Genomic DNA, 1,153,433 nt, shown 5'->3' on the forward strand with positions numbered 1-1,153,433 from the left:
CACCTCTTTTTTTCTTACTGGTTATTTCTCTCTCTATGCAGTCCAGCATTCTTTTGGCTTTAGCTATCATCTTGTCACATTGCTTTGCCACTTTTAGATCATCAGACACTATCATACCAAGGTCCCTCTCCCAGTCTGTGCGCATTAGTCTTTCACTGTCCATCACTTACAGCTTTTTTGGATTGCTGCATCCCAGATGCATGACTCTGCCTTTCTTGGCATTGAATCCCAGCTGCCAAATCATTGACTACTCTTCAAGCTTTCTTAAATCACTTTTCATTCTCTCTACTCCTTCAGGTGTATCCACTCTGTTGCATATCTTAGTATCATCCGCAAATAGACAAATTTTAACTTCTATCTTTCCACCAGGTTGCTCACAAAGATATTGAACAGAATCGGTCCCAAAACTGATCCCTGTGGCACTCCACTTATCACTGTTCTATCTTCAGAATAGGTTCCACTTACCATTACACACTGTCTCCTGTCAGTCAACCAGTTTGCAATCCACGCTACTACCTTGGCACCCACTCCCAAGCATCTCATTTTGTTCATAAGTCTCCTATGTGGGACTGTATCAAAAGCTTTACTAAAATCCAAGTAAATCACATTGAGCGCTCTTTCCTGAATCAATTCTCTAGTCACCCAATCAAAAAAAATCAATCAGTTTTGTCTGACAGGACTTTCCCCTGGTGAATCCACGCTGCCTCAGGTTGAGCAACCCACTGGATTGTAGATAGTTCACTATCTTTTCCTTCAGCAGAGTCTCCATTAATTTACCCACCACCAAGGTGAGGCTAACCAGCCTGTAGTTTCCTGTCTCCTCTCTGCTCCCACTCTTGTGAAGTGGGACCACCATCACTCTTCTCCAATCTTGCGGAGCCACTCCAGTTTCGAAGGATCCATTGAACAGGTCCTTCAGCAGACCCACCTGTACATTTCTGGATGTGCTGGCGGGTCTGCGGAAGATGGCACACTTTGTTTCATAACCTGGAAGGGCTGATAGTGGAACAAAGTGTGCCATCTTGGAAAATTGATCAATCATCACCTAAATTATGGTGGCACATTTTGAGGCAGGGAGGTCCACAATAAAATCCGTGGACAGATGGGTCCAGGAATTCCTGAGGGCTGGCAATAGTTGAAACATCCCCCACGGTTGGCCATGCAGTTCTTTTTGCTGTGTGCAAGTGTGGCAAGAGTCATTGTAAGCTTTGACATTTTGCTTCATTTGGGGCTACCAGTAGTGTTGTTGAAGCAATTCAAGAGTTCGTGCTCATCTAGGGTGACCTGCGACACAGGCATCATAGGCCCATTTCAATACTTTTTCATGCAATCTGGAAGGTACAACCATCTTCCCTGAAGGAATGGGTACTGTAGTGGCCAGGAGTGTCTTAGTGGAGTGTTGATAATGTGCCTGGGAGGTTCTGGGATGACATCAATCTAGAAGGAGCAAGAGAGGGTATTTGCTTGTTGATTCTTGACTGCTGAATGAAACCATAATTCAAAATCAAAGCTGGCAAAGAACAAAGACTAACTGGATTTTCTTGCATTGAGCTGCTAGGTTTGATGCAGATGTTCAAGGTTCTTGTGGTCCTTGTATACAGTAACACAATGTGGAGCCTCTTCAAGTAGATAGCACCATTTCTCGAGAGTTAATTTTATGGCCATGAGTTCCTGATCTTCAATGCTATACTTGCATTCAACCAGGGAGAACTTCTTTGAAAAGAAGGAACATGGATGAAACATTCCCTCTGGATTGTGTTGGCTGAAGATAGCCCCTACTCCCAGGGTAGGGGCTATCTACCTCTAGGATGAAGGGTCATGTAGAATCTGGATGACACAGGCATGGCTTTTTAGCAAAGGCATTTTTTAACTTCTAAAATGCCTCTGAAGCTTCAGGTGGCTACTGTTTGGTATTGGCGCCCTTATGGGTAAGGGCAGTAAGGGGAGCTGCCACAGAGGAATAATTTGTGATAAACTTATGGTAATAATTAGCAAATCCACAAAATCTTTGTAAGGCTCAGAGCCCCAAAGATTGAGGCCATCCATTATAGCTTTTATCTTAGTAGGATCCATGTGAAATCCATCTTACTAGACTATGTACCCAAGGAAAGGGCACTCCTCTTGTTCAAAGAGACATTGTTCCAGTTTGGCATAGAAGTTATTCTCACACAGGCATTGTAGGATGATATGAAAATCTCTTCCGTGATAAGTGCCTAGAATGATGGGATGGATGGCTCTGGAGACCACGTGAAAGGAATTATTTTCCAGATGTAAGATGCTAATGTGTAAGGCCACTGGCACCATGGATGTAGTAACCAGGCCTAGGAATGAATCTCCATAGACTGAGGAGATGATCAAAGGAGAAGTCAAGGTGGCCATACGGATTTGGAGTTGGTCAATGATTCCTTTAGGATGAAGTTTCCTCCAGAACCAGAGTCTACAACAGCCTGAATGGGGAAACGACTGGAACCCAAATCCAGTGTGACTGGTAGAAGTAGCTGGGGAACTGGAACGTTGAGGCCTAGGATCATCTCCATGCAAGGCCCTAGGTGTTGAAGTTTCCTGACTTCTGCTGGCATTGGACCAAGAGATAACCTCAGGCAATACAATGCAAACAGAGGCCCTGTTGTCTGTGATGGAGTCTGTCTTCTGGGGCCAAGCAGCAGCATTTCAGATGCATTGACTCTTCTGGGGCAAGAGAGGTTGAGAGTACAGAGCCAGGGGTGAGAGCAGGTGCTAGAACCGGGATGCCAACAAGACTTTCCATTGCACTGGACGAGTCTCTCGAGCCCTTTGCTGCAGACAATGATCAATTTTGCCGGTAAGGGCAATGAGGCCTTCTAATGAAGTGACGAGGTCCTGAGCCACTAGCTCATCTTTAATCTTCCCAGATAGACTTTTAAAAGATGGTGACCAAACTATCTTCCCAGTTTAATTCAGATGCTAGTGTTCGAAACTCCACTGCATATTTTGCCAGGGTGTGGGAGCCTTGATGTAAGTGAAGCAAATCAGAGGCCATAGTGGCTGAATGACCTGGTTCCTCAAAAGCCATATGGAACTGCTCCATGAAGTGTTGCAGATTAAATATGAATGGCCCTGGCCTGGGCAACTCTCCAGAGGGGAGTTGCCCAGGCCAGGGCCATTCTATCAAGCAGGGAGAGTATGTAGGTCATCGGGGAATAGTGGAGCCTGCAACTGGCAATGCATTCTGCACTGATTCAAGAATCCCTGACATCACTTGGGATTCCTGGGATAATGGGGTGGAGCTGGCATCTAAGGTATTGGCTGACTAGAAGCTACAAGAGGTAGAGATGCTGGTATGGATGGGGGTGGCACTGCAGCAATGGTGGAGAGGCAATCAATTGTGGCTGCCAGGTACTACAGGACACCTTGTTGTTCTTGTAGCCTGCGGGATATACCCAGGCTTCTCTGTAGTGAAGTCAAGTCTGCTGAGTTCATGGCCTCCGCAACTTGTTGCCTTTGGCTGAGGCAGGATTGACTCTACCTGCAGGGAGGAACCCTGCAGGTTCCTACTATCGGTAGGTGGACCCAGGCGAGGCAGAGACCCAACAGGACTTTCACATATATCAGCCCTCTTTCCCTTCGGGTTTAGCCTTCAGGTGCCAGGGCTGGTAGGATTTAGGTGGTGCCTCTGCTGATGGCAGAAGGAGAGGTCTAAGGATGGCTAGAGTCATAGGCAGGCAGCAGTCAGAAATGTTTAGGATCTAGGCAGTGGTCAAGCATATCCATGGTCCAGGTGGGGGGGGGGGGGGTCAGAGGCAGGCAGTGGTCAAGTATAACCAGAATCCAAGCCAAGGTCAAACCAGGTATCCATCTGAAGGAAGAGGGGAACGGATATGCAGGAAAGGTAGGCAAGGAGAGGTGGATAACACAGAAGAAGACAAACTGGACCAGAAGTGAAGATAAGGAGGACACAAATAGAAGACAAATGGGAACAGAACTGAAGACAAGCTGTAATGGAACTGAAGATAATCTGGAACAGAACTGAAGACAACCTGGAATGAAGACGAGATGCTGGAGCAACACTATGATATGTAGATGGACCTGTTGCTGAGACAATGAAGCAAAGGCAGCGAGGGCCTTTTATAGGCCTTTGCGTGCGATGTCATCCAGAGATGCTGTGGGGCTTTTTCCTTCATGGGCCCTTTAAATCAGGTAGTGTCGGCATGTGTACGCCTAAGGTGGAGCACAGCTAGTCATGGTTGATGGCATCCTGCCATGTGGAGCCTTGGTGGTGGCTTACCATATTGGAGCATGGCGTTTCATTGTGAGAAGAGCAAGGGTGCCTTGGGTGCATTGGAAGCCAGAAAGTATGGCCCATTCAGGAGGGTGAGTGTGGTGGTTGTGGGAGCAGCCTGAAGATCGCCAAATGTAACATGAAGTCCTTTTGTATTTGCTTCAAAGTGTTTGATCATCATAATTTCAAATGTTTTCCATTCTTGTGTATTTCTAAAGTTCCCTTTATGTCCCCAAATTGTGAGGTTGTTAAGGGAATTATCTTTTCTGAAATGTTCATCTACTGAACTGTCATTCTGTTTTTCTCTGAAATATTTTATGTTAACATAAACCAACAAAAGGGTGAAAGTACCTTATTTGCTATATCATTAGTCCAGTATTCTATTAAAAAGGCATCTGCTACCCCTCAGGCTATGCCTTAACTGAAAATGTATACCGTTTTTAATTTGAAGTCACAAATCCTATTTTTTGTTTGTTTTTATAATGTAATTAAAAATTTCAATTTTGACAAGGTTCAAATAGTTCTTATGTGATATTCAAAAACCCTTTCTAAAATGTATATTCTTGACGGCACAGGAATACTTATCTGAGATTTTTATTTTTGAGAGATGTGAGTGGCTTAAGATCTTATCATGGTTCCCCGCCAACTTTGACTTCCTATGTCTGACACTGACAGCTTTTCGACCAAAAGGTCTGTTTCGGGGGCTAGAGAGAGCTTTAAAAGAATAGGTAAATTCAGCACTTGTAATTCCTGGTCATGATTATAGCAATAAATTCACAAACTTACTGTTTTGAAGGAGTCTCACTTTTTTCAACCTGTCACCATTCTGTCAAGGTCTGGTGGCGCCTTCTCAATAGCACCGATTTAAAAGGACAAGTTCCTCAGTACATCCGGGCATGACACTCAGCTTTATTGAGCTTAACAACATTATTTCCCGTTCATTTAAATGTAGAGCCTAAATGATACTATTTAAAAATACAAAAGGTGTTTTTTGATACAAAAAACAGAGTCTGGGCACACTGCACAGTTCTCAATAAATGCAATTTTTGAAAAAATTAAACCAGTCAATTTTTGCACTCTGATCAATCAATTTCTGCATTTTGACAAGCCAAATGCAAACATATTGGGGCGGATTTTAAAAGGAGCGCGAATAGCCTACTTTTGTTTGCACTCCAGGCGCAAACAAAAGTACGCTGGATTTTAGTAGATACGCGCGGAGCCGCGCGTATCTGCTAAAAACCTGGATCGGCGTGCGCAAGGCTATGGATTTTGTATAGCCGGCGCGCGCCGAGCCGCGCAGCCTACCCCCGTTCCCTCCAAGGCCGCTCCGAAATCGGAGCGGCCTCAGAGGGAACTTTCCTTTGCCCTCCCCTCACCTTCCCCTCCCTTCCCCTACCTAACCCACCCGCCCGGCCCTGTCTAAACCCCCCCCTTACCTTTGTCGGGGGATTTACGCCTCCCGGAGGGAGGCGTAAATCCCCGCGCGTCAGCGGGCCTCCTGCGCGCCGGGACGCGACCTGGGGGCGGGTCCGGAGGGCGCGGCCACGTCCCCGGGCCCGCCCCCCGGAACGCTCCCAACACGCCCCGAAAACGCCGCGCGGTTCGGGCCCGCCCCCCGACACACCCCCTCCGAAAACCCCGGGACTTACGCGAGTCCCGGGGCTCTGCGAGCGCCGGTAGGCCTATGTAAAATAGGCTTACCGGCGCGCAGGGCCCTGCTCGCGTAAATCCGCCCGGTTTTGGGCGGATTTACGCGAGCAGGGCTCTGAAAATCCGCCCCATAATGTGGTTACTAAAAAAGTGACTTTGTTAACTATCAACGATAACTAACAACTTGTTCATAATTCCTTACTATATCACTTCAAAAACTTGACTACTTCTTTATCCCATCAACTCTTTCATATGTGAGCAAAGTGAAAATATATGTTAGCAGACAGTATACATTGCATCATTTGAACTAAATAAGGGGAATGCTGTAAGGTTAGAGGGTTTACATATGTTGTATTTTGCATAATGTGAACAAAGTGCAAAGAATTTTTTGTATATTGTCTTTTGGAGTCTATATTAACATTGTTTGATACTTTGTACACATATGCTGCTTGTTAAAGTTATTTTATGGGGGATGGGTGTGTGTATGTGGAGTGTATGGAGGATATGTATGTAGTTTTGGGCATTTAAATTATTTTGTATTTTTGTAGTATGGTACAATAAAATTATAGTGACTCTCATTCATGTTGGTATGTTTATTAATACAACTGGTAAATACTCCATCCATGGTTTTCCTTTCCTTGAATTGTAATAGGTTCTCCCTAGGTGTTTTGAGTGAAGATGCAATTTTCTTGGAGATGATTTTTGGATGATAAGTCCTTCTTTTGAATGATTCATTTAGAGCTTTATGGTGTTTATTCCTATCCTTTGGGTCTGAACAAATATAGTGGTTCTGTGTAGTTTAACTGTGTATAATGGAATTTGTGAGTGATGGATGGATGGAAAGTGGAGCTGTGAAGGTAGCTGCATCTGTTTGTTGCCTTTCTGTATACAGATGTTGCAAGTGTCCATTGTAGATTGAGACTGTAGAGTCTGGAAAGTTAATGCTTTCTTTGGAGTAGTCAATCTTGAGTATGATTGTGGGATAGAATGCACTGATGGGTAGATTTTGAAAAGTGCGCGCACACATGGAGTGCCAATTTTATAACATGCGCACGCTAGTGCATGCATGTTATAAAATCATTGGGCTGTGTGCAAGAAGGGAACATTAATGCAAACTTCGCACGGCAACACATTCCGGCCTTCCCTAGTTCCCTTCCAGACTGCTCCAATTAAGGAGCGAACTGGGAGGGAACTTTCCTACACCCTAACCTCCCTTCCCCTTTCCCTTCCCCTTCCCTTCCCTTCCCTTCCCCTCTCTTCCCCAAACCCTAAATCCATGTTTTGGGGGTTTTTTTTGCCTTTTTCAGCAACCTACTTCAGCTCCTGAGCTGAAGTAAGTTGCGTGCACCAGCAGCCAGCCGGTGTGCAAGGCTCCGGGACAGCGAAAAATGGCGCTTCCAAGAGGCCCAGCACTTGAGCGCGTACCGGCCTTTACACGTGTGACTGGGCATCTTGGAAAATTGGCCCGGTGCGCGTAAGGCCTGGCCACGCGTGTAAAGGCTGGAATTTACGTGCGCCAGGCATTTAAAATCTGCCTTTGAGGAAATAGTAAAACTGGTTAAGGTTTTCTTTTCCTTCAGTCCAAATCATGAAGATGTCATCAATGAACTGATAATATCAGAAAGGTTTGTTGTGGAAACCAGTCAGGAATGCTTTTTCCATGTTATGGTTTGTGGGTATGTGGACCCTTGGCCTGAGGTGCGAGTTGTTAGAGCCTGTGAGGAGGAGCCCCACAGGTCCGCACCGTCAGGAGGCGAGGTATAGGCACAGCGGGGAGCTCTGGTCACAGTAGTGGAGAGATCCCCAGGGACCACGGAGTGACCCCTGTAGGGTGAGTAACAGTAGGTTGTATCTGAGGAGAGAGAGCCGCCAGACAGACCACAGGGCGGTAGACTCAGGATTATCTGCGCTGAAGGTTCTCCGGAAGGACAGCCCTGAGGGGCAGAGCTGCAGCGTAGTGGGCATAGACTTGGAGGTGCAGGCTCACCCACGATGCAGGGAGGCCCGGAGCCAGTCTCAGCTGTATCTGAAGGCAGGAACCCGGAGAGCGGAGAAGTGACGGCCATCTAATAGAGAAGCAGGCCCGAGGAGTGGGACAGCCAATAGTCTTAGAACACACCAGAGCAAGTCCTGTGGAGCAGGGCAGCTCTAGGTAGTCTCTGGAGTAGAGACTGCAGCCTGAGGAGTGGGAAAGCACAGACAGTCTTGTTAGAACACAAGCACAACCCCGAGGAGCAGGGAAGGCTAGCCAGAGAACTCACAGGTTGCTGCAGTGTTCCAAGGGAGACCCGAGTAGCAGAAGCTTGTTGCAGAGTAGGACCCAAGAGGCGCAGGGCCATCCCGAGAAGCGGGATAGGCCAGAGGAGCGAGTCCCTGTAGGGGCATACACTGACCCCCGAGGAGCGGGTGCCAGACAGGGTCCAGGAGCAAGGCTCATAACGAAGTCTCAGGAACACAAGGCAGGAGTTGAGGACTCATACAGAACTTTTTGCCAAGTTGGCTAGCTGGGAGCGAAGGTGGACCTTAAGTACAGGAATCCAATGACACCATCAACCAGGGACACCCCCGAATTTCCCGCCGAAGAGGCTTGAAAGGCAGGGCCGATGACGCACACGCGTAGGAAGGCCTGACATCGAAGTAGGAAGTAGTTGCGTCCATGCCGCCGTGAGGAGTCCCGAGGAATGCAGCGGTGTAGGCAGGTCCACGCAGCAAGCAGACCCGGGGAGGGCAGGAGAGCGGTGCAAGTAATGAGTACTCGCGGTCGCAATCGTCTGCGACCGACAGGCATAACATTGCAATTCTGACATTAAAAGTTCGGCATACTGTGGTGCCTTCTGGTGTCCATAGTGGTTCCCATACTCTCTAAATAGATGTCTTTATTGAAGATGAAATAGTTATGGGTCAGGATGAATTCAATCATAGTAAGAACTAGGAATGGGCATTTGAGAGAAATAAAATGGGAAATGAGATGAAATTAAAAAAATATATCACCTCATGGTGTATAGCTCATCCAATACTGTAAAACTGACAGTAAGAGCAAAAGGTTTCATCCTACTTCATTAAGCTGTAGATTATAATCCGTGTGATTCATGTTCTTATTCTAATATCAGCTGTTACTAGACATTGCATCCAATGACTCTGCAAATCTGATTGAGGAAAATGTGCCATCCTATTCCCTCATGCTGAACAGTATAATCCATATAAACACATTAAGCCCCTGAAGCAGCTCCAAGAAAGGAGCGAAACTCGGCCTGAGTTGGGCTTTTTTAAAAGTGTTTTATTGTCTCCTTCAAAATAAATTTTAATTGATGGACGTCAGACATCTGTTTCTCTTTTTTACTTCCTCCTGGCTTTTATAGATCACCTATCTTTTTGTTTTGTGGGCCCAAATGTAGTTAAGGCTACACAAAAGAAGAGGAAGCAGTTCTTGATTATGAGACCACAAGTTCCACAATTAGATGATTCTTTTTTGTCACGCTGGCCATGTGAATGGATTATTAGGTATCAAGGTGTGAGATAGGTTTTTTGTGATCTACATCAGCTCACAGCTTTTCTCAATTGCAAGATTTGCCCAAGAGGCCTCCTTGACTGAACCTCGCACTGCATCATCAGCCACCTCCTAAGCAGGGGAGTTATCTCTCTGAGCTAACCGATATAGATATTATAGCTGGGAAATTGCTATCGAATTAGTCTTATTTTTATCTTTTTTCATTTGCTGCCTTTTTACAAATGTTCTTCTGTTTTTCTGCTTGAATTCTTGTCATTAATAGATAAATTAATTTTTATTGGGTTGTGCTTTTCGTTCCTTTTTCCTCCATTTTTTTCTAAAAGCATATTTTTTTGTTTAGTTTTCAGTCAGTCCAGGCATTATCTCTATACAAGTGTATTACTTGGTTATATTGTGATTGCATTCATAAAGATAAACAAAGTAAAAAAAAACAAAACCACCTCCCAACATGATTTGATTCAGGGCTTGGGAAAAAAAACCAAACAAACAAAAAAAACAAGACTGTCTTAGCTGTTCTATAGGACCTGGAACAAGCTGGTCACTTTGTGTTTTGTACATAAAGGTCACTATAGTGGGCCAAGTAGATCTCATATGTGCCTGAGCAATAAAAGCACTAGGAACTGCCATAGGAACCCTGCTGCCTCCTATCAGGAGTTTAAATGGGCATTGATAATAGCAGGGCTTTGCAGGCCGTACTTAATCTGAACTTTTCTTGTAGTGATATAGGTAAGGCAGAACTTCCCAAATCTGTCCCGGTGATCTCACAACTAGTCAGATTTTCAAGATGTCCACAATCAGGCCTGGATTTGTCAATAGGCACACTAAGCCTGTGCCTAAAGCAGCAGAAATATGGAGGGAAGCAGGCTGATTGAAGGTACGTTGTATTTCAGCTGTGCTGAATCTCACTCAGTGGACAACAGCCCTCTGTTTTCTGATCTAGCGCTTCCCCTCCAGGCAGCATGCAGGGAACAGAAGAGCCTGCAGCAGACAAAGCAAAAGGGGATCATTTTGGGGAGATTAGGAGAGGCTAAGTAGAGACCATTGGAAGGTGGAAAGAGAGGCTGGGAGATGAGAGGGGGATTAGCTGGGGATGCATGTCAGTGTGTGAGAGATAGGGGAACCAGGGTAGGGGGCAGTGTTTGTGTGTATGAGAGAGAAGGAATTGGTACCAAGTGTGTATATGTGTGTATGTGTATGCCATTTTGGGTAAGATGTTAGAAAAGGAATGCAAGGAGGAGTAGGACCAAAGCATGGTAAGGGCATCTTCTTCTGCTCCTTCCCACCCACTGCAATTCTAATCCTCCCTCCCTTGATCTTGGATTCTCTCTCCCAGTTCCTAGAACTTCCCTTCTCCTTAGATTCTGGAACCCACTCCCCAACTCTTCCTATTTCCTCCTCCCCTTCCTCAATTCAAACCCCCCCCCACCTCACTCTCTCCTCATCCTCATTCAAGAATCCTAATCATCCCCATTTCTCTTTCATTCTCCCCCTTTCTCCTCCCCCTATTCCTGAACCTCCTCCTTTCCTTTCCCCATCCCTAAGGTCTCCTCCTTGTATTGAAACTTAAGATCATTTCTTCACCCAATAAAAAATAATATAAATTATACTAATAATTATAGTGTAGAACTACTTTATTTTTATAATGTAATATAAAGATGAAAATGTTTACCAATTTCCTTCAGAATTTTTAAATTAATGCCACAGGATCTACCCTTGAGCTGCCACAGGAAACTAGGGTACGGTACCGTAGACCTTCTGCTCCCTGTTGTCCAACCTCAGGCGGGTAGGGGGGAAGAGAGGGGTGACAGCACCAACAGTGCCTAGGGGTGCCAAAATGTTAAAACCGTCACTGTCCATCGCAATGATTATGACTGAGATACATTTACATACATTGCAGGCCCAATATGCAAATTTATCTTTTGCTTATTTATTGTGAACATCCTGAAAACCTGATTGGCTGTTGAGTCAAGTTTGGAAAACCCTGAGGTAGGGTGACCATATAGCTCCAAATGAAAAGAGACAGAATGAGTCAGTCTTGGATTTTACTCCATTGAACATCCAGAGATGTAGCTCTGATTTGTTAATTGTTATTTTTGGATCAAAAATACTTCATTTTGTTTTACTTTTCACTGCTGTAGGTTAAACCACATTGTTTGTGTTAAAACAGTAGCAAATTGTATTTAAAAATATACATTATTTAAAATGTATTTATCTTTGATGAAGAAATATTATTTTATAGTGTATATATTGTATGTGTGCAAATGTCTACATCTTTGACTTCTATGTAATATAAAACCTTATTTGCAGGCCGATTCAGTAAAGTCCGCGGGAGAGTGGACGAACGCACGCTCTCCCGGCGCGCGCAGAGGCCACTCGCCTGTGCGCGTGATTCTCTATTTAAATGAGGCCCGGCAGTAGAAACGGGCAAAAGGAGGCGCTAGGGACATTAGCGCGTCCCTAGTGCCTCCTTTTTGACAGGAGCGGTGGCTTTCAGTGGGTTTGACAGTTGATGCTCAATTTTGCTGGCGTCGGTTCTCGAGCCCGCTGATAGCCACGGGCTCGGAAACCGGACGTCGGCAAAATTGAGCGTCTGGTTTTTGACCCGACAGCCGCCGGCCCATTTTAAATTTTTTTTTCTTTTTTTTTACTTTTTTTACCCTTCGGGACCTCCGACTTAATATCGCCATGATATTAAGTCGGAGGGTGCACAGAAAAGCAGTTTTTACTGCTTTTCTGTGCACTTTCCCGGTGCCGGCAGAAACTAGCGCCTACCTCTGGGTAGGCGCTAATTTCTTAAAGTAAAATATGCGGCTTGGCTGCACATTTTATTCTCTGTATCGCGCGGGAATACCTAATAGGGCCATCAACATGCATTTGCATGTTGAGGGTGCTATTAGGTTCTGCGGGTTGGACGCGCATTTTCCGCCCCTTACTGAATAAGGGGTAAGGGAAAACGCGCGTCCAAGGGCAGGTTAACAGTGCGCTCCATCGGAGAGCACTGTACTGTATTGGCCTGTTGGTTTGGAATTGATCTTGAATAAAATATTGAGAGACAAGTAATTACACATGCACTAGCACCCCAATGGTTGAAGGAAACATTTACTTAAACTGTTAAAATGTTGAACAATTTTGATTTAATATATACCATATTCCTGATATACTCAATATTGTGATGATATCTTTTGTCACTGAGAGTCAAAAGAAGTGCAAAAATCAAAGCAGTAGAAAAACCTGCACAGGGTCCAGTACATGAAATTCTTAGACAAATGAAAGGGGCTTGCAGACACCCGTCGTCAATCGATAATGAGACATTTCTGAATGCTGCACACAATCGGGTAAGATTATAGAGAGAACAACAGAACATGCCCCATATTTTTCTACTTTTTCCAATCTTAACAATTTCATACCTGTTTGTCTTGGCAATCAATAGTTTAAGAAAAATAACTTGTTAACGAAAACAATTGATAAGTCCTGCAGTACAAGCAAAGTCACATAAAAAAATGATTATTAGAGTTGAATGGTTATGTTGCAAAGATTTCCTATTTATAAAATATATTGTTTTTCTATAGATGTTGAAAAAGGACTTTTTCCCATACTGTAAAATCCATACTTTAGATACTTTTGTTCTCTTGATGAGAAAATTAAAATTGATGTATCCCGTCTTTAGAATTCTAAAGAGTGTTCTCTTTTCCTACATCTTCCTAGAAAGCAAATCAATGTGAGGACAGCCCTGTAGGGGAGGTATAGAAAATACAGCAGATGCTCTGTCAGCAATTATAGGATTAAAGTTGTACTCGCTACTCAGTAGATTCTCACAGACCCAGAAGTCTATGGAGTTCTGAAGTGGCAAAATGTTCACATCTGGCCTTCTTTCTAACTGGTAGCTGGGCCCAGCCTATAATTGCAACTGTAGTTGTAGGGTGGGGGGATTCAGGTGAGGAGGGGGACACTGTACCATAAATGACCTCATGAGGTGCAAAAATCTCTACCGTTGGTTGATGGTCTGCTATATGGGGTGAAGGAAAAGGGGTAATCAGTTGAGGGTGATAAAAGGCAGAATAATGTGACATTTTCTTTCTTTTGGTCCTCAACGGTAGTCTGCAGTCCACCCTTTTATCATTGTGTGACTAATTGCATTTTATTCACTTATTCTATGTCATAGCTTTATAGGAAAATGGTGCATTCATTTAAAACAAAACTGAAATGAAACGGGGACACCCAGAATGAAACAAATCTTATTTGTTCATTTCGTTTGAAACTAATGAATTGGGCCTATTCAAAGCTGGGGCTTCGAATAGGCCATAGACCGAGGCCCAAAGCAGGCTGGGTACCAAGGCCGGGGCCTTGACCCAGACCTAGACCTGATGCCACAACCTGACCTGGAAGCCAGCTGATGGGAAGCCCCGGAATGCCTCATTTTTGTTGTTTGGCCATTTTTGTTGTTTTTTCATTTTTTTAATTGTTTGATTTGTTATTTTTTATCATGAATGAAATTGAATCAAACAATCCACGAACCAAAATTCATGTGGAAAAAACTCCTAAAAATAAACCTAAAATGAAAACAATTTTTTTTCTCCTGGATATCCCTAGTTATCATGAATAAGTTTATAAACTTCAGGAGCTCCTTGAAGCTGTTGTTAGATATGCCATTAAAAATAGTCAGGTAAGGCATGTCATCTCACCCTGCAGAGATGCTTGGCTTTAAACTGTAAGATTTCCTGCTTCAACAGGAGCTATCTGTATACTGGAATTCATTGCCAGAAAATGTGGTTGTGGCAGTTGGGTTTAAAAAAGGTTTGGATAAGTTCCTAGAGCAGAAGTCCATAAATTGCTATTAATCAATAAGGATTAGTATCTTGGAATCTATTCATTTAATGTTTGGGTACTTGCCAGGTACTGTGGCAATTGTTGGACCCAGGATACTGGGCTTGATGGATCCTTGGTCTGATCTAGAATGGCATATCTTATGTTCTTATGTTCTGCTTTTTTTTCTCAGGATTCAAAAATTATATGTACACCAGCCTGGGGAATAGTTGGCTCTGATGTATAGAGATTTAGTGCATCTAGGGGTAACTTTGTACCTAAGGCAATAGAACCTTGCCCAAGGTTGCATACATCCAAACTTCACATTATAGAGAGTACAACATTTTCCTGCACTGATCTATGAAACTCAGAAATTCTTGGTGACTGAATAATCAGATAAGGAGGGAGGTAAACAGATTTATTGATTTACTTTTATGTATTAATTACTGCTAGAAGAAGCTCAAAGTGAGGCACAATAATAATATTTAATAATACACATCAACAGCACTTGAATTTTGAATCTTGCCTGAATCATTAATTAGGAGAGGACATACAAGGTTTTCTCCTCTGTACTCTATTTTTTGATGCACCTTTCAGCTGTGTTGGGCAGGTAAAAATATTCCATCATTTAACATCTGTGCCTTAGACTTTGATTTATCAAGCATGTTGTTCTCATTTATGTCTATAAAGAAAACAATTTTGATAAATCATAAAGGACAATAAGATATTTGTTCAAAATTAAAAGAAAACCAATATTAAAGCACTTTATGGTGAACTCTTCACTATTTGAGGCAATGGAAATGCCCGCCTAGACTGGAACAGAAGTAAAGAAACACGGTCCATGGCCTTTTCAAGCATACAGAAGATTTTGATTGACAAACTCTCAAAAAGCACAATGATTGAATCAATCTTTTTAAAAAAATGCTAAAGCTAGAGTAGTTGATTCGGAGTGATGGCACTAAAACATAGGACTTGCTTTGGTAAAGATAGCCAGCAGCACATGCTTCAGTAACAGCTAACAAGTCATGGGGTTTGACGTCTGAGATTCCTACTCCATTTACCTTGGAGTGGAAGAGCCCATTCCTGCTTGAGACATGTTTGCAGAGAAATGGCTTTTCACACGTTCTGCGGATGTTTTCATCAGCTGGTCTGAAGACAATCACAACACTCATTGAAAACAAATGCACTGGATGGGACTGTATATGTACAACAGGAAGGGTAACCTAGAGAAAATAATTGGAATTCATGGGCTGGCCTGAATGCTCAGTGGCAGATCTGTATACTGTAATGCAGAGGGATTTGGGTCAGGTCTTTGCCACATTGGTTGGCCAGGGCTGGGGATGATGCAGAGGCAGTGTTCACAGCTCCTAGGGGTGGGAGTCATAGCTGTCACACCATGGGAGCAGCTATTGGCTGAATTTAAGGCTCGTAATTGCAGGATTCTGAGAGGAACTCAGGTGCATGGACTTGTGGTAGGCACTGACTCCCGTTAGTGCGCACTAATCGGAAAAACGAATTTATGCGAAAAAACGGGAAAATCCTGATTTTTTTCGGGCTCCCTGAAACATGCCGAATTGGACAATTTCATTGCAATTTTCCAATTCGGCAAAAACGAATGCACATCTCTAGTAGGCGAGCACTTATTTGTCATGGTTTTGAAAAAATATTCAAGAGGTGCAGGAAATGAAGCTGCCAGAGATCCTCTGCTCTTGTCCCAGACCATCTGGGGTAATCACTCACATTTCTGTGACATTTATTCATTTCCCAGAGCCCTTTACACCAAACATATTTACTTATGCTCAGAGCAGGAGTAACGTTTTGCGATTCTCTTTTTGCTACATAGCTCCCATGTTCATCTGTGGGAAGAGAAATGTGATAAATATATATTTATTTCTTCCCATGGAAAATCACTGAAGCCATGTTTCTTTTAGTCTTGAATTGAGTGGAATGTGAAATAAGTGTCAAAACAGGAATCAAAGAAGGTCCCCTCTTGCATAAGAACATAAGACTTGCCATACTGGGTCAGACCAAAGGCCCATCAAGCCCAGCCTGTTTCCAACAGTGGCCGATCCAGGTTACAAGTAATTGGCAAGATCCTAAGGGGGAAATAAATTCCATGCTGCTTATCCCAGTGATAAAAAGTGGATTTCTGCAACTCCACCTTAATAATGACTTATGGACTATTCCTCCATGAACTTGTCTAAACCTTTTTTAAATGCAGCTATGCTTATAGCTTTCAGCACATCCTCTGACAGTGAATTCCAGAGCTTAATTATACATTAAACAAAAATATGTTTTCTCTTATTAGTTTTAAATGTATCTAGTAAATTCATTGTATATCTCCTAGTCTTTGTACTGTTTGAAAGAGTAAACAACCGATTGTTTACTTGTTCCATGCCACTCATTATTTTATAACCTCTATCATATCTCCCCTCAGCCATCTCTTCTCCAGGCTGAGGAGTCCTAACCTCTTTAGCCTTTCCTAATAGGGGAATTGTTCCAACCCCTTTATCTTTTTGGTTGCCCTTCTCTGTTCTTATTTTGCTACTACTTAAAGAGAGAGCTCCACAATCTCTGCTGGAGATTGCAATATGCATCTTTCTGAAGGTAGTTTGGTAGGCTTTAATGCGTGTGAAATCATCCTAATACTTTTAATAACACACAAACCCATCCTATCATTCATGTTTCATCTTCCTATCCTCTCTCACATCTATACACTACCTATGCCTACACTGTATCTATGCACCCATACGCTAGTGCTCATTCATTAATTATGCTATTCAGACATCCATCACTGCCCTCCCCTCCATATATCTTTACCCCACCCCTTACTTGCTAAGATCCTCTTTGGCTCTGTGTCCACCTGCAGTCAGTGACTATGGCTGTAAATTTGAGAAAAGTGAGCTAATGTGCCCTCACAGTCCTCTAAGCAGTCCTGCTCCTCCTCCTCGTCCTAGATGACTTTCCCTTTGGAATGTAAATGCATACAGAGAATGGAGGCAACGTTGCTATGGGGACTATGAACATACTGAGGTTCTTGGCCACTGCTTTCACAGATACGGCTGCTGACTACAATTGGGTCCAAGGATGCCCAAAGTAACAGAGAAGATGACGAATAAGGCACACGTGGCGGGTCCCTCAGTTTCGGGGCAGCCTTGGCATGTTGCGCAGGTGAGCACTCCTCAGCAGATCCGGCCCTTTCATGGGCAGGGTTTTGGGGTCGGGCAAGGGAAAGCTGTAGTCGGAGCTTCGGATGTCTGTTGGCATTTTAACCAGTCAGGGTGCCTATTTCCCAACTGTAAATTTAAGAACCTCTGCTCGGTGTGACTCCAGCCATCCTGCTACTAAATGTCCCCATAAGGCAGGCTCCAGATCTGCTGCTGGAGCTAAGTACTTTGAGTATGGATAGGGCTCCTACACCTGTTGTTTCTGCTATGGTTTCTTGGTTGGTTGCTTAACCCAATTGTGAGGCTGCAGGTATTTTGCAGGATGGTTTTTACCATCAGTTTTCAGATCCCTTATGATGGTAATTTTGAGAGTGGAGGTTCCAACTCGGTTTCTGTTAGTAAGCTGGAGTCAGTGGTGCATCAGAAGCTGGTTGAAGAGCTTTCTTTGGGTAGGATTGCTGGCCCTTTTATGGAACACCCCTTTCCTAGGATGATTTTGTTTCCCTTGGCTGTGGTTCCTCAAAAAGATCAGGGCAAATAAGGATGATTCATAATCTTTCTTTTCTGGAGGGGTCTTCAGTCAACAATTTCATTCCTCGAGGGTTTTGTACTGTGCATTATGCTTTTTTGATCTGCAGTTCAGTTGGTTCACCATTGTGGTTCAGAGGCCGTAATGGCCAAGGTTAATAGTGAGTCTGCCTTCTGTCTTCTTCTGGTTCATCCTGACAGTTTCTCTCTTTTGGGTTTTCAGTTTTGGAACCAGTATTTCTTTGACAAATGTATACCTATGGGCTGCTCTGTTTCTTGTACTTATTTTGAGATGTTTAGTTCTTTTGTGCATTGGGTCACAGAGTGGGCAGCTGGTTCTAGTGGTGTTGTTCATTATTTGGATGATCTTTTATTTGTAGGACCAGCTGGCTCTGAGGTTTGTGCTAGTTGGTTGCAGTCTGTCAAACTCCCATGCACACACACCTTTTTTCTTAATGCGTGTGTTTCTCATTTTTATACTCTAATTCTCTTTTATCTTTAAACAACAAAGAACTAGTCAAGTAATACTTTAACTTATAGCTGAGATAGAGAAAACTGGACATGACTTATAACACCCACCAAATAATATTTATTATGAAACTATGTTACAGTATTTTTGATGGCACCTGTTTAATTGTTAGAACTCTAGACATTCTATACAGCATATAGTTATGTGCCCTATTGCGAACCGTTGTGATGGCACCCGTTTAACGACAGTATAGAAAAGATTTTAAATAAAAAATAAAATAAATTGTATTATGGATTTTTTTTTCTGTGTGGCCCATAGTTTTGTCATTCCCAATGCTCAGGATACTATGGAGGGGCCTGTTATGCACTTGGTATTTTTGGGCATTGAGTTGGATTCAGTGGCTATGGTATTCTATTTGCCATATGGTAAGGTTGACCAATTGAAATTGCTGGTGGCAGGTGTGTGGCAGGTGAAGAAGTTTACGCTTTGCCAAATGCAGTCGTTGGTGGGTAGCCTCAATTTCATGAGTCGGGTTATTCCTATTGATTGTCTTTTCTTTTGCGCTTGTCCACAGCAATGTCTGGCATTCGGACATGGCACCACTGTATTAGGATTACCCGTCAAATCTGTGAGAATCTGAGGGTTTGGGACACCTTTCTGGGTGGTTTTAATAGTGTATTGGTCTGTCAAGTGGAGCCACTTTCTAACCATGATCTGGAGTTATTTTCTGATGCTGCTGGTGGCATCAGTTTTGGATTTTACTGCCAGGGGGCTTGGTGTGCTGCTGCATGGCAAGAAGTTTGGGTCGCAGCTGGCTCAACCCAGAATATTACCTTTTTAGAATTATTCCCTATTGTGGGATAAGAAAGTAGTATTCTGGTGTGATAACTTGGGAGTAGTTCAGGTCATTAATAAATTGTCAACTGTGTTCATCTAGTGGATTTATTGTGTGAGTTTGTATTGCACTGCTTGCAGTTAAATTTGGTGGCTTTGGTGCGTCATGTCCCGGGGGTTGATAGTAAAATTGCTAACTCTTTTTCTTGTTACAAGTGGAAGTTGCTTTGGAAGCTGGTGTCGAATGCAGATCCAGAGAGGGCATTGATTCCCGCTTTCCTTTGGTGTAACGGAATCCCAAAGCATGGAACTTTGTTGGCATTGGTGGCAGCATCAACTTGGACGACTTACATCAGTGGGTGACCTAAAGTGCTGTGATTTTTATTTGCCCGTGATTGGTCTTGGGGTCCTGTTTCTGAAGAGTTGCTATCCGACTATATTACTTCCTCTAAGGCACAGTGTTTATTTAGCTCTTTGATGGCTGCTCATATTTCAGATTTGTCTTTCTTTAACAAGACGCATGGTTGGGGTAATCTAGCTGACAGTTGCTTGGTCAAGTGCTTGATGGCTGGATGGTTGAGGGGTTTGCCTCTGTCTGTTGATGGTAGGCTGCCCATCACGCATAATATATTGTTGCAGATGTAGGAGTGTCTTCCTGACATTTATTTTTCTCCTTTTGAAGCTTGTTTATATTGGACTGCTTTGTACTGGCCTTTTTTGGGATCTTTCAGGTTGGGGAGTTGGTGAATCGAGCTAGGCCTGTGGTGATCACTCTGATTTGCGGGGTGCAATTGTTAATTTGGAGGGTGACAAGATGCTCCTGAAAATACACCGTTCTAAGACAGATCAGGTGGGGAAGGGATCTTGGCTTGTTTTGCATGCGGTTCCAGGGTTGCTGACTTGCCTGGTCTCTAATGTTCAAGCATACTTATTTATACGTCTATCTGGGGGTACCCCTTTTTGGTGCATGCTGATTGCGCCCTCTCACCAGATACCATTTTGCTGTGGTGTTGCAGAAGGTTTTGGGGGTTTTTGGTTTAGGGGGTGGAAAGTATGGAACTCATTCCTTTCATATAGGGGCAGCCACCTCAGCGGCGGATTCAGGTCTGTCTGGTGGGGTGATTCGCTAGAAGTCTGGGGCATTTGCAACTTATGGGGCGGATTTTTAATGCCCTGCGCGCGTAAATCCGGGCGGATTTACGCGCGCAGGGCCCTCGCGCACCGGCGCGCCTATTTTGCATAGGCCGCTGGCGCACGCAGAGCCCCGGGACGCGCGTAAGTCCCGGGGTTTTTTAAAAGGGGCGGGAGGGGTCGTGTCAGGGGCATGGCCGAACGACGCGGCATTTCGGGGGCGTGACGCGGTGTTTTGGGGGCGGTGACGCGAGCGTGGTTTCGGCCCGGGGGTGTTCCAGGGGCGTGGCCGCGGCCTCCGGACCAGACCCCGGGACCGGAACACGGACGGGGCAGCCGGCCGATGTGCGCAGATTTATGTCTGCTTTTCACAGGCGTAAATCGTGCGATAAAGGTAAGGGGGGGGGGGGGTTTAGATAGGGCCGGGGGGGGGGGTTAGGTAGGAGAAGGGAGGGGAAGTTGGGGGGAAAGCGAAGGAAAGTTCCCTCCGAGGCCGCTCCGAAATCGGAGCGGCCTCGGAGGGAACAGGCAGCGCGCGCTGGGTCGGCACACGCAGGTTGCACAAATGTGCACCCCCTTGCGCGCGCCGACCCTGGATTTTATAAGATACGCGTGGCTACGCGTGTATCTTATAAAATCCAGCGTACTTTTGTTTGCGCCTGGTGCGCGAACAAAAGTACGCGATCGAGCAATTTTTTAAAATCTACCCGTATGTGCGCAGGCATAAATTGTAAAATGTGGCTATGTGTTCTTTTCTTTGGTTTGTTTGCTGTATTAATTTTCTTTGTTTTCCAGGTCCAAATTAATATGAACGAAGTGTTTGGCTTGTTGACCACTTGTATATGGTTTGGGCTCATCGTTGGACTGCAAAGTGACCTTATGGCCCCCATCTTGGTCTGGCTCAGCATGGTGTGTAAGTGAGATGGCTTGGGCAACACGGGATGCAATGGGACCAGTTGCTTTCATTTGTTTGGTCTTTAATATCCAAGTGGCCACCTCCAGTGGGGACAATGATTTTGGTAATTGGTCTTGTCACCGCCTTTTGGATGCAGCTCGAAAGGACTTTTCTGTTTTGATGTCTTGGTTGCCTGGCACGGTTTTGTGTTGGTTGGATATTATTTCAAGGCCTGTTTGTATGAGTTCTAAGATTTGGGGGTCACAGTAGGGCTAATTGAATAGGCAGATTGGTGCTTGGTTGGCTGCCTATGGTGGCTTGCATGTTATGCATGTTTGGTCCTGGGATGTTTGTCCTGGCCTCTATGGCAAGGATGGAGTTTATTTAATAATACCATTTTGGAGGCCTTGAAGTATGTCCTTCAGCTGGTTGTTAAGTTGCATCTTTATTTTGGGGGTGGAGGGGCCTGGGTGGGTTTCACCTACCCTGCCCCCTCCCTGTGGCAGAGTTACCAGAGCTATGGTTAATTTGGGGGTGATATCAAGGAATCCTCTAGGTGGCAGGTTATCTTGACGCTGTGTTCTTTGAGTTTGCATGTGATTGGGTTCAGTCTCATTTATTTATTTATTTATTTATTTATTTTAAGTTTTTTTATACCGATTTTCCTGCATAAAATGCATATCAAACCGGTTTATAATGAAACAGAATGAGCAGGAAGTAAAATTCCTTAGTCTAATACATTTAAACATCAATAATGAAATAATTTTAAACAAAGCAAAAAGCTAAATAACATTAATAAAAGTTAAATTATTAACATAAACATAAATATAATTATATTAGAAGGAGCACAAAGGTTAGCATGAAGGGGAGCACACGCCCGGCACGTGACGCCTGGTGTAATTGTGCCGTTAATCGGGTCACCGCTGGCTGGTCGTCATGACGTCGGGGGGGGGGGGGGGGCGAGTCTTCACATCGCTGATTTTCTCTTTTAACATCTCAGTTCATTTTTACTATTTTTTTGTGTCTTTTTCTCACAAGATGTAGTTTTCTTTAAGTGCCCGATGGTAGTGGGCTGCCCCTCTGTAACAGCGCCTGGTGGAATCGTGCCGTTAATCGGGTCGCCGCTGGCTGGTCGTCATGACGTCGGAGGGGACTCCTTGCTGGGCTGTGGTGAGGGTCCCGGTGAGGGGCAGAATGCTGCTGGTAGTTATAGGCTTGGTGGCCTGTGGAAGAAACATCTTGCTGGGGCGTGGTGGATGTACCCTTTGGGGGTTATTGTGTTTGGCTTTTGGTAGCTCTGGTGAATTATATGTTAATAAAGCTGTGGCCTTTTTGATATTCTAATCAGCTTTTTCATGTATTATTTCTTGGGATTGTATATTTTGTAAAGGGAGCCGAGGGACAGGTGCCATGAGTCCTGGTTGCCCATATTTTTCCAATCTTCAGGCTCCTTCACAGAAGAAAGACACCTTGTTTCCAGCAGAATGGATACTGTGTCCCTGGTAGCAAGGGCATGCAGCTCCAAGAGGGAACAAAATTAGCTTGTTACTCAAAGGAGAAAACAAATAGAGGCAGGAAGGGTGGAAAAAACTTCCAAACCTCAAAATGACGAGTTTTTTAAACAGGATATTTAAAGTTGAAACTCCTCTGGAGGAAGGATAGAGGTCTTCCAGAATCTTCCCTAACACTCGATCCAACCTCATACAGGGATGCCCCAATGCTCTGTGAAGGGGCATCAATCAAGGCTCTCACACGGAAACAGTTTCCAGAAAAATGGATTACAAGACTAAAGTAACTTCAAGCGAGGTCCAACTGGCAAAGGAAAAGCCAGACTCCACTCCCTTCAACAATTAGGAAAAAATAATAGGGCAGGAAACAGAGAGCTTTTGGCCTATTGAAAGGCTAACTAAAATCCATGACCTGTCTGAACAAAAATTGATCTAAAAATGCATGAGGATTGATGGTGTTTGAAGATTATAAACAACTAGGACACACCGTCTGCAGCTCCCACATGGGGGAGCAAAACTGAAACCTCTCTTCACTAATTTCTGCACTGAACCTCCCCAGTTAAATTGTATAGTCCTTTTTAGTTAGGGAACCCAAAGGTTCCACACATTCAGAATATATACTAACTCTTTCATATAATGCATTGCTCACTCATTGACAATATACAATACCTAAATAGCTGCCATGTTGATCTGTCATTGACTTTGGATGCTGGCAATCTTGTGAAGTTCAGAGAAATATATACTGTGGTTTAGAATCTGAATTTTGAGGATTAAAAAAAGGATATAGTTTTTCTAGAAATATTTCTGTCAGTATTAATGTCTTACAGTTAACTGATTTATCTCAACTGTATGTTATGATTATGCACTGTTCAGTATGTTTTATCATACATAGTATTAGAGTACAGTCAGACCTTGTTCATCCCGATGAGCAGGTAATGTTAACTTTTTATGCATGAACACATATTTTGATAAATCAGTTAGTTACCTCAGATCTTATTTTCAAATATTTGATTAAATCAAGCATAAAATTAGAACTGTACATGAGAACTAGATAATGCTATATGCTATATGTACATGAGAACTAGATAATGCTATGTGCATAATGGCTATATGCCATTTTTGCACGAGCAACACTTTTAAAATCTACCTCTATGTTTTTAGTTATTTTAGACTTCTCTTTATTTTCTATCTTCATCACAGAAACTTTGATCATTTCATTATGGCATGGATTTCTACAGCAAAGCCATTGCTAATGAGGCAAAGAGACACATGAGGATTACTTTGAGGATTACTTCTCCATTTGATCACGCTGCCAATCATGCAACATGTTTCCACAGAATGACAAAAAAAAAAATTAGATGCTTCCTGAACCTGAAAGAATAGACTTCTTGAACATGAAATGAACCATTTGTAATCATATAAAACTGGAATGAAATTTCACTGAAGCTGACTGTGGTAGTACTGATGTACGGACGAATGAACATCTGCATCGGGGTGAAATGGAGATTGAACTTGGAGACGGGATGAGACATTTCATAACTTCATGTGGCATATGTCTACCAACAATGAAATGATCAAATGACATGGGAAGCATGCAAAAGTATACTCAACCAATTAGTTTAAGAAATACCATACTGGGTCAGACCAAATCTCCAACCAGCCCAGTATCTGACAGTGTCTACTCCAGGTCAAAGTATTTTACTTATTATATTTACTAAAGGGTAGATTTTTAAAGGTTTGCATGTGTGCTTTCTGACGCGCACATATGGATGCACTAATTTTATAACATGTGCGCTTCCTGGCTTTGCATGTTATAAAATCGGTGGGCTGTGCGCATTTTGTAATCCGTGTGTGTATGTGCGGGCGGCGCACACAAAGGGGGGCGGGAGACTTCTGCAATTTTCGCATGGCGACGCATCCCGGCTACCCATCTACCTAACTTCCCTTCCCCTTCCCCTCTGCTCCCCACCCCCTAAATCCTACCTTTTTTCTTTTTTTATTCTTGTTCTGCAACTTACTTCAGTTTCCCTGCCCCCTCCCCGCCCCTCCCCACCCAGAACACACCCTCCAGCCAGGAAGGCCAGGACTTGTGCGCATACCAGCCTTTATGCGCCTGGCCAGGCCTTGTGGAAAGTTGGCTTAGCGCACAAGGCCCGGCCACGCACGTAAAGGCCGGGTTTTTTGCATACAGTGAATTTAAAATCTACTCGTAATTGTCTAACAACCTCCTGAGGCATTTTCCAATAACATAAAAAGCTACATGTTGGCCTTAAAAGACACTGAAAATCTTTCTTGCGCTGGCGAGGATGAGCTGCTGCAAACTTCTGTATTGAGCAGAAACTCTGAATCTAACTGAAAGCTCCATCTCTGTTCCAGGTGATCAAGGCATTGTTTCCTGTTGCCATCATGCCACTATATGTGGACGATCAAAGACAAAAAATTAACATCAACAAAAGGGTGGCCCAATAGCATCAAGCTTCTCTGTTTATATAAAGCTGTGCTGCCCCAGCAGTCAGGTTTGTACCATTCTCTTTATTTTTCTCATTTACAACAAGGAGCACAGGCAAACAGCTATCAATGTAACGGAAGAGGAATTACAAATGGTGATGTGACGAAGATGAAAAACTTTACCAGAAATGGTATGTGTGAAGCCCCTATTTTGAAATGTGGATGAATACATTGAGCAGGAGCCACATGTGAAATGACCATATAGGACATGTTCCTGATAGCTGCCTATGCTCTGCATAGGTAAAAAAGCAGAGGATACAATTATGTTTTGCTTTTTTCAGAGGCAGAAAGACCAAAGACAAGGAAGGGTCAAGATATCAGATTTCATTGTAAAATAGACCAATGATTCTTAAATATTTTGCAGTTATGTTCTGAAGCAGATTTTGATTAGAATGTAGAATTCATACATATGCACCTACATAACAGTGGCTGGATACTTTACCAACTCAGGGCCCCAGATAGCAGCTGCTTGTACTCATAGCACACCAAGTTTTCTGTCTAGTTAGATCCTGATCTCTTTACCAGGTTCCTTTAGACTCACACAGACAGCTTCTCTGCGGGACCACACCCAGTCTTCTCTCTCTAGAAGCCTGCAGACTTTTATAGTCCTTTAATTGCAGATTGCTTTCACCTGGTCAAGTCTGCCAAGTTGGTGCTCTAGACGCATGGGCTGGTCTCTGCCAGTTAGTTCCTCTTTGGGGTGGTTCCCCTGATGCATGTGCAGAGTCTATTCAACCTTTCACAAACACCATACTATTATCCATAGCAGAAATACATCCTCATGAGGTTCATCTCAGATTTCTGTTACTGTTGGCTTATTGCTGAAGACATGCCAAGTACCATTGTATTACTTGTATGTCAGAGCTTTGCCTAAACATTTTCAATAATATATTTCAAAGCTGGTCAACAGTCATTCAGTGGACGTCATAAGAGGCTCAGTATAAAAGCAGTGGAATCCTGGAGGTGTAATTTCACAACTATTTCAGCTTTCTTCCTGGATCAGGTATAGCCCTACCTAGAAGCTGGCTCCACAAGTCCCTGCTGTTGGCCACATTAGGAGTTAGAATGCATATCCCCAAAACTCACCATCCTTTATCCCAAATTCCAGCAAAGACAAATGCTATATTTATTTGACCTTCATTACAGAACAAAAACCATAATAACAGCATTAGTTTTGACAATGTAGCTCAATCAGTTATTATATATGAATATTCAGCATGCACAACCTTCTTAAATACATTTGAAAAATAAAAAAGCACCCTACACCGACTTCTGGCTGGGCACGAGGGGTCATTGGGCAGGTCATAGAGAAAAGCAGAACCCATGCCTCCAGGGGGGGGGCCTTTAGAGTTTTTTATTCTGTACAGGAGGTCTTCTTTAAACCAGTCCAGCACAGTGACATAGACACCGCAAGCACACAGTAGTCCAAAATAAAATCCTTCACTGGCCACTGACTGCAGGGAACACAAAATCCCCATGCAGTGCACTAGTGCTTAGTGCACCATTCAGTACTGTCAATAAGTCCAGTAAAAGAAAGAATCTCAGTCTTTCACATAGAAGCAAAGGCTGTGCACCCTTGCAGCTAAGCTCTCTTTGGATTCTCCCCTGCTAACTGTTTCTCGGGTTACAGTTCTTGCTCCTTCTCTCTGGAATTTCTCTCATGTCTCACAAGCAGATGAGCCTCTGGCTGATTCCTTTTCTCCATCAGCAACTCTCTGGACCTTTCCTTCAGGCAGTTTCCCTCTGAACTCTCACAAAGACAAATTCCTCTTTCTCTAACCTCTGAAGCAATCTTTCTAGCCTCAATTTTCAGGAAAAGTTAGAACAAATTTCAGAAATCACTCTGGGAACTCCAAGACAAACCCTCCTCAATCCTGATGGCGTGGGCTCCCGACATTGAGCCTCAGTCATGTTCCCCAGATAGGAAACTTCTTACAGCTTTCTCCCCTGGGGAATGGGAGGGGTAGGGGGGGGGGTGGAGACCTCCACACCAGCTCCTCTCTATGGAGAGACATGGGCATAGGTGTTTTGTTAAATTGCTGACATCTATCACTCTACTCCAGAGCTTTCCAAACTTTTCATGTTGGTGACACACTTTTTAGACAAACATAATTTCGTGACACAGTAATTCAGTCTACCAGCAAACCAGAAGTTAAAGGTTAAACGAACAAAATGTATTTCAACAATTTATGTATGTTTCCTTAAATATATACATAAATAAAATGTTTCACAACGCAACCTATCTCATAATAAATATTTGCAGGCTTCCACTTCCTCCATGCTGATCTCGTACATTGTGAGATCGGCATAGAGAAAGTGCTACTCTTGCACATTCCCAAAGATTACATGTGCCAATCACTAAAAAGTAATTTTTTTTTACCTTTGCTGTCTGATCTTAGTTTTCTAATCGGTTGGTCACAGGCTTTTTTTTCCACCTTTCCTTTCTTGTTTTTTTGCCAATTCCTTTTACAGGGTCTTTTTTTCTATTTCTTTTCTCTCCATCTGTCTTCCCTCAAACACACAATCAGGTTCTCATTCTCACACGCTATCTCACACATTCTCACACACACAGGCTCACTCACATGCAATCTCACACATCCACAGCTCTCACTCTCACATGCCTCTCTCTCATACATACATACATACTGTCTCTCTCGTGCACATGCTGTCTCACTCTCACACACACAGGCTCTCTCACTCCTACATGCTCTCTTGCTCAAGCACAGGCTCTCACTGGCACATGCTGTCCCTCTGCACGGGTTGCCGAAGGATGGGCTCTTCAGAGGCCCTGATCTTCCCTGGCCGTGACATGGGATCTGCAGCGGCCCTGCTATCGGGTTTCCTCCTCTTCTCGGGCTGCCGTGACGTGGGATCCGCAGCGGCCCTGCTATCGGGTTTCCTCCTCTTCTCGGGCCGTCGCGACGTGGGATCCGCAACGGCCCATTAATGCTGCTCTTCTTCTCTACGCAGCAGATGCTCCTCCTCCTTCCTGCCCATGCGGCTCCGGCAACGTTTTTCTTCCAGGGCTGCACAGGCAGGAAGGAGGAGGAGTGAACGTGACCCTTTTCTTCGGGCCGAGTTGATGTAAGCTCCACCACTGCCCGCCGATCTTCCTGCTATAGTTCCCTGCTTCCGCCGGCCCTGTGGACCGGGCGACACACCTCCACACTACAGGCGACACACTAATGTGTCCCGACACACACTTTGGAAAGCTCTGCTCTACTCTGATATCACATACTGTCATCAGTCTAGAAAGACCACTGATTCAATCTAGTAAGCGGTCCAGGCACAACCGTGTGTGTATACTGTGCTTTTGCAGGGTGGTATATCCGGGGGGGGGGGGGGGGGGGAGGCAGGCTGGCAGCAGCAGGTGAATCTGTGGGGCTACCGGCAGAGCCTATCCTGCCAGTGGCCAAAGAAGGAGATTGGCCATAGGTAGAGCTCAAAATGATGACTGCTAAAAATGAGTAGCCCATTTTTCCTTTGATTTGCGTGCATGTGCAGGTACCTGGCATAACTTTGAGCGCAAGTGTGCATGGCTTCGATTCCCCCTCCCCCCAAGCAGGAAGGCTGGTGGGCCATGGTGGAGTTCATTTCACAATGGCCTGATGACAACAGGAAGCCTGTGTGGCCCTGGTGGATTTCCACCAGGGCAACATGAGAACAGGAGGCCCTGGTGGGATGAGGTCCACCATGGCCCAATGACAACAGATGCCATATGTTTATGTGTGTGTCACACATAGGCCCTTACAAGCATGCACACATAATGTATCTGTGAAGGAAATGGAGCCTGTTTATGTGAGAGAGAGAGAGAGAGAGAGAGTGTGAATGTATGAGTTATTGTGAGTGTGGTGAGAGGGAAGATAAAATTTATGCGGCCCTACCTTCCTCAATCCACAAGAATCTCAGGTTGACTGGAAATCAAAAGATCCCAGGTATGGAGAGTAGGAGATTTTTAAATCCTTATTAGTTTTAATTATTGGGTGTAATTTGTTTCTGCTCTTTGAAATATTTAATTTTTTGGGGGAAATAGAACATTTTTTAATTATGTTGAAATATTTTAAAATATTTTTTTGGTGTTTGGGAAATTTTGATATTCTACTTATTAAGTGGATTGCAATATTTATTCTTTTTATGAATAAGATTTTACTATTATGATTGTTATGATTGATGTTTTCTATTTCTTGATTTTATTTTTAATGTTTTATGAAGAATGGTAATATTCCTGTTTTTCCATTGTTGCTCCGCATGTAAAAGGCTGGCTTGTGGGTTCCAGTTCAGTTCTTCTCAGCACATTGTGTTTATACTTTCTGATCTCATTATTCTTTATTTAGTGAGGGTCTGTTTGTGTTCTGCATGTGACCAAGGTGAGGTATTTTGCTGGCATATAATTTCTGTATAGGAATCTCTACCAGTCTAGTTTCCTAATAAAAGTTTATTGGTGTTCTAGGGCCTGGTGTAATATATGCAGTGTTGCTTTTTCATAGATAAGATTGCTAGTTTTATTTTAATATGGGAGATTTACTATATTGTAATGGTAATTCTGTTTATTCATGGGCTAAGACCACACCCAACACATATTACAAAATGTCTAATTCCATAGGAGCTCCAAGTGTCTTTTTTGCAGAGTTTCTGGTTGGCACCACAGCAGTGCATGTAAATAGAACATATATGTTGTAAGTGATATTTTTGCCTCAGAAGATTGTATTTTTGAATGTTACTTTTCATGTAAAAAATGTTCTAAATGCATAATTTAATTATGTGTATCTGTAAAGGGTGAGGGAGTGTGCGTGTGAGGCTGTAAATTTTGTCTAGGGAACCTAATACCTTTCCCTATCCATGGGTTACAGGGGGGGGAGCTCCATATGGCAATAAAGATTGTCAGAGGGAGCTGGGCTTTATTTGAATGGCCTGGGAGAGAGACTGACGGAATGGGGAGATGGGGGGGGGGGACACACAGTAATTGTAAGCTAGCACTGACCCTGCTAGTAAGGAGCATATTTGGCACTGCCTTACAAAAATATATTTTCAAAAGTATGGCATAATGAAAGTAGTTTATTTTGGGCAGAACATGTTTCCCCTTTGCATGATGTTTCCCTCATCATCTGATTTCTCACCCTGGATGGCATACCTGTGGCACAGGAAACCCACACTCACCCAAAGAGCTGGAGGAAAGTCTCTTCCAAGATGCATCCTCAATACTGCTCCTTGGCTAAAAGCGGATGCCATGGTACAGGCAGCCATGTTTTATCCCCACATCTCTATGGTTGCCTGAGTCCAAATGGCACCATTGGATAGCAGACTCAAACGAGCGCACAGCACAATGGTCAAAGCCATGGGGCTGGCACAATTAAGTCATTTTTGCTGTTGTTTCCTAATTTAAAACATGTTTAAAAAGAACAGTAGTCAGCTTGTTTAGTGGTTCTTGTGCTTTCTGCACAGATCTCTCTCCCCTTTTACTCAGCTCCTCGGTCTCACCACCCTTTTCATCATGCTTATGAATGCTCAGTCCCTATCCAAGAAAACTGTTATACTGTCTGATCTACTAGATGACCATAAGCCAGACATATGTGCCGCCACTGAAACCTGGCTCAAGGACTCTGATATTGTCCTCCTCAGTCAGCTCCCTTCTGACACCTATGACTTTTTCTCCATCCCAAGACTGAAGAAACGAGGCGGTGGTCTCCTCCTCGCTGCTAAAAAGCACATGAATCTCAAACCTGTAAAAATCATCACACCACACAAATTAGAGATTGGGCTATTCAAATCTCAGAATCTCCAGGTCTGCCTAGTATATGCCCCCCCTAGCATTCTCAAACACAACCCCTCCCCCCTTATAGAGTTTATCTCCAACAACATCAACAGCGATGCCCCTGCCATTATTCTGGGGGATTTCAACCTCCATGTTGATGCCACCCCCCGCTCCACCTCATGTGAAGCCATCCTCAGCACACTCAAAGCCATCGGCTTTACCCAAGTTATCACCTCCCCCATGCACAAAGCAGGGCACACCCTGGACCTCCTCTTTGTCAACTCCAGCATTAGCCTACCCTCGAAACCACACTGTACCCCTGTCCCATGGTCCGATCACGCTATTGTCAAATCCTCCATCTCTATAAAGATACCCAAACCATCCAAATCCCCCTCCACCACATCTTTTGCCTACAGAAAATCCTGCCCCAGTGAGGACCTCACTTCAGCCTTTGCCAGCTCTTCTCTGAAACTCAACTGCTCAACTCCAAACACAGCCCTAGTCTCTTGGAGCCACATCACCTTAGATATCGCAAACAAACTGTGCCCTATCACCACACATAAAACTAAACTATCTGCAAAAAAACAAAACCCATGGTACTCCCCAGACCTCAAACTAATGAAACATGAGCTCAGGCAGAAAGAACGCACATGGCGTAAAGACCCATCCCTGTAAAAAGCATCCATATTCAAATCCTCACTACATCTCTACAGGCTAGCTACCCTTAAAGCCAAAAGAGACTACTACGCCCTAAGAATCCACGATTACAAATATAACCCCAAGCCCTCTTTACCTATGTTTCTTCCCTTACCAAACACACATCCTCCCCCATTCCTGACAGCGAAGCCAGCAGCAAATGTGAAGAACTGGGACGCTACTTTCATGACAAAATCGCAACCATCCTTCTCCGATTTCCCTCTACTCCCTCCTCGCTCCCAGCTGCTACAGGCACTGACCCACCCTCGTCCTCCTTTAACGACCTTGAACTCGTTTCATCCACTGAAATCACATCTGTCCTCAAAAAGATGAAACCTGCGACTCTTCCATCAGACACTATCCCCACCAAAGCCCTCCTCACCATACCTGACATCATTTCCAAACCCATTGCAGATGTTATCAATTGCTCCCTCTCTTCAGGCATTGTCCCTGATCCACTCAAGCATGCTGTGGTCAAACCACTGCTCAAAAAACCTGCACTTGACCCCAAGGACCCTGCCAACTTTCACCCTATCTCCAATCTCCCTTTCATCTAAAAAATCATGGAGAAGGTCGTCAACTCGCAAGTTACAGAATTCCTTGAAACTCACAACCTTCTCCACCCCTCTCAATTTGGCTTCCGTAAACACCTCAACACTGAGACCCTCTTACTTTCCTTGACTGACTACTTACTCAGGGGAATGGATCAAGGTCACAGCTACCTTCTTGCTCTACTGGACATTTCAGCAGCTTTTGACACCATAAATCACACCCACCTCCTTGCCCGCCTAACCGACATTGGCCTTTCCGGCACAGCCCTTAAGTGGTTCTCATCCTACCTCGACAATAGGAAATTCACCGTGAAAATAGGCAATGCTGAGTCCTCCCACTACGCCCTCGCCCAAGGAGTCCTCCAAGGCTCCTCCCTCTCTTCTACCCTCTTTAACATTTACCTCACCCCCTTGTGCAAACTCTTATCAGAACTTGGCCTCAAATTCTTTCTCTACGCTGATGATGTGCAAATCATCATACCCATTCAAGGCTCCCTATCTGACACCCTTGAATCCTGGGGAAACCATCTCACTGCCATCAACTCCTTACTTACCAACCTCCACCTTGCTCTAAACACTGCCAAAACTGAACTCCTCCTCATATCCCATCACCCCCCTACTAATCCCGCACTCTCAAATGACTCTGCTATCAAGATTCCTCATGCACAGCCCTGCGCAAGGAACCTGGGGGTCCTAATCGACCAACAACTGAACTTAAAAAAACATATCAGTGCCATACTTAAAGAGGGTTTCTTCAAACTTAAAGTCTTAAAAAACCAGAAACCTCTCCTTCACGCTAGTGACTTCCGCACTGTCGTCCAGGCTACACTGGCATCCAAGATGGATTACTGTAACTCCCTCTTTCCTGGCCTACCCTACTCCTCCTTAAAGCCCCTCCAAATGCTACAGAACACTGTAGCCAGAACCCTCTCCAACGCTCACAAATACGACCATATTTCCCCTATACTGAAGGACCTACACTGGCTCCCTATTCCCTCCCGCATCCTCTTTAAATCCCTAACCATTATACATAAAGCCTTATATTCCCATCACTCCAACTGGCTGGCAGTTCCCCTCCAATTTGCCTGCTCGAATTGACCGACAAGGACCACTAACAAAGGGTCCCTCCATGTGCCATCCCTAAAGAAAGCACACCTCACAGCTACAAGGGATCGGGCGCTCTCCATTGCTGGACCTATGCACTGGAACTCACTCCCAACCCACCTCAGACTTGAACCTTGCATCACCAAATTCAGAGCCCAACTCAAAACCTGGCTATTCAAACAAGCCTTTCCCCAACACCCTTGATGAATATTGAATTGTGATGGATCATGACCTGAATTTGACTATGACCTTGTTCTTATGACATTATAGTTCACTTGTTGTTTGTTCCTATGCTTCTCTGCTCTCCTTATGGTTTTTTTGTACCCTTACCCTTCCCCTGTTACTTGTAACTTCTGTTGCTTTTGTTCCATGTAAACCGAGGTGATGTTTTGACTAACATCGGTATAGAAGACTTTAAAATAAATAAATAAATAAATAAATAAATAAATAAATAAATTTAAAGAATTCTATTACCGATATATATATATTTTTTTATTAATAATTGCTTTGGATTAGGCTCAATCTGATACCCTAAAGTTTAGAAACAAAGACCTATTTTGAATTCCATAAGTCTGGATCCTAAAATGTTTTTTCACCAAGACAGTGAGCACCTGAACAATTAAGGTCAACTGGCATTATTATTACATGCTTGTCCCCTCTTTCTGCATATTAGCATATTACATTCTAATGCAATTTAAAATCTAGCGTGATTAAGATGATTGCATTACTTTGTAGTGGACATTAGAACTGCAAAAATATTAGTAACCTAAATGCTGAAAGAGCAATGCACTGACTGGGCACGTGCAGACTCTCTCAGGCTCTTGTATTTAAAGGGCAGCTGGTACTACTGCTTTCTGCCTGAGCTGTGGATGCACGCTGACATCCCCAGCTTAGCTGAAAAGCCCTGAACTGAAGCTCACACAGTTCCACAACAATCAGAATTTAGCAAGAAAACTGAACTGATTGCTCCTGTTCCTCTTTTTTTCCTGGCATACTCTTGTGTTTCTTACTAGTTTCATTGATTTTTTTTTTTTATTATTATTAAGCATGAATGATCAGTCCATTCAAAGAGGCATCTCTTGCCCTCCTCGGGACATCAACTGTACAAAGATCCTGGAATCAATGAATGCTTGGAATGACTCGGAAGCAAATGCATACAGACTAGTGGACCTGCCACCCATTCCCCCAACGGTGCGTTCCAAATTGCAATAATTCTTGTTAGAAAGGTGCAGTATATTTTGATTTGTTATGTATATGTTACCTTTGTGATGTTTATCTCTGTGTACCTAGATATCTCACATTGGTCCTTTTAAAACAAATAAGTTAGAAAAAAAAACAAACCTCCAAAAAAGTATTATTTCCTATGCTTCTGTAAATACTTTGGAAGCTTCTAATAGTTTAGAGATAGAAAGTTTAATTTGTTGTAATTATTCCATCTTTAGTATTCATTTTTTATGCTGCACCATCAGTGTAAACCATAGAACAGAATGCAAAGCACTTCTGACCTAAAAGTTTACATTTAAATTTGAGCATGGAGGGATGAGGGATTAAGTGACTTGCTGAAGGTGAATGAATGATATGAACCCGGATTGCCAGGCTTGTAGTTATGCAATAGTCCACATTTAACTGACTTACACAATGACTTTGGAAACCAGTTTTTAACTAGAAAATGAGCTGCTTTCACATCCAGCATGGGATGTACATAAAATTGATTTGAACATGGTGTCAAATGCATTGCAAAGAAAGTTAAATGAGAACCTCACTGATTGTACAATGATACACTTTCATCCCATATTTTTATTTTCTTTGCTATTGAATGCACTGTTTGCTATGTGGCTTTTGTATTTTTCTTTGCAATGGACTTTGTGAAGTAGGATAATTCTTGGTGTGTTTTACATTAGAATATAAAATGCAACAGTAATCCATATAAAAACTTTCTATTTGTTTTCTTCAGATGCTTTTATAGTTGCTCAAATGATAGAATTAAAGGAAGCTCCTTTAACATAAAAGTTGGTATTGCTGGTATTTGCATTGGAAACAAGAGAGCAGAAGTTGCTTACATTCCAATTATAGCGCTCCTGCACATCCCTGCTTGAGAACCAAGTATATCCAGAAACTCGAAAGTCAGATGATTAAGAAAGAGCAGCAAGCTTGGAAGTCAGATGGTACTCATTACCAAAGAAAATGTTGCTACTGACACATGTAACATAGTAACATAATTGGTGGTTAGACTGAAAACCGATCAGAAAAAGTTCATGGATTTCAACCTTCTCCCTGCTATCATATTAAGAAGATGTTTCATTGTGTTAAAAGAGAGTTTTGTTTTCCAAACCATTGAACTAAGTGTTTTGACCTCATCTAGTACAAATGGTCTAGGGATTAGTCTATATAAAATTGAGACTGTTTGACTGCTCATGCATGACTCTTCTGTAGCTTGTAGGTCATATCTCATCTGTTTTTAAAACAAAGGTTACTGCAGAGGGAAAATGTGAGAAACTCAGTCAAGGCTTATATCAGGGTAAGGCAGCTTGGTCCTTCAAGAGAGACAAACCGTTCTGTTTTGTTTAGGCTAAACAAATTTGCAAATGAACCTGTTTCATAGACCAAATGTCTGTAAATACATCTGATGAACATTCATGTCGGATATCTTGAAAACCAGATCGGTTTGGAGCCCTTGAGGACTGAAGGTTACCTAACACTAACTTATGTCAACCATACACCATTCAAACTGATTCATATATTCATCAATTTTTTTGTACTATTTCTCAAACAAAAAATAAGCCTGATGAGCATTTATATGAAATCCTTAAGTTTTAGTACATGGTCTATGGAATTTATTTCCTTGGCCGTGCTTTTCCTTTCTGGTTTTTTTAAATTAAAGAGGTGCAAATAAAATATTTCAAGAGATATTAAAAGCGTACAGCTTTGACAGTTTTCTGAAAATACTCTTTATTATAAAAATATGTTTCTGTTCTTTAATAAGCTTTACTGCTAATCTACATGTCCCTTTAATTTTTAAAGGAACTCCTTCTGGAGCTGTAATATCTTTTATTTATCTTTAGAACATGTTTTGAGTTGAGCACATCAGTAATTACTCAGCTAAGAAAGAACACAAACTGAGCTTTCTATTGTTCCCACCCTGAGTAACTCCACCAGCGATAAGACATTGAATATGACAATCGATAAAACCTGCAAGGCGCCGCTCTTCTGTCCATTTTTCTAATCTTGTTGCAGTACTTGAGAGCCTAGTTAATCTGCAGCTTTACCCTCACTTCCCTACAGTTATGGATTCTCTGTGCTCAACCCCATACATGAATTTCCAAATTGTTTTTGCCTTCACCACTTCCCTTGGAAGACTGTTTCATCTACCCACCACCTTTTCTGTGAGCAAGCATTTCCGTAACTTACTCCCAAGTCTATCCCTCTTTCAGCCCCCAACCACTTTTGACTAGAAATTCCCTTCCCTCTGGTTTCTCTTAAGACCAAATTAAGTCACAGTATCGCTTTCAGCAGCACCTGAGCTATGAGCTCAGGATGGCCCTTTCTCGGTTGTTTGGAATATTATGTTGGCCGTTTGTACACTATGGAGGGTAACACCCTGCCACCCAATTCCATTAGGGACATGATGAAGTAACGATATTGCCAAAAAAAAAAAAATTCCTGCTAAAAAATAAATGAGTAATTATAATAATAATTCCCTTCCTCCTGCTCCACATATTATTATACATAGAAAATAGGGATGTGAATCGTGTCCTCGATCGTCTTAACGATCGATTTCGGCTGGGAGGGGGAGGGAATCGTATTGTTGCCGTTTGGGGGGGTAAAATATCGTGAAAAATCGTGAAAAATCGTGAAAAATCTAAAAATCTAAAAATCGCAAAACCGGCACATTAAAACCCCCTAAAACCCACCCCCGACCCTTTAAATTAAATCCCCCACCCTCCCGAACCCCCCCCAAATGACTTAAATAACCTGCGGGTCCAGCGGTGGTCCGGAACGGCAGCGGTCCGGAACGGGCGCCGGAACCCTCGCTGAACGACCTCCTGCAGTCGATCTCCTGGAGGTCCAGCGGGGGTCAGGGAGCGATTTCCCGCCGCGAATCGTTTTCGTACGGAAAATGGCGCCGGCACATTAAAACCCCCTAAAACCCACCCCCGACCCTTTAAATTAAATCCCCCACCCTCCCGAACCCCCCCCCAAATAACTTAAATAACCTGCGGGTCCAGCGGCGGTCCGGAACGGCAGCGAGGGTTCCGGCGCCTCGCTGAACGACCTCCTGCAGTCGATCTCCTGACCCCCACGAGACTTGCCAAAAGTCCAGCGGGGGTCCGGAAGGACCTCCTGCCGTCCAATCGTGTTCGTCTATGGCCGCCGCCATTTTTCGCCGCCATTTTGGAAAATGGCGCCAGCTGAAGACAACAAGATTGAGGAGCAGGAGCCCGTTCCGGACCGCTGCCGTTCCGGACCGCTGCTGGACCCGCAGGTTATTTAACTCATTTGGGGGGGGTTCGGGAGGGTGGGGGATTTAATTTAAAGGGTCGGGGGTGGGTTTTAAGGGGTTTTAGTGTGCCGGCTCACGATTCTAACGATTTATAACGATAAATTGTTAGAATCTCTATTGTATTGTGTTCCATAACGGTTTAAGACGATATTAAAATTATCGGACGATAATTTTAATCGTCCTAAAACGATTCACATCCCTAATAGAAAACATAGAAAACATAGAAATGACGGCAGAAGAAGACCAAACGGCCCATCCAGTCTGCCCAGCAAGCTACGCACTTTATCCATTTTTTTCCCTTTTTCTCTCTCCCACCTGTTACTATTGGCTTCCAGTACCCTCCAGCCCTAATTCCCCTCCACCCCACCACAAATTTAGAGAGCAGCGCCGTATCTGCATCCAAGTGACATCCAGCTCAATTAGGGGTAGCGACCGCTGTAACAAGCAGGCCACCCCCTTGCCCCATACTCTTACCCACACCTGTTTTTATTTTTTTGTTTGTTTTTTTATTTATTTATTTTTTTTGGAGATAGCAGCCCTCCATCCTTCCGCTCCGTGAAGGTGGAACACTAACTACTGGCCACTGGCATCCCGCTCTGTGAATGCCTCTGTGGCTACTGCCGCTCCGTGCAGTGTTTTGCTGCCTCCACTTTATTCATGCCCTCTAGACTTGTTGGATCCACGGTGTTTATCCCACGCCCCTTTGAAGTCGTTCACAGTTTTAGACTTCACCACTTCCTCCGGAAGGGCATTCCAGGCATCCACCACCCTTTCCGTGATTGTTACATTACTCATGGGAGAATTCTGTGCACAAAAATTTAGAATTCTACAAAATTCTGCATACTTTATATTGGTCAAAATAACACAGTATAAATCACAGTCTTTGAGTAATTAATTTAAAATATAATGCAGAAAAGTTATTACTCAAAGAGGCAGAGTTTAAGTATTTTGAGCAGAATTCCCCTAAAAGTACACTGTAAGAGTGTCCCTTCTACCTCTGACCCCACTCCCCAGCCAAACCCCTTTCACTCTGCCCTCACAAGTCCCAACTGCTCCCTTCTCCACTGTCTCTCCTGTTTCCCTGCAGGCTCAACCCCTTCTATTCTATCTTTATTCCCCAGCCCTCCAATCCCAGAGTATGACCCCTTTCTCATGCAGCCCCTCACACAGGCTCCCTCCGTCCTTCTTGCAAACACACACACTCTCTCTCTTGCACACATACATCTCCTCACTGAGGCTTCTTCTTTCTCTCGCACACACATATACTCGCCACCCCCAGGCTCCCTCTCTCTCCTGCATGTGCACACACACTCACACAGGCTCCCCCCCTCTCTCTTGCACATACACACACATGAACACCCTCTCACAGGCTTCCTCTTTTCTCTCTCTCACACACATACACACCTTCACACAGGTTCCAGTTCTCTCTTTCCCATACACACCAACCATCACAGAGGCTACTTCTCTCTCTAATACACACAACTCTCCCTGCACATAGACTCCCCCCCCCCCCCTCACACACAAACATGCACCCTTCCTCACACATACATATAGACTCACCCAATCCTTTTCTCACACATTCAGGCTTCTAATCTCCCACTCACATACACACTCCAGCACACAGGCTCGCTCTCTCTGGCACACACACACTCACTCTCACACCACAGTGCCACACTTCCTCTCTTCCTCACAGGCTTTCCCGCTTCTTTTGTCTTCTTCAGCTGCAAATGGGATGGGCTCTGCTCATCCCCCGCCAGCCGCCCTGCTTATCTGCCGCAAGCAAAATGGGCTCTGCTTGCAGCCCACTGGACCTTGTTGCTCCTTGGTCACAAGTCGGATGTGCTTCACTCACAGTCTGCTGGATTTCTCCAAATTCTATGCAAAAAAAAAGCAAATTCTGTGCAGGAGGATCATTCTGCACAAATTCTGCACTGTGCAGTAGCACAGAACACCCCCAGGAGTAATTTTTTTTTTTTAACCCAACAGTTTCCTCTTGTTCCTTTTGGGTTTCCAGTTTAAATGCTACCGGCTCTTATGGGGCTTCAATACTATGAATCTTCATTTACAACTCCCCAGGGATATTTCCTCTCTATTTATATCCCAACTTAGCCCAGTGACAGGCCACTAACTGAGGCTCCCTCGAAAGCTTGGCTAATGTGGGTGATGCAGTTGAGTGATGGCTAAGACTCCTTCCTCCAGGCACTGTAAATTCTGCCTCCATAGCGTCCCCAGGGAGCAGAGTCCAGGCCTGGGAATCAGGCTCAGAGCCCCACATGACACTGTGCAGCACTTGCACTCTAGGCCACCCCATCAGAAGATAATTTTAACAAGGTGCTCCAGGGATTCCTCTTCAGAATATCAGTGAAAGTCAAGTTTAAAATGGCAGTACTGAATAACTCAATTTGGTTTTTTTTTTTTTCAATTGCCCATCAGTTTGAACCAAATCATTGACACCTTCCTTACTGGTAGCAAATATATGTAAATATGCCCTATTGGTCCTGTTCCTTTCCCACACCTATAGCTGTGGGATTCTCTCTTATACCATCTCTCTAGTGGAGTGCTAGCACTGGCAAAACTGTGATCCTACTGAGGAATTATGACAAAATTATAAAACAGTAGAAAACCCAAATCCAATGAATTGAGGCTGCCGGGCAACAGGAAGCAGGACTGGTACAGGCACAATGGGCCAATCCTCTGTGGGGGATAATGGAAGGGAGAACGTTGAGGAAAAAGGTTGGGAGGCAGGAAGAAGAAAAAAAAGATGAAAAATAAATGAAAAGGAGGGAGACAGCAGGGACAGTAAAAGAAAGCAGAGGAGAGGGCTCAGGAGGGAATTTTTAGATAAGAGTTGAAGTATGATGGCGAGCAGGTTGGGTTCTGGGGGTGGAGAGAGAGGTGCATGGAAAAGTTGTAGGAGGGAAGCTGGGGAGGTCACTGGAGGAAGCACAGTCCTTGGAGGGAAAGGTCAGAGAACAAGGTGATAGGAAAAGATCAGAAGGGCAAAAAAGTAAAGTATAAGGAGAGGAGTCTAGGAAGGGTGAAAGGTGGAAGAAAGAAAAAATAATCATGGAAGAAGAGAGACAAGCAGACTAAAAGACAGAGTCAGAGGGAGACGAAGATGCCAGGGTGGGCAGTGTGTGTCTATGAATCCTGTAGAAATAAAATCAAGGCAAAAAGTTCTTGTAAACTTTGCTAATCAGCAGAAGGCGACACAAATAGAATTTCCCCAATGACTTCCAAAAAACAAGGTCCTGAATATTTTGTTTTGCCACTTCTTTTCATGATGGGGCTACAAGGAGGTTTAATTAGAAGCAATAGGATAATTGCTTATGATCAATCCTTCCTTCAAACATGCCGTCTGCTCAAAATGTGGGAACATAGTCAGTTACCATGCAGTTCACTCTATTATTTGAAAGCAGGAAGAATGCTATTTTTTAAAATGGGTGACTAAACTTTCTCATAGCCCTTCTTGAAGCTGAGACAATGCAGGCAGGGTTTATGTATGAAAGTTGACATGTATTCATGTTTGTATCATTCTGCCTAGTTTCAGAAAATATAGGGGGCAATTTTCAAAGAGCTCGTATAACAGCAAAGTGCACAGGTACTATTACTGTGCATACTTGCAGCTGAATTTTAAAAGGAAACTCTCTGGGTAGCTTCTCTTTGAAAATTAGCTAGCATGAACAATATGTGCTAAGAACACCCCCTATACTGTGCCTGCTTTTTGTGTGAGCGGCCAAGGAAAGACTAAAATAGCGCATATAGGGCCAGATTTTAAAAGCACTACACGCATAAATCCAGAGGATTTAAGTGTGTGTGTGTGTGTGTGGGGGGGGATGTTACGTGCGCCGGGCCAATTAAAAAAAGGCCTGGTAATGCATGTAAAGCCCCGGGACGCGTGTAAGTCCCAGGGCTTGCAAAAAGAGGCGGTCCCGGGGTGGGGCGTGGTCGGGGCCGGGCGGTCCGGGGGCGGGACCAGAGGCCTCCAACTCAGCGGCCATTTGCTGCTGTATCGGAGGATCGCATGCCGGCAGGCTGCTTCCAGGCAGGCGCAAAAGGTTAGATAACAATTTTGGGGGGGTTAGAGTAGGGCTAGGTGGGGGAAAGGTTAGGGGAAGGGGTGGGAAGGTTAGGTTAGGGGGAAGGTACCGGGGGAAGGCAGCGCGGCTCTACGCTCGCAAGGCGTACAATTGTGCATCCCCTTGCGCACGCAGACCCCTGATTTTATAACTTGAGCACACCTGCACCCACAAGTTATAAAATTTGGCATACATGTGTGCGTGCCGGGTAGTGCATGCACATGTACGCCCATGTGCTACTTTGAAAATCTACTCCATAGGGCACTATTTACTAAGCAATCTTCCAATAGATACAGCATGGGAGAAAACATTTAGTCAACAGGCCTGCAGAGATTGCAATATTCAAATCCCTTTCTGCAGATGAAAATGAGCATTAGCCATAGAAGCAGGGGATTTGAATATTTCCATACCCAACCTGTTATCAGGGTAAAAGCATGCATGAGTTCGGCAACATGCGTACTTTTATCCATGGAGCAAAGAGGCAATCTGGGGAATTGTGAACGCAGGTTTGTGCACAGAGAAGGCAGATGCAATCTCGGTGTGTGTGTGTGTGTGTGTGTGTGATTTTTTTCTAGGCAGCAATAATCAAAGAAAAGTCTGTGTGGGTGTTTGCTTTGATTACTGGTGCAAACCCCATGAATTAAAATACCAGTGGAGTTTGCACCATGGAGGGCAGTTTTGATTATTGCTCCTATACTTTTAAAAATGCCAACTACTCCTGCTGGTTTCCTCCCTTGACCTAAACTTACCATCTGGAAATGCCTCTTTTGAATCCAGCTAAAAGTAATAAAGTATGCACTGTAGTAGGGGTGTGTAAGTGGGCATTAATATAAATATGTTATGGCAGCATCAAATATTTGTTTGGATACTATTTTCATTGGGAAAATCAGGGGTGCATCCTAGTTTCCACTGCGAAGCACTGCGCCCACTCCTAATTATCTCTTTATGAATGGGGGACTAAACCAAGGTACGGTAACTTTAAAATGAGCATGTGCACACCCATATATGCATGTATGTGGGCACAAGCACACATGCTCTGGAATTTTCTATTGTCCACACAAGTGTGCACGCATTATATAAATATTATTATTTTGTTGTGTCGGTGGTGGACACTGCTCCTTCTAAGCTGTGCGCAAGTGAGTGTGTGTGTGTTTGTGTGCACACGTCATGCATCCTGCGCACATGGCAAAACATAATTCAATTATACAGGTTCATAGTTCGCAAATCTGAACTTGGCTTATAAAAAGTTGCACAAAAAGAAAAGCTTTGCATACGCAATCTTTCAGAACTGTGGGGGTGGGGTGGGGGAGGATCATTCCATTTCCTTTTTAAAATTGGTTTCATTTTGTGTTATTAGAAAAAGGGCAGAAGCAACCAGTCCCAGGGCACCCCCCCACCCCCATCTCTTGATTCTAAAAAAATAAAATCCTTTCAGGCCTTTCCCCTGCCCTCCCTAGCTACCCAGACCCCTCAACTTACCTGCAATCGTAAGCATCTTCACAGGGCAAGGGCAATCCCCAGACGTTCCTGCCCTTCCAATCTAATATTCAAAATGATACTGGTGGGCCCTCTGTACAGTGCCATTTTGTTGTACAGAAATATTGCTGTAAGGAGGTACAACAAAATGGTGCCAGCCTCATTGCCCATTAGCACCAGTTTGAATAGAGCACTGGCGAGACAGGAGCGTCTGGGGATCACTACTGTCCATTGAAGACACGATTGCAGGTAAACTGGGGAGAAGGTCCTGGGTGGATCAAATTTAGCCAAATAATGTTGATATTCTGTATTATCCGACTAACTTTGAGTTAACCGGGTATATTCAGGGGTGTACCCATGCCACTGAACTTCCAATGTGTTAGCTGGTTAAGTTTAATCTGCTGACTAAGCCAGACTCCCTGCAGCTCAGTATGGACTTCATAATGTATAATCAGGTATCTTAAATATGAATTTTAAAAGTGATGCGCGCACATAAAATGGCAGATGCATTCACAAGTAACACTTATTTGCGCTACTGCTATTTTATAAACCTTGCACATGTGTGTGGAAGTACCGGTGAGCAAATAACTTTGCTCATGTAAAAAAGGGGCAGATTTGGGGTGGATCAGGTGTGTTCTAGGGCAGGGACAACATTCATGCGCATAAATTCTGATTTTATATCTTGCGAATGCAGCTTGCATTCGGCTGTTACCTGTGCATATTTACATCTGATGTTTATCAGGTATAAGTCAGAATAAAACTCTTCCAAAGCACACTTACTAAGAAACAGAAATGACTCATAAATCTTCTGTGGTAGTATGCAAGGATTCTTTACTGGGGAAACTAGGCTAGTAAAATAATTATGTACACAGTTACATGGTTCTGTACAAAGGGAATGTGTTGGTATGACCAGACAATAGGCAGGAGGGGAAATGGAGTCTCAACTCATTTATACAGGTTTCTTCTTATCTAGATAGCTCTTATAGTCCCATCCCTTCCCCTACAGAGTCAGGCGACCCCCGTGCTATCTGGTTTAGAAGATGACTCTTGCTATCAGTCCTCCAGAATTGCCACTCTTTTCATAAAACCTTTTGCTTCAGGGTTTAATGCCAATTCTTTCGTGGAGGGACATGGAGAAAGGGGCAGAGAGGAGCATGGAGAGAGAGATGGCGAGAAGCACTGTTATAACAAGGGGACAGATTAGAAATGAGATAGAGAGCAACCACAAGAGAAATATAGAGAGGCACCAGACCAGCAAGAGAAGACAGACGGGAGACATTTGTAAGCATAAGGAAGATACAGAACAAGAACTGAGGAGCAAAGGTGCCATAGTGAGGGTTTAGAGGCTAGAAGAGTTGCAAAATACAATATAGAAGCACTTAGGCAGGATTGTTGCAAGGGTCAGGTGAGATGGGTTGCAGCCAGGGACACCAGGCCAGGGGAGCACCAGACTATCCTATCTGAAATTCTCCTTTAAGTTTTGTTGGATGAGGTAATGCTTTTTCCATTTTTGCTTTTTAGACTATCCTTAGTTTCTGTCTGTTAACATTAGTTAGATCATTTGATGTATCATTTTTCCAGATCAATTCCACTTTTCTAATCAATCCTTTTCTCACATTTCCATCTACAGTCATATATAATCCTCTTAACTCTCACAAATCAATGACAGACTTTATTCGCACATGTGGCAGAGTACACTGTGAAAACCCTCAGAACACCTTAGTAGACTGGTCCAAGCAGACTGGGGTGGTCTACCTTAACACAGGGCATTCTGGATGCAGGGTGTCTCCTCTAAGTAAGAATAAAGCATAGGCTCAAAGGAGAGCAAGAGAGGCCCTGGGGAAGATGAGGAGACGGCAGCTTCATTTCAATATTACTTGGTTGATGTGTTTGGTAAGAAGTATTTCTGAGGTAAGCTGCTGTACCATTTTATATAGAATAAAAGTGATGCAAGAGAAGACAGGAGTCCCGACTGTAATCTATCCTCCAGCCAACCGTAGACCACGCATGCTCTGTGACAGCATATTGAAGACAATGCATTTCTTACAGAAAAGTTTGCCATTGCTTTTTAAAGTTTTTTAAAGTCTTTTATAGTGTTTTTCTTCTAACACACTTGGCAGTAACACATATGAATTGTTGATGTTTTATATAAAAACAAGATTTGCCATACTGGGTCAGACCAAAGGTCCATCAAGCCAAGTAACCTGTTTCCAACAATGGCCAATCCAGGTCACAAGTACCTGGCAGGATCCCAAAAGGTAAATAGATTCCATGCTGCTTATCCCATGGATAAGCAGTGTATTTCCCCAAGTCCACTTTAATAATGGTTTATGGACTTTTTCTTCCAGGAACTTGTCCAAAATTTTAAGTTTGTTTCAACCTTATTTTTTCTATCTAACATTGTAATTCTATATTTGTAAATCAAATTTTTGACAGTTTTAACTTGTGTTGAATAATTGTGTAGCTGAATGTATTGTAGTTAAACAGCAGATGCTATTTTGTTTGTTGCAATATTTATTTACATATGTGTTTGTTTCAGGCAGAAAATTACCAACAAATACAAGCAGAAATTACTATTGAAACAGACAATCTGCTGGAACACATTTTGGATTCATCTAGCATGAACAAATCCATTGCATGCATTTAAATTTGTGCTATACCAACTTGGGCATTATTTTTTGAACATATATTGTATTTACCTAGTAACATAGTAAATGATTACAGATAAAGACCAGTTGGGAATGGTGAATAAAACGGAAAATGTCATAATGCCTCTGTATCGCTCCATGGTGAGACCGCACCTTGAATACTGTGTACAATTCTGGTCGCCGCATCTCAAAAAAGATATAATTGCGATGGAGAAGGTACAGAGAAGGGCTACCAAAATGATAAGGGGAATGGAACAGCTTCCCTTTGAGGAAAGACTAAAGAGGTTAGGACTTTTCAGCTTGGAGAAGAGATGACTGAGGGGGGATATGATAGAGATGTTTAAAATCATGAGAGGTCTAGAATGGGTAGATGTGAATCGGTTATTTACTCTTTCGGATAGTAGAAAGACTAGGGAGCACTCCATGAAGTTAGCATGGGGCACATTTAAAACTAATCGGAGAAAGTTCTTTTTTACTCAACGCACAATTAAACTCTGGAATTTGTTGCCAGAGGATGTGTTTAGTGCAGTTACTATAGCTGTGTTTAAAACAGAATTGGATAAGTTCTTGGAGGAGAAGTCCATTACCTGCTATTAAATTCACTTAGAGAATAGCCACTGCTATTAGCAATGGTAACATGGAATAGACTTAGGGGTAGATTTTCAAAAAACGCGAATAGGCGTACTTTTGCTGGTGCATCAGGCACCAGCAAAAGTACGCTGGATTTTAGTGGATACGTGCGGAGCTGCGCGTATCCACTAAAATCCTGGATCGGCGCGCGCAAGGCTATGAATTCTGTATAGCCGGCGCGCGCCGAGCCGCGCTGCCTACCCCCGTTCCCTCCAAGGCCGCTCCGAAATCGGAGCGGCCTTGGAGGGAATCCTCTAACGCCCTCCCCTCATCTTCCCCTCCCTTCCTCTATCTAACCCACCCGCCCGGCCCTGTCTACACCCCCCCTTACCTTTCTCCGGGGATTTACGCCTCCCGGAGGGAGAAGTAAATCCCTGCGCACCAGCAGGCCTCCTGCGCGCCGGGCCGTGACCTGGGGGCGGGTACGGAGGGCCCGGCCACGCCCCCGGACCGCCCCGGGCCGTAGCCACGCCCCGTACCCGCCCCCAAAACGCTGCCGACACGCCCCCGAAACGCCGCGATGACCGGGCCCGCCTCCGACACGCCCCCCCTCGGAGAACCCCAGGACTTACGCGAGTCCCGGGGCTCTGCGTGCGCCGGTAGGCCTATGTAAAATAGGCTCACCGGCGCGCAGGGCCCTGCTCGCCTAAATCCGCCCGGTTTTGGGCGGATTTAGGCGAGCAGGGCTCTGAAAATCCGCCCCTTAATTTTTGGGTACTTGCCAGGTTCTTATGGCCTGGATTGGCCACTGTTGGAAACAGGATGCTGGGCTTGATCGACCCTTGGTCTGACCCAGTATGGCATTTTCTTATGTTCTTATGGTCTATTCAGTCTGCCCAGTCTAGATTTCTCCTATTTCTCTTTGCATAGGTAAACATATAAATTTCCATGTTTAAATCAACCCTGCCACTGTCTTTTACTTGCCCTCTCAAACCTGTTTCTACCACTGCCCTCCATATCTGCCCTTGAGTATGTCCAAATTCAGTAACAGTACTGGCCTCCATCTCCTTCACTGGTAGACTATTCCAGGCATTGCTCTCTTTCTCTTTGATTCTTTCAAGACCCAATACTTAACCCAATACCTAGGCCCCCTTCCCTTTGTCACTATCAAGTTTTGTAAAAATCCAGTCACCAAAATTTGGGAAGCCATTGTTTACACATAAATAAATAAACTGTTTATTATTCATTGTAACTTAGTAACATAGTAAATGATGTCAGATAAGGACTAAAATTTCCTATAAAGTCTCCCCAGTTGATATTTATCCTCTTTTTTGGTGGATGAGAAAGCATGTAAAATTCCTAAATGCAACCTAGCACCAACTGCCCCCTTGGGTTTTCCATCTAGTCTCTCATCTCTCCTCCCATATCTATCTCAAATATGGCTAAAATCCATGTGTTGCAGGGATTGCCTTGTATTACCTGGCAGAAATAAGACATGTACACAGAGAGATACTGGCAAATGAGTATTCTGAAAAAGGCAGTGATCATAAACATACAATATATGCCACAACAATGTACTGATACACAGCATCATTGTGACTATATAGGACCAATAGTGTTTGGTCAAATATATGTAAACGTTATCCCTATATAAACCAAACATAATATAACCCAGAGAAAATATCCCAAAATCCTAAGCAATATAACCAGTAATGCAATAGCAATACATCTAATAATATTTTATCCTTGACAATAACTAAATATATATATGGTAGCACACAAGAATAAAATGATAGCAATGAAATATATACAAGGCCATGTAAGAGAATGGCCCAAGAAAAAGAATATGTTTAGGAGATACTTCTATGAACAGCTATCCCATAACCCCCCTGGAACAATCAGCAATGTCTCTAGAAAGGGTGGTTTAGGTGGGGGATGGGCAGCACGTACTGGACATAAAGGTTGTCTCAAGTGGTCACTTGGTCGGTTGCTTGATCTATGCCAACACTACATCTTTGTGATCTCCTTTTCATGTTCTTAGACCTGATCTGGCTTGATGCAGTCATAGTCTTATTCTCTTTGTTCTCTTGCTATGAAGAGCTACCACATCAACCAGGTAATATGGGGGGAAGGGGAGAGAGACATGGGTCCAGCAGCTACAATCATATACACGTTCTTAGTATTACTTTTTGCTAAGGCAGAGAAAATAGTTCCTCATTCTGCGCTATAGAGAGCTAAAGAGGCAATTTCCTCTTTTCTGAAAATAGTATCACTTAAAAGCAAACTTTTTCTTCTAAAATATTTCAGAGTAGAAATAAAATATTTCAGAGCTGTATTCTATTATTTAGTTATACTATTTCAAGGCAGTTTCTCTTATAATTAAGCCACAGAGTTTCTTTCTGCCTTTCTGGTCTTGTATACATTTTACTATTCCTTAGATAAGGCAGTTCCTTTTCCCCGCACCTGCCACAGAGGGGCTTAGCTGAAACTATTAATTCCTTATAATAGTGGGAACTGAAGGCACATGATTTCTTTCTGTAACTACTTGCATGCTTGCTTCTAAGTCCACAGTGGTGGCAGAGCTGTTGTTTATGATCAGATGAGGCCTCCATGTCTGCATTTCTCTCTCATTTGGGGTAAAACTGTCCCTCTTACATGACAACAAAATTCTTCACATCCTTTGTCCCTTCACTCTAATACAGCCATTACAGTGTTGTCTTTCCCATGCATTCTTGCAACCCTGATGCAATAATGCCACTGCTGTTTATGATTGTATTTCACAGTGTCAGAAACTTTCCATTGATTCATGGTGAACATTTTCATTGTTCATTTTTTTACTCCCCCCTTTGTTTTCTAAAAATAATTGTGTCAGAAAGTAATACCATATGTTTCTGCATATTTAGTCTAATGTCATAAAATATAATTTATGGCAGGATTAATTTTTGTTTAGTTACTGTTTTCATTGGAAAAAGCAAGGGTGAGCCCCAGTTTGTTCAGTAAAAGTCTAGTGCCTGCACATAGTTTTCCCTAGGTAAACAATGTCTAAACAATAAGACAATAAATCAATGGGATAACTTAGATCAATGCAAACAAATCCCATCTGCTACTATTCTCAATGAATTAAACCCAATCACATATCTTATTCTAAATATATTTCAAACATATATTTCACTACTGACTGCACCTTCAGTGCCTACTATGTATAATCCTCTCCCTACATAAAAAAACTGAGTGTAAATCCTTTTTTGGGGCACATAAAATAAAAGATTGTCTGATGCTGGGAGTCAGGGGAAGTTCTCTGCCCTGCTAGTCAGGCCTCTGTGTGAGCTGGCTGGGCTGATTTCAGAAGAGGGCAGTCTTTTCTATTATTGTACATTGACTGCAGGTAATCAAGGAAGAATAACAATTTATAATATTATTTACATGAGTGAGACCTTGATTACTTGTATCCCAGGGTCTTGGGTTCAAGCAGTGAGAAACTTACCTAAGGGACTGAAGATAGAAGCTTCTTCTTGTGGGGTGCAGTTAGTCATCTAGAAGAAGGGAGGATTTTTATTATTTTTCCTTGTCAATCTGAGAGAAAACAGCCTTTGCCTCTGGGCCAGATCCAATCTAACATCTACCCACCATTTTGTGAATTTTTGAATCCACAGAGACTAGTGCCAGGATCATAAGTACCCAGCATCACTGAAGTATATTTCTGAGATTTTGTTAATTCCTGAAAAAAAAAGTATTCACCCTATCTAGGGTTTATTATTTACCTAGGAAGAAAATTTTACAAGGAAAAGAGGGCAGGCTAGACACTCTGGGGCGGATTTTCAAAGGCCCGCGCGCGCCGGCACGCCTATTTTGCATAGGCCGCCGGTACACGTAAGTCCCGGGGCTTTTGTAAGGGGGCGTGTCAGGGGCGTGTCGGGGGCGGGGCCTACTGACGCTGCGTTTCACGGGCGGGCCGTGGCGTTTTGGGGGCCGGCCCGGGGGCGTGGCGCCGGCCCGGGGGCGTGGTTGAGGCCTCCGGACCAGCCCCCGGGACCGGAGGACAGAGCGGGGCTGCCGGCTGACGCGCGCAAAGTTACGCCTGCTTCCAGCAGGCGTAACTTTGCCGACAAAGGTAAGGGGGGGGGTTAGATAGGGCCGGGGGGTGGGTTAGGTAGGGGAAGGGAGGGGAAGGTGCGGGGAGGGCAAAGGAAAGTTCCCTCCGAGGCCGCTCCGAAATCGGAGCGGCCTTGGAGGGAACGGAGGAAGGCTGCGCGGCTTGGCGCGCGCAGGCTGCCGATTTTGCGCAGCCTTGCGCGTGCCGACCCCAGATTTTATAAGATACGCGCGGCTACACGCGTATCTCATAAAATCAGGTGTACTTTTGTTCGCGCCTGCTGCGCGAACAAAAGTACGCGCTCGCGCAACTTTTTTAAATCTGCCCCTCAGGCTTTAAATATTCCAGTGTCAACTTTTTTTTAGAGGTCTCTATAGATTACAGTTTCTTTTTGGGATAATAAACATTTTCTTATGAATAAGACAGAGGAAAAGTAATTAATAGATTGAGTTTGGGATTTTGTTGCTGTTGTGGGTTCGTATTTGCCCTGTGATCTGTATTATTGAACTGACTAAGAAAAATAACACTCACTATGTCTTTTTGTGAAATAATGAAAAGCTATATTTTTTTCTTTATATGTACAAAAGAAAACTAGTGCTTCTGAGAATGTTAGTGAAAATACAGGAAACAAATTATTATATACATATATACATATATGCATGTTATAAAATCGCGCATCCATGTGTGCGCACACGTTCTTTTTAAAAATCTACCCCTAAACTTTCAACCCTTTCCTACCACAGCCCTATATTTATTTATTTAACAGTTTTATATACCGACCTTCATAGTAAATAACCATATCGGATCGGTTTACAATTAACAAGAATAAAAAACTGGGGTAACTATTCAAGTAAACGAAAGATAAACAGTAAGTAGGAATGAGTCAAAGTTACAATCAACAGGGAAGAGAACTTGGAAGCTTGCAACAAGCTGGAAAGAAGATAAGGCAGGAAATAAATATGAAGTGATGCCATAGGGCGTACGGGTTAAAGCTTAATGGTGCTTTAACCTGGGAGAGTCAGAGTCCATTCGTGAGTATGATCATCATAACGGGTAAGCGTGAAGGACAACTAGTGATTGTCTGGTGGGTCGGTGAAGGCTTGGTGAAAGAGCCAGGTTTTAAGTCTTTTTCTAAAAGTTAACAGGCAAGGCTCCACTCTGAGACTTGAAGGGATGCTATTCCAGATAGATGGGCCAGCTATCGAAAAAGCTCTGTCTTTGGTCATCGAGAGGCGTGAAGCTTTAGTAGGGGGAAATTTCAGGGTGCCTTTGAGAGTATCTCTAGTTGGTCTGTTAGAGGAGTGGAGTTTGAATGGGATTTCCAGGTCGAGTTGAAGATGATGATGGATAGTTTTATGAATTACGGTGATTGATTTGTATAGAGTTCTGAAATTAACTGGTAACCAGTGTAGGTTCCTGAGGATGGGAGAGATGTGTTCGCTGCGGCTGGTACTGGTCAGCAATCTCGCAGCCGCATTTTGTAACATCTGCAGTGGTTTGGTAGTGGATTTGGGAAGGCCTAGGAAAAGGGCACTGCAGTAGTCTATTTTGGCGAACAGTAGTGCTTGGAGGATTGTCCTGAAGTCGTGGAAGAATAAGAGTGGTTTAAGTCGTTTTAGAATCTGTAATCTGAAGAAACAGTCTTTGGAGGTTGTGTTGACCATTTTCTTAAGGTTTAGACGATTGTCTAGTATTACCCCAAGGTCTCTAACCTGCTTGCAAGTAATGTGAGAGATGTGTGGAGATGGTGGGGAGATATTGATTTCGTTTGAGGATATGTGGAGCAGCTCTGTCTTGGAGGCATTAAGAACCAGGTTTAAACTGTTGAGTAGATTAGTGATGGATAGAAGGCAGTTGTTCCAATGGGTGAGCGCTTTTGAGATTGATTCTGTTATCGGTATTAGAATCTGCACGTCGTCTGCGTACAAATAGTGAATTAGGTTGAGGTCTGTTAACAATTGGCAGAGGGGGAGGAGGTAAATATTAAAGAGGGTAGGAGATAAGGAGGAACCCTGAGGTACGCCAAGAGTTGATTTAGTTAGGGGTGACTCTTTATTGTTGATTTTGACTTTGAAAGTCCTATTGCTGAGGAAGGACTTGAACCAGTTGTGGGCAGATCCGGAGATGCCGATGTCTGTTAGGCGATCCAGCAGGATGGTATGGTTGACGGTGTCAAATGCCGCCGAGATGTCTAACAGGACCAACAGAAAGGAGTGTCCTTTGTCCAACCCCATGATAATATGGTCAGTAAGTGAAATGAGAAGGGTTTCCGTGTTGCGTGATTTACGGAACCCATATTGCGATGGGAATAGGATCTTGTGGTCTTCAAGATATTCAGAAAGCTGGGTGTTTACCAGTTTCTCCGTTAGTTTGGCAACAAATGGGAGGTTAGAGATGGGTCTGAAATTAGCTGGTACATTAGGATCTAAGTTGTGTTTCTTGAGGAGGGGCTTGAGTGAGGCGGTTTTTAGACTGTCTGGGTAGCTTCCTTGCGTTAGAAGGCTGTTTATGATGCCGGTCAGAGGTCCTGAGATCACATTTGGGATGAGAAGCAGGAGTCTCGATGGGATGTTATCAGCCGGATGGCTTGACGGTTTCTGCCTTTTTAAAAGGGATTCAATCTCTTTAGTGGAGATTGACTCGAAACTGTCAAATTTGGGTCTAGTAAGAGACTGGAGATTCTCACCTGGCTTGGGAGGTGTAGTATTTGAAGGCAGGAGGGCGAGTGTATTTAAGATCTTCTGTTGGAAGAATGTAGCGAGCTCATTAGCCTTGGAAAGAGCTTGTTCGTCTGGAATAGGTGGGGGGGGTAGATTTGGTGATTTGTGTCACGTAGGCGAATAGGGCCTGGGCATCATATTGGAAATGGTGTATTTTGTTTGCATAGTATTCCTTTTTTTTCTGTAGAATGGCGGTCCTGTAGTGATGTAAGAATCCCTTGTATGTAGAAAGGGTAGAAGTGTTAGGGGTTTTTCGCCATCTGTTTTCCTTATGGCGTAAGGTCTGTTTCATTTGTTTAAGTTCAGCGCTGAACCAGGGTTGATTTCCCTTTTTTGTTGGGTTGATTGATTTGGAGACTAAAGGCACCATTTGTTTGCGACCGCTTCTGTAATCTTTTGCCAGGAGGATAGGGCTGAGTCGGGGTTAGCTAGGTCTAAGTTAGAAAGTTCTTTGGAGAGCTGATCGCTGAGAGTATCCGATGGACATGCTTTCCTAAATTGAATGGTGGAAAGGAGTGGGGCGGTGTGTGTCTGTTTGTGTGTGGAGAAGGAAGATTCTATCAGGAAATGATCTGACCAAGGGATCGGGGTACAAGAAGGTTCTATAGTGCATGTGAAATTGGAGTTGATGAATATTTGATCCAAAGTGTGTCCAGTTTTATGTGTGGGGCTGTTGATGGTCTGAGTAAATCCCATAGCGCTGAGGGTGGTGAGGAGGGCTTCGCAGTTTGCAGAAAGAGGTGTTGCGTTTGTATGGAGGTTGAAATCCCCCATGATCATTGTTGGAAGGTCTGAGTTAATATGTTTCACGATGGATTCTATGAGGGGTGACGGGTCCGTTTCTAGAACTCCCGGGGGAGCGTAGACTAAGAGTATTTGTAGATATTTTGACTTGACTAGACCCATTTCCAATTTGGACTTTGTCTTGATTGAGAGTGCGGTCAGTCTGAGTTCTTTCTTGGAGGCTAGGAGGAGTCCACCTCCTCTTTTTTTGTGTCTATGGAAGGTGAAAATGTCATACGTCTGGATGGGTAGTTGGTTGGTTAAGGCTATGTCCGAGTTTTTTAACCAGGTTTCTGTGATGGCACAGATGTCTGGGTTGGAATCCAAAAGGTAATCATTGAGGATATGTGTCTTCTTAGTTAAGGATTGCGCATTGAAGAGGGTGACTGATAGAAGCGTGAGGCCTAGAAGTTGGTTCAATGGAGATGTCATGATAGGGATAATTCTTTTTTGTATGACGTTAGTGGAATTAGTTGAAGGTATTCTCCTTTGGTTGTGGATGATTGGGATGTTGTAAATGTGCATGATGCATGGAATTCTGGAGGAGGTTTAGTCTGCGAAGAATGGTTGAAAGAAGGTGTCTGTCTGATTGAAGAGAGGTTGGGAAGATTGTTGAGAGTGTTTGTAAGTTTGTTGGTTCGGCTGGAGGAGTGCTCTGTCCTCCGTAGTTGTGAATGGAGTTGTCTGACCGGTTGCTGGCGGTGTATCTGTCCTTTGAGGTAAATAGCGTGACTGTTTAGAAAGGCTTTACTTAGGTTATACATGCGAGGTGCTGTAATGTCATTTAAGTTATCATGTGGATACAATACATGTGCAGAAAACAGGTGGATGCAGGCGGATAAAATACAATATATGCAGGTGGATACAATACAATAGATGCAGGTGGATGCAATACATGTGCAGAGTGTAGGTATAATACAGAATGCAGGTGGAGTGCAAGTATAATACAGAATATCATACAGAATATAATATAATATAAAACAGAGTATAATACAGAATGCAGGTGAAGAATTTTCAGTATGCAGGTGGATACATTACAAGTATGAGAATCCGTGCGAGATACAGGGCTAAGCACTGATGGTACAGTACAATAGATGCAAGCTAGCAGGTGGGCCTTGCGGGCATTTGAGTGCCGGCTCGGGGGGGAGGGGTAGGCCCTTACCCTGCGGTGGTGCGCTGGTTGTTGTTGGATCCGACCGGGTCCAAGGGACTAGGTGGATAAGATCTGAGTTGCGAAGATAATAGTTATAGTCTGTATGAGGAGTAAAGTGATCCTCATTGGTCCTGGACAGTTCAGCGGAGGACCGTGGCCTCCGCTGAACTGTCCAGGACTATATATCAGTCTGATGCATGCCCAGAATCTGTTGAGGTACTGGCCTCTTCAAACATCCACTGGTAGGTCATTTCAGGTCTTGTCATTTTCTTTTATGATTTTTACAAACCATCACTAAATCCAACACCAAGGTCATCTTTGTTGCTTTGTTACCAAGTTTTCTAAGAAGACACACAGTTCTCAAAACTAGACAACATTCTGGCCTCCCCAAGCTCACTGAAGTTTGGGTTTTTAACTATGGTCATTCTATGCAGGCTACCTTATTAAATTCTTGGAAGCCTTATAAAGTTTTGCCAGATTAACCAATGACTTCTTGGAAGCACATTGTAATCATACCATTTCTGTTAGGATTATAATCATTGTTAAAGAGGTTATTCTATGGCTACTTCCATGGTCTGTGATGTCATTGGGCAAACAAAGAGGTAACCTGCATGGAATGGCTGTTACAAAAGCAGTAGGAAGACTGAAACTTGTTTCCAAGAAGGCATTGGGGTAACCTGCCTGGCTTATATACATTGAACCACAATGTATGGTTAAAACTGGTATATCATTCATACAATCATTATCAAGCTGTCCGGCTTCAGAGAAAAATATACAAATTTTGTAGGACCCTTACTCATGAAGTCAATGGAATAGACCAGACTCTTCTTATGGTATCGGGTCCCTTTACTTTGTTTATATCTTTTTTTATCAATTTTCTATTTTCTTTTATATAAAGTCCCAGACTTGGAAAAAATTATGGAAACTCCAAAAATTTGAAAAAGCTTAACAGTTCTTTTGTCCAGCAGCGCTGATAAACCCAGTCACAATATAAATAATAATGTTATCACACATTCAAATATAGTCACGAAATTGTAACGATGATACTCATCTACACTCAGTCCCGACATGATCGCGTTTCGGACCACCAAAACAGGGGTCCTGCCTCAGGGGAGTAGCTCCATTCACATTTGTTCATCCGTGACATCCAGCAAAGAATCCATCAATATTCAATACGTCATAACCAACAGCTTTTCCTTAATCCAAAGCTATATTCGCGGTCTACATTCAGACTTGCTCTGTTTTCTTTATTGATTGCCACAGCACACTGGGCTGATGATTTCAATGTATTCAATGTATTACCCACTATGACGCCTAGATCTCTTTCCTGGGTGGTAACTCCTAAGGTAGAACCTAACATTGTGTAACTACAGCAAGGGTTATTTTTCCCTATATGCATTATTTTGCACTTGTCCACATTAAACTTCATCTGCCATTTGGAAGCTCAATCTTCTAGTCTCATAATGTCCTCTTGCAATTCATCACAGTCCACGTGAGATTTACCCACTCTGCTTAATTTTGTGTCATCCACAAATCTGATTGTAAGGGTGCTTTGAAAAAGGTTTTCCTGTGAAGTTAAACTAGTTTGATAACAAGGAAGAAATAAAGTCCATTACAGCATTATGAAATTGCAGTGATCAGATTTGAAAAAAATATGCAAGGCTGCTGACATGCTAGAATGTATGCTGAAATGCTAAACAGTATGTAAAACTCAAAAAGTATGTTAAGGGTCAACAATGAGTTTTATTTCTGCCTTCTGGGCTCAATTTACAAGAAATCACATGACTTAGAATAATTCAATCTTATTAACATAAATGAGACAAAATTATAATTTCAACCAATTAAAAAATGTTATTAAAAAAATCAAACAAGTTAACTCATTGGTGTGTAAATTGGAGGTGGTGACCTATTTAATCTATTTTATCATTGACTTCTCCTGAATTGCCTTTGCTGGTAATTGCACTCTCCTGGGATATCCCATTTCTTTCAATAAAGATCTTTCTCTTCTACCTGCCAGTGTTAAGTGTTTATTTATAGCCCACAACAGTAGGATGAAGTTGTCATGTATCCTTTACCAGCAGACTTTGCCCCACAATATTCAAAGCGAACTTACATGCATAAGATCCATTTGGAAAATGTGCATGCATGTGCACAAATCCACCCACACAAAATTAACCTGCTTTAAGAAAGGCATAATTTGTATGGATGAACTTATGTGCATACTTTTAAAAATTGAAAAGTATACATATAAATTGAAACCCCACCCCAACTCTGTCCCCTGAAACGGCTCTTTTTCAGTGTACATATAAGTTCATCTGAAACGGACTCATATGTGTATTAGTCCTTGATTTGAAAAATACCACTTACACAGGGTTTCATGCATGTAAGTCATTTTTAAAATCAAGACCATACAGTAGGAATGTGTATTTGTTTAAAATGAATGGGCATTCCAAAACAAATGGGACACCATTTGTTTTTTTGGGGGTCCCCAAAATGAGTGAAGGTGTCCCCTGAATCCTATACATTCATTTTATCCCCATTTATTCATTTTTTTATTTAGATTCTTATATTCTGCTTTTTGCACTATTTTCAGTACTTCAAAGTGGATTACATTCAGGTATTGAGGGTTTTTCCTTATTCCCAGAGGGCTTACAATCTAATGGGGTTATTTTCCAACCCGCGATAAGGCTCTAATGCACGCGATAATGGCCTTATTGTGGCGGTAGCATTCAAATTAGGTGGAGGGGAGGATTCGGGGAGGAGTTGGGAAGGGGATTAGGGAAATAGGCAGGCGGCACTGCTGCCGGTGATAATGTTTAGAAACATTATCGCCGGCAGTAGCATGGGAAATAGCACCACCTTTTACAGTGGCGGTATGCCCGCAATAGTGTGCAGCATGGCTGCACCGCAGCAGGTAAAACTGCACCACCATGGTGCGGCTAGCTGCAGGCTATCGCCCGACTGCCCCCTTCTTTGCCCCCTGCCCCCCTTTACCGCCGTATTCCTCATTCTGCAAGGAATGATTAATCCTGGCCCAAGATTGTACCTGAGGCAAAGGAGGGTATAGCGACTTGCCCAAGGTCACTAGGATTGACAATGGGACTTGAACGCTGGTCTCCTGGTTTGTAGCCCACTGCTCTAAACACCAGGATACTCCTCCACTCCATTAAAATCTATGGTCAATAGAAATCATTTGGAAGCAGATGTCACTTAGTAATTGTTACTATATAGTAAGTAAGAAGCCAGCCTTTTCCAGTGAGTCATGTGTGAAGCTGTGAGGTGTTGTTAAGGAGACTACAGCACAGACAGAGACAACATATCACAATGATCCAGCCTATTGCTGCTCTCTGGATTCAGTTATGCTCATCTTGAAGATTGAGCATGTTACATACTGTGCATTTTTATTTGACATTGTCTTGGGAGGATGCTTTTTCCTGCCATGCCCCTATTTTTACCAAAGAGGACTTGCTGCCTCATGCCTACCTGCCATACCCCTAATTCCACCATAAAGGACTTGCTATCTCATGCCTACCTTCATGCCCCTTTTACCACAACAGGGACCTAAGTGTTACTGCTCTCCCTGCCATGCTTTTTTGTGCTATGTGTCATGCCCACAGAGGTCTTGGTGCTATTGTTCCACCTACCTGTTATGCCTATTATGTATGAGTATGGGAGTTTTGGTGCATCTGTATTGTTTGCTTTAGTTTGTTTCTTGGTTATTCTGAGGTGTTTATTTTTTCCTAAAAAAAAATAAAGATTTATAAAAAAATGTCTTCACCCCTCCACCTATTATATGGTTCTTTGTTTTGTTATAACCTGTCTACAATGAGCCCAGCGAAGTTCTCCTACCCTGTTTGTTTGTTGGTTGATCTGGCAACAAAAATGTTTAAAAAGACAAAAGATATATCTTTCTACTTCCATGGCACTAGTTCTATAGTTCTTCTTTTTATTCTAGCCCTACACAGTCCTAGCCTGCTTCCCTACCCTGTTTGTTGATTATTCTGAGGTGATTTGTCCAGAAAAGCCCTCAGTCTGAAAGAAGAAATACAGGCAGAATAGAAAGCATAGAGGAGAAAAAACATTTACATGTTCTCAGTGTGATAAAAGTATCAGTTGGGCAGAGAGAACTGCAGGTAAATCCAGAAAATCAGGAAATGGAACAGCCAGTGTTCAGCTACAGAATATGAAAAAAGGTTTCTAAATAATGCAACCCTCACAACTTACTAGAAATCCAACCCACACCATTAGAGAAATCATTTGCATGTTTTGAATGTGATAAGTTTCATTTGGACTGCTCATTTCACAAGAAAATAAAAATTTCACCCAGCAGCTAGATCAAGTTCAAGCAGGGAATGAAATAAAAACTTATTTCAAGAAAATATTTATCACAGTTTATTTTCTATACTGAATCTGCCAATTGATAAATGTACTTCAACAGAATACCATGCATCTCCCATGCCACTTAGCCCTACCGCTGTACCCCTCATGTTATATCTTGGGGTACTTCATGACATTCAGCCTTGCTGCCAAACCTAGACTTTACATTTTATGTTGCTGTTGTACTGCAGATCTTACACCTTGAGGAGTTCTTGCCAGTCTGGAGGCTGCTTTGCACCTCTCATATTGTTTTGGTTTCTTGAAACCTCTCTTTGTATTGCTTGGCCACTTTATCAGTGGATTGGCGTTTTTCCTGCCACCTTTTCTGCTTCGTTTTCCCATCATGGTGCCTTAGAATGCTGATGCCACATTTGGTGCCAGTTTACTTCTCGTGATGTTATCACGAGTTCATGTCACTGTTGCTGGTGCCCTCTTTTGGAGCCTTTGAGTGTTCTTCCCACAATAGCTTTCTTTTTTACTCCTCTGATGATGCCTTGGAGACCTCCTGCCAATGCTGGTACCCTTTACCCCCTTTGTGGAGCCTTAGGCTACTCATGCTACTTTTGGTGCCATTTTGCCACAGTCTAGGTACCTTGGAGTACTTTCCCACTTCTGATTAATTTTTCCCTCAAGTTCCATTAGAACTGATGAGAAAACCCCAATTCTGGAACCCACTATAGGCTGCAATACTTCCCCCATTGAGTTTAGTGGCAAATAAAAAAAACAAATCAAACAAATAAACATTTTTTTTTCCTTTTGAAACTAAAGAAATGAATTGGGGTCCCCATATAATAAATGGATGAAACAAAACAAAACTTTTTCTTCTGCTCATCCCTACCTTATAGTGCAAGTGCAAAATTTCATTAAGTGAAACTGGGAGTTGAGCCAGATTTAGAAGAGAGGCATAAATAGAGAAAAACGGTATGGAAAAACCTGCAAGGCAGTTTGCTTGCAAATATTTGAAGTGGCGCATGTTTTCTTCAAAGCTTTAATTTCCTGAAACTTCTGTAAGGAAAAAAATTATGCAGAAAAAGATTTGTGTAAGAAAAAAATGATCTAAAAGAAGTATGAAAAGATTGTCTGAAAGAACTAATGTGGACGGGGAGGAGCATGATGGCAGACAACTGTTAGCTGTTTCTGCAACTGTTTTTCTTGCAAATCAGTAGTTTAAAATTGTAAAGAAGAAAGGGAAAACCCAAACTTGCCAGGTGGAGCTTGTTTTTAATTTTTTCAATTTTTCAATATTATAGTAATTTTCTTTGCTTATAATTTCCTTGCTATGTTACAAACTATCCAAGAGAGTACCCTTGAAATATATTGTAAAATTCATAAATTAAATAGTTAAAAAAAAAAAGAAAGAGCTAACATAAAGGATCAGGTAAACATCTCACAGCAAAGTTTAAACACATTATTCCTTGTACAATTTTTTTTTTTTTTTTGCTGAGGATATTTTTCCTTTCTAGGACCTGCAAGGAATTAATGCTTTTGGACAAAAGGGATACATTTTCAAAGACTTTGGATACTTTTCAACAGGCAAAAATAGTTAGCTTCTATAGCCTGTCCTCTGTTTGGATGTATGGCATCATCCAGGAAAGATAGTATGCTGGGGTTCAGGTCCAGCAGGGGAGGGGAGGGGAAGCAACTTCCTTGACCCCTGATATGGTCAGTAAGTCCAATCCTTACTGCCTTGGGATGTTGGAGGGTATTTCTCTAAATACGTAGGAGGAACCTGAAAGAGACCCAGAAAATGAAAACAAATATTGGCCAATAGTAGACAACCCACTCAATGTTCATACATTAAACGGCAGAGTAGAAAAAACAAACCACAGGGGGTCCAATTGGTGTTCAAAATAAAGTCAGTTTATTTCAACAAAGATTAGGATCCAAGCCAAAATGATGAAATTCAAAAACAGCAACAAAAATAAGAGTAAAGAAAACCATAGTCTCCTTGTCCATTTTGTTCCTCCTATCTGATTTTCTTCCTTCTGCACCACCATCCATGCTCAACAAACCCTCCCCCTGAATGGTAGGGTAGCTGGAATGCAACTCCAGCATGCACTGCCAAAAAGATGGAAAAATCGCCAAGATTAATACAATCTCTAAAACCCAAAAAATATTTGTATTTATTGAACTTATATGCCACCTAAACCAGAGTCCTAGGCAGCTGCAAGCCAACATACACAATGAAATATTCAAATCATAAACATACAAATTATAACAAACAAAGAGCTCAAGGCTTGGATCACTGTTGTGCAGTTGAACCAAAAAGACTCGATAGCCTACGAAAATACAAATTTAAAGAAAAATGTATTGGCCATTCTTTTAAATGTCTCGTGGTAGTCCATCTGTTGAGATCCTGCTCGCAGGCCTAGCCGCAAGCAGTCTCTCACTTTCGTGGCCCAGAGGCCGCCGCTGCAGAATTGCGGCCCAAGCGCCGCCTACTGTTCTTCGCAGTGGGCAAAGCCGCTGCCTGTCCCCGTGGCCCAGAAGCCACCACTGCCACTGTCCAACGCAGCCTGAGCACTGCCACTGTTGTCTGCCTTTGTGGTATGGAGCCGCCGATGTCTGGGTCTCGTTTTGCAGCCTGGTGCTGCCTCCCGCCCTGGTCTTCGCCATCGCTGTCCCCAATCTGGCCTTTCTCTAGGCGCACGGCCGCACCTCTCCAGATTATTTAAAGGACCCGTGGAAGGAAAAGCCCCACGACCCCACCTGATAACCTCATCTGGGCATCTCCTCTTCGGCCCTATAAAAGGGCCACTCGCCAGTCACTCGTCACCTTCGCAAGGAGCCAGTCTGCTCCTGGAATCTTCGTCTTTTCCAGCTCTTCATTCCAGGAGGCTCTGAGGTCCATCTTCGCTTCTTCAAGGCTCTCTGTTCTTCATAGGAGCTCCCTTGTCTTTGTCCACCATTCCTGGTCTCTCGTCGGATCCTGTGTCCTTGTCCATCCTGTCTTCAGATGTTCCTGATATTCCTGTCTTCAGATGTTCCGTCTCCAGATGTCCTTGTTCCCTCCGGCTCCTCTCTTTGGATGTTCTTGTTCTCGGATGTTCCAGGTTCCTGGTTCCGGGTTTTTAGCCTAGCCCCTCTCGCTGGACTCCACCTCCAGATGACCAGCCTGTGTATAATTATGTATCTAACCCGGTGTCCGTTCCCGGTCACTGGAGCCCCGTTCTGGCTGGATCCGGCTTCAAGTGCTGCGTGGATCCCTCCTTCATCCTGAGCTTTAGCACTGCCTACATCTTGTCCAAGTCTCTGTTATGGTTCCTGCTAAGAACAATCTGTTGAGGATCTGCACCTGTGGTAGGAGGAGTTAGCGATCTTGTTATGAGTGATCTCCTCTGGAGGGAGGAGCTAGCAATCTGTTATGGTTATACTCCTATGAAGGAGAGGAGTTAGCAAGCTGTTATGAATCTCTGTACAGAATTAGGAATCCGTTATAATCTACTCCTGAGGAAGGAGAAGTTAGTAAACTGATATGCTCAGCTCCTGTAGAGGGAGCTGAGCATTACAGTAACAAACTGTAATGTAACAGATTCATTACAGTAACAAACTGTAATGAATCTGTTGCTGAAGACTCCTGGTGGGGAAGGAGTAGCCATCTGTTACCAGCAGAGTGCTTGGAGAGGACACTCAGCTGTAGAGGAATGTAGATAGGTGAATCCTTGGGCTGATGGCAGATGACTGCGCCCCCAGGAGGATATCCTGAGAGGGACCACCAGCTAGGCTTGAAAACGGAGACAGACACAGATAATTCTTTTATTAGACAGGTTAATAGAACCACCAGAGGTGGCAGTAGTGAGCTGATATGCCCGTCAGGGCTAAAGTCCCTCAGGTACTGGAACAGCGATCCCAGGGTTGCTGAGCTGTAGAGAAACTATAGATAGTGAGTAGACAGGGTATGCTGTGTTCATAGCCAGAACTGGATGACAGATCTCACAAGGTCTTTAGAAAGCTCAGTAGTTGGAAAGGGTTAGGCCCTCGAGGAGCGAGTACTTGGTTCCAGGGAAAGCTCTGAAAGAGCGATGGTAATTCACAATTGTCTGTTTCTGTGATAGCTTCCAGGCAGTAGAGAATCTTCAGAGTGTTCAGGAACATGGGCCCTCGAGGAGTGAGTACCGGTTCCTATCGGCAATCTGAAATAGAGAAAAGAGAGCGAGGCCCCCCGAGGAGCGGGTATCCCTGGTAAGTCCGAGGAGGCAGAGTAGCTTGGACGAATCCTTGCTAACTCAATTCATTAGCAAATACTGAGACCTTTTATATTGGAAGCGGATGAAGTCAGTTCAGGGTGACGCCCCTGAGGTTCGCGCCCTTGCTGGTACATATTTTGAAGCTTGCGTGCGCTCCCTACGTCATCAGGAACATGGCGGATCCACAGCGTCGTGCTGCTCTCGGGACGCTGGAGGAAGATGGCAAGAAGACGCCGCGGCAGCAAACCGTCCATCAGGCCCAGAGGGAGTTGCCACAGTGGTAAGGAGAGCGGAGTGAGGGCGTCGAGCAGCGACGGACGCAACAGTCTCCAAGTACCTCGTCTCGTCCAAGTCTCCTAGTGCCTATGTTCATCCTTGTTCCAGTGTCATCGCCTATCCTTGACCTCTGTCCATCCTGTCATGCCAGCCATTCCCAGGCGGTGGATCTGAAAGAGCTATCGAGTGGCCGGAGGGCTACCCCAGAGACCAGCATTGTGTTGCTGGGTCTCTTTGAGTTCGGCAGAGGTCAGGGTCCCGAGTCTCTAGCCTGTCTGCCCATGCTCAGATGCGTCTCACCCGCCTCAGCACTTCTCCGGAGTCATCCTCTGGGGTCATGCCATGGCCCAAGGACACAATTTCTCTTCCGAATCGGGACCGCTCCTTAGTGCTCCCACAACGCCATCATCTGCAACTCCTGAGACAGGTATAAAGAAAAATCTCAAACTATAATCCACAACTTTCAAAGTTTCTTCAATCCTATTGACTTCTCTTCACCTTTACTGTTAACTGGACGCTAGAGAAAAAAAGATCACTAACCCAGGCCTTCTGGATACTGGGGGTATACCCTTTCTTCCAGACTAGTAACTCTTCTCCAGATATTTTCCACCAACAATAATCTAATTCAGATCAAAGTCTCCCAGGGGTGCGGCAATGATTTTCAGGAGTTCCAACTCCTTCTTTCTTCTTCTCTCAGCCCACTAACCCACTGACATCTGAGCATGCTCCAGGGGGTTTTATACTTTATTGAAGACTCCCACAGAAAGGGGGGTATAAAGTCAGGGGGGGTCTCCAAAAGAGCAAAAACCCACTCCCGTTGCCCAGATGGAAAAAGACTCCGGAAATTATTAGTGACAGGCAAAACCAGGTCACACTTCTTAAGCTGGCTAAGCATTGCATGTTTTCATAAATTATGCACTTTTGACCACATAGAAAATAATCATTCCTGGAACATTTTAGATGCATTTATAATCTATAAATGTATATTTAATTTTAAAAAAGTACCTGTGTTTTCAGAATGCCACAAATCTATACCAGCATTTTGAAATGGGTGGGGATAAGAATCTACATATAGCAACATAACCTAATACTGAAACTCAATGTATGCTGCACGTTGTATTTGAAAATCAACCAAGCTTGTGTGGACTTTGAAGCATTTGTACAGTTCTACAGTTAGGGGAAAATTTACTGGGCCTTGCACAGGGCCTAGGCAGAGGTCGTGGCCTGAGTTTGGGCTGAGGCCCAGGTGTCAAGACCTGGCCTTCAGGTTTGGGGTTTGGATTCAGGCCCAAGACCAGGCCAAGGCCAGGCATTAACACCCTGTCTCTAGACCAGGTCCCAGTATTGGGCCTGGGCCAGGGCCATGACCTAGGTTAAAGCCAAGGTGCTGGGACCTGGTCTGCGGTCAGATGTGGGGTCAAATCTGGGTCAGGGCCGAGGCCCAGGCATTGGGACTGGGCCAGGATGCAGTATTGGATTAAGTAAGGAGAGTGGAGGGAAATTTCCCTGGACTAGGTCGGTGTCAGGCCAGGGCCAAGGCTGAGATCCCGGTGTTACGCTCGGGCATAGGCAGCGGCCCCTTCATTGGTTGGCCTATGCCTATGCGAGGCCGAGGTGTCAGAGTTACACTCGGGCTTAGGCAGGTGCCCCTGCTTTGGGTCTCAGCTTATTCCCTAGGGGGTAGATTTTAAAAGGCATGCACAGGCATCCATGTGCGCACACTACCTGGTGCACACACATGAACCTCGATTTTATAACATGCGTGCACAGGTGCATGCATGTTATAAATTCAGGGTCAGCGCGCGCAAGGGGGTGCACACTAGTGCATCTTGCACATGCCGACGTCCGCGGCCTTCACCCATTCCCTTCCAGGCTGCTCCAATTTAGCAGCGGCCTGGGAAGGAACTTCCCTTCCCCCTACTCTATCCTTCCCACCCCTTCCCCTAACCTTCCCACCTCCTAGACCTATTCTAACCCCCTGACCTTTATTGTACCTCTTGCGCCTGCAGTCTGCTGGCATGCGATCCTCCAACACAGCGGCAATTGGCCACTATGCCGGAGGCCTCTGGCCCCCCCCTCCCCCCCCCCCCCCCCCACTTTTTTGAAGCCCCGGGACTTAGACGTGTCCCGGGGCTTTCTGCACGTCACTGGGCCTTTATAAAATAGGCCTGGAGTGCGTACCCCCCTACACACGTAGGGCTTTGAAAATCCGGCCCTTGGTGAGGCCTTGGCTTCAGGCCTATGCTTAGGCCCAACTGATGGCTTTTTTTTTTTATTGGTTTTCAAAATGAACCAAAACAAAATAGGAAATTTTGTCTCATTTCCTAGTTTGTTTCTTCCAAATGCTCATTCCTAATTCATACTGCAATGCAATGATATCTACTATACTGTTGGTGAAAATGAAGCTTGAGGTACCTATCTGTGATCTTCTTCATCTACCAGCAGACCACCATAGACTTCCTCTCCCATCAGTTAGGAAGGAGACTGCTTCAGTTTCTGGCCTAAATCATGAACAGGATATGTATTGTCTTGCATCAGTAGCCCTTTTTCAGTATTGCCTCATTGTAAAGATAGGACACAACTATAATGTTATCCTTTACAACAGTCTTTCTTATGCCTTTTGGTTACTGTAATCAGATATGCACTTAGTAGTGTATTTTTAAAGTCGTTCTGCACATAAAAATAGCATATACACAGGTAAGTAGCATATACTGCATGTGTGTATATACTATTTTATAAATGTCGAGAGTACTAATGTATTTTCCGTTTTATGCCTACATTTTACTAGGGAAAATAAGGAGTCAGCTAGGAGTATTCCAGGATGGGCTTCAGCAATATGTATGGTAATTGCTATTTTAAAAGAGATAAAAGTGTATACATTAGCAAATTTGTAAAATTTTACACCTGCCAATTGACTTGCATAATTGAAATCGATCTTTTCTTTTTCTACAGTTTTTGGGAGGTAAATCTGGGTGAACTGGTGGGCATTCCAAGTAGGCGTACAAGTATTTTCAAAACGGTATACGCACAACCTTTATAAAATACTTACCTCCATGTGGAATTCTGGGTATTTATTATGCACAGAGTCACAATTATTTTGCATGTAAAATATATATGTATATGTTTATGAAATAGGTAGAAAAAGTATTCATTTTCTTGCATTGGAAATATACGCATGTACTGCAACATATGCATAGTTTTGGAGCAGAACTATGCGGTATATAAATTGGGAAGCTCCCAATGTACAGTTTATAAAATACTAGCATTAACCATTTAGACTTTTGGAATATTCAGCTAGTTATTTGGCTAAGTTATAGCTGGATAAAAAAGGAGCATTCTGTGGATGTTCCAGGACGTAACAAAGTTATCTGGCTGAATAACTGTATATATAACCAGCAATATTCAAAACAGCGTACCAATTGTAGCAAAGTTAGAAGTGCCGGGCCCGGATCATGGTAGGACGCTACTGCGTTCTGGGCTGAAGAAATGTACCGGGAGAGATGAGGTTTGGAAATTGGACGTGAAAAGGTTGGGGTGGATGGAAGGGGGGACATCTGGAAAAAGGATATTTTATTTAAGAAAAAACCCCCCAGAAGCCGGAAGCAGGGGGTGGGGAAGGGGAATTAACATTCAATAACTCACGGCACGATTATATTTTTATTTAAAATAGAGATGGGGCAGCGGCTGGCAGGTTCGGCCCCACAGGGCCTTTGGAGCTCAGGTGAGAGGGAGGTAGGGGATAGGTTAATTTTTTAAAATCAGGAACGCTACTTAACCGACTATATTTTTTTGAATATCACTGATTAAGTATAAAGTTATCCAGTTATTCAAAGGAATATCGCCGGTTATATATAAAGTTATCCAGCTAAGACTAGCCGGATAACTTTGTGTGGGTATTCGGTGGGATGTTTATTCCTGATTAAAGTTATCTGGCTGAATATTCCACTGAATATCTGGAACAAGTTACCTTAGCTGGATAATTTATGCACTCAGTGGCCTACAGAATATTGACTTCTCTGTGTCCACTTTATGCATGTAAATGCTGTACTGTGTGTGGATAGGTTTGAAGATTGGGCTCTTACTAGGGTCGGAAGTTAAGACTTACCAGGGCATCTCATGAGTGTCCCAGAAGAGCTCTGAAAGGAGCAACTGTAGAAAGAAAAGCCATGAGGCTCCAAAGTTGGGTGCTTCTATTCTGGAGTTCAGTCAGGCAATGAGAAATAAATCACATGAGGGCAACATTTTCAGCATTTTGTACATGACCACAAAGACTATGCTATAGAGGAGGAGTAGCCTAGTTGTTAGAGCAGTGGGCTACAAACCAGGAGACCAGGGTTCAAGTCCTGCTGTTGCTCCTTGTGACCTTGAGCAAGTCACTTTACCCTCCATTGCCTCAGGTGCAAAACTTAGATTGTAAGCCCTCTGGGGATAGGGAAATACCTACAGTACCTGAATGTAAACTGATGTGATATCTCAGATCAAATGTCAGTATATAAAAAAAATAAATAGAGAAATGTATAAGGTTCTTGTCCAAATTGCATCATTTCACACAGCTGATACAAATGACAGGCCAATGGATTGAATAAAATCAGCTTATTTAAAAAAGGGCAGGGTATGGCATGTGTATTCAACTCAACTTGGCCTGGCAAAGATGAAGATATCTGCAGATGCCTTTACATTTTCATGATTAGACCATTGGAATTCACGGTACCTTGATATTTCAGGTATTTCTATGAGACACCTCCAACCGCTCCAAAATACGGCAATGGTAGTCTTTGGATTTAAAAAAAGTTCAACCATATCTCTGGTGTTTTTAAAAAACCACATTGGCTTCCAGTTGGTTGTAAGATTGAATTCTTACTTTTAATGTAATATAGGGCTGTGTCAGGAAAGGTAAATCATCTGCAGGCACAAAGACCGTAGAGGGCTAGAAGCAGGTTTACTCACTCAATTTGGTTATCAGGCAGACATTTCTTGTCCTTGAAACCAATACAACAATCAGTTGTAGTAGTGTTGGTCTCCCGACATGGCCGTGTTTTGCACTGGCTGCATCAGAAGGGACAGAGCCAAGAGATCAGGAACGATCTTCACCAATACCATTGACAAACTCATCTTCAGGAACATCGTCAAAAGTACATGACTTTAAAGCTGTCGCACAGAGGGATAATGAAACACAGTTTCAAAATGCTTTCATAGAAACGCCGGACAGCGTGAATAAAACCTACTTCTAGCCCTCTACGGTCTTTGTGCCTGCAGATGATTTACCTTTCCTGCCCCAGCCCTATATTACCTGGATTTCCCTGTTGGTGTGTCCTACTCTCCACTTGTTTGGTGATTCTTACTTTTAAAGCATATGCTAGGGCTGTCAGATCTTGCATCCTACAGGTCACTAAGAGATCTTCATTCCTCTCAACTAGAATTGCTTAGAATGGCTTTTTATGTGGATATTGGGGTAGAGGGCACAAGACAGACTGGTTTTATGTATCAAGCTCCCATTTTATGGCATTTATTGCCATCAGAATTGTGGCTTGAAATGAGTTACTAAAACTCAGAAAGGAGGTAAAGACCTACTTATTTTGACAAGCTTTTAATGGATGAATTTTAATGTTGGGAATGATGTATGATTAATAAAGATTACTGGTTTTTACATTCTTAGGGGCATATTTATGAAGCTGTTTACCATGCAATAAATGCCTTAACACAGTGATAATGGGTATTATTTTCAATACTGCTTATTATTTTATCCCAAATAAGCTGAAAATGGTAATAAACTGCTTTGTATGCAAATGCTTTCCAAATGCATGCAAAGCAACTCATTATTAGTAAATTTAATGAAAATGAAAATAAAATTTGCCTGAAAAAAATCACAAACTGCATTAATTTCTGGGCCCAGCACCATCTCAATTTAAAATTATGCAGGCCAGCCGCAATACAAATTATGCTCCTATCATGTGATGCTCACACTTTTCATCCCTATTTGCTATTGCTTCTCTCACCACACTTTTTCTCTTGCCTCTCTCACTCCCTTGCTCTCACCTATCATTTCTCCTTTTCTCCTCCTCCCTCTCTCATACTCCTCCCTTCTTCCTCTCACTTGTCTCAGATATACCCTTTGCTTTAACTCTCCCCTTTCTCTCACCTCCCTTTCTCTGAAGTACATGGGAGCGAGAGGATGAACTACTGAACTTGCTGCTGCTTCATTTTTCATTCCTGCAGCCTATTAGTTCTCATGATAGCTTAACATGTTTCGCTTAGAACAAACACCAGTGGGAATGCTCTCATTTTCCTATGTGTTCTAGGAAATAACTGTGAAAGAAGCTTCACATGCCTTCCCTACAGTTGATGTCCCAGATCACGTGCACTACACAATTGGTGCTGTCATTCTGGCGGTGGGAATCACAGGAATGCTGGGTAACTTCCTGGTCATCTATGCCTTCTGCAGGTACTTCTATAGAGTCCTAGTCATACCTTTCAAATATTTATCTTTATGTTCAATACTGAGAGCAATAACTGGAAAAAAGTAAGCGTGAACTAAGCAGTTGAATTGGATATGCTGTACTTTACTGGATGCAGATTATTCTGAAGAAACATTACAGATAATTCTGTAACACCTGTTTTCTCATGCCACATAAATTGAACACCCTGCTGTAGCTCAGAGACTAACTTGTTTCCATTTGAAACTAGAGCCACATGAGCATGTCTAATGTGAGGCCTAGCCACAGCAGTCTATGCCGCTGCATCTTCACCTTCACACAGAGGCTAACCACCTCTGGGTGGCTTGTTTTTTTCTTTCCTTGGCAGGCCATGGGGCATTGGGAAATTCAATCAGCTATGACACCCATAGAAAAAGGAAGAAAAGCAAAAAGTAATATGGTCTCCTTACCCCAGAAGCAGCAGCAATGCCAGCACGGCTATCCTCCTTTCTTCTATGTTGAGAGAGAAGTTGAGAGCAGTAAGTCTCTCACTTCTAGTTTCCACACAGGTTCTGCCTGTACACTAATGCCTGTCTCCCATAGGCATTTTACACATGGACAGTCATGGACAGTCTTAGACATGCATACAAGCATACACATGGTCAGCTTTGCATGGCATCTCTCACAGGCAGTATATTTCAGACTTATATGCACACATGGGCATAGCCTGCTTCTAGCAGACACACATGCACACTAGTGATGTGAATTTGTTTTTCCCGAATTAGACAATTTCAACAAAATTGTCTAATTTGGTTTGGTTCAGGGGAAGCAAAAAATGAAAGAAATGTTTCTGAAATTTTGGAAAAAATTATTTTTCATGTTAGTGTGCGCTAACTTTGCCCCGTTAGCGTGCACTATCAGGAGTTAGCACGCACTGTCATGAGTTAGCGCGCACTAACTCCTGATAGTGCGTACTAACACAAAAATCAGGGCCACCCAGAAAAAAAAAACCCTGAACTGCGGGAAATATGAAGTTTCCCGCAGGGGTCCCGGAAACAAAACCTGAGACGATAGGGCTTAACGAAGCCCATCTGTAGCACACACATTTTTTTTTCTTTCTGCTGCTGGAGCAGAAACAAGGGCAATACAAGAAGGCACAGTAAAAATCACAGAGTTAAAAATAAAAATACTTTCACCTTGGGCAAAAATCAAGATTATTTTTATTTAGCAAACATAATTAAAAAAACAAAACAGCAAAGCACTTGTAAACAAATGGTAGCTAACGACCCTCCTCTGTTTTTTGTTAGGAGTTTCACTTCAGTTTTCGTTCTCTCGATAATAAAACTTCTAACACAGAATGCCCAGTATTGGATAAGAGGTTTCCAATGAGACCACAGAGGTAAATTTTAAGACCCGCTCGTAGGCGCACATACGCACGCATTTGCTGGTGTGCGCACATGGATGTGGCAATTTTAAAACATATGTGCCTATATGCATGCGTGTTATACAATCGGCTATACGTGCATATATGTGCGTATGATTTTATATTGATGCTCACACATAAGTGAGAGGAATTTTAGTAGCTATGCATACCGATGCAATAGCCCATTTTCCCTTTTACTCCCAGTTCACCCTAGTAAAGGAGAGGACTTCCTAATCCATCTAGCTAACTTGTCTCCCTTAAAACCTTGCTGACTAGCATATATCCTTTTGTTATATGACTTACATGCTGTCCATAACAGAAGTAAAGTTACGTGGTAAGGGACCCCAACACGTGCTTGTGTATGTTATTACTTACGCACTGGATTCATGTTACAGACCCGGCCCGCTCGTGTCTCACCCATGCCCCATCCAGATCATGCTCATGCCACACCACTTTATGGTGAAAAGATTTTTGTGTGCATAATGGGATATATACTTGTGGCTGCAAGCAGTTTAAAAACCGCACGGCATGCGCGGGTCTGAGTCACACAGATATCTCACGGTTTTTGCGCACACAAGGCTTTTAAAATCAACCAGTAAATGAATAAGTAGAGTGCTGTAAAGCAATTTCACAATGTATAATCAAAAGAATAAGGGAGAGTGAGAAAACAACCAAAAAAAATTCTCACTAGTGTAAAATAAATCACCTGATGGTAAAAGGGAGGAAACAAAATCTCAGAAAGAGAAAAAGTATTAAAAAAAAACCAAAACTCTGAAATACATTAAAATTTTTGCTATTAGATAAAATACAAAATGCATGTTAGAAATGCATACGTCATGTGTCAAATGTAATTTGAAACCAATGTCACTTAGCGTGATGAAAGACTGCAAAATGTCTGGTCTATAGAAAGCTTGACAACATCAGTGAAAAGGAAAGTGAAAGCACATGTTGACGTGGCCTACATTTTGCAATACATGTTGCGAGAGCGTCCACCACGCCGCTGACGAACCGAGGGCTTGGAGGCCTTCGCGTTCTGCTGCGAGCGCGAGGAGCGCGGTCGCCTCTAGAGCAGGTGTAGTGAGCCCTTGGGCCACGGCGAGACTTAGGGAGGAGCCCCAACCACACCATGGGAGGTGAGCCGGTGTAAGCATGGAGGGCTAGGTGAGGCAAGGCTGAAACAAGGACGAGAGAACAAGGTCTGACCCTCAACCGGATCTGCACGCCCACGACAACCAACAATGCAATGTTGATTGATGAACGGTCCTCCGACTGTTCCAAGCCCTTTCAGACCTGCCGCTGGGTAACAGCAATGGACGGCAGGCCGGACAGAGGATGAGGGCAGATAGAGTCCTTTGAACACAGAAGATATCACAGACGAGGGCTTAAGCGAAGACATCTCAGACGAGGGCTGGGAAGGAAGACAATGGCACTGTCTCTCCGGGAGCCCTACTCAACCCACCGACACGGGCGGACCCAATGGGCTGGTCGCGGACCACCCTGTCCCACTGCGCGCCCTTCACAGCCCGGAGGCTGGTCACGGACCATGCTGAGAACGGGACGAGCGCAGGGAAGAGGTGGGTTACTGCACTCCTGGCAGTCTAAGGCAGGTTGCTGCACTCCTGGCAGCCTAAAGCAGGTTGAAACATCAGGAACTGGATCGGGAACAAACATCTAGGACTATCTGGAACCAACATGAAGGAAACAAGCAGAGACACAGGACAGGGAGCCATCAAAGCAAAGACGACCATGGAGGACCTGGATCGGTCTGAAGACACAGGCAACTGTGGAACCCAATCCGAAGGCCAACAGGAACTGAAGTGAAAGTCCTTTTATACTGCTGTATGCAGGCAACTTCCTGGGAGGAGTTCACCTCGACCACCCCTAACTGGCCCTATAACTGCAGTGGAGTGCTGCGGGCCGGCCCCTAGGGAGAAGGGCGTGGCCGAACCAGGAAGTCCAAGTAGAGCCAAGCAAGCCACCGGCAGGCCTCAAGAACAGCGAGGCCTCCCAGGCCCTGGAACAAGTCCTGGATAGTTCACAGGAGAGGCCCTGGCTTCGGAGTGGCCACCAGAAGAGAAGGTAAGATGCCTCCTGTGGCGCAGCAACAGGAGGGATCGCAACAATATAAGCTGCATCAGGGCAATTCTGTAAATATATAAAATGCAAATGGCAATAAGTGAAACAGTCTTTTTTTAATTTATTTTCTGTTTTTTTCAGTTTATATCATTTATACAATGAAATAAAACAAGAAATAAGGAAAATTAATAGCAATACAAAACATTAATACACCCATCTCTGAACTGAAGAAAATTCCAAAATACTAGCCCACATTAATGAGGAGGAGAAGTGAAGGAAAGAAAATAACAATCATAGAACTAAGAGGCAATCAGCTTTTTAAATGATATAGCCTTTCTAACCACCTGCTTATCATTGCTAGATACTACAAATTTCCCAGTGTCTTATCCCTTAAATGATCTAAATGTAATGGATCAAGAAAAACAAATTTATTATTCTGATAGGTTACTAAACATTTGCATGGAAATTTAAGAAAAAAGCCTGCTCCAATATCTAGAACCCTTTGCTTAAAAGAAACTGTTTTCTATGCACTTGAGTAGTCCGAGAAACATCAGGAACAAAAAAGAAAATCTTTACACTGAAAATATTTATAAAGAACCAAATCCTTATCTTTCTTTAAAAAAAAAAGAAGCAAACAAAGTACATCTAGTTGAAATGTTATCAAGGGAATCTTCTAGGAAGGTAGAGATCCCTGGACTAGCCAAGACATCCACTCCCCAGTCCTTATCCAATTCTACATTCTTCTTAGGAAGATAACACAATTTAGATATAACAGGAACCTTAGCCTCATCAAAGGGCAATACTTCACATATTTACTTCCTAAATAATTTCCCCGGTGATAGCAGCCTAGAAAAAGCTGATTCTGGACAATAAGATTGCACAGAAATTAATTGTGAATGCATTGCCATTACAGAACTTTCTATTAATCCTGCAGTTTTAGTTTCTTGCTCCTCCATTTTAGATGACAATTCAGTTGAAAACACGTGCATCTGGGACACAGAGTGTGATACGCTTTTGTCAACCTTAGCAGTCAATCTCCACACATCCAAAAGAGTAACATTAATTGGTTCCTCAATTCCTCCAGCTACTCCAGCCATAGAAGGAATTATTGAAGAGGAGCTACAGAAAAACTAGCTCTCGACTGGTGATTTTGCTTTAATTTCTAGTTAAATTCTGTTGGTTATGATGCTAATAGCTGCCATTTACAGAGATTGCACAGAATCGGGCAGATTTTAAATGCCCTGCCCGCGTAAATCCTGCCGGATTTACGCGAGCAGGGCCCTTGCGCGCCGGCGCACCTATTTTGCATAGGCCGCCAGCGCACGCAGAGCCCTGGGACGCGCATAAGTCCCAGGGCTTTTAAAAAGGGGCGTGTCGGGGGAGTCGCCAAATGACGTGGTGTTTCGGGGGCGTGACGTGGTGTTTCGGGGGCGTGATGCGGCATTTGGGGGTGGGCCCGGGGGCGTGGCGCTGGCCTGGGGGCGTTCCGGGGGCGTGGCCGCGTCCTCTGGAACAGCCCCCGGGTTGGGTCTTGGCGCGCCAGCAGCCCGCTGGCGCGCGCGGATTTACATCTGCCTCCAGTAGGCGTAAATCCATGGATAAAGGTAGGGGGGGTTTAGATAGGGCTGGGGAGGTGGGTTAGGTAGGGGAAGAGAGGGGAAGGGGAGGGGAGGGCGAAAGAAAGTTCCCTCCGAGGCCGCTCCAATTTCAGAGCGGCCTCGGAGGGAACGGAGGCAGGCTGCGCGGCTCGGCACGCGCAGGCTGCCCAAAATCGGCAGCCTTGCGCGCGCCGATCCTGGATTTTATAATCCAGTGTACTTTTGTTTGCGCCTGGTGCGCGAACAAAAGTATGCGATCACACTATTTTTAAAAATCTACCCTTATAGCTTTATCTAGATGGCTGGAGCAAACCTAAGCAAGAAACAAACTGATGTAGTTAAGCATTGTTATAAGTGTTAGGAAAAAAACAAGGTATTCTAAGAAATGATAGGATAAGTTGTTTACTGCTTTTGGATTGCCCATTATAGCAAGCGGTGTATCTCATGTGCAAAGCTTGCTTTGGGAGACATTTGCTTTGTAAGAATACACAAGGTTTTGATTTGTACGAAATGTTTTGTATCATTTTTTATTGGATAAGAAAATTAGATACATAATTCACTTTTATACATAAAAAATGTAATTTCTGTTTGGTTTCTCATATTTTGGGCTGACAGCCTGATTTATTTAGCATGCTATCTGAGTTAAAGGATGCATAGTTTTGAAACTGCCTTTTCAGTTTATTTCCTAACAGACTGGTTAATTTTAAAAGGAACGCATATGTGCCCATGTATTGGCATGAAAGCAGAGATACGCTGCAATTTGATATCATATTTAAAATCCCCCTGCTGCGTGTATGTGTGCATATAATCTTAAGAGACTGGTTGAGTAAATGTCCCGTGCCGATTTCCACTAGGGCTTCAGTGATTTTTTACACACATATGCAGGTGGATTTTAAAACACGCTCATGCAAGGGAAAAGACTGTTTTTCCGCTAGTTTGTTCAGCTGATATTGAGGTCTTCAAGACCCCTTTGGTTTTTCATCCTGTAAACCCCCCCACTTCAAGCTGTGCTGAAAGCTCCAAAACTCAAGACATCTAGACTTGGTCCTCATCAGGAACAGCAGTAAATTTACGTGGATAAAACGCGGACGCGCACAATGGTCAGCTTTTTTAAAATGTGGATTTACACATGTAAATGTTGGCCCCGCCCTGGAATGCCCATGCCCCGCCCCTTTTCCAGCCCCTTATTCTTGATATGTGTATGGGTATATATATGCATGTACTTCGAGGCTTCTTAAAATTTGCGTTGCTCACACATAGCCCGCGTACGCGCAAATATGGCCGCTTTTGCGTAAGCAACGCTTTTAAAATCTACCTAAGACTTTTTATTATTTCCTGGCAATATTAAGCTGAATGATAAGGGACCTTGTCTAAATTATCCTCCCAGTCCAAACAGGAAGATTCTTGACAGTCATCTTATGATACTGCATAGCTTAGAGTCTCTGCAGGGCAGAGAGCTCTTTTTCCTGATAGCTTACGGTTTGAATGTTTCTGAGCTCCTTATTAGATCTATTCCCATTTTGCTCCCTCTGCTTCTGTTCCCTCTCCTCTTCCTAATGGTCCCTTGACCAAAAGAAGCCTGATCTGACTCGCTTCCCATGGGGTTTTCAGTTGGAAAAAGGCTCTTTACTCTGTCCTTATCCTCCTTGACCTGTCTGCTGCTTTTGACACTGTTGATTACCACCTGTTCCTTGATACTCTGTCCTCCCTTGAATTTCAGAACTCTGTCCTGTCTTGGTTCTCTTTTTACCTCTCCCATTGCACTTCTAACATTTCCTCTGGTGGTTCCTCCTCTACTACCATACCACTATCAATTGGTGTGCCTCAGGGTTCTGGTGGGCCCTCCTCTCTTTTCACTATATACCAATTTTCTTGGTACCCTGATTTCTCTCATGACTTTCACTACCATTTTTATGCTGATGACTCCCAGATCTACTTTTCTACACTAGAAATTTCACCAGAAATCTAGTCCCAGATCTCGGCCTGCTTGTCTGACATTGCTGCCTGATGTCCCACTGCTACATTAAACTCAACAAGGCCAAGACAGAGCTTCCTAGCTTTCCTCCAAGCTCTCTTCCTCTTTTCACTATTTCTGTAGATTACAATGTAATCCTCCAGTCCCCTCAGTCTGTAACCTTGAAGTCATCATCAACTCCTCCCTCTTCTTCTTTACGCATATCCAAAACTCTGCTAAAATGTGCCATTTCTCTCTGTATAATATTACATAATCTGTCCCTTCCTTTTTGAATATACTCCCAGAACCCTTATCCATTCTCTCATCTCCTCACATTTAAGACTATTACAACCTGCTTCTCAGAACTCCCAGCAAGCCATTTCTCTCCACTGCAATCTATCCTAAATTCACTATACTCATATAACCCCTCTTCTGAAGTCACTGCATTGGCTTCCTATCCATTAAGGATGTGAATCGTTTTTCTGAAGATTGAAAATATCATATGATATTTTCAAACTAGTCAGAAATCGGGGGCTCCCCAAAACCGATAGGAAAACCCCATGGAATTGTTCATGGGGTTCTCTTATTGTTTTGGGGGAGGGTGGGAAAAATGGCACACCAAAACAACCCCTAAACCCACCCTACCCTTTAAAGCCCGAAGAGGAGGCGGCCTCTTACTAATAATAAAAAAAGAGCTCGCAATCAAACCAATCTCCAACAACCTACCAAAGAAATACGAAATCGCCCTCTTTGACTCAGAACACCTTCAAATATGCCTAGTCTACTGCCCTCCAAACCTTCTAGAAGATGACCCATCCCCCCTTCTGGAATACCTATCTTCAAACATCAGCACAAAAAAACCTACCATAATACTGGGCGACTTCAACCTCCACACAGACATCAACAAAAAAACTCATAGCTGCCAAACCCTTCTGGACCTGCTATCTAGTTTCAACATGACTCAACAAGTGAACACCCACACTCATAAAGCTGGACATACTCTTGACCTAATTTTCACCAGCCACCACTTCTCAAATACCCACACCTCAGCCAACCCAGTCCCCTGGTCTGATCACTTCCTCATCCACTGTAAAACTCAACTACAACCCAGTATCTCAACTAATTCAAACATCCCTACTTCTTTCAAATTCAAACCACATTTTCATCCAGACAAACTACAAAAAGAACTAGGAAAACAAGTCTCTAACCTCGACCTCTCCAGCATCAAGAGAGCAACTCAATCTTGGCACCATCTAACCAAACTAACAGCCAACAATATAAACCCAGTGAAAACTAGACAGCGAAAACTAAAAAACGACAAAAATAACCCGTGGTTTGACTCCAACCTAAAATCAATGAAAACAAACCTCAGAAAACTGGAAAAAGAATGGAGAAAATCGATGTCCCCAACTAACCAACAAAGATACCGCACTCACCTTGCCATCTATAAAAGCACAATTTCAAACACGAAAAGAAACTACTACAGCCAAAAGATTAAAAACTCTCCTAATAATTCAAATGCCTTATTCAACATCATAAAAAACCTCACAGAGGACAAAAGCACTACCACCCACTCACACAATGATACCAACTTAACTCAAGACCTTGCCACGTTCTTCAATGACAAAATCAACAGACTAATAAGCTCTCTCAACAAATCTACTACCACTGATGACTGGTTAGAATCTAAGAATATACTCCAGTGGTCACATTTCAACCCTGTCTCCAACACTGAAGCCGAAAAAATGCTAAATAAAATAAATCCTGCGCGTCATGAACTTGACACTATCCCAACACGGAACCTCAAAGATATGGCACATATCATCGCCCCCATCTTAGCCACCATCATGAACAAATCATTAGAAGAAGGCGAACTCCCAACTGAACTAAAATCAGCAACCATCACTCCCATTCTAAAAAAGAAGAACCTAGATCCGTCAGACCCGAATAACTACCGCCCCATCTCCAATCTACCCCTACTAGCCAAATTGACAGAAAAAGTTGCTTTATCCCAACTAAACGAACACCTTGAATCAAACAACATACTACACGCGAATCAACACGGATTTAGAAAAAATCACAGCACGGAAACACTTCTCGCCAACCTATCCAATGAAATTCTAAGAAGTGCTGACATCAAGATTAACCACCTCCTAATACTCCTAGACCTCTCCGCGGCATTCGATACCATTGATCACAAAATCCTTCTATCTAGCCTCACAAACATCGGCCTCTCCGGCACCACCCTCAAATGGTTCACCTCCTTCCTAAATAACAGATCCTTCAAGGTCACTATGAATAACATCTCATCAAAACCCCTCCCTCTAGACACCGGTGTACCACAAGGTTCTGCCCTTTCGGCCACCCTCTTTAACATCTACCTAATCCCTCTCTGCCACCTCATCTCCAGTCTTGGAATAACTTTCTTTCTGTACGCCGACGACATTCAGTTCATCATCCCTATCACCAACTCAATAGAAGACGCTCTCCGCACTGCTGCCAAACACCTAACCACAATTAGTAACATGCTCAACAAGTTAAAATTATGCCTAAACATGAATAAAACTGAATGTATCCTCATTGGAAGAAACGTCTCAGACCAAACCATCTCCCTCAACTCTCTTCTAATCAACAACATCTCCATACCTCTAAAAAGCTTAACAAAGGACCTCGGCGTATGGATTGACAAAGATCTTAACCTAAAAACAAACATAGCAACCAAAACCAAGGAAGGTTTCTATAAACTTCATGTACTAAAACACCTAAAACCGCTCCTCCACCATCAGGAATTCCGAACAGTACTACAATCCCTGATCTTCAGCAGCCTAGACTATTGCAACTCAATGTTACTAGGTCTCCCCAAATCCACCATAAAACCACTACAGTTACTGCAAAATGCCGTTGCTAGAGTACTGACCGGAAATAAAAAATCGGATCACATCACCCCAGTATTAAAAAGTCTACACTGGCTACCAATCATTCAGAGAATAGAATACAAAACCCTGACGATCATCCACGACGCAGTACACAATACAGATAACTCCGCAGTCAGTAAAATGTTCCACCCCCACAAACCTCAACGGAACACCAGAACCTCTGACAAACGACTTCTCGAAATACCCACATATCCCATGGCAAAGCTTACGAACACCAGAAATAGAGCTCTCTCCATAGCTGGGCCAAAACTCTGGAATGCCCTACCATGCTACCTCACCAATATCATCGATAATAAATCATTCAAAAAAGAACTGAAAACCTGGATCTTCAGCCAGACTTTCAATGATGATTTAAGCAAATTACAATTGTGATGCCTTAAGCCTCCACCTCCTTCTCCCCTCTTCTCTTTTCCACAGATATTTACCCCTTCCTCCTCCCACTGCCTCCCCCTCTATCCCCCCGACCCCTACCTCCCACCCATTCCCCCCCCCCTTCTTTCCTTCATTTCCCACTCATACTTTCTTGTATTTGGAGCATGAGTTTGTATATACCTTCCTCGTTTTTCGTTTCTATATTCATTTTCGTTATTTGGCTTAAACTATTTTAGTTATTTCCTGTTACAACCTGCTCCATGACCTGTTATATGCATATACTTTTGTTTCACTACTTGTTCTATGTATCATTGTTTCGTTTCAATGTAAACCGGGGTGAAGGCATGCGCTAAACCTCGGTATATAAAAGCTTCAAATAAATAAATAAATAAATAAATAAATAAAACACATCCTTTAGCTTCTGCCACCCTCTCGACCCCCCCCCCCCCCCAAAAAAAAAAAACCTTTTTTAAAGTACCTGGCGGTCCAGTGGGAGTCCTAGGAGCAATCTCCCGCTCTCGGGCCATCGGCTGCCACTAATCAAAATGGTGCCGATGGCCCTTTGCCCTTAGCATGTGACAGGGTATCCATGCCATTGGCCGGCCCCTGTCACATGGTAGGAGCACTGGATGGCCCGTGCCATTTTTAAAGATGGCGCCGGCCATCCATTACTCCTACCATGTGACAGGGGTCGGCCAATGGTACAGATACCCTGTCACATGGTACGGGCAAAGGGCCATTGGCGCCATTTTGATTAGTGACAGCCGATGGCCCGAGAGCGGGAGATTGCTCCTAGGACTCCCACTGGACCGCCAGGTACTTTTAAAATTTTTGGGGGGTCGGGAGTGTGGCAGAAGCTAAAGGATGTGTTTTAAAGGGTAGGGTGGGTTTAGGGGTTGTTTTTGTGTGCCATTTTTTAAAGGGTCGGGGTGGGTTTCTTGTTTATTGGCTGAGGCGCAGCCGATAAAAAAAAAAATGATCGGACCACACGAACAAAAATTTCCCAATAGTCCCTGAACCCGGAATTGGAACCGATTCCGGTTCCGATTCACATCTCTACTATCCATTTCTACATACAATTCAACTCCTTTTTCTTACCTACAAATGCCTTCATGTTATGACTGTCACTGCCTGACGTCTCCACTCCGTCCACCTTACCTTTTTTGCGACTCCTCCCGCGGTTGATGGACGTCTGGCTGCCGCGGCATCTGCCTGCCGTCCTCTCTGGCGTCCCCGGTCCGGCTTGGGTGCTGCATCCCACCATGTTGTCCAGGTACATAGGGCATGCACGCCGCGTGGCCCTGCTTCTTATTCTCTCTTTGGCGCGAACCTCAGGGGCGTCCCCCTGTGATGAAGTCACGCATCCCGGATACAAAAGCCTACACTTTTTGCTAGCTAATCGAGTTAGCAAGGGATCTCCTTACGGATGGGATTCGCTCTCTGTACCTAGCTACTCTGCCTCTCCAATTTTTGGACTTTATCCTAACGGGGTACCTGCTCCTTGGGGGCCTCTCTCATTTCTTTCAGGTTGCTATCAGGAACCGGTACTCACTCCTCGAGGGCCCATGTTCCCTGACTCGCTGCCTGAACTTATCTCTTCAGCCTGGAAGAAACTGCTGCCTACATCATCAGTGAGTTACCAGCTTTATTTCCTCAGAGCTGATCCCTGGAACCAGGTACTCGCTCCTCGAGGGCTTGCCTCTATTCCAGCTTCTGTGTCACCTTCCGCTGTGTGAGTAACTTTACCAATGAGGCTCTATACCAGAACTCTGTGTATGCTCCACTGTACTCACTATCTTAGTTTTCTCCACTACAGCACAGCCATAGAGGGAATCGCTGTTCCAGTATCCTGAGGAACCCTAGCCCAGCCAGGCTTCATCTCTACTCACTACTGCCACCTCTGGTGGCTTCTCAACTCTATCTAATAAAAGATATAATTCTGTATTGTGTGTCCCAAAGCTGAGTCTGACCTGTGGCCCCTCACGGGACTTCCCCCAGGGGCATGGTCAGCTGCCACAGTGTCCAAGGGTCCACCCAAAACCTTACAAACAATAACACTTCAATCTGTAGTATCTCACTACCTCTCCTCTCTTATCTATCTCTACACTCCTCTTCATGCACTCTGCTCATCGGACAAGTCACTCCTATCTGTGCCTTTCTCTTCTACCACCAATTCCTGACTCCATGCTTTCCACCTGGCTGTGCCATATGCTTGGAATAATCTTCCTGAACTGGTGCATCATGCTTCCTCTCTCACTGTGTTTAAATCCCATCTAAAGATCCATCTTTTTGAAGCTGCTTTTAAATCTTAGTCCTCATTGACTGTTTTTAACCTCATTAACTAACTTTCTTTTCTTTTTTAATTTTTAACCATTGTCTTGCTTTATGAAATGTCTTAAGTCTCTTGTCCTATATTTTTGTCTTATTAGATTGTAAGCAGGTACTGTATTTTTTATGTGTTTGTACAGCATTGCATATGTTGTGAGGCTCTATTAAATTGTTAAGTAGTAGTAGTGAAAAGGCTCTTGGCAAACTAATAGCTCACTTGTGTCCTCTACAAGGTCTTAAGAAGCATTGCTTTTTCAACTCTGTTTACTTCCCATCCACTACTATTCCCTGCTATTCACCAGTAGCCATAACCTTTATTTCAGCTGCAATTGTCATCTGGTTAGTGGGCTTTTAGCAATTCATAACAGCTGAACCAGGCTGCAGTCTTTATTGCTATTCTTATTTATTTATTTATTTATTTATTTATTTAAAATTTTTATATACCGGCATTCGTGTTGCAAACACATCATGCCGGTTTACATATAACAGGGGTGTACAAAGAACAGTTGAATAACCTATTAGTGTGGAAGGAAGCAGTTACAAATAACAAGGTAATAGAACTGGGAGAAAGAAGAGAAGAGAGAGGATAACATTAGATAGAGGTATCTACATTGGTAAATACCTCTATCTAATGTAAATACTATACTATACTTGCCTTGCAAGTCATAGTGAGTGTTGAACTGTTTCTTCATTGTAATAAATGTTATCTGTCATTCAAGAACTGAAGACTCTGATATTTGGAAGGTGTAAAAAAAAAAAAGGTTTAACTTACTGTTTAGCAACTCAGACAAAGGCAGATGATTTGTGAGAACAGTACACTGAAGACTGAAGACCATAAGAGAGGATTAAATCAATATTTATTCAAAAAGGCTGTAGGATTGTCATTACAATGTAGCAGTAACAAAAAAATCTTTCATTTATAAAAATATGCCCCATACAACCCAAAGGGTTTTGTTATTTGTAATAAAAAAAAATCAATTTCCATTCCAAACAATGTTATATGGCATCTTACCTTCTCTAAAATCTCTCTTAATGTGATCAATTTCAAAGCAGCATGGTTGCACAAAGGAATGGCCCATGTGTGTACAATGAGAAACAAGTGATGCAGTAATTTTATTGGACCTGAGCTCTATCAGTCAAGTTCCTAAGGCTCTACTCATTTTGCTCAATTGATCACTTAAACAACAAGGGCCGAATTTTCAAAAGGTACCGCACGTAACCAGTCATATGCACACCGGGCCTATTTTCCAAGGGGTAGATTTTAAAACGTGTGCTCAGGTAATGGCCGCTGTGCCGAGAGCCTCTGACCCCGCCCTGGATCACCCCACCCCGCCCCCTCCCTACCCCTTTTTGCAAGCCCCGGGATTTACACATGTCCCGAGGCTTTACGCACATCGCAGGGCCTTTGGAAAATAGGCCCGTCACGCGTAACCCTTTGAAAATCCGGCCCAAAAGGCCAGACGATGTGCGTAAAGCCCCGGGACACATGTAAGTTCCGGGGCTTGCAAAAAAGGGTGGGCCAGGGTCAGAGGGAGGGGGCGGGGTCAGAGGCTCCCAGCACAGCGGTCTTTTGCTGCTGTGCCAGGGATCGCGCACTGGCAGTCGGCCGGCACTCGCAACTTACTTCAGCCCCAGGGCTGAAGTAAGTTTTACAACAAGAAATAAAAAAAGAAAAAGGTAGGGGGGGGGGGGGGGAAGGGCAGGGGAGGTAGGGGAAGGTAGGTGGAGTGGGGGTAGGGAAGATTTCGGCGTGGCCTGGGAGGGAATGGGGGAAGGCAGCGTGGCTCAGTGCACCCCCTTGCGCGTGCCGACCCCTGCTTTTATAACATCTGCGCGCATGTTATAAAATCGGGCGTACATGTGTGCATGCCGGGTAGCGCGCGCACATGTACGCCCGCGTGTACCTCTTAAAATCTACCCCCAAAAGTAGATTAGCAATTAGAGAAAAAACATACAGAATAGAGTCAACAGAGTTCACAAACCTTTTCAGTTATAAATTGATATCACAGACAGAACAATATCCATATTTAAAATGGTCAGTCAGCGGTTGTACATGAGTAAATACAGTGCTTTGTAGTTGCTCATGTTAAGAGACATTTGAGAGGAGGTGACTGAGATGCCATATTACATCATTTGGAACAGAAGTGGATTTACAATTACAAATAACAGAAACCCTTGGTTGAATTAGGCATATTTTTATGAATGAAAGATTTTTTGTTACTGCTTGTGCTTTCACTCTGCTTTTCACTGATGTTTTCAAGAATTTCACAGACTGGACATTTTGCAGCAATTCATCAAACTAAATGACATTGGTTTCAATTTTTTTGACAAAGGATATATGCATTTCTAATATGAATTTTGTATTCTAATGCCAAAAGGTTAAAAGTATTTCTGAGTAGGTTTTTGACCAGAGATTGAGAGCAGGGTAAAGTGTGTTTTTTCACTTAACTCCTTCTGAGATTTTTTCCTCCCTTTTACCATCAGGTGATTTAGTTTACACTAGTGAGAATTTGGTTTATTTTTATTTTAAGCAACTACTCAGGTCAAGAAGTAGAATGTATTTCAATGGATGGAAATGGATTCCCAAACTCAGTTTCCCTTGCTGCTTTGTATCAGCTTGTTTTGTGTTATGCTCGGCTTGTGAACCCTTGGACCGACGGGAGGATGGTATACCTTAGGAGAAGATCCGTAGGTTCTCCCATCGGGTGGCGAGGCAGAGCAGGAGACGTGACCAGCTGACCCTCGGCACTGGAGACTGAGGCGACTGTGGAGGCGGATGCAGAGACGAGAAGAGAGGAGAAGAGAGGAGCTGTGTCTTCGCCACTGAAAGTCTGTGGTCCCCCCAGAAGGAGCCCGTAGGGACCCAGACTGCTGGGACTTAGGTGGACCTTTGAGAGGTCAAGGAGCTTGGTGCAAGGGCTGACTGAAGCTTCATCCCTGGAGGCCCGCGGTCCCCCCGGGAGGAGCCCGTAGGGACCCGGGCCGCTGGGACTTAGGCAGGCCCATGAAGATGGCAGACAAGAAGGAGTCCAAGGTCAAGTGCCAGAGGGAAGTCGTTTACCAGTCCGAGGTCACACACCGAGGGATCACCGCTTGCCAATCCGAAGTCAGGAACTAGGAACACCAAGACAGGAATGCGGATCCAAAGCACAGGAAGACTCAGCGAAGCAAGCAGACCTGATGAACGAAGGATGTTGCCAAGTCAAGGAATGAGCAGAGGAAGTTGGCTTTTATACTTCCCCTGCTCTGGCTGATAGGGAACAGCTGCAGCTGGTTAAAGGGATCAGGTCCCTTTAAATCAGCCAAGGAGGCGCAGCCTCGCGCCTAAAGATGGTGGTGGCCATCTTGGATTTCCTCCGCAGAGGAAAACGCTGCTGAACGCCACAAGGGGGGAGCAGGGACAGCTCCCCCTGTGGCGAGCAGCACGGGCCTCAAGTTGGGACCTTCCCCCGGGACTCCCGCAGCAGTTTGCCTTCGCGGGCAAGGTAGGGGGACCGGAACACAACATTTTGGATAGAGTTGGTACAATTAATTCTCCACATCAGGCAGTCACAGTACTGGCTCCACTTTCCAACTCTACTGGCTAAACATAGACATTATTGTAGCTCATGTCACCGTAAAAACTGTTATTTGTTCATTCATAGGCTGGCTAAGAAAATAGTTTTAGTTTAAATTTGATTTACTTTTCATCAGACCTAAGGTCAGTTTAGTCCCTAAAACCTCAATTCTGTAAAAATTCCCATGATACAGAAAAGACAGTTTCTGGAGATAATCTGCTGAAGAACATTTTTTTGTGCTACTAAACAAATATTCTGTCAAGGTCAAAGGATATTTGGTTCTGAAATATTCTTTCATACATTCATTTTTTAATTTCTCTAAATTTTGCCAAATGAAGGTCCAAGTTTGCAAAACATTGAGTTGGTATGAAATTCATAAATGAGGACATTTTATAAATTCTGGGCATTTTTATGTGTTCAGATAACTCAAACATACTTTGGGCCTCAGACATCAGACTGTTATGTCAGTGTCACCTTGCTCTGCTGTGTTGAAAGTAGTCTGATAAAAATTATTGAGTCATCAGCAAATTCTGTCAGTTGAGATACTGCTCGTCCCTGTTCTCCATTCACTGCCTTGCCTTTGGAAATTTTGCTTTATAGGTAGGGTCACCACAGAGCTCGATGTTCCAAAGGACTAGCTGAGCCAGTCCTGGCTTTACCCATTGCATGCATGGAGAAGGAGTCCTACTTTTCTTTTGGAACTCAGTAAGGGAAATCAACACATCTCCATGTATGTGCTAGGGTAAAAAAAATACAGGACTGGCTTAGTATTGCTCCTGAACAAACTATAGGATTCCCATAACATACAAATTTGGGAGTCAAAAAGCTCTTTCTGAGCATGCACAGTAGAAGTTCTATGGAGCCTGGGCTAAGGAAACTTATTCTGTATAGCCTTCAGAATAGCAGATACACAAAAACCAATTTTTAAGTCCCTAGTTCAGTGGTATTCCATTTTAGTCCTTGAGGGCCTGAAATAAGGTCAGATTTTCAGGATATCCCTAATAAATATGCATGAGAGAAATATTTATACAATGGAATCACTGTTTATGTAAATCTATCTCATGCATATTCATTAGGGAAATCCTGAAAATCCGACCAGTTTCAGGCCCTCAAAGGCTGAAAGTTAATATCACCAACCTTTCCATAAACATTTTAGTCTCAATTTTGTAAAGTTGTTTAACCATGCAAATGGCCAACTATCTAGAAATAATTGACCTGCAATATTCTTTTTCATTTTGGAAAAAAGATGTTTGGGGAGGATTGGGAGATATTCCTGTCTGGTCTATGGAGCTTTATTCCTTTCATAATTTTGTTTACACATCCAAATTTTACAGAATAGAAGATAAAGCTGCTAAATCAATAATTCTACTGTTAGCCTTCCCTATCTCATTTATTGAAACTCAGGTGCATTTTTCAGTAATCCTGTCTTTCAAAACTTAACTCAATCACACTATTAGTACACTATAACTTCTAGTTTTTTAGTCATTTATTTCACTTTTGTGACAAAAATTTCTGAACATATTAAATATGTTGGGATTTTAGGTTTTTTTTAAACAAAGAGGACTGCACTAATTATGGAAGTATTGTGCAGGATATCAAGGTTCTGTTTCCAGATCTGGCTTTTGGACATTGGGCCAACAATATTTATTTATTTATTTATTTATTTATTTATTTATAATTTTTATATACCGACATTCTTACATTAAAATGCAAATCATACCGGTTTACATAAAACAGAAAAAGCAGGAAAAAATATTTCCATAGTCAAATACAGAGAACATTTATAATAAAATTGTTAACAAAGGCATAAGGTAGGAACTTGAAAAAAGGTTACTTAACAGAAAACGTAAAAGAAAAAATAGTAAATGAAGCACAAAGAGTTGACGTCAGGGGAGGGGCGTGGTCACACATCGCAGTCACCCATTTCCCCTCACCTCCTGATGATAGTGCCGTTTCTTTTTTTATTATTTAAGATGGTGTTCACTTCTTGCGGGGGCCCAGGATGGAGGGTGGCCTCCCCGCTCGCTAGCGCCTGATGGTGAGGCGCTTTTCTAGTCATCTTTACATCCTAGTCATCCCTCAACAGTGACACATATGGGTAGAAGTCAGATCACATGCATGCTTTGTTATGTAGGGAACCATGGTTTGTGGCTCTCTGGCAAGGACTTTTTCTGCAATCATTGGGTTGTAAAGGGAAGAGAATGGGGTCTAGTTGTGGAAAAATCCCTGCCGACTGCAAATGGAGGCCTGTAGTGCTTCCGTTTCCAACTTTCCCTCATCATAAGAGGAAGCAAATAGAATTGTGGCATCTTCTGGCTGGGCCGGAAGCTCAACATGTTTAGAAACTCAGTAGGCAAATTATAAATTGCTAGTAGGGATGTCCATAGACATTGTTTTGTTATTTTTCATTTTGTTAGTTGTTTTGTTTTTATGACTTATTTATATTTAGAAAATTAAAAAAAATAAAAATAAAAACAAATAAAAACAAAAAAATATATAATGCCAAGTCCCACTGTAGGAGAAAAACACTGCCCAGACCTGCCTTCTGATCCACCCCTGGCCAGCATCATTTCAAACATAATATATTATCAATGGCACCGGCCTCAATCTACTAGCACCATTTCTAAGCATACCACTGGCAGGACAGTGATGACCAGGGACCACTCCTGCCCCATGAAAAAGAAGAAAAATATGGTCAGAGCATATGGGGGAATAAGGGGGGGGGGGGACCTTGAGAGGGTACATTTTTTTTGTTATCAGCAGTGAAACCTTTAAACAAACACAATTTCATTCATTTTTCTTTTGTTTTGCTTTAAAAGCCAAACAGAAAATTTAATTCCAATTCCCATTCTGTTTCAAGCAAAAGCACATTCCTTTTATTGCACAGTATTGTTTATTTAACACTGAATTATCTATCTCATGTTCAGCTGTCTGAACATGAGATAGAATTTTAGGTATCTCAATTGGCTTTAAAGAAAATAAACTTTCAAACTGGAAGGGAAGAAAAAGGAGGGGATTTTAATTTCATACATTTTGGTAAAAAATTGAGATCCAGAAATATCTAAGAAAACATGGGTACATTTGTGTGCATTAAACTTGTTGATGTCTAAAATATGCAAATTACCCCAAACCAAAAATACTAACAAGAAGCTAAGCAAGTTTCAGACTGTCTGTCTAGCACATAGTAGCACCACATAGATTTGCTTAGAGGGATTGAGGCTCCTTCATAACCTAAAGCCAGAGGTTTGCTCACCTTACAAAAATGTTTAGCTTGAGCAATTGATGTAGGATAAAGCTAATCTGATAAATCTCCATATTTGGAAGTCAAATTTAAACTCATCAACAGTGGAAAAGGCCCCCCTGGCTTGGCGTGACCCAGATGTAGAAAATCCATAGAACACATCAACTTTAATTTCCTGTTATTCCTGGATACCTGTTCTAGAAGATTAGCATAGTCAAGTAATAATGCAATCAGTCCTCATATTGATTTAGTGATAAAATGCAGGTAGTGCTTTTCACAATATAACTTGAACAAAGAGAAGGTTGACACAAGACAAAAGTCCAGAATCTCATCACTTCTTTATGTGCTAAGATCAAAAGTTACTTTGCAGGTTCTTTTATGTACTTATTTCCTTGTAAGAAACTGTGAACATTTCTGTGTAATGCCGGTAGTGTTTCTCATTCTGATTTCTTCTTTGTAGAAGCAGGAGCCTCCGGACTCCAGCAAACATTTTCATCATAAATTTAGCTATCAGTGATTTCCTAATGTCTGTTACTCAGGCTCCAACTTTCTTTGCTACCAGTCTTCATAAGCGATGGATTTTTGGAGAAAAAGGTATGTACTAGAAATATCTGAGGCACTGCTTTTGTTCCTCAAGTAATGCATACTGCATAAGTCAGCTTTTAAAACAGTTTGCAATTATCAATGTACAACATATACATGTATGCCCATTGTATGTTCTTAGATCTATCTATCTATTGAATCATTGTAGAAGATGTCTGATGCTGTGGATCCAGTTTACATGTGACTTTCTATACTTTGGGGTAGCAGTGTTATAAAATTGATAAATTAATCTTCTGGGAGAAGTAATAGTCATTTAATACAAGGACATTGCTGCTTATTCTTACTGTAATTTCTGAGCTGAGGGGTTGCTGCTATGTCACAGCCATAAGATGTGAGTTGGGGAGGAGGGTAAGAGAGAGAGACACATCCAGCAACACATTGTCCATCTTTGAAAGACCATAGTAAAACCATGGATCATCTATTTTCCAGTACCTAAGTATGTAACCGATAAACTAGAAGGCTAGGAGAAACAATCAAAGGGACCAGAGAATGGGCATATGGAACTAGGGAGATCATAGTTGCGACAGAAGGAGGCAAAGAACAGAAAAATATTCTATTTGTAATGGGGTTTTTTTTTAGCTTATCTTTTATATAAACTGTCCTTCCCTGTGGGCTACAGAGTAATATACAGCAATATGAAATTTGCAAACACTAACAACATAATAAAAGACTATCAAAAATCATAACAAAAGCAGTAACAAAATATGTCATTCCACAATTTATAGCAAAAAAGTAACATAAAAGGATCAACTAGTTTTCAAAAACAGGTAAGTACAACACAGATTTTAACTCCAAGAGGATGGCATTCTAACACTGAGGAGCTATACATGAAAATAATAGAATCATCATACTTATTAGTGAGCAGTTCTAGATTATCGCTGTTAGAAATTTGATGAACTATTTATATAATTAGATATACAAATCATTTAACTGACAGAAACTGGCATTAAGAAAAAGAATAACATCTCATACATGAAATGTGATGTAATGATCATAATATATTTATGCTTGCCTTCATGTAAGTTTGTCTCAAATTAATTTGACCTACATTTATTCTTGCTGAAATTTCCAATACATTTGAGGTGATCTGTATAATGAGGAAGGAATGCGTGTGTACAGCTCACTTCCAAAGCCTTGGAAACTCAGAAGTGCATTTCAAACTCAGTGGAGGTAAAGTTAAATGAGATTTGTAATGTGATCTCTTCTGTAATTTGGTTATGTTCTTTCTTAACAGGTTGCGAGTTATATGCTTTCTGTGGTGCTATCTTTGGTATCACGTCTATGATCACACTGACCGTGATTTCTGTGGACAGGTATTTTGTAATCACACGACCACTGGCCTCCATTGGGATGATGTCCAAGAAGAGGGCTGTGCTTATCCTTTTAGGAGTCTGGCTGTACTCTCTAGCCTGGAGCCTCCCACCCTTCTTTGGCTGGAGTAAGTGGGATCAAATTACAAAAGACAACTGGCTGCCGGTTAGATACCAGGAACAAAAAGGGATTAAAGAGCATTCTGGTAGACTGCGGATGAATAAATAAGCTTTACATATTAAGTAAAAAAAAATAACTGAAGGAGACTGCTCACAACTGAAGAGTCTTAATTAGCCAACACAAAAGATTATAGTTTTTATCCTCCAATAAATTACTTTACTTTGACATGTTTCTCCTGGCAACACTCTGTCAACAAAGCATTCTGCACCAAGAGTATATATCCAAGGCCTCTAGGGGTAGATATTCAAAACGTAGCTGGCTATCTGAGAAGCCTCACGCACATGGACACGGAGATTTTAGAACATGTGCACGTCTTTTAAAATCGCCTATTTTCGTGCACATATGTGCACAATTTCATATTGATGCGCTCATGTGCGTGCAAATGCCACCTTGCTCACTTAAGTGAGGGGATTTTACTAAACACACACTCCAATGTAATTGCCTCTTTTCCCAGTTCATTCCTAGTTCATCCCAGTAAAGGCGAGGACTTCCTAACCCCCTAGCTAACTTGTCTCCCTTTTACCCTATTAGCCCTGACCCTTAAAACCCCACTGACTACCCTATTTTTCTTTATTTTACAACTTACATGCCATCCATAGCAGAAGAAAAGTTTTGTGGTAGGGGATCCCGGTGCATGCTTGTGCACATAAAGACTTATGCATAGACTTCATGGTACAGATCTGGCCTGCTTTTGCCTGGACCATGTCCATACTCCACGTCTTTTTGTGAAAAATATTTTTATCTGCGTACCGGGAGATATGCACGTACTCACACAGTTTCTAAAATCTGTGCAGCGTGCGCCAGGCCGAGTCACACACATATCTCCCAATTTTGGAGCACATGGAGCTTTTAAAATCAACCAGTCAATTAACTGGATACACATAGCCAGCTAACTTAAATGGGATACATCTGAATATCCCTAGATAAATCGCTACTCAGCCAGATAAATCTTATCCATCTAAGTTTAGTCGAGCAGGTCTAACTTAGCCAGATAACTTACCTGGCTAGGTCTGAATATTGTTACTTAGCCGGATAAGTTATCCAGCTAAGTGGCACCACATCATTACATCCATTGCCCACCCACAAGTTATCTGGTTAAAAACTATCCATCTAAGTGGCAGATGCTGAACATAGCTGGATATTCAGCATCTTAACGTCAACCTTCTAGTTTGCTGCAATGCCATGGGAATAGCTGCAGAATATGCTCCTTGAAGTGGAATTGTTCCAAATTATTTTCATCCTGTATGCTCAGGTTCTCATAGCTGCTCTTCTCCAGGCTGCCCTAGGCCACAGCTCTAACCACTGATTTCCCTTTCTCTTTCCATCATAGATTACCTGTTTTTCTCTTCCAGGGCTTCCATTTTCTCTCTCCACTTTGGACTATTCTGCTTTTCCCTCTTCTGTGGTCCACAGTCTTCACTACCTTGCACTCTCCAACAGCCACAAAGTTGCCACTGCTTCTCTGTCTCTCTCATGGCATGGGGTCAGCACTGCCTCTCTCTCCTCTCTCTCTCTTTCTGTCTCCTAGTTCCTAGGTCTACCACAGGCTTTCACTCACATGGAGTCTCAAAGCTCCCACTACCTTTCTGGCTCTTCCATGGCCCTGGGGCCATATCTGTCTTGACTCTATAGCCACTGAATTGTTTCTCTTGTGATCCCTAAACTTCCATCGCATCTTTGGTTATCCTGGGGTGCAGCTTTCTTTCTGTTGCTATCTGGCTCAAAATAAATACTAGTGAGATGAAAACCAGATGAATTACCAGATTATCAATCAATTTAAGCATATAAGAAAAAAAGATATGCCATATTGGGTCAGACCAAGGGTCCATCAAGCCTGGCATCCTGTGCCCAACAGAGGCCAATCCAGGCCACAAGTAACTGGCAAGTACCCAAATATTAAAAAGATCCCAAGCTACTATTCCTTATTATGTATAAAAGGTGATCAACAATTAATATTTCTATATAAAGAGAAACCAAATTTATTTTAAATCTTTACTCAAAGGATGCTGGAAAAAGATGCTAAAAAAGCACTCTTGTGATCCATATGATAGTTGTATAATTATAAAATTAGAAAAAGTTGTAAAATGTAAGACATGATAAGGAAAAGCTCATGTAATATTCAGGTCTGTCATGTAGTGAGAGTCCTTTTGCTGTGGCATGATTGATAAAGCCTGGCAAGGGAATCAGCTAGGTCCCATGCCGACAGCAGGCAAACACACTCAAGCTGGGACTGGAATTGGGCTTCACCTTTACCAGCCTCTTCCACTGCAAGTTGAACCCTTCGATTCAGAGGCCAGCAGGACTTAGGCGGGGAACCAGCAAAAAAGCAGTCAGGCAGTGTGTGGACCCATAGCATAGTCACAGGTGGGCCTAGGTGGGCTGTGGCCCACCCATTTTGTGCTCAGAACCACTCACTCAGTTACCTGGTGCCTGAGAAGAGAGGCCAGATACAGGGCCATCACGAAACTCATCCTGCACGGCCCTAGGCCTGACCTGACCTTCGAGGGCCGTTGCTGAGCTCATCCTGTGCAGCCCAATAAGAGAGGCCGACCATCGCAGGGCCATCATGGAGCTCATTCCACATGGCCTGATGCCCAGGAAGAGACCTGATCATTACAGGGCCATTGCAGAGCTTATCCTGTAAGGCCCGAGAAGAGGCCTAACTGTCGCAGGGCCATAGCAGAGCTCATCCCGTGCAGCCCGAGAAGAGATGTCTGATTGTCTCAGTGCTGTTGCGGAGCTCAACATGCATGGCCAGAGAAGAGTCTGTGCAGCAAGGAGGGCCAGAAGAAAGGGAGAGGCTCTGATAGAGAGAGAGAGAGAGAGAGTGTGTGTGTATGAGAGAGAGAGAGACAGATAGACAGACAGAATGGGAGTGAGAAGCATTTGTGTGTGCATGTGTGTGAAAGAGCATGGGAGTGAGAAGCCAGTATGTATATGTGTATATGTATGAGAGCGTGCATAAGAGTGAGAAGCCTGTGCGTGTTTGTATGAGAGACAACATGAGAGTTTGAAACCTGTGTGTGTGTGTGTATGAAAGAGAGCATGGGAATGAGAAGCCTGTGTGTGTGTATGAAAGAGATCATGGGAGTGTGAAGCCTGTGTGTGTATGTGTGTGTGTGTGTGTCTGTATGAGAGAGAGCATGGGAGGGTGAAGCCTGTGTGTGTGTGTGTGTGTGTATGAGAGAGCAAGGGAGTGAGAAGCCTGTGTGCATGTGTGTATGAAGGAGAGTATGGGAGTGAGAAGCCTATCTGTGTATATTTGAGAGAGATCATGGGAGTGTGAAGCCTGGGGGTGTGTGTGTGTGAGAGAGAGCATGGGAGTGAGAAGCCTGTGTGTGTGTATGAGGGAGAGCATGGGATTGAGAAGCCTGTGTTTGTGTATGAGGGAGAGCATGGGAGTGAGAAGCCTGTGTGTGTGTATGAGGGAGAGCATGGGAGTGAGAAGCCTGTGTGCGTGTGAGTGTGTGTGAGAGAGCATGGGAGTCAGAAGCTATCTGTGTATGTATGAAAGAGAACATGGGATTGAGAAGCCTGTCTGTGTATGTATGAGCAAGAGCATGGGAGTGAGAAGCCTGTGTATGTGTGTGTGCATGAGAGAGAACATGGGAATGAGAAGCCTGTGTGTGTGTATGAAAGAGATCATGGGAGTGAGAAGCCTGTGTGTGTGTGTTTGTGTGTGTGTCTGTATGAGAGAGAGAGAGCATGGGAGGGAGAAGCCTGTGTGTGTGTGTCTATGAAAGAGAGCATAGGATTGAGAAGCCTGTCTGTGTATGTATGAGCATGAGCATGGGAGTGAGAAGACTATGTGTGTATGAAAGAGAGCATGGGAGTGAGAGCCTGGGGGTGGGTGTGTATGAAAGAGAACATGGAATTGAGAAGCCTGTGTATGTATGTGTGTGTGTATGTATGTGTATGAGAGAGAGCATGGGAGTGAGAAGCCTGTGTGTGTGTATGAAAGAGAGCATGGAAGTTAGAAGCCGGGGGGGGGGGGGGGGGGGAGTTAGAAGCCTGGGGGTGTGTGTGTGTATGAAAGAACATGGGATTGAGAAACCTGTTTGTGTATATATGAGCAAGAGCATGGGAGTGAGAAGCCTGTGTATGTGTGTGTGCATGACAGAGAACATGGGAATGAGAAGCCTGTGTGTGTGTATGAAAGAGATCATGGGAGTGAGAAGCCTGTGTGTGTGTGTGTGTGTGTATGTGTGTGTCTGTATGGGAGGGAGAAGCCTGTGTGTGTGTCTATGAAAGAGAGCATAGAATTGAGAAGCCTGTCTGTGTATGTATGAGCATGAGCATGGGAGTGAGAAGCCTGTGTATGTATGAAAGAGAGCATGGAAGTGAGAAGCCTGTCAGTGTGTGTGAAAGAGAGCATGGGATTGAGAATCCTGTCTGTGTATGTATGAGCGAGATCATGGGAGTAAGAAGCCTGTCTGTGTATGTATGAGTGAGATCATGTGAGTGAGAAGCCTGTGTGTGTATGTGTATGAGAGAGAGCATGGGAGTGAGAAGCCTATCTGTGTATGTATGACAGCATGGGAGTGGAGAGCCTGTGTGTGTATGTATGAAAGAAAGCATGTGAATATGAGAGACAGTTGGTGTGGGAGTGGACGTCTGTATGTTTGAGAGAGCATGTAAGAGAGCCTGTTTCTGTGTGGGAGTAGATACCTTTGTGTGAGAGTGGGAACCTGTGTGTGCGAGTGGGAGCCTGGGTAAAAGAGAGTGTGTGGGAGTGGGAAGCTGCAAGCATGTAAGAGTGAGAGCCTGTTTATGAGAGAGCATAAGAGAGTGTGAGTGTGAGCCTGTGTGTAGGTGAGAGAGAGAGCAAGCAAGAGTGGGAGCCTGTGTGAGAGAAAGCACGTGTTTGAGAGAGTACATGTGAGAGAGAATTTGTGTGTGTATGAAGGAGGAAGGAAAGAAGACAAGAGGAGAGAAAAGAAACAGAAATAATAAAAGAGACCCTGAAAAAGGAATTAGGAAAAGACAGACAAGGGGAACAAAGAGACTTGGACCAATAGATTAGAAAAATAAGATCAGACAACAAAAGTAAAAAAATATATATTTGGACTTTCAGCAATTGGAATATGCCATATTTGGGAATATGCATTTCTTATATATTTGTATTTTGCTGTTTCTTCCAGTTTTCACAGAGGCTGAGTCTAGTTTCTCAGGCTTTCCATTTCAGTTTTGTCTGTATGTTTGTTTCTAATTTGTAGTCCCTTATTCTGTATTAGGTAAGGCTCTGTCTGTGTTACACATGTGTGACAGAAGTGCAGTATTTTGGCTAGTGTGTAGGTACTCAGCAGCAGTTCTGCTTGTTCTGAATGTCCACTACATAGTGTATTTGTGTTCAAGGGCTTGATGTAATGCTTCCCTTTGCTACCTTTTTTAGATAAGGTTGCTGCTGTTTGAGACCTGAGAGTTACAGCTGTTATGGTATGGCATGGGAAGGTTAAGAACATAAGAACATGCCATACTGGGTCAGACCAAGGGTCCATCAAGCCCAGCATCCTGTCTCCAACAGTGGCCAATCCAGGCCATAAGAACCTGGCAAGTACCCAAAAACTAAGTCTATTCCATGTAACCATTGCTAATGGCAGTGGCTATTCTCTAAGTGAACTTAATAGCAGGTAATGGACTTCTCCTCCAAGAACTTATCCAATCGTTTTTTAAACACAGCTATACTAACTGCACAAACCACATTCTCTGGCAACAAATTCCAGAGTTTAATTGTGCGTTGAGTAAAAAAGAACTTCCTCCGATTAGTTTTAAATGTGCCACATTCTAACTTCATGGAGTGCCCCCTAGTCTTTCTATTATCCGAAAGAGTAAATAGCCGATTCACATCTACCCGTTCTAGACCTCTCATGATTTTAAACATCTCTTTAGTCTTTCCTCATATGGGAGCTGTTCCATTCCCCTTATCATTTTGGTAGCCCTTCTCTGTACCTTCTCCATCGCAATTATATCTTTTTTGAGATGCGGTGACCAGAATTGTACACTGTATTCAAAGTGCGGTCTCACCATGGAGCAATACAGAGGCATTATGATATATTCCGTTTTATTCACCATTCCCTTTCTAATAATTCCCAACATTCTGTTTGCTTTTTTGACTGCTGCAGCACACTGAACCGACAATTTCAATGTGTTATCCACTATGACGCCTAGATCTCTTTCTTGGGTTGTAGCACCTAATATGGAACCCAACATTGTAAAAATATAGCATGGGTTATTTTTCCCTAAATGCATCACCTTGCACTTCTCCACATTAAATTTCATCTGCCATTTGGATGCCCAATTTTCCAGTCTCACAAAGTCTTCCTGCAAATTATCACAATCTGCTTGTGATTTAACTACTCTGAACAATTTTGTGTCATCTGCAAATCTGATTATCTCACTCGTCGTATTTCTTTCCAGATCATTTATAAATATATTGAACAGTAAGGGTCCCAATACAGATCCCTGAGTCACTCCACTGCCCACTCCCTTCCACTGAGAAAATTGTCCATTTAATCCTACTCTCTGTTTCCTGTCTTTTAGCCAGTTTGCAATCCACGAAAGGACATTGCCACCTATCCCATGACTTTTTACTTTTCCTAGAAGCCTCTCATGAGGAACTTTGTCAAACGCCTTCTGAAAATCCAAGTATACTACATCTACCGGTTCACCTTTATCCACATGTTTATTAACTCCTTCAAAAAAGTGAAGCAGATTTGTGAGGCAGGTTCTAGGTGTTGCTTTTTTGTTTTTGTAGGGATTTGTCTTACTTCACAAACGGGCGGATTTTAAATGCCCTGCTCGTGTAAATCCGCCCGGATTTACATGAGCAGGGCCCTCGTGTGCCGGCGCGTCTATTTTGCATAGGCCGCCGGCGCGTGCAGAGCCCCGGGACGCGGGTAAGTCCCGGGTTTTTTTTTTTAGGGGGCGTGTTGGGGCGTGTTGGGGGGGGCGGGGCTGAATGACACGGCATTTTGGGGGCGGGATGTGGCGTTTTGGGGGTGGGCCCGGGGGCGTGGTTTCAGCCCGGGGTGTTCCGGGATCGTGGCCGCGCCCTCCGGAACTGCCCCCGGGTCGGGTCTCGTCGCGCCAGCAGCCTGCTGGCGCGCGTGGATTTACATCTCCCTCCGGGAGGCGTAAATCCATGGATAAAGGTAGGAGGGGGTTTAGATAGGGCCGGGGGGGCAGGCTGCACGGCTCGGCATGCGCCGGCTGCCCAAAATCGGCAGCCTTGCGCCCGTCGATCCAGGATTTTATAAGATACGCGCGGCTACGCACGTATCTTATAAAATCCAGCGTACTTTTGTTGGCGCCTTGTGCGCCAACAAAAGTACGCGATCGCGCTTTTTTTTAAAATCTACCCCAGTGTGTTTGGCATTGGAAGGAGTTTGTTTAGCTGTCACTGAGGTGCCACTGAGGTGGCACCAGCATTTGAATATATATATATTTTCTGCAAGTCCTAGTTCTGTTCTGCACGTGTTGCAAATCTTAAGTGCTTTTGATGATTATTATGATTATTACTGTTTTATTGTAGTTATGATGTTCTCTGCATTTGTGGAAAGAGGATTCATAAAATAATATATTTATATTTGTTTTATTATATAATTGGAACTGATGTTTCTGTTAAACTTCTGTTACTTTTTATATGATGTGTATTTATAAACTGCAATAAATATATAAAATAAATTAATATAGATTAATAAGGTAAGTGCTTGAAATAATAGAATTAAAATATTTTAAAGCAACACTCATGTTGAAATTACTTAGAAATCCATTGCTAGATAAAGAGTACAAATAGTAGGGCTTAGACTTGTATGTCAACTGCCCACCCATGTTAACCTTGGGCCCCCCCAAAAAAAATTCATTTCTGGCTATTCCACTGGTGTAGACACAGCAAAGGTCAGGGTAGACAACGAACAAAAGAGAGTCTGTATCTGAGCAGGGGTGAAGGCAGGCGGCAAACAAGTAGTAATGTAATCCATGCAGAGTTGAAGGCAAACAGTAGTCAGGCAAAATTAGTTTCCAGGCAAAGGTCAGGTAACCAGCAGACAGTCCAAGAGGCAAGGGCAGAGAGGATGGAGAAAGGAGACAAGGACTGGGACTAGGCTAGGCAAGGACGAGCAAGGCAAGGGCAGAAACAGGCAAGACAAGGACAGGCAAGACCAGGAATAGAACAGGCAAGGACAAAAAGCAACCAATGCTGCAGACAGAAATCATGGCAGGGGACCTGTTGCTAAAGCGGTGGGTGGTGAACTGAGCTTCCTTATATACCAGAGCTGAATGACATCATCAGTCAGAACCCACAGGAAATGCTGGCTGCATGGTCTATAAAAAGGCTACAGAAAGTACAAGTGGTTTCAACCAGGCCCTAGGATGCAGCACACTACAGGATGCGACACTGGAAGTGTCTGGAGATAAGGGGTATTACAGGGTCTATTTCTCAATTATAATGGCAAACTAATCAAGTTGATTGCTTGTAATTATTGCTCTCTGAAAATGTTGGCACTAGTCAACATGAGTTATACACCACATGATATTAATTTGTATTAATTTTTGAATGGTTGGATGTGTTTTGGAAGGCACCATGCTACTATAGTGTTGGGGGTCCTCAGGAGAGGAATACTTGTGAAAAATTGGTTGAGGCTAAGTATGAAGACTGGGTGCAGATTAACAGCTCAGGGCAGGCAATTCTTTAGAAGTGTGTGTGTGGGGGGGGGGGGCTAGGTGTTGTTCTGGGTGGCAGGAGAGGTTATAAGGGGACTTTGAGTTTACACCTTACCTAGAGCTGTCCCATCTTTTTATGTCTTGACACTTTTCTCCATGAAAGCTGTTTCCCAGGTCTATTCTAAGAAGAAGATAATGAGTGACTGGAATTGCTGTATTACCATGGAAATGGGAAGGTATAAACAGGGGACACATTGATTCTGTCGAGTGTATAGATAGTTTGAATTCATTTAAGAATGAGCTTGACTTATTAACTCTTGCTGGAATGGTACACATTGTACATGGGATTCAACAATCACTAAAGCCCTTGAATAGTGGCCCCAGTAAGATCTTTGGGCAAACTATGAAAAAGTTGGTCCTTTTATTTATCCCTGATATTTGTGCTTTGAAGAGGAGGTTGTGTTGTATGGAGTGCAAATGGTAGAAATCATGCTTGTTACCTATTGATGAGGCGAAGACAAATTATTTCTTACTTAAGAACAGATGGCTATTAATTGAATCTTTTTCTGTTGTTAAAAATCCTTTTTCTCCCTTGCACCACCTGCCCCCTCAAAAAATTGTGCTGTTTCTGAGGATATCAATTGTGGTGAAACGGATAATTTTTTGTATCAAAGATAGCCACATCACATGCTTCATTGAATTTGGAAAATTCATCTGAGTCATTGTCTCCTGTTGTTCCAGAGAGGGTTTTAAAGTCAAATTTTCACACAGTATCAAACACTTCTTACTTATACCCATGTCAAGCTTGGCTAAGGATGCATTATGTGATAGGCATTTTTCACTCCAGCTGGAGTTCAAGATTCCAATCTGTAAGCTACACTTTTTTACATCTACTTGCAGCCTACAGGCAAGCATTTTGCCACTTTTGGTAATCAATATTGCATTTATGCAAGCATCCAGTTGTTTCTCCCTCTGTCTGATTCGGCATTATCTATTTTACCAGAATGCATTAAAATGGTGATTAGGTAGATATCTCCCAATGGCCTTGTCCTGAATTTGAGAAAAAACCAAACTATTGTTGGTCAGGGTTCTTCTAATTCAGTGACACCCATGCATTTACATATGGGTGATATTTATCTTCCTGTATGAATGAGGTTTGGAATCTTGGTATCATAGATGACTAAATTATCTTTGAAAACCCAAGTCAAATCTGTTATCAAGATCACTTTCTTCAATTTGAAGATGTTTCATAGGTTGAAACCAATGCTGGCCTATATAATTTTAGGGCTGTGTTGAAAGCGATAGTCTTGACTCATATTGACTATTGTAACTTTCTTTATGCTTGTATAAAGTGGCCTTACACCCCTCCTCCAGCCTGTTCCATCTTAAAGTCCATAGAGAGAGAGAATTCTATGGGCAGGACCCTGCTGAGCAGGATAAGAGACAGAGCTCAGTGGGGACCAGGAGGCCTCCATGTCTCCAGAAGAAGGCAGCTCCTGAAATCCTTTCTATATGAAGTAAGCTGCAAGTAAACTGGTATAGGTATGTAGTCTACTGTTGTGAGTGCTGTTTTGATATAAAGTTCAAATCTTTAAGAAGCAAGGCTATAGTCCTGTTAGAGTGTGTCTCCATTTTGAAAGACACTTGGCTACCCACATATGGTGTCAGTTCAGGGATTTCTGCTCTACATTCTGCATAGACAGAAACCCAAGTCTCTAAGAGAGGAAAAAGAATAGAGAAGAAAAGAAAAGTGTTGTCTGTGGTTCCTGACAAAAAAAGCAGTTTGAGGTAGAAGCCATGCTGCTGGCTGTGCACAGAGCACTGAGTAGTTTAAAAGACTGTGGTTCAGGGAGGCACACAGAAGCCAAATAGCTTAAAAATATTTCTTTCTTTAATACAGAGAGCTGTATCTTGGGGCTTGAAAAAAATAATAGTTTTTTTTTTTAAACTATCTTTATTCAATTTTTCATAATAATAATATAACATTCACCTGTTGACCAAGAGAAAAGTAAATATATAACACGGGTACAACTGATCAGGACTTTCAGGTGCGTGTCCCTGCCAACCTCCCCCAACAGTCTCCCCCCCCCCCCCCCCCCCCGGATCACTAGATAATAATAGTAGAGGCGAGCTCTCCAATCTGACAATCCAACAAAGGAGTGTAGTGGGCGTGGGTTAGACAGAACTACAAAGCATTTCGTTTTAAAGGTTTTATTGCAAGTAAGGAGAGAAGCTCCATTTGCTTAGACAGGGAAGTTAAAGTGAGTTATTTGATGGACAAGCACATTTTCCCCCTTATCCTCAGAAAAAAGAGGGGGAATGGTTGTTGCAGAGTGTGTTTGAACAGGGCATGACTCCTGAAAAAAGTTAAGCTGCCAAAGTTGCTGTATGTGTGTGTGTGTTTGAACAAGATGTAGCCCTACAGAAGCAAGCTAGCTTATTTGCACTAGAGTTCAAGGGAGTCTGCCCTGGCTATGGAAAGCAACTGAATGAGAGCCCTGTAAAGTTATAAACTGCCTGGGCATGTACCTTGAAAGCAGCAGGCTATGTACTCCTAACTGCCAGACTGTCAGAAGTAAACAGAGAAGTGCGGCAGCTGTATCAGTCACTTGACTGGTGCCTTACCGTCCAGTGAGACAAAAGCTCAGAGTGACAAGAGAAATATAATAGCAAATGTGCTGAAGCCAGGAAGAGACCTGTGGTCAGTGTGACAGGAAAACCTGGCATGGAACCAATGAACACACCACTGGAACAGGTGATGAAAGAAAAGCTAGAGACACAAGAGCAGGCACAGCATAGTGCAAGATAAGAGAATGAAACTCAGGTGAATTAATCTGCAATGACTGTGACTGATTTGCAAGAGAGCTCATAGTGGAGCTTTACAGCCTGGCCTGAAAGAGGCAGTACAGAATAGCCTGATGGAAGCAGCACGACTAGCCAGAGGAAGGAAACATGGAAAAGCCAGAGAAAGGCACTATGTAGATGCCAGAGAGAGGTACTTGGAAGAGGCCAGAGAGAGGTGCTACAGAATGACCAGAGAAAGGTGCTTCAGATGGAAATGGTACAGAGAAGTTAGAAAACACCATGGAAAAAGTTGAAAAAGTTTAAGCCTGAAAGAATGTGATTGTTAACAGTGAGTGGAAAAGAAACCTTCACAGGAACATCCAAGTGGAGTCCAGATAGTCCGGCCAGGGGAGGTTTGAAATTCAGAGCTCCAGGTGACTCGGTTCAAAGATTATGGGCGGACACTGGGTCAAGAGCACAGGGGTGGTTATAATGTTTGAAGGATGCTTGAGGGTAACCGTAAGGAGAGGACAAGAGCATGACTCTATAACCCCTTCCCAGATTCTAGCTGGAGGGAGGCCAGAAGAAGTATTTTGGGGAGTGGAGTCACTTTCCTGGATGGGATCCAGGGTAAGTGAAGCCTCTTTTGCTAATGGGTTTGAGCTGAGGGGGAGGGTATGTAAAAGAGTGGCCCTATACCCCCCTTTTAACCTGTATGGGAACAGGAGTCTAGCCTGGTTCACCTTTAAATTGTTAGACAGAGAGAGCTCTGTGGGTGGGACCCTGCTGAACAGGATAAAAGACAGAGCTCAGCGGGGAATAGGAGGCCCCCACATCTCCAGGAGAAGGCAGCTCCTGAAATCCTCTCTGTCATGAAGTAAGTTGTGAGTTCACTGCTGGAGGTAAGCAGTCTACTGTTGTGTGTGCTTTTTTGATATAAATAAAATTGAAATCTTTAAGAGGCAAGGCTGGAGTCCTTTTCGAGTGTGTCTCCTGCCTGAAAGGTATTTGGCTATCCCACACTTGGCCTTCCTGTCTGCTTGCTATGCATTCTACAGCTTCTTCAAAATGCAGTTGCTAGTCTTATCTCTGGTTGCCATCTTCATGATCATATCATGTCAGTGCTGAAGAGTTTGCATTGGCTTCTTGTGAGGTGGTGCATAAAATTCAAGATAGTAACACTGATTTTTAAAGTAATAAAGGATAATGTACCTGATTGGTTTACATCTATTATTTCTCAGTATATTTTTAAATGACCATTGCAGTCTTTGAGCTAACTTAGTCTAACAGTTCCGTCTTTCAACTGAACTTGGTTAGCTGAGACTCAAGTCAAATTGCTTGCTGTAGGTAGACTAATGCTTACGGATTCTCTTCCTCTTGAGCTTTCCTTGGAGGAGAGGTACTGGACATTCTGTAAAATGGTTAAAGCACATTCTTTTTCACAGGCTTTTGTTAGTTTAGTCTTTTTTTCTGATTGTGATTAGGTATACATGATTTGTGATTGCAATATTCTTGCATGTTTTGTCCCATATCTGGAAATTTATTGTATGATCTGCTCAGAATAAACTATTAGGATCAGGGGAATACGTTTTTAATCAGCAATGCTAAAGTCACTCACTAGTCGAAACCACAGAAAAGCATTAAAGAAAGGAGCACCCACTGGAAGAGTCAGGCTACAAAAATATAGTCTTTAGTCCAGTGTTTAGTCTTTTTTCAACCAAACCAACTATGTAACCCCCCAAACAGCTAGAAGCCCCCCACTTCATGTACTCTACCAGACTAGGTCCTTTGGATGATGTGACTCTTTCTTTTAATGAGGTTATGGCTTGTTCTTTTCTGTTTCTATTTGAAGGTGCTTATGTTCCTGAAGGGCTGTTGACTTCATGCACCTGGGATTATATGACATTTACTCCTTCAGTCCGAGCCTACACCATGCTGCTGTTCTGTTTTGTCTTTTTCATTCCTTTGTTTGTTATCATATATTGCTACTTCTTTATCTTCAAAGCTATCAAGACAACAAACAGGTGCGTCTTCAATCTCTACCTTCTCCTTTCTTGGTCACGGGCAAAGTAAAATTGTAATTTTTGTTGAGGGGTGGGGGTAAGATTTGTCTGAAAAGAATCTAAATCTTCATTTTTGCTCCTCAACACATTTTCAGAAAATAAAACTATTTATCCAATTGCTGGTTACAGAAGATTATACTGATAATGCATAAATATTGTGCAATAAATATTATACAGAAACCTATTTTCCTTCTATATGGTAGACTTATTACTGACAAACAAAGATGTTTGGTAAAGAGTTTAAAGGGTGTAATTATCACAGTTCTTAGGGGACGACTATCAATAAGATGTGTTGCTGTAAAGTTCACAATCACTTTTATATCAATGGGAGCAGGTATAACTTTGGGCCTTTATGTGCACAAGTGCAGCAGAACACCTCGCATAAATCCACTTTAAAAATTTGGGATAAAGGCTGTGGTACAAAGTACCTACAATCTTTAGCCCTATTCTGGATGTTTGAAAATTACCCTCTTAAAGAGCAGTTTTCCTTAGGTCAGGTAGTTCGTAAGTCCATGGGAAGGTTTTCACCCATGGGACTGCAAGCTGGCTTTCAAAATAAACACCCTACGGAGTTTCCCTTCTAAAATCCAACCAGTAGGGTTTGCGTGTACAGAAGTAATCATGGACTTTGCACTTGCTATTTGTGTGGGGTAGGTCCACAGGGAAGAATTTTTAAAATTAATTTAAAAATTAAATCTCCATACATTTTTCTTCTTCCGATCTAACTCCATCTCTAGGAACATCCCTCTTTCCTGCAGCTAAAAGTAAGCACAGCTGTGAAACAACACACATAACTATAGCCATTGAGAGGAGAGCAGCCTTCACCTACAGGGATTGACCTGGGTAACTACTTGTTACTTGGCTAAATAACATGAAAATTGTCCTCTCCATGACTAACTTGATTTTATGATCTACAGCCTGTAGACTGACTCTGTGAGCCGCTGTGCTCACCCCCGCCACCATGCTAATGGCATCTCCTCCCGACATAGCTGGAATGCCGCTATCATACCGCCACCTTCTACTGCTTCACTGGAACCCCCCTAGGCACACATATGTGCAGCTCATGCACTCTTAAAGGAGCCATCCAATGACATCATAGGTCTTCGATGCATAAGGCTCCTCAGAATGCTGCCTCAATGCCTCAGCAACAGGCCTCCTGGTGTGACTTGTGTCCCAATGCATGTTGCTTTTCTTCTACATCTTGTTTCTGCCTTGTACTCATGTTCACTTGCTCCTGCCTTGTTTTGTCTTGTTCATTTCCTGCTTTGCCCATGTTCTGCCCTAGCCTTGTCTTGTCTGTCTTAGTCCTTTTCACTTCCTGTTCCTCTTGGCTTGTCTTCCTGGATTCTGACACTGGCTTGGACCATGACCTTCCCTGATCACTGCCTGAACCTGACCTTCTGCCTTTTGGCAGAAGGTCAGGTTCTTGCCTTGTCTGCTGCCTGCCCTGACCTCTGGCCTGTTATCCATCTTTGCTATCTGCTGCCTGCCCCAACCTCTTGCCTAGTAGACAAATTTGCTATCTGCTGCCTGCCTCGACCATCGTCTGGACTCGGACTCTCATATCTGGATTTCTCTAGGGAACCACCTAAGATCTGCTGGATGCCAGAACCCAAGGGTCAACCTGTGGGGAAGGCAGCTGGTATGTGTGAAGCTTCAGCCAGTCCATCCACAGAACTTTTCCACCAGCTGTCAGTGTGGGCAAAGCGGGCTTGCTCGCAAGGCAGTATCAATCACTCCACAGCACCAAGGGTCCGCCTTTCTCACGAGCAATATAGGTAGCTGTGGCCATGGAACCTACATTCCTAGACACTCTGCAGGCTATTCCTGGTATGGCCAAATGGATATAACAGCACAAGAACATCTTGGATCAGGTCACTAGGGTTCTGGATAGACTGGTGACTCATCTGGACGTGCTACCAGTTATGTTCCGGGAATGGGTTAAAGAGAATAGTTCATCTTAATATACCATCTCCAGGATCTCTAAGCCAGCAGCCCCATTGAGCCATTCCAGAACTGAAGGGGCCACTGTCCTGGATGAGCCCATGCAAATTGACCATTGCTGACTCTCGCCAGAAGAGGAACAGAGAAAGTGTTACAATTTTTGCCTCTACTGTGCTGCTCTGGGGCACTTCTTAGCCTGCTGCCCTGCTACATCAGGACCTAGGGTTGGTAGGGGAGGCCACCATAGGTCATTCCAGTCCTTTTCCCCAAATTCTAGTCCCAATTTGTATCTCCTGGGAGAGAGCTTGTGTTCATATGCAAGCTTTGCTAGATATGGGTGTGACTGGGAACCTCATCACAGAGGATCTAGTTCACCACCACAAGATTCCCATAGACCCTTTGAAAAAGGCGCTCATCATCTCATCAGTCACTGGAGGGCTTCTGTCAAGCTATGTCACCTGGTACACCAGTCTAATTCAGGTGCAAACTGGCCTGCTCCACCTGGAGCAAATTTGCCTATAGTGTTCTGCTAGTGCTAGCCCCATATCAACTGGGGTACCTTGGAGATTTTCCAATGGAGGGTTTCCTGCTGGAAACATTGTCTACCCCAGGGGCAACCCAAGAGACTCCTGGGCCAAGTGACTGTCACCAAAATGCTCAGCTTGCCTCCCCAATACTTGGCCTACTCAGATGTATTCAGCAAGGAACAGGCGGAGACCCTACCACCTCACAGAGTCTATGACTGTGCCATAGATTTGCTCCCAGACAAGCTCCCATCCAGAGACTGACTCTACTGTCTCTCTGCTCCCTCAACAGAAGTGATGACTAAGTACATTAAGGAGAACTTTGGCAGATGCTTTATCCACCTGTCCTCGTAGCCTGCTGGAGCTGGGTTCTTTTTTGTCGGAAAGAAGGATGGGTCTTTGCGCCCCTATATAGAATACTGGTGATGTAACTCCATTACCAAGAAGAACTTCTACTTGCTTCCTTTGATATCCAAGCTCTTCTATTGCCCTCGGGGTGCACAAGTGTTTACTAAATTGAACTCCAGGATGTATTCAGTCTCATCAGAATTTATGAAGGTGATGAATAGAAAACAGCCTTTAACACCTGGGATGGACACTACCAGCACCTATGACTAAAGGTCCATGAATGGGCTCATGACTCCCAGTTAACTGGTCATCCTAGTATCACCTAAATGTTGGAATTAATCGTGTGACAGTACTGGTGAGCTCAGATGAAGACTGACATTCAGTATTATGTAGGATCCTGCTCTACATGTGCTACGCATAAAAGTGTCAGAGCATGACATTGGGGATTGTTACAGCCATTGCTGGCCCCCACGAAATTCTGGACACATCTAGCCACAGATTTTGTCAGTGTCCTTCCCCAACGCCACCATATGGGAGGTCATGGATAGATTCTCAAAGATAGCGTATTTCATTCCGTTTCCGGGTCTCCTATTTGCACATGAATTAGCTATGCTCTTCATCCAACACATATTTTGCCTGCATGAACTGCCCTGACATATTTTCTCTGACCAAAGGGTTCAGTTTACCGCCCACTATTGGAGGACCTATGCCAAAAGTTTGGAATCACATTAGACTTCACCTCTGCTTAGCACTTGCAAAGCAATGGCCAAACCGAGTGGGTAAACCAAAGTGCCTATGTCAATCAAAGACAGGATAATTGGGCCTCCCTAATCATGTCCACAACTCCATGGAATATTTACCCTTTTATATAATTTTTGGACAACACCCTCAGATTCCTAGGCCCATTCGCATCTCTGACAACTGCCCAGTGGCTACCTTAAAGGGGCAAGAGCCCCACGATTTATAGCAAAAGACTCACCGCCTTCTAAACCAAGTAGCCAGATGCTCCAAGGTGCAAACTGATAAGAAACATCATCCTGCACCTCCTCTTTACCAAGGAAGTTTAGTCTGGCTTAGTATCAGGAACCTCCAACTAAAAATGCTCTCCATGAAATTCGTTCCACGCTTTATTAGGTCCTTTCCTATATTGCGATAACTTGGTCCCATGGCCTACAAAATCCAATTACCAGCATCTCTGAGAGTCCAGACATTTTCTACGTCTCCCTACTCAAACCAGTGACGTTTTCTTGGCTGGGTAGACTACCACTCCAGACTACTGAGGTAACCACTGAAAAAGACACTCAGTTTGAGGTACAGGAGATTCTGGATGCCCATAGGGTCCATAACCAGTTAAAATATCTCATTACCTGGAAAAACTATGGCCCAGAAGAGAATTCTTTGGAACCAGCCTCCAGTCTGCAAGCCCCCCAACTTCTAGCAAAAATCCTCAGTAGATTCTCCAGGAAGCCAAAGCCCAGAAGATGGGGGAATGGGCTTTGGAAGGTGGTACAATTATGATCTGTGGCCTGTGAATCGACCCCGTGAGTTGCTATGCTCACCCCTGCGCCATGCTGCAGGTATCTCCTCCCAATGCAGCTCAAACACTGCCAGCACGCTGCCACCTTGTACTGCTTACTGAAACTCCCTAGGTGCATGTACATGCAGCTCATGCACTTGTTTATAAGGGCTGTGGTGGGAAAGGTCCCTGCGGTACCCTCCAATGACATCATAAGCCTTGCCTACATTAAGCCCTTCACAACGCTGCCTCAGTGCCTCAGCAACAGGTCTCCTGCTGTGCCTTGTTGCGTTTGGCAGACCATGGGCCCATCCTGTGCCCATCGCCCTTACCTTCAGGCTGGGCCCAGACATGTGACCTCTTGATACCGCGTCTACCCTGCTACTCACAGTGGCCCTGGATGGTGCCTTCCACTGAGCATGGTAGAAAGCCACGCTGTACCACTCCAGCCAGCCTTTCTCCAGTGTGGCAGGGTGCTGTTGGAACATCAGGGCCTGGCCCATCTTTTGGGAAGCCTCCTCTCCTACTTTCATAGACATGTGCATGGCCAATTCTCCCACATTTAAAGGGCCAGTGAAGGGAACAGCCAGGCGGCACCCTCTAATAACATCACAGGCCTCATATAAGGCTGCTCCAGATGCTCCTCCAGTGCCTCGGCAATAGGTCAACTCCTCCTGGACAAGTGCTTTGCCAGCATTCTTGATCCTGCATTCTGCTTCCTGGTTCCTGTCTCTGTTGTGGTGTTCCTGAGTCTATGTCATTTGTCCTTGGTTCCTGCTGTCTGGTTTGTCTCTGTATCTCCTCGTCTGTGGTTAGTCTTCCTTCCATCTGTCATCAGTGTCTCCTTGTGTTCCTGTGATCCCTTGTCTTCCTCCTCCTCGTCATCCTGCTCAGATTTGACCTTGGACTGGAACACGAAGCTTGACCTCCACCTGCCACTGACCACAGCCTGTACCTCATCTTGGATTGCCTGCCTCTGACCTCTGCCTCATCCGGACTCCTCTGTCAGTCACCTGTCCAGATTGTGGCCTGACCCATCTGCATTTCCCACTATGCTGGCCTGCCTCATTTACCAAGCTTTGGATCTTCATCTCCACAGGGGCCCATGCCTAGGCCCAGCCAGCCCTGGCATCTGAGGACTCAACTTTAAGGGAACGAGTGCTAGTATTGGTGAAGCTCCAGTTGGGTCTCTGCTCCAGCCAGCTCCATCTGCCAACAGTGGGGACCCACAGGGCTCCTCCCTGCAGGTTGTACCAACCTCGCCTCAGCCTAAGGGTCCACTTCTGCAACACTTGTATCCCACTGTGTGTTGCTATTTTCCTTCATCTTGTTTCTGCTTTGTTCTCATGTTTCCTTACTTCTGTAGTGTCTTGACTTGTCCACTTCCTGCTTTGCCATGTTCTGCCCTAGTCTTGTCTTGTCTGCCTTAGTCCTTGTTCCTTCCTGTTCCCCTTGGCTTGTCTTCCTGGATTCTGACCCTGGCTTGGACCCGGACCTTCCCCAATTGCTGCTTGGAAATGACCTTCTGCTTGTAACTGACCTTGCCTTATCTACTGCTTACCCCATCCTCTGGCTTGGTATCCATATCTGCTGTCAGCTGCTTGCCTCAACTGTCGCCTGGATTTGAACTCTTGTATCTGGATTGTCCTAGGGACCCACCTAAGACCCGATGGCTACAAGAACCCAAGAGCTTAACCCTTGGAGAAGGCAGCTGGTATAGGTGAAGTTCCAGCCAGTCCCACCATAGGGCTTCTCTGCCAGCTGTTGGTGTGGGTCTAGTGGTCTTGCTCTCTAGGTAGCACCAATCACATCACAGCACCAAGGGTCCATTTTTCCCACGAATGTTACGCTTGGTATACAGAAAGAGTCATTTGCTTTTCTTATCAGAAGAGATTCACAGTAGCAACTACTAGGAACTATAGTGATAGCACTGATGTTATAAGTGCCTTATTGCATCACAATCTCAACCATACCTCAGAGCAAAGGAAAAAGCCAAATATCATTCTCAGTGAGAAATTCACTTCCAAGTGGCACAGAATTGTAAATATCAACACAAAATACTAGGGAAATGTAAAGGACAAGGAAGATGTCACCACAAAGAGAGAGGATGCATGTTTTGATTTAAGAATGATCAGATCACTGGTACTCTTATAATAAACTGTGCATATGTAATGTGTTTTTTTTTCTGTGTATGCATATTAGAATAAAGTAATAATTCCCTAGTAGAATTGGTGTGGAAGGAATGAATGTTCCTGCACTGATAGGAAAGGAAGAACTAGAATTATCTGTTCCTGAGTTCAGTAATCGTGAAAGGCATATCAGAAAAAGCTTAAAAAAATGTTACCACATTTTAAATTTAGAATCTAAATCAAAGAAGGTTTTGATTGTGGGCAAATTCAGCTGGAAAATTACTAAGTATGAAAGTTGTTTTAGAAAAAGTTCTGTGCTCTCACCTGTGACCTGTCAGAAACTGGTTATTAGTATTTCATCTATGAAGTCAATCTTCAGAAAAGTTTGTATGCTTAACTTTGTTAAAATGTAAAAGGAGAAAAACAGTGAGGAATAAATGGAAATCCAAAATACAAATCCTCACTATTGTTTGCAGACTCTCTACAAGTAAGTGCTAGAGTTCAATGCGTTTACTCCATTTTTTTAAAAAAGGAGGAAAAAGATCTCAGATAGCAACCATTCAACAAGGGTGCAATGAATTGCTTAAATAAAGATGACACGCAAAAGTCAGAAAAACCTCCATAATCTTATGACAATTTTTTAATTATAATGTGCACTACTTTTAGTAAAACCCGAAATTTAAAGCTTTTAATAATGCAGTAATTCAAAACTTAACTTGAGAATATGAAAGCCCTTTGGGATAAAATGGATGTTTTTGAAAGAAACGGCTGCCATATTTTGCCTTCAGCTGGATCAGGACAGTACTGAAAACAAAACAAAATGCTAACTTAAAAGCTGTTATCAAGGTATTCAAACTTAGGGCCAGATTTTTAAAGGAGCGCGTGCGGGGTACATTTGTGCGCGCTACCCGGTGCGCACAAATGTACACCCGCTTTTATAACATGCACGCGCTGTTGCGCGCATGTTATAAAATCCAGGGTTGGCGCGCGCAAGGGGGTGCACACTTGTGCACCTTGCGCATGCCGAGCCCAAGGGGAGCCCCGATGGCTTTCCCCGTTCCCTCTAAGGCCGCTCCGAAATCAGAGCGGCCTTGGAGGGAACTTTTTTTCGATCCCCCCCACCTTTCCCTCCCTTCCCCTATCTAACCCACCCACAGCCCTACCTAAATCTCCCCCCCACCTTATTTGACGGACTTATGCCTGCCTCTAGTGCACTGGTGCGCCATCCCCCAGCACAGCCACTGTGCAGGAGGACTCTGCCCTGCCCCTGGACCGCCCCTTTTTTGAAGCCCCGGGACATAAACGCGTCCCGGGGCTTGCGCGCGCCGCCGAGCCTATGCAAAATAGGCTCGGCACGCGCAGGGGTAGGTTTTCGGGGGTTACGTGCATATATTACGTGCGTAACCCTTTGAAAATCTACCCCTTAATGAACTCAGATAACTTAGTGAAAATAGGCAGCTCAAAACGCATTCGTTGTAGCTTAATGCTAATCAACATTTTAGTCAGCCAGTTAAACCCCAAAACTAGAATTTAGAAACTGGACCTGGTAAGTCATTATCCAGCTAAAATTTTGCTATAGAAAGAAAGAAAGGGTTGGGGGAATTTTGGGGCATGGCTATAATACTGGCGAGTGTCAATAATCAGTACTAGATGTATAGCTTAGCCGAGTAAATCTGGTCAGAAAAATCACTGGCCTAAAGTTAGATGGGAAACTTTATCTGAGTAGCTTTTGCCAGGTATTTTTCTGTGGCTAACTTATCTAGCTAAGTGCTGCTGAATATCCAGGTACAATCACCTGAGCGACGTTTCTGGCTCACCAGCTTGCTGAATATGCAGCTCTGTGAGGTAGACTAAAGTAGGGATCCACATAATGCTCTCACAAGTTACAAACTTGTTCTAATTCAACCCTGTTTTGTGTCTATGACTTATGAAATAAAGCATTCCTATTATTTGTTGGCACAGTACATATATTGAGAATGACATCTTTAGTAAACTTAAGACCATCCATTCCCTGATGTAGAAATACCATCATTAATAAAATATCATTTATTTTCTGCAGGGCTGTTCAGAAAATTGGTTCTGATGATAATAAGGAATCCCAAAAACAGTATCAGAAAATGAAGAATGAGTGGAAAATGGCAAAAATTGCCTTGATTGTCATCCTGCTCTATGTCATTTCCTGGTCTCCTTACTCCACTGTAGCTCTGATGGCTTTTGCTGGGTAATTATTAATACCATTATCACACCTAGAGTGACTCTGTGAGATCAGACAGTGGAGTAGTCTTATTGCACATCTTTGTGTTCTGATTGGATGGACAGGATCTCCTGTAGGATATTAGTCCACAGAAACTATACTTCATACCAGTGGAGTTTGTATGTATATTAAAAAAGAAATACTCATTTCCTTCAGCGATTTGTATATGTTTATCATATTGTACTCATTCTTTGTTTCCCTCTGAGGCAGGAAAGGTCAAAATTGTTTACTTAATCTACAAAAGGGAATACTAAACTCATTTTTACATACTCCTGGCAAGCTATATCAGAAATATTCATTGATAACCTATTACATACTGTGCTGCCTTTTTCCATTCTTATGACTAATTTATTTTCTCCTTTGCTCCTCTGGCAGCTGACTTGCTAATGTCATAGTCTCTCTCTCTCATTTGCCACATCTTATAGGGCAGGGCTTCTTACTCAGAGCCAATTGAGTTTTCAGGCTATCCAAAATGAATATACATGTGAAAAATGTGCATACAGTGGAAACCCAGTATTTGTAAATTTATCTCATGCCTGTTCATTGCGGATATCCTGAAAACCAGACTGGTTGTGGGGTCTCCATAATAGGTTTGGGAAGCCCTGTTATAGGGGCCCGCCAATTAGCAAGCAACTTGTTATGGATAGTTGGGAGTAATTTGATGACACTGTTCCCTAGTGTCAAGATATGTCTGTTTCAGGGCCAGTGCAAGGGGATTAGGTGCCCTAGGCACCTTCTGCCTTGCGCCGTCCCCCCCGGTCACGCTGATACCCTCCCCTGCCCCCGGTCGCAGCCCCGACTCCTAACTCTCGTGAGTGGGGGTGGCCCCACATGGCTCGCCAGCGGCGGCAAAGAGGAATCCGGAGAGGGAGCATTGACCCACCTTGATCAGCTGCTTGACAGCCTGCACTGTCTGATGGGGAAGAACATGGAAAGCCTCGCAGAGCCCCTTGAATGCAATGAAAACCTTCATCCCGTACGCCCACCCTGCCCTGAACACCGGCGAACGCTTTCCCCTGGCCAAAGGAGGAGAGCACATCCAGTGGGGAGTAGAGGGGCCCCGCCGCCAGAGTCAAGAGGAGGGAGAGACTTTGTCCAGCCTGCCATATGTCCCCTCCCCCACCCGGACCACCAAACAAAGAATGTTGCTGTTTATCAATAAGATAAACAATCCAGGCAAATTTAATGATATATCACACCATCAATCAGATTATATCATAGTGTGACATATAATTTATTGTAATAACTTTTATTTCAATTACAAAAAATGTTTAAATAAAGATCTCTTTACAATTATTTGTATTTTTAATATACAAAGGAATATATATATTCCCAAATAACAACATTGAATATTAAAAAACATCCATACATGCATCCACATACACATTAAAAATACTTATTAATTATCTCTCTCGTAGTGAAATTCCTTTTCTCCGTTATTATTGAGAAAATTCTCTTATTTCTTCTTCCAAAGCTTCAAAATACTCCCGACATGTTTTGCCTTCTCACAGGCTTCTTCAGGAGAGTATATTTCAATTCACAACTGAACCCATATCTTCCAAAGGATCTTCCCAAATATCCCCATGCATATATTTTCTCAAATCCCGACTTTTATTTATCAAAATCTCCACCGAATGAATGTCTAATTCTCTCTCAATTTTTCTTTCTTCTAATTGCTTCTTCACCAAAAAGCACACAGACACTCACTTTCTTCTAGCATCTCAAGGGACGGTTAAACTCGCCACCTTGAACAGTCCACAAACGCTCACTTCTTCTTAGCGTTTCACCGCCATACCTCCCAGGCTTGGTTATCAAGGCAAAAGCGGACAAGTTCCAGCCTGGTGGTGAATGCTCCGCAGTGAGGGAACACAGAGAGTACTCTGGCAGGAGTTCAGCATGGCTCGCGCTGCCGCCACTCACCCCCCCCCCCCCCCCCCCCCCCCCCCCCATGGTCAGTGCCCTGGGCCCAGGCCTAGCTCGCTTAGTGCTTCAGCCGGCCCTGGTCTGTTTGCTAGTGAATGGTATGTTAGAAAGAGGCATACTTTAAGAGGCTAGTTGGCAAGACTGATAAAATCAGTCCTAGCTTAGGAGGTATCTAGGTATCCAGCTGTAACACTGCAGCGGGACTGTAGAGCTAGATGTGGTGCAGGAACACTGGAGCAGAGTGCAGAGCAGAAACAAGGCCAGATGAGCAGAGAATTAGAAGAATGTATCCCAGGAGTCTGTTGTACCAGTGTTATGTTTTTGGTATGGTTGTGAACCCTGGGCCGAGGTGAGAGATAACTCCTCCCACAGGGAGGAGCCCTGTGGGTCTCACTGTCGGTAGGCGCGGTCTCAATATCAGGACACAGCTATAAATCAGACTTTATTATGAAGGAGAGTGAAAGGAAGCATAACCCGAGGAGCAGAGAATGCAGTAAAGGTGCAGTTCACAGCAGAACCCGTGGAGGGGGAAATGCTGTCAAGGACAGTTCTTGAACTGAGGGTAATTCCCAGAGTAGTACTTCAGACGTGATGATCCGGTAGTGGCTCGCAGAGCGGGGTACGCCAGATAACTTTCCCAGTAGAATGGAAAATATCTCAGGTATACAGATCCAGCAGTGGTCTGTGGAGCGCGGTACAGCGAAGATAACTTGCACGGTGCTGAAGATGCTGAGGTAGACTGAGGTTCTGGAGCTCAGATGGTGTTTGAGAACGATGAAGCAATATCCTGCAGTGCAGTGTAGGGTGTAGTGAATCCTGCTGGTGAAGATGCAGTAGTGGCCTGAGGTCCGGGATACGCTGCAGGAAATCCCAGCAAGCTTGAAGAGAGATGAAGTAGAAGTACTCACAAGGTTGGTTCCAAGAATTCAGGCAGGATGACCCTCCAAGGAGTGGATAGCCTATGAACACAGAAGAGCCCCCAAGGAGCGGGTACTCAGAGCGTTCACACAGCAAGACAGGAAGTAGGAACCGGATCTTCAAAGAGAAGCGGATTCAGCAACGAGAAAAACTCCAAGGAGCAGAATTAAGCAGGAAGGAAGTCCTTGCTAACTCATCTGAGTGTCGGGCCAGTCAGCTTAAATACAGTAAGGCAGTGACGTCATGTGGAGCGGACACCCCAAAGGTTCCCGCCATGACGTGTACTAAAGATGGTCTGTGCGCACGCGCGCTAGCTGACTCCAGGAACAAGATGGCAGTCGGCCGTCCCGGGGACACCAGGGAGGTTGGTGTTCGCTGGCAGAGCCCGCCACTCTTCTGAGAATTAACGAAGTAACAAGAAAAGAGGTGAGTATGAGAGGTCGCAGCTGCCTGCGACCGACGGACACAACAACCAATAAAAATGTGTTTCTTCTGGTCTCCTTATATACTATCACCAATCAGGGCACACCCTGTGCTGAATCGATGGACTTGTCAAAAGCATTTCTAATTACCTTGCAACCAGAGAGTAAATACCCCCTAGCTTTCCCTGACTCTGTGTCTCTCATGACTCCTCTACAGTTTCCCAATCTCTGCTTTCTAGTGACACTGGTTCAAGCCCCATTAATCCTGATAATATATCCTCTCTCTCCAGCCTGGTTCTGACTCTCTGGCTGTCTGAAAGGCAGGGTTGTATGATCCTCTGCAGTAACTCTGTAAAGTGTGTATCCCCATTAGTAACACCCCTTTCTGTGGCTGTTATCTTCTTCCTAATTGTCTCTCTGCCAAGGATTTCCAAACTGCATTTCCCAGCAGCCCTATGCTTCCTGTTCCTTCTGGTTTTACAATCCCTTAGCCACTTCTTGTTTGTTTTTTCTTTCCACTTTAAGACAATGTTTCCCTGGAACTCCCTTTAGATCTCCCTCTCTTCTGGACAGTCTAACTTTCCTGTCTCTTCAAGCTGCTTCTACCTGTGTAAAACACCTGTTTCATCACAATAATATACCTTTCAATCTACTAGATAATGCAGTTATTCTCAGATGTACCTAAATCCAAAATCTGCTTAACAAGGAATTCAGCACCCCCACCCCCCGTCAACCCCAGATGGAACATTTCTAAAACCCAACTACCCCATCTCCCCACCAAAAGGGAATATCTCTGGAGCCAGGACTCCCACAAGAAACATTTCTGGAGGGTTAGGAACTGGAGCCAGGCTGACTTGGAATAAAGGCTCTGGCATGAGCAAAGCTAGACTCAGGTAGGGCAAAACCTCTGGCATCAACAAAACTGGACATGGGCATGGCAACACCTCTGGCACCAAGAGTCCTTGTGGACTTTCTCAGTGTCTGTTGGTTCTTACGAAAACTGCATTTAGTGCTTTTATCTCTGATTTCAACATGGAGTAAAATCTTCCAAACAGAACCTTTATCCATAGTTATAAGTTTATTGATCAATCATGAGCTCTATGAGAGGGTAGTAAGTCTGTGGTCACCTTGTCAAATACATCCTAATATTCTGAGTATTTCTCAGGTAAGTGTCTGTCCCCTGCCTTGGTTACTCTATAATATCTGAATATCTGCATGGTCTCTTGTGGCTCATTGTCCTTCTGTCCTAAATTGGAAAGAAAATGCTATTGATGAAAGGTGGAGATGAAGAACATCTGTTGCATATTCTTCTGAACACATGGATCGTGGCTTTCCAACCATGGAAATCTCATGATGATTGCAAAGTGTGGGATGGATTAAATCAAAATGTCATCTCCCAATTAAATAAATAATAAAAAAACCCAGGGATGGGATCCATCAGTTCTAGAGGACGCATATAAAGAGCAGGTAGTAAAACACTGCATGGAGCGGCAGTAGCCACAGAGGCATTAACGGAGCGGGATGCCAGTGGCCGGTGGTAGGTGTCCACCTTCACAGAGTAGAAGGATGAAGGGCATCCATCTCCCAATTAAAAAAAGAAAAGAAAAAAAGAAAAAAAAACAGGGATGGGTTCATGGGCTTATAGGTATTACCAATTATTAGGCTTTTCAATATTTGATGATAGTTAATGTGACTTTCAAGGCATTCTTCACTTTCGGTGCTCCTTGCTTCAATGACAGGGGAAAAGAAAAACTGATACTTCACACATTTCCAGCATTGCCCTCTGCTTCATGGCAGAGAGCTATGCTGCCGCTTACCCAACTAATCAAACTTAATATTTCACTTGGAAGCAGCTCCAGCACTGCTCTCTACATTAATGGTGGGGGTGAAAAGGGAATTAGAACATAAGGTTACTAAGAGCCAAGAGAAACAGTTAAGTATGAGAACAAATGTGTGAAGCTTGCTGGGCAGACTGGATGGACCGGTTGGTCTTCTTCTGCCGTCATTTCTATGTTTCTATGTTTCTATGTATTTCCACCGGATAGTCATCATTTGTTGTCTCAGTCAATAGTTCAGTCCAGGGTTTGCTCAAGGCAATCTGCCGCCTAAAGCAAGGGACGAGATAGTGCCCCCCTCTTCAGCTGCCACCAGCCTGGCCAGCTTGCAGCAACATCCTGCCTGTCTTTAGCCATCGCCAACCTGGCCTCCGGCAGTGGCGGCCCATAGCAGCATCCCTCCTGTCTTCAGCTGCCACCAGCCTGGTCTCTGGAGGCGGTGACCTGCAGCAGCATCCCGCCTGTCTTCAGCCACCACCGGCCTGGCCTCCAGTGGCAGTGACCCGCAGCAGCATCCCGCCTGTCTTCAGCCACCACCGACCTGGCCTCTGCCATTGGCGGCCCACAGCAGCATCCCTCCTGACTGGCCCACAGCAGCTTCAAATATCTGCTGCCTGAAGCGGCTACCTCACCTTGTTTCATTATAGAACTACCCTGGCTCAGTCTCTCGAGTAACTGGATTTGATGATAAGGTGGTTCCAAAAATATTCTCCACTGCTTTGCTCATCCCTTTCTCTTGTAATGGATTCTTGTGTTGCCTAGCAAATGTGAAGCATGCTATGGCTCCTATATCAATTAAGGCAAAAGTTTGTATTTCTTCTCAATTCTAAGATAACCGAATTGGAATTTTCATGTGGGAGGTTCAATTTCCCACTAACATTTTGATCTGAGAGAGCTTATTAATGCTTTTCCTACACTCTTCCCCTCTACTAGAGTTGGGAATATCAGTTTCTCGACACTGATGCTCTGATGAGTTTCTGGGGTCTCTTGGCACAGCTGACTCGTCAGTGCCCCTTGAGCCCCCAGTAGAGGCAGAGGCCTTCTCAGTGGTATCTCTCAACTCTCCTCTTCTTCTACTTACAGCTGAGCTGGCATCTTGTGCTCATGTGGAAATCATTGCCTACCAAAGGACAATGCACTTCTCTCAGGATTAGAGTGTTTTTGCTTCTTCTCCTGATCCCATTCTGTTAGTCGCCTGACAATTCGGGTACAAAGGGTCTCCAGAGCAGTGGTTCTCAACCTTTTTCCCATCATGACACACCTGACAGGCCACACTCACATGTGTGACACACTGCTCATTACAATTTACGGCAGAAATAAAAAGTAAAGGTCCGGTAATTATTTTTATTGTTCAAAATGACACGAGGAAAAGATACATATTCTGTCTGAACAGAAATTGCATAAATAGTAAACATCCCACACCAAAACAGCGCCAGTTTCCAGCACTTAAACAGTAACCACCTTACCTAAGAAAAGGCAACACTGAAATATTACACCAGGCCTTAAGACACCAATACATCTCCTATTAGGAAAACAGACCAAGTCAGGCTGCTATAGAGCCCTACACAGAAACTACACGCCAGCAGAAAACCTCACTTAAATCACATGTGCTGACCCTCACCTAACAAAGAATAAAGAGGCCAAAACGCATAACTAGAAGCATGCAGAAAAAACTGAATTGGAAACTGCAACAAGCCAGAGTCTCTGTATGCAGTGTAATAAAGGAAAAAAGAAACATCACCCATCCTTATAAAACAAATCAAGAAATATAAAATCAGTAGCAGTAAAACCATACTAACAAAAAGAACAGATTATTTTGAAACAGCTGATGAGTGGAATATCCAATAATTAAAATCTCATATAAAAAATTTCTAGATACCAATAAACTATTTCAAAATAGCAGACACAAATAGCAGACCCAGTAATGAAAAATAAGGATACAAACATTGTTTTGCTCTGCATACCTGGGAGCATTTGATATCCAGGTGTCCTGAGATTGTTTTGAATTAGCAGGAGGAGGGGTGGTTTGCTTGGAACTTTCTCCTTTCTCTCAGTCACATACCAGTGCTCTCTCTCACACTGGCTCACAATTACACACCTATACACACGTGCTCTCAGTCACTCACATATACACATGCTTTTTCTCTCACTTATATAGGCTCTTAATTACACATTTACACACATGCTATTTATCTTTTCACACTTACACACACAGGCTTTTAATCACACACATACATGCTGTCTTTTTCTCTCACACACAGACTCTCATTCACATGCTTACAAACATGCTCTCTCTCTCTCTCTCTCATTTACACACAGGCTCTCAATCACATACTCACATGCTCCCTCACCTAAACCAGCTCTCAATCAGACACAGACACACATGCTCTCTCTTACTTATACTCACAGGCTCTTAATCATGCATACACATGATCTCTCTCACACACAAAGGATCTCAATCATACACACATACTCTTTCACACAAACAGGTTTTCAATCACAAACTTACACATACAGGTTCCCAATCGTAAACTTACATTCATGCTCTCTCTCTCACAGGCAGGCTCTCAATCACACACATACATTGCTATCTCACTCACACACACAGGATCTCAAACACACATGCTTGCTTGCTCATTCACTCTCTCTCCCTCCCCCCAGAACTAGTGGTAGCAGCAGCCTCCTCCCAACCCTAACCTCCTTCATTTTCAGCCCTCGTGGAGGAGGAGTCCCATTGGCCGCAGGGGTTGACGCTCTTCTTCATTTTCCTCCGAGCCGCGCTGTACATTCTTCAGACCGCACCTCTCTTCTGTTCTTCGGGCCGATTCTGACCACACTAGCATGGTCTCTTCTTCCCGCGCACGCACCCACTGTTTTCGAAAAGATGGCCACCGCCGTCTTTAAAGATGGCGCCGACCATCCAGTGCTCCTACCATGTGACAGGAGCCGGCCAATGGCACGGATACCCTGTCACATGGTAAGGGCAAAGGGCCATCGGTGCCATCTTTATGAGTGGCAGCCGACGGCCCGAGAACGGGAGATTGCTCCCGGGACCACCACTAGACCACCAGGTAAATTTAAAATGTTTTGGGGGGCTCGGGAGGGTGGGGGAAGCTAAGGGATCGTTTTTAAAGGGTCAGGTGGTTTTTTTTTTTTATCAGGCCATCGGCGCCATTTTTAAGTGGCAGCCAAAATGGCGCCGATGGACCGAGAGCGGGAGATCAGTCCCCCCGCCCCCACTGGACCACCAGGTACTCGTAAAAAGCTTTGGGGGGGTTCGGGAGGGTGGGGGAAGGTAAGGGGTTAATTTTAAAGGGTCGGGCCTCACTAAAAAAAAAAAAATGATGTGAATCGGAACCAATTCCGATTCACATCACCCACATCACCCACGATCAGATTTTTTCCCCCCCTCTAGCCGAACCCCATCGTTAAGACGATCGGGCACATGATTCACATCTCTAGTTTTTACTGAGATGTCACCAGAACCAGAATATCTTTTTTGTATGGTGAGTTGTATGGGTAATGCCCTAGTTCTGCTCTGCATCCATTGTTGGGGGTCGAGGGGGTTCTTGTGGATGCAGAGAGTATGTTTCCATTTATCCCCATGATGGTCATATGTTCAGTGTGTCTCGCATGTGAGAACCATCTGACAGGTGTGTCCCGGCCGAAAAAAGAGTGAGAAACACTGCTCTAAACAATATTGCTTTAAGCTTTTTCCTGAAAAGTTTTATATCATGCAATAACCACAATTCTACAGGCAAGTCATTCCAACATTTAGGCCCAAGTACTAACAGTGCCTGGTTTCTAGATGTTTGCAGTCGGGCATCCCTTATGGTTGGAATCATTAACAATTGCTGACTGGAGGAACTTAATGAGCGAAAAGGCTGATAGGGCTTAAACATTTTTGCAAAATAAGGTAAATGTTCATTTTTGAATGATTTAGAGACCAAGATCAAAACTTTAAATTTTACTCAAAATGAAACAGGCAGCCAGTGTAGTCACTTCAGTTGGGGAGTGATATGCTCTTATAATGGCGTTTTTGTCACCAGACGCACCACTGAGTTCTGCAGAACTCGTAAGCAGTTTTGTGGCAACCCCACATACAGGGAATTGCAGTAGTTGATTGTGGATAAAATAAATGCTTGGGCTATTGTTCTAAAATCAGCCAAATCTAAAAATGGTCTTATATGCCAAAGGAGTCTTAGCTTAAAATAGCCCATGGAAAGGATAGAGTGCAATTGGGCTGTAAAGTCCAATTTACTGTCAAAAATGATACCAAGATTTTTTACCTGATTGACAAATGGGATTCATCACGGTCACAAAGAGTTTCTGGGATTTTCTTCTTGAAGCTCTGTTCCTGTACATGGCTTCCCTAGACCTTGCTCCTGTGTTCTTGGCTTCTTTGTCTCACTGCTTCCCTGCTTAGATCTGAACCTTGGATCCAATAGTTGCTTTATCTGAGAACTTTCATCTAGCCTCTTTGCCCAAAATGTAGGTAGCAGTCAATTTGTTTTTTTGTGTTAGTCACTAACCATTCCTGAAAAATGTCACGGGTATGCTATTATATCATCATAGGGTCCCAATTTCATGAACAAATGCTTTAGACATGAATCTGGGGCTTTTCTGGACAGGCCTCCCAAAAGATGTTGCTGTAATAGTTATTAAATAAATTTCTGCTAGTTTTCCAGCTGCTGCTGTGTTTATTGTTATTGTTGAGCTAACTGTTGCACAATCTGTTGCATGCCTGTGTCGCAGTGCATGTTGTTTTCTTCCACTATCAATTGAATGAGCTTCTCAGGATTTTCTACTACAGGGAAAAAATCTTGTTCAAGTGCAGAAAAAACACCTCTTCCAAACATTATGGGGAGAAGGGATTAGGACCCCAAAATTTCCCACTCTTTTTTGAAGTAGGAACATATCCTCTAGTCTCTCTGACTGGCATGTAATCCCACTGCTGCCACCTGCTCCCCCCAACATATGTACTGCAAATCATATCTTTCTTTGTAATGAGCCTTCTGCCTTCACTAGAAAAAGCAGAATATGAAATAAAAATAAATATATTATATCCTTTAGTCTTTCATTCTCTTAGTTGTTCTGCATTCCCCAGCTTGGTTTACATTATATTGCAGCATCTTTCATCATCTGCTTACCTGTCCCCCTTTTATTCATTCATTCATTGGCTTCTTCCTGGGCCTCTATTACTCCTTCTGGTCTGGCTTGTCTGGTTGGTCTGGGTTCCTGATACTTAGGGAAACATCATCTCAGGATCCAGCTTCTCTCTCCTTTTCCCTCCAGTTCCCCCCTCTCTCTTAATCTCTGTTTCTTGCAGCCCCTTGATTGGAGCTGGAAGGGATGGAGTTCAGTCACTCTTTCACCCAAAGCTCTGCCCAGGTACATCCTTTTTATTCCTTCCTGATTTACAAACCTTTATTAACATCCTGCCAAATTCGTCCCTGGGTTGCCCCTTTCTATGTTATTGGGACTAGGTCTACTGGTTTGCATGTTTGCTATGAGATAGTATATTAACATATGACCAGTATATATACATATATTTCATTAGCTCTAGAAGTGATATTTGTGCAATTGCATTCTTACCTTGTGATAACCCGTGATGTACCAAGATATCAAATGGTAACCCCTGGGTACTCATTGAATATATATTTTTTATCTTTCCACATTTCCTACAGTAATTTTTCAAATTTGCTTCACACATTTTCAGTTGTGATGTTTTCTTTTCAGCAGCCAACTTTGAAACCACTGCTCCCGCAGAGGAATAGAAATGGATAATTTAGTACAATTTTGATACCACCAAAGATGTTTGCAAATAAAATAAAAAAATACAAAATAAGGGAATGATAAAACCTTTTTTGCTTCAAACAGCCAGGATGTAACTTAATTGACTATTCTGATTTTCTCCACTTAAGATATGCTCATGTCCTGACACCTTATATGAATTCTGTACCTGCTGTGATTGCTAAGGCCTCTGCCATCCACAATCCAATCATTTATGCTATTACGCACCCTAAATACAGGTAAGTCTAGACATTTTGCATTTTGTTATTGTTGTTAACATGAATTAATTATTTCAATCTTTTTTCTGGCAGGTAAAAAGGATATATACAATTCTTAAGTCCAGATTGAATCATCAGACAAAAGCAGGGCAAAAAAATAGTAAAAATAAAATAAAATAAAATTAAGCCTGCAAGTCAGTTTGCTTCATAATTGAAAAATAGTTCTTTATTTGTTCAAAGATTTATTTTGCTGCAGTTTCAAGAAGGGAACATTATCTACAGAAGTAATTGTGAAATCAAAAGCATCTGCAAAAAGCACTGTGGGACTTTTGTTGGAAAAGTAACTGCCCAAGTTGATAAAAGGAATGAAAATACAAGTTGGTTTTTAGAATCAGTGCTTTCCCTGAGGAACTCCTTAATTTGGAAACATAAGAGAGTCCCTTGGTTTTCTGAGGAAATTCACTCCATAAAAGAGGCAGGATGATGTTTAGAATGACTTTGTGTAAAACTAAATTCTCTATGGACAAGAGTTGTATTTAGAACACATGAAATTGTATAAGAAAACTATTGATCTGATGAAAAGGAATTACCTCTGTTCTATGAACATGATAGCTCAAAATAATACTAGAAATTGTTTCATTTGGCAAATGGCTTTTCAGACATCCCTTCAAAAGGCGGGAGTGGTAACAAGCCAGATATTGATGTTAATGCCTTTGCTAGTTTAATCTCTGAAAAATATAAGGGTACATTTTAAAAGACAGCGTGCGCACATACTTTTGTTCGCGCACCAGGCGCGAACAAAAGTATGCCGGATTTTATAAGATACGTGCATAGCCATGCATATCTTATAAAATCTGGGGTCGGCGCACGCAAGGGGGTGCACATTTGTGCAACTTGCGCGCACCGAGCCCTGCGCGCGATGCCCATTCCCTCCGAGGCCGCTCCGAAATCGGAGCGGCCTCGGAGGGAACTTTCCTTCTACCCCCCCGCACCTTCCCCTCCCTTCCCCTACCTAACCCACCCTCCCGGCCCTATCTAACCCTTCCCCCTACCTTTGTTGGCAGAGTTACGCCTGCCAACAGGCTGCTGGTGCGCCATGACCCGACCCGGGGGCTGGTCCGGAGGCCTCGGCCACGCCCCTGGGCTGGCGCCATGCCCCGACACACCTCCCGACACGCCTCCAACTTACGCGCGTCCCGGGGCTTGTGCGTGCCGCTGAGCCTATGCAAAATAGGCTCGGCGCACGCAGGGGGGTTTTTAATTGGTTACGCACGTACCTTATGCACGTAACTCTTTTAAAATCCGGCCCATAATGTATTTGTTGAATACTTGATTAAAAGTTCATCTGATTTTGGAGAAAGACATTTAAGACTGCTCTAAAACTACTATATTGATTGTATTTTAACACATTGAGGAAGACACTGTGGATCAGATTCCCAAGGAGATAAAGACCATCACTTGTTTATTTATTTATTTGTCTATCCTGGGTGCTCATGCAATGCATTGGAAGGAAATGGGATTTAGAGTAAGGGAGAAGGCCAGAATGTTCGAATGACTAAGGTTGTGGCATTTCAATAACCGTGATGCGACAGATGACAGCACAGGGTTTGGCTAGTAGAACATGTGGTAGGTTGGCTTACCCACAACAGGATCAGAAGCTGGCAGGTTTGCTGTTGGCAGCCTTTCCAGTAGAGCACCCCTCCATATGTTAAAAATATTAATGAGCTCAATCACATGCAAATTAATGTAAACTCATTAGTATTAAAATTAATTGCAACAAATCATGTTTACACATTATTTTGTGCTAGCGCACCCCATAAAGCAAAATGTTAACTAGTGTACATCTCAAGGCCTGTTAATTTACTGGAAAGGGGAGGTGAAAGACTGAATGATCCTTTAGACACACAGATGGCCAGGAGCAGAGCTGTCTGGCAGTACTATGGCCCGCAATGCAATTGCATTAGTAACTGCAGGAACATAGATATGTTATCAGCCAAAGTATAACCACTTATAACAGTTTTCAGTAAGGACTATGCCTATTTGCGAATACCATGTTAAATGGTTGCAATAATGCATTTAAAAATGAAAATGAATGCATTATTTTAGTCAATAGGACACACATCTATAATTTTCAAAGTATTTCACATACACTGAATTATTACTATTATTTTTTAAATTGGAAACACTTAAGATTCCCTAAGATTATCTACCATATATACTCGTGTATAAGTTGATCTCATGTATAAGTCAAGGGTATTTTTTGGACCCCTAAATCAAGATTTATCTGTTACCTGTGGATAAGTCAAGGGTAAAACCTAGGGGGCTTATGAAATGGTGAAATCAAACTAAGAAACAAACCAATAAATTAAAAAAATATATTTTATTTATGTTTTAAAAGAAGAATAAAGTGTTTCAAAAGAAAATGTCCCTACTGTATGAATCCTTTCCTCCCTCCCCCCCATGGCTACTTTCCCTGTTTCAAACCTTCCCTCCCTTCCCCCAAAATCAGCCCCAACCCATCAAAGCTCTCCACCCTCCTGATCCCCCCAAGACTCACCAAATGTCCATGGTGGGCCAGCAGGGGGGGCAGCTTGGGAGTGATTTCCCACTCCCGGGCCATTGGCTGTCAGTAATCTAAATGGCACCGGTGGCACTTTGCTCTTACCATGTGTCTGAGGCTACCAGTGCCATTGGCTGGACCCTGTTACATGCCTTAACTCCCCCACCCTCCCGCTGGCCCACCAGGGACTTTCGGTGAGTCTTGGGGGGGGGGGGGGGTTGGGAGGGTGGGAGGTTGTGTATAATATGCGTGTATAAGTCGAGGCAGCATTTTTATGCCTTTTTTGGGGCATTAATTTCTCAACTTATACATGAGTATATACGGTAATTGTCATGTGACCTAGACAGGAGTCATCTATTCCATTTTATGAAGGTTACTTGGCTTATAGAAAGCCAGTATGCGAATACTTAGGGACTTTTGTTTTCAGTTTTCATTATTTTTCTCTGGAATATATCAATGTTTGTTACAATAAACATAAATGGAAGGAAATCAGTGGAAATATGAATAATTTTTCCTATGATTTTCTCTGTTTTATTATACTAAACACTGATAAATTTCCAGGAAAAATAAAAACTGAAAACGAAGGTCCCGATCTATAGTTCATATACTGTGTCATTTTTGAGTAGTGTTTCTGCATAGGTATATATCTTAAACCCCAGTGACACGCATTAGCAGCTCACACCACTCATAAAATTATGAAGGCCAATTTTCAAAAAGCTGTAAAATGGATAACTTATCTGTCAGAGAGCAAAACTGGAAGCCACTGGGATGGCGATATAAGTGTACCCAACACAATCCAACAGGTGTGTTGCAAAATCAATTGCAAAGGTCCATGTAAAACAAACCAGAAAAAAACATTTAAACAGGAAACTTAATGTCAGTCACTGACATTTCAATAAAGATTTGGCATTTTGGAATTATTGAACTTTTCCTGTTTAAATTGTTTTTTCGGGTTTGTTTTACATGGATCTTTGCAAATGATTTTGCAACATACCTGTTGGATTGTGTTCATATTAATGTGTGGCAAACACATAGTTCCACACCGTTGTGGGTATAAATGCACTGCCATCCAAACACAGAAAGGGGTTTGCAAAGGTACTGGGTGGGTGGGAGGGGTCAACAAGTTAACATTTTGGTTAACCACGGAATGGGCAGGGAGGGGAGGGCCTGGCAAGAAATCTGTGCTACTTTTAATTTTAAATAGTACTTTAAGAGGTGGAGTCAGCCTGACAAGCCCCATTTTAGACATATTCAGTGGAGGTCTGGGAATCAGGCCAGCAGGCCCATGCACCATTTTATATACAGAATATTGCCACTTTAAATAGCTATATTTTTTCAAATATACCCAGTGAAGCCTAAAATTATCCAGGAACTTTAATCATGCTCCTGGTGCTGGATAGAATTATCCAAAAAACATATACAGCTAGTTTGTAATATCAGAGTTAGCCAGAAAAGTTTCATGGCTAAGTTTTCCCCACTCTGGAATGTGCCAGAATGCCCATTACTTATTGGCTAATTTTTAGCCACGTAATTATTTATCTGATTAAAATTTATCTGGATAAGTATCAACGATATTGAAAACTTAGCATTTACCTGGATAATGTGTGAGTTATCCGGCTAACTGCCTTTGAATATTTGCCTCATGGTGGCAAGATGGAGGTAGATGAGAGAGATGGCAAACAGAGAGAGGGACAGGTTACAGACACTGACATCCAAAGGGATGAAGGATAGAGGGGAGATGCAGGGAATGGAGGAAAGAGAAATAAAGGAGAGATGGAGGGAAAGGCTGAGAGAAAAGGAAAGGATAGACAATAGAAGGGAATCTGGGAGGCCTAGAAGGAGGGAGAGACCAAGGAAGAGTGCAGAAGATGCCAAAAATGTCAGATACTTCAGGAGACTTGTAGGCAGAAAGAAACAGACTAAAAGAAAAGAAAGTGAAAATTCAGGAAAAAAAAAGACAAAAGAAAACACGGGAGAATTGAGAGTGGAATAAAAGCAATGTAGAAATGAAAACTAGCCAGAGGCATGCAACAAAGAAAAAGAAAAAGATCCAGTTGTTCTAAATAAGTTAATGTGGATGCCATCTAACACAGCTATCTGAAAGATGAATCTTTCCATTTAAATATTCCAAGGGGCCAATGTAATAAGACCCACGGCAAAACAGCAATTCGTTATGTGCGCGGGTTTTGATCACATGCGCGGCTGAAGCAAACTGATATCAAAATTTTTAAAAAGAACTTAAAAACATGCCTATTCGGCATTGCTTTTAAAGAAAGTGATTGAGTATGCTTTATTATAATTCTCATTTTAGCCATTATTCAGAGCGGCTTCCGTTTTTATTGAGAGTAATTCAGCGAGTGATGTATTATTTATTTATTTATTTATTTAACTTCTTTTACTATACCGACACTCAAGACCAGGTCTTATCGTACCGGTTTACATTAGAACAAGGGGAAAAATCAATTAACGTATAAGTGGAAAAGAGAAGTTACATTAAAACAGGGAGAGTAAAAACATGGATGTCGGAAGATAGGACAGAATTAAGTAATTGAACAATAAGTTAACAAAATTACAAACTATAAATTAACATAAAACAATAAATTAATAATACAGAAAACATGGATTATAATCAGCGGAAATATACATGGAAATATATATATATGGAATATATACAGCTGGAATATACATGTTATGTCAGATGGGAGGAGTGGCGGGGGTGAGGGAAAAGGGTGGGTTGAGGATGTGAGTGGAAAAGGGAAAAAAGTGAAAAAAGTTTGGGAGTGCGGGGAGGGAGAAGGGTGGGTTGGAGGTTGAGAGAGAGTTGGTTAATATGGAATCCTTCAACGATAGGCTTGTGTGAACAGCCAGGTTTTAAGTTTTTTTCTGAAGGTTAAATGGCATTGTTCCTGGCGTAAGTCTTGAGGAAGCGAATTCCAATGTAGGGGACCTGCTGTTGAAAAAGCTCGCTTGTGGATGGAGTTGTGAACTGATGATTTGTTGGGAGGGGCCTTGAGCTTACTTTAGTAGGCAGTTCTTATTGGTCTTGAAGATGTAAGTAGTTCCAGAGGGAAGGTGAGTTGGAGAGAGGATTGTTGGTAGACCGATTTGTGGATGATAGTGAGAGCTTTGAACAGTATTCTATGTTGAATAGGAAGCCAATGTAAGATTTTTAGGATAGGTGTGATGTGGTCCTTGCGCCGTGTGTTTGTAAGGATCCTGGCTGCTGCGTTTTGCAGCATCTGTAGAGGTTTGGTCGAAGAGGCGGGGAGACCGAGTAGAAGAGCGTTGCAATAGTCAATCTTTGAAAACAGTATTGCTTGAAGCACAGAACGGAAATCCTGGAAGTGTAAGAGCGGTCTTAGATGCTTCAGGACCTGTAGCTTGAAGAAACATTCTTTAGTTGTAGCGTTAATGAATTTTTTGAAATTCATTCTGGAGTCAAGGGTGGCCCCAAGGTCTCTGACATGGCTTGCTAGTGGGGTTATTGTGTTATTAGTGAAGGGGTGGTTATCGCTAGGGGAGATAACCAGGAGTTCCGTTTTGGACGTATTTAGGACCAGGTTGAGATTCGTGAGAAGCTGGTTGATGGCATGTAGGCAGTCGTTCCAGAAATTTAGAGTTGAGGAGATGGGGTCCGAGATGGGGATTATGATTTGCACATCGTCTGCGTATATAAAATGGGTGAGGTTGAGGCTATTGAGCAGCTGGCATAAAGGAAGTAGGTATATGTTAAACAGGGTAGGGGACAGAGAAGAGCCCTGTGGTACTCCTTGTTTTGATGGGACGGGGTGGGATTCTTTGTCGTTTATTTTAACTTTGTAGTGCCTGTTGTTCAGAAAGGATTTAAACCAGAGCAGTGCAGAGCCAGAGATGCCTATTTCCATTAGACGGCTGATGAGGATGTCGTGATTTACCGTGTCAAACGCCGCAGAAATATCGAGTAGGGCTAGGAGGTAAGATTGTCCCTTGTCAAGGCCCATCAGGATGGTGTCCGTTAAAGAAAGAAGGAGGGATTCTGTGTTTAGGCGTTTCCTGAAACCGAATTGAGAAGGGTATAAGATATTGTGGGAGTCCAAGTAGTCAGTGAGACGGAAGTTGACAAGTTTTTCCATTATTTTAGCTATAAAAGGTAGGTTTGCGATGGGGCGGAAATTTGCTGGGTTGGCTGGGTCCAGATTGGGTTTTTTTAGTAAGGGTTTCAGCGAAGCAATTTTTAAGGAGTCAGGGACAGATCCTTGATTGAGGGAACAATTTATGATGTCTGCCAGAGATCTGGCAATGGTGTTAGGAATGGTGAGGAGAAGTTTGGTTGGTATTTGGTCTAGAGGGTGAGATGAGGGTTTCATTTTCTTGATAATCGATTCTATTTCCAGGGATGATGTAGGTTCAAGAGATACTAGCGTCTGTTTAAGAATAGTAGAGGATGGATTTTGGCTAGGAGTTTGGCTGGGGGGTTGTAAGGCTATTGATGATTTGTTGGATGTTGCCAGTGGGCCAAGTAGGTTTTTGACTTTGTTGTCAAAGAAAATCGCCAACTCTGTAGATTTGTTTTGGGCTTCTTCTTCTGAGAAGGTAGGGGAAGTGGGAGTGGTGAGGGCTGCCACATATGAGAAGAGCGTTTTCGGGTCGTATAGGAAACCGTGTATTTTTTTGGCATAAAAATCTCGTTTGGTGCGGGTGATCGATGTTCTGTAGAAACTCATTGCTGTTTTGTAAGTAGCCAATGATGTGGGGGAGGGGTCTTTCCGCCAGCGTAGTTCCTTGTGTTGTAGGTCTTGTTTGAGTTTTCTTAATTCCGTAGAGAACCAGGGTTTTTTGTTCGAGCGTGCTGGGTTGATAATTTTTGAGGATAATGGGCAAATTGAGTTTGCTACTGCGTGTGTGATTGTTTGCCAGGAATTAATTGCGGTATCAGCATCTGTGAAGTCCAGTTTGGATAGGTCTTTGGCAAGGCTGTTGTTGAGTGCGTCCATTGAACAAGGTTTCCTGAATTGGATGGAGGATTTGGAAGCAACAGGGGTCTGTTTTTGATTAATGGCTAGTTTTGTAACTATCAACGAGTGGTCTGACCAGGGGATGGGGGAGCAGGAAGGTGGGGAGATGGGCGAGATGGTTTCATTAGTGAATATCAGGTCAAGCGTGTGGCCTGCCTTGTGGGTGGGATTATTTATGATTTGATTGAATCCCATAGCCTGGAAGGAGGAAAGTAGGGCTTCGCAATTGGAAGATGGGGAGGGAGAATCAACATGGATGTTGAAATCTCCTAAAATGATAGCGGGTAAGATGGAGTCGATATGTTTGGCTATAATTTCGATGAGTGGAGAGGGGTCGGCTTCTAGGAGCCCTGGGGGGGCGTAAATAAGGCAGATTTGGAGTTGGGAGGATTTGAATAATCCGATTTCTAATTTAGTCGTAGATTTGAAGGCTTGTTGAGTTAGTCTTAATTCTTTTTTTGTGATTAACATTATTCCACCCCCTCTTTTTTTAGGTCTGGGGATAGAGAAGACGTCATATTGTTGTATTGGTAGTTGGTTGATTATGGCTGTATCAGTGTTTTTCAGCCATGTTTCGGTAATGGCACAAATGTCCGGTTGAGAGTCTAGGAGATGGTCGTTGAGCAAGTGAGATTTTTTTGAGAGTGACTGTGAGTTTAGAAGGCTTAAGGTTATTAAGGATAGACCTAGGAATTGTGTTATTGGGGAGATCATGATTGGAATCAGAGATCTCTTTGAGCGTAGATTGAGTAATGGTGCGTTAGCTCTGATGGGGATTGAGCGAGGGATAATCGGAATGGAGAAGGTTTGTAGCATGTTAATGTCTTTTTTGGATGTAGGTTGATGCTGGATGCTGGAGTGGCTGGATGAATGCTGGATGCTGGAGAGGCTGGATGCTGGGGTGACTGAATGAATGCTAGATGCTGGAGAGGCTGGATGAATGCTGGATGCTGGAGAGGCTGGATGCTGGGGTGACTGAATGAATGCTAGATGCTGGAGAGGCTGGATGAATGCTGGATGCTGGAGAGGCTGGATGAATGCTGGATGCTGGAGAGGCTGGATGCTGGGGTGACTGGATGAATGCTGGATGCTGGAGAGGCTGGATGCTGGGGTGACTGGATGAATGCTGGATGCTGGAGAGGCTGGATGCTGGGGTGACTGGATGAATGCTGGATGCTGGAGAAGCTGGATGCTGGGGTGACTGGATGAATGCTGGATGCTGGAGAGGCTGGATGCTGGGGTGACTGGATGAATGCTGGATGCTGGAGAGGCTGGATGAATGCTGGATGCTGGAGAGGCTGGATGCTGGGGTGACTGAATGAATGCTGGATGCTGGAGAGGCTGGATGAATGCTGGATGCTGGAGAGGCTGGATGCTGGGGTGACTGGATGAATGCTGGATGCTGGAGAGGCTGGATGAATGCTGGATGCTGGAGAGGCTGGATGCTGGGGTGACTGAATGAATGCTGGATGCTGGAGAGGCTGGATGAATGCTGGATGCTGGAGAGGCTGGATGCTGGGGTGACTGGATGAATGCTGGAGTGGCTGGGTAAAGGATAGAAGCTGGAATGGGTTAGCGCTTATGAGGAGAGGGTGGGGTAGTTGATGGAAAGTAGCGACGGTTGCTTCTATGGCCCCTTAGTTGCGAGATTCCAGGGGCCGACGCCGATTGCGCAGGGAGGCCGACCTGGGCTGAGGGAGTATCGTGGGATGGTGGGGCAGGAGGAGTATAATGGCTGCCAATACTAGAATCGTGGTTCTGCTGCTATTCAGGTGCGCACGAAGGGGCACACAAAGGGGCAGGCCCCTTTGTCGTGCTCCTTCGGCGCGCGACGCTCGGCGCGTGACGCCTAGTAGGGTGTGCAGTTAAAGCCTAGCCGGGCTGTAGCTGGTTGGCTGGCTTCTGGTTGAGGGCGGGCCTTGTCGCGTTTCGCGGGTTTGTTTTCTTCGTTTTTCGCCGCGTTTCCTCCTATGGCTTTGGGCCTCGGCGCACGCGGCTGGCGTTGGGGTCCCCCGGGTGGGGAGGCCGTGTACTGACCTGACCTTCCCCCGGTGGGGCTCCGGCGCCGGTCGCGCAGGTCTCCGGTCGCGGCGTGGACAAGGGGCGAAATGGCGCCTGCAGCCTAGCTTTAAAGCCCAGCCGGGCTGTAGCTGGTTGGCTGGCTTCTGGTTGAGGGCGGGCCTTGTCGCGTTTCGCGGGTTTGTTTTTATTAACTGTATAGATTATTATTAACTGTATAGATTATATTTAAAATGTTCATTTTAATTTGACTAGCAACACGATAGTTCCTACTTTATTTATTTTAATTTGATTGACATCACCACAGTCCTTTACTTATTTTACATCACGTATGCAATTTTAAAAGTGACATATATTTTACTAGTTTAATTTACTTAGTTTTTCTATTGCGCTGATTTTATATTATTTTTACTATTTTTAAATTTGTTCTTAATTTTGATAAGATGCTATTAGGTCTCCTTTCTATGAATTTAAATTGTAACTTTTATTGTATCTTAAGCTTGTAAACCTTTGTGATGGCTTGTCTGAACAATAGTATATAAAAATGTATTAAATACATTTAAAAAAAAGTAAATTATGCAAATGATTTGCACACAGAAATCCGCACACATACGGAAAAATGCGCGTACCTAAGCGTGGTACAGGGCCTATGTAATAAGCGGCCGCATCCGTGCTCAAAACCCGCACCGATAATCCATACATAAAAGCAAGTGAGCGAGCAAGTGAGCAGGGCTCCCTATTAAGTGAAAGTATGACCCTGGAAAGTATTTTTAATATTTGAATTAACTGTGCTGCAGAAAACAGGGCAAATATTTTCATGGGTGATAATTCAGAACAATCTTGCCGCTCTTCTGGCCGAGTATCTGTCCGCCCAGGGAAGCACCTACCTCGGCACCTAGCATACCTTGCTGTTTGGGTGCTGACCTAGGCGCTTACTTGGTCGCGAATGTATGCCGTCGGGTGCCCAGAAAGGCACCTAGCTACCATTGCCGCTCGGGCACAACCATGTAAGCGTATAGCTCAGAGCCTGAGCGGCAATAGTAGCTAGGCGCCTTTCTAGGCTCCCAGCGACATACATTTGCGACCAAGTGATCGCTACTATTGCTGCTCAGGTGCTGAGCTAGGCGTTTACTTGGTCGCGAATGTATGCCATTGGGTGCCCAGAAAGGTGCCCAGAAAGGTGCCTAGCTAAGCTGGCCACTCAGATGCCAAAGATAGGCACTCAGCTAGGTGGCTTTCAGGATTCTCGGATGCCGACATAGGCCCCCCGAGTCAACGCTGACAACTCGTTCCCTGACCATGGCGGTAAAAAACCCATATTAAAAAACCCACACTAGCATTAGCATGGCTCCCTGCATTGGCTATGATATGCTAACCACCTCCTTTGCATGCCGTTAGTGTGCTCGTCTGTACGTCCTTTTTTCCCGCTCACAAAACCCTTATTACATCCCCGTATAGGGCTTTGCGCGGGAAAATGCACGTACAAACATGCATACATGCACACACAAACACGCAGCAGCTTCAGCGCACCTTATTTCATCGGTGTACAAATGAAGTATGCACTGTTGAGTACACGAGACCCTGCATATAGAGCTGTAATAACAAAATCACTTTCCATACCAGATAAAAAATATAAGAGGGGAGGGGGCAGTGATAACAAGGAAGGCAAAGCAATTTTCTCTTGCCTTTATAATGCAGTATGGGTAAGAGAACAGATGCTCAAGAGGAAGTCTGACTAGCTGATTAGAGAGAGATTAAATGATTCAGCAGAGTAGGTCCATAAGCTTTGCTTCAATAGGGAAGCAGCTTTATTTCTGAATTAACAGCAATAAGCAGACAACAAAAAACAATTGACAACTGTTTTCTGGATATTCCTTTTTCTCATATGGTTACACTAGTTAATCTAGAGCACTGTATTGGTTGCTTACAAGTTGTTACCTATTTTTAAATCCAGTTTTTAAAATGTAATTTATACTGTATCAGGAGCCAAGTCCCCTGGGAAGTATCAGCATTTATGCTTGAGGGTACATACACTGTGTGCTATAGCATTTAACTTTTGAAATATATTTTTAAATATATGACTTGACTGACTTTATATTTCTTGTCTACTAGAATGGCTATTGCAAAGTATATTCCTTGCCTTGGGTTTCTGCTCAAAGTGTCTCGTAAAGACTCCAGGTCCTATAGCAGCTATCCTTCCACCAGACGCAGTACTGTCACTAGCCAGTCTTCTGATGTGAGTGGCCTACCTAGAGGGAAGAGACTGCTGTCATCAGTGTCAGACAGCGAATCAGTAAGAGAACATCTTTTCTGTTTCAGGACTTCTGGCCTGCGTCTTTCTTTAATTATTTTTACCAAATAAATTCATTGACTACTAATGCATTGGAAATATACTGTAGCACACAGTTGGGATGAAAGCTGTTGGTGACCAAATGGTGCCTGCCATAAACCTGCAATCATCAATATTTTATATTTCCTGCTGTAACTGTTCCTCATGAATGAAACAAGCTGAAAAATGGGAGCAGAGGATAGTACAAAAGGCAATTTATGGATCCACCTACTCTTAAATCTCTGGCTCAAATTCTTGACAGATTTCACAACACATGTTAGAGAAAGGGATCTATATACTGCATCCTGGTCTTTTTTGACTAACTCTCTGGAAATTAGCTGTATCTTATTAAAAAGTTGTCAAACAGAGAAATATAAAGTTGAATGAGAAAAGTGTCGATGGTTAGACACCAGAACGATAAAGCAAAATAATGTAATGCAGTAATAATAACAATAATTAATAGTAAGTTTTGCATGTGTTGTAAACGTAGACCCTTAGGCTGATGGGAAGTTGGCACTACCTGCAGGGAAGACCCCTCCAGGTTTCACTGTCATGGAACTAACTGAGGCAGAGACCCAACTGGAGCTTCACCCTCATTCCCCTTAGGTTGAGCCCTTGGGTGCCAGGGCCAGCTGGACTTAGGTTCAGGGCTCTGCAGAAGTGAAGATCTGTCATGTAGAAGAGGTTGCAGGCCAGCATGGAGAAAGTGGGAGTCAGGGCAAGCAGTGATTGGGACAGGGGGCAGGCGAATTGAGTCTGGTTCAGGCTATGGTCAGAGACAGGCGGAGTTTGCTCAGTGTCATGGTTCAGGCAGTGGTCTGGGCTGGCAGACTTCATAAGCAGACAATGGTCAGGAGCAGGCAGAGGCCAAGCAGCATTGAGGTCCAATACGAGGTCAAGCCAGAACTGTGCTGCCCTCAAAGCCAGAAGACCAAGGAAACAAACCACGGAAAGGAGAACGAAGAACCACAGGAGCAAAACGAGGTGCTGAAGGCAGTTGGTGGGAAGATTGACCATGAAGGCAAGAACTCAGAAGATAAACCAGACTGCCAAGGAGCCAGGAACAGGATATAAAATCTCAGGAGGAACACACAGCAGAATCGAAACTAGGAAGCAGTAATCAGGAACCAGGAATGCAGAGGCAAAGCACTTCTCCAATGGAGTCGATCTATTGCCTAGGTGGAGAGTGCAAGGGGAGTTAGCCTTATATAGGAAGGAAGCCCTAATGTCATCAGCGTGTGCCTTGGGGAGGTTCCCATCATGGGCCCTTTAAATTACAGGAAGTTGGGCGCACGCACCTAAGGCAGCCCCGAGTCGGCATTGGTGTTTTTCCTCCATTCATTGGATTGGCCTCTCAGATGCGGCAGTCAGCTGCACAGCCATTTGGGGGTCTGCCCTGGTGTGGCAGGCATTTGTTGAAGGCACAGGGCTGGAGGTAAGAGCAACAGTCTGCAGGATGGGCCCACGGACTGCTGAACACAATAGCATGACAAGTTTGTTCTAAAATTACCTGATTTAGAGGTATTGCGAGGCATGACATTAGAAGCCAAATAGAATTCCTAAACCTGGAAAAAATTCTCAGTGGTCTCTGCATAGTCTGGTAATGAATATTTTCAATAATGGCTTTTCATTTTGCATAAGCAGCATTCAAGCATCATAGTCTACAAAAAATATAAACAGGACTCTTACCTTGCTCAATAATTTTCAATATGGACACTCATTGTTAGCCATAGTATAGCGAAAAGCCTTGCTTTAGATGGAGTCAGATGACGTACCACATTATCTGCTATTGACACTTCATGTTTTACACTTTTTATAATTATTTTATTGGCATTAAAACTAATAAGACAACTTTAGATTGACAAGTTACAAAAATCCACTTATCATGTGGTTACTCTTTTATCATGTATACACCATACCATAGTTTAGCATTAATTACTATTTGGCAAAAATTTCATATGAATAAACCAACTTCCAATTAACCTCTTCTAGCCATTCATACCTGATTCCATATCCAATGTTTTTTACCTTATGATTCTAACACGCACATCTTCATACTTATTGTCCATACTGAGGACACACCGACCACTTCTCTTTTCAATTAACTTTCACAAACTTGTTATATATAAACTGATTTGCTTCTAACTAGATCTAATCAACAAACTTACTCCAGACTAACGTCAGCATATTTTTTTCTTTCCATAAATGTGCAACACCAAATCTGCCATTTCTAAAGGATTAATCATAAGCAAGGCCCACATCTTTTAATCCACTCTCCTTTTTATTGTTTTATTTTTATTTTAATACTAAATATCGATCATGGTAAAGCTTTGCATAGCTAGATGTGAATGGCAAAATAGTTTTCAGTGTAACAAAGTCAGTTTTTAAGATTTGTTGTATATCTGTTGCAATAAGCCTACAGGCACAGGACTTTCTACTGACTTTGAAAATGAATTCATTAACACAGTGGAGCAGATGCACTAGTTCTCTATGGGCCAGATGTACAAAAAGATTTGTCCCATTTTGTATCTGCGGGTAAAAAGGTTAGTACAGTGGTCTATGTAAGCTATTTCATTAAAAGAAAGACTAGTGGTCAATCTTCCATTTCTTCTTAAACTGAGTATAATCACATTATTAATTTAAAAAACTTACAGCCTGCACTAATCTAAGGGTTGAAGGTGGGATACAATCTAATAATTATAAAGAATTTAAACAAGACAAAATAATGACAAACTGAACTGCTCCCATTACTTATATTAATAGATCCCCAGCTCTGTACACACATACATGCACTCACAGGGTATATAAAGGAATCGTCAATCATTCTTGTCATTCTTCGTGTCTGGAAGATATGTTAATTAATCATCTTTTCTGAAAAGAAATGAAAAAAAAATAGTGTTACTCTAGCATCTACATTGAAGACAATGGGTAGTTCATTCTGAAACCCTAAAATCCTTACACATTATTGTATGCTCAAGCAAAAATATTCACATAGAACAGAAAAACAAAATTAGCACAATGTGCATTTCTGCTTTATTGTTACGGGACCGGGCCGTGCTCCTCTTACCTCGGGGCCGGCCCCGAGGTAAGAGGAGCACGGCCCGGTCCCATTGGACTATCACGGACTCCGGTAGGCCCAACCAGTGTCCTGCCGCGGCTCTCCCTGTGAGAGGGAGACGCTGCCGACCCGATGCGCTTGGCCCCGCCCCCTAGATGCGCGCGCGCCAGGGGGCTGGAGCCTTAAAGGGCTCCAGCCCCCTGGCTGCAGACGCTGCAGGGTATTTAAACCCTGCAGCTTGACTTGGACAGCGCCTTACAACGAGGTTCACTCAGTCCCCTGAGTTTCTAGTTACTGCGTTGGATCTTGGATCATCTCTTCTGTCTTCTGGCTTCTGACCTGGCTTTGTCTCTTGACTACGTCTTCAGCTTCTGCCCATGGTTTTGGTTTTGACTTCTGACTTCTGGCTTCTGACTTCTGGCTTCTGACCCGGCTCCGTCCCATGACTCTGTTTCCAGCTTCCGCCCCTGGCTCTGGCTTCGGACCTCTGACTTCTGGCTTCTGACCCGGCTTTGTTCTTGGACTCTGACTTCAGCCTCTTCCACCACCTCAGGTATCCGGTACTTGCTGGCCCAGAGGATTCTCCTAAGTCCCAGCAGCTCGGGCTCTCACGGGCTCCTCCTGGGGTGAAGATTCTTCCAGCCTCCTGGGCCCAGCCATTCTCATCATCCATCTCTTCGGCCGCTGCCCAGATCCTTGGTCGCATAGGGTCCCGCCTAAGTCCAAGAGGTCCGGGTTCCTACGGGCTCCTCCTGGGGGGACCTCGGACTTCCAGTGGTGAAGTCTTCTCCGGAGTCTCTTCAGCGCTGCCTCCCGGCTGTGATGCTCCCTGTGGGTTCCCAAGGGATAACATCTGCAGTCTCAGCCGGCCCAAGGGTCCACGACCATAACAGCTTTACTCCAAGCTCGCAATGGGGTATAAAACAATTTGTAATTTTCAGTGCCTGTTGGGTGAATAGCAGGTCATTTATGGGTCCAATAAAGGTCTTAAAAAGTGGGCTATAAGAACAAGAAAACATCTCCAAGCCCATCAGTGTTTGCCAAGACTGTACATTCCAAGAGATGAAAGTGGTATGGCTCTTAGAAATAATTATACACATACAACTGCATTTTAGGCCTTCAAGCATACCTGACAGCATCCACAGATCTCAATACTCGAAAAAAGCTTAAGTGCAAAAGTAAATGGCTGAAATCTGTTTTCATCTTTAAGCTTGGCCCATTGCTTTGATGAGAAAGAAGCAACAAAATTTGCAAAACAATAGAAAAATCTCTTTAAAGAATCTAATCAGCAAACAAGAAAAAAATAATTGGTAAAAGCACAAATATAATGAGAAGCATAAAGAGTTGTTTCAGAAACCCCACATGGATCAAAACCTGACTCAGGAATGGCTAAGGAGAAATGAGCTTAAATCTCAAGGTAAGAGATTGATATTGCAGCACAGGATAGTGGATTGCAGACAAGATGGTTTATAGCCAGCAAAGAAAAAAAGGTAAAAACAGTTAAATGCAGAATCTGTAAAACAGAACTAGAAACAGTTACACACCTTGTCGCTGGATGACAAGTGTTGATGTCAGAAGGCCTGTATACAGAAAAGCACAAGGTGGCACGGCTCATCTGTTGGAAATTGTGGAAATACTATAACATTACTGAACCAGAAAAGTAGTGAGATCACAACCCTGAGGGAAATGTAGAGAATGAAGAAGTTGTGATCACCTGGGACATTCCTATTTCAACAGATAAAAAGTTTGATGCAAAGGAGAAAAGCACAAGAACAGTATTACTGATAGACTATCAGTGCCAAGCAACTATTCTGTGCATCCTATGGAGAGAAAGAGAGAGAAGATCTTCAAGTATCAAATAATGCAATCAGAGACCAAAAAAATGTGGCAGAAAGATACAGAGGTTGTTCCATTTGTAATGTGTGCCACTGGCCTGATTAAAGAGAACCTCCAAGCCCCATCTAGACATGTTTCCTGTGCATATAACACCCTATGAACTCCAGAAGGATGCTCTCTTTGGCATAGTGCAAAAATTAAGAAGGGTATTTGCAGTAAATTTGAAAACTAAGATCAGACTAAACATGTCCCGACTTATGAGTGAGTTTCATTTCTCTCAAGATATGCACAAGATGAACCCATATGGAGACATTACCCAGAGCTCAATGCAAAAAAACAACAACAGACATTGTGGTAAAAGAGTTAAAACACATCATTGCTAATAGAAGTGTCAGTACCAAGTGTCTATTCTGTACGAGGTAAGGACTCCTAATTTGGGTGCTTTATCCCATGAACTTACACTGTACTGGAACTGCATAGTGTGATCCAAGGACTGTAAACTATTATATGCCTTAGACCTGCCAAAAGGTTGGGATACAATACTGCCTGACAAATGTCTCCCAGGATAGAAGAAATATGAGGGTTCCAAGACCTCTGTACATTTCACCTGTATTGGACAAACATCACCTCAGAACTAGCATTTGCAGGGTTAACAAGTTAAGAGGACTATCCGCTCAGAAAAAAACAAGCAAGAAGCACTGACATCACTTGCACAGGAAAACAAAAGGAATCACTTGACTTTATGAGCCAATGGGATCTAGCTATGCCTAGGCTAATGAAGTTTAGCCTTTGAACAGAGAGAAAAAAGGCACGTTCCTTGGTTTCCCAGGCTATCTGAGGGTGTGGATAATGGCTGTTCTGCAGAACAAATCTAGAGAGAGCAGAGGGAGCTGCCTTTGGATATCTCAAGAGAGAGAGAGAGAGCTGAAGAAGCTGAGGCAAGAGTCTGGGTTCCCGAAAGGAAAGGAGAAGCAGCATGGGATCTGCCCACAAGTGGAAAGGAGCTGGTTTGTGCACAGGATGGAGATATCTAGGGACTTCAGGAACCAGAAGCTCGGTTGCTGCAATTTCCATTCAAGAAAGTCTGAGACAGATAAACACAAATTTAAGAAAAGGAAAAGCAAAGTAGACTTGCAGAACAACTGCTGGGAAAAAGAGAGAAGAGATGTGCCATATACATTTTGCTCCAGTGACCTGAGACTACTAATGCAACTAGGGTCTCAGCCTGCCTCTCTTTTCTGTCAAAGAAATTGTAGGATTTGGATTTTACCTTGGAGCACAACAATTTGACTGCATATAAACAGCCAGAGTGCCCCCCCCGCCCCCCCATTTCTGTGGCTCACTATTCAGGACTGTGGTTGTTTATGGGCTGTTCTGACTTCCTAGGTACCCAGAGTGTTAATGCTATAGGAAGGGGAGGTGTATTGTTTTTATTTGCTAATTCCTTTGCTTATTCAATCTGAGACTATAATCTAAATTGCCCAGTTGATTATATTCAGTATTGTCCTTGTTTTCCCTGGTATCTTGTGTGCTTTTCTACTCCTGTTTCTCTCTCCCTCAACCCTTGGCCTGGTGCAGGATTGGTACGGCCCTCTGGTCAGACCCAGAGAGCGCCTGCCACCAGGAGGTGGAGCACATGAGGAGACAAAGGCTGACTGGAGCTTCGCCATTAATAGTCCGGGGTTTCTGCAGGTTGAGCCCTTGGGTACCCGGACCGCCTGGACTTAGGTGGGCCTCGGATGGACTCCCGGAGAGATAGCGGCTGATGAGAGAGGATGGACTAGACCCGAACTGGAAGCCCCAGAGACTTCAGGGAGGTAACAGTTCAGGAAGGTCCTCCAGGCGAGACAGGCAGTGCCTGCAGGTCTAGTCAGGTGGAAGCCGAGGGTGGATTCCACTCAGGTTGGTCTGGTAGTCACAATAGGCCAGAAGACAGTGTCTAAATGAAGCGCAAGGGTCAGAGCCAGAGTATCAGTCCAGAAGTGGTCAGCCAAAGCATGGGTCAATACCAAGATCAGTTCAAGCGTAGTCAAGGCAAGTGAGGGTCAGTTCCAGGCAGCAGATGAGAGACTGGCCAGGCAGGCAGAGGTCAGTTCCAGGCAGCAGATGAGAGAATGGTCAGGCAGCAAAGGTCAGTTCTAGGTAGCAGACAAGAGAATGGTCAGGCAGGCAGAGGTCAGTACCAAAGATCAGTCTGTACTACCTGAGTAGGGAAGCAGGAACACACGGAGATGCTGGAACAAGGAGACACTGGAAAAAGGAGACACTGGAACAAGGAAACGCTGCAACAAGGAAAACACCACAGTGTTGACCCGATTGCCAAGGTGAGGTCCTGGGGAGCAGGGCCTCGCCTTTATATGGAGACTATGTGACATCATCGGCCTGTGTCACGGAGCTGGTTTCCACTCTTGGCCCTTTAAAGGGCCGGGCGGTCCGTGCTTAGGGGTGGGGCCAGCGCCGGAGAGGCTGCTGCACCCCGGCATGGAGCTAGGCCCGAGGTGGAGGGCCTGAGAGACGCCGCTGCGGGTCGCGGATGAGAGGCACTGGCAGTGGCAGCGGGAGAGGACGGTCCGGGGCATGTTAGTACAGGAGCAAGGTGAGCAGGCCTGGGCGCGGGCCTAGCGTGGATGGGATGTGCAACAACTGGTGGTTCAGTAGAGGTTTTGAAACAATTTACTAGTGTGCTGTTTCCTGGATTATCTTGTTCTATTGAATGGAGTGGATCCAAAGAAAAAAAGGGGGTCTGGGAATGTGAAGAGTGCTATTACCAAAAACCTGCAATCCCCATTCTGCCCCTCTACCATAGGTACAGGGGAGGTTCTTCTGTGGCAGCCTACTCTTTCCCTTGGCGGAGAGTTCTCTCGATTACCTGAAGGGAATCACTATGTGTACAATATACAGAGAGATAGAAGATGCTCAAGTATCAAACGATGCCATCAGAAACCAAGAAAATATGGCAGAAAGATACATTTGTATTGTGCACCACTGGCCTGATTAAAAGAAACTTCCAGGTACACCTTGAGATGCTGTCTATACATACTATAGCTTTAACTCCAGAGAAAGATCTTTTTGGCACAAAAAATCAAGTATTGAGGTGGGCACTAGTGTTAAATTTGAGAAATTGAGATCATACCCAACATACCATGGCTTATAAGTGAGGTTCATTCTTCATGATGTATACAGAACAAACTCATTTAGATGAGTTTCATCAAGGAGAGTCTGGAGATTTCAGGACCAAGCAGTGAACCCCAGATATTGTGCAAGGGAGCTCTTTAAGAAATAAAAAAAACCCATTGAGTACACCCCACACAGCATTGGATTCCATCCACAAAAAGAAAGAGGCCCTCTGGGAATGGACTAAGGGACATAGACAAAGATAATTTTGGACTTGGTTTATTACTGTGATTATGGGTGTAAGAAGAAGAAAATATATTTGGTACCAATTAATTGCCATTGAAAAAGCTGAAGAATAAACGTTTATTTTTGGAACATCTTACTCGTGTATCTAGCCTGTTTCTTGGCACTGGGAAGTTACAGAGACACAGAGTTTGAACTTATACCCACAGAAAAAGAGACTTTTACTATGTCTTGGGCTTTGGAGATTTGTCCTCAACTGACCCCCCTCCCTTTCAGAGAATCCATGGTGGGATTTAGTGGGAATCTATATGGACTAAGCCCTGGAACTGAGTATCCCCTTGCCTTTATAGCTACACCTAGAAGAGGAACTGAATCCATATCATCTGAAAAACTGAACACAGGAAACAATATCCAGTAATGCCTATTCCACAGCGGAATGATGAGGCACAATGAGACAAAACACAAATGAACAAACTGCTAACAGATTACGGAACAATAGTTATTTAGCATAGGCGCTGAAAATATACTTCATCATTCCTCTGGGATGGTTTACTGAAAGGAGGGGTGGGGGGTCCCTAAGCTGCCAACCCTCAGCTGCAGCTCAAGGCAGAGCCCCCACTGTCCTCATTCACATGTTCTGTACTCAATCTAGGCTGAAACTATAACTATTCATATATATAAAAACAAATTGCATTCTTACACAGTGGAAAAAACAAGTAGGAGTGCAGTGATTTCTTTTTAGCTAGTGCACTGATACATTTTCAAACTGCTTTATTTAATTTGGATGAATGGAGAGAGCATGAACCCACGCTATGTGCCAGAGTTGGGTTTTGGAGGCTCAGGGACCTGCAAAAACTCTTCCCATTACATCAGAGAGAGAGAGAATAAAATGTGAATATTCAATTGCTATGATTCTGTGGCCTGAAATGCATTTGCTTTGGGGGGGGGGGGATGGTATGCTTTGCTTGATAGCACCCTATCACACCATTTTGGAATAGGGGGATTTGCATATTATTTCTTGCTTTCATTTTTGCAAATATGGACTGCTTGATAAAAGTAGTTATTTTTGCATCTCCAAAACACAGACAAGCTTTGTAAACTATAACATTTTGTTTTTAAGTTTGTGTTATGCCTCAGTATTTGTCTGGATTGTTTTCATGTTAGATGTGAGGTTTTTTGGTGCCTGAAACTTCAGTGAAATAGTTGTTTACTTCAGCATTTTATTTATTTATAATGTTCATATGTGTGCTGCCTATGTAATGCAGTTGCAGGGAAGTTATTCATTTTTTCGTGTTTCACCTGACTGAGTGTGCTCGCCATTTGTACACTCTTCTCTTATTTATTATTTATTTATTTATTTTAAAATTTTATTTATTTATTTAAATCCTTTTAATATACCGATGCTCAAGACCAGGTCTTATCGTACCGGTTTAAATTAAACTAGGGGGAACCAGTTAAACAGAGCGAACAAAAAACAAAAAAACAAAAATGTTTGTGTACTGCTTTTACAAACAAAGTATATCAAAATAGTTTATAAGATTTCTATACATAATGAATAGGTTCAACATACATATTTAAAAACATGAACAATCAAATTAAAATCAAAATAAAATACATCAAAATAAAAAAGAAACAAAATTAAGACAATTAAAAACCTAAATGGAAACAGTCAAATAATAAAATGGAAACAAAGTAAGACAACACAAATAATGAGTATTTGATATCAGCAGGTGGGGTGGGTTACACGAGTACACGTACAGTGTGATAGTGTGTATTTATGGAACTTGAGAATTGTTAAAAGCCAATTCAAAAAGAAAAGTTTTAATTTTCTTTTTAAATTCCTTGTAATTTGTAGTCTGTCTAATGTCATCTGGTATTGAATGGGGCCAGTTGCTGAAAAGGCACGTCTGCACATCATATCTGATGGTTGGCACTTGAAGTAGATTTTTGTGCATTGAGTGAAGATTTTTACTTGGTTGGTAAATATGGAGTAGGGTGCATGACCAAGTTGAGATATCATTGTGAAGTAAGTTTTGAATAATTGAAAGTATTTTAAACTGAATTGTGAATTCTATATTGAATAGGGAGCCAATGAAGTGAGTATAGAATAGTTGTTATGTGTTCTTTACAGTACACTCTGGTTAGAATACGAGCTGCAGCATTTTGAAACATTTGTAGAGGACAGATAGTAATGTCATGAAAGCCAACTAATGGGGTCATTTTCTATCCCTATTGCACGCGAAAAATCCCTTTTCGCGTGCGATAGCTAGATAGGGGTGGAGTCAGGGTGGAGTCGGGACCGGAAGAGGAGGAGTCGGGGCTGCGTCGGGGCAGACACGGTGGTAACTTTGCTGGCGGTGCTAAGGTAAGACCCGTTATCACCGCCAGTAGCGCGCCCAATAGCACCACCTTTCACAGTGGCACTATTGGGTGAGAAGGCCGGCAGCGATAATACTGCGGTGGTACGATCGCTGCCAGCTTTCGCAGGCCTGCCCCCCGCTTTGCCCCCCTGCCCCCCATTACCGCGGGATTCAGAAAGCCATGCGCCATTAGAAAATTCAGGCCTAAGAGAGCATTGCAGTAATCCAGACCACTGAATATCAATGACTGGAGAATCTCTTGATTATTTTCTACATGGAAGACATTTTTTTTCCCCAGTCAGCTTGTACTGACAGCATCATATATGCCTGAGTGTCTATGACACTCACTTGCAATTCCCAAATAGAGCCCTGAGTAGGGAATTACCCTGGGAGTGTTTTTATGGATTTCAAATATATTCTTGTTACCACTACTCTATTCTGTGGAGACGTGTTACTGTGCCAGTGACATTGTTCCCATTTATACAGTGAGGGTCATAAGAACATAAGATATGCCATACTGGGTCAGACCAAGGGTCCATCAAGCCCAGCATCCTGTTTCCAACAGTGGCCAATCCAAGTCACAAGTACCTGGCAAGTACCCAAAAACTAAGTCTATAGAGAAAACTAAGTCTTTAGAGAATAAAATGGATACTTTTTGACGTCTACAAATAACAATGTTAATATTTATTTATTTGGGAGAGGGGGATTTATTCCCCTTTTTGAGTAAGATGTTCACCCAAGGTGGGATACAAATTCATAGAATGGTAACAAATAGTCAGAGTTCCATGGGTGCAACAACTTAACACTTCTTATCTGAAGGAGCCTTCAGTAGGGACTAATGTTGAATAAATTAGCAAAAAGATTAAAATAGTAAAAAAAATCAGAGAAAGGACTAAACATAAATCACAACTGGAGTAAGATAGGTAAAAATTAATAAAAGCTTCTCAATAAAACAAAGGGTTGTAGCAGCACATTCAGGCACTCAATAAATACAAAACATCTCAGTGAAACAGTAGGATATAGCAGCATGTTCAAGGTATTCACATAAGAATCCAAGCACAGTTTATAGAAATATGAGTGTGGAGTATTATTTTTGAGTATTAAAGTTTATTTTGAGGCCCAGCTTGCTGGCTCGGTGGTAGTAGGACACAGCACTGCCATATAGAAGGCCCTTGGTTCAGTGCCTGAGTAGAATGCTCTGCTTCCTGGATTGGTTTAAGGTTGATACCTAGTGGCTGGATTCAGGGCCCATGATTGCAGAGCTCATCATTCTGGAAGGAACCCTGGCACATGGCCTTCTGGCCATGGACTATCACTGGAATGACCAGACTAAGTATGTTGGGAGGAGGGGGAAGGAGGGAATATACAAATATGGGGAAAATGTCCATGTAGATGTGAATGAAGTCTCATGCCACCGGATCTCAGCTCTAGCTTCAGTTGAGCTGGAAGTACAAAGCAGTAGGAGAAAACTATTAGATTAAAAAAATAATAATGCTTTTGATGGGTTTCCAATAAACCATGATGACAAACAGTCATCAATCAGTTTTAAGAGGCCAGCCTGATAGCTCAGTGCCAATGTGATATACTGCCATGCAGGAGGAGATCATGTTTCAGTTTGCAAGCCCAGGACTGGAGATGCTGCAGAAGCAACTTGCACAGCTACCAGTAAGGGAGAAGGAGCCACAGGTATTGCACAACAGCTATACCTATTGGTCAGACTGAAGACGCCAGTGTGTCAAGTTCCAGAAGACTAGCACTTAACTGAGGACTGGAAGGGATGGAGTAGAGGGTTAAAAATGGGGAGGAGGAAAGCCCTGGTATTATGGATTTTGGTTTAGAGGATCATAGCACCAGTAGAAGCTGGTTCCCATTGAGTTGGAAGTGGAAGTACAAAAAAGCAGGAAGGTGCTGCTGGCCATTAAAAAAAAAAAAAAAAAAAAAAAAAAAAGCATTTTCAAAGTATATATTTGTGCAAATGATTTGTCACTATCCTCTTCTTTATCATTTTCATGTTGGCTTTACTCATCCTTAAAGAACCATATCCAATCCATGTAGATTTCACTTTCATTTCCTGAAAAATAACAAATCTAGCCTGTGTGCTAGATCAAGATATTAGAGTGATTATTTCTGGTGTATTTATTACAGGGTTGGACTGATACAGAAGCTGATATCACTAGTATGAACTCCAGACCAGCCAGTAGACAGATTTCCTTTGACATGGGCAAAGATACTGAAACCAGCGACATAAAAGGCAAATCAAAATTGAAAAGTCATGATTCTGGAATTTTTGAGAAGGTAATCAGAAATGTGTGCATCTGAGGAAGCCAGAAAATGTGTAAATCTAGCCATGAGTATAATAAAGGTTACAGATGGGGGGGAAATCTTAAAACTGATGGGGAGAAACAGTTTATAGATGAAAATTCTTTAAATTGTCCTCAAGAACTCTTCAAGGTAGCGAAGAGGTTATCTACTAAAAAAGATGTCTAATTTGGAGAGTTGCCCAGACTGTAATGTTATTGCTAATATTTTTCACAGCAAAACTGAAAAAAATTCAACAACAATTTAATATTATGGAATATGGATATATAAAGGGTTCCACCTACCTTGGAGCAGATGGAAGATGAAAAGTGGTCAGAACTTAGAATGGTATCATCTTCTTCAATTGCCAACAGTAATTACTACTCCTAATATGCAACTACAGCAGGGGTTAGTTTTCGCTATATGCCTTACCTTGCACTTGTGTCCATATTAAATTTCTTCTGCCATTTGGATGCCTCATCTTCCAGCCTCCTGCAATTTGTTACAATCTGCTTATGATTTAATTACTCTGAATAATTTTGTGTCTTCTGCAAAATTGATCATCTCGCTCATCATACTCCTTTCCAGATTATTTATATATATATATTGAAAAGCACCAGTCCAAGTACAGATCCCTGAGGCACTCCACTGTTTACCTTTTACCACTGAGAAAACTGACCATTTTATCCTACTCTCCGTTTCCTGTCTTTTAACCAGTTGTAATCCACGAAAGGACATCTCCTCCTATCCCATGACTTTTAGTTTTCTTAGAAGCCTCTCATGAGGGAATTTGTCAAATGCTTTCTAAAAATCCAAGTACACTATACTTACCGGTTTACCTTCATCCGCATTTTATTAACCCCTTCAAAAAAATGTAGCACATTTGTGAGGTAAGATTTTCCTTGCTGGCTTTGTCCCATGTCTATCTATATGTTCTGTGATTTTGTTCTTTAAAATAGTTTCACAATCACCCCTAGAGCCCTTCTTAAATATCAGTGTTGCATTGGCCACCCTCCAGTTTTCAGATACAATGGATGTTTTTAATGATAGGTTACAAATTACTAGGTCGAGGTGATTTGCTACTCTTCAGTTTGTAAATTTGCCATACTACATCTTCCAGGTTCACCATGATTTGGTTCTTTTCATCTGAATCATCACCCTTTAAAACCTTTTCCAGAATGGGTATCTCCACAGCATCCTCATTATTAAACACCGAAGTAAAGAATTAATTTTGTCTTCCCGTGATGGCCTTAACGCCCTTAAATGCCCCTTTATTCCCTCAGTTATCTAATGGTCCAATCAACTCCTGTGCAGGCTTCCTGCTTCAGATGTATTTTAAAATGTTTTTATTATGAATTTTTTGCCTCTACGGCCAATTTCTTTTGAAATTCTCCTTTAGCCTGTCTTATCAATGTTTTACCTTTAACTTGCCAATGCTTATGATTTTTCCTATTTTCTTCAGATGGATGCTTCTTTCAATTTGTTTAAGTTCTTTTGGCTAAAATAGCCTCTTTTACCTCACCTTTTAACTATGCCAGCAATCATTTGGCCCTCCTTCCACCTTTCTTAATGTACACTGTACTTCTAAAATGGTGTTTTTAAACAATGTCTACCCCTATTGTACACTCATAACCTTTGTAGCTGAACTTTTCATTTTTTGCTATTTTCCTCAGTTTATCAAAATTTTCCTTTTGAAAGTTTAGTGCTATAACTGCAGATTTACTTATTGTCCCCCTTCCAGTCATTAGTTCAGATTTGATGATTTTATGATCACTATTGCAAGTGGCCCCACCTCCGTTAACTAAATCCTGCATTCCACTAAGAATTAGATCTAAAATAACTTCCTCTCTCATTGGTTCTTGAACCAATTGTTCCACGAAGCAGTCATTTATTCCATCTAGGAGCTTTATCTCTCTAGCATGTACTTATGTTACATCTACCCAGTCAGTATTGGGGTAATTGAAGTTTCCCTTATTACTGCACAGTGCACTGTGAAATTGGTTAGCTTCCCAAATTTCTCTTAGCATTTCATAGACTATCATCATTTTGGCCAGGTGGATGGTAGTATACTCCTGTCGCTAAAACTCTTCCCCAACACACAGGGGATTTATATCCATAAAGATTCTACTCTGCATTTAGTCTCTTGCAAGATCTTTATCCTGTTGGACTCTTTGCCATCCTGGGCATAAAGCACCATCCCCCAACCAAGTTGATCCTTCCTATAGTTACAATATAATTTGTACCCTGGTATAGCACTGTCTCATGGGCTATCCTCTTTCCACCAGGCCTTTAAGATGCCAATTATGTCTATCTCATTATCACTGATCTACACTCTAACTCTCCCATCTGGCATTGGCATACAGACATTTTAAAGTGTGTATTAACAATTTTCTTTTCAGTTGACAGGGATAATTTGGAATCTTTTAACTCAGGTGATTATTTACCTATAGGCACATGGACTGTTCTTGCTTTTATTAGAACCTCTCTGTTGGGATGCCCTAACTCTTCTGTTTCATTAGTATCCTTCGGAGATACCGCTGTTTGAACCATGTGCTGCTGAATGACTGTCTGCTTTTTCCATTGTTCTAGGTTAAAAGCTTCTCTATTTCCTTTTTAAAGGTTAGCACCAGCAGCTTGGTTTCACCCTGGTAAAGGTGGTGCCTAGCCTTTCAGAAAAGACTTCCCATTCCCCAAAAGATTGCCCAATCTTTTACAAAACACTTCCCTGCAGTATCATCTCATCCATGCTTTGAAACTCTGGAGATAAGATCTGAGTCATATTGCACAAAAAAACTCGTGACATACTGCCTCCTTTGTGTAGAAATGGTATTTTAGTCCTGCTCAATGTAACAGATTTCAGAATGCCCACCGAGAGCATATTTACAGTGTAGCCTTCGCCATATAATATTACTTACAGAATAAAGATAGTACCATTGTACTCAAATGGCGTCCTATCCTTTATTTTTTTCTGACGTGAGCCATGAGGGAATAAACATAGCCTCTACATAGAACCTGGCCAGCTGCTCAAGGAACAAAGGGTGAGAGCAGCTCAGATCTCAGGTGGGTTGTGGTGACTTCTGGAACCGACCATTGAGGCAGCTGGGAGAGGTATGCAGATGGACTGCAACCTCCCCACTACTTGGCCACTGTTCAAGGAGCACTGGGTGGGAGCAGCTCAGATCTCAGGTGGGTTGTGGTGACTTCTGGAACCGACCATTGAGGCAGCTGGGAGAGGTATGCAGATGGACTGCAACCTCCCCAGTACTTGGCCACTGTTCAAGGAGCACTGGGTGGGAGCAGCTCAGGCCTGAGGCGGGTTGGTAGATTCATTTTGATGTATACCAATGGAAGCACACTAAGGCCTAGATTTATCAAAATACTATAAATTTTGCATGGATATCATAGGAGGGAGGGAGAGAGAGAGAGAGAGAGAGAGAGAGACTCTTTATAAGGCTTTCATAGTAGTCAACTATTTATATCATTATTGGAGAGCCAGTTAGTAACTCAAGGAGAGGTTTTGGTAGTGGTCTAGGGTTTTGGGGCCAGTTTTACATGCACAGAGAGATGTACAAACAGCACAGTACATGTCAGTGAAGATTTGACGAGATTTTGAGAGAGGAAAGTCACACAAAGATGAAATTTCTACAATGTTCTCTTGCCCTAGCTTGATGCACTCTCTAGCAGGGTACTATCAAAACCTCACCTCGACTTACTAGCTGGCCCTCCTTTAGTGGTATAAAGACTTGACTACTATGTCTTCCACCCTAGAGGCTCCCTCTCTCTCTCCCTCCCCACGCAAAACAGAATTTGTAATAAATATAAAAAATTCCATTTTAGGTATATCACACAGCTTAACACCAGGAAAAAAGGTGTAGTTATTTCTGGCATTAAAAACATGCAATATGCTGTGCTACTGCCCCTCATTTTCATAGACCCCCACCCAAACACCTCCCTTTTGAAAAATTTACATTCGCATTGTGTGATGCAATAGCAAATGCATGTGTTATGGCATTATTGCGGGCGCTAGGCCCTAATGCCCGCAATAACGCCATAACACACTTTGAAGGATGACCCTGCTGGTGAATAATTTAAGAAACAGAAATTCAATAAAGAAACAAAAAATAAATTGATTTTCATAAGCCAAACCAATACACAAGTCAGAAAAGGACATCAGAATTTACCTGTAGTTCACTGTGCTTCATTTTGAAGAATTTGCCCATTTAGTTGTGTTTCCACTCCCCCTCTTCTTTTTGCAAAGAGTCACATTTGGATACTTGGAAAAAACAGACTGTTGAGCTGGATCAGGAGTCATCAAGTGGAGGATAGCCCAAGGGAAGTCGCACACCAAAAAAGATGTGCTCTAAAAGAGAAAAAAAATTATTTTAGAGTCTAAAGTTCAACTTCCAAAACTAGGCAGAAAACGTCTGTAAAACTGGTCAAAATGAGGAAGCCGTTTCTCAGACAGCTCATCAGTCTTAAAAGTGGTTACTCTTCTCAATTTATTTGCATATGGTCCCATTGATAATGTTTCCCTCTCAGATCCCCATTAAGGCTTTTTTCTTCAGTCAGGCCCTTATGAAGAAAGAAAAACCTTCTTCTCATTTGTTCACATCTTAGACTGTGGGCTCTCCCCGGTAGAATGAGGTCGCTGTAGGCTGAGGGATTCTCATCCTCCCAGATGAGCCTCTGTCTGTAGTGAAGTCAGCTCAATCCTCTCCTCCAGCAAATCAATATCCTTCCATTCTCTAGCTCTGAACTCTTTACAGACTGCCTGCAGAAGAACTCATTTTTTCCTGGGCATTTCAATGTTATAACAACAACAACAACAAAAAATCTGTGAAAAATGACATTTCCACTGATTTTTCTCCTGTGTGATAAAATAAAGTTGTTTTTTTTGTTTTTTTTTTACAATGGATTATTTCTAAACATTGAAATTCCCAGGAAAAATAAAATAACTGAAAACGAAGGTCCCTATAAATAGCACAGACTTTAGTGACCTCTCAGGAGTCAGACTTATTTTCCTTGTGTGTCAAAGAAATGTAAATACTGTTTTCCAGTCTTAATCTGGAATTACCTAACAAGTGTGTGTCCTTCTTTTGTCTCTTAGCATTTAATGGATGCAGAAGATATTTCCATGGTGGAGGTCAACACAGTAGAACGGAACTCTCCCCTTGCTGTGAGTATCACATGCAAGTCTTAGACTATACATGATATCAGAAGCAATGTGAATTTTAGCCATGGTATATATGGAATATATAGTAAAAGATAAGCATTATTTTGAAATTGGTCTTTCACTAGTGTCTGCAATAGTAGCTTTCATTCTCTTCAGTACTTTTCAAAGGTCTCATTGTGTTGTCAGCATTTTGTTACGTTTAAGGCAAACTTTACTAGACATTTTCATAGGAGGAATTCTGCTATTATTCAGCTACTTACTTTCTCTTCTAAAGCTTTGATTCTTCTGATCTTCCTTCAGTTATCAATGTTATAATAACAACCCCAGACAATTTCATGTGCTTGACTGTCTCAAGGATATCAAGCACTTAAAATTCTTCTCTTGCCTGTTTTTGCTTGATTCATGTCTGTTTTCAATATTGTCACCCTTATGCTCCCCTTAAAAGCTTTTTAGAAAAAAAGATATTTGTGGATAGACTCAGAAAAGTATCCTTGAACTAGTGATAAAGCTCTGAACAGTTCATGAAATCTTAATGTATGTAACTATGGCAAAGATCTGTAGTCTTATTCATTCAATTTACATTAACGGCCGAATTTTAAATCCTGTGCGCATGTTGAAAAGAGGGGTACATGTGTGGCCGGGCCTCTTTGAAGATATGCGCGGTGTGCACAAGGCCTGGCCACGCACGTAACCCCCGTTAAGCGCCGAAGTACCGGGCCCAGATAAAGGAGCGGGGAGGGGCGGGGCTGGAGGCGGCCGGTACAGTGGCCATTTGCCGCTGTGTCGGGAAGCAGGGGCCTGCAGGCTGCCGGCATGCACAAGTTACTACTGCTCCGGAGGAGCAGCAACTTAAAAAAAAAAAAAAAAGGTAAGGTAGGGTAGATTTAGGGGGTGGGGAGGAGAGGGGAAGGGAAAGGAAGGTTAGGCAGGGGGTTAGGGAAGTTCCCTCCCAGTCCGTTCCTTAATTGGAGTGGACTTGGAGTGAACTGGGGAAGGCTGGGATGCGTTGCCGTGCAGAGATTGCATAATTCCTGCCCCCTTGCGTGTGCCACACGCACATGTGCACTGCATGTGCGCACGGCTCCCGTATTTTATAACATGCGTGCGCCGGCACGCACAGGTAATAAAATCAGCATGTCCATGTGTGCGTGCTGGGAAGCGTGCACACATGGATGCACGAGCTCTTCTTTAAAAATCTGCCCCATCAAGGTAACTCCAATCGTTTGTTGATTAGAGAGATGGAGAAATAAGCCCCAATATATATTTCCTCTAATAAATACCTTTGCCTCATTCAAAGAGGAAAGCAAGGATTAGGGAACTGGGAATGATTACCCCAGTCCCAGATGCCTTGCAACCCACTATTGAAGGGTTTATGCTCCCGGTCGTAGATAATTTGACTCCGCGACAGTCCGTGGCGGCGAATCCAGATGAGTGGGTGCATCGATCGCCAGACATGCAGGTCACCTTAAGTCCCGGAGTACCATCTACTCCCCCGTTTCCCTCCGGAGTTCGTGTGACAGCAAAAGGATCAATAGACGACAAGGAGGTATCTCCTGTCGCAGGTGGGAATGAGTTAATTCTTGGATCTGTCTTTGAGCCTGGGGCCGTGGGTCTCCCAGAGGGCCTAACACAGGGAGCAGAAGTATTAGCTTCCTCTGTGGTAAGGGCCTCTACTCCCAGAGGGAACCATCAAACATCGGGGGAATTAAAATCACAACAGGGAAATCAAGGTACTATGTTAAATCTGTTGTGCCCTGCTATTCCTAAACCTACTGAAATCACCATGGACTCTATTTGGAGTGCAATAATGGTGTTGGAAAAATCTATTTCATCATTAGTGGATGTGACTTCAAATGTCATGGGTAAATTTTAATCTATGGAATCAAAAATTCTTTTGAACACTCAAAATATTGCAACTTTGGACTCTAAAGTCACTTTATTGCAACAAAATCAAGAGCAACTGATTAAGTTGGAATTAGCACAGCAGACGAAATTAGAAAATATGGAGAATTCCATTAGATATCAAAATTTGCATTTGTTAAATTTTCCATCTTTAAAGCTTATACCTTCTATTGAAATGTTTAAGAAATATATAATTGAAGTCTTAAAAATACCTAAAGATTTGATGCCTGCTTTAGATAAAGTCTATGTTGCGGTTCTGGCCGCGAGCACCGTGGCCAGGCCCTTACTCCCGCTTCCAGAGGCCTGGTTTGCGGCCTGGTTGGTGGCGTCCCCACTGGGGCTGTGCCGCTGCAAGCCCTCCCATGGACTCCCGGCTCCTAGGCGCGAGCGCGCACCACTTGGGCGCTTTTCTAGGCCGTTTCCCACCAGTGGTGACTCCGCCCAACTTCTGACGTCAGCCGCTGCGGCCTTGATAAGCCAGCCGCGGCCATCCAGTCTTTGCCTTGCAATGGGTTAGCCTCCTGGTTTCCTGTTGCTCTGTGCCACTGAGTGACTTGCCTTGCTTCGTCGCTCTGTTCCTGCTACAGTACCTGCTGGTTCATGCTCACTTGCTACAGTACCTGCTGGTTCCTGCTCTCTTGCTACAGCACCTGCTGGTTCCTGCTTGCTTGCTACAGTACCTGCTGGTTCCTGCTCTCTTGCTACAGTACCTGCTGGTTCGTGCCGGCCTGCTCAGTACTGGTTTGGTTCCTGCCTGCCTGCTACAGCACCCGGTTGGTCCCAGTCCGCCTGCTTCAGTTCTTGCCTGGTTCCAGTACCTGAATCCTGCCACAGTTCTTGCCTGTTTCCAGTACCCGAGTCTCGCTACAGTTCCTGTCTGGTTCCAGAACCCGAACCCAATTACAGTATTGCTACTGTCTTAGTCTGGTTCCAGTTACCTGTCCTGATCCACAACCCGCCTAAGTCCCAGCGGCCGGGCCTCTACGGGCTCCTCCTGGGGGGGGCTTCGGCTTCCAAGGGTGAAGCCACCTAAGTCCCAGCGGTTGGGCTCCTACGGGCTCCTCCCGGGGGAGTACCAGCTTCCAGGGTGAAGAGCATCTATGTCCTGCCTGAACATCTGCCTCCCGGCCTGCTTCTCACTAGAGACTTTGACCATCTTTCCCCGTCTCCAGCAGGTCGGCTCAAGGGTCCACTAAACAGAGACTCCCATAACAGTCTATATGACTAAAACCATTGTGATGGGAAGTTCAGAACAGACTTCTGAATCTGACTTGGACTTGACACAGTTCTTGGAGGAGCTTTCATTATATGTGCTTTTCACAAGATAGAGAAATGATCTTAAAAGCTTTTTTTCATAATCTCCTTTTTTTGGTCAGTCTGTCTGGGTTTTCCCAGACATTACATGCTCTACAAGAATGTAGAAAACCTTTTTTTATCCATGCGTGCTGAAGTAGTGGGCATGGGAGCTAGGTTTAATCTTAGATTCCCATGCCAATGTATAGTGAGTATGCAGGGTGCGAGATATGTATACTTTGAACCTGATTAATTGGGTAATTTGTTTGACACACGTACCTTGGTAGGTTCAGTTTAATATGTAATTTTTGATTACGGTATGGTAAATTTATAAGTAACACGATATTCTCTAAGTGCTTACATTTTTTTACCTAATGTGTCCGCTTATGTACATTCATGTTTGGAATTATCTTATTTCATTAATATTACATAGGTGAAGATATTGCAGTTTTGCAGCTAGTAATTCTATTAATTTCTTTTTGTAAGCAAATGTAATCCCTATTTGTATTTTGCCTTATAATTACCTGTATTATTGATAAAAATTCTATAAATAAAATAAAAAAAAAATCTACCCCAAAGTTAGGGAAGGAATAAAGTTCTATTTTTTCAAAAAACTTCTTTCATTGTACTGGATAAACAGGCTAAGTTAGTTGGATAAGTTTATCTGGCTTACTAATTGAACTGCACAGTGGTTCAATATCTGTCTTGTCTATGATTATCCCAGGCCTTCTTAATTTTGTTACTGGTTTTGCCTTTGCCACCATTCCATGCATCTATCACCCTTTCTATGAAGAAATATTTTATGTTACTCCTTTTTCTATCCCTTTAATCTTCTATCATGATGACTTGTTCTAGAATTTGCTACCCACTAAATTGTTTGCTACTTAATGCAGATATTTGAATGTTTCTTTTAGATTTATATTCCGCTTTTTGCTCTTTTTTTAGCGCTTCAAAGTGGATTACACTCAGGTATTTCCGTATCCCCAGAGGGCTTACAATCTAAGAGGGTCATTTATCAAAGTGCTATATGGTGTTTTCACATGTGTTAAGTACATTTAACGCATGTGAAAATGCCTTTAATGCATGTAAAAGCACCATAAAGCATGGTGCAATGCAAATCAGAAAAAGGGGAGGAGCTTGGGGGTTGGAGTTGTGGCCAAGTGGGCTGGCTTCACAATTTTACAAAGCCCTATTGCATGGCTGTAATGCTGATTTTAACTACAACTTTTTCATTTGTGTTAAGCCATGTGATAGGTCTTTAGTGTGCTTTGTGATGTTTTTGCAAATAGTGTTTTTAATATTTTAAGCTGCTGGAGAGCCAGCCTAGCTATCAGGGCCTAAAAGAGAGAGAAAGATAGAGAGAGAGAGGGACTAGCCATAGTGTCCTCATATTAGGTAGGTGTTTATACCTCTATATGAGGCCCACCTAGTCACTTGAGGTGAGGTTTAGGTATTAGTGTAGGGGTTAGGGGCCACTTTGACATTCAGAGTGAGATGTACGAACAGAACAGTGCTCTCTTATGAAGATTTGATGACCTTCGGAGTGAGGAAACTCGCTCAAAGATGAGATTTATGCAGTGTTCTCTCAACCTAGCTTGATGTTATCCAGGTAGAGAGTCCATCAAGCTAGATTGAGAGAACATTGTACAAATCTCATTTTTCCAAAAGTCATCAAATCTTCACAAGAGTGTACTGTTCTGTTCATATGTTTCACTCTGACTGTCAAAGTGGCCCCTAACCCCTAAACCTCACCTCGAGTGACTAGGTGGGCCTCCCATAGAGATATAAATACCTATCTAGTGTGAGGGCATTATGGCTAGGCTCTCGCTTGCTCTCTCTCTCTCTCTCAAACACACACACACACACACACATACATATACATATAAACAAATTCTAAAATGTTATTGCAATTTGTGCTAAGATAATGCTTCATATAGGTATTAGTGCAAATTGTGATAAACTGCTTATTACCATAAAGCACACCCCTTTTCCTATCACATGCAATATTTAGTGCATTTTGATAAATCCAGGCCTAAGTTTGAACATGAGGCAAAGTAACTTGCCAAAGGTCACAAGGAGCAACAGCAGGACTTGAACTGTGGTCTCCTAGTTCATAACCCACTACTCTAACCACTAGGCTACTCCTCCCCTCATAGGGCTTTGGGGCAGACTCTGAACTATTTTGGTAATCCTTTACTAGATTACCTTCACTCTGGTAATATCATTTTGCAGATATGGCTTCCAGAACTGGGCACTATATTCTAAATGAGGTCTCACCAATGACCTGTACAGAGGGATTATCACCTCCTTTATTCTACTGATTATCCTTCTCTCCATATGCACCCTATTGCTCCAGGCACTGTCTTGTTGCACTTTTTCTCTACCTTGAGATCACTAGGTCTGTCTTCCAATTGGATTAATTTAATATATCTTTCCCCATCATGTACTGCTCCCTTACATTTTTGTAAATTAAATGCTTGTCAAGCATTCTTTGAGCTATACTAGATCTCCTTTCTAGTTGTCTACTTTTTCCATTTCCCAAACCAGGCAACTTGGCACCTATGGCCAAGTGAAAAAAGTGCACCCTTATGCTGCACTCATCACTTACCACTGCAAGCTGTGAGACTCTGCTACAAGATTTTTGATTATTTTAAAACATTTAATTTAATAGAAATGAAAAAGGCATCCTTATTGAAACCAATATCTGAGCATCATTAGCACTTAGCTTGCATTTAATGATTACTTGCCAAATGATGAAAGATTTAATAAATGGAACAAATAAGCTTAATAAATTGTCATGCATAGAAAAGGATACCATGGGGTAGATTTTAATACATGCACGCGCGTCCATGTGCACGCGCTTCCCAGCGCACATACATGGATGCACCGATTTTATAACATGCGTGCGCCAACGCAAGCATGTTATAAAATCCGGGGGCCACACACAGATGCGTGCCGGATTTTAGAATCCGAGAGCACATGTGCGTGCGTGCAGGGGGGGGGCGGGGGTGGAATTATGCAATTTTCGCACAGCGACGCATCCCAGGCTTCCCCAGTTCCCTCCCAATCCATTCCAATTAAGGAACGGACAGGGAGGGAACTTCCCTACCCTAACCTCCCTGTCCCTTCCCCTTCCCCTCTCCTCCCCACCCCCTAAACCTTTTTTTTTTCTTATTTTGTTGCTTACTGCTCCATTGGAGCAGTAGCAACTTGTGTGCTCCCTCAGTCCCTTCTCAGTACAGTGGCAAATGGCCAGGCCCCTTTGAAAATGTATGCAGATACGCTCAAGGCCCAGCCACATGCATAACCCCCATTTTTCACGCGCGCAACATTTTGAAAATCAACCTGTATGTGAATATGCCAGCAGCCTAATGTTAATCACTTTGAGGAAGCCTAGGGGGGGTCAATCATGAAAGGGCGTAATGGCATTTTCGAATACGATATAAAAAGCAAACCTTATTCAATGGTGAATAAAAACTTTAGAATAAATTATCAATATATATGAGGTTCAAAGGGGTAGATTCAGAAGTAATTTCTTCCTGGTGGATGCTGGATATATGGAGCAGTCTCCCAATTCAGATGATGAGGTGAGGACAGGAACAGAATTCAAGAAAACCTGGAATAAGCACAGCACATCCTTAAATTGCAAAGAAGTCAGAGGTCAGCTGTAGGTTATGGCATTGCAAAGCTAAGCAAATTGGCTGACTAGACGGCTCTTGTTGTCTTTGACTGCTGCCATGTTTGATGTTTTTAGGTTTCTATGTTTCTTAATGAGTAAAGATGTTAAGCGAACAGAACTGAGGTAAATTGTTTTTTGGACTAGGATAATGAGAAACTGTTGTTAATGCAGCATTTCCCAAACTTGTCCCACTGACTCCTCAACTAGCTGGGTTTTCAGAATACCCTCATTGAATACGCATGAAATGAATTTGCTATTCCAACTTAAGCGGTAACTTTCAGAGTGACGCATGTGCGCATATGTGCACGCAATTGCCGGCACGCGCACATGGACGCGCCTATTCTATAACATGTGAGCGTTTATATGCGCATGTTATAAAATCGGCTACCCGTGCGTACATGCGTGCACGATTTTATATCGATGCGTGCATGTGTGCGCGAATGCTCTCTCGAGCACATAAGTGTGTGTGTGTGGGGGGGGGATTTTAGTTTTAGGAGATGCACATGGCAAGGCATTAGGCCTATTTCCCAGTTCGCTCTATTAAAAGAGAGGACTTCCTAAATCCCCTACCTAACTAGCCTCCTTTTTACCCTACTAACTCTGACCCATAAAACCCCACTGACTACCCTTTTTTTAAAATTTACCTACTTACATGTAGCCCATAGCAGAAGCAAGTTACGCAGTTGTGGGATCCCGGGGTGTGTTAGTGTGCATAACTCACTGCATGCTGCAGTCCCAACCTGTCCATGCCCCGCCCAGGGTCACGCCTCATCCCCTTTTTGTCAAAACGTTATTATCCGCGTACCAGGAGATATGCGCATGGCTATGGGCCTTTTAAAATCCGCATGGCCTGTGTGCGTCCAGGTCACGCACATATCTCCTGGTTTTGCCGCGCACAATCCTTTTAAAATCTATCTCTTAGCTTTTAAATATCTAGGTATTCCCAGCATTCATATGTCATTCTCACAGAGATTCCATCACATGAAAAGACACAGACATCATGCTGGATGACAGACATGTACTGGTTAATATTCACAGGCTGGATCTCCTCAATCAGCCACTAATGTTCCCTCGAAGGATTGGGTTGCTGGGTGCAAAACGTTTTGCTTGTGAGCAAACATTTTTTGTTTCATTATCCTGTGAGCCCTACTTTCTTTGATGCAAAAAGCCTATCAATTTTATGCTCACAGCAGCCCAGTCCTTTGAGGGAATATTAGTAGTAATATGCACACAAACTTTCTCACACACACACAAAATGCACACTAACACATTTGCATATTCACTCTCATGCTCTTGCTCACAAGCACACACACTCACTCATTCTCATTCCTTTCATTCACTCCCCAAACTCTTGTGTACATGCAAACTCACTCAGTTCTCCTCTTCCACTTACACACACTCATCTCAGTAACTGCAAACATTTCACTGCCAAACACTTTGACAAGGAACACAAACCCCTGTAAAAAAAAAAAAAAAAAAAAGACACCTAAGACCTTGCCATACCATTCCAGCACTATCTCAGGATTCAAATAGCACGGCACCAGTACAAATATGATAATACACCACCTATTGGGGTTAACAGAACATGCCGTACTGCTACAAAGCCCTACAGAAAAAGTACATGCCAGCAGAAATACTGCATATGCAGAACACAAACAGACTCTTACCTAATACAGAATAAGGGACTATAAATTAGAAACAGAAACATGCAGGCAAAAATAAAAAGGAAAACCGAGAAACTAGATTCTGAACAGTGGTGTAGGGCATGGACCCTTGGACAGAGGTGGAGTTAGTGCAGCCTGCAGGTCCCCACCATTGGCTGGCAGTGCTGGCTGTGGCAGAGGCCCAGCTGGAGCTTCACCTATACCAGCCCTCATTCCCCCTTATGTTGAGCCCTCGGGTGTCGTGGCCGGCAGGTCTTAGATGGGGGCCTATGCAGACGAGCTGGATGTCTATGGAGACGGTCGAGTCACAGGCCAGGGTCTGGGGCAGGCTGCATTCAGGCGTGGTCAGGAGGCAGGCAGTGATCAGTGGCAGGCAGAGGCAGGCATGGTCATTGGTCAGGCAGTGGTCAGAGACAGGTGGAGTTCAGGCATAGTCAAGGAAGCCGAAGTCAGAACCAGACAGCCATCTGATGGAAGGTGGATAGACAGGCAGGGAGACAAGGAAAAGAACAAGCAGGCAGGTAATAACACAGAAGACACCAAACATCCAAAGACTGACAACAGATGAAGATAAAGACCAGGAACTCAGGAACAAGGACCAGGAACAGGAACGAAGACCAGGAACACTGAGGCAACTTGCTCTACTATACGTAGTCAACCTATTCCTGAGGCATCTTGCAGCAGGAGAACTGCCCTTAAAATAGGACAGGGTTGATGACCTCATCAGCAGGGGCTGCCACAGTCCTTTACATTTTCTGAGATGTCGAGCATGCATGCTTGCACCTTATGACAGCACTGCATGTGAAGGCCAGCGTTTGTGGAGTCAGTGGAGCACAGCGGCCTGCCGCACATTGTTTCGGGGCCTCCCCCGGTGTGGGTGCTTCCTCCTCTGGGCTTGGAGCGGAAAGTAAGTGCGGCGTTCCGTGGGCCTTTCTCACGCACTGCCGAATACAACAAGTGGAATATTGAAGAAAGAACAAAATACAAATCTGTGATGTACATTCCCAAAAGATAAGATATGCCAATCACTAAAAATTCAAAATAAATGTTTGCGTTTTATCTTTATTGTCTGATCTTATTTTACTAATCAGTTGGTACCACACTTTTTTTTTTTCATATTCCCTTTCTCAGTCTTTTACCAATTCCTTTTCAGGGTCTATTTTTTTTTTCCTGTTTTTTCTCTCTCCAAGTGTCTTCTTCCCTTCCTCTCTCAAACACGCACTCAGGCTTTCATTCTCACACACTGTCTCTTACACACACATATGTTCTCATTTTCACATGCTCCCTCCCACTTTCACATGCTGTCTCACACATACATAGGTTCTTGCATGCTCTCTCTCTCACTTGCTCTTGCTCACACATATACACTGGCTCCCACTCCCTCAAACTGTCTCTCTCACATCCGTATACACACGGCTCTCACTTTCACATGTTGTCTTGCTTTCATACATACACACCAGCTCTCTCCCACATGCTGTCTCACTCACACACACACACACACATGCTTTCATTCTCACATGCTGTCTCACACATACACACACACACACACACACACACACACTCTCACACACAGCTCAACTCTCTCTCTCTACAGGGACTCAGGCTCCCTCTCCCCTCTGGGACTTGCAAGATGGGATCCGCAGCAGCTCTGCCACAAATACTGCTTCTTTTTTGCATGTGGGCCAACGCTCTTCTTCCTTCCGGCCTGCGCGACTCTGGAACTTTTTTCTATTGGGCCTTGCAGGCAGGAAGAAGGAGAAGTACCTGGAATTTTCTTTCCTTTGTGCCACAGTGCATGGGTTCCACCATCACCCCTCGGGTCCCCTCACTTTGGGCTGAGGTGCAATTGGCTCCACCATGGCCCTGACAGTCTCCTTCTCACTTCGGGCCATGGCAGGATGGGCTCCTCCACGGCTCCACTGGACTCCTCACTTTGAGTCATGGTGGGAAAGGCTCTACCACGGTCCCATTGGTCTTTTTGTGCAGTAGGATAAAAGCTGTGTGCAGTTGCGAGAAAAGCTTTGCACAGGTGCGAACGTGCGAAGTTTAGAGGGAACAGGGTCACCCACTAGGGTTGAAAACTGACTCCAGATTTTCATGACACCTTAATTCTGTCCTGGTTTTATCCTACTGCCTGCATGGGCTTGTAATTCTGGTGTCCCTATTGATTTCCCTGAGATAACCCAGACGACAAGACTATGCAGGCAGTGGGGTAAAACTAGAATTGGACCAACATATCCTGAAATTCTGGAACCAGTTGGCAACCTATCAGCCACGGTTGGTTCTCTGGGTCCTCATACACCTGACGGTTTTCTAGCAACCGCTGAGGGCATCCTTCCCACATTCCCAATTATGCCTTTTATAAATGCCCAATTTAGCCTTTCATGCAGCTTTTGCTTAAGTTTTTGGATAGCATTCTTTTTGTATTTGACAGGCTTCTCAAATTGCTATTCATTATGGCCTGCCAGTGCTTTCCAGCCTCATACTGAGTGATTTGAGCCCTAGGAAAGGAACCCCAAAGAATACCGTTTTGTCTGATTACCTCTTACATGTGAATGTTTCACACTTTTGACATTTTTTCACTGAATCTTGGTGGTTGTCCCTGCAAACCTCCAAACTACAAAGTATAAAGTGGTTTATTTCAAAATATAGATCTGTGATTCAGGCTAAAAAAAAAAAAAAAGCCTGATTATTTATATAGATAGATGGAGATTTCCTTTTTTACAGGATAATTGAACAGAGGTGACTTCATTTTAGCGTAGGGTACAAGTACTTTTCTGTTAGATTCCTGCAGAAAAATAACCTCACATTGCAATGGAGCCAGTTATCTTTTATGTATTTGAAAGGCAGACAGATTGTAAACAAACCTGCAGCCAAGACTGTGCAGGTTTATATAATAAAATCAAGCATTAAATGTTGCAAAATTAAAGCTGGTAAGTTGTGAATGTCATTTTATTGTACATCGCTTTGATTTAATTGTAGAAAAAATGACTAAAGTAAACTGAATTAAGCTGCTTCTTTATGCATTACTGTTTAAAATAAAAGAAGACCTTAATGGCAGATTATTGACTACTATCAGTTTTGAGGCATATAATATAATTTCTCTAAACAGACTCATTACACAGAAAGTTATATATCTAAATGTGTCCAATCAAATGCTCCTAAGCTATACTATTTATTTGTCCAGCTTATGACAGGTGCAATGCCTAATCTCCACCTAGCAGCTCTTTCTAAACAAAGATTTATAATGAAAATATTGCTACTGAATTAACACTGGCGCTAATAATACCTGATTATTATTACTAGTGGAATGAGAGTATATTAGTAGAAAATACATTATTTATAAAATACATTTCATACCCATCACCAGGCTAATTTAAACATATGCATTTTTTTTATTGTATTCCCTAGAAGGGGCTAACCAGGAACCGCTCCTATCAACCTTATTACCTAATTCACAGGAAAATGGGAGAAAAGCCTTAATGCATCTGGCCCTTTAGTTCTGTGGTTATCTGTCCTTTTTGAATAAGATCCAGCATTATTTGGAGATATTTGAACTGTTGTATTTTTTTCTCATGCTGAAAAATAAAACAAAAATTATCCATGTTGGCTCATGGGATATTAAAGTTTACTCTTGTATGTGATTTTTTATTTTTTTTTATTTTGCAGACCTCAGAATTTCACAGAATCAAGGCCCTTGTCTGAAGTTGTCTGGTTGGTCCTGGTGTCCATTTTCTGATTCTTCTTTTTTTTTTTTTTTTAATGGATAATTAGCACCCAAAAGAACAATATAATTTGCTATTTCACATTGTGTTCCTCAAGAAAAGAAAATGGCATTTTGAATGATCTTTTGAGTTGAATTTTCTAAGTTTTGTTAAGCTTAACTCTCTAACACATTAATAAAATTATAGTGGCCTGTGTAGTAAAGATGTGGCTTTGTGAAGAAATCGACAGGTTAGTCCAACCATCTCAGGCCCTTCTTTTCTGCTGTTCACGCTGCAAACCTATAATGCACAGTTAGAACAGTTCACCATTTGTATCGAAAACAATGGCTTCTAAAACATACAAAATCTAAAAAAATGTAAGGTGAAATCTGCCTGCTATTGGATTTGGATTTTAGATTGAATTACCTGCCTTTTCCAAATCCAAGCTTATGAGGTGATACATTAAATAGCTGTAATGCTCTGACAACAGACAAATAGAGAGAAGTGGCTTTTTCTTTCATGCTGTAATTTTGATGTGTTGAACAAGATGCAAATACCCTTATGACAAAGAGACTGATTGAGACATAAGCTTTCAAGGGCAAGAGTCTACTTTATCAGATGCATCTGGTACAGTGGACTCTTTTTTCCTCAAAATTCTATGCCTCAATAAATCAGTTATAAGTAAATTTTCAAAGGAGTTACACTTGTAAATTTAGCATACTATCATAGCGATTTTCTTAAGCAATTTACTCACGTTAAGTGCATTTAAATGTGAGTAAATCCTATTCAATGGCATATATTGTAGCAATTTTCAAAAGCCCCACAACATGGGTAAAGTATATTTATATGTGTAGAACTCAGTTTTAAGCATGGAAATGCTCTTCTAAATCATGCCTTCATCTATAAGGTGCCACCAACCTCTTGGTCATCATTTTTACTGCTACAGACTAAGGGCCTTATTTTCCAAGTCCCTCATTAGAAAATGAGGCCCTAACGCAGATATCCCTCTGGAAATATCCTTATATAAATGTACATACCTTTCTCATCTTTCTGTAAAGCTACCGGTTTCCTTACATTCCTCAATATAAAAGTTTAATTCTTAAGATTTCATCTTGCTTCTGGGCATATGTCGTTTCCCCCTTTTTTATTTAATAAAAACCAACTGCTGTATATGTGAAAGCCTTATTAATTGAAATAAAATGTTTTTGCATGATTGTTTTATTTGGCAGTACGACATGAATTCCGCAGGTTTGGTGATTTGGGTTAATCCTTTGGTTCTATCGGTTGGAGGATAATGAAGTCTGGATATAGAGCTACTGTATATTGTTTTATAGATGTTCTATTGGGTTCAGTGGACATGGGGGGAGAGAAGTAGATGTTTCATATAAATTGTAATTCCCAGTACTTGGATTGAATGTATACATATGTTGTTATGTGTAACTGTTTATTGCTTTTTATGTTTTTATTGTAAGCTGCTCTGGGGAATTTTTCTGAGAAAGGAGATAATGAAATATAACATATAAATAAATTTAAAAAAAAGATATGTGAACAGAGATCTAAATCTTTCACCATTTCAAGAAGTAATATACCAGAGCAGTTTTAGCTATACAATGGCTAAAATATGCTTTTTATTTTGCTTTATATTCACTTGGATAAAATTATTTAATATATTATTGGCCCATCCTACCGTGTTTCCCTGATAATAAACCCTACCCTGAAAATAAGCCCTAGCTTGATTTTCAGGATTTTTGGAGTAGGGCTTGAAATATAAGCCCTTCTCCAAAAATAAGCCCTAGTTATAGATGTACCAGCGTGGCACGGTTGCACCCCAAGACTTTCTGGGTTTCTGGCTTTGTTTCGGGGGGGCAAACGAAATAAAACCGGCCCAAACTGCAGGGAAACAAAATTTTCCACGGCGGGCCGATAATGAAGGCCGAACCAAAAGGTTCGGCCGAAAATTGAATCTGATTGGTGAATGAAAGAGGAGGCGGGCTTAGCCTTGTCCTCATTCACTAATCATGGAAAAAAAAAATAACACATCCCTGAAAATAAGCCCTAACCTTTTTTTTGGAGCAAAAATAAAATATGACTTGTCTTATTTTCAGAGAAGCACGGTATTTATAGTGCAACTATTTCTTAGACTATGAGGTAGATTTTAAAAGCTGGTGCACCAAAATCAGGAGATGCACGCACAAGTCAGGCTTGACTGCACCCACCAAATTTTAAAAGCCTCCCAGATCTGTGTGTATCTTTCACTCATGCACATTGCACTCAGTTTCAAAAAGGGGCGTGGTCTGAGTGGGACATGGATGTTTCACGGTGCGGCGAAGAGATATGCGCATAAATATTTATGTGCCCCGGTGCTCACCCAGGTCCACTGCTGCATAAATTTTCTTCTGCTATGGAGGAGGTATAAGTTGAAAAAACAACCAAAAAACAAACCCCAGCCATTTTGGAGGGATTTAATGGGTTTGGGGTAACTGGGGGGCAGTACAGGCTATTAAACCAGGGGATTTAGAGGAACTAGCTCAACACTGGGCAAACTGATGGGCAAACTGGTGAAACTGGTCATGGTGTGGATGCGTGCCAATTTTAAAATACTTTGTCCTATGCAGTAGAAATGGGATTTATATGCCTAGCTATGTTCCCACTTAAAATTAGGGGCACATGTTTGCATGTTCAGGTAATTTAAAATATGCGCATATATATGCATGCATGTTATAAAATCACCAAAAAATGCTGCTCGGTTAAAGCTCCTCTCGTTCGCCATTTTCACGAGAGGAGCTTTAACCGAGCAGCGTTTTTTACGAGCTCTTCAATGGATTGAAATAATGAAGGAAGTTGAGCGGGGATGTGTAGCGACCGAGTGGCTTCCCCTGATGAAGAAGTAATTCGAAACCTGGCCTTGTTGGGGCTCACGCCGCTAAGGATTACATCGAAGCCTGAGCGCTGGAATTGTAGATAAGTGACATTTAAATTTGGCTCCGCTTTTTTGAAAGATCTGTTGGCGACCACAGTTCCTCTGTTTTAAACTGTGTGGTCACACTTGTATCAAAGAAGCTATTTTGAACACAAACATAAAAGTTTTTAATTTTAGAAGAATAGTTGAACAAACATAAAAAATAGGTTTTTGAAAAAACAATTAAAGGACTTTAGGGTGGACGGTGGTGCTGATGATTAAACAAGAAACCAAGTAAGGTTCACTGGATAGTGCTCCTTAAGTTGTATGAAGCATCACTTTACACCTTCCATATATTTTTTCAAACATCTGTTTTAAAGATTTTCAAATGCTTCAGGATGCTCCTAAGCAACAGCAGACCTCCTAGCTGTCTGCTCTGGGGCTGTGGGGTTTGTCTAACATATGCAACTCCACACTCCTCCTTAGTTGTCACACAGCTGCTGACAGCCAGCAAGTAGACAGAGGGGCATAATGTACAAGTTGTGTAGAGGACAAGTGAAGCGGGGAAAATCCTTCAGTAAACCTGTTCCCTAAAATCAACTGCAGAAATGTGCCACCACTTCTATGTATGCACACAAAACATATCAAGCTACATATGGCAGCATCTTTGTAGGCATAACTGATCAGTGTATAAATCTGGCAGAGTAAGGTGCAAAAGATGTAGCCTGGTGTGGCAGCCTCTATGTGAAGTGTTCAGGATCTGTTCTACAGAGAGGAAGGTAAGTAGGCCAGGGTCTTGAAAAAGGGAGCCTCTAATAGGAGTGCTAGCAGGTCTCAAGCAACACCCCTCCCCAAAACAACTAACCCTTTCTGGCAGCTGAAGCTCTTGGATCCATGCATACTCCAAATAACAGGATAATTAGGCCCACTCCAAATAGGAGGTGGAAGAGCATCTGGGTTCGTGGGGGTGGAAGGGGTACACTACAGGTAGATATCTACTCATCCAGAAATGTGGCACACCATATCTGAGGTCTGACGCTGTCAAATTTCACACCCCCCCCCCCCCCCCCAATCAACACAAGGAAGAAACATTGTGAGCCAGAGGTGGAATGGTCTTTGAGTAACCATGAGGCAATTTTCTCCCCATACGATATAATTGTATCTCTAAAGGCATCTTTTGTAGACAATGGAAACACAGGATCACTTGTGTCAAAAGACTGTCTGTGCAAAATGATTGCACATACACTGCCTGCATAGGTGTGGTAATGAAGGGAACAACGAGGCAAATATCACCCCAAGACACAGATATAGAGCAAGGCTAACACAGCACATCACTCACCAAGATACACACAGACACACTTACGTGTTGGTCCTTTTTTGGGGACTGACTACCTCCAGATGTTTGTGCACTTACACATGTTCCTGGTATGTCCATAATCCTACATCATCAATGTCTCTGGCTGCCTGGTCCCTAAGTGATAATGAGGGAGGCAGAGTTCAAACTGCACACAGAAGATTAGGTACACCTGCCAGCATGACAGACATCTGTGAGAAGCATAAATGATGAGCACTTTGTCAGAGGTATTGACATGGGTCCCTCAAGCTCTCAGAGGGCAGGAAATGCTTATCTTCAAAGAGACCAACACAGAATGTGCCAAAACCATCATACCAACCACATAACACTTCTGGGAGCAGTTGCCCCATACATTCAGCACAGTGGCAGGATCTGAATGAGGCAGGTTGTAGGGCCCTGAGGACAGCAGCTGGCAACAGCTTCTCTAGCCTTTATGCTATACGCAGAGCTGATGACTGAGAGTGTATCGGCACACTTGCCCTGCTTACCACTAACTGTAAAAGTGACAAACAGCCTATAGGACAGCAAGTTTTTCAGCTTGACCAAAAGTCCTACCAGCCATTTGAATCAGCAAGGGCCTGCAACCATAAAACCCTTGAAAGGTGGTGACTGACCTTGGAAACGGACTATTCTGCAAGCTGTTTGCCCCAGGAATACTCAGCCTAAGTGCTTTAAGGGTGTCCACAGATATCATAAGGACTGTAAGTGATACTAGCTATCACAACAAGCAAACTACTCTGTATATTTTTTAGGTACATTCACACATACAGCAGCACCACATGACTAGCCCTGAGCTGCACTGGCAAAGGGCCTTGCAGAACCGTGACATCTCCATATCTGACTAAGGCTACCTGTGACAGGTCAGGTGAGACAAATAGCTTCTACCATACCTTTGCGTTGGTTTCAATGGCATGAGTCTTTTCTTAGGAAACGTGGGTGCTGTTAGAGTCATTAGAAACTATACTGTGATGCTGACATTTCTGAGTTGACTTGCAAACACAAGTGAAGGCATGACACCATCTGATTTCCAATCCTGCCTTCACACAATCTGACCAGCATTCTTGTGTTGCCTCCCTGAGAAGCTAATCTAACCAACATGACATCTCAATGGCCAAAGCCCTTACCATATGGACATGATAGTTGACATTTTGCCTAGGTAGATATAGCAGGGTGCATTTGTGTATGGGTGCATGAAAGTGCAAAGAGGTATGCTAGCTTGGAATGACCTCTGAGCATTGTGGGGATGCCACAATGTTGCACAGGTTATTTACTAAAGGCTGTAAGTAAAGGCCTGCTAGGTGAGCACTCTGATGACAGCAGTGGCTCTGAAATATTTGAGACAGTGCTGTCAGCAGTGTCTTTGCAAGCCCATGCAACAGAAAACATCCCAAGTACAGGTGCATAACTTTACATGCACATGGTTTTCAGCTATGGGATGAGGCTGTAAAATGTGAACTTTGTGACTGATACCTTAAACTGTCTACATGTAGCTTTAGGCTGTACCTTTAAGCTTCAGAGCTACTTGTGAGTTTTAGGATTTCTAGAGCTGTTGCTCTCGATGTTCAAGGCCCATCTGGAGTCCCATCACATCTATGCCATTATTTCACCCACATGTGAGGGTAGGAGAGGGTTCGAGGGGGAGGTCAACCAAGCAAAATGCCACTATCTAGGCCAAGCTATGTATACTGTGTTGGCAGTCCTACACAAACTCTCTGGCGACACATGCCTCTTTGACTCACTATCTGTCAGAAAACATTAGGCCAACTACATGTATTTGGTGTTATCTTTACTATGACTACAATTTTTCAAGTTGCTCCATTGTCAAGATGAAGCCCAAGTAGGCATAAGTATTTCTGTAAATAATGACCCAGACAGAGGAGCAGTGAGTGAAAGAAAGATTATAGAGAGGAGAGTAGGTGCAAACATAAGACTTGCCATACTGGGTCAGACCAAAAGTCCATCAAGCCCAGTATCCTGTTTCTAACAGCAGCCAAGCCAGGTCATAAGTACCTAGCAGAATCCCAAGAGGTAGATAAATTCAAAAGCTGCTTATTCCAACACTTTACCGGCCTCCCTTCCATGGAAGGGGAAAGGGATAGTTGAGGCCTAACAGGCAAAGTAGCATTCTATGAGGCTTTATCGAAACTAGCTGCCACTCAGGGTGGTGTCTGCAGCCTGTGCAAGTGCACATAGGGGATCCGGGGGGAGATCAGGAAGTATCTCTATTGGTATCGCATGACGTAGAGCTACATTATGGAATACACAGCAGAGCAGCACTATATCTCCTACTTTGAGTTGGGCATACATTAAAGCTCCACCTGTTTCTCCAAACAGTGAAATCTACTTTTGAGAACTCCAAAGGTGCGTTCTATGACACACCGGGTAGACCATAAGGCCTCGTTGTACCTCATCTCCGGTGGCATGTTGGGAATAGAAATGGGCTGAGAAGCCAGGTGCTGCAACCATATCCCGAATCTCCTGTGGCAAAGACAGAATGGGAGCATCAATCACACCAGTCACTTTGAGATCTTGCTGCCAAAGCACAGCATGCTATAAGACAGTAGAAGCTAACCTCTAGCTTAGCATGAGCCTTAAAAGCCTATGTCTCAACCCTAATTGCATGCCACCTTTTTCTGGAGCACTATATGACCAGTATAGTATTAGCTGAATCTAGGACACATCTTCCTGACTAATAAACTGCATCTGGGGATTCCACGAAATGTATGGCAGCCCCTCACAACCATGCAAAAGCTACTGGTTTGTATCAGTCATAAAACCCTGAAGCAGTACATCAGAGCCTCCACACCTATCCTCGTGGTCTGATTGTGCAAGTCCCTGGCTGCTCTGCAATATGTCTTCCAGTGATACAAATTTGTCAGCCCTGACACAGAGAATATGCTAGGTCCCAAAATACACAGGCTGCTGCTTCTGCTTTACCTGTTTGATGGACAAGATAAACTGTGCCTGACATCCTGGCTGACCCATCACTAACAGCCCACACCTGATCTGCGAGTACTAGCAGTGCGGACACTTAAAGGTTGCGATTAACCTGTTAGAGTTCAACTGCTCCAAATGGGAGTTTTGGAAAAGGCCACTTTTTACAGTGAACCCACAGAAAGTGTATAGTGGCTGCTCACACACCAAGCTTTATGGCAAGTGTATTGTTTGGCCTCACAAGATTAGCAGGCCTCTGGAGCATGGGAAGAGAAAGCCAGGTCCTGGTACAATGGCATGCCGACCTAACTTGACAAGCCACTTGTCATGTCAGCAATGTTGTTACATCCCCCACAGCCCCGCCCCCTTATCTGTGCCATTTGCTGCAAACACATAGCCAGAGAGGGAATAGAGAAAGAAGCATCTCTCTTACCTATGAGCCAACCATCACTGTAGAGGCCATCCTCAAAATTTTCATACAGGCTTGATTGCCTAAGTATAAAGGAATCATGCACGGCTCCCGAGTACCTGGCCACCATGTCAAGGATGTGCATTCGAGCGTCACAGACCACTTGCATGTTGATGGAGTGGAAGAGCTTTCTGTTGTGGAAGATCTCTTTCCTGTCACAGGGTGGGATGATGGCTACGTGAGTGCAGTCAATGGCTCCCAGAACATTGGGAAAGTTAGCGATGGCATAAAAGCTTCTTTTCAATTCCATCAAGTCCTGCCTGTCCTGAGGAAATGCTATGTAGCAATTAATGCGGTCAGATACAGCTGTTGTGACCTGGTCCAGACAGCGAGAAAATGTGGTTTGCGACATTCCCCCCACGACTCCTATTGTCGTTTGGATATGCAGGGTGACCAATAGTTTGGTGAGGCCTAGCACTGTGTGGGAACTTTCTGTGACTGGATCCAGATCCCCTCTGATTTCTTTATAAAAATCCAGATTAGCCTGAGAACTAAGGTGATACCTGCTTACCACATAATCCTCTGGCATGCCCAGCAATGAGACTCGTGGAGGAAAGATGCTCTCCCTGTATCTCCTCCACCATGCCTGCCCTCATGCCAAGTGCTACCACAGCCCTCAGCCCTCTCCCTGCAGGGCCAGTGGCGCGTGCTCTGGTGCAGGGACTTCCCTAGGAGCGGGTTGGAACTTCCCTTGCCTGTTCTTGCGGTTGTTGTTGTTCCTCTTTTTGTTGTCTACGGCGAGCCTCCTGAAGCATCCGGTATCCCCCAACAAGTAAACTTGCCACAAACATTATGGGTTTAGGAAGACAAAAAAAGGTAAAAACAGGTGTTTTTATTGGCCAAGGAGGGCCTAGTAGGTGTGTCTGATAGAAGGCCTCATTTTATCACGCGTGATAATAGCCACAAGGTGTCGTTATTTCTGATGTTAAATCCCATGTTACTGTGCATTAAGCTATTGTGGAATGTGGTAGAACATCTTAATTTGCATTAACTCCTCCCACATGACATTTGAAAATAAAATGAAAAACAAAACTAAATAAAAAGGTTTTTTGGGAGGGGAGAACTGGGTGAAGGTCAGGAGTGCTTCCCCCCCCCCCCCCCCAGTGGTGGCAGCTGTTTATTTATTTATTTATTTAATAACATGAATGAAAACAAATACAATTTAATTTTTTTTTCATTTAATTTCTTAAAACAAAATGAAACAAAAAAGGAAATGTCCTTGATATTTCCCCTTCCATGCCCAACAACTGCACATCTCTACAAGAAAACATGAGGGTAACCTGCACAGAGCGGTGATACAATTGCATCAGGCCTCAATGAAAGCATGAGGAAGCCAAACTTGTGATGGATATTGGCCATGCTTGGGACAGATATCAGAACTCGGGGGGGGGGGGTGTGGGGGGGGGGGGGGGGGGGGGGGGGGGGGGGGGGATTGGTGATGGGTTATAGTTGGGAATTTTGTATGCACATCTACTAAAAGGGGATGAATCTTAACTAGACAGACTGAATGGATCAGTTTGATTTTATCTGCTGTCATTTGCTATATTTATTATGTTACTGAAGTGCTAAATCTCTAAGTTTACACCTATTGGGAGTATATGAAGTATCCTGTAGGTAATTCAGGGTGTGGAAAGAAAAAGTTAAGTAGCAGACTGCCCTTACAGACTTTCTGAATTGTTTGCTCTGTGGCAATTTTACTGTTTATTACTGTGCCAGCTCTGAGAGAGAACGCCTTTACAGAAAGATACAGAAAAACATGGCTTCAAGCCATGACTATGCTAAGTAGAAAAAAAAATAATTGACTTTAAGTACTGTCAATGATGACATGAGCCAATTAAGTTATCCTTTACACTTAATAGGAAAGGAACAGCTGCATTTTGAGCCAGTTTAACTCATTGTAGATATTTCTGCCATGGTGCAACGCAATCATTTCATTTGTTTGAAAGCATAATATGCTATCTAAGCTGTAATGGATTAATCATCGAAATCATTTATTTATTCCATGCTTTTCCATTAAAAGAGCACAAAGTGTGTTACAACAAATCAGAATATATATTGAGTAAGGTGCATGGAAGAATAGCATAACTTAGATTGTATAGATCTAATCTAGTCTGAATGATCTCTCTGTGTCTATATAACTCTCTTCTTCTATATTATAATTTCACACTAAATTCAATTACATATTCACATTTTTATGCTACTACTTTCTGCTGGCACTGCTTCCCTGCTGAGCATTATTGCTATGTGAAGTAGCATAAAAATAGAAGAATTTTTTTTGGAGTTTATTTTCTCATACCTTCTTATTTCCCTAGGAAGTTTCCTTCCAAGAGATGCACAGTATATAAGCTTCTGTGATGAATAAAACATACCGGCAGATTGGCGAATAACTTTTCTGTCAGCTTTCAGCCTTCCAACAGTGAAATGAGGCCTAGCCCACAGTACAATGATTTTCACAACTGAAAAATAAATGGACTGTTAAGTAATGCATAAAAACAGTTATGGCCAATGTTCCCTCTAAGGATTGGGTTGCTATGTGCGAAAAGTTTTGCTTGTGAGCAAACATTTTTTGTTTCATTACCCTGTGAGCATTGCTTTCTTTGATGCAAAAATCCTATCAATTTTATGCTCACAGCAGCCCAGTCCTTAGAGAGAAAATTGGTAGCAGCATACACACAAACTTTCTTACATATATACACACACTCTAACAGACTTGCATATTCACTCTCACATACACATGTTCATTCTCACAAACACGCTCACTCGCTCACATTCCTTTCATTCACTCCCCAGACTCACATACATGCACTCGCTCAATTCTCCTCCTCTTCCACACACACACACACACACACACACACACACACACTCATCTCAGTAACTGCACTGCCAAACACTATGGGGCCGATACAATATTTGTGTACAGAAAATGAGTGCCCAGCTACCTCTCCTGGGCATGCGATGCAATATTTAAAATAGGGGTTGCACTAAAAAGGAGGCACTAGGGAAAATTATGTGTGAAACTGGTTAAAATAAAATCTGTGTTCCATATGTAGTTGTTAGGGTATATTTTCAAAAATTACGCAACAATCCTTTAGCCATGTAATGGAACTTAGATTAGGAGCCAATACATCTCATTATAATCATCTATATGTGCAAATAGACTTACATCTGGGTGTTCTGTTGAAGGGATTAGTCTTTATTTAAGTACATATTCTTAAAGAAATCTAATTTTGTGGATGCAGAATTATCTTTTTTTCACCAGTACAAGTACAGAATTCAAAGTGTCTTCTTGGAACACAGCATTAGCAATAGATGATACATAGGAAAAACTTCATTTTAGGACTCTTATAGCAGACACTGTTATTGTACTGTCTACATCAGAGCTTTCCAAACTTTTCATGTTGGTGACACACTTTTTAGACAAACATAATTTCACGACACAGTAATTCAGTCTACTAGTAAACCAGAGGTTAAAGGTTAAACGAACGAAACATATTTCGACAATTTATGTATGTTTCCTTAAATATATACATAATAAAATGTTTCACGACACAACCTATCTCATGAAAACCTTTCATTTATATTAAAAATATATAATATTCCAAGGTTCATGTTATTGTTATAATTTATGAGTAACAATAATAAAACAAATTGTCTGGCCCCCCACACTCATCTCTCTTCCCCCCAGCACGTCTGTCCCCCACACACTCATTTCTCTCCCCCCCAGTACATGTCTCGCCCCCACACTCATGTACCTCTTCTTTTTGATTGTTGCCAGTTAAGTGCTTCACTCCCTTCAGGGTTCAAGCCTGCCGTGCTGCATAAAACCTTCCAGGATCACCAAACACTGTTGCTTGCAGTCAGTACTCCTCATGGCCAGGCCTCATCAGCAGCAGCAGCCAATGCAAGGGCAGCTAGGCTCGTTCCACCCACCAAGTCCCCCAAAAAACGCGATTGACAGCAAAATCACCTAATAATAAGCAACCCATAAACTGAAAAAAAAAAAAAGTGAATCTCTAGAAAAAAAAGCCCAAACTTGCGTCAGAGTTGACCGGGCTTGCGCGACACACCTGCACACTGCAGGCGACACACTAACGTGTCCCGACACACAGTTTGGAAAGCTCTGGTCTACATCAATATTGATGTTGCAGAGCTATTACCAATAAGGACATGATGTAAGAATTAATTCTCTCGAAATCAGCCAGATCATCTGAGAAGAATTTATTATATGTCAATGATATTACATGATTCACCAAAATGTTTGTTCCTTCTGAATGGGGATGAGTATTATGTGAAAGATATGTACACTGAATACATCATCTATCGCCACAACTTTGAAGAGTGAGTGCACTATTCAGTCAAACATTCACCAAACACCTTGTTAATTGTAGACATTTTTGAGCAAATTTTCAAAGGGGATTTTGCACAAAAAGCTTATGTGCACGTAAATAGCCTGTATTTGCATATATGCTATTTTATAAACATTAAAAGTACACAAATATTTTTTATTTTCCTCGCACATTTACTGGCACAAAAAAGGGAGCGGTCTAGGAATATTCTAGGCTGGGACTGAGGAACACGTGTAAGTTGTTATTTTATGAGATTTATGTAAATACAATATATTAGTCAATTTATTCATACATTTTTACACCTGATAATTGACTAGCTCAATTGAAATTGGATTTGTCTGTTGTCTGCTATTTTTGGGTGGGTGGTCTGAGTTATCTGGGGGAAGTTCAGGGTGAAGTACTAGAAAGTCTAAATGAACTGGAAATGGACTAGGTAAACTGGAAGAGATATCAGCAAATTGGTGATTTCAAGTAAGCACATACTTTAAACTATACCTGATTACCCATATAAATCAGGGATTTTACATGTCCATTATATAATTTTGAATGGAAAATATACAAGCATATTTTTTTTTATAAATTAAGTAGATAAAGCACACAGTTTCAATGCAAAACAAATACTCGCATACTTTCAAAACAGAACTACACCATATTTTATAAAACTGTGCATTACCTGCCGCACAGTTCATAAAATACTTGGGTTAAACTTGTGCACATAATTGCTCTATTGTAAATAGGTTTGAAAGTTATCCTCATACTTTACACTAGTCACAATCTGTCACCAGGTCTCAGTTACAGGGCATTTTGTTTGGGAGGCTGAACACATTAACCAGGTATTGATAAATGTTCTAAATGGGAGAAGAAGAGTCTCCAAGTTTCTGAGGAGTATCAAGGAAGAATGTACCCCATTAGGATCACATAGATTACTCAATTTTCTCACTAACAGGGTCATTTATCAAATTGCGTTATGGCATTTTCACACATGTTAAGGTGTTTTCACATGCAAAAAACGCCTTAACGCACGGGATAAGCACCATAACGCATGGTGTGATGCAAAATTTTAAAAGGGGAGGGATTGGGGAGGAGTCAAGGGCGGGATTTCAGAAAAAAAGTGGGCTGGCTTCATGAAGGCATAACGCATGATATCGCACAGTTTTAATGCTGAAAATAGCTACGCCTTTTTCAATTGCATTAAGCTGTGCTATATCATGTGTTATGCCCGTAACACAATTTGCGATTTTTTCCGGAAATTCCGTTTTGGGTATTTTTAAGCTGGGGAAGGGCCTGAGATGTGGGAGGAGAGTGGGGAAGGGCCTGAGATGGGGGGGGGGGGGGGGGAGAGAGAGAGAACGCCTCTGGGGGGTGGCACCATAGTAAGCACCTATTTATGCTACTATAGGAGGCCCACCTAGTAACTCGAGGTGAGGTTTAGGTAGTAGTGTAGGGGTTAGGGGTCACTTTTACATGCAGAGTGAGACATATGAACAGAATAATGCTCTCTTGTGAAGATTTGAGGACCTTCAGAGTAAGGAAACTCACACAACAATGAGATTTGTACAATGTTCTCTCAACCTAGCTTGATGTTACATCAGATACCTAACGGATAAGGTAAGATTTTTTGTTTTGTTGTTTAATTTTGGAGGGATGCCCATGCTTTGGGCCTCAGCCTATGCCTTAGGCAAGGCCCTGGCTTCAGGCTTAGACCTAGGCCCAAATCATTAGTTTAATGGGTGTTATTTAATGTGTCTGCTGTTTTGAAATATTTTATTGGTGTTTGGGGAAATATTAACATATTAATGTGAATTTTTAATTATTGAATGCTCTATTTGTTGGCTATTTTGAAATGTATTCTTTTTTTTGGTATGGTTTTCCAATTATGAATGATATTTTATATTTCTTGATTTTATTTTGTGTTTTATGAAGAGTGGTGGTGGTTATTTTTTTAATTGTTGCACTGCATAATACAGTTGGGCTTGTTGTAGTTTCCAGTATATTTTTTGTCTGCACGTTTCTATTTCTATTTTATGGCCCCTTTTTTTGTTCTGTAATTGGTGGGGGTCTGACTGTGTTCTGTATGTGAAGTATTCTGCTAGCACAGGGATGGCCAACTGGTGTTTCGTGAGTGTTATTCACTGGCTGTTGCATCAGTGAGTCTTCTGGAGAGTGTAGGTGCAAAGAAGGGATGGGAATAGAAAAGGGAGGGGTTTGCTGCTGGCTCTGGGAGGGCTCTGGGAGTTCTTGTTTGCTGCCAGCCCTTCCAGAGCCAGCAGCAAACAAGAACTTTACATAATGTGGCAGTACTTAGGGAGCACATGTGCAACAGCACAACAGCAGAATGTGTGCATGTCTGAAAGTGTATGTGCACATATGCATGAGAGTGCGTGTGTGTCTGCATGTGAGAATGTGTATGCATGTGAATGTAGGGCGGGGGAAGGCGTAATTCTGAATATCTGTCCTGGGTGCAGCAAAAGCTTGTCCCAACTCTGCCTCTCCCCCATCCCTAATCCTTTCACCATCTCTGAGATCCCATCCCTGAACTGTTACTTGAGATTCTTTTTCCTCACTCAATACATTAATCAGACACAAGCAAGATTGTAAAACCTTTTATATTGTAATATAAAAGATGGAAATATTTGTCAATATGATTCCAAATTCTTTAATTTTGTCCTGAGCCGATGTAGGAAACTTTGGAGCTGTGCCTTAGGCCTTCTGTCTGCACCCTGTTGTCAGGATGGTAGGAGGCAACAGCTCTAATAGTGCTTAGACGGAAGCAAAAACCTAAAGCCATAGCTGTCCCTTAGGTCAGAATATCCACATACTCACAACAGATTACTTACTAGGGGTGTGCATTCGTTTTGAACTTATATGTAAAACGCTACTTATTTTTTTTTTTAAACTTAAAAAAGTGATGAGGCGAAAACGATCGGATTTCCAACTTATTCAACATAGCTATGTTGAATACGTTGGAAATTGCGATCGTTGATCCTAAATAAAAATTTAAACCCCTCACCCTCCTTAATCCCCCCCAAGACTTACCAAAACTCCCTGGTGGTCCAGCGGGGAGTCAGGAAGCCATTATTCTATTCGTTTGCGAGGAGCACGTGACGTCCGCGTCACGTCGGAGTGACGCGGCCGTCACGTGGTCCACCGCGGTTCCTCTCCCGGACCCCTCGTTGGACACAAACGGAACTTTTGGCCAGCTTGGGGGGGCCTCCTGACCTCCCCAAGCTGGCCAAAAGTTCCGTTTGTGTCCAACGAGGGGTCCGGGAGTGGAACCGCGGTGGACCACGTGACGGCCGCGTCACTCCGACGTAACGCGGACGTCACGTGCTCCTCGCAAAGGAATAGAATAATGGCTTCCTGACTCCCCACTGGACCACCAGGGAATTTTGGTAAGTCTTGGGGGGGGGGGGATTAAGGAGGGTGAGGGGTTTAAATTTTTATTTAGGGAACCGGTGCACGTATGGACATAGACTCAACTTATGGAATTCTCCATATGTCCATATTGACCGAAATTGACCCCCCTTTTCTACTTATGGACTTATGAACATAAACTTTTTGTCTGCACATCCCTATTACTTACTTTATTTCGGTAAACACTTTTACAACTCAAATCAACATCAAGTCTAACAGATTTTCCTGCTGGGATCTGCAGCAGACTCAGCAACCCTCAAGTTGCTAGGCAGATCTTTCCTGTTACCAGCAACTCCTTTTCTAGTCCCAAGTTCCTCAGGGGTGGTTCCTCAGGGGTGGGATCACTGGTGCTGTTATCAAGCTCAGTCCAAGCTCCTTTAGCTTGCCTAGATCCAAATATACTGCAGCCACCTGGTAGCTTAGAAGTAGAGAACCATCTTCCCAAATCATCAATGCCCCAGTTCAAGTCCCATCAGAGTCTTAATCTTATAGAGGTATTTAAGTGCCTCTATCACAATTCCCCTATTTTTTCTCTCCCCTAGGTTATACATATTTAGATCTTTAAGTCTCATACAATTTTTATTGCAGACTTTGCACTCTTTTAGTAGCCTATCTGAACCACCTCCAATTTGTCTATATTCTTTCAAAATGTATGGCTTCTAGAACAGAACAAAATATTAAATGCAATTTCCCCATTGTCCTTTTCTACTGATTATGCCTATCCTTATGAGGTCTTTCTCATGGTCTGTGTAGATCAGTTTCCTCAGCACCTTCTCTTCCCTCACGCCCCCCTCCACCCAACCATTCATCATGTACTGCTCCTTTGGATTTCTGAAACCCAGATGCATGAATCTGTATTTTTTTGCCAAGGGCACTCAACTACTTCTCAAGCTTTCTTAGATTTCTTCTCAGTCCATTTACTCCTTCAGGGGCGTTCACTGTTGCAAATCTGCCTAAAGGCAAAACCTTTTCTTCTGACTTCTATACCATGTTGCTCACTAACTTATTGATCAGAACCAACTGCAGGACAGATCCCTGTGGCACTCCACTAATCACGCTTCAGTCTGAATTCCATTTACCACTATCCTCTATCACGCAACCAGTTTTTAAGCAAATCTACCATCAATTCTTGGTAGTAGGTGTCCTTTCCTCTCTAAACTTGAAAAGACACTTTAGGGTAAGACTAGAACTTTATGATTGTAGTTACTGATATTCCTATGCCCCTGGGAATTGTGAGAAAGAAGACTTGGATGCTGAAGCATAAGAAAATCGAACTGCAAGACTCCTTTATTTGCCTTAGAGAGGATAGAATGATTGCTGTTAGAACAGTCAGGCTCAGGATTAAAAGAAATAATTGTCACAACAATAGTACTAATTATCAGAATATAGTATGAGGGATGGGGTGTGTGTGTGGGGGGGGAGGATTATTCCTTCCCCATTATCTCTCTCTTTTCCACCTCCTTGGGATATTTGTCAGAGTAATTGTAGATCTGGAAGCGGCATCTTCCTAGGAACTGTAGTCTTCAGCAGGACTCCTGTGTAGAGAAGATCCACATTTTTCTGTAAAGACAGTAGGGATGTGAATCGTTTTAGGACGATTAAAATTATCGTCCGATAATTTTAATATCGTCTTAAACCGTTATGGAACACAATACAATAGATATTCTAACGATTTATCGTTATAAATCGTTAGAATCGTGAGCCGGCACACTAAAACCCCCTAAAACCCACCCCCGACCCTTTAAATTAAATCCCCCACCCTCCCGAACCCCCCCCAAATGACTTAAATAACCTGCGGGTCCAGCGGCGGTCCGGAACGGCAGCGGTCCGGAACGGGCTCCTGCTCCTGAATCTTGTTGTCTTCAGCCGGCGCCATTTTCCAAAATGGCGCCGAAAAATGGCGGCGGCCATAGATGAACACGATTGGACGGCAGGAGGTCCTTCCGGACCCCCGCTGGACTTTTGGCAAGTCTCGTGGGGGTCAGGAGGCCCCCCACAAGCTGGCCAAAAGTTCCTGGAGGTCCAGCGGGGGTCAGGGAGCGATTTCCCGCCGCGAATCGTTTTCGTACGGAAAATGGCGCCGGCAGGAGATCGACTGCAGGAGGTTGTTCAGCGAGGCGCCGGAACCCTCGCTGAACGACCTCCTGCAGTCGATCTCCTGCCGGCGCCATTTTCCGTACGAAAACGATTCGCGGCGGGAAATCGCTCCCTGACCCCCGCTGGACCTCCAGGAACTTTTGGCCAGCTTGTGGGGGGCCTCCTGACGCCCACGAGACTTGCCAAAAGTCCAGCGGGGGTCCGGAAGGACCTCCTGCCGTCCAATCGTGTTCGTCTATGGCCGCCGCCATTTTTCGGCGCCATTTTGGAAAATGGCGCCGGCTGAAGACAACAAGATTCAGGAGCAGGAGCCCGTTCCGGACCGCTGCCGTTCCGGACCGCCGCTGGACCCGCAGGTTATTTAAGTCATTTGGGGGGGGGTTCGGGAGGGTGGGGGATTTAATTTAAAGGGTTGGGGGTGGGTTTTAGGGGGTTTTAATGTGCCGGTTTTGCGATTTTTCGATTTTTCACGATTTTTCACGATATTTTACCCCCCCAAACGGCAACAATACGATTCCCTCCCCCTCCCAGCCGAAATCGATCGTTAAGACGATCGAGGACACGATTCACATCCCTAAAAGACAGTAAAACAAGTTACTGTTGCTTGTTTAACCAATGCAGATGTATTGCAAAATGTCCCCTTTTGTCTTAGAAATTCATTTTAAATATTACTTTTCACTATTCTCTGCGGACCACTATTGAATTTTTTCAAGTGAATTTCTGCTGTCTTCTCCAAGCTACATTAAGCAATTACCAATTCCGCAGATCAAATTTTGCTGGTTCATGGGGGAGGGGGGGGGGGGGTTAAACAGAAATTAGCCCCTTGTGCAAATAAATCCAGACATGGGCAAAGATTGCAACATATTTATAAACTTATGTACTACAACAAGTTTTAGATTTGAATATCCAACCTCCTGTGCTAGCAGAGGCCCCCAAACTGTCCTTCCTAGCTCCTGAGGCATAAATGCATTACTTCTGAGACATGTGCCCTTCAGCTGGCTCTGTCAGGCAGGAAATCTGAAATCAGGTCCCCATCACTGAAACAATCAGTGCTACAGCTGGGCATCACATGATTACTGAATTCTGCTTTAATTCACAAAGAGACTGATTCACTACAATCTGGTAAGGTTTTAACATGGAAAATGCACATTATTAGTGAATAAACTCCCTGGAAGAAAATGGGATATGGGGTACATTTCAAAGAACTTTATTTAAAAAAAAAAAAAAATCCATAGGCATAAAATGGAAAATAGTCCTTTGAGGAGAAGGCCCTAAATCATTTTTTTAATTGTTCCAGCAGATTTGAAAGTTTCATTTGATGAACTGAATGGCTGTAATGATGAAATTGGTGCATATATGCAGGCAGTTCATCCTAATAAATAAAATAGCGCACTGAGCTGCACTCAAAACAATGCAAGAATGAGGGCTGACCATCTTCATTTCTGATCAATACAGAGAAGCACGGCACGTTAGCAACATGCAAGAAAAAGCAGTGTCCCTTTAAGAGGTCCACCTTAAGAAAACTCCCCCACAAGTGGGTGATGTCACTGGGGATGCAAGGATCATATAAATGTGCAGCTGGAGCAACAAAAAAAAGCCACAAGAGCTCCAGAGAGGGACCTGCGGAGCTGCTCCCAGGTAGAGGCGACGATCAGCTTATGTTTTACCATCCGTCTAACAACATTAACCCTGCTCCTCCTCTTAGTAACTCCAAGCTTTTCTTTATTACTTTCTGTACTTCTTGCATGCTTCTGCTGGAGAATCTCTCTCTCTCTCGCTCTCTTTTCCATGCTTTACCCTACCCCCAGAAATGACCATCCCAGTTTAGTCATTGGCACCAGTGTCAGTGTCATGCTGTTTGAGTTTCATGCTTGTGCCTGCTGGCGACGGGTATTAATCAGCCTGAATACGTCAGCTGGGACTCACTTCAGACCATTTGTTCAGTAATCACTCAGGATCAGCTGTTTTTGCAAACTGCTCTGGCCATGCAGTATTCAGCAGGAGCCGATGCATTAGAAACTCATTTTCTTCTGACACGTTTTTCCACCCCCGTTCCTGCATTTCTCTTTCATCTGCAGTCCAGCTAACTGTATATTGTGACTTGATACTTTTTGGGCAATCTGTGTGTGCTCACAAAAACACTAATTGAGACTAAGCAGCTGAAGTGCAATTACTTTAACTTTCTGTAGCTAGATTATGTAATTTGAAAAAGAATTTTCAGCATAAAATCATTTTATTGGAAGCCTTTGAATTTTTTTCAGTGTCCTGAAATACGATTTTTTAAAAACTCCCTGCTTAAAACATTTTCTTCATTAAATACATTTTCACATTATTTTGTGTGGCATGTCCTAAGCATGGAATTATTTTTACTGTGTGACCAGTAGTGTTGAATGATGAACTTAGAATAATAAAGCCATATCTGAATTACAACACAGCATCAGATGACTGAATTTCCTAACCTCAAATCTAAAGATTTTAGAAAATAAATATACAGAGTATAATTTTACTCCAATGAGGACTTATCACTGTCATGTCATTGTCCTGAATCCCAAGGGCTCACTCTGCTTTCTAATCAGGATACTTCTTAATAGGGGCAAACCAGTATTCCCTCACTCTTCCCAAATAATGGGCATATATGAACTCAAATGATAAGCTTTAAGAGACTATCAAAACAAAATGCAGATCCTTTTAGTAACGAAAATATTCAAGAAGGTTTAAAAAAAAAAGGGGACAATTTTTCCATGTTTTTCTGGTCAAACTTACAATGTCCCTCCCTTTTAACTAGTCTCAATGACATATCACATGTAATATGTGTGTAGATCAGATCTGTAATGAATTCCCTAGGTCCCAAACTTTGACAATGATTTCCAACTCCCATTATTTTGCCAGGTTTTGTGTTTTTTTATTTTATATAACTAGAACTCACCTTATTTCATGCCCCTAGATTTGTTGCTATATGGGAAATAGATATCTATCTATCTATCTATCTAGTATCTACCTACCTACCTATCTATCTATCTATGAGTAGAACAAACTTCACAATGCCAAACTGTTCCTGGGTTGGATTTTACTGTTCTCCAGTGAAAATATGTCTAACCTTCTGTCTTCAGAAAAGTACATAGCATGTAGTACAGGCATGAGTACTATACTTGTCCATTTCAAACAGGTTTTCTTTAAAGATTGATTGAATCCAACACATTTGCAAATATTGTATTTGAATGAAATATGCTATGAATAAATACAAATAAGTTTTTTTTAAAATTATAAATGGAATTTTTAACTCCAAAAACTGCAGTGCATTTGTGGCTCTGAGTTATATACAACTTGTAACAAATAGCACAAAGAAATGCAGAGGGCAGATATTCTGAACAAATCATTTGGGATATATGGGATAGCTAGAAGATGCCAGACCTTTTTTGTACACATTATGCAGTAAAACTTTTAGTAAAAATCATTTATCCATCGATAAACAAGCATGAATTTAACCATTTACATATGGGTGACATCGAAGCTGTAGCCAGGCAGTGTGTAGTGATCACAACATGATCAAATTTGAACTAATGACTAGAAGTGGGACAATATGTAAATTTATAGTTCTAACCCTACATTTTCAAAAGGGAAACACTGATAAAATAGAAAAAAACTGAAAGGTGTAGCTGCAAAGGTTAAAAGTGTACAATAGGCGTGGACATTGTTTAAAAATGCAATCTTAGAAGTGCAGTTCAGATGTGTTCCACACATTAAGAAAGGTGAAAGGAAGGCAAAACAGTTACCGGCGTGGTTAAAAGGTAAGGTGAAAGGGCTATTTTAGCCAATAAAACATCCTTTAAAAATTGGAAGAAGGATCCATCTGAAGAAAATAGGAAAAAGCATAAGCATTGTTAACTTAAGTGTAAACATAGAAACATAGGACAGCAGAAAAAGACCAAATGGCCCATCCAGTCTGCCCAGCAAGCTTCCATACTTATCAGTTTCACACAACGCCAAGGTCAGGGCCTTTGTTGGTTATTGTTTGATTCCAATTTCATTCCATCCCTGACGTTGAAGCAGAGAGTAATGTTGGAGTTGCATCAAAAGTGAGGTATCAGGCTTATTGATTAAGGGTAGTAACCGCCGCATCAAGCAAGTTACCCCCATGCTTATTCCTATGTTCCACATTTCCCCTTGCTGTTGAAGCAGAGAGCAACGTTTGAGTTGCATTAACTGTATGAAGGTTTGGAAAAGGGTAATAACCACCATTCCAACAAGCTACCCCCATGCCTCTTTACATTCATTCCCATCCTCTAGCCTTTAGGGATCCACAGAGTTTATCCTATGCCCCTTTGAAATCCTTCACAGTTTTAGTCTTCACCACTTCCTCTGGAAGGGCATTCCAGGCATCCGTGAAGAAATATTTCCTGACATTGGTACTAAGTCTTCCTCCCTGGAGTTTCAAATCCTAATCCCTAGTTCTACTGAACTCTTTCCAATGGAAAAGGTTTGTTTCAAGTATCTGAAGGTATGTATCACATCACCCCTGCTCCTGCTCTCCTCCAGGGTATACATATTCAGGTTCTTCAGTCTCTCCTCATAAGTCATTTGATGGAGAACATGCACCATTGTGGTTGCCCTTCTCTGGACTGCCTCCATCCTGTCTTTATCCCTTTTGAGATACAGTCTCCAGAAATGAGCACTCTGCACTTCTTGGCATTGAATTCCAGCTGCCATATCTTCAACCATTCTTCCAGCTTCCTTAAATCCAATCTTATTCTCTTTACTCATTGTGGCGTGTTAACTCTGTTGCAGATGTAAAAATTGATAAGGCAGGCTAAGAGAGAATTTGAAATGAAGTTGGCCATAGAGGCAAAAACTCATAATAAAAAGTTTTAAAAATATATAAGAACATAAGAACATAAGAAAATGCCATACTGGGTCAGACCAAGGGTCCATCAAGCCCAGCATCCTGTTTCCAACAGTGGCCAATCCAGGCCACAAGAACCTGGCAAGTACCCAAAAACTAAGTCTATTCCATGTAACCATTGCTAATGGCAGTGGCTATTCTCTAAGTGAACTTAATAGCAGGTAATGGACTTCTCTTCCAAGAACTTATCCAATCCTTTTTTAAACACAGCTATACTAACTGCACGAACCACATTCTCTGGCAACAAATTCCAGAGTTTAATTGTGCGTTGAGTAAAAAAGAACTTTCTCCGATTAGTTTTAAATGTGCCCCATGCTAACTTCATGGAGTGCCCCCTAGTCTTTCTACTATCCGAAAGAGTAAATAACCAATTCACATCTACCCGTTCTAGACCTCTCATGATTTTAAACACCTCTATCATATCCCCTCTCAGTCGTCTCTTCTCCAAGCTGAAATGTCCTAACCTCTTTAGTCTTTCCTCATAGGAGAGTTGTTCCATTCCCTTTATCATTTTGGTAGCCCTTCTCTGTACCTTCTCCATCGCAATTATATCTTTTTTGAGATGCGGCGACCAGAATTGTACACAGTATTCAAGGTGCGGTCTCACTATGGAGCAAAAAACCTGTGATGGAATTCGTTGAACTGTTAGATGACTGAGGGGTTAAAGGAGCTCTTAGGAAAGATAAGGCCATTGCAGAAAGACTTAATGAATTATTTGTTTACAATTGAGGATGATGGGGAGCGACCAGTTCCGGAGATGGTTTTCAAGGGTGATGAGTTAGATGAACTGAACCAAATCACTGTGAACCTAGAAAATGTAGTAGGTGAGATTGATAAACTAAAGAATAGCAAATCACCTGGACTGGATGGTATGCACTCCAGGGTTCTGAAGGAACTAAAAAATGAAATTTCAGATCTATTATTTACAATTTTTACCTATCATTAAAATTATCCATTGTACCTGAAGACTGGAGAGTGACCAATATAACCCCAATATTTAAAATGGGTTCAGGGGTGTTCTGGGAAACTATAGTCCAGTGAGCCTGACTTCAGTGCCAGAAAAAATAGTGGAAACTATTCTAAAGATCAAAATCATAGAGCATACAGAAAGACATGGTTTAATGGAACACAGTCAGCACAAATTTATGCAAGGAAAACCTTGCCTCACAAATCTGCTTCATTTTTTTGAAGGGTTTAATAAACACGTGGATAAAGGTGAACCAGCAAATATATTGTATATGGATTTTCAGAAGGCGTTTGACAAAGTCCCTCATGAGAGGCTTCTAAGAAAACTAAAATGTCATGGGATAGGCGGCGATGTCCTTTCGTGGATTACAAACTTGTTAAAAGACAGTAAACAGAGAATAGGATTAAATGATCAATTTTCTCAGTGGAAAAGGGTAAGCCGTGGAGTGCCTCAGGGAACTTTACTTGGACTGGTGCTTTTCAATATATTTATAAATGATCTGGAAAGGAATAAGATGAGTGAGGAAATAAAGGTTGCAGTTGATACAAAATTATTCAGAGTAGTTAAACCACAAGCGGATTGTGATAAATTGCAGGAGAACCTTGTAAGACTGGAAGATTTGGAATCCAAATGGCAGATGAAATTTAATGTGGACATGTGCAAGGTAATGCATATAGGGAAAAATAACCCATGCTGTAGTTACATGATGTTAGATTCTATATTAGGAGTTACCACCCAGGAAAAAGATCCAGGCATCATAGTGGATAATACATTGAAATTGTCGGCTCAGTGTGCTGCGGCAGTCAAAAAAGCAAACAGAATGTTAGGAATAATTAGGAAGGGAATGGTGAATAAAACTGAAAATGTCATAATGCCTCTGTATTGTTCTATGGTGAGACTGCACCTTGAGTACTGTGTACAATTCTGATTGCAACATCTCAAAGAAGATATAGTTGCAGTGGAGAAGGTACAGAGAAGGACGACCAAAATGCTAAAAGGGATGGAACAGCTCCCCTATGAGAAAGGCTAAAGAGGTTAGGGCTGTTCAGCTTGGAGAAGAGACGGCTGAGGGGGGATATGATAGAGGTCTTTAAAATCATGAGAGGTCTAGAATGGGTAAATGTGAATCGGTTATTTTTCAGATAATAGAAGGACTAGGGGGCATTCCGTGAAGTTAGCAATTGTCACATTTAAAACTAATCAGAGATAATTCTTTTTTACTCAGTCCCCTATTTGTTGCATTGGTGGTGGACCCTTGGCCTGAGGTGGGGTTGACGCTACCTGTAGGGCAAGCACCACGGGTCCCGACCATCAGGAGGCGGAGCAGACCAGGAGACGGAGGCTGGCTGGAGCTTTGCCAATACCAGCCCTCATTCCTCGCAGGTTGAGCCCTTGGTTGCCAGGGCCATCTGGTCTTAGGCGATCCTCCGTCAGACAACTCCCAGTGGATGTTGTAGCAGGTAGCCAGGGACAAGCAGAGATATCGGAGGGACCGAGGCAGGTCCAGATGAGGCAGGCATACAGAAGTCTAGGTGGCAAGGACGGGCCAGGAACAAGAGTAGGTGACACCCGGATAGCAGAAGGCCGAAGCCTGACAAGGCCAAGTCCAGTGGGATACCAGAAGCAAAGTCGGAGACAGGCAGGAGTCTGGGCAGGCGACAGAGCTAGGCAAGGTACAGCGGAGCAAAGGTCGAGGCCGGTAATCAGTCCTTAGCATAGTTCCAACGAAGCGAGGGTCAAAGCCAGTAATCAATCCTGAGAGTGATCCAATGAAGCAGGGGTCAAAGCCAGTAATCAGTCCTGAGCGTGGTCCAATGAAGCAGAGGTCAAAGCCAGTAATCAGTCCAAGGCAAGGCTAGGTAGGAACCAGGAATGGAGTCGGGAACAGGGACCAGGAACAAAGTCAAGAACAGGACGAGCAACGAGCACACGACAAGCATGGAGACCTATTTCCAAGGCAAGGAATGAGTGGCGGGCCCTGCCTTAAGTAGCAGAGTCCGATAATGTCATCATCCAGGGCCATGGGTGAGATTCATGCTGTGGCCTCTTTTTTGGTAAAAGAGGTGCGCGCGTGCGCATGCGCCTAGGAAGAAGCAGGAAGCTGGACGGCGGCGTCTCCCCGCGGCACACGTGGGGAGACCTGCCGGGAACTGGAGGAGTCTGTAGAGGAATAAGGAGAGCTGGAGGAGCCTGAAGAGGAACAGGGATAGACGAGGAGGCAGTGGGGGTGCGGGAGCACAGGCGGCTTGCCACCGCCACCAGAGAGGATGGGCCAGGTCCAGGAGCCGGGTGCTGGAGGTGAGTAGGCCCGGTTGCGGGTCTGCCATGGCCAGATCACGCAACAACTATTAAGCTCTAGAATTTGTTGCCAGAGGATGTGGTTAGTGCAGTTAGTATAGCTGGGTTTAAAAAAGGTTTGGATAAGTTCTTTGAGAAGAAATCCATTAACTGCTATTAAACAAGATGACTTAGGGTATAGGCACTGCTATTACTGGCATAAGTAGCATGGGATCTACTTATTATTTGAGTACTTGCCAGGTACTTGTAGCCTGGATTGGCCACTGTTTGAAACAGGAAGCTGGGCTTGATGGACCCTTGGTCTGACCCAGAATGGTAATTTCTTATGTTTTTATGTTCTTAGGGGGGGTCTATGGCCAAGTGAAAAACCGCACCCATTCCCATTACCCAACACATGACAGCACGAGTTGTGAGACTCTGTTAAAGGTTTGTACAGCAATGCCCACAGCCAGTGCAAAGGTATTAGGCACCCTAGGGAAACCTTTTAGGCTTGCACTCCCCACCCCACCATACCCTCTTCTCACATAATTAAAAATTATGCATTTATCATGACAGATTTTACATGAAAAAGAACATTCAAAGCACAGTTTTCTGAGGTAAAAATATCACTTACAATATGTATATTATATTTACATGCACTGCTGTGGTGCCAACCAGAAAACCCTACAAAAAACAAGAGACATTTTGAATCCTTATGGTATTAGACCTGCTGTAATGCGTCTTGGGCATGGGCATGATCCTCAGAGGAAGCAAGAAAACAGAATTACAATGCAATAAACTTTCTGTATCAAAACACTAACTGCCAGCAATCAAACAGCAACAACTCTACCTATGAAAGCTAACATTGCAAATATAAACCAGGCCTAGAACAGTAATACAGCCCCTATTAGAAAAACACAACAAGTCAAACTGCTATAGATCCCTACATAGAAACTATACACTATTTCAGTCACACATGCAAAGCACAGATAGACTCCTAAATAAAGATAAAAGAGATCGTAACATATAAATAGAAATGTACAGAGAAAAATGAACTGGAAGCCACAATAAACCAAATTCTGTATGCAATGCAACAATGGAAAAACAGAAGCATTACTGTTCCTCATAAAAAATAAAATTAGTAAAACCATGCAAATAAAAAGAATAAAAAATTATTATAGAATAACATTCAATCATTAAAAAACTCATATAGAAATTTTCCAAACATCAATAAAATATTTCAAAACAGATATTTCAAATAATACCCAACAATTAAAACTAATACGGATTTAAAAAAAAACGATCTCTCATTATCCGTACCTGGGAGCTTTTGATTTCTAGATGCTCTGAAATTGTCATGAATTAGCAGGCAGAGAGAAAGTGGGGTTGCTGTGCACACACTTGCTCCCTCTCACAAACACACACACACACACTCTCTCTCACTCTCACATACATAAATGCTCTCACTTTCTCCTACAAACATACACATATGTTCTCTCTCACATACACATACCTACACACTCACTCTCTCCCGCACACATAGACACATGCTCTCTCTCACTCTCACATACACATATGCTCTGTTTCCCACACACATACACACATGGTCTCACTCTCCCACACATATACACACATGCTCTCTCTCTCTCTCACACACATACACATATGTTCTCTCTCGCTCACATACTCTCTTTCACACCTTCCTTGAAGCAGCAAGCAGCAGCACTCTCTTTCTTTAGCCCCCGCAGCAAAGGGAATGACTTTTGGCCACAGGGTCCAGCCCAGCTCTGTCCTTGGACTCTTTCCATTAGGGCAGGACAGAGTGGAGCAGGGTGCACTCCTCCTCCTCTGAAGAAGCAGCTCGACCCTGCTGAAATCGAAAGTGTGGTTGGTGGGGCTTTAATAAGTGGAAAAGCAAAGCTGTCCTACCAGAATCAGCAGCATGGCCAGTGGGGCCGCATTGCTTTTCTTCTTACTAAAACCCCTCCAGCCACACTGTTTACGTCGGCAAGGCTGCGCTTCATTTTTTCTTACCAAGGCCCCACTGGCTGCACTGATCTCCCTGACACATGGCACCTTTTGGTAGCGGCGTCTGTGGCTGTGGCCATATTGGCCATAGGCATGCTGCTGCTCTAGATGACATCATCTGATGGTGCCAACACATTCCCAGCATTCAGAACTCAGTAAAGGCTTTACTGAGCATGTGCGAGAGGTCCCATACATGCACATTGCCTCGTGAACCCCTCCATCTATCTTCATCTGGGCTACCACATGGATATGTTCCAATTTCTTTCTTAATTTTTTTTTTTTTTTTTTTTTTTTTACTTTTGACCCTTGTGCCTCATTGTTTTTCTATTTTTTTTCTGCTGCCTCAGCAACCCCTCATACAGCACTTTTCAGTACTTAAAAAAAAAAAGAAATTAAGATGAGAATGGAAAAGTCTAAGGACAAAACGCCTGAGCTCAGTGTGCTCCAAATGTTTATTACAGATATGTATCCCATTTGATATATTGCTGTATGGGCCCAGACTATGACTCCTTCAACTGCGGTTTCATGTCCCTTAGGCTGCAGTAGCACGCCGCCTGGAAGATGTCCCCAAACCTCAGTGTCCCACAGGATGAGAGCATCCCTTCAGTGGTGGATGAATCCAGAAGTTCTAAAAGTGGGCCTCTTTATGTGTGTTCCATCATATTAAGTAACTGTCTACTGATGCCTGCACCAAAGGATGGCAAGCGCAAATAGGTGTGACATGAATCCAAGGATTGTAGGCAGCCCCAGTGGAGAATCCTCTACAAAACAACAATCTGGAGCTGCTAGCCATTTGCCATGCCCTAAAGGCTTTTTCTTACCTTCTTTTGGGAAAGAGAATCTTAATCCAGATGTAAACCCAGGTAACCATGATCTACATAAACAGGAAAGTATGGGCTTTTATGGCCTTCACTAGGATGCCCTCTGAATTGTGGGCAGGACATCACAATGCTCATGTCCAGGGGAGTAACTTTTCAGGAACTAGAACACATGGGTAGACTACCTCAGCAGAGTGTTACAATTGTAAAAGTCATCCATGGATCAAGGGATTCACTGGGGAAGCCATTAATTGACCTGTTCCCCGTAGAGGACATTTTGTATTATCCTATGTTTGTCATGTATGAATGTTTATTGGTGTATATTTTGTTTTTGTAATTTATTAGAATGGCAGTTCAAGTATAAGCAGAATATAAGAAATAGTAAATAAATAAATAAATGACAACAGAAGAATTGAGAAGTTATGCTGCATGCCTCAGAACAGCTACAGATCAGTTCCTGATGTTTTTATGCTAAGCTGGAGTATAAGTCTACTCTTTGCTTACTCAACCATTCATCTGATCACCAGGACTATCCAGAAAGCCCTTCAGAACAAGTTGTACATAATCCTTGTAGCTCCAGCCTGGCCACTGCTGTTGTGTTTGGCCTTGGAAGGCCTTGCATACTGTTGTGTTTGGGAATGCTAGGAGAGCAGTCCCATCTTGAGGGGAAGTCTGCCCTTGGGCCTCTGCACAATCCCAGAAGACTCCAAGACAGCGCTGAGGATTGGCGAGGCGTGTCTCAGCATGGATGAAGACAAAGTAGAACCCTCTGCCAGACCTGCATGCTTCTGGAAGCCAACAACACTGTCAGCCCGATACAGTAAAGTCTGTGGGAGAGCGGACGAACGCCCGCTCTCCCGGCGCACGCACCGGCCCTTGGCCGGTGCGAGCGATTCAGTATTCAAATGAGCTGACGCGGTGCAAACGAGGGAAAGGAGGCGCTAGGGACACTAGCGCGTCCCTAGCGCCTCCTTTTGGCCTGGAGCGGCGGCTGTCAGCGGGTTTGACAGCCGACGCTCAATTTTGCCGGCGTCGGTTCTCGAGCCCGCTGACAGCCACGGGCTCGGAAACCGGACGCCGGCAAAATTGAGCGTCCGGTTTTCGGCCCGACAGCCGCGGGCCGAATACAAAATTTATTAATTTTTTTTTTTACTTTTTTTTACTTTTGGGGACCTCCGACTTAATATCGCTATGATATTAAGTCGGAGGGTGCACAGAAAAGCAGTTTTTACTGCTTTTCTGTGCACTTCCCTGGCGCCGGAAGAAATTAGCGCCGACCTTTGGGCGGCGCTAATTTCTTAGAGTAAAATGTGCGGCTTGGCTGCACATTTTACTTACTGGATCGCTCGGGCATACCTAATAGGGCCATCAACATGCATTTGCATGTTGAGGGCGCTATTAGGTGCCGCGGGTGGGCCGCGTGTTTTCCTCCCCTTACTGAATAAGGGGTAAGGGAAAACACGTGTCCAGAGCAGGGTGACAGTGTGCTCCGACGGAGCACACTTTACTGTATCGACCTGTATGTTGGTTAGTGATCAGTCCTCTGACCATTCCCAGCCCTTTCGGACCTGCTGCTGGATATCAGCAAGAAGCAGCATGCTGGACTGAGGATGAGGGCAGACAGAGGCCTTGTGACACAGAAGACTAAAGACATGGACGAGAAGACTCTGGACGAGACGAGGGACGACTCTGGACGAGAAGCTTGGAAGGTTCGGACATTGGCACTGTCTCTCAGGGTGCTCTACACAGCCCACCGACATGGGCGGACCAAATGGGCTGGTCACGGACCAGCCTGTCCCACTGTGCACCCTACACAACCTCAAAGGCTGGTCACAGACCACGTGGAGAGCGGGACAAGCACAGGAAGGGAATCCAGCTGAGACGAAACTCCAATGACGAAAACAGGAACTGACGAGATGGATTTACCCCAACAAGGTGTCATCTGGAGAACCAAAGGAGCTGGAGGGTCAAGAGGACTCGAAACAAGCGAAGGAGGAACGGAACCTCGGATTATCAGGAAGTGGAACATCAGGAAGTGGAACATCAGGATGCCTGGACTGGGAACCTCGGAACATGAAGACGTAACATCAGGAAACCACAGGAAGCAACGAAGACTCAGGAAGCAACAAAGACTCAGGCGAGACAGGACATGGAGCTCCAACAAAGAACGAAGACCTGACTGAGCACTGTAAGATGAGACTTCCAGGAGCAGGAAACTCCAATGCAAAGCAAAGCAGAACTGAAGGTGAAGCCCTCTTATAGGGCTGAGACATTAAGACATCATCATGTGGGGCCTGGGGCACATCCGGCCGTGGGCCCTTTAAATCTTGAGAAAAGGCATGTGCCGGTGCCTAGAAGCAGGAAACAGAGGAGCAGCACCACAGACAGCGGCTACTTCCTGGCCGCGCAGGAAACAGAGGCAAGACCCGGCAGCGGCACCAGGCCGCGAAGACCACTTCTGGGTGGCAGCCTCCAGGCCACGAGGGAGCAGGACCTGGCAGTAATGCTTCGGGGCTGCCTCAGGCCACAAGGCAGGCCCTAGAGAGACATTAGCGGCTCACTGCCACTGAAGGCAGATTCCAGTGGTGGAGGCTCCCTGCCGCTGAAAGAGCAACACTGGTTTGTGGTGGCAGAGGCAGCCACGAGGCCGCGGCTCCTGCCGTGAGGTAGGCCCGGCATCGGCAGCGTCCAGCCGCATCAGGCAGCGCAGCACAGGAGGTGAGAGGCCCGCTCGTGGGGAGTAGCCCCGCGGGCAGGAATCATAACAACTGCAAGTGAAGTATCTATATAATCATCATCATTTATTTTATAACACACTTTTCCACCAAAAAGAGTTCAAAGCAAGTTACAATTAGTTTAGAATATACAGGTATAATAGGTCAAAACAGGCAGGTAGAGATTAGCAAATCTGATTCAAAACTTTGTATCCTCAGAGAAAGGTGATGAAGAATTTAAATGGTAGAGAGATGCATGGCTAAAGCAAATTGGTGTCCATTACTTGCTTGGTAGAATTATATTTGGATTCAACATGTCCAATGCAAATTGCGTGGGGGATTTTCTGCAGGTCCAGAAAATTACCAATGTCTGCTGTCTACATGTATGTCTTGGAGGGTCAAATGATGTGTTGGACGATGCTAATGGCTGGGTCCAATAGCTGCTTCATACAGCCAGGTTTTTACTAGTTTTCTGAAAGATAGGGGCTCAAGGGCCAGTTTATGGGAGTGAGGGTAGGGAGTTCCAAACGGTTGGAGTGGAACTGCAAAAGGTTTGTTTCTATTCCTGTGAGGTGTATAGTTCTTGGAGGTGGAATCACGAGGTGAACTTGCAGATGAGGAATGAGGATGTTGCTGAGGTAGGATGGAGTTAAGTCTTTGAAGGCTTTATAAGTTAAGGTCAAGATCTTGAATTTGGTAAAGTAGAATATGGGAGCCAGTGCATGCTTTTGAAAACTGGGGTTATGTGATCAAATTTGTTTCCTCATTATCAATCGGGCAACAACATTCTGAATGAATTCTAGGCAGCGGTGTAGGGATTCCCACATACATATCTAGTCTGTCTGTTCATTCACTCTCCGGTTCCATTGAGAACATCTTTAACTCTCATCAAACAGGAAAAAGGCAGGGCCTGCTATCCAAACATGACCTTCATGGTAGGGATGTTGAGTCCACAGTAATCTCTTTCTTATTCCTTTCCAAAGAAATGAAGGATATTCTGATTTTCACCAGAAAACCTTTACATCAGAAGATGATTTGATTTCAAATGGAAGAGTTTCTCAACTTCATATAGATCCTACTGGATCCTTTCTCTTGTGGTCCAAGGATCTGCTTCAGTATCTTTTCTGCCTCTCATCTTCAGGCATTAGCACCTCTTCAGTCAAAGTTCATCCAAGTGCCATTGTGGCATATCACCAGCAGGTGGAAGGGGCTCAGATCACTCTCCATCCTTTGATATCAAAAGTCTTGAAAGAACTATGGCTTGCCAAATCTCTGGTCAGTTAACCCTCAGTGCCTTAGGATCTCACTATAATCATAGCTCAGCATATGAAAACTCATTTCAAATCTTTTGAATTAGTAGATTTTAAGTTTCTCCCTTGGAAAGTATTGTTTCTCATGGCCATAATTTCGGTACAAAGAGTAAAGCAACTGCATGCTCTGTTTCCTATTCAACATACTTTCATTTTTTCACAATAGAGTAGTTCTACAAACTCATCACAAGTTTCTTCCAAAAGTGGTGTCTGCATTCCACATTAATCAAGCTATTGTACTGCCTACATTCTTTCCAAGATCACATGCACGCAAAGGAGAATGGGCTCTTCACTCTTTGAACTGTAAGTGAGCCCTGATGAAGACTCAACCTCAGTCAAGCTTCTCAAATATTCATGTCATTTGATCCCAATAGATTGGACGTTGCCAACTGAACTCTGTCCAGCTAGCTAGCAGACTGTATAGTGCACTGTTTTGCATTGGCTGGCTTACAAATTACAGACTTTGTCAAGGCTCATCAAATGAGAGCCATGGCAACTTCAGCAGTTCATCTCAGGGTCATTTCTATTGAGGACATTTGTAAAGCTGCTAGTTGATTATCTGATTACACCTTCATGTCCCACTACTGTTGGGACATGTCCTATAGAGATAGCAACTTTAGACAAGCAGTTCTGGACAGGCTGTTCACCCAGTAGTATACTTTCCACCTGGTGGGGCCAGGTTGTCTTAAGTAAGTTCTTCTGCTGTACAGCTCTCAGCTTGAAACTCCCCATGCTGACAGAGAAAGTAAGATTGTTTACATGTAAACAGGGCTCTCCATAAACAGCAGAATGAATTTATCATTTTTAATACATGCCAGTCTTCTTGGAGAGCCTACCTAAAGCTTAAATTTTAGAAGAGAAGGAAGTGCTTATGAAGCAGCGTGCATTCATGGGAACTGTTGCACATGCTTAGCAAAGTCTTTAGTAGCTCTGAGAGCTGAGTTTGTGTCAGCACTGTAGGATGACATCATGCACATATAATAGATAATTTATCCCGCTGTCTACAGAGACCCTGTTTACAGGTAAGCAAACTTAGTAAAAATTTAACATGCATAATAAAACACCACCTAACATAATATGCAAAAGTGTTATCATGTGCAAGTTACATTTTTGACATATTAATGAGGTCATGGTAGTAGAGTGCATGGAAACATTCTGTGCAGAAATTGCTTTCATTCAATTAGTACAGAAGAATTACCACTTTCCCCAAACCCTAAAATATGAAAACCCCACCTCATTACTTCAAAGTCCCAATTCTTTGACTCCCAATCCCAAATCCCTTCCAGGGCAGTTCTCTCTTCTTTTTTGAAATTTAAGGTTTATTAGAGAAAGATAATACCGACAATACAAACTCTTCTAATCCTCTGAGCAAGAGCTCTCTCTGATGTAATGATCTCTCCCCAGGAAACAAAATCCTGGGGCAAAACTACCAACCACTTACCTCCCCCTCCCAGTTCCCCACTCAAAAGAAGCAAAAACCTCTTCTAATGCTTAGTCCATATCTTCCATCCACATCTCTAGAATGGGAATTTAGCTGGACCTTCTGAAAATGATATCTGCAGCAGCAGAGGCCCTCTTGCTGTTCCAGTAGACAGCATAAGACCTCTTGTTCAGGAGGTTGGTAACCTACAATTTTGGAACTTCCATGTATCTTCATCAGTAGAGCCCTCATGCTATTCTGACTGCCTATCAGCTCCCACTCTCCATAGGAAGAACCTGGATTCTCAGCCCTCTTGCTTTCTGCAATTGCTGGATCACCTTACCCTCCATAGACCCGGTGGCACTCACTAAACCCATGCCTAACACATCTGGAGGGGCTCTGCACCATAATAGCATGCACCTCTTTCACATACCAAAGGAGCACTTAAAAGAAGCCTGCCCCTTTTTTCGCCCTTTGTGGGCCATCTGAGGGAGCCCAACAAGAAAACATGTGGGATGACCTTCTTCACTTCTGGTCAACCTTTGCTATCCATGGACTACCATGGAGTAGCTCTTCATTCCTGTTTCTATGGACAAGGATGCTATGGGGAACAATATTATCTAAGTAAGTATATCTCTGGTAGATGTCCCGCGAATTTCCTTACCATCAAGACTACTAACATGAACATAACGTCTTGCCTGTTTCTAACTGTGCTTCTCCTGAATAACCAGTCTACCACCAAGAAAGTTCCAGCCATCATGGATTTGCTACATAATCAGAGGCCATCATGTTTATGTTTGACTAAGGCATGGCGGAAACTTGTGACTACTTCGTCATCTCTCTCCCTAGATTGGGGTCGAGGGGTGGTGGCCTATGGTCATATATATATAGAAAATTCCTCGATTTGATGTCCATAGAAATACAAGGTGCCTCCTCTTTTGAGGTATTACTACTAAAATCTCATTTACTAAATTTACATTTAGTTTACTGCTCCCTGATCTCATTTCTCATAACATGTCTCCATTAATTGAGTAACTTGCTAACTGTGATTTAAATTCCATCTCCACAGTAGTTTTAGGAGATTTTAGCATCCATGTAGATGAAACACTAATGACAGCTTCCTGAAAAACTTGCTTAATGTCTATGGGTGCACTAGGGTGAAAATCACATCAACCAGCGTGCCACTTATAAAGCAGGCCACACACTTGATAATATTCATGAATCAGAATTACATGCAAATCCAACAAGTCCAAACAAAAATTACCCTAATATAGTGGTCTGACCACAGCTTTATTTCTATAACTATAAAACTAGCGACACGCCATCTCAGACCAAAATTCTAACATTGGAAAAGAGGAACAAACTAATGTGGAACAACTAAAATAAAATTTCCCCAATAGCTAGATAATAATTTTTAACCTACATTATCAGTCATTGCTGATTGGAATTTTGTCTTACTGAAAACCGCTTATGATCTGACCCTCCTGCAGATAATAAGGCTGAAATCAAGATGCATGGTATACTATGATCTTGGAAGAGTAAAAACAAAATTTCAGATGTTGCAAACATATGGAGAAAAGAAAAATCCAATCCCAATTTAATATCATATATTCATTAGTTAAAAAAAATTAGAGAAGTGGTAAATTCAGCCAAAAATATATTTTTCAACTAAAATTCATGGTGTGGTTCACAATACCTTTTCTCAACAGTATAGTTCCTTACAGACTCTACCTGGGAAGTTCAGTTCAACAATCACTCATAAACCCAGATACGTATAATGACTTTGCTGATTACTTTGCTGAATTATTTTCCAAATTTCCCCCACTATTAGACACCCAATTAACAGTATTTCCCTGCCAATTAGAGTGATTTTGACACTGTTTCAGTCATAGAAATCCAGCAGATTATTGCTAAGTTAAACACATCATTTTGTTCCCTCACCCCAATATCTGCCAATGTATTAAAGTGCATCAGAAATGAAATCTCTCCATGTATCAGTCACACGATCAATTTATCCCTGCAAGTAGGAGTCCTTCCTGCATCGATTAAGTGGGCCTCGGTTCACCCTATATTAAAAAGTAAATTAGTCAATCCGAATATTTTGGCTAGTCATCATCCAATGTCATCCCTATCCTTTTTCTCTAAAATCCTTGAGAATATGGTCAATAAGCAATGTTCCAATTATTTAGAAAACCAATACCCACCTGTACCTCAAACAGGATCGATTTTGAAAAAATCATTGCACTGTAGCTCAGCTGTTATCAATCACAGACATGTTATGGCGTGATTTTAAAAGTGGGCAAAGTTATTTAATGGTCTTGTTAGACACCTCGGCCACCTTTGACACAGTAGACCAAAACATCTTATTTACACATTTTTAACATATCTATCAGTGTACCCAGGAAGCCCAGATAGGCAATTCCTCCTCAAAATGGACTCTAATTGAAACACGAGTTTTTATTTATTTATTTATTTATTTATTCATTCATTCAATTTATATTCCACCTTTCAGACACTTCTTTCAGGTACTATAGAGATCTCCCTCTCAGCTTCCTTATACAACATATAACTATCCCCGTTAGATAAGCTACTAGGTGGGCTGGGTTTAAATTTCCGCATATATGCAGATGAGACTCAGTTTTTTCTCCTGATATCTATATTCCATTGCCAATACATTCAAACATCTTCAGATTTATTTAATCACCATTGACAAATGACTGCTTCATAACTGTCTAACTAAATATCTCCAAAACAGAGGTAATATACTTAACATATCACACATTCAACAAGGCGATACCTAAATTTGTGTTTAGGAACCATACGAACCTTCCTGATAATTTCCTTGAACCATTGAAAGCAGCCATATCATAAATTACTTTATACTCACTACATCTAATTGATCCATGTTGACAGTAAAGTTACATATGACATCAGATTATATGAGTCAAATATTGCAGCCTTCCATTGTCCGTTGGGTAGTGCTGTACATAAGCAGTATAGGCTGCTAAAAAACGAAACATTTCTGTGGAAGCCTGGAGTCAATCTGCTGACAGCTGTGGTTAATCTATCAGCAACTACCATGGGGTTGTGTTATATTCCGCTATCTGATGGGAGGAGCAATCAGATAGGAGTTAGCAAGCTATTAGGAAAGCTATGTGATAGAGCTGGGAGTAGCAATCTGTAATAAATCTGCTGTTAGTCTGTGGAGTGGCAATCTGTTCTTATTGGCTCCTAAGAAGGAGGAGACAGCAATCTGATATAGTTGTGGGTGGATCCCTGGGCCGGTGGCAGATGACCACGCCCCCGGGAGGATATCCCAAGAGGGACCACCGGCTAGGCTTGAGTATGGAGACAGACACACATTCATTCTTTTATTAAACAGGTTTTTGAAACCACCAGAGGTGGCAGTAGTGAGCTGATATGCCCGGCAGGGCTGTAGTCCCTCAGGTACTGGAGCAGCGATCCAGGATGGCTGAGCTGTTGAGAAACTGTAGAAAGTGAGTAGGCAGAGTAGGCAGAGTTCATGAACAGAACTAGATGACAAAACTCACATAAGGTTTCAAGGGGGCTCAGGGCTGGAAAGGTTTAGGCCCTCGAGGAGCGAGTACCTGGTTCCAAGGAAAGCTCTGAGAGAGCGATGGTAACTCACAATTGTTTGTAGCAGCGATAGCTTCCAGACAGTAGAGAATCTTCAGAGTGTCCAGGAACATGGGCCCTCGAGGAGCGAGTACCGGTTCCTATCTGTAATTTGAAAGTAAAGAAAAAGAGAGAGGCCCCAGAGGAGTGGGTACCTCTGGTAAGTTCGAGGAGGCAGAGTAGCTTGGGAGGTGTAGCCGAAGCAATCCCCTTCCTTGCTAACTCACGGGCTGATACAGTAAGGTGCAGTAGAAAGGGGTGTGTTAGTGCCGGGCGCACCCGCGTTTGCCGCACGCAGAGTTTGAAACACATACCGCTCGATACTGTATTTAAATGGCATGCAAATGCAAGCCGCATCCAACACGTGTCCAGGAAGCGCAATCCATTTTACTGTGTAGGCACTACACAGTGCCTACACAGTATCCTGGGTGCACTGGTACCTGTCATTTCAAATGACAGGTACCAACGCTGAGTGCTCGCCGTGACCTTGGACGTCCGAGGTCTCGGCGTGCACTCATTACGTTTTAGAGACTAGGGAGCCATGGGGAGTGCCCGATCCGCCCCGGGCTGCTGAAGCCGCTCTCGCCGCCAGCTGTCCCCGGGAGGAGGGGAGAGAGGACTGGGGCTGCTCCGGAGCTGTCAGCGTGGGAGATGGAGGCGGCCAGGGCAGGTGAGCGGGGGCTGGCGGAAAGTTTGCCCGATTCACTTCGGTCTTGTCCCGGGGAGTTAGGGGGTCAGGCAGTGAAGCGGGGCTGGCTGGGGCTGCTCCATGGCCCGTGAAATTTCATCTCGGCTTGCCTGATGCTCCACACTAACGCAGGGGTAGGGGTAGGTGGTAAATTAGCAGGTTAAACGTGCGGCAAAACTGCAGGTTTAAAAAGCGATAATCGGGGCGCGCGTTACTGTATGGGAGGGAATAGCTAATCCGATCGTTTACATCTCATATACATGCCGCGGGCGGAAAGGGTTACCCGTAGATTTAAAGAGGCGGTAAGGATGGGTTAAAAGGGATAGTGAATCGCAGGTAGGACTAACACGGCCAAATTGTGAGTAGAAAGCGGGTTAGAAGCAGGGTAACCGCGGCCACACTTTACTGTATCGGCCTGCTTGTTAGATAGTGAAATAGAGACCTTTAAATATTGGAAGTGGATGATGTCATCACAGGGGGATGCCCCTGAGGTTCGCGCTCTTACTGGTACTTCAATCAGAGCGTGCGCGCGCGCCCTAGGTCTTCAGGCAACATGGCGGATCTGCAACGTTGAGCCGGTCCGAGGACGCCGGAGGGAGATGGCATGGAGACACAGCGGTAGCCAGCTGTCCATCAGACCCGGAGGGAGTCACCACAGAGGTAAAGAGGGCGGAGTGAGGACATCGAGCAGCAACGGTCGCAACAGGTTCTTCATGTGCACTTGCAGATTGCCTATAGATTGTGCATTTGAACTAGCAACTGTTCAGCTCCCTGCACTTGACAGTGTTATGTTTGTGCTGTAGAGTGCCCAGATATCTGCACTGGTAAGGGGTGCCAGGGGAATAAGAGTCTGCAATGCAACTGAATTACAAGAAAGCCTGGAGAGAGGTGCCATGAAGAGCCCAAAGAGAGATGCCATGGAGACCCCAGTAAGACAAACTGCAGAGGAGCCAAGGCAGGGCATTACAGAGCAGTCTCTCAAAGTAGTGCAAGAATTATAAACCCAAGTGGTGGGTTTGCAGATGGAGCTAAAAGCAGAGAAGCTATTGGCTACCAAGCAGAGGAGCAAGAAGAGATCCTCAGGATGGACCTAGAAGTGGTGGCACTGGAATTAAATAGCTGCCAACAGACCAGAGTGGATGAACTGGAGCTCAAGAACCAGATCTCCATGCTGATCTCTGAAGTCTGGAGCACTGACAGAAGCGGAGGATGCCTGAGCGGACAGTGAGCAGCTGAGACTCAGCATGCACTACTGTGGCAGCATATGGAGCTAAGGAAAGCATATGAGGTCACAGTTGCTGTCCTGGAGATAAAGTTGGCAGATGCTACCAGGAAGCAGGACAACTGCCAGCTGGAAAAAGAGCAGCTCTTACAGAATACAGAGCACATGCAGGCAACCTACATCCCAGCAGAGCTACATGAAAAGGAAACTGCTGCTATGAAAACTAACATGGTACAGCTGCAGAGGCAGCTGGAGGAACTCAGATGGAGCCATGGCCAGGAGCAAGCCAAGTTACAGGAGCTGGAGGTCACCAATGCTGAGTTTCAAGCCCATGCGAAGAAGTTAGCTCTCAGTGAGAACAGGACTGAAAAGAGAGGAGGCAATCTAGCAGAAGTATGCACAGCTGATGGAAGCATATGTGGTGCTGGCATGGCAGCTAGCAAACATGCAGCACTGGACCAGCCCAGAGTACATGAGTGTACAAGAACACAGAGAAAATGACAGCTCTGGAAACCACCATGCAGGCACTGCAGAAAGAGGTGGCATGAGCACAGGCTAAATATGAGCATGATGAGGGGGAGATTGCAGCTCTGCATGAAGCCATCAAGGCACAGAACCAGGAGCTGGACTCCATCCAGGGGTACATCCACCTCAAGTACACTCCTCTCGCGAGCACCCAGAAGACAGAGCAGTGGCTCCAAGCCACAGTGAACGAGTTCGGGCAGCAGCTAATGGAGCAGGAGAAGAGCTGCTTGGTGAATCAGGAGACAGTGAAGGAGAAGCAATGGGAGAATGAAAGACTGCAGGCTGAAATGTTGTCCACACAGGAGCAGGTACTCATGCACCGGGTGCAGGAACTGAGCGATACTCTGCAGCAGCTGCAGGAAAAAAAAAAGCAGCACAGATGGATCATGTGACCTGTGAAAAGTTTGAATACGTGCTGAAGGAGGAATTGGAGAGAGACATACCTGCATCCCAGAACCACCTGGCAGAGAAGGTGATTGCTGTCCAGGCTAAGGACACTGAGCGAGAGTTATACCTACGCCTGCAAGTTAGGAAAGTACTAAAGCTCCAGCAAGAATTAGAGTCTGCTAAACTAGTGGATGCTGAGGACACTTCTATTTTTTCTGGTAAAAGAAGTTAGTGGCATGCACGGACAAAATGTGCCACTGAACCAGGAGCATCATAATGAGATCATCAGAAGGCAAGAACGTTTAAAAAAAAAAAAATGCTACAGAGTTTCATCCAAACGAAGTTATTGCCCTGAAAATTAGGGTGGAAAAACTTTCTAGAGAGAAGGAGTCTGTGAAAAATAAGCTTGAGTATGCCAACAAGGAGAATACAGAAATGAGAGAACTTTGTAAGTCAAAGCTAAAGTCAGAACAGCAAAATGTAACGGGAAGTTTAAAAATCAACCAATATGCTGAGAGGTTTGCTCTGGAAAAGGAGCTTGATGCTCTGGAGAGAACGCAGGTAGACACAATGGATAGAAAAGAGAAAGCTTTGGAAGCCTTAAGTTCAAGCTGGAAAGTGCTGAAAAACAGTATCTGATAAAAACGCAAACAAACAAACAGATGTTTTGAGCAGATTGCAGCTGGCTGGAATTAAAATAAGGGAACCAGAGGCACTGCAAGTAAAATGCAAGAAACAAGCGGGTGAGAGAGACCGTTTTACAACTCAGATGAAAGCAGCTGAAAGAAAGTTGGTCAACTTTGACCTATTACTGGAAGCCAGTTCTGAAGGGAATTTGGACATTTGGACACTGAAAGAGAAACCTGAAGAAGCAGAAATGCCATTTAAAAAAAACAAACTGAAAATGAGAGAGGTTTCTCGGGGAAGGCAGACATCTGAGGTAGCCAGAGTACTACAAGAACAGGATGAGAAGCCTCCTATTATTGAGGACAATACGTCTGCTGAGGATCCATTACAAGATTCATTAGGAAAAGAGCTCCAGGTGTGAAAGAGAATTAGGAGCTAAGAGTCTCCAGGAAAGAAAGAAAAACGGTGAGACAAGTAGAAGAGAAACCATAACACCTGGTCCACCTTAAATCCCACAGATGGAGAGAGCTCTATGCGTGGGACCCTGCTGAGCAGGAAGAGCTCTGTGGCTGTTAACAGGCAAGAGCCCAGCGGAGTAGGGAAGCACCTGGGTAGTCCAAGAGCTATATACATTATCCATGTTCCTGCAAATATTTTGCCATTGCAGGTGCTTAATTTGCTTTGGGTTAAAGCAACAAGGCATGCATGGAAATTTTTAAGATCCCAGATGGATTTGCCATGGGAGTTTTCTCTTATTAATGCCACTTAGAGGTAATCCCAGTTTCATACCAGGAGATAGTCTGGTAATCTATAAAGCGTTGGACAAGCAAAAAAAACCAAAAAACTTTCATATTGCCCTTTATAAATTTACAAAATAAATGATAATATCCAGTCTTTTGAATATTGTAAGTCTCATATGGAGTTTCGCTCACAGGATTATTTGACTTATCTACAAATAAGAAGTTACGCAACATTGTATTTTCAGCTGCAATCACTACAATATACTTCAAGAGCTTTTCAAAGATTTTAGTGTATGAGTGTAAAAAAGAAATATATGCTCTTAATAATCTATAAAGTTGTTACATTCCATTCAATCCTATGGAATTTTGATTTCTCTAGCAGCATGGTAGAGTGTAGATCTTTATATGAGATCGATGAGGATGGCATCTTTCTATGTATTATATAAAAGAGTATGGACCATTGAATTTGTCTTAAATGTGGGCATCTAAATGCTAAGTTAATTAATGGGTTGTGGGAGTGACCATAGATTCACTTCTTTTGGGAAAGCATACTTCATTGTATAAATCGTGGGTGAAAGACTTCTTGCCAGTGTTCAGCAGAGTTAAGTCTGTTGGGTATATATCCAAATACATTAGTTTTCAGGAAGGATGGGAAGGCATTTTTATATAAACGCTGTCTTACTGGAGCAATGCATTTAACTGAAAAGGCTGGACTCAAGACTCTCCTAATGATGACCTCTGGCATATGAAACTATGCTTGGAATCACAAATTGATTCAGTGGAAATCATCATCCTTCTTACGGATCTTCAAAAGGGTTTGGAGCCCTTTCATGGAGATTCAATCTCTTATCGATGCCATTGCCACAGATCTCAAAATTAAATTGGGTTTTAATATCGCTAAGTTGAATTTAGTGGTATCACAACTAAATTAGGTTTGCATGGTTTTATAAGAAATCTGCCAGTCTCTTTTCTTTTCATTTCTCTTCAATTTGACTGAAGCCAGATTTGGGACGTGCAGATTGAAGTACCTAGCTTGAATTGGAGCTTTGACAAGAGACTGAAGGGGGGGGGGGGGGTGGTCTGGAAAAGGCAATGGGAAGGAGACATACACGATCTGTGTTATTTCTATTGTTAAACATAGTGACATCTTTGATGTATGTGGTCTTTGTTGGGAGGTGGTTATGTTTAAGGTTTTATGTTTTATTGGAGTTTTCGGCATCATATCTAATTAGAATCAAATTCTTGACTCCCGTCCTTTGCCAATTTTCCAACAGGGTAAGCACTCTACATACATTAAGTACTGCTCTTCTCCCCTGTACAAACTCTGTAACTTGTTTGCTATTTGCATACAGCTTGATATCGAAGTTCAGTAGTGAGATACGATGGTAGGAGTTCACTAATTTGGGATGTTTGCCAGGTTTTGGCAGTATAATGATATTCACACTTTTTAAGGAGTTGGGCATCCGACTTGCCTCTATCATATCTTTAAACAGAGCTTTCAAATTTACCCCCAATCTTCCCTTAAGAACCTTTTAAAATTGTTCTGTTAGACTGCCTGGGTCCAGAGATTTTAACAGTGATAATTCTGTGATTGCCTGAAGGGTCTCCTGAGTATAGATTGTTTTATTTAAGAATTCTAATTGCATAGAGTTTAATTGAGGTAATTCAATCACTTCAGAAATTCCTGCATATTCTTTTCATTACACTCATCCACAGAATATAATGCCCAATAATTCTCTCTAAAGGCCTTCCCAATTCTTTGAGATGAAGAATATTATATACCACCTTCTGCTTGAATGTGAGTGATAACTGAAGAGGAAAATTTAGTCTTTGTCACATTTGCTAGCATCCTCCCTTGTTTGTTGCTGTACAGGAAAAATTTATGCTTCAAATTGGAAATAGATTATTGTTCCCTCTGTCTTTTTTTTCTTTTTATCTTGGGACGAGTGCCTTTGGGTACCAGGGGCTCAATATTACAAACATCTAGAGAAGATGTCTTTCTCCTGAAAGGTTATGAGGAGCAGATATATCATCCAGAGGAATAGGTTCTCATTCATTACAAAAGAGAAGTCTCTATTAAGGAAATTTCAAGAGTTCTCACTATTGACTTAAGTGTGCTACACTTGGGAAGTGAGTGCCCACTTCATGCTGTGAGAAGAAGATCTAAGGTATACATGAAGACTTCAGAAGAGGTGTGAGAATTGGAACTTGTCATTCTATTAAGTAATTGAGGACTTACTAATCTGACCATTTCATAGTGGGAAGAATCTGGTATAAATTTAGAAGAACTAGAAGGTTTACACTTTCTTAATCTGAGTAATTGGAAGGAGGAGATAAATTACTAAGGAATTGGCTTTATCAATTAAAGACTTTTACCAACAGAGTAAGGTCACAAATGTATTAATTTCCACATGCATAATCAATTTAATTTAATATTTTAAGAACTGTAATGAACATTTTTCACCCACTTGATCAACTATCAGCAAAGTTGGAAACCACTCAACTGTACTTGTGTGATTAATGCTACTATAGACTGTAAACAGTCTATAGTAGCTAAACTAAACAGATGATCACCACAGAGGGTGATCATCTGTTTACTTAAAGGGTACTTTGGTATGTAAAAGCAAAAGGGCCTTGAAGCTAAGCTTCCCCCCACAGGGAACCCTGGACTGCTCAGATGTTAACTCCTATCCTGGAGAGTTGTGCAAATAGGGTCTATTTTATTTTTGTGTGCCTTTGGGGACAGTTATCCATGTTCTCCCACCCAGATTACACTTGAGAACAGCAACACCATTTGGCTTTTTTTTCCCCAGAGTGATTCTAAATTAAAGGTTAACTGAAAGGGAATGTCTAATGTTGAATTCCCAGGGGTCTCAGATGAAAACAAGCTACATTTTTTTTCTCTCATTTATCTTTTCTAAGAATTGTACAAATATTTAAAAGCTTGTCTCTGGAACAATTTGAGTTCAGACGACAAAACAACAAAGAAGAGTTTCATTCTCTCTCCTCTCTAGAGTGCTTTCACATTCATTGGCCAGGCAGACTCAAGACCCAGCAAAGGATTTATGCTGTTTAAGAATATTTGTGCTCCATCTACAGAACACTAGAAGGGCAGTTTTCAAAGTGATTTATGCAGGTACCAAGCATTTTACCTGTGTTAATCAGATGTCTATAAATTGCTAACATCAACATGGCTAAAAGTCTGCACAGTGTTCTGACTCTGAGGAATTCCTGGGAACTTGTTTGCATCTGGGGAGGAAAGGTTAGGAGAGACGGGAACTTTTTGAGGTGCCAAGCCCAGGGGGACCAACTCACCTCGTCATGGGATGGGGTGTCTGTGATTCATACTGCCACTGTACCACCAGGAGCTCTCTGGCGTTCTTATCCAGGTAGGTACTACCTTGCAGTGTGCCATGAGAGGGATACCACAGCCAGCCAGCCATGGATGGCAATCGTCAAGAAAAACATGCATGTAGCTTTATTTTTTTCTTTTGAAAATTCATTAAGGCGAGTAGTACCTGATGAAAAAAGAACCTGTGAATTTTGAATCATTTTATTGTGGATGGAGTAAAGGGGGGGAAGGGTATGCAGGCAGATTTGAAAATTCAAGAGCAATTCTCTTTCTCCCAATTCCACTAGCAAGATCTCCCTCTGAGGCAATACTCTCCCTACCTCCTCCATTGATCCATTTGACTTTTTCAGCTCAAGCTGTTCTATATGACCCCAGTGATATCTTAATGGCGAAGAGCCTTAATTCAATCCTCATCCTCCTTGACTATCCATTGCTTTTCACACAATTTATCACCATCTACTCCTTGACACACTGTGCTTATTTGGATTCTTACCTTTCCCATTGTGTTAGAACCTCAGGCCTGCAGCCCCAGGACAAGATGTCACCATTGCATACTGATGAACAGATTCAGGCAGCATGAGCCTTAGGCGCATGTGGGTACACTCAAAATAAATGCACTGGTGCAAACCCCCTGGAGGTGCTCCTCAATGACATAATCCATTGGTCCTATTTAGGCTCCCTCCTCCTGGCACTCCTTGCCTCAGCAACAGGACTTCTGAGAGCCTTGTCCTCTCTGCTGGTTGCTGCTCCTGTTTGCTCTCGTTCCTGTGGTACCCTCTCTGTGTGTTTCTGTGCCTTCCCGGTCTCCTGATCCTTCTTGTTCTTGTTGCTCTTGTCCTCTCCTATTTTTCCTCTACTTGCTTTTCTGGTTTTGACCTTGGCCTGGACTTGGACTTCCTGGATTGCTGCCTGCACGTGACCCCTGTCTGGATATATCGCTCACTGTCTGCTGCTTGCCCCGACCTCGCCTTGTCTTCGGTTTAGACCACCAGCTACCTGCCTCAAGCCACTGTCTGCTCTTGGATTCTGCTACCTTCAGCCTGCCCTGACATTTTATTGAACTGTGACTTCTGTTTATTGGACAACCCCTGGGACCCACCTACGTCCTGCTAGTTGTCAGAACCCAATGGCTCAACTTGCAGGTAAGACATTTGGTTTGGTGAAGCTCCTGCCTGTCCCACCTTGGGGTATGTCCAGTGCTGCAGTGTGTCTTACTGTAGCCCAATGGTCCACAAATGCTAACAGTTTGACAAGGCCATGGACCTGGTGGACCTAGCACCCCTGCAGGCTATTCCCAGCTTAGTGTCTCAGGTTCAGCAGCAACAAGGTGCTCTGGATCAAGTTACCGGAGTTCTGGAAAGGCTTTCCGCATGCATGGATGCTCTTGCTGTACCACCCCCTCCTCCTGTTCCTGCTCTAGCAGCACCTCCCATCCCCAGCTTCATCTTCCATTTCGTTTCAGTGGAGACCCTTGGGAATGTCAGGAGTCCATCGACCACTGCTGGATGCACGTTACCGTTCAGATCCCACTCTTCCTCAGCAATAAAATTAAAGTTACATTTATCTTGTCCCTGCTGGAGGGCACGGCACTGTATTGGACTTCATCCCTTTAGGAATGAGAGTATCCCTTGCTGGATGATCTGGGCCAATTTTTACAAGCCTTTTACCTAGTTTTCAATGAACCTGGATGCTCCACCTCCACTGCCTCTGAACTGCTGCAAATCTGACAGGGGTTTTGAACTGTGGGAAAATAGTATATTTCAGGATATTGGCCTTTGGATTACAATGTGGTGAGGACAGCCCGAAGGGCCTTGCCAACTCCATTAAGCATGAACTAGCTGGGAGGGATCTACCTGACAACTTGGAAGACCTTATTCGGTTGGTCATTTGTTTGGACTTATGCTTCCAAGAACATGCTAAGGAGCGGGCCCAAGCACACTGCTTTATATGCTTAGCTCCCAGCTTCCAGCACCCAGTTCTTCTGGCCCAAACCCTGGAACCTTGAGAGCTGTCCAAAGAACCCATGCAGGTGAATTACCTGCAAATCTTCTCTGAAGAACTTCAGTGCCATCGCCAGCTCAACTTATTTTGGTACTGCTCTGGTCATGGACTCTATGTGGCCCACTGCCCTCTCAAGGTGGGAAACTCCTGGACCTAGACATAGTGGGAGAGGCCACCCTAGGTCACTCAAGCACATTTCCCTAAATACTTCTTCCTGTTACTTTCATGTTGGGCAGTAAGCAGATATATCTCCAGGCCTTCTTGGATACCGGTGCTGCCGGAAACTTCATTGAGGAAGATACCACACAAAAATTCCATATCCCTATGGAGGCCATCTGTCCCCCTCTCACAGTTTCTTCAGTCTCAGGTGAAGCCCTACCCAGGAGGATTACCTGAATTACGGCACTGCTAACGATGTCTACTGGCCTTGTATATCAAGAGCACCTGCAACTTTATGTTCTTCCCACGGCGGTTAATCAGGTAATGCTGGGGCTCCCGTGGCTAGTCCAACACCAGCCTCACATCAACTAGGGAATCCTCCAGTTGACTAAGTGTGGGTCCCATTTGCCATGAATGCTGCCTAGCCCCGGTCCAGCCTCTGACCCTCTGTCTGCATCGTTCCCTCCCCACAATGCCCGGTCTGCCCACTTCATATGCTGACTTTGCAGATGTATTCAGCAAGAGGAAAGATGAAACATTTCCCCCACATTGACAAAATGATGCTCCTACAGACCTGATCCTAGATATGATTCCTCCCTGAGCTATCTCCCTTTTATCCTCAGCAACCTTCATTAGACCTTCCTTGTCCCCCACAGGAGTGGGGTTCTTCTTTGTAAGGAAAAAGGATGGCTCTTTGCACCCCTGTATCGATTATCGGGGACTTTCTGCTATTACTAAGAAGAACTGATACCCCTACCGCTTATCACTGAGCTTTTTGATTGGCTCAAAGGGGCCCAGACTTTCATGAAACTAGATCTGAGAAGAGTGAACAGTTTGATCTGTATCTGGGAGGGTGATGAATGGAAAACCACTTCATACGAGATGGGCACTACAAATATTTAGTGATGCCCTTCGGGCTATGTAATGCTCTTGCGGTTTTCCAGGCCATGGTGATGACATCTTCTGGGATCTTTTGTACTCTCGCATTGTCGTATACTTGGACAACATTCTTAGGTTCTCCAGGACGCTGGACCAACATCAAAGACATGTCTGGCAGGTCCTGCAACAACTCCAGGAACATCGGCTCTATGCCAAGTTGGAGAAGCAAGAGGATCTACCCTTTTTAGGGTACATTGTTTCCCAAAGGAGACTATGGATTGACCCTGACAAATTGAAGGCATGCAGTAGTGGCCACAACTGGTGGGGCTCAAGGCCCTACAATGATTCTTGGGCTTTGCTAACTATTACCACCAATTTGTTCATGGATACTCCTCTCTGGCATCCCCACTTACAGCCCTAACTAAAATGTGTGGACCCCATAACTAGACACCAGATGCAGTTCAGGCTTTTCAACAGCTTTAAACAGGAATTCACCAAAGATCCAAGTTTTTGGCACCCAGACCCCACTTCGCCATTTAACCTCAAGATAGATGCTTCTATCCTCAGGGAAATGGCTATCCGTCTGCAGCATTACGATGTTTGGAGCCTGATGACTTGCGTCTAGTTCTCCAGTAATTTCTCTCCACCAGAGAAAAATTATACCATTGGGGACCGCAAACTTCTTGCTATTAAACTGGCCCTTGAAAAGTGGCTTTTACAATCAACTCAGAGGGACTAGGCACAATATCATGCCCAAATTTTATTATTCACATACTTTTTAATTATGTTTGACAAACATGTTACATAGTTCCCATTATGTGACCACACCCCTCCATCAATATCTAAAACCACCATCAGACATGCATTACCCTACACTCATACCTCTTAAAATCAAACCATATTTCTCTTCTCCTCTATACAACATCAGAGAAAAATTCCCCACATAACATATAATTCCATCTGTAATTATATAGTTGTTCCCCTCATGTACCATCCGACGAGACTCATTTCACCCATACAAAATGGGCTCCTTCAGGGAATTGCAATTCTTACCAAGCAAATATATTACAAACTTAGATCACTATGAATAAACATTTAAATGCAGATGTCTTCTCATGGGTAGAAACATTTCTTCATTTCGTCAGATGAATCCTCTGACGAGGATAAGAATGTCCATCATAGAGATAATGGTAGACAGGTCCATTTTAACATGCCAGATATACAACAGCATGAGGATAATCGATCCACCAAAGAAGGATTTGTAATGAGAGGTAGAGGAAGCAGGGGTGACCATAATTTTAAAACAAGAAAATCTTATGGCTATAGGGAACCCTATAATTTTCGACGCTAACACATCATACCTGTTGCCTGCATCAAAGCCAGGTCAAGCGGATAATGTAGTTAACTTGTCATCTAAACAGTTTGGACAGTCTACCCTCGATTTGTTAAATAAGGGTTTGTCATTTGTGCCGGTGAAGAAACATGATAGCTTCTCAACACGCATAGAATTACAGAAATTTTTTAGAAGGTTAAGACTCAGGGATTTTTTTGGGCCGCAGCAAGAAGGTTATACTAGGGATAAGTTGTATAAACCTTCGGTTTGGTCTCCAAGGGAACCCCCCAATCCACTAATCCTGGTGTTTGAGGCAGTGGTCACACGTGAGATGGCCTCTATTGAGGGTCAGCATGAATGGATTAATTTTAATGTATCTAGCGAGGAAATGAGATCCATTCAACTATTATGTGAGGATCCTAGAATTGTTATTAAACGTGCTGATAAAGGGGGTGCCCTAGTCATTATGGACACCCAAGACTATGACGCAGAAGCCTGGTCACAGTTGAACAATACTGAATTCTAAGAATTCATAGAATATGATCCAGGACATATTGTGACATGTATGAGTGATATTGTGAATAATGCTAAAAAATCAGGGAGCATTACGAATAAAGAAGAAAGGTTTTTACGGATTGAAACTTTCACTACGCCGTATATATATTTTGCTCCAAAAATACACAAATCGCTAGTCAAACCGCCAGGAAGACCAATTGTTTCTGGGGGGGGGGTCAGTGTTCGAAAATTCAGCCAAGTTTATTGATAATATATTACAACCTTTGGTTGTGGAAATTAAATCTTATGTGAGAGACACCACTGCTTTCATCACTATGCTAGAACAATTAGATGAGATAAGCTATAATAGTAGACTTGTTACAGCAGATATCATATCGCTGTATACAAACATCCCCCAACAGGAAGCCTTGTCAATCATTGATTCATCTTTAATTAAACTGGGCATGTGGACGCCTAAAAAGGCTGTCATTAATCAATTGGCTGAGACTGTAATTTCTAAGTTTTATTTTCAAATTCAGAGTAAATTGTTTAATCAAATTAAGGGGATCCCTATGGGTTCACCCTTAGCTCCCTCAGTCGCCTGCCTTTATGTTAGTTTGTATGAAGAGAAATATCTATACACATCCAGATATTTTCACCAGATCTGCTTCTACAAGAGATACATTGATGACCTCTTCTTTATTTGGGTAGGCAATGGACAGGAGTTGAAGGATTTTGAACTATATTTGAATGCGTGTGACTTTAATTTGAAATTCACCATGCAATCTAGTTTGAGTCAAATACCATACCTAGATATGAATGTAAGACTACACAATGGTAAAATCTCCAAGACAGTATACACAAACCTACTGATAAAAATACCACTCTGCATTTTCAAAGTTTCCATCCACAAAAATTAAAAGAAAGCATACCGATTAGTCAATTCTTACGGTATAGACGTATTTGCTCTACAGTAGATGATTACAAGAAATGTGCAAATACATTAATGTCCAAATTTAAAGAGAGAGGGTATCCATCAAAACATATAAAGCGAGCGTAGAAGAGAGCATTATACGCTAATAGAAATAATTTGCTTCAATCGAGTCCTCGCAACCATGTTACGAGACCTATTTGTACATTACCATTTTCGTCAAAATCACACCTCAAACAAAGTATATTAAAGCATTGGCAGATCTTAAATTCATTACCTGGTTTTAATGAGCCACCTATATTTGCAATGAAGAGGGATATGAACCTTAGATCAATGTTATCTAAACAGAATAAATCAGAGGAGCAGGAATCATGGGGGCAATTTAAATGTGGAAAGTGCTCTGTATGTGATAATGTACTGGAGAACAAATCCTTTAATGTCCCAGATAGGAAGTACCCTTTTGTTATCAGGGGCAGGTTCACATGCTGTTCTAGCATGTTGATTTATGCTGTCATCTGTCCATGTGGGCTTTTATACATTCGATATACAAAGAGGCAGATTAAACAACGGATTATCGAGCACAAAAGTAGATTAAGGACCCGTAAGATAGGAGCACCCTTGGTTGCTCATTGGACCGAAGCGAAGCATAGCATTGAACAACTACAGTTTTTTGTTATCCAGCAATGCCAAGTACGCCAGCAAGGTGACATAACTGGTTTACTAAGAAGAATTGAGCAAAAATATATATACCAATTGGATACAGTTCACCCCCGAGGGCTCAATGAGATGGTGTAATGGGAGGCATTTTATGGATCATAAGAGAGTTGGGATCATATTTAATTGGCGAGTGTTTATCACCAATGGTGAGCATATAAGGTCAATATTTGCATTTAGATTGTCATAAGTGTATTGGTGAAATTATTGGCTATAGAGATCAGTTTTAAGGCATTGCTCCTGGTGGATCAAGTGTGTCAATATATAAGGTGTAGTAATAATGTATCTAGGGTGCATTATTGAACGCGAATTCTCTTGGTTAGCTGAATGGCTATAGGACATTGTAGTATTTTAGGGTTGTTCTTTATGAATTTGGAGTGTGAACATTGCAAGTGTATTTAGCAAATCATATGACTGTGGTATCCTGTACGTTCAGCCTGATTTGGCATCCATCAACCTTGATATAGACAGCCGATTGTTGGTATAAGTGGATGAAGCATTTGTATGCTTAAGCCAATAAAGTTGATTTGGACGTGAAGGTATTCAGATATACAACGTGGGGATTATAATTGGATGAAGCATCTATATGCCTAAGTTAATAAAGTTGATTTGGATGGTAAAGTTCCCGGATGTATGACGTGTAGATTAATGTGGTAAACTTCAGCTGCGATTGGCTTACGTTAGTTTAAAGGGACGCGGCGCGATGTCAGAATATTAGAAGATCACGGAGGTTTCATGTGGGTTGCTAGGCGGATCGTGCGAGATCTGTGTAAGTATTTGATTCAATATTATATTTGTGCCATTTTGATATGGTATTAAGAAGGAAAGATAATGTACTTTTAAAGTTGGGTGATGTGATGATTAGGGGGAGAGCATTATCTTAGTAGTTATATGTAAGTTTGATTGTTGGTTTAGAGTATTGAGTGTACATAATATGTAATTCTGTGACAGTGTCTCAGATCAGTAAACTGGTGGTTAGATATCTAAAGGCTATTTTTGAACTGTTTATTCGTTATAGATATGGAAGTGCAGAAGGTTTATGAGTCTTCAGCGTGGTCCCAGTTCAAATGAATTCAAGGCATCTTAAGGCTGTACATAGCCTATTGTTTTTTTAAGTCGGTGTGGGTCTGAGGTTGATACGGAGTGACAAGACAATAGGCTGGATATGAGTTTGAGATGGATTAAAAAGAGAGCAGGCTGGTATCGCTTGGATTAATGGTGGTGGTTCACAAGGAATAAATGGTTCATTATAGGTAGCATGGGATAATATAATATGTGACGAATGTTACTGTATTTATTGTCGTTTATAGAATCCTGCACTATGGCTTAGACCACACACAGTGTATATATACGCATCAATGAAGAATTATCGCTGAGCTGTGATTCAAATGAAGAAATGTTTCTACCCATGAGAAGACATCTGCATTTGAATGTTTATTCATAGATGATCTAAGTTTGTAATATATTTGCTTGGAAAGAATTGCAATTCCCTGAAGAAGCCCATTTTGTATGGGCGAAACGAGAGTCTCGTCGGATGGTACATGAGGGGAACAACTATGTAATTACAGATGGAATTATATGTTATGTGGGGAATTTTTCTCTGATGTTGTATAGAGAAGAGATATGTGGTTTGATTTTAAGAGGTATGAGTGGTATGAGTGTAGGGTAATGCATGTCTGATGGTGGTTTTAGATATTGATGGGGGTGTGGTCACATAGTGGGAACTATTTAACATGTTTGTCAAACATAATTAAAAAGTATGTGAATAATAAAATTTGGACATGATACATGTGACTACATGTAAACCGTTGCGACGGTATTTAACTTAGCAACGGTATAGAAAAGTTTTTAAATAAAATAAATAAATGATATTGCGCCTAGTCTCTCTGAGTTGATTGTATAATCTATATGTAGATCAGAGGTAGTGCACATTTTTTTTTACCTTGAAAAGTGGTGCCATCTCCTGGAGGAAGCCAGACACACGGTGACTATCTTTTCCGACCATAAGAACCTAGAATGTTTAACACATGCTCAACCCACACCAGGCCAGATGGTCCCTGTTTTTTTAGTTGATTCGATTTTGATCTTCATTTCTCCCTGCTGACAAGAACCATTGGGTGATGCCTTGTCTATATCCTTCAATACTGAAAGCTCTCCAGACCCAACTTGTCACATTATTGACCTGGCTAAGATCTCTATCACTGCTGCCACTGCCATACCTGTGGGGTAGACAGCGATTCCCCAACACCTGTGGGATAGAATTCTCAGGTGGGCCTATGATTCCCCTTTGGCCAAACATCCAGGAGTCCAGCGCACTGTGGAACTCCTCTCACTATAACTGATGGCCAAGTCGGAAACAGGATGCCAAGCGGTATGTAGAATCTTGTCCCAATTGGGCAGCAAACGAGTTCCTGAACCAGACCCTGGGGCTTATTGCAGTCCCTACCAGTCCCCGAAGAACCATGAACACATCTGGCCACTGACTTTGTTACCGACTTTCCCCCATCCGGAGGCAACACCATGATTTGAATAATCATGGACAGATTATCCAAGATGGCCCATTTTGTCCCACCACCAGGACTCCCTTCAGTCTCGGAAGTGGCTCATTTGTTTGTACAACATGTGTTCCTTGCCACATCTTCTTGGAGCAGGGAGTTCGAGTCACACCTTCATTATTGGAGAGGCCTATGTAAAAGGTTTGGAATTACCCTGGACCTTTCCTCCACCTACTACCCTCAGATGAATGACCTGGTGGAGTATACCAATCAGCCCCTCAACACCTTCCTACACCTATATGCTAATCAACATCAAGACACCTGAGCTGAGGTATGCCATAACCACATCAATCAAGTCACAGGGGCCTCCCCCTTTTGTCTGGTTTTTGGAAAATATCCATGAATACCTATGCCCTTAGCAGTCCCAGTAAACTGCCCGGCAGCCAATATTAAGGGGCAAGAGCTGCACAACTTCTGGCAGACTGTGCATCGTCTCCTGGAATAAGCTGCTGCCCAATCTAAAAAGTAGGCAGACAAAATGAAGTGCTCACCACAGTTTCAGCCTGGAGAGTTGGTCTGGCTTAGCACATGTAATCTCAGACTTCATATGCCATCCTTAAAGTTTGGCCAATATTGGCAACTTACTCTTCACAGGCCTCCCACTGAACCATCTTTCTCCCTGCAATCTATTAAAAATTCAGCTGCATGACTTATTTTCTTTCAATGTCCCTATGGCAATGTAACCCCTCTTCTCAAGTCACAACATTGGCTCCCAGTCTGCTTCCACAAACAGTTCAAGCTTCTCTTACTTGCTTACAAATGCATTCACTTCTCAGCTCCTCATCACCTATCTCTTCTTTTCAGTCCCTACACCCTTTCTCGGGAACTCCATTGATGGACAAGTTGTTCTTATCCACCAACTCTGTGCTTTTTACCTTGTTGTGTCTTATGTCTGGAATACTCTTCCTGAGTTGGTACATCATGCTCCCCCTCTAGCCATGTTCATATCCAGTTTAAGAACCTCAAGATTTTTAGGCTGCTTCTAAATCCTAACCACTTCTCTACAATAAATACACTTTCCAGGGATTTGTTTGTTGTGACAAGATTGTAGGGCTGTCTCTTGTATTTAACTATACAGCACTGTATATGTCTAGTAGTGCTTTAAAATGATAAATAGTAGTAGTAATCTTAATTTGAATGAACATGTTAAAGTAGGTTAGTGGAAGCATTAACACATGTTAACATGTCTAAAATGCATTCATAATTGTGTTAGCATTTATTAAAGAGATTGCTGTAATGCATTAAGGGAAATGGGCAGACTTGATGGGCATTATGGTCTTTATATGATGTTTATATTCCATATTTCCATGTTAAACCGAAGGCATGGGGTTAACTGTTTCATCACTGTTCTGTCTTGTTATTTCACAATTATTTAAAATACATATTTAAAATGCTGGGTATGTATCTTTGTTTAATTATGTACAACTTGTTTTATTTATATGAGAGAACTTTGCCCATAGGATACATTTAGAATACATAATAAGTATCATGCTTCTCATCTGATAAAGTAGTACTAATTTGAAGAAAAATTGATTAAATGATATTGTAATATCTTAACACTTTGGACTTCCTGAAATATAAAGAATATAAGAACTCAAATCAGCTGAAGTTTGTACTGTGATCAGTTATTTTCTACATGCAGTATGTAATATCTTAGGATTGTGCAAATATGGAGCCTGGAAAATACAGGCAAGTTTGTTTGACCTCAGTGGTGGGAAAATTAATGGAGACTCTGCTGAAAGAAAGGATAATGAAGAACCTACAAGTCAGCAGGTTGCAGGATCCAAGGTCGCATGGTTTTATCAGAGGGAGTTTATGTCAAACAAATCTGATTTTTTTTTTCTTTTGGGTGACTAGAGAATTAGATGAAGGGCATGCACTGGATGTGGTTTAAGAGGATTTCAGCAAAGCTTTTGATACTGTCCCCCAGAGGAGGCTCATAAATAAAAATGAGCAGCCTGGAGGTGGGTCCCAAGTGGTGGATTAGATTTGAAACTGCTTGAGTGACAGACCACAGAGACTAGTGACAAATGGAATTCACTTTGAGGCAAGAACAGTGTATAGCGGAGTGCCTCTGGAATTGGTCCTGGTACTAGTTCTGTTCAATATCTTTCTAAGCAACATTGTGGAGGGGTTAGAAGGAAACGTTTGCCTTTTGCAGTTGTCTCAAAGATCTGCATAAGAGAGGATATGTCTGAGAGAGTAAACATAAGAGCATAAGTTGCTATACTGGGTCAGACCGAGAGTCCATCAAGCCCAGTATTCTTTTTCTAACAGTGGCCAATCCAGGTTACAAGAACCTGGCAAGTACCCAAACATTAAATAGATCCCATGCTACTAATGCCGGTAATAAGTAGTCACTATTGTCTAAATCAACTTAATAAGAATTTTTGGATTTCTCCAAGAACTTGAACTTATCCAAACCTTTTTTAAACCCAGCTACACTAACTGCCTTAACCACATCTTCTGGTAATGAATTCCAGAGCTTAATTATGTGTGAGGTAAAAAAGAATTTTCTCAGATTTGTTTTAAATGTGCTACTTTCTAACTTCATGGAGTGCCTCTTAGTCCTTCCGTTATCTGAAAGATTAAATAACTGATTCACAATTTCCATTTGAAGCCCTTTCATGATTTTATAGACCTCTATCAATATAAAACGTGATCTAAAAAGCTTGAGGATTGGATAAGTGTTTGGCAATTAAAGTTCATGACAAAAAAGTACAGAGGCATGTAGAAATCTAAAGGAGCAGTGCACATTGAGAGATGAAGTGCTCTGACCAGGAGAGCTTGGGGTGACAATGTCTGATCTGAAGATAGCAAAATAGTGTGATAAGGCAGTAACCAGAGCTATGAGGATGCTGGAGAGAAGCATGACCAGCAAAAAAGAGGTCAATGGTGAGGCCTCACCTAGAGTACTGTGTTCAGTTCTGGTTATATTTTTTCAGAGAAAGTGTGGCGGATGCCCTTCTGGAGGATATGGTGGAGATAGAATTTTGATACCATTTCTAAAAAGCATGTGATACACTGTACATACATGGTTCATAGTGGCAAGAGAATGGAAATGAAGCACACTGGGGTAACCTGCAAATCAGCAGTTTGATTACATCAGGACTGCTCAAAAGAAAAGCAAGACCAACACTGCTGGGTTTTGGCCTTTCTTGGAACAGGTACAAGAGAAGGGATGAGAGGTCAGGTGGAAGACTCCAGGGAGAAAGGAATTGGTGTTGGGTTGAATTTGGGAATTTTATATGCACATCTACCAAAGGAGGGCAAATCTCAACTGATCAGACTGGATGGCCCATTTTGGTCTTTATCTTCTGTCACTTAGGGTTTCATTTTCTAAAGTATCACAGGCCTGCGATACTTTAGGTAATGGGGGGCGGTCCTGCGCTAGCCGGCAGGGATCGCACCGCCGCGGTGCGATCGCTGCCAGTTTCGCACCCAATAGCGCCACCATAGAAGGTGTAGCTATTGGGCACGAAATAGGACGCGAAAAGGCCCTTACCTTTTCGTCGTCCGCGGCGTCTTTGCGGAGTCGGCCCCGGTGATGCCCCGACTCCTCCTCTTCCGGGGCCGACTCCGCCCCCATCTTGGTATCGCATGCGATCCGTCTGGTAAATGACCCCCTTAATGTGTTACTATGGTTTATTATTGTTCACCAGTACTTTGAGTGATATAATAGTAATTCAGCATTCTTTCCCAAATGCTAATTATTATATCGGTATTTAGATAGCGCTCTAATATGCCTAATATATTAGAGAAATTGGTAAAATGTAGGGATATTTGTCAAAATGTATTGTTAGCCAGAACACATTTTTTGTAAACAGTTGCAAAGTAGTTCCCCTTCCATACATGTTCATGAAGGAATTAATAAATAGTAAATACATGTGTCACATGCCTATGTGTATATAGATCTGTATTTAACTGTCTCAGAAAGTGCATTCACAGAGGAGAAGAAACTGATCAATCAGTCCTAAAAAGTTAAAAGGCAGTTCAACAACTTTTATGGGCCGACTTTCCCAAATATCAGACACTGAGATCATAAATATTTTTTTATTTAAAGGACACCATCGTACATACAAGATAATTCAGCTGGTCGATTTTCCTTCCCAGAGAGCTCTAAACCTCTGAAACAAATCATTCTTGGCCCAGTAGGAGAGTAACCCTTATAAAATCGAAACCTGCAGCCCTGGGGGATTGGGGGGGGGGGGGGTGTAATATCTTTTGCAGTTGTGAAAATGACACCTGTCATCCGGAGCAGCAATAAATCCCAATAGCATAGACTTCTGCACAGCAGAACCAAACACTTCTAACACAATTACTTAACCATTGCTAAAGAAGCTGTCATTATGTTCCAGCTAATTAGAGCACAGGAAAAATGCCATTAATAAAAACATTTGTCTTCAGTAGGGTCTCCGTCTCAGTGTACCAATAAGGCATGGAACACTGCCGTGCACAAGCAATGTTAAAATGCAATCCGCACTGGGCTCTGGCGGCATATAGATGCTATTTCAGCACCAGAAGGGATGCATAATACAGGGGAAATGATTTGTTTTAGATCAATATATTTTTTTTCACCCCTTCATTCCCCCCCTCCCCTGAAAAACATTTTCTTCAGTAGCTGTGAGCATGAAGAGAGGAGATGTAAAAAGGCTGGAAAAATCCTCTGGTCTCCCAAGAGGCTATATTGGATCTCTGAGTCATGAAGTCCTCACATAGTAGGTGTTTGGTTACAAACCTTTTATGGGCCCAGCTCAGCTGGGATATCAGTATCTGCATTATAGCCTCAATCTATTCTTAGGTGCCACTTCAACCCCGACACAGCAGGCAAGGCAACAATTCTCATTGTGTGTTCTTTGTGCCTTTTCAACCTTAATTGCTTCTACTTCTTTCTTTTATTTTTGTAAACATTTGTTTTCCTCCCATCTTATTTTTCTCCGTTGATTTTTATTTATTTATTTTTTTAGAGGCCTTTGCTGGCTGGTGTGAGAGTTACCAAAAAACAAAATGTCTTACACTGTGACTCTTTCTGGACCTGGACCATGGGGCTTCCGACTGCAAGGTGGAAAGGACTTTAACATGCCCTTGACCATCTCCAGAGTAAGTGCAATTTATTCTCTTAGCCCCTAGAGTACTTATTTCACTTATTTAAGTGCATGATATTCCTCTGGGTGGAAGGTGCTGAAAGCCTATTGCTACTAAAATGAGGTCAGTAGCTGCAGGATAAAATGACCTTTAGACAAAAAAAGCTTTATTTGTCCTAGTATTAGCTCCTAGCTCACTGATAGAGTTCACATAGGAGGCAATGCCAGGATTAATAAATATTTAGAAGAATACATTTCAATTAGAAGGCATGCAGCTGAAAATGAGATCTTTTCTATATTACTAAACTTTTCCTCTCAAAATTCGGATGTCAGAATGTTCTGCTTGCAGATCCATGTTTATACGGTGGCATAGGTGTCTTTATATGAGGAATTAGCTGACATAGAAAACTTAAACTGTCTTTATTATAATGTCAGAAGGTAGTAAAGATCAAAATATTCACATTTATCCAGAAAAAACCAAATCTTCCTACTTGTGGTGTCATAAAGCCAATCAACTTAAAGAAATGTGTATGTGTGTGCATTTAACTATCATCTGAGTCCTTATTTGACTTGCTTGACTTGCTTTACAATGTCATTCATTTTCAGTCCTTGTCAAGACAGGCTAAAATGCATTCCATGATGACTGAAGCCAGATTACTTTGCAGTATACAAACAGCATTAAACTGAGTACAAGAAAAAGAGAAAGTGATGGCAAAATGCCATCTTTCCTTGCTCTTATAGTGAAGCTTCTGATATCAAAGAGGGCTTTCTATGATGAATGAACCATTTTGTTTCCAAGCAATTTCAATATTTTATGCCTGAGTCATTCTGTGGCTTCTTTTTTTTTAAATTATATCACTAAAACGTTTCTGCAAGATGGCTAATTCAAAAGGTGCATAGGATGTTCTCTAGCAAGGTGACGTCTGAATTTACTCTTCTTCAGTAAAATCTTTTATGTGTTACTTAGCAAGAGCTGCCAGCTCCATAGAAAGAATTGGTGCTTTCAGGCTGTATGTTGTGTAGCTGTTTGCTATTAAGAGTCAATAATAATTTATATACCAATAGAAAATCAGCAAGCATAGGCCCTGATTTACTAAGGCTTTTCTCCCACTGTGTGTAAAGGAAAAAAGCTTAATAAATCAGACCCACTGTTTAACTTATTCCATATCTGCTCTTATTTAATTATTGGCCGTTTTTCTTCTATTTCAACAGTGTCTTCTAGAGATGTACCCAAAAGTGTTATTAAAAAGGTCTTTTCACCTTCCCGAGATTATATCCTGCTGTTTCTAGTAAATTGTTATTTTCAATTTTAATTTTAGAGGATTTTTTTTTTCTTGGCCAGTCTTATGGGAGCTGCCTTGCTTGATTTCTGCAGGATTCAAAGAACTCTCTTCTCAGTCTTGCTTTTTAACCAATTCTTTAACCAGTAAATTCTTTAACCAATTCTTCAGTCATTAAATACTGCAATGCCTATACATTGAAGCAATCTGAAATATACAGTGGTGGCTTTCTTCAAAAGTAATTGACTAGATTGATCAGGCAATGATATTCTGTACCTCTGGCTAGAACTGAACAGGCACTGAAGATAACTCGCTGCAGCATAGCACTTGCTGTCCAAGTTTGAGAAGTCTCAGTGGAGTTGCTAACTGAACCCTTTGTTGGACCTCTCTCTAATGAAAGCTTATAAACTCTTTGCAGTCCTTTTGACGCCAGGAATCCAGTCTTTGTTTTAAGGTAGCCATCATAAAGAGCAGGATATTCTTCAGTAACGGGCATTTTCTTTCCGGGAAACACATGGCAGCATGAGAAACAGAGACCCCAATTCTTTATGCCATTCAGAATAAAGGGATAAGCCGATTCAGAAAAGATGGCGGGAGAACAGGTGTTCCGTGTTGAGCGCCCGCTCTCCCAACTCGCGCCCAGCCACCTCTCCTGGGCGCATGATCCTATATTTAAATGAGGGCTCACGCTAAAAGGAGGTGCTAGGTATGATTACGCGCCCCTAGCGCTTCCTTGGCCCAGGAGAGGTGGCTCTGTCAGAGGGTTCAGGAAACTGATGCTCAGCTTTACGAGCGTCAGTTTTCTGAACCCGCTGACAGCGATCGGTTAGGAAACGGATGCTGGTAAAATTAAGCGTCCGTTCTTGTAACTGGACCAGCCGGCACATTTTTCTTATTTTGTTTATTTATTTATTTTTGCATTTTTTTTTTTTTAATTTTTTTTTTGGTTTCTCTGACTTAATAATTCTAGGATATTAAGTCGGTGTACAGAAAAGCAGTATTATTTTCTGCTTTTTCTGTGCACTTTTTCGGGCTGCTCCTAAATTAATGCCTGCCCAAAGCGTTAATTTATGAGCGTAAAATGTGCAGATTGGCCGCACACTTTACGTTCAGAATCCTGGATGACTAAAAGCCTCATCCACGTGCATTTGCATGCGATGAGCGCTATTTTCAGGGGGTTTGCCGCGCATTTTCGAGGCGCTAAACCCCTTACAGTATAGGCGGTGATAGACACACATCAAACGCAGGGCCAAACCCATGTTAAACAGTGTGCATGGCCAAGCAAACTTTACAGAATCAGCCCACAAGACTAATAGAAGTAATTTGCAGCTCCAAATAAGCTCGGTGCTCATGGTTTATCTTTTCTGCTATTTCTCCTTCACCTTAAAGTCAGTGATCTCACTTCTTCCCTTTTTTAATTTCCCATTGTTTCAGTTTACCTTGCATTGTTTTATTTTCTTTTGCGATTAATGCAACCTATGTCCAATGTTAATAGGAGGAGTGACTCATTTCTGTCCCTCCCCTTCTCCTTTGTCTGATCCCCTCCTACCCCAAGAATAAGCATTACCATTCAAAATATATGGACCTATTACTGATCATGGAGATAAAAGAAAGAGACTAATAATGTTACTAACATTCAAGATGACCCTTCCCCCCCCCTACACCCACACACACTTGTATATATTCATTCTTCACTGGGCTAGGTTTGTTTAAGGCTGCAATAACATTTATTGCTGTAAAGTCTCAGGGCAGTTTATATATTCTGATCTTTAAATCAAACATTGTGCTCTGCAGTGTTTAGTAAAATGATTAGGCTCAGGGTTTCTGCTGGCAACACTTACACAAGTGGGTGTCATTGCATAAGCTGTTCCTTTTTTTTTTTTCTTTTACATGTTCTAGTTTGACTATAAGGAATGCATCTGTTTAAGATGCACACTTTTATATTTTTAATTTTGTGAATATTTGTTGGAAAATGATGACCTAATTTAATTTTTTTAAAGGGGTCTTTTGAAATGTTTCATGTATTAAAACTTTATATTCCGTCTGTAAAACATGTTATCCAAGCAGCTAATATGTTTGCTTATCCTATCCAAGTTTCCCTTTACACTTTGCAGCAAAATGTTTTGCAGCAGGAGTTTCAGGAGCCTTGGGCACCAGGGTCCGCACTTGATGCTTTTCAAGAGGAGTACAGGGAGAGAGAGGTTAGAGATTAAACTAGGGCTTCCTCATAAATATCATTCTTACTGCTGAGTAAGAACTTAAGTTTGTCAAAATGGGCAAGACATATAAACCCATTTGATTTCATTTTCATAAATATCATTCTAGTATGTGCTTTATAGATGGCCCTCGCAAGTTTCATTTCTCCCCATAGAGGAGACCATTATATATTATAAAAATAGGAAAGAACAGAAAGTAAATAGACACAAATGAATTCTACTTTTGGTGGCTTTGCTGGTGTTCATGTGCTGTCATTTGCTCCAACTGGCTTTAAATGTTACTGGGTTTCTGGGAGGTTCAGGTAATCTGTTGACATAGGAGGCCTAGTCAATCAAAGAGTGACAGGTGAAAAAACATTTCTGTGTGTGCTAATTAAATGAAACTTTGAGCCATGTCTCCTATCTAAAAATAAGTGACAGGGGAGGAGAGATGGGTGTGTATGGAGAGGCAGGATCCAGTCTATTAAGGTTACCCTGCAGTTTATTGCTGTTAGCAATAGAGATGGGCTACAACTGCCATATTTGGTTTTGCTTCAAGCCTTTACAAATAACTAACGTTAGTTTTAGTTTTGCATTTTTGAGTGCACAGAATTACAGACTTAAGGTTAACAATATGAGATTTCCGACAAGTTGGCATGTAAATAAGGAACCCTTTCCTAAACTACAGTAAACAACTATAGCTTAGACCAAATCTGAAATCCTTTTGGTCCTATTATGTCCCTAAATTGTGGACATAAAATTAGCCCAAAAATCTATTTGCACATAATCCTGCCCCTATTTTTCCAAATAAAAGTAATAATAAAAACTCCTTCTACAATAGATAGGTTCATCTTCACAAATCTCGATACAGATTTCCTGTTATGCTTATTTAATTTTCTGTCTCCCATAATATAGCCTAGTCTTTCTCTCTTTCATTTCCTCTTTCTCTTCTTAGTTTTATCTCAAAGACTTATAACGTCTGTCACTCTAGCAGGAGTGAGACCTTGGACTGTTGTCAGGCTGGGTCAACTTATAACAGGCAGTGGCTGACCCATCACCAAACTTGGTCTTCTGCCTGACCAACTGCCTCCCCTTTGGGTTGAGCTTGCAGGTTCTGGTGGTCAGCAGGACTTAGCAGCGAAATAGAGGTTAAGGTCTGGTCTAGGGTAGAGGCAGGCTGAAAGCAAGAGTGGTCGAAGTCCAATCCAGGGTCAAAGCAGGCTGAGAAGAAGAGTCAGAAAGGGACCAAGACAACATGGCACAGGCACAAGATGAGCAGGGGTAAAGGGAAAGCCAGGAACCCGATAGGAACACAGCAACCAAGAGGAAGGCACGGAGGATAGGAGACTGAAAAGAACAGGTATGCAGAGAGACAGGAACACGGGACATTGAACAACACGCATTGCAGGAGGCAGGGAGACCCATTGCAAAGGCATCCGAGATCTGTGGCAAAGAGGTTTAAATGGTCCTCAAGTCATGGCATCTTCCAGTGCCACAACCTGATTTCCACCATGGCACCGATAAAGGAGGGAGGAGAGTGCGTGTGTGCACCTACGGGGGAGCAGGAGAGCAAGATGGCAGCATCCTGCCACAATGGTTCAGAAAGGTGTGACCGGTCATGGAATGGCCCCACTGTCATCCTGACATTACAGAACCCACCTCTTAAGCGCTGTCCCCCAAACTGTTGTCCTGAGCTTTTGGGGGAACAACCTGCAGAAGCGCCTGGTTAGCTCAGAAGCTTGGACATTTTTTGTGGCCTCCCATATTTTCTCTTCTGGCCCATACCCCTTCCAGGAGATAAAGTAGTTTACCTCTTCCAGTATTTTCTTGGCATCTAAGATATTCTCAACTTCAAATTCCATATCTGGATCCAGGAGGACTGCCCCAGGTGCCAGTGTTTGCCTTTTCCTCCAGGTAAGAAGAACTGGCTTCAGAAGTGAGACCTGGAAGGTGTTATGTATAAGCAGGGTGGCAGGCAGCTTCAGTTGGTGCATGCCTGGACCAGTTTGCCACAGAATGGAGTAAGGACCAATAAATCAGCGTTCAAATTTGGGAAGTGGAAGCTTTAAGGAGAGGTTTCTGGTGCTTAATCACACTAACATTTCTTTTGAGAGTGAAAGATCTGGGTACATCTTTTTGTCAGTGCTTCTCTTAAAAGTATCTGTAGCTTTGCAAAGACGTTGGTGAGTTCTTTTCCAAAGATCTGAGATGTTGCTCACGGCTTGTTCGGCCGCTGGAGTTGTAGTAATTAACGGTGCTGGGAGAGGTAGCTTACGATATCTTCCATGGACGATGAAAGATTGTTAGGACCCAGAAGATTCCCTGGTGTAATTATTGTAAGAGAATTCAGCCCAAAGTAGCAGTGAGGCCCAGTCATTCTGTTGCACAGAAACGCAGACATCTGAGAAAGGCCTTCAGAGTTTGATTTGTCCTCTTGGTAAGTCCATTAGTTTCAGGATGATAGGCCTAAGAGAAATCAAGAGTAACATAGAGCTGAGCACAGAGATTTCTCCAAAATCTTGAGCTGAACTAAGGCTCAGTTGCTTAGTAAATGTTCAGTTAAACTGTGTAAATGGAAGACCTCTTTAAAAAAGAGATGTGCCAGATCCATGGCTGAAGGTAAGGAAGGCAAGGGGATGAAATGTGGCATCTTAAGAAAAATGATCTATCACCACCCAGATAAGTGTTTCCCCCTGATGGGGGGGAGGTCTGTGATGAAGTTAGTGGACACATGAGTCCAGGGTTTGTCTGGACCTGAGAGTGGCTGAAGAAGGCCCCAGGGACAATGAGATAATTTGTTGCAGGCACAGTTGGGGCAGGATTCTACGTATGCCCAGATATCTTGGGCAATTTGAGGCCACCAGTACTGCCGAGACCAGATTTAGAGTTTTTTGAATGCCCTGATCTCTCAATTTGGAGTCATGGCCCCATCGAAGAACATGTTCCCAAAGACATGTGGAACCCACAGTTTTGCCATGTGGGATAGAGAAGGTGGTAGCAGCGAAGATCTTTATTGGATCTAGTATTAACTTTAGTTCAGCTGCGGAGTCCATGGGGTCAAAGGAATGAGAAAGGGTGTTAGCCCTAGTATTTTTCTCAGCTGGCCAGAAAGTGAGATGAAAGTTAAATCTGTTAAAATAAAAAATAGAGCCCAGCGAGCTTGGCATGGGTTGAGTACTTTTGCCTCTGGAAGGTAAAGGAAGATTTTGTGATCAGTGATCACCATGAGGGGTTGTTTGGCTCCTTCCAGTAAGTGGTGCCATTCCTCCAGAGTGAGCTTGGTTACGAAAAGTTCTCTTTCCCCAATAGTATAATTTATCTCTGTGAAAGAGAACTTTCATGAGAAAAAGGAGCAGGACTGCTCCCGTTCTAATTGAGGAAGAGTCTACCTCGAGAAGGCAGGTTTTCTCAGAGTCTGGATGTTATAGAAATGGTGCAGAGGTGAAGGTTTCAGTGAGTTGCTCAAAGGCTTGGTTAGCTTCCTCGATCCAAACCTTGAGATTAGCTCCAATGCATATGAGGGCTATAAGTGGAGCCATGAGAGATGAAAAATGTGGGATGAACTTATATTAGTAAAGCCTTGGAAATGTGTAGCACTTTGAGTCTAATGGGACAGGGCCATTCACTGATAGCCGACAGCTTGGCAGGACCCATCCTTAAGCCTTGGGCAGAAATGATATATCCTAAAAAAAGGTAACTCCAAGTGTTTGAAGGAGCATTTTTCAAGCTTTCCATATAACTGGTTTTCATGGAGATGTTGGAAGATCATTTTTACCTGAGAGTGATGCTGGGCAAGGGTCTGGGAAAAGAAGAGAATATCATCAAGATGTACTAGGACACATGTCTGCAGCAGATCCCTGAAGATATCATTCATAAATTTCTGGAACACTGAGGGACATTTGGAGAGGGTGAAGGGCATGATGAGGTATTCATAGTGACTGTCTTGGGTGTTAATCCAAGACGTCACTAATCATCAACTTTCCTGGTCCTGATAACAGTTGTAGGCTCTTCAAAGATCCAATTTAGTAAAGATTTTGGGCGAACAACTCAGAGATGAGTGATAATGATTAATTATTCTTAATGGTAATGGCATTTAGTCCATGGTAGTCAATACACTGCCTAAGGGTTCCATCTTTTTTGACTACAAAGAAGAAACCCACTCCTGCTTGTGTTGAGGAGGAATGAATGAAGCCCCTCTCCAGGTACTCTTTGATGTATGAGGACATGGCCTGAGTCTCGTGCATGGATATGGGATAGACCCTTCCCCATGGTGGAGTTTTTCCCAATTGCAAATCTATAGAGCAGTCGTAAGGCCGATGTGGCAGCAAGGTCTCCACATGCTTTTTACATTACATGTCTAGATAAACTGCATAAGCCCTCGGAAATTTCAGAGGTAAGGACATCTCTGAGAGGGCCAGGCTTATAGGTAGATCTATCTGAAGGAGGCAATGCTAGAAGCAGTCCTGACTCTAGGCCTGCATGTCCCTTGTCAACCAGTTCACCGAGGGACCATGTTTTGGAGACCTAGAATCAGTGGATTAACTGAACATCTCAAGAAGTAGAATGATATGAGCTCCTGGTGCAGTAGGCTGACCTGGAGGGTCAGGGGTTGGGTTATTGCAGTGATCTTCCCTAGCAAAGATTCACCATAGATTGAGGAGATGTGTGGCGGGCAGCTCAAAGGGTCCATTGGAAAGTTATATTGGTGGACTAGATTTTTTTCAATAAAATTACTTGCTGCTTCAGAATATAGGAAGGCTTCCATCTGGATTTCCCGAGCATGGGTCCAGAGGCAGACCAGGAGAATGATCCAAGAGGGGGGAGAGTGACTGGAAGAATCTAAGGCTGCCTCCCCAACTAGCCCTAGGCACTGGCCTCACAGTACAGTTACCAATGAGGAGCCCAGACACTGCACAGTATAGGCAGAGATTTTCTCATCTGTGTCAGCATCTCTCTTCTTCAGTCAGACAGGACCAATCCAACTGTTTAGGTTCCTCTGGAGAGATGGAGGAATTTGCCTCCTTTTGAGAAGTCAGAAGGGGGGGGGGGGCGAGGAGCCAGATTTGGGCCAGTAAGGGTTTGGCCTCTCTCCTCGCCTGTTCTTGAAAATGAATGTCAGTGAGAGTGCAAAAAGAGATCAAGATATCCAATGTAGAGGGAATTTTGTGCCCTGCCAGTTCATCCTTGATTGGAGTGGCTAGACCCTGCCAGAATACTGCCATGAGGCTTTTGTTGTTCAAATTATGTTCTGCTGCCAGAATCTGGAATTGGATCGCATATTGACCCACTGTCTGTGAACTCTAGTGGAGATGCAACAGATCAGTTGCGGCAGGGCAGGCATGGCCTGGTTCTTCAAAGACCCATTGGAAAATCCTCCAGGAAGACAAGTTATTCATAGAGGGGCTGTTACACTCCCATAATGGGAACACCCAAGCCAGACCCTGTCCAGTGAGAAGAGAGATGATATATGCTACCTTGGTTCAGTCAGAAGGAAAATTTGCAGCCTGTAATTCAAAAATGATCTGGCACTGGTTCAAAAAGCCTTTTTAGGTCTTTGGATTCCCATCGTATCGAGGGTGTGATGAGAGGTATTGCTTGGTACCCTGAAAGGAGGTTGTGGCGCCAGAGGTGCCGAAGGCTGTGCGACTGCTTCTTGGGCTTGGGTGGCGTCCATATGTTTGCAGAGGTTTTGCACCACCCCCGCGAGTTGCTGCACTTGAGCCAGCGGATCTTATGGCCTTTGCAATCTGTCATGCTAGCAGTAGTGAGCTCTTGGATCACTGTTAAGTTGACACAGCCTATCTTGTGCAAACAGGAGTTATTGAGGTCCAGGCCAAGGTCAAGGCAGGCTAAGAGCAAAAGTCAGCAAGGGCCCAAGACAACATGGCACAGAAACAAGACAAGAGCAGGGGTAAGAAGGCCAAGAACCAGATAGAGACACAACAACCAAGAGGAAAGCACAGAGAACAGTAGACCGAAGGGAACAGGCATGCAGGGAGGCAGAAACAGAGGGCACTGAGAGCAGCATGCAACTCAGGAAGCAGGGGACACACTGCAAAGGCATCCAAGATCCATGGTGAAGGGGTTTAAATGGCCTTCATGCCATGATGTCATCTTCTAGCACTGCAGCCTGATTCCCACCACGCCACCCATAAAGAAGCAGGAAACTGTGTGCATGCACCTATGGGGAAGCAGGAAAGAAAGATGGTGCTGCAACTATGCAGGTATGTGCGGCTGGTCATGGGATGCACACCTGTTTCCAATCCCTCTTATTTCTTTTTCCTCTTCTGTCCCTTAACCTTCCAGGCTGTAGTCTCCCCGCACACAAACATACTCCTCTTCCTCTCACTTTTCCACTCACATCAATCTCCTGCTATTTGGTTACCTTTTGCCTTAATGGCCATCCCTTCCCCAACTACTCCCCATGATCCCACACTGTCTTTCTCAACAATTTCATTTCAGTCAGCTCCTCTCACATTTTCCCTTCCCTTCCAGTTTGACTCTCTCACCCCATCATTTCTGCTTTGACTCCCTCATTCTCAATTGTTTCCTCTCATGCTTCCCTATCACCTCTCACTGATTCATGCTTAGACCCAGTCATCTCCTTAAATAAGTATATCCTCTCTGATTTTCTATCATACACTCAATCCCTTCTGGCTCTCACATACCCACCCCTTCACTTATCTCTCTCTCAGAGCCTTCCTCCTCTCAATCACTACTTCTGGCTCTCTTTCCTCCTCTACCCCCATTACCACCCCTGGTTCTGTCACCCTCCCACCTTTTTCACTACCTCTGGTTCCATCTCTCATATTCTCCATCACCACCTGTGGCTTTCTTTTACATGGATCTTCCCCTTCTGGCTCTGTCTTGTACCCCCACCCTATTTTCACCAGCTCTCTACATTTTTTTCCCTCAGGTCTTGTCCTCTTGCACTTCTGCACATACATCTTCTTCTCCTACATGGTACTCATGCACCTTCATACCCTGGCTCTCTCTCATCACCTCAGACAGTCCAAGTTTCCAATGATGGAGTCAGGGAGATAGGGAAGGAAACAATTTACCCCACCTTTTTGTGCTCTCCCCAGCAATTGCCCTTCCTCCTTTAAGTCCCAGAAGTCAACCCTCTTCTTCCTAACATTCACCCCCACTTTATGCCACCTTCTCCTCACATCCCCCAACATTAACTCCTCCTCATAACATCAGTATACACTCCTCTTCATCTCATCCCTTTTCAGCAGTTATATCCTCTCCATCCCCATAAATTATCTACAGCTCCCCGACGTATGCTCCAGGGAGCCTCCTCTCTTCTCTCCGACTCTACCTTCAGTGGAGTCCGGAGTCTTAGGATCACAGACTGGATTTGTGTCTGCTCCAGCCCATCTTCTTGTGCTGCCTGTTGAAACAAGGGGACAGGCTCAGTGGAAATGATACTGGAGCTGACATGGCAGAACAGAAAACAATTTCTTTGCTTCCTTCTCTAGCACTTGCCCCTCCTGTTTCTTATGGGGGCAGAGTCTCCAAATGGGTTTGACAAGAATGAACCTTATTCCTAAGTCAAGGTCTTTTGGGAATGATCTCAGTCAGCTTTCCTCCTAACGCTTATTTTAATACTTGCATTGTGCCAAAGAGAACTTCCTACTAGAGTTCGATAGGATATGTTATGTGTAGGCAATACATCAAGGAGCAAAGTTCATTTTAATGAGGCCTGTGGTGCCAAATAAAATTGGGATTCTTTCTATATCTTTTTTGTTAAATGTTCTTGGTCTCATTGCATTCTTAACTACTTGAGGAGCTTCTCTATTTCCATACGTCATTTGGTATAGTCATTTCTATGAGCATTGCAGTGTTTGTATTATTTTTTTCCCCTTACTGCAGTGTCCTGTTTTCTAGCATCAAGTTTTTTTTTATCAGGTGGAATGGGAATATGCCAGGTGATCACAACTTCTTCATTTTCTACAATTCTGTCAGGGCCAAGATCCTACTTTCTCTCCAAGTACTGTCTGCAGGACCTCTTCCAGTCTCACCCCTCCCTTCCTGTGGTGACAGTAGGGGGCATGGGGAGAAGCTACAGCAGATACTGCAGAGAAGACAATTGCTCTGCTCCTTTCTTCAGCCCCTCATCACCTGTTCCCTGCAAGATGCCTGAAGGGGAGGGGTTTAAGCAGTTAACAGAACAGCTGTTTTTGGAATACTGGCTAATAGATTTGGGGCATGAGCCTTGTGTTCCCATGGCTAGCAATACCCCTGACCAGGGTTTAAGTTTGGCCACTGTTTTGAATCATGCAACACATTATCAATTTCATTAAAATATGTATCACCCTCATTAATTTTTTCCTCAGTTGGCGCTCTCCATTACCAGAATGTTGTTTTTAATGGTTTATTTATATGCTGTCAATGCACAAAGGCCCTAGCCAACTAACAATGCAACATATACAATTAAAATACAATTAAAAAATAAGAACATAAGATTATAAAAATCATTAAAATACATTGCAGGGGAAGGAATTTAAAAGTAAAACTAGAGCATGAAGCATTGAAACCAGTAGAACACGATAATAAGCTTGTTCAAACAAAACAGTTTAACTGTTTTTTTTAAAGGTTTTTGTGCATTGTAGTGCTCTTAGATCTTGAGGTATGTGGTTCCAGGTATCAGGGGCTGCTACAGAGAAAGTTGACCTGTAAATCTTAGATATGCAAATTTTACGGAAAGAGGGAACCTCAAGTTGCGTTTTGTGAAGAGCGTAATGCTCGAGTAGGACAGTATGAATTCAACAAGGATGTAATCCAAGGAACAGCTGGTAACTTCAAATTGGGTGGAGGAAGCCATCTGAGCCCACCCCATCATAATGGTAGCTAAATATATGGACATTAAACTAAAAACAAGTTAGCTTAAACTTCACTGAACAAATTGTCTTGTCATAAAATATGCTCAAAAGGACTTAGATGACCCTGCATCATAGGAATCAATGAGAAGAAAAAGAAAATTAAAGAAAAATGATACCCTTCCCTTCCTGCTGGAGAAAACTATCATAATTGCAGGGAAGTTAAAACCCAATGCTGGGCAGAACTTCATACTGCTAATGAGAGTTCTGCGTTCAGTTCTGGAGCATTTCTGTTCTTTGAGGTGGCTGGGTCTGAACATTCTAAAAGGCAGCCCATGGGGGAGTGAGTCACAACCATCACACAATATTGAAATCTAATGACCACATTCAGGGACAGGGGCTCCCGTACTTGATTCTGGAGGAAACTGCAGTCTGACGATCATAACCGAGGACTGTTGCTGTGCTGGTTGAGCTAGATAAGGAAGAAGACGGTTTAAAAGGGAGAGTGGAGGCCGGACGCAATTGAACTGGAAGCCGAAAGAAGAAATTGCCAGGCTGAAAAAAAAAAAAAAGACAATGGGAGTTGGGGAAGGCCTGGATGTCTGCAGAAATTCAATAATTGAAAATAAAGTATAGTCCCCTTTGCACAATTTGCCTTCTCCTTATTGTGTTAGCAATAACATTGCACATCAAGGCAAAACAAATGCTTCACCAGCAGCACATACCTGTTTTTCACCACTTCACCTCTCTTAGGACAGGATGTATTACTTATATTGACTGCAAGAGCAATTTAGTAGAAGGAATGGAATCGAAGGGGGTAAGGGATGCTTATTAGCTTCAAACAGCCGAGCTATTTTTAACCTTTAACAGGCCCTGATCATGATCTGAAACATATAACAAAAGGAGAGCACCTTACAAACTGGATAACTACAATGCAGACACACACGTAAGCACACCCTAGCAGGACCCTGAAAAACACTTGCAGGCAAGTGGTAGAGGGTTTTTTTTGGTTTCTTTTAAAGTGGTATTTTCTTTTCTGTAGGTACTGTATTTTTTTCATACTACTTTATGCCATGGTTTAGATTTACAAAATTATGTTTAATATTTTGGACTGTACATTGCTTTGGGCATATTTTTATGAAGAACAACAAAATAGTCTCTATTGCAGAAAAGGTATGAGCGATGAACTACAAATTCCTGTGGTGTGAGATGGGACTTATAAATGACTATAACGGTAACTTTCAAACAGCCGCGCGGGCGTATATGTACGGGCGTATGCCGGCTCGTGTCCAGAGATGCCATTTAGAACATGTGCACGTATGTGTGTATATGTTATAAAATTGTCAGCATGCACATACATGTATGCACAATTTTATATGGGCGTGCGCATGTATGCGCAAATGCCGGCACTACCGATTTATAACATACGCACACCAATGCAAATTACCAGTTTGCCCAGGTAAAGACTAGGACTTTCTAAGCCCCCTAATTAACCTGCCTCCCTTTCACCCCCAACTCTTCAATCCTCGCTAACTAGCCTCGGGTTTTTTTTTTTTAATTATACTGGTTACACACCAGCCATAGCAGAAGTAAAGATATGCAGATAGGGACCCTGGTGCACACTTGTGTGCGCAAATAGTTACGTGCTGTTTTAATGCTTAAATCCGGGAATGCCCACACCACGCCCCTTTTTTTAGCCAAAAACATTTTTGTGTGCGTACTGGGAGATGTGTATGGACTCGTGTGTTTTTAAAAATCCGTGTGGTGCGCACTGGCCCAAGAGACACACCAGTTTTGGTGCGCCAAGCTTGTAACATTTACCCCTAAGTGAGCACATTACCTCGAGTAATAGAGAATTATTTATATGTAATAGCATTAAAATTAGTCAGATAATATTCCATTGCCTTTTAACAATAGCCTTCTGATTACCCTACAGTCCTGGGGATCTATTATGCAATGAATGTGAGGCAGAGGTCTATGTTTATGAAAGTGTTTTTCTGCCATGTGTGTGCTGTGCACGTGGAATGTGTGCAGTATGACAGAAAGATGAGGAGAAAGGACATAAATTATTATACCAGTTATACCAGTATAACTGAACTGTTCTCTAGGTTAAGGAAGACCTGAGGGTAAGCCAAAACATTTTTAAAAGGCAAGTGCTGACAACCCTAATGGAAAAACGGCACTGGCACTTTAAAAATGACTTTTGCCTAGGAACATTTATACCATGTATAAAAATAGGGGAATGTTGTCAAAATGTTTTGCTATCTGATAGATTAAAAGAGCATTCATTTCAGCTATTAACAAATGTTTACAAGTAATGTTAAATATTTCCATCAATTCATTTTTTATAGTACGTTTATCCAAAGGACTGTGCACTTTATTTAGCAAGTAGGATAGAATGGAACAGGTTTATTTTTTTTTATATAACATCTAAAATTTGCTTTTTACTAAAGATATGCAGCCCAAAAATGTTCAGTTCATTTTTTTCATTGGGGGGGGGAAGGGCTGATGTATTGGTTTTTAGTTCAAACTGTTTGTTTGGTTCATTTGTTGAAATGAATTTAAAAAAAACCCATTAAACTGCAAAAAACACAAAAATGAAACAGGTCTCCTGCAGCACTGGAAGCACCCTCCGGCCCTGCCACACTTCAAGCCAGGTCCCAGGCCTGCCCAGGCCCCTATTGCCCCCTCCCGCTGTTTAGAATCTGCCAGTCGGGGAGTTCCCTCCCCAACCCCCACCCCATAGCCTTTGAGAAAGCCTTAGGGGGCCCCAGCGCCAGGATTTTAAAAATGATGCCATCCGCCTGAAGGATGGTGCGGAAGTGATGTCGCTCTTTCGCCATTTTGTTGTGTGGCTGTAGAACAGAATGGCACAGACTGCACTCTGGTATTTTAGGAATTTGATTTAAACAAATGCACATCCCTATTTTTTACCGGGGACGTGTCAACAGGGCAAAGGGTAAATGTGTGCCGGTATTCAGCCCTGATACCAGGTCGAACATCTTACATTTGTGAGATGTGCCATAAGGTCTCACAAATGCAGGATGTTAACGTTCCATAAGACTCTGTCTCTTAATGCTTTATCTGAAAGACAATGCCAGGCACGGCCTACTGTGTTTTAGCATACTGGGCTCAGAGAAAACTGTTTCCTACTGAGCAATCAGTAGTACCCCTTGCTTTATCTGGAGGTTTTCACTCCTATTCAAGCGCAGTACAGCCTCAACTCTGCTCAGAGCCCTGTTTAAGCACTGGATTCAAGTTGTGTAGCACCATTTGTGTATCTTTAAGCATGTGCAGATTTTTGTCTAGCAACAAATTTATACCTAATGTAAAATTTGTGCGTTTTTAAGTTTGTAGTTTTCTAATGGATAGTATATTTAAGGAAGGATATTTTTTTTCTTAAATTAGGCATAAATGCAGATTTCTTTGTGTGCACAGAATGATCTATCTAGGTCTTTAATGTAGTCATTAGTGTCTAGGACAGTATAGGATGAAGACTCACAGTGGTATGATTGAAGGTCATGGCATATTACGTAATTTTATACCACAAACAACTAAAGTCTGATTATAGAATGGGGGAGATGGAGTGAAAGAACAGATACAGGATAGGGAAGGGTAAATAACCGAGAACTTGGAAGGTATCTTAATGGTTGTTGTCTCTGAGAAATATTGTGGAATATATTATGGAAACAGAAACTGACCAAGACCATCCAATTAATTGAACCAAACTCTAACTGATAGATGTCTGTTTTAGTATTGTTTGGCTATACAAAGGCAATTTATAATGCTAATGTTTAGCCTGCAGAAGAGTTCTCTAAAATCCATCTGCAGTCCCACAACCTGGGTAAGAAGTACAGAAAGCATAGCTTGTCAGTGCTGTTTCTCCCGTAGATTTAGAAAAGAAGACCCTTCCCATCTGTTCTACTAGTATAAACCTTATCCTTAGCATCTCTTATTGACTGCTAAAGTACTTACCATCTGTGTATAGCATAGGAAGAAACAAAATCAATATTTGCACAGTTTTATCCTTACATTTTGGAGAAATTAAGATCTGACAAAGTGTGTCCCTTTCTTTGAGGGCGAGGTTTTAAAGATAAAATAAGATACATATTTTTCTGTGTTTGTTCTTTTATCTCCCTTTTGGATTATAAACAAAATGAAAATGAAAATTGGTTAAGAGTGCTACATATGGTATAAATGTGCTATATATGGTAACCTATTACAATATTCTTCTGTATTGGATGCAAATGAAAACAAGAGCTTTTCAGAGTCATTTACTTTGCATTTTTTCCCATAGATATAGAATGGGAGAAAAGCCTTAATAAATGAGGCCCTGAGTTTGAAATTTTAAGAATCAACTATGTGTTACAGGAGAATGAATTCTGAAATAGCCAGTGCAGTTCTTCCTAAAATCAGGGGGTGTCTCACTTTTCTACTCATTTTAGCTGCTGACTTCAGACATCATTCTCAGTATACTTAGCCTTCAAATGGAGGGTTATCTTAGGAACCCCGCAGTTAGAATGATATGGTATGGTGTATGTATATCAAGACAATCCAAGGGAAAAGTACAGACAAACTCAATGAAGAATCCAGAGTCCAAAAATGATGTTGATAAATTTTTAAATCAGTACGGCAACTCCACGATTCCAAATTTACATGACATCCAATGCTTAAATAGACCCCCGACACGGTCCCGTGTTTCGCCGTGCGGCTGCATCGGGAGGGACAGCAAAGAATTTAAATGTCTTAATTGCAGTTCAGTGCACATCTTAACCGGCAGTGCACAACTTAACCTGGTTGTGCACTGAACTGCGATTAAGACATTTAAATTCTTTGCTGTCCCTCCCGATGCAGCTGCACGGCAAAACACGGGACCATGTCGGGGGGTCTATTTAAGCATTGGATGTCATGTAAATTTGGAATCGTGGAGTTGCCGTACTGATTTAAAAATTTAACATCATTTTTGGATTCTTCATTGAGTTTGTCTGCACTTTTCCCTTGGATTGTCAAGATATATACGTGCAGTATTCCTCCTTATTTGTTTTTGAATGTATAACAAGGAAACTTATCAGAATAAGGCTTGTGGCAAAGAGCCCGCAAGCACACGGAAAGTAAAGCTTTTGGAAATAAATGACTGATTGCGTTTGGAAGTGTTGATATACTTACTGAGCCTCCTTTGGGACATTACTTACTAAATAGCTGTCAGGTCAGACCTAGCAGCTATTAGCTGGATACATGCCTAGTTGCAGGTTTAAAGTATGATACAACCACTGCAATTTATGGACATGATGCCAGAGTTTGGATCAAAACATAGTTTACTAGTGTCCAAGAATGGAAAACTGCTGGATAAAAACCCAGTGACTCATCTTGAACCTTTCTAGTTTATCCTATTAGTGCCACAGGGAGAAAAGGGCTGCTTTGATATATAACCATGTCCATAGACAGGTGGATCATAAAATGTCACACTCTTGCCTTCCCTCCACCTCAACTCTTGAAACTTTTCTATCCGGTATTTTGAGCCATTCCCCACAGCACACATGCACACACACACTAAAAGCAGAACCCCTAATTAATGTATGCTCTTTATTTCAAATATGTATGCATTGATTTGTAGACTTGACAACTGACAGCTGGGAATGCCTACCGTTAGTAGTGAATAAAGGCTCATGGCCCTCTAGCTCAGTAAGACTAGTTTCTATTGAGCTGGAAATGCAAAGAAGCAGAAGGAAGCTGCTGGGCAAAACAAAAACCTGACAGGGAGGGAAAGAATTAGGAAGACGTATTTTGTTTCATGATATCAGGTGGATGGAACTCTGCACACCTTTACTGAAGCCACATTTCAATTACTAGTTTATGTTGCATCTTTCTTGTGTGCTATCTATTCTCCAGTTTACTTCTGGCTTAAAAATGTTTTTGGTCTTTGATTAAATGTTTCAGATAAGTAGACTATATGGCAAAAACCAAAAGAGATTCTACAATCTGTACATGTCATTTACACATTTCTGAAGTTCTAGTTTTCTATATTTAAAAGCATCCTCAAAAACAGAAAGCTATTTTGAACTAAATATGCCATTTGCTTAACACTGTTGGAATGTTTGCTCAGGATACTGAGGATAGTATATATCTAAAAAATACTAGCAACCCCCAGATTCTGATATACTAAATCTAGAGGACTATGCTGTTATGATATATGCTCTATAGAACTAGTAATCCTTCCTTTTATATTATGAGAAATTGGCACTGTGTACCCAGGTCAAGCATGCATGGAGATGATGTAGGAACAAACACCAAAGCTGTGATAAATCCTACATTTAATGCCAGACGGTTCCAGAATTCTTGGCAGAATCTAATTCTAAAGGTCAAAAAGCTATTAATTAACCAGGATTAGTTTACTGTTTAGGAAGCAGCTAACCTTGCCTTGAGTTCAGATTTGAAAGGGTGAGTAATTAAATCCAAAAAAATCCAATCTAATTCAAAACTAACTTGTATGCTGCTAAGGAGCTGAAATCAACAGAAACTATTTTTTAAAACTACTCTCTAATAAAGTATTTTGATAACTCTCTAAACAAAGTTTAAGGGATATGATAGCACTTGAAAAAAGATTGTGTATACATATGATTTTATGGCTTATGGCAATGCATATTCCTTTCTCTCCTACATGCAATAATAAAAAGGAGATATATGCCCCAAAGTATGTTTGTATTCAGGTGTTGGTAAAAAGCAATCTGGCTATATCAAAATGCACCTCCCCAGAAGATATTATAGTACAAACCCAGGGGCAAGTCTATTAATCCATTCAATAAATTAAATACCCTTTATATTATACACTTTTATTTTCAATATCTGAAATTAAAATATAGTTTCACAATGTATTAAATATTGATTTTACACAAAATTTATACAATCATTATTAAATACATCAACATATCCTCCCCAAAAAATAAAATAAATAGCGATGGTTCTATAGGGTATTTCCTGAAGATGGGGACATTGATAGGTTTGTACTGAGCATTTGTTTACATGATTGGTTGATTTTAATGATGGTATACACTATTATATACCTATGAGAGAAGGGTTATTTATAAACTAATACTGTGGACAGATTGATGGTTGCTCGATAATTGATGTTTGGAAGCCACTATAACGTTTTTTTGAGGTAAGTAAGTATTTGGTTATTGCTTTTAGATTGTGGGGTTGTTTGAGGTCTTTTTGAGTGGTTTTTGCTTTGTCCGACCACACTACTGATAGTCTCCTGGACTTGACCTCAGCCTTGCCCGACTATGCTATTGATTATCTCCTGGACCTGACCCTTCCCTTGCCATTGCCTTCTGCTTGCCACCTGCTCTGAATTCGGCCTGTTCTACGATGCCTCTGCAGTCTTTACACTGGACTTGGCTATTCAGGCTTCAGCTTGCTTTTACCCGGGCACCCCCTGTCTGACTTTCATTCCTTTAGGCACCCAGGTCTCCGGGACTCTGCCTCATCCAGTACAGACTCTCCTTTACATATGTTGCTGGCCCCTGGCTGACCTCATCTCTCAGAAAACCTTGGACGGAGGTCCACCTAACTCCAGCTGGCCTCGGCACCCAAGTGCTCAACCTGCGGGGAATGAGGGCTGGTATTGGCAAAGCTCCAGTTGGCCTCCGTCAGTCAGCCAGCTCAGCCTACTGATGGTGGGGACCCATAGGGCCTTCCCTATGGGTAGCGTCAACCTCACCTTGGCCAAGGGTCCACCTCCTATGCAACAGGTTGCAAAGACCATGGACTCAGTGGAGCCGTGTGCCCTCCAGGCCATCCCTGGCCTGGCTTCAAGAGTACAAGAACAGCAATGATTCCTTGAGGCATTGGCCTCTTCCATCGAGCAACTTCATGCCCAGGCTGGTCACTGGGTTCCTGTACCAGCTTCTACCAACCAGCAGCCATCTCCCTCCAACTCCAGGGCCTTGTTGGTTCTACCAGCTCCACCTCATTTCAACGGGGACTCCAAACTCTGCAGAGGGTTCATTAGCCAATGCTATATGGAGTTTTCTCTGCAACCGTATATCTTCCAAGATGAACTCACAAAGGTCACCTTTATTCTGTCTCATTTGTAGGGGAAGGCATTGGCCTGGGCCTCGCCCCTATGGGAGTGCTCAGACTCACTCCTAAAAGAGCTCTCTCGTTTTGTGACCTTCTTTCATCAGACTTTTGATGACCCAGGGCTGCATGCTGTGGCAAGTGCTAACCTTCTTCATTTACGGCAAGGTCAACGAAAATTGTTTGACTATACAATAGATTTTCAGACACTAGCTACCAAACTTTCCTGGCAAGAAGATTGCCTTTGAGCCATCTACCTAGATGGACTGTCTCCTCAGCTAAAAGATTAACTGGCATAGCTCTCTGCTTCAACGGCAGGGGAGAAAAAAAACTGATACTTCACGCATATCCAGCATAGCTCTCTGCTTCAACAGCAGGGGAGAAGAAAAAAGGATTCGCACTCACAAAGCGGGGAGTAGCTGGCTTGTTACGGCGGTTACTACCCCAAACCAAATAAGCCTGATACTTCACTTTCAATGCATATCCTGCTTCAACGGCAGGGGAGAAGAAAAACTGATACTTCACGCATATCCAGCATAGCTCTCTGCTTCAACGGCAGGGGAGAAGAAAAACTGATACTACACGCATATCCAGCATAGCTCCCTGCTTCAACGGCAGGGGAGAAGGAAAACAACCAATAAGGGCTGAATAACACAGTCTGGGTAAAACAAATAAGCATGGGTGTAGCTTGCTTATTGCGGCGGTTACTTCCCCTACTACCCATAACTAATCAAGCTTGATATTTCACTTGGTTGCAGCTCCATCACTGCTCTCTACATTAATGGTGGGGGTGGAAGGGAAATAGAACCAAAGAGCTAAGAGAAACAGATAAGTATGAGAAAAAAAAATGTGAAGCTTGCTGGGCAGACTAGATGGGCCGTTTGGTCTTCTTCTGCCGTCATTTCTATGTTTCTATGTTTCTATAGGAGCTCCCATCCTCACTTGAGGACGTTATTGACCTGACTGGCCGAATCAACCATCACCTCCAAGAGCGCCATCGGGAGAATTGGATGCCCAGAAGGTCCACCGTGGAATGCTCCCGCTCACCACCTACCATGAGTCCAGCCACTAGCAAGACTCCCTCCATGGCTAAAGCAGAAGAGCCTATGCAGTTGGGCCGAGGGTGGCTGTCCCCAGAAAGGCACCTCCAGCGGAGGCAATCAGGCCTATGTCTTTATTGTGGAGCATCTGGCCATTGTCTTCAGACCTGCTCTGTACGTCCGGGAAACTTCTGGGCCTAAGTTCAGTAGAGGTCTTGAACTTGGGTACTACTTCTCCGGCCCCTCAGCTATCTTTGCCAGTTACGTTGACCTGGGACTCTCAGTACTTCCCTGTTCTTGCTCTGATAGATTCCGGAGCAGGAGGAAATTTTATTCTCAAGGACCTCAAGCTTCTCAAGCTTTTGGGTATTAATACCCATCCTCTGGAAACTTCCTTGTGTATTGCATCCATTTATGGCGAGTCGTTACCCGGCCAGATCTCCTTGACCATGGAGCCAGTTCGTCTCCTCACTGCCGCACTTCACATGGAAGAAATTGAATTTCTTGTCCTAGAAAAATTGATTCATCCGGTGGTCCTGGGATTACTTTGGCTCCAACTCCACTCTCCCCAGTTTGACTGGGGGTACCATCAGCTGATTGAATGGAGCCCAACTTGCTATCAGACCTGTTTGAAGAAAGTGGTCCCACCACCTACAGATGCTCTAGTGACCACTTCCTTTGGCATTCCAGCTCCCTGTGTAGATTTTGAAGATGTCTTCTCAAAACAGAAGGCTGACATTCTCCCACCTCTTTGGAAGTTCGATTGTCCTATCGAGCTGTTGCCTGGAACCACACCTCCTTGAGGGCGGACCTATCATCTGTCACAACCAGAGACCCGAGCTATGATGGAATATATCCGAAAGAACCTGGCTAAAGGATTCATTCGACTATCGACTTCTCCCGCTGGAGCACGATTTTTCTTCGTCTTGAAGAAAGACGGATCCTTAAGGCCGTGTATCGACTACTGCGGCTTAAATGCCATCACTCGTAAGGACAAGTATCCTCTGCCTCTAATCTCTGAATTGTTTGATAGACTTCAAGGAGCCTCCACCTTTACTAAATTAGATCTATGCGGAGCCTACAACTTGGTACGCATACGCCCTGAAGATATCTGGAAAACGGCCTTTAATACCAGAGATGGGCATTATGAGTACCTGGTAATACCCTTCAGCCTTTGTAATGCCCCGGCTGTATTTCAATGAATGATCAATGAGATCTTCCGAGACCTCCTATACATCAAGGTAGTGGCGTATTTTGACGATATCCTTGTCTTTTCAAAGGATCTTGCTATGCACCATGCAGATGTTCATATGGTCCTCCAATATCTCCATGAGAACCATCTTTTTGAAAAATTAAAGTTAGCTAGATAACTGTAGCTAACTAACTTTAGAACAGCTCTTTGGCACAACTAGAATTAGCCGGCTATGTCATCCAGCTAACTCTGAATTTCCAAGTTATCCAGCTAACTCAACTCCTCCCAGTTATGCCCCCAGAACACCCCTAATTTATCTGGATAAATTCTAGCTCCCTAACTTATCAGCCGACTAGAATTTAGCCAGATATGTGCACAAATATTCACTAGCCGGCTAAATTCTGATTTAGCAGGCTAAATGCTTTTGAATATGGACCTCTGTTTACACATGTTAGATGCTAATCTGAACACATTTTAATACATCACCCCAAAATAAGGCAGCGTGGTAAAAAAAAAAGTTTAGCTTCTTGTCCTTAGTTTAAGGTAACATTATGACAAGATTATGCTCAAATGGCTTCCTCTGCCCCATTGCAGATTTTGAGAATGTGTAGCTAGCCCCTGACTTGTGCTGCAGACACCATTCAAGGGTGCCATGGGTCCGGGTCTGGATGGGGGGGGGGGCAGAATTTAATCTCTAGGGCCCCTGGTACAGACACCAAAATAAGAGGAAGGAAGGTCTTTACTGTAACTTATAAAAACAGCATCCAGTTCAATATCACCAAATAATCAAAACCAACATCAACCAATAGTCACACTGAAAAATGGTTTCATTATCCATAGCAAAAATCCCAAACCATGGATCGAAAACTCTCAATTTGCAATCCAAATCTGTTCAGATATCTCTAATGCAGAGTCCAAAAATCAATTCTCTTCACCCTTGCTTTTCTGATCACTTTGGCAAAAAGAAACTTAATCCAGCCCTTTGGGATATCATTGGGGGAGGGGGGGGGGGGGGTATCCTTCCCTTCCCTGTAGAAGGATCGATCTTTCCAAATATCTTCTTTTGTCTGAGTCCTGGTTCCCAGACTCAAAAAACCTCTAAACTTTCTCAAAGTCCACAACTCCAAAAATCATTGGTTTTGAGATCCTGAGGGGATCTCCAGCTTCTCTCCTCCAACCGCTTCTTGCTTGAGATTCTGGCGGAATCTCTGTCTCCAACCCTCTGCACGTTTCTCCTTTCTTCTGGTTCTTACAGCCATGCCTAACCCTCTAAAGAGCTGAGCATGATCCAAGGGATTATATACCCCTAGAAACTTATCTCCTAAAAAGGTGGGGTTTTGGCGAGGGGAGGATTCAATGTGCCTAATGTGGAAAAATACTGGGGGTTATATTGGAGACAGGCAAAGTTACCAGGACAGGAAGACTGGTAAAAAGTATCTGCTTGAAAGTGAAGCTAAAAGAATGGGGAAGACCTGCTTGAAAATGGAGATTAACCCCTACCTCTTTGTAAAGGAAGAAAATGGAAAAATTAGAAAGGAATATGAAAGTGAAGTTGAGCTGCTGATAATAGTGGCATTAGAAGGGCTTGTGAGGCTGAAGCCAGCAGAAGAAAAGTCAAAGAAAGAAACAAAGAGAAAAAGGCCAAAATAGCCACTACTAGACAGGAAAGCAATGGAGGAAAATCTTAGAACTGTATACAGTAATGACAGACAGGGGGTGCCAAAATGAGCATGATATAGATCTGCAATTGTCCGGAGTTTAGGTCATAAGGTAAAGTGCCAGCTCTGTAAGAAAATAGGGACCTTAATTGTGACTCATAATCGTAGCAGCGGTAGGCAAAGGAGGAATAAAAAAACAATACGATACAAAACCTTTCTACAGAGGGAAGGGCTGTTGGAAGAGAGGAGCAGTTGACTATTTCTTACCCCTCTGTGTGTGAATCAAACTAGGAAAGGTAAAGTTGGTGGACCTTTAAAATGACTGGAAAAAGATGCATGATAGGATCTAGAAGACACAGGCTAAATAGAGGAAGGAAAGTTAAGAAGAAGTCAACAATTTACAAAGCCTTTCTACAGAAAGAGAACAATGCTGATTCATTGTCCAAGAAGTATCCCTGGAAGGAGCAGGTGCTCAACCTAAGAAGATTGAGCTGAAGGGGAGGTTATGTGAGAGTACATAGTAGAGACCCCAGAATATGTTAAAGGACCCGCTTCAGTTATCTAGCCAGTCCACCTTAAGGAACACCCAGGAGGGAAGCCTGACACAGAAAAGCCAAGGCCAAGGAGTGACCAGATTGGCCTAGATGACAGGAAGAAAGAACAGACACTACTTTGAGTGTTGGATGGCCCTGACTTCACGACAGGGTTAACTGCGGATTCCTTTTTTGCTGTACATAACAAAAGACCTTTGGTTGAGAGGAGGCCAGAGTTCAGCTGCTTCTGTCCTCCGGTACACTCCGTGGAGGCAAGGCTGCTCGCTGTGTTACCGTATCCAAGAATCCCAAAATATGATGAACCCAAATTTAATATATCCAGGATAATAAAAAAAATAATGAATTAAGAGCTACTAGATTGATTAAGTTCAACAGCATGTGGATATTTAGTTCGTATTGATTTAGCTTAATAAACTGAAAGTCAAATGTAGGCTTTCTGATTTGCTTATAATGAATGTCATCCTCCCTGGGATACAATTGAAGAGAAGACTTTTTTCTTAATCTAGATTTCATGATCAATAAATGGACTTCAATTGTCAATATTTAAATATATAGCCCTGAGATCATGATTACACAAGCTCTACTCTCTTTTCTACAATGTTGCCATAAAGGGCTCAGTATATAGCACACAAATATATATTTCCTTTAACTGGCTGATTTATTTAAGGGACTTTGCATAAAGAGCTAAAACTGAATATCTTTATTTATCCACTGAACAGGTGCCACGCAGGCAGCTGTAACTGAAACTCAAATATAATCTGAGCTCAGCTGAAGTCAAGCAAAGAAAGAGGCTCTTAAAATGAGCCTTCTTAGCCCAATGCATCCTGCTGGATTTCCTACTGATAGAAACACTGTAAATATCAGAACAAAATGGACTAAGAAGTACAAAAAAGGCACCTATTTCCTGGGGGCAGATGATCCATCATTCCAGATCCTAAGGACTCATGCTCCAATCTTGAACTAGCTTATTCTCTAGACAGATAAGGGTAGCCACCATGAGTTTTAGACTCAAGCAGGACCTGGACTAGCTTTAATTCAATTCATGTCGCAGTTGTTAGCGGAGCAATCTGTGATATCAGCATGTTGCCTGCTTCATACAATTGAGTATGTTTTGTCTACCCCCTTAAAACCCACACTGCAAGGCATTTAGAATCAAGAATTCTGCTTTTCCTAGTTAAGTAGCACTACAAGTCTTAGAAAGCATCCTGACAGGAGTAAAATTGTCAAAAATGAACTTAAATACCTCTAGGGAGCAGAAAAGTCAGTAGTAAAAAAGTATACCATATTTTTCTCATTGTTAATGTGCTGTTTATCTGCTTAGTAGTGATCCTGATTCAAAGAGATTTTGATGTTTAATATAACGCGCGCCTGTGGCACTCAAGCGGTCAAGGACTTGGACACAACCAGAGGAATCACACTAACTCTGTTGTAACTTCAGTGCCTTTATTTACAGTGCCACACAACTCAGTCAGGATGGGCAAGCAGTTGCAAACACAAAGACTACTCTCTAGTCTCAGCTAACTAGGCACTTCCCAGAAGTCTAATGTTCTCCACTCTCAGTAAGTTACACACTATGCACTTCGCAGGCCTGCCTACCCATTCCCAGTGAGATGTCTGGAGCACTCACTCTCAGACAGGACATGGTGCTCCTGATCCCAGATCTACGGGGCTCATCCTTTCCCTGCTGGCTCAACAACGTATCCTCTCTTGTTCTGGCCATGCCCTCCAAGCACCTTCCGCCCAGCAGGGTACCACCCATAGACATTCTCCCTCTAGGGGTTTTAAAGAGGATCAGGCTCCTAGCCTGGTCCTGTGCATGCTCACAAGGAGACATTTGGGATGCTGCTTCACATACTCCTCCCTCTCAGCTTAGGCCCATCAGGTCAAGCATCACCCTGGGATCCACCCGAGTGCTACTCACCCTGGGATCCACCCGAGTGCTACTCCACACTGCCCAACCCCCTCACCCAGGCTCTCCCCCCTCTATGGTCAAACCCCCACTCATTAGGGTCACGCCAGAAAGAACACCAACCACCATTCACTGCACCCCCAGTCACAGTCCTTTCCTTGAGTTCTTCTGGAGCTCAGAGTTCCAGGTTCTCCTTGACAGGACTTATGTAGCTTCCTCTGGGTACTGTGCTTGCCGCTTCTCCTTTCTTTCATCTGTGAAGAACCTTGCTGTGCCTCTTTCTGAGGTTCCAGGGCTGCTCCCTCCGGGGTCTCGGTGGCATCATCTGGGCCCTTTGCAGACTCTCCTTCAGGCTTCTGCCTGCTGGCCCCTTTTCCTATTGGCCGGTTGAGGGACTCTTGCAGTTCCCTTTTTATCATGGCATTTTCCTTGATGACGTGTTCCAGAATAGATCCCTTTCCATCAGGGCCGCCTCTGCCACAATATCCCGCAACTCTATTATTAACTGGAGCCAGCCCCTTCTTCCTGGTGTCCGAGTCTCTGTGCATGGATTTTCCCATTTTAGAGCCTGCTTCTCAAGCCTCCTAACCTCCAACCTCAAGTTTCCTCTTTGCTCTCAGGCTCTGGGGTACTAGGTATCCCCACCACACCGTAGTACCTAGTTCCAGACTTCACTTCCTTCTCCATCCTTCTGGATGCAGCAGTCCCCACTGGTTCCCAACCAGGTTTTACTTGGATATTGCTTAGGCTTCCCACAGCTGCTCCTTGATAGCAGTTTCTCTTCTGCTGGGCTACGCCCTGCTCCAACCCAGAGCACAACAGTTTCCCCTTGCTTTTCCCTCTGTTTGTTTTTTCTCTCAAAAAAACAAACCGCAAAGCAAAAGAAATCCTGCTTCACCAGCTCTGGCTACACTTTTATTGCACCCCTACCTTGAGGTAGGGCTAACCCCTTTAGTCTCAATGAAAAGAAAAACAAACTTGCTTCTTTAATAGGCCCCTTCTACCTCTCTCTGCATTTAAAGCAGTATTTTTGTTTTTTCTACGCTCTGCAGACAAGCAGTGCAGGAGACCTCCAGTGATCTGCAGAGCCACACCTGTTTCTTCAGCTGCTTCTAACAGGCAGCCCAGTTCACCAAACTTTTCCTCTTTCAAACAACTTTTTTTCTCTCTTCCATCTGGCTGCTCCCAGAGCCCCACCAGACCAACTGCCTTCTGTAATGCACTTCCAAAGCCACATTCAAACAAACTTTTCCAACAAACTTGCTTCTCTACTCAAACTTTTCCTTTTCACTCTGTATGTCCCCAGAGCTACCCAGCAGCTCCAGCAGCCTTCTGCGGTGTGCTCCCAAACAGGCCAATACAGAACGGTGCGCTCGGCCGAGCACACCGTTAGCTCCCATTTGGACGCGCGTTTTTGACGCGCTATTATTACCCCTTATACAGTAAGGGGTAATAGCGTGTGGAAAACACGCGTCCCCGTCCCCCCCCCCACGAAACTAATAGTGCTCATCACATGCAAATGCATGTTGATGAGCCTATTAGGTATTCACCCGCAATACAGAAAGCAACTCCTGCCAAAGGCAGGAGTTAATTTCAGACGGCACCGGGCAAGTGTACAGAAAAGGAGAAAAAACTGCTTTTCTGTACACCCTCTGACTTAATATCATAGCGATATTAAGTTGGAGACCCCAAAAATAAAAAAAATAAAAATCTTATAAAAAAAAAATCTGCCCGTGGCCCACAGATTGGAAAACAGACACTCGGTTTTGCCGGTGTCCGTGTTCCGAACCCGTGGCTGACGGCAGGTTCGACAACCGCGCAGGTAAAATTAAGCGTCGGCTGTCAAACCTGCTAACAGCCATCGCTTCCGCCAATAAGGAGGCACTAGGGACGCGCTAGTGTCCCTAGCGCCTCCTTATTAGCACGGGCCCTAATTTAAATACTCAATCGCGCGCCCAGGAGAGGTGCCTGGGCGCGCGTTGGGAGAGCGGGTGCTTGCCTCGGAGTGCCAGCTCTCCCGCGCAGTTTACTGTATGGGCGTGATAGTCACATCCTCCACAGCAGTGCTGCTCAGAAGGAAAAAAAATCTTTACCACATTCTTTTCTTCTGGAAACTGGTCCCTCCCTCTGTGCCTTGCTTAGAGGGATCCCATGACTGCCACCATATGTGGTACACAAGCAGTCAAGGACTTGGACACAGCCAAAGGAATCACACTCGGACTCTGCTGAAACTTCAGTGCATTTATTTACAGTGCCACACTCAACACAGTCAGGATTGGCAAACACAAAGACTTAACTACTTTCTAGTCTCAGCTAACCAGGCACCCAGAAGTCTGCCTGTTTTTCAGTCTCGGTAAGTTACACACTAGGCACATCCAAAAAGTCTACCCACCTTCACAGGCACATCCAAAAAGTCTGCCTACCTTCTCCCAGAGAGAGGTCTGGAACTCTTGATCCCAGATCCACAGGGCCCATCTTTTCCCCGCTGGCTCAACAACTTATCTTCCCCTATACTAGGCACGCTCTCCAAGCACCTCCCACCCATAGACATTCTCCCTCTAGGGGATTTAAAGGGGACCAGGCTCCTAGCCTGATCCTGCACATGCTCACAAGGGGACACTAGGGGTGCTGCCTCACAGTGCTGGAGTACCATCCTTAATTTCATGAGCAACCAGAACTTTGAATGCAGACGCTCTCTAAAGCAATTTTTTTTATCTACAAGTTTAAAAATAAAGGTCAATAAACTCCTAATTGAGGTCAATGTGTTTAGTGTAGACTTAAGCATTTACATATTCAGATTACTAAAACTCTGCAGTCATCTTCAGGTACCCACAGTCAACTCCATTACTTAACATGGAGCTGCCAACTCATGGTTGCCCCTGTATTGCTCAATGCCTTTTGCTGCTTCTTATGGACTGGATAAATAAAATACATAGATATTGGAGAGACAAAATATTAAGTGTTCTACTCTTCAAAACTTTTTATATTAAATGGACTAATACAATTTAGAATCATGTTTGGGTGTATTTACTCATGTGCATTAAGTAAAATGCATGCCTTTATTGGAGCATATCATGCATTAAGTATGGGTGTTAAGCTTTAGGCACTTTGATATTCAGGTCAGTGTTAAAAGCACCATTTTGATTTTGGTGCCATTTGGTTTTTGGATCCAGCACCTGGGGTTTTGAAGGTTCAGGAGTGGGTTTACTGGGGCGGAGGGGTGTTAGATGGGAGGAATGTTGCCCAGAGCTAACCAGTCTTCTCACTTTGTGCAGATTTAGCTCAGGGAAACCTGAGCTCCCAAACGCAGTAGTGTTCCTATGTCCATGCTATCTTTAATGTGGCCATGGGAATGCAACTGTATTCTGCATCTCATTATCTTAGTAGCTCTGATATAAAAGCCTGATCTGTCGGGCACATTAGTACTGGCCGGGAAACCGCATTACTGAAGAGGTTCTAATACACCTTAAGTGAAAAGATCCTTTCCTGATTTGGCTAAATTTTGTACTTCTCGTTCTCTATAGCATGAGAATACTAAATGCTTTTGGTCTGCTTTTGCAGACCATTTCAATAGCCAAATGGATGTTCTGTTATGCAGAATAGCTGGTTCTTGATCCTTGAGGAGGTAGGGGATGGGAATACCGCAGATAAAGTGAGCACAGTACTGAGACGGGAGAGACTCCCAGTCATTGCATAACAGCAACTCCTACCAACCAGCTTCAGGTTGCACGTGCAGAGTTTTACAGGGAGGCAAAGCCTGTGGACGTTGTCAAGGAATATTAATATAGTTGATGGACTCTATAAGCAAAAGGTATAAAATGCGAAAAATGCCTAGGATAAATAGAATTAAAAATATTCAACTTCCTTTTTTACAGATTTACACCACAATAGCAAGTTGTCACTTTTGGGTCCAAGCCAGTACTACAGAACTTGCTTTTATAACATGTCCTCTTCCAGTTTCCACTGACATTAATATAACAGGTTGGGCAGAGCTATGGCATTAACTGCACGTCCATTTAGCTAACATGAAATATTTCATGTTTTAGCGTATAGGAAGATTTCAATAAACTGAATGAAAATGTAAGTAAAAACAACAAACTCAAAACATGAAATGCCTCATCAAGCCATTATCCAAGAAGGCGTGTATTTACCCTAGAACTAATACACCCAGGAAATGGAGTTCTGAAAGATAGCTAAGCTTGCAAGCTGTGTGTATGGACAGTGCAACTCGTCATACCAATACTCCAAGAATGCCTAACTAGAATCCCAAATAAAACTCGTACAAAACTAATGTTTGTGTGAACTCAAAAAAATGTTTCAGGTTCATTAAAAAGCCACTTAATAAGTGATGCAAAAATATTTAACAAGTTCATGGCAAAAAATGTCAGAAATGGCATGGTCATCAGGGCTTAATTTGTGGGGGAATGGGGTGGAATACAGTTCCAGCACGTCTTCTCAGCCCTTCCCCTCATGGCAGCCTGCATGGAAGACAAGGAGAGGAGTTGAATCTGAAGAGCACAGGGGCTGATGCAAAAAAAAAAGTGTGCTGAAAGTGGGCGATGAGGAAGCTTAGGCAAGGTCAGACACGGTTCACGCTGTCAAGGAGGGAGAAGATATTTTTTTCCTAACTCTCTTTTGTTCCTCCGACTTAATATCACCACGATATTAAGTCAGAGGAAGTACAGTTTTTTAGGACAATTGGTCCATTCACTGTCACATGTCAATGAAAGGACCAATCCCCTTTCAGAAGACTATAATGAAAGGGGATTGGTCTTTTCACGGACAAATATCAGTGAAAAGGACCAATGAGCAATAAGTGAAGGAGTAAATAAATTAATATTAAGGGCCCGACACTTTAATACTGATGTATTCACTCCTTCTGACCTACCCTAAGCTCCCTCAGCGGGAGCTCATGTTGACAAGGAGGGAGAAGATTTTTTTTTCCTAACTCTCTTTTGTTTCTCCAACTTAATATTGCCATGGTATTAAGTCGGAGGAAGTACAATTTTTTAGGGCGCTCAGAAAATGCCTGCTCTGGGCAGGCGTTAATTTCTGAGCACAAAAATGTGCGTATTGGTCGCACATATTTTTTTTTTTTTTTGCATCGGGAGTGAATAACTAATAGCCTCATTCACATGCATTTGCATGTGATGAGCTCTATTAATTTCCCGGTGCAATGGACGCGGGTTGTGGAGGCGCTAATCCCCTTATTACATAAGGGGATTGGGTTGTGCCTGTACAACCCACGTCCAACTATGGGTTAAACAGTGCACTCAGCTGTATTGCATCGGCCCCACAGAGAAGAGAACAGCCATTTTGCTCTCTAATGCAGCCCCTCCTCTTTTGTTCCCACACGACTTCTCCTGTATTACAGGGAATAGAAGGGGAAGGGATGATAATGAGGCAGACACTGCAGAGCAAAGAATAATCACAAAAAAGGGTTTGAAAGCTGTGAGCAGTAATGCAAATTGTTGAAACTTCAACTCTGGTCTTGATGGATTGCACTACTGCTCACAACTTTCAAATTTATGCCAATTCAGCCCCTTTTTGTGTCCATTACCAAGGGCTTAATTTCTGGCACAACAACAACCCAGAACAGTGTTCTGCCACCTTTTTTCTGGGACCTGAGAAAGTGGAGCAGAGCCGGCAGTGCAAATCAGTTCTGGCTCACCAGAGGAAACAGAAAAGACTGCTATAGTTGCATGGATCACTTATGGCCCCCTGACCCTTGGTGGAAGCAGAGCTGCTTACCCTGAGAGAGGGACAGTCACATGGTTTTGATTTAGGGGTGTGTGTGTGTGTGTGTCAAACCTGGCCCTGCCCATCTCACTCCCTCCACTATTCCACTTCCTTTCTGTCCACAAATTAAGCCGTGGTGGTCATACTGTTTTCATATGGAGAAACCTGAAAATGCATTGGTTAAGGAGCATGAGCATACTATCTGCCAAAGAGAAGTTAATGTAAACCCTTCCTCTTTACAATGGGGTCGTACTTCCAAGCCCTGCTGAGCACTGATACCCTCGCAGCAGAATTGGGAGACATACATTCAGTGATGGGGACAGGATAAACCTGTAGGGCCATAAATAGGATCGCTATTAAAAAATAAAAACAGCCCACATTCCAAGTGTCGTGTTCCAAACAGAAGAAGAGCTTTTACATAAAAGAATCAAAAAATTCATTATACAAAAAATACAGTCCTGAGGATAAAAAATAATGTTTTTATCCAAGAAAAAGATCTAATGGTTCCAAAACGGCTTATAAGTCCTGAAGTTATGAGTACTGGGACAGGACTTGGGATATCCTACTTGGTTTTTCACAAGGCCTCTTTCTCCTTTGGAAACCCATGGACTCCAGGAAAATCCTCTTTTCCCACTCAAAGAACTGATAGGACTCTACCTGATGGCTTTATCATTTCTGTAACCAGGCACTTCTTTCTTCTTTCACCTTTCGCCCTTAAAATCAGGAATCCAGCATGGATCTGAGCACTTTCAAACTCCCTCTCCCATGGAATCTTTCTTTACCATGAGAATTGGAAAAAAGAGGCAAACCAACCCTCTCTCCCTCCAGAAAGAGCCATAGCCCCTTGGCTACTCCTTACTAGCTTCTTGGACAATAGGCATATGCAGCCCCAAAATTATTATTATTCTTTTTTCATTTTGGGGTTTTTATTTGTTTGGATTCGATTCATTTAATGTTTCTTTAGGCAAAAAAAATCGGGCAGGCGTAACTTTCTCAACAAAGGTGGGGGGGGGGGGGGGATTTAGTTAGGGATGGGGGGTGGGGAAGGGAGGGGAAGGTGGGGGGGGGGGGCCGGAAAAAAAGTTCCCTCCGAGGCCACTCTGATTTTGGAGCAGTCTCGGAGGGAACTGAGGCAGGCTGCTCGGCTCGGCGTCCACAGGTTGCACAATTGTGCACCCCCCCTGCGCGCGCTGACCCTGGATTTTATAGATATGTTCGGGTTGCGCGAACATATCTACGCCCACGCGTATATTTTAAGATCTACCCCATAATCTCTTCACTTTTTTGCAAGTAAGGATTCACTGTGTTTATCCTATGTCCACTTCAGCCTTTGGGTAAGTCCACAGGTTTGCAAAAAAGTGAAGCGTTATCAGAAGAATAAGCGGCTTGTCTGTCTGGCAGCCTGCACCTTCATCCTTTATGTTCTCTGCCTCCTTGGCAGACATCTGAGGCATGTGTCTTTTGACCTGGTTTTTCCTTTTCAGAAACCCTCTGCTCTCCTTTGATCTCCTCTCTTGGAGTGTAGTAGGTCTCCCACTTCTATTCTCTGCACTGACAAGCAACCCTTATGTTCCAGGCTTCCTTGTATACCCCTTGCAAGATTCAAGAGAAAAGAACTGAGCATAATTAGTTTAGCGTGATTATGCTAGTTAGCTTTATTTACCAAAGGAAGAGTCTCATGTTACTTTAACACCAGTTAGGGTTGCCAACTTTCAACTGTCAAGTTTCCGAACATTCAAAGTTGCTGTTTAATAACTTCACTGATGCGATTTTCACACCTGTGACTTCTGTTGCCACTCTTTACCATTAGAAAAACACAGAAACATAGAATATAACAGATATGGATCCAGCTAGTCTATCGCATCTACTTCCTTCTACAGTACCACAGACCCCAGCTGAGTGAATTTTTCCTCATTTCCTTGCAATTAATGATCCTCTTTACTTAACCCATGCTTTTCTGAGCTGTTACTGTATTTGCCTCTATCACCTCCACTGGGAGTTTGCTCCAAGCATCCATCACCCATTGTGAAGAAACATTTTCTACTATTAATTCTGAGTTTACCCTTTTGGAGTCTCATATCATGACCACTAGTTCCCAAACGTCTTTATTCTGTAAATGGTTTATTTTCACCATCCCAAGGATCAAAATCCTGTTTTTTTAAATTGTTGGGCATCTGATTAAATTGTGAACTAAAGTCTGTAAGCGATACAAAAAAATGTATCCAACACTTAGGAGGTAATTTTCAAAAGGATTTATGCACATAAAAGTGGGTTTTACATGTGCAAATGGTGATCTTTACATGTGCAAATTTTGAAAATTGCTAATTTTATGCCTATAATTCCTTTGAAAATTCATTTAATAGGGCTGAATTTTCAAAAGGTTTTAAGCATGTTAAAGGACTTTATGCATGTAAATGGGCTTTGAAAATTGCTATAATGCTACTTTTGTGTGTGGAACTTCTTGGAAAATTGACTCCAGACTGAATAAAGAGTAGCTACCAAAGTGCACAAGTGTATAATCACCAGGACGAATTTGGATGCTAAGCTGCAGCTGGAGGGATAAAATCAAGCCATTTCCAAATATTTTAGCCCTCCCTCTTTTTTTCTGTGCATTATCCCCCAAAATCTGTACAGTCCAGAAAAACATAAGGCGAGTTGGTAGCCCTAACATCAGTCCTAGATAGGTATTAAATAGTGGCCATTTGCCAAGCACTGACAAAATAGTGCAGAGGGTGAGTACGCCATGCTTTTTAGTGTGAGTTCATTTGCATATAGCATTCTTTCATTTACAAGTGTGGGGCACACATTTTTGCATGCATGCTAAAGTTAATTCATTCTGGTGCCTGTGCATATACATACCACTACTATGCAATTTGGAAAAGCAATGGATTCTGTGTGTGAGGACCATACCTACAAATAACTATCTTCCACTTACACTTAAAAACATGGCTTGTTCTATAAGTGTGAGAAGCTTATACTAGTTTAGTTCCACAATTGCAATTTAGATAGACAATGTTCAAATGTTGTTGTATTACGTGGAAGCTCATGATGTTCTTGCTTGTTACATTCTGTTTCGGATTTTGTGACGGATGTCAAATGCTATGATGGAAATCATAATAAAATTTTAATTACAAAAAAAAAAAAAACATGGCTTGTTGACTTCAAGCCATTTCGCAATTATTTTCCGGTCTAATGTACATTATCATAAATGTTTATATATATATATATATATATATATATATATATACTTTACATCTCAGTGCAGAATAAATCACCTACAAAACTAAGAGGTTGCTGCTATTGCTGAACCGTATTTAGTGAGCACCTCCTGAAATCTCATTGCAAGAGCTGTGACTGCTGCTGTATTTGAGGTCTCACTTGCTGCTGATGACAGGCAAGTTCTGTTTTTAGCATTGAACTGAATGTCAGGAGAAGTATTCCTAATACAGGAAGCTAAAGATATTGAGTCTTAAGAGCCTACTGATAACACACATTTATGCCATCATTCATCATTATCTTCCTTCCCAAAAAGGAGTAACATTGGTGGCAGTAATATGGAAGAGGACTTATTTTCAAGGGCAGTATAGAACATTGCACTAATTAGCAGTATGGAATAAGGCGACTTAGATTCATCACATTTTATTGCATTCATTGTGCAAATTTGAGCAGGTCACTTAAACTGTAAGCTGTATGAGTCATCAACACTGTCAGTCTGACTAGTCAGATCCATCATAATTGTAAATAAAATAACCAATAGCCATGGAGTAAGTCGTCATTATCAAAATTCTATTTCTGGTGTTTTGGTTTCATAACATAAATATGGAACAGCACTTTTATTCTATGGAAGAAAATTATTAAGCTCTTTGGAAGGATATGGCATACTCCCAAGGCAATAGTTTTGTCAGCCTTCAGCTTCTAGAAATGCAATCCTCTGTCAGTCACTAATCTCTCCATTAAAGGTAATTATATTCTTATTCTAAGCCTCCGTCCATATACATGCCATATTTATTTATCTGTCAAATACTTGTAGATTCCTTGTCACTTGCTTATTGTATTTTTTAAATCATTTTCTGAAAGAAATGTGAGCAATGATAGTCTGGGTTTGCCATACTAACATCACTTCAAGGACTTACTGCAATATAGTCTTATTTAATGATTTATGAATAATATAAGAAGTCATCAATGACTTAGCCAATCATCACTAATAAAATACAATATATTATCAATGTAAGATTATGTAATATTTTTTCTTATTTAACATATATTCTACAGAGATGATCCTAGGGGGGTCTGGGCCCAGGACAAATCTGTCAGAGCAGGGGCCTCCCCTCTGGAGTTTGAGTTGGGGAGGGGAGGTTCCTCTGGAGGTTAAACTCCGCCCTCTGCTTTACCTCCACTGCCAGTCCTAAAAATGATGTCAGATGTGGGGCCTAGGGAGATTACCCCTTCTCCCATTCAGGATAGCTCTGATACCATGAGGGAAAACTGAGTTTCCTTTATAATAAAAAGTATGCAGTTCTAGTCCTCAAGAGCTACAAATTAGTTTGATGTTTAGAATTAATATTTTCTTAGATCCAAATATCTTATGTATCATGAATATTCATTGTGGATATCCAGACAACCAGACCTGCTTGATGCCCTTGAGGACTGCATTGGCATTCCCATGCTTTAAAAGTATTGCATGAATCTACTTGGCACATATCTCACAACCGGCGAAATCCGTTCTGAGGAAACGTGCATTATCCACAGCGGGCCCTTCACTTTGGAACTCGCTCCCTCCAGACCTTCGTCTGGAACCATGCCACTCTACATTTAAAAAGAACCTTAAGACTTGGCTGTTCAAACAAGCTTTCCCCTAGAGCCAAGAACACGAAGAAAAGTAACCTACTTAGATTAATTTTTGCAATGTTAAAACTTGTTTACTTAATTTGTTCAATGTAAAAACTCCTGTTTTATTCTTATTCTGTTCTATGTAAACCGCTAAATGTAGCGACAGTTACTGTTCCTTGTGAACCGGGGTGATATGTATATTATACAGGAACCTCCGGTATATAAATCATTTAAATAAATAAATAAATAAATATGGAAATATATTCAATGTAAGTGACACATATTTTTAGAGGTTACTTGATTAAAAGTTCTGGGGTTTCTTCTTTTTTTTTCCTTCTGGCTTCTGTGTAATCACCTTTTCTGTTATTAATCTCCTTTATAAACTATTGAGATTATAAAGTGCATCATAATCCACTATCAATCTAACACAGCTTTCCAATGAGTTACTCTGTTTTGAGTAATCTGCATGACTGTCTCTAATAGTAGATGTATTTATGGGTTGTCTATAAAAGACTTAAAGAAGCTATTTTAACTGATGAAATATATCAAAGTAAACCTAAATGAAAACTTAGCTGATATTGGATATTGGAGCTTCTTGCTTGGCTTTAAGCAATGATAGAATAGTTCAGGGCTTTCCAAACTGTGGGACAGGACACCAGATAGGGTCACAAGTGCCTCAATTGGAAGCACTGTTTAGGTACCAGTAGCGTTAGTAGTGAAAGTCAGCGTGAGGCCTTTGAGCCAGCACACACTCAGACCCTGAAGTGGCACTGCTCTTGCATGAGTTTCTGTGGTAACAGGAGGCCCTGCATGAGGAGGTATAGTGACTGAGTGTACTTGGAACAGTTAGAGATTGTCACTGCTCTAGCAGTATATAAACTCCTCCCAACTTCTTAGTGTGGATTTTAGTTCTGGATTTGCTTTGCGGATTTTAGTTCTGAATTCTAAGTTGCATTTTTAGGTAACATTTCAGAGTGCAGGAGGTTAATTTCTCCAGTTGCTATTTTTTCAGTCTTTTGGGACTCCTGAGTTGTCCACTCATACTCAGTCTTTTGTTTGACCTATTTTAGCTTATTTTCTCTTTTTGATCCAATTTAGAAACCTTTCCTGTGAGAGCCTTGGTAGCTCTTCACAGAGGATTTGGGAGAGTCCTGTGTAAGGTTAGATCAAGGGGTAGGGAATATTTTGCTGCTCTCTATTTCGCCTGCAGTGGATAGATCAGTCCGTGACCTGATGCAGAGGAGTTTCAATTTTGAGTTGGGTGATAAGGATGTTTGGTTTTTTTTCCCCCACCTTTCCTATCTCTTCTTGTTTTTTTCCCCCTTTTGAGTCAAAGTCTATTTTTGTTCCTTTTTGGGACTGAGTGCCCTGGGTACCAGGGACCCAGTTTCCATACATTGGGAAAAGATATATCTTTCACCTAGGAAGAGCCTGAGGAGTGGAGGTTTCATCAAGAGAGAAATGGATTTCTGTCCATTCCCAGAGGGAAGGAGTTGAAGGTAATGTTCAAGAGTTGTTTTTTCTACTGACTCAAGTGGGCTGCACTTGAGAGGAGAGTGCTTCCAGAAGAAGATCAAAGATATTCAAAAAGACTGCAGGAGAGATATGAGAATTGGGACTTGTGTTCTGATAAGTAACTGGGACTAAATTCTCACTCTTCTACAGTGGGATAAAGCTCCCAATAAATTTGGGAGTTGGAAAAGGGATTATACTTTCTTCAGTCTGAGTAATTGAAAGGAGAAGGAGATCAATTGTTAAGAAATTGGCTTCTATAAAGTCAAAGACTTTGCTAGAAGAGTGAGGTAACACATTTGTTAAATTGCATTCTTCATTATTGTTCATCAATTTTATTTGAAATCTAAGTGCTAAAAAAGAATAGTCAGTCAATTTATCAACTATCAGTAAAGGAGTTGGAATCACATTGCCTCTCAGTGTGATTATTGCTGCTATAGACTGTGGAGATTATCACTGCTGTTTACAGGGATTAGAAAAGGGTTTGGTACATTGGTAAATGCAAAAGGGCCTTGAAGCTACATTTCCCCTAATTAGGAGTCATAGCCATCATAAGTAAAAAGCTATCCATGGGGACAGCATCAGGGTTCTATCCCACCCAGGATTACAAGTTATTCAATTTTTGTAGGGTAAAATATAGCTTCCACACTTTGAGCATCATTATACTGAATGCCAAAAGCATCAATTTGTTTTTTTCAAAATTCCCAAGTCCTCTATGTTCCCCTTGCGCTATAATCTACCCTTCTAAGAATCTCTTCAGAGAACTGTTTGCTTAGGTTAATTTGCTCTGAGAGAGCTGGAGAAGATTAAAGGCCAAATTGTTTCGGACAATAAGATATTAGTTATGTCCTATGGGAGGCCTCGCCTTCCTTTTTTTTTTTTTTTTTTTTATCATGCATGCCCCTGTAAAAATGTGCAATGTGATAGCACAGAAAGAGAAGGCATGGGGCTTTTCCTGGCTACAGTTCAGAAATGATACCAAGTCTTGTTTGCCTTATGCAAAGACCGATAAGAAGGCAGCAGATAAATTGTAATATATCAGCATGTACTGTTACAAGCAGCTCCTCTGCTAGTTGTGCTTTGACAGATATGGCACATGGCAAGAATGTAGAAGACGACTGACAACAGAGGAATATAGTTTTTACTGAAAGTCTTTCATATTTTTATTGCCACGCTTTTACCATCGTCATTTTGTTCTCAGCTGAACTCGCTATACCAACATTCACCCCTTTTATGTACAGAGAGATAGTATCCAACTTAAGTACCTCAGCCTCACAGAGCTAGAATTCAGGGCACTGCAGACACAGGCCCATTGCTCCTGATGCTTTTACTGACAAGAAATTAATTTTACAGGCATGGAATTTTTTTTTTTTAACTGATTCATCAAAAATGTTCTGATAGTTGGCAACCCTGATAAAGAATTGAACATGATCTTCAACCATTAAGGCAGACATTAGTCTATGAGATATGGCATGAAAGAACATTTGACCAGTCATTTGGGGCTTTGAAATAGCGTGGGCACTGGGAAATTTATTTATTTATTTATAAAATCTTGTGACATAGTATTGATAGCAGAAAAAGACCAAATAGTCCGTCCAGTTTGCCCAGAAAGCCTCTTATGAAAGTAACTGCCACTCCATGTAGGTTACATTTTCCCCATATCGTGGAAGCAGAGAGCAATGCTGCAGTTGCATCAAAATCAGGTTAAAGGTAGGAATCTCCATGCAGCTTACCCCCATGCACAATTTTCTTCATTTCCACCTCTAGCCTTTATCTTCATGTCTTTTTGAATGTGTTTACTGTTTCTGTCTTCAGCATCTCTTCTGGAAGGGCATCTACCACCTTCTCCGTGAAGAAATATTTCCTGATATTTGTTCTAAGTCGTCCCTCCTGGAGTTTTAAGTTCATGACCCCTAGTTGTACTACTTGCTTTCCAACAGAACAGGCTTGAGGATTGAACATAATTAAAACCTTTCAGGTATCTGAAGGTCTGTATCATATCTCCCCTGTATCTCCTATCTTCCAGTGTATACATATTCAGATCCTTCAGCTTCTCCTTATAAGTCTCCCAATACAGACCCCACACCATTTTAGTTGTCCTTCTCTGGACCACCTCCATCCTGTCTCTATCCTTTTTGAGATATGGTCTTCAGAACGAACACAGTACTCCAGATGAGGCCTCACCAAGGACCTGTACAAGGGCATTATCACCTCCTTTTTCTTAGTTCTTCCTCTCTGTATGGAGTCCAGCATTTGTCTGGCTTTAGCTATCACCTTGCCACATTGCTTTGCCACCTTCAAATTGACAGGCACTATCATCCCAAGGTCCCTCTCCCAGTCCTGGCACATTAGCCTTTCATCCTCTAACTCATATAGCTCTTTTGGTTTATCACACCCCAGATGCATAACGCTGCACTTCTTGTCATTGAATCCCAGCTGCCAAAATTTAGTCCACGTTTCAAGCTTTCTTAAATTACTTTTCATTCACTCTAATCCTTCAGGCATGTACGCTCTGTTGCAGATCTTAGTATTATCCACAAAAACAAAATTTACCTTCTATCCTTTTCACAATGTCACTCACAAAACCAAAATCAATCCTTGTGGCACTCCACTTAACACCATTCTCTCTTCTAGATAGATTTCATTTACCATTACACACTGTTTCCTATCAGTCATCCAGTTTGTAATCCACTCCACCACCTTGGTGCCGACTCCCAAGCTTCTCATTTGTTCACGAACCTCCTGTGCGAGACTGTATCAAAAGCTTTGCTGAAATCCAAGTATATCATAATGAATGCTCTTCCAATTGTGTAGTCACTCAATCAAAAAAATCAATCATATATGTCTGACAGGACCTACTTCTGATGAATCCATGTTGCCTCAGTCCAGCAACCCACCAGTTTCTAGATAGTTCCTTATCCTTTCCTTCAGGAGGGTCTCCATTCATTTTTCCCACCACTGAAGTGAAGCTAACTGGCCTGTAGATTTCCAGCCTTTTCTTCACTCTTGTGAAGTGGGACCACCACTACTCTTCTCAGGTCACATAGCACCTCTCCCTTTTCCAGGGATCAAATGAAAAGGTCTTTTAGCTGACCCACTGGAACATCCCTGAGCTCCCTTAGTATCTTAGGATGTACCTCATCCAGCCCTATAGCCTTGTCCACTTTCGGTTTTCCTAGCTCTTCCCATACATTCTCTTCTGTAAACAGGGTTGCATCTACCCCACTGCCATTATATGTTTTTTTCAACCAGCAACAGTCCTTCCTCAGGGTCTCCTTTAGTGAACACTGAACTGAAATATTTTTTTAATATTTCTGCCACTTCTTTATCTCTCTCCACACACCGCTCCTCATCACTTTTCAATTTCATTATACCACTTTGGATACCCCTTCTTTTTCTGATATATCTGAAAAATATTTTCTCACCTCGCTTTACCTCTTTGGCATCCTTCTGCTTGACCTTTTGCTTTATTGATTTCTTTCTTCGTTTCCCTCGCTTTCACCAGATATTTTTCTCTGTGTTCCTGTTGAACACTGTTCTTTTTGCCTTTATTTTCTCAGCTACCTCCTTTGAGAACCAGATCAGTTTCTTTTTCCTCTTACTTTTGTTACTTTCTAACATATAGATTTGTTACCCTTGTAATAACTTATTTTAATTTGGCCCAATGTTGTTCCATCTCACCCATTTTCTCTGTCTTCTTCCTCCAGGAACATCCCCATTTCAACAATGTCTGCATTTTTGAAAATGAAAACTTGGGTCTTTGTGCGATTTCCCTCTATTTTATTTGCGATATCAAACCATACCATCTGATCACTGGTGCTCAGGTGGGCACCTATTCGGACATAGAGACATCATCCCATTTGTGGACACCAGGTTGAGTATCACACCCTTCCTCATGGGCTCATTTACCATTTCTTTGAGCAGAGCCCCTTGAGGGGTATCCACTATCTCTGTACTTCTTGTAGATTCCGCAGAAGGGATTCTCCAGTCTACATCCAGTAGATGAAAATCTCCATGTAGACTTCATACAGTTCAAATTAATGCTGACTACTTTCCAGTATGCTATTGCACTTGCCAAACAAGACTACTGTGTCTACCTGACAAACTTTTACATCCAACCCTTGCCATTTCTTTGCCATTCTCAATTCCCTACTCATACTTCCATTGCCTCCCTCCTTCCCTCTCTGCGCAGTGGCTGACTACTTCCATAACTAGATTCACAAAATTAGTCTTGAGTTCTCAACTATTTCACTTTACCTGCCTCTCCCCCACTTCTTTCCTCTACCTTTCTTCCTAGCCTCTCTCCTCCTTTCCTGAAGTCACAGTAGAGGAAACTGCTCGTCTTCTCTCTTCCTCCAAATGCACTACTTGTTCCTCTGACCCTGTCCCCACTCAATTCCTCAGCTCCATCTCCACTGCAGTCATCCCTATCTGTCACATCCTCAATCTATCACTCTTGACTGCTATTGTTCCTGCTGCCTTCAAATGTGCTGTGATCATACCGCTCCTAAAAAAAAAACCCTCACTGGATCCAACCTGTCCTGCCAACTATTGCCCCATCTCCCCTTCTCCCTTTTGCCTCTAAACTGCTTTACTGTGCTGATCATCGCCGCTGTCTTCACTTTCTTACATATCAAGCCATTCTTGATCCACTCCAGTCTGGTTTTTGCCTTTTACATTCAACTGAAACAACTCTTGCCAAAGTGTCCAATGATCTGTTTATGGTAAAGCAAAAGGTCTTTACTCTGTCCTTATCCTCCTTGATTTGTCTGCTGCTTTTGACACTGTTGATCTACTGCTTGATACTCTGTCCTCACTTGGATTTTAGGATTCTGTCCTGTCTTGGCTCTCTTCTTACCTCTCTAATTGCACTTTTGGCGTTTCTTCTGTTGGTTCCTCCTCTACTGCCATTCCACTATCAATTTATGTGCCTCAGTGCTCCATCCTGGCCCTCTTCTCTTCTCACTATATGCTAATTCTCTTGTTGCTCTGATTTCCTTTCATGGCTTTCAATACCATTTTTAGGCTGATGACTCCCAGATCTACTTTGGTACACCAGAAATTTCACCAGAAATCCACTCCCGAATCTCATCCTGTTTGTCTGACAGTGCTGCTTAGATATCTTGCTGCCACCTTAAGCTCAACATGGCCAAGGTGGAGCTCCTTATCTTTCCCCCCCCAAGCCCACCTCCCCTCTTCCTCTTTTCTCTGTTTCTGTGGATAACACGGTTGTCATCCCAGTCCCACCAGCCCATAATCTTGGAGTCCTCGTCAACTCCTCTCCCTCCTTCTCTATGTATATCCATAAAACACTGTTAAAATGTGTAATTTCTTTCTTTATAACTTTGCTAACATCCATCCTTTCCTTTCTAAACACACTACCAGAACCCTTATCCATTCTCTCATCTCCTCCCACTTAGACTATTGCAGCTTGCTCCTCACAGGTCTCCCAGCAAGCCATCTCTCTCCACTGCAATCTGTCCTAAATTCAACTGCGTGACTTATCTTTCACCAAAGTCGCTATGCTCACATAACCCCTCTTCTGAAGTCACTGCATTGACTCCCTATTCACCACCGTATACAGTTCAAGCTCCTCTTTCTCACCTACAAATGCCTTTACTCTGCAGCAGCTCACTACCTCTCCTCTCTTATCTCTCTACACCCCTCCTTGTGCACGCCATTAGTCAGATAAGTCACTCCTATCTGTGCCCTTCTCCTCTACTGCCAATTCCCAGCTCCGAGCTTTCCACCTGGCTGCGCCGTGTGCTTGGCATAGTCTTCCTGAACAGGTGCATCATGCTCCCTCTCTTGCCATATTTAAATCCCATCTAAAGACCCATCTTTTTGAAATCACTTTTAAATCTTATGCCTGATTGACTGCCTTTAGTCTTGTTAACTAACTTTCCATTCTTTCTTTTTAACTGTTGTCTTGCTTTATGAAATACCCGAAGTCTCTTGTCTTGTATGTTTGTCTTATTATATTCTAAGCTCTATTGAGCAGGGACTGCCTTTTTGTATGTTTGTACAGCACTGCTTATGTCTTGTAACTCTATAGAAATGTTAAATAGTAGTAGTAGTTTGATCATTCTCACCAAGTAAAAATAAAGCTGTTGAAATGATATTTTCCACTGTCAGTACATTAGGAAGACAAATTAAGGAAACAAATTCTGGATTGATATGTGGGAGGGGAATTATTTGCAAACCAGGGGAGGGAGGCCAAGAAGGGCATACAGAATATTTTGTCCATGAGAAAAGTAAGAAAATAGACTACAATTTCTAAAAATAAACCATACTGCTTTTACTTCCTACTTTTCTCACACTATGAACTATTTTCAGAATAGATGACCAGGGGGCATTCATGTTTAGTGTTTCATTTGTTGCATATACAAACAAAAGAGAAGGGAATCACAAGAAAGCATAAAAAATGTGGGAGCCCATCAAATAATCGTGTTATCTTCCAGAACTGCCAGAGATTCCCACCTGCATACCTCCACGGTATCCTACTGAGCCAATGGACAAGGAAACCTTATTACAGCAAATGGCCCACTACAGTGAACATCCTCCACATAGAAAATCTCTCCAATGAATGGCTCCTGCTATAGTCAATAATTAACTGTTACTCAAAATACTTTTTTAATGGACACATCACTTGAAGACTGTTTTTCCTGTATCTCAGCTAAATAAAACATACAGAATAGTATTTCTTTTTTGTTTGTAATATAACTTTTTTTTTTAGTACATGTTCTCTTTTCTTATTATAAAATGTGCGCACAAGTTACGCCTGCCCGAGGCAGGCGCAACTTATGCGCACCGGGCCAGCTGCCGGCGCGCCATGTTCCGGTCTGGGGGCTGGTCTGGAGGCCGCAGCCTTGCCTCCGGAACACCTCCGGGCTGGCACCACGCCCCCTAGCAAAGCCCCAGGAATTACGCGCGTCCCGGGGCTTGCGTGCGCCGCCGAACCTATTCAACATAGGCTTGGCGTGCACAGGGGGAGGTTGGGGCAGGTTTTCGGGGGGTACACGTGTATCTTACGCACGTACCCCTTTGAAAACCTGCCCCTCTCTGTCAATAAAGACTAAACATTAACTAATTGTTCCTTTGCAGATGTTTAATTTTATGAGTAACAGTTTGGACCCTATGTACTAGACTTGTGCTAAAATATGTTTAGTTTACTAAACTATTTTTAGCATGTTGTAAATATAACATTTGCTTGCTTTTTCTGTCTGAGTCCTATCTAAACTAAGCATGTGCAGTCCTCTTTTCTTCATGCCTCTGTCCTCTTGCTTAGGGTGACCAATTGCCCAGTTTTCGACCGGACAGCCTGGTTTTGCAGCCTGTTGTACAGTGTCCGGTTTACAAGGGTAACCGGACACTGTAAAACCCGGTCAGGCAAGGCCAGGGGCTCAGTGGTGGTGACAGCTTGGTAGCGCTCCAGTCACCTGCCTGTTTTTGGGGCTCGGTTGCCTCTCCTCCTCCTCCTCTGCCTCTCCCACAGCAGTGCGGCACTTGTTGCTACTTCCCGTTGTCCTCCTGGGAGTCGCAGAGGAAGAGGAGAGTTGAACTGAGCCCCAAAGTCAGGCAGGAAGAATCTGCCTAGGAAAATATTCTCTGCGTGATTTAAAAGGGAAAAAGGGGGGGAGGGGGGGGAGCTGCAGTTAGCCCCTCCCCCCTAAGTATCCGGTCCTGTTCCATGGAAAAGTTGGCAACCCTGCTCTTGCTGCAATCCTGTATAAAGGTAAGCTAGGCACAAGCAGTTCGTTGCCGGTGCTGACAGCAGAAGCAGGGGAGCATCTGGAAGCCAGGAAAGGAGGTAGAAGAAAAGGAGATACTGCCAGGAGAGGAAAAAACAGACGGAAAGCATACAATTTGGTGTCTGCCAAGAAGGGAGGGGATGTAGAGGAGGAGAAGGAAAGTGCAGAGGAGATGGCGCAGGGAGGCAATGGCATCACGCTGAGGGCTCTGCCATGCATAGGCAAGATACTGAATCCCTGACCTTGCATGACATCTACCCAGTAAAGCCTGCAAGGAGGAGGAAGGCAAAATCAAAGGTGCCTCTGTAAGAAGCAGCGTGCCCATCCCATTGATCCTAGGAAGAGAAATTTGCCAGCTATGACTTCAGTGGGTCCTCCCTGGCCCCAGCAAATATTGTTGAAGGTGGGATGCGCCCAGAGCTGCCCCAGCTGAGTTCAGGTCAGCACAACCAGACAGGCCCAGGCCCTGCTGGTTTCTTGGGGGATGGGAAGGGAGCCTAAAGGGGCCAGGGAAGCACCCAGAATCAGTGGTGGGGACCTATTTGGGTCAGGGAAACCTATTTTATTTAAATGAAATTAAAATACCTGAACATTTTGGGATATTTTCATGGAAGGTCATTTTCAGTTTATTATATTCGAAACAAAGAAAAAAATGGCCTTTTTCAGTTTGAATGTGCCAAAAAATGTACTGAAATATATTTTCACTGATGACTCTAGTGCAGATTTTTCACCAAATCAAAATGTGACAAATATGCCCCATTGTGGATGCCATAAAATTAGTGACAGTACTGAACAGTAATATCTGATATTGGTGCAGCATGATACAAAGGAATACTGGAGATACCCAGGCTGCTTTTCAGGCAAATAAATATATATCTTTCTAAATAATTGCCATGAAACAGAATTCTCTATGGTCTACTGTTTTAAGATTAAAGCCCCACACTGTTTTATGTTTTAGGAGACGAGTCCAACAAAGTTGTGGAATACGATGAATTTTTAAAAATCTAAATACTGTATAAAACAGAAGGGCTCTTCTCCAGTGCTTCTGCTTGAAATCACATTCAAGACAGCAGATGTTCTCTGGACTTGCTAACAAAATGAGGCTCCCTCTCTTTAATAGTGATCAGATAAATAAGAAATCTGTATACATGTAATGGAAGGGTAAGGGAAGTATGTGGTCTTTTTCAGATGTCTGGAAAAGTTCATATGCTGCTCTCATGTGGAGAGCTGGTATAGTTTTACAGATGGAGACAGAGTCATGTTACTCTATAAATATATGCAAGTTAAGCAGAAGTACCAGAATAGGACTGGCCTGGCAGATTATTAGTACATGTGGCACGGCCCTCTTAGGGCGCCAAAGAAGTGAAAGCTTTTACAGGCATTTGAGTTTAAACAGGGCAATTTTGTAAAACATGTGCATGAGGGTGAACAAAAAACATAAAATACAAAGGTCTTTGAAAATTACTTCTTCCTCCTCCTCACGGCACAGGGCTTTTTACTTGTAGGCAAAACGGGAAAGGGATGGCTCGGGAAAGAAAATACTTACAGGGGTGGGGGGGATTTCATTTTGGTATCCCCATGACTACTTTCGTGTGGGCACTTTGCGCTTGCTTCAGTGAAAATGCAAAGCACATTGGTGCAAAGTGCCCTCTTCCCAATACTGGTCCCATGTTCTCAGCAAAACTCTGTGGGGAGTTTCCCTTTCAAAATGTGCATGCAGGCGTCTGCAAAATATATGCCTCTTAGCACCTTTTTATTAAAGCAATTCACAGTGCTTTGTGTATGTACAATAGACTATCAAGCTGCCTTTCCAGACTCCTAGCACAATACAAAAGCACAGAGTCCAAAATATACAAGCAGTCACTAATTATCTGTCACTGCAGGCTCTCAATATCTCCAGTACTCTGGGGCCGATGCAATACCGTGCACTAGCCACTGCCCATGGCGTAACTAGTGACTGGACGCGCGTCCATAACCCCAGATGCAATACGGGGATTAGCGCGTCCAAAACGCGCGTAGCTAATAGAGCTCATCACATGTAAATTTGTGTAGATGAGGCTATTAACTAATCCCCGCGATCCAATACATTTTCTACTTGGCCCAAAGCACCCTTGCAATGTGGCAAATTTTACGCCAGCTCGGGGCTGCTGTAAAGGTATGCCACGCTCAAGGGTGCATTGGAAAAAAAAGAAAACTCCTGCTTTCTGTGCTTCCTCCTAATAGTATTGTCGTGATAGGAGGAACCAAATAAAGCAGGATTTAGTTTAAAAAAAAAGTTTAAAAAAAAAAATTCTGACGCCCAATATACATACAGAAGATACACGGTCCAGGCCATGTATCTTGTGTGTGTCTATGCCAGTAGCAGGAGAAAAACGGACGCTCATAGAATGAGCGTCCGTTTTTCCAACCCGCTTGACGACCACCTCTAGCGCCAAGGAGGCGGTAGGGATGCACATTTTTCCCTAGCGCCTTCTTTTTAGCGCGACCCCTCATTTAAATATTGAATCGTGTGCCCAGGAGAGGTGGCTGGGCGTGTGTCAGGGGAAACGGATGCTCAACGCTGAGCGCCCGTTTCTGCGCACAATTATTGCATCTGCCCCTTTGTAATTAGCAATTCCTTCCAGCAGTTTCCCACCTTAGAATAGCAGACGTGAAAACTCTCTCTACTCACCATTTCCAGAGTTTTCTAGAAATGCAGCCTTTGTCTGCAGGCCTGTACCCCTCTCCCTTCCTCAGGCAGCTTATCTTTTAAATGTGTGGCCCCCTACATGTCACCAGATATGGGCTATGATTACAGTGGGAATATTTCCAAGTTTTGGGAGGTGTGTTTAAGTTGAGGAGTTAAAGGAAGTTCTTTCCCCCAAAAATGATGAGGTTGGCAATAAGGGAACTTGATGTGCTTCCACGAGCACTGAGGGGGAGGAGTTGGAGCAGTTTGTGGGTGTGGTGGGCTGAGATTCTCATAAGCCAGATGTCAGCAGACTGAGGCTTGCAGCCTCGGTCAGTGTCCAGAGGGGCTCAGGGTTGAGAAGATCTGAGAGTTGGAGGTGGTGCAGAAAGCCAGGAAGGTTTTCAAGGAGATAGAGAATCCCTTCAGAACTGGGATGTCTGCCTTGGGAGGCAGTGCACACAGCTTGGGGCAGAGATTTTATTGGAGGGGAGTTTCCAGTGCTGCTTTTGGGGTCCTTCAGGGGTTAAGGGGCTTTGGTGGGGTTGGACTGAAAAGCTGTTTTTGAGGTTATTGCTGGACTGGTGGTAACTGGTAATAACGTGTTTTTTTTCTTTTTTTCCTTTATTCTGGTCTAAATGGGGCTTTGACTTTTGGACTTATATAATAAAAATTCTGTCTGTATTTCTGGAACAACATTCAGAAGGACGGACTGTGTTTTATGGCTTTGGTTATGTGACTCCCTGGAGCCCTATATCTTTTGTGCTAACGCCAATAAAGAACCCTAGGTCCGTGGCAGCAAAAAGGTTTCACCAGCCCTACAGCTGAAGGTGATCCCTGATGAAATGGGGATTACACACATCTTAAATTGCTCATACTCTACATCTGGTCACTGCCTGAAAGGCCTCTGGACCTGTTCTTCTTACTAGAGCCCTATTTTTCTCAGGGGTGCAACAATATACAAATAAGCTGGTCCCTGCCATAATTTATCCTTACAATTCCTCCCTGCGAGATGTCCTTTCTGCTATACTTTACTACCTCCTGTTCAGGTTTTGTATGCCTGTCAGACTATGGTTGCAGATAAACTTTTGTCTCTTCCAGACAAGATAGGCAATCAGTTATCCCCTTTTGAGAGTCCCTTGATAGGTTCAGTTTCTCTCATTGGATGGACAGATAAAAAATCATACCATAGAACATGGCAGAAAACATAGTAAACAGTTATAAAGATAGCAGATAAAGACCAAAATGTCCCTTCCAGTCTGCCCAGCAAGGTGTTTAAGGTTGTAACGCCCACGAAATGTTACACCACAAATTACCCTGGTTCTTCATTTCCATTCTCTAGCCACTAGGGATCCTTTCCATTTATCTCATGCCCTTTTGAATTCTGTTACCATTCAGGGGTGGATTGACATATTGGTGGATTGGGCATCCCCCTGTTAGGTGGTTGTCTAGTCAAATGGTTTCTTCTCTTCAGCATTTGGCTGCCAGGACATGGGCGGCAAAAATAGCGCAAGCCTCTGATGCTGGCAGCCAAAGAAAAGAAGAAGGGCTACAGCGAAGCCCATCCTGCCATGGCCCATAGAGAGGTTCGACAGGGCCGCAGTGGAACTCATCCTACCACAGCCCAAAGAGAGGCTCAGTGCAGCCTCCATAGAGCCCATCCTACCGCGGTCCAAAAATAGGGGGAGGCCCTGAGAATGTGAGTGCATGTGAGTAAGTGAGAGTCTGTCTGCGTTGGTGTGTTAAAGAGAGAGAATCTGAGTGTATGAAAGAAGGGGTGTATATGAGAGCATGGGTGTGTGTAAGAAACAGAGCCTGTGTATTTGTGTGTGTGTGTGAGAGAGAGAGAGCATGAGTGGATGTTTGTGTGTGTGAGGGAAAAGATCATGAGTGTTTGTGTAGGTGTTTGTGTGTTTATTAAATTTGAATATGTGTCTATGAGAGCAAGGGTAGGTGTTTAATTGTGTGTGTGTGTATGTGACAGAGGAAGAATTTTGTGTGCCCTTTATCTCCACCTGCCCTTTCCTTCTCATTAATCCACAACAATCGCAGGGTGACTGGAAATCAAAAGTTCACAGGTCTGGAGAACGGGGGATTTTTTTGTCCTTATTAGTTTTATTTATAGCCTATTATGTGATGTGTCTGCTGGTTTGAAATATTGTATTGTTGTTTTTGTACATTTTTTTAAATTGTTATGAGTTTTTAACTATTGGATATTATTCCATTCATCATCTGTTTTGAAATATTTATTCTTTTAAGAAATTGCCATACTGGCTCAGACCAAGGGTCCATCAAGCCCAGCATCCTGTTTCCAACAGAGGCCAAACCAGGCCACAAGAACCTGGCAAGTACCCAAACACCAAGAAGATCCTATGCTACTGATGCCAGTAATAGCAGAGGCCATTCCCTAAGTCAACTTGATTAATAGCAGTTAATGGACTTCTCCTCCAAGAACTTATCCAAACCTTTTTTAAACCCAGCTACACTAACCACATCCTCTGGCAACAAATTCCAGAGCTTAATTGTGCATTGAGTGAACAAGAATTTTCTCCAATTAGTCTTAAATGTGCTACTTGCTAACTTTACGGTGTGCCTCCTAGTCCTTCTATTATCTGAAAACTGTAAATAAACTGATTCACATCTACTCGTTCAAGCCCTCATTATTTTAAAGACCTTTTTATATCCCCCTCAGCTGTCTCTTCTCCAAGCTGAACAGCCCTAACCTCTTCAGCCTTTCCTCATAGGAGAGCTGCTCCATCCCCTTTATCATTTTGGTCACTCTTCTCTGTACCTTCGCCATAGCAACTATATCTTTTTTGAGATGCGGCGACCAGAATTGTACACAGTATTCAAGGTGCGGTCTCACCATGGAGCGATACAGTCATTATGAAATTTTCCGTCTTGTTAACCATTCCCTTCTTAATTCCCAACATTCTGTTTGCTTTTTTGACTGCTACAGCACACTGAGCTGACGATTTCAAAGTATTATCCACTATGATGCCTAGATCTTTTTCTTGGATGGTAGCTCCTAATATGGAACCTAACATCGTGTAACTATAGCAAGACTTATTTTTCCCTATATGCAACACCTTGCACTTGTCCACATTAAATTTCATCTGCCATTTGGATGCCCAATCTTCCAGTCTCGCAAGGTCCTCCTGTAATATATCACAATCCACTTGTGATTTAAAACTATTCTGAATAATTTTATATCATCCGCAAATTTAATAACCTCACTCGTCGTATTCATTTCCAGATCATTTATAAATATATTGAAAAGCACCGGTCCAAGTACAGATCCCTGAGGCACTCCACTGTTTACCCTTTTCACTGAGAAATTGACCATTAATCCTACTCTGTTTCCTGTCTTTAACCAGTTTGTAATCCACGAATGGACTCACCTCCTATCCCATGACTTTTAGTTTTCTTTGAAGCCTCTCATGAGGACTTTGTCAAACGCCTTTTGAAAAGTAAAGTTCACTGTTATGATTGATGTTTTATATTTCTTGATTTTATTGTTTGTTGCTTTATGAGGAATGGTGCTGTTTGTTTTTTTCTATTGTCTATTTCTTTCTTTAACTTTTATTATATGTATATACTGTCATTCCGTGACCAATCAAAGCGCTTTACAAAAATATAATAAAACAAAAAAATCAGTAAAATCCTAAAATTACATTAAACATCCTAAAATTACATTAAAAATAAGAATAACAGAAATTCAAGATGGACATAATGGTTACAATAAAAACAATAGTCCTTTTCCTAAATAAATGAGATAAAAATAGAGGAAGGAACAAGACAAAAAGAAAGAGATAAAGGCCTCAATCCTTCATACTTCCAAATCGCATATGTTGCTTAATTCAATTTAAATCAGTCCCTTTTCGCGTGCGATAGCATTAGAGAATGACCCCCCTTAGATGTGCAGTTCACACTGAGGGAATCATTGCACTGCATAGAGAGAGTCCACTTTTGGTTTGCAGTTTAGTTTTTGTCTAGAGGCTTCTGCTTATATTTTATGATGAGGGTCCTGTCTGTATTCTGTATATGTGGCTGAGATGAGGTATTCTGCTAGTGTGTAGTTTCTGTATAGGGATGTATAACAGCTTGACTTGTTTTGTTTTCCTAATAGCAGATGTAATGGTGTTTCGGGTCCTGGTGTAATGTTGCCTTTTCATAGGTAGAGTTTTTACTGTTTGAGAAATATGCATGAGAAATATGCATGAGATAGATTTGTATATAATGGAAGTAGTGCATGCAGATCTATCTTATGCATATTCCTTGTGGATATCCTGAAAACCTGACTGGCTAGGTGTGCCCCAAGGGCTGGGTTGAGAAGCACTGCCATATGGGTTCCAAATGTCTTTTTTGCTTTTATGCAGGGTTTTCTGGTTGACACCACAGAAATGCATGTAAATATAATATACTGTAAATGTTATTTTAAGTGATATTTTTACCTTGGAAGACTGTACTTTGTCCTTTTTCATATAAAATCTGTTATAAATATATTATTTTTATTGGTATTCTCCAATATAAAGGTCATTAATTTTAAAGGTGGGTAATATCTTCAAGTATCACCAACAGAGAATATTCTTCCCTCCTAGCAACCAAGGCAAATTAAATCAGTCTGATTTAGTCCAAGGATAGTAGGGATTCTTCTGGAATGCTGTGATATCAATCACGTAATGCATTTTTTTCTAAGCCTCTCTTTCCCTTCCCCAGATTTGTTTTGCTATTTGTAAAATAGAACTGTAGAAAAAACTACCAATCGAGGGTTTTTTGGGGGTTTTTTTTACAAACTTATCTTGTCTGTTTACACTGGGATAGCAAAATCAGTCTCTTGGTTCAGAGGTTTTCATGCAGTTTGACTGCTAAGCACTTTTAAACTGCGTTCTAGCTGAAAAAGGGAGCAAGAAGTAATTGAGTGAGACCTTGTCTGTAGAAGGTATTTTGCAAGCAGTTTTGATCACATTTTGGCACCAGTCATGTGGATTTTCAAGAGATCACCCATATGCTATTAGTATGACTATGACCATTAGTGGAAAAACAGTTTCTTGATGCTTGATGGATGATCACAACTGAATATATTTGTAGTACAGAGTTACTATGTTATTCCCAATTTCTTTGCAAGGTTACTGAAACTTTTTGGGTAGATTTTAAAAGACGCGCGCATGGGGTACATTTGTGCGCGCTACTTGGCGCGCACAAATGTACACCCGATTTTATAACATGCGTGCATGTTATAAAATCTGAGGTTGGCACGCGCAAGGGGGTGCACACTTGTGCACCTTGTGCACGCTGAGCCCTAGGGGAGCCCCGATGGCTTTCCCTGTTCCCATGGAGGGAACTTTTCTTCACTCCCCCACACCTTCCCCTCCCTTCCCCTATCTAACCCACCTCCCAGCCCTACCTAAATCCCCCTACTTTGTTTCAATGTTTATCTTGCATGCGCTGGCCAACTGCCGGTGCGCCATCCCCTGGCACAGCCGCTGTGCCGAAGGCCTTGGTCCCACCGTTGGACCACCCCCGGACCGGCACCACACCCCCTTCCCGCCCCCTTCCTGCTTCTTTTTCAAAGCCCTGGGACATACGCACATCCCGGGGCTTGTGCGCGCCGCCGAGCCTATGCAAAGTAGGCTCAGTGCACACAGGAGCAGGTTTTCGGGGTTATGCGCGTAAGTAACGCGCGTAACCCTTTGAAAATCTGCCCTACAATGATCTACTTTATAAACAAGATTTGTTCTATACATTATTACAATGTTTGTCCTTTCTACATTTCTTTTTATATGTCTATTTTATTCTATAATTTTGATTAAATAGTTGAGAAATTTGTTAAATAAATATATAAATATGTATTATTTTGTGTGTAATTGAATGCCCATGGGCTAAGATGGATAAAATGTCCTGGGCCAATATTTTCCCACAAACCACCCTGAGGGAGGATTATAAGTCCTTGGCCCAAAGTATAGGGGGTCTCCTGTGGTTATTAATCTCAGTTTGTATAGTGTAGGTGGATTTGTATAGTGCAGTCTGGACCCGTGGGATGGATCTTCCAATTTAAAAAGTTATACTGATATAGATCTTCAAGGAAATCATTTCGCCCCCATGCACATTTCAATTCTGATTACATCCATATTCCAGAATTGTTCTCCAAATATCAAATAAATACCTCTGTCTGTGAATGTGTCCCTGAAAAAGTCTTATCCTTCAGGGCTTAGAATAAAGTATTTCAGGTGGGCCACAGGTTTCTACTCTTCTTTTCCCTCTTCTCAAATACAAAGAGTAAATATTTCAAAACAGCTGATGAACAGAACATCCAATAATTAAAACCTCATTAAAAAATGTAAATTTCTCAAAATACCCAAAAAGATGTCAAAACAGGAGACAAATTAAATAACATCCAATAGTTAATAAGAATTTTAAAAATCTGGTCTCCATACCGGGCCTCTGTCTTTCTTGGGCCGCTGGGTCCTCTGTACTGCTCTGGGTGACCACTCAACTCACTCTACCCAAAAGCCAGCCCTGAGTAGCAGCTGAATCTCTCCGACAGACTGCAAATACAGTAATAACTAGTACTGGAAGTCCTAGTGGAAATACATACACTCACATAATCTGGTCTGTTTGGCAGATAAAGATAATAGAATAAATTAGCAGCTGGGTCTGTCTGCACTCTGCAAGTACATTGAAAGCTAGATGTCCTAGCAGAAATATAGGTGCTGTCTGCAAGCTATTCCTTACTTATGTTGACTGAATCATTGCAGCAGGGAGCCATCCAGAATGCGTGTAACGCTGGATGTTCAGGCAATAGCCATGTAAGTGCTGGCAGCTGTTTAGATTATTGTGGGGGCTTTGTGATAGGAGATGGGAGGGGGAGAGTTGCTTGGTACAAACTAAAAAAAAGTGGATCTTGCATTCTCAGGTAACCATGAGGGTAGAGTACAGTGGAAGAAGCTGGCAAAGATTTTCATGGATAAGGCGTGATATCCTCAGGTTGCCACCCTGATGACTCACAGTGTGGTCAGGAATAACTAGGCAGGCTGGATGGAACTGTTAGTCTTTCTACCATCATCTACTGTGTTACAATTGCATGCAGAATAAATATCAAAGAATTTAAGAAGAGCACGAGTAAAATGATGTAGAAGAACTGTTGCTTCCTCAGGGCAACCCAAAGAACTCTGTTTCTATGCACCTTTTTTTTAGCAGTGCTCTCCAGGCCACCACTTGTCCACAAGTCCAGTTCAATAAGTTATTCTCTGTGTGTACCCAGAAGAATAAGGTTACTCAGTCATTTGAATCAGATTGATTGACAAGAGAAATGCAGAGGAAGCAACACAATGCTTATGGTTTTAGTTGATTGTTGAAAGCACAACCAAGTGTAAACTGGGGGATTTTTGTGCCTTGTAGGCTGATAATTTACTCTAGGATATTATTATTTCTAAAGTGACAACAGTAGCACAGAATGTTTTAAGATATTTCAGTTTCTACTTAAAATTTAATAAAATAAAAAATATTCTTTACGATTCTTAGTCTTTCTTGCATTAGATTTCATTCCTGAGTATATAAAGCCCTTAAAGATTATGAAAGCTCTTTTTTACTAAGCTGAATATAGCCAATACTGAAGAAGGCTATTCTAAAAACATTAGGAGTGCCTTTAATAATAAAATGCTTGTTTTATTTCAAGAAAGTAGGACATAAGATGTATTGAGGCCCAGCAGGACTTAGGAGGGGGGGCAGGGGGGGTGGGTGGAATGATCAATTTTTTTTCCTGGGCAGGTACAATTGCTGTCTTAAAGATGAATGTATTGCCTCGCTTAATATATGTGTTTCTTTTTTTTTTCTTTTTCCATTTTTTCTTTTCAGAAGTTTTTACAATTTTACACAAGAATACACTTGTATTAGAAAAATTGTACATCTCAAAACTATATAATCATATATTGAAATTATTACATGCAATTATACATTTTGCACCAAAATTATAATAAATTTGTGGGGGCAGAAAAATAGAAGAGTTTACAGAGGAAATTTCATATTTTTTGAACCTGAACAACTCAAAGCTTTTCTTATTGCGCATCCCCGTATAAGTTCCACTGAGATATCGGCATAGATATAAGTTCGGCTACACGGCATTACCTTATATAATATAAATATGAAATTAATGCACGTGTTTCTGCCTGTCCCTTATTTTTTGCCTGATAGTATTTTTACTAATCTGAATAGTATGATATGTAAATTTATGTGGTACAATTAACACCTGTGCATTTAATTACGCATATTCTGTAAACAGAGGGTAGAAGTGGGGATGGACCTTCCCAAATTGTACACATATTACTACTGGGCTGCTAGGATACAGTGCCCTTTGGCCTAGATGCACAGCGATATATCTAATTCATGGTACTGTCTCAAGAAGCAATTGACGGAGGGGCGAGACTTAGCTTGTTTGCAGCAACCAGCTGATACAGTGTGGGTGCATGAGATCAGCAGGAAGCCCCTTTGATCTCCCATATGTTAAAAGTATGGAGAATGGCAAGTAAAACTATCGGGGATTTCTTCTCTATCCACCATCCGTGACAATCCATCTCTATCGCTACACACCTTTTGTGTAGAAGTATCTGGTTGTCGGAAATGGGCTTGAAGTTTGTTGGTCAGCTATGGCAAGAATAAGGGGATGGAGTATAAAGCCTTTTTAGATTTTAGATCGAAATTCATGATCGATGAGAATTCTCATTGTTTTTATGAGAAGATGATGGAGGTGTTGAAGCATCACATCATCATGGAGTAGGTGCTTATGTTGCCCTCCCTGGTGGAGCAGGATTTTCTTCAGGAAGATATTTCCAGATGGGGTCGGTCTCGACTTTATAGGGTTATCGTGGGAAGTTTAATCACTAGAGATCCAACTCTAGCAGTGATAAGGTTGTAGAATAGGGACGTCCAATTGAAGTATCGATGAGTTAGATTGGAAGGGGATTTAGTAAAGGACTCATAAGATTTCTATATGTAGGTAGCGAGTGAAACTGATGTAAAATTGTTGCACCGGGCCTATCGTTACCTGTTACTCTATGCTAGCATTTCCCCTGAGCTTTCAGGTTGTGTTGGAGGGGATGTGGGTTGGAGGGGGTCCTACATTCATTTTTAGTGGGAGTGTCCAATAGTGACATATTTGTGGACCCATTCTTGCTATGCTAGGGGCAGTATTTTGCTAATGCCTGGCTATGCCTGCTGGGGAGATGGGAGGATCTGGGTCTATCTTACTACTAAAAAGACATTGTACACCCTGATATCTATCATTGGATACTGCCTTGACTATAGTAGAGGTATTGTCGGTGATAAAGAAACCTGCATTGAGACTTCTGGCTCTCTGATCCTGCTGCAGCCCTCCAGCATTTCTCAAATTGCTGCTAAAACATTGGTAAATGTATAGGAACCATGTGCCAGCGTGAGTGTGCAGCAAAGCCCTCCTGCATCCTGTTGTTCCAGCTCCTGTGGAGCTGCTGCCTGTCCTACCTTGGCCAGGTCCTCAACATTGTTCTGTCAGAGAGGAAGGATTGTGAGGCATTTGTGGATGTCCATATGTCACTTGTGAAATGGACACTGCTCTACTTGTGCCTTCACCAGCAGTGCATGCACATGACTGGGGATGATCCATTCTGCTGAACGTTGTCCTGGAGGGCACTTTATAGTTTGGTGCTAGAAGCCTGCAGCAAATACCTGAGACCCATGTTCTCAATGACTTGCAGGGGCGATTGTCTAAGCCAATCATCTTAGTCTTTGTCACCACTTTGGATGCTACCTGCCTCTTCCCCATGACAGCAAAGGCTATCGGCGCCATTTTGATTACTGGCAGCCGACGGCCCGCGTTGCAGATCGCTCCCGGACCCCCGCTGGAACACCAGGACTTTTGGCAAGTCTTGGGGACCCTCCTGACCCCCACAAGACTGCCAAAAGTCAGCGGGGGTCCGGGAGCGACCTCCCTGCACTCAGCCGTCGGATGCCATTTCAAATGGCGCCAAGAGCCTTTGCCCTTACTATGTCACAGGGGCTACCGGTGCCATTGGTCAGCCCCTGTCACATGGGTAAGGAGCACAAGATGGCACAGATGGCCATGTGGACAGGGGCTGACCAATGGCACACCGGTAGCCCTGTGACATAGTAAGGGCAAGGCTATCGGCCGCCATTTTGAACACCGGCCGCGAGGGTTGTGAGTGCCGGGGATGGTTCCTGGACCCCCCGCTGGACCACCAGGAGTTTTGGTAAGTCTTGGGGGGGTCAGGAGGGTGGGGGGTTGTAGTTAATTTATTTAGCGGGCGGAAACGAATAGGAATTAACGGGATATAACATATCGGGGGGGGGGCCCTTGCTGATGAAACGTATCTGCCCCCCGCACGAATCTGAATCCCGAATGCAACGTATTATGGCGTCCCTCTGCACATCCCTACTGTCTGTATCCTTTGGGATGGATGATTTTGCTGGCAGTGAAGTGGGAGGTGCTGAGGGAACTGCAGCAGAGGATTCACTCATCCTCTGTTCTGCACTGTCAGTGTGGCCTGCTCTCCGTCACCAACATGTCCTCCTGCCTCTCTCTCCTTGTCAGTGAAGTGGAAGCTGGTTAAGGCCAGTTTTGATTCTATAATTGCTGTTTTGTCCCCCCTTTTTTGTTGGATTTATAAGTTGTGGGTTTTCATTTGACTTCTTTCTTGTTTGGTTGTGCTACACTGGTAGCAACAGCTTTAAAATTTAATAAATCACTGTAAAAATATCCAGTGCCAGCTAGGCAGGCCAGGCAGCCTGAAGCGACTTCCCCCTAAATTCAACGGAATGCTGGAGAATACTAACCTTCCTCTAAGTCAGTAGCAGTGACAGCAGTGAGATGTTAAAAAAAAATAAATTATAAACCTGTGCAAATTAACACAGTGTGACAGCAGCTAAGGGCTAACAGGATTAGAACAGATGGAATGTTTCTAATCTTGAACCAAAGCATTGTTGATACAGAAGACTGTAGTAAAACAAAATTCTAAGACAACAGCAAAGCAGGATGTATCCTCTACGAGTGAGAGATAGAATCCAACTGCAAGCTGAAACCTTCAGGGATTGCAATAGAAAGGGTGGAAAGATCAGTGATTCACTGATTTTAGAAAAATGCTTCCCTCTGATATGTTCCCTTGCTTTCTCAGTCTGGTTTCCTTGACAACAGATCCCAGTTCTCCTCTGACCTCACACATGAGCCCCATAGGCATGAGGGATGGTTGCTATGGGAAACTCCTACATGACCGCCCAGCTTCAGAGTCTATTGTTTTAATGCAGCCAATGCTTTTCAATGGGGAAACAAACGAATGAAATGAATGACATGTTTTTATTTGTGGCCTTGCTTGTACGTTTTTTGGGGGCAAAACAAATCAAACCATAAGGTATATTCATTGTGGATAGGTTCATTCATTTTAAATGAATGCACATCCTTAGTGGACAACTTATCCAGCTAAATTGAGCCAGATAACTTGCCCCTTATATACAGCGATATAACGTCCTACTGAATATACTAAATTATCTACCATGTAGCAGAATACAAAAAATCCAACTGGCTAGTAGAATGTGAATCGGAACTGAAATCGGATCCGATTCTGGTTCCGATTCAACATCTATAGAGATGTGAATCGGAACTGAAATCGGATCGATTCTGGTTCCGATTCACATCTCTACTGGCTATATTTTAAAATAGCCGGGTAGGTTTTTAAGTTATCTGGCCTTCTGTGGCTAGAACCATGTGCTACTATAACCAAATATCTTTAAACGATATCCGGCTAAGTGGTGCTGTCATAAACAATCAAAAGCAAACAAATAAAGGGACAAATGAGCCAATTCTCTCCCTCCTCCAAAAAAATATCTTATAAAGGCCATATCGGGCTGTGCTTCCTCACCCTCAAGACCTTTAAATGGCACAGAGACCTTTGAAATATCAGCCTGCTCTTTCCCTTCTCTCTCACCAACGCACAAGGATGCTAAACGGTGCAGCGTCCTCCCCTTTCACCATCTCCTCCAATACCCTTCCTTTTTTATTAACAGGAGCAAGGCACACTCTCCCTTGATCCCGGTGCCTCCAGTGTTGCTCTAATATCTGTAGGTTTGCATTTGCAGACTGCGCAAACTATAGTCTTAGCCGGTGGCACATTGTCAGTGTAATGTAGGCTTGCGCAGCCCACAAATATTGCTGTTATGTTAATTTTGTTAGATTGTTTTATGTTTGCTATTTAGGTCATCGTTTTGGACCTTGGTTCCTATGATATTGAATTGCAATCCGCCGAGCTCTGGGAACAGCAGGCTATAAATTTTATAAACAAATGTGTGCCATAAATCCCTTTCTGCATAATTCAGCCTAATTTTAGAAATATAAGTTAGGACAGGATATCCAATTCTTCAACTATAAAAGTTGTGGGGAAAAGAAGGGGTGTGTCTTAAATAGCTAGCAGTGGTTTACAGAACCTCTGAGAACAGCCCTGCCCTTCTTTTCTTCATGTTAAAAAAAATCTGTACAGTTGTCATCCTGCTATAAGAAATATTTTCTACAATTTAAAAAAAAAAAAAATGGAGTTTAGGAACTGATGATAATAACACTTTGCAAGAGACAAACCATCTTTTATCTATAACTGCTCCTCAAACTGCCATATTAGTGAAAGTACTATTTATTACATGGATAATTTTACATTGATAATTGTAAGTTATTTGACTAAATGGCTTTCGAATATCTACCTCAGTGTTTCTTCAACAAAAATCAAGCCACAGGCTCTACACTAATTTTCTGAAAGATAGCACAAGTATAGCAGCAAATCTCCTTAACACAATAGGAAAAAATTAATTTCCTGGCAATCCCAGTACAGTTCATTAGAACTACAATTTCCATGTACTGACATTGTGAGAGTAAGATCACAGATGAAACATCCCACAGATTAGATTCTCCTATTAGTTATATCTATCATCCTGGACTCTATCAAGAACTTGGGCCAGAAGCCTGGGAGCAGATTATCAAAATCTCTCCCTCCATGAAAACGTTGAATCGCAGTTTTGTTACTTGCCTGTGGCACTCATACAATTTTTTTTAAACAGCTCAAGAAGCCCAGTGAATCAGCATACCAGGTTATCCCAGACCAGATATAGCCCCCTTCCCCTCTTGCTGTATATACTCATATGGGTCAAGGTGACGTCATCAACTCATAAGGATGCATCTTCCAGTTTACCTTTGCATGCTGCCACACAAAACAAAACTCAATGGTCAATGTAGGTAAAGGTTAAGTATCATCCAGTTAGAGGTTACAGATGGATAATTTGGAAGCAGGATCCACAAATATAATTGTAAAACTGTTATGAAAGCAAACTTCCGCTATACTTTACATAGAAAATCCAATGCATAGTGTATCTTAATTAAATTATTTGAATCATTATTTCACTGTAAAAAAAAATTCACTATTGACAAGTTAGTAAAAAATGAACATATATATCATATGAACAAGTTTGCCTTGAACTTGTCAAAAACTTAAATTTTGGTGATCCAGTAACTCAATTTCCATTCTGCCAACTGTGAGAATTGGGGGTACAGACCTGTCCATCATTACACAAGCCCAGAGCTTTGGAGTCATAATTCACTCTAATTTATTAAGTATCCTGCAAATGAAAGCTGTTAGATCTGGCTTTTATAATTTGCAGTTGCTGCATGAACTTAAACCCTTACTACAAACAAGATTTTCGCTGTGGTGTTCAGGCTTTTCTAAGAATGGCATTAGACCATTGCAATTCCATCTATTTGGGATTGCTAGCATCAGCGATGAAACCAGTGCAGCTTCTGCAGAATGCTGCAACTCAGCTCATTACAGAGACCATATTTCTCTGGCCCTATTTGACCTCCACTGGCTTCCAACCTAAGGAAGGGTCAAATATAAAATTTCAGTGCTAGCTCATAAGCTACTTGCCATCAACTCAGTCCCCTGGATAAACACCATGCTTCAGATATATAATCCAACTTTGGCCTCTCAGTTCTTCACAGAGAGCTGTATTGGATGTGCCTTCCGCTCGACAGGTTAGGCTCGCAGACCCAAGAGAACATGCCTTCTCAATAGCCACACTTACATTCTGGAACTCTTTGCCTCGGGATAGTGGAATACACAAAGATACTTAAGAGTTTACTATACACTTTTCTATTCGAGCAAGCTTCCTCCTAAATTATTGACTGATAACAATATATAGTAGCAAAACTCTGTGCATGACTGGTTTGTCTTTATTTTAAGTTTGTGTTAAACATTGTGTATTTCCTGTAGTAAGCTGCCTTGGGACTCTGTATTGGTGGCATATAAATACAAAATAAATAAATATATTATAGCAGAAGATATATTTTTTACTGTTTAGCTTTGCTTACTGAAGGAACAGATATGCTAATAAAGGAAACGCATTTTGGTACAAACCCCATTCCTCAAGGACCATGTACAGATTTGTTTATTTGGATATCCACAATGAATATTCATGAGATTTGATTTTATTTTATTAAGAACCAAGTTAATTTGCATGTCTTGATTACTCTGGAAATCAGACCTCTTTGTATTCTTACAGTCTTTATTAAAGTGACCTATACCCACTCAGAGTGATACAACATTCTAATAGCATTTGGGCATTAGGTTTGCTAAATGGGTGGCTTTTTTGCAGAAAGAAGCTGGAAACAGAAATATAGAAGCCATTGTAGGTCTGTCAAGTTTTATCAAACTGGTTAAGTCCAATTGTTTTTACTTTATTATGAGAATTTCTAAACATTATAGGGTAGATTTTAAAAGCATGTGTGTTCCAAAATGGCTCCATTTTCATGTAAGTGGGCTGAGTGGGAACTATGCAAATTTTAAATAGCAGAGAAGGGTGTGTGCCCAGAAAAAGTAGGTGGAAAAGGGGCAGTGTATGGATATTCTAGAAGTGGGGCCAGGACTGATGTGTGTGACTCTAAATTTTCCTCAGCTGGCACATGTAACATATGCGTGGCACTTTACTACAGTTCCCTGTTAGGAGCAGGAGTCTGGTGAGAGAGAGAGAGACTGTAAGAATGTCTGATACTCTATGGGTCAGATCTTAAAATCTACGCCCGATTTTATAACATGCGCGCGCTACTGCGCGCGCATGTTATAAAACCAGGCTCAGCGCATGCAAGGGGGTGCACACGTGCACCTTGCGCATGCTGAGCCCTGAGGGGAGGCCCCGATGGCTTTCCCCGTTCCCTCCAAGGCCGCTCTGAAATCGGAGCGGCCTTGGAAGGGAACTTTTTTCCAGCTCCCCACCCCACCTTCCCCTCCCTTCCCCTATTCTAACCCACCTCCCATCCCTAACTAAATCCCCTCTACCTTTTGCTCCAAAAGTTACGCCTGCCCCGTAACTTGCATGTGCCGGCCGGCTGCCGGAGCAATCTACCTCGCCCCCGGACTGCCCCCGAACCGCCCATCACGCCCCCAGACCGCCGCCACCACCCCCGGCCATGCCCATGGACCGCCCCTTTTTGCGAGCCCCGGGACATATGCGCGTACCGGGGCTTGCGCGCACCACCGAGCCTATGCAAATAGGCCCGGCATGTGCAGGGGCGTATGTTCTCTGGTTACGCACGTAGCCTTTGAAAATCTGCCCCTATATGGACCATTGTAAGGGGCACTTTCATTTGGGGTGAGTTTTTGGGAGGTAGGTTGGGGCTAGGGGGGATGTTACAGACACATTCAGAGGTATCAATTGTAAAATTGACATCATTAATAATTTTAGAATTTTCATCACTAATAAGGTCTAACAAGAGGAGTTGATTTGTACACTGCAGTCTCTGCTAGCTGCAATGTACAAATCAACTCCTTTTCATCACTTATAAGGTCAAAAAAATCTTTAATGATTTCAATTTTACAGTGGATACCTCTGAATGTGTCTGAAACATCCTCCCAATTATAGAGTATCAGACTGAGCCCTATAAAGAGGTTCTCTCTTTCTCTCACTAGACTCCTGTGGGTAATGGGGAGTTGTAGCAAAGTGTAGCTGCAGACATGCATGAAAAACATTTTTATAAAATAGCGCATATTTTTATGCGCAGTGAGATACGCACATTTATGGGCACTCATGGCGGCCCTTTTAAATCTACTTTATGAGATGAACAATTTTTCCTGTTCACAGTAAAAGTTAACTTTACCAAAGAGTTTCTTTCATTTTGCATTAGGAATTGCATTTTTCAAAGAATACTATTGGTCCTGGCCAAATCAGATTTTGTATAGAACCAGGTTATGATCTAATTATCTTGGACCAATAATGATGTTATAGTGTATGAGCTTTCAAGACCAAATTGGGTTCCTTCTTTTGATATTTTCAAATGCTTTCCCATTCAAGAATATAACATGATCAGAGTTGTTAAGGCCCTTAGAAAACTCAGCCTTCAAACTATATAATCATTATTTTTTTCAAAGTAAAAAACATCTGTAAAAGTTTCATACCTGATATGGATTGCTCCTTTTTAATGGGATTATGCAGGCAAACTTTTTTTTAGTTTGGTTCATTTTCAGTTTGGCCCATTTTTTTGGGCTGAATTTTCTTTCCTGGGCATTTTTTAATTTGTTTTTCTTCTTTTTTTTTTTGAAGGGTTGTTTTGGAAAATAGTTCTTGCTATTTGTAAATATGTTTGGGGTTTTTTGTAGGCACTATGTATTTGTTTCAGGGAAATAATAAAAATCAAACATCGGCTGTTTCGGTTTGGATTCCTAATTTGTTTTAATCAAATGCACATCCCCTAGTATTTTATATGCTCCTTTTCAGGCATCATTTTAATTAGAACGGTCAGTCCTTTTAGTTTTAAATTGATCGCTGAAGGTGCATTATTGGTTGCACTGTCTCCCCCCACTCAGTAAATTGTGCAGCATAGTTAGTAGATGAATATTTTAAAAAGAGTATTATTGCTATAGAAGAAATATTTAGCTTGATATGTCTATAATCAGTTCTGTGAAATCCAGAAGGTTGTTATAAAATCTCCCACTGTCTTTTGAGAGAAATATAATCAGACGCGTTTGTACAGTCAGCTATCCTTCAAGCTCTCTTTTCTTTTTTGTTTCTCTAATTCTACATTTAAGATGGTTTGCTTAGTGTTTTCAGAACTGTATTGATTTTGAAGATATTTTGAGAGACTTTTGAGGGGATGATTATGTACAATTTATTTTAATTGGTGCTACATGTTTGAACAGTTTTATTTTATACCTATGGTTGCTTTATAGAGTAATAACAAAAGATAATTTTTAGTTGTTAAATGGGTAAGCTAAATTAAGAAAATGCTTTTGTTTGATTTCCATCTTGGAGGCATAGCAAGATAAAGAGATTCATGTAATATGTGTACTTCATTCTTGTTTAGTAGTACAAGATATAGTGGATGGGGGAGACCCATGGATTTGTCATTGTTTGAAATATTATAGACAATGTTTTGAACCTGCAGTACATATTTAGTGTCCCCTGGTTGGCATGTTGTGTGACCATGGGATTCATGGCATATAGTTTCTGGGTTTGATGAGGATGCCCTCTTATAAGTACTGGGAGAGCATGACTGGTGAGAAATAGCCAGGAAAGGTGTAAATATTGAGTCAGTTGCATTTCTAGGTTGGAGATAGGGACATCCAGGATGTAGAGACCTGGAATAGCAAGCTTGTGGCCTGGTGGGGCCTAGGGGTACCAATGCAGTATTGTATGGCCCTGCAGGGGCTTTTTCCATCAAGGGAGAAGTCCTGAGGCTGAGGAGAGGAGAGCTGGAAATTTTTCCTCCTGAGTAAACAGGCCTGGAGTAAAAGGTGAAGGGATGACCCATAAGGAAGAGCACCCAAGGAGGACCGGAGTGTGGAGGGGAACAGGGAAAGCTTGCACATTGCTAGGAAATGAGGCCAGGACAGTGGAGAGATGTGTCTGAGGTCCAAAAGGTTGAGAGAAGCTCATTATGTTGGGTGTAAGTGGCATCAGGAGTTAATTGGGGATTTGAGCAACATGTCTTCCAAAGAGAGAAACTTGGAGGAGGAAAAATTTTGTTTGTGGACTGGGAGTGTGTATTCTAAACCTTGGGGTATTAGATAGTTTTAATATTGTGTGTGTGTGTGTGTGTGTATTATTCTGTGTATCCCATGAATTCTGAGAATTCAGTATAGACTGTTTACCCTCTTCTAAAATGTGCATAGTTTCTGGCTGGAAAATCCAGAAAAATAAAATTAAGAGTTTGGTTAAATCTGAGAGTGGTGTGATTTTATTTGTGGAACTTCTTGTATGCCAGCACTAATCAAGAATTAATAAGGACAGATTCATGGAGGGGCGGATAGGCAGTGCTCTCTTTGGGTTAGCCAGGAAACAGTATCCTGCCGCACTGCTTCTAACTGGGTCCACTTCACAATCTGCAAAGCCCACATTGTTGAACCCACAAAATAAATTAGAGAGTCTGACCTTCACTATATGGGGACAGATCCTCTTGTTATTTTATGTGCCTAGGGATTGGAGCTCCATAGGCGATTGTAAAATCATCAGGTTAACATAGGTAATCTTCCCATTTTAAATAACGCTGAAAATCCACTGCAACACAGGATTTACTAAAATAGTTATGTGCAGAATGCAGCATCACTAAAATGACTGCATTATAAAATGGACATGTCCATTTTAACACAATTGCACTCTGCAGTATGCTCCATCTTAACCAGCCAGAGGAATGTGACTAGTTATTGCATGGCGCACGGAACCTTGGTGTGAAGAGGGGAGGGCCCACCATACTAATAGGGCTTCTTTTCTCCCAAGTCTCCTCCAACATTAAGTACCTAATACCCAAGTTCAAGGCCTGCCTACAACAGGATATCAAGTTTCTCCTCTCCCAAGGCTCAATCACTTTCTCTAGACCTCTGGCACAGCCCACTTCATCCCAGATCAGGAAGGTAGTAAGGAAGGGATAGGCCATTGCAGGGCCTGCGAGTGCACACTGGGTCACAGGCCCCTCACAGCTGACTGAATAGCACCACCATTGTCTTCTACCATTGGGCCAAGAACTGGCCTATGAGGGGAGGAAAGAGTGAGGAGTAGATGCAGGAGCAGGGCTGGGGAGAACAAAGTAATTTAAATTCATCTCATAATGAGGGTAAACTTAGTACGTTACATTCACAGAAAGAGCCATAGTAGATAAATCATTAAATACGGTCTGTGTAAAGATGTCATCTTTGCTGAAAAATAAAGACCTTCTACTCTTCTTTGGTGATTTAACATTTACGTTCAAAAGTAAATACTGATCACAATTCTAATTCCAGGGATAGAGCAAATGTGCCCTTTAGCTTTAACAGTTGACATCTGTACAAGTGATGGTCCTTATCATCCTTACAATTGTTCCTTGTGGTAGCTATCTTGTAGATCTTTTTGAGCCATTTTGATCTCACAGGTATCTTAGGGTCTAACTCTGGTTGCATAACTTATTTTGATACTAATAGATAAATTCAGATTTATCTATAAGCTCTACTTCCAACTCATCATCCCCAATTTGTTCATAGGGGCATGGATTTCCCATTAGGTCAAGTAGACAACTGCCTTGAAGTGCCAGGCTGAAAGGGGTGCCTCCTCTTTCCTAGCAGTATTTTTTTTTGCAATCATCACTTAGCCTGACCGGCAGCGCTCCATCAGAATGGTCCCCTTTAAAGGTGGAGGGACTTGCAGTACAGAGACATTCAGTGCACTGTAAACTAGAACCGCTGCTAGCCTACCTCTGTTTTTAATGGAGCAGGTCTGATGGGGCACTCCCACTCAGGCTGAGTGATGCTAGTGAGAAAGTGCCTTTGGGAGGGATAAGGAGGTGCCCTTCTTAGCATGGCATATGTTTGGAGGAAGATTGCGCCTTCTTACCCCTTCCCCCTCCCCACTATTGCTCCTGATTCTTTGGAGGGGCATGTCCTCTTGTGCTTAGAGGCTCTTAATAGGTATATCTGGCCTCTGCATGCATGCTGCCTTTCTATCTGGTATGAACATAGTGACATAGTGAGAATAACAGGAAGACAAACATACCGCTAGTAATTCATGCCTTTAATTTTGTAATAAATATTCCCTGCAAAACTCAGTCTATCTTTCTATCGCAAATCAATTCGTGTCACCACCTGAAGTATTACCTTTAACTTAAAATCTCTATTCTATTATATTCAATGCTTTCCCTATCAAATTTCATACTAACAGCCCTGTCTCAATTTTGCAGTTTATATGGGCTCTGTTTGCTTCCAAACTGAGATCCTGCCTGTGTGCGAGAAATACCAACCTCAGCAAGTACCACTTTTGATTGGCAAAAAAAGGCATTCTGTTAATTTCCATAAACAAAAGTGAATGTTTGATGTGGTTCTGACAAAGTTCTGTTTTGTACATCTAAGGAACTGTGCCAATTGATTTGTAAACCTAATGGTCCAATACCTCAAGTATTCCATGAGACTAATATCCTATATTCAATGAGGGTTTTGCCACTTCCTTTTGATTATGGGCTGCTGGTATCTGGGGTGGTATGTAACATGATTTAAATGCTTTTTCATTTTTTTTTCTCTTGTTTTATGTATGTTCTGCTTGGTACATGTGGAGTCTTTGGAAGATTCTGCATTTGGATTATTTATCATGTGTTATGGGTCTGGTCAAAAGCATTTCCAGGAGTAAAACAGTATTTTACCTGCAGAAATTGGCTTTTAAAATAATTTTCACCAGATATGAATATATTTTCCAGGTAACTTATCTGTGATGTTACAAAACTGTAGCTTCCATGTCCATGTCCTTGAGGGATATTCTTTATAAAAGGCAGGTAATAAATAAATAATAGGTAAATCAAGAACTAGATATTAAAAAGCATTTCAAATTGTGAAATCCTATTTAAGTTGTGTGTTAACATTAAAGTATTTATTTGAATTCATTAAACATCTCTCATTGCCCATTGGGGAAAGAAACTGCATGTACAAATGTTTTTCTTGAAGAGGTGACACACAGCTTCTCCTCTGAGTCTATTTTTATAAATCACTGGACTAGCTTAAGTCCAAAACAAATTTTCGTTTTACTACTGTCAGAGTTCATTTCCCTAAAAATTCTGATTTAAAGAAGTTGTCTATGCCATAGACATTTATAGAGAAAACGTCAACTTAAGCCTTCCTTGTGTAAATTAAAGTTCTTCTTTGTGCCAATTTTTCCTTCTTTCATTGGAAATAAAGTTCTGGCAAACCAGGGAAAATGTGCTTAAACTGCACAAAAGACAAAGCTTATGCTTTAATAAGAATCTTTTAGCTCAAGGTTTCACTGGACTGGATGGACCATTTATATCTGTATCTGCCCTCATTTACTCTGTTATTCTGCTGCTATCAAACAAATGTATGATACAACCCTAAGAGCTAAGTGGTTTCTGAAATATTTATGTTTAAAGGGAATCTGCAACTTTAGCTTTCCATTGTAATCTGTGACTTCAAGAAAATAAATATCATCTACTCCACGTTTACCCAATACTCTCTTTAGAATGAATCCATGTATTTCTTCTATAGTTAATTATTTCCCAAAGCTCTTTTCATAATCAGTCTGTGTATTTCTTTCATAGTTGTTAACCTGTTTCCCAGCATGGTCCATGTTTCGCCTAATCAAAGGTTGCCTTAGGGGAAAATCCAGAGTCATCCATTCTCTATTCTATGCTTGTGAGAATCAGAAACCTCTTCAGAAATGCCAATGACTCTTGCCAATCCTTCAAAGGAATCCTTTCTTGAAACCATAGAATGAATTTCATGTCCTTTTCCTTCCTGTTGTCTGACTGGAGAAAAAAACATTAACGGATTTTCAGAGAGAAGTGAACTCCATGGAACTCTTCTCTGTTTGATCACAAAAAAATGTTCTTTATTTGTTTGCACTTTATATTTTTTTTGTGTGTTTGTTTATGTTGGGATGTTGTCTTTTTGAGCTTTTTGAATATTTATTAAATGTAAAGATTTAATTGATGAAGAAATAAACATGATTATTGATATTGTTGGTAAAAATGATTGTTTTTCCGATATCGGATTGGTAAGCCACTTAGTATATTTTTTGGTTTACTATTTCTTTTGTGGTTGATGCACTTGTAGCAGTTTTTTCTGTTTTGTATAGATTTGCATTCCAGCCAACTGAGAACCATCCAAGGTAATCTGAAACCAAACAGAAAGAGGAGAGAAAATAGTTATAAATAAAGGAGGTAAGAAGGCAAGGATAGAAGACGAGGGGAGGGCCATCATTAGACAACTGAAGATTCATATTTATTGAATGAAGGGTCCCCAGACCTCATCACATTTAGGAAGAGCATTAATGTGTATGAGTATCTAATTTGCTGCTACTGCTGTCATTTATTTTTGCATCTGCTTTTTGTGCAAGATATATTTTTCTGGAAAATATTGCATGTAGATTTGAAACTACAATCTCTGTGCATTTTCTGATCCTGCCCGAAAAATGCCCCAGGGAGCTCCTCCCCTAAAAATTCCCATTGTGAAATGGAGCACATACTTGTAACTATATTTGGGGGGTGGGGGGGGGGGGAATTTCTAGTCCAGATAATTTCTAGTATGCCCAGATAAATTCTATTTGCTAAGATAAATGGCTTAAAAAAGGGTCTTTTCTATTGTTATTTTGATGACTTACAGTAACTAACATTTGTAATATATTATTATAGAAATAGCACCATCTGTATTCATAACACTGTATAAAATAGCTCATGTTCTTAGTGTCCCCTTCCCAAGTGCATATGTTTGAACACGGAGAGGTTAAGTGGCTTTAACCAGGTGATAACAGATGTGGATAAAGAGCATTGATCCAGAAGCTCCAGCTGAATCGGAAACATTGCTCCTGTCTGTGCTTTTCTCCTCCATCACCAACGTACTTTCTACCTTTTCGCACCGTATGCCTGATTTGGTGTACCACACTTCCTCTCTAGCCATATTCAATTCCAGTCTAAAAAGTCATGCTTTTCAGACTCTTTTTAAATCCTAACCACTTCTCTACAATCCGTACACTTCCCACAGGCTCTTGTTTTTATGTTTGTTAGCTTAACTAGGTTGGAAGCTTCAGGGAACAGGGACTGTCTTTTACATGTATCTGTACAGTGTTGCCTGTTGTCTCAATAGCACTTTAACAATTATAAGTAGTAGTAGTTGTATGTTGTTGCATACACAGACTGCATTTTGGAGAGTAAGTTTTGTCTCTGTGTACCATGACTGCCATTATTTGTTTTGTGGAGTTGCCAAGTGAACCAATTCTGGAGGGTGTTCGCAAAACAGTTTTTGAACTTCCTTCCCAGTGCACTATAGAATTTCTAGTTTCTTCCCTTTGAAACCAGCATTGCAGGTACCAAAATGCATCAAAAAGCCAGGCAGAAATGTCTCTCTCCAGAAACTGTGGCAACTCTGGCAGCAATGGTGATAGAGTGATTTTATCCTGAATAGTGATCATTAAATTAGTGTATTTCTGATTTGCCTGATCCCCTTGCTCTGGCTTGCTAATTAAAAAATAGAAACTTGCAGCAGAACATTATTTGAGTGTCTGTGCCCTAGTGGCAAATATTGAACTTTTCTGCAATTCACACTTTGATAAATAAGGCCCTTCTTCCCAGAGCTATTCTCTGACCTGCCTCTGACATGCCATTCGATCCTGCTGAGAGTTGAAAAGCAGCCAATATCAGACAGGCACTCTTAACACTGGACCTGAAATTAATATTAGTACTTTAAAGTTACATTTACAGTTTGTACCCAATTAGCTCTATAGCTGCAGAATAATTTAAAAAATGTAAACACGTCAGTATTAAAGTAGTTGAAAATATTAATTCTATGCATACGTTTTTGAACTGTGACTTACATCTATTCTTATTTCATGTCTCTTTTCAATCCTTCCTCCCTTCTTTAGTAGCCTTTGTATATGTCAGTGCAGATAAATGTGATATTGAGAAGCATATTGCATATTTATGAAAACTTAGACTGATCCCATGGCTCATCATAAGGTAGACGAGAGAGGAAATGAAAACTGGGAGGGGACGAGATTGGTCTGTAGCTTGAAATTGAAAACCTCCTTAGATGAGGAGCAATATAAAATATCCCTGTATTACCTTCCGAGCTGCCAATCCAGACAACAAATCTTGGATGATGGCATTAGTGACCCAGTGGTTACATTTGTGATTGTAACCAAAAAGAGCAAAGTCAAGGTTAAACTGAGCCAGTGCCAGGGTTCACCCGCTACCTATTCTAACAGTCCCATCACAGCATGTTAACCCAAACCCCACTGCCTTTGTACAGAAAATATTTTAGAATGCTACTTGTTAGCATACCAGTGAATTCCAAGAGAGCAACGAGAAAGAGAGGAGGAGTTATGTGTTAGATTAAGCTCTAGAAGGTCATCATAGCAAAAGAAGAAAAAAATAACCTTGGATTTCCTTGTTTGTTCTAATGAGGAGAGGTAGCTGTATATAGACTGGATCAGCTGCTAGAGAAAATGTGAGAAAAAAACTGCAGGTGCTAGAGAGAACTGTTAAATCTGGATTGACAAGAATTTCCTTTTTAGAGAAAGGTCAGAATGTAAAACAGCACTATGCTGCTGACCTATAAGGATTTCTTTACTACATATGGTCCATTATTTGTAACAGTGTTAATGTTCACATTAAAAGTTGGCAACTGCTAATGCAGGGATGGTCAACAAACAGGTCAGATTTTCAGGATATCCCCAATGATTATGTATGAGACAGATTTGCATACAATGGAAGAAATTCATGCAGATCTATCACATGCATATCCATTGCAGTTATGCTGAAAAGTTGACCTGTTTGTGCTCTTGAGGACCAGAGTTGGCTATCTCTGTGCTAATGCGTGCTGTAGAAAGGGATGATCAAAGTCAATGGTTCCAGAATTCACTCTGAGTAACTCCTATGATAATAAAAATATGCATATCAACCTTTTCATTGATCAAATGCACACAAATGTACTTTGTGCATTATTTATTGTTGATTGTCTGAAAACCAGATCTGTTGGGGACTACCTAAGGCAGATATTCCCAAATCCAATCATTAGATTGTTCATTCTCTAAAGCAGTGGCTCCCAAACCTGGCCTGGAGGAACCCCATTCAGTCAGGATTTAGGATATCCACAATGAATATGGATGAGATAAATCTGCATGCACTGCCTCCATAACATGCAAATTTTATCTCATACATATTCATTGTGGAAATCCTGAAAGCTTGACTGGCTGGAGATCCTCCACAACAGGTTTGGGAATTTCTGTTCTACAGAATTCATCCGACTTGTAGGGTCTGTAGCATGCAAATTCCTGAAACTCATCAAATCAAAGGTTAATCCACCTAAAAATTGTATTGATTTTTTTTCCCATAGATTCCATCAAAATTGAACAATCTGAAGTTGCCTGGTTTGAGACTGATCTCAAATTTCTCATATGGTTTGAAAGTTTGGATAAAAGCATTGGTGGGAGAGGGTTGCATGTTTGGTTTAAATATGAGAACTTGTACACTCTCTGGCTAGTATGATAATGACCCAAAGAAGAAAAAACAACAAAACTGACCCAGATAACGATATCCTGCAGGCAGTTGAGCTGTATGGCTGACAACTGGATAGGTGGACCAAGTAGTCTTATGTGTTATCTACTAAGTTACTATTGTAGTTTGTGCATTCGCTTCTCATAGCACTCGATCCCCAAACCCAGCTCACACAGTAGTCGAGACAGAAAGATCTTCCAGGTGATATGGGATTGTTTTAAAAAGTAAAGCTTTATGCTGTAAAGGTAGAGAATTTTAATATGGAGCTACTAAGAGCACCTAAATATGAAGTTTCCACATTGTTAATATTCTCCTTTATGAAAAAAAATATTGTAGGCTTTGGCCTGTGCCATTATCCAGAAAAAACATTTACTCGAACATTGTTTGACATCATGTCTTCCATTATCCAGAAAAAATGGCAAATATTTTAAAATTCTTTTGTCAGGAAACTTATTTTCCAGAAAAAGCCTGGTCCCAGGTATTCTGGATAAAAGGTGCTCTTGTTGTGCTGGGACGAGTGGAGTGTGCCCTTGGACCTCGGCGAACTGGGAGAGGAGCTCCGAGGAAGCGCCAGGCGGTGAGACAGAGCCTCGTCTGGGGCCGGAAACCGGAAGCCCAGGACCCCCGCCGACCTGCACAGCCTCCAAGAGGCCAACCAGGCAGGTTGGTCTCTGAGTAGTCCTCCGACCACTCCAAGCCCTTTTGGACCTGCTGCTGGGTAACGGCTGAGGCGTCAGGCTGGACCAGAGGCAGAGGAGGATGAAGGCTACGTGCACTGGACAGACTCAGGTGCTGACGAAGACGAAGATTCAGGAACTGAAGACGACGAAGGCTCAGGAACGGGAGCAAGGCATGCTAAAATCTGTAATTGAAAGTCAGGAACTTCCAAGAGATCACAGGGCCTCCTGCTGCTTGCGGACACTCAACGAAGAGCAGCACAGAAGTGCAGGATGGATGACGGCCCCTCAGGAAGACCAGGAACAGGATGACGGACATCTGGACATCAGACAGAGGACGTCAGGACAGACGGATGGAGGTAACCGGCCAAGACTCATAGCAGCAACGTCCTGGATTGAGCCTCGGGAACCCAGGGTCATCGACACACCTGACAGGTCATTGAAGGAAGACGAAACTTCCGACCCGGTGTGGAAGACGCAACAGTAGGTCATCCCGAAGTGGACTGAAGACAGACCACTAAGAGGTAAACTCCGGAACCAGGAACAAGATCGTAGTCTGACAAGGGACGTGGAGAATCCTGGGCCACGACGGATGAAACTGTCCCACTGAGCACCCTACATACCACAGCCAGGATGGTCACGGACCACTCAAACCACTGCGTGCCCTACACAACCCAGCAGGCTGGTCGCGGACCACGCAGGGATGGAACAAGCGGAGCCTCGGAGACATCTGGAAACATGGCAGATGACAGGAACATCTGGACACATCAGGAACAGCAAGGACATCAACAGAAACCAGGAACATGGACACAGGAACATCTGGACACATCAGGAATGGAGCAGAGGTCAGCAGAGACCAGGAACATAGACAATGATGGATCCCATGAAGACAAAGAGATGCCAGGTAGGAGCAGGAAGCGAGGAGTCCTAAGGAGGACTAGCCCCTTGCCAAGGCAAGGGAGAAATGAAGGCAGAAGAGATGACTCCCATGATGATGTCACAGGAGCACCACTCCCTCACTGGCCCTTTAAATATGGAGAAGAGGCGCGGCCCTGCGCCTAAGGAGAAGTGGGCAGGACCTTGGAGAGCGGCATCCCTGCTGCTGGACGGAGCTGAAAGCAGGAGCAGGCCGCAGAGCAGGCCCCAATGTCAGAGGCGGCTTCCTGCTGCGGAGAGGCAGCTGGGAGAGACTCCTTGCCGCAAGTGAGGCCATGGTCGAAGGCCCTTCCCCATGGAAGGGGCAAGGTATGTCGGTGGCCTCCGGCCCACATAGGAATGCTGGTGGTAGCCTTCTGGCCGCATGGAGGGTGGTGACATCAGTGGCTCCTGCCGCGGAGGCAGGAGACTTCAAAGCAGCCTCCTGGCCGCACAGCCTCGCTGAGACAGCTCCGGCCGTGCTGAAGGAGCGTTGGCGGCCACCGGGCCGTGGGAGAAGAAAAAGGGAAGGTGAGAGGCTGCCCGTTGCTCTGGCTGCGGGCAGAATCGCAACACTACTATAGTGCATTTTCAGTAAGGGAGATGGGAAGCTGTCAAACGGATGGTGAGGGAGAGATTGTTACATTCTGGGCGAGGGCCAAAAGAAATTGAAGGAAAAGAATAGCTGGTTAACCAGGTAAGAAATCCTGGAAAAAGGACTAAAATAAAATATATAGGAAAGAACAAACACTGGAACAGATTTTGCTACAGTTTTCTCTACTTATGTAGAGAGCCATTGAGATCTCCACTAGATGGACAAAGCAAAAGCTTAGGACATAGGTTAGGATCTCAGGAGAGGAACATACCATTCCTAACAGCCTGTCTGTGAGGATGCTGGACTTATTAGTTCCTTTCAGGAAAATTACAAATGGGGATAGAGAACAGTGTGGCATTTTTGGTTTGATGGTGAAGGTGTATGACCTGTTTCTTTTGGTGTTCCCTGTCTCTGCTTCTGGGCCCTGGAGGTAGCCCGCCTCAGAGAATCCAGCATGCAAGAATATAAGAACATAAGATATACCATACTGGGTCAGACCAAGTGTCCATCAAACCCAGCATCCTGTTTCCAACAGTGGCCAATCCAAATCACAAGTACCTAGAAGTACCCAAACATTAAATAGATCTCAAGCTACTATTCCTTATTGATTAACAGCAATTTATGGATTTTTCCTCTAGGAAACCTTTTTTTAAACCCAGTTACACTAACTGCAGTAACCACATCCTCTGACAATGAATTCCAGAGCTTAACTATGCGCTGAGTGAAAAGGAATTTTCTTCAATATGTTTTAAATGAGCTACTTGCTAACTTCATGGAGTGCCCCTTATCATTTTATTATCTGAGAGAGTAAATAACCAATTTACATTAAGTTGTTCAACTCCTTTCATCATTTTGTAGACCTCTATCATATCCCCATTCAGTTGTCTCTTCTCCAGATTGAACAGCCCTAACCTCTTTAACCTTTCCTCATAGGGGAGCCATTCCATGCCCCTTACCATTTTGGTTGCCCTTCTCTGCATTTTCTCCAGAGCAACTATATATCTTTTTTGAGGTGTGGCGACCAGAACTGCACACAGTATTCAAGGTGCGGTTTCACCATGGAGCAAGACAGAGGCATTATGACATCCACCATTTTATTCACCATTCCCTTCCTAATAATTCCTAACACTGTTTGCTTTTTTGACTGCCGCAGCACACTGAGATGACGATTTCAATGTATTATCCACTATGACGCCTATATCTCTTTCCTGGGTGGTAACTCCTAAGATAGAACATAACATGGTGTAACTACAGCAAGGGTTATTTTTCTCTATATGCATTACTTTGCACTTGTCCATGTTAAATTTAATCTGCCATTTAGAAACCCAATCTTCCAGTCTTGCAAGGTCCTCTTGCAATTCATCACAATCCGCTCGAGATTTAACTATTCTGCATAATTTTGTGTCACCTGCAAATTTGATCACCTCACTTGTCGTACCACTTTCCAAATCATTTATAAATATATTAAAAAGCCCCAGGTTTGACAGTTGCTTGGTTTTGATTGTTAATATTACTACCCTTAACATAAGGCTTGGGGGTATCCTGCACAGAGCAGTCGTTACTACCATAAAAACTTGCTGGGCAGACAGGAAGGAATATTTGGTCTTTTTCCATCACCATTATTATGTTACAGACTTTACAAACAATTTTCTAAGTGAACTTAGGAGCAAAATTTTGCTTTAAAAGTTTGTACATAATTGCCTAAGTATGCACACAGCTTAACTCACATAAAGTTACAACTCCACTTCAGAGGGTGTGACTTGAAGTAGAGTAATTTATACACAGGGAGGATAACTTTAAATAACTCCATGTGGCTATACAGAAGTCTATGATGGTATTTTATAACCCATGCACGTTACAAAATACGTGTATAACTACCCCCCACCTTACGCGCGTATGTATGCTTACACACAAATACAGAGAATGCATGGAACATGCATACTTTTCCTACCAATTTAAAAAATATGTGTGCCTATGATTTACACACAAAAAAAAATGTAGAACTTGTTCAGATAAAAGGAAAATTGGTTCTTACATGCTAATTTTCATTCCTGGAATATCACAGATCAGCCCAGACTCCTGGGCTCTGCCTCCATGCCAGCAGATGGAGACAGAGAAGAAAAGCCTCGCCGACACCACCACTCAAATTAGAGTACCACCTCAGCTTTAGGAATAACTGGCCTCTGCCTTCCCAGATACATACAAAAGAGAGGCTACACATACTTTTCTAAAACATGACTGCTCGGTCCTTTTGGGGTCGATTCTGAGCCAGGCAAATCCAGCCAAAGATAACCAAATACATTTTCCTGGTTATCTTTAGCAGCATCTTCAGCCACACTTATCTGGCTAAAACTGTGGCTGAATATCTGCTGTATCTGACCACATAAAATACTTGCAGTCTGATTTAGGACTGCCTTTTACTCAGCCCCACTGTACTTACTTAGCCTAGTCACACTTATCTGGCTAAATGTAACCGGATGGGGCTGATTATTATGCAACTCAGCTAAATTTTATAAAGCTCAACCCAAGAATGCCCTGACCTGCCCCCTTTCTTAGCTAGCTATGTCTGTGCAGGCAGTAATTTTACCTAGGTAGGGGAAGGGTTGGAATTTGGAATGGGTAAGATTTACCTGGTTAAATCTATTTTAGCCAGATAAATCTTTTAAAAATCAATCCCTTATTGTCCATAATTACAAAGTCATTCAGAAGATTATAATAGTTTAGGGATCAGAAAGTTCAAAGTGTCAGCTCATGATATGCACATAGAAATGGCTGTATTGGCATTTCTACCTTTTAAGTATTAGAAAATAAAAGTCAACAATCAAGTTGTAGCTGCTGTGTTTGTATTTATTTATTTATTTATTTATTAGAGGCTTTTATATACCGACTTTCTTGATACAAATCAAATCAACTCGGTTTACAAGGAACTAAGCAAAAAAAAATATAATTAACCAATCAACAAGAGGTACGGAGCATACAGTTACATTATAACAAGGGAGCCTTAACTTGGAATAAGAAATAAAGAAGGGGTGAACGGAAAGTAAATAAATAAAATAAATACTATATACAGAAGAGGGGCAAGGAGCCAATTGGATGTCAGTGTATGATCACTCACCACGTTCTCCTTTGAGGTTGTGGTAAGAAAGTAAAAACCAAAATAAAAAGTGAAGGTCAGGTGTAGGCACATCCACTGTTGTAATCAGCGGTTCGTGATTCTGTGAATGCAGCGAGATGGCACTGACTCGTGACAGATGCTGCCGCTCCAGCACTCTCTCTGCTGAACTCTTTAGGGGAGCACGTTTCACTCGCTGATTTAAAGGAACCATGGTGGGAAAAGCCCTGCGGCCCCTGAGAATGATGTCATGAGGCCTGGCATATAAAAGGCCTTGCCTCAGCAACTGGTCAACCTGCTTCTCAGTAGTGTGAATTGCCATCGTCTTTGTCTTTGATTCCTGAGTCCATTTCCACTTCCAGTCATCAGGCCCAGCCTTCATCCTAATGTCCTATATCTTCAGTCTTCAGCCCAGCATCCTGTCTCTTTAGTCTTTACCTCCAGCTTCCATGATCTTCATCTTCTTGTCAGTCCTTGTTGTTGCCTCTTCAGTGGGCTTCTCCTGCTTGTTCTGCTCCTTGCCTTGCCTATCCATTCCCCCTTTTGCCTTTGGACAGATACTCAATATTGACCTTTGCCTGACTCCTGGACCAGTCTGACTGCCACCTTTAACCATAGCCTGCCACCGAATACACCTTGCCTTCTCCTTTTCAACCCTGCTACATCTACAAATCTCACCACAAGCAGAGGCCCCATAAAAGACCTGCCGGCCCTGGTACCCTAAGCCTCAACATGAGGGGAACATGGGCTAGTATAGGCAAAGCTTCGGTTGGATCTCTGCCTCATTTGGATCTGTCTGCCAATGGTGGGGATCTGAAGGGTTCTGCCCTGCAGATAGCCATCAACTCCGCCTCACAACAGATTGCCGAGGCCATGGACCCAGCGTGTTTGTCCGCATTACAAGCTATCCCTGGTTTAGCCCATAACATTCAGGAACTACAGGCGGCTGTAGCACTTTTAGCCACCGACATGAATCATCTCACACATGATAGACACCTTGACTATGCCCAATGTTCCTCCTCCTCCAGTAGAGGCACCAGTGCTGCCTCCAGTAACTAACCAGCCTATTCCTCAGTTCTCACCCCGGTCCCCTCAAAAATGTTGGGGCTTTTTAAATTGGTGCCACATGCACTTCTCCCTACAAGTTCCATTTTTCCCAAACAATGACAGACTACCTACATCCTCTCATTATTGGACAGGAAAGCCCTAGCATGGGTCTCTCCCCTATGGGAGCACGCAGATCCATTGCTGCAGAACCTGCAATGGTTTACTGAGCTGTTTAAACGGTTTTTGAGAAGCCTGGCTGCATGACTATCATGACTTCTGATTTACAACACCTTCAACAAGGCACCAGAACACTGGCAGAATATGCCATTGAATTTAGAACCCTGGCAATGTAGCTCAATTGGTGAGAAGACTGACTTTTTACTGTCTTCCTTGAGGGTATCTCTCCATGAATTAAGGGTGAGCTTGCTGCCTGGGAACTGCCCACCTCCTTGGAAGCACTCATTGACCTTACAGGGGAGACAGATAGATGCTTCCAGGAGAAAGTCCAAGAGGGTCGCTCAGCAAAGAGGAACGTAACCTGGGCACCATTGTTTCAACCTTTACTTCTGCCTGATTCTATCACGCCAACAACCCTGCCAGCAGAATAGCCCATGCAATTGGGACAGTCTCATTTGGCACCCGAGGAGAGAACCCAGTGCAGACAACTAGGCCTCTGTCTATACTACGCAACTCAGTGCACGGAGAGAAGAAAAAACTTGCCATGTCCAGAGTCACCCGGGTGAATGACACAATGCTTGACTACCTTGACTCCTCAGTTGCTCTTGCCAGTCAAGTTGCAGCAGTCTTCCATCTGTTTCACTACTCGGTCTTGGTGGACTCCAGCTCCAGGGGAAATTTCATACATCAGGAGCTTGTAGATCGGTTTTAAATTCCTATGGTTCCCCTGATTCCTCCTCTGTCACTCTAATCCATCCACAGAGACCCTCTTCTAGGATGGGTGACCTAGGCCATTGTGCCACTCATGTTATATATTAGCTCCCCACACACAGAAACTATTAGCTTCTAAATCCTGTCCAGAGCCGTAAGCCCGATTGTGTTAGGCCTACAGTGGCTCCAGCGACACCAGCCCCAATTTGACTGGCTTATGCCAGAACCTATCCAGTGGGGACCTGGGTGTACCAAATCCTATATGGACTCTGAAGGCTCATCCTGTTCGATTATCATGGCCTCCACCCTTCCAAGACTTCAGACCCCCATGTAAAGAATCCTGAGAAACTCAAATCACTCCACAGCATCTCCAGGAAAACATCCTTAAAGAACACTGCAAGCAAATACAAGAACACTTGGGACAAGAAAGGTCTGAGTGGGAGAGTTTGGAGAGAGAAGAAGCTTGAGTTCTTTATCATTAAGAAAGACAAAGATAAGAATCCTGTGTACCCAATTTTGGCAACACAGCCCAGGAGAGACTACCCCTTCACTTGCAGCTCCACTTCTGGCCTCAGAATTGAGGGAACTAGGGGAGAAAATCAATAGTTTGGTTGTGGAAGCTACCACCCAAGCCAAGAAAATTGCAAATTACTGAGGGTGTTTTCATTATCAGTACCCCCACAAACCCAAACCCTCAGGTAAGGGGCTTAGGAGAGGATACTGTTGCAATCAGTGGTCTGAAAGCTGCTCCCACAGACCGCTGCTCTCTCCTCCTGCTACAGGATGAGCTACCACTGCCGACACTGCCAAGGCCCACTTCCATGTATACGGCGAAATGCCGCTGACACACAGCAGATGCTCCAGCACTCTCTCCGCTGAACTCCTTAGGCACACGCGTCACTTGCTGATTTAAAGGGACATTGGTAAGAAAAGCCCCATGGCCCCTGAGATTGATATCATGAGGCCTTGCTTATAAACGGCCTTGCCTGCTTTTAGTCCTTGCCTTGCCAACAGGTCTACCTGTTTCTCAGTAGTGTGAGCTGCCAGCATCTTCGTTTTTGGTTCCTGAGTCCAGTTCCAGGTCCAGTCTTCAGTTTCAGCCTTCAGCCCAATGTCCTGTGTCTTCAATCTTTGCCTCTAGCCTCTGTAGTCCTTTTCTTGTCAGTCCTTGTTGTTGCCTCTTCATTGGCCTTCTCCTGCTTGTTCTGTTCCTCGCCTGCTTGCACTGCCTATCTATCTCCCCTTTTCCCTTTGGATGGAAACTCGATATTGACTTCTGCCTTGACTCCTGGACTAGCCTGACTGCTGCCTGCCTTCGACCATAGCCTGCCACCAGATATGCCTTGCCTTTTCCTGTTGTAACCCTGCTACTTCCACAGATCTTGCCACAAGCAGAGGCCCCCATCTAAGATCTGCCGGCCCTGGTACCCAAAGGCTCAACCTAAGGGGAATGTGGGCTGGTATAGGCAAAGCTTCAGTTAGGCCTCTGCCTCATCCAGATCCACTTACCGATGATGGAGACCTGCAGGTAGCATCAATTCCACTTCGGCACAAGGGTCCATACTCGTAATATCCATATCATTTCAATGGTGGGGAATGTTAACAAAGGTAATACAAAGGATAGAAAGGTTGAGAACATGGCTATTTTCATGAAAAAGGTTCCACCCTGCAGGTTGTATCAACTCTGCCTCGGCACAAGGGTCCACGCTCGCAACATCCACATCATTCCAGTAGTGGGGGTTGTTAACAAAAGAAAGATTGAAAACATAGCTATATTCATAAAAAAGCACTTTGGTCAATTGCAAGGAAGGACGTTAAAGAAAAGGCAATAGGGAACCCTTCTAGTAGATGCTAAGTTCTTTGTACTGGGGAAATGAAATTGATGAGGCTTAAATAAAAATTTACCCAGTGTTAGGGATTTGAGCATAAGTTGTTTAAGTGGAATGGAAAAGAGCAGCACAAAGAAGCCCCTACTGGACTTTCTAAAAAAAAAAAAAAAAATCTAAGCAAGTTTATCTCTAATGTACTCAGCTTTAACTTCATCTTTTCACTAATGTTAATGATTCCCATGTGATCTGTAAATATTATAGCTATTACCTAATGGTCTAGCCTTCACTTCTGTAACTTGCTCTTGGTTTGTCCTCTCTCTGGTTATTTGGAAACCTATCCAGGAAACCAATTAATTTGAAGTAATTATAGTATTCCCAAAAGCAAAACCATAGTCAAGGCTCAATTAGGTTTCTATCATAAACCTTGATTTTCAAGATTTACTTGCTATTTCAAATCTCATCAAACTGGTTATATAAGTGGTCCACATAAATATAACTTTTGTCTGAAAAATGTTTAAATCTGCGATTGAAATCTATTAAAACTATATCACTTGTTTTCTGATTTAAAAGCTTTACTGTACTGCTGAATATTTTTTCATATCATTCCTCTAAAAGCAAAGATTTGTAACTAAGAAAAAATTAGAGTTCTTCCAGTTGACTAGCAGTAGGAATGTGCAAATATTCCAGCTTTTGATTCATTGGAATTTAGTCAGGTTTCCCAAAAGTTCTGAGCACTCATTAATATTCTGTTCAATTTGCAAACTGATAAATTATCCATTGAAACATCCTGTTGGCTGAAAGTATAGGCAGGTTTTAACAAATACAGAAAACATATCAAAATTCAGTAACAGAAAATTAAAACTCTTTGAATTTTCCACTTAACGGCTCCTTTTGGTCTTATCACGTTTTTGAATTACTGAGTTCAGTTTTAATTAAATAAAAAAGGAGAAAAAAAGAATTTTGAATCCACTGGTATTCCAGAAGAATGCACAGCTAAGATCTTCTAATGGTAGGTAAAAAAAAAAACCTCCTTAGCAAATGTTAGGTAAACATGCTTTTGTTGAAACACCCTTTTATCATGCAAAACTAAATAAATAGGAAACCACTGAAGAATTATATCAGTATCTCAAGAGTCACAATTCTTCCTTGAGCTTTAATAGACCAGTCACGTATGAACTTCAGCAGATTATTTTGGCTTCAAAAAAAGCTAACAATGAAGCAATTCTTAAGTAGCAGACTTAATAACTGATTTGTTATTAGCTTTTTGATGCTCACTGGCTTCCTATTTATTTAGTTTTGCATGATGAGAGGGGTTTTTCAACAAGAGCATGTTTTTCTTAAATGTTCTAATTTGTTTTTTCACCCAGGGTATCACAGTTGTTTCATATTTTGCTGAATCTGTGAAACAATCTGCTGTATTGAAAAATTCTCCCAATTAAACTGATCAATAAAATGAAAACAGGCTGAAATATATGCTTAGTTTGAGTTCAGTCTCAGATTATTTTTTTACTAAGCACTAAGCAGTATCAGGGCTTCAACAGATCTGCCACTTTTTGACCAGATGTCCTTTCTATAGGAAGGATATGTCTAACATTGTAAACAGAGGGCTGTATTATAGAATTTTATATCCTGCAGTTTGTAACATTTCAGCTTTGCTGATGTTTCAAGTCGATCAGGAACTACCCTCTTTAAAGCAAGAGAATATGTAATGAGTCCCCTCTGGTGGTAAGAGGAAAGAACTGCAGCTAAGACAACTCAACTTCTAGAATCTGGCCAGTAAAATGTTTTCATTTTGCCTTTAGACAAGAAGATCACACATTAGCTCTGTTTGGTCATGTATCTCATAATGTATGGAATAAGGATAATGTAAAGGACACAGAAAGATAAATATGAAAAAGTGAAATGATGTATTTTAACAGACAAATTATCTCATTTCTATTGGGATTCCAAAGCACAATGTTGCATGGGCCCAGCTACTGCAATCTTCAAACCTTAACATACTGTATATTTCAAATGAGAAAACATATGCCTGCAAGATTGGCACTGTCATAGGAAGACAGTAACTCTCCTATTCATGTTATTGATCTCCACAGACTTTAATGGTATCACTTTGTTAAATATACAATTTACCTTAAGTAACTATAGAAAATCATAGAAAGCATTACCTATGAATAGCTCAGCAAGTTAAAAAGTCTGATATGAAGACTTCTGAAAATCATTGCCCTGATTGTTCCCAACATTTTTCCAGTTCTTTGATCATTTCCTGAATGATCTCTCTTACCTTTGCTGTATAGATGTTATTTTGTTGCTTTCCACAACAATAATCAATCCGGTATATCTGCTCGCTAAGATGTTTGGCTTTCTGGGGTTTTATTTTCCAAGAAAGAAATTTACCAAAAATTGCTGTGATCTTTGGCATATGAAGAGTGGGAAAGATTCAGAATTTTGCTAAATAGCAATCATCATAAAGAAAGATATTCATGAGATAGTCACCAAAAGAAAAAGGAAAAAAAAAAGAAAAAAAAAAAATCACCACAACCTCCAAAAAGCTGGCTGAATCAGCTTCTATTATAGATGATCCCTTAATATCATGCACATCTGTTTACTCAAAATACATCCATGCTATTTATTCACCTTCAGTGGTGCTTAGACATGAATATTTTTAATCCTTCCTGAGGCTAGCATAAATCTAGGTTGGAGCAGAGTCATGTTCTATGACCATGCCCTATTGAATTTTATTCAAAAGTCTTCTTATGGTCTTGTTCATACCAGTTTTTGGTTGTGGTTCATGGTTGTTGATCATTTTTTTAAACAGTTTTTTTTTTTAATGCCGCCTTGATTTTTACCATCTTCAAGAGAGTGGGGGGGGGGGGGGGGAGTTCTCTTTCCTGGGTCTTGCAAACCTGATTCTGCTTAATGTTAGAGACTGGTGCTCTTATTGGTCTATCTTTCTCAATTAGCCTTTCTATGCTAACAATTAAGAAAACATGATTTAATATTACTGCTTTGCCCATACTCCTGTAATTATGTTTCCATTTTTATTCCCAAAGGACCTATAATATTATCTGTCAACATTTTATTATCAATATACTTATTAAATCTCACAATTGGTTTTGTTATCTGGAGTAATATTTCATTGTATATTTTCATTTCTCTACTCTTATCTTCTGTTAGGTGCTCTGTAGTTAAGAAATGTTCTGTCCTTTCTTCTTTAATTTTAAATGTCCCCCTCTCTTCAAATTTACCTGATTTCTTGATTCAGCCACATAGGATTTGCTTTTCTATTCCAGGATTTATTTCCCATTATTTCCCACTGGTATGTAAAGCTAGATGATGTGACTATTGTACTCTTTGCTTATTGTTTTGTTATTCTGATTGTATTATTTTATTGTATTTGCTTTAATTGTTACCTGCATTGAACATATTGGATTTGCAGGTTATAATATTTTCAAATAAATAAATAAGTACACAAGACCACAACTGCTTTTCTCCAATCTTGCAGTACCACTCCCATTTCCAGGGATCTATTGAACAGGTCCTTCAGTGCACCCACCAGCATACCTCTGAGCTCCCTTAGTATCTTGGGATATAACTCATCCGGCCCCACAGCCTCTTCCACTTTTAGTTTTCCTAGTTCTTCCCATATATTCTCTTCTGAAGATGGGATTGTGTCTATTATTCTACTCCCATCCATGCACTTCTCAACCAACAACGGTCCTACTCCAGGATCTTCTAATATTTCTGCTATTTCTTCTTCTTTCTCCACACATTGCTCCTTGTCACCTTTCAGTTTTACTATACCACTTCTAGCTTTCCTCCTTTAACCAATATATCTGAAAAATGTTTTGGCAGCTGGCTTTACCTCTTTGGCATTCCTTTCTTCCACTTGACCTTTTTGTTTTCTTGATTTCTTTCCTTACCTCCTTCAACTTCACCAGATATTCTTCCCTGTGTTCCTCTTTTTGGGTTCCTTTTTACTTTTTGACACTGTTATATTTTCACTTATTTTTTCCGTTATCTTCTTTGAGATCTAGATCAGATTAATTTTCCTCTTACTTTAGTTTACTTTTCTTATATAAAGATTTGTTACTTTTGTAATAGCTTCTTTTAGTCTGGCCCACTGTTGTTCCAATTCACCCATCTTCTCCCAGTTTTCTTTCTCCTCCTCAAGGTTTGTCACCATTTTACCAAAGTTTGAATTTTGAAATCTAAAATATGGATCTTCACATTAATTTTTTCCATTCTGGCTGCCTTATCGAACCATGGTCTGAATTTATAAAATGTACTAAATATCGCCTGTGATAGAAAAAGGGGTGTGTTTTATGGTAATAGGCAGTTTATTGCAATAATACTTATGTGAAGAGCTAAGTTACCACAAATTGTGATAACTTTTTCACACTTTGAGATAAGTGCCAGGATGTGATATTTCCTATGTACAACCACTGGGAGGACCATTTTAGAGAGAGAGAGAGAGACTAGCCATAATGTCCTCACCCTAGATAGGTATTTATATCTCTATGGGAGGCCCACCTAGTAACTCAAGGTGAGGTTTAAGTATTAGTGTAGGGGGTTAGGGGCCACTTTTACATTCAAAGTGAGACGTACGAACAGAACAGTGCTCTCTTGTGAAGATTTGATGACCCTCAGAGTGAGAAAACTCACTCAAAGATGATATTTGTGCAATGTTCTCTCCACCTAGCTTGATGGACTCTCTACCTGCGTATCATCAAGCTAGGTAGAGAGAACATTGCACAAATCTCATCTTTGGGTGATTTTCCTCACTCCAAGGATCAACAACTCTTCACAAGAGAGCACTGTTCTGTTCGTACGTCTCACTTTGAATGTCAAAGTAGCCCCTAACCCCCTACATTAATACCTAAACCTCACCTCAAGTTACTAGGTGGGCCTCCCATAGAGATATAAATACCTATCTAGGGTGAGGGCATCACGGCCTATCTCTCTCTCTCTCACACATACCCCAGGAGCTTCACAGCTACTAAAACAGGTCTTTGAGAACACTTCACAAAATGCAATAAAGCCATGCAATAGGACTTCAGAAAATGGTTAACCACTCCTCCTCTTTTTCGGATTTGCATCGCACCATATGATATGGTGCTATCGCATGCGTTAAAGGCACTTTTCGCATGCAAAAACGCCTTATAGCATTTTGATGAATGACCCCCCATATGATCTGATTATCACTGTTCCATAGGTGTGCACCTATCCAGACATTAGAAATATTATCCCCATTAGTGAGTCAAGTATCACTCCCTTCTTTGTGGTTCCATCACCATTTGTTTGAAAAGAGCCCCTTAAAGGGCATCCACTATCTCTACTTCTTGTAGATTCTGCAGTATTTATTTATTTATTTATTTTTAATTTTTATATACCGATGTTCCTGTAAAGAATACATATCGCACCGGTTTACAAGGAACTGAACAGTTGCCTCCAGGGCGGAAATACTCCAACCCATATCCAGGAGATTAAAATCTCCCACAAGCCATACTTCTTCCTACTTTCCCACATTTTGGATGTCTTTGACCAGATCTCCATTCAGGTCTTCTGTTTGAGTTGGAGGCCTATAGACAACTCCAGTGTAAATGGAAGCATCATCATCTTATTTTAGGACAGCCATACCACTTCTTCCATTTGCCATGCTCCCCTGAATTTTGTTGCATGGATATTGTTTTGACATAAAGAATACTCATCCCCCTTTTCTGTGCTTAGTTCTCCCTTAACTGATTATAGCCCATTATGGCCATATCCCAGTTATTTAATTATTTATTTATTTTGTTTGTTTTATATACCGGTATTCTGGTACAGTCATACCGGTTTACAGCAATATAAAATACAACATAATAAATTATATAAAATACATCATAATACAACTTAAATAAACCTCAAGAATAAAATCACCAAAATCAATTATAATCTGAAATAAAATAGTAGAAAAGACTGTATCATGGCTCTAAATATTAATAGATAGGGGTTCAATAAATATACTTTAAAATAGAATAACATAAAAAAATGTCTATCCTCTCAATCAGCTTTATATTATTCTCCATCTTCTCCAAACCCTTGTATAAACAGCCATGTTTTAAGATTTTTGTTAAAGGACTGAAAGTTAGCTTCTAATCTGAGTCCCATATTTTAGGCCCAGTCAGTGGTAGAGAGATCTCTCTCTCACCTTGTTCAATTGTACGGTTTTCAGACATGGAATGGTTAAAAGCCCTTTGTTCCCTGACCGGAAATTTTCCTGTGGAGTATGTATATGCAATCAAGCATTTAACTATTTGATATCATCATTATTTAAGGATTTGTGTATTGAACAAAGTACTTTATATTGAACTCTGTATGTAATGGGCAGCTAGCGCAACTCCCTTAATATCAGAGTAATATGGTCATATATTTTTGTTCCAGTAAGAACTCTGGCTGCTACATTCTGCAATAGCTGTAAAGGTCTAAGAGAAGATGATGGAAGACATAGCAGCAGTGCACTACAGTAGTCTAATTTAGAAAAAATCAGGGATTGCCAAACAGTTCTAAAACCATTAAAATAAAGTAGGAGTTTTAGTTTCTTTAAAATGTGTATCTTATTAAAACCATTCCTGATTATATTTGAAATACATTTTTTCATATTGAGTTCATTGTCAAGCACAACCCTTAAATCTGTGGCATGATCTACAACTACAAGATTTTGTTGATCAACTGAGTATGAATGTACTCGTTATTTAATCTATTACTTAATAGAATAATCTCAGTTTTGTTTTGATTGAGTACTATTTTCAAGTGGGGCAGCAATTGTTGAATAGCTGAAAGATAGACAACTAACAATTTCAAAGAGTCTTCTCTAGACTTTGTTATTGGGACTAGAAATTGTACATCAGCATAAATGAAATATGTTAAGCCTAATCCAGATAAAACTTTACATAATGGGAGAATGTATAAGTTAGAAAGGGTGGCTAATAAAGCGGACCCCTGTGGCTAACACTTGCTCAGAAAATGAGGTCCCTATTTTAACTCTGTATATCTGGTTTTTAAGATAAGATTTAAACCAACAAAGTGGACTCCCTGTAATACCGATTTCAATTAATCTTTGTATTAAAATTTCATAATCAGTTATATCAAAGACTGCTGATGTATCTAGCATTACTAATAGATACATTTTCCCAGAGTCCATTCTTCTAAGGATAGTGTCAGATAATGATAATAAGAGAGTCTCGGTACTACAAGATTGACGGAACCCAAATTGTGAAGGATACAGGACATTAATTTCTTCAATAAAATCAGTCAATTGTTTTTGAACCACTTTTTCAATTAGTTTGGATAAAAAAGGGAGATTCGAGATGGGCCTGAAATTCTTGAGTTGATTCACATCCAAGTACTTGTTCTTCAAGAATCATGAGATTCACTGAACCATATTAGAAGCTATTGTTAAGAAATATATTACTGGTCATGTAGATAAATATGGATTAATAGGGAAAAGCTAACATGAATCTAGTAAAGGGAGGTAGTGCCTTGCTAACTTATTTGAATTCTTGGAAGGTATGAATAAGCATGTGGATATAGGTGAGCCAATCGATATAGTGCATTTGGATTTTTTGGTGTTTTGATAAAGTCCTTCATGAGACTTCTCAGAAACTAAAAAGTCATGGGATAGAAGGTGATGTCTTAATGTGAATTGGTAACTGGTTAAAGGATAGGAAACATAGGGTAGAAATAAACGTTAAGTTTTCCCAATGGAGAAAGGTAAATAGTATTGTTTAATTTATTCATGAATGATCTGGAAAAGGGACTCTTCCTAATAATCTCTATCAAGAAGAAATTGAACCAAGTTATAATCAGATAGAACCATAACAGACCGAATAAAACACTGAAAGGATCTTATAATGAGTAAAGTAATAGGAAATAAATAGCCAGGCTTACATGAGGTTTATGTAGTAAATTGAAACTTTTACCCCCAGAAGGAAAGTCAGTAATTAGGTAGGAGTGTACTCTACTGGTTCATGGTTAACACGGCTCGGGGCTTCTCTCAATAATCATCCAAAATGGAATCTTTTTCACATAATGTGCCATCAGAAGAAGATGGTGGGCAAAAATGAAACAAAGAACCTTGAGCCTAAAAATAGCAAATATTGTTACTAAAAAATAGCCAGTGGATTGGCTGAGGATGTATTATATGCTTTCATATATTGTTAATGGATTTGCGAAACTTCTTTGTGGCATTACTCTGCTGTCCATAACTTTGCTAGGTCTTCATTTTCAGCTCATTTTACATCTTGTACATAAAAGGCAAGTTATGGTATTATCATTACTAAAATAAGGTACTGGGTCATTCCTCCTGTGACTCAGCACCAGTGACATCAACCAGCCAGATACGGCATGGCACATAGGTCCAGTGCTCAGGTTCTTAGGTGGGAGGAGAATGATTGCCACGCTATACAAATGACAATGAAGAGCTCAGATTTTGCTTTATACACTGATTTCTGCCCTATGTTCCTGTGGGGAAAGGTGTTGGGAAACGTAATAACTGTCGTATTTTTTCTCTTCCCCAGATCACACCAGGCAGCAAGGCAGCCCAGTCAAATGTTAATCAGGGTGACTTGGTGGTGGCCATCGATGGAGTTAGCACAGACAGCATGACCCATTTAGAGGCCCAGAACAAGATAAAGTCTGCCAACTACAACCTGAGCCTCACCCTCCAGAAGTAAGTTGAACCATTTAATCTGGTAAAGCTGAAGGAGTCAACAGGCAGGACAGTCACTAAAGAGGAAAAAACTTGAACAATAAAAAGAGGCATAGAAACCACATTCTTTTGTGTGAAAAATTTTGGGAGTGAGGGCAAATTTAAATTTCAAGTAGTATGTACTTTTAAGCTAATTTAGAGAATTAAAAGAACTGAATTTTTGAAAGAGAAACTCAAGGAACCCATGGTTGAGTTTTACTACCATCAAAATGCCTTTACAATTTCAGTAATTATATTTTGAAAACTGATTTGTCCATTATTATGCTTTTGCAGCAACCAGTCTCCTGCCACTAGACCAAAACCATATAATTCTTATTTCTGGATGTATCTTTACCCAGTGGAATTACAAGGATATATATTTGGGCACATAATTTGTCAGAAAGTGGAATCTGCAGATTTCTTTTTCAGATTAGAAGAGATGATGCTATCAGGAACAGATGGGAATGTGGACAAATAAATAGGGGGAAACCATTAAAGAATTAAATTAAAGCATTATTAAAAAATACAATATTTGAAAACATTGTTCTTCCTCGTTATTATTAATGTTTTATTGCCAGGACAGTTGTCCCTGCTGCTGGCTCCCACAGCACGTTGAACACCAGAAAATTTCATTTACAATTATCAGGGAATTTTCCCCATCTATGCCCCCCAGCCAGCCCTGGCCATCACAACAGTGGACCTGGGCTAAGACACACGGACTGTGGGCTTCCCTTTGATGTCTAGTACAAGAAGTTCTATGCCAGGTAGTAGGTTAATGCAGTGGTGCAACAGGCAGGGACTCCTTCCTTCCTCGGTGCTGTGAATATTCCTTCTATGACACAGCCAATCTCAGGCACAGGACCTGGGTCTGGATATTGAAACTAGATCTTCAAGTGTTGCTATTAAGCCATCAGGCAGGCCTAAAGCATTTATAGCAATAGAAATAATATAATTGGATCCAAGATTTCAACATAGTCTTCATTTATTTCCTCTCTCTAAATTATTTCATCTGGAGGCCAGTATTCAGAGCCATTTAGCCAGATAACTCGCAAATTATCCAATTAAATGGTAAGTTTTAAATATCCCGCTTACTTATAAAGTTTTAGCTGGATAAGTCATTATCCAGATAAGATTTAACCAAGTAAGAAAGGGCCATGTTGGGGGCATTCTAGGGAGGGGACGAGTTAGCTGAATAATTTATCAGACTATCTCTGATATTTGGAGTTAGCTGACTAAATTTTTGGCTATCTCCAGTCATGCCTGAGAGCAGCTCTAAAGTTATCTGGGAACATGTTCCTGGATAATTTTGCCCTTAATTGATTGGATTCAAAGAATATAAGTGTAAATGAAGTGCTTAAAAAAAAAAAAAAAAAAAGACAGCAGCAGCATTGGTCCTCCGTCCCAATCCTTCCTCCTACCCATGTTCAACTTTTGAGTAAACCTCCCTTCGCATTAAGCCCACTCCCCAAGCAAGCAAAATTGTTACATGCCTATATGCCAGAAAACCCACCCATCCCCTTGCCTTCCTCAACCTCTGAAATCCAGAATTATGACAGTCTTTCCTCCTTCCCTCCCCACTCCACACCTTCCCACCACACCCAGAATCCCTCATACCTCCAAATGTCACCAAGAGCTATGAAGAAGCAACCAGCTCCCACCACATCCAGCATTACTTTGACATCTATGTTGGTTGCATAAGTGATCAGCAAAGCTGTCAACGTATTACGTGGATAATTTTGAAACATAACCGGTAATATTTAACGATTGCTGGTTTGGTTTCAAAATCATTTGGCTATCTATAGTTGAATAGCTTTATTCAGAGATATTCAACAGGAAGTTCATCTCACTGAAGGAACCCGCTTAAATATTCTTGCTAACCTTAGCTGGTGAAGTTATCTGTTTTATGCTTTTTTGAATATTGGCCTCCTGATTCAGAACTGTTTCTCTGCCAGGGGGGGAAGGCATCTCTGCCATCATGCAACAGTGATAGCTACTGACTTTCTAATTTTTTAAGGGGGCTTGACAGGGAATGTGCAGTAACACTTTTTTCTAATGGTTAAGTTACTGTACAGATATTCTATTCCTCATTTTGCTCACTTCATTACCGACACAGGGTTACTCTTGTTAACTATTTGTAAATTCAGATTTTAGAAAGGAGTGCACGTGTTCTTGATTCCGAAGGTAACCATGGTTTCATGTTGACTGTTACTGCAATGGTTTGGTCTAAGAGGAAAGAATTCTGAAAATGGGACAATCTCTCCTGGCAGCTGTAAATGAAAGCTCATACCTCTCTGTAGCTGCAGTATTGGTTAGGTCTGATTGCAGTCTGACGCCCAAAAAGGAGCAGAAGGACACTGCTAGGTCAAAAAAAAGAAATCTTATTTTCCAGTTGTATTCAATCAGAATATTAATACCATTAAGCTGAAGTGACAACTAGAATGAAACGATTATCAGACAGGACTTTGTCCCTTCAGGCTTAAGGGTGAAATTATGGCACCAGCTTCAAGCTACTGCATTTTCTATGGCTTCTTTCTGGGGAATTCTTTTCTTTTACACTGTGAAATCCCAGCTATCTGTCTTAAACAACCCCTTCCCTCATCCTCTCCCCCCTTATTATAATCAGTTTTGTTTATATCAAGCTGGTCTTGTTCCCTGAAGAAATCCATATTGCTTTACTTGTTAGAGCAGATGCAATTGTCTGCAGCAGTCCTCATAACAAACACATTTATTAGAAGAGGCTCCTGAGACTAATTGTTTGCTGTTTAAAGATGTTGATGTGATACTCGGGCCTTTATAGACTAGGTGATGAATATAGATAGAGGAAACTTGCTAGACTAGGCAGCCCCGCGTATCTAAAATATGCCCTCAGAGGAAAGCGTAATACAATAATATTTAAAGGGTGTCACCACGGGTTAGATATCATGCTGCCTGCTGATGCAGAGACAGGAAATCCAGGTTCAGCTGGAGACCAGTGGGTCCTGCAAAACAGTCTAGGCTCTGAGAGTTAGAGTCCCCTCTGTATGGGTGTGGGCCTCCTCCAGCCCAAAAAATAAAAGGCGGAAAACCCTTGGTACCACACTCTCAGCTAATGCATTAACAGCGTTTTTGGTAAGCACAAGTCCCTCCCATACAACCGTATGGGAGAAGCAAAAACAAAGGAAAAGAAATCAAAACAAGTAAGGGCACCTGGTTAACTCACCACTATCAGTTTGGGAAAGAGCCTGAGAACAATTCACTCCCTCCTCTCCCCCATGAGTTGTAGCTCCAGCTGGAGACTAGACAATAGCTTTTTCTCAGCCCTAGCTTAACAAAACAAGCAAAAAAGAATGGCCAGTTTCCAAACATAAGACATAAAATAAAGAAAGAACATGCAGGGTCTTTACTAGCGGTTAGCTTTCTAATAATTCCCTGGCCAGACCTGTTCCCTTAAGCGGTGTAGTTAAACTAAACAGACTGACCATAGTCAATGTCCATCTCAAAAACGTCTGGGCCGCTCTGCAGAGGCACTGGGTCTACTTCTATCTCCTCCATAGTGAGCTCGGCCTGCTGCTGCAGAGGTTTAGAAGCCCCAGTCTCAGGGTGGAGCCCTTTTGGGATTGGTTGCTCTCCAAATCCCCACCCCCTGTGTCAGGCAAGTTGCCTAGGTGACCAGGGCCTGCCCCCTCAGATTGTTCCTGACCTAGATAATGCTAAAAGCTTCTTGTGCTCTGTTCTCTTGAGCTGTAGCTGCCCCCTCTAGGCTCCCTCTTCCCGAGTCTGGCCGGTATTTCTTTACTTGTTGAGGGACAACAACCTGAGAGGAGAGAACACCTACATCATAAGGGATACTATTGCGGTAGATATAATAGGAAATTTACATTTTTTTAAAAGAAGGATCTTAGTATTGTAATTATATATTTTATGACCCTTCAATTCCTCCTGCTCATTTGGGATTTCAGCTCAGTTAGAGCTAGGACTGGGATCTGGCACCATGAGCCTACATTTCTAAATACGTGTAGATTTTTACCCCGTTTTATATCTCCTCTCAGCTTACTTTGAGTTTTGATATAGATTTGAAAGCATTAACACTTTTATTATAACCAAATGAAATGACTAGTATCTGTTTAGGTTTTGGAGTCTATTGATTAAGATGCATTAAAGTGTTAACGTACGTTAAATGCGGAATTCAATGATAAGCATGCATTATTAATAATTCTCCCTTAAACGTTATTGGTAATGCAGACATATTCCTCTTGACTAGTGGCAAATATTAATGTGTGCATCACATTAAAAAATTCATGAAAAAAACCAGCTCATTAATATTCATACTTTTTCTGAGAGCAGCAGAAGGCTAACATATCTAGCAATGCTTTCTGCCCCCACCGCACCCTGAGCCAGACTAAATTGGGGTATCTAGCCTAAGTGTAAAACTGCCTCCAAAGAAATATCCCTCTATTTCCTTGCAGGCAACCCTCCCAAGTAATTTCTCTCTCCTTACCTAAAAAGTTCTCACAATAGAAATCCCTAACCTCTTTCAGCCTTGCCCTCTGCCCAAAGGCAAAAATAACACCCTCACCCTCCGACTGGCACCATCCTCATGCCGGACCCTCCTTCATCCCACCTTCGGAATTCTATAGGTAGGAGTGATGCCCACTCACTGCTGTTCTACTAGTGCCAAAATGCAGAATGTTGCCAGTAAATCTGAGGGTCTGTTAGGATTGTGGACCCTTGTAAGTCCTCAGGCCCATCTGACAGAGCAGATAGGTGCAGAGACTGGACTGGAGCTTCGCCTATATCAACCTCTTTCCCCTCAGATTAAGCCTTTGGTTCTGGAGGTTGTCAGATCCGGGGCCAGGCTGAGATGGGAGGCAGCTGGCAAGCAAGAGTGACAGGAGTCTAGGCTAATGTCAGTACTAATGGTTAGTCTGAGATGGGGGAATGCAGTTAGGTTGGGAGAGATTGATGAGACAGGCTTGCCTAGAAAGATGAAACTGGGAAGAGCTGGAGGCATGAGGCTGGGTCAGGCTGCAGAGATGAGGCTGGAACAGGCTGGAGAGAAGAGCAGCAACCAGCACGTCAAGGTTGAAATTGACCCGTTGCTGAGGGGTGGATTGTTGCATGGCTGGGGTTTAAATTCCCAGCCATGTGATGTCATCTGCCAGTGCTGGTCGAGGGGATTCCCACTGCATGGCCCTTAAAGCTAGATGCATGTTGGGGAGTCCTGGGGAGAAGATGGCAGAGGCATCCTCGCTACAAAACAGTGTCCGTAGGCATATGGGTGAGTGTGTCGGCTTGTTGGGGCCACCCCCAAGCCGGCAACATAACAAAGGTCCTTTTAATCAGCACATGAGAAACAAATAGGAGCCTTGAGCTAGTAGCTGTTGTTTTGAATTTCTGCACTAGCTGAGCAGGAGCGATTTTTAATTGCTCTTGCCCGATAGAAAATCAAAGGAACTTAGAATAAGGCAGGGGTGGTTCCACAAAGGGGTTGCTGGATGGGGAGTGTTGGTTCTCTCTTATTTGGTGGGGTTTGTCAGCTGGAATAGGAGGAATTGTTTCTTCAGATAGTTGGCAGAGGTTCTCTGGTGGGAGACTGGTTTAGAGCTTCACCTTTATCAGCCCCTTTCCCCACAGGTTGAGCCCTTGGATTCTGGGGGCTGGCAGGATTTATGTGAGAGTCTCTCAGAGTATGGGGTAGATGGTTGTCCAGGACCAGGCAAGGGACAGGAGCAGGCAGCAAGCAAACAATGTCCAGGCAAGGGGTCAGTGGTAGGCAGTAATCCAGAGTAGTCAGAATCCAGGCAAGGGGTCAATTCCAGTGATCAATCGGAAGACAAGGATGAGACAGGGCAAGCTGGACGGATGAGGCAATGCTGGATGAGGCAAGGCAAACTGGACAGATAAGGCAATGCTGGCCAAGGCATTGCAGGCTGGAAGGACAAGGCAAGGCTGGATAAAAGAAACACACACTACACTAGGTAGGAGGACCTGGTATTGAGGCAAGGTAAGGACATCAGAAAAGCTCTAATATAGGGCCAAGGCATGTGATGTCATCAATGGGCGTTGTGGCCTTTTCCAATGTCAGGCACGCGTGTGCCTATGGAGGGAGTCAGGAGGCAGCCAGTCTGGTGGTGTCCTGCTGCAGGGAGGAGACCAGTGGCGTTCTGCTGCGAAGGTAGGGCCTGGCAGCATCTGGAGTAAGTGCAACTGCTCGTAGAGTCATCCTGCGGCTGGCTAAATGTAACAGAAATATTCTAATCATATTTTTGTTCTATATTTTCAACAAAAAAATAACCAAAGCTCTGACTCGCAAACTCAAGCTTGCACATATTTTTATACTGTTCTATACAATCCTGATAAAAATACTAATCCACTGAGCTAGCATCTGAAGAACACCCCAAGGCTATAGGCATTCCATGTTTTGTATGTACTCGTAGAGGTGTTTTAATTTGTCTATTATAGGAAAAATTCTGAATTTATTGAAGTTTTCTTTAGCTAGAATGTCTCATTAAGCTGAGAAATGGACTCAGGTTGAGCAGCTGGGCCTAGGTGTCAAATGTTTGAATCAAAGATAAGAAATATGGAAGCTGAAGAAAAAGCAGACATAACCTTGCTTCTAGAAATATCTTACAATGTATGCAGGTTATGCAGTGAGAACTGTATTGATAAATACATTTGACCTCTGGAATCCTCTAGACAAGGATGAATTAAGCCTACTCATTCATAGTAAGTTTACCATACCTTCCCACTTGTAGAAATGTCATGACTTGGCCTTATGGAAAAATGCACCCTGTCATATGTTTGTTTCAAATCACAAAAAGCAAAATATACTGTATACACAAAACAAGTTTGTTCAAAATGGAGATAAAAAAAAGTTCAAATTTTTAAGTCAACAATGCTGTAGTTGAAAACTTTTAAACAAAAAGACAGTGTAGGTAATATAAATAGGAACTGGTATCATATACAAGTAGGGATTCCGTTTTTTCATTTTTAACAAATAAATACAGATAACATATCACTGATGCAAAGAAATAAAATAGGTGTTTATGCATATACACTGGAATAACACCAATTCCCTTAATTCTCTCAACTCCTCATCTAACTCCCATCCCCACCTGTTTTTGTGCCCTTCCCTTGCCAGCAACTCCTCAGTTACACAAATTTTCAGCAGCTAATGGACCTCCCTTCTCTTCTTCTGGTGGATGGTACAGCTGTGAGTTTGAGTGTGGTAGGGGACAGAGTTAGGGAGGAGGTTAATGAGAGGCTGGTGGGGAAAGAAACTGATGCAGCTAGGGCTGTATGGTGAAAGAGGACTGGCCTGTGAGGGGAAGGGGGCATGTGCTGGTGGCTGGGGGAATGTGAGTGTTAGTACCGGTTACTGAGGAAATATTCATATTTTTTTCCTTTCATGATATGTAAATGTAAATGTTTGATTCAATGCTGGACAGGGTTCCCAGTAATTGTACCTCCACTACAAAAATGCCAATAAACACCATTTTTTGTAACCTCAAAGAACCCCTAATTAACTAGAAAGTAAACAAATTTACACTGTAAAAACTCCTACAAATAGAAGCTGCATCTGTGTATTATGTTATGGAGGGGCCTCGAAAGGGCCTTGCATTCTGTTCCCAATGGCCTCGAAAGGCCTTGCATTCTGTTACACTCGGGTGTTTTAGTGTGCCCTTGGGCCTCAGCCCGACCCCAGACGGATCCAGGGCCGAACCGAGGGTCTTACCCTCTGCCAGGCCAGCAAGCTCCCAAGGCCAACAACAGATGATGTTGGAATGTGAATGGTCCTCCGACCATTCCGAGCCCTTTCAGACCTGCCGCTTGGATCGGCAAGGAGCAGCAGGCCTGGCCTGAGCTCGAGGGCAGACAAGCCTTGACACGAAGACATGACAGCAGGATCGATGCAACGGCATCGCGGATGAAGACTTGACACAAAGGCTGATGCAGACGGCATCAGAGACGAAGGCTGGCACTAGACAAGAAACCAAGGTAGCTGAAGACATGACACCAGGGTTGATACAATGGCATCGCCATTTATACCATTTATACCTCCTACAAATGTTGATATCAATCATATCTAGCAGAATCTCCCTGCCCCTCTTCTGACTAACCACTATCATGTACCCCACTTAGTTAATTATTACTTGTATAACTTCCATATTACTCGTATGTTATTGTTTTTGTTATTATTGTTATTTCTACTATTCCTATTATAATCATGTGACAAATGTAAAGCCTGTTGCTAAGTTCTGTTCTCTGTAAACCGATGAGATGTTCCCAACGTTCGTCGGTATATAAAAGATATTAAATAAATAAATAAATAAATCGCGGACGAAGACATGACACCAGGATCGATGCAACGGCATCGCTGACGAAGACTTGACACCAAAGCTGACGCGAAGACATCACGGACCAGTGGTCGATGCGACGGCATCCCGGACCAGGGTCGATGCGACAACATCAGGAACAAGACATGATACCAAGAGTGATGCAACGGCATCCAGGACGAGATGAGGAACTGACGAAGTCCAGATGAGACGAGAAGCTGGGCGGAAGTCCCATTTCCAGTCTAGCAGCCCCTGTGATGCCTTGGGAGAACAAGGTTGCCCAGAAGTAGAGTATCACCTCGGTGTGGCAGGACATGTCCTGTATGTAGGATATGCCCTCCAAGTGATGAAGTATCCTCTTACACTGAGGATGTGTCACTGGATGTGTGTGCCCAGGCACAAAGGATTAGGATGGCCATAGTAGCTAGCAATTCAGTCATTAGGAATGTAGATAACTGGGTGGCTGATGAGCATGAGGATCATTCAGTAACTTGCCTTCCTGATGATCACCCAGACAGGATGTTGGATAGTGCTGGGGAGTAGCTGGTTGTCCTGATACGGATGGGCACCATCAACAGCTATGAGAGGGAGTTTCTGGAAGCCAAATTTAGGATATTAGATAAAAAGTTGAAATCCAGAACATCCAGGGTAGCATTCTCAGAAATGTTCCCCATTCCACACACAGTACCACAGAGGCAGGCAGAGCTCCAGAGTCTCGATGCATGGATGAGACGGTGCTTCAGAGAAGAAGCCTTTAGATTGGTTAAGACCTGCGCACCATTATGGGGAAGGGAAAGCCTGTACTGAAAGGATGGGCCCTGCTTTAAGCAGGGTAGAATCCAGCTCCTGGCACTAAAGTATAAAAAGAGATAGAGATGCTTTTAAACTAAATCATAGGAAAAAACCAATAGTTACTCAAGAATGCATGGTTTGATGTGAGGTTTGTTTTGAGGTATCTTCAAAGTGTAGATGGGGTGCCATTTTGAAGAAAGCTCATCATCCAATAAAGAATGTTACTATCTGAAATTTGTATGGGTATCTTAAAGTTTGGGCATAATTGCACAAGTGCAACAGTTACTACCCTTAGGAGAAATATGGGAATAAGCAGCACAGAGTGGCAGTTACTACCTTGAGCTTGCTGGATAGACAGGATGGACCATTTGGTCCTTTTCTGCATAATTTCTAGGGGTGTGAATCGTGTGATCGATCGTCTTAATGATCGATTTTGGCTGGGGGGGGAGGGAAATCTTATCGTCGTGGTTTTTTTTTTAAAAAAATCGTTAAAAATCGTAAATCGGGGGAGGGCGGGAAAACCGGCACACCAAAAAACCCTAAAACCCACCCCGAAACCGTTAAAACAAATCCCCCCACCCTCCCGAACCCCCCCAAAATGTTTTAAATTACCTGGGGTCCAGTGGGGGAGTCCCGACGCGATTTCCCTCTCTCTGGCCACGACTGCGTTGAGAGAAATGGCGCCGGTGGCCCTTTGCCCTTATCATGTGACAGGGCAAAGGTAGCGCCGGTGCCATTTTGGTTCCTGGTTCCCGACGTCACGCGTCCAGGAGATCGCCCCCGGACCCCCGCTGGACCCCCAGGGACTTTTGGCCAGCTTGGGGGGGGCCTCCTGACCCCCACAAGACTTGCCAAAAGTCCAGCGGGGGTCCGGGAGCGACCTCCTGCACGCGGGCCGTATTGCCAATCTTCAAAATGGCGCCGGAGCTACCTTTGCCCTCACTATGTCATACGGGCGACGGTCACCCGTATGACATAGTAAGGTGTGAGACAAAGGCAGGTCAAACGGTCTGGGAGTCAGGGCTGGCGGCGAGAGTGGAATCCAAGGACAGGCCAGAGGTCGAGACAGGCAGTGGTCAGCAGAAACAGAGAACAGGCAGACGGTTGGGGCAGGCAGCAGGCAAAAGCAGAATCCAAGGACGAGCCAGGTCAGGTACCAGAGGAGCAAGCCAAAGGGACGGAGAGGCAGGGCAGGAACGGAGACACTTGGACCAGGAACAGAAAGGCACAGAGGCTGGAAGACACGGAACAACTTAGCAGCCCTAACAGTGAGACCTGTTGATGAGGCAATGATAGGGCATTAGGGGCTGCCTTAAATAGGACCAGTGGGGCCCTGGGTATCTGGGTCCCACGGGAAGGTCTTCTGGCACGGCTCCTTTAAGGAAGGGGAGGAATCACGCGCGGGTGCCTTGTGACTGACACGGCTGGACGCACGGCGGTGGTGGGGTAGGCCCTTTGCCACGTCGAAGGAGAAGGCCCCGGGACAGTGGAGTAAGTGTGGTCGGCTGCGGGTAAGTGTGGTCGGCTGCGGGGCACCACGGCTGGCCACCATAACACCCTGGCCCTCCCAAGGGAGAGATTCCACCCACCCCTGCCCCCTAAATAGCCAAGACTTCAACCCCTCACCCCCACCACCAAAACCAATTTTTTTTAAAGTTCAGGCCTCCCATCCCCCACACCCTTCCCCCACTCTTGACCCCTCTCCAGAACTCTGCCTTACCAAGATGGGGCTGAGTACACCCACATACCCAGTCCAGTCAGCGCCACTTTCTGGTAAGGTCTGGGGATCAGACCCAGCCCACGTGGCCTGTGTCCAATCCCTTGACCATACCCCAGTTTCATGGCTGGGGCACGGTCTGAGCACTCGGCCCTGATGCAGGATCCAGTTAATGATAAGGCAGGGTTCTGGAGGAGGGTCAGAGGGTGGAGGGAGAGTGTGGGGGAATGGGGGACCTGAATTTCTTTTTTAAATTATTTTTGGGGGGGTGGGGGTTTGAAGTTTTGACTCTTTAGGGGCGGGGGAGGTGGGGGCTTGATGTCGGGGGCTGAGAGTGGGTAGATCGACTCGACCCCACATAGGCTCACGCTTTCGGTGCACTCCCGCCGGGGAGAGAGCCAACTCGAGCAGACCCAGGCCATCCCGGAGACCCAGCAACGCCATCCAGGCCTCATCAACGTGGCCTGGCCCTAGCTGCGCCCCCTCGATTGGTGCGCCCAATCACAGATCAGCCACCGACCACCGATTCAAATCGGGGATGCAGGGTGAGCCCTTTAAATTTTGTTGCTCACCGGTGGCGCATTCATTCTCATCCGGCCAACCCGACCCCACATAGGCTCGTGCTTTTGGCGTACTCCCGCCGGGGAGAGAGCCAACTCGAGTGGACCCAGGCCGTCACGGAGACCCAGCAGCGCCATCCAGGCCTCAGCAACGTGGCCTGGCCCTAACCGCTCCCCCCAATCGGCGCGCCCAATCACAGATCAGCCACTGACCGACGATTCAAATCGGGGACGCAGGGTGAGCCCTTTAAATTTTGTTGCTCACCGGAAGCGCCACGCGCACGAAGGAGCACGACCTAAGGGGCATGCCCCTTAGAGCGCCCCTTTGTGCGACCCTTCAGCACCCTTCAGCACATCACAGTCACATCAAGTGATGAAGAGACCCTCCTGGTTTGAACTTACCCTGAGCCCATGAGGCATCGCTCCCTGTGACTCGCTTCAAATTGATTTCTTTGTAAAATAGACTCTAGTCCTGTTTAAATATTGTTTAGACTGTTTTTCCTTGTAGCCTTACCTCTAACACTGCTTGCTACCCGGTATCTTAGCCAGACCTCCCACTTTTCCCATATCTAAGTGTCCCACCTGCTGTTTTGAAATGTGTATCTCGACCATTCCCATCTTGCACCACTCATACATGCGCAAAACCAACATAACTCTGACACACCCAGCTACTTCCTGGAAATTGTTAGTGCCCATCATGATCACACCCCTCACCCAATTCCTAGGCCTAGCTACGCTGGCCATAACATTACTCTGTTTAGACAATGTTTATACACTGTAAGACCTGATTGGACTCTATTTGTACTCTGTTAACTGTAATACCTGTCCGTATGCTGTTTGTACACTGTAATACCTGCTCAATTTGCCTGTATATAGAATGGTTTTAATGCATTCAGTTAATAAGATTCTCGATTATATTGTTCATTATCTGTAATAAGTTGTTAAAATGTATACCGGAGTGAAGGCAGCTTGCTATACCTCAGTATATAAAAGATTCCAAATAAATAAATAAAATAAATAAATAATCAATGTGCAATCTATCCTTAAAAAAGCACCCATCCTACACGACCTGCTCACTGATGACAATCCTGATATATGAGCCATTACTGAATCCTGGCTAAAGGATTCAGACCATGTTTTCATCAACCAACTCCTCCTACAAACCTATGACATCTACTCCATCCCAAGACCAAAAAAAAGAGGTGGAAGGCTACTCCTAGCTGCCAAAAAACTCCTCAATCTTAAATTGCAACCCTCCAATCCCCCCCCCCCAGTTTTGAAATTGGGCTATTTAAATCTACCGCCCTTCAGGTCTGCCTCATCTATGCCCCTCCTAGTTTACTCAAACATGACCCTTCCCCCCCTCATTGAATATATTGTATACTCTCTCAAGCCTGACCTCCCTACAGTTATACTCGGAGACTTCAATCTCCATGTGGATGCCAGTCCCACATCGCCCGCCTGTGAAACCCTCCTGGTTGCCCTCAAAGCCTTAGGCTTCAGACAGCTCATCACCACGCCAACACACAAAGTAGGGCATACCCTTGACCTCCTCTTTATTAATTCCTACATCTTAGCACCTAACACCCCCGTAGCTTCCCCCATCCCCTGGTCCGATCACTTCCTTATCAATGCCCGTATCACTGTCAACACCCCCACCTTGGCCTCACAAACACAGAAGAAAATAATTTCTTTCCGTAAACCATGCTCCACAGAGGCCCTTAACCTAGCATTTGAAAAAGTTACTGGGAACCTTGAACTTTCTAATCCTGATGAAGCCCTGCACTCCTGGAACAACATCACCAACACAATAGCCGATGAACTCTGCCCTATGACCCATAAAGAAATCCCCAACTCGCAGAATAAAAAAAAACCATGGTATACCTGCGAACTAAAAAAGTTAAAATGGGAGCTCAGATCCAAAGAACGCATCTGGCGCAGACAACCCACCCCCACACACAAAGCTATATACAAACACACACTACACAACTACCGTCAAGCCACCATCCAAACCAAGCGGGACTACTACTCTGCCAAAATCCATGACTACCAATTCAACTCTAATGCTCTATTCTCTTATGTTGCAGATCTCACAAAATCATCTCCCCCCCACCTCCCACAAAGAAAACACCAAGGAAAAATGCAAAGAACTTGCAAAGTACTTCCATAACAAAATATCCCATATCCTCCTACGCTTCCCCCCTAAGCCCACTCACATTTCCTTACTCCCTAACCACAATGGCAGCAGTCTTGGATCCCTCAACCTCACAACAACCCTGGAGATAGAAACCATCTTAAAAAAGATGAAACCTGCATCCCATATAGCAGACACAATCCCATCTAAAACCTTACTCTCCATACCTACCACCATTTGTTTTATTATTGTTACTCATAAATTATAACAATAACATTAATCTTGGAATATTATATATTTTTAATATAAATGAAAGGTTTTCATGAGAGAGGTTGTGTTGTGAAAGATTTTATTTATGTATATATTTAAGGAAACATATATAAAATTGAAATATGTTTCGTTCGTTTAACCTTTAACCTCTGGTTTGCTAGTAGACTGAATTACTGTGTCGTGAAATTATGTTTGTCTAAAAAGTGTGTCACCAACATGAAAAGTTTGGAAAGCTCTGATCTAGGGGCTAGTTTGTAGGCATAGCTATAGGCGAAGTGATGGACATAAATGTAGTGACTATCCTCTTCTTAGTCTTTAGATATCTTTATTCAGACCATGCTAAATATATATTTTTGATGAATATCTAATTTAATGAAAATCATTATTAGGATTTTTTTTTTTATAACCCTTCATCCTCTAAAGGTTAAATAGATTTTGGGTTAATCATGCTCTGTCTTCTGGGTATCTCTAATCTCAAAGCACAGTTGAGAATATTTGCTCAGTGACATAATCCAAAGAAAGCACTTAAAAATTAAGGGGCGGATTTTCAGAGCCCTGCTCGCGTAAATCCGCCCAAAACCGGGCGGATTTACGCGAGCAGGGCCCTGCGCGCCGGGAAGCCTATTTTACATAGGCCTCCCGGCGCGCGCAGAGCCCCGGGACTCGCGTAAGTCCCGGGTTTTCGGAGTGGGCGTGTCGGGAGGCGTGTCGGGGGGCGGGGCCGGAGCGCGCGGCGTTGCGGGGGCGTGTCGGCAGCGTTTTGGGGGCAGGTACGGGGGCGTGGCTACGGCCCGGGGCGTGGCCGCGCCCTCCGTACCCGCCCCCAGGTCGCGGCCCGGCGCGCAGGAGGCCCGCTGGCGCGCGGGGATTTAGTCTCCCTCCGGGAGGCGTAAATCCCCCGACAAAGGTAGGATGGGGGTTTAGACAGGGCCGGGCGGGTGGGTTAGGTAGGGGAAGGGAGGGGAAGGTGAGGGAAGGGCAAAGGAAAGTTCCCTTCTAGGCCGCTCCGATTTCGGAGCGGCCTAGGAGGGAATGGGGGTAGGCTGCGCGGCTCGGCGCGCGCAGACTATACGAAATCGATAGCCTTGCGCGCGCCGATCCAGGATTTTAGCCGATACGCGCGACTACGCGCGTATCTACTAAAATCCAGCGTACTTTTGTTTGCGCCTGGAGCGCAAACAAAAGTAGGCTGTTCGCGCTCGTCTGAAAATCTACCCCTAAGACTGCTAATGATAGAGAAAATAGGTTTACTGAGATGCATTGCTTGTTATCAAAGATCAATTAATAACCTCATAATCCATTAGTGATGATGTAAATCTGAACCAGGAAACATTACCTATAATGATTGGATATAAACAATAGAGATGTGTATTCGTTTTTGCCGAATTGGAAAATTGCAACAAAATTGTCCAATTCGGCATGTTTCAGGGAGCCCGAAAAAAATCAGGATTTTCCTGTTTTTTCGCTAAAATTTGTTTTTCCGATTAGTGCGCACTAATGGGAGTCAGTGCGCGCTAACTCCCCGTTAGTGTGCACTAACAAAAACTAACAAAAAGTAACAAAAAGTAACAAAATCTAACGGTTTTTGTTAGTGTGCGCTAACAGGAGTTAGCGCGCGATAACGGGGAGTTAGCGCGCACTAACAAAAACCGTTAGATTTTGTTACTTTTTGTTAGTTTTTGTTAGTGCGCGCTAACGGGGAGTTAGCGCGCACTGACTCCCATTAGTGCGCACTAATGGGAGTCAGTGCGCGCTAACTCCCCGTTAGCGCGCGCTAACAAAAACTAACAAAAAGTAACAAAATCTAACGGTTTTTGTTAGCGCGCGCTAACGGGGAGTTAGCGCGCACTAACTAAAAATCGATTTTTCGCGAAAAAAAAAGACCCGAACCGAAAAAAAACCGACATTTTCCATGGCGGCCGAAAAACGAAGAACGACACGAACATAAAAAACGATGCACATCTCTAATAAACAATGCCTGTTCAGTCAGCCCATCAGATTTTGCTGAAGGATCTTCTGCATTGGAATAAAGTGTTTGAATGCTAAAACTTGTCTGATCCTGTATAAAGTATTAGATCAAGTTTATCTGTACTTTAAATGTAATTACAATAGTATTACTAGTTGTCTAATGTGCGCTGTTATTAGTTGGTGCTAAACAGCTGTCAAACTGAATGTAATTAGGTATTTAAGCTTCATTGATGGAAAGGATCAGTTTATATTCACTAACCTTTGTGGATCTGTTTTGTTGCTCTCACCTTTGAATGCTTCCTCCATGCACACACTTATTCTAATCTTAAACCCCTTTCCCTTTCCACTTCCCCTCCCCCCCCTTCCCCAAAAAAAATAATCAAAGTATCTTGAGAGTGAAAGAATTTGGATGGTGTTAGTTACCATGGTTGTGTTGTATTTGAAGTACTACATTTGCAGTAATAGCCACTACTGCATAACAGAATTATATATTGTAAGAATCAAAGAAATGCCAGTGTAGAAAAAGGTATTTGCAAATCTTAATTTATGGAGACAAGCTGAAGTTTCCTGCACTTTCAACTCTCTCCTTTTTTTTTTTTTTTTCCAGAAGACAAAATAATTAAGTGGGTTAGAAAAAGTCATGTAACACTGTTACATGGTTTTTATTGCTCTCAGATGGTAGAATATGTAGAGTATATTTACAATATTCCATCCTGATAATTCTTTATCCTCCAGACAGAGGTGATCCTATTTCATGCATATAGAAAAGGTCATAAATTGATAATGCCTTGACAATGGCATGTGTGACCTTTATGCCTTGTCTTCTCCTGCCGTGCATCTTCAGGTTGCCTAGCAACTGCATGGGTTAGAGGAGCCTTGTATTGAAGATGACTTTAATGGTGTTCAGTGCGATCTGGAAGTTCATGTACAACACTTTGCACTGTAGCATAGAAGATGTGAGAGATCTGAGAATGATATAGTAAATTTTACTTGACATTTTATGTATTCTTGCTGCTTACTTTGGGATCTGTTTACTAAACATTTTTCACATTAGAGAAGAGCTTCCCTAACCTGTCCTGGGGATCCTACAGCCAGTTGGGTTTTGGGGTAGCCACAATGAATATGCATGAGATAAATTTGCATACACTCATTTTCTATGTTAATCAGATTTATATCATGCATACTTGTTGTGGATATCATGAAAACGTGACTGGCTGTGGGGTCCCCAGAACAGGTTTGGAAGCTCTGCATTAGAGAAAACCTTTAGTAAATAGGCTGCTTAGTGGTTAACATAGTAAATGCTATCAGATTGCCCCACCCACTCTGCCCAGTTGTCATCTATGGGGTTTTTTTTTACCATTTTTGGTAGGTAAGCACATATATTCCCCATACTTAAACCTACTCTAGCTTCCCCAGCCCACCCCTAGCCCCAAGTCTTTTCCCTGATCTTTCAACCCTGTTCCTACTACTGCCCTATATATCTGTCCCAGGTATGTGTACCTCTGTAGGTTGTTCCAGGCCATGTCATTTCCTTCTTAGTTTTTACAACCCATAATTAATCCAACACCCTCGTTATCTCCTGTGTCTTACCTTCGGGTTTTGGAGTAATCCACATACTTGCCAACATTAGTCAGGCTGTTGCCCTAAACTTCCGACCACCTTGTGCTCATTGATGGTAGGGTGCCCACTATTTGCAAGTCCTCCCTAGCTTCTGGAACCTGATGCAGCGTACCTCTGAGCATGCCGAACCCACCCTCATTTTTCTATCTGTTGCCCTCCCTTCAGCTCTTTTACTCATTTGATTTACAACTGTGCTCTCTTGCCTGTTTATTTAATTATTGTATTATTATAGCCCGCACAGATGTGGGGTATAAAGAAAACATGCATAGTAATAACATCAACAAGACAAACTGATTCAAAAACAATGCCACATTAAAAAAAAACATCCCTACAGAATTCCAAACTAGTTCTGAGACAGCTTCACAAAATCTGTACCAAGCTTGTTTCAATTCTGTCACAGTTTTGGCTGCCATTACATCTGCTAGTAGGCTATTCCAGAAATCCATCTTTTCTCATCTTTCCTTTGAACCTTCTTCCTTCAACTTCATATTATAAAACCTTGTCCTTGACTTTCCTTTTCTATGGAAAATGTCACCTTCCCATACTTTGATGCCTGCCAAATATTTGAATGTTTCTATCATATCACTCCATCTCTTCTTTTCTTCAGCAATTACTTTTTAAGTGTCTTGAGCCTTTCTTTGTAAAGTTTGTGTTACAGACCTCTTACCATTTTAGTAGTCCTTTTCCTAATTAGTTGTACTTATGCAACCAAGAATAAAAACATAAGAATGGCCAAGCTGGGTCAAACCAATGGTCCGTCTAGCCCAGAATATTGTCTCTGATAGTAGCCCCAGAGTCACCAGAAAATAAAGAATTTATCTGAGTGATCACTATAGATCTATTAGTGAAGTCACTTGGCCCCCAACCGGTCTCTAATATCCCTTTAAGTCCTTGTCTTCCAAGAATGGAAGACAAGAACATATCCTACTAGCTTTCCTCATTATCGTATTATATTGACTGGTTATCTTGAGGTTATCTAAACTGTTTACTTCTAGATCTCTCATTTGGCAATTTTATGTTTTTGTCATTCTAACTGGTATGCAATTAATGGATTTTTGCTTCCCAATTGCAGGATTTTACAATTTTTACCATTTGAAGCTCATTTTCCAAACTTTTGATCATTCTTCCATTTTTTCCAAGTCCCCTTTCATTTTTTCCCCTTTCAGAATTCCTACTCTATTACAGATTATAGTATATTCTGTAAACAAGCTTATTTTTCCTCAACTTCCTCAACAATCTCACTAATAAAGATATTAAAAAGACTGGTCCCAATATCAAGTCCTTCAGTACCCCACTGGTCACTCTGCTATCATCAGAGTGAACTCCATTTACCCACATCTGCGTTCTTCCATCATTTTATTTGAAATAGTTTCAAAAACCTTACCTTTACCACTGTTTTATTTGAAATAGTTTCAAAAACCTTACCTGGCGCGCACAAATGTACACCTGATTTTATAACATGTGCACGCTGCCGCCCACATGTTATAAAATCCCGGGTTGGTGCGCGCAAGGGGGTGCACACTTGTGCACCTTGCGCGTGCCGAGCCCTAGGGGAGCCCTGATGGCTTTCCCCGTTCCCTCCAAGGCCGCTCCATAATCAGAGCAGCCGAGGAGGGAACTTTTCTTCCGCTCCCCCCACTTTCCCCTCCTTTCCCCTATCTAACCCACCCCCCAGCCCTACCTAAATCCCCCCTACCTTATTTCTATTATTTACACGTGCCTCTGGCCTGCTTATCTTGAGCGCGCTGGCCGGCTGCCGGCACGCCATCCCCTGGCACAGCCACTGTGCCGGAGGACTCAGTCCCACCCCCGGACCGGCACCACACCCATGCCCCCGCCTCCTTCCCGCCCCTTTTTCAAAGCCTCGCGACATACGCACCTCCTGGGGCTTGCACACGCTGCCGAACCTATGCAAAATAGGCTCGGCGCGCGCAGGAGCAGGTTTTCGGGGTTACGCGCGTAACCCTTTGAAAATCTGCCCCACAATGTCTAAGGCACTTCCTGTTTTGTCACCCTGTCTAACAGGATCTTCCCTTTGTGAAATCGTGTCTGATGTCCCTTATCCACTTGTTTCGAGGTGCTGCAATACGTTTTTCTTTAGTATTATTTACATGGTTGTGTCAACTACTGAATTTGCCTGCCTTCTGCTGGTCCCAGTTTATCTATACTGGGAAAATTGCCTTTTGCCAGTCATCTTCTTCAAAGTCCCTCTTTCTCCCTTTATCTTACCTATTCCTTCTTTGGTTTATCCCCCCTTCTTTATATATCTAAAGAAAATTTTATCTCCTGCTTTTATACAGTAGGTTGAGCAATTTTCTCCTCTATTTGCTTTTTTTTTCTTTCTTTTAAAACCACGCTCACTGGTTTTAAAAGGACAGCCTGTCCACCTCTGCCTGTGTTGCTTTATATTTTTTGTTCTCCTTGCTCATACTTTTTCTGTTACCTCCTTAAAGAGCCATATACATCCATTTTCTATATTTCCTTTTGTTAATATGCCTTATGGCAGATATTTGTTGTCTTTTCCATGTTCACTTTTCTTCTTGACTACAGTGCCTCTGCACTCTTGAGCTCCTGGATGCCTATTAGCGCCTCCTCAACATGCTCGTTCATCTTGGGTCAGCTCTGAAGTCCAAGACCCTAGATTTAGGACAGATTTCAAAACTCTCTGCCTTTGTGTAAAGTCTGTAAGTACTTTTACCTACAGATTTTGTACCAGTTCTCAAAGGGAAAGTCTGAGCATACTATCCCATTGAAAACTGCCTTGGGAAAACAAACCCACTGAAATTTGTATTGTGCTTTTTCCATGGGTAATTTTCCTGTGCAAAATGATGTGTGGGTAGATTTGAAATTAATGTACAAATTAAATGTGTTGTTTACATCTCCCACTCTAACCCTGCTTTCGGGAACCTCCATACAGTGAGGTAGATCTTCAAAAAATACGCACGCACGTACTTTTGTTCACGCCACCGGCGCAAACAAAAGTACACCAGATTTTATCTTATAAAATCCGGGGTCAGCACACGCAAGGCTGCGCAAAATCGGCAGCCTGCGCGCGCCAAGCCGCACAGCCTGCCTCTGTTCCCTCCGAGGCCGCTCCGAAATTGGAGCGGCCTCAGAGGGAACTTTCCTTCCACGTCCCCCCACCATCCCCTCCCTTCCCCTGTCTACCCCACCCCCCAGCCCTTCCTAAATCGCTCCCTACCTTTGTTGGGTAAGTTATGCCTGCTTGAAGCAGGCATAACTTGCGCGTGCCGCCCCGGCATCCCCCGGCACAGGCCGCAGTGCCGGGGGACTCGGGACCGCCCTCCCGGCCCGCCCCTGAACCGTCGCCACGCCCCCGGACCCACCCCGGACCGCCCCCTGCCCCGGACACGCCCCTGGACACGCCCCTCCCGCCCCTTTTAGGAAACCCCGGGACTTACGCGCGTCCCGGGGCTTTGCGCGCGCCGGCGGCCTATGCAAAATAGGCGCGCCAGCGCGCGAGTGCCCTGCGCACATAAATCCGGGAGGATTTACGCACGCAGGGGTTTTAAAATCTACCCCAGTGTGTCTAAAAGTGCACGCATCATGGAACAATGCGTGCAGTTTCAGCTGCATGAAGAGTGGGCAATTTTCAAAGATCAATTTTACCCAGAAAAAGCAGGATCTACCTGGATTCAGTTTAGGTTGGTGTTTGTTATTGAATTACACAGTACAGCAATCACTAGCACCTACATTTTCCCTTACCATAAGATCAGTGACACTGCCCCTAGATCCAGCATAGTCTCCCCTTGAGTGGACTCTTCACTAGTTGCCTCAGGAGTGCCCCTTGTAAAGCATCCATGACTTCCCCATTCCTATCTGATGTTACAGCAGGTAGGCTCCACTCCATATCCAGGAGAATGAAGTCACTTTGCATGCCATCGTGGTGATGCCTCTTATCTCTGAATCTACCTCCATAATCATCAAGGAATTGCATAGTACCGACACTTTACTTTTATTGGTAACAAATTTATTATTGCAAGAGCTTGATTTAGGCTCAGCTGTTCTTGCATTTTTTTAGATGTAACATCCGCATTTGACACTATCTTTCATAAGATTCTTCTATGTCGGCTACAGCAGTTAGGTATCCAAGGTAATGGGCCTGGTTTTCCTCCTACTTAGAATCTTGCTCTCAGCAAGTCTGTATTAAAGGGGGTATATCAGATTGGTATAAAATGCCTTCTGGAGTACCTCAGGGTTCTTTTTTATCCACCATGCTTTTTAGTAGTTATAGGCGGCCCTTGTGTTAACTTAACTAGCCGCTCAGCAGCTGAATATTGGCCCTAAAATGTAATGAACCTGTATATCTTAAAGCGCTCTTGTATACTTATGCCCCAGTATGACCCCTGCAATCTAGTGGGAAAAACTTACTTTTAGTCCCCTCAGTTAAAATTGCACACTTGGCTAACACCAAGCATCATGCATTTTCTGTTTTTGGGCCTGTACATTGGAATGCCTTGCCTGATACCATGAGAGAGTCTGAAGACATGGTGATATTTTGAAAACAGCTTAAGACACTGATGTTTCAGGAAGCTTATAACTAAGATATTAAGAGGAATGCAGCCTTAACATATCTAATGTAATGTTGTTTTATACAGTTTTATTTAAATGGTGTACTAGCACATTTATGTTATAGGTGGATAATAAATATTTTAATAAATAAATACCTTCTTTCCTGTGCTGGATGTCTCCCATGTACTCCAATGTACAGAGAACTGCATAGGTTTTCTCCAGGGCAGCTCTCAGTAATTTAGCTTTTTCCTGCTGTTCCTTTATTTCAGTGGTTACTATTGTGTTCCTGATATAAAGAGTTTCTCCTCCTCTGCCCCACCCACCTTTTCTGTATTCTGAAGAGATTATTGCCTGGGATGGTCACATTCCAATCTCGTTTTCCATTATACCAAGACTCAGAAATTGCAAATCTTTCTCCGTAGCAAAGCACTATGAAACACTAAATTCTACCAGCTCTCTTGATTATTTAAATGTTCTTCTGAAGTGTATTGGAATATGCACATGTTACTCTTGCACTGAGAAATGATAATTGACCAGTTCATTACAGAACAGGTATAACGAGAATAATGCACACAGAGATGTGAACATATAGCAATAGTTTAAAAAGACATTTCAATTTAGTTGGATCATAAAGGTAATCAGAATGCCTCCTGTGGGTATACAGACCTAAAATATAACATGTACTAATCTAATAAGTATAGCATTCAAAATGTTATTCTCGCCATAATTCCTGACCAATCATTTTGGCTGCCTCTAGCCTCCTGCTGGGCCAGTTAGGAAGCCACTGCAAAAGCACATAGCTCCTCAGTGGGCTTCACCAGGGCCTGGAGCACTGCTGTACAGTGATACAATTTTGTCTTGGTATAAACAAAGTCCAGAATTCTAGAGATAATTTTAAAATCAAGTAATGATGGAGAGTAGGTTTATACTATAGTACTATACAGTTGTGGTAACATTTCAGCCTAGCAGACCATTTGAATTTTCTAAGTTAGAATGGCTCTTTACAAGTTTTTCTTGTTAATGTTGTCAATGGCAGTACGTACATGACAGGATTTCTAAACGTGCCCCAGATGTGCTGTGCAGCATAAAGAATGATTATTTGCAATGCCTGAGAAGTATGCACTCTGCTGGTATCAGCTCTAACTGGTAGAAAATGTTCTGGAATGCACCAGTATCCAAAGATTTGGCTTCTAAAGTAAAAACAGGTAACTGTCAATTTTATGCTTTCCAACATACGAGATGTTGGAAGGAATTATTTGAAAGGGATCGAAGTCCATCTGCTGTTCATAGGCACAATACATCCCCAAGAAAGAAAAAACATTCTCCAAATTTTGCTTGCAGGAAGAAAATGTCAATATCTCAGGCAAGTATAAAAACCAGAAACATCAGGTTGGAATTTTCAGACACCTGAGTCTCCAAAACAAATCCCCATTGCTTTCTATGGGAAGCTGTTAGAATGCTGACGGTGTTCCATGCCAAAAAGGCACCCCCCAAATCCCGACCCTTCCAGCTCTTAGCAATATAAACAGAGTCAGGGAAAATAACAAGCAGCTGGTGATGAATAGTACTAAAAGGGCTTTTGAAATGGAGTCCTTACCAACAGTATGCGGGATCTAACTGCCTTTCTTATGGCTCACATGCACATACACACAGACGCACGCATCCTCGCACACAAAGGTGCCTTCCAAACTACTCTCCCCCTCGCCCCATAGCTCTAGAAGCACCGTACACAGACCATATCCACCCCTGCACATATCCACAAGCTTCCACACACAAACACAGACCCCCCATGCACCCCACACACATTAACCCCATCACAACACACACACCAGGAACACAGAATCCCTCCCCCCCCCCCCCCACACTCCTGCCTGCACATACCACATGTAACCCCTGGGCTGATAGTCACCGGATAAGATCCCAAGGGCCCGTATGTCAAACACAGGGGGTCATTCTCTAACACTATCACACGCAAAAAGGGACGTTTTGCACGCAAAAAGTCCCTTTTCGCGTGCGATAGCTAGCTTGGGGCGGAGTCGGGCCCGGAAGAGGAGGAGTCAGGGCGGCACCGGGGCCGACGCTGCGAACACATCGCTGGCGGCGAAAAGTAAGATTTCTTATCGCCGCCAGTTTCGCGACGAATAACTACACATTTTATGGTGTAGTATAATTCCTGACCAATCATTTTGGCTGCCTCTAGCCTCCTGCTGGGCAGGTTAGGAAGCCTCTGCAAAAGCACATAGCTCCTCAGTGCTACCCCTGCACATAACCACAAACTACACCTTTTATGGTGTAGTTATTCAGCGCGAAAGCCGGCAGCTATCGCACCGCGGAGGTGCAGTCGCTGCCAGCTGTCGCAGGACTGCCCCCCCTGCTTCGCCCCCCGCACCTCCCATTATCGCCGGCCATAGTCTTTAAGGCTGCACTTTTCCACAGATTTTATCTGAAGTGTCCAGAATTCCCTGAATGGGGGGGGGGGGGGGGGGGCTGTTCATTGGCTTTCCTCGCAGCCCCTTTTACTGTTCCTGTAATCAGCATTAATAATTGCTCCCTTGCCATCTGTATTGTTAAGGTCTCTATTTCAACTACAGCAAGAAGCACGCTGGAAGCTGATGTGGTCTCTAGCATAATCTTTACTGAAGTATTGCTCTATGATTGTGCAGCCATTTTACATCTGCTCTTTGCAGTTCACATATTGATGTTACAATGCTATTTAATAAATCTGTGGCCTCTCTGCAATCTTCAGCCTTTGGGCGAAATTTCAACCGCCAAATGTTCTTAATCAATAATTGAGTCCTTCTCCCTACCTTCATGGTTTCGGGCTAGTAATAGATTCCCTCCCATGTAGTGGAACTTCAAATTTATAGTCCAGTGTAGAATATTTCCAAACATAAACAGTCATATATTTCCTACCTCTCCACTAGTTCATCCATCAACATCCTTTTTTCCTACATCACCTGAGGGGAACTTATTGAACACCTCTTCTCCTCATATCTTCTATAGATGGAAATGAACCCATTGTGGGGCTCATCTCTCCTTCAGCATTTGGACAACAATAAGTCGTCCCTCCTTAAGGATGCAGATGATCCAAAGTCATTTTTCAGGGAAGAGGACCTCTCATTTAGATGCCAAGTTAAAGCGAAACCTGAGCCCCTAGCTGATGGGGAGCTCAGTAAACACAAAACATAATGGTACGAAATTCAAAGATAAGGAGCTAAGGAGGGTGGAGGAAAAACTCCCATCTCCAAAACCAAAGGTTTCCATAGGTCTTTAACAAAAGGAAGGCTCTCTGACTCCATCTTCCATTCACATCACACCTCTTGAGGCTCCAGAGGAATTATTCCTTGCACATAAGCAAAGCAAGCAAACAGGACAGAATGGCATGCTGCCCCTGGGAAAGGTAGCAAAAACATTCCACATGGTATAATGGTGGTCAAGGATTATATATCAGAGGAACTTACCATTTCCCATCTCCCATCTCCCACACTAATATCCTGTTCTACACCAAATCAAAATGTGGTCCAGACGCACACATCTCCATCCTCTCACAGACCACACATACACACTCATCTTCATCTCCGTTCTCTAAAAAAACATATGCAAGGCTAACCAGAACTCAAGAGCAGCTTTGCGCCTTTTCTCTGGAATGCTCTCCCAGAAGGTCTGCCTGAAATAAAGACCTGGAATTTTTTCTAAAAATGACCTAAAAAGAAATAAACAAAATTTAAAATGTAGGCATGGTTTTAAAATGAAATCTTGAAATAAGTTTCTTATTTAAGAAGGATACATATCTGTCCAGGAATTCTGAAGATGCTGGTTTGTTTTAGAAATGTTATTTTGCCTGGATATGATCCAGGATGGAATTGAGATGTAATTGCTCTAAACATTGGGTTACTTCTCCACTCCTCCTTATGAAGGTAAAACAATTTCAATAGTATAAATACATAATAAAAAGGTATGGTATCTAAATGCAAAATAGTCCATCCAGTCTGCCCAGCAATTTTCTTATGGTAGTAAGTGCTGCTCTGTGCAGGTTACTCCTATATATTCTGTTAAGGGTATTTACAAAGCCAAATATGTCATTAAAGATGCCCTTGGAAACCAAGACATGCTCACATATACATTCCTTTGTCTATTGACAATTTAACATGATTCTAATGATTGACAAACTGGAAATTTCCTCTTGAAAATTGGACTCGGCGAAGTGTACTATTAATTCCATTGATAACTGATTATCCTGCTTGGTGATCCACAAGATTTGTGAATTTATGTGCGTGGCCAGCCACTCAGGAAGCCACATGGGTATATCATATCTGTTCACATCAAAGGAAATAACAAATAATTTATTACAAATCAAAGGCCAAAGAAATGCCATGTCTGTCTTTACCATGATGTACTGTGTATGTAGCCCATTTTTGCTAACTTGCTTTCAAAAGTTTATGATCAAATTGGGTTAATGCTTCAGTTTTGCTCTGGGCCAAGCTGAGATTGCAATGGGTTACTTACCAACAATCTGAAGTAGCTAACTCTCCTCCCATAAGTATCGCAATCCTACCTAAGGACGGACATATATACACACACACACACACACCCCTGCTCTTCCCTATTCTCTCTATCTCCTTTATTACATGGTTGCAACAAGTAGAAATGTGAAAACCCACCACTCCCTTCTACAAATTTATGTTGGAAAACATTCCTGCAGCCAAGGCCGGTGCAACCCAATAGGCGAAATAGGCCAACGCCTAGGGCATCAGCCATTAGGGGGCAGCAAAAAGCAGCCATGTAGGGTCACGAGCAGAGCCCATTCCACTCACGGCGAGAGGAGTAGAGACTCGGCAGGCAGCGAGCGGAGACTATTGTGCTCACGGCCGAGAAAGGCAGACACTTTGCAGGCTGTGAGCAGCGCCCATTGTCTCGCAACCAAGAAAAGCAGTCTTGGGAAGGGGTGGGAGGTGGGCAGGCGCAAGGCAGAAGGTTTGCCTAGGGCACTTAATGCTCTTGCACTGGCCCTGCCTGCTCGCCCCCCCCCCCCCCCCTGCCGCCACCTTGTTTTACTATTGTTTAATCAATTGTTCTGGTTGAGGGTTTCAGTGAGGCTGGATAGGTGATAAGTCATCAAGCATTATTAAAGCTATCTTATCTTTTATAGGTATCATTTGATATGTTGAGCATGTGTCACAGAATTTCATCATATGGTCATATGATGTTTTCTGATAAAGTAACACATTTTTTCAAGCATTTTATAAAATAAATTATACTTTTAGCTTCACCTCACATGTCATCTCACTAACACTTGTGGGGTGGGGAACTAGTATTGGATTGGGTATGGAAATTTCTTTGTGCATCAATCCAAAGAGGAAGAATCTCAACTGGGCAGACTGGATGGGCCAATCTGGTCTTTTTCTGCCATCATTTACTATAGGGATAGCTAACTCTGGTCCTTAAAAGCCACAAGCAGGTCTGGGTTTCAGGATACCCACAATGAATATGCATGAGATATGTTTGCATATAATGGAGGCAGGGCATGCAAAACCTTTTCATGCATATTTATTGAAAACTAGGCCTGTGTATAGCCCTTGAGAGGTGGTCTTGACCACCCCTAATTTACTATATTCTGTGTGCCTAGCCACCCATGGGAGAAATCACATAATTACATTGTTGCTACATTTTTGATAACCTGCCACAGAATAAACATTTGTGAAAGCTTTCATATCTCTTAATTCAATATTTTGAAGAAAGCTGCAGGGTGCCTGCCTACCTTTAGTCTCTGTACCTGCTACATAATCTCTCATAATATATCCCACTTTCATAGCCCAAGACACTTTTATTCTCCTACATCACAGTTAACTACTTCTCTCCTCTTAATCTCATAACAGATTAACAGGGTCATTCATCAAAATGTGTTATGCTGTTAACGCACACATTAACACCATAATGCACATGATAATAACAGTAGCACATGTCGTGAATACAAATTTTTGGAAGGTGTGGGATGCATGCTATCTCACAGTTTTAACACCGGAAATAACTACACCTTTTTTCCTGGTGTTAATCTGTACGATATTCCCAAAATGGCCATAATGCAATTTGTGATAAATTTTTAGAATTGCATTTTGGCCATTTCTGGGCTGGAGAGGGGAGGGGAATGGAGTGGAGTGGAGAGAGAGAGCCTCTGGGAAAGCCCTCACAGTATGCAACTATTTATATCTCTATAGGAGAGCCATCTAATAGGTTGAGAAGAGGTGTTGGTGGTAGTTTAGGGTTTAGGGGCCAGTTTCTCATGTAGAGTGAGACGTACAAACAGCACAGTACATCTCGGTGAAGATTTGGAAACATTTGAAGTGAGGAAAGTCTCACAAAGATGACATTTTATACTAGCTTGATGGTACCCTGTTATAGAATCCATAATGGCTCCTAAACCCTAAACCACCACCAATACCTCACCTTGAGTTATTAGATCACCCTCCTATAGAGATATAAATATTTGACTACTATAAAGGCCTTGTAGATAGCCTCTCTCTCTCTCTCTCTCTATCTCAAAAAATAGGAATTATGGTGTGATGCAGTCATTTTAAAATTTCCATAAACACGCCCCTTTTTGTTATCCATGCGTTATTAACACATTTTGATGAATGTGTTAACATGTTTCCTAAATTTCAAGTAGTTTTCTTCTAATTTCCAGAGCAAAGGCCCATAATTGCTATCAGCTGACCACTGTATTATTGGCAATCTAAATCCCATGTGGGAATGGCATCTCTGAAAGGAATAGCTATGAAAATACTTCAAAAGTATATTTGCTAAGTATTTGGGAAAACCCCATTGGACACAATTGAAGACTAGCGCTAGCAACTTGAACCAAATCCATACCTCAATCAGTAATAAATGAAGCTCTTACAAAATTGGAGTAAAGTGATTATGGGGCATATTTTAAAAGTTACGCGCGTGACCTACATTTGTGCCCGCTACCCAGCGCGCACAAATGTACCCCCGATTTTATAACATGCATGTGCATACCTTTGTTGTGGAAGTTACTCGGCCGGTGAGCGATCCTCCGGCCCAGCGGCCATAGCCTATGGCCACACTCCCCGCCTCACCCATTTTTTCAAGCCCCGGGACTTGTACACGTTCTGGGGCTTTACACGCGCCACTGGGCCTTTAGAAAATAGACCCGGTGCGCAAAACCCCGCTACGTGCGTAAATCCTCCTGGATTTACGTGCATAGGGCTTTGAAAATCTGCCCCTATATTTCTAAATTACCCCTAACCATCTCACAGCCGTATTGTGGAGCAATTCTAGGCACTTCAAACTGGCCCCTGGAAATCCTGATATAATAAATTATAAAAGTATCCCAGTTATCCTGACAAGATCGAACAGAAGATGCCAGCCAATGTGTTGTGTATTTGGGTGCAAAGAATCTCCCCCTAATGCAGAGTTTAATTCTTTGAAACATGGTGACCATGTCAGCATAACTGGGACTTCTTTTTAGTCAAGATAAGTAGTTTATTATTTGAAATTGGCGTTTCATGCAAAAAAAAATTCTAAAAATATAAAGACATAAAAAGTGAAAGACCTTTGAATTTGAAACCCATAATTATAAGGACTTTGTGGATAACCGTGTGATATGTTATACTATATCATGCTGATGTATGTAGGTCTCATTCGCCAACTTATATGATTCACATTTATATATGTTTTCAGGATTTGATCACGTAGGCAGTGTTTGTTTTTGTATCATTTTTTGCCTACGGTGTGCTGGGGTATTTGTTGGAGTTTAATCTCTCTTGTTACACAGAAACATAGAGTATGATGACAGCTAAGTACAGTAAGGCTCATCTAATTTTCCTAATTTCATTCCTGGTACAACACCATAGACTCTAGTTCATCTCTGACTTTCCCTTCGTTTCATTGCAAGTAGGAATATTTTGTGCTTATCCCATGTTTTCTTGAATTCTGTTAACTGTTTTTGTCTCTACCTCTTTCACTGGGAGGCCATTCCATACATGTATCATCCTTTCTGTAAAGAAATATTTTCCAATATTGCTCCTCAGTCTACCCAACTTGGAACTTTGTACATGACCTCATGTTCTACAGTATTTTTTCCTCTGAAAAATGTTTCTCTCTTGTACATTTATGCCTTTGAGATATTTGAATGTCTCTATCAAAAGGGTTACGCGCATAAGGTATGCGCGTAACACTTTTAAAAGGCTCCTGCGCGCGCCGAGCCTATATTGCACAGGCTTCCAGCATGCGCAAAGCCCCGGGGCTTTCTTGGGGTGGGCTTGTCGGGGGGCGTGACGCGGTTGGTGCGTCATCAGGGGGCGTGTCAGGGGCGTGGTGCGGTCGGCACGTCATCCAGGGGCGGTGCCGTGGGCGTGGTTTTGGCCCGGGGGCATTCTGGGGGCGTGGCCGCAGCCTCCGGACCAGCCCCTGGACCGGAACATGGTGTGCGGCAGCCGGCCCGGCGCACGCAAAGTTACACCTGCCTCGAGCAGGCGTGACTTGTGCGACAGAGGTAGGGGGGGTTTAGATAGGGCCAGGGGGGTGGGTAGAGTAGGGGAAGGGAGGGAACGGGCAGCGCGCACAGCTCAGCACGCGCAAGTTGCACAAATGTGCACTCCCTTGCGTGCACCGACCCAAGATTTTATAAGATACACGCGTATCTTATAAAATCCGGCGTACTTTTGTTCGCGCCTGGTGGGCGAACAAAAGTACACGCACGCGCTGTTTTTTAAAATATACCCCAGCATGCATAAGTAACATGTTGTGATAGGCAGCAAAGAAAAGTTCTTGTGACTCAGTTGAAAATGTTTTTGGTAGATATTTAAAAAAGGAATTTTTCAGTAGTTGACACATTTTAAATCAAGATTTGCAATATGAAATCAAGATTATTTTATTTACAATGTCAAATGTCATATTTTAAGATTTGACATTAAAGAAACATTCTAGAATGCTACAGTATGAAACAGTTTTTTACTTATAACTACTTTATTGAAAGAGTCCATTGAAGGTCATAATCCCTTTCAATCTACAGCTAAAATGTGTAATGAAACAGAATTTAGGTTGGGGCGCATTCCTATTGTTTTCATAGTCACATAGGGGCCGATTTTAAAAGTTATGCGCACGGGGAATATTTGTGCGCGCCACCCGGTGCGCACAAATGTACACCCAATTTTATAACATGCGCGCGCTGCCGCGTGCATGTTATAAAATCCGGGGTCGGCATGTGCAAGAGGGTGCAACTTGTGCACCTTGCGCGCGCCGAGCCCTAGGGGAGGCCCGATGGCTTTCCCCGATGGCTTTCCCCGTTCCCTCCAAGGCCGCTCTGAAATCGGAGCGGCCTTGGAGGGAACATTTTTTTTTGGATCCCCCCCACCTTTCCCCCCCCCACCTTATTTGATGGAGTTATGTCTGCCTCTGGCAGGCGTAACTTGCGCGCACACCTCCAGCACGGCTGCTGTGCTGGAGGACTTGGGAACGCCCCCGGACCCACCCCAGTTCACCACCACGCCCCCGGACAGCCATTTTTCAAAGCCCTGGGACATACGAGCGTCCCGGGGCTTGCGCTCGCTGCCGAGCCTATGCAAAATAGGCTCGGTACGCGCAGGGGTAGGTTTTCGGGATTTACGTGCGTATCTTACATGCGTATCCCTTTGAAAATCTTCCCCATAGGGCCTGATTTTCAAAAGCATTTACACACTTAAAACTGGGTTTTACACATTTACATGCATAACATTTTTTGAAAATTCACCTCTAAATTGCTTGTGAATATTCCAAACGCTGTCGGTTTTTTGGAAGATTATTTCTGTATTGCCGCTTTTCAGCTTTTTCATGCTGGATAGTCTGTCCTTTGCAGCCAGCCCTGTTTTTTCAATCACCTGGGCTCTCATCTGTTCCAGATCCTGGAGGGAAGGATCTGTCTTCTAGGTGATGTGAACTGGCCTGGCTGCCTTGGTAGTATATTTTCCCTTCTCTTTTCCCAGTTATCTGCCAGACACACTTTTCTGGTAGTCCACTTTGTCTATCCTTAGATCTGAGTTCCAGTGGGAAATGTTTTTACTTTCTGGCTTTGCTCTCTTGCCTACTCTCCATGATTAGGGTGTCATCTTAGCAACTCCTGCTTCCTGTTGCTGTTTTTGTCTAGGTCTAGAGGGTATGTCTGGTTTGGATGGAGCTCATGCCCTCCTTCTCCTGAGCTCTATCCCAGGGTCCCTCTCTTTTCTCTTCTCTTTTTTTTTTCTAGAGCTTTATTCATCTGCTCTTGTTTTTTCTCTTCCAGGGCTGTGTTTTCTGTCCTAGCTATTTGTCACAGGTTCACTGTGTACTTCCAGCAAGGCACAAGCTCAGAATCCCACAGGGTACTTCCCTGGTGAGATCCACCCTTCCCAGACACAAGGCCAGTATCCCCCTGACAACTCCCCCAGTGAGATCTACCACTCTAAGACACAAAGCATTATCCACCAGGCTGTCCCCCACTACTATAAAGCACAGATATATTCACTCACACTCTGAATTAGCACACAGTAGATTCCGTAATAGCAATCTTTTATTACATTTCTAGCAGAAACAATGCAGCAAATATATCACACACATAAAAGGCAAATACTTCCCTCTCTTTGTTGTCCCAAGAGCCCAGAAGAGTAGTATGGCTCTGTTGCTTCTAGGTGTTCAGGATTACTAAATCTTCTCTCCGTTAGTTATGCCCTCTGTGCCTCAGAAATTATGTTTTGAGAGACTGCATACATTTTTCCCAAAACTACTGGCTTTTTCTTGTGATTCTGCACATCTGCTATTTACCTCTTCCTTCCACACACTTGTTCACATTCACTTGATATGTGTCATTGTAAACACCCTGTGCCCACTAAAAGCCTAGCTTCTGAACACATCACTAGACAGTGTGGTCAGACTTAGGCTAGATAATTTCATTACATGGTTCATGGTTCCCTAGCTAACTGGCCTGTTTTCTTTTTGGAGCAAGTACACTGCTGCACTGTTCCACGGCAGTCCATCACACTGCTGCACTGTTCCACGGCAGTCCATCACACTGCTGCACAGATAGTAGGATTTGACCCTTAAGTGATTTGCATGTCTAAAAAAAATATTTTGTTTTAATTTATAATGCACCTCTTCTAGAAGAGAACATCCCAAATTGGGATGTGGTTTAGGTAACCTTAGTACTCCCTGAGCCCTGGGAGTTGGTGATAAGTAACCTCCAGAAAACAGCAAGATAAGAGGTGACTTTTACTGTGGCATCCCATTGGGCTTCTGGACTGTCTGCCATCTGATACTGTTCATAGGTGATGCCAATGTCTTTTTCAGTGGCTGATGTAAAGCTTCACATTTGCACTTGCAAGACAAAAATATATTTTATGACTATAGACTCCAAATGGCCATGACATTTCCTTTGGATTGATTCCTAAGCTGAAGGTTTCAACAACATTGTTTATAATCTGGTAGACAGGAGCAAGTTTGAAATGACTTAGTTTTTATTATGCTAGTTAAAGGACTATTTGATTTTTCAGGAAACTATTTCTAATGATCAGTCTAGATTTTAGACTAATCTATGAAGAATGCAATTATTCTGTGCAAGCTGCCAATATATATAGAGAGGTCTTTCATTTTTGTATCTTATGAAAACATTGTTGGCCAGAGGTACTAACCAGTTCACCCTAACCTTTCATTGTTGAGTTCCCAATGTGGCGATCCAGTCCCTGTTACTCAATCCTAGAAGAGATGGCAATCCCAAATCTCAATGGCTAATAAGTAAAGGAACTGTCCTCCAGAAACTTGTCCAAATTATTTTTAAATTTAGCTATTTTGCTAGCTTTGACTACTTCCTCTGACTACAAATTCCATAGCTTCAATGTGTGTTGAATGAGAAAATTTATTTATTTTATTTATTTAAAAACTTTTCTATACCATCGCTAAGTTATATACCATCACAACGGTTTACAAATAGGCACATAGACTAAGGTAAGTAAATGTAGGTTATCGTACATTCTAACAGGTGCCAATAAAGTTCAGTTACAATTTCATAAATAAAATCATTATTTGAGTATTGTTGGTCAAGTCCAGGTATGTTACTGAGTTACTATCTCTTTGAGATATTACTTCTTAAATGTAGGATTGAGTAAATTCATTCTCATCTGCATTACCCTATACTTTCTTTCTCTACCCTCCAGACTCTTTAGTGAAGGCTTTTTTAAAGAACCATGTTTTTACATTTTTCTTAAAAGTTTTGAGATTATTCTGTAATCTGAGTTCAGGGGGCATCGTGTTCCATAGTATGGGCCCAGCCAATGATAAAGCCCTTTCTCTCACTTGGGTTAATTTTGCTGACTTTACTGAAGGGATTGTTAGTAGTGCTTTGTTTGCTGAGCGGAGGTTTCTTTGTGGAACGTGTACTCGTAAGGCTGTGTTTAGCCAGTCTGCTTCTTTATCATATATTAGTTTGTGTATGGTACTTAAGGCCTTGTATTTTATTCTGTATTCGATGGGCAACCAATGTAAGTCTGCTAGAGTTTCAGTTATATGATCCCTCCTCTTTTTTCTCGTCAGTATTCTAGCTGCAGTATTTTGAAGTATCTGGAGTGGTCTTATTGATGTGCTTGGCAGTCCTAGTAAGAGTGCATTGCAGTAGTCAGTGCTGGAAAAGATAAGTGTTTGCAGTAATGTTCTGAAGTGGGTGGGTGTGAGTAATGATTTCAATCTTCTGAGGACCATAAGTTTTGCGTAGCCTTCTCTTACTTTTATACATATGTGTTGCTTCAGGTTGATTTCTGGGTCCATTATTACTCCCAGATTCCTTACTTTTTCGGCTAGCTCAATTTTCTGGTTATTTCTTAGGATTATTGGTGTTTGAATGATTTCAGTATTTTTCAAGGTGAAGGAATTCAGTTTTGTCAATGTTGATAACCAGTTCCATTTGGTTTAGTAGTTGTTTAATTATGTCTAGGTACATGTTAGCTAGACTTAATGTTTTTTCAATTGTGTCATCTATTGGTAGAATTAATTGAATGTCGTCTGTGTAAATGTAATGTATTATCCCTAGACCTGCCAGCAGATGACATAAGGGTAGCATATATATGTTAAATACGGTAGCAGACAGCGCTGAACCCTGAGGTTCTCCTGTTTCAAGTTTAAATTTTTCTGATAATGTGTTTTTAGGGTCCTAGATTCGGCTGCCAACCGACTGAACAAGTGAGGCAGATAAACTTATCTGGGAATTCAGCAGAGTGACCGCACCACTGATTATACCCGGATAAGTTAAAGTTAACTACATAAGTTTATCCAGCTAATTTTAGACCTGCTCAATAGCAGATCTAACTTATCTAGCTAACTTAGATAAGTGTCAATATCACTAATTATCTGGCTAAGTCATAGAGGCACTAAGCCACGCTTTTTTTCCACAGGAGGGCTCCCACTAACTCAGGGGGTGTCGCTGTGATAGTGAACCCCTTCCCCCAAAAAGCTTTGCAGCTATATTGCAGCATTTTGTTGTGCAAGAAAACAAACCGGTAGCCGATCCAGGTGGCTGACAGCAAAGAAACACGTAGATGGATCGGTGTTAAACAAGGTTTTATTGAAGCTTGTCCAACTCTGGCCGAGTTTCGCTCAAAGAGCTGCCTCAGGGGCTTACAAGTTGCTCAATTTGACTTGAAACATCGCAGGGTTTGCGATTAACGAAGTCAAAGAGGATAGCACAGCCGGCGCCATCTTTAAAGATGGCGCCGGCCATCTCTACTCATCAGCCCCTATTATACTATATTCTATAATAGGGGCTGATGAGTAAAGATGGCCGGCGCCATCTTTAAAGATGGCGCCGGCCATCCAGTGCTCCTGCCATGTGACAGGGGCCGGCCAATGGCACGGATACCCTGTCACATGGTAAGGGCAAAGAGGCATCGGCGCCATTTTTTTTTTTAGCGCAGCTGATGCCTGGGAACGGGAAATCATCCCCCAAGTCCCCCCTGGACCACCAGGTAATGTTAAAAGTTTTTGGGGGGGTCGGGAGGGTGGGGGAGGCTAAGGGGGGTCGATTTAAAGGGTCGGGTAGGTTTTTTTTTATTGGGCCATCGGCACCATTTTAATTAGTGGCAGCCAAAATGGCGCTGATGGCCCGAGAGTGGGAGATCGTGCCGGGACACCCCCCCACCCATTGGACCACCAGGTAATTTAACATTTTGGGGGGGTTCGGGAGGGTGGGGGAAGGTAAGGAATTGGTTTTAAAGGGTCGGGGTGGGTTTAGGGGTTGTTTTGGTGTGCCGGTTTTCCCGCCCTCCCCCAAATAATTCCCGTGCCCTATTTAATGATTTAGGACAATTTACGACGATAAATTGGGGGCATTTGTATTGTATCGTGCACTCTGACGATTTAGGACGATTTTAAAATTATCTGACAATAATTTTAATCGTTCAAAAATGATTCACATCCCTATTATGCACCTCTACTGATAAAGTTAAGGGAGGACTTGGCAATGTGGTCTCCTTACATTAACGTTTGGTGGGGTGGAGTGACGTCTATTAAAATGAATGTCCTGCCAAGAGTACTTTCTCTATTGGAAATGTTCCCCATTAAGGTCCCTGAAAAATTCTTCACCACCTTGAACTCAATGCCATCTAGGTTTATATGACAGGGGAAGAAGTCGAGAATTTCCAGGAAAATATTGACAGGGCTTAAGCTTCCCAGACTTTATGCTATTTTGCAGGGCGGTATAGTTAAAACGCATAACTGTTTGACATACTAACCCAGAGCAGAAACATTAGGTTAACTGGGAGAAGGATTGGGCTGTAGATCAAGGGTGGAAACTCTCTCCTTGGGTGCTTTTGCAATTGCTAGGTTATTACGATGGGTATCGTAGTAACCTAGCAATGGCAGAGGCACTAGTCCAGATCGCAGTTGGACACTACTGTGGTCCAGGCTGAAGAAACGCTACAGATATAGATATGGGTGGAGGGTTGAAATTGAAAGGATTGGGGTGGGTGGAAGGGGGGAATCTGTAAAGAAAGTTATTTAATTTATAAAAAACAGGAATGGGGAGCAGGTGGTGGGGGAGGAGGGTTTAACCGCCAATGACTCATGGCACTAATATACATTTTTTAACATAGAGATCGGGCAGGGGGCCAGCATGTTCAGACCCACAAGGCCTTTGGAGCTTGGGTGGGAGGGATGCAGGGGACAGATTTGGGCCAGTAGACCCATGATTTAATTATATTTTTTATCCAGGAACACTACTTAACTATTTTCTTTATAGCTTTTTTTTCTTTTATAGCCAATTATGTGTAAAGTTATCCAGCCACACAAGGCTGGATAACTTTAGACTTTTCTGAAGCAGGTCTAAAGTTATAGTTGAAAATGAGCTGAGTTAGCTGGATAACTTTTCACACCCCAGTACACCCCCAGAATACCACGTTTTTATCTGTGTGAGGGGAGTGTATAGGCGTCTCCCTCAATCTACCTTAAAGGACTGAGTTCAGATATCCCACCCGGTCCCCCTTAAGCTTGGGCTCCCCAAGATATCTTGGGAGGAGGGAGGACTCCAACCCCTGATCATAAAACCTGAGGACCTAAACAGGGTAGACGGGCCCTGGGGAGCTGATGTACTGACTAAGAACTTATCTGTAAGGTTAGTAAACTGCTTGTACTTAAAGCTTAGTGACTGCCTGAGTTCAAGGAGTCTTTTCTATTGTCTGCTGCCACTTGTGTGCCTTTAAAATCACTATAAATAAAGAGCTCTTTAAGCACAGCCAGTGTTCCTGTGTGCTTTCCTCTATCTGTAACTATGCCACTGACCGCTCAAGTACCTCAATCCGGCTAAATAATAGCTTAGCCAAATAACTAGCTGAATATCCCAAAACTTGCCATTTAGATGGATAACTTTTGAATATTGTCCTCTGTGTTCTTAAACCCCAGTCCTGAGCTGTGAGGCAAACTGTGATAATGCAGGCATGGCATCAGAGTTTGTTTTTCTGCTTTGGGCTGAATTCCTTCAAATCAAACTGAAATCAACTATGTTAAAAGTCTGTTCTACATTGGCCTGCTGAGGAATTTGTATGTCTACTTTTCAAAAATTAAAAATGTTGACGTTGAGGTCAATTTTCAAACAGTCTGTAGTTTATGCAGGGTTCCCACAGGCCTGCAAGCCAAATTTAAAAAATCCAGCAGTGGCCAGTGCTGTGAGGATATTTTTTACTCTCCCTCCAAACATTGCAGATGGAAAGTATGCATAATAAACAACATGCAGGAATTTCATATTGAAATATCCATGCTTACTTTTCTGGGCCTGCCCCAGCAATTTTTAAAGGGTTATTTTTTTTGGTGGGTAAATACCCGCTTACCTGTAGAAATCGTTTTAAGAATGTCCCTATAAGTATATCGAGATAAATAGTCAGGAATTTGTATTTAGTGATAGAAATATGAAGTTCACCTTTGAGAAATGCAGAACACATTTATCCATAGACACACTGTATTCCAGTTATATCATAGTCCTGTCATGTTCTGAATTTACTAAGGGCTAGTGCAGCTTATGCTAAATGCCACCTATGAAAGAGAAGTAGTTTCTGCATGAGGCATTAACCTGGGTGCATTCCCTGCTCAGCCTCTATTCCTGTAAGGAATCTGGATTTGGTGTCATTGGACGGGCTCCATCAAATCTACAAACTGACTGTTGGAAGAAGGGCTGTAACTCGAGTGCTTGACTTTCTGCTGACATCAAAGGTCTCTGGATATTTGTGAAATGCCTGGACATAACTGTCCCTGGTGATGGTGATTTCATCAGCTTCCCTGCAGGGGATCTTATTATATCATCCCAGTTTAGTAGATGCCATGTGTTAATGCACAGAGCCAGCCAATCACAATGAGTTGATCCAATCTGGAAAATCAAGTGCAAAGAAGTCAGATATCTCATGAAGGTCTTTAAATACAACAATCCTACTTTATAGCAAACCTCTACATAAAAATATAGTAGTTACAACAAACAGAAACTATGAATTAATATAAATTTTCTACCAAATGTATTTTAACAGTCAAGTTCTGTTATAACTAATGAATCTGATTTGTGAAGAAAGGAGGGCAAAGATGGTAGCAGAGCTGATATAAAACATGACTTGGGCTTCCTTGGTGTTCATCATGTTGCAGTCCTTTAAACAGTGATTGTTTGAGGTCCATTTATTTATGATTGTTGTAGTATAGGTATTCACCCGATTTCATACTCCTATGCCAGTGTAATTTAGAAGGGAGGCAGGAGTAATGTTGCCAGCTTTGAAACATAGAAACATAGAAATGACGGCAGAAGAAGACCAGTCTGCCCAGCAACCTTCACACTTTCTTTTCTCTCACATACTTATCTGTTTCTCTTGGCTCCTAGTAACCTTTTTTTATTCTATTTCCCTTCCACCCCCACCATTAATGTAGAGAGCAGTGTGGACCTGCATCTAAGTGAAATAGCTTAATTAGTTAGGGGTATTAACCACCACAATAAGCAAGCTACACCCATGCTTATCTGTTTATTTAGACTATGTAATTCAGTCCTTGTTGATTGTTGCCTGTATATAGATCCACCTTTCTTCATTCCCCCCTGCCGTTGAAGCAGAGAGCCATGCTGGCTATGCATTGAAAGTGAAGTATCAATCTTGCTCCCCTGCCGTTGAAGCAGAGGGCTATGCTGGATATGTGTGACGTGTGAAACTTCCTCCCCTGCTGTTGAAGCAGAGAGCTATGCTGGCTTTGCATTGAAAGTGAAATATCAGACTTGCTCCCCTGCCGTTGAAGCAGAGGGCTATGCTGGATATGCGTGAATTGTCAAAATTTCCTCCCCTGCCGTTGAAGCAGAGGGCTATGCTGGATATGCGTGAATTATTATTATTATTATTATTTATAATTTTTATATACCGACATTCTTGATAAAAATATCAAATCAAATCGGTTTCCATTGAAACAGAACAGTCGCAGCTGTGGCGTTACATTGAAACAAGTGAATTGACAAAATTTCCTCCCCTGCCGTTGAAGCAGAGGGCTATGCTGGATATGCGTGAATTGTCAAAAATTTCCTCCCCTGCTGTTGAAGCAGAGAACTATGCTGGATATGTGTGAAATGTCAAACTTCCTCCCCTGCCATTTGGCTGGATCTGTTTTGGGAGAGTTCAATATACAAGGTTCTCGCTTCAAAAACAGAGATTATTGAAATGTGTTTATTATGAAGAAAGCAGCTAACTCGAACCTAGATTCATCATTTTGCTATAAAAATCACCGAGAGAGAGAGGTACGAACAGCACAGTAGACATCAGTAAAGACTGTATGTGATTTGGAGTGATAACAGGTACACAAAGATGAGATTTTTACAACGTACTCTCGATCTAGCTTGATGCACTCTCTACCTAGCTACATTTAAAACTAATTGGAGAAAATTCTTTTTCACTCAACGCACAATTAAACTCTGGAATTTGTTGCCAGAGGATGAGGTTAGTGCAGTTAGTATAGCTGTGTTTAAAAAAGGATTGGATAAGTTCTTGGAGGAGAAGTCCATTAACTGCTATTAAGTTGTCTTACAGCCGAATTTTAAGAGGCCCACGCATGCAAATACCGGCAGTTACACGCATGGCTGGGCCCTGTGTGCACCATGCACATTTTCTAAAGGGCCTGGCCACACATTGGCCACACATATAACCACCAATATGTACAGAAGTGCCGGGCCTAAAGAAAGGGGTGGCAAAGGGAGCAGCCAGCCGGTGCACGCAGATTACTTCTGCTGCAGAGGAGCAGTAAGTAACAAAAAAATTACGGATAAGTAGGGTTAGATTAGGGGTCGGGGAGGAGAGGAAGAGGGGAAGAGGAAGGAAGGGGGTAAGGTTAGGGATAGGAAAGTTCCGTCCCAGTCTGCTACTTAATTGGAGCAGAGTGGGAGGGAACTGGGAGAGGCCTGATTGCATCACCGCACATAGCTTATAAAATCCTCCCCCCTGCACGCGCGAATCATGGGCCACTCGAACATGCGCAAGCAGATTTAAAAAATCCAGTGTGCATTTGCATGGAGCTATCAGATTTTATAACAGCAAAGACTGAGAGAAAAACAACTGACCCACACAAAGATGAAAATAATATTTATTGCAAAGGTACTGTGTTCCAAAAGAGCCTACATAGAGAAAACAACATAAAGAATCAATTTCTTAACATACAAAATTGGTGAATAAACACAGAATAAAGAAAAGAGGTATACAAAGACAATACTTATCTGAATCATAGTGGCATTCAGCTTAAGGTTCTATGGGAAAACAAACGTTAATAGTGTTTCAAGATATTTTTTACCCTAATAAATAAAACTGAATATGTTTAAAATTTCAAATAGTTGTCTAACAATATATACATGAAAGAGGAAAAGTGTTTTTTGGAAGTTTTATTTCAAAGATATGTTTTGATTAATCTTAAGTTCTTGCTATATTATTGTTACCAGTCAGTAATTCTTTTCTTTGTCCAGAACAATAAATTTTCTAAATCTATTATTATTAGTGTGGTATGAATGAATGATTAAGTGGTATGTTTGGGTTTGAGGTGGATATTCCTTGTGGGACTTTTTTTTTAAAAAAATTGATTTTCTGGAATCTTTCCATTTTGAATATTAATAAAGTTTGGAATTATATATATATATATATATATATATATATATATATATATATGTCACTATTTGTTTTTGGAAATCTATTAGCACAGCATCATTTCTTTCTGCAGAGATTTTTGGAAATATCCTCTTATGGGACATTTTCTTAATTCAGTCCCTGCTTTCCCTCCCTACCCATAGGATACTGACCACAAAAAGCCTGGCAAAAATGAGAGCTTTTCAGGTTTGTCCCTCAAGGAAACATTGTGAGTCATAAGAACATAAGAACATGCCATACTGGGTCAGACCAAAGGTCCATCAAGCCCAGCATCCTGTTTCCAACAGTGGCCAATCCAAATACCTAGCAGGATCCCACGGTTAGATAGATTCCAAGCTGCTTATACCAGAGATAAGCAGTGGATTTCTGCAACCCCACCTTAATAATGGTTTATGGACTTTTCCTCCAGGAAGTTGTCTAAACCTTCTTTAAATGCAGTTACACTAATAGCTTTCACCTCATCCTCTTGCAACAAATTCCAGATCTTAATAATATTTTCTCTTTTTAGTTTTAAATATATCACCTAGTAACTTCATTGTTTGTCTCCTAGCCTTTGTACTTTTTGAATGAGTAAACAACTGGTTAACATTTACTGGTTCGACTCCACTCATTATTTTATAGACCTCTATCATATCTCTCTTCAGCCATCTCTCCTCCAAGCTGAAGAATCCTAACCTCTTTAGCCTTTCCTCATAGGAGATTCATTCCATCCCTTTATCATGTTGGTTGCCTTGCTCTGCATCGTTTCTAATTCTGCTATATCTTTTTTTGAGATGTGGTGACCAGAGCTGCACACAATTCTCAAGATGAAGTTGTACCATTGAGCAATACAGTGGCATTATAATATTCAATTCTTTTATTCTCTAGTCTTTTCCTAATAATTCCTAGTATTCTATTTGCTTTATTAGCTGCTGCTGCACACTCAAGCCGATCCAATACCATGTGCTAGATGCTGTGCAGGGCTTAGCATGCGATTGGATGTGTGTTTTGGACACGCAACTAAATTACCACATAGCTAATAGCATGCAGATGAGGCTGTTAGCTAATCTCTGCAATCCAATACATTTTCGTGTGGCCAATGTGGCACATTGGCCGCACGAGCCGCATTGGCCACACGGCCGCACTGGGCTGACGTAAAGGTATGCCACGCCGAAGGGTGCATTGAAAAAAAAAAAAGAAAAATTTTTCTTTCTGTGGTTCCTCTTAATAGTATCACAGTGATACTAAGTAGGAGGAACCAAATGAAGCAGTATTTATTAAAATTAAAAGTCTTTGAAAAAAAAAATAATTCCCGACGTCCAATGCACACAGAAGATACACGGTCCAGGCCATGTAACTTGTGCATGTATATGCTGGTAGCAGGAGAAAATGGACGCTCCACTATTCACCTTTCTCCAACAGGAAAATTTACCATTTAGCCCTACTCTCTATTTTCTATCTCCAGTTTGCAAACCACAATAGGAAACTGCCCGCTATCCCATGACTTTTTAATTTCTTCTCATGAGGGTCCTATTCAAATGCTATCAGGAAATCCAGATACACTATATCAACTGGGTCACCTTTATCCACATGTTTATTTACACCCTCAAGAAAATGTAGCTCATTACTGAGGCAAGACTTCCCTTGGCTAAATCCATGTTGGCTTTGTCCCAATAAACTATGCTTATCTATATTTTCAGTAATTTTGTCTTTTTTTTCATAGTTTTGCCTGGCACAGACATAAATCTCGCTGGTCTGTAGTTTCTTGGATCATCCCTTGATCCCTTTTTGAAAAATGGAGTTACATTGGCAACCCTCCAGTCTTTAGGCACCAAAGACAATTTTTATGATAGTTCACAAATTACTAATAGCTGGTCTACAATTTCATTTTTTAGTCTCTACTTACCTTCACTTCCTCAGCCCAGGACACCAAAGCATGAATAACTCCACCCTGAGGTGGTTTGCAACTGTCACAATGAGAACTCTGGCCATAAAAATTAGTAAGCACCCAGAAATGATATGCCATTCAAAAGAGCTTGAAGATATCTTTTAAATGTCACCACCCATTACCTAAACCAATATTCTTGCCAGAGTCATATCAAATTTAATTTGTTGTGGTTCATAACAATGGACTACAAAAATGGCCTACCAATCCTGAGAGGCTGCCTTACTTTGACGACATCATTAATGGACAGTGCCAGGATCCTTCAGAAAAAACAAACTTGCTGGGCCAAGGCATAGCACTTCCCACCACTGCCCCTATTCTGGCACTGCCACTGGAGCCAAAATCCTCTGATTCTGCCACATCTTCTTCCTAATTATGGCCCTTACAGTTGCCCATTGCCGCTGTCTGTACCGCCATGGCCCGGTACTATCAGCAGTGCAACTTATTTTCTGAAGTCTCCTGCTTCACATGTGTCTTTACAATGCTCAGCCCAAAGACTGATGACAGTCTCTCGACCCAACTAACTTGAGCCTGCCCACTGCACAAGATAAATATTTAAAATATGAGCCACTGGTTTGCACTCATTTTCCCATCCAGAAACAAGGAAATAACTTTCTATTTGCAGATATTGCTGGTTTTCTGTAAAGCACTGAAGATTTGTACTACTGAGATCTCTATTTTCATTCAGAAAAACAGCACATGAGCACCACCTTACTGCAAAACTTCATCACCTCACTCTGGATCCCCTCACAATATAGGTCCTATAGATGGTATACATTACCAAAAAGAATTTACACATTCCCAGTGGGTTTATAATCTTTAATGTCTGTGTATCAGGACTTTTATTCCTAAAAATTCTTCAAAATGTTCCTTCTGACACTGAGAAGTTTATTCAATCTGGCCCACTTTTATGCCAGACCATGTAGTATTAAAATACTGGAAAGTGGTATTTTAGCATTCTATAGCTTCCAACAAGCCCAGTGGTCCTGAAGAAACAGCCCAAAATTTGACATTCAGTGGAAGCAAAATAAATCCAGATCAGCCAACCTAATACCAAATTACTTTGAGCCTGTTTATTTTATTTAATTTTTTAATTTATCAGATTTTTAAACAATATCCAAGGAAAACCTTAAAACTGAAATGAAGAAATGATATTAAGTAAAATAAATAAATAAATAAATAAATAAATAAAAGCATTAACTAAAGGAAAAGTTAAACATTAATATCCCATTAAGTCCTCCATACATCCTTTCTAGGTTTTTAAATGCCTGCTCCTAATTTTTATGGGAATTTAATTTTTCCCAGTGCCAATAAAAGACTTAAAGTTCCAAAGAACTTAGATACAGAAACTTTAAAAAAGAAAAACAGAACTGGCTTAAAATTGTGGCAGATTCTACCAAATTAAGGTAAGCCAATAGAGACATAATGGGGCAGATTTTCAAAGCCCTACGCGCGTAAATCCAGGCTGCGCGCGCATGTTATAAAATCGGGCGTACATTTGTGCGCGCCGGGTAGCACGCACAAATGTAGGCCGCGCGCGTAACTTTTAAAATCTGCCCCAATATGTTCAGAGCTAATTATAATGCACCTTATCATGTGGGGAAAATGCCATTAATTTTTGGACTTGGATTTTAGATTTTAAATACTTGCCTTTCTAAATCCACGCTCAAGGCGAATTACAACTTCATGTACAACTGGTAGGACCCTGCTGAAGAGGGCTTCCAATCTAAGCCTCTTCCTGAGGCAATGGAGGGTGAAAGGATTTGCCCAAAGTCATGGGGGGTGATATTGGGAGAATGGGATTTGAACCCCGGCATTTCTGGTTCTCAGCCTGTTCCTCCACTTATCACTAGGGGCCCCTTTGGATAAGGAACTCCTTCAAAATCAATGATTAAATTTAGGAACTGCAAGGCAACATTGGTAATCATTTTTTTTTAAATGCATTTTTCATGTTTCCTAAGGTTTGGATTTGATGCTTGGCCTCATCTGAAGGTCAATGTATTTTAGCAGTATAACCTAAGTCCATGGCAGTCTCATACACTGATTACATTTTCAATGTCATGGCTTCAAGTTGTTTAGTTTTATCAGAATCTAAAGAGAGATTTTTTTTCTGTTGATATTCTCTCAGATATATACCAAATACTTAAGTGATGCCTTTACAATAAGGTGGTGTCACTGCAAATCTCTGTTAAGTCAGAGAAAATGTGAATGTTTTCAACCTCTGGCAAATTCCTTTATTCCTTGCGGTGATTTCAGTGCTATGGTGTGCATCTTCAATCCAACACATTTTCCTATTTCAGCAGCAATTCCTGTTTTATCGCATTATGGAAACAGCTCCTGAAAAATTTAGTCTTTCGACTGTTATTGTTTGATGCCAAAACAGTCCTATGATGGCAAGGATTTTTTTGTTTGCTTGCTCTTATATTTATGTCCCTGCTATCTTTCTAGATGAATTGTTTCTCAAGCCTGAATTATGTAAAAGTTCCTTAGTCATATAAATTACTGAATATTTAGAATCTGTCTGAAACGGTTTTAAGAACATAAGAACTGCCATATTTGGTCAAACCGAGTGTCTATCAAGTGCAGTATCCTTTTTCCAAAAGTCGCAAGATCCCAAACAGTAGATAGATCCCATACTGCTAATGTCCAGGGATAAGTATTGGCTTTTCCCAAGTTTACCTGGTTAATAATAGTTTATGGACTTCTGCTCCAGGAACTTGTCCAAACCTTTTTTAAAATCATCTACATTAACTGCTTTTACCTCATCCTCTGGCAATGAATTCCAGAGTTTAATTGTGCATTGAGTGAAAAAGAATTGTCTTTCATTTGTTTTAAATGTGCTACTTATTAACTTCATGGAGTGTCTTTGTATATTTTGATAGAGCAAATAACTGATTCACATTTATCCATTCTCTTCCACTCATGATTTTATGCTGCAAATTAAGGTTGGCTGCATCCAATAGTAGTTGATTCAATTTTCAAGAGATTTACTCTTCTTAATTATTTCACATCTCCAAATTTTGCAAAAAAAAAAAAGGTCTTACTGAATTATACAAATAATTAAACATATCTAGATGTCTCTATATTTATTTATTTAACATTTTTCTATACCGAACTTCATGACAAGATTCATATCAGACCGGTTTACATGGAACTTAGGGACTAACTAAACATAACCAAATAACAGGAAGGCCGAAGCGCAGTTACATATAACAGGGCGATAGAACTTGGGGGCTAGAGTAGCCTGGGGATAAAAGGATAGCAAAAAACTAGAGGATGAGAACTTATGTCAATACTGTGACTGGAGCGGGTGTCTGGCCAAATGCGAAGCATCTGGTTGAGTTATGTTGAAATGTTCGAGCTTAAGGGAAGGCTTGGCGGAAAAGCCAGGTTTTGAGTTTTTTCGGAAGGCTAGCAGGCAGGGTTCCAATCTTAGGTCTTTCCAATATATGCAAAGACGTCTCTTACTCTAATATGTAAGGAATATATTGAGCTTATGTATTATAATGTTACAGATGAATATTATCTGTCTTGAGAAAATGTCCTCCAGACATGGATATAAGTAGTCATCCTATCTACAATTTGAAAATATCTGGCCCTCATGGCCACTGTACACTGCAGTTAGTGCATAGCTGTCAAACCCTCTTTTTAAGACTTAAATTATAGGTATGATCCAGCTTTATAACTCATGGAAAAAAATCAGGAAAACAGACAAGGTAAAATGGACACTATCCTATAAGAGCTATAGGATGGCCCTAAACAATGCTAAAATAGACTATTACTCCAGTGCCAAATATAGTGCAAAGAACTCAACCACAGAACTATTCCACATAAAGACTGACTTTAGCAATATGCAGGGCCATAGTGAATCAACTATGGTGGGACCCTGGATTGCTAATGCACATGGCTCCATCCCTCAACGGTCAGGAAATTATAGTGTAGGAAATAGGGCTACCACAGCAGTGCAAGACTGCCCCAAAAGTTTAACAATGTAGACACTGAAGAAATTAGAAAACTCACAGAGTGATTAGGAAATAGAGGATTCTCATCTGATCCATGCCCTGCCTGCCTATTCAATGACTTATCAAAATCTATTTTATCCCACCAAAAATAATTGTAAGCACTTCCCTCCAGCAAGGATATTACCTGGATCAATTAAAATGAACTAACATCAAGCCTGCATTTAAAAAGACCCCCACTAGATGCCTCAAGATGTGCCAACTACTGTCACGCTTCTACTCTGGCCAAACTTCTGGAATCCGTGGTCACAGGAAACAAGAATTTATTGAAGAAAACGACAAATTAGACCTGGCTCAGTCAGGGTTCTGTATGGGATTCGGGACAGAAACTGTTCTGGTGTCTCTCTAATTGATGACATGCGACTGCTGATGAATCAAGGGAACATCAGGGGCTTACTGGTCCTCCTCAAGCTCTCAGCTGCATCTAACACAGTGGATCACCAAATTACGTTGTCCGTCTAGACTATCAAACATAGGTGTCCTGCAGAATGTATAAAACTGGTTCAAGTCCTTCCTAATGGGTAAAATCCAAGCAACAATCTTGGCTACAATATCCTCCTAACCTCAGAACAGCTATGCAATCATTAGTACTTGCATACCTTGACTAGTGAATGCCTTCTAGATTGGATTACCCCCAAAAAATGACAAATACAATCGCTGTAAAATGCCACCAGAAAAGTCACAGATAACAGACAATGGGAATCCACATCCTCCCCCTTAACCGGCTCCCAATTTCCCTTTCTATCAATCTCGAAACTCTATTTCCCAGGATCAAGGCCTTGAAGAGCTTTGGCTGCATTGACTTGATCAGGAAGGTGAAAGGGCATCACCTAAGATAAAATCAATGGTCAAGCCAAAAACCTCAGCTGGTTGCTCCATCCCTAAAAACACGCAGATTGAGGAAAACAAGACCCAGTACCTGTCAAGGTGCATCTCCCAGATATATGAAATTCACTGTGCCCTCATTTCCAAAACATTTATAAATACCTGGATTTCCAGCACCAATTACAAACTGCATTGCACCAGCTGACAACATGACCCTCTATTCAGGGATTCAAGTAACAAGAGATTACTTCCTCTATAAACTGACACCCGGGGGGGTAAATAACTATTAGGTTGAACTTTCTGTAAAATATGGATAGCTTGAGCAATGTCCATTCTATCAACACTATAACAATATTGATGATCCTTACTAGGTTAAATAGCAACCACTCATGTTCTGTACACTCTAAATTGCATGCAATACATTTCAACCTGATTAAATTCCGTGATCCGTTTTGAAGTGACTGATCAGCCACGAAAAGCAGAATAGAAATCTCAAATTAGATTCCCCATTGTTTTCTATTCTATTTGCTACAGATCTGGTTTCCTCCACCACCTATCTCTCACCCTCTTCCTCTGCCCCCCTCCCCCCCCCAAAAGAAAAGAAAATCAGGCTAGACACCCCAAAGAACTCAAAGAAATAAGAGAAACCTTGTACACACGTCTGGTTGGAACTGATGGATTCATTAGTCATTAATCCAATCGATTTTAGACTGTTTGGAATGGTTCAGTTTCTGTTCCTTTCAAACTGTAATGTGAGGTACCTCAGGCAGTAATTCTGTCTCCTCCATTGTTTAACATTCATCCCCTTTGGGGAATTATCAGGTCTTTTGGCCTGAATTTTCACTGCTATGCCAATGATCTTCATTTAACCTTTTTCGGTGGAATTTTACTTTCCTGAGGGTACCCAAAAGAATTTATTTCTGGGGCTGACTCCAAAGGCATGTTTCCCCCTAGCTGCCTGTCCTAAGCTGCGGGTCCTTTCTGCATGGGTGTGTGGGGGGGGGGGGGGAGGGGGGAGGCTGGTCTTCTTGGCCCAGGCAGTGGTGTGACTTTCCCTTCTGTGTGTGTTTTGCAGAGCCTCTCTCTTTCTGTGATGTTGTGCTGCAGGGCCCAGATAGATGTTCAAAATAACTTTCCTGATGATTTCTTCAATTAAAATAAATATCCAGTGAAGTAGAAAAAAAACCTTTCAAATTACAGCTGGGTTTATTACACTGGTGTTTGTCCTTTATCTCTTTCTCTGAGTAAGTGTTGAATATGGAGGCAAAGAAGACACTTCAGGCAGCTTTCATCGCAGGCAGGTAAAAAGGGGCTTGAGCACAATGCAGCACTCTCTTTTATTGTACATTCATACAAAGGCAGATGATGTGTCATTACATGATTGGCTACTTTCCCCATAGCAACAGACATGTCTCTACACTATTGGCTTTGGCTCAGGGGGTGTGCACGGATCATTTCATTGCTGCTGAAATCTATACCTCCTGACTTTGTCCTGCCTCTGACTAGGGAACACCCAGCCCTTATTTCAGGCAATCAGGATTAATTATAAGCCAGAGAAATACATGAAGTCAGGTATCCTTTCCTAGGCAGAGAGGCTTAAGCACAAGTGATGCTTTAGTCAGGCAAAGGTCAGGGAGAAGGGAAGTTAGTGTTTAACCCTGATGAAATGGCTTGCTGGCAAAGCTTATATTTCCCACATCTCACCCTTTCTGTTTTTGTTTAGGCAGCTCAGTAAAGCTTTAGACCCTTACTGAAATCTGTTATGTCTTGGTATAGGCTGGAAATAGGGGAAGGGGGATTATGGAGAGAAGAAAGCTGATTCGGTGTGGTGTGCCAGCTGCCGATGAGCTCCTGAATCTCCATATCACCCAGAGCTGGTGCAGGTGGTGTGCCAACGCTGCAGGGCTCAGGATTCCCTATTAGGCATCTTACAAGACATCTTTGTATCCGGGCTGAGAGCAAGGTTTCAATATGGATATGAGGTTGGGTATGCACTGAATACAGCATCACAGGCAGATAATTAAGACAATTATGGTTATTTATTTATTTATTTATTTATTAACTTTTATTTACCGACATTCGTGCAGCACATCATGCCGGTTTACAAAAAACTCAGGTGGGTGATACAATAAAACAATAAAAACAATGTACATAGAAAATAAAAGTAGAAAACCATTACAATGTAACCTTAGAGCAAATTACTATTTCTTATAACCTTAGAACAAAATACTATTTCTTACAAAAAACACATTAAAACCGCACATTATCAAAAAGAGATAAAGTAAGTAGAGGGGGGATGTTGTCTCTTCTGGGGATCCTTAGGTGGTGGTGGGGGGGGGGGGGGAAGCGGGGGGAGGAAAAAGGAAAGGGAGAATGTTCGAGTTGAGTGGGCTGGGGAGGAATTAAGTATGGTTTGTGTCGGGATATGCTTGTCGGAATAGCCATGTTTTGACTCCTTTCTTGAACGTTTGCAGGGATGTCTCTTGGCGTAGGAGGGTGGGTAGGGAGTTCCAGAGGGTGGGGCCAGCGACGGAGAAGGCTCTCTCTCTGGTGTGGGTAGAATGTGCTGCCTTTAGAGAAGGGGTGTGCAGGGTACCTGCATGGGTTGTTCTTGTGGGTCGGTCGGAGGACCGGTAACGAGGCATTTCGTCGAGCCAGGTGTGGTTATGTTTGTGTAGGGAATTGTGAAGTAGAGTGAGGGTTTTGTATTGTGAGCGGAAGGAGATGGGTAACCAATGTAGGTCTTTTAGTATGGGGGTGATGTGGTCCCTTTTTTGAGTGCCTGTTATGATTCTAGCCATGGAATTTTGTAGAATTTGGAGGGGTTTGATGGTGGTGGCGGGGAGTCCTAGTAATAGGGAATTGCAATAGTCTAGTTTTGTGAGCATTGTGGTCTGTATGACTGTGCGGAAATCGTGTGTGTGGAGGAGGGGTTTGAGTTTTTTTATGATGTTAAGTTTGTAGAAACCCCCCTTTATTAGATTTTTGATGTGGGGTTTGAAACTTAGGTGTTGGTCAAAGTAGACGCCTAGATCTCTTACAACCTGGGTCTGAGGGGTGGCTGTGGTTGTATTTTGTGGAGTGTTCTGTCGCATGGGGAGAGTGAAGCGTTCAGGCTGCTTAGAGATGATGAGTAATTCTGTTTTTGACGAGTTTAGAGCAAGATGGAGTTCGGTTAGCGAGGCGCTTATGGTGGCGAGGCAAGATTCCCAGCGTTGCAGAGGTTCTTTTATGGAATCCTGAAACGGGATGAGAATCTGCACGTCATCTGCATACAGGAAGAAATTCAGGCCTAGTTTGGAGAGGAGGTGGCATAGGGGTATGAGATAAATATTGAATAGGGTGGAGGATAGGGATGATCCTTGGGGTACGCCTTGCGTGATAGGAATGTGAGAGGATTCGTGCTTGTCGATTTTTACTAGATACTCTCTGTGTGTGAGGTAGGAGGAGAGCCATGAGAGGGCTGTGTCAGCGATACCTATTTCTGTTAGGCGGGTTATTAGTATCTGATGGTTGACGGTATCGTAGGCAGCTGAGATGTCTAGTAGGGCAAGAAGGTAAGAGTTTCCGTGGTCCATGCCTTTAAGTATGGTGTCTGTCATGGCTAGCAGTAAGGTTTCGGTGTTTCGGTTTTTGCGGAAACCGAACTGTTGGGTGTGGAAGATGTTGTGGTCTTCTAAAAACTCCGTTAGTTGTTTGTTAATAACCCTCTCTAGGACTTTGGATAGGAATGGGAGATTGGAAATTGGACGGTAATTGGCAGGGTCTTTGGGGTCGAGGGGTGGGTTTCTTTAGGAGGGGCTTGACTATGGCCAGTTTGAGTGGGTCTGGGACACTGCCTGCAGTAATAGAGCAGTTGATAAAGTCCTTAATGTGTTTGGTGATGGCGGGAGTGATGGAGAGGAGGGTTTTTGAGGGAATGGTGTCTGAAGAGTGTGTGGATGGTTTCATCTTTTTTAGTATAGCTTCCACTTCTATGTTGGTGGTAAGGTCAAATGTTTTAAGGGTGATCTTTTTGTCATTGGGAATGGGGGGGAAGGGGGGGTGGTGTTGTCTGGGAAGCGGAGTAGGATATTGTCGATTTTATTCTTGAAGTATAGGGCTAGTTCTTCACATTTTTTGTTAGAGCTGGTATCATTGAGTGTTGGTGCGTTGGGATTGGTGAGTTCTGAGACGTATGTGAATAGGGCGTTTGCATTAAATTGGTAGTCGTGAATCTTTGCCGCGTGGAAATCACGCTTGGCTTGAGTAATTGCATGGCGGTATGCGTGTAAAGAGTTGTTATAGGTGGCTTTAAGTGCAGCTGACGGTTGTTTGCGCCAGGCGCGTTCTTTGGCTCTTAGTTCTTGTTTCAAGGTTTTTAACTTGGTGGAGAACCAAGGTTTCCTTTTTTCCTGTTGTGTGGAGGGTATTTCTTTGTGGGTAATGGGGCATAGCTCATTGGCTATGGACGTAGTGAGATTGTTCCAGGAGTGTAGTGCGGTGTCTGGATTGGTGAGATCGATGTAATTAGCTATTTTGTTGAAAGCTAGGGTGAGCTCTTCCGTACTACAGTGTTTACGGAAGGAGATGGTTTTTTGGTGTTTTTGAGTGGGTGGTGTGAGGGGTTTGGTTTCCAGGGTTGCATTAATGATGAAATGGTCGGACCATGGTACTGGGGTGACTACGGGTGGAGTGGCGATGGTTATTTTAGAATTCACAAATATTAGATCGAGTGTATGTCCTGCTTTGTGTGTGGGTTCGGTGATGATTTGATTGAAATCTAGGGCTTTGAGGGTGTCCAGTAGAGTCTCGCAGGCGGGGGTGGTGGGGCGGGTATCCACATGGAGATTGAAGTCCCCTAGTATAATGGTAGGAAAGTCTGTTTTGATGTTGACTGTGAAGTATTCAGTGATGGGTGAGGGATCTTTTTCAATTAGGCCTGGGGGGGCATAGACTAGGCAGACTTGAAGGGATTTGGATGTAAATAGTGCAATTTCAATTTTGGGTGGCGGTTGAGTGGTTTGGAGTTTGAGGTTGAGTTTTTTCTTGGCTGCCAGGAGTAGACCACCTCCTTTCTTTTTCGGCCTAGGTATGGAGAGTAGGTCGTATGTCTTTGTGGGGAGTTGGTTTAGGAAAACCTGGTCGGTGTTTTTTAACCAGGATTCGGTGATGGCGCAAAGGTCGGGGTTTTCGTCTGTAAGCATATCATTTAGTATAGTTCCTTTTTTTTGTATGGATTGGGCATTGAAGAGCGTGATGGCTAAAGTTGTTAAACCTAGGAGTTGTGAGAAAGGTGGGGTCATAATCGGTATGAGGGATTTGCGATGAATGGGGGGGTGGGGGGGTGATGTGGGGGGTTTGCGTAGTAGCGGGCAGTGCCGTCTTGGGATGGGGAGAAGGCACATGGTTCTGGTATAGTAGGGGGATATGGGTGGTGGGAAATAATGGAGACTAAGACTGGGTGGAGTCTGGGGGGAGGGTTGGCTTAGCAGTGAGAGCGCGACGAGTATACCTTACCTAGCTCGGCTAGTTTACCTCGGGTAGGGAGGTTATACTGAGATCTTGGGTACACGGACAAGTATGTTATACTTGAGGGCTGCGTGATGTGGATCAGAAGTGTGGAGGAGGGAAGTTGTCCAGGGTGAGTAGTCTACCATGCAATACAGGGTGATTGGACGTATGAATCATTCAAACAATGTTCAATGGAAATCAAAGGCCTTCAGAGGTGGTCCAAAGTAAGGAACATTCAGAGTATTCAAAGGTAATCAAAGGCATTCAAAGTCCAATGTAGGGAACATGTAAGGAACATTCAGAGTATGGAACATTCAAAGGCAATCGAAGGCATTCAAAGTCCAATGTAGGGAACATGTAAGGAACATTCAGAGTATGGAACATGTAAGGAACATTCAGAGTATGGAACATTCAAAGGCAATCAAAGGCATTCAAAGGTGGTCCAGTGTATGGAACACTTAGTGGCAGACTATTATCTATTAAGCCTAATGTCGGACACGTGTTCGAGTAGTCAAGTGTGTCCGGCGCTGCTGGGCTGGTGGACTGTTTATGAGAAAAAGGTTCTTACCCCACGTGTGTGGTGGTGCCGATCTTGTGGGCTCCAGGAGAGGCAAGATGAGACGTAGTTGGAAATTGGTGCCGGGAGGGTAGGAAGTTGTGGAGCCTGCTGTGGTGTCCTTTGTGTTTCGGGTCTGGTTTAGGTTGAGGATGGTCGTTTTGTAGGAGGTGGGTTGGTGCTCCTGTGGGGCTACGCCGAAGGGGCGAGACAAAGGGGCAGGCCCCTTTGTCGTGCTCCTTCGGCGTGCGACGCCCAGGCGTTGCGGGTAATTTAAAGGCCTCCTGGCCCTGCTCTCATTGGCGGTGCTGCGCTCTTTTGAGTGGCTGCCGGCCGGAGGGAGGGCTGAAGGAGGAGCCCGTGGTCCGGGGACGGCGCCTCGTGGTCGGCGCGGGGGTCTGCCGGGGTGAAGGTGCGATTGAGGGCCTTACCCCGGTGGGTCTCGGCGCCGGCTGCGCAGGCCTCGCACGGTCCCGTCCCGCTGGAGGAGAATCGGAGAGGAGGTGGGTTTTCGTCGCCGCGGGAGAATTAAAAGGCCTCCTGGCCCTGCTCTCATTGGCGGTGCTGCGCTCTTTTGAGTGGCTGCCGGCCGGAGGGAGGGCTGAAGGAGGAGCCCGTGGTCCGGGGACGGCGCCTCGTGGTCGGCGCGGGGGTCTGCCGGGGTGAAGGTGCGATTGAGGGCCTTACCCCGGTGGGTCTCGGCTGGTTATTATAATAGAAATCACCCTTTTGAGACCAGAAATATCAGGGAGCCAGGACCATAGCCAGTCCCATGGAGAAGTAGGTATTCTGCCTGAAAATGGTGCATCAGCAACCATGGTTTCTATCTGCTCTATGGTATGTGTGAGGTTTGCTTTATAAACTGATATGTACACACAGCAATGAGATCCAATTAATGCAGAAACACCACCCTTTAAGGCTAAAATAGTGTCTAAGGTATAGCTGTTCTGAAATGCTACTTCTCTAATCTGAGAGACTTCTGTTGTGAGTAGTTTTAATGCATGGACTGTCTGATTAAATATGGCAGTCGTCCAGTTAGCTAGGATGTGTAAGTCTCTGTAATTCATATCTGTCCCCATTGGGGGAAACAGGCTTCTAGCTATCTGAGTTTCTGTATACTTTTCTATGGGATTATTTATCGCCTCCCCTTTGTTACGGAGCCTTGCTTTGGATAAATTTTTGACTGCATAGTATGAGGGGAGGATGTAGCCTAGAGTGCATCTGCCTCTCCATCTGGGGGGAATGTGCATATATGCTCTACGCCCACATAACATCCATATGTTTCCTAACAGATTAGTGGACATGTCATTGGTTATCATTTGGGCTATATAACTACAAAGGGTAAATCCCTCATCCCCTCTATACTTTCTGTACCTGCTTGGGTCTCCCACTGCACATCCTGAAATCTGCCAATTGCATACATATGTGGTATACTTATGTAAGTGTTCAGTGATTAATACAAAAGTTCAGTTACAATATGGATATTTCCCACCTGAAGTCCCTTTCCCATCCCCTGTATCAATAGTCCCAATAAAGAGCGGCAGTCTCTTGAATACAGCTACCAATGTGTAGTATGGTATTATTAACTGGAGAGTTAGTGAAAACCTCTCTGTAAAGGATAATTAGTCCATACTGTAAGGTTAAATGGTACAGCATGCATCAGTCATTCTCCGCAGGCTTGGGTTGGCATGTGTGTGCAGATCCAACAGTCTGTTCGATTCAACAGGTGTGAAAAGTTCTGTGCATCGAGGATGTACATGTTGTTCTGTCAGAGTCCTTGTTCTGAAATCGCCATAGCTGGAGAAATAAGGCAAAGGATGAGGGTACAGAACACAATTGTTAATGAGTTGGCATTCAGGCAAGAAAAGGCGGCTAATAAGTTCTCTGGAGTTTTCTCAAGGCCTTGCTGTTCTAAGAGTTGTGCAGATTGGTTGGATAGGGCCTTGATCTGTCCCCAGGTCATGTGGTGCTGCTTTTTGCAAGGAGTCCGGTCTCTGTCCTTCTGAGGGCTGTGGAGGCTCATGGAGAAGTTTGGGATCGGGTCCTGTAGACCTGGACACCTTTCCATCTTTCCACGGCTTGATATACCTGTGGAAGCAAGCAGAGAAACATATCCTCGTTCCCCATTTTAAGGGAACGGGACCGTACCAGACATTAAATATTCTATACAAAACTGATGGCTGTGGGTGACTAACCCTAGTCCCATAATGATTACTCATGGCTGTGGTCTTAAATTTGATATGTTTGGATGATTTAAAGTGATTTAAAACAATACTTTGTTCTTGTTCAGCCAGTCCTTCTTAGGGGGAAGTCCAGGGGCAATCCCTCCTTTTTCTTTTTGTTTGGTCCAGAGCTCTTAAGGGTATGATTGGCTCTCTCCACAATGGCTTGCCCTGTGGTGTTGTAGGGGATGCCAAATACGTATTTAATGTTCAATTATTGACAAAATTCATGCAAAGGAATGGCTGCAGTAAATAGAGCCATTATCAGTTTTCAGAACAGAGGGTAACCCCATTATCAAGAACGTTTTGATGCAGTGATCAATTTTCATTCAGTAAAATAGCAATAAAGGTAAATTAATCATTTAAAGGAAAAGTCATTTGCAGTAAGCAGAATCAAATGACAAGTATATTAGACATTACATTAAACATATGTTACACAAGACTGACATATTCATTCATCCTGCAAATATTCATTTACACAAAACTGACACATATTCATATTCATTCTGCAAATATTCATTCATAGTCTTCTTGGCATCAAGACAGACAACAGATAACACATAATTTGAGCTAAAAATCTTATCAAAAAGTTATCAAAAACAAAATTAGATCAAGGATCAAAAGTCAAAAGTCAAAAGGTGTTAGAAAAATGTTTGAAAATGTTAACATAAGCTGCAAAGTGTTCATCTTCACATCTCCCAGGGCAGGAAGGCTGTCAGTCTGGAAAATATCAAAAACTGGCAAACAGCAAAAAATTACTAAGGTAAGGATTAAAGTGAAGTTTTTACTTTTTTAACCTTGAAGAAATCAATTCTATTATTCAATTTAATAAAATCAATTTGGATTTGCAAGAAAAGGCTTGGGAGGGATTGCTTTAGATGTAGCAACCTCTATCAGTAAAAATTTTAAGGTTCAGAATTCTGTATAAATTTTGTGAAAAAGAAAATAAAACTGAAGTGTCCTTAATACAGAAGGTCTGTAGGCCTGAAAAATAAAAACTATTATACAACAGAATTATTAAAACAATAATATAATATAACTTGTAGAATAACATAGCACCTCCTAGTGGAGACACCATCATTAATTTATAGATTGCAACTATTGTTCCAGGTTGCAATCAATAATACTCTGAGCTTACTTTCAATGTGGAATATCAGAATAGAATTTCTTCTTATAATTATTAGAATAGGAAATTAAACACGCTGTTCAGTAATCTCAGTTCAGTATTAAGGAAGTTTGAAAGTATTAAAAAGATTAACAACAGAAAGAGAGTGAGACAAGGAAGGGCTAGTACAGGAATGCTGAGTTATAACATATAGAAACTAGAGAGAGAAACTGCAGGACTAAGTCCAGTTTTTTTCTTTTCAAAAGTTCTCCCTCCCTCCCCCATGAGTGGCAAGCAAGAGTTAACAGAAAGACAGTAAAGGGGGGGGGGGGGGGAGGAGCAGTGTTTCTCAAAAGAAAAGAACTGCACCCAAGGAATTAATCCTTCAGTCAATAGGAACTTAAAGATAGCATTGTTTAACAATTTAGATAACATCAACCAGACACAATGGCTGGCATGGACTTGCTAATTTCTTGTGGACTTGCTGATTCCTTGCAGACAGATACTATTTTAATTTACTTTTGTCCTGAAAGGGAGAATTACAAGTTCTGTGTGCTAGCAATACAAGCTATAAACTTAAATCTCAGAGAAATGGAGTCATTTTAAATGTGAGCCAAATTAATTTTGCAAAAAGTGAACATTTCACAGGAAATTCACACAGCAATTGTTCAAATTTCAGTACAGTTTTAACATAAGGTTGTGCATTCACTTTGTGGGGGAAAATACTCTCAAAGTATGCAGATTTTTTGTAACTGAATTCAAAGACTAACAGAAACCATTTTTTCCAAGTTTGCTGTGCCTGCTCCAGCACTAGGTGTAGTCTGGTTTGTAACAGGTCATTGTATTGTCTCATTAAATCATTTTTTTCATAGTGATTTTTTCTTTGCTTGTAACGCAGGAGTCTAATTAAATCATTTTTTTCATATTGATATTTTCTTTGCATGTAACGCAGGAGTGCAGCTGCCTGGCCCAAGGTCTTATATGCTGATTTCTTTGAAGACCTGGGGGCATAGCCACTGCTCATGGCACTCCGGGCACTCAACTCTATTGCTGCCACACCCAGCTCTTTAATCCCTTTTGTAATAGGAGAGGCTTGAATCCCTTTCAATAATTCCTCTCTTGTGAGATTTCCATGTTCTAGATGAAATCCCATGCTGACCGCGGCACATAAATTGTTACCGGGAGCAGTGGTTTGAGATGGTAATTTACCTGGACAAATTGATGATGCAGAATTAATGACTGTCTCAGGCAGTGGCAAATGGGGGTACAGGGAGTGGTTGGTGGGGGAAGGGGGTTGCAGGCAAGATGGAGGAAGGCTAGTTTTTCTGACCTCAGTGTTTTCAGTTTCCTGGGGCCTTTTCTCTGAGATGGATGCAGAGGAAGCCACAGGAGCCATGTGAGTGTGTGTCCCCAGATGTTCTATTTCATTTTCTGGTCCCCCTTTGTTTATGGTTCTTTTCTGTGATGGGGAAGGCTTGAAGTCCTTCCAACAATTCTTTTTCTGTAAGGCTTTCTTTTTGCTGTTTCTGCTGAAATTCAATGCTAATCACCCCACCAAGCCAGGTTGTGGCTCAATTGTTCTCAAGAACTGCTTTTCTAAAGAAGTGGGGAAGGTGTGAATGGGCTTGGGTGTGGGTATGGAGAGCTGATACAAAGAATTTGCTGTCTCTGAGGGAGACTGAGCATAAGATGGGGGAAGGGTATTCTGATTGAGCTTGCCTGCTTCTAAAAGCACATGGTTTGAAAATGCTGCCTTGAAACTTTTTTTTCCTATGTGTTCTATGGCCTCTGTACATTTTTGCCATAACAATAACTGCCTGATTGGGGACCTTGGAGCCGTATGAAGACAATTGCCAATTAAAATCCAGTCCTGGATATTCAGAGTCCCAGCCTGTGAATACCAAGGGCAACGGCAAGCTATTTCACTTATTAATTTTTCTAAGTCCCCCAGGCTGATTTGTGCTTTTTTTCTTCTGGTGATGAAATAATGATTATTGATTATTTTCTGCAGCTCCTTGGCATGTAGCCTTTGCTGTACAGTCAAATCACTTCCCATGCTCACGAATGTGGGGAACAAACTTGCTGAAAAATACTTAAAAATTACTAAAAAGTACTTTTTAAAAATACTTACGATTGCAAATCTGTTGAACGGTACGTACCTAAGCTTTGACCAGCCGAAATAAGCATGGAGTTTATCATCACGTGCGGGCTCACCAGATGTTGAATATGGAGGCAAAGAAGACACTTCAGGCAGCTTTCATCGCAGGCAGGTAAAAAGGGGCTTGAGCACAATGCAGCACTCTCTTTTATTGTACATTCATACAAAGGCAGATGATGTGTCATTACATGATTGGCTACTTTCCCCATTGCAACAGACATGTCTCTACACTATTGGCTTTGGCTCAGGGGGTGTGCACGGATCATTTCATTGGCTGCTGAAATCTATACCTCCTGACTTTGTCCTGCCTCTGACTAGGGAACACCCAGCCCTTATTTCAGGCAATCAGGATTAATTATAAGCCAGAGAAATACATGAAGTCAGGTATCCTTTCCTAGGCAGAGAGGCTTAAGCACAAGTGATGCTTTAGTCAGGCAAAGGTCAGGGAGAAGGGAAGTTAGTGTTTAACCCTGATGAAATGGCTTGCTGGCAAAGCTTATATTTCCCACATCAAGTGTCTTTTCTCTCAGGTTCCTGGGGTGAGGCTTATTACTCCTGTACTGACTGTATAAACTGTCCCAGTGGGTCATGGAAATCCCATGAGTGTGGGGATCCCCTTAATCCTGGAAAAATCCTACCTGAGTCCACAAAGTTCAGTCTTCCCAGCCTGCGACTTGTGTCCTAAGGGTGAAGATCCAGTGGTGGGTCTCCAATGATCTTGCCTTTTTTCTCCGCACTTCTTCTGGTGTGACCTCTCTGGAGGAAAGGTCTGATGTTACACAGGAAACTGGCTATCACAGCCCAGCTCCCTAGTGAGGAGGGATGGTTCTGAACCTCCTTCCAAAACCAAAAAGAGAAAACACTTCAAGGTCCAAACAAAAGTCTTCCTCTTAGGTGAGGAGTCAGTGCAACCCCCTTTCATGTCTGGGCAAAGAGCACACAGATCTTTCCCCCCTCTTAACCCTAGGGATTGGAGCTTGTCCCTCTCCACATGGGCCAGGGTCCCACCAAAGGAAAATTCCAAAAGCCTCCTTTCTAACAAAAGTCTGATCTCTAAAATCAGAGGCAGATCCTTACAGGCAGGGAGTACACTAACAGAAATCTCCTCCTTACAAAAAATGTCCAGTTAGGATGATAGGCCCTAATCAGACAGAGAAACCAAAGAGAGACCCTCACTCTTCACAGACTAACCCCAAAGATCACACTCTTTAAGGGCCTAACCCCCCCCCCCCTCCCTTTTGGACAAGGATCAAACCACCTCAGACAACTTCAGAGAGAAGTGCTGTAGGGAATGGTCTGTCCCTATACAATCTAACTAAAGGGCAGGATTCTAGAGTCATCTAGTAAAGACCCTAGGGGTCTCTACAATCATCTGTACAATTCCTGTTAAGATGATATTATTTTTGGAGGGCTGTTCTGAATGTGAATAATTGTCTTCAGAAATATTCTGTTGAATGCAACTCAGTGGACTCTCCCAACTCCAATAAAATGGAAATGTTATGGTTTGGGAAGTCTAATGTTTTATCTTCAGGTGTTCAGTTTAAATTGGATGGGGCCGCAGTGGTAGCTAAATCTTCTGTATAGAAAAAGAATGATATTGGATTCTGAGATGTACCTTGAGGAGCATATTAGTTGGTTTTATGAAACTTCTGGTTTGCTCTTTGTGTGATTAAGTCTCTTCAGATGTTTCTCACCAGTAGTCAGTTATGGTTACTGGTACAATCTTTACTTCTTTCTGGAATTGATTATTGTAATTGGTTAAATTGCAGTTGTATGTTCCATCGCAGAGTCTCAGGTTAAAGAAAGACTTTTTCTCTGTACCTTCCTTTTCCTAGGAACTATAAGTGTGTTCAGGCATTCTCCTGTGCAGCTCCATTTTTATGGAACTTTCTTCCAATTGAACTTCATCTTTTTCAAATTTAATAAAGCTTTGAAAACTTATTCAGTCATATCCTTAATGTTTGAGAAATATTCAAAGGGCATTTCCTTGATCTTCTGAGATATATTGATAGGGAGTTTCTGCTTGAGTGCTATAATTTTTTATTTTGTGTTTAGCTATTAATTTTAAGTCCTTGTCATTAGAATTTGTTCTTTTAGGGATGCCTCTATCTTTGGATTTATGGTGATGTGCATTATAGCAGAGGTTTATTAAGGGGGTTTGTATGTTTCTTTAAGTAATAGAGTAAGGGAGAACCACTAGGCTGAGGCTCCTTGGGTCAATATAAGGAGGTGTTGAGAATGGGAATTGTGGTTCTTTCTGCAGATCTTTTTAGGACATTAATTGGGAGTGGGGAACTAGGAGGACAGTTGACCTAATCTGTCCAGCAAGACCAAGCCATAGGAGGCTAGTGGTTGGTGTTTGGTGGCAGTCTATGAGATTTATGATCCACAACAACCTTGTGTAAATCCTTTGAAAAGTGAGTGAACTTTACTGATGTGACTATGGCTGAGAAGACTTCTGTGTTGGGATGTCAGCACTGAATATTGTCTAGTTGAAGGAATAGGAAGGACATTTGAAACCATGTGACGCCACTAAAGACTTGGAGGAAGAGTGCTTTGTTGTTGATATTGATGCTAAATCAGTGCTGTAAGATCCTGTGAACCTTAATTCAATCAGTGAATTTTTAATATCTCTGACAGTTGTAAATCCCAAGTTTTAAATTCAAAAAGTTTTGCTTTTTGAAGATACTTTTTGAGTGAGACCTTCCTTTAAACCAAGGTGTGGGCTTGATAGAGGTTTCTGTCAAGCCTAGAAAGAAATTGGAGTACCGTCCGAAGAGTCGCAGAAAGAAAAGTGCTTTGTAGAGTTTTCCTTATCCGGCACAAGAAATACAGCCCTTGCCTAAATGCCAGATCCACTACAACATCTATTTGACCACTGCTTTGATTTCTGAACCCACATATACTGGTGCTTAATGTAATGCCCCATATTTCCAAGTGCTTCCAGCCTAGCAGCCCACTTCATGCAGCATCCAAGGGCCATGTATAATATTTCCTGCAACCAGGACCTCCTCTTATAGACCCTGCAACCAGGACTTCCTAGGGCTCTAGCTGATGACATCACCTTCTATCTAGGTTTATAAGGAAGTCTTCTGCAACCAGCCAGCACCTCAGCAACAGGTCCTCTTGCTCTAGTTGTTGGTGCTATATTGTAACTATTTAGGCTTTGTCCAGCCTTGCTTCTGCCCTGCCCTGCCTCTCTGACCTACCTTGTTCTCCTGCCCTTCTTCATCTTCCCATGCCTTCCAGTCAGACTTTCCTCAGACTGTTCTATTGCTGACCTGGACTACTTTTTAACCCTTGTTTGATCTCTGCCTGCTCAGCCCCTGCTTGGACACCGACTTTGCTATTTCTTTGCTGGCCCTGACTTCAGCCTGCCTTGTAGGGGTGTGCATTCATTTTGAACTTAAATGTAAAACGCTACTTTTTTTTTTTTTTTTTAACTTAAAAAAGTGATGAGGCGAAAACGATCGGATTTCCAACTTATTCAACATAGCTATGTTGAATACGTTGGAAATCGCGATTGTTGATCCAAAATAAAAATTTAAACCCCTCACCTTCCTTAATCCCCCCCCCAAAGACTTACCACAACTCCCTGGTGGTCCAGCGAGGAGTCAGGACGCCATTTCTGCCATTTCTGAACTCCTTTGCGAGGAGCACGTGACGTCGGCGCCACGTCGGAGTGACGCGGCGTCACGTGATTCCCCGTGGGTTTGCTCCGGGACCCTCGTTCGACCCAAAAGGAACTTTTGGCCAGCTTGGGGGTGTCAGGAGGCCCCCCCAAGCTGGCCAAAAGTTCCTTTTGGGTCAAACGAGGGTCCCGGAGCGAACCCGCGGGGAATCACGTGACGCCGCGTCACTCCGACGTGACGCCGACGTCACGTGCTCCTTGCAAAGGAGGTCAGAAATGGCGTCCTGACCCCGCTGGACCACCAGGGAGTTTTGGTAAGTCTTGGGGGGGGGGGGGGATTAAGGAGGGTGAGGGGTTTAAATTTTTATTTGCACATATGGACATAGACTCAACTTATGGAATTCTCCATATGTCCATACTGACCGCAAATGGGACCCCCTTTCGACTTATGGACTTATAAACATAAACTTTTGCTCTGCACATCCCTACTGCCTTGTTCTTATCTTCCTTGCATCCCACTAGTAAAGTCCTGCTGCCCATCAGGTTCTGCAGGCTGGTCAGGCAGAAGACCTTCCCTTTTGGCACGTCAGATGCTGCCTGCTAGGGCCTACTCCATGTTTGCACACCCCAGGCTGAACCAACCTAGCAGCAGCCCTAGGGCTTACATCCCCCGGAGTATGGCACTTAACTCCCAAACAGGCATCTCTCTGTCACTTTATGGGCCCCAAATAGAGGTTACATATTTATTTGAGCATGAGTTTTGCCCTTAATTATTAAGGTTATGTTAGTTGTGTCAAATTTTTATACATATTCTTTATATCTAATTTTATTTGATTGTTGGGAATTTTGTTTAATATTTAGAGAATTTTGTTTTGTGAGTTTTTATTATTTTTCCCAGGAATTTATCAGTGTTTATTATAACCAACAAAAATGGGAGAAAATCAGTGAAAAATCATTTTTTTTTTCACACTGATTTCCTCCCATTCTTGTTGGCTATAACAAACACTGATAAACTCCTGGGAAAAAAAAATAAAAACTGAAAACAAAAGTCCCTATTAATATTTATTTATTTATTTATTTACAACTTTTAGATTATGCAATCTCTCAGCAATGCTGTCTGATGCAGATCCCATAGTAACAAATTTATAAGATTATATAAAAAATATTACATATATAAGCTTAACCAATACAGCATTAAAATAGACTAAAAAATAACTCTAGAAATTCTCTGCAGTGCACTTCTACAAGACCATGAGTGAAACAGTAACTTCTACTAAACCCGCCTGGTTTGAAAGTGGTAAAATTAATTAATCAATCAATCATGTAAGAAAAAAATACTATAGGCAATGTGGTGCTCAGCAGGTACTGAAAATTAAAAACATATTCTCCATAAACATATGGTGCTACTAAAGCAAAGTAAGAGCCTCGTAAAATTCAGTGCTGCTATATTTCCATAAAGCTTTTAGAGCAGATTTTACTTCACTTCTCTTTGTACATTGACAGTGCCAGTCCCTGGAGAAAAATGTTTGTACCCGGCAAAGAAGACACAAATGGATCTTGAAGCATTAAAGAGAGAAACATTGTAACCAAATGTTGGTGCCTGGAGAGAGACAAAAAATGTAGAGCTTTAAAGTAATTTAATGACTACTGTGAAGGCATTTCCCGTTTACTAGAGCACAAAGGCAAAAGAAAGTCCAGAGGGTGCCTTCTGGCGGTATTTCCGAACTGTCATGATGAATGATGACTTGGTATACCAAGTCCATTCCCTGCCCACCTGAGTGAGAGACGGCCTTTCTTTGCTCTGGACAGAGATGGGCTGCATACATGGCGTGAACGTTAGTCCAGCTGCTTGCCTACAGCCTTGCACCTGCCAAACACCACTGGCAAAGTAGGATATCCGAATGCAAACCCTTACCTAGAATCCTGATGCCACAGCCACTGAAATCTCCAGGGAGACCAAGCGACCCACTGTGGGCAAATTGATGCACTTATTTCCAGCGTTCCCAGGCTGACACTTGAGCTATAAATCCACCTGGGCTTTTTGTGGGTTTTGCTGTGACCAAAGCAATCAGTCTTCTCAGTTCAGGGAAGTTGAGAACAATCCTTTCAAGTCTCCCACTTCTTTTGTTTTGTTTCTACAAAATAAAAAGTAGTTCTATATTATTCAGAGAAAATCTAGCTGTACATGACAAAGGATATTTCTTAAAGCCCTTTACCTGGGTAAATTGGCTGTCTGAAAAAGGCCTATCCTGTATGCAGCTAAAACTAATTGTTCCTCAATAATTTTCAGAGCTCCTTCTAATGGAATGTTGGTGTATAGTGATTCAACATCTAATGTGACTAAAACATATAATATCATTGCACATAATATGTAAAAAATTTTATAATGGTTGAATGACGCATATCTGTCTTGTTTGTTTTTATGGGTTTTTATTTCATATAATTTATTTATGTATGCTGTATATGTTTTTAAATGTTTTTATTTGTATTTCTATGTATTTCTATGTCTTCACAATTGTCTTATGTTTGCTAGCCCCTGAAGCAGCTCAATGAGCGAAACTCGGCCTGAGTCGGGCTTTTATTCCATTCTGTGCTCAATAAAGATTTCCTGGTGTTTATTGATCCTTTTTCCATCTTATAACATATGCACGTATATGTGTGCATGTTATAAAATAGGCTGACTGTGTGCACATATGCATGCAGTTTTAAGTGGACATGTGCCTATATGCACAAATGCGTCTTCTGCTGCATAAGCGAGGGGGGGGGGGTGGATTTTAATAGATGCACGAACTGACGCCATTACCAGTTTTCCCAGTTCGATCCCAGTTTGCCCAGGTAAGGGATAGGACTTGCAACCCCCCCCCCCCCCCCCCAGTTTAATAGCCTCCCTTCTCTCCTGTGAGCCACGATCTTTAAAATCCCTTTGATCCACTTAGAAATTTTTGTTTTACAACTTACACGACATCCATAGCAGAAGTAAAGCTACACAGCAGGGGACTCCGGCGGGCACCTGAGCTAATTTCAATGTGAAATCCAAGAACACCCATGATGCCCAGCCCATTTTTTTTTTAACTTTTCATTTGTGCACAGAGCAGCAAGTATGCACATTCTCGAGTGGCTTTTTAAAATTGTGTGCATATCTGCCGGTTTGGGCTTTTAAATTTCACCTTATAGTTTTCATAGTGACCCCCTTAACAGTCACACAATAATTGCAGGTGTTATGTTAAACTGAATATTGAATCCAGATGAAGCAAATGCTGTTTTTGCAAATGGATAAGGATTTTCTTGTTTACCCGTTAAGTTGTTTTTAAATAGAAAAAGAAAAAGACTCCATTATCTGTGTATAAAAATGGATGAATGGATGACTAACTCTATGCACTACAGTTCTACATTTTTATATGGCATCTCTGGCAAAAACTATAAATGTTTGCTTTTCTTTCGTATGCTTTTCTAGTATCAGCAGGCATGTAGAATTACATTATGTTTCCTTTGTGGTGGTGGTTTGCTTCTTCAGTTCTCTTGGCATTTTATCTATGGCTTGAATAAACCTATTATGCTATAGCTGACATGCTACAGGCCAACATCATTAGAAATATTGTTTTCCTCTGTTAGATAATATGTGGAAGAAAGCAAACGCAGCTTGAGGTTCATCTGTCTTATTGCGTCTGTGGTGTCTGACACTAGTTGAAACAGCAAGAAGATCTCAGAGAGTTAGGAAGGGACCATAAAGCTGAGCAGGTGATGTGGATGAGCACATTGAATGAACTGTATGATCTTTGCTGACATGTTCTATGTTTCTATTCCTTGATTTGCAAAATGAGCAGCATGATTAGAACATTTATTTATTTATTTATTTAAAAATATTTCTATACCGTCTTTTCAAACTAGTTTGATCAAGACGGTTTACAAGAGACAAATTATAAAGAAAAAATTAACCAGAAATTAAATTTAAATCAATTAAAATAAAAATTATAAAATCAAATAAATTAAAATCGAATTAACAACAGAAGTTAAATAAAAAGTTAATAGAAAGAATAAAAATACATTATATCTTTATAATCCCTACTCTTATAAATAAAATAAACTAATTTTTAACAAAAACAAGTAAAGTTAGAAAAGGAAATAGTAAACCTTGAGGATATAACTCATAAAGAGCATACTCCTAATAGATGTATAATCAGGCAATCAATAGATACATAAGTTTTGTAACTTATGAAACTTAGGTGTTCGGATTATCGAGATGGCCATATGCAATCTTAAATAAATAAGTTTTTACTGCCTTCTTGAATTCACTATGACTGGTAATTTGCCTTAAGAAGTTAGGAAGTGAATTCCACAGCAAAGGTCCTGCCACTGAGAAGGCTCTTTCCCTGGTCATATTTAGTCTTGCCAGTCTAACTGTGGGAACATCAAGCAAATATTGAGATGTAGATCTGAGGTGTCTCGTCGGTTTATACAACCGTAGAGATGTACAAAGCCATGTTGAATCAGGATCATGAATTAACGAGTGAATTAAAGAGAGAACTTTGTATTTTACACGATATTTAATCGGAAGCCAGTGTAACTTATGCAAAATCGGAGAAATATGATGTCTCATCGGCAATCCTACTAATAAACGGGCTGCTGAATTCTGTATTTGTTGTAATGGTTTTATCACGGAATCTGAAAGACCCAAAAATAGACTATTACAATAGTCTAGACCAGAAAAAATGAGAGCTTGAAGCACAGTTTGAAAATCATTTTTGAAGAGTAAAGGTTTTAATCTTTTTAAGGTGTGCAACTTAAAAAATGAGTTTTTTACCAAATTAGAAACATGGTGCGATAAGGATAGATTTGTGTCTATTTGGATTCCCAAATTGCGGGCGACTTTCTTAACTTTAATTACCTCACTACCTAGAGTGACCAGTGGAGGAGGGCCATTTATAGGGTTCTCTAATACACTCAGAAGAAGAAGTTCTGTTTTTTTGGCATTAAGTTTAAGTCGACTATGGCTTAACCATTGTTCAGTTGTCTTAACATAAAGGTTACACAATGAAATTGTCTCGGCCCAGGAAGATTTATAAGGGACGTAAATTTGGATGTCATCCGCGTAAATCTTAAAGTGAACATCCAATGTAGCTAGAATATGGCACAGTGGGAGAAGATAAATATTAAACAAAACCGGTGACAAGGATGACCCTTGCGGGACCCCAGTATTTTGAATATAAATTGATGAAGATTTGCCTTTAAAATTTATTTGGCAAAATCGGTTGGTGAAATAGCTGGTAAACCAGTTCAATACTGTAGCTTGTATACCAATCGCTTGAAGTCTAGATAATAGAATCTTGTGATCAAGCGTGTCAAACGCTGTTGATATGTCCAGTAGGATCAAAAGATAATCAGTATTAGAATCAAATCCTCGTATATAAGTGTCAAAAGATGAAAGTAGGAGGGTCTCGGTTGAATAGCCCTTTCTGAATCCATGTTGATCTGGGTGTAAAATGTCATGTTCTGATAAATAATCTCTCAACTGATGAAGCACGAATGATTCGATTGTTTTAGATAGAGAGGTAAGAGATGCGATTGGTCTGAAATTCGTGAAATCTAATAACGAAGATGTTTTGTTTTTTTGAATTGGTGTGATAGATGCTAATTTCAGTTGATGTGGAAAAATACCAGATTCCAGTGATTGGTTTATGATAGAGCATATTATTTCTGGACAGTAATCACCTAATTCTTTAAAGATGGCACCCGAACAGGGATTTAATGGGGAGTTAGATGCCTTTTGTTTTTTGTGCCGTGCCGTGCCATTTTTTTATTTTATAGTGTAGGGGTATCTGTGTTCCTCTAGTGAATAACACCAAACATTTTCCAGAACTGAGAGGTTCTGAGCAATCTGCTTTACCAGATGGGTGAGTCAGAGAAGAGTGATATGTATGGTGACCCTGTGAGTCACAGAGAGGAGTCTGAATTCTGAGAGGTGAAAAAAGGCATCATGTGTAAGCCAGGGACATCATCCAAGGAGGGTGCTGTGGTCTGGGGCCTCTGATTTGTGGAAGAGAGAGGTTCCCTTCTGCAAGTAGCAAAGGTCCAACTCAAGATCTGATCACTAGACGGCCATGGGAGGATACATCCTAGACAAAGTCAGCCAGTTGCAAGTTTTGCTAATTATTTTCCTGGGTAGTAGTCAACAGCTTTTGGAACAGTTCCTGGAAAATTGAGATTTGAGAAGATGTAAACTGCCTAACAATTTGTTTCACCTTTATGCAGGGCTGGTGGAAGCACTCAGGGCAGGTGGCATCGGCATGCTTTTTCTCTCTTCCTGCCTGTGCAGCTAGAAAAGAACAAACCACGGCACAATCCTGCATGAGCGGGAAGAGGGACAGACCATGCTGATGCCAACTTAGGTGGGAAGAAGAAGACCACATCCTCACTGCAAGAAGATGTAGTACTGGCCCCTGCTGTGCCGCAATGAAGAGCAGAAAGAGCAGCAGCAGTCAACCAATGTGGCCCCACTCACGCAGGAAGCCATAACGTTGTCTCGGTCCCTGCTCAGCTGTAGAAAGCTGCGCAGGAGGCAGAGAAGCGTCAGCCCCCACGGGCCTGAAAAAAGATGAAGAGTGCCGTGGGATGCCTGAAGGACGAGGTTGTTGCTGTTGGCCTTGTGCTGCTGGGGGGAGGGGAAGTGAGTGAGAGAGCATTTTCGTGTGTGCATATGTATGAGAGGGCCTGTGTGTGCATGTATGAGAAGGCATGTCTGTGTGTGTGCAAGTATATGAGAGAGAGGTCATGTCTCTCTGTGTGGTGCATGTATGAGAGAGGTCATGTGTGTGTGCATGTATGAGATCATGTGCATGCATGTATGAGAAGGCATGTCCGTGTGTGTGCATGTATGAGAGAGAAAACATGTCTGTGTGTGTGTGTGTGTGTGCATGCATGAGGGAGCAAATGTGTGTATGTATGAGAGAGCAAGCATGTGTATAAATATGAGAGAGAGAGAATAAAGTTTATGTGCAACAACTCCTCTCCTCTTCCCCTGCCTAATCCACAACAATCTTAGGGCATCTGGAAATCAAAAGATCCCAGGTATGGACAGCAGGGGATTTTTTTTAATCTTTATTAATTTTAATTATTGGATGCTCTCTGGTGTGTCGGTTGTTTTTAAATAGTTTATTGGTATTTTGGAAATTTGTATGACTTTTAAATTACTGGACGTTGTTCTATTTGTCAGCCTTTATGAAATATTTTAAATTTTTATTAGTATGGTTTTACTCTATTGATAATTTATATTTCTTGATTTTACTATTTATGTTAAATTATTATAAATGCATAATTTTGTGAGTAGGGAGGGTGGGGGGCAGCAGCCTGTAAATTTCACCTAGGGCACCTAATAACCTAACACCGGCCCTGCCTTTATGTGAGTTTTGGAATGCAAAGAAATAGTTTTGCTCTGCTTGAAGACTCATAATTGGACTGTACTTATGTTTGTATATCTGCTGAAAATTGTTTTGGTTTTTTTTGGTAAACTCTTTCTTCTGCTTGGAACACAGTCCTTTTGAGTGGTCTGGTTTTATTTTTGGTGGACTGTGAGAGTTATCATTTTAGTGGCCCTGCAGGTGCATTTTGTCCCCTTCCCTGTTATGAGTAGTTCAGAGCTCTACAGGGTATAGAAGTATGACCCCCAAGGAGGAGCTAGAAAAGAATGATTTACTGCATGGACATTATGGGGTAGATTTTCAAATAGCGCGATTTGGCGTACTTTTGTTGGTGCATCAGGCGCAAACAAAAGTACGCTGGATTTTAGTAGATACGCGCGTAGCCGCTAAAATCCGGGATCAGCACGCGCAAGGCTATCGATTCCGTATAGCCGGTGCGCGCCGAGCCGCACAGCCTACCTCCGTTCCCTCCGAGGCCGCTCCGAAATCGGAACAGCCTCGGAGGGAACTTTCTTTTGCCCTCCCCGCACCTTCCCCTCCCTTCCCCTACCTAACCCACCCGCCCGGCCCTGTCTAAACCCCCCCTTACCTTTGTCGGGGGATTTACGCCTCCCGGAGGGAGACGTAAATCCCCACGTGCCAGCGGGCCGCTAGTGCGCCGGGACGCGGCCTGGGGGCGGGTCCGGAGGGCGCGGCCATGCCCCCGGACCACCCCGGGCCCGCCCCCGGGCCCGCCCCCAAAACGCTAAGGCCCGCCCCGAAATCGCCGCGCGGATAGGGCCCGCCCCCTCGACACGCCCCCGACACGCCCCCCTCGGAAAACCCCGGGACTTACGCGAGTCCCGGGGTCTGCGCGCACCGGTAGGCCTATTGAACATAGGCGCACCGGCGCGCAGGGCCCTGCTCGCCTAAATCCGCCCGGATTTAGGCGGATTTAGGCGAGCAGGGCTCTGAAAATCCGCCCCTTAAAGTAGTCACTGGATAAAATATGAGAAAACTGTGCAATCCTGGATCATATTCACAAAATAGTTTTTCCCAGTTTGTGTGTTTGGAACAATCTTTAGCAAATATGATTCATTGGGGTTTGTTTTTTTTTTGCTGCTGCAGCTGTTAAACATAAACCCTTGCATGACAAAATGCATAAAAAAAAAAAAGAATCTGGGAAATTATTATAAAGATACCTTGAAAATATTTGTAGCAAACATTTAATAGCATCTCTGTAGTTATGACACACAGTGGAAGTTGTAGGTTGTAGTGAAATTCTTACCACATTGCAGTGAATACCATGCCATTTAATTAGCATATTAGAGTATTAATTGCTGTGGCACCTTTTAAAAGTCACATCCAAGAGAAGGAACAGAAGCTTCACATTTACTGCTTATGGATCATAGCCCCCTTTTTTAGAAGGGCAGTTAAACCCTTTCAACCTTCAAATCAGATTCACCGAGTGCTATCTTTTTGGAAAAAAAGATGCCAGTCCTTACATGCAAAATGAATGTTTTTCTGTGGGCCAACAGGGCAAATTAAGATGAGAGACTTAGAGTGCATAGCACTGAATGAAGAGATAGATATAAATAGTAGGGATGTGTATTTGTTTAGGACGAATTAGGCAATTTTGAAACCCGAACGGATTTTTCCCGAAATTTTGGGAAAAATTCATTTTTGGGTTAGTGCGCTCCCACGGGAGTTAGTGCAAGCTAAAGTTAAAATGTTAGCATGTACTAATGGGGAGTTAGTGCGCATTAACCCCGTTAATGCGCACTAACCTGAAATTCAGGTCCCCCCGAATTTCAAAGGCCCGAACCACAGGAAATATGATATTTCCCGCGATGGGCTGAAAACGAAGCCCGAACCTTTCGGTTCGGGCTTTCACATCCCTAATAAATAGCATCTCAGATACCTAGTGGAAGGAGGATAACCAGTAGGACACTGTGATACCAGAGATCAAATTGGTGGAAGACAGTCACTATATTTTAAAGGGGATATAGAGTCAAACAGGATAAATGTTCTGCAGGAAATGAAATGTCATGCAGGAATCAGTTGGTTGGGGGGTTTTCTCCACAGGAGCAGGGTCGGACTCTAAGACAAAGTCAGACAGGATATTCCACCTGACCAGCCACCTTCTCCTCCTTGGGTTGAGCCTGCAGATTCTGGTGGCCAGTAAGTCTTTGGCTGGAACTCGAAACAAGCTGGGTCTAGAAGTAGGGCAGACTCTGGAGACAAGGTAGGCACAGGCGATGAGACAGAAACCAGAGGCACAAGTTAGAACCAGAGGCATAGGCTGAAACTGGAGGCACAGGCTAATACTAAAGGCAGGCAGGAGCTGGAGACAGGGCTGGAACAGGAGACAAGGCCTTGACTGGAGTGAAGACATGGCTGGAATGGAGGTAAGGGCTAGAGAGGCAGACACAGATGGCCCAATGGCAACAGAGGCCACAGGGAGGACTAGTCAGGACTAAACAAGGATTGAAGACTAGGCAAGAGAATACAGAAGGCCTGAAGGCCAAGGCAGAGCAAGGAAATACAAAAGTCCCAAAGGACAAGACAGGGCATGGAATTACTAGAAGGCCGAAAAGCCAAGGCAGGGCAAGGGAATACTAGAAGGCCCAAAAGCCAAGCCAGGGCAAGGAAATACTAGAAGGCTCAAAGCCCAAGGCAGAGCTGAGAAAGATAAAAAGGCTTAAAAGCTACAGGGCATGGTGATAAGGCCAGAAAGGCTACAAGCAAGACAGAAGGCCAAGGAGACCACAAAGTAAGGCAGAAAGCCACAAGCAAGGCTGAAGGCCATGGGAACCATACAGAAGGAAATCAAGGCAAGGTGGGCCAATGAAAAGAGCCAAGGTGACTTGAGGAAGAGGCACCAAGGTCTGGGAGAGGCAGGGCTAAATAGGTCTGGCCCTCTGCATTATGGGAGCATTGATGAGGTGGCTAGCACAGGAGAGAGGGTGGATCTGTGAGGATCTCTGATGGCAGGGAGGCTGCCTATCAACCAGGGTTGTGACACAAGATGCACTATAGAATCTTTATGGACAAATCTTCCATGTGAGGAGAATAGAATAGCAGTAGGGGTGTACTACTGTCCACCTGGCCAGAATGAACAGACAGATGATGAAATACTAACAGAAATTAGGGAAGCTAACAAAATTAGCAGCTCAGTAATAGTGGGTGATTTCAGTTACCTCAGTATTGGCAGAGTACATGTCAGGATTCGAGATAAAACTCAGGCCACCAGCAAGACTATTGCCTTCCGCAAGCACTGCTCATCGGAAGACATCTCCCGTGCCTTTGAGAAAGCAAACAAATCCCTGGACCTATCCAACCCGAACACAGCTTTGCAATCTTGGAATAACATCAATGCCAAGATAGCGGAGGAAGCCTGCCCCATGATACACAAAAAAATACCCTTAGCCAACACAGACAAAAAACCATGGTACACCAAAGAACTCAAAACGATCAAACAGGACCTTAGAGCCAAAGAACGCACCTGGCGTAAAGACCCCACTCCCACACACAAGTCAGCATATAAACATTCATTACACCACTACCATCAAGCCACTAACCAAGCCAAAAAAGACTTCTACGCAGCCAAAATCCACAATTATCAATTCGATGCAAATGCCCTTTTCACGTTTGTTGCTAATCTCACTGCCCCCCCACGCCCCTTCTCCCCAGAACAAAACGCCAAAGAGAAATGCACAGAAATTGCTAATTTCTTCAAGAATAAAATTGACAACATTCTCCTTCGCTTCACCACCAAGCCCCCCACCACTTTCCACCTACCTACCAAAACATCCAGAACCAATCTGCAAACGTTCGAACAAACATCTACCCTTGAAATTGAAACCATTCTAAAAAGAATGAAACCTGCTTCCCATTCTGCTGACACCATCCCCTCTAAGACCCTCCTATCTTCTCCCACATCCATATCCAGACTCCTATCTGACTTGATCAACTGCTCTCTTACATATGGCAAGGTCCCAGACCCACTCAAACTTGCAATAGTCAAGCCCCTCCTAAAAAAGCCCACCTTAGACCCCAAAGACCCCTCTAACTACCGGCCTATATCCAACCTCCCTTTTGTATCTAAAATACTTGAAAAGGTTGTCAATACCCAGCTCTCTGACTACCTCGAAAACCACAACATTCTGCACCCCGCACAATTCGGCTTCCGTAAAGGTCGCAATACGGAAAACCTCCTTCTGGCAGTCACCAACACCATACATATAGGCATGGACCAAGGAACCTCATTCTTACTCGCTATACTAGATATCTCTGCTGCTTTCGACACTGTCAACCACCAAATACTCCTATCCCGGCTATCAGAAATCGGCATCTCTGGCACTGTACTTTCATGGTTTACCTCATATCTCACCCATAGAGAATACCTGGTCAACATTGACAACTCTGAGTCCCCACGCATACCCCTCCTCCAGGGTGTCCCCCAAGGATCCTCCTTATCCTCCACCCTCTTTAACATATATCTTCTTCCCCTCTGCTATCTACTTTCTAACCTCGGTCTCAATTTCTTCATGTATGCGGATGATGTACAGATCCTCATCCCCAAGCAAAAAACCCTACAAGAAACTCTAAACTTCTAGGAATCCTGTCTTGCCTCCATTAACTCTCTCTTAGACAGCCTCCAACTCGCTCTTAACACAGCAAAAACTGAAATCATCCTCATTTCCAACAAACTCGAGGTTACCTCACAGGCCTCTATTAAAACTACCCCCACAACCCTCCCCATCCTGCCATCTGTAAGAGACCTAGGTGTTGTATTAGACAAACACCTTAATTTTCATCCACACATCAAATCCCTTCTAAAAACCGGCTTCTATAAGCTCCACATCCTCAAAAAGCTCAAACCCCTCCTCCACCTTCAAGACTTTCGCCTTGTATTGCAGTCCACAATCCTATCAAAATTAGACTACTGCAATTCACTTCTCCTAGGCCTGCCCTACGCCACAATTAAACCACTACAAATCTTGCAGAACTCCATGGCACGAATCATCACAGACACTCGTAAGAGAGAACACATCACACCCATTTTAAAAGAACTGCATTGGCTCCCCATCCCTTTCCGTATAAAATACAAAACCCTTACAATACTCCATAACATGCTTCACAAAAATGACCACGAATGGCTCAAGGAAACACCACGTTTCCGTACATCCAATCGTCCATCCAGAGCCTCCACGGCGGGCACTTTACACATCCCACACCTCAAAATAGCACACCACTCAACTACCAGAGAGAGAGCCTTTACCATAGCCGGCCCCTCCCTCTGGAATTCTCTTCCCATGTATCTCCGCCTTGAACCTTCCTTACCCAACTTCAAAAAAGGCATCAAAACCTGGCTTTTCTTACAAGCATACCCTGACTCCAATCAGACCTAAACCCCCTCCACTGCCACTTCCAATTCCCTTACCCCTTCTAATCCGTTGATGCATCCTAGGGAATTGCTGATTTTGTAAATTTGTTAATTTTTATTCTCAGTTTTTTAACACAGTTCCTATCAATTTCTCTCTCCCCTAGCACTTCACTACCTTTCTCCTTCCCGCAACTTCTGCGCTTACTGTCACCTGACCCCCATCCTCTCCTTTTTCCTTCACTGCTCCACCTCCCCCCTCCCTGTTATTTGTAATTTCCTCTTCCTCCTTTGCAATGTTGATTGTGAACCGGCATGATGTGTCCTATGAATGTCGGTATATTTTAAAAGCATTTAAATAAAATAAATAAATAAATAAAAAATAAGGAGGTAAAATTTCTAGATGAAATAAATGATTGATTCACAGATCATCTACTATAAGAACTGAGAAAATGGAGAGCTATTATAGACTTCATCCTTAGTGGAACACATGATTTGGTGTAAGAGGTAACAATATTGGGAGCCATTTAGCAATTAACATTATAAATTTCACTTAACTGGAGTTAGGTCACTAAAGGAAATCTACTGCGATAGCATTTAACTTTCAAGAGGGAGACTATGATAAAATGAGGAAAATGGTTAAGAAAACACTTAAAGGAGCAACTGCTAAGGTTAAGAGTTTATATCAGGCATGGATGTTGTTTAAAATTACCATCTTGGAAGGCAAGACTTGATGTATTCCATGCACTAAAAAAGGAGGAAGGAAGGCCAAATAATTGCTGACATGGTTAAAAGGTAAAGTGAAAGTAGCTATTCTAGCCAAAAGAGCATCTTTTCAAAAATGGAAAAGGGATCCAAATGAAGAAAATAAGAACCAAGTTAGATGCAAAGCACTGATCAGGAAGTCAAAGACAGAACTTGGAAAGAAGCTTTCTATGGAAGCAAAAACTCATAAATAAACTTTTTTCAGATACATTTAAAGAAGAAAGCCTGTGAGGGAGTTAGTTGGACAAGGGGTATAAGGAGTACTAAGAGAGAAAAAAAGCCATAGTAGAGAGATTAAATGAATTATTTGATTCAGTCTTTACTGAAGAAGATGTAAGGTAGATACCAGTGGCAGAAGTGATATTTAAAGGTGATGATTCAGAGGAACTGAAACAAATCTCAGTAAATCTGGAAGATGTAATAAGGCAAATTGACAAACTAAAAAGTAGCAAATCACTTAGACAAGATGGTATACATCCCAGAGTACTGAAAGAACTAAAAAATGAAATTGCAGAGCTACTATTAATAATCTATAAACTATCATTAAAATCATCTACAGTACATGAAGATTGGAGGGTGGCCAAAATAATGCCAGTATGCAAAATGGGTTCCAGAAGAAAACCAGGAAACTACAGACTGATGAGCCTGATGTCAGTGCCTAGAAAAATGGTTAAAACTATTAAAAAGTCTAATGAGAAAAAGTCAACATGAATTTAACCAAGGGAAGTATTGCCTCACCAATCTGCTACATTTTTTGAAGGTGTAAATAAACATGTGGGTAAAGGTGAGCCGGTAGATAAGGTGTATCTGGATTTCCAGAAATACTTTGACAAAGTCCTTCTTGAGAGACTTCTGGGGAAATTAAAAGTCATTGGATAGGAGTCAAAGTTCTATTGTGGACTGGGAACTGGTTAGAAGACAGAAATCAGAGAATAGAGCTACATGGTCAATTTGTTTCAATGGAGAAAGGTGATTAGTGGAGTACCCCAGAGATCAGTAGTGGGATCACCAATGTTTAACATATTTATAAATTACTTTGAGATGGGAATGAGTGATTGGATCAAATTTGCTGATAATACCAAGTCATTCAAAGTTGTTATATCATAAGAGGATTATGAGAAATTGCAAAAGGACCTTGTGAGACTTGGAGTCTGGGCATTCAAATGGCAGATGACACTTAATGTAGACAAGTGCAAAATGATGTACATAGGGAAAAGCAACCCAAATTATAGCTATACAATGCAAGGTTCCACATTGGGAGTTACTACCCAGGAAAAGGATTGCATCTGTAGAAAATACAGAATGTTGAAATCTCTGTTCAGTGTGCAGCGGCAGCCAAGAAAGCAAATAGAATGCTAGGAATTATTTGGAAGGGAATGGAGAATAAAACAGAGAATATCATAATGCCTCTGTATCCCTCCATGGTGTGACTGCATCTTGAGCTTTGTGTACTCCACATCTCAAAAAAGATACATCAGAATAAGAAAAGGTACAGAGAAGGGCAACCAAAAATGGATGGAATGATTCCCCATTGAAGAAATGCTAAAAAGGATAGAGCTCTTCAGCTTGGTCAAAAGACTGCTGATGGGAGATATCATAAGATATATAAAGTAATGGATGGAGTGGAATGGATAAATGCTAATTGGTTGTTTTCTCCTTTACAAAATACAAAGACTAGGGGATAAGCAATGAAGTTACTAGGTAATATATTTAAGAGAAATAAGTAAACAAATATTTTCTCCTAAAGCATAATTAAACTCTGGAATTTGCTACTGAGGAATATGGTAAAAGCTTTTAGTGTAGCTGGGTGTTATAAAGGGTTTGGACAAGTTCCTGGAAGAAAAATCAATAAAGCATTATTAAGGTGGATTGCAGAATTCCACTGCTTATCTCTAGGATAAGCAGCATGGAATATATTGATCTTTTGGGATCCTGCTAGGTTCTTATGACCTGGATTGGCCACTATTGGAAACAGGATACTGGACTTTAAGGTCCTGTGGTCTGATCCAATATGGATCAGACCACAGGACCATGCTGGTAAGTATCCCCTGAAAAAAAAGTCCTGGATTAAGTTGCTATTAAGTTAAAGAAATTTTACAGCAACATCAGCTGCAATCTGTAAGCTCCACTGTAGAACCTATATACACACACACACGCAACACACACACACACACTGTAGAACCTATGGTTCTACAGTGTGTGTGTGTGTGTGTTGCGTGTGTGTGTGTATATACATATGTATATATTGAATTAGTTGACAAAGCAAAAAGACATGGAATTGTGGAATTACTTTTGGACAAAATCAAAGGTTCCAGAAAAGGATTTAGTAAGAACGGCAGTTCCCTGAAAATGGACTCCCTGCTCCTCAGATAGGCTTAAAACAATATGAGCTGAACCTTCCCTCCTCCTTCCTCTGCCAGTGGTCCCAACTGTTGTAGTGGTGATCATCATTCCCCCACCTATCGTACGCCATTGGAGCTGCGGCTTTTCGCTTGTGACGAAGTACGTGCAGTCTATGTAAAGTGCCAGATTGCTCACCCCTGCTCTGATGGGCGGCTAAAAAAAATAAAGGCTTCCTGGGGAGAAATGAGGCCAGTATGGATAAAACCTCTACTTAATTTTAAATGTAAAAGAACAGCAGAGCTGAGCTGAGTCGCAAACAGAATGGTAGAAAGCAGACTTTCAGTGCTCCAGGCGGAAGCTGTGACAACGAGGGCAACTTGTGAAAGCAAAGCAGTGGGCGCATCCTAAGCCCCACCTGCTGTACCCCAGTACACGCCTTGAGAAAGACCATACAGTCTATGCTTTATTTAAGGGGGGGAAAAAAAATGCTTCGGTTTCTACTTGTGTCTGTGTAAACCATGTATCTCTAGGCTGGAAAGACTGCAAGGAAATTCTGTCTTCCTCATGCGTGGTATTTAACAGGGAAAGGTCACCAGCACCTACTTCTAGTAAATCTTATCTGAGAGACTGGCTGACATAATAAAAGGGCCAATAAACATGACAGCTGTGATCTCCTAGACAAACAGTCCCCGTACACTAACCAGGGGCCAGTGAATAAAGTGACCAGAAAGCTGCAAGACGATAAGGTCAGTGAGCATTAAAGGAATGGAACCATTCTTCTCCATGGGCAAGTAAGTTCTCTTTAAATACAAGGTTGCAGGTTGTGCTTCTCTGATCAGTCAATGGAAAAAAGAAAACCATTTGAAATAACAGTGAAAAAGAAAAGCATCGCTATACACAGCACTGCAGAGGGCTGCAACGGCAATTAAAATATTGTAGACAATAGTGGAAAATACACATTCAAGCCTTGGGCTACTTGGATCTCTGTATAAGAGATCTGCCGCCCAATTTTGACAAACCTGTGTAAAACGCATGGGCTTTTCAAACTGGTTCAATACACCTCCTCTAAAGCAAACGTGGCTTTCTGTAGCTCCACCTCAGATTTATTTGAGATCCTTATAGAAAAGAATTACACATTTCCCCAGCGGATGTCAGAGAAAATTCACATCTTTCTGTAGAAGTCATTACCATTAACCATAATAAGCGACACACTTCCCTAATCTATACTTCCTACAATGGAGAGTAGGCAGCTGCCCAGAAGTGCCAGTGGTGAAAGGAGCACTTCCTTCTCCATCCTGGTGGCACTTTCCTGAATGGCAATGTTCCACTGGACCTACCCCCCCTTCCCCTTAAAGGTTAAAGGTTCAGGGGCTGGCCAGTAGTACTAGGACTGTAAACTAGAATCACCACCGGCCCACCCTTGCACCTTTTAAGAGGGAGGTGTGAAGGGATCTCACAGAAATTGTGATCCTGACAGAGGGAGGAGCACCCCTCATCACGGCACATCTTTGGAGGGGGACCACTGCATTTGCCTCCCTCTCTCTCACACCTGCCCAGCTTCTGATCCTCAGAATGGGCCTCCTGTCTCTCGTCCTGTGCCTAGGGGCGCCTAACAGGCAAATCTCATCCTGTGCAGCCCTAGTCAAGGCCAAGCATTCATTTGAGGGGCAGCATCATTTTTTTGACAGGTTTGCTTCTACAATTGCTGTGATCCTATTGCAGCACTGGTAGAAATACAGGCTGTCAGGTATTGGGCTATAATATTCTAGGAAGTGAAATCCAGATCTCCTGCATATCATATTCCTGAAGATATGAGGGTATTATGGAGAATGCTTATGCAGACAGGAAAAACAAATAATAAAACATTGCATTTACTGTAACCAGGGGAATGAGACATAATCATGACATATGCAATGGCAACATGAATTTGTATTAATTTATTAAATAACATTTATATTCTCTCAATCTGAAAAGATATTATAATTAGCTGAAACCCAAGATCCTAATTTGGGGGAGGGGATGGGGAGGACTTGATTTCCAGCTGGTTTTCTGAACAGGAAAACACATTTCTAATAGATGGGATCTGCTGAAAGACCTTGCAAAAACAAATGTGCAAAATTATGTGATGGAGCTATAAATTATGCAAGTCCCATTCATAGCGGCATTTAACATGCATTACCAGCCAATCAAAAGTGAAACGTTGTCCTAGATAATTCCCCTGAGGTCACTAAGCACAGCTGCCTTGGTTGTACTGTCTGCACTTAAGGTTAGCCCTATAGAATATACTCCCCATTTAGCATATATGATGTTTGTGTTATGAATGCCTAACCATTTCAAATACTACATCTGTCACTCTGTGGCAAACGTCTTAAGAAATCTCACTCTTTTAACAAGTTCCTCTGGCACTGGAATATTTTGGTTTATGATCAGCCCTTAAAAGTTCAATGGGAACTAGGGAGAGCTTAAATGATCCATTCCCTCAAAAATAATCATATGTATAGCATTACAGAATATATAAATGTCAATAGCTTCTGAGGTACTTGCCCTTTGCCATATGCGATATGGGTATAATGTACAAAAAACAGTGTTTATCCATGATAAATGGCCAAAACATGCCCAATTACATTAACTGCTTTGCATGCAATTTGCATGCATAAATTTTGCAAATGCATGCAAAACAGTTAATGCATAGGCAATCCTAAAAAAATAAAATAACACTGCTTACCAAAAATCTATCCAGCCATGCTACTTTAACATTTTTTTAAAGAGATGTAGATAAGGGATGCTGGGGTATCGAGATTCAGATGTCCCCAGAATGCTTCTTAAAGAGTCAAATGTCCCAAAATGATCCCCCCCTGATAACAGTGGCTACCCTCCGTGCTCTCTCCCTGTAAACAAAATGTATAAGCATGCTCATATGAAGTCATTCCAAAATGACTGCCTGCAGCATGGGTCACAGCATCAAGCTTCAAACATACTTTTGTTTTGATTTTACTGTGTATGTATGGCCGTGACATCATTTCCGGTCCACTACACAACAGCCTCCTTCTTCAATGTGCATCATTTTCAGTCTTCAGGCACCCGCCGCCATCTTGAAAAAAGTATTTTCGGTTCTGGTCTGCATCATCTACTAGAGGCAGAAAGGGGCGTGTCTGGATGTGATGTCATCAAAAAGGGATGGGATATGGGTGGGGCTAAGATAGATGTCAACAAAGAGACAGAGCTAGGGGCAGGAAAATGGATGTCCCTGGCATGCCCCTTTTTACATGCACACGTTTACTCATGGAATCCGATTTATGCATCTATTTTGAAGTTTTGAAAATACCATATATTCATGTATGTGCCTTTTTACTTGTACATGTGCTATTTTGCTTAAAAATAGATTTTACACATGTAAATGCAATTTATGCATTTAAGTGGGCTTTTGAAAATTACTATAATATATGCCATTGAATTGTCAATAGTTTTACACATGTAAGTGCACTTTAAGTGCATAAATAGGCTTTTGAAATTTGCTACGATAGTATGTTACATAGCATGTAAATGAATTGTCCCCTTAAACACTTAAAAGTGAATATTCAAAGGAGTTACACATATAATGTAACATACTATCCCAATAAACACTGATAAAACCTATTGACAATCCAATGGCATATATTGTAGCAATTTTCAAAAGCCATAAAGGTAAAGTCCATTTACATGTGTAAAACTTAGTTTTAAGCATGTAAATGCTTTTGAAAATCAGGTCCTAAATATTGTACTCCTTCTTAGAGAGTGCCAGTGTTTGCTTGCCATATAAATGAGATTAAGAAATAGACCTTATTTTCTTTTGAGCCCAGATGCACAGAGAAATAAAGGCCCTATTTACTAATCATTTTTCCCTTAGTCACAAAATGGGAGGCAATCTTTAGAAATAGGCCCCAAAATGATTTCTTCAGGGTCATATAGAGTTAATAGCAGAGTCATGCCTTCAAACGTCTCCTAAATCATAGTTTAATGTGCCAGTCCCTCCATCACTCTTTAAGTCCTTTATAAGCAATTTTTGTTTGACATTTTCATTCATTTTTCAGGTCAACTTTTTATTGGGTTTAATCTATAGATACTAGGGATGGGGGGGAGATATTAAAATGCTATTTAGCTGGATAAATCAGCCTCATCTAGCTAAGTAGTTTCTGCTGAATATTCAGCTATACCACTTAGCCAGATAAGTCACTTTTCCAGCTATTTAGTCAGCCATATAGTCAGTTGGCGGGCAATGGGCATAACTGGGTGGTACTACCTATCTGGTTAACTTAATCAGATAAGTAGCAATATTGAGCTATATCCAGTTAAGTTAGACGTGGCCCAGAGTTAGCTGGATAAGCTTATTTGGCTAACTTTAATACTTATCCGGGTATATTCAGTGGCATTGCCATGCAGCTGAATATCCTGTGTAAGTTAGCTGAATAAGACTTATCCTACTTTCATAGCCGGATATATTTTAATATTGGCCCTTCTAATTTTATTCCTCCTACCAATTTGTTTAATCTTCTGTGCTCATTTACCATTTATTTATTTGCATCTCTGGTTTGCAAGACATTTTATATTTGTAGCGGTTTGAATTTAATAGGGATTTCAGTGTGTTTCACTGTATTAGACATGCCTCAAACATTTTTGCTGCTGCTCACTTATTTAAAATTCTTCTGGAATGTTCTTCCTTCCCTTTTATTAATTACATGTGATACAGGTAAAAATGAAAATCTTGGACATGGAAAGAATATGTATGATCTGAAAAAGTTTTATAGTAAAATGCAGGGAATGGTTCTTTATTTCCCATATTTGATTCTCTATGCACCCTAGTCATTTAGAGCTACCTTTTTATGGGCTCTGTTAAGCCATAGAGAAAGGATTGCTTGACTCTGATAGGGTATTTGCCTATGCTTACGGCAATTCACATTAAGGAATTAGATCCAATCAAGCAAGTCAACTGCAATTCTGCTATGGTTCTTTCCTGTAAAAGACCAAATTATGGTTCTCAAGTCTGAAGACTGACTTTAAGAGACAATGATGATGATAATGACGGTAAAGGTTAATGTATATTTTTATTGTGTATTCTAGGTCCAAGCGTCCAGTTCCACTTCCAACAGGCTCACTTCGTATTGACTCTTCTATGCCTGTGATCCCCCATCAGAAGGTAGAATTCTTGTGTGGGACCTGTCTCAGACTTTATAATTCTCTGCTATGTCTATTCATTATCATTATGCTGGCCTGCCTTCTTGTAAACATTTCAAACATAACTGTATCTTTCAGACTTTCTTAACCAGATGATAATTGTATGTCCTGGCCAAGATTGTACTCTTTCTTGGTATAAAACAAGGAAATCAGGTTTTAAAGACTGACCCAAAACTTTTCCACCAAATTTATGACAATCTCATACCCAACCCTTTTCAATCTCCTGTGACACTAAAACTTGAGCTAAAATATACTTTAGCATGCACTCAGAAAAAATGTAACATGCAAGCTAAAACATTCATCAATGTGTGATTCACTAAATCTTTGAATTGGCATGGTAAGCTAGAGTGTTTATGGCCGGTGTAGGAAACTCTAGTCCTGAGTGCCACAGACATCTGGTTTTCAGGTTATACCGCATACATATTCATTGCAGATATTTGCATGCACTGCCTACATTGTATGGAAAATTATCTCATGCATATTCATTGTAGATAGGAATTTCCTTCCCCTGGTCTCTGGTATGCATGCACTATTTGTATGCATGCATGCAATCTTGTCCCTCCCCCCACTAAAAAAAATCTGGCAATTATACATTTGAAATCCCTGCAGTAATCAGTCCAAAGTAAAAGGCTGGTTAACTCAGGGGATTTTACCACCTTACTCCATATCTCCCTGGCCCTCCCTCTTTTGGAAGGCAGATCTATTCCCCACATACACACCAAGAGTCCAGGGGCTTACATGGCTTTGTCACCTCCTCCACACACCCTGCCCATCCCTTGACAAAGTCAGAATGTCCCTGAAGCCTTCTGAACTCCTCTCAATCCCCCCAACATTGCCAGAATGTCCCCAAATTTCTGGATCAACTCTCCTCAACCCAAGATACGTTCAATACAGAGGCTCAACAGCCTGGACAGACCCTCCCACCCCTCATCACAATACACAAGAGACTTAGCGGCTCTGATGGATCCCACCCCCTGCATTACAACACAAAATCTCTATGCCACCTTGTGTATACTAAGAACAACCAACCAGGGCCTTCTAGATGCTCTCTCATTTAAGATGGCTCATCTTGGTGAAACTAGAGAGCAGTCTTTCTCTGAGGCCGGCCGTTTGTTATGGAACTCTGTCCCACTTTCTTTATGCAATGTCCAAGATCCAAAAACATTTAAAAAAAAACCTTAGAAGTACACCTCTTTAAGTTGCCATTTGATGCTCACACAACATAGGTAAGACCTCCATAGGTTCAATCTTTAAGGGCCTGACCTCTCTAGAATTAGTGTTTAGTGTCTCCAGGTAGGTGTTTTGATTTTTATGTTTTGTGCATTGTATTTTTGCACTATTGTTAAAAAAAACTGTCAGTTGGTTTTATTTTTTTTTTAATGATGTAATGCCTGCTTTATTATGTGTGCTTTTTGTAACCTGCTCCGAATGGTGAAGAAGCAGACTATAAATATTGTGAAATAAATAAATACTACACCAGAAAGGGAACAGCAGCCCTGACAGATCCCCTTCCCCCCCCAAACACACAAACACGCATGCCATGGTCGCAGCAGCCCCATGGTGGCTCTTTATCTTGGCTCCAAAGGGGTTTCTTTTGGGGCTGCTGGGCCCCTTGCTGGTGTGCTGTGTTAAAAGGGAGGCCTGATTAGAGCACTAAGGTCCTTTGATCAAGGGCCCTGGTGGTGCAGGTGGAGAGGTCTGTCAAGGTTGCTGGGGGTCTTTATGCTGCATGGGATCAGTCAGAGCATGGTAGCCCCTTGCTTTGTGCCCACTGATGTACTTGGGGGCCTACTGAGGTCACTTGATCTTGTGTTCAGGAATCAAGGCATACCAACCCCTAAATCCGGCACTTAGGATCTGAACTTGATGGGAGCTTTCACTTTGGCATGATTAGCATAGTGGATTTCAAGGTACAGCATGTATGTAATAAATGTAACACCTGATCTCATGCAGGTGTTAGCTATTAGGATTTAGTAGGCTCACAGTAAATATTAGGGGGGAGGAGTTCATACCTCGCTAGTTTCCATGCACCTACTAAATTCTGATTTGCATACAGTGTTGCCTCATGTACATTTGGGTGGGTGCTAATTTTAGTGGGCACCCACTGGAGGACCCGTTTAGCATGCACCCTTAGCCATTAGAGCACAGCCCACTACTTTTTGTGTATTATTAAAATTCACACTGCTGAAGGAAAATGACAAAAATGAAAAAGAAAAGAAAAAGGAAAGAGAAAGAGAAACCAAGCAACGAAACAAAGGCAAGACCAGAGAATGAGAAAAAATAAGAGATGCCGAGTCAGAAAAGCAAGCCAGCGACACCAAAGGTTGGAAACTTCCATTGCCTAATAGAGAATATTAATAACTCATCAGTGTGCAATATCCTGGGACCCAGTCCAAACTCTCATGACCTGGACATCTCTTATATAGAATTTGCACATTGAGAACAGCATGAATTGTCTGCTAATTTAGCTGTTTTTGGTGCATAATTAATTCTTTTCTGTTCAGGACATTCCCTGTCACCCTTAAACTTTTGCATTGGGTCCTAAAATTTTGTGATAAACCTTAGCCCCAAATGGCCCCCCCAGTCTCCGCAGACCCACAGTCAGGCACTCCATGGCTCTTCCCTGGTTCCTACTTTCTGCCCCTTTTGGCTTTCAGTGAACACTTTTAGCCTAGCCAGGTGCCAGATGTCCCTGTGCTCCTCAGCCTCTGTGCCAGTCAAGTAAGGGACTATGCTGCCAGTCTGAACCACAAGCAGAACCCTGTGGGGGAAAGGCAGACACATTTTTCTATCATTTGCAACCTAAAGCCTCCTGGCAACTCATAGGCTGCCAGGAGGTGGTATGTGTATGCATTATCACGAATGAGTTTAATTATTACATTTCTGGGGAGGAGGGCACCTATGGGCACTTGTGCAACGCCTCTGCTTTTCTCCCATGCAAATAGTGCTATCTGTGCTGATGTTGACTTTTATTGGCACTTCCTGCTTCCCATGCAACTGGCACAAACAGAACATGTGCTGTGCTTGGCTAACAGTTTCTCCTGTCTTTCAATGCCAGCTGCAGCTGTGCATATAATTCCGGCTTTGCTGATGGCTACTGATGGCTGCGAGTCTGCTGCCTCTCAATGGTACCTCTTCCTTCTTCCCGCTGCAGGCACTGAATCACTGAAAGAGAATCCTTCAGACCTAGATACTTCTGGATACTTTAATTAGCAGCAGAGAGGTTGAAAGTTAAATATAGATTGAAAAAGAAAACCTGTAGGTTTTCTAGCAGGTTTAACGCCAGCATTCTTGGTTTCCTGACAGAAAATTAAAACACAGCACAGCGACCTAAAAAGCCTGGAAGTGAGAGACGAGGATTCTCTTTAAGTGGAAGCATAAACACGCCGAGGCGATAGCTTCATTCTCTGCAGAGGATTCCTGATGGTGGGGACTGCTGGTCCCCTCTGCTGGCAGGCTGGAAGGTAGCATCAGACAGGTCGTCAGTATAAACACTGCGCACAGACCATGGGAGAAATCTGTTTATTACCGAGCATCCTGGACAAAACAGTGTACAGGGCAAGGGTTGCTTTTGGCATCCCCTCTCCCCCTTCCTTTTTGCGCTTGCGTGCTCACAGATTCACAGACTGACTCAAAACAGCAGCATGGCGCCTTCTTACCCCCCCCCCCCCCTCCCCCTTCCAGCAGCCCTGATCCTGTTAGTGATGGCAGGAGAAACAGCGTAACTCTTGAAAGTCAAAAACAATAATTTTAAGTAAGTTCAGACAGGAAAAAGGTTTAAATCGTAGTGTTTGGTTTACGCTTTCTGCTCTGACCGAAATAACATGAACAAGTTAAACAAACTACATTGGTTTGTTTCTAGCAATCTAACTTGTTGCTGAAGTCAAAGATGAATGTGGGCGGGGGGGGGGGGGGGGATGGCGTGTCATCCTGTCTCCCAGAGATGCAGCCGCACCTTTTCCATAAGATTCAGACACGGGCATGATTTAAAAACCAAAATAAGGATGTGAACACACGTCGGTCTGACAGTTTGAGAAGACTGTTTTTAAGCCTAACCTGGAAGGATCTGAGCTCTGGAAATGTGATGTGTAAATCCTAAAAGGTGAATTTTAAAAGCCCGACGTGTGCCAAACCTGGGAGATACGCGAATGTGGTGTGCAGGAGCGCGCTGAGCGGATTTTAAAAGCTGCCTGAGTATGCGCACATCTCCCGCTACACGTTCAAATAAAAAGCTTCAGAAAAGGGCGGGGCGCGGGCGTTCGTTCTCAATGAAACCAGCGCGTAAATAGTTACACTGCACAGGCACACACCAGGGTCCCCTGCCGCCTAAATTTGCTTCAGCTATGGATGGCGTGTAAGTAATAAAATAAAGATAAATAGATAAATCAGCAGGGTTTTAAGGGTCGGAGCTAACAGAGGGAAAGGGAGGCTATTAAACTAGGGGGTTTGGAAGTCCTATCCCTTACCTGGCCAAAGTGGGAAAACTGGTAAACAGTGTCAGAGCGCGTGTGCATTAAAATACCTCCACCTACACGGCAGTAGAGGCATTTGCACGCATAGGGGCGTGCCCACTTAAAATTGCGCACATATGTGCGCGGGGACAGCCTATTTCATGCTGTGTGCATGCATATATGCATGTGTGTTATAAAATAGCCGTGTCCCTGGCCGCGGGCCAACAAACGCACACACACACACCTGCACCTGTGCGCCTGTTTAAAAGTTACCTTGTAAGCGTGGATCCACTTATTTCCTGTTCCGTCAAAGATTTCTTCTGGTTATTCCCCACAGTATTTTAACTTCTCGGCATTTGTGACCATGCTCGGTCCAGCTCCACCACCATCTTAGAGCAGGAGAGAAGTGGGGACAGATAAAGAAGGGACAGGCAAGACGGTAAAGAGAAGACACAAACTGGCTGACAGCAAGATGAGCGAGCAGTGAGGACTTAACATATCTGCCATTTTTGGAGAAAACTGGAAAAAATAAGGGAAAGAAAAAAGGCAAGAGGAAGGAAAGCTGTGAAAACCCACCTTATACACGTGATGTGCCTGATTGCTTTCTGCATTGCATTCGTACCCCATTCCCAATCCAGGGTGCCTCCAGGTCCTCTTTAGTGATATATATATATTTTTTTTAAGTTGTGCAAATGCCGAAAGGGGATCGCAGCTGCTAATCGGTCAGTGGCTCGGTTTATTACCTTTCAGTGTACAACATATCTAGCAGAAAGCCCAGTGGTACTACTGTGCCCCACTGAGGCAGCGTCTTCTTCCCACACCTGAGAGACTAATAGGTATTACTCGTGAGGTGCTGCTGCCTGGCACTGTGCACACAGTTGTAGCAGAACAGAGTTAATGCAAAAAGTCAAACCACTATGCTCAATGTACCACTGTGTATCTTGGGTACATTAGACAGTCCCAGCATGCCTGCAGTGCGACAGGGCTACAAATCACAAGAGACAGTCATTCTTCCTTAATGGATCGGTGGTGGTTGAAGAGGCTTCCAGCAAGCACAGTAGCAGACATACTGTCTGTAACACTTTTGACTCTAACAGCAATGAATCTAAGAGTTTACAAAACGAGAACCTGCCGTGGTGGCAGCATCAGGAGGAAGGAGCCAAAATAAATTGAACTGTCATTGATTGGAATGTAAGTCTGAGAGTGCAGATACTTTTCCAGATGCATCCGCCACAAATGCTGCCACCAATAGGATGGCAGCCGGTGACTTCCCATAGCCCATCCTGTTTCCAAATCCATAACCCTCCTCATCGATGTCATCATCATCAGCAAGAACAGTAATCTCAGTTTAACATTTGCCACAAACCTTGTCCCTCTCATAAGAATAAACAACTCTGGAGAGCAGCAAGAAGGACACTGGCAAGGGCAATACTGCTTAAAGAATACAAGAAAGTCTCTTTGTAATAGCTCCACCTTTGTAGCCAAGGTGTCCCTCCTACCTGTTTCAGAAAGCGGATTCTTATCTCCCTCATCCGATGTTTCTGTTTCTGATTGCTGATAAGATTGTACCTTGAGATGAAAGAATAAGAACCTGAGGCTGAGCAGCAGCAGATTATGTTATAGTAGCAGGTACAGCAGGGAACATACGTTGTTAGGGTAAAAGATGGGAGAAAGTGAAAATGCAAAGACACATTAATCATATGCATTTTTACCTTTTGATGATAATGGAACTGCTAATCCACATGATAGTGATACCCAGTCCCGGCAGGAAGCTGCTGTGAGAATTTTAAATCTGTATTTCTTTATATCCAGGGCGCATCTAGGAAACAGGATGCCATCCTCAAACTATTTTGCTACTCAAGCAGTTGCCAAATTCTATTCTAATTTTTAGCAAACTGTAATGAAAACTCTGAGGGACAACTCAGTGCCAATCATCCATTTAACCACTGCTATGTTGACTAGTGGAACTGAGCAGACTAAAGACTGCATGATGCTGTTGGTCCAATGCATTTCCAAGCTGCTACTTCATTATCTTCCGGCAACCTTGTCAATATCATTAAAATCCTATGACACTACCAGGATCTTCAAAAGCAAGCTGGCTTTGCATTGCTGGTTTTGGAAAGAAGCAAAGTGCAAGCAGTATCTTTCAGGTACAAGAGAAACAGAGACATGACTGACTCCAGGCCTTTTTCCAGGTTCTGTTATTTTGGACAATATAGCAAACATTCCATATGCACTTAGAAAGGCAGACTTCATACATATCCTCTGTTTATACAGACCATTAACTTTATTGTCCATTCTTTCTGTTGAAAGTGTCACTTCAGAAATGTGGCGGGGTGCACTGACTCTGCTGATGCGGCTGTTTCTTCTTCATTACCTGCTACAACATAGTCTGTACCTGCACTACATAATGTGCAATCTTTTGTCGTATAATAGTAAAACAAACATAGCATTATTTTAATCCTGAACATCATGAAAAGAATTTGGGCCAGCTTAAAATATATTAAGAGGAAAATATTTAAAACCATTTACCATGTCAGCAGAAGAGGACCGAAAGGCTTATCTGCATATTCTACTCAGCAGCGCCCGGGAGAGGACTCCAGAAGTCAAGGCGAATGATCCAGGCTTCAAACTCCACAGCCCCAGCTTCCAGAGGCCCCGCTCCCCTTGCAGCAGAAGAAGATTGGAAGTGCGCGCCATTAGGCATGCGCACCTAAAACTTCTGTTTTGTACACTATCCATTTACCTTGCTATACTTTATTTGTTTACTAGAACTTATCTGTTTCAATTTGGTTTATATGTTTTGATTTTGCATGGTAATTTTGTTTGGTACAAGTAGTTTGTTACAGTTTTGATACAGGATTTAATTCAAAACAAGAATCAATAAGGTGGGTAACTAAGAAGATATAGGTGGATTAATTGTAGCATTTAAGGATCATTGTCATACAAATATAAATTAAACCTATAGACTAAAAGTACTTTAGGTTAGCTTTACATTCCTCGTCCCTTGGAAATTTTAACTCGATAATAAATCAACAAAAGTATAAAGCAGGAAGTAGTCCAGCAGTGAGAGGGAGGCTTTCCACTGTTTTGCACTGAGTGCATTCAACTTTCATGTATGATTATCTCCCAGCTGGTAAGAGGTCACATCTGTGAACTAAGTGCAAAGAGCTCCAAGCCCTCAGAGAACAAGTCTGATCTCTGAAAGCTAGAGTGGCAGACCTGGAGGAGCTAAGGGAGACAGAGAGGTATACAGAGGTGACCTTCAGGGATATAGTAGAGAAGTAACACCTACAATCTAGTAGCCCCTGTGCTGCCTTGGAGGAGGAAGGGCACCTGGAAGGAGAATATCAGCTTGATGAGGCAGGAAGCAATCCTACAGCTAGAACCTGTTCTCAAGTTGATGTAATATCCTCTCACACTGAGGATAGGTCTCCAGGGTCACATACCCAGGAGGGAAGGATAAGAAAGGCTATTATAGTTGGTGATTCACTTATTAGGAAGGTTGATAGCTGGGTGGCTGGTGGACATGAGGATCACTTGTTAACTTGCCTGCCTGGTGAGAAGGCGGTGGACCTCCGGTATCACATAGACAGGATTTTAGATAGTGCTGGGGAAGAGCTGGCTGTCTTGGTATATGTGGGTACCAATGGCATAGGAAAGTGCAGGAGGGAGATTCTAAAAGCTAAATGTATGGTTTTAGCAGAGCTCCAGAGTATCAATGTATGGATGAAATAACGGTGCAGAGAAGAGGGTTTTAGGTTTGTTCAGAACTGGGCTTCATTTTGGGGAAGGGGGTGACTTTTTCCAAAAGGATGGGCTCCACCTTAATCAGAGTAGAGCCAGGCTGCTGGCACTAACCTTTAAAAAAAGAGATAGCGCAGCTTTAAACTAGATGATTGTGTAAAGCCAGCATTTGCTCAGAAGCACATGGCTTGGAATAATGTATCTTTGAAGGAAACTAAGAGAACAGGGAAAATTGGGCATCCCAGTAGAGAGGTTCCAATAAATGCCAAAGTGGACCAGGTGTCTTTAAGTAAATTGCAGAAAGATTCCAAATTACCCCTGTCAAACAAAGACATACTTTGAAATGTCTGTATAAAATGTTAGAAGTCTACAAAATAAGATGGGAGAGAGAGTGTAAAGCAATGGATGAAGAGGTAGATATAATTGGCATCTCAGAGACCTGGTGGCAGGAGGATAACCAATGGAATACTGTGATACCAGGGGATAGATTATATCAAAATGATAGAATGAATCAAATTTATGGAGGGGTGGTTCTATATGTTAAAGAGGGAATTGAGTCAAACAAAATAAAACTTCTTTTGGGAACAAAATGCAATGTTGAATCTTTATAAATAGAAATTCCAGATGAAAAAAAGGAATAAAATAGTAGTCAGAGTGTTTTACTATCCACCTGGCCAGAATGAACTAACAGACAATGAAATTCTAAAAGAAATTTAGGAAGCTAACAAAATCAGCTGCACAGTAATAATTGGGTGATTTCAATTACCCCAATACTGGCAATACTGGAAATCGCCCATTATTACTGTGAATGGGTGAATGTTACATTAGGATATTCCAGAGAAGTTAAGTTCCTAGATGAAATAAATGACTGCTTCACAGAGAAGGTGGTACAAAAACCAACAAGAGGAGACATTTTTAGACCTAGTCCTTAGTGGAACATAGGATTTAGTGCGAGAGGCAACAGTTTTGGAGCCACTTGGCTATAGTGATCACAACATTATCAAATTTGACGGAGCATGAAAAAAAAATCTATTGTAACAGCATTCAACTTTCAAAAAGGTGACTATGATAAAATGAGGAAATGGTTAAGAAAAAACTGAAAGGAGCAACTGCATAGGTTAAGGGTTTAGCTCAGGCATGAACAATGTTTAAAAATACCATCTTGGAAGTCCAGAGCAGATGTATTCCATTAATTAGAAAAGGTTAAAGGAAGGCTAAATGACTATCGACATGGTTAAAAGGTGAGGCTATAATAGCTAAAAGAACATCTTTCAAGAAATGGAAAAGGGATCCAAATGAAGAAAACAGGAAAGAGCATAAGCACTGGCAAGTCAGATGCTAAACAATGATAAGGAAGGCAAAGAAAGAATTTGAAAATAAGCTTGCCATGGAAGCAAAAACTCATAATAAAAACTTTTTCAGGTACATTCAAGGTAAAAAGCTTGCGAGTCAGTTGGACCATTAGATGATGAAGGCATAAAAGGGGCACTTAGGGATGACAAAGTCATAGCAGAGAGACTAAATGAATTCTTTGCTTCGGTATTCACTGAGGAGGTGTCTGAAATGATGTTCAAAGGTGGTGATTCAGAAGAATTGAAACAAATCACAGTGAACCTGGAAGATGTACTAGGGTAAATTGACAAACTTGTTACAAATCCAGAGGTGGACCCTTGTTCCAAGGTAAAGTTAATGCTACCAAAGAGAGAGTCAATCTTCTTAGGTCCCTACCGTCGGACGGCAAGGCTTGAAGATTCAGTAGTTGAATGAAGCCTTTGCCCTGGAAGCTCACGGTTCCCCCAGGAGGAGCCCGTAGGAACCCGGCTGCTGGGACTTAGGAGACTCACTGAAGACTGAAGATTGGTCTGGATGCAGGTGCCTCCTGCAGGTCATTGATTCCAGATGGCTTGCGCCTCCAGCTGGTCAAGTCAGTCCAGGAGTAGAAGCCGAAGAGTGATCCGGAGCCATTCCGAGGGTCAAAGCAAGGAGAAGAGTCGAAATCCATTCCAGAAGCAATACAGGAGAATGGTCCGAAGCCAGTCCAGGAGCAAGCCAGGAGACGGGTCTGCAGCCAGTCCAGGGTCAAGCCAAGAGAAGAACGACAGCCAGTCCAAGGGTCAGATGCCAAGAATCAGTCCAAAGAGGGAGGAGAGCAGAAGCGGAACAAAGACTAGGAACCAGGAACCAAGAACACCAGCACTGAACCCAAACCACCAGAAGCCTCAATCAGTTGTGTACTCTTTTGAATAGTACAAAGACCAGGGCACACACAATGAAGTTATTAGGTAATACATTTAAAACTTATAAGAGAAAATAATTTTTTACTCAGCACATAATTAAGCTCTAGAATTCATTGTCAAAAGATGTGGTAAAAGCTATTAGTGTAGCTGCATTTAAATTCATTCTGTTTCTTGTAATAAATTAATAAAGAATAAATTAAAAAAAAAAGTTTGGACAAGCTCCTGGAGAAAAAGTTTAATGGAGAAAAGGTCCATTAAACATTATTAAGGTAGATTTTCAGAAATCCACTGCTTATTCTTGGGATAAGCAACTTGGAATCTATTCACCCTTGATATCCTGCCAGGTAATTGTGACCTGGCTTGGCCACTGTTGGAAACAGGATACTGAGCTTGATGGAAATTTGATCTGACCCAATATTTCAAGACTTATGTTCTTAGAGTAAATAGTGATGTATCAAGGTAAACTGGAAGTCAGAAAATTGCCCTCACTTGATCCGTCTGAGAATATGTGCAGGGTTCCTCAGTGTGTGTACCTTTTCCTGGTGTTCGGGGGAGGGGGGGGGGAGGGAGTTGTACTTTTTAGAGAAGGGTTGGATAAAAACATCTATACACCTTATTTTCCATCAAAAATCTGTCCACAGAAAAAGCAAAGGGAAAGCCTGCAGGTCCTTTGTACCCATGCACAATTTTCAAAGGGAATCTATGTGTGAGGTACAAAAAAACCTGTGAACTTTTCTCCAAGGCAGACTGCTTAAAAATTATGGGGCGGATTTTAAGAGCCCTGCTCGCCTAAATCCGCCCAAATCCGGGCGGATTTAGGCGAGCAGGGCCCTGCGCGCCGGTGAGCCTATTTTACATAGGCTCACCAGCGCGCGCAGACCCCGGGACTCGCGTAAGTCCCGGGGTTCTCCGAGGGGGGCGTGCGGGGGCGGGCCCGGTCGTCGCGGCATTTAGGGGGCGTGTCGGCAGCGTTTTGGGGGTGGGTCCGGGGGCGTGGTTACGGCCCGGGGCGGTCCGGGGGCATGGCCGCGCCCTCCGTACCCGCCCCCAGGTCGCGTCCCGGCACGCTAGCGGGCGGGGATTTACGCCTCCCTCCGGGAGGTAAGGATGGGGTTTAGACAGGGCCGGGCGGGTGGGTTAGGTAGGGGAAGGGAGGGGAAGGTGAGGGGAGGGCAAAAGAAAGTTCCCTCCGAGGCCGCTCCGATTTCGGAGCGGCCTCGGAGGGAATGGAGGTAGTCTGCGCGGCTCGGCGCGCGCCGGCTATACAGAATCCATAGCCTTGCGCGCGCCGATCCCGGATTTTAGCGGATACGCGCGGCTCCGCGCGTATCTACTAAAATCCAGCGTACTTTTGCTTGCGCCTGATGCGCCAGCAAAAGTACGCCTATTCGCGCGGTCTGAAAATCTACCCCTATGTTTTTATAGACATGTCTAGTATATTAAGAAACATAAGAAAATAATATCTGATATATTTATTTATTTATTTAACAGTTTTATATACCGACCTTCATAGTAAATAACCATATCGGATCGGTTTACATTTAACAAGGGGTATAACTGGAGTAACTATTCAAGTGAACGAAGATAACAATAGGTAGGAATAAGTCAAAGTTACAATCAACAGGGGAGGAGAACTTGGAAGCTTGCAACAAGCTGGAAGGAAGATAAGGCAGGAAGAAATTATAACGAATTACAACGTATTACCAAAGAGCGTACGGGTTAAAGCTTAAAAGGTGCTTTAACCTGGAAGTTTAACCTAGAAGTTTCAGAGTACTAGAAGTTTAACCTAGAAGTTTCAGAGTACTGATATAGCTCTTCTCTACCAAGAGAAAAACACCATCTAGGAGTCTACTTGTGCAGCATAATTTGAATTAAAACTTTAGAAAACAGGCCAGGTCAGCTATCTAGCTAAATAGCCCAAAATATAGATATAACCTGTTAATCCCAGAATTGTATAGTCTACTTTTTAAATACAGTAATCTTTTATCCAAATAGCCATTCTCTGGTAAATTTTTATATGTGAAATATAGGATGCACCTCAGCCTGACCTGAACTTCCAATACCTGGATTCACCTCCAGTACCCCATCAATGGCTAGACCCTCCTCACTTGCTCCCTCTTCCCCTTATGTTGGATAACTCAGCTCAGCCAGCAGTCCAAGAACTTTGCCAATTCATTGCTCCTGTTGCTTTTTCCTCTTATGTGGTACAGTCTCAGTTCAACTGTTTGAATTGTGCAGTTCTCCATAGGTTATATAAACTACATGGGAGGGGAAAGCAGCATGAGTAGAGGGTTAGCAAAGTACCAGGCCTGACAGCTGGAGAATGAAGGTGTTATGTTTGGTGGTCCATGGGCTACTCCCACAGACCACCACACTCACCCCCTTGGCCAGGCTCATCCTGCCTGCTTTGCCTGAGCTCTATGTGGCAGTCCACCATGCTCCGATGTGGCAAGATGCACCGACTCCTCACATGGCCCAACACCCCCCACTCTTCAAGTGGCCCAGTACTGCCAACTTTGCACACAGCCTGACACTGCTGGCCCCAGCTGATGCACCTCTTCCTAGGTGCACGCCCATGCCCAATGTCCTTAGATATAAAGGACTAATGGCGGGAAAGTTCCCGTAGTACCAGATGATGACTTCATCACTAATGCCCTATAAAAGGGCTCATCTACTCCTGCCTCATTGCCTCAGCAGCAGGTTCCACTACCCTAGCAGTAGAGTGTATTTCATCAGCATCTTGTCTTCAGTTCCAGCCTTGTCTTCAGTGTCTTTTCTTCTGTCTAGCCTTGTCTTCCATGTTCCTTGCTTGCCTGTGCTTCTCCTTACCTACCTGTCCTGACTATCCATCCCTACTTCCCTTTTGGATGGATACCTGGTTTGACTTCAGCCTGATCTTGGATTTCCCTGACTGCAGCCTGCCACTGCCTGTTACCAGATATGCTTGACCACAGCCTGCCACTGACCACTGCCTGTTATTAGATATGCCTGACCGCCACCTTCCCTGACCAGCACTTGGACCATGAACCATCTAACCTATCTCTCCTTCGATCCAAGGATGGACCTCCTCCATCAGCAGAGACCCCAACCTGTGACCTGCCGGCCCTGGCACCCATAGGCTCAACCCGAGGAGAATGAGGTCTGGTATAGGCGAAGCTCCAGTAAGGTCTTTGCTTCATCCAGGTTCATCTGCTGATGGTGGGAAGCTGCAGGGCTCTTTCCTGCAGATTGCGCCAATCCCACCTTGGCCCAAGGGTTCACTGATGCAGCAGTAGGGCCATGGGGGATGGTTGGGTTTGGTCAAGGGGCAGTTAGGTCAGCTTGGTCCACTGGAGGGAACTCATATGATCTGGAAAAATCCATTATTTAGAATGGCTTGATCTTAAACATTCCAGATAAAAGATATACTCTACTATATATATCATATGCTAGTTTTGCGTGAGGGCTAGCATGTAAGGAAGATAACAACCCCTTTTCTTTTAGGAGGGAAGGACACTTTTTGGTCAAAAAGATTCCATTTATCTTTTGTTTCTTCAGAAGGGTAGTAAAATGTTTCCCTCTGCTGTTGTGCTGACCTAGACATGTATCAATATGACATATTATTTATTGGCTTTGTGCTAATCTAGAAAATGTATGAATATGAACTTGGATATATATTTGCTATTGTGCTAAGCCAGAATATGAATGCTGTCCCAGGATGTAAATGTTGACCATGAATATGCATACAGAGTTTGTAAACCATTGTGATCTTCTTTTGGAACAATGGTATATAAGACGCCTAAATAAATTAAATCAAATAAAATAAATCACTTAATTTCTTCCTTCTAGAGAGCTTTTAAATGCTAGTATGTATGATATAATATTTTAGAAAATCATCTTACTGATTTATCGTGCTTTAATCTTATGTTTAATGTACTAGATTTGCCTGTCTTGTCTGGTTAACAAGAGTTCCTCCCATTATTTGAATGGTCTGATCAGACCATTGCTGAAAAGTATTACTTAGAATCCTATATTTGACATGTAGAAAAATAACCAAAAGGTTTCCTAAGTGATAAATTGATGCTTTACAGTAAAATGAAGTGAGAAATTGAGATATACAGAATAATGTGGTCAAATGTTTTCATTTCATCAAGGGTGATCAGAGCCATTGCATACTAAGGGCCTCATTTTCTAAAGTATCACAGGCCTGCGATACTTTAGGTAATGAGGGGATGAGGGGCAGGGGGTCGAAACGGGGGGCGGTCCTGCCCTAGCCAGCAGCGATCGCACCGCCGCGGTGCGATCACTGCCGGTTTCGCACCCAATAGCGCCACCATAGAAGGTGTAGCTATTGGGCGCGAACTAGGACGCGAAAAGGGCCTTACCTTTTCGTCGTCCGCGGCGTCTTTGCGGAGTCGGCCCCGGTGATGCCCCGACTCCTCCTCTTCCGGGGCCGACTCCACCCCCATTTTGGTATCGCACGAGATAAGGGACTTTTCGCATGTTAAACGTCCCTTATCGCGTGCGATCCATCTCGAAAATGAGGCCCTAACACTGCTAATTCATGTCAATGTTGAAAGCTCCTGTTCTAGATATAATGATAATAGAACAAACCCTTCAAAATTCAGAATTGTTTAAAAACTATTTTTTGTAGCACACAAAGATTAAATATTTTTGCCTTTAAAAGTAAGGAATCTGAGTTTCAAGGGAATTAAAAGGGCAATATTCAGAGTGGTTTAGCTGCCCAACTTCAGAGTTCAATGGCTGGGTCCATACTTTTGAAAACGTGCCACCACCGAGTGGTTAAATTTTTAGCTGCTGAAAAAAATGTGTGCTTTTGGAGGCATGGGGAGGGGAAATGCATGTATGTTAAAATTTTCAAATACTCATTCATAATTTCTGCAGCATAGTCCATTCGCAGATGTAGCAGATGCAAGATGCATGAGTAATTTTGTATTTGTTATGTTTCAGTAAATTTTCACGAACTACCTGGGTTGTAGTTAACTAAGTAGTTTGTCTTTGAAACCTTTTTAAAGCTTCGGCAAGTGCAAAAGTATCCACATATCTTGCTGCTAGGTATCCTATTGAAAATTGCCCCTAAATATTTATTTAGAATAATTTAATACGTATTAGAACAAAATGATACATATTTTAAATTTGTGAAAAATTAAACAAGAAAAGGTCTTTAATTAAAATTCTGATGTAGATCCTGTTATTAAACTTGGTCCTTTATGAGAGCCCTATCATACTATATATATACATATATATATTTATGTATATAGGCATGACATCATAAGCATTCAACCTGAGGGAAGTTACAGAAGCTTAAGCTACTAACTAGTTTGTGGATCTTTTTATGCGGATATAGCATAGACATGTTCCGTATGTACTCATGCAGTTTCTTTTTCTCTTTTCTTTTTTTTTTTTTTTTTTGCATGCATACCCTTATTGCTTTTTTTCTTTTTTTTTGATCTGCATGTGTGCTATTACAGGACTACGCTTTGGAAATCAATGGCAACAGAGCAACCTTCAATAATTTTATTAGCAAACCTTCCGGGCTCATGGGTGATATCATAACAGCAAATGGAACACTTTCATGCTGCGTCAGCAAGCAAGAGATCAGCCAATCATATAGTTCGTCTTTTTCAAAGACAACTACAGTTAGAAACTCTCTGTCCTCTCAGTCTCATTCGGTGGCATCGGACTCTTCTACAAAGAGTAACCTAAGTCCAAAAACAAGCCCAGTAGCCACTGATGGCAAAAGTCCTAAGCATCAACTTAGCCCTATTCAGAAAAGACAATATAACAACCCAATTGGCCTTTACTCAGCAGAGACTCTAAGGGAAATGGCTGAGATGTATAATTTAAGTCTCAAAGGAAGGGCTTCAGAAGGTGAACTTCATAGACGGTATGTGTAAGTTTTAAATTAATGAAGTGACACTATAAAAACTCTTATCCAGTAAACGGGGGAAAAAAAAAGTTTACAAAGGAGCAACCTGAAAGAAAGCCCCCAAATGAGCAAGGCTGTGCAAGCAACTAATTAGGACAAGACCATAGTATGTTTATGACTGAGCAATTATATAGATAGATAGATGCAATTTCCAAACAATAAAACTGAAGGTGAAAAAGGATTACCAGAAAATTAGTAAAAATAAAATGCAAAATGTCTTCTATTTCACTATGGTATTTACTGTATAATAAACTCTTGGTCTTTGGTGATATGGATAGATGCTACACTGTATTTCCTACTTTACCTGGCATGAGGAATTATGGTAAAACTAGTTAAGTCAATAATGAAATAGAATGTTTTTGATGTTCTAGGCCTGTTTGCTCAACTATCTAAAAATGAACTACATAAATTAATAAACTGGAATAAAAACCTATATCCGTCATTAACCTAACAACTTATTTTATATGTAGTAGTATCATTAATGTATATGGCTGTTCAAGTCATAGAAAGGCATTAATGCTTTTAAAATAAGTATAGTGTTCAAATTAAAAAAAACAGAAACAGGACACACGATAACAGGAACCTACCCTGATTAATTTGCAATCTATGCGCCATAAAGGATTTTTCCCATTTTGTGTTTATGGAGAAAATGCTTATTACACAGAGCCCTAAGAAAAGACAATAGAGATGAATGAGACACATAGAAGTGGGACCCATTGCAATAGGGTAGTTTGCAGTTGCTGGAGGAAAGAGTGAGATAAGGGAATCATGATCTTGCAAAAGAAGATAGAAGAATGTACATGCCAACAAGAGGAAAGAGAGTTGCTGAGGTAATAAGCAGCGCAAGAGATAGCACAAAGGCAGAACAGTGCAAAGAAAAGAAAGAGGGTCAAAAAGAGTAAACATGCATGGAGAAAAATGACAGGCGAGAGGTAGCCACTAAAACTGGGAGTGGCTAGTTGAGTACAGGGCTTTGCAGACAAATGTGAGGCATTGGAATTCAACTCTGAAAGAAAATCACTACATTTCTAATCTTGAGGTTCTATTTGCTGTACTGCAATGCACATTATCGTATGCTGTTAGTGAGTAGGCCTCAACACCAACAATGGAACCGGTGGTAAATAACATGCATTAATGTGAGTTGCAGCTTAGTAAACAGACCACACACTTAACTGCACTTCTTCAAATAATAAATATAGGAATATAGGCTTCCCTTTGAGATGGATGTAATTGTTTTAGTGAAATAATTAGGGGTGTACACACAAAATTTCAATTTGGTTCTTTCATTTCATTCCTTTATATTTGGTGCATTTTTTCAGTTCATTTCATTTGTTTTGGTAGCTTATGCAATTAACGGCCCAATTTTAAATGGCCGGTGAGTGTAAAAAACGGGGGTTATGCGCACGACCGGGCCTTTTTGTACCATGAAAATTTTTAAAGGGGCCCGGGCACTTGTGTAACTCTCGTTACACGCACAAGAGCCAGGCCAAAGAAAAGAGGTGGCCCGGGGGGCACAGAGGGGCAATCCGGGGGGTGGGGCAGAGCTGGAGGTGGCCGGTACAGCGGCCATTTGCTGCTATGCCGGGGGAAAGTTCCCTGGGAGGGAACTGGGGGAGGCCCAATCTCATCACTGCACATAAATTGCCTTTTTCAACCCCCTTTGTGTGCGCTGCCCAGGATTTTATAACATGCGTGCGCCAGCATGCTGTAAAATTGCGCGTCCATGTGTACGCACTGGGTAGCGCGCAAACATGGATGCGCGCATGTATGTTTTTAAAATCTACCCCAGGTGTCATTTTGCGTGCATGGAATATAATTTTCTGCACACAGGTTGTACTTAACGTGCATAAAATCAAATTTATGCATGTGAATATTTTACAGCCATAAAACTTCCAAAACTAATGAAAACAAATGTGCCTCCCTAGAAGGAGTATATGGCACATCATGATTGGCACCTCTTCCTTTCTTCTGCAACATACACACAAATAACAGTGGTAACCACCCACAATAGAAATAATAGATCAAGTTCAAGTGATTGTATCACTGTTTGATAGAAAATGAGGGTGGAACCATTTGGAGTCTAAAACTTAGTATTTTTTTCTCCTTTAAGAACCCATCCCCTCCCAATTGCTTTATCGTTGAATTTCAGTGGGCTTCTCCTATCAGGCAGAAGTCCCAGGGTCTTGCCACTGATTGACAAGTCATTTTTTTTTAACTGCATTTGTTTTTTGAATTGGATATTAATCCTCATAAGTGATTTAGCAAAGCAGAACTTCAAGTATATCATTAAATGCTTATGTGCATGTGCCTGTATGTACATATAAATGTTTTTCGACATTTCTGCTTTGCATGCTGATGTATTAACACATTTTCATCTTTATCATACAGAATGCATTGCAGCTTCTCTTCTAGTAAAGTCTCTCATAGTGTCTGTCTTAAAAGGACATTTTCTGTGCCTGGCCATGGTTCAACCTTGGAAACCTCTTCCTGAATGATACTGTTACACTATATTTGACAGTAAGGGGATTCCCAGCTGTCCTATGGTGTCCAAAAATGGTTGAATGATTTAAACATACACATCTATAATGTGATCACAGAAAAAGACTTCAGGACCCCTCCAGTCTGCAATCATTCCCTTCCTTTTGCAATTCTGCAGGTGCCACCCAGTCTCCAGCTCTACTCTCACTCCTCATCCCTCCATAATCAGGAATCCACTGTGCTCACTCCATGTCCACTACCACCAACAGGAGACTTGTCCATGAGTCCATCATCCTTTCTGTGAAGTAAAAGCCCTCCTTACATCATAACATTCCACCCTGCTCCGAACTCCTACGGAGCTCCTCTTCCATTGAAAACTGCATGCCTTTTTCTATAGGGATATTGTGAAATCATTTTTGAGAGAAGCAGCATTTGATGATCACCGTCTGTTTGAAGGAAATAGAGAGAAATGGAATAAAGTACAATTAACAGAAGGATTTGGAGTACATAGTAGACATACATAGTCCAAATACATATGTATATATGTATATATATAGACATTGTTCAGCTCCAGACATTCTGTTCCTTGTAGTTACATGGCCATGCTCTGAAATGGCAGAGAAAGATGAGAGGAGACTGGAAACTAGGAGATGCTGCCAACATCATCCCTGACGATCCTAATGTGTCTAGCTAGTGTGAGAAGCACAGATTTCTGAGCTTGCAAAACTGGAAAAGTATTCATGAACTTCAGGGTCAAGGGAGCAGAAACTCGAAAAAAAAATGCAATCACTGATTACTGAATTTTGAATAAAGGTGTGGAAAGTTACCTTTCCTTTTTGCAAATACATTTTCAACTTTTCAACATAATTCAGAAATCCTGAATGTATTCACTTTGGAGGTCATTTTCAAAAGGATTTGCACATGTAAAAGTGTGATTTACATATGTAAATGGGCTTTTTAAAATTGCTATGATATATGCTGCTTTTAAATGTGGAAATCCTTTTGAAAATTACCTCCTAAAGTTTTTAACAGGGTAAATTCTGTGCAAATTGTCAAAAATGGCACAATTCTTTTTTTTAAATATTCTTTGTTAAATTTTAACATTTACAATGAAGAATATAGATACCTGATAATAGAAACAAAGCAAAAATAATCAAAGAGAAAAATCATGTAAGGAAACAAAAAATACAATGTTAGTCCACAATTTAAAGAGAGAAAAGAGAGAACCACCAAAAAAGAAAATTGATTTCAGATGATTCTATTTTAAACTCCAGCAATACCCGGGTATTATGGCAATCCAAAAGGGATATTAGTTCTAGTAATAAGAAGAGCTTCAAGTAGCTTGGGATTGGAGACAACATATCTGATTTCACCCAATCCTAATGAGCACTTTCACGGCAAATGTAAAGCAAAAGAAAGACCTAAAAGGTAGATTTTAAAAGGAGCATGAGAGCATCAGCGCGTGGTTCTCAGCGCATGTACGACAGCGCGCGCATGTTATAAAATGCGATATCCGCATGCAAGTGCATGCTAGATTTGAACATCCGCACATGGCCCGTGACTCTCATGTGTTGAGGGGGGGGGGGAGCAGATATTCTAAAGTAGATGCGGCGAAGCGATCGGGCTTTTGCCCACTTTCCTCCCAATCCACTCCAGTTAAGGAGCAGACTGGGATGGGGACCTTTCCTAGCCCTAACCCTGTCCTTCCTCCCTCTTCCCCTCTCCTCCCCGACCCCTAAACTAACCTTAACCTTCCCCATTTTTTAAATTTTTATATTTGCTGCGCCTCGGGAGCAGAAGTAAACTCCATGCGCTGGCAGGCTGCTGGCGCGCGCTTTCCCAGGACAGCGGCTAATGGTGCTGTCCCAGCACGCCACACGCCCCAGCCCGCCCCTTTTGCAGGGCCTGACACTTCTGCACGTAACAGGGGTTATGCACATGGCCGGCCCTTTCTAAAATGCGCACAAGGCCCGGCTATGTGCATAACCCCCGGTTTTTATGCGCGTGGCCCTTTTAAAATTGGGCCTTAAAGCAACAGCTTTATCTTTAAGAGAAAAAATAGTTTTCCGCTGGATTTGTGATACCTTGGATATATCTGGAAAAATGGCAACTCTAAGTCCCATGAACTCCTTTAAGGAAGCAGCAAAAAAAAAAAAATGTTTAAGTGTTCATTCCTTATCTGATTGGAAAACAATCATACAACACAAGCAAAGTAGCTCTGAAGTCTATGTTGAAGTCTTGTAAGAAGCTGGACAAATCCAAATTATCACTTGGGTTCTCTTTATCACCCATATCGCTTACCAATAAATCCTGATTTTGAGATGGTAAATAATCTTGGAAATAGGGGGTAAGAACTCAGGAAGAATTGACAAAATATCTTGATAGAATTTTTTAAGCAACTCCAGTGAGGATATTAGTGAAGATTTGGGGGAAATTAATAAAATGAAGATTAAATCTTCTTATTGTGTTCCCAAAATTCTCCATCCTGTGACAGGAATGCTCTTTATCCTTAATTAGAGCTACATTGTTCTTTTTTAGTTCAGAGACATTAGCATTCACTTGTTGAAGCTTCAGATCATATTCATTCAACTTTTGAGAATGAGAAGCGGTTTTTAAGAAAGATCCTTAACAGAAGAAAGACCATTATCAATTTTAAATGTTGAACGTTAAATGGCATAATTCTAAAGCAGAAAAGAAATAACAGAAAATAGCATTCAATAAAGCATTCAATCTAATAAAGCTCAACTAATTAAATCACGTGAATAATGAAGAGAAAAGAAAAGCTAGCTGGAGTAATCAGTTGTAATAATTCTAACAATTTCTACCTAATTAAAGTTCTACATATCAAGTGTTATAATGTGTAATTAGGATAAACAATGTAATTGTGCAGTTAATTCATAGACAAAAGAATACCCAACCAGTTCACTTATTCAAAGCAACAATAAAGCATAATTACAAAAAATTATAAATCATCTTTTCAGTAAAAAATACAAGACCTTGATTAGTTCATGTGTACTCAAATAATTAATATATCCTTCAACAATTAATACAGACTCAAAAAAGGCAGTGCATGAGAACAGAAGTCATTGAACATTAGTACAAAAGTGGTAATGCTGCTACAGTATTAATGGGCTCACAAGGCCCATCTGAAGATACACCCTGCCCCATATTTCCAAAAATCCCTGGTGGTCTATGTGGACACTTCCTCCCTTGACCCAGACCCACTCATGGGCCATAAATATAACAGAAAAAGCTGTTGTTTATTAACCTCTGCCCCTTCTAACTCTCATAGGTAAGGGTTGAGGGTGTGGGGTCCACAGGGACCACCAGGAACATTTGGAAACACAGGGGAAGGGGACTTCAGACAGACCACATGCCCCTTTACCACCACATACTGATGTGCAAAACACTGTTTCTCCAGGCTGGCTACAAAGGTAACTATACCTCAGTGAGGTGCACTTATCATCTTTTGCGAAGCACAGACCTGAGTAATCTTTTATGCACGCATTTTCACAAAGTCGCACATTAATGAACTGCTTAACATAATTTTGCATTGCAGCAGCTTAATAGCCCTCTTTCGTGAAATGCTTCACAGCTTAGTACATCAGCTTCTATGAAAAATACTACCATTGAGAATTTAAAGGAAGGCCTGTCCCCTTTCCCTGCCCTGTACCATCCAGTTGGGAAATTATTTTCAGAGTCTGTCTTTAAAATGCTTCTGCTTCATCATATAATCTGTCCTTCAGAGGAATACGTCTAGAACATATTGTGAAGTGTCTGGTTCATTGTATTCCAAATCCTGCTGGATTAGATATAATCCCAACATTGTTCGTCGTTTAATCACATAAGGTTTTTAGATACACAGTTGCTTTCTTTTTCTATTAATAGATGACTGGAACAAGGCCTTCTAAGCCCTGGTTAATACTTCATGTCCTTCGGCTCCAAATCTATTGTTGTTCATGGTTATTTATTCTTCCTTTTTCCTCTTCCTCTCTAGGTCATAGCCAACACGCCTGCCAAGTTAGTATTAAATACTTTGTGTTTTGCTATGCGTTTGGGGACTGTTTGTGCTGGTAGCATGAACCAATTTGATGCTATGCCTGCTTGTAACTGGAAAGTGTATAAAAAGTTTAATTTGTACGATGCAACTAAATATAGTGCAACTATATATAGCTTTTGCTGATTATGCTGTTTATTTCTTCTCATATAATTGATCATTTTACCTGCCCGAATGGCAAAGGATTTTGGAGTCGTAACCATCATATGGAAGTCATTTTTGGTAACTTGAGATCATGAAAGCAGACTCTCTTCTTTGAAAATACCTTCTTGACATTTTTTGGGATGTGCCTGGAGCATCCTATTTTAATTTTTGTGAATGACTTACTTGAGTTTTTGGCAATCAAAAAAGATAACGGGATATCAGGAAAGATCTTCCAAAACCTAAAATATTGATCAGTTGGCCTGATTAAGGTGAGAGTTGCGTAGCTGGCTATTGAATGGATGTATGCCAACTGAACATAGTTGGCTTTATGCAAACTTTCTGGAGGTCTGAAAAAATGGCTTCATCCAACCTTTTCACCTCTGCTCATATATGTGGAAGCAGTTATGCTCATGAGTAAATTATATAGCTAGGGGTTCATCAGTATAACTGTTTAGGGCAGGAGTCCTTCTGACACCTTCCTTAGATATAGTTGTGATAGGCATAGGGATATAACAGTTGTTTCAAATGAACTTCAGAAATATTCAAAAGAACACCTTTTCCTATATTCAAATGAGTTTGGGAGGCCGTTTTCAAAGGCTTCTAGCCAGCTAGCTAAGGAGCTAGCTGGCTAGAGTAGAGGTTATCAAAATTGTCCCCTTCTCAGAGATTAGATATGGCTCTTCTAAAAATGGATGTTTTGGGAGAAGGGCTTAAATTGATTAAATGTGAGCACATAGTTTTTCCTGTAAACCCACATCCACAGAGTGAGCAAGGGAAAGCGTGCAGGTACATTTGCACCCTCATAAGTGTTAACAAACGTTGAAAAAGAAATTACCAGGCTAGTTTCTCACTGAAAATTCCCTAACACTTGGAAACAAATGCAGCCATGTACTTTGCCACTAGGCAGCTTAATAGAAACGTCCAACCTTGATGTACAATTATGTAATGACAGTCTTGTATTCTTTGGCCCTTCATTGAATTTAGTTCTTAAAACATTCTGCTGAAAAAGCAGAATATGACTTCCTCTGATATTCAGGATCTATGGTTTGCTAGTAGCCTGTTATCCTCCCAGTATAATACCTTAAGTCACTAACCTGAAGATACTAAGGGCCAGATTTAAGGAATGGGCAAAATTAGGGCAAGAAAAGTGTAAAACCTCTGCCAGTCAGCTCAGTTGTGAATTAGTGCATTTTTTTTGCCTAAGACTTATATTTCCTGAAATGTCTAAAAGAAGAAAATATTCACAGAAGACGTTGTACAAGCACTTGTGTGAAACAGAATTAGGAGACTTGACTCTGATATTTAAAGAAATGAAAGTATCCCACATTTCTTTTTGCATGTGCTTTTGCTAGTATAATTTATCTGTGAAAATGTTACAGGAAATTATAATCTTGGGTTAGAATATGTTATTTCAAAATTGTGCAAGGAAAACTGACCTTCAGGCTTTTTGTACTTTTTTTTTTTTGCTGGATCCTTACACCTAAGCCTAATCAACAGTAAATTGTTGCTTCAAATAGCGGTAATGCTCTAGCGCACATTAAAGAGTGGATATCGCGCAATAGAGCACTATAGCGGCAATATCATGCGATATATGTAATAATTGGCATGACACTGCCCAGATTCCCACCCCTATTGCAATGGCCTGCTTTGCATGCAATTTGCATGCATGAATAATGCAAATACATGCAAAGAAGGTCATTAATAGACAATTTCATGTTAACATTTTATCGCAGCCAACCGAGAAAGTGGTCAGCCGCAATAAAATAAAATCTCCTGGGATTTTGATAAATGTAACGCGGGAGCCCTGGGACCCTAATGCGGATCCCGAGGCTCCCATGTTACATTTAAAAAGGCCATGCAAATTTGAAAAAACTTGCTGCAGCAAATAGAAAAGTTGAATGAGGGTCAGAGCTGATCCCTGGCTCAACACGGTGCAACCCCTATTCCTCAAAGTCAATTTTTTATAAAGTGTCCACGTGTGGCAACGGCTCCCCTCCCCCCCCAAAGGTTACAATAAAAGTCATTGGTATTCAGGGTGATCCCCCAATCCCTCCACCCTAATAGTAAAAGAACCTCATTGGGGTATAGTACCCCAATGCTGTTCTTTATTATTGGGAGGAGGGGATGGGGATGGGGATGGGGAGGGGGAGGGGGAGGTAACACTGAATACCATTGACTTTTATTATAACCCTTGGTAGGAGGCTGTTGCCATGCATGAAGTGGACAATTTTTTTTTTACCTTGAGGAGTCTGAGCCACCTCAAGTGGCAGCCCCAGGTTGAGCCAGGGGTCAACTCTGACCCCCGCTCCACTTTTTCTTTCAGTGGGCAACTTCTTAAGCAGCTGGCCATTTAAGGTGATGGCGGTCCATTGCACCTAAAGGGCCACTTGCTGCATTCTTTTGTCCTACAGTGTTTGGCCGCGAGTCAAAAAACAACTTGCCATAGAACCTCAATATGTTTTCAAGGGTGGCCCCACTATTACAGTAACACCCTGCCGCAACAAAAGTTGGACCCCTCCTACAAACAAATTGTGGTTTTATGGATCCAGGTTTGAGATGGGGCCAAATGTGCTGAGCTTTTTGCCCCCTAGTTAAAGATTGAGAAAAAAAAAGCCTTAGCGGCCATTGTACTGTACTATCTATGGCTTCACAAGAAGTTTTCCTTGCCATACTGGGCCAGTCCCATAATATGCATACAGCTTTGCAGGGATCTTTTTTATGGTAAAGTATGCATAAAATTGCACAAACTCTTGGAGGTGTAGTTTAATTTTTGGAAAATTTGCTACTTTGCATGACATTCTGTGCATAATTTCGCTACGCCAAAATTACTAATGAGCTAATTTGCATAATTTTTAAATTGATTGGTTCTTTTGTATAATTATAGTGAACAACTTTACAAACATAAAATTACCCATGGAAAAATGGCAAATAGTGCATGCTAAATGATAAGTACAATTATGTGCACTATTTGCTGTTCTGCATTTTTTGCATTTGCGACGCCATTGGTGTCCAAGTAAATCTAGGGGAAAGGGGTATTTATATATTTATATTTCACCTTTTAGGACTTCAAAATACTATAGGTATTTCCCTATCCCCAGAGGGCTTACAATCTAAGGGGTCTATTTGCTTAAGTTTTTCTCCGATTTCATGTCTATGGGAAAAATACTTAAGCCCAAATTTTCAAAGCCCGGCATGAGCAAAGACAGGGGAATATGCACGTGGCTGGGCCATGAGCAAGCCGAGCGCATTTTAAAAATGGCCCAGCCATGTGCATACCTCTCGATATGTGCCGAAGTGTTGTGTACCTTGAAAGAGGCGGGCCGGGGAGCAGGGACGGCACAGGGTGGGGTCCGACCGGGACAGCAGCTCGGAGGAGCAGGTAAGTTTTAAAACAAAAAAATTATGATAGGGTAGTTTTAGGGGTCGGGAATGAGAGGGGAAAAGGAAGGAAGGCTAGGTAGGGGGATAGGAAAGTTCCCTCCCAGTCTGCTCCTTAATTGGAGCAGACTAGGAGGGATCTGGTGTAGGCCTGATTGCATTGCTGTGTGTTATTTTTTTAAATCTCCCCCTTGCGCATGCAAGACGCCACCCGCCCACACATGCATGTGCACGTGGGAATCGTATTTATAACATGCGCGCGGTGATGCCCGCATCTTATAAAATCGCTGCATCCATGTGCACGCACTGGGAACCATGTGCACATGGAGCCACGCACGGGCCTTTGAAAATCTACCCCTTAGTAAATAGAGCCCTAAGTTGGTACTTGAGGTAATGGAGAGTAGTTTAGTATAGTGTAATTATTAAAACTTGATTGATCGCCTTTTTGTGTATCATAATCAAAGCAATTTACTATAAAATTTGAATAAAACATTTAAAATCCAATCAAACATAAATCAATCTACTACACACATAGGGGTAGATTTTCAAAGGGTTGCGCACATAAGATACGCACGCAACCCCCAAAAACCTCCCCCTGCCTCTCCCTGCACGCGTAGAGCTCCGGGACGCGGTATGTCCTGGGGCTTGCAAAAAGGGGCGGGGTGTGGGCGTGGCCTGAGCCTCCAGGCACAGCAGCCATTTGCTGCTGTGCCCAGGATCGCGGGCCGGCCATTGGCCGGCGCGCGTAACTTCTTCAACAAAGGTAAGGGGGGGTTCTAGGTAGAGCTGGGGGGCAGGTTAGGTAAGGGAAGGGAGGGGAGGGGAAGGTGCGGGGGGGGGGGGTGGGTGGAAGGAAAGTTCCCTCCGAGGCTGTTCCGGTTTCGAAGCAGCCTCGGAGGGAACGGAGGCAGGCTGCGCGGCTCGATGCGTGCAAGTTGCAGAATTGTGCACCCCCTTGCGCGCGCCAACCTTGGGGCGTAGATTTGTTCGCGCCGGGTTGCGCAAACAAATCTGCCCCATAGATTGTGATTATAACATCTTGACAAGTAGCTGCAGTGGGATTTTAACCCTGATTTCTCTGGTTTCTAGGCCACTACTCTAACCATTAGGCTATTCCTCTACTCTTTTAAATGCAGAGAGAAGGTATAAATGAGGATAAATAAAAAAAAAATAGTCATAAAACAGGAGCATGTAAAGAGACATGCAGTTTCATAGAGACATCAAATGAGGTGGACCACAAGGGCCATGGTTCAACCGAACTCTAGCCCTTCCTAAAAAACTGTTATGGGAGATTTGGGGCCAGGTTGGGCAGGACGTAGCTGCTCAAGGGCAGGAGGAAGAGGATGGGAGCAGCAGTACGTTGCCCACCTCTGCAGCTCTAGGTTCGACGGCTGCTTTGAACTACACAGAACTCTGTACGGCAGGTCAAAGCAACAGGTGGGCCAGGCAGCAGAAGAGGAGAAAGAGGAAGATTCAGCTGAAGTATCATAACTCTCCTCCTACAATGAGGGGTAAAAAAGATGGCGCAGAGAAAGAGAGAGGAAATGGATGGTGGACATTGGGCAGAGAGACGTGGGGAGGGCATAGAACTTAATTGACTTATACCTCCCACCCAAAAAGGTGTTCAGCTGCCCCTGTGAAGTTGTATCGCTTTTTCTGATTTAAATCTCTAACCATGGGTCTCTTTTATAGAGCGCATGAATTATTAGAGGACAGAATCAAACCCGCCATTACTAATATAAATCTATCCAGGCCTGGAACGCTCTTCATACTTGAAACTATAGCAACTTAATTACAAAGCATGTTTCACGATATTATGGTTGTACTATTATGTTTTGGCATTTTCAGAACCCTGGAGTGTCGCTCTCCCCTCCCTCTTCTGCATGTAGCACAAACCTGCATTGGGATTGTGTGCTCTTCTCAGTTGCATGGTATCTGTGCTTTTTTAGTGTTTGTATTTCACTGCAGTACTACTCCTCTTCCTTTCCTTCTTGAAGGTATTTCATCATCAACAAAACCATTTCAGGTTGTGTGAATCCACAGCGCTAGAGATTCAGCTTAATTATTTGTGCATATGGTGATGGAGAATTCCAAATTTCCTATGATAGAGGGAGGCTCAGTTCATGAGGGAGAGAAGGGGCTCTTAGGGCAAGCTTTAAGGACTGGGCAAAAAAATGCCACAACATTTATGGCACATCCAACTTATGCAAACTTTTTGCCATGTGGCAAATTTGTACCTTAGGTAAAACTTGAGTTGTTTAAACATTTTTATGGGTAAAATTCTGGCATGATTTGCACAATTTCCTAATGCATAGTCATTTTAAGGAGGATTTATGATAAATAATATGATGATTTAAAAAAAATATATATATTTCTCTAGCAGTTTTTCTGCCACAGACATTTCAATAAAATTTTGACAAAGTGCTGTATAACTGGTATTTTGCCATACTTTTTGCACTTTTAAAAAGATAGTGTAATGAGACAGCTTTGTGTGGAGAACACATTTATTTTTCCCTTTTTTTTTGGGGGGGGGGGGGCCTGGCTGTTTCTTCCTGCTCCTTTGTACTTTCAGCTCGGTCAGAATGAGGGCTGGGATCTGGAGCTGTGAGCCTTCCTTTGCAACTACCTGGGCACCTTTTCTCCCCACAACTTACATTTAGTCCAGTCATGGCAGTGATGGTCCTAGGGCTCCTTCTGGAATCCTGAAATCATGTGCCCCTGTTCTGGCCACTGGGTGTCACCCTTAGGTAAGGGCCATTGTCCCCTTTCCTGCGTGGGCTGTGAATGCCACCTCATCAACATCCCCAGCCCTGGCTAATCTGGGGAGAGGAAGTCCTGCTGCAGAGATTGAACTGGGGACCTTCTGCAAGACTGGGCACTGCACTAACCAACTGAGCGACTGGGTCGGCCCTTTTTTTCCCTTTTGTGATGTTTGTCTAATGAATATATCTATAAAGCAGGGAAAGTGATCCAAAAAACATGTAAATTACAATTTTTAAAATTTTTATCAGAAAAAAAAATCCCAATAACATCTATATTCCAAAACTAGTTTGACTGGTTATCTAGGGGAAGCTTATTATCTCCGCTGAAATTTTAGAAAATTCCGAGGAATTCAAATTAAGAATGACTTAATATTTTTCCCCACTCTTACTGATGAAAATGTATAAGAAATTTGAAAGTTTCACAGCAAATATAATTTAAAAAATCTTGCAATTACTTTTCTAGTGTAAATCTAGTAGCCTTTGTGGTCCTGGAGAAAATGGGATTCTTTGTATTCTGAAGAAAGTAGTGTTTCACAGACCTCTCCTGGAGGTACACCTAGCCACTCAGGTTTTCAAGATACCCATGATGAAGATACTTGAGATAGATTTGCATATTTTGGAGACTCAGGGTATGCAAATCATTCATATTCATTGTAGCAGTCCTTAAAACCCAACTGACTAGATGTGCCTCCAGGAGAAGGTTGGGAAACTCTAGTGTAAAAAGCTCATGACTTATATCATTTTTGTTAGTCCTCTAAAAGGAATTCCACCGTATTAAGACTACAATGACTTCTGATGAGGCAACTGGTTGTTCCATTAGGTACAAACATTTCAGGCCCTCCCTCAGCATGCTAGGGTGGCCAGAAAAGTAGAACTATGAGATAAATTGTTCCAGTTACCTCCTAACTAACTCCAGGCAATCAGGGACACTTTGAGTACATTCAGATGTTTTAATTCTCATCTTCAAGAATTTTGGAATTTTTGTTGACAAAACAGGATGAGAAATCCACAAATTCTAAAAACTAACTTTAATGTCCCTAAACATATGGAGAGAGAGAAAGTTCGCGGAGACCAAGAACATATAACAGAAAGTTACAGAAATAGTCCCACTTGTATTGAGTACTACAGGACTGATATGTTCATTACACCTTATGAACTCCAGAGAAAGCTCTTTTTCGCAAGTATTGAGGCGAGCACTTGCAGTAAATATGAGAGACTGAAATTCTATCCAACATATCCTGGCTTACAAATGAGGCTCATTCTTGCATTTGGAATCACTACCTCAAGAGATGGAAAGTCTGCAGTAGAGTTCCCCTTTCGGTGTTGCTGCCAGCACTATTCTTTATGATACAGTGATGTGCCAGCTATCATACCAAATCACACACCAATACGGTACAGCACCATGTATAGGGAGGTTAAATGCATGCGTGATGAGCTGTACTCTAGCTGAAAGGTTTTTTTGATGTGAGATGCCTTGGCTAGTCACCTATACTTTTTATGTTTCTCTTAATTGTCACCTACTTGCTACTTTCTTCTTTCTTGCACCATTTTCTTCAAACCTCACTTCACTTCCTCTCAGCGCTGAGTATGTTGAACGCTTCAACCCCAATCTCCTGAAAGACTCTGCCCTGTCTACACACAAACCAATTGAGGTGAAGGGCCCTGGAGGTAAAGCCACTATCATCCATGCGCAGTATAATACTCCAATCAGCATGTACTCCCAGGATGCTATTATGGATGCGATTGCCGGTCAAGCACAGGCCAGAGGCAGCGATCTCTCTGGGTAAGATTAATTTCACAGTGTGCTGTCTACATAATTAATGGCTATTAACTAGTTTTCTTATCTGAATCATGATATGTGCTACCCTGAAAAACAAATTTAAAACGGAGAAAAAAGTTACAAACCTTTAGTAATATTTTCTACCTTAAGATGCAAATGAGTTTCTTGAAATTCAAGAAAATAATCATTGAAGGATACATTTTCAATAATGCACCTAAGCCAAAGTATTCATGCACTTTTCAGCCCGCACAAACCAAACTTGATCTTCCAACACAAAGGACCTGCATAGTTTGTGTTGGAAGATCAAGTTGTTTGATGCGAACCTTTAGTTATCTCAAATGAGGGCGTAAAGTACGCATGCACGTTTTTAAAAATCAAACATATGCATGTAGTTTTTTTTCCCCAGACCAACTTATGCTTTCTATTCCTCCCCCCAGAATACCTTTTTTTAATGCAACTAAAATGAGTCACCTCGTGAAAGTACTTGCATTCTTAATGCAATTAAAAATCAACTTACACAGATTCCGCCTCTCTGCCTGCGTAACCCTTGTTTTTACCAGTGTAGATCGAGACCAAGCATTTGAAAATTTATCCTTGAATGTTTCAGCAGTAATCACCCAGGTACCCATCAATAAGAGTAATCTTATCACTGGTTTCTATGAAGTAGGTAAATTTGGATATATCAAAGCATATCTGATAACTCACCATTACTGGCTGAATGAACATGTCAATATATATATATATATAGTCATAGATGAAGCAATGTTTCTAAATAGAATTTTTGAGTAGGTTGTAAGTCAGTAGGAAAGATACATCTTAAAAAGAGGACAGAATTTTTACTCATATTCATTCTCAAGGGATTAAAATTGATTGTTAAAATCCAAAATGTTGTTGCATCGTAACTGAATGCAGAATTTCTAGAGCTGTAGAACCAGATCCCATACATTTTGGAAGTAAAAAGAAATTACACTTGGTTTTCGACAAGGTCTAAAGAATATTTAGAGAGATGGTTCATTCACAGACCCCCTTCATGCTTCTAACTACCAAGAATTAACAAATTGTGAATAAACATTCTGCTATAATGCCACTCAATGAACATTCTTAGAGACGTCACTGAGCTTTTCCAGGTCTTGAAAGTCATATATATTCTAGATACAGGATTTCAGCTTAATTCTTTCTGTGCTCTTCTCTCCTAATGAACAGAATATCTAGACTGAATCAGGGTCTTTGCTTAAATTGTGCTCAAACTCCATTTCTTTTGCCCACCTCTACAAGTATAATTTTTTATTTTCCTTTACCTTCTTTTTTTGCTTAATTCATACATCCCCACTATGTCAGTGAAATGTTCACTATTACTTATCTATTGATTGCCAAACCTCTACACTCATAGAATATTTCCCATATTCACCACTGACAGCTCTTGAATTTTTTGACATATAAATCAATGAAGACACTCAGTGTATATGGACATGTGATTGTACCTATAATCGTAAATATTTTAACTTGGTCTTCAAAATCAATTGGATCTTAAATCACAGAAGTTTCATGAACTGTCCTCGCAGCATACCATTCTAGAGTCACTGGACTCAATTCAAGCAAGAATAAAGACCTGATCTACTAAAGCAGTGTGCCTACTCTGTGTCTATGGGGAGAAAAGCTTAGAGAATCGGGCCTTTAATGTAAGCATTTGCTGTTTCAAACATTTTTTTTTGGCTTCCTTCAGCCCCAGTAGTATCTTCGTAAACTTCATTTTGTGATCCTTCCTTTCCATCTGATTCCACCAGAACACTTTTTTTTTTGTTTTGTTTGCTATCAAATCACCTCTTCCCTATACATATCTCGAATGTCAGCACCCTGCAGGCAGGCAGTGTAAGAAGCATTGTTTCATGCTTAGGCTGCTAGGCAGTATTGCTGTTATGCTTAAGACTTCAGACCTCATAGAGTGAAATGGTTTGCTCTGAATTATATACCCTTGCCAGTCCCAGCAAAATTATGCCAGGATTCCCTACAGGCAAACTCCATATAGATCTGAAGGCAGTATTAGAACATGGTAGAACACAAGTAAGACACTCCGCTCAATTTGATCTACATACAAGATAATTACATCCATATTAAGAAAGTTGAACACAGATATATAGTTATGAATGTGTTATTGTTTGAATCTAAAGATATACTCATGAAAGAATTGCCGAGACAACATATTAGCCAGCCACATTTATAGTAGAAACCCCTCCCCTTTAAAGTACCTAATAGATACAAAGGGTTGTTTCAGCCTAGCCAATCTATCAGTTTTTACTGAACCCTTTATATAAGAGTTTATATAATTGCAAAGATGTACAGGATCAATTTGGGAATAAGCTTGTAGGAAAGGCCACTCTCGGAGGCAGGATGCTGGGTTTGATAGATCTTTGGTCTGACCTAGCATGGCATCTGTTAAGTCCCTGTGTACATTAACATTCCATTTATGAGCCATAATGCTTCTGTGCTGAAACAGTGATTAATAATGAAGTAGTATTATCAAAACAGTGCAGGGTTCAATGCTTCCAAGCTGTTACTCCTGTTACTTAAGGTGCTCCTTTGAATAAGCACAGAGTTCTTTCTATAAGATTGCTCTGGAGAGAGTGAGAGCAGCAACAAAGGGAATGTTACAGCAAAGGGAATTATAAAGGACACCGTGTATATGGAAGCAGATTATTATTATTATTATCCTTATTTGTATAGCATATACCAGATGAGAACAGTGCTGTACAGAAACACATATTAGACTTACAGTATGTCATAAAAACGTATAGAAAGGGACGGCACATGGAAATATCCAACATAGAAAAGGTATCCATACTGTAACTAAACACTGCTTGTCATTTATACATTGTCAGTTTTGGAAAGTATTTCAAGTTGTACATTTTAAAAAATGCATATTCAACTGAACAGACTTGATCATAGATCATCTTTCAGTATCTACCATTAGATGCAAACAGTATTAAGCAAGCCATAGTAAAACATTTTCACAAGTCACTCAAATATAAAGCCATGACTCCTAATCAAAGCAGCCTGATAAATGCAGTCAATTTAATTTAATTCTTGTCTACTGCTAAGTTTAAGATGCTTCAAAGTCCTGTCTAAAACTTACCTTCACAAAACACCGACTTTGCAAAAAGAACTGCTAGTGCAGAGAAAGTACATGAAAAGTAATAAAACTAATGCCATTTTTAAAGAAATGTTCTGGCTAAATATACAGCATTTATTACCAAAGCTTTTCCTTTTAACTTTCTCATTCAAAAACTAAAGGGAGTTTAAAAATGCATAATATTCTTAAAGTAAAACCTACTTTTTTCAGGACTTAAAGCCAGAATCCTAATAGAAGACTTACAGTGTCCCAAATTAGACTCTCTAATTTAAGACACTACACTATGACATGTTGGTTCTTCATGTTGCATTCCTTGTACTGTCGCTCATGCCAGTTTGCCTTACACGTATTATTTTCCTCTCCAACAGTATTAGAAAATGTAAGTTCTAATGGCGATTATTAAAATAATACTGATCGATTTTTGCTTCCCAAGATTACCAGTAATTAACACATTTTCTTATTTTTCTTTTCAATTAATGCTTGCTTCAGCGTTTTTAAATTTTATTTTTGGAAACTGAAATCTTTTTCCGTGACAATTGCTGTTTACATGTACTTTAGATTTTGTGCTTAATCACATTAAAGGTGTATCCGCATAGACTACATATCCTGCTCTTTACAATTGGAATCAATCTGATTGAAGACCAGTGAATATGAGGTTGATCAGGCTCTTCCCAGATAAGAGGGTGTGACATAAAATAGACATTCTTTGTGGTTATTAGTAATGAACCTTCTGCTTTTTTTTTTGTTCAAGATTTGCATAAGTCCAAGATCCAGGTTAAAAGTAATTGATATTTTCAATCTGATGCCCAGCATTCCCTGGGCATAAAAACTGGTAGGCTCAGACAAATCCAATAATACCAATTATATGTACCAATAATTTTATGCAGTTAACTTTCTTGCATTGTTTTATATCATTGAGGGTTTTTTCCTTTAACATTTTCAGCCCTGTGTAGCCTTACGGCAACAAACTGAAGACTGTAAAAGTAATTTTAGCACTATTTTTAAATGTTTTGCCCATTCTAAACCTAGAATAGTTAAAAAAAACAAAAAAAATGCCATTTGTGCAAGTGTGTGTGTGTGTGTGTGTATAGAAGATAAACATTACACCCCTCATTCTAAACTGATTTCAAGTCATTTTAAAATACAAACCAAATGGTCTTCAACCATCCTGAAACACATTTTAAGACTGATTGAAACCTAGTTTTAAATCTATTAAGAGAATTAAATGAGGACTGTACCATGTGCACATATGTTTATTTATTTCGTTATTTTAAAGTATTTTGTTACTCGCCCCTTCTAATATGGTTGTGGAATATCATAGTGTTTCATCATACACATATTCTTTCATTTATACTTAAATCAAGTTACATTTATAGGTAATTAATTAGCCATTTAGGGGTCTATGGTCTAAAGTGTGTTATGGTTAAAGTGTGTGCTAATACATGTTAAAAAGTGCTTAATGCACAAGTTGTATAATACCCAGGTATTAATGCTGCTAATGCCATGTTAGTATTCCTAAAAGCAACCATGATAAAAATAACACAATTCAATAATTATAGTGCACCTGCCTATTTAAATAGGCAAATGCTATTGTAATGAGTTCAGTGCTCATTAACCCAATATTTACAAAGGGGTGTTCAATTTATTCCAGTCACTTTGGAGTGGTAAATTTAACTATACCTCAGAGGTGTAGCTGTTTGCTAGTGCACTGACTAGGTGCAACCATCCATCCATCCAATAGTTCACCTCCCCCTGATAAGTATCCATGCATGTAAAATACAATTCAAATTACAAGGTGGCAAAGCCTGCATCTTGGTGAGGACCAATGAACTGGCAGGGGCAAAGTAGGCTGCTCTTTATCTCTTCCTCCAACTTCCCCAGTCCTGAGGTATAGAAGAGGTGCCAATGACTCTTCTAGGTAGTTGGGTTTTGTTGGTGAGCAGGCAATTGGGCACATGGGATGGGGGGAGTTGACAGCAAGGTCAGACGTTGGAGGATGAGAGAGTTTTTCCAAGGGTTGTGCCAGATAGGTAGAAAATCAGACACGTTATAGGAGGTGAAAGAGACTGCACACTTTGGGAATGACCGAGAACCACTAGAATGATGGCAGTGCCCCTTCCCCATGCCAGATTTTCTCCTACATTCACACTAACCAGTTCCATATCTCTGGTCCAGTTAGCGTGAATTGCAGGGGATCACATAGAGCACTGCTATATTAAAATGGCCATGTTCAGTGTCATGGAGCCATCTTAAGGCAGCAACATTTTGTATCTAATTAGTTCACTAAATATCACATTAAACCACAGTTTAGTGTGGCATTCGAAGTTGCAGGCAGTACTCATTACGTGCTGATCCTAATGCATTTTGATACATAGACCCTTACTATGAATGAAAGAGCATCTAAATAACATACTACTTAGGTCTTCTATACATTACAGAGCAGTTTAGATGATTTATAAAGAAAAATATGATAAAATATGCAGTAGACATGTAAAGATATGGGAACACTATGAATTATTTGCACCCCATTTGCAATATACCTTATTCTCACCCTTATAAAAAATAACCCTGTACACTATCGGGCGGATTTTAAAAGCCCTGCTCGCGTAAATCCGCCCGGATTTACGCGAGCAGGGCCTTGCACGCCGGCGCGCCTATTTTGCATAGGCCGCCGGCACGCGCAGAGCCCCGGGATGCGCGTAGGTCCCGGGGTTTTTTGAAGGGGGCGTGTTGGGGGCGTGTCAGGGGCGGGACCAGGTGACGTGGCGTTTCGGGGGCGGGGCATTTCGGGGGCGGGACCGGGGCATGGTTTCGGCCCGGGGTGTTTCGGGGCGTGGCCGCGCCCTCCGGAACCACCCCCGGGTCGAGTCTCGGTGCGCCAGCAGCCCGCTGGCGCGCGTGGATTTACGTCTCCCTCCGGGAGGTGTAAATCAGTGGATAAAGGTAGGGGGGGGGGGATTTAGATAGGGCCGGGGGGGTGGGTTAGGTAGGGGAAGGGAGGGGAAGGTGAGGGGAGGGCAAAAGAAAGTTCCCTCCGAGGCCGCTCTGATTTCGGAGCGGCCTCGGAGGGAACAGTGACAGGCTGCGCGGCTCGGCGCGCGCCGGCTGCCCAAAATCGGCAGCCTTGCGCGCGCCGATCCAGGATTTTAGAAGATACGCGCGGCTACGTGCGTATCTTATAAAATCCAGCGTACGTTTGTTTGCGCCTGGTGCGCAAACAAAAGTATGCGAACGCGCTTTTTTAAAAAATCTACCCCATTATATTACTTTATACAATTGCTCATCTCACTATGTCATAAGGGGTTTTTCTTATAATAATATGAATGTACATGACAGCCTGAAGTTATATAATGTTATCATATGTCAAAGGAAGGGGAACTCTACAAGGAATCAGGATGTACTCCTACTTGTTATAAATCATTGCTAGGATTAAAAGTTATAGGATAGAAAGTGATGTACTACTATGGGTTAGTAACTGGTTAAAAATAAGAGAACAGAGAGTTGAGCTAAATAGTCAGTTTTACCAATAGTTAGAGGTGAATAGTGGAGTGCCCCAGGGATTTATACTGGGACCAGTGCTGTTTACATAAATGATCTGAAAAAATGGATGGTCAAATTTGCAGATGACACAAAATTATTCAAACAGACTGTGAGGAACCGCAGAAGAATCTTGCTAGTCTGGGTTTGGAGCATCTAAGTAGCAGGTGAAATTGAATGTGTACCAGTGCAGCATGACGTACATAGGAACAATTAATGCTAACTATATTGTAGGTATACAATGCTGGGTTTTCTGTCAGTTGTCACCACACAGGAAAAGGGTCTTGGAGTCATAATTTGCCATATGTTGAAACCCTTAGCTCAGTGTGCGGCAGCAGTCAGAAAAGCAAATAGAATGTTAGGGATTGCTTAGAAAGGAATAGAGAAGAAAAGTGTGAATATCATATTGCCTCTGTGTCGATCCATTGTGTGACTGCAGCTTGAGTATTGTATGCAGTTCTGGTCACCCCATCTCAGAAAGGATATAACGGAAAGAGAAGAGGTACAGAGAAGGGCAACAAAAATGATGAAGGCAATGGAACAGGTCCCTTATGAAGAAAGGCTATAACAGGTTAGGGCTCTTCAGTTTGGAGAAGGGGCATGACAGGGGTTTAAAAATAGCGAGTTCAGTGGAACAAGTAAATAGGAAACAGTTATTTACCCTTTCAAGTAGTCCTAAGACTAAGGAAGACTCCATGAAACCAGCAAGTAGTAGATTAAATACAAAGTGAAGAAAAACATTGTTTTCCACTCAAAACGCACAATCAAGCAGTGAAATTTGTTGCCAGAGGACATTATCAAAGCACTTAGCGTACCTGGGTTCAAAAGGAATTTGGATAAATTCCTAGGGGAAAAGTCCATAAAAACAATATTAGCTAAGTAGACTTTGCAAGGTCATTGATTATCCCTGCGAGTGAGCAACAAGGCATGGATTTACTCTTTTGGATTTGCAGGGTACTCCCTAGTGACTAGGATTCTGGGCTCACAGGGCCTTTCATCTGACTCAGCATGGCACATCTTAAGTCCTAATGTTTTCAAAGAAACAGAAATTATATTACCAATTTAAGTAATGACTGCTAATGCCTCTGCTCCTTCCCCCATTGCCTCATCCACTTTAACCTCATATAGTAAATGACAAAAGATCAGAAGTGCTTTGTTTATTTATCAAAACAAATATATACATGCATTTTTATGAATGGGATTTATTACTGTATGCAATTATACAATCTATATAAACAAATGCAAGTATACTATATATACTTGTATTTGTACATTTTGAGGATAATTTTTCAGTCCAGTTCCATAGGTAAAACAGTGCTTTACACATGGAAATGGGTTTTTACAGCATTGCCCTCCTAATATATATGAGTAAAAGTATGCACCTAGGACTTATATGCTCTAACTTTAACCCACAGTGAGCAAGGGTGTTCCCCGGGTTGGTTTTGGGGAAAGGTTTGCACTTATGTGCATATTCAGACATTTTTAAATTATGCAATTATTTTTTTTCCCAAGAAGCTATGCACACACATCAGCAGCCATAAATGTGTGCAGGGAGTTTTGGTGGGCTAACCTTTAAAGAGTGCGTAGATATATAATACTTTCCCTTTGAAAGTTGTGGCAAGGTTTGCAGGAAATTAACTTTGAATCTGTGCAGGCAGTTACAAAACTATCCTTAACATGCCATTCCCTTTATGGATGTAGTTTCTTGTATGTCCATGCAGGTATACAAGCCTCAGATGCTCTCCTTGCAGGTTCACAAGTCTACCCCTCTTTCTGGAAGAGACCTTGAATTCCCTATGATGTAAAAAAAAAAAGGACCAGTTTCAGTATTGGCTTTAGCAGCGTGCACCAAGCTGCTAACTAATAAAGCTTACTAAGATGTCATGCTGGGTTTTTATTTTTATGTTTTATTTTATTGATCATGTGTCTCTTCTTTTTTTTTTTCTTTCCTTGTCTTTATCCAATCTTCCTATTGTTAACTTGCTTCTGACACTAATGTTACTCTATTGTGCACATCACATCTCTTCATATTGATGTCCACCAAAACTCCTATGTGGGGATTTTGGTTACATGCCTCACAGTGGCCCTGAATCTTCATTGGCGTAAGTAGACCCATATTTCTCACTAGCTCACTACAGTGAAGAAAGGAAAAGCATCTTTTTTATGGTTTAGTTCTTTAGTTGGAGTTTGAAGAGCAAGTTCATCCTTTATTGGCATGTCTATAAACGGACTAATAACCAGTTGGTTCATTTAACAAAGTTACCTATCAAAACGTTTCAATATGGCATGTGGTACTTGATTAATTTATTAGTAAGACTGTACAATTACAGTCAATATTGACTGTATTTCATTCTGAAAACTGAATCCATGAAAAGACTGTCAAATTGTAAAGACATCATTTTCAGGTCTTGTCAATTCTGGTTTAGTGAAAAGTTCCCAGGTTTATCATTGCCAGGGCAGGTACAGTAGATAAATATAGTCAACAACTTTTATCTCCTTCCAAAGAAATCCAAACAAGGTGATACATTTGCTACTCCACCAGCACCTATATAAAAGGAGAAATTGGTCATTGTGCATTATTCAAAAACTATCTCAAATGCAAACGCAAGATGTCAAAACATAAAATGCTTTAGGCCCAACTGAAGTTTTTTATATAAGGATAAATGGTAACCAATCAGAGTTTCTGGATGGCCAAGTCTCACTTCTGTGACTTTAGTCCTAATATGAAACTGCATAACGAGTCGGAATTATGACCTCTCTGAATAGAACCTTCAGTGAACTGAGGAAGCTACAAAGACTAGTTCTTTTGTTGTTTTCCTATATAATATCCTTCTGTTTCAATATATTTGTATGCAGCAGTTAAGTCTTCCTATTGTCACATAGTAGTTGAAAGGTATCATAGCTACAAATAAAAGAGCGACTATAGGCAATAACTGAGCTTCTATTATATTTTACATTCATCTTCCAATACAAGTTTACATATTAACAATGCTTGAAGATTCCAAAGAACTTGGCAAATAACATTACGTGCGAGTATGACATTATTAAGGCAAAAATACAACTAAAACTTTAGGTGAAAAGGTTTTCCTGGATGTCCAACTAAAAGTTGAGACCATCTAATGAACTAAAAGTACTTTACTCTGGCAAGTGAGCATTTGCCTAAGCTTTGGGAACTTAAAAATAATCCTAACTTTGAATACTTTTTTTTTTTCACACATCACTATCACAGAGTAATAGTTTAGCAAATTATACAATATGAGATTATAGGATTTCATTTTCAAAATAAAGGGCCTGATTTTAAAAAGCATTTACTCACTTAAAACTGGATTTTACTCGAGTAAATGCACTTTACTCGTGTAAGTGGGTTTTTGAAAATTGCTACAATATATGCCATGAATTGTCCATAGGATTTGCTCACGTAAGTGTCCTTTACTCAAGTAAATGGCTTTTGAAAATTGCTACAATAGCAGTTACATTTACACGTGTAAATCCTTATGAAAATTACCCCCAAAGTCTACATGATGGTTAGTTGTGGAGGCCTATGTACTAACAATTCACTATTTTAAGTGAGCGCTAGCCAATTTTAGTGTACTGGCTAAGCGGCTATCCGATGTACTAAGCCTATAATGCAGAACAAAATTGACGGCACTGTTTATCCATGTTAAAAGTTATACTTTACATATGCTACACAGTTATATAGCAAGATAGTGGCATCATTAGTCATTGCCATTCTGTTTGCCAGGCCTGCACCAGCAGGACTTACATTTACATTCTGAGCATGTAAAATTGAAGTCATACTCTTAGGGGGTAATTTTCAAAGGAGTTACGCGCATAAATGTAACTACTATTGTAGCAATTTTCAAAAGCCATTTACTCACGTAAAGTGCACTTATGCGAATAAATCCTATGGACGATTCAATGGCATATATTGTAGCAATTTTCAAAAGCCCACTTACTTGAGTAAAGTGCATTTACATGCGTAAAACCCAGATTTATGCATGTAAATGCTTTTTAAAATCCGCCCCTTAGATTGTGGTTAAATACTAGCATGACAACACTACCTGAAAGGGTTAGAGCACTAGTACACAAACAAGGGGAAAGGTTTTCTCCTGAGCCTCCCCCAAAAGGATTCCCCCAAACCTGAAGGTGAAACCTCTCCCCCCAAATGGGTTACCCTGCCTCCCCCATGAAGAAGATCTTAACCCCCCCCCCCCACAAAGCCCCTTCCACCCCTCCCACAAAGGACATGTGCCTCTGCCCCACACTTCATGTGGCATCCACCTGCCCGTCACCCCCAGATTAGTGAGCCAGCAGGCAGAGGAGAGGAGTTTATCTCACTCCTGCCAGTCCGCCGTGCTCCAAAACAGTATTCTCAGCCCTTCAAACGTTAACCAGCACATTTTTCCAGAACCTTTTTTTTATGTGCATATGTAGAGCTCATGTGCTCAAAGAACCATGCTCCCTATCACGTGGTCCTTAGATCGTGGCTGCAGTTTGCATAGAATTGGCTTAGTACATTGGATGCTACAATTTCAGTGAACATTTAGTACCCAGGTCCCCAGATTCTGAGCTGAAATTTCTCTTAACTGAACTTCTTAACCTTATGAATAAGATGCTGTCCTTAAAAAAAAAAAAATCCACCTTCTCTTTTATAGTATGCAAGCAGGGTTTTAGCACAGTCAGTGCCATATTTCTGCAACTGCTTCCACAGCTCTCATTCCTCAGGAGATCACAGGCATCTTTGCAACCTGCTTTGTGCCAGGCTGCATTGGGTTGATTTCTGTTTCCAGTGCATACTGTTTCCTTCTCATGGCTTCTCCTAGCTGTCATCAAAGTCAAAAGCTAGGTTGTAAACTGTGCTTTCAGCAGTACATTTCCCACTAAACATGCACAGAAGAACACACCCTTTCTTCTCTTTTAATAAGCCACAGGACTGCTGCCAAATGGAGGTCGAGAACCATAATAATGGATGACTAGATCATCTGCAAAATGTATTATTTTACGTTTCTATTGAAATGCACAGTAGGTCTTGTAGTCTACTGTTATTATGAAAATCTGGACTACAAGTTCCATGCTGCAATGAGAAGTGACTCAATATATATCCCTGACAATCCACATCACCATCAACTGGGAGCCAGCAACATGTTGACCACTGAATTATACTCAACCAGTTGGTTCCCATGTTACCATTAACTATGACTCTATTAAAGTGGATAAATAAGTATTATGCAATTAAATAAGCCTCCTTAGCTGCAAAGAAATCTAATTAAACATGAAAATAGCTTGGAATAAAAAACCAATACATTTTATGTCAGTTTTATAAAAGTGTAGGTGTTCAAATTTAGCAACGTTCATAATTTGTTGAGGAGACTTTCTTTCCTATACAAAATTAAATGAAAACATTTGGAGTGCTGTTAACAGGTTTTCACAATGAATAAAAATAGGAAAAATTGTCATGTCATATGGATATTTTGTCTTTTTTTTAATTTCCTTATGTATAACAGGCTATACAGTAATAAAAATAGAATGATAGCCAGGGAACATGTATGGCAAGAGAATTACTCAAAACCTCATGCCAGGACATAATGCAACAGGAACTCTCTAGCTCCAATTCGTTTTCATGCCCACTGTGTTTTCAGCCAAACTTAATATGACAAATTGTCATCATTTTGATATACCAAGAACCAAGAGTTGTTTCTAAGACAATGATGTTATGCTGATTTTGTTTTTTTGTTTGTGTCAATCAAACTTCTTTCCAAAGTTGTTGAACACTACAGCTGTACTAACTGTAGTTAAGCACAGGCACATTTCCTCTGTTTTCTTCTGGTTCAGCACAATAGAAAAAATGTGTAATTGCTAGCACATACTGACTGAGTACAAATTTCAGCAACTGATCAATAGAAAGGAGCGCTCATGGTTAGCACTGATATGAATGACATCTGTAATGTTATTCAAATTATATTATCATGGTAGTTATATTAGACAATGAGTCTGAAGTAGCAAGGACCATGCTTTCATCGCACCTTTTCCAAAGAAGTTTGATTGTCTTTAGATCTTATGTTGATGTGATTTGATGCTGATGGTAAGTTGACCTTCCTGATAGATGGGCCAAATGTACTAAGCATTTTTCCCAGAGGCACAAAACGGTGAAAAACCTTTAGTACCTCTGGTCCATAGGGATGTAAATAAAGGCTTTTGTTTTCATTTAAAGCAATGCAGAGCAGCATTGTCCCATTTGCTGCAGTTTTCACCTCTTTCACGCAGGTGCTGAAACTCCTCCTGGAATAGGGCTTCAACATTATTGCATTATTAAAGTAAACCCTGATCAGGAAGTTGACATTTCTGCAACAGGAAATTCTTAAATTCCAATTCCAGGAAAATTGGACTGATCGTAATTACTTAGCCTTTATGTACAACAATTTTGGATTACATTTCTGAGTCAGGTGCCCCTTCTAAGTTTATGAAAGTTAAACCTAATCAGCCAGGTTCCAGTTGTACCTCCTGTGTATTCTTGGAGAAATCCATGTGCACGATACAATCTGGTATAGTTTCAGAGTATACTGGACACATGCTTCAGGAATAGATTTTTATAGGGGGTACATTTTACATTCGAGTTCTGATGTAAAGATTTCTTTTGTTAGAAAAGGAATGAAAATTTAACTGCTAAGGCTTGGGATACTGGTTTGCTTTGGCACAACAGAAAATCTAGCAGTCAGTGTGCTAAAAGATTGTGACTCTTCGAATCACCTAAATTGGGAATGCCTGCTTTAGATTGATTAGAATGTAGGATTCTACACTGTGGCAGAATAGTTAGAAAAGTGAGCTTTGGCCAGTTTCCTAATGATCATCTTGCCAAGTTGCTTTATAACGTGTTCCCAGCCTCTGAAACATACTTCAGCTTAGAAAGGGGCACTGTACTCAGGGGCTAGTAGAAGGTTTCTAAGATTACACAAGTAATTCTTGTCTGCCTATAAGATGTTTGGAGCTCAGGTGCATGGGTTGGGCTGAAATCTTTGACCAGCCATCTTTAATTGCATCTGTTTAGTTGTATATTATTTATTTGTGTAATCTAAATGAAATCATTATATGCTATCAATGGGCTTGATTTTCAGAGGTGCCATTTAACTGCATAAAACATGTTTTGTGCATACGTGGTGCTTTGAAAATCAGTTAGGGGACTGTACACACAAAACACCATGTCACATTACTTTTCCTCTTGCTGGCAAGTGGCATTCCATTGGGGCATTGCGGGGGGTAGGGAGGAGGGAGGGTGGACTCAAGATAAGCACTCACGCAAATACTTTCAGTTTTTGAAAGTATAAACATAAATGTATGGGCAGAAAGTTATATCCATGTAACTTATCGGGCATATGTGCATTCATAGACCTGAACAACCTGTGAATTTTCAAAGCGGACTTGCACACATAAATAAGCCTGCTTAGAAAATTTGAGCTGAACTCTGGGGGTACTACAAAATACCCTTAGACTTGGCTGTACAAGTGTTGTTATAAAATTACTCTCAATATGAACAAAATAGTGTCAAATAAGGATTTGACAAGAAGACCTGTAATATCTCTTCATGTCCTAATGCCACACTGCCGCAGAATTTATTATAGCAATAAACCCCGGTCATGTTCTGTGAACAAAACGGCACTGTAAATATATAAGGAAAGTCAAAGTGTTCATGGAATGGGATTTACTTGCTTTGTCAAGGTGTTTATGGAGATGTTTCTAAATTTTGCTAGCAGACTACAATTTCTGACTATATCTCTAAATTTAGAAAGTTAATTTATGAGATTTTCTTAATGAAAATTGATATAAGGAAAACTGCTAAAGCTTTTTCATAGTTAATACTCAATTAAACATAGGCTACTATTGAAAAGCATAAATAAAATGCAGCCCATCTGATTTAAAGTTTAAGCAAAGCTTTGTCAAAATAGAAATTAAAAGGAAAATCATTTGTTAAGGTTGCACAAAATGCCAATACAAGCTGAAAAGGTAAGAAATGTTTTAGATTGCACACACACACAAACACACACACGGAGGATAACTTTAAAATGTACACATGCTCACCCATAAATGCTTACATATGGGCATGTGCAAAACTGCTCTGGTAAAAAAAATGCACAAATACATATTTGCATTTATCCAGGTAAATTTTAAGTTATCCAGATAAGTCCTGATTTATCCAGTTCAATAGTAGCTTTGCCAGTATTTAACCGGATAAGTCTTAAAATGCTACTTATCTGGCTAAGTGAAATAGCCGAAAATCTAAAAAGCACTACTTATCTGGCTAAGGGGGTCATTTTCTATCAGTATCGCACGCGATAGCTTGATAGGGGCGGAGTCGGGGTGGAGTCGGGACCAGAAGAGGAGGATTCGGGGCGGCATCGGGGCGGACGCGGCGATACCTTCGCTGGCGGCGATAAGGTAAGGACCGTTATCGCCGCCAGTAGCGCGCCCAATAGTGCCACCTTTCACGGTGACGCTATTGGGTGTGAAAGCCGGCAGCGATAACACCGCAGTGGTGTGATCGCTGACGGCTTTCGCAGGCTCGCCCCCCACTTCATCCCCCCCCCCCGCCTCCGTTACCGCGGAATTCAATAAGCTGTGCGCCGATAGAAAATCCAGGCCTAAATTAGATAGCCAGATAAACAGACTTATCCAGTTATCTGACTCAGCTGGATAAGTAGACTTTTAAGACTTATCCAGCCAAGTTGCGGCTTTGCTGCTACTTGGCCATAATAAATTTGAACTTGTCCGGATAAGGACAGGTCATTGAGACCAACCAGATAACTCAGAATTTATCTGGTTAAGTATAGCAAAGGTGCCAGGTAGCCGGATAAGTTGAAATTTAGCTGGATAAGTGTACGCAACTGTATACCCGCATATTTTTATGTCTAATTTTAAAATAATACTTTTAACACATGTAAATCAGCGCATTTACCCCAGTAAATCAGCTTTGACACTTTAAGTCAGGAGATTTTCTAACATGAGCGTGGCGATGAAATTACCATTTTTTTACCAATTAGTCTACCAGTTTGCCCAGTCCATCTTCAGGTCATTGAGACCAACCTGGTTCTGCAGCCTGAAGTTCCCCCAATTCACCGAGACCCTAATCCAGTCACTATTTCACTTTTAAGACATTTCCAATCACTTCTGATATTGAGCAGCAGTAAATATACATGAGTAAGCTGCCAAATCTTCATGCATAAATTATTTACAAAATAGCAATTTACTTGTGTAAATGTTGGGCCTGCTCCAGAATGCCCCTAGCCCACCTGATTTTTATACATGCAAATTTACTCACAGTCCCTGATATCCATGTGTATAGTATGTTAAGATATCTAAAATAGCATATACTCACATACATGCTATTTTGCATGAGTAATTGCTAATTTTTACACACACAACATTTGAAAATTCACCTTTAGGTGGACCATTTTAAAATAGTTAGTATTCAATTGTAGAAATTTGCATTTGGTGCAAACAAGCATTGCAGGTTAAATTGAATTCAAGCTTTAGAAATCAAGGTTACAGTCCTAGAGGCACATCTAAACAATTTAGGGTAGATTTTAAAAGGTGCGCGCGGGAGTAGATTTGTTCGCGCATGTTGGGGTAGATTTTAAAAAAGTGCGCCTTCGCGTACTTTTGTTGGCGCACCAGGCGCCAACAAAAGTATGCTGGATTTTAGTAGATACGCGCGTAGCCGCTAAAATCCAGGATCGGCGCACGCAAGGCTGCCGATTTTGTGCAGCCGGCGTGCACCGAGCCGCGCAGCCTGCCTCCGTTCCCTCCAAGGCCGCACCGAAATCGGAGCGACCTCGGAGGGAACTCGCTTTCGCCCTCCCCTCCCCTTCCCCTCCCTTCCTCTATCTAACCCACCCCCCCGGCCCTATCTAAACCCCCCCCTACCTTTGTCGGGGGATTTACGCCGAGACGCGACCTGGGGGCGATTCCGGAGGGCGCGGCCACGCCCCCGGACTGCCCCGGGCCGAAACTACGCCCCCGGGCCCACCCCCGAAATACCGCATCCCGCCCCCAAAACGCCACGCCGATCGGCCCCGCCCCCAACACGCCCCCGACACGCCCCCCTCGAAAAACCCCGGGACTTACGCGAGTCCCGGGGCTCTGCGCGCGCCGGCAGGCCTATGGAAAATAGGCGCGCCGGCGGATTTACGCGAGCAGGGCTTTTAAAATCCGCCCCGTTATAAAATACAGGGTCGGCGCGTGCAAAGCTGTGCAAAATTGGCAGCCTTTGCGTGCCGAGCCGTGCAGCCATCCTCCGTTCACTCCGAGGCCGCTCCAAAATCGGAGCAGCCTCGGAGGGAACTTTCTTTCCGGCCCCCCCGCACCTTCCCCTCCCTTCCCCTATCTAACCCACCCCCCCCCCGCCCTAACTAATTCCCCCCTACCTTTATTTTACAAGTTACGCCTGCCTGAGGCAAGCGTAACTTGCGCTCGCCAGCCGGCTGCTGGCATGCCATGTTCTGGTCCAGGGGCTGCTCCGGAGGCCATGGCCACGCCCCCGGAATGCCCCTGGGCCGGAACCACGCCCACAGCTCCTGCCCCCGGAATGCCCCCCGATGACACGCCAGCCACGACATGCCCCGACACCCCCCACCCCCCCAGGAAAGCCCTGGGACTTACGTGCATCCCTGGGCTTGCGTGCGCCGCCGAGCCTATGCAAGATAGGCTCGGCGCGCACAGGGGGTGAAAGGGGCAGCTTTTCGTGGGTTACGTGCGTATCTTATGCGCCTAACCCTTTGAAAATCTGCCCCCCTTGGTTTTCAGGATAGCCGCAGTGAATATACTTGAGATATATTGCACTGGGTCTCCAATGTGTGTCACCAGGATTGGATTAGGAACCATTGTTATAAAGAAAGCATGGGACAACATGGATCTCTGAGGGAGTGATAGGTAGTATAGAGATGGGCAGACTAGATAAGCCATATGAATTTATCTACTGTCATGTTTCTATGTTTCTAAGCATGGCTCAATAAAGTCATAAAACTCCAATAAATCATCAACTCCATAAACAACCCATCAAATTTATGACAAATGAGTAACATAATAAAGCCACTGTATGTATCTACACCCTAGTTGTCTGTGGTACCATTGGTAACTTAAATTAACTGAGTTATCTCATCTAAATTGTCCCATTTACTAAAATGATAAATGCCAATGCAAGTTTTAATGAACATTAAAACAGCTTTAACATGCATTGAAGCATTTGAATTAATGGTAATGTATATTTTTCCCATTAAAGAACATTTTTGCATTAAAATTTAAATGAATTGATTAAAATGCAAAATTATGCAGTCAGCTTATTTAAATATAATATGAATTACTTTTAACTCAAAATTTTGTGTTAATGCCATTATTAAGCCAAAATTGTAACTATACCTTTGGAGGTTTAGTTAAAGTTTTATTTTAAAACTTTTTTATGCCTTATAACAATGTTTTAACATGGTAGTTACTAAATGGCATAAAGCCTTTTGTACTGCAATAATGTGTATTAATAACACATGTTACCTCATGCTCTTAACATGGTATAGTAAATAGGCTTCTATATGTGCTACTAATTAAAGCTGCTCTGATAGAATCTCATACTACCTTGACTTTAAAATCAACCAACATATTCAAGCGACAGTATGAATGGCTTTAAGATCATGAACAGAGAAATTTGGTCTTCCTCAACCCTTTCTGTTAATATGAAGGAAATAATTTTGCTGTAATATTTGTATTGAAAGAAAAAGATAAGGTGAAATGTGTATGAATATCTATACTATTTCTCACTCCCTTTCTCTCTCTCTCTCTCTCTCTCTATATATATATATATAATATGTACTGCTCTCTCTCTATATATATATAAATATATACACATATATAATATGTACTGTATATAACATTTTATGAACTAACAATAAATTTGGCAATAGTTTTTGATAGCTATGCTTTCTTTATCAGGTCAATAAAGTAGTTCATTTTACATTGAGCTAATGAAGGGAACACAGTTCCCAAAAGCTAGTCACAAAAGTACTTAATCCAACTTCTTAGTTGTTGACCCATATTTCTCTGTCTCTGCATAAATTCTATTTACAATGGTCACATATGCACATAAAAGTTATGTATGCATGGTAGAGAACAACGTGTTTTTGGCATTTGTTAAGGCTCATATGCAGCCAGCACTTGCACTGATAGAAAACCTAGCATGAAAAGAATATCAAATGGGTTTTCTAACAATTTATGCAAGGATGTGTGGAAAGGACATTTCTTGCTATGTGGAAAGGTTAATCCGAATGTGATATTCTTCATTTCCTAAAAGCTATTGCTGTAGTATGTAAAGTGAAATATTTTTCACAGTTAAAATAAGACAAAAGATTTGGCTAAAAATTAGTGAAAATCCATATTATTTGGAAAGCTCAGATTTATGTCAAATTATCTTGAAAAATAATGTGAAATCAGTTTGCCATTTATGATATATTTCTATGAGTTTGGGTCAAAAACTTTAAGTGGAAAGGGGTATTTTTTTTTCAACTGGTATTAATGAGCCAGCACAAGTTTTAAACTGTTTTTCATATAAATATTTTCACACATCCGGGGATATATTAATTTCAACTCTTCTTTAATGCTCCTTCTTAACAAGTAATCTGTTATACCTGGTTGAATAATGCATTTCCATTATCTTTTTTTCTCTGTGTGTTCTATTTGACTGTTCCTCTAAGAAAAGAATTATGTGACAGCATGAAGTTTTGTGATAGGGAGAGCTTGGTTTGGCATGGGGAGGGGTATGCTCTCATCATAGCTTACTTTACAGTGAGCCTTTCTCTGCATTGCAGTACCCTCCCTGTTAAAGATCCTCTTGTAGACAGTGCTTCCCCAGTGTATCAGGCTGTGATTAAAACTCAAAATAAGAGTGAAGATGAGATGGATGACTGGGCACGCCGTGCTGCCAACCTTCAGTCCAAATCTTTCCGTGTCCTTGCTCAGATGACAGGAACTGAGTACAGTAAGTAACACTGTTGAAATTCTGCCTTAAAGCAACAGCGCTATCTAGTCTAGTTTCAAAACTGGGGGGGGTGGGGGGGGGGCATACATACTTCCTTAAGAAAACATGAGTTGAATTGAGGAGGGGAGGAGGCTGAACTAACTATCGAGTGAAGATCCATCCCTGTGGTTGCTTAACAAGAAGACACTCCTGTGGCAGATGGGCAAGGTTCCATGTGGCCCGTGGAAAGAATTCTACTGGCTGCCACAGAATGCCACACAGAAAGATAAATGATAGACAACAGACTAAATTCATAACTGTCTTTAAATTAAACCTGGAGGATGCTATGGCATTGCCCAAATTGATTTGAAAAAAAAAAAAGAGAGAGTTTCAGGGTCGGCTCCAACCATAATGAAAGCTCTCTTACCTTTGCCAATGTATGCATTAATGCTATAGGGAGCCCTCATCTATAGCAAGGGGTAGTATCTCTGCCCATTCATTTGTGGACAGCACAGTAAGTTATGAACTTATACTACAAATGGTAGTAGTTCTGAAAAAATCAAAATAAGCAGTAATTAGACCATAATCTGGAAAACTATATGTATTCCTCAGTTTGAGGATGGTTCTTTTCTGAGAATACAAAGAGACTTAACAAACAAGATCTTATCAAGTTTATTAAATTATGGCTACTTGATTCTTTTAAATGTTACCTAATAACAGTCCATTATTTCTTGCCAAATGCTGTAACTGAATTTTGGTAACTAAAGAACCTACCGTTCTATTTCACTTTCCTTGAAAAGATGCATTTAGTATAAAAAAAAAATAAAATTGTAAAAAGAATTAGTAAGTTGATTTGATAATATGCTGATTGTAGACCCATAAATTATTGTTTTAACTTAAATCCTATCTTATATTTTCCCACAGTGCAAGATCCAGATGAAGATGCTCTGAGGAGATCAAGGTAGGCAACTAGCAGCAGACAATATGGCCTATTAATTAATGGTAACAAATGCCTAGTACACTAAACAAATTTTAATTGAAAAATAAACAAGATTTATAGTTTTCTTTTGTCTTAACACATTTACTCAAAATTAACTAAATTGCTAATGGCTTAAAAAATGGCAACGCAGAACATATCTAAACAGCAACTACCTAGAGATTGGCATATATATTCTAAAGTTGATTGGCGATGGAGAATAATGATTGTGCTATAACATAGTTGTGGCTAAGTGATGTTGTGGCAATGTTGAAGTCAAACGAGCAATTTATTTGGATGCTGCTGCAGCTAATTCCCCCTAGTGCTGAGCTCACCTAATCAAGCAATTTTAAAACTATATGTAAAATACATTCATACCGAAAACTCGATGCTTTGGAAGTTATAAAACCTTTCATTGGATTAATAGAATGGTTTAACAGTGCTGAGACCTTTTTAGTCTCATGAGATGAAAAGATATTAAAATCTCCAAAGTGCCCTTTTATCGTGGGGACCAACACACTGATAACAACTTTCAGTCTCTGTCAAAAACTGGAACAAGCTACTTTTCCTTTCCTGAAAACAAGTGCACTGCATCCTCTTTATGCTATCCTCAGCACAACTCTGAAAGCTATGGAAGAGGTGGTACTACAATGATGGAGATCAAGAAAAGATCGAATAAAGCTGGGAGCTAATATAACCATCAGAGCATGGTTTGGCTGAGGCCAAGAGAATGCAGTGTATATAATTGGAGATGATAGAACTGCTTTTGTTAAGGATCTTTAGTTTGGAGCCTAAGCTAGCCATGTTTGATCAATTTCAATGTGAGAACAGAAATAAATATTTCAAGAGGGTTTTTGTGGCAATAAGGATTTCAATTGGGATGAACGTGAGCACGACTTAAAAATGTTGATCATTATTTTTGCTGCTATTTAATAAACAAGTTTGTTTTCTTAACTGATATATGTCTGTTAAATGTTGAGGTGCTGCATATCATCCTATCCTAACTGAATCTGGCTTTTTGTTCTTATTGACGTAAATTATTTCCAAGTTGGAAAATAAATTGACCAGATTGTTCCATGCACACACGGATATTGAATCCTGCTGTCCCTAGATTTTTTAATGCCTTGCTCTAATGCTAAGGATTTTTCTGGCAGTAAGAGTCTGGAATATTCTAGGTGTGATCACTTGTTATGCAATTGTCCTCATTTGCCAAGCAATTGCCTACAGTTTAATTAAAATATATTTAGACAGAGCTGGAGAGATAATGTGCAGTTTTCTATGGCCTTTAATGGTCTTAATAGAAAATGGCTTTTTAATATTTTATACTTTCTTGTATAGAAACATAGAAGTGAATGGCAGATAAAGTCTAGCAGGTCCATCTAGTCTTCCCATTTCCCTGTCTAACAAAATATGACTTTAACCTTGCTTTAAAAAACAAGAAAAGAGCACTACTGCATGCAAACAATCAAATAGACCAAGAGAATGTGCAGGATAAATTCAATGTCCACACATAATTTTGAGTGAGGAAATATATTCTTTTGAAATGGCAACTCCACAGTGTTATAACAGGATATAATTCAAGGCGAGTCCCCCGACACGGACCCGTGTTTCGCCGCGAGGCTGCGTCGGGAGGGACAAACATATTTTATTTCTTCTGTAACCGGTTAGCGTCACTGAAGAAATAAAATATTGTTTGTCCCTCCCGACGCAGCCTCGTGGCGAAACACGGGTCCGTGTCGGGGGACCTGCCTTGAATTATATCCTGTTATAACACTGTGGAGTTGCCGTTTCAAAAGAATATATTTCCTCACTCAAAATTATGTGTGGACATTGAATTTATCCTGCACATTCTCTTGGTCTATTTGGTTGGTTTATCCTTGCTTTCCCATAGGAAAGTATCCTATTTTTCTTGGTCCATGACTTCTTTAATTTCAGTGCTAGTTTTCCATTTATCCCCTACCATCTCCCCTAGAAGAATGTTCCATGCCTCCTTCAGCCAATCTAGTCTGCCCAGTATGTTTTGATTTGCAATCACCTTAAATTATTAGATGTTAATTCATGATCAGGATCACATAACAATAAATTAATATCAAAACAGCGGCCACAGTGTACCATTGGCCATTGCTGGTCTCCGGTTTTCCCTTTACTTCTTTATAATAAAAGATTATCTATGCATCTCACAGACTTCTTGAAGTTTGTTACTGTGCTAACCTCTTCCATCTCCATTGGAAGGCCATTCCATGGGTACACCATCCTTCCATGAAAAAATATTTTCTAATGTTAGTGCTGCATCCAACCCCTTTGAGCCTTATCTCATAACATCTTATTCTACAATTTCCTTTCCTTTGTAAAAGGTTTGCCTTTTGTACTTTATTTGACCACCTGTCTTTCCTCTCCATTAGGGAACACATATTTGGTCCTTGTATTTCATCTCACGGTGCTTTTGATGATGAACCACTAAATGCATCATTCTTTTATTATATTCCCAAAGAAAATGAACAGGCTTTTTGAAATTAAATTTTCATTGACCCATCTGAGTTATAATTATCTTCTTGTATCCATCCACCATAGACATATTTCTGTCCACAGATGAGCACATTTCAGCACTCATGAACAGACCTGAGTGAGACCTCACATCATGCAAGGACCATTCTCAAACAATAAGCAGACCAAACAAGTCTCAAGTCTGGTAGAGTATTCCCATTTCACCTTGTTGGGTCTTGACCTGGTGACTTGAGTACAGAAAGGATTTAGGGCTTTCCAAGTAGTCAATCCTTCTTTCTTGCAGCAAACTATTCGGTAACTTTGATACCAATGCTAATCCTGGCTGTAAGATCTCCAATCTGCACTTGCTATATCTCCTCATTGGCAGTCACTGGCATTGTAAATGCAATAAAAAGTGTAAATTAAAGACAATTAAACCCCAAAAGGAGAAAAGAAAGAGATGACCTGGTAAAATAATTCACAAATGTATCTGCATAAGTATAAAAGAACAGGGAACTTGTGAGTAAAATTGTAGGACTTCCACATAAACATATAGAACTTTGCCACTTTACTGAAGGCTATACCTTCTTTATCCTATTTCTCCTCTAACATTCTGTGAGTCGCTGGTAAATTATGGAGCAGATCAAGAAAGAAAATGGAATTTCCTTCAGGATATTCAAGGTGGCAGATCTAGCTTCTAATTTGCTGGGCCACAGTACTTCCTGGCACTGTGCATATTTGTGACTATCTTTACTGATGCTCCCAAAATTGTTTAACTTATATATACTGATGCTTTATATATCTCATGATGCTTGTTGTAGGATATCTTGGCTATTGCAGCACTGAAGAATAAGTTTAGAATAATAAGGAATAAGGAAATCAGAATTCTTGCTCTAAAACTACAGTTTGATTGAATGGCATGGGTAGAAAATGAGTTAACGCTATTTAGATATTGTAGCTCTACTTTTCATAGCTTATCCCCTGATATATTATAGTTGTAAACCATTACCAATGTCACATATAGAAAGATTTACACTGTGGAAGATTTGACAGAGCAATAGATTATGAGAATCACTGATCATTCAGTCCAGTCCAAAGTTTATTATTTTATATGAAGAACATCATTAATTGCTTCATTTCCTTCATAGAAGCTATAATTTATTTGGTAGATTATAAGCAGACCTAGATATCATGAACTGGAAAATTAGTGTATTGATGTTTTTTCCATATTTAGAAATATTGATTTTGCAATTAGTTGTGCTGGAAGAGTCTAACAATCTGCTGTTAGAGAAATAGATTATGATCATCGATAAAGACTACAAGGCCCATCGTGTATGTCCATAGTATGGTCAGTGTAACGTAAAATATTTGTGGAGTTTATTTTAATCAACAAAAGCAGTCCTATCAAAGAAAACAAAGGAAATGCCAGAAGAAAAGAAATGAATCTGAAATGGCCATTGAAAACTAAGCAGCTCCAAGCATTCTTATTGTTGACTTTAGCCAATCTGCTTTTGGTGGTCAGTGTGATATTGATCCAAATAAATTGCCATATTGCCATAGTTATAGGCAGGGGAGTGGAGGCCATATTCCCTAACCCCTTTCTTCCTCCTCTCTCTCTTTTTCTTTCTCCCTTTCTTTCTCTCTCTTTCTCCATGCCACAGGGAAAAGTTTGAAACGGAACGTAACAGCCCACGCTTTGCCAAATTGCGCAACTGGCATCATGGCCTTTCAGCACAAATCCTTAATGTTAAAAGTTAAATGCCCACATGTAACAATATGTCTACATGGCAGAGAAATACACTAAGACTGTACTGCTGTACTGAGAGATAGAGTGTAGTAATATAAGTATACATATATAAATATATATAATCAAAGATATTGGGAGTTGCCCTGGGTTGCATGACTGACTGTTATTCTGTTGCAAACCTTGTATCCCTCCATTGTTACCCTGTAGAAAGAGTACATTTTCAGAATTGTAAACATATTCTTTCTGACGTTTGCTAAATCTCAGCCTATACAATTGAAATTTGGAGTGCTGGTGGGGAAGAAGAGATAGCTGTTGTGTTTTCTTTCCTTAAAATAAAAAAGATGAAATGGAAAACTTGTCAGATTGTCTTTGGTGGAAAATGTATTTTGAAAGGAAAGTGGTGGTTGTACAAATCTGTAGATAGGAAGTAAAGAGAGAAATCTTTTGGTGCACATCCTCATATTTGTTAGCAAAATGTGGAGGGCCTGGTTTTCATAAAGATTTCTGGTCTACTGCAAAACTCCTTTGATAAAAAGACTCATGGTATCTGTGTGTCAGCTGTTGACTTCAGGTTAAATCCATGGTAGAAATTCATTTCTTAGCATAGACTGCTCCTCTTCTTGTTGTTTATAGGGAGACAATTCCCACTTAGTGCAGGGCCTTCATTGAGGGGAGTGTTCGTGTGTTCACCGATTCAACCTTATGGAAGGCAAGCACTTGGCTTAGCTTGTTGACATATTGTACTGAATGACCGCCTGGCTCCTAAGGAGAAAATAAGACAGTCTTAGCATTTCAGCTCCAGTTTCATGGCATTCTAGGAATCTCATGGTGTGAATTTTGAAACAAGAGTTGAAACAGCAGAACCGTTTCACCTTTCCATATGATCTGGAACTAGGAGGTCACTGCAGGCTTGTGGCATACTGCATCTGTGTATTCCAGTCCAATTCTGAAAGCCTGTGGGGTATAAAGTGTCACATATGGAATGGGTTTCTTGTATCTTAAAACACTATGATGGCCAAGTTTGCTGCAAGTTTTCCCCTTTCAAAAGAAATCCATCAAAGCATAGAGGGAGAAAATGCTGGAGCCACAGCCCCCCAGTTTCCCATGATTCCATGGCCACCTCTATAGGAATTGCCGTTTGTCCTGGAATGCAGCCTTGGCCCCAGAATTTCAGGAAACTGCCCAGTCACTTAATGTTACTGCCCATCACCCTTCCTTCCACTGCTGCAGATGCAGGTATGGGCCATCACACTGCTCTTCTTCCCTCCAGCTATATATGCAGCCTGGGCCACACTGTCTCCCTTTAGCGGGACGGGCAGCCTGGGCTAGATGGTCTCCCAGCCTCCCTCCTTGCAACTGGCAATACTGCTGTCATCCTGTCCAAGAACACCCTGCCTCCAGCCTGCTACTGATCCTGCCACAATACCATCCCCCTTCTGCCAATGGTGCAGGCTCACTAGAGTCATCCACAGCCAGGATGAGGGAGGCAGTGGGAGAGATGAAAATCCATAATGGGGGGGAAGAGAAGGGAAAAAGAATAGGGCAACAATTTAGTTTAGTTTATTAATTTGATTAATCACCTTTCTAGAAAGGAGTGGAGGGAAGAAGGAAGGAGAGATGGGGGGGAAGGCTAAAGAAGGGAAAGTGGAAACAGGGCTGGTGTTAGGTTTTGGGGAAGGGGTGACAATCAGGGCAATTGTCCAGGACCCCCTTAGCAAAGCTGAGTGATGTCACTGAGGCAGAGCTTCAGGGCACCTGGCCCTGGTGGGATCCAGGCTTTCGTTTCTGCCCCGGGCCTCACTGGATGATAATACTGTGAGAGTTAAAAGGCATGAAAGACAGAGAGGAAAGAAAGATGGACAGGAGTGAAGGCAGGGAAAAAGAAATTGCAGTAAGGCGGAATTAAGGAAGGAAGACACCGGAGAAGGAAGGTAGTACCTGTGGAAGAAACATAAAAAAAATGTGACAGCAAAAGAAAGATCATATGGCCTATCGAGTCTGACCATCCGCACCAACTGCTCAGATCTGCAATCCCTACCACTCCCTCAGAGATCCCCTGTGTTGGTCCTATGCTTTCTTGAGTTCAGATACCGTTCTTTACTTCCCCACTCCACTAGAAGGCTGTTCCATGCATCCTACCACCCTTTCTATACAGAACTATGTCCTAAGATTACCCCTGAGTCTATCCCCTTTCACCTTCATCCCATGACTACTCATATCAAAGAAGTCTGCCTTCTGTGTATTGACACCTTGGAGGTATTTAAATGTATCTCTCATTTCGCCCTTATCCTGCCGTTCCTCTAGGAAATACATGTTCATATCTTTAAGTCCAAGAAGGAGAAAGGGTAGGATTAAAAGGGGAAATGGGAAAGAAAGGAAGAATGCAAAGGGAAGAGCAAGGAATTAAAGATAAAAGTCAAAGTGCAAACTGAATTTTAAAAAATGTAGAAATAGAACCAAAGGAGAAATTAGAGTCACACAATAAGGGTTGTAAAGTCGCTTTAAAGTGAAATATTTGTAAAAATGTAACTGCAGTTAAACACCCCCTCCCCAGGTTTTTGTGCATATTGCAACAAATATATGCAAGTAAATGTGAATATGCAGCAGCAGAATATCAAACAGTGTGCCACAAAATCTGTAAATCCTTGCCACAGACTCTACCCTTGAGCTGACATAGGAGGCCAGGGCCTGGATGGCGGCGCTATCCTCATGCTGCAGGAACTATAGAGTACAGATGTGCACATTTTTCTAAAACAAAAGCAAACCATTGCATTATTTCCACAGAAAATGTCTCCTTCTGCAAAAAAATGTGACAAGCATTTTAATGTGAAACATTTTAAGGAAGCAAGCAGAAGAAGCGATAGTCACAGTAGTGATGTGCTATGTGGCAATTTTCCACTGTTCATGCGGAATTTGTCCAGTTAAAGTCCATGGCAAACACATTTGCAGATCTGATTCATAAAATGGGGATTTTGCTTTTTTGTACATCTTTACTGAAAAGATGAAGGTGACTAGCAGATGTGCTGCTGAAATCAGTCAGGAAGTGAAGATCGGGGGAGAGAGGAGGAGGTCGACGTAGAATAATATTTGAATGACCGTGTGCTATGAAAGCAAAGGTTTAAGTGTCAGGGGTGTTGGTGGCTCCTGTATATACTTTTGTTTCATCCTTGGACCTGTAAATGCTTGCAGCTTTTACTGCCCCTGAAAGCAAAAGAATTTTCAAATGCTGATTATAAAAATGAGACTGTTTTGCAAAAATACTTGATAGAGAATCACAAAAAGAAGGCGTTGCTCATAGGAACTGAATTCTCATTTCCACTTCATGCCAGTTTGACATATCTGGAACTTCCATCATCTAAAAAGTCTGTAAGCACACTAGAAGCCAAAATAAGTCTTTTATGAAATTATTCTTTTAGTGATTAAAATTACTGAGTAAAAATAAAACCTTCAAGTTCCTAGTACCCTACATTTTGCATTCTGCCTGCTCAGTTGACTGGTTGTTGCCACTTGTTTACACACCCAGATACTGTACAGAGGAAGTGGAATCCTGTCCTGAGGATACGATCTCACAGTAGGGAGGTTATTTCCTAATGATACCAGCTAGGTATTTGAGATATCACCTCCAGAGAGAATACATCCTTAGTTTTCTGTTCTTCTTCTTCTGTGCAGTAATTGAATGCATGAAAACATGGAATAAAAGTTTACATAGCGATTGGTACCAGCAGGGAACAATCTGCATAGGAAATAAATTACAAATTATCATTTAAAAAACAAAACAAAAACAAAATAACCAACTTATTTTTATTTCTTAAGCATTGACTGAGCAAATACTGATATATGGTTAGAGAATTTTTCCATGGATGTGCCCCAGTATTACTGCCCTAGTAATGTGATGAGATTAGTGACACTCTCTTTTTAAAGAGTGATATCCCACCAAAACTTGCAAATCAGCCTTTCAATATAAAGGTCACATTGATTAGACAATGATAAATGACAGAAAACAAGAACATATTCTCCTAAACAAGGAGCGCTCAAACTGGTTCTCGGGCCTCTCAGCCAGTTGGATTTTCAGGATTTCCCTAATGAATATGTATGAGAAATATCTGCATACATTGGAGGCCATGCAGGCAAATCTCGTGCATATTCATTAAGAATATCCTGAAAACCTGACTGGCTGGGGAGCCCCGAGGACTAATCTGAGCACCCCTATTCTAAACAACAGTAAAGAATGTTTTGAGAAACAGACAACCCTACACAGTAAACCACAACCATCAGGAAGGCCAAAAACAAAACAGGAATGGCCATAGGTAATAGGGGGAAGAGTACTTCAGGTTCCCTAAATAACCAGAGGGTCGGGGCATGTCCCTTCTTCAAGAAATCTTAGAGGTGCGAAGAGACCTCTCCCCACCATCACTCCTGTCCAGATTCTCACCTCTGTTGCTATTCCTAGGCCTTGGTTTTATAACAACTCCATCAAAAAACTTCAGTACGGGACTGACCCTACAGCACCCAGCTCCATCAAGAAACTGTAGCATGGGGCCCACAAGCCCTTGTGCTCTGACAGGCCCTGCAGTGCCCCGCCCCCTCCTCCCTCATGGGCTTTCTGTTGCCATGGAAACCCTGCAGCAGAGTGGGTCACTGCAGATCTTATCAGCACACAAGGGCTTGCAGGCTCCCTGCTAACGTTTCATGATGGAGTTGGGTGTGGTAGGTTCAGCGCTGCTCGAAAGGCGCCACAACAGCAAAAGGCCAGATGAAGGCACAATAGCAGGAGCTGTGCTCCAGAACCTATTAAAATTTGGCACCAGAGGCAGTTGTCTTTGTTGCCTATGTTTAAATTCTGGCCTGACCACCAGTGATGCTTAAAGGCTCTGAGGAAACTTAAGAAATTATTTTATAGTCTTGGAAGCCAAAATAGCATATGAAACACCTCATGAATACAATAAAAAAGTAAACAGCTGTCTATCTGCACTAGCCGGGTATATTTATCTGTGGCAATAATGGGCCCTCTTGGGGATAGAGATGGTAGGTTAGGATGGGGAAAGTATGCCCTTAGATAATTTTAGTTTCAATTACATGCTTGGATTTTCCTGCATGCACCCGTGCAGGTGCAAGGTCTCCAGTACTTTTGTACCTGAGACCTTCTAGCCGACTTTCAAGTGGAACCTGCCTGAGTAGCCACAAGGTAGGTGAGAACAAACGTTCCTCTGGACCTTGCACCGAGGTGGACAAGCGAAAATTGATCCCTTTTGGTGGCTAGCTTGGTCATAGGATGGCATTCACAGCAGTAGCAGACAGGTGCAGAAACTTTACAGTTTATTTTCTGCAGAGCACTCGAAGGGAATATCTCAGTTTCCTATCACACACACATTCAGCAAGTGGCATACATTGATAACAATATAAAATGAAACTGGAGAATGATAAAGCAAAACACCTATCTTTTCTTCTATTTCCAGTAAGGAGCCTTTGTGAAAGAGGCCACGCAAATCTGCCTAACCCCCTAGTAATTTTATTTTTCACTTTCAAAGTGTTCACCCCCCGCCCCCCCCCCCACACACACACAGTTATAGTTCCACAATAATTACAAAAGTGGGAGAATTAAACAGCAACATTTCTAACAGAACGTGCACTGTATTTGTAAATATTCATTATAAAAATGGCATAGCTAAGATTGCCCCAAAGTCTCAGACAGGATAGTAAAGTAAGACTGTTAAAGTAAAAAAAAAAAAAAAAAAGAAATGGTGCAGATGACGTTAGGAGCAGAGTAAGGTGGCACGGAGGCAGAAGAGTGGCTGTCCTGATAATTACACATAAAATTTTGTCTCGCCTAACCAAGGAGCAGCATTTCTGAACACTGAGACAATTTGGAGGGAGAAATTAAGCCATGAAAAATCTCACAAAATAATACAGTAAAAGGGGTACTAGTAGCCTTGTTCGGACTCTGGCTAAAGCTGTTAAATATTTCATACTGGTACTGGGTAGGTTTTAGATTTTCTAGGATGTGGAATGAAAACAGGGGCTTTCCTGCAGCTCTTTCTTCAAATCTCTTCTTTGAATGCAGAAGGAAACAGATTTTGGCTGTTTTGTTTCCCTGGGGTTTCTTCTTCTTCTTTCAAATTATTGCTGTCATTATTATTTCTGAAAGATTGATTTGCTTTGACTTAAATGTTGTTCTCTCCCACTGCTCCCTGACCTCAGAGCCGCAAAGCCTCTGCACACAGCCATGTGCTGCTTTGCTAACAACTGTGAAATTATTAATAGTACAGTGATCTCATACCACTGGCTGCACTTTAATAGCATTCCAGTATTTATAGGGCAGCCATAACTGATATGCCATGACCCAAAGGTCAGAACCTCTATGCTCAGCCAAAACCGTAAATAACAGCAAGAAAGATGGGCTGGGAAAACTCTGGAAACATTAGCAAGCAGTTTTCTTTTTTTTTTCCCCCCTGTAGTTTAACGCTTAAAAAAATAAATGCAAGTCAAATGAAGTAAAACATAAAATAAAAAAAACATAGTTTCCCCTATTTTAGTGCAGTAGACTAAGCCAATACTATTCTGTTGCACAAGCAGGTGTCTGGGTCTTCAGGTTTTCAAGTAATCTCATAGACTGATCCTCATTGCTACCTACCTTATAATTAAAGTCTTAGGACACCCAGATAAGAAAACCTAATGTATTGAATTAAAATGTGATTAGAATTCTGTACACTTAAACAAAATGCTTTAATGTAAAAGCTATCATTTGAATACAATGAAATCTGCAAGAGTTTATTTATTTATTTATTTAGAATTTTTATATACCGACATTCTCGATACAAAATATCAAATCAAATCGGTTTCCATTATAACCAAACAGTCGCGGTTGAGGCGTTACATAAAACAAGTGTCTGAACATTAGAACAAAAGTATTACATAGAAATAATTAAGTTTGCAAACATAGTATTCTCCGGCAATGACTGCCTATTACAACCACTTTTCCAGCTAGGTATTGGAGAACCTTCCAGAAGTAGAGCCAGTCAGAAGCAATCAAAACAGGCTGCTGCCACACCTGTGCCTATTTTATAGAATTCGTTCCAAGCAGCAAGCCCTCTAGAACTGTGGTTTTCCGCTGGGAAGAGGCACGTGTGTAGGACATTGTGAAATAGGATGGAGTCCTTGAAATATTGGTTGGCGAGAAGATGTTTAAATTAATTTTGGATTTTGGTTTGTGATAGTTCTCTCTCTCTCTTTGGAGAAGAGTAGCTGGGTTGCAGCACTCCAGAGCCAGTAGCCATATTGTTCGGTGGAATAAGATTGGTAATGCTGCTCTTGAGCCTTGGATGGTAATTTAAGGACTAAAAAAAAAAAAATCCAGATAGGATGGATGAGGCACGTGGGCAATACAAGACCATTCCTGCTGTGTTGCCAAAATGCGATCCACTCACGCTCGGTCTTGTGCATCAGTGAAGATGCGGCTAAAGTGGCACCACTAGGAAAACACACACAAAAAAAGAAAGGCCTCCAAGGTAAATCTGCTTGTCTGGTTATGACATAGGGAGACCAAGTTTTTGCTGTGGTCTAAGCCAGTTTTATCCCAACTAAACTCTTTTATCATTTCCTTGGTATTAACTCTTCTCTGCTTTTTTCCTTTCTCCCCCCAATAACTAGACTTGCTGCACGAATACTGACTGCACGCAATGCATGCTAAGAGATAGCGAGTGTAAGTCTGATCTCAAGGCTGTACAGTGGCCCTCTCCCTTCCTTGAAATATATCTTAAGAGGTGGAACTGTATGCGAGTAACGCAGTTCATCATATACTCATCGATATTTTGTCTGTCCAAATGTTGTAACTGAATATTCCCTTAATAACAAAGAGATACTTAGTTTTCTGTTTGTTTACAACATGGACTGTGCAATATTATTAGGACTGTGCTGCTCATGCTGTCAGGTAATATCTCAGGGTTGACCTGTATAAAAATGCTCGCTCGGTCTGAGCAGAGTGAATTGCTAGACAAAGAGCACTGCAATGCTTTATCGTGTAGGGCCCTGGATCTAATATGTGCTCAGTAACAATAACATATATTTTTGTTGTTATATTCCTAGGATTTAGCACAAAGATAATACATTTTATTGTAGTTCAGATGGACTAGTTTAGTTTATTAAAATGTATTTATCGCTTAAACCAAGGGAACTAAGTGATGTACAGAGTTACATTCATAAAGGTACAAAGAAATGACAAAACAAAAACAAAAAATACGTTAATGACCTGTTTCATTAATAGTCAAATCACCTTGAAGCAAAGTACAAGATATGAAAGTTTATGCATAGGCCTGTTTAAGGAAAAAAGCCTTTAATAAAGTTGCAAAGGTTTTCATACATTCAGTCTGCTGTATGGCTTCTGTGAGAGTGTTCCAGATTAAAGGCGCTGACAGTTCCTAGTCTCTATTAGACAAGCTTGCTTAAAGATGGAATGTCTGGCAGACCTCTTTGGGAAGACCTTAACGTCCTCATTGGCTGGTATATCCACAATAAAATATTTGCCCAGGGAAATGAAGCTAACCTTAGAGCAGTGGTCCCCAACCCTGTCCTGGGGGCCCACAAGCCAGTCGGGTTTTCAAGATATCCACAATGGATATGCATGAGAGAAAATTTGCATGTTATGGAGACAGTGCATGCAAATTTTCTCTCATGCATATCCATTGTGGATATCCTGAAAACCCAACTGGCTGGTGGGCCACCAGGACAGGGTTGGGGACCACTGCCTTAGAGTATCACATTTATTACTAATTTCATAAAAGATCAGCCATAATAATTAGCACACAAAAGGATGACTCAGTTTGAGTTTCTACGGTCTGTTTCTAACACGGCAAATCTTCAAAAATAGCTTCATAATATCATACATAAGCATTTTAAACACGAGTAATGATCAAAGTGATGGTGGTCCATCCAAATGCTTATTGGCAGGCTGTGAAGGAAAGAGAAATGTTCTTTTCAGTCCAATCCCAGCCCTGCCTTTGTCTTCATCTCATCCTTTGGACTTGCATTGGCCGCTGCTTGTTCTGTTTATAAATGTTGTGGGTTATTTCTGTCTTACCTTAACATGACCTTGAGTTCTTGTATATATGTACTTCAGTTTATTATTGGCTAATCTTAATGCTCATGTACTGATACTAAATTTTCTTTGACTTCTCTCAGCCTCAGCATGGTGGCAGAGGGAAGTAACTCATGTATATTCTAACTCTACCATCTCTATAATGATCTTCTCAACTAGCTGGCACAGAAAACGAAGGGGGCAATGTTTAAATTGGTCAGCATTGTAACAAAGTTTGACTATGTGAAGCGCTATCAGAATTTATCTATGTGGTTGAACCAGCATCTAAGTGGCAGAGCTGTCTACTACTATATGGAAGACTTGGGTTCAATTCCTGGCTCAGGTCTTCTGCTCTCTTGGCTAGCAAGGGTTGGGGAGACTATGGAGGCAGCATTCACAGACCATAAGCAGAGGAAGCCTTAGTCATTGAGCGACAGTGACATCCAATGTCTAGATTTAAGGTAGTTGTAAATGAAGGCTCTATTGTTTCTTCATGTAGCTAGTGTCACACAGTGGGTGGTGTCCAAGTCCTGTGTTCTAACCATTACACAACATTGCTAACCTATGAAAATCTTTTTTAAATTCAGATACACGCAGGGTTATTTATTAAAGGGTAACATATGATAGCTTGTGCTAAATATTCATTAATGTTTGCAATTTTTTTGTCCATTCCACTAATTCTAATTGAGCATATTTACTAATAGAGTAGTGAATTTTCAAAAGCATAAACTCACGTAAAATACCATTTTACACATGTATATAAGCCTTTTGAAAATTACCCCGGGAGGGGGCAGATTATATTCATAAAAGTATATATGCAAGCAGTTTCATGCATACATTTATGTGTACTTGGAAGAGGCATTCCCAAAAGCAAAGTTAGGGTGAAGAAACCATTTACGTGCATACTTTCTAAAAAGTACATGAACATTGACACTTGTTCCCATGCAGGCGGAAATGTATGCAGGTATGCCATTCAAGGGTTACTGCATTCCTGCTAATTTTCAAAGTGAACTTACGCGCTCAAGTCCGCTTTGAAAATTATGGCTGAAGTCTGTATGTACTTAGCTTATAGGCATGAAGTCCATATGTACATTATCAAATTGGGCTCTCAGCATGTGCTAACATGCACCACACTTTAGTAAATAACCCTGATGGTCTTTTTGGCTTCCAAATATTATTTAACTGATCCCTTGGGTAGAGAAATCTTTTCTATGAAAAATTATTTCACTAAATATAGTATAGATATCTCCCCAAAGATTAAGGTATTTCTCACAATTATGAAGATTAACCCAAAAAAAGGCAAAAAAAAAAAAAGATAATATTATTAGATGAACACAAAAAAAGAAAAATGTCAACTATAACTAAAGAACTTTTAATCAATTCATACAAATTTTAAATTGTAATACATGTAAACAATCCTATCAAAATACATACAAATATTGCCAACATTAACATCCAAAATCAAAAAATATTATCAAAATATATCAAAATATACTATATTAATACTAAAACAACAAAGTGAGACAAATACAATACAAAAGGGCCCACAAAAACAACTTCAAGACACAGACACACAAAAACACCAGACACAATTTTAAAAGTCCCATAAACTTCCCCTCTCTTAAAGGAGGGTGTCTGTTGTTTTTTGTGCGTCTGTGTCTTGAAGTTGTTTTTGTGGGCCATTTTGTATTGTATTTGTCTCACTTTGTTGTTTTTTTGACAAGATTTTTTGATTTTGGATGTTAATGTTGGCAATATTTGTATGTATTTTGATAGGATTGTTTACATGTATTAAATTTAAAATGTGTATGAATTGTATTAAAAGTTCTATAGTTCTATTTGATATCTTTCTTTTTTTTGTGTCTCAGCTATGAAGAACACCTGGTTTTAGGTTATAAGACCATCAAAAATCAAGGTGACAAATATACACAGAAAAAGGAAATGCTATTTAATGATGAATTAGGCACACAATTATAACTCCAAAAAATCCATCCAGTGATAATGAGAGAGGTGAATAGGAGCAATCAAATTTATACAGCTACCCTCTGGCAAATATTTAACTGGTGAGGGCTGGTCAACATAATAATGTCTCAACCAAATTACCTTAGCATTTGTATATCATGTTTTTTACCAAAAGATTTTTATAGGTTATAATCAACCTATATGATACCCCAATTTAAATTCATCTCAACCTTCCAAATTTGAAAAAATCAAAATACTTAAGCCAAACACAACAGCTGTTGATTGTCTTTAGTCCTCTCCAAAGTTCAGTTGAGAACCTGAAAATAGTATAAAACAGAGTTTGGGAAAAAAAAAAAAAAAAGAAGCAGAGATCACTGGAGCCAGGATATTTGCAGTACACAGCCCACCTTTCCTAGAGGCACTTATCCAAAGTTCTCATCAGCTGCAGACAAAATCCTGTTGAAATTTCTCTGGAAATCATGCAGGTTGTCATCACGTGCAATGAAGGATTTACTAGAATAAGACAACTAGAATTCCATTCATGAAGTTGAGAAAAAAACAAAATCAGAAATGAATTTTCATGAGCCCTACAGTGAACCTACCCATCTTCCTCCCATTCTACCCACTCCCTAAATTTCATTCTTTTTGCTTTCATTTATTAATCTTTTTTTGTCATTGAACTATATTAACTTTGGCCTGGATTCACCATTCTATCGCAGATTAGTGAATCCAGCGAAAGCAGGGGGGTAGGGGGTGAAGGGGGGTGGGCCTGCGAAAGCCGGCAGCCTTCGCACCATGGGGTGTTTTCGCTGCCGGCTTTCGCACTCAATAGCTCCATCGTGAAAGATGGTGCTATTGGGCATGCCACTGGCGATGATAAGGTTACTAACCTTATCTCCGCCAGCAAAGACATCGCGTAGCCCGCCCCCGCGCCGCCCCGACTCCGCCCCTAGCAAGCTATCACACGCGATAAGCCTTAGAAAATTACCCCCTTTGCTCCTAATGGGGGCAATTTTCATAACTCTGTGGGTAGTTGTAAAGCTGATGGGTACTTTTACCTGTGAACTTGGTACCAGATCCCAATGGGAACGTGCACTTCTACTTTCCTTTTGAAAATTGCTGTGATAGTATGTTACATTTATGTGCCTAACTTCTTTGAAAATTTCCTCCTAAGTGTACGTACACGTTTCAGACAAGCTGCAGTTGAACAGTTTAAAAGAGATTCTTACATAAGTGCAGCCTGAACAAACATTATAGAAATCGGGCCTAGTTCCAGTGGTATGCTTTGATAAAATGATACTGTAGGGGGTTTTTACTTTCATCTAAACATCTCTGCTCAATTATCTGTTACTCTTTTGGGCATGTTGTTCACCTGATATTTTGGCAATGTTCCCTCTGTCATTCTGGGCTGGCACACATTAACTGGGATGGCTGAAAAAGACAGTTTCCATACATTAATCTTGCAAGCAAATTTGGCTTGCAGGATGAGTTGCTAGCATAGGCCTTGGCGGGGGCTGCTCCACCTTAACCACAGTGGCTGAGAAAGAGACATTGGCTTTGTTTTCCTGACTCTCTCTGGTCATGAACTAAGTTGGCATGTGGTTCTTTGTAGCTTTTAGCTGGTTTTTTTTCCCTGCTCTGGCTGTTAATTGTTCTTTCCATGTTTTCTTTTCAATATTTTTTGTGGAAATATTAGCCAGTTTCAATTGCACATTCAGCTGCAAGAAATCGATAAGTAACTTCCCTCAATTTGCTTTTGTTGCTAAGTCCTTTTTTATGGCTATCTTCTCATCCTTCTGTCATACCTCAGAAGTCAGCATACCCTTTCCACCAAGCATTTTCATACAAAATGACCAGATATCTCCAGTTCTTAAAAGGTCTAGTCCTATTTCTTTTTTTAGCTCTTATCCCCATACACTTTGGTGGATGTTATGCTCTTGCTATCAAAAAGTTTAATGAATTTCAGTACATTGGAATTACCCATAGCCTTGCTTTCCTAATAAAGGCAAAGACAAAAGCATGACTGTGAGAGCTGTTTTCAACACCTCTCCACCAGCTCAAGAGAGGATGCAAACATATATATCAGCATACTTCACTCAGTTATTACAAATTTTCAGAGCACCTTGTTTTACTGGTTTTAAGTGCATGTTTGAAAGTTGCTGGCTTTTTTCTTATTCTGTGTCTATGGCAGGAGAAAAAGCTTATTAAATCAAGCCTTTTTGATCAGTTTGAGGAATAATGTATATGTCCATAGATAAATTATAACTAAATGTTTTCAATATCGGACCCCTTGAAGAAAACATTTAGTGTCTATCATGTGCATTTTTCTGTGTTAGGAAGCACAGAATACTCTCAAGGGCTTCCAGCTGTAGCACTGGAGATTTCTCCAGGAGCTGTGCTAGAGACCAGCTACATTTGCTGCAGACTCAAACACAGCAAATGGATTCTGGAGAGCTTAGAAAAATGCTTTAAGACTCTAGCAAACTGCTGAGGACTTGGAGAGTATGGAATCTTTTTTCCTATATTATGTTCTGTTTTTCGTATTTGTTTTTGTAATCTCCCCCCACCCCTATCCTCTCTCTCTCTCTCTCTTTCAAACCTTCACAAACTCCCCTGCCATCATCATTTAGCAGTACCCCTACACATCCACAGTCAAGTAAATCAGCTGTAGTTGCCATAGCAATGAAGGGAGGTGAATTAACAAACACCAAGAGGCCTAATGCTGCTAGAAGCCTGACCCCCAACTGCTTGTAGTTTTCAATCTGGATTCTGCCTTTACTTAGAGCACTGCTACACTGGAAATAAACCACGCTTCTCATTTCAAGCTGAAAGAGTGATTTTTAACATTGCTGCATGAACTTTGGTTCTTGGTATATTATTTGTATGCCTCTTATTCTTCCACCTCTAATGCTCTTTATCCTATTTCAGCCTGGCCGTGCAACGTGCCACCTGTGATATTCACAGTTTCATCCATTCATGGACAGTATGTTTGGCCTGCCAAATCCCTAGAGAAGATAGCATTTCATCAAGCTTCGTGTTTCTTGTGACGTGAGAACCCCCTCTCCCAGACTGAACACCAAGACATTAATCTTAGCTATTTCAAAAATCCTTTTTGCTTATTGCTTGCCCAGTAAAATATCAAAGTTCACCTAAGAAGTAATAGTTCATAAGACTGTCCATCATGCACAAATTGCACTCTTTTTGTTACTATGTCATATCTTTCAACAACTGCCCTGGTAGCTATTGGACCAATATCATTAAGCCTTTCATTCCGTTTTCCAAGTGTCCACTGGTTTTAGCAAAACTAAGCTAAGATGAGCAAAGGGAAAAAAAATGTAATGAGCCATAATCTAAATTTCCAATCATTATTCGGGTCTTACTGCTTGAGCGAGAGCTTTAATAATCCAGATTAATTATTGAAGAAATCTGATCTGGGAAATCTCACTGCATATTTTACAAAGACTTGGATCCAATTGATTTTTTTTTACATATCCCTGTATCTAATTTCTTTGATCCATGATTGTAAATTTCTACCCAATTACATTGGCTTAAATGGATTCTTAATAATGCCAATGGATTGCAATAGTTTGGTCCATTTCTAATTTAATGCTGTTTATAATTAGGACACTTTTAAAATTAAACTACATTAGCATTGCTTCTATATAAAAATATTTTTTAAGGGTAGCCGCTTGGAGCTACCAGTGATAATGTGGTATAAAATGCAAGTAAAATAAATAAAATGAGAAGCTAATGATTTATATCTCCACTTCATCATGGGGTATTAGCAGAAATATGACAAATGACCTTGCAGATTGTGGGATCTCCTGTAAAGTGACTATTCTCTGCATTAAGTGTAATATCACTAGTCATGTTCTTAACAATTTGACTAGGAGTGGGGGAATCATGAGCTATTTGAACAATTATGTGACCTGCATCCATTAGGGACGCACACACATTATTTGATAATTTAATGTAATACAGTGGACAATTTTGTAGTACACATCACATAAAGCTGCATTAACTGTAAGCACTTATTCCTCAAAATATATTGACTTATGCATGTGTGTTCATGTTATATGATAGCAAGCCTTTTATGAAATATTCTGACAAGTATGAGAATTGCGATTTGCTGTTATGTGAGAGGTAAGTATGCTAACGCAAGCCTTGATTTACAGCTTTTGATTCTTTCTAAAAACATGGTCCTATTCAACCCAGAATCCAAAAAAAAAGAAAAGTAAGGAACACCAGTTTATTCTGGAATCGTACAACCTGAAGTTCTGAACTATTATAGTGTTTTTGGTTTAATAACTACCTGCATAGTTACTCTGTGTAATAACAAAAGATAAGGTAAAGTAATAAGGGAAGAGAAAAGAACTACTAAGTTAAGATAAATAAAGATGTATTACTAGCTCCAGATACAATAGGCAAGCTGCAGTTTACAAGTACTAGGACCCATGGTTTAGACCACAGGTGTTCTCACAACAAATGTTTCGATGGCCTTAGAATACAGCTAGCAGCAAGAGCTGGTAACCACACTAACAATGTTCTTAAAATATTCAGTAACTTTAGCCAACTCCTTCATCTGTGGTAGCCACACACACACACAAAAAAAAAGCCTGTTGGTGATCATGTTTGAGAAACGCTGGTTTAGAGAAATGCTACTAATTTGCAGTTTGTGAGGCTCCTGCATAAGTCTGGTTTTTAGGATACCCAGAATAAATATTCTGGGTATCCTAAACCAGCGTGGTTTTGGGGCCATGCAAAACACAATTGAAAGTCATTGGTTCCAGTACTGCCAATTGCTGGAAAAATACTTGTGCTCCTGAAAAGTAGTGCAGTGAGAATGAAAACCCCAATAATTTCTTACTACCTTCTCAACACACAGCACACAATTGTGAAATCCCTTCTTCCCTCAGTACTGTACTTGAGAAATTCCCTCTCTCTGGAACATGGTTAGACTCAGTCAACATAAATCAGTTTGCAAAATGAATTTTTGTGTGGGAACACATTCTATGTCAATATAGGTTGGTTTTTCAAATAACAAATATAGTACAGGGTAACTCATGTTTGTTGTCTTTATTGAACCAAATTTTTTCAGCAACACTGAAGATGGACTTAATTAAAGTTGGAAGAGTGAAAACTAATTTTTCTTTTGTTTCTAATACAGCCAGTTCAGTGAAATTCAGTGACCAATATTTTTACATCCATAGCAAAAAAAAAAGTTTGCCATAAGAGAATCCCTGGGTCTTGTGCTAATCATAATATTCCCAGGGATATTAAAAAAATAATGGCATACTGCTTCTCCTGTGTTTAGCATGCACAAGAAATGAGTACAGCCACTGAAAATGTTTAAATGCCATGTGTCTGGTGATTTCATTCTGGAGAGTTCAATCTATTTTTGAAGGTCTCCAACGTAGTTTTGACGGAGCTTGCGGTATAGTTTTATTATAAGTACAGCTACAAAGCTATAGAACAGAAGCACCAGCTTTTAAATGGATTTGGCAGCCAAACATTGATGCTTGTCCAGCCGCCACTTACTTTAATTCCTGATTCTTCACCATGTGGTGTTATCTCTTGCCTTATTCACTCTCTCCCCTCCTTTCACAGCGGCAAGGAAAATGTAGCTGTGGTAGCCGAAGCCAGGTAACCTTTGCTCCACACATTGTTTTGTTTTGTTTTCTCCCTGTGTCCACAAAGTGTTCTCAAAATCATAACCTCAGCAGGTTGTATGGTGATTCTATAGATCGACTGAGTGAATTCCTACCCTGCAGGAAGCATTGCCTCTTGCTTCATGCATGGGACCAGAAGCCAGGAATTCGGAGCTATGGTTCTGACACTTCCACGGACTCTCTGAAAGTCATTACATGCTTTATTGTGTCGAAATTTGTCTAGCAACATTTCAGCAGCATATCTAGTAACAATTACAGATGTGCTGTTTTTTTTCTTTTTTATTTACCTTAAAGGTTGGCTTATTCTTGGATAGCAATGATTATGTTTGATGGGGGGGCAGGCCCAGTCTTGGCACTATCCAAAACTGTAACATTGTTGCACTGTGATTAGTTTTTTGGAACACAAAAATCAGACCTCTCCCATCACCAACAAAACACCTGAGTCCTTGTTTCAATCCATTAGGGTGCCAGGATTCTGCTTAAATGAGATGCCATATAAATACACAATCTTAGTAGTACTCATTAGTAGTCATTGTCTTTTATCAGGAAATGCCCAAACAGATCAAGTTTAATAGGCACTTTAACGTTAATTATTACCCTCCTCCCTCCAAAATATGAGAATAGGGAATATGATTCCAATAACATATTTTTATCAATTGACTGTTCAGTTACTTTAGACTAGAGCTAATTAAGGTCTGAAGTCACTTCTGCTTTTAAGAGATGTAGCAGGTAATAAATAGTGTAGCGATGTAATGTGTGCCTGCGGGCTCTCTGTATTAATAAGCAGGAACCTGTGTTGGTGGGTCATTGTTAGAGGTATTGGAGTCCTTGACCATTTTGTTTTCCCATGCCCTGGGTCTGTCTCTCATGCATGCACATTTATCCAATAACATTCTGAGCCAAGCCTGGTTTCTTGGCTGTTGAAATGAATAAAACCTAAAAAATGTAGGACTTGGACAGTGAGTAGCAGCCCGCCTTGAGCAGCCACCACTTCATTCATCAGGAAATGAAAGATCTCGTGGCACTTTCTGTAGTAGCAGGAATGCTGTTCCCAGGATTCTGGTACAATTGCAGCATAGGTTGTACAATCCAGCCTACAAGGAACCTACTTAGACTCTCAAACGTTTAATTTGTCTAATGTGGAAGTACTTTATCCAGCTGCACAGCCCTTTCAATAACAGTGATATAGCAGTGCACACTTACCCTAAATAGCTAAAATATTCTTAAGTAAAGGGTTCTTATTAGGTTCTGGCTCAGAGAGAGCCAACAAATAAAATTGCTTCTGATCGTTGTGGCTGACTCTGGGAAACTAAAACAGAAGTGCACTGGGAAGAATCATAGCTATTACGCAAAGGATGGAATTATTGCACGTGGGATCTCAGGAAAACAATCTAAGGCTATCAGGAATATAGTCCCATTGAAAAAGGCAGTGAGAGTTTCCTACTTGGCTTGCTAACACTGCCACTTCAGGTTCTAACCAGGAGTCTACAGCCTTGCCAGGCTTCAGAACGTCCACGCACATGTAGCAGATCCAAGTATTGGCTTCATTTCTGTTTTGTTATGTGGGTGTCTTATTTACCAACAGACTCAGTCGGTTACTCCTATAATCCTTCTTTCCCAACATGTTATCTTTATTGAGCCTACGGTATATTCCTCTGTGTCTCAGCCCAGTGAAATGCTCTCCATTGCCAGAATAAGACCACGGTATCAGTATAAAACTTGAGAAAATGCAGCTTTTGCATGAAGTAGTCAGAATATTTCTTAAAACTGTATGTAGTACCTTGTTTACTTTGTAGTACTTCAAAAATGCACACAGGAGGTAATTTTCAAAGGAGTTCTGCATGGAATTACGACATAGTGTTGTTGTGATTTTCTAAAGCTCATTTACATGCTTAAAGGTGAATCTTAAAAGCCGGACATGAGCCAAAATCAGGGCATGGGCATGCGTCTAGCACCTGCTCTTGTGTAGCCGATTTTAAAAGACGCCCACATAGGCCCAAAAGTACCGATGCGCGAATATTTCTCATCTGGAAAAAAAGGAGCTGAACGTGGGCAGGGATGGGCATTCCGGGGCGGGGCCAAGAGATATGTGCGCAGGTATATTTCAGCGCAAAGTTACTTCTGCTGTAGAGGAGGTGTAAGTCTTAATAAAACTATTTGAAGGCATCTCTAAAGGGTTGGAAAGGGTCTGGATTAATTGGGGGGAGTGCAGGCTGAAGAACTAAGGGGGGGGTTTGGAGGACCTAGCTCTAGACTGGGCGAACAGGTGGACAAACTGGTGAAACTGGTCATGGCCTGGATGCGCGTGTGTTATAAACTTCCCTCACTTGCGTGTCCCAAAGCCAACTTACACTGCTGTGTGCACACAAGCTTAAAATTAGGAGCACACAGACACATGCCAGGGTTATTTTATAAAGTATGCCGATGCGCCAGCAAGATACAAAAATTGCCTTGTATCTGTCTGCATGCCCATATACACATGCATATGTGCGCCAGCACGTCCATTTTAAAGTTACCATCCTAAAGTGCACTTATGCACATAAAACCTATTGACAAATCAATGGCATATATTGTAGCAATTTTCAAAATCCCACTTACACAGGTAAACATCTAAAACCCAGGTTTAAGCATGTACATTCTTTTGAAAATTTCCCCCTTAGCAAGCTTAAATATTCCTCCTCATTAATAGAAAATACTACTGATAATTCATTAGGTTTGAAGTTCCACACTGCTCCCCAGTAATTTCTTGATCCCTTGGGGGACCACATTCAGAGCAGTGTTAGAAATTATCTTTAGGAAATGGAGATCCGGTTAGTTCACGCAGTCTGTAGAACATGCTTGTGACATCATAGTCGATAGGAGTCATTCAGATCCATTGAGTGTGAGGTCAGGTGTGTCTCTTTTGTTAACATGATACTGCCTACTAGGATTTCATGTAATTGCAGGAGGCATTGATTAAAAATGTTAAAAACTGACAACTTGCCAGTTGAATGTAAGGACCCCAAAGGGAACCTTGCAGGGCAGGAGTCCCTGTAGAAGCATACTAGGCAGAACAAGACAGAAGAAGGTGCCATCTTTCCAAAGCACACCCACTGGCGGTTACTGCAAGGGGCCAACCACACTTTTGTGTTAGGGGAGACTTCTCAAGTGCTTTCTAAATTAGAAAAGCAGAGTAAAGAGTGAGAAGAGAGCTATGTGAGCTCCAGAGAAGGAGCTTTTAACCTATTCCCTCCTTCATTAGAGCTGCAGGTTGGATGCCTTAGTGTTAGATCTTTGGGGTTCCAAACAGAAAATAAAACAGTAACGGCTAAGCCCGCTTCAAGGGGCTGGGGAATTGGTCTCCCCTTTCTTTTTATCTTTTGCTTTTCAGAAAGATTTGTCTACCTTTTCTTCCTCGGGAAAGAGGTTAACCAAGAACTGGATACAAGCCTCGTTACTTACAGATTCTTGTCACTTGTTGGGGGAGGGCCTAGTAATCGATTTTTGGAAAGCAGGAGAATGCTTTTGTGGCTGGAAGGGGTCCAGAGAATGTTGGACATCTTGCAGTGTACTTTTGTGACACTCAATCTGAGGAACTCAGAGTTGGCTTGGCAGAAACTGTTGGGAGGGGTGGGTGAGACCAGTCAGTGCCACTTGGAAGGAAAAAAGGGTAGAGTTACCTATTTGGTCCTCACTCAGAGAAGTCAGAGGAGAGAGTATCATCCTGTTGCAGCGAGCAGAGAGTCCCAGGGAGCAAGCAATGGATCCCAGGTACAAAGGGAGGCAGGAGGAACCCCAACATCTACCCCAGGGAGAGCCCTAAAGTCCCGGAGGGAACAGAGGGGGTTCCAAGGAAGTAATCAAGGGAGGTACAGATTGCCAGATTGAATGCTTAAACTTGCATTTTGGATACCCCATCAAAGAAATTTACAAGACATTAAGTTATTTTAATTGAAGATGTTTTCCTAGTAAAGATTTTTATGTTGGAACACCACAACTGTGTGAGGAGTCTTTATTGAAGAAACAGCGAGGGGTGATAGTGCCCAAGGACCATGAAGCAGTGCTTTCCCCCCTCTTAGAAGAACCTTGGGGTGTGGCAAGTGTGAGCCCACCCCACCAGCCCCTGTAGAGTGCCCCCCCCTGCTCAATGAGGACATGGGTGAGGTCTACATTTTATTTTTAAAGTAATTATTGAGAGTGATTATTACTGCTGTTAACATGTACTTCTGAAATACTGTACAGGATGCATAAGGTACAATTTTTTTTTCTATCTGACATTCTAAGTCTTTGTTATACTGATACCTTTTCATGTACGAATCTTTCCTGGCATGGAACATGAGTGAGTAGCTGACACAAGAGAAGCATTAGCTGGAGTAGAAGACACATCTATATATGTCAAATCTCCAAGAAACTTCTCTTGTCAGAGATGCTGCTGAACAGATAAATAGTGGCTAAACCAGAAACCCTTAGATACTTACATAGGTAAATTTCACGTCCCTTGTCCTCTCATTCCTGTCTTTCAAACACATTAAAAGTCAGAAAATGTATGCCTTCCACTTTTGGTATAACAGGTTCAACAACTTCCAACTCCTGTTTTGCAAAATCATCCCTAAAACTTTGAAAAGGTACACATCATAATAGATCCGTAGTTATACTGTAATCATGATGCAGTTCTAATGCTCAGAGCTTGTTCAAACTTGTTGTGTGGTCATAAGTTCTACTAAGAAAAAATATATTCCTATTGAAGTAACCACATTGTTCTTAAAGCAGCAGTACTATCAAGATACTTTTTTAAAATAATTCCTTTTACACTTGACAGTTAAAAATTAATCACTGATTGTCGCTTTGACACACACTTTTATTTACAGTTTTGGAAAGCTTTGCCTGCTAAGATCAATTCCACTATTATAAATCTCTGTACATCCAGACAGTGCAGGGTTGACTGTCATCGCACTGATACATTTAAGATATAAATATAGCATGAACAACTGTAGCGTTCACCCAAGGAAGGAGATATTAAATAACAAGGGACATGGCTACAACGAAAGGTACACATCTCAAAGTAAAAAAACCAAAAAAACAATCTGAATGAAACGCAAGACTTAAGAGTAGGCAATGAGCAGGCACATTGATGGGCTAGTATTGCTACCTTACCTATTAAGTATTGTTAGGGACCTTCATTTTCAGTTTTTATTTTATTTGGCCTGGGAATTTCAATGTTAGAACAAAAAATGTCAATGGAAAAATGACTGATACAACACATAGAAGGAGTGTAATCATTTTTCCACTGTTTTGTTTTTTTTTGTTCTGATATTGAAAATCTCAGGCAAAATAAAATAAAAACTGAAAACAAAGCTCTCTAAGCATTGTATACAAATTAGAATTATGAGGCCCATGTTTAAAAGCTGGAGAGGAAAGTTAAGAATGAATTATTTTATATCTAAATTAGTTGGTAAGGAAACCCAAGGAAAAAGAATTGAAAGGCCATCTCCTGACATCAGCTATCGATTTGGGGGACTGAAGTTCTCTGACAGGATTTTGTGAAATGATCCATGCACACAGCCTGTAATTTGTGTTACACAGCCCTGCACAGTGTGTGACCTCACATGTCTGGCATCCTTCTAAGTCAAGCACCATGGATGACAACTTTGCCAAAACTAAGCCAGTAGCCTCCAGTTACTCCATAAAGGTTGGGACGGACACAAGTCAGAGGGGAACCAGTTACTCCACTACTACCCAGAAAGTGGTTAAATCCCAAGCCCCTCTTACCTCGTCCAGTTATCAAAGGTACAGTGAAGTATAACCCCCTCTAACCCATATGGTTTGTAGCGTGGATTGGTGTTGTGATAACATACTCTAACGTCCTTCCTGGTATCAAACCCACTAGATTCTGTAGGAAGAGAAATATCTTCCCTGAACAAAAGTGTGATTCTGTTCAGAAAAACCTGTTCTGTTATATAGGATTTGCTGGTTACACAGGCTAAAGTGAAGGTCAGAATTACAAGTTCTGGTTCTGAGGCAAATGAAAGTTTGGATCCCAGGATATTTGAGGATCTGACCTTAGGCGGTTCTTGTTGGGGTCTTTTTTTAAAGCCATGGCCCAGACTGGAAGTAGTAGCACTTCAAGTGCCAACTGAAGTATTTATTTAACTAAACATTCCACCTCTGCTCCCAGAAGGGCAATGGTTTCAGTGGAGGAGCTGCATACAGTGGACTGTGCATTCCCAAAACCAGCTTGTATAACCTATTCATTTCAAGTACAATTGCTTAAAATGAACATCCAGAGAGAAAAGTTGCAAGATACAGATATGATCTTGGAGGTCACCTACATCAGTGCTTCTTAACCCAGTCCTCTGGGCACATCTAGCCAGTCAGGTTTTCAGGATATCCACAATGAGTATGCATGAAATAGATTTGCACACAAAATCCAGTGCATGCAAATCTATCTCATGCATATTCATTGTGGATATCCTGAAAACCTGACTGGCTAGGCATGCCCCGAAGACTGGGTTGAGAAGCACTGACCTACATGATCCTGCAAAACCTCCTGTTCATGTCTACTTACCTGGTTTAAAAAAAAAAAAATATATATATATTCAGTTATTGTAGAATGACAATGGCATAGGAAACTCAAGAGTGAGGATTTCAGGGACTGACATCACCAACAATGGTTGTCCTGTTTGATGCCGGTTCCTGAAAAAAATCACCCTTAGATTTGAATTCCCGTGCAGTAACTTTATCAATACAGAGCTAAGGCCAGATTTTTGTAGCCTCCACGCTACTGAATCAGCAACATTTATATGTATTTATTTATTTGCCTGGCAGTTTCCTCCTGTTCCTTTCTACTTCCAGCTCAGTCTGAACCAGGGCTGAGATCTGCCCCCATGAGCCTTCATTTGCAACTTGCCAGGATTTTTTTTTATCTATTCTGTTTTATAGTCATTCCCAGCTTTCATTTAGTGCAGTCATTGCAGTGATCGTCCGGAGCCGGGGGCCATGCTCCAGGGCTCTTCCTAGAACCCTGCCATTGTGGGCCCTGAATCCGACCACTAGGTGTCACCCTTGAGCAATGACCATGAATGCTGCTTCTGAGGTATCTGCAGCCCTAGATGACCCAGGGATCAGAAAACTCGACTCAGGAATTGGGACATTCCGCGTGGTAGTGCTCAGCACATCACCTGAACCAATGAGCCAGCCCCAAAGGTGTAGGATTTCTAATTTTGAATTGTTGGTTGGCATATTTCTAACCATCATCAATATGGTAGAAGAAAATTGTGTATTTATTGCCATAACTTTGGTGTGCAGAGCATTATGTATTTGGAAGTGTACTTACTGCCATAATACTACTCATGAAGTGTTTGGAGTTTCATCTAACCCATTTTCCCACTAATGAAGGGGTCCATGGAAGAACTTTTCACATTATGCTGATTGCTATTTTCTAGTGTTTCTGTAGTAGCCATACTGTAGTGTTAGATTGTGTGGTGGTGTGTTTGGTTGGAATTTAACAAACAGGTAATTAAAAATAATAATTAAAAAAAATGTAAAGAAAAGGATCTTATCTTGTCTGGTTTGAGGTGTTAAGTACATTCTGTCCAGGATTCTTTTCACTCTGTTGCTAATTAGTGTGTTAAACTCAAGTCAAAACAATGAATAGAGGCAGACAAAAAGAAGTGTGGAAGAAATGAGATTTTCACAGGATACAGCTACCCAGAAATTGTAAGGAGTAGGCTATAGAAGGACAGTGTCCACTTCTGTAAAACAACATAATACTACCCAGTGTTCTCCTACCAGTACGGTAGCCTTTTTTCCTACTGTGAACTACAAAGTGCAGATGAGCGTGTGCATTTGCAATACATGTTCTGAATCCTCTGATGCTGAAGTATGGATCACAATATGCTATAAGTGCTGCAGCACTGTTTTATTTCATTTTCTGTTTTATTTTATATTTTAAGCTCTTATTGCATAATTTTGGCATTTGCAGATGTGTTATATAATCATCTCAGTAAGTAAAGCAGGACTACAAACCCCAGCATGCCTTTATGTTAGTGGGAGTTAAAAACATAGGACCACATAAAAATGCTTTGGGGCCGATGCAAAACAGTGCACTCAGCCGAGCGCACTGTTTAACCCACGATTGGAGGCGCGTTTTGGAAGCGCTTCCACAGCCCCTTATGCTATAAGGGGATTGGTGCATCCACAACAAGCGTCCAGTGCGCCGCAAAACTAATAGCGCTCATCACATGCAAATGCATGTCAATGAGGCTATTATTCACCCTACATGCAAAAAAAAAAAAAAAATGTGCGCCGGACCCGCTCATTTTTACGCTCAGAAATTAATGCCTGCCCAGAGCAGGCGTCAATTTCTGAGCACCCCAAAAAGTTGTACAGAAAAGCAGAAAATACTGCTTTTCTGTACATCCTCTGACTTAATATCGTGGCAATATTAAGTCGGAGGAACTAAAAAGTTTTAAAAAAACAAAACATTTTGAAAAGAAAAGTGCCCCTGGTTAAGTTTGGGAAATGGATGCTCAGCTAACGAGCATCCACTTTCCTAACCTGTGGACAGCCAACGTCTCCTGGGTGCTCAACACTGAGCGGCCGCTTTCGGCGCACTTTCATTGCCTCGGCCCCTTTGAGCGCATACAGTATGTAATCATTTTGGTCACCCTGCAGTAGAAGGGAGGAAACCACTAATAAAGCATTAACGGGGCTCGGGGATTGCGCTTCTGTTCGGCTTTAGCTTTCTCCCTGACAGGCATTAGCCAAGGAAAGAGGAATGCTTAAATTATTAGATGATTCTATCCAAAACTGGCAGTCTTCACATTGGCTCTCCTGACCTGTAACATTAACTTAGATCAAGGCAAACCTCTGCTGGCATACAGCATAACGATTCCAAGTTAGCTTTAAAAGTTAAGAAAGTAAAATAAGAAAGCTGCATCTCAGGGCTATTTGCAGTACTATTTAGTTCAGGTCTTTGGTGATATCTTAGGCGCCCCTCGGTCCATCTGTTCTAGTAAGTGCAAGTGTACTTTTATGGAGAATAGGAACAAGGCCTTCAATTTGCGTGTCAGACTGAATACGTGCTTTTCACATATTCCTTGAGACAGAAAATATCTGTCTTCTTTCGGGCTGCTGATCTCCTTCAGTGGAATGATTCTTACCCCTTTGAAACCTTCAAAGCCACTTATCTTCCAGCTTGGCATATGCAATTGTACATGTGCATTTATCCCAGGCAGGTGTGTAAACCAATAACATGAAGGCTGGTGTCCTAAAGTACAAAGTCGTTTCACAAAAGAGGGCTTTGTGTGAAAAACATGTAAACATGCCAGAATGTCAGCATTTTGCATATTTTTTGAATGTGAAGACCCTTTTTGTGAAATAGCTTTGCACTTTCCCCTTCAAAAACAGTGTGTGTCCTGCATAGGCCCATATTCATAAAGCCGCGCTATGGCGACAACATGCTTAACACTTTATAGCCATATTGCAGCGATTATTCAACCTGAAACCCGCCCCTATTACAATGAGTGTTGCGATTCTGGGCCGCCCCCGGAATCGCCACCCACCTGGTCGCGCGTCCGCTCGGGCCCCGTGCTCCCCGGGCCTCCGGGGATCTCTGCCGCCGCAGGCCCGGCGTCTCCCCACCTCGCCCGGGCCTGCAGCGCCTTCAGTTCCTGCTCCTTCGCTTCGCCGGAGCAGCCGGCGCCTCGCGGTGCTAAGCCCCGCCCCCTAGACGCGCGTGCGCGTCTAGGGCTAGTATTTAAAGGGGCCAGCGCGGGAAACCTCAGGGACGCCCCCTGATGACATCAGACGCTGCAGGGTACTTAAGCCCTGCAGCTGGACCAGGACATCGCCTTGCAACGAGGTTCCCAGGTTCGTCCTGCTCCCAGTTGCTGTGTTCCTGCTCATCGCTTGATCTCCTGGTTTTCGACTTCGGATTGGCTTGTGGTTCTTCCTGGCTCCTGACTCTGGTTTGGCTTCGGTGACTTCTGGCTCTCGACTCGGCTTGGCTTTCGGTACTTCTCTGGCTCTTGACTTGGACTGGCTGACGACGATCCTCTGGCTCTAGACGCGGACTGGCTGACGGCGATTCTCCGGCACCTGACCCTGGCCTGGTGAGCTCGACTCCGTCGGTAGAGATCTCCTAAGTCCCAGCGGCCGGGTTCCTACGGGCTCCTCCCGGGGGGACACCGGCTTCCAGGGTGAATCGCCTAAGTCCCAGCGGCCGGACTCCTACGAGCTCCTCTCGGGGGAGTACCGGCTTCCAGGGCGAAGATCCTCTTCCACCGGGTCAGCCTCTCCTCCTGGCCCTTGGTCGCATAGGGCCCTTCGTGTCCTCTTCTCAGCTGTCCGCGAGCCTGTCTTCGCCGCCTCCCGGTTGGAACCGGTGTCTCTACCTCTCTAAGGTATTCCATCTCCTGGTTCCGATCGGCCCAAGGGTCCACGAAGCTGACAATGAGCTGCTTTGCATGGTATTTTTATTCATGAATTTTGGAAATCCATGCAAAGTAGTTCATTCATACCTAATCCTATGCAAATAAAATAATGCAACTGACTTTAAAAAGAAAAATCAGCCCCATTCTTTTATCATGCTTGAGGGAGGTGTTGTTGTTTTACATTGTAGCATCAGGATGCTAGTGCAAGTCCATGATGGTCCCATAGTAAAATTTAAAATGCCAAGCGGCTTGAAATTCAGCTCCTGAAACCATAGCAAATGCCCCCTGGGGGGTCTTTTGAGACCTCCCACCACCTGTAAAGGTGGCTCAGACCACCAAAAGTAAAAAATAAGCATCCATGACAAAGCACAGCAACACCCCTCCCCCTTCATATCCCGCTCCCCTAGTTTTCAAAATCACCACCTGCCCAAGCACAATCCCCTATCTTCCAATAGCCCCCCTTCCCCCAGTTAAGATTTTAAAAAAGCCATGGGGTCTAGCACCCTTTCCCCACCCCCAACAAGGAAAAAAGACTCTGGTGATCTTGGAAGGGCTACCCTACTCCCTACCCCACCCCTGCCTCCCCTACCTGTAAGAAGTAGCATTGGTGAATAGTGGAAGCCCAGAGTGCCCCCTAGCTCCAGGCCCATTTGATGGGGGGCCCCTATACCACTAGGGTCTCTTATCTGATTGGAGTGGGGGAAGGGGGCCATTGACAGGCCAAACACACATTTTAACATGGGAAGTTGGGGGGGGGGGGGGAGGGAAATGAGAGAAGAAAGAGATTTACCTGGCTGAGGCTAATTGCTGCCACTTACCAGATAAGTCAGTATGTATCCAGTTGTCTGGCCACTGTTAGCCACTGCCACTTAGCTGAATAAGCCCATATTTATCAGGTCAAATGGTGGCGCCTATCCGCATCCAGATAACTGGATCAGTACTGACTTATCCAGTTAAGTGGTGGCAGCTGACCACGACCAGATCGCCAGATAAGTATGATTTATCCAGCTATTTTTTTTTTTAATTTTCTGCATGGTCTCTTTCTTCCCTAGTTCCCCCAACCCACTCCCAAGTTAAAATGTGCATTTGGCCTGTCACCTAACATGCTTTTTTAAACTCCCAATGCATTTACAAAGCATTAGCATACTGCATCTAGAGTTTAAAATATTTTTTATCTGTGCGTTTAAACTGTGTGCTGAAAACCAGCACACAGACAGTTTCTTAATGCTCAGATTATTGCATTGAACTGTCAGTAAATTGCAGATTTTAGCCTGAATTTTCTGTGGAAATCCAGTCGAACACTTGAAACATATTTTGTCACAGTGCATAAATATTTCATGGGAAATCTGGCTAATTATAGTGGGATATCTGCATGGTCTTACATTTTAAATGAATTTCAATAGTTTCAAAAAAATTAATTCCTACTGTAATTTATATTTTCAAAAAAATGATTTCACCTCAATGTATACAACTCAGCCATGAAGTCTAGCAGTATAGAAGTATAAGTGAACATTAAATGCATGGTATATGTCATTTTGAGAGTATTCATTATATAATATACCGTAAAATCTTTTTCTTCATTGAATAGACTACATTCTAAAATCACCTTTTAATACAGCTGTAAAATTGATGAATTATAGATATTTTGCTACTTTGCATAACTCTACCTTTTTTTCACAGCAAACGGTGCTTTGCCACTCTGCTGCTTTAATGCCATAATATGACAGTATTGCATCTTAATCAATAAATATGCAGTTTATGCTGCCACTTGATTTATTTTATTTAACTTTAATTAGTATCCCTGTTGAGCATGCTCCAGTATCTACCAGCTCCGCCTTTGCTTCTGTGCTGCCTGCTTCAGCCTATCAGTATGCTGCCGTTGCTCAGCACACTGCCAATCAGATGACACCACCACCAGCTGCAACCGCATCTGTGCCTGTTTCCTTTTCGCCCTCTTTCCAAAGGTAATGCTTATTTGCTTATTTCTGTGACTACAGCCCTGCTCTAAAGTAGAAGTGTTGTATGTAATAGAATAATGATAGAATAATCAAGCTTCTTTTGAATGCCATCCTGTTTTTCTCTTCAAGCTATTCTTTCCCCTTATTTGATCAACTTGCTGTCAAATCTACAATTAATTGCTCTATTTGCCTCCTGATTCTTTTTTTTCCCTCCAGCAATTACTACCCTGTCTTCGTGTCTTGCTTAGACATCCTGAGCGGTTAAGTAGATGTAAAAATCTTCTTTTCAGAGGAATAAAAAGCAGTCCCCACTGAGCATGGATCCATAAATTGATGACATAAATCATCCATGAAAGAGTAACTGAGTCAAAATTATTATGCAGCAGTATGTTATTGTGTCCCATAGCCATGATCCATTTGAGTAACAGGGCTATTTTTGTAACATCAAACCTATGCAGTACTAGTACTTTGGAATCAGCTTTTAGCACTGTAGGAAATGACTGACTGCTTTTGTGGAAGAAGCATATACATTAGACATTACATGATGTATGTGGCACTTCCCAAAGTTGCAGCTAGTGCAGCAGTGGTGAAATTTTACATCGTCTACAGTTGGCTCCATTGCTAAATACTTATTTATCTATACTGGAGTAAATTTTTCAGTAAACCAACTGACAATAATGTGTATGCAATTTCCAACCTGATCTTCAAACACAAACTACCCTCATAATCCATGTTTGAAAATCAGATTGTTAAGTGGTTAAAAACATGGGCATATTTTAAGTCATGTCCAATGGAAGTGTAAGGTAAGCGCATTGACTACACATGTACTTTTTTTTTTTTTTATTAAATTTCTCCCTGGCCAAGTTATACTCCTAGGAATGTCTTTTGTTTTAACACAGCTAAAAGTCTGCAGATTGTAAAAGTATGCACGTTCTTTTGACTGGCCAAAAATCCACTTAGATTGATTCAGCCATTCTACCTGTGTAACATCCCTCCCACCAATTTGTAACATCCCTCCCCCCAATGTGTAACATCCCTCCCCCCAATTTTACCAGTGTAGCCTTTATTCCAGGGTACATAAAAGGATGAGAGGTACTCTCAAATGTATTTAATGGGTTCCAAATTATGGGTCATGCAGATGGGGAAGTAGACTTTAATAGAAACTATAAGGATAGATCATTCACTTTCCTTTTACTGATTCGGGACGACATCACCCCCTCTTCCCTCCATGAACCTGGTCCCTATACTTATCCATTAGTGCTGGCAAAATAAAGCCTCGAAAAAAGCTCTCAACTTTATTACTGGTTTTAGAACCAATTGCTATGTACACTTCAGTATAAGGTAGGCATTTCAGTACCAAATACTCAGAATTCATGGGATACACAGTCATAATATCATCAACGATATCTGGCACCTAAGGGGTCAATGTACCACTGTCTATGCATTCACTTGAACAGTAATTAAATCTTCTGCTCCTCCCATATTCCATCTCTTCATTCTTTCCTACTCACCATTATCTGGAATGTAGAGGTTACATCTCTTAATATTTAAGTACTAGGGACTTCTCTTTAACATACAAGCTCCCCTCCTCACCCAAGGACAAGTGAATAATATTCCTTCAAATTCCTCTTCCTTTTAGAAACCAATGTCCAAATTGTGGGACATGGGCTCATTCTCACTACCTCTTCCATACCACACATAGCAGAAACTGGATCCTTCCACTCCCATTATTATCCCCATCTCTCATCATCGTTCCTGGGACATAGAATACTCCTATGAACACTCACATCAGAGCCCCAGGGTTACATAGAACTCCATGACCTCAGTATACTGCCCCTGGCAGCTTGATGTCTTGCTTGAGTGCCTAGACCGTCAGCTAAATCTTTTCCCCAGCTGCCGATATCAGATAAACTTAGTTCTTGGTTACCAAAAAACATTTATTTGAATGAAGAACAATTCCATACTCACAGTAGTTGAGAAGGTCCAAAGAGTAGCCAAACAGGTTGATAAGACTGATACAGCAGTAATTTTCTTTGAAAGCTGACAGTAGCTGTGGGTTACTAATAAATAAGCTAAAAGCCTGAAAGAAGAAGAGGACAAGCTGTTAGCCTGCCAAGAGCCGCCTTCCAACTGAAAGTCTGCAGGAAATAAACTGTCCCAGGCATTCCTTGAGTCCGTTGACCAAAAGGAAGAGAAGAAAGGCATAGAAAGAGAGACAGAGCAAAACAAGAATAGATTAAATAGGATGCTCAGAAACATTCAAACAATAACCAATCAGAAAAAAGAGCTCCAAAACATGTAGAGACTCCAAGCTAAGCAATATCTAAAGATGACACAGTGTGGCAGCATACTAAAGAAACATATACACTGCGGAGGCAGAACACTCAGAAACCTCTTTCCTCATCCTGGGCCTCTCACTCAATGCATGTGCAGGATTCCCCGGTTTCCTGAACACTCCAGCTCTATTATTCTCCTCAGGATTCCCCTCATCTTAGGACTCCCTTTCATCTCCTCCTCCAGGCACTATCTTCTTCGGCCTCACACCACGTTCTCCTCCTTGGTGGAAGGAAATGTCTCTGCTTCTACTTCATTATTCCAGCCAGTTCCTTGGAGGGAGGAATCACCACACACCACTCCCACTTCATGGCCTCAGGTTTCTCCCCTTGTGGGGAAGAGTCCCTGCAGGTCCCACTCTGTACTGGAAGGGTCCCTGGGCCTCACCAGCCCACAGGTTTGCTACTCCAGGGCGACTACATCCTGGAAGTTCCTCTTGCTCAAACTCCAAACTAGAAAGGGCAAACTCCTGTCAAATGACAGGAGTTTGACCCAGTATTTATACTTTTCTGGGACACATTTTCCATCAATCACTTCAGCCCACCATTCTGAAGTGGACAGACGCACCACACCCTTCACACACAACATTAAAATATAACAACGATCTCCCCCCCACCAAATGCCGTCCAGTGGATTTTGAGTAGTTTTATATATTCGATCATTTGAAACATTTAAATAAAACTTTGAACAATGAGGATCCTGGGTGTCCCCCACCCAGAATACCTTATGCTGCTAAACTAAACTGGGACACAACTATTTAGATAGGCGTTCTCCCTAGACCAGTGTATTTCCCAACTAAGCTTTTCAGAAACATGCAAATCCAAATAAAAACAATTAAAGTAGTCATTAATAGAATGACATTAAGGACTTCATGTCATTCTTTATCAAATCAGAACAAAAACTTCAGAGACTGCCATTTTTGTTCACAATTTGCAGAGATTTTATTATCATCTCATGAGACAGCTTTCTTGTAAACTCTGCCCATGAGAAAATTCCTAGATTATAGAAGAGGTTTATTATCATTGAACACTATAGGTTTTCAACCTGTTTATACTTGACAGTGCCAAGAGACCATCACTCAGTTCTTTTACAGAATTCTTTGGAATACATACAGTTCCTATTCCAACTATATCATTGTCAATTTATGAAAACATTAAGGGCTAGATTTTAAAATCTACGCCCGACCTTATAACCTGCGCGTGCAGCCGCGCGCATGTTATAAAATCCAGGGTCGGCGTGCGCAAGGGGGTGCACAATTGTGCAACTTGCACACGCCGAGCCGTGCAGCCTTCCTCCGTTCACTCCGAGGCCGTTCCGAAATCGGAGCGGCCTCGGAGCGGCGCTGTACCCGGGATTGCGGCCAGCCCGCAATCCCGGGTACAGCGGCAAATGGTCGCTGTGCCTGGAGGCTCCAGCCCCGCCCCGGGCCACCCCCGGCCCGCCCACTTCCCACCCATTTTTTCAAGCCCCGGGACATACACGCATCCCGGGGCTTGCATGCGTCACAGAGCCTATGCAAAATAGGCTCAGCGCACGCAGGAGGCTTTTAAAAGGGTTACGCGCGTATATTACGACGTAATCCTTTTAAAATCCGATCCTAAATGTCAAAGTTTTTGTTCCTTATTGTTTAAATTATATTGTGATGTTTTGTGAGTGTTTTTCATGATGTTTATTCACTGTGGCTTCTTATTCTACAAAATTCATGAACCATGTACATGACTAAATACCTGCAGATATTCAGTCCTTGGCTTTTTCCCCATCTTCCAAAAATGTATGTATGTATTTATTTATAGCATTTAGATACAGCACATTCAAATATTATGTTCTGAGTGGATTACAACATCAGTTAAAACATACATTTAGGTATATGGTGCACAATAAGAATTAAAAACAAATTAAAATAGCATGCTAAACTCATGTGCTCCCAGCCCAAACAATACTATAATATATTCATGTCTCATATGCCTGGGTGAAATAAAATGTTTTAACGTGTTTCCTAAAAGAAACTGGGGAGGTTGCAGCCCATCTGCATACTTGACCCAGCTACCTCAATGGTTGACTCCAGAAGTCACCACAGCCCACTTTGGGCCTGAACTGCTCCCACTCCATGCTCACTCAGCAGCTGGTCATACTTCTCCCAATTGCCTCAGTGGTCAACTCTGCAGTTACCATTAGGGATGTGAATCGTTTTAGGACGATTAAAATTATCGTCCGATAATTTTAATATCGTCTTAAACCGTTATGGAACACAATACAATACAGATTCTAACGATTTATCGTTATAAATCGTTAGAATCGTGAGCCGGCACACTAAAACCCCCTAAAACCCACCCCCGACCCTTTAAATTAAATCCCCCACCCTCCCGAACCCCCCCCAAATAACTTAAATAACCTGCGGGTCCAGCGGCGGTCCGGAACGGCAGCGGTCCGGAACGGGCTCCTGCTCTGAATCTTGTCGTCTTCAGCCGGCGCCATTTTCCAAAATGGCGCCGAAAAATGGCGGCGGCCATAGACGAAAAAGATTGGACGGCAGGAGGTCCTTCCGGACCCCCGCTGGACTTTTGGCAAGTCTCGTGGGGGTCAGGAGGCCCCCCACAAGCTGGCCAAAAGTTCCTGGAGGTCCAGCGGGGGTCAGGGAGCTATTTCCCGCCGCGAATCGTTTTCGTACGGAAAATGGCGCCGGCAGGAGATCGACTGCAGGAGGTCGTTCAGCGAGGGTTCCGGCGCCTCGCTGAACGACCTCCTGCAGTCGATCTCCTGCCGGCGCCATTTTCCGTACGAAAACGATTCGCGGCGGGAAATCGCTCCCTGACCCCCGCTGGACCTCCAGGAACTTTTGGCCAGCTTGTGGGGGGCCTCCTGACCCCCACGAGACTTGCCAAAAGTCCAGCGGGGGTCCGGAAGGACCTCCTGCCGTCCAATCTTTTTCGTCTATGGCCGCCGCCATTTTTCGGCGCCATTTTGGAAAATGGCGCCGGCTGAAGACGACAAGATTCAGAGCAGGAGCCCGTTCCGGACCGCTGCCGTTCCGGACCGCCGCTGGACCCACAGGTTATTTAAGTTATTTGGGGGGGTTCGGGAGGGTGGGGGATTTAATTTAAAGGGTCGGGGGTGGGTTTTAGGGGGTTTTAATGTGCCGATTTTTCGATTTTTAACGATTTTTCACGATTTTTCACGATATTTTACCCCCCCAAACGGCAACAATACGATTCCCTCCCCCTCCCAGCCGAAATCGATCGTTAAGACGATCGAGGACACGATTCACATCCCTAGTTACCATTACCCAGCTCAGGTCTCAGTTGCTCCCACCCTGTTCTCCTCGAGCAGTTGGCCAGGTATTAAGGAGGTTGCAGCCCAGCTGCCTTAGTGGTTGACTCCAGAAGTTAGCACAACTCACATTAGGCCTGAGCTGTCCCCACTCCACATTTCTTGAGCAGCTGGACAGGTACTGGGGAGGTTGCAGGCCTCTCTTTATTTCCTATGCCTGCACTACATTGTCTCTTCCTGATGCTAATCCTACTAAATCTTATTCCCTGTTGTAAACCACTACTAACACCAAATCCACCTTCTCCATTCCCTACATTTTTTATCTCACCTGTTATTCTGTCTTTCACACTGCTCACTGCTCTACAACTTCAAAGTTTCCTTCTTCTCATCCAGCCATCTCTACTCTCCCTGACAATATCTTATTCTCATTGTTGTCATCACACCTCTACCTCTCTTCTACATATTCTCCTTCTTCTCCTCCTACTCTCAGTCAGGAATATCAATTCCAATCCTGGCCCTCCAAGGCAACTTTCAGTGCATATCAAACCAATACTCCTCTGGTCTTATCACAATTCCCCTTCTCCCCCCGCCCCCCCCCCCCCCCACCCCCCCCCCCCCACACACACACACTTCTCTTCCTTTCTTGTGTTCCCCCTGAAATGCCCACTCTATTTCCAAAAAGCTTGCCTATATTCATGACCTCTTTATCTCATACTCTTCATCTCCTTACCTTGACTGAGATGAGGCTTTCCCCCGAGGACTCTGCTTCACTTGCTGTTCTCTGTCATGGAAGTTATCTTTTCGTCCATACAGTAGGCCATAGTGATAGTATTGGACTGCTGTTTTCCCCCTCTTGTAGGTTTCAACCTCTTCTTTCACCTCAGTCCAACTCTTTTTCTTCCTTTGAGGCCCACTCCATCTGCCTATTCACCCCACTACCTCTCACGGTTGCTATCATTTATCAACCCCTGATGATTCCCCTCCTTTCTTTCTCTTCCCTTATTCTTGATGACTTTAACCTTCATGTTGATAACCCCTCTGACTCTTATGCCTCAAAACTACTTTCCTTAACCTCCTTATTTGATCTCCAGCTCTGCTCTACCACCCCTACTCACAGGCATGGCCACTGTCTTGACCTAGTCCTTTCTTCCAACTGATGTCTCTCAAAATTCTCCATTTCAGTTCTTCCTATCTCAGACTATTATCTGATATCTTTCACACTAAATCACCATCCCCCACAGTCTTGTCCAAGCTATTGACCTTTGTATACTTTCCACTATTGTTTTCTTTCTCCTTTCCACTACTATATTGTCTGAGTCAGTTGATAAAGCAGTTTTGTCATAAGTCTCCTCTGCATTAAACCCTCTTGTCCTCCCCTTACACATCCTGTAAGGAGAACTAGATCCCAGCCTTGGCTCACCCCTAGAATGTGCTTACTATGTTCCTATACCTGCTCTGCAGAATATCTCATACACTTTAAATTCATGCTGTCCTTCCAATTCACTATTGCATTTGCCAAGGAAGACTACATCAGACAAACCCACCTACATCCAACCCTTGCTGTCACTTTGCTACACTCAATTCCCTCCTCAAACTTCCTTTGCTTCCTTCCCCCACTTCACTCTCGTCCAAGACTGTGGCTAACTACTTCCATTACAAGATTCACAAAATTAGTCCTGAGTTCTCAGCCAGGTCATCTCTACCTACTTCTCTGCCACTTCTTTCTACTCCACTTTCCCTGGCATCTGCCACACTCTCTTCCTTTTCTGGTCACAGTGCAGAAAACAGCCCATCTTCTCTCCTCCTTCTCCAAAGTCACTATTACTTGTTTCTGTGATACCATTTCCACCCAGTTCCTGAGCTCATTCTCCACTGCAGTCATCCCTTCCATCTATCACATCTTCAATCTATCACTTTCCACTGCTTCTGTTACTGCTGCCTTCAAATAAGCAGTAATCATACCACCTCTCAAAAATTCCCTCACTGGACCTTACCTGCCCTGCCAACTATCGCCCCATCTCCCTCCTCCCTTTTACTTCCAAACTGCTTGAATGTGCTGTTCACCACCATTGTCTTGACTTTCTTTCATCTCAAGTCATTCTTGATCCACTCCAATCTGATTCTTGCCCTCTACATTCAACAAAAAGAGCCCTTACCAAAGTCTCCAATGCCCTGTATTTATAACTAAAACCAAAGGCCTATACTCAGTCCTTATCCTCCTTAACCCATCTGCTGCTTTTGACAGTGTTAATCACCACCCATTCCTTGATACTCTGACCTTACTTGAATTTCAGGACTCTGTCCTGACTTGTTCTCTTCTAACATCTCCCATCGTACTTTTAGTGTTTCCTTTGGTGGATTCTCCTCTACTGCCATCCCACTTTCAATTAGTGTGAATCAGGGCTCTGTCCTGGGCCCTTTTCTCTTTATTTGGTATACTAATTCCCTTGGTGCTCTGATTTTCTCTTGTTGCTTTCAATACCATGTTTATGCTGATGATTCTCAGATTTACCTCTATACACCAGACATGTCATTAGTATTCTAGTCTCAGGTCTCAGCCTACTTAACTGACATTGTTACCTTGATGTCCCACTGCCACCTTAACATAGTCAAAACAGAACTCCTTATCTTTCCCCCAAGCCCCTCTCCCTCCTTTCTCTATTTATGTGGATAACACTGTAATCCTCCCAGTCCCCTCAGTCCAGAACTTTGGCGTCACCTTCGACTCCTCTCTCTCCTTCTGTACATATATCCAACACTGCTAACGTGCTTCTTTCTATAAAACATCACCAAAATCTGTGCCTTCCTTTCTGAACACACATCCAGAACCTTTATCCACTCTTTCATTACCACTAGCTTAAAATATTGCAACCTGCACCTCACAGGTCTTACAGTGAGCCCTCTCTCTCCAATATACTCTATCCAAAATTCAGTTGTGTGACTTATTTGTCACCAAAATTGCTACATTCATATAACTACTCTTTTCAAGTCACTACATTGGCTCCCTATCCATTCCCGCATATGGTTCAAGCGCCTCTTACATACTCCTATAAGATCCTTCACTCCTCAGTTCCTCTTATCTCTCTATACCCCTCCTCATGCACTATGCTCATCAGGTAAGTAATTCCTATGTATTCTCTTCTCTACCATCAATTTATGACTCAGTACTTTCCATTTGATTTCACCATACACTTGCAATAGACTTCCTGAGCTGGTGTAACATGCTTCCTCTCTTGCCTTATTTAAATCTCATATAAAATCCCTCCTTTTTGAGGCTGCTGTTAAATCTTAACCCCTGATTCTCACACTTACAACCTCAAATTCCCCATGCATCTTTTGCCCTGTATGTTTGTCTTGACTAAATTGTAAGTTCTACTGAGCAGGGACTGTCTCATTTTTTTTTGGTACAATGCTGCATATGTCAAGTAGCGCTCTAAAAGTGCTAAGTAGAAGTAGTAGTAATAATGTCTTAAAATCAGCAATAGACAAGGGTAAAGTATTCCAAAGTAGAGGTCCAATGACAAATAATGATGTTTAGGCCAGCTTACAGGATATTCACTTTTTCTCTGTGATTATTTACTTCTGTGCATATTTATTTTCACAGGATAGAGGTCAGTGTCTTCATGTAATGAGTAGGTTTGTAGGAAAAATGTTTTTTCTTTGGTTAATATTTTTTTTTCCAGGTGGGATTATTTTTTTCATATTTTGGTTCATTTGGGGTCATTTCATTTTCTGAACCAATTTTTTTTAATTAAAACATTTTTTATATTCTGCCCAATCCAGGACATGTAGTGCTGGGTGGATCACATCTATAAAATAAAAATTAATTTAAAAATAATGAAACATAAAGAAACTGTCCCCAACCTTCTCCTACTGCAAAAACTTTACAATTCATCCCCCAGGCATTTCCCATAAACTCCTCCCACCCGGAGGTATCTTACCCTTCCTGGGGTCTGTGTGAACTTGCCCTAATAGAAAGGGGCAGCAGTGATCCCTGGTCACTCCTGCCCCACTGGGTTCCCAGCTCCGAAATGGTGTCGGCCAGCCCTGGTGCTGCTTTGTTGTACAGTCATAATGTTTGAACAGCCATACAGCAAAATGGCAAAATGGTGCCGGCTTCAAATCCAGCAAGCACCATTTTGGAGCTGAGACCTACCTAGTGAGGCAGGAGCAACTCCTGTTCCTTTCTACTTGACAAGTTCACACAAATGGGCTTATGGGGAAGGCCTCGGGAGAAGGAAGAATTTTAATGTTGTGGCAGCTCTCATTGATTTGTTTTTACTGACTTTCTGAAACAAGTCAGCAGAAAAACCTGTGAATTTTGGAGGAGGGGAATTTAGATTTGTTTTTACACAAAACACAAGTGTTTTTAATTTTTCATTTAATTGAAAACTGAATGCATAACCCTAGTAATGATAAATGTATACAACTGTCAGAGACTTCCATCTTGTTGATGCGGTATCTCCTGAGGATGATTCCTTTTTTTTTTTTTTTTTTTGTAATTCTAAATAATCCAGAATCTTCCAGGGATGCTGACAACAAAAGAAAAGCTTCCTGCCAAGGTTAACACATTCTAGGAGCTTCAAAAACCACAAAATGTGTTTTGGTTCAAAACGATTTATCAGTTTATGATGGTATAGTAACATTTATAGAATATCCCGGCCCTGAACTATTGTATAGGAAGAGGCAGGATAGAAATATTGTAAATAAATAAATATCCATGGAATGGACATTCTGTCTTGTTCCCAGGGTAAGGATTTAGATTACAATAAAGCAACATTATTTAAAATAGCATTCATCTCCTTTTGCAATTCTTAACAATATATTATTTAGTGTAAGAGCCTTGAATTTCAGATTTTAAACTGCCTTCCTTCAAAGATTGCCTATGCTTTGACCACTTGCTGTCTGATGAAAGTGGGGGAAATCATTTTTTTAAATCAAATATTTCAGTTGGAAATTGTTATATACATTTTACTGTAATGCACCGGCAACATTGGGACATTCAAGTTCTTATTTAAGTATAGAATACAAACCAGAAAAATGCCAATGTCACACCAAGAATAACTTCATGAGTAACAGATATATAGAAGTAACATGTCACTGATTCTAAACTGGAAGACAAACCATAACACAGCTTTAAAAATGTGACAAAAATAGAAGAAATAGCAAAGTGATATAATCACTGATATTTTGATACCAAATGAGCTCTCTTCATGATATCAGGACGTAATTATTCCTTGCCTTACGTGTATACAATGTTGATGTGTTGTCTTTTATTTTTTATTTATTTACATTTAAACAAAAATTCAAGAACTATTATCTTGTTAGGCAAAAGTGATCAAAGTAGAAAACAATAAAACACAACAATTACCAAAATAGGAATAAACACTCTTCAGTCCTCCATCTAGGAAAGCAGAACATCACTAAACCATAAGGAAAGCACAGAACCAAGTCAGCCTGCAAGAGATGAAATGGAACAAAAACTCCAGTCACCCTGATGCCAATCCTAAATGAGGAGGGATAAAGAAAACAGAAAAATAGGCATTGCACTATCCTTGCGTGTAGTCTCTGGAGTGGGACATGGGACCAACTTATCATAAGGAAGAAAATCAATTGCACAGGCTCGAAAAATGCATATGTCACATTATAATTAGCAAGACATTCACATGGACATTTGAGAAAAAAAAATGCTGCTCCTATCTTTATCACTCTTGAGCGCAAGCTATTAACATCACCACCTTTTCTGTGGCTTTTGCCACATCTGGGAGCATTCTAATGTTCAGTTTTTCAAATAAATCTTCCCTATGTTTGAGAAAATTATGTATGTAACTTGTAAATCGCTTAGCTGTTTGAAAGCAATTCATAAATAAACACAGTAAATAAACTCAGAATCCAGTCCCAATCTGACTCCAACACAAGGTTCACCATTAAAGTTGTTGGTGTAACAGATGTTTCTCCGGAACTCTCCAAAAGTGCTGGTGGAACCAGACTATCAGAAGAAACAGAAGACGGTTCAGGTTTTCCCATAGATTCTTTTATTAGGTAGAGGCAAATAGATGTAAGGGACACCTTGTTTTTCCTTACTAAATCTCCACTGGGGATCTTTATTCTCTTTGGAGACTAACCCTAAGATATTTTTTTTTCCCGCCCAGGGAGCTGGGATTGTTCCAGCTCAGGCTATGAAAATCGTTGTCTGAGCATGAGCAGTGTGGTTGGATTTAGATTTATGATGGAAGAAGAAGGGGAGTTGTTCTTGGTGATTCCATTTGCTCCCCCCCCCCCACCCCCCAGCCTGCACTACTGGGATAAGTGACTACAGTAGCTCTGCTAGAGCCTTCACAGATCTGGAGGGTACTGCCTTTGCAGAAGAGTTTTTTTGTCTTCAAGAGAGTGGGTTCTGTTTTGACCTGCTCCCATTCTGGGAAGGCTTTCGCCCTCTGCCTGAGGGGAGCGTGATTAGGCTTCTGTGCACTACACCCATTTAAAGGTGGAGTCTGCAGTTGCCCAGGTGCTGCTTTGTCCTATGTCTAGTGAAAGTAGGGTCAGGAATAAGAACTGATTTTTGAAAAGTTGTATTTTTGCCTGTGAGAAGAACGGAGATATTTTTCCACCACTATCTCCCTGTCTATTTTTCGAGAAGAGAATTTTTCACTGGGAAGGGACTTTGGACATTGACTCAGAGGTTGAAGATGGAGAAGGAGTTTGTATCATTTGAAGTTTTCACTTTTCTATGCTTTCTTATAATTTTTGCTATTTTGGCTTGGATTCTATTTTTTAAGTTACAGAAACTTTTTAATTGAACACTACACCAAGTCTCTGCCTGTTCTTCTCAAACTAATATCCAACCTGCTGAGACCTATATAAGTGAATACCATTGAAGGGGATGTGTGATGTTTTGAAGGTTCTACATTTGCTATGCAGCATCATAACCTATTTTTCCAACACAGGGTTTTGAACCTGCTCCAAACCAGGGACTCTACTACTGAGTTAAAAAAAAAATTCCCTTAGCTGAGCTTCTACGAGAACCCTATCTATTTTGGCCTGGTTGTCACAAACCCTCCTCCTCAACAGAGAAACTGCTTTCTTCCAATAACATTGTCTGACCCTTTGTCCAGGGTTGGGTTCAGGATCGTATTTCTTTTACTGCATGTGAAGGAGCATCTGGTCACAGCCTCTGTTTCTCCAGTCCCTATCTTGCTCCAACACTGTTGCCTCTAATGCTAGTGGGATGGGGGGAGGGAGATTATCCTCTTGCACAGTGGGAGGACAGTTCTTTGCTTTACAGTTCTCTGCCATGCACCCTCCAAGTCTCCATCATTTTTGTTAGTTCATAATAGTCCCTTATCTCTGTTGCACCCCTACGGGTTGGCCACTAGGTGTCATTAGACTTCCATCCTGTTGTGGGCATGGACCCTTGGACTGAGATGGAGTTGACACAACCTGCAGGGTGGAGACCTGCAGGTCCCCACTGTCGGCTGGCAGAATTGGATAAGGCAGAGGCCCAACTGAAGCTTCACCTATTCCAGCCCTTGTTCCCCTTGAGCCCTCAAGTGCCAGACCTGGCAGGTCTTAGGTGGGGGCCTCTGCCATGAGACAGAAGATCTGTGGATGAGATTGAAGCGAGCAGGAGCAGTTGAAGGGAGGCTCAGTTCTAGACAGGCAGAAATCCAGTAATATGCAGTGGTCAGTGGCAGTGGCAGTGGCAATCAAGAGTGTCTAGTAACATGCAATGGTTAGTGGCAGGCAGCAAGCAGAGTCCAGAAGGCAGGCTGAGTTCAATACCGGGAATCCATCCAAGGGAAGATGGGCTAGATAGGCAGGACAGGGAGGCAAGGAGCAGCTCAGGATGGTAGACAAGACGAAGAGAAACAATGAAGACCTGAGGAAGAACTGAAGATGAAACAAGGACCACTGATACTGAAGGCAAGGCCAAACCAAGACCAGGAACTGGAGACCAGACGAAGATCAGGTACTGAAGACATGAAGGAAACCAGGAACTTGAAAATGCTGAGGCAACTCACTCTACATAGGTTGAAGGGAGACCTGTTACCGAGGCACTGGAGGAGCATCTGTAGAGGCCTTCTATAGGCCTGAAGAGTGATGTCATCAAAGGGTGCCTCCAGTCCTTTCCCGCTGCTGGCCCTTTAAAACTGGAGAGGTCAGGCATGCATGCACCCTAGGAGGAACGAGGCCAAGTAGACTGGGCAGTGTCCTGCCGCGGGAGTCATGGGTGGTGTCTTGCCACATCACAGCACGACATCCTGCTGCATTTGAGAGAGAGACAGAGAGACAGCCCGGCAGTGCTGGGGCACAGCAATGGAGGCCAGACCCGAGGGGTAAGTGTGGCAGTTCATGGGTCTTCCCCATGGACCGCCAAACGCAACACTTCCCTCATCTGCACCTCCCATCTGGAGAGCTGTGCTTGCATGGCTCAGCATTTTTAGCCCAGCCATTTTAGAATTCTATGGGATCAGATTCAGATAATCTCCAAACAGTGAGGTTGTTTAGAACTTACTCTCTTATGAGGCCTTCTAGCCTCACCCTGTCATTTCACTTTGAAGTGATATCTTATTGTGCACTCTCTGCCCGAGGGCCTTTTTCCTACTAATTTACAGAGAGAGAAATTTTTATTCCTGATGAAAGGGCTTTTATCCACAGGAGTGAAGACCTATGAGCCCACTCTAAACATTAGGTGAGGCAAACACCAGTGATAGATACTGCTGAGAGAGACAGTAATGGATGAAGATGTATCCAGTTTTACTTTCAGAAGTATGTTTTGGACATTTGCTGTGTGGGGAGGTTTTTTTCTGATCCACCTCTCCCCACATGGATGGAGTGCTGGCATAGCCTGATCCTCTTCTGACCTTTCACCAAGAGAAGTCCCCAGTAGCAACAACTAAGGATGAAAGAGGAAGTTTGGGAGACCCCCCCCCCCCCAATCAGATCTCGACTCATGGGACCAGAATGGGCTGGGTGTCCAGGAAGGACATAGAGTCAGGTAGGCCTATTTTGCTGTGAAGTTGGGACCCTTCCAATAGGAATCTTGGTTTTCTGTTGGATGAGCTTTGCGCAATAAAATCACCATGGGAACTCTTCCTAGATGCCTGAAATATAAGGACATATGCCTACAGAGAAATATACATGTACCTATAGCCAGACGTAACTTCAGCACTGTGGACAAATGGACTATAATTTGATTATTACCAATCAGTAAACTTTATTTTAACACCCAGAACCTGGTCCTGTTTGATTTGTCCCAGCATCTCACTCCATGGGATGCGCCTACTATCTACACACACTGAAAGCAAGACCCCATGGTCTGGGCCATTAGCGAGAACTTCCTCCCATAAAAAATATCCACCAGAGGATAGAGAGTTCAAGCATGGAAGTACATTGCTAGCTGGAGCAGCCCCGAAGAAAATAAATGTTTGTGTGCCCTTGGGACTTAAACCCTCCAGTAAAGGTTACATCTCCAAAGGAAGAGTTTCCTTTTCTTTCATTACCAAGGTTACCTCAGGAAATTATCAAACACTTCTTCTCTCTAGTTGTTCAGAAATACAACACTTAAGGCCGAATTTTAAATCGTCCATGCACGTAAAAAACGAGGGTTATGTATGTGGGTGAGCCTTGTGCGCACCGCGCGCATTTTCAAAGGGGCCCAGCCATGCGTGTAACTCCCATTATGCGCAGATGTGCCGGGCCCAGAGAAAGGGTGGTCCGGGGGGGGGGGAGGGGCGGGGCTGGAGGCAGCCAATACAGCGTCCATTTGCCGCTGTGCTGGGGAAGAGTGGCGTGCGCAAGTAACTACTGCTCTGGAAGAGGAGAAAAGGGTAAAATAAACATTTGGACATTAGATAGGATAGGGATAGGGGGTTGGGAGGAGAGGGGAAGAGGGAGGAAGGTTAGTTAGGTGGTTTGGAAAGTTTCCTCCCAGTCCGCTCTTTAATTGGTTAAACTCCGCCTCGCATGTGCGTGTGCCCCTCGTATTTTATAACGTGTGCTGACACGCACGTGTTATAAAATAGCTGCATCTGGGTGTGTGTGTGCCAGGAAGCACGCACCATAGACGCATGTGTACATTTAAAAATCTACCCCTTAGCCTACAGTATTGTACTGTAAATCAGGTGACTCGCTTCATCTTCTTCCCCCCTTAGTGGCCCTTCTTGTCCGGAAGCCTGACTCTTTTAACCCAGATGAGAAGGGTGAAGTTGGAATCCTGCTCTTCCTATACCACAGGGCTCCACCCTTAGGCCTCTCCATATCTCCAGCACAGACTCTGTTTCTTCTGTCTCTCAATTTTCTCCCTAGGGTTCTGCCTTGAATGCAGAGTCGGTGCAAGGGTATTAGGCACCCTAGGCAAACCTTCTGCCCCGCGCACCTCCCTTCCCCTCCGGTCCAAGCCCTGGCTCCGATCCTGACCTCATTCACTCAGACAGGTCTCCCTCTCTTACACATACTTAGGTTCCTCATTTACACACACACCCTTACACAGGCTCCCTTTTACATACACAATCCCTCTCACTCACAATCACACACAAACAGAGGTGCCCACTCATGGCCCACCAAGAGTCTGCATTTCTCAGCCGCAAGCAGGATGGGTGCTGCTCACGGCCTGCCAAGTCTCTACTCCTCTCGGCCATGAGTGGGATGGACTCCACTTGCAGCCCAATATGGCTGCTCTTTGCCTCCCCCTAATGGCTGGTGCTCTAGGCAACCGCTTAGTTCACCTGTTTGATTTTTACCACCTATTGTATGAAAAATAGGACTATAGAGCCCAAAATGAATATAGTATGGTGTTCAATATTAAACTGGAATGGCCCAATGTACACAGAACTTTCTGGTTGTCCTATATGAAGGTCAACATGAAGCTACTCTGATCTATGAAAGTTCTATTACCTAGTTTTGAGAAGCAATATATTTTGATACTGAGTTAATAAAGAAATCAATATAAAGGGACAATAGCAGCATTATTGTATTAAAAATAGCAGCATTTAGGAACTGTGAGCCAACATAGATAGAAAATCTCAAAAATTGACCATAGTCAAGTGAAAACAAATATATGATGCTTATTCTGCCATTGCTGAGAGGATAAGAGCAAAAATAACTCAAATCAACTTATTAGGGAAAAAGCACAAGACTGCTTCTACGGTCAAGCAGCATTGTCTGAATTATCATAAAGGCTGCTCACCCTGTAAAAATGCTGCTAAAAGTCATTTTGATATGGGTTTCATAGTTGCTTGATTTTAATTGAAAACATCACTACCTTAATATAAGGATGGGGCATAGCCTGCACAGAGCGCCAGATTTTATCTTTAACAGAAATATTGGGGTTACCTGCATGGAGAAGAAATTGCTACCATAAGAAGCTTGTTGGCAGACTGAATGGACCTTTTGGTCTTTTTATGCTGTCATTGCTATGTTACAATGTTAAGTAATGCCCAAAAGGCTGGTGTTTATTTTTCAAATTATAGGAACATTCTCATCTCGAATCTAAAGAACTAAGTACTACTTATTATGAGATTATTTATCTGAATAAGCATAGAGATGTAAGAGCAGTTGCTTTGAAGGACCATCTTCTGCTAAATTCAAATAAGTCTTAAAAAAAAAACAATTATTGCATGTGACTGTGGAAATAAATCTTATCAGCATGACGCAAAAACACAATACTAACCTCTTCTTTTTTTTTTTTTTGCTTTACCCTAGCATCAGGGGTCTACTTTAATTTTAATTAATTCCCTGGAAACTTCCATACAATCAAATAAGCAAGCTTGGTCATTTCATCTTGGTCCTGCCAAGAGGAAAATATCTGTGATCCTTGAACTGATTTCTTTGCTGATAGTTGCAGTGCTTTATAGACCCTGATTATCATTTTTCCCTTACAGCTGATTTTTTTCCAATCTGTTTTGTGTTTTACAGAAATGTGTGTCTTATGTTTTACCGTTGGAGGTGTATTCCACTGAAAGACAACTGATTGATAACTGGTTTCTCCTTTCTTATCATAAATGCTGTATATAGCAAAGCTCAGTTTGAACTAACTTTTTTTGTTTTGTTTTGCAAATTGCGTTTTATACATACATTCATGCTTTGACTGTGTCATCCGCAGAGTACCTACAGCAACCAGCACTGCTTCTCTACAGACTAAATCTTTTTCTGGATCCAAGAATATCAACATGGCAGCTTCCACTATTACTTCTGCTATTTCTGCTCAGTCTAGGTATACATTTGCTTCGCAGTCCATTTCTGTCTACTGTGTTTGTCTCATCATTCATTTACATAGCATCGTGAGTTCTCACCTTCACTGCTAAGCTTCCCCTTACCTGGAATTGTATGTATTTATTTAATTAAATATTTTAATCGCCTAACCGAAGAGCTCAAGGGATGCACATTAAATAATACAAAATTAATAAGAGCAAATCCTGAGGGAGTACTGAGAGCAGAAGGTGATTTTGCTGGTGCTTGAAGAGAATTTGTAAGTATTGCTGTGCTGGGAAATTATATGACTTAAAGCTTGGGGGAAAAGAGAGATTTTAGGGTAAATTGATATTTTGTGTATGTTAATTTTCAGTATATGCTTGGTTTAAAAAAGAAAGCTAGGTTAACTTTCAGTATCTTTTTTTCCCCTCCTACCCCCCATCTCCTACCCACTAAGCACATTCTTTGATTTATAGACTGTTATCTCAATTAAGAGGACAAGAGGGACTTTTTTCATAACAGGAATCAATCAGGGATTTAGGTATAGCAAGGAAGAAACCCGGCCCTTATCAATAGATGAACTGTTTTTCCCTTGTAGGTCATTGCAAACTAACACAAAATACACCAAAATAGGTTTAAAGGATTTAACATTGCATTTAGCATTCTTACTCCCTTAGCAATCTTATTTAACTAACAACAACATCAAGAGTGAAACAGCAATCCAACAGCAAGATGAGGGCCTTCCAGTCTTTTGCACCAAATGAGTTCCATATATATGATCATCTATCAGTTGGTAAGAAGTTGTATGTGTGCACTCAGTGCGAAAAGAGCTGCTGGCTCTCAGAGAATTTGTCTCATCTCTAGAGGCTAGAATAGCAGACTTAGAGTAGCTGAAACAGACAGTGAGGTATATAGAGGAGACATTCAGGGATACAGTATTAACATCCCAACTGCAGTCGGGCAATCCCTGTGCTGCCTTGGAAGAGAATAAGGTCATCTGGAAAAAGAGCATCTTCTTGATGTGGCAGGAAATGATCCTGCAGCTAGGATCTGCTCTCCAGGTGATGCATTATCCTCTTCCACAGAAAATGGGTCTCCAAGGGCTTGTGCCCAGAAGGGAAGGGTTAGGATGTCCATTATAGTTGGCAATTCTATCAGTAGAACTGTAGATAGCTCAGTGGCTGTGGATATGAGGATCGCTTGCTAACTTGCCTGCCTGGTGCAAAGGTGGCAGACTTCGTGTATCACCTAGATGGGATTTTAATAGTGCTGGGGAGAAGTCAGCTATTTTGCTACATGTGGGTACCAATGACAAGGTGTGGGAGGGAGGTTTTGGAAACCAAATTGTGGATTTTAGATAGAAAGTTGAAATCCAGAATCTCCAGGGTGGCATTCTTGGAAACGCTCCCCATTTCACATGTAGAATCCCAGAGGCAAGCAGAGCTCTGAAGTCTTAATGCATGGATAAGACGATGGTGATGGACTATTGGATTTGTTAAGAACTAGGCAACATTTTGGTTGATGAAGAGCCTTTGCCAAAAGGATGGGCTCTACCTGAACTAGGATGGAACCAGGTTGCTAGTGCTAATGTTTAAAAAAGAGATAGAGCAGCATTTAAACTGTAACTCAGGAGAAATCCAACAGTCCCTCAGCAGCGCATGGTTAGGAAAGAGGTATCTTCAATGGATAATGACAAAAGAGGCAAGTTAGAGAATCATGATAGAAAGGTTCCAATAAAGGCAAAAGTAGCCCAAGTGCCTTTAAGTAAAGAGCAGACGGAGTTAATAGATTCAAAATTATTTCTGCCAACTTCTAGGAAAGTTGTAAATACAAACAAAAAACATACCTTGAAATATCTGTATGCAAATGCCAGAAGTTTAAAAAAATAACATGGGTGAGTTAGATTGTAAAGCACTGAATGAAAAGGTAGACAAAATTGGCATATCAGAAGCCTGATGGAAGGAGGATAACCAATGGAGCAGTGCAATATCAGGATGCAAATAATATTTCAATGATAGAGTGGACCAAATTGGTGGGGGGATGGTGTGATATTTTAAGGATATTATAGAGTCAAACAGGATAAGGATCCTACAAGAGACTAAAAGCACTATGGAATCTTTATTGAGAGAAATTCCATGTGTGATAGGGATGAGTATAGCTATGGGGGTATATTACTGTCTGTCTAGACAGAATGAACAGATAGATGATGAAATGCTAACTGAAATGCTAACAAATTTGGCAATACAGTAATAATGGAGGATTTCAGTTCTCTCCATATTGTCTTAATAAATGTCCCATCAGGGCACGCTAGGGAGGTAAAATGTCTAGATGAAATGACTGCTTTATGGAGCAGCTGGTCCAGGAACTGATGAAAGAGGGAGCTATATTAGACTTAATTCTTAGTGGAACACAGGATTTGGTGCAAGAGGTACCAGTAGTGGAGCCATTTGGCAATTGTGCTCACAATGTGATCAAATTTGACTTCATAACTGGAGGGAGGACATTACATCAAGCATGGATGATGTTTAAAAATACCATAATGGAATTTCAGATTAGAAGTATTCCACACATTAAAATAAAAAGAAAAGAAGGACAAATAATTGCCTGCATGGTTAAAAGGTGAGGTGAAAGATGCTAGAACTTATTTTAAAAAATGAAAAGAGCATCCAAATATAGGAAATAGGAAAAAGCAAAAACACTGGTAAATTAAGGCAGACAAAAAGAGAATTTTAAAGAAAGCTTGCTATAGAGGCAAAAACTCATAATAAAAACTTTTTCAAATATATCTGAAGCAGGACTCCATGAGGGAGTCAGTTTGACTATTAGACGGCTGAGGGGTAAAAGGAGCACTTGGGAAAATGTAAATGTAAGACATTGATAAGACAGGCTAAGAGAGAATTAGAAAAGAAGTTGGCCGTAGAGGCAAAAACTCACAGTAAAAACTTTTTTAAAATATAACCAAAGCAGAAAGCCTGTGAGGGATTCAGTTGGACCATTAGTTGATTGAGGGGTTAAAGCGGCACTTAGAGAAGATAAGGCCATTGTGGAAAGATTAAACAATTTCTTTGCTTCGGTGTTTATGGAAGAAGATGTTGGGGAGATACTCGTTCCGGAGAAGGTATTCATGGGTTATGATTAAGAGGAACTGAACCAAATCACAGTGAACCTAGAAGATGTGGTAGGCCTAATTGAAAAATTGAAGAGTAGTAAATCACCTGGACCAGATGGTATACACCCCAGGGTTCTGAAGGAACTCAAAACTGAAATTTCAGATCTATTAGTTAAAATTTGTAACCTATCATTAAAATCATCCATTGTACCTGAAGACTGGAGGGTGGCTAATGTAATCTCAAAATTTAAAAAGGGCTCCAGTGGTGATCCGGGAAACTACAGACCAGATAAATAGTGGAAAATGTTCTAAAGATCAAAATCACAGAGCATATAGAAAGACATGGTTTAAAGAAACAAAGTCAGCATGGCTTTACCCAAGGCAAGTCTTGCCTCTCAAATCTGCTTCACTTTTTTGAAGGGTTAATAAACATGTAGATATAGGTGAACTGGTGGATGTAGTGTATTTGGATTTTCAGAAGGCATTTGACAAAGTTCCTCATGAGAGGTTTCTAAGAAAAATAAAAGTCCATGGGATAGGTGGTGATGTCCTTTTCTGGATTACAAACTGGTTAAAAGACAGGAAACAGAGACAAGGATTAAATTGGCAATTTTCTCAGTGGCCTCAGTGCCTCAAGGATCTGTACTAGGACCCGTACTGTTCAATATATATATATATAAATGATCTGGAAAGGAATACGACGAGTGAGGTAATCAGATTTGCAGATGATACAAAATTATTCAGAGTGGTTAAATCACAAGCGGACTAGAAGAGACTGGAAAATTGGGCATCCAAATGGCAGATGAAATTTAATGTGGACAAGTGCAAGGTGATGCATATAGGGAAAAATAACCCTTGCTGTTAGGTTTCATATTAGGATGTTAGGTTTCATATTAGGAGCTATCACTCAGGAAAGAGAACTAGGCATCATAGTGGATAATACTTTGAAATCGTCGACTCAGTGTGCTGTGGCAGTCAAAAAAGCAATCAAGCAAAAATGGCTGGTGTAATACATATTACTGCTATTACAAAACAACATATCTTTTTTTAATTTTTTTTATATTCAATTAATTTTTTTGAGAGGAAAAGACCTCAGCACTGGTTTTTCTACCTAATAATTCATCAGATTTTTGTACCAGTTAGTGCAATCATAGGTCTAAAAAACCTCTCTTGATTTTTATTCAAATTATTGCTTAAAATGTTTTGTCTGGTTTCCAGTTTCTTTTAATTTTTCATTCAAAAGAACAGTTCTGTAAACAAACCAGATTCACCACGACAATATACATTTCTCCTTTTCTTTCTTTCTGTTTATAACAGCATGTTCGCCCGTAAGGAAAATAAAGATTTTTTTCACTTATCTTGTATGAGAATTCGGTACCGGGTAACAGCTACCATTAAGAGGCCAAGAAAACTGATGAATCGGTGCTGTTAGTAGCTACCACAAAGACACCTTGAGACACATTCTCTTACAAAATAAGAGAAAAAAATCTTTATTTTCCTTAAAGGCGAACATGCTGTTATGAACAGAAAGAAAGAAAAGGAGAAATGTATATTGTCGTGGTGAATCTGGTTCGATTACAGAACTGTTCTTTTGAATGAAAAATTAAAAGAAACCGGAAACCAAACAAAACAATTTTAAGCAATAATTTGAATAAAAATCAAGAGAGGTTTTTCAGACCTACGATTGCACTAACTGGTACAAAAATCTGATGAAATATTCAATAGAAAAACCAGTGCTGAGGTCTTTTCCTCCCAAAAAAATTATTAATTGAATATAAAAATTTTTTTAAAAGTACATTGTTTTGCAACAGCAGTAATTGTTGCGATTCCTCCCATGGCCGGAGCTACAGGAGGTCTCTTACCTTCTCTGGCTGGCCTGACAATCACCGCCAGTGTCCCAGAGCAGCAGGAGCCACTGACACCATTTTGGTTCGCGGCCCAAAGGCCGCATTCCCAGACCCTCCCGCAGAAGGCCGCCACCGGCCAGGTCATCTTGCTCCGTGGACCGGAGGCCACATCCTCGGACTTGCTTCAGCAAGGGAACCACCTCTGGACCCTCCTTCAGTGGCTTGGAAGCCGCCTCTCTCATCGGGGTCTGCCCTGAGGCCTGCTCCATCTCCTCTCTGGCTCAGCATTGCAGTGGCAGCATGGCCGCTGTCCAGGGTCCTGTCCCTTCCTTCCTAAGGGCGGGCCCATGGCTTCTTCTTTCATTTAAAGAGCCAGTCAGGTGTGGTCCATCTGAACTCCTCCTAGGGAGTTGCCTGCTTCCTGCCCTAAAAAAGGGCTTCTCCGTCAGTCAGTCCTTGCTTCAGCAAGGAGCTAGTCCTCCTAGGCTACTTCTCCCAAGGGATCCTTGTTTCCAGCTCTTCCTGGCATCCTGATTTTGTCCATGGACTTCTGTGTATCCTGTATCTTCGTATCTCCGTGGTCTCCTTGATGTTCCTGAGTTCCGTGATGTTTCCAAGTTCCATGATGTCCTGATGACCCCAGTTCCGTCATGTTCCTGGTCCTATTGCTCCAGGTCCGGTGGGACCTGTGCCTCCAGAGATTCCCTGCTTTTACTCTCAGTTTCTAAGCTCCAATGTTTTATCACATTTCCCAAGTCCCGACTCTGGAGGATCTGAGGGGTTTCTACTAACCTGCGCTATGAAACTTCCTGAGCCTGTCCCGTTCTCCTCGTGGTCCACGACCAGCCATCCGGCTGTGTAGGGCGTGAAGGGGACAATGTGGTCCGCGACCAGCCTCACGTACTGTGTAGGGTGCCTGAGGGTCTTGCTCATCCCTCTTGTTTTCTGTCTTCATCCCAAGTTCCAATCTTCACTCCAAGTTCCAGTCTTCACTCCAAGCTCCAGTCTTCACTCCAAGCTCCAGTGCCTACGGCCTCCTTCCACCATGACCTCTGTCCAGCCTGCAGCCTCTGCTACACCCTGTGGCAGGTCTGAAAGGGCTTGGAATAGTAGGAGGACCATTCATAGACCAACATTGCGTTGGTGGTCTCATGAGCGTGCAGGTTGGCGGAGGATTCAAGGTTCCTGATTCCCAGACTTGGACTGTCTTCACCGCAAGGGCACACATTCTCCTTGTTCCATGCTGGAGAGTCCTCGGTTGCGCTCCGACCCATCGTCAGCATAACAGGTTTGCCAAGCCTTGAGCATCCCGAGCTTGAGGCCGATGCAAGCTCCAACAGTAATATTTATTACATCAGCCATTTTTGCTTGATTGTTATTATACACTGGTGTTTTCCTTTATCTAGAAATTGCTTGCAGTCAAAAAAGCAAACAGAATGTTAGGAATTATTAGGAAGGGAATGGTGAATAAAACAAAGGATGTCATACTGCCTCTGTATCGCTCCATGATGAGACCACACCTTGAATACTGTGTACAATTCTGGTCGCCACATATCAAGAAAGATATAGTTGTGATGGAGAAGGTACAGAGAAGGGTGACCAAAATGATAAAGGGGATGGAACTGCTCCCCTATGAGGAAAGACTAAAGAGGTTAGGGCTGTTTAGCTTGGAGAAGAGATGGCTGAGGGGTGATATGATAGAGGTCTTTAAAATCATGAGATGTCTAGAATGGGTAAATGTGAATCAGTTATTTACTCTTTCCAATAATAGAAGCATTAGGGGGCACTCCATGTGCTCAGTTAACATGTAGCACATTTAAAACTAATCAGAGAAAATTATTTTTCACTCAACGCACAATTAAACTCTGGAATTTGTTGCCTGAGGATGTGGTTAGTGCATTAGTGTAGCTGGGTTTAAAAAAGATTTGGATAAGTTCTTGGAGAAGAAGGCTTATAATGTTTTCTAATCAAGTTGACTTAGAAAATAGCCACTGCTATTACTAGCATCAGTAGTGTGGGATATACTTAGTTTTTGGGTACTTGCCAGGTACTTGTAGCCTGGATTGGCCACTATTTGAAACAGGATGCTGGGCTTGATGGACCCTTGGTCTGACCCAGTATGGCAATTTCATATGTTCTTAAAAACAAAGCCATAGCAGAAAGACTAAATTAATTCTTTGCTTTGGTGTTTCCTGAGGAGGATATTGGGAAGATACCCATGCTGGAAATAGTATGTAATAGTGAAGATTTGGAGGAACTGAAACAAATCATGGGGAACCAGTATTTTAATTATATGTTAATTTTTATTATTTTATTATGATTGTTTTATTGTAAACTACATAGAATGGATTTCCACTATAGGTGGTCTCTAAGAAATTTTAAATTAAAAAAAATTGGGAAGGCATAATAGGGCAAATTAACAACAAAAGAGCAGCAAATCACCTGGACTAGATAGTTTACATCCAAGAGTTCTGAAAGAAATAAAAAAACATATTTGCACACCTATTACTAGTAATTTGTAACCTATCATTTAATCCTAATCTTTAATCCTAATCTTTAAAAATGGCTCCAGGAGTGATCCAGGATCCTGGCACTGATGTCTGGAGTGACCTTGATGTCAGTGCCAGGAAAAATAATAGAAACTATTCTAAAGAATAAAATTACAGACCATATACAGTAGGTACTTATGGTTTAATGGGTCACAGCCAGCAAGGATTTACCTTAGTGAAGACTTGTCTCATCAGTCTACTACATTTTTTAACGGGTTAATAAACATGTGGATAATGGTGAGCCAGTACATACAGTGTATCTAGATTTTCAGAAAGTGTTTGACAAAGTGCCTCAGAAGAGACTCCTTAGGAAATTATAAAGTGATGGGATAAGAGGCAATGTCCTATTGTGGATTGCAAACTGACTAAAAGATAGGAATCAGAGAGTAGGTCTGAATGGTCAGTTTTCTCACTGGAGGAAGGTAACTAGGAGAGTGCCCCAGGCTACTTTTAAACATATTTATAAATGGTCTGGAAAATGGAACAACCAGTGAGGTGATCAAATTTGCAGAGAGCATTAAATTATTCTGTTGTTAAATCACAAACAGATTGTGAGAAATTGCAGAAGAACCTTGCAAGACTGGGAGACTGGGCATCCAAATGGTGGATGACATTTAATGTGGACAAGTGTAAAGTGATGCACATAGGGAAAAATAATCCAAACTGTAATTGGGCAATATTAGGTTCCATATTCAGAGTCACCACCGAGGAATGGAATCTAGGCTTCAGCATGGACAATACATTGAAATCCTCAGCTGAGTGTGCAGCAATAGTCAAAACAGCAAACAGAATGTTAGGAATTAGGAAAGGAATGGAGAATAACACTGAGAATATCTGTATTGCTCCATGGTGCAACCATATCTAGAATATTGTGTGCAATTCTGGTCACCACATCTCAAAAAAGATGAAGTAGAACTTTAAAAGATGCAAAGAAGGGTGAACATAGCAATAAAGAGGATGGAACTATTTCCCTATGAGGAAAGGGTAAGGAGGTTAGGGCTGTTTAGCTCGGAGAAGAGACAGCTGAGGGAGTATGTAATATTGGTGTTGCGGGTAGCTGTAGAGCCTTGGGCCGGTCTTGTAGAGTGAGGTGGAACAATGCTCTGCTGAGAGGAAGAAGACCGGTGGGCGGAGACAGGTGTCACGGAGATCCAAAGTCTTCACCCTGGAAGCCTGCGGACCTCCCAAGAGGAGCTCGTGAGGTCCCAAGCCGCTGGGACTTAGGAGATCACTGGAACCAGTAGAGACTTCACCCTGGAAGTCTGAGGACCCCCCGAGAGGAGCTCGTGAGATCCCAGACCGCTGGGACTTAGGAGATCAAATGTGGAGATGAAGGACAGTCCGAGGTTGAGGCAGGCGGCAATAAGAAGAAACCAGGAACAAGCCGAAGTAGGAGCCAGGAAGTCCAACCGAGGGTCGCTGGAGGAAGGAACGGAAGGCAGGAGACTCGGGAGCAGGAGCAAGGTACCGGGAGTGAAGACAGGACCGGAAGCCGGGAGCAGGATCAGGAGCCAAACGACTGCAGCGGAATCAGGAGTCCAAGGACCAAGAGCAAGAGCAGGAACAGGAACAAGATGCAGCAGCAGGCAGTCCCGAAGGGAACCTCGTTGCAAGGCACAGGAAGGCTGCAGACACCGGCTTATATCCTAGCTGGCGTCTGACGTCATCAAAGGGGGTGGGCTGCGGTCCGGCAGGAATAGCCCTTTAAATTGGGCTTCCCCGCGCGCGCGTGCCTAGAGGGGGAGGAGTCAGTTCGGGAGGCTCAGTGGCATCTTCCTTGTGGAGACGCCGCCAGGAGAAGGCCCGATCCAGGCCTGTAGGCCGCGCGTCTTGCTGCCGGACCTCCGAGGAACCCGTACAGCCCCGACTCTCCCGCGGACGCCGCCGGGTGGCGAAAGGTAAGGGCCCGGTCGCAAGGCTTGCGACCGGGACCGCAACAATTGGTATATAAAATCATGAGTGGAATAGAGCTGGTAAATGCAAATCTGTTTATGCTTTCCAAAAATAAAAGGACTAGGGGACACTCCATGAAATTACTAAGTAGTACATTTCAAAAAAATCAGAGAAAATATTTTTTCACTCAATGCACAATTAAGCTCCGGAATTCATTGCCAGTGGATGTGGTAAAGGCAGTTAATGTAGCCAGCTTTCAAAAAGATTCTGTCAAGTTCCTGGAGGAAAAATCCATCAACTGTTATTAACAAGGCAGACTTGAGGAAAACCACTGTTTATCCCTAGGCATGGAATCTATCTACTATTTGGGAACTTGCCAGGTTCTTGAGACCTAGATTGGCCACTGTTGAAACAGGATATTGAGCTTGATGGATCCTTCATCTCACCCAGTATGACAGTTCTTATGTTCTAAATACAAAATCAAACAGCACTAACAGTACATTTATAAATATTAAGTATATAAAAAGTTCCACAGTAGTAAACAGCTAAACTCCCTAGACATTCAAATAGTGACTATCATATAAATGCCAAGTCCACTACACAATAACTGCCATGTTTCATATGACGTATGCAGTTGTAATCATTGGTCAATGCCCAGTATTTTTTATGCATATTTTTGAAAACTTGCAAATAAAATTGTTTCAAGGTCAGTTATCTAAACAACGTCCCTCACATCCAAGTAGTGCCTGATACTGACAGTGTTTCAAAATCTCTGAACAATCTGCATCAGCGCAACGGGACATAAATAAAGTCATGTTCAGCATATTCATTTTCAATTCTAAAACACGAAAATATTACCAGAGGAAAATCTGGCGCTGAATCTCCTAGTCCTGCAAGAGATAAGTGACCTTGATGTCTAATCTTTGAAAGTGTAATGGTTTTAGCTGTTTATTACTGTGGAACTTTTTCTATATTTAATAAAGTTTTCCACATTGGAGGTTCTATTTCTATTATACAAATAATAAAACATCCATAATTAACACAATTAAAATAGGAAGCACAACCCTGCAAAGCTCATCATGGAAGTAAAGGTCAATGGGCAGTGATTTGGTAGCAACAGCAAAGTCTACAAAATACAGCCGTTATCACAGACTGACCCAGCCCCCTGCAAAATGGTGGGAGACCAGGGGGCTGGATCAGAGAGGTGTGGCTAGTGGCCAGCAAAGTTCATAAACGTGCAATTATGCATCTCTCTGTTGCCACTAAATCCGGTTTACTTCAGGTCTCCCGACACTGATCCAGGCCAACAGGAGGATAGCAACAGTGCCTCAGGCCTCAACCTTTTCTTCTGTCAGACAGGGACCACATGGTTGAAAGCACACCATTCAGGCTCTATGTGGCACAGAGGGAGGATGTGGTCCTAGACATCGCCACTTTCCCCCTCCTTGTGCCGGCTTAGATGAATGCAGAGGGAGCAGGGATGTTGATAAAGGGGCTGAGGTGATTATGCAGCAGGTGGGATAAGGGGAAATCAGCTGGGAAGAAAATGAGAAAGGGGATTGACTAGCTTGGGGGTTACAAAGATTTTGGGGGTAACAAGGGAAAGAGGGGCTAGGAATTGCTATGTGTTTTGTGAGAAAGGGGATTAGCTGGGGATTGCAAGGGGATCAGAGGTGAAAGGAGGATTTGCTGCCTATATGTATGTGTGTGTGTGTGTGTGTGTGTGTGTGTGTGTGTATGTGTGTGAAAGAGAGAGAAGGAACAGCACTTGGACTGGGGTGAGGAAAAATATAGGGAGAGAAAGAGGACCAGGTATGTGAAGGGTGAAAGAGGGGGATAGGGATGTGAGGGTGAGCTGGGCCAGATCCAGGAGGAACCTCTCTCTACCCCATCCAGATTCCCCCATGATCCTATAACCTCTCTCCTTCCTCTCTGATCCTAGAACATCCCAGCCCTCCTCCCCATTTATCCAGATCCCAGAACCTCCTATCTTCTACTCTTTTCTTCTCTATCCTTCTGTGTCAGCCAAGTTTCTTTAGGCTGGAGATATTAACCACACAGGACTCCAGCCTCTCTCTTCTTAAAGAATCCTTTTTTAAAACTCAAATAGTAACATAATTCAAGCTGTTTACCTTCAGCAGCATAACCCAGTACAGCATACATCTATTTGTTGCATCCATCGCTGCTCGACGCCCTCACTCTGCCCTCTTTACCATTGTGGCGACACCGTCCGGGTCTGATGGACGGTTAGCTGCTGTGGCCTCTTCTTGCCGTTTCTCTCCGGCGTCCTCAGACTGGCATGATGCTGTGGATCCGCCATGTTCCTGATGATGTAGGGCACGCACGCGCTCTGATTGATGTATCAGCAAGGGCGCGAACCTCGGGGGCGTCCCGCTGAGATGATGACATCCGCTTCCAATATAAAAGGTCTCAGTATTTGCTAACATATCGAGTTAGCAAGGATTCGTCCAAGCTACTCAGCCTCCTCGGACTTACCAGGGGTACCCGCTCCTCGGGGGCCTCGCTCTCTTTATTTCAGATTGCCAATAGGAACCGGTACTTGCTCCTCGAGGGCCCATGTTCCTGAACACACTGAAGATTCTCTAATGCCTGGAAGCTATTGCAGATACAGACATTTGTGAGTTATCTTTATTTCAGTTTGCCAATAGGAAATGGTACTCACTCCCTGAGGGCCCATGTTCCTGAACACTCTGAAGATTCTCTACTGCCTGAAAGCTATCGCAGATACAGACATTTGTGAGTTATCTTTATTTCAGTTTGCCAATAGGAAGCGGTACTCGCTCCTCGAGGGCCTATGTTCCTGAACTCTCTGAAGATTCTCTACTGCCTGGAAGCTATCGCAGATACAGACAATTATGAGTTACCACCGCTCTCTCAGAGCTTTCCCTGGAACTAGGTACTCACTCCTCGAGGGCCTAACCCTTTCCAGCTACTGAGCTTTCTAAAGACCTTATGTGAGTTTTGTCATCTAGTTCTGGCTATGAACACAGCATACCCTGTCTACTCACTATCTATAGTTTCTCTACAGCTCAGCAACCCTGGGATCGCTGTTCTAGTACTTGAGGGACTTCAGCCCTGCCGGGCATATCTGCTCACAACTGCCACCTCTGGTGGTTCTACTAAGCTGTCTAATAAAAGAACTATCTGTGTCTGTATCCATACCCAAGCCTAGCCGGTGGTCCCTCTCAGGATATCCTCCTGGGGGCGCAGTCATCTGCCATCAGCCCAAGGATCCACTTATCTACATTCCTCTACAGCTGAGTGCCCTCTCCAAGCACTCCGCTGGTAATAGATTGTTTAATACTCCCTCTACAAGAGCTGAGCATATCAGATTGCTACCTTCTCCTTCCACAGGAGCTAGTTCAGAACAAGATTGCTAACTCCTCTCGAAGTCCCTAACAGACTGTGTTAACTCCTTCCTTCTACAGGAGTCGCTCCTTAGCAAGTCTACAACAGATTTCTAACTCTGTAGCAGATCCATTACAGATTGCTAACTCCTCCCTTCTTCAGGAGGAGTCCACATCAGACTGCTAATTCCTATCTGATTGCTCCTCCCATCAGGCATCAGATCTACAACAGATTGCTAACTCCTCCCTCTGTAGGAGTCCGCTCATAACAAGATTACTAACTCCTTAGCAAGAACCTAACAAGATTGCTAACTCCTTAGCAAGAACCTAACACTATTCAGGACAACAAGGTTTCAGGAGCTGCCTTCTCCTGGAGACCCAGCGCCTGTCTGTTCCCCTCTGGCCCTCGCCCTTATTTCTGCTCTCAGGGGACCTGTCCACAGAGCTATCTGTTTTTCTCTAGCTTTTAAGGTGGATCAGGCCAGATGCCTGGCCAACACTTTTTAAGGAGGGGTTTCAGGAACACTCTTTCGAATAACTCTCCCTCAGCTCAGACTTGTCAGGTCAAGCATCTTTACCCAACCTGGGAAATGACCTATCTCTCCAGTTTGCTTCCCCAGGCTGAATTAGGGCTGTCCCTTTTCCCACATTGATGGGCTGGAACAAAGCAATCCTTTCTGCCTCTGGAAATACTTTCAGCTTTACATGTTTTCCGTAGAATTCCAAGGAAACCTTACCATGTAACTCCAAGGTTAGGGCTACAGGGTCACTGTTTCCCCTTCTTGCTAGGGATACTCTTAAAAATGCCCAAGGTGCCAAAACTATCCACTGTACTGTTTGCCCAGTGTCACCACATAACTTAACATACATCAACTCAAAACAACCCATAATGTAACCATAGCCCTTATTTTACATGAGTCCAAAAGAAGTTGAATTCCAGTCCTCCTCCTGAGGCAGATTATTTCTGGAACCCCTTTTGAGAGGACTTCCTTATATTCTCTTGGATGTTGCTGCTTTCCTAAGAAAAATCTCTGTCCTTCCTCAGGACTCCCAAGTTGTGCGTCCTCTTTCATTTGCTCTATGATCTCTATTTCTTCATTCTTCACTATCACAAGCTCTATTTCTTCTTTATCATTAGGAGGCCATGGTTCTGCACTGCTAAGAGACTGGGTCTCTTTTGCATCTACAACATCCATCAACAACATTTCCAAGGATGGTTTTTATAGACTACAAGTTATGAAAAGACTCAAACCTCTCCTCCATTTCCAGGATTTCAGGACTGTGCTCCAAACCACGCTCTTCTCCAAAACTGATTACTGCAACGCTCTCCTTCTTGGGCTCCCTAACTCCTCCATCAAACCATTACAGATGCTCCAAAATGCTGCAGCTAGAATCCTAATCAACACCAACAGAGGATCACACATCACTCCCATACTACGGAACCTTCACTGACTGCCAATAAAATACAGAATATTGCACAAGGCTCTTACCACAATTCACAAAACCATTCACGATCAGCAACAACTTGACCTCCAGATTCCACTCAAATTATACTCATCCTCAAGACCTATCAGAGAAGCGTATAAAGGTACCCTGCAAGTCCCCCCAATGAAATCCACTCGCCTATCAACCACCAAAGAACGAGCATTCTCTACAGCGGGTCCAGCCATTTGGAACAATATGCCTACAGACCTCAGACTAGAACCCTGCCCTCGAACCTTCTGAAAAAAACTTAAGACCTGGCTTTTCCTCCAGGCCTTCCCTTAACTTTCAAAACCATTAATTGTAAGCCGGACAGGACTCCACTTACTGGACTGATTTTCCCCGCCACGTTAAATGTCATATTTATGCCTCTATTTCTTGGTCTCATTGCCTCATCTAGTTTCAGTTATTCTGTCCTTTCCCTCCTGCTAACATAGACCCCAAGTTATTAATTCCTTGTTATATGTAACTTTCGCCTCTGGTTAATAGATGTTTAAGTTCTACCCCTTGTTAACATGTAAACCAATCTGATATGAAATCTTTTCATGAAGGTCGGTATATAAAAGTGTTAAATACATACATAAATCTACTTTAGCCTCTTCTTTTTCATTAGCAATAATTTTTCTCATCTTTCTCAGTCTTTATCACATCCCCTTCAGGTTGCTCCATTTCTTCTTTTTCTATTTTCTCTTTATCCTGAAGTACTTCTTTTCTCTCTGTTCACCAGTATTACTCTGGTTAGGGGAACCCAGTATTTGTTCTGAACCTTGAACTGGCTTTGTCGGGCCAAGTCCAAATTTAGTCATTTTTATTCCTTTGCTTCGGGGTTGCACCTCTTCCAAGGTGACCAGTCTCTCCCCTCTTTCCACTGAGATCCATACTGCTAGGCCCTACCGTGGACTTCCTTGAGAATGAACCACAGTCGCTGTAGGTTCATTCACCTGGCTGCCATACTCTTTTTCTGCAATCAGCTGTGTCTGTTCTTGCAGTTCTGGTTTTACCTCCACCATCTGCTCCAGTGTTGCGTTCACTGACTTCTATGGCTCTTTGTCAGGTCCTTCTGTAGGGCTTTCTTCAGGCCTTTCTCTGGGACAATCATGGTTGTCCTTGGCCAGGCTCAGAGCTGTCATGCCTCTACCTGATACACTGTCTTTCACTCTTTCCACTTACTTCAATCTTTTCTCCTTTTCTCTCTCTGTCTCCAATCCTCCCCTTTCTCCCATTCCTTCCCCATTTCTGTTTCTTTCTCATCCCAAAGATCTTGTCATCCTCTTCCTCTCTTCCCTCATCCCCAAGATCTTCTTTTCTATTCCTCTTCTTTCCCTCCTCCTCATTGATACCTAAGATTCCCCTCCCCTAAAAAACCTCAACAAGATTGGAATACAACTTTGTTTTTATTATGCAAAACAAATTTACATTATTTAATATGCAAAAAAAATCCAGCTGAAGATAGAAATGCAAATCTATGCACGCATGCTGCATAGATTCCGCAGAAGTTTCTAACTCTTGCTGTAGAATTTACCCCCAAACTGCCACAGATCAATGGGGATTGTTACAAAGGGTCAACCTAATTGTTCAATCCAACCTAATTAACATATGTAGACATCTAAACTCTGCACATGCAATGTTTGCTTTCCATAGAAAGTTCTTGCAGCCAAATTTCAGATTTCTCAGACATGGGACCAAGTATTATTGATTTATGTTTCCTTTGTGTAATTAATTTAGTCCATTCTTTGCTACTTTTCCTTTTTTTTTTAGCTATTCACATTAGAATGCTTACTCTCAGACAGGAAAGGGGAACAGGAATGACAACAATGCCAAACTGGTTTTTGATAACTTGGTTGTATGCATAAACAGTTATCACACATTACAGAGCTCTACCGACCACTTTATTAAAACTTGAAGCTAGGATTTATTTACAAAGATCAAGTGTATAGTGTTTTATATGTAATGCTTCCAGTATTGCTGACATACCAATGCATAAAGTACTAGGGATGTGAATCGTTTTAGGACGATTAAAATTATCGTCCGATAATTTTAATATCGTCTTAAACCGTTATGGAACACAATACAATACAGATTCTAACGATTTATCGTTATAAATCGTTAGAATCGTGAGCCGGCACACTAAAACCCCCTAAAACCCACCCCCGACCCTTTAAATTAAATCCCCCACCCTCCCGAACCCCCCCCCAATAACTTAAATAACCTGCGGGTCTAGCGGCGGTCCGGAACGGCAGCGGTCCGGAACGGGCTCCTGCTCCTGAATCTTGTCGTCTTCAGCCGGCGCCATTTTCCAAAATGGCGCCGAAAAATGGCGGCGGCCATAGACGAAAAAGATTGGACGGCAGGAGGTCCTTCCGGACCCCCGCTGGACTTTTGGCAAGTCTCGTGGGGGTCAGGAGGCCCCCCACAAGCTGGCCAAAAGTTCCTGGAGGTCCAGCGGGGGTCAGGGAGCGATTTCCCGCCGCGAATCGTTTTCGTACGGAAAATGGCGCCGGCAGGAGATCGACTGCAGGAGGTTGTTCAGCGAGGGTTCCGGCGCCTCGCTGAACGACCTCCTGCAGTCGATCTCCTGCCGGCGCCATTTTCCGTACGAAAACGATTCGCGGCGGGAAATCGCTCCCTGACCCCCGCTGGACCTCCAGGAACTTTTGGCCAGCTTGTGGGGGGCCTCCTGACCCCCACGAGACTTGCCAAAAGTCCAGCGGGGGTCCGGAAGGACCTCCTGCCGTCCAATCTTTTTCATCTATGGCCGCCGCCATTTTTCGGCGCCATTTTGGAAAATGGCGCCGGCTGAAGACGACAAGATTCAGGAGCAGGAGCCCGTTCCGGACCGCTGCCGTTCCGGACCGCCGCTGGACCCGCAGGTTATCTAAGTTATTGGGGGGGGGGGTGGGGGGGGGTGGGGGATTTAATTTAAAGGGTCGGGGGTGGGTTTTAGGGGGTTTTAATGTGCCGGTTTTTCGATTTTTCGATTTTTCGATTTTTAACGATTTTTAACGATTTTTCACGATATTTTACCCCCCCAAACGGCAACAATACGATTCCCTCCCCCTCCCAGCCGAAATCGATCGTTAAGACGATCGAGGACACGATTCACATCCCTATAAAGTACCAACCAAGATCATGAAAGAGTAGTCTACTGGTTAAAGCAGTGGGCTATGAACCAGGTAATCTAGGGTTCAAATCCCACTGCTGTTCCTTGTAACTTGGCCAAATCACTTCACTCTCCATTGCTTCTGGTACAAAACTTATATTGAAAGCCCTCTGGGGGCAAGGAAATACCTACAGTACCCAAATATAATCTTTGAAGTGGCTGAAAGGCAGTTAGGGCCCATTTTTGCCTTTGGAGAACCAGGGAGTGGCAGGGGAGGTAAGGCCATCCCCAGACCCCTAGCTGTTTTAGTTTTAATATGCTGCCAGGGTGGGGGAGGCGGTTTGTAGAGGGTGAGGAAACTCAGCCGGGCAAGGCCCATGGTTTACTGATTGGGTAGGGAGGATATGATTTGGGCTGCTAGGCCCACAAGGTATTTTTGTTTGTTTTTTTTAAGCCAACATGGCCGTATAAGCAGTTATATTTGTTTAAATATAGCCAGTTAAGTCTAGAATTATCCAGCCATACTTTAAACCCTACTGGCAATATTCAAAAGATAGCCATTTAGATTTAATGTTATGCAGCTAAAGTTAGCCGTATAATATTAATTGAAGATATTCAACAGGAAATTTATCCCACTGAGTATTCAGGATAAATTATTAGAGATGAGCTTCATTTTTCTGGCTTGGGTCGGGTTTCGGTTCGGGCACTTCGTGGGAAAACTCGTTTTCCCATGGATCGTTTTTCCAAAAATGAAACTGGAACCCGAACCCGAACCCGAAACCGGAAAAACAAATTAAAAAAAAAACACGAATCGGGAAAAAAACCGTGAATCAGGAAAAAAACCCCACCTCAACCCTTAAATTTTACTTTCTAACACCCCCCCCCCCCCCCCATCCTGATCTCTCCCCAAGACTTACTAAAAGTCCCTGGTGGTCCAGCCCCTGTGACATCGTAAGGGCAAGGCTATCGGCAGCATTTTGCGTCATAGCAGACCCAACAGAATGGAAGGAGAGATTGCTTGCGGGACCCCGCTGGACCACCAGGGACTTTTAGTAAACAAATGCACATCTCTATAAATTATTGGCTAAATGTATCTGCATAATTTATTTTTTCTATGTTTCTTTGAATATTGGCTGTTGTAGATATATAGGGTGGATAGATCTGATAGTGATAGCTCTCATTAAGGGCCTGATTTTAAAAAGCATTTACTCGAGTAAAAACCAGGTTTACTGGATTAAATTCACTTTACTTGAGTAAGTGGGTTTTTGAAAATTGCTACAATATATGCCATTGACTTGTCTATAGGATTTACTCACATAAGTGCACTTTACTTGAGTAAATGGCTTTTGAAAATTGCTACAATAGTAGCTACATTTACGCATGTAACTCCTTTTGAAAATTACCCCCAGAATGTTTTGCAATTGGGAAACACTGTTATCTTAGTTAGTAGCTTTCCTGGTTGCTGTCACATTGCCAATACATTATTTCAAAGGGCATTACACAGTTGTGTAAGAATAGTCTATGCGGCAGAGTAATATTTTTATCATGTTTATTTATATGTTACTAAAAAATCTGTTAAAACATTTCAGCAAAATAGCTTACAATTCAATGTACTTACTACAACTCTTGCTTTGCTTTGATAGTATGGGAAATAGTATTTTTAACAGCTACAATGAGCAATTAGATATCTCCAGCATACATAAATATGATAAAACTGTGCAAATCTACTTCAAAACCACACATTTACAGCCTGATTTAAAAAAGCATTTACACGCTTAAAATTGGGTTTTACACATGTAAATGCACTTTAGCTGTGTAAGTGGGCTTTTGAAAATTGTTAGAATATATGCCATTGAATCGTCTATAGGATTTACACAAGTAAAGTTCTTTTGAAAATTGTTACGATAATATGTTATATTTAAGCACGTAACTCCTTTGAAAACTACCTCCCCATTTTCCATTTCTTTTCCTGTCTTTAACTGTGATGATTAAAACTACTGGGCAAGAATTACTAAAGAGTGCCTCCATCTTGCATGTCTAGGAATAAGGCTTAGTATATCTGGTTCTTTCTATGCAAGCAAAATGTTACCACTTTATTTTTGGTATTCTCATAATACTAACTTGTTCAAAAGTGTCACAGGAATAAAGATCAATTTAATATCTGATTGCTGTGATATGGCTGTACCAAGAATGAAATAAGAAGGGTATATAGTTCAGAATGTCCATCTGGAACATTATTGGTCATCTAGGTTCTTAAATTTCTAGCCAAAGCATGCTGGGATTTTTTTCTCCAGCTTTTCCTAATAAGAAAGTAGAACTGAAAACAATCCTTCAGTTCTTGAGATTGAAAGATAATCAGGAATGGGCAAAAAATACCAGTGTTAGTGTAGCCTTCTGCTAACCCGATATTGGTGCTTGTGACTCCAGTGAACCTTGACAGACTGATCAGGCCCCAGGGTGTAGTGGAGTGAGATTTAAAAATACTAGGACTGAATTAATTTCTCATGGTTGGCCAGAGGAAGGTGGCAACACTATTTCTACCTAGAAATAACAAGATCAAGGATCGTGCCACAAAAGTGAGCACACATTTATTGCACTTTTCCTAATGCTGCTCTGAGCACTAGGATAATGCTAAATTTAATAATACAGTATGTTATCTTCTTACTTTAATAGAATTCCTTAGCATTTCATTATATTTTTCCTTCATTTATTTTTCATTTTGCAAGATGTGTCTCTTTGGGGAATCTCATAATTTCTTTTATATTACAGTAAAGTAGATAGGTACATGGATTGTAATGGCATTATTGTACTGACTCTTGCTTCAACTGTGTATATATATGCAGCTAGATAAATAGATAGATAAATAGATTATTAATGTTTAAGATTTATTAGTTTCTAAATTGAGGGGTTGTATTAAATGTTACCCTTATGGCTTTCAAGAAAGCCAGACAGGAACAAATTAAAGCATTATTTTCTCATTTATAAGGCATGAAAGTTAAAATACAGTGGATATATATATACACGTGACCTGTGTTAATAAATCCTAGCCTCAGGCTTTAATAAAGTGAAAGTAGGTAGATCTTTATAATGTGTGATGACTGATCACTGCATACAACCGAGTCATCAAAAATCAGCTTGGCATTTTTGCAGATCCCGTTTCCCCTTTCCTGTCTGGAAGTAAGCATTCTAACTTGAATAGCTAAAAAAAAGTGAAAGTAGCGCAGAATGGACTGAATTCATTACAGAAAGAAAAAATAAATCAATAATACATGGTCCAATTTCTTAGAAGTCTAAAATTTAGCTGCAAGAACTTTACATGGAAAGCAGACATTGCATTGCAGAGTTTAGACGGCTATACATTCTAATTAAGTTGGACTGAACAATTAGGGGTAGATTTTAAAAGCCCTAAGTGCGCCAAATCAGGGAGAGGGCCAGCGTGCGGTGCGTGTATTTTAAGAAGCATCCATGGACGCGCATATCTCCTGGTAGGCGCACAAAAGAAAAAGTCCAAAAAAGGGGTGGGGTGTGAGCATGATCTGGGCGGGGCATGAACATTCACGGAATTGAAATAGAAACTAGTGCGCAAGTTTTTATGCGCACAAGCGCACGCCGGGATCCTCTACCACGTAACTTTACTTCTGCTATAGATGGCGTTTAAGTTATAAAACAAAAAAAAATCTAGGCTAATCAGTGGCTTTTAAGGATTGGGGCAGGAGGAGTAAAAGAGAGGTTAGCTAGGGGGGGTTAGGAAGTCCTATCCTGTAACTGGGCAAAGTGGGAACGAACTGGTTTAACCAGTAATTGTGTTGGCGCATGTATATATTAAAATCCCCCCACTTACGCGGTAGAAGCAGCACATACACGCATCCGTATAAAATGGCGCGCGTATTTATGCACGTCCAGCCGATTTTATAAGATGCGTGCATATACGTGTGCATGTTATAAAATGGCTGCGTCCATGGGCGCGAGCTGGCATACGCGTATTCATGTACATCTGCGCAGCTGTTGTAAAGTTACCGTCCTTGGTTGTCCTATTGTGACAGTCCCCAGTTTCCTGTGACAGCTCTCGGGTGGATTCTGCAACAAGAATTCAAAACCTCTGCAGCAACTATGTAGCATGCTCGCATAATTTGCATACATTTGCCTCTTTGTCTTCTACTGCGATCCCGGCCAGCACATTTTTGTAAATAGCAATACTGGTAGCTTACACTTGGAGCATTACTGACGCAGCAACGCACCAAGCGGGATTGCAGTAGCAGTGTACCGCAATCCCAGCTGAAGACAGACATTTCACAAGGTACCAAGAGGCTAAGGAGGTAAGGAGGGAGGCACAGCAGAACCAGGGTTCAGAGGGAGGAAGGGGGAGTCTGACCCTAGACACGTAGCTCTTTTCGTTTTAAAATGCTTTCAAAGGTGTTTATGTGGGTGGGGAGGCTCGGCTAGCCAGGTCCCATGGTTTACTCATTGGGTGGAGGGGCTGTGTTTCAGACCAATTTGCCTACAAGGTGATTTTTTTTTTTAAGTCAGCATGGCCGCTTAACCAGCTATATTCTTTTGAATATAGCCAGTTAAGTCTAAAGTTATCCAGCCATATGAGTCTGGATGACTTTAGAACTGCTGCAGGGCACAGCTAGAGTTAACCAAAAGACTTATGCAGCTCACTCCTAATATCAGAATTAGCCAGATCAGTTGTCCCTGCCCTGTAGCACCCATTACTTATCCTGCTAACATTTTGTCGGATAATGACTTATCTGGCTAAAGGTTTGTCAGATAAGAACCGGGGATATTTAAAACTTGAGTTATGCGCTAAATGGCTTTCGGTATTGTCCTCACAATGTCTAGTTTTACAAGAAAGCTTGCCTATATTTTCTAATTGTTAAAGCACTAGTTATAGAAATTGAACTTTTTTTGAGTAGGGCTTCTCTGCAGCCCACTGACAAAGCGGCTTCTGCCTGCTTGGCCACAGAGCAACAGAGCTACGATAGGGCAGTGGATGCCTCATGCAACCTGACGTCTTATGCTGCCCTGATGTGCTTCGGGCTGAAACTTGCAAGAACTGCAGGAGCCTGTTCCTTGGTAAACTGCTAGGAAGCCATGGCAGGACGGGAAGGAAGGAGCCTGCACCAATGAAAGGGCTAAAGGGAAATGTTTTCAGGAAGAAGGATTTTAGGCCGCAGGGATGGGGATATTTTCCTTTTTGGAATCTATTGAATGCTCTGTGCTTCCCTTCTTTCTCTCTTTTAAAAGAAGAAACCCATATTTACAACAAGATGCATTTTAAGAAAGAATTCAAGTTTTCCTCCACTCCTTCAACAAGTGCTCCCTTTTTCAATATTTATGCCGGCCTCACTTCTTTTAGGTTCCATGCAGCTACTCAGAATAGCACCAAACACAAATCCTGTTTGGGGGGGGGGGGAAGGCAAGGTACCGAGCATCAAAATATCTTTCATCTCATTCTGCCGATGTCGGAGGTGGAATTAGTTTCATGCAGTTTTTTTGCAGCCGTTATTGCAAAGTCAGGAGTTAGGTTGCTAACTCGAAGGCTTATACTAAGACGGTTCCAGAATAGTCATGCAGAAAGCCTGGAAAATAAAAATATATATAAAGCAAGTTCTTGTTCCAGACTGCTCATTGTTTAATGACTAGCATGGATAATGTAAGCAATGACACATGATCAGTTACTCAGTAAAGAGCTTTGCTGCATGCTCCAGCTGGGCCATGAGCACCACAGAAGCACATTAGAATCTTTTCATACACTCTTTGGAGTATGTTATCTCACTTACAGGCCGATTCAGTAAAGTCCACGGGAGAGCAGACGAACGCCCACTCTCCCGGTGCACGCGATTCTCTATTTAAATTAGGTGATGGGGTAAAAATGGGGAAAAGGAGGCGCTAGGGACACTAGCGCGTCCCTAGCACATCCTTTTTGACAGGAATGGCGGCTGTCAGCGGGTTTGACAGCCGACGCTCAATTTTGCTGGCGTCGGTTCTCGAGCCCGCTGACAGCCATGGGCTTGGAAACCGGACGCCGGCAAAATTGAGTGTCCGGTTTTTGGCCCGATAGCCGCGGGCCGAATTCAAATTTTTTTTTTTTTTACTTTTTTTTACTTTTCGGGACCTCCGACTTAATAGCGCTATGATATTAAGTCGGAGGGTGCACAGAAAAGCAGTTTTTACTGCTTTTCTGTGCACTTTCCCAGCGCCGGAAGAAATTAGCGGCGACCTTTGGGTCGGCGCTAATTTCTGAAAGTAAAATGTGCGGCTTGGCTGCACATTTTACTTTCTGTATCCCGCGCGCATACCTAATAGGGCTATCAACATGCATTTGCATGTTGAGGGCGCTATTTGGTTCGGCGGGTTGAATGCGCGTTTTCTGCCCCTTACTGAATAAGAGGTAAGGGAAAACGTGCATCCAAGAGCAGGCTAACAGTGCGCTCCGTCGGAGTGCCCTGTACTGTATCGGCCTGTTATTAAATAGTGGGGAAGGAAATCAGGAGGCTTTGGGTAAGGACTATTCTTTTCAAATGTCATTGTCCGGGTGAACTTTATCCAGATAAGAGAGGGGGCACTTTTGGGCCGGCTGAAGTTGTGCATCTAACAAAGCCGGATAACTCGGATATTCAAGGTTATCTGGGCAGGTTGTGCGGCTAACTTTGGTCGTGTCAAGAGGGAGGCCTAGAGTTGTCTGGATAAACTTACCAGAATGACTTTGGGGTTAGTCTGGATATATTCAGCGGCACAGCTGTGGCACTGAATGTACAGTGTCCGTTAACCCAGGTAAGTCTACCCAGGTGACTGACCTGGACAGCCCGCAGCTCAGTATGGATATCATTGCTGAGTTTTATTACTGTGTTTTGTTGTTTTGTATGCATTTATGTTATAGAGCTTGACATAATATTTTTTATTTCTTATTATCCTTTGGGTGGCCTTTATATCAAGGGCCAGGAAAGGAGGGGAGGTTTTATAAATAAAATTAGAAAATGGAAAGGCAAGAGAAAACGCTACTTTCCAAAAATCTTTCCAGGGCAGAAATTCCATTTTTCTCAAAATAAAGTATATAGATCTACTAAATAGCAGAAGATGCCCCCTACTGAGAAAGTGCAGAGCACATTATGTTAGCCACATGGTAGCCAGAGAAAAGTGGATGACTCGGCCTAGGTTTGAAACTTGTCTTAACCGAAGATCCTCCCCACCTGTACACTTTCTTGATCTGCTGTAATTACCTTGCTTTGTGCTCCTTATATGGAAGGATTTTCTATGGCTCAGAACATTTCCAACTAAAGACATACTGCCAATGTAAAGTGTACATCCCATGACCCACTGATGTGAAGCATACAACAAGTCCAATAAATGCTGCATAAGCAGAGAGCTTTTCTTTCATTTGGTCAGGGAGCAATGTAGGCTTTGAATGAATGCAAAGATGTCACTAGGCCTGGGATAGCCAACTCCTGTCCTCAGGAGCCTCAAATAGGCCAGGCTTTCTGGATATCCACAATGAATATGCGTGAGATACATTTGCACTCACTGCCTCCATTGTTTGCAAATCTAGCTCATGCATATTCATTGTGGATATCCCGAAAACCTGTCCTGTTTGTGGCTCTTGAGGATTGGAATTGGCCACCCCCCTGCAGTAGTCAGACACCTTGCTCTTATGTGCTGGTGGGGGTGGGGCAAAGAATCCTATGTAAATTATCTAACATGTTGTTTTTTTCTTAACTTTTTGTGAGTAGACCCAAACTTACAAAGTCACCCGAGCCATTGACTGCTTTGGATGCCCTTCATATTACACCTATATTCACTACTTGGCCTGTCCTTAAGAAGAGAACGGTTTCCAAACGAGCTGGTGCCATTTCTCTTCTTCCAAGAAAAGTAAATCTGAGGTACCACTGCTGGCTGGATGTTAACGCATAAAGGGAAAACGTGCAGTCCCAAGCAGCTTGCATGTTCTTAGCCTAGTTTTAATGTGAGTTTCGCATTAAATTTGATTTTTTGTTGCTAGAAGACGTGGCTTTGCTAATCAATAAGGGCTACTTACATGTCACTACTGCAACAGTCATTTCTAGTTAAAAAGCCTAACATTTTTCCTTGAGACATCTTCATGATACAATAATTTACTTCTATAAAATTTCAAAAATGTTCCTTACATTAAAAAAATCTTATTCACTTTAACTCATTTAAATTTTTTATTTTTGTAGAAGTAAATGACACTATTGCAAATCACATTTTACAAATGAAAATACACACCTTTTTCTATTGCTAAGCAGGGAGAAGCCCTTTCACCAGAAAGGCAATTTTTAAGTCTCTGGGCAAAGGTTAGGTAATTGTTGTTTGTTTGCAAAGACTTTCTTTCCTCAAAATGTTTCATCTGCTGTCTTCAATCATGTGTCTGTAAGCATAAATAGTGACGGTGGTTATTACCAAGAAAACCCCTGTCATTACAACACTTATTTCCTTGTCTAGTGAGAGATATCTCAGAATGTCAGCAGCCTGGGATGCACATAATGATACGGCACAATAATAATACAGTATCAATAAGGAAGGGAGATAAGGAACTGTTTTGAAAGAAGCACTCCAAAGTCAATGACACTCAAATGCACCCAGAGATGTATAGAGCTAGTTCACAGGAGCATTCAAGGAAAACAACTTTCCATAAAAGTTAGTACCCCATGTTTACAGTATGCCATGTGGAGGGGAGGGCATAGGGGAGTAGACATTTATTTAGCTCTGCCAGGAGTTAGGAACGAACAATGTGCATGATACCAGACAGAAGCCTGCAAATAATGGAAGAAAATCACTTTTTCCTAAAAACATGTAATGTTGCAAAAGGGCACCATGCCACCACACAATTCAGCTAGCCATGCTGAAGTGTTGATTTCAGTTCTACTCCAAGAAAGGAATAATCATGGGTCATGTTATAAATCTCATATGCATCAGCATTCAGCATAAAACTTGCCTGTAATCTCCAGTATCTCATATACAATAGGGTCATGACAAAATAGTTCTATGACGGTGCAGGAATATCTACTTGATATTCTTGAACCCAAAGCCACAATACTGAGCAGGCTACCCATAATGGAGGTAATTTTCAAAGGACTTATGCGTGTAAAAGTAACATACTGTTGTAGCAATTTTAAAAAGCCATTTATGTGCATAAAGTGCACTTACACCTGAATATCCTATGGACAACTCAATTATATGTATTGTAACAATTTTCAAAAGCCTACTTACCTGGATAACATTTTTTCACAAGTGCAAATCCCAGTTTTAATAGTGTAAATGCTTTCTAAAATCAGGCCCTTTAAATGTTCATCTGTATAGTGAACCTATCTGCACTGCTAGCAGCTGAACACTAATGAGTCTACAATTTATTACATATTGTATGCTAAACTTATTGGCAGTTAGTTGGCACTGGCAGTGCATTGCACTGAAAGAGTTTTGTACTTTACTCCAGGAAAAGTAAAGTTTAATTTTCCAGTTATAAATTAATAGACTAAGGTGATTTTGATTTTCATAAGGAGCATTTTCCAATTTTTGTCAGAAATATTGAGCATCACTCACACCTGCTAAATCAAGGTTTCCCAAACCTGTCCTGGGGAACCCCCAGCCAGTCAGGTTTTCAGGATATCCACAATGCATATGCATGAGATAAATTTGCATACCATGGAGACTCGGTATATGCAGATTTATCTCATGCATACCCATGGTGGATATCGTGAAGTCCCTAGGACAGGTTTGAAAAGCCCTGCACTAAATACTCGATTCCATTTTAATATGACCAGCTCAGCCGCGTAATTTCTATCTATCTCATCGTCAGTCATTTGAAGAATGGTACTTCTTTGACTAGCAATGTATTTTCAACTCAGCGGATAATTCGGAGCCAATGAGCAGACTGTAAAATAAAGTGGCATCCATATATTCATGAAGTATGGCTCTCACGGCAATTACGCTTTGCAGTAGCCTTCGGTGGAATAGGATCCAGAATTCAAAGCCCAGGGGAACATGTCTGGTTCATTTATCTTTCAATTGCTCACTAAACACACATGAACAAATTCATCTTAACTTGATGAATACACAAGAACAAAATAGCACGCTTTAATGGGGCCACATTTACTAAGGCTTTTTTCCCCACTCTTTGTCTGTAGGGAAAAAAAGCTTAGTATATCACGTCCTTTATTAAGTAAAATGTTAGGGAGTCTTGCAGGAAAATCAGCGCATTCACAGCATAATAAACACATCAGCATAAAGCAGCTACAACTGTTCTTTTATCTTTCCATTGAGGCAGTCATTTAGATAGGCATAAGAAGTCCTTCATATCATAAAGTCATTTGCTTAGTTTGTCTTTCTTGATATGCAACCCCACCTTCGGCTTCCTACCATAGCATAGGATGTTTTCAACAGTCCGTCTAATGCTTAGACTCACCTAATATAATAATATCCTTCCATAAACATAGCTCATGTCATTGTACATCTTTAATTTCCTACTCATGGCTGCACAGAATTTGCATTACCATTAACATCCAGCCATAATTTGTGAAATCCACTGTCTTTATGTTTCATTTCAGTGGCACCAAAATGCAGGGAACACATTTAAACCCTGCTTTGTAGACATCAGTCACTTCCTCACATAGCTGGTTTCCATTGATGCATTTTTAAATGTTGTAAGTCACCCATTTCCTCTCTTGTCTCTTCAATCTGTACTTAAATGACTTCCAGTCTGCTTTGTGTTAACTAACTCATAGTCTTTTCCTTTCTATGGTTTGAAAATCCAATAGAACCAGCTATGAGGAGATTTTTTCCTGTCTTCTGCCTCACACACTCTTTTGAAAAACTGTGATCTATTTAATTCCTACTCCCTAAACTCTGTCCAGTACATTCCCAACACTTCTGTTTGGGCTTTTGAAATGTGACAGGCTCTTCCAGCTTAGAGTTACTGACACATATTAGTAACCTATGAAGTTCAGGTTGAAGGAAAATCCAGAGTCCAAAATAGGCATTAGCCCCGTAGCGGGGAACCTGGTAATACGCTCAGGCAAGGACAACGTCCTCAGAAATCATTCGGCCTCCTGGTTCTAAGAGTTACAATTATTTTATATCACAGGGAAACTAAAAATCTATCCACACATGTTAATCACTTGAGGTCAGTTTCTTATTTTAACTCATCTTGCTTTAAAAAAAAAAAAAAAAAAAAAGTATGCATTTCAGCTTAGCTTTTCTCTTCCTGGATTTGTGTGTGATAAATGTTGGTTGTTATGCACCAATGTGCCTTGTTAAAGTGATTGTTTCCTTTCTGTGACAATGTTCAACTCATCCTGTGACAAAGCTTGGTGCAATTATTCATTCTTTCTTCATGGTGCCATGGAATCAAAGGTTTAAGTCTGTTTCAGGTTGCTACTGAAGCTCTTTAGCCAATCCCCATTTTTCTCTTGGGTAAGGCTATTCTAGAATTTGTGATCCTGCTTTTAAAGCAAGACTCCTAATCCCAGAATGCATGAGGTTCTGAATTTAAAAAGCATATTTGCATTAGCCAAATGAGAATAGCTCAGCGTATCTACACAAGTAGGCAAACCTCCAACATGTGGCTTGATTTCCAAGACTGTTTTTTTCAGTTTGTCATTAATCAGAGCTTCCAGCTGACTCTGTGCCATCAAGCACAATTTTAGATCATGCTTGCTTGGGTTTTTTGAGAAGTAGTTCGGGAAGTGTATTTATTTTTAACTTACTCTATTCAGATCTGTTGGGCTGTCTCTCTGTTAAAGCCATGTTGAATATCATGATTGTGTCACTATAGTGTGTTTCCAAATCTCTGCAGGAATCTATCATAGGCAGCGGCAGAAACCCCATGGAACGCAGCACCCAGAATAATGGAAGTACTGTGGTTTTCCTGCTGCAGCCTATGAACCACCTGTAGCCAGCCCATTAGAATCTGTAGCTTGTTAGTCCTCAGCACTATATAATATAATGGGAAAATGTACATAATGTGCATTTGAAATTCATAAAGCTTTGTCCTGCTAACTTTTGGAATTAGTCAGACAAAAGCCAAGATCTGAATATTTTTCTCCATTGAGTAGATAAATTTATATGGATACTACATGTATCCATATAAAAAGATGTGGTACAGAGGTTGATTCATGGGCAAGAATAACTTGTAGTTGTTGTGCTCCGCGGCCGTGGCGCCCCACGACCGCGTTCCCCTACCTGACTCTCAGCGCCAGGAAAGCCCTGGGGGAGGGCTCCGACTCGGGCCGTGCTGCCCGCTGCAGGGGAAGCCGTCCTGCTTCCCTCAGCGACGTCTCTCCTCCACCGGGGAGATCAAAGATGGCCGCCGCCATGAGATCCAGGATGGCCGCCGTCAACTCATTTGCATTTAAAGGGACCTGGTCCCTTTAACTAGCCTCATCTGTTTCCAATGATCCAGAGCAGAGGAAGTATATAGGGAGGCTTCCTCTGCTCATTCCTTGACTTGGCAATGTCTCTTGCGAGTGTTGTTTGAGTCTGCTTGCTTCGGTGAGTTCCTGCTTCTTGCTCCTGTTACGTCCTGGTGATCCTCTGGTTCCTGACTTCGGATTGGCAAGCGGCGATTCTCTGGTGCACGACTTGGGACTGGTGAGCGACGACCCTCTGGCACTCGACCTAGGACTCCTCCAAGACTCCGTCACCAAAGGCCCACCTAAGTCCCAGCGGCCCGGGTCCCTACGGGCTCCTCCTGGGGGGACCGCGGGCTTCCAGGGCGAAGCTCCAGTTGGCCTTTGCACCATTGCTCTGACCTCCCTAGGTTCACCTAAGTCCCAGCGGTCGGGTCCCTACGGGCTCCTCCCGGGGGGACCACAGACCACCAGTGGTGAAGACACAGCGCCTCTTCTCGTCGCTTCATCGCCTCCATATTCGCCTCAGCCCCAGTGCCAAGGGCCAGCTGGTCCCACCTCTTGTTCTACCTCGCCACCTGGCGTGAGAGCCTACGGGACTTCCGCAAGGTATTCCATCCTCACGTCGGCCCAAGGGTCCACAAGCCCGAGCATAACAGTAGTCAGTGAGCACAGATATTGAGCGCTGTCCAACTAATGGTATGCATACAAGTCTGGATGGAAAACTAGCTGTCCTCAAGTTATCTGGATAAAGTTATGCGTATAATTTTATCTGCGTATATCTGGACAAGTCTCACTGAATATTGGGATAAAGTGCATGCATACCTTTACTCTGACAACTTATATACATGCCAACTCTCTGAATATTGACATCTTTCATTTCTTTTACATTTTTTGACTTGATTAGGAATCTCTGAAGGAATGATAGGGGTTGTAGAGATGGGTAAACCAGATAGGCCATATGGTCTTTCTCGGCCATCATGTTTCTGTATTTCTAAGAAAAATACCTAATGTTCGCTGAAGCTGGGACCCAATATACTACTCAAGTGGAACTTGAGAGCACAAAGTTTTATGAAGGAGCATAGTTTTTTTATTTGTGCTTTTTGTAGCAGGCAAGAGCATGACCAAATAACATATGAGACAGCTTTGGGTTGCGGTTGCATTATAACTTTTGGGTGATGACATACAGACAGATGGAAGCTCTTATTTCATTTTTTAAATTTGTTGCATTTTTGCATCTCTTTTCAAAATGAAAGGAATTCTACCTGGAATATTCTCTTTTCGGAGATAGCTGTGAAGAATACACTGTGCTATTCCCATAGATTGTCATAAATAAGAACAAATCAAATACCTGACTTATGCTGCTAGTATAAAAGGAAGCCACTAATAGCCCCTAATCCAAAAGTAAGGTATTATATCACAATTTTTCTGCTTCCCAGGCAAAAATATTTTGATAGAAGTAAGTAAGCTGATCAGGATTTTCACAGTAAGGCTAGAGGGATGAAAGAGAGAGGCAAATAACAGGTCAGCCCACCTTTCACTTTCTTTTACCAGCATTAGAATTGGAGGCATCAAGAAAGATCCTTCACTAAATGCTTGTGCCCATGTCCTGGAAATGAGTAAGAAATGAATTGGGAACTTTTCCCAGAGGAAAACAAATTAAGAGAAAAAGAGAAGGCTATCCCTGGAGTGACCGCCCTCAAATGAAAATCAAGAGTTTAGTAGATCACGCTTTAACCCATGAACATATTTATTCTATTATGTATTTCAGGAGTTTTATAATTTCATATTAGGATGTGGATATTTTCATAACTAACAATTGTCATTCAGTTGTCATTGAATTTATCATTCTTCACCACTTTAGACATTTTATAAAGTCATATATGAATGTTATTGTGGCTCTTCAAAACTTCTTACTCATAGCTTGTCCAGGTAGCTCCATGTATATATTGTGAACATTTCATGTCAAGTTTATTTTTGAGTTGCCAATACAATTGCTTTGGCATTTGTAGTGTCATATGTTAGCAAGAAATTTAGATTACAAGAACCAGAATGCATTTCAACAATATTTGAAAATAGAACTGCTGAAACAAATACATGGATCCATCAGGTCTCCTTATTCTTTCATTGTTTTGTACCGCAGTCTGCCTTGTGCTTTGCTCTAGCATGATGTAAGTGTATAAGGGTATATGTCTTATTATTGTAGACATATTGTATATTCAGTCTAACTGTATTATATTAAATTTGGGGGGTAATTATATTTTATTAATACTTCCAAATACAAATATATTATCTCATGCTTTATATTTTAAAATGCTGAAAAGAAAGACTTGATATATCTGTTAAAGGCAATGTTGGTGGGCAGAAGTCAAACTTCTATAATAGGGATGTGAATCGTTTTCCATATCGTCTTAACGATAGAAATCGTGTGGCAGGGCAAGAAAATCGTGTTAGGCACGATTTTTAGTTAAAAAATTGTTAAAAATCGTTTTTTCCGATTAGTGCGCACTAACGGGAGTTAGTGCGCACTAACTGAAAATGATACAATTTGACACTTTTCAGGTCAGTTAAGGTCAGTTTAGGAATGAATATGTATTCCTATTGGTTGCCCTCTTATTTATTCATGTTACCAAGGTTCCCACTGACAGTATATGGGGGATGGGAAATGTAAACAGTTGGTAGCTTGACAAAACAAGTAATGTGATCAGTCAATGTGACTAGAACTTGTGCCCTAACCCTGATACCAGGGGTATTGTGATCTTCCTGCACACAGTGCCCTATCCCTATTAATACCAGGAGTGTTGTGACCTTCCTGCACACAGTGCCCTAACCCTGGCACCAGGGGTGTTGTGATCTTCCTGCACACAGTGCCCTATCCCTATTAATACCAGGAGTGTTGTGATCTTCCTGCACACAGTGCCCTAACCCTGGCACCAGGGGTGTTGTGATCTTCCTGCACACAGTGCCCTATCCCTATTAATACCAGGAGTGTTGTGATCTTCCTGCACACAGTGCCCTATCCCTAACACCAGGGGTGTTGTGATCTTCCTGCACACAGTGCCCTATTCCTGATACCAGGGGTGTTGTGATCTTCCTGCACACAGTGCCCTATTCCTGATACCGGGGATCCCTGTATCAGGAATAGGGCACTGCGTGCAGGAAGATCACAACACTCCTGGTATCAGGAATAGGGCACTGTGTGCAGGAAGATCACAACACCCCTGGTATTAGGGATAGGGCACTGCGTGCAGGAAGATCACAACACTCCTGGTATTAATAGGGATAAAGCACTGCATGCAGGAAGATCACAACACCCCTGGTATCAGGGATAGGGCACTGTGTGCAGGAAGATCACAATACCCCGGAGGAGTGAGGGTCAGGCAGCTCCCCCCTGTCTGTGAAGCCAGCCTCTCACTAGTAATGCAGGGAGGGAGCTGTCTCAGACTTCACCATCCTCCCCCCCCCCCTCACCCACACACCATTCACTAGCTGGGACATGGGGGAAGTCAGGAGTGAGGGTCAGGCAGCTCCCCCCTGTCTGTGAAGCCAGCCTCTCACTAGTAATGCAGGGAGGGAGCTGTCTCAGACTGGTATCAGGGATAGGGCACTGAGTGCAGTAAGATCACAACACCCCTGGTATCAGGAATAGGGCACAGGTTCTAGTCATATTGACTGATCACATTACTTTTTTTGTCAACTACCAACAGTTTCCATTTCCCATCCCCCCAACCATCACCTCAGTTGGAACCTTGGTAACATCAATAGATAAGAGGGCAGCCAGCCAATAGGAATACATATTCATTCCTAACTGACCTTTACTGACCTGGAAAGTGTCAATAATTTGTATCATTTTCTGTTAGTGTTTCTTGAGTTTCCATTTCCATTTCCCATCCCCCCAACCATCACCTCAGTGGGAACCTGGTTAACATCAATATATAAGAGGGCAGCCAGCCAATAGGAACACATATTCATTCCTAACTGACCTTTACTGACCTGGAAAGTGTCAATTTGTATCATTTTCTGTTAGTGCACACTAACTGGGAGTTAGTGCGCACTAACTCCTGTTAGTGCGCACTAACACGATTTAACGATTTTTAACGATAAATCGTTAGAATTTCTATTGTATTGTGTTCTATAACGATTTAAGACGATATTAAAATTATCGGACGATAATTTTAATCGTTAAAAAACGATTCACATCCCTATTCTATAATGAATAAGAAAACAATGCATTGAAGCTAGAAGGGTCACATGTGAAGTATCGGTTTTTACAAGACATCATCAAATGTAATCCTTAAGGTCAGCTCTGTTTAGGAATTACATGCTTTCGGTGTTCCCTTCCGACTCTACCTTTGTAGATTGGAAAGTGGACACGGTCACTACAGGAAACACAGTTCCTCCTTCTGCTTTCAAATGTTTCCATGCTGATTCTTACAACATTTTGATGCCTTCCTCATAAACCCCTCATCTGGTCCTGTCTGACTGTCATCTTAGGCAAAATCTTTCATCTATTCCGTTTGTCTCCCTCAAACAAATCAGATATTAATGATCTAGAGGATAGCCATGTTTAGTACAAACTGCATTAAATGAATGTGGGTCAGCCTGCTGACTCAGTGGCAGTGCCATGTGTCCCCATGGGGAGTACCTGCATTTGATTCCCGGATTGGGTTGCTCATTCCCTGGGCTAGCTGGGCTAGGGATGCAGCAGAAGCAGCATCCACCACCTCTGGGGGAGAGGGACATTCAGCCATCACTGGGTATGTGTGAGTTAAGGCTCATGGTGCTGTAGCCCAATGCAGGGAGTGCCCAACAGAAGCCCAAAGGAATAGCAGGAAACTGCTTAGCGAAATATTATAATTAAAGAAAGGATTGGCTAATGTGACAAGACCAAAGGCAGTAAACTAAAAGTCTGTATGCCCCTCTAAGTAAAGCCACCTATGAGGAGATGCAAAGGGGGGAATCCTACACTAATAATGTCTCTAGCAGTCACAATTATCTTCAAGGGAGAATACAGATTAATATACGGGCCGATACAGTACAGTGCGCTCTAGTGGAGCGCACTGTTAGCCCGGGTTTGAACGCACGTTTTTGAAGCACTAGCTTTACCCCTTATTCAGTATGGGGTAATAGCGCATCGAAAACATGCATCCAAAACTCCCCCCCCCCCCCCCGAAACTAATAGCGCCCACAACATGCAAATGCATATTGATGGCCCTATTAGTTATTCCCATGTGATACAGAAACTAAAATGTGCAGCCAAGCCGCACATTTTACTTTCAGAAATTAATGCCTGCCCAAAGGCTGGCGTTAATTTCTGCCAGCACCGGGGAAAGTGTACAGAAAAGCAGAAAAAACTGCTTTTCTGTACTTAATATCATAGCGATATTAAGTCAGAGGCCCCAAAATTAAAAAAAAATCAAAACAATTTTTTTTTTAATTTTAAATTGGCCGGCGACCCACGGTGTCCGGACGCTCAATTTAGCCGGTGTCCGTTTTCCGAACCCGTGGCTGTCAGCGGGCTCGAGAACCGACGCCGGAAAAATTGAGCATCGGCTGTCAAACCCGCTGACAGCTGCCGCTCCTGTCAAAAAGGAGGCGCTAGGGAGCATCTTCTTCCCCCCTGAATCGCGCGCACAGGAGAGTGGCCTGTGCGCGCGCCAGCCGCTCTCCCGCGAATTTTACTGAATCGGCCTGATAAAAAGAGAGACAAACAAACTTCCATCGCTTAACAGCAGTCTCTGGCCTAAATATTGACTATCCATAATATGGCTAGAAAGTTCATTGGTAAGCATCACTTGTGAAATTGATGCTGTGCCTTTCTGGTGTAGACAAACACTTAACCAAACCAAGGAATTCTTTTCCAATGAACTACTACTTAACAAATGTTTAGATAAAATACAACAGATTCGTAGGCATCATCATTAGTGTTAGACGGTGTTTGATCAGACTAGAATTCCTCTCATAGCAATCCATGCTCAGTGTGTTGAGTTGTCTTTTGCTCTTAAATGCCATATCTTGTATGAAGAAAAAAACCATGAAATTTTGTCTTATTTTAGCTTCAATCCTCATTCTTCCACAACCATCAGCTACCAGTCAAAAAAGAGGTATATTGATGCATTATGTTGCATTATTGTTTAACAAAGCAATTAACAAAGCAGTTTTGTTCACTAACAAATGTAGGGCCTGATTTACGAAGACTTTTCTCCCATTCTGTGTTTGTGAGAAAAAGCTTAATAAATCAAACCCATAGTGTCTAGGGTTAGTGGCCTGGTCCTGCATTGAGCTTTGGTTGGCTTCCTTAGTTCTGCATAGTCAGAGCCTATCTTTCATGTAGTTGCCTCTGTGTTTTTACTTGATGAAGGAGAGACTTCTTTGCTTCCTATGTTCTGGAGACCTTCATCAGAAAGATTTAGGAAAATCAGAGATAATTATTTGGAGGGCTGAGAAACTGACCAGTGCCCTGAGTTGACTGCAACACTGACTTCATTCGGTTTCTGGTAGCTTTGGCAGCCCAACAGCACAATCTCTGTGCTATCAGTAACAAAAGGAAATCAGCACTGCAGGGTGCTCAGAACCTCAGTTCACCCCAAGGAAGGACGTAGGGCTGCAGGTAGACAGAGCATAAAGGTACCAAAAAGTTTTTCCCATTTAGTGTATATAGAGGAAATATGAGTAGCCATTGTAGCTTTTGTTGAGCTCCACTTTACACAGTAATATAGACCTCGTGTTAGTGCCTCTTTTTGGGTATCCACACCTAAGATTGGAAGGGCATGGTCTCCTGATCTTTACCCTACTCACATTTCTTTTGTCAATGCATCCCGCCTGTATTTGGGATTCAGTCCTGGTTACTTTCCCCATGAGTGCCACATAATTTCCTTATTGGACAATCTAAAAATGTTCTTCTCTAATCCTAATGCTAATGGTAAATACTCAAATCAAGTACAGCCAGCCCAAGATAAAATTAAACAATATGCAGTACAGAGCACGGCAAATCTCAGTGCATCTTAAATGGAAAACTAAATGCACAACAAAGAAGGCATTGATCATTTAAAAGGGAGATAAAAAAACCTTAAATAGTTTAAAAGGCATTTATTTATTTGTTGCTATTCTCCCTGTGCATGAATTTGGCTTAAAAATGACAACTGAATTTACATGAAATTGTAGAGGTATACACCCGATATCCTACACACTGCAATCCATTATTCTTCTTTCCTCAGTCAAATGAAGTATCTTTAAAACAAGCACAGTAATTGAGAACCACTCACATGACTGTCCCCACTAAGTATATATATAAACTCTACAACAATTTATCACAGTTCGTCACATGACTGAATGAAAACTTTTCATGTATGCACTGCCTAATGTTTAATGGTAAATGAATATATGTAAAAGATGATTTAATTATGTTTTATATAATAAACATGTCTCAAGGAATAGACAATTATTGAATAAAGTTCCTAAAATGACGAACTGTGATAAATAGTTTTAGAGTTTGTATATAGTATACAATGTATGTGTGTATATATATATATATATATATATATATACACACATTGTTACAAAGTTACGCCAGAGGCAGGCCTAACTTTTACAATAACGGTAAGGGGGGGTAGATAGATTTAGATAGCGGCCTCGGAGGGAACGGGCCTCTGAGGGAACGGGCAGTGTGCGCAGGGCTCGGTGTGCACAAGGTGCACAAATGTGCATCCCCTTGTGCGCACCGACCTCGGATTTTATAAGATACCCGTGGCTACGCGCGTATCTTATAAAATCCAGTATACTTTTGTTTGCACCTGGTGCGCGAACAAAAGTACGCGCGCGATTTTTTTTTTAAAATGTACCCCTATATGCATATATACCTTATATACATATATACTATGATCTACATATATATACACACCATATATACATATATACTAATATATATATATATATATATATATATATATATATATCCATCAGAGAACCCTAACATAGGTTAAGTAACACCACACATTTTTTAAATGATTTGAAAGATGATTAATGTTTCAAGTTTTATTACGCAATGGCAAAGAATATCAAAACTATTCAAAAAATATTTCAAAAAATAAAATTGACATAATAATACACAAATATATTTATCAATTGCCCTAGACAATCATTCCTCATTCACACCACTTCTAAACTCTCTGTAGTGTTATGCATTTATAACATGTATAGTTATCAATATAACACATTGTCCAAATATATACAAAGTGCTTGTAACATTAATCCTCTTTCAAATCGTTTCAAACATTAGTGGTGTTATTTACCCTACTTTAGGGTTCTCTGTTGGATATACCATTTTAGGTACCCACATACCATTTTTATTTCATTTAAAGCCTAGATCCAGTATTATATATTAGGGATGTGAATCGTTTTCCATATCGTCTTAACGATAGAAATCGTGTGGCAGGGCAAGAAAATCGTCTTAGGCACGATTTTTTAGTTAAAAAATCGTTAAAAATCGTTTTTTCCGATTAGTGCGCACTAACGGGAGTTAGTGCGCACTAACTGGGAGTTAGTGCGCACTAACTGAAAATGATACAATTTGACACTTTTCAGGTCAGTTAAGGTCAGTTTAGGAATGAATATGTATTCCTATTGGCTGCCCTCTTATTTATTCATGTTACCAAGTTTCCTACTGACAGTATATGGGGGATGGGAAATGGAAACAGTTGGTAGCTTGACAAAACAAGTAATGTGATCAGTCAATGTGACTAGAACTTGTGCCCTAACCCTGATACCAGGGGTATTGTGATCTTCCTGCACACAGTGCCCTATCCCTATTAATACCAGGAGTGTTGTGATCTTCCTGCACACAGTGCCCTATCCCTAATACCAGGGGTGTTGTGATCTTCCTGCACACAGTGCCCTAATCCTGATACTGGGGGTGTTGTGATCTTCCTGCACACAGTGCCCTATTCCTGATACCGGGGGTGTTGTGATCTTCTTGCACACATCCCGATATCAGGGATAGGGCACTGCATGCAGGAAGATCACAACACTCCTGGTATTAATAGGGATAGGGCACTGCATGCAGGAAGATCACAACACTCCTGGTATTAATAGGGATAGGGCACTGCATGCAGGAAGATCACAACACCCCTGGTATCAGGGATAGGGCACTGTGTGCAGGAAGATCACAATACCCCTGAGGAGTGAGGGTCAGGCAGCTCCCCCCTGTCTGTGAAGCCAGCCTCTCACTAGTAATGCAGGGAGGGAGCTGTCTCAGACTTCACCATCCACCCCCCCCCCCTCACCCACACACCATTCACTAGCTGGGACATGGGGGAAGTCAGGAGTGAGGGACAGGCAGCTCCCCCCTGTCTGTGAAGCCAGCCTCTCACTAGTAATGCAGGGAGGGAGCTGTCTCAGACTTCACCACCCTCCCCCCCCCTCACCCACACACCATTCACTAGCTGGGACATGGGGGAAGTCAGGAGTGAGGGTCAGGCAGCTCCCCCCTGTCTGCGAAGCCAGCCTCTCACTAGTAATGCAGGGAGGGAGCTGTCTCAGACTTCACCATCCTCCCCCCCCCCCCTCACCCACACACCATTCACTAGCTGGGACATGGGGGAAGTCAGGAGTGAGGGTCAGGCAGCTCCCCCCTGTCTGCGAAGCCAGCCTCTCACTAGTAATGCAGGGAGGGAGCTGTCTCAGACTTCACCATCCTCCCCCCCCCCCCTCACCCACACACCATTCACTAGCTGGGACATGGGGGAAGTCAGGAGTGAGGGTCAGGCAGCTCCCCCCTGTCTGTGAAGCCAGCCTCTCACTAGTAATGCAGGGAGGGAGCTGTCTCAGACTTCACCATCCTCCCCCCCCCCCCTCACCCACACACCATTCACTAGCTGGGACATGGGGGAAGTCAGGAGTGAGGGTCAGGCAGCTCCCCCCTGTCTGTGAAGCCAGCCTCTCACTAGTAATGCAGGGAGGGAGCTGTCTCAGACTTCACCATCCTCCCCCCCCCCCCTCACCCACACACCATTCACTAGCTGGGACATGGGGGAAGTCAGGAGTGAGGGTCAGGCAGCTCCCCCCTGTCTGTGAAGCCAGCCTCTCACTAGTAATGCAGGGAGGGAGCTGTCTCAGACTTCACCATCCTCCCCCCCCCCCCCCTCACCCACACACCATTCACTAGCTGGGACATGGGGGAAGTCAGGAGTGAGGGTCAGGCAGCTCCCCCCTGTCTGTGAAGCCAGCCTCTCACTAGTAATGCAGGGAGGGAGCTGTCTCAGACTTCACCATCCTCCCCCCCCCCCCTCACCCACACACCATTCACTAGCTGGGACATGGGGGAAGTCAGGAGTGAGGGTCAGGCAGCTCCCCCCTGTCTGTGAAGCCAGCCTCTCACTAGTAATGCAGGGAGGGAGCTGTCTCAGACTTCACCATCCTCCCCCCCCCCCCCTCACCCACACACCATTCACTAGCTGGGACATGGGGGAAGTCAGGAGTGAGGGTCAGGCAGCTCCCCCCTGTCTGTGAAGCCAGCCTCTCACTAGTAATGCAGGGAGGGAGCTGTCTCAGACTTCACCATCCTCCCCCCCCCCCCCCTCACCCACACACCATTCACTAGCTGGGACATGGGGGAAGTCAGGAGTGAGGGTCAGGCAGCTCCCCCCTGTCTGCGAAGCCAGCCTCTCACTAGTAATGCAGGGAGGGAGCTGTCTCAGACTTCACCATCCTCCCCCCCCCCCCTCACCCACACACCATTCACTAGCTGGGACATGGGGGAAGTCAGGAGTGAGGGTCAGGCAGCTCCCCCCTGTCTGTGAAGCCAGCCTCTCACTAGTAATGCAGGGAGGGAGCTGTCTCAGACTTCACCATCTTCCCCCCCCCCTCACCCACACACCATTCACTAGCTGGGACATGGGGGAAGTCAGGAGTGAGGGTCAGGCAGCTCCCCCCTGTCTGTGAAGCCAGCCTCTCACTAGTAATGCAGGGAGGGAGCTGTCTCAGACTGGTATCAGGGTTAGGGCACTGTGTGCAGGAAGATCACAACACTCCTGGTATTAATAGGGATAGGGCACTGTAAGAGATGACTGTAGTAGATTGAATAAAGATCTGATGTTTCTGCTCTCCTCACACCAAACAAAAACAACACACAAGCAGAGAAGCCCTTCTTACAAAGCTGAGCTAGTGAGTTAAGTAGGAGGAAAAGTAAACATACTGGTGCCAGTGTGGCTACTTAAAAAATACACTTACCAACAATCAATTACATATATTTGAACTGTGTACAGTTCCAGCCAGGACCACCTTTCTAAAATGCACAGTGATTGGCAAATTCAACATGCACTAGCATTTCAGGTGCCTGCTAACAAAAATAATAAACAAACAAGTTCTAGTCACGTGAGTGCTGATCATTACATTACTTTTTTTGTCAAGCTTCCAACTGTTTCCATTTCACATCCCCCCAACCATATTGGTAACATCAATAGATAAGAGCACAGCCAGCCAATAGGAATACATACATACATATTCATTCCTAAGTGACCTTTACTGACCTGGGAAGTGTGAACACTTTGTTTCATTTTCTGTTGGTGTTCGTTAGTTTCCAGTTCCATTTCCCATCCCCCCAACCATCACCTCAGTGGTAACCTTGGTAATATCAATAGATAAGAGGGCAGCCAGCCAATAGGAACACATATTCATTCCTAACTGACCTTCAGTGACCTGGAAAGTGTTTATTTGTATCATTTTCAGTTAGTGCGCACTAAATCGAGTTAGTGCGCACTAACGGGGAGTTAGTGCGCACTAACTCGAGTTAGTGCGCACTAACACGATTTAACGATTTTTAACGATAAATCGTTAGAATTTCTATTGTATCGTGTTCTATAACGATTTAAGACGATATAAACATTATCGGACGATAATTTTAATCGTTGAAAAACGATTCACATCCCTATTATATATATAGTTATAGTTGTATGAAAAAATGACAGAAAAAATATTCAATTAGGTCCAACCTAATATATAAGTTTAAAAATACAAAAGAAAGAAGGAATACTGTGGTTTGGTAAGAAACCCTATAATAATACTTTATTATAAACACAATAATAAATATATATATGTAGTGGGACAGTTTAGGAATCCTTTCCAGTTGTGTGAGTGGTTCTCAGTTATGGTGGTTAATATATTGTGTTACACTTTAAATGCTTTTCTAACCAAATGTGAGAAATGTAAAGCATCAGCATCTACTAGATCCCTGCAAATAGCTCTGCTCTGCTGCTTCCTCCCTGTGGCCTTATCAGGTTTCCAGACATTTTTTTGTTTCAATATATTTTACTTTGTACTATTTTAGAATATAGTCTTTATGATTTTATAGCTATACACCCAGTTTGTAGACATCTACAATTCTGTTCACCTGACTGTGCTACTCGTCTCTTCTTGATGTGTTGGTACTTTGCAGATTTCAGAATGATTTTGATAAGGATCTGTATAGCAGTGCTTCATTTTGTGACTGTTTGTACTGGCAAGAATAGTTAAGTTAAAGGAGCTTTCAAGAAATTCTGATCACTATTAGCTCCTCAGAAACTAAATATAAATCTGAATGAAAAAGAAGGATCTTCACAATATTGTTTTAAATGACAGATGCATTATATTTAAAAAAACAAACAGTTTTATATACTTTAGTTTGATAGTACTGCTGCTTTAAGTGTGTCTGCAGGTCATGATCCCCAACCTTGACTTTACAAAGAACTTAAAACTGGGGGTGAGGTGGGGTGGGGGAGGGGTTGACTGGCCTGTCTGTCTTGCGTGGTTACAGATGGATTGAATATAATACTCCTGATGATTAGTAGGCCATTTTTGTTGGGTGCAGTATTACCTACTAACTCTTAAACTGAACAGTTCTCTGGACTCCTCATCCAGCCCATCTGGATTTCAGAATATCTCCATAAATATGCATGATGCGTGTTTGCAGAGTGTGAAAATCAGAATTGTTTGAGGATGGCAAGGACCAGGGCTGGGAATTGCTATTCCTATATGGGTTGATTTTCAAAGGGCCATGCACGCAAACACCGGCGGTTACATTCGTGGCCGGGCCCTACGTGCTGCTCGCATTTTCTAAAGGGCCTGGCCACTCGCATAACCACCGATGCGTGCACAAGTGCCTGGCCTCTCAGATGGGGCGGGCCACGGGGCGGGGAAAGGTTGCACTGGGACAGCGCCATTCGACGACATCCCAGTCCGGGCTGGGAGAGAACTTTCCTATCACTAACCTTACCCTTCCTACCTCTTTCCCTCTCCTCCCCGATCCCTACCCCCTACCTAACTCTTACATTTTTTACATTTTTTTACCTTGCTGCTCCTCTGGAGCAGCAGTAGATTCCATGCGCCGGCCGGCTGCTGACACGCACTTCCCCGGGATGTCGTCGAATGGCGCTGTCCCGGTGCAACCTTGCCCCGCCCCGCGGCCCGCCCCATCTGAGAGGCCAGGCACTTGTGCACGGATCGGTGGTTATGCGCGTGGCCAGGCCCTTTAGAAAATGCGTGCAGCACGTAGGGCCCGGCCACGAGTGTAACCGCCGGTGTTTGCGTGCATGGCACTTTGAAAATCGACCCATATAGGAATAGCAATTCCCAGCCCTGGTCCTTGCCATCCTCAAACAATTCTGATTTTCACACTCTGCAAACACGCATCATGCATATTTATGGAGATATTCTGAAATCCAGATGGGCTGGATGGCGCATGCTCCTTAGAAAATCGACCCCATAATGTATTAGCATGGTAACTGACACAAAATAGGACTGGTATAAAATGTACCTCATGGATATAAGTTGATCGGTATGTCTGGTGAGGAGCCTACATCTGCTGGGTTGTGACTGAGTCATGGTAGTTATATAAGGAAAAGATTGTTATGCTGTGAATAGGGCTTTTGATGCCCTGCTAGCAAAATAATAACCTTGAAAATGCCCTTTTTGCTTCTCTGTGCTGTTTTCCTCTCCCTGTTCTAATGACTAATAGTTTTTGAACCTAATACTTCACATTGGCCTGAGTGTGACAGATTTGTTAAGTGCAGGTTGGGTTCTCTTTGTACTTACCAAGATGCCACTATTAATTGTTTTATTAAACCTTGGCAATGCCTAGGATGATTTCTTCCCTTGTTCCAGTTTTACTTTCTGAAGAAGGAATTGCACGTGTGCAATTGATTTCCAGATAAATCTTTTCCAGCAGATTAATTCACTCAACACGGATTCCTATCTCAGCATTTTCTATCTCATTTACAGGAGCCTTGTTAAAACTAATCCGCCACCTTACTTTATTGTCTTGTTTACTGTTTCCAGGTTTATATTTGAACTGTTCTTGGCACCTGATGTTTTCTTATTAACAAATCAGGAAAGAGCTTGGAGGAGAGGAACTCCAGCATCACGATCAATGTATTACGAGGGTGCAACCACCTGAGCACACTTAGATTCATGAAAAAGTGCAAATTCTTCACACCTACAATAGAAGCAAGTAGGCACACCTAGTTATTAAAAAATTAATTTATTATCTAACATTTCAGTCCTTGATGATGGTCCCTTACATAGATTGAAACATTGAATAATAAATTAATTTTCTGTTCAGTTGGTGTGCTTGGTTAATTTTTTATTCTCTATGGCAGGTTCTCAGTAACAGTAGGAATCTAAATGCAATATTTAGCAAAGCACAACTTCCATCAATTGCTATATTCTATATGTGATGACTGAACAGTGGTATATTTTCATAGTGTCAGAAATGTTTGATTTGCTGATTGCAATCAACATGGTTTTGGATTTCACAGGAAAATTTAAGAGATGGAAAATGGTGGCTTTGTTTCCCTTCCTTGTTTTGAGGTTGTTTGGGGTTAATAGTGAGGAAGGATGAACAACGGAACATAAAAAAAAAAAGAGCCTCAAACCCAAACTCAAACGATGGCCTGTTCCATGCTTGGTTCACCAACATTTAGCCATAGGAATAAGTGGGGGAAGTTTGGACAAGTGCTCCATAGACATGTACTGTTGGAATAAATGTGTCCTATCATGGAAGAAAAAACTTGGGTAGGGATGGAAAGTAAACAAATATCTACACAGACAGGCCCACATACCACAGAAGTCAAGAAACAAACAAACAAAAAAAAAGATCTTAATCATTACGGGGGCTGGTGGGGGTATCCAGAACAAATGTGCCCAAATATGTGTATCTCACTTCAGAATCAAACTAGTCCATCATCACTTATTATTAGTCAACAATCTGAACTATCTCCACTCCCTCTTACTAAACCTAAATATTCATTAGAGTACATTTATGGCTTATTTTAATTGATATGATTTGAAATAAGAGGCAACCATTTTTGCTTGGCAAATGGAAAATATCTGTTCAATTCTTGTCTGGTTGAAAGCCTTTAAAGATCTAAAAATAGTTCTATAGGAGGACTAGGGAATATGCCCTTTCCCTCTGCGATCCCTTTTCCAACTTCCTCTTCTGAGATCCTCCTCCCTCTCCTACCCATTCTCCTGCCACCCTACCCATCACTGATCACTAAAATAAGTAAATGAATAGATCAATTAATTAATTATCCAGGTACACAAGAAATGTCAGAAAGTAACTTCATTTCTATAAAATAAAATACAAATTTAAAAATAATATGCAAATCTGTTCAAATCTACCATATAATTACTGCAGAATTTCAGAAACCTTGCCGCAGAATTTTCTAACTCTTGCCCCAAAATCTGCCCTTGAGCTGCCGCAGAAAATAAGGCGGTGACAGCAAGTCCATGCATGCAGTGGCCTAAAACCAAGACTCAGGCATCCTGCCCTGAAATAATGGTGTTAGTCTGAAACCCTACTTATTTTGTCCTTAGTTTCTTTCTGTCATTCACAGCATAGAGAAGCTTCTTTAAAATCAGCATTATCTACTAAGGGTTAAAGCAAACTTGCTAGCAATATTACCCACTGACAGATAAAATTATTGAAATTCTCCATAATGACTCTGATTTTTGTTTCATTCAGAAGGAGATACTACTGTTTTATGTTTTTAAAAGTCACACCTACTTAAGCAATCCCACTGTTATGAAAATTTGGTAACTCAGGGGTCGAATTACTACAGATATTTTGAGGCCCATATTCAAACACGGTCCAGATAGCAAAGTTAGCCAGATAAACGTATCCAGCTAACTAAAGGCATATTCAATAGAGCAGCCACATTATTGAATAATAGCCAACTATCTTAAAGTTAGCTAGCTAACTTGAATATTGGAGTTAGCCAGCTACCTTATAGTCAGTTAGCTCAAATCCTCCCAGTTATGCCCCTGGAACTCCCCTAACTTACAGGCCGATACAGTACAGTGCGCTCCGATGGAGCGCACTGTTAGCCTGCTCTGGGACACGTGTTTTCCCTTACCCCTTACCCCTTATTCAGTAAGGGGAGGAAAACGCGCGTCCAACCCGCGGCACCTAATAGCACCCTCAACATGCAAATGCATGTTGATGGCCCTATTAGGTATGCGCGCGGGATACAGAAAGTAAAATGTGCAGCCAAGCCGCACATTTTACTTTCAGAAATTAGCGCCGACCCAAAGGTCGGCGCTAATTTCTTCCAGCGCCGGGAAATGCACAGAAAAGCAGTAAAAACTGCTTTTCTGTGCACCCTCTGACTTAATATCATAGCGATATTTAGTCCGAGGTCCCGAAAAGTAAAAAAAGTTTAAATAAATAAATAAATAAATAAATTTTGAATTCGGCCTGCAGCTGTCGGGCCAAAAACCAGACGCTCAATTTTGCCGGCATCCGGTTTCCGAGCCCGTGGCTGTCAGTGGGCTCAAGAACCGACGCCGGCAAAATTGAGCGTCGGCTGTCAAACCCGCTGACAGCCGACGCTCCTGTCAAAAAGGAGGCGCTAGGGACGCGCTAGTGTCCCTAGCGCCTCCTTTTCCCCGTTTTTACCGCGTCACCTAATTTAAATAGAGAATCGTGCGCGCCGGGAGAGCAGACGTTCATCCGCTCTCCCGCGAACTTTACTATATCGGCCCGTTAGTAGGCTAGCTTATTAGCTGGCTAGAATTTAGCTGGATAGGTGCCCAAATATTCATTTAGCCTGCTAACTTCTAAGTTAGCTGGCTACATGCTTCTGAATATGAACCTCCTAATGTATAAAGTGAATAGATAGAACATGAACAACTAAAGAGTGGAATCGGTGAAGGCAGTTTCTAAGAATCATGCATTGCAACAATAAAAACTGTATTTTTATTCTACAAATGCATAAAGATATGTAATCCCCTTTCGTGTCCTTATACCGATGAGAGAGTCACTGTGGAGCTCTTGTGATCCGATGTAACCCAATGCAGCACTGACTTTGCTCCAAATAGTGGGAAGGAAGAAATCTCCCCAGGGGCCCTTAGTCTTGTGAAGTAGTAACAATTTTGAATAAATCACTCTCACACAATGATCTGGTGTTCCAACAAAAGAATCAGTTTACTTCAGCAAAATAGCTGCAGTGATGACAGTGTGATATAACATACAATATGAACTTTTATGGTAGATCTTTCTTGTTTTAATTTCAGTTGCATTTTATGTTTAATTGTTTTATTTTAAATGTTTTTTTTAATTCAATGTTTTATTTGATGTTATTTATATTGATGCTGTAAACCATTATGATTATTATGTAGAATATCAGTATACAAAATAATATAAATAAATAGATAACTGAACCCTTACAGGGTAGCAACCACTTTAAATACTTGCAAAGTCCTTTCCATGCTTTAATGAAAATGACTTCTTTGAGTAAATGGATCCCTTCTCCTCAGGTCACTATTCCTGGTACCTTTACTCTGAAAGTGAAGCTCCATTCTCTTTCTCTGTCTCCTCTTGACTCCTTTTGACTGTTCTTGATGTAAGTGTCATGTTGGTACTATCTCCTTCTGCTTCCAGATTGACTTTGGGCACCTGGATGGTACCAGATATAAGAACTGGATTAGTTCATTTAACTCTTTTTCTCTCTCAGCCACAATCTCCAAATGAGTTCTCTTTGGTTTCCAGACATCATTAAAGTATTTTAGACCTTATAAGCAATGAAAATTCTAACAAGAGGAGTTGATTTGTTCATTGAGTCTCTGCTAGCTGCATTGTACAAATCAACCCCTTTTCATCCCTTATTAGGTATAAAATTGTTTAATGATGTCAATTTTACAAGGAATACCTCTGAATGTGTCTGTAACACCAGCCCCCAAACCCCAACCCACCTCCCAAAAACTCACCCCGAATCAAAGTGCCCCCCTTACAATGGTCCATATATTGAGTGTCAGGATGAGCCATTTAAAGAGTCTCTCTGTCTGTCTCTCTCTCTCCCTCCCTCCCTCCTTCTCTCTCTCTCACACACATATAAGATATGCATGTAAAGGCTGCAGACATACATATGTGAAGAGTATTTTAAATCCTATGCGTATACTTTATAAAATAGCGTGCATCTGCGAGTGGCAAGATATGGGTGCATAAAATAACGTGCATCTGCGAGTGGCAAGATATGGGTGCACATGCGGCCCTTTTAAAATCTATCCAAAAGTGAACAACTACTTATTTAACAAATGTGTTTTCTTCTTAAAATTCTGGTTTTTCTCTTTAGAATACTAACAACAGGAGTGGAAAGCCATATATGTTTCTAAAGAATGATATCAACAAGCAATTTAAGTCCATGCAAAAGTCTATGCAAAGGTCCCTGGGAAGGAAAACTGAGGGGAAGCGCTGCAGTCATTTCTCCTCTGTAAGCAATACTCTCTAATGTCGGTGAAATTGCTCATGGCTCTTCTTTGTTTTCAGCAATCTTGCCCAGACCCACACAGCAGTGCCTGCTGCCCATGGCTATGGTGAAGCCCCAAACACTGCTCCCAAGCCCAGAGTGGTCTCCACTGCCAGCATAAGGCCCTCTGTCTACCATTCAGGTCCAGGTAAGGTAGTTCTAAGGTGTAAGGGGGGGTAATGAGAAGAACAAGAATTTCCAAATTAAAAGATTGTGGACCTTTAGTTATAAAAACAATTTACAAACAAATTTGCATGTATACTTTGCTTCACATATACATAGATACTTTGAAATTTCCTTCCAGACTTTGATTCACTTTACTATGGTACAGAGATAATAATATTACCTTCACCTTTCCTATTATGCATCATGGTGTGGTGCCAAAGTTAGTATCTGTCATCCCTCCACATGCAGGAATCAGAGAGGCCCATCTTCACGGAATGCATGTTCCTAGAGTGAGACCCTATATTTCAGATAGAGCTATTTTTGGCATTCAGCACAGAAATTTTTGAGGTTTGATTTTGAAAGCTTATTTTTGAGACCCAGATGCTTGTATAGTAAATTGAGGAAGAGGAGTAAAAGACCTTTTTGTATTTTAAAAATAACTTTCCCTCTGGTTTCTACTGAGCAACCTAAGATGGACATGGCATATTTAACCACTTATTTATTTATTTTATTTATTTATTTATTTAAGTTTTTTTATATACCAACATTCAGGACGATAGTCCCATCATGCTGGTTCACAAGAAACAGGGGTGCAATAATAATAAAATTTTACAATTTGAACAATAGTGCAGAAAAGCAGTTACATATAACAAGGAAATCAATAACTTGGAGTGAGAAGGAAAATGAAGATCAGATAATTATATATATGTATCAATAGCATGAATTAGTTAGGCTGGGAAGATTATTATATATATGTATCAATAGCATGAATTAGGCTGGAACATGCTCAAAGAACTTGAATAGGGAGCCTGGAATGAATTGCTTTCCCTGTTTATGATACATATATGGCAGAGATCTACAAAGATCTAAGCTCTGTTTGATTCCTTCCAAACCAATGTCTGTTGTCTGAATCAAAAGACCCAACTCTCGATTTAATTAGATCCTGAAACATAGAAAGCAAAGAAGAGGAAACAGAAAACATGAGACCTTTAAATAGATTTTATGCAGATCACAATATGATGAATACCAAGAAAATAAGTTTATACTGACATTTCATATCATTACATTCTTAGAACAATAGAATAAAGTCACAAGGTCTGCCTAGAGCATGATGATCATGATGTGTGTATACAGCTTAGTTCCTTTTAACTCCTCCCCTATGGAATTTTTTTTTTAATGGATAGCTTACAAATAGATATTGACTGATCCAAATGAGGTGATCTGTAGATCACAATCGATGAACCTCCTGGCTAGCAAACCATTTGGGTAAAAGTGAATTCTGATCATGAACTGTAATTCATGTAATTGATTCCCTCAGACCCGCACACTTCTCCTTCTTTTCCATTCCTTCTTTGCCACCCCCCGGAAAAGAAATGTACGCTGAAAGAATGGGGAGAGGGTTGCCTCCAAATCAGAGGAAATGTAAGGCAAAGCATGCTAATGAACAAGATATTACATTTCCTTCCGTTCTTTGTATTCACAGCGTGTGAGTTCAGTCCCTTACCATTCAAAAAGGTAAAAAGTACAAGATTATTAAAGAAATCAGATGCATCTCTACTTATAAATCATTGCTAATAAAGAGACCTCAAATTCTGCCTCTGGGAGAAAACATCAGTGTCATCCTCATTGCCACTAGTTGATATGCTTTTATGATCACTCATATGAAGGTTGCAAGTATTAGTAGATTTGTAGTCCTTTTGTTCTCAGATGGTATGAGATAGGCTCACCAGTATTCTTGTCCATAGAGGGGAACCATTTATTTCAAGGTCCTGTTGGGGAGGAGCAATTCAATATCATTCTGCACTCAGTCTTATGGTTCACAAGATGTGCCTTTACTTTCACAAATCCAAGCAGTCAAATAAAATCACAGCTCTTTCATCCTCCATTCCATACACAGGCAAACAACTTTGCCACTATTCACTTATTACAGATGATTAGGGATCAACACATTTAAAAATGGTTCTTGCTCTCAGTCCCGGAAAGCTGGTCAGACCTAGGTAAACAATATAGAGGTCTTTTACCAGCACGGAGTAGTTTCCACCTCTTTTCAAGCCAATTCAATCAAATCAATGATGCACTCGGTGCTGATGCTGTGCAGAGGTTCCTCAGTTCAATCCCCTTGTCAGGTTGTCCACATCCTGGGTGAGCTGGGGCTGGGCAGGGCATGATGTAGAGCAGGGGTCGGGAACCCATGGCTCGCGAGCCAGATATGGCTCTTTTGAGGGCTGCATCTGGCTCGCAGACAAGTGTCGCCACACTTCCCGCTGACCCAGCTGCTCCCCGGTCCTCCTCCGCCCGGGCTTAAAATGCTGTCAGCCCGGGCGGAACGCGGCAGGACAGCTGGAGTCAGCGGCACCGGCGTGCTCTCTTCTTCCCGCCCCCCCCCCCCCCCCCGCGGCCCGGAAGAGGAAATGGAGCGTATCGGGTGCCTGCGCGGCAAGAAGAGGCCACGCTAGTGCGCTCGGCATCGGCCCGAAGAAAAGAAGACTGCAGCGCGGCTCGGAGGAAAATGAAGAGCTTCAACCGTGGCCGATGGGAGACTCTCCCCCACCCCGGGAACTCGCGGCAGCAGCAGCCTCCTCCCAACGCTAACCTCTTCATTTTCAGCCCTCGCGGAGGCGGAGTCCCATCGGCCGCGGTTGAAGCTCTTCATTGGGAACCTGTATGTGTAAGTTTGTGATTGAAAACCTGTTTGTGTGAAAGAGTATGTGTGTATGATTGAGATCCTTTGTGTGTGAGAGAAATCATGTGTATGTATGATTAAGAGCCTGTGTGTATAAGTAAGAGAGAGATCATGTGTGTCTGTGTGTGATTGAGAGCTGGTTTAGGTGAGGGAGCATGTGAGTATGTGATTGAGAGCCTGTGTTTAAATGAGAGAGAGAGACCATGTGTGTCTGTGTGTGATTGAGAGCTGATTTAGGAGAGGGAGCATGTGAGTATGTGATTGAGAGCCTGTGTTTAAATGAGAGAGAGAGACCATGTGTGTCTGTGTGTGATTGAGAGCTGATTTAGGTGAGGGAGCATGTGAGTATGTGATTGAGAGCCTGTGTGTAAATGAGAGAGAGAGGACATGTTTGTAAGCATGTGAATGAGAGTCTGTGTGTGAGAGAAAAAGACAGCATGTATTTATGTGATTGAAAGCCTGTGTGTGTGTGTAAGCGTGAAAAGATAGACAGCATGTGTGTAAATGTGTAATTAAGAGCCTATATAAGTGAGAGAGAAAAAATGTGTATATGTGAGTACTGAGAGCATGAGTGTATAGGTGTGTCATTGAGAGCCAGTGTGAGAGAGAGCGCTGGTATGTGACTGAGAGAGGAGAAAGTTCCAAGCAAACCACCCCACCTCCTGCTAATTCAGAACAATCTCAGGACACCTGGATATCAAACGTTCCCAGGTATGCAGAGCAAAAAAAGTTTGTATCCTTATTATTTTTCATTACTGGGTCTTTGTGTCTGCTATTTTGAAATATTTTGTTGGTATCTGGAAATGTTTTATATGAGTTTTTAATTATTGGATATTCCACTCATCAGCTGTTTCGAAATATGTTCTTTTTGTTAGTACAGTTTTACTGCTGATGATTTTATATTTCTTGATTTGTTTTATAAGGATGGGTGATGTTTCTTTTTTCCTTTGTTACACTGCATACAGAGACTCTGGCTTGTTGCAGTTACCAATTCAGTTTTTGTCTGCATGCTTCTTGTTATGCGTTTTGGTCTCTTTATTCTATGTTAGGTGAGGGACAGCATGTGATTCAGGTGAGGTTTTCTGCTGGCGTGTAGTTTCTGTGTAGGACTCTATAGCAGCCTGACTTGGTCCGTTTTCCTAATAGGAGATGTATTGGTGTCTTAAGGCCTGGTGTAATATTTTCAGAGACTTATTGTACTTTAAAAGTGTGATCTTACATAAAATGCACACATTTACTTGTATTTAGTTTTAAACATATTGTATGGCTCTCATGGAATTACATTTTAAAATATGTGGCGTTTATGGCTCTCTCAGCCAAAAAGGTTCCTGACCCCTGATGTAGAGGAAGTGATTACAGCCCCTGAAGCAGGGCCGCCATCAGGGCAGTATTCTTGGGCCTGCAGTATGGGGCCCCAGGATCTACTGCCACATATGGGGGCCCGCCGCAGCCGCCAGGCGGCAGGTGCGCTTGGGGATGTATTAGTTCATGGCAAAGAGGCCCACTGAGGCTCTCTCCGACAGTCTGTCGCCCAGGGGCCTACTGAAACCTGGAGCCGGCCCTGGGTGCGGGCCCCAGAGAAGGGAGAGAATCAATGCTATGCGTGTCTTTTAGACACACATAGCATTGATTTACAGAGCACCGCAGACAGAGACTCGTCCGCGCGCTCTGTCCTGCCAGCGTTCACTGTCTGACGCGGCTGTGACGTCACCGCCGCGTCAGACAGTATGCGCCGGCAAAGCGCGCGGGCCGTCGCTGTCTGCTTGCTGTATGGGGCCTCAAAATTCCTGATGGCGGCCCTGCCCTGAAGGAAGGGAATCAGGGTCCTTGTTAAGGGCGACGCCTGATGGCCAGATTTAGAGTCCAGAAAGAGATGTCTCATTCCCAGAAAAGGCTTTGAATATCGCCCTTCCATGTCCCGAAAAGGAAGTATAAGTATATGCCTCTCTGACAACGAGTGACAGAGCGATCAACACATGGACCTAGCAAATTATCTAAAGAGAGATGATATGCCATATTCCAATATATTGATTTTTAAAAACATAGGGGTTGATATTCAAAGGGTTTGTCCAGGTAATTTTTGGAGTTACCCAGACAAAACTGAGATTTGAAAATTCCCTCCACACCCCAGCTAAATGTTATCCAGGTGATGCATTACCTGCACAAAATTTAGCCTGATTAAAAGAGGCAGTGATGGAAGAATTCCAGGAACATGGTTACATTTTGTCTGGTGAGCCACTGGTATTCAAAACTATCCAACTAACGTTAGCTAGGTACGTGTTCTCGGAAAAATACCTGTCCTAAAGTTACCAGAATGAGTTTATTTGCATAACTTTACCCAGGTATATCCGATCCCACTAAATATCTGGATAGTAACTTGACCCAGGTAGTTTTCCCACTTACTGCCCCTCTGAATATTAACCTCGTAGTGTCATTTTTGCTGGTTTTGTGTGCCATACTTTCAATACTGCTATAACAATCCTTTGACACCACTTCCAAGTGGTTAAAGACAGACAGGCACTTGGAGATTGTATGATCACACTTAACTGATTAAAATGTATTGGAAGCTTTTTTAACTGTACCAACTAAAGTTACAACTGTACTAGAGTATCGATAATAAAAGAGATTTATTGAAATCCACTAGGTGGCAGGAGAGCACCGGCTGAGATTCTTCCATGGCAGGGCCCATGTTATTGCTGGATGAGTGATGATGACGAGCACTGGAAACTATGGCCACAATAAAAGAATGATAAATTCTATTCTCCCTAATTTTCTGAGTCTTCCAAAATAGCTTAGTTTGCTGCTTGTTTTCTTTTCTTGCTAGTTTGCTTCATCAGGCTTCAGGTTATATATTACCTTTAAGCTGACTAGGCAGCCAGTGAGACTCAGAGCAGACAGGACAGGATAAGAAAGGGAGAGGAGCAGGTATACACTGTGTATGCTGTAGGCCAACCACTACCAGGTTGGTTGTGCATTACAAGTGGATAACCAAAGTAACAGCAGTGCAATATCCAGAGACTAAACATGTCATACTTCCTTAGGCTTTTTATATTTAATTCTTTTTACTGTTTTAAATTTAGGGGGCAATTTTCCCAACAGCCCATCTAAATTAGGCTGCAAAAGTGCATGTAAATTACACCGAATTTCAAAGCAGACTAATGAGCACAAGTGTACTTTGAAAATTATCCCAGCAAAATTATGTGCATGGAAACGTTTTGGGAAAATTTACATGCACACTTTTGAAAATTCAAAATTGTGTGCGCAAGTCCATATCCCTCCGATCTCCAATCCCGGGAATGCCTCCACCCAATCCAGGTAAACGTGCGTGAATAGGACATACATGCATAAGTTAACCCACTTGTCAAGCAGACCATTTTGTCTGTGGATAAAACACTGCTTTACCCACAGAAATGTCTTTGAAAATTACCCTTCCTACATTCACTTGTACAGTTCCATTGTACACACGGGGCAGATGCAATATTGTGCACTCAGGCTAGCGCACAGTTTAGCCCGTGATTGGACTAGCATTTTGGACACGCTAATCCCCTTTTTGCATCAGGTTATAGCCTAGTGCATCCAAAATGCGCATCCAGACACGTTCATAGCTAACGGCGCTCATCACATGTAAATGCCATGTACATATATAAGCCTATTAGCTATTGCACCCGACGTGCACATTTTTACATGCAAGAATTAACGCCAGCCTCGGACATTTACTGCTTTTCTTTAGGAGGAACCATAGGAAGTAGCATGAGTGTCCGTTTTCCTAATGCACACACAGGCGCCTGATGCCATGCACAATTTATCCCTAGCGTGTCCTTTTCAGTGCAGCAACTCATTTGCCTATTGCATTGGGTACACAGGAGAAAGGGATGTGCACATATTGAAAAAATGTGTGCCCAGTTTAGATGCACATTTTCTCGTGCTTGATATTGCATCGGCCCCACAGAACGTAATCGGTCATTAATGCAAGCCACCATCAACAGGGAGCTAATAATCTTAAAAACATCCAACCCAAATCTCCCAACCCTCCCTCCCTCCCTGTGCAAGCAAAATGAGGAGAAATAAGCAGGCTACATAAACTACAGATTTTTGGATAGTTCACAAACACAGTTAGGTTACACTGAGGTTTGTAGAACTCTTCTTTTCCTTATATGGCAAGGAATTATTCTATGGGGACCAGGTTTGGAGAGGTTGTTTTAAATTCTTGACAACACTTCCTTTGGTCGACAGCCATTCTACAAGCATTATCTGATGTAACTGCAACTTCCATAAGGCGATATACAAAGGAAGGGCTCCAACCATTGAACCATAATGCACTTTTGAGCAATCAGGCAAGCTTTGCGGAGAAACAGCTTGGCAAATTTCCCTTCAAAGGCAGGGCCAGGACTGGGGGAGGGGGAGTGAGGGGTGTGGCGTCCCCAAGTATCAAGTCTAAGGGTAGCAGGGCTGCTTTTACCTAGGGGCATAAGCACAAAGCGCTCTGTCTTGATGATTCTATTGGCCAGTACCCTGAATCTCAGGCAGCAGAGAACAGCCCTGTCTTTCTTGCTCCAGCCCCTCCCCTCATCTCCTAGGAGTCATACAAGGAACAGGACTGGAAAGGGGGGGTAAGCCTGGAGCAGACAGTGCACAGTACAACACCCCCCCCCCCCGGCTCCTTAATCCTGCCCCTTCTCTTCTCTGGTTCTCCCCTTTCCCTTTGGTCTGCAGGGAACAGGAATGGGTGGCTGGAGAGGCAAGGCTGAAGGACCTAAGGAAGTGATTCACAAATTGTCCTGGGGGACCACAGAAATTCAGCTTTTCAGGATTCTGCAATGAATAAGCTTGTGTGGCAGAAGGGTGGGGGATACCTCAAGGCCGTTGGGTACATGACGGCTCACAGGCCCTGTGCTGATTTTTAAATTTCTGCAGCTATTGCTGCTGTTACTGCTTAAAGATCGGAGGAAAGGAGGTGAAGGAGGCATCCAAAGAATGTTGGAGGCTGTGGTTTAACCTTTGGGTACAAAGTAAGTAGTCCAGCAGAAAGAATGCACATGCCAATTAATAAGTTGCAAAAAACAGTTTAGTATTTATTTGAGAAACAAAATATCTGTGCAAAACAATAGTCTCTTTAGTCGCTGTAGCACAGTTGCAGGGCAGATCCCTTTTAGGAGTTGATGTTCCCAACATTCCTCTTCTCGGCAACTCCACACATTTGCTGTCCATTGCTTTAATCCCAATTCCTCATGCAGGGCCAAGAAACGATACTTGGACAAAGGCTTAGTCAATAATATATCAGTGACTGTGTTCTGTGTGGGACAGTATTTCAACTTAAGCAGTCCCTTGTCACGCATATCCCTAATATAGGGGATTTTTATGTCCATGTTTCAAGTTTGGCCTGATTTGTTTTGTGCCCATCATTTTGGTATACCCTTGGTCAGGGTTTAATTTGTAAACAAAACAGAAGTGGAACTGTGGCCTACGTGGGGGGAGGAGAGGCAAAGTGGGAGAGACCAGAGCTGGGGCCAGGGCTGGGTATGACTTGAGGGGGAGGGGCCCAGGTGTGTACTCTCTCCTACATATACTCACATACATACACATGAACACATATAGTAGCAGCTGAAGCAGTGGGGCTGACAGCCATTCACCTCTCGGCTCTTCATCCTTTCCCATCCTTGCCTTTCAATTGCACCAGGAAACTGCAGCAACAAATCAAGGCCATGTGGCTGCTCTTGTCTCGTGGTAAGCAGCTCTGATCTGCTTTCTTTTGGGGAGTGGGGAGCCAGAAATGATCTTGCCATCACTAGCCCTGCTCCATGTCCATAGGGAAGCCAGAACTGATTTATATCGCCAGCTCTGCCTTGTCGCCATGTGTCCTGGAGAAAAGGTGGCAGAAAAGGATTGCATTAGCCTTAAGTTTGAAATTGATGAACTGTAGTACTGAGGTCTTGATGACTAGCAATATTGCACATCAATTTCAAACTTGTGTAATGCCTCTTTGACAGATTACCTTGGGTGGTGATACTGGGTCCAGGAACAACCTGGTGAGAGCCCTGCCCCCCAGGGCAGACTCGGTCAGTCCTCTCGTTTTTGGCGCCTAGTGCCTCCACCTGGGAAATAAGGTGTTAGTGGGTGGGATTTGCCTCCATTCACCCCCGGAAAAAATGGGACTGTGAACAAGGCTGGCAGTATTTACAAATATATACAGGTTTATTAGACCATACAAGTATATACATTCCTACATGACTATGTACATCGCAAATAGGATGTCAAACAGCACACTTACCAACTTGTGGTTAATAGTCTCAGGCCATACAACTATATACATTTTTACACGGGAGCAAGAACATCTCATATTTGGCAATTTGGGGTTGTGGCTCCCACAGTATACCACCATATATCTATCATATACCACCATATATCTATCAAATTGAAGGAGGGCTATTATAAACTTCTCATTCTTCGACGGTTGAAACCTCTACTTGAAGAAAAAGATTTTAGAACTGTACTACAGTCACTGATTTTTTCCAGTATGGACTATTGTAATTCTCTGCTATTCGTTCTTCCTTCTTCCACAATCTGCCCTTTACAAGTACTACAGAATGCAGCTGCCAGAATTCTGACTGGTAGCAGAAAATGTGATCACATAATGCCCATCTTAATTTCATAAAAAATTTCAAAACGGCACCAAAATGTTCTGGGGAATTGGTAATATGATAATCAAATATATAAATAGATAACACCCCAGTGAATATTAAGTTTTGCAAATTTATTAAATTATTAGTAACAATTCTCTGCTCGCAACCAAGTCTTTGTATTAAATAAACACTAAAAATTTTTTTTGAAAGGTCAGTTGCAATGTGTAATGAAACACTTGCAAGCTACCTAATTTGCTGAGACCACAAAATTTTTAGACAAGTAGAGGAAGGGTTTCATATATGATTGTTTCAACCCAACACAAGGTCTGATCGGTTTCCATGTACAATCATCAACCAATCCTCCTCCACCTGTTATATTATTTTTAGCTCCGTGCAACCCTAGTGAAAACTGCAACGCATTTTTTTTATCCCATTTTTCCTTAAAAACAATTTTTTTTGAACTTTGTATGTAGAATTCAAATATCATTAATTAAACATGGCTTTCAGAGTCCCGACTTATCTGATGATGTTAAATCCACCCGACGTAGCTACGTTTCTGGTCCGCAGCAGAACCTTTTTTCAGGGGATACGTTCTTCTGGAGCAGTCGGTGTAACCATAGCTGAAAATGAAGTATCAAAGAAGATTTTTTTAGGCGCCATAGAGCGTCTTGCGAGCAGAGAATTGTTACTAATAATTTAATAATTTGCAAAACTTAATATTCACTGGGGTGTTATCTATTTATATATTTGATTATCATCTTAATTTCATTACACTGGCTACCTGTCAAATATCGCTCACAATACAAGACAGCTTCATTCTACACAAAATTATTTACGGCGAACAAACTGACTGGTTAAATGTGACCATTCGTCTACATACTGTACAAAGGAACCTTAGGTCAGCCAATAAGGGACTATTAACAATTCCATCAGTAAACTCAGCACACCACAGTCAAGTGAGAGAGCGTGCAGTATCTTTAGCAGGCCTCAAACTGTGGAATACATTGCCAGCCGAGATGAGATTACAATCTGATACCAAAAAATTCAAGTCAGAACTCAAAACATGGTTATTCCGCTGTGCGTATGCATAACCCAATTGAGAATGGCCTTGTAACTCTTGCTTTTATTTTTTAAGAGCTGTGTTTATCTTTTTATTTATATCTTTTATCTTACTTGCTGTTCCTAATTTTTATCCTTGAAATAGTTTTATGGTTTGAATTTTGTATTAATCATTATTTATTTCCTATTTTATAATTATATATTTGCTTAAAACCTGTTTTATTGATGTTATATCTACAATTGTATTTTACTCTTTTATATTGTAAACCGTTGTGATGGAATACCTGATACAATGGAATATAAAACCTAATAAACTAAACTAAACTAAACCATATAGTATAGAAAAGACCTCTTGAGTTCCCACTTAATCAAGTGTTATTATTATCCTCCCCTTTTTTTCCCAAGACTCACCAATATAAAAAGATGCAACTGGGCTGGTGGGTAGTGTTGGCCTAAAGGGTCCATTCTATCTAAACTGCTGCCATCTCCTCAGTGCTGCTTCTGCTCCACTGAAAGGTTTGTGCCAACACTGGGGACCACAGCCTCCTGGTGACCTGACTGCAACCCTGTCTGTCATTAGGGTCCACATCCTCCTGGAGGACCCTACTCCACCTCCTGGAATGCTGCTGGGGTCCATGCCCTCCTGGGAACCCAACTGTGCCTCTGGACCTGACGCTGGGGTCCCCTTCATCTTGGGAGTCTACTTGACCTGCTGCTGGTGTCCATACCCTCCTGGAGGACTGCATAATCTGCCACTGGACCCCTTGCTCAAGGGGTACCCAAGGTTACCTCCCAATCTGCCACTGTGGTTCCCTACCTCCAGTGGGACCACTTCACCTCTGCATCTTCTCCTGTCCTTCGGTTTTTCCTCCTTGGTAGGAGGGTTTTCCCTGGCTTGGGTTTACAGCTACACTAGGCTCGTGGCTCAGTTTGCATTCAGTGATTCAGGCCCTCTGCAGTCTCAACTTTTAGTGATTTTAGCTCCACTAAGCTCATGGCCAGTCATTCGCTGTTACCCAGCCTGGATGGGTCACCTTCTCTTAGCCAAAAGGCCAAGACCCAAGCAGGACTATGAAAAGAGAATGTGAGCACATTTTTCTCACAAATCCCTCTCTCATTCAGGATTCTCCAATAGGACCTTTCCAGTCTTAGTTCTGTAATTTAGGATATGCTATTCTTTGATTTAAAGTGATAGTTCACTGCAAGTTACCAACAGTAGTCCAGGGGGCTGTGACATGCAAATCACCTACCTGAGTCTTTGACTCATTGATTCAATGGTCATTTAAGCACCTTCACAGAATGGGGTCTGGCAACCTATTAAATCTTATTCTGGGTTTCCTGGGCTGGCGGCTCATGTTACATAGCTTTATTGTCCTTTTGTTTTTTCTGCTACAGTTCACTTAAATGGTAGCATGTTATTTAGCCTCCATCTCCCTTGGGAGTTGGGTTTCACTCTCCCCCACTTAAATTTCTTGTTTGTCTTCAACAAGAAACCACTCTCTTGTATGTATCTCCCCTTTAGATCAAAGTCTCAAGGCATTCATTCATTACTTTTGGGTAATAGGCAGGCACTTGTTTATGTGTTACTGTCAGGGGGACATTCTCTGGGTTTCCAGGGCTATCATAAGTGAACCTTATTGTGGGCTTCACAATCCTGCCTGTCCTTCTGGTCTCTCAGGGTGGCAGTGGACCCAATTTCTTAGCCTCTGCAGTTTCTTATTCTCTTTGGGGGTGAATCTCATCTGTGGCACCTCTTTCCCTCTCTTGTTCCAGGTTGTCCATCTCTCTCTTGCCATCTGTACCACCCTCAGTCCTATCATTATTCTTGAGGGCTTCTTGGATTTCCCTCTCCTAGGTTTCCATCCCTGGGAACAGTCTTACTGAGTTCACATCATGTGCCTGTTGGTTAGGGGTATGGTCTTTCCAATATGGCTCCCAGGTGAACAGCATATTTCCCCCACTTAAATCTCCTTCTAAATCCTGACTATTATAAACACTATGTCTGTCCTCCAGTACATACTCAGGGGTCCCTACCAGTTCCCGACGGGGATTCCTGTCAAACTCCTAATGAGGTTGGGTCTCAGGTCTTACTGTTCCCTATCTTCTTGGTCGAGGTGGAGGGGGTTCAGCTATAGCTTGGGGTTCCTCTAGGGGAAATACCAACTGTTCAATGGGCAGGAGATGCTTTCTGTGTACAGTTTTTACTGGTCCTTCACACCATTCTGGCATTAGCTGGTAAACAGGCAGGTTGTTCAGTTTTTCCTCAACAACATAGGGGATAGACCTCCACCTATTAGTAATTTTGTGTCTCCCAGTCAGCCCTCAGTTCTCTAAGAGTACTCTGTCCCTTGCCGTCAAGTCATTCTGCCTCACTTTCTAGTTATATTGGTGCTTGTTTCTCTGACTCAGTTTGTAGACAGACTCCGCCACTAACATATAGGCTACTCCCAACTGCCCTTTTAGCCTCTTCACATAGTTTGAAAAGTTTGAGGCAATGACCCATCTATTGCAACATCAAAACACATATCAATTAGCAACCAGGCCTCTCACCCAAACATCAGAAAATAGGGTGAAAACCCCATAGCAAGCATCATTATATGTGTAGTTGTAAGCATGCACCAAATAGCTCACATACTGGCTCCAGTTCTTCTTTTGAGCTGGTTTCAATGTTCCCAACATGTTTAGAAATGTCCTGTTAAACTTCTTGGGCTGGGGAGTCTCCCTGGGGATGATAGGGAGAAGTGTGTGATTTTCTATCCCCAGCAACCTGCAACATCTATTTAATGAGTCTGCTTTCAAAAACCCTCCCCTGGTCAGAGAGTATCCAGGCTGGGCATCTATAGTTCACAAATAATTTCTCCCATAATACTCGGGTAACAGTCTCTGCTCTCTGATCCTTGGTGGGGTATGCCTGTGCATACCTGGGAAATGGTCTGTCACAACCAGAATATTCTCTTTACATTGGGAGTCCATTTCTAAGGTCAAGATGTCTGTACCCGCCAAATCCATAGGGCCTTGACTTTAATGTTTGCCATCTCTGCTACTCTGTGTGGTAGTACATTGTCTACAATGTTTTTCAATGTCTTGCACTTGTTTAAGCCAATGGAACCTGTCCCTCACCAGTTGTAGGACCCTCTCTGCTCTTATATGCCCCATATCATCATGGAGAGACTGTAGCACAGTTCTGCAGAATCTTTGTGGTAAATACAGTTGTTCAGGATGACCTGAATTGGTATATTCCTTTCTCTGTACAGTACCTGATTCTGCACAAATAGATGATCCCACTCTCTGATTAGCAACTGAGTGTCTGGGTGGCTCTGATGGACTGCTTGTGCCCCCAGATTTCTCTCCTTCACCCTGAGCACTGTTGTGCTTGTCGAATGTACTGCAAAGTGAATCTTGGCAGTTAGTGAAACCAGAGACACAACATCACAGTAGGCAGGGGCATTGCTGTCGGGGGGGGGGGGGGGAATCCCCCTGCAACATGACATAAGTTCTCGGTATTACCTTCACTTCCATTCTCCACTTGGTTGCACAGTGCTGCCACCCCAGTCCCTGATAAACTGTACCAATCCCCCTGGATAGTGTCACTCCTGTGGGGACACCGGGACAGCGCATCCGCGTCCCTGTTTGCACTTCCAGGTTGTTACTGCAAAATGAATTTGTAAAGGGATAATGCTGCCAACCACCGGTGCCCAGTTGCATCCAGTTTTGAAGTTATTAAAACATAAGTCAGTGGATTATTGTCTGTTTTCACCTTAAACTCAACCCCATATAGATAATCTTTTAGCCCACTTAAGGGCTAAGAATTCCAGTTTATGAGCAGGGTAGTTTCCTTCAGTTTTACTCAGACTGTGGCTTGCATAGGCCACGGATCTTAGTCCTTCTGGATGTGGCTGATATAAAACTGCCCCTGAGCCTTCCAGGCAAGCATCTATATGCAGTTCATATGGTTTGCCTGGGTCAGCAAAAGCAAGTACTGGTGCATTACACAGACACTGTATGATCCTTCTAAAGGCAATCTCACATTGTTGAGTCCATCTTACGCCAAAGGACTCTGAAACCTTGTAATATTCCCTCTTGTCAGTCACCCTATGCTTCTGCTTCTTTTTCACGTGTGGATAACCATGCATCAGCCCCAACAATGGATTTACAATCTTTGAATAATCTTTCACAAACCGTCTGTAATAACCATTAAATCCAAGAAAGGAACGTAACTCTCTGAGGTTGGATGGATGGGCCAGGTGGTGAGGGCATCTATCTTATCAGGGTCTGTGGCTACTCCCTCCTTAGAAACAATATGCCCAACATACTTAACCTTAGCTTCACAAAATTTGCATTTGTCTAATGATAATTTTAGGCCACACTGTGCTAATTGATCAAGTACCTTGAGTAGCCTTTCTTCATGCTCCTCTAGAGTTTTCCCAAAAACTATCAGGTCATTCAAGTATACTAGCACTTCTAATAGATTCATGTCCTCCATTAACCTTTGAAATGTAGCTGGGGCACCTAAGACCCCTGGGGAAGTCAGTTAAATTAGTAAAACACTAGTGGGCATATAAATGTGGTTCTCTCCTTGTCAACCTTGCTCATGGGTATTTGGTAATACCCACTGCATAGGTCCAGGACAAAGAACCATTGACTTCCAGACAGAGAGTCAAGGGAATCCTCAACTCATGGTGTAGAATATTGGTCAAGTGTGGTCGTGGAATTTAGGGTATGGTAATCAACACACAGTCGTATGTCTCATCCTTTTTCCTAACAACTACAATGGGGAAGGCATAAGGACTATGTGATTCAGTGATAATCTCTGCCTGCCTGAGTTCCTCCAGATGTTTTATCATATCAGCTAAGTCACCCGGGGCTATTCTCCTTGACCTTTCCCGGAATGGGGTGTCATCTGTAAGATGTATGTGATGTTCTACACCCTTTGTACACCCCACTTCCCGCTCGGACCACAAGAACACTCTAGCATGTTGTGCTAATTTTTGCTGTAGTGTGGCCTTCCAAGATAGGGAAATCAGGGAGTCCACAAACTGGAAAACATTTGGATCAATAGTCTGGGTACACTCCCTTTAGGTTCTACTGTCTGCATAGCCTCCTCTCAGCTCACTGTGGCCACGCTGATCCCTGGGGATAACTGGACAGGGAGGTTAGACTCATTCTTCAGTTTAACAAACACTTTCTGTATCTGTTCCCCATCCAGAGTTAGTACACCATTCTATACCAGTAACCCTGCAGGTAATCAATCCTCTGCTGGGGCCTCAATTACATAAGAACATAAGAACATGCCATCCTGGGTCAGACCAAGGGTCCATCAAGCCCAGCATCCTGTTTCCAACAATGGCCAATCTAGGCCATAAGAACCTGGCAAGTACCCAAAAACTAAGTCTATTCCATGTTACTGGTAATAGAAGTGACTATTTTCTAAGTCAACTTAATTAATAGCAGGTAATGGACTTCTCCAAGAACTTATACAATCCTTTTTTAAACACAGCTATACTAATTGCATTAACCACTTCCTCTGGCAACAAATTCCAGAGTTTAATTGTGCGTTGAGTGAAAAGAGAACTTTCTCCGATTAGTTTTAAATGTGCCACATGCTAACTTCATGGAGTGCCCCCTAGTCTTTCTATTATCTAAAAGAGTAAATAACCGATTCACATCTACCCATTCTAGACCTCTCATGATTTTAAACACCTCTATCATATCCCCCCTCAGACGTCTCTTCTCCAAGCTGAAAAGTCCTAACCTCTTTAGTCTTTCCTCATAGGGGAGCTGTTCCATTGCCCTTATCATTTTGGTCGCCCTTCTCTGTACCTTCTCCATCACAACTATATATTTTTTGAGATGCGGCGACCACTTTGTTGTGTGCAAATGTGGCATCAACTGTCAAGTGGTTATTTAACTCCTTCACAACTCCTGAGGGTATTTCAATAGGGATTTTGTCCTTTGCCATATCTCCCCCACTAAATCCAGCACCTCATTTCTGTGCTGTTCCACTACAAAGAACACTTGTAATAGCATTACATCTGGGGAGGATGCCAGTCTTGGCTACCCATGGCCTTCTGACATACCTGTGCCAATCAGCCAAACGTGCAAATTGGTACCTAATAGTCCTGGGAAATGGGTTCCAAACTGGGAATCTGGACTCACCAGCATCAAAGCTTCTAGCTGCTGATTTCCTCAGTAAGGTGTTGGGGAAACTCCACTTTTACCACTATATAGCCCTCCTAGAGACAGCTATGGTTATTTATGGCCCTCATCTCCAGTCCCTACAATGGTTGGAGTGGGATGCACTTGTCTAAGAATCTGAAATGCACTTTGAGTTCTTTATGTCCTGCCTGCAGAGAAATTCTTGGGTTCCAGGTTTCCATCATCTTTTTTTTTTCCTTTCTGTCTATGGTTGCCACCAGTTCATTGGTTTTTGATCCCACTCAATAGCATAGTATCTTCTGTGGTTTATCCTTCCATGTTTTGCTATCACAACTGGGGACAGCCTAGCCAACGAAACAGAGTACAGTTTTGAGGAATAGTTAAAAATGTGCCGTCAAAACTATTGATTATATCAGAATGTCATCTTAAAAAACAAAATGTATAAAGTTCCCCATGCAAGCATCTTCAGATTTTTATTTATTTAACACCTGTGCAGCTGTGAAATAAAATAAATGTTAAATCTGATTCTAAGACTGCAGATTTCCTGAGCTGCATATGTAGTCATGTATTTGGAAATATTGGACCTGCTTGCCAAAAAAAAAAAAAGAAAAGATGTTCAGGCCAGCCAAGGGGATCTCACATCCAAATTACACAGTAAGGTGTGGTGGCTGTGTAATCCCTGGTATCTCTAGAGAGAAATAATGCTATAAGTAGGAGACTTAGTGGCAGGACAGATGTTTTGCTTTCCCAGTGAATTGCATTTAAATATGGGAATTTTAAGGAGGAAGTGTTGCTAGCTGATCAGAGGTACGGGTGGTCATCTCATCATTAAGACCTCAAACACTTTATCTGATTTATATTCCACCTTCTGGCACTTCAAAATGGATTATATTCAGATATGGGAGGTATTCCCCTAACCCCAGAGGGTGTATAATCTAGTTTTTACCCAAAGTAACAGAGGGTAAAGTGACTTACCCAAGGTCACAAGGAGCAGCAGTGGGATTTGAACCCTGGTTTCTCGCCCACAGCTCTAACCACTAGGCGACTCTCCTCATTGCATCAAGTGCAATTGTAATGAGAGAGCTTGGAATGGCCACATTACCACAGAGAACATGGAAGACACTAGGTGACCTAAGAACGGTAAGATAAGGTTGCCCAATGTTGCTTGGAGCTGGGCTAAGGGTGCGAGTGTTGTGTTTGGAGCTTGCAGTAGTTGTCTTTCTATCCTGAGAAAGGCAAATGCTGAGAGGAATTTGTCTCCTTAGGTCTTCCAATGCCATTGACAAGTCATATACTCTATGTAAACAAACACTTAGTTCCACCAGTCCTACCCCCCCCCCCACACACACACACACACCCCCCCCAAACAAAAGAAGCTTCACACCGGCAACTTAAAATTAATTTGCAATAACCACTTTTAATTATAGATTCCCACAGCAGCTGTGATAACTGAGATCCTTTTGAACTTACTACTTATAGATGAACTATCGGCTTTAATTTTGAACTGGCTTAGAACCAAATAATGCAGAAATGGCAGTAGCCTGGGGACTGTATCACACACACTGTTTTAACCCCTGTTTACTGTTTCAGGGCAGGAAGTTGATGCCTGGAGATAAGGTGGAGTGTACCGTTATGAGGCAGGGATATTGCTGTTGTACAGTCAACAACTCAGTGGTGAATAGTTGGTAGATTCCTTTTCTGGAAGTTTGTTTTATTAAGAAGAGAACTTGGAAAATGGAAATTATTAAAACCAGACGGGTATTACTACTGCAGCATTTGGCAAAATAGCAACAGACTGGCAGCTCCTGGAGGACTAGTTGTTTACCTGCAAACAGAATCCAGATCACCATGGGGAATCTGTACCAGTACTGTGCTTCTTTTATTTCTAGTTCAAGCCTTTCTGGGAACTATAGTCAGGGCCGTTGCTAGCTTTTTTGCTGCCCTGTGCGAACAATTACTGTGCTGTTCCATCCCCCACCCTCACCCACCTCATTCAGTCTCTGTCCGGCACCCATCCAAAAAAGCCCAGCTCCCTCCAGCAATCTAGATTTTTAAAATCTGACACCCCCCCAAATGGAACCCATGGTCAAAGGAAGGGTATTAGGTACCCTAAGCAAACCTTACAGCCTTGCGCACACACACACACACTCTCCTTCTCTCTCTCTCTACAGACGCACACACACAAATCAATTTTGCATTTATAACAGATTTTACATGAAAAAAGAATATTCAAAAGTACAGTTTTCTGAAGCAAAATATCCCTTTCAACATGCATATTATATTTACATGCACTGCTGTGGTGCCAACCAGAAAATCCTGCAAAAAAAGGCACTTGGAACTCCTCTGGAATTACACTTTTTGTAATATGTGCTGGGTGTGGGCTTGGCCCTCAGAAAGCCATGAATACATGGAATTACCATTACAATATAGTAAACCTCCCATACCAAAACAACTCTAACTGCCAGCACTCAAACAGTATCAATCTTATCTATGAAAAGATAATACTGTACATATTATACCAGACCCTAGAATACCAATACACTTCCTATTAGGAAAACAACAAATCAGACTGCTATAGATCACTATAGATAAATTATATGGTAGCAGAATACCTCACCTCGATTACACATGGAGAACACAGACAGACCCTGACCAAATATAGAATAAAGAAACCAGAAAGTATAAATAGAAACATGCAGAAAACTGAACTGGAACCCACAAGCCAGCCTCTATATGCAGAGCAACAATGGAAAATCAGAAGCATTACCATTCTTCATAACACATTAAAAAATAAAATCAACAAATATAAAACATCACTCATAATAGTAAAATCATAGTCATAAAAAGAATAAATATTTCAAACCAGTTAACTAGAATATCCAAAACACCAATAAAATATTTCAATATATCTGATGAATAAAACAAATCCAATAATTAAAATATGTTCTAATATTTCCCCAAAAAAACATAAAATATTTCAAAACAGTAGAAACATCAAATAACACCCAATAATTAAAACTAATAAGGATTCAAAAAAAATCTCCTGTTCTCCATACCCTGGGATCTTTTGATTTCCAGTCACCTTGAGATTGTCATGGATTGGGGAGGTAAGGCCACACAAACTTTATCTTCACACACACATTCACTCTCTCACACACTCCATCTCTTATATACCTCGTACATGCCTATGCTCTCACATACACTTACTCTCTTTCCCTCACAGGCACATTATATGTGTGTGTGTATGTGTGTGTGTGTGTGTGTGTGTGTGTGAGCATGCCTGTGAGAACCTCTGTGATACATAGGCTCTCACAGGCACACACACACATACACTCACACAGGTACTTGCAGACGGACATACACACATACACTCAAGCTCTCACACAGAAGCAATGCATACATATGCACTCAAGCTCTCACATAGACACAAAAACATACACATGCACACAAGCTCTGACACACACAAAGCTCTCACATAGACACAGACAATACACATAAGCTCTGACACAAACACACACACATGCACACAAGTGCTGACAGACACACACACATGAACCCAGGTTCTGACACAGACACATGCACACAAGCTCTGACACAGACACACACTCACACACGGCTTCCTTTCTCCAGGCCAGAGTAGGATGGGCTCCACCGCCGCCCCCTCCGTCCTCTTCATTTTGGGCCATGGTAGGATGAGCTCCACCACAGCCCTGCCAGCCTCCTTCTCCCTTAACTTCAGGCTGTGGTGGGATTAGTTCCTCCATGGCCCCATAGGCCAGTGGCATAGCCAGAACTGAGTTTTTGGGTGGGTCCAAGGTAAACAAGGGTGGGCAGTAAGCATACAGGTCTGAACCCTACTAGCCGTACTCTTATTGATAAATAATGCCTTAACATGCGTCTTACAGTGGGTTCCTAAGTAGTCTATAACAGCCCTTATGCATCATGAGTGAGACTTTTTAGAATATTTTAACTCTATTATTTCAAGCACTTACCAACATTAAAAGTTCCTTATTACTCTGTATTAATTTATTTTATATTTATTGCAATTAAATAAACAAGAATATCAGGTAAAAAGCAAAGAACACAAACATCAGATCCAATCAATTATGTCATAAAATAAATATCAATGTATTATTTCTCAAATCCTCTTTCCAGAAAGGCAGACATCACCATAACTACAATAAAATAACAATAATCATGAGAATGAGTGCAGAGAAAAACTACAACAGTTCACATTACAACCCAACATGAAAAAAAAGTATATTCAAATTCTGGGATTACCTCTCAAAAAAGAGAAAGACCTCCCCCACTGCTAAATATTTTGTGAAGTAACACAAACCCCTTGCCATACCATGTAAAAGAACTGACTCTCAGGACTCAAATAACAGCAACCTTATGACAAAGAAGCAATTCAAATGCTACACCAGGCCCTAGAACATTAATACACCACCTACTGGGATAACAGAACAAACTAGACTGCTACACATCTCTACAGAGAAACTACATGCTTGCAGCAATACTGCACCTCAGTCACACACAGGCAGAACACAGACTGAACCTTACCTAATACAGAAATAAGGGACTCCAATTTAGAAATAGTAACATGCAAACAAAACCAAAATAGAAAGCCTTAGAAACCAGACTCTGAACAGCGGAAGGCTAAAGAGCAAAATACAAAACTATAAGTAATGCAAATACCCAAAGATAGCATATTCCAATTGCTAAAATCTCAAAATATTTTTTTTTTACCTTTGTTGTCTGTTCTTTTTATTTTTCTAATCAGTTGGTCCAGGTCTCTTTTTTCCACTTTCCCCTTGTCAGTCTTTTCCTAATTCTTTCTCCAGGGTCACTCTTCTCTTTCTGTTTCTTCTCTCTCCTATCTTCTTCCCTTCCTCTCTCTCACAAACTCAAAAAAGCTCATGCTTTCTCTCAAAGACTCCCTTATACACACAAGCTCTCACTCACACACCCAGGCTCCCATTCTCATACACTCATCCAGGCTCCCATCCTCATACAAACATCCAGTTTCCCATTCCTACAAACTCACACCCAAGTTTTGATTCCCACATATAAGCACCCAGATAATCCTAGTGCCCCAATTCTCTTTTCTCTGGGTCCTGGTGATTTGTACGCCAGACCTGAGAACAAGGTACATCAAAGAAAAGCACCACTCCACTGAAAATACTGAGGGGTCGATTCCCAGCACGAGCACATGGACGTATCTATATTACAACACGGGTGTGTCGGGTTCTGCGTGCACATGCACGCCGGATTTAAATGTTCATGCGCAGACGGGTGGCCTCCTCCACCCGCAGGGAAGTGGAATTTTAGAAAAAATATGCATGGCGACGTGATTATGCCTAAAAAAGTTCTCTAACCCTATTCTTTCTCCCTCTTCCCCTCTCCTCCATGACCCCTAAACCTATCCTAGCTTTCCCCAATTTTTTTTATTTCAATACTTACTACTCCTCTGGAGCAGAAGTAAACTCCGCACACTGGCCAGCTGCCAGCGCACGTTTTCCCAGGACAGCGTCTAATGGCGCTATCCCGGCCCGCCCTGCCCCACCTTTTCGCACCCAGACCCCGTCCCCTGGCCTGCCTCTTTCTCGAGGCCTGGCACTTCTGCACATATCGGGAGTTATGTGCGTGGCCGAGCCCATTCGAAAATGCTCGTGGCACACGCAGGGCCCAGCCACGCGCATGACCCCCCCGATTTTATGCACGCAGCCAATCAAAAATTCGGGCTTTAATGCTTTTTCTATCAACTTGGAACAACACAATAGAAACTGTACTGATAAGACAGGAATAGAGGAAAACATATTCTAATGAAGAAGCAAAAACAATAAAATGAAGTTAAGTATAATTTACCCAGTAATGGTGTAGTAATGGTGTAGTACCCAGTAATGGTGTAGTAATGGTGTAGTACATTACCCAGTAATGGTGTAGTAATGGTGTAGTACACACTCAAAAAATTCAAACCTTCCTCCCACCCATCTGACCCAATACCAACAAATCTCCTCATCGCCATACCAAACACCATCTCAAAACCAATTGCAGAAATTATCAACACATCCCTTTCTCAAGGTTTAGTTCCTAACCAGTTAAAATTGGCAATACTGAAACCATTACTAAAGAAACCAACGCTTGCCCATCAGACCCAGCTAATTTTAGACCCATCGCAAACTTACCACTTATCGCCAAACTGATGGAAAAAATTGTCAACAAGCAACTGTCAGATTATCTGGAAGATCATAACATTCTATCCCCAGCCCAATATGGATTCCGAAAACGCCTAAACACCGAAACGCTCTTACTATCTCTCACTGACACAATCCTCATTAATTTGGAGAATAAACAATCTTACCTGCTCATTCTTTTGGATCTTTCCGCTGCATTTGATACGGTAAAACACTCTACTCTAATAGACCAACTAGCCAACATAGGGATCAAAGGCACAGCCCTTAGATGGTTCCATTCCTTCTTAAGCAACAGATACTACAAAGTAAGGATAAACAACAAAGAATCGCACCCAATCCTGACAGAGCAAGGAGTCCCACAAGGATCATCACTTTCACCCACCCTCTTCAATATCTACCTCCTCCCTCTCTGCCATCTACTCTCAAACCTTAAGCTTACCCATTACCTCTATGCAGACGACATACAAATCCTCCTTCCGATCACAGAATCCCTTCAAAAAACCATCACGTACTGGAACGAATGCCTACAGCCCATCAAAAACCTACTCTCAAGCCTTAACTTAGTATTAAATGCTAATAAAACCGAAATGCTCATTGTCTCCCAGGATCCACGCACAATCTCTTCCAGCCTTTCTCTACCTAACACAAACAACTCGTTCTCATCTGACGTCCGAGACCTTGGAGCATGGCTAGATAATCATCTAAACCTAAAAAAGTTCGTAAACAATACTACAAAGGACTGCTTTTACAAACTGCAAGTCCTTAAAAAACTTAAACCCCTCCTTCACTTCTCCGACTTCAGGCTAGTACTGCAATCCATCATTCTTTCCAAGCTCGACTACTGCAACTCCCTGCTACTAGGTATTCCTGCCAACACTATCAAGCCATTACAGATGGTTCAGAATTCAGCGGCTAGAATTCTAACTAGCACTAACAAAAAAGACCATATCACCCCAATCCTTCGGAGCTTACATTGGCTCCCCATTAAACAAAGGATACTCTATAAGGTACTCACTATCATCCACAAAGCGACAAACAATCTAGCCCCCATCACATTAAGCTCTCAACTCCAACCGCACACTTCCTCCAGACCAATCAGAAGCGCATACAGAGGAACACTGCATGCTCCGCAAATAAAATCATCATTGAGCAAACGAGCGCTATCTTCAGCAGGCCCACACCAGTGGAACACGCTTCCCCCAGATCTTAGACTAGAACCCAGTTATCAAGAATTCAAAAAAAGACTGAAAACTTTTCTCTTCCAACAAGCTTTCCCAGACGCTTAATCTTACTATGACTGACAGACTTCCATCCCTTAACTATGGACAATGTATAAAGTACTACTTTTAAGAATCTGCAACTGGACAATTATTTTTGAGCACAAAAATTCACTTTATTTCTTATATATATTAGGCATTGCTTATATTTATATTTATTGCTACGTTAAATAGTTATACTTCTTATATAAAATATTATATTTCTTTATTTATTACCAGTTAAAATATTATCACTTTATTTAGCACTATGTTAAATTGTCAACCAGTTATACTGTTCCATATGTTATACGGTTCCATGTAAAGCTCCGCTATCTGTTGAGCAGTTCTTCGTTTTATGTAAACCAGAGTGATTTGTAGTCCCTACTAGAACTTCGGTATATAAAAATTAAAAATAAATAAATAAATAAAATAAATAAATACTTAAGAGATGCTAGGTTAGCAATGGCAATATACAAAACAGGTAATTAAGAACAATAAAGAAAAGACCCCAAAACCTTAGAATAACTTTATACCCTTGTCTACCACAATATTATACCCTTTCCAGGCACCGTTTCTAGACCAGTAAGGGTACACACCAAAAAAGAAAAAAAACCTAAAAAATGTGCATATAGATATGAAAGCTAGGGCCCATGTAGTTTGGTGCAAGATGTTGATAAACCACCACCTCAAGAATGCTGCTGTAATTTGGTATGGAATAAACTCCAGTTCCCTAAATATTCAACTTGCCCAGATAGGCTGGGACCCCACCAGCCCTGTACTGTGTCCTTGTCCACCTGAATTGGTTTATACTCAGTTTGGGACAACCAGCAGTGGAAACTTAGCTGATGAGCCAGGCTAACAGTTACTGTGGCTGTGTAGATGTTACAATGCAGGCTCACAGACAGAGAGACCCATTACGTGTATTGCTCCTGAGAAAGTTAATATTTGTTTTTATGGATATTTATCTCAGCTCTGTCCTTTGGAGGAGGGCTCAGACACCCAGCTCCTGCCTCCAGAGACCTTGGCAACCTTTTTCTGAACACCCAGGACTCCTGGGTCCTGTGAAAAGGAGGAGGAGGACAGGGGAGGAGGAATCCTCCCAGCAGCCTGAAACTGCTCTGTGACACTGCTGTTCCTTCTCTGATTCTTGCTCCGTGTTTGCCTTGTTTTCTCTTTTCCTTAGCTCTCCAGTTCTCTGTAAACCAGCAAGCTTCTCCTTCCTCAGACTGCACTCATTCTCTGGATTCTTTCCCTGGGACTCTGTCCTTCCTTGCTTCTCTCTGTGAAGATCCTGTCTCTGGCTAATGGCACACACAAAAACCATGGGGGAAAAAAACAAACACAACGCGCCTTTTTTCCTCATCTGGCTTTCCATTGGCTAGGCTCCCCCTTAATTTTGCTTTCTGGATCTCTGTTGAACTCCCATTGGCTGACTCAAAGCATGAGACCTCCTAGGTTAGATCGGTCTCAAGAAGGGAGGAGGGCTCTTTGCTCCTTAAGTCTTACCCTGAAGCATACGGTTCTGACAAAGCAGAACTGCTGCAGTGAAACAAGTCTGGTTGCACCCACAGGCAGTTTCTTCTGGTTTCTTTATTATTTTTCCTTTCTGGTAGCAGTGAACAGCTACAGATTGTGAGTGGCTCTCTTTTAATATACGACAGAGAGTCAGTGTAGCAATTCAATAGCACTCATTGTCCATGCCCAAGTCTCACACAAACACATGCTCATGGGGGCAGAGACCTACCACACAAAAAAACAAATTCATTCTCTTTTCACGGTCTCCATACTTCTTCCCCGCAGGTAACCTCCACCCTTGGCCCTCCCAGTACCTGGTGGGTAGATAACTTCTTTTCTGACAGACTCCTTCTCCCTTTCTTACTCTCTCCTTTGGAATCTTGGTCTGATTTTAGCTGACTCATTCTCTGACTCTGGTGAACTTTCTCAGGCAGACTGCCCTTCCACTGGCACCTCCCATAGTGCACTGGTCTATCAACTCTCAGGAAATCCTCTTCTCCTCAGAACTTGAACTTCAGTCTGGTAGATTTTCCCAGGCAGGCGGTCTCTCCTCTGACATCTCCCAGTACAATGCTTTTCAGGACCTTCTTCTGTTTTCCCATCTCTGAGTTTCTAGGAAGTCTTTCTGTCCTGGAATCCTTCTCCTCAACTTCTCAGAATATTATCTGTTGCGAGATAGGCCCTAGGGTGCCAGTCTGTGAAGGGATGGTGCCAAAAACCCAGGACAACTCCAGAACTTGGAATTCCTCTCTTCTCAAGCTTCCTGCTTATTCCTCCCCCACACCAATGGGTGCAATGGATTTTATACCCTCGTATCACTCCTCCCAGTGGGGAGTGGTGTTCCTCCTTAGTACACTGACATCACATATAGGCAAGGTCTAGTGAGACCTCTAACACACTGAAAGCACTCAGATCAGCTGCAGCCACATACTGCATATTTGTAAGAAAATGGGCTCCCTCCTACATATACATATCTGGAAATGCTCTGGATTTCCCCAGAGGCTCCTGGAATTTATATCAATTGTCAGGTCTCCATGGTGGGAATGGGGGAAAGTGCTAGAAAGCTCTGGCCCTCTCTGCTTGCTGCTCCAGACACTCCCTTTCAGGTCGGGGAACAGGAAACGAGGGATGAGCCTGGAGGACTCACTCCAGGCAGCAAGTTGGGAAAAACTGGAAGAGATGGGATGCAACAGACAAAGCTTAGTCTGCAGCTGTGATGCCAGGGCTTGGGACTCAGCTAAGGGTAAAGTGATGGTGATACTGACAAGGCCTCAAATTTTAAGAACTCCCCAAAAATATTAAGATTCCTCCTGTACCAAAATTACTTGCAGATAGCTGGCTTGATCAGAACAAATCCTCTCCTTTGCCCTCAAGGTTGGATTTTCTTGGGTTGACCCTTTGCCCTTAGAAGAGAGACCTCCTCTCCTGAAAATCAATTAGAATCCAAGGCAGAGTGCAGTTCCTTTGCTGCCTCGCCTCGGACTCCCTCCAAGATGCACTTTTCTAACTCCCAGAATTCCAGAACTCCTTAGACTCAAATACTTCCTTGCGACTCATGGAATCACTCTTTATAGCGCTCTTATTGCTAACTCACCTTTTGGGAAATGGACGCCCTTGTAATTCTTGAGAGACACTGCTACCCAGGAACCTTCCAATACTGGAACATTTCCAATTCTGATGTTTAGTGAAGCCAGAAGGGTAAATAGGGAACCAGATGGGTAAATAGGGAACAGTTATTTTATCTTTTCAAATAGCACTAAAACAAGGGAACGGTTCATGAAACCATCAACCAGCAGATTTAAAACAAATCAGAAAAAGTATTTTTACACTCAGCAAAAAATCAAGTTGTAGAATCTGTTACCAGAGGATGTGGTCAAGGTGACTAGCATAGCGGGTTTAAAAGAAGTTTGGACAAGTTCCTGGAGAAAAAGTTAATAAAACATTAGCCAGGTAGACTAGAGAAAACTATTACTTATACTGGGAATAACAAAAAATGGATGTACTTTTTGGGATCTGATGGATACTTGTAACCGACTGGCTACTGCTAGGCTCGATGGACCTTGGTCTGACCCAGCATAGCATTTCTTTATGTTCTTATGTTAAAATTCCACGCATCCAAAATGTTTTGGAAATCAGACATTTTTGGATGTAAAAATTAATTCAAGGTGATGTTACAGAGGTACTCGGTCTACTACTACTATTCTATATTGCAGCTTGACATACAGTGCAGTACTACAGATACATAAGAACATAAGAAAATGCCATACTGGGTCAGACCAAGGGTCCATCAAGCCCAGCATCCTGTTTCCAACAGTGGCCAATCCAGGCCATAAGAACCTGGCAAGTACCCAAAAACTAAGTCTATTCCATGTAACCATTGCTAATGGCAGTGGCTATTCTCTAAGTGAACTTAATAGCAGGTAATGGACTTCTCCTCCAAGAACTTATCCAATCCTTTTTTAAACACAGCTATACTAACTACACGAACCACATTCTCTGGCAACAAATTCCAGAGTTTAATTGTGCGTTGAGTAAAAAAGAACTTTCTCCGATTAGTTTTAAATGTGCCCCATGCTAACTTCATGGAGTGCCCCCTAGTCTTTCTACTATCTGAAAGAGTAAATAACCGATTCACATCTACCCGTCCTAGACCTCTCATGATTTTAAACACCTCTATCATATCCCCCCTCAGTCGTCTCTTCTCCAAGCTGAAAAGTCCTAACCTCTTTAGTCTTTCCTCATAGGGGAGTTGTTCCATTCCCCTTATCATTTTGGTAGCCCTTCTCTGTACCTTCTCCATCGCAATTATATCTTTTTTGAGATGCGGCGACCAGAATTGTACACAGTATTCAAGGTGCGGTCTCACCATGGAGTGATACAGAGGCATTATGACATTTTCCGTTTTATTCATCATTCCTTTTCTAATAATTCCCAGCATTCTGTTTGCTTTTTTGACTGCCGCAGCACACTGCACCAACGATTTCAATGTGTTATCCACTATGACACCTAGATCTCTTTCTTGGGTTGTAGCACCTAATATGGAACCCAACATTGTGTAATTATAGCATGGGTTATTTTTCCCTATATGCATCACCTTGCACTTATCCACATTAAATTTCATCTGCCATTTGGATGCCCAATTTTCCAGTCTCACAAGGTCTTCCTGCAATTTATCACAATCTGCTTGTGATTTAACTACTCTGAACAATTTTGTGTCATCTGCAAATTTGATTATCTCACTCGTCGTATTTCTTTCCAGATCATTTATAAATATATTGAACAGTAAGGGTCCCAATACAGATCCCTGAGGCACTCCACTGTCCACTCCCTTCCACTGAGAAAATTGCCCATTCAATCCTACTCTCTGTTTCCTGTCTTTTAGCCAGTTTGCAATCCACGAAAGGACATCGCCACCTATCCCATGACTTTTTACTTTTCCTAGAAGCCTCTCATGAGGAACTTTGTCAAACGCCTTCTGAAAATCCAAGTATACTATATCTACCGGTTCACCTTTATCCACATGTTTATTAACTCCTTCAAAAAAGTGAAGCAGATTTGTGAGGCAAGACTTGCCCTGGGTAAAGCCATGCTGACTTTGTTCCATTAAACCATGTCTTTTTATATGTTCTGTGATTTTGATGTTTAGAACACTTTCCACTATTTTTCCTGGCACTGAAGTCAGGCTAACCGGTCTGTAGTTTCCCGGATCGCCCCTTTTCCATAGAGCTTACAGCCTATTCCAGACAAACATAACAAATAAGAGAATTAAGTGGTTTCATTTATTATGGAAATGGTTGCAGGTTGCAGTCTAGTTGATTCCTGTGTCCTCAGTGGCTTATGGAAAAGCCAAGAGCTTAGTACGCAGCACTCAGAAGAAAACCCTAAGAATCAAAGCAAAAGTTACTGCATGAAAATTGTTTTCTCTTTCTGAGGAAGTGTAGTGCTTATACCCTAGCACTATACACAGTCTTATAGCATTTCTTCCTAGCTGGCATCCTCAGTTTGCTAAGTTGAAATAGCTCTTTAAGTCTTCGGTGCAGCCAACCAGTGAGCATGAAATAGTCTGAATCTGATACGCTCTTTCTATCATCTCTGGTTCCTACCTCACCTGCTACATAGTGGGAGTATGCATAGAAAAAAATATTTGTTTCATGTCGTTATGTCATTTTGCTTGGGAATTATGATATTTCAATTGTTTTGTTTTCTTGCATATATTATTTTGTTTGTTTAATTTTAGCATGCTGTATATTTTTACATTGTTTGTACCTTTTTACAATCTTCTAAAGCATTTTAATGCACACTAAAGTCGCATAACAACACAAAACAAAATTTCAGAGCGGAAAGACAAAGAACAATATAACATCAATGATGTTACTGTGTTGTTTTAAAACAACAGCTTGTGGGTTTGGATTTTAATCCCTAACATAGTGATGGCTATAGGAAAGCAAGAAGAAAGGGTGAGTGCAGGAGGAGAGTGAGTGTAGAGGAAAGCAGGACTGTAGCATATACAAAGCTGTTAAGAAAGGACCTGCCAAGAGCCCTGTAAAGAAGTGGGAATCAGAGAGACAAAAATTACTTTTACTGTTTTACTGAGAGCTATCGACTGCTGATACAGCAGTGGGTAGTCAACCAAAGCAATAAGGCTGGCAGGCAATACCCAGAACTCGTCACAATAGGACCATTCTCAAAGTGCAAGAGGAGAGGATCAGGTAGCTACTCCATATTCCAGTCAATAGTGGGAGTCCTGAGGAGATAGTAAAATAATACTCAGCTGGCTTGCCTGGGAACAGGGATAAAAGAAGGAGACCTCAGAGACTGTTGGCACTGCACAACAGGCTTCAGTCTCTCCTGGAGCACTGTGAGAGAGAAGGTGGTGAGTAAGAAAGTAATAAAATAACTGTGAAACGGGTGGGGGTTCATTATAAATAACAGAGAAAAGATTTTCAAACAGTAAACAAATCCCAAAGCCCTTAATTGTAGGGATAGGAGCCAGGAGCCAGGAAGCAGCATAAGTAAGGATGTGACATGCTTTCCCGTGCAGGCACTGAGCCCCCTGCCGTCTCAGTCCTGATATTATACCCTGCACATAGTGCATGAGTGCCTGGGCTCTGACTTGGCTGGGAACAGGGATTTGTCATGACAGGTTTCCCTTAGTAAAAATTGAAGATGTTTCTTGTCAGGAAAAACAAATCTAAATCTCTCTTTAGAAACTCACAGTGGCGTGAAGAAGAGAGCTTCGAATATAAAGCCAGCCTCTGCCTTTGATAAAGAGCGCAACGTGCCTGTAGGTGCCTCATCACTTATCGTCTCTGTGGACTGCATAAACCTGGCTTCTCCCTGCAGTAAATAGTGAAATCTATTCAGGAAAGTTTAGCACTGTTTTGTTTCAGTGCAACAACTCTCCAGTTCTGCGATAGTGATTTTTTTTTCTATTTAAAATACTAGTATATTTTCTTCATTAAATCTGGAGCCAGTTGTACTACTGGAGGAGCAGATTTTTTTTTTCCTCTACACTCACTTTCCTCTACACTCACTCTCCTCCTACATTCCCCCTCCCCCCTACAGAATTTTCTGGCCAGGAGGTTAAACTATTTAGACAGACGCAAAATATTTTTATAAATGACATTCAGCACAGCTAGCCAAAGAATACACATGTCTATTCACAGGTACATGACAGCTTCAAAACACTGTGGGGTAGATTTTAAAAAGCATTTACTCGAGCAAAACTGGTTTTTGCTCGAGTAAATACACTTTACTCAAGTAAGTGGGCTTTTCAAAATTGCTACAATATATGCCATTGAATTGTCCATAGGATTTACTCAAGTAAGTGCACTTTACTCGAGTAAATAGCTTTTGAAAATTGCTACGATAGTATGTCAAATTTACATGCGTAACTCCTTTGAAAATGACCCCCTGTTTGCTTTTCAGAAGCACAAATTATGTTTTTCTAATTTAAGTCCCTTCCCATGTTCTCCAGGGCACTTAAGAAACAGGACTCACTCTTAACAAAAGAGCTGCTATTCCAACAAATATAAATTTTCTGAAGCAAAATTTGTTGAATAGTAATGACTTGACAAAGTTCATATTTTCTAGAAGATTTATTTATGTATTTATACATTCATTCATTCATTCAGTTATTTATTTCTATACCGTCATTCCAGATTCAAATCATGGCGGTTTACATAATAAAACATTCCTCTTATTAAAGTTACAAGTCTCCAAAATACTGTTGTAGATTTTCTGCTCCTAAAAAACAGGATCTCCTTTTTGGGATATATGTAGGTGTAGTAGATTCCCCCGTTTCTGCTGTGAACATCATCCAGGGGTGCTATGATGCCGGGGTTCAAGTCTAACAGGAGGAAAGTTATCTTCCTAGGCCCCTGGCATGGCCAATATTTCTTAAGCCTAATGGGTCACACTCCAGCTGGATAATGCTCACCAAGTGCAGGAGAACCCAGAATAAGAGTAAAGTAGAGAATATTAACAAAACTGTCCAGTAGCAGTCAGCCCACTCACCATCCACTCAAGAAGGGCAAAGAAGAAAAAATAAATCAGGAGTCCAATTTATTTTATTTATTTATTTATTCACTTTAATATACCGATATTCGTGTTGGCTTCATATCGGTTTACAAGGCAAATCAAAGAAAATACAGCAAAATCCATTGGTAAGAACAATTTGCAACAATTCAAAACTTTAGCTAAAAGAAAGGCAAGATTATTAACTGAAATTAAAACCTAACTTCAATTACTCCAAAAAGAAAAAAAAACTCTAAACTCTAAAACTGCCCTTAAAATTATAAATAATGAGTAAAGTAAATAAAATACAGTAAATATAATTCTGAATAAAACCAAAGTAAAATAAAATGAGAATAAAATAATTAAAACAATATCTAGGGAATCAGCCCGACTGTGTGAATGTTTGTTCAAATAACCATGTCTTCAGGTTTTTTTTTAATGAATGTGGGTTTGACTCGAGCCTTAGGTCTAACAGTAATGTATTCCATACTTTAGGACCTGCCAGTGATAGGGCCCTGTCTCGAACAGTGTTTAAATAAGCTGATTTTGGAGATGGAATGGATAATAGAGCTTTACCTGAGGACCGTAAATTTCGCTGTGGAGTGTGAATATGCAGGGCCGTATTCAGCCATTTGATTTTTTTTCACCAATTATGGTTTTGTGTATTAATGTCAGACATGTTAACTGAATTCTATGATAAATGGGAAGCCAGTGGAGGTCTTTCAAAACGGGGGTAATGTGGTCGTATTTTTTGCAGCTGGTCAAAAGCCGAGCAGCAGCATTTTGCAGAAGTTGTACAGGGCGAATTGATGATGCAGGGAGGCCTAGTAGCAGAGCATTACAATAATCTAGTTTGGAAAGTAGTAGTGCCTGCAGGACTGTTCTCTTGTATTTTAAGATCCTCTCTGCTTAATCTATGCTTTCTTGAATTCTGTTACTGTTTTGCCTCAACCATCTCCCCTAGGCGGCAGTTCCATGTATACACCACCCTTACGGTAAAGAAATATTTCTCCCTGCTGCTACTGAATCATTTGAACATTGTTCAGCATCCCTGCAATGGAATCTTAACATTTCCTGCAAGGATAAAATCCCAAATTCTAAAGTCCTGGAGTAGGCTCAAATTTCCACTATCTTCACCCTGCTCAAACAGAGCTGCTTCTGAAGGCTTAGGAATATCCGTCGTATGGATGATGCAGAATTTCCAAAGATATCCTATAAGGAGAGCTAACTTCTGGCAAAAAGGCCAGTCAGCTGTCCACACCTGCTGTTCAAGGTTATCTACAAGCATCACCTTAACATTCTTAACCTAGACATTAACATCTAGGAAACATCTGCTGAAGAGCCCAATCACTGGAAATACAATTTCTACAGAGGCTTTCAAAAAATATGAGAAAAGAGTGATATAGATCCAGGAAAACGTGATAGCTTGCAGAAAGAAAAGTCAAAATATGGACATAGTTATTCTGTTTTCTGTTGCAATCACTACAGTGGAGACTGCCATGTGTGTATGGGTGTTTACAATCACACTAAAAACTAAAAAAAAAAAACCCCTAACGGACACGTATCCATGCTCTCTTGAGATCAAAGGAACCCAAGAAGACTCGCTTTGAGCCTCATGTCATGACCTCTTGCTCTAGAACTTCCTTTCCACTAGAAAATATACAGAGCACAACAGAGGCACCCGACATGATCTAGCAGGAAAGGAAAAGCAGCCACTTGAAAGAAGGTCATTAAGGACCCATGGGATAATTACCAAAATATACTCTCTTGCCAGGAGATACATCTCTTCAGATCCAAAGGTCTGAAGAGTTTCCCTTAGAAAAACTGAGGCAGGCAAATTCTGGTGGAGAGCCTTTACTCTGCATAGCTTGCAGGTGCACAGTATGTGGGGATGCCCCTCCCCCAACTCCCCAGAAAGAACACCCGGTGGGGGGGGGGGGGGGCCCTCTATGAAGGTTTTGCTTGGGGGCCTGGAATCTGAACTTTCACTGAAGTGAGGACTATAGTATTGCAAAAGGAAGGAAATTGGACAGGCTGGATAGATCTTAGAATGCTTATATACTGTTATACTCTGTGATGGGATTAAAGCATACACCGCACAGAGGGGCTTCAACTGAAATATCTCCTTCTCCTTTTGGCTCTGCACTTCTCTGCATCCCAAGGATTTAAAATGATAAATATTCATTAGATATTTCAGCAGGTTTGGAGAGCATTGCAGTTTCCATTTCCACCAGGTACAAAGTCCTTTCATGATGCTTGCTGCAGTGAGAGGGTATAAATAACTAATATAAAACACTTTTTTTTTTGTCATGCATTAATGCTGCAACATTACCTGCTACTATTCATATCATTGCACAAGCACCATAGTGGGGCGATAGGAATGACATTACAATGGGGAAAGAAAGCTGGTAGTATGCATGTTCTGAAACACGCAGTCTTGTATATTGTGTTCAAGAAGGCATGGAGACCAGAAATACCTACAGTACCTGAATGTAATCTGCTTTGAAGAGCCGAAAAGTGGAATATAAATCAAATAAATAACTGCTTGCTTTTCTGGAGTTCTCATTGCTTCACAACAGGAACCAGGAGCTAACATTCAACACCACAAGTACAAGGTCAAAGGATAAGGAACTATGCATTGCAATGCAGTTAAATAAAAATCCTGCTGGGTGTCATTCTTCCTTAACTCCATCAGTATGTACAATATACTGTATGCAGGGGGAATAGAGGACCATTTTTTTTAGTTTGAATCAATCTAACCAAGAAATTAAAGATTTCTGGATAGAATTCAGTTTAATTGTAGTATTGCAGGGTTCCATGCAAAACAAACTCTGACCCTTAAGCTTCCTTTTTTGGAGGAGCAATAAATTCATGTACACTTACATACACAGAGACCAATATTCAAAAACCCCTAAAATGACCAACTTACCCACTATCTAATGTTAGCCAGATAAGTTATCCAGGCTATTCAGCAAGATAAACATCCTGTTGGATATCCCTAAATAAACTTATCCGGCTAAAGGTCTCTGAGTAACTGTAAGCCTATAGATAGATAGATATAGATATAGATATAGATATACTGAAAGAATACAGCTGCATAAATCAAGTGCTGACATACTAAAAAAAACAAACAACATTCCGGGCCAGCAACCAGGGCCCCCTCCCTTACCAGAGGTATTCAATATCAGGTTGGTGGGCCCATGCACCCCACCCCCTTAAGCTCCCTGAAATTAATTTAAAAAGTGTCGCCCTCTCTCAGCGATGCAAATTTTTTAAGTTAGAAGTGGGTGCCACTCACCTCTAAGCCAATCCATCCCTACCTCTTTCTCAACAACCCAAATATCAAAGTCCACTGAGGCCATGGTATATTCATACTGCCGCTCGCGGTAGCATCAGTCATTGCCTTGACAATAATGCTTCTACAGTGCATAAAAGGCTTCCAAATTACCCCCTACACTGATATCACTGAGGACCCTGACTTACAGGCCGATATAGTACAGTGTGCACTGTTAGCCGGCATTTGGACGCGCATTTTGGACCCACTAGCTTTACCCCTTATTCAGTAAGGGGTAAGAGCATGTCCAAAACGCGCGTTCAATCCCCCCAAACCTAATAGCGCCCGCAACATGCAAATGCATGTTGATGGCCCTATTAGGTATTCCCGAGCGATTCAGAAAGCAAAATGTGCAGCCAAGCCGCACATTTTGCTTTCAGAAATTAGCGCCTTCCCAAAAGTAGGCGCTAATTTCTCCGGGCACCAGGAAAGTGCACAGAAAAGCAGTAAAAACTGCTTTTCTGTGCACCCTCCGACTTAATATCATGGCGATATTAAGTCGGAGGTCCCGAAAGTTTAAAAAAGTAAAAAGTTTAAAAAAAAAATTTAAATGGGCCCGTGGCTGTCGGGTTGAAAACCGGACATTCAATTTTGCCCACGTCCGGTTTCTGAGCCCGTGGCTGTCAAACCCGCTGACAGCCGCCGCTTCCATCAAAAAAGAGGCACTGGGGACACGCTAGTGCCCCTAGTGCATCTTTTTACCGCTGGGCCTAATTTAAATAAATTAAGATACTGTATCGCGCGCACAGGAGAGTGGTCTGTGCGCGCGCCAGGAGAGCAGGCATTCGCCTGCCTGCTCTCCCGAGTTTTTACTGTATCGACCCGTTAGTGTTGGTTTATTATTTCAGTCACCCTGGAACACTGTAGTAAGAAGCAGGTGTTTCTTAAGAAATTATAAAATCATAGGAAATAGGACTGGAAGGGACCTTTAGTTCATTTCCATGCCTTTCTGTAAGTTCTACTGTGTCTATGTTATCGCAGGCAGATGTTTTGTACCCAGTTCTTAAAATTTTCCAGTGATGATTGGAGAGTTAGTCTACTAGCTCCCTGACTAACTCATTCAAGCACTTCACTATGCTTATACTAAATACAGACTAAGGAAATGTTTGTTCATATTAAGGAGCCTGTAATTTCAAAAAGACATCATATCTGCATCAAAACATGCTTCTGAGGGATCAAGAGTGATGTAAATGTTTGTTGAATATATAATTTCCAGTCCAAGTAATGATTAGTAACATTGTACATGATATTTTTGGTTCTTTAAACAGCTCCGGCTCCGGCTCCTGCTCCAGCTCCTACATATGCACCAGTCCAGCAAGAGCCCTCCAGCCGCCCTCCTTGGGTGACTGATGATGCCTTCTCCCAGAAGTTCTCACCCACCAAAACCACGACTACTGTAACAAAGCACGTTCTCCCAAAGGCTGCTCCAGTGCCACATCCCGTATCAACAGCTGCTCCCCCCTCCCATGGTGTGCCACTACCTTCCACACCTCGTGGCCTCATTCAAAGAGCTGAACGCTTCCCAGCTAGCAGCAGGACTCCCCTGTGTGGCCACTGTAACAGCATCATTCGGTAAGATCACCATCCTCCATATACTACCCAGTTTTCTACCTCTTGCTGCCAGCTTAATGCTACATCATAATAAAACTTTGGTCTAAGTCATGTTCATAAGCCAGTTATTCCCAACCTTATCCCATGGTCAGGGATTTCCCTGCAGGATGAGTCAACTCATTTCAAAGTATATGTAGGGGTTTATTCAAAGGTATTTAAGCAGAAACAAAATATCAATTTAACTTGCATTTCTGCAGGTAAAACTATACAGCATAGGAATAATACAAACACAGTCTAAGATCCAGTCTCAGTCAGTTAATTCAATCATATCAGTCTTCTACATATGTGACACAGTTAGATGAATGATTGGAAAAAGTAAAATAGATGCCAGATGTACAAGTATGTTGTAGCCCGGAGTTGGGCTACTTTTATCATTTTTTATCAATAAATTTGTAAACATACTTGGACATCTGGCATTTATTTTACTTTTTCCAACCTGACAGCTTTTCTAGATCATCTTCCATCTTGTTTTTTGGGTCCCTCACAGTTAGATGAATGTCATAATAACAAGATTTCCACAATACTGAGCTACATATTAGGGGTGTACATTCGTTTTGAACTTAAATGGAAAATGCAACTTTTTTTTTTTTAACTTAAAAAAATGATGAGGCGTAAACGATCGGATTTCCAACTTATTCAACATAGCTATGTTGAATACGTTGGAAATCGCGATTGTTGATCTAAATAAAAATTTAAATCCCTCACCCTCCTTAATCCCCCCCCCCCCCAAGACTTACCAAAACTCCCCAAGCTGGCCAAAAGTTCCGTGAGGGTCCGGGAGCAGACGCGTGGGGAATCACGTGACGTCCGCGTCACTCCGACGTGACGCCGATGTCACGTGGTCCATCGCGGTTCCGCTCCCGGACCCCTCGTTGGGCCCAAACGGCACTTTTGGCCAGCTTGGGGGGGCCTCCTGACCCCCCCAAGCTGACCAAAAGTGCCTTTTGGGCCCAACGAGGGTTCTGGGAGCGGACCCGCGGGGAATCACGTGACGCCGCACCCCCCCAAGCTGGCCAAAAGTGCCGTTTGGGTCCAACGAGGGGTCCCGGAGCGAACCCGAGGGGAATCACGTGACGCCGCGTCACTCCGACGTGACGCCGACGTCACGTGCTCCTTGCAAAGGAGTTCAGGAATGGCGTCCTGACCCCGCTGGACCACCAGGGAGTTTTGGTAAGTCTTGGGGGGGGGGGGATTAAGGCGGGTGAGGGGTTTAAATTTTTATTTGCACATATGGACATAGACTCAACTTATGGAATTCTCCATATGTCCATATTGACCGCAAATGGGACCCCCTTTCGACTTATGGACTTATGAACTTAAACATTTGGTCTGCACATCCCTACTACATATAGGAACAGATACATAGGTATGAGCACACATGGGGATTTCTGTGCTCAGCTCATCTCAGACCTCTAGCCCTCAAATTATCAGAACACTGTGGTGTTCCCAGCAATCACATTTGAACCAGAAGACCAATCCGGATCCTTCACAGGTGGGACCAAATACCAGGCTAATGGCTATCTGAGCCTACATCTTCTTAAGCCACTCTTTGGTTCTACAAACAAGGTGCTAGCCTCTGAGCGACAGACTCTGGTTCAAGGCCTGTCAGAGCAACTTTTTTCACTGAACTCAAAACCGGTTGATGTGCTCATGTACTGCCAATTTTATTACATATGGCATATACACACAAATGGTATAAAGTGCATACATGTGCGTCCGTGCGGCTGTTTAAAAGTTACCAGCCCTGTGCCTAACATGGTCCATGTTTGGCAGTTATCCCATCTTTCTCAGGAGTCAAAACTAAAACATTCTACAAGAAATAAAGAAAAAAATAATTTAGAAAGTGTGCTTATTACAAGTGTCCACATTAATTCTACAGTCAAACACACAAAACACCTCTGGTCTTACTTTACTGTCTTCAAAAAATGGCGGCACATGCCAAAACACTGACAGAAACTCCATACCATTTAAAAGTCTAACAACCAATCAATAGGGAGAACTTTCCACCTATCAGAACTTGCAATCTTGACCACCACTGTGGAATGCCAGAACCTCATATTATATGCCAAAAATCTAGAACTTGACAAATAAATGCTAGAGTATAAACTCAAACACATACTCCTAAATTAAAACAAATCCATACCACATTGGCTATAGGTAATCTCTGAAATGACTAGCTGAACTAGAATGTTTTCCCATACTGTTCACCATACAAAATATGCCAAACTTTAGTGTCACCTCTGTAACAATAACACAAACTCCCTCCATTACCACATACTTTTTCAAATAACATAAAACCATGGCAAATATACACTCAGAACCTATACAGCAAACCTTGCACACCAAAACAGCACTATTCTTTTCCTGTGATTGCTGCTGCTTTTTTGGCATCCCCCCAAAAGCTGCTGCCCTGGGTGACTGCCTAGTTTGCCTAATGGTTAAACCAGCCCTGCTAAAATCCTTAATTTATTTATTTATAAACATTGAGGGGTAGATTTTTAAAAAATGCGCGTTCGCGTACTTTTGTTGGCACACCAGTCGCAAACAAAAGTACGCTGGATTTTAGTAGATACCCGCGTAGCCGCGCGTATCTTCTAAAATCCAGGATTGGCGCGCGCAAGGCTGCCGATTTTGGGCAGCCGGCGCGCGCCGAGCCGCACAGCCTGCTTCCGTTCCCTCCGAGGCCGCTCCGAAATCGGAGCGGCCTCGGAGAGAACTCTCTTTCGCCCTCCTCTCACCTTCCCCTCCCTTCCTCTACCTAACCCACCCCCCTGGCCCTATCTAAACCCCCCCCCTACCTTTGTCCACGGATTTACGCCTCCCGGAGGAAGAAGTAAATCCACGCGCGCCAGCGGGCCGCTGGCGCGCCGAGACGCAACCCGGGGGCGGTTCCGGAGGGCGACGCCACGCCCCCGGACCGCCCCGGGCCGAAACCACGCCCCCGGGCCCGCCCCCGAAACGCCACGTCCCGCCCCCAAAACGCCGCGTCAATCGGCCCCGCCCCCCGACACGCCCCCGACAAAAAACCCCGGGACTTACGCGAGTCCCGGGGCTCTGCACGCGCTGGCAGGCCTATGGAAAATAGGCGCGCCGGCGCGCAAGGCCCTGCTCGCATAAATCCGGGCGGATTTACGCGAGCAGGGCTTTTAAAATCCGCCCGTTAATACTGCACCTTAATCAAGCTGGTCTCAAGGCAGATCGCAATCAATTTATAGAAAAATTCTTACGCATTAGTGCTTATGTTTATAGCAAGCATAAGGAAATTCCAGGAAGGATGTAAGGGATATAGAGGTTTCATGAGGTATGGAGTGGTTAAAGGAAGAATACACAAGGCAAAGTAGTGATCGGGACTGCTAGATGCTATGGGCTCACGGAGATGAAAGATGTACTGAAAAGGGTGCAAGGGAAGGAAGCAAGCACCTGCTGCAGGGGAAGGAGAGTTAAAGGAAGGGGTGCAGTTAAGAGGACAAGTTCAGTAGTCGCGTCACAAAAGGAGTCTTTTTTGCTGCCTGGACGCATTAGTCATAGTCATTGCAGTGAGTTTAGGAAAGGTTAAGGAAATGCTAAATAGCAAATCGGGGGGGGGGGGGGGGGGGTTCTGAAGCTAAAGTAGGAAGTCTCAAGACAGAGAGATATTGGTATCTTATTCCAGCATTTTTGGGGAAAAAAGCATCAAAACATAGATCACTTTAGCATAAATAAAGCACTAATCTGGAGGGTTCTTTAATGGACTGGAAAATGTGCTTTTAAATTTTAATGTGAGTTCTTAGCATAATGAGTTGAAAAAAATTCAATTTGAAGGTTATTTCTATTTCTTTATTTTGAAAACTACTAAATAGTATTTCCTGGTATTTGACACACCCACAAGGCTTGGGATGAACAACGCGGCTGCCGATTTTCAGAAACTTTTAGCTACAAATGTTAAAGCGAGTGAAAATTGCCATTTAACCCAGTAGTGTCACTGGACCCGCCACAACAAGAGAGCAAAAAGAAAGAAACAGAGAAATGTTTCTCACTGAGATATGAAAACTGTTTCTGGACAAAAATTAAGCCAGGAGGTAGTGGGAGAAAAAACAGTACTGGAATTCAAGAAAACAGGCGATTAAAAGGATCCTTTTGTTGCAGGGAAGTGAAGATAAACCTGGAGGTCAGATGGGCTTTGCACTGCAGTATTGCAGCAGGAAGGGGAAATGGACAGATCAGATTGAGCTACTCTCATTCTGTGTTTGCATGCAAACTTCAAGGATGTGTCAGGAACTGCCTTTTACAAAGAGGCATTGTACAGGGTCAGTTTCAGTCTCAGGATCACATGTCATCGTGATCATGTCATTGCAGGTTCACAAAGGAAAGTTATCGATTACAGTAGTTTTTTCATAGGCTGGAGAACTTGATTAAGAAATACAAATTACTATAGAGTTATATTGCCACTCTTTTGATTTTTGTATATTTCTTTTCTTAATTTCCTATTGTGAGATGCTGCAGACCTACAGATCTCTTGTAATCTGACTTCAAGCAATGGTTGCATTTTGGTTTTGATTTCTGTTGTTGCTTCTTTTAATTTACAAACTCTGATAAAAATTAGTTGGTCTCTTTGGAAGCAATTTTCAAACAGGCCACATGTGTACACTGGCCTCCCACACTTTTCACACGCGAGGTTTTTCACCATATGAATGCACAATAAAAAAAAGTGCACCTGGACTTTTGCTTTGAACCTTACCACAGGTACTAAGCACACACAGTCACTTGCACTTGCTTTTTTTCTGCGGCATATTTTTGCCGGAAAAGTACGCGTGAAGATTTGAAAGCGCAGCCCACATCCCCCACCCTAAACCCAGCTGGGAGTGTCTCCTCTCGATACAGCTAAACTTGCACACATTGTGAAATGGCCTGCAAGCACTTAGCTGCATCGAGGGAGAGGAATTTTCAGACAGCCGATCAAGGCAGGTGACACGCTTTCTACTCACGTAAATTGCTTTGAAAGTGTATCCTCATTAAGACTGGTCCATTTCTTGATCTTGATATAGCATTGAATGTGATGTTATATCAGATGGCATGTAAGGTAGCAAGAATGGACTCCCTTCCTTCTCACACATTCTCTAAAGAGCACAAAAACATCGGCACACATCTCGCTGTCAACAGATTTCCTATACTCCCGCGAGAGAGCCATCAAAATTGAATAAATGTATTGCAGTCCCACGACCACTGTCAATAAATTCATTCTTAATGCCAAGCTGAAGTGCCTGCTGATTTTTGTGATTTTTTTTAATGATTTCTAATGTGGCCACTAATGGAGCATTTCCAAATTGTATACCATTATAACTAATACAGATGACATGGCCAACACTGAGCATCACCAATTTTAAGAGAAAAGAGATGATAAAAAGATATATTTGTAAATACCTCAGTTATCCTGTGATAAGGAATGTAAAGAGAGAAAAAGATCGGAGATCTGCCAGAACATTTTTTGTCCCTTTCACTTAGCTTATACAGCATGTGGAAGAATGCTCTCTTTTTCCCTGGCATGTCCCCCCATTTTGCTGCTCTGTTTTAATTTATGATTATCCAAAATCCTGCTTGATTACATTTCAGGTACAACTCTTGTTCCCTGGATCAGTGTTTCTCAACCCTGTCATCCAAGGCCACCCAGCCAGTCTGTTTTTCAAGATATCCAATATGTATGTTATATCTCTGCATATAATGGAGGCAGTACATGTAAACATCTCCCTTGTATATTCATTGTTGATATCCCTAAAACCAAACTACCCGAGTGGTACTCTAAGACTGGTTGAGCTATGGGGTTGCTACCTCACTCCAGTTCAACTCAACAGATCCAGTCCTGGTTTTGCTCAATTGTATACATGATTTTGTAGTTCTGATTTTCTTAGGGAAATCCTGGAAAAATCAGATCTGCAATGGGTCAAAACCAAGACTGGAGCATCCTGTTTCATTGACCTGTGTCACAATGGCAACTATAGCTTAAGAAATTCTACCCTAGGCTATATAGATAAGTGTCTTGCTAGAGTACACAGAATATTTACAGTGTTTCCAGCCAAATCTATGCCATCAAAAAATGATTATGGTCCAGTCTTGATATTCTACCAAATGCAAGACAAAAAAACAGGAGACTGCATTGGGACAAGAGTGGACTGTTATCTCATTCTGACATGGAGTTTGATCTGCATCAGCCTTATACAGTATTAAAGAATTTCTTTTCTTTGCACACCATTTTCTTTCTCAGTGCAATGCAGCAATCATCTATGTCTGTTATCTTACTATTTTCTCTATCGATTACTGTACCAAAACCAATTAGTTTCATCAGTTCTTTCCCTCCCCATAAGGCATTCAAATATGCCCTCTCCAATTCTGAGTAGCGTAACAGCATCATGGGCAATGCATTATGGGAGTCTGGGATTCTTGGAAATTGACCAAGCTGCTGTTCTGTCCCTTGCTTTTTAAATTTTAATTTTCCAAGAAGACAGCATAAAATTGTGAATATTACCGAGAGACCTAAGAGAAGAAGGGCATTTTTTTTTTCATTCCGATGTTCTGCAGTTTGTGAAACCTTCCATTTAAAGAAAAGGTACAGCATGTTCTCAACTGCAGTTAGCTTGAATTTATTGGATTGTTTTTGAGCATAGCGAGAAAAAGAACATCATTGGTATCAGATGATAGCTCTTTACAAGTTATCCTCATTGCACTTTCTCTTCTCCCCATCAGCAGACGTACACTTTTAGAGAGTCATTTTCTCGTCTCCCCATCAGCAGACGTACACTTTTAGAGAGTCATTTTCATAAGTGTTTATGCACGTACAATGCGGTTTTACACCCATAAAGGGGCTTTCTGAAAATTACTTCTGTGCTCATATGTATATTAAGCAGGCACATGCAGAAAAAATGGTGTGTGTGTTTCTCTGCGTACCGCAAAGAGCCATTCCCAGGGCAGAGCTGGGACGGGGAAATCATTTGCGTGCGTTCTTTTGATTTTTCCAAAATATACAAGTAATTGTTCACCTGAACATTTATATCTGGTCCCTAGTAGGTTTAAACATAGGTACGCGCAGTCCTACTAATTTTCAAAGCAAACCTTACACTTGCAAGTTTGCTTTGAAAATTAAGGCTGAAGTCCATGTCTACATTGTGCAGGCTGATTTCAGCTCCCTGGACGGAAAATATCTCCATTACCTATGTCACTGCCAAACTGCTGTACTGATGTCATTTTTGAATTTTTGAAGATTGTGGAAAATTCTCTAAGACCTCCCCTCTCCGCCCCCCCCCCTCACCCCCCACTTAATTTTTCTTCTATGCTCTCATTTCTGAACATTGCTCAGTGAAAGAAACAGAGAGAGATTCCTCCCCAGGAAAGAGAACAATCCCCAGAGAAAAAAAGCAACTGTCTGGCATTTGCGGTCAATTTAATTTACATTTGTCTGTGCTTGTTCCTCTAACAGAGGTCCCTTCCTGGTGGCTATGGGCCGATCTTGGCACCCAGAGGAGTTCAATTGTGGCTACTGTAAGACGTCACTGGCCGACGTGAGCTTTGTGGAGGAGCAGAACAGCGTGTACTGTGAGCGCTGCTACGAGCAGCATTTTGCCCCAACCTGCGCAAGATGCCACAACAAGATCATGGGGGTGAGTGACATAGGCAGCGCCATCTCTTAGCAAGAGCTCCTCCTCCAGTGGTGCTTCTCTGAGCCCGCAGTCATCGACAAGTAATGACTTACCATTGCATTCTCTCAGTTCTCTACCTCCTCCAGACTTATTCCATGATTATTATTATTATTATTCATTTCTTTCTGTGTGTACAGAGGGTTAGGTTTTCTCTCATAGACTGTATTGAGAGCCTTTCCAGCAATTGGGAGGTTCAAGGAGTGTTAAGTAGCTATTGTGACGGCTAGGAAGGCCCATCCCCCAAAGAGTGGGTCAGTGATCCAAAGTGATAAAAGAGGGAGTCTAGAGTTATGAGGGGAGGCTTCAACGAAGGAGAGGCAGCCGGATGCTACTTGCCCTCTGGACTCTGGGCTTGGAGAAAGCAAGTGGCCTTGTCTCCTGTCTTTTGAGAGAGCCTGGGTGAAGAATTCCCAGGGTTTCTTTTCCTAAATTTCACAGGCAAAGAACACTTGTCTGGATGACTGATTGTACCAGCCGGTATTTGCTATGGTTTTGATTGAGAAGAGGGCATCTGGGGAGAAGGAGACCCTTAGGAATCAAGGAAAGCTCCACTTTCCAACATTTATTGCTGCCCACAGTGCATAGGGATTTGCATTCTGAGAGTGTGAGCTACATGCAAAGTTGTTTTTCAGCTTTTTGTATTTTGGATTGTCTCTATATTTTATTTGTATCTGCTAGACTTTTATTTTACCTTCTGTAAACTTCGTTTTTGATTTGGAACAAACACTTGGTGGGAGGACTGTTTGTATTTTGGAGTTACTGCGTGTGATCCGCTGGGCCTTACAAGTTAAACTTGTCTCCCATCGCACAAGTCTGTGCTTTTCCAGATGTTGCAACGAGCTGTCATCGCTCAGGAATCTCTGTAGTGAGGTTCCCTGTGAAGGGGGCATTACATATGTGGTGCTATTATTTTAAACAGTTATGTGAGAAGAATATATAAACTGAGAGAGGAAATAAAATTAATGATTAATGCCCATCACAAAGGTACAATAGGTGAGGGAACTTTCCACACTGTGCCACAGAGCTTGCAGTCTACTTGAGAAGAAAGGATGAGGCACTAGAGAGTGACATTCTGTGGAGGTCATTCTCTTATTGAATAGTGACTGTATCTAGGTCTAGATTTATGGATGGGCCTACTAGGACTGTGCTAGAGAAGTAAAATTCTGAGGGCAGCACAATTCAGCCTCCTGCTGCTCCGCAGGCCTGCAACCTCATCTCCCTCCTTCCTCCCCTCCTTACAATCCTCCAAACTGATTAGATTTCCACCCTCTCTCTCTACCTAGTCCTCTGATTTCTCTCCCTCCCACCGCCCCCAATTTCTGAGCTCTGGCGCTGGTGGTGCCCCTGTCACAAGGCAATGTGCATGACGACTGAAGGAGCCTGTCTTTCCATGTTGACAGGTCACAGAAGCCCATGGGGAGGGGTGCAGAGAGACCACATAGGAGCATGGGCTCATTCAGTCCTTGCGCTTATGATGACAGCACCGCCAGAACTCTGAGAGGGGCAGGAAGAAAAGAATCAGAGGCCTGGCTGGAGGAATCAAATCAGTGTAGAGGTTCTGAAGTGTGAGGGGAAGGAAAGCAGGGAGCCGTGGGGGACAATCAGAGGTCTGTCATGGTGGGAGGAGGGTAGTTAGGAAAACTGAAGGTCTGCAAGGGTTAGAGGGATGGGAACCCACCCTGATAGGTCCAAGAGGTGGTGAAATACAAAAATTGTCTTTCGCTTCAAAAGCCATGCCCTTGATGCAGGTTGAGGAAATCTATGATATGCTTCTTACCAGGAACTCAAGGCGAAGGATCTGCCGTTCTATCAGTGCTCTGGACAAACTGAAATGAGACCTTAACATATTTAAGATGATATATTGTTATCATTCATTACCAGGTCAAATCCTATTAGGAGCTTTTCTGTGAAAGCGCTCAGGGTTTTTTTCTTATTGCTACATTACTAATATTAGGCCAGAGTTAAGTTCATAAGCAGATGTATTTCTCCTCTCGCTGCTAGAAAAACTCTGAGGCATGCACCTCAAAGGCATGCTCAGCATCTGCTTTTGTTTTCCCAGGAGGGCTGTTTTCTTTGTAGGCTGTGACATTTGAGTGCTGTGTTTTCCAGGAAGTGATGCACGCCCTAAGGCAAACCTGGCACACCACCTGCTTTGTGTGCGCTGCCTGCAGGAAACCCTTTGGTAACAGCCTCTTCCACATGGAGGACGGAGAGCCCTACTGTGAGAAAGGTATGTGAGCCAGCAGCATTCCCTCGCTCAGCCAGTGTCCACATCCTCAGATCATGTCCCTGGGGGCATACCAGTTTGTCATATCAATTTGCAGTGAATTTCACAGCTAGGCCACGGAAGAAATTCTTTATGTCTGTTTGTTCCTTTTTATTCTAACTTCTAATGATGTTACCTGCTTGGGGTAGAAGAGTAGTGTTCAACTTCACAGACAGACATGAAGTTGAATGCTACTGTCTGGTCACTAGAGGCTACCATATAAAAAAGTACTTGCTCTGCTCTTTCACCCCCCCTCCTTCCTCTTTCCATTACCTATTAGGGTGACCAAATTAGTTTCAGGTTTGAAGAAACAAGTAAGTCAGTCCTGACTTTTCAGCTGTAGTTCCAAACCATTGTCCCTTCATCAGGTCAATGTTAAATAATATCTGATGAAGGGAGTATGATTCTCGTCACAAATGTATTAGGTTAATCCAATTAAAAGATATCACTTGCAGTTTGATTGTTGACCCCCCCCCCCCCCCCCCCCGCCCCTCCCCCCTCTTTGTGGTATGATGGTTTAATCCTTCTCCTTTGGACTTTCATTTCAGTAGGAATCAGCCTCTACTAGGCTTTGGAGTCATGAATTTGCAGCTGCCCAGGGTTTTCTTCCATTTGTATAACCTTCTCCCATCTAGCCCAGTCAGGGCTGCTGCAAGCATATTTGACACCCTAGACAAACCTTTGGTCATTTCCCCCCTCCCACCTTCCCCTGCTTAACTACTGGAGGCAGTGGCTCCAGCGCAGGGCTCCCTTCTTTGCTGGTATTAGCTCTGGTTCAGAACTCCTCTGGACCTTACGCTGGCAGGATTTTGCCACCTTCAAAATCTTGGCACTCCAGGCGACCGCCTAGTCTGGCTAATGGAAGCACTGGCCCTGATCCCAGCCATCAAAGCAACAGTTCAAAACCTAGTATACATTTCTTCTGCTATTCATGTGCCTTTATTTGGGAACCTAAGAGGGTTATTTATATTTACCAAAGGTTTTCTCACATTTTGTGTCTGGGAAAATGCTTAGAACGGAACCCTAAAGTTAGGTGCCTAATGCTGAAAATCAGAGCTATGCACTTGACTATTTTTCCCTGCTTTAACTCCACCCTCATAGCCACCCACTTTCTAGGAACCTAATGAAACAGAGGTCCATATTCAGCAGCTGTGCAGCTCAGCTAGTTAGCAGGATAAAGCTATCCGGGCGTGCCACTCAATATACCGGATAGATCTATCCAGCTAACTTTAGGACAGGTCTACAGGACAACCAGACTTAGCTGGCTAAATTATCGGATTAACTCTGAATATTAGAGACCACCGGATGACTTATCTGGTGAACTCAGTTCCTCCTAGTTATGCCCTCACCCCACCCACCGCTTATTCTGCTAGTTGAAGCTTATCCGGCTAAGTGGTGCTGAATATGGATCTCTAGGAGCCCAAATTTAGGCACTCAGGCCTAGAAATTTTTCAAAAGGAACAATTTGGGAAGCTAATTCCCAATGGCACCTAAACCTTTTGAAAATCTGCTTTTAGGTGTCTCATTTGTGTAATAGCTAAAGATCACTCCCCTCAGGGTCTGTGAAGATTTCATCAGATGTTCAAGGATGTTGTCCGTGCAATGGGATTTTTTTTTTTTTAATGACATAGACAATGTCAACAATACAGTCTATATTGTTTCAAGCTGGTTTTAAAAAAAGAAAGTAAATGTGAAATTTTGTTTTTTTATTTTCTTTCGTATTTAGTGCAACTATTTCTGAATAGTGCATTGTTTTGTTTTGGGTTTTTTTTGTTTCAACTAAAATGTGCACTATTTCTGAATTGAAGAATTATTTGTCAAAATGAAAAACAAAACAAAACCTTTGGATAAAAATCTCCCCTACCATTTCAGACTTTCAGAAGGATTGATTCATAGACCACCTATACAGACCAATTGCAAGGAAGTACTCTAGTGCCATATTTTAAAAATTATATAATATGCACTGAACAGGGGAAACACTGGGGCTGATGCAATTCGGTGCTCTCAGTCGAGCGCACTGTATAACCCGCACTCCAACGCAGGTTAAATAGGCGCTAATCCACCCCTAATGCAATAGGGGGATTAGCGCCTATTTAACCCGCGTCGGACGCGGAGTGAATGCAATAGCGCTCATCACGTGCAAATGCATGTGAATGAGGCTATTACTCATTCACTCTGCATGCAACAAAAAAAGTGTGCGTCTCAGACGCACATTTTGCACTCAACTATTAACGCCTGCCTGGAGCAGGCGTTAATAGCTGAGCGCTGGTAAAAGAAGTAAAGAAAAGCCGAAAAAACTGCTTTTCTGTACTTCTTTTCTTAAGAAAAAAAAAACCTCGGCAGACCGCAGATTATGAAAACCGATGCCGAGTTTGCCGGCGTCGGTCTTCATAACCGGCAGCTGTGGCGGGGTCACATTAGCAAGGAGGCGCTAAGGTCACGCAAGCAACCCTAGCGCCTCCTTGCTAGCTCGACCCCCTAATTTGGTTATAGTATGGCGCCCCTCCCCTTGCGGGCACCATACACACGTTAGGAAAGCGGACGCTGAAAAGTCAGCGTCCGCTTTCCGCGATTTTTATTGCATCGGCCCCACTGGGTGGGAAAGTTTCACCAATAAATATGGCAGTTTTCTGGAGAATGAAAGGAAGCTGCAAAATGTATTCACTCCAAGAATGATTATTGTACCACTCCCTGCAACATCATATTTTTGTTCTTTCTTTTTTACCTCGCTCTAATTAAACCCATCCATTTTATTTTAGATTATGTTGCACTCTTCAGCACCAAATGCCATGGCTGTGATTTCCCAGTAGAGGCAGGAGACAAGTTCATCGAAGCCCTTGGACACACCTGGCATGACACCTGCTTCATCTGTGCTGTAGGTATCTTAGAGCAGTGGTTCTCAACCTTTTTTCTGTCGGGACACACCTGACAGATGGTTCTCACGTGCATGACACACTGACCCATGATCATCACGGGGCTAGATGTAAAAGTACAGTTTGCATCCACGGGAACCCCCCTGACCCACAATAATGGATGTAAAGCAGAATTATGACATTCCCGATACAACTAACCCTACAAAAAAGATATTCTGGTTCTGGTGTCATCTCAGTAACAGCAACTCAAACTCCTTCTACTTCCAGGCTCAATAGCCCTACTAATGAAAAGACAGCAGTTTACCACCAATGCATGTCCTCTTGAGAAAACACAACAATTAAGATTGATACAAAACGCTTACATGCTAGTAAAATATCTCATCTCGGTAACAGACACAGAACCGATCTAACATACTCCCAGGATCTGTACTAATGTACATAAACTAATCCGCACACAGTTACACCTGTATTATGGAATACACTCAAACAGGAGCAACCCTGTCTATGAAAAGGCAACACTACAAATATTAAATCAGGCCCTAAAAACCAATACACCTCTTATTAGGAAAACAGAACTAGCAAGCAGCTATAGATCCCCACACAGAAATAATTGTAAAACTATACTAATAAGCAGAATAAATGTTTCAAAACAGCTATGAACAGAATAACATCCAACAATTAAAAACTCATAAAAACTATTAGAAATTCTCCAAACACCAATAAAATATTTCAAAAAAAGCAGACACATCACATAATATTAAATAATTAAAATGGCAGTCAATCAAGAAAAATAAACTTAAAAAGCCACCTTTACTTACCCCTCCAGCAGCTCTCCTACTCTTCCATGCAGGTTGTAGCACACAGCAGAAGCAGCAGTAGAGGCTAAGCTCTATACTCATGGTCCTCTTCCTTAGTGCCCATGTCTCTCACACACACACCATACCAGTCATGCCCCCATGACCAGTTTCTGTCTCTCACACACCAATCATCTCCCAAACAGTCTTTGACACACACACCAGTCACCTTCCTGAACAGTTTCTCTCATGCCATACACACATACAGGCTTCACACACCCGTGTTCTACTTACATAGACAGGCTTCTCACTCTCATAATCACTTTCTCTGTCTCACACACACTTACCAGTCTCTCACTCCCATGCTTGTTCTCTCCACATGCACAGGTTTCTCATTCCCATAATCACTTTTTCTCTCACACACACACATACACCAACACACACCAGTCACCTGATCTCTCTCATGCATACACACACACACAGGCTTCCCACTCCTATGTTCTCTTTCAGATATACAGGTTTCTCACTCCCATGCTGTGTCTCACACACACCCAGGTTTCTCACTCCCATGCTCACTCTTCACATGCACAGGTTTCTCATTCCCATAATCATATTCTCTCTCTCTCACACACACACACACATATATACACACACCAGTCACCTGATCTCTCTCATGCATACACACACATACAGGCTTCCCACTCCCATGTTCTCTTTCAGATATACAGGCTTCTCCCTCCCATGCTGTGTCTCACACACACCCAGGTTTCTCACTCCCATGCTCACTCTCTTCACATGCACAGGCTTCTCATTCCCATAATCACTTTCTCTCTGTTACACACACACACACACACACACACCAGTCTCTCTCTTATTTCCATGCTCGCTCTCCACGTGCACAGGCTTCTCATTCCCTGAATCACATTCTTTCTCTCACATTCACACACACCAGTCTCTTTCTCTCACACACACAGTCACCTTACCAACCAGTCTCTCTCTCATGCATGCACACACACACAGGCTTCCCACTCCCATGCTCTCTCTCACATAATCAGGCTTCTCACTCCCATGCTTTCTTTCACACACACCCCCACAACACCAGGCTTCTTACTCCCATGCTTTCTCACATACCCAGATTTCTCACTTCCATGCTTTTTCTCTCACACACACACACACATCAGTCACCTCCCTGACTGTCTCACACTTTCACATACACATCAGTCATCTCCCTGAGCAGTCACTTTCATTGTCTCTCACATATACACACACATCAGCTCTCTGACCAGTTTCTCTCAATCACACACATGCTCTCAATCAAATACATTCTCTCACAGGCTGGCTGGCTGCTTTTATCTCTTTCTCTCACTCACTTCCTCTCCCCCCTTCCCCCCCTGAGCACAAATGGTAGCTGCAGCAGCCTCCTCCTCCAGCCCCCGCAGGCCAAGAAGGAAGAATCCCATCGGCCGCAGGAGGCTCATGCTGCTGTCTCCTTTCCCGATTACCGGCTGCTTCAATTGCTCGGGGGCCGATACTGCAGCCGCTGCTGCTACTTTTCCATGTGGCCGGCTCTTTCTCCTTCCCATGCACCGCATCACTTCCTGTTCCGGGTCACGGGGGGGGGGGGGGGGGGGGGTCAGGCGTGGGAAGAAGAAAAGGCCAGCCGCAGGTGCCATAGCTTCTTCTAGCACCGCTGCCATTCCCACTGGGCTTGAACGTGCTGATAGCCCGGCGGCAATGGCAGCAGGGAAGAAAGAGCAGCAGGAGAGACCGGGAGCACGCGACACACCAGCCGGTGCTTGGCGACACACTGGTGTGTCGCAACACACCGGTTGAGAAGCGCTGTCTTAGAGGAATAGCAGAGGGCATTCAACCAGTGAAACTCCTTGGCTCACTCCCTAACTCTAATCTCTATGTGCTATCAATGTTCACAGTGGAGCAGCAGTTGGACCATTCCATTGCGAGCCATGGGGATGTTTTTTCAAACTGAGACAAAAAAAACTTTATTATAAAGCCCCTGACAGCCAGTGCTTTATAATAAGTGAATAAAGGACGTTAGCAGAATCCCTTTACCTATAGAGTTGTTGCCACGTGCACATTTGGCTTGCAAACATGTACATGGAAAAAAAAATCCTATAGTAAGAGACACTGCCGACAGCACAAGTAAATTTAAAGGACACGTGTAAACCACTGAACTGATCATTTTACTAGTACTGCAGTATCTAGATTGACCCTTTATAACTGCATTCCAGCTGCCCTTCCCACTCAAAGACAATTGAGTTGGATTTGACAAGACAACCGATATTTTGCTTGGCTTTTCTTATTTTGATTTTGTCTGAAAACAGTGGTGCATTCTTTATCATGCAAGGGCAGATGTCTCTGGCTACCCCTTGGCTGGTTAGGCAAAACAGCAATCGCACGTACGAAGGGGGCACATGCACTTTGCACCCGCTACATCTGTGAGTGACAATGGGAAAGGGCAGGAGGGAAAGAGCATGCAGACATTTGAAAACGCATGCCTGTTTTTGTCCTCCTCTTACCCAAACACCCACGCCCCCCCCCCCAAGTAAACCCCTTTTTAACCCAACTAAAAGTAAGTGCTTGAGCATACAAAGGAGAACAATTTTCGGAAAGGTCAGTTTACCGAGTGAAATCTCTGTTTACTTGGGTAAATGGCTTTGAAAATTGGGCTCTCTATATAGATCCATAACGTGTCCACATCCTCAATATCATGATCAGTTCTGGTCCCCCACATCTCCAAAAGGACATAGTACACCTAGCAGAGAAGGGCAGCAAAGATAAGAAGCATGGAACAATTTACATATAAATAGAGATTTACAAAGCTAGGACTCTTTGGTCTAGGAAAGAAACGACTGAAGAGAGATGACAGAACTCTATAAAATCATGAAAGGTGTAGGGAAAGTAAATTGGGAGCAACTGATTTGTGTCCATTTCATTACCTATGAAAATTTAAAACCATGGTTCAAAGTGCCATAAAAGGCCACGTTAAAGGCTTCATCGTGCAATTGGCCAATTGTCTTGATCTGCTACATGACATTTCACCTTCTTATTAGTATTTACTGTTCTTATTTACATATATTGTTTTTGGTATGTTATTTCACATTTTTGTGTTAGATGCAATGGTATAACTTTTGCATGTGCAGCATCGCACCCCTATGTACTGCCGGTAGGGTTTACTCCCCAGGTCTTTTCACATTGTAACCATTAGAAGGCGATACTTTTGTTTTTGGCCATGGTAGTTTAGCGTTGTGGGGGGATGCAGTGTGCAATGAGTGGCATACTAAGGGGGGGCGAGGGGGGCGGTCCACCCCGGGTCCACCCCGGGTGACAACAGGGGGAGGGGTGCCATTGCCACCATCAGGAAGCTCCCACAGCAACGTGGAGCAGTGATGTACTGATGGGGTTTCCACTCTGCGCCAGCAAAAGCGAGCGTCGGTGGAAGAAGAGGCCAGTGGCAGAAGAAGAGGCCCTGCAGTGCCTTTGGCATCTCCCGGAGCCAGCAGCAGAAAAAGAGGCCCTGCAGTGCCGCAGGCATCTCCGGGAACTGGTGGCAGAAGACGAGGCCCGGTGGTGTCGCAGGCATTTCCCGGAGTCAGTGGCAGAAGAGGCCTTGCTGTGCAGCCAGCAGCCAAAGAAGCCAGAGGCTGGCCCTGTGAGAATAAGTGCCAGTTTATGAGAGAGGTGTATGTGTGTGTGTGTGTGTATGAGAGGATGCTTGTGTGTGTATGAGGTGGTTAATGTATATAAGAGTGAGTGTGTGTGTGCCTGTGTATATATATATGAGAGGGCAGGGCTGGTGCAAGTGTAGTAGGCGCTCTAGGCAAACTTTCTGCCTTCTGCCCCCCCCCCCCCCCGCCCTCCCCTGGTCCAGGCTGCAGCCCCAACCTTATTCACTCAGACAGGCCCTCTCTCTTACACACACTTAGGTTCCTTGTCTCATACACACATGCACCCTTACACAGGCTCCCTCCCTCTCTCTCACTAATACCATTGCTCTCTTGTACATACACAATCCCTCTCACTCACAAACACACACACACACACAGATGCTGCTCGTGGCCCTCCGAGACACTGCTTCTTTCAGCCACGAGCAGGATAAGCGCTGCTTGCAGTCCACCGAGCCTCTGCTCCTCCCAGTCACACATGGCTGCTCTTTACTGCCTCATAATAGCTGGCGTCCTAGGTGACCACCTAGTTCACTTATTGAGACACACCAGCTCTGTGAGAGGGTGCCTGTGGGGTGCATATATGTGAGAGATGGAGGGTGGCCAATGTAACCCCTCTATTTATAAAGGGATCCAGGGGTGATCCGGGAAACCATAGACCTGTGAGCCTGACTTCAGTGCTGGGAAAAATCGTGGAAACTGTTAAAATGAATAAAATCACAAAACATTTAGATAGACATGGTTTAATGGGACACAGCCAACATGGATTTATCCAAGGGAAGTCTTGCCTCACAAATCTCCTGCATTTTATTGAAGGGGTGAATAAACATGTGGACAAAGGTGAACCGGTAGATGTAGTATATTTGGATTTCCAGAAGGTGTACAACAAAGTCCCACATAAGAGGCTTCTAAGAAAGCTAAAAAGTCATGGATAGGAGGCATAGGAGTATAGCTGTGTTTAAAAAAGGATTGGATAAGTTCTTGGAGGAGAAGTCCATTACCTGCTATTAAGTTCACTTAGAGAATAGCCACTGTCATTAGCAACAGTAGCATGGAATAGACTTAGTTTTTGGGTACTTGCCAGGTTCTTATGACCTGGATCGGCCACTGTTGGAAACAGGATGCTGGGCTTGATGGACCCTTGGTCTGACCCAGTATGGCATTTTCTTATGTTCTTATGTTCTTAGGCAATGTCCTTTCGTGGATTACAAACTGGTTAAAAGACAGGAAACAGAAAATAGGATTAAATGGTCAGTTTTCACAATGGAAAAAGAAAAGATAAACAGTGGAGTGCCTCAGGGATCTGTTCTTGGACCGACTGGTGCTTTTTAATATATTTATAAATGACTTGGAAAGGAATACAACGAGTGAGGTGATCAAATTTGCGGATGACACTAAATTATGCAGAGTAGTTAAAGCACAAGCAGATTGTGATGAATTGCAGGAGGACCTTCTTAGACTGGAAGATTGGGCATCCAAATGGCAGATGAAATTTAATGTGGACAAGTGCAAGGTGATGCATATAGGGAAAAATAACCCTTGCTGAAGTTACACAATGTTAGGTTCTATCTTAGGAGTTACCACCCAGGAAAGAGATCTAGGCATCATAGTGGATAATACATTATAATCATTGGTTCAGTGTGCTGCAGCAGTCAAAAAAGCAAATAATGTTAGGAATTGTTAGGAAGGGAATGGTGAATAAAATGGAGGATGTCATAATGCCTCTGTATCGCTCCATGGTGAGACCACACCTTGAATACTGTGTACAATTCTGGTCACTGCATCTCAAAAAGGATATAGCTGCAGTGGAGAAAATGCAGAGAAGGGCAACCAAAATGATAAGGGGCATGAAATGGCTGCCCTATGAGGAATGGCTAAAGAAGTTGGGGCTGTATAGTTTGGAGAAGAGACAACTGAGGGGGATAAGCTAGAAGTCTACAAAATCATGAAAGAACTTGAACAAGTTCATGTAAATCGGTTATTCACTCTCTCAGATAATAGAAAGTCCAGGGGGCACTCCATAAAGTTAGCAAGTAGTTCATTTAAAACAAATCAAAGAAAATTCTTTTTCACTCAGTGCATAATTAATCTCTGGAATTCAGTGACAGAGGATGTGGTTACAGAAGTTAGTGTTACTGGGTTTAAAAAAGGTTTGGATAAGTTCCTAGAGGAAAAATCCATAAACTGCTTTTACTGTAATTAATAAGCAATAGTAACTTGCGATTTATCTAATGTTTGGGTACTTGCCAGGTACTTGTGACTTGGATTGGCCACTTGATGGACCCTTGGTCCGCCCCAGTTTGACATATCTTATGTTCTTATGAGGGCGCCTGTGGGCATATATGTGTGAGAGGGCGCCTGTGTGCAGGGGTGGGGTGAGAGGGAGGAAGCATGCGGTGTGTGTATGTGTGTGCGCGAGGGTGAGACAGGAATTGTGTGTGAGAGATTCAGAGGAAGTGGGTGTGTGTATATGTGTGAGGGAGAGATGGAGGAAACGTGTGTGTGTGTGTGTGTGTGTGTGTGTGTGTGTGTGTGAGAGGCAGAAGGAGCATATATTTTTGTGTCTCTGTGTGTGTGTACCCCCAGTTCATGACAATCTCAGGGTAACAAGTATGGAAAGTGGGGGATTTTTAAAATCCTTATTATTTTTAATTATTGGGTGTTATTTGAATAGTCTACTGTTCTGAAATATTTTATTGATGTTTAGGAAATTTTAAAATTATAAATTGGGAGGGGCAAAGAAGTATCCACCCCAGGTGGCAAATAATTTAGGTATGTCACTGGCTCCACCCCCATGGGCGGGGAAATATCACCACAAATTCCAGGAGGTGCACACCCTGGTGTAAGTGTAGTCCCAGTGCGAGCTGCAGGAGTGGCACTAGTAAGAGCGGCTCGGTGCCTTAGGCTCCAGGAACTGCACCAACAGAGTTTGAGCTCCACGACACTCAAGAGCAGCTCAAGCCCCAGGAGGAGTTGAAATCACGCCGAGTGACATGAGAGTGGGATGAAGGAGAGCATGGCAGCTCCAGCCGCAGCTGGAGCACATGACTGAAAAGACAGGATGGCTTCTCTGTAGTGCTTCTTATTTTTTGAGGGCAGTTGCAAATGATAGTTTCCCCTCTGCCGTTCTAAATTATTTTGAGAAAAAAAATGGATGCAGAGCTACTGAAGCACCCAATGAAGGTAAAGACTCAAGCAGCTACCAGAGCTACCAGGAGTGTGTGTGTGAGTGTGTGTGTGTGTGCACGCACATGCAGTAGTGGGGGGCAGGGGAAGCGGAAGAGAACTCATCAGTAAAACTAGTGCTCATTCAGCAGATCGAAGTGGGAGGGCAGGTTGCCAAAAATTCATCTTAACTGACAACTTTTCAGTTCTTCAATAGCCATTTTTTAGCGTGGATTTGCTGTCAACAAACTGCCCCCTCCACCCTCCTCCCAGTCTCTATTCCTGTTTTTACTCCCCTACAAGCCCTTAATCTTTTCAGTTTAGAAACTCTACATCTCAAGCCTTCCTGACAACTTACATAGCGAAACCCTTTAATCATAATGGTTATCTCTCTGTCCTTCTTTCTTCTATTCCCAAGTTTGATCTCCTTGTTATATGTAACTTTTTTACCTCCTCTGATTATTTTACTGTTAAACGGTTGATAAGAATGTTACCCCTTCGTTCCATGTAAACCGATTTGATATGACTCCCGTCATGAAGGTCGGTATATAAAAGAATTAAATAAAATAAAATAAATAAGAGACCTTTGATCTTCCCAAATGGCCCTCCTCTCTTCCCCTCCTTTGAAAGCTACTAAACTCACTTATCCAAGACTGTGGGCAATCAGCTGCCATGCCCCAAAATTATGGAACAACCTTCCACTAACGTTTCGCCTCCAAACAAATTACCTTAACTCCGGGAAACAAGTCATGTTTTTGTTCCAGCTTGCAACAAGGAAGTCTCTGGTATGGGAACTGTATGAAGGCCCTGGGTGAATAGCCATGCCTCCACACAATCCCCATGACAGAGACTTCCTCATAGCAGAGACATTAAAGTGGCCCAAGGACTTTATTCTAACTTCCCTTTCTAATGTCCCTTATGCCTGCATTGCTCCCTCTGCACTCTTTCCTGTCCCGCCCTTCCAATCAACACTACTAGCAGACAAGCCAAGGGACATTCATACTCCACCTCTTTCCACTCTTCCTACTCTGCCCTTATGATTAACTCTCAGGCCGATTCAGTAAAGTCTGCGGGAGAGCAGACGAACGCCCACTCTCCCGGCGTGCGCACCGGCCACTTGCCGGTGCGCGCGATTCAGTATTCAAATTAAGTGGTGTGGTAGAAACAGGCAAAAGGAGGCGCTAGGGACACTAGCGCGTCCATAGCGCCTCCTTTTAGCCCGGGACGGTGGCTGTTAGCGGGTTTGACAGCCGACACTCAATTTTGCCGGTGTCGGTTCTTGAGCCCGCTGACAGCCATGGGCTCGGAAACCAGACGCCGGCAAAATTGAGCGTCCGGTTTTCGGCCCGACAGCCGCCGGCCCATTTTACATTTTTTTTTCTTTTTTTTTAACTTTTTTTACTCTTCGGGACCTCCGACTTAATATCGCTAGTTTTTACTGCTTTTCTGTGCACTTTCCCGGTGCCGGCAGAAACTAGCGCCAACCTTTGGGTAGGCGCTAATTTCTGAAAGTAAAATGTGCGGCTTGGCTGCACATTTTACTTACTGAATCGAGCACGAGTATCTAATAGGGCCATCAACATGCATTTGCATGTTGAGGGCACTATTAGGTTCAGCGGGTTGGACGCGCGTTTTCCGCCCCTTACTGAATAAGGGGTAAGGGAAAATGCGCATCCAAGGGCAGGTTAATATTGCGCTCCGTCGGAGCACACTGTACTGTATCGGCCTGTCTGTGATTATTGTAAGCTAAGAACCAAATGAATTTGTAACTAACTTTGTTAGTAATCCGTCTTATAATTGTAATTAGCTTTATTTGTAATCCACCTTGGGACCAGTTGGTAAAATGTAGAATATCGAATGTCTATAAATAAACAGTGATCATGCAGGAGGCCTGAAATGAGATTTGCATTTGTGAACAAGAGTTCAGTTGCTAGTTGTAAATTGTTCAGTTTGAAAGTGTTTCCAGCTGCAGGTTGAAGCATGGGTGGGGTAACCCTGACCTGCTTAATATTCTGACTTATCTTCTGCAAAAAGCCTTCTTGTAATTGAAGTAAATGAGAGCCTTTTCAGACTATAATTAACACAGAGAATAATGAATGTAGAGTAGATGGTGATTTACTGAACATGGCTCACTAGACTGTTCCTCCTTATGGTGTCTAAAAAATAAATACTGTTTTTCAATAGTCATAAACAGAGACAAGGTTTCAATTACATCAGAATTGTTGGAAGTCAGAAAGATCCCTGTGTTCAAAAACCTGGAGGCACTCTTAGTTTAGGGAAGTCAAATAATGTTAAAATGTGTTAGTAGTAAAACAAACAAATCTTGTTGAGTAGGTGAAAAAAATCCATGATTAAAGGAAATCTGTAAGAAAATCTGTGACATGTAATCACAGGCTGTAAACTTAATATAATATGGGTTTCAGATTTGCTGATATGAATATTGTTATGGTGATGATGATACAGAAAAGAACGTTTTAGAATTATATGGTAGAGATAAAGAGAATATAAGATATTTATTTATTTATTTATTTAACAGTTTTTTATACCGACCTTCATAGTAAATAACCATATCGGATCGGTTTACATTTAACATAGGGTATAACTGAAAGGAACAATTCAGGTAAACAATAAATAACCATAGATAGGAATAAGTCACAGTTACAATCAACGGGAGTCAAGAACTTGGAAGCTTAAAACAAGCTGGAAGGAAGATAAAGGCAAGTATTAATTATGAAAGATACGATAGAGATAGAGATAGAGATAGAGATATAATTATGAAAGATACGATAGAGATAGAGATAGATAGAAGATATGCCATACTGGGCAGAGCAAGGGTCCATCAAACCCAGTATCCTGTTTCCAACAGTGGCCAATCCAAGTCACAAATACCTGGCAAGTACCCAAACATTAAACAGATCCCATGCTACTAATGCTGCAACAAGCAGTGGCTATTACCTATAGATTAATAGAAGTTTATAGACGTCACCTTCAGAGGCTTATCCAAATGTTTTTTTAAACCCAGCTACATTAACTGCATTAACCAGATCAACTAACAATGAATTCCAGAGCTTAATTGTGCATTGACTGAAAAAGAATGTTCTCTAATTTGTTTTAAATGTGCTACTTGCTAACTTTATGGAGTGCCCCCTAGTCTTTGTATTATCCGAAAGAGTAAATAACTGATTTACATTAACCCATTCAAGTGCTTTCATGATTTTGTAGACTTTTATAGTATCACCCGTCTGCTATCTCTTCTCCAAGCTGAACATTCCTAACCTCTTTAGCCTTTCCTCATAGGGGATCCATTCCATGCCCTTTAATATTTTGGTCACCCTTCTCTGTACTTTCTCCAGTGCAGCTGTATAATTTTTGAGATGCAGCAACCAGAATTTCACACAGAATTCAAGGTGCGGTCTCATCATGGAATGATATAGAAAGCATTATGACATTCTCTGCTTATTTGCCATTTCCTTCTTATTAGTTCCTAACATTTTGTTTGCTTTTTTGACTGCCACAGTACACTGAGCCAACAATTTCAATGTAATGTCAACCATGATGTCCAGATGTTTTTTTCTGGATGGTAGCTCCTAATATGGAACCTAACATCGTATAACTACAGCTTGGGTTATTTTCATATATGCATCACCTTACATTTGTCCACGTTATATTTCATATGCCAGATGGATATCCAATCTTCCAGTCTTGCAAGGTCCTCCTGCATTTTATCACAATCCACTTGTGATTTAACTACTCTGCATAATTTTGTGTCATCCGCAAATTTGATCATCTTACTCATCGTACCCCTTTCCAGATCATTTATTAATATATTAAAAAGCACCAATCCAAGTACAGATCCCTGAGGCACTCCACTGTTTACCTTTTTCCACTGTGAAAACTGACCATTTAATCCTACTCTCTGTTTCCTGTCTTTTACTCAGTTTGCAATCCACAAAAGGATATCACCTCATATCGCATGGTGTTTTAGTTTTCTCAGAAGCCTCTCGTGGGATTTTGTCAAATGTCTTCTGAAAATCCAAATACACTATATCTACCAGTTCACCTTTATCCACATGTTTATTCACCCCTTCAAAAAAATGTAGGAGATTTGTGAAGCAAGAGAAATATCAATATAATTTATTTATTTATTTATTTATTAACTTGAAAAAAAAATTACAATGAAAATTTTAAAGCACCAATGTTGGCAAAAGGGTTTTTTGGGATAATCAACTTCACAGTTGGAACAAAATCAAGAAGATTCCTTTTGTCATTTTGATTTTTTATTTCATTTCTGAGGAGCTTGCAGTATTTAAAGTGTTCATAGTGGTACAGACAGGCCTGCGCACCATTCTAAATTGGAGCGCTGCTGGGGGCTATATCAGGATCCCATCCAGACCATACACCAACATATGTAAAAGGTGAATAAGTTCTTAAACCTGGATCAGGTCTGCAGTATCTGAGCGACAGGTGTATCATCCTAGCTGAACCTTATGTCCATCACAAGACTTTCAACTAACTGTCCCTCCATTCTCTGAAACCAAATTGTTTTTTTTACTGAACAGGGCATTCTTTACCATTGAGCAAAGTCTATGAATTGCCTTCCAAAAGAACTTAGATTGTTAGAGAATATCTAAAGTTCAGAAAGTTATGTGAAGCATGCTTTTTTTTTTTTTTTTACAGCCTATTAAATAAAAGAATAATGACACTGGAAATTACATTCCAGTCATTCTTGGCAGATATTATGAAACCTTTTACAGGATCAACATACAAGTTGATCTAAAAATATTCTGCATGAGCTTTTGAAATAACAGAGGTCCCTTCCTCAGATATCACCTCATAGTAATGACAGCAGAAAAAAAACAAATGGTTCAGCCATTCTGTCAATCAAGTCTCTTATGGTATTTATTTATTTATTTATTTATTTATTTATTTATTTTAAACATTTATAGCCCGCCCTGAACATACTGTTAAGAATTGTAATATTATCAAAGCCAAGCAACTGTCAAACTCATAACAATATTACTGTTAGCGACATTTTTACAGGGTTAGCAGCCTTCTTGATGCTTCAGACAATACTGTTTGAACATGCTTGGCTTTTGAACTTGGCTGTAGAAGCAGTCCTGCATGTTTTCCTTAATGTCTGCATATCAGTACCCCAGACCGTAAAAGTCAGGGCCCAGCATTGGCTGTCATCTAAATTCAATTCCCCTTTTTTCCCTCCACTGTTGAAGCAGAGAGCGATGTTGCAGTTGTGTTAAATACAACAACGTGATCAATGCTCGGACTGGCTTACCCTCATAAGTGAGTGACTATACATATACACCCGAACCGGTGTTTCAAATCTCTTAAGCACTTTTAAAATTTATGTGCAAGCACTCATAAGATAATCATAGGGTATCCCAAAATCTCTTTTTTTTATATTTTCAATTTTTAGAGAGTCCTTCTGTTGAAAAACACGTTGTGAAAATGCCGTACTTAAACACACATGTGAACTATTCCTTCTTGTTTTTAGCAAAGGTAAACATTTTCTAAATGAGGGATAAACTTCTAACCCACACTTGAAGTATGGAAAAGTCACTTATCTTTTCCAAAATTTGGTACAAACGGCTACTCAGCCTTGTTCGATCAAAACGCCCGACACCGCTGGTGTTTCGAGATACTTCTTCAGGGGCTTTAGAGTCTGAAAAGAGTATAACAAAACATGTTAAACACTCGCGTCATCAATCTTCACAGCACATATCATCCAAGAACTTACGAATTAGGAATGAAGAAGCCAACTCCTGTAGCGTACGGCATAAAACAGAATCCGCCATATTCCAATGGACAATCAGCTGATTGGACAATCAGCTGATTGTGTTTGGCTGTGACTGCTTCTGATTGGTTAATTTTGAGGCAGTACGTAGCCTCAAATACGTTAGCTTGAATATAGATCAAACATAATAGCTTGAAATCTATTTGCTGAGGGATCAGGAGCTAGTGGCGATCCTTAAGTAAAGGCGTTGTAGCTGTAATCAAATGAGCTGCTGTACTTTGTATTAGTTGAAATATATACACATTTTTTGGGAGCCCTATAAGTAAAGAGTTACACTAGTCAATCTTTGTTGAAATAAGGGCCTGTACAGACATAAATGCATAATATTGCAAAGATGGAAAAAGCAGATTTTAACTACATTGCTAATTTGTTTTTGGAAAGACAAAGAAGAGTCAACCCAGACCCCTAGGATTTTTACTTCTGAATTATGTGTTCCAATAATAAATTGTGGACGGGCCAGAGATATCCATGGTCATTTTAACTAAAGCAGTTCAGTTTTATCATGATTTAATCAACCAATACTCAATCACTTATAGGCAGTTATTCAGTTTATCCGCATGATTACTGCTCAGGGAAAGGTATATTTATATATCATCCGCAAACATAGTGAAAGAGAGGCCTAAAGTACTGATCAATTTTGCAAGGGGAGATAAGTAAATGTTAAATAACATAGGTGAAAAAATTGATCCTTGTGGTACACCTGTTTGAGATTCAGGCACTGACCAATAGATTTGGTTAGCAATGTCCCTGCCCCCAGACATCACTTTTACACTGGAATGGAGCAGGTTCTGGGGCCATTTCAAAGATAGTGACCCAAGGATGGGGAGCCGCCATACAACATTGCTGATAATGTGAATAAAAATACTGCAGGATTCACTAAACTGCGGTACTCAGTAGGGGTGTGTGTGCGTGTGTGTGTGTGTGTGGGGTTCATATCATTGTTTGCTTCGTTTCATTTATAAACTGATTTGTTGGGGGTGTTTTTATTTCATTTGTCCTAATTTCATGGTTAGTGTGCACAAACAGAAGTAGGGGACATTCCATTAAGTTAGCAAGTAGCTCATTTAAAACAAATCGGAGAAAATTCTTCTTCACTCAACATATAATTAAGTTCTGGAAGTCAGTGCCAGAGGATGTGGTTATGGCAGTTAGGGTAACTGGATTTAAAAAAGGTTTGGATAAATTCCTAGAGCAGAAGTCCATAAACTGCTACTAATCAATAAGTCTTAGTAGCTTTGGATCTATTCATTTACACATAACTTTCAAACCCTTGCACGGGCGTCTATGTGCGCGCGGTTGCCGGCGTGCACACCTGGACCCTTCGATTTTATATCGGCGCGTGTATGTGCGCATAAATGATGACTCACGTACGTAAGGGGAGGGGGGAATTTTATATTATGTGAGCGGCGATGCAATAAACCCTAATCTCAGTTCCCTCCCAGGGAAGGGAACTTCTAATCCTCCTACCTAACTTGCCTCCATTTTCCCCCTACTAACCCCTGATCCCTAAAACCCCACTGCCTACCTTATTTTTTTTGTTTTTATACATACGTACTCTCCAAGGCAGCAACAACTTCTGCAGGTCCGTTGTTCCCGGCGCATGCTTCAGTGGGACAGTGCCTTAATGGCACTGTCCCAGCCTGCCAATGTCCCACCCCCACTCCGGCCAGCCCCCACCTCCAACCCCCCCCCCCCCCCCCCAGTTTTTGGGAAAACTTTTTTCTTCATGAATGCAGCCCATCCACATGCATATCTCACAGCTTTCATGCACGGAGGGCTTTTAAAATTATCCCTTTAATGTTTGGGTACTTGCCAGGTACTTGTGACTTGGATTGGCCACTGTTGGACATAGGATACTGGGCTTGATGGACCCTTGCTCTGACCCAATACGTCATATCTAAAAAAAAAAACCCAAAAACTAGACTTAGTGTGCACTAACTGTAAATTAATGCACACTAAACAGATGTATAATACACTAAGTCCAGTTAGTGCGCACTAACACAAAACTCAAATAAAACCCCTTAACTTTGGCATGTTTTTCTTTCATTTTTGTGCTTTCAACCAGACGAAACACAATTTTAAACAAATGCACATCCCTAGTACTCGGTACCACAGTTTAGTAAATCCAGTGATAGTTTTTCCCTGGAGCCAAACTACTGTGGCTTAGTTAATAGGCCTCTAAATTGTGTGCATCCAGTGCTCCATCTTCAGTAAGATGAGGAGCAGACAAGTTATCTGGCTAAAGTTAACTGAACAACTTGTCACAAATCTTCAGTAGGGCAAGTCTACCACTGAATATATTTGGCTATCCAGATAACTTTTACCTTAACTGGCTATATTCAAAATATAGTTGGTTAAGCAGCAAAAAAAAAATAAATTTAGAAAAATTGCTTCTGGGCCAGCGTCCTCTTACCCAGCAAACTTACTAAAAATGTTGTGAGGGATAGAGCCCGATTCTCCTTCCAATCCCAGCTTCCCCAGCAAGGACAAAACAGTGCAGGGTCAAAATGGCCCAGGAAACCTCCACATCTCCAACCCTCGAATCTGCCAAAAGTGAGCTTAAAGCCCTGCCCTACACCCTTCCCTCCCCCTCCCACCGGCAACCAAACCTGAACCCTCCTGCCCTACCCAAAAGCTCTCTAAAGGCTCAGAGATGCCGGGAGTGCGGGGCATTCCTACTGCTCCTGGCAATCCAGAGTTGCTCTGACAGCAACCTAAAAGTGCCTCAGATATTATTATGAGACGCTAAGAGAATCCCAAAGGCAAATTTTGGCCCTGACCATCACTGAGTGTGTACTTGATAAATTGCAAAGGTTTCCAGATTTAATTACATAAAGCACCCAGGAACCATTCCAAATGAGGACAGAGAATAGAATTTAGCAAACTTTTACCCTGCAGTGGCAAAGTTTCCTAGGCAGTAACCCAATTTTATAATCAATGACTTGACACTCAGCAGTTCTGGAGGAAAATGAGATGAGAGCATCTGCAGAGTCATTAATCACTTTAGCTACCAATCAACCAAAACGGCTAAGGATGGACAAACAGATGATGTGAGAGTATGACAAAATCCTATTGTACATGCAAAATGAGGAGTCATCAGATTTAATATAATTACATCTGAACACAATTAGCTGCAGTCCTCTTAGCCCCCTGCTTAGTTTGCTGCTGTAAAAAGGTGATATAGTGAACAAATCTTTAAGGCAGAAGGTTAATCTAGCTAAGTACTTTGGGTTGGACTCTGTCTAAGGAAGGTGGTATGTAAATACAGCATAACAAAAGTTAGGTTGTATTATATTCCCATGGGCAGTTACTATCCTTAAAAGAAGGCATGGGGGTGACCTGCATGGAGCAGCAGTGAATATCCTAAAACAAAAACATTGCTGAGCAGACTGGATGGATCACTTGGGTCTTTTTCTGCTGACATTTACTATGTTACTATGCTATATGGCTGTTATTTAGTGCTATAAATCCATAAAAAGTCAAAATAAACGTTTATATTGTTTGCTGCAGTGTTTATGGAAGACTTCTTCTAAGAGCGGAGTTGAAAGATTTTTTTTTTTTTTACCTTCTACAGGTGTCTAGTTTATACCCTCAGAGGAGTGTATATAGCTAACTTTTGGGCTGGGTATGTTGAAAATCAATTTTAAGACAGTGTGGGGGTAATTTCTTTTCGGTCCCCCTAAATTAGATGGCACATACGCACATAAATCACACCAATCCTCAAAGGCAAAATATTTATTTCTGAACATTTCTGATGTGCTAGTCCAAAATACTTCCTCCCAGAGGGGAACAAAATAGTATCCCTAATCAGTATGACAAACACATGTATAGTGCACATACAAATAATACCAGCACATAACAAAGACACAGCTCTTCCCAAATGCCAAATGAAAAAAGAAGGGTTTAACCTTTTCCTAAGAATCAAATAATCCCCTTCTAATTGCAGATCCAGTGGAAGAGAGTTCCAAAGGATCAGCCTTGTCACTGAGAACACCCGTGATCTGGTATCCTCTAAACACGCTTGACGCACATACGTTCCTTTTTTGAGGGTTATCCCGCTGACAGAGCCAGATTAAAGATTATGGTGCCCATATGCAGAGGACCAGGGCTGGGGGTTTCAGCCCCAGAGAGCAGCAGGGGGGAGGGGGGTCCCAGCTTTTGGGCACCTTTAGAATTTAGCAGCCTAGGCACAGTCCTGTCTTACCTATTCCTCAATCCTGCCCTGCCTACCAAAAATACCTGCAGAAAGTTATATTTGGTAAATTGTGCACAGAAATTTTATAGAAAATGTTGTGCGCATACTTTAAAAAAAAATGCAAAAGTCTGGGCATATGTGTAAACCTCTTTCCAACCCCACCCCGAGGAACACTTCTGCTCAGATGGGATAAACTTATGCATGAACACAAGGCACACACATACGTTTACCCACATATCAAGTAGGTAATTTTGTGAAAGGTCATTTCTGCACATAAAGCATTATTTTACCTACTAAAGTCCTTTTCAATATTATCCTCTGAGGGCAATTTTCAAAGCCATTTATTTAGGTAAATTGACGTCTGAAGTTTGCCCTCCTCTGCCTAGCTAGAAGTGTGTTTAGGCGTTATTTTAGCCAGACCAGAGGTTGTGGAGAAGCAGGTTCCATGATTAGGTCAGGGAATAAAACAGACTGCATACAAGGGATTTTCGAAAGGACATGTAATATTTTTCCCTACTTGCTTTCCTACACAACTAAATGCAAAGTATGCAATCGGGATGTGTGACCCCAAACTTTTGGGTCTGGTTCATCTTTGTCATTTTGGGGAGTTGTATTTTTCAGTTTGTTTAATGTTTTTTTTTTTGTTTTTGGTTTGGTTGCTGGCCATACTGAAAAAAAGAAACATTAATCTGCAACAAACAAAAACAAATCCCCCCCCCCAAAAAAAAAAAAAACAAAACTGAACTGTTTAGAAGAAGATAGGCATCCTGCAGCCCTGGAGGCACTCTTCTGCTCTGCCACAATTGAGCCTGAGGCCTGGACCTGCCTGGCTGGATTTGTCTGGTACCCTCTGACCCCCACCTATCCCCACCCTTGCCACTACCATGTAATGGAGCTTGGGACCTGGTCAGATCCCTGCACCCCTCGCAGCCCCCATTAAAATCTGCTGTGATAGGGTGCTGTGGATGCCCGTAAATATAGAATGCCAACCGCCAGTAAAAGAAAAAGCTTTAGTCTTTTATTTCCTAACGTGTAGACAGATGGACTCAGGATCAGTGAGTTATGCACCTCTGCCAGCAGATGGAGACTGAGCAAGCTGACGTCACAGTATATATATATACTTCTGCAGCGACATCAGCCCACTACTCGCCAGCAGATGATGGACGTGCATCTATAGGGATTGCTTCAGATTTTACAAGGAGAATTAAAAAAAAAAATGCCCCGCTCTCCTCATTGATACCAGATGGTCCCTCTCCCAGTTGAGAATTCCTGAGGTGATTTCCATGGTCCCTCATAAGTGTACCTTCGTCCGGGAGCTGGTTTTCTGCCAGAGTGGACTTAGCTGATTGTACAGCGTAAAGGCAGCAGGTGCAGGAAACTGAGCGTGGCAGGGATGGCGGATGCCCTCTCTCCCAGCAGCCGGAGAAGGGCTGAGCTCAGGTAAGTTTAAAAAAAAAAAAGTCAGAGACAGTGAAGAGCGGTTTTGTAGGACTTCCTGTGGTCTCCGTGCTCGGTGTGCTGTTCGTTCCCGTACCCGTGGGGGTTAAGGGAACTGGGCAGCCTGGTGGGTTGAGCAGCCCAGGTGGGCTAGGCCCTGCTATTAGGCTTTTTCCTGCATGCCTCACAGTGGACCGCAGCTGCGTTTTTGCGCGCTTCTGTGCGTATTTGACTGCCCTCTACAGTAACTTCCTGTGTGCACATTTTTAAAGCAAATAGGTGGTGCCCCCAGATTTTGGCGCACTGTTTGTGCATTTGCTTTTTGCGGCACTTACTCTTGGGGTGCCTCATTTTTGTGCGCAGAAAATGTGTGTGCTTAAAATTTTTCAGCATGAGCCTGCCGAACTAATGGCACAGGTGAACAAGAAACCTAAGCGCCTTTCTCTCTGAGTTGCCTGTCAAACTCGAGCATCTCAGCCTGGAGCGCCCTCTAACATGTGTCAGCGCTGCATAGAGGCTCAGGGAGAATTGTCTTCCTCTGATTTTGCTAAGCCTAGTTCTTCCCAGCCTGGACTGGATCCTTCTGCCTTTCCTTGGGTAGAGATTTTTTCAAGGATTGCAATCCTTTCTTCAGGCGCAGTCCTCAGCTTCGACCAATCCTATAACTTTGGATTCCCAGCCGGTGGCTCCTCCCTCTTCCAGTCCTATGTTTATGCGCCGAAGCATGCCTTGGGTGGCTGCGGGTATTCCCAACAGGAACTCGGATGGCACAGATGATGAGGCAGATCCTGACTCCCTGGAAGATGAGGAAATTCCTCCAGGACTGGAACCATAGCAGACCATGTTGCGGTTCTTTCATAGAGATGAACTGCCGGCCCTGACTTCCCAGACCTTGAAGATGCTGGGAGTACCTGGGGCAGATTTCATATCTGAGATAATGAAGAATTCCCATTTTGGTTTCTTTGCATAAAGCCTCTGGTTTTTTCCCTGTTATGGAAGCCATTCAAGAATTGATTGAAGACAAATTTCTAAGGGGGTTGGACATTGGAAGGCCTGTACCCCCTGGATCAAGTAGTGAGAGAGCGTTTGCGTTTTCCGAAAGTGAATGCACTGGTCTGTGCCGTCTCTAAGCGGACGACTCTTCCCTTGGAGGGAGGAGTGGCCTTGAGGGATGTGCATGATAGAAGAATTGAGGCCATTCTCAAACAAGCATTTGAAGCAGTGGCAATGATATTGCAGATACCTTCCTGTTGTGCCCAGGTAGCTCGCGCTTGTCTGCTTCTCTCTCAGGAGGTTGATGATTCTGGGGTGAACTCCAGAGCAGTTATGGAACCCGCCGCCACCTTTATAGCAGATGCAGGCTGCAATTTGGTCTGTACCTCAGCTAGGGGGGTTTCAGGCAGTTTTGTCCTATCAGAGGATCAACCTTTCAGAGGACTCGGCCTTTCGGCAGGTAACAGACTTTTCGTCCCAGACAACCCAAGAGAAGCATGGGCTCGGGTGGCAGATCCTCCCAAGCTTCACAATGAAGGTTTGCCGACCCACCCCCAGAGACAAGAGATAGGGGGATGTCTCTTTCTCTCTTTTATCAGAGGTAGGTTTAAATCACATCAGATCAGTAGATCCTGGAGGTGATACAAGAAGGATATGCTTTGGAATTTCACAGTGTTCCTCAGGACGTGTTCATGGTATCTTCTTGCCACTCCCCACAGAAGAAGCAGGCAGTGGAATCTACCCTGTGAAGGCTTCTCAGTCTGAGGGTTGTGGTTCCAGTGCCTACATCTCAGGAAAGTATAGGGTGATATTCCATTTATTTTGTTGTGCCCAAGAAGGAGGGCTCCATTTGTCCCATCCTGGATCTTAAAGGAGTCAACCATCATTTGCGGGTGACTCATTTTCGCACTGAAACCTTGCGCTCAGTGATACTGGCCATGCAGTCAAGGGAATATCTGACTTTTCTGGATCTGTCCGAGGCCTACCTCCATGTTCCATCTGGTTGGAGCACCAACATTTTCTGCATTTCATGGTACTGGGGCACCATTGTCAGTTTCAGATGATGCCTTTTGGTCTACCCATCACATCCAGAACTTTTTCCAAGGTTATGGTGTGGTGGCAGCAGAATTGAGAAGGGATGGGATCCTAGTACACCCATATTTGGATGACTGGCTGATTCAAGCCAAGCCTCTGAAAGAGAGCTGCCTAGTGACCTGCAAGGTGATCTCCTTGTTGCAGGAGCTTGGGTGGGTACTGAACCTAGCCAAGAGCAGTCTTCAGTCTTTTCAGTCATTGGAGTACTGGGTGATGGATTCAACATGAGGCAAGGCAACGTTTTCCTGCCAGAAGCTCAAATTCAGAAGTTGATGTCACAGGTGCGTCATTTGGTGAACACTGTACGCCCAACAGTGTGGTCCTATCTTCAGGTACCCAATTTGATGGTGGCAACCCTGGAAGTGGTGCCGTGGACAGGAGTGCATAAACATCTTCAGCACTTCCTGCTTCCTATCAAGGAGATCCTGCAAGGCCCACCTAAGACCAGGTGGCCCGGGTACCCAAGGACTCAACCCAGGGGTACCTCGGGTTGCTAGTGGCGAAGCTCCAGCTAGCCTCTGTCTCCTCTTGTGCTCCGCCTCCTGGGGGCAGGCACTTTCTGGGTCCGACCTGGGAGCCTACCAATCCTGCACTAGGCCAAGGGTCCACTTCCTGGTGCAACAGGTTGCTAAGTGTTATTGTTTGTAAGGTTTTGGGTGGACCTTTGGGCACTGTGGCAGGTGACCAAGCCCATGGGGGGAAGTCCCGTGAGGGGCCACAGGTCAGGCTCAGCTTTAGGACACACAACACAGAATTATCTTTTATTAAACAGAGTTGAGAAGCCACCAGAGGTGGCAGTAGTGAGTAGAGATGAAGCCCGGCTGGGCTTGTAGTCCCTCAGGGCACTGGAACAGCGATCCCACAATAGCTGTACTGTAGTGGAGAGAAACTGAGATAGTGAGTACAGTGGAGCATACACAGGGTTCTGATATAGAGCCTCGTTGGTTGATTACTCACATAGCAGTTTCTCCCGGAAGGGAACACAGAAGCTGGAATAGAGGCAGGCCCTCGATGAGTGAGTACCTGGTCCCAGGGAACAGCTCTGAGAGAATATAGATGGTAACTCACGGTTGGTGTAGGCAGCGGTTTCTTCCAAGCAGAAGTGAGCTCAGGCAGCGAGTCCGGGAACAGGGCCCACGAGGAGCGAGTACCATTTCGAGACAGTGACCTGAAAGAAAAGAGAGAGGCCCCCGAGGAGCGGGTACCCCGATAGAGTAAGTCCAATTAAGGAGAGGCAGAGTAGCTAGGTACGGAGAGCGAATCCCACCCGTAAGGAGTCCCTTGCTAACTCGAATAGCTAGCAAACAGAGTAGGCTTTTGTATCTGGGATGCGTGACATCATCACAAGGGGATGACCCTGAGGTTCGCGCCAAAGAAGGAATAAGAAGCAGGGCCGCGCGGCGCGCGTGCCCTATGGTAGCTGAACAACATGGCGGGATACAGCGCCCAAGGCAGACTGGGGATGCCGGAGAGGATGGCAGGCAGACGCCGTGGCAGGCAGACGTCCATCAACCGTGGGAGGAGTCGCCAAAGAGGTAAGGAGGGCAGAGTGGAGATGTTGGGCAGCGACAGTCGTAACACTAAGGCCATGGACTCGGCGGAGTCCACCCCACTGCAGGCCATTCCTGGTTTAGTGTCCAAGATACTAGAGCAGCAGCGATGCCTCGAGACCCTAGCCTCCTCTATGGAGTGTCTGCAGAGTCAACTGGATTCCTACCCCAGGGCCATTCAGAAGCTCCAGTCAACTCTGGAACAGGTAGTAATGGATATGAACTGCCTTGCTACCCGACAAGACTTCCATCGGCTTAATGTTCCACTACCTACATCAGTGGATTCCGTACTCCCGGCCTCCGGCCCTGTACGGCTGGTCATTCCTTTGCAAGCCCCGCCTCGCTATTCAGTGCCAAATGCACTTCACTTTGCAGCCGGTGCTTTTTCCTGATGACCATGTCAAGACAACATTTATCCTATCCCTATTAGATGGCAAGGCCCTGGCATGGGCCTCCCCCCTGTGGGAGTGCACTGACCCCTTATTGTCAAACCTTCCACAGTTCGTGCTCACCTTCAATCAAATTTTCGAGGAACCAGGATGACTCCCTACCATGGACGCTGACCTTCTCCACCTGCTTCAAGGCTCTCGGCCCCTGAACATTTACGTTATAGAATTTCAAACCCTGGCATCAGAACTAAACTGGCAGGGGCCAGTTTGCATGCCATTTTCTTGGAAGGACTCACGCCTCGAATAAAGGACGAGCTAGCAGCCCAAGAGCTGCCTACCTCCCTGGAAGGGCTTATTGACCTCACTGGGAAGATTGATCACTGGCTTCAAGAACAAGCTTGGAAGAAGGGTTCCCCCCAGCAGAGCCACGCCAAGGAAATACTATTCTCGGTGGATGAGACCAATTTAACCGTTAAGGAACCAATGCAACTGGATTACGGCTGTCTCACAGCAACTGAGAGATCTCGTTGCCTGCAGGGTGGCCTGTGTCTGTATTTTCGGAACTCCACACACTTCTTGTCCCAGTGCCCCAAAAGGAAGGAGTGAAGTTCACCTCAGAAAACATCCACGAAGGTAACGCTCGGCCCTACTACACCGACAACATCCTTGCTCCATCTACCTGCCTCCTTGGAACTTCTCACTACCAGCATTTCCACTCAAGTACTAGTGGACTCCTGTGCTAGTGCAAACTTTATCCAGCAGGATCTTGTTGATCGGTACTCCAGTAACACTCTCCTCGGTTCATGGGGATATCCTTCCGGGTTTGGTGCCTCAGATCCCAACTCCTCTTACTATGAAGATTGGACCAGATCACACGGAGCATATCTCCTTCCACATCCTACCTTCAGCAGTAAGCCCCATAAATTGGGCTTGCCTTGGCTGCAGACACATCAACCATATTTTGACTGGACCACCGGTAGTCCAGTTCTTTGGGGACTGCAATGTTCGGAGTCTTATTTGAAGTCTGTGGTAGCATCCCAGTTCTTAATCGTGGCTACTGTTCTTCCAAATCCACTCCTTATCAGAAAAAAGTCACAGGAGACTCAAACCCAACCCTCCTCCCTTTAAAGGAACATCTTGGGCACCGTTTTCAACCAATTGAGAGAACAACTAACTCCAAAGACTTCCGAGATTGAGACACTCAAAAGGGGACACACGCAGCCATAAAAGGCTTTGTGTCTCTCCTTGCTTATAAGGAAGAGGAGAATCTGAGTCTGCATAAACAGTTACATTTGGAGGGACTGAAGAGATGCATCTCCATAAACCCTTCAGTACAGCCAGGAACTCCAATCGCTCCTCATGACCATTCTGAGAAAGATATAACTCGCTGCTCCAATCAGGATCACTTTCCCTATATACAAGAACTCCAACTTGACATGCATCCAGTCTTCTCAAACCCCTCTGAGGAGGAGGCCCTTGAGGAGGGGGTACTGTTGCGACAGCCGGTCGCAGGACTTGCGACCGGCCCATCTTACCTTCCCTCCCTTGCCTTTCTGGAACTGGCCTGCTTTGGGGCAGGACGGGGAGGCGTTTCGGAAGGCCTCCAGGTGCGTCCGGCCACCCTCCCGCTGCAGACCATTTCAGAGAGCATCTGACACCACATCACAGAAATTGAAGGTTATAGAACGTGCAAAGGAAGCCAATAATTGTGTAGCTGCAAGAGAATTTTATATTAGTTAAAAACTCATCAGAGATTGGAGAAACATTTAGAACAGCTGCTAGAAATGCCAAAGTCAAAGAAACCCTTAAGTTTTAAAATTACACCTTTTGAAAGATTGGAAAAGGATTTGAATGAATGAGTAAGGGAATGCATACAAAATGGCCACATTATGACTCGCTCAAGCATTAGGCTTCATGCCCTTCAAATGGCAAAAGAAGAAAAATATTCAGCGACCAAAGGTCTGAAAGAATTCATAGCATCGTTTGGTTGATGTTTGTGGTTCATGAACCGATATGGATTGCTCCTTCATCAGCGCACAAAGATTTCACAGAAACTGCCTAAAGAGCTTGATGAAAAGATCTGTTCATTCCACAAATTCATTATTCAGCAGTCAATAAAGAATTATTTTGATATAAATTACATTGGTAATATGGATGAAATGCCTATGACATTTGATATGCCTGGCAATCGTACTGTAGCTGGCATTAGTGAGAAGACGATACTTGTAAAAACAACTGGTCGTGAAAAGACCCATTTCACGGTGGTCCTGTCTTGCTTGGCAGATGGCATAAAACTGCATCCAGTGGTAATATTCAAGAAGAAAATGATTCCAAAAACCTAAAATTTCCAGCAAGCATAATTGTTCGGATTCATCCTAAAGGCTGGATGAATGAAGAGGGATCAAAATGGTGGCTGTGCAATATGTGGGGTAGACAACCAGATACGGGGCTAAGAAAGCGACTGTCACTATTAGTGTGGGATAAGTTCTGCCTACATATAACAGAGGATGTGAAGGATGATGCAAAGAAAATGGTGATCACATTAGCAATGATTCCAGGAGGCCTGACATCAGTGCTCCAGCCGTTAGATGTCTGTCTCAACAAGCCTTTCAAGGACCAATTGCGGCATATGTGGCAACAATGGATGTGTTCTGGTCAATCAAAGTTAACGAAAGGAAGGAACCTGATGAAACCAGTCATTTATTTATTTATTTATTTATTATATACCAGTGTTCATTTTACATATCACATCGGTTTTCATTCCAACAAAAAATGCAGGAAATCAAGTTTTTCCTTTGTCAATACATTGAACAATAATAAACACGGAAATTGTTAACAAGGGAGATAAATTTGGTAAATTTGGTAGTGAAATGGGTAAAGGATACCTGGGAATCAGTTCCACCAGAAATGGTCAAGAAGTCATTCCTGAAATGCAGCATTAGCAATGCTATGGATGGATCAGAAGATGACGCCATCTATGAAGACAAAAACGAATCAGCATTGGATGATGATTCAACAGATGGAGACAGCGAAGACAACATATACGCTGATGGCACCACCAAAGAATAGTTCCACAATTTATTTGGACATTCCAATGAAAAAGAATTGGATATGGAAGGATTTGAATAAAAGAGAGGGATTCAAACAGCAGGGACAGCCATGGGGAAAGGAGGCAAGGATTGATACAGCAGGGACCTTTTCTTAAGTTGTTAAATGATATTTCTTATGAGACACTTTATTCTGCTTTTAAAATATAAATAAAAGTGATTTTTTTAAGTTATTGGTTTGTTTCTTAGTATAATTTCACCATTTCTTAAGCCCCCTAGGTTTTACCCCTAACTTATCTATGGGTGACAGATACATCTTGATTTTTGGACCCAAAAATACCATCAGCTTATACATGAGATCGACTTATTCACGAGTATATATGGTAAGTGAATTATCTTATACATTGTTGTGTACCCAGATACTATGGAAAGCCTTTTCACCTAGCCTACATATGGTTGAACTAAAGATTTGAATCTGGATGTTTGTGTTTTGGAAGAGATACAAAGGAATCACCAGAAATTCAGTAAAAATTAGATTGTAAAATATATTTATAAATAGTAAGGAAATAACACAAGGAAATTGCATTTAATGATATTGCACTATAGAGTGTGTAACAATATTCAGTCAATGAGTGCTCTCTTTATTACTAGTATTGTGACCAGGCTCACACTACCTTTCTATCCTTTTTAGGACTGCAGAGCAAATAAGTCTAGGCCAGAGTACAAGGGCTTTGCTTATGCATCCACATAGAAGAGTCAGAACAATGAAGAAGAGGATTGTATCTTAGCCAGATCCTAGCCTGCATTGTTACCAAGCCAAGCTGAACTGGTCCCTTCACACAAAATCCCACATCCCCCTCCAACACTTCTTATGCCTTGGGCAAGTCATTTTCAGGCATTTTCACTAAAGCCAGATTGACACTTGCATTAATTACCATGGTCTCCATTATTTCCAGTAGGACCCTTTCACTATATTATATGCTTGTTAACCATGTTAACTTTAACATGGGTTACCATGCTTTAGTGAATATGCATCTTAATCTCCCATTGCCTCAGGTACACATTAATAGGTTCATTCATCAAAATGCATTATGGCATTAACGCATGTGACAGTTATGGTACCATATGGCACAAATGCAAATTTTTTGAAGGGGGGGGGATTAATGAAAATGTGGGGCACTATCACATCCCGGAAATAACTACATCTTTTTTCCTGGTGTTAAGCTGTGCAAAATGCCCGAAATGGCTGTAACTCAATTCACGATAAAGATAGCAAATTGCACTTTTAGCAGGAGAGAGGGAGGGAGGGAGAGAGAGAGAAACTCTGGAGAGGCCTTTACAGTAGTCAACTATTTGTACCACTGTAGGAGGGCCAGCTAAAAACTCGAGGTGAGGTTTTGGTGGTGGTTTAAGGTTATGGGGCCAGTTTGACATGCAGAGTCTCGCCCTAGCTTGATAGTACTAGGGCGAGAGAACATTGTAGAAATCTCATCTTTGTGAGACTTTCCTCACTCCAAATGACGTCAAATCTTCACTGAGGTGTACTGTGCTGTTCGCATGTCTCACTCTAGATGTCAAACTGGCCCCAAAACCCTAAACCACCACCAAAACCTCACCTCGAGTTATTAGCTGGCACTCCAATTAAGGAGCTGACTGGGAGGGAACTAGGGAAGGCCCCTATGCGTTGCCATGCGTATTTGCAAAAGTATAACCCCCCTTTGCGCGCTGACCCGAAATTTTATAACATGCGCGCGTCCATATGTGCGGGCCGGGTAGCGCGCGCGTAAGTTTTGAAAATCTACCCCTAAGTATCAGAGTGTGAAAACCTTAAAGCACCCCATGATATACTACCAATGAAAAGTGCATGGTGCAGTAATTCTAAAATTATCATAAACATGCCTCTTTTTCTTGTCGCGGGTGTTAGCCCTGCAAAATAATAGCATTTTGATGAATCTAGGGGTTAGATTGCAAGTTCTTTGGGGCAAGGACTTACTGTATTTGAATTTGAACAATGCTGCAAGCCTCCTTGTGCATCATTTGGAAAGGCAGGCTAAAAACCTAAGATTATTGTTATTGTTAAAAAATGTGTTATTTCTCTCTCTACCAGGTATGCCATGTGAACCTGGAAGGCCAGCCCTTTTATTCCAAGAAGGATAAACCTCTGTGCAAGAAGCATGCCCATGCCATCAATGTCTAAAGCAAGAGCTGGAAGTCCACGGCATGGAAGACGAGACAGGCAGCTGGCTGAGCAACTGTGGAAAAGGAATGGATATCTGCAAATAACACTACTTGTTTAAAAAAAAAAGCATAGGATTTTAATGCTTCTGACGTATAGTATGGGTCTCTTTTTAACAAGCTAACTATGTTAATGTGTAGGATCGTAGCAAGGTACGAAAGTTTAAAGGCTGGCTTTTGAGTAAAAAAAAAAAAAATGATCAAAAGTTTCAAACAGAATTGCAAATCAGAAGAGAAGACTAAATTGGCACTTTTATACCTTTTGGGAAAGCCTGAACATAGACTTTCCAAGCAGACCGGCCTGAAACTGTGACCTTCCTACTGTTCATGCAAACTGAAAGAAATTATTAATAAAACTATTTAGCTGAAGCAGGAAAAAACTGATGTGGCAAAATATTAGCTGTAGGGTATTTTTAGAGCTCTTTAGTGGGTAGTTACATTAAACAGAAAGCAGTAAGTCATGTATCCTCACCAAAAAAGGAAGTGCTATTCCATTGTTTATAGCACTGCGCTACCTCTCTGAGCATCCAACACGCAGAACTAGCAACAGGCTCGGAGCACAGCCAGTGCTTAAAGAAGTTGGCCCAGTATCTAAACAGAACTGAAAGGAAAAGGAGAGAATGTACTAAGCTGGGAGAGTCCTGAGCTGCCCAGTGTCTCAGTTCCCGAAGGGCTTTTGAACTTGTATCCTAATGTATTATGCCATTTTTTTGTCCTGCTTCTTCCATTTGAACCTGGAACTACAGGTACCAAATGACAACAGATCAGGTGGTCAAAAAGCCAGGACAGCTTGACATTTCTACCTGCCAAAACAAAAAAAGATTTCCTGGCAGCTCTGGGTGGCATGATAATGCAATAATACGAGCTTGGTATTTAATCTCAATGGCACAGGTATGTGAAATATATGGAAATGTGGCTGATGAGGGCAGGTATGATGGATTTAACTGACCTGTCCACTTAAAAGGAAAAGGATCCCCTTCCCCATAACGATTCTAAGAAATAGGGAGAGGGCAAAAATCATCTTTCGATTCACTCTTTCTTTTTTCCTTTCTGTAAATGGAAAGCACTTCCTGATCAGGGCTATCTACCTGTACTGGACCCGGTTTGGATTTTATAGTCACAAAATTGACTATACCAGAGACAAAGCAGCTGACTGCAGTCTTTGGTACATTAATAAGACTTTAACTAATGCACACGTTTTGAATGTCTAGCATTTTGGTTGCACATATTCTGCATTTTGCAGAAAGTCTCCAGTGTTTTCAGCATCTGTGAAAAGTATGCGAGACTCTAGGTAAATTGAGCAAAATTCCAATGAGATCTCAAAAATATCTGAAAGCACTGGAAGAATAGAATGACTCCATTGTTTTTTCAAATAGGAAAAAAATACACAGGAGCTTCTAGGAAAGATACTAGGTAAATTGTTGATTTTAAAATAAAAAAAACAAACAAAAAACATTATTTATTGATATTTAGGATGTCGTGGAGTAGTTTGAATAGAATAAACTGAAATTCTCAATAAAGTATTTTGACACTCACAAAAACAAGTTAAATGAAACCCTAAAATGATACCAAAGATATCTTCTGGATTAATGGTTCTTAGGATTACCAACTAGCTCCATGTTTTCAGGGCAGGTGGCAAGTAGTAGAATAAAACCAGACTTAGATTTGTCTGTCCTGAAAAAATGCAGCTAATTGGTTCTCAAGGTAGGAGGTGAGATTTCTCAAAGGCTTTCTTTGCATAGTAGATCTAGATCCTAAACAAATTAAAATAATAATAATGATAAATTTAAAAAACATTAGCCCGAGCTACCAGGGTATCCCTATCTTTTCTGCTGACTTTTTATTTTCAGGGGAACTGGAAAAGTCTAGGTGCAGTAAAGTTGCATATTTTGACAATTTTGCAATTTTCTGATTTTTCTATTTTTTTATTTTTATTTTTTTCTGAAATCCGCTTATGTTTGAAGTGAAGGTGGAGTAGGATTAGCTTTGGGGAGGACAGCTTGGAGGCTTTACTGTATCAGCCTCCAAGCTGTCCTCCCCAAAGCTAATCAAGGATTTAGGAAGACTAAGAACTAGTGCTATGAGGAGACTAGCTAAGTCAGGGGTGGCCAACTCCAGTCCTCGAGAGTCACAAACAGGCCAGGTTTACAAAATATCCACAATGAATATGCATGAGGCAGATTTGCATACAATGGAGGAAGTGCATGCAAATCCATCTCATGCATATGCATTAGAAATCCTGAAAACCTGGCCTGTTTGTGGCTTTCGAGGACAGGAGTTGGCCACCCCTGAGCTAAGTGATGCTATCCCTGTAGTAAAATAATGTAGAAAAATTCAGTTAACGCTTAATCAGAAAAAACGTTTGCACTTTCATTGTCATTATTCAGAAATATTTCTAGAATCTCCTAGTTGCCCTGCACATTTCCCTTCCCTTGTTATCCAGTCCACTACAATAAACTTGCTCCAATGGAAAAAAGGGGGCACAATTCCTATGGAAAGTCAGTGGAAATATTGTCCAAACAGTTCAGAGTTGGGTGTAGTCCCGTGTGACCTTGTTAATGGGATTTGTTCCATTAATGCACCTCACACATGATTTGGTTTCGTGTCCGCCATTGTATAAAAGAGTTCCAGGAGCCTTGTTGGTACTGGAGAAAATGGGATTATTTGCGAGGCCATGATACCTTTTATCAGATGTAGTTGAAGAAGTGTCTTAAGTGGTCTCAAAACTCATAGTCCCCCAAAATTATTCTGCAGTTTTGTCCTGGTTCAATACTAAGTATCATAATGTACAAAGAATCTACTCCATAAAAGATGCATATATAAGGATAATGCAAAACTTGATTGATAGGTAGATAGGTAAATAGATAAATTATGAATCTTTTCAAGGTTCATCATAATGTTAAAAAGACCATGTCTAACTTTTTTCCAAAAATTATGCTTTTTGTTAAATTAACACATACTTATAGAACCATATGCTTTGTTGAGAAATTCAGCAGCAATTTATGGCATGAGCAATTTTGGAGTTTTAGATTTTTTAATTCATAGACAGCATTTCATATTTGAGAAATATTAGATAGCTACTCAGTAGAGAAAATAGAGGAAAGCTTTTTAATTACTGGGAGATGGCAACACCTCAAGTGTGATTATTATGATATTATATACTACAATGTTTATTGTCATTTATAATGGCTGATTTCATAATGACTTGTCAGTTTTAAATGAAACTTTTTAAGTTTGTTTTGCTTGCATGATTTGTACTAACACAGTTCTACTTACATGATAAAAGACTAATTTGTAGTTTAGTTAGGTTGTATTTTACATGGGTGTGGTTAATAAGGCTGTTTTACCTTATCCTTTAATTTTATTGCAAGTTTTTTTTATTTTTAGATGGGAAAAAAAAAACAAGATTACACAGCTGAATGACTGAACTTATGTGCAAATTACTTTGCTTTAGGGAAATAATTTGTATAGGGAACTTCTTTTGGCCTGGTTCAAGGGAATTTTGCAATGGATACTGAAGGACAGATGAGAATAGGATTCTATATTTTCTGATGTGTATTTCCCAGGGAAATAATATTTAGCTAGTTGATTATTACCTTCTTCTCTTCTTGCCCCACTAACATCATCATGCATACATATGATTTGGGACCCTAGATAGTTTCAGGTTATAAAAAACAGGCTGACCCAAGGCTGAGCTACAAGTGCGTATCTGATTTGTGGCTAAACCAAGCCTGCCTCAGTTTGTCCATATGTCCCAGAGCCATTTTTTAACCTCGCACATTTTGCAGCACTGTTATTCAGATATAGTATTTATCAAAACTCAGCATTTAAAACAAACAAAATCATCAAGATTCATGTTGTCCTATAATTTTCATTTTACTCTGAGGATCTGCAAAAATTAAATGTTCTGCTGCTCTCATATAATTTTGCAAATGGTCCACAAAATCTATGAATGCATTTGCTGTAGAATTTAATGGGATATGTTCCACATGGACTGCAGAAAATGGTTATACTCAACAAGTCCATTGTGCTTGCAGCAGGTTTTACATTTTCTGTCTGTCTGATCACAAATTGTTCCCTTAAATTCTGTCCAAATATTTGCTGAAGTAGCTACTTTGTTGTAAAAATTGTGACCAGTGAAGAAGGCAAAATTCATCCAATTAGCTTTTACCACATAACGAAAGTGTAGACTCTTTAGTTAATCCTTCAAAGTGGCACGCCCTTAATTTAGTGTATTGGTGGATCAGGATGCTGCTATGTTGATTACTGTCAGAAATAGTACCTGTGCTGGCAGTGCTCTCCGTCACTGAAAATGTGGGTGCAGCACATACACTGATGTAGAGTGACTTCAGAGGAGGAGGAGATACCCAAAATCTCACCCAGAAGGCTGCATTCACTATGAATTCCCCTTTTAATGCTCCTCTTCCTCTTCTCTGCTGTCTGGGAACAATTCCAGAGCCAGAGGGAAAGCGTAGTAGCGGAGGTGTACCGAGGGTCTCCGGCGCCCGGTGACCAATTCATTTGCGTTGCCTCCCTTGCGCTCCCCCCCCCCATCCTCCTTGTAGACATGCTTAAGGACAAGAAAGTCACCCTACTACAAACCCCAAAAACGAAATGAACAGACAGTCTGCTGTGAACAGCCTATGGGGCAAAAGCTTCCCTGCCTAAAGACAGGCCCGCCAACCTCGCCCCTTCCCTCTGTGGTACTGCAGGCAAACAAAAACATTCTCTGATAAAGAAGACGACCAAGAGTCAAGGACTGTGATGTAAAATTTAGAAATTCTTCTGAAATTTCCAATTTGTTCACTTCTGATCATCAGGAGAAAAAAAAAAAGAAAAACATTCTAAAATGTATCCTTTTTTCCAGACCTGCAAACATCACTGCAGCCTTATTACAGCACAGAGCACACTGCCTGTTCCCTCGCCAAAAGCAGAATAACTGATGACAAATTAGAAAGAGGACCATGGAGACAAAAGCTGAACTGAAAACCCAAAAAGCCAAACTCTACCTGCAGTATATCACAAGAGAAATAATATAGAAATATTCAGATACACATTTCCCAAAAATTACAGAGAAAATCAAATTCTTCCAATTCCCATCTCAGAGAAACAGAAGCACAAGTCAGCCTCACTCCCCTACTCTTCCAGGCCCCAATAGTCTTGCTTCCCAGCCCTTTCTCCCCTCCTAGACCTCCCAGCTAGACTCATATGCAGTGGAATAATGCAAAAAAACAGAAATAACACCATTCCTCATAAAGAAAATCAAGAAATATAAATCCATCATAATAGTAAACCATACAAATAAAAAAAAAACATTTCAAAACAAATGAGGAATAGAGCATCTAATAAATAATAAGGATAAAAACAACTTTAAACATTTCCCAAAAAATCAATTAAATATTTCAAAATAGTAGACACATTAAATAACACCCAATAATTAAAATTAATAAAGTTAAAAAAATTTCCCTTCTCCATACCTGGGAACTTTTAATTTCCAGTCTCTGAGATTGTCCTGGATTAGTGGAGAGGAGGAGGTGGAGCAGGAGAAGGAACACACAAACTTTTTCTTCTCTCTCTCTCATATACACACACTTTCATACATACATGTGCACCCTTCTACCTGTCTTTCTTAATTTTTCTCTTCAATGTCTTCACTCTTCCCTCCTTTCCTTCCTTTTTAATCACCTTTTACTCACCTCTCAGTCACTCATATCCTTCGTCTTCCCTCTCAGTCACTCAACACCTTTCTCTCACTCTTCCCTCCCTTCCAATCACTCACACCTTCACTCCCACTCAGCCCTTTCACTCCCCTTCCCTCTCAGTCACTCGCCTCCTCCCTCCCTTCCCTCCCCTCTGTCAATCCTCCTCACTCCACTTCCCTCTCATACTCAATACCCTCCCTTCCCTCTCAGTCACTCACCTCCTCACTCCCTTCCCTCATCTCCCTTTCTCTCCTTCCCATCACTCTCTTCCCTTTCCTTCCTTCCCTCACTCATATCCCTTCCTTTCCCTCTGTCACAACCCACCATATGACTCACTCTTCACCCCACCCCACCCCACCCTTGGTCCTTGTCTTCTTCTTCCTGTTGGCGGAAAGCCTACCAGCAGGTCATCATTTGGCCTACCACTAGGCATCTAGTGCCTAGCTCTCTCTTTCTCATATGCACATGCACATGCTTCCCTCTCTCTCATACACACAGGCTCTCACAAACATACACAAATTCAAAAGCTCCTTCTCCCTCATGTACACAGGTTTAAAGAAATACTCCCTCTCTCTCCTATACATGTTTTCACAGACATACACACAAGCTTCCTCTCTCTCATATACATTTGCTTTCACACACATACCTACAAGCTTCCTCTCTCTCATAGACATAATGCACATGCTACCTCTCTCTCATGCACACATGCTTATACAAACACTCCCTCTCTCTCATACATACTTTCACAGGTTTCCTCTCTTTCATGTACACATGCTGTCATACAGATACACATGCTTCCTCTCTCTCTCATGCACACATGCTTATGCAAACACTTCCTCTTCTCTTATACACATATACATGCTCCTTCTCTTTCATGTACAAATGCTCTCACACACATGCGCACATAACTCATACATGTACAAATGCTCCCTCTCTCATACACACATACTCACATTCCTCCTGGGTCCCGCGGCCTTCTCCTGACTCAGGCTGCCGGCAGATTGGGGTCTGCCGGTGGCCTCGTGGACTCTTTTGATTTTGGCAGCAGTGGCTGCAGATGGTTGAGGTGTATGGCCTGCAGTGTCTTCTTAATTTCAGCCAGTGGGAGGGTTAGAGTGTGGCAGCAGCTTGATGGACCTCCTCTTCGGCCCCCGCAAGATGCAGTTCGCAATGACCTTGATGGACGTTTTCTTCTTTGCAGCCCAGTAGCTGCCGGAGGCTCCATGCGCACAGGCTTAAATGCTACATAGAAACAGCATAGCTGCAGCCCTGGATTTGTTATCCATTAAGGCTGTGCCTGGGGCAGCAGGCCGGCTAAGATTTGCTTTCTTCCAGCTCTGCTACTCTGTAACAGGAGGTGGGGGGGGGGGGGAGGGAGAGAGAAAGCATCAAAAGCACCCAGGGCTGACAAAATCCTAAATCCATCCCTGCAATATATGGGCTGGATTTTCAAAATGTTCCACGCACCGGGCCTATTTTCAAAATGCCCAGCGGTGCGCATAAAGCCCCGGGACGCACGTAAGTCCCAGGGCTTGCAAAAAGGGGCGGGGAGGGGCGGGGTCAGTGGCTCCTGGTACAGCAGCTATTTGCCACTGTGTCAGAGATCGCGTGCCGGCAAATGGCCGGCGTGTGCAACTTGCGCCTGCCCAGAGGCAGGCGCAAAAGGTACAACAAAAAATTTGGGGGGGAGTTAGGGGAAGGCTGGGGGGGGAAGGTTAGGGGAAGGGGTGGGAAGGTCAGGTTAGGGGGAAGGGAACGGGGGAAGGCTGCGTGTTTCGGCTCGCGCAAGGTGCACAATTGTGCACCCCCTTGGGCGTGCCGACCACGGATTTTGTAACTTGTGGATGCCTGCGCGCACAAGTTATAAAATCGAGTGTACGTGTGCGCGTGCCGGGGTAGCACGCGCACATGTACGCCCGCGTGCAACCTTTTAAAATCTACCCCTATGCAGGGAAGGACCATCCATGCTATTACACTGTCCCAGAAAGTTCTGTATTTTCAGTTACATTTATACAGCCTTCAGTTTCTGTGTGGTGTCTGTTCCTTGGCGCTCTGTTCTTTCGAACACCCAATACATTTGTAAAACAATATCTCCGTCATACTTTCAAACTCCTCCATTCGATGGGAGAAGTGAAAGAGGGTAATGACCGGGAATACTAGGCATACCTGCCTGTAATAAAGTAACATTTGATATTGTATACTCACCACCATTTCAGTTTAGCAATTTATTTGTTCTTTAACTGTGAAGCAAAAAGTCTTTTTTTTTTCTTTGATATGGAATCCTGTTTTGATGAGCATTTTTGCAAATGAATTTGAAGTGCTATCCAGTTTTCTGTTTATTTGGGCTTCATTTTTCTTTTGTTGGAAGGGGATTAAATCATGAAAATGTTTGAGGTTCGGTCCTTCAGCAGTCAGGAAGTTTACTAAAAGCTTCTCTTTTACATTTTGTAAACTAAAATAGTTCTGTCTGTATCTGGTAGTATGAGTATAACTCTAACACTATGCACACAGATTAACAACTAATGGTTAGGCATTATTTATCTTACTCTCAAGAATGTTTATTTGCTGAGTATATTTATGACTTTTGAGACATTTTCCTGCAAGTGATATGCTGCATGTAAGTGTGGTGCTAGAATGCTAGATTTTTTTATTACGCTGAGATGTTGACTTTTTACAAGTGCCTTTGGTTTTCATGTTTTTCTGTACTATTTTAGATGCAGACTGTAGAGTGAGTGACGAGGTGCAAGTGAACAAATTTGTGGATTAACTATAGAAAGATAAATGAAACTAGCTTTAAGAAAAACCTTAGAAATCTTTGGATATCTTTATGGCTTAGTTTAGAAATTTTATATTAATACATAATGAAGGTTGTTAGCTTGCAAGTGGCAGGACTGGAAGGACAGATGTAAAATTGTATTAACTCCTTTCAGTGGGAGAGAAAACCAAACCAAATATCGTATTTCTTTCAAAAAGGTAACATTAATAATTTTGAGTATGGACAGAAATGTAAAGACATGGACAGAAGGTCATTGCCGCAAGTTGTTAGTTTACAGTATTTCAGAAAAGACAAAAAGCTTTAAAAACTTGAAATGCATGTTTTACTATAGGAAAGATGTTTGAGATCTTATAAACTTGCATATTTAACACTGTATGGAAAAAAAAAGTCCTATTTTTACGGTAACTCAGTGATATTCAATTGCCTTCTTGACTTTGCTCTGTATTAATAGAGCACATTTTATGCTGGAAAGAGGGATTCCAAGAAAATCAATTCTGCAGTGAGGCTTGTTTTAGACGAATACCTCTACCTGCAACTGTTTACCAGAGCAAATAAAGTTACACTATAGAATATGCCATTTTTAAAAGTAGCTGTTGTCATAATGAATACATTTGTTCTGATTTGGCAGTATGCTGCCTTGATGCCTGCTTATATTACTAATAATTTTGTTAATGAATACTATAATTTACACAGAATATAAGTGAGAGTATTTAATGAACTTGATTTCAGATTATAGATATTTCTTCCCTTTGTCCTGTGGTCATACTCTGGGCAATGACAGAACACCCCAGCAGGCCACCATGATTACTGACCGAAACTTCCAACCAGTGTAGGAGGCAGCTGAGAGAAAAAGAAAAAAATAAGGAAATATATTTGGCAATTTATTTTCCTCATCCTTTTTTATTTTTTTTTTTAACAATAGTGTCTGGGCAAGCTCTTGTGTTACCATTAATATTTTGGCCTCTCTCTTCTGCTGTAAGCTTGTGGTATTCCATGATCCTGCACCATGGCTTGTTTACAGATGCTCTAGATTTCACATAATCTACATTATTCTCCAACTTTTTATTGTTGATACATAGCAAAATATATTGCAAACAGTTAAAAGCAAACAAAAAAGAGCTAAGCAAATAATTTCTGGATAATGTGCAAATTAATCCTAATTTTAAAAATAGCTTTTTTTTTTTTTTTTTTTACAGAATAAAAATCTGTAGTTTTTTATGTGTTTTAATATATTAGCTAATTGATAAGGCATGGATGCTTTTAAAATAAAAGTAGGAAGCTTTGTTTTGCAACACAGGGAATTTAAGCTTCCAGTTTATTTTCTCTTTTAGAAGCATATTTGGGCTGTTGAGAATGTTAACGAGTCTATCAAAGGGAGATCAAATACTCCTTGAAACAATGCTGTGATGGGTGGACAGATGAAGCATGTTTCACCTTTGAGTCTAAATCACCGTTAGGCCCTAATTATTCCTGACCTTTTGTCCTTTCCATTGAGAACCTCTTGAGGGGCATGAAATACTGCTTTGTCTCCTTTAAAAAGGGACTATACATTCAAGACCAGGGGGGGGGGGGGGGGGGGGGGGGGGGGGTTCTTTGTGCACCATAAATCTTAAACTCAGCCCTCAATTCCTGCTGATTAGTGGAGAAAGAAAGGAAGGGGGAAAAAGGAAGAAACGGGAGAGGCATGGGGCAGGCTCTGCAGATCAGTTTTAGCCCAACAATGAAGTGTTTTGTTCTCTGGGCCAAATTAGCAAGAGATGGGTGGGATTGAGGATTAAGTAGAAAATCCCTTGATTTAAATCTGCAGACTGAATACCTTTTTGATTTCTCCACAGCTACAGTTAAAAAGTCTCAAGATGTGACGGGAGAATGTCGGGGTGGGGGGAGGAGGCATTCATGGACGTAAACGGTAGATCAAGACAGCTTTTAATGGCGCTGCATTTCAACATCTTGTTTTTCTATTCGTCGTTGTTGATAATAAAATATTGCATGGTTTTAAGAGAGTAGTAATACTAATAGATATGTTATGTAAGATTAGCAGCTAGCTTCACTTTTTTCTGAACAGTCTGCTCTAGTCCCGGTTTTACCTTTTGGCACGCATGATGGACGTGTCAGTTTTGTTTAGAATGAAACAAGCAATGGCTTCAGTCTGTGGGGAAAAAGAAAATGGAGCTGGTTGACAATCCTATGCGCAAGAGGATACGAATGGTCTTCATTTTGTCACTGAGGGTTTCATTTAGCCCAGACACTATCACAGAAGAGTTACCAAAGGATTTTAGGTTATCAGGTTTCCCCCACTGCACGTCAGTGACTTGTAATTCCAGTTTCCTTGAGAAAAGCAGGACAGTAAATCCCTCCCTACATGCAATGGGGCAAAATCAGGCCTCACACAGCCTGCTCTGGATAAACTGGAAGTATTTGGGAATTGTCACCTGAAAACTGAAGAAACCCTCTTACAGACTGATTCATATTAAATGGTCAAGCCACCTACAATAGCTGAAATGTTTAAAAAGCCAAGAAGATAATTGCCACAAATCATTCTACATTGCCAAAATATGGCCTGGATATTTGGTTTGAATTATCTGGCGCTTAGTGAATTGGCTCCTCATAGAAACCTTCAGATGCCACATTTTAACATTGATTTTTGCTGTTCACCAAGTATCTAAATATTGTGTGTGATAAAGTACTAACCTCATTAGAGCACTTTGCCTAACTGACATATCATACAGTGATGTTTTGTTGTTCCTGAAAAATAGGACTTTATTAGCTTATTTTTAGATCTTACTGGACTAATGTAAGAAAAACAGATTTCTTTCATATGTTTTTTCATTCATACATGAGATGTGTTGTGACTTTATTAGTGCCATATTAAGATGCTTTAGCCAATCTGGCAACTATCTCAAGGTAAACCAAGCTTCCCACTGGATAAGAAAAACTGGGAAGGGTAGGCTAGCTGCTACCAGTTCTTACTTTGCTTTGAGTAGACTTATCCAAGATCAAATTTTTGTCTGGATTTCCAAGCTGTCCCAGTTTTGCCAGGCCTGATTTGGCTCACAGTAATTAAACAACATCAACCAGTTCAAATTTGTTCAGCTCTCAAGACTGGGGATGGATATGAAGATTTTGTAGATTTTATGCATCTTGTGAACAATGTTGAACAGCAGACTTGCACTTATTAGCTGCCAACTGAGCCTTGCATGCCCACCTTACTGACCAGGTCAAAAATAGGAATTCAATCTACGTAGGACTTATTTTGACAAGAAGGCTCATGTACGATTTGAATCAAGACAGGTTGCAGTTTGTTGATATCCAGCCAAGTCAGACTCCATCCCAGTTGAGAGGGCTCACAACTTCCCAAACCTGTTCTGGGCAACCCACAGCCAGTCTGGTGGTTTTCAGGACATCTATAATGAATATGCATGAGATAGTTTTGTGTACATTGGAGACATGGTATATGTAAAATTATCTCATGCATATTCATTGCAGTTCTCCTCAAAATCCTACTTGCTATGGGGGGTCACCAGAGCAGGTTTGTGAAGCCCTGGACTGTCCATCACTAGCTAGAAGTTAATACTGCCTGTCATGGTGGAGCTTAAGAAACTGAAGGTCTTTTTCACATTTAGGTATTGTATTGTGGTAAAGAGTATATTATTCAATTTTTCAGCATAGTGAAGGTTTGGTTATATAAAATAGAAAGCTGTATAAAATGATGGTATTTTGACTTTCAAGACATTTGAAAGAGCAATTCTGAAAAGTAGAAATTAGTTGATGGTTGTTGCAGAGGGACTGGGACAATGGTGGCCAACTGAGTCAGGGTTCTGCTATACAACAGGCTGTATAAATACACCATTTCTTAAAGAGGTATTTCAACTTGGCTAATGCTTGGCTTAAGTTGAAATACTCTCAGCTAGTATCTAGTGCCAAAATCTAAAATATAATGCTATGCACACTACAAAGAAAAAATATCTAGTAAAAAGGATCTTAGTCCTTGACAATGGTGCTATAAATCCCTGCCATATCTCAGAGAGCTCTCTCTTCCTGCTGCAGATGTCCAGTAGGTGCAATGGTGGTGAAGATGAGATGGCGAGAGAGTAGTTGTGTGCTGCATACTTCAACAGGAGTTCCAAATTAAGGCAAAAACCATGCTATTTTTATCTGTGGAGTTCCCTAGTGTTATATTTCAGTATTATGCACCTGGGAGCATCTGTGGAGTTCCATAGTGTTATATTTCAGTATTATGCACCTTGTATTTCAAAATACATTAAGACAAAACTAATATACTAGGGAAACATAATTAATACAAATGAGGGAAAAAAATAAAACCATGAAACAGTCAGGTTGATAAAATATTTTGAGCATCTAGCTGTTAATGTTGCTTTTTTTTTGTACAATATCAGGCTATAAATACTATCTTCATGCCCAGAACTGGTCTAAGAACCTCCTAGCAACACTGCAAACAAAAGTTTCAGCAATAGTTCATTTCAGAATTTACTCCAAACAGATTTTCATTTCAGTATCTATGTTCCAGTGTAATGTGCACACTCCCATTTCTGAACTTTTATGTCTGAGCCTCTTGAATGAATGCAGATCTAGTTCTTCAAAATATTTAAATACTATCGACTTCCAGTGTTGTTATTTTGGCTGACCCGCAAAATAATTTTATGAGTAACATTTTAAAGTAAATGACAGGAGTCGAGTGGTACCTTATAGACTAACCAATTAATAAATTGATTAATCTATAAGGTTCCTCTTGACTCCTGTCATTTTTGCTACACGAAATGAACATGTCTAACCCTCTGAAGATTTTAGAGAAAAGTACAATACGAAATTTTAATCATGTCAGGTGAAATAGCTAGAGATTACATAATCAATAAGTATTTTGGTCCCCGTTCAATACAAAAGTAATAATTGAAGTATTCTAGAACAGAACTTAAGAGCAAAATTGAGAATTCTTGAAAGGGGTTTAAATACACCAAATTATTTTTATCGACAAGTTATCAATTTTGATTTTGTGTTAAGAAAGAATACATTTTAAATGCATTTGTTTGGAATGCAAATGATGCATCAGACATCTTTAGTCATTGAGTTATGGCCTCCAGTAAACCCATAGGATTCAGCATTTTCCCGCCTGCATTTTTTCAACTCTGCAATTTTATTCAGCATGCCAATGTCGCATGATTTGTCTTATGCTGTAAGTCACATTTTTATATCCTCCAGACTACTGACTTTTACCACAGTTATTTTCAATTAGTACCACATATTTGTAAAATAACTTGAAAAGGAAAAACTGCCATATTGTTACAAATGGGAAGGAAATTGAAATGTTTGCATAGGCAAGGTCTATGTGCATGCATGGAGTGATGCATTTATGCTCCTGGGAGATAAGAATGGTCTTGTCCTTTATGGGATGAGTTTTAAAAGTCCTATATGCATAATAATTAGCATATATGTGCATTAGAAGCCTATATTTGCATAATTACTATTTTCTAAAAGTCAAAAGTATGTATGTACTTTACGTTTTGCATGCACGCATATGTACTTAATAAAGGAGCTGTCTAGGGGCATTCCAGGCTGGGGCCAACAGTTACGCACCTAAGTTGCTATTTTAAAAGACACATGTTTACATTTCGCAACTTGCTTGCATAATTTTACACCTGCTAATTATCTGCCATTTTTTGTGTATTATTGGCTGGGTGGGAAGTCTGGCTGAACTGGGGTAAGTGCAGGAGGGTCTCAACAATCGGGAGAAGGACTGGGCGAACTGTTGGAGTAATTGTTAAACTGATTAATTTCAACTACATGTGTATGTTTTAAAATATGCCGACTTGCACGCGTAAATCAAGTTTACATGTGTAAGTCCTGCAATATTTTCGCAATTTAAAATATAAGCATATATATTTTTTAAATAGTTAGGAAAAGTATGTGCATTTGGTGCATTGAAACCCTCACTTTAAATGCATTGCATGTATTCGCGCATAAGCATATATACGCGCAAATGTTCTGGGGTAAAGTTACCCATATTTTATAATATGTGTGGGTTATAAAATACTATTATAAATCTATGTGCAGTCAAATATGCACTTATATGCCCCACGTGAACTTGTTTGAAAATTGCCCTCTATGGGTGATCACTGCAGGCCAAAGCACAACATTGACCTTAAGGTTTGACCTTAGAGGAGGTTTCTCTCTGCCTGCTAGGGATCTTGAGGTGCTGCAATCAGAAGGCAAGGATAAATGAAGGAAAGTGGAAAGTTCAGTGTTATATTCCTACTGCAGGCATGGAGAAAATGGTTAATAAATGAGTTGCTGTATGCTTCATAACCTTGATACGGTCAGAGGATGTGTTCAGAGCTGAAGATCTCAAAAACAGAAAAATCTAGTGCGGTCAGCCAATCTACCACATGGAACGCATGAAACTGTCAGCGAGGTGCTTTTCTGCAGTGCTTATGCACTGTCTTCTCTCAGAATCCGCACAAGATTCATCTGCAATATGTAGTCATGCATCATTCCATGATACATAACTACTATCAAACTGGGTCGTGTTTATATTCTGAAAATAAGCAGAGGTAAAATGAATATCAACTAGGAAAGTTCTAAGGTCTAAAGAACTTTTCCAATAAAAATGTTCCATCTATCGGTGCAATAGTGTAAAAGGCCCCTCTGCGATGAAGAGCAGAGATGGCGGTCCTCATGTGTCATAAACAGGATATAATCAAAGAATAACCAGGAAATGAATTGTTTGACAAATGTTCTGCTTTATAGGTGATTTATATATTTTAAATATGAAATTGTGACTCAGAATTTTGCCATCCCTCATGTAGACATTTATTACACAAAGACAGAATCATTTGTAGCAAAAGAGCACTGACTTCTTGATATTTTTACACAATATTTTACATGATTCTTTGCCATCTCAAATCTTTTCTCAAAACAAACTATTTTCTTGCCTATGATGAAATGATAAATCTTAACAAGCACATTGTGAAAACATCAGATAATAATATTTTTTTATTTATATTCCCCCTTTCATGATACTTTAATGCAGTTTGCACTGCACTTATTTAAAGCTGGGTTTGTGCTAGCTGCTGTGTAGCTTCAGAAAGGCAAGGGGAATGTATGTATAGGAAAAGTACAATTATCAGTAGATTTGTTGATGTTTTCTGGTGTATTCTCCTCCATGCAGAAGTTATGTGCCAAGCCTATTAGTCTGAATCAGGTCTTGAAATGCTTGCCTCAGGGGTGTAGAAATCCCATCCTCAAGAACCATAAAAAGGTTTGACTTCCGATAACCACATAGGAATATGCATGAGGTATATTTAGTTTAAGTGGCAGGTTAATTTGTGCAAGTTGGTTATCTTAAGCAACTTGGTTACCCTGAAAACCACCCATTAACAGTCTTCCAGGCCTGGCTTCCATGGTCAGAATGTGAAATTAATTTTGTTGCCCTGGTGGTGCTTCATGAAGGGTCTAGAGCAATTAAGAACATAAAGAAATGTCAAATGCGTCTAACTTGAAAAATCATAGGTCAGCACCAATGGGAGGTGCACATAGTGCTGTGCAGATATATTATGAAGTAACAGGAAATTGTCTTGAAAGGTAAACCATAAAAAATGTACACAACATATTTAATTTGGAAAATTATTTTGGGAGGTGTTTGTTTGTTGTACTGATTTTTTACATTTCCAATTAGAATGTATGGAGACTGTACAGGGCTCTACTGATATATGGACTGCAATTAACTCCACACCATCGGGGAGTTTGAACCCTAATCTCAGAAAAATCTGGGATTTGCAGTATTTGCTTATATCAAAATAAAATGTAAGACTACGTATCCCAGTATCATCATGGATGGCAGTTTTAAAGAACCTGAACTGACTCAGTGGTCATGTGGAGAAAATGGGAAAGGCAGTTTTGTTGCTCCTAGAAAACAGCCAAAAAAAAAAAAAGAGCAACATTTGAAGATAATTACTTTATTGAATGAAAACAGTACTGCAGCTGAAGAATACCCCTTGGCCATCCTGGGACAGTTCAGTTTATGCAGCTAAGTGCTCAAGTGCACAGTAATAGACTTGAGGGAGGAAACAGGAGTAGTATCACAGGAAATCCTTTTCCTGTCCCAAAGTACTCAATACTTTCAATTTTATATATACAGCGGAAATTATTAATTGTACTAGAAAGAAGCACAGATGTGCGTCCTGCTGGTGCTTGCGGCCACCGTTGTCCTAAAATTCACAGTTTGTGCATTGGGAAGTTGTGCAACTGCCTTGCTGATAGTTTTCCAGTTCTGTAAAGTTTAGATTTACAGTATACATGAAGAAAAAAAAAGAAAATAGCTTAAATGGAATGTTATAATGTATGATCATCCTAGTCCTGTGTACTTTCAACCCACTGGAATACAATTTCTATACACGTTCTGGTGTGTATGTGTTGAAGGAAAGGAAAAGGTTGGCCTTGCTGGGTGATTATTTTTGCTGTTGTTAAATTTTATTTTAGATCTGTCATATAGCAAAACTAACTCCTGAATTCTTTGTAAAGCTTTTACAACTGAAGAGCAAGTGTTCATGTTATTGTTTATTTGGTTTTGCTTTTGGAGAGTTCTTTTTGCAGCAGAGCTGCAAAACCAGCTTCTGTATCTGGGATTCTTTTTCTTACCCATGTGTGCATGCCCCAGACCTGCATGAACGAAATCTGATTTTATGGCAATAAAACAAAAAAAGACAAATTGTGAAATGCCTGAGTCTTATGGGATTTATGAAGCCTTTGCATTGTATTGTCTTCAAGTTTGTTCCCTTTTCTGCTTTCTTTACTGAGAAGGAAAACTAATTTTTTTTTGTCCATTTTTTTTCTGCCTTCCATCTGTGTTAGCCTGCCATTCACAACTCTGAAAAACGTATGCCAGGTAACAAAGGCTAAAGATCCAATTTAACAATAGATAAATAGAGCATTTCTTCACAAACATTGCTTCATGTGTATTTTCAATTGATAAAATAAATGACAATTCTGTAATTTTAAATATAATAGTTGACAACAATGCTAGGCTTTTGGGTCGGGAAGATAAGATTATAAAGAAAAACCTGAGAGATGATTTGATTACTTAGATATCAATGGGGGTCATATTCAGTAAGCCGATTAATGGACCAGCTATCCAGCTGAAGTTCCATAAATATACAGTGCTAGTCTAAAGTTATCCAGCTCCATGTGAACATATTGGGGAGGAGGATTGTAATTGGGCACCTGGCCCAAAAAGCACTTTTATTTTAAAGGTTAGTGTGTTACTGAAGATATCTTTGAAGATATCCAGTTTGAAGATATCCAGTTAAGTAGAAAGTTATCGGGCCACATGAGGCTGGATATAGCTCAAAATCAGCTCAGTTAGCCAGATAACTAAATCCCTCCAAGAAATGTTCCCAAAACACCTATTTTTTATCTGGCTAAATTACAGCCAGATAATAAATGAATATAGGAATCCTTTCCATTTAGATGGAAAACTTGTGAGTTATCTGTCTAAATGGCTTTTGAATATGGATCTCAATATGTATTTCTATTATTAAATAAGTTGGTATGTCTTGAGGGAGGTAACCTTTGCTGTGTTAAGTTGTTCATAGTTTGGCTTAATTTGTAAGAGGTAACAGTGTTATACATGGGGCTTCTGATTCTAGTTGTTTAGAAGATGCAAATTTAGATGCTTATTTTTAAGGCAATTAAATGTACTTGTAGGATACTGAAAATAGGTGTTTATCCATGTTTTCGTATCACAAACAATAACTCTGGGGCATTTTTAGGTTGACAATTTTATTTAAAAAAAAAAAAAAATTATATAAAGGCCTACCACAAATTAAAACTAAACAAGGTTGATTGTGGAGAAGAGAGGCCTACTACCACTACTACTTATCACTTTTATAGAGCTGCTCAGTGTACGTACCACTATACAATAGAAATATGCATTTGTTATTAATAAATACAACAAATGAGGCCTGTATTTTTTTCTATGGGTTCAGATTTTTTTTCTAATTCAATGGGATTTTATTTTGGTTTGGCAAATTAATCAAACCAAAAACAATTAAACAAACTGAATCCAAACGAAAAAAAAATTACTTGAAAAGAAGAGATGAACTAAATCAAAACGTTTGGGGCTGCACATCCCTATTGTACTAAAACAAATAAGAGACAATCCCTTCTCAGTAAAGCTTCAAATGTAATGAAGACAAACATACAGGTGAAAAAAAAGTTTGGGAATTTCATTTCTTAATTAAAATGGTAAAAAAGGAATAAAGAGGTAATCAGAGGTTAAGATTTCAAAGTAACCTAAAAAAAATGGGTTTATAGACTGGATTTAAAAAAGGCAAGCGAGGGAGCAATGGTGCATCAACTCATGAAATCAATTTCAAGCATACGGTTCAGCCAGGTGGAAAATTATGGAGTCGAGTATTGGTGGTAGAGGAGATGGGCATAGATAGGAGTGACTTATCTGATGAGTGAAGTGCACGAGCTGGGGTGTAGGAAGAGATAAGAGAGGAGATGTAGTGAGGAGCTGCAGAGTGAAGGCTCTCGGTGAGAAAGAGGAGAGTAAACTGTATGTGTAAGGAGATAGGAAGCCAATGTAGGGGCTTAAGAAGAGGGGTTATATGGGTGTAATGACTTTGGCGAAAGCTAAGTCTCACAGCTGAATTTTGGATAGATTGGAGTGGAGAGAGATGGTTCACAGAAAGACCTGTGAGGAAAAGGTTCTAGTAGTCTAACTGTAAGGTGAGGAGAGAGTGGATAAGGGTTCTGGTAGTTTGTTTAGAAAGGAAGGGAAGAACTTTGGTGATATAAAGAAACGACAAAGGGCCTGGGCATTGGGAGGGGAGTGGTGGCAGTATGTGTGTGTAATCCTTTGTTGAGGGGGTTTGCTGTATCCCCTAGGGCCATAAAAGTATTTGTTAGTCAGAGCTGCTCTTACTATCCTTCCCCCTTCTTTCTGTACCTTCCAGGGAGCGAGCTCTTTCTGTGGAGGGAAAGGAAATTCTTTGTGGCCCAGTTGCTGGAGCGTTTCTCCCGATGTGTGTAGCTCTCTGGTCACGTATTCTCTTCAGGGACAAACAGGCTGGACTCAGTCTGGGTGTTCAACTTAAATTTACTGATTAGTTCCAAAAGATCAATCATCGACCCACAAACATTCCACAAATGAAACTGTACATCTGAACTATTTACATTGCCTCTCTGCTGGGAAGCTTGTGTCCATCTTTCTAGCTCCTGGGATGGAGACTGATACTGTCACCTCATCTGTGCAAACAGCCCAATAGATTGGGGAATCCTAGGGGGGGCGGGGAAGCCCCATGTCACTAAAAGATGACATGATGTGATTGTATCATGAATGCCAGTATATAAAAATTTTAAATAAATAAATAAAATAAATAAATAAAAGATCCTACCTGAGTCCAAAGTTCAGTCTGATACCCATAGCCTGTGTCCTGATCCCGTTGGAGTGGAGATCCGGTGGGGAATCTTCCAAGGCTTGACGTTAGAACCTCAGATGACCTCTCTGGGAAAGAAACCATTGTTCCAGTTCTGCTCACAGCTCTCTCTTGCCCCAGGCGTGCAGAGGAGTGGGAAAAACCTCCACACTAACAAAAAAAGGGGAAAATCCAAATGTTTGCATCCAAAATATCTCACGTTGGCTAATGCTGTCACTGGTCTTGCTTCTTCTAGGGAGCAGAGGGGTTGCCCACAGGTCTCCAGCCCCTGCTCTCAGGATTGGGGAGGTCAGGTTGCCCTTCTCCAAAGCACAGGGTCTTCCCCAGAACAAGGAAACTTACCAAAACCTGACCCAGAACTACAAAAAAACTCTCTCTCTCTTCAAAATAGAGGCAGACCCTCTCAGACAGGGAGTGTACTGATGAGAAATCTCCTCTAAATGCAAGAAAAAAAGACCAGGCTGGGTTAGTGGGTCCAACTCAGCAGGGAGAAATTAAAATATCTCCTCACTCCTCAAAACCTAACTCAAAATGACCGCACTTTCTCTACTTCTAACCCCGCTTTATGCCCCTGGGATGACCAATCACAGTTAGATCAGTGGAGAGACTGAAAGAGAATGGAGAATCCTACTGCTGTTACTAGCCCTGATGGTAAGGGACCTAGGGCCATCTAGTGGCGATCTGAAGAGTTGGCCACGTGTGTGTGTGTGTGTGTGTGTGTGTGTGGTGGTGGAGTGCACATGGCTAAGTGGGTTGATAAGGTGTGTAGTGTATGTGGCTAACGGGTGATGACGAGGGTGTGGATGTATGTGGAGGACGGATTGAGAGTTTGAGGAGCTCCCTCCCTTCGTCTTTTTCCCATGGTGCCTATTCTTGAGCTGGCAGGGCTTGGGCACCCTGCCAGCTCGCTCCTCTGGCCGCGTATCTTTTATTCTTAGGCCACTGGGACTTGGGCTCCTTGCTAGACCCTCTCTGATGACCTGATCTGGCCACTGCTCTTGTGCATCTTCTTGACTTGCTGCAGCCAGATGACATCGTCTGATCTCCACAAGGTAGGCCTATTTTCAGGGATTTTTGGTTAAAACCGGAAAAAAAAACAAATTTTCTGTTGGTGGTGGCTTAGCGGAGTTTTTCGGTTTTAACCAAAAATCAGAAGCCCTAGGTATTCAGTAAGAAGTTTCCTATCCAAGTCAAACTAACATATTGAAAAGTATTTATCACTTTCTTTTTCATAGGTATGTCACAATAATTCACTTTTTAAAAATCACCATTGGGAAAAGTTCCCCTGCTACTTACAGCGGAGCAGTCTTCCAGCGCTTTCACTACATAAGAGAGGGTAACAGCTGATTGGGAGAATGAGGTCAGAGGGGTGATGACAGTGAATCAAGTAATTTGACTGATTTGCTGCCCTCCTGCCCTTCATTTTACTAGTAATATTCAGAGTTACTTAAACAGCTAAAACAGGCTGGCAGCCAAATTTAAATTGTGAAATTGGAACGTGGTAAAATTTTCATGTTGATAATGAGCAGCCAGATTCATTTTATTTTTCTCAAGTTAGAACCACCTCCCAAAAAAAAACAAAAAAAAAAAAACTTCCTTCTTTCCTTCTTATATATCTATGAATAAAAGTGTAATCTGTTTTTATGTAACCTCTTTGCACAGAACCAAAAAGCCCCGAGATGACAATAAAACACAGCTGTCCAGATATATTATGCATTTTCCCCCATAAACATAAAATGGAACAAATACTATGGTACATCGGATCCAGGGTGTGAGATAAAAATGTATTTGTTGGGACAGTAAACTGCACTTATGCACACTGTACACAACAGAGAGCAGAGCGCTTATTTAATCAGAAAAAGTCCCTGAGAAGAATGTGTTCGGATGAAAACAAGAGGTTTGCATTTATTCGTAAGGGCTTGGAGGGGTGAGAAGGAAATCCCCTTCCATCCACAATTAAAAAAAAAAACAAAAAACTATTTGGGAGGGGGAAACAACTAATGAACTAAAACAATATACTGCCATCAGCAAGCTGAAATGTAAGTGAGGCAAACTAGGAACCTTTGCATTCCCCTGTATCTGATATGCAGCTGCTGTTTCACTCAAGCCGGATGGAGGCTGGATCCTACCTTGGGTGCTGCATGCAATCGGGTTCCTGCTAGCGCTGACCCTTGTGGCACCAAGGACCCTGCAAGCTTTCCGGTGCTATTCATGAAGGAGCTCCACGCACATCAAGCAGGCTTTTCATGTGTCTCATCATAAAACAAAAAAACCTTCCTTGCCTCTTGTATTATAGTTAGTTAAGCTGCTTATCTGTTAGAACCTGTTACCTATGAAAATGTTTACAAATGCAATTAAAAAAAACCACACTATATTAAATGAAAGGAAAAGCTGGCTCTGCCACCTAAAGAGCCATGTAGGGCTCAGTTCACTGTGTCTGTCAGTGGGTCTGCTTCCAGCTTAAACTTCCCTTGGCATTGGCTGGAGGTGGCAGCTTTTAAAACATGAATTTACATTTTTTTAAATCTTGTTTCCATAGATACGCAATGGTATAAACTAACTTCCAGTACACAGGGAGCGGCCATCTGCAGGACAATTTTTATAAGCCATTTACCTGGGTGAACAGGCTGGTTGAAAACACAGTCCACCCCATCCAGGGATAAAAGTGCACAGGCAGATTAACCATGCCCAGGCTTTGAGCTGCTGGAGAACCAAATGGATTCAGAGACAGGGTTATATCAGGGAAGGCAACCACAGGGGGTAGATTTGCATTCTCAAAATTACATATGTTCTTCTTCAGGAGAATTAATAGGTGCAAATTTCAGCGGGCACTTTTTCTCTGCTTAATTTTCAAAGGGAAAGTACATACACGTGCTTTCCCTTTGGAAATGGGTGCAAAGTCCATGCATAGAGGTATCCATGGACTTTGCAACTGCCCATATTGTTTTGAAAATTGCCCCAAATCTATAGGTAAAAGAAAGGCGAGTACTTCACTTGACTATAAATGAACACAGAACTTAACATGCCATCTGTTCCAGGCAAACCTCTTCCATGATGTGCCATGGACAACAACAAAGTCCTTGTGGAAAACTGCAGGCTTCCAGATACAAAATGTGCAAGAAATAAAACTAGAATAAGTTGTAACCCCCAGGATCAAAGCAGTTTCTGTCTACCAAGATTAGAGTGAGCAATGCTGGCCTAAACATTGCTGTGCCACAGCAGCTTGAAAGTTGCCACCTGGACCCAGGTGGCCTGTGGCCATGGGAAAGTTTAGCATCACCGTTTCAGTACCACCTCTGGATTTATGGGCAGACCCTGAATGGAGCCTCCTCTCATTTTTAGGTACCAAGAAGAAGAAGAAGAAGAAAGGGACCAAAATCCGGTTGTGAGCTTTCCTTTTCCAGCTACAATAAATAAAGCTGCCCACGTGAGGCACCAGTGGCAATAGATGGAGCAAGGAACTAAAATGTGAATGTCTGAAATATTATGATTACATACCTGAGCAATGACCTACGTCAGCTTACTCTTCCAAGAGAAGAGCTGTTGGAGTTAGATTCCTCTAAGCAGAGGCAAACCTACCTATTCAGACCAGGAGGCGTGGTGAAGTGCACTAATGTATTCCCAAGCGTCAATGTGCGCTCAAAGCGATGTTAGCACACGCAGTGTACGTAACATGCTCTGCAGCTCTTTAAGCATGTTAACCAACTCATGAGTTTTTAATGCTAAAACCCATGAGATGTAAAACAGCTATAAGCATTGGAAAATAATGTGCGTTAAAATGCACATAAATGAACAAAAACATGAACTATACCTCAGAAAGATGCAATTGAGGTTTTGCAATTAGGTTTGTTAATTTTTATCACTAATGCAAAACTAATTTTCATGCCATTAACACAGGCCACTAAGGCAGGCTAATTGTGGCACTAATTAATGGCTGATGTTAACACACTTTAAGGTGGCCTTCTTGCAGGATTGGCAGCATCTGCTTGTAAGAACTGTTTTGTTTTTCAAAATGCATCAAGAAATCTTGTTTGATAGAGTGAACATAAATCAGTCTCTGACAGCACAGATTCCAAGAATCTTACTCCTTTATCATGGTATCTTCATGTAAAAATATAATATGCTTTGGCTGCAGAGTCCACTGAACAGTAAATGTTTATGAGGAAATATAGCCATGCAGAAACACAAAACAGGTATCTTTATTTATCTTTATGCTACACAAATGGCAGTTATGCTGCTTTTTATACACCCCACTGCAAGCTTCAATTTGAATTCTGCTTCCTCACCAATTTATACACAAATCTGAGATAACATGCCTCCCAACCATCCAGCATTAATTTTGATGATCTAAAATGGAACCAAATATCCCAAAGAACTCCACTGAGTCTTCCACCTCAAGAAAGGTCCACCATGTTCTTCTTTGCAGGAAGCTTAATTCATATACAACTGAAAGATTTTTGACTATTTTAGCAAATACCAAAAATCACATCCCATGAGAGAAGATAATCAGAGGGAGCAGGTACTTAGGAAGTACCATATGAACGGAGGTTTATGCAGACCTTTTGAAGTGCATGTTCTACGAGTCAAGTAAGCAGGCTTATGACATTCTCACTGCCCATCATGTGCAGCTGGAACAGAGACTGAGAGAAAGCATGCACCATGCTTCAGATCAGATGTCATCATGGAAAGGAGCATCACACAACCGAAGATGAGGCCTGTGAAGTCCTGAAAACTCATGTCATACAATATCATTTTGGTGTTGCTTCTATCACATCCTACAAAGACTTCAATTTTTTTTCCAGGATCAATACAACTTCTAGAAGTCAACACTATTGACAAAAGGCATGAAGCAGAGAACCAATGCCCATATGCCAGCCCTAAACACACACATTTTTTCCCCCCAATGAAAAGCGAATTCTGATGCATAAAAACATGGAGGTCAATATTCAAAATGCATTCAGCGCTATTTAGCCGGAGAAGCAAGACTTATGTGGCTAAGTAGCAGCCACTGAATATGTGGGCACTTAGCCATTCATAAAGTAGGTGTAGTGCGCAGATTGGGGCAGAGCAATTTAACCGTACAACTTATGTGGCTAACTGCTGATATTCGGACTTAGTCACTTTAAGTTGTACAGCTAATCTAGATGTGCCATAGAGCAGGTCTACACTTAGCTGGTAATACTTAAATGGCTAAGCGCTCAGTTATATGCGTATATTCAGTGACATAACCATGCCGATGAATATAGATTGTAACTTAGCCGGATCAGTTCTAACTGGCTAAGTTCTAAATTCATCAAATTGCAATGTTTTTTCACAGGAGGGGTCCCACTATCACAAGGTGGGGTGTTGCTGCAATAGTGGGGCCCCTCCTCCAAAAATGCATTGCGGCTGTATGGCGCGTTCATTTGTGTCGCGGCCAAACACTGTGACACAATAGAATCAGCCCTTTAATGCAACGGCGGCCCCAACCTCACAGGACTGCCAATATCTTAAAGAGTCACTGCCTCCTCCCAAAAAAGGCCCACAGCCAAATGGAGGGATTGAGCGGGGTCAGTACTGACCCTCATTTCAACCCAGAGCTGCCGAATTGGCCCCAACTCCCCAAAAATGAAAAATAAATGCACATATATGTGTGTGGCAGCAGCCGCCCCCCAAAGTTTAACCACCCATCCTGAACACCCCAGCCCCCCATAGGCTCAATTTGCCCACCCTTCAGCCCCCCGAAGGCTCCAGCCAAGCACCACCTACCCTACTGGCACCCCAAAGGCTGAAGGCCCCCATCCCCCACCCCCAGCCCCACTGAAGGCTCAAGGCCCCCACCGTCCACCCCTGCCCCCCTCCAGAGCTCCCTTTACCTCATCCTGGATTCCACATCGGGGACAGGTGCACCCTCTCAACCTTCCCAGTCAGTGCCATTTTCCAAAATGACACCAATCTGACTTTGCCCCAGCCATGTGACTGGGTAAGGTCCAGGGATCCTGGCACAGCTTGATGAGTGACCCAATAACTTACTTACTTGGCTAGTTTTGAATATTGACCCTATGGGAATTAATGGGATTATGGTCTTGTTTTTAAACTAAATAAAGGGTTGTGCAACAGTCCTATTTTTTTTAATGGAAAAATGGGTGTCACTTATCACAGTAAATTAGTCCGTGGCCATGTTGAAAAGTATTGTGTCTTCTAAGGGAAATGTATTTATGTTATACACTGTATGTTGTCCAGCAAAGAGTGGGGGGAGGGGGGTAGATGTGCAGATGATTACTTTTTTTTCAGTTAAATAGCACCCTGTTGCTAGATGGGTAGCATGAGAAGATGGCAACCAAGGAGACTGTTTTCTTGTTTCTCAGTTAGTCAAAACCTACTACATTTTGTAAAGCAGGATGCTACATTTCATCATCTTTGCTTTAAAAAAGGGGGAGGCACTGTTATTTTAGACAGCTATGGGTGTCACTTCTCCATGTCCTCCTCTGGAGCCTGACAAACTCACCACCCTTCAGTATCAGATATATTTTCTCATTCCTTTTCATGTAAGATTTTTTTTTCTTTTAATTAAGAAGGAACTCTCAGTTTACAGTCATTCCCATTTCTTTCACTGTCTTGAATTGCTGTTCCCCAAACCCTATTTTCCATCTCTGGTTCCTGCTGGGATGCATGCATGCCAATACTTGAACGCTCTTAGGAGGAGCAATTGGCAAGGGAAACATGAGATGCCTTAAAATCCCATTGAAACATTGAGTAATGGAACTTTCCTGAGAGAGAGAGAGTGGGAAATGGCAACGTGTCTGGCCCATAAGTAAGGGAGTCTCCTTCCTAAACAGGACGAGTTGGCAGCTCTACACCAGAGCCTCTGGTGATGCCAGACTGGCTCCTGCTCTGAGCCGGGAACCCAGTCAGAAACCTGGCTGCTTGAGGACAGGGAGGAGAGGAACTGGCGGTCTCCTTCTGCATTCTTTCTCACCTCCAGGGTGAAGGAGGGAGCATAATCCTCCATGCCCCTGGCCCCATTCTGTCTAGGACATTTTCAGAAATGTATCCTGACATAAAAAAGGCTTTAAGTTGAATATGCTTGCATCTTTATTTATAAAACGTATACACTGCATAACCTGGTCATACGATAAAAGGGGTTTCCTTTATGCAATAAAGGAAATTTTGCAGTTATCTGATCTTGCTACAGATGGATCTATTCATTTGTTTTTGGTCCAGCATTTTTCTCCTGGCCTCTATTGGCTACTGTACTGAGTCTCTATTCACAACTCCCTAATTTTTTCTTCCCTTTTTCTATGATGCTCACTCCCCTCCCCACTAGCCTGTAAATTTTAGGGACAGTCCTTGGCCAAGGGTCACAGGCTATCAATCCCTGCAGAACCCAGCCAGTAAGGGTCACCAAAGAGCGATGGATGAGATGCCCTCCCCTTCACTCCCACCAGGGATATAAAAGCTACTGCTGAGACATCCCCAAGCCCAGCCAGCCCAAGGGAACAGAAGCCAGATCTGGGAATGAAATCACCAGGCATGCCCACCAAACACGGACATTGGAAGCGTTCAACATTTTGAAAATATCTACTAACACTCTAATGATTCCTAAATAGATGACAAAGCGGAATTAATGTATTTACATGTGACTGCTAAACATATGAACATACAGATTTGAATGAGCATATAAGTGATTCAAAGATTACAAATACGCCTCATCTTATCTTTATGCATGTCCTTCATCTTGCAATATAGTTAGTCTGGTTTTGTGCCCCTTTCACACTGTTTCTAGCACATATTGAAAGGACCTCACATTTCCTGTGCCTCTATGCCAAGGGTTGCAGAATTGGCCCATTGCTGCAGAATCGCAGGAAAGGAAACCCTCCAAGCACATATCAGCCCATTTGCTGTGGCCCACCCTTGCATGACCACATCCAGCTCCTCATCTGACCTTTGCAGTCACCAATATACCTCTTCTTCCACTGATCATTGCTCTAGAGCATGCACTTTTGTGGTTCTGGGTTGTGTGAACAGTGCAGATATGGGTTGCGAGTCCCAGGTCTCACCATTAAGAGCAAAATCCAGTTACTACTGGCTCCACGCTGTTCACTCAGGAAACAGAGCTATACAGTGCGGGCACAATAGGAGGCGGACAAGAGATGGGCGGGTGGGGAAGAAAGAGAATGGATGAAGACACTAGCTGAGGTAGTTAGGTAAAGAGAATAGATGGGAGAAAAGAAGAGACTGGTTGGAAAGGAGGGAAGACAATAGATGGGACTGATGTAAAAGGAGATGGGACAGAGGAGAAAAAGAGGGAATGGGAGGGAAAGAGAGAGGGATATAGATTATAAAAGACAAGTGAAAGGAGAAATTAAGCACATTTGAAAGGGAAGGGGACAGAATAGAGAAATGTGAGAAAAAAAATAAGAGGAAAAAGGGAATAATTTAAAAAACAAAAATTGCGGCAACTGAGACAGAAAGAAATGAGTTAGACAAAAAATGGATCATATATATTTTTTAAATGAAAATACTTACAAATTTCACAGTTAAAAATTGAACTGGATTAATGTAAAACTGTATCTAAATGTATGCACATTTCCCACAGAATTTTGAAAACAGCCACAGAATGTTCTAACCCTTGCCAGCTAATCAATCCCTGAGCTGCTACAGAATCTCGGAGGCCTTGCAAGCTAGTTTCACAGCTACTTAATTGATTAAACCAGTGGTGCTCAAGTCCTATGGAAGCAGTGAAACAGAACTGTTTGTGGCACTTGAGAACTGGAGTTGCCTGTCCTTTCTGTAGAGTCTAACGGGCAGATTTTAAATGCCCTGCTCACGTAAATCCGGGCGGATTTACGCGAGCAGGGCCCTCGCGCACTGGCGCGCCTATTTTGCATAGGCCGCCGGCGTGCGCAGAGCCCTGGGACGCGCCTAAGTCCCGGGATTTTTTAAGGGGGCGTGTCGGGGCGGGGCCGGCGTTTCGGGGGCGGGACCAGGGGTGTGGCGCCGGCCCGGGGGCATGGTCGAGGCCTCCGGACCAGCCCCTGGGTCGGATGACGGCGCACCAGCAGTCCGCTGGCGCGCGTAGATTTACGTCTGCTTCTAGCAGGCGTAAATCGAGGGACAAAGGTAAGTGGGGGTGGGTTAGGTAGGGGAAGGGAGGGGAAGGTGAAGGGAGGGGAGGGCGAAAGAAAGTTCCCTCCAAGGCCGTTCCGAAATCGGAACGGCCTCGGAGGGAACGGAGGCAGGCTGCGCGGCTCGGCGCGCACAGGCTGCCCAAAATCGGCAGCCTTGTGCGCGCCGATCCAGGATTTTATAAGATACGCGTGGCTATGCGCGTATCTTATAAAATCCAGCGTACTTTTGTTTGCGCCTGCTGCGCGAACAAAAGTACGCGATCGCGCTCTTTTTTAAAATCTACCCCTCAGTATATTATCATGGCATCCAAATATCATAAGAACATAGGATTTGCCATACTGGGTCAGACCAAGAGTCAATCAAGCCCAGTATCCTGTTTCCAACAGTGACCAATCCAGGTCACAAGTACCTGGCAGGATCCCAAGGGGAAGATATATTCCAAGCTGCTTATCTCAGGGACAAGCATTGGAGTTCCCTAAGTCCACCTTAATAATTGTTTATGGACTTTTCCTCCAGGAACTTGTCCAAACATTTTTTAAATGCAGTTACACTGGGACAGTAACTTTCAATGCAGTGCGGAGTGCACATGTGCGTGCGTTCATAGGCCCATGCCTAGGGATGCAGCCATTTTATAACATACATGCGATTATGCACGCGTTATAAAATAGCGTGACCATGCACACACGTTCATGCAATTTTAACAAATTCCAGAACTTAATTATACGTTGAGTAAAAAAAATATTTTCTCTTATTAGTTTTAAATGTATTACCTAGGAACTTCATTGTGTCTCCTAATCTTTGTATTCTTTGAAAGCGTAAACAACCGATTAACATTTTACTCATTCCACTCCATTCATTATTTTATAGACCTCTATCATATCTCCCCTCAGCTGTCTCTTCTCCAAGATGAAGTGTCCTAATCTCTTTAGCTTTTCCTCATAGGGGAATTGCTCCATCCCCTTTATCATTTTTGTTGTTCTTTTCTGTACCTTTTCTAATTTTGCTATATCTTTTTTGAGATGTGGTGACCAGAACTGAACACAATACTCAAGATGAGGTCGCACCATGAGCAATACAGAAGCGTTATGATAGTCTCTGTTTTATTCTCCATTCCTTTCCTAATAATCCCAAGCATTCTATTTGCTTTCTTGGCTGCTGCTGCTGCACACTGAGCAGAAGATTTCAATGTGTCATCAACAATGACATCTAAATCCTTTTCCTGAATAATGACTCCTAATGTGGAACCTTGCATTGTGTAGTTATAATTTGGGTTACTCTTCCCTAAGCGCATCACTTTGCGCTTGTCCACATTAAATTTAATTTGGCATTTGGATGCCCAGTCTCCCAGTTTTGCAATGTCCTCTTGCAATTTCTCACAATCCTTTCGTGATTTAACTACTTTGAATAATTTTGTGTCATAGCAAATTTGATCACCTCACTCGTTATTCCCATTTCCTGGTCATTTATAAATATATTAAAAGTCAGTAGTCCCAGAACAGATCCCTGGGGTACTCCACTATTCACTTTTCTCCATTGGGAAAATTTACCATTTAGCCCTATTCTCTGTTTTCTACTTTTTAACCAGTTCCCAGTCCACAATAGGACACTGCCTCCTATCCCATGACATTTTTATTTCCTAAGAATTCTCTCATGAGGGACTTTGTCAAATGTTTTCTGGAAATCCAGATACACTATATCAACTGGCACACCCTTATCCACATATTTATTTACACCCTCCAAAAAATGTAGCAGATTTGTAAGGCAAGATATCCCTTGGCTAAATCCATGTTGGCTTTGTTCCATTAAATTATTCATATCTATATGTTCGGCAATTTTATTCTTTATGATAGTTTCTACCATTTTGCCTGGCACAGATGTCAGATTCAATGGTCTGTAGTTTCCTGGATCACACTTTGAACCCTTTTTAAAAATTGTCATTACATTGGCAACCCTCCAGTCTTCAGGCACCATAGGCGATTTTAATGATAGTTTACAAATTACTAATAGCAGGTCTGCAATTTCATTTTTCAGTTCTTTTAGCACTCTAGGATGTATACCATCTGCTCCAGGTGATTTGCTACTCTTTAGTTTGTCAATTTGCTCTAGTTCATCTTCCAGGTTTACTGAGATTTGTTTAGGATCTGCAGAATCATCACCTTTAAATATAATTTCTGGCATCTCTATCTTTCTTACATCTTCCTCAGTGAAAATTGAAGCAAAGAATTCATTTAGGGGTAGAATTTAGTACATGCATGTGCATGCACACTTGGACGTGCCGATTTTATAACATGTGCGCGCATGTTATAAAATCAGCGGGCCACGCAGCTATGCGTGCCGGATTTTGCAATCCATGTGCATGTGCCTGTGGCGTGCGCTTGGGGGGTAGATTTTTGGAAGTTTTGCGTGGCAACACATTTCAGCCTTCCCCAGTTCCCTCCCAGTCTGCTCCAATTAAGGAGCGGTCTGGGAGGGAATTTCCCTAACCCCAACCCTAACCTCCCTTTCCCTCTCCCTCTCGTCCCCCCCTATCCTATCTACCCCTGTTTTTTTTTATTTTACTATTGCTCCTCCAAAGAAACAGTAGCAAGTTACACCTTGCCAGTGCGCACTTCCCCAGCACAGCAGCAAATGGCCACTGTACCAGCACCTCAAGCCCCTTTTCTTTGGCCAGGCTCTTGTACACTTTGGGGTAGATTTACAAAAAATGCGCGTTCTCATACTTTTGTTGGCGCACCAGTCGCAAACAAAAGTACGCTGGATTTTAGTAGATACACGCGTAGCCGCGCGTATCTGCTAAAATCCAGGATCGGCGCTCGCAAGGCTGCCGATTTTGTGCAGCCGGCGCGCGCCGAGCCGCACAGCCTGCCTCCGTTCCCTCCGAGGCCGCTCCGAAATCGGAGCGGCCTCGGAGGGAACTCGCTTTCGCCCTCCCCTACCTTTGTCCAGGGATTTACGCCTCCCGGAGGGAGAAGTAAATCCCCGCGCGCCAGCGGGCCACTAGTGTGCCGAGACGCGACCTGGGGGCGGTTCCGGAGGGCGCGGCCACGCCCCCGGACCGCCCCGGGCCGAAACCACGCCCCTGGGCCCGCCCCCGAAATGCCGCGTCCCGCCCCCAAAACGCTGTGCCGGTCGGCCCCGCCCCGACACGCCCCCAACACGCCCCCCTCGAAAAACCCCGGGACTTACGCGAGTCCCGGGGCTCTGTGCGCGCCGGCAGGCCTATGGAAAATAGGCGCGCCGGCGCGCAAGGCCCTGCTCGCGTAAATCCGGGCGGATTTACGCGAGCAGGGCTCTTAAAATTCGCCCCATAACGAGGGTTACGTGCGTGGCTGGGCCCCATCTAAAATCATGTGGCGTGTGCAAGGCCCGGCTGCGCAAATAACCCCTGTATTTTATGTGCGTGGGTGATTTAAAATTTGCTTGTTGGTCTCTCTCTATGACTTTGTCATTCCTAAGTGCCCCTTATATCCTTTGATCATCTAATGGTCCAAAGGACTCCCTCACTGGCTTTTTACATTGAATGTATCTGAAAAAGTTTTTATTATGAGATTTTTCTTCCACAGGAGGCTTCTTTCCAAATTCTGTCTTTGCCTTCTATATCAATGCTTTGCATATCACTTACCAGTGCGTATGCTGTTTCCTGTTTTCATCATTCAGATCCCTGTTCCATTTCTTGAAATATTTTTTTTAGCTATTATAACCTCTCTCACCTCACTTTTTAACCATGCTAGTAGTAGTATCAGCTAGTCAATTAGGAAAGCCCACAGATTTCAGGTACTTGTAATTGTCTTATATACTTACGCTAGCATTGCACTTCTGAACAACTCCTCACTAGAAAGGAAGCAGATGCAGCATATTTATTTTTAAGTTGCCTGTAACTTGAAAGATCCAGCATACACATGAGCAGTGTTTTTTTTTTTTATTGTGAGACAATACCAGCTCCCACAGACCCCAAATGCGAATTGTGATCATTTTTTTTTTTTAATTATAAAGCGGAGTTATTGGCCTATGCAGGCCAATTCAAAGTTCCTCATTGGCCCATGTGGGCCAAAAGGAGGAGAGAGTGGTATAATTGGCTGGCATGGAGAAAAAAGTGCAAGGGCCGAAAGGGAAAGAAACCAGCTGCACACCATGCTCATCCTCTGGCAGTTTGCGCTGAACCACAAGCAGCAGCATGGCCAAGAAAGGGAGCTAACTGAAGCTAAACAGGTTACGATGGGGGGTGGGGGCTATGGTGTAGACATAGGTATAGGGCTGACTAGGCCTCACTTTGAGGTGTTTTAAAAGCCCGGCACACGCCAAAATGTAAAGTTTACATGCGCCCACTGTGTTTTAAAAGCCACCTTCATGCATGCGTATCTCCCGCTGCACTTACATCCCACTCTAAATAAAAAAAAGGGGGCATGGTGTGGACAGGGCGTGAGCGTTCTATGGCAGGGCCAAGAGATGTGAGCGCAAATACTTACATACCTGGCTGCATGCCCAGGTCTAGTGCCATGTAACTTTACTTCTACTATAGAGGAGGTGTAAGTTTAAAAAAACAAGACAAAAAAGCCATTCCTAGGGGGTTTAAAGGGTTCGGATTAAGGCGGGTGGGAAGACTATAGGCTATTAAACCAGGGGTTTTGGAGGATCTAGCTCTACACTGGGCAAACTGGTGGATGAACTGGTGAAACTGGTCTTGGCATGGTCGCATGCTGGTTATAAATGTCCCTGACTTGCGCAGCTAAATCCCAACATATACCGGTACTTGCAAAGTTAGGCACACCACTTACACTTGACAAGGCTATTTTATAATGTACACGCATATATGCACGTATGTTATAAGACTGCCGTGTCGCTGGGCGTGTGCCGACGTGCGTGCACTGTGTGCCTGCGTGCCATTTGAAAGTTACTGCTCCTATGTTTAACAGATGAACATTCTGGTAAGGGGTGCTCCTGAGGGTTGTATTAAAAGCAGGAGCTACAGGAGGCTCCATCCCCAAAAGGGTGGAGTAGGCCGCCAGTAGGAAGGGTGACTCAGTGAGTCACTGGGATAGTTCTGAGGAGAAGAGAGAGAGACTTCTTGGAAGGAGCATGGGGAGAGGCAGAAAAGGGGCTGGGCTCTTCCTTGGAGATCCATTGGCCATATAACAGTCCATATTCCAAAACAAAAGGTTCACAGCAAAGACAACACGGCCAGCATTTTGCTCAGAAGTTGTATCAAGGCATATTTAGAAAGACATAAAATTCATTAGACTGAAATAATCCTCCTGTGTCAAAGCTACAAAGAACTACTAATATACTTACTATTCAATTTAAGGAGGTAATTTCAAAAGGTTTTAAGAAAGTAAATTAGCTTTTGAAAATTGCTATGATATATGCTACTCTCGTGCACATAAAAGTCAAGCGGCGAAGGACTACGGGGCCATGAGGATAACATGGGGGCAACCGCGAGAGGCAGGCAGGCACAGATGGGGATGGGAGAGGGGTTAGAGCACAAGTTAGAAAATGCGGGAAAAAGGGTAGGAGGAGTTAGGGTAATAAGGGGTGTTAAGAGAGAGGGGACTAGTGTGATTCAAATGAGATTCAGGGATTGGATAAAGCCGATGCTGCAAGAGATTGCAGGCAGCAGTGGTTGTTGTGCAGCGGTGAAAGAGGCCGGAGAGGAGCAGGGAAAACACTGGCAAAATCGAGCGGCAGCGGTGCACCCCGTGCCGCCGAGCTGGCAGCGGCTTCTGCAGGCCAGGTGGGTGAGGAGCGAGAGAGGGTGTTGGATCCAGCAGAGCGGAGGGATCACAGCTCAGGAGAGAGAGGCCCAGAAGCGAAGGCCGAGAGCTTCGGGCTCCTGGTTAGGCCTGCTGCGTTTCCAGGGTTGGAGGATGAAGGGGAAATATCGATGCTGGCGTCCGGATCGGACTTTGAGTCACCCAGCCAGACGGTAGAAGCACCCCAACCTCGTGGTAAGGTCCGATCGGGACCAGATTCTAGGTCACCTGTAGCGGCGATCGGCTGGGCAGCGGCGCCAAGGAGACACACTATGGAGGCCCTAAGGGGAGAGGAATTTCGATGGCAGATGGAGCATGCAGGACGGAGAGGGACAGGGCGCTGAGGGCTTCTCATGCGCAGCCCGCACCAGAGGAGACCTGTTCAGAGGGAGGCCACCCTGAGGCCCACAGGAGTGAGACGAGGAAGGGGCAGAGCAGTGGTGGGTGCCAGCAGGCCAAGAAGGCGTGGAGAGTACCCAGATGCAGGTGGTCAAAGGAGATGCAGCAGTGAGGAAGAAGAAGAGGAGCTGGGAGCGGCGGGAGGTATAGAAGGGGTAGGGGAACAGGTGGGAGGGTACTACAAGGTGGGGTAGTGAAGGGAAGTATGGAACAAGGGAGGCAGAGCAGGGAGGGTACAGGGAGCGGAGGGATAGGCAGGGACGCAGGCTTTGCAGCGGGGGACCATGGTCAGGTTAGTTTCAGTGCAGGGTTGGGGGTTGGAATGGGGGGACTGGAGGGAGTGGTGACGGAGTATCCAGATGCTGCGGCCAGTGCGTTTGTTTCCACAGGTGACACAGCAAGGATACAGAGAGGGACCAGTAGTGGAACGGGGGCGAGAGAGCGGTCGGCTAGCGCATCGTGCCGATTCGAGCAGCAGCACGTTGAAGGGCATACAGGAGCAGCAGGAGACGTCGCCGGAAGAAGGATGTTCAGACCGGAAGCAGGTAAAGCAGGGATGGATCAGGTAGAATCGGCGCATCATCAGAAGGAGAAGCATAGTAGGGAATCTGCATCTAGCGATTCTTCCAGTAGTAGCCGAGTCCTCCTCAGACTCCAGTGTAGCCAGAAGGGAGGTGCGGAGTAGTGATTTGGGCCCACGGCAGGATATGGGGCACCCAGCCCTGGCATCATTAACAGAATTATGGGAAGGGGTTCCTAGTCACTTGCATAAAAAGATCCATAAACGACGATATGTTAATATTTTCCAATTACTTGCTGGTAGGAGGGGGAACAGACGTCGGAAGAAGAAAAGTAGTAAGAAAGCATCGGGCAGCAAAACGGGGATAGCTATAGCCAAGAATATTCTTAATTGGATGCGAGGGTTCTTACGCTTAGCTAGCGTGGTGGGGCACTACCAGCCTGAACTGCATGGGGCACTCCTTGCTTATTGCGACAGCATACTTGGAGCTTATAAGGATTATGAAGGTTGGGCATGGCTCAACTATGACGAGAATTTTAGGGAAAAAATGGCGGGAAATAAGTTCATGAGCTGTGGGGCACGGGATATTAACCTATGGCTCACCCAGAAGACGAACAAAGAGTCGGTGCTGGGCAGAGCGGTGGGAGGAGCTAGAGCAGGGGTATCTACAGGAGGGGAGGGAGGGGGCCCGGGAGCTGGGGGGGGATACTGGGTGGGGAGGCACAGTCGACAGTTGGGAGGATAGGAAGGTAGGAGGTGGTAAGGACATATGCTGGAGGTACAATCGTGGCACGTGCCTGTTTCCAGATTGCAAATTTAGACATGCGTGTGCTACTTGTACGAGTGCACACCCCAGCAGTAAATGTTCGCAGACAGCAGCCAAACCGGCGACCGTAGGGACCAAATAAAAAAAAAACCCAGTACTATACAACGAGTATGATAGGGGAGGGAGTATTGAGAAAGGAGTAAGGGGAGGGAGATAAAAAAAAAATAAAAAAATTTAAAAATTTAAAAAAAAGGGATCAGATGGAGGGGAAGGAGGGGATAGGGAGTTCAGGAAGTATTGAGTGTGACAGTGAGATGTGTTAACATTTCCATTTTCCAAAAGGCTGGGTAGAAGCCAAGAGCTGGTCGAGCACAGCGAACAGGTTGAGGAGTTTGGACGAAGAGGCATGGGCTCTAATTCGGAGTTCAGTGGCGCCCAACACATGGGCAGCGTACGTGAAAGGGAACCAGATAGTGATGGAGTATTTACGTCAAATGGGGTGGGGGACAGGGCATGTGTCGGGAGACATGCTAGTTAGATTCGTGTTACACGCAAAAAGGGATGGGACACAGTGGGTTCGGTGAGGGCTTACTTAGCCGGCTTTACCTTTTTTCAGAAGTTAAGAGGAGCCGGGGAATTGTTACGAAGCTTTCAGATTAAAAAAGTGCTACATGGTTGGAAAAGGGGTTTAGGAGAATTCAAGGATAAGAGGTTGCCGATCAGATATCACGATTTGGTTCAGTTTTCTTCGGCATTAGAGCGAGTTTGTTCATCAAGTTTTGAAGTTGTGTTATTTCAAGTGGCATTTTCTTTGGCATTTTTCGGGGCATTGCATATCGGAGAGCTGATGGCAAAGTCCAGGACGGCACAAGGGAGCACGGGTTGCGAGCTCAAAGCGTGTGCATTGGCGACAGAGAAGTCGCCAATGCACAAGCGGGTAGGGGACGTTATATACGGTTGTTGCCGGGGCCGGAGGAAGGAGTTTGCCCTGTTCGTACGGCTAAGAATTATCGTCACATGAGGCCGGAGGGATTCGGGCCTTTCTTAATACATGAGGATGGCGCCGGGTGGACGCAATATCAATTTTCGCAAGTTTTGCATTATGTAGTGAGGGAAGTGGGAAAAGAGCCGGGGTTATACAGTTCGCATTCCTTCCGGATCGGAGCAGCTACCACGGCGGCGGAAGCCGGTGGAAGGCATTAAGAAGTTGGGTAGATGGAGTTCGGATGCATATAAGGGCTACATTAGGAAGGAGAACGTGTAGTGGCTGGGAGTCGAACCGGGGACAGGTTCAGAGGGAAAAGGGGTTTGCATACCTAAAAGGGGGGGGTAGGAAGAGTAATGTTTGATGATATCTTTTCTATTACAGAGAGCATGGGGAGAAGACATGGGACGGGATGCTCCTGGATCGTGGTCCATTCCTTCATCCACAGAGCGCAACGACGCGCATTGAAATGCCTCTATGGTGAACAATTGGAGTTGGAGAGCCTTGGGTGGAAGCTAGCCTGGTTCAGCAAGAGAGGCATGCAGTGGGATGAGCTGCGGTCTTTTGTGAGGGACAGAGTTGAGATGTGGGGGATACCAGATATATTAATAATCCATTTAGGGGGGAATGATATAGGTGGGAAGACATGCCGATCTTTGCTCACTTGCATTAAAAAAGATTTAGAACATAAGAACATAAGAAAATGCCATACTGGGTCAGACCAAGGGTCCATCAAGCCCAGCATCCTGTTTCCAACAGTGGCCAATCCAGGCCATAAGAACCTGGCAAGTACCCAAAAACTAAGTCTATTCCATGTAACCATTGCTAATGGCAGTGGCTATTCTCTAAGTGAACTTAATAGCAGGTAATGGACTTCTCCTCCAAGAACTTATCCAATCCTTTTTTAAACACAGCTATACTAACTGCACGAACCACATTCTCTGGCAACAAATTCCAGAGTTTAATTGTGCGTTGAGTAAAAAAGAACTTTCTCCGATTAGTTTTAATTGTGCCCCATGCTAACTTCATGGAGTGCCCCCTAGTCTTTCTACTATCCGAAGGAGTAAATAATCGATTCACATCTACCCGTTCTAGACCTCTCATGATTTTAAACAACTCTATCATATCCCCCCTCAGTCGTCTCTTCTCCAAGCTGAAAAGTCCTAACCTCTTTAGTCTTTCCTCATAGGGGAGTTGTTCCATTCCCCTTATCATTTTGGTAGCCCTTCTCTGTACCTTCTCCATCGCAATTATATCTTTTTTGAGATGCGGCAACCAGAATTGTACACAGTATTCAAGGTGCGGTCTCACCATGGAGCGATACAGAGGCATTATGACATTTTCCGTTTTATTCATCATTCCTTTTCTAATAATTCCCAACATTCTGTTTGCTTTTTTGACCGCCGCAGCACACTGCACCGACGATTTCAATGTGTTATCCACTATGACACCTAGACCTCTTTCTTGGGTTGAAGCACCTAATATGGAACCCAACATTGTGTAATTATAGCATGGGTTATTTTTCCCTATATGCATCACCTTGCACTTATCCACATTAAATTTCATCTGCCATTTGGATGCCCAATTTTCCAGTCTCACAAGGTCTTCCTGCAATTTATCACAATCTGCTTGTGATTTAACTACTGTGAACAATTTTGTGTCATCTGCAAATTTGATTATCTCACTCGTCGTATTTCTTTCCAGATCATTTATAAATATATTGAACAGTAAGGGTCCCAATACAGATCCCTGAGGCACTCCACTGTCCACTCCCTTCCACTGAGAAAATTGCCCATTCAATCCTACTCTCTGTTTCCTGTCTTTTAGCCAGTTTGCAATCCACGAAAGGACATCGCCACCTATCCCATGACTTTTACTTTTCCTAGAAGCCTCTCATGAGGAACTTTGTCAAACGCCTTCTGAAAATCCAAGTATACTATATCTACCGGTTCACCTTTATCCACATGTTTATTAACTCCTTCAAAAAAGTGAAGCAGATTTGTGAGGCAAGACTTGCCCTGGGTAAAGCCATGCTGACTTTGTTCCATTAAACCATGTCTTTCTATATGTTCTGTGATTTTGATGTTTAGAATACTTTCCACTATTTTTCCTGGCACTGAAGTCAGGCTAACCGGTCTGTAGTTTCCCGGATCACCCCTGGAGCCCTTTTTAAATATTGGGGTTCATTTGCTATCCTCCAGTCTTCAGGTACAATGGATGATTTTAATGATAAGTTACAAATTTTTACTAATAGGTCTGAAATTTCATTTTTTAGTTCCTTCAGAACTCTGGGGTGTATACCATCCGGTCCAGGTGATTTACTACGCTTCAGTTTGTCAATCAGGCCTACCACATCTTCTAGGTTCACCGTGATTTGATTCAGTCCATCTGAATCATTACCCATGAAAACCTTCTCCATTACGGGTACCTCCCCAACATCCTCTTCAGTAAACACCGAAGCAAAGAAATCATTTAATCTTTCCGCGATGGCCTTATCTTCTCTAAGTGCCCCTTTAACCCCTCGATCATCTAACGGTCCAACTGACTCCCTCACAGGCTTTCTGCTTCGGATATATTTAAAAACGTTTTTACTGTGAGTTTTTGCCTCTACAGCCAACTTCTTTTTAAATTTTCTCTTAGCCTGTCTTATCAATGTCTTACATTTAACTTGCCAATGTTTATGCTTTATCCTATTTTCTTCTGTTGGATCCTTCTTCCAATTTTTGAATGAAGATCTTTTGGCTAAAATAGCTTCTTTCACCTCCCCTTTTAACCATGCCGGTAATCATTTTGCCTTCTTTCCACCTTTCTTAATGTGTGGAATACATCTGGACTGTGCTTCTAGAATGGTATTTTTTAACAATGACCACGCCTCTTGGACATTTTTTACTTTTGTAGCTGCTCCTTTCAGTTTTTTTCTAACAATTTTTCTCATTTTATCAAAGTTTCCCTTTTGAAAGTTTAGCACGAGAGCCTTGGATTTGCACACTGTTCCTTTTCCAGTCATTAAATCAAATTTGATCATATTATGATCACTATTGCCAAGCGGCCCCACCACCGTTACCTCTCTCACCAAGTCCTGTGCTCCACTGAGAATTAGATCTAAAATTGCTCCCTCTCTCGTCAGTTCCTGAACCAATTGCTCCATAAAGCTATCATTTATTCCATCCAGGAACGTTATCTCTCTAGTGTGACCCGATGATACATTTACCCAGTCTATATTGGGGTAATTGAAGTCTCCCATTATTACTGCACTACCAATTTGGTTAGCTTCCCTAATTTCTCTTAGCATTTCACTGTCCATCTCACCATCTTGACCAGGTGGACGGTAGTATACCCCTATCACTGTAGTCTTCCCTGACACACAAGGGATTTCTACCCATAAAGATTCAATTTTGTATTTAGTCTCATGCAGGATGTTTATCCTGTTGGACTCTATGCCATCCCGGACATAAAGCGCCACACCTCCTCCCGACTGCTCCTCTCTGTCATTGCGATATAATTTGTACCCCGGTATAGCACTGTCCCATTGGTTATCCTCTTTCCACCATGTCTCTGAGATGCCAATTAAGTCTATGTCATCATTTACTGCTATACATTCTAATTCTCCCATCTTACTTCTTAGACTTCTGGCATTAGCATACAAACATTTCAAAGTTTGTTTTTTGTTTGTATTTTTATTCTGCTTTTTAATTGATAGGGATAAGTTAGAATTTTTTAGCTCAGGTGAGTTTTTAGTTACAGGCACTTGGACTACTTTTCTAATTATTGGAACCTCACTGTCGGGATGCCCTAATTCTAATGTATCATTAGTATCCTTTAAAGATACCTCTCTCCGAACCATGCGCTGCTGAACGACTGTCGGCTTTCCCCTTTGTTTGTCATAGTTCATGAGCAGTTGGCCAAGTATGCAAATTGGTTGGTCAGATATCATAGTAAGAGTAAAACATAAGGACGAAACAATTTGGAACACAGGGGTTAAAAAATTGAACCGGCAAGTGGATGGGGTGGGAGGGGAGTTTCTGGATTAGACATTGATGGTCCTAGGAGTGCGAGGCAGGACTTTTCAGCGGGGATGGTATACATTTGTCAGAGATCGGCATGGACTTATTCAATAATCAGTTGCAGGAGGGGTTGGAACAGGAGATCAGGAAGTGGTAATAGCCGCAGTTGGGGGGAACGAACCGACCTTAAGTCGGTCGTTTGTGGTGGAAAACCCGAGTCCAGTTTATGAATTACATGTTTAAAGGGGGAGTTGGGGGGGAGGGAGAAGGGGTGTACCCTGCGTAGCCGGGGGGGGGGGGGGGACTGCTACATGGGAAGACGAGAGCCCGGGGATAAAGGTTCTCAGTGGAGCCAGCTCTCGCTGGCACGTGGCGGAGTGGGCGGGGGAAGGGGGGAGGGGCTGCTCCACCATTGGGGTTTGAAGGTGGTGGAGATATGGAGGGAGAGGGGGGAAAGACAAGAAGGGGAAGTTGGGGGTCAGTTATGTTGTAAGGGCTCGGGTTATGGAAATTAATAAACTGCGGCCTATTTAAATGCCATTCAAGTGTTGTTCTTGGGGGGTGTGCCTAGACAGCAAATGAGTGCATGTGTTGCATCCCATGTTATTCCTTTGAAATTTCACTCCTAAGAGTCTTCATCGTGACAGGATGTCTACTAGTCTTCAAAGAAATGGCATTTATACATACATCTAACATAATTTAAATGAAATATTAACTGATATAAATAAGTCAATCACATACTTCTTATGGAAGATTTAAAAATGTGTCCAATCAAAATAAAAGATCCAAATCACATGCTTTAAATAAACCAATCCGATGGCTATGGAAACTAAAAGTAATGAATGAAGAATGCTCCTGGATCGTGGTCCATTCCTCAGTCAATCACTTTGTTTAAGCCAAAGGGCTCCAATTTATGTAATCAAAAAATCCAAAGATGTTCCAGACACCATAGATAAGCATTGCAATCACTACCCCTTATATTCTCCTTGACATGATCATTTTTATTTATTTTTTTAAATTTATTTAAGACATTTGATATTCTGCCTTTTCTAAATTAGTCTCAAAATGGATTACAATTTAATTTGAAATGACATTCTTAACACAGTGGTGCAAGTTTAACAAACTAAAGAAAATACAAATGCACACAAGACCTGTACTATTGCATGGCACATACAGGCACTCAGACGCTGTATTCTGCTGGCATCATTATGAGATGCTTCTGCTTTATGATCAATTGCAAAGCATTTCAATTAGTCAAATGTATGCTGATATTGTACATAATGTGTAGCAAGGCACAGTAGTCTTCTGAGATCCTAGACAATTGTGATGTTCTACCAAAGAGTTCTCAAAGCCCTTTGTATTTTCCCTACATAAAAAAGAAGACACAGCCAAACAACGACATATACCATAAAATGGAAGAACAGTTAGTAATCTGCCAAAGAGAATACTTCCATTGATCATTTGGATTAACAAATTCTTTTTGCTGAATATTCATAAAACACAGAAAAATTTCTACACTTGTAGTATCCAATCAGCTGATCCCCAAAAACAGACAAGAACTTCAACTAGGTGCAGGCAGTGTTGCGTGCCCCTTCTGCGCCCGGCCCGCGCACAGGCCTGCTCACCTCCCCAGCAGCAGCCGCAAGCTCCTCCAGGCCTCGATGTCCCATGGTGGTGGTCACTGGGCCTTCCACTGTGCATCAGGCCTCACGCCGGAGTTAGGCGTCCTTGGGGGCATTGGCCACACCCCTACGCGCATGCGGACCGCCCAGCCTCTTGTAGGGCCAGGGGCAGGTCCTAGCTCCGCGGCGCGCCCTGATTGAACGTGCTACATAAGGAAGTTCCTGCCTGCACTTCCTTGCCTTGGCAATCGGGTCAGCACTGTATGTGTTCTAGTTTGCCTCCGCGTTCACAGTCTTGTTCCAGTCTTGTTCCAGCGATCTACTGTTCCAGCGTCCTTCTGTTCCAGCATCTGTCTGTCCTGTCTCCCCAGGTAGTACCTTTGGACTGTCTCTCTGGTACTGACCTCTGCCTGCTCCATTGACCATTCTGCTCGCTGCCTGGATCTTGACCTCTGCCTGCCTTGTGGCCTCGTCTGACCTCTGGAACCTGACCCCTTCTTCATTGACTACTCTCGGACTGATTCCTGGTATCTGACCTCTGCCTTGGCTGACACTCCTCGGACTGATCCACGGAACCTGATCCCGGCTGCCATTGACCACGTCTCTTGATTCTGGCTTTGTCCCTTGCCTTGTCATTACCTACGCTGTACTGGCCTTCCTTGATCCTCCAGGCCTACAGGCTAGTGACCGGCCGCGCTCTCTTGCTGCTCATGGGCACACTTCTCTACTACCTCTCTGGGAGATCCTGCGAGGCCCACCTAAGTCCAAGCAACCCGGGTCCCTACGGGCTCCACCCGGGGGGACCGTGGGCTTGCAGTGGTGAAGCTCATCCTAGCCTCTGTCTCCTCCTGTGCTCCGCCCCCTGGGGGCAGGTGCTTCCTGGTCCCTACCTGGGAGCCTTTCCACACTGCTCCAGGATAATGGTCCACCTCCAAGCGCAACAGGCAGAGATGAATCCTCATCTATGTGTTGTGAAAACATAGATGAAATGTAACGATTTGCCAATTTCATTGAAAAATCCTCAAAATTTTAGTAGAAAGAGAAAAGAAATGAGTAATACAAGTAATAACATTTGAAGTTTTCTCCTTATCATTATTGGTAAATAATTACTGCTTGTTGGCATACAATCCACATTTATAAGTTCTCTGCATATATAAATATGGATATCCTCTTTGTAATAATCTGTCACTGAGCAAAAAAGCTTTCTTTATAAAGTCCTCTAAACAAGAACATCTACACCTGAGAAACTGTGACAGAGGCACATTGTTTTTAAGAGAAGCTGTTATGAAACCTGCAATAGAGCAAAAAGTGTTTATCAACAGGTTTATGAAAAAAACCCATATAAAAAGAACCAATATTATCTTTAGAAATCACAATGTCCAAAAATGAAATAAAATGAAGTTAGCAAGTAGCACATTTAAGAGTAAATGGAGAAAATTCTTTTTCACTCAATGCACAATAAAGCTCTGGAATTTGTTGCCAGAGGATGTGGTTAGTGCAGTTAGTATAGCTGGGTTCAAAAAAGGTTTGGATAAGTTCTTGGAGGAGAAGTCCATTAACTGCTATTAATCAATTTTACTTAGGGAATAGCCACTGCTATTAATTGCATCAATAGCATGGGATCTTCTTAGTGTTTGGGTAATTGCCAGGTTCTTGTGGCCTGGTTTGGCCTCTGTTGGAAACAGGATGCTGGGCTTGATGGACCCTTGGTCTGACCCAGCATGGCAATTTCTTATGTTCTTATAATAGTATCACAACCAAAAAATTCTAACAGATTTGTTAATGTACCAGTCCACAACATGAAAACATCATTGATGAATCTCTTCCATAACAACAAATATTTTCACAGGAGAATATTCAACCCATGAAGATTCAAAATTAGCCATAAATAAATTTGCCAAAGAAGGTGACATTGCAACACCCAAGGCAATTCCAGAGATTTGTTGATACAAACACCTCTCAAAAAACAAAATAATTGTGCTTTTAACCTACTGTAGCCATATGTACCAAAAGGTCTTGTGGATATTTGATGTGGTCTACAATGTGCATGCAAGATTGCTCTGATAATTTGAAGTGCTTCAATCTGCAGAATATTGGTGTAACGAGAGATGACATCAAGAAATAGTAAAATACAATCTTGAAAATTGCCAAGTTTTTGAAGCATATTCATAAAATGTATAGAATCACATGTGAATGAAGAAATCTGGAAGTCCATATTCAGATGCTCTATGGCTAAGTTAGCTAAACTTATCCAGCTAACTTATCCTATATATGCAGGGGTGTAGTCACACCACCGAATAAATCCAGCTATCTCAGTTAGCCGGATACGTTTATCCGGCTAACTTTAGCACAGCTCAATGGGATGACCAGATTTAGCTGGATAAATTATCCAGTTAACTCTGAACATTGGAGTTAGTTTATCTGCCTAACTCAACTCCTCCCAGTTATGCCCTCAAAATGTCCCTAATTTAGGGGGTCATTTATCAAAGGTTTATCGCACACGTGCGATAAGCCTCTATCGCATGCGAAAAGGACCTTTTCACATGCAATATCATGCAACTTAGGGGGAGGGGAGGAGTCGGGGTGGGGAGGGGGCGGAGTCAGCGGTGTCTTCGCTGCTGGTGATAATGTTACTAACATTATTGTCAGCAGTAGCACGCCGAATAACACCATCTTTGACGGTGGCGCTATTTGGTGTGAAAGCCGGCAGCCGGCGCTCTGCTGTGGTGTGAAGGCTGCGGGTTTTCGCAGGCTCGCCCCTGCCCCCCGTTTTCGCAGGATTCATCATTCTGCGAAGAATGATGAATCCTGGCCTTAACTGGTTAAATTCTAGTTGACTAACTTATTATCCAACTAGAATTTAGCCAGATAAGTGCACAAATTTTCATTTAGCTGGATATCTGAATTATCCAGCTAAATGTTTTTAAATATATGGACCTCCTCAAAACCAAAGGGTTTCAAAAAATAAGCCACATATATTGACAATGGTTCCAATACATAATTCAGAATGTAGCGGCTAGGATATTGACAAATACTAAGAAAAGTGATCACATTACGCCAGTTTTAAAATCCCTGCACTGGCTGCCATTGGAATATAGAATTAAACATAAAACTCTCTGTATGATTTATAAGATCATACACGGAGACAAAACAGACTGGCTGAATACAACTATTAAATTGCATGTACCTCAACGAGACCTAAGATCATCTAATAAAGGCCTATTATCAGTACCTACTGTCAGATCGGTACATTTGAGCGAAGTAAGGGAAAGGGCCATTTCAGTTGCGGGACCGAAACTTTGGAACAGTTTGCCACTAGAACTAAGAATGCAGGACAAGCTGAAGAAATTCAAGAAAGATCTCAAAACGTGGTGCTTTTTTGCAAGCATACAGAACTAATACTCAGGATGTTATATAAGTCTACAGCTTTCCTTGGACAATTTTTATCTTTTTATTTCTTAACTATACTAATGCTATTTTATTTTTTTAAGTAATTTTAACTATCTTATTATTTTTAATTGAGGTTTTTATTGTATTTATTTCTGCTTTCTAACTGCTTATATAAAATTTTGGATTATGTAAACCATAAAGATAGAACCTTGTGTTCTGGGTAACGGTATATAAAAATTGCATAAATAAATAAATAAATTTACAGAAACAATGGGCCGACCTAGAAAGTTTGTATTTGTTTTGAAAATTTTAGGTAGGGTGTAAATTGCAGGAATCCTTGATTGTCTTGCATTCAAAAATTAAAATTCCTTATTAGTAAGAAAACCTTTTTCTGAAAACCTCCATTGTAGAATCTACTGTTCAAAATCTTAAAACAAGTACAACTGGAGAGCTGTCTCTTGATCATGAAGCTCCTGATTTTCTGGACTACTATCATTCCCCTTTTTTCCGCAGGTTTAATAACAATAGATGAATCTTTTGACAATGAAGCAATAGCTTGTTATTCTTCTCTGGAGATATTAGCAGAATATTTATTATGCCTAGTTCCAACAAAGTAATTTCTTACCAATTCCTTAAGAGTGTGCAAAATAGGATTAAGCGAACTTGGTGGACTCCAAGATGAACAAGTTTGCAAACAAGAATTAGAAAAAGACCCAGAAGGATGCATAAAAAAATATAAATTCAATGATAAAAATCTCAAAAAAAGGTGTAAGTCCACATGGAATTGAAAAGCATCATATGGAACACTTGGAACAAAAGACATACCTTTACATAATAATGAGGATTCAGCCAAATTTAACATTCTGTCTGAAATATTCACAATGGCAGATTCTGTTGCTTTTGTGTGCAAGCTGATAGACGTGTCCAGACTAGTAACTGTGGATTTCCTCTCCAATTTTTCCAGTTCCCTCAGTTTCATCTGGGAGGGAGAGGTTGCATAAGCAACAGCATGGCTTAAAAAAGGGGCCTTCACAGCCCCAGAGATTATCAGTGCCTTCTAATGCGGGATTGGAGTGGGGGCAGGGGAGATTTGAGAGAAAGAGATTGGTGAGGAGGAGTGTCATTGGTCAATGTATGTACTGTTTCCTGCATTTTCCCAAGATGTTCCCAGGGAGGGTGTTTTGATCAGAAGAGGAAATGTGTTACGTTGGAAGCTCCTGCAGTACAAACTCTGCTGATGATAGTGTGTCAATGCTAGTTTAATATTAACAGATAAGGTGATAACAAACATTCCACCAATTTATAATGTATTGCAGGTAAAAATAAACAGGTAACTTCAATCAAGGGGGTCATTTACTATGCCACAGTATTTTGTCTGGAGGTAAAATACTGCTGGGAAAAATACTATGCTCAGCTCACAATTGCTCCACAGGAAGTCTCTATGGTTTCTGCCCCTACCGCAGTGTTCTTCTAGTGCCCAGCAAAATGAGAATCTGGGGCCTGCCTGAGTTCCTCTGAGCTCAACTCCCAGCCAAACAAAAAATGAATCCGGTCTGCCTGGAGCTTGCCCGGGACCTTCTGTTTAAATGAGCTGGGGCCGCAGAGCTCCCACCCCAGCCCTCACTAAACTCCCTTCCCTGAACAAAAAAGGGCGCACACAATGCCCACTTGCTCCTGCTCCTTTATAAATGGTGCCATCCGCCTTTTTACATTTGTTTCAAATGAATGCACATCCCTAATAAGCAGCGGCTTTCCCAAGTCTACATACTGGGTTATGGATTTTTCCTCCAGGAACTTGTCTTGACCCTTTTAAAACCAAGCTATGTATCTCCTTTCATCACATCCTCTGGCAACAAATTCCACAGTTTAATTGTACTCTTAACCTTTTAGATCCTGCGCATTGAAGGAATTATTTCCTGATGCCCCTTTTTACATATCTTAGTTAACTAGACCCAAATATGGTATAAAAAAATTTGCAAGTAATTAAAAGTATATGAAAAAATGTTCCACTTGTGGAACTTTGGTACCTAAAAGGTACCAAAAAACACATTCTCCAATTTGTGTTAAAAGTGCTACCTATTAGGTGCGTGAAGTGTCCTCTAGTCCTAGTAATTTCCCTATTTACCTATTCCACCCCACTCATGATTTTATACACATCATATCTCCTCTCAGCCTTCTGTTTTCCAGGCTGAAGAGCCCTAACCTGTTTAGCCTTTCCCCATACGGAGCTGTTCCATCTCATTTATCATTTTGGTCGCTCACAGAGTCTGTCTCAAAATGCAGTTTGAAAATTGTCCCCTTCATGTCTGACTTTTATTTCATTTCTGAACAAAAAATAATTTCTTTGTCTTCTTGTAAAGAAAACGAAGACTCGGTTTCCAGATTATCTGCTGAAAACAAAACTTCCTTTTCAGATTCTTGGCTGGATCAGTTACTGTTTGCTAAGACTTTGGAATTCTTTAACAAGCAAAGTCATTGTGTGCCACTAAAGATACTTTCCTTTACATATTCCTGCCCAGAGGTGTCCAGTTCCAGCACCACTGCCCAACAGACTATACATAGTGAGAAGATTTATTTCAGACCTAAATCTCATGCTCAGCCTTTACAGGCCAGGTGCCACAAATTCCAGTGGTGTCTGCACCAGTGCTGCCAGATTGGAAATACAAAATTATCATATGAAAACTTTAAAATTCTCATGTTTTACAAAAAATGATCATGCACTGCTACAATGGAAAAATGCTAATCGTGGGTACTTTTTTTTACTAATTAGTAGAGTACGACAATGGAAAAATGTGCATCTCAAATATACAGTGAGATTTTATTATTTTTATTTATAAAGAATTATAGACCACACTCTACATAGTTTGTACGAAGTGGCTTACAGATAAAACATTCATAGTTAAAACCACAAATATAAGTGATTCATTAACACCAAACAAGGTCATTTCAAGGAAAAATAATTTTAAAATTATTTAAAAAATTATTAAAAACCAATGTTGAAGTTGATCTTTAGGAGCAGCAGAATGAAAGACCACCATACAGTATACTTCCATACTTTGAAGCAATGAGCTGCACTAAGATTAAATTGTGTATGTATTTTATTTCTCCTTTTTTAACCACTTTTAGTATTTTAATGCCAAGCTTTTATACCACCATTCCAATCATAACTAACCATGGAAGTTTACAAATGTTATAAAACCAAATTACTTTGGCAACCCATATACAAATTGTCATGACAATAAAGTTTTCCTGAGTCTAAATTTTCAAGTAGCAAGCTCTGCTTCACGCCCCCTTCCCCCTCCAGGCAGGCAGGGGCCTCATAGGAGAGGGAAAACTCAGTTGGCTATTGTGCAGGAAGGAGCAGGAGCCCTGAGTACTGGGCAGGAAAACTAGCGCACATTTCTTTCTGCTCCACCTCTGTTCCTGGAGGAAGGACAGCTGACTGGCCACAGGCAGGAGGCTGCTTTTAAATGCTAATCACTTCTCTACAATACATTTATTTATTTATTTATTTATAAATTTTTATATACCGCCGCTCATCAAAGATATCACGTCGGTGTACAGTGAACAGGAACTTACGCCGGAGCGTTTTACATTTAACAGAGTTATATAAGCGTTATACAATTTAAAAAAGGCAAGTATATAAATATTTGAACATAAAACAAGTAGAATCTTTTACAAAAACAGAACTATCATTTAGTTGTAACTTAACTGAGCTGAATTAAAACAACACTATAGAGTAAATGCTCTTCTCATTAACACTATAGAGTAAATGCTCTTCTCACACTGCTCTTGTTTGTCTTGACTAGATTGTAAGCTCCATGGAAAAGGGACTGTTTCTGTACAGCACTGCAAATGTCTAGTAGCACTTTGAAAGTTTGCAATAGTAGTAGGAGTTGGAAGGCAGCAGGCAAACTGGTGCAAACTCTGACTCTGCTCTGTCCCCTTCTCCCCAGGACACAGAAAGCAGGTCAGAGGATTCAGTCAGGCTCAGCTTATTGGCTGCAAGCAATCAGGAAGTGGAAGGAAAAGACAGTCAATCATTGCTGGGTAGTTAAGCAGTCCTGCCTGTGCTGCTGTGACATAAAGTGAATCAGTAAGAAAAAATTGTCATACATTTTTGCACTTTTTGAATTTATTGATTGCATATCATATGATGGATTCCATTATCAAATAAGACTCACAATTATACATCACACAGAAGAGCAAGGCAATACCTCCATGGGGGAACATTGTTTTGGAGCAAATCACTGCATCAATAATCTTATGATTAGGATACTAAAATAGAAATTCAAAATAATCCAGAAATATAAGACACAATGCTAAAATGACCAAATACTTCAATACTAATGAAAAATAATAGACTTTAAAAAAAATGAACAGATAAAATTGTGTGGCCTCTCACCTACTTATCACACTGCTAATACATCAACCCACCCTCTTCCCCCTTGCAATGTAATCTGTGATCCACTTGCATGCTCAGGGTATCTCATCTTTTGCTCTGACCCGCTCAATTAGTTTTGAACCCTAGTAAAGCAGAGTAGTTCGAAAAAGCTAGTCAAGAAATACATTAAGTTAGACAAACACAAATATTGTAAACCTGGCATGGAGCACATATGCCCCTGACACAGTTGCAGCAACTGCTGCTGCTGCTTCCCATGCTGCAAGCACAGATCAAGACACCTACTAATCTCTAGTCTGCCCTTTAGCTCTCTGTCTGTGGGTGCAGGCAGACATAGGACAGGGGAGGCAGCCAATGGGAGGAGAGGAGAGCCTGCTGGGAGGGGGTGGACCTCAGGAAATTCCACGAGGACAGAGAAATCCAAGAAAGACAGAGAGCTGTGAGAGTTATCATTAAGTTGCTGTAGTGTTAGTTATTATGCATTTAGAAACGGGAACTGGTAATGTTAGAGGTAGGAGAGCCTGAAGCTCTATAAGGAGGTGGTTAGAACACTCTACAAGAGAGCCCCTGCATCTAGAAAGGAAAACCTGTGCTGGGGAGATGACACACCGATGAAGAGGCTGGGAAGCCCAGCCAGCAACAGGTTCAGGAGTGCCAGCTCTGCCTATATAGGGCTGATGGTATCTGACTGTGCTGCTAGCAGTCAGCCAGCGTGCTGTGGAAGAGCCACTGTTGTCTGAACTAAGCATCCCCAAGCCTGCAGCAGCGCAGCACACAGAACTAAAGCACCCCTTGTCTGGGAAAGGGGTGAGCCCAAGGAACCGTAAGCAAGCAGACTCTGCCTGCAACACTACTGCTGTTAAAAGTGTGTATACAAACTAAAGTGGGCTAGAGCCTTCCCGCATGAACCCTTCTTTGTAACATGCTGTTATTGAACGTAAAGCCTCCAGGGCAAGAAAGGGAGAAGAACCCGATCATATAACAATATATCACCTTATATATATATACATGTTATACACAGGATACTATGGGAGCTGTAACACTACTCAACTCTCAATCGCTCCCCAGGAAGTCTCTATGGTTCCTGACCCTACCCCCATGCACTTCCGGTGAGTGTTTTTCCACCCTGTGAGTGGCGGCGGGCTGAAGGGGCGGGGTAGCTGTGGATGTGTTGGCCGACGGCTGTTGTGGCGCGCGCTGCTCTCGCGCCCCTTGTACGCCCCCCCCCCCCTCTTTTCCTGTGCACGCGCTCAGTCTCGCGCTCCCTCTTCGCTGTAGCTGCAGTGATTGCAGAGCCGGCTGGATATTTTCGTGGAGTGGTGGGTTTTGGTTTTTTTTCTTTTTCTTGGTATTGCCTCAGCGCAGAAGAGTCTCTCCCTCGACTGTTGGAGCCCGAGAAGCAGTGCAGGATGCTGGCGGAGACTGGCTGGGGGTGAGTACGTGTTTCTGAGCTACAGCCTGGGTTTGGAAGCTAAGGGGGAGGGGGTGCGCGTTTATCTAGGGGAGAGCATGCTCCGTGCTTTCAGATCTGCTCCTGAAACCGAGATTGAGAGTTCGCTTTCCTTTTGCTGCGGGCCTAATGCGTAATCCTGAAAAAAAAAATGCTGTGGGAGGAAAGGGGTGCAAGCGCTTTTATTTCATATCGGCTGTAATCTCGCCTGCTCTCTTTCTAGCCGTATGAGTTGGCTGGAGAGAACTCTCTCTCTCTCTTTTTTTTTTTTTTTTAATAAGTGGAAAAAGAGTCGGGAATATTATGATTCCAATTGTTGCTCTTCTTCGAAGAAGCAGCTGTGGATTTCAGTCACTTTTTATTGGGTGACACATTCTGTTATCTTCTTGGCCTACTAAGCAAAGTTGCAAGGATTTTTGCCACTTTATTATTCTAAAGAGCAAAACTAGTTGTGTTGCAGTTTCTAAATCACAGGATTAAGGGAAGCTTGATTTATACTAGTGCAATGCTGTGCAATTTAAAACTAGAAAGTGTTTCATAAATTGTAATGGGGGAAAATACTTAACCTGTTTTAGTTTATGGAGGGAGAAAAATAATTAAAGAACGAGGCGCATGCATCCGTTTCCCCGATGTCTGATTTCGTGTATTTAGTAATTTTAATCCAACCTTGAATCCAGATCGTGTTCTACAGTTACTGGTTCATTGGTTGCATACATTTGGTTTGCAATTTCGTGGAAACTTTACTTGTTGGAAGGCTCTCTTTCTTTCTCTTTTTATGTATTCAATAAATGGTTTTGCTAACAACACCTGAAGTTTTATTTTGCATGGAGAGGTTTGTAGCACGTTGGGTAGTTTTTACCCATAAATGGCGAAACAAGTGTGAATGTTTTCTAAAAACAAAATACGTTTGCCAGGGTCAGGCACTCATCCATATCGGCATTTTCTATGTTATCAAGCGCTGCTCTGACTCTGGCAATTTTGTGTTCCCTTTTCAAATTGACAAAAAAAAAAAAGGTGATTGAGATGTTTTTTTATAGAACGTTTTACGCTAAAATCTGAAAAGTATTGCGACCAACTTTCCGTGGTTAATGGTCTTGCGTATTCTGCTCTGAATGAGCATTAGCGTATATTATGACCCCACACCCACCCTTTAAAAAGAAAAGTATAACATGCAGCCCCCCCCCCATTCTAAGTGGAATTACAGTGTTCTTGGGTTTTCAAAGTAGGGCATGCAAGTACATGTATGTTTGTTTACAGCGTTGTCATTTAATGTTTCCTCTGGAAATGACATTTTTGTGGTTGAAGCATTTGTTGCCTAAATTTCTTCTCAGTAAGTAAATCTGATGGAGTATAATGCTTGAAAGCTGTTTTTTTTTTTTTTTTACTTTCTTGGCAAATAAAAATTAGTAACTTGATCTTAATTGTTGAAGGAATTCTTGTTCTCTTTAAGGGAGGTAGTGTTTTCTAACTCTGCATGTATAAGTGAAATATTTAACATCTCCTAATATTAATGGCTCGTTTAAATGCTTTTTAAGTCTGTCATACAGGGGTTGACAAAAGCAATTCTCAACTGGTTTGCTCGTTGACTTTCCTTCTCTCTTAGTTCTTGTCACTTTTTTTTAAATTAAAAAATATATATATATAAAACATAAACTGGGATGAAAAATATCTTGGGTGTCTGTTTGCCTTTGCAGCTAAAACATGTACTCTTCTACAAATAAGCAAAATAAGCTAAAAGAAACATAAAAATGGATTTAAAAAGCAAGAGAGTAATTTTATAAAGTAATTGTTCTTGCCTGGCTCCTAAAAGTTTGACTGGGGCCTAACTTTTCTGGTTTTTCCATTCTTGCATGGATATGCATTTTTTTTTATATAAAAAGTTGAACATATATTTTGGTCCCTTCATTTCTTCCCCTGTTTTGCTATGTCTTTTTTTATCCACGTCGTTTTGGGTTATTGTATTTTATATATTGTGAACTGTTGGGTCTAATTTGATAAAGGTGGTATATAAATGTACCAGATAAACTTGATAGTGATTTTTATGTTTAGAGTTTTCTTTCCATTGCTTCTCTTACAGGTATTATCCAGTGATCCCTTTTATTTAATTTAGCAGCCATCAAACAAGTTATAGGTGACACTTGTTTGATTATTTCTGTCTTTTAAAGTAGAAATAGCAACATTTTGTTTAGGTAAATTCCATGGCCAGCTGAAACATTAAAGGCAGTGTTTCCCTCCCCAGCTTGATCTGATTTTTATTTCATACTTGAGGAGTGAAATCTTTTGAAAGCTTTTTTTTCCTGTTTAAATATTGCCACTATTGTGTGGCTAAGTAAAGTAGGGTGTTGCTGTACTGATTGTTATCAGAAAATCTTGCTAGCACCATTTTGTTGCACAGTGTGACTGCAGCACAAACATTTGAAGAGTGACTTGAGAGGGTGAGATAAGGATCTATAGAGCAACACCTTTTTATCAGAAGTCTATGCACCCATTACACTAGCCTGCGATTGTAAAGCATGAATAGAGTGCCAAGAACTGAAGACTGCATTCAGAGATGGAGACTTTTTTCAATGTTTATGTTTGCACCTTCATTTTTTTTAAAGGAAAAAATGAGAGAAAATATAATAAAGTGAGAGAGAGGATCTAGGATAATAGAGGAATTGGTGGCACCAAGAAACAGAATTCTGAGTAATTTACTGGTGCTAATGGTTTAATGAGTAGATTTACTCTTGTACAAAGGCTCTTTTAACAGTATAGCAAAAGCAGAACCCAATTTTGTTTTATTTTGGACAGTTTCCCCACCTTAAAGACACTAAGGGGCCGATGCAATACAGTGCATTCAGCCGAGCGCCTATTTAACCTGCGTCGGATGCAGCGTGAATGTATAGCGCTCATCACATGCAAATGCATGTGAATGAGGCTGTTACTCATTCACTCCGCATGCAAAAAAATAAACGCGTCTCAGATGCACATTTTTTTGCTCAGCTATTAACGCCTGCCTGGAGCAGGCGTTAATAGCCGAGTGCAGGTAAAAGAAGTACAAAAAAACAGAAAAAAACCTGTTTTTCTGTACTAAAGTTAAAAAAAAAAAAATAACTTGACAGACCGCCGAGTTATGAAAACCGATGCCGAGTTTACCAGCCTAGGTCTTCATAACCGGCAGCCGCGGCGGGGGTTGCGTTAGCAAGGAGGCGCCAAGATCGCGCAAGTGACCCTAGCGCCTCCTTGCTAGCACGACCCCTTAATTTGAGTATTGCATGATGCCCCCCCCTTGCGGGCGCCATGCGCACACTAAGAAAGCAGGTGCTGATTCTTCAGCACCCCGCACCTTATATTGCATCGGCCGCTAAAGGAGACCTGCATTGAACTTGTGGTCCCTGGTGAGGGGAAAATTTATGTTGCAAAGCGAGCGCATGATGGTTTACATTTCTGCTGCAGATCTTCAGTTCAAAATGTATCCACCTACTGCTATCCAAATGGTGAACAGTTGCTGCCTTGAGGAGGAAAATGTTCTTTAACCTTCGCTTTCAATAATGACACTTCGGTAATTACAGCTTCCTATCCTATAAGTAAATAAATCCAGAGCTTCCAGCACATGTCCAGATTCATAATAGAGGAACCAGCGCAGCAGAGAGATAGATGGTCAGTAATATCCTCCAACTATGTTTCAAGCCATTGATTCTGTTCTAGTTTTGTTTGTGTGGCGATATTGAAATATATAGCTTTCAAATTCATTTCTGTGGTGGTGCTCGCTGATAGCTTTATTACGGATTTTACTCATGGAGGAATTCACACACAGTTTTAAAATTCTACACAAAACAATTAACAAATTTTGCATAAAATATAAAAGTTTGCTTACTATACAATATAATCATTGACTTTGAGTAGCAATTTTAAGTTTACAAGCAAAAAAGAAGTTACAATTCAAATACAAAATTTTAAAGTGTTTTGGTGCAGAATTCCCTCTGGAAGAGAGTAAAACTGAAGTAAAACTATTCTGGTTTTGGAGGATTTTAGTTTAGCAGGCCACACAGTCCAAGGGCCGCTCCAAGCTGCAGACAGTGCCGACTTCTTGATGTTGCCAGTATTTGCGGCAACACTGCGATGGCCATAGTTGTTCCTTCAGCTGCTATTTGTATTTAAGTCAGTGCTTTTGGCAGCTCCTATTAGGTATTGTGGATTGCAAAATTTAAAATCACTGAACACCAAAAGCCCTATCCATAAGGCAATAAATCGCTCATCTCTTTCCTCAGTTTACCTCCTCCCCCACCTTGCTCTTTTCCTCCTTCCCGTTTATCCTTTCGGTGCCATCTCTCTCAACATATTTCTCCTCCCCTTCCCCATCCCCTGTCCCTCTCTCTCCTGCTTACTAATCATGTTGTAGACTGCTCCAGAACAGCTGATCATTTTCCTACGCCATGTGACTTAGGGCGGTGCAAAATATCCTTTCCTTGAGTCCTGCTAAACCAGTCCTTATATATGGGATTTCCTTGCTCCTCAGCATCCGGAGGCAGGGCACACTTCTTCCATGAGTTTATCTTTGGCTGTAAGGAATATGTGGCCTTAGGCTTATGCAACCTCTGCCTGAACAACAGGACAAAGACCAAACCTAGGATCCCCAAAGGACTGTACCCCAACTGAAGTATTTTGAGACTATCTAGGTCTCTCAAGGCTAGCCCCAGAGAGGGGAAGAGAGATCAAGCTGAGAGCATAGATTACCGGCATAATTTTTACTTACATTTTCTGTGCTCCTGATGGACCCTGGACTGGTATAGCAGGACTCAAAGAGAGAACATTTTCAGGTAAGAACAAATTCCATCTTTCTTTTCCTCCTGTCAGGAGGAAGACAGGACCGCCTTAAGGACCCCTACCTCAAAGGCTGTGTATGCCTTGGCTTGCACATCCAGTTTGTAATACTTAGAGAAGGAATGTAGTGCTGACTAAGTGGCTGCTTACAGATTTTGTCTGGGGAAACTGAGGATGGTTCTGCCCATGACGATGCCTGGGTTTTTGTGGAATGTATGTGGAGCGCTGTCATTGAGTAAATAGGTCAGGGCTTCCAAAACCAGTTCTGGGGACCCCGCAGCCAGTTGGGTTTTCAGGATATCTACCATGAATATTCATGAGATAAATTTGCAAATACTGAGTCTCCATGATATTCAAACTTCTCTGATGGATATTCTGAAAATTTGACTGGCTTGGGAAGCCCTGAAATAAGTCAAAGTGATTGTTTCCTTAATCCATCTAGCTAGCGTTTCTTTGGAGGCTGCTTCTCCCTTCTGAGGGCCACCAAACAGTATAAACAACTTTATCTGTCTTTCTGAAGGGATTCATCACTTTTAGATATATTAGGAACGTTTGGGGATGGAACAGCTCCCCTATGAGGAAAGGCTGAAGAGGTTAGGGCTGTTCAGCTTGGAGAAGAGACGGCTGAGGGGAGATATGATAGAGGTGTTTAAAATCATGAGAGGTCTAGAATGGGTAAATGTGAATCAGTTATTTACTCTCTCAGATAATATGAAGGCTAGGGGGCACTCTATGAAGTTAGCATGTGGCACATTTAAATCTAATCGGAGAAAGTTCTTTTTTACTCTGTGCACAATTAAGCTCTGGAATTCATTGCCAGAGGATGTGGTTAGTGCAGTTAGTGTAGCTGGGTTTAAAAAAGGTTTGGATAAGTTCTTGGAGGAGAAGTCCATTAATTGCTATTAATCAAGTTGACTTAGTGAATAGCCACTGCTATTACTGGCATCAGTAGCATGGGATCCTCTTACTGTTTGGGTGCTTGCCCCAGGTACTTGCAGTTTGGATTGGCCACTGTTGGAAACAGGATGCTGGGCTTGATGGACTCTTGGTTTGACCCAGTATGGCAATTTCTTATGTTCTTATCCAGGAGATGAAGGCTTTTATCCTTTCCCCAGTATTTACTGCCTGTAAAGGCTGGGAGAGATACCACTTGATTTAAGTGAAAAGGAGAAGCAACTTTGGGAAGGACGGACAGCAATGACAGTGTGTGGTTAAAAAAAACAAACAGTAAGTAGGTGTCTCCAAAATGCATCTAGCAGAGCAACTACCAGAAAAGTGGTTTAAAAGGAAAGATCGTTAAGGGATGCCTGTTTTGCTGGTTCAGTCAGAGCCCCTTCTAGAGCTCTGAGGACCAGAACGAGATCCCACTGAGGGACGACTGGCATGAAGGGGGATCACATACACTTTACACTATGTGAAGCGTATTATATTTGGGTATGCAGCTACCTGAGTGCCTTTAACAGCAAATGGAAGCCACCTGTACCTTGAGGGAGTTAAGGGCTAAGCCCTTATCCAGACCTTTTTGTAAAGTCTAAGACTTGTGAGATGCATGATCTCCAAGGGGAGACTGTTTGCTCTTGGGAAAACCAATCAAACACCAGACCCAAGTATAGGCTAGTGATGTCAAGGTCTTACATGCCATTAGCAGGATCACTGCAACTGATGGGGAGTAGCCCCTCCCTCACAGACATACCCTTTCAAAGGTCAGCTGTAAGATAAAATGGAGCTGGGTCTTCCATTGGCACTGGTTCCTGCCATAGCTGACTGTGCTCCTTGGGGAGAAGTGGAGTGGCTTCAGCCAAGAGTCTTATTACATCTGCATATCATGGTCATCTTGGCCAATCTGGGGCTACCAAGATCACTACTGGGGAGGTGGGGGGGGGGGTGATCCTCTATCTTCTTTATTACCTTGCCTATTAGGGGCTAGGTTGGGAAGACATACAGAAGACTGTCCCTTGGCAAAGGCCTGATCAAAGCATCTATTCTGTTCTGTTGGATCCTACTTCTGGAGGCTGAAAATATGTTGGCTTTGGCTCGAGTTGCCAGTAGATTTATGAATGGGGGATTACAACGAGCTACTATCATTTGAAAGGTTTCCTGGCCGAGTTCCCACTTTCCGGGATCCAGCCTGTTTCTGCTGAGAAAATAGGCTTGGAAATTCTTGTTTCCTGCATTGTGAGATGTTGATAGGAGCAGATTTCTCTCCACCCACTCCAGGGACTGAGGGCTCTAGGTTGTTCTTTTATAATTTACCATCCAGCCTGACCTTTCCAGAAGATGAAGTACAGTAGTAGATGCCCACCGGTTCTCTTGGGCTGATTTGGCCTGATAAGCCAATCGTCTAGATAAGTGTGTACTAGTATGACCTATTTTGCATGAGGCCACAGCTATAACTACCATGTCCTTGGCAAAGGTCCTCAAAGTAGTCACAAGCCTGAAGGGTAGCACTTGGAACTGGAAATGCTCATCTTGATCACAGAATTGTAGGAGACTCTGATGGGAACTTCAAATAGGAATATGGAGATAAGCCTTCACCAAATGTAGGTAAGAAACTTTTTTTTTTTTTTTTTACTGCTGTCAGGACAGAATTGAAGAATGAGAATTTGACAGTGGTGTGGTATTATGGACATCGCAGGGCTCAAGCTACTCCTGGGGGAATTCTGCGCAAAAAAAATTAAAAATTCTGCAACAAAAAAATTGAAAATTCTGCGCACACATTTTCTAAATTCTGCAAAATTCTGCACATTTATTTTTCAAAATAACACTATCTTTTGCAAATTATTCTGCATTTCAGTGCAATGAGTGTCCCTGGCAACTTGGCTCATCTGCCAGCAGTGTCAATTGCTGCTGCTGGCAGGGACTGCTGCAGTTGTTGCTGACCTCTCCACCTGAGTATCCCTGCTCACTGTCTCTCTTACATACACACACGCCCAGGTAGACACCTACCCACTGGCTCACAACAAACACAAGGGCTCAAACATACACTCCTAGGGCCAGGGCCTCTTCATTAGCCCCTCTCTTCCCCCTCCCCCCTTCTTTCTCTCTTTTCCTCTTCTCTCTTTCTCTGGGCCTCTCTTCTCTTTCTCCATCTTCTCCTTTCTTGCTTACCTTGAGCCGCCGGTGCCGTGCTGCGATGCCCCCAGTCTTTGTGCGCCACCTGAATTCCCCTCCCTTCTCTTTCTCTCCCTGTTCTCCTCTTTTTTCTGTTCTTCTCCCTTCTCTTCCCCCCTTCTTTCTCTTTCCCCCTCCCCTCTGTTCCCCTCCCTTCTCTCTCTCTCCCTCTTCTCCTCCTTGCTGCTTGCTCCTCGAGCTGCCGTGCTGTGATGCGATGCCCCCACTCTCCGTGCGCCCCCTGATGTCGCTGTCCCGGATTGGCAGCTGTCCGTACGCGGCATGCTTCCGGTTTTTATTTCATCCTTTTCCAGCGTGGAAGGAAATCACGAGGGCAGCGAGGGAGGAAATTATGCACGAACTGCGACGAAATCTGCGGGAACTGCGACGAGGGAAGAAATCCGTGCGAAGGAGGAATTCTGCATTCCGCAGTAGCGCAGAATTCCCCCAGGAGCAGCTCAAGCTCTCCGAGAGTCATGGTGCAGGAAGATGCCAGCACTGGCTCTTCCTCCCACAGGCTTGAAGAGCCTCGCTTTTCAGATAGCCACTCCAGCTCTTCCTCTTCCTACTGACTAGTGGAGTTAGCTCTTTTTTATTTTGTCATTCTCTTGCTTATAGATTCTCAGGCTGATGCAACATCATTGCATAAAAAATGTGCATCCAAACTGGGCGCACATTCTTTTTGAACGCAGGCACATCCACCTCTCTTGGGCGCTCAATACAATAGGCAAATGAGTTGCTGTGCTAAAAGGGACGCGCAATGGGTTAACTTATGCGTCACTAGTGCTCTGCGTTGGGCACCCGGGAGATGTGGCTGTGCGCCCACAACTGCCTGACCAGGGCTCCTTCCCCACCCCGGCAGGGCTGCCTTCTGAAAGGGGATTGTCCTTTCACTGACATGTGACAGTGAATGGACCAATCGGAAGGAAGTGAAGGAGTGAATAGATTAATAGTAAGTGCCAGACGCTTAATCATTTATTCACTCCTTCACTTACCACCGGCAGGGGTTCCAGTTGGGCCCGACCTTGGGGATGCTGCTTTCTGTGCTTTCCCCCTATGAGGGAGCACAAAAAGCTGGAATTTTTTTTTATTTTTTTTTTGGTTGAGTCCTTGAGCGTGGCATGATGCTTGTTTTCTGTGGTTCCTCCTACTTAGTATCTCTGATACTAATTGGAGGAATCACAGAAAGCAGGATTTTTTTGTTTTTCGGTGAGCCCTTGAGTGTGGCATGCTTTAACACTATCTCCTGGGCAAGTGTTAAATTTGCTGCGTTAAAATGGGCACCTTGGCCGTGCGGCAATTTTTGGCATCACGGGGTAATAGCTAATAGCCTCGTCTGCATGGAATTTGCATGAGATGAGTACTATTAGCTATACGCTTGATTGGATGCGTGTTTTGGGTGTGCTAATCCCCGACTTGCATTGGGGGTTATTTTAGCGCATCCAAAACGCACATCCAGCAGTGTCTTACCTGGTGCACTAGCCTGAGCGCACTAGATTGCAATGGCCTATCTGTGTAGAAAAGGTAAATTCTGCATAGTGCAGAATTTCCCCAGCAGTAAAATTTGGATTTCAGTAACTTTTTTGGATTGTTTCCATCACTTAGTTATGTCTGGAGTTATGTAGGAATATTTGTAAACTTGTGAATTTTGAGGAGTTGGAGCTGCTTTTATTCCAGACCCTGTGACTGGGGTGACAGATTTTTGGGTGAGCATGTAGATAGTTTACAAAGAAATAAAACCTCTGAAGTTTTCGTAGTGTTGTTTGCTATTTGTGGAATGTACTTTGAAGACAGTTGGACTAGTTAAATAGTTTAAAATATTAATGCCTGTCTTGTCTTTTATATTCTTTTTTTTTTTTAATTTAATTTTTATTGGAATTTCACATTATTTAAACAGAAATAAGATAATACATTCTTATTAGGAATAACAAATTATAATAATCAAATTACCTTATTTATCATTAAAAGAAATCTAATAAGAAAGAAGACATGAGAACAACAGGGTTCAAACTTACAAGAAAAATTTGGAGCTACAAAGGAAAACAATTTTACAACAATCACTTGATGCTATCAATCCCTTGTATAATTCCTACCCCCTATTGCACAGATTCTTAAGAGTGTGTGTCCAAATATGTTCGTAATTGTTCAGGAAAAGTAAAGGCATATCTGTTATTTTGATGTCTTATTAGACACCTACAGGGATATCTCAGTTGGAACTGTGCCCCCCTAGACAATACCTCAGATCGCATCTCTATAAACTTTTTTCGTCTCAGCTGTGTTAGACGAGCTATGTCTGGGAATATCCTAATAGACTGCCCATAAAAAATGGACTTCTGTTGCTTAAAGTGCATTTTTAACACAGTATCCCTATCTGATTGTGATACAAATTGGACTAGCAGTATAGCTGTGGTATTAATTCTAGACTCAAAAGATTTTTCAAGAAAATCAGTTAAGTTTAGTTCTTCAGGAGTCTCACCATTCTTATCCTTATTCTCACCCTCTGTTTGTGGTATATAATAAAATTTCCTTAATTTGGGTAAATTTTCCTCAGAATACTTCAGGATATTCTTCAAATAACTGTGAAATAAAGCCAAAGGTGTTATTAAATGACTTTTTGGGAAGTTCAATACTCTTAAATCACACTTCTTCATCTGATTCTCTAATGTCTCTATTTTACTTTCATGTTCTTCAGACTTAATTAAATTAAACTGAATTTTTTGAATATCCCCTAGCTGTTTATCCATTTTATTAACACTTTTCTCTATTTGATCTACTTTTTCCTGAACTTGATTATTTTGCTTGAAAGCTTCCTGAACTATTTGCCAATTTATTTATCGAAATTTGCATTTTAAGCATCATAGATCCCAATTCATCTATTGAATATTTTTTTGGAACGATAACAGTAACATTCTCATTACTATCCATACATAAATGAGCAACACTTTCTTTTTTCTGTTGCAATGGTCCTCCCTTCTCTTCTCCATTAATCAATGAAGTTTCTTTAAATTCTGTTGGGATATGATCTTCTATATCCTCCACAATTATAGGTCTCTTAACAATGTCTCCCTGAAAGAGAGAATCTTGTAGTGAGAAATTTAAGTCCGCCCCAGATTCTGCAGATGGAGGAGCCGGCTTCTCCGGGGCACCCGGGGTTAATGATGTCTCAAATGCCACGTTATCCTCAACCTGCTCCTTGGTTGGACTACTAGCGGCCCTACCGGGTGTAGTAATGGGGTTGATGTGAAAACAGTCTGTGATTGTAGACGGAAGCATATTACTAGAATTTATTGAAGAGATAGAATCTCTCATCCTTGCTTTCCTCTTGGTATGAGGCATAGCAATATAGAGAGTTAGTCTCTAAATCACAGAAGATTTTAATCTGCTTCCACTTAGCAGCAAGTTTACTCACTGTTTGTTCACCTATGTTCTCAAGCCGGCCGCATCAACTGGAAAAATTTCTTGGCTCCAAACCGCTCCAATCCGGGCTAAGCCGGGCGAAGTCGCGCGCCCCTTGACCTGCGCGCGGCTTAACCGTCGCGCCGGCGTAGGCTAGATTTTATTTGCCTACCCGGCTCCTCCTCCACGTCGCGGCGTCCTCAGTCTGCCCAGAGATTGGTCAGCAAGTTTTGGAGGAAATTTCAAGCGGGCTCTCACAGCCGGGAACCCAAAAAGGAAAATGCTGCGGCAGTGTCCCGCCGGCGTAGGCTAGATTTTATTTGCCTACCCGGCTCCTCCTCCATGTCGCAGCGTCCTCAGTCTGCCCAGAGATTGGTCAGCAAGTTTTGGAGGAAATTTCAAGCGGGCTCTCACAGCCGGGAACCCAAAAAGGAAAATACTGCGGCCAGTCTTTTATATTCTTTTTTTAATCTTACTATTCAGCTTACCTTCTCCTTATTTCCCCAGTATATTGTAATTACTTAATAAGATCAAACTGTTTTCCAGCCTAAAATATTACAGTATTTTGCAGGCATCTTGCATATTTTTCTTCTAGAGCTTTATTCACACGCTGCTAAGGTTCTGTGTTCGTGTGTAACTCTGAAGATGCCCCTTTTCAAAAAAAATGAGCAGAGCATGGCCTTTTTTTGAAATTGCAGCAAATACAGGTTTACCAAAAAACCCCACCAGAAACCAAGATGATACTTTTTTATTGGACTAACTGAATACATTTCTTAATTAGCTTTTGGTAGCTATTCCTTTCTTAGGCCAGAAAAGAAGTTATTGGACAGATTAGATATGCTTTACAATCCTTATCTGCCATCATATTCAATGTAATCATGTTTTCCAGTAATAATTGTTAAATAAAGCTGTAGGTGTCTCTCTTGGAAACACTTTTTTTTCAGTAGTAGAAGATATTCTTGTATGTCCTAGGAATTCAGGTCTGGCCACTGCCTTGCTGTCACACATGACATTCTTAAATAGTCATTTTTATGTCGGTAGCATCACAGTGGTAACCTGAGATCTTCACTAAATCAAAAACAGCTTGAAATAGCAACAGGTTTAATGAACAGCTTATACAAAGAAAATAGATTTTGTACATAGCACAAGGAAATACATAATGATTGTATGTTAAAGGTTTCATTCTCATTATTCACTAATGAGGGAAGGTATTTTTGTAATCAACTCCCTTGGCTTTATAATATAGGATTTCTGATATTTAGATGTTTACAAAATGTAAGTTTTGGTGTTTAGATTTTTAAGCTAGGGTTAAGGTTGGTTGGTTGTTTTTTTTTTGGTGTTTCCACATTGCTATAATATTTATTGGATTGTTTTTATTGTTTCAAATTGTCAGTATATTTTCCAAACAGGGTGGTGGATGCATGGAAGTGGTAGAGACCAGGACTGTATCTGAATTGAATTAAGCACGACATAAGCCAGGGAATCTCTGAGGAAGTGGTAGGCATTGTAGAGCTAAATAGTTGGTGTTGGATGAGCAGACTAGATAGCAGAAGAAGAACATTCGGCCTGTCATGTTTCTGTGTTACGATGATTGTTTAAGTGTCTTCTTCACCACGGTTCTTGCACGCTGCTGCCTGACCCTCCCAGCATTCTTTTCCCCTCCCCCTCCACATTTCCAGGCCTCCCTTTCCCATTAGAATTTCGTGCTGGGGGGGGGGGGGGGAAGCCTGCCTGATGTCTGAGTGGCAGCAGCACCCTTTGAAGGTGCTCAGGCCTGGGACTTGAAGCACCAGGACATGCTCTGTGGTGGCCCCCACCTCCTGAGTTCCATATGGGAGGTGGGGCCTGGGAATGCAGTGCCTGCTGGCTCAGTCCCCAGCCTGCACGCCTTCAGAGTGTGCCACTGTGGTCTGGCCTCGGACTGATCCCAGCTTAAATATAAAAGGGCTGTGGGGACAAGGGCATATTTGCAACCCTGTTTCCCAGCTCTGTTTATTGGTTCAAGACATCAGGCCTGATTTTCACATCGGTGTGGTTCTATCAGGGTTTATTGGTTTTATCCCATAATTGGAAGCCGTATTTATAATGCATGAAGTATAGAAACAGTTGGTGAGTAGTACATTTTTGTTTAATGGGTAACAACTTCGTCTTCTCTGCTGTTCATAGGTACTTGTATATCTTATTCTCTACACATGTATTCCTCCCATAGGGCCACCCAAAACAGTTAATGATATACTAAGCATAATACATTGTTAAAACAAATTTAACATAATATATTAAAAATACAGTTCATACATACACGTTGAATGCAGATCAGTTCAAAATAATAAAGTCTCTCTATCTAATTCAAACACAAAAAACATTTACATACAAATCACACGTTTCCCACAAGGATATCCCTTACTGAATAATTGCAGTTAATTCACATTAAGGTGGGGGAAGAAGAAATAAAAAGAAAATCAATATCAGAAAACATTACTCCTACATTATAAAGCAAAAACCAAACTACACCCTTATACAGTCACCTGTCACTCGCCATTAGCAGCACCCCAAAGAAGTGCAAGCATTTCTTTACATATGTATGTTTATACAGACACAAAGGAAAATTAGTAGGCTTAATGAGATCACCTTGCCTGTGTCTGTCTGTGTCTTAATTAGTAGGCTTAATGAGATCACCTGCCTGTGTCTGTCTCCCCAGTAACTTTGGTATCTTATCCATACCAGATTTTTAAGATGTGTCGGGTTCAAGAGAATCTTGCTGCGGGTGGTATTTTTTTTTTTTTTTTTGCAGGGGGAGGAGAGATCTGTACTTATGCATGTGCATCCTGAAAAAGAGACTTCATTAGTTCTGCATGGAGCTTCTTGACCAGTATTGCAGCCTGTCTCATAAGATGCCAATCTCAAAATCTCACAATGGGTTTTCTGTCTCCCACCCTAAATGCATTCTGGACCAGGTGGTGTCATTTTTCAGTAAAACTGCAAGAGTCTAAAATTCACCCTGTGCTGTACATTAGACTTCCAGGACCAGACAAGAGCTTCATGGTAAACTTGTAATGATGACAGAGGGGGGAAAAAAATGTGAGTTGTGTGGCCTTCAAAATGAGTGGGAAGGAAAAATGATGACATGGCATTAGGTAAACAGTTCTGATCTTGGTAGAGGTTTACCCTTCCTTTCTAAAGATTCAGTGCCAGTCTGAACTGGACCCTGAAGAATGGAACAACCTCCCTGCCACCCACATGCGGGAGCCGAGTCAACGTTTGCCAGTCGCCTCTCTGTTCCCAGCCCACACCCCAGCACGGGAGAGCTGTGCACCAATTCTTTAAGATGTTGATCCAGTAGAAAGCTTCTCGGTGATATCTCTAGAAAAATATTTATCCTTGCTGATTAGTTTCCGGCAGATGGCATTGGAGAAATAGCTTTTCTTTATCGCATCCCAGTGACCATAATTTTAACAAGGTTAGCAAAATTCTTGCTCTTTTTCAATAATAGGAATAGTATGGACTGAGCTACAACTGATGTGCGCAGGGGAGGGAAATAGTTGTGACTCTGTTCTTTTAATTGGTTGGGCTGGTTAAAGATAAAACGCAGGCAAACATTCTGGAAGGCTTGTTTTTGTTTCCATCTCAGTACCTCTGTGTTGGCCTTTATTTTTTATTTAAAAAATAAAAAATGCCAGAGAAGCAGCACAGTGGTGGCATTCTTTTGATTCCCTTATTTTGGCTGTGTTCTTGCTATTTAGTTTGACCGGACCATGATGTCTGAGGCGCAGTCTTGACTCGGTGGTATTTTTGGGACAAATTTTATGGGGTATGTGAAAATGAGGTTAAGTGTGAGAGATAAAATACCTTGGGGCCGACTCGGATCTTTTGAATTGAAGGTGAATGGATTTGGATAGAAACACATGACCATCTTGCCATGAAATATACCCACTAGGTTGGCTCTGTGGTTTTTGTGAGGCATGGTCTGCAAGATGGAAAGGAGGTAGCGTTGCCTGCCTTTCTAAATTGTCTTCTCCTTCAGTCCTTGACATACATGTGATTTGGACTCTGAAAATCAAGTAATTGTTTATAAACCACTTTCTTTAGAAAGCCCAAAGTGACTCCCAGTAAAGTAGTGAAAGATACAGTGAATATAAATATTTATATAATTTTTTCTTACTAATAAAATTAATAAACAAAAGAAAAAAAACACCACAAAACTAAAAAAAAAAGTCAAAAGATTAAAAAAATAAAAATAAAATAATAATACTACAGCAAGTAGTGCATAATAAAAACAGTTTGATAATCCTGCTGGCTGGTTAGGCTGGAAAGGCAGTATCAGGAAGCCAGGGCTTCACTGATTTCCTGGACAATAGGAAATCATTAATGTGCCTCAGGCATGCTTTTCCAGGCTTCAGGAGCAGCAAAAAGAAAGCAAGCTTGTGTCCTGAGCAGCCTAGTCTGAGGAGGGAGCAAGATCAGCAAATTCGACTCAGCAGATCTTAAAACACCAATGAGGAGACATGAAGCTGAAGATGGTCATTCAAATAAGAGATATCAAAGCCCCTCAAGGCTTTCAATGCCAAATTGATTGGATAGCAGTCTAACATGTTTTCACAAACACACAAATTGGACAGCCCTCTACAGGACCCAAGGAAGGCTCCAGGCTTCAGCCTCCAGCAGACTGCACTGCAAGCGCACAGTATACAGGTTTCTGATCTCAAAGCAAGCATTTGTGGTTTTGTAAGAAATGCCATGTTGGGTCAGACTAAGGTCCATTGTGGCCAGGCAGATCCCAGATAGTTTTCAGATTTCAAAATTTAGTTTCACCCAGAGCTTTGCTGTGTGTGCTTTTACTATGTTCCATATAAACAGTGGTCTGGGAGGAGTTAGGCCAGTCTGTGGAGGTAGAAGAGAATTAGCTAAGCGGGTGAATATCTGTGTGGATCCTGTTGAGTGGTGCTGTCTGGGCAGGCCACATCAAAAACCCAACATAAAAGCAAGTTTCTCCAAATGTTTGAATCTGCTGCTTAATAGGGGGAAAACCTTAATAGGATAGGATATTTTGGTGTATGTGAGATCTGCATTTACATTAAAAAAAATCCTTGCTGTAATGATGTTTTCTCTTGGTAAAGGTGTTTCCAATTCAGAGAGTTCTGGCCTGTAAGGCTAAGATGGCAAGGGGGAGGAACAAAATAAGAGGAGGTCAAAAACCAGATGGAAATGCAAAACTTGAAAATGTCTGATGAAAGAATAGGCATGCTAGAAATAAGAGAATATAAACACTGGAATGAAACATCTGTTGGGCAGCTGTGCATTCCATACTTGGAAGTTGCATTACAGAAATAGCAGTTTAGCAATCTTTCTGAGTTAAAAATGTTAAGATGTTTAATATAGGTTTAACAATTACAGAATTTTTTAAAACTGTTTTGTGAGGTGCAGCCATTATGCCATTCTTTTAATAAAATCTTTATTTTTTTTATGTCAGAACCTTTCAATTGTAATACATCATTTTGGGGTTTTGAAAATCAAAGTTCAAATGTGCCACTTTGCTGATGCAATATAAAAATCTTGTATAGCTGTGTAGCTGTTGACACAGAAATACCACTTTATTTTGCATAAAAATGATTCCTTTGTAGGACAAAGTAGTTTTCTGGGTGTAGCTTGCCAAGCTGCTTTTTAACACCACATTGTTTCCTCTGAATCTTTTTTTTTTTTTTTTTTAGAAAGCCATGGTGTGCACAGGCAGTGCTTGGATAGGCTCAGCAGTCTATTAAGCTTCCACAGGGAAGGGACACATCTTTGACATGCTGTAAACCTATTACCACTGAGAAAATGTCCTATGCTAACTAAACGCTGTTCTATCTAGGACCCACCAGGTATTTCAGTGGCAAGTGCTGTACGCTTAAATAAAGGAATACTCTTTTTTTTTTTTTTTACGTTTTTGATGATTATAGTACTAAATATTATGATTATAGTACTAAATATTGCGTCCCCCCATACTGCGGGGATGCGATAATAATGCTCACGGTCGAAAGTAATCTTCAAAGAACTTTGAAAGTAATCCCTTGGAAACCGGGACCGAGCTCTATCTCCTCAAGAGGAACTCAACATATACACGAGCGAAACGGGGCTGTGCTGCTTAAGGGAAGTACCCATATCGGCGAATAATCAATGCCTTAAAAAAGAATTCTAAGTGATTCAACTTTGAGTTTTATTATACTTTTGAAAAATGCAAAAAATATTGTCTGTGACCAATGATTAAAAATGGCCCTATAGCAGTATAGCGAAGGAGCAGCAATGCCCGAGAATACTGCAGGGTGTTATGAAGGTCGTTTATAAAATGAGTGTGTTCGGTGCTGGGATTTTTGTACAGAGTATATTGTTAAATTTCAATAAGTATTTTCTTCTTGACGTCTTTTTGAATATTAAGTGCTGTACACTGTCATGCACAGGACCTGGATTTCCGGGCTGGCCAGAGCCGAGAATGCTGCGGAGTAGGGTTCACAACTCTGGGGAGATGGGTATGGGAGTCTCTGGCCATTACTGAACAGTGACACCTAGTGGCTAGGTTTAGAGTCTGTGTTAGCTAGGTACCAGAGGGAGCTGTAATTTGTAGCCCTTTGTTGAGGGAGGATGGTCTCTGTAATGGCTAGGCAGAGTTGGGAGAGGGATTTAAAACAGGTGCAAAATCCCAGATGGTTGTGGATGAAATTGTAATGGCATTATTTTCCACTAGATGCTGGTTCTGATTGAGCAGGAAGAAACTGGGGGGGCAACGAAAAAGACCTCTCTGAACATGCACAGTATTATAATGTGACCCTAGGTGGTTGGGAAAGGAAGCAACTTTTGAGCCAACAAAGTTGAAGAGGCTCTTTAACTTAAAAAAAATTTCAAGTGTTTCACATTTGAGCACATTTTCAGAAATGATCATTGTGATGGTCTGGTTTTGTTTTTGTTTTTGTTTTTTAATTGTGGATCTGCCATGTTTTCGATTTATCACAGTGTTTAATGGATACTATAAAACAAAGTTGCTGTGAGTTTCCAGTTAATGCATTTATTTGTTTTTGGATGCAGAACTTTGTGGCTTTCAGGGAGCCATTTCAGCCCTTGTAACTTGACAGTTTTATTTTACCAATAACTAGTTTAAATAACAGGTCCTATGAAGTAGCCTGTCTCCAATGCAGCGTAAACAAGGCTGCAGTTTTAAACACAAAACTCTTGGGCTGAGCTGGGAGATGAGATTTGGAAGGAACCAGTTTCCAAGCTCCAGCAGGTTTCGTGCTCTGCACTTTTTATTTTGTTCATTCTAAGCAAGTCGTCGATTTAACTCAGTGACTTAGGATGTTTTCGCAGATCTCAGTTTAATGAATAACAACAGATGGTGGAAATAGTGGAGCACCTGTTTTGTGTTCTCCTGTGGGATGGAGCCCCAAGTTTCCTTGTTGATTGGAGAGAGTCCCTCCTGTCTGCGAGGAATGTCGCACAGTTTCAGAATGACTTCAGCGGGAGGTTAGTAGACAAGAATGGGCGATTATGCTAGAGTAGACAACGGAGCTCCACCTTTTCCCAAGGTTGTGTTAATATGCATGAAAGAGATTTGCATACAAAGGGGACAGTGCCTGTTTATTGTGGATAGCCTGAAAACCAGGCTTGTTTGTGATTCTTAAGGACGGGAGCTGGCCACTCCTGCCTCAAAATGTAAAACTTTCCCTGCAATTTTTCAAGATTCAGGATTTTCCTATTCTCAACAGCATTTCTCTTTCGAGACAATTGCTAAAAATTTTAGGCCAAATTTGTTTCAAGGACAAAAATGTGCAAAAAGCTTGTCTGTCTGCTGACTTGCACTCTTTTGAATTAATGCACTTTCTAAGATTTTAATTTGCACAGCTTTGGAAAGGAAAGCCTCTATGGGGAAAAATGATGCAAGCGATCTTATTTTCAGGCATTCAGTATTATTTTGTATTACATTTTGCCAGATACATAAATCTGGTCCTTAAACTCACAAATCTGCCGTAGTATCCACTCAGACGATGACTGCATTCTTATTTCTGTTACAGAAACTCCAGACTAAGAATGGCTAATGTGCAGCAAAATGCTTAATGATAAGTTTTAGACTCGAACTGCTGAGAGAGAGTCTAGCAGCAGCTGAAATACAATGTCACAAACACATTCCCATCTGAGAAACAGGGGGCTTTATGATATCGCTGATTATTCTGCTTCTGCTGCCAGTAGTTAAAGGCCCTCTTACATGAAGGGCGAGCCTCACCTGCTGCTTGGGTCACAAATGCATTTCTTCATGCAGTATCTTGCATCTCAACAGTAATTCTCAAAATGACTTTCTGTTCAGCCACGTAAAACTAAACCCCAGGCTGAACTGCAATATACCTACATCATCACATTCCAGCCCAAGCATGTTCATTACGGAGATCTTGAAAACAGGCCTGTTTGTGGCTCTTTAAGACTGGGGTTGGCCACCCCTGCTTTATGGTATGTGACTATGCCTTATGTGCCTATCAGTTTGTGGTTTTCAGCTGCGTGCGCGCAATAACTTCAGCATGGTAACTTGCCTGCCAGTGGAAAGTTCAGCGTGCAAATTGAGCAGAAACGCCCACTGAATGTGGACGGGAATTTGTTAGGCTTTGGAGAGGAGGGATTTTGGTTGCTGGGATACTGGAGGACTTAAGCCATGGTTGGTGCAGTGGACAGGGAAGTAAGCACAGAAACTGCCACAGCTGCAGCGGGGAGTGGGAGAGCCAAGGCTGCCTCCGCCGTGAGGAGGAGGAGGAGGCTATAGTGGAGAGGTGGTACCACCTCCTCTGGGAACAGCAACTTAACTGGCTGCGGGGCGGTCATGGGGGTGGGGGAGTGCCAACCGTGAGGAACAGGTACGAGCCAGAGTTGATGAATGCAGCAGTCCTGAGCCTGTTTGGTTGAGGTCCTATCTGCTGCTTTCTCCCTCACCTGGAGGAGACAACCCTCGCCAGCCTTATGTATTGGTGGGAGTTGTCTTGGAAACCCCAGAGATGGGAAGGAGTCAGAGCTTCACTTTCTGGCCCGTGTAGCAATGGAAAGATTGCCTTTGGAAAGTTTGTGTACTTAATGGAATGCATCTTTCCTATCTTTTTTTTTTTTTTTTTTTTAATCCTTTTTATCTTATTAAAAATGTAAGAACTTTTTGCCAAATGCCTTTTGGAAAGAACTTGTCACTATGAAAAATACAGTCCAAAGCGCCTTAGAAGTTGAGTTTCAGGGCATTCATTTAAAACTGGCTGAGAGAGAGAGCTGGAAGTAAAGACCTGAATGACTTCTCAGCTCTGAAGATCTGAGTAGAACTGCTAAGGGACCCAGTGTCTGGATGGTGACTTTAGTCTAGCCCTGGCTTTTTGTTATCCTCTTGTGTTGCATTTTGGGAACAGTAGTTCTGGTTTCAAACTGAAACAGAACAAGTACCATAGTGCACTGGGATATCCTCTTTCTTTACTGAGAAGGGAAAATTTGACGGGTAGTAAGAGATGCAAAAGCATTCACTGTGAAACGGCAAATACGAGGCTTTTTTGCCTTTGTTTTGAGGTTTTCAGAAAATATTTATTGCCATCACTTGTTGACATTCAGGCTAATGTCAAGTGCTGTAAAATGTTTTCATCTGTTAGTCTTTTTCATAGAATTTGGAGGTAATATTTTTCAGGGTCAGCACAGCAAGAGTGTTAAAACTGGAAGCATTAATTTTTATGAAGGCACGAAACACACATTGAATGAAAAGGAGCATCTTGAAGGTGGCTTATTGTCCTCTCTAAAGCATAAATATAAAACTCCTTGCTTTCCGTTTTTGGGGGGTTTTGATGTTGTTTCAGTGCCTTTTTATATTGAAAGAGTAATAACTGTTTTAGTGTCACCATTTTATTTCTTTCCGAAATCCTGAATTCCCAGAGTACTCTGCAAGATTCCACAACCGAGGGGCTGACTATACCCAGCTATGTTAAAGTTGTCCAGATAAATTTATTTGGCTAAATAGGATTGATCTTCAGAAGTTCAAAAGTTAGCCAGATAATGTCGCTGCATCCTGGACTGCCCCGCAATAGCTCGATCCATTTTTAACTGGATAAAAACTTAACTGACTGTTCTGGGGTAGTCAGACCAGGGGATTTTTAAATCTTAGCGTTTGTCTGGCTGTGACTTAGCTGGGCAAACTTGCAGAAAATTGACCCCTTCATCCTTAGTTCATTCTTAGGGACCTTTGTTTTCAGATTTTTATTTTATTTTCGCATGGAATTTAATGGTTTATTAAAACCAAACAAATAAGAGAAAATCAGTTTTCTTCCAATGATTTTCTCCTGTGTCTTTTTTTTTTTTTTTCTTGGTTATAATAAACACTGACATTCTTGGACAATTAAAATAAAATCTGAAAATGAAGGCCCCTACTCATTCTGTGTGGATTTGATTGATTAAGGCGGCAAAGCTCTCAGAAACTAGTCACAAATGTTTAGAAATGACTAAATAAAATGTCCTGTGCACTTGAAACTTGTTTGACATTTCTTTCCTGATATCTTCTTGATGTTTGAATAGTTGTGCTTAAGCTGCATTTTAAGTTATTTTAAAAGTTTGCTCTGAATTTGTTTTTATATTTAATTCAAGGTTACATACTTTTAATTTTCATTAATTCATTTCTCACCTCTTCTGTCCCTAATAACATAAGATCCAGGTTTACTGTGAATGCTGATAAGTTTTGTTGAGTCATAGATGTTAATGTCAGGAATATATTAGCTAACTTCCTTTACTTCTAAATTAACATAATTATTCATATGTTAACTAAATTAGTAAATATGTGAAACATGGAGACCTGGATGATGGCAGGAAGGCAGGATGGAGCCGTTTTACTACATTACAATACTTAAAAAAACAAAAAAAAAACCAAAACAACAAACCTATTAAAAATGTTTTGCAGAAGTTCAGAAACTTTGCCGCAGAATAAACTCCTGAGATGCTGCAGGAAAGTGGGTACTGTGACACTTATTTAGATTATAAGCTCATCAACAAATCAACATTTCAATCTAGCAATTTTATATTTTCACTAGGAATACAAAGAAAAATTGCATTTTTATAGCCCCCTCCAACTGTACTCAAAATCCACAATTTTTGTTTTTATTTCCTAAAATGTTTTCTCAGCTTGCGGCTTATCCTGCACAGGACACTGTGTCGCTATTGAACTCAAAATGTCAGCTGGGTCCCTGGTTACAGAAAGGAGGGGTTTGTGGCCTGAGTCACTGCTTCTCTTCTGCTCCTCCTGCAGGCAGGCTGGGATGGGCATTTCTGCACACCTCCATGGATGTGATTCTGTGAGGCAGTGCTCGGGTCTGTGGCAAGGGCCAACGCTTTGCAGCCCTTTCCTGTGGCATCGTGGGAGACCAGACGCCCTGGTAACCGTACTGTGCAACGAAGGGCCAGAGCCGTGGCTGAGAAAAGAAGAGAAGCAACTAGGATTCAGGGAAGAGGAACAAAAAGGAGAAGGAAATGGGAGGAATGGAAGATTTACTGGGGGAGGCAGGAGTGAGAGGGAGTTGAGGGACTGATGCAGAAGGAAAAACTGAAAGGAGCATTTGGATGAGAGAAGGGTGCACCTTTTTGGGGGGGGGGGGGGGATGTGCATGTGGAGAGGCTATAGTAAGAGGTTGGGATAGGGCAGGGCTCAAAAAATCTCAGGCACGAGTTTGCTATGGTGCCCAGAAATGTTGCTGTGGCACCTGGGATGTTCGTGCCTCTCTCTTGCTCTAGCCGTAGCTGCCTTTGTCACTGGAGCTGCTGTCCCCTTCCAGTGAGCACCGTGTGGCGCTCTGTGTTTGAATTCCAGTTTTTGTGCCATGTGGGTGCTGCATGGTGCCAACTAGAAAGGGGACAGCTGTTCCGGCGGTGGTGGCTGAATTGGAGGGTGATTAGAACTTACTTAGCAAGTGATAACTGGCAGGGGGATGGCACATAAACACCATTGGGGAGAGAGGGATGAGAAAGAGACTGGATGAGGACAGGGTGATGGGGAAGCATAAAGAGTGGGAGACTGCTAGGGACGCACACCATGGCGATAGCTCCACCTGCGGTGATTGCCTCTTTGCTTCACCGATTGGGGGTCCTATTGTGGGGGTACCAGCATGTTCCTGACAGCATGCTTGTTATGGTGGGGCTGTGGTGGCCTGAATTTCTAAACTTTGTTTCACCCCACAGACACAGAGGCTAATGTAATAAGGTGCGTTTAGCAGAGCGCACAGTTTTATCTGCAGTGCATATTTTTTGCTTGCAAACTGTACGGCTGATGCAGCAGGGAGTTCTGCATGTAAAACTGTACGCTTTAGTTAGCATCCTCGCATGTAAATCCTAAACTAAAGAAGGCATTAATTATTGTCCCTTTCCCCCATATAGGGGCCAGAGTAATAAGATGTGCGGAAGCTGCCGCGGGTTGGTGTGTGCCTGTGCATGCATTTTCCCCCGTAAAGCCCTATACGGGATGTAATAAGGATTTTGTGCACGGGGGAAAAAAGCGTGTATGAACGTGTTTACAGATCCACGGTTTTTCCTGCGCGAATGCATGCTAACGGTATGCAAAGGAGGCAATTAGCCAATCATTTATTTATTTAAAGTTTTTCTAGACCGACATTCGTTGTGGACATCGTATCGGTTTACATATAACCATAACGATAGCAAGAAGCTTTACAGCGTAACAGGGTTGTTAACAGAAACTAACAGTGGGGGGAGGATTACATATTGGGGGAATTAATCATTTTACAAATAGAGGAACAACAAGTATATACTAGGTATAAGATCGTAAACATAATTATATATTGAGCGAGTTGGAGGGAGTATAGTCTAATATATATATTTTTTAATTTTTTATTTATGAATTTTTACAATAATAAAGAATACACTTTTGTCAGAAACATGGTTGAAAGAGAGTGACAAGAAATATTTTTAAGGTACTAAATTTCAAACCCAATATATAACAACGAGAACATTTTTTCCATGCCCCCTTAACATCACTCTTTAACCTCATAAAGAAAATTGGAGAAGGTTATTGTCTATATGTTAAGGAGATTTCCAGTTTCTTAAAGAAACAAAGATAGGCGATATACCGATACATTAATATTATTCTCCTAGTTTTAATCTATGGCAGTGTTCTGCCTTCTACTTGCTAGGAACTCTTTCAGGTGCTCAGGAATGAAGAAAACAAAAGTATTATTAGATATCTTCACAATACAGCGACATGGGTAACGAAGTTGGAATTTCGCCCCAATTGCAGTTACTTCAGATTTTAATAATAAAAACTCTTTTCGTCTCAACTATGTGGGTCTTGCTAGATCCGAATACAATTGAATAGTTTTCCCATGAAATAAAGCATTCAAATTTTTAAAGTATGCCTTCATTATGAGGGTAAAATCTTGTTCAGAATAGCATGATACAAATTTAGTTAGCGTCCTCTAATTCTGAATTTTCAAGATATTGGGTCAAATTGAGGAAATCGGGTTTTATTTCTCCCATCTTTTGTATATTTACTGCTCTCTACACTAGAAAGCTAATTTTCTTTACTGAAGGTAATTTCTCTTCTGGGATCTTTAAAACCTCTACAAAATATCTTTTCAATGTAATCAGGGGTAATTCACCCGAAATCTTTGGAAAGTTCAGAAGTTTTATATTCAAATGTCTCAAAAAATTTTCACCTGCTTCCAGTCTTCGTGAGGTGTTTGAATATTCACAGGCAAGGCCTCCAGTGGACTCTTGTAACTTTTTTATATCTGTTTTTATATTCTCCGTGAGTTGTATCTGCTGTTGCATAACTGAGCAATTTTCTTGAATAACAGAGTCCATTTTATTTTCTAAATTGCCCACCCGACGTGTTTGTTCCCGTAGCAGTCTCGACATACCTGCCATAATCTCCCATAGGGAGTCCATTGTAACCACCTCAGGTTTGGTTAAATCCTCAGGCTGCAAGCTGAATAATTCAGGTGCTCCTCTCCCTGCTCTCCTCTCCCACGAGTAAGCCAACACCTCCAACCGCTCCTTTCCTCGTGGTGTCTGGGAGCTCTGAGATGCCTGAAGTAGCATACACTTCCGGGTTACTTCAGACGATCCCAGCCGACTCGAGGCAACCGATGGCGGTACTGCCATCCCCTGCTTCCGCATCTATGGAGGTACTCGGTGAGGAAGCCGCTGGAGGTGGTCTAGGATCCGGTGGGGACAGAGTTACTTCCCCCAATGACAGCGGGTCTCCTCCACTCGCTCCGTCAATGGGGCTAAGTCCCAGCAATGCCTGCATCGGGACGGTGTACTGCGATATCAATCTCTGCTCCGGGATAGCAACGGGCTCAGCCGGATAAACCCGAACTTTTCCTTTTTGCTTGTGGGGCAGTTTTTGAAAGGAAAATAGCCCAGTCTTCCACAAACCAGGTTAAAAAGCGAGAGTATAAGCGGGAGCAGCAGCCAGCATGTCTGTTCACGTCGCCATCTTGAAACCTTCTCCTAGTCGAACATATTTATACTTAAGCAAAGTTTTTAGGTATATAGTCACGAACATGTTTATGATTATGTAGAGTTCTTAGGAATATAGTCAAAAGTTAAACGGGATTAATGGGCAGGGAAAATTGCTGGGAGGTATGCGGGGTTAGGGAGAGATTGCAGGGGATCTTCAAGGGGGGTTGAGGGAATGGAGGAGCTGTGGGATGGGAGGGGGTGTGATCAAGCGGATTTTGAGTATGCTTGTGTGAAGAGCCAAGTTTTTAGTTTTTGTTTGAATTTATGTAGACATTGTTCTTGGCGTAGGTCCGTGGGCATAGTGTTCCATAGTGTGGGGCCTGCAATGGATAGTACTCGCTCTTTAGTGGAGCTGTGGTGGGTAAGATTTTAGGTGAGGGAGTGTGTAATGTTGCTAAGTAGCGTGTTCGGGTGGGTCTGTTGGTACTGCGGAAAGTGAGTGGTGTTGAGCCAGTGCATATTTGGGTTGAGCAAGGTTTTGGGTATGGTGGTGAGGGTTTTATAATGAATGCTTTGTTGGATTGGGAGCCAGTGTAGCTCTTTGAGGATGGGGGTGATGTGTTCATTCCTGCGAGTGTTGGTGAAGATGCGTGCATCTGCATTCTGGAGCATTTGGAGGGGGGAAATGGTGATCATAGGCAATTCAGGGAGCCGTGCTAATGCTAGTACGGGTTTTTTTTTAACCACCGCGGTGAGGGAACAATTTAAGTGTCGGTGCTGACTCAGGGGAGCCTATGTCAGCATCCAAACATCCTGAAAACCACCTGGCTGAGTGCCTGTCTCAGTGTCAGAGTGGCCAGCTGAGGTATGTGGTTCCCTAGGCACTTTTCTCGATGTCCGAGTGGCCAGGTTTGCGACCAGGCTGAGTGCTAGCTCAGTGCCTGAGCGGCCAAATACACGGCCAGAAGAGCGCCTAGCTCAGTGCCCGAGCAGCAAGATTAGCTAGCACCTTCCTAGGCACCCGATCGTATAGATTTGCAAACAAGTAAGCGCCTAGCTCAGCACCTGAGTGGCAACATTTGCTAGGCACCTTTCTGGGCGCCAGAGCGTCCATATTCGCTCCTGGCTGAGTGCCTGCCTGTGTCTGCACCAGAGCATCCAGCTAGGTGCTCAGTTGAGCTCCCGTCTCACTGGTATGCCAGAGTAAATTAGCATCCATGAAAATATTTGCCATGTTTTCTGCAGCACAGTTATTTGAAATATTAAAATTACTTTCCAGGGCCATACTTTCACTTTATAGGGAGACCCGTTCGCTCGCTCGCTTTTATGTGTGGATTATCGGCGAGGGTTTTGAGAGCGGATGCAGCCGCTTATTACATAGGCCCTTACAGTGCTTAGGTACGAGCATTTCTCTGTATGTGTGCAAATCATTTGCATAATTTTGTGTTTTACATCCCGTGGAAGCAGCATCTTCAGCCGCACATTGTGATCAAAACCTGCGCTCATAACTAGTGCCTGCTTTGCCGCAGATCTTATTACATCGGCCCCATAGTGAGGTGTCTAGGCTGACCTCATGGTTGGGTGGGTGGTTTTATTTTTATTTAATTTTTTTTTTTTTTTTATAGCACTAGTCGGAGAGAAGTTTCCAGAGCTAACTGTAGTCTATGGGCAGAAGCTGGGACCTGTAGTCAGGGTTTTATGTGCACAGAGCATGTTTCCTGCACATAAAGCAGGGAGGGGGAAGGCAGCTTTTACCTTGGCCCCCACTTTCTAATTCTTCTGCTACCGCACCTTTTAAATTCCCGTTTCATTTGCAAACCATTTCTTTCCTGCATCGGTAGTTTTACATTTTTTTTTTTTTTATACTGCTCGGGGTAAACAAAACAGTGCAGTGAATTTTAGTGAACAGTTTTGCCGCTTTTTTCTTTTTTACGTTGGACCCGCAGAATAGGGAAACTTCTTTAGCCTTAGTAAACCAGGGCCTAACGGAGCTGTGGCAGACCTTTGAGGGGGAAACCCCAAAGTCTTTACAGCCGGTCGCTGAAAGCTTTCCCAGCCTCTTCCTCCACTTCTCCCCAGCACGTGGAAGCTGCGAGAGCTCTCGTGTTCTGGATAGGGAAGAAGGCAAAAGAAGTTTAAAAAAAAAAAAAAAATGCCAAAGGAATGAAAAGTCAATGTAACCAGAAAAGAGTGAGAAACAGGCAAGATGAGAAATGAAATTCACACACAACAAAGGTTGAAAACCATTTTTCTCTTTTTTAAAATTGAGAATGTGATGATTTAAATATAATATTGGCTTTTATGCATATTAATGAAATACATACAGGTTTTGGCAGATCTGCTGCTGAATTACTACAGAATCTCAAATGATGCTTTGGACTTTTCTAACTGGTATCCCAAGACGCCAGCCTTGAGCTGCCACAGGAAACGAGACTGTCTTATGACCAGGCCTACTTCTGACATTTGATTTCTTGATGCTCTCACCCATGTTGTCAGGCACTGCCATTTTTCCATCTACCTGAAGAAATGAATAGCCATGTCCTGAATACTTGGTCAAGCAGCAAGAGGGCCATTGCAGCAAACTGTGGTAAATCATGATTAGTCGTCCTATGCATTAAGGTAATTTTTTGCAAATGATGACCGATTATTATTCCTGCAATAGTGCTTTACAATACCTGAAGTCTCGGGGGCAAAAACCTCAGACTTGATAGAGAATGGCCGTAGCCCTCAGGGTGGGTACAAGAACCATTACTTCTTAAAAAAAAAAAAAAAAAAAAAAAAAAAGTGCTGTTGACTCTTTCAGTAACCTGAACCTTCCCAGTGGCATTTAGTTTTCCTGTAGTAATGAGACTGCAGGAAGTAGCACACCTGTTCATGCATTTTGGTATATAATAGCTAAACAGCTCATTGCAGTGCACATTCATATTTAAATATGTCTGCAGAGCATATAGAAGTATAAATAGAAATAACTGTGGTTGTGTTGGTGCTATTTGGTAATTCTTTTTTTCTATGCAGTAAATGTTCTAATGCAGCTAAAAAATATCACATTTTGGTGCATAGGCCCCAAGGAGTGATGTACTAGTGGATTCGGCGTACACTGTATTGAAAAGACAATTAATCATTCTGTCATCACTTGTATTCCTAGTGCTGCAATCTGAAAGTCATTTTACATTTGATAGTAACCCAAGATAGTTTGCATTTTTTTTTTTTTTTGCTAAATTTGATTAGATTATATTGAAAGAACATCACACTCAAATTTTTGTTTCCATAAACCTAAAATTTTTTTTACAGTGTCTTGGTATGACCAGGAATTCTTAGGGGGTACTTTTCAAAGCAGTTATGCACAGAAATATAACATGCTATAGTAACAATTTTCAAAAAGCCATTTACTCAGTGCAGTTACTCTAGTAAATCCTATGGTCAATTCAATGCCGTATATTGTAGCAATTTTCAAAAGCTCATTTACTCCAGTAAAACCCAGTTTTGCTGGAGTAAATGCTTTTTAAAATCAGGCCCTTAGTCTGTGAGGCTGGTGACTAGGCAGCATGGCATTCGTACGTCGCTGGCACAAGCCGAGGTCTAAGGGTTAAAATGTATGTGCCACAGGTATGCTAATGGAGGGTTTTCATAGCTTTTTTGCTTTTTGGAGACCTAAATGCCTTTGGCTGTGCCCACCAGCTGAAATGGGTTGCTGTTTGGGGTAATGATATATTTTCATTCCTTTTAAGAGACCTTTTTTTTTTAGTTTTGCTAGAGAACAGTTGATATTGCTGGAGACGCACGTGCATTAATTGGCTTCTTAACTGAAAATGTTGGGAACCAGCAAAACTCTGGCTTCCTAATTTCCATAAGTCTTTTGGATACAGGTAATCCCATTAAAAAAAAAAAAAAAGATCCTTACTATTTTTTTTGTTGACCACCTTGGATCAGTTTTCATACTGTCCACTTTAGCACAAAGTCTGCATATACTTCAGACGCATGCGGACTTGCACCCAGTTTGAAAGGGAAAGTATGCTTGCATGTTTCTTTTAAAAATTCACATGTACCCAGAGATTTTCCACCTGTATGTGTGTGGTTTTTTTTTTTTTTTTTTTTTTTTTTTTTTTGGTATAAGTAAAATTTTTATGGAAAATTAAGTGGAGATTTGAAAATAGTCTTCATATGTTGTTTTCTGATCCAAAACCCTGCTCCGAGGAATACATTTATTTATTTTATTTATTATTTTTTATATACCGACATTTGATCTGAGATATCACATCGGTTTACATTCAGGTACTGTAGGTATTTCCCTATCCCCAGAGGGCTTACAATCTAAGTTTTGTACCTGAGGCAATGGAGGGGTAAAGTGACTTGCCCAAGGTCACAAGGAGAAACAGCGGGACTCAAACCCTGGTCTCCTGTTTCATTGCCCACTGCTCTAACCACTAGGCTATTCCTCCATATGCAATTAAAAAAACCCATAAAACAGTATATGTGTTGTGAAACACCTTGCATATTTCTAACACGATGGAGAGAAGGCAATTTTTCAGAAACTCAGATTTTCCAGGTACGTTGCCATTCATTCATGTAAATAAATGATATTTGGGCCGATTCAGTAAAATGTGCGGGAGAGCCGGCACTCCAAGGTGAACGCCTGCTCTCCCGACGCGCACACAGGCCACTCTCCTGGGTGTGCGATTTTGTATTCCAATAAGGGCCCGCGGTAATAAGGAGGCGCTAGGGACACTAGCGCGTCCCTAGCGCGACACTAGCGTGTCCCTAGCGTCTCCTTATTGGCAGAAGCGGCGGCTGTCAGCGGGTTTGACAGCAGACGCTTAATTTTACCGGTGTCTGTTGTCGAACCCACTGACGGGTTCGGAAAACCGATGCCAGCAAAATTGAGCGTCCGTCTTCCAACCCACGAGCAGTTTTTTCAGCTTTTCTGTACACTTTCCCGGTGCCGGCCGAAATTAATCAAGGATAGAGTCTGGTGTGGCATATCTAGTGGACAGCATGTATGACCATCTTAGGATGATATCCAGACTAGTTACATTAGGTATAGCAGCCAGGAGATTGCTTTGACTCTGAAACTGGGTGTCTGATGCTGTATCCAAGGCTCACATTTGCAAACTGCCCTTTTAAAGGAGGTTTGCTTTTCAGGGAAGAGTTGGAGAAACTAGTCTAACTTAGGAGAATCCAAGCCTTAAAGACTCCCCAAAGACGAGCCTTGATCAAGCACTTGAGGCCCAAGTCGCCAGTGCTTCAGTGAATACCAAAAATTCAAAACAAGCAAGCATATGTGTTAGTAAGCCTGTAAGGCTAAATCCCATTCCTTTCGAGGGGCAAGAAAAGCCAAACGTGATGCCTCCGCAAGCTTGGGTTGCCTACCCTAATGATATTCAGAGGGTCCCCTCAATGATTGTTCCTGTAGGCAGATGCCTTCGGCAATTCTGCATGAAATAAACCTGCATCACATCAGCCCAGTAGGTTTTAGAAATCATTTGAAAGGGGCACTCCCTAGAACTGATGACCCTGATCCCTAGGCCATTGTTACTTCCTTCTTGGCTGGAGATGGAAGAAATAATGGCCACATTGGTGAGACTACAGGATCTCAAAGCTATCTCTAGTATCAGCAGTGGAACACAAATGGGGTACATACTCAATCTACTTCATGGTTCCTAAGAAAGATGACTCTCTTCATCCTGTTCTAGACCTTAAAGGGGTCAACATGTGTCTCAGGGTACCACACTTCCGTATGGAAACACACTGCTCTGCCATTATGTCGATAATTCCTAGCAGTCCTCGAACTGGCAGATGCCTATTTTTCATATCCCAATATGGAACTCCTATCAAAAGCTGCTTTGCTTCTGTGACCTGGACAAACATTTTCTGTTCCAAGGCTTGCCTTTTAGTCTGGCTACCGCCCCATAAACCTTCACCGAAGTGATGGTGGTGGTGGCCATGGCACTATACAAACAGGACGTATTGGTTCACCCATACCTAGATGACTAGCTTCAGAGCCAAATCTTTCCAGGAAAGCCAACTAGTCTCAAGTAGTGCTATGGATCATGGAGCAACTCAGACAGCAAACTATACAAAAAGCAGTTTTGTATCTTACCCGATCCCTGGAATTTTAGGGGCTCTCATTTACAGTAGAGGTGTGGGTTACCTTCACTCAAGAGGATGGCCAAACTAATATCTTATGTACAAAATTTCCAGTCTCAAAAAGCACCAAAAGTTTGGACTATTTGCATCTCTTGGGACTGATGACAACCACTATAGACCTAGTTCCATGGGCCTGAGCTCTTATGTGCTCATTGTAACAGTCCCTCTTGTCTCCTATAGTCTCCAGGGTCTTGGGAGTCTCTCCTTCCCTTACTCCTGACAGGAAGAACTTAAGATGATTGACTGGAATTTTCCAATCTGTTGAAGGGCATGGACCTAGAATCTCCTTCCTGGGTTGTCATAACCATTGCCAGCATTAAGTGGCACAGGGCAGTGGTCAAGAAAGGAATAGACATGGTTGATAAACAAGTTAGGAGGGGAGCTATCAGACTGGGCCTTACTCTTCTTTCTGCCCCTAGTAAAAGGGTCCAATACTGATAACTATGTGGTAAATTAATCTATAATAGTACAACGAACCACATGTAAGCATAAAAAGCCACTTATACAATGAAAATAGGTGTTAAACCCTCATAGATGAGCAGATAGTATGAACGCAAAAAGCGTTTTTTTTTTCCCAATTTGTTCACTTATTGATAAAGTGTAACAATAGTCTGCTCTGTATTTAATCACGGGGTTTATTAACACTCTAAGCATGGTAAGCCACTTTTTCCTTGTTTTTAAGTATGTTTCTCAAAAAATATTTTAATGCTGCATTGAGTGCATATGTCTTGTTTCCTTTTTTTCCTTTTTTCTTTGTTAAATACACATGTATTGCTCCAACACCAAACAAAGCTTAGAAAGACACTTATCCTTTTGTGTAGCGCAAGAGCGTGAAACAGCTCTGCGACGCCCGACAACACGGGTGTTTCGGTATCTTCATCGGGGGGCTATTGATATCAGTGTTTTAGCTGGAGATTAATTATGTGGCATCGGCGTTTTAGCAAAGATTTGACATTTTGAAGACTACGTTTATACAGCGTGCTTAGATCATGAACTGACCAATCAGAGAGAAATTTTTAAATACATGGGAGCCAATCAAAACGGAAGGAAAGTCCTTTTAAATTAATGATGACCATTCTATGTTATCATTCATCCCTTGAGGAAACTCAGTAGACAATTTAAAAATCCATCTCTGTTCTTTATAATTAAGGAGATTATGACTATCTCCTCCACTAGCATTAACGGGAACTGTGTCCAAAATAGTCCAGTGTAACTGAGAAAAATTATGACTAGCTGTTAAACAATGTTTCACGATCGGGGCTTCAACATTTTCAGTATTAAGTCGACTCCTATGTTCCCGAAGTCTGATTTGATTGATCTTGAGGTTCGTCCACCATAAAGAAGAGGGCACTCACAATGGATCACATATACGACATTGATAGAATTACCATGCCAGTAATCGGATGTTCCCAAGTGCTTCCCGATATTGTCATAGTGTACATATCACATTGTCCACAGGCTGAGTGTGTATATTCTTCTAAAAAATCGACAGTCTTGGGCAATGCAGCTTTCACAACAAAGTTTTTTTTATATTAGATCCTCTCTGAAACGAAATAAGTGGTTCAACAAATTCTGGATGAAGTTGTAATACATGCCAATGCTGGCGAATACTGTGGACAATGGCAGATGATTGATCCATATGTTGTAATACATAAATATCCTGTGACAGAACTCCAGGCTATCCTATTTCAGTCCTAAGGGCAGCATATAAACGAGCCCTCTATTCCCCAAGGGAATCATTAGAATATCAAGCCAAAAGGATTCTGTCACAAGATGTCCTCCTATATTTATTTCCACATTGGCCTCTGATAGGAAGGACTCTGAACAGAATAGATCATCCATCCATGATCCTGATAGCACAGGATTAGCCCAAGAGGCACATGGTATGTGGATCTGAATAGACTACTGATGGGAACCCTGTACGTCTTCCCAGGGGGGGTGTCTTGTTATGGAAGGTTCCAGTGGAAGACCCTTCTCCATTTTGTTTTATGACCTGGCCCTTGAAAAGGCACACCTGTGTAGGATGGGCTACTCCCCCCCCCCCCCCCCACATAGTCATTGCGACCAAGATGAAAGTACGAAAAGCATCTACTTCCTAGCTTATGTCTTCATTTGGCACATATTTGAGAATTTCTGCCGAATTGGTATGATCTCCCACTGGAAAGCAGATATTTCTTGCATCTTGGATTTTATCCAGAAATGGCTCTTAGTTCTTTTGAAGGTATAGATAGCAGCCATATCCTTCTACAGAGGGTCAACCAAGAGCTTGCAGGTGGCTGCACACCCAGACATAATCCATTTTCTTAGAGGGTTGACGGGTATTAGATCCTCTTTCAGACCAGTGGTCCAGCAATGGGACATTAATTTGGTTTTTAGTGCTCTGGAGGAGCACGCACCCCCCCCCCCCCCCCCCCCCCCATCCAGTAAGACGTGCATCTCTAAAAGATCTCTCCTTAAAGATGGCCTTCTTGGTGGCTGGCTATTTGACTAGACACATCTTGGAAATGCAGGGACCCCTACTTGGTCTTTACAGCAGAATTGATCACCTTCTGATCAGTCTCCTTTTGCCAAAAGTGATATCCCCATTTCACATGAACAAGGTGATTTCCCTTTGGCTTTTAAGGATGACCATTTACAAAATGAAAACTCCAAACTTCACCTATTGAACGTTTGGTGTGTACTCTTAAAGTACCTACATGTCACAAAGCCCTTCTGGAAGGCTGAAGACTGATGGGGTTATTTGTATTACATCGAGGCCTGTAGAAGGGAAAGTGGCCTTCAAGCCAACAATAGCCAGATGGATCAAAGAAGCAATCACCTCTGATTATCTGCTCAGAGGTAAATAAGCACCACCTATGCTCTGGACACAGACAGCATCATGGGCAGAGGTTTTGTTGGTGGCCCTAGAAGATACCTGTAGGGTGGCCAACTGGTCCTCCCTGCATTCCTTTACTAAACATTATAGACTGGACATACGGGCAAAGGCAGATGCAACTTTTGGAGCAAATGTCCTTAGGACAGCATTCTCTTCCTCTTGCCCAAAGGATTAGCAGCTTGGGTACTTCCCATGAGCAAGGAATAGTCTAGCAGGAAGTGATAAGGTGAAATTAAATCTTATCTGATGATTTCCTTTCCTTGAGTCCTGCTAGACCGGCCCCCAAGGCCCACTTGGAAATATGGTACTGTTAGATTACCTAGAACAAAGTAGAAGCTATATGTTAGGTTCTCTACCTTTCTGTTCAATTCCTGTCTCCTTGAAGGGAATAAAAGTTCCAGACTCTAGCCCTTCCTGTCAAAAAAAAAAAAAAAAAGGAAAGAATGATTGAGGGAGGGGCAGAAATTATACTGATATATTCGTTGAACATGAAAACACACGGATAACAAATGGCAATATATCTCTCACGCTCCCGGACTCCCCCCCCCCCCCCCCCAGCCAGTCGGGTTTTCAGGATATCCATAATGAATATGCATGAGAGAAATTTTGCATACACTGCCTCCATAACATGCAAATTTTCTCTCATGCATATTCATTGTGGATATCCTGAAAACCCGACTGGCTGGGGGGGTCCGCAGGACAGGATTGAGAACCACTGGGATAGGGAAAATGCCTACAGTACCTGAATGTCACTTGCCTTGAGCTACAGTGAAGGGGGAATTTCCATGAGTAAGGGCTGGTCTAGCGGGACTTAAAGGAAATTATTAAGTACAGGGGGGGTCCCCGTATTGATGCCACCACCAACTTTATTGTGCCCCGAATCAGGCAAGATTAAATTTCACATTGTAGTTCCAAATATTGACCAGAAAGAAAAAACCAAACTGTAGCTTTTCCAGTATCTGGTGGCAGCTAAAGCACAGTTTTGTTTCTTTAAAACCTGTGAAATTCTATATGAGAGATGAGTGAAAGGTAGCAGCATTTTTGAAGTATGCTTAGTACCTGCAGAAAAGGGTGGAGAGGATTAAGGAAAAGCTGTGAAATGATGGAAAATGAGGAGAGTAATGGATATCTGGGGGTTTCCACTCTTGTTTAGGTACATTTTTATAGCTGAGCGACACAGTATGAGTAAGACTTATGTCTGACATTCAGGTAACCCTTAAGTTTATCTCAAAAAAAAAAATAAAAAAATTCCAAAAGTATTTGCTTTTCATTTGTGCTGGAGGAGAGGGAGAAACGGCATCTAGCAAAAGATCTGCCCATGATGCTACCTATGTTCACCAGGCCAGAAATGTACAATGACCAGAGACGACATGGTCCAGCCGCAGAACCTAGACATTGTGAGTTGCTGGCTCTCTCGACTTTCTGATTTTACTTATTTTGTTTTGTTAGTTAACCATATTAAATAATATAATACAATTCAGTACAAGAAGTATCCTAAAATTAAAGTATCTAATCAAGAGACCATAAATAATTAAAAAGAAATAGCAATAAAAATGGCTAAATTTAATCATGAGAAAAAAATGCTCAAAATGTGTAGCAAAAATAAGCAGTAGTTTGAGGATTCATAATGAGGGTAAAATGGTGTGGTTGCCCTGTTTAAGACCACTTAAATGCATGGAAATAAAGGTAAACAAAGGTAACGCATAAGTTCCTGCAAATTTTGTTTAAATGTAAACCGATGTGATATGTAAAATCGAACACCGGTATATAAAAGTAAATAAATAAAATAAATAAATAAACAACTACAGAAAATATTTGGATAAGATGCTGTATTGGATAACATGAAGACACCCAGGACCATCCTTTGCCTCTCGCAGTCATACGTGAATAAAACATAGCAAATGTACTTGGTGGTCAAGGGCTGAAGCTTCATTGCAACTCAGTATCTGGGCTCACTAACACAAGCACATCTTGTAATACAAATAAGCAATTCCCAAATGGTCCTGGTAGCTTAACCGCCACAGCCCAGCAAGCTAAAACTACCCTGCAGTCATCTGACCTATAGGTCTTATCGATCTTTGGCCCTTGCCACTGCCAGCTAGGAGCCCACCCTTCACAGGGCTGAATACAGACCCCTTAGTACATTTCATCTAGCAGACATTCAGGAGCCTATTAAGTTCCCATCTTTGCTCGGGTATCCCTCTGCTGCGACAACAGCCATGGCAATTAATAAAACCCACAGTAACACAATCACAGAAAGAGGGAGAGTGGCGGGTGCGAAATTCAGAGCAGTAAAAGCATTGCAAAAAACAAACTCCCGACTTTTAAAAGGCCAGTCCCTAGGGGAGGAGCTAGATTCAAATGGACCTGCGTGCTGAGAACCAACCATGGCCTGCGATGGCCCGTTGTCTCAGCAATGCATGAGGACAGCTCCCCTCTTAAAACATGTGTGCCATTTTCCCACTCCACTCCCCCCCGCCCGCCCCTAGGCTTGACGGCTACAACAGTTGGTCACTCCAGGGCCAAAGATGGGTCAGTGGAGAGGAGCGGGCATTTCTTTGGCTGGCTTGGAACTCGCATTTTCTGAGAGAAAAAATACAAAAAAATTGAAAAATCGCCAGGAAACAAAGAAGATTTGAGAGAGCTCAGTGAGAATGAGATCCACCCCCCCCCCTGACGTCACCACGCTCAGCATTCGAGCCGGTAAACGACGCCGGTCCACCAGGCATTGAAGCTGAGGGGCAGCCCACCAGCATCGGGCACCTTGAGGGACAATCCCCGAGAGAAAAAATACAAAAAAATTGAAAAATCACCAGGAAACAAAGAAGATTTGAGAGAGCTCAGTGAGAATGAGATCCGCCCCCCCTGACATCACCACGCTCTCCCCTTTGTGCACCCCTTCGTGCAAACCTTTGTGCTTCTTTTAAAAATTTTTTATTTGTTTCCTTTGTTAATTAACCTTTATTAAAGTTGTTTAGCTTTTTGCCTTGTTAACAATTGTTTCGTTATAGATGTTCATTGTATTAGACTAAGGCATCATATTTTCTGCTTATTCTGTTTCATTGTAAACCGGTATGATTTGCATTTGATGCAAGAATGTCGGTATATAAAAGTTAAAAATAATTATAATAATCCCTTAATATGTGTTTTAACTAACTTCTGTGAGTTGCTGTTCCCCCTCCTCAGGAAGAAAGAGAATGAGGAAAGGACATTTTTCCAGAAAATATAAGTGAATCAAAATGCATTCCAGTGGTTGTGTGAAGCCCAGTCACCTTCTGGTGCTGTCTCTATTAAGAAACGAAGGTTTGGGTTTTGAATTGAAAGAGAATGTGTAGATGCGTATAATTTTATTGCACATTCCAAAGCAACAGGTTTCTGAAGGAGGAGTACAAGCTAAATGCAGAATCACAATCTGTTGAAGCCCTCATGCTTTCTTTCCCTGTCTCATGACTGATTTCAGAAGCAGATGTGTAATTTGGGCCTCTCAGAATTGGCACTTTGAGTCTAATAGCTACACTTTTTTTTATAGACAGCACCAGGGATTGTCTAACTCCATCCTCAAAATAATAACAAATTGCTTCAGTGGGGGAAAACAAAAACCCATTTAATGAAATGCAAGTTAGATTTTGTTTCAGTCCTGAGCAAAGACTGCTCATCTCCTAAAATAGTGCTCTGATGCCATTTTAAGAGACGGAATTGCTTTCTAAATGTTGTAGTGAAGGAGGGGGGAGGGGAGAGCAAAGGATCAGATTTCCGTTTCTGCCTTCCACTGCACTTCAGGGCTGGAGACAGGCTGGCGAGGCTGGAATATGCAATCACAGGCCACAGAAGGCCTGGCCCCCACTTTTGAGAGGCTGGGAAAGGAAATCCTAATGATTTCTATCCCTTCTTTAGGGGCCTTAACAAGGGGGAGGGGGTGATATTTTTCTTTTCCCACTTGCTAGGTGTTCCTTGGCACCAGTTTACCAGGAAGGTTACATAGAAGAATCTGAGACGGAGTTTTTTTGTACCTTTTTTGCTGGTGGAGTTTTTAATCCTTTATTGATCTTTAAAGTAGCAGTACTAGCTGGACTGTTCTTGCTGTCAGTTTCTTAACTTTTGCTTTTTTTTGTTATTGTTTTCTCTTTTCTTTTATAGCCTCATGTTTTTAAAATTAGACATGCACACTTTTATTATGACTACATCCCAGAGTTTAAAATGTTTAATTCTTTTTTTTTGTGTTCATGGTATATTTATACACTATGAGCACAACAAAGGGGGAATTAAACATACCTCCATAAATGTGTTCCCTGCAAGGGCTTTTGACAAATATCAAGCGAGTTTCTGAAAATGGTAATGGATAAATAGAAGGTGCTTGCAGAAGCTTTGCATACTAATACCTTCGCTGGAATAAAATACTGTTTTTGATTTAGTAGTCAGCTGAATTGCCGAAGATACTTTTTGCCTCAAATTTTGTAACATGGCTCCAGACTGTACTCTTGAGAAGAACCGAGGATCAATTTTTGCAGTTGTGTGGGGAAAAAAAAAGAGCTTTTTTTTTTTTTTAAAATGCATTCTGCAATAAATTTTATTATCACAGTTCTCACAAGCCCAGTAGATAAGTCATCATATACCTCTTTTGGTCTATTGCTGTGTGATTAATTTAAAAAATGAGTATAGTGTTTTATCTACGAAGAGACTGTTTCACATTATATTCAAAATTACATTTTTAATGCTAAAAGTAGTGAAATCATAACATTCCACATACACTGAATGCTTACTTGAAGCCTTATCTCAAGTCCATTTAATAGGAGAAAGCCTAGTGAAAATATCATCTAGTAAGTAGCACAGGTTATTTTGATTGATACATCTCAGAAATTGTTTTGCACGTTAATTATAGCATACATCAGACTGGATCCTAACAAAGTGCTCTTTTGCAGCTAAAGCTGCTGCTGCTTCTGTCTCCTGGCAGCACTGGGAGGAGAATATTCCTTCCTGTCTCGCTGGAGCTCCAGACTGTACTGCCCTCCCTGTCTGCCCAGTGCTGCTGGGTGTGAAAAAGGGGAAGGATAATGCTCCAAGGAGAGAGGGAGGCAACCTCTGCTATCCCCCTCATCCCACAGCTGCTGGAAATGTTGCTGTGTCAGCCTCCAGAGGCCTGGGGGAGGAATTGCTAGAAGCACAGAGCTTGACTTGCCGATTGGAACTTAAAACACCCTACCTTCTGCTCACTCAAGCCAGTGCAATAGTGTGCTCAGCCAAGTGCATGGCTTTACAGGTGCTTGGATGCGTGTTTTGGATGTGTGTCCAAAACCCCTCATGCAATAAGGGGATTAGTATGTCCAAAATGTGCATCCAGATCAGCACGAAGCTAGTAGTGCTCATCACATGTAAATTGTTGAGAAGGCTATTGGCTATTCCCCCCCCCCCCCACCCCGATGGCAAAAAAAAAAAAAATGTGCCCAATGCACACATTTTTACTCAAAAATTAATGCCTGTCCCAGAGCAGCCATTCATTCTTGAGAAGCCCCAAAAATATACAGAAAATCCTAAAACACTGCTTTTCTGTGGTTCCTTCCTGTGGCGATATTAAGTCAGAGGAACTGATAAAAGGGAGAACCGAAAAAAAAATAAAAGTGTGGTTTGCAGTCAAGTTAGGAAAATGGACACTCGTTAAATTGAGCGCCTGTTTTCCTAACCTTCTGACATCAACCTCTCCTGGGCGCCCAATGCTGAGGAGGCGCTAGGGATGCAGAATTTTCCCTAGCACCTTTTGAACCGTGGCAGCCCATTTAAATATTAAATTGGTCACCCGGGAGAGATGCATCGGTGCACATTAAGAGAGCAGGCGCTCAATCATGAGTGCCGTGTTAATGCACGCCAATATTGCATCGGCCTGTTACTGTAGGAGTTTCAGGAATGTGGGAGGACCTTGAGAGCTGTGCAGTGACATGGGACAGATTTGCAGTAGGCAGTCTTGAGGAGTGGGGACAACTTAGCACAATGTGGTGGCAAATTTTTCATTTTTTAATTTTTTTCCTTAATGTTAGTCTACAAAGATGTAGTGAGAGTCTATAATGGATCTCCTTTTGAATACTAATTGTTTTATTCATTGTTTAGTTAGTTGCACATTCATCATGGATATGAGTTTTAAAGGAGAGAGATTTGAAGAACATTTTTAGTTTAAAATGACAATAAGAGTTATGATTACAGCACTAAGAATTATTAAAAAATGTTCTTCTACCCTCCTCATTCCCAATTAATACAAAGTTAGATTATATGTCTAATTTTGTTTTCTTCGGTTCTGGGGAAATGAAGTGGGGAAAGCAGTGTTGAGAGAAGTTGAAATACTGCTATCATTCACCAAAATAAATGTAAATCTTTTGGTCTCCTAGGACAAGCAGGATGGTAGTCCTCACAGATGGGTGACATCATCAGGATGGAGCCCGGCTCGGAAAACTTTTGTCAAAGTTGCTAGAACTTTGACCGGCACACTGAGCATGCCCAGCATTCCACTATTCACGCGTCCACATGGGATCCCCCTTCAGTGTCTCCCCCCCCCCCCCCCCCCCCACGGTGTTAGTTGCCTCGTGATTTTGGAGCTCTGCTCTACAAGTCTTTTTCTTCTTGAAATAAAAGATCTTTTTCCCATCTTAATGTCTGGTCCCTTTTCTCCAGATGGTGTCCCTTTTACAGTGCGGTAGGTTTATTTTCTTCCTTCTCTGAGGTCGATTCCCAGCGTGTTGCTCCTCTGTGGCTACCGACCATCGACTGCTCGACGGCTGTTTTTCATGGCGGTGTCTGGTCAGTGTCCCCCAGTGCCCACGGACCATGTCCATCACTGATCCGCATGAGGTTTGTATCCTCTGCCTCGGGGCATCACACGACATCAGAGGGTGTCAGCTGTGTGAGCAGATGACCTCCAAAAGCTGTCGTGCTCGAAATGGAGAAGCTTTTTGGCCCCAAAAAGTCTACTCCATCCACGCCCGGGGGTCGAGGGGAACCGCTGGGTACACTGTCCCTCTCTACACCCCTGGCGTGATCATCCAGGGAGCGAGGAGCCGGTGATAGGCCCTCCCCGATGTCGATGCTCTCAAAGACATTTGGATCCTCGGCCTTCTCTGCGCCAGGGAAAGACCAGGCCAAGCATCGTGGAAATCGCGTAAACACCGACACTTAATTAAGTGTGAAGATTTTGGAAGCTCATGACAATGCAAAATGTTTACCGATTCCAACTGCATTTAGACATTTATAAGATAAATGGTGCTGACTTTTTGGTTTGAACTGTGAGAAGAAAAATGTCTTGAAAAATATTAGAGTAGTGTGTGACATCTGGCATGCAAAGGAGGATGTTTTTTGAAATGGGTAATGATTATACACAGCAGTATACAATAGAAGAAAGATCTCTTTGTTGTTCTAAAGATAGCTGAACCTCAGATATGCCCAATTGTTTTGGATAATTACACTTTCTGCCATGTTTTACTACTTGATATATTCACAGTATCTTGTGTCACCTGCTAATGTCTGCAATGGATATGAGAACTGCGCTCCATTGGATGCATTTGGGTGAAGTTTGGAGAGCTAAAATCTATGAGAATGTTATCCAAGTGTATACATAGAGAATGGCTGTGATACCTATGAACAGGTAGTGTTTAGAACGATGGGCGGAGAAACAGGGAAGCCAGGGTTCAAATCCTGCTCCTCCCACTGACATTCCTTTTGACCTTGCACAAGTCACTTTATCTCCTGTTGCATCAAGTACCCATTTAAGTGGGTACTGGCTTATATGCATAAATTGCATTTTGAAAATCAGCTGGGGGGGGTGCACTGCATGTAAACGTCTGGGCGTGATTTGATTAGAGTTGTATTGCAGTCCCAAAACATGTTCTTGGGGAAGAAGGGGGGATGGAGTTGGCAAGGATTTATGTTTATACTTTCAGTTTTTGAAAGTATGCATATAAATTTATACACAAAAAGTTACATCTGCTCTAGAGCAGGTGTAATTCACGCATGCATGTCAGCATGTATACTGAGGACATCTGTGAATTTTCTAAGTGGACTTGCATGCATAAGTCTGCTTCAAAAATTCAGGCTGAAGTCTGCAGGTACAATAAGCCTTCAAACTTTAGCCCTGGGTGGACTATTTGAAAATTACTCTTGGATTTACATAAGAACATAAGGTCACAAGTACCTGGCAGGATCCCAAACAGAAGATAGATCCCATGCTGCTAACGCCCAGGGATAAGTAGTGATTTTTCCCAAGTCTTATCTGGTTAATATTAGTTTATGGATTTTTTTTTTCCAAGAACTTGTCCAAACCTTTTCTAAACCCAGCTACTCTGGCTGCCTTTGTCACATCTTCCAGCAATGAATTCCAGAGCTTAATTGTGTATTGTGAAGAATTGTTTCCTATTTGCTTTAAATGTGCTACTTATAAACTTCATGGAGTGTCCCCTAGTTTTTGTATTATTTCAGAGAGCAAATAAGCAGTTTACATTTGCCCTTTCTATTCCACTCATGATTTTATAAATTTCTATCATGTCTTCCTCCTCAGCTATTTCCTTTCCATGCTGAACAGCCAATCTTTGAGGCCATTCATAAGAACATAAGAAATTACCATGCAGGGTCAGACCAAGGGTCCATCAAGCCCAGCATCCTGTTTCCAACAGAGGCCAAAACCAGGCCACAAGAACCTGGCAAGTACCCAAACACTAAGAAGAACCCATGCTACTGATGCAATTAATAGCAGTGGCTATTCCCTAAGTATAATTGATTAATAGCCATTAATGGACTTCTCCTCCAAGAACTTATCCAAACCTTTTTTGAACCCAGCTACACTAACTGCACTAACCACCTCCTCTGGCAACAAATTCCAGAGCTTTATTGTGCGTTGAATGAAAAAGAATTTTCTCCGATTAGTCTTAAATGTGCTACTTGCTAACTTCATGGAATGCCCCCTAGTCCTTCTATTATTCAAAAGTGAAAATAACCGAGTCACATCTACTCATTCAAGACCTCTCATGATCTTAAAGACCTCTATCATATCCCCCCTCAGCCGTCTCTTCTCCAAGCTGAACAGCCCTAACCTCTTCAGCCTTTCCTCATAGGGAAGCTGTTCCATCCCCTTTATCATTTTGGTTGCCCTTCTCTGTACCTTCTCCATCACAACTATATCTTTTTTGAGATGCGGCGACCAGAATTGTACACAGTATTCGTTTTGGTCGCCTTTCTCTGTATCTTTTCCAGTTTGGCTATATCTTTTATTAAATAAGCTCTTTTGGGAAGGAACTTATCGTACCTGAATGCTTATCATTGTACAATGTTACATTTATTCAGAAAGCGGTTAAAAAAAAAAAAAAGTGTTATAGAGATGGCAATGCTAATTGGCACTTTTTCCTTTAGAAGGAGATGTGCCTTAATTGTCTGTGTTTTATCTCACATGTGAGACCTTTGTCAGATTTTGAATGTGAGACTGAAACATTGCTAAGTATGGATTATTTTTTTTTTTTTAAATTGTGTACTCTGTTTTGCTACTTTTTAAATTGTTTACATTTATTTTTAAATTAAGATCTTAGGTGAATTGATGATGAAATATTTTCTGCTCAGGTGCATTAAAGAACATCCAGAATTACCTAATAAGTGAATAACTAACTGTCTTTGGCATTTAACTCCCAACTGAAAAAAGTCTGTTGCACACCAAGGCAACTTTTACCCATTTTTAATTTTGGCACACTGAAAGAGGCACAAAACTACAAACTAATGTAAGAGTAGATGCTAGCGATTATAAACAAAAATAAAGTATGCTGTGCAAGAAATAAAGATGAACAACATTAAAAAAAAATTATAAAAACATTCAATAAGCGGGTAAAAATGTATTACTTTATTCAAATAATCTATATGCATATATTAAAATAGGCCCATATATCAAACATAAGACCTGGCATGGTCATGTTTCAGCAATAATGCCTGCATAAGGGGTCAACAGTCACCACACTATACATTAATAAAAAAAAATACATTTAAGAAAATATAATCGTATACCTACTGTATAAGGATAATAAATCTGATCTTTGAACAGATAATTACAAATTGCTTTAATAATTCTTATCAGCTAAAAAACTATATACACAGCATTTCTAATCAGAAAGAACAAGACCTGTTGGTGATTAGGAGTGCTGTGTGTGTAGTTTTTTTTTAGTTGATAAATACGAATTGTTCTATTAATTCTTACTTGTTCAAAGAGTTGATTTCTCATTATTAGGTTACCAAGTTTGGATTTTCTTAAATTTGTTCAATGTGTATTGGATACAGACAGGCATTACTGTTGAAACAAGGCCATGTCTGAACTTAAATTTTGATATGTGGTTCTCATATTTTTAATATGTGCAGATTTATTATTTAATAAAGTGATACATTTTTAATTCTACTTTTTTTTTTTGCATATATATCTGACCTGAGGCAGAGGGCGGTATATAAAGATATATATTTATTTTTTGGGCAGTATACTTGTATATTTCTTTTTGTTCGTTACTGCTAGCATTTATAACCATTTTTTAATTTTGCCATCGTATACCAAGTTTGGATTAACAATGTTCAATCTTTTTAGAAATGAGCAATAGAATGGATTTAGAAGGGAACCAACAGAAGCACAGAGCTGCAGTTTAAATTCTCTTTTGCTGGGTTCTATTTTAAAGTGTTCCTGAAATACTGAAAAAAAGCCTTTTGGGCTGGGCTAGTGGCTAAGTGGCAAGTGCCGTATGCTTCCATGTGGAAGGATCCTCATTCGCTTCCCAGATCAGGGCTTCAGTGACTCTAGTCAGTTAGGGATGCTACTGAGACAATGTTTTCAGCCCCTGGTGGAAAGCGGGTTCCATGGTCAATGAGAGTGAAACCTGGTGCCTGGATTTAGAATCCACGATGCAGAGCTCCAGAAGGAATCCCTGGTGCACGACTCCTGGCCTCAGTTCTATAGCTGCAGTGACTGGACTTGGAACAGTGGGAGGGAAGGCCCATTTAAAATAGGTGGAGAGAAAGGAGGGAGAATCCTCAGATAGTTGTGAATAAAGGCCCAAGGTACCAGAATTCCAGCACTGATTCTGACCGAGCAGGAAGAAAGCAAGTTGGTTTACTGTACACCGTGTTTTCTGTAGATAATGGGATGAATTAGCCATTACATGTGATGGTGTCAACGGGTGGCGCTGAACGTACCTTTCTGTCTTAGCTCGTAGAGCTTTTGCTGTACTGAGCAGGGGCGGGAATTCCCACTTGGAGTTGCCTTGTTGATTTTAGACCTAATACTAGCTAAGTAGTCAACTCTCCAGGGAGGCGGCTGAGTATATAATATAGCTAATTAATTCTGCTATCTATGGAATTACCGTTTACAATCAGTAAACTTGCTTTTTCCATCGATAAGCAGGATTGAATTAGTCATTTGTAACAATATTACTGTTTGCTTTATTTTTGCTGAGTAACATATAGCACCAAAGGGAAAATATTGTTATAAATGGCTAATTTTCTGTGATGGCTTTATCTTCTCTGACAAAACTTGTTGTGGAGCACACCCTCAGGCCCTATTTAGGAACGCAGAGGCGCGGTCCCATCTAAGGTAGGATGTGAGCCCTTGGGTCATGGCATGGCTCAGGGAGGAACCCCATGACACACCATGAGAGGTGAGCAGGTACAAGCACGGGTGGAGCAGGGCTGGACTGAAGACAAGGCGAGGATTATCCGGAACAGGAACAAGGCAGGCTCAGCTTTCCACTGGACCTACGAGCACCAATGAGATCCAGCAATGCTGGTCTCGAGAGTAACCCTCCGGCCACTCGATAGCCCTTCCGGACCCGCTGCTTGCGAACGACGAGTGAGGCCAGACGAAGGCTGAGGGCTGGAACATGAAGACTCAGACGAAGACTCAGGATACTCGGAGGATTCAGAAGAAGACTAGGAAGCTCTGACAAGGACTCAGGAGACTATGACAAGGATTCAGGTTGCTCAGAAGTTTCAGGCAAGGATTCAAGAGTCAGGCGAAAGTACTGGGTGAGAACTGTGTCGCAGCGCGCCCTACACAGCTGCCCATGGCTGGTCACAGACCACGCTGAATGTGAAGCAGACTCTAGGCGAAGAAGTGGAACTTTGAGACTGGAACATGACGAAGATTCAGTAGAGGCCTGCACCCTACACAGCCGCCTGTGGCTGGTCGTGGACCATGCTGAAGCAGAACAGGTTCTGGCAGAGTCTTAGGCATGGGCAGAAGCAGGCACAAGGGACTCCGAAGACCGGGACAGGATTCAAGACACAGGATACTCCGAAGCAAGGCATTAAAAACAGGAGTCTTCCGGAGGTTTGCGCTGCAGACGAGAAGAAGGTCTTGTACTACGAAGCGCCCTACTCGGCCTTCTGGGGCTGGTCACGGACCACAACATGGCACGCCAAGAGAGGTGGACAGACGAGGGACCTGGGAACTGGACGAAGAGCTGAAGATGAGACAGACTAAGTCAAGAGAGGAACATCAGACACATGGAACATTGCACCTCAGGACACGGAGCATCTGGAACAGAAGACAGGTGACGAGAGAGCTCCGACGAGGGACGAGACCAGGAACATCAAGTTCAGGAACATGAAGAACACGGAACAAAGATCCATCAAGGCACAGAAAGACCACGGAGGACCTGGATCCACAGAAGACCACAGACACTGTGAAGACTGGATCCGAAAGCCCTGAGGAACAGCAGCAAGGGCTTATCCAGGAAGCAGGTTGATGATATCATCCGTTGGGGCTGCAGGCTTTTCCCGCCGCTGGCCGATGCCACTAACCTCCAGGCCTTCCACGCGGCAAGAATGCCACGTGGGAGGCCTGGAGGTTAGTGGCATCGGCGGCGGCAGCCCTGCCGCGAAGAAATGAAGCAGGCAGCAGGAGCGGCTCCATGCCGTGAAGAGAAGGCTCCCGGCAGCGGCGCTAGGACTGCGGGGAAGCCAGGAGTGTAGCGGCTCGGCCTGCCGAGGAACGGCGTTGGCAGCGGCCTGGGTGACTGCGTTCGAGCTGAAGGAAAGGTAGGGGACTGTCCGCGCCTGTCGCGGGCAGGATCCTAACAAAACTTTTATCCCCTGGCCTTCTAATGGTCCAGTTGACTCCCTTGCATGCTTCTTGCTTTTGATATACTGTACTTGAAAAAGTATTTTATTAGCTTTTTCCTCTGTGGTAATCTTCTTAAATTCCTTTCTGCCCTTCCTTATTCATTTTTGCATCTAACTTGCCAGTGCCTATGCTCATTCCCATTCTCCTCACTTGGATTTACTTTCCATTATTTCAAGGTTGCCTTTATGATTTTAATGGCCTCTCTTCCAGCACCATTCAACCATGCTGGCAGTCATTTGGTCTTTCTTCAAACTTTTTAAAAGTGCGAAATACATTTTATCTGGCCTTCCTAAATGGTATTCTTAGCCCATACCTTATGCAGATTGTTAAATGTTTGACTAATTTTCTCAGTCTCCTTTTTTGAAGTTGAATGTGACTGCAGTAGTTTTACTTACAAGTAGCTGAAATCTGTTGAAATTTTCCAGAGGTCCCTATAAATTGTCCTTCTTCCCAGTTCAAATCTAGCACTTCCTTCCCTTCTCCTCAGCTTGTCCCCAGCACCTTGTGATCCTCCTCCTCAGCTCCATCCCCAGGACTCCTTCCCCACTCTCTTCTTTCAAGGGCCCAGCCCCAGCCTACTCTGACCCCCATTCCCTAGCCTAATCTCTGCATACCGTGACCTAGGCTCTCCCCAGCTGGATCCTAGTACACTCTGACCTTCCCTCTTCAACTTTAACCTCTGAGATTGTACCCCCTCACCCCTCTCCAACTCAACTCCAGCACACTCTGACCCTTCTCCCATTACCCAAAATGAAATAATGGGAGGGAGGGGAAAACCCCCCCACAACATATCCCCCAGCCCCCATTGGAAATCCTCCCACCCTAACCCTTATCCTATAGTGAGTTTGTGGGTATTCCGGGATCTCCACAAGCCCACCGGACATTAAGTGGCACTTTGTTTACAAAGAAAAAAAAAATGTCCTGGTTTGGACTCCCCTGCCAATTTAAATAGGGCTCTTCAGTTCCCAGCACCACCCCTAACCTCCCCCCCTGCCAGCCTGTACCTCAATACCTGCCCGGATCTTCTGGGGGCAGGAGTGATCTTCAGTTGCTCCGGCACTGCTACTCCAGAATGTCAAAATGGCCACTGGACAACGCGAGGTCAAAGCAGGTTGGAGTTTAAAAGAGATTTGGAAAAGTACATAAAACATTATGAGCCAGGTGTAGACTAAGGAAAGCCATTGCTATCCCTGGGAGTGAGTATTTTTGGGATCTGCTGGGTATTGGTGACCCAGACTAACTGCTGTTGGAGAGAGGATACTAGATTCATTGAACCTTGGTCTGACCAAGCATGGCATTTATTATGCTCCCCCCCTCCTTTTTTTTAATTTTTTTTTTTTTTTTAGTGAAAAGCTTTGATAGATAAAAGTATGAAAATTCATCCCTTTTATCTTTCTTTAACTTGTAATTTTCTCAGGGCTCTAAGTGGCATTCTACCTTTCCATAAATATTTTGTTAATAGTGGGCTTACTCTCCTGTAGACGTTATCTGGAAATAGTCCTGAGAGTATTCCTAAAACATCATTATCATTTGGGGCAATCATTTCCCCATAAATAAATAGATATTGATATAAATGTGTGTGTATAATATAGGACACAGCAAGCTGTCCAGATGTCAGCTTTGAAGGCCCCACACTGTTTTTAACTGCAGAAAACTGGAAGGCTTCCTTGCATAGTTTTCCTTGCTGCGAGCCAGCTTGGTTTCAGCTTTCACAGCCCCTAAACTCTTTCTAGCACCGGAGGACCTGAAGGCTCATTTGCCGCCTCCTAGCTGCTCCATCAGAAGACAGTGTGAGCCCATCTAGGTTTGAGCTTTCTCCGTTCTTAATAGCAGAGAACCAGAAGGCTCATCTGCCTACTTCTCCCAGTAACCCAAGTGTAGGACTCTAGAGCAGAGGTGGGCAAACTTTTTTTTTTTTGTGCTGGGGCCACATTACAAGGTAACAAGCACAGTGAGGTTTGGGGGGTGGGGTTGGGGTGTGACAGGGTGTGATGGATCCTCGATATAGCAATCAAATCACCACTTGCTGCGGGCATTTCAGCACCCTGTCATAAATTCACACAAAACTTAGAGAGCCAATGTATATATATATAATTCATACAAAATTTATTGAAAATAACCTATGTAGGTATACATGTGTGGTATTTTCAATAAATTTTGTATGAATTATATATATACATTGGCTCTCTAAGTTTTGTGTGAATTTATGACAGGATTACAGAGAGTTGTATTTGATTACCCTTTGTGTAAATATACCGTGTCGGCATTTCAGCACCCAGCAGGCTTAAGTGCCAGCATTTTTAGCATCCAAGGAGCCCCTTCCATCATGGACCCCAGCCTCTACCAAAATCAGAAAAGTCTTCAACTCAAGAAGTGCAAGGCACTTTCCCAGCTAGCAGTCACAAATATAGGCTATAAAGTGTAAATAGTAAGGTGCAGACAAAAAAACTGGACACAGAAAGGCAGACTCATGCAGTGTAATACAGGAATATCACCATCCCTCATAAAAAAAAAAGTCAAGAAATATAAATCAGTCATAACAGTGAGCAAACCATACTAATGAAAAGCATGTTTTAAAATAGATGACAAATAGAACACCTAATAATTAAAACTAAGAAGGATATATAAAAAAAAGTCCTCCCTTTTCATACTGGAAACTTTATTTTCAGTCATCCTGAGATTATAGAGGAGTAGTAGGAGGAAGGAGAGGAGAGAATATACAAACTTCCTTCTTTCTCTCTTCACACACACACACAATCATGCATCCTTCTACTCTTCTCACACCCTTCTTCCATTTCCTCCCTTCCTTCCTTTTCCCTTCCCTCTCACTCACCTTCAGTCATTCACTCAACCCTTTTCCCTTCCCTCTATCACTCACTCCCTCACTTCCATGCACCCTTTTCTTTTGCTTCGTTACTCTTCCCTCTGTCACTCATCCTTCATTACCACTCACCCCTCAATCCCTCCCATTCATTCCCATCATTCCTCCCATTTCCTCTCACTCACCCCCTCTCTCCTACTCACCCTCTTGTTTCTCATTCTAACCCCCTTCCCACTTGATCACTAGCCCCCTGTCCCCACACACCAACTCACTCATTCCCTTCACTGACGCCACCTCCCTCTGCTACTCACCCTCTTCTTCCCACTCATTCATGCCTCTTCTTTTCACTCACTCACCATCCTCACTCTCTTAATACAACTCCTCATAGCAGCGTCTCGCCATCTGGTAACTCGTGCAACTTGATGGCCTGCTTTATTTTTGTCTGGTAACTTGTGCAGCCTGACTCCCCTGTTTGTCCCTGCCTGGCAACAGGGAACCCCACCAGTGCACCGACAACGGGGGGTCTCTCCTCCCTGGAGGGGCAACGGTAATCTTGCCAGCGCTGATGCACCGGGTCTCTTCTCGCTGGTGAGGGTTGGTAACCCCACCAGAACTGATGCACCAGGTCTCTCCTTGCTGACAGGGATTGGTAACCCTGCCAATGCTGATGCACCAGGTCTCTCCTCTCCCCCGATTAAGTGTTACGATTGTCTCTTACAGAAAATGTAAGGCGGGCTGGCAGGTGAGCATCTGCACCACATAGCACAGACACTGATCTCCCCACCTACCCTTGTGGAGAGAAAAGTGTGTGGCTGCGTGCTTACCTCATCCTCCTCTTTGGGTGCTGATGTCATCAGCAAAGGCTAGGACTCGTATCCCGCAATTTAGAATGTCATTCAAGGGGACTGCATGAGCTTTTGCTGACAACATTGGCACCCAGCAAACATCGCGGGCTGCACCTAATGTTAATTTTAAAATGTTTACTGGGCTGGATAAAAATCCATGACGGGCCTTAGTTTGCCCACCCCTGTTCTAGAGGAGACCCTGAGCCATCTAGGCTTCAGTTCCCATATCCTCATTTCCAGCAGCAGAGAATCGGAAGGCATACGACAACACCACTTCTTTTATTTTTTTTTTTTATAAATTTTCAACTGATTTATTTATTTAATACAATAATAGAGAATTAGTTCAAAACAAGGGTCAATAAGGTATGTAATTGGGTAGTTATAAGTAGATTAATTGTAGTCTGTGGAAGATCACTGACAAATGTAAAAAAAAAAAAAAAATCCAATAAATTTAAAATACTTTAGATTAGTTTGACCATTCCTACTCTCTTAGAAAATGTTACATCACTAACATCTGATCAATATTAAGATGCAGGAGTCCAGCGGTGAGAAGGGGGCTATCCAGTCTTTTGAGTACTACCAGTTGGTGAGAGGTTGTATGTGTGTACTGAGTGCAACGTGCTCATAGCCCTCAAAGAACAAATCAATATCTGGAGGGGGGGGGGAGGGGAGGAGAGGGGCAGACTCTTCTGGAACTGGGGAAGGCTATGCTGAGGCTGTTGTGAGGTGAAGGCTGGCAATCTTGGAGCTGGTGCTGCTGGGATGGGAGTAGGCTGTGTTGGTGTGTGGAAGTGGACCCTTGGGCCGAGGTGGACTTGGCGCAACCTGCCAGGGAGGAGCCTACAGGTCCCCACTGCTGGCTGGCGGAGGCAGAGGCCCAACTGGAGCTTCACCAATACCAGGCCACTTTCCCCTTAGGTTGAGCCCTCGGGTGCAGGCCTCTGCAGGGGTGAAGATCTAATGAGAGGATGGAGTTGCAGGCCAGGGTCTAGCACAGGTGAGAAGCAGGCAGAATTTGAGTGAAGTTCATATCCAGGCAGACAGAAGTCGAGCGAAGTCAGTATCCAGGAAGAGGTCAACCAGAAGGATCTGTTTGAGGGCAGGCAGGATGGAAGGCTGAAGAACAGAAGACCAGGACACCAGGAAAAGAGGAACTGAAGACTGACCATGAAGATGCAAAGAACCAGGGGCAAGATGACGAACTCAAGAACACAGATTAGGAATGTAGAACAGGACTGGAGACTCAAGAACCAGGAACAAAGAGTTGGGAGTAGGAACGCTAAGGCAAAGAACACAACGGAGAAGTTGACCTGTTGCCGAGGCGTCAGTGGGTCTTTTTATATGGAGAAAGTCCCTATGTCATTGGAGGACGCTGTGGGGATTTCCCACCATGGGCCCTTTAAAGGATGGCAAGAACAGTGTGCGAGTACCTGGGGGGCAGGGAAGCCAGAACATCTGGCAGCAGCGTCCTGCATGTCTGGCCTGTTTAGGCGCGGCAGCCTGCCGCTTTTCCGACCAGAGGGGTGGGCCCCGAGAAGAGGGAATCCCTGGTGTGGTTTGGGGCTGGAGGTAAGAACGGCTCCATACTGCGGACCGCCAAGCACAACTGTTGGGGTTGAAGGGGGAAGGTCTGGCTGCTAAGCCCGCTCGCAGGGGGGAAAGCAGTAGGTAGTCTCTGGGTGATTCCATGGGTGACTGCTGCAGCTGGGGCTGGGAAGGCTAGCCTGGGTTGGGTCTGAGAGGGGAGAGGGGCAGGCTGTGCTGCTCCTGGGGCTGCAGAGTTTGGGTGAGGGCAAACTGCTGGGGCTGAGCAAGCTGTGCTGGGGCTAAGAATTCACTCGTTAATTCTTGTATACTACTTAATTCTCTCCTTGTTCACTGATATTTGTGTCGAAATAAATATGTATGACATCCAAATACCCTTGGAAGCCCACTGAAAGGAATGGCATCTTTTGAAATGGCAATTAAATGGTAGCATTTCAGATTTTGACCAATGTATTTTATAACCTGATAATGGAATTCATGCTACACAGTACTTTTGGGATGGAGACAATTAATGTCTAATCACACAACAGATATTCTAACATACAGTTTGTAAGATTTGTATGTGCATTGTATCTCATTAGCTTGCCTAATGGCAATAGCAAGTGTCTGTAGTGTGACCTGATAAATGAGTGAATGTGAAGGGCAACACTGCTGAGTCTCCCTGTGAAGCCTGATGGCTCAGATAATGTATTATTCATAATAAACTGAGCCCCTTGTACAGTGTACCAGAATCAAACCATGCAGGCACCTGGACAAGATGATGCATCCTGGGAAAAATCACAGCAGTTGATACCTCATTTTCGTATAGACTGTTTCGGGAGAGTCTGGCACGGTCAGAAGCAAATCGGCCTTTTGTAACTCCATTTTGATCCCTGTGTATGATTCTCTCCCCTCTTCAGCCTGCCTGTCGCAATCTTTGTGTTAATATCTTTCCACAAATTCTGCAATCTGTAGTCTTTTCAGACCAATGGTTATAGCTTCAGCAAAGGAACCATCAGATTTTTCCTCTGAAATAAACTTTTTTGTTACAGCTTTTTGAGCTGAGGTATCAAAATATGATGGCATGCCTGATGATGATCAGTAGCGCACTGTTAACCCTCTATTGGGCGCGCATTTTTGACGCGCTAGCATTACCCTTTATTCAGTAAGGGGCTGAAAACGCGCGTCCAACCCCCCAAACCTAATAGCGCCCGCAACATGCAAATGCATGTTCATGGCCCTATTAGGTATTCCCGCGCGATTCAGAAAACAAAATGTGCAGCCAAGCCGCATGTTTTGCTTTCAGAAATTAGCGCCTACCCAAAGGTAGGCGCTAATTTCTTCGGGCACTGGGAACGTGCACAGAAAAGCAGTTAAAAACTGCTTTTCTGTGCACCTTCCGACTTAATATCATGGCGATATTAAGTCGTAGGTCCCAAAAGGTTCCAAAAGAAAAAAAAAAATTTGAAGTCGGCCCGCGGCTGTCGGGTTGAAAACCGGACGCTCAATTTTGCCGGCGTCCAGTTTCCGAGCCCGTGGCTGTCAGCGGGCTCGAGAACCGACGCCGGCAAAATTGAGCGTCAGCTGTCAAACCCCCGACAGCTGCCGCTCCAGTCCAAAAGGAGGCGCTAGGGACGCGCTAGTGTCCCTGGCGCCTCCATTTGCCTGTTTTTACTGCCGGGCCTAATTTTGAATAGTGAATCGCGCGCACAGGAGAGCAGGCGAGCCGGAGAGCGGGCAATCGCGTGCTCTCCTGTGGACTTTACTGTATCGGCCCGTTAGATTTGTGAGGCAATTGCTGCTTTATCTCTGCTTCTGTTTCAGCTTCTAGACTGAACCTATCTTCCGATGAAAGAGTTGGTCAAGAGTGGTAGGAAAAAATTTTCAGCTGCTGCACAATTTCTGCATCTTAATATACTTTCAAGCAACATTGGTGCCGTGCTAAGAAATGGCTGTCCTTTTTCTCGGCATCATACCTGCACTTCTGAAGGGAAATAGAAAATCCTATTTGCTGACTTCTAAACCAGCCTTCATTGAATGACAGTTTAATGCTTAAGGTTTTAACCACCATTTTACTCCTTTGATGTGGCAGCCTAGAGCTATTGATTATCTTGACTTCCCTTGCATTTTGTTCAATTGGTAATGAGCATAGTTAATTTATTTTAAAAAGTTAGTAGCCTAGTTCCAGTGCAGAAGAATTGTATGCTTTGTTTCCCTATGGGCCTTAGGCTGTGTCACCAGGGACAAAGTTATTTCCTTCCTTTTACACACTTATTATTTTTAAAGGCGTGTAGGAAGGGGAGGAATGGTATAGAAAGAATTCATTAAAGCACAAACAAAAGGATCCTGTTTATCTCTATTAATCATAAAAGACTTTAAATAAAGTTTTTTGTTTTTGTTTTTGTTTTTTTTTAAACACACAGTTGGACAAAATAAACAGTGAAACATAATACAGTTTATGGTAAAAGCATAAAATTTAAAGTTGACATTATTAGTGCAATTGAATGGATTGGACTCCCACTTCTCCTGTAGTTTACCCTTCTGTGCTGATCTAAAAAGAAATAGTCTGAACTAAGCTTTTAACTGACCAGTCCCATCCTCGGTTTCAATCTTCTCCCTTCTGGTGCTGTTAAATGTACTTACTGATCCTATGGCTGTGTGTGCAGGAGGGACATGGGGAACCTAACAGGTAAACAATGGTTGAAATGCTTCTTGTTTATCATTTATTGTGGTTTTCTAGTTCACAGAAATAAAATGGTGGTTGACTCCTCTTAAGTGGGGCTCCTTCTACCACACTAGTTTGTAGAGTAGTAACTTAACTTCTTGAATTTGCATTATGGACCTTGGACAGAGACTTGCCTTTTGCATGTTTATTTCAGTCAGAGGACTATATGGGCAAATTGCTGTTCAGAGTTGAAATAGCAGCAGTGTGTTCTTTTGTTGAGTAAATATAAGCTGCCTTTTCTAAAACATATGTTGCAAACTGTGAATATTTCTTTATTTCTTTATTGGTTTTTATATACCGCCGCTTATCAAGATATCATGTCGGTGTACAGAGAACATATAAACATACGCCTAAGCGTAGACTTTTATACTCCTGAATAGTTTCCTCTGAGATCCTTTTGGTGCCTGGACTTTTCAGCATTTTGGCCGTATTGGAACACCTGCTTGAAATGATAAGAGTAGGAACTTTCTTTTTAACATAGGGTTTTCCAAACTTTTAGCCAATATGACCCCATTTTAGCACTTGAAATCTGACACAACTCCAGAGGCATTCGCTCCCTCTCCCGCACTGTAGCTTATCACTTCTCTCAACTTCCACTCTCTCCAGTTGAACCTCTTTCTCAGTCTCCTCCCCCCTCCAGCCGATCCTTTCTTACATCCCCCAGCAAATCTCATCTCCCAAGCCCATCCCCCCACTCTCACCCCTTCATCCATTTTTGCATTCCCTCAGTTGATCCTCTTAACCCATCCCCTTCTTAAAACCCCCCAATTGATCCTCTGTCACACAATCCCCATCACTCCACTCTCATCCTTATCTCTTATCCCTCACTTACAAGCCCTCCCCTTTAATCCTGTCACATCCCTCCAGCTGATCGCCACCAGCCACTCTTCCATCCCCCAATCTTCTATCATTCTACCTCTCACAGCCAAACTCTCTCTAGTTGATCCAACCCTCAAAGCCTTCCTGCATCTGATCCCTCCCTTCAAAAATAGCCCCTGGCCAGGGTCGGCAACAACTATTTTTTTTTGGGGGGGGGGGGGGCAGGGCCTGTGCCAAAGGAAAGTGGATGACAACTGGTGAGAAGGGGGGGGGGCAGGCTGATGACAGAGGCAACATTTTTCTCTTGGCTAGGCTCAGTGGCAGGTAAGGAGGGGAGGAGCAGTGGGAATCTCCAGCAGCCTGTGCCCATTCAGCCCTTTCCTCCTTTCCCTTCCTTGCCCTGCCCAGCTGTGATCTGCAAGTGACAGCAGCATTAGTAATGAAAGTCAGACCGGGGCCTGTGAAGCCCGTACAAGCTCGCTGACCCTGATCTCTTCTTGCGCACAGGGCTTCCTGTTGTCATAGAAATTCATGCCAGGGTGGGGGGGGTCTTTGCAGGGCCTGTGAGTGCTTGCTGACTCGCAGTCCCCACATTGCTTTCCTATGCTAATGACCCTGAGGAGTGCTGCCATTTGGGGTCCCAACCCACAGTTTCTACTTATTCAGCAACTCCATTAGAAGTAAATAAGATTGTGTCCATGCCAGCCCTTCTCAGACCACCCCCCACCCCTTGCAGTCTCATAGGGATACTCCAGAAAAAAGAAGGAACTAGCAAACAAATAACACAAAACTAATTTAGGGTCCTTTTTAAATAAAGAGATCTTTTACATTTGGCTTTCTTAACAAGGAAGGTTTAGGTGATATTTACAGCATATGTTTTAGTCCTGGGGGAGTTCTGCACTACTGAGGAGCACACAATTTGTGCGGAATTCCCCCGCCCCCCCCTGCACAGAATTGCCAGAGGAGACCTCAGCCCGCCACGAACGGAATGCGTGCCGTACGCGGTGAAGATGAAGGCCCCGGTGAGAGTGAGTTTGTGTAGAGGGAGGGGTGTGGGGAGGTGCTGAAGTGTGGGTGCCAGAGAGAGAGAGGAGGCCTATATAAGGAAATTGTAAAGGAGTGTGTATGTGTACGAGAGATTGGGATCTGGTGTGTATGAAAAAGGGATCATGTGTATGTGAGGGTGCTGGGATTGTGTATGTGTGAGAGAGAGACATAGGTAACCTGTGAGAGGGTGTATGCGCGTGAGAGAGAGAAAGGGAGCTTGTGTGGGTGTGTATGCAAGAGAGCCCTGTATGAGGGGATAAGTGTGTGTGCGTGAAAGAGTGAGGGAGCCTGTATGAGGGTGTGTGTGTATGTGTATTAGAGGGAGCATGTGTGTGTATGTGTATTAGAGAGAGGGAGCATGTGTGTGTATGTGTATTAGAGAGAGGGAGCATGTGTGTGACAGAGGGAGCCTGTGTGAGGGGCTGTACTGAGAACGGGGTCAAACTCTGGGACTGGCGATAGAGTGGAAGGGATTGAGCCTAGAGGTGGAGGGGAGAGATACTGGTAGGTAGAGATGCTGGAGCCTGAGAGGACAAAGTGGCCAGGGGAGTAGGGAGAGCGAGTGGAAGGGACACTCTTACAGTGAATTTCTAGGGACATTCTGCTCAAAATATTTCAAATTCTGCATCTTTACGTAGTAATTTTTTTTCTGTACTAATTTAAAATGTAATTAAAGGCTGTCATGTAAATTGTGTTATGTTGACCAATATAAAGTATACAGAATTTTGCAGAATTTAAAGTTTTTGTACGCAGAATTCCCCCAGGAGTAAGGTTTAAATGGTCCACCTAAAATTCTTTGAAAGCATCATTACTATTTAGATTGTTTAAAATATCAACTTGCCATCAACCTCTAGTATTATAGATGACACTTTTTTCTTTTTTTATCCACATATGTAAGCATCTCTTATTTTGGACAGACCCTGTTTTGAAAATCTTTATTTGTTTGCTAGTTCCTCCTTTTTTTTCTGGAGTATCCCTATGAAGCCCGCAAGGGGGTTCTGAGAAGGGTTGGCATGGGTACAGCCTTATTTACTTCTAATGGTGATGCTGAATAAGTAGAAACATGCAGAAACTTTAATCATGAATATAGTTCAGGAAAAAAACCCCAAAATCAGTCCTGTTTTTTTAAAAACAGTGCCTCCCAGTTAAAATAATGTGCTCCTTTCTCTACATTCTCAACTTGTTAATTTAGGATCTGCTGCTTTTGCCCTGCCTGTTAAATCTTTCTATTTACAAGTCAGAGCCCTAGAGCTATCTGTTCATAGAAACAGCAAATATGAAAGCAGATTAAGTTCTTTTTTTTTTTCCTGAGTTGCTGTGTTAAAACAGTAAATATTTGTAAAATGGCATGAGCTCTTACATGTGTAAAATAGTTTTTGTCCATAAGTGTGTACACTAAAGATTCCTTTGACCAATTAAAAAAAAAAAATATTTTCAAACCAATGGAATTAAACAGTGGGGGAGGGGGAGGAGAGTATGTTTAAACCCTCCGGTCTCTGAAGTATTTAGGACAGAGTGTTAAGTCATAATATAATCACATACGCAAAAACATTTCTTAAATGTCCTTAACAAAAGTCCGTAGCAAAAAAAGTTTCAAATTGTGTATACCGATATGCAAACACAAATAGCCCAAGGAAAAAAATTTGTAATGAAAATTAAAAAAAAAATTAATAATAGTCTGTATACTTTACATTAAAGAAGAATGTTGCACAACAGTAACATATGAGATAGGTGGCTGCTTCTTCTAAGGACACCTATATACTAGAGAAATGAGGTCGTCTGCATGGGACATTTTGTTCCTAGCTGGCTGACCTAAACCGATGTTTACCCAGCAGGCTGGTAGAGTTGAGGGAGACTCCTGAAGCACGGGGAAGGAGGGGCTGGTCCCTCCCATGGCTGAAGAGTATGGTGCCACTGTCGGGCCGATGCGATATAAGCGCTCATGATTGAGCGCCCGCTCCCTTAATGTGCGCCGATCCACCTCTCCCGGGCACCTGATTTAATATTTAAATCGGGTGCCACGGATAAAAAGGAGGCGCTAGGGGAAATTGTGTGCCTCTAGCGCCTCCTCGTCAGCGGGCGCCTGCGAGAGAGGTGGCAGTCAGGTTAGGGAAACGGACGCTTAATTTTATGAGCCTGACCACGGCACACTTTTTTTTTACTTTTTTTTTAATACTCCTTTTTCGGTTTCTCTGATTTAGCTTTGCAATGATGTTAAGTCAAAGGAACAGAAAGGCAGTATTTTCTGCTCTTCTGTAATTTTTTTGGGCTCCTCGTATTTACACCTGTTCCGGGCAGGCGTTAATTTTTGTGGGTTAAAATGTGCGTGTCAGGCACACAAGGTTTTTTTTTTTTTATTTGGTGGGGGGTGTGGATAGGTAATAGCCTCACCGACATGAATTTACATGTGATGAGCGCTATTACCTACACTCTTGATTGGGACAGGTGTTTTGGATGCGCTAACCCCCGTCCGAATTGCGCGTCCAGTTGTGAGTGGAGCCGTGCCGCTGTGGCCAGCGCACAGTATCGCATTGGCCTGTCTGTGGCTAAAGTGCAAGAGGCTCTTCCAGTCTCAAACCATCCTCCCACCCCCCTTAATCTTTTAACTAGAAGAGTTCTGACCAAGCAGCTGTGCTGCTTTCACTGAGAGCAGGGGAGGGGGAAAGAGTCAGGTCATCTTATTCCAGAGGGCAATGTAGCCATGGGCTAAAAATGCTTAAATTGGTGGCAGTGGGGGCAGATGTTGCCCTTTTTTTTTGAGGAGCTTGATGCTTATGGCTAGGAACCCTTTTTTGTTTTTGTTTATTTACAGGGCTGGAGTATGGGGGCAGTCCTGGGGCTCAGCTGAGCCCCGGTGTTCATGTTTAGTCTGCCAACCCAATTAGCTGTTCAGAGCCAGGGAAGGGAAGAGCCAGAGGGAACCAGCAGCCTGTTCTACCACCCAGAAGCAGCAGCGCTGTGGGGCCTGGAGTGAAGCCGCTACCAGGACATTTTGATGATCCGCGGTTTTGGGCAGTAGGGAATGTCTCACTCGTGGCTGCAAGCCGACCAGATGGGAGCTGGTACCTTTTGCACATTGAAGTGCAGGCCTGCTTTCTCCTGCAATGATTGCCATTCCAGAATAGGAAAAAAAAAAAAAGTTTAGAAACGCTGCCCTAGAGTGAGTGAGAAAGAGGGAGAAGATATGAACACACATGCTTTCAGCTAGGATACGCTTGAACTGTCACCTAGTGACTGGCGCTATCATTGGATTGCTCTCCTTTTGGCAAGACTGATGGCATAATTTTATCTTTCATCTAGGTTTTGCAGGAGGACTGGCCTTAATTTTTTTTTTTTTTATCATGTCTGTGTCTCCCTGTCCCCCAATAACATTTGAACCGTTTATCCAATTTCATTCACAGATAGGGGCAGCTAGTGACCCTCCCTCACCCACCCCCCCCTGCATACTTTGTACGTGCCTTCAAAATCACAACTGAGCTACAAGGGCAGTTGATGTCCCTGATGTAATCGATGGTTCCTTTCTCGGTCGGACAGGGAAAACCCAGTTTATGGTCTAAGAAAAATAGAAAACTTCAATATTGTATCAACAAATTGAGGAGGGAGAAAGTGAGTGTTTCCATGCATGAGCTTGCAAAACCTCAAAGATCCAAATCAAAACCAAAAATAGTGAGATTCTCTTTCCTATTTCTGCCGAGGACACGTCCCTTAAGGCCCAAGGAACTTGAGTATGAAATCCACTTCTTTTTTTTTTTAGTTTGAATATTTTTCAGATGCTGTCTTATTACTGGACCAGTCTCAAAATATGACGTGGTGCAAATGTTAAACACACAACGGATTTACATTTAACTGTAAGCATTGGTTGGATGGGTTGTCTGGGATGTTTTATTTATTTAATTTTTTTTTTAATTGTGAGCTTCAGAAGGAAAACACTGTCTTCTTGAGAGTCTTATCAAAATATGAAAATAAGTGGTAGCTTTCACATCTGTGTTTTACAGGTGTATTAGCCACTTATATTTGACTTTTGGTCAGGGACATCTCTGAACCAGCAGTACTAACTTCCCAGACTGTTTAAAATATCAATCTGCCTGTTTGCTTTTTCAGTCTTGCAATCTTATTGGGTCTTATTCCCAAGTTCATTTTTTTTGTGTGTGTGTGTGTTGTCAAAATGTCTTTCATAATTTTTCAAAGATGTGCATGTTTTGGAAAAACCACATATTCTGAGTACATTCTTGCCTTGTCATAAATCATATTTTACCTGTATGGGTTTCTGATAAGGATGGGCACAGCTGGACGCTGCTTAGATTCAAAATGTGAGTGACTAAATAAGAGCATCTTTCAGAGTTTTTTTTTTTTTTGGTTTTTTTTTTAACACAGTTTTCTTCTTCGAAGTTGGAAAGAGAATGAAAAAGGGGGTTTATCTCCCTTACAGCTTTATTGATTTTAACCATTTTCATGATAAAGTAAAATTCCTAAAGTCTCTTATGCCCTTTGTTTGTCTTGATTAGATTGTAAGCTCTACTGTGCAGGGACTGTTCCTTGTGTGTTTTTCTATAGCGCTGCATATGAGTAGTGCTGTAGAAGTGATAAGAAGTAATGGTAGTAAACCAGGTTTAAAGCAGCTTTGAGGAAAATTGTGATAGGTAGCTGTATTTTACACCAGGCAGTATTTGAACACTGATTTTTGACCTAAGAAAGTAAAGTTACGGCTGTCTAATTACTGTATTTTTTTTGTAATATATTTTTCTTGCATAACCACAGTAGTAGTCTCTCTCTCTCACAGGGCTTTGCAGCCATGCTGGAAATATGTAACAATTTTGTCAGATCTGTTGATCTTGCTAGTGACTTCAGAAGCGTGAGATATATTCTCAGAAATAAATAGCTCCACCCTCCTCCCCAAAAAAACAAAAAACAAACTTGAGACTTGTTAAGAGTTTATCATTAAGTATAACCAGCTGTTTTTTTAAAATTGAATATCAGAGTTCAGCAAAATGTCAACTAACCATGTAACAAACTAGGGAAAGTATAAAGCATCTGGTACAATCATAAGGCCATTCGGGTTGATAGAAAGAAACAAAAGCTATAAGCAATTATTTTCAATTTGGATTTTTTTTTTCCTAGAAGCAAAATTGGTGTTTATGCTTTTGAAAGTTCCTCCCATATAATCATTCCCAATGATACAACTCTAATGGCCTGATTCACAGGTTTTTTTTTTTTCCTCCGTTAACCTAGAATGTGTGAAAACTTTTGTAAATTGGGGTGCTGCTGTGCTTTCCCTCCATCAGAGCCCCACACAGGCCATGAGATCCATGTGTGATGCTATTTGTACCATTCATCAGAGAACATTTCAGGTATGTCACCGTCTCTTTAAAATTCTGAAGGGGCTTCTCTCTTTTTATTCCAAATAAGTAAAAAAAATGATTTAAACAGAAACAGATCATGATGACCTAACCAGAAACAAGTTAATCAAACTAGCTACTGCTGCTCTTGGATAGACATTTTGTTACACATTACTACCAAGGCCTATGATCTGCACCTTGGCTGGTCAATGGGGTTTAAATGGAGAAATTAAGAAAAAGAGCCCAAACAGATGGACCTGCACATATTAGGAAGAATGAACTTGGCACTTTACAGTTCTGAGATTTGTCCTATCTCAGATTAGTTTCTTTGTAATTACTTTGGCAAATGATATAGAAGAATAAATCAAAGCTCAGAGTAAAATAAATGGTGAATTCATCCAAGTGATTCGATAGTGCAATTCTACGTTGCATTGCCTTGGTGTGTTTTAAATCTTCCATTTTCTTTTTCTGATATGTGTACTTGTCACATTTTTTTCCCCTTCATTCTTCATCAGTGGAACATTGAATACCATCAGTATGCCTTGAAATCTGGAATAAAGAAATTCAAAAGTTGAGTACTTTTGCTTGCGCTTGAGGATATTGTGGATATACTTGACTTTTTGCCAGCAGCAGCAGCATTGTAATACAGTGAGAGACTCTGATTATTTTCCTTTCTCACTCTTAGAAACTGTTGTCTGTGCATCTGGGGGGGGGGGGAGATGTCTCCAAATAGATTATTTTTGTGTATACTGTGACAAGAATGAACCTCACTCACAATTACTTAAGGGTACGCTGGGTGTAATTTTGATGTCAATAATTTACTGCTACTGCTCTTAATGCTTGCATTGTGCCAAAGAGCTTCCTTCTGGCGTTCGTAGCGAGTAATATGTACAAGCGACATGCCAAGGTGTGCTTGAAAGTTCTTTTTAAACAAGCTGGTAGCACTCAGTACAGTGGCGGCTATTTCTGTAACTTTCAGCCACATTTTCGTAGTCTCTGATTGCACCTTTTGGTACTTGAAGATCTTCTTTCTGCATACTTTGTATGGAAAAGTCACTCGATAGTGACCTTTCTGTGAACAATGCCATTTTTGTGTGTTCCTCCTTTACCACAAAGTTCAGCTCTCACGTGTTGAGTTTATATAATGGGTTGGAATGGCGAATGTTCCAGGTGATCACAATTTCTTCATGCTCTACATTTCCCATGATCCTAGTGTGTTGTTTTATTTATTTAAAATCTTATATTCCTCTCTTTTCAAACAAACATGTCTCTTCAATTCGAATTGCAATATTTCTCAAATGTGACACACAAAAAAGAACAGAAAATCATGTTTAAAATCAACTTTAAATGTAGAACCTTAAGGCCGTCTCTATAAATTGCTAGCTATAAATTTACTGGAAAAGAAAATCTGGCCTCCAATTTTTTCCTAAATGTTAAGTAAACTTTTGATTTGATAATGAATTCCATAGCACTAGTCTTTGAAATTGAAAAAAATCATACTTGTGTCTTGTAATCTAAAATTTCTAAAACGCAGAGCGACAAGTAGGTATTGATCATTAAAACTCAGAGCAGGGATAGCCTCAAAAGGTGTAGCAATGTTAATGTTTGCACAGTTTCCATTGGATGAGCTGCACTACTTTATTGTATACAAGCCTTCCAGTACATCGCGCCTGGTGACAACTTATGTAATAGTTTCTAGTTCTGCGCTACAGAATTTCCTTTTGTTTGTTTACCCAGGTTTTTTTTTTTCCCTATGCTCTCTGTGTGCACGGTGTATGATCTGTGTGTCTTCAGAGCAGGGCCGGTGCAAGGATCTACAGCCTCCCGAGGCAGTAATGACACCACATCGCCTGAGATCTCTCTCTCTCTTCTGAATCTCCAAATAGCACCAAACCGCCATATCTCCACCTCCCCGCCCTCGCTAGCCGCTGTAGCTGTTTTCAACAATGGTGCCCTCGCATCTGCCGCAGCCCCGTTCACTTCCGGCGGCTGCTTTAGTCCGCCTAATGCTCTCGCTGGCCCTGTTTCAGTGTAGCAATTGTGATGAAAATGTGCATCCAGTTTGGATGGGAAGTTTGTTTCTAAATGCAAAGTCAATAATTTGGATGGCTCGCCTATCTTGTGCATAACCTTTATGCTAAAAAAGATTTTCTTTTTATTAGTGTCTTGCTAATAATGTTATACTCTGGCAAGGTCCTTCGTTATCAGTTTAAACTTGATTTTCACCCTAACTTCAAAAGCACAGCTGCAGGCCTGAGATGCTTTCCAGCATTTCCTGACCCAGAAGACCAACAGTGAGGCATGCATAGGAACTGTGCCTGGAATATATTCATGCAGCAAAAATTGTGGAACCAGTCTTGAGCAGCCAATTGCACGCATAGGGGCCGCTTTCCCACGTGCGATGTGTCTGTCTGACAGCTGGAGGCAGGAGCCGTGGTCGTCGCCGATGTCCGGAGGGGGGGGGGCTGCAAAAGTAAGTCGCTTCGTCGCTTTAAACTGCCCCCCCTCCTCCCGGAGCAAGGCTGCTTTTCGCGCCCTGCTTCGGGAGGAGAGGAGAAGAGACTAGCAGGCCTGAGCGTAGGATTGCCCGTCTCTCCTCTCGCTCTCTTGCTACTTTTTTTTCAGGGGTTTTTTTTTTTTTCCTTCGGGAGGAGGGGACAGGACTGGGGCTGCACCGGAGACCGGACGCGCCAGGGCAGGTGAGCGGGGGCTGGGGGAAAGTTTGCCGCCTACCTTTACCCCTGCCTCTAACACAGGGGTAAGGGTAGGCGGTAAGTTAGCAGGGTAAACGCGCGGCAAAACGGCAGGGTAAAAAAGCGATAGTCGGGGCGCTCGTTACTGTATGGGAGGGAATAGCTAATTTGCTCGTTTACATTTAATATACATGCCGCGTGCCGAAGGGGTCACCCGGGGATTTTAAGAGGCGGTAGGGATGAGTTAAAGGGGATAGTGTATCGCGGGAAGGGCTAACGCGGCCGGAAAGTGAGTAGAAGGCGAGTTAGGAGTAGGGTAACTGCGGCCGCACTTTACTGTATCGATCTGTAGGTAAGGGGGAAGGATAAACGGGAGGTGCTAGAGAAGAGAAATACTGGGGGATAGGGTGATGCTGAGAGAGTGGAGAAGGAAGAGGGGATGGGGAAAGTAGAAAAGAGGAGAGATACTGGAATAAGGGAAGGAATGAGAGGAGGAAAGAAAAGTGGAAATGTTAGGGAAAAGAGGGAAGAAACTGGAGATGCAGGGGGTGAAGAGGTCATCAAATATTTCATCTCACCCAGCCAATGATAATGAAATTTTGGTAGCCCTTTACTTAAAAAGTTTGAGAATCCCTACTCTAAGATCTAACCTGCCTGATACATATATTTGCTGTTATAGCTTCTGTCCACCAAAATCAACTCTGTTTACCTAGAAAAATTAGGGGTTTTTTTTTCTCTTTATTTTCTTCTGTTTTTGTTCTTATCATAAACACAGATAAATTACCTGGGAAAAATAAAAACTGAAAAAAGAAGGTCCCAAGGCAAGGTGATGGAGGTTTCATTTTTTTTCATCTTTATGGTTCATTTGGTTTCAGAAATCCAGTCCTTAGTAGAGAAAGAAGAACTTGTAAGATAATTTGTAACTGAAACAGAGGGACCAAGTAATAAAACCTGTGAGAAAATTGGAATTATATTTTAGCACAGGTTTTATTTAATGTGCATGTTAAAACTTGCGGCCCCTTGGGATACAGGAAGCTATTGACATGCAAATAGGCCAGGAGTGGGGGGGGGGGGAAGCCGCATGCTGATTGCAGAGTCTTTGTCATCTATTGGTAAGTTGGACTTGCTGGGAAAGAAAATTTACAATCTTAAAAAAAAAAAAATTCTTAAAGGGTTAACCTATGGCTGTGTTTTTATTGTGTGTTAGTTTTTAAGGCTAGTATTTGTTTGCAAGTGTTAAGAATTCTGTATGTTTAGAAATAGGACTTTGAGCTAATTTTGTGAGTTATTAAAACTTAGTATTTGTTTCTTAGTATTAGAATTGTGAGTTTGCAAAGATCTGAAAAGGTGAGAATACTGGTTGCTCAGCAACTCGTTACTAGTTTGATTTCCACCCACACCCCCTCCCTGTCTTCCACCCCCCAAACTTTTTTTTCTCTTGTACAGATAACCAGCCCCTCCCAGTTAGAACACTCTCTCCAAAAGAGGAGTCAGTTAGCAAGTTTGAATAAATCACCATTAATCCTGATTTTAGTGCTTGACCAGTTTTTGTCTTGTTGCTGGTTATTCACAAACTAGCATAAGTTATCAATTTAATAGCTTGTGTCTTACAATCTAAGGTTAACATAAGTCACCCAGTTATAAAATTTAAAACCTTATGGGTAAACATTTAATTGGCCACGTGCGTAAAAAACGGGGGTAATGCGAAGGCCAGGCCTTGTGCGCGCCGTGTGCATTTTCAAAGGGGCCCAGCCATGCGTGTAACTCCTGTTACTCCTTAATTGGAGGGAACTGGGGAAGGCCGGGATGTGTCGCTGCGCAAAAATTGCGGAAGTCTCCCTCCCCTTGCGTGTGCTGCCTGCACATCATGCGGCCCCTGGATTTTATAACATGCACGCGTGCCAGCACGCACACCTTTAAAAATCTACCTCTCATATTTTAAAAGCACCTGTTCTGCCCTCAGCTCTCAAACATTTAGCTTGCGTTCCTATGCAGTCACTTAAACCTTTTTCCTTTCCCAGCTTCAAATACCAGCGAACTCAATTTTTGAATACCAAATAACATTTATTAGAAAGTTGAACAGTTCAGACTCACTGTGGATGTCAAAGTATCAAGGATAGCCACATAGACAGCAGAGTCCAATTTTTTTCTGAAAGTTCAGTAGTCAGAGGAGAGACAACTGCAACTATGATAGCTGTACAAACTAGTAGCAGGATAGGAATAAATAGGTGAAAAAGTAATGCTTTAAGGAGTCTATAAAGGAAGACTCAGAATGAGCTATCAGCTTGCCAGGAGCCTCTTGTAACTGAAAGTCTCTTTAGGCATTTCTTGGGGCAGTGAACCATTGAGAGCAGGCAAGAGAATATGGCAGAAAGATCTAGTATGGTGCGTAGAAGTATTCAAACAATTATCAATCAGAAAAAAAGAGCTCTAAAACATGTGTAGAATCTAAGCAGTACAATAACACAAAATGACACTGGATGGCAGCATAATAAAGAAACATATATACATATGCGGATGCAGATCAATACCAAATAATTTAAAAGCCCTTAAAATGAGAGACAAATCTACTCCATAATCAACTTTAAAACATTAGCAAGGTAATAAAATTAAGATGCAGACTGAAGTCTAGCAGCAAATTGGGGGCTATCCCGTCTTTTGCATTGAGTGCCACATGTATGATTTATCTACCTGTTGGTGAGGTATGTGTGTATCTGTGTAAAGAGCTCCTGGCTCTCAAGAGAACGAGTCCAAACTCTGGAGGGCCGAATGGTAGACCTGGAGGAGCTCAGTTAGACAGAGAGGTGAATAGAGGAGATCTTCAGAGACATAGTAGAGTGCTCCCAACTCCAGTCTGGCATAGTGTTGCTTTGAAGGAGCAAGCTTGCCTGGTAGGAGACCATCACCTTGGTGTGGCAAGAAGTGATCCTGTAGCTAGGACCTGCCATCCAGGTGATAGCTTTTCCTCTTGCACTGAGGGTGTATCTTCAGGGCTGTGTGCCCAAGAGAAAAGAGTTAGGATAGCTGTTCTAGTGAGTGATTTGATCATTTAGAAATGTAGGTAGCTTGCTGGCTGGTAGGCATGAAGATCACTTGGCAACTTGCCTGCCTGGTGCAAATGTAGCAGACCTCAGGTGCCATTTAGATAAGATTTTAGTTCTGTGGAGGAGCCAACTGTCTTAGTACATGTGGGTACCAATGTGGAATATAACTTTTTAAAATAAAATAAATACTTTAGAAGATTATCTAAGCAGGGTGTTTCGCCTACATCAGACCATAGCCAACAAACTGTTCAACCTTTGGAGACATCTCTCAGTTGACTTCTTCACACTAGAGAAAAAAAGTGAAGTGTTCCATTCTGCCCAGCGAACTCAGGTCCTCTCAAGATGCTTCCTGCTCACTTGGAATGCAGATGTCATTTATTCTTTTCCACCTGTTCCGTTGATAGCCAAGACAGTGCAAAAAGTACTTGAGGTCTGGGCCCGCCTGATACTTATTGCACCCGCAAGGCCCAGACAAGTATGGTTTACATATCTATTACAACTGTCCAACTGGCCCCTGATCCCTCTAAGGGCTGGTACAATCTTAACTTAAGAGTAGGGTTGTATGGTTCTTCCAAACCTTCGAACCCTCAACTTGGCAGCATGGATATTGAGCGCTTGCTGATTGTGTTACTTTCCTTATCCAAGGAAGATGAAGGCATACTGGTGTCTGCTAGATAGCCTTCAACTAGGAGGGCTTACAGCTTTTTTTTTTACCTTGATGTAAAAAAAAAAAAAAAAGTTCCCTGGACCTGTTTGCAAATTAGCCACAAGAGCTGCTTCAGTACTTGTTCAGTCTTTTCTTTTCAGGACTTAGGACCTCATCAGTTAGAATACACCTCTATGCCATAGTAGCCTACCATATTCAAGCAATTTATATTCATTTGTTAGTATCAAAGTTTATGAAAGGCTTATGGGATACTAAACCTCCCATGGACAAAACCACCTCTTCCACGGGACTTTAATGTCATTATGGCACAGCTTAGAAGCCACCCTTTGAACCATTAGAATTGACTTCTTTGAAATTTGTCACATGGAAAATATTCCTTGTTGCAATCGTCAGCCAGAAGAATCGGCTTCAGGCGATTGGTATGTTTCTCTCCATATATGCAGTTCTTCCATAATAGGGTGGTACTAAGAACCCATCCCAAGATTCTGCCAAAAGTTGTCTCAACTTTTCATATAAATCAAACTATTGTGTTACCCACGTTCTTTCCAAGGCTACATGCACATGAAGGAGAAAAAGCCCTTCATAAATTGGACTCTAAAAGAGCCTTTGCTTACTAATCAAAGAGGACTCAGCTGTGTTGTCTGCCCTCACAACTATTCATCTCTTATGATCCTAACTGTATGGATATAGCAGTTGTCAAACATATATTGTCCAGTTGGCTAGCAGACTCTGTTATGCATTATGTGCTAGCTTGCTTCCAGATTATAGTTAAGACTCATCAATTGAGAGCCATGGCTACATAAATGGCTCATCTGCTTGCCGTATTTATTAAAGATATCTGCAAAGTTGCAATTTGATCATCAGTGCAAACCTTCACATCCCATTACTGTCTGGACAATCTATCTAGAAGTGTCAGTACATTTGGACAAGCAGTTTTGTGTAGGCTGTTCATCCAATAATCTTCTCTCCATGGTCCAAATAGTCAACTCTCCAGGCTAGTTTTTTCAGTAATTGCTCAGCTGCAACCATCAGCTTGGGACTCGTCATGGCTAATTCATCCCTGCTTGTCAACAGTAAAGGCAAGTTTGTTTACCATAAACGTTGTTCTTCATAGACAACAGAATGAATTAGCCATGCTAAATATCCACCCACCTCCCTGTAGAGTCTACTACCTAGTTAGACTTTGCTTTAAAAACAACTGAGGAGCTCATGAGGCTATACCCATGTGAGAACTCCTGCACATGCTCAGTAGAGCAAAAGCTCTGAGCTAAGAGAAGGGTCTGTTTGGCACCTAATTGTGTTCTCCGTGCAAGAAAGATGAACTAGCAGTGACAGTCTATGGCAAGCAGACTTGCTTGCTTATTTATTTATTTATTAATTTTTATAGACCGCTTACGCAGAGAAACCCTATCGGTGCAGTGTATAACATATCAAAAACCTGACAGTAAAACAAATCTTACACATTGCATAATTTTTAAATACAAAAAATATCAATAAAATTGTTAAAACAATAAAACCTATAGCACTCTAATCTGAAATGGGAAAAGCTTCTTAAACCCATCCTAATGATGTACAGCACTATAAAACATTAAATTACTTCTTAAACAGAGGGCTGAGAAGACAAAAACTGCATTTTTCATGTTCTAAGCCCAACGTCATGGTGTAAAATGTGTATGATCGATAAATGTTTTATACTCTCACCCCCCCCCCCCCCCCCCCCCCCCATTAATTGACCAGTTGCTCTCCTCCAGTCTCCCTCCCTCTTCCCTGGTGTTGCTTTCTGCCAACATTTTCATTCTTTCTCTTTTGGCTGTCACTTGCTCAGTCTCTCTCTTGGGGGTGATTTCCCCCCCCCCCCCCCCCTTTTCCCTCGTGCTGTTTAGTGTGGCCACACTACTCTTCTGCAGGAATGCAGGAAGCACTTCTGCTGTTCTTCATCTTGTCCTGTTAGCCTATTTGTTGTAAATAGATGTTCTGAGCATCAGTACACTATGGTAAAAGGTGGGCGCAGTGGTGTTTCCAGACCTCTCCACACCCTTCACCCCACTACATACAGCACCCACCCACTTCTCACTGTAGTGGCAATACGGATAGGTCGCTTGTCACGTCTCAAGTTTTAGTTGCTAGTGTTGAACTGATAATAAGAAATTTTGCAGTCCAATGGCATCGATATCAGGTTCCAGCATTTGTGAAACAAAATTACTTTCCCGTTTGAGAGCATGGCTGTGATTAGCAAGTACACCACTATATCTACAAATCCTTTGTGATAAATGTCAGTGATCTTACTTATGGCATGCTTGTTCTTCCTACACATGTTAGAAAGTCACGTGACTATGTTTTCAGCAGTGTCTGAGGAGAAAATTAGGCATATACACTCGCATACCTAACGTACACAATCTTACAGCTTTTGCTTCTGTTACTACTAAAAATATTTCATTATTTAGTCTGAAATCGTGTGTCGTATGAATATGAAACATCTTCACTACACTTTGGTCATAGACGTGCATGACATATTTGGGCTTATACCTGTATAAAGAGGGAAGAAAGTGGTACAAATTAGAATAATTGGCTTATTAAGGTGGTTTATAGATTTTTGGCATTGGTTTCAGAAAGAAAACATCTGAGTGAGAGAGAGGAAAGAACATTATCTGCTTGAGTGCACAGAAGCTGAGTAATACATGCGGGAAAGTTGATGTTGGCTGTCTTGATTGAAATATTTTTTTCATCTTTTTATTATCTTGAACTTCTGAGTAGAGATGAGTAATACTCTCCTGTCCGTACAAGCCCCTCATATGATGCACATTCTCGTCATCTTATGGTTTCCATTTGGCAGCATCTTACCACAAGGAACTGTATAGAAACATTTGTGCTCCTTCTGAAAAGATCACATGAAAAGAGGTTAACATTTCAGTGCTAAAATGCTGAAAATATTTGTTTTAGTTTTAACATATTATACAGTTTGTTTTATAAGCATAGGTCTTTTAAAAACAACTTTTAAAAGTACAACTTTTTAATTATATTTGCCACATTACATTTTTTGGCTGAAATTTGTGTTGGTGGTGAAAGCGCCTTATTCTAATAGGAATAGCTCCAGTAGAGACAAAATGCATCCACTCCTCTTGCCTAATGGTCCTTTTAATTTTCTGCTCTTCAGTTAAGGGACCTAGAACCCTATTCTATAGGGGAATTCTCTGTGATGCATTTATGGCAAACGTTTTTAATGGAAGGGCCATAAAAATGTTTTAGTTTCCTAAACTGAAAGGTCATAGTTGAGCAGAAAGTTCATGAGGAAAACTTCTATTTGTGCTCAATAAAACAATACACACTGAATTGGTATGCAGACTTTCAATGAAGAAGAGCTTTTGGTAGTAATTGTGTTAAGTTGAACTCATATGCGAGAGCTCTTTTCCCTGGATCTACAACCCTACATGCATCGTTAGATTCTCACATAGAGAACTGATAAATGTGCCTTTTCTTCACTAGGCAAGTCTTGTTGAAACTTGTGAAAGGGCCTTCTCAGTAACTGGGCCAGTCTTCTGGAACTCTTTACCAGTGATCCTATGACTTATTAAGACATTTCAGAAAATGCTTAATTGAAATTATTTCAGCAAGTGTTTGCTAAAATCGGTATTGTCTATGCATATGATTCTATCTTGAAGGAACTTGGGGTAATGTCAGCAGCATTGTTGCTAAAGTCACACTGGGCGTTTGACAGATATGCTTGATTCATATTTTGTATGTAATGTTTTTATGAATGTTTTATAATGTACACTAACTGGATTTAGGAAGCACATAAATCTTTTAAATAAAACAGCAAACCAGAGAATTTGGGTTTTGGGTCAAGTGGACACTGCTAATGTAGAAACTTTAAGAGAGTCAGCTGAGGAACTAATTATTTAAACACTTTTTCGTGATTTTAATGGCTATTTTTCTCCAAAACTTATGTGATCTTTAGTCTGAGTAAAAAGGTGTCCATTGCCTTTGTTCTAGTTAGAGGTACATTGAGCTTTTATTTCATGAACATATTGAATAGGTTCAGTTGTTCATAGATCCTTGTTGCATTAGCTTCTAAAAGCATTAATAGCTAAGTCCACTTGTACATGTCAGGGCTGGTAAAACGAGAATTTGAAAACTGTAGCAATAAAAAAAAAAAAAAAAAAAAAAAAAGTGGTACATATGTCCTACAATGTACTTTTTAATATGTACTGATGAAATAAATTATTAGAAATTGTGGTGAAGCAGCACATGTAAAAAGATTTAGGAAACACATTGGCTCATTCTTTTGAGTCTTGTTTTCACTGAGCTGTTGCTGCTTACATTTTGAATATTTTTTGGCCTTGTACCATGTCTTAAAGTAGATATCCACCATTGCAGTGTGGCATGTGGCCCCCCTGGATTTTTCTGATTTTAATTAAAATGGTTAAAAGAAGGCACTATTAAACAGCAACAAATAATATTGATAAGTTTTATTTAAAAGATTTTCAAATTTTCACTTAGCTAATTGTTAGCAAATTCATTTGAAGATCTATATTGGTTGACATTCTTGCTGTTTCCAAGAGACTACTAATAGATTTATTTAGATTTATATTCCACCTTTCAGCACTTCAAAGTGTACATCAAATCCACACCTCAAGAGTACTGCTTGCAAATTGTGAGCAGGATTGTTGAGATTTTGGTTGCTGTTGAGGAAAGCTAGGAGAAATAATATACTATGCATGGGTCTTGACTAATCAGCAACTGTTACAAAAGGTGCTCTCCTCCCTTTTGTAGGACAATGTAGTCGAGCCCATTCCACTAAGGGAAAGATGGCATGGATTCTGCTCCAAGTATTTCCTGATTCCAAAGAAAACAGGGAAACTCCGTCCCATCCTAGACTCAAAGGTCTTGAACAAGTTCATCAAAAGAAAAGTTCAAGAAAGTTTCTCTGGCCACCTTAATCACCTTTCTGCTAAAGGTGGACTGGCTGTGCAGTCTTGATGTAAAGGATGCTTACATCCATATATATTCCCCACTCACAGGAAATATGTCACGTGTCGTGGGAGACTGTTACATCTAGTATTGCATACTACCTTTTGGCTTAGCATCAACCCTACGTATCTTTGTCAAATGCTGTGGTGGAGGTGCATCTGCACGAAGCTGTGGATGCACATGTATCCCTGTCTGGACAACTGACTGATCAAGAGTACATGTTAGACGGGAGTAGTAGAGTTGATGCTTATTAGGGATGTGAATCGTTTTTTGACGATTTAAAATATCGTCTGATATATTTTAAATCGTCAAAAATCGTTAGAGCCGCGATACAATAACAATTTCCCCGATTTATCGTCAAAAAATCGTAAATCGGGGGGAGGGGAAGGGGGAGGGCGGGAAAACCGGCATACTAAAACAACCCTAAAAACCACCCCGACCCTTTAAAATAAATCCCCCACCCTCCCGAACCGCCCCAAAATGCTTTAAATTACCTGGGGTCCAGAGGAAGGGTCCCGGTGTGATCTTTTACTCTCGGACCTCCGTGCGTTGTAGAAATGGCGCCGGCGCTACCTTTGACCTGTCATATGACAGGTCAAAGGTAGCGCCGGCGCCATTTTGTTTTTTTGTCCCCCGACGTCAGGAGCGTAGGAGATTGCTCCCGGACCCACGCTGGACTTTTGACAAGTCTTGTGGGGGTCAGGAGGCCCCCCCAAGCTGGCCAAAAGTCCCTGGGGGTCCAGCGGGGGTCCGGGAGCGATCTCCTACGCTCCTGACATCGGGGGACAAAAAAACAAAATTGCGCCGGCGCTACCTTTGACCTGTCATATGACAGGTCAAAGGTAGCGCTGGCGCCATTTCTACAACGCACGGAGGTCCGAGAGTAAAATCACACCGGGACCCTTCCTCTGGACCCCAGGTAATTTAAGGCATTTTGGGGGGGTTCGGGAGGGTGGGGGATTTATTTTAAAGGGTCGGGGTGGGTTTTAGAGATGTTTTAGTGTGCCGGTTTTCGATTTACACGATTTACACGATATTTAAAAAACCCAAACTGCGACGATCCGATTCCCTCCCCCTCCCAGCCGAAATCGATCGTTAAGACGATCGATCACACGATTCACATCTCTAATGCTTATGACCATTCAGTTGTTAAGGGTTAATAGGGTTTGTTATCAGCTACCCGAAGTCTCATTTGAACCAGTCACATTAATTGAAATTTATTGGAGTTCTGCTAGACACTACTCAGGTGAAAACCTTCCTTGAGCAACAAAGGGCTATCACCCTTATGTCTGCAGTGGGAAGGTATCCAGATGAGCCAGCTGACGTCAGCAAGGGACATGTAAGGCTGTTGGGTCAACTGTACATGTCACTCTCTTGGCACGCCTCCATATGAGAGCCTAATGGACCCTCAGGTCACAGTGGCTGCCAACCTCTCAAGACTTACGGGTCAGTATCCATGTCACACAATTGCTCATGGATTTCCTGTCCTGATGGCAGGACAATTCGTCTTTTATTAGGGGCATTCCCATCCAAAATTCTCAGATACAAATTGTTTTTATAATGGATATGTTCAGTTTGGGCTGGGGAGCTCATATAGATGGGCTCTGCACCCAGAGTTTGCTCAGATGAAGTTCTGTCAGATAAACTTCCTTGAACTAAGGGCAATCTGGTACATTCTAAAGGGTTTCAGAAATCAATTCTCCATCATTGTCATTATGGTTGAAAGGGACATCCTGGTGAGATGTACTGCATCAGCAAGCAGGGAGGCATGGGATCATACCTCCTGTGTCAGGAGGCTATCCGGATGTGAATTTGGGCCACTTTTCAAGGGATGGTTCTCAGGGCCACATACCTGGCAGATGTGGAGAATGTCTTGGCAGACAGAATGAGTCCGTCCTTAGAACCCCATCAATGGTCCCTGGATCGGGGTGAGGTGTAGCAAATCAGAAATTCCTCCAGTGAGGCAAAACTGTGGTGGATCTGTTTTGGGTCCCACCAGAACAGGAAGGTCTTACTCTTCTGTTCCAGAAAGAGGAGGCAGAGCAAACTAAACACATTTGCCTTAGTCTGCTGTACACGAATCTTGCAACCCTGCTAATTGGAAAGACTCTCTGTTGAAGTTAAGAGACAACGGGGGTACTATGATACTCATAGCCAACTTTTGACTGAGTCATATTTGGTTCCTATTCCTCAGAGATATCCATCAGGGAGCCAAACAGACTGGAGACTTCCCCAAATCTCATCACTCAGGATTGGGGCAGGTTCTGTTATCCCAGCATCAAATCCCTTGAACTCACTGCCTGGATGTTGAGAGGTTGACTCTGCAATCCCTTGATCTGTCCAAGGATGTCTAAAGTTCTTTTGGCTGTAAGAAAGGAATCCACTAGAAAGTCTTATGGATATAAGTAGAGGAGATTTACTTTGTAGTGTGAGCATAAGACCCTAGAACCTTTCTCATGCTCTACACAAAAACTGCTTGATTACCTGGTCTCAGGATCAACTCTGTAAGAGTTCATCTTAATGCAAATGGAGCTTACCATCACCCTGTAGAAAGTAAACTCATCTCTACAGCTTTTAGTTGTCTGGTTTATGCCTTTGTGTCTTGGGATCTCAGTGTGTTTCTGTCCCAGCTGACGAAAGCGCCCTTTGAGTTGTCATGCTTCTGTGACCTGAAATACCTGATCTTGAAGAGCATGGTTTCAGTGCACAAAATCAGTGAGTTTCATGTTGTAATAACTTATCCATCTTATACCAAGTTTTTTATGATAGGGTTAACTTGTGCATCTAGCCAAAACATTTGCCTAAGATGGTGTCACAGAATTTCATCTTAACCAATCGTCCTATTGCTCTTTCCCAGGCCCCATGTCCCCCAAGGTGAACAAGCACTGCATAGTTTAGAGTACAAGAGAGCCTTGGTCTTCTATATGGAGTGGACTGAAACCCACAGAAAACCCACCCAACGTTTTGTTTCTTTTTATACCAACAAACTAGGGATATCTATTGCCAAACTCTCTAATTGGTTAGCAGATTGTATCTCCTTTTGTTATGCTCAGGGGGGCTTGCATCTGCTGAGCCTTGTCAAGACTCACTCTGTCCGAGCCATGGCAGTGCTGGTGGCTCACCTACAATCAGCCCCCATGGAGGAGATATGCAAGGCTGCAACATGGAGTTCTGTCCTTGCATTCACATCTCTCTACAATTTGGACAGGGATGACCAACTCAAAAGTTGGTTTGGCGAGTCTATCCTGTGGAATTTGTTTGAGGTGTAGAATCCAACTCCTTTCCCTCCTAGGGCTGTTTTTGTTCCAGGCTGTCCCTCATAGTTTAAGTATATAATGGAAAAAAGGCCTGCTGGCACTTGTTTCTCCTTTTTTCATTGGTGGGCAGCCTGTAGATAAGGATTCCCCCATGAGAAGGCAGAGTTGCTTACTTATAACATGTTCTCAGAGGACAGCTAGATGTCAGCCCTCAACGAAACTTGTCCATCTACTTGTGGTGATGGTTTCTGTATTTTTCTGCTAAAATATAAAACTGAGGGTTCCCAGTGTGGAAGCATGACATAATGGTATGTGTGGGCATGCTCAATGAAACACTAGTCAGAGTTCTAGAAACTTTGACATAAGTTTTCTGGACAGGCTGTATCGGATGATGTCACTCACTTGTGAGGATTAACATCCTGCTGTCCTTGGAGAACATCTGTTACAGGTAAGCAATTTCTAGGGGCTGTATGGGTGAGTGGTGAACCAAATTGAGACTGGTTAGTTGCTAGGAAAGAGGGGGACTATCTTCTGGATATTTGGGGAGGTGAGAACTTGTAGTTAGGCTGTTGGGGGAAGGCTGGCTACCTTCCCAAGGGGATCAGGAGAGACCTGCTGTCTGGGGTGGGGACTGATGGTCAGTGGGTGTGGGGGGAGGAGGAGGAGGAGGAGATTGGTGGGGATGCAGGAATTGTGAAGAAGAGAGAGTGGGGCGGGATTTGTAGTCTACTGCCTGTTATGGTTAGGGCTTCTGGTTTTTGTGGATTATAATTTGTGCATCTGCAGAGCCTGAGGAGAACGCTGAACTTCAGGCAGCACTGACTTTACAGCTGCTGGAATTCTTGGCAACAGCTATAGACATCGCTGAGTTGCTGCACGTTTTGGCAGCTGCAAGAAGTCAGCAGTACCTGAAACTTGGAGCTCCTTTTGAGCTCTGCACATTGCCACTTGAAGTGGAGGAATAGCCCAGTTGTTAATTTAATGGGCTGAGAACAAGAGAAGCCAGGTTCAAATCCTACTTCTACCAATACTCCTTATGACCTTGGGTAAGTCACTTTGCCTTCTGTTGCCTCAGGAATACACGTAGGGGATGATTTAATAAGCTGTGCATTAATAATATTGAACACACTAAAGAATTTTTAATTCCAAATGCAGTCAGCTAATAGTATACTGATGCATCAGGAGTTAAAATAAGTGCACAAAATAAAAAATGTGTGTAAAGAATATGTATACCACACAGAAAAACATGGAGATCTATATTCAAAAGCATTTAGCTGGATAACTCAGAAGTTATGCAGCTAAATGAAGATTTGGGAAATTATTCAGGCTAAATTCTAGCCGGCTAATAAGTTAGCCGGCTAGAATTTAGCGGACAAGTTAAAGGTGTTTCCAAGGGCGGATTGCAGGAAAATTATTGGCCCGGGGCAATGCATTAAGCCATATATCCACACAGGAGACCCTCAGTCTTATATTTCAGCAGAAAAACACAGAAACCAACAGTCTGCTATTTTTATGATTCTCCAGTCTCTGCTCTGCCTACCGACTCCAGGGGAGGGGGGACCAGAAGTAACCTATACTGTTCTCCAGGCTTATAAAAAGAGAAAATTAAACCCTGGCCAAGACTGGGGAAATCCACTAACCCAAAGTAGCACAGCTCCAGATGGAATCCTGCTTTCTCTTGTGGAGTCAGTGTAGCCAGGGCTGGTGCAAGGGTATTAGGTGTCATAGGCGAACTGTACAGCCTTGCACAGTCTCCTGGCCCACCCTTCCCACAAATAATTTAAAAATTCACATTTATAGTAATAGATTTTACATAAAAAAAGAATATTCAGTGTACTAAGGTAAAGATATCACTTATAACGTATATTATTTATATGCAGTGCTGTGGTACCAACCAGAAAACTGTGCCAAAAAAAAAAAAAAAAGAAACTGCAGTCATTATATTGGGACTGTTGTAAAGCATGTCGGCCTTAAAAAGCTGTAAGTAATCTGAATTACAATATAGTAAACCTCCCATACAAAAACAGCACTAACTGCCAGCACTCAAACAGTAACAACCCTACCTATGAAAAGGCAACACTGCAAATATTACACCAGGCCCTAAAACACCAATACACCTGATTTTAGGAAAACAGAACAAGCCTAGTTTAAGAACCCTACACAAAAACTACATGTTAGCAGAATACCTCACCTCAGTCACACATGCAGAACACAGACAGACTCTCACCAAATAAAGAAACAAATTATAACTAGAAACATGCAGAAAAACTGAATTGGAAACTGTAGCAAGACAAACTCAATATGCAGTGCAACAATGGAAGAACAGAAACATTACAATTTCTCATTAAACATCAAACAATAAAATCAAGATATACAAATCATAATAGTAAAACCATTAACTTAAAGAATAAATATTTCAAAGCAGCTGATGAATAGAACATTGAATGATTAAAAACATGACCTTGTTTTTTAAAATTTTCCAAACATCAATAAAACATTTCAAAACAGCAGACATACAAAATAACCCCGAATAATTAAAACTAAGGTTAAAAAAAAATCCCCAGTTCTTCATATCTGGGAACTTTAGATGCCAGTCATGCTCAAATTGTCATGGATTAGTCAGGGGTAGGAGATGTGCACAAACTTTCTCCTCTCATACATACACATTCTCTTCATTCATGTTCATTCTTACACAAACTCCCTTATATTCTCACATACATGCTGACTGGCTCACAAACTCTGACTCACATGCATGTTCACCGACTTGCTCTTGGTCATACACATGCTCATTGGCTCACTTGTTCTCTCTCACTCACACACTATGCTTACTGGCTCACTCTCGCTCACACACATGCTCTGAAAATCACAGCATGCCTGACTGTATTATGCTGTGCAACAATGGAAAAGAAGAAACATCATTATTCCTCATAAAACATTAAGTATTAAAGTCAAGAAATATAAAACATCATTCATAATATTAAAACCATACTAATAAAAAGAATGAATGTCAAGCAGTTAACAGCCAACGAACATCAGTAATTAAAATGACCCACATTTTGTCTAATATTTCCCAAACACCAAGTATTTCGAACAGCAGACACGTGAAATAACACCCAAAAATTTAAATAGGATTAAAAATCTCTAGCTTTCCATACCTGCGATCTTTTGATTTCCAGTCACCCACAGATTGTTGTGGATTGGGGGAGGGGGCTTCTCTCCCCCCTCACACACATACATGCCCTCAAACACCCAGGCTCTCTCTCACTCATATATATGCTGTCACATACACGGGCCCTCTTGCTCTCACACACCCACGCAGTCTCTCTCATTCTTGCAGAAACGCAGGATCTTACACACATGTAGGCTTGCTCTCATACATACGCATTTTCTGATGTATATGCAGGTTTGCTCTCATATTTTCTCATGCATACGCTGGCTTGCTCTCACACATATGCAGTCTCTCACACATTGACTGACATTAGCTCTTGAAAATTTATTTCATCTCAGACGAGGAGCTGTGTTTTCTTAGTGCTGGAAACTTGAGATAAGCCAGTGCACCTCTCTGCATTGTGGAGTAATAGCTAATGCCATCATTATTTTATTTATTTATTTATTTATTTAACATCTTTTATATACCGTCGCTCAGAATCTATCGAAACGGTTCACAAGTAAAAATTAACATATATTATAAAATTAACATACAGTATAAAACTTATAACTAATCTTCTCCAGCTAAAATTACTATTAAAATATTATTAAAAATGTAGCTCCTATCATGTCCTATGACACTCCAGATTTTCCTTCAGTGTGTAAAACATATCTAAAATCCTAATAAAATTCTAAAACATAGCTTTATTCAAATCCTACATCATTCCCACTTTCTCCTTTAATACATCAAACATGTCTAAAATTACCTACTTTTATTAAAGTAAAATTTTTGTATAGACTTAATAACCACTATCTGCTTTAAATGTCCTCTTCAGTCTCCTTAAAACAGATTTGATCTCAGTATTTCCAACAGTAAATTGAATTAGTGCCCTCTCATGCAAATCCTATACTAATCTGTACACACTTTGTGTGCAAAATTCCTTGCTGCATTGGCAGTAAAGCTTGTTGCAAAAAAATGAGCACAACTGCAGGTTACATTGTTTGCCCTGCCAAGCCCAACTTATTACAACAGCCCCTTAGATGTAAGCCTTCTGGGGATAGGGAAATACATTCAGATGCAGTAGGTAATTTACCTTGAGTTTGGGTTTAGAAAGGCGAGTAATTAAATCTAAAGTCACTGTTAAAATCCCTGAAAACCAGAAGCCTTAGTTAGGTTGCATTATTACTGTACTCCTGGGGGAATTCCATACCAAAAACTTGGATAAGTGCATCTTTGAGAAGTAATTTCTCTGAGTTGAAATGCATGCTTGTAGCAGATGTGAAGAGTGATGGTGAGGGTAAGGAGCTGAGACAGAGAGGGCTGCCGGTAGGCCAAGACATACTTGTCTGCCAAGGGTTGCTATGCTGCTATGTTATTGTGTAGAGTGGAAAATGTGGTCTTACTGTAGGGAAACTTGTCTATAAAATAAGACAACCTACTGCTTTGTTTTTTTGCAGCTTACTCATACTGATAAAAGAAAACTGTGGAGCTTTGGAAAACCTCTTATTGGTTAAACCCAGTTATCAGAGCATTATGACTTGTAAAATCTGGAAAACTGATGTTTAAAAATGGAAGTGAAAACATTTTGGGGCCTCTTAAGACTGCAGTGAAGTTTGTTGAAGTTGAAATTTCCAGTTGGAAGGATTATAAACAAAACTTTGCTAGGTCTGTTTTAGAAAAACAAATTTAGCCAAGTTTGAAAAAGGAGCAATTTAAGAATTATCTTCGGGGGAATCTAAGAAAATGCTGATCTAGCTGGTCTTTTGGATCCTCTGGACTCTTCATGCTTTGTCATGGCGGACTTGCCAAATTGATCTTTCAGAGTAGCACCCTCTTGGTGTGTGTGTCTATGTGAAATCAAAGGGGAGGAGCTGCGATGCCATATCCCACGGCCCGGCATTTTCTCAGATTTTGAAAAATTGTTTTTATTTCCTTTTTGCTGATTCTGGGCCTGGTAAAACATAACAGTACTGAAAGAGATTTGCTGATTACTATTTAACTCCAGCGCATTGACTGTGGCACCAAGCTCAGCTAAACTTGATGCACATATGCTTATGTGATGAGTTCAGACTTCCCTGGCAAATTAACATTTGTAAGCTGTGATGTAAGATTTCCCATTGACACAGGCTTTCTCCGGTCATTACACACATCAGGACTGTTTTCTGTATTGCAGAACAAGTGTTTCTGTGCAGCAGTTGCTCCTAATCTGTGTTTATTTGCAGTGTCTTTACAAGGTTTGAGCAACTTGGTTTGGTATTTTATTAAAAAGAGCTTTTGCCTCCAGGTGGGCTTTTCCCACTATCAGTTTGTATCATATCTCTCTTTCACAGACCCATTTTCTTGCTGGCTGGTGTCAGTCTTAGCACATCATACTCCAGGGGCCTATTTACTAAAGGGTTTTTCCCATTTTGTGTTTGGGAGGCGGGGGGGGGGGGGGGCGGCCCAGTAATGCTTAGTAAATAAGGCCCTCAATCTAGTTCCCCATGCAGGGTCCCCCTGCTAGTATGCCTATATTCCAGCCTGCAATTGAAGTGCCTGGTAGTCCAGTGCTGAATCTCTAGCTTTGAGCCTGATGGATGGTGATCTTGAGATGTGGACAATGTGCCCACTAGGGGACTGGATTCTGACCACCTAACACATCTTTTATAGTTGAAACCAGGAAGTTCTAAAACTTAAATTTGGCAAAAATGAATGGAACTTGTACTTATCACTCTGAAATGTTGACCTTTTGGGAGAAGTTGGTATTTAGAAGGTGAAGGAAAGCAAAGAGATAAATATGAAGTGTAGGAAGAAGCTGAAGAATGTAAAAGGCTGCAATTCTGACAAGAGGCAGCTATTTAAATAACGACAGGGAAAGATATAAAATGCTCTATTAGGAGAGTGAGGGGAGGGGGAAATAAATATATACATAGTGTTTTGGAGGGGAGGGGAGTGGAGTAGATGTAACTCCGTTTACAGAAGAGAATGTATGGGAAGAGCTAGGAAAACTAAAAATGGACAAAGCCATGGGGCCTGATGAGGTTCATCCCAGGATACTGAGGGAGCTCAGAGATGTACTGGGAAGTCCACTGAGTGACCTGTTCAACAGATCTCTAGAACGGGAGTGGTGCTGAGTGATTGGAGAAGAGCGGTGGTGGTCTCGCTTCACAAGAGTGGGAGCAGAGAGGAGACTGGAAACTACAGGCCGGTTAGCTTCACCTCTGGTGGTGGGAAAGGTAATGGAGTCGCTGCTGAAAGAAAGAATAGTGAACTAGCTACAGTCGGAAGAGGCAGCATGGATTCACCAGGGGAAGGTCCTGTCAGACAAATCTGATTGACTTTTTTGATTGGGTGACTAGGGAATTAGAGGAAGAGCGCTCAACTACTTGGATTTCAGCAAAGCTTTTGACAAGGTCCCGCACAGGAGGCTTGTGAATAAAATGAGAAGCTTAGGAGTGGGTGCCAAGATGGTGGCCTGGATTGCAAACTAGTTGACGGATAGAAGACAATGTGTGATGGTAAATGGAACTTACTCTGAAGAGAGAGCGGTGTTAAGCGGAGTGCCACAAGGTTCGGTGTTGGGACCGGGTCCTGTTCAAGATCTTTGTGAGCGACATTGCGGACGGCATAGTAGGTAAGGTTTGTCTTTTTGTGGATGATACTAAGATCTGCAACAGAGTAGACACACCGGAAGGAGTGGAGAAAATGAGATGTGATTTAAGGAAGCTGGAAGAGTGGTCGAAGATATGGCAGTTCAGATTCAATGCCAGGAAGTGCAGAGTCATGCATATGGGGAGTGGAAATCTGAAAGAATTGTATTTGATGGGAGGTGAAGGACTGATGTGCACGGAGCAGGAGAGAGACCTTGGGGTGATAGTGTCTAATGATCTGAAGTCAGCAAAACAATGTGACAAGGCGATAGCTAAAGCTAGAAGAAAGCTGGGCTGCCTAGAGAGAGGAATATTTCGCAAGAGAAAGGCAGTGATGATCCTCTTGTATAGGGCCTTGGTGAGGCCCCACCTGGAGTACTGTGTTCAGTTCTGGAGACCGTATCTCCAAAGGGACAGAGACAGGATGGAGGCGGTCCAGAGAAGGGCGACCAAAAAGGTGGATGGTTTTCATAAAATGACTTATGAGGAGAGATTAAAGAACCTAAATATGTACACCCTGGAGGAGAGGAGGAGCAGAGGTGATATGATACAGACTTTCAGATACTTGAAAGGTTTTAATAATTCATGGTCAACAACAAACCTTTTACAATGGAAAAAAATCAGTAGAACTAGGGGGTCCAATTTGAAGCTCCAGGGAGGAAGACTCAGAACCAATGTCAGGTAGTATTTCTTCACGGATACCTGGACTGCCCTTGTGGAGGAAGTGATGAAGACTAAAACTGTGAAAGATTTCAAAGCGGCGTGGGATAAACACTGTGGATCCATAAAGGCTAGAGGATGGGAATGAAGAGTAGAGCCATGGGGGTGGCTTGCTGGAATGTTTACTACCTGGTGATTACTACCCTTACTCAAAAAATCCCTTGCATGGTTAATGCAACTCCAATATTGCTCTCTGCTTCAATGGCAAAGGGAAATGTGGAAAAGAGGATTTGCATTCAGATAACAACCAAAAAGGACTGAACTTCACAATCTGGGTAAACAAATAAGCGTTGGGGGTAGCTTGCTTATCATGGCGGTTACTACCCTAACCCAATTAAGCCTGATATATCACTTTGAATATATATACAATGCTGCTCTCTGCTTGTATGGCAGGGGGAAGAAAGGAAAACAGTATTTACATTCAGACATCATCCAACAAGGCATCGATCTGTGCAGTCTGGGTAAACAAGCATTGGGATAACTTGCTTGATGCGGCAGTTACAACCCTTAACCATAAGCATTATGCTCACCTTTGATGCAACTCCAACATTACTTTCTGCACCAATGACAGGGGATGGCAGGAAATTTGAATCAACCAGTTACCAACAAGAGCCCTGAAGTTGGTGGTTGGTGAAACAGATAAGTATGGGAAAATAAGTGTGGAAGCTTTCTGGGCAGATTAGATGGGCCGATTGGTCTTTTTCTGCCGTCATTTCTATGTTTCTATGTTTTGGAAAAGATGAGACTCCTTGTAAGTGTGCTATAGGGTCAACCATCAGTGTTAGACCATGTAAAATGTAATATAGTCTGGTGTCAGCCTGCCTGCTGAGCAGAGACTGCTGTCTTTAAAATCTGGTGCTATCTGATGTGTGAGACAATTTCTATAAACTGAGAAAGATGAAACTAACTCTTTGGCCATCTATATTAAGTCTCATTTAGAAGTGACATTTATACAGTAAGTGGTGTTGGAGACGATGGGATTGTGATCTTGTGAACAGTGGGGAATGTCATATTTATGGATCTTGACTAATTTTCCCCCATTTTAAAATGGACTAAGTTTAGACGCCGAAAAGGTGTTCGATAGGGTGGAATGGGGCTATCTGTTTCAGCTTTTGAAACTGATGGGGATTGGGGGGTTCTTTTTCCAAGCGATCGAACTTTTGTATAGTTTCCCGAGGGCGTGTTTATGGGTTAATGGGGGATTGACAGACCCCTTTGCGGTGGGTCGTGGTACATGCCAGGGCTGCCCGTTATCTCCACTTCTTTTTGTATTAAGCTTGGAACCCTTTTTGCTGGCCATACAAGCCACTGCTTCTATTAGGGGCATACAATTTCAGGAGGGGACGACATTCGAAATATTCAGGTATGCAGCATTCGCCGATGACATCCTGCTTTTCCTTACTTCTCCGTCTAGGTCCCTATCTGCATTATTGGATTTGTTTCAACACTACGCTACATTTTCGGGGATGCGTATTAATTGGAATAAATCGGAGGCCTTGGCTTTTCCTGCCTCACTCAGGGAGCGATGGGGAGGTGCATTTCCCCTACACTGGGCGGGAGACTCAAGTACTTGGGGATTGTCCTCACCACCGATATATATCAAATGTATCGTTGTAATGTGTCCCGGTTATTACAAGCCACTCAGGAGAAATTAACAGCATGGCATGATTTGCCGCTCTCCTTGGGGGGAAGAATCAATTTGTTCAAAATGGTTATTTTACCCAAATGGCTATACATTATGCAAAATTTTCCTCTGCTACTATTGTCCAGGGATGTGGCTCGGGTAGATCAATTATTACACCGGTTTATCTGGCATGGAAAAAAAGGCCAGACTGCCATTGCATCAGTTACAAAACCCTTGGCATAGGGGGGGTATTGGTATCCCTAATATGTTGCGCTATGGGCTGGCAGCTAATTCTCGCTTGATTAGGGGCTGGCTATTGGGGAAGTCCCCTTTCTTAAATATCACAGCTGAGGCCACGTTTACTAGACCGGTCGCTTTGAGTTACATTCTTATGAACCCTTATACCAAGATTCCACCAACGTTGGTGAATCACCCGCTAATAAAGCCCGTACGGAAAACGTGGAGACTTATAACTCAAATTCTGGGACTTCCCAATCATTGTACGTGTTTTACCCCCATCAGGGGGAAGCTTGACTTTACCCCAGGGTCTACAACTTCTTACTTTAGGATCTGGGAGCAGAAAGGGGTAATTTATTTGGGACATGCTTTGGATGACGAGGGACAGCTTCTATCCTTTGCCAGAATGTGCGAATTGTATGGGCTGCCTGGGACGCATTTCTTTGGATATATGCAATTGGGACACTATCTGCGCAGCCTGGGTCCTCCAGCTCAACATATGACAGTGTCCAAAGCCTTGAATGGGTTTTTTCAATTTGACCACACTAAAGAACCTTCTTTGTCCCTTTATTATAGACAGTTGACTAGGTACTCCCATAAGGAGACCAGTATAATTTCTGTCGATCGCTGGAACCGCGATGGCCTATTTTTGATGACCTCCCGTATTTTCTTGTATAGTTTACGAAGTGTACTTCAGCTTACCGGGAACATGTACTTTCGGGAGATGCATCTCAAATTTTTATGCCAGGCTTATTTGGCCCCACAGTTGGCTTATAAAGCGGGCATTGTCAGCACAGCCCAATGTCTACGCTGCCGGGTGGGGCTGGGGACCCTGGCTCATGTTTTTTGGGGATGTCCCAAAATAGTGAACTATTGGAAGAAAATTGCTCTGTACTTAGAGGTGCTAGTGGGGGTTCCTTTACCGATGTCTCCATATCTATGGTTACTTCATTGTATTACTCGCTTCTTGGTGGCAGAGTCTGGCCCACAGATGTTGCTCCAAAAGGCAGGTCTGGTGGGGAAGAAGATCATTCTACTACACTGGTGTGACCAGGACCCACCGACATTCTGGACGTGGAGGATTCACTTCCATAGACTAATGCATATGGAGGCGATTCATGCTCGGACTTCACCCAAACGACGGACGTTTTTCTTGCTTACGTGGGAGCCATATCTGCAATCTTTGCCTCATCGGGCCCGCAGTTTGGCTCTTAATGATTAACTGTGAACTAGTGGAAATGTCTGGACGGTATTTGAAGTGGCTTCAGGTCTTTGGGGGGGGGGGAATGGGGGGGGGGGGGGGGGGGATGGGGATGGGGAACCGTTGAGATTAGGTTGGGTTACTCCTGAAAAGAGTGTTCCGGCTTTCATGGCAACTTAATGCGCTTATATGGTGTTTATATATTGGTTATATTCTTTAATGTTGCATTGTATTCTGTGTGTGCAATCACTCAATAAAATACATTGAACATAAAATGGACTAAAAATGAGTGTTTTTACATGATTAGCAAAAAGGTTGTCTCATAATTTGTAAATGGAATGGGGGAGGAGGGCTATTTATTTATTTATTTATCATTTGTATTTCGCCAATCCACAACTCTTGGTGGATCACAACACTACATACACAATCTTTAGTACAACTTATGTACATATATAAAATAAAATAAACTAACAATATAACACAAAAAAATAAAAATAAACTAATACTAAGCATAACTATTAACTACATAACATTAGAAATTTAAAGAAACACCCTACTTTTCCTCCTTCTAAATAATACTAGCTTAACTTGAAGACTAAGTAGAAAAAGCTAATATGAAAAAATTAGCTTTTAAAATCTTTCTAAAATAAGATAAATCCATTTCTGTTGTCCGACATCATGCAAACCGCTTGATTCTGCAGCCTGTGGCTGAACTGCAAGTATGCCAGCCATACTGCCTGGGCCTCCAGGTGATTGATATCCCAGAGGGACTCTTCAGCATTCCAGTGCCTCTGGGAGGTTAACCCCAGACAGTGAGCCCCCTCGAATGGGGAGATGGAGCAAGCTGGCGTCACAGTATATATAAACCTGTAGTGACCCCAGCCTGCCAGTATTCTCTGTCTCCAGCAGATGGTGGACATGCATCTCCCTATGGGAATTGCTTTGAGCTTTTTGAAAAGGAGAAATCTGAAATTCTAAATTCAGGAAAAGAAAGCCCTACTCTCCTGTAGTGTTACCTAAAGGTTTCTCCCCCAGTTGAGAATTCCTGAGGCGATTTCTGTGGTCCCTCAGAGAGGTGTGCCTTGGTTCGGTAGCTGGATTTCCCTGCGTGGACTTAGCTGCTAGATCAGCTGAAAGGCACAGGTGCAGGAGGCCGAGCACGGCAGTGATGGCATATGCCCTCTCCCTCCAGAGCTGGTGACTGTTTCTGTCTTTGTACTCAGCAGATAAACGCAGAGCTCAGGTATGGCTTAAAAAACAAAAACAAAAAAGAATGTTTTTTACCTGAATCAGAGACAGTTAGAGGGATTTGAAGACTTCCTCTGGTCTCCTTTCTCGGCGCGCCATGCTAACATTCGTTCTGGCTCCCGAACTGGGCAACCTGGCGGGTTAAGCGTCCCCCGGTGGGCTAAGCCCTGCACTTAGGCTTTTTTCTTGCACACCGCGGCGGCTTGCGCGTGTTCTGCCGTCCTATATAGGCCGTCAGGGTGTGCAGTGTGTCAGCCTAAAGGTTTTTCGGAGGCCCCACAGTTTTGGCAACAGAGCTCAGGCTTCACTTTATCTGAACAGAGATTAGACATAAAGAAAAGTCATGGCCCAATAAGATAGCCAAACATCTAATTCTGCTAAAGTGGTTCTTGAGAGAAAAAGTTGTGGTCACATTTTGTGAACTTAATTTTAACCCTTGGTAAATGATGCTGTGCCCCTCCCCCACACCCCAAAAAAACCCAACAAAACTTTGTAAAAGCATATATTGAGTTTTTAAAAAGAAATAGCAGAATAAAAGTACTTTCTTCAATAAAGTTCTCTAAAATGTGACTTGGCCCACACGCCATTGTTCCAGAGCAAGTCAGAACAAGATTTTTGTCCTTCAGTTTATTTCAGTATTCATTTTTCAGAAAGTGTGCTGATTGTGTTTTGAATTATTACAATTTTTGAAAAGTTGATTTAAAAAAGTGGTGATTGTGTCAAAAAAAAAAAAAAAGTGTGACGAGAGCTGTTATTACCCTGCCCTCCCTATCTTCCCTTTATATTATTTTCCCTCCAATTCACCCCTCTACCATTGTCTACCGGCCATAGTCTTCTCCATTAACTTTTTGCGTCTCTGTCTCATTTTCATGATGTTATCCTACCTACAACGGGTTTAAAATCAGGAGCCACATATGCAATCTTTGTGGTGGTCCTGAATGCCTGAACAGATAACTCCAGGAGTTTTGTTTTAAAATTCTGTCACAAACATGGCCTGTAATCCATTTATTTCATTTCCATGAAGTTTCATTAATTGAGTACCTGATGTAATGCCAGTTCAGGAAGCCACAACAGGAAAGGATAATCACACTTGAATTTCCTTAAAAGTTTGTAAGGCAATTTTCAATAAAGGATGAAAATGCACAACTCATTTTATTGGGACCCCCCCCCCCCCCCTTGTTTCCTTAAATCTGTTTTCTCGCTCAATTTACATCATTTCAAGGTAGTTGATCTCCCTTAGCTTTCAAAATTTCAACTACTTGTGAATGAGATTTAAGGAATTCAGATAGGGAAGATATTTTTCAAATCTGTTTCTTCTTTCACACGGAAAACACTGACCAGTACTGTGTGTTGAAATTTCTCAGTTATGAAAAGTGTACCTATTATGGTTGGCCAAACTCTTATACCTAACGGTACACTAAACTAGATGGCAACTGACCAGGATGCCATCTGAACTGTCTTGGTAAAGTCCTTCAGGAATAAGAACTACATACGAGGATATCCTGCAGTTGTTCATCCAGGTCATTATGTGGTAGCTGCAAAGCAGTCATCACACGCTCATACAGGCCAGTGTTTCCTAACCTTTAAAAGCTCAAGGTAAACCACATTAACAAAAATGTTAGAGCAGAGCAGGCCTTGTGGACATGGGGAAGACTTGTGTGGTCAAAAGAGCTAGGGGAGGGGGAGTGCAGAGCTACATGAGCTCGTCACAGTGGGCCATTTCTCTCTATAGACAAATGCAGGAGAAGGGAGAAGAAGTGTGTGTGATGTGGGCTGCATGACTTCTGCATGTGATTTCCAGAGCTCCACCACTGCTGCTGTGCCGAACACTCAGAATGAGTTACGTCCAGTGATCAGTGAGTAGATTGGATAAGACAGAGACTAGAAGAAATCAGAGGAAGTTCGAAGGAGAAGATGAGGAGTTGCTGTGTGCACTTTGTTTGTACCAGTCAAAGTGGGGCTCTGCTATCCATGCCCTTCGTGCTGCCCATTATCGTGCTTTAGAGCTCATGTTGTAGGTAGGAAGAAGAATCAGGCTTGATTACACGTGTACTCGGTAATGTTTAAGAGACACTGCTGATGACTATTATTGCTGAGAGATGCTGAGAGCACAGCCCAGGTGCTGGTCTGGATCTGAGCATCAGGTAATAGTAGTTTTTTTCCGTGGCATACCTGTGTGCTGTGGCACACTGGTTGGGAAACACTGATAAAGTGCATAGAAACCCTGGACAATTGTATCAAAGGTTAAACAATGAATAGAAAGATTGCAGTTGAGGAATACATTCTTTATGTTTCGTCACTAGTCTTGTGCAGGAATCCAAACTGCTTTTTTGGCACAGTGCTTGCGTTTATAGCATTGAGCTTTATGATGGCCTCTGTATTCTCTATAACTTTTTTTTTTTTGTACAATGAAGAGTTGTCAAGCCTTTTCTATCACTTTGCATGGCTGCTGCTTCATTTTTGGTTATTTTTCACAGGTTTGCAAATGAGATGTCTGAATCTAGGCAGAATTTTACAGCAGCAGAGATGTTCTTTTATTTGAATGCTTTTTAAGGGAAGCCAAGAATAATTTTTCGTTGGTGTCCTTTATTAAAGTGACAAGAACATATCTGCCCTGTTTATATGAGATCATTGTGTTCATCAACACATTTACTAAAACATTTTTTAAAATGGTGTTAGCTGTTTCAACTCCTTTTCTTGGTTCTCTAAGTTCATCAGGTCTTTGTTGCACAATGTCGTGGAATAATTGATGTGGTTGGACAGCAGGCACTAATGATTAAATGAATTAACTATCTATAAGCAGATTTTGATGCTATCCCAATATAGTAACATGCTTTGAATGTTCCTAATTCTAATTCATCACACCATGAGAGGAATTACAACTACTACTTTTTTTTTTTTTTCAGTTCAAATAGGAATGTCCCAGGTGATAACTTCTTTGTTCTCTCTAGTTCTATCAGGGCCATGATCCCAGAGTTTTTCTGATATAGCAATGTTAGTGTTTACACAGTTTCCATTGGATGAGCTGTACACCTTGTAGTGCCGTTCTGTAATCAGGGCTTATGACATCAGCACTTCATACTCAGCGTTTTGACTTGTAACCATTTCCAGTTCTCTTATACAGAATCTGCATTAATCTGTTAACATTTTTTTCCTATGCTGGCGGTGAACCATCTTGTCCACGGGTCTGTGCTGCAATTAGCGATCTTTCATCTTTAGTTTTAAATTCACCTCTCCTCAGCCATATCTGTCAGATTTCTGAAGTAATTCTTTGTATTTTCCACTGTTCTGTGTTTTTGTCAATTCTTTTACTTTGCTGGTGTAATTCTTTAAAATGTTTCTTGTTTTGCAAATTCTGTTGCTTTTTCACTCGTGTACTAGTGGAGTCTCACTTGTTCCTGCCATTTATCAGAACACTTGATCAAATGTAAGAATGGAGACCGATGGTGGGTGTTTACATTTCCTACACCAGCACTTTTTGAGTATTTGGGTCTGTTGATGCAGTTCAGTATGCCTGGAGTAGTATGACAATAGCTGTGTAGTGCAATCTAATTCTGTAAGACCCATACCACCTTCAGCTCTAGGGCTGTATATAATCTCTGAATACAATGATTCCTATAGGTTACCTAGTGGTAATGGAGAAGATTTCTTGTTCTTTCATGTAGCTTTTCAAGCTCTTTATGGGGACCAGTCTCGTGAGCTCCTCAATTTTCTTTATCTGAGCTACCATACAGATATCCTAGTCTCTCTTAAAAATGCTCTTAATCTGCCTCCTTGCTTATTCTATTTTCTGCTGCTACTTTAGCAACCCCTCAAACAGAACTTTTACATTCTTAAAAAAAAAAGAAAAAAAAAGAGTATAGAAAATCCAAAGCCAAGAAGCCTTTTTTCAGCCACTTCAGGGCCTGTGTCTGTGGGTACCAAATATCCATCACAGATATGCACGCTTTTCTGCCAGTACTGCTTGGGCCCAGGCTATGCCATCTCCAACTACTCCAGCTATGGTCAGATGTCCCCTAGGGCACAAAGGTACTGCACCTGGAAGATGGAAGACCTAAAGAATATGCACTAGATATTAAAAAAACTGCTTCAACCATGTGTATCACTTATTCAAAATCACACATAACACTGGTAATATGCTGGAAGGATCCGGCAAATGAATTAATGTGTAGCTTTCAACCAGACCTCATACACTTTAACCAGAGCTTTAAAACAAAATACTCTGGGTGGATACCACATATCTTGAAGGGCTTATGTGCATTGTGGTTTTAATCATTGGTCATTGGTTGTGAAGCTCAATTGCATTGCATTCTTCATTTTTCATTTTGTTCTTTTACCTTTTTTTTTATATATTTTTTATCATACTGTGGGCAGTACTTTTCTTAAGTGTCACTTATTATTTTATAAAAAGTACTTATCTTGAATGACGTTTACAGCTGAATTTCTTAAACTTTAAACCGGAACGCCGGAGTGATAGAAACAACTACGCCCAACTACGCGGGCGTAGTTGTTTCTATCACTCCGGCGTTCCGGTTTAAAGTTTAAGAAATTCAGCTGTAAACGTCATTCAAGATAAGTACTTTTTATAAAATAATAAGTGACACTTAAGAAAAGTACTGCCCACAGTATGATAAAAAATATATAAAAAAAAAGGTAAAAGAACAAAATGAAAAATGAAGAATGCAATGCAATTGAGCTTCACAACCAATGACCAATGATTAAAACCACAACGCACATAAGCCCTTCAAGATATGTGGTATCCACTCAGAGTATTTTGTTTTAAAGCTCTGGTTAAAGTGTATGAGGTCTGGTTGAAAGCTACACATTAATTCATTTGCCGGATCCTTCCAGCATACTAAAGAATATGCAGGCAGATAAGAGTTTGCTTCAGCGTGATGCCAAGTGGTGACTTAGCTCCTCCACTAGGCGAGAGACGTCAGACTCTGTGATGAAATAAAAGTGGAAATCTTCCCCCCTCTTAGCCACACAAGCATGGGTAAGGCCCCCCTCTCAGAGCGGACCCGTTCTGATTCTTTGTCAGGTCAGGGGTGAAGCCTGTGCGCCAGGTGAGGCACCAATAAGAGCACTGAAACAATGTTAGAAACCTCCTTCAGGGCCATCCATCTCAAAGCCGAAGAAAATATCTGAACCGCTGGAGCTGGCCACCTTCTCAGAGCTGAGACAGGAGATGGCCTCATATTTGCAGGTCCCATTGTCCTTCATGGTGGAAGATCCCCCATGGCGCTGACCCATTTGTTTTACCCAAAGGCAGAATTGTCCAGGATGTCATCTGTTCCATTAGCATGGAGCTCATACTCTAGGATGCAGTCAGTGTACTTCATGCAGTGTTTTGTTGCATGAGCCTAAATGTCCCGTGGCTAGCCCTATGATGTGTATGGAGGTATTGCTGGCACCACTGATGATCCAAGGCTTCATTTGGGAATTGATACAACTCAAGCAGAGCGCCTCAGATCTGGCCGCTGCCACAGCAAGTGCAGCTGTTATGGCACCAAGTTTCGTTCAGTGAAGATGAGCTGATCTGAGTCTCTGAAGAGGATCACTCACTCACTTCCAATTCCATTATAGTTTTCTCAACTAGTGGGAGCCCAGCTGTCAGAGCTACTGAAATATTTTTGCCTCCTTAAGCCCTGAAGACCAGAAGGAGAGTAGAATCTCTCATGTCCAAGATGAAGGAAATAATTCCATTTGGTGGAGCTGCCCAAAGTCCCACACCAGTATGTGCTTCTCAAGAGCTTCCAGCATTGGGAGTAAGTCCTCTCCATGAAATGGTGGATTCTCCTCCTCTAAGGGAGTCCCTTCATGACTTGTAAGGGGAAGAAGTGGGATTGGTTCTTTTTTTAGTTCCCACTGAACATTTCCTCCTTAGATCAATGGAGATTTTCTTGGTCACTGACATAATTGGGGTTGTGGTTCAGTGTTCCGTCTTGATTGACAGAGAAGGAAAATTCTTCAGGTATTTCTTCAGATCCCCTTCCAGCCTTGCCTCAGCATGTCTCTCTTTTGAAGGATCTCTGCTATTCATAAGTTTTTGGATAAGCTGGCTAAGACACTGTCTATCAGTATTGGGAAGGAAAAGAACCCAAGAACCAATGTCTTCAGGCTTCTTCCTTCAATCTCCAGCATACTCTGACTATACTGATTCACAAATTCCTCAAAAGTCTTGAGATGCTGACATTCTGCATTCCCATGACCCAGAAGCTGGATCTAAATTTCCTCTCCCCTCCTCAGTTTTGGGGTGACCCAACTTCTGCACCATGGTTATGGCGTCAACATTGAAATTGCCAACTTCACTTATGATCTCTTCTACATGCCTCCTGGAAAGATTCCAAAAATATTGGATGCGTTTGAAGGAAAAGATCTTCCAGGGATCCATACTGTGTGTTTGCATTGCAATTCTACATGATGCAGTATTTGCACGAATATGAACAAAAGCTAAAGCATTTGACAGAATTGTCAGACCCAGAACAGACAGACTTCTGAAGTGAAGGAATGTGAGAAGTATCACATTCATTTTGTTTATGAAGCTTTTGACACTGTAGTCAGAACTTTGGCTGTTTCCATATGAGCCCATAGGCTGACGTGTTTGCAATTGAGTAGTCTATGAGAGGATCTGAATAATTGTCTCGTCCTTTGTACAGGATACATCTGCAACTTAATTGGGGACAAAGTTCAAGAGCTGGTGATGCTGATTAAAGAGCATCAATCCACCTTTGTCGTCATGAGCTGCAGTGGGGGATCAACTGGCTTCTGCCAGACACCAGTATTTTTCCTAAAAGCATTCATTTGTCCAAATATATTCCTTCTCTCTTTTCTCTGTCATTGAGCTCTTTCCAATTTTAGCAGCTACTTGTATAACGTTGACAGAGGAAAAGGTGTCAGCCAAAGGCTCAAAAGCAGCTTTTTTTGTGGTTTTCAGACCTGTTTGCTCTGGTAGAGGGATGGATTTGGTCTTTCTACTTGAATGGCGCCATGTCACCAAGGATAGGTGAGGTCTAACAGTTGTGGAATTTGACTACCACTTATGCTTCTCTCGCCCACCTCTGAATCAGTGAATTTCAACCTTCAGCTCTAACCATTTTCAATCTACCCAATTGTAGCTCAAAAGAAGGCAGTCTAGCTTGTCTCTTCTCAGGTTTGTGGCTAGGGATTTCATTGCTAGCATTTCCTAATCCCCAAAATATTAGAGAGATTGAAGCTTGTATTAGACTTGCGAAGCCTGAACAAGTGGTCGGTCTGGAGAGATTCAAAATGAACTCCCTCCAAAGATTCTTCCTTTTATTCTGCTAAGGGATTGGATTTCTGCTCTGGATCTGAAAGATGCTTAAGCACACACTCTCATTCAACTTGCCCATTGGAAATTAGGTTTGTAGTGAAAAAGGTGCTCCCCTTTGGCCTCTTGGTAGCCCTGAGGGTCTTCACAAAATGCCCTGCAGTAATGGAGGCAGAGCTTCATAAGTATTGCCATACTGGACCAGATTGAGGGTCCATCAAGCCCAGAATTATTTTTCCAGCACTGACCAATCTAGGTCATAAGTACCTAGCAGGGTCCCAAACAGTAGATTAATTTCATGCTGTTAGTGTCCAAGGATAATTAGTGGCTTTTCTTAAGCCTATCTGGTTGTTAATAGTTTATGGACATCTCCTCCAAGAATTTGCCCAAACGTTTTTGAATCTGTCTATGCTAGATGTCTTTACTACGTCCTCTGGCAAAGAATTCCAGAGCTCAATTGTACGTTGAGTGAAAACAAATTTTTTCCAATTCGTTTTAAATGTGCTACTTACTATCTTCATGGAATGTCCTTTAGTTTTTGCATTACTTGAAAGAGCAAATAACTGATTCACTTTCATCCAGTCTGTTCCACTCATGATTTTATAGACCTTTAACATATCCCCCTCAGCTGTTTCTTCTTCAAGCTGAACAGCCCTATCCTCTTCAGTCATTTCTCATAAGGGAGCCATTCCATCCCCTTTTTTCATTTTGGTCCCCCTTCTCTATATCTTTTCCAATTCAGTTTTTATCTTTTATGAGATGCGGTGAACAAAATGCACTCTAGGTGCAGTCTCACTATGGAGCGATACAAAGGTATTATGACATTCTCCATTTTGTTCTCCATTCCTTTCCTAATAATTGTTTGCTTTTTTTGACTGCCATACATAATTCTAAGGATTTCAAAGTTTTGTCCACGATGAAGCCCAGATGCTTTTCCTGGATTGTAACTCCTAATATGGAACCTAACCTCGTATAACTGCAGCGTGGGTTACTTTTCCCTAAATGCATCACTTTACATTTGTCCATATTAAATTTAATCTGCCACTTGGAAGCTCAATCTCCCAATCTTGCAAGGTCTTCCTACAATTCCTCACAATCTACTTGTCATTTCAGTACTTGGAATAATTTTGTGTCATCTGCAAATTTGATCACCTCACTTGTTCCCTTTTCCAGATCATTTATAGATACAGTGGCTACAAAAGTATTTGACACCCCCCCCCCCCCCCCCCCAAAAAAAAAAAAGTCAGCAGATTTGTGTGGATTACATATGATGACACTTATTTATTTTTATTTATTTATTGTTTTTCTATACCGACCTTCAAGGTTAAATACCATATCAGATCGGTCTACATCGAACAGGGACAGAACAGTAAACATAAACAACTTATTATAATCAGAAGAAACAAAAAGTTACATTTAACAAGGACTGCAAAACTTGGAAGCTTAAACAGCTGGAAAGAAAGGCTTGAAAGGGCAATAAATTAAGAAACTAAGTCATAAAGGAGTCCGGGCTAGTGCTAGTTAAGCTATTAGAAGAGGTACTAATGCTTGTGAAGTATTTAGAGGAGGAGCGAGGTTCCATTGCTCGTGAGCAGGTTACGTCGTCTAATGTGTATCTGAAGGATCCGGGAAGGCTTGGCGGAACAGCCAAGTCTTGAGTTTTTTCTTAAATGTTAGTAGGCAAGGTTCCAGCCTGATATCTGCTGGGAGGTTGTTCTAGATGGCTGGGCCTGCTATTGAGAACGCTCGGTCTTTGGTCGAGATGAGGCGCGTGGCTTTGGTTGTGGGGGCTTGTAGCGCTCCTTTGTAGATTTCTCTAATCGGTCTGTTGGAAGTATGGAGTTTGAAAGGGATTTCGAGGTCGAGTTGAAGGTGATTATGGATGGATTTATGTATTAAAGTGAGTGATTTGTGTAGGACTCTGAAGTTGACTGGTAACCAGTTACTAGTATTCTATGTAATGCTCGCAAGCACTATTATATTGTTCCATGTTCTTTGTTCCATGTAATGCTACTTGGCAAGTTGAATTGTTTTACTGTAAACCGGTTTGATTTGCATCCAATGCAAGAAGATCGGTATATAAAAAAACCAAAAATAAATAAATAAATAAATAACCAGTGTAGGTTTCGGAGACAGATTGTTAGACAGATTGTTCCAGGTAGTATGTTTAGACTTAGACAGATTGTATGTTTAGTATGTTTAGACTTAGTATGTTTAGACTTAGACAGATTGTTCCAGGTAGTATGTTTATTGCAAATCAGTATGCTGTTAAATTAAATTTGCAAAGTCACAATTATTAATTTCGCTGCATTTTTTTGTAAAATAAAATTAGAAACTGGAAAATGCTGCTTTTATAAGTACTCAACCCCTTTAGACTAGTACTTGGTAGAACCATGTTTTACTGTAATACCACTTTAAGTCTGTTGGGGTAAGTTTCTACCAGTTTGCATACTGTTTGGGAGTGATTTTTGCCCATTCTTCCTGGCAGATTTGCTCCAGGTTGTTCATGTTGGTTGGATAACCCTTATGCACTGCAATTTTCAAATAGTGCCATGGATTCTCAATTGGATTGAGATCTGGAGTTTGACTTGGCTATTGTACAACATTCACCTTTTTGTTAAACCACTCCTGTGTTGCTTTGGCCTTTTGCTTAGGATCATTGACCAGCTAAAAGGTGAACTTTCTCCCAAATTTGTTTTTTTTTTTAGCAAACTGAAGCAGGTTGTCATGCAATAATCTCTCAGTATTTTGCACCATCCATCTGTCCTTCAATTTTAACAAGATGCACAATTTCTGCTGAGGAAAAGCATGATGCTGTCACCCCCTTACTTTACTGTTGGGATGGTGTTTGCTGAGGAATGGAAAGTGTTAGGTTTGTGCCACACATAGCGTTTTGAATTTTGGCCAAAAAGCTCCATTTTTGTCTTATCCTATCCCACATTTTAGCGGGGTTACTCTGATACTTTCTGACAAACTCCAGATGTGCATTAATGTGGTTTTTCTTCAGTAATGGCTTCTTTCTAGCTACCCTTCCATGCAGGCCAGTTGTATGCAGAGCTCTTGTATAGTTCACTGGTGCACCTCCACACTGTTCTCAGCCACTGTAGCTCCTTCAGTGATTGTTAGCCTCTCTGTGACTTCCTTCACAAATCTCCTTGCTCTGAATGTAGTTTTGAGAGATGGCCTTGTCTAGGCAGTGTCTGGGTGGTCTGACGCAGGTTCCATTTCCTCACAATTGATCCAACATTTCTCACTGGGATATCCAAGCACTTGGATATTATTTTGTAGCCTTTTCATATCTTGTGCATGTCTATAACTTTATCTTTAATTTCCTTAGAATGCTCTTTGGTCTTCATTTTTACAACTTTCCTTCAGATTCAGTCTGACCAATGTTACTGGAATTAGGGTCTTTCATTCAGGAAAAGCTGAACCTTTTTTTAATGATTGAGGTAGATGCCAGAAGGGCAGTATCTTTTGTCTGTGTAAAATTGGAGCTTCCACAGAACAGGAGCTGAATACTTAAGAAAGCAGCACTTTTCAGTTTTAATTTAATTTTACAAAAAAATGCAGAGAAATAATGAATTGTGACTTTGAAAATTTACATACACAGACAGAGGAAAGGATCACCTTGCTAGTGGCTTTAACAAATCGATAAGTACCGCTTGGGTACATTTTTAGAACTTAAAAGTTTTAGGGAGAAGTAAACTATTGGGGTATATTATTTTGTGTGTTTGTATGTCTGTATTAAATAGCTAGTCAGAAGGCAGGCAAAATAACCAGGAGTTTTGTGTGTTTGGATTAAATAGCAAGTCAGGCAGGCAAAAAGCAGGAGTTTGTGTGTTTGCTTTCTCTCCCTTCTCTCCCTCTCTCACCCCATTCCTAGCTTATACTTTAATTTATAGGCAGGTGACACTTTCACACTTAAAAGGCTGATAAATTTATTTTTTTTTAAGGCATGGGGAATTTGCTAATTTATCAAGAGTTTAGTCATTCCCTTGTAAGTCACTACCAGATAAATAATGAATACATTAATAATTTTAAAGGATCCTAATTGTATGCATTCTTTCCATAGAAACCTGAACTGAACAAATTTAAGATGAATGCTGCTGTCCACTAGCAAAAGGGGGGGGCCTCCCAATCTTTTTCATCGAGTGTTACATGTATGATTTCTTACCCGCTGGTGCAGTGGGCGTCTGTCTCTCAGAAAAAGAGTCTGATCTCTGGAGGCTAGAGTGGCAGACCTGGAGGAGCTGAGGCAGACAGAGGTTATATAGATGAGACCTTCAGGGACATAATAACCAAGTCTCAACTCCAGTCTGGCAGTTCTGGTGCTGCCTTCAGAGGAAGGTCTCCTGATCGGAGAGCATCAACCTGGTGCAGCAGGATATGATCCTGTAGCAAGGACCTGCTCTCCAGGTGGTGCATTGTCTTCTTACACCACTGATGTCTCTCCCAGGGCTACTGCCCAGGAAGGAAGGGTTAGGTCGGCCGTCATAGTTGGTGATTCGATTATTAGGAATGTAGATAGCTGGGTGGCTGGTGGGCATGAGGATCGCCTGGTAACATGCCTACCTGGTGCGAAGGTGGCGGACCTCACGTGTCACCTAGATAGGATTTTAGACATTGCTGGGGAGGAGCCGGCTGTTGTGGTACATGTGGGCACCAACGACATAGGAAAATGTGGGAGGGAGGTTCTGGAAGCCAAATTTAGGCTGTTAGATAGAAAGCTGAAATCTAGAACCTCCAGGGTAGCATTTTCTGAAATGCTCCTGGTTCCACACACAGGGTCTCCAGAGGCAGCAGAGCTTCGGAATCTCAATGTGTGGATGAGACGACGGTGAAAGGAAGAGGGATTTAGTTTTGAAAGGAACTGGGGAAACTTTTGGGGAAGGGTGGGGGGTCTTTTCCAAAGGGATGGGCTCCACGTTAACCAGGGTGGAACCAGGCTGCTGGTGCTAATCTTTAAAAAGGAGATAGAGCAGCTTTTAAACTAAATCAAAGGAGAAAGCAGACAGTCACGCAGCAGCGCATGGTTCGGAGGGAGGTATCTTCAAAGGATACTAATGAAGCATTAGAGTTAGGGCATCCCAACAGAGGATCCAATAATAAGAAAAATAGTCCAAGTGCCTATAATTAAAGACAAATCTGAGCTAAAAGATTCCAATTTATCCCTGTCAACTGAAAAGCAGAATGTTAATACAAACAAAAAACACACTTTGAAATGTTTATATGCAAATGCCAGATGTCTAAGAAGTAAGGTGGGAGAATTAGAGTGTATAGCAGTGAATGATGACATAGACTTAATTGGCATCTCAGAGACATGGCGGAAAGAGGATAATGAATGGGATAGTGTTATACCAGAGTACAAATTATATGGCAGTGATAGAGACAAGCAACTTGGTGGCAGGGTGACGCTTTGTCCGGGATGGCATAGAGTCCAACAAGATAAAGATCGTGCAAGAGGCTAAATGCACAATCAGATCTTTATGGGTTAGTAGTCCCTTGTGTGATGGAGAAGAGTATAGCAGTAGGAGTATACTACTGTCCACCTGGCCAAATGATGAGACAGTGAAATGCTAAGAGAAATTAGGGAAGCTAACCAAATTGGTAGTGCAGTAATAATGGGAGACTTCAATTACCAAGAAACCACGGATGGGCGAGATCTGCACTTCAGGCAATTTCGCAAAGTACAAATAATGCAGATAAATGTTCAATCCTAACAGAATACTCCAAACAGCGTATTACGGTTAAGAAGTTTTAATATTTCAATTGGCAACTCCACAGTTTTAAACGAACACCAGCTTAATAGCGTCCCCCGACACGGTCCCTGTGTTTCGCCGCGGGCTGCATCGGGGGGGATCGCCATACAGGAATTCACACAAGAACTGTAAAACAAACAAATTGACAAAAGTCAGGATAATGAAGGGACTTACAGCCAACCTACATACAATGCAAAAGTTATATGATACAGAGAACTATAATATAACATACCTGGCAACAGCATTCAAATAGTAACAGGGAGCGCAATGCCCTTCATAGTTGACAGGTATTTAAAGGAGACAATGGCGCCAAAACCTGCAGGAGAACCAACCACGTGAGTCCAAGGACTCCGTTCATTGGTTCCCGACCCTGCAGTGCACCCCAGCAGTACAGAGACCAGCCAACCCTGCTAGTGTGTCTAAGTGAATAGGAACCATTCGATATCGCGATTCAAACCCTTAGGGTGTACAGTATCCAATAAAAAAATCCAACGCTGCTCAATCCTGCCCAATAGTTCAGCATAGTTGCCCCCCCGTAAAGGCCGAGAAACGACCTCAATCACAAAATATGTTAAATCTGAAAGGGAATGTGACTTCTGAATCCAATGCTCAACCAAGGGTTCTTTTTCACGCTGTAGCCGTATGTTAGAGCAATGCTCTATGATGCGAGTCTTAACCATACGGGAGGTCTTCCCAACGTACAGTAAAGAGCAGGGGCAAATAATGTAAATGACACCTGTCGTGGTACAGTCGGAATGAGAACGCAATTGAAATCTTCTACCTGAAATGGGATGTGAAAAGTGAGTAATGACACAAGTATAGGCACATACGGCACACCGGCCGCAAGCATAATGGCACGGATCACTGACAGAGTCAGGCGGTACTGGGAGGTCCGTGTGGACGAGTTTATCTCGTAAATTTTTTCCCCGACGGAAAGTAAACCGGAGGGGACCATGGAACAGCGTGTTAAGGGATAAAGCTTCCCAATGTCGCCTGATCATGGCAGTGATGGGCCGACTGAGAGTGGAAAAAGGTAAAATGCAATTAGTGACCTCGGGTGCAGAATGTCGGGCAGAGGTAAGTAATAGGTCCCGGTTAGAATACAGAGCACGCTTCATAGCCTTTTTAACCACAGACTGGGGGTACCCCCTTGATAGAAAACGGGAAGACATGTCATAGGCCTTGTCCAAAAACTCCCTGTCAGAGGTGCACAATCTACGAAGGCGAAAAAATTGCCCAGTCGGGATGTTTTTACGCAGTGTACTAGGATGACAACTCTGAAAGGATAAAAGAGTGTTCCGGTCCGTCTCTTTCCGGTAAATGGTGGTCGAAAAATGGCCATCAGTCACCGAGACTAGGACATCTAAGAAGGCAATCTGTGACCGGTCTAAACAAAAGTTAAACTGGAGATTCAAATCGCTAGCGTTAAGATAGTCAAGAAACAGGAAGAGTTGTACCTCCGTGCCTGCCCACAGTAAAAAAATGTCGTCTATGTAACGGAGCCACAAAACAACATGCTGGAACCCTTCAGCGGGATACACAAAGGAATTCTCAAACTCCGCTACATAGAGACAGGCCAAACTCGGGGCCATAGTGGCTCCCATGGCCGTCCCTTTAATCTGGAGATAAAAAGATTCATCAAAGCGGAAAAAGTTCCTTGTGAGTGCCAGGGAGGCTAAAGACATTAGGAAAGAGGTAGGAATGCGTTGAGGGCCCGTTCTGGAGTTCAGAACTTGTTCAATAACTCGGAGGGCAGCGGTTTGAGGGATGCTGGTGTACAGGGAAACAATGTCAAGTGTAACAAAGAGAAATGCTTCTTGAGGTACTGGTGTGTGCTCTAACAGGGAAATAAAATGTAATGAATCCCTCACATAAGACCGGATCTTTGGCACAAACCTCTGACAGGGAGTTTGGCACAAACCTCTGACAGGGAGTTTTTGGACAAGGCCTATGACATGTCTTCCCGTTTTCTATCAAGGGGGTACCCCCAGTCTGTGGTTAAAAAGGCTATGAAGCGTGTTCTGTATTCTAACCGGGACCTATTACTTACCTCTGCCCGACATTCTGCACCCGAGGTCACTAATTGCATTTTACCTTTTTCCACTCTCAGTCGGCCCATCACTGCCATGATCAGGCGACATTGGGAAGCTTTATCCCTTAACACGCTGTTCCATGGTCCCCTCCGGTTTACTTTCCGTCGGGGAAAAAATTTACGAGATAAACTCGTCCACACGGACCTCCCAGTACCGCCTGACTCTGTCAGTGATCCGGGCCATTATGCTTGCGGCCGGTGTGCCGTATGTGCCTATACTTGTGTCATTACTCACTTTTCACATCCCATTTCAGGTAGAAGATTTCAATTGCGTTCTCATTCCGACTGTACCACGACAGGTGTCATTTACATTATTATTTGCCCCTGCTCTTTACTGTACGTTGGGAAGACCTCCCGTATGGTTAAGACTCGCATCATAGAGCATTGCTCTAACATATGGCTACAGCGTGAAAAAGAACCCTTGGTTGAGCATTGGATTCAGAAGTCACATTCCCTTTCAGATTTAACATATTTTGTGATTGAGGTCGTTTCTCGGCCTTTACGGGGGGGCAACTATGCTGAACTATTGGGCAGGATTGAGCAGCGTTGGATTTTTTTATTGGATACTGTACACCCTAAGGGTTTGAATCGCGATATCGAATGGTTCCTATTCACTTAGACACACTAGCAGGGTTGGCTGGTCTCTGTACTGCTGGGGTGCACTGCAGGGTCGGGAACCAATGAACGGAGTCCTTGGACTCACGTGGTTGGTTCTCCTGCAGGTTTTGGCGCCATTGTCTCCTTTAAATACCTGTCAACTATGAAGGGCATTGCGCTCCCTGTTACTATTTGAATGCTGTTGCCAGGTATGTTATATTATAGTTCTCTGTATCATATAACTTTTGCATTGTATGTAGGTTGGCTGTAAGTCCCTTCATTATCCTGACTTTTGTCAATTTGTTTGTTTTACAGTTCTTGTGTGAATTCCTGTATGGCGATCCCCCCCGATGCAGCCCGCGGCGAAACACGGGACCGTGTCGGGGGACGCTATTAAGCTGGTGTTCGTTTAAAACTGTGGAGTTGCCAATTGAAATATTAAAACTTCTTAACCGTAATACGCTGTTTGGAGTATTCTGTTAGGATTGAACATTTATCTGCATTATTTGTACTTTGCGAGACTTCAATTACCCCAATATTGACTGGGTAAGTGAAACATCAGGATATGCTAGAAAGATAAAGTTCCTGGATGGAATGAATGATAGTTATATGGAGCAATTTGGTTCAGGAACAGATGATAGAGGGAGCAATTTTAAATCTAATTCTCAGTGAAGCACAAGATTTTGTGAGAAAGGTAACCGTGGTGGGGCCGCTTGGCAATAGTTATCATAATATGATCAGATTTGAATTAATGACTGGAAGGGGGACAGTAAGTAAACTCACGGCTCTAACACTAAACTTTCAAAAGGGAAACTTTGATAAAATGAGAAAAATAGTTAATAAATAAATAAAGCTGAAAGATGCAGCTACAAAGGTTAGTATTATGCAACAGGTGTGGACATTGTTAAAAAAAAAATACCATCTTGAAAGTTCAGTCCAGATGTATTACACACATTGAGAAAGGAAGGTCAACAATTGCCAGCATGGCTAAAAAGTGAGGTGAAAGAAGCTATTTTAGCCAATAGATCTTCATTCAAAAATTGGAAGAAGGATCCATTAGAAGAAAATAGGGAAAAACATAAGCATTGGCAAGTTAAATATAAGACATTTGATAAAACAGCCTAAGAGAGAATTTAAAAAGAAGTTGAACATAGAGGCAAATATTTGTAATAAAAAGTTTTAAAAATATATCTGAAGCAGCCTGTGAGGGATTTGGTTGGACCATTAGATGTTAAAGGGGCACTTGGGGAAGATAAGGCCATCATGGAATGATTAAACAATTTCTTTGCTTCAGTGTTTACTGCAGAGGATGTTGGGGAGATACCCATTCCGGAGATAGTTTTTAAGGGTGACGATTCAGATGAACTGAACCAAATCATGGTGAACCTGGAAGATGTGGTAGGCTAGATTGACATACTGAAGAGTAGTAAATCACCTGGATTGGATGGATTACATGCCAGTGTTCTGAAAGAACTAAAAAATGAAATTGCAGACCTATTGCAATTAATTTGTAACCTCTCATTAAAATCATCCTTTGGCCACCTTCCAGTCTTCTGGTACAATGTAACCCCGATATTTTAAAAATGCTCCTGGGGATCCGGAAAACTATAACCCAGTGAGCCTGACTTCAGTGCCAGGAAAAATTATGGAAACTATTATAAAGAATAAAGTCACAAAACATTTAGATAGAAATGGTTTAATGGAATACAGCCAGTATGGATTTACCCGGCTTGCCTCTCAAATCTTCTACATTTTTCTGAAGGGCTGAATAAACGTGAGCATAGTGAAATCTGTAGATGTGGTGTATTTGGATTTTCAGAAGGTGTTTGACGAAGTCCTACATGAGAGGCTTCTAAGAAAACTAAAGTCATGGGATAGGAGGCGATGTCCTTTTGTGGATTGCAGACTGGTTAAAAGACAGGGACATAGAGAGTAGGATTAAATGCTCTGTTTTCACATTGGAAAAAGGTAAACAGTGCTGTTTCTCAGGGATCTCTAATTGGATCGGTCCTTTTTAATATATTTAGAAATGATCTGGAAAGGTATATGACTAGCAAGGTGATCACATTTACAGATGACACAAAATTATGCAGCGTAGTCAAATTTCAAGCGGATTGTGATAAATTGCAGGAGGAGCTTGTGAGACTAGAAGATTGGACTTCCAAATGGCAGATGAAATTTAACATGGACAAGTGCATGGTGATGCATATAGGGAAAAATAACCCTTGCTGTAGTTACAGTGTTAGGTTCTATCTTAGGAATTACCACCCAGGAAAAGATCTAGGAGTCATAGTGAATAATATATTGAAATTGTCGGCTCAGTGTGCTGTGGCGGTCAGAAAAGCAAACAGAATGTTAGGAATTATTAGGAAGAGAATGGCAAATAAAATGGTAATGTCATAATGCCTCTCTATTGCTCCATGGTGAGATTGCACCTTGAATACTGTATGCAGTTCTGGTCGCCGCATCTCAGAAAATATATAGTTGTGCTGGAGAAAATGCAGAGAAAGGCAACCAAAATGATAAGAGGCAAGGAATGGCTCCCCTATGAGGAAAGGCTAAAGAAGTTGGAGCTGTTCAGTTTGGAGAAGAGACGACTGAGAGGGGTTATGGTAGAAGTCTTCAAAATCATGAAAGGACTTGAACAGGTTACCGTAAATAGGTTATTTTCTTTCTCGGATAATAGAAGGACTAGGGGTACTCCATGAAGTTAGCAAGTAGCTCATTTAAAACAAATCAAAGAAAATTCTTTTTCACTCAGCATATAGTTGAGCTCTGGAATTCATTGCCAGGGGTTGTGGTTTTGGCAGTTAGTGTAACTGAATTTAAAAAAGGTTTGGATAAGTTTCTAGAGGAAAAATCCATAAACTGCTATTAATCAATACGTAATATTAGCTTGAGATCTATTTAATGTTTGGGTACTTGCCAGGTACTTGTGACTTGGATTGGCTACTATTGGAAACAGGGTGCTGGGCTTGATGGATCCGTGGTCTGATCCAGTATGGCATATCTTATGTTCTTATGATATGACTGATGAATTTCTATCATTTGAATAAATGAAAGGTGGATGTCAACAAGAGGAGTTGATTATTACAAAGCAGTCTCTACTGCATTATACAAATCAACTCTTCTTGTTGGTACCTTTCTCCAGTCTCCTCTCTCCCCCTCTCCCCTACCTCCCTGGAATTTCAGCTGCCTCACTAAAGGTTAAACTCTGAAGAGATTAACTCCCACACATGTGCATCCTTTCTGAGCTGTGTTGATGTTACCCATGCATTATGGCAAATTCATTCTGCTGTCTATGGAGAACCCTGTTTGTAACCCTGTTACAAATGTGCTTTTCTTTAATATCTCTGCAGCTTTTATTTTTCTGATGTTTTCAGTTTATATTTGGAGTATATGAATTTAAGATGATGCATTATGTCTCAGCTTTGATGTTTTGTATTTTTCACTTTGTTTTTGGTGACTTTGATTCTTTGAGATACTCCTCTACTACTAGCACATTGATTTAACTTTCTTCTATTTGTTTTTTATTTTAAGGAAGTTATCTGTCTCCTGCTCTTCTAGTCTTGCATCTTTCTTGGAAGGACTGTCTCAGTAATTATTTTCTCTGCAAAATATCAGATTTATTTCTGACATATTGATAGGTCCCTTTTAATGTGAAATATATTAATGTTAAGACAGGCCAAGGAGCAAAGTGAATAGGAAATGTAAGAAAAAGACCAGAGATTAAGGAGCTGGTGGATGGGCTCCTGGCTTGTGTGGAGAAAGTTATTTTTTCTGGGATTCAATAGAAGGATAGACTACCTAATCTGACACTCAAAGTAAAAAAGCACGATAAGATCGATCAACAAGACTTTCATCTGCCCTTGTTGCAAACTTCTTTCATTGGTGTCTCATCCATTACATTTTCCAGTTGCTCTGCCTGTTTCTTCTGGTGCTCCTTGGCTGTTGGGTCACATGTCTTTTGGGATTCCTTTACAGATCTCCTTTTACTCTTGCTAAAGTCCATAAATGCACATATTTTGTTGACCGTGATCTGTTGCTTACCCAAATCTTGTATAAGCCGATGGATTGATTCACTTGTGTCCTCCCTTACTTGACCAAAGTAGGTCAGGTTTGTTTGATTATTAGATGCTTTTGGGATGTGTTGTCCCTGCTTTCGCGACCCCTCTCCCATTTTGCCTTTACCTGTGAGAAAAAGAGATTTGAGTGGTAGGTCTTCTTTTAATCTGCTTCATCTGTCCCCAATCAGCAATTCCTCATAATAGCATCCCTTGTTACTAATGGTTTCTTGCTCTCTCTGGCTATCTTGATTCTTTTTTGTGATTAGCCACATATTTTTTCTACACTTGGATTTTTGCTTTTACCTAGCCAAACAATACATCATTTTTTCAGAACAACCAGAGTTTTTTTTATTGGTGCAAAGATCTTGTAGCTGACATGTACCAATTTTACCTACAGTTTTTCTCTAAATGACCAATATTTCTAGAGCTAAAGGGTTTTTTTTTGTGGTAATGCTTCACTTCAAGAATGATTATAGGAACACAATAGGGGAAAAGCTATTCTTGTCAGAAATTCAGATTTAAAATTTCCTTGCTCCAAATCCCTTTTGAACTGGAATAAAAGCTTGGCACAGTATACCTTTTCCGTTCAAGGGAGTTCTGGATTGAAAAAAACGCCTTTTGCTACAGGAAGAGCTGTCATCGGTTCCTGAAATTCTTTTATTTTGAATAGTTTGAGAAAATATAAATTTGTAGTGGGGTGCTTTATTGTGCAGATAACTTTCGATTCTAACCCTTCTCTGTAAAAATGGTACTTCAGCATAGTTTGGACCTGCCACCTCTTTTCCTTGTAATATTCATAACTTAACAATGAACATAACTTTCATGGATTGTAGTTTCTGAAGCTAGACAAAAGTAAGAATTCTTTGCTGTATCTCTCTAGGCAAATTGTGCATTTGTTTGTTTGCTTTTTTAAGTATACAGCAAAGGCTTTATTTGGATGTAAAATGTGTGTGGGCACAATTATCAATGATCTTTCTATAATGGGAGCAAATGTATGTTAACTGTAGTTGTTTTCACAAAAGATATTTTATTTCATGGGGTGAAATTTAGTAGGCAGGTAATGCTGCCATCATGTCCTGAAACCCTAAAAAAAAAAAGTAACTTGTGGCTAAATGCCTTACTGTGCAGATACTATTTTCATGGTAGAAATAGGCACTTGATTTCAGCTTTGATGCAATTTATTGCTGATTTTCTCTTTTTCTTTCCCCTGCAAATTCAGTGTCTGAAGAATAATATATTCAAACATGCTGTATGTCATGACTGTATGTCATTTTTTAGTTTTTAATTTTATTTTACAAAAAATGCAGAGAAATAAGAATTGTGACTTTGAAAAATTACTTTAAGAGCATATTAGTTTGTAGTAAACAATCTGTGTCATTTGTAATCCACACAAATTTGCTGAATTTTTAAGGGGTCAAATACTTTTGCAAGCCTCTGTATATATTTCTTAAAACTGCACCAAATGCAGATTTAATAAAATTGGTGAAATTTTCAAAGTTTTCTTAATTGCAATCACACTGGAACAAAAGGGAGTTCAAGGGGGTTTATATGTTTGGTTTTTTTTTGTTTTTTTTAATCTTTAATTTTGTCTCGTCTCAGACATTGTTAAAGGAAAGGATTAGCTGAGTTCTAATGTTTTAGTTGATCTGGAAACCATTTGTTTAGAGCCGCCTCTTCCTGTAAAACTAAGAACTGAGCAATAATGCTTTCTGACACAGGTTATATTTTCGGAAACTAAGCAAAATGAGAGCTTTCTCGTATAGCTGTTGCAATCAAGAAGCAGGAAGGTAGCACCCTATGTTGCTTCATGGTTGCGATGGACAATACAATCCTTTTGCTTCTTGGCAAATCAGTGGCTGAACAGTGAAGAATCCTGACACAACTTATCATTTCTGAAACTTGAATAAGTGCTATAGTGAGTTTGTATGACTCCAACTTAGTTGCATAAAACACTACCCATAACAGTCTTCAATGGAAGCAAATGTACTATAATTTGAAAGTGCTCCATTGGAAGAGGGAAGAGTAGTTATAAGACACACTGGGTGTGATGAGGTGTGTCAAAACACACATCTTTGCTGGGGGGATTTTTCAAGGCAAATTAGGTTCCCAGTTAGGTTCCAACTATTGGATCAATAATTAGGTTCTAATTATTGGATCAATAATTCTGAAATCAATTGGCTAAAATTGTATATACAGGAATGTGCGATTCTGCTTTCTTGCACAGCGCTTTTGTTAGTCATAATTATTCTTTAAGCATCATTGTGGAAAGTAGTAAATTCCAAGAACATTTTGTTTCAGGTAGATATGGATAACTGTATTTGCTTGAGGGAACTATTCCATATATCTGTTTTAATCAGATTAGATTATAGTAAGATTTCTAACATGAGCAGGAGGACTTTCCCGGCATTCCTCCATGCACAAAACACACCAAACGCTTATAATGGGTTAACAAAGGCCATGGTTTATTTACAAATCTTGCAAGACCTGAGCCTCACAACAGCACTCTCACTAAGCATAATATGCACATCAATTTGTATGCTACCTACAGCCCACCAAGGCTTCCGACACCACTCCGGCAGGCCTTTTCCACATGCCCGGTGCTCTGTCACCACCCAACATGAGTACCTGCAGCTAGACAGTGACCTCACTGCCTAGACATTGCTTCATGTAGCAGCCCCCCAGCTACACATGCTGCACCATTCCATCCACGCATATCCAAAACTTACTACTTATACATTTAAAATAACCTAGATTTGGGGTTTCTGCCAACTACTGTGAAATAAGCGAATATAATCGTGAAACAACATATACATCCAAAAGAGAAGGATGGGAGGGAGAGAGAAAATTCCCACAGGGGAATAACTGACACAGTCAATAGCAGTCTTGACTAACCCTGGAAACCCAGCCCCTTAATCACGTCCTCTGCGAATGATCCAATCTGGGGCCAGCGAGGCTCTGCTTGGACTCCAAGCCACCTGAGTGCATCATAGGATGCAGAAAGGGGAGGGAATATGCTAAGTCTTGGGGGTGGTGAGATATGAAAGACCCATAACATGCCTTCCTAAGTCACCCTGATTCAGACCCCTTTCCCACCAGTGACAAAGGGCTATTGGGGTGGAATGCCTGGCCTGCCACTGTTAGTGGCAACAAAGTGAGACTTCCCCCCCCCCCCCCCCCCCCCCCCTAGCCTTGGTCTTATTGAGTTACCAATTTCACAGGATAAAGCAGGAGTATGTTCCACTGACTCGGGGAACAACCTGGATCCACTCCCACTTTTCCTCATCTTAACAATTACCAAACAATAGTGTATTAGTCATGGATTTATTTTTCTGAAGCTAGTTAAAATGATAGAAACAGGAACAAAAGATTTGGCGTCCATAGGCCCCTTTACAATGGAGCATTATTCAATGCAATAAAATATACATGCAAATGTTCCACTTCAAGTGTATGTGTGTGTGTATATATATGTATATGTATGTTTCAGATGAATCAAGAGAGGCAGAAGATACAATAAACACGGGTTTATTTAGAAACTAAAGCCTGCGTAGACTGACAGTGCTCTGAATATTATGTATGCTGTTACAGTCTACATAATTCATGAGTTCTAAAGTAAGTGATGTAAGTTTTATTTATAGGTTGCTAAATGCTGGAGCTTTTATTTAGTAAACAATCTTCATATATTACTGATATTAAAAATGGAAAGTTTCCAGTTTCTGACATTCAAAGCCCACTGGTACTTGAAACTGTAGCTGCAGCATAAATGTATATATATTTGAAAGGAAAAAAACCCACCAAAATCTTGTTTTAGTTTTTGAAACTCTGTTTTCTTAAATTATTAGACTTCTTTATACCCACTCCTCCTCACCGGACTCTACGACCTATCGCTTATGAAATGGCACTGCGATTTATTTAATGTACATCTAGATTGTTTTAAAATTGTGGCGTTGCTAAGCCTTGGTCTTCCTTGCTCATATTAAGAAGGAGATGAGTTTGCTGAAAACCTTTGCGCCTTTTGCTGTTCCCGTAAGCTATGTTTGGCTTTGTCCAAGGATGGTGCTTCTGAGGAAAGTCCTCTAGAAATTGGGCTTTTAAGAATGTCTCTTAGGGAACTGGTGAAAATAACATTTTGGATGTCTGTTTTTTCTTGCAGACTGTTGGAGTTATGCATCAGTTTGATACCGGGTTGGAATTAATGAAGTGGAAATACAGATGAGACCTGTTTGGGAAGAATTCCAGGATACACTTCACTCAGCTACCCAGTAAAGATTTCTGACCAAGGTATGGGCAGCTGGAGAATGTGTTCAGACAAATGGTGTTGTCATTTGTATGCTGTTTCCCCCATCAAAAATGCATTTCTGAAAAAATTAGACAAGGAGAGTAGATGAGTGCTAGACATTCTGCATACAGCTTAGGAGCCAGAGGAAATAAAAATCATTCTGCATGTCGGTGTTCTTACTATTTTTAGAAGAAGCGCAGACTGTTGAATTATGCTTTTCAAAACAGCTTTACAGCTGCCTCCGCCTTATTACATTTGGACAGTGGAGGGAATTTTTATGCACTTTCATGCCTGAAACAGCAAATTTAATTCCAGGTTTGGTTTATGAAACCTGACCCTTTCCATACCAGTTTTTGGAGAAAAAGAGACTAATCTGCTAGCTGAAAGTGAATGAAAAAAATGACTGGTTTCATAACATAGTTTTTTACTTTTTAACTGACATGTCCCTTCTTAATGTTAATTCTTTAAGAGTTTGTGGGGATTTTAGGTATAATTTCATTATACCTATCTGTCTGCAACTCACTATTTGGTTGGCAGCTCTGCCAACCAAATAGTGAGTAGGTTGTGCTAACCATGAATAAAAAAAAAAAGATATGAAAAATTATGGCCTTACACTAAGTATTGGTTCTACTAATGCAGTTTGATAATTGGATCCTTACTCTGTATACTGTGATTAATAGTAATGGAGACCTGCTACTCTTTTTTTTTCTTAAATAATTTTTATAGTTTCAAAATTATGCTTTGTAAAATATATTTGATAACAAATCATTGACTCATAATATGTAAACTGCTTCTAAAGATCTCTCAATAATTGTGTGAAGGCGACATTGTAATTTGGTTTTTGAATATCTATATTGTGCGCAATACACCACAAATTGACATAACTCTTCACTCTTATTGCATTTTGTTCTAAAATGCATACGTTTTGAACTCAAATCACCAAGTGTTTTTAATAAACGCTACCCACACATAAATAGTATGTGCGGGGGAGGAAAAATTCTGGTTGCCCCAATAGCAAAACATTTAATCCTGGCGCTGTCTGCAGCCTAGTGGAGATTTAGCAGTTGGGCTGCTAAGAGCTGGAAAAGGGGTTGTGGCCTAGCAGAGACTCAGTAGCCGAGCCACTAAGCAGGAGGAGTGACTGCAGCCAGAGGAATGTCCGGTTAGGTGGAAAGAGAAGCGGGTATCTGGAAAGGGGCATGATGTGGGGGAAAAAAAACTATAGGGAAAGAGGGAAGCAGAGGTTTGGGAGGGGGGGGGGGGGCAGAAAGAAGAAGTGATTGGTAAAAAGAGTGTTTAGTAGTTTAAAAAAAAAAAAAAAGAAGCAAAGTCTCATCTCCTTCCCCTCCCACCAAGGAAAAAGCAAAATAAGCACACACAACTGTATATGTATTTATTTATTTATTTTTATTTACTGCATTTTTAGTTGCTCCTCAGTGAGGATTAGAATAAATGCAAATCCTTACAAACAACCGCCCCCCCAGCATAAAACTTAATAACTAAAATACAAATATACCCCTCTCAGCGCAATAGAATAATCTAAGCCAAAATACCAAAATTACATTTCAACCCTATAAATATCGAGAGCAGTGGCCATTTATTTTGTCTTAAATATATTAGAGAAAGCTGGCTTGAAAAGCCATGTTTTTCAAAATTGCAAAAGCCTGGGTTCCATGGCATTGAGTACCTTAAGGTTGATGTAGAAGAACACAGTACAACTAGTAATAGATAATTTTGCCGTATTAACTGAAGGTGTAGAAAACAAGTAATGCTGCCAAGACCAGAAATTTCTAGATGGAATATATGGACTCAATAATCCTGTAAGGTATTTCACTGCCAACACCCTAGGCATGCCAAAGCCTGGCGATACGTGTGTGTCTTGGGCTGGCGCCCTCCGTGCAGATTTTAAGAAGCTCTCAGTATGGCACAAATCAAAAAGTGCGCAAAAGGGGCGGGGAATGGGCGTGGTCTGCGCAGAGCATGGGCAGGGCATGAGGGTTCCAGGAAGGTCACTTGAAATGTGCACGTACGTTTTTTTTTGTTTTGTTTTTTTTTTATGCGCACAAGCGTGTGCCAGGGTTCCCTACTGTGTAACTAACAAAAAACCCTGGTTCTCATCAGAATTAAGAACACTTAAACAAAGCCTTCAACACAAAGAACAACAATGGCGGAAGAATCCCACCACCACTGCACGGGCCTCCTACAAAACCACAATGAGCTACTATAGGGCCACTATTCTTCATACCAAAAGGGACTTCTACGCCAAAAAAATACACGGCTTCCTGTATGACCCAAAAACTCTCTTCTCATATGTTGCCACACTCACCACCCCTATTCCTCCAGCCATCCCGGAAGAAGAAGCACAAAACAAATCCTCCGAGCTGGCAGTCTTCTTCGACAACAAAATAAAAAATTTACTTATCCCGCTACTATCTTCCAACCCCATTCCCAACTCCCAGCCTCCTCCTGACCAAAACCATGCCCCACTGACACACAAACGGTCTCTAGAATCTTTTGATACTACATCATCCCTGGAAATAGAATCTATCATCAAGAAAATGAAGCCCTCTTCGCACCCTATAGACCAAATCCCGACCAAACTCCTTCTCACAATCCCTAACATCATCGCCAAACCTTTGGCCGACATCATAAACTGTTCACTCTCAAACGGTACTGTCCCGGATGCTTTAAAAACAGCCTCGCTGAAACCATTACTAAAAAAACCCAACTTGGACCCATCTAACCCCACAAATTTTCGCCCTATCGCTAACCTACCTTTCATAGCCAAGCTAATGGAGAAGCTGGTCAATACCAGACTCACTGACTACCTCGAATCCCACAACATACTATATCCATCGCAATTCGGTTTCAGGAAATGCAGAAATACAGAATCTCTCCTTCTCTCATTAACGGACAACATCCTGTTGGGTCTCGACAAAGGTCAATCATACTTACTAGCCCTGCTAGACATCTCGGCAGCGTTCAACACAGTTAACCACACAATCCTCATCAACCGTCTGATGGAAATAGGCATTTCAGGGGCTGCACTCCTCTGGTTAAAATCCTTTCTAAGCGACAGATACTATAAAGTTAAAATAATCAACAAAGAGTCTCACCCTGTAGCTGCCAAACAAGGAGTTCCCCAGGGTTTCTCTCTCTCGCCGACCCTATTCAACATATATCTTCTCCCCCTATGCCAACTCCTCAATAATCTCAACCTCACATACTTCATCTATGCAGACGATGTACAGATCCTAATCCCCATCAAGGATCCAGTTTCAGACACCCTAAACTACTGGAATAGCTGCCTCCACACCATCAACCTCCTTCTCACAAGTCTCTGCCTTGTACTCAATACGTCCAAGACCGAACTGCTAATCATTTCCCCCAATGATAATAACCCGCTAGCCTTCAATACCAACACACCTCTAACAAGTCAAGTGAGAAACCTGGGGGCATTCCTAGACTCCAGAATGAACCTCAAAAAATTCATCAACAACACCACCAAAGAAGGTTTTTATAAACTACAGGTACTAAAACAGTTAAGACCTCTTCTACACTTCCACGACTACCGTTCGGTCCTTCAAGCCATACTATTCTCAAAGATTGACTATTGTAATGCTTTGTTGCTAGGTCTCCCGGCCTCTTCTACCAAACCTCTTCAAATGCTGCAAAACGCTGCAGCCAGGATCCTCACAAACTCTCGCCGCATGGACCACATCACCCCGATTCTAAAAATACTCCACTGGCTACCCATTCGCCACAGAATTCTCTTCAAGACACTTACTATTATCCACAAAACCTTATTTCAGGAATCCTCGCTCCAGCTTACCATACCCCTCAAACCACACGCCTCTGCAAGACCCACCAGATCTGCATACAGAGATACCCTCCAGGTTCCCCCAAAAAAGTCCATTCTCCACAACACCATTGAAAAACGTGCTCTATCAACTGCCGGTCCGCATCACTGGAACTCTCTTCCGCCAGATCTCCGCCAGGAACATTGCCATATCACTTTCAGAAAAAAATTAAAAACTTGGCTGTTCGCCCAAGCATACCCCTGAAGAAACCGCAGGATCACCCCCACAGTTACATACCCCGCGGTTGCGTCCTCCTTCAGCAACTCAAAAAAGGAACTATTTCTCGGCTAACTGCACTTTAATATAACTTGCCTTATATTACACACGACGTAATTTTGTATATAATGCTTACCATGTAAACACTCACGTTTCTGCTTATTTGCTTTGTTCTCCAGTTAGAAATTGTTTAACCTATCCTTTTTCTCTAACAACCAAGTTCCATATTCCCTGTTATAATGTAATTTCTTGCTTCCATTGTTAACTGGTTTTTTCCCCCTAGTTCATTGTAAACCGGTACGATAAGACCTGGTCTTGAGCATCGGTATATTAAAAGAATTTAAATAAATAAATAAAATAACTTTATTTCTGCTATGGATGGAGTGTAAGCTTTAAAATAAAATCAAGGCTAGTCATTGGTGTTTGAACAGTTGGGGCTAATAGGGTAAAAGGGAGGAAGGTTAATTAGGGAGTTAGGAAGCAGGGAGCCTTTACCTGGGCGAACTGGGAATGGATTAGGGAAACTGGTAAATGCGTCAGCACACATATTTAAATACTTCCCTCGTGCAGTAGAGCTGGCATTTGCGCACACAAGCGCGCATCTGTACAAAACTACTTGCATATGTATGTATGTATAGCCAATTTTATATCATAATGCATATTCGCGCGTATGTTATAAAGTGGCCAAGTCCATTCATGCGAGCCGCCATACGTGCATATATGTTTGCCCACGTGGCTGTTTAAAAGTTACTGTCATAGTGCCCACTTAAAGTAGGCTTCACTATGGGATGATCAGTCATGGAGGGTAAACTAAAGGGATTGTGAAATGGAATGGAATTATGAATAAGCAAGATCATGTTCCCAAAATAATCAGCAAACTGTTCACAAAAAAATCCAGAAGCCAATTCCTGAGATGAAAAGTTAAGTATAAAATATAAAGTACTGACAATATGAAAAAGTTTCTTAGGGCAATTCTCAGCAACAATGAATAGGTTGAGACATGCTGTCTCTTAGCTTCCTTGATTACATTCCTATAAATAGTTGCTTTGATATGCAGTAATTTAATTGGATTTATTTCTACTCATCTCCTCGCTAATTGCCTGGCCTGATGTTTCAACAGGTACAACCCACAGTGATTTCTTCATAAAATTTACTTTACATTTTGTCTCTGGAGCTAGGCAGACAATAAGCTGAAGTCATTTTGTTGTTCCAGTCTACTATCAGAGCATCTGCAAACAAATTTAGAGAATTAACCAAACCAAAAGGAAAAAAAAACAGACTTGGAAAAAAAAAAATCCCAAGCAAACAAAATAGTGTGAAACAAAAATCAAAAGTAAATTATAAAGGAGAAAAAAATAAAATGTTCTCTGGCTTCTAAATATTTTGACTGGTGCTTACATTTTTTAAATGGTTTTCAACCCCTGCTATATGCATTTATAGAGGGCTTTTCATACTATACTATTTAAACATGCTTTATTTAAAGTTATATCACACCATTGTTATGTAAGTTAATATTCAGGCAATATATTTCTGGATCTGAGGAGGAAAAACTAGGAGATTTTTCTGCAGTCTCAGCCTTTGCTGGTCTCGACTGCGAATCAAACTTCATAGCTCTTTTCTCTGTGAAATCACTCCATATTAGCTACGTTGATCATATGAGTGACAAATGTGTATTTGTTATGACATGAGAAGTATGTTGTTGGCTAATTCAGTAAGATGCCACATACAATTTTTTAGTTTCGCCAGTTTTTTCAGCTATGGATTTTCATACTACATTTTGATTGGTTGAATGAATATGCTGATAGATAACCAGTCCCTTTTTGTAGTTTGCTATTGGTGGCTTTCAATCTATAAATAATGAACTACATAGAGAGGGTAAGATAGCAAATGTTGCTTACCTGTAACAGGTGTTCTCTCAGGACAGCAGGATGTTAGTCCTCACATATGGGTGACATCACAGGATGGAGCCCAATCACGGAACACTTTTGTCAAAGTTTCTAGAACTTTGACTGGCACCTACTGGGCATGCCCAGGTTGGCACTTAACCCTGCAACCAGCAGCTGTCCCCCTTCAGTCTTGTTCAAAAGCTAAAGTAAGTGCCAAAAAATAAAATAAGAAACATAACGAACCCAACACCGTGGGGTGGCGGGTGGGTTTCGTGAGGACTAATATCCTGCTGTCCTGTGAGAACACCTGTTACAGGTAAGCAACACTTGCTTTCACATAGGTCAAGCAAGATGGTAGTCCTCACATATGGGTGAGTACCGAGCTGAGGATGTCTGAATATGCACCAAATGTACCCAAAGACGTGCAACAGGCACAACAACTGGGGTGGAATTTGGTAGAGGGCATCTTGAACCCTTACGGGCAAGTGGAAGGGTGTTGGTACATCAAGTTGCAAAAAGGTTGCGCAAGACAGATTGGCCGAAGATGGAATCTTGTCTTCCAGCCTTGTCTAGACAATAATGGGCTGTTAAGGTATGGAGAGAACTCCAGGTAGCAGCCCTACAAATATCAGGAAGCGGCACAGAGGGAAGATGCGCTACAGAAGTTGCCATGGCCCTGACTGAGTGTGCTTTTACATGGTCTTGAAGTGGAATGTCTACTTTCTGATAGCAGAAGGAAATGCAGTCCGCTAACCAGGAGGAGAGAGTCTGCTTACCCACAGGTTGACCCAATCTGATGGAAGCAAAGGAAACAAACAATTGAGTACTTTGCCTGTGGGCAGCTGTACGGTCTAGATAGAATGCTAGAGCCTATTTGCAGTCGAGGGTATGCAGAGTCTGTTCTTCTGGATTGGAATGGGGCCTGGGAAAGAAGGTGGGTAGTATAATGGTTTGATTAATGTGAAACTCCAATACTACCTTAGGCAAGAACTTCGGGTGAGTGCGGAGTACTGCCTGGTCGTGCAGATGTTTTGTGTAAGCCGGGTAGGTAACTAGGGCCTGTAACTCACTAACTCTGCGAGCTGATGTGATTGCTAAAAGAAAAATCACTTTCCATGTGAGAAAGCTAAGATCACAGGATTGGAGAGGCTTGAATGGTGGTTTCATGAGCCGACCCAAAACTAGGTTGAGGTCCCAAGAAGGGGCCGGAGGGCGCAGTGGAGGTTTGAGGTGGAGCAAGCTCTTTAGAAAACGTGTTACAAGGGGTTGTATCGAAATAGGAACATCCCTGACACCTTTATGGAAGACAGCTACTGCACTGACATGCATTCTGATGGAAGAAGTTTTCAGACCTGACTCTGACAAGTACCAGAGATAGTCTAAAAACTTTGTGGTGGAACAGGTAAAAGGATCTAGGGACATTGAGGAACACCATGATTTAAACCTCTTCCATTTGTAAAGATAAGATTTTCTCGTGGAAGGTTTCCATGAAGCAATCAGGACACGGGAAACTGGCTCCGAATGGTTGAGAGGCTGCAGGATTAACCTTTCAACATCCAGGCAGTCAGGGACAAAGCCTGAAGATTGGGGTGGCACAGGAGGTGGGAGCCTCCTTGTTTGTTGATGTACCAAATGGCCACCTGGTTGTCCGTTTGAATCAGGATGGCCTGGTTGGAGAGACGATCCTGAAATACTCTGAGAGCATATCTGATTGCTCGTAGCTCCAGGAAATTGATCTGGTGTTTGGCTTCCTCTTGAGACCAGGATCCTTGAGTTTGTAAATTGGCAACATGTGCTCCTCAGCCTATGTTGGAGGCATCTGTTGTAAGGGTTATTTGAGGATCTGGAGCTTGGAAAGGAAGGCCTTGGAGGAGATTGGCCTGATTCTTCCACCAAACTAGAGATAGACGAAGTGGGTTGGTTATGTGGACAACAGCTGATAGTGGTTGAGATGACTGAATCCACTGTGACCTTAGAGTCCACTGTAGGATTCTCATGGCGAGACGAGCCATGGGAGTGACATGTACTGAGGACGCCATGTGTCCTAGCAGGACCAGAAAGTGATGTGCATTGGAGCTTTGTCGAGACTGCAGCTGATGGGCGAGAGAGGAGATGATGAGAACTCGTTCTCGAGGAAGAAATGCCTTTGCTTTGAAGGTGTCCAAGTCTGCTCCTATGAACGACAGGGTTTGCGATGGGATCAAGCTGGACTTTGGATAATTGATGAGAAACCCTAGAGAGATCAGGGTGTGCAAGGTGAGACGTAGGGACGTCAGAACAGCTTGCTGTGTGGGAGCCCTGATCAACCAATCGTCGAGGTAGGGTTAGACGTGGACACCTTGAGTTCTGAGGAACGCTGCTACTACTACGAGGCACTTGGTGAAGACTCATGGAGCAGAGGCTAGGCCGAATGGTAGCACTCGATATTGGTAGTGCTTTGGGCCTACGAGGAATCGCAGAAATTTGCAATGAGACGGAAATATTGCGATGTGTGTGTAAGTGTCCTGGAGTTCTAGAGAGCAGAGCCAGTCTCCCCTTTGTAGAAGAGGGAGGAGGGAACCCAAGGTCACCATCTTGAACTTTTCTCTTTGTAGGAACTTGTTTAAGGCCTGAAGATCTAGTATCTGGCGAATACCACCTGACTTTTTTGGGATTAGAAAATACAGAGAGTAGAATCTGAGGCCCTGTTGGGAGTAGGGCACTGGTTCTATTGCTCTGGACTGGAGGAGGAGGGAAACCTCCTGTTCCAGGAGTGGTGAATGGTCTGATGTTCCCCACGTCAGCCGAGGTGGGGAGTCCAGTGGAATGGCAAGAAAGTTGAGATGATAACCTTGAGTTTTTATGGCGAGAACCCACTGGTCTGTGGTGACTGAGTGCCAGATGTGGCTGAAGTGGCACAATCGGCTTCCCATTGGTACATGCCTTAGTGGAGTTTGAATGCTGCTCTCTAGAAAATAGTCAAAAACCAGATGCTGGACCTGGTTGAGGAGATGTTTACGGCTTTTGCCTGCAAGGTTGCCTGGACTGGCCTTTCTGGTAAGGCTTAGTAGAGCAACCTTTGGACAGAGGAGGATAAGATTTCCTTTGGCTGAATTACATTGACTGCCCATTGAACAAAGAATACATTACAAAACACTGTGCACCATACATAAATTAATACATAATGATAACGCAGACTGGTTAAACACAGCCCTTCGTGTACACATCCCTAACAGGAACCTAGGATCAGCAAACAAAGCACTGCTAACTATCCCATCAGTCAAAACTGCAAGACTATAACAAGTAAGAGAAAGGGCACTATCATTGGCAGGACCCATACTATGGAACTCCATGCCCTTGGAGTTAAGATTACAAAGAGACAGCAAAACCTTTAGAAAAATTTATAGACCTGGCTCTTTAAACAAGCGTTTAAAAAAGAGAAGGGGGAATAGAATAAAATGCCAGGGCAGGGCAAAGCACTAACAATCAAACACCCACACTCACACTGCAGGATCCACTAAGGGTGTAGTTTTTTATTAAATAACGCATCACTAAAGTTACAAGTTTAAAGATAGTTTTGTACTCAAAGCTGAGAATGACCTGGACATGATTCATCACATGTAACAATTAAACATTTATAGCAAACTATGTTACCGAACCTTATGGCACCTATGTAAACTGACAAATTTTAGTATCATTACTTTTATGTGCCTTATTGTAAACCGTTGTGACGGTCCCTGCCGAACGACTGTATAGAAAAGATCTAAATAAATAAATAAATAACCATCCTCCATCCTCACCGAAATGGCACTGACACTCAACTGAAGTAAGACAGAAATTCTTCACCTCTCCAGAAAAATGTCAACACCCATCTCTGACCCCACAACTCTGTCCAAATACAACATACTCTCGACGGTTAGAGACCTTGGAGTCACACTGGACCAGGAATTGAACTTCAAACAGCACATCAAGACACTGTAAAAGAAGGGTTCTACAAACTCCAAATCCTTAAGAAACTCCAACCTCTACTCCACCCCCCGGACTACCAGACGGTACTGCAATCCTTCCTTTTCACCAAAATAGACTATTGCAACGCCCTCCTAACAGGCCTCCCCGCATCAACCCTCAAGCCCCTCCAGCTTCTTCAAAATGCAGCCACACGATCTCTAACAAATAAGAAAAAACAGATCACATTACACCCTTCCTCAAACAACTCCACTGGCTACCCGTCCCGTTCCGATCTCAATACAAAACCCTCATGCTTATACACAAAGCAATCCACAATGACAAAGCCAGCTGGTTACAAGGACCTCTGACCCCTTGCAACCCCATCAGAAATCTCCGCTCAACCAATACAGGCTTACTACCCACCCCCTCCATCAAGGAAGTACGTCGAGTCTCCACAAGAGAACGCGCCGCATCCATAGCAGGCCCTCACCTCTGGAACAACCTCTCACCCTCCCTCAGAACTGACCCCTCTACACCCACCTTCCGTAAGAACCTCAAAACCTGGCTCTTCCGGAAAGCATTCCTGCCAGAGAAATAATTTCGCCATTGCCACCCCTTTCCCCCAAATAACACTCACCTCCACCCCGCTCACCCCCATCCCCTAGTCCTTCCAATTCCCCCCTCCAATCCTGTACATAGTTAATTCAAGTCAGAAACTATCTCTGTTAAATAGATTTTCTGTTAAGCAAATTTATACCTATATACTATTTTGGAAATCAGTTATATGTACCTAGCCAGTTTACGCAGTTAATCTGTTACAATGTATCATGTCATAAGGCGGGCCTTAGACATCATGTTATATGTAAACTGATGTGATATGTCAAATCGAATGTTGGCATAGAAAATAAATAAATAAAGCTTAATTTATTTAGTTGTTTACTCAACCATGTTGTTTGACTATAGGCAAATTTATCTCCTAGTCAGAAATCTAAATTTATTTTGAATGTCTAGTTTGATCTGAAATCTCAATTGGTACATGACAATCAAATCAAAGTAGCTTTCTCTTGATATATGGGTTAAGTTCGGAGTTTTGTTTTATGCTCGAGAGAAAAAATCTTTTGTTTACACACAAAACTGATGGCATTGCACTAAGGTAAATATTGCCTACTGTCTAAAAGTTATATTGAGTATTTAGGGCAGCCTTCTGGCTCTTCAAAGCATATGAAAGCAGCTTAATTCATAAAATATCCATGCATTTAAACTTTTCAGGGTACCTGGAGGTGAGATAGTGGGCAGACTTGTGAGTAGAGAGCATATTGACTTGAGAACTATAAAATTGGCCAAGATTTATAAGAATTTGTATTCTTAAAACTGTGACTGATGTTTGTTTGGTGTAGTCATCACATATAGCTGGTAAATACACAAAAGAAACCTGATGCATCTAAAAAGGAAAGATTCAGATATACAGTGCTTTGTACTTGTCAAAACAAAAATGTTGGGGAAAAATATGCATTCTAAAGCAGTAGTAAGATGTTTCACAAAAAATATATATTTTTGCTTGTGCCTTGCATCTGTTTCTCCCTTGGCTTCATTCCTTTTTTAATTTAGTTTTAAAAATGCATAATCCATTCTACCTATAGTTCTAGGCAAGGTACAGAATTACATACTTATTACAACTTATAACCATCAAAGGTTCACAAACAAGACATATTTATGCATCCATAAATATTAACCTAATTTCCTTTTTTCCCTCTTCTCTTCTCTGTGGTTCCCTTTCCCCTTTTTTCCCTCCCTCCTTCCCCACTGTTTCCTAGTTGGGTTCCTTCTAAGGTGCACATGTCTATGGTTACACGAGCTGCACCTCCAGCCACGCACAACTCCAGCAGGAGCTTGTGCTGCTGCTACTGCTGTCGCCACTCTGTCCTGACCTCCACTGGCACAGCGAGCTTGTTGAAAACTTGTGAGTGGCACTTTCGGATGCTGGTCTCATTTGTTTTGTTTATTTATAAACATTTGATATTCCATCTTTTCCTAAAAGGCGAACATAAGGGAGATTACATAAACATTTAAAAGGAACATTGAGTCAGTCATTAATGCAGATATGCCACAGATATGACTTAGATTGCATGCATATGCATAGTTAATTAGTGGGCTACATTGAACAGTAGTGAAAGTAGTAAGTGCCTTGGGTATAAAACTGTGCATTTCAGAAGTAGGTTGAACATCGGAGGTACAAGAGATATTAAGAAATATTTAGATGGGGACTTGTGATTCATTTCATATGATTTGTATACTAAATAGTTTCTCATGTCTTAGGTTTCTTTACCTTATTTTTTTAATTCATGTATTTGATTTAAAATTTAATAAAAATAAATGGGAAAAAAAACCTAGTTGGATAGAAACAGCCTGGAAGTGGGCAAACCTTTTGGGACTTCCAGTTAAAAAAGATCTTGTGGAGGCAGGTAGTGAAGGGGGATAGGTCTCTACAGTAGAGTCTAACGGAAGGACTGGCTAAGCAGCCAAGCTTTGACATTTTCTCTAAATGTGAGGCAACAAGTTTCCAGATATAGTGCTAGACAAATGCAGTTCCATATTAAGGGATAAATCCAAAAATGTCAAAAAAAAAATAAATATAAACCAAGCAAGGAAATAAATGAGATATTGAAATATTTAAATCCAATTTAACAAATCTTTATTGTACACAGTGTATCCACCAATTATGTAAATAATCATCTTAGCTATAAAAAAAATGTAATAAAATACACTTTGCATTCACAAATCACACAACTATCATATCACATTCATACTCGCACGAAAAATCTTCCATATACACCCATTCATTCATAATTTTTTTATAAAATCCTTCCCATGTTTCGTTTGTTAGAGCTTCTTCAGGAGAAACACTTATTTCTTAAATATCAAACTGATAATCCAAAAAATCTGTGAAAGTAGAAATTTACATCATATTCACAATAACTACAAAATAGGTGAATAAAATTTAAAAATATTCAACAAATATAAATTGAAAATATCAAATAATTTAACCCACTATTAATATAGGTGCTTCCAGGTTAGAGAACTACAGTTCACATTTCATATCTCTGTAGCTGTAGACTTGTAAATAATAATGAAAACACTGAATATTAATATGAGTGGGTCTTCTCCCAAACATTGATCCTTAATTTATGTGGCCAATGTTTTTTCACTCTGTTATCAAGATAGCTTTAAAAACAATAACCAATAAACTATTCTGAAGATATCAAATATTTTCTTCAAAAGATCATCATGACACAGGAGACCTTTATGCCCATTGAAGGTAAAGGCATCAAGAACATCTTCCAGTAGTTCTCTTGCAACGATGACAGCGCTTTCTTAAACGCTGTTGCCAAATCATATGTGACTTATGGAACAAGATGGGGTTATTTTTGGAGAAAGTCCCTCTACACATTTGATTTGGTGATAGTGTTTGAGAGAGTGCTGTCATGATTCCAAGAGAACTGCTGGAAGGTGTTCTTGGTGTCTTTACAATCAGTGGGCATAAAGGTCTCTAGTGTTATGACTATCTTTTAAAGAAAGTATTTGAGATCTTCACAATAATATATTTGATACATGTTTTTTAAGCAGTTTTGATAATATTGAGACTGAAAGAACATTGACTGCAGAAATTACAGATCAACATTTGGGAGACGACCCAATCATATTGATATTGATTGTGGCGATTATTTACAAATCTACAGCTATGGAGATATGAGAACTTGAACTTTAGTTCTATAATCTGTGGACACTTGTATTAATAGTGGGTTAAATGATGTTGTTTGATATTATTTTCAATTTATATTTGTTGAAGATTTTGAAATTCTATTCACCTATTTGGTAGTTATTGTGAATGATGTAAATTTCTACTTTCACAGATTTTTTTTTTGGCATGTCTGTTTCATATTTAAGAAATGTTTTCCCCCTATAGAAGCGCTAACAAGTGAAACATATTGGGAATGTTTTATAAAAATTGTGAATGAATCTGTGTAGATGGAAGATATTTTGTGTATGAATGTGGTATGGCAGTTGTGTGATATCTGTGAATGTGAGGTGTATTTTGTTCCATATTTAGAGGCAGAACAGCTAAATGCACAAAGTCTCATGGATGTTGGTCTAGCTGAAGCCAGTGACGAGGAGGGTGGGAATGGGCCTGTTGAGAGGATCGGAGTTGTCCCATGGGAGTATAGGAGAGCAGACGTTGGGAGAGATATTCAAGGGTTTGTTGAAGACAAAGCAAAGTGTATTAAACTTTATCCTACTATCAGTTAGGAGTCAGTGTAGTTAATGTAAAATTGGCTTTACATGGTTGGAAGGTTTGGCTCCTACCAAAAGTCTATCTGCCATGTTATACCATGGTTGGAGGTGTGTTAGGTTGCATTGTGAGATGCTGTAAAACGGGTAGCAATAGATAGCTATTGTAGTATATGCGGTTGATGATCAATAACTATATGATAGTAGCTCTGTTGCATTTCTTGAAGTTGCAGAGTTGACAGTTTTGGCACAGATGCATAAAGGAGGTCACAGCTGAGAAGTGGGTTTCTATCTTCAGATGGTGGCCGAGTTTCGCCCCCAAACTGTGTATGATGTATTTAGGTTGTAGGGGGTTTCTTACAGGAAGGATAAAGTTAATGGAGCAAGCCCTTGTCTACTTTATCTGAGGAATTCCAACTTTGAGGGTTTTAGGGTTGAGTTAGTTTGTTTAAGCCATAGAGCTACTGCTGAGAGACAGTCATTGAGATTGCTGACAGCTGTGGCTTGGTCTTTTCCTCTTTTGATGGAGAGCTGGATATCATTGGCAAATAGGTGACATTTGATATTGAAAATTAGGTTGAAGTCGCGGGTTGCTTCTCTTCCTCTTCGTGATCTTTCCAGTCAGCAAGAAGCTCTTCTTACCTGATGTTGCCGTCTCATCTGCCAACTTCCATCTGAAATTGGAACCATGTAGGGATCCTGTACTCTTGCCCTGCACAGTTCTGCCTGCAGAGGAAATCTGGCAGAGGAGGCAACATATATGTAAAAAATGTGGCTTGATGACAACTTCTGTTGGCAGGAGATTGCAGAGAGTGGGAGGGAGTATGTAAACTAAGAAGCCGATTTAACAAGCAGCACTAAGCCTACTGTGGGTTTCTACTAACGTTTTAGTGTGGGTTTTCTGCACTAATGTAGTCCTGGTATGTAAAAAGGGCTTTAGCGCAAAAAAAACCTTGCACTAAAAACTATCTCTGAAGCTTAGTGCAAGCGAATGCAAATTGCAGGGTAATAGCCTGCTCAGAGGCAGGCATTAAACTTCCCTCGGGCTGGATTGGCACTTCTTCCTCCCAGCAGTAAAAAAATGCTGCCAACTCTGGTCAGACACTCTAGATCCCGGTGCTTTTGGAACTGTGTCTCTCCTTTATACCTTAGTCCACGTGCCCCGTTACGTTTTCCCAGGAAATAAAATAAAGCATGCCATGGAACAAAAGGAAATGCCCCCTCCCCGCCTGGGAGCCCCCTGCTGGAAAAGACCTCCTACTGGCAGGGCTACTTTATTACTTCTTTCACAGCCCCCGAAAAAGAACCAGAACTTTTACTATGTGACAGTAGAGAGACCAGTCTGCAGACAGTGAAGGAGTGAATAAATTACTAGCAAATGTTGGGCAGTGCAGGCTGCCTGTCTGAAGAAGAGGGGGCTGTAGCAAAAACATGTGGAGATTTTCAGTGTTCTCTCCCCTCCCCACCCCCACATCTCCTCTAAGATGCTGCAATGTATGCAAATTTCCCGAGTCTCCTGGTCAAAGAGTTCCTGACTGTGTTAATAAATGTACTCAATTCATAGTCAATAAAAATGCAAGAGCAAAACATTTTCCTTAAATTCTTCAAGCTGATGCTCTGGAATGCCAGTGAACTTGTGAGCATCAACCATGTTAAGAACAATTTCACAGCTATGGACTTGATTTATCTCTCCCGCCCCCTCGGGCCCCCCCCCCCCCCCCCCCCAATAGATGGAGATTGAGAGAAAAACATTAGTTGAATCAGCCCTTTAGTGTGCCTCAGGGTTATGGGATCCTACTTGGTTCATGCAATGCATAAACATTTTTGGATTTTTAGCCTGCCTTTATCAAAGATGCTGAAGGCAGCTTTTAGTTTTATTACAATTGATGTTCTACAAATCCCTACCCCCATGGGACCAATAGGATCCGGTTAATTTATGGCTTTTTTTTTTTGCTAATATGGAGATCAAAGGAAATTTCCTTGAAATTGCATAAACTGTTTCAGCAATGACTTAGCAGTAATATTTCTAATTGATGTAGGTTTGGAATTATTACTTAATATGCATAGTTGGAAGACTCTGTGCACCCTACACAGAAAGTGCTTTCTCTCAAGACCACCCATGCTGTAGGAGGGCTTGAGCAGCTCATCACTGTAGGCGAGCCTCCAGAAATGTGGTTAGCTTCCAATAAGTGCACCTTCAAAGCTTTCTGACCTTTATAGGAAAAGGAAAACAGGAATATCACACCCTTGCAGACTTCTGTGTGCTACTGCATAAAAGCGGGAAAGTGGAAGATAAACTGAGTAATTGCGTATGTGCTTTTTGTCATTTTACATACTTTCATGATTGTAGTTTAAGATAGTTTAAATAGTAAAAGTGTCAGAAGCTTTTATTGTTTGTTTCCTGTACTAATAGTCTGCACAGACAGGGTGAATACTCCAGAGAGACACCTTCATGCTGATACGGAGATTAACCAGAGAATGGTTGGAAAAAATGGAGGGTGTTAAGATAAGGGTCTTTGTTCTTACACGGTGTGATTTTAATTTATTTGACATATTACTCCACTTGTTCTTTGTCTTTGCTGTATAGAAATAAATACTGATGTAATTCAAGCAGCCTCATCCTAGCTTGTTTTGCATTGACATGAGGAAGGGAGTATAACTCTGGAAATACACAATAAATTAGTCAAATGAAGGGGAATTCTCTCCAAATTGTTCATGGACTTTTCTGTTTGAGGTAAATGTAATAATGAGGCCTGATCTTAGTATGACTTTTTTTTAATCTTGTAGTTTAGCATGCATTATTCTATGAAAAATGTTTTGGTATTTAATGGGGTTTAGCATAAGGAAAAAAGTACTTAAAAAAAAAAAAGGGGTTGAAAGCAATACTAGGGCTAGCATGTGTAAATGCAATTTGCAGGGTAATGAGCTTATTAGATATTACCTTGCAATACAGGGAGGTGTGCTAGAGATGGCACTATTTTGCTTACTATTTTTTTACAGTGGGAAATTTAACTCCTGGGTGAATATAAATTATGTCCTTTATCTGGAGAAAACATGCTGCTAACAGCCAAGGCTGTAAATAAATCCTCGAGGAAATGTACTTCCATCAGCTAAGTGGGTTTTTGTTTTTTTTTTCAATAGCAAACAAGGGCTAAATTAGCCAAGACATTGGAGTGATGTCATTCGATGATGCTGAATAGACATATTTCTCGAATTCACTAGATTTTTACTATTGAGCATGAGCTTCCATATGAACATGTACCTTCTCTTCATCTTTTGCACTTTTCTCAATTTTCGGAAACTCTTGCTTCATGAACTCATTGTTAGTTGACTCGTGGCCTCAGTAGCCCCTCAACAGCACTTTAAGTGCTATCCTAAAAAGAAAAGAGAAAAACTCAAATATTGCAAGATACCTGGCTCATAAAAGGCCAGCTCCAGTGGCTTCAAGGACTGTGGGCTGCAAGATGTTCATTGTCAACAGCTATGATATCTGCTACAGATACCTTGATCCTGACCATGATTAGCCAACTGCTATGACTGTGGTCAGATATTGCAGAGAATTCCCAGAAGAACAGGGCCTGGAAGATTGCTGTACTTCATAGGTCAGTGAAAAGTCAGGACTGTTACTCCTCCTGGAGTGGGGCCTGCTTGGGTTCCTGCCATGCTGAGTCAAGCAGAAGTTCCTCGGGTAAAGTTCCTACAACTGTGGAGACGTTATCCAGGTAGTTTGGGAGTTGAGCAAGATATGGATACATCAAATCCAGGAGCCCATGAGTTCCTCTGATCACTGGGGACAGATTCCCCTTCTTTGTGAGGCTTGTCAGTGCAGATAAAGAAGTTCTGCCACTCTGAGCTGGTAGTGCAGACTGTGCCATCAAGGCAGAAATTGATGCCAAAACAGGTAGCATTGATGATTGAGGCACTCATTGGCATCAACATACCAACTCTTGGTGCCATTAATGCATTTGATGTACTCCATGCAGGAGCAAGCATTGGGAGGACCAAGAGGAGACTCCTTAGTTACCTTCCTCTATGTTGGTTCCCTTGTCTCAATCTCACCTCTTTGGTCCAGACCTTGGGCCTCCTTTAGCTGCTTCCTTCCTCTTTTCTGTGAATTTCGTCAGAAAACTGAATCCAGTATGCGCCATTGTATTGTTGATCTCTATGTAGCTGCTAGTGGTTATCCCAGGAAGGAGCTCCCATCAGAGGTCCCAGTGGCAGGATTTTGCCCTTGTCAGTTGGGCATATTATTCTTCCTCTGTGGAGGAATCCAGCCAGTCTGAGGATGGTGTATGAAATATCACCAGAGCTCCCTGATTTCCTGTGTCAGATTTTTCAAGATTCTGCGACAATAGTTAGCAAATTCTGTGACAGGTTTTTCATAATTCTGCAGCAAATTTTGTACAGTTTTGTGTAAACAAGCTCTGACTATGCAAAAAAGTCAAATTTTTATTGAAAACATTCATTTTTATACGTTTAAACTATATACAAATAAACTAATTTACAAAATCAACTGTTCACCAAGTAAACATTAGTTCTAACTTAACTGTGCACTCACTTTTGTTTTGAATTGAAATATAGTGCAACTATTCTTTTTATATTTTCTAAAGAAAGTCCTACTCATCTTTTTGAATATATAAGCTTATGTATGCTGAAGCTGTGCTCGGCATCAGCAAAGATCACCATGCTACATAATTTTGTATTGTTTTATTGTTTATATTATCTTATATACCATTTAAATTGTACTTGAAAAATTGGTATACATAAATAAAATTTCCATTGTGATATATTGATTATATAGATAAAATTAAAAAGGGGCATGGAATAAAAACGTTACAAATAAAATTGTTTATTTATATAATAAAAAAATAAAGCAACAAAAATAATTCTCTAAAGTGTAATGCATACCTCTCAGATGGATTCAGTGCGGCAGCAAATACAGCAGTGAGAGCAGATAATTCTTTATCTTCATCAGAAGATGGCAGCAGCAGTATATTTCCTGAGTCTGGACACATCTTTTTCTCTGTTTAACCAGATTTTGCCCTAGTGATGCCAAAACAGCTTGTGGCTATGCCTGTTGGCTGTTAGAGAGAGCCAATCAGCATGTAGCTCTGTCTTACATGCTGAGACAGAATGGTCTTGAAGCAGTTCTACAGACACTATTGGGCTTTGTTTGGCTAATTCAGTCACATAGCAGGGGATCTTAGAGGTTTGTTGGATATGCGGATGGGCTGTCTTATGTGGCAACAACCTAATTATGTGGCTTATCCCATGGCTACAGGATTGCGGGAGCCTAGGGACTCTGGATACCACCGTTTGCAGTATGCCCTGGAAGTATTGCCCTCTGAGATGAGAGGACCCAGCCCTGATCGCCATTGTCTTCAGTGGGTCATGGACTAGTGTCCCTCCACTTCTGGGTTCAGAAGAAATGTCTACAGGATACACTTAGATTCTTTAGCTGATCTACTGGAACATTCATGTCTGTCAGATGACCTCCCGTTTGCTAAATCTTGGATAAATTGATCAGTTAACATTCATAGGGACAGAGATCCTCATGCAGAAGACTTCAAGATACTCAAATTCTTGAAATGCCTTGTGAGGCTGCAGTGGTATTGATTCATTCAATCCCATGGGAACTACAATTTAGAATGTAGGATGATCCAGCTTCTTGCCCCTTCAGTAGCCAGGAAACTGGGCTTTAAATACAGAGGGCCAACGATGTCCAGTATTTCATGTGGTTCAACCAGTGTAGTGGTCTGTGGTTGTAGAGTTGGTGTTGAAATGGGCCAGAACTTTTTCCAGTACATTTGGAGAATGACCCTAGGTTGTTGGTCAACTTCTGGAAGAAAGTCTTCCAGGGCTTGATTCTCAATGCCCACATTGCTGCCCTTCGTCAGTATGTGCTAAAATGTTTATATGACTGCATCGACAAATTGAAGCCTCTGGTAGAGTCTCTTGACCAGAAGCAGGAAGGCTATCAGAAGGCCCTTCTGGATGCAGAAGAGCGAGTGTGTCATTGCCTCTAGTTTCTGTGTAATTCGTTCGATATTGCGGAAATGTTTTCTGCAGCAGCAATTAGAACATGTTGAATGGCCTGGCTGAGGGCTGGCAGCTTATTTGAGGATATTCATGAAAAATTGGCTGATGTCCCATGTTCAGGGGACAAAGTCAGAGAAATTGTTTTCCAGATCAAGGAGACGCATGTGGCCATTGAGTCCTGATCAAGAAGAGTAGAACAGCCTTCTTCTCTAGACCTCCTTACTTCACTTATAAGTGTTCCTTCTTCTAGAGATGCCCCTTCTGCCAATTTCAATAGTATTACGCCCCAACTGCTGCAGCAGCTTCTGGGTCAAGGACTCCGATGTGAGAGACATCGACCTAAAGCACCACAGCAGCCCAGCTTAAGACTTGTCTGAGTTTTTGACAAATCTCAATTTTTTTTTTTTCAGACCAGAAGTCCTCCAGTGAGAGGATATATTCACCTGTTCCTTGAAGAGGGGTGGAAGATCATCAAGGTCCTTTGGGTCCCCAAAATCATGATATCTGAATAGCATTTGTGATACTCCTAGCTCCCTATATATGTGGTGTCCATGACATACTTCGAAATGAGTTCTCTAGTGGGGCCTCTGCACTGGTGGGATCAATTACTTCAGCTCTTGTTGTACACCTTGAAGGTTACCATGGAGAGGAAAATGTCTCCTCTTTGGTGGCTACATCCACAAATCCCTGAGATAAGTGCTCCTTTCCGAATTCTTCCTCATCAGGTAATGCTGGCTAGTGATGCAACCACCAGAGGGTGGGAGGTGCACACGGGCACCTTCTGAACTCAGAACATCTTTTCCAGATTAACCTCTTGGAGCTACAATCATTTGAAATGTGTTGAGAATATTCATGCATCTCTTTCAGGAAAAGAGAATTCTGATCCAAACTAACAACCAAGTGGCAGTGTTCTACATGAACAAGCAAGGGGGGCACAGTGATCTCAACTGGGAATGGGAGGGCCCCAGTTTAGAGACCCTTTGACTGGATGCTTAGCTCATGTTTTATTTTAGGCTTGGATTCTTGGATCAAAGGAATAAAAGATAACATTTCTGGTGGCTTGTGTTTGTCTGTGGTGCTATGCCAGCAAGGTCTTTTTATTATCATCTTTATTTACCTAATTTATATTCTGTCTTTCAGCCACTTCAGAATGGATTACATTCACAGATACTGTAGGTTAATTCTCTGTCCCTGATTCTAGGAACCCTGCACCCAGGATTTATAGTTGTGGGCCCATGCTGGCATGCATCATAGACTTAACACTAGCTACTAGAAATGTCAGTTGACTTTGATTCCATCTCTGACCCAGGAGTTAGGTTTCCAGTGTTAAAAGCCCTGAAGGCTTAGTTTCCCACACACCTCCATGCTTTAGAAAGTAATAGCTAATGCTTTGATTAGCATGGGATTTATAAGGAGGTTTGCTAATTTGTATGCACAGATTTACGTTTCTGGTGCTAATTTTTTTGCACGCTAAAATTCTTATTGAATCATGAATAAGGTTATACACACACAAATACACAAACAGGTGTAAAAATTTGAACTCAGCCTAGTACACCATATTAAATTACCCCATCCCATGGGAAGAAATCTTTAATAAATTAGGCCTTCAAGAAGTTTTTGACTAACTTTTGACAACTGCATAGCTCTTAAAAGTTAATCACAATTATATGAAGTTCAATTAAAAAAAAAGTGTTGCTATAATTTGTGTGACCTTTTATTTCTTTTTTTTTTATAATTATTTCTTTATTCAGGTTTTCCAAAATTAAAACATAATACAATAATGTATATTTCACATAATATAAGTAATCACAATGAGAGGCATTCATAATACATAAATCCAATAAGCTAAACATTCTCAATGTGTCTCTCATGTGAATCTATAATGTGGGGGTCCTAGTTAACCATAAAATAAACACAAACATAAAATCAACCTATGAAGGAGTGATTTCTATTTAATTCTCTATAACAGATACTTCTGACATTTTTGGACTCTTTCCTAGACTGGTTTTATCCCTCAAATTCTCCAGGTGTGATGGCTCATTGACAGAGAACTTCTTTCCCTGGTAATTGACAAAACATTTTGAAGGAAATTTTAAATAAAAAGTAGCTCCAGTTTCCAGGGTCTTGCTCTTTAACATAAGGAAGTGTCTTCTACGTAGTTGCGTAGGTCTAGACACATCTGGAAAGACATACATTTTTTGGCCACAGAATGACAAATCCTTATTCTTAAAGAATTTCCCCAGTACTGTGTCCTTATCCTTCTCCAAGGAAAAAGATACAAATAACGTTGCCCTTCTATTTATAATATCCGTGGATTCTTCTAAGAAGGTAGATATCCCTAAGCTTTTCTCCTCTAACTGCCCATTGTTGTCACTAGGGCGCACTGGGAAATAATAAATGGGAAATAATAAATTTTTGATACCATCGGTATATCCTTATCTTCATACGCTAAATTTTCTTTCAAAAATTTCAAAAACATTTCACTAGGTGACAACAATCTAGTAATTGGGAAATTAACAAACCTTAAATTTTTAATTCTCAATAGATTTTCCACATTTTCTATTTCAGTATGTAAAGAATTACAATCAATAATGCTCATACTCTCTCTCTTGAATATTCTGTATTTTCCCTTCTACTGTTTTTAGAGTTAACTCTACTTCATTTAGCCTTTTTCCTTGTTCCAGTATAGACAACCTATTAACATTAACTAACGAGGATAAAGAGTTGTTAACTTGAACTAGGTTAGAATCCAATTTCGTCAAAACCCTCCACAAGTCCCCCATAGTCACATTGGCCGGGTCTACAGAGTCAATCTGTGCCCGGTCTAAGGTAATTATTATATTACCTTCTTCTGCATCTGTAGACTGTGCTACAGAGCAGGAAGCTGGATCAACAACAGTCAATGGAGATTGCATTTTCTGTGCACTCACATTTCCTGACGTATTCTCAGCTTGCTGGTCTTTTCCTGTGTTTCCTGGTGGTTGTGGAGGGGTCGGTTGGTTGCCTGGACTTAGTGAGGCATCAGAAATGCCTCGAATGGCGTCCATACATGGCGTTCCCTGCCGATTAAATATGAGCGTCCATGGGACCAGTTTTCACTGTTGATGGCGACGAGGTGACAAAACGTGCCTTCCTTTTTCGACCCATAAATTGAGAACCACGAGGTATGTGAGACTTCCAAAACTTTATCCAGCCGGCCGCGGTCAAAGCTGGTCTAAACCACGCGCGCCCCTTTGGCAGCGTACTGGCGGCACTACGCGCCGACGCTCCTTGGGTTTTGTAGTTCCGGTCCCTGGATGATGACGTCAGGAACGCTGGATCAGCTGGCTCTAATTGAGCTCAGCTCCGTTCTCACCACGCTCTTAGAGGTAGGTTCTGCAGATTTTAATTGCAGTCTCTGCGTTCCTCACCAGGACGGCTCTCCTTCACTCCCTCTAGTTCTCTCTTAGGGCCCCCCTTTTATTTCTATTTACAGAAAAAAGGTGGGATATAACTTTGTCAGAGTAACAGTACCATCCATAAAGAATCAAGTGATTAAACTGATGATAAAAAGTGGTGATTTGGGAGGGGAAAACAGGACTGTGAATACAGATTGTGTTCATTATTAGGTGGTGTTATATGAAGCTTTTTCTGATATACTGATTTCTTTTATTTCCTGTAAAATCCATGCTGTAAAGAGCTTGTCTTTCTTTTTTTATTCTCCTCAAAAACTTTCTCTGATTCTTTGGGCAACGAGCCCGGTCGTAATTTACCTCAGCTGGGCCTATGGCGCCATGAGCTGTCATTCACAGCTTCATGAGATGCTTTCCTTTTATTCTTTTTCTTTTTTCCTTCATTCTAATGAAGTCGTTACAGTGACACACCTCTGGGTGAGAGGTAAAGATCATGATGCCTTTTCAATCTGACACGAGTGTGACCTTCAGCCAGCCAGCCGTTGCGAAGTAGCCAGCTAGGGACACTGCCTATTCAGCATCTCCAGTACCTTGCTTCATTGTTCTGAAGCCTGCGCTTTCCACCTGATTAAGGCTGACCAACAGTGTAACCCATGGGACATAAAATGAATCTTGCTTTTATGGCATCTGGTAGTAAATCATGGCTCTCACCTATGTACCTACAATACCTGAATGTAATCCGCTTTGAAGTGTCACAAAAGGCGGAATCTTAAAAAACAAAACAACAAAAAAAAAAAGTCCCTTAAAAGAATAAGAGGTGTGCTACAGATTTCTTTTGCTCTTGACACTTTCAGAAAGTCGCTGATGTGTTAACCAATCTGTTAACCAATCCATTCAAGGGGGGGAAAAAAAAAAAAGGTCGTACTTGGCATTTTTATTTACATAAAGTAGCAAAGCTTTTGTAGTGAGTGCTTCATAGAACTTGCATTCCTTTTCGGATTAATTCAGCATCAGACTTTTTCTTGCTTTAAGTTTGAAAAAGTGCTAAGTAAATGATTTGAAGCAGAGAATAGAAAGAGTGGGAATGATTTCTCACAAATGAGGATAGAAAAGTGGAGCACATGATCTTCAAGGTGCTGCTGTTGTCTGAAGGCGAGAAATCAAACGAGAAAAAAAATCAGTCCAAAGGTGGCATACCCCCCTCTCCCCCCCCCCCACACACACACACAATTTACCATTAAAAAAAATGGGTCATGCAAATACATTTTTGAAACTTTATCTATAAATTGACCAATGAATTAAGAATTGAACTTGCTCAGCATCATAAAAAGTCTGTGTAATTCAGGAACACTGTACATGATTTAGGCTTCATGATTTATAATTGTATGCCAATTTTGCTGCTTCAGTTTTTTTATTTTTTGACTTTTTTATACATTGCCCTAATGACCTTTTATACTGTACAGTGTCCCTCAAATTGTTCTCTTTGAGAACAGCAGAAATGCCGAGTAAATTGGAAAATCCCCATATTTGCAACCAAACATGCATTATCTAGTGATCCACGTGTATGGAATGCATATCTGTTCAAACAGAAACTGGTATGGAGTATGCTCTATGCCATCTTCAGCACATGTGAAATCATGAAAAAAAATTTCCCAACATCGGTGTTTCAACTAAAGGCTTTTCTGAGATTTTTTGCCACATTTTAAATGAAACAAGCAAGGCACAACACAGTCCTCAGACTCTGAAAACAAGAACAACCACTTGAACGTATGAGACGCTTTGAGCTCTGATACGCACCCTACCCATCTCCAAACCGTCAAACCTCGCCAGTGTACCATTAACATCTTTTAAACTATTCCCCCTCCCCAATCTACCCTTACATGATGAAGGCTGAAATGATTACTTATAACAATTAATAGTCATTTAGTACCGTACTACCTATTCTGTGGGGCAGTGAGAGATACAACACATCCCGCCTTGCTGGAGAGTAACTCCATGTGCAGTAGACTTATGTATACTGTTCTGCCAGAACATAATGGAAGGTGCTTCTTGTCTAACCACTTCGATTTAAGCGGCTAGGCATACCAGTTGTTGCAACGCACATCTAAACCAACCAATGCGCGATGTCAACATGAGATTGAAAAGTTTCAAAAATGTGTTCGCGTGGCCAATTTTATTGTGGTGATTATACATTTGAGCCTGGGGTTTATTCACTCCTTTCACAAAAAAAAAAAAAAAAAAAAGACCCAAGCATTTGCATTTAGTACTTTTCCCAAGGAGAAAATATTTGGTAATAGTGTGTGTGCTAAAGTACCGTATCTTCTTGCCAGGCACCTCTGTTTGCTGCAGTCTCTTTGCTTTTTGCCATGGAATTCTAATAAACTACTACTTCTGCTGGCAACTACCGTGGCTTCCTTTTTCCACTTACCACCACTATTGCTGTTGATCCTTCTTTCATCCGCTATGCTGGCTGCTGGACCCCATTACCGAAGCCTCCCTGTTTAATCCTTCTAATACTGCAGTGAAAATAATTTATGGTCTTGCTAAGACAAGACCGCACCTTGTTTTTTCCACCAAATTATTTGAAGCAATGTAGTATAGCTCCAAGGAAAGGATGGTGATCGCTTATTTGCTTTGATGTCTAATTTCTGTATACTTAACTGAATTGGGCAAAAATGAGAGCATGGACAGGAAATGTCCTCTGACCAAGGAACATTTTTAATGGGGTACTTGTTTAAGGGGAAGAATAATATACCCTTCATAAAACTTAAAAATACATCTATTACAATTTCCATCTCTCCTAGTAATAATCTTGTTGTAAAGCATCACAAAGGACGTCCCGCACACCTGGATTCGATTGGTGAACATTTGTGAAGATGTCACAATTAACATTTCATTATTGGCCCATCACAAAACACAAAAGATGATGTAGACAAGCTTTCAAAACCATGCATGTCCCTTCTTCATATGGGAATTATTATTGTGTGCAACATAATGGGCCACTTTACAAAGATTCATTAACTTATTAATGTGCATTAAACTCCAAAACTGGTGCTCAGTGAGCATTAATGAATTATTAGTAAAAAAAACAAAACACATTACTGTATTACTGATAACAAGGCAAGAACAAGATGCAGTGTGTACCTAAAATTAATGAGCTGCATCACATTCAAAGCAGCTCATTAATAGTGAAATTGCTTAATGAGATAACACTTGATCCATGGAAAGTTAACTGTACCTTAAGAGGTGTAGTTAACTTTCTCTAAGACCACTTGCAGGCCATTTTGCCTTCTGATGCTTTCGGGATCCTCATGTTGGCATATTTAAAGGGTCAGGAAGCCCAAGTTACAACCCTTTCACCACTAACTAACTTTCTCCATTTGGAAAACTGGCCATTTAGTCCTACCCTCTGTTTCCTGTCTTTTATCTACCGTGTTTCCCCGATAGTAAGACACCCCTGATAGTAAGACGTAGTGGGAATTTTAGGGGGGTCGGCTAATGTAACACATCCCCCGAAAGTAAGACGTACCTGTCATTTCAAAAAAAAATTATTTTTAAATACCTGTCGGAGGGCCGCGTGGGTCCAGGCGGCTGGCGGCGGGAGCCGGGTGGTCGCATGTTAAATCTAGGCCGCGGGCGGGTGGGCGCTTGTTCCAGGCGGCGGCGGCGGGGGGGGGGGGGGGGGGCGGGTGGACGCGCGTTAGTTCGAGACGGCCGGCGGGCGGCGGGTGGTCGCGTGTTAAATCTAGGCCGGGTCGCACAGGCGCGCATTCATTCACTGCCGGTGGGGGCTGCCTCGGCAGCCCCCACCGGCAGTGAATGAATGCACGCCTGTGCGACCCCTGCGATTCGGCGCTGGGGGCTGCCGGTGGGGGCTGCCGGTGGGGGCTGCAGCAGTGAATGAATTCATTCATCCAGGCGGAGGAGCCGGCTGCTTTCGGCTGCCACTGCCGGCTGCTTTCGGCGCTCAAGGCAGTCACATGCTGTGACGTCACGGCATGTGACTGCCTTGAGCGCCGAAAGCAGCCGGCAGCGGCAGCCGAAAGCAGCCGGCAGCGGCGAAAGCAGCCGGCTCCTCCGCCTGGATGAATGAATTCATTCACTGCCGCAGCCCCCACCGGCAGCCCCCAGCGCCGAATCGCAGGGGTCGCACAGGCGCTGTGGGCCTGTGCGCGCATTCATTCACTGCCGGTGGGGGCTGCCGAGGCAGCCCCCACCGGCAGTGAATGAATGCGCGCCTGTGCGACCCGGCCTAGATTTAACGAGCGACCACCCGCCGCCCGCCGGCCATCTCGAACTAACGCGCGTCCACCCGCCCCCCCCCCCCCCCCCCCCCCCGCCGCCGCCGCCTGGAACAAGCGCCCACCCGCCCGCGGCCTAGATTTAACACGCGACCACCCGGCTCCCGCCGCCAGCCGCCTGGACCCACGCGGCCCTCCGACAGGTATTTAAAAATAATTTTTTTTTGAACACTCAGGTTTTTTTTCCAATGTAAGACAGTGGGACTTTTGGGGGTAAAAAGAAAGTAAGACGCTGTCTTATATTCGGGGAAACACGGTAGTTATCAGGCCACAAGAGGACACTGCATCCAGTCCCTTGACATTCCACTTTCCTGAGGAGCTCTCATGAGGGACTTAGTATATTTGGATTTTCAGAAGGCATTTGACAATCCCACCCAGCTCAACTTTGCCTGCATATTTATTTGCACCCTCAAAAAAAAAATCTAGTAAATTGGTAAGGCAAGTCTTCCCTTTTCAAAAGCCATGTTGACTCTAGTTGTTTTCCTTAGCATTCACCCTCCAGTGATTGTTAATTTGTATTATATTATAATCACTGTTGCCAAGCAGATCCACCACCTATATCTCTTGCACCAGGTCCTGCATGTTACTGAGAACTAGATTTAATATAGTTTCATGGCTAACTGTTGCATGAATCAGTCATGGATGGCATCTAAGAATTATACCTCCCTTACATGTCCCGATGTGACATTTACCTAAGCAATACTCAGGTAATTAAGTCTCCCATTATCACTGTGTTGCTCATTTTACTAGCCAGTCTATTCTCTATTAGCATTTTGCAGTCTGCTTCCTTATTCTGGCCAGGTGGGTGGTAAAATATCCCCATTACTATATTCTTCCCTTTTATTCATTGAGTTTCTATCCATAAGGATTCCAGAGTGCAGTTTGTTTCCTGCAAAACTTTTATTCTGCTTGACTCTATGCCATCCTTAACATATAGTGCCACCCTATCCACCAATTTTAGCTTCCTTATGTCTATATAATTTGTATCTTTGTAAAACAGTGCTCCATTGGTTATCCTTACAACAGATCTGTGCGATCCCTATTATGTCTGAAAGGAATTCAGGAACAAGATTATTTATCTTTGCTGCAGTGTTTGTATTACCTTATTCTGTATGTTTTGTATGGAAACCATCTAGGGCCTCAGTACAGGCAATTATGTAAATAACGTAAATAAATGCATTTAAAGTTTAGGAAGCAAAGGCTTTTTTATTTAATCAAGTATATGCAGATAGAGGATTCTCAATCTCAAGTGCTTATTTGTAGAGTTTTACATTTTTTATTTTTATTTTTTTTTAGTGTTTTTATGTACGTGGTTTTTATAATCTTGATTGTCTATATTATGAGTGCACAGATGTAATCCACTTTGAGTCAATAGAAATAATGAATAAGTAAATAAATCTTCTTTTAGTGCTATACATTCTAACTCTCCAGCCTTATTTTCCTACTTCTGGCATTTGCCTACAGACATTTTAAAGTAGTTTTATTTGTCTTTCTATTTTTATATATACCCACAACATGCTTATGATCAGTTGGTACAGGCTGTTTGGAGTTATTTTTATCTGTGCTCTGTATTTAAATGCATCAGGGTTTTTTCAGCTTTTACAACCACCTCTCCACTGGGACATTTCCAAATAATGTTTCAACAGTAATGGTTTCCCCTTTGCCTTCGTTTCTTGTATCTGCTAGTGGAGAACAGCCCACATCAGTAGACCCCTTTTTATCTTGTCTGCACTCTATTTCATGCTTGTGGTGAAAAAGATATTTGAATGACGACTACTTCTTTATCTATGATTATGAATCTAAATAGACATGGCTGATATAACAGTACATCGCTAAGGAATGCCTGTACCACCAGGATATAAATAAAGTACAAACACAGCATAAACAACTGAAGAATGACCAGAGACATCACAGTTCAAAAACAGCCGCGGTAAAATATGCACATAAATGCTGCTTTTCTAGAAGGAGAATTTTTTGGCTATGCCCTTTTATTAAAAAAAAACAAATAAAACCCCTTCTCCTAGTAAACTATGGTACTGGTAGCCCTAAATCTTTCAATTTTAATCAGTTGCATAGGCATCAAAAAGCAAGGACTGACTTTAAGCCTCTCTCCAGAAACTAGATAGGTTTTGGCAGCTCTGCAAACATCCATTGCTGTGTCATAAACCTCATTCAGCACATCAGGTTCGGTGCCAGCTGTCCACCAGTGTTACAGCAGCAATTCTACTACTACAGAAGGGAGAGCTGCCAACGGCAAATGTGACCCATACCTGTCATTCTGAGACAGAACTATTGCCGAAGAAGGATCTAGGATCTGGTGGGAACAGAACACTTTTTTTTCACTGGTTTTCCCAAGATTAGCATTTTAAAGTAGTAGTGCTAGGTATTGCTTTTGCTCTTTTTTGTTAGTTCATATTTTTCGATGTGTAGTAATATAAAATCTATAATATGGTTTAAGATTTTCAGCACTGCAGGCATGGGTTTTCTCCTTGACCCCCCCCCCCCAAGGGAGTGCAGGGGGACCCACTGGACAGTGTTACAGTGACCCTATATTTTCCATGCTGTGGGTTCTTGTTTCTCTGTGCACAAGATTGTATTTTGCAGGCTCCAAGAGCTTTTTCACTCAGTTAAAAGATATCCTTGGTTATAAGGAGAGTGCTTGCCCTTCCCTTGCATTTGGGGCATTCTTTGGTTGGGAGGGCAGCCTATACTGGCCACGTATTTCAATAGCCAGGGCCCACCAAACGTACCTCCAGTTCGTAGTAGATAGTGTGATTTTCATTTTCTTTTTTTTTTTTTTTTTGCATTCCCTTTTGGATTAGCATCAGAGGTTCTTTATGTAGATTCTAATGACTTTGGTAGGAATTCTTATCAACACAATATTTCTATGTGCATGTCTAGGCACCTTGCTGATCGGGACGCCCTCATTTCAGGAAGAAGTTAAGGCATGGAACAGGGTCTTAAAGACTTTACAGTCCCATTAGTAGGTCAGCAAGTAGGATAAGTCGTGCTCAAACTTCTTACAGGATCCGCATTGCCTAGGGGCAGTGTTTTAGGCATTGGCAGGATTGATCAGATGTCCAGACATGATCCTTGTTCTGGCAGACCAAGTCAAGCTATTGGTGGTACAGGAGGGAGACCGTAGCCAAGTAATTACTGAGCCTTCTTGGATTAGTGGTGACTGTGACTCAGATGGTTCCCTGAATTATAGCTGCAGCATAGTCTGGAAGCTGTCCAGAACATATCTGCTCCTGCACGTATATTTGTTGCTTAGTACAAGGAATTATTTTACTTGGTGGCTTCTCCAAGGGAACTAGAAGAAAGGCATAGCTTTGGGTGCTTGGGAGTGGATTTTCAACTTCATGGATACAAACTAGTTAGGGGTAGGGAGCCACCATGCAGGAGTTTTCAGTCCAGGGCCTCTGGTCCTCATTAGATAAGAAACTCCAAGTGCATATGCTGGTAACGAGGATGGTTCAGAAAATGTTAAAAGCCTTTCAGCCCTAGCTTCTCAAAAGGATTGAATGGATAAAGTTGAGAAATTACGTGACTGATTGATTGTATCCAGACAAGCAATCAGTTCAGGTACTATCTGTTCACAGGCTTTAGACAGTTCAATTTTCCCAGATCATCTGGGAGATTCCTGGGCTTTCTTGCCTGCCTCCTGCCAGGTCGCCTAGTAGAAAACAGGTAGTGCCGACAGTCCTGGGAACAGCAGGAAGCTGGCAGCAGTTGATTGTGAGAGAGCCTAGGCTGCTATTGCTGCGGTTGAGAGAGTGGTTATGTGTTGCGACCTCCCCCAGCAGAATAAAGACCTGCAGCTGCTGTAGCTCCCTGTGGCCCAGGCACACTCATGTGGCCAGCAGGGCTTTTATTAAACCAGAAATATAAATGCCCCTCAGAGGAAAGGGATGGGGAGGAGTGGGCCTGAGAGGGAAGGAGTATGGTGGGAGAATGCAGGGATGGAAAAAAGTAGATCTTCAGGTGGTTGGGGGATGCACAGCTCTTCCTCCCGTGCCATCTACTGGCAGGAAAACTGTATAATTTTTTCTGTCAATAGTGCCAGAGCAAGAAAACTTGAAACTTTTTCATCAGCCTTGAAAAATCCCTCATCACTGAATAGCAGACAAGTGGATTATTTTGAGCCCTCTGTACCAGTAGGTATTTTTTTTTTTTTTTTTTGTGGTTCGTGGCAGGATTCCTTGGGCTAATTATAATGCCTAGTATGTTATGAAAAGAGCGACTAGATGTGCTTGACTTCCCAGAATTCATGTCAGTCTGACACGTTCTTTCTCTGTACATATTTTTCTGACACAATATTGGCACCAGCACCGTACGAGTTAAAGCAGCACTTCAGCCTTGCTGGCCAGGAAGTCAGCCAGATTGAAATGCTCCTCCGCAGGTGTGTAACATTTAAACTGTAACAGTATGTACACATTTTTTTTTTTGCAGAAGAAAATTGTTAAAGAAAAAAAAATGTGTATTTATATATTTCATTTTGCAGTTTGGGCGCCAAGAACCTTTTACGCTGGTGTTTGTGGAGCTGCTGTCCTATAGACTCAGCCTGGTGGGATAGAGAGTCACAGGAATCATGGCACTCAGAAGAGGAGGCAGCTCTCCTTAAAAAAAAATGGAGAAAATAACCTGTTGGATTTTCCTTAGAGTACGTTTGATCATCTTATGCCATGAGTCAGATGAATGATCTCTTATGGCTACTGGTGCCCCTTTGCTCCATAGTTAGGAGCACCACTTTGTGCTCCTAACTCATGTTATGCTCTTTAATTTGGGTGCTGAAACCTGTACTTAGGATTTATGCACAGAAAATATGCTTTGTGCACACAAAGCGTGTTTCTGCTCAGAAATCCTGACTACAACTTCCAGCACCAAAGTCCAGCTTCAGTTGGTAGACTCAGTTTGGATATGGGGGGAGGGAGCAGTGCCCCAGTCCGTAGGGGGGGGGGCACTGATGGCAGACATAGCGAGGCCAGCTGCCGGTGGACCCCCTCTCTCAGTGGCAGAAAAACAGGGAGAGGCCTGTGCCCTGTGGCCGCCGATGGATCCCATCCCACCACCGGCAGCTGAGCAGAGAAATGCCCCCTTTTTGTCTGCGCCCAACCCCGTGGTATTAAAAACTTACGAGGGTAGCACCATCTCTATACTGATTTCGCAATGCACGAGATCAGCATGGAGAAAGTGGTAACCTGCGAATTTGTAATACCACAGAGGAGGCAGCAGAATGGGCTTCATTAGCAATGATTAGCTCTTTCCAAACAGGCGGGATTTACGCGGGCAGGGCATTTAAAATCCGCCCGACAGTTCTTTGCGCACTGATTTTGTGTACAGAACTTCTTGTTGCATTGGCAGTAGAGCTTGTGCACAAAAAATATGCACACAACTGAGGGTTAAACTTGTACGCTCTACCCAGTGCATCTTCTTATATCGGCCTCATGGTTAAGAGAAAGGGGAAATATGAGGGTTGGTGCACTGTACAGGGGTCAGGAACAGGCCTCACACAAAATCGGTAGTACTCCTCAATTCTTCAGATTCTCCAATTTCTTCCCCTCATCTTTTCACTCCCAGTCCATCTCTCAACATTTTTCTTCTCATGCCATCCTATCTCCTTTCATGCTCTTCTAGTAACTCCAGGCAATTTGGTACACTCTATGGGCTTTCAGAGATTGTCTGCCCAACAAAGTTAACCTTGTCCAGACAATCAAGTGGCAATGTATTATATCAACCTTGCCAGCGTGGAGAATATGTTGGCAGACAGACTGAGTCGGTTCTTGCAGCCACACGAGTGGTCCCTGAATCAAGGGATAGCAAACCAAATCTTCCGCTACTGTGTAAATCCAGAGATGGAGCTGTTCACGTCTCCTTGGAAAAGGATGGTCCAATTCCTGCTCCAGACAAAAGATATATGGCAGTCTAGCCTTGGATGCTTTTGCCCTGCATTGGAGGAAGGGTCTACTGTACATAGAAACATAGAAATGATGGCAGAAGAAGACCAAATGGCCCATCCAGTCTGCCCAGCAAGCTTCACACATTTTTTCTCTCATACTTATCTGTTTCTCTTAGCTCTTGGTTCTATTTCCCTTCCACCCCCACCTTTAATGTAGAGAGCAGTGATGGAGCTGCATCCAAGTGAAATATCTAGCTTGATTAGTTAGGGGTAGTAGCCGCAGCAATAAGCAAGCTACACCCATGCTTCTTTGTTTTACCCAGACTATGTTATACAGCCCTTATTGGTTGTTTTTCTTCTCCCCTGCCGTTGAAGCAGGGAGCTATGCTGGATATGCGTGAAGTATCAGTCTTCTCCCATGCTGTTGAAGCAGAGAGCCATGCTGGATGTGCATCGAAAGTGAAGTATCAGGCACATTTGGTTTGGGGTAGTAACCGCCGTAACAAGCCAGCTACTCCCCGCTTTGTGAGTGCGAACCCTCTTTTCTTCTCCCCTGCCGTTGAAGCAGAGAGCTCTGCTGGATGTGTGAAGTATCAGTTTTTCTTCTCCACCTGCCGTTGAATCAGAGAACTATGCTGTATATGCATTGAAAGTGAAGTATCAGGCTTATTTGAAAGTGAAGTATCAGGCTTATTTGTACATGTATCTTCTAATTCTGCTACAAGCGAAGGCTTTGTTGAAGCTCAAAGGAGACAGAGGGACCCTGATCTTCATAGCCCTCTTTTGGCTGAGACTGGTCTGGCTCCTGCTCCTGCAGAAGATATCCATCAGGGAACTGACCAGGTTGGAGTTCCCCAGCTTTTATTTATTGGGGATCAAGGCAAATTGAGCCATCCCAACCTCAGGTCTCTGTCTCCCATTGCTTGGATGTTGAACAGATGCTTCTGCAACCCCTTACACTTTCTGAGGATGTATCTTGTGTTCTTTTGGCTTCAAGGAAGGATTCCACTAGAAAGTCTTATGGTGGAGGCCATGAAGAGGGAGGAGGCTTACCATGTGATATGAGCAAAGGGCCTTAGATCCTTTTTCCTGCTCCATACAAAAACTGCTTGATTACTTTTTACATTTGTCTGTCTGGTATCAAGATTACCTCTGTTAGGGTCCACCTCAGAATGATTGGTGCCTACCATCACCATGTAGAAGTTAAGTCTATCTCCATACAACCCTTAGTTGTATGTTTCATGTGGATTCTCTTCATTTGAAGCCTCCTATCAGACCTCCTGCTGTGTTCTATGACCTCAGCGTCATTTTTCCCAGCTGATAAAAGCTCCTTTTGAGCCATTGCACTTCTATGACTTGAAATAGCACACCTGGAAGGTCATATTTTTGGTGGCAGTCACCTTATGCCAGATTTTTCCTGCGTACCATTGCTAAGCTATTGCATAAGGTTGTGTTGGTATTCCATCTTACTCAGTTATCCTTACAACATTTTTCCCAGGCCCCATGCCCACTAAGGTGAGCAAGTACTTAGCCTTCTACCTGGAATGTACTGAAGACCATAGAAAGTCCATTCAACGTTTTGTTTTTTTTTTGACACAAACAGGCTGTCTCTAATTGGCTAACAGATTGGCTGGGCATTACAGAAGGAGATGCAGAGTTGAATCTGATGGATCATGTCAAGACTCATTCTGTCCAAGCCATGGCAGCATCGGTGGCTCGCCTGTGATCAGTCTCCATGAAGGAGATCTGCAAGGCTTCAATATGGAGATCTCTCCACTCATCCACATCTCGTCATAGTCTGGATAGGGATGGCCAAACGTGACAGTAAGTTTGGGCTATTTGTCCTTTGGAATTTGTTTGAGGTGTAGACTAGAACTCTTCATCACCTAGGAACGCCTGTTTTTTTGTTTTCCCAGGCTGCCCTCCATAAGTTAAGAATAAAATGCAATAAAGGCTTGTTGTCAACAAAACATTTTTGTGCCCGTTAGTATTGTTTTGTTCCCTTTTTTGCTGGGGCAGCCTGTAATTAGAGATTACCCATGTCTGAGAACTGCCATCCTGCATGTCCTCGGACAAAGCAGAGTTGCTTACCTGTAACAGGTGTTCTACAAGGACAGCAGGATATTAGTCCTCACAAAATCCACTCACCTCCCTGTGGATTTGGTTTCTCCAGCATTATTTTCATTCTTTGCTAAAAAGAGGCTATAGGCATGCCCAGTGAGGCTCGGTCAAAGTTTCCATGTTGGGCTCCATTGGATGATATTGCCCATGTGTGAGGTCTGACATTCCGCTGTCTTCAGAGAATACCTGCTACAGGTAAGCAACTCTGCTTTTCTGTGCCTCTCATCTACTGTGTTAAAGCTGTGAGGTACCTTTCAACTTCACTGGTCCTACGACCATCCTGATTTCTGTTAAAGGTTAGGGTTGTAAAGAGCTGCAAGATATCTCATTCCTCTCTAGTGCAGTGATGCTACCAGCAGTTCTGTGATTGGTGGAGAAGGAAGCAGGGTAAGTAAGGGGGTGATTTGGTGGTACTTCTGTCTTTCGACATTATAGATCACAATTCTAAATGAGTAGATTGGTCTACATAGTCAAGAGTCTGGCCTTCTGTTTTTCTTGTTTACACATTGCTGCAATTCAGAATGTCTCACTGAAAGCTGGTGTTTCACTATTCTGTTGGCTTGTCTACATGCAAATAATTTTAGATATTAGCTTGTCATGGCATGAAGGTGGACATGACTTTGGTATCTGGAATAACTGTTATGCCATGACAGTGGCCATGGTTTTGGTATCTAGTTATGTTACTTTTTATTGGACCAAAGTAAGAGTAATCCAAAGAGGAGGTAGTACATGAGCATTTGAAACCATGTAGTTTCTCTTTAAATGTCTTAAGTAGATTTGTTTTATTCCAGACAGCCCTGCTAAAATTACAGGGTGTCCATGCTTCAGACAGATTTTTAGCCTGGAGATTGTTGTCTCATCTTGTTGCCACATGGAACAAAGGTAATAATCAGTGTGTACATCACTGTCTGCTTGAGAATGGCTGTGATGCTGGGTGCTAGTCCAAGGCTCATTAGCCACAAATGGTCCTTCGTTGAATTTGTGTTTGCCTTTTTTTTTTTTTTTTTTACTTTAAAAAAAAAAAATAGAAATATTTAAATTACAATATTGGTTTACTGTGCAGTTACAAACTGTCAGTTGCATTGTTGTGTATGGTAAGATTACATAAATTCTTTTCTTAAAAGTTACCTGTTGTAAAAAGAAAAAAATTGTTGCTGTTTTAGTCTACTTGAATATACATTTATTTATTTATTACAAGGATTTGTTATTCGCTCTCCTACCATAGTTCTCTGCGTGAGGTACAGTTTTTGAGTTGTTTACAACCAGATGACAGAGAAGGTAAACCAGAGAGTATCATAGGTCAGGAACGGAACAAGAGGACAAGACTAAAAGAGTTACAGAAGTAAAGGAATTCATTTAACAGTCCATTCCTTGTCTTCCTGATAGACTACTTATATATGGCATTTCCCTCCCTCACAACTGAGACAGAGGACACGCCTCTTTTAAGATATCAGTTTGGGCTTATAAAAGAGATATGGTTATGGTCCAATTCCGTTAGTATCTGTCTCCAGCAGTTGTGATGGATAGACCGATATAGCTTCCAGAGTATTGGTTAGGCCTTGGCCTAGTTGAGCCCTTAGATTCCTGGACTACCAGTCCTTCAGGGCTGGCTCCCCGGTGGTAGTCTGCTTCTGGGATTAAAAAAATAAATGGAGAAACACTGTGGTGCTATCTCAGGTGTCCTCACCATTTCTTTTGGGATCTGGTGAGTACTCTTTGAGGGGGTTTCCTCTCCTCCAACCATGGGAGTGGGAACCCGAAGAGTGTCATAATACTGTGGGTTGCTCATTCCTTTCTCCTCCTCCTCTTCTGTCCCCTCTATACCTCTCTTTTTAGTTGAGTGCAGAAGGCCTCTTTTAGTTTAAAAAAAAAACAATTAAAAAAACCAAAAAACCAGGAAGTAGCTCTCTAGTGCAGAGGGCCTTGGCTACTGTTGCAGGTAACAAGTTGCCCTTCAGGGGGAGACTTCTGTTTGGGGGAGGAGCTAGATAAGCTCATAAAGAACCTAGGAGATGCTAAGTCCCAGAGGCTGCCTGAAGACAAGCACAGGGGCTTGAGGCATCAACATTTTAGGGATTTTCAGGGGTTATGAACAGGTAAATGTATGGCACAGCAAACCAGGACGTCCGAGGGGCCAGAAAGGCCTAAAAGTGACACCTCTGCAGCTTCAGGCTCAGGATGCTCTCAGCAGTGAGGTGCTATAGTTCCCATAGGCGGCTGCCTTTTGAGGTAGTGTGCAGAGAAGACCTGGGTCTTGTCAGACCAATGGGTCCTGGATATTATTTGGCAGGGCTATGCCCCTGAGCATGCAAAGTGGGTACCAAACATATTTATGGTGTCCCCCTTTACATTTCTATTCAAAAGAGAGGCTGTAGAAGGAACACTGTGCAAGCTGCAGCACCCTCAGACCATTGTGCCAGTTCCTCCATAGGAGAGGGAACAAAGCACCTATGCCATATGTTTTATGGTGCCAAAAAAGGATGGATCCTTCTGGCTGGTTCTGAACCTAAAGAAAGTCAACAGGTGCCTATATGTGCCTTATTTTTGAATAGCGACATTAAGTTCAGTAATGGCCTCAGTAAAATGTGGGGGTATTTGGCTTTGCTGGATCTAGTGGAAGTGTATTTTCACATTCCCATTTGAATCGCTCCCCAAAGCCTGCTAAGGTACTGTGTCTTGAAACAGCATTTTCAGTTCCAGGCACTGCCTTTGTTGAAGGTCCAGGGCACAGTGGCTAAGCGAAGGTCTTAGTGGTAGTTGCAGCAGCCCTGCGCAAGCAAGGGATTATGATATACCCGTAGCTAGATGACTGACTCCTAAGGGTCAAGTCTGCACAGGAGAACCTTAGGTCACTGCAAGAAATGGTCCGGTTCTTATACCATCTAGGATGGGTAATAAATGTCACATGAAGAACAATCTGGGGCCAATTCAGGCCTTTGAATTTTGGGGGCTCTGATCAATACTAAGGAAGAAAGGTTACGTTGTCCCCCAACAGGCTGGCCCTGAATTTGGCCCATAAGTAGTGTTTTAGAGCAATTGCTGAGTCATTTTTCTCTCCCTCCACCTCACCCCATCCCTGGGTATGCATCCTAGACAAGACCTTTTGCTAAGGTGGGAGGTGATGGAAAATAATGGCAAAAACTCTGGGTAGTTGCACAACGATGCTCATGGTGCCATAAGGCAACATGTTGGTTGGTTCTGCGCCAGCTGTTGGTTCAGTGGAACCAGGAGCCAAACGTTTGAGGTGAAAACTGTACTAAGAAAATATAAAAATTCAGTAAGAGCTTTAAAAAATTTTTTATATTCCACTTTTCAGGCACTTTCAAAGCAGATTACATTCAGGGGCGTGTTTAGGGAACTTTTTGAGTTACCTCAACGTTAGTGCTTTGCATAGGTATTTTACCACAACATGCGTTAAATTTATTGCACCCATGATATTTTCACTTCGCAGCTTGTGAAGTGCCCAGAGGCATTTCCTTGTTTTGAGCTGAGAGAGAGAGATTTGGGTGAAATCACCCACCTGAATACATTAGGGACATGTGGATGGTCAGCATAAATAACATCTGCAATAATGCATGTGTTAGGGCTCTAACGCATTTTGATGAATGACCCTATAAGTGTGTAGATGAGGCAGTGTTGGGTAAAGTAAATTGCCCAAGGTCATAAGGAGTGGCAGTGGTTTTGAACCCTGTCTTCCGTGGTTTGCAGGCCACTGCTCTAACCACTAAGCTACTGAGAGAAATGGTCATTGTTTGTTAATTTTTATCATTATGCATCTATGGATTGATGCTAACACTTCAACATGACTTTGAGACTCTGTTCATTGTTGTGTGTAGAGACGGTGAGGTCTCCATGAATTGGCCGTAGTCCCCAGCCTTTAATTTTAGTCCATCTGCTCGTTACCCCCCCCCCCCCCCAGAGGCTTGCAGCAATAGGCAGTCTGCTAGTCACATGGGGGGGGGAGTTAGACCATGTGACTAGGAGGCAGTGTAGTTTTGATCTCAAAAAGGAAGGATGTGTTTGTGTGCTTTCTGGAGTTAGACCCACAGCTTAGCAAAAGAAGGGAGGGACACTGCCCTGCCAGTTCTTGGTGATAGGCTGGAGGGAAAGAAAGAGGGAGACAGAGTGATTCTTGTAATCTTTCCTAGACTGAAAATGAGGATTTTGGCTGGTTTGACCTGCAATTTCTGGGAGGCTGTAACCCCCTCTCCAGAGAAGCAGGAAGGATCTTACACCCCTTTGACCCATAAAGAGGAAGTTGCAGTGCCTTCTAAGCGAAACCCTTTTTTTTTTCTCCCCTATTTTGTGGGAAGAAAGGTGGTGTTGCTGCTCCCCCTTCTTTTACTCAGAGAGCTATTTTTCAAAGAGGGCTTTGCAGAACACCTCTGGGAGACCCCCAACCGGAGTTTCCACCCTGGGACACAAGCAGCTGAAGATCGGGAGTGCCCTTCTGGAGTCGGGAACTGTTTGGGAAAAGGGACATTTGCCGTGGTTAGGATGCGCTAGCCCAGGGGTCAGGAACCTATGGCTCTTTTGATAGCTGCATCTGGCTCGCAGACAAATCTTTAATAAAAAAGTAAAAATCTAACAAAATCCCCCACCCTCCTGATGCCCCCCAAGACCTCCAAAATTAATTTACTACAACCCCCACCCTCCTGACCCCTCCAAGACCTGCCAAAAGTTCCTGGTGGTCCAGCGGGGGTCCGGGAGCGATCTCCTGGACTTGGACTGTCGGCTGCCAGTAGTCAAAATGGCGCCGACGGCCCTTTGCCCTTACTATGTCACAGGGGCTTCCGCCGCCATTGGTCAACCCCAGTGACATAGTGAGGCAAAGGGCCGTCGGCGCCATTTTGACTACTGGCAGCCGACAGCCCAAGTCCAGGAGATCGCTCCCGGACCCCCGCTGGACCACCAGGAACTTTTGGCAGGTCTTGGGGGGGGTCAGGAGGGTGGGGGTTGTAGTAAATTAATTTTGGAGGTCTTGGGGGAGTCAGGAGGGTGGGGGGTTGTAGTTAGTATGGCTCTCACGGAATTACATTTTAAAATATGTGGCATTCATGGCTCTCTCAGCCAAAAAGGTTCCCGACCCCCTGCCTAGCCCATTGGCACAGGCATTCATTCTACATTTATGGATTACAAGTTCCAAATTTCAGTAAAAAGGGACACTTCCACAGAGGGATACATCATTTAAGCTTATACCTCATTAAAGACAAGGAATCTGAATGTATTTGGACATTTCATATATTCACTTTATTGGTTTTCCTCTAATATCAGTAAATATTATTTTGAATACCCATCCAGTGAGTCCTACCTGTTTTGTCGAGGTACCTGTCCCAAAGAGCAAGTGTCACACACACACAGACACCTTCCCTTGCCTGGGCCATGAAGGTTATGCTTCAACCCCACAGAAAAAATCCCCCCTGGGAGAAAGAAGAGTTGAGGAAAAAACATATGAGCTAGCTCATATAAAGAAATTCTTTTATGGCTCTTTGGAATCATCATTATTCCCCCCAAAAAAGGATTACATGAGTATTAGAGAATATCAAGAGACTTCACAAAGAGTGCACCCCAGAAATTGTAATCTGGGTGACATTTTTTTTTTTAAATAATTTTGATTCATTGACATCCTAACCCTTTTTTCTTTCTGGTTTCTGCATTTTCTACTGTAAAATAAATATTTGACGTTTTGTGAACTTTTTCTACTCCCATTCTTACTTAATTCTTAATTAAATTACTTAATTTCTTCAGAGACTTGTTATATTATATTATATATTATATATTGTTATGCTTTTTACTGTAATTAACTATGTTATGATGCCTCAAAACTTCCATGATAAAAAATTGTCCACTTTGTAAACCATTATGATGGCTTTCCGAATAACGGTATATAAAACTCTTCAAATAAATAAATAAATTGCACGAGTGAGGGTGCTGCTGTGCTATTTATAATTATTCAAGCTTTATACCAAACATAAGGAGATTATCAGTTTTAATGGAGGTACTTGTAGAATAAACATGATTATTGCTAAAGCAGACCACATTTTTATTCCAAAAAAAGTATTGGGAATATTACAGAAAAACTATTTTGAAACAGAAAAAAAGAGAACCAGTAATAAGTCAGCAAAATGAACTGCCCCTCCCCTAGCATCCTTCTAGCTTTGGCCACCGCCTTTGTGTGATGAGATGGTCACCAGAGATAGGATGCTAGAGTGTCTAAGAAGAGGCATAACCAGCAGAAAAAAAGAGTTGATGTTTTTATGTCTTTGACATCTCACCTAGAATATTGTCCAATTTTGGAAGCCATACCTCCAGAAAGGATATAAAAAGGCTGGAGGCACTATAGAGAGAGGCTACCAAAATGGTGTAGGTTCTGCACAAAAAATGCAGGCAGAGTTTGATAGCTTAACCTCGAAGGGTGGAAACAAGTGGTAGGAAGGTTAGACAAAGATACCCAACACATCCTCCTACGCAGCACCAGTACCCCCCGAGAATAGGATGGTTTGAGGTGCTAGCATGGTGATGAATATTCAGGATGGGGGGTGTAGGGTTACTTGCTTTTAGAAAATAAAATAAAGCCACTCCCCCCACCCCCCCAAATCCCAAATTTCTCCCTGCTGCCTCCCCTCTACAGTTAGCAACCCTGGACTTAAGATGGCAGTCCTCAAACATGGGTGACATCATCGGATGGAGCCTGTCATGGAAAACATACATCAAAGTTTCTAGAACTTTGACTGAGCTTCATTGAGCATGCTCAGCATGCATTTTACCATGTGTCCATGCAGGGTCCTCTTCAGTCTCTTCTTTTTCTCTCGTCTAATGAGAGCCTCTCTTTTTGGCCTACTTTTGAAAAACCTCTTTTTGTGATTTTTATTTCACTGCCTCATGCATCCTAGGTAGGGTTTTCGATGTTTATTGGTAAGTTTCTTTTTATGGTTTTTACCTCTGGGGTGGTGGTGCATTCGGTCCCTAGCCTCTTTTTCTCCTGCCCCTTCCCTGCCCAGTTACTCTGACCCCATGTTTACCCACCCTATCCTGCTCAACAGTCCTCTCTCTCACATACCAGTCCCTCCCCTCCTTCAACCAGTCTCTCTCTCTCACACACTCAGGCAGGTCAGCCACATTCAGGCTCTCACTCTCATATGCTTTCCCATGCACACACAGCCTTTTCAGTCACTGCCAGATTCCTTCAAGTGAAGTAGAAATGGGATCCTGCAGCAGCTCTCCCCTCCTTTGGCCACCCATGGAGATGGGATTCTGCGGCGGCCCTCTCTTCCTTCGACTGCTGCAGGGGATGAGATCCTGTGGTAGTCGTTCTTCAGGCCTTGTTTGGTGTTGGGCATCTCTGGGTGAGGCATGGCCCAAATGTTACTATGCCACTGATCAGCACATTGCACAAGGTATGCACCGCCAGTCCAGGGAGAGAGGGAAGTTGTCAGCCGCCATGTCCTGCTCAGGTTCTCAGCAGTGACAAGGGGTCAAAGTATGTAGCTCCAGGTGGATAGTTCAAGGCAATATGAAGACACTTTTCTTCACTGAAGTGGTGGTGGTAGGTGTATTAAAGAGGAGGTTATAGAGAGAAACCTCATAAAGAAGTATAAACATAGAGGATCCCTTTTGGACAAGAAGTGAGTTTCTACAAGTGATTATACTTTTGTGACTGGCAACGAAGATATATATCCGTGCAGTGAAGACTGGCATAGCTGGGCAACAGCTTAACTTGTTTTGGTGGTAGTTTAGATCATTGCAATACTTGGATACAAGACATGGAAAGGAAAGGGTCAGTGGTGTAGCCAGAATTGTTTGTATTTTTTTTTTTTGGGGGGGGGGGGAGGCTGGCGACAGGTCAGCGGGGCCCAGATTAACATGGCACGTTGGTCACACATGCCTCCACCTCTTACTCCATCCGTTGCAAGTTTTCATGGGGCAGGAGCAATCCACAGTTGCTCCTGCCTCGCTGATGATGCTTCTTAAAATAGCACTAATTGATCTGAGGTGGTGCCTTTTTATTGTACAGCAGAAATGTGAAATTTGTATTGACCTCGAATCTGCTGATGCTAGTTTCAGAAATAGCACTAGTGTGGCAGAGGCAACTTTGTCTCCATTCTGCCTCATGAAGAGTTGCAGTGGATGGGGGTCACAAGCTCAGGTTTTTTTTTTTAATTTAATTTTTTTTTTTATTCAGTGGTTGTGGGTGGCTCCCATGCAGTGTCTTAGCCTGCAATGCTTCTTCATTACTCTTCCTCCTGACAGCAGCAGTGCAGAACAGCTCTACCTTCTGCCAGTCTCATACAGCTTCTCTGGTCCCATCAGATTGGCTGCTGGTTGCTGCCAGAATGTGAGACTGCTAGTAGGGCATAGGGCACTTGTGTGGGAGTGGGGACCGAGCCAAAAGAAAGGGAACAGATCACTGAAACGTATCTGTAGCTATACCCTTCAGAGGGATGTTGGATTAAGTATGGGATACTGTATGCTCATCTACATTGCAGGGGTAGGTAGAGGGTGTTCAAGAGGAGATCAGGGGTGCCGGGAAAAATTGTGGAAACTATTATGAAAAATAAAATCACAGAACATATAGACATGATTTAATGGGACACAGCCAGCATGGATTTAGCCAAAGGAAGTCTTGCCTCACAAATCTCCTACATTTTTTGAAGGGGTGAATAAGCATGTGGATAAAGGTGAACCGGCAGATGTGATGTATTTGGAATTTTAGAAGGCATTTGACAAAGTCCTTCATGAGAGGCTTCTAAGAAAACTAAACATCATGGAATAGGAGGCAAAAGTGGGGGAGTAGCACTTTGTCAAAAACAATATCCAAGCAACTGAACTGCAAGGAATGTGGGGTACACAAGAAGCATTATGGGCCGACCAAAAAAAAATGGTGTATCTATTTTTACTGGAGTGATTTACAGGCGTCTGACTCAAACAGAACTAGACAGAGATTTGGTTGAAGACATCTAAAAGTTTATAGTTTGATACTTTTTATATACCAATGTATCAGGAATCCGTCACATCGGTTTACAGTAAATAAACATATAAAACAATAGAAGCATATTCCATAAACACTGTTAAAACAATTAAATATACGATGCATAATTCTAAAACAGCTAAAATTATCGAAAACAGTATAAGTGCTAAGATCAATTACATACCTTAATATGCACTAAAAACATATTAAAAGGTGGGAAAGAAGGGAGAAGTGTTGATTGTTGGAGACTTTAATCTGCCAGACGTAGACTGGAGAACCCCTTCTGCGCAATCTAACAGAAGTAGAGAGATAGTGGCACAGGATGCCTAGCAGTGGTCCAAATGATGACCTGCCGGTGGATTTCTTTCACCTAGCCAACAGGAAGAACACTAGAACCACTGGGAGACAGGAGAGTCATATGGGAGGTTGTGACTGTGAGGAAAGGATAGGGGTGAGGGTGGTGAGCGATGGGGAGGGAAGGGAGTGAGGGGTGAATGATTGAGGGGGAAGGGATAAGTGACTGAGGGAAAAGGGGTTGAGTGAGAGGGTGAGTGAAGGGGAAGAGGGTGTGAGGAAGTGGAAGAGAGGAATGAGGAGAGTATAGAAGGGTGTGTGTGTATGTATGAACATATCTGGAGATGACAGAGAGAAGAGAAAATTTATGTTCCCCCTCCTTTCCTGTCCCCCACAACCCCAATTCCCTTCCACTAATCCTGGAAATCAAAAGTTCCCAGGTTTGGCGAGGAGAACATAATTAAAACTAATAAGGATAAATAATTGGGTGTTATTTGATATGTCTGCTGTTTTTAAATATTTGATTGATTTTTGGAAAATGTTTAAAGTTGTTTTTATCCTTATTTATTAGATGCTCTTTTCATCATCTGTTTTGAAATATTGTTTTTTATTAGTATGGTTTATTGTGGATTTATATTTGTTGATTTTGTTTTATGAAGAATGGTGCTGGTTCTGTTTTTTTGCATTATTGCATATGAGTCTGGCTGGGAGGGGACAGAAGCTGGGGAACAAGTCTGCTAGGGTCTTGGGGGGGGGGGGGGCAAGAGTGCCGGAGACTGGGGAGCAAGTCTGCTGAGGCCTGGGAGGGTTGGAGACTTGAGATTGCTATTGCTTGTTTTCTGAGATGGGAATTAGGAGAACATGATTTTCTCTGTGTCATTTTTGGGAAATGTGCATTTGAATATTTCTATACTAGCCGTTAAGCCCGTAACAACGGGCTCGGTCCGTTTCCTCCCCCTCCCTCCCCCTCATTCTCCCTCCTCCTTCACTCTCTCCCCCCCTCCCTCTCACTTCCCTCTCTCTCACCTTCCCTCCCTCCCTCTCACCCCCTCACCTTACCTCCCTCCCTCACCCCCCTCACCTTCCCTCCCTCACCCCCCCTCACCTTCCCTCCCTCCCTCCCTCTCACCCCCTCCCCTTCCCACCTTCCCTCCCTCCCCCTCCCCTTCCCTCCCTCCCTCCCTCCCCCTCACCCCCTCCCTCCCCTCCCCTTCCCTCCCTCTCACCCCCTCCCCTCCCCTTCCCTCCCTCTCACCCCTCCCTCCTCTCACCTCCCTCCCTCACCTCCCTCCCTCACCTCCCTCCCTCTCCTCAGTCACTCCCCCTCTCTCAATTCCCTCCCCTTTAAGATCATCCACAACCGGCAGATCTCGGGGGGGGTGTCCCTCCTGCGTGCGCGGCGCCGCTACTTCTCCTCCCGCTCCTGCCGGCAGATCTCGGGGGGCTGTCACTCCCGCGCGCGGCGCCGCTGCTTCTCCTCCCGCTCCTGCCGGCAGATCTCGGGGGGCTGTCACTCCCGCGCGCGGCGCCGCTGCTTCTCCTCCCGCTCCTGCCGGCAGATCTCGGGGGGCTGTCACTCGCGCGCGCGGCGCCACTGCTTCTCCTCCCGCTCCTGCCGGCAGATCTCGAGGGCTGTCACTCGCGCGCGCGTCGCCGCTGCTTCTCCTCCCGCTCCTGCTCGTCATTGCGGCTGCCGCCGCTCCTGCTCCTCCCACTCCTGCTTCGCGGCCACTGCCGCTCCTGCGGCCCCACCGCCATTTTTTCGTCGCTGCTGCCGCCGCTACTGCTCCTCCCACTCCTGCGGCCCCACCGCCATTTTTTTTTTTCGGGCACGCACGGCTCTGACCGACGTGCTCGCCCGCACATGCACGGTAGAGCTGCTCTCTACTGCGCATTTGCGGGCCGTCGGTCAGAGCCCATTTATAAGGTAGATTATTTCTCTTGTATTGTTATGTAGGCACAGTCTGGCTTTTTGGGGTTTCCAGGCCAGTTTTTGTCTCCATGTTTGACTTTCTAATTTGTCATCATATTCTGTATTTGGTGAGGGCTGCAGTCATGTGTGCAGGTCAGAAGTAGAAAAAATGATCTCCTAATGGGCAGAAGTGGAAAAACTGGAAATTTTGGAAAAATTATAAATTTAATATCACAGTCATTGGCTCTTGGTCTTATTCTATTATCAGAGAATGTTTTTGTTTGCCTGCAGTACCACAGAGGGAAGAGGCAAGGTTGGCGGGCCTGTCTTTAGGCAGGGAAGCTATTGCCCATAGACTGTTCACAACAATCTATGAGTTTGACAAAGTACCCCATGACTGGCTTCTAAAAAAATTAAAAAGTCATGGGATAGCAGCCAGTGTACTTTTGTGGACTGCAAACTGGTTAAAAGACAGGAAACAGAGAGTAAGATTAAATGGTCAATTTTCTCATTGGAGAGAGGTAAACAGTGGAGTGCCTCAGGGATCTGTACTTTGACCAATGCTTTTCAATATATTTATGAATGATCTGGAATGGGGAATGACTAGTGAGGTGATCAGATTTGCAGATGACACAAAATTATTTAGAGTAGTTAAATCACAGACGAATAGTGATAAATTGCAGGAGGACCATGCGAGACTGGAAGGTTGGGCGTCCAAATGGCAGATTAAATTTAATGTGGACAAGTGCAAGTTGATGCATATAGGGAAAAATAACCCATGCTATACGAATCAAAGATATCACCCATGCTGTAGTTACACAATTTTAGGTTTCATGTTAGGAGTTACCACCAGGAAAAAGATCTAGGTGTGATAATGGACAGTACATTGAAATAGTTGGCTTAGTGTACTGCGACAGTTAAAAAAGCAACAATGTTAGGAATTATTAGGAAGGGAATGGTGAATGAAATAAAGAATGTCATAATTCTGTGTCGCTCAATGGTGAGACCGTACCTTGAGTACTATTTTCACTTCTGGGTGCTGCATCTCAAAAAAGATATAGATGCACTGGAGAAAGTATAGAGAAGGGCGACCAAAATGATAAAAGGGATACAAATACCTGTCTAGGGCATAGGCACTATAGCAAGTCTGTGTCTCTCTCTCTCTCTCTCTCTCTCACGACATGGAACTGCGAAGATTCATTGGTTGTTTTATCGCGGTGCACGATGTTTTCGCGATTTGCAAATCCATTTCCGCAAATGGCGAACACATCGCGTGACGCGACAAATGCCTTATTTGCATGGGACACGCCCCCCTCATGCATTACCACTGCGATATTGGAAAATGAGGCCCAAAATTTGAACAAAACGGTTTACAATTGATTCTCAAAATAGAACTTAAATAAGCAAGGTAAATAAAACTTAAAACTAAATTACAGGAAAAATAATAATAAAGATGGCTAATGGGATAGATGATAGAAATCTATAAAATCATGAGAGGACTAGAATGGTTGAATGTGAATCGATTGTTTACTCTTTCAGATAACAGAAGGCCTAGGGGGCACACTATGAAGTTAGCAAATAGCGCATTTAAAACAAATCAAGGAACATTCTTTTTCACTCGATGCATAATTAAGCTCTGGAATTCATTGCCAAAGGATGTGGTTAAGGCAGTTAGCTTATCTGGGTTTAAAAAAGGGTTGGATAAGTTCTTGAAGGAAAGGTTCATAAACTATTAGTGAGGTTGACTTAGGGAATAGTCACTACTTAATACTGGCACTAATAGCATTGGATCTGTTTAATGTTTGGGTTCTTATAACCTGGATTGGCCTCTGTTGGAAACAGGAAGCTGGGCTTGATGGACTCTCGGTCTGACCCAGTATGGCAACTTCTTGTGTTCATTTCTTTTCTGGGGTTTCTATTAGTGTGACTTTCTTGCCCTTAAGCATTTCTACAAGGAGGATTTGAAGGGGGAGACAACAAATGCATTGGCCCCCAGGTGCTGGAGACCCTTGCTATGCCTCGGGTCTTCACGCCTCATGAGTGTTGCTGTTTTACAGATCTGTTGACCGACTACATTTATAGAAAGGACACTTTGGAGTTTGTGATATCCTTGAATTGTATCAACAAAATCCTTTTTTTTTTTTTAATTCATAGTTGTTATTGTCTGAGCTTCCAGAGTCTCATAGGTTTTGGAAGTTCCTGCATAAGAACATTTGTGTTAATTTCTTTGTTGCCAATGCAGTTAGATATCACATCCTTCAGACTATAGTGTTTTCACTAGCATTACTATAGCAAGAATACATTTTTTTTTCCTAAATCCGGGTTAGAGAAGGGAAGAAAAGCAGCAGGGGTATGACTGCCCCTTCTTATTTAAAGTGGTAAATGTGTTAGTTTGAAAGGCTTTTAATACTACAAGATTATTTGATGATAAATCATTCAACATGAAAATAATCCCCACATGAAGTTGATGTTGGGGTAAATTGGGGGGGAGGGGGCTGGGGATTTGGTTGTTGAAGCGAAGACAGTATTCTTATGCTAATCCAGGCCTTGGATAAGGAGCAAAGCAGCTAAGCAAACAATGGAAGTGGAGCCAGAAAGTCTGCTCTGCAGTCTAGCGAGCCTTGAGAAGCATGTCAGACGGGGCGGGGGAAGGATGGGCGAGCTGCCAGCAGAGAGTAAAACCATTCCCGGCCATGTGCCATGAAAGGAGAGTATGGGTGGAAGGGGAGATCTCATGGTGGTGGTCTCAGTTTCTAGCATTCATTGCTAGCATTCATTTTTTTAGACCTGTTACAAATTGTTCAGGTTCCTTTTCTTTTGGCACACCAGGTTGTTTCAAGAATGTGTATTTGGTGAGTGTTGGTCTGGAATTTGAATATCTCTTTGTATTTTGTTTTCTTTTGGTTAGGTGCTTTTGTTTTCTTTTAACTTGTTAAATGCTTTTCAACTCTTAATCGCACTTTGTATCATTAAAAAAAAGCTTCACTTTGTGTCTCGCCAGTGTTTAGATGATATAACTTGATTTATGTCTATTTTTTTCTTTGCTGGTTGCTATGTATCTGAAATACAAGTGTATATTCTCTCTCCTCCCCCTTTTCTTCCTGTCTTTGAGGTTCCTTTTGTGAAAAACTGTGTTCTGGTAACAGAAATGAGGAATGATATTCATCTCTTTCCAAGTCAAGAAATCTGTCACGTGATTTCTCAAGCTAAACAGACATGTAAATATCTCTTTAAAAAAAATGCATTACTTTGAGGAGAGTCCTCTTACTGCAAAAACTAACCATGATGAGCTTTATTATGTGCCCTTAATCCCTAATTTCCTTTTAGACTTTGAAAGTCCCCAAAGCACCTGTCTCAGAGGGTAAATTTGGTAATGTACTTCTGTCAAGTAGGGTGCTCCTTCAGTATTGACTTCCCTGTGGGCCAAAACTCATCCCCCAGTTGATGCATTTGCAACCCTACTACCAACACACTGGCACTTGGTGCCAAGGCCTCTTCCCCTTATTCCTACCTTCTCAGCCCCACTCCTGGCTGACAGGAGCAGAGCAGCAGGGATATGCACTTTTGCTTTGCTTCATGCCAGTGCGTGCTATTTTGTTTATTGCATGTTACAGTTATTGCACACTAAAAGCCCTACGCGCGCCGGGCCTATTTTCAAAAGGCCCAGCGATGCGCGTAAAGCCCCAGGATGTGTGTATTTCCCGGGGCGGGATGGGGGCGGGGCTGGAGCGCTGGCGCACGCAACTTGCACCTGCCCAAGGCAGGCATAACTTGTAAGTCAATTTTTTTTGGGGGGGGTTTAGCTTAGGGCTGGGGGTGGGAGAGTTAGGGGAAGGGAAGGTGGTGTGGGGGGGGGGGGGGTAGGGAACGGAGGAAGGCAGCGCTGCTCGGCACATGCAAGGTACACAATTGTGCATCCCCTTGCACGCGCCGAGCCCGTATTTTATAACATGCGTGCGGCTGCGTGCGCATGTTATAAAATCGGGCGTACATTTGTGCGCGCCGGGTAGCGTGCACAAATGTACGCTGGGGCACATAGGTTTTAAAATCCGGCCCTAAGTGAAGTAGTGCATCTACTTCTTGTTAGTGTGCACTAAAATTAAATGACATGAAGCAAAACATTTTCTGCCTGCACACCCCTATGTGTTAATACATTTTGTTCTAAATATTCCTTGTTTTATGTAGCTCTTTGGTGCAATTTTGTCCTGCTTGAGAGACTTTTCTAATTTTATTTGGAAAATACTTTGTCCATCCCTAAAGCAGCGTGGAAGTATCAGTATGAACCAATCCTTGTTTTTCAATTTTAAAATTGAGTCTATTCTTGACCTGGGACAGCTTGGTTATCTTACCTATTTCAGTGTCATTTATTTGTATGTATTTAGAAACCAGTACAAATATCTTCACAATTACCTGAGAAAGCAAAGATAGGATGATCATAAAATTCCATGTTCAGGGTTATGGGCTGAACCAGTCTCTATTTTGTCCCATTGCATGCATGGACTTGTTATGATTTCCTTAGAAAACCCCCAGAAAACAGGAATGCAGTGAGAGAGAGCACAGACTGGCTTAATGTGTCTCCTGACCTGAAGCTTTATGGTCACCCTAAGCATAGATCACTTTTGGTTCCGTATTCCATTTCCACACCCCTCTATGCACGCTTGCTTTTATCTTCCTTCCCTTTTCTTCCCCCTGACTTCCACCCCCACTCCTCTCCCTTTATTTCCCCTCACTCATTTACATCCTCAGACGCCTCCCCTTTCTCTCTCACTCCCCTGCCTCTCACCCCCTTCTCTCTCTCACTCCCCTCCCTTGTCTCTATCCCCTCATGCTTCTTCCCCACTCTTATTCACTCTCCCTCCCTTTCCTCTTCTCACCCCTCTTCACTCCTCATACTCCCTTGACTTTTCTTACCCACTGTCCACGTTTCTAACCCACTCTCCTTCACGCCCTCCCTCCCTCACAATCCTTTTCTCTCCTCATACTTATACTTTCCTTTCCTCTTCATTTCCTTCCCCTTACTATACAGGACTTCTCTTCTGCTGGTGAGGGTTGGGGACCTCACCTGCACTCCCCTTTTGCTCCTCCACACACAGCCTGCTGTTTGGCTGTCGGGGGTTGGAGACCCCCCAGTACATCTTCCTTGCTCCACTGCTGTACAACATTTGCTGTTTGGCTGGTGAAGGTGGGAACCTACTTCTGTCTCTGGTGCAGGTGGTTAAAAAAATAAATCTTGTTCTGTGAGCAGTATTGTTTGTTTGGTTTTTTTTTTTTTTTTGGGGGGGGGGTGGCTGGACAAAAGTGCTGTGGGAGCCAGATACAGCCGTGGCCTGTAGTTTGGGGACACGTTCCCTAGAACTTACAAATGTATTCACTTCTAATATGTGTTTACTGCAAAAACCTAGACTATGAAATGTGATTTAAAAAAAAAATCCAAAACGTTATGTCAAGTTGTCATCAACACAAGCAACAACCACTACTGGGAGAACAGCTGATCTCATACCCTATCAATTTCTGTAGATACCTGAGAGCTAAGTGCATTGCTTTGATTTTCCAAGACACTGCAAGGGAAATGAATATGAAACATAGAAAACAATGTTCTATCTTCTCTTATTAAACTAATACTACTTGTTTGTCACTAACTAGAAGTTTTTCAGAACCATGCGCAAAGTGTTGCTCCTCAGTTATTACATCTCCCCAAAATAATATGCCAGTGCTTTTAAACTGACTTACGGCAATTGTGAAAGCCAGCATTTCCTTGAGCCCTTCCATTTTTGCAGCACTCTCTGGTCTAGGGCAGAGGTTCCCAAACCTGTCCTGGGGAACTTCCACCCAGTCAGGTTTTCAGGATATGCACAATGCAAATTTTATCTCACGCATATTCATTATGGATATCTTGAAAACCCCAACTGGCTGGGGGTCCCCAGGATGGGTTTGGAAACCACAGGTCCAGGGAAAGCTTTGCCTGCCACTGCCTGAGTGCTGGTTCTGCAGACCCTGTGTTAATCATGCATTATGATTGAAATTTTGCTTAGTTAATATGCAAACTGCAATGACCGAGGCGCTATTCATTCCTGTTCTGCTCAGTCCGAGTACTTTTCTACTGACTAGCACATTTTATATTCATGAGATGGCCTCGGCAAGATCCTGTACCGTGCAGGGGCTACCCTCGAGCAGTGGGCGGACCAAAAGTTATAGCACGGTCTGCCTCTTGCCACAGTCTCTGGAAAGTGCAGAGGCAAAATTTTTGTTTTGGTTCATTTGTTTTGTAAATCACCTCCATTTATTTCATTGGTTTCAAAAAAAAAAAAAAATGTATATTTGTTGCATTTGTTTTTTCGTTTCCTATTAAAATCAACGAGGGAAGCAATGAAGCCTATTTTGAAGTTCAAAATTGGGATTTTCTAATCAATTCTAATGAAACTTGCTGGTAGATGACCTCAAAAGGGGGAAGAGAATTCCAAAGCACCAAAACTGTGGCAAAGTGGCATGAATAGCCTAAGGCACTGTAATGGGGCAAACTAGTAACAACAGTGGTAGTTCTCAATGACACCATCTGAGGAGCAAAGCAGCAGCAGCAAGAGTGTCATGAACAGCCCAAAGCTTAAAAAGAAAGAGCATGGCCCATCAAAGCAGCACAAGATTGACAAAGTGGCACCAAGAATGGCATGAACATCCTAATGCATCATGAAAGGGGAACAAAGCCCAAAGGTGGCAGAAATAAAACCCAGGCACTGATGAAAGGACAAAGCAGCATTAGGAATAGCATGAAAAAAACCCAAGACACTGAAAGGTGCAAAGCAACCACCCACAGTGGCAAGAACAACCAAAGGTGAAATCTGGGGTACGGCAGCCAGACTGATTTGCAGCAAGACCTCCAAGGTGGTTCATCAGAAAGATGGCAGCAAGAGCCCCAAAGTTATCATAAGAGGCATAACAACTAGGCAGTGGTAGCAAGTCCTCCGAGATTTAGGATCAGGGGCATGGCAACTAGGCAAAGTGTCAAGACTACCCCCTCCAAGGTGGTACATCTGGGGTATGGCAGCACAACATAGTGACAGCAAGACCCCTAAGGTGGTAAATCTGTGGTATAGCAAGACCTCCAAGGTGTAGCATCAGATGCAGATAGAGTAGCAACAAGATCCCCAAGGTATAAAGTGTGGGGATAGCAAACAGTATAAAGGTATCAAAAACCCTAAGGTTGTGCAGTGAGAGAAATCACAAACTGCTCAGATGTATTGTAAACCCCAAGGCATGGAGTATAGGGAATAGCAAACAGCACAAAGAACTAGACATGACTTGAGAGCAAGATGGAAACCATAAAAGAAGTGGGATCAGAGGAGACACTTGTATGTTTTTTTCTTTCTTCACATTTTATTTCTGAGTACAAAATACCAAAGTATAACTAACAAATAGGGTGGGAGAAGTTGGCAGAAATCCAAAAAGCAAATATGGAGGCACTAAAACTTACATACTGGTATATAATAGGCATGGTAGGTAGGCATATTAACATCATGGCTCCCAAGTGGTACATTTTGGGCATGGTAGAGTGGCAGCAAGACCCCTAAGGTGTAGGGAAAATCTGCTCAAAATATTTAAAACTCTGCATCTTTAAATAACTTTTTTCTGTATTACATTTTAAATGAATTACTTAAAGATACATAGAAACATAGAAATGACGGCAGAAAAAGTCCAATCGGCCCATCCAGTCTGCCCAGCAAGCTTAAACTCTTATTTTCCCATACTTATCTGTTTCACCAACCACCAACTTCAGGGCTCTTGTTGGTAACCGTTTGATTCAAATTTCCTGCCATCTCCTGTTATTGATGCAGAGAGTAATGTTGGAGTTGCATCAAAGGTGAGCCATAAGGCTTATGTTTAAGGGTTGTAACCGCTGCATCAAGCAAGCTATCCGATGCTTTTTCACCCAGACTGCATAGATTGATGCCTTATTGGATGATGTCTGAATGCAAATCCTGTTTTCCTTACTTCCTCCTACCGTTGAAGCAGATAGCTACGCTGTGTATGCTTTCAAAGTGATGTATCAGGCTTAATTGGTTTAGGGTAGTAACCGCCGTAATAAGCAAGCTACCCCCACGCTTATTTGTTTACCCAGATTATGAAGTTTAGTCTTTGGTTGTTGTCTGAATGCTAATCCTCTTTTCCACATTACCCCCTGCTGTAGAAGCAGAGAGCATCGCTGTGTATGCATTCGAGTAATGTACCAGGCTTAATTGGTTTAGGATAGTAACTGCCGTAATAAACAAGCTAACCCCACGTTTATTTATTTACCCAAAATTATTTATTTATTTATTTATTTACTTATTTAAACATTTTTATATACCGGCATTCGTTGTGGACATCATGTCGGTTTACAGTAAACAGGTTAAGTTTGGAAAATTACATTGTAACAGGGAAGTCAAACTGGGGGAGGGGGTAACAAAAGGAAGCTAAGAAAAGATAGTGCAAACAACAAAACAAGGTTCCTCAAGGTGAGGAGATGGAATATAACAAATCATAGTTCCTCAATATGAGAAAAAAGGGAGTAGACGAATTGTGGTCTACTTTGGCATGGATTGATGACTTTTATTCTGGGTAGGCTAGGTTGAACAACCATGTTTTCAATTTCTTTTTGAAGTTCATGCAGGGTTCGAGGCGTATGTCAGGCGGTAGTGTGTTCCATTGAGTGGGACCTGCAATCGAGAGAGCATGGTCGCGTGTGGAGGAGAGATGGGCTGCCTTCAAGGAGGGTACAAGTAGGGTGCCAGATTTTGCCGTTCTGGTGGGTCGATTGGACTTCGGAGTTGTAAATGGGAGGTCTAACCAGTTGGAGTTGTGCATGTGGATTGCTTTGTGAATTATGATGAGTGTTTTGTAGATAATGCGTGATGCTATGCGGAGCCAGTGTAAGTCTCTGAGGATGGGGGTGATGTGATCATACTTGCGGGAGTTTGCAATGAGTCTTGCTGCAGCATGTTGTAGCATTTGTAGAGGTTTAATGGTAGAATATGGGAGTGCAATGAGTAAGGCATTGCAGTAGTCCAATTTGGATGTGATGGTGGCTTGGATAACTGTACGGAAATCATGGGTGTGTAGGAGAGGTCTAAGTTTTTTGAGAACATTCAGTTTGAAAAAGCAGGCTTTGAGAATGGAGTTTACATAGTTCTTCATATTTAATTGATGGTCGAGGATGACTCCGAGGTCCCTAACAAAGGGTTGTGTTGATGCGAGGTTGAGTTTAGTTGTATTAGGCAGAGGAGGGGAAGCAGATGATTGGGGGGAGATGAGTAGCAGTTCGGTTTTGTTCGTGTTGATGGCAAGATGGCGATCAGTGAGAAGGGAGTTAATGGCTGTGAGGCATGATGGCGATCAGTGAGAAGGGAGTTAATGGCTGTGAGGCATTTCTCTCATTTTGTGTAGTTCAGTCCTTTTTGGTTGTTATCTGAATGCATATCCTCTTTTCCACATTTCCCTTTGCCGTTGAAGCAGAGAGCAATGTTGGGGTTGCAATAACCGTGCAAAGGATTTTTTGAGTAAGGGTAGTAATCACCAGGTAGTAGTTAACATTCCAGCAAGCCACCCCATGGCTCTACTTTTCATTCCCATCCTCTAGCCTTTATGGATCCACAGTGTTTATCCCACGCTGCTTTGAAATCTTTCACAGTTTTAGTCTTCACCACTACCTCCAGAAGGGCATTCCAGGCATCCGTGAAGAAATACTTCCTGACATTGGTTCTGAGTCTTCCTTCCTGGAGCTTCAAATCGTGACCCCTTGTTCTATTGATTTTTTTCCATTGTAAAAGGTTTGATGTTGACCATGAATCATTAAAACCTTTCAGATATCTGAAAGTCTGTATCATATCTCCTCTGCTCCTCCTCTCCTCCAGGGTGTACATTTTTTAGGTTCTTTAATCTCTCCTCATAAGTCATTTTATGAAGACCATCTTTTTGGTTGCCCTTCTCTGGACTGCCTCCATCCTGTCTCTGTCCCTTTGGAGATACGGTCCCCAGAACCGAACACAGTACTCCAGGTGGGGCCTCACCAAGGCCAATATAAAGTATGCAGAATTTTGCAGAATTTTCAATTTTTGGTCACAGATTTTTCTTTTCTTTCTTTTTCTTTTTTTTTTTTTTATGCAGAATTCCCCCAGGAGTAGATATTATATGGAATAGTCCAACCTAAAATGATTTTTTTTTTTTTTTAACCAAGCTTGCCCCAGGAGTAGATATTATATGGAATAGTCCAACCTAAAATGATTTTTTTTTTTTTTTAACCAAGCTTGAGAGAGAACTTGTAAGTGAGCCAGAATCTGAAGGCGTAAAGGCAGAGGGAAATGAGCTGAGAGGTAGCTGACTATGATGCTGTGATAGGGAAGAAAAACTAAATTTCATCTGCGTAGACTTGATAGGATAGACCCTAAAGTGGATAGGAGGTGACAGAGGAGTGCTAGGTAAGTTACTCTTTTTGTGGATGATTGTTTTTTTGTTTGGTTTTATACTTTATTGCAGAGTTCTGTAGCTGTCTTAGCCCTGGAGAAAACAGAATTCTTTATAGCTTTTGTTAGGTGTCATAGGACCAATATAAGAATTATCCAGAGATGATGTACATTCAAAACCACACATGGGGCTTTCCTTTTTAACTTTTGTAATTCTGTATGCATCTTGCTTAAAGAGAAAAATATGAGCTTAGATGCAAAGCGGGTATAAATCTTTTATAAATCAGGTCTTTCATAAATTTCTCATTGCCTCGGAGTTCCTTTAGGAAGGGTAAATGTGCTGTCATTTGAAGTGATATGTATGTGACTGGAATACCAGTACCTGCAGGGGATGACAAGTTGTGGCAGCTTTTGAAAAGGGAACACAATTGCTGTTAAACACTTCCTTTGTGAAACTTTGATGGCAGCATCTGATCATTTCCTGTCCCTGAGGCTGATCCTTCCATATGTAAACAGATGCAGATTACAGGAATGTTTACAGCCTGAAAATAGGTTGGGTTTCTTCAGGAGGGATAGGCAAGTTGAATAGTGGAAGATTATTAGAAGAACTGCTTTTAATTAAATTGACAACACTTGTGGAAATAAAACCAAAGGGTGAATAATCAGTCAGATGATTAGTGAAATTCAAAATTCTCCTGTACTTGATAGACACATGGTTATGAAAGAAACATGTATGTCCATCATACAAGATGGAAATGTCTACTTGTTAGTAGAAAATCAAGCTGGTCTTGTCCAGACCTCATCTTAAGTTATAATCATTGGTCATACAAATATGTTTTTTGAAGAATTTTTTAATATGCAATTTTTGGGAAAAAATAAAAGAGCTTAACTTGAAACTCCTCTTGTTCTTATATATGGTCATATATGTTACTTTCATAACCGTGTGTCTATGAACTGCAGGCAAATTTTGAATTTCTCTGTTTAATTAATTTGAGACAATATGAAGGTTACGTCAGCCATTGATCTGTCGTGGCCCTTGAAACTCCTGGCTGCAGCAGTGAGAACTCATGGGCCAGCACCAGGTACAGAATTTGTACCCAGGATATTTTTCAACCCTGATATATACATAAATATAGATAGAGAGATAGATATATGTACAGAGTTCTGGTTCATATATATTCTTGGGTGTGATTATTTATATATATATATATATATATATATATATATATGTGTGTGTGTGTGTGTAGAAAGAGTAGCGTTTTATATATACATACATACACACAGTTATATTAATATCACACACAAGAATTAATATATGTGAATATATATATGAACCAGAACTCTGCACATTGAGCTAAATTTATTTATTTTTCCATGAGGAATAGCTAAATTGCTCAACTCGTTCTTGAAGACTGTGCATATAAAATAAACAATGGAGTAGAGTTTGGACCACCAGGGAGAAGTAGGTAGGGATTCCAAGTATTTCTCGTTTCCAAAAAAAATTAGGGGGACTTCATCCTATTCTAGATTTAAGGGCTTGAACAAATTCCTGGTAGAGACGTAGTTCAAGATGGTTTCCTGGGCACCTTAATTCCACTTTTTTTTAAAATTTAGATTTATATTCCACTTTTCACACTTTTTTCAGCACTTCAGAGTGGATTACATTCAGGTACTGTAGGTATTTCCCTATCCCCAGAGGACTTACAATCTAAGTTTGTATCTGAGGCAATGGAGGGTAAAGTGACTTGCCCAAGGTCACAAGGAGCGACAGAGGGACTCGAACCTTGGTCTTCTGGTTCATAGCCCACTGCTCTAACCACTAGGCTACTCCTTCACTCTCTAGATAAAAAAGGTTGGCTGTCATTTCAGTTAGAAATTATAGGAGCATTGCTAGATACAACCTGGGCGAAGGCATTTCTTCCATAAAAAAGGATTCACACTTATGTCCACAGTGGAAGAGAGAGAGAGAAAAAAGTCAACAGATATCACATGGCACATGATGAGGTTATCTGGGCTCACAGAATCAACAATACATGTCACTCCTCTAGCATTTCTTTATAGGAGACAAGCCCAGTGAACCATGAGATAACAGAGGACCGAAGCCACTCAGATCTCCAAGATAACATCTGCATTGCCAAGCATCTCAGGAAATCTTTGTCCTAGTAGCTTATGCAATCAAAGTTGGAAAAAGGAATCTCCTTCTAGATTCCTCCAGTTAAAGTTGTCCTGAGCTGGGGAAATTATGTAGAGGGGTTTTGTACCCTGAACTTCAGATACGTTCCCTAGAGCTAAGGGCAATATATTATGTGGAAAGGATTTCGGAGATCTGTTGGTTTACAAAATTGTCCTCATTTAGAAAGACAGTCAGTGTTCTACATGAGCCAAGCAGGAAGGAAGAGACTCCTACTCTATCAAGAAACTGTTCTGATGTGGGACTGGACCACTTCTCAGGGAGGAATAGTCTTAAAGCCATATATCTGCTGAGCAAGGAGAATGTCCTGGCAAACAGATTGTCGGGACCTGGAACCTCACGAATGACTCTTGCAGGAGAATAGCAAACCAGATATTTGGCAAGTGAAGTAAACCATGTATTTCCTCTGAGCAGAAAGGTCACAGTAGTTTGATATAAAAGGTTAGATAAATTCAAATTTAAAACAAGCATTATAAATAATATTAAAATCAAGATTTTTAAAAAGGACCCTGAACAACTTAAAATCTTTAACAAGTAAATAAATTAGGCAAAATGAACCAGGCAATTAAAAGAAAAAAACATGCTAGGAGGAAATACCATGTTTTCAAAATTTCTGAATTTGATATAGTTTGTTTTTTCTTTTCTAATGGCCAGAAGGATAGAATTTCAGGTTGATGGGGCTACAACGCTAAAAGCTGCTTGGCAGGTGTGTGGTAATCCAGGGGTGGATAAACGTTTTTGTACTGGGGCCATATTACAAGGTATTGAGCACAACGAGGGCGGGGCCCAGCAGGTCCCCCAACACAACAGTCTAATTTTAACCACTTGCAGGCATTTCAGTACCCAGCAGGTTTAAGCGCCATCATTTTTAGCACCCAATCATGGATCCCAGCCTCTACCAAAATCAGAAAAACCTTCAACCCAACAGGTATAAGGCATTTTCCCAGCCAACATACTACCTCATCTCAGTCACAAATGCAGGCTGTAAATTTATAAATTTTAAATATTCAAAAAAACTGGACTGGAAACCATTAAAAACCAGACTCAGATGCAGTGCAATAAATCAAAAACAGAAATATTACCATTCCTCATAAAATAGTCAAGAAATATGAATCAGTCATAACAGTGAGGAAACTATACTAATGGCGGACCTCATGCGTCACCTAGATAGGATTTTAGACAGTGCTGGGGAGGAGCCCACTTTCGTGGTATATGTGGGCACCAGCGACATAGGAAAATGTGGGAGGGCAGTTCTGGAAGCCAAATTTAGACTCTTAGGTAGAAAGCTGAAATCCAGAACCCCCAGGGTAGCATTCTCTGAAATGTTCCTTCTTCCATGCGCAGGTCCACAGAGGCAGGCAGAGCTCCAGAGAACAAAGGGGAAAGCCGACAGTCGCTCAGCAGCGCATGGTTCAGAGGGAGGTTTCTTCAAAGGATACTAATGATGCATTAGAATTAGGGCATCCCGACAGTGAGGTTCCAATAATAAGAAAAGTATTCCAAGTGCCTATAATTAAAAACACACCTGGGCTAAAAGATTCCAATTTATCCCTGTCAACTGAAAAGCAGAATGTAAATACAAACAAAAAAACTCACTTTGAAATCTTTGTATGCTAATGCCAGAAGTCTAAGAAGTAAGATGGGAGAATTAGAGTGATTAGCAGTGAATGATGACATAGTCTTTAATTGGCATCTCAAGGGCATGGTAGAAAGAGGATAACCAATGGGTTACTGTTATACTGGGGTACAAATTATATTGCAGTGACAGAGAGGAGCATCTTGGTGGCAGGATGGTTTGGCCTTTGTTGGAAACAGGATGCAGGGCTTGATGGACCCTTGGTCTGACCCAGCATGGCAATTTCTTATGTTCTGGTTTGAAGGATGTTTGTACACTCTTCAAACATGTTTGTGACTCTTGATCTTTTATTACCTTTCCCTTCTTATTATTTTTTCTTTTTCCTTGTGGTGATGGAGTCATTGTTAGTTCATTAGGAGGAAAAGCTGTATTATGTATAAATATTCAGGCCTTGAGTTGAAGGCACTGTGCCCCTTCCCAGAACTCATTGAAATAAATAAGCACCTCTTGCTCTCCTAGTAATTTGCCTCCATGTTAAATGCTGCCGAAGCACTAATTAAAATGAAAGGTTCTTGGATCTGAAGGGACAGACTGAGTTACTTGTTGTGGAATCGGCCATTGACAGTAATTGCAGCACATCCTTGAAGAAAATACACATTTTTCCCTTTAAGAACAGCGCCAGGCTGATCGAGGTGAGGGGCAGCTCAAGCCCACTGAAACAAATGGCCAAAGAAAGGTAAAGTCAGTGTTCTGTTAAACTTACCACAAATCCCCGAGGTATGCGTTAACTTAATGAGAGGAGTGAGCAGTCTGTAGTCCTTTCAGGCTTAATTATGCTTGCTTAATTAATCACGATAAAAACCCAGTTAGGGGAGATTGCAACCACAAGTATCTCACTTCTAATATAATATTCCCTACTATTTTACTGGACGAAGGGATGCTTTTTCCCACTCAGAGGAACCTGATTGTCTATCGTAAGGTTTCAGCCAACGAGGGTCCAGTGTGTTTATTTGTTCCATTCTCATAGCACATTTATATATTTTAGCACCCACATTATTTTATTTTTAAAGACTTTATTTTAGCATGCACATATAGCTGTGTATATAGCAGTGGTTCCCAACCTTTGTTGTTTTATGACATACCTGGCACAGGGGTCACTTCATATTGGCGTACTACCCACTTCACCATCATCACTTTCTCTTCTTTTTGTCTTCCCTCTCCCCTTACCCCTTGGCATCATCACCTTCTCCCTTCCCTTTTCCCCCAGCTTCATAAACATGCTTGTCCCCTGGCATCATCTTCTTCTTTTCCTTATCCTCCCCCCACCCCCTTGGCACCATCACTCACTTCCTGGCATCATCTTCTCTTTCCACCTCTTCACCCCTGGCATCATCATCACCACCACCTTCCCTTTCTTTCTACCCCTCTCCCCACTCCCTAGCATCATCACCTTCCCTCTCCTTCCACCACTGTCCTGGACCCCCTGGCATCACCACTTTCTCTCTCTTGCTCCTCACTCCTGATACCATCACTACCTTCCCTTTCCTTCTACCCCTCCCCCCCCCCCCACTGTCATCATCATCTTCTTTCTCCCTCCTCTTCACCTCTGGCATCATCATTATCACCTTCCCTCTCCCTCCATCTCGTTCTTCCACCCTTCTCCCTCTATTTCCTGGCATCATCTTCTTCCCTCCTTGTTCACACCTTTCCCTCACCCCCTAGCATTATCAATGTCCCTCTCTCTCCATCCCCTAGCATCATCTCTTCCTCTCCCCCTCCCCCTCCACTCCCCATGCCAATCACCTTCTGTTCCCTTTCCTTTCAACCCTGGCATCACTTGTCATCTCCCTCACTTCCTGGCATCATCTTCCCTCTCCCTCACTGCCTGGCATCATCACCTTCCCTCTCCACTCCTTTCCCCACTGACGACATCATCAATCTTCCATTATCCCCCACCCCCTGGCATCACCTTCCATCAATCTCACCCCCCCCCCCCCACCCGGCATCATTATCACCTTCCCTGTCCCCATCTCCTGGCATCATCACCATCTTCCTTTCCCTCTCCCCCCCAAAACCAGTAGCACATTCATCTGGCCCTTTCCCCCATTCCACCCCAATCCCTGAACAGCAAAAGTCTGGGAGCAGGCTTACCAAGTGCTGCTTCTTCCTCCTTTGCCAGCCTCCCTCTGCAATCTGAGCTGCACAGGAGAGCCAGTGGAGGGGAAGCAGGAGCAGCTGCCGATAAGTGCTGCTCTCCAACGCCCCCTGCTGCAGGAGGACATTCTGCAGGCCAGGAGGGAAACAGGAAATGAGACTGCAGCCACGGCACACTAGTATGCTGCAGCACACCGGTTGGGAAAAGCTGCTATATAGTGATGCTAAACGCTCATCAGTTATGTATGCTGCTCTTCAGCAGAACTTTGGGATGCATGGTGATGCCATAGTGCCTAGGGAGTTCAAGAAAGAAAAGAAGAGAAATGGAGCAAAGCTAAAGAAAGTTTTCCTATAGGTTGAATGTTTAAATAATCTCTCTAATAGACACAATGTTGCTGAATCTAGATAAAAAAAACAACCCAGCCTACTCATTCTCCTCGACCTATCGGCCGCATTTGACACGGTAAACCACGCAACTCTTCTGGATCGGCTATCTGACATAGGCATCAAAGGCACTGCTCTCAGCTGGTTCAAATCTTTTCTCCATAACAGATTTTATAAGGTCAGAGTCAACACCGACGAATCACACCCAGTTCGCTCATCTTTGGGAGTCCCTCAAGGTTCCTCCCTATCCCCCACCCTCTTCAACATTTACCGCTTTGCCAGCTTCTCTCCAAACTAAAACTAACCCACTATATCTACACAGACAACGTGCAAATATTAATCCCGGTCACGGAATCACTACAAAAACACTAGAATTCTGGAACATCTGCCTCCAAGCCATCAACAACCTACTCATGAGCTTTAATCTAATCCTTAATTCCAATAAAACTGAACTACTCCTTGTCACACAGGAATGTAACCATGCAACAGCTAACATACCCCCTACTGGTCAACTATCCTTCTCCTCGCAAGTTAGAAACCTCGGAGTCGTCATGGACAGTCAACTAAACCTCAAGAGATTCGTTAATAATACCACTAAGGACGGCTTCTATAAATTGCAAGTCCTGAAATGACTCAGACCGCTCCTCCATTTCCAAGACTACCGGGCAGTTCTCCAAGCAATCATCTTTTCAAAAATTGACTATTGTAACTCCCTCCTACTCGGCCTCCCAACCAACACCATAAAACCATTACAAATGCTTCAAAACGCTGCAGCCAGGATTCTGACTAAGTCTAACAAAAGAAACCATATTACCCCCATTTTGAAAAACCTACACTGGCTCCCAATCAAGTTTAGAATCTCCTACAAAGTACTAACAATCATACACAAATATATACACAAGTTCATTCCACTGGAACTCAACATCCCTCTTCAGCCACATTTACCCTCCAGACCGGTGAGAACAGCCTATAGGGATACTCTCCTCGCCACAACCATCAAAACCTCATTAAATAAACGTACTCTTTCCACAGCAGGCCCCGTGCTATGGAACTCTCTACCACCATTGCTCCGGAAAGAACCTTGCCCTATCGCCTTTAAAAAGAGACTCAAAACTTGGCTATTCGAACAAGCTTTCTAACCATAACAATAATTCCGCTCAAGCTTTCCAAATATGTGTACCTTGTACCATGACTACTTTATATTTAGCCAGGTCCTCTCTAGAACCTCACTCATTCTTTATTGTATTCTTTATTTAATCCCCAGTTTACTTGATCCAAGTTTATCCTCCTGTTCGATGTAATTGCATTCGGTCATGCCTGTTTAATGTTATAATGTAAACCGAATTGATATGTAACTTTGCTACATGAATTTCGACATATAAAAATGTTAAATAAATAAATACTTCACAGACGAATGCATCCTGTGCCTGCAATGCCTTTACTATATAGTGTAATCAACTTATGAGACCTCAATAAAAACACAGCATACGTTTTTAATATGTAAACTTGTTCACTTCTGTGGAAGCAATTTTGATGATCATATTGAATGTAAACCACTTTTTATTTGGTTCCACAGGAAATAATTATTAATTTCTGTAATGGTGTAGTGAAAGGGGTCTTCCTCCCCTCCTCCAAGTTTGAATAAATGCCATTCCTGAAATCTAGTTTTTCTGATAAGGGATTTGAGGCAGCAAACACTGTGTAAATAAATTTGATTGGGTAAAAGCTTTGTATAATTTCTTCTGGCAGGGTTGTCCAATTGTAATTGAGGAGTCTGCAGCCCTCCTGTGGCGTATAGCATGGGAGGCGGGGGAACCTTTTTTGGATCAAGGTCTGCATTAGCAATCATGAGCCTCTCGGGGGGGGGGGGGGAATTTCTCCCTCTAAATTTCATGAGCTGGGAAATCTCCCCCCTCCCCACCCCGAAAAGAATATTTTTCTTTTGGTCCATTTTTCCCCATCTACCAACAGTTAATGTTGATACATACTGTATCTTCACTCCTGAAGCCAGCTACTTCTCCCCTCCTCTACCTTTTCTAAATTACTCTTCTCTGCTGATCATCATCCTTTCTTCCTCTCTTACTCCTCTGGATCGCATTCCTTCCTCTTTTTTTCTCTTCCATGCTCCCCTGTTCTCTGATGCACTACCTCTTCTAGCCTCACCCTCTTTTCTGCCTTTCTGCTGTTCTCCTACCTCCTATTCTCCCTTTCCTAAATTCCTTTTCTCCACTGCTCTGCTGCCTGGATTCACTCTACCCTCTTCTCACTTCTCGAATAGCCTCCCCCTTGTAGATTGGTTTCTCTGGAGCACAGGGAGCCAATCAGGCTGTGGGAGGCAATAGATAAGCAGCAACAGCATGCTCTGCCTGCTGATCCTGATCTGCATAAGGCATGGATTGGGGGGTGTTGCTGGAGGAGCAGCAGGGTCCAGTTAGAGGCCTGCCGCTGGGCAAGCTAGGATAAGAAGGATCTTAGGCAGGGATGCATACACTTGGATGGTTTCCCTGCTTCTTTCTTCAGGGCTAAGTTTAAGATGTCTTCCTGTGATGGGGGGAGGATTGGATTCAGAATTTCCCTTTCTCCAACTGTTCAGACAACTGGGAGGAAGGACTTGAGACCAGATGAGTGGGGACTTTCCAAACCTGTGGAAAGTCTGCTCCACGCATCTCTCACTTAAAACACTTGCCACCGCCTCCTCCGATTGGCTGCTGCCAACAGCCAGAAGAAGAAAGCAAAAAGGGCCCAGTAGGAAAGGGGATGTAGCATGGATTTCTTGCTGCAGGCTGGAAGGAAAAAATACAATGAGCTGGATATGGACCACTGGCCAGAGATTCCCCACTCCCAGTGTATAGCGTCATTCGCTCCCTAGTATGTTTGTGTAATTTGTTGCCAGTTAATGATAATGCATGTTGAGATCCTGCTTTAAGAAATGCTATAGATGAGAAGGAGGGGAGAATATGATTGACATTCAAATACCTCAAAGATATAAAATAATGCAAACATTCTCAGTGGCAAAGAAGTTCTACAGCAAAAGGTCATGATTTGAGGCTCAGGCAAATCATTATAAATTTTCAGCTTCTGGTGATTTCACAGTACTGAGAAGTCGCAGGACAGAGGAGCTCTAGCCAGGCCTGTCTATTTAACCCATATAAATGGTCTCCTATGCCATAAAATTGAGAATAGGCTATTCACAACTTATGTGTGGAGGGTATACACTGAAATTGAGACCTACTTAATCAGTATGTCCAAAAAATTGCTGAGGGCAGCAAGAGATAAACGTAAAATCATGGGATCAAAGATGGCATCAGAATTTGAGACAGTGATGTAGGATTTAAAGGCAGAGCTTATTAAAAAAGAAATTCCAAAAATGCTCTGCAGCATTTGAAGACAAATTAAACAAACTGCAGTCATTGATAGATGAACTCAAAGATAGTTTGAAATTCCATAAAAATCGAGTTGTCGTCATCGAGAATCATGTGCTAATGCAAGAAATACGACTGATTGGTTGGAAACAGAGATCAGAAAGAAAGAAAACATAATATTGCTTGAAAGGATCAAATATCAAGAAAATCAGGGAAGAAGAAACAACCTGTGGCTGATTGGAGTCCCGGAAAAAGTAAAAGATGCAGATTTTAATTCAGCTTGTTCCAGTATGGCTACCGGAGATGCTCGGCCTGTCGCTTCAAACAGAGCCAGTAGTGGTTGAAAGAACACACAGAGTGGGCAGATTCCTTCAAAATAATAATAAATTGAGACCGGTAGTGCCAAAAATTCTAAACTTTGCTGACAAAATTGTCAGCACCTTTAAAAAGAAATATGCCTCGAGCTCCCTGCAATATGATTGTTCCCGAGTTCTACTGTTCAATGATTATTTAGCCAAGGTATCAGAAAACCGAAGAGCATTTTCGCCTATCTGTGCAGAATTATTCTGTAAAGCTATTATGTTTTCGCTGCAGTAACCGGCAAAACTTAGTTTTCCCTGAAGGGAATTGCCACTATAGTGACAATGAAAGAAGAAGCAATTAAACTTCTAGAGAGACTGGGTGCTCCTGCGAGCTCGTAATTTCATGCGCTGTTTCCTGTAATGATTGTCTCTAGCTTTCTATTAAAGGTTGGAAGAGACATGGTGGTGCTTTCTTTTCCCCTCTGATCATGACTGTTTGATTCCTAATGCTCTACAACAGTTTTTTTTTTTTTAGCTGACATGATCTTCAATATTTTGGTTGGTTTTTTTTTGGGGGGGGGGGGGGGCGCTGTCACTCATTTTCTTTTACCTAAGATGTGATGCTTTAAACAATTCAGGAATGCATAAAGGAAGTTCCTCATTTGTGATGCAGATGAGTATACTTTTTCTTCTAATTCATTTAATTTTTGTAATGTAGCTCAAGTAGATTGCTTAGGGATGAATTCCTGAGATCACTCAGCTGGCTAAATTCATTTTTTTTCTTGCTGATGGAGTATTTATCAGTCCAGACTCAACATTTTTTCTCTTTCATGGGATCACTTGTTTTGTTTTCTAATTATTAAGTCAGTGACTCTTCTTCAGTGAGACCCTAACTTTGTGTACCATAGAATTATAGATTTTGCAATTGACTGACTTAAATACTTTTTTGTTCTCTTCTTTTGTGATGTTTACATGTAAGGTGGTTTTGTAATAGGACGGGACTTTCAGAACTTTTTTCATTTTTTTCTCTTTGTTTCTTTTCAAATCATTCCTTATGATGGCCCTTCACATCTAGATTGTTTTTGATTTCTTATAGTCTTTGACAAATTTATTTCAGTTCTTTTCTAATTGGTGGTATAGATGCCTAATCAGCTGATTCACAATTGGGCCTGGAGGCTCTATCTTCAGAACAGAAGAAATCTGAAGAATGTTGAATATACAGTCCCTTGGAACACAATTTTTGAATTGTGTTCTATGTTTTTTTAGTTATGTGTTTCATGACTGGTAATGATGTAGATTTGCTCTGAGTATGTAAAGGGTTGCAAGTTGTGCAGACACATACTGGCAAGAGCTGGCAGACTGAGTGTTTTTCATGTATGTGTGGATGTATGAATGATATGTTTTTATAATTTGACTTACAGATGGTGGGTAGGGAAGATTGGTAAATGTTACCTGTTGATGGGGGAGTTGGGAGATCGAGGCTGGGCAGCATCTCATTTCTTTTTTCATATGTTGTATTTGTATTTGGTATTGATCATTTATGAATATATTCTGAGAGTTAACATAGCTGGTATTCACTCTTGAAGATATTGAATCTATTCAAGAAGGCCAAATTCCATATAGCTTTCCTTCAGGATACACATTTAAATGAGGAGGAGCATGGGAAACTCACTATGCCTCATATTCTAGTAGACAGCATGGTGTCATTCTAATACACAAAAATTGTCCCTTTTTGATGGAAAAAGAGTTGATGAGGGGCGATTTCTAATTCTCATTGACTCTACTTATAGCTAGATTTATCAAACTGCTGTAAATGTCGCATGCAGTAGAAAAAGAGGCGTGTTTTATGTTAATTCCTAATTACCTCTATGTGCGCTACGTTAGCGCTTTGCATAGGTATTACTGCAAATTGCGTTAACTTTTCGTACATTGCGGTAATACCTAGAAAATTGCATTTTCCTAGCTGCAAAGTGCTCATTTCGCCAGTGGGGGGTGGGGGGGGGAGAAAGGGAGAGAGAGATGGCCTCTCTACCTGGGTAACATCAAACTAGGTTGAGAGAACACTGTACAAATCTCATCTTTGTGTGAGTTTCCACACGCCGAATGACATCAAATCTTCACAAGAGTGTACTGTTCTGTTCGTACGTCTCACTCTGCATGTAAAAGTGGCCCCTAACCCCTACACTACTACCTAAACCTCACCTTGAGTTACTAGGTGGGCCTCCTATAGTAGCATAACTAGCTGCTTGCTATGATGCACCCCAGAGGTTCTCTCTCTCTCTCTCCCCCACCTCTCTGTCCCTTCCCCAGCCTAAAAATGCCCAAAATGGAATTTTCTAAAAAATTGCAAATTGCGTTATGGGCATAACGCACAATGTCGCACAGTTTAACACAATTGAAAAAGGTGTAGTTATTTTCAGCATTAAAACTGTGCAATATTGTGCGTTATGGCTTCGCGAAGCCAGCCCACTTTTTCAGAAATCCCGCCTCGAACTCCAACCCACTCCCTCCCTTTTTAAAAATTTGCATAGTGCCATGCGTTATGGCACTTATCACATGCATTAAGGTGTTTTTCGCCATATGGCAATTTGAAAAATGACCCTGTTAGATTGTGGACAGAGAAATAACTGCAGTACTTGAATGTAATCCACTTTGAAGTGCTGAAAAGCAGAATATAAAATGCATACAATTTATTTATTTAATATAAGAGTATATGCCCCAAATATTTTTACCCAATCTCTTTTCTAATCTTATTATGGAACTTAGATAATTTCTTCACTACCAGTTGATAAGAGATGGAGACTTTAATTCTGGATAGGTGGGTAAGTTAGATACTAAACCATTCAGCACAAAATGTATAAAACAACTGAAGAAACACATTTTTTAATGAAAGAATTGCAGTTTTTTAATGCATGGCGCATACTACACCCTACAGAATTGGATTTCACCTGTTACTGAAAGGTGCATAATTCGTATTCACGAACAGATTATTTCTTAATTTCCTCAACCTTGTTTCCCAAATTATACTCAGAATCCATTTGACACATTTACAGTATCTGGCCATGCTCCTATTATGTTAGAAATCTCTATTTGTTCCTCTAAATCTCCATCTTTTCAATGGCACTTTGTATTATGATAAAGAGTTTGTGATTTTAAGTTACGAGATAGAGATACTGTGTTTTCATGAGAAATTTAAATCTTTGAAGAAACAACACATTCAGATGTCAGATGATATGCAGCAAATTAATGCGGTTAGGAAATCTTTGAATCAATTATTATATCTAAAGGAGACGCAACACACAATGCAATTTGAGTATTATGTTTAGATAAGGAAATAAAGTGAGCAAATTATTAGTACACATGTTCAAAAATATTGAACCCAAATTATATAACTTCTCTAACTGATAAGTCAGGTAAATTGCACACTTCCACTGAAAGTGTTACTGAAATCAAGCTGTAATATTACTGAATTCTTTATGCTGTTAACCCCGGTGGAGAGGAAGAGTGAGAACAATTTTTCAATTATTTTAGTCTGCCACAAATTTCTAAATTGCATGAGCAAATGTTATGTAAACCATTTCTATTTCTGAAATCCTTTCTACTATCAGTACATTACCATTAACCAAAGCATCAGGATTACATGTTTTTGCGCCTGAATTTTGCAAGAAGAGGTTGCTGACTCATTAGTCTGAATGTATAATGGTTGTTTGCAGGTTAGAGATTTCCCATCTAATATGAATCACACCCAGATAATAGTTTCTACAAAAACCGGAAAAGATTTAACTGCACCAAGCTCATATAGGCCAATATCACTGACAAATGTTGATCTTAAAAAAACAAAAAACAAAATTGTAGCCTCCGTCTTGGCCAAGCATCTTAATTTCATTGTACTGGCTCTAGTAGCAGATCATCAAATAGGGTTCATCAAGGATAGACATGGGGTAACGAATATTCGTAAATTACTGAGAACTGTTGGTTCTGGGGAAACATGTAATCCACAAGATCTCATCATTAGTTTAGATACTTAAAAAGGCTTTGATAATGTTGTGGTCCTATATGTTTTGGCTAATACAGAAATATGGAATCCCAGACTCTTTTGTTAATTAGGTACGATTATTGTATACTTTACCAAAAGCGAGTATATCAATGGTGAGTTATCTAAGTCATTCCTATTAAATGGCACCTGTCAAGGATGCCCTTTATCGCTGCTGCTTTTTATACACATGGTAGAGCCCCTTGTTCCTAAAATAATTACTTCAGAGATACAGGGCTTTATTTTGGGTGCAAGAGAATATAAGGTTGTTTGTTCGCAGATGACATGTTTCTATTTCTCATAAAAGTTCTCTTGATAAGATTTTATATGAAATCAAACAATTTGACACCTTTGGACTAAAAATCAATTTTACCAAATTGGAAACAATGCCTATTTTGGATTCTACAAAACATAATTAGGGTAAATTTCCTCTAGCTTGGTCAGTGGGTCAATTCCAGTATTTAGGTGTATGCATACCTAAAAACTTATCCAGGCTAAATGATCTTAACATTGCCAAACTAATTGAATCCGTTGAAGTGCAGCGGTAGGTTTGGAAAGATCTGCCCATGTCTGGTTAAAAACTAAAGATGTTGCCCATCTGCACTTGTTAGTTATACATTTTATTTGGCATGGTAAAATCCAAACTTAATTATTCCACCTGCATGAAAATAAAAAAAACAAAAACTGGAGTGTCTGAAACCTCCCCATTTCCGTTTTTATAATGTTGGATGTTGATACAGTTGTGAATGATGTAAGCAGCAATATAAATGTAATGTCCTGCACTTAATGGTATTGCTTATCTCTGGATAGCTGTTAATTTATTGCATACAACTGATAAATGACTTCCACATAAGATTAGAAGACACATTTTAATTAGACCTGTGATTCTGGCATGGAGATTCATGTATGAATGGAAGGGAGATCATCCCTACATTACTGACTTTATAGAATTAGTGGTGAATCCCAACTTCCTCCCAGGCATGCAAAACCCAATCTTCAAAATATAGAAACAAAAAGGACTGTTCGACACTGACAATTTTTATTATAAAAAAAAACAGGATAGTATTCTTTCCTTTGTTCTCGCCATGACTTAACAGCATGTCAGGTTTATGTGTCTTCACAAGCCACGCACTGTTTGTCTAATGTACAGTCACAAGCGCCTAACTTGTTTGCATAAGATTCGTTTGTGGTAATTATCAAACAAATTAAAAAATATAATGCATTCTTTTTAGTACAGTCTGTGTTTCTAGATTGAGGATTCAGTTATGTTCTCTATCATAAACCTGGACCATAGATTTATGTATATCTATTACAGAAGAGAAATTGGTTGATTGTTTTGAAATAGCATCTAAAACATTGGTTGATGCTAAGCTTAAAGAATTACATAAACAATTACATTGAACTTCTACAGATATGACTAAAGCATACAGAATAAAAATTTTAGATTCAAATGTTTGTGTTAAATGTCACATACATAGAGAGGCACCTGTATCCATAATTTTGTTCTTTGTCAATTGTTCCTGATCTGGGTGCTGTGCTAAACTTGATTGAAAAAGTTATTCATCATAAACCACTTTTTGCGATGAATTTCTTTTGCTGGATTCTTTAAAATGGTTACCTAATGCTTCTGAACATCGAATAAAATATAATTGCATTCTGGTTCAGTTGGCAAAAGCATGCATTCTGTCCAATTTGGATCTATCCTCAGAGTCCCTCTAAATGAATGTGGTATCAAAGAATAGCAGATTGGATGCAAGTCAAAAAATGATATACTCTTAGGGGTAGATTTTCAAAGGGGTACGCGCATAAGATACACACGTACCCCCCGAAAACCTAACCCAACCCCCCCCTGCGCGCGCCGAGCCTATTTTGCATAGGCTCGGCGGCACGCACAAGCCCCGGGACGCGCGTAAGTCTCAGGGCTTGCATGGAGGGGCGTGTCGGGGGGTGTGCCGGGAGTGACACGGCATGTCTGGGAGTGTGGTTCCGGCCCGGGGGCATGACAGCGGCCCCTGGACCAGCCCCCGGACCGGAACATGGAGCGTGGCAGCCAGCCCGGCGCGCGCAAAGTTACGCCTGCTTCGAGCAGGCGTAACTTTCGTGATAGAGGTAGGGGGGAGGTTTAGATAGGGCCGGGGGGGGGGTGGGTTAGGGAGGGGAAGGCAGGGGGAGAGCGAAGGAAAGTTCCCTCCGAGGCCGCTCCGATTTCGGAGCGGCCTCGGAGGGATCGGAGGCAGGCTGCATGGCTCGGCGCGCGCAGGCTGCCGATTTTGTGCAGCCTTGCGCGCGCCGACCCCGGATTTTAATGGATACGCGCGGCTACGCGCGTATCCATTAAAAAATTTGTTCGCGCCTGGTGCGCGAACAAAAGTACGCATGTGCGCAGATTTATAAAATCTGCCCCATAATGAATAGGACAATGTATATTGATTATAACAATCTTTGGGTGGCTACTTGTGACTTTTTTTTTACCTATTTCACTTCAAAATTCCTTGCCAATAAGTGGATATTCCTCAAAATGGTGAATACCTTGCAAATCATGTTTGTGTTTTTCTTAGTTTCATGATGCCCTGCACCACCACAATTTATTGATATAGCTATAGATATTGCTATAGCAACTATGTTGTGTGAATGGATGTATGGATGAGTATGAAAGTGATGTCTAGTTATCTCAAGGTTTTTCAGTATAAAATGCATCTAGGTGTGTATTGTACAATGGAGTTTCTCAATGGTTTGTCATATCTGAAGTGATTATCATATAATATTAACCTTAGAATTTTGGATTTAATGACTGTTTCCATGTTTGTTTAGGTAATATTGTGGCATTGTATAATTCCTATATGACTAAAGTATTAAAAAAAAAGAGACATTTTCTTCATAGGATGATGGATGCAGGTTACAACCTCCCAAAGAGAAGAGTGGTAAAGGCCAAAATAACAGAATTCAAGAAAGCATGGGGCAAATGCAAAGGAGCCTCAGTTGCAAAAAAGAAGGACCGAAAGTCAAAGGTCATGTATTGCAGCATGAAAGGAATTGGGCAGACTAGATGGGCCTTATGATCCTTATGAACTGTCATATTCTATTTCTTTTTATAAATGAGTAGCTAGCTGCAAGCAGAATGTGATAATGTAAGAATAATTGCAGACTATTGAGACTTTATTGACCCCCCTTCGGCTGCTTATGATGCTTATAGAACCAGATCGTTTATCAATCTTTATTTTTACATCTCTGACATTGCATACTGTTCTTGAACCACTCTGATTTTCAAATCCTATAAAGTATATTTTAGAGACCAATGATGCTGTTGGGGGATGAAATGATTATTCATACTGAATTGCAGTGAATGAGAAAGGAGAAGGATAGTGTTTGATAGGTAGCTTCCAAAAAAAATGCATCCCAGCTGAGTTTGGAGCTAGAGTCTGAAAGCAGCAGCTCTCTTACCACCAGCTTGGCAGTGGTTTCCCCTTGAGCATATGTGTAGAATTGATACTTTTTTGGAAGCCAGAGGCTGCTGGTTTTTATTCCTTCAGTGACATTTTTCCAGATAGTAACTGCTATACTGTTTTATTTTTAGCATATTTTCTAAATGGAAAGAAGGCTTACAAAACCTCTGTGTTGCCCCCACCCCAGTAACTTTCCTTTTTGATGTCTTATCAACCCAGAATTTGGAGGATATATCGGGGGGGAGAGGAGGATTTTGACTGGGGTGTTTTTCCTGGATACACATGTATGCATGGACTGCAAATGCAAGTCCACATGCTAGAAAGTTGACTGGGTTGGTTTTGGATGGAATTTCTTGTTTTAACAAGCACACACTATAAGCATTTTGTAGGGTTTCTTCTCCTTCGCTGCTTGTGTGGCTGCCTGTCGCTGAACTGCAGTTTTTCCCATACTTGCTGTACATACTGTTCTTCAGGTTTGTTTGTTTGCTTCTCCTTCTCAGCTGACTCTCACCGCTGACCTCTGCGTCTTAGCGCTACCCACACTGATGACGTAGGGGCTCAGCTGCTACTTGCCTCCGGCGATGGAGCGCGGACAAATATGTGCTCCTTTCTGTGATATTTTGTGTTCTTTTTTTAGATTCCTGCTTTTTTCCTCTTTCTTTTGCGAATTCCTTGTATTAACCATAATATTAATGTGTGTACTATTCTCATTTGCGTGGGAAATGGGATATATTCTCCAGGGGTTTTTGCCCCAAGGTCTACACTGAAAGAGCATCGATCCTCTCTCTTTTCTCACCAACTTTTACTTTCTTACTTTCCATCAATAAACAGTCTCCTTCCTTGCTCTTAGTTTGCACTTTTGTATACTCATCACAAATAAAGCTCAGCTTATTTGTGATCTTATTATTTTTCATGGTTTGCATATCTTCTTAACAAACTTAGCTCAACTCAGGTGATGCTGGTTGCCTTAAATGAGCTTGCCCTCCCAATTTTAATTTCTTTCGTAAATCCAGGCCAAGGAAGGTGGGGGCATTGCTGTAATTTTTCATTCTTCTCTTAAAATCAAAGATTTATCCACTCTCTCTCTCATGTCGCTATTGATTGTCTTTCTTCAACTGGATAATAATTTAAAATGTAATCTCCTCCTGATTTATCACCCCCCCTCCCCCATTAATAGTTTGCATCTTCATGATCTAATTGCTCTTATGAACTACTGCTTCACTAGAAGCTCTTATTTTCTTGCCCTAGGAGATTTCAACTTACATGCAGGCAAGGCCACAACACCTCTTGAATCTATTTTTCTCAGCAATGTCAGATCTATCACTTACCCCATTGGGTCAACATACCCACTTATAAAGATGGACACATATTGGATATAGGTTTTTCTACAGAACATGCTATTCCTTCTGCTTTGACTTTTAAAACTTAAACAATTCATATGGACTGACCATAGTATGCGTACTTTTTCCTTGTGTGGTCAATCTTCACAACCCTCTTCATCTAAGGTTAGGGTCCCAGTCGGGAAAACAAAAATCTGGATGAGGACAAGCTTGCCTCTACTTTGGAATTTTTTTCTGAGTTTTTTGATTTACCATTAGAAAATAAAATGTCATCTTGGAATCACATCTTATCCTCTGTTTAGTAGCAGGCCACCCCCATTCATTTTACAATCCTAAAATCTACTGGTGATGCCTCCTGTATGGCTCTGGTTTTAACTTTGCAACAGCAGACACGTCAATTAGAAAGGTGTTGGCACAAAAGCAATCCTTCTAATGATGAATGAATGCTGTGTAACAGCATATAGGTACAGTAGAAAGATCTAATATGAGAAGCTCTTGAGTAAAGCCGAGAAACAGACCAAAATTTCTCTTCAAACTTGCCATGGAAACTTCATGGACACAGCAGTCTGCATTGTCACCTACAGAGACACTTACTTCCAGAGGGTTTTGCATATAGCTTTGAGGAAAAGATTAGAAATATTCAGGCTGATTTCAAATCCCTTTTCTGCGACCATAGTTTTAACGTTGCGTTCTACCACAACCAATAGCGTTTTCACAAGCAAGCTTTCCGCATTCAACTCGGCTACACCCGCAGATTTAGCCTTAATGATGAAACTGCTTAATCCTGCGTCATCTATTCATGATTTGCCTTTTAAACTTATTAAAAATGTTGATTTAGGCCTCCTGCCCCTGTTAGCAATTATTAATAGTAGTCTAGAATTAGGTGTCTTATCTACCAGTTTAAAAGTGGCCACAGTTTGCTCCATTAAAAAAAAAAAAAGCCACATTTTGATTCTACTAAATCTGAAACTTAGAGATCTGTCTCCAGTTTGCCTATGCTATCAGATATCCTTGAGAAAGCTTTACATACACAACTTACTAACTTTCTTGACAAAATCTTGATATTACACCCTAGGCAATCAGGTTTTCAAAAACGTTTTTGTACTGAAACAGCCGTTATTGCATTGATTTCGGAAATCAATTTAAAAGATCTTGCTGTTTGTGTTTTTTTTTACTTAAGCACCGCCTTCGACACAACCATCAGCTTCTTCTTAACCATTTGCTTGACATTGGATTTCAGGACTCTTCTCTTCTTTATTTCAAATCCTTCCTAGAATAAAGAACTTTTTAAATACACTGGAATTCATTTACTTCATCTAGTCACTCGCTCACTTGTGGGGTACTCCATGGCTCTGCCCTTTCTCCTACTCTTCTATTTGTTTATTTCTCCATTAATGCAAACTATTAGTTTCAGCAGCTACATTTATGCAGATGATGTTCAGGTTCTTGCTAGTATTAATTTAAAAAAGGGTGACTCTATTATTAAATTCAATCATTGCCTCTCTGAGATAGCCACTTGGCTGTGGTCCTCTAAACTTAAAAGTTAATCCTGAAAAACCTGAGGCCATTTGGTTCATTAAAAATATCGTTTACTTGGACTTTAGCTACTACTTTCATGGCTGGAACTCAAATACCTCTGAAGAATATAGTTACTTCTTTAGGGGTTCATTTAGATTTTTCATTCAATTTTTCTTCATATGTTTCTACTCTAGTTCAATGTTCCTACTTTTTCTTATGCTTCTTCTGAAGACTCAGATCATTTTTAGATATTAATGTTTGAAGATGCTAACCTATTTTTTTATACTTAACAGGTTAGACTATTGTAATGCTGTACGACACAGCCTCTCTTCTAACCAACAGGGTCATTTATCATTTCACGTTAGGGCGTTAATGTCATAACGCGTGCGGTAAATAGCACAATACATGTTAGTATGCAAATATCGAATTTGCAATGCAAGTGGGAGGAGTTTGGGTGGATTAATGGTAATGAGCATCTCCTAATGTCAAATGTGATTGAATAACCACAGCAATGCAGGTTTTATCACCAGAAATAACTACACTTTTTTCTGTGTTGTGTCTGCAATAGCTGTGCGTTACCGGGAAAAGGTTTTTATTGCATGTGCCGTTTGGGGGGGGGGAGAGAGAGAACCTTTGCATAGGTGTCAGTGTCACTCTCTATTTATACCACTGTAAGAGGGGGCACTTTTAACTGTTATGAACTGTGCTGCCCCCGAGTTCCCCCGTGAGCAGACTCACTTACCACGTTGCTGTCCTTCACCCGACGTGGCAGGACGCCGCCGTCGGGCCTCCTACGCGGGTGGAGCTGCGGTCTCGCCTGCCTCATGCGGCCCGGAGGCCGCCCTGGATTGTCACCTTCACCGCGGTCAGAGCCGCGGCCTTCCTGCCTCTCCCCGCGGGGCCGGGACTGCCCCCGACGCCATTACCATCTTCGCAGCCCTAGGCCGCAAGCCCCGGTTCCATACGGTGGCTGGAGCCGCCCCCGGGGCTCTCCGCAGTGGCTGGAGTCGCTGCCGACGTCAGGGCCTGCTCCTGTACGCACAGACACTGTGCAGGCCGCTGTCCACGGTCCTGCACAGCCCCTGTTTCTTGCTCCTTAGGCGCCAGCGCGCACGCCTCTCTGCATGAATTAAAGGGCCAGGCACAGGAAGTGTGCTGGCCCCACCTAGGGAGTGGACTTCCTGCTTGAGCCCTATAAAAGGGCTGTCTTCTCATACTGTCATTGCCTTGCATTGGAGTTTCATCCCCTCTGGAGGCTCCTGCCTGCCAGAGCTTTGTAAGGTCTTCTGTTCTTCGTGGAGCTCCTCATCTCGTCTGCCTTCGTACCATGTCTTCGTGTGTTGGTGTTTCGCCTGAGGCCCCGGTCCATGTTCTGATGTCTCGTCATGATCTTCTACATCCTGATATGCCTGCCTTTCCGGATGTTCTTCCCTGCATCTTCGTCTGGTGCTCCTGAGCCTTCTGTTCCTGTAGAGCTTTGGTTCTCGGATGGTGTATGCCCAAGATTGGTGCAGTCTGCAGGTGGGATTGGTCCCTGTGCTCTGGAGCCTTTGTTCCCGCCAGCCATAGAGGGAGCTTTGGGTGACATCGATTCCATCATTGGAGTTCCTCTTTGCCTGGACCTTCCCCGCGCTTGTCCCGCTCTCCTCGTGGTCTGTGACTAGCCTCCAAGGGCTGTGTAGGGCGCGCAGTGGGACAGGGTGGTCCACGACTCAGTCCCGCGGGTGGCCTGAGTAGGGCACCCTGATAGAAAGTGCAAATGTCCTTCCTCCCAGCTGTTAAGTTCCAAGTGTCTTTGTCAGTGATGCCGTCGCATCAACCAAGTGTCTTCGTCAGTGATGCTGTCGCATCGACCATAGACCTGTCTACGTGTCAAGGCCCGTCTGCCCTCAACCTCAGGCCAGGCCTGCTGCTCCATGCTGTTCCACGCAGCAGGTCCGAAAGGGCTCGGGATGGTCGGAGGACCATTCAACTTCCAACATCCTTGGGTGTTGGCCTTGGGAGCTTGCAGGCCTGGCAGAGGGTCAGCCCGTCAGCCATGCTGAACGCCGTCAACCCTCGGCTTGGCCTGAAGGTCTGGGCTTGGGCTGAGGCCCAAGGGCACACTAAACACCCCGTTATGTAACATTAACTTGGGTGGCGTATTTTTGGGGGTGGTTTTACATACACAGTAGGAGGTACGAACAGCAAAGTACACATCACTGAAGATTTTCTGCCATGTCAGTTGATGAATGGTACAAGGGGAGTTGATTTGTACAATGCACTCTGTGCATTGTATAAATCTTGTACTTTTCATCAACGTCACACCACTTTTCACTGAACTTCATTGGCTCCCAATTTCTTACAGGATTAAGTTCAAGATTGGCTGTTCAATGCTTCCTACTGGGGTATTCCGCCATATTTATCCAATCTTCTTATCCCATACCTGTCTACATGCACTCTATGTTCCTCACAACAAAAGCTATTAGTTCTCCCTTTGCCTAAGTTGATAAGACTGGAACACACTTGTGAAATATGTTTTTCTTTTTTGGCGCTTCAGTCTTTGGAATTCTTTTCATTTGGCATTATGGCTTGAAAAAAAAAAACTATCTTAAATTAGGAAGGCTCTTAAAACCTTAGGGACAGATTTTCAAAGGCTACGTGCATAACCTGAGAAAATCTGCCCCTGTGCGCACTGAGCCTATTTTGTATAGGCTCTGCGGCGCGCACAAGCCCCGGGACGCATGTATGTCTCAAGGCTTCAAAAAAGGGGTGGAAAGGGGGCGCGGGCGAGGGTGTGGTGGCGGTCTAGGGGCGTGGCCAAGTGCTCCGGCACAGCGGCCTGTGTTGGGGCATGGCGCGCAAGTTACGCCTGCCAGAGGCAGGCATAACTCAACGAAATAAGGTAGGGGGGATTTAGGTAAGGCTAGGGGTTGGGGGGACCAAATAAAAAATTCCCTTCAAGAACGCTCCGAAATCAGAGCGGCCTTGGAGGGAACGGGGAAAGACATCTGGCCTCCCCTAGGGCTCGGCGTGCACAAATGTGCACCCCCTTGCGCGCGCCGACCCCGGATTTTATAACATGCGCGTGGCAGCGCGCGCATGTTATAAAATTGGGTGTACATTTGTGCGCGCCACCTGGCGCGCACAAATGTACCCCACACAAGCTTCTTTTAAAATCAGCCCTTATGTTTTCACAAAGACCTTCCCAGATTAGTGTTTTCCTGATTTTAAATGTATTTGTTTACTTAGTTTTATACATGTATTTAAGTTTACTTATTATAATTACTATTGTTTGTATCCGATTTTTCTGTTTTCATTTTATCTTCTCATTGTTTTAAGATTCCAAATTTTAATATTATGTTTAGTTTTAAGATCCAGAATTTTAATTTGTTTTAAATCACTATTAGCATTAATGTAGTTTGTGTTTTTGATTATGTACATCGCATTGATATACATATGTAAGAAATGATTCCTCAAAATTAATTATTAATATTCCTTAGAATACTCCTTTGTTCCTAGACCAGATGTCATTTCCTGTAAAGGACAGTTTCATGTGTTTCTTTTGTCACCTCATTAATCTGTCACTTCTTTCTACCTGTTCCCATTAAATTAAGATGCCCCCCCCCCTTTTTTTTTTTTTTTTTTAAAACAATGTTCATGAAGATCCAGTTTGTTCCCTGGTCAGGATTTGTCCAGTACTGAAGCAGTCCATCCCTGTTACTTCTCTGTTTGTACATACTTTGAATCTTCTGGAATATCAGTTAAAAGCATCAGTATTCCTTCTAGTTGTCAGTTGAGATTGATTTCATGAGCCATAAAAGAAGGCGAGCCAGGCCAGTCCGGGCTCGCCGCCGATAACTCAGGCGCGAGCCCGGAAGGCAGCTAGGTAGTTAGGATAAGGAAGGGGGGGGGGGGGGGGAAGGAGAAGGCGGTGTGAGCAAGAGAGGCACCAATGAAGAGGCAGCAAATTTGAATGCTGCCTCGTCATTGGCTTAGAGATAGGAAGGAAAAGAAAGGAGAGGTAGGGACAAGGCAGTTGGGAATCAGGCAGCGAGATAGCAGGAGTTCTTGCTGTCGGCTTACCTGATCCCTAACTGCGGGCGTTGCGGGCCAGGCGGTTTCGGAGACGCGTCGGTTTTCGGTTCGCGGGGCGCGCGATGAGGCGATCGAAGAACCAGCAGTCGGCTAAGCCTCGCGGCAGGTCGGCGCGTGCAGCGGATGCAGCGGTCGGGGCGCGGCGGGGCCGTCCTAAGGATGTGGTGAGTGGGGCTGTGTCGCCGGGCCGGGCCACGAGGGACGGGGTCGCGGCCGTTGCTGCGGCGGCGTTACCGCGGGGGTCCCTAGAAACCCCCCCCCCCCTGGCTGTTCAAGCGCCGGATGTCCTCGGGACAGAATCGGGCGAAAGTGGCCCAGAGCCCGACAGCCCGCCTCGCCCCTCCAGCCCGGGGTCTCACTTCGGTTTGGCGATGGGGCAGGCCCAGCCGGGTGCGATGGCGGAGGAGCCGCTTGCGGCTCGCGATTCGGCGCAGGTGCGGCGGCCCAGCCACGTGGCTACCGGGGTAGCGGGCACGGCTCCTTTGTTCTGTTTGCCGGCGGCGGCCCCGGTGTTGGAAGATTCAACGGTGCCCCCTCACATCCCCGTTGGCGTGCGGGATGGCTCCCCTCCGCCCCCGCTGCTAGGGCGGGTGGGCTTAACCTCCCCCGGGGCTCCACTGTCTGTCCGTAAGGCTAGTGAGGCTCGCGTGCGTACCGGAACGGGGGGCCCTCGCGGACGTGCCGGACGGCGGGGTTTGGTCGGGTCATCGCCGGCAGACCCCCCTCGCAAACCGAGCGCTCCCTCGGGGGGCAGACGCCCCCGTTCTGTCCCCGGGGCCCCCCCTGGGTGCTCTCTTGCTGTCACACGGCCCCCGGCTTTGCCTGCGGGTTTCCCCCCGCAGGTCTCGGCGGAGCTAGTGGCCGAGATACTCGGATGCATGGCCAGGGCGGGCTATAGCATTCAGGGGCCCAGCGGGGGTGGGGAGCTGAGCAGTTCGACCTCGGGGGGGAGGCTCTCGGGCCCGGGTGCGTGGCAGGAGGCTCCGATGTTCCCGGAGCTGCCTGTTTTTTGCAGTTCTGCGGGGCTGGGCAAGCAGGGTGACGCGTTCGCGCGCTCTGCCCCGGTGACGGCTGGGCCTCGGGGGACTGGTGTGGAGTGCGTACGGGGGTTCAGCGGGAGCCGAGGCCGGTCATTCGGAGGGTCGGAGGAGGATCTCCCAGGCCCGTCCAGCCGAGAGGCCTGGAGGACCCCTGTGGGTCTGGCTGCGGGAGCAGCGCATGACGGGACGTCGGCTGGCAGAGGCGAGAGGCAGGCTCCGGTGGATGTTGGGGTCCCGAATGTGACGGTGGATGCTGCAGTCGGTGTGCCGGTGGTTGCAGGTAAGGAAGGGTCGGTAAAAGGGGGAGGGGCACACATGGGAAGGCGCCGTAGGTCCAGGCGGGGGTCGGGGTCGAGCTCCTCCACCTCGGGGTCTAGCTCCAGCGGATCCCAGCTGAGTAGGTTGGCGGTTCTTGAGGAAGGTCCGAAATACGAATCGGGGCCCGCAGCTGCTGCGTCCTTGTCGGAATTGTGGGAGGAGGTGCCGGCGCGCTTGGTCAAGCGGATCCGTAAGCGGAAGTTTGTGGATATCTTCAAATTACTGGAGGGGCGTCGAGGCGGGAAGCGATTGTCCAAAAAGGCGAAGAAGCGCAGCCGGAGGAGCGGATCTCGGCCGCGTGTCGCTAAGAATATTGTCAATTGGATGCGTGTTTTTTTGCGCTTGGCTAGCGTAGTTAGTCACTTTGATCCGGCCCAATATGCGGCGTTGTTGTCGTACGCCGATAGCATTTTGGGGGCGTTCCGGGATTATGAGGGTTGGGCCTGGCTCAACTACGATGAAAAATTCCGGGACAAGATGGCGGGTAATAAGCTTATGTCCTGGGGTTCTCAGGACATTCATCTGTGGCTGACACAGATGACTAATAAGGGCGCCGCTTCGGTCAGGAAAGTTGCTGTTGGGAGTGGGGCCATGGGGGTTGGGAGTCTGGGTCCGGCGACAGGTGTCAGGGGGCAGTCCTTTCGGGTCGGAGGAGTCAGGAGTGGTGAAGTGGGATCCAAAGGGGGGGCGGGGGGGACGGATGTCTGTTGGCGGTATAACAAGCTCACGTGCTTGTTCCCGGAGTGCAAGTTTAGACACGCTTGCGCCTCTTGTGGGGGAGCCCATTCCGCTGTCAAGTGCCCGCAGGGAACAGGGGGCGGGGCTGGTAAGGGAACCAAGTAGGTCCCTCCTGGTGAGTAGAGCGGACTCCCCCATCCGGGTACAGGAATTAGTAGCGGGTTTGCGCGAGTATCCGGATGGGGAAGCCGCCTCCATGCTGCGGGTGGGATTCAGGGATGGTTTTCGGATTCCGTACGCTGGCCCAGGGTATGGGGGGGAGAGCGCGTAATTCCAGATCCGTTTCGCGATTGGCGGGGGTGGCCCGGGCAAAACTGAAGGAGGAATTGGATTTGGGCAGAATAGCGGGGCCTTTTTTGGAGAAGCCGTTTGATCGGATGCATTTATCTCCGCTGGCGGTTATTCCGAAGAAGGCTGCGGGTAAGTTTCGGTTGATCCTCAATTTGTCGCATCCAAAAGGGGGGTCGGTTAACGATTTTATCCCGAAGGAGGCGTGCGGAGTAAGGTATTCTTCCTTTGACGATGCGGTGGCGCTCGTGCGCAAGGCGGGGCCAGGGGCATTGTTGGCCAAGGCGGACATAGAGTCGGCCTTTCGCTTGCTCCCGATTCACCCTTCTTCTTTTCCCCTTCTGGGTTTTTACTTTGAAGGGGGGTTTTACGTCGATCGTTGCTTGCCCATGGGATGCGCTGTGTCGTGCGCCTTTTTCGAGGCATTCAGTACGTTTATTCACTGGGCTACTATGGGTGTCAATGGGTGTACGGATTCCCTGCATTACCTGGACGATTTTCTTTTTGTTGGTCCGGGTGGGTCTGATGCCTGTCTGCGGCAGTTGCGGGGTTTTTTGGGTACGGCGGAGCGTTTTGGGGTGCCTATTGCGCTCGACAAAACGGAAGGCCCGGTTACCAAGTTGACCTTTTTGGGCATCGAGCTCGATTCCGTTGCTATGGTTTGTCGATTGCCGGACGACAAGGTTGTTCGGTTGCGGGAGCTGGTAGGCATGGCGAGGAGTGCGGTAAAGCTCACCCTTCGCCAGATGCAGTCGCTGATCGGGTCCCTGACGTTTGCGTGTCGTGTGATCCCCATGGGGCGGGCGTTCATTCGTCGGTTGTCGGCGCGTACGGTGGGGATTAGGTCGGCTCACCACTTCCTTAGAGTGTCGAGGCCGGTGAGGGACGAACTGGAGATCTGGGAAGAATTCTTGCGGTCGTTTAACGGGATTCGGGTGATGCTCGAGCCCGAGGTGTCCACTGCGGACTTGGACCTGTATTCGGACGCGGCGGGGGCGTCGGGCCTGGGGCTTTACTTCAGGGGTCGGTGGTGTGCACAGCCGTGGCCGGCTGATTGGGTGGCGAGCGGCATAGTGCGGAATATAACGTTCCTGGAGCTTTTCCCCATTGTAGTGGCGCTGACTGTTTGGGGGGAGGACCTGGCGAATAAGCAGGTGGTTTGGTGGTGTGATAACTTGGGGGTGGTTCAGGTGGTGAACAGGCAATCTGCCAGGTGCAGCTGGGTCTCCGCCCTTCTGCGGGTCATGGTACTGTTGTGTCTGCGACTGAATGTGAACTTGAGGGCGAGGCATGTTCCGGGATCTTTGAACCTCATCGCTGATGCTCTCTCTCGTTTTAAGTGGGACACCTTTCGGGAGGCGGCACCGCTTGCGGAGCAACATGGAGAGCTGATCCCCAACCACTTGTGGAATTTGGGCAGGATGAAAGCTGGGACTTGATCAGGCGCTCTGTGGCCCCGGCGACATGGAGGTCGTATGTGGCGGGGAATGCGTCGGTTACTCGTTTTTTGATCTCAACCGGGTGGGCGATGGGGGGGGTTGAGGAGGCAGATCTGGTGCGATTCATTTTGTGGGCGAAGGGTGCGGGGTTTTCCCTCGCGTCCGTTCGGAGTCAGTTGGCGGGCTTTGCCTTTTTTCGTAAGCTCGCCGGCGGGGAATATCCGCTGCGGAGTTTTTTGGTACGGAAAGTGCTGGACGGGTGGGGTCGGTCGGGGGGCCTTCGGGTGGACGGGCGTTTGCCGATTCGTTACGGAGATTTGATAGCATTGGCCAGGGGCTTGCGCGGAGTATGCAGGTCGGAGTTCGAGTTGTCCTTGTTTCGCTTAGCGTTTTCCTGGGCGTTCTTTGGCGCGCTCCGCCTTGGGGAGTTAGTAGCTCGGTCTCGGGTGGGCAGGGGGCTGCAGGAGGGGTTGTTGGTGGGTGATGTGCGGGTGTATACGGATCACGTGACCGTTAGGATTCGGCGCTCGAAAACGGATCAGAGGGGAAGAGGGGCGTGGATTTCGATGGTACGAGCGGAGTCTGCTTGGGTTTGCCCGGTGCGTCTGGCGTTGGCGTATGTGGCTGAGCGACCGCAGGTTGGGGGCAGGTTTTTGGTGCATGCCGATGGCTCCCCGCTCTCGAGATATCAATTCGGGGCAGTGCTCCGGAAGGTGGGGGTAGCGTTGGGGTGGGAGGTGCAGCGTTACACGTCACATTCGTTTCGGATTGGCGCGGCTACATCGGCGGCGGAATTGGGATGGTCGGAGGCGAGGATTAAGGCTCTGGGAAGGTGGAAGTCGGAGGCTTTCCGGGCCTATGTACGGAGGTAATCGGGTAGGTGGGCTTGGGGGTGCGCTTCGTTGGCCGCGTTAACGACTGGTTTGTCTTGCAGATCTGGTTGGGGTGGCGACTGTGAGGAATTGTGCCTGGATCGTGGGTCATTCCTTTATTCATCGGGCCTGTCGGCGAGCGAGGAAGCGGCCTTACGGCGAGAATTTAAATCTGGAGCGTGAAGATGTTCGTGTCCGCTGGATCGGAAAAGGGGGGATGCGGTGGGGGGAATTATGCGATATCGTACAAGGCAATGTTGACCGCTTGGGTGCACCCACTTGGCTCATCATTCATTTGGGAGGTAATGATATCGGCAGGCTAACGTGTCGAGAGCTCCTTAAGTTGATGCGGAAGGGCATGGCCTCCCTTATGAATCGTCTGCCTTACACGACCATAGGTTGGTCTGACATGATTATTCGCCTCCAGCACCACCGAGAGCCCCTCTGGCGTAATGGTGTTAAAAAACTGAATCGTCAAATTGGCAAGTGGTTGGTGCGGGAGGGGGGTTTCTGGATTCGACATCGGTGGTCTTGGGAGCTGTTGGGAGGGTATTTCCTTGGGGATGGAGTTCACCTTTCTGATGTGGGTACGGATCTGTTCAATAATGCCTTGGAGGATGGGATTAGGCAGCAATTGTTGGACAGGGGCCGCAGTGGGGGGACAAAGACCAGCTTTTAGTCTTTGTTTGTGGCGGAAAACCCGAGCCGGAAGTTGTATTGTATATTTGTATACTGTAATTGATGGATTGGAGGGGGGGGAGGAATGCCCGTGTAGCTTGGGGCCGCTGCACGGGAAGGCCTAAAGAGCAAGAGGGGCCGATGCTCAGGCCGCAAGCTTACCCTCGCTGATGTCGCGGCGGGGTAAGTGGGGGGGGGGGGAAAAGGGGGCAGAAGCTAGCTTATCACCGGGCCGAGGTGTAAGCAAAAAAGGGGGGATACGTGGGAGAAGGAAGGCGGGGGGGGGGGGGGGGTGTTATTTTGGTTTATTGTTAATGAGTCGGCTCGGGTTAATTTAATTTAATAAACTGCGGCCTTTTTTGTTTATCACCAAAACTGTTGTAATGTGGTGTTATTTATGACGTTTGTTTATCACCAAAATGTTATGAAGTGTGTGATTTCCGAGCAGGAGGGGGAAAGGTAGCAGCCGTACGAAGGTCTCGAGTCCCTGGGTTAAAGAAGGCGAGCCAGGCCAGTCCGGGCTCGCCGCCGATAACTCAGGCGCGAGCCCGGAAGGCAGCTAGGTAGTTAGGATAAGGAAGGGGGGGGGGGGGGGAAGGAGAAGGCGGTGTGAGCGAGAGAGGCACCAATGAAGAGGCAGCAAATTTGAATGCTGCCTCGTCATTGGCTTAGAGATAGGAAGGAAAAGAAAGGAGAGGTAGGGACAAGGCAGTTGGGAATCAGGCAGCGAGATAGCAGGAGTTCTTGCTACCCGCCCTCCCTCCCCGAAGGATATACTGTCTGTTATGGGGTTTCTGCATGTCGCAGTGGTGGCGGAAAACCCGAGCCGGAAGTTGTATTGTATATTTGTATACTGTAATTGATGGATTGGAGGGGGGGGAGGAATGCCCGTGTAGCTTGGGGCCGCTGCACGGGAAGGCCTAAAGAGCAAGAGGGGCCGATGCTCAGGCCGCAAGCTTACCCTCGCTGATGTCGCGGCGGGGTAAGTGGGGGGGGGGGGGAAAAGGGGGCAGAAGCTAGCTTATCACCGGGCCGAGGTGTAAGCAAAAAAGGGGGGATACGTGGGAGAAGGAAGGCGGGGGGGGGGTGTTATTTTGGTTTATTGTTAATGAGTCGGCTCGGGTTAATTTAATTTAATAAACTGCGGCCTTTTTTGTTTATCACCAAAACTGTTGTAATGTGGTGTTATTTATGACGTTTGTTTATCACCAAAATGTTATGAAGTGTGTGATTTCCGAGCAGGAGGGGGAAAGGTAGCAGCCGTACGAAGGTCTCGAGTCCCTGGGTTAAAGAGTACGAAGTCTTCTACTACATGATCTAAGAGGATCCATATTAAATAGTCTGTAAATCTCTTCGGTGAAAGTTAAGTTTTAAGTTAAAGCAATCTGTAAATAAACAGGAGTGAATTTTCAAAGAAGTAACGTGCCTAAACACATAGCATTTTTATCATAGCAGTTTTCAAAAGCCTCTTTATGCGCATAACACCTTTTGAAAAATTACTACCACAGCATATTAAGTATTCTGGTTTTAGTGCAGTTAATGTATACAGATGTAAAAAATGATTTTGAAAACTTAGGGAGTAGCCAGAATCTTTTAGCCACCAGGGCAAAAATTGAACTTTTGGGGTTTTTATTTTTGGACTTTTGAGTTTTTCTTGATTTGTCTATAATCAGGCTGCTGTGTCTTCTCTTGGGCCGGGCCAGGCCTGCTTCAGAAACAGCAACAGTAGCGCCTTCTAGCCTTGGGCTAACTGCAGAAGTAGCGCTTTCCCTGTCCGGGGCCTGCTGTAGTCGCTTCTTTCTGTTCCTGGGTTAGAGCTGCACTGGCAACACTTTTCTTGTACCCAGGCCTGTTGCAGCAGAAACAACTGCTCCTGGGCCCAGGCCAGCACCCAGGAAATTTACGCCCCAGAATATGTGCTTTCATTTCATCTATACTGTCTTACTGATTTTTAAATGAGTAGATTCTTCCCTTGCATCCCTGCATATTGTTGTCAAGTGTTATTAAAGAATTGATCTGGTTATAGATGCTGTTTTAATTTCTATAATTTTCATAGTCAAACTTTCAGCAGCCTTCTGAAATGATATAATGCCAGTTATGTCTGCTGAGCTTGATTTTAAGTGAGGTGATTCCCCCTCCTCGCTTTCTGTTGGTCTTGTTGGGGATCAGGCATCTGCTCAATACCTTGATTTAATTTTATATTTTAGGGTGGTCATGTTTGTACAGCAGTAGAAGCTGAGGAGCAGTTATTGGAAGACCACCTACAACCCTGCACTTGCTCAGAACTTCTCAAGTTTCAAGCCAAGCTTAAAATTTGTTCCGTGATAGCAGAAGTGCACAGGATAAACTGAAAGTGAACAATGGCTGGATTAAAAGTTTACCTCAAGTTACTTGGTGCCTACCTACTCATCGTTCTCCATGTTTACGGTAAGTTTATATCCTTTTTAAACCTTTCCCAGAGAGCTCTTTGTATTATTCGTGTACTTTATGAAGGTGGCATTCTTGTAAAGGCTTTTCAGTTTGTCATAACCGGAGAATGTCTAATATTTTAGCTCTTTGAATATTTTAACATACCCGTTTGTGAATATTGGCAAGCATTGCAATCATTTTTCCCTCTTTGTACTGAAATTGATTTCTAAGTTGGAGGCTCCAGAAAAGCCTGCTCTCATGTGGAATCATGCATAGGCTTAGCTTGCAGGAAATTGGCTCTGAGCCCAGACTGCGCTCCCTGTTGCCACTTGCCTCGCTAGTGACGGAGACTCCTAAAAGATTAAACATGCAGAACAGGAACAGAAGATAAGTCTAAAAAGTGATAATCCCATGGGAATACCGCAGCACAGTTTCTCACATGTTTCATGCTGTACTCGGTGCCAGAGGCAGGATGTCTACAGCTGACAGCTGTTCACGTCAGTGCACGAGGCTGCAAAACTAAATTTGACTTCAAAACGGTTGAGAAAAACAGGGCGTGATACTTACAATACATATATGTTTGACTTTGAATTAATATCTAGAAAAGATCTATGCAAGAAAGTAGGACTGCCTTGTTTAATAGTATTCAAATATAGGTACAGAATGTTTTTGTGAAACCTTCACAATGTATATGTAGATGTCTACACCACTTACATGGAATATTTGTAGGTATTGCTTTATTTCTTTCTCCATATATTCTGGTGAGGGATTTGAAAATTCACCCAGGGCTTACTCATCAATACTCTCCATGTACTGCAATTTCCCCCTCCCCTACCCCATTACAATAATTTGTTTTGAAAGTTAGTAAATGGGCAGGAGCACATGGTGAGCGCATTTCTCTGAACAAGCAATTCACCTCAGTCACATACACATGGGGCAAAGTCACCTTGATGGCATCAACCCAGAATGTGATTTCCAGAGCTTTCCAGGAAATTCCTAGATCTCTCCTGAGCATGTGCAGCAACTCCTGCATGCCTGTTTGTCATTTTCTGCAGTGGAATCTGATCTGCAGTGGATTTGGTGTTTTTCAGAACTATTGTTCCTTAGCTACATTTTCTAAGGCAGTTTCCAGAACATTTTAAAACATTTTTAGATCCCTCGAGCATATGCGGCAGTTCTCCAGTGCCTCAGTTTATCATTTTCCACTACGGACCGTTTGGATATGTTTTTAATTGTAACTGTTTCTTAGCTGCGTTTGCTAAAGAGAAGCATTTTTTTGTGTTTCCTGTAAGTCCTTTTTCTTTTAGTTTGCCTTAGTGTGTTTCATTTACCTGTAGTTTTTTGATGCTTTATCAAAGTTTCTTTAGGTTGTCACTCCAGACAAAGGTCTGTTTTTCTCTGTGGCTTTCGGTGGGCCTCAGTCGACTCCCTTCTTTTCCTCTGGCCACTTTTTTTTTTTTTTGGAGAGGGGGTTGGTGGAGAGATTCTGCATCATCTGCTTTTCTGATAATGACAGAAATGAAGGCCAGAGGCTTCAAATAGAGAGATGTCAATTACAAAATTATAGAATACGCTATAAATATCTGGGGGGGAAGATCATGTTATTGCCAAATGGTAGTATATATATTAAGCTGTCAGTGAGGACCATCAAGGTCCACGATGACTGATTCATCTTGAACAAAAGTAGAATAGTATAAAACATAAGGACCATAGAGTTGCTTTTTCTGCTGGAGATCAGGATTTGCTGAAGAAGATATGGATTTTTTTCAGCACAAAGCCTAAGGATAAGACCAAAGACTGACACAGATCTTGATCTCTGTTTGTGTCATGCAACAGACTCTGAAAGCACGAGTATGGAGCCATGGAGAAATGGTTCTGAAAATCCACTGAAGGATCAGGACTGATGGCACTGATCTCCTTCGATATGTGTCTCTGAGAGTAGAGGCGATCCATATGTGGTGTCTGACTCCCAATCCCTCCCCCACCCCCCAAAAAAAAGTGGTTCCACTTAGAAGAAGGCTGGCTGTCTCATTCTGAGCAGTAGTTGTGTCTGTTTTCATAGGTACAGCTCGAGGTCTTTACCTTTAACCTTCATCCTACCAACTGGGGTCCAGTTGGACCCCAAGCACTAATGTGCTTCCGCTTTATAAACACTAGACATTATTTTCAGCCGCCATTTTAGGAATTTGTCACTTAGCCTACGGTAAGTCTGATTCAAATGTTGCTCTAAACTATTCTACTTTATTTTTCCTACAGCAGCTATTTATTATTTGGGGTCCAAAAAGACCCCAGAATTTGGACCCCAGTTGCTAAGATTGTGATGTAAAATATGTTGGTAGGATGAAGGTTAAAGACACCTCTAAATAGGTCAGCCCTCCTGCTGAGGCTTGTTGACACTTTGTCGCAGCTATCTTACAGGCTGATGTAGAAATATGGGTTTATTTGTACACACCTTTCATTCTGAACTTCAAAACACATTTTCTGTGCATAAGCCTTCCTGCCAATGCAGCATGGAGTTTTGTGCAAGAAAAACATGCTTTCTTAATGGGAGTATTGCTTAGCATACTCGCATGGAAACCCCATGCAAATGAGGGTATTGAGTAGTACTCCCTGATCCAGAGAGGTGTGTTAGCTCAGACTAGCAATGGAAACTTAATTTCAGGTCAGAGATGGAGTTAAGTTTCCAGTACTACTGCGCTGGTATTTAACCCACCCATCCCCCTCCAAAAAGAAAAGAAAAAAGGAACACTTTAGACAGATAAGTACATATTATCCCCCTCCGCCATATCTCACCCCCCTCCTAATTCCACCATATTACACTCCTCCTAATTCCCCCACCCTGAAGTCCACAAGCAATTGCATTTGTACTATAGTTATTATTTCTATCTCTTGAAAAACCTTCTCTTGGGTCTCATAGCACTGTATTTTCTCCTACCGCCCAAGTTCTCCTATTTTCCTGTTTCATGTAACTTTATTCTTCCCACTCGGTTCATAATATTTATTCCCATGTTATCTGTAAACAGATGTGATATGTCTATGAACATCGGTATATAAAAGTTTTAAATAAATAAAATATTAACCTGTTTGTGGCAGTGGCTGCTACTTAGCTGGATACATCAGTACTTATCTGGCTAAGGTTCACTGCTGCCACATTAGTCAGTACTTATGCAGATAAGTGGCAGCGGTTCGCCGCTGCTAGATAGTTGGATAACGACTGACTTATCTGGCTAAGTGGCAGCAGCGAACTGCAGCCAGATACCCAGATAAGTACTACTGTGTCCAGCTAAGTGACAGTGGCTGCCATTTTGCTGGATAAGTATTCCCTCTTTATCGGGTGCTTCAATCACCCCTTCCTGACTTGAAATAGCCTTCAGTCTGTGCTGAATGCACATTATAAGGTCGTTTTTTTTTTGTTTTTTTTTTAACTCCCAATGTCTTAGTATATCATGAGCTTGCTGCGTTGGTAGTTAAAAATAAATAAAATAATAATTTGAGCATAAAAATGTGCTGAAATCCAGGGCATAGTGTTTTAATGTACAGATTTCTGCATCAGTCTGTTAAAGGAGGAGCTTTGGAAGCAGATAGCAGAGGTGGGTGGCTGACATCAACCTGAACTGCCTACTGCTGTTTACCTTGCTTTGTCAAGCATCTTACTGCCATTGCTTCAAAGAAATTAAATTAAAAAACAACCCTCTGTCGGCGAAACAAAATGGATCCGATTGGATTTCAACAACAATTTCTTTGATCTCTTGACAAATCTTTATATAGAAAGGGTTGGTAGTTTCATACAACAGTACACTACTGATACCCTCTGATGTCTTAGGGCTGTTCTCTGTAATCATTAACTGCCTACCTCCTTCCAATGAAACTTTTTTTTTTTTAAGTTAAGTAATTTAAAAAGTGTATGATGTACAACAAATGAAAAATAGAAAAACAGTATATAATCTTTATATGAAATAGTCTGCTGTAAACTTTAAGTAATGTGCTAAACAGTTATCTCTGTAAATCCACGGCATCGAAAGTTTTTGAATTATCTTATTGCCCTCCCAATGTGGCCATGTTTCAAATGGATGTCCTTCATCAGGGGATGTCACTTCATTGAAAATGGAGTGGAGCAGTAGCCTAGTGGTTAGAGCCGCAGGCTACAAACCATGGAAACCAGGGTTCAAATCCTGCTGTTGCTCCTTGTGACCTTGGGCGTCACTTTACCCTTCATTGTCTCAGGTACAAATTTAGATTGTAAGCCCTGTGGGGGATAGGGAATTACCTATAGTACTGAATGTAATCCGCTTTGATGTTCACTTTGAAGTGCTGAAAAGTGGAATATAAAATAAATAAATAAAATGTGCCGGTGAATCGAATATTCCAACTGTGTTGAACGGCATTACTGGCTTAATGGCTCATACACTGAAAATAGTTTTTAATTGCATCCGTTTCTTTTAAAACAGCCATGTGACCTGGAAGAAGCCAATCAAATTTGAAGGAAATCATAGGCCAACCATAATGAGTTTTGAATATCCAATCATAATGACACCACAGAATCGTATACGTTTCAGTACGAGGCTACGCACACTGTACTGTGTAAAAATTACTTGAATAGAATGTATAAAATATATGAAGGGTGCCTGATGCCACCAAATAAGAGGGATAAAGCACAGTATTACAACAGGGATAGCCAATCTGGTTCTTCGTTCATATCTGATTGTGATACTGTATTAAGAGTATAAATCCAAAAGGATTCTCGATAATTGAGGTGCGCTTGTACATCGCCTCCATGTATAGGGACTGGTGCTTGTTTGATGACTGTCCAAACTCCTTGCAATGCTGTACCATTGGTGCGCTTAAAGTGTGTGTTCGTAAATGGTAACCCATTATTAGATCTTGTCAACATGTGCCCTCCATTGTGTTTTTACAAAAACCACAAGTGCCACATTTTCAGTGGTATCCATCTGTATATGAAATTTTTTTTCCAATAAATGGGAGTGTACTACCCTGTCCCATATATTTGAACTGCATGACATTGTTATTAAAGACAGTTCCTGAAATGTATCATGTAACGTCAAAAGTTGCCAGTTCTTTCTAATGGAGATTGCTATAAAAGCTGATGATGTGGTCTACTTTAAAACATAGACCAAATGAGAATATTCTTTACTGGGTTTGTTGGTAACAAGGACTGTCAATCAGTATATTTGACCCACTTTGATGAAAAGTTAGTTGAGTACACAAAACTTTGGAGCAGTTTTGTGTACCATCAAGAACATTAAGATCAATAAAATTAAAAGAGATCAAGGAAATTACAACTTAGAACATGTATACATTTGGATTGGTAAAAGGCATCAGACATTGTAACCAAAGCGGGTAAGATTTGCCTTCTCGTCCAATAATAATTCTATTGAGTCAGATGAGATGGAAAAAAATTGGGCAGACAAACAGGTTAAAGCTACACGAGGAAGTACTTTATTTTTATTTTTTATTTTTAAATTTTTTTTTTTTTTAATTTTAAAGAAGGGCACCCTCCAGGACAAGGATCCAGGAAAACATACAGAGGACGGTATCACAAACCATACCAAGAAGAGTCGCAATCCCAGTCACGCATAATGCACCAGCAATTTAAGAAATATCTTTAGTACTTAACTAATCCTCTACTGAGCTTACCACAGCCCAATTAGAAGTTTTAAATAGTGGGCTTTCATTTGTTCCCACGACTGGACATTCTGAGTTTGACAGTAGGATAGCCATCCACTGGTGTGTGTGTGTGCAGGTTGCATTTGAGACTATAGCTTGATAAAACTTAGACTTTGACTTCTGATGTTTCCATCGTTCATCCTCACTCAAGGTGGAATCCACCAGTCCCATTAGATCCACACATCTGTACTTTTAGACAATTGGTGTTTCAAGATTTGATATGTTATGAGGCCAGGAAAGAGAGATGTTATCCCAATTTCTCAAGAGATCAACTGTCAGCTTGACAATATTATCTTTAACACCTAATCTGGTTATCAAACAAGCAGACAGGCAGGGGGCCAATGTCATGCAACATCTTCAACAATATGGGGTAGATTTTCAGACCGCGCGAATAGGCGTACTTTTGCTGGCGCATCAGGCGCAAGCAAAAGTACGCGGGATTTTAGTAGATACGCGCGTAGCCGCTAAAATCCTGGATCGGCGCGCGCAAGGCTATCGATTCTGTATAGCCGGTGCGTGCCGAGCCGCGCAGCCTACCCCCGTTCCCTCCGAGGCCGCTCCGAAATCGGAGCGGTCTCGGAGGGAACTTTCTTTTGCCCTCCCCTCACCTTCCCCTCCCTTCCCCTACCTAACCCACCCGCCCGGCCCTGTCTAAAACCCCCCCTTACCTTTGTCGGGGGATTTACGCCTCCCGGAGGGAGACGTAAATCCCCGCGTGCCAGCGGGCCGCTAGCGCGCCGGGACGCGACCTGGGGGCGGGTACGGAGGGCGCGGCCACGCCCGCCCCCAAAACGCCGCGCCGACCGGGCCCGCCCCCCGACACGCCCCCCTCGCCAAAACCCCGGGACTTACGCGAGTCCTGGGGTCTGCGCGCGCCGGTAGGCCTATTGAACATAGGCCTACCGGCCTATGTTCAATGTCTGCGCGCGCCGGTATGTCTGCGCGCAGACATATGTCTGCGCGCGCCGGTATGTCTGCGCGCGCCGGTATGTCTGCGCGCGCCGGTATGTCTGCGCGTATGTCTGCGCGCGCCGGTATGTCTGCGCCGGTATGTCTGCGGTATGTATGCGCCGGTATGTCTGCGCGCGCCGGTATGTCTGCGCGCGCCGGTATGTCTGCGCGCGCCGGTAGGCCTATTGAACATAGGCCTACCGGCGCGCAGGGCCCTGCTCGCCTAAATCCGCCCGGATTTAGGCGGATTTAGGCGAGCAGGGCTCTGAAAATCCGCCCCTATGTGGATAGTTTCATTTAAATGATACTAATTCTTACTGGTCTTTATCTTATGATCCCACATTTGAATTGTAGGAACGGTTAAAAAAAGAGTCTTCAACTAGCACCATTCATGACCGATAAACAGAAGAGATATTTATTGCCTATTAATCCTTGGAGACCTACTATTTATCAGGTTTCCAAGATCCATAAGTGCATAACTGCTCCACCATCAGACCAGTAGTTTCACTTAATGGGGCAGTATTAGAGCCACCAGTGGTGTTTGTGAATCAATTTTTACAATCTTTCTTGATGCAGTTGAGGTCCTATGTTAAAGATACAGTGCATTTTTTGTCGATTTTACAAGCCTGTCATTTGGGTTCTAATACAGTGTGGTTAGTAACTATGGATATTAAGGCACTTTATACCCACAGACCCCCAACAGGCCACGTTGAATGTTGTGGAGGTTATGTTGTCCCAATGCACTGGAGGGCAGCGAATACCATCTCTGTGGACTCAGGAAGGAACGGGTGTCTGTGACCCACAGACACCCGTTATTGACAGCTGTGCAGCCCACAACTCTACCCCCCCCCCCCCAACTCACACAGGGCATTAAGGAACTAAAAAAAACAGTATTACAGTGGGCTCTGGTAGAATTAGACCTGTGATCCAGAGACACACTGTATCAAGTGCAACAAGTACATAATGCCTTCTCTGTATTAAATACTGAAGAAGTTCTTGAGAAAAAGATTGAAGTGTTATCTGAAAAGAGAGAAGAAACCCAATGCATACAGAAATTCCAGATCAGAAACCAAAGAAAAAAGCTCACTGTGATGGATGACTGTCATCAGAGGCACTAATCTTTTCCCTTGCACAAATGCAAAGGGAAAAGTGGATAACAAAATTCAACTAAAGAGGTCACAAAAGGAGTCCAGGAACAGCAGTAAACTGAACGAAGAACGTTGGAAAGCTATAAGCACAAATGCTCGTAGTTTGGGCAATAAAACCCTAGATCTGCAAGCCCTAATGGTGGAGGCGGACTTGGACGTTGTTGCTGTCACAGAAATGTGGTTTATGGAATCTCATGACTGGGATACGGCAATACTAGGCTATAACTTGTTAAGGAAGGACAGAGAGGATAGGAAAGGGGGGAGGAGTGGCTCTTTATGTCAGAAACAATATCCAAGCATCTGAGCTGCAAGGAAGATGGGGCAATGAAGAAGCACTATGGGCCGACCTAAAAAAAGATGGGGGGATCCATTTTTATCAGAGTGGTTTACAGGCCTTCAAACCAATAGGAAGAGCTGGACAGAGATCTGGTTGAAGACATCCAAAAGATAGGAAAGAAGGGAGAAGTGGTGATCGTTGGAGACTTTAATATGCCAGATGTAGACTGGAGAATCCCATCTGCAGAATCTAATAATAGAGAAATAGTGGATGCCCTGCAGGTAGCTTTGTTCAAACAAATGGTAATGGAACCCATGAGAGAAGGAGCTATACTTGACTTAGTGCTCACTAATGGAGATAATGTCTCTGATGTCCAGGTGGGTGCCCACCTCAGTACCAGTGATCATCAAACGGTATGGTTTAATATCACAAAAAGGATACAGAAAAGAAGCACAAAAACCCGAGTTTTGCAGTTCAAAAACACGGACTTTGATGAAATGGGGAAGTACCTGGAGGAAGAACTAAAAGGCTGGGAGAATGATGTGGATCAACAGTGGACCAATCTAAAAGGAGCAGTTACCAAGGCAACTAATCTATATGTTAGGTTTCATTTTTCTTTTTCTTTTCTTTACTTTTCTATCTGGTTCTCAAAGGAGGTGGCTGACAAAATAAAGGCTAAAAGAACAGCGTTCAAGAAATATAAAAGATCCCAAAGGGAGGAGCACAAAGAAGAATATCTGGTAGAACTGAGGGAGACGAAGAAATTAATCGACATCAAAAAGTCAAGCGGAAGAAAGGATTGCCAAGGAGGTAAATAGAGGTGACAAAACATTTTTCAGATACATCAGTGAAAAGAGAAGTCCAAAGTGGTATAGTGAAATTGAAAGGTGGAAAGGATCAATGTATGCAGAGAGACGAAGAAATGGCAGAAATATTAAATGAATACTTCAGTTCTGTGTTCACTAAAGAGGACCCTGGAGAAGGACTGTCGCTAGTTAACAAGAAACTGGAGGAAAGTGGAGTAGATGAAACTGTTTACAGAAGAGAATGTATGGGAAGAGCTAGGAAAACTGAAAGTGGACAAAGCCATGGGGCCTGATGAAGTTCATCCCAGGATACTGAGGGAGCTCAGAGATGTGCTGGCAGGTCCGCTGTGTGATCTGTTCAATAGATCCCTAGAAACGATAGTGGTGCCGAGTGATTGGAGAAGAGCGGTGGTGGTCCCGCTTCACAAGAGTGGGAACAGAGAAGAGGCTGGTAACTACAGACCAGTTAGCCTCACTTCGGTGGTGGGAAAAGTAATAGAGTCACTGTTGAAAGAGAGAATAGTGAACTATCTACAGTCGGGAGAATTGCTCTACCAGAGGCAGCATAGATTCACCAGGGGAAGATCCTGTCAGACAAATCTGATTGACATTTTTGACTGGGTAACCAAGAAATTGGATCAAGGAAGAGCACTCGATGTCATCTACTTGGATTTCAGCAAAGCTTTTGATACAGTCCCGCACAGGAGACTGGTGAATAAAATGAGAAGCTTAGGAGTGAGTGCCGAGGTGGTGGCCTGGATTGCAAACTGGTTGACGGACAGAAGACAATGTGTGATGGTAAATGGAACTCTCTCTGAAGAGAGAGCGGTTTTAAACAGTGTACCGCAAGGATCGGTGTTGGGACCAGTCCTGTTCAATATCTTTGTGAGCGACATTGCGGACGGGATAGAAGGTAAGGTTTGTCTTTTTGCGGATGACACTAAGATCTGCAACAGAGTGGACATGCCAGAAGGAGCGGAGAGAACGAGACGGGATTTAAGGTAGCCGGAAGAGTGGTTGAAGATATGGCAGCTGAGATTCAATGCCAAGAAGTGCATAGTCATGCATATCGGGAGTGGAAATCCAAATGAACTGTATTCGATGGGGGTGGGGGGGGAGACTGATGTGCACGGAGAGACCTTGGGGTGATAGTGTCTAATGATCTGAAGTCGGCAAAACAATGTGACAAGGCGATAGCTAAAGCCAGAAGAATTCTGGGCTGCATAGAGAGAGGAATATCGAGTAAGAAAAGGGAAGTGATTATCCTCTTGTACAGGTCCTTGGTGAGGCCTCACCTGGAGTACTCTGTTCAGTTCTGGAGACCTTATCTCCAAAGAGACAGAGACAAGATGGAGGCGGTCCAGAGAAGGGCGACCAAAAAGGTGGAGGGTCTTCATCGAATGACTTATGAGGAGAGATTGAAGAAAGGAGGAGCAGAATATGATACAGACTTTCAGATACTTGAAAGGTTTTAATGATCCAAAGACGACGACAAACCTTTTCCGTCGGGAAAAAAATCAACAGAACCAGGGGTCACAATTTGAAGCTCCAGGGAAGAAGACTCAGAACCAATGTCAGGAAGTATTTCTTCATGGAGAAGGTGGTGGATGCCTGGAATGCCCTTCCGGAGGAAGTGGTGAAGACCAGAACTGTGAAGGACTTCAAAGGGGCGTGGGATAAACACTGGGGATCCATAAAGTCTAGAGGACATGAATGAAGAGTGGGTGGCTCGCGGGAGTGACGGCTACTACCTGGCGATAATACCCTTATTCAATAAACATACACATGGTTAATGCGACTCCAACATTGCTCTAAGCTTCAACGGCAAGAGGAAATGTGGAAAAAAGGATTTCCATTCACAAAAAAGTGGGGAATAGCTTGCTTGTTACGGCGGTTACTACCCCAAACCAAATAAACCTGATACTTCGCTTTCAATGCATATCCAGCATAGCTCTCTGCTTCAACGGCAGGGGAGAAAGACTGATACTTCAAGCATATCCAGCATAGCTCTCTGCTTCAATGGCAGGGGGAATGAAGAAAAGTGGATCTATATACAGACAGCAACCAACAAGGACTGAATTACATAGTCTGGGTAAACAAATAAGCATGGGTGTAGCTTGCTTATTGTGGCGGTTACTACCCCTAACTAATTAAGCTAGATATTTCATTTAGATGCAGTTCCAACACTGCTCTCTACATTAATGGTGGGGGTGGAAGGGAAATAGAACCAAAAGGTTACTAAGAGCCAAGAGTAACGGATAAGTATGAGAGAAAAAAAAGTGTGAAACTTGCTGGGCAGACTGGATGGGCTGTTTGGTCTTCTTCTGCCGTCATTTCTATGTTTCTATGTAACCTGACACAAGCAGTTTATTTTTATTTGGCTCTGACTTTTTTCACCAGACACACTGTATCCCTGTGGGTTTTTCATTAGATCCATTAGTAGAAAATTTGTATGTGGCATCCTTTGAAGAGTTGATTTATTGTTCCGAATGGTGACAGTACATAATTGAATGGTGTCGTTAAATAGATGATATTTTCATGCTATTGTCAGCTTCTGAATTCAGCTTGGAGAGTGTTTTAAGTGGATAAACACAGATGATAACCTTCAAATCACAGCTCATTGGTCAAAAGAAGCCATTTCTTTTTTAGGTGTTCTAGTATCTTTGCAAGAGGGTTAATTTGTCACTACAGTATATTGCAAGCCCACGAACAAAAATAATTTATTACGTTTTTGAAAGAATCATTTGCGGGCATTTAAATAGGGATCACCTGTGAGTCAGTTTTTCCATATCAGACGTATTTGTTCGGATATGAATGAATTTGAATGCCAAGCAAAGATATTGGCAGAAAGATTTTATTCAAAAGGATACCATTATAAGGCAATATGATGGGCATACAAACAAGCCAAATATACTGATCTACAATCCTTGTTTCAGTACAAACCCAGTAAAGAATATTCTTGTTTGGTCTATATGAGATGCACCACTCGTTCTGTGAAGGTGCATCTCACAGAACATAAATCTCGTCTACGAACACACACTTTAAGCGCTTCGATGGTACAACATTGCGAGGAGTTTGGACATACGATTGGAAAGGACAGTCACTGAGCAAATACCAGTCACTATATGTGGAGGTGACATACAAGTGCGCCTCAATTATGGAGAATCCTTTTGGATTTTACTCTTAATACAGTAGCACCAGCAGGTATGAACGAAGAGCTAGACTGGCTATCCCTGTTGTGATAGTGTGCTTTATCCCTCTAATTTAGTATCAACAGGGCACCCTTCATATATTTCATATATTTTATACATTCTATTCAAGTCATTTTTACACAGTATAGCAGGGGTCAGGAACCTTTTTGGCTGAGAGAGAGCCATAAACACCATATATTTTAAAATGTAATTCCATGAGAGCCATACAATATGTTTAAAACTAAATACAAGTAAATGTGTGCATTTTATGTAAGATCACACTTTTAAAGTACAATAAGTCTCTGAAAATATTACACCAGGCCTTAAGACACCAATACATCTCCTATTAGGAAAACGGACCAAGTCAGGCTGCTATAGAGTCCTACACAGAAACTACACGCCAGCAGAAAACGTCACCTGAATCACGTGCTGTCCCTCACCTAACATAGAATAAAGAGACCAAAACGCATAACAAGAAGCATGCAGAAAAAACTGAATTGAAAACTGCAACAAGCCAGAGTCTCTGTATGCAGTGTAACAAAGGAAAAAAGAAACATCACCCATCCTTATAAAACAAATCAAGAAATATAAAATCATCAGCAGTAACTGTATTAACAAAAAGAACATATTTCGAAACAGCTGATGAGTGGAATATCCAATAATTAAAAACTCATATAAAACATTTCCAGATACCAACAAAATATTTCAAAATAGCAGACACAAAGACCCAGTAATGAAAAATAATAAGGATACAAAAATTTTTTTGCTCTGCATACCTGGGAACGTTTGATATCCAGGTGTCCTGAGATTGTTCTGAATTAGCAGGAGGCGGGGTGGTTTGCTTGGAACTTTCTCCTCTCTCAGTCACATACCCACGCTCTCTCTCTCACACTGGCTCTCAATGACACACCTATACACACATGCTCTCAGTCACTCACATATACACATCCTTTTTCTCTCTCACTTATACAGGCTCTTAATTACACATTTACACACATGCTGTCTATCTTTTCACACTTACACACACACACAGGCTTTCAATCACATAAATACATGCTGTCTTTTTCTCTCACACATAGACTCTCATTCACATGCTTACAAACATGTCCTCTCTTTCTCTCATTTACACACAGGCTCTCAATCACATACTCACATGCTCCATCACCTAAACCAGCTCTCAATCACACACAGCCACACATGATCTCTCTCTTACTTATACACACAGGCTCTTAATCATACATACACATGATTTCTCTCACACACAAAGGATCTCAATCATACACACATACTCTTTCACACAAACAGGTTTTCAATCACAGACTTACACATACAGGTTCCCAATGGTAAACTTACATTCATGCTCTCTCTCTCTCACAGGCAGGCTCTCAATCACAGACATACTCTCTTTCACATGTACAGGCTCTCAATCATTCACATACATGCAATCTCTCTCTCACTCACACACACACACACACAGCCCCCCCCCCCCCCGCGGCCCGGAAGAGGAAGTGGAGAGTATCGGGTGCGTGCGCGGCAAGAAGAGGCCACGCTAGTGCGCTCGGCATCGGCCCGAAGAAAAGAAGACTGCAGCGCGGCTCGGAGGAAAATGAAGAGCTTCAACCGCGGCCGATGGGACTCCGCCTCCGCGAGGGTTGAAAATGAAGAGGTTAGCTTTGGGAGAAGGCTGTTGCTGCTGTCGCGAGTTCCCGGGGTGGGGGAGAGAGAGAGTGAATGAGCGAGCAAACATGCTTGCTCGCTCATTCACTCTCTCCCCCACCCCGGGAACTCGCAGCAACAGCCTTCTCCCAACGCTAACCTCTTCATTTTCAACCCTCGCGGAGGCGGAGTCCCATCGGCCGCGGTTGAAGCTCTTCATTTTCCTCTGAGCCGCGCTGCAGTCTTCTTTTCTTCGGGCCGATGCCGAGCGCACTAGCGTGGCCTCTTCTTGCCGCGCACGCACCCGATACTCTCCACTTCCTCTTCCGGGCCGCGGGGGGGGGGGAAGAAGAGAGCACGCCGGCCGCTGACTCCAGCTGTCCAGGACCGGGGAGCAGCTGGGTCAGCGGGAAAGTGTGGCGACACTTGTCTGCGAGCCAGATGCAGCCCTCAAAAGAGCCATAGGTTCCCGACCCCTGCAGTATAGTATGCATACCCACTTATTGCAACATATGAGATTCTGTGGGTGTCATTATGATTGGATATTCAAAACATTATTATTGGTCTATGATTTTCTTCAAATTTGATTAGCTTCTTCCAGGTCACATGGGTTGTTTTAAAAGAAATGGACGCTATTATATATATATATTTAACCATTTTATTACGCGTATCTATTTGTACAGTTTTTTCCCCTCGTTTTCCCCCTCTTCCCCCCTACCCAGTTCCCTTATCAGTTCCATTGTAAAGCCCCGTTGGCCAGTTTATGTTTCATGGAAACCGATGTGATGTTTTCTTAACGAATGTCGGTATACAAAAATTTTAAATAAATAAATATTAAAAACTGTTTTCTGTGTATGAGCCATTGAGCCAATAGTGCTGTTCAACACAGTTGGAATATTCGAGTCACTGGCACATTTTCAATGCAGTGCCATCCCCTAATGAAGGACATCCATTTGAAACATGGCTACATTGTGAGAGCAGTAAAATAATTTTAAAACTTTTCTGATGCTGTGGATTTACAATGATAACTGTTTAGCGCATTATTAAAGTTTACAGTGGACTATTTCATATAAAGATTATACAGTTAGTTTTCTAATTTTCATCATTTGTTGTTCATACACTGTTTTAAAATTGCTTAAAATTAAAAAAAAAAAAAGATGAAAAAAGGTTTATCATTGAAAGGAGGGTTGGCAGTTAATTACAGAGATAACGGCCCTGGAGGGTATCAGTAGTGGAGCCTGATGTGAAACTACCACCTCTTTCCATATAAAGATTGTGTTTATAAATTTTGACCAAAGAAATGTATTGTTGTTGAAATCCAATCAGGTCCATTTTGTTTTTGTCTATAGAGGGTGTTTTTTGAATTTAATTTCTTTGGAGTCATACCTTTAAGTGAAAAGTTTTAGTGTTTTGCATTATTGAGCTTCAAGCATTGCATTTTTATCTCAGGGCTGAGTCAAAGCCAAATAAGGAAAACTTTCCTGTCATTTGAAGATGATTGGCTCCTTGATTAACTGCTAAGGAAAGAAGGCGTCTAGGGTGAGCACGGTTGTGCCGCTTTGTTGGTTCTATATAATTGGTGAAGGCGCGTATATTCCCTGTGTGGGGACGGAAGTCTTAATACGCAAGAATTTATGTAAGCGCAAGAAGTTTCAGCAGGTTACCCTTCTAGTGCATTTATTTTCTTCTAACAGCTTTAAGTCATTTATTAAGTCTTCATGCTTCTTAATCTCAGGTAGATCTCTAGGTTCCCCCTGCTGTAGCATGGGAGAAGTATGATAAGTAACTTTGGGGAGTCCAGTTTATCAGTTTTTTTTTCCCCTGAGGAAGCCAGTTTGGCGAAACAAGGGCCTTGTCGGGATATTACAACAGCTTATATGAGGAACACCTTCATTGCAATGGGATTTTTAACTACTTGGTGTAGGTCATCAGTATTGATCCATTGTAATTGTATAGTATGCTAACAAATTGTTACAAGGTACTTCTCTTTTTGTAAATGTTTGGGTAACACTTGTCAAATAGGAAGATCTGCATAACCCTAATACATCACAATTCTAATAATGCAATCAACATAATATAAATGACAATAATCAACACATTTATATCTCGCACTATAACATTCATTCAATGTGTTAACCAAACATTTACAAAAAGAAAAGTACCTTGTAACAATTTAGCATACTATACAATTACAATGTATCAATATAACATTCATTCAACATATAAACATGGTGCTTGATACCTATGATGATGATTAAAAGATCTTCTTGTATTAAAAATGTTTAATTTTTTTTTTTGTAGTTTAAGTGCTTTTGTCCCACTCTGTTTAGAGTGTTTTTATAAATTAAGCACTGGTTAGTGATACACATTGCCTGATTTTTTTTATTTCTTTCTTTATCTCTCTCTCTCCATACACACACACACATCCTTGGTGTATATATTTTTTAATTTGTTTGAGCCCTACATCTTCCTCCTGTTCCTTTGTATTTCCAGCTCAGTCAGAATCAGGACTGGGATCTGGCATCCGGAGCTTTCATTCGCAGCCATCTGGAAAACTTTCCCCCGTTTTATAACCAACCCCAATAGGGGAAAAATTTCCAGATAGTGACTGTCCTGGGTTGAGAGCCATGACATTGTGGAACCCTGCAATCATAGGTCCCTGCATCCAGCCACTAGGCATCACTCTTAAGTAGTGATAATGAACTCTTATCTCCCTCTGGGGGCCTGTGAAGGCTGCCTCCACAGCTTCCCCAGCCAGCCCGGGAAGCGGAAGGCCGAGCTCGGGTTTCAAACTGAGGACCTTCCACTGAGCCTTTGGGCTGGCGCCTGTTACATGGATAGTTTGCAGTTGCTGCAGAGAAGATGAGGTGTGCTTACCCTTCTCATTCTATTATTGGTTCATGTTGATAGTTGAAGTTATGAGCAGGAAAAATGTCGATTATATGTAAGTTGTTTTTAAAGTGCCATGGAAATTTGAGCAGAGCTAAAGTGAAAATTTTCATTTTTGTTGAAGGTACTTTAAAGAGTATCAGTATCTCTCTCCCCTTTTCCTTTACAAAAAACTTAAACCAAAAATAAGAAAAAAACAAAAAACCCTCTCTGTAGTATAGCATGTGTACGTATGTGCTTTTTTGGGTACTTTTGGGTGTTTTTCCCCCACCTTATTTATTTATTTTTATTTATTTGTGTTTTTCTATACCGGCATTCACGGGAGTACGTATCATGTCGGTTTACATAAAACAAGGGGTGATCAATACATTATAACTACATAACTAAAACATAAGAGTATACATTACAGGAGTATAAACAAGTGCACGGAAGAGAAAGTTACAATAAAACAGGGGTTATTCTAACTGGGATTAGAGTTAAAGGAAAGATAAACAAGTTTAACAAGAAGTAAAACATTGTAGTGATTGGTTTGTAGTGTCTGATTCAGTTAGAAGAGAATGTTCAATTAAATAATTGTTCTTTTAAATAAATATTTTATTTGATAGAAAATGTTCAGTATTACTGTATTTGATTTTGCTGCAATTGATGGAAGTGAATCCTTAAGGGTCTGGAAATGCTTTCATGAAACGGGCTTAGAGAGAGCAATGTTGCATGTTGCATGTAAGCCTGTTGCATTCCCCATCCCAGGACCTTTTTCACATAAAACAAGGGACATTTCTGTATTCCTTTGCTTCACAGTCAAACAAATGTTTTATAATTTGCTTGCTAATAGATACGCAGTTGAGAGTATCTCTGCACACTCCATTTCTTTTTCAGGTCTTTGAAGAGCTGCTATAAAGCAGTTTGCCCCCAGTTTGCCGTTCTGTGGAGCAGGGGCCTCTGTGCTGGTGAGCGGAACATTTGCTTGGATGAAGCTGTATCCAGCACATGGTTTTAATTCTGTGCAGGCAGAGTCAGCTCATGCATCTCTGGCTTTCTGTAACGGCAGCGAAAGGCCCTGGCACACGATCTGTGGATTTCATATGGCAGAAAGGGCTGTTCTCAGGGTTATCAAAGGACCTCGGTGGAAAACAGTGAAGCAGGCTGAAAGTCTGTGACAGCGTGAACACTTTAAAGTAAAAACGGTTCTTTATTTTTCTCCTGCTCTCTCTAAGCCCGTTTCCATTTCCATTACATTGTTTTCACCCCCATCTTTTGAAGTTGCATAGCTTTGAGTCCAGGAAAAGCAACTGTGTTGTAATGAATTAAGTATGGCTTACCTGACCTGAGAAGCAAGGCCAAATGCACCTCATACCACAAAGTGATGAACTGGAGAAACCGTTTTGTAATAAGAGCACATTATTGGACATTTTTGTTGAATATTATTTGCACGTTTGCTGCACTGTTATTTCTGTTTATTGGGGCTTTCCAGTTCTTAAAACTGGGCCCCTTCAGCTACTCTCGTTAAAGCATCTCTCTCAATGGAAACTTTCACTTTGCCTTGAAATGAAAAGTCATTCAAACGGAAAATTGTTTCAAAATGCTAGAGAGTCAACTTTTTTGTGCTTCATAGTTCTGTTGGCAGTTTATAAACATAACTTCACTGGTACTGGGGCCAGTGTAACCACTATACAGTTTTTGCTTTTTCTTTTAAATACCCTGTTGAGTTGTTTCCCTGGTTAGTTTTTTTGTTTTTTTTTTTGCTTAAGGCAAGGGGTGATGGTTTTCACCTTTTTTATGAAAGAAGAAATCTGGAACCTTGAACAGTGAAGCTGAAAGGCCTTACTCCATAGTGCTATGATATCTTTCTTGGGCTGGATGAATGTGCACCAGGGTAAACATTTACAGGCTGTGCTTTATTCTAAGAGATAGTACATTCTGGGAGAGTACATTGTCCTTTCATTTTTCCTTCAAATGAGTTTGAAATCGAAGTGGATGTTTTTGTTTTTTTTTAATCTTTGGAAAGTAAAAAAAAAAGAAAAAAGGCTTTAATCTAGATTATGATCTTCTCTTCTGTCAGGATGAGTTTTAGTTGACAGCCAAGAGGGGCAGGAATATGGTGGAACTCTTTCCATCCACTGTAGAAACTCCAAATCCTTCTGGTGCTGAAATTTCACCCACCCCAGTAGTAGATTCCTTCCAACAAAAGGTACTCTCTCCACAGCCAAATACATGTCTTACAAAAAGTAGAAAAATGCCAGGCTGCTAAACTTTGGCACCTGGTATCCACTGGCTTGGGCCAGCGCCCTGCTACAGGATCTCACACACAGGCCACTACCAACAGGGCCAGTGCTAGCTTTTGTGCTGCCCCTCCCCCTCCCCAGTACATTCAGTGCCTGTCCCGGGCTCATCAAATAAAGCCCAACTTCGTCCTGCAGTCTGTATTTTTTAAAACTGACACCCCTCCCCCCCTACCAGAACCCATGGATAGGGAAGGATATTAGGTACACTAGGCAAACGCTACAGCCTTGCATACATGCCCCCCCCCCACACACACTCCCCCACCCTTTACAGACACACAAGCATTTATAACAAATTTTACATGAAAAAGAACATTCAAAAGTAGTCTTCTGAGGCAAAAATACCACAACATGAGTATATATTTACATAACTGCAAAAAAAAATGCATTTGGAACTCCTATGGAATTAGACTTTTTGTAATGTGTGCTTGGTGTGGGCTTGGCCCTCAGCCACGAATAAACAGAATTACAATTACAACATAGTAAACCTCCCATACCAAAATAACCCTAACAACCTTATCTATGAAAATGCAACACTGAACATATTACACCAGGCCGTAGAAGACCAATAAAACTCTTATTAGGAAGCCAGGCTGCTCTAGATTCATTCACAGAAGTTACATACCAGCAAAATACCTCACCTTGGTCACATAGACTCTGACCAAATAAAGAATAAAGGGGCCGATGCAATACAGTGCGCCCAGTCAAGTGCACTGTTTAACCCGTGGTTGGACATGGGTTTTGGACACGTATCCACAACCCCTTATTCTATAAGGGGATTTGCTCATCCTAAACGCGCATCCAACCCCCTGTGAAACTAATAGAGCTCATCACATGCAAATGCATGTTGATAAGGCTATTAGCTATTCCTCCAGATCCCCCAAACAAATGTGCGCCCAACCAGCACAATTTTACGCTCAGAAATTAACGCCTGCCCAGAGCAGGCATTAATTTCTGAATATCTGTACTTCCTTTGACTTAATATTGTGGCCATATTAAGTCGCAGGAACCAAAAGGACCAAAATACTTAAAAAAAAAAAAAAAAAAAAAAAGTGTTTTTTTTAAGTGTGCCGGCAATCAGGTTAGGAAAAGGGGGGCGCTCAATTAATGAGCGTCCATTTTCCTAACCTGTGACTGCACAGGTTAGGAAAACAAATGCTTATAAAATTGAGCGTCAGTTTTCCTAACCTACTAGCAGCCACTTCTCCTAGGTGCCTGTTGCCAAGGAGGCGCTAGGAATGCACATTTGTCCCTAGCACATCCTTGGCAGCGCGACCCCTCATTTAAATATTCAATCGCAGGCCCAGGAGGGCTAGCTGGGCGGCCTTGGGATAGTTGGTGCTCGACACTGAGTGCCTGTTTTCCGCACAGATTTATTGCATCGGCCCCAATGAGATCAGAAAGTATAAGCAGAAACGTTCTGAGAAGAACTGAACTGGAATTCACAACAAGCCAGCCTCTATATGCAGAGCGACTGGAAACCAGAGACAGTACCATTCTTCATAAAACATTAAATAATAAAATCAAGAAATATAAAATGTTGGTCATAATAGTAAAATCATATTCATAAAAAGAATATTTCAAACCGTTAATGAATAGAATACCAAAATTTTCCCAAATACCAATAAAATATTTTAAAACATCTGATGAATAAAAAATCCAATAATTAAAAAATGTTCTGTTCCCCCCCCTCCAAAAATTAAATATTTTGAAAGAGCAGAATCATCAAATTACACCCAGTAATTACAACTAATAAGGATTAAAAAATCTCTTGCTCTACATACCTGGGGTCTGATTTCCAGTCACCCTGTGATTGTCGTGGAATGGGGGAGGCAGAGCCACACAAATTTTATCTTCCCTCCCACACAAATGCACACTAACACATTCATTCTCTCACATGCTCCTTCTCTCTATCATACACAGGATCCCTCTCCCTTACCCTCAGATACATTGTGTGCGTGCCTGTGATAGCCTGTATGTGACACACAGGCTCTCATAGGCACTCGAACACACTCACACAAGCTCTCGCATAGACACATTCTCAGGCATACAGGCTCTCACACAGACATTCAGACACACACCTTCACACACACATACAGGCTGTCGCTCACACACATGGTCTCCTGTTGTCATTGGGCCGTGGTGGGATGAGCTCCATCACAGCCCAGTGGGCCTCCTGTGGTCTTCCAGCCATGGTGGCCTGCCACCCCATTCAAATGCATGGTCTGCATACCCAGTTGCACCAGGCCTGCCTACCAAAATAAGATATAATGGTTCAGATCAGCTTTCTGCTGTTGAGAAATATAGAACTACTATGGGCTACTGGGACACACAGAGGGGGCTGCTGGGAGGGAGGGGGCTGGAAGGGAAGGAAAGAGCGAGGAAAAACAAAGTAAACAAAAACCTTAAAAATAAGCAAAAAGCACACAAAAAAAAATTGCAAAAATTAAATTAGAGGTTTAGCTGGCATACAGATTTCCCTAAATATTGCAGCTCTGCTTTTTCCAATACTCTTTGTTGACAGTGGTAAACAAGAGCAACATGTATAAAGCAAAATGTATTCTGCCCTCATTCCAGTGACTCGTATGTAGGCAGGATGTCTTATAACAAATACAGAAAGCCAACATGCCTTTACGCTTTGCAAATGCACGCATTAAGAAGGCTCCCAGGCAGCTGTTAACCTCATATTCAGACTGGCTGATTGCCATACACTGTGTGCACTTTTGCAGTCGGTCCAAAAAAGAGCAGCTGACAGAGCACCTTTTTCTCAGAACCTTGCATAATTATTTTCAGCTGTTCCCAATATGTTTCCAAAGAACAGAGGAATAAGTCCCATCAAAATGCTGTTGTCTACATGCTCCTCTTAACCCTCCCTCCCCTTCTCCCCCCACCCCTTCCTGTTCATTGCAAATGTATAAGACTCTGCTGTTTTAACTCCTACCCTTGGCACAGGCAGACAGGGTTTCCAGACGTAGTGCGACGCCCTCTTGTAGAAAGGCGCTGTGGAGCAAAGGAATTGGATAAAGTATCGACCAAAAAAAAAAAAACACACACACAAGACAGAAAACAAAAGGCTGTGCTGGAAATGGAGCTCATTGCAGAGTGTTGCCAGACCTCAGACTCCTCTCTGACGGCTGCAGAAAAATATTAGTCGCACATGTGGAGACAAGCGGAGCCCTGTGCTATTCTGTACTCCCAGCTGCACTTGCATTCCTCATACACGGCTTCCCCTTGCCCCACTCCACGCTGGGATAAATCACTTTTTTATGGTATCATTTGATCCCCCCCCCCCTTTTTTTTCTTTTAAATTAAAAGCTTTATGCTTTCCAAGCGTGGAGGAGGGAAAAAGAACTCATGAACTATTAATCTGATCTCGCAGTGTAAAATCGCTGCAAGCGACTGATAAAGATTGCATAAGGTTTGATTTGTATGCCACTGTTTTAAGGTAAATAAATGTTAGTGACTGCAGTCTGACCGGCCGTTAAAGGTGCCTCAGTCAGTTTGGAGCAAGCAGGTCGTTTGAGGGATTCCTGGGTAATAAACAGCTGAAGATTGAACTCAGGGAAACATTTTTCAAAATGCAGTGTTTCTAAAAGATGCACATGCCTTTTATTTCATTAAAGTGTATGGGGCAGGGGGTGCTTTCACTCTACTTGAGTGAAATTATTGAAAGAAAATTTCAGAGCTGTCTTCGGAGGAAACAATAGAGCAAAGTATTTTTTTTTCTGTTGCTAGGACTGTAAATATATATTAGGGTAGGCGCAGGACAGGTATGCAGCGTATTGAAGCATACACAACATCTTCAACTGAATTGTTTCTCAAGGATGGATCCTTTTCCAAGATGGCTTAAAATTAAAAATCCCCCTCTTCCTAGCCATGCTTGTAAACTGCATTTTATTAGCAAAGTTATTAAAAATGATGCCAAAAGAGATGAACTCTACCCTATACATACTGTGCAGTATTACAGAAGTATACATAGCCAGACTTTGTTCTCACACTCTGTCTCATAAAGGTTTTATGGCTCTTGTGTTTTTAAATAGTTTTTCTAGTTTTTGTTTTCTCCTGAATTTCCAGTAGCAGTCATACTCAAACTATCACACATTACCTCTCAAGGAGCGGGACAGAACTGGTTCACACTGTGTAGCTGGTCATTTGTTGAAATACCTGATACGAATCTGAGATGCAGGTATTTGCATATATTAGAAAATGTATATGATTTGGAGATCAGAGCTCATATAAAGATATATTTTCACCTTGCAATTTATTACTGCTCCTTTTGATTTTCAACTCAGTTGGAACCAGCCTCTGTTGGACTTCAGTGCCATGAGCTTTCATTAACAATTCCCCAGGGAGTTTCTTCTATTTTATATTCCCTTCCCTTCCCAATTTCCCAATTTTGCCTAGCCATTGCAGCATCAGATTTCAGTCAGAGGCCCTAAACCGAATCTCCCTTAAGAATGTGTATCCCGAGTCTGGCCACTAGATGTCTCCATTGAGTGAATGCCCAAAGCAGAGTACTACTGCTCTCTCTTCCAGATCCTTTATGAATGTGTTAACCAATACTGGTCCCAGTACAGATCTCTGGGACACTCCACGATTTACTCTTCTCCATTGGGAAAGCTATTTAGTTCTGCTCTGTTTCCTGTCTTAACAGTTGATAATTCACAATAAGATATTGTTTCATATCCCATAACTTCTCAGTTTCCTGATGAATCTCTCATCAATGCCTTCTGAAAATTCAGATACACTGTTTATATCTGCCCAACCTTATCCACGTCTTAACATAAGGATAGGCAACTCCAGTCCTCAAGTGCCACAAACAGGTCTGGTTTTCAGGATATCTCACAATAATTATGCATATGAGAGAAATTTGCATGCACTGCCTCCATTGTATATAAATATATCTCATGCATATAATCATTATGGATAATCTGAAAACCTGACTTGTTTGTGGCTCTTGGGAACCAGAGGTGTCCACCCTGATGCCATGGCTGTGTCATCTCTGAGCACTCCTATCTCTTTATCATCTAGTGGTCCAGCTGATTCCTTCATAGGCTTCTTGCTTCAATGTCCTTATTTCCCTGACTAGACCAGTCAATACATTAGAGATTTCCTCCTCCACAGCGGATGGATACAACACCCCCCTCCTCTTTTTATGACCTCAGTCTGGGCTTATAAGGGTGGTCCTGGTGCGGTGCTGGTGCTATCCCAGTAGTCTCTGTTTCCTGCATTCATGACAGACCAGTTTCAGTTCCCAGAGCCTTGGTCAGCTTCACCCTGGACTTGCCAGCCCCTTGGAGCTGACTCTTCCGGTGGCAGTGATCTCCTGGGTTAAATTTTAAATGTTCTGGTTAGAGGGAGGTGACCCAGTGAGTCCCTCAAGTCCTGACACAGCTGACGTTGGTGAGTACCCTTGCAGGGTGGCTTTCCCATCCTCCTCACCAGAGGACAAGGAGCCAGAAGGTGAGGTAGGGCTGTGGCCACTTACCCTCTTTTTGTTTGCCTTGCACCTACCTGTTCCTCTCTCACTCTTGAACCTTCCTACTCCCCCATCCGGACCTCTCAGATGACTGGCCCGTAAACAGAGCTGCATTAAATTTCCATTAAAAAAACCAAACAAAAATGGAGCAATTGAGTGTCCGTAACCAGAGACTCTATAGCACAGGAAGCTCGGCCAGTAAGTTGACTTCTTGCCCTTCAGGAAGAATCTCTAGGGGAGGGAAGAGAGGAGCACAGGGATGGATGCTCTGCAGCCTGGAGGGGAGGGTATGTGGTGCTTAGCTAACCACCATCATATCGTTGCAGTGCTCCGCAGCGGCCCAGGGTAGCTGCAACAAGCGCAGGCCACACCAACAAAAACAAAAAAGATGAAAATTCTTTGTTCGTTGTGCAAAGCTTGGTATTAGGCCCAGAGGTCTAAAGCTAGAGGTGGCCAAACAATCCCCCAGATCTACCCCCCAAAAAATATATGTATATAGGAGGCTGAGTCATAGCAGGAAGGAACCTACCAAAGGGGGGGATATGATAAACATTTTTCATGCTAAATATGTGGTACCAGGAAGGTGCCGATAGTGCTAGGCTCTGTGCCCCGTACTTGACCAGGACTTGGCCACAGATCCCCAGAAGGTCCCAGTATTCCCTATGCAGAGAGGGCAAGTAGGGCTGGCAGGCACGACTTCGGAAGCAGTGGAAGAGACAATGTCAGACCCTGAAGGCCTCAGAGCCTCGCATGCCCTATTGGTGGGGGACTCTGCCCAGGAGGACCCTCTAAGTTCCAGAGCGTAGGGGCCCTCACTGCAGGCACAGCCCCTGAGGTGTGCTTAGGAGGCCCCAGTGGAGTTCTCCTGGATTTTATCCTTCGCCTTTATTAGGCCTTTTCAGCCCTCCTTTGGTGGCCTAAATTGGAAGTAAAGGAGTCAGCTTCCTTAGGACCCTCACTTACCCAGCACTCTAGAGAGAGGACACTGGCTCATATTCTGAGACCTCCAGACCCTCGAGGCGGAGGGGGTGTGCTCCTGAGAAGAGCAGGAGTCAGCAATGCTGTTTATTTCAAAAGAATTATAATCCCTCATTTCTAATGTAATAATGGCCTTGAAAATACTGGACACCCGGGGGGAAGAACAGATAAAAAGGGGGGGGGGGGGGGGACGGGACGGGACCTTGTTCTGCAGGGTAACTGCAAGCGATCAAGGTCCTTTCCTGTACACCCGGCACCAAATGGGCTGGTGCTTACAGAATGGGAACGTGCCTCCCCCTCCCTCCCCCCATCCCAGGGGAGCAGAAAGAGTGTTCAACTCACAAGCAAGACTTACCCGCTCAGAACAGGGGAAAGGGAAGCCCTTCTGCGAATCTCCAAAGTAGACACCCTGTTCTCGGCGGTCACCACCAAGACGACCATTCTGGTTGAAGGGGGGAACCTCCCCAAGCGGACACCCAGGACAAGAAGATTGAAGCAGTCCTTAAACAGACCCTTTTTTTTTTTTTTTTTTTTCTATGAATGCTATGGCCCTGCAGGCTACAATATGTGGAGGCTATGTAGCCCGAGCAGTGGTTCACCGGGCCCAACAGCTCCTGGAGTCGTCCGAAACAACCAGGGTCGAGTCAGTCATGGCATACTTAGCGGACACATGACATGATCAGAATGTCAGCAAGGGCAATGGCCTTGAAAGATGTTGCAAGGAGGCTTCTGTGGCTCTGATACTGGACAGTGGATTTTAGCCTTTGTAAGGGAGTGGCCCTACTTCCCCCCCCCCCTCCTTAACCTGTGCTGAGCCAAGGTAGAGACTTAATTCCCACAGAGGGAGCGAGGGCTCTGTGTGTGGGATCCTGCTGGGTAGGATAAGAGGCAGAGCCCAGCTAGGAGCAGGAGGGGAAACCCCTGAACCCTTTCTGGTAAGCTAGTTTTGGGTAACACTGCTAGAAGGTAGGTGGACTGCTATTAATTCTTTGTGTACTTAAGTATTATAGTTGCATGAAGAAAGGCTGGAGTCAGCGTGGTCCCTGTCTCCAGCCTAAGACTGACTCAGCTATTTTACAGCCTCCAAAACCCGCCTGGGGAGACTAACTTTCAGAAGAGTGTTATTATTTGGCAAGGATGTAGAGAAGCTGGTGAAAGAGCTGGGTATTGCAGGATCGCAGAGGTTTCCTGACGACATTCCCTAAGTCCACGTGGAGATCCAGATTGCTGCATCTTCAAAATGTCTGGGGATATGAGAAGGAAGTTCACCTCCAAGCAGAACAGGAGGCCTAAGGCTCCATTTTTTTTTTTTTTCAAGGTGCAAGGAGACTTCAGAGGGAGGCACCCGCTAGCCACCGGTTTGGGATGCCCTCAACACTAATAAGCAGTGGGTCCCCCTCTGCAACAGTGCCAGGGGGGCAGCCACCTTTCAGGATGCAATAAAACTTAGATATAAATAACAAACTGAAGCCTTAATGTACAAGAATTACTATATTACAGTAGGCATGTACTGTCTCCATAACACTGTGTACAGCACAGGCCTTGACACATTTTCTTTGGGGGTCTAGGGAACAGTCCATAAACTTAGAGCCAGCAGCTGAGAGCTCTCTCTCATTCCCCCCTCCCTGTTATTCCCATTGAAGATGAGGTGGTGGCAGGGCGGGGGAGGGCAAGCTACCCCAGTTATTGAGTCCACAGGTAAAGACAGGGTTGCTTTTACCTGTGGACATTAACAGGTGACCCATTGCAAAGGGACATAGGGCTGTGCCCCGACTGAATGTATTGGGCAGTGCAGCCCCTCCCACTGCCAGGATTGAAGAGACAGAGCACTGTGCAAAGCAAAGAGGAGCCCTCTGCTCCCCACTCCAGCCCTTCCTCTCCTCCTGTTCCCCTCTCCCTTCCTGTCTGCTGGGAACAGAAGGGGAAAAAGGGGTGGGTGAAACTGGTATGGATAGCAGAACAAAGAAAAGAATTAAGTTTTTGTCTATTTCTAATTTGTGGTCCCTTATTTATTTGGTGAGGTCTGCAGGGCCGGTGCAAGGGGATTTGGCGCCCTAGGCGAGCCTTCTCCTCCCCCCCCCCCTCTCCCCCCCCCGGTCGCGCCACTCCTACCTCAATCTCGATCACGCCCGCTGACTGTGTGGTTTTCTGGGTCTCGAGTAGGTTGGGCACTGCTTGCGGCCCGCCAGATCTCCATTCCTCTTTGCCACCGCTTGCGGCCCCATATGACTCGCACCCAGTGACGCACCAAGGGTCTCCGGCACCCGGGGGCCAATGCATTTGTGCCTCTCCAGCATCCCCCCCTGTAATCCTTCTTGTACTAATGCTTAAGGTCACAGAAAATCTGTGGCGTCTCTAGACAGAAGAATGTTTGGGGGGGAGGGGGGAGCCAAAATGACATTTCTTCATCACACCCACCTCTATAGCATGGATCCTGCTTTAAAATTGGTTATAAAAAAAAAAGTGTTAATAAAAAAGTCCAAAGGGTCTTCTGCGTAATTTTAAAAAGCTGGCCAGTTTCACACTTCTAGAAAAACTACTATAAAATTATTTGATAGCCTCATTCAACTAATTCTATGTGGCTATGAGAGTGAAGTCTGGAATATATAGGAAGGGACAGAATGTCAATATAAATCCTACACCTCCAGTTCTCTAACTCTGTGCATCCACTGAGATTCCCCCAAACAACGGAGCTTGGATGTTTCCCTTACAGCTCATCATATTAAAAGATATTTTCAAATTCTGGTGTCACCTCACAGAAACAGCAGTACAAACACCTTCCACTGCCAGGCACATTGTGAACTAACACAAAACCCCGCAAAAAAGACACTCAAAATCTATACTGCAATCCTATCGTAACATAACAGTAATAACACCAAGGACTCAAACAACAATAACTCCACTTGTGAAAAAGCAAGGGTAAATATTACACTGGGTCCAGAATACCAATACACCACCTACTCAGGAAACAAAACAAACCTGATTACTATAGATCCCTATACAGAGACACTACATGCTAGCAGAATCTCTCATCATGGTCACACACACACACACAGAGAGACAGACTCTCACCAAATACAGAATACAAAATAAAGGAGCACAAATTAGACAAAAACTGAAATGGAAACCTCAAGAAGCCAGACTCTGTGTGTTAACAATGGAAAAACAGAACTACCATTCCTCATAAAACAAATAAAATCAAGAAACATAAAGCATCAGTTATAATAGTAAAACCATACCAATAAAAGAATATTTATAAAACTACTGATAAATAGAATTTCTATTAATTAAAATCATATACATTTTTTACAATTTCCCAAACATCAATAAAATATTTCAAAACAGCACATATATCAAATAACACCCAATAATTAAAACTAAGAAGGATTTTAAAAAGCCCCTGCTGTCCATACGTGGCAGCTCTTGATTTCCAGTCACCCTGATATTGTCGAGGATTAGGTGGTTATCCTCTCTCTCTCACACATACTCACATATCCATTCTCTCTCACACATACATACACATTCATGCTCTTATACCCACCATAACCTCTCGCTCTCACAGACCAGGCTCTTAGGCACTCTCCCCCTTCACACACCCCCACACACACACTCTTACTCCCCTGGATTTTCTCATACACACTCATGCTCTCACTGACTCCCTCACATGCACACAAACACCCCCCCCGCCCCCAGGCAAGCTCCCAATCACACACACACACACACAAATTCATTTTCACACCACTCCCTCACCATCCCCCAGGCATGCACACATTCATTCTCACATACACCACACACAGGCAGGCACCTATTCTCACACATACAAACCCCCGGAAGACATTCATTCTCATACACAGACACACCCTCAGGCAGGCATTCTCACACACACACCCCCAGGCAGACTCCCATTCATACGCATGCACACAGTGAAGGCAGACCCCCCTCTCTTTCTTTTGCCAGCAACCTCTGAGCCTCTCTCATTCCTCTGCTGCCACTGTCACTGCTGCCTCACACACCCAGTAGCAGGGCCGCCTCCTCTTCTCAGCCCGCTGCAGCTTGGGATTCGCGGATGACTATAAACGCTGCTCCTCCTCTGCACACAGCTGATGCTCCTCCTCCTCCTTCCTGCCCACGCTGCTCCGGCAACGTTTTCTTCCAGGGTTGCGTGGGCAAGGAGGAGGAGGAGCACCTGCAGGTTTGGACGCGACCTTTTTCTTCGGGCTGTGGTGACATGAGCTCCACCATGGCCCTGCCGATCTTCCTGCTGTGTGTGTCCGGCACACAGCACAACATAGCGGTAGTTCACTGCTCAGCCGCCAGTGGGATGAGGTCCACCGGCGGCCGCATTGGCTTCCCCTGACCTCCCCTCGGTATATACCGTTGCTCGGCACCCTAGGCCCAGGCCTAGTTCGCCTAGTGCTTCCACTGGCCCTGGAGGTCTGTGTTCTGTATGAGTGATAGAGGTGAAACATTCTGCTAGTATGTATGTTCTGTGTAATAGTCCAGCTTGTTCTGTTTTCCCACTGTAAGCTGTATGGATGTTTTAGGGCCCGGTGAAATATTTGCAGTGTTGTCTTTCAATGCAGGGTATTTGTTGTTTGAGTTCTGGGAGTTAATGCTGTTTTGGTATGGCAGGTTTATTTTATAAGTTCTAAGTGACATTTTGCAGAGTTTTGTGTTACTTTACAAAGGGGCCGATGCAATACCATGCGCAGCAGCCTAGCACACGATTGGACGCGCATTTCGGATGCGTGTCCATAACCCCCCGATGTAATACAGGGATTAGCATGTCCAAAACTCGCGTCCGAATCATCGCGTAGCTAAAAGAGCTCCATCACATGTAAATTCCATATGGATGAGGTTATTAGCTAACCCCCACGATGCAAAAAAGATTTCTCGCGCGGCGAATGCGCCCATTGCAGTGTTAGAAATTTTACACTAGCCTAGGGCTGGTGTAAAGGTATGTTACACTCAAGGGTGCATTTAAAAAAAAAAGAAAATGAAAAATCGTGCTATTTGTGATTCCTCCTAAATAGGAGGAACCAAATAAAGCAGATTTAGTTTAAAAAAATAAATAAATTATGGACACCTAATAGACACACCCAAGATACACAGTCCAGACCATGTATCCGTTTTGAGTGTCCGTTTTCCCAACCCGCTTGACAGCCACCTCTCCTGTGTACCCAATGCCGAGGCAGCGCTAGGGACCCTCACATTTTCCCTTGCGCCTCTTTTTTTTTTTTTTTTTTTGCACAACCCCTATTTTAAATATTGCATCACACGCCCAGGAGAGCTGGCTGGGCGCACATTAGGAGAATGGGCGCTCAACACTGAGTGCCCATTTTCTGTGCACAAGTATTGCATCAGCCCCAAATTGCCTGGTAGTGGAGGTGCTTCATTGTTACTGAAGTGACATCATCATTAACATTTTTTTCTTTGAATATTAAGGGGAAATATTATAGTTCTTCCCAGTCAGCCATTTCAGATATTAGGTATTTTTTTGGAGAGGGGCAGGTTTATAGTTTTATCTCCAAAAATCACATCTGACCTATTCTTCAAACACAGTGACATTTCTATTATGTATATGTATGCAAAATAAAGTTTAAGATTTGAAAGTGTGATGTCCAGTTATATAAATTTACAGGATTGTTCTGAGAAGGGTGATTGTTGAGTTTAATTATCAAAATCTCTGGTGTGGGAGGGGTCCTATGGACATGAAAATTGAGAGGGGGGGGGGCGGAGGTTGAAAGCTGAAGGTCGGAGAGAACAGTTTCCCCAAACCTGTCCTGGTGGAACCCCAATCTCATTAAGATTTCCAGGATATCTGCGATGAATAGGCTTGCACACCAGAAGTGTCGGGGGCTGCCTTCCAGGCCTGCGGGTGCATAATAATTCACAGGCCCTGTCCTGAATTTCTTTCAGGCTTCTGCAGCTATTGCCACAGCTGCTGCAGAAAGATCATTGCAGCCCAGAAGAACACAGGGGAGAGAGAGAGGGGAGAGAGGCCTGCTCAAGGGCAAGGAGTGGAGCCAAAGAAGGGACGGTTGCTGGGCAGGAGTTTGGGGAGAGGGGGGACTGCTGCTTCTGGACAGGAGGTTGGGGGGGATTAGAGAGAAGGTGACTACAGCTGCTGGACAGGGAGTTAGTGGTGAGGGGAAAGGGCTGCTTGTTGGGCAGAGGATTGGGAGGGGGGAGATGGCTTCTGTTGCTGAGCTGGCGGTTGGTAGAGAAAGGAGGCTGCTGTTGGGCAGAGGTTGAAGGGGAGGCTGCTAAGCGAGGGTTGGGTGGTAGAGGGGGTGCTGATGGGCAAAGGGGGGGGGGGAGAAAGAGGAGGAACGCTGCTGGACTAGAAGGGGAGGGGGCTAAAGAATGATGCAAGGAGTGGGAGGGGGAGAGTGAAAGGATTACCCAGGTCAAGGGTGGGGGATGCTTTGCTGGAGATGCCATTACCAGAGGAATAGCTATGTTGAATATTTGCTCTGGGAGCAGAAAGGCAGCATCCAGCTTTGGGTGTATTTCTCCCTCAAAATCTGCCCCTCCCCCACCTCCTGCGAGCATGTTTTCAGCGGTGTGACCTCATCCCCCTTGATAGCTGCCGCCTCTGCCTTCACCTCTCACCATGGCCCGGGTCCCTAGCAATCCCTCTCTGTCCCCTCTGATATATTCAGTCACACATATCTTCACCCCACCCCCAACCAGCCAGCCCCAGCTAACACACCCCTATCCACCCCTCCAGCCGGTTTGAGCCAGCTACACTCCCAGGTTTCAGCCTGCCACTCCTCCCCTTTCTGGCTGCTGCTGCTGCTGCTGCAGTCACCGCCCTGGGAACAGCTGTCTTCCTCCAGTCCGGCACGGCACGAGACTCCCCGTGAGTTTCTGCCCTGCCTGCTGTATGTATCGTTTCTGGTAAGACTGTGACACCAGCACAGTTCAGGCACTGCATTGCCGAAACTGGCTGAGAGTCTGACGGTGCTTGGGCCAGAAGGCGGCAGCTGTTCTGAGGGGGGGGGGGGGGCAGGAAAGGAAAATCAAGGCCCAACATTCTGAGTACCCTGATGATGGTTCTAGGCACAAGGACCACCTGGCGCTCGGGATCTTTCAAGCTCTGTTGCATAGTGACCCGATCTGTGGGTATCCGCGGGAACTCTTGTTCCTCATCAAGCTGCCTGTTGCTTACCGGAGATCTGCAGTGTTTTTTAGTGGTCGTCTAATCCAAAAAAAATGATACTTGCAACTGCTCTGTACTTTCTCATACTCCTTTTTTTAATGTAAGAACAAGCCGTTAAGCCCCGTTAAAACGGGCTACATTAAATTTTTTTTTCAGTCCATTTTCGAACACAGCACCCTTCTACACTTTTTCTCCCTCACTCCCCCTTCCCCTCGTTCACTCACCCCCTTCCCTCCACTCAGTCTTACCCACTGCCTCCCTCCCCTCACCTCCCTCCCCTTCCCTCAGTCACTCTCCCCACCCTCTCTCAATCCCATCCCCTCTCCCTCAGCCCTCCTCCACTCCCTTTTTCTCTGCTCCACAACTTCTTACCCTTCCACTTACTCACATCCCTCTGTCTCTCACCTCCCCCTCATTCTCCCCCCTTCCCCCTCATTCTCCCTCTCCCCTCACTCCTCCCCACTTCTTCCTCCCACCCACTCTCTCCTCCCACCCACACACCCTCTCCTCCCACCCACACACCCACTTCCTCCCTCTCACTCACTTCCTCCCTCTCACTCACTCTCTCCTCCTTCCTCGCTACTGGCTGCCGCTCCTTGTCTCTACCACTCGATGCCGCCATGTTGATATCCAGCTGACGCTCGCTGAGACCAACGTGCTTGCCCACACATGCGCAGTAGAGCTGCTCTCTACTGCGCATTTGCGGCACGTCGGTCAAGCTTCGTTTATTAGGTTGATATTTTGCATTTTTTCAGTTCTTAGTTCATCCTGTTTGCTGTATTTCAGCTGGGTCAAAACACCTCTGTGACCAGAAACCCAGATGGAATGAGCTCAGTAGAGGAAAAAATTTCCGACCAGCGTACCTCGGTGCTGGGAAACGTATGGCCCACTGGCAGGGAGAGGGCGTGAGCAGGCCGCAGCTGCTATGGCATATGGCAAAGTCTTCCCCTATCCTCCCCTGCCACCACCACCCCCCTCCCCCCATGAGCACTTTTTATTTGCTGCTGCCCCATCCTCCATTGGCTTTCATCACTGAAATTAGAAACCACCTTGTTCCACCCTCACAGGGAAGCTGGCCGAGGAGGAGGCAGAAGCAGCAATTCTGTTGGGGGGGGGAAAGCTGCAGTGTCAAAAGGGTTGTTAACATTTCTTTAAGTAGTAATCAAGTACAGATTGCACACAGGTTTTCCTAGGAATACAGTTATTACTATTCTTTATAAAATGACACATTATAATAGCTAAAGGGGTTTAAATAATCTTGAAGTGTGAATAGAAAGTACCAACAGCCTTTATGCCAAAGTTTTTTCTCAAACTTGGTCCTTGTTACCCTCGGCCAGGTCTGGTTTTCAGGGCAGATTTTCAGACATGTGCGCAAGGATGGCGGGGGGGGGGGGGGGGGGTGAAATCTTGCAAATTCAGGGCGGCGACACGGTCGGGCCTTCCCCGGTTCCCTCCCAGTTCGCTCCAATTAAGGAGCGGACTGGGAGGGAACTTCCCTACCCCCCCCTACCTAAACTCTCCCCTCTTCCCCTTTCCTCCCCACCCCCTAAACCCTACCGACCTCACGGCCATAGCTGAAGTAAGTTGCGCGTGCTGACCGGCTGCCAGTGCGCAGGTCACCGGGGCAGCATTCAGTGGCGCTGTCCTGGCCCCCGCCCCTTTGAAGAGGCCCAGCACTTGTGCGTGACCCGGGGCTTACGCGCGCGACTGGGGCCCTTTCAGAATTCGCGCGGCATGCGCAAGGCCCGGCCACGCGCGTGAACCCCGGGTTTTACGTACGCAGGCCTTTTTAAACCTGGCCTATAATGTACAAATTAATCTGTTCCTTGGCCCTCGTCCCTAAATGTGTGCAAAAAGTAACGCAAGAATAATCATGGTGAAAACCAGACCTGGATGAGGGTCCCGAGCATTGAATTTGGGAAACATTTTCACAGAAGACCCTTGAGCAGGGCTTCCCAAACCTGTCCTGGGGACCTGCAGCCACTTGGGTTTTCAGGAGATCCACAGTGAATGTGCATGAGATACATTTGCATATCATGGAGACTCAGTATATAATTTATCTTATGCATGTTCATTGTGGATCCTCCTGAAACCCAACTGGCTGGGTGTCCCCAGCACAGGTTTGGGAAGCCCTGGCCTTGAGCATTTTTGCCCTTACTCCCCCACCCTGGTCATCTCAGGGCATCATTAAGAAATTAACATTTGTTTTATTCACACAGCATTATCACTATGGTGTTACTGTAATGGGTATTCTCTGTTACATTCATGTCCAAACTAGACCTCTGTTTTTTTTATTTTGCTGTTTAAAAGGATACACAGCTGAATAATGTATTATATATATCTATATATATATCTGTATTGAGCTAATCTGACAGAGGAATAGAAGTCTGCAAGCCTGTCTGCACTGATTAGAGCAATAAAGACACGATCAGGTTACTCAAGGGTTCGGTCTAGACTTTAATACTCTTGGATGTGTAAAATGTGAAAGCTTGCATGATGTGTCACATTGGAAAAGGAAACAGCTTTAATGTTGGTGCCATGTCTTTCACTCCACCCTTTCCTTGAAGCATCTAGCCGAAAAAAAAAAAATACTCACTTTTTATTTTTTTTTATTCTTGACATCATTCAGTGCTTCACCAGTCTATTTTAAAAATTACTCAGCCATAGATCTGGTTTTAATTATTACTTTTGCTCTTGGGCTCTGCATGCCATATTTTAATTCTTTAGAGGTGGTGCTAGCATGTGTCTTTCTCATTGGGAATAAGCAAGCAGCTCTGCAGTGCACTTGGGTGCATACTAATGGGACTTGGTGGTACTGGATGAGAAAGAAGTCACTTTAAAACTATTAAAAAAAAAAAAAAAAGGGGGGGGTTGCCTGGAAGTTGACTGCCTGAGGTTTTTTCTCCCGCCCCCCCCCCCCCCCCCCCCCGGCTAAATCCTCTTTTCTTCGCCTAATTCTGCCATATATTTTTGGTATATTCAGCTCTCCCATGCTACCGATGCTATTACTGGCATCAGTAGCATGGGATCTACTTAGTGTTTGGGTACTTGCCAGGTTCTTGTAACCTGGTTTGGCCACTGTTGGATGCAGGATGCTGGGCTTGATGGACCCTTGGTCTGATCCAGTATGGCAATTTCTTAAGTTTCTTATTGCTACCACCTCAGGTTGTCTAATTCGGTTTCAATCGAAGATCTTGATACTGTGCCAACCGTCAGCCTCTAGCAAGGTGTGAGCCTGATTATGGAATGGCACGCATGCCCAGGATACAGCCGGGGAGTTGAGCAACAGTGGCATTGCAGGTTCGGGTTGCCGTAAGAAAGCATTACTGCCGAGGACACATTCACGCCTGCCTACATGAATGTGCTGCAGTCTCGCTTGATGGACGCAGAAGCTGATGTGGAGCAGAATGAATAGGCCCTCCTGGGCTGGAGGGCAGCAGAGGGTGGCCATCTTTGTCTCCCGATGGAGTGCATTGTGGAAACGGATATTTATTTTTCTTTCCTTTATTTGAAACTAGCCCATGAATTCTACAGGACTTAATTTTTTCTGATTGGACATTGCATATTATTTGGCTGCTTTTTTTAAATCTTTTAATTGGTCCTTATCTCCTCCTTGGTTGTATTTTTTTTAAGACTGAATGGGCTGTGTGAGGGACTCTGCTTGCCACTCTGAACATTTGTCTTTCCTGGGCTATATTTTTATTCCTTTCCCATGTATAAGTGAAGTGTTCTTTTTATTTTCCATTAACGATGGTGCCAAAGCCCTATTATCCTGCCGCACTGGCTAAGTTTAATAGACGTGTAAAGGGATCTGCAGAATTTAGTAAAGGGTCTGTGGATGTACCTTGCACTAGAATCCCAGAGTGTGGATGATATTGTGGCAGAGTTAGTAATCTCTGAATTTGTCAAAGAAATTAAACTGCTGAGATCTAACATTAGCAGCTCAATTTCTAACCTCAAAGAATAGTTCAAAGAGCTGAGAGTACCTTTAAATGAAGTGCATATCGGTGAGCAGATTGATTCAAGTGCCAAATTCTACAAAAGAATGAAGAGCATTGAAAAATCACTGAGGAGTTCAAGGAATATCAGGATGATATTGAGAATCATCAGCAAAGGAACAATATAAGGATCCTGGAGGTTCCAGAAGATGATAAAACCGAAGATTCAGCTAAACTGCTTTAATGATGTCTTAAAAGGACTCTTTAAAAAAAAAAAAAATTTTTAGAGCACATAATCAGAATAAGGTCGAAGATATCCAAGAACTATTGTTGTTTGCCTACATTAATTTGAGAATAAGCAAGCAGTCCTGACCAATGTGGGAAGAAAAGATGGATTGGACCTCAAGGGTGGAAAAATACAACTTTTTCTAGATTTATCCCAGTACAGCCTGGAGAGGTGGACATTTTTTAGACCTTGACTACTTAGTTGCGAGATAAAGGCATAAGATATCATTGGGGCTTTCCTTTTGATTTACGGTACTCCTACGATGGAAGGGACTACCGCATTACAGATCTGGAAGAATGAAGGGAAGTATTTGATTGCATTGCTGGAAGAAAACCAATAGAAGACTCTTTTTGCCTACATCACTAGAGTGGATGGCAATTTCACCTAGAAGAAGTCATCATAACTATAGAAAGAAATTGAGATTATCATTTCTTGAGCAGTCAAATGGATAAATGGAACATGGTGCTCCTGGTTGTCTTGGATTTTGTGGTTCTAGTTATGTTTGTTTCCCTATAGTAGGCTATTTATTATAATGATGTTGGTACCATATTGTTTGCCATGCATGTTTAACTGCCTGCTTTAATTTGTAAGTGCTTGCTTATTTCGGGCTGGATAGGCCGATATTCTTGTATTCTGTTTGGGTCAGCTAGAGGCTTGCTGGGCTAAGAAGCATACATATTAACATGGGTGGGTTAATGAAGGTATACAGCTGGATTTAGAATTGAAGCTCATACTATTTGGCCTTCTTATTTTTCTACAAGTCTTTGTCAGAACTGAGGGGTGGGTTGTTCTAGAGTTCCCTTCTTTAGAGTCATGTTCTTTATATTTTCGTTGATATCTGGGGATTTAGGTGGTAGTTTCATGTGTAGGTTTTTTTTTTTTTACTTTTTATTTATGATTTCAACATAACTATACAAGCATACCATGTTCAAGGAATAGCAATTGATGATTTAAAAAAAAGGACCTTAACAAAAATATAGTGTTAATTTGGATCTTTTCTGGATTTAATTACCATAAAAGGAAAATTTCTAACTAACAAAATTTCTACTCTCCCTTTTTTAATCTTCGTGGAAGAAAAATAAATGATATATTTGCTTTTTATGGAAAATTCTTTATCTTGCCTGTCTATAGCTCTCCTGCATGTAATACACTAAAACCTTTTTATAAAATGCTTCCCTTTGGAGCATGCTCCTTTTAATTAGAGAATTCAGCCCCTTCTCTTTCATTGAACAATGAGAACAGTCAAAGAATGATGACATGGTTGAAATAAAACAGTAATACCAATATCTAACACAATCGTAGTGGTAATTGAAAAACAGAAGGAAATATATAAAAAAGGAACATAGCAGAAAAAAATAAAAGCAAGAAATTCCTAAACAATACCTTCCAGCCTATCCTCATACCCAGGGAAATAAGTCTGGTGTACAGTAAGAGCCAAACCCCACCAAACCAGAACCCAAAGCCAAGAAAAGGAAGATACCCTTCCTAACCCCCTCATACCCTCACCCAGGGAAAAGGGACCGAACAGTACTACTACTTCTAACAAAGGCAAAAGTATGTAAAAGGGGACAAGGTGACACCAGCCAAAAACAAAGGGGTAGATTTTAATGCGTGCACGCGCATGTTATAAAATCGTGTGGCTGCGCGCAAGGGGGGCGACTTTTACAAACTCTGCATGGCGACACAATCCAGGCTTCCCCAGTTCCCTCCCAGTCCGCTCCAATTAAGGAGCGGACTGGGAGGGAACTTCCTTAAACCCGTTGCCTAAACCTCCTTTCTCTTCCCTTCCCCTCCCCATCCCCTAAACCTAATCTACCTGGCCGGAATTTTTTTATTTTATTACTTGCTGCTCCTCAGACAACATTGAAAGCTAAACTGATAGCTTTAAGTGCTATTAGAAACCGCGCCTTTAGAAATCTGGAAGAGAGGGTGAAAAGGGAATTATCCAAGATTGAATGGTTCAATAAGAAATGTTGTTCCAGGCATCTGCAGGAGGTGGCATTGCATGAAAGAAAATAGGATAAAGCATAAGCATTGTCAAGCTAAATGTAATACAAAAAGGAAATGTCACACTCCAAACAGTCTTATATCAATTATACCGCTTCCCAAAAAATTTTTAATTTTTGTTTGCAAATTTAAAGCCGCATCATCAAGCCTGACAGCGTGTTCTCTATAGTTTCCAAACGAGAGCCGCCCTGACCTCTAATCATCTGCGGCAGTCTTTAGTGTTCTGTTTTTTTCAATAATTTCTTTTTTCAATTTTTCTTTTCAAGGTTTTTCATTTATATATTTTTGTCATTCAATCTTCAGTACTGTAATATTGATTTTAACAAAGCTCATTGGTTTTAACGAAGCTCAACATACGGCCGAAGTTTCGCAGCGCTAGAAACATAGAAATGACGGCAGAAGAAGACCAATTGGTCCATCCAGTCTGCCCAGCAAGCTTCACACTCATTTCTTCCAATACTAATCTGTTTCTCCTGGCTCCCTGCAACCCTATGTTCTAATTCCCTTTTCACCCCCACCACCAATGCAGAGAGCAGTGATGGAGCTGCCTCCAAGCGAAATATCAAGCTCGATCAGTTGGGTAAGCGGCAGCATAGCTCTCTGCCATGAAGCAGAGGGCAATGCTGGATATGTGTGAAGTATCAGTTTTTCTTTTCCCCTGTCATTGAAGCAGGGAGCCACGCTGGATATGCATTGAAAGTGAAGCATGCCTTGAAAGTCACATTAACTATCATCAAATATTGAAAAGCCTAATAATTGGTAATACCTATAGCCCATGAACCCATCCCTGTTTTTTTTCTTTTTTTTTTTTATTTAATTGGGAGATGACAGCCCTCCATCCTTCCGCTCCGTGAAGGTGGAACAACTACCAATGGCATCCCGCTCCGTGGATGCCTCTGTGGCTACTGCCGCTCCGTGCAGTGTTTTGCTACCTGCTCTTTTATATGTGTCCTCTGGACCTGATGGATCCACAATGTTTATCCCACGCCCCTTTGAAGTGCTTCACAGTTTTGGACTTCACCACTTCCTCCGGAAGGGCATTCCAGGCATCCACCACTCTCTCCGTGAAGAAATACTTCCTGACATTGGTTCTTAGTCTTCCTCCTTGGAGCCTCAGCTTGTGACCTCTGGTTCTGCTGATTTTTTTCTGTTGGAAAAGGTTTGTCGTTGTCTTTGGATCGTTAAAGTTTTTCAAGTATCTGAAAGTTTGAATCATATCACCCCTGCTCCTCCTTTCCTCCAGGGTGTACATATTTAGATTCTTCAATCTCTCCTCGTATGTCAACTGATGAAGACCCTCCACCTTCCTGGTCGCCCTTCTCTGTACCGCTTCCAACTTGTCCTTGTCTCTTTGTAGATACGGTCTTCAGAATTGAACACAGTACTCCAGGTGAGGCCTCACCAAGGACCTGTACAAGGGGATTATCACTTCCCTTTTCTTACTTGATATTCCTCTCTCTATGCATCCCAGCATTCTTCTGGCTTTTGCTATCGCCTTGTCGCATTGTTTCGCAGACTTCATATCATTAGACACTATCACCCCAAGGTCTCTCTCCTGCTCCGTGCACATCAGCCTTCCCCCCCCCCCCCCCCCCCCCCCATCGAATACAGTTCATTCGGATTACCACTCCCCAAATGCATGACTTTGCACTTCTTGGCATTGAATTTCAGCTGCCATATCTTCGACCACTCTTCCAGCTTCCTTAAATCCCGTCTCATTCTCTCTGAAATGTTAGCAACTTTGAATATCTGAATAAGCGAGCTGCAGGCTGATTAAAATTTTTTTTTTTAATATTAAATTATTTTTTATTTTTGGGACCTCCAACTTAATATCGCCATGATATTAAGTTGGAAGGTATACAGAAAGCAATTTTTTTACTGCTTTTCTGCACACTTTCCCGGTGCCGGCAGAAATTAACGCCTACCTTTGGGTAGGCGCTAATTTCTGAAAGTAAAATGCGCGGCTTGGCTGTACATTTTACTTGCTGAATCGTGCGGGAATAACTAATAGGGCCATCAACATGCAAATGCATGTTGCAGGCGCTATTAGTTTCGGGGGGGGGGGGGGGGGGGGTTTTGGCCGTGCGTTTTCGACGCGCTAATACCCCTTACTGAATAAGGGGAAAAGCTAGCGGGTCGAAAATGTGCATCCAAATGCAGGTTAACAGTGCGCCCCACTGGAGCGCACTGTACTGTATCGGCCTACAAGAAGTATGGAAGGGGAAAACAAGTCATAAATCATTCCTAACTTTACCCAGCAAAGACAAATAATTAAACTTAAAAAGCTTCTCCAAACTGTTTGTAATAACTCAATATTTCAAATTATTACCCCACTTAACAGGAAAAAAAATTCTATTCTCTTTCCACATATCTGGACTATCCATAATTCCGAGAATCTGTTTTGCCCTCAATACCCTTATAGCATGAAATCCTACCAAAAACTTGTATAGCTTCCAAGATTACTTGCAAAGTTTGAAAAGGATTGGTAACATAGTGAAGATTATCATCAGTAAACAGCACTATCCGATTATCACTACCATCAGCTCCCATGATACCTGTGTAACCAGGATGTTTCCTAATCCAAGCCAGTAAAGGTTTTATCGTAAGAGCAAACAAAAAGAGGTGAAAGAGGGCAACTCTGCATCATTTCCTTTCTCTAAGGGAAACCTCTGTGATGTCATACCATTCATTATAATTTGAGCCAGAGCTTAATTTTTAAACAGAAAGGAAGTGGAACTTTGGAACAGAGAAGGAGGAAGGAGCGAAGAGCAGGGCCATGGCCAGGTATGATCTGTCAGAGGAAGTGGAGCCAGGAACTGTATCCCAAATACTCTCTCAACCTCCAGCCATTCTTCGTCCACCAAAACTGATGTATATCATTTAGCTCTGCTTCACTTCCTTAGAACCCAGAAAAACGGTGGCAGAACACTGTCCTGATCGTTCTACCATAATTTAAGCCCCAGGTAACAGATGCAAAATAGAGTTGAAGTAGTACAAATTTGAAACTTGTGAATAGTAATGATAATTGTCAATGCTTCAACCTTAGCTATTATACTACTGCTAATTCAACTTTTGTTTTTACATATCTGTTCTGTGTGCTGTAGTGAATTCTTCAGGATCACACACTCAGCTTCTGTTCCCTGAAAAACAGCAGGAGAAGAGGGCAGAACAATAGGAACAGAATGGCTGCTCTCTGCTCTGTATGCTTCAGGCTCATCCCCCTCTTCCCTGCTGCCTGGATGGGATGTACTAGAACAGAACACTTCCTTTAAATTCTGAAAAGACGTGGTGGAACTGTGTTCCAGGCCATTTCCCCACAAATTAAGCCCTGATCTGAGCCTCAGCATGCGAATAGAGACTGAGAACACACCTTAAAAAATTCTCTCCAAAATGAAGGAGCAAAATTCAATATGGCCACTCAATCTCTTTCTCAACATCCTAAATAGATTAACAAGATTATCCATCCTATTCTCCTGTGGTTTATATTTCTATTTGATATGCTGCCTATTTGCGTCCCAGTTTCTTTTTTCAGAAACAAAAAATAAACTTCTGGCTTTATTTGGCAGTGCAAAACATCTAGAATTGGTTTCCAGAGCATATCTGGACAGAGGGATATTGGAGGACTAGGACTTCCAGACTTTAGGGTGTATAACTGGGCTACGTTTTTAAAAGGTATTATATTTTCCTGGAATGTGTTCATGGATAATTATTGGATCCTAATGGAAAGAGAACTTGCCATGGATATAAAAATAAATAAATAAAAACAGATTGCTGTTCCTTTTTGGGCCTCAACTTCTTTATATCTCCAGGTTTGGATGTATGGTATACTATATTTGTTAGGAGGAAGCCATCATCTTTCCTTTCTTCTCTCTCTCCATTATGGAATAATCCAGACTTTCCTGGTCATTTTGCTAAGGTGAACTTTTCTTTGTGGGTCACTGGATGCCTTGAGCTGCTCAGCTGTATGGGGATTCTTTTCTCACACTGCAGTCTGTACAGGAGAAATTAATGGGTTGACTCTCAAAGACTAAGGTGAAATCAGAGGGCGCAGTGTTTTTGAACAGTTGATCCTAACTGGATTTAGGGATAAAGCTTTGGTTTCCCTCAATTATAAAATTCTGAGTGATGATTTTAAGATGTTTGATAACCTAAAGAAGACTTAGGAATAAGTCTGTCTTATCCGAGAAAGAATGGGGACATTTTTATAAGGATGTGCAAAGGGAATTCTATTGGTGCCTCTATTCAGAAGAATGCATACAAGAATTTTTATTGCTGGTATTATATAAAACGGGTTTTAAAAAGGATCCTCCTTGTTGGAGAGAGGTTTGCTTTTGGGGTTTTTTTTCATACCTGATGGGAGTGCCCTGTTATCAGGATCTTTTGGTCTGAAATTATTTCTTGGGATATACGTTTACTAAGGTCAAAATCCACCTGGACCCTGCAGCGGCATTAAGTCAAGTCATAATTTAGAAGGTCACAATTGCCTATGCTAATTTTTCATGTGCCTGTGGCAACTAGTTGTCTGATTACTGTTCAGTGGAACTTACTGTCTAAACCTCCTTTATGGTTTCAAACTCTGTGGCACATTTATGCCATGGAACAACTGACATACCAGGTTAGGGATTTTTATCCTGATGATTCAAAAATCTGGAAGCCTTTCCTGGATTCATTTGATCAAAATAGGATGGTTCAGAAATAAGGGTATATTTTTTATCATATACTTATCTTATTCATTTGTATATTTTCTCTTTAAATTCATGCTATATCTTTGAGTATTCTATTTAGAGTTGGATACATTCTTATATGTGGACTCTACAGGATAGAAGTAGGAGGGTTATGTTATGCAGATGATACAAAATTGTTCAGAGTAGTTAAATCACAAGCAGTTTGTGATAAATTGCAGGAAGACCTTGTGAGACTGGAAAATTGGGCATCAAAATGGCAGATGAAATTTAATGTGGATAAATACAAGATGATGCATATAGGGAAAAATAACCCATGCTATAGTTACACAATGTTGGGATCCATATGAGGTGCTACAACCCAGGAAAGAGATTTAGGCACCATAGTGGATAATTCTTTAAAATCGTCGGCTCAGTGTGCTGCAGCAGTCAAAAAAGCAAACAGAACGTTGGGAATTATTAGAAAGGGAATGGTGAATAAAACGGAAAATGTCATAATGCCTCTGTATTGCTCCATGGTGAGACCGCACCTTGAATACTGTATACAATTCTGGTTGCCGCATCTCAAACAAGATATTATTGCGATGGAGAAGGTACAGAGAAGGGCTACCAAAATAATAAGGGGAATGGAACAGCTTCCCTATGAGGAAAGACTAAAGAGGTTAGGACTTTTCAGCTTGGAGAAGAGATGGCTGAGGGGGGATATGATAGGTGTTTGAAATCATGAGAGGTCTAGAGCGGGTAGATGTGAATCAGTTATTTACTCTTTTGGATAATAAAAAGACTAGGTGGCACTCCATGAAGTTAGCATGTTGCATATTTAAAACTAATCGGAGAAAGTTCTTTTTCACTCAACGCACAATTAAACTCTGGAATTTGTTGCCAGAGGACATGGTTAGTGCAGTTAGTATAGCTGTGTTGAAAAAAGGATTGGATAAGTTCTTGGAGGAGAAGTCCATTACCTGCTATTAATTAAGTTGACTTAGAAAATAGCCACTGCTATTACTAGCAAAGGTAACATGGAATAGACTTAGTTTTTGGGTACTTGCCAGGTTCTTATGGCCTGGATTGGCCACTGTTGGAAACAGGAAGCTGGGCTTGATGGACCCTTGGTCTGACCCAGTATGGCATGCTCTTATGTTCTTATGTTGTGTTAACTCGTTAAAGGAATGAGACAAAAGATGTACATTTCAAGACAGGACCATGAACATCTTTTCATGAAATGTCACACCACATTTTTTGTTGGTCTTTTAAAAGGTACAGAAAACCCTCAAGGATTCCATTTTTCTTCTGGATAGATATGGCTACTGAGAGTGAACAGGGGAAGCTTGAGCTTAGTTGAGGAGCAGTGGGTGTCGAGCGTGGGCCTAGAAAGGAGAGCGTGCTAAGGGGGAGGGTGTGAATCTCGTGATTTGGGTTCGGAGAGGAATATTTCAAGCCTAAGGAGAGGGAAGGGGGAGCCTTATGATGTATGTTTACAGTACTCCTGAGGGAATTCTGCATTTGAAAACAATTTAAAATTCTGCATCTTTGAGTAATTCTCTGTATTGTGTTTTAAGTTTATTAAGAAAATAAGAAATTGCCATACTGGGTCAGACCAAGGGTCCATCAAGCCCAGCATCCTGTTTGCAACAGAGGCCAAACCAGGCCACAAGAACCTGGCAATTACCCAAACACTAAGAAGATCCCATGCTACTGATGCAATTAATAGCAGTGGCTATTCCCTAAGTAAACTTGCTTAATAGCAGTTAATGGACTCAGACTAATCATATTGTTATTTTGACAAATATAAAGCAGAACTACAAAATATGTGTAGAATTCTTTTTTTTTTTTTTTTATATGGAGTTTCACTCAGAGTACCATATTAAAAAGCTCATGTTTAAAGATGACTTAATTTTAAAACAGATATATGGTTTTCAAAAATCATGAGCCATATGGTAAGTAATTATAGTCTTCCTTTAAAAAATCAAAATATGGTGTGTGAAAACATTTTTAGGTTCAATATGTGAGATTTCTTTAATCACAAAAGGTAAAATAAAGATAGATGTATTAGTTAGGAAGACCTGGATTTTAAGTCCTTTTAAAGAAGAATGTTTATTTTATCTCACAGTGCTGATCTTGTACCCTCCTGTTCAAAGATCTTTGTGTTTGCTTAGGACAAAAAATAGATCCATCTTGCTTAGCAGTTGTGTAATGAAAGCCTTGCTCTCTGTGGAGTTGCACTGCAGTCTTCTGAAAGTTTATAAAAAGCTGAACTCCCAGGCATGTAATCAATGGGTTATGCTGCTCCCACCCTAACCATCCAGATACGCCCTGCCATGACGTGGCCAATGGCCTTTCCCTCGTTGGATTTGTATCCAGGGCATGAATGAGCCGAGCTTGTGGGAAAACAGTAAATCCTGTCTTTAACCATGGCTTTGCCAATTGTTTTCATGTTAGCTTTTGACATAAGTCTGGCAGTACCTCTGCTTTTTTCTTATTGAATGAGGGGAAACAGGCCAAGGAGAGATGAAAATGTTTCTAACAAGAATTCAGTTTTGTTTTCAGTTGCTTTTAAAATAATGTTATCTTGGAAATAATAGAATTCACCCCCCCCCCCCACCTGTTGTCTGTTGTGAATTCATTTTAATTGGGTTCTCTGCTTGATAAGTTATTAATAGGTGGTGAACGAGTGCAGAAGGCAGCATTTTGATACTAAATTTCAGGCTTCTTTCTATCATTTGGTTTCCTATTTTGACTCTTGGTTGAAAAAAACCTGAAGCTTATTGAGATCCTGGCAAAACAAACAAAGCAATCAATGTTCATTTCCTTATTTGTATTAACTTCAAGGGTCTGATTTAATATAGTAATAATGCTTGTCATTTTTATAGCGCTACTGGACATATGCACCATTGTACAGTGCTGATAAATCCCTACCCAAAAGAGCCCAGAATCTTAAGTGGGTAAAGGAGAAAGTGGGAAATAAAGGGGCCGAGGTAATAAGGTGCGCTGAAGCTGCTGCGGGTTTGTGCAAGTGTACGCATGTTTGTACGCGTGTTTTCCCATTCAAAGCACTATACGGATATGTAATAAGAATTTTGTGTGCGGGGAAAAAAGCACATACAAACGCGCTTACAGACCTATATTTTTTCTGCGCGAGCTTCGGTGAAAATTCGTTTTTCGGGTTAGTGCGGGGAGAGGGGCACATTTATTTAAAAAAATAAAAAACCCCACCCCAATCCTTCAATTTTACTTTCTTACAAACCCCCCACCACCACCACCATCCCGATCCCTCCCCAAGACTTACTAAAAGTCCCTTGTGGTCCAGCGGGGTCCTGCGAGCGATCTTTCCCTCCATGCCATTTTGAATACTGGCAGCCGATGGCCCGATTGCAGGAGATCGCTCCGGACCCCCGCTGGACCACCAGGGACTTTTGGCAAGTCTTGGGGAGGTCAGGAGTCCCCCCTGTGACATCGTAAGGGCAAGGCTATCGGCGCCATTTTGAGTCATAGCAGGCCCGACGGCATGGAGGGAAAGATCGCTCGCAGGACCCCGCTGGACCACAAGGGACTTTTAGTAAGTCTTGGGGAGGGATCGGGATGGTGGGGGGGGGGGGGGGGTGTAAGAAAGTAAACCCGAAAAACAAATTTTTACCAAAGCTCGGGGAAAATCTGTTTCATGGTTCAGGTCCCCCCCCGAACCACAACGAATTAGGCAATTTTGTTGAAATTGCCTAATTCGTTATAAACGAATGCACATCTCTAGCAGAATGCTGCTCTTGTGGCATCAATTGAGGGCCAATCAAAAAGAAGTAAAAGTAGGTCTCCCTTTCCCTTACGGAGATGAGGAAGTCTGGTGCCAGGCCATACATCTCAGAAGTGGCTGTGTGTATATTTCTGAAGTATTTGCTTTTGAATCATGTTGGGTTCTCTTTGGATAAACTGTTTCCTGACAGTAATTAGACTGATTATCACAGTTGTTGGAAGAAGACTGAGCTTGATGGACAAATAGTATTTTTGTTTTTGTTCACCCCATTCTTAGAGCAGATATATAGGGCATTCTCTTTCTAGTTGTTTTGCTCTTTTTCTTTAAAGCTGTACCATTTTGGTATGCAGATCAACTGTTATATTTTTGAAAGCAACCATGCAGCTATCCCCTCCACTGTCTTCAACAACAGACTGGGTTTCTAGTGCATAGCAGTGTCTAGAAGAGGTAACTACCTGTTTTCCTGAGCATATGAATGTTAACACATGTAGCGACTGAGTAGCATCGGTTACATAGACAGCTCCAATGATGCAAGTAAATTTTGGGTCTAAAGAATTATGTGACTATGTCAGCATTTGCTGTTGGCTTACAGGGCAAAATCTGGACAGCATGCTGCATGGTACAGGAATGAAGGCCAACTCTGACCCAAAGAAACAGGCAGATGGAGTTACACAGGCACCAGAAGACCTCAAGCCATTTCTGAAGTGCTACTGCTCTGGGCACTGCCCTGATGATGCTATCAATAACACATGCATGTAAGTATCATGGATGTTACATGATTCAGAAATTAAATTTCAGAGTCTCTTAAATCCAGACGTTTTCTTATTGCATTCTAAGGTACAGTAAATAGGAATATTTCAAGCACGCTCATCTACACTTTTTTTCTTTTTGGCAGTGTTTGCATATTTGGAAATAAGTGATCTCTTCAGAAGTAAATTTGCTGATAAATCTATATTCCAAAGCCCTTCTAAACTACAGGGTGGCCCATGGAAAAGTAGCCTGCCTGTGAGGCACTGGTATTGGAGGTGGACTACTTTTCCATGGGCCACCCTGTAGTAGGCATAACTTGCTTGTGATTTCTTCATTAGTGTGTTATGAAAACTTTGATCCTCACAATCCTGAGAATAAAACTTTTATTTAATGGCCAACCATTTGACTGTGTGTCTTTGTGTACATATATGTGTTATATACACATACAGTTGTTTTCATAAATTTACACACCCCTGGTAGCATTTGTAAGATGTGTAGCATTTTAGGAACACATGAGCGATCAGACAAAACATGTCTGTTATTTTTAATGTTTCAAATTAAACGCATACGATCTCTATCTCTTACAATCGCATTTATCTTGTAAACTTAACTATTATGTCTTGATTTATATAACCACACAAATCTATTTTTTGCAAATAGATCCTTTCCATCTGTGCAATTCTTCTTTCCCCGATCCCTCCTCCCCCCAATCTTTCCCTCCTGCTTCCGCATCCAAACATTTCTCCCAATGTTATCTATATTTATCAATAACTACAAGCAAAGTTTCTATATTAAGCCTTGTTTCTAATTTTTGTAGTATTATTCACTGATCTCTTATAAGTTCCATGTAAAGCTCTTGTTGCTGATTTTTGAAGTTCTATTATAAACCGATCTGATGTTTCTTTACGAAGTTCGGTATATAAAAGCCACAAATAAATAAATAAAACTATCATGCATCACAGAATAGCACAATTATTAAACTATAGCAATAAGTGAAATAGTAAATGGTCCTGTTCAAATGTTTGCATACCCTTAGTTCTTAATATCATGTATTGACCCTTTGCATCAATGACGGCTTGCAGTCTTTTGTGATAATTCTGAATGAGGCCCTTTATTTTCTCATGTGGTAAAGCTGCCCATTCCTCTTGGCAAAAAGCCTCCTAATCCTGTAAATTGTTTGGTTGTCTAGCACGAATTCCATGTTTGAGTTAGTCTCAAAGTGGCTCAATGAAATTGAGGTCAGGAGACTGTGATGGTCATTCCAGAACCATCCCTTTCTTCTCCTGCTCAACTTGGCCTTATGTTTCAGATCCTTGTGTTGTTGGAAAGTCCAAGTGCGTCCTATGCGCAACTTCCTGGCTGATGAATGCAAATGCTCCTCTAGTATTTTCTGTTAAGATGCTGCATTCATCTTGCTATCAATTTTGACTAAATTGTATGTGCTGCTGGAGCTCACCCCCCCACCCCCATACACACACAAAAAACAGCCGAGATCCACCTCCATGCTTCATAATAGGGATGGTGTTCTTCTCTTCATAGGCTTTGTTGACTCCTCTCCAAACTGTGTTTATGGTTATAACCATAAAGTTCATTTTGGATCTCATCACACCAAATTATTGTGTTCCAGAAGTTTTGAGGCTTCTTTAGGTGCTGTTTGGCATATTGTAAGTGGGCTATTCTGTGGCATTGGTACAGCAATGGCTTTATTTTGGCACTACCATGCAGCCCATATTTGTTCAAGTATCTCCTTATTGTGCATGCTACTTTGTTTCAGAGAAGCCTGTATTTTAGTAGAAGTTGTTTGTGGGTTTGTCTGTACATCCTGACATTTTCCTGGCAGTTGTCTGAAATCTTTCTTGGTCTACCTGACTGTGGCTTGGTATTAACAGATCCCATAATTTTCCACTTCTTAATCAGTTTGAACAGTACTGATTGCATTTTCAAATCTTTGGATATCTTTTTGTATCATTTCCTGATTTATAAAGTTGAACTACCTTTGCTCACAGATCCTTTGACAGTTCTTTTACTTTCCCCATGCTTCAGTAATCACCAAAGTCAGTGCAGACCTGGATGAAATGCACAGGGTTTCTCAAAAGCTAAGAAACCCATTGACTATATTTATCCACAGAAATTAATTACAATCAAACAAAGCACAGATGTGGATACCTACCCTTCATTGCCATCTCAACCTGTGTGTCAACTTTAATGAGTATTACCAGCCAAACATTCAAGGGTATGCAAACTTTTGAACAAGACAGTTTTATTTTTTCCCTTATTGCTATGGTTTGTTTAATGGTTGTGCTATTCTGTGATGCATAATAGTTTAATTTGAAACACAATAAAAATAACACATGTTTTGTCTGATCACTCATGTTTTCTTAAAATGCTGCACATCTTACAAATTCTGCTAGGGATTTGTAAACTTATGATCACAACTGTATATATATAAATTTGTATGATAAATATTGACTCATAGTTGAGGCTTAGAGTAGCAAAATATTGACCAAAAGAAAGGCTAGGTAGCAGACAGTATATTGTATTTCCCAAAGCTGTATTTGTGGAAAGTATTTTAGTTGGCGATCAGAGTGTCCTCTTGGTACAGCCAATAATATTGTTCCACTGTAAAAGGAATGGAACAGTCATAAAACACAGGAAAAGGAAGTATTATGTTAGCATATACCACATTAAATTCTCTTGTCATCAGGCATGTGATTTCTGACCAGTCAGAGGTTCTAATGTAAATCATTATCCCATCCCAGTGCCCTCTGTGAAATGAGGAGTCACTGTCGTGGGTGGCAGAGCTGCTTCAGAAAACAAATTGTTAATGCAGCCAGCAGGACAAGCTCTGCTGGATCAGATTAAGACAAATTGCAAGGGCTTTGGGGGTTTCTAAGAACCTGGAGAAGGAGAACTGAATTGGGGAGGGCCATGGATAGGAGAGGAAGAGAAACAGTAGAGGTATGGGAGGGATGTGAAGAGGGGAAAAGAAGAAAAAGGTAAGAGCAGTCAGTGACCAGAGAGACAAAAAGGCAGATGAAGGGATGGGATGTGGCATGGTGAATGTTTGGGAAATGGGGTGAGTGGGAGCTGGGAGTTGACACACAAAAGTTGTATTCCTTAGTAACTTGGCACCTTGAATGCTATGACATTCAGATGTATGCACACACACAGTTGGCTCCCATTAGCAGGAACAGTAAGGCTGTTTTAGTTGAGCCAAATGCTGTCAACGTGTATGGAAACTACTTAGTTGCCTTTGGCTAGTGTTCACTGAGTTATGACTTCTGGGTGGCACAGCCATACAATGACTTGCTGTTCTCTTGTCTAGATATAATGCGGCTCCCCTGCCTCTTAGCTTTTATGTTGGTGCAAATGGCTTGCTACAGCCAACACATGACGGTGTCTCTAGTTGGTTACATCAGTAGCCTTGTATAGTCCCATAGTGCAATTTGGCTGCTCATGTGTCCCTAGAAAAATAAGAAACAAAAGGTGGGGAAAATCATTTGTCAGCCAAAACCTTCTGCTTTGTACGTGTTCCCACGATCCATGGCAGTATGGCTGCAGATATGGATTTCCTTAGAAGGAATACTGCGGCATAGCCCATTGATCCTTTGTTTCACTGACATCAGCTGTTTTAACATTTTGTATGTTTAAAATTAACAAAACCAGTCAAAATGTTTTTCTTAGAGTGGCATTGTATATTAAATATCAGCTAAAATCAGCTGCCAACATTTTTGAAGGGCCAGTGGGCGGCAGCTAATCATTTTGTAGAGCTGTGGCAGCTGCCAGTCACAGCTGTGCCATTGCTGGGTAAAACGTACCACACTAGCTGCCTGTGATACTGATGGAGCAGCGCCGGGGGTGGGGGGTGAGGACTGGAGGCCGGTGTGATGCTATAGCTGTGATAGGTAGGGTGGTGGTTTAGAATCCCATTGTGTGCCATCTGAGCACAGACCAGAGCCTCTTAGTCAAATAATCCAGGCATCCATGACCCGTGTATATTCTGTATACTAATATGAAGCTCACGCTTCTTGTGTGAAAGCTCCGTTAGGCACTTCCCATTGCCCTGTACTCGTATTTGAAGTATCTTAGGAAAGGATAAAGCCAAGGTTTTGCCTTGAAATATTCAGATATGGTCTAAAAAATGAACAGAAAAAGGGTGTGTGTTTGGCAGATGTTAGAGCAATCATTATAAACCATAAATAAGAGAGAGAGCTGCTGCACAGGCCCTTCTGTCATGTGGTGAGCAATCATTTTAAACATCTCCCTCCTCTGATCCTGGGATAGAAAATAGTGAGGTTTGATCTGGAAGTCCCTGTCCAAGGTCCCAGTAGAAAGAAGCAGCGAATGTGGGACAGGATGAATCCCCCTTCATGAGCCCCACGAGGTCAGATGCTGAGTGCGGTGCAGAGTGATCACCTTTCCAGGAAGAAAGAGAGAGAGAGAGAGTGAGCAGCATGTGGGTGGGGGGCTCCCCTCACCCTGGGAGGTGAATAAGTAAACACGAGGTTGAGGCGTCCCCACTCCAGGAGAGTCCCCTGACCCTGTGCTTGCTCACTCTTGGTAAGAGACGTGAGTGAGCACAGGGTCAGGGGATCTTCCCCCCTGAGGTGAATTAATCTTCAGAGGGATAACCGTGTTAGTCTGGTGTAGCCACTCAACTCCGGTCTCTCTTTCCCTCCCTGAGAGAAGAGTTAGTGAGCACAAAGTTGGATGGAGCCAGTTAACTAGGAGGAAGAACGAGTTGGTGAGTTAGAAGGTGAAAGGATCACCTCTCTGGGAGAATAGAGAATAAAATTGGGGAATATAATCCCATGCCTAAGAGGAGAACCTGAGTAAGCCTAGGATATGGGGAATGTCTTCCTGGCAGAAGAGAGAGAGGACTGGGCTATGGGATCCCCTCCTCAGCAGGAGAATGAACATGGAATTGGTGCTCCCCTTCACCAAGAGGAGAGAGAAAGCAAGAATGAGTCTAGGGATCTTCTCCTTTCATCCCAGAAGCAGAGGTTGTATGCAAAATTTTAAAAAATCACTTCTGTGATTTTTTTGCTTGTTTCTATATATAGATATATATCAGTTGAAACCTTGACAATTGGTGCTATTGCTTACAAGCTACAAACTTATGGTAATTCAGTTCCTTTTCATGTCTGCTACCTTGTCCCAAAAATATATCCACATGTTTCTTACATGTATATAAATAATTCAGGATGTCCTGGAACCTCGGTGTTTAACTGTTTTTTTTGTTGTTGTTTTTTTGTCATTTTATATTGCTAATTTATTTTCATACCCATGTGCACATAAAAACATATGACTATCACATCTCTGCATCTTGACTACTCCTCTTGGAGTAGGTTAGCCTTTGAGAAGAAAAATTCAGCAGATTTTAGTAGTGTACTGCGTGCTGAATAGCAGCTTCTGAAAAGGCTTCTGACAAGAACAAAAAGTTTCGCTATTAAGCTGATTGGCACTGCTGGAACAATTATACTTGTGTTGTACCACCCTCTGGTGGCCATCAGAAACAACCTAGTTAATGAACTGAGATGCTCCCAGAATTTTTAAAGAAGTGGTCATAGTCATTTTCTCATTCTTTGGATCCAAAATCTTGCAGACTAACGAAGAAAATACATTCTGGGCTTGAAACAGTCAGGTATACAGGGATTTCTTTTTTAAAACCAATCATAATTATTCATTTTCTTGGGTTTTTTTAAGGTGCAAGACAAGACTTAAAAATTAATGGGTCAGATTCTATAATAATGATACTGAGCTCCATTATTTTATTTTTTGGGGCAGTGGCTCTATGAACCATAATTCTCATCTATCCATAAGTCCCCTCCAATTTCAACCCACCATTCTCCCTCTCCCCAACCATTGCAGTGACGGTCCTCAACCACAGCTCCTTCCAGAACCTGATATGGGTGCACCCAGAGTCCCAGCATTAGCTATTACTGTTATCATCTCGCTGCAATAGCTTCCTTCTCTTGTCCATGCAAGTTTCACAGTTCAGCTGAATTAACGCTAATGAATTTTACTTGAATTCATTAAAAGTGTACCCGCTACTAACTGTTCCATGAGCTCGGTAGAGCTGTGGCCGTGGGATCATTTCACTGGCTGCAATAAATCTACAGCGTGTGCCATGGTCACTGTATGCAGTTTTACCATACACACACAAAAAAAACCGCATACACTGCTGAATCATAAGTTGCAACACAAAGATATGGCATATACTGTACCCAGATGCGAGAAATCCTCAGCTGATTATTCTGTTCGTCTGTGTCTCGTTATCATCTGAAGTTCTTTGTGTTGTGTCTGAAAGGGATCAGTGGCACCTTCTCTGTTGGTAGGTCTGATTTTTATACCTCGTTTCTCTGGAAAATCCATTGCCATGCTGTCATGGGATTTTAGAATGAATGTCACTCAACTGGAGTTGTGGCTACTGTAAGCTTGAACTAATGTCTTATTTGCTTATCCTCTCATTCTAGTTTTTGAAGTGCTTATGTTTTCACAGATCAGGCTGGTTTGTGGTCCATCCCAGGTCAGGCTGTGCTGGTCAGAGTCTGGTTTTCACCCTGGTTTTGTGGATTTGCAGTAGTCTGTGCTCTGTGCTTCAGATGCCAGCTATGTTTTGTCAACTATTTTGTGAAGGAGTCACAAGGACACATTACTATTGTGTAAAGTCAGGAGCATCTAACTTTCTATAGCATTCCCAGCCCAACTGGTCTGAGAAGCAGGAACTGGGCTTGGGAAGTGGATCCTGATCAACTGTATGCTTACACCTAGCAAGGCCATTCAGCCATCGGGCCAGGAGTGCCATAATTGAGTTATGTTGTATTTGTTTGCCATAGATTGTAGTCGTGAGACCTCGCTCTTGATTGGGGTATGTTAAGTACAATAGCACCCTAAAAGTCTCTGGTATATCTCACTGTGTTTATTCCCCATACCTGTATTTAATTTGTGATCCTCTCCACTGCCTAATGTTGGCAGTTCAGCAGGCTGTAAACAAAAATCTTTGTTCATTCTAGGACGAATGGCCATTGCTTTGCCATCATTGAAGAGGACGAGCATGGAGAAATCACTCTTACCTCAGGCTGCATGAAGTTTGAAGGCTCTGACTTTCAGTGCAAGGTAGTACTGCCATTCATGTTGCGTGGATCCTAAAATCAACTGGAGACAAAAAACTAGGCCTCTGGAAGGATAGCATCACAAGCTGCTTCTGGGTTGCAAGTACGGCCGAGGTGCAGAATTGCTGTCTGCGTGTTGCTCTACAGTTAGCCAATGATGACAGATTATTGGCTCATTCTGAAATAAGAGCTAGCCATTTAGTGTGTTCCATTTCTTGAATGCATTTTCTATGTATATGCATTTAATTTTAACCCAGTAGTTTCTTGTATGTCTTAACTTCTATTCTCCCACCCCGTGTACACTTGTCAGGGGGTTGCAGAAATTCTGCTGAAAACACAGTTTACAGCATTTTATTGATATAATGCAGTGTTTGAGAACTAGAATAGTAGTTTGCTCTTATCCTTATGTACTTTCAGGTCAGAGATTAATTGAGCTCAATTTCTGCTCACAAAACTAGAACTATTGCTATCTCTACTGCTGATGTTATTTTATAAAATAGGGACTTATTTAGAAATCTGTTAATTAACCTCTTCCTGACTGTATATGTTTTTAGTCGTCCCTGTGGTATGTATACTAAAGGAATGCAACATGCAGTAATTCTAGTACATGTAGCATGTTTTTCTATGCCACCACAGCAAATTACCACAATTCTGCCATCATGTGACATGTACAATGCCTTGCAAAAGGCTTCACACCCTTGTGTAGTTTTCCCTTTCTAAAAAATACAATTCAAAATGCATTAAGGTAGGAGTTTTTGTTAATCTACATAATATACTTTACACTTTTAACATGAAAGAATTATAGAAATAGCAATTGAAATCTGTTGGAATTCTCCAGAGGCCCCTATTCATGGTCCTCTTCCCCAGTCTGAACCCAACACTCCTTTACATCCTCCTCAGCTGTACCCCAACATTTTTTCTCTTCGCCTCAGTCTGTACTGGGCATACTGAATCCCCACCCCTAGCACACTTTGACCTCTTTCCCTAACACAACCTCAGCACACTCAGAGCCCCCTTTTCCCAGTCTGTCTCCAACAAATTTTGCCCCACCCCCTCTCTGACCCCAGCATACTCTGAACCCCTCTTCATCAGCTCAACCCCATCACTCCCTTCCCCTCTCCCCCAGCCCAAATCCAGCACACTCTGGGCCTCCCTGCCCCTTCCCCGGCTTATCCCAAGGATATTCTGTCTCCCTTCCCAGCCTGGCCCCAGTACACTGACACCCCCCCTCCCTTTACTGGCCCGACACCACCACTCCCTCCACCCCCCTCACCAAGCCAGCCTCAATAGACCCTGCCCCCTGTTGCTAACTAGCTTGTCCCCAATACTGCGTCCCCCTTCCCCAGCTTGACCTCTGCACACTTCTCCCCCCTCATCTGAACCTGAACCCAGTACTTCCTATTTCTCTCCCCAGTCTGACCCCAGCACAATCTTACCAATTTGCTCAAATGAAACAAAGAAAAAAATCCAAAATAAGAAAAAATCAATATAACCTCTTCCCCTCCCTGTTTAAACAAAGGTCTCATCCCTGACAGCCAGAATATCAAGGTCCTGCTTCAATCCCTCCCCCCACCCACCTAAACCACTTAAGCAATGGCCTCGCCAGCCCCCCTACCCTCATAACACTCCAGACCACACCCCATCACAACTCTGCAGGACCTCTGGGGGAGGAGCGGTTGCTTCGGGATTCCACTGGTGAACCCATGGCCAGCACAATTTTGTTGTACAGCAGAATACTGCACAACATAATGGTGCTGGCCTGGAGTTGACTGGTGGCCATTTTAGAATCCCAGAGCTGCCAGACAGGATCGACTGGGGAATGCATCTGGCCTTGGAACCACAATGGGGTAAGGGCTGGGGTGAAGGGGGGGTCATGGGGGGCCCAGGGGAGCTTGCAGGGTGGGGAGGAGCCTGATGAAGCCATTGCTTAAGTGGTTTTTGTGGGGGTTGGGGGAAGAAGATCAAAGCAGGACCCAGATATGTATTTGAATGTCTCTTCTGTGTATTCATAGGTTTTTGATTTTTTTTTATTCAGTTGATTCTATTGTGGCCAAGTAGAATCTGCTTCTTGTAAATTGAACCTTAGTTTTTTGTTCCTGTTTATCCTACTTCCTTTTTTTTCCTCTTAAATTCAATCCCTTAATTTTGTGGTGGGCAGACTTTCCCGTAAGGTTTACCTTAGGCTTAAAGTCCTACCTATGCATAATTACTCTCTTGCTATCTGAAAATTATTGGAAAAGATGATTGCTGAATTTTAGATAGAACTCCACTAGTATTCTGGGTTAACTGCTCCTAAATTTTCTGGATGGGGGCTATCCTGTCTCTAGCACCGAGTGCCATTTTTATGATTATTTTGCTGTTGTACCAGATGCAAAGAGCTCCTAGCACTCAGCACATGCTTTCCAAGTGATATGTTTTCCTCTCCACTGAGGATGTATCTTTGAAGCTGTGTACCCAGGATGATAGAGAGAGCAAAGAGTAGAGAGATGGAGGGAGGGATGTGGAAGACCTGATAGATAGCATGAGAGGAGATTAATAGGGAGAGATAAGATGGATTCCTGGAAATTGAAAGTAAAAGGTTCATAGAGAGGAAGATTAAAGATTAGGAGGTGTGGGGGGAAAAGCCAGAGCCAGGAAGATGGAGGGCTGAGAAGTGTGACGAAAGAGATGAAGATGGAGAGATTGAGATGGGAAGAAAGAGGGCTAAGAACTAGCAAAGAGGAAATGGAGGTTTCAGAGGGATTAATGGGAAGAGACATGGAAGTAGATGGGTGGGAAATGAAGAGAATAAAGGGTGAGAAATGGGAGAGTAAGAGGTAAAGCAGACAGAAATTGTAGGAAAAAGAGAAATGAGATTAAAGAAATCTGAGAGAAAGACAGAGAGGAGACCAGCATAGAAGGAAAAAGAAAATGAAAAGGAGAACCAGATAAAATTAGAAGACAGAGAAGATGAAAATAGAGCAGTGACCAAGGTTAAAGCCCCTTACAATCAGGGAGAGGAAAAAAGAGATAACAGTATTTGCTATAAATTTATCTTCTCCTAGGACAAGCAGGATGTTAGTCCTCACATGTGGGTGACATCATCCAATGGAGCCCGGCACGGGAAAACATTTGTCAAAGTTTCTAGAAACTTTGGCCAGCAGACTGAGCATGCCCAGCTGTTTTCCCCACAGCGCTGCGGTTGTGTTGTGCCTGTTGGCACCTTGTTCGGCCACTGTTAGTCCCTCTGGTTGAATGGGGCAGTCTGGAGCTCTGTACTCACCCACATGTGAGGACTACCATCCTGCTTGTCCTAGGAGAAAGCACAGTTGTTTACCTGTAACAGGTGTTCTCCTAGGACAGCAGGATATTAGTCCTCAGGAATCCCGCCCTCCTCTCCACGATGTTGGGTTCACCTTTGGTTTGTTTTATTTTTTCACTTGTCTGCTTTGCTATGTTGCGAGACTGAAAAGTGACCTCGCGTGGATGTGTAGATAGCAGCAGGCTGGGCATGCTCAGTCTGCAGGCCAAAGTTTCTAGGAACTTTGACAAAAGTTTTCCATGCCAGGCTCCATCGGATGATGTCATCCTCATGTGAGTACTAATATCCTGCTGTCCTAGGAGAACACCTGTTACAGGGAAAGCAACTGTGATTTTTGAGAGCCAGGTGGTACTCGAAACTTCTCAAATGCTTGAAAGGGATACAATACTCATGAAAGGTTGGGAATCATTGATCTAGACTAGTGGTTCTTAACCTTTTTTCCCCATCATGACACATCTGACAGAGGATGCTCATGTATGTGACACATTGCATATTACATTTAACAGCTATACTAAAAAAAAAAAATCCTAGATATTTTATTTTTGAAAATGATGCAGGAGAAAGATAATCTTTAATTTCAGTAATTGCTTTTAATATTTGCTTACTGCATCAGTGAGAAATCTGGGATGGATATGCGCATGCAGCGCAGTTTTTCAATACAGACAAACTCTCGTGCATTTCACTGTCAACCTCAAAAAGTCCTGACCTCTTCTAGAGTTTATACAGTGCAGAGTTAGGAAATTTCCCCTTTTAACTCACCATGCAAAAAATATATTCAAATTATGATATCCCCTGAGTAATTGTACTCTCCCCTGCCAGCCACTTTGTGAAATAACATGAAAACCTGATAAAAAGACATTTAGAAATTATATAGCATACCAGCCATACCATAAGAGTACTAACACCCAGGACTTGAACAGCAACAACCGTACCTGTGTAAAAGCAAGTCTGCAAATATAGAACACAGTACGCTTACTATTGGAAAAACAAAGAAAGCTAGACTGCTGTAGATCCCTACACAGAATCTACATCCTAGTTAGCAGAATCTCTCACCTCTGTCAAACATGCAGAATGCAGACTAAGTCTTATGTAATACAGAATAAAAAATCATGAATTATAAGCAAGCATACAGAGAAAAACTGAAACTCCAAGAAGCAGGGAAGGTGTGGGGGTATGGCGGGGCAGGATACAGCATGCCTGCAATATTTCTGGTTTGGATTGGTGGTGGCAGTGATTTACCAGGGTTGAGGGACAAGCAGCCACAGGGAGCAGTGACGAGTAATTTTAAGTACCAGCTCCTTACTCTGCACTCTCCTATAGCAGCAAGCACATGTGGCTGTTATAGAAAGCATAGGCTTGCTATGTCAAATTTTTGGTGACACACTGGATGATAACCACTGATCTAGACAGTGATTTCATATTGCATAATGTATGTATTTTCATCTTTTCATTCAGTTTCTTTTCCAAGTTTTTTGTACGTTTAGTTTATTTTAGAATTTGAATTAGTTTTAATCTTTGAATCTAGCCAAGAAATTGTCAGTTGTGGCAGTTGACAACAGAAGCACTGTAGAGGTTAATGTATATTTAAATACAGTTAAGCAAAGTACTTCACAAGCCAGCCAGACTTAGGTACTGCAATCCTAACATAAAAATGAGCTGTGTTGGCTGAATATTGATTTTTATTTCGCCCTTTTGGCTCAAATTAAAACATGTGTGTGTGCCCCTGTTTTGTGGACTGGTAATATACATTCTATAGTAGGCTAAAGTAGGTATTACAATTAAAAAAAATGCTTGTTTCTAACTGTAAGGGGGAAGGCGTATTTCTGTTTCAGTACTGCACAACTGCATTGAAAGCTAATTTGGTCTCTGTATCAATCCATGGTGATACTGCACTTAAGAGTATTGTGTGTGCACGTCTTGTCGCCCCATCTCAAAAAAAGATATAACGGAACTAAGAAAGGCAAGGAATAACGCCTCTATGAAGAAAGGCTAAATAGGCTAGGGTTGGAGACGACTGAGAGGGGTCATGATCGAAGTTTATAAAATCTTGAGTGGAACAGGAAATGAGGAATGGCTCTTTACCTTTTCCAGTAGTTGTGGGACTAGGGAACACTCCATGAAACTAACAGCAAATTTAATACAAATTGAAGAAAATATTTTTTCACACTCTGCACAGTCAAGCTGTGGAATTTCTTGCCAGACATATTCAAGGCAACTGGAATAGCTGGGTTCAAAAGTGGTTTAGACAAAATTCCTGGAGTAAAAGACCATAAATCGTTATTAACCAGGTAGACTTGGGAAAGCCACAACTGATCCCTGGGAGTGAGCGGCAGGCAATGGATCCTGCTGGACCCTGGAGCGGCCACTGTTTGAGACAGGATGCTGGGCCCAGGGGACCTGACCCAGCATGGCACATCTTATGTTCTTAAATCATTTTCCTTTCAATAGGATTCACCAAAGGCACAGTTACGTCGGACGATTGCTTGCTGCCGAGATGAAATGTGTAACAAGGATTTGCAGCCTACGCTTTCCCCTCCTGGTAGCCAAGGTAGGCTCAACTCATCATCAATAGACAAAGCCAGCAATTTCCAAATCAGAATTCTTGCCTGTTGATTTTCAAGTTGTACGGTTTGCTAAAAAGCACACTGCTTAACGATGTGCAGTAATGAGTTCTGTTTGTGTTTTGTACAGGTAGGCTGTTTGACGACAGCGTGCACTGGATAGCACTTGTTGTATCGGTCACGGTTTGCCTTTTGGCCATGATCATTTTCTTCAGCATCTACTGTTACAAGTAAGCAAGTTCCATGTGCTGACATGAGTAGATTTTATTTCAACCCAGCAAAAAGTGGGTAAATTATTTAACTTATATTCCACTTTTCCAATAAATTTTGCACAAGGTGGATTACAGCAAGAGCGAGGATTACAAAGAAAACTGTCAATAAAAGCACAACTAGATACAAACTACCCTATTCTGCATCTAAATCTTTGCTTGTGTCCTGATAAAATTTTTGGTCTTTTTTTTTTTTTGTTTGTTTTGCAAAGCGCAAATAGATGGTTTGAACACATGTTCAGTTTGTTCATTTTTCTTAAAGTTGATCTTAGCAGGAGACAATAGTGCGTGTGATAGGAACATACAGTTTATGCACTTTGTAAACTACCAGGTATTCTGCACCTTTAGTAACTGCAGGACACCCACTCTAAGCCAAACTAGTTCTTTAGATAGCATGGAGGCGCTGGAAGAGTTCATAAACACAATGGATTCTACCTTCTCCAGTAGATAGATAACGTGTATAAAGTGCTTATCTTGTGCTAGATGTAGGTACTTAAAAAGTTGAAAATTGAAGACAGCCATCTGATTCCTTTAACAGGCATAAAGTAGAATCTGTTGGACGCCATTATAATCGCGATCTGGAGCAAGATGAAGCATTTATTCCAGCTGGGGAGTCATTAAAGGATCTTATTGACCAATCGCAGAGTTCTGGCAGTGGGTCTGGGCTGCCTCTGCTAGTAAGTCACATGACTGCTGGTTTCCCTGTTTAATGTATGCCACAAAGCTATATATATATATATATAATATGTGTGTATAATATTGCTGAAGTTACATTGATTATCAGTGAATACATAAACTGTCAAGAGCATTCAGCAGGGAATTTATTTCTTAATGTTTTGATATGGAAGAGACTTTTTGCTGAATTGTTAATATTCTTGCATTAAAGAGTTGTGTAACGGCATAATCTTTGAGCAGCATCTGTTTTGATCCATTACTAAAAGATTATATTTTCCTCCTGTCCCCTTTGATTTTCCAGGTTCAGCGCACCATTGCGAAACAGATTAACATGGTGAGGCAGATTGGGAAGGGACGATACGGAGAGGTGTGGATGGGGAGATGGCGTGGTGAAAAAGTGGCAGTTAAGGTGTTCTTTACCACCGAGGAAGCCAGCTGGTTCCGGGAAACAGAAATCTATCAGACTGTTTTAATGCGTCATGAAAACATCCTGGGTGAGTGGGCCACAGGGCGTGTGATCTCGAAATAGGCATAGAGGTGATAAGATCTGCTGCCCCTATATTTGAATTCTGGCCTTCATAGCAAGGAGATACCTGCATAGTGAGGTATACCCTTACAAAAAGATATTCATCTTTATCTTTTCTCACAGGACAAGTAGGATGGTAGTCCTCACATGTGGGTGACATCATCAGGATAGAATCCAATCACGGAAAACTTCTGTCAAAGTTTCCAGAACTTTGACTGGCCCCTACTGGGCATGCCCAGCATGGCACTAACCCTGCAGCCAGCAGGGGTCCCCCTTCAGTCTTTTTTTCCACGTAGCAGTAGCCTCGTGGTAAAGGAGCTCTGAACAGATTCATGACAGGAATTTTCCTCACAGAATTATTAAAAGTTAATTTGCCCCACAGGGGTCCCTCCTCTAACTTTTTTCAGACTGCGGAACTCCAGTAGGTTTTTACCTTTTTTCCGTCGATTACCGTCTAGTTTGGCCCTTGCAGCCTACTGGCCGTCGACCGTACCGCGGCTCAATTTTTGCCATGGCGTCAGGGTTCCGTCGGTACCCGGACTGTACCTGCACTATGTCTTTCACAGACCCCCATAAAGTCTGTGTAATGTGTCTAGGATGCGAGCATGATGTCTTGACCTGCACCAAATGTGCCCTAATGACACCAAAGGGTCGCAAGGCCAGAATGGAGAAGATGGAACTTCTCTTCCGTGCTCAACCCCGACTCCATCCATTGCATCGACGTCGTCAGAGCCGGCACTGTCAACTTCACGTCAGCATCGACCACCAGCCGGTGACCACCTGGCATCGACGACTTCTCAGCCATCGACACCCTCTGCTCCCCCTCAGGCCCGAGGGGATCGCAGGGACAAACATCGCCATCAACACCGTAAGTCTCGGACCATCGAGGGAGCGAAATCATCGACCTCGCCATCGTCCGAGCCGCTGTCGAAGAAACCCCGTCCAGAAAAGGCACCGACCGTTTCTGCGACCGGGTCACTGAGGCAACCCTCACCCGACAGGGGATCGGGAGCCGCGACTCCGCCTTTAATGGTGGTCCCTCCGGCTATGCCTCTGCCTCCCTCTTCTGTTCCGGAGCCGGGGCTGCTTGCTCCAGGTCTCCAAGAAGAACTGGACCAGATGGTTCAGGAGGCGATCGACAAGGCGATGCAACGACTTCAGGTTCCACTGGCACCGCTTGCAGAACCGATCATCGACCCGATTCCGGCAGCGCTGGCACTGCTGCTCTCCAGGATGGAAGCGCTTATGGCCGCTTTTCCACCGATGGCTCCCCACTTACAGTGTCATCGGGAGGAGAAACACCGTTCTGCATCCCTCCATCGGGAGTTCTGCCTCAGCCATCGATGCCGATACGTCCCTCGCCACCGATCCAACCATTGGTGCCAATACGTCCATCGGCGCTACCGAGCCATCCATTGATGCCCTCTATGCCTGCGCTGGTGCCTTTGATGCCATCATCGGTGCCTCCGATAATTCCTCAGATTCCTTCGGAGCCTAGACCAGGACCTTCAGGTATTCTACCACCCTGTCTCCCTCTAGTTCCTAGAGGGACACATGCTGATCCTTTTGATACCTGGGCTGATGATTCCTCGACAGACACCGATGATTTACTTTTACCACCTTCACCCACTGAAAGTAGGAAGTGTTCTCCTCCAGAGGACCTCTCCTTTATAAACTTTGTGAAGGAAATGTCCGAATTGGTTCCCTTCTAATTACAGACTAAACAGATGATAGGCACCAGATGATGGAGTTGCTCCAATTCCTGGATGCTCCCAAGGTAATCACCTCTATTCCCATCCATCAGGTCCTTCTGGATCTCCTTAAGAAGAACTGGGAACATCCTGGCTCCATTGCTCCAGTACACAGGAAAGCTGACACTACCTATTTGGTGCAGTCAGCTCCAGGTTTTCAGAAATCACAACTGGATCTCCACTCTGTCATGGTGGAGTCTGCACAGAAGAGAACGAAGAGGTCAAAGCCTCACACTTCTGTTCCCCCTGGCAAGGAACAGAAGTTCCCAGATACCATTGGTCGCCGAGTCTTCCAAGGGTCAGTGTTCATCTCCCAAATTGCCGCCTATCAGCTTTATATGACCCAATATAACAGGGTCATTTTTAATCAGATACAGGACTTCTCGGACTTCCTGCTTCAGCAATTTCAAGAGCAATTACAAACCCTAGTAAACAAGGGTTTTGAGGCAGGCAAACATGAGATCAGAACATCTTATGACATCTTTGATACTTCTACTAGAGTATCTGCAGCTGCTATTTCAGCAAGATGGTGGGCCTGGCTCAAGTCTTCTGACCTTCGCCCGGAAGTATAAGACAGGTTATCCAACCTGCTTTGTGTCGGAGATAATCTGTTTGGCGAACAGATTCAGTGGACGGTGGCGGAACTAAAGGACCATCATGAGACCCTAAGACAGCTCTCTCTGATGCCTTCTGACTTCTCTTCAAAACAGCCCTTCAGAAAGGACTCTAAGAAGTAATTTTTCTGCCCGAAGAAGTCTTACCCGCCACCAACCAGATCCCGTGCCACGAGACCTTATCAAAAACCGCAGTCTCGTCAAACATGTAAACAAAAGCCACAAGCAGCTCCGCAACCAGGACCTGCTTCAGGTTTTTTACTTTCACCTAGAGAGCAGCAGCCAGATTCCTCTGCCTCACATTCCAGTGGGAGGTCGATTGTGCCACTTCCACAACATATGGCACTCAATCACCTCTGACCAATGGGTATTGGCAATAATTGCTCAGGGGTACCATCTGAACTTTCTCTCCTTACCACCGGACTTCCCACCTCTACCGATGTGGAGAACATCCGATCACTCCATTCTTCTGGATCAAGAGGTCCCACTCCTTCTCCAGTCCAAAGCAATAGAACCCGTACCATACTCCCAGCACAGCCTAGGGTTCTATTCCCGGTACTTTCTAATCCCCAAAAAATCGGGAGGCGTCCATCCTATTCTGGACCTACATGCCCTCAACAAGTACCTCCAGCGAGAAAAGTTCAAGATGGTCACCTTGGCTCGCTTCTACCTCTTCTACAAAGAGGAGACTGGCTCTGCTCTCTGGACCTCCAGGACGCATACACCCATATTGCGATAACTGCAGCTCATCGCAAATACCTTAGGTTTCTAATAGGTCCCAAGCACTATCAATATCGAGTGCTTCCATTCGGCCTAGCATCTGCGCCATGAGTCTTTACAATATGCCTCGTAGTCGTCGCAGCCTTCCTCAGAACCCAAGGTGTTCACGTCTACCCCTAGCTGGACGGTTGGTTAATCAGGGCTCCCACTCAGCTGCTCTGTCGTCCCTCAATCTAACCTTACACACTCTAATTTCATTAGGATTTCTCGTCACTTACGACAAATCCTACTTAGTCCCATCTCAAACCTTGTCATTCATTGGGGCAGACTTAGACATCTTACAGGCAAAGGCTTTCCTGCCTCGACAATGATCACTGACTCTTGCGTCTCTTGCTCACCAGCTGCGGTCTCAGCACTCCGCGACTGCACGCCAATTTCTTGTCCTCCTGGGACACATGGCGTCCTCAGTCCATGTCACACCAATGGCCCGCTTGGCCATGAGACCCATGCACTGGACTCTGAGGTCTCAATGGACTCAATCCATTCAGCCCCTGTCAACCGTTGTCCACGTCACCAACTCACTCCGGCTGTTTCTCGCCTGGTGGAAAAATTAGATCAATCTCCTCCAGGGCTTGCCCTTCCAGGCTCCAGACCCTCAAATCACTCTCACCACAGACTCTTCCAACCTCGGTTGGGGAGCCCACGTGGCCGATCTGCCGACATAAGGATCTTGGTCTCCAGAGCAAGTCAAACACCAAATAAATTTTCTGGAACTTTGAGCAATCAGATATGCTCTCAGGGCATTTCAGGATCGCCTCTCAAATCAAGTCATCCTGATTCAGATGGACAACCAGGTGGCCATGTGGTACATCAACAAGCAGGGAGGCACGGGCTTCTTCCTTCTGTGTCAGGAAGCTGCGCAGATTTGGGAGGAAGCTCTCTCCCATTCGATGTACCTCAAGGCCACCTGGTTGCCGGGAGTGGACAATGTGCCGGCAGGCAAGCTGAGTCATGTCTTTCAACACACGAGTGGTCTCTCAACCCCTCGGTAGCGAACTCCATCTTCCAACAATGGGGATATCCTCGGATAGACCTCTTTGAGTCCCCACAAAACTGCAACGTGGAGAACTACTGGTCTCTCATTCACAGGAAACCCAGAGACGCTTTCTCCCTCTCATGGGCAAACTGTCTGCTCTACGCATTCCCTCCACGTCCTCTTCTCTCGAAGACTCTTGTGAAGTTATGTCAGTACAAGGGAACCATGATCCTGATAGCACCTCACTGGCCAAGCCAAGTGTGGTTTCCAATACTACAGGATCTCTCCATCCGCAGGCACATTCCCTTGGGAAAGGACCCACTTCTGATCACTCAAAACAACGGGTGCCTACGCCATCCCAATCTTCTAGCCTTGTCCCTGACGGCATGGATGTTAAAAGGTTAATCCTTCAGCCACTTAACCTTTCTGAACCAGTTTCCCGTGTCTTGATTGCTTCACGGAAACCTTCCACGAAAAAAGCATACTCTTACAAATGGAAAAGGTTCACGTCATGGTGCTTTTCTAAGTCCCTTGACCCCTTTTCCTGTCTAATCCCGAAGTTTCTGGACTATCTCTGGCATCTATCAGAGTCAGGTCTTAAGACTTCTTCCATCAGAATGCATGTCAGTGCGGTAGCCGCCTTCCATAAAGGTGTCGGGGTTGTCCCTATATCAGTACAACCCCTTGTAACACTTTTTTGAAGGGCTTGCTCCACATCAAGCCTCCGCTACATCCTCCGGCCCCTTCTTGGGACCTTAATCTGGTTCTGGGTCAGCTCATGAAACCACCATTCGAGCCTCTTCACTCTTGAGAACTTCGATATCTCACATGGAAAGTGATTTTCCTTTTGGCAATCACTTCAGCTCGCAGAGTTAGTGAATTGCAGGCTCTAGTTACCTATCCGCCTTACATTAAACTTCTGCAGGACCGGGCAGCACTCCATACTCACCTAAAATTCTTACCTAAGGTAGTTTCAGATTTTCATCTCATTCAATCCATCATACTACCTACCTTTTTTCCCAGGCCCCATGCCAATCCAGGAGAACAGGCTCTGCATACTCTTGACTGTAAACGGGCTCTAGCATTCTACCTAGACCGTACAGCTGCCCACAGGGAAAGCACTCAATTGTTCGTCTCTTTCCACCCTAACAAATTGGGGAAGCCTGTGGGTAAGCAGACTCCTCCTGGTTGGCGGACTGCATATCCTTCTGCTATCAGCAAGTGGGCATTCAATTTCAAGACCGTGTTAAAGCACACTCTGTGAGGGCCATGGCGACTTCAGTAGCACACCTATGATCGATGCCGCTTCCTGACATTTGCAGGGCTGCCACCTGGAGTTCTGTCCACACCTTTGCAGCCCACTATTGCTTGGATAAAGCCGGAAGACAAGATTCCATCTTTGGCCAGTATGTCCTTCGTAACCTCTTTACGACGTGAAGTACCAATACCATTCCGCCTGCCTGATGGGATTCAGGATGCCCTCTACCAAATTCCACCCCAGTTGTTGTGCCTGTTACACGCCTTTGGGTACATTTGGTGCATGTTCTGACATCCTCAGCTCGGTACTCACCCATATGTGACGACTACCATCCTGCTTGTCCTGTGAGAAAGCAAATGTTGCTTACCTGTAACAGGTGTTCTCACAGGACAGCAGGATGTTAGTCCTCACGAAACCCACCCGCCGCCCCGCGGTGTTGGGTTCGTAACGTTTTATTATTTTATTTTTCGGCACTGCCTGTAGCTTTTAAATAAGACTGAAGGGGGACCCCTGCTGGCTGCAGGGTTAGTGCCGTGCTGGGCATGCCCAGTAGGGGCCAGTCAAGTTCTGGAAACTTTGACAGATGTTTTCCGTGATTGGGCTCCATCCTGATGATGTCACCCATATGTGAGGACTAACATCCTGCTGTCCTGTGAGAACACCTGTTACAGGTAAGCAACATTTGCTTTTTAAACACCTAGCCCCCTCTCTGCTCTCTAAACATGTGCTTGATAGCTATTTTTAGTCCACTGTTAATCAAAGTGCTGTCTTTTGTAATCCTCCCTCCAAAGCCTTTAATACTGTCACAGGGGTGTAAGAGGTCACCTAGACTATGCACACTATGTGCACCTCCTTGGTCAAGAGCTAAGCACGTTAGCTGTGACATAAATTAAGCTGTATCCTGGAGCCATGTTTCTGTAGGGTGTGTAGGACACCCCTAGAATGCTCTGTTTACAAACAGAAAAGAACATTTGGATCCAATCTAAAAGTTAAAGAGCTTCAGTTACTTTGATTTAATGAAAATAATTGCTAGAATATTTTTTTTTAACAAGCACTAATCTATTATAGAATACATTGAAATGGTCTAAATTAGTGCTGCCATGAATAGTGCAAACCTGTTTTGAAAAATACTCTGAACTACTGTGAATTAAAAAAAAAAAAAGATTTACCTTTGCTTTTACCATGAGCTATCAGCAGTTTATAGATTGACGATGTCCATAGAATTGGATCGTATTGCTTAATTACATGTATGTATGCATGTGTGTGGGTCTGTAAGTATGTGTGCGCATACATGCACACACAAAACACTCACCACGCTGATAAAAGATGACGTCCAACATTGGTGAGCCAGAGAGAGATCACGTCCCAGATGGCCAATCATGTGTTGCCCCATGTAGTTTATAGTCTCAACTTCAACAGTTTCCATCAAAATGATCAATAGACTTAGTGACTCTGGAGGTAGGCTCCCTTGAATAAAAATAAATTATAAATGTTTATAAAATTTGACTTCACTATTCATTAAGGTTATTTCAATTGTTACTGATCACCTGCATCTAGCTTTCCTTGATAGAAGGGTTACTTCTTCTGTACTTCTCCTTTCCAAAACGGTTTGATATTGTGCTATGTGATATGAGAAGTTGAACTGGTTAATCTCTCTAGCTAAGGTATAATGCTTTATAGATTCAGTGCTAAAAATAACAATCACTTGTAGAACGTAGGAACAAGTATGGTTTGTGTACCCTCCCGCTACTCCATCCACATGATGTATTAAAACCTAATGTTCCATAGGACTGTTTGATTCTCTTGTAAATATTTTGTACATATAGTTCATATCTATTATAAAACCTGTGTTTTCTATATCTATTGTAATTCCATTATTGCTTATTCTATAGTTTCTGTTCTATGAAATGCTCTGCTTACCTTTTGCTTCTTGTAATACCTTTTAATTTTAATTTTTATAGTTAATGTTCCAAGTAAAGGCTCTGCCTACCTTTTTTGAGTTAAATGTACACTGATATGATGTGCAAACGGTTGTCTGTATATAAAAAACGTTAAATAAATAAAATAAAATAAATATTATACAAATTATCAAGGGTAATTTGCCCACTGGCACAGTTCATATGGAAATAGTTTGTTATTCAGAAATATTTCCACTAATAGATGAAATCCATATGACTGTGGAACGCAATCATTAGGATTTGACTATAGAACATTTGGAAAGTTGGCAGTATTGGCTTGGAATCTAAACATCCTAGATCAAAAAAAAAGTTTTGCGGACATTAGATCATACCGAATTTATTAAACATTCTTCCTGTAGACATAGAATGGGAGAAAAGTCTTAGTAAATCAGGCCCTAAGTCTGTGAGATGCTTTAATAAAACCATAGCTGGATATTCCGGGGTGGGGGGCCTTGGATTTGGATTTAATTGTACATTCCAGATCTGAGCTCAAAGTGAGTTACAATTCACATGCTGTAGGTAGTTTGTATCTGAGGCAATGGAGGGTGAAGTGACTTGCTCAAGGTCACAGGGTTGGTCAGGAGAGCAGTATTTAAACTCTGGTTCTGCTGCACTAACCACTAGGCTACTCCTTCGTGCCAACTTGGTGTTAACAGTTGTTTCTTCCATAGCAGCCAAGACAAACAGTTGTTGAAGCTGCTGTCGTCATTGCACTACCCGTGTACACAGCACTGTGCGGAAGAAGTAACATGGTTACAAGGTCCCTTCCTCAGAGAGACTCTGTAATATAAACTTGAGCGCAGGAAGTTTAAGTGTTTTTCTCCAGATCACACTGAAAGGTGAAAAGGAGTTGAATCTGGGTGTCAGATTTTTCAGTTCTGGTGTTTGTGACTGTTAGATTACTGAACATAACTATACAGTTCCACATTTTGCTTTCTGTGCATTTGCCACAGTCTGTCACAGCCTGTTCTTTTCTTCCTATGGTTCACAAGAGGTGTTGAATATGCAGAAATGTGTGGATGTGGAAAGGAAGCTAGAACATTTCTTGAGTTTAGTACAGTTTGACTTATAAAGCTGATTGTTTTTCCCTATTTGGGTATTATAAATGTATATGGGATTGGTTAATATTGATAAAATTTACTGTACAATAGAAAAAAAATAGATTCTCAGTGAATATCTGTAAAATACTGAAGGTATGGAGTTTTATCCTCTCTTCTTGTCCTCTTTAATTTCACCTATCCAGGTTATGTTTGCAAAAGCTCTTATTAATAAGCTTTGTCATACTCCTTACCAAAGAATGAAGATTAAAATTTGATTTTGTGTATTGAACAGGCTTCATAGCAGCGGACATTAAAGGTACAGGTTCTTGGACCCAACTTTACCTGATTACAGATTATCATGAAAACGGATCTTTGTACGACTTCTTGAAATGTGCCACGCTTGACACCAGGTCCTTGCTCAAGCTGGCATACTCTGCAGCATGTGGCCTCTGCCACCTTCACACGGAGATTTATGGGACTCAGGGCAAGCCTGCCATTGCACACAGAGACCTGAAAAGCAAGAACATCTTGATAAAGAAAAACGGATCCTGCTGCATTGCTGACCTGGGCCTGGCGGTCAAATTTAACAGGTATGTCAGCCAGCGAAGCAGACCAGATATGACATTCCTTGTGTTTCTGAAGCAGAAGTGTTGGATATAAACTCTGGTATCCAAGAGGAATATGTCTCTTAATACAGTGGTTTTCAAACCTGTCCTGGGGGGATTCCCAGGCAGTCAAGTTTTCAGGATATCCGCGATGAATATGCATGAGATAAATTTGTGTGCAGTGGAGACAGTACATGCAAATTTATCTCATACATAGTCGTTGTGGATATCCTGAAAACCTGACTTGGTGGGCGTCCCCTCCATGGGCAGGTTTGGGAACAACTGTCTTATTTAAATAACCAGGCATGATGAGGGTATGTATTGGTTGGATATATCTGCACATTTTTGGTACATTGGGTTTATTTATCTCAATTATCATCCATCTTTGAGTCAAAAGGAATGGGAAGATGGACCTTAAATCCATTTTCTCTCTGTATCATTGTTTCACAGAACACTTAACAAACGTTAAACATTTAACAGTTCAGAACTTTCATACGATGAATTGAATTACATTTGCTCATGTTGCTGGGTATACCTTGGACTAGCTATGAGTGGCTTGATCTCTAGGATGCATTGGTAATTTATTTTATTTCTTGGCCTGCAGTAAATTTTTACACTTGGGACTGGCCTGGACATAATGGTGGATGCTAATATATCTGAAGAACCCACATTTTCATCTAATTATTTCTTTGCTTGGAACTCTGCATTTCCTTCACGTGCCCTGGTGGAATTTACTTTCAGTTCCTTTGCAATATGCCTTGGTCTTCTCTTCCTGTGACTTAGTGCACCATATGTTGTCATTCTGGGGAAGGTTCAGAATGGGTGTCCAGAACTGGCATAAATAGGAGAGGTCCAAGGGACTCTCATACATAGTTCACTTATTAAACGAGTAATGAAGAAAGCATTATAAAAGGAAATTACTGAATTTAATTTTTATTGTTGATGGGAATTTTATGTGGAGGTTTATTTTCTTTTTTTACATTTAGTGATACCAATGAAGTTGATATTCCCTTGAACACACGTGTGGGGACAAAGCGTTACATGGCTCCAGAAGTCCTAGATGAAAGCCTAAACAAAGCTCACTTCCAGGCTTACATTATGGCAGACATCTACAGCTTTGGCTTGATCATTTGGGAAATGTCTCGCCGCTGTATCACAGGAGGTATGGTCTTGGGCTCCTTGTTTGTATTTTTGCTTAACTGCCGTTTCCAGGGTGCTAGGAGAACATGATTTTTTTTTTTGGCCTAAAATGCTTTTTAGAGCACAGTTTTCCAAACCTATTCAGATGAACCCACAGTCACTGTCCCCCCCCCCCCCCCCCCCCCCAGAAGGTGCACAGCTGTGCATGGTTGCCCAAGTGCTACGCATGCTACAGCGCAGGCTGAGGCAGGAGGAGCAGTGGGAACCTGGGATACTGCCGCTCATTGTCAGGCGCTGCGAGAATATTCAAAACTTGCTGCCGGTACTCCCTGTATGCTGATCTTGAAATTCATAACATCAGGGTACGGGCGATGTCGGCCCGTGAGTTTTGAACATGCTTGCAGGTTGGCCACAAGGAGGGAGAGGTGGCCAGAGGAACAGGTGCACTATGGAGAGGCACTGGCTCTTCAGCAACACAGCCTGCTGGCCCTGACCTCTATCAAAGTGGAAGGAGCTGTCTCAGTTCTCTCTTCTCCAGGCCCCTCTCACATACCCTGAAGCATATGACAGTGGTGCCACTTTTGGGTTTGTGATCTGCGCCTCCACGGCTCCTGAAACACCTGATCAGCATGGGTGCTGGCCCTAATGTCGCTTTTCACTGCCTCCCTTCCCTTCCTGCTGGCCTGTACACCTGCTAATCAGGCTTGTAGAGAAGGAAAAAAATACAAAACTAACTGGTAGCTTCCTGCATTGAATTCCAGGCCCTCTTAAAGTAATAGACACTGGCTACCAAAAAAACAAAATTGTTAATCCTATTCATCGGAGGAAAGGGGTAGATGTTGGAGGAGGGGGATTAAGAGGAAAAGAGGGGGAAGAGCCAGTGAGCCTGACATCAGTGCCAGGCAAAATGGTAGAAGCTATTCTTAAGAACATAATTATTGGGCTTATGAATAGCTGTGAAATAATATAGATATACAAAGAAACATAGAAATGACAGCAGAAAATGACCAAACGGCCCATCCAGTCTGTCCAGCAAGCTCCCATACTTATCAGTTTCCCATACTTATCAGTTTCCCATACTTATCAGTTTCCCAGACCGCCAAGGTCAGACTGGTGTTTGAGTCCAATTTCCCACCACCCCCTGCCGTTGATGCAGAGAGTAATGTTGGAGTTGCATCAAAAGTGAAGTATCAGGCTTATTGGTTAAGGGTAATAACCACCGCATCAAGCAAGTTTACCCCCATGCTTATTTGTTTTCCCAGAATGTACAGTTCAATGTCCTTGTTGGTTGTTTTCTGAATGTAAATCCTCTTTTCCTCATTTCCCCTTGCTGTTGAAGCAGAGAGTAATATTGGAGTTGCATTAACTGTATGAAGGCTTATTGGATAAGGGTAGTAACCACTATTCCAGGAAGCTACACCCATGTCTCTTTTCTTCAATCCCATCCTCTAGCCTTTAGGGATCCACAGTGTTTATCCCATGCACCTATGAAATCCTTCACACTTTTAGTCTTCATAACTTCCTCGGAAGGGCATTCCAGGCATCCCCCACCCTCTCCATGAAGAAATATTTCCTGTCACTGAACTTAGAATTTCAATGTGTCTTCCACAAGGACTCCAAGACCTTTTTGCTGGGTGATTACCTCCTAATATGGAACCCAGCATTGTGTATCTATAGTTAGTATTACTTTTCCCTATGGGGTAGATTTTCAAAAACGGCGCGTTCGTGTACTTTTGTTGGCGCTCCAGGCACAAACAAAAGTACGCGGGATTTTAGTAGATACGCGCGTAGCCACTAAAATCCTGGATCGGCGCGCGCAAGGCTGCCTATTCCGTGTAGCCGGCGCGCGCCGAGCCGCGCAGCCTGCCGCTTTTCCCTCCAAGGCCACTCCGAAATCGGAGCGGCCTCGGAGGGAATTCGCTAACGCCCTCCCCTCACCTTCCCCTCCCTTCCTCTACCTAACCCACCTCCCCGGCCCTGTCTAAACCCCCCCCCTTACCTTTGTTGGGGGATTTACGCCTCCCAGAGGGAGAAGTAAATCCCCACGTGCCAGCGAGCCGCTGGCGCGCCTAAACGCAACCCGGGGGCGGTTCCGGAGGGCGCGGCCACGCCCCCGAAACGCCGCGTCCTGCCCCGAAAACGGCGCACCACTCGGCCCCGCCCCCCTCGGAAAACCCCGGGACTTACGCGAGTCCCGGGGCTCTGCGCGCGCCGGTAGGCCTATTGAACATAGGCGCACCGGCGCGCAGGGCCCTGCTCGCGTAAATCCGGGCGGATTTACGCGAGCAGGGCTCTTAAAATCCGCCCCTATGTGTGTTACTTTGCACTTGCCCACATTAGCTTTCATTTGCCATTTAGATGCCCAGTCTCACAAAGTCCTCCTGGTGTTCCTCCAATCTGGTCATGTTTTAATAACTTTTAATAATTTTGAGTCATCTGCAAATTTGATCACTCATTGCTCCTATTTCTCTGTTAACTAGTTACCATAAGAACATGCCATACTGGTGTCAGACCTAGGGTCCATCAAGCCCAGCATCCCTTTTCCAACAGTGGTCAATCCAGGCCATGAGAACCTGGCAAGTACCCAAAAACTAAGTCTATCCCATGCTACGGGAGAAAATTATTTTTCATTCAATGCACAATAAAGCTCTGGAATTTGTTGCCAGAGGATGTGGTTAGTGCTGTTAGTGTAGCTGGGTTCAAAAAAGGTTTGGATAAGTTCTTGGAGGAGAAGTCCATTAATGGCTATTAATCAATTATACTTAGGGAATAGCCACTGCTATTAATTGCATCAGTAGCATGGGATCTTCTTAGTGTTTGGGTAATTGCCAGGTTCTTGTGGCCTGGTTTTGGCCTCTGTTGGAAACAGGATGCTGGGCTTGATGGACCCTTTGTCTGATCCAGCATGGCAAGTTCTTATGTTCTTATGTACTGATGCTAGTAATAGCAGTGGCTATTTTCTAAGTCAACTTAATTAATAGCAGGTAATACCAAATCACACTAAGACGCTGTCTCTATCCCTTGACTTTTTAATTTCCTGAGGAGCCTCTCATAAGGTATTTTGTCAAATGCCTTCTGAAAATTCAGATACACTATATTAACTTGTTCACCAAAATCTACGTGTTTATTTATAACCTTAAAAAAAAAAATCTTACTGAACTGAAAAGGCATGACTTCATTTTGCTAAATTCATGGAGGAGAGGAGGAGCAGGGGTGATATGATACAGACCTTCAGATACTTAAAAGGTTTTAATGATCCATGGTCAACAACAAACCTTTTCCAGTGGAAAGAAATCAGTAGAACTAGGGGTCACGATTTGAAACTCCAGGGAGTAATCCTCAGAACCAATGTCAGGAAATATTTCTTCACAAAGTGCCTGCAGAGTTTGCATGTACAAATACCCTATGGGGACGTACATGCCAAAAGCTGAAAATAAATCCTTGCATGTACTTTGCCGGGATGTCCCCTTCCCCAGTACCACCCATTTTCCCCTCCTGGGTTGGGGGGAAGGAACAATTGTCAAGGGTTCTTTTTTTCTATGGATTAACACTTGACTGTAATTTGAAAATACAGTCCGGTCAGAGAAAACATAGCTCAGGAGGTATGTGTGAATCTTGTAAATACACCTGTGGAAACTTGGTACAAGCTTATTTTCAATCTGATGAAAGACCTGATCTCCGGAACTAAAACATTTAATAGTAAAGGAAATGGAAAATATGATGGCATCTCAGCAGGAAGATATACCGTTTCTTTCTTTTGTGAGAAATATGGAAACAAAAATGGATGACAATTTTTTTTAAAGGCTACAATAGTCAAGGACAGTATGATTACAGGCAGGAGACTTGAAACTTTACAACATATTATATACCAGCTTAAAGAATATCCTGAATTTCCCCATGCCAATTTTCTGGCACGATCCATGCCATTATTTCTGGCATGGATCATCTTAAGAGGTACTTGGTCGAATGCTTACATTTTACTAGAGACAATCTGCCACCTCTGTCAGAGGCTTTTTATGTTTTGTCAGATGCCTATTCCCATTTGCAAGTATCCTGAAGCTGGAGACATCTATATCTGAAACTTCCAAGGGGGGCATTATTGGTTACTTTTTTTCTTGAACCAGACAAAAATCTGGTGTCTCATCTTATTTTGGAATATTTCTACAACTTTCACGAGTAACAGAGTTTGGATATGTCCTAATGTTTCTTGCAAGACATAATTGAAAACAAAGCTGCAGGATAGTAGTCCTCACACATGGGTAACATCACCGGATGGAACCCAGCATGGAAAACTTGTATCAAAGTTTCTTGAACTTTGACTGAGTCTCATTGAGCATGCTCAGCATGCATGCACTATGCATCCATGTGGGGGCATCTTCATTTTTTTTTTTCCAGGGAGCCTGTCGTTTTATGGTCGGGTGAGATCTTCACATTTCTTCAACTTTTTGGGCCTACTTTGGCCTATTTTTGGAAAACTTTGTTTTTGCAATATTTTTCTTTGCTGCCTCATACAGACAACGCAGGATCCCACCGGTTCTCACTTTAGCATCCTACAAAGGATTTTTGACAATTATTAGTAAGTTTCTTTACATATTTATACCCCCAGGGCGGTGGTGCATTCGGTGCCTGCTGGCCATTGACAGCTGCTGCCATCGATTTAGATCTTGCGTCCCTTTTATTTCATGATGTCATGTTTACTTTGAGATTTAAGCGACACCCCTGGTGCACAAGGACCCATGTCTATCACAGAACCCCGTGATAGATGTGTCCTCTGCCTTGGGGCATCGCAAAACGTCCAAGGTAGCAGCAAGTGTGCCAGGATGATCCTAAAGGGATGTAAGGTCCAGCTTACATCTCTTCAGCCTCTGAGGCATCGGCATTGAGGGAGCTCAGAGCTGCACCAATGGACACCGAGCCATTGACATCGATGGAGACATCAGTTCTGTCAACACTGTCAGCTGGAAGAGATACCGGAGACCGGTCATTATCTGGCTTTTCCAGTTTGAGGATATCAAGTGCTTTGTCATTGACCTCTGCACTGGGGAAGGACCATGTCGAGCATCACGGGAAGCCGAAGAAGCATCGGCATCGGTTCCTGATGATGCCGGGCATGGGGTTGCACCAGCTTTTACTGTGATGCCCTCAAAGTGACCCCACAGTGAGGAGAGCCAATCCTCCATCGATGCTGGGAGTGGGCCATGAACCACATTGGTCTCAATGCCAGCCACCGATCCTCCTCTCTGTTCTGAAGAGAATCTGGTTACACCTCCCCCGTCTCAGCTTGTATTGGCATTGGCAGTGTTTGAGGAGGAACTGGAGAGGCGTGTGCAGCTGGCCATACAGAAGGCGATGCACAGCATTGGCATCATGACACTGGCATTAGCCGTTGCTGGAATTCATGCATGCACTCATGAGCATGTTACCGACCAGGCTGGCATCTGTTCTTGGGAAGACTTTGATGTCCTGTAGGGTACTGCTGCCTCTCCATGTTGATCCAGTTATCGTTGCTGGTTCCTCAGAGGAGGAAGCTCCTCCCAGACCCGAAAAGGCACCGGGGCCTACAGCCCCATGTACAATTCATCGATACCTACACCACTGGGCAATGGCTGAGTACCCAGGGCCCCATGCCCATTGATGACAGTGGGGATGAGGGTACCTGTGACCCCTGGGTGAATGACTCATCCATGGTCTCTGATGATGCTTCTGATGGTCTCCCCTCAGATCCATCTCTCCAGAGTGAAAGAAGTCTCCACCAGAGGACCTATCCTTCGCAGGTTTTGTCTGGTGGATGGCAGAAGCCATCCCCTTTCAGTTAATGACCGAAGAGGATACAGGCACAAAATGCTCGATATCCACCAATTTGTGGAGCCTCTTAAGGATATTTTGGCAGTCTGAGAGCACAAGATCCTTATGGAGTTACTTTTGAGGATGTGGGAACATCCCTTCACCTTGCTTCCCTTGAACTGGAAGGTGGATGCAGTTTATCTCATCCAGAAGGTTCTCAGATTTGACAAGCATCAGCTGCCCCACCAATTGGTGGTAGTCTAATCTGCTTCAAGAGAGCCAAGTGTTCTCTGACCCATTCCTTGGCATCCCCGGGGAAAGATAATAAAACGATGGACACTCTCTTGGGAGGAAAGTGTTCTAAGGGGCTATGCTTATTGCCTGCATAGCTGCCTACCAGCTCTTATGAGCCAGTATACACGGTTCATCTAGAAGCAGGTGCAGAATGTTGCCAATCAACTGCCTCAGCAACAGCACGACACACTCCTGTGTCTGGTGCATAAGGACCTGGATTGCGGAAAACATAAAGTCTGCTCGACCTACCATGTTTTCGAAATGGCATCAAGTGTCTCTGTAGCAGAAATTGGCACCCTCAGACTTGCATGGCTGCAGGCCTCGTACCTCAAACCAGAGGTGCAGGAGTGACATGCTGACGTGTCGTGAACTAGAGAGAATATCTTTGGAGATAAGGTCAAGGACATGGTGGCCCAAAATACTTGAGTTTGTAGACCTATGCTATATATGTTCATATGTTAATGTCCATATTTGAACATTTAAAAAAAGGAAGAAAGAAAAGATAATTAGACACCAGTCCATTAGTCTCTGGAAAAAATCTTCCTAAAAGAAGAATGCTACCCACTATGTTATGTTGTCTGGATTAATTGCTGGTTGGACTTGAACTGGGAGCTGCTTGAAGGAGGGATTTAGTTTATTGCCCACTGAGTTTCATAACACTCCTCTTTGTTTTGTTGCCTGATTTTATTTTATGAAGGTCAACTATTTTTTTTCTCTTAAAAAATATAAATTAACATTTAAAAATTCTTAAATGTTTCTCATCAGCTTCTGGTGAGATGTGATCTACTTTACTTTTACAAGGGACAATGATTCATCAGGTTTAGTCTATTCAGCCTACCCTCATTTGAACAATTATATGTTTGTAGTAATTGGGCAAAATACTTGCAGAGTTTTGGCCAGTTATTTTCCATTGTTAAAGAACAATTCTTTCTGATTCCCAGGAGGATGGCTGAAGCTGATTACTGAATCAATGTTTGCAGTATGTTGTCTTAGCTGTTTTGAATAACCATTAATATTGCTAAGTTATTGGAGCTCTTCTAGTCATATTCTTAAATATGTTTATCAACATTTCCAAAACTCATTTGCAGCACAAACAAGTGAGATTCTTCTTGAATGAGCTTAGCCTGCCTTGCAGCTCTTTAATTTGCTGACCCCTTGTTCTGTCCATACTTCTTGATTGGGGAAAGATCCTTTGTCAGCTCTTGTAAAGCCCTAAGCTGTGGGTCAACCAAAGCTAGTCTCTTGCATGGAGAACAGTCTGACACTTCCTCATTTAAAAAGTGTGTGAAACGCTTTTAGGTTATTTTTAAAACTAACAAATCTTTGCTTCTACTCCGGAATACTTCAAGGACAGCCTTCTTTTATTGTAATGTGCATGTAAATGCTGTAGAACAGGGGTGGCCAACTCTGGTCTTCGAGAGCCACAAACAGGCAAAGTTTTCAGGATATCCACTATGAATATGCAAGAGATACATTTGCATACAATGGAGGCAGTGCATGCAGATCTATCTCATGCATATTCATTGTGGGGATCCTGAAAACCTGGCCTGTTTGTGACTCTCGAGGATCGGAGTTGGCCAACTCTACTATAGAACTACAGTTCAACTCAGGAAGGTGTCTCTGTGCAGCAGCTACCTTAAATTTGTTGAGGTTTTCCCTCTGTTGAAAAGATGATGATATTCTACTCCACTTATCCTGCACTTTCTTGCACTTGCTGCAGGCATTGTTGAGGACTACCAGTTGCCATATTATGACATGGTGCCGAGTGATCCATCCTATGAAGATATGAGAGAAATTGTGTGCGTTAAGTGTCTACGCCCAGCGGTATCAAACAGATGGAATAGCGATGAGGTAAGTCCAGTAAGGAGAGAAATACATTAACCTATGTTGAGAAACTCTTGACTGATTTTTGAAGCAGGTTTCCCAGATAAAAATGAAAATTAAAAAATATTTTAAATATTATGTTTTCTGGTTGTTGAGAGGATCTTGATAAGATTAGTGGCATTTTCATCTTTGTTAATACTGAGGATGACTAAGCTTTCAGAAATTATTCTGTTTTTAGTTGGTGATGGTGCCCGGGCCATTACAAAGGATGGGCAAGCAGGGCACATGCCTCGGGTACGTACCCAAGCTGTGGTTGGAAGGGGAGTAGCAGGGGCACAACATTGCCTTTGTGAGCCCGTGAACCCCAAGGGGAAGGGGGCACCAATGCAACGCTTGCCTTGGGTGCCGTTTTATCCAGTGAGTGCCCTAGCTGGTGTTGGTGCTAAATAAATGTATCGAAAGGACATGCTTTCTGAGGTAACACTTCACAATCAGGCACAAGATAAAACACAGTTTTATCATAGGTTAATGGTTAAAATGGAGATTTGGGGTACATACCAGTAATTACAGAACTGTTAACCTAGGTGAAAGAAGAATCTTTTATGATTTGATAAACATTTTGCCTTTAACTTCAACTTCCAGTCACAAATGTTAAATTGCTTGGAGGTGTCCTCATTGGCAGTGCGTCATTATATATATATTTGGTCATTGGGTATCAACCTGTTTATTCCCAAGGGAAAGCCTGGATTTTGCCATTTTCTCACAGTTTGGCTTTGGCAGCAGGGTATTGAGGCATGTGATGTCAGTACATCAATATGCATCACAATAGTGCAGACAAATGTCATAGTCCAAATCAAATTCACAAATGGGTATTTATTTTTTCCAATTTTTTGAACGGCAACTCCACTGGCTTAGAACATCACAAATTCAAGGGGGTCCCCCGACACAGACCCGTGTTTCACCAAGGCTGCGTCGGGAGGGACATGAAGCTCAAAAAACAATCTGAAATAAAGTACATACGGATCAGGACTGTATCCAACAATGGACTTACATGCCAACCAATATCAAACATAGTGTAATTGAAATAGCAACATACCTTAGTACATGGAATTCATACCTGGCAGGGAGTGCGGCGAAACTTGAAACAAGGAGACCTTTAAAAACAACAGAAAAGGCGCGAAAAGGGTTGACCAATCGCGAGGCTATAAGGAACCAATCAGAAAACTCCTGACCCCAAAGCGCCAATCACAGTCAAATGAACAGGTGCCATTCAAGTTCTTTATTAAGACCCTTCGGTGTTAGTGTCTAAAATATGTATCCATCTTTGTTCCTTGCGTCCTAAGTATTCAGAATAGTCCCCCGTCCCGTCCCCGTGAAGGTCGAGTGACTACTTCTAAAACAAAAAAGAAAAGATCAGAGATGGTATCTGAGAATTGTGCCCAGTGCTCGACTAAAGGAGCATTTTCCCGAGAATTTCTAATGTTCGAGCAATGTTCTATGATGCGAGTTTTAACATCCTAGTTGTTTTTCCCACGTATAGCAGTGGGCATGGGGATTTAATAGCGTACAGTACCCCTTGTGAGGTGCAGTCCGAAAAAGTTTTCAAATTAAAGATTCTCCTCTGTAAGGGGCAGTCACCAACATTGTCCGGAAGCATTGGAATGCTTTAGCTTTACAGAATACGTTCCAAGGTCCGTTGAGATTTACATATCAAAGGGGAAGAAATCTGAGGGATAGATTGGTACATACGGAATTCATTTGCACAAGTACCCAGTTAAACATGAGCAGTTTATATAAACCCTGAGGACACTGTACTATGTGCCCTCTCACTGACACGTTGTCCTCTTTTGAAGATCCCCTTACAGAGGAGAATCTTTAATTTGAAAACTTTTTCGGACTGCATCTCACAAGGGGTAGTGTACGCTATTAAATGCCCATGCCCAGTGCTATACGTGGGAAAAACAACTAGGATGGTAAAAACTCGCATCATAGAACATTGCTCGAACATTAGAAATTCTCGGGAAAATGCTCCTTTAGTCGAGCACTGGGCACAATTCTCAGATACCATCTCTGATCTTTTCTTTTTTGTTTTAGAAGTAGTCACTCGCCCTTCACGGGGACATGACGGGGGACTATTCTGAATACTTAGGACGCAAGGAACAAAGATGGATACATATTTTAGACACTGTAACACGAAGGGTCTTAATAAAGAACTTGAATGGCACCTGTTCATTTGACTGTGATTGGCGCTTTGGGGTCAGGAGTGTTCTGATTGGTTACTTATAACTTCACAATTGGTCAACCCTTTTTGCGCCTTTTCTGTTGTTTTTAAAGGTCTCCTTGTTTCAAGTTTCGCAGCACTCCCTGCCAGGTATGAATTCCATGTACTAAGGTATGTTGCTATTTCAATTACACTATGTTTGATATTGGTTGGCATGTAAGTCCATTGCTGGATACAGTCCTGATCTGTATGTACTTTATTTCAGATTGTTTATTGAGCTTCATGTCCCTCCCGACGCAGCCTCGGCGAAACACGGGTCCGTGTCGGGAGACCCCCTTGAATTTGTGATGTTCTAATCCAGTGGAGTTGCTGTTCAAAAAATTAGAAAAAATAAATACCCATTTGTGAATTTGATTTGAACTATGACATTTGTCTGCACTATTGTGTTGCATATTGATTTGTTTAAGTGCAGTCCTTGCTCTTTGTGTTCTCTGGAGATGTCAGTACATCAGACATATTGCCAGAATAGCTCGTATAGGCATGACCAGAAATAGAGGACTGGGGGACCCTGGAAAATTAGGTAAAGAGCATAAATGCAGCTGATATAGTCTCAATGTTTCGAGGAGGCTTTGTTATATTTTTCTTTTTTTTATTTAAATGTCCAGTACTAAATTCCCACATCTTCTTTTTTCAGTGTTTGAGAGCAATATTGAAGCTAATGTCAGAATGCTGGGCTCATAATCCAGCATCGAGGCTCACGGCATTGAGGATCAAGAAGACCCTTGCCAAGATGGTGGAATCTCAGGATGTAAAGATCTGACAGAGTAGCTCTGGGGGAGCTCAGTGGGACTCCTGGACTTGTTCCACCCAAGAAAAGGGGAGGAATCTAATTACGAGAAGGAAGTAGCTGAGACTCCCCTACAAGTTCCTCACTACACTTTACAGGCTGCTACTACGAACTCTGTTAGTACTTTGTAGAATATGACACTTCAGATCTTTTTATGGGAGCCTCTGTACACTACATGGACAGCCTTGATTTTGTTGTTTTTGTTCTCAATGCCTTTTTTTGTTTTGTTTCATGCATCAAAACACTCTCACTTCACAGTGAGACTCCAGTGAGCTCTGGGTATTGAGTTGCATGTCCAGATTATAATGCTTTCTGTGAAAGCCTTAAAAAGCTAAGCAAATTCAACTACCGAGCTGGAGGATTTAAGCTTTTCTGTTTTTTGTTTCGTTTTGTGCCTGAGGAAATCGCAGAAGTGGCCAAGTGCTACAAAGTCCTTTATTGCAACAAGCGTGCAAGTTTGGAGCTGCTTGAGCTGCATCTTGGTTTGGACACTTCCTTCTACCATCATAATTGTGCTGGTTTTACTTGTGCCAGGATTCTTCTGTTGCCATTATCCCAAATGAGAAATCATTAATGACTGCACCCAGAAAGTTCTTAAAATGTTAATTGCTTCCCCTTTCAGCAGTTACAATATTTCTTTCAAATCACTTGGTTTGTTATGAGAGAATCCAGTTTCCTTCCTTTCCCTGGCGGTGTGCAGATGTATCTGTGGAGATTGTGAAGCTCTTAGGACTCCTTTAGAAGGTCCATATTCCCTTTAACTCTCCGGGCCTAGGATGGGAATTATAAAAAATCTCAGAAACATAAATAGTGTGGCCTCTCTTTTAGTGCTTTTATTTTAAAATCATCTGCATTGGAAAAGCTAAACGATTTAGGGAAAGGCTGAATGTTGCTGCAGTGCCTAAGGCTTGTTCACAGCCCTGGTGCAGCCACAGAGAGAGACTGCTGTTCGGTTGCTGCAGGTTGCATCACAAAAGCAGACTCTGCAGGTTGGGCTGGTCTTGTTACTGCAATTTGCATATATTTTATTGTAGTATCATGGCTGTAAACAAAACAGGCAGTGATTTTTATATTCCTATTTTATCAACTCTGGGGAGGCAAATTACAAAAATGATAATTTGATTTAAAGTTTTTCTCCCTCCCCCCCCCCACCCCCCCCCACCCCATGAGTCTCAAGATGTCTAGGAAAAGAAAACCTTTGAAAAGTTTGAGCATTGTAAGCAAGGATTTGGTAACATTTTAAGTGCCTATTGCTGTTTACCGTTTTGCATGTTGTAGAGAACTTCAAAAAGGGAAATTGAATCTCGTCTGTAATGTGGTTTAATTTTGGTGTTTCCCAACCAGTGTGCCTTCAGACCTGATCAGGTGTGGCATGGAGAAGTCACCATTGCCTGATAGATCCAGGCCAGCACCTGGCCCTCTACTCTCAGCACCTTGAGGCAACAGCAGACATCAGTGGTTAGCTCTTAAATGTGTAGGAACTCCTTTCTGAGAACAGGTGCCATCAGGCATGCCTCTTGTTCCTAGCTCCAACATAAGCACCGGAGTCTTAGTTAATGGTCAGCATATGGATGGCTAGACCTTGCTTTGTACAGCACACACATTTTAAATCTCCCTATCTTCCCCCTCCTGAGCTGCTTCCTTTGAGCCCTTCCAACCTCTGTCTTATCCCCAGGCTGGGTAAGACGGGGGGACAGCATGGCACTGAGCACTGGATGTGTGACGCATTCTGATTTTTAGGCAGTGGCGGAGGAGCCCTGGCAGCCACATGCAGCAGCCAAGGCAACTAACCAAGCCAGCTTCGAGCACCTCCCCAACTTCTCCCTTCTCTTGCACTTTTGTATGTAGAGAGAGCTGGTCCACCGTGATGAGTTCATGTGTGTCTCCTACCCCTCTCATCCTTTGTTTTAAATGTGGAAGAAAGATTGCCGGGGGCTTGCAGTGCTTCTGTGGCTCTTCTTGTGGCAGGTGTGGGGCCCCTCTTCGTGTCTGCACTTCTTAATCCATGGAGGTTGGAGTGCCACACAACATTTTTGTTAATATTGATTTTCCTTGGGCTTGAAAAAGGTCGGGAAGCGCCAGTTTGATTTACCAACTCCAGCCTTCCGTTCAGGTAATATGCGTACATCTCTTCTCTCCCCTCCCCAAACAAATGATGTAGAAGGTATACTCAGAGGAACAGACAAGCTCTGCTCCCTTTAAGCTGTGCGCATGCTCTCAACAAAACATAGCACGCACATGAAATCCCAATATTTGTACTATACTGGCTCGTAGTGCAGAAATTTGAACTTGGCTTATAAAAAGTTGCACACAAAAACAATGTTTGCACACGCAGCCTTTTAAAAATTTAAGGGAACCTTGGCCAGCCAAACAGCTTTCAGTGGGATGTTGTCAATTTTGGCCCTACCCAACTATACCAATGAAACATACACCAGCTGTGGTCCATGACTAAGGCGGCAGGGGTAGAAAAGGACTGATGAAACATAACACCACTTATGGTACAGGACTGAAGTGTCAGAAGTGATTTATTTCTTAAATTTCCAGAGTATTATCTAAATTAACAAACTGTAAACTAGGAATTCATTTTCTAAACCGCTTTGGCTATTGTGCATATGTTGCATTAAGTTTTTTCCCCTAGGAAAAGAAGCAGCCAATTCAACCTGTATATTTTATTGCAGTACAAAAGTGAGCAGCTCAGACAATATGCTGTAGCCTAATTTGAAAAAAAAAAAAATTAGGTTTATATTCCATAGGTAGGAAAGGGTCAATTGCAGTATTTTTATTTTCTATCATGTTGTATAGAGTTTTTATTTAACAAAAACGCAAACTATTCTATAGCGACCTCAGTCTCTCGGCATTTTTGCAATTGTGCATTTTTCAAGCATTATTTCATGTTTCTCCCTATCTTGCTGAGCCATTCGTGGGATGCCTGTCGTATAAATGATATTTATTTCCAGCGCAGCAACTACTGGTAAATTCTGTCATACTGCAGTTAGACAAAGGTAAGGGATTCAATTGGAACAAAACATTTTTCTTCCATTATCAAAAACCCAGTCTGTTTCTAAGGCCTAAACTTTTAGGAATGTCATTCTTTCCAGTTTTGCAAAGACACAAAAACTTTCACATTAGCAGGGTGGAGTTGATGCTTATTTATACAATTGTTGGGGAAAAAATGTGCGCTTGTGTTCAGACCTAGGTTTAGGCAAAAGTGGCAAATTTTCATAGGTGCCAGAACACTCCTGCCATCCAGGCCAGCCACTGCTTGACCTGTAGAGTGGCACTGGCCCTGCAGCAGCATCTCCAGGGAGAAAATTCAGCACAGGGATCCGCAAGCTGTCATGTGCTGACAGTAGCTGTGGTGCCCTCCTCTTCACGTGGGTTTGCGGGGGTAACAGGAAGCCTGTGCAGGAGAAAGGGGGCAGGGCCTGTCAGTGCATGAGGGCTCACAGGCCCTGTTATGAGTTTTCTTGCTGGAGTTGCTTTCAGGATCAGCACTGTCCTACATGATGGGGGAGGGGGGGATGCCTGAAGAGGGGGAATGATCTGGGCTCGGGCGATGGGGAAGGGGGGGGGCAGAGTTTGGTGTCTCCGAACCTCCGATGATCTTTGGAGAATGGGAACAATCCCTCCTTCCAATCCTCTGAGTATTGCAAGGATCCTCCCCCCGCCCACAACGCAATTTCTTTTGGGCACCTCCATTTTAAATTTAGCCCTGCTTGTGTTTCCAGTGAGCTTCAATTTATTTTTTTTATTTTAAATAATTGTTTTAAACATTTTTAATCTAATATAGTATTTTAAGATTTACAAAGTAAATCTTAAGAAAACAACAATCATAGCATAGAAACTCATCAAAAAAAAATTCCATAAAAATCCATATTGTTAGATTGCGTTTCATCCCCCATATTCGGAGAAAGGGCAAGAAATTAAATTAACAAGAAAAGGTATAATTAACCTAAATAGCCATAGATACAATTCCATGATCTAAACTCCACCCAAAACACACTTGACAAAATGAAAAAGAAGCATAAATCATGAAAGCTTATCTTATTTTCTAAATGAGAAGGGATAAATACATTTATCTATCACACATTATGTACCATGCAGTAATGGGGCCTGCATCCATGACCCACAGAATTTCCTTCCTAGCATCCCATTGTGGGACCCATGTTTTCATATAATTCACATCCTTCGTTATTTCTGTTGTATCACTCATCGGCACAGTGAACCCCTCATGCAATCGGATGCACAGAGAGTCTCCAGCAGCTGTGTATATAGGAAGTGAGAGAGACAGGGTTGGAAAGATGGTGTCATCAGAGTTCAGGGGGTAACTGGGAGTTGAGGGACCTTAACAAAGTGTGTTATATGCCACTGGCATCACTACCACCTTGGCCAGTCTTTCCAGCTTGACTGGATCATGTTAATCACTTGAGAGTGCTGCATTCAGCAACTGACGAGTAGGTTGAAAAGAAAAACATTGATTCCTGTAGAATACCAGAAAACAAAGATTTGGTGTTTTTGAATTTCAGTGCTTCATTCAGGTCTTGAAGTGAGGCAGATCCCGGGCAGGTGGCAGATAATAATCACATCAGGATACCCCTGATTTCAGATTGGCATTCCTACTGGAATGCAGATGCAAAGGTTTGGCTTCATACTATTTGTGCTCTTTTAGCTTTCCCTGCCAGAATGTTACCTCTATGATGAATTAGTTTGATACAACTGTTTTGCTGCTGATTTCGGATGGGTAGGGTGTCTCAAAAGCCAAATACAATTCTTATAATTTGGTTGCTTCTGGAGACAAATGCAAGCTTTATAAAAACCAAAGTTATTTGTATATTTTTTATTTAAAATTATAAAATAAAACATTATTACTGGGAGATGTATTCTGTTGAAATTTGCATACTACCCTGTGGGTGTTTGTAGAGTTCTGGCACTGTTTTGCTAGGATTTTACCCTGGCTCCATGGTTGGAAAAATGTGCATCCAACCCTATTTTCTGATTACTATGAACGTTTTTGTTTTGTTTTTTTTTCAAAGTGCCAATATAGATTCAACAGCTTTGTCTAGGTGTGAGCTATTCGCTCAAACTTTAACTTTGGTTTTTGGCTTAGGCCCATGACATTTAAAGGAGAAAAGAATCTACTCTTAAGTAGGAAGATTTGGAAAGAAATATCAGCAAACCAGCTACCACTTCTCAGTTAAAACATGGAAAGCAGAACTGTGGAGGTGAATTAGAAGCAATAGCAGCAGTTTCATTCTACAGCAAAAGCCCCAATACCCAGCATGCATGGGGAATAGTCCATGCTGTTATCTGAGAGTGTTCTTCCACTCCCTAATGCTCGCTCTCTTCTGTTTAAACCTCCTTGGCGATCTTACTTCACCCAGCACTCAGCGTTTTGTGGCTCTGGGAAGGAGCAGGGATGTGCTCGCTCCCCATCCTGATGTCCCTGAGCCCTTGCAGTCGCACAGGAAGAGGAAGTGGAAGTCACGTTGCTAGATGCCATTTCAGCTTTCTGAATGATTGAGAGCAGAATAATGGAGCCTTTACTGTACAAATAACAGCAAACAGCAACTGGAAAAATAGCACATATAGTTGATAGGGCTACTGAAATGATTTCTTCTGTCTTCTTGTGGCTACTTAATTCTGAAGTTATATCCCCTTCCATTGTTTAAGAAAGGGGTGGTCAGCTACTAACTTACAGGTACATTTTAAAAGGAGCGCGCATGTACCCATAAACACATGTATTGGCATGCGAGCAGAAATATGCCTAATTTTATATCGTGCATGCAAGTACATGCGTTTCATTTAAAATATCCCTGCTGTATGTGTGTGCGTAGTGTTTACATGCATAAGTGACCATATTTGGGGGGATGGGAGAGAGAAAAGCCTCTGTTAGACAATCTGACACTCTATATATCTCCCACTGTAAGAGGGGTACTTTCAAGTCAGGGTGGGTTTGGAGGGAGTCAGTGTTACAAGGGTCTACAGACACTTGTGCCCTAGGGAGACCAAATCCACCCTGAGCTGAAAGTGCCCCTCCTACAGTGGGAGATATATAGGGGTTACACGTGAACACCTTGGCCCCACCCTGGAACTTCCATACACCACCCTTTTCCAGCCTCCTTATTCTCGACACACGCATACTTCCCATCTTCTTAAAATCTGTGTTGCTTGCGCGTGGCCCAGATACGCATGTATGGGGCTGTTTTTGGGCAAGCAACGCTTTTAAAAGCTACCTGTTAGGATTTTACCTCTACTATAGACTCCCAGGAAGCCTTAAATTAAGAAAAAGTTTCATCCTGTTTCTTAGAGGCAGGTTTTTTGGTTGGTTTTATTTTTTTTTGGGGGGGGGGGTGGTTGTGAGGTTTAACAGCTACTTTTTGACAACTTAGCATACCACTAACACTTGAGAATGAAGGGTCGTAATTTGCAGCTATAGCAGATTATGAGCAGTGAACTTTTTATTTTATTTTTTGTGAAAATGCAGTCACATTTATGGACTCCAGTGACACACACAATGGATTTAACTATGCAAATATCAAATCCTGGACACTCACATATATATGTATAGATGAGCGAAAAAGCTGATCACAAAAAATGCCTGCATATTACAGCTTTCTTAATGTGACAGAGGACTTTTTTTCTCCTCCTTTTCTCTCCACTTTTCAGAGCAAAACAAAAAAAAAAAAACCTTCAAGAAAGCTGTGGAAAATATGCTGGTGATAACTGAAAGAGTAATACATTTCATAAATTTCCCTTAATATTTTTATTTGTGCAGGTGGCTTCTGTCTGTTCAATAAAGAAAAATTACTATAGAGATTGAAGTGTACAGTGTTAACATACAAAAAAATTACTTTTCACAGGTGATAATTTACAGTTAGTTCTCCTTTACAGACAGGCCTTCCAAAGTTACAATTCTGACCCAGATTTTATCTGATGGGTTTTAGCATATGCTTTACAGTAATAACCAGTGCGGCTCTTAAGAGCATCTTAAAGGTTTTCTTTTCATTGGCATCATTAAGGCAAAGGGCATGTATGCCAGTCATGTTGGAGGCCTCCCTGCATATGATGTACATTTCATGGGGAAAGGTGTATCTAACATAGAAATGACGGCAGAAGATCAAATGGTCCATCCAGTCTGCCCAGCAAGCTTTCAAACTTTTTTTTCATACTTTTCTGTTATTCTTGTCCCTTTAAATAACTTTTTTGGTTCTATTTCCCTTCCACCCCCCGCCATCGTAGATAGTAGTGCTAGAGCTGCATCTACGTGAAGTATCTAGCTAATTGATTTGGGGTAGTAACCGCAGTAATAAGCAAGCTTCTCCCACTCTTGTTTACCCAGCCTGTGCAACTCAGTCCTTGTTGGTTGTTTGGATAGAAATCCTCTTTTCTTCATTCCCCCTGCTGTTGAAGCAGTGAGCTGTGCTGGATATGTATTCTAAGTGAAGTATCAGGCTTGATTCGGTGTAGTAACCGCCGTAACAAGCAAGCTACACCCATGCTTATTTGTTTTACCCAGACTATGTAATTCAGGCCTTGTTGGTAGTTGAATATAAATCATCTTTTCTTCATTCCCCCTGCCACTGAAGCAGAGAGCTATGCTGGATATGCATTGAAAGTGAAGTATCGGGCATTTTTGGTTTGGGGTAGTAACCGCCGTAACAAGCAAGCTACTCCCCTGCTTTTATATGTATGCAAATCCTTTTTTCCACATTTCCTCTTGCCGTTGAAGCATAGAGCAATGTTGGAGTTGCATTAACCGTGTGTATGTTTATTGAATAAAGATATTAATATCCAGGTATTAGCCGTCATTCCCACAAGCCTCCCCCATGCCTCTTCTCTTTATTCACATCCTCTAGTCTAGTCTGAGTCGTCACTTGGAGAATGAGCTCGGTTAACGATTCCTTTCTGGCCTCTCTGTTAACGTCTAAGAAATCCTTTCCTGGTTCAGAAGAGTTTCACAACTAGGATAAGTTTTAGCAATTTTATAAAGAAATGATTCTGGTCATTTACTGCAAAATGCTGGGTTTCAGTAATCTATAAAATGCAATTTTTTTTTTTTCTAAACCTGTAGCCTAAACTACCCAACTGAAAATGCACCATGAAGGTTTTTTGGTTTTTTTTTTCCATTTCCATATTAGATCAGGTTAAAGCTTGTGCATTTCATTTTCACTCTGATCAAGGACTCAGATTCTGCTGTAGCAAGTAAAACGAAAATTGCAAGAAAAATAGTTCATCACGTAGAAGGTATCATTTGAAGCCATCAAGTGAAAACAAAACCTCTAGATGACGGTAGTTAAGTTTGTAAGGGGAAAAAACATATTTATCATGTATGTTTTATTGCTGAATGAACAGGATGTTCAGTTCATCTCCTTGAATTGTCAATTGTGTGTTTGCATATGTTACTGACAGTTGAATTTATGACTAGAACAGACATCGAAACTGTCTCATTAAAAAACAGTCAGTATTTTTTGTGTTGTATAATATTCCAAGTTTGCCAGCTGCCTATTGCTTAAACAAGGAAGGTAGTGTAAACCATATTTATGTGAGGATTTTTTAGTACTTTTCAAATTTTACCCTGTTGAGAATGACCTTATCCTTATTGGATCAAGATAATTTTCGTTGGAATAGGTGCCAGCCATGCTCTACCTTCCTTCAAGATTGTAGCCTCTTAGATTTTTCATAGGAGATAGTCCTCCAGGCCAGACCAATTGAATCAGCCCATTTTTACATGAGTTGAAAAGTGCTGGAAACCTAACCTGTTGTGGAAAGAATATCACATTTTTGCATATTATTCTCAAACTTTTTGATTTGTTATAAATGTGATGATTTTTAAGATTAATTGCCACAAATATTTTCCCATGAATCCTGCAAGCGCATAGGTTATTGACTAGTGTGCCACAGCAGGAGGAACTTCAGATGTGCCATGAATTTTTGGCTGCCTACAGGGAAAAGACAGGAGTGCCATCCCAGCTGGGCAACAAAGTCTTCCTCCCACTATCTCCCCCCCAACACCCGCCCTGCCTTGTCCCTAACCTCCTGCCAGCAGGAGTTAGCAAGCAACACTCCTTAACTGTGGCTGCTGCCACCTCCTTTGCAACTTCCCACTGAAGCTGGAATAGCATGGAAGTGATGCACGGCTCTGCAGAAGCAGCAAGTAAGAAATGCTGCCCACCAGATTCCTCTCTCCAGATGGAGATGATCCTGAATGGGGAAGGGAAGACGATAATGCAAGGAAAGGTGGAAGGGGGGGAGGAGCAGGAAAGTTGGTGATGGCAGGGATAGTGATGTTGATGGGGGAGGGGGGGATGGGAGTGGGGGGGGGGTGTAGGAGAGAGGGAAAGTGATATCAGAGGGATGGTAGGGGAGAGGGAAGGTTTTGATGTCAGGGGATGGTGGAGGTGCCAAAGGTGGAAAGGAAGGAAAGATGATGCCATGGAGTAGTGAGAGGGAAGGGAAAGTGTTGATGCTGGGAGGAGGGGAGGGGGAGGAAATGCCATGTCGTTAATCCAGTGCTGCATGTGCCACAACATAAAAAGATTGGGAACTTGTGTGCTAGAGGAAAGCTTTGATTGGGAACTGAGATGGTAATTTTAAAACAAATGCATATGCTCACAAAGATAACTGATATTTTTAATCATGCATGCATATGTTGTGAAATACACCAACCGCATGCAAGTATGTTCTTATTTTAAGAGATCATTCAAGCAAAGCTAACTTGTGTGTCTTCAATAGGACTTTGCTGGAGGCCTTGAGATACTGCATCTGAAGCTCTCAGGCTGCTCTTTATCATCTTAAACAGATTATCACTTTTGCAAAACTCTGGGAAGTTATGATTTCAAATTGGTTTAAACTGAAAATGAAGGACCCAATACATTATGATGGTGCAGTGCAGACATAGCGAAGTGATAGCAGCAGTTCCCTGATCTGTTTCAGTCTATGGCACTGATCTTGGATAAATAGCAGAAATGTTCCAAAATGTCATTTATTTTCTCTTCAAAATGCATTGCCTTCCAGAAATATAATTCAGACGCTTTGTTTTGTTTTAATTATTGATTGTTGTAAGTACTGGCTTGATCCCCACCTTTACCCAACTAATTCTACAGAGAAAATTATTCTCTTAAAGTGTTTTCTGATAATTTCTGTGGTAAAAATCCAAACTATTCAGTCTTCTAATTTTCGAGCACTGTATTGCTTAACACTATTTTACTTTTTCAGAAAATGTGATTCACACTTGATATAGAATAGACTCAAAATATAGTGGCCCTCCTTCAGTAGTCTGAAAATAAAGAATACTTACAAATCTGCAGTGGCTGTAAATCCCTTGAACATACAATTGCCCTCTAATATTATGTTAGCCTCTTGTTTTGCCCCTTGTTTATTCATTTGGAGCCTGGATCAATTTTATTTTTTCCTCTTTTGTAATGTCACCCAACATAATGTGTACAGAGAATAACATTGTACTGTAGGTAATGTAGTCTAATTGTAAATAGATAAAGAACAGAAGGGTAAAAGAGCAGCAAGTTGTCATTCTTGTATATACAGTATGCCAGAAATGTAGACTATCCTTTGAAAATGTAAAACACTAAATGTATTTTGTACAGCATCTGGTTTAAAAGGTGCCTTATTAAGTTTACCATAAATTGCTTTGTTCTGTACACAGATTATGTCTAATGTATCATTTTTAAGTAAATAACCTTATTTTAGTACATACTAGTGATGTCTTTTGTATGACTGTTTATATTTGTAATTCTAGCTCATACTAACGTGAGCAAGCGGGACTCGAGTGGCATTTCGCCTTAGCTCCCTTTAACAAAATACACGTCACACAGAAAATGGGTTTAAGCAAAGGCCGCATTTTATTAAGCCACAACAAATCCGAGCCAAACCTAACATAAACAATATATCCCCCAATCCCCAAAAGCTCCAGCATTCATTGCCAGCTATTGTCTGACCACCACCATGCCCCAGAGATGGCCATGCTGACCTCTGCTGATGCCTCCCCCGCCCAACAGCGGACCTCCGCTAGCAACATAGCTCTCTAGGCACATCCCAGCCATAGAGACCCAGCAACTCATGCAGTGACCTCACTGCCATCGCACAGCCCATGTAGCAGTCCGTCCCCCCCCCCCCAGCTACACGGGCTCGCCCCCCCCCCCCCCCCCCAGTCTTGCAACACAATGGAAAAGAAAGCCAATTGAAGAGCCTCCTGAAGTGAGTTGTTAAAAAGGTCCATCCCCACATCTGATAAGTGCATGCCATCACATCGAAACAAACCCAAACAACCATCCCACCACCAACCACACCCCAATCTGCTTATTAACCTTAGCACCTCACTTCCATAGAGGTGACTCGCTAAATTTTGCCCAAAAAATGAGACCAACCAAATTTAGTACCCCTCAAAAGGTTCATTCGACAACTTAAATCCTTTCTTGCTGCCATAATAAAGGCCCAGCAAGACCCCTTACCCACATTGTCACCGCCCAAATGGATGACCAGAAGCTCTGGCTGCCGTCTCTGCACTGACTGATGGAAAATCATCAGAAGTAACTGCACCCATTTCATTCTGCGGAGAGCCATCCAGATTAGCCAATGATTCTCTGCCTCCAAGCCCAAATGTATGTCATAACACCGGGACTGTGCCCTATGATACGCTCAATGTATAAACGAGTGACCCATGACCCAGGCACACCCGAATTGCATAATGCCCTCCCATGACTGCAAAAAACATAAACCAGTGTTAAACCCCAAATATCCCTCAAAATTGCAAAACAATGTGAGTCAACACTAAGCCGGAAATGACAGGCTCTCTATACCCAGCCCTCAACCAATATAAGTTGCATAAGCCCCCAACCTCCATCTCCCAATAAGCTTAATGTCCTTGACACCCATACCCTGCACCACAGCAGTGGTAGCTGCCCCAATGGGAAAAGAATGGGTCTTGTAAACCTTAGGGTCCCATCCCAGGCTTGAAATGACCAATGAAAGCACCCTTGCAAACTGAAAGAGTCAAAAGGGACCTATCCTTATGCACTAAAAAGGGGCCACCCACTGCAGGCCGCAACCTAACAAAATCCTGTGCCACCCTTACCAGACAAACCAATTCGACCCCCACCCTTCCCAACCACACTATCTGCTCCCTAACCAACTGATCAACTTTTAATATTATAATGCAAAAATTAACCCCTTCCTCAAGAATCTGAACATTATCCATTGCTAAACCAGAAACAGTTCCCCAATTTTTTTCAGTCGGCCACCAGTTTCCTGACTCTCAAAGACCCTCTCCCCCCCCCCCCCCAAAAAAAAAGGCAAACAAAAAAGCTACCCTGAAAGTACGACTCCATAATATGACCAGCACACAGCCGGCAATCTTCCCAAAATAACCCTTAACTCCACTTACCGGATAGGACGCCTGGCATCCGAAACCTTGCCCCCCATCCACCTAACATTCTTTTGATTGCAAAACTAGCCCCCGGCTATCCGGGCCCTAACAGAACCCAAAGAAAGCCCAGCCTCCCTAGTCCCCATTACATATTGTATAACTTCTGAATACTGTACCGGACCACCCCACCACCCTCTTGAACCGAGAAATTCAAAATAGCACTTCTGCCTCTTAGACAAGATGCCCACGTACCGGTCACTATGCTGCACACCAAGCTCCCTTCCAGTACACTCTGAAACTCGAGACACATGCCACATCGGAATATAGCTCCATCTGTCTACTAGACACCTTTTCCTTCTGCATGATCAAAATTCCATTGAAAGAACTCAAAATTCCTCCCAAACACCCAACTCACTCTTTATCCTTTTTGTCACCTAATAAAATGAGCCATTTTAATTCCCGCAGTAGCAAGCAAAAGTCTACAAATGAATGTACGACCCATAGGAATGACTCTGCATGCAAAGTTAAGAGAAAATTTCAGAGACTGCATTTGGTGCAGCGTGACTTTCTAAGAAGCGTGAACTGACTGCACTTATTCCCTCAATCTGACCACCTTCTCCAAAGGCAAATGATGCACTATATTCACTGAATCCAGTTCTATACCCAAAAAGGTAAGCTTACCCACTGGATCCTTCATTTTGTTGTGAGCTGACAGTACACCAAACACTCCTACCACTTCCATGAAACCCTGTAGCAACTCAAAGCATTTGCCCCCATCCCCAGGTCCCACAAACAAGAAATCATCCAAGTAATGAAGAATGGAATCACACCCTGTAACCTGCACTGTCACCCAGTGCATGAATGAGCTAAACATCTTGAACAGCGCAGTGCGTAGGACACCATGCAATCCATCAGGAGGTAACAGTCCACAAAATATTGACCCTGAAAAGTAAAACCCAACAAAGGAAAACAATCCGGATGCATAGGCAACAACCAGAAAGCTGACTCAACGTCAGCTTTGGCCATAAGGGCACCCTGCCCAGCCTTTTTTCCATTGCCTCATCAAAACTCACATACTGAACCAAACAAGGAACCCGTTGTTCCTTGCTACCAAGGACTCCTTGTTCACTAGTTGTTAAGTTACTTGTCTACTCTGCTCTTGTGTGACTCCCCCTCCCATTTGTAACTCCCTGTTAACATGTAATTTCTATCTGCTGGTCAAATGTAAACCGGTATGATGTCCCCACTAATACTGGTATATAAAAGTCTTTAAATAAATAAATAAATAAATAAATAAATAACTATCAATCCCTCGGAACAAATTAATTTACTGATAAGCCCAAAGGAGCAGACAAATTCAAGATAAGCCTAAACTAACCAGGCTGCTTCTCGGGGACCACTGCTACTGGGGGTCAAAGGCATGACCTCAAAAGGTGGGACCACAAATGGACCTGCAATCCACCCCAAAGTCAATTCTGCTGCCAACTTCTCATTAACAACTCCCTGAGAGCGAGAAGCTGATCTAGCATACCTTACGTGCCCCCACACCCAGGACCTTGATAAGGAATTGAAAAATCCTTGTCAAAACCCTCCCGCAAAATCTCTGCTGCAGCCCTATTAGGATAAATCCCCAGCCAACTCCACATTCTATTTAAACAAACTGGTGTTAAGCCCTGCAAAACAACATATCCCTATTTGCTACCCCCTGCAACTCCACTCTCCGCTCCTTTCCCACAGAAGCTGAATGGGCTCCACCTCAGCAACATTCACACGTGTGTCCGAATTTATAATCTGGGAACCTCCAACACTTCTGAACTTGCTTGGAAATGTCCCGGCTTCCCAGATTTGAGACCCTGCTCCCTTGCAGTCTATCATTGCATCCCTGACTCATGAAAAGAACTACCCTGCTCTCCAGATCCCCCAGGCTTATCGCCCGACCGCATCACCTTATTAGTCATTTGTGTCATCCACAGGTTAACGTCCTGTGTGCCCCAAGACATAAAATAGTTCTCCATCTTATCCCTGAACCTCTCGCCATAGTTCAACCAAGCTCACCCTTCGTAGTCTTTCAAGGCAACTATTAATACTATCGCAGTAAGCTAATAAGGCCCCGTATTGTGCCAGATCAAAATGTCCCACTACACTCGCAAACCGCAAAAAACATCGTATCCAATTATTAATGTTTCTAGGAACCCTTTCCTTCAACTTTTTACCCTTTTTACCTCCCCCTCTCATCCCTTCTAACAGTTTAAAAATATCAACAAACTTACACTTTTTAATCTTACGCCGCAAACGGCGCGGAACACCTTCCCATAATTCAGTCACTACTAGCGCTGGATGCCCCATGTCCTCCTCTGAACCAGTCTCTCTTGCCATCCTCACACCCATGCCCACCTCCGAAGATGAAGAAGAGGAGGAAGATGATAGACCAGTGATGGTGAACTCCAGTCCTCGAGTGCCACAGATAGGCCAGGTTTTCAGGATATCCACAATGAATATGCATGAGAGAGATTTGCATGCAATGTCTCCATAGTATGCAAATCTATCTCATGTATATTCATTTTGGATATCCTTAAAACTTGTCCTGTTTGTGGCACTCGAAGACTGGAGTTCGCCATCACTGTGATAGACTGTATTCCCTGAACCTTTTGGACTTCCTTTCTTCCCTAAAGACTGCAACCCAGATTCACCCTGACCTGAAACTGAGCTGTTTTTATAGAGCTTGCTCATATTTTTCTACAGAGAATCATGAGTCTTGGTCTATGGTATTGTTTGTGCTTTCTGTTAATCCTCTATAATAGACGCTCAGAACGATCACTTTGTATGATGGGAATTGTAGGTCAATAATATAATACTCTATACACAACTAATTTACCATGATCAGAACATCTATAGCGACGCATAAATAATGACCATCATAATAGGCATCATTGTGTGGTGATATACAGCCTTGTCACTCTACCTTATCATAGGTCAGTCCACAAACCGAAACAATTTTTGGGTAATTTTTTGGTTGCTTCTTATAATATCCTACACCTGTGAAAGTTAAAATAATGATGTCAATTTTCAGTCTCTATATTTCTTGAACTTATAAATACTTTAGTCCATGATTGAATTCAAAACTAAAACTTATCTTGTTTCAGGAAGTATTTTTCTTCAATGCGATGCTGTCAACCAACCATGATCTTCATGCCCAGATTTTTTCAATGCAATGCTATTAGCCAATTGCAGTCTTCATGCCCGACACAGTACTGTGTTTCGGACCATATAATGTCCTTTCTCAAGGGCTTGTTTATTCAGTGAACGCCACTATCTTTTAAGCAGGAGCCACTGTGGCAAGAAAACTTCAATGTGACCATCGCCAGACAAAGTAGATGGTGCCATGGGGGAACACACACACACACACACACACACTACCTCTACCACCCATTTAATATCAATATCTCCTTCTCCAGAAGCTTGCTGATAGCTCTGCTTTCTAGAACAGCTGTTTTGTTGTCTTCAGCACTGTGTGGTTTTTGGTGAGCAGATAGAGAATAGTCTGGGAGTTTGGGAACGGTATGGCTCAAACTCGGTTGTGCAGTGCCAGAAAAAAATGGAACGCTTGTTCCGGAGGCAAGACTAGTCACAGGCCTCTAAAGAAGAGGAAGGTCAGGGAGCTGCACTCAAGGTTAATGGGAGCTGCCACTGGCTTCTGGGCCTGACAATGAAGAGCACTGCCCTTAGGCTTAAGGAGCAAGCTTTCTTTCCTGTCCCTTTATTCTGTTTATACTGGCTTCCTAACATAAGTGAACGATGTCAAATAAAGACCAAAATGGTCCATCTAGTCTGCCCAGCAAGTTTTTTGTTTTTGTTTTTTTCAGAGGCAGCAACTGCGCTCCATGCAGACTACCCCCAAGCAGAAATGTAAAGTTCTAGTAGTAAAGTTACCCCATTTCTTCTTTTCCATTCCCTAGCTAGCAGTGATCCTCTGCTCGTCCCATGTTCTTTTGAATTCCATTACCATTTTTGTCTTCACTACATCTTATGGGAGGGCATCCCATGCACCCGCCACCCTTTCTATGAAGAAATATTTCCTGACATTGTTCCTGAGTTTTCTCCCTTAGAGTGTCATTTCATGACTCCTAGTTTTACAGCTTTCTTTCCACTGGAAAAAAAAAATTGATTTTGTGTGCATCATTAAATCTTTTCTGGTATTTGAAGATCTGATCATATCTCCTCTGTCTCTTCTCTCTTCCAGACTGTACACATTAAGATCTTTTAGTCCCTTCTTATATGGCTTTCCATACAAAAGCCTCACCATTTTGGCTGCCTCTCTCTGGACCGCTTCCATTCCGTCCTTATCCTTTTTGAGATGAGGTTTCCAGAACCGAACACAATATTCCATGCAAGGTCTCACCAAGGATCTGTACAGTGGCATTATCATCTCCTTTTATGTGCTGCTTATGCTTCTTTCAGTGCAGCCCAGCATCTCTTATGGGCTTAGCCACTTCCTTGTCACATTGCTTCGCTATCTTCAGATCATCAGATTCTTGTCACCCTAAAGTCTCTCTGATCATTTTTTAATTGTGTGTAGGGTGGGGGTGCAAGGTTATAAGTCCTGACAGAGTGCACCCTTCACCCATCTTCCCATTCCCCCAGGGGAAAGATGCTGGGCAAGGATAGGAAACAGGTGGTGGTAGGGTTGCTGGGACTGTGGCAGGGTTTCCAGCTGCCTAAAAACATGATCACTGATTCTTTGTCTGCCCACACCTCTGAGAACACAGCCCCCCTTGCCTGCCCCCTCCCCCTCCGACTCCAAGGGATTTGTACTCAGCAAAACTCCAAGGGGAACCCCCCCCCCCCCTCCCCAGTCCTGTCCCCATCCTTTAGCCCTCTCGGTAATTTGAACTGTGCCATGCCTTTGGGGGAGGGGGCACACCTCCTCCTCTGCCTCAGGTAGCAGCTTGCCATGAGCCACCAGGGATGGTGAAAGAAGGGATGGGGAGTGAGTGGAAGTCTGTGTGTGTATATTGGCACTTGGGATATGAAGATGTGATAGAGGGCAATGAGGATGGGGAGAGAAAGAGGCCTGGGGTGGGGTGAGAGGGAGTGAGAACCAGAGGTAGAGAAAAAGATTTGGATATGCAAAGGGAGAAGTGCTGGGGGAGGGGCACACCTTCCTCCTCCTCCTCCTCCTCTTCTCCCTATCCATGATCCTTCCTCATCCTCCCTCATCCCCCCCTTCCCTATCCCCAGCCCACATTCCCCCTCCCTGAGATCTCCTCCTCCTTTCCTCCCCTATACAGTTATCTCACTCATAAAACTCCCAGTAGAATAAAATAAAATTATAGAGAGACACAAGCAAGGAACCTTATTTTTATTAGGAAACATACATTTCCATTATTTTAATAGCCAAACAATTCACATGTATGCGATGATGCTGCAGAGTTTTCAAACTCTTGCCACAGAATCTGTCCCAGAGCTGTTGCAGGAAACTGGGGACATTTCCTCTTACTATTTTTATGAAGAGGAATGATATTTGTCCTTCTCCAGTCTTGTGGATCCACTTCAGTCTCCACAGAGTGAATGAAAACCGATCAATCAGTGGGACCTGCCAGAGCCTCTCAGCTCCTTTCATATGCTAGAATTCATCCCATCCAGCCCCCTACCATTGCCCACTTTCTGCTTTGCTAGGCCCTCCTGGAATTGCCCTGAATGCCACTTGTATCCCTGCTAACTATTGCTCTTCCATCTCCAAAACTTTTTTCAGCAAATACTGAGCAAGAGTCTTTGTTTAGCATTTCTATTTTTTCCTTGTTCTCGACCTCAGCACATTCCTCCTTTCATCCTTACGATTCCACTTCTGCCCTTCCTCCTTTCATTGACATAACTGCAAAAGTCTGTTCTCCCCCTCTCCTTGTTATACTGCCTTGGCTGTCTCTTCTTTTGCTCCTGCCTTTGCCGTTCTGACTAACTTCCCTGCTTCTCCCAGTTTTTCCAGATATTCCACTTTCTGGAATCCCTTGTATCTTTTGAATGCTAATCTTTTCACCCGGTTTCAGCCACCTCCTTTGAAAACTATACTGTTTGCCTTTTCTTCTTACTTTTATGTAATTTCTTAACATAAAAATGTATCTCTTAGTATTGCTCTCTTTAGTTTACCCCCACTGTTTCTAGGGGCATGTATAGGAAATAATGGGTGGGGGGGGGGGTTTCTTGTTTTTTTTTTCCATTGCAATTGTATTGTTTCATTCCTTAAGTATGTAACATGCACTTTTTAAGCATGTACATATTTGCATTCTTGTTTATGCGCATAAATTAATGAAATAAAACAGAGCACATCCCTAGAATTTTCCACTCTGCCAGTACTTTAACTTATGCCTCTATTTTAGCAAAGTTTTCAGCCTTGAAGTCCAAGACTGATGTTTTTGTGTGCCCCATCTCTGCCTATGCTCGTACATTAAACCTGAAGATCACAGAAACTTTGGTATTCACCTATCTGGATATTAGAAACACTTTCCCATTTGTAAATACCAGGCTCTGTGCAACCCTGCCCCTAGCGGTTTCCATTACCGTTTGCATGAGACTTGAAGGTTGTTTACGATCTCTCTACATCTGATTATGCAGTTATGTTCCAGTCAAATCAATCAGATTAAAATTTTCCATCAGTACCACCTGCTCCCTCCTCACTGCAATGTTCTTTCTTTGATGAGATCCCTATCCAGCTCTTCTGCTTGTGCCTCAGGTCTCTACAGATGGAAATGCTATCTCCCCTTTCCAAGATAACCCAGACATTTCCTCCTTTCCATGTATATCATTTGTGTTAAAATTATTTTTTAAAATATAAATTGCTGCTAATCATCCCTCTATCCTATCTTTCCTGTGTAGCTTAGTGTGGTCATCCCCAGTCACAGGACTCACTGAATATCTAGATTGCTGTTATAGACATAGGTTTTCCTCTGCTATGCAGGGTTTGCAGATGTGACATTTTCTTGGCTAGACTAGGAGCATTTCTACTCGTAGCTCTTCAGATATCTTTTAGGGAAATGCATTGGTTGCATTACTTTGAAACAAATATGGAAATTATATCTAAATTCCCTATCTATTTTTAAACAAATTTAGTACATTTGTTTTAGTCTATTTATTTATTGGCTTATAAAAACTTATAACTCAATTATTTGGCATGGTTAACATCTTAACATCCATAATTAATAAACAATACGCACACAACCTAAAACTTAGCATCCTAAAATCATCCTAATAAAATTCAGCTATTTAAAAGCATCCTGATACAATATAGTTTTCGGGCTGTACCTAAAACCTTTCAAATCGGTCACGCTCTGCAATTCGACTGGAGGCGGATTCCACATGGCAGGGACAGCCCAGGAGAAGGTTCTCTCACTTGTAACCTGCAAACGGTAAGTCAGCGACAGAGGGCAGCACAAGCAACCCTACCGACCTTATTGGACAAATCGGCTCATGTCATTTCAGCCTAGGTGATACCACACATTTATTCTGTGACTACAGTAGTTTATGCAAAATAACTGTCAAATTAAAATAATCTCGACTTTTCACTGGGAGCCCAGTGTAAGTCGATCAATACTTGTTCTATGATCAAACTTCCTGCTTGTATGGACTAGCCTGGCCCCACTGCATTTTGTACTAATTGCAGTACCTTTAGCAATTTTTCTGGCAAACCTACCCCACAGACTGTTACAATAATCTAACTGTCCAAGCACTAATATCTGAATTATTGTCCTAAACAAAACCTCAGGAAGTAGGGCTCCTAATGGCCCCCACAATTTAACCCCTAGATCCATCAGAATGATGAGGTGTCAACAAAAGGGGTGGGGGGTCGATAGTGGACAGCCGGCCACATCATGGTGGTGTGGTTTTGGCCACCACGGTGCAGCCGCGCCGCACACTATCACCCGCATAGTGCCACGGGAAAAGGTGTAGTTATTTCCCCACGGTGCTGCCGGTGATAACGTGAAAAACATTATCGCCCGCAGCGCTGCCAGGAGATAACGCCGCCCAAACCCTGCCCACACTCCTCCCCTTCCCCTAATTAGAATAATACAGTCGCGATACCGGCACGTCGCAGAATAAAGAATGACCCTATAAGAATGTAAAATGCCCTTTTTGCTAATTGTTGAACATGAGGCGTCATTGTCAATTTTGTGTCCAAAAGCACACCCAAATTCTTCACCTTGGACCACACCGGTAACATATTTCCTTCATAGGCTATTACCAAGTCCTCCTGGGGAGGGGACCTACCCACCCATAACAACTTGGTCATTGCTATATTCAGGGCGCAAGGCCTTTCCTCCCCAAGCAATCTTTAATGTCATGAAGGCACCGATATTAAAAATGTTGTTGGGAAAGAACTATGTGCTAAACAAAGAATAAACAACTATATATCATCTGTGTATATAATATTAGTACCCCCTGAACCGTTTAAGAAATTCCCCTAAGGGTGCAGGTTTTTATTAAAAAATAAATAAAAAAAATAAAAAAAATTGAAGTGCAGCCAGCCACTGCTGAAAAAATGATGCTGCTAAAAAGGCCCCCCTCCCAGCCAAGTGCTACCCCCCCTGCAAGCCCCCACCTCTTCCTCCAGACCCCTCCATGCCATTTCTTTCCCTATCTGTGGGTCTTTAATGGGTAGAAGCAATACCCAGTGACTCCTGCTGATTTTTTAAATGGCCTCCGGTCAACCCATTTTGTTATACAGTACATTCTGCTGTTACAGAAGACTAAATATTAGGTCGTACACATTTGTACATAGCTGAGTTTTCTGCATTTGTTGTGGTTTAAAGTCATTCTCGTCTGTGTTGCTCCAAAAGCCAGGGCCAAACCAACCCTAATGAAATGATCAAGCTTGTATCTGCACTGTGCGATAGCAGCCACAGGCTTAATTGCCAGATAATTACCTACTGTTGGAGCTAAAGGCAATTATTGCTGTACAGGCTGCCCCCCCCCCCCCCCCACCCCAAGCAAATGAACTGTTGGTTTTAGGAAATGGAATTTTAATTTAAAAAATTCAACAAGATTTAATTTTTTTAAAAGTATTTTTAACTGCTGTTTAAATTGCAGGTTGCAGATAATGCCCACTGGATCTCTCAGCTGAGGGGAAGGATCTATTTATTTCTAGATCAGAACAATGGATATATGTAAAAGTCTGACTTTGGATTGGTCTTGAGTTGACACTACCTGAATAGTTCCAGTAAGCTTTGCTAAGAGTTCCTGTGCTATTGCTCCTACAGATGTAATGGAGTAACTGCTGTGACCACATGATGGCACCATTGTTGCATTCCAGTAGATACCGATGCCTAAATCCTATCTGCAGCTATGTGTGCTTTTCTAATGCAGTTATCTAAAAGTTGCTGTCATTTTCCTGCACTCATAAAAGAAATCTGGCTTATCAAAAGCAACTGCAGAGCCATGCCTCTTTACTATCAATAAACCTGGAATAAAAAAAGCCAAAGGTAGATAATTATATCAAAGCTATTCATTTAGAAGTAGATTTTAAAATCTTTGTGTGCAAAAATAGCCGCATCAGTGAGGGAGCTTAGCAAATTTTTAATAGCCAGGAAGGGCAGGGCATGGGCATTCCAGAGGTGGGGCCAGGACTGACGCGCATAACTCCAACTTTTCCTCAGTCAGCTCGCATATGTTATGCGTGCCACTTTGCTACAGCTCCTTGTTAGGCGCAGGAGTCCAGTCAACATCAGGGGAGAGAGAAAGAGAGGAAGCTAGCAGAGACTGCAGTGCACAGACCAACTCCTTTTCATCACTTATAAGGTTTAAAATCCTTTAATGATGTCTGTTTTAAAATGGGTACTTCTGAATGTGTCTGTAACACCACCCGCCTAACCGCATCCCACCTCCTGAAAACTCACGCCGATTCAAAGTGCCCCCTTTCAATGGTCCAAGAGGTAGTGGAATGGGGGGATCTTACCAGACCCTCGAGAAGAGGGGGGGGGGGGGGGGTCTCTACATTCGGCGAGAAAGGGCAAATATTTGGATTGCTTGGACACTTTAAGGACAGGCCTGGAAGCATCAGCTACAACTCTTGAGCTAACTTTCATGGAAATAACACGGCTTGTGTTTTTTCAGGCAAGCTGCATTATTTATTTATTTATTTTACATACGATTACCTAGTAATGAGCTGCTTTGCATGAATTTGTACACAAAGCAGCTCATTGCGTTATTGGGGGAAAGATGATGCATGGCATTTAAAATATTGTATGTTATCACTGTATTAAGGCATTTAATGCAACTTAGTAAATAACCTCCTTAAATTGTAAGCCCTCTGGAGACAGGAAAATATCTACTGTGTCTGTAACTCAGTTTGAGCTACCAATGCAATGGTGGGTGCTAAATCCAAATAAATCACATAAATAGGAAAGCCAGCCCTTCAGAATCATACAAGGAAGAATACCAGTCTGAGTCGTAATGGCCTGAAATTAACCCCTTATGGATGTGTGATGGCCTCTATGAAGTGGTAATCGTGGGACATTGAATGGGGTCGAGAAGATGCAGGAAGTTGGGGAAACCAAGCATCTACCTTCAATATTAAAATTTTAAGAAGTCGCAGCAGGGAGCAGGTGATGGAAAAGCTTCTGAAACTGAAAAATTCTAAAAATAAAAGACCACAATTCAGCCTGAAAAGCTGGCTTGCTGTGCGAGGTCTCCAGGACATGTTTGGGAATCACTGTTCTTCCTTCTCTGTAGGTGAACGGGGTTGAGGGGACTTCAGTTCTCAGAGTTACCTTTCACAGGAAACAAAGAATGACAATTCCAGCACACCCAATTAGGTAAAGTTAATACTTTTCTTTTGCTTACTATTCTACTATACATATTTTTTTTTATCAAAATAATTTTTATTAACCAGAAGACGTTACATACACATGGGATAACAATAGCCGGTTGGAAAAAACTAGGTCAACCAAACAAATTGCAGTATCTTTCGACCTGTTGGACTCGCCAATGGCCCCGAACTATCTGAAGAGCTGCTTCACGACTCTTTACCAGTTGCTGCCAGACGTGGGGCTAAGTGAAGTCCAATTCAAAATTCTTCATAACATTTACTGTGATGATGTTCGCCGGTTTCAGATGAAGGTTACACAGTCTCCTCTATGTAGCCGGTGTGGTGCTGCTGAGGGCACTTTATACCATCGGTTGTTGACGTGCCCACGCGTGGAGCTTTTTTGGAAGTCAGTTCTTGATGTGATTAGTAAAAGTGCTGGTACTGTCATTTCTCATACTGTCCACATATTTTAAAATACACACACTGAAAAGCACATCTGGTGATTTTGGAAACGTTTTTGGCACTTCCATGATGCATAGTTTCCCAGTTCATGGTGTATTATGTGAAGATCCCGTACAGTTTAAAAAAGGTTGGAAGGATTAATTTGGTTTTGCCTTGCATGTTTCAGCATTAGCATTTCAGTATTTCTGAATCGTGTTTGCCTACCCCAAAGCTGTATCTATTTTAATACGTTTATTGCATCACTATTTTCCCTTCTATATTTCTTGCTCTTTGATAATTATTTCTGCTTTCCATTTTTCTAATGGGGCATTCAATCCCTCACCCTGCTGCTTTCCCGTAGGTTTGCAGTATGCTTTCAGATTAAAATGACACAAGTCCATTTTTCTAGAACTGCTTCTTTTCCAAGTATCTCTGCTAATTGCCCTGCTAATCACAGTTGCCTTGGATTCTGTTGCTAGAAAATGGAAGCACCTGAGGCTCTGGAAGATTTCAGAGCTTACATAAGACCATTACCACTGTCTGCTGATGCCCGTGCTAGGATGAATACGGCTAGAGCTTGGGCTTTAAGTTTATTTTCTGTATTGTATTTCCAATACTAATTTTAGCCAGTCCAGTGAGGATGTACGTCTCGAAATTCAAAAAGGAGACACACAAAGGCCGCCTTTGTGCAGTGACCTGCCCCAGAATATTAGTTCTAGCTGTTACAAGGTTCAAAAGTTGCATTTGGAAAAATCTGGCAGGCATGGAGTGTTACAGGACATTGTGTAAGTCTGCAGTCTGCATATACATTGGAACAAAAGAAATACCATGCACTAAATTCTTCACAGTGAAAAACAGAAAAGAAATCTAGGTTGAAATATTTATTTTTTTAATATAATGTTGCAAGAACACATTTTACAATGTTAGTACTTCTGACTTTAAATAACTCTGAGAAGGATTTGAGTTTACAACATGGGGTTCTTGATCCGGCCGACTGTATAATTTTTTTTGCAACATTGTTAGGGGATATGTAAACCGTAAAGATGAGCATGGATGTGCTGGGGTTTGTGGGTATGCTTAATGTATCTGTTGAACACAGTGGGCCAGAATAGTGAAAATCATTCTTTCTTTTGAAAATTCAGTGCTCTGTGCATGCTGAAAACAGCGCTGGCATTCCATTGCTATAACCTAAAATATATCCCTGCAGAAGGAAAAATTACACATTGCCAACACGTTATATATGGCAGTGTTTAATATACAAATGTACTATAGTTTATCAACGACAAAAATAATGTAAGAAGATCTGAATTTCAGTTTTAACAGCAAAGTGGAGGTGCCTCAGTGGATAGCACATGGCCTCATTCATTTCTAGTGTTCTAAATAAGATCCTTCCATGGGTTGCTATTTGCAGTAATATTTTTTTTCTGGGCCCAGAAAGTTTCCTCCTCTTCTTTTGGGCTTCTGCCTCTATCAGAACCAGGGCTGGGATCTGGCACCATGGAGCCTTCCTTTACAACTACCCGGGGATATTTCCCCTATTTTTATACCCTTCCCAACTCTCATTTGTCATGTCAGTGAGTCCTTAACTGAGGGCCATGCACCATGGCTTCTTCAGAAGCCCTAGAATCATGGACCCTAGGTGTCACTGTTAAGCAATGACTTGAACTGTCGCCTTCCAGGGTCTGTAAACGCTGTCTTTGAAGCATCCCCAATTCTGGTCAGCCCAGGGAGAAGAAGACCCGACCCAGGAAACAAAGCCAGACTTCCGCGTGGCAGCGTGTGGCACTGCCACTAAGCCACCAGGCCAGCCTGGCTGCAACTTTTTAAGTTAGTTTTTGATGTAATGCTTACCACAATGTGCCAAGTCTACTATAGTATGTAAGCAGAGGTCTTTTTAGTTCTAAAACCAGTTTTAAATGTGATCAGGGTAGAAGACCGAGAGCCAAAGAACCAACAAATAAAAGGAGATGTAATAAGATAAATCAGATTTGTTTCTGTAGAAATTACAGTAAGAATTCAGTGCAGTTCATTGCCTTTTATTAACATTATGCCTTTCTAAAGTCTGTAGGAGCTACTCTGGTTTGCAGAAGACAGAAAAATAAGCTTAATCATAGTTCACCCTACTGCTAATTAAACATTCTTTTAGTTTCTTTTATGCCATCTTTCTGTGGGATCAAGAGCATTGTTCTGATGCAACCAAACAGAGGAAGTCCCAACAGAGAATTGTGATGAACTATAAACTGTAACTCAGGAGGCTGTTTTATCAGGTATAGGCACACACACTATTTACATTTTAGAGCCAAATAAGTGTTGAATGTGTAAATATATGGTAATATTGGAAGTTACGGTTTCCTTTCTTGAGTATACATGTATTTGTACTTAAGCCTTTACATAGTTTAAGATGTACTGTTTCAGGAAAGGAGAACAAGCAGTCACATGGTAGGAAAAATCCAAGGCTTATAGGAGAGTAAGTTCTCGTGTCAATCCTTAAGAAACTGGTTTGATTGGGAAAGGGAATCTTAAGAAAGAAACATGCAGCACATTCAAATCACTTATATAATACAATGTCTGTGCGCATATGCTTGCCAGGTGGAAAGTTACAACTCATAATCTTGCTTGAGAGCAGCAACAATACACAGGGGTGTGAGCTGTCAAGCATTTTATGCCCTGGCACGCATCCAGTTTGCTCAGATTTCATCAAAGTGAATGCAACGGCAGTGCAGTAGCTGCCAGCTTGGGCCGGGCAGCAATCTGACCTGACCGCTCTGGTGACTCATCTGGCGTTTCAGCATTAGAGCTCCTGTCTAGGACTCAACAGCCAGAAAGCACTTGGCTGGTTTCTGAAGGATTTCTTCCTGAAGAAAAAGCCCTTGGTAAAAAAGCCAGGCTCTTGCAGCCATGATTCCTACTAAAGTGAAATGCCTGAAACTCTGAGAGAGTTTTTCTCCAAGATACAAACTCTTTCACGGAGTCCAGATCAGCAGGTCCACTTGGGGAAAACAATCACAGGCTCTAGTTTTGCTTGTAAAAAAGTATTAGACGAAAGCGATCAGCGGAAGTGATCCATAGTTGTTTTGATTTGTCTGAGGACAGCTACGTTATTTCCCCACAAAAAACCACCTCCACGGTTTTTATACCAGTGATCTGAAGTCAGTCCTTTAATAAGGCTGGGTAATTAGAGAGTAATACCCCAGAATATCCTTTATGACAGGATAGAGGTGAGACACTAAATAACTCTTTTTAACATCAGATTAGTTCCTTTATCTTGTCTTGCTCCTGAGATTTTGCATTTTGTGTGCACCGATGACCAGTTTTGGTAGAAGGTCTCACTTCTGGACTGCAGTTTCTTCTGATCACTGTGTGGTGGTGTTTCACTGGTTTCCAAACTATGTTCTTGAGAACCTTCAGTGAGGTCTGACGGGTAACCAAAATGTTCAGATTAATAGCTTCACAGATCAAATATTGCAAGCATGCCTCATAATTATTATTTGAGGTCTTGAAAGCCAGACCTAATGAAGGGTTTGGGGGGGACTGAGTTTGAGAGCCACTTTTGATCACGATAGTCAAAATATAGAAAGCTCAGAGGTTTGTTGGTTGTGTATGCTTACTTATTTAGTCTGAACATACAACCAGAACACTGAATGCTGGTAAAAGGTTAGAGCTCTATGAATGAAAAAAGCTATTTTATGATTACAACAAAACAGCTGCTGGCAGTGATAGTAGGTGCTAAGTGAGGATTGGTGTGCAGTTCTGGATCTTGTTTAGCAAATAAACAGACATGCATAATTTGTTTAATATGAAAGTATCTGCAAGAAAACTTGGTGGAAGTTCATTTTCCTTAAATTCAACTTAATGCTTCAAAATTATACAGCTGAATTTGCTTGTGTAAAAATGTTTCTAAAGAGCTCACTGTAGCAGCGGAATGCCCATCACCATCACTTTCAGGTCAGGGTATCTTGTCTGCAACTTCCCCTCGAGAGCATGGTTCTCTTCTGATGGTGCTTTTTATTCACAACCTATGACTACAAAATAATTCACTGTAACCCCCCGCATCCACACACACTTCTTACATATTTGCAATGTTTTGTCAACAAGAATATTTTCAATTATTTCAAATGGTAAATAACAGAATCAGTAAGATCACCATTGTGTGAAATGAATTCAGTTTTGGGTACTCTGCTGGCTATTTCTTCCTGCCACTGAAAGAGTTAACAATGGATCAAACATTTCATGTTTTGAAGATCAGAAATCCCCCCATGACAGTTCCAGGGGGACTCCTTTTAACAACAGAGCCCTGCATCAACTCAAACCACACCTCTTCTGCCTCCTTCAGTTGTACCACAGCAAAACGTGTCAGGCCCTCATGTAGCTGCTTCTTCTTACTGGCATAAAGCATAATATTTTGTTGGCTACCAAGAACTAGCTGGCCCACGGCAGGTCCAGAGCCAAACTCCACGCTGATTACAAACATGTAGACACCACTATACGGGGCTTTGAAGACACCGCCTTCAGGGAAATAGCCTTTTCCATAATTGAGGTATAATTCGTTAAACTGCAAAACTTTGGTGTGATTGGCACCGTCTGAAAGCCCAGCGTAGAATGCCACGGAAGAATCTATATAGGCACAGAAAATGAAACAAATGACAGTAGATGAAACAGGCTATCAGCATTATTAATATGTCACCACACTGCTTTAAAGTCATTTTCAAGGAAAAAAAAAAAGATGCTTGTTTGTTCCCTACATGTCTTTTATATGATTTTCAGATGATTTCTGCTCAGTTTTTCCTCACTGTTGGGTAAAAATCTGTTTTTTTTGTACCTTCTCAGTCAGAAACCTAACGTTGAGATAAAGATCTCAAAGTTGTAAATCAGGAACATGTATGGCAATCGTGCATTTTATTAATTTTTATATAGTATAGAGATGCTTTAAACATTTAAATTGGAGCGGCCTCGGAGGGAACTTTCCTTCCACCCCCCCCCCCTCGCACCTTGCCCTATCTAACCCCTCCCCAGCCCTATTTAACCCCCCCATACCTTTATTGAAGAAGTTACGCACGCCGGCCAACAGCCGGCCCGCGATCCCGGTCACAGCAGCAAATGGCCGCTGTACCTGGAGGCTCAGGCCATGCTCGCCTCGCCCTGGACCACCCAGGACCGCTCAAGATAGGCTCGGCACGCGCAGGGGCAGCTTTTCGGGAGTTACGCGCGTAAGCCTTTGAAAATCTGCCCCAAAGTGTCACCCACTTCTCAAAAACTTCCTATACCCAGGAAGCAGAGATTAGTTTAAGAAAATGAAATTCTGCCAATTATCAATAAAAATAGTGTAATATGATTTTGCAGCAAAGAGAAGTAATTGAAATTTGTAGGCACATTTAGTGAAATAAGTATGTTTTCATTCATCAGAAACATTAGGAATGTGCTTTCGTTTGAAATGACAAGAAAACCCTACAAATTGTTGAATATGTTTTTTTTTGTTTTTTAGGGCAAATTATTTCAAATACTGAGCACAAAAAAAAATGATACTTAAATTTTAAAATGATAAATTATTAAAAACAAAATTAAAAAAAAAAGTTGAAAATGAAACAATTTTTTTGCCTTGCACATACCTAAGGAACATACAGATGTAGTAAAGGGTACTAAAAACTCTTGGTCCTGGGGAAACTGGACGTGTAGGTAGGCTGTAATACCTTTTTATTGAAGCAAAACTGAAGATGAAATCGAATATCCTAAGAAGGGGCCTGTGTAGTTTTGAAAACTCATGAACATCATCATCTTTGGATAACTCTGTTGTTCCTACCAAAAGTAGCATTTGTGTTTAAGGAAAAAGGATGTGCTATGTTCACATCGGAAGATCTAGAGGCATAGGCTCAAGTTTACAATATGAATTCCTAACACTTGAGTTTCAGAATGCTCACAATTTTCATATACATAAATAGTTTCTAAATATTTGTGGGTATTTCAAATGATTTTAAAGGTGTGTTATTATTATACAAATATCTATGCGATTGGGCAATGATTCTGGTATGAAAAACCAGATTTTCATTTGATTTTTTTATGAAAAATATTTTTGAAAAAAATTGTTCCTAAGGCAAATACTGTTTAAAAAATATTTTATAGATTTCATTGATTAAAATTTCATTGTCCTCTTTTTTGAATGTTACCAACTATAAAGGAATTACAATCTACAAAGATTCCAGCTTAATATAGATATGAAAATTATTTGAAAATATTTAAACATTAATATGAAATCTAAACACTCAACAGGAAAATGTTGCATCGTTGTTGACATTGTTAATTAAAGCATGACATTAACTATGCATTGATGATTAAGTATCATTTCTTACAGCCCAATCCTTATTTGAATTTCTCATTCATAATGCACTTGAGAATAGGTTTGAACATGCTGATTCACTATTGTGCACTACCTGTTAACGTGCATAATTAGTGAATAGGCCTCATTACAAATAATGGGAGTTGTAAATAAAGGACATTATCGTGTGGTAAACCTAGTAGCACATATTAGTGAATCATCCTAAGTGCAGGTTAGTTTGTTTAAAACCAATGTGAGACCAGTTCAAGCATTTAGTGGCTAGAAAGGTGACGTAAGAACTGCTTGCTCCTAGCAAACAAATTCTTCCTTACTTCTGCAGAATGTGCTAAATGCCAGCTAGAAATGAACCTGGTTTTGTACATTTTGAAAGCTGAAACAATTATTGCAAACACTTTTAAATCTATTAATGGTATTTTGTGATAGATAGGGATCACACTTTACTAATATCTATTGCCTACATATATACATTTCTTTAATTTATAAGAGGTGAAAATGCATCTTGAGATGTGCAATAAAGGATTTCGACATAAATCCTCATTAGGCACAAAGGCCAAATGTTTTGACAGCATCTAAGGATGGGTTCATTTTAATCCTTTAATAGTCACCCTGGTGAGAAATTTTCTACTTGTATGTTCTAAGATTTTTGCTTTTAAATTTAAAAACGAACTGTTCTTGTACTTTTTTTTCTTTTTTTTTTACTGTACATTATTGACTTGGTGGAATTTACAAGGACACATTGTGATGACATCAAACATTAAGACTGTTGCATGATTGGTTGGTACTTTGTGAGGTGCTAACTATGCATTAAGGGATTAAATAAAATGGCAGCAATGAGGGAGTTTTCTGAGTGAATGAGAGAACACCCTGCTTGTGTGTGTGTGTGTGTGTTTACATATTTACAATTCAAATCCAAGGCTTGCTCGTCATAAAGCCTTCACATTCATACACCTAAGAAGAACAAGAAGTTCCACCCAGACCTAAGGGAGCCTACTTTCTGGAATGTGTGTGTGTGGAACTGAGATCTCTCCCCTCACCCAACCCCTGTCAGAGTTCACTTTTCTACCCTGATATGGCTTGAAAAGACGGTGTCAGGCTACTAAACACAAAAGTTATTAGGGACACGCGCGTGCTCACACTCCTCCTTGTCCTGCAGAAAGTAAGCTAAAAAAAAATTCTATCAGTCACAGTAGATGTTAATCAAACTAGTTAATCTGTCATAGAACCATTAGCAGCTAGTTTGAAAAATTAAGTTGCCTGAAATCACATTTTCTTATGTATTGCCTTTGTTTCTCAGCTTTTTGGCAGGTGTGGGACTCTTGCTCAAGTGGGGCTTCTCTGATTTTCAACTTTTGCACTATGGCATTTAAATGCTGCACAAAGTCATTTTTAGATCATGATGTTTTTCATAGAGTATCAGTGAAAAACGGAGTCATTTCTTTCAACAATATAAAACAACAGGTTTGTAATTGTATGGCAACCCAGAAGCAATCATCACCCAGATGATCATGACAGAATCAGAAATTTTAGACTCTGAAATAAACCGCATGGAAGAATGGAACCTAGAGCTGCCAGAAACATAGCCACCAACTACCTGTCCATGTAGAGGAAGCTCGTAAACACCCTTTTCTAGTTTAAATAGAAGGTTTCAATTCTCATTTCAAAATCAATATTCTTCTAGCTTCTTTTAATATTTTTCATGGTTCTAGTAACACTGGCCTGGGAAAGGGCTAATAAGGGTCAGGCCTGGCTAGTCCCTGGCTGGGAGACCACCAGGGGAGACTAGGTGCTGTGGGACAATGGCAGACCTCTGCTGTATCCTGCTAAGGAAAGGTCACAGGCACTATGATGGGATGTGATCACTTAACTTTCAAGAACCAGAAATGGGTAGAAAGAGGGTAAGAAAAACAACATTCTTCCTGAGATTCTGTCTTCTGCCGAATACAGTATCAAACCTTTAAGTATGGCATCACTTCATATTTATTTCCTGCCTTATCTTCTTTCCAGCTTGTCGCAAGCTTCCAAGTTCTCTTCCCTGTTGATTGTAACTTTGACTCATTCCTACTTACTGTTTATCTTTCGTTTACTTGAATAGTTACCCCAGTTTTTTATTCTTGTTAATTGTAAACCGATCCGATATGGTTATTTACTATGAAGGTCGGTATATAAAACTGTTAAATAAATAAATAAGTAACAATGTGCTGCTGTGCTCGCCTCAAAATAAAGACTCCTATAGTCAATCCAGTATGCAAAAGATACAATAATCCTTCACTGGATTATTAGTGTTTAAATATTAGGGATCTGCATTTGTTTAAAACAAATGGATAAAACGCAATGAATGAGTCTATTTTTGGACTATTTCATTTCAAATGAAATGAATGGTGGGAACCTTTGAAAATATCTAAAATGTTCCATTTGCATTTGAGTTTGAATATTACAGTCGATGGGGTAAGCCAAAATGCAGGTGTTTTTCTTGAAATTAAACAGAGTGGAACTCGGATGGGAAGGGACAAGGAAGAAATATGACCAATCAAGGTAAAGCACTTTAGGGTAAATTTTAAAACACTGGTATGCACCAATACCGGCAGATACTTGCGAGGGCAGCGGCCATTTTCAAAGTGGTTAGATGCATCACCTAGAATGTGTCAGGCATTGGCTCAGTAGTTAAAGCTTACAAAATTCTGCAAGCTCTGCAAAGGCAAAAAACACAAACTGGAATACTGTAAGAAACTAGTCTAGCTCAGAATGAACATCAGAAGCTCAAGTGGCAATGGGTGGGAGAGATTTTTTCCTCTTTCTCCCAAAAAATTGGGAGGAAGGCAGGGGTGACCATACTGATAAGGAAGTAGAGATGTGAATCGTGTCCTCGATCGTCTTAACGATCGATTTCGGCTGGGAGGGGGAGGGAATCGTATTGTTGCCGTTTGGGTGTGTAAAGTATCGTGAAAATCATTAAAATCGTGAGCCGGCACACTAAAACCCCCTAAAACCCACCCCGACCCTTTAAATTAAATCCCCCACCCTCCCGAACCCCCCCAAATGCCTTAAATTACCTGGGGGTCCAGCGGCACACTAAAACACGGCAACTAAAACCCCCTAAAACCCACCCCGACCCTTTAAATTAAATCCCCCCCCAAATACCTTAAATTACCTGGGGGTCCGTAGCGGCGGTCCATAGCTTAAATTACCTCCGTAGCGGCGGTCCGTAGCTAAATCGGGGGAAGGGGGAGAGCAGGAAAACCGGCACACTAAACCGTGTAGTCTTCAGCCGGCGCCATTTTGCAAAATGGCCACCGCAAAATGGCGGCGGCCATAGACCAAAACGATTCGACGCAGGAGGTCGTTCCGGACCCCCGCTGGACTTTTGGCAAGTCTTGTGGGGGTCAGGAGGCCCCCCCAAGCTGGCCAAAAGTTCCTGGGGGTCCAGGGGGGTCAAGGAGCGATTTCCTGCCGCGAATCGTTTTCCGTACGGAAAATGGCGCCGGCAGGAGATCGACTGCAGGAGGTCATTCAGCGAGGGTTCCTGACACCCGCTGAATGAGGGTTCCTGACCCCCGCTGAATGACCTCCTGCAGTCAATCTCCTGCCGGCACCATTTTCCGTACGGAAAACGATTCGCGGCAGGAAATCGCTCCTTGACCCCCGCTGGACCCCCAGAAACTTTTGGCCAGCTTGGGGGGGCCTCCTGACCCCCACAAGACTTGCCAAAAGTCCAGCGGGGGTCCGGAACGACCTCCTGCGTTGAATCGTTTTGGTCTATGGCCGCCGCCATTTTGCGGCGGCCATTTTGCAAAATGGCGCCGACTGAAGACTACACGGTTTAGTGTGCCGGTTTTCCTGCTCTCCCCCTTCCCCCGATTTAGCTACGGACCGCCGCTACGGAGGTAATTTAAGCTATGGACCGCCGCTATGGACCCCCAGGTAATTTAAGGCATTCGGGGGGGGGGGGGTTCGGGAGGGGGGGGATTTAATTTAAAGGGTCGGGGTGGGTTTTAGGGGGTTTTAGTGTGCTGGTTTTCCTGCCCTCCCCCTTCCCCCGATTTACGATTTTTTGACGATAAATCGGGGGAATTGGTATTGTATCGTGGCCCTAACGATTTTTGACGATTTAAAATATATCGGACGATATTTTAAATCGTCAAAAAATGATTCACATCCCTATAAGGAAGTCAATAGCTTTTCAGGCTTTGAGAATAGAAGTAGACTCAGAAGGTAGATCTTTAATTGTAGAAGGAACTTTGAATAAATCACATATAGTGATTTGCAATATATATGCCCTGAACATATCTAAGCATAGTTTCTTTGTCAAAAATGGTCAAGCTACTGTTAATTAGTAGACGGTTATTTCCTAGATTGTCAAAGGTAGAAATTAGCCCTCTGGAGATATCAGATCATGCGACAGTGTGGTTAGATCTGGATACTCTTCAAATGAAACAATCTCAGGCCTCTGGGAGGTTTCCTAAATTCTTCTACAAGGAAAAGGCATTCAAAGATTTTTTGGAGGCAAAGTGGAAGGACTACTGTTTATTTAACAAAGAGCTTGTAACATCATCGATCCTTTTTAGGGAGACAGCCAAGGTGGTAATGAGATGGGAAATTATTGAGTATGTTATCAGTAGAAGAAAGGCACTGCTGCATAAGATACTTCATTTGGAGAAGCAGTTGTCAAAAGAAAAATGGGAATTTGAAGCTAGGCCTTCAGCAGCAAATGAAACTAGATTTTGTGAAGCCCAAATATCAGTTAATTCCCTTCTGTACCAGTGAGTGAAGGAAACTCTTTTCTATTATAGGAGTAAATTTTTTTTCAATTTGGTAATAAGCAAGGAAAGATGCTGGCAAATTTGACTAGGAATTGGGGAGTAAACCCAAGTAAAGATGTTTGGGGGGTCCTTAAAAACTTTTATAAGACTCTATACATTGCTACTCCCATAGGCAAAACGGAGACTGGTATGTATCTATAAGCCAGGATGATTCCTAAAATATTGGCAGTGCAGTTCGAGGCGCTGAATGCATCTCTTCAGTTGCAGGAGAAACTAAGATGTATTCATAGGGTGGATTTTATAAAGACTCCCCCCTTGTTGTGACCCCCATCACACTGCCCCCTACCAGCTTGAGTCAAACTAGAGAAGAGACAGGTGCTGCCACAGCAGTAGTGGCAGCTCAGCATCTGCTAGCAGGATCTTTTACCAATGAACGACCCAGCCGTCCTCACCCAACCCTACTACTGGCTCGACTTGAGCTGGTAGGGGGCGGCGCGATAACAGGAGGGTCGCTAGTCTGTGAAATATCCTGATGGCAGTTGCTGAGCTGCCACTACCGCTGCAGCAGCAGCTGTCTCTTCTCTCTTGCTGCTGCAGCTGCTGCCCCTGCCTAGTTTTCCTAGTGCTTCCGCTGGTCCTGGTCTGGAGATTATTATGCAAGAAATTATGGTCGAATTACAGAATATCCCACTACTTGCTGATGGTGGGGAACCAATTTTTTTTTTTTTTTTTTTGCTAGGTCTGCAGTCAGCTACATTTGTGGAATAGAGGAGAAAGGGTTTACAAGCAATTTTTCATATATTTACAGAGGAAGGAGAATTAAGGTCTTTTCAAGATCTTCAAGAAAATTTTAATATTCCTCGTCAATATTTTTATGCATATTTGTAGATTGGCCTTACAGTCCTTATTTGCTGTCATATTCTGTCTTTCTATGTTTGTATTCTATTTATTTTGAATGTATTTCATGGCATTTTTATTAAATCCTTCATTTTGGCCCAGTAGTTTCCTCCTGCTCCTTTAAGCTTCCAATTTGATGGGACCATCCTCTACTGGGCTATGGCACTATGAGTCTTCCTTTGTAACTACTCAGGAATTCTCTTTCTATTTTTATTTCCTCCTTCCAATTTAGCACAATCATCACAACCACAGTCTTTGGCTATGGCCAAAGAAACACATGAGTGTGACCAGTGGGTCTAAGTACTGGGGTATTGTGTGCATTTGTGAAGTATAGGATTAATAATGAGAATGGATGTGAGGATATGTATGAATGGTGGGGCTGGGGGTATAGTTAGTGAAAGTGTTGGGATGCCTGCCAGGTAGGTAGGGACTGTGAAAACTGCTTTTCAACAGACTAAGGGCATGATGTACTGTGGCAATAGCAATAATGTCTCCTTAAAAGTGTCAAGAAATTACTCCAAACCTGAACTTTATCCAAACTCTTTCCAGAGAATGTTTCCATTTCGTTGGCAATAGAATTAGATAGAATAAAATCAAAGAGGGTGGAAAGAGGATGGTTTCTGTGACTTTCCATGGAAGGAAAAGAAAATATAAAATACGTATTTTCTCTCATACATATTGGCTTCCAGTAGAGTTCAAAACACAATGTAATATCCTCTCTAATTTCTATATGGTTCCTGTTTGGTTATAGCTTTTGGGCTATGTTTTATAATGCAGAGCTCTCCAGCAAAGGTGGGTTCTGGGAGTGTGTTTAGATTTGCAAGTGAGAGGGAGTTCCTTCCCCAAAGGAAATGGGCTTGGTAGAAAGTGTTCAAGATGTTTCCACAAGCACTGGGTGTTGTGGATTGAGACTCTCAGGAGTTAGAAGTAGGAGTTCAGGAAGTCCTGAGGCTGTGGATTACTGTTTTAGGCTGTGACCTGAGGAGTTTTGGGATTAAGAGTTAAGATCTGGAGGTGCTGAGAAAACCAAGGGAGGTTTCCTAAGAAGAGTTAAGGACCATCTTAGGGTAAAGTCAGCTGGGACCCTTTCTCTTTCTCATTGGAAGTCCACAAGTGGAGAATCAAGTCCTGGCTAGAAGAATTGTCAATGGTTTCCCCTTGGTCTGGGAGGAAGTACCGGGTCATGATGGGATCCAAGAATGTTGAAATTGTATTTGGATTTGTGTCTCCCATAACTTAAGATGAATGAGTAAATAAATGTCAGTTTTTTGACCTTGGTAAGAGAAGTAAATACCTATTACTACAGTTTGGACTATCTTCTGAATATTTTCTGCCTTTACTGGACTTTGGTTCTTTGTATTTTGCAAGAAATTCCATCTTTTTGTTTTGAAACAACACTTGGAGTGTGAACTGCTGTTTTTTCCTTTGGGTGAGTGACTTCCCTTGGGCCACATAGCACTCTGATAGTTCCCAGTGGAAGGAACCCTGTCCCAGGGCTGCAGGCAGACTTTTATCACCCATACAGGTGCTGAAGGCGACTCCCTTACAAAAGACGGGGGGGGGGGGGGGGGGAAGAGGGAGTTTACATCTAGATGCCTTTGTTCTTTGTTTTGGTTATCTAAAATATTCAGCTGATATACTGATGAAATGTGAACCTAACGGGGTCCTGCATTTCTCCCAACAAGGCCTATTCTCATTGCCTCCCTTGACAAAGGCAAGGCTCTCTAGTATTTGCATGTTAGTCTTTAGCAGCTGTGGGTTAGTGATGTGAAATTTTTTTATCAATGGACCTGAGAAGTGAAACAAAATATTTGTAATTAAGAAAATTGCTTACAGCTTGGCTTTTTGCCTGAGCCTTTCCTATTAGCTGGGCTTTTAGAAGTGCCATTTGGAAAGTGTGCAATGCTTTTGGTAAGGACTATATATTTAGTCACTGCATTCTAATGTTGATTTTAAAGTTGTACTGCGTCATTTCTAGATCGTAATATTTTATGTGTGATATATTTTATGGGTGTAACCCGCTTTGATATCTTTGGACCAGGGGCAGAGAATCAAATATTATTAAGGGAGCTCTGTAAGCAAAAGGGAGGTGATCTGGACTTGTTCCTGTTCAGAATAAATGGAAACCTATTTGGTTTAGAGATCTTGGAGAGGCAAATAAAAGCAGCATATCTAGGTGGGTGAATTACCCTTTGGAGATGGAGATAGAGGCTGAGATGAGCCCAAGATGGAGAGTGTTAGCAAATTCTGCTTTCTGTACACTCCAAATATCTGTTTTTGAGCCTGTGATGGAGAATATAAGCAGATTCTGCTTCTTATATGCTCCAAATATCTGTATTTGGACCCTTTTGAATAAGTTTGAAATGTTTTAAAACTACACCAGTAGCAACTGAATATTCCCTTGTATGACTGTAGATATTCAGAAAAAAAAACCGTTCACCCAGTGGAAGCCCAAGTCTTCAGGAATGAATCTAGTAGTTAATCACAACCAGTGGTCACACCAAATAATAATCTTACTGAGGTCTATGGACTATGATGAGAATGTGAGTAGTGGTTCTCAACCCAGTACTCAGGACACATTAAGTCATTCTGTTTTTCTGAATATCCATAAAGAATATGCATGAGATAAATTTGCATGCACTGCCTCTATAGTATGCAAATCTATCTCCTGCATATTCACTGTGGATATCCTAAAAACTAAACTGGCTCGGTGTATCCAGAGGACTGGGTTGAGAACCACTGCATTAGAAATCAGACACACGTAGTGTCATGATGGCACATACTGAAAGACACCACTGATGACATCATACATGGATTCTCTAAATGGACCATTATATGATGTACATTTCCATAGAAAGTCTTCAATGCTTTGGTCATAGATATCCTGTAGGAGGGGAGCTTTTTTGCTTTATAGAGAGCCACAGATATTTATTTATTTATTTATTTATTTGACATGTTTTGTATACCGTATATTCGGTTTTGCTATCATTTATTTATTTATTTATTGGGTTTTATATACCGGGGTTCCTGTATGAGATACAGATCACCTCGGTTTACAGTGAACGGTAAACTTTGCTCATGAGCTGTACATAGAACATTGATCATTGATCATGGGCTATACATAGAACAGTAGATAACAATGGAAAACAAGAACAGTAGAAAACAAGAACAGTAGAAAACAGTAAAAACAGTAGAAAACTATCATAACGGTTTACAGGAAAAAATATTAGGAGAATAACAGAGTTTTAACATAGACTTTCATAGATAAAGTTGGGTAACACTGGAGGAAGTAATAGTAGGGTTAGTTTTTATATAGGAAAAAAAGTTCTTGGATGACTATTGTAGATTTTGTGGTTGTGTTGAGCTTTCATGGGTTGACAGGGTGGTATCTTTGTTTTCTTGGTGTTGTCTGGTTGGGAGTCTACTGGTGTTGGTGATTAAGTGCATCTGAGAAGGCTCTGGTAAAAAACCAGGTTTTTAAATCTTTTTTGAATGTTTTGGTGTCAAATTGAATTCTTAGATTGTGGAGTAAAGAGTTCCATAGAGATGGGCTGGCGATACTAGATGTGTGATTTTTGGGTGAGGAATTTTGAGGAGGCCTTTATTCATTTTATTTGTTATATGGGTTTTGAAGGATAATTCTTTGTCAATTGTAATTCCAAGATTTCTAGCATGGTCAACAGGAGATATTATTGTTTCTGGGTTTTCTGTTTTGAGTGGTTGTCTGGGTAAGTCATTGAATTTTTTGTCAAGGATGATTAATTCAGTTTTCTCGATGTTAATTATGAGTTTTAGGTTGGAAAGACATTGCTTGATTTTTGAGAGAGAGAGGGTTATTTTCTCATAAGTTTCTTCGAGCATATTTTGAATTGGGACTAATATTTGAATGTCATCAGCGTAAAGGAAATGGGTCAAACCCAGGTGATTCAGTATGTGACAGATAGGTAAGAGATAGATGTTAAAAAGTGTTGCTGACGGTGCAGATCCTTCTGGGACTCCTGTATTTAGGTTCACTTTATTTGATAGGTTGTTGTTGAATATTACTTGGAAACTTCTTTGAGATAAATAGGAGGTGAACCATTTTAGTATAGTACCTGGTATTCCTATTTCAAAAAGTCTGTTGGGTAGAATGGAATGGTTGACTGTGTCAAAGGTGGCTGACAAATCTAGGAGTAATAAAATGTAACTTAGTCCTTTGTCGAATCCTCGAAGAACTGTGTCATTAAGTGAAAGGAGTAATGCTTCCGTGCTTAAGTTTTTTCTGAAACCAAATTGTGCGGGGTGAAGTATGTTGTTCGTTTCTAAGTATTCTGATAGTTGGGAGTGGACGATTTTTTCTATGATTTTTGCAATGAAAGGTAGATTAGATATGGGTCTGTAGTTTTGGATGTTTTCCAGATCTAGGTTGTTCTTTTTTATTAATGGTTTTATGATTGCAGAGTTTAAGCATTCAGGATATATCCCTTCAGTGAGGAAGAGGTTGACTATGTCCGTTAATGATTTTATTATTGAGTTGTCAAGCAGTTTAATTGTTTGTATGGGGATGCTGTCAATGGGGTGATTTGCTGGATTCATTTTTCTGATTATTTTTTGGATTTCAAGTAATGAGGCAAAATCGAATTCATTCCAGGTTGTTGTAATTTCCAGAGATGGTATTGGAGATTGGGTGTGTGTAGTGTTGTTGATGTTAAAGTTGTTTATTAGTTTTCTGATTTTTTCAGTGAAGTATTCTACAAAGTCATTGCTTTTGCTTGTTTTTGGAGATGTTCTTGTTTCATTAGGTGATTTAATGAGGTTTTTTACTATGGTGAAAAGCATTCTGGGGTTCTGTTGGTATTTGATTATTTTGGTCGAGTCGAATTCTTTCTTTGTATTATGGATGTTTTTTGTAATTTGCTAAATGGGATCGGTATGCATTGAGTGATAGGGAGGTTTTATTCTTGCGCCAGAAACTTTCTTTTTTTTCTGAGTTCTCATTTAGCTGATCTTATGGTGTCGTTGTACCATTGATTGTTATGTTTAGAATTCTTTATTGTTTTTATGATGATTGGGTTTGTTCTATCAGCTATGGATTTGGTAATGTTTATCCATGATGTTGTTGCTGATTCAGTGTTTGTAAGATCAATGTTCTTGAGTTCCTCTTGGAGATTTTGTTGCAGTGTTTCGCTATCAAAGCGAGGGAGGTATGAAATGGTTTTTATGTAATTTTCTGTTGTGGTGGGTATACTGTTCTGAGTAAGGGTGGTATGGATGAGGTTGTGGTCAGACCATGGGATTTCGGTGATTTTTATGTGGTGTGAGTTCCAGATGTTGGTATTAATGAAAACTAGGTCAAGGGTGTGTCCTGCTTTGTGTGTTGATCCATTGACTATTTGTGAAAAAGCTATCTTTTTATCTATCCATCTGTGTAAGCTATCTGTGTATATATCTATCTATAGTATAAACTATCTGTGAAAAGCACTGTTTTAGTGGTTGATACTGTAGTAAGTAAACATATTGGGGTTACTTTTCAAAAGCAGTTATGCATGTAAATGTAGCTACTATTGTATCAATTTTCAAAACCATTTACCTGAGTAAAGTGCACTTTTGCAAGTAAATCCTATGGATGATTCAATGGCCTATACTGCAGCAATTTTCACAAATCCACTTACTCGAGTAAAGGGCATTTACAAGTGTAAAACCCAGTTTTACTCGAATGAATGCTTTTTAAAATCAGGCCCATTGTGATGTTTTCGCTGTGTGACAATTTGTTCCTGGCATGGAAAAACCTGTGTTTTGTTATGTGATCATGGTACGAATAACCTTACTTGGGCCTATTTTATATAAGTCTTCTTTGAACAATGTAAGTGAATATATTCATAACTAAAATGAAATCCCTGAACAAATTAGAGTCTTCATCTCAACAGCTTCTACTTTCTTGAGCATTTTAGCCTGGTTGTAGCATAAGAATTTCTCATATACAAGAAACATTTTAATAAGACAGGGAAATCATATGCAGAAAAAATGTCAGTAATCAAATGTAGCAGACACTACCTGTCACACTATTAGTAAGCCTGGGTTCTTAAATATCAGCTAGTTTAGGGCAGGATGGACTGTAGGGAGGAGATTCTATTTAAATGCAGACCCTCCCTCTACGGGGTCTGGAATGGCTGTCCCCCTGGTGAGCCTTTATAGCAGTGCTCTCTTTTGCTTTGCACACAGTAAAGAAGTAGTTAGGAGCTTAGATTTTGTTATTTCTCAGGGTCAATCAGAGAAGCCAAGCAAGTCCTGCTTGGTGGTCCTGACCAGGCGGGAGGATTTTCCTTCCCGTCTACTCATTTGCTGTTTGGAATATCCCTCTGGGTTCTTTCTGAGACTTTTGAGATTTTCCATGGTAGGAGCCTTGTGAAACACCTGGGCCTTTCTTGGGCACAGGGATTGGGGAACCCCGTGTCTAGGATGCCCAGGGACAGAGAAGACCTACCCTAGAGGTGGTGACCTGCTGCAAGGAACAACTCCAGTGTTAATAATAGTTTTTGGGGAAAAAGAAAGTATTTTGTTAGATTCAGGAGGAAGCTTTGGCTGCCCTTCCTCCCTGTTCTGAAGCAAAAGAGCTACTTATTTCAAGAGGATCCTTCCCATCAGGGAGCCAGAGAGAAGAACTAAAGAGACTGTGTAAGATTACAGAGATCCAGAAGATCTGCTAACCATGAGTAAAGGAAAGCAACATTACTGGGGACACCCATTTGGCATTCCAGCAATTTGGGGAGAGAAAGAGAGGATTTACTCTCTGTGCCATAGACTTTTTAACATTTTATCTGTTTTGGAAGGGGTTTTTACCATCCTAAAGACCCTGCTCATCTGGGAGCTCCATCTGCCATAATCCAAGAGATTGTAAGTTTCCCTGGCTGCACAGATAGAAAGAAGAGACTGTAAAAAATTGAGAAGAGAATTCTGTGGTGCTGCAGTTTGAGTTTGCACCATTCATCATCAGTGTTTAACAATAAAGACTTTAATTTTGGACACTAAACCAGTGACTCCAGAATATTTATTTCTGCACTCACTGCACCCACATTAAGGACGGACAAGTATCCCTCCCCAAGGGAGCACCCAGAACTATGGAGGATTGTGTAAAAAGGTCACTCTTATCATATTGGGCCTTGGAAGTTTATCTTCTCCCCCACTTACAAAGGATCCGGCCCTGGGAGAAAAAGGAAATGTAAAAGAGCTAGCTGGTGAGAGGTTTCAGCCCCAAAGAATAATATTTTTATAGCTTCATTGGGTAGCAATCCACACCAAGGGATGAGATTACACAAATATATGATGTATTAAAAAAGGGATAGTTGACATGGATAACAAACTGCCCCCTAGATTCATCATTCTGCTAGATTTATAGCAGAATGATGAGGCACGAAAAAAAAAAGTTTTCGGGGGGGTAATAGTGGACAACTGGCTGCATCGTGGCAGTGGGGTTTTGCCCGTTGCTGTGCAGCCGCACCGCACACTATCACCCCATAGCGCCATGGGAAAAGGTGTAGTTATTTCGCAAGGTGCTGCCAGTGATAATATGAAAAACATCGCCCACAGTGCTGCTGGGAGATAACTCCACCCACACCCCGCCATATTCCTCCTCTTCCCCTAATTAGAATAATATCACTGCAATGCGACTGGTATTGCGTGTGGTTAGGGCCTTATCGCATGCCATAAGGCCCTACCGCACGTGATACTGGCACATGGCAGAATGAAGAATGGCCCTGAAAGTACTTATCTTTTTGGCCTCTAGAATAAATATATCATTATATAGTAGAGTGTTGCGTTCATTTTGAAATGACTTGACAAACACTACAAAACAAGCTGTTTTGCTTTGCATTTCACAAAAAACATGACCAACTTTTTTTGTGATTTTGTTTTCAATTTAGCGTACATTATTTGCATTTAGTGCACACTATTTCTAAATATTGTTCACTAAAACAAAATGAATTTTAAAAAAGAAAAAGAAAACCATCCCAAAATCAAATGAAAATAAATCACCATGCACATCCCATAGAATGGTATGGAGAAAAGAAGTTATAAAAACTAGCAGGAAAATCTTACCTTTTCCAAAAAGCTTCTCACTTAGTTTATTCTGCTTAGAGAATGTGCTGATATGCAAGCCCTCCTTTCCAGTCTGCTTCTTGTCTCTTCCTCTGTGTTCTTCCACTCTCTGGTGCCTTTTCAATTTTTCCATTATCAGTGACTGATACTTTGTAATGTCTAGACTTATATTTGAAGAAACTAGTTCGTCATTATTTCCAAACAGCTTTTGGAAAAGATGTTGGTGCTTGTCAAACAGTTGTTTGAAAGACATTAGATCTACTCTTAACATCTCTACTGAAGCATTAAGTGGTTCAACTAGGTTTGACACAGTGTTATTACAGCAGAAATTGCCATCTGCACAAAGCATTTCTAGATTTTTCATTCTCAGACTGAAGTGTTTGATATCTTTTTTCAGAGTCAAAATGTCATTGTATGCTGGGTTATCCAGGATATCTTCTGAGGCAGCTTCATGGTTTGGCTCCATATATTCCAGGATCTCCTGCTTGCTGCTGCTTTCTTCTGAAATGATCTTAACTTGATTTCCAAGTTCAGAAGAACTTGAAGATTCTGGTGAGTCACTGTTATTTTCAATTTGCACCTCCAAGACATGGACTCTCCTTTTGAGGATTTCAAGAGCTGTGTGTTGCTTTTCAAGCTTTCGTGAAGTGTCATTCAGAATTTCGTGAATTTCAGATACTGACATCTTTAGAGCTTCTGGATTTTCTTCAGACAAGACTTCTATTATATCATCTCCCAGCAGGGCCACCAGTGCTCTGTCATGACGTGAGGCATCTTCCAGCAGAGAGTTAAAGATGCTTTTCAGATTTTTTATATGGCTATTGATTACCTCATCTTCATTCTTCAGGAGTAAAACATCAGCTGAAACATTCTTCACTTGAGCCTTAAACTGGGTAACACTGTGCATGATATTTCTACCTTGTTCTTGCTCCAATGCCAAAGACTGGTGAATAGACTGAAGGACCATTGACAAATCTTCAACTGAGTTTTGCAAGGCTCTCTTAGAATTTGTTTCTGTTTGGTTAAGTTCTTCCAAATTAAGAAAAACTTCTTTAAGTCGCTTGGTAATGTTTCTTTGGTCTTCTTCAAGAATAGATATGTCTGAACTTAGTCTTTGACACTCACAGTTTTTAATGTAGTCTAGCAGGTCCTGATTCCTTTCCTCTAGACTTATGATGGTATAGTTTAAGTCCATTAACTGCTTTTGAAGAACCTCTTTGTTCTCTTCCATTATTAGAGATTTCTCTATTAAGGATACCTGAAGTTCATTTGTCGCAGTCTTCAGTTGAGTTCTTAGGGTCTTTATCCATTTCTCCAGAGTGGAAATGTTTTCAAAGGCTGCATCCGATTCCAGATACAGTTCTTTAATCTGTTTTGCATGTGCTGCAAGTGTCTCATTAACTTTGTAGGCATTCATTTGGGTAGCTTGTCCATCTTTGGTACTGTAATACAGCCAAAGTTCAGTGATGTTTCTGTTTAAAGTCTGAATCTCGTCTAGGAGATTTTCCTGCTCCCGTTTAACATCTGCAATGCTGCTGTTCAACGATGCAAAATGGGCCTGATGCATCTTGTGATTTCTTTTCAGCTTCATGTCTGTATCAGCCTTTAACATGGTGAGGTTAAGGTGGAGCCCTGCCTGCTGGGAGTAGAGATGACTGTCCAGTTCTCGCTTTAGCTGCTCTACTCTGACAATGTTCTCTTGAATCTTTGATTCAAATTTTGATCCCACCTCTTGCAGATCTTTCTTTGGTGCAGTTATTTCTTGCAGTTTCTCTATGCTTTTCCTGTTGGTTTCAATATTTTGGGACAGGTTTTGCACCCTGCTTGAAAGAGTCTGTAGACTTTTGTTGAAGTTTGTCCACATTGGATTGAACAGCTCCCTGAGGAAGCTTTCGATGTGTGGCAAAAGCACATGTTGAAGGAGCTGGTCTTCAGAACCTGCAACAAAAAAACCCCCTTATTTAGATTTTAATATCAATTCTACAAGTTTAATTTTCTGTGTACTTAATTTAACAATAACATCTCTTATACTGGGTACTGGTTTAAATGGTCAGTAAGAGGCATCCTAAATTATGGTGAAAATATCAGCAATACGATGCCAATATCACCTTGCACATTAAACCCTTATTTATAAAAGTGTATTTTATGTGCAAGTCCATGATGCTACAATTGGCTGATGGTTTAGAAATGAATATCTACTGGATATTTGGAGCAGTCCTTTTATTCTTAAATGTCAAGGAGGTACAATGAGGCCCTCCTATTATCAATTGACATCATATAATTTACATACACTATGATGATTATTAGAATTTTCAAATATTTAGAACTAGAAAGCAAATCTGATCAACTAGCAGAATGTTGCAGAAGTATCAGAGGCACCCTTCTGACAAAAGGGGAGAGTTCTCTTTCTAATCTCATTCAATTACCAAAAATGAATAGATTAATGATGGAATATTGTACTGTCAGAGACAGAGTCATGGCCAATTACTGAATACTTTGAAAGTTAAATTGAACAAATAATTGGAGGAGAGCAGGAGCTGTGGGTATAGCAATGTAAACAGAGTCCTATGAAAGGTACCAATGCAGGAATTTACAACAATTGCCTTCTCTGGGGTGGTTAAGCGGAGATATATGAATCTTTCAAAAGTAGGTTAGACTGAAAATGTGATTTATTTTTACATTTTCAAATTAGCTATTTTGACAGGTAGCCCTCTGGCTTACCCTCTGTGACCCTTGCAGACCAATTGCCCAGGATCATTCTTTTGGGCTAGTGCTTTTCTGTTCCCAGGTACCTTGGGTCTTCACATACTGGATCTGAGTCTCCAGCCCACTTCTTGCAGGCATCCTGGGTCTCTCATTTACACTGACTGTCCTGCCCTCTGCGTCTCTTCTCTGGTGGGTTTTCTCAGCCTATGCCTCTCCGATCAGCATTTGGTCATTCTTTTTTTCTCCTTGAAACCTCTCTCCTAGGCCATGGAATGAGGTGGGAGTGGAGATCGGTCCCACCAGCATCCAGAGCTCCAATCAGGACTTTCCCTTTCATGATCCTGCTTCATTATTTTCCTCTGACCTTTGGCTGGTTTATCTCTGGCCCTGGGTTGATCTGTCAGCCTTCCTCCATTTGCCCGTTTTGTGCCTTGTTAAACTATTAAGATTACATATGAAGTGCCAAGCGGGGTCAGGCCAATGGCCACTGAGCCCAGAATTATTTGTCACTTGTAATTACCTGGTAAATCTCAATAGGGATATCCATTCCGTGTTGCTCTCTCCCAGAAGTATGAGATGATGAATCCCAAGTCTACCTGGTTAGTAATTAATGAACTTGTCTTCCAGGAACTTATCCAATTTTGTTTTGTTTTTTTAAACCCAGCTATACTACTAGCCTTGACCACATTCTCTGGCAGCATATTTCACAATGTAACTGTTCACTGACTTAAATTTGTGTTAAATCTGCTACTGGTTTCATGGAATGCCCATTGTCCTAGTTCTATTTAAGAAGTAAATAACTTTTCCATATAAAGTTGTTCCACATTACTAAAGGTTGTATAAACCTGTATCACATTTAGGGTCCTTCATTTTCAGTTTATGGACTGTTCATTTACTAACTTTTCCTCCATTCCGTACTGTTAAACTGTTCTCTACTGGAGATCAAATGTTCTGTTACGTTGCTCACCTGTTGTGGAATACTCTTCCTTTAGAAATGAGTGAAGAACAAGATTTGAAGGTTTTTAGAAAAAAATGTAAGGCCTTATTTTTTAATTAAGTTTTTTTTTTAAGTTTACTGCTGTTTTAATTTTAACATTGTTCTGTATCTGTAAATTGATATATTTATTTTAATTGTTTTGTAATCTGCCTTGATTATAATATTTGGAGATGTAGAATATAAGCTTGAATAAATAAATAAATACAAATAGTTGAAAATCATTGGAAAATGATCTTTTTTTTTCCGCTGATTTCCTTCTATTTTTGTTTGTTATAATAAGCACTGATAAATTCCCAGGAAAAATAAATTAAAAGCTTAAAATAAAAATCCCTAATCATCCCTTCTGTCACTTCTTCAAGCTGAAGAACCCAAATCTGTTTAGCCTTTCTTCATAAAGAAGCCATTCTGTACCCTTTAGCCTTTCTATGCACCTTTTCTAGTATTTCTTGGGATGGAGGGGCCAAAACTGCACGTCATACTCAAGGTGTGGTCACACCATGGATGTATACAGAGGCGGTATGATATAAGGGTGTACATTAATTTTGAAACTTCATGAAAAACAAAGTGTCATTTCAAAATTAAATGAAAATTTTAAAATACCCAATGAAATTCATTAGGTTTTTCTTTTCATTTTGAAATGCGGCCTAGTCTGGTCTCCCACTGTTGCTGGCACAAAACTGCCTCTCATCAGAACCACAGACATAATAAAAATTGACCTCCCCCTCCATAGACCCATCTTGCCCTATCCGTGGGTTGCAAGAAGTCAAAATGAGGCAGGAGCGACCCCCCCCCCCCCCATCACTCCTGCCTGTTTGCTCCTGTTTACAAAAATGGTGCTGGCTGACCCTGAGGCTGGTGCCTTTCTCAGGTACAGACAATAGAACGGCATCAACCTCAGGGCTGGCTGGTGCCATTTTGAAAATGGGACCTAGGGAGAGGGGGGAGGGAGTTACTGGGGATTGCTTCTGCCCCATTTTGACTTCTTGTGATCCAAGGATTAGGTAAGATGGGTGGGGGGTATAAGGAAAGGGCCTACAGGTAATTTTCTTTTTTTTAAATTTCAGTGGTTTTGGGGGAGGACGAACTTGGTCCTTTCATTTCATTTCCTTCTGTTTTGTTTAAAATTAAGTAAATACCAAAGTGAAAAAACAAAACAGACTGAAATAATCATGAAAGAAAATGCAAATAAATGAAAATAAATCAATAAAACACTTTTATCCCTGTACTTTCCTATTATGATATTCCTTATTTGTTCTCCATTCCTTTTCAAATTGTTTCTAGTATTGATTTTGCTTTTTTTGACTGTTGCTGCTGAAGATTTCAATGACTCCGTTTTTTTTCCGAGTGGTAACTCATAATGTGGACCCTAGCACTGAGTACAAATAATTGTGAATATTTTTCCCTGTGTGCATCACTTTATATTTGTACACATTCAGCTTTGTTTCCATTTAGATGCGTAGTTCTCCAGTTCACAAGGTACACACACAAAATGGGGTTTATTTTTAATGGGTTGGTTTCTCCTAAGAAAAATGGGAAGAGAGGAGAAATTGGAGGGTTTCAGTATATTTCTTTCTGATTGGTGGACTTCTTTTGATTCTGATTGGTTCCCCATTTCTATATAAGAGATGTCAAATGATGGTGAGCTGTTTTCTGTGATAATAACGAACGGATAAAGCAACGTTGAAAAAGAGCTACTAATATAAATGTTTGAAAAATGAGTATGATTTTTTGATATTGCCAGAGGATTGGTTTCAAAGGATGATGGGGCTAAATGCACACACAGAATGGGGATTGATTTTATGAATGGGTTGGCTCTAGGGGTGTGCATTCGTATTGAACATAAATGTAAAACGCTACTTTTTTTTTTTTTTAACTTAAAAATGTGATGAGACATAAACGATCGGATTTCCAACTTATTCAACATAGCTATGTTGAATAAGTTGGAAATCGCGATTGTTGATCCAAAATAAAAATTTAAACCCCTCACCTTCCTTAATCCCCCCCCCAAGACTTACCACAACTCCCTGGTGATCCAGCGAGGAGTGAGGACGCCATTTCTGAAATCCTTTGCGAGGAGCACGTGACGTCGGCGCCACGTCGGAGTGACGCGGCGTCATGTGATTCCCCGCGGGGTTGCTTCCGGGATCCTCATTCGGCCCAAAAGGAACTTTTGGCCAGCTTGGGGGTGTCAGGAGGCCCCCCCCAAGCTGGCCAAAAGTTCCTTTTGGGCCGAACGAGGATCCCGGAAGCGACCCCACGGGGAATCACGTGATGCCGCGTCACTCCGACGTGACGCCGACGTCACGTGCTCCTTGCAAAGTTGGTCAGAAATGGCGTCCTGACCCCGCTGGACCACCAGGGAGTTGTGGTAAGTCTTGGGGGGGGGGATTAAGGAGGGTGAGGGGTTTAAATTTTTATTTGCACATATGGACATATACTCAACTCATTGAATTCTGTTTATGTCCATATTGACCGCAAATGGGACCCCCTTTGGACATATGGACATATGAACTTAAACTTTTGCTCTGCACATCCCTAGTTGGCTCTAACATTGGGTAAATGGAATGAGAAGAGAAATTGGGGCATGCACCAGAGACTTTTACAGCAGAGCTCTTTAAAGATAAGTTTGTTACATCTTTTTTGGGACTTTTTATGGTGATGGTCCTTTTGGGTGAAACTTGAAAGCTCAAAATGAAGCATTTGTATTTTCAGATTTTGTTTTAATAACAATTTACACAGTACGCCAGTTCACTTTCTGAAGCACAAGATATAAAGGAGGATTTTCTGTCTGATGATTTAGACATTAATAGCTGATATCTTTTCCTCCTAATTTTATAGATTTCATTTTTAAAAATTTAAAACAGTATAATGAAGGTCATCGTATTTTTTCTTTGTCTAAATTCCTTTTTCTGAGTGGTAACTCATATTGTAGACCCTAGCACAATGTACAAATTATTTCAATTATTTTCCCCTATTTGCATGACTTTGCACTTGAAGACATTACATTTCATGTCATTTAGATGCCCAGTTCTCTAGTAATGTAAGGTGCTTCTGCAATTCTTTATAGTCTGCTTCTGTTTTAATTACTTTGAATAATTTTGTGTCATCTGCGGATTTAATCACTTCACTCACTGCTTCCTTTTCCAGATCACAGATAAATGACTTAAACACCATTCCCAGTACACTGAACTCAAATGGGCGATTTTTAAATAGCTGGCGCGCGTAAAAAACGGGGGTTATGCCTGCGGCCTGGCCTTGGGCGTATTTTAGAAGGTGCCTGGCCGCGCATGTAACTCCTGTTATGCGCAGAAGTGCCAGGCCAAAGAAAAGTGCGTTCCGGGGGTAGGGAAGGGTGGTCCGAGGGCAGGGTGGGGCTGGAGGCAGCCGGTATAGCGGCCATTTGCCGCTGTACCGGGAAGGGAATCCTGGCACGTGCAAGTTGATACTGCTCCGTTGGAGCAGTAAGCAACGAAATAAGAAAAAAAAAGTTAGGAGATAGGGTTTAGGGGGTGGGGAGGAGAGGCGAGGGGAAGGGGAAGAGAGGTTAGGGCAAGGGGTAGGGAAGTTCCCTCCCAGTCTGCTCCTTAATTGGAGCAGACTGGGAGGGTCCTGGGGAAGGCCGCGATGCGTCACCAAGTGAAACTTGCACAAATCTATCCCCCTTGCATGCACTGGGCTGGATTTTAAAAGGGTTACATGCATAAGGTACACGCGTAACTCTTTTAAAACGCCCCTGCGTGCGCCGAGCCTATTTTGCATAGGCTCGGCGGTGCACGCAAGTCCCGGGGCTTGCAAAAAAGGGCAGTTGGGGGCGTGGCCAGGGGGTGTGGTGTTGGCTTGGGGGCGTATTCAGGGGCGTGTGGGCGGTCCGGGGGTGTAGCCGAGTGCCCCGACACAGCGGCCTGTGATGGGGCCTGCCACGCCAGCAACAGCCGGTGCGTGGAAGTTACTACTGCTCGGAGGCAGGCGTAACTTTTCGAATAAAGGTAGGGGGGGGTTTAGATAGGGCCGGGGGGGTGGGATAGGTAGGGGAAGGGAGGGGACGGTGCGGGGGTGGGGTGGAGGGAACGGGCACTGCGCGCAGGGCCCTGCGCGCGCAAAGTGCGCAAATGTGCACCCCCTTGCGTGCGCCGACCCTGGATTTTATAAGATACGCACGGCTACACACGTGTCTTATAAAATCTAGCGTACTTTTGTTTGCGCCTGATGCGCGAACAAAAATACGCGCATGCGTAGATTTATAAAATCTACCCCACTGTGCGCATATGCGCATGTGAATTAAAAAATCTGGTGCGCATGTGTGCACGGCCCAACGATTTTATAACATGTGCGTGCTGGCGTGCGCATGTTATAAAATCGGCAAGTCCATGTTTGCGCGTCGGGAAGCGTGCGCACGTACTAAAACCTTCCCCAAAATGTGTTGGACATTGTGCATAACGTTTAGCCAAGTTAAAAAAGAGGAATTTCTGGGGGCTTCTTGGGGTCAGGGGAGTAAACAGTGTACACACGCTTGCATTTCTAAATGTACATATCCCACTTTACTCCCGATCCACCAGCTCCAGAAACAGATGCCCATGTATACAGGCACTTTATACTGGGGCACCTTTCAGGAAATCTTCAAAGGGAAACCACCTCAGCAAAGTACATATGAACAAAAGTATGTGCGCATATCTTGCAACAAAGCAGGTCCGTCGTGCGCCAATAGTGGCAGATATGCTCGTGGCCTGGCCACGCGTACGCCAAGTGCATTTTCATAGCGGCCTGGCCATGCGCATATCTGCTGGTAAGCGCAGAAGTGCTGGATTGTTTAAAAGGGGTGGGGATCAGCCGGGATAATGCTCCGCCTAGTAGGTACAAACAGATGGGGTAGTCAATGTGACGGGATAGTTTTAAGAAAAGGACAGAAGTAATATTGCTGTGTCTGAAGGGAGTTTTATCTTGGCGACTAAAATTGATTATAAAAAAGGTCATTTATTGTAACACCACTTAAAGTATGCACTAGACATGCAAGAATCAAGCTACACTTTTGGACAGAAAGCGGCTCCACACACAAATAGCTGGTGTCTGACTCCCTTTGAATAAAAACATAACTAAAACACAGTGGTCTTAACAGAAAACTCTTACCTGATGTATTTTGATTTGCTTCATAGATAATGGTAATATTCTCTTCCAGTGCCTTAAGATTAAAAGTTGCCTGATGAATATCATTTTGAAGATCCTCCAGAAGAGACTCTTGTTCATGAATTGTTTTTATGATTTCAGTTGACTCGGCTGATGAAAAGGCAACATGTAAGATGAGAGAGAGTGATTGGTTCTCAAAATGTAATTTGCTACAGCATTCATAAAATAAATCTTGTACAACATAGAATGTTCATCACCAAAGCATATTGGTTGAAATATTTTGCTTTCATCTTGATTTGCTATTTATAAATATGGCCAGGTGCCACTAGATGAGGAACTATCCCTTTATTATGGAGGACTATGTCTCTAATGGATTTATAGTATTCAATGAAAGCTTATTGCTTTGCTATAGGAATGTTCTGATATACTGAGTTCTAGGGGTGTGCATTCGGATTGACCGCATTAGTAAAACGCAACTCATATTTTTTTTTTACTTAAAAAATTGATTCGACATAAACGATCGGATTTCCCACATATCGAACATAGATATGTTCGATATGTGGGAAATCGCGATTGTTGAGCCAAAATAAAAATATAAACCCCCTCACCCTCCTTAATCTCCCCCCCCCCCCCCGACTTACCACAACTCCCTGGTGATGGAGCGAGGAGTGAGGACGCCATTTCTGCAATCCTTGGCGAGAAGCATGTGACGTCGGCGGCACGTCGAGTGACGCCGGCGTCACGTGATTCCCGGCTCGTTCGCGCCGGACGGCTCGTTCGGCCCAAAAAGAACTTTTGGCCAGCTTGGGGGGGCCTCCTGACCCCCTCAAGCTGGCCAAAAGTTCTTTTTGGGCCGAACGAGCCGTCCGGCGCGAACTCGCCGGGAATCACGTGACGTCGCGTCTGAGTGACGCGGCGCCACGTGATTCCCGGCGAGTTCGCGCCGGACGGCTCGTTCGGCCCAAAAAGAACTTTTGGCCAGCTTGGGGGGGTCAGGAGGCCCCCCCAAGCTGGCCAAAAGTTCTTTTTGGGCCGAACGAGCCGTCCGGCGCGAACGAGCCGGAATCACGTGACACCGCGTCACTCGACGTGCCACCGACGTCACATGCTTCTCGCCAAGGATTGCAGAAATGACGTCCTCACTCCTCGCTCGATCACCAGGGAGTTGTGGTAAGTCTGGGGGGGGGGATTAAGGAGGGTGAGGGGGTTTAAAATTTTTTTTTTGCACATATGTACATATACCCAACTCATTGGATTTTTTTTATGTCCATATTGGCCGCAAGTGGGACCCCCTTTCAGACATAAAAAATATGAACATAAAATTTTGCTCTGCACATCCCTACTGAGTTCATCCTTAGGTTATGGGAAAGGAATGGCTGGTAGGAGGAGAGCCTAAGGTCTTTCTATAGGGGTTTGGAAGTGTGGGATTTTTTTTCCTAAAAAGTATAAGTATTGGTTAAAATGGAGAATATTCCAGAGAAAGATGTAAGGGACAACCTCAGAAGGTGTGTGCCAGTGTGTGAGTGGCCATAGTGATTGCTAGCCAATGATAGAGTGAGAATCTGTAGTATGAAAGGGAGTGACTGATCTTTACAAAAGGCTGGTCTCTGATGAAGGGAGTCTGGGATCAAAGCCTGGATGGCCCATGGCAAAGAGGGATTTGAAGGAGAAGATTTTAGTGCTGCAGTCTGCAACAAATCTTAATAGTAGATTACAACTTTCAATATGTGAGAAGACAAGGAGACAAATGGAAGCCCTCCATAGCTTTCAGTAGCGAGCGATAGAGAGATAGGAGTGAGACAGGAGTTTGCTACAGAGTGCCTACAGTGAAGATGTTTGGAAATTGTATGAAGGAACTGTGTTGGGGGGTCTGGCTGGGCCTAGGAGAAAATGCACCAGTTGGTTGTTTCAGCACAGAACTCAGGGCACTGCATTGTCCCTGGAGTGTAGTGACTAGATTTTGAATTGCTCTAACCTGAATACAAGTGTGTGACTCACATATGTGAGAATTCTGTGGCGTGAAAGAGAACCATCAAGGACCTCCCCAAGGGTCTTGGAGAAGGGAGAAATTTGGGGTGAGGATTGTAAGAGGCTACCCCTGTGAATCAAGTGATTTAATTTAATGAGGAAGTGAACTGGGGCCTTCGAGATTTTTAAAGTGGCCGAGTGAGAGTTACGGGCAATATCTGAACTGTGGAAAACTTGGGGATTGATGTTATGGAGAGATGACTCATTTTTTAAGAAAATGAACTGTGAAAAAGATTTTGCTATTGTTGTTTTTGTGTGTTAAAATATATTTCTGGTTTTTTGGAGCACAGGTAGTTTGTGGACAGTGGAGTTTATTGGCTGTGATAAATGGGAGTGTCTTCAGCCCAGTTAGGGCCTGCAGAATATTCTGCCCCTCCAGCCCACAATGTCATACCCCTCCCTGGGTGAATTACTACAGTGCTTCCCGGGGCTGAGAAGGTGATGCTTTGCCACAGGGGTTACATAATCAATGGTGCAAAATTCAGTTTGTGAGTCAGTAAATGTATTCTTATAGACAGAAGCTTAACAGTATTTCTCATGTTTTCTTGGTAATACATAGAAATGATTTCTATTAACTGGCCTTAGAGAAGTATCGAACAAGTTAGATAGGGCAGGATGGGCTGACCCTCCCGGGGTGCTGACACAAGAGCGTCATCACTGACATGCCAAGTCTTGCACATAGGGACGGTAACTTTCAAACTGGCGCATGGGCGCACTTGTGCGTGCGTTCGTCAGCCCGCACCCAAGGACGCGACTATTTTATAACTCGCACGCATATATGCTCGCATGTTATAAAATAGCCTGGCCACATCCACATTTGTAGGCACAAAAGCCGCTTCTACCATATAAACCAGGGGATTTTAGAAGGGGCACATGCTGATGCTATTCCCAGTTTTACCAGTTCGTTCCCAGTTCACCCAGTTAAGAGATAGGACTTTCAAACCCCCCTAGTTAATATCATTTACTCCTTGCAGTTATTCCCGACCCTTAAAAGCCTGCAGATCTATTTTTCTTTATTTTTTTAACTTATACCTCATCCATAGCAGAAGTAAAGTTATGCAGCAGGGGGCCCCGGTGTGTGCTAGATTAAGTATTTATGTGCATATCTCTGGTTCACAGCCTAAAACGCCCATGCCCACACCACACCCCTTTTTGAAAACTTCCAAGATGTGTTCACTCCGGGAGATAGATGTGTATCTCGGGATTTTAAAAAATCTGCTCGGTGTGCACGAGCCCGAAATATTCGCGCATCCCCTAATTAATGCACGCATTGGGCTTTTAAAATTCACCTTTAAGTGTGAGACTCATGCCTCAGGAGGGAGTCTCACAATGTGCCCTTCTCCTCTGATGCATTTGAACCATGGAGAAGTGATGATGCACGCATAGGCTTCCCACCCTCCCATGGAAAGAAGAAACAAATTATTACTGCACAGTGATGATGTGCCCACAGGTTCCCACCACACGTGGGCAAAAGAAACAAACCCTGTTGTCGTCAAAGATTATGTCCTGGAAGTCGGAGTAGGTGAAGGCGAGCAGTGAAAGGGAAGGAAGAGTGGGAGAGAGTATCCCTCTCCTTCCCTCCTCAGGGAGAAGGCGGGGGAGGAAAGGGGAGCTGAGCTGAATGAGTGAAAGGGATGGGAAGGAAAGGAAGGAGGTTGTGAGTGAGAGGGAAGTGGGGAGTGGGGAGTAAGTGGAAGGAAAGAAGTGTGAGTGAGGAGGGGAGGGAAGGGAGGAGATGTGAGTTGGTGGAAAGGGAGGGGAAAAAAAGGAAGGGGTGGAAGGGAAGGGGCAGGGCAGTTCAGTTCTATTATTAGGCAATAGGGATGTGAATCGTTTTTCGACGATTAAAATTATCGTCCGATAATTTTAATATCATCTTAAACTGTTATGGAACACAATACAATAGAGATTCTAACGATTTATCATTATAAATCGTTAGAATCGTGAGCCGGCACACTAAAACCCCCTAAAACCCACCCCCGACCCTTTAAATTAAATCTCCCACCCTCCCGAACCCCCCCCCAAATGACTTAAATAACCTGGGTGTCCAGCGGCGGTCCAGAACGGCAGCGGTCCGGAACGGGCTCCTGCTATTGAATCTTGTTGTCTTCAGCCGGCGCCATTTTCCAAAATGGCGCCGAAAAATGGCGGCGGCCATAGAACAACACGATTCCACGGCAGGAGGTCCTTCCGGACCCCCGCTGGACTTTTGGCAAGTCTTGTGGGGGTCAGGAGGCCCCCCCCAAGCTGGCCAAAAGTTCCTGGAGGTCCAGCGGGGGTCAGGGAGCGATTTCCCGCCGCGAATCGTTTTCCGTATGGAAAATGGCGCCGGCAGGAGATCGACTGCAGGAGGTCGTTCAGCGAGGGTTCCGGCGCCTCGCTGAACGACCTCCTGCAGTCGATCTCCTGCCGGCGCCATTTTCCGTACGGAAAACGATTCGCGGCGGGAAATCGTTCCCTGACCCCCGCTGGACCTCCAGGAACTTTTGGCCAGCTTGGGGGGGGCCTCCTGACCCCCACAAGACTTGCCAAAAGTCCAGCGGGGGTCCGGAAGGACCTCCTGCCGTGGAATCGTGTTGTTCTATGGCCGCCGCCATTTTTCGGCGCCATTTTGGAAAATGGCGCCGGCTGAAGACAACAAGATTCAATAGCAGGAGCCCGTTCCGGACCGCTGCCGTTCCGGACCGCCGCTGGACACCCAGGTTATTTAAGTCATTTGGGGGGGGTTCGGGAGGGTGGGAGATTTAATTTAAAGGGTCGGGGTGGGTTTTAGGAGGTTTTAATGTGCCAGCTCACGATTTAACGATTTTTCACGATATTTTACCCCCCCAAACGGCAACAATACGATTCCCTCCCCCTCCCAGCTGAAATCGATCGTTAAGACGATCGAGGACACGATTCACATCTCTATTAGGCAAGGTGAGGCGGCTGCCTCAGGCAGCAAGGTTTTAGGGGCAGCAAAAAGTGTCCCCCAAAACATTCCTACAGTGGCTGACTCAACATTGTAGACATTTGATTACTAAAATGTCCATGGGATTCTGAACAGAGACCTGGTAGAGCTGCGGTGGACCATATCTCGCCATGGCCCAAAGAGAGGCCTGGTGGGGCTGTGTCAGACTCCATCCTGCTATGACCCGAAAAGAGGCCCATTTGGTCTGCAGCAGACCCATCCTGCGGTGGCAACAGAAGGTGGGGGGCTCTTGAGAGTATGTGTGTGTATGTGTTAGAGAGAGTGAGAGCCTGCATGTGTATATGCATGAAAGGATGTGTTTCAGAGAGCCTGTATGCATGTGTGTATATGGGAGAGAGAGAGGGGTGTGTATGAGAGAGCCTGTATGCATGCGTGAGTGTGGGAGAGAGAGAGAGGGGTGTGTATGAGAGAGCCTGTATGCATGTTTAAATGAGTTTGATAGTTCCTGTGCATGAGAGTGTGAATGAATGCCTGTGTGATTATGTATGTGTGTGTGTGTGTGTAAGGGAGGGAGGAGATGTGAGTAATGTAGTACATGTGTGTGAGCCTGTATGCACTTGTGCACTAGAGAGAGGGGGTGTGAGTAAACCTGTGTGTATGTGTGAGAGAGAGTGTGAGTGAGTGCCTGTGTGCATGTGTATATGTGACAGAGAGCTTCTATGGATGTGTGTGTGTGTGTGTGTGTATGAGAGTCTGCATTTATTTGTGTGTGTGTGTATGAGATGGCCTGTGAAGCATGTGTGTGTTTGAGTGTGAGAGAGAGAGGATAAAGTTTGTGTAACTCCCTCCACCAATCCATAAGGGACTGTGTGTTCAAATGGATTTCATCTTTAATATTTCACCTATAGTGGGAGAAAAGCACTAAACTTGCCCTATGTTAATGGGATGGGAGAAATGTCAAATTAAAGACTGAAAGCGATTCATAAATTTTATAATTTAATATAAAGTCTTTACTACATTAAATTTTATACAAAACTATAAGAAATTGATTTAGAAGCACTTGGAACATCAGTAAGTGAATCAAACAGCTGTAAAGATTATGTAAAAGCAATGCTAGAAATCGTCTGCTTCCAGTGTGCTTTTTACTGTCTCTTGTATTTAACACTCTTCAGTGCTGTTATTATCACTGCTGAATACAATGACTTGGAACTGGGAGATAAGCATTTACAATGCACAGGGCCTTGAAAACGATCTTTCCCCCACTCGGGGATCCTGGTAAATAACATATTGGACTTAAAATGGAAGTTTACCGTCAGTGACTGGATTTGAGATGTGACCTCTGGATCCAGGATAAATCAGCCCAGGAGTAGCATCTTAGCCTGGACTTATACCAACCTCAACAGGGAGTTTGAGGCTGCTGGAATTGAATAAAATGTACATTTTAATTTGGATGAATATTTTGGGGGGATAAGCCTGTGGGTATAGTAAACAGCATTAATAGAGCATTTATCCTTCTTTGTTCTCCAAATGTCTTTTATTGGTGGTGAATAGCTTCTAAATACCTATTTTTATGACAGTTGCTATTTGAGTTTATATTTATTTTTTGTATTTTGGAGGCCAAAGAATTTTGGATGAATTGAGCCTATACTGATTAAAATTCAATAAAACACTCAGAAAATAGTGAGGCCATTTTTTAACCTGAAAACCACTGAAAGGCCCATTTATCTTGCAAAATTACCATATGTGGATAGGATAATGGAGGTCACAGAGTTTTACTTTCACACGACAACAAGCAACACTGCAATAGGAATCAAGGAAGATAGATGTGCGTGTCAGTCCATCAATTTGATTCCCATGTAGTGATAAAATATAGTACTTGGCAATGTTTACTGTCAATGACACTGACTTGTTAAAAATCATTATCCAATTTGGATACTTACAGAGCTTCATTGAATAAACCATCAAAGTTCAAGAACGTACCATACGTGGAAGGCCTTTCCTGCTCACCGTCCGTGCCTGCTGCTGGACTGGCTGGAACATGAACAGCATTAGGATCTGTAATTGAGAGTTGAATAGGCCGCATAATAAGAGCTATGCTAGCAATACATTCCTATCTACCGTACTGGATAATTTAGGTTATATAGCGATTGCTTATTTTTGTTTTGTTTTAATTTTCCTCCTTTGGTCACGTCGATTTTCTAATATGCTTTTTGCACAGAGATTTTTGCCCAATACTGACAGACAAATGAAAAAAGAAAGCAGCATAAGGGTTCGTCTATGAAAGTTTTGCACAAGTATTTTCTCCTTTAAAAATAATGGGATGTTTTCTTTAATGTTTGGTGTAATTTTTGCAGTGGGGCAAAACTTTTAAGTACAGGTGCCAGAAACATGTAGAATAGTCCTATACGTCTCCATTTTTACATGATCCTTGCTTTGGCACCATTTTATGTAACCATAAAATCCTGGGAATGTCCTGAAGAGTCTTAGACTAGAGTAAATAGCATAGCAGCTGCTGTAGTGGGCCGCAGGTGAAAACCCTAGTCAAGGATGACCACTTGTCTCTTTGGCAGTGCACGTTCATTGTGGTCAGGACCTGGAATTAATAGCATATAATTCCCAAATTGTCATTCCAACACTGATTTGACTTTATTTACAAGGGAATTATTTATCTGCTGCTTCCACAGGTAGCAATGAGCATATAGAGTTCACAATTATATTTATGCTATTTGGACTTAAAATTCATATTTCAACAGAGAGACCTAAAATGTCCTTTTACTTTTCTAATTATTCTCCCCTATAGAGAAACACAAGAAGACTGAAGTGTGTTTATTCTTATCTATCTTGAGATGTTTGGATCCCGCTCCTCTTTACATCAACAACTCTTCCTCATGCTGAGAATTGACTTCGGGAGTCCATTCTGCACTATAGGAGAATCCCCTTTACTACTCATAGTCCCATGTTTCCTCCTGCCTGGAAATGGGTCTCATAGTCCTGCCAGGAGTTAGCAGCTTCGCCGGTTGCCTGGCATTTCATCCTGTGCCAGGCTTTCAGGAGATTCTCTGTCTCTCTCTGCTCCTTCACATTCAGCTGCACAGAACATAAGCTGCCTCGACATGCACAGCACATTGAATAGCTCCCCCAAGAGCCTGCTCAGACCATGCCTTGGAACACTACCCCTGGAGCTTAAAATATAGGCAAGTAGATATTCAAAGCTGGCCGTGTAACTAACTTAACCAGTTAGAACTTATCCGGCTAAGTTACGATGTATATTCAGCGGCATGGCGAAGCCACTGAATATAGACGTATGTTTATGCACTTAGCTGGATGAGTTTACCCAGCTAAGTTTAGACCTGCTCTATGGCACGTCTAAACTTACAAGGATAATTATGCTGCTAATTCTGAATATCGGTAGCTAACTGTATAAATGATATGGCTAACTTGCTCCACCCCCGATCTACCCAATACACATCTATTTTTTTTTGTGCATGCCCCTTTTAGCCATATAAGGGACTTATATGGCTACTTGGTGGCTACTGAACATAACGACTTATTCAGCAACCACTACTTAGCCACATAAATCCTGCTTATCTGACTAAATAGTGCTGAATGCGCTTTGAATATTGGGCCCAGGAGGGTCACAGTTCTCTGGGTCATAAAATGTGGCCCAGGGCTACACATGGAATCTCAGAAACTATAGACATACCTTAACACCATTACCTTCTAGCACCTTACCCAACATAAACATAATGGGGTAGATTTTATAAATCTACGCGCGCGCGTACTTTTGTTCGCACACCAGGCGCAAACAAAAGTACGCTGGATTTTATAAGATACGCGCGTAGCCGCATGTATCTTATAAAATCCGGGGTCGGCGCACGCAAGGGGGTGCACATTTGTGCACCCCCTTGCGTGCGCCGAGCCCTGTGGGCGCTGCCTGTTCCCTCTGAGGCCGCTCCGAAATCGGAGCGGCCTCGAAGGGAACTTTCCTTCCACCCCCCCGCACCGTCCCCCTCCCGTCCCCTACCTAAACCACCCCCCCCCCTACCTTTATTCGAAAAGTTACTACTGCCTCTGGGCAGTAGTTACCTTATGCGCGTAACCCTTTTAAAATCCTGCCCAATTTGTGCTGAAATTATGATTGTTTTGATTGACTGAATTACATAATTGTATCCATGTTTTGCCCATAGATTTAAACATATCAAATTCCCTGGCAGCTATTGACAGGAAATTTTAATACACATATACAGTGTTCCCTCATTTTTTTTATTAAAGTCAGTAATATTTTTATCTGTTATAAAAGATTTGTTGCTTTGTAGATTTATTCCCCTTTTGCTTTCAGATAAGATGTAAAGACATGCCTTTATCTCTTGGTTAGTTTGCGTCAATGCTCCATAATTAGGAAGCCCATGTAAAAGTATCCTTGGCTACAGCTACTGCATAACACATTGGCAAGGTTCACCTCAGATATATGAATATATCAACAGCCACATCAATGAACTGCAGAGGACAGAATCAGGGTTTTGTGTTTGATACTTAAAGTTCTAAGTCATACATGACATCAGAAATGGCATTTCATGTTCTATGGTCATTTCCCACCCTTTAAAGTCCACCAAAAAGAATTTACATATTACACACGGAGAACAGGGTCTCATCTCTGAAACTTCAATCTGAGGGAATTATGGTTGCTCCTTTCCCTAAGCATCTTTTGGGTGAGGTAAAAATTATTTTACTTCCAGATAAGAACTTTCAGTAGATTACCGTTTTAATTATAAATGGTTGCTTCATTTTAACTTTATTTTTATTTGCAGGTTTGTGACTGATGTTCCCTCTAAGCTTAGGGCCGGATTTTCAAAGGGGTACACGCGTACCCCCTGAAAACCTGGCCTTAAACACCCCCTGCGCACGCCGAGCCTATGTTGCATAGGCTTCCGGCGCGCGCAAAGCCCCGGGATGCGCGTAAGTCCAGGGGCTTTCCTGGGGGGGGGGCGTGTCGGGGGGGCGTGACACGATCCACGCGTCATCGAGGGCATGTCGAGGGGGTGTGACGCGTTCAGCGCGTCATCCGGGGGCGGCGCCGTGGGCATGGTTTCGGCCCGGGGGCGTTCTGGGGGCGTGGCGGCGGCCTCCGGACCAGCCCTCGGACCGGAACATGGAGCGCGGCAGCCGGCCTGGCGCGCGCAAAGTTATGCCTGCTTCGAGCAGGCATAACTTTCGTGATAGAGGTGGGGGGGGGGGGTGGGTTAGGTAGGGGAAGGTTGGGGGAGGGCGAAGGAAAGTTCCCTCCGAGGCCGCTCCGATTTCGGAGCGGCCTCGGAGGGAACGGAGGCAGGCTGCACGGCTCGGTGCACGCAGGATGCCGATTTTGGGCAGTCTTGCGCGCGCCGACCCTGGATTTTAATGGATACGAGCGCATCTATTGAAATCCTGCATACTCTTGTTCGCACCTGGTGCGCGAACAAAAGTATGCGTGTGCGCAGATTTATAAAATCTGCCCCTATGTGTAATCCTCCTACCTGGGGTCACTTATCTACTGTGTTTCACTGCTGCAATGGTTTGAATTATGCAGAGCCTACAGGTTGTGTGCATGACTACCTTGCTCTGAGTGGTTCAAAAGGAAAAACTGCTGCAATGATACCACAAAGTAGATGAGTAGCTGATTCTGGTTTGAGTACAGCTCTGATGGAACATTGCTTGTCTCTACCTGCTGTAAAATAAACTATCAAAATAGATCAAAATTGTGAAAGAGTAAATTTGCAGACTTCCTGATTTTCATTCTCTGCTTCCTAAATATAAGAATTGATTAATCAATTTTAGTTATAATAAAATAAAAATTGAAAAAAGAATGTCAAAAAATAGACTAGTGAATACTTAGATTTAGTGGATATAAAATATTTGCTCTCAGTTTCAGATGGGTTGGTCCTGTTTGGTACTGAAAATGCAGAATCCTAGATGTTTTATATGTTTTATTGGTAGGCAGCTTTTGTAGTTGTTACAGATGATAGTCTTTCAGTGATTTTTTTTTTGTAAAAATGTTAGTGGCCTGAATCTAATTATTAAGGGGCAAATAATTCACATCACTATCAAAAGTAAAACATAGGGGGCCTGTTAAAGCTGTTTCGCATGTACACTAAATAGCACTTTATGCCCTAAGGCACAGCATGCATTTAAATCAGCCTTAGAAGATATTAGCATCTATATTCTAAAATGAGCACATATATGCATGAAGAAACATCATATGCAAATGAAGATTTAGCAGGTATACTCTAACTAGCAGGTTATCCTCCAGGATCTATTGAGCACATACATACATGCTAAGGCCTTAATCTAATACCCACTTCAGAGCAGGTGTTAAGTTTTCATCTCACTATTTCAAGGGCTCAGCTAACAGCATGCACTGGGGCTAAGTGATGGGGGAGATGGGTCTCTTAGAACTGGAGATATTGTGGGAGGCATGAAATGGAAGATGGGAAGAAATAGAGGAGCGAGAGAGAGAGAGCAAGACTGGAGAGGAACCAGCATATACTTGAGCACTTCCAAATGAATTTCACATTTATTTGGACCTGAAAATGTATTTTCATACTGAAGATTTTACAACAGTTTTTCAAACATTGTTGAGCGCTGCACAAAGCAGAAGGCTCAGTGTGGTAACCACTGAAAATAAAGGCCCTTATTCCAGAAGTCCCATTCAAGCACCATGACTGTGCTGAAGCGTTGCGCTGCATGTCTTCTATGTCCTGCATGACCTCAGGTGACAGGAACAGTTTGTGAAATCAGTGTTGCAGTGGCAAGACCACTATAGCAGTTGAGCTGTAAGTCTCTCACTGAAAGCATGGAGTGGGAAGCTCATGTTTTTATGTTTATATATATATTTTAATGGATGTTTTTATTGTAAACCGCTCTGATGATTTTGCTTATGGGGCAGTATATACGTTTTTTAAATAAATTAAAACATGAGGTAGCCTCTTTCCACCCAAGCCTGGAGGTCTCCATCTCTCTTCTGTGGCCTTTTGAGAGGACCGGTCCTGTGTGGCATGGATGGAGTGGATGCCACAGAAGGGGTTGGGAGTATTTGCGAGGGATGGGTCACACATTGGAGGTGCTGTTGGTCGCCTGCACTTGCTTTCATGGCTTCTGCTGTCATTGCGCTGCTGTTGCTTTAATACTTCAGGGTGTTTGTAGAGGGGGGTTGATTAGATACCTCTGTCCTTCTGAGCCTGGGCTGGCAGATTTCCCTCCCTAGTATCAATGCGATGTGTCAGGCTGGCCAAGGTTTTCTCTGCTGTCTCCTTGGTAGACTTCCGAGACACCTGATTTTGGTCTGATTATTTTTCTCCTGGCAATCTCTCCTTTTCTTTCACCTTCTATTTTGTGGTCCAGATGCTCTCCTGCTTCTGCCCTCAGCATTGACAACCAGCCCCATGTGCCAGGCTTAGTTCTATATAGGTTTGCAGCAAGGGAGCTGAGCCATTAGAAAATAGAGTAGGGGTGTGCAGTCAATTGCAACGAAATAGGAAATAAAGATGATATTTCCTATTTCGTTGCATTTCAGGAATAAAAAAAAAGAACTGATAGGAAAACCCACAAAATTTCATGTGGTTTTTTCCGATCTTTATTTTGGGAGGGTTTTAAAAAGCATGTTTAAAAAAAACCAAACCCTCCAGAACCCCCCCCAGCTCTTCCCATTTATTAAAATATAGAGCCCACCCATCTTCCTACCCCCCCCCCCCCCACCGCAGGATTCACCAAAACTCCCTGTTCTAGTGGAGGGCCCGGGAGCGACCAGTGACTGCAATTAGTCAATGGCATCAGTAACCCCTGTCACGTGGTAGGGGCAAAGGTTGGCCGGTGCCATTTTGACTAATGGCAGCCACCTTCTCGGCAGCAAGAAGTCAGTCCTGGGCCCCCTACTAGACCACCAGGGATTTTTGGTGAGTCCTGGGGTGGGGGTGGGGTTCTGTGTGCAGGAAGGGGCGCTTCATATTTTAATAAATGGGAAGGGTTGGAGAAGTTTCTAGTTTTTTTTTTTTTTTTTTTTTTAATAAAACAAAAGCTAGTAAACAAAAGAACAAAACAATCCAGGGATGGATCCGAAAATGAAAATGCAATGACATTTTTCAAGGTTCCACCCTTAGAAAAGAGGACTGTGTAATGATCAGTTCAGTATGTATAGACTATGTAGCTCACAGATGCTATTAGAACACAATAGCTACAGTTTTATGGGTTAGCCTGTACCCTAATCGTGTTCAGGTGCTAATAAAGCTGAGTTTTAATGTGCATGTTTTATCCTGCATATTAAATCTTTAGCACATATAGACTAAAAGAGTTTTAATGTGAGTTTTAGTGCACAGGTCCCTAAGTGTATCTCTTTGTCAGCTGATCACATGGATCTCATCTCTTTGTTAGTAAACTGAAGAAGGAAAACATGTCTGAGAACTGTATTTTTGAGAGCATCTTTGAAGATGACATTAAATATTGATTTTCTTCCTTACCATTCTGTTCACAGGTTGTTCCTGTGTGCCCAGGACAACATTTCCATTCCAAGGAGGTTAAAATTTTCTGCTTCACCTGGTAAACTGGCTTCTGAGCCACCCTGTACCTGCAGAAATGCAGAGTGACACGTTATTCTAAAATTGACTTTTGAGTGTTCACTAAAAATATCTACAGTACACTGTGTGTAAGCCTCAGAATTTGCAGGCCATCTATATATATCTTTGTTGACTTCCAATTTGCTTTGTATATTTGGCTGGGAATAACACTACTTTTGTTGTAATACTTAGATGTATCACACTGCTCTTCATCTTCCTCCACCCCTCCCCCCAACAGCCGACACACACATCCTACTATGCCAGCAGTTGAGAAGTACCAGAATTGACAGCAATGTAATGAAGTGGTTCTCCTCATTCCTATCAAAAAGATCATTCCAAGTCAAACTGGCCAATCACATGTCTTCCACATTCCCGATTAATGCAGGTGTCCCCTTGGGTTCAGCTCTTTTGGCAACTTTATTCAACATCTATATGCTTCCTCTATGTAGATTTCATTCTGATCTAGGAATCGCCTTCTACCTATACACCAATGACATTTAGTTCTATATGCCATGCTCCAATTCTATTGAAAATGCAAGACTCTAACTCTAGGGAAACACATGAAGGCTATACAACATAAATTATCCAAACTTAAACTTGACTCTAAACACTAATAAAACTGAAATCATTCTACTGAGAAGAAATCTAACTATAGTGACTCCTCAAACACTTGACTTGGGTAACTTCAACATCATACCCTCAGACCAAGTACAGGACTTAGATATACAAATTGATGAGAACCTGTCAATGGAAAAGCATGTAAATAAATTAATCAAATCAGGATATGCCAAACAGCGCTTACTACAAAGACTGAAACCATTGCTAACTCATGCAGACTTCCACACAGTCCTGCAGACCCTCATCTTCTCAAACTTAGACTACTGTAACTCACTTCTACTCGGAGTTCCCAACTGTCCTCTAAAAAACTACAACTATTACAAATTGCCACAGCTAGACTCTTAACTGGTTCAAGGAAATACAATCACATATCACATTCACTGATAGCTCTTCATTGGCTACTTGTACAATCCTGCATCAACCAGAAAGTCCTAACATTAATACACTCTACCATCTATTCTAACAACTCTGGTTTGGTAGATGTAGTTCTACAATCATACGGGCCACAGAGATCATTAAGATCTCAAAATAAAGGACTACTAGCTGTGCCATCATTACAGAATACTCCCCTAACAAAAATAAGAAATTGCATGTTCTCCATAGTTAGTCTAATGCTATGGAACTCTCTACCCGATTATCTAAGATTGACCCCAGAATCAAAGAAATTCAAACAGTACCTAAAAACATGGTTATTTCAAAATGCCTATAACCTAACTTAAAATCACCTGAATGCAGAGCATGCACCCTCAAGGACAAAGTTATTAAGATCCTATTCCCTGAACTAAATACCTTATCCCAAGTATGTGTCAATTTTAAAATTGTATGTTGTTTGAACTCATTAAATCAATGTACTTGTCAATGTATTATTTGGAGCGATGGTATATCAAATGGCTAAATAAATAAATATATCCATCCCTAAATCTGTCTTTTTGTCATCACTTTATATGGGTCTCTACTCGTTCTGAATATGTAAAAGCCAGTCTTGGATCTCTCATGTACATCAGATTTGTAAACACTTGCAATGCTGTGAGTCAAAGGTGAGAATAATAATATTTAGCAAGCTAGCAGTGGTACAAAATGTCTCCAATTATCTGTCCATAGATGGACCCTTTGCTGAAGCAAACTGTTTCTCTTATTTTCCCCCTTCCCTATCAGAATGCTGAGTAATGCCATTAGGGTCAGCTGCAGCATGAGCATTATAGGGAGGGAGTGGGCTCAGCATAGTGACAGTCCTCTCTCTCCTTCCCTCCCTCCAGCTCGGTCCTTTGACCGATCTTCTCTTTCCTTTCCCCTTAGCTTGATCTCGGCTTTTCTTTTTTTTCCTTCCCTCCCTCGCATTGATCCTTGGACACGTCTTCTCTTTCTCCAGCTCAATCCCCCACTCCTCCCCCTCTCCCTTTCTTTTTTTTTTATTTTTTTCACTCATCTCTTGAATCAGGACTGATCTCGATTCTCCCAGAGGCAGCAGATTCAGCAGGGGGTGTAACCCACCAACAATCACACGGCCTTTGCAGCGGCCTATTTTTAAGTCCTTTCCTCTCCCCGCTGACACACGTGTCCTGTTACACAGGAAGTGGCCCTTTCAAGTGCTGCAGGGAGGAGAAGGATGCAGACTGCAGCAGGCCCAGTGCAAACACGTGGTCTTTCTGCCTCCCCCCCCCCCCCCTCTTTTACTGGCGAGCCCAGGAGAGCTGCCTCTTCTGCGCTGCGCCCACGCTCCTGCTCCTGCAGGGCAGTTACCGGACTCTTTGGCAGATACATTTGGGACATTTGTTCCCATGATAGTATTACTGAGCTCAGTGAGCAAGCACAGAGATCTGGGGAAGTCTTCCTTGGGGAAAGTTGTAAAATATGCAGTTTTCTGAGACCTTTAATTTTCTTCTTTTTTACCCAATAAATATTACTGATCCAAATTAGCTTATCTGGGATAAGGAAATAAATACCAGAAAAAGTCAAATCAGCCAATCAAATTCAGTTTATTTCAGAACATAAATCCTCTCTATGTGAGACGTACCCATAATGCTTTGAACTGGATCCAAAATTCTTTGTATTGATTGGTTAATATTCTGAGGCAGAAAATACAATTTCTCCAACCTTTGCTGTCTGATTTTATTTTCTACTGTTTTTCTTCTTTTTGTTCATCCTCTATTCCACTTATCTCTATTTTTTCTCTCTGCTTTCTGTTCTCCTTCCTATTTATTTTCCATTTCAGTCCTCCTTTTTTCAATGAATTATTCATTCCTTCCTTTTTTTTTGCCTATCCCCTTTTCCCTATTTTTCTCTCCACCTCTTCTCCTGCGTGCCTGGTCTCCTTCCTTTGTCCTTCATGCTCTTCTCTTTCCAGCTTCTGCTGGTTTTTCCTCCTTCCTTCCCTTCTAATGTAGCAGGCTAGTGCTGGTCTTTAAATCACTTTGTGTATCTTGTGTACAAATAAAAGCTTTAGCTTGCTTTTTGCCTACACCTCTGATAGGACCCTGAATTGATAACTTTCTTTGGAGGCTCTGCATTGTTCCCAGGGCTTAAGCAAGGAGGTTAAGTTTTCCTGGAAAGTTACAGACATTTTTTCATGGACTACTTTTCTTCTCCTTCCTCTGCCAGCTGTAGTCATGAGAGGCAGAGGCAGGGTGAGGTGACTAGGGATGTGAATCGTTTTAGGACGATTAAAATTATCGTCCGATAATTTTAATATCATCTTAAACCGTTATGGAACACAATACAATACAGATTCTAACGATTTATCGTTATAAATCGTTAGAATCGTGAGCCGGCACACTAAAACCCCCTAAAACCCACCCCCGACCCTTCAAATTAAATCCCCCACCAATAACTTAAATAACCTGCGGGTCCAGCGGCGGTCCGGAACGGCAGCGGTCCGGAACGGGCTCCTGCTCCTGAATCTTGTCATCTTCAGCCGGCGCCATTTTCCAAAATGGCGCCGAAAAATGGCGGCGGCCATAGACGAAAAAGATTGGACGGCAGGAGGTCCTTCCGGACCCCCGCTGGACTTTTGGCAAGTCTCGTGGGGGTCAGGAGGCCCCCCACAAGCTGGCCAAAAGTTCCTGGAGGTCCAGCGGGGGTCAGGGAGCGATTTCCCGCCGTGAATCGTTTTCGTACGGAAAATGGCGCCGGCAGGAGATCGACTGCAGGAGGTCGTTCAGCGAGGGTTCCGGCGCCTCGCTGAACGACCTCCTGCAGTCGATCTCCTGCCGGCGCCATTTTCCGTACGAAAACGATTCGCGGCTGGAAATCGCTCCCTGACCCCCGCTGGACCTCCAGGAACTTTTGGCCAGCTTGTGGGGGGCCTCCTGACCCCCACGAGACTTGCCAAAAGTCCAGCGGGGGTCCGGAAGGACCTCCTGCCGTCCAATCTTTTTCGTCTATGGCCGCCGCCATTTTTCGGCGCCATTTTGGAAAATGGCGCCGGCTGAAGACGACAAGATTCAGGAGCAGGAGCCCGTTCCGGACCGCTGCCGTTCCGGACCGCCGCTGGACCCGCAGGTTATTTAAGTTATTGGTGGGGGATTTAATTTAAAGGGTCGGGGGTGGGTTTTAGGGGGTTTTAATGTGCCGATTTTTCGATTTTTCGATTTTTAACGATTTTTAACGATTTTTAACGATATTTTACCCCCCCAAACGGCAACAATACGATTCCCTCCCCCTCCCAGCCGAAATCGATCGTTAAGACGATCGAGGACACGATTCACATCCCTAGAGTTGACCACTTCAGGCAGCAAGATTTTGAGGCAGCAAAACTGACCCTGAAACCTTCCTGCCACAGTCGCTTCACCGTGACTTTATTATGCCTTTTTTTTTTTTTTTTTTTTTACTTCTCAGCGGAAGAAAAGAAGAGAGGGGCTGCTGGCATTGTAGTCCGAAGAGAAACCTGTGGGGCTGTGGCAGGGCCATCCTGCCACGGCCAGAAGACAGCTGTGCAGGGCCAGAACAGAGGCCTGCAAGGCCGTGGCAGAGCCCATCCTGGACGGTGGCGGCCGAAGAATGAAAGAGGTGCTGTGAGCCATTGCCAGAGCCCAAGCCAGTTGTTGAAGGAATAGAAGAGGGGTTGCCGCTGGACCCCAAGCCGGCAGCGGCTGAAAAAATGGAAGAGAAAAGCAGCACTGCCCTGTTGAAAGTGATGGCGTGGTAAGTGCGGCCTTGACAGGTGGAAAAGCAGTGCGGCCCCGCTGGCAACACTGCTCATTCTGGCGGGGTTGCCCTACTTTTCCATTTACTAAGGCCACACTTTCCACGCTGACAATTTCGATGGGGCCGTATTACTTCGGAGAAGGAAAAGCACTCCTGCCAGAAGATCCAGTTCAATGCTGGTGCAGCCCTGTGGCCAGAAGTGGTTCCCTTGGCCACGGGGGCTGAAGGAGATTGCTGCTGCCTGCTAGGTCAAGGAGAAAGTGAGTAACAGAGAGCATGTGTGTGTGGGAGAGAGCGAGAGTGAGCATGTGTGCGAGAAAATGAAAGAGAACATAAGTGCATGTGTGTGTGAGAGAGAGTGCATGTGTGTTGGGAGAGTGAGTGAACGTGTGCTTATGAGAGGGAAATTAAGAGAGCATGTTTGCATGTATGTGGGAGAATGAGAGAGAGTGTATGCTTGTGTGTGAGAGAGTTAAGTGTGTGTGCTTGTGTGTGAGAGAAGAGTGCATGTGTGTGGGAGAGTGAGAGAACACATGTGTGTTACACCCGTCGGTCGCAGATGGCTGCTGTTGCTCACCTCTTTCTTTATAGCTGTGACACCGTGGGGAAGACTGGCAGCCTCTGCCAGCTATCACCGACCTGCCTACCGCTCCCAGGCCTCCTGGGACGGTAAGGACGCCGCCGACCGCCATCTTGCCTCTGGAATCCTTTAGGTGCGGGGGCCAGTCTTAAGCACATCATAGTGGGAAATTTGGGGCCGTCCCCTCTGGATGATGTCATTCCTCCAGGACATTTAAGCCGGCTGGCCCTGCCTGCCTACGACTTGGCAATGTGTTCCCTCATTGCTGAATCTGCCTCGCTTACAGAGGACCCTTCGTTCCAGCTTCTGCTTCCTTGGCGTGAGACATACTGGGTACCCATTCCTCGAGGACCCTCTCCTCATCTCTGGCTATCCGCTCCTCGGAGGGCCTGACGCTCAGAACTACTGCCTGCCCCATTCCCCGAGGCTTCCCTGGAACCATCGGTACTCCTGCCGTGAGTACCCCGCTCTGCGGATCATTACCATCTCTACTGAGGACCTCATCGGTGTACCCCACTCTGTGGACCACTACCATCTCTGCTGAGGACCTCATCGGTGTACCCTGCTCTGCGGACCATTACCATCTCTACTGAGGACCTCATCGGTGTACCCCACTCTGTGGACCACTACCATCTCTGCTGAGGACCTCCTCAGTTTAACCCGCTCTGCGGACCATTACCATCTCTACTGAGGACCTCATCGGTGTACCCCGCTCTGTGGACCACTACCATCTCTGCTGAGGACTTCATCGGTGTACCCTGCTCTGTGGACCACTACCATCTCTGCTGAGGACCTCATCGGTGTACCCTGCTCTGTGGGACCACTACCATCTCTGCTGAGGACCTCATCGGCGTACCCTGCTCTGTGGACCACTACCATCTCTGCTGAGGACCCTCTTTGGTGTACCCCGCTCTGCGGGCCACTACCATCTCTACTGAAGACCTCATCAGTGCATCCCACTCTGCGGACCATTACCAACTATACTGAGGTATCCTCCTTGGGATTCCCCCATTCCACAGACCCCATGGTACCTCTGTGAGACTTGTGCTGCTCTAGACTTGAAGTGTGTCTGACGTCAGCTGAGACCTCGCCTACCAATGGTGAGGCACACAGTGCTCCTCCCTGTGGGCGGTACCATCTCTCACCTCGGCCCAGGGCCCACATACACACTAATCCTAACAGTGTGCTTATGAGAGGGAAAGTAAGAGAGAGCTTGTTTGCATGTGTGTTGGAGAATGAGAGAGCATGTGTGTCTGTGTGTGGGAAAGTGAGAGAGAGCATGTGTGCCTGTGTGTGGGAGAGCATGAGAGAGCATGTGTGCATGTGTGTGGGAGAGCATGAGAGAGCATGTGTGCCTGTGTGTGGGAAAGTGAGAGAGAGCATGTGTGCCTGTGTGTGGGAGAGCATGAGAGAGCATGTGTGCCTGTGTGTGGGACAGCATGAGAGAGCATGTGTGCCTGTGTGTGGGAAAGTGAGAGAGAGCATGTGTGCCTGTGTGTGGGAGAGCATGAGAGAGCATGTGTGTATGTATGTGAGGGAGTGACAGAGAGCATGTGCGTTAATTTCTCCAGTCACTGGGAAAGTGCACAGAAAAGCAGTAAAAACTGCTTTTCTGTGCACCCTCTGACTTAATATCATGGCAATATTAAGTCGGAGATCCTGAAAGTTAAAAAAAAAAAAAGTAAAAAAAAAAATAGAAAAAAAAAATTTGAATAGGCCCGCAGCTTGAAAACCGGACACTTAATTTTGCCGGCATCCGGTTTCCGAACCCGTGGCTGTCAGCGGGCTCGAGAACTGACGCCGGCAAAACTGAGCGTCGGTTGTCAAACCTGCTGACAGCCGCTGCTCCTGTCAAAAAAGAGGCGCTAGGGACGCGCTAGTGACCCTAGCGCCTCTTTTTACCACCGGCCCTAATTTTAATAAATTAAAATACTGTATCGCGCGCACAGGAGAGTGGCCTGTGCACGAGCCGGGATAACGGGCGCTCGCCCGCTCTTCCGCGATTTTACTGTATCGGCCCGTTAGGTAGGGTTGTTGCTGTTTGAATGCTGGCAGTTAGTGATACTTTTATATAGAAATTCTTTTTTCTTGTGGCTCTCTGAGGGTCATGCCCAAGACGCATTACAGTAGCCTAATACCATAAGGATTCCAAGCGTCTCTTGCTTTTTTGCATGGCTTTCTGGTTGGCACTTCAGCAGTGCATGTAAATATAGAAACATAGAAATGACGGTAGAAGAAGACTAATAGGCCCATCCAGTCTGCCCAGCAAGCTTTCACACTTATTTTCTCATACTTATCTGTTACTCCGTCCGCTGAGTTCAGGGCCCTTATTGGTAGCTTTTTTTATTCTAATTTCCTTCCACTCCCGCCATTGATGCAGAGAGCAGTGTTGGAGCTGTATCAAAGTGAAAATATAATTTACATATTGTGATATTTTTACCTCATAGGACTGTAAAATCTGTTATTATAAATGCATAATTTTTAATTGTGTGTGAGAAGGGTATGTTGGGGTGGGGGGTGCAAGACTACAAAGTTTTCCTAGGGCCTCTGATACCCTCCCACTAGCCATGGGCATTGCTATACAAACATTTAACAGAATCTCCCAACTCGTGGTGTCATGTCTTGTGTAAAGGGGGAGGGCGCAGATTTTCACTTGGCCATAGGCACCAAGTTGCCTGGCTACAGCTCTGGCTGAAGAAATGGGAGAGAAGTCCAAGTGACGCCACCAGAACCCAGGAGAGTGACAGCTGAGAAGAAAAAAGAGTCTGCGAGATGCTGCCAGAACCCAAGCCAGTGGCGGTCAAAGAAAAGGTAAAGGAGGCCACGAGCCGCCGCCAGAGCCCAGGTTGGTGGTGGTGGAAGAATGGGAGAAGGCATAATTTGTGTGTGTGTGGTGTGTGGGACAGCCTGCTTGTGTGTGTGTGTAGGACAGCCTGCTTGTGTGTGTGTGTGTATGTTGTGTGTGTAGGACAGCCTGCTTATGTGTGTGTGTGTGTATGTTGTGTGTGAGGCAGTCTGCTTGTGTGTGTGTGTGTGTGTGTGTGTGTATGTTGTGTGTGCATGAGAGGGTGGTGGTGTGTGTGTGTATATATGAGAGGGGATGTGTGTGTGTGTGTGTCTATGAGGGAGAGTGCCTGCTCACGTGTGTGTGTTTGCTGTGTGTGAGGCAGTCTGCTTGTGTGTGTGTGTGCATGAGAGGGTGACGGTGTGTATGTGTGTGTGTGTATATATGAGAGGGGATGTGTGTGTGTGTGTCTATGAGGGAGAGTGCCTGCTCACGTGTGTGTGTTTGCTGTGTGTGAGGCAGTCTGCTTGTGTGTGTGTGTGCATGAGAGGGTGACGGTGTGTATGTGTGTGTGTGTATATATGAGAGGGGATGTGTGTGTGTGTGTCTATGAGGGAGAGTGCCTGCGCACATGTGTGTGCGTGTGTGAGAGTACCTGTATATATAAGTGTGTGAGAGAGGTTAAAGTTTGTTTACCCTCCTCCAATCTACGACAATCTCAGAAGGACTGGAAATCTAAAGTTCCCAGGTATGGAGAGTGGGAGATTTTTTTTTTTATCCTTGTTAATTTAATTATTGAATGTGATGTATATGCTCTTTTGAAATATTTTATTGTTTGGTAATATTTTAAACATTTTTATACATGTTTTTAATTAGCTGAATTTATCAGCAGAATTATCATTCTTTTTATTGGTATGTTTAATGTTTTATATTTCTTGATTGAGTTTGCATAGCTTACAGAGTTTGGCTTCTTGTGATTTCCAGTTCAATTCTTGTCTGCATGCTTCAGTTTATACTTTATGATCTCTTTATTCTGTATTTGGTGAGAGTCTATGCTCTGCTTGTGTGACTGAGGCTTTAGGTATTCTGCTAGTGTGCAGTTTCTGTGTAGGGATTTACAACAACCTGGCTTTAATCTGTTTTCTTAATAGGAGGTGTATTGGTGTTTAGGGCCTGATATAATATTTGCAATATGACTTTTTCATAGGTTGAGTGCTGGCAATTATGATATGGAAGGCTTACTATATTGGAATTGTAGTTCAGTTTCTGTAGGCCAAGTCCACACCCAGTGCACTTTACCATAGGCCTAATACCATATGGGATCCAGTAATCCGCCTTGATTGCTATGAGAAAGGTAGATTATTAAGTCTAGTAAGCTATTATTATTGAAAATGTGTGTTTTGTTTTGCACTGTATGCCTATATAATATATATGTTGTAAGTGATATTTCTACTTCAGAAGATTGTACTTTGAATGTCTATTTTCCATATGCAATCTGCCTTTTTAGGTTGGGGAAGTTAAATTTAAAAATGGAAAAGAATGCATACATTTAATTATGTGGGGAGGGGAGTGAAGGGGGCATGAAAGGCTGGTAAGGTTTGTGTAGGGCATCTAATACCCTTGTATCAGTCCTAAGAGAGAGTGTGTCACGCACACAGACTCCCACCATTCATGAAACTCTCACCCCTCCAGGGGACAGATCCTGGAGAAGGGTGGGAGGCTGGTAATAGGGAATGGAGGAGTCCTGTTTTTAGACCAGGAGGTGGGGCGGCCAAAGGCTGCCCCGCCCCATTAAACATAAGAACATTGCCATGCAGGGTCAGACCAAGCTGTTGCGTCCGTCGGTCTCAGACGGCTTCGACCTTTGTGCCTCACCTTTCTTCCTTCTCTCTCCTCAAGCCTTGGGAAGTTGGCTGCCACCGTGTCTTCGTTCCGCTCTCCCCGGCGTCCCTGGATCGGCGACGGTGTTCGCCAAGTTTTTCCTGAGGGCCTCCTAGGGGTGCGCGCGTACACGCCGCCCACGTCTTTATCTACGTGGGAACCTCGGGGACGTCCCCTCCGAGTGACGTCAGCACATCCTGGTATTTAACCTGCCCTTCATTTGCTAACAAACCGAGTTAGCAAGGTTTGGAATTGCTCCGGTCTAAGCTGCTCTGCTGCTTCCTTGCTGCCGCTGGAAAGCTCTCTTCACCCTTTGGAGTAATTCTACTAACTTGGGTACCCGCTCCTCGGGGGTCCTTCTACTTTCTTTCAGGTGCCTATCCTGGGATCCCAGGTACTCGCTCCTCGAGGGCCTGCTCTCCCTAACCTGGTGCCTGCCACTCTACAACTTCTGCCTGTCAAGACTCTCAAAAGATACAGCTTTTACTTCAGTGAGTACTAACATTCCAGTCTATCTCCTCTACAGCTTTAGCTCTCTACATCCGGGACTTGTTCCTGTTTTCCATGCTGTCTCCACCTACTACAGAGTGAGATGGGTCCTCTCAGCCGAGGATCCCTGGACTACCACTGCTGTCCGCTTCCCAGGCATTACCACCCTGCTGTACAATAAAACTATCTTGTCTGTGTTGTGTGCAAAGAAATCTAGCCTGGTACTGCAGTTCCTCACGGGGCTCGTCCCCGTGGGAGTGGCCATCACTGCAGTACCCAAGAATCCACTCCAACACCTCACAACCATAACACAAACCCAGCATCCTGTTTCCAACAGAGGCCAAACTAGGCCACAAGAATCTGGCAAGCACCCAAACACCAAGAACTGCTATTGATGCTAGTAATAGTAGAGGCCATTCCCTAAGTCAATTTTATTAATAGTTGTTAATAGACTTCTCCTCCAAGAACTTATCCAAATCTTTTTTGAACCCAGCTATACTAACTGCACTAACCACATCCCCTGGCAACAAATTCCAGAGCTTAATTGTGCATTGAGTGAAAAAGAATTTTCTCCGATTAGTCTTAAATGTGCTACTTGCTAACTTCATGGAGTGCTACCTGATCCTTCTATTATCCGAAAGTGTAAATAATCAATTCACATCTACTCGCTCAAGACATCTCATGATTTTAAAGACCTCTATCATATCCCCCCTCAGCCGCCTCTTCTCCATACTGAACAGCCCTAACCTTTTCAGCCTTTCCTCATAGGAGAGTTGTTCCGCCCCCTTCATCATTTTGGTTGCCCTTCTCTGTACCTTCTCCATCGAAACTATATCTTTTTTTGAGATGCGATGACCAGAATTGTACACAGTATTCGGGTGCGGTCTCACCATGGAGCGATACAGAGGCATTGTGACATTTTCCATTTTATTAACCAATTCCTTCCTAATAATTCCTAAAATTCAGTTTGCTTTTTTGACTGCTGCAGCACACTGAGCTGACAATTTCAAAGAATTATCTACTATGATGCCTAGATCCTTTTCCTGGGTAGTAGTAGTGGAACCTAACATCGTGTAACTACAGCAAAGGTTATTTTTCCCTATATGCAACACCTTGCACTTGTCCACATTAAATTTCATCTGTCATTTGGATGCCCAATCTTCCAGTCTTGCAAGGTCCTCCTGTAATGTATCACAATCCACTTGTGATTTAACTACTCTGAATAATTTTGTATCATCCACAAATTTGATAACCTCACTCGTCATATTCCTTTCCAGATCATTTATAAATATATTGAAAAGCGCCGGTCCAAGTACAGATCCCTGAGGCACTCCACTGTTTACACTTTTCCACTGGAAAATTGTCCATTTAATCCTGCTCTCTGTTTCCTGTCTTTTAACCAGTTTGTAATCCACGAAAGGACATCGCCTCCTATCCCATAACTTTTTAGTTTTTTTAGAAGCCTCTCATGAGGGACTTTGTCAAATGCCTTCTGAAAATCCAAATATACCACATCTACTGGTTCACCTTTATCCACATGTTAAAAAAAATGAAGCAGATTTGTTAGGCAGGAATTCCCTTGGGTAAATCCATGTTGACTGTTTTCCATTAAACCATGTCTGTCTTTATGCTCTACGATTTTGATCTTTAGAATAGTTTCCACTATTTTTCCCGACACTGAAGTCAGAGTCACTGGTCTGTAGTTTCCCAGATTGCCCCTGGAGCCCTTTTTAAATATTGGGGTTACATTGGCCACCCTCCAGTCTTCAGGTACGAAGGATGATTTTAATGATAGGTTACAAATTTTAACAAATAGATCAGAAATTTCTTTTTGAATTCCTTCAGTATCCTAGGATGCATATCATTTCTTCACCGCCCCTTAATGCGGATACTGAAGACTGAGAACACAAAAATAACTGGCCCAAAAACTGAGTGGTTAGAGTAGTGGGCTGCAAACAAGGGAAGCCAGGGTTCAAATCCTATTGCCATTCCTTGTAACCTTGGGCAAGTCACTTCACCTTTCATTGTCTCCCCATTGCCCTGGCCCTCGGTGATTTCATCTGCACTGGGTGATGGCGGGGAGGGGTGCACCATTTATCCTTTGCCTCAGGCAGCAGATTGCCTTGAACCGCCCGTGCCCAAACCCATTATATTGTAGTCATATACAACCCTCCTTCATTATTCACATGTTCTTTCCTACCCTAATTTTGCTGGGTTTTCCCCTCATATAGCCAAGATCCATCCATTTCTTTTGCTTTCATAGAAACATAGAAATGACGGCAGAAGAAGACCAAACGGCCCATCCAGTCTGCCCAGCAAGCCTCACACATATTTTCTCTCATACTTATCTGTTTCTCTTAGCTCTTGGTTCTACTTCCCTTCCATCCCCACCCTTAATGCAGAGAGCAGTGATGGAGCTGCATCCAAGTGAAATATCATCCAAGTGAAATATCTAGCTTGATTAGTTTGGGGTAGTAGCCGCCGCAATAAGCAAGCTGCACCCACGCTTATTTGTTTTACCCAGACTATGTTATTAGCCCTTATTGGTTGTTTTTCTTCTCCCCTGCCATTGAAGCAGGGAGCTATGCTGGATATGCGTGACGTATAAGTCTTCTCCCATGCCGTTGAAGCAGAGAGCCATGCTGGATGTGCATCGAAAGTGAAGTATCAGGCCCATTTGGTTTGGGGTAGTAACCGCCGTAACAAGCCAGCTACTCCCCGCTTTGTGAGTGCGAACCCTCTTTTCTTCTCCCCTGCCGTTGAAGCAGAGAGCTCTGCTGGATCCAAAACCCTAATTCATGCCCTTATTTTCTCATTTAGCTACTGTAACTTGTCTACAGTTTACCCATTCCCCACCAGTTTCTTATGCAATATATTCATAAATCAGCGGAGAGAATTGTATTCTATTCAATCAACTCTAACTCTTCTTTCCTTCAGCTTAATTCCTGCCCACTGGCTTCAAATTAGCATCTGCATTACTCTGATACTGCTGTGCAAAGTCCTGAGATTATTTATATATCAGCTGTCATTGTTTGCTATATACACTCCAGAAAGTGAGTGCTAGAAAGAGTTACACAGTCCCGGAATTCCAAATCAATTTTAAATATCAGGAAGTTTTTATTATTTATATCGGCAACTCCACTGTATATATAAACATATTTCTCAAACAGAAGGGTCCCCCGACACGGACCCGTGTTTCGCCAGGGGCTGCATCGGGAGGGACGCACAAGAAGTTTAAATGTGTGCTGTAAACAAAACATATAAATAAGGACTGTGTTAGAAAATAGACGCCAATGCCATACTTCATTCAGAAAACATAGATAAATAACACTTACCAAAATTAGGTGTTCAGAATAGTATAACAGGGAGCGCGTTACAGGTAGTTAAACAAGGAGCTTTAAACCTGTCAAAAGGGCGCCAAAAACATTCACGGACCAATCATATAAGGTATTAACCCACCAATCAGAGCCAAGAGCTCTTGTCCAATCAGCAGTCAGGTGAAATGAACCCATTCAATTTCTTTGTTCAGTCCTACTGGGGTGACGGTATTCAGACGGTGAATCCACCGTTGCTCACAGTGAATCAAATGGGTGTCAAAATCTCCACCCCTAGGGAGGGCGGGGACCACTTCCAACACAAAGAAGAATAAATCAGATATCGTATGAGATAAGGATACCCAATGGTCAACAAGAGGGGCCAACACCCGGGAATGTTTAATATTGGACCGGTGCTCATTCATCCTGGTCCTAATCTGTCTTCTGGTCTTCCCTATGTAAAGTTTTGCACACGGACAGCGTATAACATATATTACACCTGTAGAGCTACAGTCAGATAAACCATAAAGTGTAAAAACCTTGCCTGAAACAGGATCAGTGAAACTGGACATGACAGATGTATGCTTGCAAACTGAGCAGTTACCACATGGGGTGTGTCTGCCCGGTGTCCGTCTAGATGTACTTTGGGAAAAGTCAGACCGAATTAGAATGTCCCTTAAATTTCTGCCCCTGCGGTAGGTAAACCGTAGGGAACCCTGAAACAACTCCGAAAAGGACAGAGCCGACCAATGTCTTTGAATAATCGTAGAAATGTCATGACTAAAGGGTGTAAAGGGCAAAATACAATTCAGAGTTTTACTCGTGGGGACGGCGATGGGGGCAACGATGGCCCCCAGCCTGGCATGCTTATATGTGGCAAGGTTCGAGGAGACCCACATATATCCCTCTGCCTGGCAGGGGTTCATACACGCATGGTTCCGGTATATAGATGATGTTCTTTTGGTTTGGTCAGGTACCGAGATTCAGTTTTTTATGTTTTTTGATTGGTTGAATCATTGTAACCCACACCTTCAGTTTTGTTTTAATTTGCATCACTTTCAGATTCCATTTTTAGATATGTTAGTCACGATTAAAGATGGCCTCTTTACAACTTCTATTTACAGAAAACAAACTGATTGGAATACCATTCTTAAATTTGACAGTTGTCATCCAAAAATTCTTAAGTCCAATATCCCAACAGGCCAGTTCCTCCGGTTACGGCGGCTCTGCTCCTCTAAAGCTGAGTATACGATCAAAGCTAAGGAGATGTTCTCCTGGTTTAGTCAGAGGGGGTACCCTTCAAAGACGCTTAAACGAGCTTTTAAGAGAGCCCTGTATGTTAATAGAGACATCCTGTTTCTTCCAACACAAAAAGACACGAGTAAAACTCTGAATTGTATTTTACCCTTTACACCCTTTAGTCATGACATTTCTAAGATTATTCAAAGACATTGGTCGGCTCTGTCCTTTTCGGAGTTGTTTTAGGGTTCCCTACGGTTTACCTACCACAGGGGCAGAAATTTAAGGGACATTCTAATTTGGTCTGACTTTTCCCAAAGTACATCTAGACGGACACCGGGCAGACACACCCCATGTGGTAACTGCTCAGTTTGCAAGCATACATCTGTCATGTCCAGTTTCACTGATCCTGTTTCAGGCAAGGTTTTTACACTTTATGGTTTATCTGACTGTAGCTCTACAGGTGTAATATATGTTATACGCTGTCCGTGTGCAAAACTTTACATAGGGAAGACCAGAAGACAGATTAGGACCAGGATGATTGAGCACCGGTCCAATATTAAACATTCCCGGGTGTTGGCCCCTCTTGTTGACCATTGGGTATCCTTATCTCATACGATATCTGATTTATTCTTCTTTGTGTTGGAAGTGGTCCCCGCCCTTCCTAGGGGTGGAGATTTTGACACCCATTTGATTCACTGTGAGCAACGGTGGATTCACCGTCTGAATACCGTCACCCCAGTAGGACTGAACAAAGAAATTGAATGGGTTCATTTCACCTGACTGCTGATTGGACAAGAGCTCTTGGCTCTGATTGGTGGGTTAATTCCTTATATGATTGGTCCGTGAATGTTTTTGGCGCCCTTTTGACAGGTTTAAAGCTCCTTGTTTAACTACCTGTAACTCGCTCCCTGTTATACTATTCTGAACACCTAATTTTGGTAAGTGTTATTTATCTATGTTTTCTGAATGAAGTATGGCATTGGTGTCTATTTTCTAACACAGTCCTTATTTATATGTTTTGTTTACAGCACACATTTAAACTTCTTGTGCGTCCCTCCCGATGCAGCCCCTGGCGAAACACGGGTCCATGTCGGGGGACCCTTCTGTTTGAGAAATATGTTTATATATACAGTGGAGTTGCCGATATAAATAATAAAAACTTCCTGATATTTAAAATTGATTTGGAATTCCGGGACTGTGTAACTCTAGCACTCACTTTCTGGCGTGTATCTATATTTAGAGTGCTAGCTGTGCTCGGCTGCTTGTGGACTTACATTGTTTGCTATATGCCATTTTACACATGCACACTGACTCTATTGTCTTCTTGGTTCATTCTAAGTGCCAATCCTTTCCTTCCATTCCACCTTATTCATGGAAATCTTCTCCCTCTTCTAGTATAATATGTTTCTTCTCTTTTCACCTTGAAGTCCTATCTGAAGAACTCAATAAACCATGTTATCTACCTCCTTGAGACTTTTCCTATCTTACACTCTCCCAATTAAAGTATACACCTCCTCTGATCCTTGCCCACCTGCTATAATTTATAATTATGTGACCGGCCCCCTTGGTCATCCACTAGAATGACCCTTGTTGCCTGCCCATTAGTAATAACAGCTTAGTGGGATTTTCCATTCTATTTCAGTATCACCTATGAAGTTAACTGTGATTGGCTATCCCTAGGGCATTTGGGGGAGCTAATAGTATAGAGTGTGTGGTCATTTTGAGTTGGCTCTTGGAGAAGCAAGAGCTGTTTTACTTTTCCCTGCTGAGTTGGGCCCACTATGTTGAGGTCCCGGTCACGAATCCTTACTTTTTCTCTGCCCCGAAGCACCGCAGCGAAGTCTGGTGTTTTTCGGGCCTACTCAGCCCTCTCTGCGGCTGCGTCTCCACAAGGGAGATGCTGCTCAGCTCCTCTCTCAACTCCCCCCCTTAGGCGCATGCAAGGGGGAAAAGTTTAAAGGCACAGTGACGCGAAACCGTGGCCGGCCCCCGAGATGATGTCAGACACCAGCAGGACATTTAAACTCTGCGTCTACATGAAGTCTTTGCCTTGCAATGAGGTTCACTCCTGGAGTCGTCTAGTTGCAGTTCCTGTTCCAGTCTCCGCTCCTGTTCCAGTCTCCGCTCCTTATCCAGTCTCTGCTCCTGCCTCAGTCTCCATTCCTATCTCAGCCTTGCCTTACCCTCAGACTGATTTCCTGGTTTCTGATTCTGGTACGTCTGCGGTTATCCTTGTCTGTTGCCAGCCCCGACCTCGGACTGTCCACCGCCCTGCTGTTCTTCTGCTCCGGGAGACCTCTCCTAAGTCCCAGCAGCCCGGGTCCTCACAGGCTCCTCCCAGAGGAACCTCGGGCTTCCAGTGGCGAAGCTCCTGTCTGGTCTCCTGGCTCCGTGCCGCCTCCTGGCCATGTCATTACTGCGGACTCCTCTTCAAGTTCCCTCTTCATCCGCACGGCCAGCCCAAGGGTCCACTAATCCCAGCACTAACACACTAACCCAACTTGATAGATTCTTCATCAGTATTCTCCCCGTCTGAGAGGGTCTGCTCATTTTTGGAAAGAGAGATTTGGGGAAATTTTGAGAAGGTTTTGGATTATTTTTTTCTTTTTCTGTGAACACCCTGTACCCTTTTGAGAGAGACAAGCCCCAATCCAGAAACCAGGGTCTGGAGACCTCTGAATTTTTCCTCCTCTTCCTAGAGGAAGCAAGACCAGTGACAGCATTACCCAGCATGGGATTTTTGGTATTAGAGTAATTTGGATTTTCCCCTTTTGGTTATTGTGGAGGCTTTTTTTCCCCACCCCTCACAAATTGGAGTCAGGAGACTGAGAAATTGGTTCTAGACTGGAAGCATCAGACTTTTTCCTTCAGAGAAGTCATAGAGATTTGAAAGAAAGTGTGAGACGAAACATCAACCAACTGAATCTCCCAACTGAGACTTCACTCCAAAGGGACAATGCACAGAGACTGTGGGTAAAAGGGAGAGCGTTGGACTCGGGTGCAATTTTTATGAGCATTTGGGGCTCCCCAATAGGATTCCCCCTACACCAGTGTTTGTACACTAATGAGTAAAAAGTGTCAAGCTCCCCCCCCCCCCCCCCCCCCCCAAATAAGGAATTAGAAAGAAGGACATATTCCATCAGCAAAGAGACTTGTGTAAATAACTCCACTGTACAGTTTCAGTTGTGGAAAGTATATTGGACTATGCCTGACATTTTGGAATTAATCAGTACATTTTATTTGAACATCCAGCCTGTCTGTCCCTGAGGAAAATACACTACCAGAGAGATACCCAAACTTAAAGAGAAACACATCATCACCTGGGCCAAGAAAGATTTCCTTCCCCCCTGGGATCTGCAGGAAGCGGAGAGAAGATGGAGGAGCTAGCCCCCAAATAAAAAATACTTTTATGGCCCTAGGGGAAACTGCAAACACATGAACAAAGGATTACAATTATTCTGTTCCTATAGTTGCTCCCTATTCTTGTCTCTTGAATGCAGTATATCCTTTTCCTATCACTTAGAGTGGAAGCTTTTTTGGCAGAGCATTTCCTTCCTATGATTTTCATGTGACTTGTGTTATCATTTACTGTATCCTGTATTGGATTATCTATGTACTTTTAAGCTTATTTAAGTAAATCATATGGAAAAGCAAGCCAGAGATAACCTAGCAACTGAACCAAATCCCTCTTTTTCTTAAGTAAAAATGATCACTAGATTTGGTGAGATCTCTGAATACAGATCTTCCCTAGTGACTCAGGAAATTTGCATTAATTGCCAGGTCTCTGGGGAAACACTGAAAAGCTCAGGGCCTCTCTGTTTACTGCTCCAGCCCCTTGCCTTCAGTAGGCCTCTAGGTAGAGAAGAGGTAAGCCTGGAGTGTACACACTGCGGGCAGCATTTGGGGAGAAAGCGCAGGACTTTGAAAATTCCAGGACTTGGGACTTGGCTGAGGGCTGAGTAAGAGTACACAAGTTTGTGACTTATGGGGGGGATGAGCAAAGAGAGTGCTGGGGTCAGAGAGGGAGGAAGGGAAAGAATACTGGGGTCATTCCTGGAGGGAGGAATAAGTTATGGCAGAGAGAGAGTGAATGTGGATTAGCAGAGAGAAGGTGGAAAAGAGAAAGTTGATGAGATAAAGCTGAAAGGAGGGTAGGCTCAGGAGTAATCTAAGGAAATATGTACTTTCTTACAGAGAAGGTAGTAGATGCATGGAACTGCCTTGCAGTGGAGGCAAGGAAAGTATCTGAATTCAAGAAAGCATGAGGCAAGCTCGTGGGATCTCTGAGTGAGCGTTAGGTATTGTAAAGCTGAGCAGTTGCGTATATGGGCAGACAAGATAGGCCATCATGTCTCTATAATACTGGGATACAAATTATTCCTTCCTCTTATTTCCCCTCCCTCCCTGGCTAAAAGGCTAATCAACAACAATCTCAGGGTGATCACAACTCAAAAGTTCCCATGTATGAATATAGATTGGAAAAAGAAAGGATCAGATCATTGCAGCTGAATCAAAGTCACAAAAGGAGGGAATAACCACATTTCAGTCACATCAATTTGTCCATCCCAGGCAAATCACCATTTTATTTTAGTTTAAAGCAATAGTTCTTAAAGCTAGTATTCTCACAAATTTTGTACAGCACAAGGAAATCATTTGAATTCTCAACAAAATAAACCATTTCAAACAGAACATAAGAACATGCCATACTGGGTCAGACCAAGGGTCCATCAAGCCCAGCATCCTGTTTCCAACAGTGGCCAAACCAGGCCACAAAAACCTGGCAAGTACCCAAAACTAAGTCTATTCCATGTTACCATTGCTAGTAACAGCGGAGGTTATTATCTAAGTCAACTTAATTAATAGCAGGTAATGGACTTCTCCTCCAAGAACTTATCCAATCCTTTTTTAAACACAGCTACACTAACTGTACTAACCACATCCTCTGGCAACAAATTCCAGAGTTTAATTGTGCGTTGAGTGAAAAAGAACTTTCTCTGATTAGTTTTAAATGTGACACATGCTAACTTCATGGAGTGCCCCCTAGTCCTTCTATTATCTGAAAGAGTAAATAACCGATTCACATTTATCCATTCTAGACCTCTCATGATTTTAAACACCTCTATCATATCCCCCCTCAGCCATCATACCAAACCATCCTAGGCCACCTTTGGGATTTTGAGTTGCAACACCAACCTCAAGGCATTATAGGAATGACAGGCCTGCTTTTCCTTTTAAGAAAGCAGGACTTTAACTTTAACATGGCTGAGACAGGAATTCAGAATGCAGGATTGTCCAAAGAAAGATATACAACATGGGATTAGGTGGCAGAAATTTCAAAGAAACATACTACAAACAGTTCTAGAACTTTCAGGCTACTGTTTTGCTTGATATTTTTACATTAAGAAATTGAAATCCCTAGGTAAAGCTTATAATATTTTAGACATGCAATCATATGGTGGATGAGAGAAAGGTAGGAGAGAAGAGCATTATGGACTGCAGTTTGAAAGAAACTGCTTTCCAGGATTCACACAATTTATTTATTTGTTTGTTTTTATATTCCAACATTCGATCGAAATATCACATCGGTTTACAGGAAACTGAGAGATAGGGCGGGGTCTGCCCTATTTTACATTGTAACATGGAAGCTGATTAAAGCTCAATTTCAAATCAACACAAGCTGATTAAAGCTCATTTAAAGGTCTAGCTATTTCTTGAAGATATTTCTGATATACTCACATGACTTTCTGACATTCTGGTCCTGGAACCCCTTGTGGACATAGCTGCTGAGACTTAACAATGTATTTCTCAGTTTTGCAAGAGGCTACATATGTGACCAATTTGGACTGCACAAAAGAGCACCAGTTTCTGGAAAATAGGAGAAACAAACAAAAAAAATACAAATTAAATATTTTAAATTTACAAATGAATGCTTATGTAAATATGGTCATAAAAATTTATAAGATTGATCTAGGTACAGCACAAACAGAAGAATATGATAAAATGCCTTAAAACATTCTAATTTTGTTCTTGAATCTGATAGGTATTGGGTTATGAAGATGTTTTTTTCCATACAAAGATGTTTTATTTTTAAATTATTGTTTGTGTTTTTCCAGATGTGGCCAAGGGCACACAGAAGAGGAACTAATTTTAGTTATTGTGACCCCTGAGTATTACAACTTGGCTGGAGGCACATTTTGTTTACATTATCCATGTGGTCAGATATTTAGATGTGTGAGAGATTTTTTGATCATTCCCAGCTTGCTAGTTTTTATGGCCACCAGACCAGTTTCGGAACTGTCAAGGGCCTCTTCTCCTACAAAGCAATATTCAGCGCTGGTCCTGGATTGACAGCAATGGGACTGGTTTTCAGGACATCCACAACTGAATATACATGAGTAAAATCTGCATACAAGGGAGGCAGTGCATGCAGATATACCTCATACATATTCATTGTGGATATCCTGAAAACCTGACCTGTCTCTGACACTCTAGGACCAGAGTTTTCTACCTCTGTCCTATACAATCTCCCTAGTGGGCCTCCCTTTAGTTTTTTTGTCAGATTTCCTGGTTTTTGAGATCTGTGACGCCCCACGTGTATCTGTGGTTCTTTCTAAATTGCGGTCTTCTTAGAGTTTCCTTTTGTGTTCTTTAGGTAATGATTTCACGTGGTCATTACTAAGATGTATTTCTTGTTTCTATTTGAAAATGGGAACGTATAAAATTAAAAATATATATACTTGGAACAAGCATCTATTCTGGTAACTGCCTGCCTGAAACAATGTTAGGAAGTATGAATTTTCTAATGAGTTATTGTGTGTTCAAAAATTTGCTCATATGCATACTGTTCCCAGGAGCTCTTCTTTTTTTTACAGCCCAAATGACTCAGCTGCCTGGTTTTCTACAAGATGACTGATATTATCACTTTCCCACAAGAAACAAAAAAAAAAAAAAAAATATATATATATATATATATATAAGTACAGAAAAAGCAGGACTTTTTCTTAGTGGTATATACTGGTACATTGTACTGGCTCATTTTTTTCTAGCATTAGATTATCTGGCTCGAATGAGGCAATGGAATTAGGAAGCAGCTCTACATCAGGCTACGTGGCCTGAAGGAGGAGGGAGGGGCAGGCACTGTCACATCAGTCCTCACAGGCTAAGGGTAGAGAAGAATGAGGAGGTGGTGTTACATTGGCCAGTGCAGGCTGGCAGGGAGCAGACGTCACATTGCATCAGCCTGCATAGGCCCGAAGAAAGTGGTTCAATTTTTTTTCTGCACATTTCTATTCATATTTTACTCTGTATTTGGTGTCAGTCTGTTTGTGTTCTGCATGGGTGATCGAGGTGAAGTATTCTGCTGGCATGTCATTTCTGTGAAGGGATCTATAACAACCTGGCTTATTCTGTTTTCTTAATAGGAGATGTATTGGTGTTTTAGGGCCTGGCATAATATTTGTAGTTTTTCCTGTCACAGATGTGAACCCTTGGGCTGTATCATGGTTGATGTAGCCTAGCAGGTGAGCCTACTAGGCCCACACCAACAGCAGGTGGACTCTCTTATTAAGACTGCTTCTAGGGCTTCACCTTTACCAGCCCCATTCCCCACAGGTTCAGCCCTTGGGTTCCAGTAGCTGGCAGGGCTTAGGCAAGGGTCCTGTAAAGAAAAGTCAGGCAATGTTGAGTAGCAGGCAGATAGGGCAGGCAGTGAGCAAACAGTGTTCAGGTCTATGCTGAGGATGGGGGTAGGCAGAGACCAGGCAATGTTGAGGTCCAGGCTAAGTCAGGGCAGGCAGCAGTCCAAAAGGGTAGTCAGAGTCTGAGGCCAGGGTCAGAACCAGAAGTCAGGCAGAGGATGACAGACAAGACAATGACAAGGCACTGGAGATCATAACACTGCAGGGACAAGCAGGGTAAGGCAATAGAGAGGCAAGGCAACAACAAAGAAGGACGAGGAAAGGTAACAAGGAGGTAAGGCTAGGCAAGGTAAAGCACAGAGACAGCAAGCAATACGCATTGCAAAGCAGGAGGACCTGTTGCTGAGGCAAAGAGCTGGAGCACGGCTGAGGTTTAAATACCCAGCCATGCTGATGTCATCAGGTAGTAGGGATGTGAATCGTTTTTCAACGATTAAAATTATCGTCCGATAATGTTTATATCGTCTTAAATCGTTATAGAACACGATACAATAGAAATTCTAACGATTTATCGTTAAAAATCGTTAAATCGTGTTAGTGCGCACTAACTCGAGTTAGTGCGCACTAACTCCCCGTTAGGGCGCACTAACTCGATTTAGTGCGCACTAACTGAAAATGATACAAATAAACACTTTCCAGGTCACTGAAGGTCAGTTAGGAATGAATATGTGTTCCTATTGGCTGGCTGCCCTCTTATCTATTGATATTACCAAGGTTACCACTGAGGTGATGGTTGGGGGGATGGGAAATGGAACTGGAAACTAACGAACACCAACAGAAAATGAAACAAAGTGTTCACACTTCCCAGGTCAGTAAAGGTCACTTAGGAATGAATATGTATGTATGTATTCCTATTGGCTGGCTGTGCTCTTATCTATTGATGTTACCAATATGGTTGGGGGGATGTGAAATGGAAACAGTTGGAAGCTTGACAAAAAAAGTAATGTAATGATCAGCACTCACGTGACTAGAACTTGTTTGTTTATTATTTTTGTTAGCAGGCACCTGAAATGCTAGTGCATGTTGAATTTGCCAATCACTGTGCATTTTAGAAAGGTGGTACTGGCTGGAACTGTACACAGTTCAAATATATGTAATTGATTGTTGGTAAGTGTATTTTTTTAAGTAGCCACACTGGCACCAGTATGTTTACTTTTCCTCCTACTTAACTCACTAGCTCAGCTTTGTAAGAAGGGCTTCTCTGCTTGTGTGTTGTTTTTGTTTGGTGTGAGGAGAGCAGAAACATCAGATCTTTATTCAATCTACTACAGTCATCTCTTACAGTGCCCTATCCCTATTAATACCAGGAGTGTTGTGATCTTCCTGCACACAGTGCCCTAACCCTGATACCAGTCTGAGACAGCTCTGCATTACTAGTGAGAGGCTGGCTTCACAGACAGGGGGGAGCTGCCTGACCCTCACTCCTGACTTCCCCCATGTCCCAGCTAGTGAATGGTGTGTGGGTGAGGGGGGGGGGGGGAGGATGGTGAAGTCTGAGACAGCTCCCTCCCTGCATTACTAGTGAGAGGCTGGCTTCACAGACAGGGGGGAGCTGCCTGACCCTCACTCCTGACTTCCCCCATGTCCCAGCTAGTGAATGGTGTGTGGGTGAGGGGGGGGGAGGATGGTGAAGTCTGAGACAGCTCCCTCCCTGCATTACTAGTGAGAGGCTGGCTTCGCAGACAGGGGGGAGCTGCCTGACCCTCACTCCTGACTTCCCCCATGTCCCAGCTAGTGAATGGTGTGTGGGTGAGGGGGGGGGGAGGATGGTGAAGTCTGAGACAGCTCCCTCCCTGCATTACTAGTGAGAGGCTGGCTTCGCAGACAGGGGGGAGCTGCCTGACCCTCACTCCTGACTTCCCCCATGTCCCAGCTAGTGAATGGTGTGTGGGTGAGGGGGGGGGGGGGGGATGGTGAAGTCTGAGACAGCTCCCTCCCTGCATTACTAGTGAGAGGCTGGCTTCACAGACAGGGGGGAGCTGCCTGACCCTCACTCCTGACTTCCCCCATGTCCCAGCTAGTGAATGGTGTGTGGGTGAGGGGGGGGGGGGGGGGGGGAGGATGGTGAAGTCTGAGACAGCTCCCTCCCTGCATTACTAGTGAGAGGCTGGCTTCACAGACAGGGGGGAGCTGCCTGTCCCTCACTCCTGACTTCTCCCATGTCCCAGCTAGTGAATGGTGTGTGGGTGAGGCGGGGGGGGGGGGGGGGGTGGATGGTGAAGTCTGAGACAGCTCCCTCCCTGCATTACTAGTGAGAGGCTGGCTTCACAGACAGGGGGGAGCTGCCTGACCCTCACTCCTCCGGGGTATTGTGATCTTCCTGCACACAGTGCCCTATCCCTGATACCAGGGGTGTTGTGATCTTCCTGCATGCAGTGCCCTATCCCTATTAATACCAGGAGTGTTGTGATCTTTCTGCATGCAGTGCCCTATCCCTATTAATACCAGGAGTGTTGTGATCTTCCTGCATGCAGTGCCCTATCCCTGATATCGGGATGTGTGCAAGAAGATCACAACACCCCCGGTATCAGGAATAGGGCACTGTGTGCAGGAAGATCACAACACCCCCAGTATCAGGAATAGGGCACTGTGTGCAGGAAGATCACAACACCCCTGGTATTAGGAATAGGGCACTGTGTGCAGGAAGATCACAACACTCCTGGTATTAATAGGGATAGGGCACTGTGTGCAGGAAGATCACAATACCCCTGGTATCAGGGTTAGGGCACAAGTTCTAGTCACATTGACTGATCACATTACTTGTTTTGTCAAGCTACCAACTGTTTCCATTTCCCATCCCCCATATACTGTCAGTAGGAAACTTGGTAACATGAATAAATAAGAGGGCAGCCAATAGGAATACATATTCATTCCTAAACTGACCTTAACTGACCTGAAAAGTGTCAAATTGTATCATTTTCAGTTAGTGCGCACTAACTCCCAGTTAGTGCGCACTAACTCCCGTTAGTGCGCACTAACTCGAGTTAGTGCGCACTAATCGGAAAAAACGATTTTTAACGATTTTTTAACTAAAAAATCGTGCCTAAGACGATTTTCTTGCCCTGCCACACGATTTCTATCGTTAAGACGATATGGAAAACGATTCACATCCCTATCAGGTAGCATTGCAGAACTTTCCCGCTATGAGGCCTTGAAGGCATAGCTTGATGGGCCGAACATGTCATGGCGGCATCCTTGCCATGAAGAGATTCCGGCAGCATCCTGTGGCCATGGTGGCATTAGGAGTAGATGCAGCTGGTCGCGGGGCCTTCTCATGGCCAGCCAAAACATTACAGTACCCCCAAGCCCCCTCCCCAAGATTCTGGGCCTTGGCTTACATGAAAAAAGGCAATGGAATTCTCATGTAAGATGGGTAGCTTGGATGTCTGAAGATTGGTTCACCCAAGAGTTCTCTTCAAGACAAATCCTTTCCAGGATATGAGATAGTGAAGTTTGTTTTGGATGTGCTTGGAGTCTAGAATAACTTGAACTTTGTACTCTGTGTCCTCTTCTGTGGTTATCTTGGTCAGTTTAGGAAGAGATCATGAGGGCCAAGACAATAGTAGAGGACTGAGGAGAGATGCATGAAAAACATTGAGAATCTTGAGGGTAGCTGGCAGTCTCAATTGGTATGAAACTGACTCCATTTGACGAGTGATTGGAAATGGGTCTATGAAGTGACTTGAAAACTTTGTAGAGGGATTTTTTTAGTTGGAGATTGCTGGTATTCAGCCATACCAAGTCTTCAGGCTTAAGATGAGGTGCTCATGTGTGTTTTTGTAAGCCTGTTTCTTGTTTCTGTCAGAGCGGGAAGTGAGATGTTGGTGAGTCTTGTGCCACAGTTCCTCCAGATTTTGATCCACTATGTCAGCTGCAGGGCATGGAACAGTCACCGGCATGGGAAGTGGGATTCTTAGGTGTCTGCCATATCGAATCTGGAAGGGAGAAGACTGCACAGAGTCTCTGACATGATTGTTATGGCAGAATTCTTTCAAGGGAAAGAGGGATGTCTAATCATCTTGACATTCATTGACTTAGCTCTGAAGAACCCCTTAAAGATTTAATTGGTCCTCTCAGTCTGTTCATTAGTTTGCGGGTGGTATGCTGAAGAGAAATCCAGTGAAATTCCAAATTTCTTGCACAGGCTTCTCTAAACCTTGCTGTAATTTGCACTCCAAGGTCAGGAACAATGTACTTGGGGAAGCTGTGGAGTCGGAAGACATGCTGAAAAAAGAGATGTACCAATTCTGGAGCTGACGGCAGCCCAGAGAGAGGTATAAAATGAACCATTTTTGAAAACTGGTCCACCACGACCCAGATGGTAGTACATCCATTAAAAGGAGTGAGGTTGGTGATATGTCCGTGGCCACATGGTTCCATGGTTTTTCAGGGGCTGGCAACAGCTGTAACCACCCCCAAGGGCAAGTGTGGGAGCTCTTATTAACTACATAATTAGGACAGGACTCCATGTAGCATCACAACATTATGCCTCACTCAAGGCCACCAATAGTGGCAAAGGAATAGTTCCATTGTTTTGGCTATCCCCGGGTGGCCTGCTGGGTGGGAATTGTGGGACCAGTTAAGTACTTTCTCTCAGACACATTTGGGGACCACAGTCTTCCCCAGAGGTACTGGAACATCTGCGGCTATCACAATTCTTGCAGGATCAATAATGTGATGAGGAGATTCTGTTAAGTCTTCTGTTTTGAAGGACTTTGAAAGGGTGTCAGCCTGCTGGTTCTTCTTCGCTAATCAGTACTGGAGTTCAAAGTTGAAGCAGTTAAAGAATAGAGACCATCAGGCCTAATGTGGATTTAACCCAGCTGATGCCTTCCTTCTTTCTGGGTCTATGTGCAGGCCATGATGGGATATAATATAGCCCAGGAAAGGTAGCTTTCCCTGCTTGAACATATATTTTTCGAGTTTGGCATATATGTGATTCTCCAGGAGCCTCTGCAGCACTTGTTTTAATGTGCTCATGGTGCTGTGTCAAAGAGCATGAAAAAATGAGAATATCATCCAGATACACTAGGACATGAGAGTAGAGGAGGTCTCTGAAGATTTCACTGACCATGTGTTGGAAGGCGGCGGGGGCATTGTAAAGGCTGAATGGCATTATTAGGTAGGTATTCATAATGTCCATCATAGGTATTGAATACCATTTTCCATTCATTCCCCTCCTGAATCCGAATTGACATGCAGCTCCAGTGGAATAAATTTTCACTCGGTCACTCACTCTTTCCTCCCCTTCCTTCCTTTTCCTTTCCTTTCACTGCCTCATCTATACCTCTTCTGCCTGCCAGCACATAATATTTAATGTGATTTGTTCCTTCTGCTTGCGGGGGATGGGGAACTCATGGGCATATCATTACTGAGTCACCACAGTTTGTTTCTTCTGCCAGTGGGAATCATGTGGACACATGTTCACCCATATAGATTTGCTTTGTTTATTGGTGCAAACTCTGAGGGTGAGAACTACCTGTGGAGATTGCACCAATGCAGGCAGTTTTGGTTATTGCCTCTTATATGACTAGGGTTTCTGAGTCTTGGTTTTAACTAGGGATGTGAATCATTTTTTGACAATTTAAAAAAATCGTCAGATATTTTTTAAATTGTCAAAAATCGTTAGAGTCGCGATACAATAGAAATTCCCCCGATTTATCGTGAAAAATCGTAAATCGGGGGGGGGGGGAGGGCGGGAAAACCGGCACACCAAAACAAACCCTAAACCCACCCCGACCCTTTAAAACAAATCCCCCACCCTCCCGAACCCCCACAAAATGTTTTAAATTACCTGGTGGTCCAGTGGGGGGGTCACAGCACGATCTCCCGCTCTTGGGCCATCGGCGCCATTTTGGCTGCCACTAATAGAAATGGCGCCGATGGCCTGATTAAAAAAAAAAAAAACAAAACCCCCACCCGACCCTTTAAAATGACCCCCTTAGCCCCCCCCACCCTCCCGACCCCCCCCCCCCCAAACCTTTTAAAATGACCTGGTGGTCCAGCGGGGGCGTGGGGAGCGATCTCCCGCTCTCGGGGCATCGGCTGCCACTAATAAAAATGGCGCCGATGGCCCTTTGCCCTTACCATGTGACAGGGTATCCATGCCATTGGCCGGCCCCTGTCACATGGTAGGAGCACTGGATGGCTGGCGCTGGACCCCCAGGGACTTTTGGCCAGCTTGGGGGGGCCTCCTGACCCCCACAAGACTTGCCAAAAGTCCAGCGGGGGTCCGGTAGCGACCTCCTGCACTGGGGCCGTATTGCCAGTATTCAAAATGGCACCCACGCTACCTTTGCCCTCACTATGTCACAGGGGCCGACGGCCAGCCCCTGTGACATAGTGAGGGCAAAGGCTAGCGGCTGCCAGTACTGAAAATGGCGCCGGCACTAGCCTTTGCCCTCACTATGTCACAGGGGCCGACCATCGGCCCCTGTGACATAGTGAGGGCAAAGGTATCGCCGGCGCCATTTTGAATACTGGCAATACGGCCCGAGTGCAGGAGGTTGCTCCTGGACCTCCGCTGGACTTTTGGCAAGTCTTGTGGGGGTCAGGAGGCCCCCCCCAAGCTGGCCAAAAGTCCCTGGGGGTCCAGCGGGGGTCCAGGAGCGATCTCCTGCACTCAGGCCATATGGCCAGTATTCAAAATGGCGCCGGCGCTACCTTTGTCCTGTGTTATGGTAAGGGAAAGGGCCATCGGCGCCATTTTTATTAACGCAGCCGATGACCTGAGTGCGGGAGATCGCTCCCCGCGCTCCCGCTGGACCACCAGGTTATTTTAAAACCTTTTTTGGGGGTTCGGGAGGGTTTTTTGATTATTGGATCGGGCGCAGCCAATAATCAAAACTCAAATCAGGCTGGGCGATAAAAATTTTAAGATTTGGATCGGAACCGGAACCGATCAGATTCCGGTTCCGATTCACATCTCTAGTTTTAACAGATAAACCCCCAATAACCCCTACCCCAATATGAAGACTGATGCATTTGGGTCACTGCACTGCGATCTCAAACATCCCCTCCTCATGAGCTCATTGTTTAAGTGGAATGCCTTTCTATTTCAGTCTCTTTTCTATCCTCCCCTAAAGGTCATAGACCTCATGTAGAAACTCCCCAGCACAGGCTGGTGACTAGAGAACAGCCTCCTACCTACTGCTGGTTCAGCCTTCTGATTTGCAATAGTGCCATTGAATGACACATTGAACTTTGAACCCCACACAGTCGCATTATGAAGCAGCAGTTAGAGCCAGCACAAGGTTAAATATTATTCTCTATTTGACTTCTGGGGGAATTAGAGGACCCTCATAGGAGTCTAAGGCCTTTGAGGAGAGGACTATTGGTGCTGGGGGATATATTGCCCTCTTGCGTTCCAGGTGTGGAGGAGGGGAAAAGTTAGATAGAGGAATGATAATCGAGCAGCCCTATATGTTCTTGGGGGAATCAAAAAGGAAGGTAGAAATTTCTGAAGGGAAAACCTGCTTCTTTCTTAGCAAATAGCTTGCTGAATTTGGTGAGCAAAAGGTTAACTATAGCACCTTAGAAGGCAGTAAATTTAGTCTGGTAAAGTATTTGTAGTAAATTTACCATGTCTTTGTAAATATCATGACAATGGCTAATGAACTGATTGCTACAGTATTCACATAGATGGTAACTTTTAAACAACCATGCGGTGCACATGTACGTGTGTATGCCAGTTTGCGCTAATGGACACAGCCATTTTATAACATACGCACATATATGTATGTATGATATAAAATAGGCTCTACGCATGTGCGAGCAATGTTATATGGGTATGCACACCTGCGCGCAAATGCCGCCTCTATCACATAGGTGGGGAGATTTTGGCACGTACGCGCGCCAACGCAATTACCAGTTTCCCCAGTTCGTTTCCAGTTTGTCCAGGTAAAGGATAGGGCTTCCTTATCCCCCTAGTTAACTAGCCTACCTTTAACCCTGTTGGCCTCAACCCTTAAAACCCTGCTAACCTCTTTAGTGTTTTTGTTTCAGGATTTACACGCCATCCATAACAGAAGTAAAGTTACGCAGTAGGGGACCCCGACGCACACTTCTGCATGTAAATACACGCAGATTTCATTGACAAATCTAGGAACACCCATGCCCTGCTGAGACCATGCCCATTCCACGCCCCTTTTTTACAAAATATTTTTTGCGCATGTACCGGGAATTCATGCACTTTTTAAAATCTGTGCAGCATGCACCAGCCTGAGTTCTGTGCGTATCTCCTGGCTTTGGCACGCATAGGGCTTTTCAAATTTGCTTTACATTGTACATAGGCATCCACTCTAAAAATAATGTGCCTTTCTTAGTGGGCTTATTAGATGCCTTTATACATATAGAGCAATTAAATGTATACATTAAATGTAGGCCCTACATCTCAGCCAAAAGAATTTGAATGGTATATCTACATTTTGAATATCCAAAAATCGTCTGGAGCAATCAAAATTGTAAATATCGAATGAATATATGTATTGCTCAAAATCACTTATACTTATGAGAATTTTTCCCATATGTTGTTATTCACACCCAAAATGTGAAAACAAAACCCTCAGAACAGAAAAATGTATGTGAACATTGGGACCTTCAAAACGGCAGCATAGAAGCAATGATTACTAGATTTGTTATTTTTCTATTTTTTTTTTATAACATATCTGCTAAGCACTTTCATCAGTGATCCCAGCAAGTTCCTGTTTTTTATTTTATTTTTTATAAATGCAAATAAAAAATGAGCGTAACTAAAATACTTAGCTCTATAAATTGCAGTAAAATGGCAGTCATGAACCAGTCAGTGTGGAAAACAGTGGTTCCTCCCAAATAGCTGTCGTGAGTGGTTCATTGTTCAAAATAGTAGATCATCCCAACACGGACCACATTTCGGAAAGTTTCCTGCATTAGGGGACTCCTGAGGCAGGAACGTTTTGCCAGCAGGGCAGACCTGGGTTCAAGGCCAGGTCTGACTTTTTTTTCTTTATAAGCCTAAAGCAAGTAAAATAAAAACAGGGGTAGCTGAGACTAGGGGCACTGTTGAACAGATTCAAACATGGCCCTGTGGGTCCAAGCTAGAGATGACCCTGCCTCCTCCTCCTTGAAAGTCCCTGTTATGCTTAATATTGCCAATGTACAAGAATTGTATTATATATTTATTGTAATCCACCTTGAGACCAGCTTGGTTTGGGCAGGATATCAAATGTTTACAAATAAGTACATGCAAGCCTATTTAAATAAACAGTTCCAAGATCTCAACTCACTCCCAATGTTTGGGCTTTTCACATGAACATATCCTCTCTTTTCAACGGAACTGCTCACTTTTTCCCCCATTTCTAGAATTCCTTACATATAGCCCACCACAGACCAAAGATCTCTCTCTGGTTTGGGCTCTCAATACTACAAAGAGAGTCCGATAACAGGGTTGCGAGTACAGCAAGGATTGTCAACCTTTTGTGACCAAGTTCTCCACTCCCCCCCCCCCCCCCCCCAATGGCCTCATCGATGAGATCCAGTCTCCAGGGGGGGGAATGAGAATCCAGCCCTGATGATTTCCTGCCTTCATTTCCAGCCTCCTGCTGCCACTGGTCCATCCAACCAGCACGACGACGCTGCAGGGAAAGTGCTAGCACGATAAGCATTTTCAGAGCTTGCAGCACGCTGTCCTGATTTTGGGCATTCATGAGAATAGTGCAGCTAGTTAATCAGTTTTGAAAATGCTTGTGGTGCCAGCAAAAATATAACCGACACAAATGGCAAGGTTTGCCGACCCCCCCCCCCCCCCCCCCCCCCCCCCCCCCCCCGGCGCTACAGTACGGTTTTTCTTTGCTGAGGAAAGTTGCAGCTGATCAGAAGTCAGTGAAGTCACGAAGGTTCTACCTGAACTAATCTGAAAGGCTGACATTCTGTTCACAGGACAGCTCAAGTGCTGAGGAGATGTTCAGTTCTGAATGCTTCCATTGTAGTCATGAGGTGCCATTGTCCAGTTAGCCTACACACCCCTGAAGCAAGTTTCTTTGCCAAAATGTCTAGTTGGGATCTCAGCTTTGTGCTCTGTTTCAAAATTCTTTGCTTGGAAATTTAACATCTACATTTTGTGTGAAGATTTGTGAGATAAGTACAGTAAATGTTTTTCTTTATGAATTTTTAGTGAACTATCTATTTTGTATTTTTTTTACTTTTGTTTTCTTTTTCTAAAAATGGAGTGATGATTAATTATAATGTTCCTGCAGTAGAAATATAATACTCCTTATTTGTCTAGTTCACATGTGAGCTGTATCTTTAATTGCTGAATCTATTTATAATTGATTACCTTAATTTTTTATGTTATTATTTTGGTTGTTCCTCTGGTTTTTCTCTTACAGAACAAGACTATTTTCTTCAGCAAACCTTTGCTTACCCTTCAATGTCACACTTTCTTAGAAAATGCTTTCTTTATATTTTTGTTTCTTAATCTTATGTGCACATATCTTTAGGTGTAACCCATAACAAATAAAACAATTGTGGAGTATGCAATTTGTAAAGAGTGATTAATACCAAGGGCATGTTCTGTGCATATGCATTTGTTTTCCTGGATCTCTGCTTTTCAGGTCAGGGCGTGGATTAGACAGTGACTCACACACAAAAAAGGGACTGGCATCTGGCCTGATGCCTCCAGGTTTTGGCAGCGTGCACTTATATGAGGGGAACCATTTTATAGCAGCATCCTTCATAGAAATGTAGGGATCACTTTTCAAAGATCTGCTGAGCAGATAAGAAAACTGGTTATCTTTAGGGAAATTTATTAGCCCAACATAATTGGCTAGATGTTTGACTGAAAATTCCTAAATCTAGCTGGTCAAAACGTGGCTGGTTTGATTTAGTACAACTATTTGTTTGGCTAGGATTGCCCATTTCAACTTAGCTTGTCAGTGCTGATTTTCACCCATGAACACCCCTGGAGCTGCCACTTTTTCCCCCCCCAGCTAAATTTTCTTACCTTGCGAATTTAGCTGGTCAGTGAGGGAAAATTTTTAAAAGCAGAGGTTTAACTGGCTAACGCTGGAAGTTAGCTGGTTAACCATTGGAAAATCCACCCCAGATGACTATTAGGCCCATCTAAACTTTTCTGATCTCAATACTTACCCCAACATGGGTAAATTCATTAAGAACCTAACTAGCGGACTCAATACCACAGAACCTTTCAATCCTGATTATCACATCACCTCCCAACCCCTCCCAAATAAATAAGCCTGAAACTGAAACCTTTCTCTTCCACCACCCTCATATCCCACCGGTACATTGCGTTAAAAATGCCAGCTCATCCCTGCTTATCTTCTCACCCCCGATAACACCAGCCAACGTATGTGCCCCTGAGAACTTTAGTCATTGTATGTCTCCATCTTTAAACTGTATTTTATATGAACATATTAAGTGATTGTGTTTGTCAATTCATATTATGTATGTCATGATGTAAACCGCTGTGATCTTCATTTGGAAAGATGGTATATAAAACAGCTAAATAAATAAATACATCTACCACAGTATTACAGACCATACTTGATCTCTGGCTTTATCTGCACTTTCCTACAACTAAAGTCTTTGTATATTTCTTATGCATTCCTGAGTTTCAGGGATGGTTTTGTCTCCATCATGAAACCAGCCATGCTACAAATTGCCTTTCTGTCTGTTGTATCTTGTCTCTGCACAAGCTGTATTGAAGTATGGCAGCCATTGCACTGGGAATAACATTTATACATCATCCAAATGAGAAAGAGAGTTCAGAAGCATATTATTTTTATCTTGCTGAGGGATTTGGAGAAGCCTTACAAAAGGGAACAGAGAACTATAAACAACGCAGAGGGTCCCCCACCTGTGTTCAACCACGCCTATCACTTCTATTGAAAGTTATTCCACACATCCATCACTCTTTCTGTGAAGAGATATTCCTGAGTCTATCCCTTTCTGGTTTTATACTATGTGACGCGATTGCTGTAAGCTATTTTGTTGTTTTTTTTTTTTTAATTTATTTTTTATTATGCATTTCAAAATTTTACACATAGTATAACAATGTGAAGTAATAAGGTGGTGTACATAAATCAAAATACAGGAAATGCTTTCACCATAATCCTAATTAGGATTATATATGTTAATCATCTATACACCATCTATAAAACAGGCATGCATGGGGGAGTTAGGCCCACATTTACAAGGAGCGATATATAGGAAATACTGAAAAAGAAAAGACTAAGTTAACCGCCTTCTATGCCTAATGCTCTGATCCAGTCGCCTTCGGGTGAGCATCCAAAAAAAACTTTAACTGCGATGATTCAAAGAAAATATAATCATTTCCCTGGTATTTTATGTGACATTTACATGGATATCTCACAGTATATTTTGTACAGATAGCAAGCGCCTCAACTCTCATACTTATAAATTTCCTCCGTCTGTCTTGTGTAATCTTAGTAATGTCGGGATATACCCATACTTTTTGTCCGTAGTAAAGCTCTGCACTATTCCTAAAGTACATTCGGAAAACATTATTTTTTTCAGTCAAAAAGGCAAAAGTCACCAATAGCACTCCTCTTTTTGTATTTACATCTTCTTGGGATAATTCCAGTAAATCAGTCACATTCATTACATTCGCTGTTATTTCTTCACTTCCTTGGTCTCTTGGGGCTTTCTTCTGTGGCAGATAATAAGCTCTTGTGACTAGTGGGAGTGCCTCTCTTGGAATTTTCAATTTTTCAGTCAAATAGCTTTTAAATAATTCCACCGGTGATATTTGTGGTATAATAGGAAAATTAACAATTCTAATATTAGTGCTTCGCAAGGAGTTTTCTAAATTTTCCAGCTTTTTATTTTGCACATTTTCTGTTTGCATTAAACACTGTTGATTTTTCTCTAGCTTTTTTACTTTCTCCTCAAAATCCAGTAGTTGTTTCTCTTGCTTAACAATTCTTTCTTCATTATATCTTGTATTTCTATTTATTTCAAAAGCTGATTTAGATAAACCCACTATTGCGTTTTCAATCGAGGCTAACGCCTCCCACAAAGTCTCCATCGTTATTCTAGCCGGTTTAACCAAAAACGGTCTTACTTGGATTTGTTCACCTCCTTGTGCGACTTCAGCTGCATTGTCCCGGTTCTCTCCCAACGAGGAGTCAGCTGGGCTAGTTGACTCTCGAAGCCTGGGAAGGTAGGCTCCCTGAGGGGGGGCCAGCTGGCTCTCCCCCTTCTCGCTTCTCTCTTCTCCGCCTCGGTTTTCTTCCGGATAGTTACCCCTCTGTGTGGCTTCCCCAGAGGGACTATCCGGAGACCCCAGCAAATGTTCTTCCCCTGTACTCCATTTCCGTTGGGGTGGGGACGGTGTGACTGGCGCGCCGGGACTAAGCGAGATCTCCTCGGCCATTGTCGGAGGAAGTCGCTCTGCTCCTCCTGACTCTGCAGCCCTCGCTCCCGGCTGTAAGCTATTTTGAAGAAGTATGGAACATATGACATTTGTCAAGCCTTCTCTGAACCCCCTGACATTCACTAGTCTGCCCTTACTCTATGCCTGAAGGACATACCTGAATGACAGCCTTATTTTCTGCCTGTACGATAGACTTCGATACTCCTAAGCACCTTAGGCATTATCTTAACAATTGTATTATATTTATCATTTTCAGCCTGCTTTAACCTATCTTTCCAGCTGATTAAGCTCCCAAGTTCCTACTCCCTGTTGAATGTAACTTTGCCTCTTCCACACCTTTGTTGATTTGTTAGTTGACACTACAGTTGTCTACCCTGTTCGATGTAAACCGATCCGATATGGTTCTTGTCCATGAAGGTCGGTATAGAAAAGTGTTAAATAAATAAATAAATAAATTTGAAGTTAAAATGATCAAATGTTTTGGAACAGACACAAAAATACTTAACAGAAACTGTTTTTCTAACTCGCTACCAGAAATACTTCTAATGTCTCTCTTGTTACTGTTTTATCACTTTAGAACAGGGCTTGCTAACTCTGGTCCTTGAGAGCCACAAACAGGCCAGGCTTTCAGGATATCCACAATGAATATGCATAAGATAGATTTGCATGTACTCCCTCCTCTGTATGCAGATCTATCTCATGCATATTCATTGTGGATATCCTGAAAATCTGGCCTGTTTATGGCTCTCGAGGACTGGAGTTGGCCACCCCTGCTTTAAAACCTTAACCCCCACCCCTTCCCTTTCATACTACCATTTTAATGCATTTTATGGGTCACTTGTATCTTTTGGTGTATCTTCTCTTGCTCTGACCTGCTCATTCTGTTTGGACCCGAGAAAGGGAATTTTAACTCCCAAAAAGCTAGTCAAGAAATGTTTTAAGTGTGTCAAAAGAAAAGATATCACCTTACACATCTATCAGAATATTTATTAACCTTTATTACAGTTTTATGCTATCAATCTTCATTTTAGAACTTTCTTTCAATTGAAAAATGATTGTCCCTTACATATTATTTATACATTTGACATACTTGAATGTTTCTAGCAAACTACTTCTCAAGAATTTGCATATTTAGGTCTGTAAGACTGACCATTTGGTAGTCCTCCTCTGGAGTGCCCGTATAATGTACTTATCCTTTTGAAGATATAACTTTCAGAAATGGGATATGATGCTATAGGTAAGGTCTTTCTACTGATTATATGATTATATTTGTTGTTGTATGGCTTCTCTGTTTTTCCTGTCTTGTTTTTTCTTTTTACTGTGAATGTGCATTTTAATAGAAATTGAATTTCTTGCAATAGCTTGTTTTTACTGTTTGTACTTCACCCAGAATGTGTTTACCATAGGAGAAATAATACATTTACAAATAAAAGAAATAAATGAATTTTATACAGAAGCTTTATCATCTTTTTTTTTTTTATCAGTTCTACCTCTCTCCTTGCACTGTAGCATTCCATTAGCTATTGCCACTGCCTTGTCCCACTATGTGGTAACTTTGGTATCATCAGATATGATTATAGATCCCTTTCCTGTTTTGTACTAATTAGAATCCTTCTTTTCTTCCTTCCCATACTGTTTTCTTGGGTTTCTGCATCCCTAACACTCTCTACTTGTAGATCCCAGAAAGCTTACAGGTAGGCCACAAGTCACAAAGTGAAATCCTGTTAGGAAATGCAAAAGGAGAATAAATTAGAACAAAGTAAGGCTGCAAATTTGTTGGCTTTACATAAACATAAAAAACAGAAAATATGGTTGAATTAGCATAAGCTTGTGAATAGTGATGCCTTCCTCAAGGCTTCAGCTCTTGCTACTGTCTTTCTAACTCCACTTCCAGCTCACAAACTCGGGAATGAAGACAGTTTTATTTATGGTTAACATCATGGCATATTCAGTTCATACTTTCGTCTTTGAATATTCATTTGTATGGTAATATGGAAAATAGGCAAAGGGTTAAAGGAACATGACTCGTATGGATGTTTAAACCAAACGAGTGTAATTTTCCAAACTGAAAATAAAATACAAAGCCTTTATTGTATGCCACAGAAAGTAACAATGGTAAAATGATATTTTTTTATTATTATGCTGAGGGTCATATCCAGACTCACTTTACATTGACCTGAAGGGAGTTTAACTCTTGAATATTAGTCACAAATGTAAACTTAAAGTTGTTCTTCATTAAATAAAGTTTCCAAACTGCAATACCATTTACATTTGAGACAAAAATAATAGTTTGGTCTTAGAATGAGTACACTGTAGGCTCAAAAAGTAGTATTTCCAAAATCATGCCTGTGACACTAATGTTCAACTGAATGAATTTCATTGTGTACTACTCTTTTACATCTATCACAATTAAGGAACACTTACCTGAGAGGCTGATGTACTAACCCGCAGGACAGACTGTGAAAATAGTCCCTTAACATGTAATATTTGTCTCATGTTAATGGTCCAATTGCATGATATTGCAAATAGAAATTGCATTAATTGTCTGGTTTCATGTAAAATCATGGATTTTAATACAAGGAAGCCTAATTATACCTCACTGGGTTGAGGTTTCATTTCATGTGAAAATGCCAATTTGCATAATTTTGCATGCATTACTTAGTTATACAAACATAGATAATAAGCAGCTTTGTATGAATATGGAACTCATTACCTATTTTGTATAGCAAGCATGGGCAAATTCATAAATAACACATTTCTTGTGCTAAAATTGCCAGTAGTGCATGTTGATGCAATAAGGCACATAGGCAATTTTAGCACTTGAAATCACCTTTGTGAATTTGGCTACACTTTAGTAAATCAACCTTGGGGTATTAATTTGACATTTGAAATATTTACACAAGCCAGACATAGTTTTACTTTTATGATTCTTAATGTTGGAGGAAGTGATGATTTTATGAGCAAAAATATTTCCCATATTTCTAGTTTTAAATAGGTGATAGAAGATTTGCACATGTTTTGAACATAAACCCTGTTCATAAAACTCATTTTTAATGTCAGGTTATTAAACTAACCCTTAATATCATGGTTAAATGAAAATTTTCTTTGTGTGGTATTACAGCCACTAGATGGCACATGGGTATTGAAAATTGTTTAGAGTACATTGATATTGAGGAGCTCAGAGATGTGTTGGCGGGTCCACTGAAGAACCTGTGCAATAGATCCCTGGAAACAGGAGTGGTGCCACAAGATTGGAGAAGAGCGGTTGTGGTCCCGCTTCACAAGAGTGGGAGCAGAGAGGAGGCTGGAAACTAAAGGCCAGTTAGCCTCATCTCAGTGGTGGGAAAATTAATGGAGACTCTGCTGAAGGAAAGGATAGTGAACTATCTACAATCCAATGGGTTGTTCGACCTGAGGCAACATGGATTCACCAGGGGAGGGTCCTGTCAGACAAATAAGATTGATTTTTTTGATTGGGTGACTAAAGAATTGGATCGAGGAATAGTGCTTGATATGATCTACTTGGATTTCAGGAAAGCTTTTGATATGGTCCTGCACAAGAGGCTTATGAATAAAATGAGAAGCTTGGGAGTGAGTACCAAGGTGTTGAAGTGGATTTTAAACTGGTTGACAGATAGAAGACAGCGTGTGATGGTAAATGGAACCTACTCTAAAAAGAAAATGATATTAAACGGAGTTGCTACAGTGTTGGGACCGGTTCTGTTCAATATCTTTGTGAACAACATTGCAGAAGGTATAGAATGTAAAGTTTGTATATTTGTGGATGATATTAAGATCTGCCACAGTGTGGACACACCGGAAGGAGTAGAGAGAATGAGACATGATTAAGGAAGCTTGAGCAATGGTTGAAGATATGGCATCTGGGATTCAATGCCAAGAAGTACAGAGTCATTCATTTGGGGTGTGTAATCCAAAGAGCTGTATGTGATGGTGGGTGAAGGGCTGCTGTGAGCAGAGCAAGAGAGGGACCTTGGGGTGTTAGTGTCTTGTGATCTGAAGATAGAGAAGCAATGTGACAAGGTGATAGCTAAAGCCAGAAGAATGCTGGGCTGCATAGAGAGCGGAATAACCAGAAAGAAAAAGGAGGTGATAAATAATGCCCTTGTACAAGTCCTTGGTGAGGCCTCACCTGGAGTATTGTGTTCAGTTCTGGAGACCATATCTCAAGAGGGACAGAGACAGGATGGAGGCAGTCCAGAGAAGGGCAATAAAATGGTGGTGGTGGTGGTGGTGGGGGGTCTCCATCAAATGACTTATGAGGAGAGGTTGAAGAACCTAAATATGTATACCCTGGAGGAGAGGAAGTGCAGGGGAGATATGATGCAGATCTTCAGATACCTGAAAAGTTTTAATGATGCACAATCAACAAACCTTCTCCATATGAAAGAAATTAGTAGAACTAGGGGTCACGAAATGAAACTCCAGGGAGGAAGACTCAGAACTAACATCAGGAAACATTTCTTCATGGAGAGCATGGTGGATGCCTGGAATGCCCTGAATGCCCTTTCAGAGGAGGTGGTGAAGACAAAAACAGTGAAAGATTTCAAAGGTGCATGGGCTAAACTCTGTGGATCCCTAAAGACTAAAGGATGGAAATGAAGAAAAGTTTGCATGGGTGTAACTTGCTGGTGTGGCGGTTATATACCCTTAATCAATAAGCCTTCATACTCTTGATACAATTCCAATATTGCTCTCTGCTTTAATGGTAGGGGGGGGGGGGGAGAGAGAAAAAAGGGGAATCAGATTCAGCCAGCAACCAACAAGGACACTAAATTTTAAGGTCTGGGAAAACAAATAAGGTTTGGGGTAACTTGCTGATGAGGCTGTTACTACCCTTAACCAATAAGCCAGATACCTTTGATGCTACCATAAGCTTACTGGGAAGACTGGATGGACCGTTTGGTCCTTTTCTGCCATCATTTCTATGTTTCTATGTTTCTCTAAGTATTACAATGTAGAACTTTCTAGTTCTGGAGCAGTCAGCTTGAGAGACCGTAGGAGTGGGAAGTTATGAAAGAAGGTTTTCCACAGGGGTTAGAGGTTGGTCATTAAGGAAGGGCTCTCTGAGGAGGAAGGCTCTGGAAGGTCCATGCTATTTGTGGTGTTAAAAGAGGGGTATGGTACCATCCCTGATGGTGCCTTAAGTGTAAAGAGAGTGAATGGAGAGAGGAACAGCTGGGAGCTATCCCAAATCCTTGGGAAAATCCTAGATGGGGAAGACATCTGGGAGAAAGAACATTGAGTTTATACACAGAGGAGACCCCAAGATGAGAATAGGGGTGAAGAGGCTGGAGAAAGTGAAACCTTTGGAGATCTACTGGTGGTGGTATTCAGTGGGACCACAGAAGATCTGGGAGAATACAAGACAGGAAAAATGAGATGGCATACAAGTCTGAAAAGGAAATGGGATAGTGTGTTTTGGAACTATTTTTGACTATTGAGAATGGACTGTGATTTTACCATGATGTGTTTCCTACTGAGATTTTTGTTTTCTAAAATAAACTATTTCTTAGAGCACAATTAATGTCTGGACAGTGTATTATTATTATTATTTTTTTTTTGTGAAAGGGTCCTCAGGCCCATTTGGGGCCTTGTATGGGATCCTGCACCCAGTCCACATACAGGAAATTCGTAGTACTCTACCATCCTGGCAGAGCCAGACCTATTCTCCCTAGGGCTGGGAAGGTGATCCCTCAGAAAGGAGGGGTTACAAAATGGTGCCCAACAGTTACATATGTTTTGATACTATGAACTGATCCCACGGTTGACAGCTTTTCTATTTTACATAGAAACATAGAAATGACGGCAGAAAAGGACCATATTGTCTATCTAGTCTACCCAGCAAGCTTATGGTAATATCAGCAGAACCAAACAAGTCACACCCATACTTATTAGTTTCCCAGACTGTCAAAGGCAGGGCCCTTGTTGGTTGCTGTTTGAGTCCAATTCATCATTACCTCTTCCATTGAAGCAGACAGCAATGTTGGAGTTGCATCAAAAGTATCAGGCTTATTGGTTAAGGAGAGTGACAGCTGCTTCAGCATGTTACCCCATACTTATTTGTTTTCCCAGACTGTAAAATTCAGTGTCGTTGATTGCTGTCTGAATCTAATTCCCCTTTTTCTCTTTTCCCCCTGCTGTTGAAGCAGAGAGCAATGATAGAGTTGCATCAACAGTATGAAGACTTATTAGTTAAGGATAGTAACCGCCACACCAGCAAGTTGTCCCCATGTACTCTTTTCTTCATTCCCATCCTCTAGCCTTTAGGGATCCACAGTGTTTATCCCATGCCCCTTTGAAATCTTTCACTGTTTTTGTCTTCACCGCCACCTCCAGAAGGGCATTCCAGGCATCCACCACTCTCTCTCCGTGAAGAAATATTTCCTACGTTGATTGAGTCATCCTCCCTGGAGTTTAATTTCATGACCTCTAGTTCTACTGATTTCTTTTGATTTCTTTCCAATGGAAAAGGTTTGTTGTTGATTGTGCATCATCAAAACCTTTCAGGAATCTGAAAGTCTGTATCATATCCTCCCCCCTGCACTTCCTCTCCTCCAGGGTATACATATTTAGGTACTTCAACCTCTCCTCATAAGTCATTTGATGGAGACCACCCACCATTTTGGTCGCCTTTCTCTGGACCGCCTCCATCCCGTCTCTGTCTCTTTTGAGATACGGTCTCCAGAACTGAACACAGTACTCTAGGTGATGCCTAACCAAGGACCTGTACAAGATTATCACCTCCTTTTTCTTACTGGTTATTCCTCTCTGTATGCAGCCCAGCATTCTTCTGGCTTAACTATCGCCTTGTCACATTGCTTCGCCATCTTCAGATCGCTAGACACTACAACCCTAAGATCCCTCTCTTGCTCTGTGCAGAAAAGCCCTTCATCCCCCATCACATACAACTCTTTGGATTACCACACCCCAGATGCATGACTCTGCACTTCTTGGCATTGAATCCCAGCTGCCATATCTTTGACCACTGTTCAAGCTTCCTTAATCACGTCTCATTCTCTCTACTCCTTTCGGCGTGTCCACTCTGTTGCAGATCTTAGTATCATCTGCAAATAGACAAACTTTAATTTCTATCCCTCCCACAATGTTGCTCATAAAGATATTGAACAGAACTGATTCCAATACTGATCCTCGTGGCACTCTGCTTAATACTGTTCTCACTTCAGAGTAGGTTCTATTTACCATTACACGCTGTCTTCTATCCGTCAACCAGTTTGTAATCCACACCATCACCTTGGCGCTCACTCCTCAGTTTCTCATTTTATTCACAAGCCTCCTGTGCAGGACCATATCAAAAGCTTTGCTGAAATCCAAGCAGATTAGACTGAGGGTTCTTCCTTGATCCAATTCTTGAGTAACCCAATCAAAATAATCAGATTTGTGGATTACAAACTGGCTAAAAGACAGGAAACAGAGAGTAGGATTAAATGGAAAATTTTCTCAGTGGAAGGGAGTGGGCAGTGGTGCCTCAAGGATCTGTATTGGGACCCGTACTTTCAATAAATTTATAAATGATCTGGAAAGAAATACGACAAGTGAGGTTATCAAATTTGTGGAAGATACAAAATTATTCAGAGTAGTTAAATCACAAGCAGATTGTGATAAATTGCTGGAAGACCTTGCAAGACTGTAAGATTGTGCATCCAAATGGCAGATGAAATTTAATGTGGACAAGTGCAAGATGTTGCACATACGGAAAAATAATCCTTGCTGTAGTTACATGATGTTAAGGTTCCATAATAGGAAGTAACCCTCAGGAAAAAGATCGAGGCATCATAGTGGATAATTCTTTAAAATTAGACTGGCATGATAAAGGGGATGGATCAGCTCCCCTATGAGGAAAGGCTGAAGAGGTTAGGACTGTTCAGCTTGAAGAAGAGACGGCTGGAGGGGATATGATAGAGGTCTTTAAGATCATGAGAGGTCTTGAACAAGTAGATGTGAATCAGTTATTTACACTTTCGGATAATAGAAGGACTAGGGGGCAAGTAGCACATTTAAGACTAATTGGAGAAAATTCTTTTTCACTCATCGCACAATTAAGCTCTGGAATTTTTTGCCAGAGGATGTGGTTAGTGCAGTTAGTTTAGCTGGGTTCAAAAAAGGTTTGGATAAGTTCTTGGAGGAGAAGTCCATTAACTGCTATTAAGTTTACTTAGGGAATAGCCACTGCTATTAATTGCATCAGTAGTAAGGGATCTTCTTGGTGTTTGGGTAATTGCCAGGTTCTTGTGGCTTGGTTTGGTCTCTAATGGAAACAGGATGCTGGGCTTGATGGACCCTTGGTCTGACCCAGCATGGCAATGTCTTATGTTCTTATGTATATTCTGGGCCGGCTAGTGTAGCTGCAGTGCAATTATATGCTCAAATTTTAAATGCAGGGCAGATTCCAATCTCATAGGTTCCTCCTGGCCCTCAGGTATGTGCTGTAACCGACAGATGACTATGAGATTATTATGATTTTTTATCAGGTATAAGACCAACAACTTATTTTCAGGATTGCAAAGCCAATGGCTACAATAAAGGCAGACACAGTTACGGAACCTTTTTATTTTAATACTAACCTGACCATCTCAGATACACTTGAATTTGTTTTAAATTGTCAGGATTCCTATACTTCTGGTAATCAAAGATATCCTAAGAAATGTATTTGTTCTCAAAATGTCCAGGAAATTACTTAATAAATTATCTCATCAACGTTCTTTCCGTTATGACTGGCTTCATGTGGAAAACCCCTCTTTTGCTACTTGTTTTTTTATTTGGAGGACACAAGGCTGCAAAAATATACACAGTGTTGTTGTGCAGCATAATAGATATTCTGGCTCTTAAGTACTCTACAAAGTTAGCAACCAAGTGATTGGTACCTCTGAGTTGCCAGCTCTCCCCCATTAGCAAGAAGGCTACTTTTTGCTTGGTTGAAGAAATCATCATTTTTACATAAAGTTAGTCCTCTGAAGGATGCTGTTTCACCACAGATCCAGTACTATTTGGATCTAACAAAGAGAAGGCATCTGCGGAGTGTGAACCCTTAAAATGCCAGAAGTCTTAGGAAGGTGCCCAGTACGTACACCATTAATACTGAGTTTCAAATTATGCCGCTGTGGGCATATTGACTGAAGGCAAAATGATATCACAAGTTGCTGCTGAATACTGCACTCCTCTCCTCAAAGAACCAGATGGAGTTGAATTAAAGAATATCCTTTCTACTTTGGCTTGACTGTGTTTCCAGTGCACTAATCCTATCAAAGGGAAAGAGTAAGACAGAGATGGCTGAACTTGCATAGAGCCCAATGTACACCCTAACGCACTAACTGATGCCACAAAAGTCAGTGATGGAGTCATCCACAACTGTTCTGACTAGGGTGACCAATTGCCAGGTTTTCGACCAGACAGCCCATTTTGCAGCCTGTTGTACACTGTAAAACCCGTTCAGGCAAAGCCAGGGGCCAATCAGTGGTGGCAGCCTGGCAGCACTCCTGCCTGTTTTCGGGGCTCGGTTTGACTCTCCTCCTCCTTTGCTTCTCCCATAGCTGTGCCACATGTGTTACTTCTTCATGCTATCCTCCTGGGAGTCACAGAGGAAGATGGGAGTCAAACCGAGCCCTAAAGACAGGCAGGTAGAATCTACCTAGGACCTCGATTTGAAAGGGAAAAAGGTGGGGGGGGGCCTGTGGCCGGCAGACCCCCCCCCACCCCAAGTGTCCAGTCCTACCCCATAGAAAAGTTGTCTGTTCTGACAAAGCAACAAATGTTGTATTAAATCTCATTAGCAGCAATTTTGGCAAAAAAGGAAACTGAAGCAGGATGCCATCTGCATGGTATCAGCCTTCTATGAATCCAAAACATGGCATAGTGAATAATCTCAGTCAGCAGAGTGCTTAGATCCATGTATGCATTCAGGGTCATCAAACCTTCAGCTGAAGCTAAACGCTGAGGGCCGGATTTTATAAATTAGCACGAGCGCGTACTCTTGTTCGCGCACCAGGCGCGAACAAGAGTACGCGGGATTTTAATAGATACGCGCGTATCCATTAAAATCCGGGGTCGGCGCGCGCAAGGCTGCCCAAAATTGGCAGCCTGCGCACGCCGAGCCGTGCAGCCTGCCTCCAGGCGTGAACAAGAGTATGCGGGATTTTAATAGAAATCGAAGTGGCCTCGAAGGGAACTTTCCTTCCACCCCCTGCACTTTCCCTTTCCTTCCCCTACCTAACCCACGCCCCCGGCCCTATCTAACCCCCCCTACCTTTGTCAGCAAAGTTACGCCTGCTGGAAGCAGGCGTAACTTTGCGCGCGCCGGCCGGCTACCTTTGTCCTCACTATGTCGACATAGTGAGGGCAAAGGTAGCGCCGGCGCCATTTTGGCAATACGGCGACCTCCTGCACTCGGGCCGTATTGCCAATATTCAAAATGGTGCCGGCGCTACCTTTGCTCTCACTATGGCCTCCGGTCCCAGGGGCTGGTCCGGAGGCCACGGCCATGCCCCCGGGCCGAAACCACACCCACTGCGCTGCCCCCAAAATGCTGTGTCACTCCGGGCACGCCCCCCGACACACCCCTCCATGCAAGCACCGGGACTTACGCGCGCCGCCGAGCCTATGCAAAATAGGCTCGGCGCGCGCAGGGGGGGTTTGGGGTAGGTTTTCGGGGGGTACGTGCGTACCCCTTTGAAAATCTACCTGTAACGGTAACCTGTTACTATGTCGACATAGTTAAGGCAAAGGTAGCGCCGGCGCCATTTTGAATATTGGCAATACGGCCCGAGTGCAGGAGGTCGCTCCCGGACCCCTGCTGGACTTTTGACAAGTCTTGTGGGGGTCAGGAGGCCCCCCCAAGCTGGCCAAAAGTCCCTGGGGGTCCAGCGGGGGTCCGGGAGCGATCTCCTGCACTCGTGACGTCGGGTGACAGGAACCAAAATGGTGCCGGCGCTACCTTTGCCCTGTCATATGGTAAGGGCAAAGGGCCACCGACGCCATTTCTATTAACGCAGCCGTGGCCCGAGAGTGGGAGATCGCGCCGGGACCCCCCCACTGGACCCCAGGTAATTTAAAACATTTTGGGGGGGGGTTCGGGAGGGTGGGGGATTTGTTTTAAAGGGTCGGGGTGGGTTTTAGGGTTGTTTTGGTGTGCCGGTTTTCCCCCCTCCCCCAATTTACGATTTTTTAACAAAAAAAACCATGACGATCAGATTCCCCCCCCCCCCCCAGCCAAAATCGATCGTTAAGACGATCGATCACACGATTCACATCCCTAGTCCTTAGAAGACTAAAACCCTTATTAAATCAGGAGCACTAATATTTGCCAGCACGGACTACTGTAACACACTTTTCCTAGGATTACCATACACCACTATCAGATCACTGCAAATACTACAGAACTCGGCTGCCAGAATACTTACTGGTAAAGGCAGAAGAGATCATATCACCCAAACACTTGCAGATTTACACTGGCTCCCAATAGAACAGAGAGTTCAATTTAAAACATTATGCACAGTTCATAAGCTAATAAATGATGAAAACTCTGACTGGCTAAACACCGCATTACGATTACATGTCCTCAAAGAAGTCTCAGATCAGCCAATAAAGCTCTGCTAACCATACCCTCAGTCAAAACAGCAAAATTGACCCAAGTTAGAGAGAGAGCACTATCTTTGGCAGGACCATTATTATGGAACACATTACCCCTGGAATTAAGACTAATGAAGGACGTAAAACTCTTCAAAAAAGGCTTAAAAACATGGCTCTTCAAAAAAGCATTTCACAGTGAGGTAGCGGAATAACAACACATACACAAAGCAGGAAGTCACCAAGTAAAAGCAGAATTGCTTATTTTTATTATCTTCTCACAATTAAGTATTAAATGAGACAGTTAATCGTAAATGGTAACCACACCCATTCCCCATTTAGAGTATATTATTGAACTATGTAACCGTATAATAATGGCACCCTATGGATAATTGAGAAACCACATATTTGTGCCTAACTGTAAACCATTGTGATGGTGCTCTACTATACGACGGTATAGAAAAGTTTTAAATAAAATAATAAATAAAATAATAAATAAATTCCAGGATACAAGTATCTGGCAAGTATTAAATAGATCCCATGCTACTAATGCCAATAATAAGCACTGACTATTCCCCAAGTCACCTTAACTAGTAGCAATTTATGGACTTCTCCAGCAGTTAGTCCAGACCTTTTTTATACCCAGCTAAACTAACTGCCTTAACCACTTCCTCTGGCAATATATTCCAGAGCGTAATTGTGTGTTGAGTGAAAAATAATTTTCTCTGATTTGTTTGGAATGTGCTGCTTGCTAACTTTATGGAGTGTCCTCAAATCCTTCTATTATCTGAAAGAGTAAATAAGGATACATTTATCTATTTTAGTCCTCTCATGATTTTGTAGACCTCCATCATATCCCCCCCTCAGCCATCTCTTCTCCACACTGAACAGTCCTAACCTCTTTAGCCTTTCCTTATATGGGAGCCATTCCATTCCCTTTATCATTTTGGTTCCCCTTCTCTAGTTCTCTGTATCTTCTCCAGTGCATCTATATCTTTTTTTTTTTTTTTTTTTTTTTTTAGATGTGACAACCAGAATTGAACACAGTACTCAAAGTGTAGTCTCACTATGACAGAGGCATAATGACATTCTCCATTTTATTCACCATTCCCTTCCTGATAATTCCTAACATTCTGCTTGCTTTTTTGACTGCTGCAGCAAACAGCCAATGATTTCAATGTAATGTCCACTATGATGCTTAGATCATTTTCCTGGGTGGTGAACTCCTAACATGAAATTTAATGTCATCATGTAACTACAGCATGGATAATTTTTCCCTATATGCATCACCTTGCACTTGTCCATATTATATTTCTTCTGCCATTTGGACATCCATTCTTCCAGTCTCGCAAGGTCCTCCTGCAATTTATCACTATCCACTTGTGATTAAACTACTCTGAATCATTTTTTGCCATTGGTAAATTTGATCACCTCACTTGTCTCATTCCTCTTTTCAGATAATTTATAAATATATTAAAAAGTACCAGTCCAAGTACAGATCCATGAGGCACTCCATGAAAAACTGGCCATTTAATCCTACTCTGTTTCCTGTTTTTTAACAAGTTTGCAATCCACAAAAGGACATTGCCTCCTATTCCATGACTTTTTAATTTTCTTAGAAACCTCTAGTGAGGGACTTTGTCAAATGCCTTCTGAAAATCCCAATACACCACATCTACTGGTTTACCTTTATCCACGTTTATTAACCCCTTCGAAAAATGTTGTAGACTTGTGAGGCAAGACTTCCCTTGGATATATCTATGCTGGCTGTGTCCTGTTAAACCATGTCTTTCTATATATTATGTGACTTTGTTCTTTAGAATAGTTTCCACTATTTATCCTGGCACTGAGGTCAGGCTCATCGGTCTATAGTTTCCTGGATCACCCCGGATCCTTTTTTAGTGTTATACATTTTAACTTTCCCATCTTACTTCTGAGACTTCTAGCATTAGCACACAAACATTTCAAAGTAGTGGAGGAGTAGTGCAGCGGGCTATGACCCAGGGAAACCAGCGTTCAAATCCCACTGTCGCTCCTTGTGACCTTGGGCAAGTCACATTACCCTCCGTTGCCTCAGGTACAAAATTAGATTGTAAGCCCTGTGGGGATAGGGAAATACCTATAGTACCTGAATGTAATCCGCTTTGAAGTGCCAAAAGGCAGAATATAAAAATCTAAATAAAGTATGATTTTTGTTTGTATTAACCCTCTGCTCTTTAGTTGACAAGGATGATTTGGAATCTTTTAACTTGACTTATAGGCACATGAGTTGCTTTTTCTTTCATTGGAACCTCTCTGTTGGGATGCCCTAACTCTCCTGTTTTGTTAGTATTCTTCTAAAGCTCCTCTCTCCGAAGCATGCGCTGCTGAGTGACTTTTGGCTTTCCCCCTTGTTCTAGTTTAAAACTGCTCTATCACCTCTTTAAAGGTTAGTGCCAACAGCCTCATTACTCTCTGGTTAAGGTGGAGCTTGTCCTTTCCCCAAAAGGCTGGCCAGTTCCTTACAAAACCGAATCCCTCTTCTTTGAGAGACTTCGGAGCTCTGCCTGCCTCTGGGGACCTGAGAATGCTACCCTGGAGGTTCTGGATTTCAGCTTTCTACCTAAAAGCCTACATTTGGCTTCCAGAACCTCCCTCCACCTTCCTATGTTGTTGGTGCCCACTTCTACCAAGACAAACAGCTCCTCCCTAGCACGGTCTAAATCCTATCTAGGTGGTGTGTGAAGTCTACAACCTTTGCACCAGGCAAGCAAGTTACCGGGTGATCCTCATGTCTACCAGCCACCCAGCCATCTCTAGTCCTAATAATTGGGCAAATCTGCTGTGAATCAATTGAGGTTTTCATCTACTTAATTCCCACCAGGTAGGTCTCTATTTCTAATGGCCCCAGTTAAAACTTTGGATTTTTTAAATTGAATTGAATTGAATTTCAGTTTTGGTCATGTTGTTCCACAGATGAAACCTGCACTCAATGCTTGTTACAATAGATCAAAACATAATCATTAAATACCAATAGCAGAGAGGTTATATGGATATAGCAGCTTTTACAATCCATCCAAAAATCAGCTGCATGACGTCTCTTTTGCCAAGACACTACATTGGCTCCCTATCTGTTCCCGCACTCAGTTCAAGCTCTTCTTACTCACCTTCAAAAGACTTCACTCTGCAACTCCTCACTACCTCTTCTCTCTATTATCTCTCTCTCTACACCCCTCCTCACACACTCCGCTCATCAGGGAAGTCCCTCCTTTTCCACCAGTTCCCGACTCCATGCTTTCCACCTGGCTGCATCATATCTTTGGAATAGACTTCTTGAGCTGGTGCATCATTCTCTCTCTCGTGCCTTATTTAAATTGTATCTAAAAATCCACCTTTTTGAGGCTGCTTTTCATTTTAAACCCCTGATTGTCCCACTTAGAGTCTCATTAATTCTTCACCATTTCCTTAATAAATGAAAACCCCAAATCTCTTTTACCCTTTATGTTTGTCTTGATTATATTTTAAACATTTCTAAGCAGGAACTCTCTCTCATATGTTTTTGTACAATGCTGTGTATGTCGAGTAGCGCTTTAAGTAGTAGTAGTCATAATTCCAAAATGCGTAAACTACAATAGTAAATCATCAAATATACAAAACATAATGGGCCAGATTTTAAAAGGGTTATGCGCGCCGGGCCTAAAGCCCCGGGATGTGTGTAAATCCCGGGGCTTTACAAAAGGGGCGGGGGGTGGGACCAGAGCCCTCTGACACAGCGGCCATTGCTGCTGTGTCGGAGGATCGCGTGCCGGCAGGCTACCGGCGCAAAAGGTAAGACAAGTCGGGAGGTTAGAGTAGGGCTAGGGGAAGAAAGTTTAGGGGAAGGGGTGGGAAGGTTAGGGGGAAGAGAAGTTCCCTTCCAGGCCGCTCTGATTTCAGAGTGGCCTGGGAGGGAACGGAGGAAGGGCAGTGCGTCGACCCTGGATTTTATAACATGTGTGCGCCTGCGCGTGCATGTTATAAAATCAGGCATACATGTGCGCGCCGGGTAGCGCGCACATGTATGCCCCCATGTACCTTTTTAAAATCTATCCCAATATGAATTACAACAAATAAAGTACAACAAATTAACTCCCTATTGCCACCCATCTTATCCCCTAATCTCACTAGGAAAGGTAGATAAACACATAACACTTCCTCCAAACAATACAATAAATTGTTATATGTTAAGAAACGCTGTTCCATGTAACGCCTTTTGTGCGAAAGTTTTGTTATATGTAAACCGACCTGATTCGATACTTGTATTGAGAATGTCGGTATATAAAAATCCGAAATAAATAAATATATAAATAAATTAATTACCTAACATGAAATATAAAGCAATTTCTTACAACTCCCATTCAACCTCACAAAACCCTCCAAAAATAGCCCTATAGAAATCAGTACCTCCTACTGACAAACAGAATGAAATCTCCCACCCAACAGGGATAAAAATACTCTGCTCTCCCAGTTACCCCCAAAGGGGATTTGGAGTACAATGCGAAGGTTAAGGGCATTTTCTTCCTGTAAAAAACTGAATTGATCAACAAAGTTGTATCAGTTCTGAAAGATTTTCACAAGAGGAGAAAACTTATACTGAATAAGTTATAAACCAGACCGGCAGAGCTAAACTATATACAGATTCCACCGAAGAGGCCAGAGTGAGACAGTCACAAGGAAATTGAAAGGGGGCGATTTGCTTCACGTCTCATGACTCAGGGGGACTGCTTTGCTTTGTGTAGCTGGATAGGATAGGATAGGAGACAGTGGTGGCTGGGGCCAGGAGAAAGAATCTATATCTGCGCTACTGCTCTATTCAAGTATGTGCCAACATTTGAAAGCCTCTTAGCTGGGGAATATCTCTCATTGAAATGCATTAGAAAAAGGACATATTTAGGAGGGAGATAGGAGAAAAATACTATATATTTTGGCCGGAAAAGAGAGTGCATTCATCTTAAGTATGGGAAATTAGGAATTCCAGCCATTTGCCAGGGCTAAATTTTAATCATCAGTGCAATGACAGGAAAAGCATGTTCCCCAGTGTGGTCCCTTTCCTGACCCCAGTTGCAACTTCCTTTTATGTCAGTGCCAATGAGGGAAAGGAGAATGAAAAATGGACAGGGTAACAGATAGAAATATTTATCAGATAAGGGGAGCATGCAAAATGGATTAGGAAGGGAGAAATTTATTTTAAAACATTACTTTGTGAACATGAAGTTGAATGAAATCAATACCAGCACTAAGGACCTGGTCCATTAAGGTTTTTCTGTGTCTATGAGAAAAGATTTTGATGAATCAGGTCCTCAGTTTGCAAAACCTCTGCTGACCCCCCTGTTTAGAGGTCAGACTAGAAGTAAATTTATATAAAAGAAAACATGCAGACATATGGTTAAAAGCTGCTGTGGATGAAAACAGAAGGCCTTGAGCCTCTGAATTCTGAAGGCTGTTCATCAGCAGGAAGGAGAGACCAGCTAAGAATTGTAAACTCTGGGTAAAGTATGGAACAGATCTCTTGCATAAAATCAAAGGTAAGGTCGAGCCATGAGCAGAAAATGGAGCCTTCTTGACGTTTTGACTAAGACTCAGAAGCTGTACAATAACAGAGGTTAGCATGATCCTGCCACCGCACAAAACTATTTGAATCCTGACCACACCTGGAGGACTAAACCTTCCATTGCCAAAAAAATCCAAATTAAACTACATCAGCCAGGGCTAGTGCAAGGCCTATGCTCTAGGCCAGTAGTTCTCAAGCAGTGTGTCACCAAAAATGTTATAAACAAACATATGCTTCCTAAAAAGCCACATGTGCCTGCTGCTCGAGGAGAGTGCAGAGCAGGGAGTACCTATGTTTTTTAGTCCAAACAAAGTACCCAAACAAAGTAGTAGGAGAGAGTCTGTGCACGTACGTGCCTTCTCCAACTCATTTTTCAAAAGGAAATATTTTCCCTTTGGAAATTGGCGTAAACTCTATGGGTAAAAACTCTTTGTGGACTTTATACTTCTGCACACAGTTTCAAAGTTGCCCCAGAGAGTCTGACTTTTCAGGGTTTCAATATTTGCATATTTCTGTTTTTATTTTATGGTCCTTTATTCAGTCTGTGCTCTGCGTGGGTGACAGAGGTGAGGGATTCTGCGGACTAACATGTTGGCTCTGTGTAGGCATCTTTAGCACTGCAGCTTGCTTTGTTTTGTTTTTGCAACTGGAAGTGTATTGTGTTCTGTATTTGCAGTGTTGTATTTTCATAGGAAGGGTTGTTGCTGTTTGAGTCCTGGCTGTTAGTGCTGTATTGGTATGACAGGTTTGCTGTATAGATTCTAAGTGTCTTTTTTTTTTTTTTTTTTTAGCAGGTTTTCATGTTATTTCACAAAGTATCTGGCAGAGGAGGGATTTTGAAGTCCTGTTACTGAGGGGATACCAGAATTTGAATATATTTTTTTGTATGGCATGTTGAAAAGGGAAACATTTTACGGTCTGGGATACTGATATGCTGACATTGGGAATAAAACTTCTACAGCCAAAAGCAAAGCACGTTCAAGCGGCATTGTCTGAATTATCAGGAAGGCTGCGCTCTATGTAAACATGTTGGAGTAATTTTGTATGGGTTTGACAGTTGCTTGGTTTTGCTTGTAAGTGTTATTATTCTTAATGTAAGGCATGGGGATAACCTGCACGGAGCGGCAGTTACTACCATTAACAGACACATGGGGATAACCTGCACGGAGCTGCTATGGGAAGCTTGCTGGGCAGACTGGATAGATTATTTGGTCTTTTTCTGCTGACAATACTATGTTACTATGTTTTATGTTAACATCCTTGCTCTGCTCTATATAAACTCCAGAAGAGTTCAGATCTTCTTGAGGCTGACAGTGAGATGCACGAGAATTTGCTTACTGTTCCACCCTGAATCAAAACATCATTCCCATATTTCTCACTACGGGCCGATACAGTAAAGTGCGCTCTGGCAGAGTGCACTGTTAGCTCGCGTTTGGCCGTGCTTTTTCGATGCGCTATTTTTACCCCTTATACAGTAAGGGGTAATAGCGTGTCGAAAACGCGCGGCCAAACTCCCCGAAACTAATAGCGCCCGCAACATGCAAATGCATGTTGATGAGCCTATTAGTCATTCCCGCACAATCCAGAAAGTAAAATGTGCAGCCAAGCCGCACATTTTACTTTCAGAAATTAACGCCTGCCAAAGGCTGGCATTAATTTCAGCCGGCACCGGGGAAGTGTACAGAAAAGCAGAAAAAACTGCTTTTCTGTACAATCTCCAACTTAATATCATAGCGATATTAAGTCGGAGGCCCCAAAAGTAAAATAAATTAAAAAAAAAAAAGTAAAATCTGCCCGCGGGTTGGAAGACAGATGCTCAATTTTGCCTGCGTCCATTTTCCGAACCCATGGCTGACAACAGGCTCGAGAACCGATGCTGGAAAAATTGAGCGTTGGCTGTCAAACCTGCTGACAGCCACCACTTCTGTCAAAAAGGAGGCGCTAGGGACGCACGTGTCCCTAGAGCCTCCTTTTACCGCGGGCCCTCATTTACATTTTTTTTTTTTTTTTTTACTGAATCGCCCACCCAAGAGAGTGGCCTGGACGCGCATTGGGAGAGCAGGCGCTCGCTGGCTGTCCCGCGGGTTTTTCTGTATTGGCCTGAAAGTAAGTGAAGATTCAAACTTTTGTGAAAGTAATCAAATGTTAATAAATATTTTTTTACAAGCAGCTATTTAAATTAAAGAATATTTTCTCTCTTGCATCATTTTTCACAGTAAAATATTTAGAATTTTTAAACTTCAGCTGCAGAATATAATGTGCAGTGTGTCACACACGTGAGCATTATCTGTCAGGTGTGTCATGGCGGAAAAAAGGTTGAGAACCACTGCTCTTGGCAAATCTTCAGCCTTGGAGGACACTCTTCCCCCTCCCCCCCCCCAACTAATTTATTTATTTAAAATATTTTCTATACCATCGTTACGTTATATACCATCACAACGGTTTACAAAAAGGCACAAATGGATATGTTCAATAAAGAACTGGGTATTACGTGTATAAGAGTGCCAAGAGGTTTCGGTTACATCAATTTTCAAAATAAAGACTATTTGAGTGAGTGTCATAAATCTTGTCCTTTTCATCTGTGAGCTGTATACTATTAATTAAAATTAGTGGTGGGTCTTAAAATAAAGAAAATGCACATAGAAAACTAAGTGCTGGGTGCTGGAGCACTACCGCCAGTTTTATTTCCCAACTTATTCTCCGTTTGCTTTGTAGAACGCCTGTTTAAAAAGCCAGGTTTTTAAATTTCCTTTGAATAGTTTGTAATTACTCTTTATTCTTATTTCAATGGCCATATTGTTCCATAGTAATGGCCCTGCCAGGGACAGTGCTCGATCCCTAACTTGGGTAAGTCTGGCTGATCTGAGATTTCTTTGTGGGACGTGTACACGCAGTGCTGTGTTGAGCCACTCTGCTTTTTCATCGTGAATTATCCCCCTCTTGCTAGTGGTGGCTCTGGCACCGTGCTTCCTCCTTGGACAGTGGTACTCCAGCATAGCATCCCCTTTCTCTCCCCCCCCCCAACCATTCTCTTCTGAGCATCCCCTACTTTCTGTCCCTGCCTAGCAGTCCACTCTCATTTTCTGTCTCCCCTAGCCCCCTATCCAGCCTCTCCTTATCTCTCCCCATCCTCTGCCCAACCCCACTGCTGTGCCCATAACTTTTCCAAGGGATCAGGTAGGGATGCAGCTGAACTGAGAGTTTTGGTGCTGGCGTGGAGGAGGAGGTAGAGTGGTGGGAAGCCACAGGGTGGACTCCTGCTGCTCCACCTGGCCGATTCCTTTGGGTTTTTGGCTCAAGTAGTTTGCCTAGTGGTAAGGATGGTCGTGATCTCTGAAACGCTTTTTTTTGTGGAATAAATTTGTCCAAAATATATTGTTTGGAGATAGCTAACAGGAGTCGACGTGGGGGAAGAGGCAGAAAACTGAATCGCTTGTGTGACTCAAAAAAGACGGTAGAGACAGAGGAAAAGATAAAGGAGAGCTGAGAAATAAAAAAGAAAGATTAGGAGAGTAACAAAAATCAATGGCTGGGAGAAGAAAAGTGTGAGAGAGAAAGAGAGAGAGGGAGCAGAAAGAAAAGCTTCTGGGTTCAGATGAAAGATGAGGAGGAGAACATGGGATGTCAGGAGGTGAAAGGGGGAGAGAAACATGGGGGCACTAAACGTAAAGCAGAAAAGAGGGCTACAAGAGGAGTAGAAAAAAGGAAGAGAGGGAGAGCTGAAGAAAAACAGCTAAGGTAAGAACAAAACAAAAGGTTGTAAAAATATTGTATTCTCTTTTATATTATTTGAAAGAACTTGTAAAGTATGACAAATAATACAGAAGAAAATGTAAACATTGAGCTTTACAATGATTCATAATAAAAAATATTCTCTTGCTCAACAAAGTTAAAAAGAAATATTACAAATATTAGACTGAAGAAATTGCCAGGTACCTCGTCATACCTATGACTCGCCCTGTTTGATTTACCATTGGTAAAGCCGTCAATAAGGTGCTGCTTCAAAAGTACTTTCCCATAAATGCATAATGGGTGGCAGTACCTTTTGTCCCACGTACACTTCGGAATAAATTCAAGGTGACTCCTGTATCCTTTTCTAAAATCAAAACAATCGGTACAATTTATAGCCTTAATGCGAGCCTTAGACTCCCCTATTTATCTCAGGCGTACTTGTCTGCCCTGTTACGGAGTCACGCACTACTTTATCCCAGACCCCCACCCAGCCTCGGGACGGCCCTGGCCCAGAAGGTAGGGACATTACCCTTCCAAGCTCAGCCGCCCTCGCTGGTACTGCACAGCCCGTCGCTTCTATGGACCGACAGCCGTGCTATACATCTGCGCCGAAGCTTGATTGCATCTCAGGGTGTTTCCTCGGAAAAGTGGTGAAGGCAAAGTGCTGCGTGGGCTTTATCATTGTTCTCATTTCCCCTCATGACTTGGGCTGAGAATGGCAGCTCAGGTGAAGCTTTTAATCAATCTTGAGCACAGGGAAGGCTTGGGCGTTCCTCCGCTCGTAAACTCTTTCTTGTATCGACCAACAACCTTTCTAGGCCTGAAATGTCACCGGAGTGATTATAGGAAGCAGGTTGCCAGGTTTTCTCAGCTTTACAGCAGTGTCTTTGTTAATTTGTGTAATTGTTTTTTTTTTTTAGAGCTTTGTAACAAACTCACGGCTGTTTCTAATGAAAGGTGGAATAAAAATTATGAAACGAAATACTGTGCTGTAGAGGGTTTTATTACCCTCGGCAGCACGTAATCCAGTTGACAGTGCTGACTCCCACTGACCACACCATTGATGAACTTTATTGACTGTGGGGTAGCAGAAAAGCAATAGCCATAGCTACAGGCAGCTGTAAGTCTGCATTTTAGCAATATTGCTAATTGACAATGTTATGCCTCATGTTTTTCAAAGAAATGAGAAAGAGTAACAAGCAGGAGCAGCAGAGGGCTCTTGTGAGTAATGTACAAGAGCAATGTACAAATAATGTTCTGATCCATTCTCAAAACTAAATAGCCAACCCATGAGAGGAGCCTCCCAGGGCACTGTAGAACAGGGGACACGTTTCAAACAGTTTTAACGCTGGCACTATTTCTTTGAGAATTCGGGTCAAGCATGTGAGTTAAAACTGACCCTGTACTTTGCATCCGTACTCATATGCAAGCAGTCGAGAGGGAGACAGTAGCACCTGTGCTTTTGAAAATGTCATGCACAGGCTTTATTTTCCTCCTCCTTCCTAAACCTCCCTCCCTTCCCAAGGAATGCCGCTTTTTGATGCTCTCTGACCCCTTCATGGACATTTTATTTTGAATCACACAGTGCAGGCATCACAGAGGCATTATTTGGATCTGACATGCAGTCACTGGGTGTTTCCATTGCGGGATGGCTGGGCGTCCCTTCCCCCACCCCTCCACCCCTCCAGAAGCTGTGAACACTGCCTCCTCAGCATCCCCAGCCCCAACCAGCAGAAGTCTTGGCCCAGCAATCGAACCCAGGCCCTCCTTACAGTCCTGGCTCAGTTTTCTCTTGCTAATTAGCAGCACACTTCAGTTTTACTGTAGATCCAGTCCTCAAATTAGCAACATCTGTCCCCTGACCTCGTGCTATCCTCTTCGATCTTATGGCTAGTTTCACTTTCCTTTCTGTGGTAACACATCTTATCCAGTTTGGGGGCCACTTTCAAGCTATGCACAGAGGTGTGAAGTCTGCAGATACTTATTACCTATCGGCTTCATCATGACACTTTTCACAGGGAAAAAGTTCCCTTTGAATATTGAATGTGAAAAAAAAAAATCTGTGCATAGACCTGCACCTGCCTTTAGTGCGAGAACTTTTTCTGGGGAAATGAATAAGTGGACTGTAGAAACTTCCAAAGAATGCACAATAGCGCTAACTCCTCCCCAGCCCTGCACCCCCAGGGAACAACTCACTTATCTCTCTTTCCGTGTGAAACAGTATTTTATGTGCGGAAATGGCTTGGGAAGGTACACACACACGCTAGCAGTTCATACATGCCTGCGCTCTTGACAGGATCAGTACAGAATTGGAATTCTGTTAACATGGCAGGTCCTATCCGACCTCCAATTGTGGCTTTATATCTTGAAAGCAGACAAGGTGCTGCATGCACAGAGGGGCTCTTCCGGTGGTCTCGCCCTTTGCAACGCTGCAATACACAAAGATCACCATTCTACCACTTGTTCTAAGCAGTCTCTCTTCTGTTCAGTCCTAAAGTGTACTGAAAGGAAAAGGATGCAAGAACCACCTTCAATTATTTTTCTTGGCTGATGTAAATCAATGGCATGCCAAGCTTCACAACATTGGTTAAACTGTGATGTAAGTAACTCCAGACACTGGATAATCAAGCTATCACTACCCTGTATAGACAGGGGCTCACAGTCAAGGATTTGGCACTTCCCCCACTGGGACTTTGGTTCTACTTTATCAAAGGTACAATGAGTGAACTCACAATCTTTTTTAAAACTTTTAAAATGAAAAATAGAACACCTGTCCATTTAAATGGTGTAAAAAATAGCATGCTACGGTCACATCCTGGTTCTCAGCATTGGAGAGGGAATTCCCTCCAGAATCTGCCATGTTGAAAGAGGGGTTGAGAATTTGCTAGCTGTCTGCCGTTTGGATAGTCTGCCGTTTGGATAGTCTGCCAGTGTTTTACTGTTTCAGACCACATATTTCAGTCTTTTTTTTTTTTCCTAGAAAAATGTGCCTTTGTGTGGTGCCAGCAGCACCACCGCTGGGACCAGCTTTTTTCTGCTCCCAGGTCACAGGTATTCGGAATTTCATCTGACTTAGCATATAGAGTTTTAGGTTTTTCCATTTTTATGAAACAAGCGCCTTATCTAGTTTAATAATATCTAATGTGCAATAAATGGGTAATGTTGAAATACTATAAGTGTGTAAATAAAAATTAAATATCCAGCATCTGCATCCCTCTCTTCTCTTCATCCAGTAGGGCTGCAGAACCTTTACCTAAATCCTCTGACTGCCTAGTAGCAGTAGCAGTCGCACTGGCAGAGTATTCCTTACAGACAGGTATTAAATATAGCAACAACCCTACCTATGAAAATATAGCGATGAAATAGTACAACAGATACTATCAATACAACTCCTATTGGTAAACCAAAACAAACTGGGCTGCTATAGATACCTGCAGTGACCCTACATACTAGCAGAATACAGCATATCAGTTACACAGGCAGATCCTCACCAAATATCGAGTACGTGACCAGAAATTAGAAAAGTACAGACAAAAATTGAACCCCCAAGGACCCAGATTGTGCATGCAGTGCAACAATGGAGAAATAGAAACGGAAATGCATATTCTCATGTACTGTGTAAAATGCAAAGACATGAGAGATACGTGTGCCCCAAACAGACATACAAATAACTAAACAGGAAAAAAGATGCTTTTTTTCTACCTTTGTGGTTCAGACATAGGGCTGCTAATTTTATAATTGTGCGAGCGGGGTAAATTCTATGAGTACCTTCTACGTGCATTCATTACCCTGAATTTTCAGAGGCTTTATGTGCATAAGTGGGCTAATACACACATAAAATTACACCTGCTCTATTAAGGACATAACTTGCGCATATGCACTTTCACACATCCTTTGTAATATATGTAAGTCCCAACCCTGCCATTCAGCACACCTCCCCCCTGTGCACCTGAATGTACTCATAAAACCAGGTGACATGCGGGCTTTTATGTGCACTGAGTCCCATGCACATTTGAAAATTGCCCACCCTTATATGCACACAAGTAGTCTCTACTTGTGTATTCCATGTATTATAAAAATTGAAAATACACATGTATTTTCACTTTCTTGTGTACATATATGTTCGTAAAAAAAAGGGGTGGTCTAAGGGTTTTCCAGGGCAGGGCCAACTCTTACATGTGTAAATTGCTATTTAAAAAAAACATGCATGCAAATTTGCCAACTTACTTGCCTAATTATCTGGCACATGTGATATTGAACATCTTTAATATGTAGTAACTGGGAAGGAGGGCCCAATAACCAGGAGGGTATCGATGACCTGGAGAAGGACTAGGAAAATGGTGGACTAATTGGTAAAACTGGTAATTTCATTGATGCACATGTATTTTAAACTATATCGATTTATGTATGTCCTACTTTATTTTCGTGCATAAAATATATGTGCATATATTTTTAAAATAGGAAAAGTCCATGTATTAAATACATTGATATACGTGGTTTCAGTGCATTGCGTGATTTGTGCGTAAGCCTACACACACTCATATGTTGCGGGATAGAGATAGGCGAACCTTATAAAACAAAAGCGTGGATCTGCTCGCGCCCATATACACGTGTATCTGCCGCCATGCGCATTTGTTGGAAAGTTATCTTCTGTACTTTTCTATGGAAAAAAGTACCCATAGAAAAAACAGGAGCAATTGTTCGCGGGCACTTTGCACCCACAGCCATTTTTTAAAAATGGGCACATGCACAGATGTACCTGCTAATAGCTGCACTGCACTTTGTGGTGGATGATGGTGGCACCACTGTTTTCACCCATGTCTCCCTGATATCATATAAGTATAATTCATGTGCACAAAATGGGGCAGCAGCAGCTTATATTCTAACATATAGTAATGTATCTCTTTAGTTCCTGCTACTAGCTGTATTACTTAACTTTTTTTAATACAGCTCAAAATACAGGAAGTCGACATTCTTTCAAATGTTGCCAAATCTATGAAAAATCCACCTCTTAAATTTTTATGGACCATCCTAGTGGATCTGGAAGGAAATTTGGTAAAAAAAAATCTTATGAATTCAAATCAGCCTGAAAGTCCCCTGATCAAGGAAGAGCACTCAATATGATTTACTTGAATTTCACCAAAGCTTTTGATATGGTCCTGCATAGGAGGCTCGTTAATAAAATGCCTAGGTGGTGGAATGGATTACAAACTGGTTGATTGACAGGAGAATCGGTCCCAAAACCAATCCCTGTGGAGTGCCACAGGGTTTGGTTTTGGGACCGATTCTGACAATATATTTCTGAGCAACATTGCAGAAGGGTTAGAAGGTAAAATTTGTCTATTTGCTGATGATACTAAGATCTGCAACAGAGTGGATATGCTTGAAGGAGTAGAGAGAATGAAAAGTGATTTAAGAAAGCTTGGATTGGTCGAAGATTTGGCAGTTAGGATTCAATGCCAAGAAGTGCAGAGTCATGCATCGGGGGTGTGGTAATCCAAAAGAGCTTTATGTGATGGGGATGAAAGACTAATGTGCATGGACTGGAAGAGGGACCTTGGAGTAACAGTTTCTGGCAATCTGAAGGCAGTGAAGCAATGTGACAAGGCAAGAGCTAAAGCAAGAAGAATGTTGGCCCGCATAAAGAGAGAAAAAAGAGGTGATAAATGATAATGCCATTGTACAGGTCTTTGGTGAGGCCTCACTTGGAGTACTATATTCATTGGAGCCCGTATCTCAAAAAAGGATAAGGACAGAATGGAGGCTGTTCAGAGAAGGATGACCAAAATGATGTGGGGTTAGTATCGGAAGACTTATGCAGAGAGTCTGAAGGAACTAAATATGCATGCCCTGGAAGAGAGGAGGTGCAGGGAAGATATGATGCAGACGTTCAGATACCAGAAAGGTTTTAATGATGAATGAACTTTGAACCTTTTCCATTGGAAAGGAACCAGTAAAACTAAAGATCAAAACTCAGAACCAACATCAGGAAATATTTCTTCATGGAGTGGGTGGTGGATGCCTTGAATGCCCTTCTGGAAGAGGGGGTAAAAACCAAAACAGTAAACAAATTCAAAAGGTCATGGGTAAAACACAGTGAATCCCTAAAGACTAGAAGTTGGAAATGAAACATAGGTGTCTGGGAGTAACCTGCATACAGGCCCCCTTCCTCTGGAACACATTACCTCCTGAGCTAAGACTAATCCCAAACAAGAAAGATTTCAAAAAAGCCAATAAACACCACTTTTTCCCGCAAGCTTTTCCAGGTTTATGTACATCCTAATCATCCCACTTCCCATTCCCCGTATACTTGTTTTTATTTGATTCCATTTTTATATAATTTTTAAGATTTCATTTTGTCTTTAATTTGTATTCATGTTGTCAAGTTTCTCTCTGTTTATTTTATTATGTATGTTCTATTATGCATGTTTAACTGTAACCCGCCCCGAACTTTGGAAGGAGCAGGAAATAAGTACTTTTAAATAAATAAATATCCTTAACAGAAGGCATGGGGATTGCTATACTTAACCAATTAGCCTTGATGTTTGTGACACAACCGCAACATCGCTCTGCTTTGATGGAAGGGGAAAAAGGGGAATTGGGTTCAGATGACAGCCAACGCTGGGCCCTAAATTTTATGGTCTTGGGTACTGATACACAGACATTAGGGATAAAGCACAGCACTTCTTCTGCGCCAATTCCAAAAGCAAAGCACATTCAAGCAGCATTGTCTGAATTATCAAGAGGTCTGCTCACTAGGGATGTGAATCATTTTTCTGATAGATGAAAATATCGTACAATATTTTCTCATCCGTCAGGAATCGGGGGGGGGGGGGGGTCCCCGAAAGTGATAGGAAAACCCCACAAAATTTTTGTGGGGTTCTCATTATTTGGGGGGGGGGGGAAGAAAGGGCACTCAAAAACAACCCCCAAACCCACTCCAGCCCTTTAAATCAAATCATTTAGAATCCCCCACCCTCCCGACCCCCCCAAAACTTTTCTAAAGTACCTGGTGGTCAGCGGGGGTCCCGGGAGCGATCTCCCACTCTCGGGCCATCGGCTGCCACTAATCAAAATGGCGCCGATGGCCCTTTGCCCTTACCATGTGACAGTGGTTATTGGTTCCATTGGCCGGCCCCTTTCACATGATAGGAGCAATGGATGACCCACACCATTTTTAAAGATGGTGCCAGCTGTCCATTGCTCCTGCCATGTGACATGGGCCGGCCAATGGCACCAATAGCCCCATCATATGGTAAGGGCAAAGGGTCATCGGTGCCATTTTGTTTACTGGCAGCCGATGGCCCGAGAGCGGGAGATCGCTCCTGGGACCCCCGCTGGACCACCAGATACTTTAGAAAAGTTTTGGGGGGGTCAGGAGGGTGGGGGATTCTAAATAATTCGATTTAAAGGGTCAGGGGTGGGTTGTTTTTTTTTTCCGGTTCTGGACAGCTGAAAAAAAAACCGTTCAAAACCGCATATGAAGATTTCCCGCGGTTTTACTACGAACCCGATACCGGAAACGAGTTCGGTACCGATTCACATCTCTACTGCTCACCCCATAAAAATGTTGCTAGCAGTAATGCTGTAATGGGTTTGACAGTTGCTTGGTTTTGATTGTAAATATTGTTACCCTTTACATAAGGCTTGGGGGTAACCTGCATGCAGCGACAATTACTACCAAAAAAAAAACCATGGGGATAACTTGTACAGAGTGGCAGTTACCACCATAAGAAACTTACTGGGCAGACTGGATGGACCATTTGACCTTTTTCTGCTATCTGCCATAACTACTGCTATCTGCTATAACTACTGTAACTACTGTAAATAAGCCTCCATATATATCCTCCATACAATCCATATATCCTTCATTATCTGCTGTAACTTTTCGACAATGTTTATCCCTCGTTTATTGCCTCTCATGTAAATAATGTTACGTTCCTTTTACTTTCTCAGCTGCTATCTTCTTCCTCCTCTACCTTCCCCCCCCCCTCTCCCCCCCCCCTTTTCTCGAGCCTGCTCCATCTCCCACTCCCTGTTTTTTGTAATTTCCTCCTTTCTCAAGTTTATTGTAAACCGGCGTGATGTGCTCGCACGAACACCGGTATATTAAAAGCTGTTAAATAAATAAATAAATAAATAAATCATTAATATGTTACTATGTTACAAACTGCTCATCTCTATTCAAGAGCAAAAGAGCATTGATATTCGTGATGTCATTAATGCACAGTTAAGGGGTAATTTTCAAAGTCATTTGTGCGCATACAGTCCCAGTTTTATGCATGTAAAGGGCTTTTCTAAAACTGACCCGGTTCCAATGTGTGTAGACGTATCCGCATAAGCTTTTATGTGTACTGAGAAGAGTCACAACTCCATCTCAGAGGGTCGGAGTTGTGACTTATAGGCACATTCACTTTTTGATTTTGGAAAGTCTGCATGTAAGTTACCCCACCTAAGTTATACCCTACTGGGAGCAGTTGTAACTTTGTGCACAGTTATATATGTGTGTACTCAATCAGTTACCCAAGGATTTTCAGAAGCAGTCTTATTAATTTATGCACAGGTTTCGCTGCTGTGGGCTATCGTATAATACCCTCTAACAATACTGTTAACATATGTTATGCCAATTATGCGTATTAAACATGCGTTATTTAGCTATCATGAACATCAATACAAAATCTATGCAAAATAGGTAATGAGCTGCAAAATTATGCATATCAGCTCATTACCTAAGAACGGACAGAAGAATAACAAGTTAAAAAAAACAACATGCATACAAATAGTTACACAGCCTCCATTAATGTGAGAATTTTAACTACACCTCAAGGAGGTGCTGTTATGTTCTATTTGCAATAATGTCAGTTTTAACATGCTAAATTCAATGTAAAAATTTACCTCCAAACTGAGTACCTGATTCACTGAGGGTTTTTCCCATGGTTGTTAACATGGGCTGTTAACATGAGAAAATCAAATCAATGCATGTTAAAGGCTCAGGTGGTTGTGCCATTGCACATTAGCCTCAACGGCAATCTTCCTTATATTGGGCAATTTATAAAACCAATATGACCTGTGATAACAGGTGTGTCATATGCAAAACCTCAGTTTGCACAGTAACCTATGCTGCATTGATGTTTTATTACAATTTTATGGTTAATAAAAGTTGAATAAAATCTTGCAATTAATATTTATTTACTCCTTTTGTTCAGAGCACTTGTCCCAAAGTAAGTTCTATCAGATGGTACCCTGGTGACTTGCGGTAATCCTAGGACTGCTGCAACCCTGAGATGAGGAAATAAAAGTTTCATCTTCATAAAAGGTAAGTGGGAACTTGCTCAGCAAATAAACCAGAGAAGATTTGTCAGGCGTTTGGTTGTTGCAAAGAAGCTAAAGAAATTATTAATGATGGCCAATTAATAAAGCATAGGACATCAGATTCCTAATTAAAAAATATATTTTATGCCAATGAAAGCAATTCACATTCGGGTTCTAATTTCCACATTTATAATGCCGATAGATATAACATTTTGTCACAATAGACAATGGAATAATAATGAACTGTAAATGGAATAATAATGAACTGTAAACTCCCCCCCCTCCCAACAACACACACTGAAAAACAGGTTTTATAGTCCCTCTTCTAGCCTACAAACTCTACCTCACTGCTGATCTTTTTACTATATGAGATTTTAAGTTTAAGGGTGACTAAGTAAACATCATTAGATTCTACAGACTGTATATGATTACTTACATCAGGGGGTCCCAAATTACGGCCCACAGGCCATATCTAGCCCAAAGGACAATTTTACCCAGTGACTTCCCTGGCCTGCAGAACAAGGTTTACACTTTATCTTTTGTTTTTAAACACACACAGCGAGGAAAAAAGCAGGAAGTGCTGGCGGGGGTCACCAACCCCTGCCAGCCAGACAGTCTTGCACGGCAACAGGGCAGAAGAAGGACATGTTGATGTGTCCCAGACCCCCAGCAGCAGAAAAGTCTTTTGATGTGAGGGTACAAGTAACGGAGTGAGCAGGGATAAAAGATTTGTTTTCATTTTCCAGATCATTTTTTGGACATTTTTTTCCCCTCTAATTTTGGTTTGTAGAATGTTTGATTCATTTCATTTGTGTAAAAAAAAAAAAATCAAAATTAAAAAAAAAACAAAAAACAAGGCCTCCCATCCCGTTCCCAGAAACCATCCCTCCCACCCGGAAAAATGCCAGGGTTAGGATCCCCCCCCCCCCCCCCACAGCCCCATCAACCTGGTCCGGTAGGAATCTGCTGGCCAGGCCTAGACCCAGGTCAAAACCTCAGCCTTGTCCTATGCAAGACCGAAGGCTTGGTCTCGACCTAAGCAAGGCCGAATCCTTGGTCTCAGCCTAGGCCCAGGCCTGATCTGTGGTCTGGATTGGAGGCTGAATCCTGATGCTGGAGCTTTGGCCCAGACTCAGGCCCAATGCCTCTGGGCCAGGTTGTGGCATTGGGCCTGGCCCTGGGACTTAGCCGAAACCCAGGCGTCGGAACCTGACTTCCAAGCCAGGTGTTGGGCCTGGGTCTGGGCTGAGGCCCCGGCATCAGGACTTGGTCCTCCCCCACTGGACCGTGGCATCTGGCCTGGATCTGGGTACTGGTCTAGGCGAGGCCTAGATGTCGAGACCCGGCCTGGCCCTCAGAAACCTGACAGATTAGGTAAGTGCTGATCAGGGGGCTCCGGTCTTGGCCGAGGCCCTGGCTTCGGCCTGAGCCTAGGCTGAGACCCCAACATCATGCTCGGGTATAGGCTATGGCCCCTGCTTTGGGCCTTAGCCTATGCCCTAGGCGAGGTCCCAGCCTCGGGTCTAGGTTTAAGCCCAATGCATTTATTTTAAATGAATGCAACAAATAAGGTTTGTTTCATTTGGGGACCCTCAATTTGTTTTGAGGCCACCTGAATGACACAAATTGCCCTTATTCATCATGATTTTGAAATTAATTTAAGATGAATGCACACCATAGGGTGGCAAATGCTTGCCACCCCAGCCTTATACATTGGATCAGACAGGGATAAACTAAATCCCTGCCCGATCCAATTAGTTGTAACTGACCTCTTTCCCTCACCCCCACCCCCCCCCCCCCAAGTAAGCAGCAGGAGTTGCGATAAAGTGAGCAACATCTCTTGCTGTCATGGACCTGGTCTTGCAGCTCATATTGTAAGACTAGCCCGCAGCAGCAGGAGAAGATATTCACTTCCACGTGACTCCTGCTGCTACCCACGCCACGACCTGGCAGGCTATTGATTAGCCTATTCTATTGAGGCCAAAGAGAGTGGAAGGACCACCACTGTACCCCATCCTGCTGGCAGCTGAAAAAGAGGCCTAGGCTCTGAGAACCTGTGTAGATGAGTATGTGTGTGTGTTTGTGTTTGCATGTGTGTGTGTGTGTGTGTATGTGTGAGAAAGAGAGGTGGTAGATATATGAGAGGACTAGAGAGAGGGGTGAAAGAAAGAGGAGAGAGTGTGAATGAGAGGAATGGAGCAAGGGGAGAGGGAGGGAAAAGAAGTGTGAAGGCTGGAGGAGAGGGGTGAGAAAGGGGAGGAAAAAAGAAAGCAAGAGTGTATCAGCAGTGTGAGCAGGGCTGGTGCAAGGGTCTGTATCGCCCTTGGCAGACCAGTGTAACACCGCCCCCCCCCCCCCCCCCCCAACCCATCCTGAGTTGAATGTGCCCTCTGACAGTAGTAGATATATAGAGTTATGGTTACCCTCTTACAGTTTCTCTCTCTTTCTCACTCTCTCTCTATTTTTATACAAATCTAGCGAGCGCTCCGTGTTTGCTGTCGCCTCTTCTTTCACATTTTGAAAATGGAGCCCTCGCATATTCCGGTGGCGCCCTGCCCACTGACGCCGCCCTAGGTGACCACCTGGTCCCGCCTAATGGTCGCACCGGCCCTGAGCGTGAGTGGAAGAGAGAGTATGTCACAAACGCATCTCTCTGCCATTCACCTCGTACCCTATCCCCAGGGGAGAGCTGAAGAAGGGGAAAGGCAGGTGGTAGGGTTGCCAACTTCCGAGGAATGTTTTTATCCTTTTTGCTATACCTCTGTGGGAAACTCGCTGCCTACCTCTCCTCTTCCACAACATTTTGAATCACTGAAGGGGCCAGACTCCAAGAGACAACTCATACCCTCCCACCATCAGCCCTCTCAGTAATTTGAAGTCTTGTATGTGGCCCTTTATTTAAAAAGCTTAGGGACCCCTGAGTTATCGTATTTGTGAAGCCCAGTGGGACTTTTGTTGGGTCTAACCTGATGAACAGTGATTTTGTTCTGCTGTGCTGGAGCATCAGGGTTAGTGCCTGGACTTGGCTCATGCTCCCTTTGGCTGCAGGGGTAGTGCCCACGTGAGGGTGATCATATAACTCCATTTCAAGGACAGGCAGAGCCAATCCTGCTGTTTGTTGTCATTGCATTTATGGACTTCTTGGTCCTGCATCCTAGGAAGTGCAGAGATGCAAGAGAAGTGAATGCAGGACTGGATTGGCCTGTGTGTTATTTTTGTTTGGTTTTTTTTATATGGAGCTGAATGATCATCCGGGTTCACAGCCCCCCAAGAGGGAATCAAAATGGAGAGGACAGGGGATGCGGAAACTTGGGGGATGTAATTCTTTGCTCCATTTGTTTCATTCATTTCGGCAGTATGCACGTATCTCATATCCGCTACGTACACGTACACCATCCATTTTGGCATGCTTGCTATCTATTCATGAGATATGCACATACTGCCGAAATGAATAAAGCAACTAATGCACATCCCTAGTAGTCATAAATAAAGCACCTCTGCCACTGACTTCTCATATCATGAGAGGGAAGGGGCAGGGTCCAAATGACTTGAAACCCAAGCAAGAGAAGGAGGAGTGCCAGGCCAAAATAAATACATATAAAAAAAATTGTGTTCAGTAAGATACAAACAAATATTCAAAGTACTTGAATAGAGGTGAATCAGCTGATATTGTTACTAGGCTAACAAATGCTTTAAAATGTAATCTTTCAGGATTATTGACGTGCTGTCCCTGGGGAAGGGGCAGTACTGGTATCTGAAATCTGCCGCTTAAAATTTAGCCTAGTAAAGTTGCCATTGCTAACTTGGTGGCTATCTTTCAGCAAGTTTTATTAAAGTGTTATTCAAAAATCAATCTTGGCTCTCATCTCAACCTGGCCTTAAGCTTGAATTTCTTTGTTGGGCAGAGTTTGAATGTGCCTGGGGTGGGTTTCGATGCTCTAGCTGCTAATAGGGAGGTAATTTTTACAACCTGTACATGCAAACGTTTGCCAACATATTACCAAAGTATAGGTTCGCTCGTATAATTGGCCTGCCACACGCATTGATTTTATGTGGCGTAAAACTAACATCTCTTGCTCAGAGGGTGTAACATGTGGGTTAACTTAAGTGCACACTTTTCACATTGAAAAACTATGCGTGTAGGCTCCTCCTGTTTCCCAGCATTGTGCCTCTTTTGCAGTTTGTGTACTTTTCCGCGCGCAGAGCCCTTGTCTATTTGGTAAGAGCCATTTCCAAACACAATACCAGGTTTTAGGCACCTAAGTGGCATTGAAAATGAACCCCTTACAGGACTGTAAACTTATGCGCAAACATTTAAAGACAATAATAACCTGGGTACGAATATCGCAACTATAACAACAACAGATATTGCGGATATTGTAAAGGAGGAGGCACATAACAGCTAAGAAAAGGAATCCATCTGCAGACTGTATCTGGATCTTGACATTTGTAATGGGGCAGAAGTACTGTACTATGTGCACACAGGTTTTCCAGCATCTGAAGCAAGAATCACAGTAATTACTATGGCCTGTATGTTACCATGCAGAGAGAATCTTTTACATGACGTATAACTGAATTTGCATACTTGGAAAACCCACTGCACAAGTGATTCTGCAATCAGCGTAATTTATTTTCTCTACATTGAAGGTGATATTTAAAAAGCTAGCCAGATTCCTGGAAGAGTCCAGAGGTAATAGCCAATTTAGAAAATCTCAACCAATGCAGGTATTTTCATGTCTCTGCATTTCTTTTCTGCATCGGTATCATTAAAGTCCTAAATAAAGACACACAAAGCAGAGATTAATGAGGCGGAGTATGATTCCGGAAACTCCCCAGTGCCATATTAATCATACTTTTGTTTAGGACAGGCTATGTTTGATCATGCACATTCAGCTTGGTATCCAAACCGCCTCTGGGTTCTGTGAAGAAGCCCATCAGACCTTTGTAAAAATATATGGGAGGGGGAAGTCAATGTAATAAGAACCATGCTTAAAATCTGTGCAAAACATTAGCATAGATATTTTTTTTAACTAACTATGCTAAACTTTTAACATTACATTTGATGCAATAAGCTAGGCAGATGGTCTTTTCTATGTGGAGTCCTACTCTTTGAAAAATATATTACTATATTAAGGTTACTGCTTACCCTCTCCTGGGACCTGGCCTTTCGGTTGTAGACACTCGCCCTTCTCCGGTCTGGGAATAAATGGAACTTTGACCATCAAGCAGGTTCTCCTTCTCCTCGGTGGCTTGGCCTTCCTGGTATGAAAGGGCCTGGTATGGGTATTTGGACACCCCATAGGCCTCTGGCCTGCTATGGTGGAGAGATGTCCCACTATTGTATCCAAGTGGAGTTTTCAAAGACAAAGCCACCTCTACAAGCCCTGCCACGTAGCACACGAGAAACAACTTCCCCATCATGATTTTAGCAGATCCACGTGAACATTAAGTCCCGTTCTTTCTGAATCTTGGACTTAAAAGGCTGCTGATAGCCCCCTCAAAACTTCATGAAGTAAAAAAAAAAATGTAAGGGAAAAAGAAATCCCCTCGCAACAAAGAACGGAACAAACTTTCAAACCTTCCCCATCCAGTGTGGAAATGTCAAAGATCAGCAAACAATGTAAGGCTGGTTCCTGTGTAAGGAGCAAAAAAAAAAAAAAAAGCCTCTGAAAAAAGGGTAGCGTAGTTTATTCAAGGAAACTGTGGATTCTGGCTGGCTCCTGAATTTATCTGTGAACAGGAACCCAATGTTATCAGTGCCTTCTCCCTGGGAGTGCAGGAAAAGGATGTTAGCTTTAAGGAGAAAAACAAAGAAAGAGGAGAAAAAGGGAACAAGAGCTATTGAAGTCTAACAGTGTGCCATTTACAGTATTCTCAGAAGAAAAAAAAAAGTGTGACAGAGCAGGGAGCTGGGCTTGTGAGAGGGCCTAAGACGTAAATGATGTGTGACTCAAAGGCAGGATCACAAACGAGAAAGCATGCACAGAGCCTGCCTGTCACAATGAAAAAGGGGATTTTGGAAACTCCGTCTCCCGTCCTTTCCTTTTTCCTAATAACTTCATACTTCATCTTGCCTCAGGATTCCTTAAAGTTCCTCCTGGTGGTAAAAGTTGTAGAAATGATACTTTGGGCATGGCCGGAATTAGGGATTGGAAAAGTAGGCCCATGTCTTGTGTGCCAAATTCTGAAGGCACCTGACAACTGGGACTAGTTCCCCACCCTCACTGATCTCTGGTTTACAGAAGAAAATTCCACTACCCTGAGTCCTCTGTCTGTGGGCACCATGATTTTAAATCCGGCCCTGTTCAGTACAAGGTGCAGAGGTTATCAGCAGAAGCCCCATTAGAAGGGATGGTGAGGAATGGAACATTTAGAACTTGCTGCTTGCCAGTTTGGGGTGAAGCTTAGAAGTTGAACTCAGAATATGCCACAGCCCCTTCTGCTCACGCCTGCTTCCTGGGTTATGTGTGTGTATGATTGATAGGAAATCCAGCTGTAACTAGTAAGCATGATGCACTAGGGGCCCTGCTTGCTGGTTCTGGACAAATCTATGCAGCAGATTTTCATTCCTTACTGGCTGTGTACCCTGTAGTTCATATCCAGTCTGGTTGGGCAAGATGGATACTATGACTTGGAGTGTTAACGACTTGAATGGATTTTTTTTTACATGCTGCATAGATGTAGGTTGTTGGAATCTACTGGCGCACTCTGGGCTAGTAGTATGATACTGCATTCTTTCCAGCTCATGGGTACTGTATTCTAATAGGTGTAGTCTTTGATATATATATATATATATATAATATACGCCTGATTTAGTCCCATAGGAGTGGTAATACGCCATTTGAAAATATAAGCTTGCTCTTTCCATCACAGGCAGAGAGAGACATCCTCTCCCCTTGTCATAGGTACTTGCTGGATAATTAAAAAATTGCAACTGGTCTATAGTATGCTTATAATCCAACCAATGAGAAACAATTGGTACTTGCTTTTTTGTGTGTCCTGAGACAACTTTTATGTTGAATAATCCGTTTTTTAATGTGTTTCTTAATTTGTCCAATATATAATTTATAACATGGACATATAATAGCATAAATAACCTGCTTTGTTTCACAGTTGTAATGCCCCTGAATCTCATGGATGTGGCGATTTTATAACATGTGTGCTCATGTTATAAAATACATGGGCCGCATGCACATATGTGCGCGGATTTTATAATCTGCGCGTGTATGTGTGGGCAGCGCGCGCAAGGTGGGGGAGGATTTATGCAAACTTCGAGCGGCAACGCATTGCGGCCTTCCCCATTCTCTACTCCCTACCCTAACCTCCCTTCCCCTCTCCTTCCCAACCCCTAAATCCTACCTTTTTGCCTTTTTCTTTTCTGTTTTCCAACTTATTTCAGAGCACTGGTAGAGCAGTTTAACGTGAAAATGATGTCCAAAATCAAGGTGTCCCAGGACTGATATGCTGCCTAGGGTGCCAAATTTCGAAGGTGACAAAAACCCAGGCCAAAGGGAATCCTACTTCTGCTTATTTTAGGGCAATATGCTCACACTGCTTCAAAGGGGCGCCACCATGGCACTCTGCCTATGGGCACCAATTTCTTATTTCTGGCCCTGTACATATGAGGATGGCATATGATTATGTACAGCTGCACTCTGTTCATTCTGGGAATGAGTAAGCTCAATATGACCTACTGCAGGTTCTGGCCCGGATGGGTTTGTCCTGGCTCAAAGTTTGATACTAATCTCCAAGTCAGCTCTAACATGTTTGAAACTGGATTCTAAATTCTCTGGGCTTGATCAGATTTGTGTCCATATCACTTCTATTCATACTCTTTATAACAGGAGTAAGGTAGAGTTATTTGTAAAGGATACTTAGATCCCTTAACAATCCATTTTCCATTTTTTGACCATCATTAAGGGACATGTAGCCTTTAGGCCATTCCTAGAAGTGTCCTTCTCCCAAAGCTGGGATTTTACCAGCAAGGCCTTATATTTGGGGGGGCTGACTGTGTGCAGTTAGTTGGAGATGAATTGAGCTGGAGCTGGGGAGAGGGGGGTAGTGGAGAAGGGCTGTGGAGTGACGCAACTTTTCTTTTTGTAGGCCCCCCCTGGCCTACGCCAGAGGGAAAAGTGAATATTGAACTTTTAAGTAGAAGTTGCTTTCTTGGACCAGTGTTTCTTTAGGAGGGAAGCCTCCTTGCCAGAAGAGACTTGGGAACAGTGTGCTAGTGAAGTGGGCTTTGCGGTGGCCTTAGAGAAGAGAAGAGAAATGAAGATTGATGAGAGGTTTTGTGTTTGTGAGATTTTTTTGGATTTTGTCATCCACGGTGCCAGAAGTACTATTGAAGGAACTGAGGCCTGGTCTTTCTGCTGGGAGTCCACTTTCAGTTTCCTAAGAATGTGGATTTTTTCACGGTCCCTACCCCATATGGTTCAGAGAATATCAGTTTGATTAACAGACTCTTTTTTTTTTTTTAGTTAAATGTTTGGAAGATTCATGGACATTGATTTCATTTTTGAATTGAACTTTTAAGTTATTTTTGTTGTAGTAAACCTTTTTTTTTTTTTTTTAACACCATTTAAGTTGTCCAAAGGAAAGCATCCTTCTTTAGTCAGTAAACAGTGAGAACACTTGTGGGAAGGAGAGAACTTTTGGTGGGTTTCCCCCTGCACATCATGGGCCTAGGAGTTTTAAGCCTCCTACAATTGGGAGAATCCACATCCTGGGATTGAAAGGACTGGCGCAAGATAACTGGGACTGGGGCCTGGGACTGAGTATGGTCCTTGCTATTATCAACACCCTGAATTGGGGGCAAAATAAAATGGCACCCAGCAACATGGGGCTTGAGGGCATTAAATGGGTGTAAAGAAAAAGGGACTTTAGTGAACTTTATGATGCTCTGGGGAAATTTGGAAACAATGCCCCCATTGACTAAATGGATTAAAGATGCACAGCAGCCTTGTCTGTGGGGTAGGGGAGGAAAGGAAAAATCTCCATGCTACTTACCAGCGAGTGGTACCACTGATGTCAGACCAGATACAACAGGTCTACTCTTTTTTTCATCCCGAGAGGAGGGGTTAGTATGGTGGTCTGACGAGGCCTACTACTACTATCCCCCCATGCTCCTCAGCAGGCCACCAGAGTTTGCAGCTGAAGGAGAGGCAGGGACTCCCCACACAAGCAGGCCTTATGAGGAGGAGCTGCTGCACTCTTGCTGAGGCCCAGGGTGCAGTGAAGACCGAAGCCCCAGGTGGTTCAGGAACTCACCAGAGAAAATGCTGCTGCTGCTGTTGCTGGCTGTCTGCCCCGTTGCTCTTCCCGTTTTCTTTCATGTGATTGGAGGGACTGGCTGTACAAGAGCAGGGCCAGGCGAACGAGAGCCATTGAGGCATGATCGCGGAGCAGTGTCAGCAGTGTTGTGCTTGGCACTGTGGCAAAACAAAAGAGGCCCAATGTTTGTGTGGTTTGGACCTGTGGGGGCGAGCAGCTTGACCTGGAAGTTCTGTATGGGGGCTCAGGGACATCAGTATGCGGCTGAAGAAGAACCACAGGAGGTGTCTTTTTATCAGCTTTCAGTGCTCTCCTTCCTGCCGCAGAACTTGGGACACTGAGGAGGAGAGGGCTGGGACAGCATGGGTCAGCAGAGGAAGATCCTCGGAAGATAAAGCTGGAAGAAAACAGGCTCGCCAGAAGAAAGCTTGCAGCAACGTTATTCCTGTGCTGAGGAGAAAAGAAGCTGCCTTGAGACTGCTGGCGCTGGCAGGGAAAGCACAAGGCCTGCCAAAGGAGAGGAGGAGACATGCTGATGCAGCATGGGACCCTGGCAAAGACAATGAGAGCAGCTGCGGTTGAGCCCTGCACCACTGCAGGAGAGGCCGTACCTAAGAGAATTACCCCAGAGCTTAGAGGTGAGCAGGCCCAAAGCAGGCACCCCTACTGGATTTGGCCACCAGATGTCGCTGTCCCTGCATTAGAACATACTTTGTAAGAATCGCAGGGGGGGGGGGGGGGGGGGGGGAATACACGCACTGGTAACAGCATGCACACCAATTTTCTCATATACAGTAATACACTAGCATGTTCACTCTCACACTCTCTTCACACACATATATGCTAATTCTTACACATACACACACAGACACTCTCATACCTCTCAATCACCCACAGACTCTCACACACATGCACACTCACTCAATTTTCCCCCTCTTCCATTCACCTCAGTAACAGCAAACCAAACATCCTCCACTTCCAAACACTTTGTGAAGTAACAAACAAAAAAAAAAGATACCTAAACCTTGCTGTAGCATGCGATACCAGCACTAAATCTCAGGACTCAAATAGCAGCAAGCTTATCTATAAAAAGACAGCAATGGAAATATTATAGCAGGCCCTAGAACACTAAGATACCACATACTTGTGTAACAGAACAAGCTGTATTTCTACAAGTCCCTGCATGCTAACAGAAATACTGCACCTCAGTCACATATGCAGAACACAGATCAAACCTTACCTAATACAGAATAAGGGACTGCAAATTAGAAACAGAAGCATGCAAACAAAACTGAAATGGAAAGCTCGAGAAACCAGACTCTGAACAGTAGAATATTGAAGAGCAAGTAAAACAGAAACACATATAGCATATACCAACCACTAAAAAATCAAAATACATTTTTTTTAAACTTTGTTGTCTGATCTTATTTTTCTAATTGATTGAATCTAGTCTATGTTCCCATTCTAATTCTTTTCCTAATTCCTTTTTTATGGTCTTTTTTATTTCTGCTTCTTTTCTCTTCTCCTGACTTCTTTCCTTCCTCTCTAAAACATACAAACAGGCTCTCATCCTCACACGCTTCACTTACGCACACACAGGCTCTCACTCGCACATGCTGTCTTTCTTTCTCATATACACATACAGGCTGCTCACCCTCACACGCTCTCTGGCTCTCACACGCCCACTCAATCAGAGTCCTGACCTCCTCCTCACCTCTATGTCTCCTACTCGCGTTGCTACAGGATGAGATCTGTGGCAGCCCTGCCGCTGGGCCTCCTCTTATCCGGCTTGCATGGGATAGAGTCCGTGGCCTCTCCGATCATCATGGGCTGCCTCCTGTGCAGCACGAATCTGACACTCTTCCTCTTTCCTGCCTGTGCCGCTCCTGCAGTCTTCTTCCTGGGCTGCATGAGCAGGAAGGAGCACCTGGAGTTTTTGGATGTTGAGCCGAAGATACGATAATTCCTCCAGAATTCAGGATTCTCAGGGCCAAATCCAGAAAGTTCCCAGGTATGTCCATACCCCTCAGTCCCTCCCACCCGGAGGCTCTGGACTGGATGCTTCACTGCTATTTAGCCCAGCCATATTAATATACCGTGGGTTCAGTTTAAGGAAGCAGACAGAGAGTAAAAATGTATTTTTTTCCACACTCTGGTAGCACCTCCTGGCCTTGCCCTAAGGAGTTTTCTTTTAGAAGAGATACCTCACCGTGCACTCCCTGCCAGAGGGTTCTTCTTACTATAAGTTACAGAGAAGTAGATTGTTTAAGCCTGAAACCCTTTAGGGACAAAAGGGCTCTCACCAGGGGACCAAAGACTTGAGAGCCCATTCTAAACTCTAGGTGGGCATGCACCAGCGATGGATCCTGCTGAGAGAGATAGTGAAGGCTAGGAGTGTCTTGTTTTTGGAAGGGATTGTGGTTCACCCTGCTTCTTTTGGGAAAGCCATCCTCGCTGGCCACATTCAGATGGCAGGGGCTGAAGACTAACAGGCCAATACAGTACAGTGCGCTCCGACGGAGCACACTGTTAGCTGGCATGTGGACGCGCGTTTTCGATGCACTAGCTAGAAGGCTATGGGCCGTTATATGGCCTAAGTAAAGAAAATCAAAGATCATCTGGAGAGGCTAGGAACTGTGTGTGTGAGAGAGGAAACATTTGTGGAAGAACTTGAATGTGTGTTTATGTGGCAGAGAGCATATGAGAGATTGTATGAATATATGTGTGGAAGAGAGCATGTGAGAGCTTGTGTGCATGTTTGGGTGAGCATGTGAGAACTTGAATATGTATCAGAGAGCAAATGAGAGCTTGTGTGTTGTGGGAGAACATATGAGAGCTTGTATGTGTATGAGAGCATGTGAGAGCTTGCATATGTGGGAAAGCATGTGAATGAGAATTTGCATGTGCATGTGTGGGGAAGAGCATGTGAAAGCTTGTGTGTACGTGATGGAGAGGATGTGACAACTTGTGTATGTGGGTCTGATAGAGCTGTGAGAGCTTGTGGGTGTGTGTGGGAGACAATATATGAGAGCTTGTGTGCATCAGAGGGCATGTGAGAGTGAGAACTTGTGTGTGTGTGGGATAGCATGTCAGAGTCAGAGCCTGCATGTGTGTGTGTGAGAACCTGTATGCATATATGAAAGAGAGTCTGCATGTGTAAGAGAGCGAGCCTTTGTATGTATGAGAAAAAGAGAGTGAACCTGCACGTGTATGAGAGAGCAAACGAGCCTGCGCACGTGTGTGTGTGTGTGAGGGAGAGAGGTAGTGTGTGCAAAAGCTTAGGGATGTGAATCGTGTCCTCGATCGTCTTAACGATCGATTTCGGCTGGGAGGGGGAGGGAATCGTATTGTTGCCATTTGGGGGGGTAAAATATCGTGAAAAATCGTTAAAAATCGAAAAATCGAAAAATCGAAAAACCGGCACATTAAAACCCCCTAAAACCCACCCCCGACCCTTTAAATTAAATCCCCCACCCAAATAACTTAAATAACCTGCGGGTCCAGCGGCGGTCCGGAACGGCAGCGGTCCGGAACGGGCTCCTGCTCCTGAATCTTGTCGTCTTCAGCCGGCGCCATTTTCCAAAATGGCACCGAAAAATGGCGGCGGCCATAGACGAAAAAGATTGGACGGCAGGAGGTCCTTCCGGACCCCCGCTGGACTTTTGGCAAGTCTCGTGGGGGTCAGGAGGCCCCCCACAAGCTGGCCAAAAGTTCCTGGAGGTCCAGCGGGGGTCAGGGAGCGATTTCCCGCCGCGAATCGTTTTCGTACGGAAAATGGCGCCGGCAGGAGATCGACTGCAGGAGGTCGTTCAGCGAGGCGCCGGAACCCTCGCTGAACGACCTCCTGCAGTCGATCTCCTGCCGGCGCCATTTTCCGTACGAAAACGATTCGCGGCGGGAAATCGCTCCCTGACCCCCGCTGGACCTCCAGGAACTTTTGGCCAGCTTGTGGGGGGCCTCCTGACCCCCACGAGACTTGCCAAAAGTCCAGCGGGGGTCCGGAAGGACCTCCTGCCGTCCAATCTTTTTCGTCTATGGCCGCCGCCATTTTTCGGCGCCATTTTGGAAAATGGCGCCGGCTGAAGACGACAAGATTCAGGAGCAGGAGCCCGTTCCGGACCGCTGCCGTTCCGGACCGCCGCTGGACCCGCAGGTTATTTAAGTTATTGGGGGGGGGGTTCGGGAGGGTGGGGGATTTAATTTAAAGGGTCGGGGGTGGGTTTTAGGGGGTTTTAGTGTGCCGGCTCACGATTCTAACGATTTATAACGATAAATCGTTAGAATCTGTATTGTATTGTGTTCCATAACGGTTTAAGACGATATTAAAATTATCGGACGATAATTTTAATCGTCCTAAAACGATTCACATCCCTAAAAAGCATGTTTGTGAGGGAGAGAGAGGGAGTATGTGTGTGAAATCATGTGTTGGGGAGAGAGAGAGGGAGTGAGTTTGCGTGTGAGGGGGAGAGAAAGTGTGTTAGAGCATGTGAAGGAGTGTATGAAAGAATGAATATGTGTAAGTGTGTGTGTGAGAGAGCATAAGGTTTGTGCAGTTCCCCCTCCCCCCAATCCACAACAATCTCAGGGTGACTATAAATCAAATGAATCCAGGTATGGAGTGCGGGAGATTTTTTAATCTTTACTCATTTTCATTTTTGGATGCTGTTTTGCAATATTTTACTTTATTTATTTATATTTATTTATTTATGGCTTTTTTATACTGACTTTCTTGATGCAAATCAAATCAACTCGGTTTACAGAGAACAGAGATCTTAACAATAACATTAACAATTAACAAGAGGTAATAATTAGAAGAAGAAAAAAGTTACAATAAAACAAGGGTGTACAACTGGGAATCGGAAATGAAAAGGGGGTGTAAAACAATAATAAGTACTAATACCTAAAGATATGTGGGGATGCTTGTATAGTCTATCTCTATACTATGACATATTATGAGAATTTAGTTCTTGTTTAGGAGTTGCAAATGAAGTGCTGGATTAGATTCTGAGTGGTAATGCTGAATTTAAGCACAGGAGAAGGCTTGACCGAACAGCCAAGTCTTGAGTTTCTTTTTAAAAGTTAGGAGACAGGTTTCCTGCCGGAGGTCTGGAAGAATGGTGTTCCAGATGGAGGGACCTGCTGTTGAGAATGCCCGATTTCTGATGGTTGATCGGTGTACTGTTTTGATTGGGGGGGCATGTAGGGATCCCTTGTAAGCTTCCCTTATTGGCCTAGCCGTAGAGTGTAGTTTTAGCGGATATAGAAGGTTGAGGGGGGTCTGATGGTGGATGCTTTTGTGAATGATAGTAAGTGATTTGTGAAGTATTCTAAAGTTAACTGGGAGCCAATGTAGATCCTTTAGTATGGGTGTAATGTGCTCTCTCCGATTCGTATTTGTTAGGATTCTTGCCTCCGCATGTTGAAGCATCTGGAGGGGTTTTATCGTAGATGTTGGGAGACCTTGTAGGATAGAATTACAATAGTCAACCTTGGAGAACAGGATAGCTTGGAGAACTGATCTGAAATCATGGTGGTATAGTAGAGGCTTGAGTTTTTTGAGCACCTGTAATTTGTAAAGCACTCCTTGGTAGTATGGTTTATAAACTTCTTTAAGTTCAGGTGTCTATCAATTATGACTCCAAGGTCTCTAGCTTGAGAAATTTGGATGATAGTAGAAGTTGGTGATGACCATCTTCTGGAGTGATAAGTAGTAATTCTGTCTTAGCGGTGTTAAGAACCAAGTTAAGGCCTGTAAGGTGAAGGTTGATTGTTTGCAGGTGAGTGTCCCAATGCTTGATTGCTGTTGTCAATGAGTCAATTACGGGGATCAAAATTTGTACGTCGTCGGCGTAAATATAGAATTTCAGTTTTAGAGTAGTGAGCAGATGGCAGAGAGGGAGGAGGTAGATATTGAACAAGGTGGGAGATAGGGAGAAGCCCTGGGGGATTTCAAGTGGAGAGTTGGTGCGTGGTGATTCCTTGTTATTGATTTTAACCTTGTAGCCTCTATTGCTAAGGATTGAGTCAAACCATTTGAGAGCAGATCCCGTGATTCCTATATCTGATAGCTGATTTAATAAGGTGGAGTGATTTACTGTATCAAACACTGCGGAGATATCAAGAAGTGCAAGCAGAAAGGAGTGTCCTTTGTCGAGGCCCATGTAAATGTGATCTAGGAGTGAGATGTGGAGGGTTTCAGTGCTGTGTGATTTCCGGAATCCGTATTGTGACGGATGGAGAATTTTATGTTCTTCCAGATAGTTTGATAGTTGATTATTTACCACTTTCTCGATGATCTTGGCTACAAAAGGCAGGTTGGAAATAGGGTGATAATTGTTAGGGTCATCCAGATCCAGGTTCGGTTTCTTAAGTATGGGTTTGAGAGTAGCCAATTTGAGAGCGTCCGGGTAGATTCTGTATGAGAGTGAGCAGTTGATAATATCTGCTAGATATTTAGAGATGGAATCCGGTATTAGAAATAGTGATTTAGATGGTATTTGATCTAGGGGGTGAGTGGAAGGTTTCATTCTTCTTAGGATGGATTGAATCTCTATGGGATAGGTAGTTTCGAAAGATTCCAACACTGCATCCGAGTTAGGGAGGAGGGAGGAGGCCAGGGGTGGAGTATTAGGACTGGAAGGTAGTCTAGATAGGGTGTTGGAGATTTTGTTCTGGAAGAAGAGAGCCAGATCATTGGCTTTCGACTGGGCTTGGTCATCAGGAATGGTAGAGGTAACAGATTTAGTGAGTTCTAAAACTGTGATTCAATTATCTGTATCTGAAGGGTCAGACAAATCGCAGTTCAAAAATTCAATGTATTAAAAAAAAAGTCATGGATGTATAGAAATTTAAAATAATGCAATCCAAATGTTTTAAGGAAAAATCCGCTGCCAGGTTTTTGGAGTCAATAATTTCCATCTTCATCATTTTCAAACATATTTAAAATGTAAGTCAAAGTCTTGTTTGCACTTTTGCACCAGTGCTGTTGGCTCTTATGGCCCACAGTGGTCGTTACTGCCTCTTAGGTCCAGGCATTTTTAAAGTTTGCTACCCACTGCAGTCATCCTTTTCTTCCAGCTGTAGTGGAGCTCCTCTACTGCTTCCCATGCTCTCCAGGCTGCATCTCAAACCAGATTTTATTTTCTTGTTCTTTCCTTTTTTTTTTTTGTTGCTTTTCTTCCCCACTGATTTTCATTTCATTTAAGATTTATTTCATTTTGTTTCATTTATGCAAAACAAAATAGAAGAAACCCTGTGGGGGTAGTAGGGTTGAAGTCCCTGATAACTCCCCCACACAAAAAAAGTGCTGGCACCCCAAAATGTAAAAAAAATCACCCCCTCCCCCATCCACCGAACCTTCTCTCACCTCCCTGGACCCATTATACCCCATCCCTCCAAGCCTCTGTACAACAAAGTGGTGCGGCCACAGGGCCTACAGGCACCTTTTTGAAATTCCACCCCAGCATGGAAATAACGACTGAGGATACCCACCCGGCGAGGCAGGAGTGACTGGGGATGCTCCTGCCCCATTTAAGCATGGACCCCATTGAAGGGAAAGATGGGTGTGGGGGGAGGGGGGGGAGAAGGCCCAGGAAGGCTTCAATGTTTACATTTTAGGTGAGGGGGCTGGAACTGGGGGCAGTGAAAACAAAATGAAATGAAAACAAAATCTCACTAGCTTTTCTTTCATTTTGTCTTCAAATAAAAAAAACAGAAGATTTCACTGAAATTTCCTGTTTTCATTTCAAACAAAAGTACATCCCAGTCATGTCTAACTCATTGGCTGCGATGTTCCTAATGGGCCTGTTTTCCCCTTTTTAATCTCAGAACACGTTTGTAACTCAGGTTGCATAAAGAAAAGTCAGTCCTGGTTTTTTTTCCATTCCTTTTGTGAAGCTCCTTCATTTTGAGAAGCTCCTTTAGGTGCTTTGAACTGGGAGTTGGGAAAGCTAGAACTGATTCCCCTGTACCTTTCTGAACAGTAAGCACCAGACTTCACCCTCATATCTGAACTCCTCCCAATGTGCGTCTGTCTATATACGGTAAACACACTTGCATATATGTACAGCAAAAATGGACTGCCTATGATGTCAGCAACAGAAAATATTGACCTCAAGGAGAGAAAGTAAACCAAGAGGCCTACATTGCTGAGAGACAAAGTCTTACCATTGAACTAAATAAGCAACTCTCCTTAGCTGTGCTAATAGAACAGGTTGCTCATTTCTCTTCCATTATTATTCCACCGTGTCATGTGCATCAAGAGTGACCAAGGGATCAGTGTTCATGTTGTAGAACAGGGTCAGTCCCAGCCAGCACCTGAATTGGACACACACAAGCAGGAAACACCAAGGAAACAATCATTCATCCAAACAGACCAAGTTTATAAATGTGAACCCTGGTCACTCAGCCAGCCAACCAAATTTTAATAGTATTCATTAAAATAAAAAAGAAAAAAAAAAAAGAAAAGAACCACACATTAAGAACAGGAGCAACCCCTCAGACACAGACTTTTTTTTTTTTTAAATCTTAGGCCTGGATTTATCAAAATGCACTAAATATTCCATGTGATAGAAACAGGGGTGTGTTTTATGGTAATAAGCAAATTAAGTTATGATAACTTTTTTGCACTTTGAGTGGTATTTCCTACATACAACCACTGAGAGGAGAGAGAGAGAGACTAGCCATAATGCTCTCACACTAGATAGGTATTTATATCTCTATGGGAGGCCCACCTAGTAACTCGGGGTGAGGTTTAGGTATTAGTGTAGGGAGTTAGGGGCCACTTTGACATTCAAAGTGAGACGTATGAACAGAACAGTGCTTTTTCGAAATAGAACTGTACAATTCTATGGACAAAATATATGGATATATCCGGATGTGATCCGTAGTACACAAGAACGAAGGAGGAAATTCATCCATATGAGAGAAGAAGTGATTAACAGGGGTGCTAGTATGACATTAAGATATCCTTGTAAATGCCTCTTGAAATACCAAGAGGCTAAATATATTTTTCTAGAGCCAGAACAATTGAGGAATTATTTAGATGGGAAGATTTGAAATTTGCTGTAATAAGTAAGGTTTTTCCTATGTGTTTGGTATAATTCCTGTTTGTTTATATGATATATTGAAGAGCTCTATAAATTCCTATCTTGGTTCACTATTTCCTGATAGCAAGAGATCCATTTGGATTAGTGTACGTATAAGTTTTTCTTTATTGACTTAAAATGTTTGGATTTTCTTATTTCCTTGTTGATATATGATGTAATATATCTAAAATGCATAAAAAAAAAATTATAAAAAAAAAAAGAACAGTGCTCTCTTGTGAAGATTTGATGACCTTTGGGGTGAGGAAACTCATCCAAAGATGAGATTTGTGCAATGTTCTCTCAACCTAGCTTGATGGACTCTCTACCTGGGTAACCTCACCTCAAGTTACTAGGTGGGCCTCTCATAGAGATATAAATACCTATCTAGTGTAAGGGCATTATGGCTAGTGTCTCTCGCTCTCTCTCTCTGAAGCCATGCGGCTTCACAAAACAGTGGACCCTAACTACTCCTCTTTTTCTGATTTGCATTGCACCATATGTTATGGTGCTATCACATGCGTTAAGGGGTTTTTGCATGCGTTAAAGGTGCTTAACGCATGCAAAAACGCCATAAAGCTATTTGATAAATGACCCTGTTAGTTTGCTATTTAGTGATAATTGTATGCTTCTGCAAACTTAATATCGTAAGTTAATATTGTTTTGAGGGTTTATAGAGGCAAGACCTCTTTTACTGCAGCATTAAAGTGCAGAACAGGTTGCTAAGAAAACTGAACAATGAACAGTGGTAAAAATAGCAAAATTAATGGCACTTAGCCTTGGACCACTATTAGCAGGAATGACAGATTTCACTTTTATATGTCCTGTATATATCCTGCTAATGATATGGTATTATAGTTTATAAATTACCTACATTTTCAACTCTTTCACATTAAATTGCATCATTCACTGGAAAATAAATTACCAAGCTATAAAATACAGTACTGTAAGAAAACAGCTTCATTATGGTTTGTTCAGGATGGATCAACCAGAGAAAGTTCAATTCTTGAATACTATATATTATTCAGGATTTTTAATAAACTGTGGCTACTACATATTTACTCCATCCAAATCAATTATACAGAAGGGTTGTTTATTTTAGGATACGAATGTCCAATTGTCCATCTTATATGTTTACATAAACTTTGTCTAAGACTGACTAATTGCATATTTAATTTCTCCAGAAATCCAGACATTTTGGTGACTCTTGAGGACCACCGTTGTCTACATCTAAGGCAAGGATATTAAAAGGCAAATTTTAAAAGTGTGATGCGTGCATTAATTAGGGGATGTGCGAATATGTCGGGCTTGCGCACGCCGAGCGGATTTTTAAAGCTGCAGAGATACGCGCATATCTCCCGGAGCACGCACATCTTGGAAATTTTTAAAAAGGGGAAGGGCAAGAACCTGAAGTATGCGCATAAATACTTAGAAATTCGGCATGCGCTGAAGCCCCCTGCCGTTAAAAAATAAAGAAAAATAGGCAGATCTTCAGGGTTTTAAGGATCAGGGATAACTGGGGGAAGTGAAGACTATTAAACTAAGGGGTTTTGAAGACCCAGTTAACTGGATGAACTGGGGATGAACTGGTAAAACTGAGAATAGCATCTGCATACGCCCCTTTTAAAATTTATGCAGTAGAAATTAGAGATGAGCTTCGTTTTTCTGGCTCAGGTTGGGTTTGGGTTCGGGCGCTTCGTGGGAAAACGGATCGTTTTTCGCCAAAAACGAAACTGGAACCCGAACCCGAACCCGAACCTGAAACCGGAAAAACAAATAAAAAAAACCCCACGAATCGGAAAACCCCACGAATCGGAAATAAAACGCCACACCAACCCATCACATTTATTTTCTTATAACCCCCCCAGCATCCCGATCCCTCACCAAGACTTACTAAAAGTCCCTGGTGGTCCAGTGGGGTCCCTCCATGCTGTCGGGCTGTCAAGACTCAAAATGGTGCTGATAACTTTGCCCTTACGATGTCACAGGGGCTACCAGTGCCATTGGTCAGTCCCTGTCACATGCTCCCACCATGAGGTCAGGAGTCCCCCCCAAGCCTTGCCAAAAGTCCCTGGTGGTCCAGCAGGGTCCCACGAGCGATCTCTCCCTCCATGCCATCAGGCCGTTGGCTGCCAGTATTCAAAATGGCACCGATAGCCTTGCCCTTATGATGTCACAGGGGCTACCGGTGCCATTGGTCAGCCCCTGTCACATGGTAGGAGCACAAGATGGTGCCGGCCGTCCATAGCTCCTACCATGTGACAGGGGCTGACCAATGGCACCGGTAGCCCCTGTGACATCGTAAGGGCAAGCTATCGGCGCCATTTTGAGTCATAGCAGGCCCGACGGCATGGAGGGAGAGATCGCTCGAGGGACCCCGCTGGACCACCCAGTGACTTTTAGTAAGTCTTGGGGAGGGATCGGGATGGTGTGTGTGTGTGGGGGTGTGTGTAAGAAAGTAAAATTGAAGGGTAGGGGTGGGTTTTTTTTGTTTTTTTTAAATAAATGTGCCCCTCTCCCCGCACTAACCCAAAAAACGAATTTTCCCCAAAGCTCGGGGAAAATCTGTTTCGTGGTTCAGGTCCCCCTGAACCACAACGAATTAGGCAATTTCGGTGAAATTGCCTAATTCGTTATAAATGGATGCACATGTCTAGTAGAAATGGCATTTGCAAGCACATGCATGCATCCACTTAAAATTTGGTGCACATATGAGCACGGCCAGGTTATTTTATAACATGCGCGCATATATGCATGTAAGTTATATAGTAGCTGCGTCCCTGGGTGAGGGCCAACGCAAGGGTACCAGTTTGAAAGTTATCATCTAAGAATTTGTGTTTAAAAATTCTTTGTATCCAGCGTTATCTTTGCTAGGTTTTATATTTTAAAGTTGTCCTTCTAAATACCCATGGGTTTTTGTTTCTCTTCCCTTGAGCAGCAGTTTTGTCTTTGCACTTTAAAGCTGCTGTGACTTCTAACTGAGATATTACTGCCTTCACAACTCTGTAGTATTAAGCTGGTACGAATGAAACACTCAGTATATATTACAGAGTTTATAAAAGCTTTGTGAGGCATATCCTCTTTTCAGGGCACCAAGATCTTTCACAGTACTGTGTAGCAAAGCATGACAAACATGCAATATTTTTTCTTCTGCAAAATAGGGAGGTGGAGGGGTGGAAGACAGGGGACTATTTTAGTGGTAATAAATCACGATTGCCAGCTTATGTGGACTGCGTCTCATAGAAGACGTATGTAGAGCAGGTATTGCTTGTGTAACTGTATGCAGAGATATCTGACTATTGTTTAGTGGTCAAAGGAGGTACTGCCTAAGGAAGAACAAACGAGAGCAGTTGATGATTCAGAGGAGTCCCAGATACAGCAAACAGTTCATACTTCTGTCTACTTATGAATTACATATATAGCCCTAAACAGTGCTGTCCATAATAAATCACCAATGTGAATTTTAAGGAGGTTTCTTCTAAGGAGAGGCAGTTGCAGGAATTGAAATAATCAAACATACCACCCACTGTCAGGTGGAGTTATAATTCATCCCAATTAGCAACACCTTGTTTGGCATGCACATACTTGTCTAAAGATCAGCAGTGATTGTTACTCCTGCGTTCGCTCTTTACTTCACTTTAAGATTCTTAGCTTCGCATCTCTTCTTAACACATCATTTCAAACTGGGGGACGATTTTCAAAGGGTTTCTATAGGTAAACATGTACTAACCTTAGGGAAATACCCTTTGAAAATAACTCTCCCCCTTTGTAGAAAAAAGTATGCAAGCTATCTGAGTAAATAGTTTACCCCAGATGGAAAAGGGAAGGAGTTAGATAGAGGCAGGGTTAGAGTGGGCCAGCAAAAATATATGCAGGGATTTCATTTTGCAGTCTTTGCATATATTTATTCTACATAGTTTTCATTTACAAAGTATGCGGGATAAAATGTCCCCAAGGCACAAGCTACTATGAGATTTTCAAAGGGAAACTCTACACATATTCATTCTTTCATACACTCCCTCACATGCTCTCACAGACTCTCTCGATCTTCCTCATACACATTTCCTCTCCCCCTCACACACACGCTCACTCCCTCTCTCTCTCAACACACATGTCCAACTAAAGTTTATTATTTAGAAGTCAATGACTTCCATCTGTGCTTCTCAATTTGGAAATAATATCTTCGATTTGGAGTTCAAAATTATAGTAAGATCATTTTTAAATAAAGAATCATTCTGAAAATCAATTATTTTCTCCCATATTTTGTATGAGATTTTTGGAAAAATGAAACATCCAAAAAGAGGCTGTTTTAATTCCTGCTGATCAAATGCCATCATATATTTTTCTAGGCCTAGCCAATAAGTCCTCCTGTAACTGCTGCTTTGATATTCCTGTGAATGGTTTATCCCTGTTGCTTTTCATCCCTCCCAATGAATGGCAAAACATGGAACCATGTCAAGGAACTCACAAATCATTGAACTGCCTAAGAATCTACAATAGGAGCCTTTTGACAATAAAGTTATTTGCATTAATACTTTAACAAAGGATTTGTCTCACTAAAGAGGACCATAAGATTGTTTGCCTGCTTTCTCATATTTAATTTCAACTTTTCTAACCATGGCTGATACTCCTGAATTATTTTCTGCGTTGACAGATAGACTGAACCACCTTGTAAGTACTTTTCATACCGATTGAAAAGCAATAATCCCATTACATTTCACAAGATCTCTTCTCTCCAGTAGTTTGAGTCTTTAGCTGTGAATAATTTGCTGAATATACTACTACTATTACTACTACTACGCATTTCTATAACACTAAATGACATATGCAATGCTGTAAAAACATCCAAAAAAGAGAGTCCCTGCTCAACAGAGTTTACAATCTAATAAGGCAAATATACAGGACAAGAGACTTGGGACATTTCATAAAACAAGACAATGGTTAAAAAAGAAAAGAAAGCTAGTTAATGAAGCTAAAAGAAGACAAGCAGACATAAGATTTAAAAGCAGCTTAAAAAATGTGGGTCTTTAGATGGGATTTAAACACGGTGAGAGAGGAAGCATGATGCACCAGTTCAGGAAGACTATATTCCAATCACACGGTGCAGCCCGGTGGAAAGCAAACAGTTGGGAATTGGTGGAAGAGAGAAGAGCACAGATAGAAGTGATTTGTCCAAAGAGCGGAGTGCACAAGGAGTTGTGTAGAGAGAGATAAGACAGGAGAGGTAGTGACGTGCTGCAGAGAGAACACATTTATTAGGGATGTGAATCGTGTCCTCAATCGTCTTAACGATCGATTTCGGCTGGGAGGGGGAGGGAATCGTATTGTTGCCGTTTGGGGGGGTAAAATATCGTGAAAAATCGTTAAAATCGAAAAATCGAAAAATCGAAAAACCGGCACATTAAAACCCCCTAAAACCCACCCCCGACCCTTTAAATTAAATCCCCCACCCTCCCGAACCCCATCCCTCGCCGGAACATCGTTAAAAATCGAAAAATCGAAAAATCGAAAAACCGGCACACTAAAACCCCCTAAAACCCACCCCCGACCCTTTAAATTAAATCCCCCACCCTCCCGAACCCCCCCCCAAATAACTTAAATAACCTGCGGGTCCAGCGGCGGTCCGGAACGGGCTCCTGCTCCTCAATCTTGTCGTCTTCAGCCGGCGCCATTTTCCAAAATGGCGCCGAAAAATGGCGGCGGCCATAGACGAAAAAGATTGGACGGCAGGAGGTCCTTCCGGACCCCTGCTGGACTTTTGGCAAGTCTCGTGGGGGTCAGGAGGCCCCCCACAAGCTGGCCAAAAGTTCCTGGAGGTCCAGCGGGGGTCAGGGAGCGATTTCCCGCCGCGAATCGTTTTCGTACGGAAAATGGCGCCGGCAGGAGATCGACTGCAGGAGGTCGTTCAGCGAGGGTTCCGGCGCCTCGCTGAACGACCTCCTGCAGTCGATCTCCTGCCGGCGCCATTTTCCGTACGAAAACGATTCGCGGCGGGAAATCGCTCCCTGACCCCCGCTGGACCTCCAGGAACTTTTGGCCAGCTTGTGGGGGGCCTCCTGACCCCCACGAGACTTGCCAAAAGTCCAGCGGGGGTCCGGAAGGACCTCCTGCCGTCCAATCTTTTTCGTCTATGGCCGCCACCATTTTTCGGCGCCATTTTGGAAAATGGCGCCGGCTGAAGACGACAAGATTCAGGAGCAGGAGCCCGTTCCGGACCGCTGCCGTTCCGGACCGCCGCTGGACCCGCAGGTTATTTAAGTTATTTGGGGGGGGGGTTCGGGAGGGTGGGGGATTTAATTTAAAGGGTCGGGGGTGGGTTTTAGGGGGTTTTAGTGTGCCGGCTCACGATTCTAACGATTTATAACGATAAATCGTTAGAATCTGTATTGTATTGTGTTCCATAACGGTTTAAGACGATATTAAAATTATCGGACGATAATTTTAATCGTCCTAAAACGATTCACATCCCTAACATTTATAGGTGAGAAAGAGGAGCTTGAACTGTATGCAGGAGCATATAGGGAGCCAATGCAGTGATCTCAAAAGAGGGGTTATGTTAGCTCAGCGACTTTGGTGAAAGATAAATCATGTAGCTGAATTTAGGACAGATTGCAATGGAGACAGATGACTTGCCAGGAGACCTGAGAGGAGCAGGATGCAATAGTCTAAGTGGGAGGAGATGAGACAATGGATAAGCGTTCTGGTAATGCATTCAGAAAGGAAAGGATGGATTTTTGCAATGTTATAAAGAAAGAAATGACATGTTTTAGCAGTGTTTTGGATATGCGTAGAGAAGGAGAGAGAGGAGTCAAAGATGACTCCTAGATTATGGGCTGAGGGGACTGGGAGGATGACTGTGTTATCCACAGTAATAGAGAAAGGAGGAAGAGGGGAGGTGGTCTTGTGGGGAAAGGAGCTCCGTCTTGGCTATGCTGAATTTATGATGGTGGTGAACATCCAGATCTGCAAGCTGAGATTTGGGACTGGATTTCTGGTGATATTTCTTGTGTAGAAAGTTAGATTTGGGAGTCAGCATAAAAATGTTATTAAAAGCTAAGGGGCTAATGCAATATTATTCACGGAAAGCGGGTGCTGACTTTTCAGCGGTGGTGAATAGCATGTTCAAGTAGTTTGGAGGCAAAAGGGAGAAGAGAGATGGGACGATAGTTGGCAGTAAGGGTTTTTTAAGGAGTGGAATGATTACAGCTCGTGTATGATTACAACATCTCAAAGTACTTCTTAAGAATAGATAAAAAAAAAAAAGACTAATTTTGCTTCCCCTAGACAGGATGATTCTCCAAGACTATCTATCTGACATTTATTTCTTAAATTTATTTATTTATTAAACTATGGTTATTCATGTCTCATCACAAAACATCAAAGCAAGATACAATAAATTGTATGTATACAACAGCATACAGCAATAAAACAAATACATCAGCATAATCCCATCATTCCCACCTGATCTCTGTCAGACTGCGGGTAAATGCTTAAAAAGCATACACTATAACATGAAAACAAAACAGTATTAAAAATCCCACCATTTTCCACCAAATCAATGTACAACCTTAGATAACTGTTTAAAAATCCAGGTCTTCACTATTTTTCTGAACTGAATATAATTAGCCTCTGTCCGGTGGTCTGTTCGCATAGTATTCTAAAATGTGGGTGCAAAATAATGAAAAGCCACATAGCGAATGGAACTCAGTCTGATCTCTTTAGGTGTCAGTGCAATTAGCAAAAATTGTTGAGAGGAATGTACACTCCTGTCCAGTATATAGACCCTCAACTACTTTGCTAGATACTGTAGGTAACCATGGATGAGACATTTAAACTGCAAAATAGAGGAGCTGATCAAACACCCAAACAATGGAAGACAAAAGGCAGGAGGGTGTCACAAAATATATTAATTAGTCAATTGAATATAGTAGAAGCAGATAAGCTTTATTAAGTTAAAAATCCATCTAAAAATTCAAAATAGAGTATAACTGATGAGTCACAGTTGCTGGTATACAAAAATGAGACAAAGTCCCAATAGTAATCCTGACACGAGCCGTGTTTCGCAACAATGCTGTTTCAAGGGGAAGGCAATTATCTACAAGAGCAGATAAACAAGACATAAAGAAGCATAAGTGGACAAAAACAAGGCATTTAATCATAAATCTGTAAATATAAAAATACAATTCTAGAATGTAATATTAAGATTGTAAATAGCTAGACAAATAAATATTCACTTAAAAATATAATAAAAGCAGCAACAAGATTTAATAAGTCCAGCTACATCAGAAATCTCTTTTCATGATGGCTTTCAAAATAATCAGAAAAGGGAAAGGAAAGGTTGTTTAAAGCAGAAATTTGGTGCCAGTGACATGAAAATATCAGCCAATTAAAGGAAGAGGAGCGTATAGCATGCAGAACCATTAATCAGAAGTGAATACTGATTAATCAGGTACAAGAGAGCATTCAATCTTGGAATTAAGGCCAGATGAATGTAATGTATTAAGAGAAAATATCCAATGTTATTCAATGTTATTATTGATGGATGCTCTAACATCAAGCTAAATTGAGAGAAAATTGTACAAATCTCATCTTTGTGTACTGTTCTGTTCATACGTCTCACTTTGCATGTCAAAGTGGCCCCTAACCCCTACACTACTACCTAAACCTCACCTCGAGTTACTAGGTGGGCCTCCTATAGTAGCATAAATAGCTGCTTACTATGGTGCCACCCCCAGAGGCTCTCTCTCCCCCCCCACTCCCCCAATCTCAGGGCTGAGTGTTTGGGGCCAAACAAGATGTTTCAATGTTGTTTTTGCATTTCAGCAGCTTTCTGAATGAGTCTATAAAATAAAAACGAAAGGGTTAAACTGGTGATATCCAGGGGCGACCAAAATGATAAAGGGGATGGAACAGTTCCAGGAAAGGCTAAAGAAGTTAGGGCTTTCAGTTTGGAGACTGAGGGGGGATATGATAGAGATTTTTAAAATAATGAGAGGTCTAGAAGAGGTAATGTGAATCGGTTATTTATTATTTCAGATAATAGAAGGACTAGGGGGCACTCCATGAAGTTAGCAAGTAGCCCATTTAAAACTTATAGGAGAAAATTCTTTTTCACTCAATGCACAATTAAGTTCTGGAATTTGTTGCCAGAGGATGTGGTTAGTGCAGTTAGTGTAGCTGGGTTTAAAAAAGGATTGGATAAGTTCCTAGAACAGAAGTCCACAAACTGCTATTAATCAAGCTGACTTAGGGGTAGATTTTAAATACTTGCGCGATCGCGTACTTTTGTTTGCGCACCAGGCGCAAACAAAAGTACACTGGATTTTATAAGATACGCGCGTAGCCGTGCGCAGAGCCCAGCGCGCACTGCCTGTTCCCTCCGAGGCCGCTCCGATTTCAGAGCGGCCTCAGAGGGAACTTTCCTTCGCCCTCCCCCCACCTTCCCCTCCCTTCCCCTACCTAACCCACCCCCCCCGGCCCTATCTAACCCCCCCCTACCTTTGTCGGCAAAGTTACGCCTGCTTTCAGCAGGCGTAACTTTGCGCGCGTCGCCGGCAGCCCCGCTCCGTCCTCCGGTCCCGGGGGCTGGTCCGGAGGTCTCGACCACGCCCCCAGGCCGGCGCCACACCCCTGAAATGCCGCGTCATTTCGGGAACGCCCCCAGACACACCCCCTCCCGCCCCTTTTCGAGGTCTGCTAGGTGAGTACTCTGATGTCAGCACTGGCGAGGCAGTGTTTTCAGCAGTGTCTTTGCAGACCCATGACACAAATCATCCCAAGTACAGGTACATAACTTCACTTGCACACAGCTGTCAGCTATGGGATGAGGCTGTAAAATAGTAACTCTGTGATTATAGAAACATAGAAACATAGAAATGACGGCAGAAGAAGACCGAATGGCCCATCCAGTCTGCCCAGCAAGCTTCACACATTTTTTCTCTCATACTTATCTGTTTCTCTTAGCTCTTTGTTCTATTCCCCTTCCACCCCCACCATTAATGTAGAGAGCAGTGATGGAGCTGCATCCAAGTGAAATATCTACTTGATTGATACCTACTATCTACTTGTAGCTTTAGGTTGTGCCTTTAAGCTTCAGAGGTACTTGTGTTTTATATAATTTCTATTTTCTATAGCTGCTGCTCCTCATGTTCAAGGCCCAGCTGGAGTTCCATCACACCTATGGCACTATCTCACCCACTTTTATGGGCTAGTACAAGGTCCTAGGGGTAGGCCCACCAAGCAAAATGCCACAAGCTAGGCCAAACTATATACACTGTGTTGGGAGACCTACATGAACTCTCTTATAACACATTCCTTTTTTAGATACACTATCAGTCAGAAAACATTAGGCCAGCCACATGTATTTGGTGTTATCTTTACTTTGACTACAATTTGTCAAGTACAGTCTACTTGACCTCCAGAGAAACAAATTTGTCAGCCCTGACAAATTTATCAAAGTTTCCCTTTTTTAAAAATTAGTGTTAGAGCTGTAGATTTACATATTGTCCCCCTTCCAGTCATTAGTTCAAATTTGATCATGTTATGATCATTATCGCCATGTGGACCCACCACCGTTACTTCTCTTACCAAATCCTGCATTCCACTAAGATTCCTTTCTCATCAGTTCCTGAACCAATTGCTCCATGAAGCAGTCATTTATTCCATCCAGGAACTTTATGTCTCTAGCAAGTCCTGATGTTACATTTATCCAGTCAATATTGGGGTAATTGAAATCTCCCATTATTACTGCACTGTCAAACTGGATAGCTTCTCTGATTTCTCTTAGCATTTCATCAACTGTCTCATCAATTTGTCCAGGTGGACAGTAGTATACTCCTATCACTATACTCTTACCCAATACACATGGGATTTCTACCCATATAGATTCTACTGTGAATTTAGATTTAGATTTTTTTATTTTGCTTTTTGTACTTTTTTAAGCACTTCAAAGTAGAGATGTGTTTAGTTTTTGCATGTCGGCTCGGGCTTCGGCTCGGGCGACCCGTGGAAAACCTCATTTTTCAACAGGTCGGTTTTTTTTTTTTTGTTCAGCGATTTTCTTCAAAAATGAAAAGCCAGCCCAACCCTTACAATTTAGTTTATTACAACCCCCCCCAGCCTTCGGACTCCCCCAAACTTGCCTAAAATCCATGGTGGTCTAGCAGGGGTCCCGGGAGCGATCTCCCGTGCTCGGGCCGTCGGCTGCCAGGAAACAAAATGGTGCCGGTGGCCCTTTGCCCTTACCATGTGACAGGGGCTACTGGTGCCATTGGTCGGCGCCTGTCACATGCTAGGAGCACAAGATGGCTGTGGGGGGGGGGGGAGTTGTAATAAACTAAATTGTAAGGGTTGGGGTGGGTTTGTGATTTTTTTTTTAAAATAAAGGTGCCCCCTCCCCCTTGCACTAACCCAAACAACAAATTTTCCTCGTAGTTTGGGAAAAATCCGTGTCGGGGTTCGGGTCCCCCGAACCAGGATGAATTAGGCAATTTCGTTGAAATTGCCTAATTTGTGATAAACGAATGCATATCTCTACTTCAAAGTATTTAGTCTCTTATATGATTTTTATCTTGTTGGACTCTATGCCTTCCCAGACATAAAGCACCACAACCCCACTAAGTTGATCATCCCTATCATTGCGATATAATTTGTACCCTGATATAGCACTGTCCCATTGGTTATCCTCCTTCCTCCAGGTCTCTGAAATGCCAATTATGTCAATCTTATCATTTACTGCTATACACACTAACTCTCACATCTTACTTCTTAGACTTCTGGCATTGGCATAAAGACATTTCAAAGTGTAGTTTTTGTTTGTATTAACATCCTGCTTTTCAGTTGACAGAGATAATTTGGAATCCTTTAGCTCAGGTGATTCTTTCCTTATAGGCACATGGACTACTTTAGCTTTTTTTGGAACCTCTCTGTTGGTATACCCTAACTCTCTCGCTTCATTAGTATCCTTTGAAGATACCTCCGTCTGAACCATGCACTGTTAAGTGACTATCGACTTTCCTCCTTGTTCTGGTTTGGTTATGATTAATCAGTGAGATTTTAACTGCTCCAAATGGGAGGAATGGAAAAGGCCACTGTTTAAAATGAATCCGTAGAAAGTGTGTAGTGCCTGCTCACACACAGAGTTTTATAGCAAGTGCATTATTTGGCCTCACAAGATTAGCAGGCCTCTTGATCATGGGGAGAGAAAGCCAGGCCCTGGCACAATGGCATGCAGAGCTAACTGTATATGCCACTTATCATGTCAGCCATGTTGTTACATTCCCCTCTCAGTCCCGGCCAATGTCTATGCCATTTGCTGCAAACACATAGCCAGAAATGGAATAGAGAAAGAAGCCTCTCTCTCACCTATGAGCCAGGCATCACCGTAGAGGCCTCAGAATTTTCATACAGGCTCAATTGCCTAAATATAAAGGAATCATGCGTGGCTCTCAGGTACCTGGCCACCACGTCGAGGATGAGCATTCGAGTGTCACAGACCACTTGCATGTCAAGGGAGTGGAAGAGCTTTGTGTTGCAGAAGATCACCTCACTGTCACAGGGTGGGATGATGGCTACATGAGTGCAGTTGATAGCTCCCAGAACATTGGGAAAGTAAGCGATCGCATAAAAGCCTCTCTTAAATTCCATCAAGTCTTGCCTGTCCCGAGGAAATGCAATGTAACGATTCATGCAGTCAGATACAGCTGTTATGTCCTGGTCCAAATAGTGGGAAAAAGTGGTTTGGGTCATTCCTCCCCACAACTCCTACTGTCATTTGGAAGGAGTTGTTTGCCATGAAATGCAGGGTGGCCAATAATTTGGCGAGGCCCAGCACAGCGTGGGACCTTTCTGTAACCGGAACCAGATTCCCTTGGATTTCTTCATATAATTCCAGGTAAGCCTGAGAGCTGAAGTGATACCTGCTAACCACATAATCCTCTGGCATGCCCAGCAATGAGGCTCATGGAGGAAAGATGCGCTCCCTGTATCTCCTCTGCCGTGCCCGCCTGGTGCAGGGACTTCCCTATGAGGGCTTGGAACTTCCCTTGCCTGTTCTTGTGGTTGTTGTTGTTTTTCTTCTTATTGTCTGCGGCGAGCCTCCTGAAGCACCCAGTAACCCCCAAAAAGTAAACGTGCTACAAACATTATGGGTTTAGGAAGACAGGCCAGATAAGAACAGGTGTTTATAATGACCCAGATGGGCATGGTAGGTGTGTCTGACAGAAGGCCTCATTTTATCGTGCGCAATAATAGCTGCGATAATAGCCGCAGGCTCACGATAAAAGCTTTTATTCCCTTGTACCGCAAAAAAAAAAGGGTGGTTATTTCTGACATTAAATCCCATGTTAGTGTGCGTTAAGCAATCGTGGAATTCTGTAGGACACCTTAATTTGCTTTAACTCCTCCCACATGCATACTAAATTTAAAATGTGCATGCCAGCTTGCGTTGTGCTATTTATTGCATGCACAGCATGCATTGGACCCCATTTAATGCATGTTCGAGCCCTAACACACTTTGATGAATGACCCTATTAGATTGGCATACTGTTGTCAGGCACATAATGCTGCATAATTCATAGTAAAATGTGATAGTACCATTACACAAATAATTATGGGGTCCATATTCAAAACCTATTTAGACAGATACATGTAGCTGGATAATTTGTCCACTAAACTGCCTACTGAATATTGGCCTCTATATGAGGTAATTTTCACAGGCATTTATATACATAAATCCAAATTTTTGCACGCAAGTGATGCTGTGAAAAAGCCTCTGCGAGTATGCATCTAACAGTAGGTGCAGAAAAATTTTTCACATGCCCTTTACTGCATTTACCACATAGGTGTTCAGAGGGACAAAGATGGGGTAGGACTAGGATTTGTGTGCCTTCTTTCGATTTTCTAAAGTATGCATATAAATCCACACGCAGAAAGTTAGTTTTTTCCCAGCAGGTATAACTGTGTGCATGTATGCCACCCAGGATTTCATACGCCCCTGCAATTTTTCAAAGCGGACATATGTGCATAAATTTGCTTTGGATATTCAGGCTTTAGTCTGTCATAGCCACAGATTTTAGCCTATGCAAGCCTTTTGAAAATTCAGCTCGAAATGTCCAGAAAATATTGCAAAAAGCTTGCCACAGCAAATATTTTATATTCTACATATGAACGGCCAAGACTTTCAACTCACTCTCATCTGAAGAGAGTCTCCCTCTGTCTGACATAATTTGCCATTCATAACCAGTGCCAGAAATTATTCATTATCATTACAGGGAGGGTAATTTTCAAAGGCACAACTGGCTCCTTTAAAAACTGCCCTACTCACATTTACTCTCATACATTGATTATGAACACAAATGTTTGGGCACATCGGGAAAGATGTTCTGGGGGCAGAGCAGGGACTTGCACGCAAATTATTAACTTTTAAAAAGTATGAGCGTAAATTCTGCCAAGAAGAGAAGCTCCTCACACAAATAGCAGGTGCAGTCTATGAGAGTTCCCTCTTTGAGTCAGTTTTCAAAGAGAAAAATATTTCCCTTTAAAAATTGATATAAAATCTGCAGGTGAAAAGTGCCCACAGACTTTGTATCTCCCTGCACAGTTTGAACATTGCCCTCTAAACGTTATAAAATATCGCATATTATTAAATTATCAACAAACCACTAAACCACTAACCTATCTTTTGTCAGATAACAAACATCTGTTGAATAAACAGGACCACTTTGTTTTTGGAAGCTTGATACACCAGAAACTGATAGGACAAGATAGCACTGAGACAAATTCAAGCTGTTTGTGGAAAAGTTTTATGCTACTCATGTTCTAGAATATTCAAGGCTGTTCAATCCTTACAGAAAAGCAGCACCATGTAAACGGCACTACATTCTTGATGTATTTATGTATGCATTCTAATCATTTCAAATATTCAGACACACCACAACATACCTTTGAATTATGTTTCATTAATTAGAGATGCTCTACAGGCTTAAAGAGTTTTGGTTGGGTTCTCCCATAGTGACTCAACAAATGCAAATGATGTCCTCAAAACATTTCAAGGAAACCTTGGATAGAAATTAGAGTGCCCAGAGACCTCATGTGCAAATTGGACAGAATAAAATGTTGCATACTGTACAGTCAAGCAATCTATAATTACGCAAAACCAGCTTCAAACAAGAAGAATACAGCAATTTTTATTGGGGCATCCTTCTTTTTAAAATTCCCTTGTAAGCAGGGGCGGACCAACCATTTCATCAATAGGGCACTGCCCGAGAGCTCACAGCACTCTCTACTAGGCTCGGGGAGATGGGGCAAGGGGAATGGAGAATACCTATTTCTGTACTCAACTTGAATATTTAAAGTTATTTCTTCAAGGGAAATCTATTTGGAGTGAAAAGGTTCCAGGAGGTAATAGTTAATGGGGCTAGCATTGTGTAGGAACTATAATGGCATAATATGCTGATGGCACAATTTGTAGTTTATAAGATATTTGAAAATTGACTTGTAAATTTCCTGTAATATGGCTCTTACCTTCCCCCCCCCCCCCCCCACCCAATACATGCACATATGCACCCAAATAAGAACATAACAAATTGCCATGCTGGGTCAGACCAAAGGTCCATCAAGCCCAGCATCCTGTTTCCAAAAGTGGACAATCCAGGCTACAAGTTAGTGGCAGTTACCCAAACACTAAGTAGATCCCATGCTACTGATACCAGTAATAGCAGTGGCTATTCTCTAAGGGGCGGATTTTAAAAGGCCCGCGCCATACCAGGCCACATCTTTTGCACCTTACTCTTGCCAGATGTATATGCTAACAAACATATAGATTCAGCTATATATAGGAACTCTTTGAAAAGAGTATCTAGCAGCCGTCATAAATTGCCACAAAATGCTTAATGGCTTATATAGTGAAGCCCGTGTAGCACTGGGCTTATCTAATCATAGGCTGCGTAGATAGTGGATATTCTCCTTCCGGGGCTATATCATGAAGGCTGGCACAGTATATTATGAAAAAACTAATGCATGCACTTATCTCAGTCCACTAGAAAAGAGGGGTAGTATGTACAGTCCTGAAGTTCATCCTCCGACACGGCAGTGTTTCGGAGTAGGTTACTCCTTCATCAGGGAGCTCCAGGTGGCGACATACCATAAATACAATTCTGTGTAGGAACAAATAAAGAGTCCTTGTAAATGCCAAACGGCTAATGCACTACAGATGACTAGTGACTAGGAAGGCAAAAAACTTACTGAGTGGCTGGATATGGTCAGTCAAACAGCGAGTCACAGCTTGTATTTGAAAGCTAAAACAATAAAAAACTGAAGAAATGAAAACATCCTTTATCCGGGAAATAATGTACTAAGAGCCACTGCCAAAAGTTGAAAGTACTTACATTTTATTTATTTATTTATTTAACACTTTTTTATACCGACCTTCATAGTAATAACCATATCGGATCGGTTTACATTTAACAAGGGTATAACTGTAGCATAACTAAAGAAAATTAAACAAAAGAAATGAATAAGGCAAGTTACATTCAACAAGGGTAAAGAACTTGGAAGCTTATATAGCTGGAAGGAAGTGAAGGTGGAAATAATTAAGAAATACAATAGAGAAATACAATAAAGAAATACAATAGAGAAATACAATACTTAAGTGGACACAGAGGGCAATGAGGTGTAGGAGCACGGGTGTGGGTTGGGGGGAGGGGAATGTACATGTGTGCGACTACAGGGCTCACCCAGAACTTGACCAGGAAGAAGGCGCTGGGGGGCCCCCTCTCATACAGGTCCTTCAGGCCTCCCTTTTTCTCAGGGAACTTGTCGTAGATCTGCTGCACATCCACGGACTCCAGCAGCGGGTTGCCGTGCGCAGAGCTCCCTTGGCTGAGGTGCACAAAGAGGTGTGTGTTGTATGTGTCGGTCTCTCCCTGCTGCTCCATGAAGGCGGAAAACTCGACCAAGTGCAGTCTGGCTGTGCCAATGCCACATCCGTGCCACGCAAGGCTGCTGGACACCAGAGGGAGGCTGTCGGCAACGTTCTCGTACCCTGGAACAGCCGGAGGAGGCTGCATGCACTATCAGAGTGCAGCCTACCGGCATCCTGCTCTGCGACTGACAACTGAAGCGCGGCAAAAAACGCTGTACTTAAAGGGAATTACTCCGACTGGAAAGACAGCAGGAAATGACGTCTGATATCCCAAATATGGTGGTAACCATATATGGCAAGTGACGTATGCCGCGCTAATTTCATTGTGAAAACGCCAGTCTAGCCCCTGACGAAGATATAACTTCGAAACACCAGCGGTGTCGGGCTTCTTTTGCAGAGCATTGAAACTTGGGCTCCAGCAAATTGGCAGAGCATTGTTTCTGGGCAACCAGAGCATTGTCTCTGGGCTATCCTTGCAGAGCATTGAAACTTCGGCTCCAATGAATAGGCAGAGCATTGCCTCTAAAGAATAAGATAAGTGCCAGATACAAATATTTCTTTCAAAAGATATTGCACTTTTCAAGTTACAAGTTGAAATGAAAGAGAGCAAATGAGATTCTGGGACCTTTAGCATCATTGAAAAATAAATACGTTAACAAGATATTCTCAAAAAAAAGAAAAATATCTAGACTTGTAAGCGTCATTGAAAGATAAATAAGTTGTTAAGATATTTTGAAAAAAAAGAAAAAAAACACAAAAAATATACAAAAAACATGAAAAATGAATTGAACTGCTAAGAAGTGTGCGGCAGTACATCATGGTTTTAAATAAAATAGAGGTTACCCTATGATTATTTGATATTGGGCAGCCAGAGTGGCGGTGGTACATAAAGGTAAAAGACGCCGGTAGGCGGAAGTGTGCACTGGCCCTGGTATGAGGGTATTCCTTATATTAAAAACCATGAGAGTAATGTGACTCTTATTCTTAATGATATCATTTTGTCACATTGGTGCCAGTTTTTTCCGATTTTAAGTGACGTATGCTGGCAGGTTACACCTACAAAGATGCTGCCATATGTAGCTCAATATGTTTTGTGTCCATCAATAGAAGTGGTGGCACATTTCTGCAGTTGATTTTAGGGGACAGATTTAGCAGACAATTTTCCCTGCATCACTTGTCCTCTACACAACCTGTGCATTAGGTACCTCTGTCTACATGCAGGCTGCTCTAACACTATGTAGGCAGCTGTGTGACAGGAGTGAGGGAGTTGGGTAGGTTAGAGAAACCTGGCAGCCCAAAAGCAGACGGCTAGGAGACTCTCTATGTAGTACAATAATGAAAAAACAGAACCATCAACATTTCTCAAACATCAAACAATAAAATCAAGAAATAAAATAAATTCATAATCATAATACTAAAAACATACTAATAATATTTTCAAATAATAAAAAACTCATATACAAGTTTTTTTAAATGTCCCAAATACCAATAAAATATTCAAAACAGCAGACACAGCAAAATAATACCTGAAAAATAAAACTGAAAGGGATTTTAAAAATTCATGTTCTCCATACCTGGGAACATTTGATTTCCAGTCATCCTGGTATTGCTGTGGAGTAGTGGGAGTGGGATGCACACTCTTACACACACACACACACACACACACACACACACACACACACACACAAAAGCTCATACACACATATGCTCCCTCTCAGACAAACTCGCAGGTGTCTCCAGCTCTTCTTTGGCTGGGATTTACCAGCAGCCCCAGGCCCTCATCTTCATTTCAGCTGCTAGCAGGTTGGAATTTACCTGCATCCCCCATTTTTTCTCTCTCTCTTTCTCTCTCACACACACCCCCATCCCAGGCAGCCTCCCATTCACACATCCTCATACACATCCATCACAAGCAGCCTCCCATTCACACACACTTACCCATCATAGGTAGCCTCCCATTCTCACACACACACACACACACACACACACTCACTCACACATACACACACACACTCCCATCACAGGCAGCATCCCATTCACACACACACACACACACACACACACATATATAGTCCAGGCATAGGCAGTCTTCCGTTCCTACACCCACCCATCCCAGGTAGCCTCCCATTCACACACACACATACACATACATTCATTCCTCCTCTGCTGCTGCAGCCTGCCTGTACCTTTTACTTTGTGGAGAGCAGTCCTTCTACAGCTCCTCTTCCTGTGATGGCACCATGGTAATTCAACACTCATGGTGCTAGCACTTCCTGTTTGCTAGCACTTCCTGTGCTGCCTCATGCTGGCCATGTGGTATGCTGAAGCGAGGTTACACGGACTCATCTTGTGAGAATACAGGAAGTTCTTCAAAATTGCAGGCACAGCACCAGAGGAGGAGATGCAGAAGAGCTTCCTCTGCTGTAGCCTCCTCTTCTTCTGACGCCAGGGGGATCGGGTCCACTGGCTGCACCACAGGCCTCCTCTTCTGCTGCCAGTGGGATCGGGTCCATTGGCAGCACTATGGACCTCCTCTTCTACTGCAGGTGGGATTGGGTCCACCAGTGGCACCATGGACCTCCTTCTTTTGCCACTTGTAGGATTGGGTCCACGGCAGCAGCACGGACTTCCTCTTCTTCCACCACTGGTGGGATTGTTGTTACCAACAGCACCATGAACCTCCTCTTCTTCTGCCACCAGCGGGATCAGTTCCATTGGCGACAGCACGGGCTTCTCCCTGCTCCTGACGCCACCCCACTGGGTATGTTGCCCTGTGCAATTGCATGGTTTGCACAGCCGGTGGCAAAGGGCCTGAGCATTGTACCCTTTGCACAATCATAATTACAGCAAAGAACATAGAAATCGGAAGTGGCACCTTAATAGCTTCAGTACAGAACTTAGAACTATGTGATATTAACCAAAAGGCCCCAGATAGTCCATGTTGAAAGCATGCACTCAAGGAGACATCCTAAAGGCCAAGGCAGCAGTGTTCAACTGAAGGCCTCAGACAGTCCATCTTGAAAGAGTGCACTCAAGGGGACAGCCTAAGGGCCAAGGCAGTAAAGATTAAGTAGCAGGCAGCAGGACCAGGACTGGAGAGTGCAGCATAGAGACCAAGGACCAGGACTGGAGAGCGCAGCATGGAGGTAGGAGCCCCAGTCGAAGACACCATAGCATGGAGGCAGGAGCCCCAGGAGAAGACACAGCAGCATGGAAGCAGCAGCAGGATGAAATGAGATGAGATAAGAAGACACACAGCATGGAGGATGAGATAAGGCATCAGTATGGAGGCAGCAGCAGGATGAGATTAGGTACCAGCATCAGGAGTAGGTAATGAGACATGATAAAAAGTGATAGAGACTGTGATTGAAGATGGCATCAATGAGGCTGGAGAACAATCAGAGCATTGAGGAGAGCATTAGAAGTAGAAAGCAGGACAACACTGGTAGGCAGTAGACCATCCCCATCATCTAGCTGGCACAGGAACTCCGTAGTCAGGACAGGCCCAAAGGGCTTCTTCCATCTAGCCAGCACAGGCACTCTGTAGTCAGGATGGGTCCAGTAGTCTTCTTCCATCTAACTGGCACAGGAACTCTATCCAGAGGCTCGGCCAGGTTTGTTCGACAAATCTTGTTCTAAGGCATTACAAGGTGGTAGTTTCAATCCTTTATGACCCGTTGCCATGCAGTGGCTTGCCATTTGGGGGTGGCATTCTTTGGGAGGGCCTACCCCTGGGTTGATTCTCAGGCTGGGGACTGCTGCATGTCATAGAGCTTGGGATGATGGGGAAGGCACAGGTGGAGACTCTGGCATTTGTTGCAGAATCTGGGTCAGGATGCTGGTGAGGTTATTGATCGAGGTAGCCACTGTGGTAAGAGCTATCATTAGGTCATGCAGGGCCTGGGTCTGCCTGTTCACAGCCCTCCTCAAGTGAACTAGCTCTGCTGGTATGTGGTGGAGGTGGACACCATGGCTGCTTTCCAGCTGGTCCAGCTTCTCATGCATTGATGCCTTTGTCGATGCTGGTGCTGATGCTGTACTCATCATGGCCGGAGCGGAGGTTTGGGCCTCCAGAAGTGGCATGAGGTGGCTGACGGGCTGCTGTGGCTCAGTGCCTGCTGCCTCGTGCTGGCCATGTGGTGTGCTGGAGCGAGGTTACACGGGCTCAACTGTGTCCCACTGCAGGCTGGGTTCGTCCATGAATGTTGAAATGTTCAAGCTCAGTGGGTTTGCTGAGCCAAGGCCTTCCAGGATCTGGTTGTTCTGAAGAGGCTGCTGCTGCTGCTCCTCCTCCTCCTCCAAACTGAACTGTGTCTGTGCATCTATAAGCAAGGGGGGCATGGAAAAGGGCTGTTGTACAGCTGGTCCCTGAGGCTTCACTGCTGGTCCCTGGGGCTTGAATGGCTGGGGCCAGCAGAGACCTGTTTGAGAGCTGTGGAAACAAAGAAGATATAAGTACAAAGCCAAGAGGTACACACATGCACTGATTAGCATGAAATGCGCACTTTGCATGTCAATCAATGTGAGCATCTTATGCAAAATGAAGTGCACGGCTGTAGCAGCCTTGCTATTTACAGGTGAGGTGAACTTACCGGCTTCAGCTTGCATGGTGTCCAGCTGCTCAGCCATGCCCTCAAACACATGTGTTCCCAGCTGTTGGACGAGGCGCTCTTCCATGGCATGAGGCTCCTCTGCCTGTCTGCCCTATGTATTTGTTGCGGTTAGCCATCTTTGTCTTCAATTGGGCCTTTATGTCCCAGTATCTGTGGGCCACCTGCTCCCCACTGCATTTCACACCGGTGCAATTTGAGATAGCTTGGGCAATGGTGCACCAGATCTGGCCCTTGGATGCCCTTGAGGTCTTAGCCACATGGTTGCTGAAGAGCATTGCATAATGTTCCAGGACCCTAGCAATGATCATCTCATTGTCCTCCAGGCTGAACTTCAATGCCCTCAGACGAACGTGCCTTGCTGCCTGAAAGGGGTGCCACGTCCACTTCTGGAGAGGTGCAGTGGCGTACTAAAGTGGGTGTGGGGGTGCAGTATGCCCTGGGTGACAGCTAGGAGGGGAGTGCCAGCCGGGAGGTCGGCAGCCACGAGTGAAACCCATCCCGCTTGTGGTAGAACAAGAGGGAGGCATCTGGGCTGTGAGTAGCGGAAGCAGTGGGCGGCCACCTAGAGTGCCATGGGTCTGGAGCCGGCAACTGTATACCCTTTTCTTTTTCCCACCCCCCCTGGCCCGGAGGAGGAAGTGGTGTGTCCGTGCAGATGGGAAGAAGGAAAGGTCATGCAGTTGTGGCCCAAAGCAGGAGGAAGAGCAATAGGGCTGTCCCCCCTCCTCACTGCAGATGAAGGAAGTAGAGCCGCACCAGCCCACATGCCACCTTAAGAAAAATGAAGAGTCCCCGTCTGTCACGGGGGCTGAAGGAGGAAACTACTGCTGTGCTTCTGATGGGAAACAGGGTAAGAAGTGAGAGAGTGTTTGTGTCTATGTGTGTGTGTGAGAGCATATCATTCTGTGTGTGTGTCTGTGTGTTAGAGCATGTCTGTATGTGTGTGTGTATGGGAGTGAGAGTGCATGTTTGTATGTGAGAGATGGAGCTGTGTGAAGGGGTGTGTATGTGAGAGAGAAATGGAGCCTATGTGCAGGAGTGTGTGAAAGTGTGTGCAAGAGAGAGAGGGAGACTGTGTGAGGGAGAGAGGAACCAGAGATCACTGGAGGGGGGGAGGAGGGACAGAGAAGTGAGGTGTGGGGAGGAACAGAGAAGTGAATCTGAGGGGGGGAGGGGGGGTGCAAAAGGAATTATCCACCCCAGGTGCCAAATACTTTAGGTACACCACTGAAGAGGTATCCTCCCTTTCCAGACTCTCGCTCCCACTCCCCTTTCCCTTCCCTTACTCCCCCCCCTGCACCTGCCCTACTAACTCACCTCCCCTCTGCCCTCTCTGTCTATCCCTAGCCTGCCATCTTCCTCCCACCAGACTCACCTGCTTATCCCCTTCCCCCCTCCCACCACCTCCTATCCCTTCCCCACTCTCTACTCCTTTCCCTGTCCCTACTCCTACTACTCCTACTACTCCTCCTTCCCCAGCAGTCCTGCCCTCGTCCTTCCTCCTCTTTTCCTCATTCCTTCCCCTGTTCTCCTCACGCTTCTTCTCTCCTCTCTCCCCCTGCCTCACACGTGCCATTCTCTCCACTCTTCAACACCACCATGCCTCATCACTCCTCCTCTGCCTTACCACTCCTCCTCTGCCTTACCACCATGTCTCACCACTCCTCCTTCTCCTCACCACCACAACTCACCCAAACACAAAGACAGACAGACAGACAAACTAACAAAAACTTTCACACAGAGAGATCAAGACAATAGACAAAGTGAAAGGGAAACATGAGAAAGAAGCCACAGGACACCTCACTCAGAACTCATTACATAATTCCAACCACCACCAGCTCACCTACTCAACCCTCCTCTCTCCAAATGTCTCACACACTCAAAGATGCAGCTGCAGGAAGCCGGAATATATAAACCAGAAAAATAACGCACGATGTGCTGACGCAATGTGCAATGTGCTGATGCAACGCGCAACATGATAATTGCCTATGCAATGCGGTACACAGGAAATTAGCCTAACCATGTCCATTTTTTATTGCAGGCGCTATTTATGCTATATTTATAGAATTTGGATGAACCCAAGCCTAAAAAAGTTCCATCAAGCAAGTATTTTAGTATTTGTTTAGAGTACAATTCTGTAGTACTGTAATTACTTTCAGTCATTTAGCTTCGTTCTTTTTCACTCTCAAACCCATCTACACTTATTCAGATAAAATTGCTGCTGTGGTTCTTGCCAAATGTGCCATGCATTTAAGCAGCAAATTGATTTTTTTTTCTTTGGGATATGTTGGAGATCCTATTGGAGCAAAGAAAATAGTTGAATTAGCACAAATTTGAAACTGTCATCAGAACTTCAGTCTTAGAAATTAATTATTTGTACATTTTTCACAACCGTTGATGACTCAATCACCTTTTAAAAAATTCTGTGTTCATGCATTTTATACTTGGAACAGGGGCTTGGATTAGTAAAAAGAGATCAGAGGATGCTAGTTCTGTTTTTTTAAAGAATACACCAGGAAATTAAACCTCAATAGAGAAGGGGAGTTTGCAGAGGATGGTGATAGTCCAGGGGCGGGAGGGAGAGAGGAAGGAATGGGGGACTGGAGAAAATCACATATTTTCCAGCAGACGGAAGCTGCTTTGGAGAGAGCAATCAAAACACAAAAATATAGCAGGAATCATACATTGGGACAGATCTTGCCAAGATCTTTATTGTCTTCCTGTATACTTTTCTAATCTTGACTAATGTTATTTAGGATTTGAGATCGTTAAAGTACATGTAAATAAACTCTCCCAGCATGGAGATGCTTCCTTGTAATTTCACAGGAAAATATACAAGAGTACACTGGACATCTGGTAACAAATACAGAAAAATAGTTGAAAGTTTTGCACGTGTATAAACACAACCGTTTTTCTGTGTGTGTTACCATGTGTCCATGATATGGAAATTTACTTGTTTGAAGATAAAAAAAAAAAAAAAGAAAAGGCCAAATCCAAACAATTTCTTCCTCTTAGGATGAGTCTGTGGAAACTAGGACTCCTATGTAAGCTGAATTTATATAACAGTTTCTTCTAGTACTGTATTTAAAGCTTTGCTGGTGATCTGGTCCCAGTTCTACAATATAAGAGGATGCTTTCCATTGGCATCAGCACCCATGTCCAGTCATGGAGCAGAAACTATTGCCACCAGCCCTTGATGTACCAGAGGTCTTTATTTCCAGGCCACCCTAAAAAGCAGTCTTGCAAATGGAGCCCTGTAACACCTCAGCAATCATTCTGGACATTTTTCTCAAGTTTTCTCTGTTACACAACGTTAGCATTGGAAAGATGATCCCATTCTAACTGCTCAGTGCTGGTAACAGTATTCTACTGAAGGTCATAACATAGCTTGGAACCCATAGAGCCAGTCAAATGATGAAGTTTCCAATGTTCTTTTTATAGTGTTGTAATTTCCTTGTATGGTACTTTGTGTTCCCCACAAGGGAGTTTATGTTTTCACTAATGCAGTTCATAGAAGTGCTGCAGAGATTTGGATGCCAGTTTCTTCAACGATTATTTTTCACTGACCTCAAACATGCAAAATTAAGGAAATGGTTTGATGTAGGTAAATATATACTGTACTGAGCTTTTCAAAACTAATACATAATTTCTTACTATGAAACCAACACAACAGATGAATTCCTATTTTAGCATCAACTGGTATTAGCATTTAGGTGCAATCTGGGTTTCATTTTGAATTTGGGACATTTATTACTCTATGCAATCAGACAATAATATACACAGTTCTTAAGGGTTTATGCAAGTTTGCTGGGAAGAGTTTGGACTGAGGTCCTTAATATAGGACTGGATTAAAGAGAAGGCAAAAGGGACATGGGATAATGAGCTCCTTGGGATCCTTCTGGGTTCCCAATGCAAACTTACCACATGTCTCCTACTAGGTTAGTCTCCATACTTCCTTACTCAGTTGGATTATTTGACTCATGATGTCAATGGCATAAGAACATAAGATACATCATACTGGGTCAGATCAATGGGCCATCAAGCCAAGAATCCTGCCTCCAACAGTGGCCAATCCAAGTCACAAGTACCTAACAAGTACCCAAACATTATGTAGATCCCATGCTACTAATTGTCACGTGAGCGGCCTCGAAAGGTCTTGCATTCTGTTAAGAAGGGGGTGTTTTAGTGTGCCCTTGGGCCTCAGCCCGACCCCAGGTGGATCCAGAACTGAACCAAGGGTTGACGGCGTGATCCAGCATGGCTGACGGGCTTACCCTCTGCCAGACCTGCAAGCTCCCAAGGCCAAAAGCATGATGATGTTGGAATGTGAAAGGTTCTCCGACCATTCCGAGCCCTTTCAGACCTGCCGCTTGGATCGGCATGGAGCAGCAGGCCTGGCCTGAGGACGAGGACAGACGGGCCTTGACACAAAGATATAACATCAAGGTTGATGCTACAGCATCGCAGACAAATACATGACACCAAGGCTGATGCAGACAGCATCAGAGATGAGGGCTGGCACAAGACATGACACCAAGGTAATTGAAGACATGACACCAAGGCTGATGCGAAGAAATCACGGACCAATGGTCAATGCAATGACATCAGGAACAAGACGTTGACATGATACCAAGACTGATGCAATGGCATCCAGGATAAGACGAGGAACTTGACGAAGTCCAGACGAGATGAGAAGCTGGGCGGAGGGACATTGGCACTGTCTCTCAGGGCGCCCTACACAGTCCACCCGCGGGACTGGTCACGGACCACCCTGTCCCACTGCGCGCCCTACACAGCCCGAAGAGGCTGGTCATGGACCACGCTGAGAACAGGACAAGCGCAGGGAAGAATCCAGTCGAAGTGGGACTCCGACCACAAAGGCTGGCATGACATGATGGCTCAGGAGCACAGGACACCAGTCCACCTGCCAGCCACTCCACGCTTGGGAAGGACATCATCCGAGGGAGTCAGGCGTGACAGGACCAGAAGGCTCAGGAGCGCTGAAGAAAACACCAAGAAGGGCAGAACATCAAGGAACCTGGGACATCAGGAAGCAGAAGATCAAGACGAGACACCAGGTCACCTGGACGGGGACCTCAGGCACGAACATGACTTGACATGACAAGAAGACGAAATGAAGAGGAGCTCCACGAAGAAGACCTGATGGAGCTCTGGCAGGCAGGAGCCTCCAGAGTGAAGTAACTCCGATGCAAGGCGAAGACTGAAGTGATGGAGCAGCCCTTTATAAGGCTGGAGCAGGAAGTCCAATCATAGGTGGGGACAGCACACTTCCTGTGTCTAGCCCTTTAAATCCTGTAGAGAGGCGCACACCAGCGCCTAAGGAAGGAAGCAGGAGCTTGTGCCGCTGCACCGAAGTCTTCGATACAGGAGGCAAGGCTGACCTGAGAGGCAGGCCTCGTTGACGGTAGTGGCTCCAACCGCTGAAGGGGACCCCGGGGGCGGCTCCAGCCACTACTCCAGCTCGGGGGTGCGGCCTCCAGGCCGCGAAGATCATGATGATGCCGGCGGCGGCTTCCAGCCGCGAAGAAGGTAAAAGTCCGTGGCTCACCGCGGTGAAGGCAGGCAATACGGGCGGCCTCCGGGCTGCGCAGGGAAACAAAGTCCGCGGCTCCGGCCACGCTGGAAGGCCCGACGTCAGTGCATCCATGCCGCGTCGGGTGAAGAAAGCAGCAACTGGGGGAAGGTGAGTTCCTGCTCGCGGGGATTAGCTCCGTGGGCAGGGTCCATGACACTAATGCTGGCAACAAGCAGTGGCTACTCCCTATTGATTAATAGGAGTTTATGGATTTCTTTTCCAGGAACTTATCTAAACTGTTTTTTAAACCCAACTACAAAAGTTGCCTTAACCACATCCTCTGGCAATGAATTCCAGAGCTTAATTGTGCATTGAGTGAAAAAAAAAAGTTCTCCCAATTTGTTTTAAATGTGCTACTCACTAACTTAATGGAGTAACCTCTTGTCCTTGTATTATCTGATGAGTAAATACCCGGCGCCATCTTGTGCTCCTACCATGTGACAGGGGCTGACCAATGGCACTGGTAGCCCCTGTGACATAGTAAGGGCAAAGGCTATAGGCGCCATTTTGATTACTGGCAGCCGACAGCCCGAGTGCAGGAGATCGCTCCCGGACCCCCGCTGGATCACCAGGGACTTCTGGCAAGTCTTGGGGACCCTCCTGACCTGTCACATGGTAGGAGCACAAGATGGTGCCAGCCATCCATTGCTCCTACCATGTGACAGGGGCCGACCAATGGCACCAGTAGCCCCTATGACCTAGTAAGGTCAAAGGCTATTGGTGCCATTTTGAATACCGGCAGCTGAGGGTGTGAGTGCAGGAGATGACTCCCGGACTCCCAGCTGGACCACCAGGGAGTTTTGGTAAGTCTTGGGGGAGTCAGGAGGGTGGGGGTTTGTAGTTAATTCAATTTTAGCTGGGAAACGAATAAGAATTAACGCATGAACGATCGGGGGCCCCCTTGCCGAATGCAACGTATCTGCCTCCCGACGAATACAAATCCTGAATGCAACATATGGCGTCCCTATGCACATCCCTAACAGGAGGCATTGGAACAAGAGATACTGAAGAAGAGACGATGGAAGGCAAACTAGAGACACCGGAGTGTACGACCCGATTGCCAAGGCGAGGAAGTGATGTCTGACCACTTCCTTAAGTATTCCCATCAATCACGGCATGCCGCGGAGCTGGGATCTGCCCTTGGCCCTTTAAGAGGCCGGGTGGTCTGTGCACACGCACCTAGGGGTGGGACCGACGCCACGGAGGACACCGAGCCCCGCTGTGAGGCCTGGTAGGAGCTGGAAGGCCCGGCGGTTGCCACTGCAGAACACCGCGGCCGAGCCGAATTAGCAGCAGCTGCGGGAGAGGACAGCCCAGGACCCGTCGGAGCTGGAATGAGGTAAGCAGGCCCGGGCGCGGGCCGAGTGCGGACGGGGCGTGCAACACCTTGGGTAAATCCATGCTGGATGTGTCACATTAAATCATGTCTATCTATATGTTCTGTGATTTTATTCTTTATAGTTGCTTCCATGATTTTTCCCAGCACTGAAGTCAGACTCACCAGTTTATAGTTTCCTGGATCACCTCTGGAGCCCTTTTTAAATATCGGGGTTACATTGGCCACCTTCCAGTCTTCAGATACAACAGATGATTTTAATGATAGGTTTCAAATTGCTTGTAATATGTATGAAATTTCATTTTGAGTTCTTTCAGAATCCTGGGATGTATACCATCCGGTCCAGGTGATTTGTTACACTTCAGTTTGTCAATCTGGTCTATATATCTTGCAGGTTCACCATGATTTCAGTCAGTTCATCTGAATTGTCATCTTTGCATCTCAATGTGTTTTTGTCTTTGGTATCAAAACTTCAAATATAGGCCTTGGTACATTATATTTAGTAGAGATGTGTTTTTTTGTTTTTTTTGTTTTGTGGTTCGGTTTGGGTCTCCTGTGGATAATTTTGTTTTTTCCACAATTCAGGTTCTTTTTTTTCATGGTTCCCGAATTTTGTGTTAGTACGCACTAACAGAAAATATGAATTTTTCCGAAATTTCAGAAAAATGTTTTCATTTTTGAGCATTCCTGAACCATGATAAATTAAACATATTTAAGTGAAATTGTCTAATTTGTTTAAAACGAATGCACATCTATAATATTTAGGGCTTTTGATTTTAGGTTTTAACCAATAAAACCTGATAACATAGAAAACAGAACATGATGGCAGAAAAGGACTCAATTGCCCGTCTTGTCTGACCAGCAAGCTCACATCCTATATGATTGACAGACTGTCGTGGTCTGGGCCTTGTAGATGACTTGTTTGAGTTGTGTCATGGTTAATTGGTTTAGGGTAATATGTGTTCCATCTTTAAGTCACCCCCTAGATTATTTGTGTACCTATACTTCCTCTTATGCTATTTGATTTACAATGGTACGTCACCCCTGTGTTTGCTTGTTTTCCCAGACTGCCCCCCTTTTTTTTCCCCAGACTATATAGTTCATATCTTAGTTTTCTGCTGTCAGATTTTTTAACTATATGAAGGATCCTGCCTTAAATATGCCTCGTTCCTTATTTCACTTCTTTCACTTCTAGGGATCTGCAGTATTTATTCCATGCCCTTTTGAATTCCTTCACTGTCCTGGTCCTCACCACTTCCTCCAATAGGGCATTCCATGCATCCTCCACCCTCTCCATGAAGATATATTTCCTGACATTCAATCTGAAACGTCCTCCCTGGAGCTTCATTTTGTGACCTCTAGTTCTCCTTATTTCTTTCCAAAGAAGAGGATTGTTATTAAAATTGTATCATTTATGCCTTTTAAGTATCTGAAGTTCTGTATCATATCTCCCCTGCTCCTCCTCTCCTCCAGGGTATACATATTTAGGACCTTCAAACTCTCCTCGTAAGACTTTTGGTGGAGACCCCCCTCCATTCTGTCACCTTTCTGTGGACCGCCTCCATCCTATCTCTGTCCCCT

The 1,153,433-nt window shown here is 42.6% G+C and overlaps 4 protein-coding genes across 24 annotated transcripts; 3 read left to right on the forward strand and 1 right to left on the reverse strand.

Annotated features, from left to right (window-relative positions):
* The first annotated feature begins 34,409 nt into the window (after positions 1-34,409).
* Positions 34,410-207,274, forward strand: OPN4 (opsin 4). Its single transcript, XM_029610695.1, has 12 exons — positions 34,410-34,553; positions 70,525-70,667; positions 90,584-90,717; positions 91,961-92,164; positions 105,515-105,686; positions 114,246-114,407; positions 125,463-125,570; positions 137,235-137,415; positions 150,208-150,357; positions 155,468-155,536; positions 156,831-157,395; positions 207,069-207,274. Exons 1-12 carry the CDS (start codon positions 34,410-34,412, stop codon positions 207,272-207,274), a joined length of 2,238 nt encoding a protein of 745 aa, XP_029466555.1.
* On the forward strand, positions 186,815-638,985 carry LDB3 (LIM domain binding 3). Of its 19 annotated transcripts, XM_029609319.1 has the most exons (21): positions 186,816-186,926; positions 226,934-227,066; positions 319,426-319,577; positions 404,069-404,144; positions 427,022-427,044; positions 434,945-435,148; positions 443,891-443,911; positions 454,652-454,821; positions 455,725-455,761; positions 476,647-476,682; positions 482,271-482,474; positions 488,917-489,084; positions 506,783-506,893; positions 531,950-532,099; positions 542,638-542,685; positions 555,378-555,505; positions 592,127-592,430; positions 599,917-600,097; positions 602,246-602,366; positions 605,162-605,277; positions 633,540-633,944. In XM_029609319.1, exons 2-21 carry the CDS (start codon positions 226,974-226,976, stop codon positions 633,627-633,629), a joined length of 2,433 nt encoding a protein of 810 aa, XP_029465179.1. In that variant the 5' UTR covers positions 186,816-186,926; positions 226,934-226,973; the 3' UTR covers positions 633,630-633,944. The 19 variants fall into 19 exon arrangements, with proteins under 19 accessions (XP_029465189.1, XP_029465175.1, XP_029465178.1 ...); XM_029609329.1 differs by lacking the exon at positions 434,945-435,148 and having other exon boundaries at positions 186,815-186,926; XM_029609321.1 differs by lacking the exon at positions 443,891-443,911.
* Positions 638,986-685,735: 46,750 nt separating this feature from the next.
* BMPR1A (bone morphogenetic protein receptor type 1A) lies at positions 685,736-979,409 on the forward strand. The gene is made up of 13 exons (XM_029609335.1): positions 685,736-685,979; positions 799,383-799,510; positions 889,004-889,223; positions 936,960-937,122; positions 944,134-944,236; positions 949,982-950,081; positions 950,225-950,324; positions 950,902-951,040; positions 951,340-951,532; positions 960,234-960,531; positions 961,533-961,708; positions 969,485-969,615; positions 972,504-979,409. Exons 3-13 carry the CDS (start codon positions 889,157-889,159, stop codon positions 972,627-972,629), a joined length of 1,596 nt encoding a protein of 531 aa, XP_029465195.1. The 5' UTR covers positions 685,736-685,979; positions 799,383-799,510; positions 889,004-889,156; the 3' UTR covers positions 972,630-979,409.
* A 17,728-nt stretch (positions 979,410-997,137) lies between these two features.
* MMRN2 (multimerin 2) lies at positions 997,138-1,110,614 on the reverse strand. Of its 3 annotated transcripts, none has more exons than XM_029609337.1 (7): positions 1,110,177-1,110,614; positions 1,059,466-1,059,594; positions 1,038,582-1,038,688; positions 1,032,073-1,032,123; positions 1,025,157-1,025,303; positions 1,016,330-1,018,267; positions 997,138-1,000,885 (listed from the first exon to the last, which is right to left on the reverse strand). In XM_029609337.1, the coding sequence occupies exons 1-7, from the start codon at positions 1,110,449-1,110,451 to the stop codon at positions 1,000,500-1,000,502; spliced, it is 3,033 nt and encodes a 1,010-aa protein (XP_029465197.1). In that variant the 5' UTR covers positions 1,110,452-1,110,614; the 3' UTR covers positions 997,138-1,000,499. The 3 variants fall into 3 exon arrangements, with proteins under 3 accessions (XP_029465197.1, XP_029465196.1, XP_029465198.1); XM_029609336.1 differs by having other exon boundaries at positions 1,032,073-1,032,147; XM_029609338.1 differs by lacking the exon at positions 1,110,177-1,110,614 and adding an exon at positions 1,096,248-1,096,363 and having other exon boundaries at positions 1,032,073-1,032,147.
* Between the last annotated feature and the right edge of the window lie 42,819 nt (positions 1,110,615-1,153,433).

This window comes from Rhinatrema bivittatum, chromosome 7 (genome assembly GCF_901001135.1).
Source record: "Rhinatrema bivittatum chromosome 7, aRhiBiv1.1, whole genome shotgun sequence".
Classification (NCBI taxonomy): Eukaryota; Metazoa; Chordata; class Amphibia; order Gymnophiona; family Rhinatrematidae; genus Rhinatrema; species Rhinatrema bivittatum.

Coding starts and splice junctions, on each gene's coding strand:
- OPN4 (XM_029610695.1), top strand. CDS start 34,410: ATGAATGATCAGTCCATTCAAAGAGGCATCTCTTGCCCTCCTCGGGAC. Junction 114,408..125,462: donor GCTCTGATGGCTTTTGCTGG/GTAATTATTAAT, acceptor TCTCCACTTAAG/ATATGCTCATGTCCTGACAC. Junction 137,416..150,207: donor CAGTGTCAGACAGCGAATCA/GTAAGAGAACAT, acceptor TATTTATTACAG/GGTTGGACTGATACAGAAGC.
- LDB3 (XM_029609315.1), top strand. CDS start 226,974: ATGTCTTACACTGTGACTCTTTCTGGACCTGGACCATGGGGCTTCCGA. Junction 454,822..455,724: donor GATGACAGGAACTGAGTACA/GTAAGTAACACT, acceptor ATTTTCCCACAG/TGCAAGATCCAGATGAAGAT. Junction 605,278..633,539: donor ACACCTGCTTCATCTGTGCT/GTAGGTATCTTA, acceptor TCTCTCTACCAG/GTATGCCATGTGAACCTGGA.
- BMPR1A (XM_029609335.1), top strand. CDS start 889,157: ATGGCTGGATTAAAAGTTTACCTCAAGTTACTTGGTGCCTACCTACTC. Junction 889,224..936,959: donor CATCGTTCTCCATGTTTACG/GTAAGTTTATAT, acceptor GTTGGCTTACAG/GGCAAAATCTGGACAGCATG. Junction 961,709..969,484: donor TCGCCGCTGTATCACAGGAG/GTATGGTCTTGG, acceptor CACTTGCTGCAG/GCATTGTTGAGGACTACCAG.
- MMRN2 (XM_029609336.1), bottom strand. CDS start 1,110,451: ATGATGGGGAAGTTGTTTCTCGTGTGCTACGTGGCAGGGCTTGTAGAG. Junction 1,059,595..1,110,176: donor AGGCCAGGTCCCAGGAGAGG/GTAAGCAGTAAC, acceptor CCTATTTTCCAG/AAACTGGTGCTCTTTTGTGC. Junction 1,025,304..1,032,072: donor GGAAAGGCCTTCCACGTATG/GTACGTTCTTGA, acceptor CCTTTTCATCAG/CCGAGTCAACTGAAATCATA.